Raw genomic sequence first — 977,717 nt, forward strand, 5'->3', positions numbered from 1 at the left:
GACTCTTTTAATGTGATAACGGAAGTTGGAAGGGGAGGGAGTTTGGACCGTGTTTCGGAACTGTCTCCATTAATTTCACTTTCATAATTAACTGTTCCTTTGAGATTCTTTGAGCTCTTTGAACCGAGTTTCGAAGCTATAAAAAGGGAGGTGTTAATGTCCTGAGTCCTTTCCTTACTCCCGCAGACAGGACAATCCTGGAAAGATCTTCAGACGCTCCAACATTCATACTTAATTATTTATCCCTGCTACGTTGCGCTTCGAAACTTGTCTTAAGTCATCGGTAGTTTTCAGCAACAGAGCCAATTATTCACTAAAGATGTCAAAATTCGGAGAGAACATGTTTTATACATCATCGTAGACGTAGAGATGTTTGTATAAAATATTGATTCAAAAAATGTAATAAAGAAAATGGAGAGTAACAAAAAAGTAATAAAGAAATTGGCAGCGAATGCTACAAGACAACCAAAGCAATTCCTCGAGCATCATTAGTCATGTGTCAGAGATTCATGAACTGGGGAAATCCAAAGAGCGTGGAAATCCAAGGCAGAGAAGAGTTCCATCCAGTAATACATTTTGACATGAAACAGAAAACTTGATGGATTCAGCTAAACTATTGTAGCCTCGAAATAGCGATAAGGAGCACAGGGTTAGAACTCTAATTCATTCAGAGCAAAACAGAGGAACAGCGTGGGGATTGTTGCTAAATACACAGGACTTTCTGAATGACATTTCTGTAATTATTGCTTAATAAAAACATGACTGCTTTCTTATATAGTCACTCTTGGATATGGGCAATGAGTGGGGCTGGCTTCATTGTGCCAGTACCCTACTAGCCCCTCTCTGCTGCCCTAAATTCCCCTCTGACCGTGGATCATGCAAACACAATGATCAGTGGTGTAACTTGGAATGGTGGGGCTCTGTGGCAAACTTTTGACATGCCCCCCCCCAATGACTCAGGCCCTGTGGCAGCCGCTACCATTGCTACCATGGTAGTTACGCCCCTGTCACTGACTCTGGGTCTGTCTCTTAAAGGGTCAGTATCAACTATGTGCTAATGATTTCAGCCAAGACCAAGTTCTCCAAGCTTTTAAAGGACATTTTTCCTAACTCTTCTAGTTTGGACAATTTGTTCCTAGTTCTTCTATTCCAGAATAACATTTTGGCCATGTCTACCTGTCCACTGCCCTCTGTTTGAACTCCATTGGTGACTAAACACTGTCTGCCTTGACCCATGCACTCTCATACTACAAAATATTTCCCCCCACTTAGTACCATTTCCTGGTGTTCACTTTTCATTGATGTGCCAGCCATTGATACCAGATATAATCCTTGGGATTCCATGTGACAAAATCCATACTTTGATGTGGGGGTTTAAACCAATGGAGTAAGCTGTTAGTAACTTGATAGGTCCTCATATACTGTTGGCCTTGTTACTAACATCCTTCCATCCATCCTTGTGACAACCACACCGGTTTTCTCCAGCACTTTACAGACATACCAGGAGAGCCAAACTCAAATCTCATATTATGGAGATCTGCCCTTGTTATAAGGTGAAACCAAATAAGTAGCCAGTGTTCTTATGGACCAATCGATTAGATTAGAATACTTTCCTTTAATTAGTGAACCAAGGTTGATGCTATAGTCTAGTAGAACTAGGAATATGCCAAGTAGAAGGCTGAAGACTCAAACACTAGCCATAAGGAAATGTGCAATGGTAATATTCATGGTATTAGAACTTGGTTTACCAGGAGGATATAAGATTGACAGATGGGATACCCGGGCCTCTACACTACAGTACATGACAAAATGTTACTTTTAGCCATGCCAGTGAATTTGGTATTGCAATCCAGCCCCATTCAGATACATGGCAAAACTAGACATGACATTCTAGGCATGGACGGTGCTATTGCAGCTTCTTTGATGAAAAAGTTGGGTCATTTCAATGATTGTTTCCCCAATTACACTTTGTAGAATGGCTGGAAAAAAAGAACCCCAAGGTATTTTTCAGCCAATGCTTCTCCTCATGGGTAGAACCGTTTTGGTTTGTATTCATAGTATTTAGTTATGATCTCATTTCCATATATTACACTGGAAGATTTATGTATCCTAAAATTATACCAATGAAAAATACAACTCGTCCTGAAAAAAAAAAACCCCAAAAAAACATGCCGTCATTTAGCTATGTCTGTTCTGTCCTCCCTATGTGTGTGGGGTATAGGTTGACAGGCAGCTAAACTCCTTCCCAGTAACTCATGCACTCTGGAGAGGTGTCCGAACTTTGCTTTTATTACAAGGGATAGGGTGAAACTGGGGAACAGAAAACAGTACATTGCAGTTACAATGGGCATGTGGTAATCTTCCATGACACAAACTGTGTATGTATTACTATGGCAGACATACATGTGACAATCTTCTATGACATGGCTATGCAGGCATTACTATTACATAACAGCACACTATGACACAAACTATACATGTATCTTGCTGGAAGGTACATCAGATACGTAACATTGTGGTAGTGGGGAGGTAATAGACATCTATGATGTGTATGGTTACATGTGGTCTGAAATGGGAGCGGGGTATGGCTCAATGAGCATGGTCTACTAGCTAGAACAAATACATATAGAAATTATGCTAGTGAGTGTGGAAACATAACAATATATGAAATACATGAAGGTATAGTGCTGGGTATAGCTATTACATACCAACGATGCTACTTAAGGCCCAAGTCTTAGAGAAGGTATATGATGATGTGGCAGGGACCATGCCTGAAGTAAAAAAGACTTACAGTGTAGCCTGGTGATGACACCAGGTTGTGGGAAGGAACTACGGTGGCTCTAGTGGGACACATAAAAAAGGTATGGTAGTTTGTAATTTGCACAATGGCCACTAGATGGAGCTATGACAGGTAATATGAGATACCTGCTGGAGGCATAACACTCCCCGCCTGGTACCCGAGGGTACCACACTAAGATGTCTGGGGAGAACCGTGAGATTGAATCAGTCACTGATCTGAAGAGAGGTCTAGGTGCACTTTGCCTGTAATCCTTGGGTTCCATTTTCTGGGCTTTCCCGCCTTCACTTGGGAACATTCTGGTCGCCAGTCCCAGAGGCTCTTCATTTCTCTTGGACCGAGAGTCTTTTGGAAGATCCATGTTGTCAACTCTCGTGTTGGGTTGGCTGGTTGCGACTTGTTCCTTGACTGTAAAGTACGGGTATATTGTAGCCCCCACTTTTTCCAGAAGGTAACTGCCAAGTTCTGCACTCGCCACCATAGGTTTTTGCATAACAACTTCCAGACAGGGAGCTTGGTAGGGCGTTTGGGCCCAAGCGGCACGTTGGGAACTGTTGTGGTGACTGTGGAAACTCGAGGCCGAATCTTTGAGTCGGATTCTGGCTCTAGTTGTCCGCGTGGGTCTTCATAAGGGGGGCTATTCGTTGGGTCGTGAAAGACTGTTGACCCTCTACCTCTTTGGGGTCTATCGTTCGCGTAGACGTAAGGTCTCATAGTCTCGTTGTGGCTGTAGCCTGATGTCATTTCCTTTTCAGTTGGGGGTGAAGTCACCTCTGTGCGGCCGTGCTCTAGTTGCTGGTTCTTTGATGAGGGGAGACGTCCCTTGCTTTCTGGTTTCTTTTGAGAGTTGGATCCAGGTGAAGGAGAACACTTTGGTGCCTGATCTCTATTGTTGGGGAGATGGCCTCCCCATGGCCTGAGAGGTGGCGGTGCGGCTCTACTATTTGTTTCACGTTTGAAGGAAACTTCCTCCATTATCTTTAAGAAGGTTTTGTCTCTATTGGAGGGCATTACCTTATCATCTTCTTTAGTCTCTTGGGGGATCATACACCCCAAGTGGCCCGTACCTTTGTTGCAGGAACGGTTCGTGGCTTCTGTTGGTTCAGGGTGAGTTATGCTAGCGGGCTCCTCTTTTATGAGGCACCTATTGGGGCATGGTTGGGAAGGAGGTGGGGGTCCGACCTCCAATAAGTTTGTGTAGAGAGCATTCACTGTAGTTGATGCGTGCGCAGCTTCTAGGCAAACGTTGCCCGTAATGACCCACCCTAGGTCAAGCTTCTGAGCATATGGGGAATCGTGAGGGCCGTTTATTTGTTCTCTCGCCTTGTGGATCCTTATGATGTCTCTTCCGAGCAGGAGCACTATCTGAGCCTCTGGGTCCAAGGCAGGAATGAGGGGTGCTATGGGTTTGAGATGCTCATAGCGTAGCGCTGCCTCCGGTGTAGGGATTTCTTCCCTGTTGTTGGGAAGATGGTTGCACTCGATCAGAGTAGGTAGAGGTAAGGATGTCTCGCCATCAATAGATTCGATTTGGTAGCCAGTGACTCTTCTTCCTGTTTCTTTACTCACACCTGAACATGTCTTGAGTGAATATGAGAAGCTGTGTCCCTCAATTTTGAACATGTTGAAGAAGGATGGGCTCGCAAGCGACCTGTTGCTTTGTTTGTCGATGACTGCATATAGCTTTGCTGCCTTCTCCTTGTAGCCAATGGGATAAACTGTAACGAGACAGATCTTGGAGCAAGATCTATCGTTAAGCCCTCTCCCACAAACTTGGGTGCACTGGGTTGTCACTTCAGGAGGTGTCGTCTCTACCTCCTCTCCGCCATGCTCTGTACCCAGGTCTGAGGGTGTGAGAGTCCATGGCGCTGGCCCTGGATGTAAGGCTGTATTGTGCTTTCTGCTGTCGCATTCTGCACATTTGATGTTGGCTGTACAGTCTTTTGCAAGATGGGAAGCTGATGCACAGCATTTGTAGCAAATGTGGTTCTCCTTGAGGAAGGTATTGCGATCTTCAATGGACTTCTCTCTAAACCCTCTGCATTTTAGCAGTGCATGAGGCTTCTTGTGCAGAGGGCATTCTCTGCACGGGTTTTCCGTTGAGGTCTCTACAGTGCGGTAAGTTTCACGTGAGGAGTTTGCGGGGAACACGTTGGTTTTGTATGCAGCAACCGGTATGGCTTTCGAGACGCCGATCACTGCAGGTTTACCAGTTCTGAAATAGGTGGTGTCGAGGGCTGCGAAGTCAAAGCTGGGGTCATTTCTAGCCTTCGTTTGTTGGTGCACAAAGTCTACGAAGAAGGAGAAAGGAGGGAATGGAAATTTATGTTGTAGTTTGTATTTAGAGCCTTGGTTGATCCACCTCTCTTGTAGATTATAAGGCAGCTTCTGGACAAGGGGGTTGATGCCACGTGCTGTGTCTAAGAGCGCAAGGCTTGGCAGGTCTCCACTAACTTTGGCAGATTGGAGCTCCAACAGTAGGTCCGTCAATTCAATTCCCTTATGGAGGCCTTTGTTGGTAATTTTGGGGAAGGCGTCAATCCTCCTGAAGAGTGCATTCTCTATCGCTTCTGGTGCGCCGTAACACTCTTCGAGTCTCTCCCATATCATGCTCAACCCGGTGCTTGGGTACCTGACGTTGATGTTTCTGAGGCGTTTAGCGTGCTCTGCTGATTCGTCCCCTAGCCATTTGACCAGGAGGCCCACCTCTTCTCTTGCCGACAGACCTAGACCTTTAATGGTGTCTTCAAATGAGGCTCGCCAGGCTCTGAAGTTCTCGGGACGGTCATCGAACTTTGTGAGTCCTTTGGTTACCAGTTCACGTCGCGTGAAGAACTGGTAAAAGCTAGGCGCCGTAGGATCTGGAGGTGCCACTTCTGGAGTGGAGCCGTTGAGTAGGGGATGTGGTGGGCCGTAGCCGATTGAGAATGTGTTGTTTCTGTAGTAGCCGGCATCTTCCCGTTCTCTCTTAAGAGATATGGCCGCGCTGTGGGCATTTTTCACTCTGGGTACAGGCTGCGTTGGGAGACGATGGTAAGCTGAAGGTGTTTGTTGTGTGACGGGATCTGGCAGGGACACATCAACCGGGGTGGTCTCAGTCTCTGGACCAGTGTGCAGAATGCTTTCTGGTTTGACATGTCCTAGCACGTAGTTTGAGGTACGCTGCATGCTGTCATGGCGGCTAGATTCAGGTCCAAGTATGCTGCCGGGTCTGTTACTTGTGAGGTTTACTGCTTCCTCTAGGACTTCTGCTTCTGCCATAGCGGCTGCTGCTTCCCTATCTAGTGCTAGCTTCTTCAGTGAAGCTTCTAGGCGTGCTTTCTCTAGTTGCAGTTGTTGCTCTGCAGTGGCTGCTTCCAGGCGTGCTCTCTCTATGTGCAGTTGTTGCTTTGCAGTGGCTGCTTCCAGGCGTGCTCTCTCTATCTCCATTTGCATCTCCTTCTCTGCAAATGCTGCGCGTATTTTGGCTGCTTCAGCCTTTGCGCGGGTCCTGGCGGCCATGGAGCTACTCACTGACGTATCTGAGTTCCTGGAGCTTGCTGAGATGTGAGATCTCATCTCAAAGGGTCTGCTGTTGCTTGCTGACATGGTGGCGCTGTGTAAGGTTCAGAATCTTGCTGCTTGGCCTGTAAGAAGCCGTTGTTTCACTGTTCTGTCCTCCCTATGTGTGTGGGGTATAGGTTGACAGGCAGCTAAACTCCTTCCCAGTAACTCATGCACTCTGGAGAGGTGTCCGAACTTTGCTTTTATTACAAGGGATAGGGTGAAACTGGGGAACAGAAAACAGTACATTGCAGTTACAATGGGCATGTGGTAATCTTCCATGACAAACTGTGTATGTATTACTATGGCAGACATACATGTGACAATCTTCTATGACATGGCTATGCAGGCATTACTATTACATAACAGCACACTATGACACAAACTATACATGTATCTTGCTGGAAGGTACATCAGATACGTAACATTGTGGTAGTGGGGAGGTAATAGACATCTATGAGGCGTATGGTTACATGTGGTCTGGAATGGGAGCGGGGTATGGCTCAATGAGCATGGTCTACTAGCTAGAACAAATACATATAGAAATTATGCTAGTGAGTGTGGAAACATAACAATATATGAAATACATGAAGGTATAGTGCTGGGTATAGCTATTACATACCAACGATGCTACTTAAGGCCCAAGTCTTGGAGAAGGTATATGATGATGTGGCAGGGACCATGCCTGAAGTAAAAAAGACTTACAGTGTAGCCTGGTGATGACACCAGGTTGTGGGAAGGAACTACGGTGGCTCTAGTGGGACACATAAAAAAGGTATGGTAGTTTGTAATTTGCACAATGGCCACTAGATGGAGCTATGACAGGTAATATGAGATACCTGCTGGAGGCATAACAATGTCCATGGAATAATTTATATAAAGTTTCTAAATGTACCAATTAAAAAAAAACAAAATAGCAAAATACATTGGCCCCGAAATGGTTCAAAGTCTTCTTATTAGATGGTTTTCTGACTACTTTGTGGGTCTGGGGTTGTATTAGCGAAACCCTAAATATATGAGTTCACAAAGGCATTCCAGGTCATATTTAGACAATTCAGCCAGAGATGTCTGTTGGGTGGCTCCTCTGTTATGTGGAATTTAATAAGTTATCTCTGAAATTAATAAATGATGTCGAATGAAAGAGGGAAATCAACAAAACAAGAAATCTACAACATGTGTACTTCTTCAGGTTTTTCGGTTGTTTTGTTTATGTTGGATCACCTCCTGCCCTCCAAATTAGTTTCCTTTAATCCTGACAATTAACATTCAGAACTGATAAACTACTGGTGATTGCTGCAAAACTCAAAAAACAAGGCTCCGTCCAACAACTCGGGGTCGAAGCAAAATACGGAGTCATTTGGATAAAATTTCCTGTTACCACATTAGAAGAAAATGCACCTTTGATAGATCGGATGTTCTAGAACAACAGAAGTTCCTGTGATTGATTCCAATGTTCACAGACCTTTGATTTCAACCTTGTTTATACATGAACATGGGTTGTTTTCTTATCAAAACAGATGTAATGGTACGAGAAGGAAGATGGATCTTTGGTCAATGCTCGATACAGTTTTTTGGCCAACTTTGTCTTTTGGAAACTGTATCCCAATTTTTCAGACGTCATTCCAGAACAAAGCGGAGCTTGCCAGTAAATATATGCGCTCATTCACATGTAATGCTAAGGTCCGCTCTAGGAAGTTTATATCAACTATGTAGTTTTGGCTTCTCCACAAAGAACCAGATGTAGAACCATCAGTGGTCATTTTTCTAGATCTCTTGGTGACTGTGGTTTCATTTGTATCCTACCTCCGATGGGTCCAGGTGCATCAATCCATAAGCCAGAGAGCTTCATTTGTAATAGAAATGTGTCTCTTACAATGACTCACAAGAATTTTTATAGCTGCCGTGATACATTTTATGTCTTAAAGACAACAAAAACAAGATGGAAGATATAATGTCTCCACTGAGAACATAAAAAACCATAGGGGAGATTTCTCAGGGAATCTGAATCTGTCTGAATCTGCAGGAATTTACAAGTCTGCCAAAATGGTGCACTTTGTGCCAAATTCATGAATAGGGAGCATGTGGCATGCTAAATGTGTAATAACTTGTGAACATCTATATATTTCTTTTTGGGTTACTATATCCCATTGTGAGTGGCGTGAAATAACAGATCTTAAGAAAACCTGATTTCCTGATACTCTGTTGAGAGTTGTTTATGCTACAGGTGTCTATGTGCAGCCATCTAGTGGTTGTGAGGTGAGTTGCAGGCTGTCAAAGGTTTTCTTAGGTTAAATCCACACCAGCACTCGCTTTCCATTTGGGAATTCCATTGAAAAATGCGGAGAGAAAAGTCCTGCATTTCCACATTTTCGTTTGGAAACCGGTGGACCCCTTTATAGTCTATGGAGTCCATGTATTGAAAAACACAAGCCCACAATCTGCAAACCATATACAGGTCTGTCAGTCTCACCTATACACAAACAGCCAACAAACAACCCAACAAATCCAATCCAACCGTATTTGGCAGTGACCAACTTTAGTTGTCGGTCTGCTGTATGGGATGAAAGTTGGCTGCATGATGGAAATCTGTCACTTTGGCAGTCAAAAATCTAATGTGTTTGACACCTAACAATTTTGGCAAATTCCTTATTCTTTATCGGTGTCATTCATGATAGAATTCTTGAGATTTTTAATTCATAAATTACCCCATTGTTTTAAATTATGTTTTATATATATATATATATGTGTGTGTGTTCTCCAGAGCATGAAACACTCTTTCAATTCCTCTTGAGGCTGGGGCCCCACAGGCCCTAAACCTTGCAATTTGCCTGTGGTGGAAATGCCGCAGAAAAAATTGTGGCGTTTTACAGTAACTGCAAAGTGAATGGGATTTATGCAAATCGCATTCCCCCCTGTGTTTAAAACCGGCGCGGTTTTGGAAATTGCAGCATGTCAATTATATCTACGAAACGCTGGTCTGCTAGATGTAATTGTAACAGAAAGTCCCTGGAGGAAAACTCCATAAACTTTCTGTTCAAAGCTCTGCGGGAAGAACCGCAATGCTTCCCGCTGCAGTTTTTCCTGCTGTGGATTGTCCCGTGGGACCTTAGCCTTAGCCCTCATTCACATCAGCTTTTGGATTCTGTCCGGAATCCCAAACTCAATGGGGTCCGTGTGCTTGCTGTGAGATCTCCGCAGGGATCTTGCGGACAGGAAAGTAGTTCACCATCTACTTTCCTGTCCGCATGATTCGTGTGGGCAGCACACAGCAAGCACACGGACCCGATTGTAGTCTATGGGGTCTGTGTGCTTTTACTGCACACCACTTGCAATTGCATTGTATTCCATTTGGGGGGGAGGGTCCCCATGTGGACTCCCCCACACGGAACGCTGATGTGAACAAGGGGTAACTCTTGTTACAGGGGATTTTCAAGTTAAATATATAGGACCTACAGTAACCTTAGAATAGGTCATTAATATCTGACTGGTGAGGGTCTGCACCATGGACCCCCCCCTCAGATCCGCTGTATGAAGAGACTGCTGTATTTGTCTGAACGCTGCCACCTCATCACTGATTATAAAGCACAGCGCCATACATTGTATAGAGGCTGTGCTTGGTATCGCAGCTCAGTCTCATAGTCTCATTAGTTAGACTGGAGTATTTTTTTTAATATCAAACAACTAGAGATGAGCGAACACTAAAATGTTCGAGGTTCGAAATTCGATTCGAACAGCCGCTCACTGTTCGAGTGTTCGAATGGGTTTCGAACCCCATTATAGTCTATGGGGAACATAAACTCGTTAAGGGGGAAACCCAAATTCGTGTCTGGAGGGTCACCAAGTCCACTATGACACCCCAGGAAATGATACCAACACCCTGGAATGACACTGGGACAGCAGGGGAAGCATGTCTGGGGGCATAAAAGTCACTTTATTTCATGGAAATCCCTGTCAGTTTGCGATTTTCGCAAGCTAACTTTTCCCCATAGAAATGCATTGGCCAGTGCTGATTGGCCAGAGTACGGAACTCGACCAATCAGCGCTGGCTCTGCTGGAGGAGGCGGAGTCTAAGATAGCTCCACACCAGTCTCCATTCAGGTCCGACCTTAGACTCCGCCTCCTCCGGCAGAGCCAGCGCTGATTGGCCGAAGGCTGGCCAATGCATTCCTATGCGAATGCAGACTTAGCAGTGCTGAGTCAGTTTTGCTCAACTACACATCTGATGCACACTCGGCACTGCTACATCAGATGTAGCAATCTGATGTAGCAGAGCCGAGGGTGCACTAGAACCCCTGTGCAAACTCAGTTCACGCTAATAGAATGCATTGGCCAGCGCTGATTGGCCAATGCATTCTATTAGCCCGATGAAGTAGAGCTGAATGTGTGTGCTAAGCACACACATTCAGCACTGCTTCATCAAGCCAATACAATGCATTAGCCAGTGCTGATTGGCCAGAGTACGGAATTCGGCCAATCAGCGCTGGCTCTGCTGGAGGAGGCGGAGTCTAAGATCGCTCCACACCAGTCTCCATTCAGGTCCGACCTTAGACTCCGCCTCCTCCAGCAGAGCCAGCGCTGATTGGCCGAATTCCGTACTCTGGCCAATCAGCACTGGCTAATGCATTGTATTGGCGTGATGAAGCAGTGCTGAATGTGTGTGCTTAGCACACACATTCAGCTCTACTTCATCGGGCTAATAGAATGCATTGGCCAGCGCTGATTGGCCGAATTCCGTACTCTGGCCAATCAGTGCTGGCCAATGCATTCTATTAGCTTGATGAAGCAGAGTGTGCACAAGGGTTCAAGCGCACCCTCGGCTCTGATGTAGCAGAGCCGAGGCTGCACAAGGGTTCAAGCGCACCCTCGGCTCTGATGTAGGAGAGCCGAGGGTGCACTTGAACCCTTGTGCAGCCTCGGCTCTGCTACATCAGAGCCGAGGGTGCGCTTGAACCCTTGTGCACACTCTGCTTCATCAAGCTAATAGAATGCATTGGCCAGCGCTGATTGGCCAATGTATTCTATTAGCCTGATGAAGTAGAGCTGAATGTGTGTGCTAAGCACACACATTCAGCTCTACTTCATCGGGCTAATAGAATGCATTGGCCAGCGCTGATTGGCCAGAGTACGGAACTCGACCAATCAGCGCTGGCTCTGCTGGAGGAGGCGGAGTCTAAGATCGCTCCACACCAGTCTCCATTCAGGTCCGACCTTAGACTCCGCCTCCTCCGGCAGAGCCAGCGCTGATTGGCCGAAGGCTGGCCAATGCATTCCTATGCGAATGCAGACTTAGCAGTGCTGAGTCAGTTTTGCTCAACTACACATCTGATGCACACTCGGCACTGCTACATCAGATGTAGCAATCTGATGTAGCAGAGCCGAGGGTGCACTAGAACCCCTGTGCAAACTCAGTTCACACTAATAGAATGCATTGGCCAGCGCTGATTGGCCAATGTATTCTATTAGCCTGATGAAGTAGAGCTGAATGTGTGTGCTAAGCACACACATTCAGCTCTACTTCATCGGGCTAATAGAATGCATTGGCCAGCGCTGATTGGCCAGAGTACGGAACTCGACCAATCAGCGCTGGCTCTGCTGGAGGAGGCGGAGTCTAAGATCGCTCCACACCAGTCTCCATTCAGGTCCGACCTTAGACTCCGCCTCCTCCAGCAGAGCCAGCGCTGATTGGCCGAATTCCGTACTCTGGCCAATCAGCACTGGCTAATGCATTGTATTGGCTTGATGAAGCAGTGCTGAATGTGTGTGCTTAGCACACACATTCAGCTCTACTTCATCGGGCTAATAGAATGCATTGGCCAATCAGCGCTGGCCAATGCATTCTATTAGTGTGAACTGAGTTTGCACAGGGGTTCTAGTGCACCCTCGGCTCTGCTACATCAGATTGCTACATCTGATGTAGCAGTGCCGAGTGTGCATCAGATGTGTAGTTGAGCAAAACTGACTCAGCACTGCTAAGTCTGCATTCGCATAGGAATGCATTGGCCAGCCTTCGGCCAATCAGCGCTGGCTCTGCCGGAGGAGGCGGAGTCTAAGGTCGGACCTGAATGGAGACTGGTGTGGAGCGATCTTAGACTCCGCCTCCTCCAGCAGAGCCAGCGCTGATTGGTCGAGTTCCGTACTCTGGCCAATCAGCGCTGGCCAATGCATTCTATTAGCCCGATGAAGTAGAGCTGAATGTGTGTGCTTAGCACACACATTCAGCTCTACTTCATCAGGCTAATAGAATACATTGGCCAATCAGCGCTGGCCAATGCATTCTATTAGCTTGATGAAGCAGAGTGTGCACAAGGGTTCAAGCGCACCCTCGGCTCTGATGTAGCAGAGCTGAGGGTGCACAAGGGTTCAAGTGCACCCTCGGCTCTCCTACATCAGAGCCGAGGGTGCGCTTGAACCCTTGTGCAGCCTCGGCTCTGCTACATCAGAGCCGAGGGTGCGCTTGAACCCTTGTGCACACTCTGCTTCATCAAGCTAATAGAATGCATTGGCCAGCGCTGATTGGCCAGAGTACGGAATTCGGCCAATCAGCGCTGGCCAATGCATCCCTATGGGAAAAAGTTTATCTCACAAAAATCACAATTACACACCCGATAGAGCCCCAAAAAGTTATTTTTAATAACATCCCCCCCTAAATAAAGGTTATCCCTAGCTATCCCTGCCTGTACAGCTATCCCTGTCTCATAGTCACAAAGTTCACATTCTCATATGACCCGGATTTGAAATCCACTATTCGTCTAAAATGGAGGTCACCTGATTTCGGCAGCCAATGACTTTTTCCAATTTTTTTCAATGCCCCCAGTGTCGTAGTTCCTGTCCCACCTCCCCTGCGCTGTTATTGGTGCAAAAAAGGCGCCAGGGAAGGTGGGAGGGGAATCGAATTTTGGCGCACTTTACCACGTGGTGTTCGATTCGATTCGAACATGGCGAACACCCTGATATCCGATCGAACATGTGTTCGATAGAACACTGTTCGCTCATCTCTACAAACAACGCTTTCAGATTACAATGTAAGACAAGTAGGCGGTACCTCTGATATATTAGATTATTCGATTGAGGGTGCTCATTCTGTATATATACCTCTGATAGATTAGTTGTAATTATGACGTAGATAGTAACCAGGGATGCAAAGGTTAAAAATGGAATAAGAAGCTTCTCCGCTTCCACTCGGCTGCAGACCTGGATGTTATTTTTTCCCTATGAGATCATTTTCGAATTGCTAACCTTAGGTAATGTTGTGGGTCCGGTTATCATTACCATCATTAATCATTGCTAGGGTTGGGGGTGGGTTTTTTCCTTGAGTGGGAATTTTTTATCTTTTAGATCAAGATACGTTATACAGATGTAGCAGAGCTGATTTTGTCCATACGACAGAGCTGAGCTTGTCTTGCCATAATACAGGATTAGAGATTTGATCATTCTCATTACTGATTTGTTGGACAATTTTTTTTATTACATATTTGTATTTGCTGTTTATAAAAAATGTAAAAAAATACAAATTTTAATATTTCAGTCTCTAATGTCTTTCATAACCTTTTGATCTGAAATTCACACCATGCCTACACACAATTTCCATGTACACTTTAGTTGTATAGTACAGACAGGTCCTTCCTGACCTCTTCTCCTGGGTCACCATGTCTTAAGATGGGCGGTATAAGATGACCAGCTTGAAAATGAAACATGATGTCTATGTGTCTGTGTCTAGCTGTGAATTGCAGGCTGTTGACAGTTTTCCTAGGGCTAATATTATTATTAGATATATTCTTGATGGCCTATCCTAAAAAAGGATTATGAAATCAGATAGGTGGGGTCCATCATCCAGTATCCAAATCCATCAGCAGCTGATACACAGAGAATGGCGTACAAAGCAGACAGCTCCATTTCCTGAGTAGTGGCCACACTTGGTACTGCAGATCAGCCCATCTTTAGGTTCTATGACAAAAATTGTAGAAATCTGTATAGGTCATGCAGTTGCTTATGTCGTCCATTAACATACACTGAAAAGAAAAAAATATATAGTATTTAAGGATTCCCTATGCTTAAAAGTGTACTTGACTATGTTTTAATACAATGTATTAACATATGTGGATAATGAAAACTAGAAAAATATAAAAATAAATTATAAGGGTAATATGGTAATAGAATTTTGCACATAAACATAATATTGTATTATATGTTAAGAATTTATTAAAACTTAAATGGAGTTTACCACTTCCCTCAAGCATATTCAATGGTCACCCCGTGTTATAGAGCACATTACAGTGATAATATATACCTTTATTATGTAACCACTTCTGTAGATTTGGAGAAGAAAAAACGTTAATGTATTATGCAAATTAGGCAGTTGGAGCACTGGGGGCGGGCCTTCAGCCCTGGGAGCACTGCTCTTGTCACTCAGACCTCTGCCGTCTCCTGCCTGTACCAACCTGTGTAGTAAGAGTCAATCCTCTCACTGCTATGACATCACCCATCCCACTTGAGCAGTAGAAGCAGGCCTCTGAGGGCTAAAAGACCCGCCCCCACTGCACCAACTGCCTAATTTGCATAATACATTGCTTTTCTCCATATGTACTAAAAAGAGATATAACAATGGTAAGTTGTTTCTCATCGTATAATAATGTTAATAAAGTTTGAATGTTCTTCTTAAAGGTGGTAGGCTTCCTTAAAGGGAATCTGTCAGAGGTTTAGAACTATGTTGATGGAGATAGATATGTAATAGGTAAAGCTTTGTATATATACCTTGGTGGACTGTAATGCTTCTTGCATGGCCAAAAGAATGACATTAATGCCCTCACCTCATGATTTAGATGCCATTCGGGTAGCCCCTTCATATACAATGCCCCAGGCTCTCTGCAGCACTTCCCATTTGTCCTTAGTGATGGCTGGAGCATCCAAAAGACAATGCAATGATGGGGCCACTTGTAACTGCGGAGCCCTGGCATTACAACTTCTCCACCCCGATCCTGCAAAAGCCATAAGCATCCGCCATGCTGTATTTAAGCAGCTTTACCCCTCGCCTACCTAGCACCGCCAGCACTTTCGAGAGGGTCAAACTAGAGAAAGACTCCTTTAAAAATTTAAAAATTAATAAAATAAATCATTAAAAAATTTGAGAAATAATATATTTTTCTGTTATCGGGACCCCTATTTTTATCTTCAGTTTTACATAACCTGTTTATCTCCCCTTCCCACAATCCCTCATGTCAGTGTGAATGAGAAGTGATACAGATTGCTGGGAAGGTCAAGATGACAATCTCGCAGTATTCTCCTGTGCTAAGCACAATTAGGTAGAGGCGGTGAGTAAGGTTACAATCAGGCTGCGATCCAAGTATGAGGCCGAGGATCAACTATGGCTGATTGAGACCTTAAATGACTCCAGGGAATGCAATGGAAAGTCTACTGTACTATAAGTCTGATTGTAGGATTCTATATAGGGTGCTACGTAATTATACATATAATGTATGGGACTAAGGGTACAGAGCAGACCTGATGTAATACTGATCCAACCTGATCCATAGAAACTTCCACAGATACCGTGCTGGATCATCTCTGCCATGACCAAGCTTGTTTTGGATGGTGCCCTGTACGGCACTTTCTTTAGGCCTGGTTCACATCTGCATTCGGTATTCCGTTCGGCGAGTCCCTTTGGGGACCCCCTGAATGGAATACTGAACACATTGATAAGCGGTGAGCAATGAAAGCACATGGACTCCATAGACTAAAATGAGGTCTGCGCGCTGTCCGCATGAGTCATGCGGAGAGGAAAGTAGATCATTAATTAGTTTTCTCTTCACATGATTCTTGTGGACACTGCGCGGAAAACACACGGACCTCATTATAGTCTATGGGGTCCATGTGCTTTCATTGCTCACTGTTTGTCAATGCGTTTGGTCCTCAAGCGTACTCCCTAAAAGGAATATCAAACGCAGATGTGAACCAGGCCTTAGGTGCCCTAAAGTCTACATACAAATTTACCATTTAATGCCTAAATAAGAACACTATACAATACACTATCAATACAACGTGCCATAAGAGTTTAATGCAGTTGTCTGAAAAATTCCATAAACTACCATACATTGCAAAAATGGTATATATTATAAAGTAAACAGAGCCAGAATCTGTCTGCGCTGAATTACTACAGATCTGCTCCTATACAAGAGGACAAGGGTTGATCTGCAGTAACTCGGCGCAGCCACTACAGGGAGAACAAGAGCTATTTGAGTCCAGTTTTGTTCTCTGTATAGCAGAGTGAGACTAGCTGATGTGTGGGGGTCACAGGTCTCAGTTCCCATCCAGTGTGATATTGATAATAGATCGGCAATATCGTTTGCCCCCCCAAAAACCCTTTAATAAGGATTCAGGTGCTTGCATTTGACTGTTTAGTTCAATTGTCTTAAGAGAGCTGAGGAGGCAGTGTATAGCCCGATATATACAATGTATTCTAAGGACCCATACACTGCATGCTCAGCTTTCCAAGGTGCTGAAGGGGCACAGTACTCAGCTGAGTGATTCTACTCCATAGGTCTCAGCACTAGTGATGAGCGAACGGCGTTCGATCGAATTGATATTTGGCTGCTCGAGATATTCGATTCCAATCGAATACCACGAGGCAAACGCACTAAAAATTTGTATCCCCTCCCACCTTCCCTGGCGCTTTTTTTGCACCAATAACTGTGCAGGGGAGGTGGGACAGGAACTACGATAACGGAGGCATCGAAAAAAAATCGGAAAAAGTAATTGGCTGGCTAAATCAGGTGACCTCCACTTTATACGAATGGTCGATTTCAGATTTGGGTTATATGAGACTGTGAACTATGTGACTGTGAGACAGGGATAGATGTACTAGCATGGTTAGCTTGGGATTACCTTTATTTAGGTGGGAATGTTACTCACACAGCTCTTTGGGGCTCTATCTCGTCAGGATCCCTGTCAGCTTGCGATATGTGTAAGCTGACTTTTTCTCATAGGAATGCATTGACCAGCATTGATTGGCCGAATGCCATACAGAGTACAGCATTCGGCCAATCAACGCTGGTTTTGCCGGAGGAGGCGGAGTCTAAGATTGGTCCACAGCAGTCTCCATTGTGGTCTGATCTCAGATGTAGCAGAGCTGGCCATGCGTTGAGTTCTGCTATACCGGAGATGTAGCAGAGCTGGCCGTGCACTGAGCTCTGCTACACCCGAGATGTAGCAGAGCTGGCCGTGCACTGAGCTCTGCTACACCGGAGATGCAGCAGGGTTCAGCACACACTCAGGTCTGCTGCATCTCAGATGTAGCAGGGTTCAGTGCACACTCAGCTCTACTGCATCTCAGTTGTAGCAGGGTTCAGTGCACACTTAGCTCTACTGCATCTCAGATGTAGCAGGGTTCAGCACACACTCAACTCTGCTACATCTCCGTGTAGCAGAGCTGTGCGCTCAATACTGCTACATCTGAGATCGGATCACAATGGAGACTGCTGTGGACCGATCTTAGACTCCACCTCCTCACAGACGAGCCTCTGGCAGAACCAGCGTTGATTGGCTGAATGCTGTAATCTGTATGGCATTCGGCCAATCAACGCTGGTCAATGCATTTCTATAGGAAAAAGTCACCTCCCGCATATCGCAAGCTGACAGGGATCCTGACGAGATAGTGGCGTAATACAGGTACTTGGGCATGTTAGATGCCCCCCAGACATGCTTCCCCTGCTGTCCCAGTTGCATTCCAGGGTGTTGGCATCATTTCCTGGGGTGTCATACTGGACTTGGTGACTCTCCTGAGTCGAAGAGTGGGTTCCCCTAAAACGAAGCATTTTTTCCTCAGACTATAATAGGGTTTGATATTCGTTCGACTAGTCGAATATTGAGGGGCTATTCGAAACAAATATCGAATCTCGAATATTTCACATCTCATCTCATCTCTACTCAGCACCCAGAATTTCACTGTAAAAGTTTTTATGTTACCCTTTAAGTGCACCTCCAGTGATAAACAACTGTGCCTGCAGGAACATACATTCCTTTGCATACATTACAAGATGCAATATACCTTATTAAAGATATCTCTTTCCATCTCCACTTACTAAGCTGTTCTCCTGCTCCTTATTTTCTGTCTGACTGCTTGTTTACATAAGATTTATTTCCTTATTCAGCCTTACACATAGACCTCTATGGAGAAGAGAGGGGAGGAAGAGGCTGCTGGCAGCTAGTTCATTGATATATTGCCTCATTCTGTGTACAGAGTATCAGGCTGTAGCAGCAGCAATTATCTGAGTGTCTTTTCTAGCAGTCTCCTCTCCCCCTCCCCTCTTCATAGACTAATATGTAGAAGGTAGAAGGTAATTTTGCCTGAAAAGTAGAGAAAACATTTCCTTAATAAGAGATATTACAACCTTTTTTAAAAAATTACTTGTACTATTCATTTCTGTAAAGTTATTTATAATGGCAGGTATGCTTTAAAGAGGACCTTTCATGTCCTCGGGCACATGCGTGTTATATACAGCTAGAAAGCCGACAGTGTGCTGAATTCAGCGCACTGTCGGCTTTCCCGTTATGTGCCCTGGGCCAAGAGATAACGGTGCCCTTACCGATAGCTCCTCACTGTCAGAAGGGCGTTCCTGACAGTCTGTCCATAGCGCTATACTGTGGGGTGGGCGTTCCTTACCGCCGAACCATCACGCTGAGCTAGGACTATGAAATTGGACCGGGTGGGTCATCACTATCATATCAGTAAGGGTTTATGTATTAGAGCACACAGTCAAGGAAAGTGCCAATATATTAAAGTAGGGATTTATCGAAGGCAGACAAATATATCATCCAGGCAGTAGATAATATTATTCACCACAAATTGGTCTGAGATACAGTGAGCTGCAATACCAATACCTGGAAAACAACATAAGAGACGTCAACATAATATCGATGGGATAGAAGAGGCCATCGATTTAGCAGTCCTTTGCAATCCTTTGCTCAGGAATTTTCAGAGGGGGAAGTTCAAAGGGCTGTAGAGCATTTGGGAGATAATGTGAGGTGGAGAAGAGCAGTGCACATGGCACGCAAACTATCCAAACACAGTATAATGCCCTCTTAGTGCTCCCATACACTGAAACGTCCTCTAAGGGAGCCTTCACACAGAGTTACACGCGTAATACATTGAAAGCAATAGGGAAAAAAGCCTCCCATTGATTTCAATGGGGAGTGCACGTATGCCGGCTCCCATTCCAGTCAATGGGAGCTGCTTTTTACGCGCTCATTCTGAACGTGTTTTTACTTTCAGAATGAGCGCAGCGTAACTCCGTGTGAAGGCTCCCTTATAGCGTAATGTCCCCTTTTTGCCTCAGCCTCCACACACAGCATATTACTGCTACTGCTCAGCCCCACGTATAACCATTGAGTGTTTCCAAAATGCTCAGCAGTGAAAGGTATATTGGTAACCATTGAGCCGACACTCTGCTGCTAATGATCATTCAGGAGAGTGGTGGTTAGCAAGGGTCAGTAAGGGGGCAGTTTTAACCATTTAACCTCCCCCTTGTGTACACACCTGACTGGAGAATCCCATTGAGGTTTGTGGTGGTCTCAATTCTTGGATGCCTGATGTGACAAGACCCCTTAAAGTAGTTGCTCAGGAAATACAGATTTTTTTTCCCCTAGAGGCCAGGGAAGGTGAATTTTTTTTTTTTTTTTTTTTTTTTTTTAAAAAGCATACTGACCTGTCCCAGTGCTCTGGTGTCCAAGACCACTGGACCACTGGAGCCCTGGAGCTTGTTCTTGTCCTCACTGAACCTGACTGAGGCCAATCAGCGGCCTAAGGAAAGGACCTGAAACGTCTCTCATATACATCACATGTGATGTAGCAGGTCCCTTCCTTAGACCGCTGATTGGCACATGACGTGAAAACTTCCATTGGAAGAAATCCTGGGGCACAGTGGGACTGGACAGCTGTCTGGGACACTGAAGCACTATGGATAGGTAGATTTTTTTCATTTATTTTTCATTTTTCCTGGACAACCCCTTTAAGCACAGCCAGCTCATGTACCCTAAGCAACTGCCCCTGACAATAGCTAATGTTTCCCTTTATCCTGCTGGTATTCAATCCCATTCATCTTACAGAGCTAAGATACCCCTGTATCGCATGAGTAAATCTATTGGCAGCTCTAGCCACTGAGCATTACTCGCTAACCCCACACTTAGGATTTTTTAATGGGAACCAGCATTATTAGTTTATATTATCTACGAGACGCTTGTTTATTGTTTCGCTCTATGTCTACAAATCTCTCGTACACATACAATATTATCACTCCACAGTTTATAGGACTTCATCCAAGGTCAACGTGAAGAAACAAATGTGGTCCGATGATAACATGAAGGTGGGGTTGTCCTTTAGTGCACTGCTCAGCTACATGTTCAGACAAAAGGTCCAACAAAGAAAAAAATCCAGGCAATTGAATAATGATTTTAATATACTTTATTGAAAAAGTACACCATTTTAAATTAATTGGATGGGGCAAAGCTGAAAATGAAATTCACCAGTGTCTGCTGTCCGGTTGTAATGGGGTGTGATAAGTTAATGAGGCTTTCACAGCGGCATGATTTGCGGACTTAGAAGAATAATCTTGTTCGGATATCGGAGAGTTTTTGCTCCTCTCCAACAGTTTAAAGTCATGAAATGCTGATGTTTAGACTACATCTCGTCTCTTCTATATTGCACCAATCATCTCAGTTCACAGTTTATCCAGGTGTGTAGCATGCCATGGAGTCAATGCAGTCAATGTCACCTGGAGATATAGACCATTAGAAGAGATAGCAGCATTGTTATCGGCTGCGAGGAGATGCCAAAAGCTCCGCCACATTCTCTAGCGTTTTCCTAAAAAGAATATGGACAACAAGTATTTAGTGTAATCTGATGCAAATGTCAGATAGAACTAGTGGACAAAAATACACATTGACATAACAAAGAGTGATAGGTCAGGATAGGTCATCGTGATGTAATTGTGATGGGGTCTGACACCCGGGACAACCTTCACACCCAGTCAGCTAATCTGCTTCAATAGGCCATCACAGCGTCTTCTTCCTCTGTCGATGACGTCACATTCATTGGTGATATGGTATAGCAGCAGCTTTGTCCTATTCAAGTGAACAAGGCTCTGTTGCAATACCAACCACAGCCTTTGTATGGCGCTATGCTTGGCATAAAATGAAGAGGCCACCATGTTCACTGGAACACTGAAACCTCTTCCCACAACTGGGAGGCCTGAGTGTTGGACCTTACATAGTGGATGTCACCCACACCCACATGAGAAATTTCTTGCCTTTCACAATGCTAGAATACTAATTGCCAGTATTTTGCAGGTACTGCAAAAGGGCCTTTGATAATATCACAGTCATGTAACAAGTCAGGTGCAGGGTCAGAGGATTTACTATAACTCTGTGTATGCTATAAGATGTACATGGCTGCATGTAGGAAGAACATGAAAGAAGCAAAGCTGAGTGTGTGGGGTGAAAAGTAGGTGTAGCAGTGCTGGGTGTGATGGGAAAATGGATATAGCAGAATTCAGTGTGAATGGGGACGTATAGATTTAGCAGGGTTGAGTGTGGGAGATAGGAATGTAGCAGATCTATGTGTGTGGTGTTAAAGTGGAGCTGAATGTGGGGAGAGCATAAAAGCAGTAGAGTGCATGGAGTGAGAAGGATGTATGCAAGGAGAAAAGTTAAAAATAACAGAGTTGTGGATATAGGGGAAGTACTGAGGTAACAGAGAAAGAAAATCATAGGACCACAGTGTTGTGTGTAGGCACAGGAAGGGGGGAAACATGGAGGTAACAGAGTTGTGGGTGTGGAGAATATGGAGACGTAGAACTGTTTGTGTCTGCGTGTGAGTGGACAATGAGCAGAACAGAGGCAGTATACAGAAGAAAAGCAGAATAGAGGCTGAATGTAGTGGATCATTTTTTCAAAGTGTGTTAGTTGGGGCTCCAAAACAAAAGTCGCACCCAAAAGCATAAAATCAGGAAACCAAATATGTAAGAATGCCATCAGCATTAAGTGGAGCCAAGGGGACAGAGTACATGAAGTGGAGCCAAGGGGACAGGGGACATGAAGTGGAGCCAAGGGGACAGGGGACATGAAGTGGAGCCAAGGGGACAGGGGACATGAAGTGGAGCCAAGGGGACAGGGGACATGAAGTGGAGCCAAGGGGACAGGGGACATGAAGTGGAGCCAAGGGGACAGGGGACATGAAGTGGAGCCATGGGGACAGGGGACATGAAGTGGAGCCAAGGGGACAGAGGAAATGCAGTGGAGCCATCGGGACAGGGGACATGAAGTGGAGCCAAGGGGACAGGGGACATGAAGTGGAGCCAAGGGGACAGGGGACATGAAGTGGAGCCATGGGGACAGGGGACATGAAGTGGAGCCATGGGGACAGAGGACATGCAGTGGAGCCATTGGGACAGGGGACATGAAGTAGAGCCATGGTGAACAGAGGAAACAGGAAATGAAGTGAAGCAATGGGGAAAAAGGAAATGAAGTGGAGCCATGGGGACAGGGGATATGAAGTGGAGCCATGGGAACATGAAGTGGAGCCATGGGGACAGGGGAAATTAAGTGGAGCAATAGGGACAGGTGACATGAAATGGAGCCATGGGCAATGCACAATTTTATTGATATCTGAATATGATAATCATTGGCAAACCTGCTAGGCAAATAATATCCCTTGCCTTACAAGGACAAGAAAAGGATGACTGTCTTTCACAACTTACTTCTGGATGGAATCCATGGCAAGATTCTGGTCGCCTTCGTATCTTCTGTGATTTTAAACGTTCACATTTGAGGGATTCATTGTGTACAGTGGAGTTAAGGAGAAATATTTAGCAAATGATATAAAAAAGTTATACTCAGATTTAGGTAATTAAAGAATATTTGATGCATATATTGATCTGTATTGTGATCTGTACTTGGAGGAATGACATATAGCAAAATGAATGGAGATGACTAAGACCAATGGGACCTGGACATTAGCAAAATGAGTGGATCCCCTGGGAAATCATACATAGAGCTCACCAATCAAGCTATGGTCATCTTAAGCTGGTTAAATATGGACAATAAGGGTACATGAAACACATTGTAGTGGCCAAATGTAGATAAAACCATACTCACAAGCACTATGTGGGGTTTTCAAATCATTTTTTAAATTCTCTGCACAATTTTTGATGGTCATACTGCTTTTTTAACATACAAACTGCATAGCCATTATCAATGATGTTACTGTCCCCATGGTGCTGTGGGAAAAACTGGTATTATTGGTAAAGTCACACCAATAACTAACAAGCGCATGCGCTATATTCTGGAGTGGTTTTGCCATTATGAGGCTGCCACAACATGCGGACATAACCTTAGGTTGGGTTTTTAAGGTATTGACTACTGCTGGGCTATATGAGTTACATATAGATTACACTGAATAGTGTAACGTTAGGTTCACGCTAGTGCTAGGTTCTCAGCGGTTACACACAGAGACCGACCAACCCCATTGAATACAATGGGGTCCACTGTAATGTGTCGGAAAAAAGTCCTTGGGGCAGATGTGAACTTTGTATTAAAAACCTGGTTACTAGAAATCCTCTTCTCCTTCTACAAGTAGAATAATATCTTCTGTTTGATCTTAAGCATTGTCTAGGCCTTGTAATAAAGGATATATCTTATTTCTATAGGTGCCATAGTGATTGGGGCCACGTTGCTACAGCTGCAGACATTGTCCACCACTACCATGAAGAGATTGCTGCTGGGGATTTGCTGAATTACAAATGACCTGAAAAATAAAAAAACACACAAAAATGAATGGGTCAACAACTATTTTGTAGGATTCTATGACAGAAAAGGGTTTCATAAGCCATTTCTACATCCTGTTTCCTTTTCCAGTGGTAGTCACGGAAGGTGTTCATAAAATCATGCAGTTTCCTTAAACAAAGAAAGTGGCCTACATTGATGGAGTATATTGCACATTTCCCCACCAAAAAAAACTCTAAAAATTTTATTTAAAAAATCTTGATTTTCTTGGTTGGGAATGGGGGCTCTCCGCTTCCCGCGAGTTCTTCAGACACTAAACATTGTTAGGAAAGTAAACAGGAAACAATGCAATAATAGCTGATTACATTCAGTATTGTATATTAATGTTTGCCTTCCCCACCTGCAAGTTTCCCTCTAGAAGCCAAAAGCAAATTCTAGATGAAGGAGGTTAAGAAAATAAATAAATAAAAAAGAAAATCCCAGCCCGGAGGCTTTTCAATTTGAATAAGTGATAGCAATCCTCTTGTGCTCATTTTTCTGGCACTGCGTTTCGCAATTTGCAAATTTTGAGCTTTCACAGTCGTTTTATTAGATTGGTTTGGCAGGCTCAAGTGGCACTTGGTAAGCAGATTTAAATCACAAACAAATGTACCTGCTGACATCGAGACACAGAACATAGTCGGAGATTGTTTATTATACCATATACTGCCTAGAAATGGAGTCTATGGGGGTTCAAACTAAAGGACAGGAAAAGGTTGTTTTTCGGATTGATGGACAACCCCTTTATATTTCAAAATTTAATTCCCAAATGCTTTCGTATTGGCCCAAAACCCAACACCAAGCAGGGATCTGGATACTGAGGTCTGTGTAAACCCATATACATCACCAAATCCGTTTATGGTATTCCAAATATAACGTGAACGATATGAAAACGTACAAATAAGAAGGCTCAAAAAATTCTGAAATTTTTGATGGTGGGGCAGTCATACGTAAAACTGGTATCAGGAGCTTCTCATTGAGAAGAACCAAAGGGTTATAGTTGGGTTGTACAAGTTATAGTTGTATTCAAGTCTAGGTGTCACCTAAGATGAGACAAGTATTAGGTAATATGATATACATAGCAGACAAGACAGAATTACAATAGAAGATAACACTTCTACAGATTACACTGCTGGCCCTTGGCTCGAAAGATAACAAATGATGACTGGTGTAGGGCGAATTGGCGAATTCATCCCGAACATTCCAAATTGTTTGTTTTTGCCAAACTGAACAGTTTGGGTTTTGTTTTGGGACGAATGAAAATGTCCTCCTCCACATAACTTGTGGTAAATTATCATACTCTGTGGTCTTTTAAGACTTTATAATATAAGGGCCCCTTCAAACGGCGCAAGCGCTCGGCTCATTCTGAGCCGTACACGCGAGCGCTTCTAAACACTTCCCATTAACTTCAATGGAAGCGCTCGTAAAGCCGGCTTTACGCGCGCTCCCATTGATGTGAATGGGAAGTGTTTAGAAGCACTCGCGTGTACGGCTCGCAATGAGCCGAGCGCTTACGCCGTGTGAAGGGGCCCTAATTGTTGTACCGTCAAGGCAGGTGTAAAAAAATTTTTAAAAAAAATTTATATTCAGATGAGTTTAAATGTTTTTTTGTTTGGGCCTACTGAAGGGACCCGAGTATAATAATTTCGCTTCTGGTTCTACCCAAACAAGTTTGGACCAAACTGGAGGATCACTTTGGGTGAAACGCATCTTCGGAGGACCGCCCATCCTTAATGATGACACAGCCTATCTACTCCACTTCCAAGCACAGAGCATATCTAGAAAATTCTCCCACTGATCTCAAGGAATCAGCTCCAGGCTTTTGCTTTACTGTAAAACATATCACAAAATTCTGTAAACAAAACAAAGAAGAAGCTGGAATAAAAAAAATCTACAATCCCCTAAAAAATGTATTTAAACAAGTAATTTGTAAATATATAAGGTTTTAATAAAAAAATATTTAATAAAAACAATGGTGGTACATTCCCTTTAAATAGACAGGACAAGGCAGAGCGGCCTGTGGGGGAAACTACGTATCCTCTACATAAGAGGAGTGTTATAATACAATGGCATATCCATAGAAGGTTCACTCATGAGAAGGAAATTCCATATACCGTAAATATTCTTATTTCTAAGGTTATGAATGTTCTCCATACTGCCGGGACACATTCATCAATCGGCACGGACACCTGCTTGCTTGGTACACAAACGTCTTCATAACACTAATAATGAAGCATCTCTCTATCCGTGGCCGTACACGCCATATATAGAATCAAGCTGAATTTGTGTTTATTTTGTGGTAAATAAAAATATGTCTAAAATCTCACATGTTCAGTTTATTCATCCGTGCACCCTGCCTTTATAAACGTGAATAACCTCTCACATATATGGACAGAGGACACATTTACTTCATTGTCTAATACTAGTCATGTATCACCGGTGCACCCTGGAGTATTTAAAGGGGTATTGTCATTTAAAAATGTAGTTGGATATTTTTATCTTTAAAAAATGACCCTTCTTACTATACAGAATTATTTTTTTCTCCTTTTTTTTTTTTACTGCTGTATTGCTTGCTTTTGTGTTGCATTGGAAAATCAGCAAACTAACTCTACATGGACATCCTGTTGTAGTCACATGACAGGAAGTCATTGAAGAGATACATCCAATAGCTTGTTGGCTTAAAACTTGTCACAAGAAACAGTATAAGTGTCATGATCCATGCTAGATTCAAGACAGTATTTGAAGGACCTCAGTAGGGAGGTTGTTCCCGCCATCTTGGAGAACTAAGCCCAGATCTTCTGTGGATCTGCTCCAATCCTTCTGTTTCTTCATGTAATCCCAGACAGACTGGATGATGTTGAGCTCAGGGCTATATCTGTTGGGGCTAGATCATCACTTCCAGGACTCCTCCTCCAAAGGGCAAAGGTCACACCAAATATTGATGGGATTTACATTTCTGTTTTCTTCATTCAGTTCATTTTGTTAATTGACAATAATAAACCATTAACCCTTCCCTTATTAAAATTATTCTTACTTTGCAGCATTTTCCACAACTACCTAAAACATTTAGACAGTACTATATAAAAATATAGGATGACCTATCAGCTGTGGGATGAGCAGAAGCCAACACTTAAAGGAGATGTCCAGATTCAGAAAAATATTGGGAGAAAATGTTATTGTTAAAATTACGAAAAGTTGTACAATTTTGTAAAATACTTTCTGTATCAATTCCTCACAGTGTTCTAGATCTCTGCTTGCTGACATTCATTCTGCTTACTGCCAGTGGACAAATATCAGTCCATGGTAATGTGATATAGAGCTCATAGTCATTTGATATACAGCTCATAGTCATGTGGTATACAGTCCATGGTCATGTGGTATACAGCTCATAGTCATGTAATATATAGTCCATGGGCATGTGATATATAGCTCATAATCATCTGATATACAGGTCATAGTCATGTGATCTATAGCCCATGTTCATGTGATATACAGCCCATAGTCACGTGATATACAGATCATAGTCATGTGATATACAGTCCATGGTCATGTGATATACAGCTCATAGTCATGTGATATATAGCCCATGGTCATGTGATATACAGCTGATAGTCACATGATATGCAGCTCAAAGTCATGTGATATACAGTCCATGCTAATGTGATATACAGCTCATAATCATCTGATATACAGGTCATAGTCATGTGATATATAGCCCATGGTCATGTGATATACAGCTCATAGTCACATGATATACAGATCATAGTCATGTGATATACAGTCCATGGTCATGTGATATACAGCTCATAGTCATGTGATATACAGCTCATAGTCATGTGATATATAGCCCATGGTCATGTGATATACAGCTCATAATCATCTGATATACAGGTCATAGTCATGTGATATACAGCTCATAGTCACGTGATATACAGCTCATAGTCATGTGATATACAGTCCATGGTCATGTGATATACAGTTCATAGTTGTGATATACAGTTCATGGTCATGTTATATACAGTCCATGGTGATGTGATGGGTACACAGGCGCACAGCTTGTTATAGTCACAGCACAGTAATCAGACATCTGCCTGGTAACGATCTGTGCACCTGTGTGTAAATCACATGACCATGGACTATATATCACATGACTAATTTACATGCCCTGGAAGTAAGCAGAATGAATGACAGCAAGCAGAGATCTAGAAAAGCATGAGGAATTGATACAGAAATGATACAGGAAAATTTTACAACTTTTCATTATAAAAACAATTACCATTTGTGTTGAAACTGGACAATCCCTTTAAGCCATACTTTACAACCAAAGGTGTGTTCTATAATAATATGTCTTGGGGCATATAGAAGACTTGCCCCACCCTTGGTGCCTGGATACTATATGAGTTTATATGTATAGTTTAATATGCTGTCTTTGTTCAGACCAATAGCACAATATTTTGTCTTTCTCTCTACGTTTATACAGTATGTTTCCTTTGTTGAACATGGGGGAGATCTGTAACATTCCGTTTTTTTTTTTTACTATGTGACTATGTTACTATATCAAATTTACAAAGTCTGCAAAAATCCTAGAAACCTGACAAATATGTAATAACCTAAATGCGCCGGTATCGCCAACGCCCTTCACCCTAATTCCGCAACAGTTAATTTTTTTTAACACACAATATATAAATACATAAAATCTGACCAAATCTAACATCTTGCTGTACTGAATATAAGACTTATGGCACATTCCGAGGAACTGTACAACATTATAGAAAAGTACCCAGCTACAATTGAGCCAAACTTACATCACTGAACTGTAGTATATGTGGTTTTGTGGATTTCTATGTGGGTGAGAAGAGGCCATTCAAGGGAAGGAAAAATAATTCCCATTTTTAAGGCAATTTCATAAACTGAAATACCTCACAGTGTTATAAATAAATCAGAACGGCTCAATTAAAAAAAAAAAAAAAAAAAAAAAAAAAGATACTTTCGTACATTCAGCCAATTCTTGACACAAACCAGTTCTCCGTTTTGAAAGGTTTTTGTTGACTGTAACCATAAAATTATAATAATAGCATGTTCAGAGATAATATATTTCAGATATTCTCCGAGGCTCGGCGTACATTGGTAATTGATGTCTGGTAGACAACGCATTTCACGGCGTCCTTATCAAACTAGTGTCTAATGAATCCGAGTACTGTATGCAGGATGTCTCCCTCCGTCTCTATTAATGGTCAGATATTAATAGGGTCTATTATTTTAAGAAATATTTTTTCTTCATTTGTAACCGTATATGACTTACGCAGTCATTTTGGAGCGGATTCCAAACCCAACATCTACGTGACCTTCAATACCCTTGATGTTTGAGCTTTGGCCTTGCATAAACATGCGATTAGGGGCCAAACAATGTAGTGTTTTTCCAATGTAGGCACATGTCCGCTTATGGTTTAACTTGACCAACAAATTCATATTGCATTAACCTAAGCTTGGATTTACTTGAACCTGAGCCTCCAGGGATGAAACCAGACCCGACTTCTAAGCAAGGATCATCCCGCAACGTTGGACGCTTTATAATTATACTGTGTTATTTTAATGTCTGTGCTCAACTCAGTTGTACGTTACTTCTTATTATATTTTGTTACTTTTGTCTTCGTAGCCAGGGCATACTGTGGCGGCACAATGAGAAAACCACCACCTTTTTTTTTTTTCTGTATTTTTCCATAAGCGCTAACAAGTTTTACTGGATTTTTTTTTACTTTTGAATATAAACCAATCTGAGATATACCCTGGAAGCCTGAATGTGAATTCCATCCAAAGTCAGTAAAAGCTGAACAGAATGACTATAACTCTCTCGGCAAATTTATTATTTAATATCTATGCACAGCTAACCACTGTAGACCGCTTCATAAACTCTTCCCAATAACATCATATTGAAATGCCAACTAACAGCGGGGGTTAAAACATCCAAATAGATGAAAATGAACTTATATGTTTTTATACCTTTTTATGTTTTTATATCTTTGGTGTTTTTGCAACCATAACATATTATGGAGATTAATAATGTTTTACGGCTCATACAGTATTCACTGTTATAGGCTATTCAGAGTCCCAACAGCACAGGAAGAACTGGAAAAAAACAAATAATAATACCTTTCACACATGGGGAAAAGAATATAATGTCTCAGCAAAACTTTATCAGAGGAGACACAATGACAAAATATCCACAAAGTGCTGGAAATTTAATGTTTCTGCAGTCTTTTGGCCAACTCTCTCTCTAAATGGAAGCAGCTCTCTCTACCTCTAGCACAGGAGGAAGTCACAGCACCATCAAAAGAACCAACCTGTATGGTATTAAGTGGCATTGATAAGTATGTAGACAATACTTATGTACCAAGAAGGATTGATTTGACAAGGAATATCACAGATAGCTGGACCCCCAGGAGGGAGTATCCAGACTGTAGGATATAGAGCTTCATCTGTGTGTACAGTGTATAGCGCTACCATCCTTTCACATTTAGACCTCAGGTATCTTAAAAGAATTATCATCAATAAATATACCGCATAGAATAGAAGATAAATTGTTGATCTGTAGGGGTCTATTAAAACTCCCACCAGTCATAAGAACAGGGGTTATACACCCACAGCAATGGAAGCCATGGGAAAAGTGTCCCAACCCCCTAATGGATAGAGACACCCCCCCCACACACACTAACGTTCACTTCAATGGAAGGGCTCAAAATAGCCAAAGTACAGCACTCAGCTACTCAGATATCTCTAGGGCTCCCAATAGAGTGTATTTTAGCGAGGATGTGTCTCTGTCCACCAGGGGGTTCAGCTGCATTCACAGCAGGAGTAAAAAATTCTGTTCATAGCTTCAGTGGTGGTCTCAGGGGTCAGACCCCTGGTCAGCAAATTATTTTCTATCTTATATAGATACTGTGACTTAACCCCTCTGTTCCAGTCTAAACAGTAAAGCTGACAAGTAACCTACAGATAAGCAGCAGCCCATTGTGACTGCTCTAGCATTAGTGTGAACACTGTAATATTTCAAGATTTATTTTTATAATGAGATCCACATTTCTACAACATGTCATTTTCTGACCATACATTCCCTTTAACGCAACGGTACTGACAGTCCATTGTACCCTAATTCTGCATCGTATCCCGTTATTGTGTAAACCTCTTTAACCTCAAAAATCTTATTTGCTCAAAAGACCAAACCACATTCTTATAAGTTGTCCAAATTACTTTATTATGAAGAAGAGCAGATGTGACTTCACATGACACGTCTTCTGAATGGGGCCAAGAATAGATAATTATTAAATTGGAATTCATGCTGATTTTTTTTTTTTTTTTTTTTACTGGTAAAGCAATGACTGGTGTTACTGATGGGGCTCACCTCCTCCCGAAGTCAGCGACCATTCATAGTTTACTACTCACTGCTTTATGAATGAAGGAACTAAGCTCATGGAAATTATGTTTCCGTTTTGCATAATATTAAAGGGGTTGGCTTACTGGTTGGAACACAAAACAGAGTATAGCAGAGAACCAGACAGTATACACATCAGGATTGAAACAAACAAACTAGTTTAAAGGCATCGTGGCAATGGAAGGGTACAAGAAATAATAGGATATGATATTATGGAGGAAAAGAAGGAGCCCCAAGTCACAAATGTGGAGCAGGTCTTGTTCCAACCCATGGTAGGAGACCACAAATGGTTACAATGGAACAAACCCAAGTACCTATCTAAGGAAATAAGACTGGGGACCAGCAAAAAGGAGGGTAGGGAATCCATCCAAATACCGTGAAAAACAAAAAGAGACAGTGCCAAGCGCCAGTAGTGTGATATTGTACCTTACACATATACAAATAAATAGTTGAGTGCTCACTGTTTTTGATGTTTTGACCCTGTGGACGGGTCTACCGCCTGTTTTTTACTATAAATTAGTCACTTATTGACTTCTTGAGAAAGGGCTACGTCCCGAAACACATTTGTTTCCCTGCTTCTTTTTCTTGGGGTAATTTTCCTCCAATACTTGATAACAAAAAAGAGGAGGACGAGCAGATGAGAAGCAATAAGGGGGGGAGGGAGAGTGGAAATTGGAGGAACAGGAAGGATAGAAAGGAGGGGTGGAGAGAAAAGGAGGAGTAACAGTACATAAGAGTGATACACTAACACCCTAGGATATTAGATTTTAAAGTTGGCTGACTCTAAAATATAATCCAAAACTGCTAGGAACCAAAATAAAACGGTGGGGTCTGAGGAGTCCTCCAAGCCTAACATGTCCATTTTATGGATAAAGTTAAGTTCCTGTATCCATTCTATAATAGATGGACACTGAGAACTACGCTAGTGTTTAGGGATAAGTGCTCTTGCCATGGCCAGTAAGTGTCTCAGGAGGCTCATTTAAACTGACTTCAATGGCCTTGAGATGACAGATAATGTCCAGTTGTGGGCTACTGTCCTCTACTACATACATTACAAGACAGTATATATTGATCTAATTTTTTACTCAGCCCACTCATGTGTTTAATAGGCATCACATATAAGATAACATAATCCTTTAATAGTCTCACCATGGGGAGATTTAGTGTGTTACAGCAGCATGGATAATACAGTAATAGTACAAGACAAAACCACATTCAAAGCTCAGAATACAAGATTTAAAAAAAGAAACTAGGAGTCATTACAAATAAGAAAGAAGAAAAACTTCAGGATCATTTAGTTCTCTGTGCGGAGTGATCTTCACTTAGCCTGGTGTTGATTATACAGCCTGACTGTGGTTGGGAGGAAGGATCTCCGATAGAGCTCCTCACACTTGGGGTGAAGCAGTTGGTCACTGACAGTACTGCCCAGTGCTATCACGGTCTCATACATGGGATGGGAGTTATTCTCCAGCATGGAGCTCACCACGGACAGTATCCTTCTGTCACCCACCACCTGTACTGGGTCCAGGGGTCTCTCCAGGACAGAACTGGCCCTTCTAATACGCTTGTCAAGTCTATTTCTGTCCCTGGCCGGTATGCTACTCACTCCTAAGAAGATGGCTGATGCTACTACAAAGTTGAAAAAGGTCCTAAGAAATGCCTCATGGACACCAAAGGCCCTCAGCCTCTTGGGCAGGTAGAGCATGCTGTGGCCCTTTGTGTGCAGCGGATCCAGGTGATCTATTGGTATTTATAGGTCTTAACCATCTCAATGCTTGTACCCTGAATGTCCACCAGATTCGAAGCACATCTCTGCTTACTAAAGTTCACCACCATCTCCTTGGTTTTCCAAAAATCCCAGTTTAAGTCTCTGTGCTCCCTGTCGTCTGTCTGTGATGAGCGCTACTATTGCAGAGTCATCGGAGTACTTTTGTACGTAGCAGCTTGATGAGTTGGGGTGAACATCCCAAGATTTGTTTCAGAATTGGGTGGCTCGAATCCCTGATTCATTTTGGGTTGAACAAGTTTGGATAGAACCAAAAGGGAATTTATTATACTCTAAGGTGTCTTTATATCCCAGAATATAATAGGGAAAGGCCCAGGCCCAAAATTAAAAAAAACATTCGCCTTCCCTTACCTCTTTTGGGCCTTTTTGCAGCATCCAGTAGCCTCTCCTTGTTGATACCTGGGTTCCCGGTTGAGGTCTGTGATCAGGCCTCAGTTGTGACATGGGTATGCCGAACATCATGATGTCACTGTCAGGCAAATCATAGACCTCGGCAGTAACCCTTGGCCCATAATATCACCAGGGGAACGCCAGATGTCTCGAGAAGGTCCAAAAGAGGTAAAGGGAGAATAAATTTTTTTTTTGTTTTTCACCTCCTCTGCTCCTCCAGCTATTATACTCTGGGGTCTGAAGACAATGAAGATTATAATCATTTACCACAACGCATTGTTTAGTTTACCTAAAAACTGTACAATTTGAGTTATTCGGGTGGAACCTGGCTTAGTCCAATGCGGTTGGCCCATCCCTACTTACATGTCCTATATGTTTTTCGCTGCACTGGACATGAGACCTAAGAAGGTCTAACTGTTCCCCTACCCCATTGACTCTTGGTTACTTAAAGAGTATCACCAATTATAAAACAACTTCTCACAAGACCCTATTCAGACAAACAAGTTGAATGCTAATACGGTGCCCATGATTTGTGAAAAAATAGAGCATACCCTATTTTGTCATGGATTGGACTACAGGACCATTTTCATGGACCTAATGCAAGCTTTGAGGTGAATGGGTCCATGAAAAGATCCTGCACTCACCCGGGCCGAGCCATATAACCTAAAGAGGTTTAGATGGTGGTAGACTCTCTTTAATAGGAGCAGAAATATACTTTTGTGGCCACAAACTGATGAAGCTATTGAGAGATGACTATCTTTTTATAGATATGCACATGAGCCTACAAGTGCACCAGGGGTGGACACTATTTGCTGGATTAACCTACAGACAACTGCAATTGCTTTGACCCTCCTCTGGTATCAATGTTCAATGCGGTCTCTTTTGTTGTAAATTACAATTTATTGACATTATGGCTGTTAATAGGCAAACAAGGCAAATCAGTCTATCTGATAGACTCCCTTTAAAGGCCATTTGGAGTTCTTTTTTCAGGTTTAAAAAACCCCTTTAAGTAAATTTCTAGGATATCCTTCTCTCTTCACTATTATCGTTTCACATTTCCTATAAAGTGGCAGCTTTTGCTTATCTTCTAGACATCAAAGTCGGCTTGAACTTTAATGAAGACATTACAAAGTAGACCTTCAGGTTATGTTATACTTATAGAGCGTATACAACACTGAATATTAATGATATTGGAAACATTGTCATGAGATAGTATGTGCTGATAACTCCAGGCTTGTAAGGGCTGCACCATGTATAATGTATAATACGCTGCCGCCTGATTACATTATTAAGTCCCAGTCTAAACAATTGACACTCGTCTCAGATAAAAGCTTCCTTTGCTTGGGTCAATGTACGGCATTCATTATGTACAGGACTGGCAGGGTGTGCGAGGGTCAGCATTGTAAAGCAGGCTATATTAGGAAATATATGTGCATATTTTCCCCTTATAATTGTTAGACAAACATTACATTATAGATGCTTCAATTAAATGAGTTTAACAGAAAAACAGTTTTCCCATTCATCAGGTCTGTGCGGATAGAACAATCCTGCTGCCCCCTGCAGGCTGGCGCTGAGCATGAAAACACTCGGCCAGACAGGGTTTAGCATGTGCTCTGCATAGAGAAAGACAAGGAGGTGAAAGCTTCTATATGATGCCTTTGTAGCACTGTATACGCCATTATATCTGTATATGTACACTATATAATAACGTCCAATATGACCAATAATGATGCTCACTTTACGGTTTTTGCAGCGACTTTCCAAAACTGCAGTAACAAAGACATACAGTCAGTGGCATAACTAGCAATGGTGGGGCCCCGTGGCGAACTTTTGACACCCCTCCTACGCATTCCTGCGCACTCTATTATGCCCCTTCACACAGTATTATCCCCCATAGTTGCCCCTGCACACAGTATTATCCCCAATAGTGGCCCCTGCACACAGTATTATGCCCCATAGTGGCCCCTGCACGCAGTATTATGCCCCATAGTGGCCCCTGCACACAGTATTATACCCCATAGTGTCCCCTGCACACAGTATTATCCCCCATAGTGTCCCCTGCACACAGTATTATCCCCCATAGTGGCCCCTGCACACAGTATTATCCCCCATAGTGGCCCCTGCACATAGTATTGTACCCCATAGTGGCCCCTGAACACAGTATTATGCCCCATAGTGGCCCCTGCACACAGTATTATGCCCCATAGTGGCCCCTGCACACAGTATTATGCCCCATAGTGGCCCCTGCACACAGTATTATCCCCCATAATAGCCCCTGCACACAGTATTATCCCCCATAGTGGCTCCTGCACACAGTATTGTCCCCAATAGTGGCCCCTTCACACAGTATTATCCCCAATAGTGGCCCCTGCACACAGTATTATGCCCCATAGTGGCCCCTGCACACAGTATTATGCCCCATAGTGGCCTCTGCACACAGTATTATCCCCCATAATAGCCCCTGCACACAGTATTATCCCCCATAGTGGCTCCTGCACACAGTATTATCCCCAATAGTGGCCCCTGCACACAGTATTATTGTCGAAAATACCCCCGAGTATAATGATAGCAGCGGTAGCGGCTGTCACCGGGCCCCCAATGTCCCGAGCCCTGTAGCAGCTGCCTCTGCTGCTATGGCGGTAGTTACGCCACTGCATACAGTTAGATAGGTCAGTAAGGACTTTTTCCCAATGAAGATTCATTCCCCCAGTGTCGAAATATTAATTTATTTCACAATATGTAAATGAGCAGTCCGGGTGTAATATGTTGCTCCAAACTGCTTTAATACACTGGTATAACGTGAGATCACAGGGCCAGGTGAGATGTCTGCATAGGTTACTTAAAGAAGGGAAGGAGGGCATATTAGAGCCAGGTTGGGCATAGCAGTTTGGAGTAACAGTGCACTGGACTGGTCATATGCATATTGTCCAATGAATTAATATCTCAGCAAGTTTTCAGGGGAAAAAAGGGATTACATTCAGATGAGCATGAGCTATCTAACTGTGTTGCTGGTTTAATACACTTTACCTTGGGGACAGACTCCCTTTAAGGACAATTAATGTAAAAATACTGTATGAGCTCTACTGTGAATACTGAATGGGGATAGGAGTATGGGGCTACATACATGGGGCTATATACATGGGGTTATATGTATGGGACTATATACATGGGGCTACATATATGGCGCTATGAGTATGGGGCTATGTACATGGGGCTATTTGTATGGGGCTATATACATGGGGCTATATATATGGCGCTATGAGTATGGGGCTATACATGGAACTATATGTATGGCGCTATGAGTATGGGGCTATACATGGGGCTATATGTATGGCGCTATGAGTATGGGGCTATATACATGGGGCTATATACATGGGGTTATATGTATGGGACTATATACATGGGGCTATATATATGGCGCTATGAGTATGGGGCTATTTGTATGGGGCTATATGTATGGCGCTATGAGTATGGGGCTATGTACGTGGGGCTATGTACGTGGGGCTATATATATGGGGCTATATACATGGGACTATATGTATGGGGCTATAAACATGGGGCTATATGTATGGGGCTATATACATGGGGCTATACACAGGGGGCTATATACAGTACATGGGCACTCCGAGGCAATGTCTTGTATAGCCAATGGGCGTCACTATAAATATGGACACTATTATTCATCTGGGCATTGAGTAATTCTATTCATATGGTCTCAGTGTGGAACTGTTCAAATGGTCACCGTATTGTACTATTTACAGTGCTGTGCAAAGGTTATAGGCAGGAACAAGTGCTACAAAATAAATATTTCATAATATAAAAAAGGCATAAGATAATTGTAAATCCTTTAAATATTTGGTATGACCCTTGCCCTTTGCTCCACCAATTCTTCTCAGTACACTTGGACACAGTTTTTGAAGGATCTCAGCAGTTCTAAGAACTAAGCACAATCTTTCTCCAATCCTTCTGTCTCTTCATATCATCCCAGACAGACTGGATGATGAGATCAGGGCTCTGCGGGGGCCCTATCATCCTTTCCAGGTCTAGTCCTCCAAAGGGCAAAGGTCACACCAAATATTGATGGCATTTACTTCATTTTGGTAATTGACAAATAGATACTATTAACCCTTGTACTTCTGAAAGCATTCTTATCCGGCATTATTATTTCCCACAACTTTGGCACAGTACATACCATAGACAGTAGGAAACCCTATCCCCGCACCTAACACTATATATATATATATATATACACACACTGGTGGAACGCTCTACGGAAATAATTTTCTTTCACTTTAGTAAATGAATAGTTTCCCGTGCAGGAAGAAATCCATGTTTCAGCCATAGTGAATGTCCCGATCTGTGCGGTAGGGTTAATTATGTAGTTTGTCGGAACGCAGAACTGTCAGATGGCCTCAACAGAACAGCTGAATAGTGTCTAAATGCGGTGGATTAAAATGACCCTATCATGTTGTTGTAAGGCATTCTGTAGAAATCTACGATAATTATTGCGCAGTCAGTATGGTTAGATGTGAACTCTGAAATACACTAATTCCCAAGTATAGATTGGATTCCAAACCATCAGCGTTACAGTTCCCATAGCAAGAAGGAACCCTGCCAGCTTCAACAGGAACACATTCATTATATAGACATCTTCAGGCATCGCAGAAAGAAATAATGACCTTGGCTCGAAAATATTATTAGCCCAATTTACCTACAGAAAGAATGGAAACTTTATTTCCTCCATCACTTCCAAAACTTTGATCAGCGCCAACCAGCAGCAAAGTCTCTTCTACTACACTGAGGTTTTTCACCTCCGTTGGCAATTACAGTCCTGAAATCGTTGGATCTTTGCCCGAAAATTAAATATGACAAAGTTCGTCAGTTTCATGTGTTTGCAAGTGTGACATGAAAATCTGCTTCAGTTTCAGCCCCGTCCTTGCATGGTTTACATTCACTGGGAATGGCAGACGGTAAACTTTAGCAGCAGACGTATCATACACAAGAAGTCGAAAGGCAAAAATAACCTGCCAAAGACCAATAAGGGATTATTCTAATGCAGCGGGGTTAAACATTCGCAGTTTCCTCGCCCGCGTCCCCTTTAAACCCCCTTATCTGCATCAACATGTTAAGAAAACTTTGTAACTTTAGCCGAGTTTCTCTGGAGCTGTTGTAGGGAGGTGAGAGGGCAGCGAACGCTGACAGAAAGAGTCAACAGCTGTTATTTTTGGCCGGGTCAATAATATATTCCGAGTCACTTTATTTCAGATGGTGACAACGATGAGTATTCTGCAGATGGATTGGTGTAAATCAAAGTCCTAGGAGTGTGGCGGGTGGGTTTGTTACAAAGTTTGGAGGGTTTTTTAAGATTTTGGACAATCTCTATAAAGTAAACCAAAGCCAATTAGCTTAAAAAGGTTTTTTAATTAAAAAAAATGTCTAAAGGGACTCTGAAGCCCAACCATCTGCCTATCAGATATAAGGGGTTTCAGGGGCTTGGATATTGCTGATCTAGTCTTAGGATTACTCTCTTTGTTTTCTCCCGAGAGATGATATCAGGGGCAGATTTATTCATTAGCCGCTGTTAGAGGTGTATGTCTGGGCTTATTCTTCTCAAAATAGAATAGTGTGCATGTCTATGGGGAGTCAGAAGGAATAGCTATAGGCTATTGTAAGTGTATAGCCAACTTTATAAAAGGTTAAGAGGGTTTTCTGGGAAAAATATATCGATCATTTACCCTTAGGATAGGCCATCAATAGCAGATTAGCGGAGGTCCGACCCCCTGGACCTTATCTATCAGATTTCCCCAGAATCCTCTATAAAGCCTAGAGAAGATAGCTCTATTCTCCATGTACTGGCCATGCTGATATACATTTGTCTGGAAGATGTCTTCAAGACTGTTTCTTTGTCTCTGCTCTGTTTTACACTACAGATTGGATGGGGTGAATTAATAAGTGGTTGTAAATGATCTATTGGATGTGAAGTAAATACTGTATAAACACAGGATTAAGTAAGAAAAGATAGATAGATAGATAGATAGATAGATAGATAGATAGATAGATAGATAGATAGATGATAGATAGGTATGAGATAGATGATAGATGGATGGATGGATGGATGGATGGATGGATGGATGGATGGATGGATGGACAGACAAACTGACAGATTGATAGATAGATGATAAATAGATAAATAGATGATATATACTAAATAGATAGATAGATAGATAGATACTTTAGATAGATGTGAGATAGATGATAGATAGATACATAGATAGATAGATAGATAGATAGATAGATAGATAGATATTGTAGATAAATTTGAGATAGATGATGGATGGATGGATGGATAGTTGATAGAGAGAGTGAGAAATAGAGTGAGATATAGATAGATAGATAGATAGATAGATAGATAAAGATAGATAGATAGATAGATAGATAGATAGATAGATAGGAGATAGATAGATAGATAGATAGATAGATAGATAGATAGATAGATAGATAGAGTAATATAGACAGACTGACTTCTATGCTGTAGGAAACATAGTCCATAAAAGTATATTTTCCTGACTAGTCATGAACACTATATAGCTGGACTGACAGGCTACGTAAATATAATGTATAATATACAGTAGAAGCTTTTGCTGTAAATGTTTAAAGTCACCATGGATCTGTCATGAAGGTTTAATCTACACGGGGCGGTATAAGACCAAGTGCTGACATTTATGCTCAAAGCAAGGAAAGACTCAAAAACTGATCCGCTTGCTACGGCTGAGTCTGCGTCTCAAGTCTCCTTTCTGGTCTCAGGTTTTTTGAAAAATGTGAGATAAGGAAACTCGCCTCAATCTGTTTCCAATAGGCTGCACATTAATATGGCTAAAGGGACAGTATGAAATATTACAATATTAAGAAAACACAATCTGTAGAAAAGTATTACTTCGATCTATGTTTGAGAAGACACATAGAACCACGTACATATAGCCACGTACATGGAGCTTGTATGAAGGCGTCCATCCATGTATGGGGCCTCTGGAGACATTCTTCCCTAGAAGATTTGTTTTGGAAGGGTCACATAGCAGAACGTAAATACCCCAAAATGCCAATGTACATGTTGGCACTTATGAAAATAGAATCTGCCTAGATATGTTTGTATATGGATTGTATATGGATCTAACAACAGGGGATGCTGAAGTTGCCCTCCTGTTTATACCTACTGCTAAAGCGAGATCCTAAAGGTCTTGTAGACCATGGGTTTTATGTTCCCCTTATCGTCCTGAGATGTCTTATATTAGAGGTCCTTTTTCTTACTATTTTTTTTTACATACGGTCCTTTTAATGTTTTATTACACTTGTCACCATTCTTTAAGTTTCCTTGAAGAAAACAAGCTGTCTCTAACTCTTCACCATCCGCGTCTCATCAGCAGACGATGAATAGGATCCAACCTAATGTATAAAATTTATCATAACTGTGCTGCACTTTGTAAGGAATGTGAACTATAGTCAGTGCTGAAATCCCGGGACCTTGTTCAGAACTCTAGATTTTGCTTTCTCGGCCCTTCCTACACAAGTCCATATATTTATGGCACCGCAGCGGATACAAATTACCATATCACTCCTTGCAACGTCTCTGCAAACTCTCGCAATAGAAAACTGGGAAACGTACCTCGCATCCCACATCAAACACTTTCGGGACAGTCCAAGCGCATAACTCGACTCTTTTCAGACAATATATTGTCGTGCCAGACCTAATATTTTTTAATTCCGCCTGTTTTCTAAGATGAATGGAATAGCAGACTAATTTAATAAAGAAAGGTATATAACATGTCGAAAATATTAACCGGGGCAGCCAAAGCTTAGAAATAGTGACATTTTTATGTTAATTGTGCTCATTTCGGGTTCCATCAACTTAATAAGACTGTACTGTATCCTGATTATGCCGAACGTGTCGGCCTATAAGTCTGCTGGATTACTGGACCGCGTTTAGCCATGAATGTAAAAATTCAGAAAGCCGGGCCTTCGCATTCCATATAATACATGTTTTATTTCAGCCAATTAGAAATTAGCCTGCTCGTGAAAACATTGTGAAACCTGCAGAAAAAATAAAACATAGGCCAAACAAATCATACAAAACCAAATAAAAGTACAGAAAGTGTACTATTATGTGAAGCCCAGCGACTCGAGGGCACTCACACGTGTATAAATTCTGACTTTCATACCGCCCTTTTCAACTCATCTCCTCAGTCCGAAAATCAGCACACCGCACTTCAACCTCACTGTCCTCACAAAAAAATCAGCATTTTTCTAAGGGAATTCAAAGCATTTCAGGACTTTTCCAATAAAAAATAAATCACTATTTATGTATTTAATCTACACAAAAACACGTAGCTGTGTGTGTATTATTGTACGGATTTTGAATTACAGTCTGTATTACAGTCCAAAGCTGCATTCACAGTTATGTAGGCTTCAGAGCTGAAATCTTTAAACTTTCTTTGCTGGCTCGGTTCCTGAAGAGAACTTACTTTGGTTATTATCTACATCTAATGTAGCAAAATCTTATATACAGAAGTACAGCTACACTATTAGACTTTTAATGATACAAAAAAATGCTAACTATAGGCAATGTATTGAGTATTGCGTATGGATATCTGTAAAATCACTGGAAAAAAGGAAGTGGCTAGCAATTTTTTTTACTGGCTACTTGCCGGGATCACCAAATAATTTCAAAACTACTTCCTAGAGAGCCAAAGAGTAATATTTGTGATTTTGATTGATTCTAAGAAACTTGACTGTAGCAATTTCGCAGAGATTTTCAATATACTCAATGTATTCCTTATGGACTGCGATTTCATAGTGATTTTTTGGTAGTGTTATAAAAGTCTAACTGTAGTCCCAGCCTTAAGCTAGGTTCACACCTGCGTTCGGGTTTCCGTTCGTTGGGTCTCCAAGCAGACCCAGAGAATGGTAACCTGAATTTAGAGGTGAACCTGCGGACCCCCCAGACTATAATGGGATCTATCTGGTTTCCGCCAGAAAAAGGATCCACATTTTTTAAGAGGATTCAGGTATGGAACCCAGGGGCAGGAGTGAACCTAGCCTTAGGGATGTGTGTTTTTTACAGACTAACAGAATTGTGAATTCACCTCTAGGCAATGAACACGAAGACAACTAATAGGTCGATGTAATAGGGATTATCTCCCCAATTCCTCTGGACTCCTGAATGGTTACTGTCCCTAGTCATGCCATGACTTCCATACTGTGAACAGGCCTTCTAAGCCTTTGGGTGTACCTGCTCACTGGCAGCACTATTGCTTACCATCTGGTGTTCCAAATATAGTTTTCAACAAGAAATTTTTAACAACTTGTTATAGGGTAGCTCAAGGGCTTATATATCTTGTATTCCAGGGAGATTTGATCTTTTATTTTTCTGACACCCCATACCATGTGCATGACCAAATTGTGGGCTCTGTATAACCTCTGTAGTATCTTGAGCTATGATATGGGGCAACTGTGTGCACCATACTATTCCATATGCCTTTTAGGTTATATTAAGGCATTGTCTCTTGAATTCCAGAGAAATCCATGGGATAAAGTAATACAAAGATTTTATTGGATAGCCGATATTATCGTTGTTATATATTGTTGTCCAAGGGCATCAAATGGCAGCATATAAAGGTCTAAATATTAAAGTACTGTCAGGGGTGTAACTTGAGGTGGTCACATCTGAGTCTAGGATTCTTACCATACAGTGTCTCTTCCCAAAAAGAGGAGACTATTAGTATAAGTAATACATTATACTTGTAGGATGTGTTGGATTGGTTGGATCTACCATTGATTCCAGGCGCCAACACGTTAATGGTCTGACAAAGACACCATGATTTGAAGGATACTCTGGTCTAAGGGGGACCCTCAGAATCATTTTATCCAGGGGGCCTAAGGAACCTCGGACTGACACTGCTTGGGGGGCCTATTAGAGATTTTGCATTGGAGTCCAGGAGCTTCATGTCATGCCCTTGGACTCTGTAAGGCTCTATGCATACAGCACAAAGGGCTTTGTTGTGTCTCCACTGAGATCATCATTGAGAAATTAAGACTTTGTTTGACCCATACTTGGTCTAATTGAAGTAAACTTCTTATGCGCTCCTTAAGAAGTATGAGGTTTTGTGGTATCTGCCCCAGTGGACTTAAAATAGAGACGCGGCAGATTAAGGCTATAATCTCACACCAGAAAAAAGCCTCATACTGGTGCATGGTTAAAGGTAGACCAAATCTGTATCTCACTTCACACACATCTCCATTTATTTAAGGCTTTTCTGGGATCAGACACTTGAAAGAAACATATTTGTGTTTATGCGAAAGACAATATTGCGATTGTTAATACCCACGGAGGGCATTTAAGAGCCATCATTGTGCTCTCATTAGAGGTTTATCACGGGTGTAGTTTATGGCTTCCTGTTGGGTGCATTTGCAAAATAATGGATGCCTTGAGATCAGTTTGGACTGCACTCTGAAAGACACAAATGTTTTCTTTACAAATAAAAAAAGATCTTAGTCGCCTTAAAATGCTATAATTTGCACTTGACTCAGTTTCCAATGGGTTGTAGACCAAATGCTGCATTATGTGGTTATTTTGGAAAGAGATTCCATGTCCTAAAATTACCCTCAAAACCTGAGGTCTTAAATCTGCTCTTGTCATGTTGAATTAGGATAGTTGTATACCCAGAATGATGTTCAGGCACAGCTATTCCACATTCAATATTTCCATACAAAGTATGGACAATACAGCACGGGGAACCGACGGCTGCACCCGCTATAGACGTTAGCAGAGACGTCTACTACTAGACCTTCCGAAGAGACCATCCACATATCCTCCAACTAATCTAATAACGCTCAATTAGTAATATTAGGAGATCAACTAGTCCCAGAATGTGGATTCATCATCTTCACAATGATAGTAGAAATACAGTTGTGAGATTCTAGTTGGATGTTGCTTTAATACTTATGTTTTAGAAAAAGTCCCCAGGTAAGTAAAAATCTATTCTTGAACCAAGCCATCCCATGTGCCACCATGTTATGATTTATATGTCATTGTATATGGAAGATATTCTTCATAATACGTGATGTACAATTTTGTGTTGTCCAATCCGTAGAGAATCTGATAGGATCTGAATCAAATTATAATACTATGGAAGTCTATGGATGCCCCATTATGACTCCATAAGGTTGGGGGATTTTAATATGGCCATATGTATGATTCTTTATAGAAATAAAACTTGCTTTTGCAAAAAATTATGAGATCCTATGAAAATTAAATATTTTGGATTATGTTTTTACCTCCATGCATATAAGCAAATTGATTATCATTAGAGATGAGCGAACAGTGTTCTATCGAACACATGTTCGATCGGATATCAGGGTGTTCGCCATGTTCGAATCGAATCGAACACCGCGTGGTAAAGTGCGCCAAAATTCGATTCCCCTCCCACCTTCCCTGGCGCCTTTTTTGCACCAATAACAGCGCAGGGGAGGTGGGACAGGAACTACGACACTGGGGGCATTGAAAAAAATTGGAAAAAGTCATTGGCTGCCGAAATCAGGTGACCTCCATTTTAGACGAATAGTGGATTTCAAATCCGGGTCATATGAGAATGTGAACTTTGTGACTATGAGACAGGGATAGCTGTACAGGCAGGGATAGCTAGGGATAACCTTTATTTAGGGGGGAATGTTATTAAAAATAACTTTTTGGGGCTCTATCGGGTGTGTAATTGTGATTTTTGTGAGATAAACTTTTTCCCATAGGGATGCATTGGCCAGCGCTGATTGGCCGAATTCCGTACTCTGGCCAATCAGTGCTGGCCAATGCATTCTATTAGCTTGATGAAGCAGAGTGTGCACAAGGGTTCAAGCGCACCCTCGGCTCTGATGTAGCAGAGCTGAGGCTGCACAAGGGTTCAAGCGCACCCTCGGCTCTGATGTAGGAGAGCCGAGGGTGCACTTGAACCCTTGTGCACCCTCGGCTCTGCTACATCAGAGCCGAGGGTGCGCTTGAACCCTTGTGCACACTCTGCTTCATCAAGCTAATAGAATGCATTGGCCAGCGCTGATTGGCCAATGCATTCTATTAGCCCGATGAAGTAGAGCTGAATGTGTGTGCTAAGCACACACATTCAGCACTGCTTCATCACGCCAATACAATGCATTAGCCAGTGCTGATTGGCCAGAGTACGGAATTCGGCCAATCAGCGCTGGCTCTGCTGGAGGAGGCGGAGTCTAAGATCGCTCCACACCAGTCTCCATTCAGGTCCGACCTTAGACTCCGCCTCCTCCAGCAGAGCCAGCGCTGATTGGCCGAATTCCGTACTCTGGCCAATCAGCACTGGCTAATGCATTGTATTGGCGTGATGAAGCAGTGCTGAATGTGTGTGCTTAGCACACACATTCAGCTCTACTTCATCGGGCTAATAGAATGCATTGGCCAGCGCTGATTGGCCAGAGTACGGAATTCGGCCAATCAGCGCTGGCTCTGCTGGAGGAGGCGGAGTCTAAGATCGCTCCACACCAGTCTCCATTCAGGTCCGACCTTAGACTCCGCCTCCTCCAGCAGAGCCAGCGCTGATTGGCCGAATTCCGTACTCTGGCCAATCAGCACTGGCTAATGCATTGTATTGGCGTGATGAGCCTTCAAGCGCAGCCTCGGCTCTGATGTAGAAGAGCCGAGGGTGCACTTGAACCCTTGTGCACCCTCGGCTCTGCTACATCAGAGCCGAGGGTGCGCTTGAACCCTTGTGCACACTCTGCTTCATCAAGCTAATAGAATGCATTGGCCAGCGCTGATTGGCCAATGCATTCTATTAGCCCGATGAAGTAGAGCTGAATGTGTGTGCTAAGCACACACATTCAGCACTGCTTCATCACGCCAATACAATGCATTAGCCAGTGCTGATTGGCCAATGCATTCTATTAGCCCGATGAAGTAGAGCTGAATGTGTGTGCTAAGCACACACATTCAGCACTGCTTCATCACACCAATACAATGCATTAGCCAGTGCTGATTGGCCAATGCATTCTATTAGCCCGATGAAGTAGAGCTGAATGTGTGTGCTAAGCACACACATTCAGCACTGCTTCATCACGCCAATACAATGCATTAGCCAGTGCTTAGCACACACATTCCAGCCAGTGCTTAGCACACACATTCAGCTCTACTTCATCGGGCTAATAGAATGCATTGGCCAGCGCTGATTGGCCAGAGTACGGAATTCGGCCAATCAGCGCTGGCTCTGCTGGAGGAGGCGGAGTCTAAGATCGCTCCACACCAGTCTCCATTCAGGTCTGACCTTAGACTCCGCCTCCTCCAGCAGAGCCAGCGCTGATTGGCCGAATTCCGTACTCTGGCCAATCAGCACTGGCTAATGCATTGTATTGGCGTGATGAAGCAGTGCTGAATGTGTGTGCTTAGCACACACATTCAGCTCTACTTCATCGGGCTAATAGAATGCATTGGCCAGCGCTGATTGGCCAGAGTACGGAATTCGGCCAATCAGCGCTGGCTCTGCTGGAGGAGGCGGAGTCTAAGATCGCTCCACACCAGTCTCCATTCAGTTCCGACCTTAGACTCCGCCTCCTCCAGCAGAGCCAGCGCTGATTGGCCGAATTCCGTACTCTGGCCAATCATCACTGGCTAATGCATTGTATTGGCGTGATGAAGCAGTGCTGAATGTGTGTGCTTAGCACACACATTCAGCTCTACTTCATCGGGCTAATAGAATGCATTGGCCAGCGCTGATTGGCCAGAGTACGGAATTCGGCCAATCAGCGCTGGCTCTGCTGGAGGAGGCGGAGTCTAAGATCGCTCCACACCAGTCTCCATTCAGGTCCGACCTTAGACTCCGCCTCCTCCAGCAGAGCCAGCGCTGATTGGCCGAATTCCGTACTCTGGCCAATCAGCACTGGCTAATGCATTGTATTGGCGTGATGAAGCAGTGCTGAATGTGTGTGCTTAACACACACATTCAGCTCTACTTCATCGGGCTAATAGAATGCATTGGCCAATCAGCGCTGGCCAATGCATTCTATTAGCGTGAACTGAGTTTGCACAGGGGTTCTAGTGCACCCTCGGCTCTGCTACATCAGATTGCTACATCTGATGTAGCAGTGCCGAGTGTGCATCAGATGTGTAGTTGAGCAAAACTGACTCAGCACTGCTAAGTCTCTGCATTCGCATAGGAATGCATTGGCCAGCCTTCAGCCAATCAGCGCTGGCTCTGCCGGAGGAGGCGGAGTCTAAGGTCGGACCTGAATGGAGACTGGTGTGGAGCGATCTTAGACTCCGCCTCCTCCAGCAGAGCCAGCGCTGATTGGTCGAGTTCCGTACTCTGGCCAATCAGCACTGGCCAATGCATTTCTATGGGGAAAAGTTAGCTTGCGAAAATCGCAAACTGACATTTCCATGAAATAAAGTGACTTTTATGCCCCCAGACATGCTTCCCCTGCTGTCCCAGTGTCATTCCAGGGTGTTGGTATCATTTCCTGGGGTGTCATAGTGGACTTGGTGACCCTCCAGACACGAATTTGGGTTTCCCCCTTAACGAGTTTATGTTCCCCATAGACTATAATGGGGTTCGAAACCCATTCGAACACTCGAACAGTGAGCGGCTGTTCGAATCGAATTTCGAACCTCGAACATTTTAGTGTTCGCTCATCTCTAATTATCATGATAGAGATACATACTGGAGAGTTGTTACAATGAGCGTCTCTCTTTTTGGTGGAGTTTTTGGAAGTCTTGTATTGCATTACACAGACAACCCATTGAAAGGGGCACTGTGCAATACTTCATTTCTTCTGTGATGGCACTGCAAGCAAATTGAACCTTTACTACCAAGTTCTTCAAAGATTATGTCTATCCAGATCCTGCATATCCTGAATGTTACCATTCCATAAATGTCTGACAAGCCAGCCATTGCTGTAATATCTAGAGCTCCACCTATCTCTACCAAGAAGAATTACGGATTATGGATGGGTTTATATTGGTTATTTTATTACCTGTGATCAATAAAAATTAACCTTACACTTGTGTTCCTTGGATATCCATCGATACAAGTTTGGATTGGACATTCCCTACCACTAGAGATGGGCAGATGTTACAAGATTCAGTTTGCAAATATATTCAATGTTTGTCCATCTGTTTTGAAGTGCAGTCCAATCCAGAATTTCTATAAGTACCGGTATATTCTGGAGCTTCTTAATATATTAAGTGGTGACCCAGAAGAGGTTCAGAAACATAAGACACACTTCTTCTCACCTTGCCTCCCCTGGGCTCCCTCATGGTGTCTGTTGCTTTCTTGGCATCCTCTTCCAGTCTCCCGCGTGATGTCACAGGCTCCGGGGAATCGAGGTCTGCAATTGGGCCTCAGAAGTCACATAGGGCATTCTGACATCATGACACTTTAACACAAGGGAGCTTGGTAGAGGTGAGACACATATTATTCTCTGGGGTCTGAAGAGAACCCAGAGTATAATCGTGGTTTGTGGGTGGCAAACGCCAAAACTTTTGGAAATTTCAAGATGAATATAGTTCATTCCAAATGCTCATCTCTACCTTCCAGTGAGCACACTAATCTTGGAGTAAAATACAATCTCACCAATTCCAGATGATCACAGCGATCCCATTAGGGATTCAATTATCAAGGGATTCAAAATGGAGAACCCCTGTAAAAACCTATTGGAATAGATAGAAGAGAGTCCATGTGCTGATATTACTGCTGATATTTTGATCATGACACTCTTGTTTTTCCATTCTTCCTTAAAACCGGCCAAGCATTATAGACATTGCTGTCCGTGCAAAATCCTCAGGTGAGACACCAGATGGTGAAGTTTCAGGTTTACAAAGACAGCTTATAGAAGCAGAACGTACCGAGGAAGTGAATCAAGAACTTGTATACAATCTGTTTTAGCAGCTTAGATTTAACGGGAAGAGGGAGGCATAGTCTTGGAGAACCACGGGGTCAAGGGAGGATGTTTCTAAGTGCGTGATAAGTGTATGTTTAATGTACGATGGGAAGGAGCCAATGGGCATTGGGGCACAGAGGTGAGTTAAGGTCTTTGAACACATTGGATTAACATGAAAGTTGATTGATCCATATCTATTTCATTGCAATCACTCGGAGATGTTGGTATAAGTAACCGTTTGGATTTTCTGTAATTTTCTCTTGAGATCATATGCTGTATGTTGAAAATGTTTTTGATATTATGCGGCAGCGGAGCTGACCACATTTACAGGGCATCTTTTTTTTTTTTTTTTTTTTTTTTTTTTACAATTCCCTGTAAAGAAAATAAAAATCGGGGGCCTGTGATGGAAATATTTTACAAGCGAGACCTTGGAATGACTTAGAATTAGAGAGGTGGCATGTTACTCATTAAAAAGCCAATGTATGGCTTCTCATACTACGCAAAAGCAGCTGTTGGTGAAAGACTTACTTGGTGCAATCGTCACAGTTAATGGTGCCCGTTGTCTCCTTTATGGTCCGCTCAGATACAAAAGCTGGATACTCGGTATCACAAGGCTCCAGGGTCTGCTTTAGCCTTTGAGCTGAAAAAGAAATCACACATAAAGGGGTTTTCCAAAACCAAGATATTGATACCCAAAATCCAGCATCCCATGATCAGCTGTTTGACAAGCACTGAATACCAAACATAGTGCCCTATATTGTGTAGGGTCTGTGATTGGTATTGCACCTCAGCCCCATTCACTTGAATAGGACTGAGCTACAAACAGGTCCATTCACCATCTACTCCCCATTTTAGTCTAGGAACAATGTCCTACAGAAGGCAAGTACAACCTATGATTTACTAAGTAGTTTTTGACTACACTACCCTCCAAGTCTGCTCATCTGAATAACATATAAGTTAGCTCTTGCATACAATTCGCATGTCCATCATAATAATGCTGTATATAATGGCATCTAAGTTTTAGAAAATCTGGATTTTAAGTTCTGTATGCTAGATCTGCCTTGGCATGAAATAGGGTTGAAGTGGACTGCTCAAGGTCTTGAACACCACCCAAACATTCATAGGATCTATGATTCCTTTACATACAGCATTGATATGGCCCATTGCCCAGCTTTCACCCATAAGGCCAGCGGATGGAGGACAACGTCTAAGGGCACCATGTCACTCTTCATATCATCATAAAACGTGTTGGCGTCCAAGACTTCTCATTACACATTTTGATATATTGGTAAGATCAGTAAATGTTAGGAGGAGAATGAGAAACAACTGATAATTCAGGAGACAAGATGAGGCATGGAAGACATCCAAGTCCTATGTTTTGCATAGTGCAGCCAGTTGCCTTGCTGTATTGAGCCTTGTCTACACTACTTCACCGGGGCCAAGTCCACAACTTGTTACTGATTAAAGGACGTTAACAAAATATACAAGTCTTAAGACTTTCTTGAGACACTACAGCCTCAAGTAGAAAACTGGTTAAAAATAATCTTGTATTTTATACAGGACTGACTTTATTCATCCATTGCCTTGCATTGTGATATTTTCCATTCACAGTATCTTACACTATGCCAAATGGCATCTAAGTATTGTAAGGTCTGGTTGGAAGAATTATATGGATAGAGCAATTCTGTATAACATGAAGACCTTGGATTCTACCTTGGGGGACATCTGGGGGTCTCTTAGTAAAATACTTCACCACAATGCATATTGTAGCGGCCATTAAAGGGATTCTATCATTAGATTCCCATTTTTTCTCCCTAACACATAGGAATAGCCTTAAGAAAGGCTATTTTTCTCCTACCTTTAGATGTCTTCTCCGCGACGCCACTCCGGTGATATTCTCGGTTTTCTGCGGTATGCAAATGATTTTTCTCGCAGCACTGGTGGCGGTTCCCCAGCGCTCAAACAGCACTGAGGGCGTCACCACTGCAGCTTGAAAAATCTCCAGCACTGCCTCATCTTCCTCTGGAAAGCCTCTCTGCCACGTCTTCTTCCTGCGCTAGTCTTCAAAATCCTAGGCATGTGAAGTCAGCTTCGCCCGACTGCGCATGCCTGGGATTTAGATCCAGAAGGCACCAGAAGAAGAATCATTGCAGAGGACATGGCAAAGAGGAACCAGAAGAAGATGGAGGTAGTGCTGGAGAGTTTTCTCGCAGAACACCCCCAGTGCTGTTTCAGTGCTGGGGACCACCCTCAGTGCTGCGAGAAAACTCATTACCATAGTGAAGAAACTGGGAATATAGACTGAACGGCAGCGCAGTGAAGACATCTAAAGGTAGGGGACGAATAGCCTTTCTTAAGGCTATTCCGATGTGGGTTTAGCTAAAAACAGGATTCTAAAGATAGAATCCTTTTAAAACCAGGGGCAACATGGTGGCTCAGTGGTTAGCACTGCAGCCTTGCAGCGCTGGAGTCCTGGGTTTGAATCCCGCCAGGAACAACATCTGCAAGGAGTTTGTATGTTCTCCATGTGTTTGCTTGGATTTCCTCCCATTCTACAAAGACATACTGATAGGAAAAAAAAGTACATTGTGAGCCCTTTAAAACCAGAATAAAACTGGAATATTTAGGTCGAACCTGGCTCGGAACAAACTGGTTTGTACCTCTCTACTTGCTATATAGTTATCAGGGGAAAACATTTTGTATAACTCATGATTTATATCTCTGCCCATTCTGGGGATAGGAGTCCACTGGGCGGTCCTAGTCGGTGATTGACAGCTATCTGTCTTGTACAGCAGATTTCCTGATCATGATGTGTAAGAGTTCTACCCCGAACAAAGATGCCGACCCCATATGTGCTCATATAAAAACTGAAATTAATCAGATTTATCAGTACAACAGGCCAATGCCATTTGTGCTGCAGGGGGCAAATTTTTGTAAATGACTTTAATAATCGGCTCCTATTTTTCTTCTTTTCTTGGAAATACATATGCAGTAAATCAGACTGTGGTCTATAACATTAGATGTGCTCTATTTTCCTCTATCAGTGGAAATACCTAATCTTTACTTGGGAAATTGTACTAAAACTTTTGTGCTCATAGCTGTCTGTCCGCATCTGTTCCACATTTCTTGCTCATGTGCAGGGAAATAGACTTTTTCAGAACATTTGAAATGCATTGTATGAATACTTGTGTAATCGACGGGCAAGGGATGAGTAAGAGATGATTTCCAGTTACTAGGCCAAGCAAGTAAATCAGGGGAAAGGACTTCCAATTTATAATAGACATAATGATCGTAGCGATGGAAGTCAGGCCAGTAAAGTCTATTGTACAGTAACTGGCCTCGGGGGCTTCAGCTCGATTGTCCTTTTTTGGACAGACCACAAAATTTTGTGTTTGAAGTGCAACGGGCTGCGATTCCTGTCCCATATTTCTATAACTAAGGAGGAGAATAGAATCAATTCTGTATATTATATAATATAGACTGGAGATGTAGAACAGATGACACTAGATTAGAGTTCAGGAGTCAAAGTGAAATGAAAAAAATGAAGGGAAGTTCCCCATGACAATGGTGGCCAATATATTCTTCCCATAAAATGGTAGCCAATATAAACACCTTATGAACTCAGTGACATTCCGCCATGGCTATAGTTTGGTTCCTCCTTGTATAGTCCTATGTTTACAATAGACTGTAGTAGGGGGGCGACTTTTATGGCATTGAAAGTTCAAATTATATTGTATTAAAGGGAGTCTGTCACTAGAACCCAGCATATCAACCAAGCCATGAAGATAGATAGGCTAGGGTAACCTGAATCAAACCTTATTTTCCCCTTGTGAATCACTGCCTCTGTTGCTGATATGTTGCAATTTTTGTCAATAAACAAATGAGCCGTTTCGAGCAACAAGGATTTTGCTGCTTACCTCCAAGGAGCTCATATTGATGAAAATGGCAACATCTCAGCAACAGAGCAGTGTGCCACTAGGGGAAAACACTGTTTGAATCAGGTGACCCTAACCTATGTTTCTGCAGGGTAGGGTTGTTATGCTGGTTTCTGGTGACACTAACCTACCTATCTGCAAGTTGGGGTTGATATGCTGGACTCTGGTGACCCTAACCTATCTATCTGCAAGTTGGGGTTGATATGCTGGTTTCTGGTGACACTAACCTACCTATCTGCAAGTTGGGGTTGATATTATGGACCCTGGTGACCCTAACCTATCTATCTGTAGGGTAGGGTTGATATGCTGGTTTCTGGTGACACTAACCTACCTATCTGCAAGTTGGGGTTGATATTATGGACCCTGGTGACCATAACCTATCTATCTGTAGGGTAGGGTTGATATGCTGGGTTCTGGTCACAGACTCCCTTTACATTATAAATATGTCTTACTCACTATACAATTTGCAAATTTTCACACTTTGCTTTTAATCTTTTACATCCTTTTTGGTAATATTTGGTATTTTATAGTCATATGGGCACCTCCAATACATTGGCTTTCCATGATTTATCCAACTCTTAGAAAGCCCATTCAAAGTTCAAGCCCATGATGATACAAGAGATTTGCATGACAAAAAGCTTTCTTAAGGGTGCATTCAGACTACGTAACGCCGGGCGTGTATGAGAGCCGTACACGCCGGCATTACGGCAGACTGCCGAACACATCCCATTCACTTCAATGGGAGCGCTCGTAACAGCGGCGTTTACGAGCGCTCCCATTGAAGTGAATGGGAAGTGTTCGGCAGTCTGCCGTAATGCCGGCGTGTACGGCTCTCATACACGCCCGGCGTTACGTAGTCTGAATGCACCCTAAAGGGGACCTAAAATTTTTAGAAATAAATTTAATTGTTAGGATGCGTTTACATATACATTCTGGCCTTTGTATTTTACCATTTGCATAGAAGAACTGCAAGGAATCTGATTTCTGAATATTGGCATCCAGTATGGCCTCGTACCTGTCAAGGGTCCGGTAAGAAAAATAATGCAGGTAATGTTCTTTGATTGAGCTCCTAGACATGTCTAGCACTGGACACCACCGCAGATTCCACACGAAACTACAGGATTATGGGGCCACACAGTGGCTCAGTGGTTAGCACTGCAGCCTTGCAGCACTGGAGTCCTGGTGTTCAAATCCCGCCAAGGGCATAAAATCATCTGCAAGGAGTTTGTATGTTCTCCCCGTGTTTGCATGGATTTCCATCTCATATTCCAAAGACATACTGATAGGGAAAAATGTACATTGTGAGCTCTATGTGGGGCTCACAATCTACATTAAGAAAAAAAAAAAGAAACTACGGGATTAGTTTTGCCACTTTTTTATACCATACCAAAGAGAAGGGCCAACGGATAACGTGACAACGTGAAGACACCAGGATTGGTCTCAAGTGTTTTTTACAGTTCCTACTTGTTTTAGTATGATAAAAGAAGAAAGAGATTCCAAAGTTACCTTTCACAGAATGGCCTGAGTTCCACCAGCTGCATAGATTAAACTCCACCAGGAATCTACAGAAGACATAGAAATGTGATTGTACGTTCCGCTTTGGTTATTTTAGATCTTTTAGCTGCAGTTATTATTGATATATTGTTGCATATTCAATGGTCAGCTGCATAGCACCTTCGGCCAACAAGTGTTAGCACCTTCCCAATTCACATTAATGCTTCAATCATACTTATAAAGAAAACACCAGTGTTTACGTAGGTATAATTGATTTGTGAGTTACAAAAATTTAACTTTTTTCGAAATTGCAGCAGGTAACCTGCAGATATTTTTCTGCAATGTATGGATGGAATTAGCCAGAATCCCATCTACTTGTCTAGGTTATCAGATCTTATGACCTATCCTTAGTAAAGTCATAAATGTCTGATCAGTGGGGGGGGCCAACAGGCAGCCCCTGCACTGTTCACCTGTTTGGAGCTGCTTCTGGCACCAGTACTGTACATAATACATAGTCGGAAGCAGTTAAACCTGTTCTCTTCATGGTGCCTGGGCGCCGATACTGCCGTTGAAGTCAATGGGAGCTTAGCTGCAATAACGGAGCCCATCCAGTATACAGGGATCGGAGCTTTCTGCTTCCAAAATTGTGTATAGTTCGGGTGCTATAAGCACCATAAGTTTACTCATAACTTTAATCGAGTTGAGATCAATTTTCTGGATATCACACTCACAAGCAATGTCCCATCTAATAATGTTTCCACCAAACTTTTTAAGAAGAAGGAGTCTGGTTACACCATTTTACATGCTAGTAGTTTACATCCATAACACACTATCAGGTCTACAAGGGTCTTACAAGGGTCAGACGAGCCTGTTCACATGATGATGATGATATGCTTTACAAAGCAAATTTGCATATAGTAGACCGAGGGAAAGCAGTTTTCCAAATTGGGTGTTACATAGGGCAAGGAAATTGGTTAAACAGAAAATGAGACTCATACACATAACAGCTGTGATATTGATTTTCATTTGTCTTGGATACTTTCTTAGATTCCTTATGATTTCTTACATGCAGGGCCGCCGATAGGGCAGTATTACCGCTACTGGTGTCAGGGGCCCGGCCAAATTGAAAAATGGGGGGGGGGGGCCGGTTTTGGCCGGCCCCCTGGCGCCCGCAGCAGCAATTGTGCCCTGGGCCGGCGTCACTATAGTATAGTCGGACAAGTGCCGGGGCCCACAGAGCCTCTTGGGGCCCCCCGGCACTTGCCTGTCCCGATTTCAGCTCATCGGCGTCCGTCGGACGCCGTTGAGCTGAATACACAGGCGATTAAAGCAGGAGCTCAGCTCAGCTCCTGCTTTAATGCTGCGCCCGGCTTCGGCGTGCGTCATATCGTGCGTGACGTCACGACGTCACATCGCGCTTACACCTGTAAGTGAGGGGAGCGTCAGAGAGAGGAGCGGCGAGGGAGCGATGAAGGAAGGGTGAGTGTAAATAAGTGTTTGTTTTGTGTTTAACATAATGAAGGGCGCCCATGAAACTGGGGGGCAAATGAAGGGGAGGGGGGGGAACGGCATGACACTGTGGAAAATGAAGGGGGTGGGGAAAGAATGGCATGACACTGGGGCAAATGAAGGGGGGGATGACATTACACTGTGGCAGATGAAGGGGGGAGAATGGCATGACACTGGGGCAGATGAAGGGGGGGAGAATGGCATTACACTGGGGCAGATGAGGGGGGGGAGAATGGCATTACACTGGGGCAGATGAAGTGGGAGAATGGCATGACACTGGGGCAGATGAAGGGGGGGAGAATGGCATTACACTGGGGCAGATGAAGTGGGAGAATGGCATGACACTGGGGCAGATGAAGGGGGTGGGGAGAGAATGGCATGGACACTGAGGCAGATGAAGGGGGAGGAATGGCATGACACTGGGGCAGATGAAGGGGGAATGACATGACACTGGGGCAGATGAGGGGGGGAACGGCATGACACTGGGGCAGAGATGGGGGGACATGAAACTGTGGGCAGTTAAAAGGGGGAGAACAGCATGAAACTGGGGACAGAGATGGAGGGGGGGACATGAAACTGTGGGCAGATGAAGGGTGTATATGAAAGTGGGGGAGAGATAGAGGGGGGACATATAATTTACAGGTAATTTACAGAAAAGTGGGCGGAGCTAAACTTGTTGTGGCACGCAGAGCGCGCCACACATTTTCTCCCTCTTTCTATTCTTCAAAAGTTGGGACGTAATACATAATTGGTATGTCACAAAATAAAGTGGTGTTAAAATGGGGGGGGGGGGGGCAGACACTTGGGGTGTATGGGGCCCCAAAATTCCTGGTGGCGGCCCTGCTTACATCTCCTCATATTTTACATGTATAATATTCCATGAGACCAGGAGGAGTTCGCCTTTGTTATACAGGACATACGGGATATACACGGCTAATTGTATGCAATACAACTAGTCACTTTCAAATTTCCCGCAATGTTTTATGATGTCCAATCACACTTCTCCTATTGGTCAAGTGATCTGAATAAGCACGGTCATTCTTCGGGACTCTGGATGATGATCTCGTATCATGTAACCGATTTGTCCGCAACATTGCGGGAAGAAGAAGTTTCCTTCATATGGGTAGGAAATTTTTATTATTTTTCGATTTGCAGGTGTTCTTGGTCTTCATTACATATATGTACATTACATTACTTCTGTATGCCTTGATGTTATAATTGGTGAATAATATATTCTGGTATACTGGGCCTTCCTCTTCTTTTTTCGTCTGGGACATACAGTGCATTGGTTGTGGAATTTCCTACACAGAATTTCCATCAAAATCCACCAAATCGGCTTGTGCTGAGTGCAGATTTGTCATAGATTTTGCTACAGGTGAAATATGTGAAACTGACACATTGCAAGTAAAAATTTCAAAAATTTGCAAAATTGGCAATTTTCCAAAACTTTCTTATGCCAATTGGTGATGGAAATTTTTTTAATAAATTCTCCCTTAAATTGGGCCTGCTTAAAGAGCAGATATGGGACACTTGTATACATCTGAAAATCTAAATCTATGGAATACATTTCCGTAAGGGATATCTCTGCCCTGCTGAGCTTTAGCCACTAAGTTTTTTCCTTCTTGTTTTACCAGTCGGTGTGATCTCCAGATTTTTAGCTACATTATATTCTGCTATCACATCTCCATCAACTTTAGTAGGTTCAGGCAAAGTATATATTCGGAGAAGATATCAAAAGACAAAAAAAATCAGTCGGGAGTTAAGTAAAAAGACTCCCATAAAACATTTGTACTATTGAATAGTAAGAATTGTATGCAGTCGGACAGCACAAAGCCGGCGTCTCGCTGACACCTGACAGCTCGTGTTGAGTCTGACATGAGCATCTAAGAAACTATTTCACAGAACATGAAATCACAAAGTAAGAGAATGAATCATCTGGATGGCTTGATGTGTCAATGGAAGCCCACCCAGGCAGCAGACGGACATTACCCACCACAAGACTGTAACCACCATCAGTCTATTTCCTTGTATCTGTCCACATTAGGAGGACTGCACTGCACTTGATGTGTGTGGTAAGCACATGCTCTCCGCTTTTTTTTGCTAATTTCTGTGATGCAATAAACATGCTTAGAGTGCGGGGTTGACGTGCCTTGTAATGATAAAAATAGACTTACAGGATAAGCTCTGTCATTATCCATTTTACAGCAGCAAACAAGGCATGATAGGGCTGGAAAAGAGCAGAAATGTACAGTAATGATGTGGAAAAAATGTCTTTCATCTGTTCATAAGACAAATACACAACCTCCTCACCTGCCCAGAGTACACATTTTACTGAAGAAAGCAAGCTATGACTTTAAAGAGGCACGATGGATGGTAGGGAGGTGCCGTCAGATCCCACCGCTAAGACCCTCACTCCTCCCATAGAGCTGAATGGAGTGGCAGTGCCCATGTGTGACCACCACTCATGACTCCTGTTCTTATGATCTGTTATGGTCACCGCAGTGGGATCCACAGTGATTAGACACCTAGCCATACTAACTTTCCAGGAACATCCAGTAGGCTCCCAGAAAAAAAAGAGGAGACCTCTTAGACAAGAATTGAAGAACTGACAAATCTCTAGCTGAAGTCTCCTTCCAAGCCCTTTTCCATATCCATTTCTGTGCTTGCACTGGAAAGATGCATCACACTAAGCCCTGGCATCCAAATACAAAGGGACAGTGCCACACAGTACAAAGGGGGCATGACCTCTAAAAGAAGCCTGGTCTGCAACTCATATGCCTCACTCTCCACACTCCTGCAATGGCACCCACTAAGGACTTTAGCTAGAGGGAATGCAACAGTAGCAGTTGTTACTAGGCCCTGGACTCTGAGAGGGGTGCCAAAGCTACCTATGCAACAATAAATACATCATATTTTAAAAGGCACAAGGTAGGGACCCCCTTACAGATTTCGCACTTGGTGCTTTAAGTTATACCTCTGGTGGCAGATATTATGTTTGTGGAACATCCCCTTTAACACAGGAAATAGCATCACTTACCTATACCTCACAAAACAATTGCAAAAGTAGAAGCGTCAATGGTTCTAGGATTGTGAGGATTGAGTGTTGGGTGCCAAAGAGGCAACAACGTAATTCTGCCTTGGTGTAATCTATAGTTTACTGGAATAAATTTGGCCCAAAATGAAACAAGTGGACGAACCCTGGAACCTTCTCCAATCTCCAGCCCTAACAATAAACAGGGTATGGTGGAGTATGATAGGATAGGGATATAAGATATGGAAGATATACTTACATCGAGCAGGCTGTGGGCGCTGTCACTGCTCTCCTTATTAGTTCTGCACATGGCTTGGTAGTCATACAGGGTTATTCTAGGGAAAAGGAACAAATTGCCTTTAATGTAAAGGTCCTATTCCACATATAGATGATTGGTAGAATTTAATAACAATGTATCAATAACAATAATAAACTTAATGATAATAAGTTTTATTTATATAGCGCCAACATATTCCACAGCACTGTACAATTTGTAGGCTTCAAATACAGACAGAAAGATACATTACAAAGAAAGTCGTTTCACACAATGGGACTGAGGGCCCTGCTCGCAAGAGCTTACAATCTATGAGGTAGAGGGGGTGACACAAGAGGTAGCAGGGGCGGCATTACTTATACAGAGGTCAGACAATGTTGTAATAGAGGTGACTGTCATTACACAAGCATAAAACTTTATGAGCCATCACCAGTTGTGTCCTTTAACATGTGGATGGAGATTGGACATATAAAGTTAGCCTGAAATGGCATCATATCATGTGGGGAAATGTGGGAGCAGGGACAGAGGAGGGTTAAATTTTGGGGATTATAATTATGGTACGGAAGGGTTTACATTAGGAATTGTGATAGGCCTGTCTGAAAAGATGCGTCTTTAGTTTGCACTTGAAGCTGTAGAAATTGGGAGTTAATCTGATTGTCCGGGGTAGAGCATTCCAGAGAAGTGGTGCAGCTCGGGAGAAGTCTATTAGATGGTGGAAACAGTAGTAGTTCAGTCTGAGAGAGATTCAGTTTCAGATAGAGCGAAGACATGATGTTTGAGACAGCAGAGAGACAGTCGCTGGTGTTCTGTATTAGTGCAGGGGTGACGTCATGGGAAGATGTGTATAATTGGGTGTCATCAGCATAAAGATGGTACCTGAAGCCAAATCTGGTGATGGTTTGTCAGACCCCAGAGTATAATAATTGGAGAGCGAGATGGGATACAAACATAAAAAACACTGTCACTTACCAATCCCGGCCCCTGCCAGGATTGGTAAGTAAATAGGGCCCGTTACCAGCTGGAGTAACTCCAGCTGATATCGGCCTGTTAAGAAAAAAAAAACGCAGCAGTGGCGGCTGTCACCGGGCCCCTAATGTCCTGAGCCCCGTTGGCAGCTGGTAACCCTGCTACCCCGATAGTTATGCCACTGGTAACACAATGGGTGGCTGAAGTATGGTATTAAAAAACTAGCACTAGTGACACTTGAAAAGCTAGGGAGATCTGGGGCTAGAGAGGCAAAGACTACAGGGCATCTACCCTGTACACGGGGACTTGAACCAGGCAAGATATAAGGCTGTACATAGTCCAGTTTTATTGTATAGAAAATCCCTAATCTTAGCAACGTCTCTAGCAATTTCACTCTTTTAGCCTTGAAATACCTGGACTGACAAATGACGCTGAAGACAATAAGAGCAAAGTAAAAAAATATTTCAGTACTTAGATCAGCTTTGCTATGGTGGCCCCATGCTAACACTGCAGAGAGTGTACAGAGTCATGTTTACATTGTATACTCTGTTAAAGCTTCAATGTCGTTTGACAAGGGAAGAGGAAATTTGAGTAATTACCCAACTACAAAGTGTTTCCCGGCTTTTGATGTTACTGTTACATTCAGTCTCTTGAGTTACTGCAGAGACGTAAAACCTGTCGCGTCTGATGGAATATTTACGTGGTGACGATATAGTTATTGAAATATTACAAATAAAAAACTATATTTATGCAAATGGTATGGCAGGAAAAAAAAGGTGTTTACATAGAAAAGTTCGACAAAAAGGTCACTTAAAAATTAATTCAGGAGAATGATATAATAGAACCCCCCCCCCCAAAAAAAAAAAAAAAAAAATAACTGACTTCCAGTCATAGCCCTACATATTGTATTACATACCAGCCCTTCCTGGGGAGGCTCCAGGCCTTACTTTAGAGGGGTTACAGGTTTTCCTGCAGGGTGTTCCCAGGGGGTTGTGGGGGGCTTGGTAGTTCTAGCTGTGGCCCCAGTTGCGGCCGGGGTGTCTGGCGCAGTGGCAGAGGGTGCGGCATCTGGGGTGATCAAATCACAGAAGGATTTTCGTATGGTGGACTCCACAAAAAGGGAGGTGTATGCGTGCTTCGAGGGGTTATTGGGGGCCTATTTGAAGCAGGTAGAGCAGGAAAAAATTTGGAAAGCAGAATATGTGGAAATGAAAGAGTGAAGCCCAATGAAAGTAAGAAGGAGGAGGAGGAACATCGGAGTTACTACCTTATTCCTTAGACCTTCTCAAACTGGTTACAGGCCTTTGCAATTCCGGCCAGTGTGAGTGGTGAAAAGGTGACGGAGAATTGCTCGGGGGGTAATGTGGGGCTCCTGTATGACGAACACTTCCATTAATGGAAAGTGGTTTGTCACTCTCTATGGTGGGATCAAAAGGACATCAACTCCTAGATGAAGCTGATGGCAGCCCTTAGGGAAGGATGGTAGTCAGCCCTTTCGGGACACAGCTGGCAGTTTGGGCTCAGCAGTAGGACGGTCTGCTGCAAGTGGGTGGGGTTGCTGCTGGCAATTTAATGAGGGCCAGTGCAAGTTCGGCAACAATTGCTGTTTCAAGAATGAATACTCCGGTTGTGGTGGTGTGCACGCCCTCTCCCGATACTTTAAGAAGGGAAAGGGGGTGATACTGACTAGATGAGGGGAGACGCTGGTGAGGCGGAAAGGATGTCGGAGTATCTTGCGCTCTATCCAAATAAATCAGCTCTGTTGCAGGGTGGGTTTTCCCAGGATTTTTGGATCCCATGTACTAATTTGGGTGGGGGGAGAGAGCCCTGGAATTTGGTATCTGCCCTGGCTCACCCCGAGGTGTTGGGGTAAAAGTTGCCGAAAGAGGTGGAAATGGGGCGTATGACAGGTCTGTTTGCCTGCCCCCCGATGGTGAACTTGCAGATTTCCCCCCTAGGGGTAGTCCCAAAGAAGGAGCCCAATGAATTCCACCTCATTCATCACCTGTTGCATCCCGAGGGTGGGTCAGTTAATGACAGCATTGACCCTGATCTCTCTGTTGTATCTTATGTGTCTTTTGATGCTGCGTTGGCGTGGGTTCGACGATACGGTAGGGGTACTTTGCTGACCAAGACTACCATTGAGGTGGGCCTTCCACTTCATGCCTGCCCACTTCTTGTCCATCCAGATAGCTTCCATTTGCTGAGGTGTAAAAGGCAGGAAGGTTATTATGTTGATAAATGCCTCCCTATGGCCTATTTGATCTCGTGTGCTTACTTTGAGATGTTCAGTACCTGTTTTGGAGTGGGTGGTGCAACTAATAATCATACAGCAGAAATGGCCTTTTAGTGTTTGCTCCTGCAGCTCCTAATTAAAGGGATAGTGTACTTTGGACAACCTCTGTTGGACAGGTACCATGACAATAAGTGGATTAAAGAGCATCCTTCTGGTAGGACCTCCAGTGATCAGATGTAATCTGTGGAGTGAAACAAAAACACTACATTTCCCTGCAGCACCACCACAGGATAAAAAAAGCATTACAATATTCCTATAAAAAATCAAAGAGCTGTCTTTGTAATGCATTGATATGCTTGGCCTTCTAAAATAAGGCTAGTCTTCCCTCTACGAGGGTCCTTCACAGACATGAATCTATGGTTAATTCTGTAATAGGGTATCTAAACTGGGTTTTCCAAAACAGATGGCCCCTTACATGTCTAAAAAAAGGTGAAAGTAAACATAATTGGGACTTTTTCAAAATAAAAGGCTTTTCCTTGGTAGGCAATGACTCATCAGTATTAAAGTAGGCACATTCAATGGTGGACATATATTTTATAGTATCTGAAATTCTGACAGTGCAGACCGTTCCGTTCCTCATCACAATCCTTACCTTTTAAATGAACCCATTGTTAACAACTTGTTCATCACAGCACCTTCAATTTCTCCAAAAAACCGCCCAGTCTGGGGAAAAGTGAGAAGGAATAATAAATTAGTACAAGTACTTGAGAGCAGTATGAAATACAGCGATGTAGAGCCAAGCATTACATTTTACACAAGGCGACCTCTGACATGATCCACCTAAGTGCTCCGAGCTGCCTGTTCAGTTTCACTGTCGGAGCTGAGCAGAGTGATTGACAAATTACTGATGCTGTAAAATGTTCGCCGTCTAAGACACAGAAAATATGGAATGGGAAAATATTTGCAAGTCTGAGTTCTCCTAAGGACAGTCCGCCATAGTAAAAGTCAACATTGCTTTCCTAACAATACATAGTCGTTATTCAGTTAAAGGCACTTATCCTTTCTGGACAGTCTTAGTCCTCATACACACTACCACATGACTGTACACATAAGCAGTTTTTTGTTGGTTTATATATACCTTATGGCATATGTTAGTTGCCATACCATGTGTGTAAGATCTTATTGAGGCCATCATGTCTTAAGATGGTTTTGTAGCTTGGTTTGGTAGATCTCTACCACTTATCAAAATATTTGCCACCTCTCTAAACCTTCTTCACCTATACGCATGGTTCAGTTTTAGAGACTTGGACATACTGCAAGCTACCATGTGTATAGTATACTGAAATCTGTATGGTTTGTAACTGCATCCCATATACACCACAATCATCCATCACTGCTATATGTATTTTGGTCATCTTGTGTCACTCATCTCAAGCCAACAGCTCTAAGGGAGGTCATGTCTGTAACTATTAGAGCTACCTCTTCATGGCCACAAGCATTCAATGATCCCAATGAATTCCTGTTGATGTAAATTTACATGTAGTCGAATGACATCAACTCCCCATCTAATGTTAATTGGCTCATAGCACCCCGGGCAATAATCTAGAAAGCAGAAGACAAGGCAGATAACCTTGACAAGTAACAACGCCAATGACAATGGTTAACAACTCGGTTCTTTTCATTTTTCTGAACATCATCTGAAAAATAGTGGCAAGTCCTTGTCTTCAAAGTCAACTCCAAATGGAGATGTCTTTTGATAGACCTTTGGAGACCATTAATTTGTCAGAGTTAGATTCTCTGGTAGTCTGGTGGACCTGTCCATGTGATGTCAAGGCTGTGAAATAGTATAAAGGTGGACACACTTTAGATAGAAGTAAGTTGATGGTTGGGAAAGCATTGAATGATCAGCCGTCTGGTGAGACATAATTTTGCAGACAGGTATACCCATGTTATTCCACATTGGCCAATAGAGTCAGTCAAACCAATGGTCAATGACACCGATTGTAGGATGGATGATCTTTCTAGGAACAATTCTTCAAAGACAGCTCATTCAAGCATAGCCAACTTGTTGCCATATGATGATGTTGTGCCTTTGGTTGACTAAAACAATCTTTTGTTACATTTTTTGGTTGAAATTGTCCATTTAAGATGTTGGATCTTTAGGTCATGGCTCTACGGCAAGCATTGGTCACCTTAAAAGTTTCCGCATATAATTTCTATATAAAACTTAGTTCCCTGAACAATAACGAAAAAACAATCCAAGAAATGAAGATTTTAGAAAAATACAAATGTCTTTAATTTGCTTTATGTGCAAATGTTGGACATTGAAATGATGAAGGAATGCTCAATGTGATGAGAAGGAGACAGGGAACAATCTTACATTGTCATCTTGCTGTCAGCATGAATTGCTTTCCTCTGATTTGACGGTGAATGTTCTTACGATGATTAACAGAACGTTCTCCCTGCTGTGTTAATGCGATACATTTGACAGACCAAAATTATTTTTGACAATGGAGTATTGGACTAGGAACAAAATTAGGACACAATGCAATGATTTTGTAATTACAAGACACCAATGTTTTATACAATAAGGAACAGAAGAACATTTGGAGCAATCCATTGTCTTAGTCAATTGGTGGTTTATGAAAGATTACTCACAGATTTCTTCCCAAGGAGTATTTAGGAGGACTGGCACCTACTTTAAGGGATTGTCTGATTTGGATAATTTCTTTTCAGTTGAAGGGTTCCTGATGATAAGCCAAAGGTAGCCCGCCATCAGCAGTAGGGCTCATAGACATGACCACATTAATGTTTTGTAGAATATTCCAGTCGTAGGGATCCATAAACAGGAACCCATAGATATTTGTGGATGTTATTACTGTATACTCTATATGGACAGTAGTATTGCGACACGTAGACTTTATACCTAAAGGAGTTTTTATGACATACCACTCTAAAGCCATATGCATTACTATGGAGTTGGTCCCACCTTGGCAGTAATAACAGTTTTCTGCTCTTCTAGGATGGAGTTTTAGAAGATTTTGAATTGTGTCTGTGGATATTTTTAGTTATCCATCCATTTGTGAGGTCAGATTATGTTGGACTAGATGGACTAGTTCACAATCTCTGTTCTTGTGTAGTCCACAGGTGGGGTTGAGGTCAGGGCTCTGTGCGGGCCAGTCAAGTTCTTCCATTCAAACTCACCCTACTATACCTTTATGGACCTTGCTTTCTGTACTGGGGCACAGTCATGCTAGAACCGAAAAGACATCCCCAAACTTTTACCAAAACGTTGGAGAAATAAAACTGTCCAAAATGTCATGATGAGATGAGGCATCATGATTTCTCTTCACTGGAAGTAAGGTGCCTGGACCAGCTACTGAAAAGTAACGCCTTAGTGCTATCCCACCTCCACCAAACTTTACAGTTGACACAATTCAGACAGCAGTTAATGTTCTCCAGGCATTGACCAAATCCAGACTCCTCCATGTCACTCCACAGAACACATATCTACTGCTCCAGAGTCCATTGTGCTTTACCCCTTGACGCTTGACATTATTGCTTGGTGATGTAGAGTTTGAATGCTTGGCCACGGAAACCCATGACATGAGGATCTCAGAGCACGGTTTTTATACTGATGTTAATGACAAAGGAGATCTGGAGCTCTGCAGTTATTCAACAGGCCATTGGCGAGTTTTATGCACTATGGGCATCAGCACTTGTTGACGTAGCTCGGTAACTTTACTTGGGTTGTTTTGGTTCCTATATGCTTCCACGATTCAATACCATTCACAGTTAATGCTGGAATATCTAGGAGGGAAGACATTTCACAAACTGACTTGTCGCAGTGGTGGCCTCTTATTACAGCTCAATGCCGGAAGTCATGGTGGAGTTCTTAAGAACGACCCACCTGTGCAAAGGCAATAGGGCTGAATGAAACGCCTAAATTCTATGATTAAGTGGTATGCCCCAATATTTTCTCCATATGGTTTAGAAGCAATCTTGGTGGCTGTTGACTCCTTTTCATGTCATGTGTATGGCTACCTATAGGCACAGTAGAGACCTACAGAAATCTCAGCACATTTGATGGAGGAACTTGACTATAAGAGTACTGTAAAAGTATGTTCGCAGTTAATACGATGTTCCATGCTGAATCACTGATAAGCAGTAGTCTTGACCTTAATTATACCTGGAAAGAACAGAGACGAAAAAGCCTATGGGCAGAACTGGAGACATTTCACATTTCAAAGAGTATTATCGCTTCACCACAAAATAACTTAGAACCTTTTCCAAAATATCTGGGCGTGTGGAGGCTGCTGAAAGAAAAAGGAGCCGTCTTCTTTTATGGGCCATTTATCTGTACTTGTCGACTTTGAACATTGTGATTTAATCTAATTGAGGAACCTTCTCCAAGGAGCGTAAATCAAACCAAGGCATATGATGCAACTAATAAGTGCTATTAAACAAGCTTTGCGGATGCGTGCAATGTCATTTTACATGAACATTAATATGGAAATCATTAAATATAATGAAGGGGTTTTTAATTAATGGTTTTGATGTGCAGCTCATCCAGCTTTCTGTACAAGCGTTAGTCAGATAAGAAACATGGCGTAGTGCGGTGTACTGTATACTAATCTTTCTATATAGACTGTATGTGGAATTATAATACAGATATCTTCTGCTCTTGTAAAGGGGAGTGTGAGCATCTGCTGACCTGTTCCTAACTGCACATCAGCAATACTCATCAATATAGGAGCTGGGACCCCAACCAATCACAAGGGGTCTTGAGGACAATGCGGAAATGGTATTTTTTATATTCATTGTAATATTGATTTGTTATGGTTTTTTCTATTTGTATTAAGTATTTTTGTAAACGTTATAATTAAATAAAAATAATATCCACATGGGGTTATCCACATGAATGTTAATACATTTCTGATTGCTTTGAGGTCCCATCGATAAAACTGCATCAAAGACAGAAAATAAGGATCCCATATTCCGTGTTAAATGGAGCATTGATCGAGCCACTCCATTCAAAGTCTGTGGGACTGAAAGACATGGAGGAGCGCAACGTTGGCTATCTTACTCAGTCCCAGTGGCGTAACTACCGGGGTAGCAGGGGTAGCAGCTGCCACAGGGCCTGGAATATTAGAGGCCCGGCGATAGCTACTACCCCTGCATTCTTTTTTTCTTTTTTTAATAGGCCGTTACTGGCTGGAGTTACTCCAGCCGGCAACGGGCCCTATTTACTTACGATCTTGGCAGGGCAGGGATCGGTACGTGACATTGCGGGCCCCATAAGCACTATCATTATACTTGGGGGCCTTTCCATGCTCCGGGCAGGCTTTGGGCCTAGTTGTGTGACGTCCCTGATGTCACATGACCCGGGCCTGCGTCCCGGGTCATGTGACATAAGTACGTCATTAAAGAAAGCCGACACCGCCGAGGACTGCAGAGGAGTCGGAAATAGGTAAGTTACAGTGTGTTTTATGCTTGTATCCACCCCGGGTTTCTGATTATTATTCTCTGGGGTCTGAAAAGACCCCAGAGTATTATAATTGTTCATGGGTGTTCATTATGGGGCATAATACTGTGTTCAGGGGTCACACTGGGGTGTAATAGTATATGCAGGGGCCACTATGGGGAATAACTGTATGCAGGGGCCACAATACTGTGTGCAGGGGGCACTATGGGGCATAATACTGTGTACAGGGGCCAATATGGGACATACTACTGTGTACTGGGGCCACTATGTGGCATAATACTGTGTGCAGTGCCCACTATAGGGCATAATAGAGTGTGCAGGAATGCGGCAGGGGGGGGGGTGTCGGTCGAGGTCTTCGGTGTCGGTCAGGAAGGGGGGGGGGGGGCATGTCAAAAGTTCACCACGGGGCCCCGCCATTCCTAGTTACGCCACTTCACTCACATAAACATTGAATGGAACAGCAGAGACCAAGCTTGATCACAAATCCCAGGAATCTTATTTTCATAATTAATGAGACATTGGGTGGCATTATAATGTATGTGGGTAGCACTGAGGTGCATTATAATGCGTATATGTAGGGAACTGGGGTGCATTATAATGTGAACAATGGGGACACAGGGTACAATGTAATGTGTATGTAGGGGACACTGAGGTACAATGTAATGTGTGCAGGGGACACTGGGGTACAATGTAATGTGTGCAGGGGACACTGGGGTACAATGTAATGTGTGCAGGGGACACTGGGGTACAATGTAATGTGTGCAGGGGACACTGGGGTACAATGTAATGTGTGTATAGGGGACACTGGGGTACAATGTAATGTGGGTATAGGGGACACTGGGGTACAATGTAATGTGTGTATAGGGGACACTGGGGTACAATGTAATATGTGTGGTGGTGCACTGGGGTGCATGATAATGTGCATGTGTTTGAGGGTCGCAACGATGTGGTTAGACACTTCCTGTAGATAGGGGATAAGTGTCAGTTCTGGGAATCTATCTTTATAACCGATCAAAAGGATTTTTTTGTGTATTTAATGGTCAGAAAATAAAACCTCCTGCTAGTATCTGTTGGAGCTGTCACTGAATAATTCCCAGACAAGGTCTATTTCTAAGAAGTCAGTCAATGGAGTGTTTTCTTGGAGAACATCTGAAGTGCTTACATCAGTCACATCAGGATTTCATAGAGGGTTTCGCAGCCAGCTCTCTACGCACTCCATTCATGAGCCGGAGAAGAGGTCCTTTCTAATTTGGCATCCGTCATTGTAGGGCATACATGTTTGTTTTAATCAAGGTATTTATACATATGTCTGGTGCTGCATGGTTATGTATAAATGTATTGCTCTGTGCGCCGTGCCAAAAGGAAATACCATAGTGAGTATGACAGTGAAAGGTATGAGAAGCAAAATAATATAACTCCTTCCAGAGAAATCGCACAAAATCACTCATTTCAGGGGAAGAAAAGACTCAATATTTTTGAATGTTTTATAAAAGGGCTATTGTTTTTCAGCCGGGAGATCGCGTTTCTCTTAATTTTTACAGGAGGAGCTCAGAAATCAAGAAGACCACCAAGCTTAGGATTGTTTATTAGTGACTGTCTGAGTTACTGCCCTTTGGCAAAAAGAAACTTCCCAAGTACCGTTAATAATTGGTTCGAAAACATAAAGGGGGAGATTGAGTTTCCGCTGCGCCGTAATGTCACAACATGAAGCCATGAATGAATCCCTATTGTCGCAGTACGGTCATGATTGGACACTGCGTCTAAATGGCTAAATTATTCACATTACAGGGGGAGGGGGGGGGGCTCATTCTTCTTAAATGTAATAATGAACGCTATGTTGACATTAGAAGTAAAACGCTTTTGCAAGTCATTTTCCTCCATGTCTGACATTTCCTCTATGTGTTGAGTAAATATTTGGGGTCTTGCAAGTATTCCTGCTGACATTGTGATCACTTATGGGACTCGGAGACCTTGCTATATTTAGGGATATCGGCTGCAGTAGACAGTAAGAAAGGAGAAAGGCTTGATGTAGTTACACAGAATGCGGAATCTCAAAATTCTATTTAGGTATAAATTCAAAAATTGAGAAAAAAAACACAAAAAATCCCCAAATAAATAAACAGTAAATATAATCCCACAAATTCTTAGTTATATCAGTTTTTTGTGCCTTCTAGTCAACCCCCCCATTCTGGTTATGCAGGGGATATTGTTTATTCCTAGGAGATTTTTTTTTAATTCAGGTCTCTGGAAGAGTTAGGCCATGGTAGCCATATTGGCTATAACCCGGTGAATGTAATTTTTTTTTTTTTTTGCCAAGTACTCCCCTGTTATATGATATACAAGTACAGTAGGGCACCATCAACTTCTATAAGTGCCATATTATGGCTACTTGGAGGTCGTATACATGTGTAGTAGAAATATACATATGATCTATAAGGATTTATAGTAATAGGTGGTTATTGCCATTGGATAATAGTTTACCTTGGGGAGATCTAGCTGGATTAAGAAGTCTTACATTCAATGCTCATTGGGGAAATATGCATATTAGGTCTCCTCCAGAAAGAAGAAGGCTATATTTCTATTACCACTGATAATATAGTGGGCATTTATATCTTCCTCCCTGTAATATGCTGACATGTTTTGTGTCTTTTAATGAGAAGATTTAAAGCTTTAGCTTTTTGATTTTTCAAGGTGTTTCATCTGATCCACCACCATTTGCAAGGTGGGCACCGAGGGCTGCAGCCAAAGCTGCCATAGGTATATGACATAGATCTGCCGAGGCAAGGCTGTGGGCCAACTCTGGCACATCTTGGTCGTGGAATAGATATGTTCCCGCTTGAAGGAAGAACATATTATTAAATATAGATACAGATATGGAATTTAAGATACTTAAAAAATGTAATTATCAAAAATTTAAATTTATATTTAACATAAAATTTTGGCTTACACAGTAGATGATTTCCTAATGGCACATTCCCTTTAAGAAGCTTGGTTATACCAGCCACTTGGATTTTTCTTTAATTGTATATTATAGGGACAAGGAAACTTTCTGGAGAGGAGTTTCCTTCAGGTTTCTTCTGTGAAGGGCCCCTCAGACAGGGGATGATCCTTCCATTCTAGGAACATTTCCGAACGAGTCATGTGACAGGAGTGACAACACCGCAATCCAAAGGTTAAGCTATATTTTATGGGAATGACATCAGTCCTCTCCAAATAGACGGCATTACTCATCAACAAAATTACAGATTTCACAGGACATTATATTTGTGCTGCCTGTGTCAGGTACTGTCAATGGGATTCATTTATAAAGGGTTTCCATTTTTTGTCACAGCTCCTTTTAGAGACGTGCATTATTAAACTATTATACCGAAAGACACATTGAATATAAGAAGAAATAAGATACTTAAAGATATTAAATATTCAGAGGTTGGGTATAGGGACATAAATACATGTGGGCCCCGGTCCATCCATTTTAGCAGCATCCACACTTTCCACTTCCTTCTCTGGGCCAAGACTGCCATTAAGACTTGTTCACAACACATCCATGCTCACAAGCTTCCCATCATTCCCATCCTCTATTGGTGCCCTCCACACAGTAATAGTGCCCCTTTTGTATCACAGATCCCCATACAGAATCCCTCCTTGGCCATGTGCTGCTAAGTTATATTTTTGAAATTATAGGGTTAATTTCTTCTTTCTGGCAGTGGAAGCCTGTGTATTATAAATCCTCACTTCATTGCATCAGGGGCAGGGGTTATATATTTACAATGCAAACACTGCCCGTCATCAAAGGCAATTTGAAAGGGGATAAAAGAAGTTTATCTAGCCCTAGCGTGGTTAGGGTGACCTGTTGGACCACTCTTGGCTTCTGGGCCCAGTTGCAGCTGTAACCTCTGCAACCTCCGTAGTTGTTGTGTAGGCAGGGGTGAACCCACCTATTTCGCCGCCCGGGGCAGACAACAGAAAGCCGGGGGGGGGGGGGGGGGGTTTGGGGCAGAGAGAAGGGGGTGTGGTGGAGCGGCATTAGCAGGCAGAGAGCAGGCAGGGAGAGGACCTGCTCTTTGCCTGAGCGTGAGGGGAAGCCGCTGGAGCAGCGCTGCTCCAGCGGCCTCCCCAATCCACCACTCGGTGACGGTGACGCTAAGCCAGTCCAGGACAGCTTGTCCTGGACTGGCTTAGGTAAGCAAAAATGCCACCCTCCCCGGGGTCCTGGCATTCTGGCCTAAACAGGAGTGGAACGCGGTGACAGGATGCCGATGCTGCATTCACATCCCGTCGCTGCTAGCCACCTGGAATGTTCACACGGCGGAAAAGGTTTTTGCGACCTTTTCCTCTGTGTGGACATACCTTAATGTGGGTGTTTCTTCTTCATTATAGGAGTGTCATATATGGCAGTGACCCTTCTTGACAAATTTTTTCATCCCCCATTTGATGGTTAGTTGCTCCTATCAAAATATGTAGGTTAGTCAAAAAAAAAGCAGCTTTGGACAAGAAGGAATTGAAAGTAGAAAAGAGTCCAAGTATACAAAAAGAACTGATAGACGACCCTTTAGGCCGAAGCCCACGTTGCGACAATGCCGTGAGTTTGGTGTAGCGGAAACCGCAGCCTTTTATAGTACCTGCAAAGCGATTGGGATTCTTGCTAATCCCATCCACACATTGCAGAAAAATATCTGCAGCATGTCACTTATACCTACGGAAACGCAGTGTTTTCCATATTGGTAAATAGGGACAGAAAGTCAGCAGCGGAAAACTTTTTGTCTGCGGCTCACTATGAGGGTCCTTAGCATAACATAGTCTTTTAGATACAGTAGCAAATGTTCCTTACTGCTCCTTACACTCTTATTACTGTTTTTCCTCATTATCCAGAAATGTGAATTTTATTATCATAAACACTCTAATTGCTGTTGACACGATGTTACAGCTACAAGATTGAACATGAGATGTTCCCTGTGTAATAATAATGATCCAGGGTGAAGTACATAGAAGTGTATAGTGTGTCATTATTTCAGGATCATTTATCAGTGGGCACAAAAAGATTCATAAAAACATTGGCAAGAGGTAAATGATTATAATCTGGTAACATGGAGGAGGATAATTCTGTCTGCGAAGGAGATCAACAAGATCGGTGATCTTCGGGTAAATTGTACTAGGAAAAAGTATCGCTCACCATGGCAATAATCCGGTTACAAAAAATAATCATAAAAAGGTGATCTGAATGGCTGCCATGGACAACACAGACACTTCGAGAGCTTAGTGTTCTCATTGCTGGAGGTTATACCATGTAGACCCCGCTAGAAAGTGATGGTATGTTCTTTATAGTAAGGTAACACATATACAACTTCATTTATTTGTGACATATGCTCAGTTTTGAATGACTAGTTCCTAATTCTGTTGTGCGTTCAGACCATGAACCTATGACTTGGACCTCTGGAACGTCACTGTCTTAAAGGCAAGTGAAAGTTTTGGAGCCTTACACATTATATCAAGCTACAAGGTAATTATAGACACCCCCTCTGCTTTTGGATGGAAGAGTCCATGGGGGAGTGTCTCTGACTACAGTGTGTATGGGAAGAATATGCAAATCTGTCTCCCAAGATGTAAACAGGGAGACAGTGCCTCTGTTATGCTGCCCTCTATGGGAAGCACCCTGAACATCATGCCCGACTTTCCCAGAAGTACAGAAGTATACAGTGTGTATAACATAGCCTGAGAAGTTGACGAAGGGGCTGGGAATGGGAGGAACCATGACAGATTAAAAAGTGTGTGTATTAGGTATTTTTGCTATACATTATGCATTCATTGTGAAAATGTAAGTGTGAGTTGGAAGGAAGCTTCAAAGATAATTCTTCGAAAAATGTATCACTATATCTCTCTCTATAAAAAGAGCAGTTGTTACAAAATGGCTTCATGCCCATCAGGTACACGGACTTTACTTGTCTTACAACTTAACATTCCTCATTAAACTTCACTTCTTGATATGATCTGATCCTGTCAAGAATCAGTAATCAGTAATCCTGTCCACAGAATTGGGTCATGTCTACAGAGAACGCAGCCTGTGTCAGTCACTTTCACCTCCAGAGACTGCAGGCTCGCCAGGGACTGGAGGATGTCTTAATGTCAGGACAAGTTACTGTCTAATTACAAGAGCTGAAAAAAATCTGTCACTGAATGAAGATCAGCAAAAATAAATAAATAAATAAAAATACAACAATAAACCAATTAATTATAGTAAAATTTGCATATGGAAATAATAATAATAATAATTAGAGATGAGCGAACAGTGTTCTATCGAACTCATGTTCGATCGGATATTAGGCTGTTCGGCATGTTCGAATCGAATCGAACACCGCGTGGTAAAGTGCGCCATTACTCGATTCCCCTCCCACCTTCCCTGGCGCCTTTTTTGCTCCAATAACAGCGCAGGGTAGGTGGGACAGGAACTACGACACCGGTGACGTTGAGAAAAGTAGGCAAAACCCATTGGCTGCCGAAAACATGTGACCTCTAATTTAAAAGAACAGTGCCGCCCAGCTTCGCGTCATTCTGAGCTTGCAATTCACCGGGGACGGAGGTTTCCGTCCAGTTAGCTAGGGGTTAGATTCTGGGTAGGCAGGGACAGGCTAGGATAGGAAGGAGAAGACAACCAACAGCTCTTGTAAGAGCTAAATTCCAGGGAGAAGCTTGTCAGTGTAACGTGGCACTAACGGGCTCAATCGCCGCAACCCAGCTTTCCCAGGATCCTGAATGGAATACACTGTCAGTGTATTCCCGTATACCCGATATATACCCCCGATACCCGTTCCAACGGTGTGCCCCCCCACCTTCACCCCAGAAATACCCTGCAAGTCCCCTAGCAATAGGATTGGGGCTATATACACCCACTATTTTTGCTACTGCCATATAGTGCCATTGTCTCACTGGGAATTCAAAGAATATATTGGGCTTACATATAACTTCAATTCCAGGGAGAAGCTTGTCAGTGTAACGTGGCACTGACGGGCTCAATCGCCGCAACCCAGCTTTCCCAGGATCCTGAATGGAACACACTGACAGTGTATTCCCGTATACCCCATATATACACCCCAAATCCCCGTTCCAACGGTGTGCCCCCCCACCTTCACCTCAGAAATACCCTGCAAGTCCCCTAGCAATAGAATTGGGGCTATATACACCCACAATTTTTGCTACTGGTATATAGTGCCATTGTCTGACTGGGAATTCAAAGAATATATTGGGGTGACGTGCACCCACAATTTTTGCTACTGCTATACAGTGCCATTGTCTCACTGGGAATTCAAAGAATATATTGGGGTTATGTGCACCCACAATTTTTAATACTGGTATACAGTGCCATTGTCTGACTGGGAATTCAAAGAATATATTGGGGTTATGTGCACCCACAATTTTTACTACTGGTATACAGTGCCATTGTCTCACTGGGAATTCAAAGAATATATTGGGGTTATGTGCACCCACAATTTTTACTACTGGTATATAGTGCCATTGTCTGACTGGGAATTCAAAGAATATATGGGGGTTATGTGCACCCACAATTTTTAATACTGGTATACAGTGCCATTGTCTGACTGGGAATTCAAAGAATATATTGGGGTTACGTGCACCCACAATTTTTACTACTGGTATACAGTGCCATTGTCTGACTGGGAATTCAAAGAATATATGGGGGTTATGTGCACCCACAATTTTTAATACTGGTATACAGTGCCATTGTCTGACTGGGAATTCAAAGAATATATGGGGGTTATGTGCACCCACAATTTTTACTACTGGTATATAGTGCCATTGTCTGACTGGGAATTCAAAGAATATATGGGGGTTATGTGCACCCACAATTTTTAATACTGGTATACAGTGCCATTGTCTTACTGGGAATTCAAAGAATATATTGGGGTTATGTGCACCCACAATTTTTACTACTGGTATATAGTGCCATTGTCTGACTGGGAATTCAAAGAATATATGGGGGTTACGTGCACCCACAATTTTTGCTACTGCTATACAGTTCCATTGTCTCACTGGGAATTCAAAGAATATATGGGGGTTATGTGCACCCACAATTTTTACTACTGGTATATAGTGCCATTGTCTGACTGGGAATTCAAAGAATATATGGGGGTTATGTGCACCCACAATTTTTAATACTGGTATACAGTGCCATTGTCTGACTGGGAATTCAAAGAATATATGGGGGTTACGTGCACCCACAATTTTTGCTACTGCTATACAGTTCCATTGTCTCACTGGGAATTCAAAGAATATATGGGGGTTATGTGCACCCACAATTTTTACTACTGGTATATAGTGCCATTGTCTGACTGGGAATTCAAAGAATATATGGGGGTTATGTGCACCCACAATTTTTACTACTGGTATACAGTGCCATTGTCTGACTGGGAATTCAAAGAATATATGGGGGTTATGTGCACCCACAATTTTTACTACTGGTATATAGTGCCATTGTCTGACTGGGAATTCAAAGAATATATGGGGGTTATGTGCACCCACAATTTTTAATACTGGTATACAGTGCCATTGTCTGACTGGGAATTCAAAGAATATATGGGGGTTATGTACACCCACAATTTTTACTACTGGTATACAGTGCCATTGTCTGACTGGGAATTCAAAGAATATATTGGGGTTATGTGCACCCACAATTTTTACTACTGGTATATAGTGCCATTGTCTGACTGGGAATTCAAAGAATATATGGGGGTTACGTGCACCCACAATTTTTGCTACTGCTATACAGTTCCATTGTCTCACTGGGAATTCAAAGAATATATGGGGGTTATGTGCACCCACAATTTTTAATACTGGTATACAGTGCCATTGTCTGACTGGGAATTCAAAGAATATATGGGGGTTATGTGCACCCACAATTTTTACTACTGGTATACAGTGCCATTGTCTGACTGGGAATTCAAAGAATATATGGGGGTTATGTGCACCCACAATTTTTAATACTGGTATACAGTGCCATTGTCTGACTGGGAATTCAAAGAATATATTGGGGTTATGTGCACCCACAATTTTTACTACTGGTATACAGTGCCATTGTCTGACTGGGAATTCAAAGAATATATGGGGGTTATGTGCACCCACAATTTTTAATACTGGTATACAGTGCCATTGTCTGACTGGGAATTCAAAGAATATATCGGGGTTATGTGCACCCACAATTTTTACTACTGGTATACAGTGCCATTGTCTCACTGGGAATTCAAAGAATATATGGGGGTTACGTGCACCCACAATTTTTGCTACTGCTATACAGTTCCATTGTCTCACTGGGAATTCAAAGAATATATGGGGGTTATGTGCACCCACAATTTTTAATACTGGTATACAGTGCCATTGTCTGACTGGGAATTCAAAGAATATATTGAGGTTATGTGCACCCACAATTTTTACTACTGGTATACAGTGCCATTGTCTGACTGGGAATTCAAAGAATATATGGGGGTTATGTGCACCCACAATTTTTACTACTGGTATATAGTGCCATTGTCTGACTGGGAATTCAAAGAATATATGGGGGTTATGTGCACCCACAATTTTTAATACTGGTATACAGTGCCATTGTCTGACTGGGAATTCAAAGAATATATTGGGGTTACGTGCACCCACAATTTTTACTACTGGTATACAGTGCCATTGTCTGACTGGGAATTCAAAGAATATATGGGGGTTATGTGCACCCACAATTTTTACTACTGGTATACAGTGCCATTGTCTGACTGGGAATTCAAAGAATATATGGGGGTTATGTGCACCCACAATTTTTAATACTGGTATACAGTGCCATTGTCTGACTGGGAATTCAAAGAATATATGGGGGTTATGTGCACCCACAATTTTTACTACTGGTATACAGTGCCATTGTCTGACTGGGAATTCAAAGAATATATGGGGGTTATGTGCACCCACAATTTTTAATACTGGTATACAGTGCCATTGTCTGACTGGGAATTCAAAGAATATATGGGGGTTATGTGCACCCACAATTTTTACTACTGGTATATAGTGCCATTGTCTGACTGGGAATTCAAAGAATATATGGGGGTTATGTGCACCCACAATTTTTAATACTGGTATACAGTGCCATTGTCTGACTGGGAATTCAAAGAATATATTGGGGTTATGTGCACCCACAATTTTTACTACTGGTATACAGTGCCATTGTCTGACTGGGAATTCAAGGAATATATTGGGGTTATGTGCACCCACAATTTTTACTACTGGTATATAGTGCCATTGTCTGACTGGGAATTCAAAGAATATATGGGGGTTACGTGCACCCACAATTTTTGCTACTGCTATACAGTTCCATTGTCTCACTGGGAATTCAAAGAATATATGGGGGTTATGTGCACCCACAATTTTTAATACTGGTATACAGTGCCATTGTCTGACTGGGAATTCAAAGAATATATGGGGGTTATGTGCACCCACAATTTTTACTACTGGTATACAGTGCCATTGTCTGACTGGGAATTCAAAGAATATTTGGGGGTTATGTGCACCCACAATTTTTAATACTGGTATACAGTGCCATTGTCTGACTGGGAATTCAAAGAATATATTGGGGTTATGTGCACCCACAATTTTTACTACTGGTATACAGTGCCATTGTCTGACTGGGAATTCAAAGAATATATGGGGGTTATGTGCACCCACAATTTTTAATACTGGTATACAGTGCCATTGTCTGACTGGGAATTCAAAGAATATATTGGGGTTATGTGCACCCACAATTTTTACTACTGGTATACAGTGCCATTGTCTGACTGGGAATTCAAAGAATATATGGGGGTTACGTGCACCCACAATTTTTGCTACTGCTATACAGTTCCATTGTCTCACTGGGAATTCAAAGAATATATGGGGGTTATGTGCACCCACAATTTTTAATACTGGTATACAGTGCCATTGTCTGACTGGGAATTCAAAGAATATATGGGGGTTATGTACACCCACAATTTTTACTACTGGTATACAGTGCCATTGTCTGACTGGGAATTCAAAGAATATTTGGGGGTTATGTGCACCCACAATTTTTAATACTGGTATACAGTGCCATTGTCTGACTGGGAATTCAAAGAATATATTGGGGTTATGTGCACCCACAATTTTTACTACTGGTATACAGTGCCATTGTCTGACTGGGAATTCAAAGAATATATGGGGGTTATGTGCACCCACAATTTTTAATACTGGTATACAGTGCCATTGTCTGACTGGGAATTCAAAGAATATATTGGGGTTATGTGCACCCACAATTTTTACTACTGGTATACAGTGCCATTGTCTGACTGGGAATTCAAAGAATATATGGGGGTTACGTGCACCCACAATTTTTGCTACTGCTATACAGTTCCATTGTCTCACTGGGAATTCAAAGAATATATGGGGGTTATGTGCACCCACAATTTTTAATACTGGTATACAGTGCCATTGTCTGACTGGGAATTCAAAGAATATATTGGGGTTATGTGCACCCACAATTTTTACTACTGGTATACAGTGCCATTGTCTGACTGGGAATTCAAAGAATATATGGGGGTTACGTGCACCCACAATTTTTGCTACTGCTATACAGTTCCATTGTCTCACTGGGAATTCAAAGAATATATGGGGGTTATGTGCACCCACAATTTTTACTACTGGTATATAGTGCCATTGTCTGACTGGGAATTCAAAGAATATATTGGGGTTATGTGCACCCACTATTTTTACTACTGGTATACAGTGCCATTGTCTGACTGAGAATTCAAAGAATATATGGGGGTTACGTGCACCCACAATTTTTGCTACTGGTATACAGTGCCATTGTCTCACTGGGAATTCCACAAATAATTTGGGGATTCATTCACCCTACATCTCAGGCTCTTGCCATATTCACCCAGGTTGTCAGTGCTGCACCAGCTCGTTCCCAGACAGCTCGGCCCGAAAAACACGTTACCTATATAGAGGATTTGGACAATGAAGACAACATGTTCTAAATCTAATGTCTGCACCTTCTCCAGAATTAAAATAAAGGCAGCGTTTAACTTTCAAATAGCACTGCACAAAGGAAGAGCTTATCAGCTTGTCTCATGACATGCTACTGAAAAGTTTCATTTGTGTATCTTAATGTAAATATAGTTGTATAAGCTTTTTGGGTTTTAGGCACTGCCAAGTTATTTATTACCACCCGCTCCCTTATAATGATGATGACGCCAAAGTCACTGTGGGTGTTCAGAGCTCACAGCTTTGGGTGACATTTGTCTTGCTCTCTGTCGGTACCAGCTGTCTTTTTGGATACCGTAAAGTTATGTTGACTTTATTAACAGCTATAGAAGCTTTAGCCAGGTTGTGACGGTGTGTAACCCTAACAACACTAAGTGGGATACACATTAATAGTCAGTCTATGTACGCTAAACGTATCACTGAAGTAATTTTTTTTCCCTCTCCCCTAATATAAGAAAGGAACAGACATTAGACCTAGACCGGGGTTCGAGGCTTGAAAAAATCCAGTATTATTTGTTCTTCATGATGTGAAATATGTGTTGAAAAGCAACCCAAGATGAAGTCAGCCATGTGTGCCAGTGTGTTACTTGGCATGCCTTTGCTGGCCCCAACTGTAAGGGTCACTCTCCATTTCCTCCATTTTCCACTCCCCTTCACACCATTTGTGGTGAAGCAATGGGATGCACTGAAGTGCACCCTCTAGCCTCGTGTGGGATAGGGACATCAGATGCCACTCCAACCCCCTCGTCTTCCTCCGCCAGCCAACGGTGCGAAGATGAGAGGAGTGTGCTCTGAATGTTTTCTGCCTAGCAGAGGCTAGTTCTCACTTACGAAAATGGCCCCACTTTGACCTGTATATCAGGCACAATGGTGTAGGTTTCAAAGAAACATGGCACCAACAAGTTGGAAAACGTGGGCCATGCGTGGACCGTGTTTGAGTCTGGCAAGCTCCAGATCTGCTACCAGGTTCCAGCCATTATCACAGGCGCAAAAATGCCAGGCCTCAGGTGTAGCAGGGAAAAAAAAATGCCATCTCAGCCAGGATGGCATCCCTGACCTCGGAGGCACTGTGCTGTCTGTCCCCCAAGCTGATCAGTTTCAGCACGGCCTGCTGACATCTCCCCATGCCAGTGTTACAGTGTTTTCCGCTAGTAGCTGGGGTGGAGGTTGCAGCTTCGTAGGGTTTCAGTCTACTCCTGCCATGAATTTTGGCCTGGGAGAGGAGATAGGCCACCCCAGTTTGCACCCGGGGAACAGACTCCACCACATTCACCCTGCCTGTCATTAAAGATAAGCACTGCAGCATCCCTGACCACAGGCGCTTGTCCATGTGTCGGTGGTCAAGTGGACCTTGCAGCAAAGCGCAGAGCTCTGGGCCCGACTGATGTTATGGGACACATGCAGGCGCAAGGCAGAGACAGCACACCAAGAGAAGTAGTAACGGCTAGGCCCAGCATAGGGAGGTGCCCCAGCTGCCATCTGCTGACGGAAGGCCTGGGTCTCCAGAAGCATAAACAAACACCAACATCTCCAGGGCCAGCAGTTTATCGATGAGGCTGTTACAGGCTTGGGCATGGGGGTGGGTTGTATTGTACTTCTGCCTGCAATGAAAAGCTTGGGAAATGTGGAGTGGCTGGGAAGAGGCGCATGATGGTGCAGGCCAAAAGGGCGCATGAGGGTGAACTCCCCAATGTGTCAGAGATAGGTGTGTAGGTGTCCTTGCATCATATACTTGCACCATATTTGGCTTTGGAAGTTAATTTTGTGCCAAAAAGTGGTTAAGACAGCGATCCCTCAGCTACTCCCGTTACACTGTCTATTGAAGTTACCATCTGTGGAAGTGGACCACCATTTCTAAGATCCCAAAGGAAGCAGGCAAGAGATGTGCAGTTCAGAAAAAAAGATGAGAAAATAAGTTTAGGCTGTAGAGCACAGAGGGATCGGAGAGGACAGAGCTGGTGTCGGCCAGGTATTCCCACAACATGCGCCTATACTTGTCCCTCCTGGTGACACTAGGCCCCTGAGTGGCAGTAATTTGTCCAGGGGGGCCATTAACGTGTTCCAGACCTAGGAATAAGTCTTCCAACAGGGTAGAGTTTTGCATGCCTTTGCTTCTACCCACTGTTTTTGCTGTTTAGCTTCCCTCCACATCTACTCTGCTTTCACCCCTAAACATCACCCCAGTTTATGCCTTTGCTTCTACCCAGGTTTTTTGTTGATTTAGCTTCCCTCTACATCTACACTGCTTTAGCCCCTAGACATCACCCCTGTCCATGTGGGGTCGGTGGTCTCGTCATCCACCAACTCCTCTTCCAATTGCGCACTGCCCCCTTACTGCAAACCGCACATGACCACAGCTTGCCTTGATGGCAACTGTGTCTCATGATCCCCACTTAGGTCCAGACAAGTCGGTGGCGGGTCCAAAACCCCAAAATTGGAAGGAAATGGCAGATGCTGCAGTATTTCTAACACCTGTTCCTGGTGCTCGGGCCTGGTCTGTGTTGTACCCTGCACCCTGCTTAACGCATCTGCCATATCCGAAGTTGTGCTGAGCGCATGCTAATGTTTCGTGTCCAGTGCAATGGATGGGATGGGATTTCACATAAGTCTGCCACCCATGGCCACTCATGGTTGAGCAACTGAGGGAGTTGACTTTGACGAACCCGAGGGTTTTGGAGTTGGAACTACATCAAAGGTCTGTGCTGCTCACACACTCTGCTCAACACATGATATGTTTAGTGCCAGCAGTGTGGAGACGTCGCACAACAGCCGTTGTTCCAGCAGGTACAGGCGTTGTAGGAGTGCATAGAGGCTAGCAGCGGCAACTATACACTTTAAAAACTATCCGCACAAGCACCACACTTTCACCAGTAGCTCAGGAACATTGGGGTACCTTTTTCAAAAGATTAGCAGCAATGAGTTAAAAACGTGGCCCAGGCATGGAATATGTTGCAGGCTGCCAAGCTACAGAGCCAATCCCAGGTTACGGCCATTATCACACATGACAACATGCCTGGGCCCAGGTGCAGTGGCAAAAACCACATTGCCATCTCATCCAGGATGGCATGACTCACTTTGTAGGCAGTGTGCTGTCTGGCCCCCAAGCTGATGAGCTTCAGCACGGCCCGCTGACGTCTCCCCACACCAGTGTTGCAGCGTTTCCAGCTCGTAGCTGGGGTCAATTTAACAGCGGAGGAGGGTGGTGTTTCAGCCCTCCTCCCAGGAATGTTGTGTGGGGAGACAAGTCAGGCCACCACATTTTGCGACCCGGTCCACGCCTCAACTACATTCAACCACTGTGCCCAAATTGAAAGTTAGCGTCCCTGTCCGCATGCACTTGTCCATTCGTAACTGGTCACATGGAACTTTAGGGCTAAGCGCTGAATTTAGGGACCGCCTCATGTTTGGGGGAAAGTGCTGGTGTGGACGGCACAGTGCGGTGGCGCAGTAGACACTCTGCCCAAAAAGGGCAGAGTGTCCCCCAGCCGGGATTCCAACATCTCCTGGGCCAGATTTCTTGAGATGAGGCCGTTGAAGCCTTGGGCATGTGGGTGGGTTGCGCTGTACTTTAGCATGAAATGAAAGGCTTGGGAGATGGGGAGTTGCTGGGAAGAGGCGCATGATGGCGCGGGCAAAAGGAGAAATGGCAGGAAAAGGTGAGGATAAGGGTGAACTCCCCAAAGTGTCAGAGGCAGATGTGGAGGTGTCCTGGCTCCTGGTCTGGACTGCAGCGCCAGCCCTGTCAACAGTGGAAGAGGCAGTGGCCGCCAGGCCAAACGACGATTATCCTGCGCTTGCTCTCACCCACTGAGCCCAGGGCTTGCCTTCCAAATGATGGCACCCGCAAGAGGTGGTGAGATTCCTCTCCGCAGATCTCCAAACCATCTTGGACTTGCAAATTGCACTAAATTTGTCATGTAACTGACATGTATATGATGAGTCTATCCATTGTCTGTTCATTTTGGTGAAAGTCAGCCTGTCAGCTGACAGACAGCTGTGCTTGTCAGTGATGATGTCACCGGCTGCTTGTACCCCCAGTTTTTGCTGCTTAGCTTGCCTCCACATCCACACTGCTTTTGCCCCTACACATCACCCCTATCCATGCCTGTGCCTCTAGCCATAAGTCTGCCACCCATGGAAACTCATGGTGCAGAAAGTGAGGGAGCTGACTCTGAGGAACCCTTGGGTTTTGTAGCTGGTACTCCATCAAAGGTCTCTGCTGCTCACACACCCTGCTGAACATACGGTATCTAGGGTTAGAGCGTGTGGTGACCTCGCACAACAGTAGGTGCTTCAGGCAGATGTAGGCCTTGCTGGAGTGTATTGCGGCTAGCTCCAGGTACTGTAGACTTGGGAAAGTGGGTGTCCAAGTGCCGCACTTTCACCCTTAGCTCAGCTAATTTGGGGTATGTTTTTAAAAATCATTGCACCACTACATTGAACATGTGGGCCAGGCATGGAACGTGTTGGAGGCTGGCAAGCTCCAGAGCCCTCCAACAAGCTAAAAAAACTGGCCCCAGGGGCAGCGGGGATAAACAAATTGCCATCTCATCCAGGATGGCATCCCTGACCTCAGAGGCAATGTGCTGTCCGTCTCCCAAGCTGATGAGCTTCAGCCCAGCCTGCTGACGTCTCCCCACACCAGTGTTGCAGCGTTTTCAGCTCGTAGCTGGGGTCAATCTAACAGCGGAGGAGGAGGAGGGTGGTGTTTCAGCCCTCCTCCCAGGAATGTTTTGTGGGGAAACAAGTCAGGAAAATTCTTGAAACGGGAGAGTTTTGCATCTTTGCCCTTGCTGCCTATGGACATCCCTTTGCCTCTAGCCACCATTTTCCCTGCTTTGCTTGCCTCCACATCCACACTGCTTTTGCCCCTAGACATCACCCCAGTCCATGCCTTAGCTTGTACCCCCAGTTTTTCCTGCTTAGCTTGCCTCCACATCCACACTGCTTTTGCCCCTAGACATCACCCCAGTCCATGCCTTAGCTTGTACCCCCAGTTTTTCCTGCTTAGCTTGCCTCCACATCCACACTGCTTTTGCCCCTAGACATCACCCCAGTCCATGCCTTAGCTTGTACCCCCAGTTTTTCCTGCTTAGCTTGCCTCCACATCCACACTGCTTTTGCCCCTAGACATCACCCCAGTCCATGCCTTAGCTTGTACCCCCAGTTTTTCCTGCTTAGCTTGCCTCCACATCCACACTGCTTTTGCCCCTAGACATCACCCCAGTCCATGCCTTAGCTTGTACCCCCAGTTTTTGCTGCTTAGCTTGCCTCCACATCCACACTGCTTTTGCCCCTAGACATCATCCCTATCCATGCCTCTTTCCCTAGCCATAACTCTGCCACCCCTGGAAACTCATGGTGCAGAAACTTTGGTTGCTGACTTTGAGGAACCCTTGGGTTTTGTAGATGGAACTCCATCAAAGGTCTGTGCAGCTCACACACCCTGCTCAAGATATGGTATTGTAGGGTTTCAGCGTGTGTGAATGACGGACAACAGCCTGTGTTTGGACAGATGTAGGCCTTGCTAGAGTGTTTTTAGGCTAGCAGCGACTCCTGTGCACTTGCAAAAGTGGGCGCACAAGCGCCGCATTTTCAACAGTAGCTTCGGTACATTTGGGTATGTTTTTAAAAAACTTTGCACCACTAGGTTAGACGTGGGCCAAACATGGAACGTGTTGGAGGCTGGCAAGCTCCAGAGCCGCTACCAGGTTCCAGCCATTATCACAGGCGTAAAAATGCCAGGCCCCAGGTGTAGCAGGGAAAAAAAAATGCCATCTCAGCCAGGATGGCATCCCTGACCTCGGAGGCACTGTGCTGTCTGTCCCCCAAGCTGATGAGCTTCAGCACCGCCTGCTGACGTCTCCCCACACCAGTGTTTTAGCGTTTGCCGCTAGTAGCTGTGGTGGAGGTTGCAGCGTCGTAGGGTTTCAGTCTACTCCTGCCATGAATTTTGGCCTGGGAGAGGAGATAGGCCACCCCAGTTTGCACCCGGGGAACAGACTCCACCACATTCACCCTGCCTGTCATTAAAGATAAGCACTGCAGCATCCCTGACCACAGGCGCTTGTCCAAGTGTCGGTGGTCAAGTGGACCTTGCAGCAAAGCGCGGAACTAAGGGCCCACCTGATGTTGAGTGACACGTGCTGGTGCAAGGCGGGGACGCCACACCGGGAGAAGTTGAGACGGCTAGGGACGGCATAGTGAGGTGCCACAGTTGCCATCAGGTCCGGGAAGGCGGGAGTTTCAACAAGCCGGAACGCCAACCTCTCCTGGGCCAGCAGTTTAGCGATGTTGGCGTTCTAGGCTTGCGTGGGTGGGTGGTTAGCGGTGTATTTCTGCCGGCGCTCCAATGTCTGAGAGATGGTGGGTTGTTGTAAAGAAGCGCCTGATGGTGCCTTTGATGGTGCAGGAGAAGGAGATAAGACAGAAACAGGGGAGGATGAGGGAGAAGTCAACAAAGTGGCGGAGGCAGATGAAGTGATGTCCTGGCTCGTCCTCTGGAGTGCATCGCCAGCACTGTGAGCAGAGGCAGTGGCATGAACGGCGGGCGACGTTTGTCCTGCCGTTGCTGCCTTCCACTGATTCCATTGCTTGGATTCCAAATGACGGTGCATTGAAGTGGTGTACAGGTTGCTCTTCTCAGGGCCCCTACTCGATTTCGAGAGGCAAATTGTGTAGACGACACTATATCTGTCCTCGGCGCATTCCTTGAAAAAACTCTACACCTTCAAGAAACGTGCCCTCGATGGGGGAGTTTTTCTGGGCTGGGTACAAAAGGGAACATCTTCGGACATTCCGGGTCTGGCCTGTCTTCGGCAAAGCAGCTGACCTCTGCCTCTGGACATGTCTCTGCCTCTAGCTACCCTTTTTGGTGCTGCACCTGCCTCAACATCCACACTACTTTCCCAGCTTGACATCTGCCTTGTCCAGGTGGGGTCGGTGTCCTCGTCGTCCACCACCTCCTCTTCCAACTCCTGTCTCGCCTCCTCCTCCTGCACAATGCGCATGTCAACTGGCTGCCCTGACAGCAACTGCGTCTCATCGTCGTCGATGAGGGTGGGTTGCTGGTCATCCGCCACCAAATCGACCGGAGATGGAATGGAGGAGACTCTAGTGTTTGAGCATCTGGACACAGATACTCGTCTGTTAGGTCCGTGGAATCGCGAAATGGAGGGGCAGGTTGCGGTACAGTCAAAGGAAGGGAGAACAGCTCTGGGGAGCAGGGACAGTTGGGGTTATTGTTCTGGGAAGATTGGGAATTTTGGGTGGAAGGAGGACAAGACTGTTGGGTAAGAGGAGGTAGAGGCTGACTGGCTGGTGGACAATGTGCTTTAAGCGTTATCCGACAGCCATTGCAAGACCTGTTCCTGGTTCTCGGGCCTACTAATCTTTGTACCATTCAGCCTAGTTAATGTGGAACTTTTGTGCAAAGCGCAGAACTTAGGGCCCGCCTGATGTTAAGGGACACACGCTGGTACAAGGCTCAACTCACCCTAAGTGCCAAAAACACTGCTGGTGCAAGGCTCTACTCATGCCAAGGGCCTCAATCTCTGCTGGTAGCTCAGCTTAAGGTCATGTAACTTTGTTTGGAAGGGCTCATGTTAAGGGCTAGAAAAGTGAATTTTGGAAGGTCTTACCACATCACACACACACACACACACACACACACACACACACACACACACACACACACTCAAAATGACAGTTAAGGGTGAGGGCTTTTGGAATTCCCATTGCCTATTCCATTTGTGGTTGTCATGGGGAACGTGATTTAAAGGGGTGGTTGTTACTGTTTGTTGAGCTTAAATTGGGGTTTGTGTCCATCCATTTGGGGAGTAAAGAAGGTTTCCAGGTATTTTCCCACTTTGATAGAGGTTTTTTTGAATGTGGAAAGTGTGTAGTTGTTAGGCAGTGATGTTGGGGTAATAGAGGGTCTTTGGTGTGTTAGATGCCCCCAGACATGCTTCCCCTGCTGTCCCAGTGTCATTCCAGAGGTGTTGGCATCATTTCCTGGGGTGTCATAGTGGACTTGGTGACCCTCCAGACACGGATTTGGGTTTCCCCCTTAACGAGTATCTGTTCCCCATAGACTATAATGGGGTTCGAAACCCGTTCGAACACACGAACATTGAGCGGCTGTTCGAATCGAATTTCGAACCTCGAACATTTTAGTGTTCGCTCATCTCTAATAATAATAATAATAATAATAATAATAATAATTTATTAGGCTTTGTTCACAGACAGTCTTAGCTAGACTTTGTGTCTATTTGCTGTGTGCACAGCACCATATGTATAGCAGAATATTACATACCCTTACATGGTAGAAACTAAGATTGTTTATAGTTATTAACATTGATTATAGAGGGGGCTCCCAAGCCAAAGATCACCTTCTAGTACAGCCTATGGAGTGTGGTTGTCCCATTGGAGTAGCATACATACATTTCATTAAATAGTTAAAGGGACTGTCTGGAGGGGACTTTCTTGGCTTACTTTCTTTGGGGTTTTTAAGATGCTATACCTTAGGGATGCAGGCTAGCTCCAACCTCACATCATGTGATCAGGCCAGTCGCTCTACACCACTGGTTACCTGTGTCATCATGGCTGGCTTTACTAACTACCTGTAACAACGTGAGAAGTGGGAGGAGGCAGAGTAAGCCAGGATCGGGTGATGTTTTAGGTAACCCAGGTTTGGAACCAACCCATATCCTCCAGGTAAAGCATTTACAAACCTCTGGAGCAAGTAAGTCAAACAAGACTCCCTGGACAACCCATTTAGCATAACACAAAACCTACCTGTCTGTAATCTTCGGAGACCAGGATGAAGCCATTATTATCAATGAGATAACAGTTTAAAACCTAGGGGAAAATGGAAAAACAACTTGTTTGTAACTTAATACAGTGGTTCAGTGTAGTCACAAGACAGACAAGGCAAGACAGTCAAGACAAGGTCACAGGTTATTAAAGGACTCATTTAGCTTAGAGGATTTGAGCAATCCATTTTTGGTACAAGAGTCTTTTGGTGGTAATGTAACCGCAAAGTGTTCAGATCCTGGGACTAGCAGCGATCACCTGTAATTTATGGGGACCAAAGTGTCCTATTTCCCTGTAGCGCCACCACAGGGGAAATGCAGCATTACACATTGCCCATTCAAATCTACAGGTTGTCTGTCTCTCGTGTGAGAGAAGATCCTCCAGTGGGAGTGCGAGGGATGTCCTATCATGGAACCATAAGGGTCCTAAACAGATGACACTCTCTATAAAATCAGAATTTCCCCATAAGGTGCACACAAATGTGGGGGTTTTATACTGGACAATCCATTTAAAGGTTTTTTTTAGATGGTTGTACTCCTTGCTTGTTTGTTTAAAAAAAAGTTTAAGACCATCATTTTAAGAGCTTTTGATTTACAATTTTTTATACATAACTTGAACTTTTTTTTTGTTTCAAAAGCAGCGAAACAGTATAAAATACAAGGAATAGTACAAAAAGGATGAAGACATTTCAGAGAACTTTGGAACAAGATGGTTTTCATTTTTAAAAATGATGACCCATGTTTACTAATAAGGTTTCTGCTTTACATTAAGTTGTTGTTCTCTATGAGGAGTCGGATAGTCAGATTAAGACGAGAGGAACGTCCAGATTTTATCACTCAAGAGTGTAATAAACTGAAGACACCGAAAACTTAAAATCTATATTCACCTTTATAACTAGTTTTCATGTAATAGCTCCATCTTTTACAAAAAAGTTGTATATTTCCTGATTAAACATATCCTAGTGTTCTGTGTATACAGCTCCCACGCAGAGCTATATGTTCTCTGGGAACAGCACACAAAACTCAACAACACACAATCGCATCCAAAATGTCTCCAATAACACTGTTGTGTAGACTTTGATAGGAGCAAAAACATACAGTATCTTTATGGCCACAAACTGAATAATTGATACAGAGATAAGTATCTTTTATGAATATGCAAATCATCCTGAAAGTGCGACAGGGGTGAGACTGATGTACCAGATTTGCCTACAGGTGGCCTCAAGAGCTCCAGCTCCTTTAACCATGGATGAAACATTTCCATCTCTGCCTGCATCATGGCTGTCTGTAGGCAACTCTGATCGACATGGAGGTTCCATTTGTACTTGCAGGCTGATTTACATATTCACCATTGATTCATCAGTTTGTGGTCACACAAAGACCTACTCACATCATTACCACTGGTTTGAGAGGTATTTTCAACCCCTTTAAGCTGGTTATACTCATTAAGTCAATGCTGGCCAAACCTAACATATTCAGCAAGGCCAGCCAACCATGCAATGTATATGGAGCCTCCTGACTCTTCCCCCAATGGTTGACATTAGGGCAGAGAAGGACTGAGCAGTCACATTTCAACATGTCTGATCATTTTGATCTCTGAGGAGATAAGCCATCACCTGTAATGTCTAGCGCTATCTTTCTTGCCTCTTCCCATTCAGAATACAGTTGAGTGCACATGTCTATGTGTAGGGTCAGAAGGATTAGCTATTGAGTGCAGCCACGGGATATTCCATAAATATTTGATATTTTAGGTGTGAGTCCTAATTATTGGGTCTTCACAAACTAGGAGAATGGTGGTCTTGTTGGCCCCCTTGGTTATTTCTTTATAGCTGCCATCTACATGGAGAAGTGCTTATGTCTACATGAAAGTGTGTGACCATACAGTCTGTTCCCTCACTACGATTATTTCGGAAGCATCACTTGCGATGGGAAACTTGCCGCGAGTGACCTGATTCGGCAGATGCAAGGGGGACTTTAGGAAACGGCTCTTCTGCTTTAATCACTGATATAATAGTTTTCCATAGGTTAGCCAGAATGTTTCCAATTTGGCTGTTTGGAGAAAAGAGACTGAAAGCATTTCCTGTCTGTCGGGTATAATTGTATTAAAACATTTGTGACTGAGTACTGGAAGATAACATATAATTATAGGATGGGACCATTCCTGGAAATTCTGCTTGTTTATTGAAATTAGAATATTCTTGATTTGCCAAGTTGGAAAAATTTGAGAACGGAATAAATAAAAAGTTACATAAAATCCTATATAGACTCTACAATATATTCTTTCTTTCAACCATAAGTACTAACGAAAGTCCCAAAAACACCAAACTTAGAGCATGCCTCTACAAATACCGTGGGTGGGTGGACTCTAGTTTCTTTATTGGAACACCCAGACCTTCTACTTGTCTTCTGAGCTGGACCATAGGATACTTTAGTGATCCATGACTGGTTAGGTAGAACTGTGGAATGTCCAGGAAGACTCCACCTCGAAATCCCGCTCAAGCTTCTTGCAGATCACACTACCTTTTTCATGTGACGAGGTCAGAAATCCATGTATATGCCTCAGAAACTACCCTATTCAGATTTTCAGAGGCAAAATTTTTTACATGAAATTTATGACTTCATACTGAATGGTATATGTGAGATCCATGGACTCTGTACTAATCCTTAAAAGAATTGTAGAAACAAAGAACAGCACCGAGCTGCATTTGGTGAAGGACCGTATGGTAAAAGGAAAGATAAGGTATGAAAGCTCCTCACCTTTAATGGTTGTGAATACAACCATTCATTAAGCCTGTGAACCACTTAATGGGGGATGGGGGTTCTACCCCGGGTGTTGAGACTGCAGGATCCGTGCCACCCTTGGTGTCAGTCAATGCTGGACAGGACCAGAGATTAAGGAGGATCACCGCACTCAGCCAATAGTCCAATTAGGTAATCTTTATTTGAGTTGAAAGAGACACTACACGTTTCGGGCACACCGTCCTTTTTCAAGTGTATGAGCTGTCTTGTGTCAAGCTGGATGCTGAATAGTATATTCGAGATCCATGGATTCTGTTCCAATCCTTAAAAGAATTGTGGCATGCAGCATGGCATGTTGGATTACAGAGGTCTGCTCCTACTAAGAGACAATATGGTGCCTAGAGGAGGAGCTGTATGGCAATACATTCTATGCTCCACCATATATGGTCCACGACCTAAAACTTCCATCATGTTCAAAGCAAAAAAAAAATATGCCAAAAAGTTTTTCTGTCTGAATCTGACAGACGTGAGGGCAATGAAGCTCATAAAGCTCTGTTCACATCTGAATCAGAGGTCTTTTCAGGAACATACATCATGGACTCTATAGTTTTTGACATCCAAAGGCTGGCTACAGGCAGAGATGTTCTCCCTTCAGTAAAATGAATACTTCGTTGGAACCTGATGGTCCCATTGGGGTGTAGCTACAGGGATGGAGCATTCACTACCCAGTCCTGGAGCCTGATGGGACCCCATGGGTTCCTCTGCTATATAAAGTATATCACTATTCTAGATGGCACAAGGTACATCGGGACCTAATATAGATTTAGCATTGGAGACCAGGAGCTTCGCCTCTGGATCACATAGAACACAGCCATGATGTCTTTTATATACAAACATACAATTTCAGAGATGTCATCTCTAATCCATCAAGGTTTACTTAATTCCTATATCTGTAGGCCAGACTATAGCTGTGGTATGCTATTATTGATGCTGACAAGAGGGAAATTAGAGCTATGAATATGTATGTAGAAAAAAAATGGGAAAAAATGAAGCACTATGTAGTAATAAAACATGACTGCAGCCATTACAGGGAGCCTATCACTAGGTTGGGGGCCCCTAAAATACCAGAAACCTGATGTTCCTTGACCACAATGTAAAATCTGTGGCAGGCCAACCAACTGTAATGGTAGTAATGTATTGTTTAGGGGTCCTCAAACTTTTCAAACAGTGGGCCGGAGGCAGAGCAGGTCGCACAGACATCAGGAGCAGTGCCTTCCAATAGGTAAAGTGAAGTGCGCTCCATGGCCTGGCCCGAGCTCCCCAGGAGCTTCATTATAAATGCACGCCTGCCGGTGTTGTCGGCGGGGCCAGACAGAAGTGCTTGGCGGGCCGCATGTGGCCCGCGGGCCGCAGTTTGAGGACCCCTGGTTTAGATTATTGGTTTTCTCCCATTGGGAAGAGACACCTTATGGACCCCCTAAGACTCCTTCGTTCTCTGCACCCCCTCAAGCTACTACCCTGGTGGGAGTGTAACCTCCATACTCTTCCTCCCTGCACTGTCCCTCCCTTGCATTTTCTCTACAGTATATACCGTATTTTCCTTTAAGGACCTCCGGTTTAATGATAGTACGTAAAGGGTACCCGAGGTCATCTTGGAAGGAAGAGTGTAGTGAGATTTCATTGCACCTCCTCATTGTAGACACAGCCAGATCTTCTTGTGAAACTTAGCAGAGTCCTATATGGATGCACAGAATTTTGTGTAACCCCCTCCCCTACCTTCCTAGGCTGAATGTGAGGACTCTGACAATGTATTAATGAAAACATTGTGTCGTAACAGGGTTGCTGGTAATATTTTTAATTTGCTCACTGAATGAGAGGGGTGGTAGAGGTTTACGAAGGGAAGGAGTCCCCGAGGCCTCTTAAAGTCTTTCAAACTGTGGATTTAATTGGATATTGGATTCGAGGCTTTTGCTGTTGGCTTTAGGTAGCTCTATAAGTCTACAGAAGTAGGTGAGCCAGCAGCGCTTTCTCTGCTACTTACACCACTTGAGAGCTGGGGTGTCTGTACAATTAAAGGCAAATGAATGGTTAGCTGGAGGCTGGATCTGGCAGACATCCTGTCAATAAATAGTTATGTTCTACTTGCTTCTCCTCTGTTTTTGTGGTCGATGCCTACACTTTAATGATACAACTAACAGGCTTGTGTTAGACTAATGTTATAGGTTCTTCTGCTAGCACTTCGAAAGGTTTCACGCAAGAATTAAGAATTTCACGCAAGTATGTAAAGGATTCAAGAACAATTCATGTTCTACCTAAAGGGGTTGTCTTCTTTTTTCAGGGGGGGGGATCTATTAAGACTGGTGTTTCCTATACTGGTATTAACAAAGACCTTGACTGATGAATGGGCTTCTGAATTATTTAGAGGCCTCTTATTTGCAATCCTGTGAACCAGGAAATCTACGCCAGTCAGGAACTCGAATAGATTTAATATGTAACCCCACCAATTTCTTGGCAAGAGTTATAACAAATATGCCAGGCCAAAGCACTGCCAATCTGGCTGCCCTAGTGTTGCCAAAAGTGTCAAGAGAGGATCATGCGCCAAAGATGCCCAAGTTACCACTCATCTACATGGGAAGACTGGAATAAATGGGTTGAAAAAATTCCCCTATAATATCTTTTGTTAATAGCAGACTATGGAGACCAGAGCTGGTTGTAGAGAGCAGTAGACTTGGCATTGATTAGTCCAACCATCTTCTTGGAGGCCCCAAATGTTGGAAGCCACAGGAGCAAAGTAAAGCCAAATCAAAAAGGTTGTTTTAGTTTGTGTCAGATATTTTGCACCCAACTCAAGTCTGTCTGAAAATTTTTTGTGCCCGTTTGTGCCATTAAAAATAAAAAGGATCGACTTCATTGGTCTTTCATTTTGACCCACACAGACCCCATTATAGTCTATGGGGTCCGTGGATTTCCTTAGGTAATCACTTTGCATATAGGTTTCCATTCAGGGGAGTCCTCAAGTGGTCTCCCGAAACAGAAACCTAAATGCAGATGTGACTAGAGCCTTAGTCTGTGTGATATATGTCTGCATCTAAACGTATTGTACTCTGGGGTCTGAAAAGATCTCAGCGTATAATACTGGACCATGGGTGGCAAATCCAAAATAATTTCATTAACAAACTCTGCTCGTTATAAACCGGTTTACTCTTCCTTTTTGTAGCGTATCTGGAAGTAGAAGTGACCTAAGTTGTAACAGTACTCCAAAAATTTTGCACATTTTTCTATAGTAAACTAAGCTAACTAGAAGGTGTAAAGCTAGACTAGACAGTCCAAAAAGATGATCGATTTACCAGACAACATTAGACACCGTGATAAATCTGGTGCATTTTAAGACTGTCTAGTTTAGGTTTGCAATATCTAAATTTAAAACAGTATTACTAATTCTTGTGCAATATTTTTGGAGTTAGAAAAAAATATATAAAAAGTTTAAGAAAATGACAGAAAATATTTTTTTTTTGTAAATGAAGCCAAGTAATTTATGTCATTCTCTCTATAAAAATATGGCACAAAACATCAGTTAAGTGCTTTTCTGAAGCTGGAGAAAACTAAATTCTGTATGGTCCATTAAATTTTATTTTGTTGTGAGTTAGAACTGAAAAGTGTTGGATGGATCATACTCATGTGCATTAGAGGTGTTTATGATACATAATGGATATAGGAATAGGCAGAACACTAGTCATGGCTGTACTGGAAGCAGAAAATAACCACAGAATGTCGCACTGGCAAAGAGTCTAGCCTAAAGAACTGACCTGAGGAGATCCGAAGTGGGAGAATAAAGCACTATCTATCTATCTATCTATCTATCTATCTATCTATCTATCTATCATATATATCTATCTATCTATCTATCTATCTCTATCTATCATATCTATATCTATCTATCTATCTATCTATCATATATATCTATCTCTATCTATCATATCTATATCTATCTATCTATCTATCTATCTATCTATCTATCTACAGTATCTATCTATCTATCTATCTATCTATCTATCCATTTATCTACAGTATCTATCTATCTATAGTATCTATTTACAGTATCTATCTATCTATCTATCTACAGTATCTACCTATCTATCTACAGTATCTATCTACAGTATCTATCTACAGTATCTATCTATCTATCTATCTATCTATCTATCTATCTATCCATTTATCTACAGTATCTATCTATCTATCTATCTATCTATCTATCTATCTATCTATAGTATCTACCTATCTATATACAGTATCTATCTACACAATCTATCCTCAGTATCTATCTATCTATCTATCTATCTATCTATCTATCCATCTATCTACAGTATCTATCTACAGTATCTATCTATCTATCTATCTATCTATCTATCTATCTATCTATCTATCTATCTATCTATCTATCCATTCATTTATCTACAGTATCTATCTATCTATCTATCTATCTATCTATCTATCTATCTATCTATCTATCTATCTATCTATCTATCTATCTATCTACAGTATCTACCTATCTATCTACAGTATCTATCTACAGTATCTATCTACAGTATCTATCTATCTATCTATCTATCTATCTATCTATCTATCCATCTATCTACAGTATCTATCCACAGTATCTATCTATCTATCTATCTATCTATCTATCTATCTATCTATCTATCTATCTATCTATCTATCTATCTATCTATCTATCTATCTATCTACAGTATCTATCTATCTATCTATCTATCCATTCATTATCTATCTATCTATCTATCTATCTATCTATCTATCTATCTATCTATCCATCTACAGTATCTATCTATCTATCTATCTATCTATCTATCTATCTATCTATCTATCTATTTATCTACAGTATATATCTATCTCCAGTATCTATTTATCTATCTATCTAATTATCTATCTATCCATCTATCTACAGTATCTATCTACAGTATCTATCTACAGTATCTATCTATCTATCTATCTATCTATCTATCTATCTATCTATCTATCTATCTATCTATCTACAGTATCTATCTATCTATCTATCTATCTATCTATCTATCTATCTATCTATCTATCTATCTACAATATCTATTTATCTACAGATAATTTTTTTTAAATGTAATTCTATGTGTCTATATTACAAGAAAATACAAAATAAGGTGAATTAGCAGTCACATATTTTAGAAATATTTGGGCCAAAAAGGGACATAGTAGAAAGCTTTGTGTTATGCACCAGCTGGATAAAAAAACAAGGAGAATCTGATAAAAATGAACTGATTTTTTCCAAAAAATCTGAATCCAAATCAGTGAAGGTAACTTTATCAGCAGATAATACTGACAAATAGGGATTAAAGTGACGGATATAATTACACATGATTTATCTTAATCAAAACTAGATGACAAGTGAAAGACAGAAGAAACCATTAGGACAGATAGACCTGCTATGTAACTGGATAGTCCTCTTGTAATGGGGCTGATAACAGAACAGAGGACGTATAGTACACACCTGTAATGTCACCTACATTATAATAGCCTAATGAAATCGCCTTTCTGCACTCATTCCAGGGCTCTGTAATGCACAAGCAACTATGTCAATGCATAAATGTTCATGCCAATCTCTCAGCAATACGTAGCTTTAAAGCAGTTGGGGGATCCTTAATGTACTCAATGTGTGCGGGCAGACCTATCATTGCACCATTGTATCTAAAAAAGGCAACCACTAAGGTTTTGGGTGGCACTCATAATTCCAATCTAAAGGTCCATGTACATTGCAATACTATAGCCCCATACAGTCTTTGAGATGCATGGCACCATAATACTGTGTTCATGTTTCAGCAGACACCATATCTTGGAAGATTCTCTCCTTAGCAATACTGATGCTATGGGAGATAAGGGAATTAAGTGGTACTGACTCCTCGCTCTCATACAGTACCTGTTCATCTGACAGCTCTTTCTTAGCACACCCACATACTGTATATAACCTGAGGCCGAGCCAAGCAATGCATTTCAAAGGAGAGGAGGAGTAAGATTCTGCCACACGCCCATGGCAGAGCTTTATGTACCGTGAAAGCAAAAGATCAGGCATGCTGAAATACAATATGACCAACCCTTTTCCCCCCAACATTTTATTTTAGGTGGCTCGCATATACATCATATGGTTAACTGGTCCTGTTGAAATTGGCAGGTTCGACTGACATTAGGCCAGTCTTAGGCCTGGTTCACACGATGTCTTTTGGCACGTAATGTGGCACGTAGACACTGCGGGAGCTTTTGCGGGCCGTATACGCTCCCACTGAATCTGCAGTTGTCAGTGTATCATTAGGCTTAGTGGCCAGAGTGAAAATTGCCAGATATAGTACTTTCTTGTAAAATATAGAAACATGAAATTTTTTGAAAAAAAACATCACCAACAATTCTTAAAAAATAGATTTAACATAAAAACTTGGTTTAAGAAGTAGGTCATATTCTGGTGACACATTCCCTTTCATTCATTCATCTCTTTTATGCAAACTTTAACCCACCTATAGGTCGGGGCCCCATGTAGTGTAAATGCTGCAGCATTTTACAGTCCCTGCAAAGTGGATTGGATTCTGGCTAAAATATTATCAGCGGACATGCTGCGATTTCAAAAAACTTTGCATTGATTTCAATGGGAGCCGGGACCATATACGCGGTGCTATTTTGCGGCCACCGCAAAATCACGGCCGCAAAATAGCGCCGCGTATACGATCCATGGCAAAAGGGTCACAAATGAAGGGCAACCCCTTTAAGACAAGGAATACACAGCAACTTTTAGTCAATTACAAGTTGTGATAAAACCAAGTCATTATGGGGGTTTGTTCTCAACCTCAGTGATTTCCTAATGGGAGGTTCCCATACACATCGAACCTTTCAAGATCAACGATTTGGCCAAAACATATATATATATAGTAGTCCTTAAACTAAATTTATTAACAATTTTTTGTATTTATTTACCAGTTTTTATTGAGTATAATTTTTTTTATTCTATTTTTTTGTACATGATTATGGGAGCAACCATCTTACATCAACTGCTTTACACTTTACAGTACAGTCATGGTCATAGGCAGCAATTGTATAGAGCAGACTCATTGATATCTATGGGAAAGTTTTCTAGGAATGTTCTGGGAGGGGCAGTGACATGTGTTATCAGTAGTAGATGCAATGATGGATCATTAGTATTATAGATGTGTTATCATCTATTGTAATACAGTCTTTGATATAAATAAGGTGACTGCTGAAAAAAAAACTATGAATCTGCAGTTGTCAGTGTATCATTAGGCTTAGTGGACAGAGTGAAAATTGACAGATATAGTACTTTCTTGTAAAATATAGAAATCTGAAATTTAAAAAAAACAAAACATCACCAACAATTCTTAAAAAATATATTTAACATAAAAACTTGGTTTAAAAAGTAAGTCATTTTCTGGGACACGTTCCCTTTCATTCATTCATTCATTCATTTATTCATTCATCTCTTTTATGCAAACTTTAGCCCATCTATAGGTTGGGGTCTCATGTAGTGTAAATGCTGCAGAATTTTACAGTCCCTGCAAAGTGGATTGGATTCTGGCTAAAATATTATCAGCAGACATGTTGTGATTTCAAAAAACGTTGCGTTTTTTTGTAAATCGTAGCATTTCAATTATACCTATGGAAACACTGACGTTTTCCATATAGGTGTAATTGAAGCACAAAGTCTGCAGAGGAAAACTATGGGACTTTCTGTGAAAAAAAGGTGATGCACGGTTTTTCCTGTATTGTTTTTTTTCGCTGCCGCTCCCTACATGGGGTCTTAGCCATACATTGCACAGGTACTGTATGGGACAGGTGACGTGTGAACACGGATACAAGACCTGGGATATAATGTACAATACATATGGCAACTAAATGAATCACATGCATTTGGGGGAAAAGATGGTTAAAGCCACTTTGGGAAAGCCAGACTGAAAATTTGTGTACCCGCAAATAAAATCTATTCAAAGGAGAGGTAGGGAGTTAAGTTAAAAGCATTAATGTGTCTGAAGTGAATACAATCTCTCCAATCTGCTCATTAGATGACATCAAAGGGATGAAGTAGTTATGTACTGGGGTTATTTTACTAGCAGGCAAGTATTTGCTTTGTGATCCTGGATGCAATAATTAAGGACAGATGCTTCACTTGCTGCATTCTTCAAGCTCCTTGGGGCCAATGTATCAGAGGTTGTGCAACAATGTCACTGCCTCACAAATCACTTGTATAGAAGTCAGACTATATATACAGTATGGTATGGTATGATATAGCCTCGGCAAGTAAGAAAAATATTCTGTACATTGGACGTTTGGGACATTAAAAGTAGTCTGTCACCAGAACCCAACGTATCAACTCAGTCCATGCAGGTAGATACCAGGGGATCCGCCGATGGGTCAAGGCACTAACACTATAATTAAACAGCAGAAGACTCCTAGATTTGAAGGGTGCTATTTCCGAGGGCTCCCAATATGATTTTATCTGGTGGTCTCAAGGAACCTCAGTCTGACACTATGGGTACCACATTATCTTCAATATATGGATGTTTAAATAAGCTCTTAAAGGGCGGTCCCCCTGCAGACTCATCAGCGACGCCATCCATCTTCTTCTCGAGACCACCTCTTCTCCACATCCTCAACCAAAAGCACTGACTGCGCATGTGCGGTGGCCATTTTCCTGTAGTCCCTTACACAATTGGCCATTTGGCCACGGGAAAATGGCCACCGCATATGTGCAGTTGCCGCTTTTGGTTGAAGACGTGGAGAAGAGGTGGTCTCGAGAAGAAGATGGAGGGTGTCGCTGGAGTGCTGCCCCCAAGTGCTGTTCAGAAACTCATTTGCATACAGTGAAAACCGGGCTTATCACTGGAATGGTGGCGTGGAGAGGATTTCTAAAGTAGGTTTCTTAAGGCTATTCAGACGTGGTAGGCCTGAAAAAAAGGATTCTAATGATAGAATCCCTTTAAGATATAAGATTTATTGAAGATAATGTGGTACCCTTAGTGTGAGACTGAGGTTCCTTGAGACTACCAGTTAAAATGATATTGAGAGCCCTCGGAAATAGCACCCCCCAAATCTGGGAGTCTTCTGCTGTTTAATAATTGTGTTAGTGCCTTGAACCATCGGAGGATCTCCTGGTATCTACCTGCATGGACTGATTTGATATGCTGGGTTCTGGTTACAAACTCCTATTCTGACGTGGTAAGCCTGAAAAAAGAGATTCTAAGGGCTAGTTCACACGGAGTTACAAGAATTCTGTATGTGAATATTACGCCTGACTAGCTGCATTCCCCTCCAGATTAGGTCCAAATGAACAGGCCTAATCGGCAGGGAGCCTCGCGCTGAGGATGCCGCGGCTGATTCAGCCATGGAATCTGTGGAAAGAAGGGGCATGTCGCTTCTTTTTTCCGCTACCAGAATCTCTTCTGCTACATTCTGGTTCTGACTCAGTACAATGGTCGACCAAGATGGCATCATGACACCAACTTGGGACCACTGTAGTCCATCACTGGCCATAGCAGTGATATGTTACCATCATTGATATCACTGCTGCTGCCTTTGATAGCTGTGTCATCTCTTAGGAGGCCACTATATAGGGATGGCATCAGGATGGGTGCAGTATCAGCAAAGTGAGCTTAAGCTATTTTTCAAAAATGTTTTTGGTTGGGCAATATAAGCAAAAAATATACTTTATACTTATATCTCTCATATCAGAATATCAAAAGATACATTTCACATTGTACTCACATCATCATCACAAGTCCGTGAACACTTCCCATCCAGAGATGCACACTGAAATGACAAAAATATGGGATCATCAAAGGATTCTAGATATTGTATAAGCAATAAAATTCTAGCTCTGACACCAAATGTTACACATTTACATAGTAGATGAAGTTGGATGAAGACATCAGTTCATCAAGTCCAACCTATAACCCTACAGTCTTTTATAGTGTTGATCCAGAGGAAGACAAAAAAATCCACAAGGCTTATGCCAATTGCCTCATTTCAGGAGAAAAAAATCCTTCCTGACTCTAATCTGGCAGTCAGTATAAACCCTGGATCAGCAACCCATAATGTGGGGGACCAACGATCAAGGATCATTGCTCCATACTCCAAGTGTGGTCATGAGAATGAATGGAAGCCCATCATAGCCATGGGAGTGGTCAATTTACCTAGAGTGGTCTGACAAAAACCCACACAGTTCAGACCAAGCACGTATGATGAACATCCTACATTTTACATTACCAATATGATATTTTCCCATTTCAGTATAACCAGACTAACCAGACCCTTCATGCTCGAGAGACATCACAGATGCTTGGAATCCACCCACAGCTTGAAATATCTGTTTAGGGATACTATGAATATTAGTTAGAACACTGTGGTCTTTTTGGCTTGCAATTTTGCAACCTTCTTAGTTCATTTCCTTCCATAAACAAATAAACAGGGATTAGAAGTTGACCAGATACTCATGAATATGTAAATGTGTCCATCTTAAAATGCATGGCACCTTGTCCTGTTTACATAACTATCTTTTCTGGATTTTGACCTTGTTAAAACAAATGTGTTGCATATAAAAAAGGCGTCCTAGCATGTAAGTTAGAACAAGACAAATTGATATAGAGATTAAAAAAAATGCATTATTATGATGACTAGTATTTTTTGGGCAAAATTCCAAGATGATAAACTACCAAATAACAACAATGGTTGGTAATAGCGTAATATTAGCACTAGAGATGGGCAAACCTCTGAAGATTCAGACAGTTCGGACCAGAGATTAGATTTAGGTGATTTTGTTCAGATGGAACTGGAAGTTCGGACCCCAAAGTATAATAAGTGTAGACCAAGGGAAGGTGTGAAAAAAATAAATGGTTAAATTCATCTTCCCTCATTGCTTCATGGTCTTTCATGGAATCCGGAGCTCTCTCATGTACCTTGGGGTCACCACAGAAGCTTGTGACTTGGCCTCAGTGGCCACAAGTGAATGCCGAGGTCACAGGGCACATAACATCACCCAGGAGGCCAGAAGAGGCCAGAACAGGACCTCCAGGAACGAAGGAAGACCAAAAGGGGTGAGCAAAATATAATTTTTTGTTATGTTTTACACCTCCCCAGAGTATTATAATTTCACTTTCAGTTTTTGGGTGACGAACCCCAAAAGTTTTGAGGATTCAGGATGAACTGCAAACTTGAAAATTTAGGTTGATTTTGGTTCGCTCCAAATTGGTTGACTAATCTCTAATTCAAACCAATACTTACCTGTTAAATTTGTTTTTTTTTTTACCACATGCCAATTTTTGCATTGAGAAGCAATCATTTAGCAGAGGAAACGTGTATTGCCCAGTGGTGTCCAATCACTGCTAGAGATGAAGGAACCGGTTTGTAATGAGCCTGGGTCATTATTAATCTTCTGAAAATCTCAGGTTCAGCAGAGTCCACAATTTTTTGGGTTGGCCACCAATGACTCATTATTACTGTATATTCAGGAGTGTTTTCAGACACCAGAGTATAAGTGGTGGCTAAGAGAAGTACAGAAAGTATCAAACAATGACCCTCGCGTTTCCTGGGCCCCCTTCTGGTACCCAGTGTGTTTCCCCCAGTATCTACTGGCCACTTCTTGACTCCTGTGTGATGTCAGTAGCCCCAGGGGAATGCTGAGGCATATGGTTGGGTCTCCCTGGTGCCAATAATGTGGGGTGTATCAACATCATGAAAGTTGTATCTAAGCATTCTGATGTCAATACACCCAATCACAGATCTCAGTCAGGGGCGTAACTACTGGGGTAGCAGCGGCAGCTGCCACAGGACCCGGGACACTAGGGGGCTTGGCCGCAGCTGCTACCAGGGCAGATTTTTTTAAATAGGCCGTTACCTGCTGGAGTAACTCCAGCAGGTAATGGGCCCTATTTACTTACCGACCCTGGCCCTTTGTCAAAAGTTCACCATGGGGCACCGCCATTCCTAGTTGCGCCACTGACCTCAGTGGTTGCTGACATTACTGAGGAGGCTGTATACCCTAGGGGAAAGACACTGGACACTGCAAGGGAGCCCAGGAGAGATGAGGGAAGGTGAGCATCACTGTTTGTTATTTTTCCACATCCCTGTGATCTGAAAGTCATCACTTAAGCAGGCACTTCAGGGGAGCCGACATCGTAGCATGTTCAAATGTAACAAAGTTTTCCGTGGTTTTTGCCGAGTTCTGTGACCGTATTTCATGCTGTTATCCAGTTATCAGTGTTAAATGTGTTTTGCTAAATCTGTAAATTTCTTTTAACTTTTCATCTATTTTTTCACTATAAGGTCCTTCTTTAAAAAAACAAAAAACAATTCCAATCTGAATATTTTTGCGTGATGAGTATTTTGTGAGTTAATTCACATTTGATGCAGATGGAGATTATGCCGCAATAATCTCCTTATTGAATTATAAGTATGTGATCATTTGTTAAACTGAGCTCTGATATTATCTTCTGAGAAATTGATATGACCAATGGTTTACAGGCTGTGACACTGATGGATGAGAATAATCACCTTAAGCCCAGTTTGGATATATTCAGTCCATGAAATACGGACCTTATTTTGGCTGCTTTTCCCGGACCTGTATTATCCGGAGACTTGGTCTCATAGCATCGGTCATCTATAATGCTGTGAGTCACTTCCTCACCATGGAACTACCGTCCTGTTCTGTAGTCATGCTTTCAGTAAAGGGCGGTAATCCCAGAGAGGCAATTACTCACAGTGTTATGGAAGACTATGAGGCAGTGAGTCTGGGGCTCCGGGTAATGTACAATCTGGGAAATACAGGCAACTTACAGTCTACATTTTGTAAATGTAATATGCCCTAAGGATCAGTATGTGGTGGACAACAGAGATGAGCGAGTAGTATTCGATCGAATACCTCCCCGCCATAGGTATTTGTGTAAGCGGTCGAACACCAAGGGGTTAAGCGCATCGAATATTGCATGCATTTAAACCCCTTAGTGTTTTGGCCGCTTACACGAATACCTATGGCAGGGAGGTATTCGATCGAATACTACTCGCTCATCTTTAGTGGACAATTCTTATATGTGCAAAACAATTCAAGATTTAGCTTTCTTCATATACCCTGTATATAAGCTTTGTTTGCAGGTGACATATTGTACATAGAATGAAAAAGCCATACGGCTAAGTTCCTCCTCACATCCAGTGCCCGATTCTGCCCCGATTCTGCCTCTTCCTCTATCTTGCTAGGAAATTCCGCAAGTGATCAGCCGCATAACCCATAGTGTGAGACTCTGCGGATCAGCCCATGGTGGGACATTTAGGGGAACTTTCAGGTCCCCATTCTCCTGATCCCAGCAGTTGGACCCTCAGTGATAAGAATCTAATGTAATTTAAGGGAACCCTTAAAAAGGGCACAATAAGGGCACTGTTTGTTTTTTGATGGTGGCCACCATGGCAAGGTCTAAATTGTCTTTATTGTAAGATATATTCAGACGGCCGCTGTGGCTGGTTTTATATTGTGGACACTAAGGGGTAAAACGGTGGCTCAGTGGTTAGCACTGCAGTCTTGCAGCGCTGGAGTTCTAGGTTCAAATCCTGCCAGGAACAATATCTGCAAGGAGTTTGTATGTTCTCGCTGTGTTTGTGTGGATTTCCTCCCGTTCTACAAAGACATACTGATAGGAAAAAAATGTATATTGTGATCCCTATAAAGCTGTGTTTTTTGTTGCATCAAGTCGGTACTTTGTACAGTACATCTCTATAGTCAAAGTTGTGCCCACATATGGACAAACTACACATGGAATGTAGGGATTGGCTGAAATTATCCAGTAATCTGGTTCTCTGATTTGGACAATCCTAACTTGTTTGACAGTAAGGTCTCTTTACAATATGTAGTTATATATTATCTGGTTATATGTTGTGTTGTTATAAATTTTTGTATATTCTGTTGTATGATTTTGCTTGCTCCATTTAACGTTTGGTAACCCTTTTATATCCCTTTTATATCCCTCCAATACAGACGTTATTCTTTTCTATATTTGATATAATCGTATTAGACTAAGAAAACACAAATATTCCAACAAAGGCAGGAAACACAAGTGACACAGGCATAAATATGCAAACTATTAGGTTTAGCAGAACGACAGCTGACTTTGTGCCTTACCTGTCTGCTGGCAATGGAGAATTTTCTTTGGAAAAATTCGAGCTTCATTTGAATACCGACAGCTGGAAGAGATTTAGAGATTCACTTTAGAAAAATTAGGAGAGACCGAATACGCCAGAAGAACAGATGCAGCCGGGTCACACACAGCTACGTTCAGAACGGAAAGTCTATGCAGTAACTGCAGTAAATTAGACTAACCCAACAAAAGTCAATGTCCTGATATACACTGTGTTAAAATGCTCAGGTTGGGGCTGTTTATATGCACATTGTGCATAAGATTGGCCCCTAAATTCTAGTAGTGATATGACACAGTAGATTGATGCCACTGTCAGACCGAGTTTCTTTGGTCCAGCAGAAATGATGATCTTGAGGGTTTATCTTCCATCTATACATAATTTAGTTAGCACCATCATAATCCGCATTGTTTTTATAGAAATTGTCCCATATAGGGCTCAGTCTAAACTCCCTACCAGTATGTCTTTGGAGGAAACCCATGGAGACATGCAAACTCTTTGTAGGTGTTGTGTCCTTGGATTCAAACCCAGGACTCTATCGCTACAAGGTTATGGAGCTAACCACTGGGCGACCATGCTTGAACCAACCCAAATGGAACCTAAGGATAATGGTGGAAATGGAAGAGGAATTGGAGTTGGACTTCTCTTCCATTTCTACCTCCTGTGGCCTGATTATTGGAGTCGTTCGTGGTGCAGGTTCTGCAGCTGAATCAATCTGATGCAACTTTCATCAAAGACTATGGTAGAAAAACTGCATGCAACTTGCAACCTGTGACCAAAATATAACAGGATGAGATTTTCTACAACTGTCGTATCACAGTCACATGCTGTTGCTTTTCTGAATGTGACACCATAGACGTACACTAAAATTTTTGTCATGTAACTTGATTGTCACACTGTAGATTGGCTATTTCCCGTGCTCCCATTGAAGTGAATATGAGCCGGGGTTCATCCATTCACCAAGTGACATATCTGCACTCATCCCAGCTATAGTCAGGCTGAATTTACAACCTCTGTTCTCAGGATCGGTGGGGGTCTCCGCAGTCGGACCCTCACCAATCAGGTATTTATCCTATGGACAGAAGTTAAATACCCTTTATGGCGTAACCCCTGTGGAAGCGCAGCGTTTTTAGCTGCAGATTTTGTTTCCAAAGTCAGGAGTGGATTTAACAGAAGGGAAACATCTAAGAGCTTCCTTTATATTAGCCATTCCTGTACAAGCCATTCCTGACCTTGGAAGCAAAACTGCAAGTAAAACGTTTTGTTGCGGCCACATGGGGCTTTAGCCTAAGGGTCCTGAACTGCAATACCAGACACAGCCTTAACATCGGCGTGGGTTTCTGAAATAAAAACAGACCCCTTTTGCTAATCCTAGACAATCCCGCTACTTATTATATTTCATGTGTTTCTATCTTCCTGTATATGTCACCTATGACCCCGGAGTTGGTATAGGAAGTACAATGATTATAGATGAGCCTGCACTGCTGCAAATAGTCCTCAGAATTATTATCAAATGTTGTCAATTATATAATATTACATCATCTTAGCCAGAAAGCAAGGAGAGCCCAAGTATCGGCACTCGGAGAGCTAAGCAGTGATTACAAGGTTCCAGCCATTATGGGGGATACTTTGTGTTTGGCTTTTGCAGGGCGAACAATCAGCTCATTTTCTGTAAGGAGAACTGTCAGCTGCACACGGGCGGCTTAAGCTTCTTCCTCATCTTCAAAGTAACGTTAACCCGACTGCAGAGGTCACCGGAGATCCAAATTTGTTCTACAGATCAAAGGTAAAATGTAAACTGTCATTTTACCCTTTATGGCAAACATATGGTCATTGTATGCACGGCAAAGGCACCAGTGATGAAAATATTTTACTGGATTCCTTTGCAAATCTGCATCTTTCTTCACCTCTATTACGTGGCGCATTAACATGACATGTCCGTGTAAGGACGGGAAACCAAACATTGTTTGATGCAGAAACTAAAGAGGATTCCAAGAGTGAGGCCAATTCAGCGAGGTAAAGTTTGCTAAGTGGTTGGAGACTGTAAAAGGAGAGATTCTCTGACCAAGTGTTTGTGTAAATGGTGTATACAGGTGAAGACAGGAAGCTCATCCTTTTATCTCGTAGCAACATGGATTACAAGGACCATTTAAAGGGGATGTCCATTTCCAAAGACGATGCCCTAATTTATATTTAGATATAAAAAGTTGAGTACAAATAAATACTTTATATCACTTATCTCCTACTTATCCCAACTTACAGCCTGTATTAGGCTGCGTTCGCATTATTGTGCTATTGGATTTGCCTAGCACGTATGCCGTGAAAAATGTTAAGCTCATCCATAGGTTTCCACCCAAAAAATGTGGACTTTTCTCTCTGTATTTTTAATCGAAATGGGGGACAGAATCTCCGAACAGGCAACGAGTTGCTCTACAATTCCTATCATGCCAGGAGTTGTGGGTTTGCTAGAGAGCCACTAGTTAGGGAACATTACAGAACACAATGAGCTTATCTCTTCATATATCAGCATGTACAGCAGGATAAATCCCACTATAAACCAGTTTACAGTTCAATACTCTCCCGTAATCCACCAATTTTATTCTAAGAAGCTGAAGAGGATTGGACACTAATCTGAGTTGCAGTGAATTTTCCTTGCTACAAAGAAGGCAAACACATCTCTAGAACCTTTTAACATGATTGAACCATCATCCTCCGAGCAGCCCTATAATTATCTATAACCTTAGATGACTTGTTTCTCTGTGGATTTCAATCAGTAGAAAAGGGGCGCTGCAAGGCTAGTCTTTCTAGGAACCCAAGACTTGCTTTTCTGTGTAACTACATCATTCTCACAGGCAGCTAAATATTTAACAACTATTCCTACTAACATCCTAATACACATGCACACTTGGAGGAGTGTTTAATCAGCATATGATATATTATTGACCTAAACTGACAAATGTACTTGTCTAATATGACATAACAATAAAGGGCAAAAGAGTAAAATATCACAAAAGAAACACATAAAGATGGACAGAAAGCTGCACATCCCAGGTGGAGGAGCTTCTTGTATTTACAAAACCAGCCTTGGCCTATCTCAAGGAGCCTTACATCTTTTGTTGGGCACAATACACAATCCATGCAAAAAATTGTATTTAAAGAAGTCCTTTCAAGTCCTCCTGCACATGCGGATTTATATACTGCTAGAAAGCTGAAATAGTTTTGGCACCGATCTCTACCCACTGTCAGAAGGGAGTTCCTGACAGTCTACCTGTGAGGAACGCCCTTTTTGCATGCATTGTGTACTGCCGCACCAACAAAAGATGTATAGTCTCCTTAAGTAGACATAGTACCACTTCTGATCCTTGGTCTATAGATAAGCTTCTGAAGATCTGGAATCTTGTGGACTTAGGGCCCCTTCACATGGCGTAAGTGCTAGGCTCATTCCGAGCCGTACACGCGAGTGCTTCTAAACACTTCCCATTCACTTCAATGGGAGCGGCTTTACGAGTGCTCCCATTGAAGAGAATGGGAAGTGTTTAGAAGCGCTCGCGTGTACGGCTCGGAATGAGCCGAGTGCTTACGCCGTGTGAAGGGGCCCTCACAGAACCAGTTCAAATGGTTAACAATTACAGATAAAATGCATCTAACAGACAACATAGAAAAACCTAATACTAGTACTGATATGATAAGTCTTATGGTTAACTTCTGCATTCTTACTTTAGATTAAAGCATGCTTTTTTTTTCTTTTCGGCCAAAAATGGAAGGAAAATTCCTTGTTCCACATTAAAAGCCAACTTGGAAATAAATATCTAGAGTACAATTGCTTCTTGAAGTAAGACACCAATGTTTAAATCACTTGAAGATGTGTATCCTGTCCTTTCATCACTGAGAAAGGAACATGAATCAGAGAAGGAGAGGGCATTGCCTCACGGAAAGCAAAGAACCAAATCTAAAGCAATCTGGCACCAGCCCTTGTCCCATGTACTAAAATGCCTCGGAGCCCCAAATATACAATGTAAGTTGAATGGTGCCCTCACATGTCATCTGCGGAGCCTATCAAATATCTAACGCTGCAATTTACAGCAGGAATGTGTACATTTACTGTATAGGACACACAACATTTTATGGTTTGCGGGATACTTAAAATAATTTTCGTGAATGTTAAGAGACAACCAACATTTACTGTAGACCTATAATGGTTGGATCGAAAATGAAATGTTTATATAGAGGTAAAAGGACAAAAAAAAATTAAAATGAAAGGACAATAGTTGTTTGTGGAATACTCCAGTATGTAAGGTTTCCAATGAGAATATTTCGGGGAGAATAACGTTTTCTGACCAATCCCCAATGGCCATTTCTAATATAATTTTTGTTTTTAAAGGCCTCCTATTGCCAGGGAATAAAAATCTGTCATGGTCATGTGATGGAGACACAGATCTGATAGGTAGACTGTACCGAGCTGTGCACTTGTGTGTCCATCACATCAATAGGTCAAATTTGTATTCACTAAAAGTACACAGTGAAGGTTCCCACTATGACAGTAAGTGGCGACCTTGAAGAATTAGAGATTAGAGCCCTAAAATGGGATAATTTGTGACAAGTGGGCCAATGGTGGAGGTTATCTGAAGAAAGTATGCAAGTCCTAGGAGGGATAGTATGGCTGCTTAGCCAAGAAGGGCCTTGGAATGAGGTTTACGAAGTGGACAGGGAATATCACAGGCAAAGTGACATCATTCCACCCATCTAACACTGGTAAATATTTCTTAGAAATTCTAAAAATGCCCTAAATAATGACTACTATGAAGACTCAGTGTTCTCAAATTCAGTAGGGGAAGGCACGAGGATAGATCTGCTTGACCTTTGGCATGTTGAGGGTAGTCGGTGCAAAGACAATCTAACAGACGGATGCAGGTAGGAGGATGGGAGGCCAACCTGGGCAAAGACCATAGGAAGCCCTGAAAGAGGACATGAGTGTGGAACGGTGTGCAACGGCAGCTCAGTACTCAGCAGTGCATGAACAGTGTGACAAACATGGTGTGAAGGAGAGGGAGACTCCCTTTGCACAGGCTCGGCGATGGAAGACCACAAGCGAGAAACATTAACATCTTTTCTACTCTTTACTTTTCTCAAGTGTACTTCATTCCGTATCACCAGTGATCTATTCCTAACTTCAAACCCAGCTTTTCCAGACCTGCACGTTACAGACATAATCAAATAGATCAATAGATAGATGGAACGGGCAGAAGAATGGAGGGACCTGCTTTAGAAAGGTCCCTTGTGGACTGAAACATTGCACTTTAGGGCAAATAAAAGTTCCCTTTTAGAATATATTGGTGTGCTACCTTTTTTGACATTTACTTCTTAGCCAACCGTTGACCTATGTAACATGCGCCCAAGTTGTACTTGTTTTTCTGGTGGTGGTTCTCCTTGATAAATAGACAAATAGTCATATATAGATAGAGACAATAGCTTCCTAAATTATCTTCATGTTTTCCTCCCGATTCCCTTATTTCTCATTTTTTCCATAAAAGGCTTACCTTACACAGCACCTCCCTCCAAATGTTTACCCGATGCCTCACCAGGCTATCTATTCTTTCCTCACACATGGCTCATTTCACAAACAAACCTATCAAAACCACTTGATTCACCCACCACTTATGTCTCAGAACAGGAACTAATTGATGGGATTTACGCTCATCCATCTTCTTTTATTACGTTCTGTTGCAACTTTCAGACAGATCACTACATATCTTGAGTGTGAAGTAAGCTGGTGGTGACCTTATATGTAGTCAATTTATACGTTTTCAACCCACGACTTGATTCCGAGGTTACATTATTTACCACATCACAAGGAGCTTAGACTCTCCAAGACAAAAAAAAAAGTTGCATCTGTAAAACGTTACACGTGTAGGCTTTAGTGTGTGACAGAATGGAATATCTGGATGTACGGATATTTATGGTGTGTCAGGGTCTTCTGATAAAGAGGAAACTGGCATTGTTAAAGATGCTGACTACAAGATGAGCTGTTCCAACATCCCGTCACCTCCGCAATAATTCAAGGCTCTTAATTTTCTTCTTCTCACAGACAGTACACTAAGATAAATCATGGGACCCCCATAAAGTCATTTCCATTGTAATTGTCTAAGCACATGGAGTTGTTACAAGAACTATAGTTACTGACCTGAACGAGAACTGCATGTACGGGAGAATTTTTAAGTAGAAAAGGTTTAAAATACAAAATTCTGGCATCTTTTAACGAAAATACAATTGTATCAACCTGTTTTCACTATACTACATATTACACCACAAGAATACGTATTAGGCATCAGAGCCTTCCATACACTGACATAACTATAACGGTTGCAGTGTTGCATCTATGATCCATCCCAGAATCCAGGGGGTCTCGCTGGTCATCCTCAACTCCCTAGAGCTGGTTGAACTTCCTTGATCGCCTTTCTGATTTCCTTTGTTGACTTTCAGTTTGTGTGTTATCAATTTATAACCTCTGACCTCTAGTGCATTGGAGTCAGAAGATTTATGATGAATAAGTGGCCACCCTCATAAAGGAGAAAATTAACCCTTTTCTGGTAAAACTAGCAGTTGGGTAGTAGCATATATTCAAGGGGGGATTCTTTGCTGGGAGGCTGTGGCACAAAAGGGGGCACAAATACTATGTGTGGGTTATAGGGTTGGACTTGATGGAATAATGTCTTCATGCAAACTCATCTACTATATAACCATGTCACCTGTCAACTTATCATAGATACATCTTGACATATAAGAGCCCACCAAACATGTGAATCAACCCCTGATCCACTCTTCATGCTCCCTATTCTGATTCATTATAACTCATGCCTTTTTTCTGTATACAATGTGCCAGTCTTAATAAATTTTTCCCATTGTCCAAACTTGGGAATTTATAGAACATAAAGCAGTGAAAAAACTGTAGTGGTCCCTTGAATCTTAATAAAACTGTATATCAATAGTTTTCTGCTCCATGATGCTCCACAATGATACACAACGTGTCTACAATTATCTGTTCTCCGAACTGGTTAAAATGTCCAATTTGTCTTAAAACCAATTCAACATGATATGGCTATGATTGATAAAAAGTTGCCTTATCACTTTTTGATAACTTGTAACTTAACCTTGCTATGTTTAGTAAAGCTGCTTAAATTGTAATACACATATCTAGTCATATTTGACCAAGAGAACAGGTAAGTGAGGGCACATCTATACGTAGAAGAGAATAGATGCCATAACAAAGATCAAACTAGGCCCCCATTATGTTGCCAGACAGAACACAATTTCCAAGTGTTACTTCCTAGTCTGTACAACCCTGACAATGATGCTCATGACAAAGGACCTTAAGAAGTCAATGAAGTTGGAAATTCTAATTAGAGATGAGCAAGTAGTACTCGATCGAGTAGGTATTCGATCGAATACTACGGTATTCGAAATACTCGTGCTCGATCGAGTACCACTCGCTATTCGAATGTAAAATTTCGATGCAGAACCAGCATTGATTGGCCGAATGCTATACAGTCGGCCAATCAACGCTGGTTCTTCTCCTACCTTTAGAAGTCTTCTCCGTGCAGCTTCCCTGCGGCGTCTTCCGGCTCTGAATTCACTTGCCAGGCATCGGGCCTGGGCAGAGCCGACTGCGCATGCCCGCTTGTAGTGCGGACATGCGCAGTCGGCTCTGCCCAGGCCCGATGCCTGGCAGAGTGAATTCAGAGCCGGAAGATGCCGCGGGGATGCTGAACGGAGAGGACTTCTCGGAGGATCCAGCCCGACCCTCACTCGTGGACTTGGTAAGTATAATTTGATCGAATGTTGCCTACCCCTGAAACGAGCATTTCCCCCCCATAGACTATAATAGGGTACGATATTCGATTCAAATAGTCGAATCTTGAGGGGCTGCTCAAAACAAATATCGAATATCAAACATTTTACTGTTCGCTCATCTCTAATTCTAATATTAGTCAACCGATACATCTATAAGCCTTGGTGGAACACATCAAATTGGAAGAATGATATACACTCTTACTTAATCGCACAATCTTTATATATAAAATGTCCTCAAATCCTTTCCAATTCATTGTATTTCTTCTTCTGTTGAAATAGGTATCTCCAGATTAATATCTAAAAAATTGAACAACCTGACATTGAAGTGGTGGGAGGTAGACGATGATCAGTTCCGTGATGTCTTATTCACGTTGTAAGGGGTCTGTTTCATCTGATGGGACATGTTATAAGCTCAGGGGTTGACTTCACCTTACTGGACCTCCATGAACACGAGAGGTTTTATAACTTTTTCTAGATATTCAATAATAGTGAAGAATGTTATAGTATGAAAACAACCTGCAGGTTCAGTCGCTGAGAGAATTAACAGAGCAGAATATGGAATAATAATCTCACAGCCGCTCCTCTGCAGGGAGAGGAAAGTATTTTCTCAGGCTGCAGGTCAGGAAATTTATATTCCCAAAGCTTTTTAGAAAGACTGTAGCTACAGGGAGATAATGGTTTGTTCAGATCATTTGATGCTCTGTGAACTGTTTCAAATCCCCTCAAACATGGTTATATGAGGGAAAATTCCTGATGTGAAATATTAGGCCAACAACTTGGGGGGAAAAGGCAACAGAGATGAATCTATAGAATCTGTACAATTTTGTGTTTATTTTGATTATACTCGGAATTTACTGCCAAGGTGTTTTCAAAAAATGAGAATGGAAGAGTTGAGTTCATCACTTCATATGAACCAAGAGATCGGGGCTTATTTATCATCCCATCGCATCAGCTCAGCGTTCAATTGTCCTCAGCAGGGTTAGGAATGAAATCTGAGTTCTGATTGTCCACCAAATCACCAAGTAGAGATGAGCGAGTATATTCGATCGAATACCTCCCCTGCATAGTTATTGTTGTAAAAAAAAAAGCGCCAGAGAAGGTGGGAGGGGAGTCAAATTTTTCCAGCGTGGTATTCGACCAAGTATACCAATAACTCTGCAGGGGAGGTATTCAATCAAATACTACTATTCAATCGAATATTATTCGCTCATCTCTATCACCAAGGCCATGGTCTCTTTAAGGCATAACTAAATTTTTTCATAAATTGATAGTTCAGGTGAAGATAAGCAACATTTATAATATGCTTTGTATAAGAATAATGTCCATTTCTTCACTTATCTTCCATTTCTATGGAGAGAGGAATGGGAGGAGCAACAATGCTAGGTTATCAGGAAATACTAAGCAGCCTTCCTGGTAGAAATTACTAAATTCTGTAGACAGCCTCATATCTCTGTCATTCTCCTTCTCCTATTCCCCCTACCTATTCTATAGAGCCTATTATAAACTGTTCTGTTCTGTTTATAAAGTATGGACTTAAATAGGACCTTTCATGGATTTGGGCACATGCAGTGTTATATACCGCTGGAAAGCAGACAGTGTTCTGAATTCAGCGCACTGTCGTCTTTCCCGATCTGTGCCCCAAGTAAAAAGCTAGCGGTTCCAGTACCGTAGCTCTTCACAGTCAGAAGGGCGTTTCTGACACTCTGTCAGGAACGCCCTTCTGCACAGCAGCACCTATAGCGCTGTACTGTGTGAGCAGGGAGGAACGCCCCCTTCCCCCCTTATAATACTCGTCTATGGACAAGCTGTGTGAGCAGAGGGAGGGGGCGTTCCTCCCCGTTCACACTGTACAGCGCGATAGGCGCTGCTGTGCAGAAGGACGTTCCTGACAGAGTGTCAGAAACACCCTTCTGACTGTGAAGAGCTACAGTACCGGCACCTATAGCGCTTTACCCGGGGAACAGGTCGGGAAAGCCGACAGTCGGCTTTCCAGCAGTATATAACACCGCATGTGCCCAAATCCATGAAAGGTCCTCTTTAAGTTAACCAGATAACAAGTAAAAACAGGAGACATACTTATGTTTGTTTCAGCTCCTATTAAAGGCACCTACATGGCATTATTATTGATTTGGGAGACATTTTGGACCTGAGAGACCCTCTCTAATGGGTGAACATATGGACTTAATCTTAAAGCAAATTATTATTTTAATGGAAGTGTGTTTTTAGATATTACACTATACATGAAAATGGAGGAATCGAGAGAGACCCATTTTTAACCTATAGACACTAATAGATTTTAGGAATACCCCAGTAGTCACTTTAATATATAGAAAAGAACACATTATATGGTCACATGAAGAAGGTACGAAGACATTTTTGGCTTGAAATTTAAAATTAGATTATCTGAAACCGATAATCTATAATCTGAACTAGAGAGTTGAAAAATAAAGTAGAAAAAAATTGACAAAAAGGAAGAAAAATATATATTCCTTATCCTTGATGACCATCTAACATATAATGACAGGTTATAAGATAGTTGATATTGTAAATGTTCCTTTCGAGAAAGTTCTTTAAACTTAGGTTATACCTTTTGTAACTTGGTAAAGGAAAAAAAATCAAATTCTAAAATTTCCAAAAAATAATGTTTTCCCTTTTTTTATGAAATTTATTTTAATTTTCAGTTCAGTAAACTGGATGGATATGACCCAGAAGCCACAAAATGTAAGCCTATTCATTACACTTGAGTTCCAGTTTAAGAGGCTGCTCACATTATATGAAGCCTTCGCAGGTCTTAAGAAAACAAGCAAATATTTAATCTCCATGCTTAAAGACTAGAACTCAGAGTTTGCCCGGAGTAAAACTTAAGCTGTACCAACTGGAAGCGTTCCCCCCATTTATAAATATTATGCCGCGTTGCTTCTGCCTAACCCTTCCTCAAACAAGACAATATTAATTAAACCCTTATATAACGGCGAGCTCTACTCTTTCCAGTTTCCAGCCAATTTTATTTGAGAGAAGTCTGGACCTTTTGATCTTATTTTCATTACTTTTTATTGAGTCTTTTCTGTAAATTAAGTTACAGGGGAAAAAGCATTGGGACTAATAAGAAGGAAGGTAAAAGTAGACTATTCTGGCGAGGACCATACAACACAAATATTTAATCACATACTTTCGTTGCTTTTGTCCATGAATATAGACATGTTCCATTAGTGGCTGACATCCATCCATGTAATGTAATGCAAGAGGTACTGTAGAATAAATAGGAGAATTTTTGCTGATGGAATGCCGAAGCTCTCCAAACTTTTACTTACCTGAATACTGTCATTTTACGGATTACCTTCTGTCATCTATTAATTTGCAGATGAAGGCTGTGGATGGCAAGACGACATGACCACCAAACCACAATGGCCTGAGCCTCTTGGCACATAGCTTTAGGAATTTTTACGCTGCCTGCCAGATGGGTCATGCCAGGGCTGATCTTTATCATCATCATTTGTTAACTTGGCTAGCAGAGGCTTTAGCCAAATAGAGGACCATGGGGCATCCCTAGGTTAATGGCATTTAGGTCAACACATTTTGTAGTGACTGTCCAGCAAATGTGATCACCAAATGGGTGGAATTTCTGCTAACTTGTTAGAATGGGAAGCTTCTTGACATCCTATGACTATTCCCAGGCAGATCATGAGGTTTGGGGTAAAAGTATCCTCTGATGGCATTACAAATGTACAGATATTTTTTATGTTTTTGGTTCTTTTCCATGAAATCTTGCACTAAAATCTACTTTTTGTCTCTTCTGCATTCTTTCCTTTGTTTCTCACTGGAGTATGGGGTTATATGGGATCATAGCTCTACCTGTAATATGTCCAAAGTTATCACCAATTGAAAACACAGCCATGACCGACAAATTTATATGTATTTTCTTTGGAACTAGAACTTGTTTGCTCATCCCTACTCTAGATAGACTATTCTATATGTGTCTATATATGACCATGGATTGTGCATTGCAGTATATGAAGCATTTTGCTAGCATATTGCAAAATTGCATTGAATTGATTTTATGAGAAATTAGGGTTCTTTAAGGGACAATTTAAAGAGGACCTTTGAACACTTGGGGCACATGTGGTTTTATATACACCACTAGACAGTCAATCAGGAACACCCTTCCTCACAGCAGTGCCTATAGTGCTGTACTGTGAGAGCGGGGAGGAACGCCCCCCCCCCCCCCCCCCGGACGAGCACTATCAGGAGGGGAGAGAGCTGTTCCTCCCCGCTCTCACAGTACAGCACTATAGGAGGAAGGGCATTCCTGATTGACTGTCAGGAACGCTCTTCTGAGGGTGAAGAGCTATGGTACCGGCACCGGTATCTCTTCGCCCGGGGCACAGATCGTGAAAGCCGACAGTGCACTGAATTCAGCGCACTGTTGACTTTCTAGTGGTATATAACACCGCATGTGTCCCAGGTAGTGAAAGGTCCTCTTTAAGGGGTAGTTCACAAGAAGGAAATGGAAGAGTAATTTAAGGTGGACTTCCGCCTCCAATTCCTCTCCACTTTCCACCACTCCAGGTTCCTGTTCCCGCTTTTACCTGCTGAATAGGATCAAATGAATGGGCCTAATAAGTGGAGTTTTTTCTGGACATTGGTTCTACAGTTGAATCTGCCATGGATTCTGCACCAAGATCAAGCAAGACACCTGTTTTTTTCAGCATCCTACTTAGGTTTCTACAGTGGGGGGCAGATTAAGGGTGGAATTTGGAGGTCATGAGATGGAGATGGAATCCAATACACGCCAAATTACACAGTGTGAATATAAGGATGGATATATCTGAAGTGGATATTGGACACAAATGTCTGTGTACATCTACTCCAGAGTGAAGAAATGATGCAGATGTAGAATAGGATATGCAATACGAATTCTCATCATTACGAAGCATTTACAAAAACCCATACAACCCCATTGAATTATTTCATGAAGGGTCCAGTCTTACAGGTTCTGTCCTGGTTGTACATAGACACTTCATGTCACTTTCATATTACTCAAGGTGGAGAGAACAGTTGTGACAGGCTAAATATAAAGTAATGTATAGGGCAATACGTGCGTAAGGAAAGATTCATCTGCATCTTCATAAGCCAAGCAACAGACACTACGTGAGCCTATGCAATGAGGAAGCATTAAGAGTCCATATACTTAACACATAGAAATGAGCAACAAGCAGACAGTGTCATATCACAGGATCACATACCCATTTATAAATAGTCTTAAGTATGGGCACACAGAAGGACACGCAGGACACATGATAAAAACAGCGGACATATCAAAATGCCAAGGTGTCTTTACAACGTGTTGTGGAATTCCAGACTCACGAGTATATTTTATCATCTCAGCTCAAGCCATGCATTGCCTCTTGATCACATTAGCTATAGTACGCTCACTCATTGGCTACACTGGTTTATGAAATAAGATTGTTATAAAGACTTATGTTTTTTCCTAATTTTAGTATTTAATAGGAAAAAATCCTAATAAAGCTTGATTAAGCATAAAGAGATAAAGAATCCAAAGTCATCTAGTTTAAAGGGGTTATCCCATCATAAGGATCTTCTGACAATTAACCAATCACCATGGAAAACTGCAGTGGCCACTGCTGGAGAAGTATGGTATTGCGTGGTGTCTATTCAGATCAATGAGTGACCATGTAATACATGGTCATGTTATGTCACTCAGCCATACACTTATGCACTTATCTGTATTAGGTGTTTGGACCATAATCTGAGATACTTGGGTGAATCGATTTAGCCCAGTTTTTGTTGCATGCATATAGGGCTCACAATTTACATTTTTTTTCCTATCAGTATGTCTTTGCAGTATGGGAGGACATCCACGCAAACACAGGGAGAACATACAAACTCCTTGCAGATTGCTATCACTATTTTAACAGGTAATACAGTATGTGAGACCCAGTATATGTAATTTCTACCGGATGGCTGACATGCTCATGCTGGTTCCATACTTTATATGACTGTTCGAATGCAATCACTTATTGGCTACGGGCCCTTTAAGACATATCATTAAAGCTTATATTTAAGTCCCATTCTCATATGATAAACTCACATCCACTTTATAACAAATATCCCATCACTTCATCTGGCCATGATACAGGCACAACACGACAACATGTTTAAGCATATCATGTACCTGTGAGAGACTTTTTGAAGAGTGTCCCTTTGCCCGAGAAGCACAAGACCCTTCTTGTATAAATCTGCAAGGACATGGTGTTTTGTTTAAGACCTATAAACTCCAGCCAGTATTTCCTAATTACATTACTAGGAGAAATATTTAGGCTGTAGCTTAGGAGGGAAAACCTGCCATCACTTCAATTTCCAACTCTGTTGTTCTACCTCTGAATTAAAGCAAATGCAGAGAAGAATCCAAAGTAAAAACATCCGACAAAGCTTAGAAAATTGCAAAATGTGGACATTTCATGGAGAGAGAAGCTTCAGAAGATTGGCCATGCTCTAAGCTATGCAGCTGCATAACCCTCATCTATTGACCATAGCAGGTACAAAGAGTCTCACTTGCATGCCTTTGCATTACACAAATGGTCTATAATTCAGTGAGAATTGTGTAGTCCTTCATTCCTCCTGTGGGGGCACTGCAGAAGAATTGCATCATCGCAAATATGTAAAAAATACAAATCGATCGAAACAAATTTTGATGTTCCTATTTTTATACCCTTATTTTTAATCTAAGATATACTCTATCTTATTTTTGATAAATTTGAACCTGTATTCATTTTTATGTTCCTTATCCGACTATGGTATGTTTATATTTATGGTATATTGCTGTGATTTGGTAGTTGTCCCTCTATAATGTGAACTATGGAAATAAAATAATTAAAGGGGTTTTCTTGGACCTACATATTGTGATTGGTGAGGGCCCGACAAACAGGCCCCCAGTGATCAGCTGGTTCAAAGACAGCAGAATTTAAGTGAGCATCATGGCCTCAAGCACAGTGAGTAGAGGATCGGCTTGGTACTGCAAAATTCATTTGAATGGGACTGAGCAGATGCTGTACAATGTGACAAATGAGCATGAAATCATTGATACAGGGAAGACCCTGCAGTGCTCATGTGTGTTGCACATATAGTCTCTATAAAGGCAGTTAATCAATAGGAGTCCTAAGAATCAGAGCCCTACTGGTCATATATTAATATGGCCCATACTAAGAATAGGCCCTCAATATGTTACACTCAAAAAAAAACCCTTTAAAAAAAATCCAATTATATTAAGAAGCCCAGTTGTAGCTCCACCTGTCTGCACAATATGGACATTTAACTGGTCATTAACTTTTCAGGCAACTTTTCTGATTTTATATAACGTGATTCTGGGCCAAAATGTAATGCACTTTAATTGAAAATGTTCCTGTATTCTGCTTGAAAAACTCTCTAAAGTTCCAGCCACTAGGTGTTTCCCTCCTTTCTAATTTGCTGTTCATTCCCTGTCACTAAGGCAAGCCCCTCTTTAGAAACCAACCACTTCAAGATAGGAACAGGTCTCTCTTCAAAGCCCCTGCATTTCTACACACAGATTTCTATGCCTATACAATACACAGAGAAGAGTCTGCATCTACTTACAATAAGCGTAAGGAGAGTCTATGTACTTCTTTCTACTTAAGATAGGCTGTTTGTGTTATTAGTCATAGACAGCAAATACTTTTCCAGATTGTGCCTGTATTACTTTATATCTGTCTCAGGGATCTTTTTAGCTGCATCATAACTTGGATTTGCAGTTGTCTGTTTCCTATATAATGGTCACTTGGGATTATCCCAGATATTTGTTATTTTACAGTTACTTCTGGCCAATTTACAATGGTGACAAATGATGGTTGAAAGACTACCTTATATGTCCATTAGGCAATGCTGCTGAGTTAGTCTCTAAGTATTACTCTGGAGCAAAACTAAATAGCAGAGGGTAACAATGTACATACTAGGCAAGTATTGCCCCAAGATGTGGCCCAAAAATTACATATCTGTAGTCTGTTGACTGACAATATACATGCTGCCAAAAAGATAATGGCCTTGTATTGGGACTCCAAGTAGGGACTTCATCTTAAGATGAGCTTCATAAGTTAGAAAACTTGGGTTGGCAATAGAAAAGATAATAACTGTAGCAGCCTGAACTGAGATACGCCTGCAAGTGTAAAGCAATTTGTAAACCTGAAACTGTAGTAGAGCATAATAAAAACCCAGTGTGGAACAGTTTACTTTTACGGCACTCAGCAAGGAAGTCATAATTTAAGTAACTTAGGTTAAATTTTCAATAGAGTGAACATACTGCACCACTGGGACAGCAAATTCATTTTAGCTGAATCACAGCACATTATTAATATTTCTAATATGATTTGCCTGCATATATTTTATTGTATTTTATATTGTGGATATTTCCATCTTAATGAGGCCCTGTTGGAAACTGGTAACATTTCTCAACTACCTAAAGTATTTTACAACATAGATAACTAAGTTCAGACTCGCCCACCCTGGTGCCAAAGGCTCCTCCTGTGGGTTCAGGCTCTAGTACAATCATGGGTCTAAGATGAAGGCAGACCCTTTTGTCTGTGTCCCTCATGACACTTTATTATGATGGTGCATAATTAGAGATGAGCGAACACTAAAATGTCCGAGGTTCAAAATCTGATTCGAACAGCCGCACACTGTTCGGCTGTTCGAACAGATTTCGAACCCCATTATAGTCTATGAGGGGAAATGCTCATTTCAGGGGTACGCAAAATTCGATAACATTATACTTACCAAGTCCACGAGTGACGGTCAGGCTGGATTCCCCTTGAAGTCTTCTCCCGGCGCAGCGCCCCCGCGGCGTCTTCCGGCTGGAAGTCACTCTGCCTAGGCATCGGGGCCTAGGCAGAGCCGACTGCGCATGCGTGGTCATCTCTGCCCGGCCCGGCGCCTGAGCAGAGCCGACTGCGCATGCGAGGGCATGCCCGCGCATGCGCAGTCGGCTCTGCCTAGGCCGGATGCCTAGGCAGAGTGAATTCCAGATGGAAGACGCCGCGGGGACGCTGCACGGAGAAGGCTTCTAAAGGTAAGAGAAGAATCAGCATTGATTGGCAGAATGTATAGCATTCTGCCAATCAACGCTGGTTCTGAATTGAACCTTAAACTTCGAACAGCTAGTAGTGTTCGATTGAGTACAAGTATCTCGAATACCGTAGTATTCGATCGAACACCTACTCGATCGAACACTACTCGCTCAGCTCTATGCATAATGTATTAAGTATGTGTCTAATTGTGTACTGATTAGTGTTGGACAAAACGTCCGAGACGTCTCACGAATATTAGTGAGGAACTGCTATTATTATACTATGAGGTCTCTATAGTACAATAACTGTAGTTCCAGGGAAGGTGCATATACAACAGTCATCGATATCAACAGTTGACATCCCCCAATCATAAGCTTCATGGCTGTGCTCAAAATTTTGGGAAAATTTGTCACAAAACCAACTCATTGCAAACTAGTTCTCTCACCCCAGTAATGATATTTGCTGTTTCGTGCACTTTGGTTGAATAATGTATTGCTCACCATTGGTACAGGTGTGGAATTGTTAATGGTATACAGTTTTTGCACTTCGTGTTGACTTAAGTAACTCCTTAAGTAACTTTGGGAAATTGAAATCTTTGTAGAGACTGGGCATCATACTGAGAAGGGAGTGCAGTAACATGCTCTGCAGTACAACCTTAAATTAACTTTGGCCCTACTCTGGGTATACACAATGGAAAGACCTCTCTATATATACATGAATACAGTGATTCATGCAGGTGAGGTCTAGTGGTGTTGTGTATTGCACCTCTATGACTTCTTCCAAAGTGGACCCTCAGTCTACAAACTGGCACTTCCTATGAGCTTTAGTGAACGGTTTACTGAGGTATCTCAGGCACTTCCTTGGCGGGTTCAAGGAACTTCAGTAAAGTATACAGCCAAAACAACAGTAATGAAGATTACTGAAAAGCTTGAGTCTAAACTTTTATATATGAAATAAACCCCTCTTCAGTGTAGTTTATGTGTCTTTAATGCAAAAACCTCTTGGTCTTCATTTTTACCATGCGTTTCATAGGGTATGCGGTCTCTAATACCTAACGTAGTAGAGGTTTGTGTGCAGCATCCAAAAAATATCCAGCTGCCCTCTGTAACCCTCCTATCTGTAAAGGTCCTGTTAATCGAGTAACACTCAACAGCATCCAAATACTTGGAACACCATCCAAATACCACACTGACAGCTTAGAAATAATACTTTAACTCTTTGCTGTGAAAATGTCAACAAATACAAATTGTGTACAGTAAAACCTGTAGCCTAAAGATTAAAGTTGGATAAAGGGTCACATTCTGGAACGTCAATGAAATTGGAGAGTGCAGAGACGATATGCAGAAACATATGGCAATGTGTGGAGCGCCTATAGGAACCTCATCTGCCAGCTCATCCTTATTCCAATTGACACATGGCCAAAGGTTTCCATTCTTTCCTGGCCCACAGGTAATATGGAGTGACTTCCAGAGCATAGTCTTATCCAGCAGTGTTTTCTCCTTTAAGTAAAACTTCTCCATTAGAGTCTAGGCATGCAACCACTGAAAACAATTTTGTCTTGAAAAGCTAATCACCTTAAGACACACAAGGTCCAGCCAAAGGGAGAGGCACGGATTGACAAATCTATAGTAATGATCCATGATTTACTTAATATTAAGTATATATACAGTTATAGCCATACTTTTTCACAAAGTTTACCGTCAGTGTTTTTACATCTTTTAGTCAGCTGTGTTATAGCGAAGTCAGAGGTGTAACTTGAAGCTCCTGGGCCCCATTGCAAAATCTGTAATGGGGCCCCATTCCTACCTTGTGTCTTATAGAAAAGTTATATATTTTATGTGGTGGAGGGACCTTTGGTGCCCCCAAGGGCCTGGTGAGTTCTACAATTCCATCTCCTTTTAGCTTGGCCCCTGAGATGTAACAATATCCTAACTCTATCTGTGACTGCAATAAAAAATATACATTTATACTTACATAGAGATGAGTCTGATGAGTCTCATTGGGCTTATCTCTGGTGTTCATAGCAACTGAGCAGATGTTCAAGGAAGCCAAGGACACACATTGTGACTTAATTGCAATGTATTAAATCCAAGGTTTGTGTCCCAAGTAGACCTGACATAAAACATGTGAGTGAGCCCACTCCCTTGGGTGAAGAAGAACCTTGCACATAAATGGTCTTTACTGTTGGCATGACAAAGGACTTGTAGAGCTTCTTTGCTGCCCTTCCTTATATCAGGCCAGCCTCCAAAGCCATATCCAAGAAAAACTTGAAGATCAGGCTGACATCCTGCAAGAAACACTGGGACTGGTCTGAAGAGGACTGGAGTAAAGTTATTTGCTCTGAGGAAGCCCCATTCAGGCTGTTTGGGACAACTGGAAGAATGATTCCCTGAAGAAGAAAAGATGAGGCTATCATGTGTCCTGTGCCATGCCAATAGTATCTAGCAACCAGAGACCATTCATGTGTTGGGTGGCTTTTCATACAGGGTCGGTGGGTCACTAACAATTTTGCCTAAGAATACTGCCGTGTGCCTTGCAAATTTGCCAAATGTATGTTTCTTTCAAAAACAAAGAATTGGACATTTTAAAAATTCATATATGAGCCAAGGGAAAAGAACCAGGATCAAGGAGAAAGAACCAGGGCCAAGGAGAAAGATCAGGGCCAAGGGAAAAGAACCAGGGCCAGGTGACCCCCCATACAAAGCTCAGTGTTCCCAAACCAGTGGTTCTAGTACTAGCTTTAAGACCCCCTGCCTGTTCCCCCCACTCTACGCTGGAGCTTTAGAAACCACGGTACACTAGTGGGAACAGGAATGACAATGACTTGGTACACCAGTTTTACTACGGTTAAAATCATATTAGTTGGTCACATATAATCAAAATAAACCTTTGAGGTCTTCTCGGGACATTAATATACTCACAGGTCTTTATTCATTGGTCCAAGATAATGCTATTTTAACTCAACAACCACTGTCAGTGGTTACAATGAAAAAAAAGCTCGTTCAGTGTGCTATCCGGGTTTTAAATGAATGGGGCCGTGGAAGCATGGCTGGTGCGCGCTTGGCACATGGATGTCCTTGCACCGACCGTGCCATTCAATCACTGCACAGCTCTTCACACAAGCCAGGGAAGGATATCTTAGCTTGTGCCAAAGCCGAAGTTTAGTGTCCCAATAGACCTGGCAGGTTCCCTTTGATAGGATTCTTTACTTTTAACTACTCAATGTGGCGAAATACCATCTGTCATATCTGAAAGTGGCTTTTGACCTAGACAAGGTTGCAGATCACTGCATTAGATATCAGATTTAGCTGGATTTAATGGGTTTAGTGGACATTTATCTAATGTGTATGGCTACTTTAATGGCCAGAAATTGTCAAAACACGAATCGAACCAGAAATTCCCCTAAACTGATTTCTTATTATCATACTCCTTGTGCCTACACATTGTATCATATACAATTCTAGGGATATGTAGGCAGTCTGGGGAATATTTACAGCATGGTTGTGCATAATTTGTTACAGGTGAAAACACTAAAGTGCTACATCATTCATACAACATTTATGAGATGGAAAATAAGGGGAAAAGAAGTATAATAAAGGCAAATATGTTACTGCAGACCACCCTATAGCCTATGCTTATTAACCTCTGCTGCAGTCTTCTGTGCAATGTTTGCTCCGATTCGGTGAAACGGTTAATTGTACTGGTTGAATAAGCTGACCCATACAATCCAACTAGATGTAAACAGAACAGACACAGACTTGGCTTCCACTTGGAATGTGCATTGCCAAGTCTGAATGTGAAGTGTGTAGGGTGTCCTATGCTCCATAAAAACCACCTGTGGGTTATTGGAACTGGTGCCTTTGTATGCAGCCTAGAAGATCATTGTGCTCCGAGCACCTGGATAGGGCCCCAGATAGTCTGCCAAGACAGCTCAGTGACAGGGGGTGTTAGGGAAAAGAAACAGAGCCCAGGGCCAGGCGTGGGCAGCGTGTGTGGCTCTGCTCATTAAAAGACTCAAAACCATCACCCACCACTTCATATGAACCAAATAAATCCTGCAGGGTTCCTGCCATTTAAAGGGACGTTACACTAGGCATTTATTATATAATAACTTATATTTTGCACTTATATTTATTGAATTAGGTTCTCCAAACATATTATGTATTTCAGCTTTATTGCTTTGTAAGACCCGTGCCAAAATTCTACCACAGGGACTTTTCACTCTCCGATAAATTGGCACTCCAGGATTGTGGACCAAAGACAATTCCAATGTGTAAATCGTTTGGCTAAACTTGCATCAGTGCTTTCAAGATATTTCCAGAAAATGGGCCAGATATTTCCAGAAAGGGGCCAGTCTGTTCCATGTATTCACGGGAGGAATGCGGCTCAAATTGTATAGGATATCATTTTTTTTTGGTGAGGGGCATGGGAAAAGTTTAACATACCCTAACCTGCAAATGAAAAGATATTAAAATAGTGCAATATTTCTGGGGCCCTACACCTCATATTAGGGAAAGATACACTGATATATATAATATACATGTGAACATATACCGTAATATTATCTACTATAGATAGCTTTTATATATTGCTGGGTGCATGTATATTGTAGCACTCAGGACTAAATGAACAGTACTGCGCAAAAGTTTTCGGCAGGTGTGGAAGAATGCTGCCAAACATAGAGACGTTAGTTTATTTATCTCAATTAACAGAATGAAGTGAATGAACAAACGAGAAATCTAAATCCCATCAATATTTGGTGTGAACTTTGCCTTTTGGAGGAGGAATCCTGGAAGTGATGATATGGACATCACAGTGCCCTGATCGCAATATTGTAGATCAAATTTGTCAAAGTATGACTTCAAAAGGTGGATTGCGCTAACATGATCTACCAGTCATGTTAAATAGTCCTACATCTGTATATCCTCTGTTATCTAAACATCTCACTCCCATCTCCAAGACTGTTCTTGAGCTTCTCTGGTGATCTGGAATGCTCTACCCATGGCAATCAGATAATACCCAATGTCCTCAGAATCAAATGTGACTTTTTCGGCTTATCACACTATCTGATCATATGTTTCTACATTTCTGCTTTATTCCCCAGCTGTCCTATCTACTTTATTCACAAGAAGTTACTCTGCGCCCCAATGGACAAAAGCACCTTGTACCATACCTAGTTCCTAATAGATTGTAAGTTCTTGTGAGAAGAACCTTCACTCCAATTATTTGGTATGTTAATTTTTTTGCTACACTGTAATATCTGGTATTGTCTGTTCATGTCCTCCAGAATATGTTGGGGCTTATAAATAAAATTATTGCTAGTATTATTATTATTATTATTATGAGTTTGCATTTGGTTAACATTTTTTCTTGTGAAATCAGTTCAATACCATATTGAAACATACTAGCAAAAAATACTTACCAGGCTGCACGTAACAAAACAACCACTGGGTGGCGGCACATATTGACGTACGTAAGATAGATGTCTTGTGACAGAGTATCAAGAAATCATTTTGTTTTGAAAAGCTGGTCATCTTGTCCCACATATATCTGTAAATGTCTAGCCAAGAGGGAAGGTTAGGCAGGACACATCTATTTTATGAAATCTCCACTGGAACTAGAAATTTTGACAAAAGTAATGTATTTAGGGGAAATTAATTTTACTGAATTGAGCAACTGGTCACAAGCATTCAAGAATCGCTAAGTGGAAGTCACAGCGGTATTCAATCTAAATGAAACGTCCAAATGAATAAATCTCAGGTTCTTTCTTACTAGAGCCTTGAAAATTCAGGACACTGGTATTTTATAGCATTTCTATTGCCTTTTTCTGCACAACTGATAACGTTCTGCTTATGAGCTGTGTCTGGAGAGCAGCTTTTGGGATGATCCAGCTGAGGATATCATCACTCGATAGAATGTCCTCGGTTTTAAAGCTTTTGGAATAATCATTCGTATTTTCCCTCAAAATCCCTTTACACTATGCACTGCCAGGTTACAAGTACTCAGCTGTCACTTTATAAATCATTGCTAAGCACGGTCTCCAAAAGCCTTGCAGAGAACACAAAATTAATACAGGATTTTTGAGAGACAGTGCTGTTTGTTATAGGCATGCGCTGAGTAGAAGGGGTTAATTTGTAAGCTTCCCTCGAGCTGGGCGATTGGCCTGATGCTTACATCTGGTCTGTCCTCATTGTGTCAAGATGAATATATAGGCCTCAATGTCACCAGTAACCATCTGATAAATCAAGACAGGGTGAGGTCTGTTCAGCTTTAAGGCGGCTTTAGTAAAAGAACAGAGATTTTTTGAGTATTTCTGTAAAATACATTTGTGTGTACATATATGCTTATTGTGCCAAAAGGAGCAAAAATGGACAAGGAATGGCTGCTGGGAGTCTTGCCCATTAAGGTTGTTGCATGGCTCCAATAAAGCATTACAGCAATCCTCAGGTATGTGGAATTGTAAAAAAGTGGCGAAATCTGTAGCAATACATGGTCAGGTGGGTTACGTATTTTGGTAAGGTAGGTTGCTAGATTATGGTGGATGGAGGTACAAATAATGGGAACCCCAATCCTAAAATGAATATGTTGTCACAATGGATTAAAGGCAATGGATTGAGTTCATGTATCCCTACGAGATGAGTCCTGAGATGGTCATACATTATACAACGCTCCTCTTATTATGTTCAGCATGGAATGAGCTTGACCTCAAACTCTAGTCGACAAATTCTCTGTATAGTCAAAATAAACCTTGTGATCAAAGCTTATAAATACCACTTGATTCTTTATATATCTTGAGGTTGACTTCAGAGTTGCACCAAAGGAGAAGCTGTTTGCTACTCTCCTGTGGTGAGACATCAGACATTGGATGGGTTACTGAGAGCCGGGGTGGTTCCCTGCTTGAGGAACCATTCTGGTGTTTGGACTGGAGAGTTTCAGCCTGGAGGACAGCTTACAAAGAGGACTGCACATAGGGACAGAAGACGAACTGGAAGATCGTGTGCCCAATTTGGAAGCTTTCTGAACAGCTTAATAGTGGAAGCCTCCTCTTAGCTACAGAAGCCTTTTGGTTCCAAGAACGGAACACCTACAGGCACCTGTGAGAAAGCGGGTGGGTTCTCAAGTTGTGTGCAGTGCGAATCACCCACAACAGAAGAAAAGCATTGTTTGTAATCGCTGTCTGGAATCTGGGTCTAACTTACAACTGAACTGCTACATCCTTGTAGATCCTTTGCATCATTTACCTCAGTAAAGAGGACTTCAGTGAGAGTGAAGTGTCTGTGTCCTTCAATGACACTGGAAGCTTCTGCTTACTGGCGGGGGTTAACGCCTTGGTGCCAGCTCCCAAGAACACAGGCCAGACACAGCAGTGAGTAGGTCCATCCAAGTACTGGCGACTGGTTGCCGGCTAACGGTCCCAAAAATGGAGACTTTGCCAAATTCTTTAAGAGGATCATACATTAGGAATAAAATCTTCCAGCTTCATACCTGCGCTCCCCTTCCCTCCTTACAATTCCTTCTGTTGCGTTATGTTTCCTTGAGTGAAGGCCATGATTCATATGGATTTATGGGCAAGCATAGAATAAAGTTCTAGATATTCAAAGGATTGGACAGAATCTAAAAACAAGGCAGCTTTCTTTTAGAAGTGGTGCCATACCTGTCCATGGGTTACACATTGCAGCTCAACTCCTATAAAGTGAAATAGACAAAGCTTCAATATCAAACCCACTGATTCTAGAAGAGAGCTGCCATGTTTTTCCTAATCCATTGGACACTCTGTCGCAATATCTACCTGAAATTGGTGGATGAAAAAGTCACAGTGGACTTTTTTGGCCACCATTAATAATTTTAAAATGACAAACACCGAATGGACCCTTTGACCTGTATGTAACCGCAAATGTAGTGGTCCACATGTTCAATATTCTAGTTCTCTGATGGAACAGACCACTGGACAACTCAATGCAAGTGTGAACTTAGCGTAAGATGTTGCCAAGAAGAAATGGTGAACTAAATCTCTTCGTGGTTGATCAGGCTCATTGTCCCCACCGATCCTACCCTAAAGACGGCCATCAATATTATAATCCTGGAATACCCTTTAAGAACTCCAAATTTTTGTTTTCACAACACAATATCATGATAGAAAACTGTTGCTGGCCTTTGGCCAGTAAAACCAGATGAACAACATTAGGTGTTAGAGTATATTGTAAATGTGTAACACTATAACCTGATATTTACAGCACGTATTAAGAGTCTCCGCAGACTTTCTTTGCTGCCTTTGTAGGATTGGGATATCTTGACTGAAAGATAATTTGCAAACATTTGACTATGATCTCACAAGGCAAGCCATATTCCAAAGCCAGAAATGGAATCATTAGGAAAAGGGAAACCCTATTAAACAAGAATGCTGGGACCATTCAATAATAAAAGGCAAAATGTTACAGAGCAATAACAGATAAACCGTCACTCCTTAAATCATCGCCTTTCATCTTAAAATGCAAGTAGAGACATATTTTTTCATAGTGCAGTTTATGGTGTTGGAAACAAGTGTTGTGTTATTGCTGGCGAAGGAGCTCACATGTGGTTTAACTTTGTCTGACCTTATTCTATTAACATGTTACTACGTTGTTTTGTTGCTGAAATAAATGCAATTGCAACTCAAGGAGATGAGGTCAAACATCATCTCGATAAGAATTTTGTCAGGAGTTATTGGAAACAGCAGTGTGGGCACAAAGGGATGAAGCATTAAATGAATGGCTATTGATTTGAATGGTCACCATGTAATACTGCGCTTTCCCTGTAGTGGCCACTGTAGGGAGAAGAACAACCCTACAACAATTTATCAATCCCTTTACACCAGTTTTCTGACTTAGAGGAAAGATATTGTGGAGCGCGTTTGGAGCAAAGCCCTTTCTTGCTCTACAAACATGCTCCACAACCCTCATTCCACACCACAATTGCCACATTTTGCCAATGTGGGGGAGAGTGGAAAGGCAGTGGGCACCTCAACCCAACATAGTCTTTCTAACTCACACCAGTTTTCTGACATGAGCTATAGAGGAAATCCAATGAAGACTTTAGCACAGATGTGAACTTGAAGTATGAGCCTGCATCGACTTTGGTGTAGGTGCATGGCCGGTGGAAGATGCGCTTGATTTTTGTTGAGGTGCATGTACAATACACCGGTCTTGATAAATCCCCCCAATATACTGATATACATAAGCAATTATTTAAAGGAGTTTTCCCTGAATCAACACTTGTCATGAGTGTCTGATCGATGGAGCCTGACCGATAACAAGAATGGTGGTCGTATCCACTGCCTGCGTCAACTCTATTGAAAGGAACCCCTATTCTCATGATCAGAGGGGATACCCACTGTCAGACCAAGAGCATTAAGGAGTCATTCACATTGCAGAAAGTGAAGAGGAATTCGAGGTAGTCTCCCGTCTCAGTTTCTTCTTCACTTTCTGGCCTTGTGCCTTCTGGGCAAGGATAATGAGAGCTTCAACAGTAGTCTCACGCAACAGGTCAGCACCCTGAAAAATTAAGAGTCTGCCACTACTTCAGATAGAAAACAACGGAAAGCAAATTCAGGTCGGATTTGGTGCTGATTTGGAGGTAGTATCCACCTCCAAATCAGCTTCAAATTCCTCCAATTGATCTTTCCTGAAGACGCCTATCACCTATCCGGTAGGATACCAAGATATTATCCTACTATACATCGAGTTTGCAAACGTAGTTTTGGAAAAAATTTTCCTAGAGATCCTATGAACGTATTTCATGGATCCTCTCCTCACATCGGCCCGGGAATCCTATATATTCACCCGAGGACATCTTTATTGATGTGCATTTCACGAAGCAGCGTGCAGAGTTCATTTGTCACGTTAATTTTAGATACACTACAAATAGCAAATAGAATTGAAGGGCAGCTGTGTCGGGAGAAGCGTGACTCTCATCGAAAGTTAACTCTTCCCTTGCCCTTTGTAATCTGAGCGACAACGTCTCAGTTGAAGGTATGCACGGACCACTCGTGAGACCAGAGTACTTCACTATACGCTGCACACGTATAGAAGAACTTCCCTGGCAAGCACATGAGAGCTCAGACAAGTGCAATCTAAATATATATCTGTCAGTGACTACTTGGAAAGAATCGCTAATCCCATTCTTGAAAAAGGAACGAAGACAAAATCCACTCCATTTTCGTATCCCAAATTTGTGTCAGCTCAGCAAATGCGATCTTGTCACAATGAACGTTCCCCGGGGTAATGCAAACAAGTTGACCTGTCAAACTCTGTCATCGACATGCAAATGGATGTCTAGTGATATACACACAAACACACGGCCTCCAATGGTAAGCCTCAGTGACCAGAATACACGTCCGCTGTCACCTGATCTCGCCATGACTGGCATGAGCAATAATTCTGAAGAATTCAGAACCGACACAGGATTAAAAGGCAGCTTAATGGTATGACCTCGATTTTCAGGCAGATTAAGTCAGAGAAAGGACTAGGACTGAGGATGAGATTTGCCTGTTACAGCTGTCCACCGTGACATGACAGTCAGTCACTCCCTGGCCCTGTTGAGTGAGTAAAGAAGACAACATCTCTTTGATGGTGCCTGGAAAAAAAAATATTATGAGGGGGCTTCGAGATGCAAAAATAGCCAGTTGTGCTTGTGATGGGCAACTCACAACAAGACGCGTGTGTGGAGGCGACGAGAAGGAGCGCGACTCACTCCCATGAAGGGCTCTAATGAAGATGGATTGATAAGCAGACAAGTCCCAACTTTCCCAATGTTTTTCTTTCTACAGTTCATGTTTGAGAAAACCTGGTAACAGGGCCGACAGCGCGCTCAGCAATGAAAGGTGAGAGAAATATCCACAAAAAATCATCCCCGGTGTTAACATTTCTCAACCCTACAGCAATTTCCTACAACTTTTCTTGAGATTTAGAAGATAATTCTCCCCAGAGCCCCCAGCCAGAGAAACTCATAAAATATGTATATGGTTCACTGCAGTAAGAAAGGTCATATGTATAGACATCTGTAGAGGCTACGCGAGCACATGGACACGTGTGAGCGCATAGTGCAAGGGTGCCAGACTACATATACTCATGTAGCAGAGCTGAAATGGTCACTTAGATGTTTTTTTGTGATAAAAATAAATTTATAGATAATCCTGTTGTCTGATAAAAGATAACACATCGCATATTGTCAAACTGATGAACTAAGCTAGGCTCTATGTACTATCTATCTATCTATCTATCTATCTATCTATCTATCTATCTATCTATCTATAGTATTTATCTATGTACTCTATCTATTTAATCTATTCCATGACTATCAAATGTATGTATTCTGTATCTGACTGTCTATTTCTTATCTGACTCTATCTATCTATCTATCTATCTATCTATCTATCTATCTATCTATCGTATCTACTATGTTGCCTATCTATCTATATCTATCTATCTATCTATCTATCTATCTATCTATCTATCTATCTATCTATCTATCTATTTATCTATCATATCAATCTATCTATCTATCTATCTATCTGTATTTGATCTAATTTATCTATTTATGAATTTTATCTCTTCAGTATCTGACCCTATATATCAATTCTATCTATCTATCTATCTATCTATCTATCTATCTATCTGTCTATTCTGTCTATCAATTCTATCTATCTATCTATCTATCTATCTATCTATCTATCTATCTATCCATCCATCCATCCATCTATCTCCTATCTATCTATCTATCTATCTATCTATCTATCTATCTATCTATCTATCTATCTATCTATCTATCTGCACTTGCTTGAGGTCCTTGTGTTGCCTGAAGTGTTGGCTTTTTGGAATTGTTGGAGTGTCTCCTGTTTCTTATTTTTTATTCATAAATGACCAATTCCCTGTGTCCTGAGGCTTGCAACCGTACCTTAATTTTCCAACAATTTACTGCTACCTTTTTCTTTTGTACAAATTATCTATCTATCATCTATCTATCTATCTATCTATCTATCTATCTATCTATCTATCTATCTATCTATCTAACTATCTATCTACTGTTTATGGATGTGGACAATTCAAGTGCAAAAATAATGTATGTACATATAGTGGGTGTAAATGGTCGTATTTTAGTCCTTAAGAAGTGTCATACATACATGTGCGATATTTTGGCTATAAAATCAGTCTTAGGTATACTCCGTAGTTACTGTAGTACACATTACTGTAGTAAGCGGTGTCATGTCCCATGTATTACTCCTACATTTGTTGCATCACTGGGATATTTTTTCTACATGACCTTTTTGCCATTTTATTACCACCAGAAGACGACGTGATGATATACATGGGATAATCGACTGCAATGGATTCTTTCTGCTGGTCAGCTAATAATTGATCAGATTTTTTACATACAACAAACCAACTAGTGCCAATGTGTAAAAGAACATGAAGTGCCCAGTTACATTTCTTCCGCTAGTCTATTTGCAGCCAACAGGACATTATAAGAGAACGCCCAAGGATAGAAGGAGGGAGTCAGTGACTGTTTAGATTTTTACTAATAACTATGTTTTCTTACTTGTACAGCATCGGAAGACCAATTTTCATCATAAGGCTCTATGCACACGACTGTGTGCAAGTCGTGTTTTTCATGGCTAGCGGTCATTTCTAAGGCCCTATACACACCTGTGTATTATCAAGGGCCCATATATGCGGCACTGAGCCTAGGGTAAAACTCTGGGGAGGGTCACCAGCCCCAATAAGATATATTATCACGGACCCAGCACCCTCCACCAGCACAAGAGATATGAAGTTGGACATTGAAAACACCGATCTTCATAAATCTTCCCCATCATTTTTTGTATTATTTTGGCTACTAGTAGTACAGGCCTATACCTATAATGTGCTGCTATCAAAATATGGCATCATATTAAGCTGACAAATCTGTGAAATATTAGAAGCCAATAAACTTTTTACAATCATTGCTATTTATTCACAATCCAAATTCTAAAAATGCACAACTAATATACAGGTTGCAAAAAAGGTAAAACATTTTAAAAAATTCATTCAAAAATATCTCTCTAAAACTTATTAAATTGAGGATTCTTTTGACTTTTCCATATTTTTGCATCGCAAAAAAATTGACATCACACAATGTAGTGTAATTATTTTGTTCTGTCCTGGGAGCCATAAAAAAATAGGTGAAGACTTCCCATCTGCTTGACAGAGGAAAAAGCAAATCCGTGAACAATAGAGTATTTTCTTAAGTTCCAGATATCTTAATCACAGTCAGGGACCTTGGGTGTAGGTCAAACTTTAAGGGATTGAATATCACTTTGTGATCTTGTGACCTCATTTATCATTTTAACAATTCCTCCTGACAAATGTTTTAACAGTAGATAAAGGACAAGTCCAAGTACTGTGAAAGCAAAGTTGGCCAGGAGATAAAGAGATATCTGTGACACCGATCATGAATGAACGCTAGGAAAATCTCTTTCAATTAAATCTCCGGGAGAATGACTTGGAGTGACAGACCTTGGATTGACTTACTTAAGAACTTTGAGAGTGTAAACTTTTTCTTTGGTATGTAATTCTACAGACATACACATGTCCACCCTTACCTTTACCTGAATTAGGATAAAGACTCCAATTTGTCCTGAAATAAATACAATACAATAGCCCAACCTGCTAGAACAACCCTTGTAAATGTACATAACAGCCACTACTTGGTGGCTGCGATTCACATCAGTCGTAACCACTGGGTGGTGGCTACAGAGGGACGAATCTCTCAGAATTCATTTCATTTTGAGTTCAGGTTCAAAATTTGTTTAGGGGACAAGTTTATTACAAATAACACCTTAAATTGGCTTAAAACATAGTGATGAACACTCTTAGGGCTCCTAGGAACCTATGTATAAAACAGAGTATAACACTGTCAGGGCTCCTAGGAACCTATCTATAAAACATAGTATAGAACACTGTCAGGGCTCCTAGGAACCTATCTATACAACATAGTGTAGACCACTGTCAGGGCTCCTAGGAACCTATCTATAAAACATAGTGTATAACACTGTCAGGGCTCCTAGGAACCTATCTATAAAACATAGTGTATAACACTGTCAGGGCTCCTAGGAACCTATCTATAAAACATAGTGTAGAACACTGTCAGGTCTTCTAGGAACATATCTATAAAACATAGTGTATAACACTGTAAGGGCTACTAGGAACCTTTCTATCTGATTTCTAGCTCCCTAAGGCAAAAATGAAGTTAGGCCAAAGTGAAAATGACATTATTATACTCTGTGGAGGCTCAAGGAGGTGTAAAAAAAAAAAATTCAAACTCACCTACCCTTACCAATTTTGGTCATTCTTGTGTTGTTTGGCGCTCCCTTTCCATCTCCTTATACGTCTGGGGCCACTTCTGAGTCCTGTGATTGGGGCTCAGCAGTGATATGGCAATGCCGAGTGTCATTACATGCCCAGCGTGTCCATGTGACTGCTGATAGCCTAATCACAGACCTTAGCGGTGACCCCAGCGCATGATGTCACCAGGAGAGCATAAGGGAAGTAGTAGTAATAATGGAAGATAACTTTGGCCTAACTTTTTTTCTTATTGTTTTCACCTCCTCTGGACCTCCACCTATCATACATATATATCTGGGGTCTGGAGTGGGCATTTTAGTTCACCCGAGACAAATTTCTATTTGTTTGATTTCACAAAAAATGAACAATTTGTAATATTCAGGTTGAACTCATCTAGGAGTCAGTTCTCCCACCTCTAGTACTTGTATATATAAGAAAGATGTCTAATGAAGAGAGTATCACAAAACTGGTTTTAGTCAAGGTTGGTCAGGACACACCTGTGTGGACCAGAACGAAATGTACAGAAGGGCAATGTGGCAGATTTAGACTACCATTATGTACACCAGTTTCAATAAAGTGCCCAGCAGGTGCAAGCATGATGCTCCTGTATCTTGATTAGATAGATGCACACGCTTGTGCCAGAATGGAATCTATGCTAGTCTGATCAGTTATTTCTGGAATAACTCACTTATTTTTAGGTGTTTCCAAGATTTGGAACAAACTTCGGAGTGCCTTGGAAGGGTGCATAATAAACAACAAAAAAAGACTCACCTATCCCCGGTATTCTGTTGTACCGTTTCAATCCCATTTCTCTCATATGTCAGTACACACTGGCCAGAAGTAGAAAGGCTCTCATGGCCACCAAAAACAGTTGAAGATGTCAATGGTCATGTGAGCTACTTCGCCTCTGGCATGAGAGTCCCGGAACAGGAAGGAAAGGGAACTGAAATGGGTCAATGGAGAGGTGGAAATAGTGGGTATGTCTTTTTTTTTTTTGTTTTTTTGCACCTCCTACATCTGCCCCTGAATTAGCTCCAAATCCTGGACAACCCCTTTAATTTTCCACCCTGAAAAAATGCTTTAAACATCAACATCTGTACAAGTCCTATAGAAAATAAGAAAAACAAAGCTGCAGGTCTGTAAGTGCATAAAGGTTGACTGCGATGAACAGAGGACAGACAGATTAACAATGCCGGCCGTGATACGCAGGTGATCAAACAGAGTTATTAAATATAAGGGTGACTGCATTGAGTCGCATTGTTCAGATGTCAGCGGGTGCGGGGAAAGTACTATACGGCTCTGCAGGCTTCATATCAGTCCAGGATCTCTTGTCCTTTAGTGTTTGCCAGACAGGACTTTAGGGAAGGGTTTCCCTTTGTGAGGCTTTTTAGAGACTGCTCTTTGCTTTTGACTGTGCATCAGCTCTTGACACATGAGACTATCGGAGGGTACTGGGGATTAGGCATGTGTGCAGATACTGGAAACATAATACAGAGATGTAGCAGAGCTGGATTAGTCTTTTCCTTCACCTGTACATTGTGATAAACCAGTTTAGATAGTATACCTATCTTGGGTAGCACATTGTGATACTCGACTTCCCATATTACAAGAAGTAAACTATTGTTTGCTACATCATGTTCCATCTTAAATTCATTTAAAGGGGTTTTTAATTGATGGCATATTCTTAGTGATTAGTAGTGGTTTGATACCTGGGACCTCCATGGATCACAGAGCCTTAAAGGGGTTTTCCAGGCTTATTATATTGAACACCATTTCCTCTTCTCAAGCCAATGACATCACATCCATTCATTATATGACCCATGCTGCAGATTTGGGAAGAGTTGCAGTACCAAGTATTTCCTCATTACAATGTATGGCACTGTGCTTAACAAATGACAAAGAGGCCACAGTAATAAATACCATAGTACTGGATAATCCCTTTATAGAGGTCTTTAAGACTTTAACCTCTACAGATTATCCATAAGTTCTGTCTTCAGTATGAGATCCATGATGGTCCAACCCTTGGCACCTCTGCCAATTAGCTGTTTGATGATTGTTCCCTTCACTGCTTACCAGATTCAGTCCTGTACTTGTGCCCAATATTAAAGGGATGGGACTGAGTTGTACCAGGCAAAGATGCTGTGGCTGTTTAAGACTGAGTGTGAATGTGACTCAGAGGAGCGCTGGGACCCCAATCAATAGTCACCCCCACTGATCTAGTATTGATATAGAATAGACCATCAATATGAAAGTCCCAGATTATTTTTGTAATATAATAAAACTTTTGACAACCAGATCATCTCATAGTCCTACTATATTGTACTTAAAGGGAATCAAACAGGGCGATTTGGGATACTAAACCACCCACAAGCCCTTTAAGACCAAATTGTGTATCCTTAAGGTTACTCCTTAGACCAATATTTTCCACTATCTTCTTAACCATCTTATGTGGAGGCAGAGGTGTAATATGAAGTTCTTGGGCTCCAGTGCAAAATCTGTACCAAAGCCTCTCAACTTTATAGCACTGGTCTCATCATATTGGACAAAGGCACTTTAGGCTCCCAGGCCCAAGTTAGGCTCCTGTTCAGAGGACTGAATGGTTGCACATGTTGAATTTCGACATGTCTGATCCTTCTGTTTTGAGGGATAAGCTGCTGCCAGAGGTGTCTCACAATGTCTTATTCCTCTCTCCCTATTGTGAACACATTGTCAAGTGTGCACGTGTACAAGGTGGTCAGGAGAAGCAGGTGTCGGCTGAGTGTATCCCCCACTTTATTCATGGACACGCTGGGTTCTCTAGAGTGAGGGACACGGCTTGCATCTGTTTTCTGCTGTGAGTAATAGATACGGCTCATGTTTGTACGATCCTCCTCTATTAACACACGATCCTCCTCTATTAACACATAATTCCCTAATAGGGCACTTGAAATGGATTTTCTAAAACCAGAAAACCTCTTTAAATGCTTTGTAAAGAATTTTAATGGGGAAATCTTTAAAAGGATATTACAAACCAAATTCTTATTCTGAACTGTTGACTCTAATCCTATCTTTATTAGGTGGACTGCTAATCGCCTCATGTCTTCTTCTGGTGTTCCATGCCTCCTTGGGATGTCCTGAGATCTGCATGTGTCAGCCTTCTTCAAGGACGGTTGACTGTAGCTACAGAGGACTATTGGATGTTCCAAGTCATTTTCCAACACAGACTCAAGTTCTCTACTTACAGGGTAACCAAATCCGAGTCATCAACTACACGTCTTTTGTCAATGTTCCTGGCCTCAAAATTCTAGACTTATCTAACAACTCTAGACTTATCTAACAACTCTATTTCAAGAGTGCCACCATATGCCTTCCACTACCTACGTTCTCTCCAGATCCTAAATCTGACCAACAACGCCATCCATTATCTTGAAGGACAGGTTTTCACGCCTCTACTTGCTCTAAAGGAACTGGATTTGTCTTTTAACAATATTAGCACTTTGCCAGAGTCCTTAGGAAACAACACTCGAAACCTGACTTTCCTTGGACTGAAAAACAACCACCTACAAGGAGTTGACCGGATGGTCCTGGAGACGTTCACAAATCTTAAAGTCTTGCTTGCGAAATCCAACCCATGGCAATGCAATTGTCCCGTTTTAGGTCTAAAGCTTTGGCTGGAAAACTTTTTATACAAAGGTCAGTAGACAAAAAAAAACACACACATACCAATACTAGTAGCACAATGGAAAATGTAATACAACAGTCCTCACGGTCCGACCACATGTAGTCTGTCCTATTAATACAGAAATGTTATTACTGTCATCGCCGGAGGTCAATTTAAGAGTGAGAAAAGGGTTTTAGCTAAAATCCACTTCCTTCATTTTACACATGATTGTAAATGATCTGTTACTGTATACAGATGTCAGAGTGTAAGGAACAGTAGTCTCAAATTCTGCAAACATCATATTTTCACAGCTCATCAGCCAAATACTTAATTGCATTTTTCAATACTTTTTTCTAAGATTGAATTACTTCTATTATTTCTCAGGGTATGCTTAAACACCAGGCTGTTACGGATATTTGTTTCTTGTGGCTTCATTCCAAAAATTAACCCTCAGGATATGGGAATATATCAAAATGCAATATATATATATATATATATATATATATATATATATATATATATATATATATATATATTTAAGTTTTATGCTAAACAAAACTTTTATCTTAAAAAAAATATCTAAAAATCCTGAAGTTCACACTCCGGCCACAAAGCCAAATAATGTGCTGAGACCTGTTTTCTGTAACACATTTCTTTGCAACACTTATCAGCACACCGATGATAATAGTGATAACAGCCATCATGTACATATAAATAAGATGCAGAATTTACCATAGCTAATGTCACAGATTGTCTACTCCCACTCTGTGCAATGACCTCTGCAGAGGTCACAGAGTATTTCTAGAAAACTCCCCCACAGAAGTCAACAGGGTCTTCTCCAAACAAATAAATTAAGGTAAGGAAAGCTGGCAAGCTACTTGTATTAGGTAGAGTATATCAATGTCCACCTTCATGAGCTCAGCAGAAGTATCAATATCACATAGTATGGGGACCAGAGAGGTTGTAAACTTACATCTGTTCCATTGCATCAAATCCTGACTTGAGGCAAAGAAACTCACAATGAACACAATTATGGTTCTATCATTTAGTTCGGGTATTTTGGCCAGTTCATATCTCCTGTCAGCCCTTATGGCTGAGTGAGTGTACATGATACATAATACTGTAGTATAGAGCCATTGTTACCACAGAATGACTCAGGAGCCTCGTGTGGTGTTCAAGTGACTTGTATGTGACTCCTAAAACACTAATTCCATAAAAACTAGATTCCTGGATTGAAGAAAACAATCTTAATGTCAGCCAAACCTGATGAATTTGATAGGACTGGTTAGCCATCTAAGGATTAGTTTGACTTTTTCACGTGGCTAGCCGCAACGGGATGCCGATGCAGTGCACTGGCATCCCATCGCGGCATCCCGCTCCTGATTAGGCCCGGATGAATGGGCCTAATCAGGAGCGAGTCTCAAGTCGCGGACGCCACGGCTGACTCAGACACAGAATCCGTGTGAAGATAGGGAATGCCGCTTCATTTCTCACTAGCTGAAAAAAAAACGCTAGCAGAAAAATATGCGAGTGACTCCCATTGATTGGAGGATTTTGAGGCGGATTCTGCATCAAAATCTGCCAGCAAAAAAATCCGTGTGAACATACCCTAATATGTTTCCTGAAAGAAAGGTTGGACATACTGGATTTCAACATGACCAATCCTCCAATCTCCACTTCAGATGGATTACACAGCATCTCTTGTGATCCCTCTTAATGGATCAGAGAATGCTGTTCTAGTGGACCTGTCCTTCATGTATAGTATTAGGCTGAGGGCCATTCCTTGAAATGAAAATTGGGTCTCCACCCCAGAAACACCCACAGCTGCCCACTTTTGTATGTGGTAATTCCATAGTTCCTATACCAAGCTTTGGTTGGTTTTGGAGGTGAGGCCAGGGAGGGACTATGACATGTTCTTCGATGCTTCTATAGTGGAGGTACCTAAATATGACTTGGTCAGTCATTCCCGATATAGAGAAATTATGCTATTGATGATACATTTATATTTACTTCTTCCATGACCTTTGGGTCAACTTCCCACTCCCTTGTTTGCTAACATAATACATATTCAAAGAGATTGAGGCCAAACAGGGCCAGCCCTAGGTTCTCCAATGGTCCCATATCTACTGTATGGTCTGCCTCTAGGTTGCGTCATCCCTTGCTCGACGCCAGTATTTCATTAGCGCCTCCACTTGTGTGCTTTCTAGCTATGTGCCAGAATTCATACAATTTCATCTTTCGATTATTCACTTTGCCTGTTTTTGACATTACAACCTCACGGCTGATGTCAGAAGACGTCTCTGGACAATGTATAACTTGCGCTGAAGCTATGTAAGACGACAGTCAGTAACATGACATAAAAAATGATAAGGGCTTAGACATGGCAGGATGAACGCCCTTGGGGAATTGTTAGGACTTCCCATGTTGTATAACTACACGAACCAGAAGACATCCAGACTCCTCGTCTGCCATTCCCATGCTTCATATTAACATTTGCAAGGATTAATAATTTATTTTAGATTTTATTCGTCCCAGCCAATATTTTTCTCTTCATTTTTCTACGTGAAAGCCTCAGCTTGAGTCCACATGTCCTAGAGTCTGGTTAAACTATTGCACAATGGTAGCCGCCATGGTCTGCCTCCAAACACATGACTAGACATCTATCTGCATCAATATGAAATGTAAATCTACTTAGTATGAATGGAAGCTTCACTAGAAACTCTCCTGGGGCCAACTTTTCACTTGGATCTTGAAACTTTATACTGCAAAGTCCTCTTCTGTCATTGAGTCTTGCATGTGCTTAAAGGGCAAGTACACCTACTATACGCGTAATACCGCAGTGTCATATGTTAGAAAGCTATTAATAAACCTCCAAAGCACAGATGACCCTAGGACATGTTTTCTGAAGGTGTATAGATATTATTATATAGCCAAGACAAAGTAATCTTCCATTCAAAGTTGAATTAATTTGACCCATCAGAAAAAATTCCTTTACGAAGGGTATGTTTTTTAATTGTATGATATATTATGTGGTTATTGGTGCATTGATTGGCTGAATGCTATACAGTCGGCCAATCAATGCTGGTTATTCTCCTACCTTTAGAAGTCTTCTCCGTGCAGATTCCCCGTGGCGTCTTCCGGCTCTTCATTCACTCTGCCAGGCATCGGGCCTGGGCAGAGCCGACTGCGGGCATGCGCAGTCAGCTCTGCGCAGGCCCGATGCCTGGCAGAGTGAATTCAAAGCTGGAAGATGCCGCGGGGACGCTGCACGGAGAAGACTTCACGGAGGATCCAGCCCGACCCTCACTCGTGGACTTGGTAAGTATAATTTGATCGAATGTTGCCTACCCCTGAAACGAGCATTTTCCCCCCATAGACTATAATAGGGTTCGATATTCGATTCGAGTAGTCGAATATTGAGGGGCTACTCAAAACGAATATCGAACCTCGAACATTTTACTGTTCGCTCATCTCTAGTCACTATACATCTTTATGTATGGATATCAGCCATAATAAGGAGAGTATAATCGTCAACTGGCCCTACTAATAAAATCTAATAACGCTTGGATTTTCAGTTCTGTGATACATTGATCACTTTACTAGTGATAACAGCTGATTGCCATAGATTTCAGAAGCTGGCGTCATTCAATAAAGGTGATCTCAGGGTGAGGAAACGTCTTCAGGCTGGGTTCACGTGCCAGAAAGTGAAGAGGATATTGAGGTGGTCCTCTACAAATTCCAACCCCTTGCATCACGCAATGGAAAACCAAAGAAGAGCTTCAGCTTTGCTCACTGATAAACCCCAGACCCAATGGGGAGTATTTATCAATAGTCTGATACTTTTCTGCCTACATTTGCACCCAATATTATAGTGCACAGCATTTAGGATATATTTATGAGTATTGTAGGCCATAAAGAACAGACAAATATGACTCTCTCAACATTTTTTAATGGGAGTGGTATAAAAGTGTCTAAATTTGCAACACTTTTAGGAAATTGAAAAGTACGAATACGGTGCAGATTTTTGTAGACCAAGTACAAAACAGTGTAAACTTATTTGGAGATTCAATTGAGACAGAATTTTGGTGCACAGGCAATGGAAACAGTTTTAGGCACAATAAGGGTCCCTTCACACGGAGTAACGTGCCGAGTGATGTGGCACGTATACGGCGTGTGATACTTTGCGTGCCGTAAATGCTCCCATTGATTTCAACGCGGCGTATACGATCCAGGATCCCATTGAGATCAATGGGAGCTTTTACGGCGCTCAAAATCTCACACGCCGTTTACGTGCCAGGTCACGCAGCATGTTACTCCGTGTGAATAGACCCTAAAGACTGATTTTTAGATTTGTCGGAGCAGTAAAATGAGACATAATTTTGGTGTATGAGAAAGTGGGCCAGATTTTTGGCATGTCGGAAAGTGAAACAGATTTATGAATATCCGTATAACAGATTTATAAGTAAGTCTAAGGCCTGGTTCACATCTACGTTCGGTAATCCACGTGGGGACCCCACCAAGCAGAATACTGAATGCATTGGCAAGCGGTGAGCTTCTGAAAGCACATGGACACCATAGACTATAATGGGGTCCGTGTGCTCTCTCTGCGGTGTTCGGTGTACCTCATGATCTACTTTCCTGTCCGCATGACTCGTACGGAGATCGCGTAGAAAGCACACAGACCCCATTATAGTCTATGGGGTCTGTGTGCTTTCCTTGCTCACCGCTTTTCAATGTGTTCAGTAATCCATCCCCATGCAGACTCCCTGAACAGACTATCAAACACAGATGTGGACCGGGCCTAAAACTATGAACAGGATTTGTCATTTTGGACAGAGCATAGTTTAAGATTATTGATAAATGTGCTCCATGGTGGCTACTTAGACTGAGCCTCCGTGGATCCTGCATATGAATCAGCCATGGAATCTACGGCAGGACTGAGCAGGACATTTCTTTTTCCAGCATCCTGTATGGAGTCATAACCCCTTTGGTTGAGCGGTCGGTGGGGATCTCAGTGCTTGGATGCCTTCTATCGAAACTTCCTTACAAATATGCAAAAGTTCTAAAGTCTAATAAGGAAACAAATCTAAACTTCTAGAAACAAATGCAGAAATAGGGCCATATAATTCTTTTACTGTCACAAATTGTACATATTCTATTTCCTCAATTCACAATTGACATTTTTGCGGTGCAGCTAAACTGGTCAATAAAATATAGTTGTTTTATTATTTTTCTTCTTAAAAGCTCGTATCACAAATTGCAGCATAAAGCCTACAAAACCAAGCCAGTTCTTCGGAGGCTTTTGGCAGTAGCGGCCTCTATTTTCTCTGGAGGTTCTGTCCATAAATAAAAGCTGCATGAAAAAAACAGCGATCCAAATGTATTTCAGGATCCAAAAATCCATCGAAAAATGCACAGCATGGAGTCCAAATAGGACGTCTGCCTAAAATATTTCTTCTCTGTGCCAGGTAGAAGATTATGGGCTATATCTCTGTGTCAAATAACCCATTATCTGATCCTTTTCATATGCAGAGACATGCAGGGGTCTAAATCCTTACCGGTCACCAATTCATAAGAGAACTATAATTATATGGACTTGGAATTAGGAGAGAAACAAATGATATTGTTATCATCATCATCATCATTATAATCCTGGATTTAGAAAATGTAATATCAACATAGTAGAAATTAGGAGTATTGTATGCTTGATTTTCTACGTAGGATATTGATTAGTCAACGAGCCATAAAAATAATCCTCACGCTACTCCGATATTTCTCGAAAACTAGCACATCCACGGATTAAACAGGAAGGACATTTAATTTAAATGCTTGCTATGTGTGCAATGCCTGATTCTGCCTATGGTGGCGCTCTAGAGAAATTTGACACATTGCCAATTACACCCAAAGATTATAGCAGGATAATGGGAATGGTCACAGTCGCTCACTCTGTAATGTTATTATTGTCAAGAACCCTTTTAACAAAAAAAAATCATCCAAATCTTTTTGGGACCATTTAGAATTTTTTTTTAATGACTTTGTTCGCACAACTGATTTTTCAATTTTTGTGCCAAAATCCATGTAAGGTCCATAACCCATGCATCTCAATTGGGCTACCCCAACCTTTTCACATTCATGGTGCCAAGGAAGGTGGCAGGTTATAGCCTCACCGAATGACAATATGGCTAATGCCACGACAGTACGAATAGGGTCAGCTTCAGATTTCGGCAATGGAGTATACAGGGTAGATTTGACTCCATTGTGTGAATATAGCCTTTAAAGTATATCCTCATCTAAACTTAATACCCTATCTCCCTGTTCTAACCCTTTATTAACCTGTTCTATTCTTTCCTGTTTTTAGGGGGTATTATCGATGAGTTGATCTGCACCGGCCCAGAGAATCGTAAAGGAAATCATCTTCTCAAAATCCCATTTGAGTTGTATAAAAGTTGTCCTCCACTCACCACTTCATTCCCAATGGCCAATATCCACCAGCACAGTCCAGAGCATAGGAATAATGGACGACATGGATATCATGGGGATCATACGGAGGGTGGCCATCCTGAATGTGAACCAAAACCAAAGCCTAGACCGGCCAACTTGAGGCATGCCATAGCCACAGTGGTTATTACTGGTGTTGTATGTGGAATTGTATGTCTGATGATGCTGGCAGCTGCCGTATATGGATGCGCCTATGCAGCAATTATGGCAAAATATCATAAGGAGCTCAAAGAAGTGGAAAGAATGGCTTCTACCACAGAACATGGCAGCCCTGAGGAGAAGGAACCTCTTGATAGTTCATTGGCCTGAGCTGCAGAGCATCTACTTTTTCCACCGTTCTCCACTTTTAACATATTATTTATCTCCTATGACTATACAGTTTATTCTGATTTTCAAGTACTCTTGTATCTTAGACCATAAGTGTGCTTCCCTATCCAAAACCATAAGAAAGGAATAGCTATTAAGTGTATCTATGACCTGGACATGAACTTATTAAAGTCATTAGAATCCAACCAATCATTGAATTATAACATAACTTTTCCTACTGGACGCACTGGAAGGCTCAATTACAAAAAGAATTGTGAAAATAAGGGTTTCATTTATTTAAAGGGAATTTCCACTTTTCAACATGATGCTGTTTTTAAGGTTAAAATTCACTTGCTGATTAGTTTTTTGCTATGTTTCTTATGTGATACAGAGCTCCAAATCCACTGTACGGTCATAGAGTCAAGTAGCAAAATGATGGTCCCTGCAGCCACCACTAATGGAAATTTCAATACTTCACTTGTAAGACGTGTTAATGTGTTGAACTCACTAATAGGACAGTTTGCTCCTAAGTCTCCTCCAGTGGTGGCTGCAGACAGCGAGAATGAGGGGGGTAGACTTATTAAAATTGGTATTTCATATGCTATATGCCCTTTTTTTAACTAAGTACACATAGGAATAGCATTAAGAAAGGCTATCCTTCACTTACCTTTATTATTCTGATCTGCACCGCCATTCCTGAGAAATAGTTTCTTTCTTCCATACGTAAATGAGTTTTCAGACAGCACAGGGGACATGCCCTGTGATCTTTGACAACTCTCCAGCAATGCCTCTGTCTTCTTCTTCAGACCACCTCTTCTTCCGCGTCTTCATTCAAAAGCGCCTACTGTGCATGTCCGTCAGCCACAGGAAATTGGCCGATGGACATGTGCAGTTGGCACAGTTGGCCATTTTCCTGTGGCCGAACGGGACATGTGCAGTAGGTGCTTTTGGATGAAGACGCGAAGGTGACGTGGGAGAAGAGGTGATCCAGAGGAGAAAATGGAGGCGCCACTGGAGAGTTTTCGAACAGTGTCTGAAAACTCATTTACATATGGAAGAAAGAAGATATTTCTCAGGAACGGCGGTGTGGATCAGAATAATAAAGGTAAGAGAAGATTAGCCATTCTTAATGCTATTCCTACGTGTACTTAGTTAAAAAACTGAATTCTAATTCTAATAAACTGATGTCCTTGCCCTGGCTCACAAACGCTCCTCCCATCGACATTTACCTTGTGCCAAAAGTGTGCCATAAAATCACCCATCTACACCAGAAAACTGGCATAAAGGGGTTACTAAATTTCCCCCATTGTCTTTTAACTTTTAACTAAAAGGGCCCCAAATACCCTAAAAGGTATAACAGGAAAAGAAGCAGATTTTGGACGAATTAGATTGAAGACAGGAACTATATTTAGTGGTGGAAACTTAATAACTTCTAAAGTACTGGGATATATTGTTTAATAGGCTTGCAATAATATACCGTATATACTCGAGTATAAGCCGACCCGAATATAAGCCAGAGCCCCTAATTTTACCACAAAAACCTATTGACAAGTATAAGCTGAGGGGGGGAAATGCAGCAGCTACTGGAAAATTTCAAAAATTAAAATCGTTGGAGTTTTTGGGTGCAGTAGTTGCTGGATGCTGGGGAAGGGGAGGGGGTGTTTTGGTTGTCTGTCTGCCCCTTCCCTGAGCTTGAGGACTGTTTTTTTTTCCCCCACTTGGAATTCAGCCTGGCTGAACATAGGGTATGTGCAGTGCTCCTATTAACCCCTTCCTGACGGAACAGGAGCACTGCAGATCCCCTATATTCAGTAGACCGGGCACTTTCAGACACAGGGATCCCTAATGTGTGTGTGTGTCACAGTCATTTTCTACTTTTATATCTATTATAGGTTAAGGAGTGATTTACAACTTTTATTTATTCTATTTTTTTATTCTATTATTTTTAAAGCGTCTTTTCTTTTCACTATTTTATGGGAGATTCTATACATTACTATTGCAGCTGGTCATAGAGCCCCCCCAAAAAAAAAAAATAAAAAAAAAAAAATAAAAATAAATAAATAAATAAATTTTATATTGCTTGACCTGAGTATAAGCCCAGGGGGGCATGACAGCACAAAAACTGTGCTGAAAAACTCGGCTTATACTCAAGTATATATGGTTGTATAATTATACTATGATATATTTCTATATAATATGATTTTATGTATATATATATATATATATATATATATATATATTAACACTAATTTCCATGAAAATACAGAATTAAGTTACTATTTATTGACAGTTTTTAAGGGAACACAATAAAAATCGAAAGATTATGGGGAAATTTATCATCCTATATGACTGATGGAAACAAATTGCAAATTTTTGCACAAAGATTACAATTCTTGACTATTTTCTGCAATCCGCAGCAGTTTTCTGAAAAGTGGGCGGGTACTGTCAGACTGATGGGGTTTCATAGGAGGGCTGGATCTTCTTATGGCTTGCCAAATACTGGTACAGGCAGGACACAGCTCAGATCTACTCCGGCTAGGAGGGTTTTATGTTCTGGCAGAGAATATCACTCCATGCACTGCCATCCAGGATTCATGCACAGGTTGCTATTTTGATAGTTAAAGGGATGGTCCAGGACTCTAAAACATGGCTGCTTTCTTTCAGAAACAGCACCATACCTGTCCATAGCTTGTACTTGGTATTGCAGCTGAGCTACATGAATTAAGCTAAATTGCAATGTGGTTGGGTAAGGAATTGTTTATAGAAAAGAGCAGCCAACCTCTGGGGTGGGACATCTTTTGCTAGGAAATTAAACATATATAAATAATTATATATATATATATATATATATATATATATATATATATATATATATACAGTCCTATGAAAAAGTTTGGGCACCCCTATTAATCTTAATCATTTTTAGTTCTAAATATTTTGGTATTTGCAACAGCCATTTCAGTTTGATATATCTAATAACTGATGGACACAGTAATATTTCAGGATTGAAATGAGGTTTATTGTACTAACAGAAAATGTGCAATATGCATTAAACCAAAATTTGACCGGTGCAAAAGTATGGGCACCTCAACAGAAAAGTGACATTAATATTTAGTAGATCCTCCTTTTGCAAAGATAACAGCCTCTAGTCGCTTCCTGTAGCTTTTAATCAGTTCCTGGATCCTGGATAAAGGTATTTTGGACAAACAATTCAAGTTCAGTTAAGTTAGATGGTCGCCGAGCATGGACAGCCCGCTTCAAATCATCCCACAGATGTTCAATGATATTCAGGTCTGGGGACTGGGATGGCCATTCCAGAACATTGTAATTGTTCCTCTGCATGAATGCCTGAGGATTTGGAGCAGTGTTTTGGATCATTGTGTTGCTGAAATATCCATCCCCGGCGTAACTTCAATTTCGTCACTGATTCTTGAACATTATTCTCAAGAATCTGCTGATACTGAGTGGAATCCATGCGACCCTCAACTTTAACAAGATTCCCGGTGCCGGCATTGGCCACACAGCCCCAAAGCATGATGGAACCTCCACCAAATTTTACAGTGGGTAGCATGTGTTTTTCTTGGAATGCTGTTTCTTTTTGGACGCCATGCATAACGCCTTTTTTTATAACCAAACAACTCAATTTTTGTTTCCAAAATGAAGCTGTCTTGTCCAAATGTGCTTTTTGATACCTCAGGCAACTCTATTTGTGGCGTACGTGCAGAAACGGCTTCTTTCTCATCACTCTCCCATACAGCTTCTATTTGTGCAAAGTGCGCTGTATAGTTGACCGATGCACAGTGACACCATCTGCAGCAAGATGATGCTGCAGCTCTTTGGAGGTGGTCTGTGGATTGTCCTTGACTGTTCTCACCATTCTTCTTCTCTGCCTTTCTGATATTTTTCTTGGCCTGCCACTTCTGGGCTTAACAAGAACTGTCCCTGTGGTCTTCCATTTCCTTACTATGTTCCTCACAGTGGAAACTGACAGGTTAAATCTCTGAGACAACTTTTTGTATCCTTCCCCTGAACAACTATGTTGAACAATCTTTGTTTTCAGATCATTTGAGAGCGGGCTGTCCATGTTCGGCGACCATCAAACTTAACTGAACTTGAATTGTTTTGTAGAAAGAAATGGTCCAAAATACCTTCATCCAGGATCCAGCTACAGGAAGCGACTAGAGGCTGTTATCTTTGCAAAAGGAGGATGTACTAAATATTAATGTCACTTTTCTGTTGAGGTGCCCATATTTTTGCACCGGTCAAATTTTGGTTTAATGCATATTGCGCATTTTCTGTTAGTACAATAAACCTCATTTCAATCCTGAAATATTACTGTGTCCATCAGTTATTAGATATATCAAACTGAAATGGCTGTTGCAAACACCAAAATATTTAGAACTAAAAATGATTAAGATTAATAGGGGTGCCCAAACTTTTTCATAGGACTGTATATATATATATATATATATATATATATATATATATATATATATATATATACTCAAATTCCATGTAGAAACTCAATGACAGAGGGATCTGAACACATATCATAGCAGAATGAAAGCTCCTCAGACTGTGGATCAGCAGTATAGGACATGCGGAGTGGTCCACCTGCACAGTGTGTACTGCGCAACCATCCACAACTGACAGAGATTAATGACCTCTGGAGACGCTCTCATATGGAGGAACTCAGCTGTGCAGGACACAAAAGAAGTGGAGCTGCTCCAGTAAAATGCCTCAGCTACTGCAAGTCATTCCAGACACTTCAGACAGATGCCACCATCATGCAATACAAAGCAAGGACTTAAACAGACTCACACAAGGTCAAAAGAAGATGCCGGTGTTTTGTCTGTGTCTTAAATGGATCCTCCACAAACACAGTAGGGGTTACAGGTCGGTATTGCGACACATGATGCATTGAACTTGTATAGTACATTACTTACTTCAGTATATCAGACATCCAAATATGAATATCAAACCAAACTATCGTAGAAGACTCATGTTTAGGGTATTTACAAGCTATTCTAGTCCCATTACCACCAAGATACCATACAAACATATAGTAATGCAAAAAGGGGTTTTGAAGACTTCATATATGATGCCCTATACTTAGAATAGGATTCATTGGTGGAGGTCCAATACGTGGAACCTCCACCAGTCAGCTACTCTACTTACCAAGCACAGGCCGTACATTTCTATAGTGGCCATACTTGGAACCACAACTCAGCCCATTCACTTCAGTGAACAAGAAATTTGACGAATAAATTTCATGTCACATGGCATTTGAAGATGAGGCAGAACCATTGCCATTTCCAACATCTGATCCTCAGGGGCACCAAGTGTCAGACCCCCCACCAATCTTTAATAGATGACCTACGCTTAGGATGGGTCATCAACTAATAAGTCCTAGGAAACCCTACTATGTAAAGATCAATGCAGATACCATGGCTAAATGGAAAACTACTTACACTACCTAAAATTAGGATCACAATTTTAAGGATCATCTCAATGAGAATAGGCCCAGTTGTTATGTTGCTATTCTACTTGATAATTATGAATATTATGAAGATTACAGTAGTAGATTGATGGATGAAGATGGAATCTTCTCCGTCTGTGTCCACTCCCAACTAAATTGTGTCTTCCATGTTTGTTTACTTTTGTAATTGAAGAAAAAGTCCAGAAAAGTAAAAAACATTATCGAAGAAAACTTCCATCACGATTTTGACATGGTGGTAAATGCAGATGGACACCAGATGTCGGGGGCTCTGTCTGCATCAGCCCCTTAATGTCTGTTGATCTTATCCTATGATGAATTATAGTAAGTAACATTAACTAATGGTAGTGTGAGCCCACCCGTAGATACAAGGTGAAGAAAAGCTATTATTTAATAACTAAATAGTAACATAAAATTTTATATAATAAGACAAAATATTATCGACAGACATTTGAATTGGCCGCTTTCCATCCATGTCTATTTTATGTCATATAATCAAATACCTGTTTGTGTATGAAAGATACACCAGCCGGTGCAACAAAGGTCATCAATCTTCAATCCGGAAAAACAATAGTCAATGCCAAAAATACCTGGAGAGCTGCCATGAAATGACACATACAGCTTACTTGGTGCTCTGTCCATTGCACCTGTCCTCTCGGTAGCAGTGACAATCAAAGAATTAACAAAGGGCGACATGTTAATATAACCTTCAGCTACTGTGTGTCTTTGTAAATTCTGCCACCATGTACCAAGGCACTGGGGATTCGTGTATGATAAGCAATGATAACAGTGGTGCGTAATGGGTATTGTCAGCATTCTGTGTATTGCTTTGCTGCTAGTAATACTAAAAGAAATATCAATTTTTGAGTCAATGAAAATGGTGCATCAAAATGGCTGGCATGGCATGCTATATTGGCAACTCACTCTACATGTTAAACAAATTTCTCATCCTTATGCCACCTCATGCTTGGTGAATATGAATTCCATGTTTTTGTGCTCTGCTCTCTTGAATCGGACCTCCTATCTCTGTAGCCAAGCTATAAATAGAGCAGACTGCTGAACCACTCAAAAATCTCAGAAACGCAATTCATAAAAAGTACTGTAGTGCAAAGACGAAAGTTGACCAGACCAATAATGCAAACGATGTCTGCCCTTTCCAAATGGCCTCTAAAAAAGCAAGACTTGGAGTCTTCTATGTCTTACGTGCTGGACCATGGCGCAGGCAACTCATGAATAAATGATCTATCTGAAGTCACCACAGTTATGGGTAATGAATTGAGATGAGCGAACACTGTTCGGATCAGCCGATCCGAACAGCACGCACCCATAGAACTGAATGGAAGCACCTGTGACGCTGGCTGGCCACCGGCAAAGTCAGCGTCACAGGTGCTTCCATTCATTTCTATGGGTGCGTGCTGTTCGAATCGGCTGATCCGAACAGTGTTCGCTCATCTCTAGTAATGAAAGTTACATTAAGGTAAATCCAAAAACAAACATGCTAACAAACACCAACCAAGTCATAACTATCATTTGTTTCATTTGTGATCTTGCAGTCCTTATCTTCATATTTAAAGACCCCTATGAATATGTCTTATAGAGGAATAAGGACATTTTAGAAGGGGGTCCTCCTTTCAGGCAATCATTACCCCCTTCCATGAATTAGAATTAAGAACCTGTACAATAAGGGCACTGGATGTAATGAATTTATTGCAGGGTCACTCATAAATTTCAGATGGTACATAGACTACTAAATTTCAATAAGGATCTAGATAGAGATCCCCACATCTTATCAGCTGATCACTAAGACTTAGATAACCTGGATCCATGGAAATCACTTGATGGTTGGTTAGAATCTATAAAGAGAAGGTCCAGTTGGAAAAAAATGCCAAAACATCATATACAAAAACAAAAAATAGGCCCCTTCTCTATATTTACCATTTAGATAACAAAAAACATGCATTAGACCATTTAGCGTCAAAATCAAACAACAAAAATTTTAAAAATTCTCCCATTTTCTCTCGACTTACCCCCCCAAAAATCATATTTTAATTCTGTTTTCGAGTGTCTGTAATTGGCTGTTATTTTTTCTGTGCACTGTACATCTTAGACTATGGTCACTTCTACATCCTACTTTCTGATTATAATGGAAGTCCAGACGTAGTGTTTGTTTCATCATTCAGTGGATACCACCATCACCTAATGGACTCCATTTATAAGTCTTATATGACTGCAATATAATAAGATACTGTGCAATTTTTTTTTTTTACTAAAACAAAGATTTCGGACACTATAACCCCAATTTTGGCCCATTTCACCATATTTTGCTATCTTGATTTATTTTCACTTGAGTACGAATAGAAAACTGGAAATAAGCACGTATTCAGCTTTGTCTATAACCCACTGTTATGTCTGCCGGTTGTCAGATATTTACAGTTATGCAACTTTTTATGGAAGCCTGAATACACGAATAATGTGTCACTTCACATTGATTATTGTGATTGTCTAAATCAAGGCTTCTCATTCCTCCCCGTTCACATTCGCTCCAGGCTCTATGATCACTAATTACTGTTGAGGCTTGTCAAAAACAAACACAGGAATAGGCCCGAATTCAGATGGCAAAGGATGACAAAAATACTGAGACTGTCCAAGGGCTTTATTTCTAATGCGTTCCACATTTGTCCTGTTTTTATATTCTGGCGACACTTTGTTTTGTAACCTGGTAATGAGAAAATTCTGTTGACTTTTCTTACATTTTAACCATTCACGATTGTTGATTGTATTTTAATCACCATCTTGTTGTGTTTAGAAAAGGTTTCAGTAAACCTACAATTTCTTTGATGTTTTTGAAAAATTTTAAACAGGATTTAGAGTTTTCCTTTGGCTTAATGGCCAAAATAATATTTACAAAAGCTTCTGGCTACGTGGAGAATATTAGAAACACATACAGTGTTTGTTAATTAGGAACGGATCAGAATGGACAAAACTTACAGAGCTTCATTTATCAAAACTTCTAGAAGAAAATACGGCCACCAAAAAAAGCTCTGCTTACAGTTTTTGGAACAGTTTGAGAAATTAAAGTTACATTGGGAGTAATAAAGAGAGTTGTTCTATTCCGTGTTGTACTGAGGTTACACCACATTATATTATTCTGGACCCACCATCCAACAACTCCTAGGAAATAAACCCTACTACCCTCCAAATGTAGGTGTCTTCTGTTGGATCACTATAGATTAAAGCTTAGGCCCACCAGAGGATCCTCTGGTGCTCTGGTGGGCCTGTTCAACACTATTTCTACTGTACAACTTATATATGTGGGACCATCATTTACAGTGATTTAACTGAAAGACTCCTGATGTAAAAATGTAGGCAAAAATGTCAAGGGTATTCATTAGCTCCCTGAAAATGCTCACTATGGGGGAAACGAGGGGATCTGGTGATCTAAATTACACTTTATGTAAGTTAAATGCCCCACTACACAATGAGTCCTAATGGGCAATGGTTGCCCTCAGAAAGCTCATCTGTAGACACGTCCTAACTCTGTGGACTAGCTTAAATTGGGTTAAATGTCCCACTACATAATGAGTCCCACTGGGCAATAAGTTACCCTCAGAAAGTTCATCTGTAGGCATGTCCTAACTCTGTGGACTAGCTTAAATTGGAAAGTTACTTAACCATTTCAGGACCAGGCAATTTTCCCTGGTTCAGGACTGGGCACATTTTCAGGGTTTTCATACATTTTAAGGGTCTTAATATTCTTTTTATTCCGACTATTCAAATATTTTTGTTGTCTTTTTTTTTGCTGATACATAAGGTTCGATTTTTATGTTTTTTTTTCCCGTATATCTAAATGTAAACAAAATGGATGGTAAAAAAGGGGGAAAAAGTTTTTCCCATTTTTCATGTCCATTGTTAGTAGCACAGAGTATTATTGTAAGCTGTTATTTAAATTTTTCCACAGGTGACAGGTATTGTAGTGTCACTGGGGTTGGGGTTAGAATCAGTGACGTGGGCATGGTAGAGGCAATAGTTTTATTTTAACTTTAAAAAAAAAAATGTTAATTTTCAATGGGGGCATGTCGAAGGTTGAAATACAAAGGCTGTGGCACATGAGCTGTTCTGGCACATTGATTGTTATGCCATCCTCACCACTTTCCAGAAACGAGGTATGGTACGGGTATGCGTCAGCTACAAGCCAAGTAGATTTCAGTATCGGTGAATGGAGTGCCGGAGAATTCACCTAATTCATGGCTATTAAGGCCTGTGTTTTGTCATAAATAAGTTCTATGCTCTGCTAGCGAAGGGATTAACAAGACCGATGTAGTGGTCCTGATAAATGCCTCCCACTGTTATACACACACAGACACACACACACACATATATATATATATATATATATATATATTTATACATACATATACTGTATATGTGTATATATATATATATATATATATATATATATATATATATATATGCATATCTTGATCTATCGTAATATTTTGCTGTGAGGTATGAAACTGTGATATTGTAGCAATGGAAAATGAGGTTGAACTTGGAGCAAGACATTATGCAACACAGTAGTCAGACAATCTGCAATTCAGCTGTACTTTTTATGTACAAATAAATTATAGAACATATTGTTCAGTGGTTTATGAACCGTGTAATTTGAGGGGTCTCCTACCTAGCAATTTGGTAATATGAAATATTGAGATGTCTTTGTAATTGCATTGGTGAAACACTCCTAGATTTAAGGCATTAAACCGCCGCATTGCAGTCACCGTTATTATTAAATGAATCACTTGTACGTGGCCAAACGTAATTTTTGGTTTACCAGACCAATACAGATGAGAATTGTTTTCCAGTGGCTAAAAAGGCTCCTGTGTGTGGCATTCATGAACCCATCAGAGACGTGTGAAATTTATCACATATGAAACCTTTCTGCTATATAAAATACTTGAAAATATAATAAAAAGGACTCGCTTACCCTCCGAGATGCCTATTTTAATAATGGCTTGTATTTCTATGAAATAACAATGCTGGAGAATCTTTCCTACAACTATATATTGTACCAGTCTTTGGTTACAACGCCTAGAATTTTGAGAATAAATTGATATCATTATTAACAGTCGGCATGTTACTCTACACATTCTGACACAGTCCAATCAGAGAGCAGAATTGTGTAAGGACACACCCCTTTGACAAGGGAAATGGTAACTCTCAGTTGTCGATTTATTCTAGGAGGAATAACAGAGGAACAGTATAATACATATGTCTAAGATCAGATACTATATATTAGTAATTTCATGAAGGATACAAGTATTTACAGAAACAGTCATCAGGAAAGTCACATGACTTAAAAAAAAAAATCACAAAGAAAAAAATAGAAAGCATTGAGTTTACCTGCCACCACTGGTGATTTTCGGTCATCTAGAAGCTGTATAGCTGTACTAGCTGTAACCACCGTACTTCTGTTCACTGAGCCTACAATTGTAGATAGAAGTGTTAAAAGTTATTAATAAAACAATAATAGAAATAAATAGGTTTTGATAGTTCTATGTTGTTATGCAAGCGGTGCAATGTAATAGTGATAAAACTAATGTAAACTGAAGATACATAAAGAATATTTTATGTTCAAAATCTAATAGTATGAACTGACTGAAAATGGAACCGTAATGGGGGCTCTTTTTCCCCCATAATTTTGAATTGTAATTGTATTTTTGTATACATTGCTGTTACATAAACCATAATGTTATTGAAGTATTTTTTTAATTATAGTTCATAATATAGATATAGTTCAAATATTTTACATTATTAAAAATTTCTTCTTTTTTTTTTCCCTAAAGTGTAAAAAGTGTAAAAAGTAACCATAATGGGGACTTATTTTGCCCCACAATCTTGAATTGTAATTGTAGTAATGTGCTCTTACATAATCTAAGACACTATAGAGATATATCTAATATAGTACATTAGTTAAAGATTTTAAATAATTGAAAACATTTTATTTTTCTCATCAAGTAAATAATGGAAAAAGGAACAAGGAACAGTAACGGGGACAATTTTACTCCCCAAATTCTAGGCCTACAATTGAAATGCAATTGTAAAGTACAACGCTGCAAAAAATTACTTGTTATAATTCATTGATCTGAACATTTTAAATTAAAGGGGTTGTCTAGGCAAAATTTTAATCATCTGGAGGTATTGAAAAATAAAGAAAAATGCATACTTACCTGTCCTTGATGCTCTGGTATCCTCCTGTGCGTCCCGATTCTTCTGCTCCGGCAGCTTCACCCAGGTCACTTCTGGAGTTCTGCTGAAGCTGTTGATTGGCCTCAATGGTCACTTGACCACTGAGGCCAATCAACAGCCTCAGCAGACCTCAAGTAGTGACATTGCAGGCACTTTGCTGATTGGCCTCAGCTATCACATGACCACTGAGGCCAATCAGAGATTTCAGCGAAACTCTGGAAGAGACCCGTTTTAGGTTGCTAGATACTAAGTACCAATCATACTTAGAAAGTGGTTTCCTGTGGTGATGGTCTTCCACATTATATAATGCACAATATAAAGGTGCCTTGAAGTCAAAATTATATCAAAGGAGTGTGAGTATCCCTGAATTAGGATGCATTAAAATTGAATTCTTTATTAGAAAAGATTAAAAGTAGAACCCCTCCCCCCCACAAAAAATGCTAAAAGCAAAGGTCAGAGAGAGATTAGGGCCAGTTATGATGTGAAACTGAACCACTATAGATAGGGTATCAAGAGCCACTATTTCTTGTGGTGTTACTGTCTCTCTCCTATAATAAATATTACCCACTGCGGGTTACATTCTAAGATCCCTGTATCTAGAGTCAGCTGTATAAGGAGTAGCTCAATTTGTGTTTCTCCTCACTCCCTCTCAGAATTAACCAACTGCCCGCTACAGAGTATCAGATTTGCCGCCCATGGGTAACTATCAGAACTTCAACCACACTAAGTCCTTACAATAGCACTAACATCTAACGTGTGTCCCCACTGGGATAGATTTATAGCTCCAGCGGATCTTCAGAGGATTAGATGTCCTAAACGAAAATGAGAGCCTACATTGAATTCTAGTTGTAAATTCTAGCATGTAGCTCCCCCGTCAGCACTGATGTCTGGCCGCATGGAGGAGCAGGCGTAGTAGCCAGTTATAGCTGTAGGACCGCCCCTTCACCAACGGCAATGGCCAATCATAATGCATTATATAATGCACAATATATGGTGGAACTGGAAACCTGTCACAGGAAATCTGCTCTAAATAAGGTGGACTATTCGAAAAGGTGGTCTTTTGGAGATGTTTTACTTTACATCAACCTATTGTACAATAGAAATTCCCCAAACCAGTACCCTTCCATATTAGATTAAATTGTAATCTTATAAAATGTGTGCTGCATTTACTATCCAATAGTTTCTCATGTAATTTCTTCTCTGCACATCTGTAACTTTATGTTCCAGATATACGAAAGTCCTTCTGAGTTATTGCAACATTGCAGAAACACAAGTTGTTAAACTCAATTTAATGACTGGTAGTACAGTGAGAATTTTGACATGACATGAGGTCCGGGCCCATCTCCATACACATTGGCCTTTGGCTGATTCCTTGTACTGTACGTGATTTATATTACAAATAGTCTGCTTAGCCAAATTATGAAAACATTATATCTATTTAACAACACCATCCTCTCGATAATCTGGACATTCTCAAATGGAGATGTCTTGGCTGCAGAATCAAAAGTTTATTGAAATGAGAACATTGAAGACTGGGATTTTATTATGCGGTTCTTGAAGACAAGACCCAGGAACCAGTACTTCAGTTCACCAGATGCTGGATAATTGCAAGCCCTGCCCATTAACAGTTGCAAATTACTAACCAATTTTCTCTAGTTAAACATTACAATTTAGTAAAATAGTCTTTAGAAATGCTGATTTTTCTAAACGCGGCTGATTTATGGCGTTTTGATAAGGGGTAAGAGTCCAATGTGAAGTCAGTGAAATAGAAAATTAGGGTTAAAGTGGCAGTTTATGATTAAAGGAGTAAGTACAAAAATATGACAGTATTAAAATTTAGAACACATTTAATACTGAAGTTTTTTTTAAATATATCTCAAATTTTAAACGCTAAAAAAGTGTAACTTTTTTATAATTACATGGTACAGGTAAAGATAGAAAACTTTTTTATATACTTTAATAAATATTATATACTTTATTATTCACTTATTTACCTCTTTCTGGCACTGATCTAATCTATACAATAGAAGTCTATGGAGAATGGGAGAGAGGAGAAAGAGGGGAGTTTCTGCACTGTAGAGAGTCTGTTTCCTTTCACAACACAGGTGGGTCATCCAGAATTACTATCCAACCTTCCCCTGACATTATGTAGATGACCTCACATCTCTGTCTCTTCCTCCCCTCTCTTCTCTATAGACTTCATTGTAAATTGAGTATGGACCAAAATCACTCAAATAACAAGACAGTAGTAATAGTTATAGACAGACACTTTTTTAGTGAAGTATATTGCAAAGTTTACTTACACTTTAATGTATATTTAATATACATAGAAAAGTTAAGTAACTTTGGAAATACATTTACAGAGATAAACCTATTTTCCTGAAATTTGTTTTGGGTCCAATTCAAGCAAATCTGCAGTCAGATTTAATTTGATCCAAATAAATTTTATGTAAAAAGAAATTGCCCTAATTGCCCTGAAAAGTCATGTATGACACTCTGAGATCTTCTAGGATTGTATTTGACCCCCTTCAAGCTTGTTAACCCCTATCTCTCTAAAATCTATAGGATTGTATTATAGTTATCTTTCTATCAATATATTGTAAATCTATATATACTTTTCTACCTGTTATGAGACATACTGATGGACATGAATCCACTATTTCTATGTATATTGTGTTTTACTATCTCACATTCTCTATCGGATGTCCTCTTTCTGTATCCCAACAAAACAACAGCATTTGGCTAGTACTTCTGTTCCTTTTACTGATATGGTTGAAAGCAATAAGCACTATGGAATATGTTGGCACTAGTTAGATGATCTAAACTATGAGGGCAGGGGCATAACATGAGGGGGTTCAGAGGGTGAAGTCGCACCAGGGCTCAGGAGCCTTAGGGGGCCCATTAGCACTGGCATCGGTATCAAGATTGCAGCTTCCATATGGCCCATAAGCCAAGTTGACCCACAGATTACCCTAACCACACTAAGGTGGATTCAACTCCTTATTACCCGTAATCATCACTATCAAGAATTCACTGTAGGAATGAGGTAGGGGCCCAGGACAAAAGATTGCACCGGGGCCTACAAGACTTTAGTTATGCCACTGTATTTATATGGCTTGTGATTTCTATGCCCAAGATGTAGGAAATGTGCCTGAATTACTAAGAGGTTTAGAAATCAGAGGTAGGAGTTGCTTTCCTATATAATTGTTTTCTGGCCTGACTTTGTCAGGCTGAAGAATCCCATTCCTACCTGTTTCTCTACCCTTTGCTCCACACTTAGGAAAAAGTGGTGAGTGAACCACAGAATGTGGTGGATCTTTAGGGCCATGCACCAAAAATGTGCCACATTAATACCCATCTACACCAGAAAACTGGCATAAATAGGTTAATAAATCATCTCGATTTCTTACAACTTTCTGAAAATTGGAAAAATTTTGCAGACTTTTTAGACCCTATTAATAATTATTTGTCCTTCAAGGGTAAGTTCAGATGGAGTAACTTGAAGCTGATTTTGAGGCAGATTCCACCTTGAAATCAGATCTAAAGACACACCATATATGTGCCATGTATCATCCGCATCAGTCACTGTGATAAATCTGCATCAGTCACTGTGATAAATCTGGCCGATTTTTCAGACTGTCTAAGATTGCACTAAGTATTAGTAAATCTAGGTCAATGTGTTACTATTGATGGTCTGAAACTTGCTTCTAATTAGATGTTTGGTATTGTATCTTTAAGGCTGTATTCACACAGAGTAACGCCAGGCGTTTTTTGTGTGTTTTTTGCACATAGCGCCGCGTTAACGCCGGTCAACGCCACCGCAAAATAGCGCGGCGTTAACGCCGCGTATACGCAACGTTAACGCAGCGCTACGCGGCGTTAACGCGGCGCTATGTGCAAAAAGCACACAAAAAACGCCTGGCGTTACTCTGAGTGAATACAGCCTAAGAGTGAACAGGATTGGATGTCTGATACTGTCTGAGATATATATATATATATATATATATATATATATATATATATATAAAATCTGTTCATGCATGTCAATGATGAAGACATATAATAATCCATTGTCTATGTTTCTAATGACAACCAAATCTGGAGTCTCTTAAAATCAAATGAACTTGCCGATTTTGTTGATTTAGTCAATAATCTATAGCCTAGTCTGTCATTCTTGTTCAGAGAGGAGGAATTTGCATTTATAAGAGAAACCACAAATTTGTTCTTGATTCATTCTTATAAAGGATCCCATCCCCACCCTATGGACCTCCATTGTTTCATAATAGGGTTTACTAGGGTTCAGTCTCGGTTTCATTAGTTTGATGAAAAAATTGTACTATGGTAGCCATCAAATCTGGCAGCCTACCTAATGGAGACACATGTGAGCATAAATATAGTCTTATGATTATCACAGCTGTCATAAGGTGTGGTTTGCTGTAGGAAAATATTTGTATATGCGTCTTATAGAAGGAACCACTGTGAGGTCTGCTTGTTGGTAGCCTTGTCTTAAGCCTCTTAATACGTTTTATATTTTCTGGAATGAGTTATATTTTACTGGACTCCAAGGATAAGATCTACTCCATTTGTTGCGAGAAGAACATTTTTCTTATGAAATTATTCGGCAGAAGTTGTTGCCTGTATCCCATCTTTTCTCTCCACAAAGACCAAGGGATGATATAAATTATGATCCCAACAATGTCATGTCTGAAAGTTGTTTTTTAATTTCATTTCAGGTCAATGGGTAGCACTAAATTCCAGCCAGTTGATGGGAGAACCTCCGAATGAGTTTCATTACTGCTGGCTAGGACCCGTGGCCCGTGCCCAACAATATTTTGTTCTCATTTTCTAACAAATCTACATTTTGTGTCAGCTGTTGGGAATTAATCCAGCCCCTCTGTCTAATTTCAACTTGCACTGTAGCATTTCAACCAAGAATCTCCGTGCCTTGTCCACCAAACCTAAGTGTTCCAGTGCTGGTGAGCCGGCCAAGAGTAGTCAATGAATTGCATATATTTCCATTACAATGAATAAATTACATTAATGATGAGATACAAGGCACACAAAGGCCTGAGTCAGGATGCTTCTCACAGGGGAAGGTTATGGTATTAATTTATTTTTGAACGCATACATTTATTGGTGTATTTTTTACATTGTATTATGCTCGTTCCAAAATTAATGATTCCTGAACATAAAATACAATATCCTATAGAGTGAAGCCAGGATCAAAATCTCCATGTTCTGTATTATGTAAATGCCAGACAACTTAATGGACAAGTTGATAGTATTATTATGTATTGACTAATAGACAGACATGGTAAGAAGTCAGTAGACAAGGCTTGGACGTCTAACAATAAGCAAGAATGCATAGTAGATATGGATGAATATATAGTATCAAAATACAGTCTATAAAAGTGTAAGTTTTTTTGGTGCCCCTGCCATACTGATATATAGATTTTAGTGACTGTGTTGGATTTCATCAAGTTAGCTTTGGATATCTGAACTGTGAATTTTGTGTGGTCGGTTCCGTGTTCCATGTTGGCTGCTGCTATTGATGAACATTTAGGATATAAAGCATACTTATGCTAAACTTTAACAAATTCTGGGTAAAACAGATACATTTTTAAGGCTGCATTCACACTGTATATATATATATATATATATATATATATATATATATATATATATATATATATATATATAACCGCTTCACCCCTACTGTATACTTCAGTCTTGCCCAAGAGAGTTGTCACTGCGGCGTACGTCGCTAAATAGAATTATATAACTGAAAAGGTAAAAAACGGAGCGAAAAGGAAATGAAAAAAGAAAATGGCAGTGGAAAAACAACAATAAAAAAGAAAAGTTATCATCATTTTACATTGCTTTTCCATTTCCTTTTCATCCCCCTTTTTGCCTTTTGAGTTATACATTCACACTATTGTTCTTCAGTCTGTTGTTCTAATCCATCATAGGTCCTTGATGGTCAGTTTATATTTGTATCCATCAGCATTCACTTTGAGGAAAAACTGAGTAGCTGGTCCACTTTTGCTGTTGTCCTGACGTCATCCGGACATAATCCTCAGCTGCTGCCCTGATATACCTGTGTGATACGCCTACAGGTTGTTGTGTCCCACACAACCTCATCAGGTGAGCAGCCACCTTTCTGCTTACCTCTACTACTGTGGTCTGAATTACTACACTAGGGTTGGCTCGGTGTTCTTCTTCTTCTCTCTTTTATAATAGGGTTAGACAATTTGGGGGGCGGGGCTATGTTACTCACCCAGCTCTGGCGATGAGTTCTGGTAGAGTCCTAGTGAGCAAAACATGGGTCCAGTTATGGCTGCTTATGGTTCTAGGCAACCAGATATCTCTTTCTCCTCCAATTATGGCCCTTCTTGCCAATGGCTAGTTCAACTAGCACTAGCTGTTGACATCAAGTCTGAAGGCCAATTTCAGTGCAACCTGCCCTCCATGTCTTGTATGCTGATTGAAGTTCCAACCCAATGCTGCTCTTGTGTGTGTGATTCTTGACTCTTCTTTTGACCCTGATCTTGACCTCAGCCTTATTCCCTCTGAAAACGTTGCCTCGTACCTTATTGTCTACTCCTGAATCTTGGCTCCATTTCTGACTACACTCCTGTGTTTTTCATTGGCTTGTCAAATTCTTCAACACTCTTCATAGATTCCTTAGACTAGAGATAGCCAGAGTGAAACCATGTATGACTTACAGAATCCACATAGCCATCCATGGACTTTTTCTGGTGAAACTGAATATTCAAATTTACTAATATCTTCAATTTCCAACTTTGGTTTTGTATCAACACAGGAATACCATCACTCACTATCATGGGGCAACCGGATTGTTTGCCCTGTCCAACTGTTTGTCCATTTTTGGAATGGTTTCAGTCATCTATGTGATCCTCAATTATCTAAAGCTTTATTGTGAGTGGACACATAACCTCACAGATGGTTTATAGATGGGGAAAATATTCTGCATAATATGTGAAAGTTGTAAAGATACAAGACAGGAGATGGGTTACAGTGGAAGATGAGTAACAGGCCGGCAGCTGTAGTGTTTGAAGAGATTATAAGCGGGAAGTAGGAGGATGAGAGTCCAGATAAAAGACACATGGAGCAATGAACACGAGAACGTGTTAGGGGGAACATTATTTTTCTTGTAAGATAGGACATACATTGTAATAATTTGTTGGATGTAAATTTGACCTAAAATCCATATTTTATGGAAAATTTCTAGTGAGATGATGTTTGTGTGAAAATTTTTAATGAAAATAAAACACTGAGGACTGGGGATAATTTAGTTTCCATGTAAAAAAAATCCTCAGACAGATTGTGGTACAATGTTACAATGAGGACAAACCATGCTCTTTATAATAGGCGTCCTGGAGTCATGGTCTACGACGAAGCTGGAGCCCATCAGTCAGACAACAATGGGGAGATTAATATATCTGCCACTAATGATGATCCCATGTTGCGTGGGATTTTCAAAATGTTTCTAAGCAGAATGAGTCAATTAGACAATAAAACAAACTCGGAGTTGACACCCTGAGGAAATATGGCAAAGAAGTCAATAACGTGTCTGCCGTGGAGTTCTCTCTGGTTGGGATTTCTTTTGGAAAACATTCATAAATGGACTTAGCAAATGTGGAAGTTTTGAAATTCAGATTTTTATTACCTTCCCTAACCCGAAACTAGGGAGACAGTTTTGTACACGTTTCAATAAATCTTTTAGAAAAAATATGTTACATCTGAAAGCAATTGAAACAAACAAGATGATGTTCTTGTTATGTGCAATCAAGTCGAAAATGCAACCTTGGGATGGCTGTGTTGGATTTCGTCAAGTTAACTTTAGAACTTTTGTGAATTCTGTGTGGTCGGTTCTGTGTTCCATATTGGTTGTTCCTATCGATGAGCATGTAGTAAGATCTATAGAATATTTATGTTAGAAATTAATTAATTCTGATCAAAAACATGTTAATAGTATTGAATATTAAGTATGTCTGATTTCATACAAAAGGGATTAAAATATTCAATTTTTAGAAAAAAAATTGATATGTATAATTGCAGGAAATAAAATTTCATATATCAAAAATTGTCATATTTCTCCTTAAAGGGATATTCCCATCTGGGCAAGTGTTCCCATCTGGACAATAGTCAAGCTCTGTAGTTTGGCTATCCCTGGCAGTCCTATTGAAATGAATTGAGGTTACTATCAGAACAAGGAACAAAACCACCCTGTTCTCCTGATCGGTGAGGATCTGTCCCACACTGATCTGTAACTTATGGTCTATCTTGGGAATCATAAATCTTTTTTTATCCTCTCCAAAAGTCACAGCCTCTCCTCCCATGTGATGAAACGGCATGGGCTGTTCCATGCAGACGGCACACAAACTCCTATCACTGTTACTGCTGATGATTAGACAGGTTCCTGTAACAGGCTTATAATATCAAAGATGACAGTGTAGCCCCCAAATTTATAGTTTTAGAAAAAAATTTTTTTTTAGGAGAACATAGTAAGAATGATAATCACATTTTCGCGTTGTGCAGATGAAGGAGCATGGCTTCCTCTTTGTTGGACTTGCACTCCTCCTGTCTGCCCAAAGCTATTTTAACTATTATAGAGCATGGTTCTGGGTTCTACTTGTCCTGTTTTTTCATTTAAATACCCAAGAGAGGTATGTCTGATCAGTGTAGGGTCTCATCTGCATGAGGTTACCTTGTTGGGGCAGATGGGCTCATAGTTTGATCAAAATGAATGCAAAGAACATCAAATTTATATATATTGATAGACTATAGCTGTAATGCTGTTACATTCTTATTGTTTGCATATTTCTTGGCGCCCTCTACAGATTACTGATGCATTTGTGTTTGGATAGACAGATAGATAGATAGATAGATAGATAGATAGATAGATAGATAGATAGATAGATAGACAGACATCTAATATTAGTTACTGACCTGTACTAAAAGGAATGGAATACACAAAGCTTCCGGGAATTTGCTCAGCAGCTCGGCGATACCACAAGGGAAAGTGGTCAGCATTGTATATACTTTCTCTATCCTCAGATGTGAGGAAATCTCTTGAAACAGAAGGACAATAATACTCATGTTACTCTTTTAATAAAACTAAACATGACCTAAAATAACATACTAAGTAAACGCACAATACAAAAAAAGTAATAAAATCCTCGAAGGAAGTGGATCAGCCTAATTTTTTTTTTTACCAATCAAAATCAGATAGTAAGACATATACATTTTTTTAAAACTTTTTTTGTAATCTTTGACAGATCAGGAAATTCAGTCTATTATTAGACTTTGTGGCCAGAGTGAAAATGGCAGGATTCTATGGTTTTCTTATAATAAAGATAGTGCTATAAGCAGATCACCAAAACATCTTAAAAAGTATGTTTGACATAAAAACTTGATTAAAAATAGGCTATTTTGGATGACAAATTCCCTTTAAATACGCCATTAAGGATACAGAGCAATAAAATAAGATAAAATGATCAATACTAGAGATGAGCGAGTAGTACTAGCTGTTCGAAGTTTAGATTCGATGCAGAACCAGCGTTGGTTGGCAGAATGCTATACATTGCCAATCAACGCTGTTCTTCTCTTACCTTTAGAAGTCTTCTCCCTGCACAGCGTCCCCACGGTGTCTTCCGGCTCTGAATTCACTCTGCCAGGCATCGGGCCTGGGCAGAGCCGACTGCGTATGTCCGCTTGTAGTGCGGGCATGCGCAGTCGGCTCTGCCTAGGCCCGATGCCTAGCAGAGTGAATTCAAGGCCGAAGAGGACGCAGGGACGCTGCGCAGGGAGAAGAATCCAGCCCGACCCTCACTCATGGACTTGGTAAGTAGAATTTGATCGAATGTTGCGTACCCCTGAAACGAGCATTTCCCCCCATAGACTATAATGGGGTTCGAAACCTGTTCGAACAGTCGAACAGAGTGAGGCTATTCGAATCGGATTTCGAACCCCGAACATTTTAGTGTTCGCTCATCTCTAATCAATACCAAATACAGTAAATAAAACCATGGATTTAATTCCACAAGAAAATACAGTCTATCCTTGTTCTGTATATACTGTACAGTCAGGGGTGAACCTTCCTTTTTCGCCACCTGAGGTGGAGGAGGGGGCGGAGCGGAGGGGGGCGTGGCAGAGCGAAGGGGGCGTGGCTTATCAGCATTCGCAGGCAGAGAGCAGGCAGGGAGAGGACCTGCTCTCTGCCTGAGCGTGAGGGGAGGCCGCTGGAGCAGTGCTGTTCCAGCGGCCTCCCCAATCCACCGCTCGGTGCTAAGCCAGTCCAGGACAGCTTGTCCTGGACTGGCTTAGGTAAGCAAAAATGCCGCCCTCCCTGGGGCCCTGGCATAGCGCCGCCTGAAGCGGTCGCTTCAGGTCGCCTCATGGGAGGTACGGCGCTGTGTACAATAGGTGCATGTCTCAGAGGTAGGTACATTTGTAAAAAATATCTAAGTTGGGAATGTCCCTTTAAGTAAGCCTGTGTATGAGAACACAGACAGGTGATACTATGGCCACTTCCAATACTGCTTTAAAAGGCAGGGGTGTTACCAAAGGTGTCCGCAGGTTATGTGCCCAAGATGCTGGGTCCTAAGGAAGGTATCAAGAATCCACTTGGCCCAGGCTCAGGATATCTACATAAAGGGCTAGGGCAGGGAACTAAAGCTTTACCTTGGGTGTAGGAAAGCCAAATCATACAACTGACATTGTTGACATGCTCTTTAAAGTAACAGACCTGGAGATGCAGATTTTTATGGGTATTTTTGGAATCTGTGAAATAATGCTCATGGTTGCTAATGGTAAGACATTGCATCACTTCTATGGCCATAGCCATAGCGCTCATATTGGGAGAGCTGTAATGAAAATATATACCCTATTATAGACTTGCTCATAGACGGTTAGCTTCACATTACCCAAGTGCATCTGTCTTCCTCTCATTTCTTGGGTTGGAGGCATATAAATCATTTCTCTCCATCTGTAGGAATGTGGCCCAGTGACTTGCAGCAGATGGTGAGATAAGCCAAAGCAATACACCACAGAGTCCTATACCACAGAGCGCTGCATTCAAAGCAGCGGCGACGGGAATTCTCCAAACAACCTAACACAAAACTGCTGTGTCTGAGCTCAAGGTCAGGGAGAATAAGCAACGGCTCAGTCTAAACTCAAGAACAGTAAAAACCAAACAAAGAAAGCTGGCATTAAACAGATTAGCTGCAGAGAATTCCTCAAGTGGGCTGCAGCATCTGAAAGCTATAATGTCATACAATTTAGGATATACATTAGGGAATCGGGGCTGTACTTTCCGACCCTCCCATTTGTAGCATAGCTGCTTAGATTTTTAGTTAATTTGCAGTGAACCAGATCAGGCCCTTCTTCTTAAAGGGGGTTTCCAGGTATTAGGATAGGTCATCAATATAAGATTTCTGGTGGTCTGATAGCTGGGACTCTGCCAGCTGGTTGAAGAGGATGCAGTGTTTGGGTAAGTGCTACAGCCTCTTGGGTGAACTTCTTCAGATTCAGTTCGTCTTGGGTTTAGACAAAACGATCCTCCCAATTATGTTGACCCCAAGCGCATGATGTCACAGGAGAGCACCAGACTTCACTGAGGAAGCAGAGACAGAGGGCCAGAGCCCAAGAGGAGGCCAAAAAGAGGTAATGCAAGGCGAGTATAAATGTTTTGTCAAGTTCCCTGGGCCTCTATCTATTATATTCTCTCTTCAGAACCCAGAGTATAAAAATTTACCGCAAAACATATCAGAGACGAATCCCAAATTATTTGGTTCCATCAGAGGCCAACCAATTTAAGAGATTTGAGTCAGATTGTGCAGTTCACCCATCTCTACTCCTCACTAAATACTTAGCAAGGTGCCGTAGATATCGTGCGGGCTTCTTTTTGTGTTGCAGCTCAGCTCCATTCACTTAAATAGGAATAATCTGCTCCTGCACCAAGTTACCAAAGAACATGACAAGCGTCCCTTCAAACAGCAGATCAGTGGGGATCTCGCGTTGGACCCCCACCGATCACAATCATAATCATATACTATAAAGGGGGATTTGGCATTAACAGGGGGGATACTTTGTTGAGGACCTTCATTGCATGGCCAAAGTGAAAAGTAGCTACAAAGAGTGCCTCTTGCTGTGGAGGACCGGCATTACATAGACACTACATTGTTTTGAGTAAGCACCATGTAATACTTAATTTTCCCTATGGTGGTGCTGCAAGAGAACTGAACACTTACTGCACTGACTGACAGGGCGACATTTTCAGAGTCGCTTATTATCAGACCCATCTAACAAGCAAAGATTGTCCAAAGTAGAGAACTCTTTAAGGGGAATGTTTAAAGGGTTTGTTCACTTTGGACAATGCCTGTCTGTTAGAATGGTCTTTAAATACAAAATAGAGATAGTAAATTAAGGAATATGCTAATATTGTTCTATTAACCCAGATACAAGCACAAAGTATTACTTACTTGTAAGTGAGCTGCTCTGGCCCAACAAAAAGATTCACACGAGTAAGTCCAGTGCGTGTTCCCAGGAAAGCAATTTCTACATCTTTGTCTGAATTTCTACATGAAAATTAAGTAAATAGAGAAAACAATTGAAAAAATTTCCATTGTCTCACTTGTGGCAAAATAGGTATCTGGGTTAGATTATTGAACCAGATAGTTCCTGCCCCAGGACTGGTGCAAATGTGAGTGTACTGGTGCTGTGTAGAGTAGGTCCTACGTGAGGGATGGCAGTGTTGGTAAGGTGCTTGGGAACATACTGGTGACATATACGCAAGTAAAATAAATCATATTGATAAATAAATTGCAAATCACAACTGAGTTTCTCCATTAGACAGAAGAGGCAATCGCACATTTATGTTGGTGTTTCATTAATCTCTATGGGACTGCCAAAGAGAGGACAAGCATAGAAGGTAGTCATCTCCAGTAGTCCTATACATTTTATATCAGAATGGCCCACAAAAATCGGACCTACAATCTATTGGTACTTAAACTCTTACCAGAGGTGACCCACTCCTATACAACTAAGCATTCTTTTCCAAGACTTATACTGAAATCCTGACCGTGAGGACTATGTAAGTATGCTATCCTACAGAAATACCCATAGGCACATACCTCCTGTGCCGCTTACACCTCCACAGGTCTCACATATCCTAAGGATAGTCCACCAATATGATATCTTGGGCAATCCCTTTAAATACTTATCTTTAATAAGTGGGGCACATTGTGCCATACATAATGACATACTTACTCTGACTTGTTTAGCGCCAGACTGGTCCAGTAAGCTTCCAGCGGAGCACTGACCACAGCATCAAATAAGACCTCTTGTATAAGCTCCTTGTCACCTGCACCAGAAAGATCCATAGTGAGAACCTAGAAAATACTTACACCTATACCTGTGAGAATAAGGCAAGGTTAGATACTAATCTTCTTATGTATGTATTGTTCATGGCATTCAGTTGTCATTCAGCCAAATCCAACTTGTCTATGGCTCCCTCATTCACCCAGTATATCTTAAAGGGCACCACATCTGTCTACTGGTGTGTCTAGTATTGGTTTAGCTCCATTCCTGTTGATACAGATGCAATACCAGATACAACCTTTGGACATTAGTGTTGAATGAAAACACAAATATATTATCCTAAACCTGGATAAACCCCCATAGGATCTTAAATCCACCATTCCCAGGAAAAGATGTGACAGCTGCTCTTAAACGTATTGTATCACTTAACCACTGAGAACTATATATACACGTGGACAAAATTGTTGGTACCCTTCGTTTAATGAAAGAAAAACCAACAATCGTCACAGAAATACCTTGAATCTGACAAGCTACATGTTGACAAGCCGCAAAGCTTCTGGGAGAATGTCCTATGGACAGATGAGACAAAAATCAAACTTTTTCAGCTCTATGTTCACAGATGGAAAAATGAAGCATATCTTGAAAGTAACACTGTCCCCACTGTGAAACATGGAGGAGGCTCTGTTATGTTCTGGGGCTGCTTTGCTGTATGTGGCACGGGGTATCTTGAATCTGTGCAAGGTTACAATGAAATCTCAAGACTATCAAGGGATTCTAGAGAGAAATGTGCTGCCCAGTGTCAGAAAGCTTGGTCTCCGTCACCAGTCTTGGGTCTCACAACAGGATAATGACCCAAAACACACAGCTAAAAACACCCAAGAATGGCTAAGAGGAAAACATTGGACTATTCTGAAGTGGCCTTCTATGATCCCTGACCTAAATCCTATTGAGCATCTTCGGAAGGATGCTTTTTCATTAAACGAGGGGTACCAACAATTTGTCCACGTACGTATATGCTTTATATTAGCCACAAGTACTATAGGAACCTGTACCCCGGAGACAACCCATTGACTTCTGTTAGAACAGTTTCTTGAACATTGTCTGTGACCTGACCTGTTCAGAGACCATTGTGCAGAGAGGGAGAGGAGGTAAGCTGTGACCATCACCTACAGTGAATGGTGGATCCTGTGTTATCTATATGTTGTACCTTTCACCGCCTCCTCCAACTCCAACACTTTGCATCTATCAATAGGTGTCCTTTGAGGATTCTGGTGCAGTAAAATTTTCTTTCTCTAGTCTACCATTCCTGAGCAATCATTACTGTTAGTTTCAGCACAATTATGTTACTGTCAGGGGGTGGTCCTTATTGTTCTGCTGCTGCCTAGGACCACCCACCTGACAATAGAAAGTAGAATTGTAATGAAACATAGTAGCACTAATTGCCCCGAAATGGTAGTGAGTACAGAAAAAAATTCAACTGTGCCAGAATCATTGGAGAGGCTCCTATTGCTGGATACAAAGTGATGGAACTGGTGGAAGTGGCGAAAGGTCACCATTGTAATCCTGCTAGTGATAATAGCGAGATGACTGCTGAGAAGTGATCTCTACAGAACAGGGAAAGTCAGAGTATTAAGAGGCTTATTGTTATTATCTTTTCTTCTAAAATATAGATAATGACATGGAATAATTCAAAATATATATTCTTTATGGTGTAAAGCTTGACAAACAATTGGTCATTTATAAGAATTGATTTTAGCTAGTATTCTGTACCACTCCATTCACTTCTACAATGGTGAATGATCAGGTCTACCAGGATCTCCAGACTGACCTCTACTGTAGATAGAGCAAGTTACAGGTAAGTCAATGTCAATGTGTAAGACAACTAATGTTCTCCATTGCTCGATTAGCACTCACATTGTAATAATGGCTCTTTTCCTGTGAGGTATTTCTTAATAGCTTTTAGCTGAGTGAGGTGGCGATGTTCTGGGTGAAGGTCAGTATTGCAGTAGGTCCTACAAATGAGAAGCTGTTAGTTGTCCATCAGTATATTATAGATTAAATGACTTCTGTAATATTGACGGTTCTACTTACCACTCATCTGCTAGGGAAACATCAGGATGTTCTAAATCATGTAAACCTGGAACAAGTAACAGAATACAAAATGTATCAATAATTTCCATCATTCTTCACCAAGGTACCAGCAGAAGCATCAGATGCATCATGGAAAACCAAAGCAAGCTGCAGTCAGGAAACATGCAGGTTACATAATGTGGATCAAGTTTTTTCTAAAAAGCTAGGAACTGGAAAAGAGTGAAGAAGTGGAGAGAAGGCATTGAAGAAGAAAACACCTATACAGCTACAGAAGGTCACTGTATTGAACACTATCTTAGTAAATAACTGTACATGCTCGAGTGGGTCCTTTATCATTATTGTCATTGTCATTTTCTCCCCTTGAATGTATTGTACCTTGATGATGATTAGAGATATGGCCTCACCTTCTTCTACAGTGACGTTCCCTCTGAAGAAGTACTTGCCATGTCCTCTTGACAGAACCACTCCTAAGCTGAAAGAGAAAATGTCAACCTAGGCAAAGGATATTACCATATATGTTTTTTGTTCTATGCATACAGTACGTCCAATCCAGAAGTCTCGTAAATAATTTAATGGGAATCAACAGAACTCAGTCCTGCAGATAGAAAGGTTAGGGTCACCTGAATCAAACAGTTTTCCCCTTGTGAATCGCTTCCGTATTGAGGGTTCTAGACAATTCATGCATCCAGGCTTTGAGCTGACCAGTGATATCTAGTTGTCCTTCTCAGGTGAGTGTAACCTATATCTGCAAGGCTGAATTGACATTCTAGGTTCTGGTGACAGACTTCTTTTAAGTAACACAGACATTCCTTTTTATTTAAATATACTTATAGTTGTCTTCTCTTTAATAGAACACACTATACAAAGTATATAGTACAGGCTATGTATGTCACATGTAGTTTAAGACATTACAGTAGGAAATTCCTATCTATTGCCCTTCCAGGACCTTTCACTTTAATTACATCACTGTAGAGTCACATTTCCCTACACACCTCTTGGCAGATAGAGGCATAGCCTTTCATGGACAGGTGTAGGATCTGATTGTCTATCTTTCCGCACATGCCTCACTACATCCAATAGGAAGACAAAAGAGTGCGACACTGGGACAGCTCTCATAATAACTCCTATGGCCCAGTTGGAATGTTTTCTGTTCCCCCACAGCTACTGAATGTCAGGTGGGTGGTCCTGGGCTGGAGCAGACAGCTTGGCATCACCCACCTGACAGTAGATAGCCTAAATAACATATTGGGTGCTAAAACTAACAGCATTGATTGCTTAGGAATGGTAGGGGCTAGGGTAAATATTCCAGAATCAAATGTCTATTAGGGGATGCAATGGGTTGGAGTGGAGAGGAGAAAGATCCCCTTTCAGTCAGTAAGTAGCACAAACCTATTTCTTGTTCTGATAGCTACAATGTATCAGCGTACATAACATTCTTTGGTCTACAGTCCAAACTTTTTATCTTTTTACCTAAATGATTATTTTCACTGGATAAAATTGTAACAAACTCAGTATAAGATCTGTAAGTTTTCAGGATGTCAACAAGAACCATCCCATCTGCTTCTATATCTTGAAAATATTAAGAGATTGAAACACAGATGTCATGAGAATGTTACATAACACTAAGTAACATGATGGTATATACCTAAATGGGGTGCCCTTGATGTCTGTGTAGTAGTAGTCGTTTGTCATCACCAGGACTCTTTTCTTCAAAGGAAAGAAAAAAGACAACATTTTATAGCCTCATATGTGTAAACTGCAATAGAGGAGAACAACTAGGCAAAGACATATATTTGGCCCTTAATTTTAGGATAGGCCATCAATGTCAGACTGCTGGGGGTGGGGGGTACACATACTGATCAGTTGTTTGGAGAGGATGTAGTGTTCAGACAAGTGCTGCGACTTCTTCACTACTTACTAAGCACAGTGTCATACATTGGATACCAGTTGTGTCTGATATTGCAGCTCAGCCCCATTTATGTAGGACTGCTCTACAAACCAGCCATGTGACTAATAAAAATGACATCCCATCCCCTGTGAAGCAGAAGTGGTCACCCAGGTCATGTGTCGCTGCTGCTATAAACAGCTGATCATGAGGGTGCTGAAAGATGGACCCCCCTACCCATCTGATGTTGATGACGTACCCTATGGATAGATCATAAATATTTACTTGGTGGAAAATCCCTTTAAACGGACTATAATATTAATTGACTTTTCACTACTTAGCAAGCATAGCGCCATTCATTTCAACTGGCCTGAGCTACAGAATGGCCACATGACCAATACACGCGTTGGGCGAGGGAATGGATCTCAATATCACAGCCCTGGACAACCCTTTTAAGAACTATATATGATCATACAAATGACAAAGATGCATTATACCCTCTAAGTCCAGACATAAGGATAAGTCATCCATGATTTATCCAAATGTTTTCACTCCTACAACACGTAGACATGATCTATTCATGATATCTAAGACTATATTTTGGCCAACTTGGTTGTAAGATAATGACAGACAACCCTTATATAATGTATAGACCTATATGTATTCATGAGTCCTCAGATGTACATGGGAACCTTACCCCTTTGTCCACCGTCTTCTTTACTTCCATGGAAAATTTTCCGGTTTTTCTATTTACCATTGCGTTTCTCAGCTAGAAATAAAGAAAGGAATCCATGATCGCATTTGACTTAATAAACTGTGTAAAGGAATATGAGCCGGGATGATTATGTAACAAAAATGTGCAAATTCAAACCATACATTCCGACTGCCAGTAACTAAATCAATTTCAACTCAGTCGAGAAGAATGATGATTTGGAAAGGAAACCAGAGACTCAATAACATATATTGGGGACACCCAAGTAGAGGAACTGTGGAACCCCATCACCTCATTGCGGAGGGCCTGTAATCTCCATAGCTCAGTTCCTGTTGATTTGCATACGATTAGATCACATGGAAACGTTTCAAAATGTTCTGCTCTTATAAGTGCCAGTGATATCAGCCATCTGAAACACTTGTAACACTTTAGAGGAATGACTCGGTCTCCGAGACGTATTCTACCGGCTGCGGTTAACGTTGTCAACGGGAGGACCATTTTGGGTGTTGCAAATGAATATACAAAATGGCTTTAAAGGAGACAAATAAGAAAGCCAAGAGGCAACTGATAGAAGACATAGAACTCCTTAAGGACATGAGCATTTTTTTTTAAATTTTGTCTCTTTGCCATTTGGTAGTCAAATTTTTAATTCTCGGTTATTTATATAAGGACTTGTTTTTTATGGTACAGGTAGTGTTTTATCTAAATGACATATTAGTAGTTTTACTCTACTATTTTGGTAAGAAAAAATCACGTCACTGGGTATTTTTGATTTTTTTTATACCTTGATCAGGATTTATTGCATAGGTTGTTGTAAGGGCACAAAATCTGTGAATTTCATCTCATATTTTAAGCCAATTAATATTTATATCTAGAGACTTATAGTATATATGTCTATCTACTATAAGGTGTTTTTGTTTTTTTATCTACAAAAGGTGTTCCCCACCAAAACCTCATAAAACTTTTCAACTCATTTCCTCATCATTGGACAATATTTTTTTTGGAAAAATTAGCTTTTTAGGATTACTCATAGAACCCTGCTAGAGTAGAAGACCTGGTCTTCTTTTACTGTTAGTCAGGACTTGTAGCTTTTCAGGAAGTGCTAAAAAACTACAAATCTTGGCATCCCCTTCTTTCACTTCTGCTTGTGATCTCTTGTCCACCGTCCTACATATGCACAAGGATGTTTTTGCCAACCAAGGAGGGGATAGTTTAAGCTAGGTTCACACTTGCAGTCAAATTTCCATTCTTTGGGTCGGCTTGGGGATCCAAAAAGCGGAAACCCAATCCACTTAAAAAGTGGTTACCCATGGAAACCTGCAGACCCCATAGATTATAATGGGGTCTGCCAGGTTTCCGCCCAGTTTGCACCCAAAAATACATTTTTCAAGTGGAATGGGGTATCCCCGAATTGGATGCAAGTGCAGATGTGAATCCAGGTTACATGCATATGACCGTGGTGGTTCTACAGTCCACACATAGTGACCTGCAAAAAACATGTCAATGTCACCTGCAATCACCAATCTACAAAAAGACTTGTATAAAGCCAGTCCATTTGTCTGTGTCACAAAAATATGCAGACAAAAATAGGACATGCTTCATAATTTACGTACCTTTTCTATGGCCTGACATGCGGCCGCACAAAATACGGTTATGTGCATGTCGCCATGGAAAGGAATGGGTGCATACTTTTATCTGCAGTTGCGCTATGGTCATATGCATGATGCCATAGCTTGTATGCTTGGGATTGTTGAACGAACAGAAGGGGAGTCACATAGGACAATTTTGGCATGTAGGCGGAAACTACACAACTTTTGGATGTCATGTTTGGAGACTGCGATTCCATGCAGTATCAGTACAGTATATTATGACATACTTTCTTGTTATATAAGGGGATTATTGATCTCTAATGTTTCGTCTTTTATTCATTTTTACAAAATAACATACATATAACATAATATACAAACATTAAACCGTATGGATATCATGTTGTTTTATGTTATGGTTCAAGTCTGCACTTCCCTTTAAATGTCTAACTCAAAAACACAGATATCATGGTAAGAATATCAAAAATCACCTTTAACATAAATTCCATGGACATTATTTCTATTATATTCTTAAAGAGTAGAAACCTCTTTTCTCTTAAGCCTGACGCTACCCAACCAAAGATATAATTTGTACACAATAGTCTATTGAAACCCTGTATTCAAGCACAACATGGCTCCAAAGGGTCTATAAAAAGGGACCCTGCAGCCGAAAATCTAAGTCGCAACCGCCATTTACGCTGCGTCTGCACTCTGCTGAATTAACCTTTACCATAAATGTTTCTCCCATTCACAAATGAGATCAATGGCCATTTATTAGCATTTCTTAGCCGCCCTATTATGGGGCTGTGCGTTCCCTCACACCTATAATTTTTCAGTTTCATAATATTTTATGTGCCAGTGCTTAATTATGGACGCCAGCACCATCATTAAAACAGCATGAGAAGCTCTTAGAAATCATCAATTAAAGACACATTGTGTAATGCAATTTTCGAGTACAAAGGAGAAGGTAGTAAAGGCTGAACGTGAGAGCGGCAGAGCGGGGTTTCGGGCACTGCCGAATAAACACAGAAGGCCTTTGTCGACATGAAGAAATGAATTTTCGCTTGCAGATAAACCTGTGTTCTCAGCAAAATACAAGCCGGTTTATGTGCCTTATTTTCAGATTTGGAGTGTAGACCTTTAGAGTAGTGGGTGTTAAGGGGGAAAAAGTGAACGAAAATCCTGGCAGTGGCCCATTATGCTTGACTGAAGACCGTGACAAAGGACAATCAGCCCAGCTATGCATCCCTATAAACTTTAGCTAAGGGTGAAAACTTTTCGTGATGTTTGGTTGGTTTTTGGCACTCAGGTTTTCCTCTACAACTTTCCAGGGCTATGCCTAACCAAGGGGCGTGAATAATCTGACCGAGCAGTACATAGTAGTGTTTTACGCACATCTGGATCATAAAGAGGAGCCTCCGGACCTTGGGACTCCGAACAATCCCGGGAAGCGTGAAACACACTGATTGTTCTGTTTTGCTCATGTTCTACACATTATACATATGGTTAGTTCCATATAAAAATTTTAAGAGAAATTGTAATATTAGTATTTGGTGACATAAAAAGCACTATTTCCTCGTAAATAACACAAAGTGTAACTACACTGCAGTAACTGGATACACAATGTTTACTGGGGGTTTCTCATGTATGTAAATTTAACTATATGACTTTCTGGGTGCGCGACCACCATGTATCAACATGGACCAAAATGAAAAAACGGTTCGATATTGGCCAAATACTCCATGACTTTATAGCACATATATTATTGGAGGGATTTTAAGACAAAAAATATTCCTGGCCAGGGGTGTTAAAAGCTCTCTTGATGCCATTTCAGTTCCAGAATATTCCCAATTGCCTTTTGTTCATGAATTTCAGAAATGTAGCTATTAAATGGAAAATAATTTTTGGAACACCTCCTGACCCTCACAATCTACTGTATATATTTTTAATACAGTCTCATACAACCACCCACTCCACTTTGGCAAGGTTCACAAGGTGGAATGTGAAGAGGAATTTGAGTTGGTTTTCCACCTTAGATTCCTCTCCGGAGCAGGGTTAAAAAAGCTGAAAAAAGAGGCATCTGAAGAAGTCTTCCATTGATAACAACGTAAGGCAGATTTTTTCTGGAATTTGGAGCAGATTTTGTGCTTTAACTGTATACTTTTGTGTTGAAGAGGACCTTTCAACACTGCCGACAAATCCAGCTCTTTGCATCATGTATTAGCTGCTGCTCCACTGAGTCTGGCACAGTTGGAATCTTTTCTGTAGTCCCCACAATTCCTGAGCAATCAATGCTGTTAGTTTTGGTATCTGATGTCTCTGTACTATCAGGAGGGCGGTATCAGGCAGGAGCAGACAAGGGGTGTGATTCTGAGTTCTGACACTGGCTGCCTCTGTTTGGAGCTCTTAGTCACGCCCCCTTGCCTTACACCGAACTTCTGACATTACATTCCTGAAATAGCACATCAGGCATCAAAACTACCTGCACTTTTTGTTCAGGAATGGTGAGGGCTAGAGAAAAAAATTCCAACTGTGCTGGATTCAGTGGAGTGGCACCCATTAACAGATGCTAAGAACTTGAATTTATGGACATTTATGGCCCTTTACTGTGCCCCAATGCTCACAATAATCCCACGTCTGCCACATGTGTTACTTTATGCCATTCTCTTCCTATGGGTCTCATCATTTGAAATGAAGGAGGTATGGGTTTAACCAGCTCTAAAATGATTTAAAGGTGTAGGTGTCACCATCCAAATGTATACTGTATAATACGCCTTCTAAATCATAAAAACAACAAATCCAAATCTCTTTATCTGTTTTATCTGGGTAAGGTTTGGATAACATAAGAACGCTCATCTTCTCTTATGACTCACTATGTAAATCATCTCATGTGGAGACCTGCATGTGAACCTAGATTGGTGCCACTTATCCTATCCTCAAATGTTTCTCCAAATGAACATTTGCAAAGGATTAAAAAGGAATTTTAGCCATGACAAAATACGAAGATTAAAGACGGAGACTCATCTACGGCTAAAGTGATCTAGTACCAGTGACATGTTTAATGCATTCAATTATGCACAATAAGAAGAATTTCTTAAGTATTTCCAAACCACTTTTAAGCATGTCCCCATTGCCAAAATGTGATGCCCTCCTGGTGTACATATTGAACAATACTATGCATTCTTACCTAAGATGATCTTCTCTGAGTCCTAGTAGACAACTGATTTGATAGGCAGCACTCTAGTATATATAACCAGCTTACATGCTATATGGGCAACCTGCCAATCTGTACAGGGACCCTCACATGTAGAGGACTATTGCCATATAAAAAACAGCCTAGGTGTCTATTAGATTGCCAGTAAAGGACTGAAGTAATGAAAAGTACTCACAATTATTGGTGGATTGTTGGAAAGACATAAGGGAGGATGACTCTATTATGAGTTATGGGACAACAGGGGCCCATATATTGTTCTAGCATAGTGGCCCTCATCTGGATCTGCCTCTGACAATATTAAAATGGCTTTCCAATACCTAGGTGGCTTATCAGAGTGATAATCTATCCACAGGATATGAACAGTACCAGACTGGTAGAGGTCCAACACCTATAGCCAAGGCCGATCAACTGATTTGACTACCATTGGAAGCTTCTACACTGGATGGGACCTAGAAGCAGCTCTGTTGCTATTCAAGTAATAGGCACAGAACTACAGCCCCATCCACTGTGGTGGCCCTTGGCTACTGCAGCTCTGATCCTATTGCATTAATATGACCAGAGCTGCTTCTTTCGATTTTATCCAGTGCTTCTGGTGCCCCAAAACAGCTGGATATGGTGATTGGTGTTGAGTTTGGGTGTCAGACTCCTGATGCCCAATACTGTGAATATCCTGACCTATTCTGGGGGCTAGAAATTCTCCTTGAATGGCTTTATCCCAGTCTATTGAAATCCTAACCATCCTATACACTAATCCTTCTCTGAGTATCTTTTGTATGGAGGCCTCCCATGGGGGCACATGTTGTAAAAAAAGGATTGGGCATGTTGTATTTCAATTTGTCTCCCTTACTCTACTGGGATAATCTTGGGAAGATTGAATAAGAAGTGAGGGAATTGGGTCATCAGCTTTCTTGTAGGTTTGGTCAGCCTGCCAGGAAAAAGTGAAGGGCACAACTATGTTTAGGAGTAGGAAAATGGGGAATAGTATTTCCATAATATAGGCCACATAATGCTTTGTGCACATATAGGTTGTACCATACAGTGAACACATAGCAATGTCCAGATAATAGTGCTATATAGTGTCTACGTAATATATATATATATATATATATATATATATATATATATATATATATATATATATCAAACTAGAGGGAGGACCCGGCTTCGCACGGGTATATTGCATTTTATGTTTGTGTACTGGCCCCATAAGAATTGTCCAATTTTGCACTGGTGTATTTTGTATGTGCTTTGTGTGTATGTCCATAAGCGTCATGTGATTATGTGTATCTCATTTTGGATGTCAGTGAAAAACCTGTGATCAGTTGTTATGGATACCTGGAGTAAAGCTGTATCTAATCCTTCCCCGTGTAGTACTGTGTTTAGATGCAAGTGTCTAATTCTTGTTGGTGTGGTACTTTGTGCAGATGCACATATCTAATCCTCCCCATGTGATATTGTGTGAAGAGGCGCGTATCTAATCCTCCAGTAAGTGAAACTGTGTGCAGACGCGCGTATCTAATGACTCTGGCGTGTGGTACTGTGTGCAGATGCGCGTATCTAATCCTCCCCCATGTGGAACTGTGTGCTGAGACGCGTATCTAATTCTCTGGCATGTGGTACTGTATGCAGAGGCCTGTATCTAATCCTCCCCTGTGTGGTATTGTGTGAAGAGGCGCATATCTAATCCTCCCCCGTGGGATACTGTGTGCTGAGACGCGTATCTAATTCTCTGGCTTGTGGTACTGTGTGCAGAGGCATGTATCTAATCCTCCAAAGTGTGATACTGTGTGCACACACGTATCTAATCCTCCCTTGTGTGGTACTGTGTGAAGAGTCGCGTATGTAATCCTACTGCATGTGGTACTGTGTGCAGACGCGTGTATCTAATTCTATGGCGTGTACAACTGTGTGCAGACGCGCGTATCTAATCCTCTGGAGTGTGGAACTGTGTGTAGACGCGCGTATCTAATTCTACGGCATGTGGTACTGTGTGCAGACGCGCGTATCTAATCCTCCCCCATGTGGTACTGTGTGTAGATGCGCGTATCTAATCCTACGGCATGTGGTACTGTGTGCAGACGCGCGTATCTAATCCTATGGCGTGTACAACTGTGTGCAGACGCGCATATCTAATCCTCTGGAGTGTGGAACTGTGTGTAGACGCGCGTATCTAATTCTACGGCATGTGGTACTGTGTGCAGACGCGCGTATCTAATCCTCCCCCATGTGGTACTGTGTGTAGATGCGCGTATCTAATCCTACGGCATGTGGTACTGTGTGCAGACGCGTGTATCTAATCCTATGGCGTGTACAACAGTGTGAAGACACGTGTATCTAATCCTCCCCTGTGTGGTATTATGTGAAGAGGTGCGTATCTAATCCTACAGTGTGTGGAACTGTGTGTAGAAGCATGTATCCAATCCCCCGGCATGTGGTACTGTGTGCAGACGTGCGTATATAATCCTATGGCATGTGGTACTGTGTGTAGATGAGCGTATCTAATCCTCCCCGTGTGATACTGTGTGCTGAGACGCGTATCTAATTCTCTGGCTTGTGGTACTGTGTGCAGAGGCATGTATCTAATCCTCCAAAGTGTGGTACTGTGTGCACACACACATATCTAATCCTCCCCTGTGTGGTATTGTGTGAAGAGGCGTGTATCTAATCCTTTGGCGTGTGGAACTGTGTGTAGACGCGCGTATCTAATCCTACTGCATGTGGTACTGTGTGAAGACGTGTGTATCTAATCCTATGGCGTGTACAACTGTGTGAAGACACGTGTATCTAATCCTCCCCTGTGTGGTATTGTGTGAAGAGGTGCGTATCTAATCCTACAGTGTGTGGAACTGTGTGTAGACGCATGTATCCAATCCCCCAGCATGTGGTACTGTGTGCAGACGCGCGTATATAATCCTATGGCATGTGGTACTGTGTGTAGACGCGCGTATCTAATCCTCCCCCATGTGGTACTGTGTGCTGAGACGTGTATCTAATTCTCTGGCTTGTGGTACTGTGTGCAGAGGCATGTATCTCATCCTCCAAAGTGTGGTACTGTGTGCACACACACGTATCTAATCTTTCCCTGTGTGGTATTGTGTGAAGAGGCGCGTATCTAATCCTTCGGCGTGTGGAACTGTGTGTAGACGCACGTATCTAATCCTACTGCATGTGGTACTGTGTGAAGACGCGTGTATCTAATCCTATGGCGTGTACAACTGTGTGCAGACGCACGTATCTAATCCTCTGGAGTGTGGAACTGTGTGAAGACGCGTGTATCTAATCCTATGGCGTGTACAAATGTGTGCAGACGCGCGTATCTAATCCTCTGGAGTGTGGAACTGTGTGTAGACGCCTGTATCTAATCCTTCGTTATGTGGAACCGTGTGCAGACGCGTGTATCAAATCCTTCAGTGTGTGGAACTGTGTGCAGAAGTGCGTATTTAATTCTCTGGTTTGTGGGACTGTGTGCAGACCCGTGTATCTAATCCTCTGGTGTGTGATACTGTGTGCTGATCTGTGTATCTAATCCTCTGATGCGTGTATCTCAGTTTGGATATCAGTGTTGTATTGTGCATGTGGAGTGACCGTGTGTATTGCAGTTGGAATATGAGTGAAAGTCTTGCAGGTTTGTATTGGCTAAGGGGGGGGGGGCACTGTGTTTGAAATGCTGTATCTCAGCAACGGTACGTCCGAGCGAGTTGGAGTTTCGTCTTAAACCTTCCCGGATATCTGAAGTATCTCTGTGCCAAATTTGGTGAGGATCGGTCCAGTCGTTTGGTTCGCATTAGAGCACAGACAGACAGACAGACAGATAGACAGACAGACAGAAATTCATTTTTATAATATAGGGAGATAGACAAAATCAGGACAGGTATTTAACAAGATAGATTGTATTACTATTAGATTATCATTACAAGTCTACAAACAGTACAATTTTTAAGCTATGGTTCAGCAATTTTTGGCCGCACAGGTTTTTGTCAATGTGAACGCTGCGTAACATTTTGAGCTTGTGGACTCACACAGCTTGAGAAGCAATGCCAACTCCAGATGCCTCCAACTATATTTTTCCTCAAACATTTTCACCCCATAAAATCTTTTTAATATGATCTCAGAGACCTCGCAGCGGTGAGTAGTCCTCAAGGAAAAGTTCCAGAACTTTGGAGACTAATGTAACAAGACTTTCTTGAGGTTTGTTTTAGCCATGTACAGTACAGAGCTACAGTATATTCACAGCATGCATGAGTGCAGGATCTCATGGAACATGGGAACAAAGACGGTCGGAGAAAATGAAGGAAATGAATAAACATACAGGGACAAAGCTTAGTTGTCCTGCCACCAAACAACAGTAAAGGCTAGATAGAGGGCTCTACTGAGCCCAAAGGGAGGTGAGATTTTTTTTTTTTTTTAATGCAATCACGGCCAAATTGACACTAAAATGTTTAGTCTTCACTGTTACAAGACTTTTCCACTATATGTAACTTACTCTATGTGTAAGTGAAGCATAGCTACAATTAGGGTCTGTACACACGGCGGAAACCTTTTCCACCTTGTGAATCCTTTGTGCGGCCAGCTGCGACTTGATGCCTGAATAAATAGGCCTAATCTGGAGTTGAATCTCTAGATGCAGACGCCGTGGCTGACTCAGCCGCAGAATCCACGGCAAGATAGGGGATGTCGCTTTTTTGTCCCGCTAGGTGAAAAAAATCGCTAGCTGGAAAAAAAAAGCAAGGGCCTCCCATTGAAATGAATGGGTGGTCTTTTTGCAGGCAGATTTTGAGGCGGATTCCACGTCAAAATGCACCTGCAAAAAATTCTGTGTGAACTGACCCTCCAACAACAACTTATCATAAATGAGCAGTACAAGAAAATATAAGAGAAAAATGCTTCTTTCTCCATTTATCAGACTGCTTTCCTCCCCCTCCCTTCACTCAGTCCTTTATCACTATTATCTCTAATACAACCTATAGTCAGAGGCTGGAGAGAGAAAGGTCAGAGAGAGAGGCAGAAGATTTCCGACAGGGATGCCATGACAAAGGACATAGCTATAGTGGATGCAGAGGTATCAGTTGCTACCTGGATCGGGAGCCTGAGGGCGTCCCCAAAGGTCATTAAGGTATTTCAATATTCTAAATGGTGCAAGAGAGGTAAGGGCTCCATTACAAAGTTTGTATTGGGCCCCAGGAGATTCAAGTAATGATGCTTCTACATCTGCATGTAATGAGCAGCGGATCCTGGGCCTGCTGTGCTACCAAAATGATTTGGATTAGGGCCACTTCTAAGGATACTGTCCCAGCAGAGTCCCTGGATTTCACCCTATAGCCATCATATGGGTATCTGGTCTTTGCTGTGGGACGTCCATCAGGCCGCTACCGTCAGACATGGTTCCAGGTTGGTTGCAGCTGACCAGGCGGGTCATAACTATGGTGCAGAGCACCATAGAAAACACATAATGTGGGGGCCACACGGTGGCTCAGTGGTTAGCACTGCAGCCTTGCAGCGCTGGAGTCCTGGTGTTCAAATCCCGCCAAGGGCAAAAAAACCATCTGCAAGGAGTTTGTATGTTCTCCCCGTGTTTGCATGGATTTCCATCCCATATTTCAAAAAAGACATACTGATAGGGGAAAATGTACATTGTGAGCTCTATGTGGGGCTCACAATCTACATTAAAAAAAAAAAAAGAAAAAAGAAAACACATAATGTGAAACAGGACAGATAACAATTATATAAGTCGGATCTAACACAGGAATAAAGAAGGACTTTATCACAGGTAGCAGAGGTATTGTAGAAAGCATAACACAGTTATCAGGAACAGAAGCCAATGGTCACTGGTGGAAGGGAAAGAAGCCATAGGCCAACATGTAACAGATACCGAAGCCTAAGGCCAACAAGTAGCAGATACAGAAGCCTAAGGCCAATAAGTAACAGATACCGAAGCCTAAGGCCAACAAGTAGCAGATACAGAAGCCTAAGGCCAACAAGTAGCAGATTCAGAAGCCTAAGGCCAACAAGTAGCAGATACAGAAGCCTAAGGCCAACAAGTAGCAGATACAGAAGCCTAAGGCCAACATGTAACAGATACAGAAACCTTTTAGGCCAACATGTAACAGATACAGAAACCCAAGGCCAACAAGTAGCAGATACAGAAGTATTAGGCTAACATGTAACACATACCGAAGACAAAGGACAACAGCCAACAGAATCAAAAGTCATAGGCAAACAAGCATAAAAATCAGAAGCCGCAGGCCAACAGGTAACAGAATCACAAGCCATAGGCCAAACAAGGAACAGGACCAAAAGCCAAAGTCCGCAGTTACACATGGAACAGAGGAATCCCAGGACTTATAACAAACAAAGCAAACATAAACTCCCGACTAACAGACAAAACACAAGCAGGCGTGCAAAAAGAACCAGAAAGTGAATGCATTGTCCAACCAAAGTGAGACTAAAGGAGCAGAATTATATACAGACAGACAGGGATTGGAAGGAGGAAATTTGGAAGGTGAGAACACTAATTCTTAAAGAAACAGGGGCACTCACAGAGGTAGCCAGGCAGCTAGGTCTGCTGGACAAATCAGATCACTGCCATGCCCCATGAAATAGTTGTCTGATCCAGGTTCTAACAATTTATGGATGTTGGTCTTTTGGGTCCTTTTCCTGACTGTTACTAAATGTGCGATATGTAGAAGCGGCAATCAGTTAGAACTTACAAATCTATTGGTGGAACGCCAAAATGAACACTACATGAAGAAAGGTTCAAGACAGAGCTTAGGTTGAAATCTCACTTGTCATGCCTTCATGACAATTTTGCAACACGTACCACATCGTCTCGGTCTTCCCACTCTACTTCAGATAAGTCCACACTGCTGTAATTTGGTTTCCTGCGTTTTTTCCCTTCTTCATACTAAAAAATAAAACAAAAAAAAAAGGTCTAAATATAACAAAATAAGGCACAAATATCACAAAATACTCTCTTAGCTCTGTTACATTTGACATGAAGAATATTGCGGCATTAAGTGCCAAAATGATGGACCCAACAACGGAACCTCGTTTATAAGACTGTTTACATCAGGATCATGAATTGTGAGAAGTTGAACTTTGCTACAACTGTACGTGACGGACCCAAATATGTCCCCATGTATCCCCTATACTCCTAAACACAGCAGTAGACCGCTCCCACAACCTTGCACCATGAAGGTGTTGTTGACGTGTTTGTGTACATTCCAAAAAATGATGAATCCTGGATATTGTCTCTTAGGAATATCTGTGGCTTCGTATTTTTATATTTCGAAGAACTATTTTAGCGTTATTAAGGAATCGAATCGTTTTCTAAAGTCAGAGCACAAATATGTTATACATTTCAGCTGGCCCTTTGCCTTGAAGTCTAGACTGCAATTAGGTAGGGCAATCTATATTTTTTGGCCAGCGAGCTTGCATTGGGTCATTACTGTATTAATTTTGGATACTGCAGGATATAGAGGTCCTAACACCTCTCTATAAAAACAAGGATGTGGGAGTGAGAGTTATTTTTAAGATGATTTCGACCACAATGTTTTGCTTGATGAGGCCTGAAGTTCAGGCTCTGTTATCTGTTGTGTTCTTGTGGACTTGTTTAGGTGTTTAGAGCTACAACTGCACCATCTGCAAATAGAGCGGAAAATTATTTATTTACTAAATCACAATCTATTTTTACTTTTTTTTACGTTATGTTTAAATTTTTCAAAATTTGGAAAATTTGTCCATAAAAAGGGTAAGGAATAATAAAATGTTTAAGGAAGTTAATTTACCAGGTGCATAGATTAAAATGGAGTAGTAGGATAGACTAAAAACTAAACCTATAGTAATTCACTAAAGCTTAACTTACAAAGGGCCATAAACAGGGCCAGTCATCTCTCATTTCTGCTGTAATAAGTAATTGTATTCCTCGTAAAATAACAATTATGGATCATTTTTCCAACAAAGAATCCACTCCGCATCTTGCAAATGATGGAAAAATCCCACTTGAGAAAGAAACCTGTGAGGGTTGATACATGGTAATTGCTACGTCCATTGAAAGCATTTTTCCACCATTTTGCTAGATTCTGGCGGAGTGAATTCTTTTTCTGTCTATTTATCCATCAAACTATCTGTCTATCTATCTCAGATCTATTTATTTGTCTATCTATCTATCTATCTATCTATCTATCTATCTATCTATGTCCTGGCTATCAAATTCCAATACCTACCTACTTCTGTTTTCTTTCTTTCTTTCTTTCTTTCTTTCTTTCTTTCTTTCTTTCTTTCTTTCTTTCTTTCTTTCTTTCTTTCTTTCTTTCTTTCTTTCTTTCTTTCTTTCTTTCTTTCTTTCTTTCTTCTATTTATCTATCTAATTTTCTATCATCTAAATTCTATCCACCTATCTACTTACCTAATTTTCTATCTATCACTATCTAATTATCTATTATCTGTCTAATTTCTATCTTTTTTATCGATCATCTATCTATCTATCTATCTATCTATCTATCTATCTATCTACAAATTTCAAGTAGAGAGCAACTGTAAGACACTGACCTGGAGCTCCCAGAAATCCAAGGAGAGTCCCCAACGTCCCTGCAACCTCTGACCTAGATTGGTTACGGTTGGGTGCAAATCCAGGAATGTGGGCAAAAACAGATTGGGAACTTTCCCTAACAGATTCCCTGACTGAACCTCCCTAACCTCAGAGTAACATACTTACAAGGACGCCCCTCACAGGAACCTAAAATAGATTCCCTATAGTTACCCTAAGGCCAGGTTCACACGATATATTTTGGTACGTAATGTGGCATGTAGACACCGCGGGAGCTTTCGCGGGCCGTATACGCTCCCATTGTTTTCAATGGGAGCCTGTACCGTATACGTGGCGCTATTTTGCGGCCGTGATTTTGCGGCGCAAAATAGCGCCGCATATACGGTACCGGTTCCCATTGTAAACAATGGGAGTGTATACGGCCCACAAAAGCTCCCGCGGCATCTACGTGCCACATTACGTGCCAAATTACATCGTGTGAACCTGGCCTAACAGTGGGCTGAGATGTAAAAAGAAACAAACCAAGTATACTAGTGCTGGCAGATAACAGAGAACAATAGCTGTTAAGAGTAGTTAGGCTAGGCTAATGGTAGATATAGGTAAGAAATAGAATACAAACATAAACAAGGAAACTAAACAGGCAGGGAACAGGAAGGGTAAGGGAAAGCAAAGCTAAAGGGTTGTAGCAAGTGTAAAGATAAAGTTGTAGAGGACCTGGAAGTTTGCAAACAGATACTGAATGCTATAACAGGCCAAGAACATGGGGGAGAGGGGAATAACATAGGAACTGAGATACAACCCCACCCATCACAGATAGGAATGACTGGCCAGACAACCTGCCAGTCAATCCGACACCAAGGAGACAATTTAACCCCTTGATGTACTAAATACAGCCAGAGGAGTCTCTGACACGCCTCCGGGGCATGCGCCGCATAGCAGGAATGCCGTGGCATCCCCGAATCCTGACAGCAGCACCAAAAAATAACCTGACTCGGCTGGTGGGTGCAAATCCTAAAGATCTGTCATTTGATCCAAGGTAAGTAATGCAAAAAATGGACAGCACTCCAAATTGTGAATCAAATGGGTGAAGATTTATTCCATTGCAATGTTTCGGTCCCAAGACTCAATGAGAAAGGACTTGTAGTCTTGGGACCGAAATGTTGCAATGGAATAAATCTTCACCCGTTTGAGTCACATTTTTGGAGTGCTGTCCGTTTTTTTCATTATCTATCTATCTATCTATCTATCTATCTATCTATCTATCTATCTATCTATCTATCTATCTATCATTTAATATTTACAGTATATATCTATCTTACTAAACTATTGATATATAATATATACTATATTATATCTAATATCTATCATCTACCTATCTATCTATCTACCTATCTATCTATCTATCATCTACCTATCTGTCTAGCTTCCTACCTATCTATCCTAATATGTCGCACTATAGGTGCACTCATTGGTCTATACAATGATCAGATTGATCCAACCATTTAGCATCACAGTGATATTTAGGTTCTAGCTGACCTGTAACCCACCCTGTATGTACACAAATCACCCCCGTTGCTTACACATATCAGCGTTCCCAGCCTTTTCCTATTTTCTGTATCCAGTTCCATTCTTGGCTGTTTTATTTCCAGAAACTGCTTACTTCATGCCAGGAGCGTTAATTATAAATGAGAGACTGTGTGGATTTATTTACCTGTAAAGGCCGCTCAAAGGAAAGAAAACACAATCTTTCCAGGAAAAGTGGCTTAGCATTTATTAAAAAAAGGAGCCCGCAGTCTGTGAAATGATCTGTCATGGCACATCCACAAAAACCAAGGCAAGAGAAAAATCATGGGAGATAAACCCCACAGGGAGATTTTATAGAAGTGGCCATCCAGCTAAAAAGATGAAATATTAGAAAGTCCCAAAATACAGTGCGGGATGACTGTCCCAGACAAAAACAGGCATTCAGGAACACAGGAAATTCCTCCAGTTTAATAGCTGATAATTATGCTAATGCCGGTGTGCCATTCAAATAGCTGAAATTCTGCATTTTATAGAGACCGGCAGCACCTGGACTGCCGAGAAATGTTTATAGGTTATCTGTGGTTCTGATAAAAGACTTAGGTATGTGACCAGACTCCAGATCTCAGGCCCCGGGAATGGAGCAGTCACTCATTACACATGTACAGACAGAATGCACCCCTCAAATCTCTGAGCACACAAAACGAATGACAACGCCCCATGATTACCTCTATCACAGGACAGTGGAAAGGTTTGCTCAGAGTCACGCAAAAATAAGCTGCTGAACAGAAAAATACTACAAGCCTATACATTGCATGTTTTCATTGTTAAAAGCAGGATTCTGATTTAAGCAAACAAGGTATAATCATTGTCCTCATTTGTTCTTTCTTACCTGTCCTCATAGCTGGACATTTCTCAAGGTATGTGGCACAAGACCAGCTTTGAAAAAACACAAGATTTTGCAAAACTTTATGATTATGCTGTAGATGCCTATACAGTATGTTGCCACTAGAGATGGGCAAGATTTGTTTTGGGTTGAAGAAGTTTGATAACAACCACAACTTAAATTGGCTTAAAGCACAATGTAGAACACTGTCAGGGCTCCTAGGAACCTATCTATAAAACATAGTGCAGAACACTGTCAGGGCTCCGAGGAACCCATATATAAAACACAGTGCAGAACACTGTCAGGGCTCCGAGGAACCCATATATAAAACATAGTGTAGAACACTGTCAGGGCTCCTAGGAACCTATCTATAAAACATAGTGTCCAACACTGTCAGGGCTCCTAGGAACCTATCTATAAAACATAATGAAGAATACTTTCAGGACTTCTAGAAATCTACCTATAAAACATAGTTTTATACACTGTCAGGGCTCCTAGGATTCTATCTATAAAGCATAATGTAGAACACTGTCAGGGATACTAGGAATCCATATAGAAAACATAGTTTAGAACACTGTCAAGGCTCCTAGGAACCTAATTTCTAGCTCTCTAAGTCAAACACAGTTGAAGTTGTGTCAAAGTGACTGTGACATGTATGTATATGGAAAAATGAATGGTAAGCAGAGGATACAAATTCCGACTTTAACCATACACTGCACTGACACTCACAAAATGGAATAATATGATGCACATATTCTTCTTCACTCCCAACTATGATTTTCATCACTAATCTATCTATAATTGACATTGTTATCACAACAGAGGTCTAATACCGTTTAATTCAAAGGGCAGTACACGTAACAGTTAGAGATGAGCGAACAGTGTTCTATCGAACACATGTTCGATCGGATATCAGGGTGTTCGCCATGTTCGAATCGAATCGAACACCACGTGGTAAAGTGCGCCAAAATTCGATTCCCCTCCCACCTTCCCTGGCGCCTTTTTTGCACCAATAACAGCGCAGGGGAGGTGGGACAGGAACTACGACACCGGGGGCATTGAAAAAAATTGGAAAAAGTCATTGGCTGCCGAAATCAGGTGACCTCCATTTTAGACGAATAGTGGATTTCAAATCCGGGTCATATGAGAATGTGAACTTTGTGACTATGAGACAGGGATAGCTGTACAGGCAGGGATAGCTAGGGATAACCTTTATTTAGGGGGGAATGTTATTAAAAATAACTTTTTGGGGCTCTATCGGGTGTGTAATTGTGATTTTTGTGAGATAAACTTTTTCCCATAGGAATGCATTGGCCAGCGCTGATTGGCCGAATTCCGTACTCTGGCCAATCAGTGCTGGCCAATGCATTCTATTAGCTTGATGAAGCAGAGTGTGCACAAGGGTTCAAGCGCACCCTCGGCTCTGATGTAGCAGAGCCGAGGCTGCACAAGGGTTCAAGCGCACCCTCGGCTCTGATGTAGGAGAGCCGAGGGTGCACTTGAACCCTTGTGCACCCTCAGCTCTGCTACATCAGAGCCGAGGGTGCGCTTGAACCCTTGTGCACACTCTGCTTCATCAAGCTAATAGAATGCATTGGCCAGCGCTGATTGGCCAATGTATTCTATTAGCCTGATGAAGTAGAGCTGAATGTGTGTGCTAAGCACACACATTCAGCTCTACTTCATCGGGCTAATAGAATGCATTGGCCAGCGCTGATTGGCCAGAGTACGGAACTCGACCAATCAGCGCTGGCTCTGCTGGAGGAGGCGGAGTCTAAGATCGCTCCACACCAGTCTCCATTCAGGTCCGACCTTAGACTCCGCCTCCTCCGGCAGAGCCAGCGCTGATTGGCCGAAGGCTGGCCAATGCATTCCTATGCGAATGCAGACTTAGCAGTGCTGAGTCAGTTTTGCTCAACTACACATCTGATGCACACTCGGCACTGCTACATCAGATGTAGCAATCTGATGTAGCAGAGCCGAGGGTGCACTAGAACCCCTGTGCAAACTCAGTTCACGCTAATAGAATGCATTGGCCAGCGCTGATTGGCCAATGCATTCTATTAGCCCGATGAAGTAGAGCTGAATGTGTGTGCTAAGCACACACATTCAGCACTGCTTCATCACGCCAATACAATGCATTAGCCAGTGCTGATTGGCCAGAGTACGGAATTCGGCCAATCAGCGCTGGCTCTGCTGGAGGAGGCGGAGTCTAAGATCGCTCCACACCAGTCTCCATTCAGGTCCGACCTTAGACTCCGCCTCCTCCAGCAGAGCCAGCGCTGATTGGCCGAATTCCGTACTCTGGCCAATCAGCACTGGCTAATGCATTGTATTGGCGTGATGAAGCAGTGCTGAATGTGTGTGCTTAGCACACACATTCAGCTCTACTTCATCGGGCTAATAGAATGCATTGGCCAATCAGCGCTGGCCAATGCATTCTATTAGCGTGAACTGAGTTTGCACAGGGGTTCTAGTGCACCCTCGGCTCTGCTACATCAGATTGCTACATCTGATGTAGCAGTGCCGAGTGTGCATCAGATGTGTAGTTGAGCAAAACTGACTCAGCACTGCTAAGTCTGCATTCGCATAGGAATGCATTGGCCAGCCTTCGGCCAATCAGCGCTGGCTCTGCCGGAGGAGGCGGAGTCTAAGGTCGGACCTGAATGGAGACTGGTGTGGAGCGATCTTAGACTCCGCCTCCTCCAGCAGAGCCAGCGCTGATTGGCCGAATTCCGTACTCTGGCCAATCAGCACTGGCTAATGCATTGTATTGGCGTGATGAAGCAGTGCTGAATGTGTGTGCTTAGCACACACATTCAGCTCTACTTCATCGGGCTAATAGAATGCATTGGCCAATCAGCGCTGGCCAATGCATTCTATTAGCGTGAACTGAGTTTGCACAGGGGTTCTAGTGCACCCTCGGCTCTGCTACATCAGATTGCTACATCTGATGTAGCAGTGCCGAGTGTGCATCAGATGTGTAGTTGAGCAAAACTGACTCAGCACTGCTAAGTCTGCATTCGCATAGGAATGCATTGGCCAGCCTTCGGCCAATCAGCGCTGGCTCTGCCGGAGGAGGCGGAGTCTAAGGTCGGACCTGAATGGAGACTGGTGTGGAGCGATCTTAGACTCCGCCTCCTCCAGCAGAGCCAGCGCTGATTGGCCGAATTCCGTACTCTGGCCAATCAGCACTGGCTAATGCATTGTATTGGCGTGATGAAGCAGTGCTGAATGTGTGTGCTTAGCACACACATTCAGCTCTACTTCATCGGGCTAATAGAATGCATTGGCCAGCGCTGATTGGCCAGAGTACGGAATTCGGCCAATCAGCGCTGGCTCTGCTGGAGGAGGCGGAGTCTAAGATCGCTCCACACCAGTCTCCATTCAGGTCCGACCTTAGACTCCGCCTCCTCCAGCAGAGCCAGCGCTGATTGGCCGAATTCCGTACTCTGGCCAATCAGCACTGGCTAATGCATTGTATTGGCGTGATGAAGCAGTGCTGAATGTGTGTGCTTAGCACACACATTCAGCTCTACTTCATCGGGCTAATAGAATGCATTGGCCAGCGCTGATTGGCCGAATTCCATACTCTGGCCAATCAGCACTGGCTAATGCATTGTATTGGCGTGATGAAGCAGTGCTGAATGAGTGTGCTTAGCACACACATTCAGCTCTACTTCATCGGGCTAATAGAATGCATTGGCCAATCAGCGCTGGCCAATGCATTCTATTAGCGTGAACTGAGTTTGCACAGGGGTTCTAGTGCACCCTCGGCTCTGCTACATCAGATTGCTACATCTGATGTAGCAGTGCCGAGTGTGCATCAGATGTGTAGTTGAGCAAAACTGACTCAGCACTGCTAAGTCTGCATTCGCATAGGAATGCATTGGCCAGCCTTCGGCCAATCAGCGCTGGCTCTGCCGGAGTAGGCGGAGTCTAAGGTCGGACCTGAATGGAGACTGGTGTGGAGCTATCTTAGACTCCGCCTCCTCCAGCAGAGCCAGCGCTGATTGGTCGAGTTCCGTACTCTGGCCAATCAGCACTGGCCAATGCATTTCTATGGGGAAAAGTTAGCTTGCGAAAATCGCAAACTGACAGGGATTTCCATGAAATAAAGTGACTTTTATGCCCCCAGACATGCTTCCCCTGCTGTCCCAGTGTCATTCCAGGGTGTTGGTATCATTTCCTGGGGTGTCATAGTGGACTTGGTGACCCTCCAGACACGAATTTGGGTTTCCCCCTTAACGAGTTTATGTTCCCCATAGACTATAATGGGGTTCGAAACCCATTCGAACACTCGAACAGTGAGCGGCTGTTCGAATCGAATTTCGAACCTCGAACATTTTAGTGTTCGCTCATCTCTAGTAACAGTATAACTAAATGAATAAAATATAACTTTTATTGATGTCAGTTAAAACTCATTAAAATTCTAGTGACGTCTCACAGTGGAGTAAGACAATTGAAGCATGCTGTGTGTTCACATAAAGATACATATATTCTCAGAGAGAGTCTAAGGGCTAGTTCACACGTGAACTGCCCGAGCGGGTTTTGACACCGAGAGAGCCGCGGCGAGCCGCGTCTCTCTCTGGTCAAAACCCGCCTGCTGCGACCATCGCGGTCGCGGCTTTCAACTCCGCTGTCGGCTCAAATGAATGAGCTAACATAGGAGGGGACATGTTGCCGGGGACATGTCGCTTCTTTTCTCCGCTAGCAGCAGCCCGCCGCTAGTGGAGAAAAGAAGCCTGGCGGTCTGCATAGACCACCATTGTAAGGGGAGGTTTTTGACGCGAAATCCGCTGTCAAAAACCTCCCCTGTGCTCACGAGTGAATGAGCCATTAAGATGAATTACATTAAACGGACTGTAAAATTACTATACGTCTTATCCCTGTGTGTAACGGAGACCGAAATAATCGTGCATTTTTCTTGCTGCTTAAGCTGTTCATGGTGGAGTCCTGTTGGAACTTTTGCTATGGGGACATATGGTTATTTATTACACCCCTGATAGGAAGGATGAATAAGGGAAGTACTTTTATGCTTTAGTTCCTCATATTACACCACTCATCTCCTTGTGCCTAAGTCCAAAAGTGAGGAAGGACACAAGACAGCCCCCACGTAGCGTACCCGAAGGGGTAGTGGAGTAAGGGCACATGACTGTAAATGGACGTAGAGCAGGTTAAAGAAAGTTCAAGAAAGGGTTCACTTAGAGGACAGTGGGTGGGCTTATTATATGTTTTGGTAAACATTAAAATAGTGACGGTTAGCCATTAGTTTTCAGGAGCTTGGAGAGGAAAGTTGTCCCGCCCGCCCTCCCTAATTTTCGTTTTGTCACGGCGGCGTGCACAGGAGGGGTCTTTGGAGGCACAATGGGGGTGGAGGAATAAGGGGTCATCTCCACCCTCTTGGTAATATGCATGTTGGTGGAGAACCGTGATGGATAACAAGTTCTGTGGTCAGGGGTACCCAGGACGTAATTGCCTCCGATGTCGGTGCCCTTGGGCTAGGTGAATCACGGCTGGGGGTAATAGTCGGAGGTGATGGTGGTGTCTCGGGGGTGGTGCCTTCAGAGGCCCCTCCTTCTTGGAGGGGATACCATTCATGTTTTATGTTTTGGGATTGGATGGTTAGGTAAACGGGGAGTTATGTTTTGGATATGCAAATTAGGAAATGTTTGGCATGCGGGTCTAATGGCATTCTTGATATGTTTATGAATATGGTAATTTCTGATGCTAATTAAGTGGTTATGTTAATAAAAGCCGCTGTGGCCTATTCTTCCAACCTCTGTTGTCAGTGTCTTTATTGGGTTTCACGGGGATAGGTTGGGGGTAGGCATACAGCTCATATAGGCCAATTTTATAGTCATGTGCTTCCATAGCTACCCTGTATAGGTCAATTTGCAGTAGGACACCCTGGTGCCTGTTGCAGTAACCCAGATATATCAGAAGCAACTTCACTATGTGGTTGTGCCAAGTTATTGTGATTGCTTCTATGTGTTATAGCTCAGTACTTTGCAGTCCTATGTAAAAGTACAGATACCACATCACTACACCAACAAGTTGTGCTAGCTCTGCTACATCTCACAATCTTGCCTCCAATACACGGGTAAATAAAGAACCAGTGTTTCCTCTGTACGGTTTCACCTGAATGCCCGTCTTTTACTCTACAATTTATGATGCGTACACGTAAAACTTTGCACGACTGTGTATGAATAGGATATAAAGAATATTCAGCTATCTGTTCATAAAATGAGCTTGTAAACTTCACCATGGTGGTTAAGATTAAGTATGTGCTACCCCTTTACTTGTTTCACGAGGAGAAAGGCAGCTGCCATTCTGAAAGCTGTTGTGTTGTATTATGTGTAAGGCCTTAACCTAGAAGGGAATAGGTTTTGATTGGCAATAGAACCCATTTATTTTGGATTTCGCGTGCCTGCCAGTTGGCGCTCGAAAACTGCCATGGTGTGCTTTTTTTAGCCAAAAGGAAAGGATGACAGGAATAGTTGAACCACGAAATGGATTTTTGGGAACACTGCAAGAGTGACGTGAATTGCGCTGGGACAGTAATAGGCCCGCACTGGAATATGGAATGTTACATTTCTCTTATGTTTTTGCAGCTTTATTAAATTCATTCACTTTTAGGATTTGCAAATATTTTATAATAAGGTAAAAAGAAATCCGAGTAGAATTATTTTTGGGGTCAGTCATTTTTCCAGTGTGCTAGATGGCATACAAGAATTGGCATTAGGGCATCTGGGTGGTTGCCAGAGCTCGTAGCGATCTGGGGTAGACAGGGGGCTTATTATGACCGTCACCCAAAGGCTGTAGGTTGTCCTAGATTTAAAGAGATGGGAAGGGGGTATAACAAAAAAAAAAGACAAACTCACCTATTCCCGGTGCTCTGCAGTCCCATCCAGGTCTGCTTATTCTCTCTTTTGCTGGAACGTGCTGCCTCGGACGCAGAGAAGCTTATGTGACCAGTGGCCTCAGTGGTAACTTGTAAGGAACTGATGATGTATGTATGCCTTTGAGAAATCGTGTAGAGTACACTGGGTTTTAATTTTGGGATTATGGTGAACAGTTCAGGAGCTGGGACACGCTAAGGTGGGAGGTTCTAACAATTGTTCTACTGCAGCCACTGAAAAGGCCAGGCTCCTGCTGCAGCCAGTTGTCTTACAACCCGACACAGGAAAGTGAGGATGAAAAAGAAGAACAAAGCTGGTCTCCTGGAACATATTTTGGAGATTACCTGTCTCATATTTAACTGCAAGATAAGATAAAGTAGGATCAAAATAGGACATAGGAATGTGTTGAGATTTAATTTAACTTTTTGTGAATTTTCTGCTTTTAGTGTTTTTTAAGAGTCCGAAGATGGGTTACTCTTAGCGGAGTTGTACATTTCTTTAAAGGGAACCTGTTGCTTACATTTGGGATACTAACCCCACAATAACTTCTTATGGATTAGTGTCCTTAGTATCACTCTATTAAAGGGGTTGTCCCATCTCAGCCTTTCAGCCAGGCTGCGTGCAGTGTCTGCTTATCACTTCCTGTATTTATCCTCCCTCCTGCTTAATGGGACAAACAAGACTTCTGCAGGTCAGATAGTCTGTGGGTTCTTGAACAGAATGGACTCCATGTTATCTGTGTGTTTACTTAGAGAGATAACAGACTCGGCTTTATCAGCAACCTGCAATTAACTGAACGGATTGCCCTGCCGCCACTGAGTAAGTGACATCACTTGCCCTATCTCCCAGGTCCGTGGTGATAGCAACACAGTGTAAACAATAGTAGATATAATCTCACATAGCAGGCAAATAAAGCAGAATTTCTAAAGCAATATGTATAGGAAAAGTCTTCAATTTACATAATCTACCAGTAGAGATAGGATCCTTGTGATGGGACAACCCCTTTAAGCGTGGCTATATGATGTCTGATCTTTTCTCAATATGTTTTTTTTCTATTGCCTTCTATGAGATTCATTACATAGGTGTCACATGCTTTATGGGGCATTTTTTGATCATGTAGATCAGGGGTAGGGAGCGTACGGCTCTCCAGCTGTTGCAAGACTACAACTCCCAGCATGCATACTGGCTCTGCTGATCTTGGAACTCCTATTGAAGTGAATGGAGCATGCTGGGAGTTGTAGTTTCACAGCAGCTGGAGAGCCGAAGGTTCCCTACCCCTGATGTAGATTATACAATGGCATAAAATAGAAAAGAACAGTAACCTAATATGAAAATACCCACCATACATGCCAGGTGCTTAAATAATCTAGTAAGCATATTAGGCTTAGAGCGCTGTAAGTAGACTCTGGTTGCCAAACTATTACATATGGATGTTTGGGGGGGGGGAAAAGTTGTTCTATATATATTCCTTCTACCTTTCCACCAAGGTTCAGGAGTGAACAACATCTGCTTTATATTATTTTGGATTTGGGAATGAAATAATGCAAAAAATATGTTTATTTTCCGAATGCAAGTCCTAAAACTCTGCTCTGTGTGTGGAGAACTTAAAAAAAAGCAAAAAAAAAAGTTAGAGACTATATAATGCAAATATTGCAGGTATTCATTTCAATTCTACAACTAGGTATTTTAAGAAATCAGGCCTTTCATAATGCAATGCATACACTATAGGGCTAAGGATACAGAAATCTAATACTTATAGGAAGTTAACAATAGCAAAATAGCAACAAAATAGAGCTCAAGTGGGAAAATGCTAATTCACAACAACAGAAATTCATTAAAAGAAGCGTTTAGAGATAGAACATGTTCTAGATGAAACCATAAAACTGCACGACGTGCCCGAGGATGAAGCCAGCTATGGTAAAAATATGGGGTAAGCAAACAAGGCAGCTATCTGTGTGACCTTGTGTAAAACCTGAAGACCAGAGGTGGCCATAGTAAATCTCCATCTTCCTGTGGAGACCATCAGTGGTCACCAGTAGAGGTAATCCTTGGTTTAGAATAATGATAAATTAGTAAGTGGTTGGAAGCACTCCATTGTAGTCTATGGAAGCTCCATAGTCTTCTATGGTGAGTTGTTGTAGTAAAAAGTTGTTGTAGTAGTCTTCTCCATAGAAGAAAATTTTGGATCTGATACTATGTGGACCAAGTTCTTGTATTGTTCGTGAAATCCAATTCAAGAGCACCATTTCCTAAAACTCTGTATTGTGTTGTTCCCTATAGAAATATTATTATTATTAATAAGTTGACAACTGGGTGTTACCAATTGGCAGCGTATCCCTTTACACTGATCATGTCCAGCCAGTGCAACAGTATCAAACTGTATAGGGAAACACTTCTTTGACAAGGGGAATAAAAATCTAGTTGTCAAATAATTCAGAAATATTCAGGAGGAAGAACAAAAATAACCCAGAACAATGCAGAGAAAAAAATGGTTATATTATCAGTAATACAAGAGTTAACTAAAACAGACTTGTCATGAGAGGTGACAGATCCTCTTTATTGTCTAGGAGCAGAAGTCTATACTATGTTACATGGTATGATAAGATCCTATAACTAGACTTTTAAAGGGAGTCTGTTACCAGAACCAGCATACCAATGCATCTCTGCAGATAGATAGGTTGTCTTTTCCATTGTGAATCACTGCTTTTGTTGGCGAGAGATCACTGTTTTTGTCATAGGTAAATGAGCTCTTTGGAGCAACAAAGTAGCTGGAGTTGCTCCAAAGAGCTTGATTGCATACTGATAAAAACAGTGATTCACAAGGGAAAACACGGTTGATCATAACCTATCTATCTGGGTCACTATGCTGGGTCCTAGTGACAGACTTAAAGAGAATCCGTCAGTTCAATTTGGGACACTAAACTATCCACATGTCTTTATAGACCAGAGTCCCAAATCACTTGTGCCTGCATGAAAAAAACAAACAAAAAAACTTTAATGCTAAGGCCCCATGCAGTGAGCTGCTGCTGAAAAATGACTGGGGAAAAACCATAGCGGAAATGCATCATGGTTTTTCTCCCAGCACTTTTCACAGAAAGTCCGCAGAGTTTTCCCCTACGGACTTTCTTTGCTTCATTTATACCTATAGGGAAGCCGCCAGCGTTTTCGTAAGTTTAATTGACATTCTGTGATCTCCAAAAACACAATATTTTTTTTTCTGATGGGGGTATTTTTCTGCCTTGTGTGGATGGGAGTCACTTGAATCCCATCCACATTGCAGGGACTGTAAAACACTGCGGTTTTTACTGCGACGTTTACGCCAAGCGTTGCTACAGCCTCACACTTACCCAGAGATAAGTCCGATTAGTCTCATCAGACTCTTCTCTGGGGCTCCTGTCATCTGAGAACATACACCCTGGCGGTGGAAAGTGCCGGAGATACATGTGCATTGAAACTGAAGATGTACACCTCTACATGGAATACAGCAGTAGGGTAAGGGGGAGTTCACACGGAGTAACGTGCCGCGTGATGTGGCACGTATACGGCGTATACTCTCCCATTGATTTCAATGGGAGCCTGGATTGCACACGCCGCGTTATTTTGCGGCTGTGATTTTGCGGCCGTAAAATCATGACTGCAAAATAATGTGGCGTATACGATCCAGGCTCCCCTTGAAATCAATGGGAGAGTATACGGCGCTCAAAGTCTTACACGCCGTATACATGCCACATCACGCGGCACGTTACTCTGTGTGAACTCCCCCTAAGTATGAAGTTACTTTTTTTTTTTTTTATTGTGGGCACATATGGATTCACAGATCAAGTTGGGACACTAAACCCCAGTCCATAAGGACCTGGGGATGGTTTTATGTCCCGAATCGCCCTGACAGGTTCCCTATAGGTTATTTTTAGTATTTATTTGCAACGTTGATGTACCGTACCACGATTTGCAATGTTGATATCATCGTAGGTGCCAGTACATAGTGGAACATACAAATCTATACGTAACCTATATACAATATAATCATCCTGATTCCAGGTCTGCACATTTTCCAGCCCAGTATATTAAGGGTAAGTGCAGGTTATCTGTGTTTCAGCCAGCTTTCCCTGGGGAGGAATGGGATTTGCTGCTATTGAAAGCCTCATAGTGCTTAAGTGGGGGGCATTAACTTTCCCCCTGAGACGAGGCCTCCTCTGTTTTCCCATACTAAAAGGAACAAATTTCCCCAGAATTTACAGCTCTGAAAGACTTAATGCTGCTTTAGTAATCTCTAAATACATGGTTTTCAGGTACGTACGATATATGGTGACAGTTGGCGTTTTAATTTAGCAACTACTGTGGCTGCTGGCAGCCGCGCCGCTTACATTGGTCCCATTCAGCTCCTCTCCGACTTGATCCTTGCAGCACAAATCTTTATTTAACAATCGTTAAAAGGCCCATATTTATGTCAGCGAATTCCCCGCGTGTGCTCATGACTACGCTTTGTGCGAGGATTTAAGGCTGATGAGAATAATATAGGAGTAATTCACTGAAATCTAAATTGATCCATTTATTCGTGAAGAAAGCCGCGTCTTAAATTGTCTAATACAGAAGAAATTAATGGAACCCACCATGAAACCTAAAGTAAACATACGACGGCTTATAACGTAACAACACCTTAGCCATTAAAGAAAAAATATTATTTTTTTTTCACTTGTGCCAGTATTTAAAGGGGGACTCCAGGCAAATACCGGTATATCTTTTGATATGACATCATTGACTCGCTAATCCTTTTGTGTAGTCAGCTCGTGCAAAGTCCAGTACTGTGGTCCTTTTGGTTATTCAGGACCTTCCACTTGTGTTTTCGTTCTTACATTTCTTTATGGCATTATTTTAGGAATAATTTCCCTTTAATCCATCATTTTAGGTTTTGGGTGCATCTTGGAGCTCAGATGTCCATTGGTTTTGGTGATCCTGTAATTCATGTGATTCTTGATGGCTAACCAGTCAATGAGTCATGAATAACTAAGGGGCGAACCTATAATGAAACTCCTAGGGCCGTGATGGCGAACCTATGGCACGCGTGCCACAGAGGTTCACGCGGAGCTCTCTCTGCTTGGCATGCACGCCATCGCCTGGATCGCTAGCTAACGAGGAATCCGGTACAGGATTCCCCGTTAGTGAATGATCCCTTCTTTCACCTGTATGTGCAAATACTGTGTGGGGATGGGTGCTACTGCGTAGCATTTAATACTGTGTAGGGAGGGAGGCTACTGTCGAGCATTTAATACTGTGTAGGGAGGGGGGCTACTGTGGAGCATTTAAGACTGTGTGGGGAGGGAGGCTACTGTGGAGCATTTAATACTGTGTAGGGAGGGAGGCTACTGTGCAGCATTTAATACTGTGTAGGGAGGGGGGCTACTGTGGAGCATTTAATACTGTGTGGGGAGGAATTTGTTCATAGTTTTTTTAAACTATATTTCGGCCCTCCAAGTGTTTGAGGGACAATGAACCAGCCCCCTATTTAAAATGTTTAAGTACTCCTGATCTAAATCCATTCAACTTTTCCAAAGATATAAGCCCTTATAGTGTTGCAAATAAGGGTATAGTAGCCAAATGGACGGGAACACTGTGGTTTTTCTGGAGGCACCCACTTGGCTAATTACAGCCCACTTGGTTAGTAGACACAAAAAGGGCTTATATCTTCGGAACGACTGAACAGATTTGGAGAAAACAAACACCAAAATGCTCAGGGTGACAGCGCCGATCTGATGATGTGTTTCAATGGACTTTTCACACTTCTTTAAGTGTTAGTTAGCAGTGCCATATATTTAAGGTAGAAAAGGGCTTAAAATTTACAGTTCCAAAATAATGGCAGCTTCTATTCTTCCAGTCTCCTCAATGATATTTGCTAAAACAAAGCATATTTACGCTAATCTGTACAAATGAGTTGATATAATTCACCCGTAAACCCCCCCAAAATGTGTCTTTAATATATCTTAAAGGTGATTGTTTGCTGTAAATATATACAGTGCACATATGTCCAATCCCCACAAACACTTAACCTTCATTTCATGAATGAAGTACGCTAAATTAACGAAATTCCTAAAACGACTCTACAGTAAAGTCCTCGCTAAGCTGAAGAGACTCAATGTTGTTTTAGAAAGGGCTAAACACTATTAAAGGCACATACCTGACTCATGAACTCAGCCATGTGCGTGTTGTGGCTGCATGCACAGTGATACATTGCAAACATATGGATGGAGGAAAACGTTACTTTGAACAATAAAAAGCGATTAAACCACCGAGAAGTTCACAGTAGACAAGTTATGGTTGAGGGTTTATATAGAAGAAAGGGATTATGCTAATACTGCATTTAAGGAATCAGTAAAGCACAAGGATTTGGAGAGTGTTTTTCCCTGGTTTGTGTAAACTGAAAAATTCTGTACTCGGGGCAATGCTAGGGAACATTGTAGAATCAGATCTGCATTGGAGACTGTTGTAGCATGTGTCCAAAATTGACGTAAAAGTCCTCCAAGTTCCAAATTTTTTATCCAGGGGTTTCAGTTTAAAATAACAGTCACCCGATAGGTCCCATTATAATTAATGGGGGCCATAGGGGCTCTGAATGTGACCACTACTGTAGAAGTCGACCTTTCCTCTGATGGACCAGTACAACGGATAGGCCAGTGCTAATGTGAACCTATCGTCAAGGGACATAGGTAGTAGAGGATAGTGTACCCTGGGTGCTGTACAGATGTAGCCTTCTTTAACATGAATCTACTGCATGGTAATATCTTAATAGAAAAGATAACCACTGAAAAAGTCAAGTTGAAATGGGCTGTGATAAAGGGAGTCTGTTAGCAGGAAAATCGGTATCAAACTAATTACAGTACCTTGTAAGTTGTCTTCTACACTTTCCATAGATGTCTTTCTTATTCTGCATGGCAGCTCCATTTTTCACCTAAATCAATATTTTATACCTGAAAAGGGCTTTAGGAACATGTCTTCTCCTACTGGAGCTTCACTCTCTGCTCTAGACAATTGCCCCCCGACTCTCCCCCCTCCCATTACTTGAGTGACATCTCACACTTTGTCTATAGATAGGGGTGATGATCTAGAGCAGAGAGTGAAGCCCCAGTAGGAAAAGAAACTCTTCTAAAGCTAATTTGTAGAAGAATAAATTCCAGATTTTCATAAAAATGTAGAATAAAAAAGGCATTTTTGGACAGAGTAGAAGCCCTACCAGGTTCTGGAATTAATTTGATACCGATTTCCTTGCTGACAGACTCCCTTTAAGAGTGGAGATGGAATGGATTTTTTTTTTTTTTTTTAAATATTCCCAAGGTCTGCCCTAGTTTTGTTTCTTCAGCCTAAACCAGAAGTGCTTTTATTATTGTACTCTGGGGTCTGAGGAGACTTCTAAAGTATAATAACAGTTGGTGAGGGGAGGTGCAGAGCAATAATAAATAGTCATCCTCACCTTCCCTCATCTCTCCTGGACTTCCTTGCAGCACCTGGTGTTCTTTCCTTGACATCTTCTGGCCTCGTGGGTGATGTCAGTGGATCTGTGGGACTGCTGAGGCCTGTGATTGGGCCGTCATGACCCTTTAATGTAAGTGTCTTAACATCAATGTGCCCCATTTGACCTCTAAGGCCCGATAACAACACTCAGCTGTCTTCTGGGGCTGCTATGGTCAGAAAAGAGGACACCAGAAAAAGAAGAATGGAAGGCACGAGGGAGGAGGGAAGATGAGCATGACTGTTTATTGCACTTTCCCTGGATTCCACTCATTATACTGTGGGGTCTGAAGAAAACCCCAGAGTATAACAATGATTCAAGCGTGGCAAACACAAAATCCTCAGGTTCAACTAAACTCAAGATTTTTGAGTTTTTTCTAAGAGTCATATTAAAGTTGGCTACTTCTAGCATACACACCATAAAATGATATTTCCTTGATTTTGCAGTTCAGTTGTCAGCTTTGCTGTACAGACTGGGTGAGATAAACAGAGTCATCACATTATCTACAGAGGAGAAAACGGAACCCATTGACGTCAATGGGAGTTTTTTTTTTCCCATGAAATTCTACACCAGATTACTCACCATTTTCCTCCGTGTGAATGGACCCATAGAAGTGAATAGGGAAAGCTGCATATGCATGGCCAATTGTCCTCTCATTATGGCCAGCAAACAGAGGTTGGAGGAAAAAGGAACCCATTGAAGTCAATGGAAGGCTTTTTTTCAGCACTGAAATTCCACACCAAATTCCTCACCATTTTTCTCTGTGTGAATGGACCCTCCGAGTGCTCTGAAGAAGGAAGTTCCACAGCAGTGAATGGAGAAATCTGTGCATATGTGGGCACCTCTGATCTCATTAGGGCCACGAGACAAGGATCATTTGAAAATTCTGCATGCTATAAAAGTGGAATAAAACTTTTTGATAACTTGCCCCAATGTACTGTGTGATGGCGATGGATGAAGCAGTTTAGCGCTGGGTCCCATAATAGCATATTTGCCAACATTTGGATGGCCCAAATATCTGGGAGCCCTTCAGGATATGGGCTATGGCCAATTTGTATATCAGAACGCCCCCTTTTGTGTGACCTGGGCACTAAAATCACTGGTCACACCTTATTCTTTGGACACGAGCAACACATAATCTGCCCAAGTCACTTAGCCTCAGTGGCCTGGGAGATGCACCTGCTCTTCCAATAATCTGGGTGGTCACCACTGTTTTTCGGGAGCCTCTTGGAGCTTCCAAGAGAGTTGGCAAGTATCTGACACAGTCTCATAGTCTACTTCTCTGTAATAATGTAATAGTAACTTAATGTAGTGTAATATAACTGCTGGAGAAACATAGGAAATACATGTAAAAACAGACCCAAAGCTGGATGAAGGGTGGCAGCTGGGTAGCTCCTCAATATAATTTATTGCCTATAATTGCGATTATTATAATTATAGGCGAGGTCCTCAGTACCAGCACAGACATATTTGATTCCTCTGAAGCGACTTCAGAAACATCAATAATCTTTACAACCATGAAAGTTATTCCTTGTAAGTTTGATGTTTTGCTGTAAGCCAGTGCTATACAGTAGGTTGTCAGGTCATCGCGCTCTGCAGATCCAAGCATATCAACTCATTCAGGATTTCTCTTGGCAGGTAGTACAATTCAGATATGAATAACCTGCAAACAAGCCAACCCTTTTACACTGAGCAAAGTGGCCAGTCCTTACTAGAGATGAGCGAACACTAAAATGTTCGAGGTTCGAAATTCGATTCGAACAGCCGCTCACTGTTCGAGTGTTCGAATGGGTTTCGAACCCCATTATAGTCTATGGGGAACATAAACTCGTTAAGGGGGAAACCCAAATTCGTGTCTGGAGGGTCACCAAGTCCACTATGACACCCCAGGAAATGATACCAACACCCTGGAATGACACTGGGACAGCAGGGGAAGCATGTCTGGGGGCATAAAAGTCACTTTATTTCATGGAAATCCCTGTCAGTTTGCGATTTTCGCAAGCTAACTTTTCCCCATAGAAATGCATTGGCCAGTGCTGATTGGCCAGAGTACGGAACTCGACCAATCAGCGCTGGCTCTGCTGGAGGAGGCGGAGTCTAAGATAGCTCCACACCAGTCTCCATTCAGGTCCGACCTTAGACTCCGCCTCCTCCGGCAGAGCCAGCGCTGATTGGCCGAAGGCTGGCCAATGCATTCCTATGCGAATGCAGACTTAGCAGTGCTGAGTCAGTTTTGCTCAACTACACATCTGATGCACACTCGGCACTGCTACATCAGATGTAGCAATCTGATGTAGCAGAGCCGAGGGTGCACTAGAACCCCTGTGCAAACTCAGTTCACGCTAATAGAATGCATTGGCCAGCGCTGATTGGCCAATGCATTCTATTAGCCCGATGAAGTAGAGCTGAATGTGTGTGCTAAGCACACACATTCAGCACTGCTTCATCAAGCCAATACAATGCATTAGCCAGTGCTGATTGGCCAGAGTACGGAATTCGGCCAATCAGCGCTGGCCAATGCATTCTATTAGCCCGATGAAGTAGAGCTGAATGTGTGTGCTAAGCACACACATTCAGCACTGCTTCATCAAGCCAATACAATGCATTAGCCAGTGCTGATTGGCCAGAGTACGGAATTCGGCCAATCAGCGCTGGCTCTGCTGGAGGAGGCGGAGTCTAAGGTCGCTCCACACCAGTCTCCATTCAGGTCCGACCTTAGACTCCGCCTCCTCCGGCAGAGCCAGCGCTGATTGGCCGAAGGCTGGCCAATGCATTCCTATGCGAATGCAGACTTAGCAGTGCTGAGTCAGTTTTGCTCAACTACACATCTGATGCACACTCGGCACTGCTACATCAGATGTAGCAATCTGATGTAGCAGAGCCGAGGGTGCACTAGAACCCCTGTGCAAACTCAGTTCACGCTAATAGAATGCATTGGCCAGCGCTGATTGGCCAATGCATTCTATTAGCCCGATGAAGTAGAGCTGAATGTGTGTGCTAAGCACACACATTCAGCACTGCTTCATCAAGCCAATACAATGCATTAGCCAGTGCTGATTGGCCAGAGTACGGAATTCGGCCAATCAGCGCTGGCTCTGCTGGAGGAGGCGGAGTCTAAGGTCGGACCTGAATGGAGACTGGTGTGGAGCGATCTTAGACTCCGCCTCCTCCAGCAGAGCCAGCGCTGATTGGCCGAATTCCGTACTCTGGCCAATCAGCACTGGCTAATGCATTGTATTGGCGTGATGAAGCAGTGCTGAATGTGTGTGCTTAGCACACACATTCAGCTCTACTTCATCGGGCTAATAGAATGCATTGGCCAGCGCTGATTGGCCGAATTCCGTACTCTGGCCAATCAGTGCTGGCCAATGCATTCTATTAGCTTGATGAAGCAGAGTGTGCACAAGGGTTCAAGCGCACCCTCGGCTCTGATGTAGCAGAGCCGAGGCTGCACAAGGGTTCAAGCGCACCCTCGGCTCTGATGTAGGAGAGCCGAGGGTGCACTTGAACCCTTGTGCAGCCTCGGCTCTGCTACATCAGAGCCGAGGGTGCGCTTGAACCCTTGTGCACACTCTGCTTCATCAAGCTAATAGAATGCATTGGCCAGCGTTGATTGGCCAATGTATTCTATTAGCCTGATGAAGTAGAGCTGAATGTGTGTGCTAAGCACACACATTCAGCTCTACTTCATCGGGCTAATAGAATGCATTGGCCAGCGCTGATTGGCCAGAGTACGGAACTCGACCAATCAGCGCTGGCTCTGCTGGAGGAGGCGGAGTCTAAGATCGCTCCACACCAGTCTCCATTCAGGTCCGACCTTAGACTCCGCCTCCTCCAGCAGAGCCAGCGCTGATTGGCCGAATTCCGTACTCTGGCCAATCAGCACTGGCTAATGCATTGTATTGGCTTGATGAAGCAGTGCTGAATGTGTGTGCTTAGCACACACATTCAGCTCTACTTCATCGGGCTAATAGAATGCATTGGCCAATCAGCGCTGGCCAATGCATTCTATTAGCGTGAACTGAGTTTGCACAGGGGTTCTAGTGCACCCTCGGCTCTGCTACATCAGATTGCTACATCTGATGTAGCAGTGCCGAGTGTGCATCAGATGTGTAGTTGAGCAAAACTGACTCAGCACTGCTAAGTCTCTGCATTCGCATAGGAATGCATTGGCCAGCCTTCGGCCAATCAGCGCTGGCTCTGCCGGAGGAGGCGGAGTCTAAGGTCGGACCTGAATGGAGACTGGTGTGGAGCGATCTTAGACTCCGCCTCCTCCAGCAGAGCCAGCGCTGATTGGTCGAGTTCCGTACTCTGGCCAATCAGCGCTGGCCAATGCATTCTATTAGCCCGATGAAGTAGAGCTGAATGTGTGTGCTTAGCACACACATTCAGCTCTACTTCATCAGGCTAATAGAATACATTGGCCAATCAGCGCTGGCCAATGCATTCTATTAGCTTGATGAAGCAGAGTGTGCACAAGGGTTCAAGCGCACCCTCGGCTCTGATGTAGCAGAGCTGAGGGTGCACAAGGGTTCAAGTGCACCCTCGGCTCTCCTACATCAGAGCCGAGGGTGCGCTTGAACCCTTGTGCACACTCTGCTTCATCAAGCTAATAGAATGCATTGGCCAGCACTGATTGGCCAGAGTACGGAATTCGGCCAATCAGCGCTGGCCAATGCATCCCTATGGGAAAAAGTTTATCTCACAAAAATCACAATTACACACCCGATAGAGCCCCAAAAAGTTATTTTTAATAACATTCCCCCCTAAATAAAGGTTATCCCTAGCTATCCCTGCCTGTACAGCTATCCCTGTCTCATAGTCACAAAGTTCACATTCTCATATGACCCGGATTTGAAATCCACTATTCGTCTAAAATGGAGGTCACCTGATTTCGGCAGCCAATGACTTTTTCCAATTTTTTTCAATGCCCCCAGTGTCGTAGTTCCTGTCCCACCTCCCCTGCGCTGTTATTGGTGCAAAAAAGGCGCCAGGGAAGGTGGGAGGGGAATCGAATTTTAGCGCACTTTACCACGTGGTGTTCGATTCGATTCGAACATTGCGAACACCCTGATATCCGATCGAACATGTGTTCGATAGAACACTGTTCGCTCATCTCTAGTCCTTACTCCTTAACCGGGGCATCTATGTCAGTACAGGTACTAAGACCTAAATACTGTAGATAGGTGCTGGGTATAAGCTGAAAAGTTCACCATGATGCACAATGTTAGTAACATCGGATATAAATTAGCTTGTAAAACGCGCCATTCTTGTTCATTGGCTGTGTCTGGTAATGTTGTTCAACTATTCTTACAGGGAGTCTATCACCAGAACCCAGGATATCAACTGAACCCCGCAGATAGATAGGTTAGGGTCACCAGAACCCAACTTATCAACCCAACCCCATAGTTAGATAGGTTACTGTTACCAAAACCCAGCATATCAACCCAACCACACAGATAGATAGGTTACTATTACCAGAAACCAGCATATTAGTCCAACCCCACAGATAGATAGGTTACAGCTACCAAAACCCAGTATATCAACCCAACCCCACAGATAGATAGGTTACTGTTACCAAAACCCAGCATATCAACAAAACCCCACAGATAGATAGGTTACTGTTACCAGAACCTAACATATCAACCCAACCCCACAGATAGATAGGTTACGGTTACCAGAACCCAGCATATTAGTCCAACCCCACAGATACAACCCAACCCCTCAGATAGGTAGGTTACTGTTACCAGAACCCAGCATATTAGTCCAACCCCACAGATACAACCCAACCCCAAAGATAGATAGGTTACTGTCACCAGAACCCAGCATATCAATCCAACCCCACAGATAGATGGGTTAGGATCATTTGAATCAAAGTTTTTTTCTCTCTATGAACTGCTGCCACCATTGCCAAGGTATCACTGTTTTTGTCAGTATGCTAATGGTCTCTCATCGGGGCATTGCCATTGCTCCAAAGAGGTAAGCAGCAACACCCTCATTGCTCCAAAGATCGGCATATTGACGAAAACAGCACTCGAAAATGGAGGCGCCAATTCACAAGAGGAAAACACCATTTGATTCAGATGACAATAACCTATCTATCTGCAGAAATGGATTTTATTATAAAACATACTAATGGGGCTGATCAATGAACCACAATTGTTGATGTTTTTAAACTAAGAGATATATTTTTAAGAATAAGACTTCTACACTGACGTGGTATTGTGTTTTCTCATATGGTATATATGTAAGTTTGACATCATGTTTCGAATATTGGTATTTGTACACGTCTTTTTACATCTTGAACACTGATATATGTTTTATTAAGAGTTTATGGGAATAGGACATTCATATTTATAAATGTTTTTATTATATTGTTTTTGTAGATTTATTGCACTTGAAAAAGGGATTATAAATCCCGAAACGCGTTAAAATCCCGTGCTTATATCCATCAATAAAATTGTAATTTACGTATCCCAGCGTTGGATTGCTGTCCACTGATCTTTCTTGCAAGAGTGCGGTTTGTCCATTTGTTTTGCTAAAACTGCAACGTTTTTGGAAATCGCACCGTTTCTGTTGCACGTATTTTACTGCAGTATGGGGATGGAATTTGCTAGACTCCCATCCACTACATAGTGTATGTAAAATTCTGCGTATTTTGAATGAAGGACCCCCTCCCAATTCCCTAATAGGGTATATGGAAATATGGTTTTGTAGTAGAGATGAAAGCATGTTTTTACAGGGCTCCATATGCCATGGACAGCCATTAATTTCAATAAGCAACATGTAATGCTTCACTTCAACTCTGGAGGCGCTGCAGGTAAACGGAACACTTGAAAGTCTGTATAAACTTAGGTATACAAGTCTCCAACCCCCTTACATATGACTTCTATATAGAATAGGTCACTCAAAGAAACAATGCTTTCAAAAGCCAACTCAGGCCTCAAGATATTTGTACATTGAGTGTATGAAAGGGTTAACACGCGCATTTGCTGACTCTTAGGCATATAGAAGAGCACACAATATAGGGTACAATTACCAGCTATATTTTTTCTTTACCCAAATCCCATAAACACATATTACCTCCCGGTTATGCTACTGAGTGGCATTATTTAATCCAGAAAAGAAAATAAGTTTTACATTTTTATGTCATAGACATGTATAAAATTCCTTAGACCGTACACAGAGCAGGATGGTTTTCAGATCTGGTTTTAATAAATTAGAAAATTAAATAAGCAGAAGAAGGAAAGAGTAAGGATTTCATTTAAGACTGGGGCGGCCGAGACATGGAGAAAAGCGGTGCTGCAGCGCCACCTACTGCTAGAATGGGAGAACTACATGTCCACTTGCCAGTAGCGCGCTTTCCCATCGTGAAGATCCTTTACCTGCAGTAATGTACTAACTCAACAGCTGTAACCTATAAATGTATACTGCACTTACCAGCGGCCTCAGTTCTGGATGAGTCAGGATGTAGCCATTGTTTGTAATAGCAAAAGCGTATCCGTGAATTCCCAGCTGTAAGAAGAAAGGACGAAACCCATAAATATATAGGATAATTTAAGGGGAAGTGCAATTTCAAGCTACTCTTATATTACGGTATGTAAATGCCTAATGGATAGGGAATTGTTTATATTGTTATGAGCAGCATTTAAAGAGTCGAAAATACTTAAAGGGTTCCTACAATCATAAATCACCTTGCCATAAATGAATAGAGCAAGACACTAAAATAAACTTTATCAAACAAATAGGTCTCTGTCTCCAGTTATAAGACTGAGCTAATTTTTACATAGAAATCTATGGAGAGTGGGCAAAGAGGCTGCTATTACGTAAGTCAGGGAGATAATGATAATACTGTGCAAGCGGCCATTTTCCCGTGGCCTGTGCGCCTGCGCAGTCTGCTCTGCCCAAGGCACGAGGCCTAGAAGTTACGAGCCTGCGCCGGAAGAAGACGCTGAAGATGACGCTGCGGATGAAGGAGGAGGCATCGCTGGAGACAATTCTCTGGCAGCGGTGGGGACGCCCTCATCGCTGCAAGAGAACTCATTTGCATACCGGTAAAAAAAGGTATTTCTAAGGAACAGGCAGCAGAGACTACGTACCACGTATAAAGGTAAGAGACGGATAGCCTTTCTAAAGCCTATTCCGACGTCTTATCCACACAAAAAAAAAAGGTTGTAATGGTAGAATCCCTTTAAGGTATGACTCCACTATTGTATAGAATGAGGCAAGAAATCAATTATCAATTTCCTCTCCATAGACTTCTGAGTGTGACATGAATACAGAGGAGAACTCTATATAAATAAACAATCTAAGTGAAGATAAGGAGGAGGAAAACAGAATAGTAAGCTGAGAAGGAAACAGATGTCATTAATAAGATATATTACAACATTTCTTATATTCACCTGTACGCTTTAAAATTGGTTTCAATATTTTGCAAAAGTGTCATATGTTAAAGGGGGATTTCTCAAAGCTTAATATTACATGAGCCTGTTATTTCACACAAACTTGGAATATAAAAATACTTCTCTTTCTAGATATTGCCATTACATAGCTGCTGCCGCCTGCTGCTCTTGTTATTCCATCTCTGAAACCGGGACATATCTCCCAGAATGCAGGACTGTCCCTCCGAATCCAGGACTGTTGGGAGGTGTGTTGCATGTATAAGTCCTTCAAAGTAACATCAGTTACATTGTCTAAAATGTAATTTGATATCTCATATACAGCTAGGAACCAGATAGCTTTTAGCACAATATAGTTAAGTTTATTTCAAAATTTAAAAAAAAATAAATAAAAGGATATTTAATGACAGAGGGACTTGGGTCAAAAACAGGGACTGTCCATCTAAAAGAGAAACACTTAGGAGTTAGACTTCTCCATGTTTATTATACTGTACTATGACATCACTTTGTTTATTGTCTTTGTGATGTGATATCAGATTGTTCATTATTCTTGCATTGACATCAATGTTTACTCTGTACTGTGACATCAGTGTGTTCTTTATCCCTGTTCTGTGATATTAAAGGGGCTCTATCAGCAAAATTATGCAGTATGAGCCCCACATATGCCTGAATAGGCATAGCCTGAAAAGGCTATTCAGGCACCGCTAATCTTATATTACCCCCCGTTTTAAAATAATACCCTAAAAAAGATTATTTAAATGATACTTACTGTGCACGCTGGGCGGTCCTGCACTGTCCGACGTCATCTTGCTGTCATGCCTTCCTCTTCTTTCTTCTTCCAGCGACGCCCTCCTGTCCTGGCTCTTCCACGCTTTCATCTACTTTTCTTCTGGAATTAAGAAGTTTGCGAATGTACTGTGCATGCGCAGTACGCTCGCATAATTCTAAGGGGTACTTAGAGCCAAAACAAAAACGGCGCCAGAGTGTGTGCAGTAGCACTCCGGAGGGAGCGAGAGTGCTGCTGCACACGTGGGATTTGAACACAACCCGCTGGAAGAACAGAAGATCAAGGTGGGGAAGAGCCAGATGAGGACGTCGCTGGAAGAAGAAAGAAGAGGAAGGCGTGACAACAAGATGACGTTGGACAGTGCAGGACCGCCCAGCGTGCACGGTATCATTTGAATAATCGTTTTTAGGGTATTATTTTAAAAAGGGGGGGAGGGGTTAAAATAACATTAGTGGTTTTAAAGGCTGTTCAGGCATATGTGGGGCTCACTGTGACATCACTGTGTGTATAAACTCTGTACTGTGACATCACTGTGTGTATAAACTCTGTACTGTGACATCACAGTATACACTAAAATTGTACCGCGACATCACTGTGATTATGATTTACGGTATGTGCTGTTACATCACTATGTGCATTATCTCTGAACTGTGACATCACATCACTGTTTGCAGTTTTTCTAAACTGTGGAATCAGTATGTTTATCCTTGTACTATGACACCACTTTGTACATTATCCCTGCACTATCACATCTCTGTATTATCCTTGTCATGTGACATCTTGGTGTTTATCATCCCTGTACTGTGCCATCACTGTGTGTATTATCTCTGTACTGTGACATCACTGTGTGTATTATCCCTGTACTGTGACATCACTGTGTGTATTATCCCTGTACTGTGACATCACTGTGTGTATTATCCCTGTACTGTGACATCCCTGTGTGTATTATCTCTGTACTGTGACATCACTGTGTGTATTATCCCTGTACTGTGACATCACTGTGTATTATCCCTGTACTGTGACATCAATGTGTGTATTATCCCTGTACTGTGACATCACTGTGTGTATTATCCCTGTACTGTGACATCACTGTGTGTATTATCCCTGTACTGTGACATCACTGTTTATTATTCCTGTTCTGTGACATCACTGTGTGTATTATCCCTGTAATGTGACATCACTGTGTTTATTACCCCTGTGATACCACAATGTCCACTTCTGTAAATTAGGGAGACGATATGGCGAAAGTTTTTTGTGTTCTAAACCTGCTGTTGAGATGCTGTAATGGTGAATTTGGGCCCATTACAAGCCTTGATATGGGGCTCCATGGTTCCTTGGTACCCTTAGGTTACAGTTATTACACAACACATTGCTGTAGATTGATTTCTGATTTTCCAGCATTTACGAAGTTTGTTTATAGAAGGTAACAAGTAAAACATATGAGGAAAAAAGCACAAGCAGTTTACAACATTGGGGGAGGAGGGAAGAGTCCGGCCCTGCAGAACACCTGTGCTCCATTCATGAAGCCTATCTCCATCTGGTTTCTCTAAGCATGAAAATGGAACATTTTATTTAACATTCCCAAAAACAGGAGGGGAACAGGGAACTTCCAGTGACTAGCAAGGACACATTTGCTGCTTGTTTATGTTCTAATGCAATATGTATAGAATCATGTTTTATTACATGATGACAAAAATAACCGCATAACAATATGAAACAAGTAAACTGTCAGCCATAATAATAATGTGACCCTAGTGATAAATGAACACGGGTCTACATGGATAATAGCATGAAAAATACAATGTAACAAACAGGACACAAAACCTAGAAAACAGAAATGTGCCTAGTTGGAGACATAAACTGGCACAAATCTAATATACAGATGTGTCACCCTTAATTTCAATGAAATTGTATTAAGGACATCAATTTGTGATGAAATTAATATATTGCGGCATGTTGGCAAAATCCTTGACTGGCTGCTATTCACAACATAACCACTGGGTGGCCAGACTTATATAGGACAGGCATCATGTGGCAGAATATTCTGAAAACATGTTGTTTTGAATAGCTGGTCATCTTGTGACACAAATATCGGGTCATGTCTAGCCAAGAGGAAAGGTAAGGAAGTGCACATCTATAATTCCAGAGTGGGGTTACTATGTGACATCGTATATGCTGTCCAAGTCCACCAAAAATACATTGAAAAAGAAGTGTCCTGCTCGATCTTGCCATGGATTTGGCAGCTGATTCAACCACAGAACACATAACATAAGACTATCGCTGTTATCCCATTGATTCTGAGACTATTCAGTGATGGCCCCCCAGGGCCAGACATTGGTGGTGTTTGATAGGTAGAGGTCTAAGCTACTGTTATCTCGACTGAAGTGGCAATGACACTAGGAAAGTACCGAAGTACTCTGACTTTTTGGCTACAGGGTCAACACGTCAAAATCAAAGGCCAACCATTAGGATTGAGCCAATCTTGAGATTTCAGGATCAATTTTAAAATCCGATTTCCAATCATTTCCCAGCCGATCACGAACGTGAAATTTCCTCGATCGTCGATCGGAATCTGATCTTTTCCAATCCCTCAACCCTAGTCAATGTTTCACTATGGGAAAAGTCACTTTTAGGGTTAAGCCAATCTTGAGATTTCAAAATCCGATTTCCGATCATTTTCCAGCCGATTCCGATCCCGATCGTGAAATTTGCTCAATCTCCGATCGGAATCTGATCTTTTCCGGTCCCGATCGCTCAACCCTACCGACCATATAAAGCTTGTTAATATTTATTCCTTATTTGAGAATAAAAAAATAGCTCATTGAAATTCAGCATGCCTGACCCAGATGACGTCAGGGGGACAATTGGTAGATCCACATACACATAAGAAAGTCACCACTCCTGATAAAGTTGGTGCTGTGGACGGACTTTGTTTTTGGCCGTCACCCCAAGTACTCACCTGAAAGAAGTGTCTCTTATTTATACTCTTTCCCAGCATTGGGTGCGTCACATAAATGGGTGGCTGTTTACGCTCGAAGGCTTACCTTATATTTTGGAATGGCCTTTAAAAGTTCTTTAACTGGAACATCTGTGCCAACCACACCTAGGAGAACACCCTTTGATCTCTGCACAAAACAAGACATGAAGGAAAACAGGCATCTCACTAAGGTAAACATTCATTGGTAAAACATTACAGACGTGCACTAATTATTTTCACGTTGTCATAAATCTATTACAGTACGCAGATGACTTGGGGCTTTGTTGTGCCGACGTTTCAGAGGCACTGATGGATATGAATGAAAGTAGAATGAGGAAAAACAGCTGTCATATTTTTTTTCCCCTCCTTTGGATGAGGAGCGGTCCAACATGAGAAATGTATCAACAGCAATCAACAAATACGTGTTTCTAAAACACATCAGCACAGAACTGACACATTTATGGTTGCAATTATTACGTCGATTTCCATCGTATGTATCTGGGTGTTTTAAGTGGGAGTTTTCCAGGACGGCATGCCACGGGTAATGGAAACAAGTCATACTGTACAAGCGTTTGTTACACAGGATTGCAAGATTGTCAAAGGATTTGCTTAGTTTTTGCTTTAGATTTGAGCTAATCTTTATCCATATTCCCTTTAAGGCCTTTTACTGTAGAAGTATTAGGAAGGAGTTCAATGCCCTGCTGGAGGAGGAACAGTTGGTGGCAGTGAGCGCAAATATGGACTATATGGTGGATCAGATATAGATAAGAGATCAGATCAGACAGAGATAGCATAAGAGCTAAAGCAGATATAAATAAAATAGATTGATAAGTAGAAACAGATATCATAGATAGATAGATAGATAGATAGATAGATAGGAGATTGATAGATAGATAGATAGATAGATAGATAGATAGATAGATAGATAGATAGATAGGAGATTGATAGATAGATAGATAGATAGATAGATAGGAGATTGATAGATAGATGATAGATAGGAGATAGAGAGAGATAGATAGAGAGAGAGAGAGAGAGAGAGAGAGAGAGAGAGAGAGAGAGATAGGAGATAGATAAGAGATAGATAGATAGATAGGAGATTGATAGATAGATGATAGATAGGAGATAGAGAGAGATAGAGAGAGAGAGAGAGAGAGAGATAGGAGATAGATAAGAGATAGATAGATAGATAGATAGATAGATAGGAGATTGATAGATAGATGATAGATAGGAGATAGAGAGAGATAGAGAGAGAGAGAGATAGATAGATAGATAGATAGATAGATAGATAGATAGATAGATAGATAGATAGATAGATGATAGAGAGAGAGATAGATAGAGATAGATAGATAGATAGATAGATAGATAGATAGATAGATAGATTGATAGATGATAGAGAGAGAGATAGATAGAGAGATAGATAGATAGATAGATAGATAGATAGATAGATAGATAGATAGATAGATAGGAGATAGATAAGAGATAGATAGATAGATAGATAGATAGATAGATAGATAGATAGATAGGAGATTGATAGATAGATGATAGATAGGAGATAGAGAGAGAGATAGATAGAGAGAGAGATAGATAGATAGATAGATAGATAGATAGATAGATAGATAGATAGATAGATAGAACAAAATAGATCAAATATAAAAGTTATATAGATAAAAGAGAGACAATAGATATGCAGTACAATAGATGACGACCGGGCTAAAAATATTGAAAAAACTGGCACAAGTTCTACCTGAAACCTACACTCAATTCTTCACTGGCAGAAATGTCAGTTTTGGTGTAAGGGACCTCACAAGATGCACCAGAACTATTATAAGGTTGAGCCTCTTAATAATTCCAGCACATCCTCTACCAGTACAGGAATGAATTAGGACTGGTGTAGGAAGTGCCAGTCTTAATAAATCCCCCCAATGTGTTATATAATTGTCAGCATTCTCAGTAAGGATTTCATATAAAGCAGATTTTTCTTCTTGAATGAAGTCTGAACATTTCCTGTCTGGGAGGTATGGAGACTCCTTTTTCTCATTGTGCTAAAATTAAAACAGTTTATAAGAACTTTCTATCACTTGTGTTGTTTCATTTGCACCGAGAACAGAATTTATTGTGGCCTTTACCAGATGTCTGAGAACCCATCATCTATAAAGTTCAAAGCCTTTGTAAAATGCTCTTAAACTCCGCCAACACTGTAAATTGTCTCAGGTCATTGTTTTCAGCAGGTTTTGCAATTTATTTAGCTGTAGAGCAGAATGTTCTGCTGTAAATATGATATTACTAGATAATGCGGGTTCACAATGTGCTGAGCAGAGAGATAGTAAGAGTCAGTATGGAGGTATTCTGCCGGTCACACGAATCCAAGCTCAGGAAACCCAATGGCAAATTTGGTTCTGACACCTGAAAATTGGTCCGAAAATTTCAGGATCTTCTTTCAGGATCTGGTGGATTATCCGTCATGGACTTGTTGGTGGCTAATCTAATCCATACACTGCACAAAATATTTACAGCAGCTCTTTTTGTTGCAGATTTCTCTGTTTTGGGGGTTTTCTTTAGCTAAAGCCAGGGATGGATTGAGCACAAGGTAGAAGTATAAGAACTTCTTATATATTTTCCATTCCTGTTGTAGCCATTCTTGGCTTTGGCTCAAAAAACTGCATCAAAATGTGGGGCCTTAGCCAAAGGGAGCAGCTTCATCTAGTCATGCAGTCATTGCACTAAATCACACCGTGTGGCATGACAAACATGTTCCTTTATTGTTGAGCGAACAGTATTTGAATCCTAGATTCGAATACCTCCACTCCCATAGGAATGAACAGGAGCGGCTGATCGCAAAAGGGTTAAGCACCGTCTGCCAGCGCCTGCAGCGTGCCAGCCACTCTTATTCATTCCTATGGAGCGAGATATTTGAAACTACAGTTTCGAATAGTATTCGCTCATTTCTAATGTCCCTCACTGCCTAACATCAGCTTGGCATCCTATCTAACTGCTGGTCTCACAGGGTCACGGGAAGAATATGCAAATATGTTTCCCAAAATGTATATAGGGAAACAGTGCCTCTGTATGCTGTCCTCTAGGGGAAGCTCCCTTGAACCTCATGCCCGACTTTCCCACAAGCCTTTGCTGCAATGATGCGGGATTTTGCCAAGTCAGTATCCCAGCTATGGACAGCACGGTTTCGATCTGATTGGATCTCATCAGCACAGCCTAGGGATAGTTAGGATACTGACTTGGCAAAATCCTGCATCATTGCAGCAAAGGCTTGTGGGAAAGTTGGGCATGATGTTCAAGGGAGCTTCCCCTAGAGGGCAGCATACAGAGGCACTGTTTCCCTATTTACATCTTAGGAAACATATTTGCATATTCTTCCCATGATCCCCCACAGTGGAGCGAAAATGGCTTTGTAAGACTCCACACACCTGACAAGGAGTGTCAATATCCCCATAATCTGGCCTCACAGGGTATGATTTAGTGCAATGACTGCATGTCTAGATGAAATTGATACACACTGCTGTGAATAGCCGAAAGGAGTCTGTCAGCAAGAAATAGTTAAAGAGTTCCTCATGCACATACTGTATGGTTTTTGTTATGTGCCCTGGGGTTGGTCACTAGTTTCCAATCAGTTTCAGCACTGATCTCTGCCCACTGTCAGAAGGGCGTTCCTGACATTCCCCAACTTGTGTATCTTTCCACTGCTCTGAAAGCTACACATGAACACGTCAGTGTGGTGAGAGGACACCAAGAAAATCAAGAACATTATGGGTGATTGATGAAGGTGATATATTCATAGAAGGACTTCCTCTAAGAATGAAGACACTTGCAGAACGGTTCACACATTGTAGGTAACAGAATCCAAGATTTTCATTACTTCTTGTATCCAGAGTCTTAAAAGTTTTGATCATTTGCAGCTCGTGCAGGTGCAGGACTTGTTACAAAAGAGAGCTACATATAATACATATGATAAGGAATGGGTTTTAGTCCTCAGATGTATATTTGTATATTAATGATGGATATTGTTAAAAAATTTGGTGGAAAACTCTGCGCAATTCATTCAATTAACCCCCCACCCAGGTATCACCATACTTACGGTTTCATTCTGTTTACTGAACACTGGCATTGCAACGGTTGTCATCAGTACCAATCCCTGGTCATCGGCAAGCTGGATGGGAGAGAAAGGGTCAGTCATATGCAATACTTTAACATTGGACAATACTATCTCAACTGTAGAGGTGCAGAGGGCTCAGCAATGTTGATTTTTTTTTTTTTTTTTTTTGTAAAGAAATACAAAAAACAATAGCATCCCCAAAACATGTGGCAGCCATTTTGTAATCGTGTTTCCAGGACTTACAAGTGAATGACCTAGCCTTTGGATAATCGCTGTCATTTCTGATGGTTGCTACTTAGAATCAGTCAACGCTATGCTGACAGACACACCCCTAACAATCTAAAGGTATATTCACATGCAGCAGATTTGCTGCAGTCTCAGCATTTCTGCAGCTGAAAATCAATGACATTTATCTGTTTGAAGGTTGTTTTCACTGCACGCACGTGGGTCTCTTTAAGACCTATACATCTGAATGGGACAGTCACAGAAATATCTGAAGCAAATCTGTTCTAACCTAACACCATATTCAGTGCACAATATTGCTATATTCTAGGAGATTCCTCTATATAAATGCTAGAAATAAACCCGACTGCCCAGTCAGTGAGGGGTCCGACGGGCCGGCCAATCAGATCAGCAGGAAAGCGAACCAAACAGAACATTAACTTTTATTTCTGGATAACTGACTGTGGCCCTTGCAAGACCAGAGACTCTATACAGAGAAGACGAGAACTCTACATAGGGCACCCCCATGGCTTTTTTAAAACTGGTAATGGCCAATATCGTTTACCCATCCCCGTTCCTGTCCATGGCCACCGCTGCTTAAGCCTCCAGGACAACATTGCATATTATATGCGTCAGGACGTAATATCCAGAACCTCCTGGAGGCCTATATGGAGGCTGCCATAGACAGGTGCAAGGATAGGTAAGTGAAAGCCATTGCCTACTGGAGTAATCCAGTAAGTAGCTGCCTAAAGTACCTGAGGGTCTGTATGAGGGAACTATATTGTGTGGGGGCCTATAATGGGGGGTACTTACTGTATGAGGCCTGTAACATGAGCCTTTACTGTATGGAAACCTGTAACAGGGGCCTTTACTGTATGAGGGCCTGTAACAGAGACCCTTAATGTATGGGGGCCTGTAACGTGGGAACTTACTGTATGAGGACCTGTAACAGAAATAGTATACTGTATGGAGGCCTGTAATGGGACAATATAGTGAGTGAGGGATCAGTAGAAGGGGAGTTATACAATGTGGTGGTGTTCTACTGTACGGGAGCCAGGGGACCCAGTCAAAATCTTGCTATGGGGCTCCATCTTTCCCGATTACAACAGCAGAATATACTCTGTGCAAATGACAAGAGCAAATACTGACCCAACAGGAGATGCTGGGATATATGAAGTCAGCTCTGAAAACAAGCTACAGAATCTACAATGAACTTCTATGAGACATGATGTAACTGCAGAGCAGAAAATATTTATTCAGTATAATATATCCCAAATGTGCTGTATTTCAGGTATATGAGGAGGACTCTCCATACCCTGGAATAACTCAGTATATAGGGGCCATGCCCTTGGTGCAGAACGGAGATTCCAGGTTAATGTTCCAGATGGCGATTACTTAATATTTTGCTATATTAGATGTGTGTGCTATTAATTCTCTGCCTTATTAGTATTTATTAATATTCTCCGGTAAACAGCTTACATATGTGCTTAGGTGACAGGATGAGGTTTGGACACATTCTTTGAACTCCGTCCATACTTATAGCAAGTATGTGCAATTAACAATTCCAATCGAAACAAGGAGAATTACGCAATGATACAATGAGCGCGTTCTGGAGCAATAAATACCATGGACTCAGGATCGGGCTTTGAAGTCGAGGCCACTTCTTATTTATGGTTATCATCTGAATTGTTGTTTTATTAGAAACACCACTATGGAAAACTCAGATTATATATTATGTGTGACACATTTCATTACTATACAGCTCAGATGAGAAAAATGAAGTATTGATAGAGCTTGATATAATGCAGCTCGGAATTATTCCCATCCTTGTGGGACCAGGGATCAACGCACAACTAAGAGGTTGGTCAATGTACTGTCTCATGTATCCAAGAGCGATCTATTAAAGACGTATCGCAAAAAGATAATGCTTGTTTAGAAAGAAGCTGAGTCAGGTTTGACTTTTATAACTGTCGACACCATGGGAAGTCATTGCACCTGGATACAGGGTAGCATTACATTCAGAAGAATGGCCATCTTCCATTCTGGCTTAAAAAAGGGGTCCTGTGCAGGAGAGCCCCCTTTATGATGTCTAGTTGTCTTAATACCAATTGCATATGTAGAAAAAGGGGCAAAGGGGTTTTATACATATGCGTTTGATCTCGATATCTTAGGGCGGCTTCACATCTGCGCCCGGTCTCCGCTTTGTGGGTTTCCGTCTTCGGAAACAGGAGATGGAAAGCCAGCAGTCAGTGTTCACCCGTGAGCGTCTTCTGGTCTCCGCAGCAAAACCATTTTTTTTTAACCAGACACAATGTCCTGCATGTCTGACTTTGTGTCCAGTTAAAAAAAACGGTTTCGCCATGGAGAGACAGAAGACGTTCATGGGCGCTCACGAGCGAACACTTTGCAAACCCATTCAAATGAATGGGTTTGAATACTGACTGCCGGTTTCTGTCTCCTGTCCAGTTTCTCGGGCAGAAGACGGGAACCTGAAAGTGGGGACCAGACGCAGGTGTGAACCCGCCCTAATACGTATAAATTTGAGCTTAAAGGGTCTTCCTGGGAATATACTTTGATGGCCTATCATGTATCATGTCTCTTGAACCAGTTGATCAGTGGCGCCCACCACTGATCACATATTGAGGAGAAGAAAATATATAAGTAAACCTAGAAACCCCTTTAAGTATAGGGTTAGGGTACAAACTAATTTTCAGCACTGAGTGAAGGAAAACCTAGCTACAACCATGAATCCTACATCTGCGCCAAACAATGCCCCGGTTACCTCTGCACAACTCACACTATCTATCACTATAGGTTAGAATAAGCTGCTATGTGTGTATATGAGGACTGGCACAGAATATGACATGTAGTCTGTAGTTTGCCCAGTCTTTAACACTGCAGGTTCCAAATCTAATAAGTGTTCAACTCCAAAGTGAGTGGACACTAGCTGCTATACAAAGCACACACAAGAAAAAGGAAAGCCTGGTCCTTATTTCTATCTCACACATTCAGAAGCAGCTGCAGAGTGGGGGACATTATACAGCAGCACTGAGCAGTACAGTTGTGAACCCATAAGAAGCCACTGTAACCTGATCCCTCAGTGAAATTGATAATTCTTCTTCATCCCTCTCTCTTTCAAGAAGGATTTTATCCTTTAATTGAGAGGGTATAATCAGTGCAGGAGACAGGAAGGAGAAGAGCAATCATAAATGGAGAAAGAGGTATTTTTCTGTAATACGATATATACATAATCTATTGTTGCCGTTTGTAATATTGATTTATGGGAAGCAATTACTTCCTAAATACCCTACCTAATGCACTGTAAACCATTGGTGACCTCTACGCAAACAGCACCCAAAACACGTGTCCCACCTGCCCCACCTAGCTCTCTGTTGCCCTTAATAAAGCAGTCACAATGTGATGGCTTCTACAGCATGAAGAGTTTGACATTGACCTTGTCTTGATAAAAAGAAGCTGGATTAGTATTCATCAACCATTGCTGAGACATCTGCACCTTGTGAAACATTTATAAGTCTTGTCATAGAATGGAAAGTTATCACCCGCCATCCATCCATGGTAAAGGGATTTCAGGATACTTCTTCATCGTGAGTTATACATAGAGCAACTTACAAGACATCTTAGTGTTGTAGGCACTGTAGAACCCAAAAAAGTTGCCTTGCTTTGTGATGAGAGGTTCCCTGATATAATGTAAATATCATATCAGCCGCCATTACCAGTAGGGGCAATTCCAATAATCTAAGTATCTACAGGGCTTGGGAGAAAGTGATCAGTCTGAGACATTACTGTCATACTTATAGTTCATTGCGCTATCCTCGGGGGAAGGTCCACTTGTAGAATGTAGGATGATGTATATTATCAACAAATTTTTGACAAAGTTTTGGAATTGCTCCTGCTAATAAACTTTGTGATTCTGATCATATTTCATTACATACCATAGTTTCTTATCATATAATTATTCTTTAAGGGTCTCCATACCATAGCTCGGATAAAGGTTTAGTCTCATCCCAATATATACAGTATAACATATTATATAACATACAGTAAAGGATTTCTTCTGGGACTTATACATTAGGATAGGTCATCAGTGCTTGACTGATAGGGGTAAGACCCCAGGAAAACCTGACATATATATATATATATATATATATATATATATATATATATATATAATGATTTAGCTAAAATAATTGGACAAGTTTCCCCCATGTATGTTATTAAATGTGCATTTAAAGGATGTGGGCTAATTTTCATAGAACATTATGTAATGACTTAAATAACTATACCTTAATGCAATTTGATTCATAGAATTGCTTCCATTCCATGTGGGAGAAGTCCATATGTTCAGAAAGTTGGCCGGGGAAATAGTAGCTTTCCTGCTATTCATTAAAGTCTGTGATGTGGATCACGTTTAATGGGGTTGTCTACTAATACTTTAAGAAGAGTCACCCAACAATAATCTTATCACAGTGAATCAGTGCCATGATCATTAGTGATCTGGTAATATGGAAGAGAGCTCGTTAGTTCATTTGATTACTCAGCAGTGCCTCTACAGGAGAAACAAAGCATTGCAAAGTGTCCTGTAAAATCAATGGAGGGTCCTTAATGCACAGAGAAGCTGACCCATTATAGTTAGTATGCACATCTCCTTTAATTACTATAGAGCACCCAATGATCTTCAACTGCCGTATATTAAATATTTGCTATTTGAGGAATACCTTAAAGGGGTTTTTCATTCTTATCCTTTGAATAGGACATCAATAGAAGATAGGTAGAGAGTTCAGATATCAAACCCCCCTCCTATGCTAAGACTCTTCACAGGAAGCCCAGCACATACTTTTTACAGGGTCTCTGTTTGGAATTGCCACTTAGTCCCTTGAATGGGACTGTGCTGCGACTAGGCCATGTCACCAATGAATGCAGTGTAACATGGTCTTTAAAGTGGCAGCATGCACTCTATAAGGCCTACTTACACTTTAAATAGCCGATCTATATGGGCACCAGGTGTCCGACCCCGACTGATCGTCAATTGATGACTAGAGATGAGCGAACACTGTTCAGATCAGCCGATCCGAACAGCACGCTCCCATAGAAATGGATGGAAGCACCTGGCACGCAGACTTTGCCGGTGGCCGGCCGCTTAACCCCCCGCGTGCCGGCCGCTTCCATTCATTTCTATGGGAGTGTGCTGTGAGCGTGCTGTTCGGAACGGCTGTTCTGAACAGTGTTCGCTCATCTCTATTGATGACCTAACTGATAAGCCCAGAAGACTCCTTTAATATTTTCTGAAAATTATTCACAAAGAAAACATTTTAGACTAAACATTTTCCAAAGTTCAATTCACAGTAACATAAAGGTTCAATCTTATTCATATTAATAACAGAAGGGACAAGAAAACAGTACAAGTAGTCCTAACAGACACGCCACAACATAGAAAGTAACACAATGGGAACAATACGATTGTGAACATGAAGAGGTTTTTGTGAGCACAAACAGATCCATGGCTGGATGATCTGTGTCTTATTCCAGTTTTATTCCAGAAGTTACACTATGAAAGTTTTATTATATACACTCATTGTATTGTCTTCCACCAGTGCTTAGATCTGGGGTTCCTGGTCCCTAATCTTGGTGGAGTGATCACCACATTGAGATGAATGGAAGATACTTATTATCAGTTATTTGCAACCCCCCATTTGTTACATTTTAGTGTGAAGGAACATCACACCTTCTGTATTATTGTCACACAAGGCTCTTTATACATTGTATTCTTGATTTTGATCACATTTATATGCTCGCAACATATACCACTGATAGAGACCTGAGATGGCTATAGTGCCATCCACACCTATAGGGTCCTGTTCTTTATTCTGTGTCGTTTACTAGGTAAAAAATCACAGTCTATCTCTCTAGATTCCCATATACAAACATCCTTGGTTTTGCAGGTGATGGCTTATTTATATGGAGAACATAGTATCAGGGATAATTAGATTCGTGTTGATGTTGGACCGATGTCAGGAGGTCCCAATAGGAGATAGTCAACTAGGTAGGTTCAGCTGAGTATGATCTTAAAGGGGTGTTTCAAGACTTTGACATTAATTGCTGTGGCTTCTTCTCTACTTACTAAAAACAGCGCCATAAATTGTTTGGTGGCTGTGCTTGGTATCACAGCTCAGCCCTATTCTTTTGAATGGGACTGAGCTGTAGCATGGCCATGTGGCCAATGAAAATGATGTCATTGACCTAAGAAGAGGAAGTGGAGCTCACCCAAGATCTTCAATCAGCCAATCAGCAGAGGTTCCAGGTATCGGACTTTACCAATGTAATATTGATGGCCTGTCCCAAGGATAGGACATCAATATCGTAGTCCCAGAAAACCCATTTAGGATCCATCAATAGCAATCCATTTGGTAGCTGCTTTCAGGTAATATTAAAAAGCCGCATTCCCAAAAAACAACATCTGTAAAATGCCCCAAAAACACCAAAAAAACTGCAAGTTATTGAGGGCTGATAGTAAATAACCCTCCCCTGCTCCTCCTTAGGCACAGTTATAGTTACAGTACTTTCATATAACACAGAGTTCTGAAATCCGTAAACCCGCAAATTGTTTTTAATCTTTGGTGACATAAAACGCAGCACTTCAAAGAGTCGCAGGTAAGTGAAGCGAAGCATGATATATGATGTTCTGAAATTGCTGAAATGTGAGAGTGGCGAGGTAGGAGAGGAGAAAACATCACTTACACAAGGTAAAGGATGACAGAGGGGCCAAAAAGAAAACTGTCAGCAATTTTATGGAAACAAATAACGGCAGACAGATTTTTTTCACATGTACTGGAGACAAGATCCCGATTCAGATTTCAATGTAAGAAACAATATTTACCCCATAAATACATGAAATACTTCAAACAGGTTTGGACATTTTACGGTATTCAAGCTGCTGTGAGGCTACAAGTCCGTAAAACCCTTGCTGGGACTGGAACTGTATAGTTTATATAGTATATGGTGGTATTAATTAGCAACTATATAGCAGTACTTTTCAAGCACTCTATGATGGTATTAGTTATCCACCATATGGCAGTACTATTCAATCACTGTATGGTGGTATTAACTTGCCTCTATATAGCAATACTATACACTCATTGTATGGCGGTATTATCTTGCCACTATATAGCAGTACTATACAGTCACTGTATGGTAGTATAAATTGTCCACTATATAGTAGTACTATACAGTTACTTTATGGTGGTATTAATTGGCCACTATATAGCAGTAATATTAAGTCACTGTATGGCTATATTAATAAGCGACTATGTAGTAATACTACTCACTCACTGTATAGCTGTATTAATTGATCACTATATGGCAGTACTATTTAGTCACTGTATGTCTGTATAAATTGGCCACTATATTGCTGGACTATTCAGTCACTATATGATGTTATTAATTGACCACTACATGTCAGTACTATTTAGCCACTTTATGGTGGTATTAATTGACCACTATATGACAGTACTATTCAGTCACTGTATGGCTATATTAATTGGCCACTATGCAGTAGTACTATTCACTCAGTCTATGACTGTATTAATCTGTCACTATATAGCAGTACTATTTAGTCATTGTATGTCCATCTGAATTGGCCACTACATCGCTGGACTATTCAGTCACTATATGACGGTATTATTTGACCACTACATGGCTGCACTACTTTATGGTGGTATTATTTGGCCAATATATAACAGTACTATTGAGTGACTGTATAATTTTATTAACTGACCACTATATAGCAGTAATACATTAGTGTATCATAGGTGCCAAATATCTCTCTCTCTTTATATTTGGCACCTATATGTACTGCTTTTTGAAGTCCGAAGCGAAGGTCGTGCACCTTGAAGTTTTCCACCCGAAGAAACGGTGAGCCATATACTAAATTTCTTTATTATTAATATTGTTGCATTATGTTGGTATTAATTGTTCAGTGCTCAATATACCATACAGTATATTCATATGGGCTTTTCATGAATAATTATGTGTAGTACTATACTTCATACCGTATACCATTATTATATTAGAATATATGGTAATTTCGGATTTACAATCATGGTTTTATTTTATGTCAATATATAATAAATACATTATATTATGCCATAAGCATAAAAGAATCTATTATGGGCAAAACATCTTTAGGTTTGACCAAAAAATATTGCCCCTAACTTAAATTTGGTATATCACTAAAACAAGTACTGTCTTCCTATTGAGCATTCCAAGATTGGTTGTAGGTCAATGAACAATGTATGTCACTGTCAGTGGCGTAACTACCGCCGTAGCAGCAGAGGCAGCTGCCACGGGGCTCGGGACATTAGGGGGCCGCTAACGCTGCATTTTTTTTTTTTTTTTTTTTTTTTACTAGACTGTTATTGACTGCAGTTACTCCAGCTGGTAACGGGCCCTATATACTTACCAATCCTGGCAGGGGCCGGGATTGGTAAGTGACGGCGCGGGCCCCACAAGCACTATTATACTTGGGGGTCTTTTTGGACCCCCGAGTATAACGATCGGAGGCCGGGGAGATGTAAGATAACATAAAATACTGTTACTTACCTCTCCAGGCTCCGGGCAGGCTTCAGCCTACTTGCGTGACGTCATATGACCCGCAACGCAGGGCTCCAGTCACATGACGTCCCGGAAGATGGCCGACAGCGACGGAGAATGCAGGGGAGTCGGGAGATAAGTAACAGTAGTTTTTTGTTTGTATCCCTCTGGGTCTCCGATTATTATACTCTGGGGTCTGAGTAATAATTGTTCATGGGTGTCCACAATGGGACATAATACTGTGTAGTGGGGCCAGTATGGGGACATAATACGGTGTACTGGGGCCACTATGGGGACATAATACTGTGTACTGGGGCCACTATGGGGACATAATACTGTGTAGTGGGGCCAGTATGGGGACATAATACTGTGTAGTGGGGCCAGTATGGGGACATAATACTGTGTAGTGGGGCCACTATGGGGACATAATACTGTGTACTGGGGCCACTATGGGGACATAATACTGTGTACTGGGGCCACTATGGGGACATAATACTATGTGCAGGGGCCAATAAAGGATATTATAGTGTGTGCAGAAATGCGCGCGGGGGTGGTGGCATTAGGGGTCAGCGTCAGTTGTGTGTGTGGGGGGGGGGGGCATGTCAAAAGTTCACCACAGGGAGCCATTCCTTGTTATGCCACTGGTCACTGTAAATCTATACAGTGACATATCCTGGAAACTAATGTCAGAGGTAAATGTTGGGAAAAACTGCAACATAAGATGTGAACAGAGCCTAAGCTGGCTTCATCGTGCATGAATTCCACTGCTAAGAACATGACATGGACCTTCATCTTCCATAGTCTAGCTGCTGTTCTTCCTACCCACCCTATACATAGCAGTACATGCTGTAACACTACCAGGACTCTTATCTATAATGACAAATTTATGATCGGTATGAGGTCACAGCAGTTCACTTGAAAGGTTGCGTAACACATGTGGGTAACATCTATTAACCAAATCTGTAATATTTAAACATTATTTTTCATGGATTGGATGAAAGGGATACATGTGGGAAACACATGGCCATTCATTATGTCATTAAAAGGGAAAATATAGATATATATTCTCCTTTTTGCCCTCAGGGTTCTCCACGGCTACCATCTGCACTTCTTGTAGCTTACATGGGAGCAGGAAACAAGTCGATGGTTGTCTTGTTCTAAAAGTTACATCGCTTTAGGTTCCCACCGGGGTAAACTAACCACTTATCAGCTGAGTTATCCAAATGTCATATGTCAATGTTCACCAAATATAACTTGTTTTCTGGTATTTGATCTCCCAAAATTGCTTGATAAATGAATTGTCTTGTTTTTTATGTAATTTCAAGTTCACATTGTTTAGGTCACAAATCCTACTTTCAGAGACTCTATTAGGGAATTCGGAGTATTAGGAAATTCCAACCTTACACAGAGTGAATAGTTTTACTTAATTCAAGGGTTACTCTGAGTTAGGGTTAGAGATGGTTTGGATCTGATTTGACCCAAACTCTTCAAATATTTTGGTTTCTACCTGAATGTAAAATTCTTAAACTTTGGAGTCTCTTCAGACACCAGAATACAATATAAATGGAAGCCCAGGTGAGGTGTGGAAACATGAGAAACAGTTGTGCTTGCCTTCTCTCACATCTCGTTGACATCTTTGAGGTGTCCGATGCTTCCTTGGGCTCTCTTCCAGCTTCATCTGGCCTTTTGGTGACATCACATGTGCCAAGGTCATCACAGTCACATGAAGAGTACCAATATTACATGATGATGATGTTATCCGGGAGGCCAGCATAGGTTGGAAGAAGACTCTGAGGGAGTACCGTGAAGTTGCCCAAGAGATGTGGGGGAAGGCGAGTATAACTGTTTCTACATCTACCCTGGGTATCTAGTTATTGACGAGACCACAGAGAATAATAATGTTGTTAATTTAGTTTACGTTTTATTTTATTTTTTTTATGTAAACTATGAGCCCCATATAGAGCTCACAATGTACATTTTTCCCTATCAATATGCCTTTTGAATATGGGAGGAAATCCATGCAAACACAGGGAGAACATACAAACTCCTTGCAGATGTTTTTTTTTTTCAATGTAGAATGTGAGCCCCACATAGAGCTCACAATGTACATTTTTACCTATCAGTATGTCTTTTTTGGAATATGGGATGGAAATCCACACAAACACGGGGAGAACATACAAACTCCTTGCAGATGTTTTTTTGCCCTTGGCGGGATTTGAACACCAGGACCCCAGCGCTGCAAGGCTGCAGTGCTAACCACTGAGCCACCGTGTGGCCCCTGCAGATGTTGTTTTTGTCAGGATTCGAACCCAGGGCTCCTGCGCTGCAAGGCTGCAGTGCTAACCACTGAGCCATAGTGTTGCCCCAATGTAGTTTACGGTTTGTGACAAATATTCGACTCGAAACAAATCTTTGAACTGAACCACCCAAACCCGAAACTAAACAATTCTTCAAAGGTTCGCCCATCTCTAGTTTTAAGAACACATAGACTTACTGAAGACATTATTGTAGACTCATTCATTCATTCATTTGCATTGCTTTTACATCCTTTAATATTTCATTCAGATGTCACTACTAGATTTGTCTCACTCCTGGTTTACACAACATGATATTCACTTGTTTTTCTTGCATTGCCTGATGTAACCTCTTGTGGTTCAGTCCCCATATTTCTCAACACATTTTATGACTGTCCTATTTGTCCATCTTTATTGTTATGTGATTTTCTTTTTGAAGTTTATATTCTCTTTTTTTACCGTTTGCAACATATTTTATGCATAAATCTTAAAGCTCTTAAAGCATCTTTTTGTAAACTTTTTCAGCCAGTCTGTTGTACATTTGCTGATGTGCTTGCAATCATTGTCCTATTGCTTGACCCAGTTTTGGCCAAGTTTTAGCTGTTGTATCAATGGTTTTACATATGACTAGAACACATTGACATACAGAGGAGTTCATAGTCAATTTAATAACTAAAAGCTGTTCAGGTCCTATGGCTGCCAAACAGGCCCAAGTCATCACCCCTCCACCACCATGCTTGATAGTTGGTATGAGGTTTGTATTGATATGATGTGTTTGGTTTTCTCTAAACGTGACATTATGTATTATGGCCAAACAGCTTCACTTTGCTGTCATTTTCTCAAAGTACAATGTTACAGAAGTTATGATTTGTTCAGATGCAACTTTGCAAATTTTCCATGCTGCTTTGTTCTTAGAAAGAAAAGCCTTTCTTCTGGCAACCCCTCCAAACAAACAATTCTTATTCCATTTTCTAATTGTATGGGCCTGAGCTTGTACATTTTGGATTTTTTCTCTGAGAATTGAATGATCTGGCCTGAGATTAATTTGCTAGGACGTCCAATTCTGAGAATTGTCTTGAATGTTTTCCACTTGTGAATATTCTTTTTCACTGTAGAATGATAGGCTTCAGATTGTTTGGAAATGGCCTTATACTCATTCCCAGGTTGATTGACAGCAGCAATTGCTATTCTAAAATCATTGCTGATGTCTTTCTTCCTTGACATAGGGTTAATGCCTGAATACTCCAGAGTAGCACACTTGCTGATGATCATTTTTTTAGCAGTACCTGGTTGTTACTCACACTCCTAATGCCTATAGAAGAAGTAACGGTATGGTTTTTAAAAAAAAAATTACGAGCTCTTCTGTATATTGGCCTAGTTTTGGTTAAATAAACAGTGACACATTCTAATTGGTCATGTGTTGTTTCTCATCTGAAGTTGTATTTACCCAATTTTAAGACCTTCTAAGGACAAGCTCAAATACATAAAGCCATATAATTCAAGAGGGTGTATATTGGTTTTCTCACGGCTTAAGATCAACATCTCCAGATTCTACCAACAATAAAACATTTTGTTATTACTGTAGAAGAAATAAAAATAGAGGAAATCAAGTCTGGATCAGAAGGCTAATGTCATTACCAAGTAAATCAAGGCTGTTACCCGGACCCACTGAACTTAGGTAAGATCCATAGTCCTTGTCGAGCTAATGGGTGGGTAGACCATGAGCTTCAGCTAGTGGGAAAAAAATTTGTGACATGCCCCATCTTCACATGGATTCCGCGGCTCGAGACTACCTCCTGATTAGGCCAATTTATCTGCGGGATTCTGGGACAGAATGCTGGTGCACTGCATCGGCATCCCGTTGTGGCTAGCCACATGAAAAAGCCAGCGGCAGAAAGTGATCCTCTCCACATTCCGCCATGTGAACTTATCCTAACTGCCTCACCCGGGTCCTCATATAAAGTTGTAGCCTATGAGCACCCTAATTCTTTTTGTCATGAGTACTGTCATCAATGGACCCTAGGTTACAGACAATTTTTGCAACAATTTGTCGTCTGACGATAAACCTTGTTTTATTGTATTTTATTGAGTTTTATTAGCAAGGCAAGGATTCCCTGCAACCTTTCTAGACTTTCTATTTCCTGCTCTTTGGACTACACATTATATAGCCTAACATTGGTGCCAAGGAAAGCTGGAGGTAATTTGATTTCTTAGACTTTCTTGGTTTAGGATTGGATTGATAAAATTAAATATACTAGGACATTTTTGATAAAGAGAACCCGTCACATTGAACATGGAGCCTGATCTGTGGGATGCAAGTCATAGAACAGGTGGAGTTGAACTGACTGATAAAGATTTTTGATGAGTTGGTACAATTTGTATTTTATTTATAGACATTCCTACTTTTTTTACACCAAGGAGTCCAATGGACGGTCCGACTCAGTGATTGACACCTTTCCATACAAAACTGCATTCAGAGATAGTCGTCAGTCACTAAGTAGGTCCACCCACTGGACTCCTAAGCATAAAAGTAGCAGGGATTTATATTAGTAAACTACTAATTATAGTCAATCTTTTTCTATTATATAACAATCTGCCCAGCTCTTCCTGCTCTATAACATCCTGCCCACATATAGGACTGCATGTACACCACAACAGGTTTTCTTTCATTCTAAATGCCTTCAATTCCAATGGCCTCCTGTTGGTTTATATTCCAGAATAGATGTTTTTGTTCCATTTGGTTTATGGTACATCAATAAAATCAGGAAATTTGCTATGGACATCCTGAAATAGTGAGCACAAGTCTCAATGTTGCTACATTTCTGGACTCACTTCTCCGGAATATTGTCTCCATAGTTGATACCAACAAAAATGAGACATCACAAACAAGACAAGCAATGTGTATGAAGACACAGTAGTGAGGAAGGAATAACATGGCCTTGAAGACATCGAACTGCACTAGCACATGGCGACAGATCTGAAGCTTTACAGTCGAGAATACCTTGTAAAAATGCACTGTATGGCACAACCCGTGTGGAAAAGAATTCCATACTAAGTGGAGAATGAAATGGAACTGGTCACAAAAGATCAAAGTAAATCTGGTTTAGACATGGGGACTGTTTGAAATGTTGACAGAAAAATAACATTTCAAGAATACAGAGAAAATCCACTGGAAATCGTGACAAGTTTGGGCATCAAATGTTTAAATGCATATTTTACTTTGCTGTGTCAATCACGGTTCTCTCGCTGGAATGTTAGAACTTTTTATTGACATCAACACTAAAGCGTTATTCATCTCAGAAAAAAAAAAATCTCCTTACGCAGTGTTTAGGATTTCTTCCAAGTCTAGTAAAATAAGAACCAATGTCTTAAAGGAGTTGTCGAACCACCTAATAATTTTATAGAAAGCTATAAAATAATAAAAGAAGTGATACTCACCATATTAGTCCCACATCACTCCCATTCCGACACCTCCTCTGCCCCACACTAGTCTTAGTATCCTGATATCTTCATGTGGACTTGGCTGCAGTGGTGACCTTGGCAGTGATGAGAGCCATAGTGAATGGTTGGATTGGTCACATGTTGGTGACATAGGCTTCATTATTGGAGGCCAAGATACAGACTATGACACGGACCAAGGAAGCTTCAGACAGGAGTAGTAGGCATTGGAAAGGGGAGTTGGACTATTTCAAAATAATTCTCTACTTTTACGAGGCTGGACAACACCTTTAAGGGTATAGCTATTATTGCATCAATAGGACAATATTAAAGGTCACAAGGTCACATTAGTTGTAGACTAGAAGCAAGTGTTGCTCCCACCAGTTTCCCAAAAGAAATTGCACCATATCCCATTTTTAGGAATGGATGATCTCGTATTGAAAATAATGGGTGCTTCACAAAACCCAAAAGTAAAGATGAATTATTCAGCAACAATTCTCTTTACCAGCATTTGATCAATGGACTAAACTTCCTATCAGGGAGCGGGTTTCCATTTATGTAAGATAACCAAGGCTGAAAAGTGATACTTTAAAAGGGGTTGGCCATGGTTAGAAAAATATGGCTGCTTTCTTCCAGAAACAGCTCTTCATGTGCCTGTGGGTTTTATTTGGTATTGAAAGTCATTCCCATTGATGTTAATGTTCAAAAACACCCAGGGACAAAGCCAAGACTCTGAAATGTTATGGTACTTGTCCATGTATATACCTTCACCAGAGATTTTGTAAGACAAATGCAAATTTAGAGACATGACTTGCATAGAGTTTATTGCAATTTAATTTTTTGTAACTTCAGCCAAAGTATTAAGCAAGCAACATATTGGACAAGGCCGGTTCTTCTTCAGACTTAGGCTATGCTCATATCTGTGCCAAGGTGACCATTGTTGTGGTCCAACGGAGGACACATGGACCGCTAAAATAGCGGACACATATGGAGACTGAATGATTATAATGGGGTCTGTTGGAGTCTGTGTGTAGAACATTCTTTTGGTCTTCCGATTTAGGTGGCCTCTACGACGGAGTCTCAAAATGGAGATCCAACACAGATGCCACCATAGCCTTGATAGTTAATGAAAACTGTGGTGCCACATTAGCTGTTCAGAAACTTTAGCCTGAGTTGCTATTTTTGGAAGAAAGCTGCCATGTTTTCATACCCCTGGACAAATCTTTCGAGTTTGGTCTACATTTGGTCAATGACAGGATATTTGCTTGTCAACGAAACGCCAACAAAACAAATTAAAATAGTTTTCCTCATCCCTATCTGGAAGACAGTATCTTGTAACTTCTGTGAAATACAATGACTTCAAAAGAGCCGGGTCAACTGTTTTATGCCCTCCACTAAAAATTGGACACAGTCCTACAAAAACTGTATCAGTTACAAATATGTGTGACTGACATATATACTCAGACCCTTTTAAGAAGTGTACATATATTGTATATGTCAACCTCTCAAACATATGTCAAGTGACATCTCACGAGGTGCACTATGTGGGGTGAAAATGGTGCATGTGTAAGATGAGAGAGTTTTTTTGCAGTTATTTGTTCTTGTGATTATACAAACATGTATGACGTGATACACAGAATGTGATATATATACCCATATGTATGCATATAACCAAAATGGGGCTCATTTTGAAAACAACAGAAGAATTTATAAAACTGCTACACAGGAAATATCCCGTAGACTATATTATCCAATCAGATTCTAACACACATTTTTGTAATATATAAAGAGTGAAATTATTAGAGTAAATTATTTATAGCCTAATGTTTTACATCCAGAGGAGAATGGGCAATGGAGGAGACCAAGACCTCTCTCTTGACCAAGGAGCATGATGATCCCTAGAGGAGGAACCTTCTCTGGACATCTGGATGGAGTGGTCTGTGGTCTTAGGCTGGCCATACATACCAAATAGCTTGTCGTTCAAACACTCATTCCACCGACATCTATTCCTCTCTACTCCACTGTACACTGTTCAGCCAAGCGTGCGTGTGTTCTGAATGGGAAAAGAGGAGTAAGATGCTCCCAGAAAATTCTGGTGGAACCTTAATGATTGGGCATGTTGAAATCCAACAACTTGACTTTTCGTTCTAAAGACATCTACCAACCGGAGGAAACTCTGGAGGTCCCTATACCCAAAAGATGGTTGGACGGTCCTGTTAAAATAAGCAGGTTTGTCATGTGGTAATGTGTATGGCCAGCTTTAGATAACCCTGTTAATATCATAAACCTTGTACTAGACCCTTGATCTCCCAGTTAAGTCCCATTTAGTACGTTTCTAAGTACATTTAATGTCCTAAATGGGAAAATGACAGGTAGAATCTGAGTGGATGCCAATACCATTTTCCAGCTTGTCGTTCAACAAGTCCCATCATGTTATATATACATATTGTGATACACCGTAGCAGTTATGGGATAAGGCTGAAGTTACAGACAGAATATCTCTAGACCATGAGATTCACATGTACTCTATTCAGATGACGCATAGACGGATCCTTAGAACAGTGGAGACCAGGTTATACACCTTTCACTAGCCAGTGCTAAATCTTAAGACGCCTTATACTGGGCTATAAGGCCCCTTGTATTTTAGCACTGGACAGTAGTCGATTTCAACACTGTTTGCTTTGTAATTTCTTAACAAAATAATGCCCAAAACAGATGTACTATGTATTGGCGCAGTCAAATTCCCTAAGATTGAGAGTACAAGTTTCTTCAGCAAACACCATTGAATATGATGTTGACCTTGGTTCCACTGTACTAAGTGTATAGCACTGCACACATGCACAAACGTTAAATGTTCTACTCAATGAAATATTAACAGAATTGTTATTTTTTTTACCTTTTGAGCCTGAGGGAGCTGAAAAAACAGAAACAACAAAAATTCATTTAGTGTAACTAAATCTCTGTATATCTTTAGTACCATGATAGTTGCTGATTCTGGTGCATCTGGTGTAACTACATACATATAAAGTGGTTAGTATCACTTGTTTATCTCCTTATTTATAGCCCCCACCTTTGTTTGTTTATTCAAAATTTTGTGATCCCTATCAACGTCTCAAGTGGCATGGGTGACCACCATTTCAATGCATGCAACTACATATACTAAAGTAGCCACCCGAAGATTTGTCTGTTGAGCAAGAGACTGTCTCTTCATTAGGTCTTCCTTCCACTTTGAGACCATTGTAGAAAGAAATGAGTAGATTCCGGATTAAAGGGGTTATCCAGGAATTGGACTAACCTATGTGGAGGCTGGGGGGGGGGGGGGGGCAAAAAAAAAAAAAAAAAGCACAGTCACCTGTCACTAGAATTCCATTGTCCACCATCGATGTCCATTTGGCCTCAAGTCAGTGTCCCGATGCAGAAAGTCCTGCTCCCTTGAGACCACTAAAACCAATCAGTGGCCTCAGCAGTCACTGGATATGGATCGTTGATGTCACTCACATTTGTCACCGATGCATCATGTGAAATGACTTTTTTACACCTCCCCACATGGTTTAGTTTAAATTCCCGAACAAACAAGGGTGCAAAAGTTCAAAAGGACAAAACTATTGTAGGAGATGACATTTGGAGGAGATGAGATCCATATCATACAATATACATCATGTTGATATGGAAATCATGTTAATCACTCAATAAAATCATATAAAATGTTGATTATGTTTTTTGGGTTGAAATATTGAGGTATATTTGTATAGAAATAGGACTGGCTGACAATGTGGTGAAAAAAAAGTGGTATGATAATTTCAGGATTTAAATTAGATACAACATGGAATGCACTTAAAGGGGTTTTGTCACAAAGCATATCCTGTATCCTTAGGGGATAGAGCAGGAGTAGGGAACCTTCAGCTCTTCAATTAAGGCAAAACTACAACTCCCAGCATGCATACTTGCTCTGCTGTTTTTGGAACTCCCATGAAGTGAATGGAGCATGTTGGGAGTTGTAATTTCACAGCAACTGGATAGCCGAAGGTTCCCTACCACTGGGATAGAGGATAAATAGCTGACTTGTAGTGGTCTGACCACTGAGACTCCACGATGCTGAGAAAGGAGGGTCTCTTACCCTCACTGTGAACGCAACCAGTACCATTGACTGTGCCTACAGATGTGTCCTACCTTACCTTTCCCTCCTGGCACAATATACTGCGATACAAGTGGTGCAAAATGCCCTGATTTGAAAAGAAAACAATGTTGCAATACTCCATTGGAAGATGTTTATGTGTGGCCACCCTTTGGAGACTTTCAAGAGCTTTTCTAGAGCACCCTGATGGCATAATGTATTTGTATCATGAGAAGCTAGAGTCTTTAATGAAACTTGTGGGAAGGTACTGGTGGACACATTGGTAGACAGTTGCTTTCCAAGAAAGCCAACAGATGGAGTTGATTTTATTGTTAATTTCTGATATGTTACAAAGACACTTAGTCTCAGCCCACCCATATACTGCTGTATTTTCCTGTGACACCCTCTTCCAAAACTTATCATAACAGTTATTGTTCTATCAATGGTATTCCTAAAGTATCGACCAGAAATAAGGAGAGTGCATTGATCAGCTCATTAGACCTGTTAACTCATTTGATGTGTGTTGGATGGTTTGAGTCGACTTTTGGTGATCCCACTTTTCAAAGAACAAGGACCTCTAAATAGTTACAAACTTCAAAAAAATGTAATGAAAATTTTTAAAAAATCATGGCCACTCATGATGCCTTCAACATATTGTGTCCCATAACCACATTTGTATGGCCTGTCCACAAGCATCAACCAGTTCGGTTTTCAGTTAAAATTTACAATCCCTGATATATTTGCCCACCACAGCTTGGTAAGAAATTCTCCTCGCGAAAACTCTACATAGGTCACTGGAATGGTAATTTTAGGACATGTTTGATGGACGTTGCTGGCCCCCTGTCCAAGAATCTTCTGCAACTAATAAGTTGATGTAGTATCTGTTCTACCTTTGGATATCTGCCACAAAAACATTATGGTGGCACCGTGCCTTCTTCGCCATGTCTGAATTCATCTAAAAAGTACCAGCCAAAGTGCCCTCAGTAATATTCATCAAAAAACATGCAAGTTCTCCACACAGTTGGAAAAGAAAGTAAGTTTTTAACCAACTGCACAGAAATATATCTGTGATAGACGACTTTTTGAATAATGTTATCCTGGAAGAGGGGTATTGTCCTGCTGAATGGGGAACCTTGGACCTCGTCAAGAATAAGGTGGTACCTCAACAGTAAGGCCCATAGTTTATGAAGCAATGGTCTCCAGTAACCAGTAGAGATTCTACAGATGGACTGCTGTGCTTTATTTCCCAGCAGGTGGCTGCATGCGTCCAGCTGCTCCGAATAAACCATAAAAGGCCTGTTCAATGCAATCAGTCTGATATGTTGGGTAAGGACTGAGCACTTCTCAGCAACAGACTGTGTGCTATAAATTGTACTTGCTGAGGGAATTATCTCTGAGCACTCAACCCTGAAGAAATCACTGGGGACAACTCCAGCACACCATGCCCTGGGCGATTTTAAAAATGTATTAAAGAACTGTCTGTTTAGGCTAAGAAGTCATTGTAATTCTTATAGTTATGTGTCTCACAGACAATGAAATTTCTGAAATATTATACTAAGTTTAACTGTGAAGTTGACTTGAGCAGGTGAAGAGAATGACTAAACTAAGACTTAGGTGGAATCAAGTTTTTTTTGGTGGTCAGCTTGTGCTAAGCCTTTTCCTTGAATGTTGGTGTACTGTAGAAGAACATCAGGAAAGGAATCGATAATACAGTACAAACAGTAAAACCTCTCTGAGATGACCATCTATGAATGCAGTGGAAAATACGTTTCTATAAGGCTTGACCATCAACACTGGCCATTGAGTTCACAAATATGCAGGCAAAATGAGTCATTATTAAAAGATAAACGTCTGCAAGATTCATTTTGGGTTAAACAAGTTTGGTACTAACCAGACCTTAAAATTGCTTAAAACATAGTGTAGAACACTGTCAGAGCTCCTAGGAACCTATCTATAAAACATAGTGTATAACACTGTCAGGGATCCTAGGAACCTATCTATAAAACATAGTGTATAACACTGTCAGGACTCCTAGGAACCTACCTATAAAACATAGTGTATAACACTGTCAGGACTCCTAGGAACCTATCTATAAAACATAGTGTATAACACTGTCAGGACTCCTAGGAACCTACCTATAAAACATAGTGTAGAACACTGTCAGGACTCCTAGGAACCTACCTATAAAACATAGTGTATAGCACTGTCAGGACTCCTAGGAACCTATCTGTAAAACATAGTGTAGAATACTGTCAGGGCTCCTAGGAACCTATCTATAAAACATAGTGTATAACATGGTCAGGGTTCCTAGGAACCTATCTATAAAACATAGTGTATAACACTATCAGGGCTCCTAGGAACCTATCTATAAAACATAGTGTAGAACACTGCCAGGGCTCCTAGGAACCTATCTATAAAACATACTGTATAACACTGTCAGGGCTCCTAGGAACCTATCTATAAAACATAGTGTATAACACTGTCAGGGCTCCTAGGAACCTATCTATAAAACATAGTGTAGAACACTGTCAGGGCTCCTAGGAACCTATCTATAAAACACAGTGTAGAATACTGTCAGGGCTATTAGGAACTTATCTATCAAATTTCTTGCTCTCTAAGGCAAATACAGCCAAAGTGAATGTGTCATAATTATACTATAGTGTCTCTTCAGACCCCAGAGTATAATAGGTGGAAGCCCAGAGGAGGTGGAATAAATTTAAAATAAAATTCATATTCACCTTCCCTTATCTCTTTTGGGCCTCTTCACGGAGCCCAGTGCTCTCCGTCCACCACTTTGGTAATGAGGCCCAATCACATTCATATATGGGCAAACCGACCATCATTATGCTTGATATGCTCATGTAACAGCTGGTGGCAAAATCAACAGCCTCAACGGTGACCCCAGGTGCATGATGTCACCAGGAAAGTGCCGAATACTGGAAGGAGGCCTAATAGAGGTAATGGTAGGTGAGCATGAATGGGTTTTTTTTTGTCACCTCCCATTGGCCTACACCTATTAGTCTATATTATTCCAATACTATATTATTGAAATATTCGGCCTGGTATGAGTCAGTTCACCCATCTCTAGCCATTACCTTGAAAATAGTGTGTCCATTGGCCAACGTAGACCAGAAGTCAGCTTAGGGCAGAAATGGGGAGGTCTATAATTTAATTTTAATTGGACCAAAATTCTCTAGCAGCACAGGTTGTACAGGTTAATAAATCTGCCCCATAATGTGTCCATGGATCATACACTATATTGTGGACCTATGGATAGGTCACCAATGGAAAATACCCAAAACTCACATTTCAGACATTCAATACAACTTTTGGATTAGGTGTATTAATTACCATATCGATGTACAATACAATGAATCCCGCAATCTGCTAATAATTAACACATTAATAGCTTTTAATGGAAATAAATTAGTGTAATATTTATAACCCGAGCCAAAGATTTAATGACTCTGGGGTGAGATGTAAAGTGTCACAGTACGCTCCACATGTTCTCAGCGTTGTTTCGAAAGGCTCTGGAGGCTATTAAATTTAATGAACCCATCTGCTATGAAAAGGAGGGCCAACCGTAATCAGCTCTCTCAGTGCCATTTAATACAGATGGCATCCGTGGCTTCGTATACCCAGCAGGAAGTGCGATGTTGCACTCTCTATGCTTATCTCCTTGGTTTGATGTTCTGAGAATCTTTTTCATCTGCTGCATTTACAAAAAAAAAAAAAAAAAATTCTGGAAATAAATAAGTGGCGTCCTCGATGTCGCAGATAAAAAGTGCCATCTCGTTAAAATAAATATTGATGCAGCTTTAAGCTTTTTTTCATTGTACTGTGACATTCTGCAATTAATTCGGCAACCAGGTTCTCGGGGGCTGCATGCAATCATCATTCCATGCCACAATGGCTCCAATATGTGCGGGGAAAAGAAGACAGAATAGGGAAAAAAGGTCATTTATCAAACATAAAGGGAATTTGTGAATGGCAGCAGGGATTGGCGTTTGGCTGGTCACTTGAAAAAGAGTTTTCGCTCCTTTGTCAGAGGCACTTTAAAAATTTGCATATGTAAATGGCAGGAACGCTGTGAATGTCGCCGGCAATTAATATGTATTATTTCTAACAGAAAATTCTGGATTTCTCTAAGACGCTTCATTCGTATCTGACAAGCACCTGCTGTGATGTGAATTCATCTGGGCACATTGGAGTGACAAAGTGGAAAATACATTTTTTTTTGTTTATTAAGGCATTACATGGGTTTTATATGGGCAAAGTGGGAGGCTAGAACGACACAGGGACTTTGGCCGCTACACCCCGACTTGTCAACTCACCCAGGATTCCTGGTCTTCAAGACCCCTCACCACATGAATAGTTAGTTGCTGGGTCATTAGTATTAACTGCAGTGAGTATTAATAAAGACGTTGCCTGGAGATCCTCCATGAATTCAATAATTAGCTTAGCCAGGATTTGAACCCAAGAAACAAAGGATACAAGGTTGTTACTCTTACTGAGCCACAATCTCTATTGCTTTCCATATAGGTTTTTTTCTATTACCTATACCAAGATACAATAGCATTGTACAGAGATAACACTCTAACCCAGTCCACTGTATGGTTAATAATATGTTTTGTATATCTGGCAATGTATATCTCTATATATTGTACATATGCAGGAACATAAAAAGTTTGGTATTTAATGAAAAAAAACGATGGGGCAGTTACACAGATAAAAGCACCTCCTTGCATCCCTCTGCCCCCGTGCCACTCTCCTACTGCGCTGTGAACATAATGATGATGACGATTTATCGATGTCATCATGAATGCCCTGACTGCAGCAAGAGAGCAGCAACTGAGGATGAGGAAGGGAATATTTACAATCCAGGAATTTTGTATAAGGGGGTGGGACTTATGGGTAACCTGGTTCTGAGTCCCCAGCTGCAATGCCACATTAGAATTCTGGTTTATCCCCTGGCTAGGACATCAGGAAGGGGAAGTAACGGATTAGTGCATTACTGATCCTCCTTTACGTCCCCTTCCTGATGCCCCAGCCAGCTAATGGAAAGGACACTAATGCTGTGCTGCTGGGGAACTAAGGACCAGAATAACCACTGCTTTGCTAAGCCCTATCCCTGATTCAAACTTCCTCGGAAATTGGGACTTGCAATTTCTGTGTATGCCCTCGAAGAACGTTACAATTTTTTTTCTGGCAGACTCTTAGGGAATCCCTGGAAAACCACCTGACATTGGCCGCATTAGTGTTGCCATGTTTCAGTCTGTTCCCAAGACCCTGAGGTCCAATATGTTAAAGTCTTTTTTCCTCATTCTCTTTGAGGTCCTCTAGACATGAATACTATATTTCTTATCTATGCTACAAATGTAGCATTATTTATAATCATATTTACATCTATTTGCAATGACCATTTCCTGGTGCAGGATGTTTTACTTCAAACTGGGTAAATCAGTATTAAAAAATGTATCAGCAGAAAATCGAAAATGTCCGTCATTGTGAATTAAATTGTGCATGTAATTGGCAATTGGCGAGTCCCCAGAATACTATATCTCCACTGTGCCAGTGACTGTAGCCTAATGTACACTAAAATTTTACATCAAATATTTGGAAAACCAAATAATAAAAAAAAATCAGTTAGGTCGGAAAACAAATTCTACTTATTGGATTTTTTGACAGATAGGTTAAGGCTGGGCTCACATCTGTGCTCAAAGACTGTTCAGGTATTCCGCTTGAAAAATGGAGAAAGAAAGGTCCAGCAAGCAATTTTAGAAACCCGGGGAAACCAGCAGACCCCATTATAGGCTATAATAGGGTTTCCGCGGGTAACTGCTTTTTAAGCAGATAGGGTCCCCAAGCAGACCCGATGGATAGAAACCCCAACATAGGTGTGAACTTAGTGTTAGCTTGTGCCAGTATAGAGAAGCAGATGCCCATAATAACCACTCTTGTCACTTTTTACCCCTGTCCAAATAAGTGTGAATCTGATTGGCTTTTATGGACAAGTGGGGGATCAATACAAAGGATAGAAGCAGTGGGGCCCCCAGTGAACATACAGGTATTACTGTGGATAATGGGGTTGTCGATGTTGGGACAACCCCATTAAGTATTCAACCATATAACAAATAGAATAAACCTCTAGCTGTATATATCTTGAAAGACAGCAGCAGATATGATGCCTTGCTTTTGTAATCCCATACGAATCCTTTGTACTACAACTGCATCTATCTTGTAAAAAATTGGGTTGAGATCTTCTGTTTGTGCAATGTCTCCTAACCGGTTGACTTGTTTCTCGTCCCTGTGAAAATAAAACCTATAAAGCTTTTTCATTCCTATTTTTTATCTTCATGTCAATTTCTTGTAGTCAGCCAAGCTTACAATTAAATAAGTAGACCGACCCTCGAAAAATTTAGTTGATACCAATGACTGGAAATCACCATATCTATATTTTATTAAAATGTACATAAATATTTGGGAGCGGTTGCTGAAAACTAAATTATCTTCCACTTTATTTGACGGGATACCCCTATTTATTTTTTAGAAAAAAGTCAGCAAAACGCACCCAGTGATTGCCATCGGTCATTGTCTGTGAACTTATGAATGCACTGAGGGATACAACTATGGAAGATTTACTATGCGATCCTCAGATTCCATCATATTAACACACTCCAGATGTCCATGTCTCATCATCTCATGTTGACCCTTCAGTTGCAAGTAATGAGCCAAGTGCTTGTGAGGAGAAAAAATTCAAGAGGATAGACCTGTCAAGCAATGTGTTTTTTGAGGCTTTCGTTTTAACTTTTTCCATTTTTGGGTGTGTTGCACCCATGTCTAATATTTAAAGCTAAATCATAGTTATCTTTCTATATCACACTATAATACCCAGACAACTCCATGTATTAATAGGTTGTCTTTATTAGTAGTATTAATCTTTAGACATTGGTTTTGATCTCTGCTTTCTCCTTCGATGGATTGTGGGTCCATAATTGAACATTAGATAAATATGACGACTATGTTGATAGGCTATGCTCAAATCAAGATGGCAGCCCATCTGCTGTTGGATTGGCATGTTGTGTTTTAGTATGCCTATCCTGTGGTAGAGGTAGTTTTTACCCTTATTCTTAATTTACCCATAGACATAACTTTAGACTTCTAAATTCTCCTTTGAAGGATCAGGCCTCCATAAATGAACATTCGATAAATATAAGGCGATGCTGAGCATGTCGATAGAATATGGTAAAATCAAGACTCATGTTGTTGGATTGGCAGGTTGGTCTCCTCGTAACGTGCACCAGAAATGATAGAGAGTCACTTAGCCATGTTTTTTCCTAAGGTGACATTTGGCCACTATAGTTTGTCACTTTTAGGGGGCGTGCTCACACTTGCGCCCCTGTGCGCTCTGTGTCATTCCGCCAGGTTTACATCCTAAGCCCCGGAGAATGCAGGACTTTACGGCCAGCCAAAAAAACCAAAAAAAACATTTTCCCATGGAAAGGCCGTGTATGGATACCGGCGGTTTGCTTTTTAAACCCATTCAAATGAATGGGTTTTAAAATTGACCATTGGGAAGCCGTCCCCTATGCAGTTTCTCCAGGGATTAGGACGGAAACCCAGTGGAATGGCACAGAGTGCACAGGGGCACAAGTGTGAACGCCCCCTTAGTTAGCAGGAGTATGTTAATGAAACTTGCGAGAGTTGGTAGGCTGCACCTTCTTTGTGATGGAGGCCCATGAACCTTTTTGAGCTCCCTATAACAAAGCTATGAATTTATCCATGACTAATACTCCTGTATCCACTGTGTTGGATTGCAACGATTCTGCAACATAAGATCCAACCCAAAAAAATAATATACAGCTGAAGGTACAAGTCAAAGTTACCAGTTGGTACAAAGACACCATAAACCATTATGACAAGGACATCACTAGACTGAAGGCCATTCAGAACTGTCCCAATAGAAGGAGTGAATTATGACCATGGATTTCAACCCAGCCTGTACTTTCCCGATCGAGACCTTAAAAATAATAGATTCTTCTGTGGCCATCTTAAAAGAATGATGCCACAAATGTTACTCAGACTAGTGCTGTCTTCCCACATTGTCTCTCCATGACATTTCATTCTTGATCATCACAATACACCTGTATCTCTTTTTGGCCTTAATATATATATATATTTTTTTTTTAAAGACTTTAAAGTCCATAATAAAATCAATACAAAAATGTCTGAAAAAATTATACCCAGAGTACGTTGCGTTTTGGAAAAAAAAAGGAAAAAATGCCATAAAAAATTCCTCCAAAACACCACGCATTGTATGTAAAGGTCAATTATATATTTTTTTAATGAACAATCTGGCTACAGTGATTTTAACAGTGTTTTTTCGGAGTAACCCCCCCCCCCCCCCCCCCCCACACACTGTTAGTAATGCCCCCCAAAAAGCTTGTGAAACTATAAATTACAAAAACTGGTGATAGATATTGACTATCCTGTAATTAAAGAATGAGGGGGAAGAGATTCATTATGTAAAATACAATTAGTTTCATACCAGTGAGATACTTCGTGAAAGTCACATATAGAGATGGAGTGTATTTCCTTGAATAACAAATATTAATCGGCACCCCCTGGGGATTAAATAGCTTTCAAAAACATCTTACAAAAGATAAAAAAAGATTTAAAAAAAAAAAAAGAACAGAAAACCAGAATTTACAAACAAGGTTCTCTCTGTCTAGCTTGGTATTACTTGAGAATTTTTCATTAACTTTTTTTTTTAGTTTGTAATCTTCATAAATCAGCTAATAACAAAATATAAGAGCAAAAACAGACAAAAAACCAAATACTTGAACATATAATAAAACCATTAAAACCATAAAAAAGACCACATGAAATAGCTCTTCAATGAGCATATAAACTATGCCGTACCACTATTGTACAACAGTCAGCACCTGCAATAATATTCAGTCATTGACCGTAAGCAAGAGATTCAAAACCAGGCAGGATGGTAAAATCCCCCAGGATCATACTACGGATCACAGCCCAATGTGGTTCATAGAGTCCATATGAGGTGCCAACTATGTCCCAATACAGTCATCAGCCATCACTGTAAGTAAAATGATGCCTGAAAAATTGCTATTGAAACCCTGTACATTTTGCCACTACGAATAGAGATGAGCGAGTAGGTATTCGAAATACTCGTACTTGATCGAGTACCACTCGCTATTCGAATGGAAAAGTTCGATGCAGAACCAGCATTGATTGGCCGAATGCTATACAGTCGGTCAATGAACGCTGGTTCTTCTCCTACCTTTAGAAGTCTTCTCCGTGCAGCTTCCCCGCAGAGTCTTCCGGCTCTGAATTCACTCTGCCAGGCATCGGGCCTGGGCAGAGCCGACTGCGCATGTCCGCTTGTAGTGCAAGCATGCGCAGTCGGCTCTGCCCAGGCCTGATGCCTGGCAGAGTGAATGAAGATCCGGAAGACGCCGCGGGGACGCTGCAAGGAGAAGACTTCTCGGAGGATCCAACCCGACCCTCACTCGTGGACTTGGTAAGTATAATTTGATCGAACGTTGCCTACCCTTGAAACGAGCATTTTCCCCCCATAGACTATAATAGGGTTCGATATTCGATTCGAGTAGTCGAATATTGAGGGGCTACTCAAAACGAATATCGAACCTCGAACATTTTACTGTTCGCTCATCTCTAACTACGAAGTAAAAATTGGATCCAGCACGTGCAAAAAAAGGCCTGTGATTGGTCCTCAGTGTTCATGTGGAGGCACACTGACGTCATTACGCTGCTGGAGAGCCCAGGAGAGGTGAATAAATCTATTTATTTTTTTAAGTCACCTCTCCTGGATTAGTATCTATTGAAAAAAGGCCAGGGCCCATTTTCATTTACAATATGTATAGCGGTCGGGAAACCAGGCTTTCCCTAACCGCTGTCATAGTGGTACAGGGCCATCTCCAGCTGGTCATGGGCCTCTTACCTCGCCAGGCCTGGTTGTGGTCACACTCCCAGCAGCAACAATCATTACACCCCTGTCCATTAAATGGAATTTTTTTTAAAAAACACCAACATGATTTGAATAGACCCTTATCAACTAAAGATGAGCGAACAGTAAAATGTTTGAGGTTCGATATTTGTTTCGAGTGAACTGAGGTCCAGAGTCCTTTCATTTGAATGGGGCAGTGGTTACATGTGCCGTTTCTGCATTCATCTCTATGAGACTAGAATAGAAGCTTAGTACAGAGAAGGCAATCTGATAGAAATGGGGAGGTAGTGTGCATGTGAAACCACAGCTCGATTGAAGTGGAGGAACTCAGGATCCATAGTAATGTAATTAGTGGGGGTCCCAAATGTTGTACTTCCACCAGTGATCCCCAATCCTACTTTCATTTATGATGCAACTCATTTGGGAGCTGCAATACCAGATACAACCCATACACAAGAGTGGCAGTGTTTTTGGAAAGGGAAAGCAGACTGTGTTTTTCTATTCTCCTTTAAATGTTAATATAGGCGAAGGCCATTTGTCCGGTACAGAATACAAGTCAGTTTTACAATGAGTAGCCATATCCGTGCAATGTACTCAGTCTGTTATGAAGACAAGAAATCTGATGTCCAAGATTAAAGATAGACGTTTGTGCTAACTGAAGGGCTGTTTAGAAGAGACGCAGGGGATACGTTCTGAAAGACCAATGCTAGCAATTACCAGCACTGCCTACAGGGACAACTTAATCAGGATCAGATTTTGCCAAGGAATGATTTAGAACAAATACATTGACAAAAGTTCTTGGATGTTTTTCTTATAAAACCTAATAAAAAGAACTAATGAGGTATGAAAGGAAAGTATCTTTAACTCCTTCCCTCCCGGCCACAGGCTAGGTCAGAAGACTTAAGGATATCAGTGCAATGGCAAGTTCTGAACCTCGATTGTTAAAGGGTTCTCACAGAATTGAAGAAATAACACCTCCCCCCTCCCCCCAAAAAAAGGCCCTAAATTGAATTACCTATACTTACCAGGAGGTATATGTTTTTTAATGGGACCTGAGCTGCAGTGACAGCACATGACCACTATACAAGGGACAGAACTTACTGCTTCCAGCCCTGTATAGAGTATAAGATTGGTGTTGGACAGCTGATTCTACAGCTGATTGGTTGACCGACTGTCAGTCCCCATATTGATCAGCCATGATGCTGAGCAGTGAGGATCGCCCCCACCCCTAGTAGTAGTCTTTGAACGTCATGGCTGGGCGGTAAGGAACACCCCCTCTGAAAGGAAAGAACTATGGACAGTACTATCAGGAGGGGCGTTCTCAGCTAGACTGTCAGGAACGTCCTTCTGGCAGTGAAGAGGCATCGGTAAATACACCGATATCTCTTGCCTCGTGGCATATAACAGGAAAGCCGACAGTTCGCTGAATTCAGGGCACTGTCAGCTTTCTAGCAGTATATAAAACCACATGTGCCTGAGGACATGAAAGGTTCTCTTTAAGTATTATGTATTCTTTATATCAGTGCTGCTTCTTTACAGTGAGAAGGAAGTGTCATGACAGCTTCCTTACACTAGATTCACAACTGGCTTGTGGTTTCCACTTGGGGACCTGGAAAATGGAAACCCAATCTGCTTTAAAAGCAGTCTGCTGGGTTACCACTTTTCTCTCTATATTTTCCAAGTGGAATGTGGGATGGAATACTGAAATGGTCACCCAACACAGGTGTGACTGTAGCCTTATCTGTATACGTAGTACTCATTAAGAGCTGTGTATACAGCAATTATGGAATTAGGGACAGTAATAAACCATCTCTGCCTTCTCTATGGTTCCCACTGACAGCTGGAACCCCTCTCCTGCATTGCACAATATCCATACAATTGCACAGTTTGCAGTGATATTTCAAAACATCGTTGCAAACAGAGGTATAACTTGAAGCTCCTTGATTCCAATGCAAATAATGTAACGGGGTTCCTACTTATCATGTACTTTCTATAAAACTGGTGTCTTCTAGAGATGAGCAAACACTGTTCGATCGAATAGATATTCGATTGAATATCAGGCCGTTCGAGGTATTTGATTCCAATCGAATACCACGAGGCAAATGCACTAAAAATTCGTATCCCCTCCCACCTTCCCTGGCGTTTTTTTTTCGCCAATAACTGTGCAGGGGAGGTGGGACACGAACTATGACAAAGGAGGCATCGAAAAAAAAACGGAAAAAGTAATTGGCTGCCGAAATCAGGTGACCTCCAATTTATACTAATGGTGGATTTAACATTCAGTTAATTTGAGACTGTGAACTATGTGACTGTGAGACAGGGATGGATGTACAGGCAGGGTTAGCTAGGGATTACCTTTATTTAGGTGGGAATGTTACTTACCCAGCTCTTTGGGGCTCTATCTGGCCGGGATCCCTGTCAGCGTGCGATATGCACGAGCTGACTTTTTCCCACAGGAATGCATTGACCAGCGTTGATTGGCCGAATGCCATACAGAGTACAACATTCAGCCAATCAACGCTGGTTCTGCCTGAGGCTCATCTGTGAGGAGGCGGAGTCTAAGATCGGACCAGAATGGAGACTGCTGTGGACCGATCTTAGACTCCGCCTCTGCCAGGCAGAACCAGCGTTGATTGGCCGAATGCTGTACTCTGTATGGCATTCGGCCAATCAACATTGGTCAATACATTTCTATGCCGAGATGTAGCAGTGCTGGCCATGTGCTCAGCTCGCCTACTCCGGAGATGCAGCCGAGCTGAGCGCACAGCCAGCACTGCTACACCGGAGAACCGCTGCTACAACAGAGAACCGCTGAACCCTGCTGCACACTCAGCTTTGCTGCATCAGAGATGTAGCAGAGCTGAGTGTACGCTGAACTCTGCTGAACCCTAGAAAAAGCAGTGACAGGCCCACTTTGAAGGTCTGTTACCAGGGTTAAGCTTATTACACCAGTAACACAGTTAGATCAGGCTCAACTAAATGTAACACCTTTTTGGCCTGTTGCCAAGTTATTCATTTTTTCACAATATGCAAATGAGCATCTCCAATTGCTCCAAACTGCTCCGCCCCACACTGCAAACATTACTCGAAAATTAAATGACATATGACATAACACTGAGAACAGACTAAAAGTGCGCAGAAAGCTATCAATGGTGGATTGGACAACTTGGGAAAATCTCATGTTTCCGCCGTAGTTAACTTCAGACTTTCTTGCAGCGTACAAAGTGATGTCATTTCTCAGATTTAAACCACATTTATGAATAAATGTAATTAATGGAAATGTGTTAATATATCCCAAACCACTGCTGTACAGTAACTGTGTATTAACCACAATCTTCAGATTTTCTAATTTTGCACAAGTTTGCATTGTGTTTATTTTATTGTTCTTTGTTATTTTATTGTTCTTTGTTATTGTTATTTGGTGCCAGAATTTCCAACGCATTGTTAAGACTTGTACTTGCCTAGCTCAAAATTGGCCTCTTGTAAGATAGAGACCTGCTAGACATAGCAATAGGGTGAACCATGTCTTGTAATCGGCCTCTTAGTGGCTAATAGTTTCATATTTACCATAGCCTTGAAATTGTCAGGATTGCTCGAGCTTGAATTGTGGATTTTCTGGATCTTAAATGCCCCAATTTTTTACCAATACAAATTTAGTTGGTATGTTATTTCATCTATAAAAATGTGTAGTCCGGCAACTCTTCTGATAGTAGATAAAATTTAACTTTTAATAGATATAATAAAAATGACCAAATCATGATAATTGCAAATGAAATAACAAAAAAGAAAAAAGAAAAACCCCTAAAAAAAAGCCAACGCATTTCGGAACTTCATTGTTCCTTTTTCAAAGCTTTTCAACGCTTTTATTATATCTATTAAAAGTTAAATTTTATCTACTATCGGAAGAGTTGCCGGACTACACATTTTTCTATATGATACATATTTCCAGCAGTTTTGGAGAGAAGTGCAAGCCGTGCAACCCGAAGAGACCTTTTCATCATTAGAGGTGAGCTGGAACAAACCTTGACTTTTTTATATATGTTAGTTCATACCTATTCCAAGAAAGAAGATAGATAGATAGATAGATAGATAGGAGATAGATAGATAGATAGATAGATAGATAGATAGATAGATATGCAATGGCATAATTTAAAACTTCTGGGACCTATTGCATCCCAAATCTTTAAGAGTATCCAGCTTCTCCCAGCAAGCTCAAGAGAGATAAATATGCAATATATAGACAGATAGATAGTTAGATAGGAGAAAGATGTGCAATAGGTAGTTGTTGGATAGATAGAGAGAGAGAGAGAGAGAGAGAGAGAGAGATAGATAGATAGATAGATAGATAGATAGATAGATAGATAGATAGATAGATAACCCTTTCCATGTGTCATTTATAATATTGGTAACTTCTTGTATGGCAGACTAGCATTTGGCATCATAGCCCAGTATGCCAGCTACATTTGCCCATCGCATAGGTTCATCCCCAGGTAGGTAGGTAGATAGATAGATAGATAGATAGATAGATAGATAGACTATCCTGAATCAATGTAGGATCAATGTATTATTTGTATGTAATCAGAAACAATGGGTGAAAGTATGAAGCATTGTAACTAAGTCTACCACAGCCAGTAATGTTTTCCTCTTTGATGGCTTGACTTGATACATTGCTTCTTCAGATCGCAGTAATGTATCATCAGGAGTGATGAAAGAACCACAAAAAACTCTTTCTTTCCAAGATGATTACTCTAAAATATGTAAAATTGCCATTTGGCAACAATGGAATAAAATTGCTACAGTTACAGCGAGGATGAACCCTCTACAATATGTTGGAGACATTTAGTGATGTGTGGACAGCATGAGGGATAGACTGAGCTGTGGATCCGAAGAGATTTCCAAAAACAACTCAGGATAAAAGACAAACCCGACCTCCTCTTCAGTACAGCACATTATACTAGTAAACACATACGTTCCGCAGCGGGTGGTGGGAGCGTCTCAGCAAAGCTTTGAACTTGGTCTGTTTTAGACTGAAAAATGCTAATATTTCCAAAGAGTTAATCATGAAATGGCAACTAAATATCACTAATAAAGAGATTATTCTAAACTTCTTGACCCCAATGTAAGATATAAAGTATGTGCCCCGTCTACCTTTTATATTACTTGTTACGCGCGGCAGAATACAAAGTCATGGTGCAAGAGCAACCTCTACATGCCCTATAGTTACGTCTCAGATCCTTCATGATTCTTGTGACACCTAGGATCTTAAATCCATCCCAAACAATTTATTGACCCTGTATGGCCAAACATACATAAAGTCCTTACAATACTATGCTATGAATAAATAATATGTATATAATGTGGTTAAGTATCTAATAAAATATGCCATATGTTTTTTTTTTTTTCTCCTGGACAGCTACGTAAAAAATAGAAGGAATGTGAAGATACATTTAGGCCCCCAAAATTTTTCGCCAATGAAAAGGATTAAAATAAAATGTAGTTATAAAGTTAAGATTTTCTTTTATATCCTTATGAGGCTTACAATATGTATAAATACATAGAAAATATAATAATGAAGCAAAGTTGTAAAAAGAATCTACATTATTAAAAATTTACAAACCTATACAGTGCTGCCCTAAACCTGCATGTTCCATAATGGAATAATCATACCGGAAAGGGATAATTTTCTGTGCAATTGTTGCTATTTTATTAGAAAATAGTTCAGAAAGGCAAAAAAAAGGTATAAAAATTGTACACAAATAAAATGACGTGCATTATGAAAAGTTAAAAAGTTAAAAAAAAGTTTTAAAAGCCTCCCATTGATTTCAATGGAGAGCGCACGTATGCCGGCTCCCATTCAATTCAATGGGAGCTGCTTTTTACGCGCTCATTCTGAACGTCTTTTTACAATCAGAATGAGCGCAGTGTTACATCGTGTGAAGGCTCCCTAAGACCCCATGCACATGATCATGTGTTTCATCAGTCAGCTATCTATATTTTTATGGACGCACACTGGCCAATTCTTTTCTGTGACTCAATACACTCAACGGTTTTTCACGGGCCAAAGTCTTGAGGGGTCCGGGCTAATTCATTGAAGTGTATGGGTGGAAATCATAGATGGCACATGGATGTTATCCATTTTTCACTGACCTGTTCATACCACATAGCTATGCGCATGTAGACTAAGACCTGGTTCACATCTTTGTTCGGTATTCTGTTTCGGGAAGAAGTACTTGATTCGTGCGGACACCCCATGGAAAGCACACGGACCCCAGTAGAGTTTATGGAGTCCATGTGTTTTCATTGCTTTTTAATGTGTTCGGTATTCTGTTCAGGGGGTCCCCAAGTGGACTCCACGAACGGAATCCCGAACGCAGACGTGAACCATGCCTAAGAGTCCGTTGTTAATGTCCCTTCCGTTGTTGTCATCTGTCATAGGATGATAGCAACAGACATTAACTGTAGTAGAATAACAGACACAGCTTCCACCGTTTTTGTCCGTTCCATTGACACTAATGTAAACAGCATGATGGACTCTAGCTTCTGTCATGTTCTCTACATTCTGTTGAATGCAAACAGACACCAGACGAATGGCGTCCCATCTGCATCTGTCCTTTTAAGTCTGTTAAATGGGGACACAGAATAAATTTCACTCAACCAGTCCTTCATGATGTCATCCCATCATGACATCATCACATAGAACCCAAATGGTAACAAGCTGCCCTGTGCGTCATCACACCTAAGGCATCATGGGACTCACAATTATCGACTAGGACGACTTATTATGTGAAAGTTGAAGGATTTGAGCAATTGCTTTAACCTATAACATCCAATGTATAACTAACTTGTCAGAAATTTTCAGCAGACTCTGAGCAAAAATGGCCCCAAAAATCTATAATTGTAAATCTGTAAATGACAGTCAAAAAATTCGAAAGAATTTTTAGTATTAAAAAATAATCTGACTTTTTTTTTTCTTTACAAGCTTAAAACTGATATAAATCCTGAAAATAAATATTGGTGATTATTATAAAGATTTGATGGTAATTGTGTTACGTGACCTCTATAGGTATAGCACAGCGGCCATTCCGATGTAATAAACACATTAGCACCTTGAGGTTATAAGAAAAAACTCTGAATGTAAGAACTGGAATTAAATCTGGAATAGAATGATTTGAACTCAAAGCAGATGTTCCTTCATGTTCATGTAAACTTCCCAATAAGAAAGAATTAAGACGACGTCTCCATGCCCTTGTTTTGCAGGCAAAGTGGTTTTTAATCATATATATATATATATATATATATATATATATAGAGAGAGAGAGAGAGAGAGAGAGAGAGAGAGAGAGAGAGAGAGAGAGAGAGAGAGAGAGAGAGAGATCTGTGCTGTAAATGAATTTTTTTTCCAAACGTGCGCATGAATAAAAAAAGTAGAAATTCCTATTGTAATGAGACTGTCGCTGATGATATATGACCGCTAGATTGCAAGGATATATGTAACAAGCCTGCTGTACATGTGACCTGTATAGAAATGCTGCTCATACTTACCGTGCTATCTACATACGCTTCTGTCCACACAACATCATGCTCCTGGTCAATAACTTTTGGTCTACTCAAGACATGTAGATAGGCCATGACATTCTCTTGGACATCAGCTAGTGTGGAGATCTGGGTGAAAAAGCCTATGGTAAAAACACAAATTAAGACAAATAAAGACAAATTAAATTTGTGAGGAATTTAGGTGTTAAAGGGATTCAATCATTTCGAAAAGTGATTTTAAGGTAAGCATATGGCTGAATAGCCTTTAAATTGGATATTCAGGTGCTGCCTCCAGTTCTGCCAAAGACCCCTCTGCCAAAAACGGGTAACTAATAGATGCAAATGATGTTCACCAAGCACCCTGGGCGCTCCACAGGGCCAGCGAGAACCCCCCGCGTCATACCTCTGAAACGTTCTCTGTTTCTTGTACTCCAAAAACCTCTTCCTCCACAAGTCCTGTACCGCCTATATCATATGTAGTCTCACTCCGGGCGGTTCAAATCCTGCGCATGCGCAGTAATGCTTCATTCTGAGCAGCACTGCGCATGCCTGAGCTCCATTTTGTTGTAGAGAACTGCACGGTCTACAACAAAATGGCACTCGGTTTTGAAGGTGAAGTTGTTTGGGATCTTTCTCTCATGCTGTATAGGATTTAAAGAGCTTGTTCTACTGCTTGTTATAACTCACAACAAAAGCCAAATAAAAGCTATTGAAACATGGTGTGAAAGCACTGGCAGCTCCAGCACTAAGTGTGTCTATGCTGCAGCCGGACACCAACTGGCAGCACCCTTCCAGCCAAATCCCAATACATGATGGGGAGCAAGTATCATATAAATTGCAAAAATGTTTGGGTTGCGTGACTTGATGAACCCACTAAATTCACGTTAGCATTAACGTTACCATTCTTCGGGTCCGCTTGTGGACCTAAAAAACGAAAGCCCAATGCCCTTAAAAAGTGGTTACCTGTGGAAACTCTATAGAGTATAATATGGTCTGCTAGGTTTCCACACGGTTTCCTTGCTTGTAGGACTTTTCTCTTTGCATTTTCCAAGCACAATGGGGGACGGAATCCCTGAACGGAGACTGAGCTCTAGTGTGAACCTAGCCTTAGCATGGTACAACACCTGTAGATGAAGGCTGGGAACAAGCAGACTGAACAGTTAGGCCTCGTTCACATCAGCGTTTGTATTCCGTCCGGGAAATCCACATGAGGACCCCGCCGAACGGAATACCAAATGCAACTGCAAGTGGTGTGCCAGTGAAAGCACACGAACCCCATAGACTATAATAGCATCCGTGTGCTTGCTGCCAGATTTCCACAGGGAACATGCGGACAGGAAAGTAGTTCACAATCTACTTTCCTATCCGCATGATTTGTGCGGGCAATGCGCAGCAAGCACACGGACCCCATTATAGTCTATGGGGTCCATGTGCTTTTACTGCACATTGCTTGCAGTTGCGTTTGGTATTCCGTTCGGGGGTCCCCATGGGGACTCCCCCGAACGGAATACCAATGCAGATGTGAACCAAGTATTAGATCTTTACTTGTTTGTATCAACCTTGTTTGATTATCCACAGCACATCCCAATTTCTACAGGTCTGTGCACTGCGTATAATCTGCATTTTTTATGCTTTATTATTTGTTTTTGGGGTGATAGCTTGCACATATACCCCAGCCAATTATTGGATAATAATAAAAGTAATAATAATGATAATCCAATAACTGGCCCAATAATTGAAGCGCATAAAAGGGCCTTCAGGCGGAGAAGCAGTTAACATCTAGCACATGAGTTTTTGTGTCTTTTGTTGGGCTGTGCACTGAATGTAGAGAATAGCTTTACAGTTCAGAGTGATTATGGCGCGGACGCGGCTGATTATACTCGGACTGTCATATGCTTTGTGTAGAGCCGTGTTCAATTAATCTAATCAAAATCGCCTAATCCCGCCATTTAACTTTCAGAAGTATACTTGCTTACAGCACATCAGGAAAATGTAATGTCAATTTCACAAGCTTTTCTGCTGGGATTTCAGGAGCTTGATTGTTCTAATGTATTTAAAATGGGCTGTCGCCATGCGTCATTAAACACCCTCTCCCACAAGATATGTCCTACTTCTGCATCAAATGTAATGGAGGACGTGAGAAGAAGGGCTGACAATTTCCACATTAGGAATTTGAGCATTAGAAATATATGCACGGAGGGCACAGGCTCCCCAATGATCTATACTCGGCACAAGGACAGAGCTGTCCACATGTCACTGAGGTGGAAATTCTGCAAGCCGCTGTGCATTGTGCGGCGCACTCAAGAAAGAAATGATCCTCAAGTAAAATTGATTTTAGGACCAGTGACCTCTTTAACTGCTGTGTGTTCGGCCAGCCCACTCATGGATAAAAGCCTGAACTGCTGGGCCGAGATAGAGATTAGATTTGCTTTAATTTCGTGCTATCCCCTGAGATACAGTACATGCCTCAGTTCACTATAGACAGCAGGATGGAGGATACGACATGAAGATGATTGATGTATAGCTCAGAAAACTACTGCACTGCAGGTAGATGGAATGACACTAAGGACATGAAGCTGGATTTATTACAATCAAAAGCATGTGAAATTTATTTAAAGTGAACCTATCACCTGCCAAAAAGTGGATAAAAAGGATAAAGATCACAAGCAGCATGCTACAATTGTCTTGTGACTTTGTGGGAAGCTGAAATTTCTTTGCAGTGGAAAGTCATCATTGGGTCAAGACTGAGCCTCACATGACATAAGAAAATACAAATACGGTGTGTGTGTGTGTGTGTGTGTGTGTATATATATATATATATATATATATATATATATATATATATATATATATATATATATATCCTATTAATATTATAAATGTGAAAGTTTGTGAGTTTGGATGTTTGTGGGTTTGTGTGTTTGGATGTTTGGATGTTTGTTCCTCAATCACGCAAAACCCGCTCGACCGATTTGGCTGAAATTTTCCACAAACATAGTCACTACACTCGATTGCGCAATAGGCTACTTTTCGTCACAATAGCGCACATACGTTTGTGCCAGGACCCCCACAAAACCCAAACTCACACCACCATCTCTGCAATCTCACACACTTTGGACCATAGCAAGCCACAAAATTCCTATTGCCCTCTGCAGCCTCGCCCCTAACCCCACACAATCTCATATACATATACTTTACCACTTTGCCCCTCCCCATAACGATACTCCAGGAGGCGCTCTTTAACGCTCCAGAGCAGCCATGTTTGCCGACCCCCACCGCTCTGACAATCCGCGACACCGCCCACCCATGTCAATACCCCTAGGAAGTCTAATAAATGCAAAAAAAAAGTTTAAAAAAAAGTAAAAAAAATATAAAAACAAATAAAAAGGATTAAAAATTCAAATCACCCCCCTTTCCCTAGAACACATATAAAAGTAGTTAAAAACTGTGAAACACATACATGTTAGGTATCCCTGTGTCTGAAATCGCCCGCTCTACAAAGCTATACAAATATTTTTCCTGTTCGGTAAACGCCGTAGCGGGAAAAATGGTCAAAAGTGCCAAACCACCGTTTTTTCACTCTTTTGATTCTGATAAAAATTTGAATAAAAAGTGATCAAAGCAATAACATTTCCCGAAAATGGTAGAACTAAAAAGTACACCCGACCCCGCAAAAAAAGACGCCCTATACATCCCCGTACACGGACGTATAAAAAAGTTACGGCTGTCTGAATATGACGACTTTTCAAAAAAAAAAAATGTTTTAACACAGTTTTGGATTCTTTTAAGGGGTCAAAATGTAAATAAAACCATATAAATTTGGTATCCCCGGAATCGTAACAAAACACAAAATACAGGGGACAGGTCATTCTGGTTGCATAGTGAACGCCGTAAAACCAAAGCCCCTAAGAAAGTCGCAGAAATGCATTTTTTTGTCAAATCCACCCCATTCAGAATTTTTTCCCTGCTTCCCAGTACATTATATAGAATAATTAATGGCGGCATCATGAAGAAAAATTTGTCCCAAGAAAAATTAAAACCTCATATGGCTCTGGGAGCGGAGAAATAAAAAAGTTATGGGGTTTAGAAGGAGGGGAGTCAAAAATGAAAAACCAAAATCAAAAAATGCCATCGACGGGAAGGGGTTAACTTCAAATACTTCTGTCCCAAAGTCACTATGTAAAGTTTCTCACAACACCGTATATATAGCAGCTCAAATACAAATTAACTTCAACACAAAAGTCTCATGTATTCTCTAAATTATAGCAAAAACAAGATACAAAGTTACATTTCATATCCCATACCTTATACACAGTACGAAAACCTTACCCGCGCCTGTATATACCCACTGCTACAATCACCGCAGACGAAGTCGCGGGTACCAGCTAGTATATATATATATATATATATATATATATATATATATATACTATAACATAACATACAGATGTACATACTATAACATACTAACATACAGAGTTAGTGCAGAGTCCTCTCCTAAAGAAGTTAAACCCCAAAGAGCCTTCTAAACCTTGCAAGACAGAATGCCCCATCTTCATTGAAGCTTAGGGAGAGTCATTGAGTTCCACCATAGTGTTAACCAAGGTGCTTAAATTAAGGTGAATTTTCCCCAGAAGGGGGGACCAGGGTTTGCAGAGACTTGAGCAACCATATGGCCCATAAATGCCTCCTCTAGACTTCCTGGAGGGATCTGTTTCCTGAAAGATCCTGTGGTAAACAAACATGAAAAGTGAAGACACAGTGACATAAACCTATTAGATGTGGGCTGTGCTATGGCTTGAACATCTGGTAACATGATGATACTTCATTGCTGCACATTGCTTGCAGGTTAGACTTTCAAGAGTCAAGGTAACTCTGAAGGAATACTGGTTCTCAATGAAGAAATCAAACTGGTATCGAGGGACCTACCTTTAGGCAATGCTTCATAGGAAAAAAACATTCAACTTGGAATCCTTGAAAAAGTTAACAAAAAAATCTCATAGGACCCATGGGAGTCTGGTTGGGCTAATATGAGCTAGTATTCTTTCTTTAAGTAGAGAACTAATCTTCTTAATAGTGTAGACAATATAGTTCATAGATCCATATAAGCTGTTATGGTTGTGGGTTTTTTTTTTAGTTTTTTGTATGTCATGGAAGAATATAAACAACAGAGGTGTCAGAATCAATACAAATTTGCATTAAAGAGAGTCTGTCACTAAAATGTCTGTATTGAACTATAGGCATATTTAGCCAGGGTTCATGTGACTAAAACATGTCTGTCTGCTTCCTTTGCTGAGATATTGACTTTTTTCCTGATATGCCAATGAGCTGTTGGGTGCATCCAGGATGTTATTATTGCTCTGATCTCATCAAAAGCTATGCATTCCAGCACCACACCTTCCATCCCTCCCTGCTATGATTGACATATGCACATATGGTCCTGTCCTGTCCTCCTTGGTGCAATGGTGACTTCATTGTTACTCCAAACAGCTCATTCAAGTATTAGGACAAAATCTAATAGCTTTCTGAATGGGAAGTAGAAATAAGAATTTTATTCACATGAAGTCCTGGTTATCTGGCTGTGGTTATAGTTCAACAGGGGCTACTGTGGACAGCAGGGTGGCTCAGTGGTTAGCACTGTAGCCTTGCAGTCATGAGTTCAAATCTGGCCATGGGCAACATATGCAAGGAATTTGTATGGTCTTCCATGTTTTTGTGGGTTTCCTCCCACAGAAAATGTACTGAGTAGAGATGTACTACTCGTGGACTTGGTGACTCTCCTTAGTCGAATAGTGGTTTCCCCTGAAACGAGCATTTTTTTTTCCCATAGACTATAATGGGACTTGATATTCGATCGAGTAGTTGAATATTGAGGCTCTACTTGAAACGAATATTGAATCTCAAATATTTCACTACTCGCTCATCTCTAGTACTGACTGATAAGTAAATTGGCTCCCCATACAAACAACTGCCCCTTGTGGATGTTGGGGTTTAGTGCCTGGATGACAGCCACTAACTCTACAATGCTCCCTCCGCTTTTGATCTCCTTTAAAAGACAAATATTAACTGTATCATGACTATGTATTTCAATGGCTAGAAGTATGGCATGTCCACATAAAAAAAACAACAGCAAAAAACTTCTCTGGATTTATTCACACTCACCCTTATTGGCACATGCCATCCATTTCAGGTTGTCTGCGAATGCAGCTTCTCTTCCAATCAAGTATGTGAATATGCGAACCTGGAAATGTAACACAAAAATCTGATCAAACCTGACATTCTCTATCGTCTATTCATCTGCTTCATGCATATTGTAGTCAATGCGTTTCCCAATAGTATGCTTTCCACTCTAATTGCACAAGTTTGCAGTGCATGATCGCCATATGCACCCAAAAAATGTGCCGAACATATGACCAGGACGTATGCAACTGTTTTCCAGACAGCTGTGAACATACTGCACTTGCTTCCATTGTATTAAAATGCCACACACATCGTGCAATATACTGTACATTTTTTTATTATATTTTTGTTCATAGGTATGCATAGGAAGCATAGTAAAAGACCCTCATATGACATATGTCTGGTGAGTCCAATCCCCGCACCCCTCACCACCTGCAATGGGTAAGAATGAGTAAATAACAGTAGTCTTGTCAGCACTGAAAGTAGGTGACAAAGTGCTGAAATGTGCCATATTTCTTTTACTTTATAGCAATAATCATAATAATTATAACAATTATAACGTTAAGTGCAATTTACGCCAGTGATATCTGCAATAATTGCAGCTTGAAATGAGTTTTATGCTAGCAGTATTATTAAACAAGAGAACAGAAGCTCTAAAAAGACCAGAAAATATCAGGTATAAATATAGCACAGCTTAATCTGTCTTATAGCGTCAATAGTCTCTGTAGTTTGCATAAATCAATAGTACAAGACAATATAAGACGCTTTGTAATAGATCTTATCAGAGAGAAAACGCTTATTTTTCCTCTTCCCAGACTGTTTTCCCAGTTCATCATCTCTGTTTCCTGTTTAACTGACTTTCACTCTGAAATCTCTGCAATATCTGTTTCAAGATGACTACAGGTGGCAAGTATCAAAATACACATGTCTATAAGAGTCTATAGAAGAGGAAGGAAGGAAGGATGAACAGTAGCTACAGAATAAGGACACAGAGAAATAGACTTGGGCTGTAACACAAATGTCCTATTTAGCTATCTCATCAGTGTTTTGTCCCCAAGCGGACCCCAAGAATGGAAACCCTAGTGTAAGTCTAGAGTAAGAGAAAAAGTTATCTTGTACAGTAACAAAAACATTGTATACCCTAGCCCGGGAAAAACGGCAACCTACAGACCGAATAACTGCTAAATAATGCAAAATATAAGTCATAGGATGGCCATAAATTTTGTTACTCATCACATACAAAGTAGGTCATCATGAAAAGTCATCTACAGGAACAGGTAGGCTTTAAAGGCACTGTCTTATCGGAATTACCTTGACCAGGTATGTGGTCAATCTGTTCAACTACTGAAACATGTTGACATGGCCTTTAGCTTTCTACCAAATAATGTCCATTTGTCCCTCCAAATGCAGCTACCCCATTAAAGTGCCTCCTCCCCTTCTGATAGTACTCATCTATGGACGAGCACTATCAGGATGGGGGGCAGACGTTCCTCCCCGGTCTCACAGTACAACACTATAGGCACTGCTGACATACTGTCAGGAACGCCCTTCTGACTGTGAAGAGCTACGGTACTGGCACCGATAGCTCTTCACCGGGGGCACAGAACTGGAAAACCGACAATGCGTTAAATTCAGCGCAGTGTCGGCTTTCCAGTGGTACATAAAACCGCATGTGCCCCAACTCATGAAAAGTTCTCTTTAAATAAATAAAAAATACAATAAAATGTTGAAAATATGCTTAATAAAAAAAAATGTTCAAAGTCAGCAAATTCTCCATTTTCCAGTCTTTGGTCGGTAGCTTTCTGTCAGCAATTTCTAATTTTTACCACTTCCTCTATAAAAATAAAACATTTGTTCTAAAAAAAAAAAAATTGTTCAGTATGCAAAGACATAAAAGTGAAAAATACTATTTATTTTATATGATAAATGGAATAGTATGGCTATATTCGGTGGTTTGTCCTTCTGATTTGTGATCGGTATGTTAGGATTCTGATTTTTTATTACAGGAGCGCTCTCTAAGGACATCAGGGTGGAATTCACAGTAAAAGCGAAATAATGGCCTGGTGTTTGCAGTAAATCACCAGCACCAGCATTATGCCTCCCCTTTCACTTTTACAATTATTACACTTCAATGCACCCTTCACAAGGTATGCAAGCTCCAAAAATTCCAAGACCCCCCTGTATACAAAGACATGATCTATGGTAGGTGCTCCACGGATTAATAACCAGGTAAAATGTTGGCATGGCCAACTGGAACAGCAGTCATTAACATAGCTTGGCCACATCCATTAGGTTCCATTCACAATTGCCTTCTGGGGCTTCTGCCAAACTGTCCAATATTTTGACAATTGCTTCAGTCTATAGTACTAATGTTCCTTTCAAAAATGGATAATTGCAACCAGGATGAAACCTATGATATTCACAGTGTTGTGTCATATGAGTTTGGACATCATAACTTCTCTTATAAGTGGAAGCCAAGATGATAGTGTGAACAGAGCCCTTACATTCTGTGCTGCTGATAAATACTGCTCCTTTCATACCTTAGTTTCTAGTCTGAGGATTATTATTATTATTATTATTATTATTGTTTATTTATATAGCACCATTAATTCCATGGTGCTTTACATTTGGGGGTTACATACAATACTTAAAATATACAGGTAGATATAAGACTAACAGTGACCGACTGGCACAGTGGGGTAGAGGGCCCTGCCCGCAAGGGCTTACAATCTATGAGGGAAGAGGGGTAGAGACAGAAGGTAAGGGGGAGACTGTACAGATGGCAGTGAGGTGATAGTGTTATTGGGGGTTGTAGGCCTTCCTGAATAGGTGAGTCTCCAGGGCCTTCTTGAATCCTGTGATTGTGGGGGTCAGTCTTATGTGTCTTGGTAAGGAGTTCCAGAGTATGGGGGATGCAAGGGAGAAATCTTGGAGACGGTTGTGTGAGGAGCGGATGAGAGCAGAGCGGAGTAGGAGGTCATTGGAGGATCTGAGGTTAAATGTAGGCCGGTAGCGGGAGATTTGTGCGGAGATATATGGAGGGGACAGGTTGTGGATGGCTTTGTATGTTAACGTTAGTAGCTTGAACTCAATTCACTGGGCTATGGGTAGCCAGTGGAGGGACTGACAGAGGGGAGCAGCCAATGAGAATCAAGGGGAGAGGTGGATTAAGCGAGCAGCGCAGTTTAGGGTGGACTGGAGGGGGGTGAGGGTTTTAGCTGGGAGTCCATGGAGAAGGGTGTTGCAGTTGTCTAAGCGGGAGATTATGAGGGCCTGGACGAGCATCTTAGTAGTTTCAGGGGTGAGCAAGGAGCAGAGTCAATGGATGTTCTTGAGTTTGAGGCGGCAGGAAGTGTTGATGGTTTGAATGTGCGACTTGAAGGATAGGTCGGGGTCCAGTGTTATCTCAAAATTACTATATCTCCTTTAATATCTTCATATTCAGTATTGGACTGGTCCACCAGAGAACCAGAGGATCCTCCAATGGGCCCAGACTCTAGCATGATAATGGTCCAGTAGAAGACACCCAAATTTGAAGGATATTTCCTAATCTATTTCTTAGTAGTTATTGGATGATGGGCCACTGATCTGTACACTGAACTTGCTGAATTCAGCCATGTGCCCTCAATGTAATTGTCAGGTTATTCGAATCCACATTCCAGTCTTCTGCTGATCCTCATAACATGTTTTTGAAACCTCAAAAACTCAGTCCACACCTCTCATTTTGCTCTTGATACTTCAATGGTCTACTTAGCTATAAGACAGACCAACCTTAACAATAAGGACCCAGACCAGATCAAACTTGGTGGAAGCCTGTGACCATGAGAATCTGTGGGCAGCCTGATAAGTAAATGACATATAATATATCGCTAAGTGCATCAGCTCGAAATCTATTAGGTATGGCAGTAACCTGTATGCTGATGTCTGGTATTGGGACAAACAAGGATACTAAGGGTGGAAACCTCTTGACAATTGCCCCTTTTACCCTGTTTATAGTCTGATGCCTGGTGAGGATTGATCAAGTTTCATTTTTCAAACTGGAATCAAACTATAAGACAATGTTTTTTTGGATTTTACTTTTTTGTGTATGGTTACGAAGGCCCATTGTGGTTCAAGAACTGCATAGGGTTGTCATCAACGAACAACCTTCTTATGGTCTTCATTATATGAATGGGTAGAAGATTTAAAGCAGAAAGACTGCCATCTAGGCTGTCATCCACGAACGTCCACTGGGGTAAATGTCATAGGAAGCCAACTAAAAGAGAGTAGTGAATTAATTCCGCACCAGTGGAATTTGATATAAAATTTTCCAAAGTTTTGGATTTCAGATTTTGACAGCGTTTTTGACAGCTTAACAGACCAGAAAAGCAAAATTCACTCATGCCTACCAACTACACAATATTTTTGGAGTGTGGGAGGAAAAATGGAAACCCATAAAAATATGAGGAATATACAATCTCCATGCAGATATTATCCTTGATCACATTCGAAACCAAGTTTCCAGATGGCAAGGCAATGGCACTATCCACTGGGCCACCATTCTGCAGAAAAATATGCTACAGATGTAGGGCCAACAAAACCAATTTTTAGAGAACAACAGACTCTTGGGAACTCTCACATCATTACAATAGGGTTTTCTAACCCTCAAGTTTCATTGATGCTGAAGCTTTAAGAGCCAACGCACCCTGATTTACCCAACTACAAGATGTCATGCTTACATCTACAGGCCAGGAGACTAAAAGAAACTCTCTGCAGCTCTGTTTTTGCCTTCACATATAGGTTATTAGAGTGTCCTACATCATTAACCTACATTAATAGTATCATATACCGAGTTAATGTAAATGACATAGTGATTGAAGGCCTGGCAGGAAAAAAGTCATTGCACAACCCTGGAAGATAATAAGTTTGGTAACAAATCATATAATGTTTTTTTGGAAAATAATTTCACTCCATCAAACTCACAAATGTAAGTCTTCTGCTAGGATAACCGCAGGTTATTTGTTTTCTTATTTATGAGCTTGAGGTTCGTGGGAGATAGATTCATGTATCAACAACTGCCACCACCAAGAGCCCGGTGACTGCACTGAAAACGATAAGTGCAAACCTGAGCAATGGCTGCAGAACCTTCTATTATCTTCTTTCAATAATGAAAAATGATGCTGGAATATAATGGTTAATTTATTCAGAATTTCAGTGAAATATTCAAATATATTATAAGTAAAGGAAATTCTAATATAGTCATAAATAATATAGAGGAAACAATGTATTATTATTATTGGACCTTAAAGGGGTTGGTGCGTAGTGGCGCCCGGGGGTTTGTTCCAGTCCTCACCGTACGTGACCCCTTACACTAATCATTGGCCTCAGTGGTCACAGGACAGGACTATCAGTAATGTATGTGAGAGACATCCTGGTTCTTGAGACCAATGTGCAGTAAGGACTTCAGATAGGCCCCCAGGAGCTTCTGGACCAAACAGTGGACACCAGAAAGCTGAGATTTATCATCAACTATTACTCAGTACTGTGATACATTTGTTATAAAGAATGAGTCCAAATTTATATCGTCTAATCACTAATTCAGATTAATAAATCTGCCCCAGTGTGTAATTATTAACTTTGTGATATGACATCACATCAAGGACATCCCACTATTGTAATGTCATTGTTTGCATTGGTTTGTAGTGTGACATCAATGCGTGCCGTATCTTATAAAGATCAAGTTTGGAGAACAACTCATGAAAAAAGAAGGAACAAAGACAATTGTTCTTTTAGAAAGATTATTATTATTATTATTATTTTATTTTTTTGTGGGGGCTTTTTAGCTTTTTAACTGCTAAAAATCAGAATTATAGAGGCTATCTGAGATCAAATAAACAAAAACAGGGGAGGGCAAAAAATACCTAAAGAAACATTAGCTACCTTTTGACATCCGTGCTGCTCCATGGCTGCCGCCATCACTGTAGCCATTCACATGCCTAAGCAGTGTACTACTGGCAACAAGAGTCACATGTTCTTGAGATGGTGACATCATCACTGCAGCCAATCACATGCCTAAGTAGCATACTGCTGGCTGTAACAGTCACACGTTATTGACATGATGACATCATCACTACAGCCAATCATATTCCTAAGCGGTGTACTGCTGGCTGTAACAGTCACATGTATTTGAGGTTATGACATCATCACTGCAGCCAATCACATGCCTAAGTAGCGTACTGCTGGCTGTAACAGTCACACATTATTGACATAATGACATCATCACTGCGACCAGGTAACAAATTATTGGTAGTTAGCGCCACAATGATGAGATGTTTTACCAATAACTAATGTTACTTTTGATATTTTATACCACCCTTTCTCTTTGTCAAATTTCTACTAGATTTTGACCCACCCCTTTGACTGCTCATTTATCATTTTCAAAGGTCCAAAAATTATTTTTTTTACATTTTTTTTGTATTAAATTCAACATAAAATCATTTTGTCCAATTATCGTTCAGCGGTTAATCCCGCAAACAGTCATTAGGACAAGAAATTATTCAGACATGTCTCCCGTCACCTAACCGGGCTAATCTGCTTTACACAATATCACATTGCTTTACAGTTTATCTGTTATTAAAAATTAAATCTGACTTTTCAAGCGCGGCCGCCTGGCAGCCTTACCTGCTCCTACGGAGAAATTAAGAGGCCCTAAATATTTAATACGCTGGTGTAATTAGCTGCAAACCGCTACCTGATCCCTATCTGCAAGAGAAAGAGAAAAGACTCCAGAGGCCTTAAATTAACCTCCGTCTCCGCCATTGCCTATGAGCTGAATTACCCGCTGTAATTAGACTATTCACATTGCATCGGAACAGAATTTCTATTACCACATTATTAAAAAGCTAAAGCCCCCCATGGGATGTGACAAATTATCTGCCCCATGATGTGTTTGTCCTTATCTGCCACACACGGCTGCCAGGAGAGTAAGCTCATAGTTAAGTCAAATTAATGACAGCTCGGAATAGGCCAGCTGCCCCCTTGGCATGGGCCAGAGTCACAAATCCAAGGCTGGCGTGTGACGTGTCTAACACAGCTGTTTTATAATATCCGCTGGAGGCAACGCAGCTGCTGAGGTGCCTCCGCTCTATACATAATGGCAAACTTAAGAGCTCACAGGGTAAACAAAGAATAACTCACTACAATGGGTCATTATGTAGAACCAGAGGGCAGGAGTCCCCTAGCATGGAGCAGTAGGGTGTTCCAATAACGGGAACTATAAAGTGATGCCAAAGTTCGGAACTAATAAAAAGGCTAGTCTATTAATGGATGTTGCCTGATAGATAGATAGACAGATAGATAGATAGATAGATAGATAGATAGATAGATAGATAGATAGATAGATAGATAGATAGATAGATAGATGGACGCCATTACACTAATATGACAATCCTCTGTGGAATCACAAAGAAAAACTGCACCAATACCGTTTTGGTTTTCTCTGTTCATGCCTGTTGTATAAAACTGCAAATGGCCAAAAATATCTAAGATTAAAATACCCCTTTATGCCTTATACCTAATACCCAATTGTTTGACACATAGATCTGTATTCCAGCAATATACCTGGACCTTCTGACATGAGATAAACGTCAGATACTTGAACCTCAGCATGTTCATTTTAGCTCATCATAAGGAAACAAGCTGATGCCAGAGACTTAAAGAGGACCTGGATGGATGGATGGATGGATGGATGGATGGATGGATGGATGGATAGATAGATAGATAGATAGATAGATAGATAGATAGATAGATAGATAGATAGATAGATAGAAGATAGGAATTCACAGCAACACTGTGTAGTTACTCTTTATGGGTTTGGGTGTAAGCTTCAGGATAAAGATATATATTCCTATTTAAGGGCAGGACCCCACGTTTCGTAAATGGTTCAGTTTGGCTGAGACAAAAACACTGCAGAAAAAACCCCTGTGTTTTACAGTCACTATAAAGTGAATGGGATTCTAGCAAATCCTCTCCACACATTGCAGAAAAATATGTGCCACGAAAACGCGGAAATTTACAAAACCTTTGCGGTTTTGGAAATCACAGCATGTTAATTATACCTACTTTTCTGTGAAAAACACTGTGGGAAAAAACGTGATGCGTGATGATTTTTTTTTTGCTGTGGCCAACTCTGTGGCCCTTAGCCTAAATAAACAACTTATAGGCAGTGCTCCAAAAACTTCAGTTAAAAAACAGATGAATTTATTCCAAAAAGTGTCATTTCTGTTCTCACTAAATAGGACCTTTGTCTTTGGGAGGTTCCAAAACATCACTTTTTGGAATAAATCCATCTATTTTGTAACTTTATTTGGACTCAATTTGCCTAATAAGTATGCCAATTTATTAGAGGATGTCTTTCATCTACAGCGTTGTCTATCGATACCTACCTTATACTCGGGACATAATTGGTTCCCTTCTAGTTTGGTTTTCCTTGAACATGGGAATTTTTTATTCATTTTTATTCATTAATAAGGAGTACTTTTAACTTAAACTATTAAAAGTTATATTTTAAGTGTATCTTTATATTCTATTAGTGATCTACTGTAATAGGAGTTGGCTCAAAGGACATGAAGAAGGAAACACACACAACCCTCTTTTGTCCTGGGTGACAACCCCAACACCATAATAAGAGGTCCATTTTTGCTATGACACCCCCTCTCTTCTATGTAAATTACTGCTAGTCATAACGGAATCACCGATTCACAGCCGTAATTCTTTGAAAATCTTTAATGAATGTTAAGAGCTATGTACACCCCCGTTCAACTGAAATAAATAGAGCGAGGACACGCATTTCTGACCACTGCCTCCATTCAGCTGAGGATGCCACCATTCAGCTGGTCGGACCCCCAAGGCTCAGCAAGTTACCCTGTGGATCGGGAATAACTGGTTGTAGGCAGAATACTCCTTTAAGGATTCCATAAACTGACTTAGAATTGACATAATTTGTTAGGTAAAGGATTGGATGTGTTTCGGGTCCATCCTACTTTCCTTCTTCTTTTCAGGAAGGATGTAACTATAGCCATGGGTTCTAGGTGCCATTGGGTCACCAACCATCCTAACTTTGCCAAGATATTTACCGTATAGACTGAAATTAGGTGACAAACCGTGGATATAAGAAAACCTCATCACAACTTTACACTTCTACAAGTGCCGGCTGATTAATAAATACATGTACCTGTGCTTAACCCTATGTTCAGGATATTAGGGATTTAGCTATTGGGAAGACAAGGCTTGTTTTCTAAGTATAGTGATGGGCTCTAAAGACAAGTATGAAATACAAGGAGACTGAAAAGATTTGACGATGACCTTGCTTCGAGGGACCTTTGAGAAATATTAATTAGGATGTCTCAAAGTTTCCTTGAAGCAGAACATCACATAGTGTTAGAGGCGCTAAGTGACAATTCCTACCAAACCTCTTAGGATATTTTCCTAGCAATGATGCTACAAAATGCTGCAGGCAATGTCAAACTCAACTTAGTATAATCCAACGTGATGCAAACACTTATCAAAGGGTGCGCCACAGGTCCTTTAAACTGCTGTAAGTAGACTGTTTATACCGTCTCTATCAAAATCTTACAGAACGCCATAGGACTCCATATAATGCGTCAGCGCTTTTATATTATTGACCTGCTGATTCCATAGAAAAATGTATGCTTAAGTAACTTAGATATAGCAGGTGGACCAAACCATTACATTGGTCTACCCACCTCACTCCTTGTGGACTTCTAAGTCTAAATAGTCCAGGGCTTCAGAATATCACTATCAATATATAAATTCATCTACTTTCAGTAACTCTCTCCAATTTCTCTCCATGTATTTCAGCCACTTAGTTGTTGCTCTGTTTTTTTTAAAGGCATCTGTTATACAGCATCTATAGTTAAAGGGAGTGTCCCAAAAAGTGCCATCTGCAGGTTCTTTCTCATGCTCCACAGTCAACTTGAGCACATCAAGGCTGAATGTGGGTGGGGTTAGTGTTGATAGGTGCTCCTATTTACTCCAATGGGCAGCACCCAATGGGAGCGCCAACTATCACCAACCTTGCTCACATTTATCTTGGCTGCGGTCAGGTTGAATATGGAGTGCAAAAAAGGTCCTGCAGACTTCACTTTGTGGGACAACACAAGATGTCTCCATGGTTCAAGCATGGAGATCATGTGCAAATAGATTACAGCTGAAGCTGTCCCTACAATGACTGGACTGACAGCTATGTTTGACTGACAGCCATTTCTTCCGACCCACCCACACACCTTTATTTCAGTGCAAAAGCCACTTGGAGAAACATCTCAGGACATGCAAAGAAAAGGATTGGGCATCTGGTGAAAGTCCTGATGCCCACATACACCTGAAATATATCCAACGCCTTCTCACTGTTCCAGCTCACCAACAAAAAATGAAGTAAATTGACATTTTTTTAAGCTTAAAGAATCCCCTTCCTATGAGGGGGATTTATCAAGTCTTGCACTGAAGAAAAAAAAAAAAAATCACCAAAAAAAGGATTTCTGACTTTTTAAATTCGTTTACTGAAATATCTTGTGATTTTTAGAATTTTTACATCACATTTAACAACAACTTCTTACAGATTGAAAAGTTGTTGGAATCTCGTTCTGGAAAGTGGGTGGCGTACAAATTAACAGCTCAGGTCAGAAGTGTTAGATTTATAGGTGCACCAAATTTGTCAAACATCCTATGATAACTTTAGTGCATATTATGCCAAAGTAGACTTCAGCAACATGGGGGAAATTTATGAAGATCATTGTGTGCCAGTCTTAATATTTTGTGCACTTGAATTAAGAAGCTCTAGCTAAGGTATAACTCAAGCCCTGTCCTGCCCAATTGGTGGACAAATGGGCAAAATGGCATGTTTTTGGTGCATTTTTGGCTCAAATGACCATGCTCCAAAAATGTGCCACTTTTGCACCAGAATAGTGCCATAACTAGTTTAGTAAATTCTTTTAACAATTTCCATCATGATAACGCCCCCCCTCCCATGGAATATTCATTAGACCTTTAGCCCAATATTACCGACAAGAGACGCCACTGACTGGCAGCTCACAGGAGATTCCACATGGCGCCCGCAAACACGGCCACTGGTCATTTATTTATATCTGGCACAAGGTTCTTCTGCGGACATTGGTAGATCTGGTTTCTGTAGCAGTCAACAACTTAATACTGTTAACTTGATATATTTGCCAGTTTGCTATAATTCATGTGGGATACACGTTCCGAATAGAAAATGCTTACAATTCCTATTTGCTGCTATGAAATACAATATGTTGATTAATAGGACATAATGTGACCTCTGGGCTTTTAGCATTCTCTTTTCATGCATGCTTGTCTAAGAAGGTTTGACCATCCATTGTGCGTCTATAGGAATGTGGCGTAGGGAATATGTAAAGATTCATTTTACTACATAAAGCAATGTAAAAAAGGAAAAATGACCCCTCTCAGCAATTGTACAAATATGCATTTGGGTTCTTTACGGGGCGTCAGAAGTTTTCAGAACTCCCTTCACCCCCTCTATCAACACATACCTATTATAGAAATCCAGAACTCCTGTTGGCTGCCGTCCCACATACTGGAGCGAGAGGCATTTTTCCAGTCCTACGGGCTAGAGATGTTTTTATTTAGTTAGTTTTTCAATGTATATATAGAAAATGATATAAATGATCCTTAGATGGTAGCGTCAGCGCTAGAACCTGTTATTATTCATATCTGTAATTAGTCATACCGTGCTAATTACCCCGCCGCCAAACACTATAGGGATCTCATTCTTGCAGAAAGGAAACTGGTGAGCCAAGATTTACACGTTTCACACAGGAATTCTTCAGCTTTCCTCCCTAAAAAGTTACATATTTCAGCTGGGCTAAGATAAGAAGTAAGATGATGATCATTCTCATAGGCTGAAGTCTGGAGTCGGATAGTTTCTAGGAGAAAAGTTTAAAGGGAATGACCTCTTGTTTAAATCAAGTTTTTTTTTTGTAACGCATAAGAATTTGTGGTAATTATTGTACAATTTTCACTGTCACCATCTGTGTCCATGTATCATTATCTTATAAAAATCCTAAAGAGTTGCATTCTTTATTATGATCACTGAGCCCCATAATATGAGGACACTTCCTGTTCTGTAGAGATCAATCCTTCTCAGCAGTCATTTTATCATCACTGGAAGGATTACAATGATAGGTAATACATCTATATAGAGATCCAACAGGATCCAACATTCACAATAGGTGATGGTCACAGTTCATTTCCTTCCTCTTTCTGCACAATGACGAGAGATGGGCGAACATTTCAGGATTCATTTCGGGTTCGGTGGCTTGGGTCCAAGATTTGTTTTGGGTCAAATAAGTTTGGTAAGAACCCAACATTAAAATGGCTTAAAGCATAGTGTGGTACACTGTTAGGGCTCCTAAGAACCTATCTATAAAACATAGTGTGGTACACTGTTAGGGCTCCTAAGAACCTATCTATAAAACATAGTGTAGAACACTGTCAGGGCTCCTAGGAATCTATCTATAAAACATAGTGTAGAATACTGTCAGGGCTCCTAGGAACCTATCTATAAAACATAGTGTATGACACTGTCAGGGCTCCTAGGAACCTATCTATAAAACATAGTGTATGACACTGTCAGGGCTCCTAGGAACCTATCTATAAAACATAGTGTATAACAATGTCAGGGCTCCTAGGAACCTATCTATAAAACATAGTGTAGAACACTGTCAGGGCTCCTAGGAACCTATCTATAAAATATAGTGTATAACAATGTCAGGGCTCCTAGGAACCTATCTATAAAACATAGTTTAGAACACTGTCAGGGCTCCTAGTAACCTATCTATGAAACTTTGTGCCACATAGTTAAAAAAAAATAATCAGCACTGCAACATTTGACTTAAAGAGTTGTTCAGCTTCCTTTTTTAACCCCTAGGGAAGTTTAAAACAATGAAAACTGTATACTCACTTCTCCAATGATACAACAGAGTCTCCAGGTCTTTGGTCTATCTGACCTTTGGCCTACACAGTGTTCAGATGGAGCATTACCTCTGGACTGGCTGATGCACTTGTGCCCAGGCTGAAGGTGAACATAAACCGTGGACCAAAACAGGAACTAAGACAGGACCCCACTGGACCCCATCTATTGACCTGGTCTACAGTATATCTAACAGTCCCAGACAAAGAGACTAAGCTACTGAGCATGTCTGACCCCCCAGACCTTAGGTAGATGTTACTGTAGTAACAATTAAAAAAAATTATTTATATATATATATATATATATATATATATATATATATACACAGTATACAGTGGGGCAAAAAAGTATTTAGTCAGTCACCAATAGTGCAAGTTCCACCACTTAAAAAGATGAGAGGCGTCTGTAATTTACATCATAGGTAGACCTCAACTATGAGAGACAAAATGAGAAAACAAATCTAGAAAATCACATTGTCTGATTTTGTAAGAATTTATTTGCAAATTATTTTGGAAAATAAGTATTTGATCAGTAACAAAATGTCATCTCCATACTTTGTTATATATCCTTTGTTGGCAATGACAGAGGTCAAACGTTTTCTGTAAGTCTTCACAAGGTTGGCACACACTGTTGTTGGTATGTTGGCCCATTCCTCCATGCAGATCTCCTCTACAGCAGTGATGTTTTGGGGGTGTCGCTTGGCAATACGGACTTTCAACTCCCTCCAAAGGTTTTCTATAGGGTTGAGATCTGGAGACTGGCTAGGCCACTCCAGGACCTTGAAATGCTTCTTAAAAAGCCACTCCTTCGTTGCCCTGGCGGTGTGCTTTGGATAATTGTCATGTTGAAAGACCCAGCCACGTTTCATCTTCAATGCCCTTGCTGATGGAAGGAGGTTTGCACTCAAAATCTCATGATACATGGCCCCATTCATTCTTTCATGTACCCGGATCAGTCGTCCTGGCCCCTTTGCAGAGAAACAGCCCCAAAGCATGATGTTTCCACCCCCATGCTTTACAGTAGGTATGATGTTTGATGGATGCAACTCAGTATTCTTTTTCCTCCAAACACGTGTGTGTTGTGTTTCTACCAAACAGTTCCAGTTTGGTTTCATCAGACCATAGGACATTCTCCCAATACTCTTCTGGATCATCCAAATGCTCTCTAGCAAACTTCAGACGGGCCCGGACATGTACTGGCTTAAGCAGTGGGACACGTCTGGCACTGCAGGATCTGAGTCCCTGGCGGCGTAGTGTTTTACTGATGGTAGGCTTTGTTACATTGGTCCCAGCTCTCTGCAGTTCATTCACTAGGTCCCCCCGCGTGGTTCTGGGATTTCTGCTCACCGTTCTTGTGATCATTTTGACCCCACGGGGTGAGATTTTGCGTGGAGCCCCAGATCGAGGGAGATTATCAGTGGTCTTGTATGTCTTCCATTTTCTAATTATTGCTCCCACAGTTGATTTCTTCAATCCAAGCTGGTTGCCTATTGCAGATTCAGTCTTCCCAGCCTGGTGCAGGGCTACAATTTTGTTTCTGGTGTCCTTTGACAGCTCTTTGGTCTTCACCATAGTGGAGTTTGGAGTCTGACTGTTTGAGGGTGTGCACAGGTGTCTTTTTATACTGATAACAAGTTTAAACAGGTGCCATTACTACAGGTAATGAGTGGAGGAAAGAGGAGACTCTTAAAGAAGAAGTTACAGGTCTGTGAGAGCCAGAAATCTTGATTGCTTGTAGGTGACCAAATACTTATTTTCCACCATAATTTGCAAAAAAAATCTTACAAAATCAGACAATGTGATATTCTGGATTTGTTTTCTCATTTTGTCTCTCATAGTTGAGGACTACCTATGATGTAAACTACAGACGCCTCTCATCTTTTTAAGTGGTGGAACTTGCACTATTGGTGGCTGACTAAATACTTTTTTGCCCCACTGTATATCTCAAGTCCATATCAATAAATTCATCTTTTTTTTTGCATTGTTCTTATCTGAAATGATATATTTCTAAGATTCTAGCAGTAGGTTTTCCAAAAGCGTACAAAAAAATATATTAAGAAAAGGATCTGAAGTTAGACATTTTGTCCTTTTTTTCATCTTTCTATTTGAAAGCTTTCCGCAGTGACGCATCTCTGAAATGCTTGTCGTCTGGGGGAGCTCTTTACTGTACGCACATGGTGCCATTAGAAGTGTTCTATTCTAGGACTGGAAACATATGTTTCCAGTGATGTTTATGTGCTTTAAAGTCTAAGATTTCACACAACATTAACCCACGTGCTGACAGAGGGACCGCGCGGTGCTGCAGTGCGGGCTGCAGCTGCTGGGTACAACTAGGCGGGGGTAGGATATGGCACAAATATTCATAAAGAATCTGGATGTGTAAAATGAAGAACACAGAATTCTACAGAAATAAATTACATCGTACATTCAAAAAAGACATATTGTCACCAGAACCAAAGATGTTTTTGAACAGGATGCAAAACGTGTAAAAAGGTCCCAATGGATAATGCAGATAGACAGGAAGATAAAAGGACGTGTGATGTATATTTATACTCTGTGGTTCTGTCTTGGTTTCTTTGCAAAAAACACAGCAAAACACAGTGTTCTTATGCGTCGCGACGCAGGCCTGGCTCACGTGACGTCTGGTCTATCATTGAAGATGGCCGACATCACCAAGGAATGCACTGGAGCCAGGGAGAGGTAAGTAACAGTGTTTTTTATGTTTGCATCCTCCCCTGGGTCTCCGATTATTATACTCTGGGGTCTGAAAAGACCCCAGAGTATAATAATTGTTCATGGGTGGTCACACAGTATTATGCCCCATAGTGGCCCCTGCACACAGCACACTATGGGGCATAATACTATGTGCAGGAATGCAGGGAAGGGGGTGATCGGTCGGGGTCTTCAGGGAAGGAGGCCATGACAAAAGTTTGCTACAGGGCCCCGCCATTCCTAGTTACGCCACTGCTGCCTTCATTGCTTTGACTTCTTTGGGTAGATTTTGCTGGAAGTGAAAAGGAAGCAAACAAGTTCCACCTGGCTGAATTTGCAAATTTGTGTGATTCCATGGTGGAATTCCTAAAGTTGAATTTTTCAGCTACGAACAAAATTGCACAATGAAACACACAACACATGAGTACGTATACATAATAGTTACACAGGCCGATTTTGGTACAGCCTAGGGTTGAGCGATCGTGTTCGGAAAAAATCGGATTCTGATCGGCGATCGAGAAAAATTCACGATCGCGATCGGAATCCCGAACACGATCTTTTTAGGTGGGATCGAGATCGGTACTATTTCCCACAATGCTTTGCTTAGCCTTCACACTGAGTATATAGTGTATATTCAGTGTGAAGGCTCCACTGCGGATCCATAGGAATGAATGGAAGCAGCCGACACACAGCCTTAACCCCCTGCACGCCGGCTGCCTCCATTCATTCTAATGGGAGACTAAAGTAACATCTTTAGTAGCTACTTACCTCTAGAGATTGCTGCTCCGGTGCCGGTGTTCTTCTTCGCCTCGCTGCCGCTCCACGCTGCTCTTCTCGCCTCGCTGCCCCGCCTCCCAGGTTAGTGTTTAAAGAGCTAGGAAGGCGGGGCTTGTGGCTTAGGAGAGTGTGGGCGGGTACAGGGCGGGGACACGTGACATCTCCCCTCCCAGTACCCGCCCACACTCTCCTAACCTGGGAGGCAGGGGGCAGTGAGGCGAGAAGAACAGCGTGGAGCGGCAGCGAGGCGATGAAGAACACCGGAGCAGCCATCTCTGTAGGTAAGTGGACACCAGGGGGGACTAAGTAGCCAGAGGATTAAAAAAAAATCCTCTGGCTACTTAGTGATTGAAAATAATTACTACACAGTGTGGATTCTAACAATTAAAGCATTCAATTGTTAGATTCCATGCTGTATAGTGAATAGGATTGCTTTTAAAATCCAATCTCCGATTAATAAAAAAATCCCATTGACTTGCATTGGGATCGGAATTGGGATCGAGATCGGGTTCGAATGAAAAATGATTGGAAATCGGATTTTAAAATCGATCCTGAAAAGTCAAGATCGCCTCAACCCTAGTACAGACCTAAGTGAGTTGCCTATCACAGACCATTTTTGGAAGGTGAAGGCTCCCACCACCTTACAAGCTGACCAATAATATGAATGGCAATGTCTTAATTCTCCCCTGATGGCAGATATCTGACGTTCAACAGTGGCTTATCTCCTGCTCTTTATTAGAAACACCTGCACACTTGGCTGACAGTGGGTCAAGCAGAATAGCTATCGGCCAAACAAGTGTTTGACAGACAGCTGTCTAATCTACATGGCCACCCTTAGGTTGCTTGGAGAGACGCACGCTTCCGGAGCTTAATCATGTATATGGGAACTTTATTTTTAGATATAACACGTGATTTGGAAACAAAACCTGTCCTCTTCCATTACCATATCAGGTCAGAACAGGTCAAACATTCCCTCGCTAGGCTTTTTCGGCCAGAATAAATAAAACGGAATATTTGTCCTTCCATCACGCAAACATCTGGTCCCCAATAATAAATCCACAATAGTATCTGTTATTGTTCCAGTCTGCATTCACTGGCACTGAGCTCATTTCACCTGCACACCAGCATTGAGGAAGTTCAGTCCCATACCCAGGTCTCCGGTTACAGGAACAAAGAGCGGCTGTAAATCTTGTACTGCTTGGAGTCCTAAACCTTGGATTATGGAGGCTTTTGTAGTAGTCATTTACGTTCAATCTACATCAGCCAAAACTCATTACAGGTTGATAGATTCTTGTCCGCTATATAAAAAGAGTCAGTGCACCCCATCAAATTCCCCGGGGGCCGGTTATCACCTAGTAAAGCTATAATTACAAGTGATGTTTCGGGATTGTCTCACCATGGCCAATCAAATTGCACATTATCACGGTGAGTTACATTCTGATCCCGACTCGTGACGGGGTCAATATTTGCACGCAGCTTAATGCCAAAACAGGAATAATTCACTAGCTTTTCAGATTGATGTTGAGAATCTTAATTCGCTCTGCCATCTGGTACGCTTCATACTTTAATATAGACACAGTTTAAACAAAATTACTTCTCAAAAGCCGCTCTATAAAAAAATAATAATAATAATTGGCGCGGCTGTAGGACGTTACACAAGATGATAAAGCAGAATAGATTAAATAGGAATGCTGCCCGCTGGAATGGAAATATTTCAGTACACGTCATATAATATTACTGGGTGGAGGATTGCTGCACATCAATGGAAGCTTGGAGCTTTGGTCATTATTAGGCTTTGGATTCGAATAACGGTTGTAATGATACAGCAGAGTTGAGTTTGTCAGTTGTGTTCGGCTCCGTTCCCATAGAGTAACGCGCCGCTCATTTAGACACGTAAACACGTGTCAGAGCGAGGCGCTTCAAAACAGATCCCATTGACTTCCATGGGTTCCGGCTTACGCACGTTACACATTGAAATCAATGGGTTAGAAAGCCTCCCATTGATTTCAATGTGTAGCGCGTGTAAGCCGGCACCCATTGAAGTCAATGGGATCTGTTTTGAAGGCATGCACATACAACACTATGATGCTGCCCCCTAGCATATTGGAAGACTACCAGAAGCCATGTGTGTCCTTACAGGTACATGTTTAATTTTACTGCCGACACAGGCCACTTGTGAGTGTTATACCACTGTTAAAGTTTTGGGCAGCCTCAGGTCCCAGGTAGCTGCCCAAAAAGGCCATATCATAACCCACTACTGATCTGTGGTTTTACATAGGACTGCTGGAAATCATATTATATGTGTGCATAGCTATATCTCATATAAGGCTTGGATTTTCCCCAAAATATGAGTTACCTTAAATAAGTATACATTAAAGGGAATTTTTCAATTCCAAAATGATAAACCATTAGTGCCATGTAAAGGCCTTCAATAGGGGTAGAAACCTTGGCCACAAACCACTGAAACAATACACAGATAATCAACTTTTTTCACATGCTAGTCGCAAAGTGCACTGGAGGTGGAGCCTAATATTGGAAGATTTGCTTATAGACAGATGTGACGCTGGCAGAGGCTGTCATTCACTGGTGCAGTGACATTGCTGAGTACATTCCAGAGAGGAGCTGAAGCACTTGCACCTGTAGGTAAATCTGGTAAGTTCAGCCCTGCCCACAGTGCACTTGGTTTACATACCTATAAAAAAATAATTTACTCTGAATTGTTCAGTCATACAGATATGATTCTGCTCTTATCAAAGGCTCCTACACACCACTATTATTGGTAATGGAGGCATTTTGGACCTGACAATCTCCCTTTCAAATATTAGAGCCTGGACCATTCAGGATGCCCAACTGTTCATATCGCTTGTATGGCCTTCATTTAATATATAAATCAAACGTATATCTTAACTGGAGGTATCTATTGGATATAGTACAGTGGGATCTATCGTCCATGGGGTCCATTAGATTGTATGCTAAAGACTCTCATGGATCCTATAATTTAGCAGTTGGAGATCAAGGGCCCCCTGTCCAAACGTGTGTGATACATCTGTGGTTTACCTCCATCTATATACTTCTGTGTGTATATCTGAACGCCTGGTAATGGCCTGTCACCCAATATCTGTCACTGCACCTTCCCAGTCTGGCCCATCAGCTAATAAAAGGTAATTAAAATAGTAAACTGGTATAAATGGCATCATGGCTTTCTGCTTGCAATCTCTGTCTTGCAGAACATGAAGTGACCTTTGCTATGCTGTATGGGTTGCCACCAAGAACTCACTTATACTGAGTGTGCAAAAGGAGCAGATTCACTGCATGTGATCTGTAAATGCCAGCGGTACAATCCATTACTGTCAGCCTTGTCTTTGCAGCGTTCCTGTGATTTATTATGGTATAATAAGCTATACAGACTATAATGAGACATAAATATGCGTCCAGACCTCCCCCTGTTCCTTGAAGAAATGCTGTCACCACAATGACAGCACATCTGAGGAATGCAGGGACAGCATAAGGAAAGCAGAATTCTTAATATAAGAACACCGTACAGGTAGATGAAAACTAAAAGTATAATATACAGAACATACAATGGAAATGTGGGGCCCGAGATCAGTGATGTCTAACATGTGGCCGTCCAGTTATTACAAAACTATAGTCTTAGCTCTATGGGCACTCGGGGTATACAGGCCGGACGATGTTACCATGAACTGGTAGTGTACGTGTACCCAACTTTACATTTAGCATTTCACTATTTTGCAGAGTTAGAGATTGTCTCTAACCATCTTAGTGGTGACATCTTCTGTCTTGATCGGTTGCCAATGGATATGACCATGACTGAAGGAAATTTCTATAGTCTGGCCCCCTTATTGTGTCATCTTCTCAGGTAGTGTCCCTGCCTGATAACCTGTCTACAATAAGGACATCATGGCTGGTTATCTGACAAGTCCCAGACCATAGAAGGCTCTGACATTCATGGTCACTACACTACAATACATGTATGAGAAGCTAAACAAGACACAATGAGGGTGCTAGTTCCTGCATTCGTTTTTTTTTTTTTTTTTGGGGGGGGGGGTTTGAGCCAAAGCCAAGACTGGCTTTAAAAGGAATGGGAAATCTATAGGAAGTTCTTATACATCTCCATTCTACTAAATCCACTCACAAATAGAGATGAGCGAACAGTGTTCTATCGAACACATGTTCGATCGGATATCAGGGTGTTCGCCATGTTCGAATCGAATCGAACACCACGTGGTAAAGTGCGCCAAAATTCGATTCCCCTCCCACCTTCCCTGGCGCCTTTTTTGCACCAATAACAGCGCAGGGGAGGTGGGACAGGAACTACGACACTGGGGGCATTGAAAAAAATTGGAAAAAGTCATTGGCTGCCGAAATCAGGTGACCTCCATTTTAGACGAATAGTGGATTTCAAATCCGGGTCATATGAGAATGTGAACTTTGTGACTATGAGACAGGGATAGCTGTACAGGCAGGGATAGCTAGGGATAACCTTTATTTAGGGGGGAATGTTATTAAAAATAACTTTTTGGGGCTCTATCGGGTGTGTAATTGTGATTTTTGTGAGATAAACTTTTTCCCATAGGGATGCATTGGCCAGCGCTGATTGGCCGAATTCCGTACTCTGGCCAATCAGTGCTGGCCAATGCATTCTATTAGCTTGATGAAGCAGAGTGTGCACAAGGGTTCAAGCGCACCCTCGGCTCTGATGTAGCAGAGCCGAGGCTGCACAAGGGTTCAAGCGCACCCTCGGCTCTGATGTAGGAGAGCCGAGGGTGCACTTGAACCCTTGTGCACCCTCAGCTCTGCTACATCAGAGCCGAGGGTGCGCTTGAACCCTTGTGCACACTCTGCTTCATCAAGCTAATAGAATGCATTGGCCAGCGCTGATTGGCCAATGTATTCTATTAGCCTGATGAAGTAGAGCTGAATGTGTGTGCTAAGCACACACATTCAGCTCTACTTCATCGGGCTAATAGAATGCATTGGCCAGCGCTGATTGGCCAGAGTACGGAACTCGACCAATCAGCGCTGGCTCTGCTGGAGGAGGCGGAGTCTAAGATCGCTCCACACCAGTCTCCATTCAGGTCCGACCTTAGACTCCGCCTCCTCCGGCAGAGCCAGCGCTGATTGGCCGAAGGCTGGCCAATGCATTCCTATGCGAATGCAGAGACTTAGCAGTGCTGAGTCAGTTTTGCTCAACTACACATCTGATGCACACTCGGCACTGCTACATCAGATGTAGCAATCTGATGTAGCAGAGCCGAGGGTGCACTAGAACCCCTGTGCAAACTCAGTTCACGCTAATAGAATGCATTGGCCAGCGCTGATTGGCCAATGCATTCTATTAGCCCGATGAAGTAGAGCTGAATGTGTGTGCTAAGCACACACATTCAGCACTGCTTCATCACGCCAATACAATGCATTAGCCAGTGCTGATTGGCCAGAGTACGGAATTCGGCCAATCAGCGCTGGCTCTGCTGGAGGAGGCGGAGTCTAAGGTCGGACCTGAATGGAGACTGGTGTGGAGCGATCTTAGACTCCGCCTCCTCCAGCAGAGCCAGCGCTGATTGGTCGAGTTCCGTACTCTGGCCAATCAGCGCTGGCCAATGCATTCTATTAGCCCGATGAAGTAGAGCTGAATGTGTGTGCTTAGCACACACATTCAGCTCTACTTCATCAGGCTAATAGAATACATTGGCCAATCAGCGCTGGCCAATGCATTCTATTAGCTTGATGAAGCAGAGTGTGCACAAGGGTTCAAGCGCACCCTCGGCTCTGATGTAGCAGAGCCGAGGCTGCACAAGGGTTCAAGTGCACCCTCGGCTCTCCTACATCAGAGCCGAGGGTGCGCTTGAACCCTTGTGCAGCCTCGGCTCTGCTACATCAGAGCCGAGGGTGCGCTTGAACCCTTGTGCACACTCTGCTTCATCAAGCTAATAGAATGCATTGGCCAGCACTGATTGGCCAGAGTACGGAATTCGGCCAATCAGCGCTGGCCAATGCATTCTATTAGCCCGATGAAGTAGAGCTGAATGTGTGTGCTAAGCACACACATTCAGCACTGCTTCATCACGCCAATACAATGCATTAGCCAGTGCTGATTGGCCAGAGTACGGAATTCGGCCAATCAGCGCTGGCTCTGCTGGAGGAGGCGGAGTCTAAGATCGCTCCACACCAGTCTCCATTCAGGTCCAACCTTAGACTCCGCCTCCTCCAGCAGAGCCAGCGCTGATTGGCCGAATTCCGTACTCTGGCCAATCAGCACTGGCTAATGCATTGTATTGGCTTGATGAAGCAGTGCTGAATGTGTGTGCTTAGCACACACATTCAGCTCTACTTCATCGGGCTAATAGAATGCATTGGCCAATCAGCGCTGGCCAATGCATTCTATTAGCGTGAACTGAGTTTGCACAGGGGTTCTAGTGCACCCTCGGCTCTGCTACATCAGATTGCTACATCTGATGTAGCAGTGCCGAGTGTGCATCAGATGTGTAGTTGAGCAAAACTGACTCAGCACTGCTAAGTCTGCATTCGCATAGGAATGCATTGGCCAGCCTTCGGCCAATCAGCGCTGGCTCTGCCGGAGGAGGCGGAGTCTAAGGTCGGACCTGAATGGAGACTGGTGTGGAGCTATCTTAGACTCCGCCTCCTCCAGCAGAGCCAGCGCTGATTGGTCGAGTTCCGTACTCTGGCCAATCAGCACTGGCCAATGCATTTCTATGGGGAAAAGTTAGCTTGCGAAAATCGCAAACTGACAGGGATTTCCATGAAATAAAGTGACTTTTATGCCCCCAGACATGCTTCCCCTGCTGTCCCAGTGTCATTCCAGGGTGTTGGTATCATTTCCTGGGGTGTCATAGTGGACTTGGTGACCCTCCAGACACGAATTTGGGTTTCCCCCTTAACGAGTTTATGTTCCCCATAGACTATAATGGGGTTCGAAACCCATTCGAACACTCGAACAGTGAGCGGCTGTTCGAATCGAATTTCGAACCTCGAACATTTTGTTCAGTGTTCGCTCATCTCTACTCACAAATACTGTAGCCAAATCTGTAGCAAAAAACAAACAGTATTTCCATAACCTGGGCCTCTGCCTAAAAGAGGACCTTCTTATATATCTGCTTTAGTAGATATCTATATACTATGGATCATGACTTCTTTATACCTTTCTATTAAGCTGTTCCTCCTACAAATTTATGAATATATTGACAACTGGGTGTTACAATTTGAGGGTTTGTCCCCTACATGGCTGAACACTGTCGAATAAGTTCTGAATATAAAGTGACGCATCACTTGGACAAGGCCAACACCCTGTTCTCAATGTATTGGTATATTTCTAGAATAAATAATAGGGTTATGAGAAAAGATGTTATTTGATGAGGAAAAGTGTTTATAGAAATAGACAAGTCAATGGAGGTAACAGGCCATCTCATGGGGTGATCGTGGCTAGATTATGGGCCTACATCCTGGTGACATTGTCACTGCGGTATAATTCATTGCTGTAGAAGACAGCTATACCCCTGAGGCCAATAGTGACAGGGCCTGTCAACAATTAAACTAGTACAAGCCAATTGTCTCCTGATGTTTGGTGGAGGAATTAAGTATGGGTCATGTTGGATCATCTTGACATGCCCGATCCCTGTTCCTTCAGCTATGTCTAGCAGCTATTTGCCCGAGAGATATGAAGATAAACGGAATCTAGCTACAATTTTCTAGTTAGCAATGCAAAAGACTCTTTGCACAATGCCAAGAGCGGGCCACCGGCTGTAATTGAACATCCATGTGCCGCCCGTTCTTCCACGGCTCCAGTCATTCAATGAATAGGAGCCGTGGAATCACGGACACAAAAATAGGACCTGCCTTGAGTTTTGCAGCCCGGACAATGACAAAGCAGTAAAGTACAGTTGTACAGTATATCTTGTTGCTGGAAGTTTTTGGATGGTATTAGTGGAACTGGGAGGTAATGGTCCCAAAGTGGTGCAGGATCTTGGAAAACTTCCCTTTGAGCCACCACGATGTAGCCCAATGGCTGATAAAAAGCAGAGTCGGGGATGAGGGTAATTTGTATTCCTGCTATGGCTCCAAGTTCACCTCTGTTTATACCCTTGATTAAAAAACTATCTAAAAAGTTGAAAAATAACATCAGGTTAAACAGGGCGTTGGTATTTTTCAGATCAACATAAAGCAGAACCTACTCTAGCAATGCCCAACACCCTGTAATACTAACACTCATCACTTCCAGCATTTCCAAGCCAGGAACTCTATCATTTTGGTTGCAAAATATGATTATGTGTAGTCCATTGTATTTTCTGGCCTCCTTTCCAAAGTTACTGAGCTTTTTATGTCAGACGTAATTTAGTCTCATGGCACATTTACATAAAAAAATGCGCTCAGTTCTGCTGAAATTGCCAAATTGACATTACTATACATCTGAAATTGGCATCGCCATATGCTTGAAATGTGTTTGGCACCTAACTTTGTCTATTCCGGACATTCACATCTGTTCCTTCGAGACAGAGAATTTTAAGAGCTGAGCATCTCTCATGGACAGTTCTGAAGCTGCTGACAGTGCTGCTGGCCCCTGCCTCTTTATTAATAGCAACATGGATGATCAGTATGTGAGTCTCAGACCGGGACGTGTCAGGTTCACATGAACTTTTATTGGATGATTTACCTTTAGAATAAAGCCAACACTTAAAGGGGTTCTTTGGGAGTTGCAAATTGTGGAAATGCTTCATAAACATGTTTTATGTGGAAAGTAAAGATAACTGAATAAGTTTGTCTGTTTTGCTTGTTTTGGGGCACTCTAAACCCTCTAACATATGCAGCTAGTTGTATTTCTGTACTTCCAGTGTATTCGCAATGCAGATCTCGTCCCAGAACTACACTGCCCAGATTCCAATGCCCTTGCAATCTTGTCTTGGTCTGAATCATCTCACTACGCTTAAGGGCGGGTTCACACCTGTGCCCGGTCTCCACTTTGCGGGTTTCTGTCTTCTGCCTGAGAAACTGGACAGGAGACGGAAACCTAGCAGTCAGTTTTCAAACCCATTCACTTGAATGGAATTGCAAAGTGACCGCCTGTGTGCATCTTGTGCGTCTCTGTGGAGAAACAAATTTTTTTTAACTGGACACAAAGCCCTGCATGTTCGACTTTGTGTCCGGTTAAAAAAAACAGTTTCGCCGCGTAGAAGCAGAAGACGCACATAGGCGGTCACTTTGCAAACCCCTTCAAGTGAATGGGTTTGACAACTGACTGCTGGGTTTCCATCTCCTGTCCAGTTTCTCAGGCAGAAGATGGAAACCTGCAAAGTAGAGACTGGGCGCAGGTGTGAACCCGCCCTAAGCTGGATATATACTTTAGATTTTGGACGGCCATGATGTTGTCATCCAGGTGATGATGAAAGCTTTCGTACCAATGATTTATACCAATGATCCTTTCATCCATCATTCAGTGTTTCCATAGGTATCATTGACATGTTATGATAAGGCAGCTTTATCACCAGTGATTTTATCTCCAATATGTGGATGGGATTAGCCAAAATCTCATCTACTTTGCAGGCACTGTAAAATGCAACTTTCTCGCAATGTTTGCCTTTGCTTAAGGTTAAGGCCGCATGTTTCAGAAAAGCTGCTTTTTTTGTGGCACATTTTGCTGCAGTTTTTTTGAGCCAAAGACAGGAGAGGGTTGAGCAGAACTGAGAAGTATAAGAGCTTACTATATATGTCCCGTTTCTTTTGTAGCCATTACTTGACATGGCTCAAAAAACTTCAGCAAAATCTGCTGGCAGTACTTGTCTCTCCGCATGTTTCGTGCAGAAATTGAGTGGAAACCACACGGACCTCATTAAAGTCTATGGGGTCTGTGTGGTTTCTTTTAGGTAACCGCTTTTTAATGCGTATAGGAAACCCGAACACTGATGTGAACCAGGCCTTACCCATCTATGAGATCTAATGTGTATGCTTTACCCAGAGAGTTGTGCATATGTTACATAATTATCGTCAGTGACTTATGATGGGCTCGTAACGGGGGATGGGGGGGGCACTAACACAGCCATTACACACAGAACCCAGCAGACACCATTGACTACAATGGGGTCCACTGGGTGAACGTTGGTTTTAAACAGAGAGTGGCAGCTTTTCCGTGCGAGACTTTTTTCTCTGTCGATTTTCAGCAGACTCTGCAACTGAGTCTCAAATAAAGGCTCTGATGTAGATGCGAACCAAACCTGATCTAGTTTCATACACTTAGTTTTATCGTATTTTGTTTTGAGTTTTATTTTTATATTTTTGCTCTAAAACAAACTAATTCTATGGATTATATGATGTGGAGAGTTCACTCTGCAATATAGCAGGAGGAGGAGATCTGGGAGAGCAATGTAAGGTAAAAACTACAAAGTGGAGCACCCCGAATAATAAATCTCCTTTCAATCCCAGTTTCTGTATGCTACATTAATACTTTTAATATGTATGGGGGAGGAGGGGGGAAAACAGCAAAACTTTCAAAGAAATTGAAAAAGTTAGAAAACTTGTGCAGGGAAATGGGAACTTTGTAATTCAGCGGATTGGATGTGATGTCAACTCTCAAGATTGGGTCTTGGGGGTAAATAAAAGTCCAGAAATTCCGTAAGATCCTGACACACTGTTTTGACAAGAGCTATAGATAATACACAATTGGTAATATATTCCAACAATAAGTGAGCAGCGGCAGGGTCGGACTGGGGTGCCTAGGGCCCACCAGTGGGATTATTTCCAGGGGCCCACCCTACTGCCATATTAAATATCGCCCGTCCAGTTTTTGCCATTATGCACGTTTAAAGTGCATTTTCACACATAATACAGTGTGCAAAACAGAACTGTATTGTCATTTGTACTAAATTGATCACTTTTAGCTGCGCCTTGGTTTACTGTCTTTGAATAGAAAAAAATATTTTATTTTATATATGGGTATGCATGGTGAATATCATGGTGAATATTGACAGGAGTAACAATCACACAGGGACTCATCTATAGCTTATGCGTCCCTTCAAAGCTCATTCAGATGTGACAGAATTCTGCACCAGAATAGAAGCCAATTTCTACTTGCCTCAACTCCCCTAGGCAGTAGGGGAGCAAACCGAGCAAACCTCAGCAAACCGAGGTCAAACCAGAGAGGCAAAACAGTATCAAATCACAATCCAAAAGAGTAGTCAATAAGCCAAGAAGCAGAGATCAGTAAATACAAAACAAGAGCAAGGACAAAGCAAAGTCAGAGACAATATCCAGCAAACATTTAAGGAAGCCCAGAACCCGTCTCAGGCTTGATTGGCAGATAAGCTTTCAAACACAATGCAAACAGCCCTTAGGGTGCATTCACACGGTGGAAAATGGCTGAATTTGGTGTGGAATCCGTGACAGATTCAGCGCTGAAAAAAAAGCCTCCCATTGACTTCAATGGGTTCCTTTTTCTGCAAAGCAACCCATTGAAGTCAATGGGAGGCTTTTTTTTAGCGCTGAATCTAATGCAGATTCCACACCAAATTCACCGGTATTTTCCTCTGTGTGAATGCACCCTAACAATAACAACACAATAACAAGAGACCGGGAGCAGGTAATCATAAGCAGACAGGCCTCCTGCACTGTACAACGCGGCAAGAGAATGGTGCAGGAGTTCGAACGGGTGAGCACGTAACATGAGTATAATTTTTCTTTATAAGGGGTCATTCACATGGAGTAACGCCTCACGTGTCTCAGAGGCGTACACGCCGGCGTTACGGCAGGGCTGCCGAGCACTTCCCATTCACTTCAATGGGAGCGCTCGTAGCACCGCCGTTACGGCGGCGTTATGAGTGCTCCCATTGAAGTGAAAGGGAAGTGCTCAGCAGCCCTGCCGTAACACCGGCGTGTACGCCTCTGATACACGTGAGGCGTTACTCCATGTGAATGGCCCCTTATGCTGTGTTTTTTTCTCTTTCAGGTTATGATGATCCATTGGATTATGTTGGATTCCATCGATGATCATCATTTTTGTTTTATTTTTTTAAAATTCTTTAATAAAATGGTCAACGATTTGTCTATTTCAATAAAAACAAATTTCTTTCACGTCTTGAGTTTTTATAAATACTTTCTTACGCCTTAGTAATGGCGACTGGTAGACAGCATCCATTACTAAGGTGTGGCTTAGCATTAGTGGTGAATATTCTAGCACTAACCCTACAATTATTACCCCGCTACATAACGCTGAGAAGAATTGGTTATCATCCAATACCCGGCTGTTTAATAGAGACTGCTGAGGATTGGGGCAGTCGCAGGCTGGAATTATTAGGGTCAGTGCACACTGAATTTTTTGGTGCTTATTTTGACGCTAAATCCGCCTCAAAATCAGCCTCCAAAAAAAGCCTCCCAATAGAACTCAAAATGAGCACCAAAAAACTCAGTGTGCACTGACCCTTAGGCTGGAAAAGGCCGAAAACAACAGGCTGGTATTATGGCTGAGAAGGGCCAAAAACCATGCCATTTCCACCCTTGTAATGTCAGGATACTGCTTGTTATATCTGTCTGGCTCAGAAATATTGGGGGGATCCTATGTTGCTTTATAATTAGAAAAAAAAATGACATAGGGTCCCCCCAATTTTTTATAACCAGCCAGATATAACAAGCAGCAGCAGCCTGACATTACAAGGGTGGCAAGAGCCATGGTTTTTGGCCCTTCCCAGCCTTATAATACCAGCCTGCGACCACCCCAATCCCCAGCAGTCTCTTTAGACAGCTGGGTATTGGACGATACCCAGCTCTTCCCGGCACCCCTGATGGTGTTGGGTACCGGGGTAATAATTGGAGGGTTAGTGCTAGACTATTCACCAGCTAACACTAAGCCACACCTTAGTAATGGATGCTGTCTATCAGACAGTCGTCATTACTAAGGGGGTAAGAAAGTATTTTAAAAAAAAATCAAGAGACATGAGAGAAATTTTTTTACTGAAATAAAAACGCCCTCAGACAACCCTCGTTGACCATTTTATTTAAAAAAAAAAGAAAAAAAAAAGATGATCATCGATGGAGTCCAACGAATCCGATGTAATCCAAGCGATCCATCCTAACCTGAAAGATAAAAAAAAAACCTGTATGACGGAGAGATTGCTGCTGTTGTGAACATAGCATAAGGCTATGGCTACACTACTACTTCCGTCATGCAACCAGTGTCGCTTTGGGACTCTTTCACATTAGTGAATGGAGTCGCATTGGGTCCCTCAGGTTGCAGTGTGACTCCATTCACTAACATGAGTGAAAGAATCACAGGGCGACACATCTTTGGTTGCATGATGGAAGTTATAGTGTAGCCATAGCCTTATGCTAGGTTCACAACAGCGGCAAGCTCTCCGTCATACAGGTCCGCCATGGGACCAGAATGACGGAGAGGTGGGCTGTCAAAATGGCGGTTACACCCAGACAGTGGCAGACCTCATTAACATAATGAGGTCTGCCAGGTGTCAGCCATTTTCAAAGTGAAAGGCAGATACCCAAGTCCTCAGTAATTTCTGAAACTTGGGTATTGTTATGCTGGAGCCCTAGAAAAGGGCACCAGCATAACAATAGAGTGGGACATTATCGATAGGGTGGGTGCACTACAACTCCCAGCAGCTCCAGATGTCCTGGAGCTGCTGAGAGTTGTAGTCCACCCACCCCATAATGTCCCACTCTATTGTTATGCTGGTGCCCTTTTCTAGGGCTCCAGCATAACAATACAGTGAGACATTACCTATGGGGTGGGTGCACTACAACTCCCAGCAGCTCCAGGACATCTGGAGCTGCTGGGAGTTGTAGTAATTGAAAGATTGGGGGGGCAAAATAGGGGACAATAAAAGCAGGGAATTTGTAAAATTCCCACTTACCTTGTCACTGTCTGCAGGTCTGGCCTCCGCTTCTTCAATCCAGCCACCGCGCTCTGCTCTGACGCATCAAGAAAAGAGCTGCGGCTGGATTGGCCAATTTGTTTCCAGGATACATGGGGGCGGGCCCAACTACGGACGTTCTCCCGCCCGCCACTGCGCTACGCCGGCAGCTGTAGCTCTGCTTTAGGTAGGCGACACGGCTAAACCTCCTCTTGGGCAGCAGGGCAGGGGCCCGATTTGCAAAATGTCAGGGCCCCGATCAGTCCCCTAAGCTTCCCGATCGGCCCTTAATCATGCAGATCGGGCCCCTGCCTATACTTTTTCTTAAATAAAACGCTCAAAAATATAGTCGGGGCCTGGGGCCCACCGGGGGATCCCCCGGTGCTCCGGCAGGCCAGTCCGACCCTGAGCAGCGGCACCACGCAGAATTCTAAGGAGAGATACAAATTGTCATTTTATTCCAACATGTCAGGTAAGATCATTGATCCCTATCAATGTCTACCTCTAATTTACCATTTACATACGTCAACTTGAAATCCCCCAAATCGAAACATACAAGGCTCACCCTGATAATGCCCCTACTAGGCGTAAATGTACAGTACTGTGCAAAAGTCTCAGGCAAGTGTGGGAAAAATTGGCAAAGTAAGAATTCTTCCAAAATTGAAGTGTTCTCTCTTGGGGAATTTCCCTACATCCAAACTTACTAAAAATCAGAAACGAGTCTGATGAAGGCCGTTCAGGCCGAAAACGTTTAATTTTCATTTTCACCAAGCTTTGTAGAAACCCTTGAGAATTAAAAGCAATCACGCAAAAGATTAATTGTCTCTCGGTGGGAATCTTTATAACATAGAATACGGATTGGGACCCTATCCCACCTTCTACCCAACAACATCCATCACACTCCTCTGCTCCCATCAATATCTGGTACGACCTGTGCCCTTTTCCTTACATCAGTTCTTCTCAGTACAATTGCAGACAGTTTTTGGCAGAACTCGGCAGGGAGGTTGTTCCGGCCATCTTGGGAAACTAAGCCCAGCTCTTCTGTGGATGTAGGCTCGCTCCAATCCTTCTGTCTCTTCATGTCATCCCAGACAGACTGGATGATGATGATGAAACCAGGGCTATATTTGTGTGGTTCATATCATCACTTCCAGGACTCCTCCTCCAAATGGCAAAGGTCACACCAAATATCAATGGGATTTACATTTCTCTTTTTTTACGCTCAATTCATTTTGTTCATTGACAGCAATAAACTATTAAAATTTCTAATTTTGGAAGCATTTTTACTTTGCCGTATTTTCTCTACATCTGGCTAAAACTTTTGCACAGTACTGTACCTATACCACAATCCTGTTTTGATCACAAGTTTAGCCTGAAAACATCTGAACTGTTGTATAGGTTTTATCTCTCGCTAGAAGTCTATTCTCATGTTTATAGTAGTGATGTCCACCACAATGATACCCGAAACATTGTTGTTAACTTAAAGGGGTATTCTCGTTACAGTCATTAACACGGCATCCGTCCTCTAGGACCAACAGATGTCCCCTGATCCCTTGGTCCAATTGGTGCAATGGTAGTAGTCAATGGAGAGGTGACCACACTGGTAAGACTCTCTCGATTCACTCCTATTAGAGTATTGAATACATCCAAGTCAATGCGCTCCCAAGAAAGTGAATGTAGACAGCCTCGCATGTGCAGCCACCTTCCTAGTCACCACAGGCAGAGCCCCCACCATTAGGAACATGTGGTTGTAGGATCTCCTTCCGGAGATAGGTGTGGGTCCTAGAAATGAGCCCTGCAGCTACTAGACATTGAGTACATATCCTGTGAATATGCCATAACTATATGTGACGAATATCCCTTTAAAAAAATAGAGAGCAATTCAGATCCATTCTAATACTGAATTTGTGTATCTAATATTGATGCAATAGGGCAGCTTGGAGAAGATTTCCAAAGACGAGAACTCGTGGTCATTATTTCCAGTTTTGGATGCACCTTGGATACAGTTTTGCAAATTAAACAGAATTTCATAGTGAGGCATGGGGCCGGAGGCAAGTATTAAAGCAGAGAAGTGACACCATGTGTGTTTGTTGTGGCTCATTTCAGATAATTTGCCGTGCCTCTTAAAACCAATATGGAGCTTGTTTACTCAAGGATCTCTGCTTAGTCACGGACAATGTGTACAGATGCTGGCCCGAGCTCCTTACCAACCCGTCCACACTGTTTACCTTGCCTCAATTTACTAAAGCTGTTGGTTGTCTGATAAAGCAAGTCAAATATCCTTCATAAACAGCAGGACTAAGAGAATTTCCACCGAGCATCGGATGCTATACTGAGCACAACACAGTGTGCACAACTATTAGGCCATTACTGCTGCTAAGGCTCGCCAAAACTCTTAAAGGGAGTGTGTCACCGGAACCCAGCATATAAACCCGACCCTGCAGATAGAAGGGTTAGGTCACACAAATCAAACCGGGAAGGCCCAGGGAAGGTGTACACAAAACTGTTAAACTCACCATCTCTCACCTCTTCTAGGCGTCTTCTCAGTGTCTGGTGCTCTTCCTCGGACTTCTTCTGGCCTTTTTCAGCCTCCTGGTACATCACGAGCCCAGGGTTAAGTGGAGGACTCTGAGCACCATGGTGATTGAGCATCCAAATCAAATCTGAACTGGTTTGCTCATATCTAGTCCCATTTGTTTGCATTTAATATTTTTTATTTCATCCGAATATATTCAGTCCAAATCAAAAGTCTCTTATGTCTTAATTGACCTGAAAAGTCATGTATGACACTATGAAGTCTCCTTGGATTGTATCCAACCTCTCCAGCAGAAGTTCAAGACTTACCCTTGGATTTCATTGTGCAAGTTGCACTGTCATAGATCTGCCTACTGAATAGGCTTGTTACGATACTGGTGATACAGCTGGAATCCAATAGCCAGGAAGGACGGCAGACACAGCGGAGTAGGAGACTTGGTCGATGGATAGCCAGAGGTTGGTGCACAGAGCGGGTAGTCGGGTGAAGCCAGGAGTCGGTACACGGAGCGGGTAGTCAGATGAAGCCAGGAGTCGGTACACAGAGCGGGTAGTCGGGTGAAGCCAGGAGTCGGTACACGGGGCGGGTAGTCAGATGAAGCCAGGAGTCGATACACGGAGCGGGTAAGCAGGAGAAGCCAGGAGTCAGTACACGGAGCGGGTAAGCAGGAGAAGCCAAGGTATACTGAGCAAGAATACCTCAGAGCTAGAGGACTGGGAACAAACACAATACTCAAGCATTGTTTATAATATGCTCTGGCTATATATAGGGCCAAACAGGAAACAAGATGGCCGCCAACAGGAAACAAGATGGCCATGGTCATGAAGCAATACTCGCCATATTAACTGTGGGCAAGAGTCAGGGAACAGCAGCCTCCAGTGGTGGGAGTAGTAATGACATTTGAATAGCGGCCACCAGTGGAGATCCTTGGAACAGCATCTTCACATGATGATGAAACACAGGTTCTAACACACAGATTCTGACATTACTCCCTCCTTTAACAGCGGCCTCTGGACGCTGTTTGACCTGGCTTGTCTGGATATCTTTGGTGGAATTCTCTAATCAAACGAGGAGCATTGATGTTGCTGATGGGCTCCCATGAATTTTCTGAAGGACCGTATCCCTGCCACTGTATTAAATATTGCAGACGGTTTCTGAAGATCCTAGAATCCAGGATTCTCTCAACCACGTAGTGTTCTTCTCCAGCAACTTTAATGGGACCCGGAGGAGGCAACAGACGACCTGGAAAAGGGTTAGGAACAACTGGTTTCAATAGTGAAACATGAAATACTGGATGTATCTTCATTGTCCTGGGGAGTTGGAGACGGAAAGCCACAGAGCCTACTTGTGTTGTTATCTTAAAAGGACCGATAAACTTCTGTCCCAGTTTTACTGATGGTACATTGAGCTTTAAGTTTTTAGTAGACAGCCAAACTTCATCCCCTATCTGGAAGGTCGGAGAAGGTCTGCGTAATCTATCAGCTGTCTTCTTATACTTCTCTTGAGCAAGTTTCAGAGTCTCTTTTAACATCTTGAGATTTTGCTGTAATGCTTGGATTCTATCGGTGACTGCAGGAATGAAGGTTTCTATCGGAAAGTTAGGAAGAATATTGGGGTGGTAACCTAGATTTGCAAAAAATGGAGTTTGTTTCGTTGATGCATGCTGTGAGTTGTTGTACGAGAATTCTGCCACAGGAAGTAAATCGAACCAATCGTCCTGCAGATGACATGTATAACATCGTAGGTATTGTTCCAAGGTCTGATTGGTGCGCTCTGTTTGTCCATTAGACTGAGGGTGGAAGGCAGATGATAGATTAATATCGATATTTAATGCCGTACAAAAACTTCGCCAGAATCTTGAGGTAAATTGTACTCCACGATCTGAGACAACCTCATCAGGCACTCCATGAAGCCGAAAAATATTGTGAATCACAAGATCAGCTGTCTCCTCAGCTGAAGGTAATCCAGAACAAGGGACAAAATGTGCAGCCTTAGTGAGACGATCCACCACCACCAGAATGGTATTCTTCCCCTTCGAAACTGGCAGATCAACGATAAAGTCCATAGAAATTGATCCCCAGGGGCGAGATGGAATTGGTAAGGGCTGCAACAACCCCATAGGTGAAAAGCGTGGAATCTTATTCATTGCACAGGTACTGCAAGATGTCACATATTTCTTCACATCCTTGAGATGATCAGGCCACCAAAAGAAGCGGGATAGGAATTCTTGTGTCTTCTGCACTCCCTTATGACCCCCTATCTTGGAGTCGTGAATTAGTTTTAAGACTTCTAGTCGTACTGCTTCAGGAACATAGAGACGGTCCTCATGGATCCACACCTTGTTCTTGAAGACTAATGATAAATCATTGGGGGGATGTGCCAAGACTGGGTCACTTGTATAGGCTTCTCTTATCTTCCCCAGCAGGTCTGTGTTATGGATCACCCCAAAGAATCTTGATTCAGGGAGGATAGTCTTTGGTGGCTCTGCAGGAGAGGATTCAGTGGAAAACATTCTAGATAAGGCGTCGGCCTTACCATTCCGAGAACCAGGCCTGTAGGAAATTAAGAAATTAAACTGATTCAGGAACAAGCTCCATCGGGCTTGACGAGGACACAGACATTTGGCAGATCTGACAAATTCTAAATTGCGATGGTCAGTTAAGACCACTATTTGCTGTGTTGCGCCCTGTAAATGATGTCTCCATTCTTTGAAAGCGGCTACGATCGCTAGGAGCTCCTTGTTTCCTACATCATAATTCTTTTCTGATGAGGTCAGGCGTCTTGAGAAGTAGGCACAAGGGTGTAGCATGTCTTTTTCCCCAACTCTTTGTGACAAAATGGCTCCAATTGCACAATCCGAGGCATCCACTTCGACAATGAATGCACGTTCCGGATCAGGATGTATCAGTATGGGAGCTGTTGTAAATTTTGTCTTTAGCTGAGAGAAAGCTTCTTGTGCCTGTGTGGACCAGACGAAGGCTGCTCCCTTCTTTGTTAATCGGGTAATTGGTGCAATTATCTCCGAAAAATGTTTGATAAAACGTCTATAAAAATTGGCGAATCCCACAAACCGTTGCACCTCCTTCACATTTTTGGGAATGGGCCAGTCCATGATTGCTTGAACTTTACTAGTGTCCATGCATAATCCTGAAGGAGAGATTACATAACCCAGAAACTGTATTTCCCTTTGATGGAATTCGCACTTCTCTAGCTTGATGCAGAGTTGGTTGTCCCTCAAACGTTTCAGCACGGTCTTCACGTGATTTTGATGTTCTTCTAACGTGTTGGAAAAAATTAGAATATCATCAAGGTAGATGACAACAAATAAGTCTAGTAAATCTCTGAAAAGGTCATTGACAAAGTGTTGGAAGGTTGCCGGTGCATTACAAAGACCAAAGGGCATGACCATGTATTCAAAATGCCCATATCGTGATCTAAACGCTGTCTTCCATTCATCCCCTGGTCTAATACGAATAAGATTATAGGCTCCTCGGAGGTCTAGCTTTGTGAATATTTTTGCCTGATGGACTCTCTCCAGCAACTCAGGAATCAATGGGAGGGGATAACGGTTCTTAATGGTAATTTTATTCAGCTCCCTGTAGTCGATGCATGGTCTAAGGGAACCATCCTTCTTTTTAACAAAAAATATGGGTGCGCCTGCTGGTGATGAAGATGGACGAATAAATCCCTTTGCCAAATTCTCATCAATGTATTCCTTGAGAGACTTCAGTTCTGGTTTGGCTAAAGGATAGATGGTTCCAAAAGGTATAGCCGCACCTGGTAACAACTCCACCGGACAGTCATAATCGCGGTGTGGCGGGAGTTTGTCAGCATTCTTCTTATCGCAGACATCAGCGAATTCTGCATATATGGATGGCAATCCTGTAGTTGATTGAGGATTCTCCTCTGGCTTGCTCTGGGGTTGTTCCGAAAAACACTCCTGTTGTAAAGACTCAGATGGGAAGGATATTTTCTTAGTCTCCCAATCAATTATAGGGTTCTGTGTACGCAGCCATGGCAATCCCAAAATAATAGGGAAGTGTGGAGATGAAATTAGAAGGAAAGATAGGACCTCATGGTGATTAAGCTCCATGACCATCTCCAGGGGTTCGGTCTCATGATCAACTGGTCCTGAGTTCAGTGGAGACCCATCCACAGTTTCCATAACGATAGGAGACCGCCTTTTTTGCAGTTTCACCCCATGTCTTCTGGCAAAGTCAATGTCCATAAAGTTACCGTTAGCTCCAGAATCGACCATAGCTTGTGTGGATATCCACTGGGAGTTGGCTAGGAATTTTACAGACATAACACAGTGGGAGTCCTTGTTCTCCTTTCCTATACCAGGTGCGATGGAGCGGGTAACTGCAACCACAGGTGAAACATGTTCAGAGCACACAGATTCCTCATCTGAAAATTCTGGTTCGACCATAGCGGCAACAGTCTTGCGCCCCCGGTGGGGACAATTAATGAGGAAGTGATCATTCTTTCCACAATAGAAACATTGATTCTCTCGAAGCCTACGTTCTCTTCTTTCAGCATTTTCACGTCTCTGCATGCTGTCTACTTGCATCAGCTCTACTCCGGATTCCTGGTACCCTTTCTCCTGGGAGTCTCTGGTAGCTGGAGCTGAAACAGAAGTATAGCTGTTATTATTACGGAACCACAAGGAGCCCCATCTCTCCTGTTTACGTTCAGCCAATCTAGTGTCAATCCGGATACAGTGTTGTACGAATTTATCCACCTCAGTGGGGGCTTCAGCACGTGCCAACTCATCCTTTATTGTCCCAGAAAGTCCATTTCTGAAGATTGTAAGCTTAGCAGCATCATTCCATTTAGTGTCAATTACCCACCTCCTGAATTCCAAGGCATATTCAGCTACTGAGCGTTTGCCCTGGCGTAGTGCTAGTAAAGTCGCCTCTGCTGTAGCCACTCGGTTGGGGTCGTCAAACACTTCACTCATAGCTGCCAGGAAGTCTTTTAAATTATTCAGCCGAACATCGTTTGTCTCGATGAAAGGGCTAGCCCAGGCTAATGCCTTATGTGTCAGGAGCATGATGACGCACAAAACCTTGGATCGGTCTGTGGGGTAATGCATGGGATGAGCTTCAAAAAAGAGTTGGCACTGATTGAGGAATCCTCGAAATTTATCTCGGTCCCCACCAAACCTAAAGGGTGGAAGTGGCAGAGTGGGAAGGGCAGATGCTGTTCCACCACGCTCTTGGGACTCCAGTTTGACCACGCGGTCAGTTAGATCACGTACCAATTCCTGCAAGTTTTGGATGGCTTGTCCATAAACTTGAATGTGGTGTGTAGTCTGATTTTCCAAGGCCGTATGTTTAGTCTTGAAGTCACGCACCTCACTATGAAGCTTGGACAGTGTACCGTGCATCTGGTTCACACGGTCCTCCAGACTCTTAATCCCGGCGGATTCCATTATTAAGGCTTGAGTATCCTGTTACGATACTGGTGATACAGCTGGAATCCAATAGCCAGGAAGGACGGCAGACACAGCGGAGTAGGAGACTTGGTCGATGGATAGCCAGAGGTTGGTGCACAGAGCGGGTAGTCGGGTGAAGCCAGGAGTCGGTACACGGAGCGGGTAGTCAGATGAAGCCAGGAGTCGGTACACAGAGCGGGTAGTCGGGTGAAGCCAGGAGTCGGTACACGGGGCGGGTAGTCAGATGAAGCCAGGAGTCGATACACGGAGCGGGTAAGCAGGAGAAGCCAGGAGTCAGTACACGGAGCGGGTAAGCAGGAGAAGCCAAGGTATACTGAGCAAGAATACCTCAGAGCTAGAGGACTGGGAACAAACACAATACTCAAGCATTGTTTATAATATGCTCTGGCTATATATAGGGCCAAACAGGAAACAAGATGGCCGCCAACAGGAAACAAGATGGCCATGGTCATGAAGCAATACTCGCCATATTAACTGTGGGCAAGAGTCAGGGAACAGCAGCCTCCAGTGGTGGGAGTAGTAATGACATTTGAATAGCGGCCACCAGTGGAGATCCTTGGAACAGCATCTTCACATGATGATGAAACACAGGTTCTAACACACAGATTCTGACAAGGCTATTCAATGGGCCACCTACTATGGTTTTTTTGGCTACCTGTACTTAACCACTTAACCACTGAAGTTTCAACAAATTTTGCTTCACATGATTCAGATTACACATCTCTATAGTCTAGGCAGTGAGCAGGAAAAGCAGGAGATACCAGAAAAAAAGTCAGGGCTAGCCTAATGCTTGAGCTCTATAGAAGCTTTCTATCACAACCAAAGTGCCTTATGTACATCAGTACAGGCCAGTACTTCTCTATATACGTCCTGCATCTTCCTGTTACTGAATGAGAAAAAAAGACAGTTATAAAGCAGATTCTCTTGTACTTCATGTGTGCAGTGTATGGCAGCTACAGTCCACCTACCAGCTCAGGGAGGACTGCAAACTACAGATATAACATGAAGAGGGAAAACTGCTAAATAAGGCAAAATATAAGTCATATAATGACCAGAAAGAGTACATACTAACATAACACCTCTCCTGGCTTTTGTGAGAAGGTGATGCATGGTAAGGACTGCTGTATCTGAATCTCTCTCATATCTATCTAGTTATCTCAAATGTGTCTATGCATTTTTACAGTATCTAGCTCATATCTATCTATATGCAGTATTTATCTTGTGTCTAGTCTGTTTGTCTATCTATCTATCTATCTATCTATCTATCTATCTATCTATCTATCATCTATCGCACGTAGATAGATAGATGATAGATAGATAAATAGATAGATAGATAGATAGATAGATAGATAGATAGATAGATCTCATAACTATATGCATTGTGCCCAAACCCTAAAGGATAACTACACAGTGCTGCTCTTAATTCCAGTCTATCTAGCTATCTATCTATCTATACTACGTCAATGCAAAAATAAATCTTTCTTTCTTTCTTTCTTTCTTTCTTTCTTTCTTTCTTTCTTTCTTTCTTTCTTTCATCTACAGTATCTATCTCTATCTATCTATCTATCTATCTATCTATCTATCTATCTGTCTGTCTGTCTGTCTGTCTGTCTGTCTGTCTGTCTATCTATCTATATCTATATCTTTCTCTCTATCTATCTATCTATCTATCTATCTATCTATCTATCTATCTATCTATCTATCTATATCTTTCTCTATCTATCTATCTATCTATCTATCTATCTATCTATCTATCTCCTATCTATCTATCTATCTATCTATCTATCTATCTATCGCCTATCTATCTATCTATCTATCTATCTATCTATCTATCTATCTATCTATCTATCTATCTATCTCTTTCTCTATCTATCTATCTATCTATCTATCTATCTATCTATCTATCTATCTATCTATCTATCTATCTATCTATCTATCTATCTATCTATCTAGTACTTCTATACATCTTATCTGGGAAAGTTTGTTTCCAAGTGGCAGTAAATTACATCCATAATAAGGTGTTCAGTCATGGCTAACAAATGCTGGTCTGAGGTTTTGTTAGGTGTAATCTGTCTGTCAATACTAAGTAAATGTGACAGATCTGGTGGGAGCGAGTGCGGGCCGGGTGTGAATCACCAGCTCCATTGCCAAGTCCTCAGCACTAGAGGCTATTCCAGACTAATAATCTTTATCTGGATACATCATTCAATAACAATCTAAATACAAAGACTTGTGCACTTAGATGAATGGATATACGCAGCGGTCATCGATCATTCTCTAGTCACATTACTATGACATTTCTTCTGTTTAGTCTAATTTGTCCACATCCAATACAACCTACATTTCTTATTGAACTATATGCATTCTTTGTATTATGTTGTGTCTGATAGAATTGCTTTATTATTCTGCAATGGACACAGTTAAATGCAGGCCAAAAACTGAGCTACACCCAAAATCAAGAACCATAATTCTTACAGTCACAGAAAGAAGTCTCTGGTTCTTCTCCTTAGATAGTGAGATCAGATAAAGTAGATTATACAAGGATCCAAGAAGGTGATTCGGTTAGTCTTTACACCTCATCATAAGTGGATCATGTGATGCAATAAAGTTTTTCATTTCAAAAAACAGCAGCCACAGCGATCACCCGATCAGCACAAATCCCATTCCTGGTACTGACCTGCAACTAACTGATTTGGAAGGAAGGCTACATCAAGGAAGGCATTTCCCTGTAGCGGCCACTACAGGAGGAATGAAGTATTACACAGTGGTCATTCAGATAAATGACTGTCCTCGTAATACAAGGATAGCTTGAGTCCTCCAGAAGTTAAGCAGATACTACAGCAATGCTCTCCACTCTGACTCACAGCTGATCTGCAGAATGAAGTAGCGGCAGGGCTTCTGTAAGTGCCAGGTCCCTTTCATTATATACATATGCAGCCCCAGCAGCATATGTGAATGGGTTTCTTGTCCTAATCCAAAAACATATATATGTCTGAAATTGGACCTAAAATGTGGGGTAAAGAAGTCAGATTGTGAGCTCATCTGAGGACAAAGTCAATATATGATACAGATGTAGCAGATTTCATATTGACTATACAGATCCATGGGGGTCCCGGGAGTCTGGATCAGCTGTTTGAAGCAGCAGCAGAATCCCTAGGGCCATGTGATGTCACGATCATCGGTTACATGACCTAATCGTAGCTCAGTCCCATTTAAGTGAATACCAATCACAGCCGCTAACGAAATGTATGTTTCTGTGCTTGGTAAACACTGAAGTGGCTGCAGCATTCACCCAAATACTGTAGTCTTTTCTGACCAACCGTGAACCCGGGTGTTGGACCCCTGCCAAACTTTAATTGATGACCCCTCCTGAGTCCGCTCAATGTGAACACTACTTGCCTCTGGGTGGTATATAAATCAAATCAAAGAAGCTTTATTGGCATTTCTGAAGAGACATTTGACATTAAAAAAGCAAATAGAGTGGTGGGTATGAGGGGGTTGGGTAGGGGGGAGTGTGGTGGGTATGGGGGGGTTCGGTTAGGGGGGACAATGGGGGGGGGGGTTAGGGCGTATGTAGGGTGGATGGATGAATGGGTGATTAGAGGGGGCAGTAGTGGGGTGAGTTCCAAATTAGTTAGACAGGAGACACCTAGTGGCAGGAACTGTACAGAGAGTTTTTAGACAGAAAGCAGACACATTTTTATTAAAAGCGCATTTTGATCTAGAATTCTATGCTCTATTAAATGAGACGGGGGCGTTCATACTATCGTCAGTGTCCGACAGGTAGTGTCCGCTGCTAATGTCCGTTCAAAATCTTGTGCAGACATTAGCATCGGACACTAGCTGTGTCCGTGACATTTGTCATTCAAATGGACATCAGGTGCGGTCTTTTACTGTCCGTGTCTGTCCTTAAGTGTCCGTTACTAAAGATGTCCAGCTTTTCAAGCGAACAGCAAAACCCGACATGTAGGTTTTTTCTGTCCGTTTGAAAAATCGGACATTTTTAGGAACGGACAGTTAAGGACAGGCACGGAGTGTAAAACAACGCACCCGATCGCCATTTAAATGAATGAAAAATGTCACGGACACAGCCAGTGTCCGCTCCTAATGTCCGTGCAAGATTTTGAACGGACAATAGCAGCGGACACTAACTGTCGGACACCGACGGTAGTATGAACGCTCCCTTAGTTGTCTGAAAAGTTAGTGACTATTAAAAAATAAAAGAAAATAGATGGAAAATAAAAATAAATCATACAAAAATCTTAAAAAAAATGTGTAACATAAAAACTTGGTATAACAATGGGTTATTTTCTGGTGACACATTCCCTTTATGTAAAAAAAATAAAATAAAGCAACAGATTGAAACATTTATGTGTGAACATCAGAAACATAATAAATATATATATAATACATGGGCTGTGACTATGCAAAATCCTACAGAGAAACGGAGAGTGTTTTGTAATAAATAATTGCCCTGCCCGGAGTAGTTATTGATGGTTTTCGAGCAGGCAAGCTCAGGGGATCTCTGCAAGTTTGGAAAGTTAATGTAGCATTTGAACACCACATGTGAAAGAAACTCCAGGTCAGGATAAAACAGGGCGATCAAGGGAAAGACCATTTTTTCCCACTGAAAAATAAACAATGTCATAATTTGCTCCTTGGAGTTGAATTTTATTATCGGAATGGAAATGTAAGAATGTGTCCAATAAGCAACGCCGCGGGAAGACGTTTCCAGGCTCTCTATAGTACGGCGTGTACAGTAGGGCCCTATGGTCACAAAATCACATTTGTGAAAAAAAAAGAAAAAATAACGCAAATTTCTAAGAAAAAAAAATTCCAGGACTATAACTTCAAATGTGGTTTATGTTTCCCAGATGAAGAGTAAGGTCCCTATAGACAAAACTTCTTTTAAGGATCGCGTCTTACTTGCAGCCGAGGCTTTGCGATGCCCTTGAAGGCCGAGCAGGACAGTATGATTTGCAATCTCTGTCAGCAGATTCCGCAGTATATTCCATTCATACAAGCAACCCAGCCAATGTCATTACAGAAAGGCTGATCTCAGGTAAGAAATCCCAAGTATTTCCCTTTGTAAAACTGAATTTATCCAGATGTGCAGATCAGCTATAAATCATAGTAAGACCCTTGTGAATGGAAACTTATCCCCCCCCCACCCCACCCCACCCCTCCACCACCCTTCTTTACTGCCGGTGACCCAAGACAATGCCGGCTGCGTGTAGATGTTTAGAAGACTGTAATCTGGATAGACAAGTATAATCTACCTGTCAGGACGAGCAAACCGAGCAGATTGGATAATTGAATAATGAGCTGCCTCAGCCGATGATTTGGGGAATTGTTAGCTATACAACTGGAGGGATATATATATATATATATATATATATATATATATATATATACAGGACGATATTCAATGAAGTCAGTTTTGTCTAGGGCTGTGATTATATACTATATAAGAGAATGTAAGCACTATAGTAAGTGTACAGGCTATCAATTCAACTGCAGGCTTTTCCAGCTTGGTTACAGCAGGTGGCGCTACTGACACTGTTTGATAAGGAATTATTGGCATGTTTTTGGAGCGGGATACAACAATGAGCATATTCTTACACCTCTGCTTTGTGACGTTGCTCTGTTGTTCCTCCTAGAAATATATCATTACATTGACAATAAGGTGTTTCCATTACTACTAACAAAGGAGTGTGCATCTACACAGTCACCTCTGATTGGTCAGTGTCAGACTGTGCAGGGACACGCCCACTACTGGTAAAACCCAGTTGTCTGGTTAGTAATGTTTTTCAGGACAAGACAGAGTTCTAATAAAAGATACTCCAAAATTGTTATTGTAACGGGAATACAAGTATTTACTGAAAAAGAGATGTCAATGGAGGCGATAGATCATCTAGGGGCATAACGAAAGTCTCATAGACCTTGGTCTAGAATCTCTGCTTGACTATATGTTGCTGACTAACTGCAATTCGTTGCCATTAAAGGCTATTCTTTGCCATTTTTCCTTTCTGACAGTGGAAGGCTGTGTATTATAAATCTACTCACTCCAGTTCACTGGAGGGTAGGGGGAATAAATTTACAATGCGTACACTTGCCCGCCATCAAAGGAAATCAGAAGGGAGGTCAAAGAAGGTTTCCCAAAACTAGTGTGGTGAGGTTGACCTGTGGAGCCCCCTGGCTTCAAGCCATATAGTTATAGGCAAATGAGGTTCTCTCTAGAGCCCCACTCCAGTAAAAAAAAATTATTAACTCCCAGGGTTTTTAGGATAGGGAATACTGTAGCATAAAGATTGCTCATAATATGAGAGTGTAAGAACATAATATCATAGACTTATATAGTAAAAGTTCCATCCAGTTAGTGTGTGACTCAGTAGGTAAAGCTTTCCAAACATGGAGTGGATTATAGCTGTCATGTGGCGGTATGCACATGTAGGGACAGCACTAATCCATGTATGGCTGAGGCCTGGTTCACATCTGCATTCGGTATTCTGTTTGGGGAGTCCACTTGGGGATCCCACCGAACAGAATACCGAACGCATTAAAAAGTGGTGAGCAATGAAAGCACATGGACCTTATAGACTATAATGGGGTCCGTGTATTTTCCGCACGGTGTCGAGAGTACTTCTTTGTACTGCTTGAATTACTTTTCTCTCCGCATGATTCGTGCGGACACTGCGTGGAAAAACATACCGACCTCATTATAGTCTATGGGGTCCGTGTGTTTTCATTGCTCACCGCTTTTTAATGCGTTTGGTATTCCGTGCGGCGGGTCCCCAAGATAAATACTGTATATCATGTAGATAACATGTATGAGCACCGCAATGCCACATGTAACTCTATCAGTAAATAGGGTGCACACAGTCTCTACAGTGAACAGGAAACCCTCACAAATAGATATGAATATTGTACAGATATTACATCCGGGATCCTTCCTCCGGTATTATCACAATTTGTCACTCCCGGGATTAATATCACATCAAACTTTAAATAATTTGCAGACGTTGGATTACCTAAATTCTCTTTAATCTAGCCATGACACACGGACAGGGCCGGATAATAGAAATCAAATGGATACCCCATGAACTGTTCCCTCAAATTACGGAAAGACGACATGCGGGATTCATTAAGCCGCTCTGCGCTCACGTCTAATTGAATTAACCGACGTGCACATGTCAAATGGATGAAAGATGGAGAAGGGTAAACTAATGATCTCATCTCGCCCTTGGTGAACATTGGAATAAATCAAGAAAAAGAGGATGGTAAAAATACAATGAAAAATCAGCTTCCAAAATATAATCAAACCAAACAGACTCCTTATTGTGCTTGACGGGAAGAAGTCATAAAACGCCTCAGCTGCAAAAACATCCTGAAACAACAAAAAAAAACTGCCATATGTATATGTAGACAAGCCCTAGTAGGTGAATGCTATCATGCTGCAAGTGGAGGAGCTTAAGCAGCCTGGAGAAGAGCTGATTTGCATATTTTTCCCAGGGAGCACTGCCTGCAAGACAACCTACACCAAATGCATCTCCTCAAGGACCGCCAGTACCTTCCAAACAGCCGCTGCAGCACTGTACATATTAAAGGGATTCTACCAATAAAAGCAAATTTTGTGTCGATCACACGATGGAATACCCTTAAGAAAGGCTATTCTTCTCCTACCTTTAGATGTCTTCTCTGCGCCGCCGTTCGGTAGAGATCCCGGTTTTCATCGGTATGCAAACGAGTTCTCTCGCAGCTCTGGGGGCGGTCCCCAGCGCTCAAACAGCACTAGGAGAGTCCCCAATGCTGCGAGAGAACACAAGAAAAATAGCCACTTACACAGTAAGTGAGCGGCCATTTTCTTGTCGCCTGTGGGCATGCGCAGTCGGCTCTGCCCGAGGCCTAGAAGTTTGACCCCCAGTTCTGGAAGAAGACGTGTGAAGAGGCCGTTCCTGAAGAAGATGGAGGTAGCGTTGGAGAGTTCTCTCGCAGAATTGGCGATGCCCCCAGTGCTGCAAGAAAACTCATTTACATACTGACAAAAACCGGGATTTCAAACAGCGGCGTGGAGACATCTAAAGTGTGATCTACATGTGATCGACAGATAATTAGATTTTAATGGTAGAATCCCTTTAAAGATATAACAGTACTGTGCAAAAGTTTTAGGCTTTCCCGTAGATATAACGGTATCAGAAAGTCTGCAGAAGAAAACTCCACAAAACTTCTGTTTATAGTCTGACAGGTCTATATAGGCACTTATTGATCTGACAACGAATTCCATGTAGTTGAATGGCTGTCAATTAATGAACTTCCCCTTTAAGAAAATCTATTCTAGGAAACATTGTCTTTTTTCCTTTTTTTTTGCTCTGGTTTCCAGTCTTTGTTATTTACACAATGCCAGATAAGTTATGTTCTGCGTCTCCCGGACCTACAAACTATACATCCGTGTGTAAAAAAAAAAAAAAGCCAGAGAAATAATGGAACACGCTTTTTGTATTGCAGCAATAACTTTCCCTGTTTAAGTTCTAACGTGTTCTTCGTTGGGGAAAAAAAAAATCAATTTAATAAGAGGCAGACAATGGTGCAGCTGGGACATTCAATTTACAGGACTAATGTTTCAGTGGTGCAGAATCAGCATGTTCCTGAAATATGGATACACGGCTGCACTTGTATAGAAGCTTTGTATCCCATAATACAGAAACATGGGCAGGGAGAAAAAGAAATACAGTCGCTGCCAATGCCCCGGTGAAATTGCACTATCTATTTTTCCTTTGGCATTCTGTCACCGAGTCTGTTTTATTTCATGTTCGGCCTTAAAGGTAAAATTAATTATGTGAGTTATATTCATCTAGCAAGTCTTCGCGGTATTACATCTGTAGGTGAATGGATCACACATGGTTAAAAGTTCATACAGATCTAGAGCTATAATATATAGTATAAGGGGCATTAAAATACCAACACTTAAAGGGGTTGTGCTTCAAAAAGAATTGTAAAAAAAATTTTTTTTTTGCAGCCTTCCCCAGTGCTCTACTTCCTCCAGGCATGGTCTGATCCTGCTGTCCATCCATTATGATCTTCTAGTGGAAGTCCTCACCACACGTCACTGCTTAGGCCAATCAGTGGCTGCAAGGAAGGGATCCAGGATATCACAGCCAACAAGGAGTTTCACTTCAAAAAGACACTGCAGCTGCAGGACCTGACACTGGAGCACCAGTGACAGGTGAGCATGATTTAAAAAAAAAAAAAAAAAAATTCACCATCCTCAGCCAATATAAAGAATATTTTTTTGCCCAGGCAAGCTCTTTAAAGGGATACTATCATTAGAAAATTATGTTTTGAAGTAATGGCAAGTTGGAATAGCCTTTAAAAAAGCTATTCTACTCCTACCTCCACTCTTGTGCTTCCCACTGTTTCTGTAAAAAAGTGTTTCTACCGATATGCAATTTATGCTTAGGGATCAGCGTTCCCCTGTGCTCCAAGCATACCAGTGTAGCGCCCAAACTGTAAGTGTTTGGTTAACCCCTGTCTGGACTGTATTCTTTCATCGATCCTCTGTTACTCCTCCTGGAAATCATCCCTTCCTTACCTATATCAGGGCATAACATCTGGCACTGCATCACCACCTATTCCCAGAGGCCCTGCCTACGGTGCCCGGCTTCACTCTAAGCCGAAACCCCAACTGGCGTCACGACAAACTTTTATTTTTCTTTATTTTTCTTTAATCCATTTTTGCTTAAAACTCCCCTTTTTCAAGGCGCTGCCGCCCTGGTGTTGGGCCTGCTCGCACCGTGAATCCACAGAGGCAGAGCCGGGGAGACTCACCTTCATTCTCAACTGCTCGCCGCCTCCTTACTGCCTCCAGCCACCCCCTTCCCGTCGCATCTTCTCCTCATCCTCGGCCTTGCATAGATATCTGATGCTGCGCTATATACGGTTGAAATCCTGCGCTTGTTCAGTTGGCTCTTCGACTTCGGGTTCGGGCAGAGCCAACTCTGTTGGCCATTTTGCAGTGGTCTGTTTCAATCGCATATAGTGCAGCATCGGCTGCCTACACAAGGCTGAAGACGAGGAGAAGAAGCAGGGGGAGTGAACAGGAGACACTAAGGAGCAGTTAGCAGTTGATGATGCTGCTGTGCTCAGAGTACAGGTGAACTCCCCTTGTGCTCCCTGAGCATAATCAGAAGAAACGTTTTTTTGTTTTTTGTTTTTTTTTTGTGAATGACAGGTAGGAGTAGAATAACCTTTTTAAAGGATATTCCAATGTGCCATTACTTCATAACATAATTTCTAATGATAGAATCCCTTTAAAGGCAAAGTATCATAGGAAAATATAATGTATCATTAATCTTATCAATATTATTTACATATTTTTCTTCTTATAAACATTTTAATATATAAATATTGCCGTTTTCACACTGCCCACTAGAGGACATGCAGTAGACTGACACATCTTGTCTTCTGCAACTCACGTTCTAGCTTTGCTGTGTAGACCAAGACAGAGTCAGCAGTGGGTGACAGGATTTAGGATAGGGTTACACAGCGACGCTGGCTGCAACTCCTGTTGCACGACCATGGAACATCTACCACCATTGTTAGTGAATGGAATCACATTGGGAGTTTGGGATCCTTAGGGTGCTGCAATTATGACTTCTAGTCACAAAAAAATCAAGCAGTGTTAGAATTTTATGTATATAGAAGTTGTGGTCGCATTTCCCTAAGACATGATATCCAGCCCCATCCACTAACATCAGTCAACTGAAAAAAATGAAGAATTTTTTGGAATCGAAGTGAAAATCTCTTTATAACCCTAGCTTCAATAACAGCTTTAGTGTATGGCTGAAGGACTAGATGAGACAGAATAATAATAAAATAAAGTAATTAAAAAGTAAGAATTTCTTGATTCTAGAGGGATCTAAAAATTCATCTAAAACTAGGAAACTATTCTTGTTTTATAAATGTGTCCCACCTATGGGACCTGCACCTTTCTCAAGAATAGGGTGTGAGTATAGAGGTGGTCAGATATACACAGGTCTCTCCATTTATTTCTATGAAAATCCAAAAAAAAACAGCTCTTTTAGCAACCCCCATAGGAAGGATTTCTAAAAAGTTGGACATATGTAACCCTTACACCCAGCTTTGAGATAAGAGCGAGAATCAGAAAGGACCTGCATCTTTAAGACATTCATGGCATATGCATATATGTTATTACCATTGGGTATGCCATGAATGTTTGATAGGTTCAGCTCTTTCCTATCTACACTTGCACCATAGGTTCAACCCGAACATCCCAAATTGTTCGATTTTCAACTAAAGCAAATAATTAGATATTTGTCTCAGACCAGATAAAATTGGTGTTGTGCATCCATTGCGGTAAATTATATTTTGGGGTCCCTTTAGATGCTGCAAGAAGGCGCAAAAGAGGTAAGGGAATGTGAATATGAATGTTTTTATTTTTTACACTCCACCCTGGGCCTTCACCTAATTTTACTCTTCACCTATTTCACTTCTGGTTCTATCTGAACTTGTTTGACCCAGCTATGTTAGAAAAGCCTAGATGGACAGTTCATTGAAATGACCATCCTACTTCTTTCACATATGTCTTTTCTCAAAGCCTGTCAACTGGGAAAAATCTTGGCATTGTAGAGGCATGTCGAGCAGTCATCTCTTATCAAGAAGTAGACTGCCCAAAAGCAGCCTCTGAGAACATTTTCCTAGGGCATAGGGCCCATGTATGCGCTCTTGTGGCCAGATCAAGTGTCTAATAAGACCACACCTGTAATAATTTGAGGCTAAGGGTTGGTTCACACTAGCGCTTGTATTCCGTCCGCAAGGAGTCCGCATGGAGACCCCCCCGGACGGAATACCAACGCTAATGCAAGTGCTGTGCAGTTAAGCACACAGAGCCCATAGACTATAATGGGCTCCGTGTGCTTGCTGCGCACTACCCGCACAATTCATTCGTGCAGGCGGTGCACGGCAAGCACACGGAGCCCATTATAGTCTATGGGCTCCTTGTGCTTTGCAAGTACATCGCTTGTAATTGCGATTGCATTCCGTCCGGGGGGGGGGGTCTCCATGTGGACTCCTTGCGAACGGAATACAAGCGCTAGTGTGAACCAACCCTAAGGCCACACGTAGCAAAAAAGCTGTAGGAAAAAAAGCATTGCGGGTTTTACTGCACCTTTTTCACAGAAAGTTCTCAGAGGTTTCCTCTGCAGACTTCCTTCTTCCATTATACCTATAAGGAAACAGCCATCATTTCCGTAAGTAATTAATGGAAGCCAATGCAGCGCTTACACAGCGTGAGCCCCCCCAGCCTAAATATCTGCCTGAGACCTAACTTCATGACCAGATTTGCATCACAACATTTCTATCTGGGTGCGGTAATTTTGTATCCATAGATATATTATGCACAATGATGCGGAATAAGATCTACAATATCACTAACACTGCGCCTGATGACAACCTCAGCCCTTCTATACTGACGCCACAGCACTGCTACATACTGACACATATCCAATGTCACTGTCTGCGGTAAGAATTTGTTGCAGTCATTGTACATATTTATAGTCTAAGCGAATCCTGCATGCTTCAGAAGGCCATCTTGTCTCCTCGTATTGCTAGCTCCTGTCACTCTGTGTTTTCAGCGCTACCGAAGATTATCATTTAGTGGAAATATTGGAGTCAAACCCAGACTCATTGCCGTAAGACATATGCCAAGATTTGTTCTTTCTTCCCCAAAGTACAAGCCACAAAAAGAAAAAGATTAGCAGCAAACGCTGACAGAAATCCCGCAACAGCAAACGCTGCCAAATCCGGGCATAATTCATTTCATTTTAAAGATGTTTATGTGACTTAAAGCTTTCATTATCTTGGGAGGAAAACAATGAGTCGAAATGAGCCAGGAAAGGGGTTTTGAGATCCCCAAGTGCTCGTCCCTACACCAAACCACTTAGGACGTTTTGTTGAAAGAAACTATTAAAAGATTATATGTAAATGGTCGAATTTACACGAAGCCTAAACAACGATTCATTCCCAAAGTAGCAGAAAAGCTCCCAAATCTATTAAACAAACAGAACTGTGCAGGCACGACATCTAATCCGAGCGAGGTGAGCCTCTGCCCAACTATGATAAAATATTCATGGAGAAGTTTAGTCCTATACGGGGGAACGTTTTTGTATTATATAGGACACGAGTTTAATGATTTTAATAAACACCACTGTGACCAGTGCGAATACTGCGCAGTGGGATCAAATAAACCAAACAGCCTTGTTCTATTGGTTACATCACATCATAACTTTACATTTTTGGACAGGAGCACGCTTATTAATATATACTGGCTCCCATCATGCCGATTCATAGATGGTAGAGAACTGCAGGGGCGCTAGAAGTCTCCGCATTCTCCTTCTACTACTGTTAAAGGGGCTCTATCAGCAAAATCATGCTGATAGAGCCCCACATATGCGTGCATAGCCTTTAAAAGGGCTATTCAGGCACCGTAAAAGTTATATTAAACTACCCCCCCGTTTTAAAATAAAACCCTAAAACAGAATGTGATAAACTTACCGAACGTGCACGGTGGGCGGGCATTCAGGGTGCGTCGTCTTCTTCATCCATGCCTCCTCTTCCTCCGATGTCCTTGGGTCCCGTCCTCCTCCGGCGCTCGCGAACTGACATTGCTTAAAAAAAATGGCCTGGGCGCATGCGCAGTAGCATGCTGCTTCTACTACGGCTACTGCGCAGGCGCCCAGGCCATTTAGCCTTTTTAAAGGCTATTCACGCATATGTGGGGCTCTATCAGCATGATTTTGCTGATAGAGCCCCTTTAATCTGATTCTGGGTCACATGACCGACCCAGCTCTACTCTATGTACAAAGAGCAGGAGTAAAGCTGGATGGGTCAGATGGAAGTAGAGCACAGAAACTTCTGGGCTTCCTTAGCGGGCTTTGAAAATCTGTGAAGCAGCCCAATGATGTGTCTGAATTTTAAGAAAAAGGGATTAGAAAAAAGGCTAAACACCCTTTGTTGCTTTTTCTGTTATAGATCATCTTTTTACCATCTATACTAAGTCTAGCTGTTTACATCATTTAATAGCTGCTGCTCTGCTGATTCTGGCACAGTTGGAATTTTTTTTCGGTAGCCCCCACCATTCTGAGCAATTGGTGTAGTTAGTTTTGGTGCCTGATATGCTATGTTGGCTTTACATTGTCAGGCAGGAGCAGACAAGGAGGCATGACTCAGAGCTCCAATGAGAAGTGGACAGTGGCAGAGCTCAGTATCACACCCCTTGCCTGCTCCTGCCTGAATAGCATATGAGGCACCATAATAACAGCACTAAAAGCTCAGGAATGGTGAGGGCTAGAGAAAAAATTCCAACTGTCAGGATCGGTGTAGTGGCTCCTATTAAAGGATACAAAGAGCTGGACTTGATGGTGGTGCTGAAAGGTCCTCTTCAAATAAATTAGCTATAAAACTAAAATGTTATTTAAACTGCACATTGGATGCCAGAAAAATTAAAAATTGAAGAAGAAAGCCAGAATTGCAGTTTTTTCTTTGTCCATCCTCCGAGACATTAATATACCAAATTATCAAAAAGCTGTATATATCCTCTAAATGTACTAATAAAAAGTCTAACTTATATTCACAAGTGATGGTGTAGGGTCAGTGGGTCTTAAACAAACTTAGGCTAGGTTCAGACCAGCGCCTGGTCTCTGCTAGGGGATTCTGTTCTCAATTTCCACTTTAAAAAGCAGACTTTTCTCTCAGCATTTTTAGGGTGGAAACCCGGCAGACCCCATCACAGACTATATTGATTGCAAGGTTCCACAGGTAACCACTTTTGTAAACATATTGGTTTCCATCTATATGGTCCCAAAGTGGATCCCAGAAACAGAAGCACGAACAGGGTATTATTCTATCTTTGAAAGCATTCTTACTTTGTTTTTTTTTTTCCACCACATAAAACTTTTCCACAGTACTGCATATCCATGACAAAAACACAAAAAAAGCCAAAAATTGTTGTAAAAAGTAAAGCAAAAAATGTACAATATTGTTCAACTTCTTATTAAAATGTGAACTGATAAATGTTGTTAAAATGTAATTCTAAGGAAACTTTTAAACTGAAGTCTCTGAAAACGGCGAGGTACTTACATAAAGAGAAATGGGTAACCAAAAAGTTGATAAACTAATTCATATACGCTGAGAAAAAAAAACGGCATCGCAAACGCTCTTGCATTATATAGAAAAAAAATCAGTTCCCTTTTATAACCCTATGAAATAATATGAGCAATTCTGAACAATAGGCTTGTAATTTTGTGAGGTCAAACTACAGTTGTACAGAACACACCATGGGTAACGTTGCTTTGACATTGACAATTTGGCCGTCAATGGTAATCCCGGTGGTGGACAATTACAATAATGTGTAATCTACAGACTGTAAAGACCTTGATTTCTGGGTTTCTGAGATGCTGGGAAAAAATTGTTTTGTTGCAAAAAGAAAGTCTCCAATTATTGTCAAAGCGCTTTCTTTTCGCGGCCCTCACACACAGTTGTAGCTCGCTCAGACCTATTGTCGGTTTTTGAATTATGTTCTTAACCTCCTTCCAATAGAGTCTAAATTAAGTCAATGGACTCCATCCGTTCTGTAACCTGTTTATAATTCGGTACAACCCCTGAAGTCTATGCACAATGTATTTATATATAAACATATAGTTATATAATCATCCATATTTTAAAGGGGTTTTCCAGGATATTAATTGTGTTGGATAGGTCCATATCAGATCAGTAGGGGGGCTGACTTTTGGCACCCCACCAATCAGATGAGTGAAAGGACCATAGCACCCTGGAATACACAGAGCTCTACACATTGTGTAGTGGCTGCAAATTTTACTCTCATTTATGACACCATTTATACTACATAGTGGAGGTGTTACATCATTCCTTGCATACCGGTTTTCAGGGGGAAGAGTCACAACTTTTGTCACACACGACGTTTTTGTGCAAAAATTGCAACTTTTTTCAATTTGCACCACTTTTCAAAAAAGTGGGCAGAGTTGGAATCTAGATGAGATGGGGCAAGATTACGAGTGGCATACAGAATACCAGTCTTAATAAATTTCATCCAATATGCTCTAAAAATACGATAGCAGTTATGAAAATGGCTATCATACAGCTGTTATTGCTGCTCAGGAGGCTGAGGGCCTTTATAGTCCACTGGGCACTTCTTAGGGCCTTTTTCAACTCTGTAGTGGCATCAGCCATCTTCTTCGGAGTGGCCTGATGGGGGAGTATCATATCAACCAGGGATAGAAATAGACTTGATAAGCTTATTAGAAGGGCCAGTTCTGTCCTGGGGATCCTCCTGCTCCCCAGTACAGGTAGTGGGTGACAGAAGGATACTGTCCGTGGTGAGCTCCATGCTGGAGAACAACTCCCATCCCATGTTTGATACCGTGACAACACTGGGCAGTCCTGTCGGTGACCGACTGCTTCACCCCAAGTGTGAGAAGGAGCGCTATCGGAGGTCACTCCACCCCACTGGGGTTAGGCTGTACAACCATCACCAGGCTAAGCAGTGATCACTCTATACAGAGAAATGAACGATCCTTAAATTGTGATATCCCTCCTACTATTTTTTAACTCTGCCTTTATCTTTTTATGTGAACCTACTGTCTATGTAATGCCTCTCCCGTGCAGTTTTTGTATTCGTATTTTGTATTATTGTTGTACTATCCATGCTGCTGTATCACACTGAATTTCCCCATGGTGGGACTATTAAAGGATTATCTTATCTTATCTTATCTTAATCACTGTCTTGTGCATGAGGTCCACAGGGCTCAAAAGTTCAGTCAGTCTCATATAAGGAGCACGTTACTCAGCATTAGACTAAGGTTCCTTGGGCCCACCAGATAAATTGATTCCAAGAACCCTTAGGAAATAGACCATAGTTCTCTTTAATTTTTATGTGTCAATGGAAGATTCTCTGGTACTCATGTGGGCCAGTCCAACACTGCCATCGCTATATATAATACATAATCATATAGGTCCTTTGTATTGCAGCTCAAGAGCTCCAAATAACCCATCCGTGAGTAATAGTTCCAAAATATGATCTACACTTCAGGAAAATCAATGTGAATTGTAGCAATACAACAATACAATAGAACTCCTAAAACGAAATAAACACAAAAACATAAAATCAAAGGGGAAAAAAAAGCAAAAATAACAGCAATTGAAAGATAACCAAAGACTACAAACAAGACCTAGGAGGGAATTCTGACGGAACCAAAACACACAGGGTTTGGCCTTTGTCCTGAGCTACAACTCATCTGCTCATCTGTTTTAGTATCTGACCACTGGATAAATCAACTTGGATACATTTTATGTAGAAGTTGTCTAAAGAGTTTATTATTAGCAGCCATGGGTATAAAAGATGACATCCTGTAAATAATAATTTTGCTAATGTTTCCTTAGTTATTCTACAATGTAGTACTTACAATTCCGAAAGCCCTAAGCGTATTTTCTCTGGTCCCACGAGAGGAAATCATTTACCAGTCTCTTTGTGGGTTTTTGTAAAAATAAAGATCACAGACAATTGTTTGACTGCGTTTTGTCATCTTACACCAATTATCCCTGTCACTGCTTTTGATGTTCTTTAATCACGCTTCACACACAATGTAATCCAAAGTGGTTCCTCCCCTCCCAGTGTTCGAGATGATTTCATTGACCTGTCTACAACTTCAAAAGTCTGTGCAATTGTATTACCCAAGGATAGGGGCTTCGCCTTCCCTAGGCACTGAATATAGATGTGGCAGAAAATTCTGGAAAATGAAGATTCATCACTCCAAAGTCACAAACCTGTCACCTAATATCTGTTATTTCTGTACTGGAAAACTTGAAGAAACATTTACGTCAAACATCAGGTCCAAAATTTCTTAAAGAAATTTGGTTCCTTCCTAAATGATATAATATTACTTCATTTGCTTTGGTCTGGATAAAGAAAGTTCAAGTGGTGATCAAGATATTTCATAGGCTACAGCATATATATGAAGGTTCGTGTTCACCCATTACTTTAATGCTGATTTCAGTGAGATCAACCACCATCAATAGGTTTGGGGACCTCCTGACTCTCCTCCAATGGAAGATGTCGGGGAAGAGAAGAATCAAGGTTCTTTTGGACTTTGGGAAAATACGTATCGGGAAGAAGTAAAATTTTTCTACTTTAATAAGAGAATATTTTCAAGTGCAATTAAGCTTAAAGGGAACCTGTCAAAGAGATTTAGGCTGCTGGAACCATGAGCAGAAAGAAACACTAACAGGCTCCCCCATCAAGAAGATCTAAGTTTAACCAAAACACTCAAACAACTGCTGTGCATGTCCCCTAGAGGAACAAAAACAGTGCAATAAAGTTTAATTTTAAAAAATTACCCCCCAAAAAAACATTTTTTTTTTTATTTAAATCATTTTTTTTATTTTTTGTATTATATATTTTTTATATATTTATTATATTATATTAAATATTTTATATTTAGATAAAAAAAATCACTTAACCCATTTCACTACACGTAAAAGCCAATTTGCTGGATAAATAAAAAAAATATGGCAAAGTTTTTCTTTTTTTTTTTCTTCTTTTTTTTACTTATTTTTTACATCTCTTAAGAAAAAGTAAATTGCAAGCTCTATGTGCCCCATTTTTTTAGAAAATTCAGTGAAAAAAATATGGCTGCCTGAATGGAAAAAAAAATATATAAAAAAGTGAATCTAGAAATGTGAATACAAAAAGTTAAAGAAATTGCTTCAGTGCTTGGTCATTAACATTGAAAACACTAAGGGAGCCTTCACCTTCACACGGAGTAAACGCGCGTGTATTTTTGCAAAATACACGTGTAAAATTAAGACTTCCATTGACTTCAATGATATTTTTTACACGTGTAAAAATACGCCTGTAAAATGTCATTGAAGTCAATGGGAGTCTTATTTTTACACGTGTATTTTTACATGTGTATTTTGCAAAAATACACGTGCGTTTACTCCATGTGAAGGCTCCCTTAAAGGGTTAATCCACATCTTATCTACTGCTCATGCTTCTATCATGCTTATTATAACCTAACTTACCTTTCTGTCTGGCCAGTTGTACTTGGCAAATATATTGTCATAGGTGTCGACAGCTCCATCAGCAATTAACATTATGGCTTGACTACAGATGCTTCCTTCTCCTGTGTGGTTGAACTGGAGAAACAGATATATACTATTAAATCTAAGGATACAGGTTATAGTACTGTATACGGAGACTAGTCAGGCCAAACAATCTGGGTTCACACATAAGTCTTATTTTTAACATTTGGTTTCTACTGTAATGTCTACAGTATGTCTCCATATCTACAGTACCCTATGTCTCCTATACACAGTAAATGACAGTTAACAAAACATTCTTCTCCCTAAGTATTTTACTCTCTGAAAAGCAGCCCCAGGACCATATAGGGTATTATACAAAAGTTCTCAAGAGTAACGTGAATAAAGAACTTTGAGTACTTCATAGTACAACCCAATCATATTAAGAGTCTAAAGGTGGCCATATAACTTCCATAGCTCTGAACAATGGGTATTCTCCCTGTCCTGTTTCTCTACCCCCTTATACATGCAAGTTCAGCTTGTCAAGAATGTGCTCCAGATAAGGATAGAGAGTAAGTCAATGCCAAACATCACATTCAGTGACTTAGGTCTCCAGAGAAGAAACAATTTGGCCAAGTAAAATTCAACATGGTCAACATCAAGTTTGCTGGGTTCAGTCAATGTAATGTCTACGGGCACCATAAGTTCAAGGATATCCTCGGGTGACATCTTCTAGTAGGTCAGAATCACACGTCTGAATATATTGGTGTGATGTTCCTCTTTAAAATGTTATAACATGTAATATTTGTGAACACATCTTTACATTGTTTAGAAGCTTATTATTATTACGGACGTACAGCGAACAGCGAGGACAATAGATGTTCCCTTCTGTACAAAATCACACAAAGAGCCATCCTCCTGAGTGCTAGTGGGGAGTGTATTGTAATCCATTCACAATGAACCTGCTTTAACTTCTTTCCTGTACGTCTTACAACAAAAGCTTAAAATACTTTTCTTCCTTTATAATAAGGACTACAAAGACTTTACACTGTGGAGAATAAACAGACACGTTGGCCAAATATATTTTGGTAAAATGGCCAATGGGCAACAAATTCCAACAAAGTCAGAACATTAGGGCAAATTTACTTATTCTTTCTAAGATTTCGACAGCATAAACTTGGGCCAGGAAGTCTAAGATGTACAAGATTTATCACAGTGACTGACCCACGATGACAAATCTGGTGCATTTTAGACTGACAAGTCTAGTTTTAGTCCAAGTTCTTGTGTTATCTCGGCTTTAATGTTGAGGCCCTTGTTGAGAAGCTAGCCATTACTTTGCTTTGCATACCGGTTTGGGCTGCCATCCAAGGCTTGAAGTTTCCAAAGAGCTCTTGACCACCCAAACTGCCCATACTCTTATTTGCAGCCCTCTCCATTACTCCATTCTGTAGTTTTTTAAGTTTTAATCTACTGTAGAACACTCCTGGACTCATTACTGTTGTCCCCATTGAAGTGAAGCAAGGCACCAAGAGCAGCCGAAGGTGTGTCCATGGTTCCTCCTCATAAGGAGAAAAGGTGGGACCAGAGATATAAAAACCTGCTGCTGGTTTAAGGACCCCAACCCTAGTGGCAGGTTCCTTTAAGATTTTGGACAGTCTAAATTACCCATGTTGTGATCATTCTCAATAAAATTGCTGTATATAAATGTATATGGACTGTACAGTAGTAACGTGCCATACTAACCTCATTCAGCAAATCAAAGGCTTCGTTCAGTGCTATATCCAGCATCCCAATCCCTTTGGCTGAAAGTTTGTCTAAGTGCTCCCTGAAGTGCTAAAATGAAGAAAGAACAACACAGTTAGAGGGACATTACATCAAAATTACCTCATTTAACAGGGGGGGTCATAGACAACTGAGGGCCCTTATACATGAGCAGTTATGGTTCCCTTGTTTTTTAATAGATCAGCAAAGAGAACTCCTGTAATGGACAGTGAAAAGTTGGTCTTATGTTGATATGGCCCCTCGATCTACTAGGCCCCTGTTCAGACATGTCAATCCAACTGGGAGTCTGAAGTTTTACAGGCCTCCTCACCCATGTATGTATATGCATATACACATATGTCCTGACTGTACTTGTCCATAGACTAGTACTAGGGGGCGTTCTTCACAGCTTAGCGTCATCACTGGGTGGAAAGGAACGTACCCTCTGACCATACAGGGCTATGGATGAGTACTATCAGGAGGGACGCTCCTCACAGCCGAGCTAGATAGTCAGGAACACCCTTCTGACTGTGGGTAGAGATTGGTAACGTTACCAATATCTCCAATCCCCGGGCACATAATGGGAAAGACGATCGGATTTCTAGCGGTATATAAAACTGCATGTGCCTGAAGACATGAAAGGTCCTCTTTAAATACAATGCGAATAAGTCACCTCTGTTATTGCTGCTGTGCTCTATTCACCTGAAAGGTGCAATACCAGACATGAACCACAGACAAGGGGGTGCTGTTTTGAGAAGAAAGCAGCCATGTTTGTAATCACTCCCTTTAAAATATTTTATACCAATTCTATAAACTTCTGGGAATCCTTTAGCAATGAGAACAGTTTAATGCCGTTACCCTACTAAGCACGGTTCAACGGCTCGACGTTCCAGTCGCCACAAGGCAAGCACAGACTTAGCTTATCTAAATAAGGATTGTGGATATAAATGTGTTAAGCTCTTTAAGTAACAAATATGTCAGTAAATGACATGCAAAGCAAGAAGCTGTTGTATAATTAAGGGGGTAATTCATCGCGAGGATGCGGAAAAATACATAACGGTAAATGAAAAGTGTCACCGGGAGAAATATGGATTGTCATTTAGTTGGATAGGAATCAAGTTGTGAGCTCAGCCGCATTGTTCTGTCGCTGCAGCTTATGGTATTTCTAGATCAATGGCTTTGGGTTTGTTTATTGCTATTGAAAACAGGATTGTGGTAATTGTAATTTCAAGCGAAGCCGTTGGGTAAATCACGATGGCAGATTTTACAATGAGCGGAAAATTATTTCAATTTATAGTCTTATTTTTTAGAAATGAATTTGAAGGGTTATGATAAGCTTCACGAAAATGAAAAGGACACATGATAAAAGTGGGGTTACCCATGCCTGAACTGGTGACTATTTAGTGTCCTTATGTGCTCTATGTGCTGCCCCCAGATAACCACAACTTTTGCAATTCATTTAACAGCTGCATCATGAGATCTTATCACAGAATTTGTATTTTTACTGATGCAGTTTGTACTTCAGAGCTGATTCTCATATTATAGATGGGGACAGAAAGTTATACTTATAGTCAGCAACTGCCCACCCAGACTCCGAATGCATCATTTAAATTTGCAGGTGTATATGTATACAGTCCTATGAAAAAGTTTGGGCACCCCTATTAATCTTAATCATTTTTAGTTCTAAATATTTTGGTGTTTGCAGCAGCCATTTCAGTTTGATATATCTAATAACTGATGGACACAGTAACATTTCAGGATTGAAATGAGGTTTATTGTACGAACAGAAAACGCGCAATATGCATTAAACCAAAATTTGACAGGTGCAAAAGTATGGGCACCTCAACAGAAAAGTGACATTAATGTTTAGTAGATCCTCCTTTTGCAATGATAACAGCCTCTAGTCGCTTCCTGTAGCTTTTAATCAGTTCCTGGATCCTGGATGAAGGTATTTTGGACCATTCCTCTTTACAAAACAATTCAAGTTCAGTTAAGTTTGATGGTCACTGAGCATGGACAGCCCGCTTCTAATCATCCCACAGATGTTCAATGATATTCAGGTCTGGGGACTGGGATGGCCATTCCAGAACATTGTAATTGTTCCTCTGCATGAATGCCTGAGTCGATTTGGAGCGGTGTTTTGGATCATTGTCTTGCTGAAATATCCATCCCCGGCGTAACATCAACTTCATCACTGATTCTTGAACATTATTAGAGATGAGCGAACAGTGTTCTATCGAACTCATGTTCGATCGGATATTAGGCTGTTCGGCATGTTCGAATCGAATCGAACACCGCGTGGTAAAGTGCGCCATTACTCGATTCCCCTCCCACCTTCCCTGGCGCCTTTTTTGCTCCAATAACAGCGCTGGGTAGGTGGGACAGGAACTACGACACCGGTGACGTTGAAAAAAGTAGGCAAAACCCATTGGCTGCCGAAAACATGTGACCTCTAATTTAAAAGAACAGCGACGCCCAGCTTCGCGTCATTCTGAGCTTGCAATTCACCGAGGACGGAGGTTTCCGTCCAGCTAGCTAGGGCTTAGATTCTGGGTAGGCAGGGACAGGCTAGGATAGGAAGGAGAAGACAACCAACAGCTCTTGTAAGAGCTAAATTCCAGGGAGAAGCTTGTCAGTGTAACGTGGCACTGACGGGCTCAATCGCCGCAACCCAGCTTTCCCAGGATCCTGAATGGAATACACTGTCAGTGTATTCCCGTATACCCGATATATACCCCGATACCCGTTCCAACGGTGTGCCCCCCCACCTTCACCCCAGAAATACCCTGCAAGTCCCCTAGCAATAGAATTGGGGCTATATACACCCACAATTTTTACTACTGGTATACAGTGCCATTGTCTGACTGGGAATTCAAAGAATATATTGGGAATACAAATACCCTCATTTCTTGCTACTGCCATATAGTGCCAGTGTCTGACTGGGAATTCAAAGAATATATTGGGGTTACGTGCACCCACAATTTTTACTACTGGTATACAGTGCCATTGTCTGACTGGGAATTCAAAGAGTATATTGGGAATACAAATACCCTCATTTCTTGCTACTGCCATATAGTGCCAGTTTCTGACTGGGAATTCAAAGAATATATTGGGGTTACGTGCACCCACAATTTTTACTACTGGTATACAGTGCCATTGTCTGACTGGGAATTCAAAGAATATATTGGGGTTATAAATACCCTCATTTCTTGCTACTGCCATATAGTGCCAGTTTCTGACTGGTAATTCAAAGAATATATTGGGGTTACGTGCACCCACAATTTTTACTACTGGTATATAGTGCCATTGTCTGACTGGGAATTCAAAGAATATATTGGGAATACAAATACCCTCATTTCTTGCTACTGCCATATAGTGCCAGTTTCTGACTGGTAATTCAAAGAATATATTGGGGTTACGTGCACCCACAATTTTTACTACTGGTATACAGTGCCATTGTCTGACTGGGAATTCAAAGAGTATATTGGGAATACAAATACCCTCATTTCTTGCTACTGCCATATAGTGCCAGTTTCTGACTGGGAATTCAAAGAATATATTGGGGTTACATGCACCCACAATTTTTACTACTGGTATACAGTGCCATTGTCTGACTGGGAATTCAAAGAATATATTGGGGTTATAAATACCCTCATTTCTTGCTACTGCCATATAGTGCCAGTTTCTGACTGGTAATTCAAAGAATATATTGGGGTTACGTGCACCCACAATTTTTACTACTGGTATACAGTGCCATTGTCTGACTGGGAATTCAAAGAGTATATTGGGAATACAAATACCCTCATTTCTTGCTACTGCCATATAGTGCCAGTTTCTGACTGGGAATTCAAAGAATATATTGGGGTTACGTGCACCCACAATTTTTACTACTGGTATACAGTGCCATTGTCTGACTGGGAATTCAAAGAATATATTGGGGTTATAAATACCCTCATTTCTTGCTACTGCCATATAGTGCCAGTTTCTGACTGGTAATTCAAAGAATATATTGGGGTTACGTGCACCCACAATTTTTACTACTGGTATACAGTGCCATTGTCTGACTGGGAATTCAAAGAATATATTGGGGTTATAAATACCCTCATTTCTTGCTACTGCCATATAGTGCCAGTTTCTGACTGGTAATTCAAAGAATATATTGGGGTTACGTGCACCCACAATTTTTACTACTGGTATACAGTGCCATTGTCTGACTGGGAATTCAAAGAATATATTGGGGTTATAAATACCCTCATTTCTTGCTACTGCCATATAGTGCCAGTTTCTGACTGGTAATTCAAAGAATATATTGGGGTTACGTGCACCCACAATTTTTACTACTGGTATACAGTGCCATTGTCTGACTGGGAATTCAAAGAATATATTGGGAATACAAATACCCTCATTTCTTGCTACTGCCATATAGTGCCAGTGTCTGACTGGGAATTCAAAGAATATATTGGGGTTACGTGCACCCACAATTTTTACTACTGGTATACAGTGCCATTGTCTGACTGGGAATTCAAAGAGTATATTGGGAATACAAATACCCTCATTTCTTGCTACTGCCATATAGTGCCAGTTTCTGACTGGGAATTCAAAGAATATATTGGGGTTACGTGCACCCACAATTTTTACTACTGGTATACAGTGCCATTGTCTGACTGGGAATTCAAAGAATATATTGGGGTTATAAATACCCTCATTTCTTGCTACTGCCATATAGTGCCAGTTTCTGACTGGTAATTCAAAGAATATATTGGGGTTACGTGCACCCACAATTTTTACTACTGGTATACAGTGCCATTGTCTGACTGGGAATTCAAAGAGTATATTGGGAATACAAATACCCTCATTTCTTGCTACTGCCATATAGTGCCAGTTTCTGACTGGGAATTCAAAGAATATATTGGGGTTACGTGCACCCACAATTTTTACTACTGGTATACAGTGCCATTGTCTGACTGGGAATTCAAAGAATATATTGGGGTTATAAATACCCTCATTTCTTGCTACTGCCATATAGTGCCAGTTTCTGACTGGGAATTCAAAGAATATATTGGGGTTACGTGCACCCACAATTTTTACTACTGGTATACAGTGCCATTGTCTGACTGGGAATTCAAAGAGTATATTGGGAATACAAATACCCTCATTTCTTGCTACTGCCATATAGTGCCAGTTTCTGACTGGGAATTCAAAGAATATATTGGGGTTACGTGCACCCACAATTTTTACTACTGGTATACAGTGCCATTGTCTGACTGGGAATTCAAAGAATATATTGGGGTTATAAATACCCTCATTTCTTGCTACTGCCATATAGTGCCAGTTTCTGACTGGTAATTCAAAGAATATATTGGGGTTACGTGCACCCACAATTTTTACTACTGGTATACAGTGCCATTGTCTGACTGGGAATTCAAAGAGTATATTGGGAATACAAATACCCTCATTTCTTGCTACTGCCATATAGTGCCAGTTTCTGACTGGGAATTCAAAGAATATATTGGGGTTACGTGCACCCACAATTTTTACTACTGGTATACAGTGCCATTGTCTGACTGGGAATTCAAAGAATATATTGGGGTTATAAATACCCTCATTTCTTGCTACTGCCATATAGTGCCAGTTTCTGACTGGTAATTCAAAGAATATATTGGGGTTACGTGCACCCACAATTTTTACTACTGGTATACAGTGCCATTGTCTGACTGGGAATTCAAAGAATATATTGGGGTTATAAATACCCTCATTTCTTGCTACTGCCATATAGTGCCAGTTTCTGACTGGTAATTCAAAGAATATATTGGGGTTACGTGCACCCACAATTTTTACTACTGGTATACAGTGCCATTGTCTGACTGGGAATTCAAAGAATATATTGGGGTTATAAATACCCTCATTTCTTGCTACTGCCATATAGTGCCAGTTTCTGACTGGTAATTCAAAGAATATATTGGGGTTACGTGCACCCACAATTTTTACTACTGGTATACAGTGCCATTGTCTGACTGGGAATTCAAAGAATATATTGGGAATACAAATACCCTCATTTCTTGCTACTGCCATATAGTGCCAGTGTCTGACTGGGAATTCAAAGAATATATTGGGGTTACGTGCACCCACAATTTTTACTACTGGTATACAGTGCCATTGTCTGACTGGGAATTCAAAGAGTATATTGGGAATACAAATACCCTCATTTCTTGCTACTGCCATATAGTGCCAGTTTCTGACTGGGAATTCAAAGAATATATTGGGGTTACGTGCACCCACAATTTTTACTACTGGTATACAGTGCCATTGTCTGACTGGGAATTCAAAGAATATATTGGGGTTATAAATACCCTCATTTCTTGCTACTGCCATATAGTGCCAGTTTCTGACTGGGAATTCAAAGAATATATTGGGGTTACGTGCACCCACAATTTTTACTACTGGTATACAGTGCCATTGTCTGACTGGGAATTCAAAGAGTATATTGGGAATACAAATACCCTCATTTCTTGCTACTGCCATATAGTGCCAGTTTCTGACTGGGAATTCAAAGAATATATTGGGGTTACGTGCACCCACAATTTTTACTACTGGTATACAGTGCCATTGTCTGACTGGGAATTCAAAGAATATATTGGGGTTATAAATACCCTCATTTCTTGCTACTGCCATATAGTGCCAGTTTCTGACTGGTAATTCAAAGAATATATTGGGGTTACGTGCACCCACAATTTTTACTACTGGTATACAGTGCCATTGTCTGACTGGGAATTCAAAGAGTATATTGGGAATACAAATACCCTCATTTCTTGCTACTGCCATATAGTGCCAGTTTCTGACTGGGAATTCAAAGAATATATTGGGGTTACGTGCACCCACAATTTTTACTACTGGTATACAGTGCCATTGTCTGACTGGGAATTCAAAGAGTATATTGGGAATACAAATACCCTCATTTCTTGCTACTGCCATATAGTGCCAGTTTCTGACTGGTAATTCAAAGAATATATTGGGGTTACGTGCACCCACAATTTTTACTACTGGTATACAGTGCCAATTTCTAACTAGGAATTCAAAATGCGCAAGGCTCCCGGAAAGGGACGTGGACGAGGCCGTGGGCGAGGTCGGGGGAATGGTTCTGGGGAGCAAGGTAGCAGTGAAGCCACAGGGCGTCCCGTGCCTACTCCTGTGGGGCAGCAAGCATTGCGCCACTCCACAGTGCCAGGGTTGCTTGCCACATTAACTAAACTGCAGGGTACAAACCTTAGTAGGCCCGAGAACCAGGAACAGGTCTTGCAATGGCTGTCAGAGAACGCTTACAGCACATTGTCCAGCAGCCAGTCAGACTCTGCCTCCTCTCCTCCTATTACCCAACAGTCTTGTCTTCCTTCCTCCCAAAATTCCGAAGCTTTACAGAACAATAACCCAAACTGTCCCTGCTCCCCAGAGCTGTTCTCCGCTCCTTTCATTGTCCCTCAACCTGCCTCTCCACGTCACGATTCCACGAACCTAACAGAGGAGCATCTGTATCCAGATGCTCAAACACTAGAGTCTCCTCCATCTCCGTTCGATTTGGTGGTGGATGACCAGCAACCCACCCTCATCGACGATGATGTGACGCAGTTGCCGTCAGGGCATCCAGTTGACCGGCGCATTGTGCGGGAGGAGGAGATGAGACAGGAGTTGGAAGAGGAAGTGGTGGATGATGAGGACACTGACCCGACCTGGACAGGGGGGATGTCAAGCGGGGAAAGTAGTGTGGATGTTGAGGCAGGTGCAGCACCAAAAAGGGTAGCTAGAGGCAGAGGCAGAGGTCAGCAGCTTAGGCGAAGCCAGGCCACACCCGGAATCTCCCAAGATGTTCCAGTTCGTACCCAGCCCCGAAAAACTCCCACCTCGAGGGCACGTTTCTCGAAGGTGTGGAGTTTTTTCAAGGAATGCGCCGAGGACAGATATAGTGTTGTCTGCACAATTTGCCTCTCGAAATTGATTAGGGGCTCTGAGAAGAGCAACCTGTCCACCACTTCAATGCGCCGTCATTTGGAATCCAAGCACTGGAATCAGTGGCAGGCAGCAACGGCAGGACAAAGGCCGCCTGCCGTTCACGCCACTGCCACTGCCTCTGCCTCTGCCTCTGCCACTGCCACTGCTGACTGTGCTGGCGATGCACTCCAGAGGACGAGCCAGGACACCACTTCATCTGCCTCCGCCACTTTGTTGACTTCTACCTCATCCTCCCCTGGTCCTGTCTTATCTCCTTCTCCTGCACCATCAAAGGCACCATCAGGCGTTTCTTTACAACAACCCACCATCTCTCAGACATTGGAGCGGCGGCAGAAATACACTGCTAACCACCCACACGCGCAAGCCTTGAACGCCAACATCGCTAAACTGCTGGCCCAGGAGATGTTGGCGTTCCGGCTTGTTGAAACTCCCGCCTTCCTGGACCTGATGGCAACTGCGGCACCTCGCTATGCCGTCCCTAGCCGTCACTACTTCTCCCGGTGTGCCGTCCCCGCCTTGCACCAGCACGTGTCACTCAACATCAGGCGGGCCCTTAGTTCCGCGCTTTGCACAAAGGTCCACTTGACCACCGACGCGTGGACAAGTGCATGCGGACAGGGACGCTACATTTCACTGACGGCACACTGGGTGAATGTAGTTGAGGCTGGGACTGCTTCCCAAACTGGCCCGGTGTACCTCGTCTCCCCGCCTAACATTCCTGGCAGGGACACGAGAAGAACACCCCCCTCCTCCTCCTCCTCTACCGCCTCCTCCTCCGCCACCGCCTCCTCCTCCGCCACCGCCTCCTCCTCCGCTGTTAGATTGACCCCAGCTACGAGTTGGAAACGTTGCAGCACTGGCGTTGGTAGACGTCAGCAGGCTGTGCTGAAGCTGATCAGCTTGGGGGACAGACAGCACACTGCCTCCGAGGTGAGGGATGCCCTCCTCGATGAGACGGCAATATGGTTTGAGCCGCTGCACCTGGGCCCAGGCATGGTCGTTTGTGATAACGGCCGGAACCTGGTAGCAGCTCTGGAGCTTGCCGGACTCCAACATGTTCCATGCCTGGCCCACGTCTTCAACCTAGTGGTGCAACGTTTCCTAAAGAGCTACCCCAATGTTCCAGAGCTACTGGTGAAAGTGCGGCGCATGTGCGCCCACTTTCGCAAGTCGACAGTAGCCGCTGCTAGCTTAAAATCTCTCCAGCAACGCCTGCATGTGCCACAACACCGGCTTTTGTGCGACGTCCCCACACGCTGGAACTCAACGTTTCAGATGTTGAATAGAGTGGTTGAGCAGCAGAGACCTTTGATGGAATACCAGCTACAAAACCCTAGGGTGCCACAAAGTCAGCTGCCTCAGTTTCACATCCATGAGTGGCCATGGATGAGAGACCTTTGTGACATCCTACGGGTCTTTGAGGAGTCCACAAGGAGGGTGAGCTCTGAGGATGCGATGGTGAGCCTTACAATCCCGCTCTTGTGTGTTCTGAGAGAATCCCTGATTGACATCAGGGATAACTCAGATCACACAGAGGAGTTAGGGATAGCATCCGATCCGTCACAGCTGGAGAGTAGGTCCACACATCTGTCCGCTTCACTGCGTTTAATGGAGGAGGAGGAGGAGGAGGAGGAGGAAGAAGAGTTGTCCAATGATGTGATGGTGATACAGGAGGCTTCCGGGCAACTTCGAATCGTCCCATTGTTGCAGCGCGGATGGGTAGACATGGAGGATGAGGAGGAAATGGAGATTGAACTTTCCGGTGGGGCCAGAGGAGTCATGCCAACTAACACTGTGGCAGACATGGCTGAGTTCATGTTGGGGTGCTTTACAACCGACAAGCGTATTGTCAAAATCATGGAGGACAACCAGTACTGGATCTTTGCTATCCTTGACCCCCGGTATAAAAACAACATCTCGTCTTTTATTCTGGTAGAGGGGAGGGCCAATCGCATCAATGCTTGCCACAGGCAATTGGTGCAGAATATGATGGAGATGTTTCCAGCATGTGACGTTGGCGGCAGGGAGGGCAGTTCCTCCAGTAGGCAACCAAGTTCTCACCGGTCCACACAAACGAGGGGCACACTGTCTAAGGTCTGGGACACCTTGATGGCACCCCCTCGCCAAAGTGCCGCCACGGAGGGTCCTAGTGTCACCAGGCGTGAGAAGTATAGGCGCATGTTGCGGGAATACCTTTCCGACCACAGCCCTGTCCTCTCCGACCCCTCTGCGCCCTACACGTATTGGGTGTCGAAGTTGGACCTGTGGCTTGAACTTGCCCTATATGCCTTGGAGGTGCTGTCCTGTCCTGCCGCCAGCGTCCTATCTGAGAGGGTGTTCAGTGCAGCCGGTGGCATCATCACTGACAAGCGCACCCGTCTGTCAGCTGAGAGTGCCGACCGGCTCACTTTGATAAAAATGAACCACCACTGGGTAGAGCCGTCATTTTTGTGCCCACCTGTGTAAAGCACCCCAACATGAAACTCCATGTCTGTACTCAACCTCTCCAATTCCTCCGCATCCTCATACTCATCCACCATAAGCGTTGCACAATTCTGCTAATACTAGGCTCCCTCCACCCTGATTTCCCCCAACTCTGCTGGTTAGAGGCTCCCTCCACCCTGATTTCCACCAACTCTGCTGGTTAGAGGCTCCCTCCACCATGAATTTGCCCAAACTGGGCTGTTTAGAGGCTCCCTCCACCATGAATTGGTCCAAACTGGGGTTTTTAGAGGCTCCCTCCACCATGAATTGGTCCAAACTGGGCTGGTTAGAGGCTCCCTCCACCATGAATTTCCCAAAACTTGGCTGTTTAGAGGCTCCCTCCACCATGAATTTGCCCAAACTGGGCTGTTTAGAGGCTCCCTCCACCATGAATTGGTCCAAACTGGGCTGGTTAGAGGCTCCCTCCACCATGAATTTCCCAAAACTTGGCTGTTTAGAGGCTCCCTCCACCATTAATTGGTCCAAACTGGGCTGGTTAGAGGCTCCCTCCACCATGAATTTGCCCAAACTGGGGTGGTTAGAGGCTCCCTCCACCATTAATTGGTCCAAACTGGGCTGGTTAGAGGCTCCCTCCACCATGAATTTCCCAAAACTTGGCTGTTTAGAGGCTCCCTCCACCATTAATTGGTCCAAACTGGGCTGGTTAGAGGCTCCCTCCACCATGAATTTGCCCAAACTGGGCTGTTTAGAGGCTCCCTCCACCATTAATTGGTCCAAACTGGGCTGGTTAGAGGCTCCCTCCACCATGAATTGGTCCAAACTGGGCTGGTTAGAGGCTCCCTCCACCATGAATTTCCCAAAACTTGGCTGTTTAGAGGCTCCCTCCACCATTAATTGGTCCAAACTGGGCTGGTTAGAGGCTCCCTCCACCATTAATTGGTCCAAACTGGGCTGGTTAGAGGCTCCCTCCACCATTAATTGGTCCAAACTGGGCTGGTTAGAGGCTCCCTCCACCATTAATTGGTCCAAACTGGGCTGTTTAGAGGCTCCCTCCACCATTAATTGGTCCAAACTGGGCTGGTTAGAGGCTCCCTCCACCATGAATTTGCCCAAACTGGGCTGTTTAGAGGCTCCCTCCACCATGAATTGGTCCAAACTGGGCTGGTTAGAGGCTCCCTCCACCATGAATTTCCCAAAACTTGGCTGTTTAGAGGCTCCCTCCACCATTAATTGGTCCAAACTGGGCTGGTTAGAGGCTCCCTCCACAATTAATTGGTCCAAACTGGGCTGGTTAGAGGCTCCCTCCACCATGAATTTGCCCAAACTGGGCTGTTTAGAGGCTCCCTCCACCATGAATTGGTCCAAACTGGGCTGATTAGAGGCTCCCTCCACCATGAATTTCCCAAAACTTGGCTGTTTAGAGGCTCCCTCCACCATTAATTGGTCCAAACTGGGCTGGTTAGAGGCTCCCTCCACCATTAATTGGTCCAAACTGGGCTGGTTAGAGGCTCCCTCCACCATGAATTTGCCCAAACTGGGCTGGTTAGAGGCTCCCTCCACCATGAATTTCCCAAAACTTGGCTGTTTAGAGGCTCCCTCCACCATTAATTGGTCCAAACTGGGCTGGTTAGAGGCTCCCTCCACCATGAATTTGCCCAAACTGGGGTGGTTAGAGGCTCCCTCCACCATTAATTGGTCCAAACTGGGCTGGTTAGAGGCTCCCTCCACAATTAATTGGTCCAAACTGGGCTAATTAGAGGCTCCCTCCACCATGAATTGGTCCAAACTGGGTTTTTTAGAGGCTCCCTCCACCATGAATTTGCCCAAACTGGGCTGTTTAGAGGCTCCCTCCACCATGAATTGGTCCAAACTGGGCTGGTTAGAGGCTCCCTCCACCATGAATTTCCCAAAACTTGGCTGTTTAGAGGCTCCCTCCACCATTAATTGGTCCAAACTGGGCTGGTTAGAGGCTCCCTCCACAATTAATTGGTCCAAACTGGGCTAATTAGAGGCTCCCTCCACCATGAATTGGTCCAAACTGGGTTTTTTAGAGGCTCCCTCCACCATGAATTTGCCCAAACTGGGCTGTTTAGAGGCTCCCTCCACCATGAATTGGTCCAAACTGGGCTGGTTAGAGGCTCCCTCCACCATGAATTTCCCAAAACTTGGCTGTTTAGAGGCTCCCTCCACCATGAATTGGTCCAAACTGGGGTTTTTAGAGGCTCCCTCCACCATGAATTGGTCCAAACTGGGGTTTTTAGAGTCTCCCTCCACCATGAATTGGTCCAAACTGGGGTTTTTAGAGTCTCCCTCCACCATGAATTGGTCCAAACTGGGGTTTTTAGAGGCTCCCTCCACCATGAATTTGCCCAAACTCTGCTGGTTAGAGGCTCAATCCACCCTGATTTTCAAAACAAATGTTGGTGCCAACCTCAACTTACTACAAGGGCCAAATTCACTGCTGGTGACAAGCTCTCCTCACTGCAAGTGCCAAATACACATGTTTCAAGGTGTTTTCCTACTGTCAGAGAGGTGGTATTGAGTGTGTAAAGTGTGTAGTTGTTAGGCTGTGATGTTGGGGTAATAGAGGGTCTTTGGTGTGTTAGATGCCCCCAGACATGCTTCCCCTGCTGTCCCAGTGTCATTCCAGAGGTGTTGGCATCATTTCCTGGGGTGTCATAGTGGACTTGGTGACCCTCCAGACACGGATTTGGGTTTCCCCCTTAACGAGTATCTGTTCCCCATAGACTATAATGGGGTTCGAAACCCGTTCGAACACACGAACATTGAGCGGCTGTTCGAATCGAATTTCGAACCTCGAACATTTTAGTGTTCGCTCATCTCTAAACATTATTCTCAAGAATCTGCTGATACTGAGTGGAATCCATGCGACCCTCAACTTCAACAAGATTCTCAGTGCCAGCATTGGCCACACAGCCCCAAAGCATGATGGAACCTCCACCAAATTTTACAGTGGGTAGCATGTGTTTTACTTGGAATGCTGTTTTTGGACGCCATGCATAACACCTTTTTGTATGACCAAACAACTCAATCTTTGTTTCATCAGTCCACAGGACCTTCTTCCAAAATGAAGCTGACTTGTCCAAATGTGCTTTTTCATACCTCAGGCGACTCTGTTTGTGGCGTGCTTGCAGAAACGGCTTCTTTCTCATCATCTCCCATACAACTTCTCCTTGTGCAAAGTGCGCTGTATTGTTGGCCGATGCACAGTGACACCATCTGCAGCAAGATGATGCTGCAGCTCTTTGGAGGTGGTCTGTGGATTGTCCTTGACTGTTCTCACCATTCTTCTTCTCTGCCTTTCTGATATTTTTCTTGGCCTGCCACTTCTGGGCTTAACAAGAACTGTCCTTGTTGTCTTCCATTTCCTTACTATGTTCCTCACAGTGGAAACTGACAGGTTAAATCTCTGAGACAACTTTTTGTATCCTTCCCCTGAACAACTATGTTGAACAATCTTTGTTTTCATATCATTTGAGAGCGGGCTGTCCATGCTCGGCGACCATCAAACTTAACTGAACTTGAATTGTTTTGTAAAGAGGAATGGTCCAAAATACCTTCATCCAGGATCCAGGAACTGATTAAAAGCTACAGGAAGCGACTAGAGGCTGGTATCTTTGCAAAAGGAGGATCTACTAAATATTAATGTCACTATTCTGTTGAGGTGCCCATACTTTTGCACCGGTCAAATTTTGGTTTATTGCATATTGCGCATTTCCTGTTAGTACAATAAACCTCATTTCAATCCTGAAATATTAGTGTGTCCATCAGTTATTAGATATATCAAACTGAAATGGCTGCTGCAAACACCAAAATATTTAGAACTAAAAATGATTAAGATTAATAGGGGTGCCCAAACTTTCTCATAGGACTGTATATATATATATTATAGTATATTACAATACTTCCAGTTTCCTATTCCACATCAGAATGGCCTTCCTGTGGGAGGAGGATGGGAGCCATTACATTGCTATGGCAGCCAAGATCCTTCTGAAAGCACCCAGGACTTCCAGTGCTTTATTACTATTAAGTCTGGCCTATGGAAGGGCTCAATAATAACATAGGGATTTTACCATAGACCGCATTACTGTAGTGTTGAAGTCTATGATATATGGTCTAATGATTGATGGGGGAAATTACCTAGATTGACTTAAAAAATGTGTTTAAAGAGGACCTTTCACCATTTTGCCCATAGGCAGTTCTATATACTGCCGGAAAGCTGACAGTGCGCTGAGTTCAGCACACTGTCGGCTTTCCCAATGTGGGCCCGGTGTGAAGAGCTTACGGTCCGGTACCGTAGCTCTTCTATGGTCAGAAGGGCGTTTCTGACAGTTAGCCAGAGACGTCCTTCTTCACAGCACAGCCAATCGCACTGTACAGTGTGAGCGGGGAGGAACGCCCCCTCCCTCTGCTTGCAGTACTCGTTCATAGATGAGCATTATCAGGGAGGGAGGGGGGAGTTCCTCCCGGCTCTCACAGCACAGCGCGATTGGCTGTGCTGTGAAGAAGGACGTCTCTGACTGAGTGGCAGAAACGCCCTTCTGACCATAGAAGAGCTACGGTACCGGAACCGTAAGCTCTTCACACCGGGCCCAGATCGGGAAAGCCGACAGTGCGCTGAACTCAGCGCACTGTCAGCTTTCCGGCAGTATATAGAACTGCCTGTGGGCAAAATGGTGAAAGGTCCTCTTTAAAAAAAAAAAAAAATATATATATATATATATATATATATATATATATATACTCAAATCATAACCATAACTTAAATCACATATAAAAGTAAATTAATATAAATTCAGCATATCATATTCCTTATATATCAAAAATTCTTGCTGGGCCATAATTCCAATTAGGCCAAACAAAAATGTCTACAAGACCAATTTACTGAAATCCTAGCCATGGGCATATCGAACAAGAGGGCAGGCATAACACCTGTTTTGTAGCCAAGAGGGGCAGACTCCACCCAAAATCAGGGTTCAGTTAAGATAAGATAAGATAATCCTTTCATAGTCCCACAATGGGGAAATTTCAGTGATACAGTTTCATGGATGGTACAGTAGTATATAACAAGAGAGAAACACATACAAGCTCATGGCAGATAGAGAAATCCTAGGAATCATAGCAACTAAAAAGAAAGAAACTGTTATGACCCGGTCTCAGCAGTCTCGGCCTGTTAGGTTCAGGCGCAGAGTGTCCGGACGGCATTCAGCGCGTGAATCACCTGATGCACGGCAGGGAAATGTTCACACCAGACATGCTGTTTCTGCTCTGGCACTCGGGCGTGGTTCACGTGGTGAGTGGCCTGGTGGATCAGTGCCTGGTGTGTCTTGGCCTCTGAAGGGGTTAAGTTCTCTGCAGTGCTGAATACTTTACAGGCCATGGGCGAGGCCTTCTCTTCAGTATATAAGGCTGTTGTACATGCTACCTGATGCCGGTCTTAAACGTCTGTTCCTGTTCTCAGTGAATGTCTGTTGTCTGAAGTTGCTACCATCTGCCTCCTGGCCCATCCAGTTTCTTGCTCCTGTTCACACAGGACTGTTCGCTAAGTATTGAGCTTGTATCCAGACATAGTGTTCCGGGCGCAGCGAGCCCTAGGTATTTTTCTGTTTGGAAGTTTGGAGTTTTGGTAGGGGTTTTTGTGTGTGATCCTAAGTTCTGTTTTTTCCTATCCCTTGCTTAGTTCAGTTATTCTGTGTTTCACGTTTATTCTCTTCCTATGCTTTTGTGTTCTCATGTTCACCGTTAGTCCAAGTCTGGACATCCGTGGGGGGCTTGTTCTGTATCTGCCTCTCCTTCATAAACGTGAAGCTAGACAGGGGCTCTATTTCCCTTGGTAGGTTAGCTACTTCTCCGGCTGTGCTCGTGCCCATTCAGGCAAGTTAGTCGGGCCCACGGCTACTTCTAGTTGTGCGAGGCAGGGTGTAGGAGGATCCACACTAGAAGTCCAAACTGCTCATACTTACGATTTTGTTTTCTTTTGGTGTGTTTTTCCTGTACTGTACTGAGAAGTTATCAGTCAGGGGCCAGTCTGTGGTCAAGGATCCCGAGACCATAACAGAAACAAAGACACACTGCAGGATCATTTAGTTCTCTGTGTGAAGTTATGTTAATAATACAGCCGAATGTGGTTGGAGGATATGAGGAGGGGGGTCACAGCATGTAGATATAACAGGCAGAAACATTTTTGCAGAAGTGGGGGACATAGGCAGCTATCATGATAACATGTGGCAGTTCCTTTGGTAGGTAGTGCGATCTCATGCTCACAGCTGATAGCTCGGTATCTTGCATCAGCACTATTGTCCATTAACAACAAAAAATGCCCCAAATGTCCTTCATCACAAGCCCTCCTCCTCCTTTCTTCGTACCACTGTGTTCTACTGCCTAAAGAAGTCTGAAGCCATCCAGGTAGACAGGGTGCTTCTCTCTTGCCAAGCTTCCATAAACTCATGGGGTAGGTGGGTGATGGTAGGTTCCCAGGCTGTAACAGAGTCCCACATGTACACAGTAAAAGAAAGAAATACCAGTCAGCTGTAGGCATCTTCACACATCAGCAATAGACACCAAAAATCATCTCCTTGAAAGAAGAAGTCCACACTTCCATGCAGGTTTCTCCTCCAGCTTTCTCTTTCTCATGGTGACCATGCTGTCCTTAGCTCGTGGGGGGATGATAACAGACACATGTGCACACAGGAAACGCCAACTGAATCAGGTCTTGAGTCTTGTCCATGCTTTAACAACAGAAACAAAAGGAAAAATACTCCACAGGGTCTTCCATTCAATTTATAGCTGCTAATTCATAGTGCTGGTTAGAGGATTCTTGAAGATAAGATAAGATAAGATAATCCTTTAATACAGACAAAAAGAGTGAAAAGGAAAGAAAGGTTGCTCTCAGCTTGGAGCTCTGTATCGAGGCAGCCACTAAATGCGGCGCCATCTTGGAAAGAGAGTGATTATAGTAGTGATTATAGTAGATGATGGAGGTGAGAGAGGGGAGTCATTACAGCAATAGAAAGCAGAATATAGAGGTTCAAGGCAAAAATGTTATAATCTTGCCAAAAGTGGTCATAATAGAGGGTGGGACAGTACTACAGGAAGGTTTCCTATGGCAGTGAGAATGTGGAATTTGTGTCCTATTCCTTATTTTAACGGGACATTGAATTTGTATATAAAATGTTCACATGCATTGCAGTAACTGAGCGATATGACAAAATTGAGTTCATTGTTCCATTCAAGAATTGCAATTTTATGCGGCATATCTCCTGGGCGCACATGAGGGCAATGTATTGTTTCTCGCCTTATACCCCACGTTCAGCTGACATAGAGCTGTGATGTATAACGTCCCAGCTCATTATATCTCTCAGGAATAGACGTATTGAAGTGTTCAGTGTACTGTAGCAATGTTTCAAATAAAATACTCAAATTTGTTTTGTGTACAAAATTGTATCCGATGCGGGTTTCACGGACTATGAATTTTAATGAAGCCATGTTCTTTGCTCGAAGGCTCAACAGCGAGCAGATGCTGGTATGTGACGGCGGGAATATGATGAGTTAATGACATGTTCTCCAGTCTTGATGCTACAAAGATACCGTCCTCATCAGTTTTATTTCAGACTTTCCTGTTGTCCTTTGAAATGAATGTTCCGGTAAACTAAAGATCAATTGAAGTCTCCAATTTCCATTCACGTCCATCTAATATAAACAAGGACTCTGTGTAATGTCACTGTACGCCGGCGAACGCTGTAGGTAACTGCTTGTGACCGAGAAACCTATGGATGATTTGGCCGCTCTCGGAAATACTTTCACAGCTGTGATTTCCAATGGCATTCGGAGATATATCAAAAGTACAGAAAAATGAAACATATTAAACTACGATGAAAGGTGCTGAGGTATGTCTGCAAATATCATGTGACTTACAAAGACCTCTGTTACAGAGGAAATCAACACTCTTGCTACAAGGCACTTTCGGAATGTTCCGTCTGAAGGGAGAAGCTGCTGAAAGATTTCCCGTTTCTACAGAGCCCTCAATAAAGGGAAACCATAGAGCTAATGCTCATTCAGTCTATAAATACCAGTATATTTCTACACCGTAAGTGGAACTGATACTGGAATGTAAATACAAATGTAAATTTCTGATAAAATTCTAAATAAAGAGTTATACTATGCTGCTGTGACACAGTTGAGTACTTTAAGGGGTGGTCCACCTTAAACCATCTCCTTATTTTAGATGGATCCCGTGATGAAGTTTGTCCCAAATGGGGTTGAGCCGATCTTGACTTTTCAGGATCGATTTTAAAATCCCATTTCCGATCATTTTTCATTCGAACGCGATCTCGATCCCAATTCCGATCCCAATGCAAGTCAATGGGATTTTTTTTATTAATCAGAGATTGGATTTTAAAAGCAATCCTATTCACTATACAGCATGGATTCTAACAATTGTTAGAATCCAGGCTGTGTAGTGAACCACTAAAGTAGCCAGAGGATTTTTTTTTTAATCCTCTGGCTACTTAGTCCCCCCTGGTGTCCACTTACCTCCAGAGATGGCTGCTCCGATGCTTCTCTTTCTTCTTGTCCTCGCTGCCGCTCCACACTTCTCTTCTCCCTTCGCTGCCCCCTCCCAGCCAGGTTAGTAAAGTGTGGGCGGGTTAGGAGAGTGTTGGCAGGTTAGGAGAGTGTGGGCTGGTACTGGGAAGGGAGACGTCACATCTCCCCACCCTGTACCCGCCCACACTCTCCTAAGCCACAAGCCCGCCTACCTAGTGCTTTAAACACTAATCTGGGAGGCGGGGCAGAGAGGCAAGAAGAAGGAGGGCACCGGAGCAGCCATCTCTAGAGGTAAGTAGCTGCTAGAGATGTTTAGTTTAGCCTTCCATTCGAATAAATGGAGGCAGCCGGCGCACAGGGGGTTAAGGCTGTGTGCCGGCTGCTTCCATTCATTCCTATGGAACTGCAGCGGAGCCTTCACACTGAGTATACAGCGTATACTCAGTGTGAAGGCTAAGCAAAGCATTGTGGGAAAAGATCACCGATCTCGATCCCACATAAAAAGATCGTGTTCGGAATTCCGATGGCGATTGTGAAATTTTCTCGATTGCCGATCGGAATCCGATCTTTTCTGAACACGATCGCTCAACCCTAGTCCCAAATTATTCTACTGCTGGGAATCCAAGCGATCATCTGCGGTCCATGGTGGAACCTAGTAACAAGCGTTCAATTTCTCTATAGTGAATGAAGCATTACATTTATCTATTAAATCCAATGGGCTGTCCATGTAAGGCATGGCCAAAATAGGAGGTCTTCCAGAGAGCAATAAAGTTTGTGACCAACCAGGCAACTAGACAATCATCCAGAATGGGTGATCCCTATGCTCATATGAAAAAGAGTATTCCCATAGGATAGGGAATAACTTGATGATCTCAACCACCCAAATTCCCCAAGGTCAAGACCATTGCTCTTTTTATTTTAATTGGAGTGTCACTGATATCCTAACTAGAGCTCTTCGCTATCTGGTACTCCCATTGAAATGCCGACCACCATTCCATTGAGAACAGAGAGCAATATTCCCCCGTTTCATGGTGGTCAGACCCTCGCCGATCTGCAAGTTATCACCAATCTTATGGAAACTTTTACTTTCTTTAAATTGAAAACAAAAATTAGGAATAAAAGTGATGAATTTTTACATATAGTCATGTTGCTTTGAAAAATAAAACTAGATTTTTTGCATAAAATCATATAGTATTTGTGTATTTTATTCATGTAATAAAAATTAAAAGTGAAAAAACATAAAGTAAATCCATCATACAATAAACAATAGTGGATTTATAACCCCCCCTCCCCCCCAAAACCTGCTGCCAAAAAATTTTTGGACTTTTTTTTTTACTCTTGTCCCCCTCCCTTGGCCCTTATTATCTAGAAGGATAATAGGTGGCAACCCAATGACTCTCATGATAAGTTTACAACTACTGCCTGCCTTGTCCTCTCCCCTCATTTTATTTAGACTTTTTATACCCCCACCCCAAAAAACGGGTAGGGCATGATTTTGTCCCACAGTCCTGCAAATGTACTATACTATAGTTTACATCTACTCTGGGTCTAGCTGGCCTAGATTTGAGGTTCTGGTGCATGGAGGGACAGAAATGCGCCTAATTTATAAACACTCGAATGTATTTTAATAATTTAGACATATCTCACTCTATAGTAGAACCGCCAGTCTTAATAAATCCCCCTCAATGTATTTTGGACTTTTCAATCATGAATTCCTTCTATACTGCCCAATAAATTCCAAAAGATCACACAGCATTTTCTATTCACTGATGGTCAAAAACTTTATCTCACACTCAAAAAAAAAAAAAACCTGAAAAAATAAAAGATAAGACAATGTGTAGATAAGAATAAAATCACATCTTTTCATTATCAATCAGTGTGACACAAGGAAGACTCCATCTGCTGTAGGGAGATAGGGACATTGTGTCATAATTGATGGCCAATTCACTGGCTGGACACACAGTCAATGTCAGGTCAAGTTACTTAAGATAACAAAAAAAACCCCCACATACTCAGGTTGTCAATGTGCCTGCAAGTCAAACAAGAGGGAATCAAATGGATCAAAGACTGGAGATTTAACCCCTTCCTGATGTTTTTGACTCTCTGCCTTTCAGGAGTCACCATTTTTTTCCCATTCACAGAGCTGTATGTGCACTTTGTTTTTGCAGAACGAACTGTACTTGGTAATGGTACAATTTAATATTTTCTATGATGTATTGAGAAGCTGAAACATTTTTTTTTATTGGAGTGAAATTAAAGTAAAACTGCATTTGTGCGAGTTTCATTCAGGCTTTGTTTTTATGGCATTCAATGTACAGCCAAAATGACAAGTCACCTACATCCTAGGGCCGTATGACTCCAGGGATACCAAATTTATATAGTTTTTACTTTTCAACCCCTTAAAAACAAATCTTTGCAGAAAAAAAAATTATTGGAGTCGCCATATTCTGACACCTGTAAGTTTTTAATATTTCCGTGTATGGGGTCTTTTGTTGAGGGTCACGGACCAGCCTTAATAGTTATATTACTATGGCAGGCCTGGGAGCTTTCATAAGGCTGTCAGAGGAGTAGGGTGGCTCCCAAAATCATGCTGCGTGGGGGACATCCTGCAATGGAAAAGATATGATGCCAGTGGGGATCAACTCTATGGGGACTTTGGGGGGTATTACATAAAGCAATGCCCCGATCGTAGAGAAGTGTGGGTGAAAAATGTCCATAGCACCCAAGGGACACCTGTTTTCATAGATCCCTCCTACATTACAGTGTAAAGAACATGGACCAAAAAATGGACAGAAATAGGACCTACCCTGAATTTTGCAGTGTGAGCTCACGACACCCACGAGGACCCATGAGATGCAAGATAATGTGTATGGGATAATAGAAGTGATTGAGCCCATGTGATATCCATTAATCAAAAAGGATAGAACACAGACAAAAAATATTGTCATGTGTATGGGGTCCAAGAGGTAAAATCAGAATTCTGGATTCTTGTTACTACAAACCGATGCATTATCTGAGCTCATATGACTATCACAGGATTAGAACCATAATGAAATATACCATTATGTCTCATGGGTCATGGCTGACCACTGGGACTACCCAGCTGATCCTGTATTGTAATTCCTGGTTCAGCATCTGATCAGGAGCGGTGCTATTTCATGGACCCTTCATTCTAGGTATCAGTGACGGTTTCTATGACCAAACCAATCTATATGCCATAAATATATTTTGCTTGAGGTTATCGCAAGGGTTTTCCACCCTTGACCACATACCCTATCATGCATATGGAAACCATCATTGGGAAGCCCCTCTATTAACCATGTAATATCAGATTTTCCCTATAATGGCTGCTGTAAGAATATCTAGAGTCAGGTACAACTTCCCGCACCATAACAAGTGAGCGTGAGGGTTAGAGAGCCAGAACCCTGGTGATCAGCTGATCGACCCTGGCAGCTTCTTACTGAAACCCCTTTAACAACATAAGGTCTTTATTTTAATGATGAAATCCTCTAAAACGAAGGTGTTGCAAAGTCGGCAATACAGTCCTATGAAAAAGTTTGGGCACCCCTATTAATCTTAATCATTTTTAGTTCTAAATATTTTGGTGTTTGCAACAGCCATTTCAGTTTGATATATCTAATAACTGATGGACACAGTAATATTTCAGGATTGAAATGAGGTTTATTGTACTAACAGAAAATGCGCAATATGCATTAAACCAAAATTTGACTGGTGCAAAAATATGGGCACCTCAACAGAAAAGTGACATTAATATTTAGTAGATCCTCCTTTTGCAAAGATAACAGCCTCTAGTCGCTTCCTGTAGCTTTTAATCAGTTCCTGGATCCTGGATGAAGGTATTTTGGACCATTTCTTTCTACAAAACAATTCAAGTTCAGTTAAGTTTGATGGTCGCCGAACATGGACAGCCCGCTCTCAAATGATCTGAAAACAAAGATTGTTCAACATAGTTGTTCAGGGGAAGGATACAAAACGTTGTCTCAGAGATTTAACCTGTCAGTTTCCACTGTGAGGAACATAGTAAGGAAATGGAAGACCACAGGGACAGTTCTTGTTAAGCCCAGAAGTGGCAGGCCAAGAAAAATATCAGAAAGGCAGAGAAGAAGAATGGTGAGAACAGTCAAGGACAATCCACAGACCACCTCCAAAGAGCTGCAGCATCATCTTGCTGCAGATGGTGTCACTGTGCATCGGTCAACAATACAGCGCACTTTGAACAAGGAGAAGCTGTATGGGAGAGTGATGAGAAAGAAGCCGTTTCTGCACGTACGCCACAAATAGAGTTGCCTGAGGTATGAAAAAGCACATTTGGACAAGGCAGCTTCATTTTGGAAACAAAAATTGAGTTGTTTGGTTATAAAAAAAGGCGTTATGCATGGCGTCCAAAAAGAAACAGCATTCCAAGAAAAACACATGCTACCCACTGTAAAATTTGGTGGAGGTTCCATCATGCTTTGGGGCTGTGTGGCCAATGCCGGCATCGGGAATCTTGTTAAAGTTGAGGGTCGCATGGATTCCACTCAGTATCAGCAGATTCTTGAGAATAATGTTCAAGAATCAGTGATGAAGTTGATGTTACGCCGGGGATGGATATTTCAGCAAGACAATGATCCAAAACACCGCTCCAAATCCTCAGGCATTCATGCAGAGGAACAATTACAATGTTCTGGAATGGCCATCCCAGTCCCCAGACCTGAATATCATTGAACATCTGTGGGATGATTTGAAGCGGGCTGTCCATGCTCGGCGACCATCTAACTTAACTGAACTTGAATTGTTTGTCCAAAATACCTTTATCCAGGATCCAGGAACTGATTAAAAGCTACAGGAAGCGACTAGAGGCTGTTATCTTTGCAAAAGGAGGATGTACTAAATATTAATGTCACTTTTCTGTTGAGGTGCCCATACTTTTGCACCGGTCAAATTTTGGTTTAATGCATATTGCGCATTTTCTGTTAGTACAATAAACCTCATTTCAATCCTGAAATATTACTGTGTCCATCAGTTATTAGATATATCAAACTGAAATGGCTGCTGCAAACACCAAAATATTTAGAACTAAAAATGATTAAGATTAATAGGGGTGCCCAAACTTTTTCATAGGACTGTAGATTTTTATTTTCCTTGTAGGACTCGCCATACAATAGCGTTATCTTTTGTTCGCGGCTTTCATGAAAGAAATGAATGCACTTCGATATCTCTATACATTTAGTCTCGTACCTCTTTGTTGTTTCTGTCTGCTTGCACTAGCGTCCCATTCAGACATGGCTCTACGTATTGAATTTCTTCATTATACTGTAAAGAGAGACGATAAAAAGACTGTAAATACAATGGATGGAAAAAAACGTGATGGACGGGGAGTCGAATCTATAATTCTGTTATACATTACTGATTATTTTAGTCTATGGGAAATTTTACAGATTTTGTTAACATTCGTTAGTAAATTGAGAACTATTGTAACATAGCTATCGCCTTATAGAAGACCCTAGGAGTCAATCCTGTACCGGCCACATTGTAAGTTTCTGTATAGACAGATATACAGAAGATATATACATGTAATGTACTAAACACATATCTTTTTATCAATCTGTATTTTTATCCAGAGCTGAACTCACTATTCTGCCGGCTGCTGACACCTTGTATAGGATTTGGTGCCAGAGGCTGTATCAAACATCTTGGCACAGAGTCTGGGTTTCAGGCCCTCAACTAGAGATGGACGAACTCCTTCATCACAAGCCAGGTTTGACCAGAATATCCAAAACAATAGGGGAATTGTCTCATACATGAATTGTGATAAAATATTATACTCCGGGGTCTCTTTAGGCCCCAGAGTATATTAGGTGGATAACCAAAATAAAAAGTTCCATCCAGCTCACCCAAATATTCAACGACTACTTCACACTTGTGTGTCCAGGAAGCACGGAAGCCTTTAGGACTTCAAGGCAACATGGCAATTCTTCAATAATAAAATTCCAGCTTCAACCGAATCACGGAAATCCAATTCAATGTGGTATAAAAAACTCCAATTTTATTAATCCAAAGTTAAAAAATGGTCATATTCCAGCTTATGACAAAGGCCTTTGTCATAAGCTGGAATATGACCATTTTTTAACTTTGGATTAATAAAATTGGAGTTTTTTATACCACATTGAATTGGATTTCCGTGATTCGGTTGAAGCTGGAATTTTATTATTGATATATTAGGTGGAGGCCCATAGGAGGTGAAAAAATAAATAAACAAACATCTGTACTCACCTTTCTTCACTTCTTTTGGGTCTCCTTGTGGCGTCCAGTGCTCTCCTGGTGACATTATGCACCCGGGGTGACCACTGAGATCTATGATTGGACCACAGTCTTTTTGGTGACGTTATGCAAGTGGGCTCACCACTCAGGAGTGATTGGGCCTCAGTGATGACATGGGCATGCCATCTGCCATGACACTTGGCATGCCCATGTCACCACTGAGGCCTCAGTGGTGACCCCAGGCACATAACATCACCAAGAAGATTGACAGAGTCTCGGACACTGTGAGGGGTCCAAAAGAGGTGAATGAAGGTGAGAATAAATGTTTCATATTTTTTACACCTCCACTGGGCCTCCACCTATTACTCTGGGGTCTGAAGAGTAATATATAATACCGTCTATATTAGAGGATACGAATGCCCCCCTTTAAGCCCATTTTAAGCACAGATTCATATCCATTTTACATTTTTCCATTGCTTCTAAAAATACAAAATTTAGCAATTCTGAAAATAGTTTTAATGATAAATATGTATATCTGTTTATTTGCAAATAACAGATTTTAGAAAATAATATAGTTTCATTATTTAAGATGACATTGGGCCCCTGTGATGGTACAAAGGTTGTGCCCATGAGACTGGTTTGGATTTAGGATTGATTCCGTAACTTGAAGTTGGTAACATACTGCAAAAACTCTGCAGCCATATTCATTGTCATCTGTGTCCATTACTAACTACTAGATGTATGTGAAGAGAAATAGAGGACAGAAGGAAGAGCGTATGACTACACAGAGTGTATATGTAGTCTGTTACCATGGATACATATAAGTCTGCAGAGAAGCAGTAGACAAAAATCATAGATTAATGGGCAGAGTTCTTCCAAGGGCTTCCAAGCGGGACTTGCACTCTGCAAATCTTGGATTAATATTATTATAACTATTCACTTCCTTCTACTAGTTTTCTCTCCTTTGACACTACAATTCCAAGAAACATTCAAGAATCTAAACAAAATGGCGGCCTCCACCAGCTGCATCGGCGGAACGTTAAACTTTAGGTTTGCAAATACAAATATTCCATTTCTTTTTAGCATTTTTCCATTGAATGCATGACCTCAACTGCTCCAAATCCATTGTCCCACCTCTATACAGATGGTGAAGTTAACACTCGTGTCCTATAATAATACTCAGCGCTGCAATTTACTGCATGATTTGGTGTTTTAGTTCAAAGGGAATGGAGAATATGTCTCTTTCATGTTCTGTCGCTGTTTGTCATGCACTGTTGATCTGACCTTATGCATTACAAGAGCAGCCCATTAATCATCAAGCCTTATTCCCGCACCCTTTGTGCCAAAGCAGCGAAGACCAGGAGACCAACATTTTAAACTACATTTTTCTCTACGGTTTTTCTTTGAGAGCAGACGTTATAGAAATTCAGATTTTCTCATCTCGCTCGGAGGAATATTGCTCTTTAAATAGATACAATTTTCCTTAAAGATCCTGCAGCTTGGATGCGGTACCTGAAGAGGGCAGATTCTATTATCTGTAATCCCCTCTGAGATGAGGTATCTTCACTGAAGAGTCCATTTCTCAAGCTTTAGAATAGAAGTTCAATCAATACCAGAATACTTCAAATGATACTTTATAGTCAAGTAGTGGATCTGTAGACTTCATATACAGAGCCAAGTGATGGCTGGATAAATATATGTTCACTAGTTACATGAAGCAAGTCCTAGATTACAGGTTGCAGCTATGTATACCTAGAAAATGGGGCCTAAGAGGACAGAGGAAATATAAATGGAAGGGAAAGTCTGGGGGCTGTTCAGGGATAGATACAGAGAGTTAACATAAATACACTCGAAATGCCTGATAGTGTATGGCAGTGTGAATGCATACCTTAAACAGTAAAGGAATTGCACATGGAAGGGTTAAATTCCTGTCCTGCCTGTGCCTCGTAGGGTATCGAAGGCGCAGTGTTATCCATGCCAGTGCATCACATCTTGGCATAGTAGAGTTGACTGGTTATGTTACATAGTTGTGGCAGGTCATTGCTAGAGATGGGCGATTCGGATCACAACAAAGGGGATTCAACATAAATATTCCCAATTTTTCAGTCTTTAACTAAGTCAAATAATATGGAATTTGTCTCGGACAAACTAAAGCGGCCTCTGCCAGTAAATTATTATATTGTGGGGTCCAGGGGTGAACCTACCCCTTTCGCCGCCCGAGGCGAACGACAGAAAGCGAAGCAAAGGGGGCGGGGCTTAGCGGCGTTCGCAGGCAGAGAGCAGGTAGGGAGAGGACCTGCTCTCTGCCTGAGCATGAGGGGAGTCTGCTGGAGCAGCGCTGCTTCAGCGACCTCCCCAATCCACCGCTCGGTGTTAAGCCAGTCCAGGACAGCTTGTCCTGGACTGGCTTAGGTAAGCAAAAAATGCCGCCCTCCCTGGGGCCCTGACATAGCGCCGACTGAAGCGGTCGCTTCAGGTCGCCTCATGGGAGGTGCGGCGCTGGTGGGGTCTCTCCCAAACCCAGAGTATAATAGCTGGAAGCCCAGGGGAGATGACAAAATGACTCAATGTACCCATGTCACTGCTGAGGCCCAATCACAAGCTTCAGCGGTGTCATCAGAGAAGAGTGCCAAATGCCGCAAGGAGGAAGACATAAAGTGCCAGACACTGAGGAAGCCTAGAAGAGGTAAAGCGGGTAATGGTAAGTAAATAGGGCCCATTACAGCCTATTTAAAAAACAGAAGTAGCAGTGCTCACCAGGCCTCTATGCTTGCGGGCCCCATAGCATAGCTGCTATGGTGTTAGTTGCTGCTGGGTAGGCTTTTAGAATTTAGGGCCCCACTTGTAAACTTGCCCAGAGCTTCACTTTGTCTAAAATCGGCCTTGCCTATGGGAGAAGTGGTATGTTGCTTTCCCATGGTGCTTAGTGCATGGGACTTATATGGATTTAGTATTGAGCTTGAAGTTAGTATCGGATGGCCTATGATCACAGGTCCACTTGGTTTCCACCAGGGTATACCTATACAATAGCTGATATAATTCCTTAAATCTGTTCAGTCATTAGTTAGCCACAAATTTCTAGGGTAAAGCTGTGGAACCTCTGCGGAGTAAAAAAAAAATCTTGAGTTTCGTCCATCTCTACTGTTAACACTTCTATATTTCAGTGTTCCTATATTGCAGAATTTTGATTTCTGCACCTGCTGAAAACTTTTGCACAGTTGGGTATATTCCATTCTAAATATTGCTGACTATTGTACTGCGTGGGTTGATTTATTTATTTTTTTTCCAGGTTAAAATGGGACTATAGTGATACATCTGAATCTGATAATAATGATAATTAGTCGTCATATTTGGCCGTTTAGACACCTTAATTAGACAGTTAATTGATTGCCAGAACCAAAACATCATATTTCATAGGAATTCTGATGATGACATTTGTTAAGGGAGTAAAATAATATTTAGGCGACTCAACATTCTCATTGTAATTGTGTCGCCCGCTAATAATGCTCCATGTAATTAGGCAATGACTAATTAAAGATTAATAAGGGAGATATCTGACCTGACTATGCACTTCCACTATATACAGCTAGCAGTTTGTGCAGAAGGGGATATTTGCATGTAATAGTTGGCAGATTAAATACGGTTAACTGGTAACACATATCTATTGTAAATGTGTCCCCTCCCAGACTGTAAGCATGTCATAAATAATAGAGTATTATCAACAGCCAGGGCAAGACATTACCTAGAAAACCAACAATTACGTGGAATAGTTGTGAAATAATACTAAGAAAATAAAAGCTTCAATACACAGACCTCTCCTGGAACCTACAACATGGCTAGTATTCTCTGTATGTCTGCCCAATGTCATAAGTTGAAAGAGAATTTCAAGATCAACACGACGAAGCACCGCGCTTACTGCAAATGGTGAAGGAACACACATAGCATTATTTCGACTGATAAAACTGTTACCAGGTCTAAAAAGCCAATGCCAATGCTCATCTGATCGGTGCTGTCACCATGAACATTTTGGTGTTTTGTATATCCAAATCCATTCAGCCATTCCAAAGATATAAGCCCTTAGTGCAGATTAGGGTCTACTAGCCAACTGGGCAGTAACACTTTAGATGCTTCTGGAGGTGGAGTCTCTGTGTTCTAGGCCACTGCCCACTTGGCTAACAGTCCCTAATCTGCACCAAAATTAAAAGGGCTAATATGTTTAGAATGGGTCCACAGATTTGGAAAAACAAAACATCAAAATGCTCTGGGTGACAGCGTCAGATGATGTAAATGATTGGGATTTGCAGACCTGGTAACAGGTCCTCTTTAAAGGGGTTTTCCCCCTATCAAATATTTATCCCTTATTCACAGAATAGGAGGTAAAGTATCTTTTAAAGGTGTTTTCCCATCTCACTGTCTCAGCAGTCTGCCTGCAGTCTGTTCTTCTCACTTCCTGTACCCCCTCCCCAGCTTGCTGGACGGGATACCACTAATACTTATGGAGATCAGATAATATGCACATGCTAGTAGAGAACGGACTCAGTGTTATCTGTGTGTTTACATATAGAGATAACAGGCTTTATCAGCAAACTGCAATTAGCTGAACAATTGGGTAAATTTACCCAATTGTAGGCGTCCAAGCTTGTGGAAACAGTTTGGCCCTTTCTTATATTGGAATGTCTCTATGCCTTAATGTGTGTCGGCATATTCTATCTTATGTTCTATTAACACAACCAAGCTAAATCTTAGACTTGTGTTTAACAAATCTGCCTTTTTCACTGACCCATTCACCTCTACCAGAAAATTGGGCAAGTGAAAATGACCCAATAATCTGACCCGTAAAAAAAAAATAGAGCATGCTCTATTTTTTCATGGACTGCCAAGGAAGTTTGTCATGTGGGTAGGCTCTTAGAAATAATGCAGCTTTGGTAGAGAATATCTCAGCAATACAAATAATCTCACAATTGTTCATCATCTTTTTTCAATCTGAAAGAATTAGGATCGATGGGTCTATTTATTTTTTAATTACATGTAAAAAAAAAGCCCACTAAATAATACAATTTAAAAAAAAACACACTAGTAGGAATATATCTTTAAATAAGCTACAAAATGCCGAATATTTTTGAGTTTCCCTGTTTTTCAAAGAAGAAAATACAAAAAGTCAACATCACAGTTACTTATCTATAAACCCCCCACAATTTCTGTTCCGTAAGTGGCTCCAAATACCACCTGAGAGCTTAATTATAGCAAGAAATGGATGGAAAACGCTGCACCTATTGTTCCTCCAGTTGTTTGCCAGGGGTCTTGTCAATTGTGCTTGGACAGGGGTTTACAAAGAGTTCAAGTCATCTCTAAAATTAATAACAAGTGAATGCTGAAATGAGTGCGTTTCTAGCGCTGACATTGTGCCGGGGCTGCCAGCGGGGGTCCAAGTGCAGTTAGAAGGAAAGGGAAGGTTTTAAACAGAGGACTTAGAAACAAAGTCAACATACGGCAATTATGTTGAAGAAGTCATCATCTCCGAGGGTGTCCAAAATAGAGGATACTGTTTGCTTGGCAATTGTCAGGCGGAGTCCTTTCATGCTCCCACTTACATCAACCAAAATCACCACGTCTTTCGGGGAGGTAGCTGCCTGGATGTACCTGAACAGAAAAGTTACAGAGTTGTTGTTATTGTTTTTCATCTTTTTGTTATAGTTCATTCCCGGTCAATGCTATATTTTGTCTTCTCTGCTGTACTTACCATTTTCGGTTTCTGCAGTCAAATGCAATGACGCCGTTCTCATCGGGCTCCCATTTAATACCTAAAATGGTAAAACCGAAGATGTCAAATGCAATAAAACATTCTGTTCTTAAGAGCAGAGACAAGATCCTTGTTGCTATGCTTATCCAAATTTCAGCTATGTAAAGGTGCAATACGTAAGGAACAGATAGGAACAGAGAGGCAGAGCATACAAAGTAGTATGTGTGTGTTGGTGGGTGGGGGGGGGGGGGTGGATGCTCCTGCTGCAGATAATAGCCTTACAGTCAGTCCGAGCTGTGCTATTCTCATATAAAATTATTTACATATATTGTTTTAAAAAATGAGATAAATGATTTATTAGATAACTAACATCAGTTCATTGGTGGTCATAGCCCGCTACCCCCACTGATCACCTCTTTGAAGTGCATAGACAAGTACTGCGGCCTCTTCATTGCATATAAAGCACAGCGCTGTGTATTGTATAGAGGTGGTGGCTGGCATTGCAGCACAATCCCATTTCCTTGACGTTACACCACAGCCTGTGAAAATGAAGTGACACTCATCTAAGATCCAGGCACCACAGCCTCTTCAAACAGCTGATCCGTAGGGGCACCGGTTCTCAGCCTTACCAGACTGGTATGGGCAACCTATTCTAATAGGCCTTCAATATAAAAATATCAGAAAAAATACCCGCAATATAAACAAGGGGTTGGATTGTATAACTGGTTCTTCCTTTTCTGAATTAAAGAGAACCTGCCAGTTCCTCCGCCAACTCTATCTCTCTATATCCAGCAATAGATCCTTCTTCATTGATTTTGTTACATTTTAATTTTTTTGCATTTGCTGCAGTTATCATTTTCTAACAGCTATTAAAAACATTTATTAAATCGTAAACTCCTTACCAGGGTATTGCCGAAAAAATCCTTTCGCACTTCCAAAATATTGCCATATGAGGGAAGGGTCACGGTCAAAGTTGTCAACAAAAACCTTATTTAAAGATTCCGACCAATAAATTCCATTCACTATTTCAGGATCTGGAAAGAAAGAAAATAAAAATCGTAAACCTTAAAGAGGAATAGATGATGATAAAGAATGGACATTTGGTGATCAATAATGACCGTCCGATCACCTTAAAGGGAGTCTGTTACCTGAATCTGGCATATCATTCCAGCCATGCAGACAGAGGTTAGGGTCATATGAATCAAATGGTATATAGCCTTTCGAAATCGGTGCGTCTGTTGTCACTTTTTAAGTCAATATGCAAATGAGCTCTTTGGGGCAACAAGGGTGTTACCACTTAACTCTTTGGAGCAATGATAACAGCCTCGTTTCTCAAGAGTTGACTTTCATATTGACAAAAATGGCAATATGTCAGCAATGATGGTACCGATTCAGAAGAAGAAAACACTGTTTGATTCATATGACCCGAACCTATTTATTTGTAGACTGGATTAATAATCTGGCTCTGGTGACATACTCCGTATAACCACACCTTAGGTTTGCAAATCCTAAGTAGACCTATATGTCTCCAAGGTTACAGACTGCAAACAAACCTATATAATCTGATCCTGCCGTCATACTCCCCACCTATCTATGAGGACAGCACATTCAGAGATTCAGAACAGAATTGCCATAAGCATCACCCCTTATTTATATAGGTCATCCCCCAAATGCCACCTCGTTGCATTTGATTCAGACGTAGTGTATATCCCCCTTAACACACACTAGAGTTCATAAAGACCCTAAGTAACAAGCCGCTGCAGTCATGTTTTATCTGCCCCTGCTTATTACTAAACCATTGCATGTATGTTACCAGAAAGTAAGAGACCAAGGCAATAGAATTTGACTACATGATCAGACTCCTGTATGTTTGTTTGTGGTCTGTAACCATGGGGACACATTGACTCCCTATAACAGCTGTATACACAAAATGGTAGGATATGTTAAAATAAGATAGGTTTGAAAAGTTGCTTCAGGCAAAAACACAGATTCTTTTGTTGCAGATTTTGCTGCGTTTTTTTTGAGCCGAACCTAGGAATGACCACAAAAGGAATGGGAAGTATATAGGAAGCTCTTATACTTCTACCTTCTGCTCAATACACTCCTGACTTTGGCTCAAAAAACCGCAACAAAATCTGCAACGAAAAAAGCTACGTTTCCACAACGTGGGGTCTTAATCTCTTTATTTTAGATAGTGTATATACTCGAGTATAAGCTGACCCGAATATAAGCTGAGGCCCCTAATTTTACCACAAAAAACTGGGAAAACTTATTAACTCGAGTATAAGCCGAGGGGGGAAATGCAGCAGCTACTGGAAAATTTCAAAAATGAAAATGGTCGGAGTTTTTGGGTGCAGGAGGTGCTGGGGAAGGGGAGGGAGTGTTTCGGTGTCTGTCTGCCCCTTCCCTGAGCTTGAGGACTGGGTTTTCTTTCCTCCACTTGGAATTCAGTCTGGCTGAATATAGGGGATCTGCAGTGCTCCTATTAACCCCTTCCTGATGGAACAGGAGCACTGCAGAGCCCCTATATTCAGTAGACCGGGCACTGTCAGACACAGGGATACCTAATGTGTTTGTGTTTCACAGTCATTTTCTACTTTTATATGTATTCTAGGGAAAGGAGGGATTTACAACTTTTATTTTCTTTATTTTTTTTAAAGCTGCTTTTTTCCCCCACTATTTTATGGGAGATTCTATACATTACTATTGCGGCTGGTCATAGACCCCCCCCTCCTCGCCAAAAAAACCTCAAGTATAAGCCGAGAAGGGCTTTTTCAGCACAAAACCTGGGCTGAAAAATTCGGCTTATGCTCGAGTATATATGGTACATTGGAAAAATAAAGTGGTTTTTATAAGTGCACAAACCCTCAAATGCTCATATAAGTTAAAAATGGAGCTCTCCTTTAAATTTTCAACTGCTTGTAATTCATTCTCTTCTGAAAATTCCTATGCTGATGCTGCGTTTTATAAATTTTCTCCTAATAAATCTCCATTAAAGAAGACACTTTTACAATCCCCCTCTAGAATATTCCATGTCGTACTTATTTCCTATCCTGTGGATAGCACATAGGGAATAGATGTCTGTAATGGGGCAACCTCTAATCTAATCTAATCTAGTGTATAGAGAAGTGGTCACAGATTGTCACAAAAAATCATTAGTCCACATGAAAGCTCAGGTGAGGCCAGATAACTTCTATTATAAGTAAATTTTACAATGGATTGTTCTGCAAATTCACCCTAGATTTTACATTATTCAATAGAAATGATAAAATCCACAACTTCTCTGTACAAGAAAAACCAGGTTGCAGATTTGGGAACCATGGTCGGTTTCCATACAGACTTTTCTTGAAAACCCTAAATTTACAGATTAGTGTCTTAAAATAGCCCTACAAACACTGATATGTCATATGGCTTGATGGTTTTATGCTTACATAATCATATTTGCAACAAGAGACAGCATAGTAGCCTTGTGCCACTGGAGGGCGCCAGTGCTTAGCTTTGAACTCGCCTTAGTAAACACATAAATAATATGCATACGTAAATATGTATATGATAATAAAGTTCACTTTTCTCATAGATTTTCACATGAAATGGTTACTTGGCAATCTATTGTTGCCTGCACATCTTCCTTATTCCCAGTCACATTAATAAATATACAGTTTTAAGAGGTTCTGGATCAAACTTTGGAAAGAACAAGGCAAAATGTTAGTTACAGATGCGTCCTTCCTGTTGTCTGACAATGTCCATGTTTTGTGATATTGTGTCACAAAATAACTTCCCATGGGTATGTTTACACGGCGGAAAATGGATTCCACATTTGAACATACCGTGCGGCTGGCCGTGACAGAATGCCGATGCTGTGCACCAGCTTCCCGTTCCGGATTGGGCCCGAATGAATGGGAGTCTCAGGACGCGGACGCCGCAACAAGATAGGACATTTTGCTTCTTTTTTCTGCTACCAGCTAGAAGAAAAAAGAAGCGAGCGGCTACCATTGAATCAATGAGAGCCGTTTTGGCAGGCGGATTTTGAAGCAGATTCTGTGTCAAAATCCGCTGCCAAAAAACTGTGTGTGAACTAGCTCTATATGTGTCTAAGTCTAAGTGCGCCACCCAGTGGTTTTATTGTGATAAAGATTTTGTTAGCATGTTGCAATATTGCATCACAAGGGTGAAGCGGAAGTCACCGAAAGGCTCCATACTGCCCCATGATAGATATCTGGAGAAGAACTAACAACATACAGAGGTACATGGCTCTGTATCCATTGTACTAGTGCACACGGGTGAACCTACCTTTTTTGCCGCCCGAGGCGGACGACAGAAAGCCCCCCCCCCTCCCCGGGAGGAGGGGGTGGAGCGGAGGGGGCGGGAGGAGCGAAGGGGGTGGGGCAGAGCGAAGGGGGGCGTGGCGGAGCGGCATTAGCAGGCAGGGAGAATACCTGCTCTCTGCCTGAGTGTGAGGGGAGGTCGCTGGAGCAGAGCTAAATCCACAGGGCCTCCCCAATCCACCGCTCGCTTCCTGTGCCAGGCTGCCGAGACAGTAATGCTAAGCCAGTCCAGGACAGCTTGTCCTGGACTGGCTTAGGTAAGCAAAAATGCAAAAAAGCGGTCGCTTCAGGTCGCCTCATGTGAGTTGCAGCGCTGCTAGCGCATCTCAATAAATTAAAATAGCATCAATACTATGGTTGGGTTGTGCTTGGATTTGGTGATGTCAAAGGGCACATGGAAGGGTTATTATCGTGATTTAGGAATTGTCCCTCTTTGAGTTCACCAATAGTTAAACATAAGAAGCATGTGGGCCCATTTATGAAACCTTTGTATTGGGCCCACCAATGTCTTAAATGGCTGTGCATGCATGTTCAGCCAAGCCTAGCATTGAAGGATGGGTTCACACCAGTGCCCGGTCTCCGCTTTGTGGGTTTCAGTCATCTGCCGACAGGAGACGGAAACCTGGCAGTCAGTGTCCACCCGTGAGCGTCTTCTGGTCTCCACGGCGGAACCATTTTTTTTTAAACGAGACACAAAGCCTTGCTTGTCCAACTTTGTGTCCAGTTAAAAAAAACGGTTTTGCCGCCGAGAGGAAGAAGAAACTCACAGGTGGATACTTTGCAAACCCATTCAAATGAATGGGTTTGAAAACTGACTCAGGTTTCCGTCTTATGTCCGAGAAACTGGACAGGAGACGGAAACCGGCAAAGCGGAGACCGGGTGCAGGTGTGAACCCGCCCTCAGCCAGCAACTATTGCAGTTTTAGTCTAATAAGTCCAAGGCGAGAGAAAAATTGGACCCTATACAAGACAGTCCTGATTTACTATGTAAAGTGCATCCTTAATTATACATCGACTATTCTATAATATTAATGCAATATGTTTTTTAAAAAATGGTGATTTTTGGATTTTTTAATTTACAAAACTGATTCCCAGTCATTTCTAAGCATGAATTCCCTAAATATAGGAAAGACCAGATAACTCCTATCACTGAACTCCAGGGATACCACTATTATAAAAAAAAAATGAAGGAAATTGTTTTTGTGAATGTCACCGTCTGCTTTAGTTTGCGAATAATGTGGGATACAATCTTATGTTCAAGTGCGGATATCTAACATTTGTTGCTTCCAAGACCCGTCAGGAATGTTTGACAGTTCTTTGTAAAGTATTGGAACGAGCGCAGGGAGATAAATGGACTCCGCTTGTGTGAGGTGACTCAAAATCCACTGGAGACAATTTATTCTAAATTATTGGCCAAGTTTCTGTTTATTTTGCCACAAGATGGGAAATCTGTTACAAGGCCTCTGGGATATTTCCATGATCTGGCCCAGTTTTATTTAACATATTCTGACCATTACTTCAATAGGATTAGTTCCAATTAATCAAGTTAATATTATAAAAGGAAGACTAAATCTAGAAAGTAATATTTTCATACATGGAGTGTAGACATAATATACATTATTCATGTATTTCCCGGTATATCCATCGCAAATGCGAAAAAGACACCAACCCCTGACTACAAGATTTATGATACTTTGTAACAATACCTATAATTGTTAGATATATCTGTCTCCTATATAGGGAGTGCAGTTATCTTCTAGCTGTAATATAGGATGCAATGTCCCCAAAGGTTACTAGAGAAAGTGAATGACTGATTCATGCTGGAAATAACACCCACATTTCTGGACAATATAAACATAAATTCTTTCACAGTATGTTGTCTAGTTTCTATATATACCATATATACTTCTGTCTAGTTTCTATATACCTCTGTCACCATTGTGATACAGACTGGAATGTCTCAGAAGGCTACTAGAGAAGGAGAATGGTGAGCTTATGTTAGAAATGACTCAAATATAAAAGGGCAATATAAGCTGTATTCTTTAACAGTATATAATTCCGGCACCAATGTCATACTGACTGCAACGTCTTCAGAGGTTACTAGAGAGAGTAAATGACTATAACCTATAGTTTTGCCTTATGACTGTGATATGATATGGGCTGCAAGGTCTCCAAAGGTTACTAGAGAAAGTGAATAACAAGTTAATGTTGGAAATAGAACCCACATTTCTGGACAATATAAATATTCATTCTTGAACATTATTCTATACAGATTCTAGGTATATTTCTTCCACTGGAGTGATTCAGGTTGAAATGTCTCGGAAGGGTACTAGAGAGTGAAAATAGTTGGCTCAAGTCAGGAATGATGTGTATGTAGACAATATAAATCGTAATTCTGTAGTATTTTTTACAATTCTATCATCAATGTCATATTGAATGCAACGTCTACAAAGGTTACTAGAGAGGGTGAATGACTAGTTCATTCATGTACAGTACAATAAAAATCTATAAGCCATTTAACGAAGCAGTCCATTTTGTTTGTTGGATTTGTAATATATTGAAGGCATGTGGGAAAACAGTATCACCACATATATTTCTACGGATATCAACAGAGGAGTAACTAAAGGCTTGTCAAGGGCCCTGGTACAAAAGTTCAGTTTGGGAGCCCTGTGCAACATCTCTTCACAACTGTCGGCCGCATTTTCATCCATACATTATAGCACCATGTACATGTCCCTTTATTTCTCTATCTGGATCAAGAGCTCCATAAAGACTTGCTCACAACATGTCTGTGCACACAAACTGCCCCCCACACAATGATAATGACCCCTTTTGTGCCACAGTCTACCCCACAGAATCCCTTCTGGACTATATGCTGCTGACCGACTTCTAAATTTCTCCTTTCTGACAGTGGCAGGCTGTGTATCATAAGTCCTCTCACTCCAGTGCACCAGAGGCCATGGGAAATAAGTTTACGATGTGCAGCTATCAAAGGAAGTCAGAAAGGAGATTAGAGAAGTTTAACCAGCACCAGTGTGTTGAGGGTGGGACGCCCTGGCTTCTGGACCAGGCAGCAGCTGCGACCCCAATAGTTATGCCAATGGGCCTCATGATATGTACAGTATGAATAAGACATTTGAAAAGTTGTTGGTGGCAGCGGTTCCTCTCCTACGAAATATATATATGGGTCTTGTATTTGTTTTATTTATTGGAAGGTTTTATAGCCCAGAAACTAGTAGACGTTGCTGGCCCTTTTGGTGTTCAATCGCGTCCATGAGAGCCAAATACTTTTTCACTGAACCGACGAGGATACAGTGAAACTGAAAATTAAAAGGTAAATGAAGCGTGGCGGTTTCTAAGTTAGCAATTGGGTATTGTTAAAAGTTGGTATTGTTAACAAAAGCAAAGTTTCAGGGTGTTACATTTCATTTAGCTGCCAGGGCGAACAGGGGGTCAGATCATTGCTTTCCACAGTTCATAGTCACAAATCTAAAGCCTGTACAGAGAACTGGAACACTGTGTATACTATGATTGTGCATCATCGCTTTCCATGGATGGGCCCGCTAGCACCTGCATGTTTTTATGTGTTTTACAGTAGTACAAATGGGACCCATCTACTGGTTCTGATACGTTAATCTCGATACTGTATACTAATTCAATTTCTACAGATAGAAAAAAGGTCCTGTCTTCTTTTCCTTTGGTAGAACAGACTCTTCTTCCATCACTTACATTCAAAAACTTTGCATATTAAAGAGACTCAAAATCCATTAAAGACTATTTATTATAAATTATTGGCTACATTTTTGTTTATTTTGCCCAAATCGTGTAGATATTTGTAGATGGGCACACTATACATTAAATCAAGATCTTTTATTTCCAGATTTGGAACCAAAAAATTAGAAGTAAATGGGGAACTGAGCAGCCAGGGACATGTTTGGGTGATTTTTGTAGGACCTTTAGGACATCTACACCATTTTGAAAAAAAAAATCTTGTGTGAATTTTACCGCTTGAGGTTATGAATAGAGATGAGCGAACAGTGTTCTATCGAACTCATGTTCGATCGGATATTAGGCTATTCGGCATGTTCGAATCGAATCGAACACCGCGTGGTAAAGTGCGCCATTACTCGATTCCCCTCCCACCTTCCCTGGCGCCTTTTTTGCTCCAATAACAGCGCAGGGTAGGTGGGACAGGAACTACGACACCGGTGACGTTGAGAAAAGTAGGCAAAACCCATTGGCTGCCGAAAACATGTGACCTCTAATTTAAAAGAACAGCGCCGCCCAGGTTCGCGTCATTCTGAGCTTGCAATTCACCGGGGACGGAGGTTTCCGTCCAGCTAGCTAGGGGTTAGATTCTGGGTAGGCAGGGACAGGCTAGGATAGGAAGGAGAAGACAACCACAACAGCTCTTGTAAGAGCTAAATTCCAGGGAGAAGCTTGTCAGTGTAACGTGGCACTGACGGGCTCAATCGCCGCAACCCAGCTTTCCCAGGATCCTGAATGGAATACACTGTCAGTGTATTCCCGTATACCCGATATATACCCCCGATACCCGTTCCAACGGTGTGCCCCCCCACCTTCACCCCAGAAATACCCTGCAAGTCCCCTAGCAATAGGATTGGGGCTATATACACCCACTATTTTTGCTACTGCCATATGGTGCCATTGTCTCACTGGGAATTCAAAGAATATATTGGGCTTACATATAACTTCAATTCCAGGGAGAAGCTTGTCAGTGTAACGTGGCACTGACGGGCTCAATCGCCGCAACCCAGCTTTCCCAGGATCCTGAATGGAACACACTGACAGTGTATTCCCGTATACCCCATATATACACCCCAAATCCCCGTTCCAACGGTGTGCCCCCCCACCTTCACCTCAGAAATACCCTGCAAGTCCCCTAGCAATAGAATTGGGGCTATATACACCCACAATTTTTGCTACTGGTATATAGTGCCATTGTCTGACTGGGAATTCAAAGAATATATTGGGGTGACGTGCACCCACAATTTTTGCTACTGCTATACAGTGCCATTGTCTCACTGGGAATTCAAAGAATATATTGGGGTTATGTGCACCCACAATTTTTACTACTGGTATATAGTGCCATTGTCTGACTGGGAATTCAAAGAATATATGGGGGTTACGTGCACCCACAATTTTTGCTACTGCTATACAGTTCCATTGTCTCACTGGGAATTCAAAGAATATATGGGGGTTATGTGCACCCACAATTTTTACTACTGGTATATAGTGCCATTGTCTGACTGGGAATTCAAAGAATATATGGGGGTTATGTGCACCCACAATTTTTAATACTGGTATACAGTGCCATTGTCTGACTGGGAATTCAAAGAATATATTGGGGTTATGTGCACCCACAATTTTTACTACTGGTATACAGTGCCATTGTCTGACTGGGAATTCAAAGAATATATGGGGGTTATGTGCACCCACAATTTTTACTACTGGTATACAGTGCCATTGTCTGACTGGGAATTCAAAGAATATATGGGGGTTACGTGCACCCACAATTTTTGCTACTGCTATACAGTGCCATTGTCTCACTGGGAATTCAAAGAATATATTGGGGTTATGTGCACCCACAATTTTTACTACTGGTATATAGTGCCATTGTCTGACTGGGAATTCAAAGAATATATGGGGGTTATGTGCACCCACAATTTTTGCTACTGCTATACAGTGCCATTGTCTCACTGGGAATTCAAAGAATATATTGGGGTTATGTGCACCCACAATTTTTACTACTGGTATACAGTGCCATTGTCTGACTGGGAATTCAAAGAATATATGGGGGTTACGTGCACCCACAATTTTTGCTACTGCTATACAGTTCCATTGTCTCACTGGGAATTCAAAGAATATATTGGGGTTATGTGCACCCACAATTTTTACTACTGGTATACAGTGCCATTGTCTGACTGAGAATTCAAAGAATATATGGGGGTTACGTGCACCCACAATTTTTGCTACTGCTATACAGTTCCATTGTCTCACTGGGAATTCAAAGAATATATGGGGGTTATGTGCACCCACAATTTTTACTACTGGTATATAGTGCCATTGTCTGACTGGGAATTCAAAGAATATATGGGGGTTATGTGCACCCACAATTTTTACTACTGGTATATAGTGCCATTGTCTGACTGGGAATTCAAAGAATATATTGGGGTTATGTGCACCCACTATTTTTAATACTGGTATACAGTGCCATTGTCTGACTGGGAATTCAAAGAATATATGGGGGTTATGTGCACCCACAATTTTTGCTACTGCTATACAGTGCCATTGTCTCACTGGGAATTCAAAGAATATATTGGGGTTATGTGCACCCACAATTTTTACTACTGGTATACAGTGCCATTGTCTGACTGGGAAATCAAAGAATATATGGGGGTTACGTGCACCCACAATTTTTGCTACTGCTATACAGTGCCATTGTCTCACTGGGAATTCAAAGAATATATTGGGGTTATGTGCACCCACAATTTTTACTACTGGTATATAGTGCCATTGTCTGACTGGGAATTCAAAGAATATATGGGGGTTACGTGCACCCACAATTTTTGCTACTGCTATACAGTGCCATTGTCTGACTGGGAATTCAAAGAATATATTGGGGTTATGTGCACCCACAATTTTTACTACTGGTATACAGTGCCATTGTCTGACTGGGAATTCAAAGAATATATTGGGGTTACAAATACCCTCATTTCTTGCTACTGCCATATAGTGCCAGTTTCTGACTGGTAATTCAAAGAATATATGGGGGTTATGTGCACCCACAATTTTTACTACTGGTATATAGTGCCATTGTCTGACTGGGAATTCAAAGAATATATGGGGGTTATGTGCACCCACAATTTTTACTACTGGTATATAGTGCCATTGTCTGACTGGGAATTCAAAGAATATATGGGGGTTATGTGCACCCACAATTTTTACTACTGGTATATAGTGCCATTGTCTGACTGGGAATTCAAAGAATATATGGGGGTTATGTGCACCCACAATTTTTAATACTGGTATACAGTGCCATTGTCTGACTGGGAATTCAAAGAATATATTGGGGTTACGTGCACCCACAATTTTTACTACTGGTATACAGTGCCATTGTCTGACTGGGAATTCAAAGAATATATGGGGGTTACGTGCACCCACAATTTTTGCTACTGCTATACAGTGCCATTGTCTGACTGGGAATTCAAAGAATATATTGGGGTTATGTGCACCCACTATTTTTAATACTGGTATACAGTGCCATTGTCTGACTGGGAATTCAAAGAATATATGGGGGTTATGTGCACCCACAATTTTTACTACTGGTATACAGTGCCATTGTCTGACTGGGAATTCAAAGAATATATGGGGGTTACGTGCACCCACAATTTTTGCTACTGCTATACAGTGCCATTGTCTCACTGGGAATTCAAAGAATATATTGGGGTTATGTGCACCCACAATTTTTACTACTGGTATATAGTGCCATTGTCTGACTGGGAATTCAAAGAATATATGGGGGTTACGTGCACCCACAATTTTTGCTACTGCTATACAGTGCCATTGTCTGACTGGGAATTCAAAGAATATATTGGGGTTATGTGCACCCACTATTTTTAATACTGGTATACAGTGCCATTGTCTGACTGGGAATTCAAAGAATATATGGGGGTTATGTGCACCCACAATTTTTAATACTGGTATACAGTGCCATTGTCTGACTGGGAATTCAAAGAATATATTGGGGTTACGTGCACCCACAATTTTTACTACTGGTATACAGTGCCATTGTCTGACTGGGAATTCAAAGAATATATGGGGGTTACGTGCACCCACAATTTTTACTACTGGTATACAGTGCCATTGTCTGACTGGGAATTCAAAGAATATATTGGGGTTATGTGCACCCACAATTTTTACTACTGGTATACAGTGCCATTGTCTGACTGGGAATTCAAAGAATATATGGGGGTTACGTGCACCCACAATTTTTACTACTGGTATACAGTGTCATTGTCTGACTGGGAATTCAAAGAATATATTGGGGTTATGTGCACCCACAATTTTTACTACTGGTATATAGTGCCATTGTCTGACTGGGAATTCAAAGAATATATTGGGGTTATGTGCACCCACTATTTTTACTACTGGTATACAGTGCCATTGTCTGACTGGGAATTCAAAGAATATATGGGGGTTACGTGCACCCACAATTTTTGCTACTGGTATACAGTGCCATTGTCTCACTGGGAATTCCACAAATAATTTGGGGATTCATTCACCCTACATCTCAGGCTCTTGCCATATTCACCCAGGTTGTCAGTGCTGCACCAGCTCGTTCCCAGACAGCTCGGCCCGAAAAACACGTTACCTATATAGAGGATTTGGACAATGAAGACAACATGTTCTAAATCTAATGTCTGCACCTTCTCCAGAATTAAAATAAAGGCAGCGTTTAACTTTCAAATAGCACTGCACAAAGGAAGAGCTTATCAGCTTGTCTCATGACATGCTACTGAAAAGTTTCATTTGTGTATCTTAATGTAAATATAGTTGTATAAGCTTTTTGGGTTTTAGGCACTGCCAAGTTATTTATTACCACCCGCTCCCTTATAATGATGATGACGCCAAAGTCACTGTGGGTGTTCAGAGCTCACAGCTTTGGGTGACATTTGTCTTGCTCTCTGTCGGTACCAGCTGTCTTTTTGGATACCGTAAAGTTATGTTGACTTTATTAACAGCTATAGAAGCTTTAGCTAGGTTGTGACGGTGTGTAACCCTAACAACACTAAGTGGGATACACATTAATAGTCAGTCTATGTACGCTAAACGTATCACTGAAGTAATTTTTTTTTCCCTCTCCCCTAATATAAGAAAGGAACAGACATTAGACCTAGACCGGGGTTCGAGGCTTGAAAAAATCCAGTATTATTTGTTCTTCATGATGTGAAATATGTGTTGAAAAGCAACCCAAGATGAAGTCAGCCATGTGTGCCAGTGTGTTACTTGGCATGCCTTTGCTGGCCCCAACTGTAAGGGTCACTCTCCATTTCCTCCATTTTCCACTCCCCTTCACACCATTTGTGGTGAAGCAATGGGATGCACTGAAGTGCACCCTCTAGCCTCGTGTGGGATAGGGACATCAGATGCCACTCCAACCCCCTCGTCTTCCTCCGCCAGCCAACGGTGCGAAGATGAGAGGAGTGTGCTCTGAATGTTTTCTGCCTAGCAGAGGCTAGTTTTCACTTACGAAAATGGCCCCACTTTGACCTGTATATCAGGCACAATGGTGTAGGTTTCAAAGAAACATGGCACCAACAAGTTGGAAAACGTGGGCCATGCGTGGACCGTGTTTGAGTCTGGCAAGCTCAAGATCTGCTACCAGGTTCCAGCCATTATCACAGGCGCAAAAATGCCAGGCCCCAGGTGTAGCAGGGAAAAAAAAATGCCATCTCAGCCAGGATGGCATCCCTGACCTCGGAGGCACTGTGCTGTCTGTCCCCCAAGCTGATCAGTTTCAGCACGGCCTGCTGACATCTCCCCATGCCAGTGTTACAGTGTTTTCCGCTAGTAGCTGGGGTGGAGGTTGCAGCTTCGTAGGGTTTCAGTCTACTCCTGCCATGAATTTTGGCCTGGGAGAGGAGATAGGCCACCCCGGTTTGCACCCGGGGAACAGACTCCACCACATTCACCCTGCCTGTCATTAAAGATAAGCACTGCAGCATCCCTGACCACAGGCGCTTGTCCATGTGTCGGTGGTCAAGTGGACCTTGCAGCAAAGCGCAGAGCTCTGGGCCCGACTGATGTTATGGGACACATGCAGGCGCAAGGCAGAGACAGCACACCAAGAGAAGTAGTAACGGCTAGGCCCAGCATAGGGAGGTGCCCCAGCTGCCATCTGCTGACGGAAGGCCTGGGTCTCCAGAAGCATAAACAAACACCAACATCTCCAGGGCCAGCAGTTTATCGATGAGGCTGTTACAGGCTTGGGCATGGGGGTGGGTTGTATTGTACTTCTGCCTGCAATGAAAAGCTTGGGAAATGTGGAGTGGCTGGGAAGAGGCGCATGATGGTGCAGGCCAAAAGGGCGCATGAGGGTGAACTCCCCAATGTGTCAGAGATAGGTGTGTAGGTGTCCTTGCATCATATACTTGCACCATATTTGGCTTTGGAAGTTAATTTTGTGCCAAAAAGTGGTTAAGACAGCGATCCCTCAGCTACTCCCGTTACACTGTCTATTGAAGTTACCATCTGTGGAAGTGGACCACCATTTCTAAGATCCCAAAGGAAGCAGGCAAGAGATGTGCAGTTCAGAAAAAAAGATGAGAAAATAAGTTTAGGCTGTAGAGCACAGAGGGATCGGAGAGGACAGAGCTGGTGTCGGCCAGGTATTCCCACAACATGCGCCTATACTTGTCCCTCCTGGTGACACTAGGCCCCTGAGTGGCAGTAATTTGTCCAGGGGGGCCATTAACGTGTTCCAGACCTAGGAATAAGTCTTCCAACAGGGTAGAGTTTTGCATGCCTTTGCTTCTACCCACTGTTTTTGCTGCTTAGCTTCCCTCCACATCTACTCTGCTTTCACCCCTAAACATCACCCCAGTTTATGCCTTTGCTTCTACCCAGGTTTTTTGTTGATTTAGCTTCCCTCTACATCTACACTGCTTTAGCCCCTAGACATCACCCCTGTCCATGTGGGGTCGGTGGCCTCGTCATCCACCAACTCCTCTTCCAATTGCGCACTGCCCCCTTACTGCAAACCGCACATGACCACAGCTTGCCTTGATGGCAACTGTGTCTCATGATCCCCACTTAGGTCCAGACAAGTCGGTGGCGGGTCCAAAACCCCAAAATTGGAAGGAAATGGCAGATGCTGCAGTATTTCTAACACCTGTTCCTGGTGCTCGGGCCTGGTCTGTGTTGTACCCTGCACCCTGCTTAACGCATCTGCCATATCCGAAGTTGTGCTGAGCGCATGCTAATGTTTCGTGTCCAGTGCAATGGATGGGATGGGATTTCACATAAGTCTGCCACCCATGGCCACTCATGGTTGAGCAACTGAGGGAGTTGACTTTGACGAACCCGAGGGTTTTGGAGTTGGAACTACATCAAAGGTCTGTGCTGCTCACACACTCTGCTCAACACATGATATGTTTAGTGCCAGCAGTGTGGAGACGTCGCACAACAGCCGTTGTTCCAGCAGGTACAGGCGTTGTAGGAGTGCATAGAGGCTAGCAGCGGCAACTATACACTTTAAAAACTATCCGCACAAGCGCCACACTTTCACCAGTAGCTCAGGAACATTGGGGTACCTTTTTCAAAAGATTAGCAGCAATGAGTTAAAAACGTGGCCCAGGCATGGAATATGTTGCAGGCTGCCAAGCTACAGAGCCAATCCCAGGTTACGGCCATTATCACACATGACAACATGCCTGGGCCCAGGTGCAGTGGCAAAAACCACATTGCCGTCTCATCGAGGATGGCATGACTCACTTTGTAGGCAGTGTGCTGTCTGGCCCCCAAGCTGATGAGCTTCAGCACGGCCCACTGACGTCTCCCCACACCAGTGTTGCAGCGTTTCCAGCTCGTAGCTGGGGTCAATTTAACAGCGGAGGAGGGTGGTGTTTCAGCCCTCCTCCCAGGAATGTTGTGTGGGGAGACAAGTCAGGCCACCACATTTTGCGACCCGGTCCACGCCTCAACTACATTCAACCACTGTGCCCAAATTGAAAGGTAGCGTCCCTGTCCGCATGCACTTGTCCATTCGTAACTGGTCACATGGAACTTTAGGGCTAAGCGCTGAATTTAGGGACCGCCTCATGTTTGGGGGAAAGTGCTGGTGTGGACGGCACAGTGCGGTGGCGCAGTAGACACTCTGCCCAAAAAGGGCAGAGTGTCCCCCAGCCGGGATTCCAACATCTCCTGGGCCAGATTTCTTGAGATGAGGCCGTTGAAGCCTTGGGCATGTGGGTGGGTTGCGCTGTACTTTAGCATGAAATGAAAGGCTTGGGAGATGGGGAGTTGCTGGGAAGAGGCGCATGATGGCGCGGGCAAAAGGAGAAATGGCAGGAAAAGGTGAGGATAAGGGTGAACTCCCCAAAGTGTCAGAGGCAGATGTGGAGGTGTCCTGGCTCCTGGTCTGGACTGCAGCGCCAGCCCTGTCAACAGTGGAAGAGGCAGTGGCCGCCAGGCCAAACGACGATTATCCTGCGCTTGCTCTCACCCACTGAGCCCAGGGCTTGCCTTCCAAATGATGGCACCCGCAAGAGGTGGTGAGATTCCTCTCCGCAGATCTCCAAACCATCTTGGACTTGCAAATTGCACTAAATTTGTCATGTAACTGACATGTATATGATGAGTCTATCCATTGTCTGTTCATTTTGGTGAAAGTCAGCCTGTCAGCTGACAGACAGCTGTGCTTGTCAGTGATGATGTCACCGGCTGCTTGTACCCCCAGTTTTTGCTGCTTAGCTTGCCTCCACATCCACACTGCTTTTGCCCCTACACATCACCCCTATCCATGCCTGTGCCTCTAGCCATAAGTCTGCCACCCATGGAAACTCATGGTGCAGAAAGTGAGGGAGCTGACTCTGAGGAACCCTTGGGTTTTGTAGCTGGTACTCCATCAAAGGTCTCTGCTGCTCACACACCCTGCTGAACATACGGTATCTAGGGTTAGAGCGTGTGGTGACCTCGCACAACAGTAGGTGCTTCAGGCAGATGTAGGCCTTGCTGGAGTGTATTGCGGCTAGCTCCAGGTACTGTAGACTTGGGAAAGTGGGTGTCCAAGTGCGGCACTTTCACCCTTAGCTCAGCTAATTTGGGGTATGTTTTTAAAAATCATTGCACCACTACATTGAACATGTGGGCCAGGCATGGAACGTGTTGGAGGCTGGCAAGCTCCAGAGCCCTCCAACAAGCTAAAAAACCTGGCCCCAGGGGCAGCGGGGATAAACAAATTGCCATCTCATCCAGGATGGCATCCCTGACCTCAGAGGCAGTGTGCTGTCCGTCTCCCAAGCTGATGAGCTTCAGCCCAGCCTGCTGACGTCTCCCCACACCAGTGTTGCAGCGTTTTCAGCTCGTAGCTGGGGTCAATCTAACAGCGGAGGAGGAGGAGGGTGGTGTTTCAGCCCTCCTCCCAGGAATGTTTTGTGGGGAAACAAGTCAGGAAAATTCTTGAAACGGGAGAGTTTTGCATCTTTGCCCTTGCTGCCTATGGACATCCCTTTGCCTCTAGCCACCATTTTCCCTGCTTTGCTTGCCTCCACATCCACACTGCTTTTGCCCCTAGACATCACCCCAGTCCATGCCTTAGCTTGTACCCCCAGTTTTTCCTGCTTAGCTTGCCTCCACATCCACACTGCTTTTGCCCCTAGACATCACCCCAGTCCATGCCTTAGCTTGTACCCCCAGTTTTTCCTGCTTAGCTTGCCTCCACATCCACACTGCTTTTGCCCCTAGACATCACCCCAGTCCATGCCTTAGCTTGTACCCCCAGTTTTTCCTGCTTAGCTTGCCTCCACATCCACACTGCTTTTGCCCCTAGACATCATCCCTATCCATGCCTCTTCCCCTAGCCATAACTCTGCCACCCCTGGAAACTCATGGTGCAGAAACTTTGGTTGCTGACTTTGAGGAACCCTTGGGTTTTGTAGATGGAACTCCATCAAAGGTCTGTGCAGCTCACACACCCTGCTCAAGATATGGTATTGTAGGGTTTCAGCGTGTGTGAATGACGGACAACAGCCTGTGTTTGGACAGATGTAGGCCTTGCTAGAGTGTTTTTAGGCTAGCAGCGACTCCTGTGCACTTGCAAAAGTGGGCGCACAAGCGCCGCATTTTCAACAGTAGCTTCGGTACATTTGGGTATGTTTTTAAAAAACTTTGCACCACTAGGTTAGACGTGGGCCAAACATGGAACGTGTTGGAGGCTGGCAAGCTCCAGAGCCGCTACCAGGTTCCAGCCATTATCACAGGCGTAAAAATGCCAGGCCCCAGGTGTAGCAGGGAAAAAAAAATGCCATCTCAGCCAGGATGGCATCCCTGACCTCGGAGGCACTGTGCTGTCTGTCCCCCAAGCTGATGAGCTTCAGCACCGCCTGCTGACGTCTCCCCACACCAGTGTTTTAGCGTTTGCCGCTAGTAGCTGTGGTGGAGGTTGCAGCGTCGTAGGGTTTCAGTCTACTCCTGCCATGAATTTTGGCCTGGGAGAGGAGATAGGCCACCCCAGTTTGCACCCGGGGAACAGACTCCACCACATTCACCCTGCCTGTCATTAAAGATAAGCACTGCAGCATCCCTGACCACAGGCGCTTGTCCAAGTGTCGGTGGTCAAGTGGACCTTGCAGCAAAGCGCGGAACTAAGGGCCCACCTGATGTTGAGTGACACGTGCTGGTGCAAGGCGGGGACGCCACACCGGGAGAAGTTGAGACGGCTAGGGACGGCATAGTGAGGTGCCACAGTTGCCATCAGGTCCGGGAAGGCGGGAGTTTCAACAAGCCGGAACGCCAACCTCTCCTGGGCCAGCAGTTTAGCGATGTTGGCGTTCTAGGCTTGCGTGGGTGGGTGGTTAGCGGTGTATTTCTGCCGGCGCTCCAATGTCTGAGAGATGGTGGGTTGTTGTAAAGAAGCGCCTGATGGTGCCTTTGATGGTGCAGGAGAAGGAGATAAGACAGAAACAGGGGAGGATGAGGGAGAAGTCAACAAAGTGGCGGAGGCAGATGAAGTGATGTCCTGGCTCGTCCTCTGGAGTGCATCGCCAGCACTGTGAGCAGAGGCAGTGGCATGAACGGCGGGCGACGTTTGTCCTGCCGTTGCTGCCTGCCACTGATTCCATTGCTTGGATTCCAAATGACGGTGCATTGAAGTGGTGGACAGGTTGCTCTTCTCAGGGCCCCTACTCGATTTCGAGAGGCAAATTGTGTAGACGACACTATATCTGTCCTCGGCGCATTCCTTGAAAAAACTCTACACCTTCAAGAAACGTGCCCTCGATGGGGGAGTTTTTCTGGGCTGGGTACAAAAGGGAACATCTTCGGACATTCCGGGTCTGGCCTGGCTTCGGCAAAGCAGCTGACCTCTGCCTCTGGACATGTCTCTGCCTCTAGCTACCCTTTTTGGTGCTGCACCTGCCTCAACATCCACACTACTTTCCCAGCTTGACATCTGCCTTGTCCAGGTGGGGTCGGTGTCCTCGTCGTCCACCACCTCCTCTTCCAACTCCTGTCTCGCCTCCTCCTCCTGCACAATGCGCATGTCAACTGGCTGCCCTGACAGCAACTGCGTCTCATCGTCGTCGATGAGGGTGGGTTGCTGGTCATCCGCCACCAAATCGACCGGAGATGGAATGGAGGAGACTCTAGTGTTTGAGCATCTGGACACAGATACTCGTCTGTTAGGTCCGTGGAATCGCGAAATGGAGGGGCAGGTTGCGGTACAGTCAAAGGAAGGGAGAACAGCTCTGGGGAGCAGGGACAGTTGGGGTTATTGTTCTGGGAAGATTGGGAATTTTGGGTGGAAGGAGGACAAGACTGTTGGGTAAGAGGAGGTAGAGGCTGCCTGGCTGGTGGACAATGTGCTTTAAGCGTTATCCGACAGCCATTGCAAGACCTGTTCCTGGTTCTCGGGCCTACTAATCTTTGTACCATTCAGCCTAGTTAATGTGGAACTTTTGTGCAAAGCGCAGAACTTAGGGCCCGCCTGATGTTAAGGGACACACGCTGGTACAAGGCTCAACTCACCCTAAGTGCCAAAAACACTGCTGGTGCAAGGCTCTACTCATGCCAAGGGCCTCAATCTCTGCTGGTAGCTCAGCTTAAGGTCATGTAACTTTGTTTGGAAGGGCTCATGTTAAGGGCTAGAAAAGTGAATTTTGGAAGGTCTTACCACATATCACACACACACACACACACACACACACACTCAAAATGACAGTTAAGGGTGAGGGCTTTTGGAATTCCCATTGCCTATTCCATTTGTGGTTGTCATGGGGAACGTGATTTAAAGGGGTGGTTGTTACTGTTTGTTTAGCTTAAATTGGGGTTTGTGTCCATCCATTTGGGGAGTAAAGAAGGTTTCCAGGTATTTTCCCACTTTGATAGAGGTTTTTTTGAATGTGGAAAGTGTGTAGTTGTTAGGCAGTGATGTTGGGGTAATAGAGGGTCTTTGGTGTGTTAGATGCCCCCAGACATGCTTCCCCTGCTGTCCCAGTGTCATTCCAGAGGTGTTGGCATCATTTCCTGGGGTGTCATAGTGGACTTGGTGACCCTCCAGACACGGATTTGGGTTTCCCCCTTAACGAGTATCTGTTCCCCATAGACTATAATGGGGTTCGAAACCCGTTCGAACACACGAACATTGAGCGGCTGTTCGAATCGAATTTCGAACCTCGAACATTTTAGTGTTCGCTCATCTCTAGTTATGAATACTGTGAGATACAATCTTATGTTCAGGTTGACAGTTGTCTGCAGAATCTTATTGTAAATCCAATCCCTCTTACACCACCAGAGGGTTCGCCACAATTTTCCAGAAACCTTGTCATTAAATGAAAAGCTTGTCTTCAATAACACAACCAAAACTCTCCACTATTATATTCCACTATATCTATGTTCTAAAGATGCGGATAGAGTTGATATTTGGACCTTCCACCCGGAGCAGCAGGATAGTACCCGAAATGCTGCACTGTCTCTCTTGATCCAGGACAGGTTAGGGGGCCCCCTTACCATAGACTTGAGATCAAGCCTTATGGAAGAAGCAGTTAGTTGATCAGCACACATCCTGGTCCTAAAGCTCTACTCTAGGGAGAAAATATACAGTTACAGAAACTGAATAGAAGCTGCAAAATATGGAAATTATGGGATACATTTCTGACTACCCTACAGCTAATACACATCTAAAGCTCCGGTCCATCCACACGGAGTAACGCGAGGTGTTTTTTGTGCTTATTTTGTGCTTATTTTTACGGCCGTAAAAAGATGTTTCCATTGAGTTCTATAGTAAAATACGCCTGTATTTCTACGTCTGCAATTTTATGTCCGTAAAATAACGGATGTAAAATTACGGACGTAAAAATACAGGCGTATTTTACTATAGAACTCAATGGAAACGTCTTTTTACAGCCGTAAAAATAAGCACAAAATAAGCACAAAAAACGCCTCGCGTTACTCCGTGTGAATGGACCCTTTTTCTTTCTTGCAATAACAAATATCGCTGAATAGACATTTTATCAACTTAGTCAAAGGGAGAAGATCAAGGACTTTAAGGATTTTATTATGCTAATTTTTTCTCAGATAAATAGTTATTAAATTTATTTTCCAAAGTATGATTTATTGGACTTTTTTATCTAAGTTTTTTAAATTTATTTTATATTTTTTATGAATATTCCTATGATTATTTTTTATTTTATGTCTACCTCCAAGAACAGGATATTATTGCATTTTATATGTGTGTGTGTGTGTGTGTATATATATACACTCACCGGCCACTTTATTAGGTACACCTGTCCAACTGCTCGTTAACACTTAATTTCTAATCAGCCAATCACATGGCGGCAACTCAGTGCATTTAGGCATGTAGACATGGTCAAGACAATCTCCTGCAGTTCAAACCGAGCATCAGTATGGGGAAGAAAGGTGATTTGAGTGCCTTTGAACGTGGCATGGTTGTTGGTGCCAGAAGGGCTGGTCTGAGTATTTCAGAAACTGCTGATCTACTGGGATTTTCACGCACAACCATCTCTAGGGTTTACAGAGAATGGTCCGAAAAAGAAAAAACATCCAGTGAGCGGCAGTTCTGTGGGCGGAAATGCGTTGTTGATGCCAGAGGTCAGAGGAGAATGGCCAGACTGGTTCGAGCTGATAGAAAGGCAACAGTGACTCAAATAGCCACCCGTTACAACCAAGGTAGCCAGAAGAGCATCTCTGAACGCACAGTACGTCGAACTTTGAGGCAGATGGGCTACAGCAGCAGAAGACCACACTGGGTGCCACTCCTTTCAGCTAAGAACAGGAAACTGAGGCTACAATTTGCACAAGCTCATCGAAATTGGACAATTGAAGATTGGAAAAACGTTGCCTGGTCTGATGAGTCTCGATTTCTGCTGCGACATTCGGATGATAGGGTCAGAATTTGGCGTCAACAACATGAAAGCATGGATCCATCCTGCCTTGTATCAACGGTTCAGGCTGGTGGTGATGGTGTCATGGTGTGGGGAATATTTTCTTGGCACTCTTTGGTCCCCTTGGTACCAATTGAGCATCGTTGCAACGCCAAAGCCTACCTGAGTATTGTTGCTGACCATGTCCATCCCTTTATGACCACAATGTACCCAACATCTGATGGCTACTTTCAGCAGGATAATGCGCCATGTCATAAAGCTGGAATCATCTCAGACTGGTTTCTTGAACATGACAATGAGTTCACTGTACTCCAATGGCCTCCACAGTCACCAGATCTCAATCCAATAGAGCATCTTTGGGATGTGGTGGAACGGGAGATTCGCATCATGGATGTGCAGCCGACAAATCTGCGGCAACTGTGTGATGCCATCATGTCAATATGGACCAAAATCTCTGAGGAATGCTTCCAGCACCTTGTTGAATCTATGTCACGAAGAATTGAGGCAGTTCTGAAGGCAAAAGGGGGTCCAACCCGTTACTAGCATGGTGTACCGAATAAAGTGGCCGGTGAGTATATATATATATATATATATATATATATATATATATATATATATATATATATTTTATTTTTTTTTTGGTGGGGGGTATATTATATGGTCTATGTACTGTGTATATATATTATAACCCTCCCTGCATGATGATATTTGCACATACTGTGTCTTCCTTCTCCCAAGATGAATTGTGATTATCAGTAAAATTTAATAAAAGCGCCCTGTCAAAGACAAAACTGACAGGGGTGTAAAAAATATTTATCAGTAGTAGTACGGATGTTTGTACCAATTTAATACCTGTCACTCTCAGCGTTGGTTAGGAGATGCATGACTGAAAGATTAAAGGGGATGTGAAATTCACACATCCAGATCCTGACACAGGGAGGTACTGAAAAATGACTTATAGGCAAAGGGAGGAAAACTAATCCACAACAAACCCACATCACACAGCAGAAAGTATTTTTTGAAAAGTGCTGAATTTCATCAATTTGGATGAAAAATCAGGGTCAACATTAGAGATGAGCGAACACTAAAATGTTCGAGGTTCGAAATTCGATTCGAACAGCCGCTCACTGTTCGAGTGTTCGAATGGGTTTCGAACCCCATTATAGTCTATGGGGAACATAAACTCGTTAAGGGGGAAACCCAAATTCGTGTCTGGAGGGTCACCAAGTCCACTATGACACCCCAGGAAATGATACCAACACCCTGGAATGACACTGGGACAGCAGGGGAAGCATGTCTGGGGGCATAAAAGTCACTTTATTTCATGGAAATCCCTGTCAGTTTGCGATTTTCGCAAGCTAACTTTTCCCCATAGAAATGCATTGGCCAGTGCTGATTGGCCAGAGTACGGAACTCGACCAATCAGCGCTGGCTCTGCTGGAGGAGGCGGAGTCTAAGATAGCTCCACACCAGTCTCCATTCAGGTCCGACCTTAGACTCCGCCTCCTCCGGCAGAGCCAGCGCTGATTGGCCGAAGGCTGGCCAATGCATTCCTATGCGAATGCAGACTTAGCAGTGCTGAGTCAGTTTTGCTCAACTACACATCTGATGCACACTCGGCACTGCTACATCAGATGTAGCAATCTGATGTAGCAGAGCCGAGGGTGCACTAGAACCCCTGTGCAAACTCAGTTCACGCTAATAGAATGCATTGGCCAGCGCTGATTGGCCAATGCATTCTATTAGCCCGATGAAGTAGAGCTGAATGTGTGTGCTAAGCACACACATTCAGCACTGCTTCATCAAGCCAATACAATGCATTAGCCAGTGCTGATTGGCCAGAGTACGGAATTCGGCCAATCAGCGCTGGCTCTGCTGGAGGAGGCGGAGTCTAAGGTCGGACCTGAATGGAGACTGGTGTGGAGCGATCTTAGACTCCGCCTCCTCCAGCAGAGCCAGCGCTGATTGGCCGAATTCCGTACTCTGGCCAATCAGCACTGGCTAATGCATTGTATTGGCGTGATGAAGCAGTGCTGAATGTGTGTGCTTAGCACACACATTCAGCTCTACTTCATCGGGCTAATAGAATGCATTGGCCAGCGCTGATTGGCCGAATTCCGTACTCTGGCCAATCAGTGCTGGCCAATGCATTCTATTAGCTTGATGAAGCAGAGTGTGCACAAGGGTTCAAGCGCACCCTCGGCTCTGATGTAGCAGAGCCGAGGCTGCACAAGGGTTCAAGCGCACCCTCGGCTCTGATGTAGGAGAGCCGAGGGTGCACTTGAACCCTTGTGCAGCCTCGGCTCTGCTACATCAGAGCCGAGGGTGCGCTTGAACCCTTGTGCACACTCTGCTTCATCAAGCTAATAGAATGCATTGGCCAGCGCTGATTGGCCAGAGTACGGAACTCGACCAATCAGCGCTGGCTCTGCTGGAGGAGGCGGAGTCTAAGATCGCTCCACACCAGTCTCCATTCAGGTCCGACCTTAGACTCCGCCTCCTCCAGCAGAGCCAGCGCTGATTGGCCGAATTCCGTACTCTGGCCAATCAGCACTGGCTAATGCATTGTATTGGCGTGATGAAGCAGTGCTGAATGTGTGTGCTTAGCACACACATTCAGCTCTACTTCATCGGGCTAATAGAATGCATTGGCCAGCGCTGATTGGCCGAATTCCGTACTCTGGCCAATCAGCACTGGCTAATGCATTGTATTGGCTTGATGAAGCAGTGCTGAATGTGTGTGCTTAGCACACACATTCAGCTCTACTTCATCGGGCTAATAGAATGCATTGGCCAATCAGCGCTGGCCAATGCATTCTATTAGCGTGAACTGAGTTTGCACAGGGGTTCTAGTGCACCCTCGGCTCTGCTACATCAGATTGCTACATCTGATGTAGCAGTGCCGAGTGTGCATCAGATGTGTAGTTGAGCAAAACTGACTCAGCACTGCTAAGTCTCTGCATTCGCATAGGAATGCATTGGCCAGCCTTCGGCCAATCAGCGCTGGCTCTGCCGGAGGAGGCGGAGTCTAAGGTCGGACCTGAATGGAGACTGGTGTGGAGCGATCTTAGACTCCGCCTCCTCCAGCAGAGCCAGCGCTGATTGGTCGAGTTCCGTACTCTGGCCAATCAGCGCTGGCCAATGCATTCTATTAGCCCGATGAAGTAGAGCTGAATGTGTGTGCTTAGCACACACATTCAGCTCTACTTCATAAGGCTAATAGAATACATTGGCCAATCAGCGCTGGCCAATGCATTCTATTAGCTTGATGAAGCAGAGTGTGCACAAGGGTTCAAGCGCACCCTCGGCTCTGATGTAGCAGAGCTGAGGGTGCACAAGGGTTCAAGTGCACCCTCGGCTCTCCTACATCAGAGCCGAGGGTGCGCTTGAACCCTTGTGCAGCCTCGGCTCTGCTACATCAGAGCCGAGGGTGCGCTTGAACCCTTGTGCACACTCTGCTTCATCAAGCTAATAGAATGCATTGGCCAGCACTGATTGGCCAGAGTACGGAATTCGGCCAATCAGCGCTGGCCAATGCATCCCTATGGGAAAAAGTTTATCTCACAAAAATCACAATTACACACCCGATAGAGCCCCAAAAAGTTATTTTTAATAACATTCCCCCCTAAATAAAGGTTATCCCTAGCTATCCCTGCCTGTACAGCTATCCCTGTCTCATAGTCACAAAGTTCACATTCTCATATGACCCGGATTTGAAATCCACTATTCGTCTAAAATGGAGGTCACCTGATTTCGGCAGCCAATGACTTTTTCCAATTTTTTTCAATGCCCCCAGTGTCGTAGTTCCTGTCCCACCTCCCCTGCGCTGTTATTGGTGCAAAAAAGGCGCCAGGGAAGGTGGGAGGGGAATCGAATTTTGGCGCACTTTACCACGTGGTGTTCGATTCGATTCGAACATGGCGAACACCCTGATATCCGATCGAACATGTGTTCGATAGAACACTGTTCGCTCATCTCTAGTCAACATCAAAAACTAAAACTTAAGAAAATATATTTTATTCCTTTATATTTCCAGTTTAAGTTTTAAAGGGTATTTATCATTAGCCTATTCATCTATCTTGTATTGTCTTTATATAATATACAATATGAATTTTAATAAAAATATAGTATAGTTTAAAGGGTTCTTCTACAAACTGATTGGGCTGTGATGTGACCTACTGTTATTATAGTACTGTATTAAATGGAGGTCATTAAGACGTCTTGAGTCCTCCATAGTCAAAGCTACTCTCCAAAAAGAGTCTCCGCAACTTGGTTGTGTTACCATGCCCCCATTTTGGAAGGGGGTATACTATAACACTTTACAATCAGTGCCATGAAGTGTGAAAGTGTGTCGATCTCAAGTTGCTGATAAGGATTCTCAGAAGACTGGAATGCAAAGCAGTGTGAACCTAACCCACCGATTTCCAGATGGCCACCAAATGGGTATGGGTCTCCTGGCTCAATGGTAGATTTCAGGCGTTGGATTTCAACATGGCCAAATCTTCTGTTCTTGGGAATCCACTGCGAAGCCTATGGTGTATGTATATGGGGTGCTTATCCAAACCCATTCAGTCATTCCAAAGATATAAGCCCTTTTAACGTTGATGCAAATTAGGGTCTACTCGCCAAGTGGGTAATAACATTGTACACAGAGACTCCGCCCAAAAACAAAACCACAGCATTGCCGATCATATGTCTAGTAGACACTAATATGCATCAACTCTACCAGGGCTTATATCTTTGGAATGGCTGAATTGATATGGATAAACAAAACGCCAAAATGCTCACAATTAGATGATACATGTCAGTGGGTTTTTAATATCTGGTGACAGGTGCTCTTTAAGTCTACTAATGGGTATAAATCATACAGCAGCACATATTATTCTATAGTATAAACCAATGGAAGGCGGCGTAGATTCATCTGTGTAGCTGAGCCTTAGAAGATGCCTACATATTGGAAATATCAATTTTCCAGAAACCAATAAAATTTCAAATTAAAAAAACTTGCACACAAAAGCAACAACAAATCTAGTGCCGAGAAACAATGTTATTAGTAGCTAGTTTATCCGCAGTCTGTCCTGCCAGTGAAAACTGTATATCCCACTATAATTAGCTGGCACATTTGTATACAACATGTCTCCTACAGGCAATAGGGTGTGGGCTTCAAAAACTCCAGATTGTAAGAATTATTATTATTATTGTGCCGATCATAAGATACGAGCCTGACATATCTTACATTTACGAATTCTTTAACATGGAAATTGGAAGAGCTGCTCAGAAAGTCAGACACTGAAGATCTTTGTGAGAACAAAGACATGGCTTTAGGAAAGACTGGGAATAAGATCTGCCATGCACATCTTGAGTGAAACCAGATGGAGAAGCAGAGAATTCTCTAGTTCTTTGTCTAAGAGCCAAGATGTATAAAGTATGAAGCAAAGTTGTATGACATCGTTCTCCGCAAACTTGGCCTTGGAATTGGGACCCAACTATTGGTTGACAAGCTAAACTATAACTACTTTGCTATGTGCAATATATAGAAAAAGCAAGGGCAAAAACAATTGCTCAAAGCCCAACAAATGAGTCTTTCCTTGGTAAACCAAACCCAGCATATCCACCTTGGTTTTGATTGACGTCGCCAACTCTTTACAAGGGCTGGTGGGTGTGCGATAAACTTGTATTTAGACATTCTGTAGCTGCCAACTTCAAGAGGCAGAACTGCAATTAAGAGAGGGGAAAAAGCAGCAAGACCCAATAAGAAAGGGGGCGTGTCTTAGACTACCTCAGACTCCCTTCATGCACTGTAACTAGGCTGTAGATTCATATCTGCAGACGAGAAGAGGAAACTCTACATCCTACTTTGAGAAGAAGAGGCCACTGTGGAGATTGCTGCCGAATACGTGTCCAGCTGTCACCAAACAAATGGAAGATGAAACCCCACGGACTGTTATACCCAACCCCCCCCCCCCTCCTATACAGCTGTCACCAACTAAGAGGAAGATGAAACTCCACGGATTGTTATACCCCAAACCACCCACCCCACCTCCCCATATAGCGGTCACCAACTGAGAGGAAGACGAGACTCCACGGACTGTTATACCCCAAATCAACCCCCCCATACCCCCCCCCCCCCGACTCCAACTCCCCCCTCCCCCCCATTTTACTAGCTTTGGCAATGCCGAATATCTATTCGGACATGCCAATAAAGAGGATAAGAAATTGCATAGGATTCGGATTACTTATCAGTACTGGCCTATATGATTTTTTTAAGGGGTTGTCCAAGAAATTCTGTTTTTGGCAGGGAAGGTGAAAAAAAAGCAAAAAAAACCCCCCAAAACCCATACCTGTCCCCGGAGCTCCAAAGTCTCCCATCATGGTCCAGTCCTGTTGCTCCTGGGGTTTTGGTGGAAGTCCCCATACATGACCACTGAGGCAGCCTAAGTAAAGGAATCAGGATATCACTTGTATGTGTCACCTATGACGTCCCGCGTCCTTTCCTTAAGCCATTCAGGCCTCTGATTGGCCTCAGTGGTCACGTGCAGCAAGGATGTTTGCCAAAACAAGGCCACGAGAGCAGCAGAACTGGACCACGGTGGGAGACATTGGAGCACCAGGAATAGGTGAGCATGTTTTGTTTTGTTTTTTTTCACCTTTCCTGGTGTCTTTGCCACAAACATGGTATCATGGACAACCCCTTAACGTCATGAAATGACACTCACTTTAATTTTCCCAAATTATGATATTAGTGATATTGGGAGTTCCTGTGTAAATGTTTTACACGGTGTGGAATGATTTTGAAAATAGAAGTGATAATAATTTATTTATGTTAATTAACAAAATTAAGTGAATGAAGAAGGGAGAAATCTACGTCCTATCTATATCTGGTGTGACCTTTGCCCTTTGGAGGAGGAGTCCTGGAAGTGATGATATGGCCCCACAGAACCCTGATTGCAACATCATCCAGTCTGTCTGGAATGACACGAAGAGACAGAAAGATTGAACCAAGCCTTCACCGACAGAAGATCTGGGCTTAGTTCTCCAAGATGGTGGGAACAACCTCCACGTTGAGTTCTGCATGCAAGAAGAAGAATTGATGGAAGGCAAAGGGCAAAGGTCACAGCACATATTGATGGGATTTACATTTCTCTTTTATTCACGTCATGTTTTAATTGACAAAAATGAAATTTTGAAAATTTTATTTTTGAAAATATTCTTACTTTCTAGAATTTTTCCACTCCTGTCCAAAATGTTAGCACTGTACTCATGTGTATAGTATATTTGTTAATCTTAGCTCAGCTTCTTATTACAAAATACTGCCCCCTAACCATCAAAATCAATGACATACGGAAAATAACTGTGTAATTATCATAAAATGACATCACATCTCCGTGTATTTACAGTGCTGTCCTCTTATGTTATAAAAAAAAATCACCAATGGGCCCATCAGATACCAGGGGCCTTGTACATCTATGACCTTTGCGCCCCTATGGCTTTGTAAGTCTCCGTACGCCTGTAAAGGTGCTCAGTTATCCTCAGAACTTTGCACCCCTATAGCTATGCCTTAGACTAGTTTCATGGTCCTCCATTCAGGACTTTTCTCTCCGCTGATTTTCTGCAATGGAGGCTCTGCTGCAGATGTGAACCTAGCCTTCAATTGTGAATGTTATCAATGCATCGATATCAATCATTGACAATTATGATGATAATATAATATAATAATTTGCGCCCTTCCCTTTGTCGAGCCCTGGATTTCCCCTCTAACACTGAGCGGCGTTCAGCTCATATATATAGTAGTCTTTTAATTCATTATGGCATATTCTATGGGACCTGGGAAAATATTGACATTAGCCAAGGACCATATATCATTAAATATTTGCAAATATTTTCTGCGGGCCAAAAGTGCAGACATTCCTTATGTTTAGCTGAATGAAAACTCTGGTACGTTCCAGTAGAAAAGTAGTTAAAGAAAGCCATTATTTGCTTGTCACACCAGGAACATCTTGGCTGATTCAGGTCTCCACAAGGAGATGTTTGATGACAGTGAATGTTAATGCACAAAGCAGCCAGGATGATAGATGGGCTGATGGGTAAAACGCAATGAGGAAAGATTAGCTTCACTGACTGTGCTTAGCTCGGAGCCAGTACACGGAGAGCAAGAGATTGGAGATATCATTTAAATAGCGGGAGGTTATTGTATTTGGGGGATGCGCTTACAGTATGCATACATCAGATATATCCGCAGCTACCGACGGACGCCGTTCGCTTAAACACATAATATCTGAACAGCTATAATAATAATAAAAAAAAAAAAAAATCTTATTTTTTTACCATTTCTTAAATATGGAATAAATTCCCTGATCTATCCCTGCCCCGTCTAAAGGAACCTTTCACATTGAAAATCTTCAGCCACCATTTTATAGGACAAGAGGAATGGAACAGATTGATATATGCTGTCATTTTGTACAAAAAAATAAATAAATTGTAATTTATTGGATTTCTGATCATTCTGTGCTAGGTGTCCAATGGGCGGTATCACTCATACAGGAAAGACTGTCAATCACTTAAGTAGGACCGCCCACTGGACTCCTAGCAAAGATTAAGACCAATAAATGACAAGTTATGCAGAATCTTTTCTCATATATATATGTATATATTTATATATATATATATATATATATATATATATATATATATACACACACACACACACACACACAGTATATATATATATATGCCACCCAACATATCGTACCAGATAGAATGACTTCCCCTTGTGGATCGATGCTGCCATTGCTGAGATATTGTTTGGCAATTTGCAAATGAGATCTATGATTTAGTTAGACAGTGCCTAGCACTGTCAGTCAGGGAAGGAGGGACAGAAGGGGGTGCAACCGGGGGAGCCTGATCTCTTTGGGGCAAAGGTACCCGCCTCATTGCTCCAACCACCTTACTAGCATTTTAATAAAAAAGTGATATTTTAGCAGGGCTGTTTGATGTATGTAGGATTCTGATAATAGTAGGGACGTAACTACCAGGGTAGAAGTGGTAGTGGCTTCCACAGGGCCCGAGACATTAGGGGGCACAGCGAGCACCTGATGTTTTTATTTTTTTTATTTTTTTTTAATAGTAAAGTAACCCCAGCAGGTAATGGGCCCTATTTACTTACCAATCCTCGATCCTGCTCGCGACCGCCTGCGCTTCCCCTTCTGCGTATGCGGCTTTGATCACGAGCAGGATTGGTAAGTGAGGTCGCAGGCCCACAAACCCCACAAACACTGCCATCATTATAATGGAATAATTATTCAGGGATGGTCCACTATGGGACATAATACTGTGTGCAGGGGCCACTATGAGGCATAATACTGTGTGCAGGGGCCATTATGAGGCATAATATTGTGTGCAGGGGCCACTATGGAGCATAAAAGTGTATGTGTAGGAGCCACTATGGGGCATAATACTGTGTGTAGGGGCCACTGTGGGGCATAATACTGTGTACAGGGGTCACTATCGAGCATAATACTGTGTGCAGGGGCCACTATTGCACATAAAAGTGTATGTGTAGGGGCCACTATGGGGCATAGGAGCGTGTGCAGGAATGCGGTTTGTGTGGGGAAGGGGCAGTTGAAAGGGTTGGGGTGCCTCATGTCAAATGTTTGCCTTGTGGCCCTGCCATTCCTAGTTATGCCACTGGGTAACAGACTCACTTTAAGGAATCTAAAAAGTCACTCTTCCCCATACAAGGACACTAGTTTTGCCTCTACTCTGGACGGTCATTAGAATTCTTGTAGTGTCCCTACGACAAGGCAGAACTGACAAAGTCCAGGACATGTAATGTTGTTATGGTGTCAATGGAGCCATAAATGGGCTGACCTGGTTAAAGTAGTGAAACAAGTACTTAAGACATTGACTATAAGGCCTGGAAACTTTAATATAACACTTTTCATGGTTGTCGTCTTATAAGGTAATTCAGAAAGCTAAGTCTATTTTTTTCACAATTGATAAGAAAAATGAGTGGAGGATTTCACACATACATACATATGTATAATTTAAATAGAACGGCCTCAGATTTGTGCTACATTTGTAGCGGGATTTAGTAAGCGGTAATATCAGGAGAACCTTCCTCTTGGTTTAGCCATACAGTTACTTAAGAGAAAATTCCAATATTTCAAAGCCTGGTCCAAAAATCATTTACCATCTCGGATCAAGACTCATTCAGCTAGAGAAATCTTTGCAAGTGAAAAGGAAAAAAGAAGCGTCAGCTCTGTCAGGAGGAATTTTCGCACAATGCTCCTCTCCGCCACACCACAAGACAAGCGCATTCACTGGCAGCTGATAAATGCATACAATAATCAAAACTTATGCTAGCGCTGGGGAAGACTCCTCCGAGTGTATAGAGTCTGCTCGGGAGGATATTGAAACATGATGAACCGCAGCCATCTTTTGATTAGGTAGGTTTTTCAATTTGCCAGTTAAAAGGATCTATGAATATCATTCCGTCACACTTCCCTATCAAACCTTTCCAAAAGGCTGTTGAGCTAAGATTACCTATTTTCTAGAAAATTAGAACTTTACAAAAAAAAAAAAATCATCCACAACTGCTAAAGCCAGATTATGATCCACAGCTGTCAGATTCTGCAGGATAAATTCATTCTATGGCCGCCGCGTATTAATAGACTGCAGCGACAATTCAATAGACGTCAATCAGCGGCTCCCATCTGTAGTAAAATGTCATAAAACATTAAAAGCGATACAAAAGTATGATGATGTATTTCACCATGCTGCAGATATCAGATAGAACAAGGGCTATGAAGAGAGGACAGTCCTAAAGGTGGAAGCTCCTAGGCCAGGAGGCAATGTCTGTCCATGCCCATGTACCATTTAGGTTCACATGATGGAATATGGAGGGGAATTTGAGGTCTTCCTAATCACATTCCTCTGCAAATTCCGCCCTATGGATCCCACAATGGAAAACAGCTTTAGCTTTGGGTTTGCTTACAGATTATCCCCATATTTAAGCCTCTTGTCGCAGATCCTGGAAAAGAATCAATCACAGATTCAATACACACACACACACACACACACACACACACACACACACACATATATATATATACAGTATATCATACATATATATAGTGCATGATCATTTGGAACATCCCTTATATAACAACCTCTCAGAAATGTATTATTAAGTTCCAACCATTAAAACTAAGGTGAATGTAATGCATGGTATGGAGAAGTCCTGCAAAGTAAGTGCAGTTCTTACCTAGCAAATCTGCTTTATGGCATCTATGTGCCCCTCTTAAGGATAAAAGGTCTCCTGCTGCCACATCACTGATGCCTGGGTGTTGGTTTTTTAAAAATGGCTGCTGTTATTTTACAGATGTATCAACCGTGGACAAAACATGTCCTAAAGTTGTCCCTTTGCAGTATTGCTGTATGATAATGTATGCGTTGAGTGCTGCTTTTTCCTTGATGGAACAAAGTGTAGAAGAGGATCTCCAGTTCTATCTAGCAGAAGTTTTTCTGGCACATCTCGTGGTATGACCGCATACTGGCTGTGGCATTCAACTTAAGGGAGGCCTTGGTGACTTTTTGGGTGTTCCTGCAAAGTCGGATTATTCGGTGGTTTGTCCACACTGTTCAGGAAAGCAACTATGAGATCACAAGGATGTGGAGGACTAGTCTGAGTGCGGAAGGGAGAGTGTCCTGAGAGAACAGTTGTGATACCCATTGTCTTGTGGAAATTCTTGGTGATTGAAGTTGCTGTGATGAGTGCTGTAACATATGTAATCTGTTCCTTAGTCTGTATTACTACCATCAAGACCAGTAAAGACTTTTTAAGGATATAAATGTCTAGTGGTTTTATTTCTGGAATAACTACATTATAACACCAGTTCTGTATGGGGCACAGCCAGTGGGAATGAACCAGGCATGGTTATTACAAGAGCACTAAGGGGGCATATACTATGTGGAGCCACTAAAGGGACATATCCTATATGGGGCCACTAAAAGGTCACATACTACGTAGGGCCACTAGAGGTTCATATGGTACGTGGGGCCACTAATTGGATATATACTATGTGGGCCACTAAAAGGACATATACTATATGGGGCCACTAAAGTTACATATAGTACATAGGGCCACTAAATACATATATACTATGTGGGGCCACTAAATTTACATATACTACATAGGGCCACTAAAGGGACATATGGTACGTGGGGCCACTAATTGGATATATACTATGTGGGCCACTAAAAAGATATATACTGTGATGTTGTTATAAGTATGTTCTGTATGTTCTGTTCTGATTACTTATTCTGCTTTGTCTGCCTAGCAACAGTGAGGTAGTAATGGAGGAGGAGCTGAGCTTAGGGGGAGGAGTTGTTATACAGGGAGCCATGATGGAGCATGGAATAAAGTGTTCTGATCTACAAGAGTAACCATCTCATAGTGGACTTATTCCAGAAGACCTGCATCCTCACTACAACACTACAATTGGCGACGAGGATTAAAAATAATCAGCTAAAGGTATTTCACTGCTACAGAAAACTGTTTACAAGACTGCAATCCTAGCACCAGCCATGGCCTGCTTACCCTCCTTTGCTGTATTTGATGTGCACCAGCCCCAAGCAAACTTAGCAGCATGCTGGAATAAATGGCTGAAACGCTTTGAGATATTCCTGCAAGCAATGAACATTACTGACAATGCAAGAAAGAAAGCCATGTTATTACACTATGCAGGGGAGCAAGTCTATGATATCTTCACAACTCTGCCCAATACAGGGGAGGACAGTGACTATGAGCTAAGCAAAGCAGCATTAACTAAGCATTTCTCTCCATACATAAATGCAGCTTTTGAAGTTTTCAAGTTTAGACAGTCAAAACAGTCAGCAACAGAAACCATTGATGAATATCATGTCCGCTTAAGACAACTTGCAGCTTACTGTGAATTTGCAGATATAGACAAGGAAATTCTGATGCAAATCATACAAGGTTGTGTATCCTCTAAGTTAAGGAGACAGGCACTCAGAGATCCCACCATGACTTTAGCAAAGCTACTGGACATTGCACGTATTTATGATGCAGCAGAGAATCAAGCTAAACTTATAGAGAACACAGACTGTATACCAGAGCAGCCATCTTCTGTAGCAAAGCTCACTCAGAAGCCACATGTGCCTCACACACAGGCTGCAGCCTGCTACAACTGTGGAGGTCCTTATCCTCATCAGAAACCATGCCCAGCAAAGGGAGTAACTTGTCATAACTGTGGGAAACAAAATCACTTTGCAAAAGTCTGCAGATCAAAATCACAATCTTCTCTCTCTGCTAAACAAGCCTTGCCACAGAAAGTTCAGGCAGTGCAGTCGGTGTCCCCTGCTGATGAGCCCTGCAGCACCTACTTATTCTCAGTGACTGAGGGGTCTCACAATGTGCATGCAATGTCTAATCCCAAACAAGTCATATTAATACATGGCAATCCGGTGGAGACACTGGTAGACACAGGGGCGTCTGTCAATGTTATTAGTCATGCCACTTATAGCCAGCTAAAGAACAAACCTGCTTTGCAAGGCACTAACCTGAAGATATATCCTTATGGTTCAGCTACTGCATTACCCCTATGTGGCAAATTTCAGGCATTACTAACGGCTGAAGGGAAATCCATCACGGACACTTTCTATGTAGTGGAGTGTTCTGCAGACACTCTTCTCAGCTGCAATAGTGCGGTATCTCTGGGCCTAGTGAAACTGGCAAACAGCGTAACACACTCTTCTGTCCAAACTATTATGCAGAAATATCCTCAACTCTTTCAAGGCATAGGAAAGCTGAAAGACTTTCAAGTGAAATTACACATTGACCAGTCAGTCCAGCCGTCAGTTCAACCTCACAGGCGCATCCCATTCCATGTCCGCAAGCTAGTGGAGAAAGAGCTACAAGACCTGGAGACAGATGATGTTATTGAACGTGTGGAGGGCCCAACTCCCTGGGTCTCACCAATTGTTGTTGCGCCTAAACCTAAGCACCCTGGTAAAATCAGGTTATGTGTGGATATGCGACATGCCAATCGAGCCATTCAAAGAGAAAGGCACATTACGCCTACCATTGATGATATTCTCACAGATCTAAATGGTGCAAAAGTATTCTCAAAAATTGATCTAAAATCTGGTTATCATCAGCTTGAATTGCACCCAGACTCCAGATATATCACAACTTTTAGCACTCATGTCGGTCTAAGAAGGTTCAAGAGGTTGAATTTTGGCATTTCATCGGCTGCAGAAATCTTTCAGAATGTTATCAGGCAGGTTCTTTCAGGAGTACCTGGAGTCCTCAATGTTAGTGATGACATCCTTATCTTTGGCACAACCCAAGAGGAACATGACAATCACCTAGAACAAGTTTTTCAGAGACTGCAAACCTGCAATTTAACTGTTAATCCATCAAAATGCGAGTTCAACAAGACGTCATTGAATTTTTTTTGGCTACATTTTTTCTGAAAATGGTGTTTCTGCAGACCCTGAGAAAGTAGCAGCCATAACCTCTGCTAGCCAGCCACAAAATGTCTCAGATGTTCGGAGTTTTCTTGGTCTGGTCACATACTGTGGACGATTCATACCTGATCTGGCTACTGTTTCTGAACCCCTACGACAACTCACTAAAAAGGATACTCCTTGGTCATGGACAGTTGAACATCAATCAGCATTTGATACACTAAAGTCCAGTCTTTCTAGTGACACAGTCATGGCCTATTTTGACCCACTAAAGTCTACTGAGCTTATTGTGGATGCCAGTCCTGTAGGCCTTGGTGCAATTTTAACTCAGGTGTCTAAAACTGGCAGTATCTCTACAGTCTCCTATGCGAGCAAGGCTTTAACAGAAACGGAACAGCGCTATTCTCAAACTGAGAGGGAAGCTCTCGCAGTTGTATGGGGATGCCTTCATTTTCATCTTTACCTCTTTGGTCGTCCGTTCACAGTGGTCAGTGATCATAAACCACTCATTCCAATCTTCAATAAACATTCATCAAAGCCACCCCCACGACTTGAACGCTGGCTACTCCGCCTGCAGAACTATCGCTTTCACTTGAGATATGAGGCAGGAGCTGGGAACCCTGCAGACTATTTTTCAAGACACCCTTCACCACAGTCTACCAAAGATGACTTGCCTGCCACTGTCTTAGCTGAGGAGCATGTAAATTTCATTGTTACACACTCTGTGCCAAAAGCAATGACCCTCGAAGAAATTAAACATGTGGTGGATTCTGATCCCCAACTTCAGTTGGTAATTGACACTGTTCGGTCTAAGAACTGGAACTCTTTTCTAGCTGAGACTCGTATTCAACCGCAGGGCCAAACAGCATATTTGCAGGCCTTCTTTAATGCAAGACACTCTCTTTCTGTATCTGACTCAAACATACTACTACGTGACAACCGCCTGGTCATTCCTCAGAAACTTCAGAGTAGAGTGATCGATCTGGCCCATGAGGCCCATCAAGGTATAGTTAAAACAAAGCAATTACTTAGGGAGAAAGTATGGTTTCCTGGACTAGATAAACAAGTGGAAGCACTTATTGCCACATGTATACCTTGCCAAGCAACTACGGTGGACCATAGCCAAGCACCAGTACAAATGACACCTCTGCCAGACAATCCATGGACTGTTGTGAGTGTTGATTTCTGCACTTTGCCAGATCATTCCTATATACTGGTTGTCATAGATGATTTTTCTAGGTTTCCAGTCATTGAACCCGTTTCCACCACCTCTGCAAGAGCTGTCATACCAAAACTGGACAAAATCTTTTCTGCATATGGCATACCTGAAACAGTGAAGACTGACAATGGGCCACCTTTCAATAGTGCAGATTTTCAGTCTTTTGCAACTTATCTTGGTTTTAACCACAGGAAAATAACTCCTTACTGGCCTCAAGCCAATGGTGAAGTGGAGCGCTTCATGCAATCAATCAACAAAACTCTTCGGATTGCTACCATGGAACACAAGGATTTGCAGCAAGAATTGTACAGGTTCCTTAGACAGTACAGAGCCACCCCACACTCTACTACTCTACTGCTTTTCGGCAGGCCTTTGCGCATTAAGCTTCCAAACATCCCAGTAGTTCACGTCCAGACTCCATTGGTCCTCAATGATTCCCTTGCCAAAGGCAGGATGAAAAGATATGCAGATAAGAGAAGTTGTCGCTTCAAACAGCTGGACGTGGGAGACTGGGTCCTTGTTAAAAGGGTGAGACCCAGTGACAAGTTATCATCCCCTTATCATCCAGAACCCTTTCAAATCACACACGTTAAAGGTACCATGGTTACTGCTCAACGCCAGGGTCATCAAGTGACACGAAATATCTCCCATTTTAAAAAGCTTCGTGACTACAATCCAGGAGCAAGTGCAGAGGAGACAGATGATGAGGAAGTTTCACCAGGTACAACTGGTTCAGCAACACCAACAAGAGACACCTCCGAAAATTCACAGACTGTTTCTAATAACGAGATGTCTCAACGCTACCCGACAAGGATGAGTCGAAGGCCACCAATGCACCTCAGGGACTATGTTCTGCAGTAAAATTTTCTTTTCAGTTCGGACCTTTTATTTATTGTCCATTCATAATGTTTGCATTTTATTTTATTTTTTTTATAAGAAGGGGAGAGATGTGATGTTGTTATAAGTATGTTCTGTATGTTCTGTTCTGATTACTTATTCTGCTTTGTCTGCCTAGCAACAGTGAGGTAGTAATGGAGGAGGAGCTGAGCTTAGGGGGAGGAGTTGTTATACAGGGAGCCATGATGGAGCATGGAATAAAGTGTTCTGATCTACAAGAGTAACCATCTCATAGTGGACTTATTCCAGAAGACCTGCATCCTCACTACAACACTACATATACTAAGTAGGGCCACTAAAGGATCATATACTATATGGGGACACTAAAGTTACATATACTACATAGGGCCACTAAAGGGACATATGGTACGTGGGGCCACTAATTGGATATATACTATGTGGGCCACTAACAGGACATATACTACATAGGGCCACTAAAGGAACATATACTATATGGGGCCACTAAAGTTACATATACTACATAGGGCCACTAAAGGGACATATGGTACTTGGGCCACTAATTGGACATTTACTATATGGGGCCATTAAAGGGGTATTTGTATTCTGTTCTGGTGACACTGAGGGGCTATTATACTGTGAAGCAGTAATGTGTAGAATACAGAGGAGTGCAGCATATGGAGCCTGGCATTTTACTGGGTAAGATAGCACAGTATGCAGCATTATTTTCTAAAAAAAAATTTCACCTGTAAATGGAATAAGGTACAAAGGGGCTATGGCATGTTAATGGGGCTACAGCCTATATTTTTTGTGGTCCGTTACACATTCTGTTTGTCCTATTATCCCTAAAAATGTTATTTTCTGTAAACTTCACCCAATAAAAGTTACACATATTATATTCAAAAGTAGAAATGAGCGAATAGTATTCGAAACTAGAGTTTCGAATACTTCACTCCCATAGGAATGCATGGGAGCGGCCGTACAACAAGGGGTTAAGCGGCCAGCCCTGCTGTAACCCCTTGCTGTACGGTTGCTCCCATACATTCCTATGGGAGTGAGGTATTCGAAACTCTAGTTTTGAATACTATTTGCTCATCTCTATTCAAAACCAATTTAACAATGTCAGTAACTACAAAAATAAGGTTTCTAATCTGGACAATTCCTTTCAGGGGATTTTTAAGGATTAATAAGATTGATACCCTATCCTTAGTATAGGTCATCAATAAGGGTACGGTCTAACACCAAGCACCCACCATTAACCTGTTGAAGAGCTTATTCTCTGCATAAGAAACACAACACTGCCATACACTGTATAGTGGCTGTGCTTGGTATTGCAATCATTTGAATAAAACTGAGCTGCAAAAAATTCTTGTGAAGTCACTGGCCTGAGAAGTGGAAGCAGCTGATCGGTGGGGGTGCCAGGTGTAAGATTCTCTGCAGATCTGAGATTGATGACCTAACCTAAAGATAGGACATCAATATTTTAATGGCAGAAATCCCCTTTAATTATTTCAGCCTCTGCAGATAAAAAGTAAAATTTTTCATTCAGAGACAGCAGTTACTGATACTGAAACTTGCAGAAACGTATTGAAGTATATGAGAGAGTAGCAGATTATAGTCAGTGCAGAGGTGGCAAGGACAATGTCTGAGGGGCTCAGCAGACCCCCTATTATGTAACAAGTACTAGAACTGGCACACAATTCCTAATCCGGTGTCTGTTACAGTTTTTACCCAAAGATGTCAAGTGTAGCTTTCAGAATTTCATATGCAATTATGTCTCCCAAGCTGTAGATGGCGCTTTCCTCCTAACATATATGATTTATGGTTAGTAAACAGGGCTCAGCGTTAGGATAACGTTATCACATTCAGTCTTGTAGAGATTATATCAGAGTTTTCATCCTTTATGAATAATTGAAGTCTGATTTCATTGCTATTTAATGCAAATATGGGCGACGAGAGCAATGCAGAGAATCCCACGAGACCCGGGAGACAATTAATATAAAAAAACAAGTATTAGATTAAAACAGATTTATTTTTGTAGAAGCAAAGCTGGAAAGTTTGTTGTAACATAAAAGTATCCGTGTCCCAAAGGTAATTCCCATTGACACCCCAATGGCGGTCACAGGATGTGACTAGAGATTACACAGAGCGCTGTCTGAGCTTGTAGTGTGCTCCGTGACATCTCATTGTAAGGTAGTGACATGAACAAGTTCTTTTAAAGAGATATCTTTACTAGAGATGAGCGAACACTAAAATGTTCGAGGTTCGAAATTCGATTCGAACAGCCGCTCAATGTTCGTGTGTTCGAACGGGTTTCGAACCCCATTATAGTCTATGGGGAACAGATACTCGTTAAGGGGGAAACCCAAATCCGTGTCTGGAGGGTCACCAAGTCCACTATGACACCCCAGGAAATGATGCCAACACCTCTGGAATGACACTGGGACAGCAGGGGAAGCATGTCTGGGGGCATCTAACACACCAAAGACCCTCTATTACCCCAACATCACAGCCTAACAACTACACACTTTACACACTCAATACCACCTCTCTGACAGTAGGAAAACACCTTGAAACATGTGTATTTGGCACTTGCAGAGAGGAGAGCTTGTCACCAGCAGTGAATTTGGCCCTTGTAGTAAGTTGAGGTTGGCACCAACATTTGTTTTGAAAATCAGGGTGGATTGAGCCTCTAACCAGCAGAGTTTGGGCAAATTCATGGTGGAGGGAGCCTCTAAAAACCCCAGTTTGGACCAATTCATGGAGGAGGGAGCCTCTAAACAGGCCAGTTTGGACCAATTCATGGTGGAGGGAGCCTCTAAAAACCCCAGTTTGGACCAATTCATGGTGGAGGGAGCCTCTAAACAGCCCAGTTTGGACCAATTCATGGTGGAGGGAGCCTCTAAAAACCCCAGTTTGGACCAATTCATGGTGGAGGGAGCCTCTAAACAGCCCAGTTTGGGCAAATTCATGGTGGAGGGAGCCTCTAAACAGCCCAGTTTGGGCAAATTCATGGTGGAGGGAGCCTCTAAAAACCCCAGTTTGGACCAACTCATGGTGGAGGGAGCCTCTAAAAACCCCAGTTTGGACCAATTCATGGTGGAGGGAGCCTCTAAAAACCCCAGTTTGGACCAATTCATGGTGGAGGGAGCCTCTAAACAGCCCAGTTTGGACCAATTCATGGTGGAGGGAGCCTCTAACCAGCAGAGTTGGTGGAAATCAGGGTGGAGGGAGCCTCTAACCAGCAGAGTTGGTGGAAATCAGGGTGGAGGGAGCCTCTAACCAGCAGAGTTGTGGGAAAGCAGGGTGGAGGGAGCCTCTAACCAGCAGAGTTGTGGGAAAGCAGGGTGGAGGGAGCCTCTAACCAGCAGAGTTGTGGGAAAGCAGGGTGGAGGGAGCCTCTAACCAGCAGAGTTGGTGGAAATCAGGGTGGAGGGAGCCTCTAACCAACAGAGTTGTGGGAAATCAGAGTGGAGGGAGCCTAGTATTAGCAGAATTGTGCAACGCTTATGGTGGATGAGTATGAGGATGCGGAGGAATTGGAGAGGTTGAGTACAGACATGGAGTTTCATGTTGGGGTGCTTTACACAGGGGGGCACAAAAATGAAGGCTCTATCCAGTGGTGGTTCATTTTTATCAAAGTGAGCCGGTCGGCACTCTCAGCTGACAGACGGGTGCGCTTGTCAGTGATGATGCCACCGGCTGCACTGAACACCCTCTCAGATAGGACGCTGGCGGCAGGACAGGACAGCACCTCCAAGGCATATAGGGCAAGTTCAAGCCACAGGTCCAACTTTGACACCCAATACGTGTAGGGCGCAGAGGGGTCGGAGAGGACAGGGCTGTGGTCGGAAAGGTATTCCCGCAACATGCGCCTATACTTCTCACGCCTGGTGACACTAGGACCCTCCGTGGCGGCACTTTGGCGAGGGGGTGCCATCAAGGTGTCCCAGACCTTAGACAGTGTGCCCCTCGTTTGTGTGGACCGGTGAGAACTTGGTTGCCTAATGGAGGAACTGCCTTCCCTGCCGCCAACGTCACATGCTGGAAACATCTCCATCATATTCTGCACCAATTGCCTGTGGCAAGCATTGATGCGATTGGCCCTCCCCTCTACCGGAATAAAAGACGAGATGTTGTTTTTCTACCGGGGGTCAAGGATAGCAAAGATCCAGTACTGGTTGTCCTCCATGATTTTGACAATACGCTTGTCGGTTGTAAAGCACCCCAACATGAACTCAGCCATGTCTGCCACAGTGTTAGTTGGCATGACTCCTCTGGCCCCACCGGAAAGTTCAATCTCCATTTCCTCCTCATCCTCCATGTCTACCCATCCGCGCTGCAACAATGGGACGATTCGAAGTTGCCCGGAAGCCTCCTCTATCACCATCACATCATCGGACAACTCTTCTTCCTCCTCCTCCTCCTCCTCCTCCTCCTCCTCCATTAAACGCAGTGAAGCGGACAGATGTGTGGACCTACTCTCCAGCTGTGACGGATCGGATGCTATCCCTAACTCCTCTGTTTGATCTGAGTTATCCCTGATGTCAATCAGGGATTCTCTCAGAACACACAAGAGCGGGATTGTAAGGCTCACCATCGCATCCTCAGAGCTCACCCTCCTTGTGGACTCCTCAAAGACCCGTAGGATGTCACAAAGGTCTCTCATCCATGGCCACTCATGGATGCGAAACTGAGGCAGCTGACTTTGTGGCACCCTAGGGTTTTGTAGCTGGTATTCCATCAAAGGTCTCTGCTGCTCAACCACTCTATTCAACATCTGAAACGTTGAGTTCCAGCGTGTGGGGACGTCGCACAAAAGCCGGTGTTGTGGCACATGCAGGCATTGCTGGAGAGATTTTAAGCTAGCAGCGGCTACTGTCGACTTGCGAAAGTGGGCGCACATGCGCCGCACTTTCACCAGTAGCTCTGGAACATTGGGGTAGCTCTTTAGGAAACGATGCACCACTAGGTTGAAGACGTGGGCCAGGCATGGAACATGTTGGAGTCCGGCAAGCTCCAGAGCTGTTACCAGGTTCCGGCCGCTATCACAAACGACCATGCCTGGGCCCAGGTGCAGCGGCTCAAACCATATTGCCGTCTCATCGAGGAGGGCATCCCTCACCTCGGAGGCAGTGTGCTGTCTGTCCCCCAAGCTGATCAGCTTCAGCACAGCCTGCTGACGTCTACCAACGCCAGTGCTGCAACGTTTCCCACTCGCAGCTGGGGTCAATCTAACAGCGGAGGAGGAGGCGGTGGCGGAGGAGGAGGCGGTGGCGGAGGAGGAGGCGGTAGAGGAGGAGGAGGAGGGGGGTGTTCTTCTCGTGTCCCTGCCAGGAATGTTAGGCGGGGAGACGAGGTACACCGGGCCAGTTTGGGAAGCAGTCCCAGCCTCAACTACATTCACCCAGTGTGCCGTCAGTGAAATGTAGCGTCCCTGTCCGCATGCACTTGTCCACGCGTCGGTGGTCAAGTGGACCTTTGTGCAAAGCGCGGAACTAAGGGCCCGCCTGATGTTGAGTGACACGTGCTGGTGCAAGGCGGGGACGGCACACCGGGAGAAGTAGTGACGGCTAGGGACGGCATAGCGAGGTGCCGCAGTTGCCATCAGGTCCAGGAAGGCGGGAGTTTCAACAAGCCGGAACGCCAACATCTCCTGGGCCAGCAGTTTAGCGATGTTGGCGTTCAAGGCTTGCGCGTGTGGGTGGTTAGCAGTGTATTTCTGCCGCCGCTCCAATGTCTGAGAGATGGTGGGTTGTTGTAAAGAAGCGCCTGATGGTGCCTTTGATGGTGCAGGAGAAGGAGATAAGACAGGAACAGGGGAGGATGAGGGAGAAGTCAACAAAGTGGCGGAGGCAGATGAAGTGATGTCCTGGCTCGTCCTCTGGAGTGCATCGCCAGCACAGTCAGCAGAGGCAGTGGCAGAGGCAGAGGCAGTGGCAGAGGCAGTGGCAGTGGCGTGAACGGCAGGCGGCCTTTGTCCTGCCGTTGCTGCCTGCCACTGATTCCAGTGCTTGGATTCCAAATGACGGCGCATTGAAGTGGTGGACAGGTTGCTCTTCTCAGAGCCCCTAATCAATTTCGAGAGGCAAATTGTGCAGACAACACTATATCTGTCCTCGGCGCATTCCTTGAAAAAACTCCACACCTTCGAGAAACGTGCCCTCGAGGTGGGAGTTTTTCGGGGCTGGGTACGAACTGGAACATTTTGGGAGATTCCGGGTGTGGCCTGGCTTCGCCTAAGCTGCTGACCTCTGCCTCTAGCTACCCTTTTTGGTGCTGCACCTGCCTCAACATCCACACTACTTTCCCCGCTTGACATCCCCCCTGTCCAGGTCGGGTCAGTGTCCTCATCATCCACCACTTCCTCTTCCAACTCCTGTCTCATCTCCTCCTCCCGCACAATGCGCCGGTCAACTGGATGCCCTGACAGCAACTGCGTCACATCATCGTCGATGAGGGTGGGTTGCTGGTCATCCACCACCAAATCGAACGGAGATGGAGGAGACTCTAGTGTTTGAGCATCTGGACACAGATGCTCCTCTGTTAGGTTCGTGGAATCGTGACGTGGAGAGGCAGGTTGAGGGACAATGAAAGGAGCGGAGAACAGCTCTGGGGAGCAGGGACAGTTGGGGTTATTGTTCTGTGAAGCTTGGGAATTTTGGGAGGAAGGAGGACAAGACTGTTGGGTAATAGGAGGAGAGGAGGCAGAGTCTGACTGGCTGCTCGACAATGTGCTGTAAGCGTTCTCTGACAGCCATTGCAAGACCTGTTCCTGGTTCTCGGGCCTACTAAGGTTTGTATCCTGCAGTTTAGTTAATGTGGCAAGCAACCCTGGCACTGTGGAGTGGCGCAATGCTTGCTGCCCCACAGGAGTAGGCACGGGACGCCCTGTGGCTTCACTGCTACCTTGCTCCCCAGAACCATTCCCCCGACCTCGCCCACGGCCTCGTCCACGTCCCTTTCCGGGAGCCTTGCGCATTTTGAATTCCCAGTTAGAAATTGGCACTATATACCAGTAGCAAAAATTGTGGGTGCACGTAACCCCAATATATTCTTTGAATTACCAGTCAGAAACTGGCACTATATGGCAGTAGCAAGAAATGAGGGTATTTGTAACCCCAATATATTCTTTGAATTCCCAGTCAGACAATGGCACTATATACCAGTAGCAAGAAATGAGGGTATTTGTAACCCCAATATATTCTTTGAATTCCCAGTCAGACAATGGCACTATATACCAGTAGCAAAAATTGTGGGTGCACGTAACCCCAATATATTCTTTGAATTACCAGTCAGAAACTGGCACTATATGGCAGTAGCAAGAAATGAGGGTATTTGTAACCCCAATATATTCTTTGAATTCCCAGTCAGACAATGGCACTATATACCAGTAGCAAAAATTGTGGGTGCACGTAACCCCAATATATTCTTTGAATTACCAGTCAGAAACTGGCACTATATGGCAGTAGCAAGAAATGAGGGTATTTGTAACCCCAATATATTCTTTGAATTCCCAGTCAGACAATGGCACTATATACCAGTAGCAAGAAATGAGGGTATTTGTAACCCCAATATATTCTTTGAATTCCCAGTCAGACAATGGCACTATATACCAGTAGCAAGAAATGAGGGTATTTGTAACCCCAATATATTCTTTGAATTCCCAGTCAGACAATGGCACTATATACCAGTAGCAAAAATTGTGGGTGCACGTAACCCCAATATATTCTTTGAATTACCAGTCAGAAACTGGCACTATATGGCAGTAGCAAGAAATGAGGGTATTTGTAACCCCAATATATTCTTTGAATTCCCAGTCAGACAATGGCACTATATACCAGTAGCAAAAATTGTGGGTGCACGTAACCCCAATATATTCTTTGAATTACCAGTCAGAAACTGGCACTATATGGCAGTAGCAAGAAATGAGGGTATTTGTAACCCCAATATATTCTTTGAATTCCCAGTCAGACAATGGCACTATATACCAGTAGCAAGAAATGAGGGTATTTGTAACCCCAATATATTCTTTGAATTCCCAGTCAGACAATGGCACTATATACCAGTAGCAAGAAATGAGGGTATTTGTAACCCCAATATATTCTTTGAATTCCCAGTCAGACAATGGCACTATATACCAGTAGCAAAAATTGTGGGTGCACGTAACCCCAATATATTCTTTGAATTCCCAGTGAGACAATGGCACTATATACCAGTAGCAAAAATTGTGGGTGCACGTAACCCCAATATATTCTTTGAATTCCCAGTCAGACAATGGCACTATATACCAGTAGCAAAAATAGTGGGTGTATATAGCTCCAATTCTATTGCTAGGGGACTTGCAGGGTATTTCTGAGGTGAAGGTGGGGGGGCACACCGTTGGAACGGGGATTTGGGGTGTATATATGGGGTATACGGGAATACACTGTCAGTGTGTTCCATTCAGGATCCTGGGAAAGCTGGGTTGCGGCGATTGAGCCCGTCAGTGCCACGTTACACTGACAAGCTTCTCCCTGGAATTGAAGTTATATGTAAGCCCAATATATTCTTTGAATTCCCAGTGAGACAATGGCACTATATACCAGTAGCAAAAATTGTGGGTGCACGTAACCCCAATATATTCTTTGAATTCCCAGTCAGACAATGGCACTATATACCAGTAGCAAAAATAGTGGGTGTATATAGCCCCAATTCTATTGCTAGGGGACTTGCAGGGTATTTCTGGGGTGAAGGTGGGGGGGCACACCGTTGGAACGGGTATCGGGGGTATATATCGGGTATACGGGAATACACTGTCAGTGTATTCCATTCAGGATCCGCGGAAAGCTGGGTTGCGGCGATTGAGCCCGTCAGTGCCACGTTACACTGACAAGCTTCTCCCTGGAATTTAGCTCTTATAAGAGCTGTTGGTTGTCTTCTCCTTCCTATCCTAGCCTGTCCCTGCCTACCCAGAATCTAAGCCCTAGCTAGCTGGACGGAAACCTCCGTCCTCGGTGAATTGCAAGCTCAGAATGACGCGAAGCTGGGCGTCGCTGTTCTTTTAAATTCGAGGTCACATGTTTTCGGCAGCCAATGGGTTTTGCCTACTTTTTTCAACGTCACCGGTGTCGTAGTTCCTGTCCCACCTACCTTGCGCTGTTATTGGAGCAAAAAAGGCGCCAGGGAAGGTGGGAGGGGAATCGAGTAATGGCGCACTTTACCACGCGGTGTTCGATTCGATTCGAACATGCCGAACAGCCTAATATCCGATCGAACATAAGTTCGATAGAACACTGTTCGCTCATCTCTAATCTTTACGGCTTTAAAGAGAAGGTTCATCCGTACATCTGAAAATCACAACTTATCACATACAATATAACAGGATACTGGAAGTAGCTGATCATTGGAGATCCCGTTACTTGGACATCTACCGATCAGAGCAGGGTCTTGTATTTGAATGAACTGATTGCTGCATCTGTACACAATTAGTGGGGGCTCCTGTGGTGGGACCCCCACAGATTAACCACTTATCACCTGTACTGTGAATAATAAGTGAGGGAACGCCAATTTCAATACATAATTGAGCAACTTTACAAAACGATTTAAATTCAAAATCTTCTACTATTTTGTGTTTACAGCTCATACTCCTATCTATGCATCTCCATGGTAACAGACAATCTAATAATTTCAAGGGTTACATATATATATATATATATATATATATATATATATATATATATAGTCCTATGAAAAAGTTTGGGCACCCCTATTAATCTTAATCATTTTTAGTTCTAAATATTTTGGTGTTTGCAACAGCCATTTCAGTTTGATATATCTAATAACTGATGGACACAGTAATATTTCAGGATTGAAATGAGGTTTATTGTACTAACAGAAAATGTACAATATGCATTAAACCAAAATTTGACTGGTGCAAAAGTATGGGCACCTCAACAGAAAAGTGACATTAATATTTAGTAGATCCTCCTTTTGCAAAGATAACAGCCTCTAGTCGCCTCCTGTAGCTTTTAATCAGTTCCTGGATCCTGGATGAAGGTATTTTGGACCATTCCTCTTTACAAAACAATTCAAGTTCAGTTAAGTTTGATGGTCGCCGAGCATGGACAGCCCGCTCTCAAATGATCCCACAGATGTTCAATGATATTCAGGTCTGGGGACTGGGATGGCCATTCCAGAACATTGTCATTGTTCCTCTGCATGAATGCCTGAGTCGATTTGGAGCAGTGTTTTGGATCATTGTCTTTCTGAAATATCCATCCCCGGCGTAACTTCAACTCCGTCACTGATTTTTGAACATTATTCCCAAGAATCTGCTGATACTGAGTGGAATCCATGCGACCCTCAACTTTATCAAGATTCCCGATTACGGCATTGGCCACACAGCCCCAAAGCATGATGGAACCTCCACCAAATTTTACAGTGGGTAGCAAGTGTTTTTCTTGGAATGCTGTTTTTTTTTTGGACGCTGTGCATAACACCTTTTGTATGACCAAACAACTCAATCTTTGTTTCATCAGTCCACAGGACCTTCTTCCAAAATGAAGCTGGCTTGTCCAAATGTGCTTTTTCATACCTCAGGCGACTCTGTTTGTGGCGTGCTTGCAGAAACAGCTTCTTTCTCATCAGTCTCCCATACAGCTTCTCCTTGTGCAAAGTGCGCTGTATTGCTGACTGATGCACAGTGACACCATCTGCAGCAAGATGATGCTGCAGCTCTTTGGAGGTGGTCTTTGGATTGTCCTTGACTGTTCTCACCATTCTTCTTCTCTGCCTTTCTGATATTTTTCTTGGCCTGCCACTTCTGGGCTTAACAAGAACTGTCCCTGTGGTCTTCCATTTCCTTACTATGTTCCTCATAGTGGAAACTGAAGGGTTAAATCTCTGAGACAACTTTTTGTATCCTTCCCATGAACAACTATGTTGAACAGTCTTTGTTTTCAGATAATTTGAGAGTTGTTTTGAGTAGCCCATGATGCCACTCTTCAGAGGAGATTCAAATAGGAGAACAACTTGCAATTGGCCACCTTAAATACCTTTTCTCAAGATTGGATACTCCTGGCTATGAAGTTCAAAGCTCAGTGAGGTTACAAAACCAATTTTGTGCTTCAGTAAGTCAGTAAAAAGTAGTTAGGAGTATTCAAATCAATAAAATGATAAGGGTACCAAAATTTTTGCACCGGTCAAATTTTGGTTTAATGCATATTGCACATTTTCTGTTAGTACAATAAACCTCATTTCAATCCTGAAATATTACTGTGTCCATCAGTTATTAGATATATCAAACTGAAATGGCTGTTGCAAACACCAAAATATTTAGAACTAAAAATGATTAAGATTAATAGGGGTGCCCAAACTTTTTCATAGGACTGTATATATATATATATATATATATATATATATATATATATATTTCTGCAGTTATTGAAGGATTAGTGCGATTTGGCCACTCCTTACTAGGTAGAGGTGTCCCCAGTAATAATCTGATCTCATTCAGGCAGTAAGTGTTTAATTTCCCTGCAGCACCTCCACAGGTTTGTTGAAGCATTACACAGTTTTCATTGAAATCAATGGACTGTCCATCACATACATGGTCCTCAAGAGCAAGAGGTGCCCTTCGTAGCCTTATAAAACTGACTAAAGCAGATTTTGTTGCGGTTTTTTGAGCTAAAGCCAGGAGTAGATTGAGCAGAACAGAGAAGTATAAAACTCCCTATATATTTCCCATTCCTTGTGTAGCCTTTCTTGGCTTTGAATAAAAAAAAACACAACAATAAAAGCTGCATTTCTACAAAGTGGGTCCTCAGCCTTGTAGTTGACAGTCTGGAATAGGTGGCACCTCTAGGGACTCAGGGTGTTTGATAGTCATTGTTCAGGTACTTACCTTTGTTGTAAACATTGGTTGGCACTTGGACATCACTCAATGTGATGTTTACAGGTAAGTTATTAAAGTGGTCATTGGGTAGAAGCAAAAACTCTTTTCCCAATTCGACAAAATTTCCGTCTTCGTCCCGCTCATTTATGAGGACTGCATTGAAGTATTCATACTGGGAAGAAGAAAGACAATAAGAATCATTACTTCTGTGTGTATAACATCTTTACTAGGTAACACAAATGATAACAACTATAGGAAAATAATGTGACTTTTGGTCATTTTCTGCCCCTTTTGCCACTTTGGTAAAAAGTAGGGATTACAGTGGGGCACAGAGAACTGAGCCCTACTGATTATATATAGACTGATTATATATAGGAGATATACAGTATATAGGAGAATTTCCAACAGTTACAAAGTAGTGTAGATTTCAGTTTGTGTGTACGGGAACCAGGGGTGAACCATGGGTTTCTGCCGCCTGAGGCGGAGGCGGACGTCAGAAAGCCACCCCCCCTTCCCCGGGGACGGGGCCGAGCGGAAGGGGGCGGGGCCGACCGGAGCGAGCATCTTTAGCAGGCAGTGCTGCGTCCACAGGGCCTCCCCAACCCACCACTCAGTGACGGTGACCCTAAGCCAGTCCAGGACAGCTTGTCAGCAAAAATGCCGCCCTCCCCGGACAAAATGCACCAACATTAATAAGGCCAGATCTTCTTAATTCTAGAGCATCTTATAACAAATGCATAAAGCAGATCTGGCTTGGTCCAATGTATATCTAACAAACAAGGCAGAAAAAACTAAATGTTCCCTGCGCTACTAGAGTTTTTGATGGTGCTTGCTGACTGTTTCTAAACAGAACCAACACAAAGCAATGATAGGATCACTCCAGGAAAATGTAATTTATGTACATAGCGGGGGAGATTTATCAATGCTGGTGTTTCATGCACCAGTCTTCACCTCCTTCGAGCATAATATATTACAAGGCACATGTCTATTAATAAATCCTGGCCGTGTCAGAAACTCCAATCTATGCCAGCTAGAAGCTTGTGTGGATTTCAGCTATAATTTAATTCAGTTTCTGGCATAAGTTAGAGTAATAGTCGGCCAGAGGAAGGGCATGACCACTGCCCTCCCATGGAGACATACTCGTCTTACCATGCACACAAAAAGTTGCATATTTTGATGCAAAAATAGATATTTGCAAAAATGTGACTTTTTGCCAGAACACAGATGGGGGTGAGACATTTATACCAGTGACTCCAACAGTCCAATAGGGAGTGCAAATCTACAATATAATACAGACTGTAGCTCAGGATCAGTACAAGATAAGACAATATAATATACTGTATATACATAGTGAGGCAGAAAACTATGTGAGAAGCGGAACGGGGATTGTGAAACACGGTTGCCATAGAAGAGGGCACTGTGCCAAATTTATACCACAATATCATCTATGCCATAAAACTGGAGTAGGGGGATTGAACAATCTGACCCAGAGCTTCACATGCAGAGAGAATTTAACACATGATCAGTACAAAATAAGTCAAATGTATACACAGTGACTGCACCTATAGAATAGTGAGAGCAGCTCTGGAGTATAATACAGGATGTAACTCAGGATCAGTAATGTAATGTATGTACACAGAAGAATAGTGAGCGCAGCTCTGGAGCATAATACAGGATGTAACTCAGAATCAGTACAGGATAAGTAATGTAATGTATGTACACAGTGACTGTACCAGCAGAATAGTGAGTGCAGCTCTGGAGTATAATACAGGATGTAACTCAGAATCAGTACAGGATAAATAATGTAATGTATGTACACAGTGACTGTACCAGCAGCATAGTGAGTGCAGCTCTGGAGTATAATACAGGATGTAACTCAGGATCAGTACAGGATAAGTAATGCAATGTAATGTATGTACATAGTGACTATACCAGCAGAATACTGAGCGCAGCTCTTGGGTATAATACAGGATGTAACTCAGGATCAGTACAGGATAAGTAATGTAATGTATGTACACAGTGACTGTACCAGCAGAATAGTGAGTGCAGCTCTGGAACATAATTTAGGATGTAACTTAGGATCAGAACAGGAGAAGTAATGTAATGTATGTACATAGTGACTCCACCAGCAGAATAGTGAGCCCCTCTCTAGACTATAATACAGGATGTAACTCAGGATAAGTAGTATATAATACAGGATGTATTTAAGGCTTGGTTCACACCTGTACCTTCTCTCCATTCGGGGATTCCATCCCTGAATCCATTTGAAAAATTGGACACTCCGCATTTTTCGGGAAGAAATCGGGCTGAAACTCGACAGACCCTATTACAGTTTTCGTTTTTTGGATCCCCAAGCAGAACCAAAGAATTGATAGCTGAATGTTAGTATGAACCTGGCGTCAGGATCAGTACAGAATAAGTAACATAATATATGTACATAATGACTTCACCAGTAATGCAGTGAGAACAGCGAGTGCAGCTCTGGAGTAAAAGACAGGATGTAATTCAGGATCAGTACAGGATAAGTCATTTACAAAATTACTCATCTATTTATGTAAATGATATCTATTCTCCTCTGCCATTTTCTAGGTTGCTTGTAAGGAAAAAACTCATTCATGCCAATTTTATTTCCCTTAGATCGGGTTCCTTAGATATTTTGGATATTTATGGTTAATGTCTTCAGCCCGTTCTGTGATATAACTGAATATTTACTGCACTTTGGTTGCATCTCCACATCTACAAATGACTTTTTCACAGAGGGCATGGTGTCCTCACGGATCGTGCGCTCATTTTGTACACTATTTCCTGGTAAGAGATAAGCGGGGATAGTTTTGACAAATATATTGATTCTTTTTGACCTACTGCAAAAAAAAACAGATGCCATGAGAATGTGAAGTTCTGCTCGCCCTTCCTTATCTTATGTGATAGTTGGAGACTTGAGGGGAAGCCGGGCTAATTAACAAAGATAAGACTAATGAGAATGGCCATTCCTTCATCAAATCTTCCAAGGAGTTTAATCTCATCCTCTAATTATAGCCAAGATACAAAGGCCAGGAAATTGTGATGCTGAACGTAAAAGGATCACACATTACATTATATGGAGGAGTCAAGGAAATGGTGTCCAGCTACGTATGGGGAAGGTCCTGGACTATACAGTGTACAGTATATGTTGGGGTTCTGTTTCATGGAAGTCTTCAACAGAACATCTTTTCCCAGAGTATAACAGCCCTTTCGGTTCGCGCCTAACAAGTTGGGTCCAAAATTGCAGAGCTGACCCTCATGAATATTCATTGAGACGAATCTTGTGAGGTTTGAAGAACACCACCGTGTCCAGGATGGACTGGCTCACCACAGTGCCACAGGAATCTCTGGTGGACTCAGGCTGTAACACAATAATGGCCCAGAAGAAGACATACAATTTGAAGGCCATTATGGTCTAATTCCTGGGGTTTTTTGGTGGGCTCTCAGAATCATTTTATCTGGTGGTCCCAAGGAACCTCAGCCCAACATTGCCTTCGGTTATGTCCATAAACCTTTATTAAGCACACTAGTAGCTATAAGTTCATGTTTTTGGGCCCCGCTGAAGATGCAATGATATTCCCCAATGATCCTTGGGCATTATGTACAGGCAACCCAGTCCTGTTTTTTGTTGCGGTTCTCCCCGATTGAATGTAAAGAACTCTTTTCTATTTCATCCGCATGCCCTAATACCAACCAGACAACCCCTTTATCAATTCAAAAAATTCTAAGTCTTTTATTCTCTGCTATTTTTGTTTTTAAAGAACAATCTGTTTCGTTTCCACCCACTTTAGAAATGAGAAATTATACAGACAAATAAGGGAAGAAGACAATTGATAAAGTTTCTTCATAAAAGTACAAATTGTATCCGCGACTAAAGTGAATTTCAGTATTCTACCACCTGTTCTGTACAATTGGGTACTGGAATACAAGCACATGAAATACCTATGATTTCCATCAAAAAGTTACACATGTAGATTGACTGTAATGGCCAGTTGCATTGTAACATGCATTTTCCCAGTGAAGTTTTTGTGTTGAGTTGGAAGAAGAGAAATGTGTTCTTTTGTTCATCAAGTTCTTTTGTTCTTGTGGCATACACATGAATGGAGCACAAAGCTCTTCACAACCAAAGTCATGTTCAAGTTCTGCTTAAATCAAATTATTTGTTTTCAGCCGAACAAAGAAATCCCAGACGTAAATGTTAACAATTGTAAAGACTTATAACAATTCACTTCCACTAAAATCTGCTTCATTTCTAAGTTCTAAAAGTCATAAACCAAACACTCCAAAGTCATACTGATAGGGAATATACAGTAGATTGTGAGCCCTATAGACGACTGTGACTGACAATGTCTTATGTTATAAGAAATAAATAGTAGTTATATTCTTGTACATAGGAGTAGTATTGTAGTAGTTATATTCTTGCACATAGGACGAAGTATTATAGCAGTTATATTCTTATACATAGAGGACAGTATTGTAGTAGTTACATTCTTGCACATAGGATGAAGTATTATAGCAGTTATTTTCTTTACCATAGGATAAGCATTATAGTAGTTATATTCTTGTACATAAGAGGCAGTATTATAGTACCGTAGTTATATTCTTGTACATAGGAGCAGTATTATAGTAGTTATATTCTTGTACATAGGAACAGTATTATAGTAGTTATATTCTTGTACATAGGAGCAGTATTATAGCAGTTATATTCCTTTACATAGGAGCAGTATTATAGTAGTTATATTCTTGTACATAAGGGGCAGTATTATAGTAGTTTTATTCTTGTACATAAGAGCAGTATTATAGTAGTTATATTATTGTACATAGGGACAGTATTATAGTAGTTATATCCTTGCACATAGGAGCAGTATTATAGTAGTTATATTCTTGTACATAGGAGCAGTATTATAGCAGTTATATTCCTTTACATAGGAGCAGTATTATAGTAGTTATATTCTTGTACATAAGGGGCAGTATTATAGTAGTTTTATTCTTGTACATAAGAGCAGTATTATAGTAGTTATATTATTGTACATAGGGACAGTATTATAGTAGTTATATCCTTGCACATAGGAGCAGTATTATAGTAGTTATATTCTTGTACATAGGAGTAGTATTATAGTAGTTATATTCTTGTACATAGGAGCAGTATTATAGCAGTTATATTCCTTTACATAGGAGCAGTATTATAGTAGTTATATTCTTGTACATAAGGGGCAGTATTATAGTAGTTTTATTCTTGTACATAAGAGCAGTATTATAGTAGTTATATTATTGTACATAGGGACAGTATTATAGTAGTTATATCCTTGCACATAGGAGCAGTATTATAGTAGTTATATTCTTGTACATAGGAGCAGTATTATAGTAGTTATATTTTTGTACATAGAGGACAGTATTATAGTAGTTATATCCTTGCACATAGGAGCAGTATTATAGTAGCTATATTCTTTTACATAGGAGCAGTATTATAGTAGTTATATTACTGTACATAGTGTGAGAGAGTGAAGGGTGTGGTCTGGGAAGACAAGTATATTCCAGCCAGACACCTAAGGGGTGTGTGGTGAGACCTACACCAGGGAGGTCAGCTGACTAATCAGGGCCTAATAACAGTCTGAGTGTGAAGACTAGCAGGGTGGCACCACACTGACAGAGCTGAACTGTCCAGACTGGACCTCCAAAGCAGGTAGTGTGCCACCCGTGGTTGTTGCCACGGTGGGAGACTGGTAGCCAGTCTCCTGTATAGTCAGGGAAAAGTTTCCTTACGTTTAAGTTAGTTTTCTCAGCCGAGAAGGATTTTGTTTTGTTTATCCTGTGGCTTTGCAAAAGCAGTGTATGCGCTACCTGTGAATAAAGCCTGAACTGGTGTGCAATCCAGTGTCTGTGTCCCTGTTTCCTGCACTGCTACAAGTATCTACCTGAGCGATTCCCCACAATAGGAATAATATTATAGCAGTTATATTTTTGTACATAGGAGTAGTATTATAGTAGATATATTCATGTACATAAGTGGCAGTATTATAGTAGTTATATTCTTATACACAGGAGCAGTATTATAGTAGTTATATTCTTGTACAAAGGAGTAGTATTATAGTAGATTTATTCTTGTATATAGGGGGCAGTATTAAAGTGGCTATCTTATAGTAATTCTCTCTCAGTACTACTAAGTACTGTAGTACAGTACTACAGCCATGTGTGTAATAGCTTTGAAGAAAGAATAAACTCTAGGTTGCTTTGTCTCTGGGGCTGGGGGGAGCTTACTCCAGAAGAAAGCTCCTTCTCATATGAGACTACAGTAAACTTCACCCATGTGACATTTCCACTCTTGATGGAAAGACCCCTTGTACTTTGACATATTTCTATGAATCTGCTGTTCCAGTAACTTGTGGATAGAGATGAATAAATATCTGTTTTCCTTCTATTTCCTTCCTCCTCTTTATTTCTTGATTTAGTTTCCTTGTAATTAAATAAGTCTGACAATTCTTGAGTCAGAAATGTTAGTGACTAATACTATCAGCATGAGGCAGAAGATTTAGTAACACAATTACTTACAGTTACAGCTGGATGGGTGTCAAGACTTTTTCACTTCTGCACATCATATTAGATTTGACATTTTTACGGCTGTATTTTTCTCTTTTAGTACATGGTAAAAATGTTAGACTTCAATAAAAATGTGCGGCCCGGGATGGGCTACAAGATAAATTACAGCAGCTTGGTAGGAATCAAACCTAATTGTAACAGCAAAACAAAAAAGAGTGTTGTAAATAATAGGAAGTGAGGTGCGCAAAGAAAAATGTTTCCTCTGTGATTTTTGACAGATTCACTGCGCATCACAATTTGGTTTAATTTATTTCTTTGCGATGGAAGGTTTTCGACTGCTCAACTGTAGAGCCTTCAGCTACCTATTCTGTTTTTTTTTTTGTATAGGGTACAGTTTCCATCCTCAAAACAGAATGAAAAATTGGACGTGCTATAGCAGGTTGGTGGGATGGTGGCCTTGCCCAATTTGGTGTAGCCCCATTTGGTACAGATTGGAAATTATTCTCAATTGCTACCACGGTCTGACCATGGTAGCCACCCATAGTCTATTCATCTTCTACTGGATCATGAATCCGAGAGGACATTCTTATAGGGAAATGGTGAGGATGGCATTAAAGAGAAAAGAGTCAACAATTTTTGCGAAGCTCCCCAATTTGCACAAAAAATTGACTTTTCCATGTCTTGTACTCCAGAACACTGGTGTGCAACGCATGATAAATTTCCACAAAAGAGTTCAGTGTACTTCCATGGCTATACAAGTGGTTTGCAACTTGAGACCTTACCCCAACAATTATGAAACTACACGTCCAGTGGTAATTGTGACGTGATAAAGAGCATTCAATTGGCCTTTATCAAGAAATGAATGGATTGGACATGGTGAATTTCCAATACCTTCACTAGAGGTGTCTGGCAGTGACTTATTCCCTTCTCCCTATTCAAAACATAAGTACTCTTGACCTAATCGAGCATACACGTGGATTGGGAGCATGGTAGTTGTTGAGCAAGTGTTTGTTAATGTGTGTAGCCACCTTAAGACATGTTAGCTCTTTCCTGTTGTTTCCGATGGTATACTGTAGTCCTTAATGTTGTGAGAAGATAACGGGCAGCCTGCTGGAATCTCGCTATATCTCCTCCAGGTTTTTAACATGTGTGGTCCAGTTCCAGTCTTGAGTAGGTCTCAGCTCCAGGTGTGAGTCCTTGGCTCAATACTGGGCCAGATAAAGGTTGCAGATTCTGCACTCCAATACAGATCCTGGAACTGAAAGTAGGTGTGTGGGTCTGTCCGGTAACCCTGAGTCCGGTGGCTGGTAGTAAGCCACACGTATAGTTAGGTTATCTTTACTGCTTAGTTAGTTGCTCAGACGAGCAGGTTTTATTTTGTTTTTGCCTGAAGTTAAGGCTGTATTTTATTTTGCTCACTTTGTACCTGAAGTCAAGGTTTATTTATTTTCCTGTTTTTTTTCCTAAATAAACCAGTTTGCTGCATATTTTGTATCCCTGTCTTGACTGTTTGGGTCCGCACCACTGCTTCTATTGAGCTTCCATCCCCACAGTGGTCGTAGATCTTTATACCATTAGCGCTTCACCAGTAGCTGTGAAGGCATCATCAGTGCAAAAAATGTGCAGGTTGTAGATTTGGGGTATACCCTGACACTCATACGTATTATCGCAGAGAAGAAACTGACAAAAATAACTATAATGGGTGGAGTTAGAATTGAAGCTCATCATCCTCAACCAGATATTCAGTGTACATTAAATTACTAACTAGTCTTATTAAAGAAAATGTTGGAGTTAATTAAAATCACAATCTAGATAAGCGTTCGCGGGTGGAGGAGGAAGGTTATATCTCCTGGTGCCCCAACGGAGTCGCTCTAATGGTTCATTCAGCTATACACAAAGACTAGGGGTAAAAAGCGAGCCCTGTATATTATATCAGGAATCCATTATATCCATGCTTCTCCCGAGTTCAGAAAACAAATACATTTATTATTCTGACACGTTATTCCAACAGAGGGAAAAGGGAAAGTAAATTCTAAAATAAATGATATTAAATTGCTCAGACTCCGCACTTACTACTTGAATGATCACCCATTTATTAGCACCCAATGTAATGGATTTTAAATGACTATTTTAATGGGTAATTAATACTTTTAATGTACCTTACTATTGTGATTACTTTTATGCAAATGTGTAGTGATAATGGTCTCGGACACTATTGCATTCATCTATCATCATTTCAGGAGATGAGCGCCCTTGGACACACTTCACGGGTCGCCAAGGACCCTATGTATACTGTACCTTCCACACTTAACTCTTTATGAGCCGATGTCTCTGATTCTGTAAATAGGACTTAAGCTTCAAGAGTCAAAAGCTAAATTGTGCGTGACATGTTTACAAGGGGATATTGGGGGCATTCTACAGCTTTTATTAACTACTTTTACCTTCTGCTGTCGTTTTGTAGTTGTAGAATTCGTTTTATTGATATGGACAACACAGTTTCGAATATCTCACCAAATCATCTTTTTGGGTTTGATACCACTTATTTATGATGGAGTAGATTCTCATTACATTTTACACGTGTATGTTTCCAAGCAATGCTTTATTATGTCAGACCTTTGTGCATCCATGGTTAAAGTCTACAAACAAACTTTGTGTAGTCAGATATTGAAGGTATGAGCTATTCTTCATATCTGTAAAATGCCATGCAGAAGAGGCAGAGGAAGCGTAATAACATGTAACAGCTAAATAAGACTAGACGGTTTGCTTGTAGTCTGTATAAGAGGAGACGGCCAACATTTCATAGGCGATGCCAACGCCGGAGTTTTAGATTGCAGTCTTGATATCCCCTGTACTGCCAGAGGATGTGTTTAAGTAATGCGGCACTCACACTAGCGCCACTGTCTGCCCAGAAGTATCCATCCTGATCCCCGGAGAAACCGGATAGGGGGCGGCTTGCCAGCGGTCAATTTTAAAACCCACTCATTTGAATGGGTCTTTAACACAAACTGTTACTTGTCCGACTTTGTGTCCGTGAAAAAAAAAAAAATGGTTTCCAGGCAGAGAGGCTGCAGGCAAACACCAGCGGACGGAAACACGGCGGTCGGACAGGGGCGCAAGTGTGAACGTCTCCTTACTATGACAAAACCGTCATATAGGGTGATAAATCTGACAGTTTCCATGCCCCCAGCCGCATTCATATAATGCTACCTTTTCAGAAAGTGTAAGGGGGGGAGGGGCGTAAAAATGGTGTTCAAAAAGTCACAAACCCATTTGTGCCTCTTTTAGACCAGAATATTGGCATACGGAGTTGATATATCTTCCCCTATTGGTGCAGAAACAGGACGACTCAGTTTTAGAAACAAAAAACAGCCTTAGGGTGCATGCACACTACGTAACGCCGGGCGTGTATGAGAGCCGTACACGCCGGCATTACGGCAGACTGCCGAACACTTCCCATTCACTTCAATGGGAGCGCTCGTAACAGCGGCGTTTACGAGCGCTCCCATTGAAGTGAATGGGAAGTGTTCGGCAGTCTGCCGTAATGCCGGCGTGTACGGCTCTCATACACGCCCGGCGTTACGTAGTGTGCATGCACCCTTAGGCTAAAACCCCATGTGGCGTCCCACAGCAAAAAAGCGCTGTGGGAAAAACCACGATGTGTTGCTTCTAGAGATGAGCGAACACTGTTCGGATCAGCCGTTCCGAACAGCATGCTCCCATATAAATGAATGGAAGCACCTGGCACGGTGACCGGCTGCCGGCAAAGTGTACGTGCCAGGTGCTTTCATTCATTTCTATGGGTGCGTGCTGTTCGGAACGGCTGATCCGAACAGTGTTCGCTCATCTCTAGTTGCTTCCACAGTTTCAGAGGAAGTCTGCAGAAGAAACCTTCTGTTTTAGTTATACCTATAGGGAGACAGCCGGCATTGCCGTAGGTATAATTGACGCAGTGGATGGGATTTGCGGTATCACATCCACTATACAGTGACTTTAACTTGGTTAATGCTGAGTGGGGGCCCCGGTTTTAAAGAGGTATTTATAGCATCTACTACAGATGAGCAAATTGAAGCTGATGAAGTGGAATTCGATCCGAATTTTAGGAAACATTCAATTTACATTGAATCCATATTCCCTTTACGCTTCATGGTAACGAATTGCTTTTTTCATAAAATGGCTGCTGCAAATGTTAGGACATGGGGCAAGGAACTCTGGGAACGCGGAATCCCCCACAATGCTATGCATGCAGCCAATCAGCAGTCAGTCAGCCCTGTGATGTCACAGCCCTTTAACCCCCTCGCGACCGGCCACAGCATCAGGAGGGTGTGTTAGCTGTAGATGGCAGCTATTGGGTGCTATTGAGTAGACTCGCATAGCCCCATAACAGTAACCCTCCAATGCCCCTATTTGAATAGGCCTCTCACAGTGACAGGTTCCCTTTAAGGAAAGGGATTACTTTTCCCACCTGTCGTAATAAAATTCCCAGCTTGTAGCGATCTTTCAGATTAGCGTTAGCCGCTTTAGACGCCGAGTTCACTTTAAATCAACAAATTCAGGCTGCAAATCTCTCTCTAAGAAATACTTTATATGTTAATCAAACACTGGATTATGTTCAGAAATGGAAGAACAAGCTTAGTGTTTAGTGCCGCGGCTAAGATGTGTTAATTCCTCGCTAGACGGCGAATGTAAATACTCTGACAGACACGCAGCAGTTTGAATAAAATTATTTCGAGAACGAATGGGATATTTTAGAAACACATATGCAATTAATATTTCACAGAGCGCTAACGGATCCTGTCGTCCTCCGTATCGCTGGTCAAAACCAGTTGTGTTTTCACACTGGGAAAATGATCACCATAAAAGCCGCACATTTACCGTGCGCAGAGTTAGAGGGGATATTAATAATCTCATAATTACAAGAATAAATGAACAATTTAGCTAGAAAAATAAGACATTTCATTCCAGAAATGTAAATTGATAACATCCCTTTTAATGCGATCTTCATGATAATAAGTTTTGGAGATTTTACAGATAATTACTCTCTTTGTAAAAGTGGATCATCTTCAATTTTCTAGAAAAACCAAGCAAAATAAAGTGACACAGTGAAGAATCTACATAAGAGGAGATATCGGCGCTCTCTAATGTCAGCCATGTTTTTTGAATTTGAAAAGTAGAATGAAATCAAACACTGCCCCCGCAGGTCAAGATGTATCATTGCACATAAAGTTGAAAATACATTGGGGCAGATTTACTAATCCTGTCTAATAATGTGCCAGATTTATCACAGTGGCTGATGCTGGAGGATAAATTTGCTGCATCTTTATATTGTAAGTTTATGCCTATTATTAGTTGTCATACTGTTATACCAGCTATTAGTTGATTTTTTGGTGCACATTTTAAGCCTCTTGTTGGACGAGATCAAAAAGGTGTCTAAAAATGTGTAAGCGGCCATTTTTCTTGTGGCTTCGGACATGCGCAGTCTGTTCTGCCCGAGGCCTAGAAGGCTGAAACCCAGCTCTGGAAGAGGACGTGCAGAGAGGTGTGTTCCTGAAGAAGATGGAGGTGTTGCTGGTTCTCTCACAGCATTTGGGACGCCCCCAGTGCTGTTTGAGTGCTGGGTCCCGCTCCCAGGGCTGTGAGAGAACTCATTTGCATACTGAAGAATATCGGGATTTCAAACGAACGGTGGAGTGGAGAACACATCTAAAGGTAGGAGAAGAATAGTCTTTCTTAAGGCTATTCCTACGTGTTATCGAGAAAAAACAAGCATTTTAAAGCTTAAAGCTGGTGAGATGGCTGATCGATATGGGGTTTGAGTGTCGGAGCCGAATTCATCTCATACTGATGACCCATCCTTGGACAACCTCTTGGAGTCTTGGATAACCTTTTAGAGTCAGAATTCTGGTGTATTTTTACTCTTCCCATATTCATGTTGAATTACAGTCTCTTTTATAGTCCAAAGCTGCATTCACATTACTGCTGGCTTCAGAGCTGAAATCTCCCCAAATGACTTGTTTTTCTGTCCATACATAGCTCTGATGATTGGCATTTTCAAAGGAGCCTTTCTGCCCCATATACACTATATCATCATTGGCTGCTAATGCCGTCTATCTTTTGGACAGAGAAAAACCCAAAGAATACGAGAGGCAATGGAGGTAGAAAAGCAAGCAAATGTTAATAATACCTTTAGTATGCCAAAGTAAATAACAGAGCATAGGTTTTCAGCATTCTGCGGGTAATAGGTCGCCGCATGCTAAGAAAATAACACATTACCGTGCCCGTGTTTGGTAGAGTAACTAAACATCAAAATACATTGACATTTCAATTTCTAGGACAATTTTACTTTGTGGCAGAGGATAATATAGTGAAAAGTCATGACTAACCCTTATATAATAACTGCACCGCAAGTGTCTGTACTCAATGAACTGATTATTTAGTTATAGGTTATTTGTATTTTTAGGACATATTCACACACAGGAACACACAGGTTATAGTCACGTGGAGGCAATGGTGAGAGCACACAAGACTTAAGATAATTAAGGGCCATTTAACTGTCTTTCGTCCGGCCCAGGAACCTTTAAGGAAATCTACACTATCTGCAGGCAGCATGTTATAGAGCAGGAGGAGCTGAGCACAATGATATGTAGGGTCATATATATAACATATATGATATATGATAGTGTTATATGGAAAGACGTATAACCAGCCATTTGTTGACCTAAAGTTCTTACCATTTTATGTTCAGGACTCCAATGTGTGGTCCAACTTACTGACCGACGGGCATCTCTGTAAGGAAGACTGTCGATCACTAGTAAGCCCGCCCACTGGACTCCTAAGCTCGGAATGAACAGAATTATTTTTTATTAATAAATGAAAGGTTTTGCTGATTGTTTACGCACAAACATATACATTATTCTGCTCAGCTCCTCCTGCTCTATAATTATAATTATATATATTTCATCAGATTTTAATTTTGCCTCTCCACCTACATTCCTTGGATTTTCTGTTACCTGTCTGTGTATAAGCTGTAGACAAACAACTATCAACTACACAAGTCAATGGCTAGGCCTGTAGCACAACTGAACAACGTGAACGGTTGAACAGATTTATTATGTCATTTATTATGCACTTTTTGTCAACAAATAATACTGAACTAAGTTGCATTTTTAATATTAATGTGATGTATTTATTCAATTTGCAAATAAAAATGGTGCGAAAGGTAAATGACCCCTGCATTAAAAAAAATTGGTTGAAATTTAATGACCTATTTTAAATCTCTGACCTATTCGGCTAACGGGCAATTTCCTTGATCAATTTGACCCTACTTTTTTTTGCCTTGTACAATAAACTCCATTGTAAAAACTTCAGCTCAACTCTGCCATCTAGTGGCCAGAGCTCACACTGCCCACATTGCTGTAGTAATTACATATTCTATGAACCAAAGGCAAAGTAATTAAGTGCAAAATATCTAAAGCAATTGGGTTTGTCAAGATTTGACATTTCCAAGTGTTTGTTGATGATGTTAGCAAGGCAAAAGGTTTTCTTTTCCTTTTATAACTTGCATACATTTAGAATTTTATACTGACTTGAAATATTCCGAGTTATAAAAAAATATATTCTGTTTCGGTTTGATAAGAGGATTTAGAAAGTCGTGCTATGGGAAGTCATAAACATGATTTGAGCAGAACCTTACAGCAAAAGCATTGTCATGTGTAAAATTATAGTGTTCAAGGGGTGTTTATGTGTCCCATGTATTCAGCCTTTAAATGGGATTTTGCTATATGGGCAATAGGGAATTCTGAATGGCTTTGAATGTAATTTTCCAGAAGATTTTAGTTGCAGGGGCGGTTTTAGCTTCACGACTGGCGAGTGAAGGTTACACAGTCACATGACATGGTTGAATGCTACATACAGATGTCGGTGGCGGTAAAATGACCTCAGCGCTCCCAAAAAACTGAAACAAAAATCATTACTTTGTTTAATTAACTTTCTTACAATACAAGGGCTCATTCTGTCTCAATCCAGTGAACCCAAACATGCCGGCGGAGCAATTAATAGCAAAGCATTAATCTGCAGGAACCTTACACCTGACATGCTGTATAATAAGCTGTATACTGCGGGCAAACATTAACACTTAATGGGCTAGTAAACCTCAGATAAGTGACTCCGTAATCTGTCCGGGCTCACGCATGCAGAGAAGGTTGATGGCTTATAGCATGTTATCATGTAATGATATACTGTATATGGCGGTAAACATGGATATAACAAGTCATATGTACAGTACATGTTGTCATGTAATAATAGACTTATAACAAGTCATATGTACAGTGCATGTTGTCATGTAATAATAGACTTATAACAAGTCATATGTACAGTACATGTTATCATGTAATGATATACTGTATATAGCGGTAAACATAGTTATAACAAGTCATATGTACAGTACATGTTGTCATGTAATAATAGACTTATAACAAGTATGTACAGTAAATGATACTATATAATGATATACTTAAAACTAGTCATATACTGTATATGCTATCATGTAATGGTATACTGTAAAAGAGACCATTTCTTTCTTTCTTTTTTTTTTTTTTTATATGCACAAAACAGAAATTGAGTTGTTTAGCCTAAGGCTAGAATCACACACACAGTTTTTGATGCAGTTTCTTGAGCCAAACACAGGAGTGGATCCAAATGATAGGTCTTTCCTTTATACTTTTTCATCTTTATAAATCCAATCCTGGCCATGGCTTTACAAAATTTCACAAAAAAGTGCTTCAAAGACTGCAAGACTATCTGCAAAGGGATGTAGCAGAGCCAGATCTGTGGCTTAGTTACATGTAGCAGAGTCAGATCTGGATGTAGCAGCGCCAGATCTGTGGCTTAGTTACACGTATCTTAACCCCTTCCCGCCGATGGCATTTTTTGATTTTCGTTTTTCGTTTTTGACTCCCCTCCTTCTAAACCCCATAACTTTTTTATTTCTCCGCTCCCAGAGTCATATGAGGTCTTAATTTTTGCGGGACAATTTTTTCTTCATGATGCCACCATTAATTATTCTATATAATGTACTGGGAAGCAGGAAAAAAATTCAGAATAGGGTGGATTTGAAGAAAAAATGCATTTCTGCGACTTTCTTACGGGCTTTGGTTTTACGGCGTTCACTGTGCAGCCAAAATGACATGTCCCCTATATTCTGTGTTTCGGTACAATTCCGGGGATACCAAATTTATATGGTTTTATTTACATTTTGACCCCTAAAAAAAATTCCAAAACAGTGTTAAAATTTTTTTTTTCTAAAAGTCGCCATATTCCGACGGCCGTAACTTTTTTATACATAGGTGTACGGGGATGCATAGGGCGTCTTTTTTTGCGGGGCCGGGTGTACTTTTTAGTTCTACCATTTTCGGGAAATGTTATTGCTTTGATCACTTTTTATTCAAATTTTTATCAGAATTAAAACAGTGAAAAAACAGCGGTTTGGCACTTTTGACTATTTTTCCTGCTACGGCGTTTACCGAACAGGAAAAATATTTTTATAGATTTGTAGAGCGGGCGATTTCGGACGCGGGGATACCTAACATGTATATGTTTCACAGTTTTTAACTACTTTTATATTTGTTCTAGGGAAAGGGGGGTGATTTGAACTTTTAATACTTTTTATATTTTTTTATATTTTTTTTATTTTTTTTTTTATTTTTTTTTTGCATTTATTAGACCCCCTAGGAGTGTTGAACCCCAGGGGGTCTGATCACTAATGCAATGCATTACAATGCTAATTAATGCTAACTATTACGGCGCATGTCGGGAAGGGGTTAAAGGACTGCTCCCATCTTGTTACTAAATTATGGCATCACATTATGTTTGATGAAGTCCGGCTTTTGGGGTCACCACAAATCGTGACAATGTAGGGGGACAGCAGGAGTCCACTCACCATTTTAACTTGCACAGTGGCACACGAGGGGGGCTGCAGGTTCCCTGCAAAGTGGGTGGCTGGGATTGTCATTGTGCATGGAAGGACTTAGAGGTTCACTGCAGACCCTTCCTTCCCAAGATCCCTTTTGCACCTCTTATAGCTACACCCCAGCGGTTAGCGAACCATCAGATCCAACACTACATAAACTATGATATATACAGGGAATCTGTGACCAGCACCCAGAATAATAACCCATTTATGCCTAGAGTTCCATTATTGGAACTCAAAAAATACAGCCTGGGGCATGATTGGGTTAACCCAGCCCTACATATAGGTTAGTGTCACCTGAATCAAATGGTGTTGTGAATCGCTGCCCCCCTGCAATGTTACTGCTTTTACCAATATGCTAATGAGCTCTTTGTAGCAATGAGGGCTATGCTGTTTATGGGAATGCCGTATTGCTCCAAATAATTCATTTGCATATTGAGAAAAACAGCAATATCTCAGAAACTTCTCCAAAAACTCCATGTACACATACCCTTAGTAATAAACCGCAATAGGTGCAGATGTCTTCCTGAGAGCACCTTCAGGCCTGTATTTCGTGGTAGTTAGGCCATGACAGGCTTCCCCACAACACTAGGCCTCATACCTCACAGAACAAACTTTATTGCTATACCTTACTGCCTAGCACTGAGTTCCCGGCTTATTGTTCCCTGGCACCCATCATGCTGGAGACAAAGGGAAGGAGAAACGTCCTTCTCCAGATCTTATGGCCATGCCCTATATTAGATGCTTTATGAAGACAAATGATGGATATTTTTTTGTTTTCCCAGATAACTTCTATTGAGGACATTATAGACTCCCTCCACCAGCCTGGTATGGCTGCTTAGAGACAGTAGACTATTAGAGATGGACGAACAGTGAAATACTCGAGATTAGATATTCGTTTTGAATAGCCCCTCAATACATCTCGGGTGTAGCAGAGCTCAGCGCACGGCCAGCTCTGCTACATCTCCGGTGTAGCTAACCCTGCCAGTACATCTATCCCTGTGTCACAGTCACATAGTTCACAGTCTCATATGACCCGAATCTGAAATCGACCATTCATATAAAGTGGAGGTCACCTGATTAGCCAGCCAATTACTTTTTTCGATTTTTTTTTTTTCGATGCCTGCGTTGTCGTAGTTCCTGTCCCACCTCCCCTGTACAGTTATTGGTGCAAAAAAAATGCCAGGGAAGGTGGGAGGGGATACGAATTTTTAGTGTGTTTGCCTCGTGGTATTCGATTGGAATCGAATATCTCGAGCAGCCTGATATTCGATCGAATATCAATTCGATCGAACGCCGTTCGCTCATCACTATAGACTATGCTCATCTACACAGTAGGAGGTGCATTAAATTACCCATCTCAGCACTCAGATGACAAGTGTGAATAGTACATGAGGATCCCCCACCGATTCCAACATTGTATGAGCAGTCACTTTCTATTGAAGTAAATGGAAGTTGCGGAGATCATTAAGTGCTCTCACCTTTGGCATCTCAAACCTATACCAGCTTACTGAAGACTACATGTAATAAATGTCCAGTACTTACTGTATTTATCTCAGCAAGCTGACCATCAATGGAAAAGTGACTGGCCATCTAATGGAGCGAATAGAATTTACGGGAATTCTCTACCAGCTGGCTGAAATCTATATGGGATTAATTACTTTTACAGGATTTTTGTCAACTTCTCCAACATATTGACCATTATTGGAGCAATGACTGCTTACGCATAGTTGCATTAAATTACCCATCTCAGCACTCAGATGACAAGTGTGAATAGTACATGAGGATCCCCCACCGATTCCAACATTGAAAGGCTTAACAAGTCTCCACACACCTATATGGTGGTCTCTCCCTAAGGAGTGACAATATCCCCCGAACCCTGTCTAAGCCTCTCACCTCTACCAGGTTATAGTCCTCTCTACATCGTGCTGATGAGATCCAACCAGATCGAAACAGCTGTCCTCGATTGAGAAACTATACCTGGTATTAATCCCAGCGTCATTGCTAAACAAAGGCCTCTTGGAAGGTCGGGCATGAAGCTAAAGGGAGCAGCCATTATTGGGTTATTTCACTGGAATCCTGTTTTAAGACAGGCTTGCACATTCCAGTGAGCGCCCTCTATTGGTTTGCAACAATGAGGCAGCAACTGTCTTCCTAATTACATCATGGAAGGCAGATTTGCATATTCTTCCCATAGTTCCTTGCAAAGTGGAGTGCTAAAGGCTTAACAAGTCTCCACACACCTATATGGTGGTCTCTCCCTAAGGAGTGACAATATCCCCCGAACCCTGTCTAAGCCTCTCACCTCTACCAGGTTATAGTCCTCTCTACATCGGGCTGATGAGATCCAACCAGATCGAAACAGCTGTCCTCGATTGAGAGACTATACCTGGTATTAATCCCAGCGTCATTGCTAAACAAAGGCCTCTTGGAAGGTCGGGCATGAGGCTAAAGGGAGCAGCCATTATTGGGTTATTTCACTGGAATCCTGTTTTAAGACAGGCTTGCACATTCCAGTGAGCGCCCTCTATTGGTTTGCAACAATGAGGCAGCAACTGTCTTCCTAATTACATCATGGAAGGCGGATTTGCATATTCTTCCCATAGTTGCTTACGCATAGTCACTCGTTTCATTGACCTCTGAATGTTCTCACCTCTGGCATCTCCAGTCTTGATCACCAGCACAATGTAGGCTATAGGAGATGAACTATCTTTTTGTTGTATTTTTCTCATACAACTAAGATCCAACAGATTTAGCGAAGTTTAATTTGACTCTTAAAGGGGTTCTCCAGGTTTCTCAATACCCTTCACCAATCATCCCCTGTGCAGTGTTTATTGCATACATAACCCTATTCCGTGCAGGTCCACAGTGGTCACAGCGGTCTCTTACTATTCTCTGTTCTGGCCAAAAGTAAAGTTTACGGTTACATCACTGCTCGGTGGGAAGGCAGCCAGAACATTAGAGATTGCAAAACAGCCAAGTGTGCACCTCCCTCTAGACTTTACATGAAAGAGGAGGGGAAGCGGGTGGTGAGTAGTGAGGACTTTTGGGTGTTTTTCTGTGCAAGATTCTGGTACAGGGAAATATAGTAAGAGGATCTGAAATAATCTAAGTGCACAAAGGATCTAGGAGCAAAGGCATGTGAAGGACTTTAGGGGGACAAAACTGAATGAGGGAGTGTTTTTTCAACAATTGGTTGAAAAGTCCTTTTAGGCTTAGGTCCCACGTAGCGGGCCACAGAAAAAAAACGTGGCAACGCATAGCATTTTATTCCACAGTGCTTTTCACAGGAAGTCCACAGAGGTTTCCTCTGCGGACTTTCTGCTTCCATTAAACATATAGGGAAACCGCCGACGTTTCCATATGTACAATTGACATGCTGCAATTTCCAAAACCGTGACAATTTTGAAAATTGCAGCAGTGTGTATTTTCCTGCACTGTGTGGATGGGATTCACTAGAGAAATACGCCATGTGGGACACCGGACTTAATATCTACACTGTGTTACAGAACTTTTCAATGGCAGCAAGTTATCAGCATTAAGTTAAACATGGCTACATCTGCATAAAATATCTGTTCAGGAACGAGCCTATTTACAATAAATGGTGTATACCTTGTGTATATACACATGTCACGCCATATTCGCCTTTCTATTACAGTTTAAAAGAAATATTGGAAAAATCCTACATTCAAGGTTTTTGCGCTAAAGAAATACTATAAACCGTTTTTAGCCTCTAGAAACATAGAACAAAGAATTTTATAGCTCATAATCTATCACTGTCTCTATGAAGAAAAGAGGGAGGGGGAAATAAAAGCCGTAGCACATCCCTCGCTGTGAGGAAATGGCTTAAATTGCGTCTCCTATATGCATAGTTAGAAGCACATGCCAGTGCTGGAGCACCATAATAAATATAATTATTAGCTTAGATAAGAGAGATGGTTTGGACAGAAAAAAGAGACTTGCATTAGTAATACAGGAACAGAATGATAAGCACAGACTGTAAACTGCAAAAAGAAAATTAGCACTTTGCCGGGGAAGGTAGATTTGAGGCTTCAGATGGATTTCCAAGCTGGAACATTAACTCCTTGTCTGTCGGTAACAGGCGATCAGGAAGAAACAGTGAAAGAAGCATCGCAGGAAAAGGAGGATTTTCTTCTTAGCGTCACCAGTGATTTGACAACAGAAAATAACTTTCAACTACTTACTAGGGACGTAGATTTAAAGGAAACTGATATTCTCCATAATAGCGATTGACTTCTTATATATAGAAATAATCCTGTTTTCACTCTGAGCATGCACAATACTCTGACATTTACTGCACATCTAAATACCCTATCAGTATGTCATTGGAGGAAACCAAGCAAACATGGGGAAAACATACAAACTACTTGTCATCCTTGGCTGGATTCAAACCTAGGACTCGAGTGTTGTAATGCAATAGTGCTAACACTGTGCTGCAAGCATATGCTTACACTATTGGTAGAAACAACTGGAAGATGCATACGGGAAGGTTCACACTTCTCAATGGCACACAGAGGCTGGATGAAGTTCCTAACACAGTGGTTTTTAACCGGGGTTCGATCAAACCCTAGGCCCTGTGCACAGTTCATTTTGTGTACCAGTAAAAAAACATATACCTATGTCCAGAATTTGAAAAAAAATCATATTTGATTTATCACTAAAGAAGGGTTTGGTGAATGTGCATATGAAACTGGTGGGTTCAGTGCCTCAAACAGGGTTAAGAACCACTGCCCTAACCTCTAAGAAGACAATTGACAGTTGATAACACTATTCTGTATTTTTCCTGTATCTACGTTTTTGAAGGCTGCAATAAATGTCCAGGTTTTTTTTCTATATGTCACATGTAGGAAAATACTTACATCATCAATATTATTGTCCACACACTTTACAGCTTTTCTGTGTAGCCTGGTACAAAGCATACAGAGCCAAGTCATTTTAATTAAAGAGTGGGACATTTATTGATACATAAAAGCTGTAGTTCTGGATGTGTAGATCAATAAGGCGTTCTGCCTAAGCAGACACAATAGGTTGATATTCTCCACTCTCTGAAGTTCACTTTATAACTTTTCTGTGTAGTCTGGCTAAGAGTATGCAGATACCAGCTCTATTGTACTGCTGGATGTCTAGCTAAGGCAGAATATCAATGCCACACACACAGATAAGGCTCTTTAGGCAGTTCCCGAATTGCCTGGTAAGATCAAATTGACATCTGGGTGACACCATTCCTTGTCAATGGTCAATGGGGAGTGGCAGTGTTCAATCAGAGCTGAAGGAATCAGGGCACACAAAAACATGCCTTTTCGATAAACAGAATGGTAGTACCCAACTCTCAATTTATTACAAAATTTCTAGGAAGAATAACAGAGGAATGGCACAACCCAAATTCTGATGTATCAATCTTTATAAACGGCCTGACTGGCACGGGGATTGTGAGAGACTGTGGCCTCTTCATAAATCTGCTGGAAATCCCAGCACCAGAATAGCTTATGGGGTCCACGGGTAACCGCTTTTTAAAGCGGATTAGGTTTCTGCTCTAGGGGGTCCCCAAGAGGACTCCCCCGAATAGAAACTTGATCACAGGTGTGAAACTATCGTAAGTGGAATTGTATTTGTCTCTTCAAATGATGCATTTGCAAACTACAATATCTTACTATATAGAACCTTCAACAGACAGGAAAATTCTACATGAACAGACCAGAATTATCTTCAGTCATACACAGTCCATGAGTCTCCATGTTTAATGGAGAGAAGCTATTGTACTGACGACAGATTTCAGCCATGGAGAATAATACACTTGAAAAGCACAAAATTCATTTGTTATGGATTTCTGAAACTTTTTTAGTTGTCAGCAGTACAATAATAGAGATGAGTAAGTCACGTTGGATTCTTCAAGTGGTTTCCTACCTGCAGTTTGTCGTTACTTTCTACCAGAAACAAATCAAGTAAAACCATTCCCCTCATAGTTTGCTGGAGAATGAATTCAACTCAATGAAAGCGGATGATCTTTTTGCTTGTTATGGGTATCAACAGATAGACTTGGGCAGGAGATACATCGAGAAATTTAGAATGGTACCAAGTTTCTATGTTTTGGCTCATAGCTTTAGTTGTCCTCCCATTCAAAGTCAAGAGTGGCAGCAAGAGTTGGTAAAGAAGAGAAAGAATAAGGCCAAGTTTCTTATACCCATAGGGATTCTATTTCTAAGGGGCCCATTGTGTTGTATCCACGATGCCTTTATTCTTGGATAATGTGATTGTAGGTTACTACCTGGGGTGTGTGTACACAGAGGCGGGGTACGTAACATTTTACTGGAAATACCAAATACTGTGTAAACGGCCATTTTTATTGTGGCCGCGGGCATGTGCAGTCTGCTCTGCCCAAGGCTTAGAAGGTTGAAACCCAGCTCTGGAAGAAGATGCGCAGAGACGCGGGTTCATGAAGAAGATGGAGGCGGCGCTGGAGAGTTCTCTGGCAGCATTGGGGACGCCCCCAGTGCTGCAAGAGAACTCATTTGCATACCAAAGAAAACCTGGATTTCAACCGAACGGTGGCACGGAGAAGACATCTAAAGGTAGGAGAAGAATAGCCTTTCTTAAGGCTATTCCTATGTGTTATCGAGGTAAAAAAAAGCATTTTAATGGTAGAATCCCTTTAAGGATCACAACAGAAATCCACAATGTGTTTATATATGTTCTTTGTTTCACTGATCCGTTCACTACAATGGGAGAATTGGATCCATAACACAGGACCTGATAGTCTGATGTGCAAAAAAGTAAAGCATGGACAGCACGAAAGTTAAATGTGTGAACAGGCTTGAACGCCAAAACAGAAATTGTACTGATAATGTCAGAACTGTATGATCAGTGTTGTTTCTGTGACTTGAGAGGATTAAGGACTTACGGTGACACCACAGATGCATGACCATAAGTGCACAGGTTGCGCAGCCATGGGGTTGTTTACTAGGTGTCTTGTCTCTGAGACTACAATAGTGCAAATATCATAAAACAGGAGACTAGAGAGTCCTGACACATCACTTGCCGTCCTGTTGATCTGGGAGGGGAGGGATTGAAGTAAGTGGTTTTAGGGAGAATGCTGCTGTTCTACGAAAGGTGGTGGAATGAGACAAGTGGATAGTTTTTGGTGGAATGTTGCTGCATCAAAGGGAGGGGCGAAAACAATGCTGATGCTGCTGCCAATGGAGAAGTGGTCAGAAGGGGGAGACTGTAGCTGACATTAGGAGAAGGGATGATTTGAGGGACAATGCTGCTACCAGTTATGGTGGGCTGGGAAGTGGGGCAATGCTACTGGTGCTACTGGGGGTATTATATGCTCTCAAGGGTTGTACTTTGTTCCCACTGCTGGGGAGTATTATGGGTGCCCCATGGCAATATTTGGAGCCGTCACTGATAAGGCACCAGTGTCACCATGGATTGGATAGAGAAGTCTGATTAGAAAAGATTGAGCGGCTTTAGCGCAAAAGCAAAATGTCCCACAATTCTAACGTAATTTGTGTCAAAATAAATGTCTAACTTGACTTGTGCTACATTTATCAGTGTTTTAGACATTTTCAGACACTTCTATGACCACAAAAATTGGCATTGCTTCATCGAAAAGGGATGTAACTTTACGAGAAGTGGGTGTGGTCTATGTCAGATTTTGACTCGATTTTCTGGCATAAACTAAGCTAACAAATAGGAGGTGCAACATCTGACTATACAGTATAATAATGTGACGGATTTATCAATCAGTATTAGACATGTTGATGAATTTGGTTCAGTTTAAAAATTGTCTAGTCTTAGACAGTACTAGTAAATCTGCCCTAATGTTTCCAAAGGACCAACAATTTAACCAAGGGGGGATTTATTAAGAATGGCTTTCTGTATGCCAGACTTAATCCATTCCCTTGGCCTTTTAGTAATAATTCAGATTCATCCTTTGCTCTAGAATGGAAATCTGCGCCAGTCAAAAACTGATGTAGATTTCAAGTATAACCCACACCAGATTCTCACTGACACTGTGTTCATGGGAAGTGACAATTGGGGTGCAGAAGGACCTATGTAGCGTGTCTTTGTTGAATGAAAGATGCGCCACATTTACACCCATCTATACCAGATAACAGGCATAGATGGATTAGTAAATTCTCCCAGTTAGTGGCATTTATATCTCATGCAAAAAACATGTATGAAAAAAATAAATGATAAATAATGTTAAAAAAACGCCTGTCAATCTGTGAGACAGCCAGATAAGTGATATTAGATGAATATAGCTGCATTAATGTTTTATATAATACCTTCCTGATTGTCTTTATTACCGCTCAGCATTGTCTGGTATTATCCTGCTGCGGATCACACAACATTGTTATGGATTATTTTGTAAAGAAGCATCTGAATGCCATCTTCAATAACATAATAGAAACGTCTCCATCTACTTTCTGCTGTAACTGCAAGCTCTCAAATATTCAAGTGGAAATTATATAGCAAATTAACCTATAACTGAGCGGAGGCCCCAAGTAAAATAAGTAAGGCCTTGTTCACACAACCACATTTCAGGTATGACTGCTGTCTGCATCCTTCACAGATAGCATATGACACTTGCAGTACCCAAATGAATGGGCCTAGTCGGGAGGGAGTGTTGCGAGGCGGACGTCCGCAGCTGAATCAGCCACAGAATCCGTCTGAAGAAAGGGCATGTCGCTTCTTTTTTCTGTGAGTGAGAACAAACCAGCTCCAAAAACCACAGCAAAATCTGCAGCAAAAAAAAAAGTGTTTCCACAACATGGGGCCTCAGCCTTAGCCTTAAAGATTTTCTCTAGGTTAACAGACAAGTATATTACATGTATGAGAAGATAACCGGCCACAATAAGGAAATAATGAATACATTTCTGACAAGTCCCAGACCATAGAAAGTTCCTACATTCACGATCATATCCATCGACATCCGATCAATACAAAAGATGTCACCACTAAGATGGTTAGAGAAAATCTTTAAAACTCTGCAACATTTTTAATTATTCACGTTTACAAATATATGTAACTTTTTATTGGCTACAAAACTCAATATGGTTATGTTCATGGGAAACCATTTACTGATAATAGAATACCCTTTAACAACACTTTTTGGTTGAAAATATATGGAAGCTATACAAGAAAGAGAGGTTTGTCTAATGAGTGGAAAGTTACAATTAAAGCAATTTTGATAAATTTGTGCTATGAGTTCATTTGTATAGCGATAAATACACAGCAGAATGTTCTATAATGTTCATATCCTTTCACAATTCAAGCAAAGCTGACACAAGTCTTGGGTTCCCGTCCATTTTGCATCAATATATATTTCCACATCATGCAGTCAGGTGACAGTTTTGTCACCCTGTATAGTCTGCCTGTACTTGAGATAATGGAGTGGCGAGATACTCAGAAAGACCAATTTCAGACTAGACTTGCTGTCAGAGAACTGTCTCAAGACAGCTTTACTTAAGTGCTCGGTAATGACTGGTAGAAAAGGGCGATTTACAGAAGGTAATCAAAAACTATTCAACAAAGTGCCGGCCAAACAAACAGGGAGTTTTTTTTTTTTTTAATAAATGTAAAATTTAGACCAGCAATATTGTTTCTATATACAGGTGAACCAATGGGAGTGATGGGACAGACAGAAGAGACAGCTTTGCTATGGACTTCATTATTACGATACAGTAGATAGACAGATAGTGAGATAGTGCTAGATAGAAAGAAAGATATATATATATATAGAGAGAGAGAGAGAGAGAGAGAGAGAGAGATAGATAGATAGATAGATAGATAGATAGATAGATAGATAGATTTTGAGAGCTGGTCTTAGATCGAATGGTACTCTGTGTAGTACCTTCTAGTGACAACTCCTGTATACTGCCCAGATAATATATGTTATCACAGGGGTTAATTTCAACCACTATATCTATGCTTCACAGTCTGGCTGAATGGTATATAAACTGATAATAATAAGATATAACCTTTATTAGTTGCCACTTAGGCTAAAAACGTCCACACATACTACATATACAGTCCTATGAAAAAGTTTGGGCACCCCTATTAATCTTAATCATTTTTAGTTCTAAATATTTTGGTGTTTGCAACAGCCATTTCAGTTTGATATATCTAATAACTGATGGACACAGTAATATTTCAGGATTGAAATGAGGTTTATTGTACTAACAGAAAATGCGCAATATGCATTAAACCAAAATTTGACCAGTGCAAAAATATGGGCACCTCAACAGAAAAGTGACATTAATATTTAGTAGATCCTCCTTTTGCAAAGATAACAGCCTCTAGTCGCTTCCTGTAGCTTTTAATCAGTTCCTGGATCCTGGATGAAGGGATTTTGGACCATTTCTTTCTACAAAACAATTCAAGTTCAGTTCAGTTTGATGGTCGCCGAACATAGACAGCCCGCTCTCAAATGATCTGAAAACAAAGATTGTTCAACATAGTTGTTCAGGGGAAGGATACAAAACGTTGTCTCAGAGATTTAACCTGTCAGTTTCCACTGTGAGGAACATAGTAAGGAAATGGAAGACCACAGGGACAGTTCTTGTTAAGCCCAGAAGTGGCAGGCCAAGAAAAATATCAGAAAGGCAGAGAAGAAGAATGGTGAGAACAGTCAAGGACAATCCACAGACCACCTCCAAAGAGCTGCAGCATCATCTTGCTGCAGATGGTGCCACTGTGCATCGGTCAACTATACAGCACACTTTGCACAAATAGAAGCTGTATGGGAGAGTGATGAGAAAGAAGCCGTTTCTGCACGTACGCCACAAATAGAGTTGCCTGAGGTATGAAAAAGCACATTTGGACAAGGCAGCTTCATTTTGGAAACAAAAATTGAGTTGTTTGGTTATAAAAAAAGGCGTTATGCATGGCGTCCAAAAAGAAACAGCATTCCAAGAAAAACACATGCTACCCACTGTAAAATTTGGTGGAGGTTCCATCATGCTTTGGGGCTGTGTGGCCAATGCCGGCATCGGGAATCTTGTTAAAGTTGAGAGTCGCATGGATTCCACTCAGTATCAGCAGATTCTTGAGAATAATGTTCAAGAATCAGTGACGAAGTTGAAGTTACGCCGGGGATGGATATTTCAGCAAGACAATGATCCAAAACACCGCTCCAAATCCTCAGGCATTCATGCAGAGGAACAATTACAATGTTCTGGAATGGCCATCCCAGTCCCCAGACCTGAATATCATTGAACATCTGTGGGATGATTTGAAGCGGGCTGTCCATGCTCGGCGACCATCTAACTTAACTGAACTTGAATTGTTTGTCCAAAATACCTTTATCCAGGATCCAGGAACTGATTAAAAGCTACAGGAAGCGACTAGAGGCTGTTATCTTTGCAAAAGGAGGATCTACTAAATATTAATGTCACTTTTCTGTTGAGGTGCCCATACTTTTGCACCGGTCAAATTTTGGTTTAATGCATATTGCACATTTTCGGTTAGTACAATAAACCTCATTTCAATCCTGAAATATTACTGTGTCCATCAGTTATTAGATATATCAAACTGAAATGGCTGCTGCAAACACCAAAATATTTAGAACTAAAAATGATTAAGATTAATAGGGGTGCCCAAACTTTTTCATAGGACTGTATAAGACCCATATGAAAACCACTGTATGGGAGCAAGCTTTTATCTCCCTCAGTGAGGGAGATAAAAGCTTGCTCCCATACAGTGGTTTTCACATATATGGGTCTTATATATGTAGTATGTGTGGACATTTTTAGCCTAAGTGGCAACTAATAAAGGTTATATCTTATTATTATCAGTTTATATACCATTCAGCCAGAGTGTGAAGCCCAGATAATATATGGATGTAGTATACAAAATACAAAAAACACTCATGCATGAGCATAGGTTCCATAGAGCAGACCGCAGACAGCAAATAGATAGATAGGTACATAGATGAATACTGTAGATAGATAGATAGATAGATAGATAGATAGATAGATAGATAGATAGGAGATAGATAGATAGATAGATAGATAGATAGATAGGAGATAGATAGATAGATAGATAGATAGATAGATAAATAGATAGATAGATAGATAGATAGATAGATAGATAGATAGATAGATAGATACTATAGATAGATATTTTCTTATTTTAAAGTAATTATTACTAAATTCTCAACTTGGGAATGGGAAGGCTGGAGTACTTGCCCTGGTATAATTTGTACTGCAGAAGGTTACAACAGCCTGAGATTTTTGACAGCTGTTGTAACATGTTACAGTCAGCGCTGTATAAAAAAGTAGGAGGTGGAGGAAGCCTGCAGAGAACATGTAAAGCAGAAAGCAATCCTCTTCTTCACTACTGTTATGCGACAGATATGTAGGGCACGTATGTGTAATATGTATATATGTCAGGTGAATTTATTAAAACTGGATATTACTAGAGATGAGCGAACAGTGTTCTATCGAACACATGTTCGATCGGATATCAGGGTGTTCGCCGAACACCGCGTGGTAAAGTGCGCCAAAATTCGATTCCCCTCCCACCTTCCCTGGCGCCTTTTTTGCACCAATAACAGCGCAGGGGAGGTGGGACAGGAACTACGACACCGGGGGCATTGAAAAAAATTGGAAAAAGTCATTGGCTGCCGAAATCAGGTGACCTCCATTTTAGACGAATAGTGGATTTCAAATCCGGGTCATATGAGAATGTGAACTTTGTGACTATGAGACAGGGATAGCTGTACAGGCAGGGATAGCTAGGGATAACCTTTATTTAGGGGGGAATGTTATTAAAAATAACTTTTTGGGGCTCTATCGGGTGTGTAATTGTGATTTTTGTGAGATAAACTTTTTCCCATAGGGATGCATTGGCCAGCGCTGATTGGCCGAATTCCGTACTCTGGCCAATCAGTGCTGGCCAATGCATTCTATTGGCGTGATGAAGCAGTGCTGAATGTGTGTGTTTAGCTCAACTACACTGGTGGAGTAGTTGAGCTAAGCACACAGATTCAGCTCTGCTTCAATCAGCGCTGGCCAATGCATTCTATTAGCTTGATGAAGCAGAGTGTGCACAAGGGTTCAAGCGCACCCTCGGCTCTGATGTAGCTACATCAGAGCCGAGGGTGCGCTTGAACCCTTGTGCACACTCTGCTTCATCAAGCTAATAGAATGCATTGGCCAGCGCTGATTGGCCAATGCATTCTATTAGCCCGATGAAGTAGAGCTGAATGTGTGTGCTAAGCACACACATTCAGCACTGCTTCATCACGCCAATACAATGCATTAGCTAGTGCTGATTGGCCAGAGTACGGAATTCGGCCAATCAGCGCTGGCTCTGCTGGAGGAGGCGGAGTCTAAGATCGCTCCACACCAGTCTCCATTCAGGTCCGACCTTAGACTCCGCCTCCTCCGGCAGAGCCAGCGCTGATTGGCCGAAGGCTGGCCAATGCATTCCTATGCGAATGCAGAGACTTAGCAGTGCTGAGCCAGTTCTGCTCAACTACACATCTGATGCACACTCGGCACTGCTACATCAGATGTAGCAATCTGATGTAGCAGAGCCGAGGGTGCACTAGAACCCCTGTGCAAACTCAGTTCACGCTAATAGAATGCATTGGCCAGCGCTGATTGGCCAATGCATTCTATTAGCCCGATGAAGTAGAGCTGAATGTGTGTGCTAAGCACACACATTCAGCTCTACTTCATCGGGCTAATAGAATGCATTGGCCAGCGCTGATTGGCCAGAGTACGGAACTCGACCAATCAGCGCTGGCTCTGCTGGAGGAGGCGGAGTCTAAGATCGCTCCACACCAGTCTCCATTCAGGTCCGACCTTAGACTCCGCCTCCTCCAGCAGAGCCAGCGCTGATTGGCCGAATTCCGTACTCTGGCCAATCAGCACTGGCTAATGCATTGTATTGGCGTGATGAAGCAGTGCTGAATGTGTGTGCTTAGCACACACATTCAGCTCTACTTCATTGGGCTAATAGAATGCATTGGCCAATCAGCGCTGGCCAATGCATTCTATTAGCTTGATGAAGCAGAGTGTGCACAAGGGTTCAAGCGCACCCTCGGCTCTGATGTAGCAGAGCCGAGGCTGCACAAGGGTTCAAGCGCACCCTCGGCTCTGATGTAGCAGAGCCGAGGGTGCACTTGAACCCTTGTGCACCCTCGGCTCTGCTACATCAGAGCCGAGGGTGCGCTTGAACCCTTGTGCAGCCTCGGCTCTGCTACATCAGAGCCGAGGGTGCGCTTGAACCCTTGTGCACCCTCGGCTCTGCTACATCAGAGCCGAGGGTGCGCTTGAACCCTTGTGCACACTCTGCTTCATCAAGCTAATAGAATGCATTGGCCAGCGCTGATTGAAGCAGAGCTGAATCTGTGTGCTTAGCTCAACTACTCCACCGGTGTAGTTGAGCTAAACATACACATTCAGCACTGCTTCATCACGCCAATAGAATGCATTGGCCAGCACTGATTGGCTAGAGTACGGAATTCGGCCAATCAGCGCTGGCTCTGCTGGAGGAGGCGGAGTCTAAGGTCGGACCTGAATGGAGACTGGTGTGGAGCGATCTTAGACTCCGCCTCCTCCAGCAGAGCCAGCGCTGATTGGTCGATTTCCGTACTCTGGCCAATCAGCGCTGGCCAATGCATTCTATTAGCCCGCTGAAGTAGAGCTGAATGTGTGTGCTTAGCACACACATTCAGCTCTACTTCATCGGGCTAATAGAATGCATTGGCCAATCAGCACTGGCCAATGCATTCTATTAGCGTGAACTGAGTTTGCACAGGGGTTCTAGTGCACCCTCGGCTCTGCTACATCAGATTGCTACATCTGATGTAGCAGTGCCGAGTGTGCATCAGATGTGTAGTTGAGCAAAACTGACTCAGCACTGCTAAGTCTCTGCATTCGCATAGGAATGCATTGGCCAGCCTTCGGCCAATCAGCGCTGGCTCTGCCGGAGGAGGCGGAGTCTAAGGTCGGACCTGAATGGAGACTGGTGTGGAGCGATCTTAGACTCCGCCTCCTCCAGCAGAGCCAGCGCTGATTGGTCGAGTTCCGTACTCTGGCCAATCAGCACTGGCCAATGCATTTCTATGGGGAAAAGTTAGCTTGCGAAAATCGCAAACTGACAGGGATTTCCATGAAATAAAGTGACTTTTATGCCCCCAGACATGCTTCCCCTGCTGTCCCAGTGTCATTCCAGGGTGTTGGTATCATTTCCTGGGGTGTCATAGTGGACTTGGTGACCCTCCAGACACGAATTTGGGTTTCCCCCTTAACGAGTTTATGTTCCCCATAGACTATAATGGGGTTCGAAACCCATTCGAACACTCGAACAGTGAGCGGCTGTTCGAATCGAATTTCGAACCTCGAACATTTTAGTGTTCGCTCATCTCTAGATATTACATTCTTACACCTATTTTAATTCAGTCTCCAACAGGTTCAAGATGCGGCAGAATTAATAATAAGCTCTGACTCCTTAGAAATTTGTGTGCATGTGAATGCAATTGATCTTAAATTTACACCACTCAGGACAGATAGATAGATAGATAGATAGATAGATAGATAGATAGATAGATAGATAGATCTTAGGTAGATAGATAGATCATAGACATGACACCAAAAAGTCTCTTAAAGACCCAGCCACAGGTCTGATAATATAATGGATAGGTTACAATTGAGAAGCCAACATGTCCTTCCTACTATAGATAAACAAAGCTTCTTACACATGGTTCTTTGATCAACAAATCTCCTCCATATCCTATAGCTACTAGGTTGTTGTATAACAATTTGTGCACCAATCTTCACAAATTCATCACAGGCAGTGGAATTGATCCAGACTAAAGACCATTTTCGTATCAGATCATCACCATCATTATTTTACTCGAAGCCCACAGAGCTATGAGATTTTTGATGAAGAACAACAATCTCACTGAAGGTTGCTGAAGGGTCAGCGGGATGAAGATTACCAATTGATCAGTGTTAATGGACCATAGGAACAATAAACAACACAACACTATGCAAAGATATCGCTGCCATAGAGAGATCTCAGGGAAAGAAAACATGTTCCTGGCATGATCAGAAAAGTTGTATACAAGTAGCAGCAATTTGGCCTTTGTTTTTTTCTAACCAGTTCTTGCTGAGTTTAAAAGATGTTATGTGTATTATTACCATTACCGCTAGTATGTGAGTTTTATAGTTTACTACTAATATTTTTTTTTAACAAAAATAGAGCCGTTATATAATTTAAATCAAGTTTTTTGAGGGCTTATTTTTTGTGCTATAAGGTGTAGTTTTCATGGGCATTATTTTCAAATACTGTACATATGTCTTAATGATCAACTGTTATAGCTTTTGGAGAAAGAAAAGGATAAATGATAGCTAGTACATAATTGTATTTTAGAAATTTGTAACATTGTTCAACATTCTTTGTATCGCTGGGTTCACACCAGCGTTTGGGTATCCGTTATCAGGTTTCAGTCTTCTGCAGACAGAAGATGGAAACCTGTCAGACCGTAACTGGCAGTTTTATGCTCTCTGCGGCGAAACCGTTTTTTTTTAAACCGGACAAAGAATCCTGCATGTCCGACTCTGTCTCCGGTTAAAAAAAAAAACGGTTTTGCTGCGAAGAGCATAAAACGCTCACGGCTGGACACTTTTCAAACCCATTCAAATGAATGGTTTGAAAGATGCCTGCAGGTTTCCACCTCCTGCCAGTTTCGTACAGGACATGGAAACCTGCAGAACAGACCCTGGACGCAGATGTGAACGAGCCCTATGTTATTACTTTAACACATCTATTGATGACAGCTGTACATGCCCCTTTAACTTGAACTGTTCCTTAATAATATATAATGTCCTTTTATAGAATCTTTTGTAATGTCTTAGGGCGGGTTCACACCTGCGCCCGGTCTCCGCTTTGCAGGTTTCCATCTTCTGCCCGAGAAACTGGACAGGAGACAGAAACCGGCAGTCAGTTTTCAAACCCATTCATTTGAATAGATTTGCAAAGTGTCCGTCCATGAGCGCCCGTGAGCGTCTTCTGCCTCTCCACGTTGAAACCATTTTTTTAACCGGACACAAAGTCGGACATGCAGAACTTTATGTCTGGTTAAAAAAAACCATTTCGCTGTGGACACCAGAAGACGCTCATGGGCGCTCAGAGGCGGACACTGACTGCCAGGTTTCCGTCATCTGTCCAGTTTCTCGGACAGAAGACAGAAACCCACAAAGCGGAGACCGGGCACAAGTGTGAACCCGCCCAAAGTGTCAAAAACAACTATTAATTCATTATTTTTAAAATTTGTATTTTATTAATAATTAATTAATCAATCAATTAATGTATTAATATTATTATTTTTTTTAAATTATGTTTTTATGTAGCTGCCTCCATAAAGCGCCACTTTAAAAGTTTTTTTTTTAATGTCTAAATAGCAAAAACAGCTAATTCGATTTATTAATTCTTTAAAAAAATGTTATTAGGTTTGAAAAATAAATTCTAGAAAATAGAAACATTGGCAAATGGCAGTTGATAAATATATGCAAATTAGTTTTTCTCCCCATTTTAGAAAAAAAAATGTTTTAAAACCTCCTGTGAACTGTGTGAAGATAAACCCTGACTTATAATAATAGTCTTCTACAAGATCATCAGAAAATAAGTCGCCTTCAGGCAGCGAGCAAGAGAATTCTTAAATTGCTTTAAAACAAAAAGGAGAAAATTAGTCGAGTGAATTAACACTGAGCGGTGGAGCAAAATTAAATGTTAAGGGCTCGAGGGGGAAAGAAAATGCACCTCTCATACAGATCACCAGTCCGCTGCTTTCTGCCAACTTGTAGTTATCCATGCAAGTCTGAGACCACAACAGTCTGGGGAGCATTAAAGGGTGTTTACAGGCTTAAAAATTGATGACCTATCCTTTGAAGTTCGGGAGAGGTCCGGACCCCGGGACCCTTGTGGATCAGCTGTTTGAAGACATTGCAGTGTATTAACTAAACAATGGCACCATGCATTTGTATAATGTCTGTGTTTGATTTCATAGTTCTGCTCAACCCATTACTAAAGGTAGATCATCAATTTATACACATCACGTTTTTTCCTGTGGCGTTTTTCACAGAAAGTCTGCAGAGTTTTCCTCTGTGGATTTTCTGCTTCCATTATACCTATAGATATAATTGACATGCTGTGATTTCCAGAACTGCAACAGTTTTGGAAATCACTGTGTGTCTGCTGCATGTATTTTTCTGCAGTGCGGATGAGATTAGGTAGAATCCCATCCACTATGAAGGGACTGTAAAATTCAATTTTTTTTTTATTTTTTTTTGCAACATTTGCACTACAGCCAAACTTTGGTGTTTATGTTACGTGAGGCACCGACCTTAAGGGATAACTCCATGAACTGGGTAAACATGGGAGAGACATGTAAAATGGGTTGTGGTCTGTGAAAAGGGAAACGTACAGGGGCAAAACTACTGTAGTAGCAGCAGTAGCAGCTGACACAGGGTCTGGGACATTAGGGGGCTTGGTGAACCCCACAAACACTGCTATCATTATATTCCGGGGTCTTTTGAGACCATGGGGTATAATGATTGGAGAGCCAGGGGAGGTGAAACAACATAAAAAACACAGTTAGGGTGCATGCACACTACGTAACGCCGGGCGTGTATGAGAGCCGTACACGCCGGCATTACGGCAGACTGCCGAACACTTCCCATTCACTTCAATGGGAGCGCTAGTAAACGCCGCTGTTACGAGCGCTCCCATTGAAGTGAATGGGAAGTGTTCGGCAGTCTGCCGTAATGCCGGCGTGTACGGCTCTCATACACGCCCGGCGTTACGTAGTCTGAATGCACCCTAACTTACCTCTCCTGAGCGCCAAGTAGGCTTCGGATCTGTTTGGTGACATCACAGATGTTGCGCAGGCCAGGCCAGTGTCATTATGTGTCATGACACTGGTCTGCGTCAGGTGATATCTGGTCCATCATTGAACATGGAGTGGCCTGGAGCCAGGAAAAGGTAAGTAGCATTGTTTTTTATGTTTGTAGTCCCCTGGGCCTCCAATCATTATTCTCTGGGATTTGAAAAGATCTCAGAGTGTAATAATTGTTCATGGGTAGTCAACAAGGGGCATAGCACTATGTACAGGTGCTACTATGAGGCATTATACTGTGTACAGAGGCCACTATGCGGCATAATACTTTGCACAGGGGCCACTATGGGGCATAATGCTTTTGCAGGAGCCACTATGGAGCATAATACTGTGTGCAGGGGCCACAATAGGGTATAATACTGTGTAAAAAATAAAGAAGAACCGCTCAAACCCAACAAAAATGGAAATGGAATGGAAACATACTTGTGTAGGCTGCTTCGGAAAAATCCTTGACTGAAGAGGATACAACGTTCATCAAAAAAATAAATAAAATATCCAGCGCCAAAAAAACTTAATAAAACTTCACCTTTACTAATCCATGTTTAAAAAGAATTACAAGATGGATCCAACATGCAATGCAAAACAGCTTACGCGTTTCGGGGCTATGTTATGCCCCTTACTCATAGCCTAACAACATACAACTAACAACAACTTTATATAGGCTGTCAGCCCCACCCATAATTTAGAGATTAACTCTTCATATGTCATGTAATAAATACTATGTAATCAAAATCTCGAAAGGGTTCATATTTACATCAACACCAAATTTACATCCCCTATGGCATAAACATAAGACAACCCATTGAAAAAGCAATGAAAAAACAAATAATATAAGTATTGGGGGACTTACCCCTGAGATGATATACGTCCACAATGTTCCTTGTACATGGCAGAAGCAATACAAGACTTCCGCCAATACGCGTGATCACATGACACGCTCACGTGATAGACAACCACATGACACGTCACGTGATATACTGATCATACATATAAATTCTTTATATGTGTTACATAATGCATTAGTCATATATACATATTCATCAATTCAAGGGAAAATTATTGCTATTAGCTAGCTTGTGTATATAATAAATATAAACTCATGATAGTATTAGTACATCAATGCTAGATCTTGTTTGATATTGAGCCCTGCCGGAACTCTGGTATTAAGCTTCCAGATCCAGAAAGCCTCTTGTTTAAACAGAAGCTTTCTTCGATCCCCGCCTCTCCTAGGTATGGGAACAAAATCAATTGCATAGAACAAAAAAGATGATATGTCCCCCTTATGTTCTATAGCAAAATGACGTGATACATTGGACATGTTGTCTGTTGGATTTTTTAAGCAATCCGCCAGGTGTTCGGATATCCTAATTTTTACCTGGCGGATTGTGCAACCTACATAGAGAAGGTTGCACACCGTGCATTCAATAATATAGACAACATGAGTGCTATTACAGTTCAAAAAATTCTTAATGTTAAATAGCGATTTGTTTTCGGAAGGTCCAAATGTTTTAGTCTTTTTGCAAAATTTACAGACCGCACATCTAGTAAGTGCACATTTATAAAAGCCTGTACTATCAAGCCAAGTGGAATCCTGGCCATTGTTTGAAATGTATAGGCTAGGGGATAGATGGTCTGACAATGATTTGCCGCGACTAGATACAAATCTTACTCCCGATTGTAGGATCTCCTTAACTATGGGGTCAGTTTCCAATATCGGTAAATTTCTTTTAATTACTTGGACAACCTGATTAAATTGGGGGCTGTAAGGTGTAGAAAAATATGGTAAAGATTTTTCTTTGTCTTTAGTCGCTGACTTATCTTGTAGAAGTAATTTACGATCCTTACTAGAAACAATACGTTCCGCCCTCTTTAAGGTCCAAGTGGGATATCCACGATCTTTTAGTCTTTTTAATGTGATTTTTGATTGTTCTTTAAAGTCTGCATCATCTGAACACGCTCGTTTGGTGCGAAATAGTTCGCCTACCGGCACAGATTTAATGGTATGAGATGGATGGCAACTAGAGGCCAATAATGTGGTGTTACCTGCGGTGGACTTGCGGTACAGTGATGTCTGCACAGAGGCCGTGGCAGCGTTGCCTATAAGCTCCAGATCTAAAAAACAAATTCTTTCAGGATGAGAATTGTGTGTAAAACTCAAATTAAAGTCATTTAAATTGATATAATCCAAAAACATTGGTATGGGCGCTACATCGCCCCTCCAAATAATGAGGATGTCATCGATGTAGCGCCCATACCAATGTATAAAAGAAAAATAAGGATTAGAATTTGGAAAAATGAAAAGTTCCTCCCACCTGGCCATATAGATGTTAGCAAGCGAGGGGGAGAAAGGGGAGCCCATGGGGGCCCCACATATCTGTAAGAAAAATTGTGAATCAAACATAAAATAATTATGTTTCAACAAAAAATCAGTCACCTGTAAAATATATTCGCAAAGATCTGGAGTATACGCACTATATCTATATAAGTGGTATGCCAACGCCGCCACAGCCCGATCGTGCGGGATGCTGGAATATAATGAAGTGACATCACATGATACCCACGAATCAGAACTGTCCCAAGAAAATACAGAAAACATTTTTAACAATTCCTTTGAGTCTTTTATAAAGCCTGGGATTCTACGCACCAGTGGTTGGAGTAAATTGTCCAGCCACACACCCATTTTCTCACTGAAGGAATTAATCCCAGCAATAATGGGTCGTAAAGGAGGTGGAAAGATTTGCTTGTGTGTCTTGGGCAACCCATGAAATATGGGAATTGTTGGAAATTTATTCATTAAATGTTGACTTTTAGTCTGAGACTAAAAGTCAACATTTAATGAATAAATTTCCAACAATTCCCATATTTCATGGGTTGCCCAAGACACACAAGCAAATCTTTCCACCTCCTTTACGACCCATTATTGCTGGGATTAATTCCTTCAGTGAGAAAATGGGTGTGTGGCTGGACAATTTACTCCAACCACTGGTGCGTAGAATCCCAGGCTTTATAAAAGACTCAAAGGAATTGTTAAAAATGTTTTCTGTATTTTCTTGGGACAGTTCTGATTCGTGGGTATCATGTGATGTCACTTCATTATATTCCAGCATCCCGCACGATCGGGCTGTGGCGGCGTTGGCATACCACTTATATAGATATAGTGCGTATACTCCAGATCTTTGTGAATATATTTTACAGGTGACTGATTTTTTGTTGAAACATAATTATTTTATGTTTGATTCACAATTTTTCTTACAGATATGTGGGGCCCCCATGGGCTCCCCTTTCTCCCCCTCGCTTGCTAACATCTATATGGCCAGGTGGGAGGAACTTTTCATTTTTCCAAATTCTAATCCTTATTTTTCTTTTATACATTGGTATGGGCGCTACATCGATGACATCCTCATTATTTGGAGGGGCGATGTAGCGCCCATACCAATGTTTTTGGATTATATCAATTTAAATGACTTTAATTTGAGTTTTACACACAATTCTCATCCTGAAAGAATTTGTTTTTTAGATCTGGAGCTTATAGGCAACGCTGCCACGGCCTCTGTGCAGACATCACTGTACCGCAAGTCCACCGCAGGTAACACCACATTATTGGCCTCTAGTTGCCATCCATCTCATACCATTAAATCTGTGCCGGTAGGCGAACTATTTCGCACCAAACGAGCGTGTTCAGATGATGCAGACTTTAAAGAACAATCAAAAATCACATTAAAAAGACTAAAAGATCGTGGATATCCCACTTGGACCTTAAAGAGGGCGGAACGTATTGTTTCTAGTAAGGATCGTAAATTACTTCTACAAGATAAGTCAGCGACTAAAGACAAAGAAAAATCTTTACCATATTTTTCTACACCTTACAGCCCCCAATTTAATCAGGTTGTCCAAGTAATTAAAAGAAATTTACCGATATTGGAAACTGACCCCATAGTTAAGGAGATCCTACAATCGGGAGTAAGATTTGTATCTAGTCGCGGCAAATCATTGTCAGACCATCTATCCCCTAGCCTATACATTTCAAACAATGGCCAGGATTCCACTTGGCTTGATAGTACAGGCTTTTATAAATGTGCACTTACTAGATGTGCGGTCTGTAAATTTTGCAAAAAGACTAAAACATTTGGACCTTCCGAAAACAAATCGCTATTTAACATTAAGAATTTTTTGAACTGTAATAGCACTCATGTTGTCTATATTATTGAATGCACGGTGTGCAACCTTCTCTATGTAGGTTGCACAATCCGCCAGGTAAAAATTAGGATATCCGAACACCTGGCGGATTGCTTAAAAAATCCAACAGACAACATGTCCAATGTATCACGTCATTTTGCTATAGAACATAAGGGGGACATATCATCTTTTTTGTTCTATGCAATTGATTTTGTTCCCATACCTAGGAGAGGCGGGGATCGAAGAAAGCTTCTGTTTAAACAAGAGGCTTTCTGGATCTGGAAGCTTAATACCAGAGTTCCGGCAGGGCTCAATATCAAACAAGATCTAGCATTGATGTACTAATACTATCATGAGTTTATATTTATTATATACACAAGCTAGCTAATAGCAATAATTTTCCCTTGAATTGATGAATATGTATATATGACTAATGCATTATGTAACACATATAAAGAATTTATATGTATGATCAGTATATCACGTGACGTGTCATGTGGTTGTCTATCACGTGAGCGTGTCATGTGATCACGCGTATTGGCGGAAGTCTTGTATTGCTTCTGCCATGTACAAGGAACATTGTGGACGTATATCATCTCAGGGGTAAGTCCCCCAATACTTATATTATTTGTTTTTTCATTGCTTTTTCAATGGGTTGTCTTATGTTTATGCCATAGGGGATGTAAATTTGGTGTTGATGTAAATATGAACCCTTTCGAGATTTTGATTACATAGTATTTATTACATGACATATGAAGAGTTAATCTCTAAATTATGGGTGGGGCTGACAGCCTATATAAAGTTGTTGTTAGTTGTATGTTGTTAGGCTATGAGTAAGGGGCATAACATAGCCCCGAAACGCGTAAGCTGTTTTGCATTGCATGTTGGATCCATCTTGTAATTCTTTTTAAACATGGATTAGTAAAGGTGAAGTTTTATTAAGTTTTTTTGGCGCTGGATATTTTATTTATTTTTTATAATACTGTGTGCAGGGGCCACAATAGGGTATAATACTGTGTGCAGGGGCCACTATGAGGCATAATAGTGTGTGTCGGGGCCTCTATCAGCTTGTGTTCAGGAATGCGGTTTGTTTGCGTGCCAGGGAGGGAGTTCAGGAGTGGTCAGTCAGGGCAGGGGGGCCCCATGTCAAATGTTCGCATGTTCGCCTTGGGTCCAGCCATTCCTAGTTATGCCACTGGGTGTGTTAAAAAAACGTTCTTCTAGAAAACAGCCTAAAAGTTTGCATATTAAAGTAATAAGATGTTCTGGTACTGGATAATATCATCCCACCCCTAACTACAGTAGCTAGCCTAGGAGGGGTTTATTTGCCCATTCTACTTATCATGATGATTTGGTCAATTACATTTTTGTTTGCCAATACTATAGACTGTGCAGAGTGAGCCAACCAGGGCTAGACCCATATAGTCCAGGGGCCATATGGCGTTTACATGGTCTAGGTATAGTACATATGGAAGAAATCATCTGGAAACATAGCAGACTAGTTATTAAAATAGAAAATACACACATCTGATATACTAAAATATTAGGGCAGAAAAAAATAAATAAATAAAGGTCACAAAGAACATTTTTAGACATGGATCTGCAGATCGATGGGGGTGGTCTGCTTTTGAGAAACATAGATTTTGGTTCAAATGGGGTTAATAGTAAAGAAAGTTCTAATAGAAGTAAATGGCACACAAAGCTCAGCTTACCTGAAGATCAGCATCGAATTCATGCTTCAGATGAGCCTCCTCAGCCGCCTCTACCAGCCTCTAGAAATTAAGATAAATGCCAGAGTCAGGAAAGAGTTACGCCGTATGCCGATGCAGTATAAGCAAGTGGGGGGGATATATAAAAACTGGGGAAGTTGTCCATAGCGGGCGATCAGATGTTACCTCTCATTTCAATCTGTCTGTGTGGACTTACAGGAAATGTACACTGACTTCTGTAGAACAAGTGACATATTGTTTGACAGTCAGATCGATACATAGTATACAGTAATTGTCTTGTAGTTCCAAATTAAAGCATTAGAGTGGAAGAAGCTGGAAAACAAGACTCATACTGAAGTAATGCAGGTGCACAGGGGAGTACTGGCCGAATAACTAAGAAAGATAAGTAATGCAGAAATGGTAAGCCAAGGATATGCCAAGGATCGAGATCAAGGATCAGCCATATGGTGGAGCCCTGTTCACTAAGTCTATGTTCTGCTGTAAAACCTCTACTAAGTGCGATATATACAGAGCTATGCTCTCCCATAAGCAATGCTTCTAAGGGTCCACCTATACCTCTGTACATATGACATCCATGTTACAACTTTTTATAAAATTGGAGGCATATAGAGACACAGTGGAGGTCTCATGCACCGTTTTGGCAGCTCTATTATAACTCTCCTGCGAAAAAAAGCTCTTCTTCAGAGTGGTCATGGCATTTGCTTACATTATCTACGTAGTGATAATCTGCCCAACAACACCATCATTTATCTCTAGCTGCTTAAGACTGGTTAAACCATGGGCCATAGATCAATAAGTTCCCATTTGTTTTGCCCGTAACTGCAGAGTCCAGAACCCTTCTAGATCCCTGTCACAAACATAGAGCCATAATTCTGCCCAACAGCAAGGGCCTGCACTGAAAAAGATGCCGTGACTATCTCTTTATCTCTGCTGCCTGGCTAATTTGACCCTCTTATCAATCTCATTCTGCAATGCCCAAGAACTGCGCTCAATAATGGAGGACAGGTGAGTAGATTCTCTTGTTCATTTATCAAAAATGGCGTCAAGTCCATGTTTTTTCCAACCTTCTAAAGACTATTATCCCTAAATATAACACTATACCCATAGTTACCCACAATTCGGTTACACCAAGCAGAATGTGAACATTCACTTCTGGTCATGGTTTGCATGAACTTCACCTCTTATGGTGTGAAGTTTGCCTGTGAGAAGTCTAATTTGCTGGAATTTCTTCTCAAAATTTAGAACCATCCTGGTAATTTCGGTGCCAATGGCAAGTATCTATACCACTCCCTCCTAGCAGGTCATTATCTACGCCTACCTCCATTTCCTCCTAACTCCTAGACTTTATAGTCCCTAGTCAAGCCTTGTATTTGTGGGCAGATGGCAATGACATCATTGTTAGCTACCTACAATATTGGTGGCTGGTGATATTAGAATGCTGCCCATGGCTAATGTCTGAAGGTATACTAAAATAACGCCAACAGCTTTGTAGCTTAATATTTTATGATAAAAAAGTAAATATCCATCACACCAGATCAAAACTTCTTGGTCCCTGTGATCACCATCATCGGGGAAGATTATAAAGAATAAGTAATGATGACATCTTGATGTTGCAGCCTCAAAACCTCAACAAGCTACAGTAGTTTGAGCCATTGAAGGAGCAGCAGCCAGAGAAACTTTGGATCAATATCAGTTCTTATTGAAAGCCTATAAACATCATTATAAATTACAATTACAGCATTATTTCACTGTAATCAATGTGGAGAGAACAGCAGGACATCACTAATCTGCATTTCTCTATTACATGAATATGAAGATCAATAAGTCCCTGAATGTGCTGATGATCCAACTGAAACATTCTCTTTTATTTGATATGGATATGGACTGTTTTATTATCAGCCTTCTAAGAATCTGTAGAACCTCGTTGTATTGAGGATAAAACAATGTAATTCTAACTACTGACAACTTGAACGTATATGGTGGCTGGTTACTGCACCCAAAAATGAGAAAATAATGATATAAAATTGTGGTGTTAGGATGCTTCCGAACATGTACTGTATGCAAAAAAAAAATCAAAAAAAAAAATCACGGGTTAAAAACAGGGTTCTCCACCACACACCAAAGATGTACAGAACCATAGCAAAAATATAAACTAAAAATACAATTTTAATAATGACTACGCATTTCAGAGTCATATCGACTCTTTTTCAGGTCCATAACATGCTATAATAGGATCTCTGAAATGCAAAAATTGAAATAAAAAATTGTGCTTTTAATTTAATGTGATGATAGGTGTTATGGAATAGCAATGTAATTCCCTAAAATAATAAAATGGCATAGGCACAGATTATGTCTGAAATCCATAAGTAAACTGCTACCTATTATGCAACATTAACCTGAAATGCAGAGTCTAAGGCACCTCCGATGTTTTCGCAAGGGAGGCAGGATAGACTTGGCCACTTGGGAACCCAAGTTGCAAAGCCAGGACATGTATAAGACAACAGGTGCACTTGGAGATAGAGAAGTAATCCACGTCATAATCCAACCCCTCACAATGGTGGTCTATGGAGACCACCAGGCTACTTTTTTCCGTGAGCGGCATGTTGCGGGCTGCCCTTTACTCAGGCAGATTCTGCGGCTTGTCGAGCCACGGCAGCAACCTCCGGAGTCGTCCCGTTCATTTGAGCCTACTCTGAAGGGAGAAGCCGCGACTATTGGAAGCCTCGACAGTCGTGGCAGGCGGGTTTTGACCTGAGAGTGACGCGGCTCCCCGCGTCACTCTCGGTGCCAAAATCCGCCATTACACCCCCTGTGTGAACTAGCCCTAAGAGAGCAATGAACAAGCTGAGACTGTGCCAAGAGTGTAGGGAGAAGCCAAAAAGCAGTATCAGAGAGTCAGAATCCAAGCCAAAGTCAAATCTAATATGCCAGAACCAAATCCAAATCAAAGACCAAGGGGTTAAATAGGAGAACAAAGACAGAAATGACAACCAGGGATCAGTAGAAAACAAGTCTTCACCAGCAGAATAAGAGCCCAACTGCTCTAGACAATAACAGGCACATGATTGAACTTTAGCAAGGCCTAACTACCCTGCCTAATCTGCAAACAAGAGCTAGTGCATCGGAATACCTTACAATGAGGCAGTTCTTGCCTATTAAACCTGTTTTTCCCTATTTTATTATACAAATGAGATAAAGAGGTGACGTTAGGATTCTCCTGAACTCTTAGAACATATAAAGTATTAAAAGGGTTAAAAACAGGGCTCTACACCACTCACCACACATATACGGAGCCATGTGGATAAATTGAAAGTACACTTTTAACAAATGACTACGCATTTCAGAGTCGGACTGAGTTTTTCAGGTCTATTACAAGATATAATATTAATATTAAACGCGTAGTCACCAGACAGTAAAAATGGACTGCTAATTTATCTTCAAGATAGGACAGTTTTTGCCTATTAAACCCATTTTTTTCTTTTTTTCCTGATGCCATTGAGATAAAATTGTGGTGTTATGATGTTACTCTCAGAACCAATACAACATGCTGTGATAAATAAAGGGTTAAAAACAGGGAGCAAAGCCCCTTATCACTGAGGTACGGAGCCAGATCATGAAGATAAATTAAAAGCACAATTTTAATAATGACTACGCATTTTTGAGTCATACTAATTCTTTCTCAGGTCAATAAGCAGCTATAATAGTAATATTACAAGGTCTCTGAAATGTGCAGTTACTAGACAGTAAAATTGTGCTTTTAATTTATCTTCTAGATAGGACAGCTCTTGCTTATTAAATTTGTTGTTTCCCTCATTTTTCTTGATACAATTGCATATTGGATCTGCATACTTGGTTGCCAGTCTTATGGGGCTGACTTCAGACAACCAGACATCTGCACCAGTGCATGGGAAATCAGGTTTATCCAGTAATGGCATAAGATAACTGGATGTCCGTGGCCATGTCTGCTATAGCGAGAGCTGATTTATCTCTAGTTTATAGATGTCCACCTGCCTTAACAAAGCGTAGAGAGACATCATCTTCATCTCTATGGCTATAATAGTGTTGTGCCTGTTACTACCATAACCTTGAGAAGGGGTCATAGCTTATTATTAAGACGCATTGATACAAATTACATGGTTTTATATTGTTACTTTCTTTTCTGTGACTTCAATGTCACTTTTGTGGCATAAAAAGGTCTTTTTAGATGGTTCTTTGCAACAAAAATTGCTGCAAGTGCTGTTTTTATGCATCCCTAGTCTTCTTCACCATCGTCCATGCCAGATTCACCATTTATGATAGTTTTCTGGTATAAACAATACCTGATATCTAAGCCACCTATGAGCCTGTGCCTGTAAATCAAGGTGCAGATCTATGGCAGCCATGGGAGGTAAATTTTTACAAAATTTTACACCGTTTTTGTGGCGTAAATGTTGATGAATATGGAATATGTGGTTCTTGCTGGACCAGGGACGAAAGGAAGAATCAGTGGGGATGGTAGAAAAGAGGTCAGATGAACAAACACAGAAAGAAATAATGTTATCCCTGCATTGTAGAGCTGCGTTATTTGGATATCAGCCCATATGATATTGGCACTTTAGGGTACAGGGTCATTCCACATCAAGTGGACCAGTTTATAAAATCGTCCCCACTCGACCTTCTCTGATTTTGCTGAAAATTTATAAGGATGTACATGTATGTTTACAGGTTCTGTAAATTTTTAGGGCCAGATATCAAATACCTGGGGCACTGTTGACCTTTCACTGGAGATGGTCGAGTGGGGAGCACTGGTCCACTTGACATGGAATGACCCTATAGTATGGGTATTTCTATAGGGAGTGTGGGTTCCAAAACAAAGTCTTGCACTGGGCACCATCCAACATAAAATCGTCCGGGGTCGGATGAGCTCTTTTTTGACCTTCCAGATCTATCCGATCTTACAAACTTGTATTCTCCGTAGTATTCCCTATTTATAGACCAATGCAGGGTAAGCAAATATGGAGTACAGAAGAAAAAAGGACTAAAAACAATATTTTTTCTTTGTGTAATTACATCTAATGCAACAAAGCGGAAAATCAGAGTAAAACAAAGAGATAAAATTAATTTTCGTGTGTAATAGGAAAGTTGATAGTGAGCGGGATCTTTGGCAGAACGGATAGATTATTCACACAGACACAATTATTTTTATAGATTGGCGCATCCAATTTCAAACCAAAGGGAAAGAAAAAGGAAATTCAGGAAATTTAATCAGTCAGCGTTGACCTTATAGGCTTTGTACATTACAGCTATGTTCGTGATAAGCGTTATGTTTCTATATTCACTGAAATAACCAAAAAGAGACAAAAAATGGGGATAACTATTGGTCTCAAGTTTAAATACGGGAAGCAGATCAACCTTTCCAGAATTTTTTTTTCCATATCTTGTGTATTTTTTTAAAATTTTATATGGGCCACAGTTAGAGATTGGCGAACTGCTTGGGCATGAGTTGTTTGTTTTGTAAACTAACTAAAATGGCTACGGCGACATGCAATATGGTAAATTATTATACTTCAGGGTGTCTTCAGGTCCAAGGTAGGTGAAAAAAAAAAATATCTATGCTCACCTCTCTTGGGCCTCCAGAGTATAATAATTGGAAGCCCAGGGGAGGAGTAAAAGAAAATAACAAACAGTTATACTCCCCCTCCCCCACCTCTTCTGAACCTCCTCGTGACATCCTCGGCTCTCTCAGGTTCCTCTACAGTGCTTCTGGTGACGTCATGTACCCAGGGTCACCGCTGAGGCCTGTGATTTGGCTTTTTGGTCACATGGGGCATACGGAAGGTCCTGGGCAGTTCCGAGGATGCCACAAAATGATCCAGAAAAGGTGAGGGAGGGTTTGTTTTTTTTAACCTCCCTTGGGCCTTCTCCTATTATACTATGAGGTCTGAAGAGACCCTAGAGTGTAATAACTTTGCTTTCAGTGCGATAGTGACAAAACCCAAAATTTAGGGTTGGGGAACAGCTGTATATACTGTGAAGTTAATACATGGATGTAGTATATAGGATTGAGCCGATCTTGAGATTTCAGGATCGATTTTAAAATCCGATTTCCGATCATTTTCCAACCGATTCCGATCATGAAATTTGCTCGATCGCCGATTGGCATCCGATCTTTCCCGATCCCGATCTATGGGAAAAGTCACTTTTAGGGTTGAGCCGATCTTGAGATTTCAAAATCCGATTTCCTATAATTTTCCAGCCGATCCTGATCCCAATCATGAAAATTGCTTGATCACCGATCGGGATCCAATCTTTTCCGATCCCGATCTCTCAACCCTAGTAGTATCCAAAAATATGCATGCATGAGAATGAGCATAGATTTAGGTACCAATTATTAGTGGAAAAGAGAAACAAAAAATAATGGGCTGTGAGCTTACCGCCACATGTGAAGACTTCAGAGGTGCCAAACCAAACCTCCGGACCCAGGAGGTAGACGATCCAACAAAGTGAAAAGAGATGACGGCTTGCAACACTCTTGTAAAATACAATCTTTTAATTCATTCCATTAAAATATAGAAGAAATCACACAGAAAAAAGTGCAACGAAAAAACAGTGCAACGAAAAAACATTTTATGGCACTCTTCTGTTTTTTCGTTGCACTTTTTTCTGTGTGATTTCTTCTATATTTTAATGGAATGAATTAAAAGATTGTATTTTACAAGAGTGTTGCAAGCCGTCATCTCTTTTCACTTTGTTGGACCAATTATTGGTATTATTGGATTGGTATACAAGCATTATAGCTAACAGTTCCATAAGATCTGCCATGGATAAATACAGCAGATAGATAGATAGATAGATAGATAGATAGATAGATAGATAGATAGATAGATAGATAGATAGATGTGTAAGTGGTACATCTGTTCTTTGCTTCTGTAAAAGACATACATTTACAGCTAAAATTACTCTAAAGTACCAGTGACCTAGTCTACCCTTGTTCTATAAAAATGTTTTGCCAAGGGGCCTGGTAGGGGGGAAACACTAATGTAATCTTTGCCTTGGGCCCACTAATGTCTTCCTACAAAAGATCAAAATGTTTTCCTATCAGGCAGTAGCACATTACTATTATGTATTTTTGCATTAGTAATTCACAGGGGGCAAACTATGAGAATTGTAGAAAACATGTGAAATTGGAAGGCAAGGGCGAGGAAATGGGATTAATCATCCACTATTTGTTGTTATGGAGCTAAGACCCGCTTGTGAGCTGCTATTGGAAAACACGTTCCCACTTTCCATTTATCAAGAGGTGATGTGCTCTAACGTCTAATGGGTGTAATTACACATTTGGATAAATACCACTGAAAATGTGGCATAAATAGCAGACAGAAAGAGCACTTCCAGGCTGAGCAACTGAGTAAATGATATAAGTGCTGCAATAAAGCACATACAGTACAACACTAATACAAAGCATTGAGTTTACAAAAGCCCTTAAAGTAAACCTGTCACCACCACCAGGTTTGCTTATCCGTTGTGTGGTTGGCTAAAAAAGCATCACATTATGAGGACAGGCACTTGCTATTTGCTGTAATAAGTCCCGCCATATGCCATTTATAATGCTGGTACCTTTTTATGTGGCAGGGACCTCTCTGGGTTCGAGTGTGACTGCACTGACAAAGTATATCCCTCTTTGTTACATGGTAAAAAAATTCCCTATCTGGGGAAACTGACTAACAATGATATAAAATATGATTTATGACAGCATAGAGCTACCTTCAGATTTCTAAAAAGGATTGGTGACAATATCTGAAATGGAAATCTGCTGTGAAGTCTGTGCAACTCCTGTACATAGCTGTTTGTCCTGTTGAATATGGCATAGATATTAATGTATACTTCTCCTGGCATTGTTGCTCTCTCTGCTCCTCCCCTTCTATCTCTCAAGGTACACAGCAAATTATAGTGTGGATATGGGGAAAGCAACCCACCAACCAGTACCCTGTTCTGCCAACATGGGAGGCAATGGCCAAAACAGCTATTTGCAGATGGCACCTTCTTCCTTTCAGAGGAGGTATTCTGAATTATCAGTATACCCAGATATTATACTAAATTTTATTAAAACCATGCATTGATCTACAGGGTGTTACCTTCAAAGAGGTGGAGCTAGAGCAAGTTCCTCTTTTCCACAAAGGATGTCTTATTTGCATATTCCTTCACTGGGAAAGCAACCAAGTCATTGGGGAAACACAAGTCACCAAGGCTATACTGTATCAAAGCCTATATGTATACAGGATGAAAAGCCAAAGTTAAGAACTGTGCCCTTGTTTGTCCATTACATGACCATGGACTGATTCAGATTCACTGGAATTAAAAAAAAAAAATCAATGACAGGAAGCAGAGATCTAGAAAAACACAAGGAATTGGTACAGAAAGTATACTGGAAAATTGTACAATTTATTTGATGAAACTGGACGACCCCTTTGACCAAATCCAAGCTAAGTAGACAGGATAGACAGAGGGACACCTGTACTTGAGTCATGAGACCTTATAAGAGATTGAATAAATTTAAGACATCATCGATAAATCTGCTCCAATGGATATTTATTCTCATAAATATAAAATAGCTGCTACCTTGGTATGTAGGTGACAGGTGCCTTAGGGAGCTGCACCGGCCTGTGGGAATCGCGCGGCTGTATCACTAAACGCAGAGAATATTAATGCTTTAAAGACAAAGGATTACATCTGTTTGCTTAAGCAAAATTCCATTCACATAATTAGGTCACAGCCAACGCGGCTCCCTATGAACCTTTTGTTGTCTCGGATGTTCTGTTACTTAGGAAGGGACTTTTCTCTTTAATTCCAATACACAGAACGCAAATCTGCAGCATTTTATTTGTTCCAGTAAATTAAACAGTACGGAAAACAGAATTTAAAAAAGGGGAAAAACAATGTCTACTGGGAGCGAGCTCTTCACACAGCTATGATATCAATTAAAAGCACACTCTATTTACAGCTAACAAAATCCCAATTAAACAGCTTGGCACCCAACCCTCAGCTAAAAGAAACCAAGGAAAGGTCACATCGGCCTCTTGACATTGCAGGATTTTGTGTTTGTTCAAATGTGGAGGCAAAGTCATCATTGCTCCTAAGTGTCGGCAGTGAGAAAGAGCAAATAGAACCCCAAGTGTTCTTCTTTACCTATCCTCTTGACCCAAGATATCCCAAGATAAGTGGAGCAAGAGGGTTAGCTTTGGAAAACATTCAATGGATCATGTTCAGATATTTTTCAGCCAAGAAGAAGGGTAAGGAAGGACACATTTGTATAGGCTGCCTATAGAGTACCAACACAATCCTACCAGGCTCTGTGCCCAATGGGACTCCTTAGCTAATTTATCGAAATCGATAATAAACATTTGAATTGGATTTGACCCAAATTGAATTTCCATGGCAGGATGAATAAAATAAATGCGTGAATGGAGATTAATACAGTAACACTTACTAAAAGTATGTATGAGGGAGTTGAAAAAAGCCAGAAAGGCTGTGAGCATGCTCACTACTTCTCTATCCTACTGTATGAGAGATATAGTGGGTGTGCTTAGATGTTTCCATACTCACCATAAAATTGTGTGGAACAGCAGCACACAAAATAGACCACCACTATATGAATGAGTATTATCATTTAGACCAGTCTTTCTCAAAGTGGGCGATAACGCCCCCTTGTGGGCGCTGGAGGCCTATAGGGGGGCAGTAAAGGGCACAGAGAAGATTTGGGGGCGTTGAAGTGGTTTAGGGGGGCAATGGCTAATTTAAAGGGGTGTTATCATAACAATGATTCTATCTATACTGCTTGTTAATGTGGATTTAAGACTTTTCCTAAATACATTGCTTCAGCAAAACTGCTTTGTTTGTCCACTATCTTACTTTATTCACTTCATTATGGACACTAGCACCTGGCCCCCTGCTCATTGCTGAGGGAGCCACATGACGTAGCTCCCTGCTGTGTGGGGGGAGAGAGGGGGGGGCTGAGTGTACGGAGCCAGCCTGTGTCTGCACCACACATACACATCACATACACATCACCTAGCTCCCTGCTGTGAGATAGAGGGGGGGGGGTGGAATAAGTGCTGCTTTCTTATATAAAGCAGTCTAAATCCTACTGGGCTAAAGGACCTGGTCTCTCTGTTCACTAGGATAAAGCTTTATTATATAGAGCAGGCTGCTAGTGGGCAGAGGAGCCAGGTCCTTTAGGAAACTCTGTACAAGGTAAATCCAAGTCTACAGGACCTTTTGATGACATCACAGGCCCTTCAGTCATCCCATAGGATCACACTATGTGGTGGGCGGAGCCACATGCTAATTTGGGGGTGGGGCTAATTGACGCGAGCAAACAGGAAGAAAGAAGATTTTTAGGCAGCTTAGAAGGCAGATCAAGCTTGATGAGGCTACCCCTTTAAAATTGTTTTTTTGCTTTTAACACAAACTTTACCGCTCCTTTACGCTTAACGTGCGTTTCCTTGTGTAACGCCATCTAGGGGACTAGACAGTAACTATTTCCTGTCCAAAAGTTGTCAAACTGTACCATAGATGGCAGTAAGCTCCAATGCGAAGCGAGAAGTTTCTAGTCCATTGTCGAAAGTACTAGGTCCACCCGCTGCCTCATATAAAAGCGCATTTGGGGGGCGCTAGAAAATAATTAATTCTCAAAGTGGGCGGTAGACAAAATAAGTTTGAGAACCTCTGATTTAGACTATAGTACACACCAGGATCAGCTGTGTTGCAATCCAATTGTGTAGGAAAACATTAGGTCTGACATCATGGATGTTCTGTAATTTCCCTAATACACAATCCAATAAGGTATATATGAATATATATATATATATATATATATATATATAGAGAGAGAGAGAGAGAGAGAGAGAGAAAGACAGTGTTTTCTTACGTGGTAGAGAGCCCATTGAGCTCCCTAAGGGGCTCAAGAGCCTGGGTACAACCTTTATGCAGCCTCCCCTCACCCCGGAAAACTTGATAAATCAGTCCCTATATGTCTACTGTATATGTGGCAAATCAATGGTTACGATGCAGTGGTGTAACTAGGAATGGCGGGACCCCGTGGCGAACTTTTGACATGCCCCCCCCCCCCCCCCCGATCAACACCGACCCCCTCCTCCGCATTCCTGCGCGCTCTATTATGTCCCTTAGTGGCCCCTGCACACAGTATTATGTCCCTTAGTGGCCCCTTCACACAGTATTATGCCCCATAGTGGCCCCTGCACACAGTATTATGTCCCTCAGTGGCCCCTGCACACAGTATTATGTCCCTCAATGGCCCCTGCACATAGATTATGTCCCCTAGTGGCCCCTGCACACAGTATTATGTCCCTCAGTGGCCCCTGCACATAGTATTATGTCCCTTAGTGGCCACTGCACACAGTATTATGTCCCTCAGTGGCCCCTGCACACAGTATTATCCCCCATAGTGGCCCCTGCACACAGTATTATATCCCTTAGTGGCCACTGCACACAGTATTATCCCCCATAGTGACCCCTGCACACAGTATTATATCCCTTAGTGGCCCCTGCACACAGTATTATGTCCCTTAGTGGCCCCTGCACTCAGTATTATTCTCCACTGTGGACACCCATAAACAATTGTTATACCCTGGGGTCTTTTCAGACCCCAGAGTATAATAATCGGAGACCCGGGGAAATAAAAACATAAAAAACTGGGGGCATGGCCTGCGACCTGATGGAGAAAGACGCATGGTGCATCTGCTCTGACCCTGCCTGCATAAGCCAGACCACTTATCTGCATCCTTGGCTTCCAAATGAGGAAGAAGTCGGCTCCACCATCCTCTGCATCTTCTGTGTCCTTCGGTTCCTCCAGGCAGCCCGGGATCTCCTCCTTTATGGTCCCACCGACTGCCTCTGCACGGACCTCCACGAGTTTTTTATGTTTCTTACCTCTCCCGGACCTCTGATCATTACACTCAGGGGTCTGCAAAGACCCCCGAGTATAATAATAGTCTTTGCGGGGCCCGCGGTGTCTCTCTCTCTGTAAATAGGGCCCGTTACTGGCTGGACTCTAGCCGGTAACGGCCTATTAAGAAAAAAGTAAAAACTGCAGCGGTAGTGGCTGTCACCGGGCCCCCTAATGTCCCGGGCCCTGTGGCAGCTGCCACCACTGCCTCAGCGGTAGTTACACCACTGTTACGATGTGAATTGCAATCTGTACAGAGGTTTCCTAACATGTTTCTTTAATGTCCATACTGAACTTCAATCATAGGTAAGAGTAGATTCATCTGTAGGTGTGGGTTCCACCTTGAACCAAATTTATTAAGACTGGCGTATCGTACTCCAACCAGCCCAACTGGAACAAGGACCGAGAGGAAACAACGAGCCCGCGGACTCTTCATAAATCTGTCAGAGGTCTCGGGCCCAGAATCCATGCCAGATAGGAACTCACTCCAGAAAATGAGTTTTAGTTTAGTTTTAGTCCTCGCCTAATCCTGCCCAGTGATTCAACCGGTCGTCCCTCCCTCAGCTTGTCCCAATCCCTGCCTCACAGTGACCACATTCACAAAAGGTTTCTGGCACGTTTCGAAGCTGGAGGCACACATCTGGTACAATCTCAATATCATCCCTATTTTCTGCTGTAGAGAGAATGATAAATTCCCCCTATTGTGTGTAATTTTTTATGGACCAACACAGTGACCTTCAACTCTACCGTCTTGTAGGTTTAAATAAGTGATAAGTAAATCCTTAGACCAATATTTTAATCTGACAATTAACATGTCAACGAGTCTTTCCCTCCCATTGCTGCTATTAGAAGTTCTGAACTTTGCAGTTAGATCATGATTTTAACTTAACAAAATTAGGATGATACTGAACGCTGATCTCCTACATGAATCAGAGATGAATAAAATATTGTAAATTGCTGTTTTGACTGCTGAGGAGGGTGACAGGTTGAGATTATCCCTGACAGCTGTCTGAGCTAATCAGTGTCTCATTTAGGAAGGTTGAAGCAACTCTCGTACACTATTAAGAGTGAGTCCCAGGCTAAAAGGATAGGCTAGCAACATTCTCAAAGAGCGTTAGCTTTCATTGTGATACACAGACAGTGAGATCAAAGGTGTTTATCACCATGAATATGAAAGGCTTCCTTTTAAATTAATAATTTACTCGGAAAAAAAATTTCAGCCAAAATATTTGATGGAACAGAACAGATGATGTTAGGATATAATGTTCTTCTAGGAGAACTTTCAAAAAGTTGTAGCTTCCATACACTGCCTGTGGAATAAATCGGTGTAGCGAATAAACTGTCTGGGACTTGGGTGGGTGTTCATGGCCTACAGTACATAGTGTCTTACAGTATAGCTCTGAGCAGGGGTGTAAACTTGCACCTGGTCCCTGAGGGATTCAAAAGATACCCCTGCCCCATACTAATAGATTATTACCTATTATGACTATCATGAGGGGTGTTAGAGAGATCTTCAGGATCATATAGGTCTTGTGTTATCAATGTTACATCATTACTGCAGCAAAGGAAAGGATACCAAAGAGGTGACTAAAGTTTTCATTATTATATGCCACTTCTTTGGATTCAGGAGAATCCCTCTCTGGCTATGGTGTCTGTGGCAGATCCATCAAAAAGTTCTGCAAGCCATACATTTTCATTCAGCGACTTCAGTTAAAAAAAATGGACACCCGATGTACCCATTTAAAGTCAATGGGGTCCCTTAGGCTCCATTCATGTTGGTCATCATCTGGATCTGTTTTTGTCCATTTTTCCATTCTTTTGGTCCTCCGATGGACCAGAACAACAGAGATGAAATAGCAGATGTCAACATAGTGTAGCCTCAGTGTAGACTATTCCAGAGCCAACCAGTCCTCAAGAAATGAATCCCTAGTTCTGGTACTTACAGTCATAATAATAATAATAATAATAATATAATAATAATAATAAATATATCTGAAGATACCTCTCAAATTCCAGCAATTACAGAATAGCAGAACATCATGGGGACATTTAGTAGATACCAATATACTTGCTATAATTAGATAATTTACTTAAAGGAGTCCTCTGAGAGTTGTGTTTGTACTCAGTTGCTCAGTATAATGCCCCCTTTGTTTCCCATATACAGTCTAATGCTCCCTTAGTGCTCACAGAGTATAATGTCCTCTCAGGGTATAATGCCCTCTCAGGCTGGGTTCAGACAGAGTTTTTGGTCTGGATTTTGACGTAGAGTCCACGTCAAAATACAGCTCAAAAAAACGCCTCCCACTGAAATCAATGAGTTCCTTTTTCCGCAAGCAGTTTGTTCCCGCTCGCGGAAAAAAGAAGCGACATGCCCTTTCTTCAGGTAGATTCTGCAGCTGATTCAGCCGCGGATGTCCGCCTTGCAACACTCCCTCTGGACTAGGCCCACTCATTTGGGCCTAATCCGCGGCAGAATGCCGCAACTGGATGCCCTGTACTGGTATCCAGTCACAGCTAGCCATTTTTTGGACTGGATTCTGAGGCAGACTCCGCCTTAATATCCGGTCTGAACCCGGCCTCAGTGGCCCCACACACAGTATAATGTCCTATAAGTGGCCCCACAGAATAATGCTGCATAATGCCCATCAGTGGTAACACAGTATAATGCCCAGGTTAAACCTCTAGGTCCTCTGACAGTACAAAGAAGAGTCAACACTCACCTTCTTTGCTTCCCGAGGAACATTGACTGATCCCTATGGATTGTCTTGTCCAATTCCCTGCAGTATCAGGTATCAACTCAAATTAGCTGAGATATTGGGGGTTGTATAGGACAAGTAATAAGAAGACAAAGCAGTAGTTACATGATGGTTTGTGGATGAGTTATAGTAGTGGCCTCTGTACCTTTATATGAACTAAGCCTCACCGAATTTAATTAAAAAAGAAAACACACAAACAGGTTAAACAAAGAGATGAAATAGAAGGATGAGGCGAATGTTAATTAATGAATTTCTACTAGTCACAGCCGTAGAAAATGTCATATGCATGACTTACCGGAGCGTGACATGTTTTATTATAAACTGCTGCAGGGGCAACAAGACGGAGTTAACAGAGAGTGAAAATACGGGTGTAAATTGAAACTAAATATTATTAGCTCGGTAAAAAATGACTGCAAATGATAGCTGATAGGAAAAGTCCATTTCCATGAAAGAGTCTAGAGAAATGGTTTACAACCGTGATTCCAGGCCTTTTTGTCTCTGGGTCTTACAGAGAGCAAAGTTTATTAAAACTGATCATTCTGAGCAGGGGAACAGACTGAAATATTGGTGTTCTGCACAGTGGGCATAGACTGCTGGTGTGCTCAATGCATGGCCACCTATGTACACAAATCTACAGCTTATACATAGAACCAACGTACTTGTAAACTTGGGAAACTTCATAAGTACATTTGCAGTGTCCCAGTAAAACATTGCAAAAGGGTAAATCGATAGTTGATAAACTGTGAATTTTGCAGTGTTGGACAAAAGTATTGGCACCTCTGCAATTCTGTTAGATAATACTCATTTTCTTCCAGAAAATGATTGCAATCACAAATTCTTTGGTATTATTATCTTCATTTAATTTGCCTTCAATGGAAAATCAAAAAAAGAATTGTCAAAAAGCCAAATTGGATATAATTCCACAGTAAACATAAAAAAGGGGGTGAACAAAAGTATTGGCACTATTTGAAAAATCATGTGATGCTTCTCTAACTTGTGTAATTAACAGCACCTGTTACTTACCTCAGGCACCTAACAGGTGGTGGCAATAACTAAATCACACTTGCAGCCAGTTGAAAAGGATTAAAATTGACTCAATCTCTGTCCTGTGTCCTTGTGTGTACCACATTGAGCATGGAGAAAAGAAAGAAGACCAAAGAACTGTCTGAGGACTTGAGAAGCAAAATTGTGAGGAAGCATGAGCAATCTCAAGGCTACAAGTCCATCTCCAAAGACCTGAATGTTCCTTTGTCTACCGTGTGCAGTGTCATCAAGAAGTTTAAAGCCCATGGCACTGTGGCTAACCTCCCTAGATGTGGACGGAAAAGAAAATGGACAAGAGATTTCAACACAAGATTGTGCGGATGGTGGATAAAGAACCTCGACTAACATCCAAACAAGTTCAAGCTGGCCTGCAGTCCGAGGATACAACAGTGTCAACCCGTACTCAGCACATGACGTCACCAGGAGAGTGCCGGGCGCTGCCAGAAGGCCCAAAAAATATGAGGGAAGGTGAGTGTAATTTTTTCACCTCCCCTGGGCCTCCACTGATTATACTCTGGGTCTAAATAAACCCCATAATATAATACTTTACTAAAAATGCAAGTTGTAGTTTTGGTTTGGATTTCGAGACAAATCCCCAATTGTTTGGTTTAGCTAAAAACCAAACAATTTGGGATATTCGGGTTAAATCTGGCTTGTGAAGAAGCCATTCACACATCTGTATTCAAGTCCCAGCATCCCTTGTACTATTACTATTTCTATTTATAGGTTCAGAAGTTTACATAAATTAATTTATCAGTATATGATATGAGGTTGGAGCGACATGTCTCTACTGGAGGGCTATGAGCCACCTGCGAAGGAAAATTGATTAATATGAACCTATTTATGTAGTTAAAATGTAAATGATAGCTGCACTTTACTGTTCCGATGTTGTGAAGATGGAAGGGGCTCCCAGGAGAAGACACATTTCCTTCCCGTGGAGGTGTCTTCGCTTAGATGGTGTTCAGTGTAAGCTATGTATTTAGTGTGAAGTATAAATTATACTTAATTAGAACCCCTTGTCGGTACTATAGACCTTCACGACTACACAACATCATTTCACCATATGTTACAATCCACAGTCTAAAAGCACAATAGCATCCGCTATGACTGAATAAACTCTCATGACCATGTAGCTTGAAGGTTACAAGGGACATAATATTACTTGATTTTATGTAGGTTGTTCCCAAGAGAGTGTTCTATAATTACAACTATTATTAACAATGCAATCATAACAGTGTTTTATGGTATAAATTATCGAGACTTTCTGTGTATTTTACAAGCGGTGTAAAGCGCTCGACATGTAATTGTATTTGCAGTGTTTTAATGTTAGTCACTCAATAAGCTGTGCAGGGAAATATAAAAATGATTAGTACTCAGGAAAGCTGAGGCGCGCGGAGCGAGCGGGAGAGAGAGCGAACCTTGATTATGTCGAATCTTTATAGGCTGGAAAACACTGACTGTTAACTCAAAGTACAGGAATTGCTAGAACTGTTAAAGGGAAACTAGGCAATAACCGAAAAATTAGAAGTGAAAAATTCTTAACGAGGTTCTCAAATAGAGATGGGTGGACCAACTAGTACCAAAACTGGACTAATGGAGAGTCATCGAGGGCAAACTAAAATGACCGTCGCATTATAGTCAAGGGTCTCTTCAGACTTCGGAGTATAAGAGGCCCAGAGGAGGTGTAAAAAATATACAGTGCCTACCAATAAGTATTTGGACACCCACGCAAATGAAGATATCTGCGGTCATGATGTACGCCACGCCTTCCACCGTTAAATAGGAAACAGCATTGGCATTAGTCGCATGAAAGATGCCACGAAGTGCAGAGTTGTCTGATTTCGAGAAAGAGGTAATTGTGGGGACCACAGAAATGGTCGATCCTTAAGGGACATAGCAAGCGAACTGAATTATCCAAAATTGACAGTGGTCTATGTTATTATGAAGTGGAAGGTGAACGATGATTGTCGGAATGTGCCCCAAGTCAGCAGACCCCCGAAACTGCAGCCATCCAAAATCGGTCAAAGAACTTACCTGTCTTCTCCAAGCCGAATGGAATAAAATTCCATTAGCCTTCATACAAGGACTTGTGGAAAGCATGCCCTGGAGGGTTGAGGATGTAATTGCCGATCGTGGAGGCTCTATCAACTATTGAATATGAATAAGTGTTTTTTATTCTAATACAGTGTCCAAATACTTATTGGCAGACAGTATAAACATTTATACCAGGAGAGGTGCCACGAATAAAAAAATATATATATACTCACCTTCCATTTCATCTTTTGGGCCTCCTTGCAGCATCTGGCGCTTTCCAGGTGACATCATGATGCTGAGCATGCCCATGTTCCCACTGAGGCCCAATCAATGGCTTCACCTTCAGGGGTGACCCCAAGCGCATTAAGTCACCAAGCAGGCAGAGAGAGCCCCAGATGCCACAAGGAGGCCCAGAAGAGGTAACAGAAGGAGAGTATATATGTTTATGCTTTTTACATCTCCCCATCTCCTGTTATACTCTGGGGTCTAACTTTTTTTGAGCATGTCCAATTTAGATCTTTTTCACCTGGACCAGAAAAGGACATTGATGCAGCCTGAGATTAACTCACTGAAACTTCTCGACCCTACATTAGTCTTTGTCTACTCTCAATGGTTTGCGGAAATAGGACAGAGGATAAAAACATTGAGTACCCTGGTTTTTATAGAAAGCTGTAGGGAGTGGTAGGAGGTCGCACATTGTAGAAGAGAATGTGGAGGAATGTCTACAACATCCACGTTATTGTGGAAGGCAGATCACCACGAGCGTTCAGTCAACATACTCTACCACTAATGTCAATGGGAACTGAACAAGTGATATCTGCTCAGTGCACTTTATAATACGGGAATATGAAGTATCGCCATACAGCTGATCTGTATGGGACACACCTGTCCTGGATAACCCCTTTAAAGGTGTCCATAGCCATTTAAGTCTAAATCAATCCATCAAAACTAAAAGTGAACCTACAAAGAAAAAGACATAATACTTAGATCATTTTGCTTTACCAATATGGATCAAAATACTGATCTGTGAAGCTGCCTAAGGGTCTGAAATATGTACTGACTATGATCAGCCCTTGAACACAATGGGAGCAATTTATAAAAATCGGTGGAAAGGAAAAGTAGAGTATTTGCGATGGCATCCAGTGGGGTTGTAGCTTTCATGTTCAGAAGTGGAATATTATTGTTTGATATGAGCTACTGCTCAACCTAGGAAATGCCCATGTAACAAGTCAGTACCTAAATAAGTACTGTATTAATGCAGGAGTGGAAGCGTTGTGAGCTAATATTACAGTACAAAAAAGCTTGTTTCAGCTCCAAGTACCTTTTAACGGCTATAAATTATTCATAAATGATGTACTGTATAGAGTATTCTGAATCCCAGAAGACCTTGTACAACTGTAACTCAGCAAAACTAACAGCACATTAAACACAAAGACGATCTTGCCTCCATTTATTGAACAAGAAACTCTACAGAGTATCTTTTGAAGAGAAAGCTATACGGTATATATATATAAATGTTTGACACTGGTAATCCCAAAGATGACAAAGATGTCATCCAAATACGGCTCAGAAAAGATCAAATGAGACTTAAAAGAATATTGTATCAAAAATATAACATAGACATCAACAATAAAGAAGCCACCTCTGACGATTCATGTTTGGTCAATATTAGAACTAGATCTTAGGTCTTCGATAAATTGGCAGGGTCTCAAAAGCAGATTTTTATAGCTTTAGCTTTAATATGGAAATACCCATGAAAGACGTTATATAAGGAATAGAGATGAGCGAACAGTGTTCTATCGAACACATGTTCGATCGGATATCAGGGTGTTCGCCATGTTCGAATCGAATCGAACACCACGTGGTAAAGTGCGCCAAAATTCGATTCCCCTCCCACCTTCCCTGGCGCCTTTTTTGCACCAATAACAGCGCAGGGGAGGTGGGACAGGAACTACGACACTGGGGGCATTGAAAAAAATTGGAAAAAGTCATTGGCTGCCGAAATCAGGTGACCTCCATTTTAGACGAATAGTGGATTTCAAATCCGGGTCATATGAGAATGTGAACTTTGTGACTATGAGACAGGGATAGCTGTACAGGCAGGGATAGCTAGGGATAACCTTTATTTAGGGGGGAATGTTATTAAAAATAACTTTTTGGGGCTCTATCGGGTGTGTAATTGTGATTTTTGTGAGATAAACTTTTTCCCATAGGGATGCATTGGCCAGCGCTGATTGGCCGAATTCCGTACTCTGGCCAATCAGTGCTGGCCAATGCATTCTATTAGCTTGATGAAGCAGAGTGTGCACAAGGGTTCAAGCGCACCCTCGGCTCTGATGTAGGAGAGCCGAGGGTGCACTTGAACCCTTGTGCACCCTCAGCTCTGCTACATCAGAGCCGAGGGTGCGCTTGAACCCTTGTGCACACTCTGCTTCATCAAGCTAATAGAATGCATTGGCCAGCGCTGATTGGCCAATGTATTCTATTAGCCTGATGAAGTAGAGCTGAATGTGTGTGCTAAGCACACACATTCAGCTCTACTTCATCGGGCTAATAGAATGCATTGGCCAGCGCTGATTGGCCAGAGTACGGAACTCGACCAATCAGCGCTGGCTCTGCTGGAGGAGGCGGAGTCTAAGATCGCTCCACACCAGTCTCCATTCAGGTCCGACCTTAGACTCCGCCTCCTCCGGCAGAGCCAGCGCTGATTGGCCGAAGGCTGGCCAATGCATTCCTATGCGAATGCAGAGACTTAGCAGTGCTGAGTCAGTTTTGCTCAACTACACATCTGATGCACACTCGGCACTGCTACATCAGATGTAGCAATCTGATGTAGCAGAGCCGAGGGTGCACTAGAACCCCTGTGCAAACTCAGTTCACGCTAATAGAATGCATTGGCCAGCGCTGATTGGCCAATGCATTCTATTAGCCCGATGAAGTAGAGCTGAATGTGTGTGCTAAGCACACACATTCAGCACTGCTTCATCACGCCAATACAATGCATTAGCCAGTGCTGATTGGCCAGAGTACGGAATTCGGCCAATCAGCGCTGGCTCTGCTGGAGGAGGCGGAGTCTAAGATCGCTCCACACCAGTCTCCATTCAGGTCCGACCTTAGACTCCGCCTCCTCCAGCAGAGCCAGCGCTGATTGGCCGAATTCCGTACTCTGGCCAATCAGCACTGGCTAATGCATTGTATTGGCTTGATGAAGCAGTGCTGAATGTGTGTGCTTAGCACACACATTCAGCTCTACTTCATCGGGCTAATAGAATGCATTGGCCAGCGCTGATTGGCCGAATTCCGTACTCTGGCCAATCAGCACTGGCTAATGCATTGTATTGGCTTGATGAAGCAGTGCTGAATGTGTGTGCTTAGCACACACATTCAGCTCTACTTCATCGGGCTAATAGAATGCATTGGCCAATCAGCGCTGGCCAATGCATTCTATTAGCGTGAACTGAGTTTGCACAGGGGTTCTAGTGCACCCTCGGCTCTGCTACATCAGATTGCTACATCTGATGTAGCAGTGCCGAGTGTGCATCAGATGTATAGTTGAGCAAAACTGACTCAGCACTGCTAAGTCTGCATTCGCATAGGAATGCATTGGCCAGCCTTCGGCCAATCAGCGCTGGCTCTGCCGGAGGAGGCGGAGTCTAAGGTCGGACCTGAATGGAGACTGGTGTGGAGCGATCTTAGACTCCGCCTCCTCCAGCAGAGCCAGCGCTGATTGGCCGAATTCCGTACTCTGGCCAATCAGCACTGGCTAATGCATTGTATTGGCTTGATGAAGCAGTGCTGAATGTGTGTGCTTAGCACACACATTCAGCTCTACTTCATCGGGCTAATAGAATGCATTGGCCAGCGCTGATTGGCCGAATTCCGTACTCTGGCCAATCAGCACTGGCTAATGCATTGTATTGGCTTGATGAAGCAGTGCTGAATGTGTGTGCTTAGCACACACATTCAGCTCTACTTCATCGGGCTAATAGAATGCATTGGCCAATCAGCGCTGGCCAATGCATTCTATTAGCGTGAACTGAGTTTGCACAGGGGTTCTAGTGCACCCTCGGCTCTGCTACATCAGATTGCTACATCTGATGTAGCAGTGCCGAGTGTGCATCAGATGTGTAGTTGAGCAAAACTGACTCAGCACTGCTAAGTCTGCATTCGCATAGGAATGCATTGGCCAGCCTTCGGCCAATCAGCGCTGGCTCTGCCGGAGGAGGCGGAGTCTAAGGTCGGACCTGAATGGAGACTGGTGTGGAGCTATCTTAGACTCCGCCTCCTCCAGCAGAGCCAGCGCTGATTGGTCGAGTTCCGTACTCTGGCCAATCAGCACTGGCCAATGCATTTCTATGGGGAAAAGTTAGCTTGCGAAAATCGCAAACTGACAGGGATTTCCATGAAATAAAGTGACTTTTATGCCCCCAGACATGCTTCCCCTGCTGTCCCAGTGTCATTCCAGGGTGTTGGTATCATTTCCTGGGGTGTCATAGTGGACTTGGTGACCCTCCAGACACGAATTTGGGTTTCCCCCTTAACGAGTTTATGTTCCCCATAGACTATAATGGGGTTCGAAACCCATTCGAACACTCGAACAGTGAGCGGCTGTTCGAATCGAATTTCGAACCTCGAACATTTTAGTGTTCGCTCATCTCTAATAAGGAACTACATGATCGCAAAATGAACAGGAGGTAAAGACAAGAATAGATACAAAAATTATAAAAAGGTTCAGTCGAAGTGGTTTCGATGAAAGTTTCTATTATACCAGGCTTACATTAGCGTTCGGATTTCTGTTCTTCAGGTCTGCTTGGGAACCTGAAGAAGGGAAACCCAATTCGCTAAGGCCCCACGGGCCAGAAACGCCAAGCTAAATTGCTGCGGGAAGAATCGTGGTGGGAACACATCGTAGTTCTTCTCGCACCACTTTGAACAGAAAGTTCATGACGATTTCCTCCGCAAACTTTCTGTTACCATTATATCTACGGGAAAGCCGCTGGCGTTTCCATAGATATAATTGACATGCTGCGATTTTCAAAACCCGCCGATTTTGGTAATTGCAGCATATCTACGCTGCAGTTTTTCCCGCAAAGTGGGCATGTTATTCGAATGAATCCCATCCACTTTGCAGATACTGTAAAACATCGCCATTTTTCCTGTGGATTTTCCGCCGCAGGCCAATCGTGGTGTTTCTCCGGCCTAAAAAGTGGTTACCTGTGGAAAGCCATGGACACCAAATACTATAATGGAGTCCACCGGGTTTCCAGCCGAGAAATGAATTTTTATGTGTGTCTTTTATTATAGGAGTCCCAAGCTTATTATAGCAGTCTTTTGTTACACGGGACTTCAAAAGTGTGATGTACGGTATTGTATGGCTGCCGTGTTAGTACTTCGAATGTTATTTATTCAACTGATGGGCACCTTGCGCGAAATGATATAATTTGGGGGCACGGTGGATCCGCTGCCTTAGAAAAAGGAACAGTTAATTACACAGGATGGTTTGACCTACAAATTGTATGATCTCAATGATGTAATGACTGGTTATCTGCCTAGAAAATAAGAGGTTGTATTGTAAACACTGCTAATTATTAGTACATGCCAAATGAGGATAAGTGAACAGTGATGTGAGTGCGGAGAAACTGAAATTGTAAGTTGACAGGAATTTTCCGATATGCCTTCCGTAAGGTAGTTTCAATATGTAGGAGAACCAAATCTTACATTTTAACTTCGGATTTTGAAAAATGAATACTGTGTGTTATTTTTCAACCAATTGAGTTTATGTGTTAAGGGTAACACAATCTAACAAGAAATATGGACACTTACAGGTACAGTACTCTGCCAGGGAATCTATATAAGGTACAAAGAGAGCAATGTAAACAAACAACGGTGACCGTCAATTACAGGAGGAATCCTGATGATATTGCGTTCCATAGAGTGATGTTCTCAAAATTATCCAGTCTGTCTGGGATGACATGAAGAGCCAGAAGGATTGGCGCAAGCCTGCATCCACTGAAGATCTGTGCTTAACTCGGCAGGGAATTTATTCCCGCCATCTTGGAGAACTAAGCACAGATCTTCAGTGGATAAAGACTTGCTCGAATCCGTCTGTCTATTTAAGTCATCCCAGACAGACTGGATGATTAGAGATGAGCGAACGGCATTAGATCGAATTGGTATTCGATGGAATATCAGGCTGTTCGAGGTATTCAATTCCAATCGAATACCACGCGGCAAACGCAGTAAAAATTTGTATCCCCTTCCACCTTCCCTGGTGCTTTTTTTTCACCAATAACTATGCAGTGGAGGTGGGGCAGGAACTACGACAACGTAGGCATTGAAAAAAAAATTGGAAAAAGCCATTGGCTGCCAAAATAGGACAGAGGAAATAGGTCATGAGCAACGTGATTTAAAGGGGTGCTTAGTAATGTTTCTTTAGCGTAAAATTTTGGTTTTTGTCCATACAGTTGGGGAGGAAAGAAGGTTTCCAGGTATTTTCCCACTTTCATAGAGGTTTTTTTGAGTTTGGAAAGTGTGTAGTTGATAGGCTGTGATGGTGGGGTAAAACTGTGACTTGGGCTTGTTAGATGCCCCCAGGCATGTTTCCCCTGCTGTCCCAGTTACATTCCAGAGGTGTTGTCATCATTTCCTGGGGTGTCATAATGGACTTGGTGACCCTCCTGAGTCAAATAGTGGTTTCCCCTGAAACGAAAGTTTTTTCCCCATAGACTATAATGGAGTTTGATATTAGTTCGAATAGTCGAATATTGCGGGGCTATTCGAAACGAATTACGAATATCCAATATTTCACTGTTCGCTCATCTCTATGGATGATGTTGAGACAGGGCTATATTGTGGGGGCCGTATCATCACTTCCAGGACTCCTCCTCCAAAGGGCAAAGGTCACACCAAATATTGATGGATTTAGATTCTCTTTTGTTCATTAAGTAAAGCTTACCTCTAATTATAAAACAGCTTTTCATAAATGAGCAGTTCATGTATATAAGAAACTTTGTAAAACATCTTATTATATTTACTTAGTCTACCCTGCAGCAAAAGAGATTTAATAAATTTAACAAAAATTCCCTCACCCCCACCACCGAATATTAAAAACGTGCTCCCAAACGGTGTGTTCAACCGATGCTGCAGGACGCTCAGGATCTCTGCAGACCTTCCAGGGCTGTATTTTGCGAAAACAAGGATGATACAGGCTTGTCAGATTATTAGACATTCCTCTTTGAGGATCATCGGAGGCTTAGCTCTGCCGGAGTACTCAATTGACTATGGCGTAGACATAAAATGGCAGCTGGATTACTGTAATACACAAGAGTACGTATGCAAAATGCAAGAAAAACATAGTGTAATGCTCCAGGAATATTACCACTGGAATAGAAATCGCTTTCTCACCAATGTCATTGATTCCTCCTCAGTTACATGAAAAGCTACTTATCATTACGGGCTTAAATAAAATTATATTATTATTATTATATTTTCTAATAAAAGAAATCCTATAATTAAGGCCTCCGGCACATGACTCATTTACATGGGCCAGTATACACGGCTGTAGGCTTTGCGGTCATGTGCCTGTGCCATGTACAAGGACAGCAAATTGTATGTCCAATTTTTGCTCACATTTGTGGCGTAGACAAGTGTAAGCGATCATATACGTCTTCTTGCTGATGTGTGATTGCAGATGACATACTGGCTTGTTTTTTGCAGATTGCAGATCAGTTTTTGCAGGCTATAAAAATCACTAAGCCTAAAAGTAAATTTGCAACTAGACGAGATCTTCAGATATTATTACTATTATTCAGATTACTATTGTTTAGATCAAATTTTTATTTAAAAATATATTTTTACCAATATTTAGACTTTTTTTAGTTACCATATCACTTTGTATATACACTGAATATTGATGGGATTTAGATTTGTTTTCTCTTCTTTTATTAAATTTGGCTTTATGGCCAAAAATTATCTATTAATTATTCTATTGTTGAAAGCATTCTTACTGGCTCTAGACCCTAGATATCTCCCGCCTAAGAAGGCCGTCCTATGTGAAACAACCCCAGTAATGTCATTAGCAGTGATGTTATTACCATCAGAGTCAGGACTGAAATGGAAGATAACACTTATAGGTGTCTGTCTATTAGGGTACATACAATACATTCTGCCATAGAGTTTAATGCATTACCTCTAGATTACAGGTTCCTATGGTCCATAGATTACAGGTCCATATGGTCCATAGATTACAAGTTCATATGGTCCATAGATTACAGGTTCCTATGGTCCATAGATTACAAGTTCATATGGTCCATAGATTACAGGTTCCTATGGTCCATAGATTACAGGTTCCTATGGTCCAGAGATTACAGGTTCCTATGGTTCATAGATTACAGGTTCCTATGGTCCATAGATTACAGGTTCCTATGGTCCATAGATTACAGGTTCCTATGGTCCATAGATTACAGGTCCATATTGTCCATAGATTACAGGTTCCTATGGTCCATAGATTACAGGTCCATATGGTCCATAGATTACAGGTTCCTATGGTCCATAGATTACAGGTCCATATGGTCCATAGATTACAGGTTCCTATGGTCCATAGATTACAGGTCCATATGGTCCATAGATTACAAGTTCATATGGTCCATAGATTACAGGTTCCTATGGTCCATAGATTACAGGTTCCTATGGTCCAGAGATTACAGGTTCCTATGGTCCATAGATTACAGGTTCCTATAGTCCATAGATTACAGGTTCCTATAGTCCATAGATTACAGGTTCCTATAGTCCATAGATTACAGGTTCCTATGGTCCATAGATTACAGGTTCATATGGTCCATAGATTACAGGTTCATATGGTCCATAGATTACAGGTTCCTATGCTTCATAGATTACAGGTTCATATGGTCCATGTGGCTGCTGTAAAGCAAACTCTATCTCTGCTGTTAATACATTGTTAACAGTTCAAGTAAAATGGCTGCCCATATAACCATGTACAGAATAAGAAAAATCTGCAAACTGTACATAAACTCTGATTATAAAAGATAATCTCTCAGTCTCCAATTTTAATTCAAAAGAATAAAAATATATAAAAAAAACATATATAGGTGACACATTCCTTTTTAAGGGTACCTGTCAGGGGAATTTGGGATATTAAAACACCAGCATGGACCTGGGCTTTAGTCATTAGTCTAGTCTAAATATGTCTATATTATGACTGTCAGGCCCAGAGGTTGTTAACATATCTTGTTTTGTTTTTTTTTCCCTATCAGTATGTCTTTGGAGTATGGGAGGAAAACCACGCAAACACAGGGAGAACATACAAACCCCTTGCAGATGTTGTCCTTGGCAGGATTCGAACCCAGAACTCCAGCACTGTAAGGCTACCATGCTGCCTTGAATAACACATCTTAATACTTACTAATACTCCATGCACAATAAAGTGTAAAGTGAAAGATTACTGCCCAGACCTCAATATGTATCTCAAGAAGGTAACTTCACTACAAGCACTAGAGATGGGGCAGATGAAATCATCAGATAGGGCAGATGAAGCAGATGAGAACATCACACTTTTTTGCTTGGGTACAGAGGCATGACTTTACGCTCCGGGCCTCAAAGCAAAATTCGCAACAGAGCTCCCACTTGCCATGTGCTTGCTGTAATACTGGTGTCTTCATATGTTGTAGAGAGGCTTTTGGGTCCCCTTAGGTTCTGTGGCCTGGATTGTTACTTCTACATACCCTATAGCTACACTCCTGCAGACGCACATAGAGTGGGTTCTAGTGGGCGATATCTCCCTATTATGGAACGTGATGGTGCATGCTATGATTCTTTTCTTTTCCCTTCATGTAATTCCTGAAATTTTTTTATTTTTTTGCCTGTGTGCAACTATTTATCCACAGACATATATAATGGTGAACAGAGCAGAAACAGAGCAGTGATATAAAATATCAACTATAACTCGCCCTAGGCTCATGCTGGGATCTTATATGAAGACACACAGTACAGTATATACTTATAGCTTGTGATCAGTAGTACAAAGTGAAGGGGAAGTTTAATATAGGACATGTCAAAAAATCTTTAAAAATAAATCATAAATATTGCTTAACATTATGAATTAAAATTAAGCCATATCGTCTTTGGTGTCAGTAATAAGCTTAATTCCGTCAGTAAATTTATTTGATGGAATCCATGTTACATACAATTACACTTATTGATAGACATTTCCATTACGGTTGATGTGAATACCACCAACTCTAATTCATTACACACAAATTAAATCATTGCTCATTTTTATCGGGAAACATAGGTCTCCCAGGACAAGCCGATCGGTCCGAGTTAATGAAAATTCTGCTCCGAAGAGAAGATTTTCCAAGGCATCAAATTCATTAATTGGTTTTTAATCTTAATATGACCACAGGATGAAGAGAGATTATTACTAAGTGAGAGCAAACATTATATCTGATATTAAAGTGAAGAGGAAGCAACAACAACGTTCTAAAAATTAGGAAGAGTAGAGATGAGCAAACAGTAAAATGTTCGAGATTCGATATTCGTTTCGAGTAGCCCCTCAATATTCAACTACTCCAATCGAATATTGAACCCTATTATAGTCTATGGTGGGAAAATGCTCATTTCAGGGGTAGGCAACGTTCGATCAAATTATACTTACCAAGCCCACGAGTGAGGGTCGGGCTGGATCCTCCGAGAAGTCTTCTCCGTGCAGCGTCCCCGCGGCGTCTTCCGGCTCTGAATTCACTCTGCCAGGCATCGGGCCTAGGCAGAGCCGACTGCGCATGTCCGCACTACAAGCGGGCATGCGCAGTCGGCTCTGCCCAGGCCCGATGCCTGGCAGAGTGAATTCAGAGCTGGAAGACGCCGCAGGGAAGCTGCACGGAGAAGACTTCTAAAGGTAGGAGAAGAACCAGCGTTGATTGGCCGACTGTATAGCATTCGGCCAATCAATGCTGGTTCTGCATCAAACTTTTCCATTCGAATAGCGAGTGGTACTCGATTGAGTACGAGTATTTCGAATACCGTAGTATTTGATCAAATACCTACTCGATCGAGTACTACTCGCTCATCTCTAATGAAGAGTTGGAAAACTTTGCTGAATAATAATAATAAAATTTTTCAATATTTACTGCTAATTTACCATTTACCCTCCTGACCTTGGACATGTAACACCCATGAGTGTTTTTACACCATCAATAATGACATAGGCCAGGGCATCGTGAGACAGAAACACCGTGGGAAAAATCATGGCATTTTACAGCCAGAGCAAAGTGGATTACACTTTCTGGTAAAAACTGAGGTGCGGATATGACCACGATTTCCAAAACCGGCACAGAGCACCGTGCACGGTTTTGGAAAATCGCAACATGTCAATTATACTTATGGATACGCCAATGGTTTCCCTATCCCCTTCCTGTCTAAAGTCCAGCAGGAAGAACTGCGATGCATTGCCGTTGCGGTTTTTCCTGCAGCTCTTTTTTGCTGTGGTACATCCCATGGGGCCTTAGCCATAAATGCTCTACAGAGGGGAGCTCCTGAGTCAACTCATTTCCCCCAAAGCTGAGGTCACAGGGTGCTAATGGTTGTTAATAATGGCCCTCTGGTAAGGAAGGGGGAATGTCTGAAGATTTGTTTCGTCCTGCGTTCGGATGAAGTGATCTCCAACTTTGGTCTGAAGTTGTTGTACAAAGTGACATTATTATACGTCATGGCGCTCAGCCTATCATGCCACCATTGAAGCCTGTGATTGTATGCATTACGTCACAGAAGACCGCCAGACAACGAGAGGAGTCTCAAAAAAGTTAACGGAAGGTGAACATAAATGTTTTTTTTATATTTGTCACATTTATTACAATGCTTGTCGTGGTGCCCATTTTAGCTCATCCGAGACGAACCCCAAATTTTTGACTTTCATGAAAAACCAATCAATTGGTGAAGCTGTAAAAAACAGTTGCAGGGTATTTTCCATTTGCCCCAAAAATAGCCAATAAAATTTAAAAAACGACAACTTATCCTACAAAATACAAGCCCTCATACAGCTAGATCAACAGAAAAATAAAAAATTTATGGCTGTCAAAAGGCAGTGACTAAAATATAAATCCTCCGGGTATGGGAGAAACTGGTGAGCCACTACTAGTCCCCTAAGTCTAGGGTATAAAATAATAAGATATAGTACATATAGTATACATAGGACCATGGCATTGTTCAGACATTCAGTTTTTCACGTAAACTAACTGAACTTCAGTCTCTGAACTGAATCTAAGTTGGAGTCAAACTGAGTTAAAAGTAGAAAAGTTGTCAGGTTCATTGTATGAGACAAGCGAGATATTTCTACCCAGATTCAAAGTAGAATTTTACATCGCCGATTACTTGAAGCGAGAAGATATATCACTGGAGACATCGCCAAGTTATGAATCCGTAAGAACAAGCAAGGTCACACTGTGCCGCCAATAAAGATTCATTAACTAGGAAACCTAATATAAGTCATGTCTTTGTAATGACCCCGGCAGATAACTTTATTTCTTTGTGTGTGAGATTTGTTTTCCATCCTTTATTTCTCCTTTGGTTTACACATCAGAATTGGAATTTCTTTCAAATTGAGATTGGAAACCTAATGCTTTTTTTCTCCTAGAGACAGCACCACTCTTTTCTACAGGTTGTGTCTGATACTGCACCTCAATCGTATTCAAATGAAAAGCAAATCTTTTTTACTAACTCCATATACACATTTTCACCCATTTGACTTGGGCAAGACCACAAACCTATGATGTGTATATTGAATACAATTTCCACCCTTGTGGAATTCACCAGTCCTTGAAGTAGACCCAACCATTGACTCCCTCTACTTACCATTCTTGTTCCTACATTGACGCCACTACCTCCTTCAACATCAGGATGCTGTATGGGTGGCATCTCCAAATTAATTCAGACCTCAAATCAGATGCCAAAATTAATACAGATTCTAAAATGATAGAGGTTGCCCAGATCCCAGGTAATATATAATAATGACCTTTCCTCAGGATAGGATCGGTGGAGGTCTGACACCTAGCACCTGCGCTGACTAGTTGTTCCAACTACCTCTGTATAACTTCTTGAAGCAGCAAGAACAGCTGACTCAGGTTGGTAGACTTTCACCAATCAGATACTAATGAGGTATCCTGAGGAAGGGTCATCATTTTAGGATTTGTATTAATTTTGGCTTCTGATGTGAGGTCTGAATTAATTTAGGGGTCCGAATTATTTTTGGCAACTGATCTGAGGTGAAATAATTTGGAGGTCAGAATTATTTTGGCATCTGATGAGGGCTCTGAATACGTTTTTGGATCTGGTCTGGAATCTGAATAAATTTTGGCATTTAGTCTCGAGTGTGTAATCATTTTTGTGTCTGAACTCCATACTGAATTAATTTTGTGTTCTAATCTGAGGTTTAAATTTATTTTGGCCCCTTATGAGGGATCTGGCCAAGAATTATATTCAATAACCAGCAGGGGAGTAACTACCGGTGTAGCAGTGGTAGCGGTTGCCACAGGGCCCAGGACATCAGGAGGCCTAGCGGCAGCCGCTACCGCTGTGGATTATTTTTTTTCAAATAGGCTGTTACAGGCCCTCTTTACTTACTGATACTGGCTCCTGCTCATGGCTGCCAGCGCTTCCCCTTCTGTGGAGGCAGCTGTGACAGGATGTTAGGATGGGGTCCTTCCTTCCCAGCGCACAGTGCCACCTGTGGGTCAATCCAACTCTCGTCCTCGGCATCATGCAGTAAGATGTCTGGAGTTTAAGTCCAGCTTTCTGCCCACTGAGCATGCGCGGACCTTTTGGAGGCGCTCAGAGGCTAAGTCCCATTCTTCCCCTACTGAGCATGCTCAGACCTTTTGGAGGCATTCAGAGGCTAAGTCCCATTTTGCCCTTACTGCGCATGTTCTGTGAAGTTATGGCCACCGCCCTGTGGGCGGGGACTTGCCTTTTTATAGTGTGAGCTGACGCCCGCCGGGTGCTCACACTTTGACTAAAATACTTTGAGACAGGAGGTCAGGGCTAGGTTCCAGAGAAGGCAGGTTGCCAGATAAGGCATCTAAGATAGGATTCCTTGGCCTACCAGGGCACTGCCGTTAGGGACCCAAAAAGCCTATGGAACTGTCTAAGTTACATTGAAGCTCCTGGCTGTTTGTGGAGCCCTTTTGTGTTACTGACCAAGGGTGACGTTTAACCCCTGGCAGCCTTTACTGTTTAGCAGAGGTCTGCTGGAAGGCTTCCCTCAGCTTCACCCAGCAGCTATACACAGGTGCACTTTCCAGTGTGGTTAACTGGTGAGAGTTTTGTTGCAGTCTGTACACATTGGAACTGCACCAACACCACTGCCAGTGCAATTAACTGGTGGTTAGCTTTTCAGGCACACGGCCGCCCCCCAGGGGCTTGTGGACCTCACTGCAGTGTCTTGCAGTCTAGCGGTTCTGTTGACGTTAAAAAATATTATTTCCATACATATATAGACAGAGCCATAACACAGGAGCTGGGATCGGTAAGTAAGGCCGTGGGCCTGTGATCCCCACAAACACTATCATTACACTCGGGGGAGTCTTTTCAGACCCCCTATTATAATTATCGGAGGTCCAGGAGAGGTGAGACAACATAAAAAAAGATTGTTACTCACCTTTCCTGGCTCCGGCAGGCTTCAGGCCTACTTGTGTGATTTCCCAGATGTCACGTGACCCGGGGCTTGTGTCATTATGCATCGCGATTAGAGATGAGCGAACACTAAAATGTTCGAGGTTCGAAATTCGATTCGAACAGCCGCTCAATGTTCGTGTGTTCGAACGGGTTTCGAACCCCATTATAGTCTATGGGGAACAGATACTCGTTAAGGGGGAAACCCAAATCCGTGTCTGGAGGGTCACCAAGTCCACTATGACACCCCAGGAAATGATGCCAACACCTCTGGAATGACACTGGGACAGCAGGGGAAGCATGTCTGGGGGCATCTAACACACCAAAGACCCTCTATTACCCCAACATCACAGCCTAACAACTACACACTTTACACACTCAATACCACCTCTCTGACAGTAGGAAAACACCTTGAAACATGTGTATTTGGCACTTGCAGTGAGGAGAGCTTGTCACCAGCAGTGAATTTGGCCCTTGTAGTAAGTTGAGGTTGGCACCAACATTTGTTTTGAAAATCAGGGTGGATTGAGCCTCTAACCAGCAGAGTTTGGGCAAATTCATGGTGGAGGGAGCCTCTAAAAACCCCAGTTTGGACCAATTCATGGTGGAGGGAGCCTCTAACCAGCCCAGTTTGGGCAAATTCATGGTGGAGGGAGCCTCTAAAAAACCCAGTTTGGACCAATTCATGGTGGAGGGAGCCTCTAACCAGCCCAGTTTGGGCAAATGCATGGTGGAGGGAGCCTCTAACCAGCCCAGTTTGGACCAATTAATGGTGGAGGGAGCCTCTAACCAGCCCAGTTTGGACCAATTAATGGTGGAGGGAGCCTCTAACCACCCCAGTTTGGACCAATTCATGGTGGAGGGAGCCTCTAAACAGCCCAGTTTGGGCAAATTCATGGTGGAGGGAGCCTCTAAAAAACCCAGTTTGGACCAATTCATGGTGGAGGGAGCCTCTAACCAGCCCAGTTTGGACCAATTAATGGTGGAGGGAGCCTCTAAACAGCCAAGTTTGGACCAATTCATGGTGGAGGGAGCCTCTAAAAACCCCAGTTTGGACCAATTCATGGTGGAGGGAGCCTCTAACCAGCCCAGTTTGGGCAAATTCATGGTGGAGGGAGCCTCTAAACAGCCCAGTTTGGGCAAATTCATGGTGGAGGGAGCCTCTAACCAGCCCAGTTTGGACCAATTAATGGTGGAGGGAGCCTCTAACCAGCCCAGTTTGGACCAATTAATGGTGGAGGGAGCCTCTAACCAGCCCAGTTTGGACCAATTAATGGTGGAGGGAGCCTCTAACCACCCCAGTTTGGACCAATTCATGGTGGAGGGAGCCTCTAAAAAACCCAGTTTGGACCAATTCATGGTGGAGGGAGCCTCTAAACAGCCCAGTTTGGGCAAATTCATGGTGGAGGGAGCCTCTAAACAGCCCAGTTTGGACCAATTAATGGTGGAGGGAGCCTCTAACCAGCCCAGTTTGGACCAATTAATGGTGGAGGGAGCCTCTAACCAGCCCAGTTTGGACCAATTAATGGTGGAGGGAGCCTCTAAAAAACCCAGTTTGGACCAATTCATGGTGGAGGGAGCCTCTAAACAGCCCAGTTTGGGCAAATTCATGGTGGAGGGAGCCTCTAAACAGCCCAGTTTGGGCAAATTCATGGTGGAGGGAGCCTCTAACCAGCCCAGTTTGGACCAATTAATGGTGGAGGGAGCCTCTAACCAGCTCAGTTTGGACCAATTAATGGTGGAGGGAGCCTCTAACCACCCCAGTTTGGACCAATTCATGGTGGAGGGAGCCTCTAAACAGCCAAGTTTGGACCAATTCATGGTGGAGGGAGCCTCTAAAAACCCCAGTTTGGACCAATTCATGGTGGAGGGAGCCTCTAACCAGCCCAGTTTGGGCAAATTCATGGTGGAGGGAGCCTCTAAACAGCCCAGTTTGGGCAAATTCATGGTGGAGGGAGCCTCTAAAAAACCCAGTTTGGACCAATTCATGGTGGAGGGAGCCTCTAAACAGCCAAGTTTGGACCAATTCATGGTGGAGGGAGCCTCTAAACAGCCAAGTTTGGACCAATTCATGTTGAAGGGAGCCTCTAAAAACCCGTTTGGACCAATTCATGGTGGAGGGAGCCTCTAACCAGCCCAGTTTGGGCAAATTCATGGTGGAGGGAGCCTCTAAACAGCCCAGTTTGGGCAAATTCATGGTGGAGGGAGCCTCTAACCAGCCCAGTTTGGACCAATTAATGGTGGAGGGAGCCTCTAACCACCCCAGTTTGGACCAATTCATGGTGGAGGGAGCCTCTAAACAGCCAAGTTTGGACCAATTCATGGTGGAGGGAGCCTCTAAAAACCCCAGTTTGGACCAATTCATGGTGGAGGGAGCCTCTAACCAGCCCAGTTTGGGCAAATTCATGGTGGAGGGAGCCTCTAAACAGCCCAGTTTGGGCAAATTCATGGTGGAGGGAGCCTCTAAAAAACCCAGTTTGGACCAATTCATGGTGGAGGGAGCCTCTAAACAGCCAAGTTTGGACCAATTCATGGTGAAGGGAGCCTCTAAAAACCCGTTTGGACCAATTCATGGTGGAGGGAGCCTCTAACCAGCCCAGTTTGGGCAAATTCATGGTGGAGGGAGCCTCTAAACAGCCCAGTTTGGGCAAATTCATGGTGGAGGGAGCCTCTAACCAGCCCAGTTTGGACCAATTCATGGTGGAGGGAGCCTCTAACCAGCCCAGTTTGGACCAATTAATGGTGGAGGGAGCCTCTAACCAGCCCAGTTTGGACCAATTAATGGTGGAGGGAGCCTCTAACCACCCCAGTTTGGACCAATTCATGGTGGAGGGAGCCTCTAACCAGCCCAGTTTGGGCAAATTCATGGTGGAGGGAGCCTCTAACCAGCCCAGTTTGGACCAATTAATGGTGGAGGGAGCCTCTAACCAGCCCAGTTTGGACCAATTAATGGTGGAGGGAGCCTCTAACCACCCCAGTTTGGACCAATTCATGGTGGAGGGAGCCTCTAAACAGCCAAGTTTGGACCAATTCATGGTGGAGGGAGCCTCTAAAAACCCCAGTTTGGACCAATTCATGGTGGAGGGAGCCTCTAACCAGCCCAGTTTGGGCAAATTCATGGTGGAGGGAGCCTCTAAACAGCCCAGTTTGGGCAAATTCATGGTGGAGGGAGCCTCTAACCAGCCCAGTTTGGACCAATTAATGGTGGAGGGAGCCTCTAACCAGCCCAGTTTGGACCAATTAATGGTGGAGGGAGCCTCTAACCACCCCAGTTTGGACCAATTCATGGTGGAGGGAGCCTCTAACCAGCCCAGTTTGGACCAATTCATGGTGGAGGGAGCCTCTAAAAAACCCAGTTTGGACCAATTCATGGTGGAGGGAGCCTCTAAACAGCCCAGTTTGGGCAAATTCATGGTGGAGGGAGCCTCTAAACAGCCCAGTTTGGGCAAATTCATGGTGGAGGGAGCCTCTAACCAGCCCAGTTTGGACCAATTAATGGTGGAGGGAGCCTCTAACCAGCCCAGTTTGGACCAATTAATGGTGGAGGGAGCCTCTAACCACCCCAGTTTGGACCAATTCATGGTGGAGGGAGCCTCTAAACAGCCAAGTTTGGACCAATTCATGGTGGAGGGAGCCTCTAAAAACCCCAGTTTGGACCAATTCATGGTGGAGGGAGCCTCTAACCAGCCCAGTTTGGGCAAATTCATGGTGGAGGGAGCCTCTAAACAGCCCAGTTTGGGCAAATTCATGGTGGAGGGAGCCTCTAAAAAACCCAGTTTGGACCAATTCATGGTGGAGGGAGCCTCTAAACAGCCAAGTTTGGACCAATTCATGGTGGAGGGAGCCTCTAAACAGCCAAGTTTGGACCAATTCATGGTGAAGGGAGCCTCTAAAAACCCGTTTGGACCAATTCATGGTGGAGGGAGCCTCTAACCAGCCCAGTTTGGGCAAATTCATGGTGGAGGGAGCCTCTAAACAGCCCAGTTTGGGCAAATTCATGGTGGAGGGAGCCTCTAACCAGCCCAGTTTGGACCAATTAATGGTGGAGGGAGCCTCTAACCAGCCCAGTTTGGACCAATTAATGGTGGAGGGAGCCTCTAACCAGCCCAGTTTGGACCAATTAATGGTGGAGGGAGCCTCTAACCACCCCAGTTTGGACCAATTCATGGTGGAGGGAGCCTCTAACCAGCCCAGTTTGGGCAAATTCATGGTGGAGGGAGCCTCTAACCAGCCCAGTTTGGACCAATTAATGGTGGAGGGAGCCTCTAACCAGCCCAGTTTGGACCAATTAATGGTGGAGGGAGCCTCTAACCACCCCAGTTTGGACCAATTCATGGTGGAGGGAGCCTCTAAACAGCCAAGTTTGGACCAATTCATGGTGGAGGGAGCCTCTAAAAACCCCAGTTTGGACCAATTCATGGTGGAGGGAGCCTCTAACCAGCCCAGTTTGGGCAAATTCATGGTGGAGGGAGCCTCTAAACAGCCCAGTTTGGGCAAATTCATGGTGGAGGGAGCCTCTAAAAAACCCAGTTTGGACCAATTCATGGTGGAGGGAGCCTCTACACAGCCAAGTTTGGACCAATTCATGGTGGAGGGAGCCTCTAAACAGCCAAGTTTGGACCAATTCATGGTGAAGGGAGCCTCTAAAAACCCGTTTGGACCAATTCATGGTGGAGGGAGCCTCTAACCAGCCCAGTTTGGACCAATTAATGGTGGAGGGAGCCTCTAACCACCCCAGTTTGGACCAATTCATGGTGGAGGGAGCCTCTAACCAGCCCAGTTTGGACCAATTCATGGTGGAGGGAGCCTCTAAAAAACCCAGTTTGGACCAATTCATGGTGGAGGGAGCCTCTAAACAGCCCAGTTTGGGCAAATTCATGGTGGAGGGAGCCTCTAAACAGCCCAGTTTGGGCAAATTCATGGTGGAGGGAGCCTCTAACCAGCCCAGTTTGGACCAATTAATGTTGGAGGGAGCCTCTAACCAGCCCAGTTTGGACCAATTAATGGTGGAGGGAGCCTCTAACCAGCCCAGTTTGGACCAATTAATGGTGGAGGGAGCCTCTAAACAGCCAAGTTTGGACCAATTCATGGTGGAGGGAGCCTCTAAAAACCCCAGTTTGGACCAATTCATGGTGGAGGGAGCCTCTAAACAGCCCAGTTTGGGCAAATTCATGGTGGAGGGAGCCTCTAAACAGCCCAGTTTGGGCAAATTCATGGTGGAGGGAGCCTCTAACCAGCCCAGTTTGGACCAATTAATGGTGGAGGGAGCCTCTAACCAGCCCAGTTTGGACCAATTAATGGTGGAGGGAGCCTCTAACCAGCCCAGTTTGGACCAATTAATGGTGGAGGGAGCCTCTAAACAGCCAAGTTTGGACCAATTCATGGTGAAGGGAGCCTCTAAACAGCCAAGTTTGGACCAATTCATGGTGGAGGGAGCCTCTAAACAGCCAAGTTTGGACCAATTCATGGTGAAGGGAGCCTCTAAAAACCCGTTTGGACCAATTCATGGTGGAGGGAGCCTCTAACCAGCCCAGTTTGGACCAATTAATGGTGGAGGGAGCCTCTAACCAGCCCAGTTTGGACCAATTAATGGTGGAGGGAGCCTCTAAACAGCCAAGTTTGGACCAATTCATGGTGGAGGGAGCCTCTAAAAACCCCAGTTTGGACCAATTCATGGTGGAGGGAGCCTCTAACCAGCCCAGTTTGGACCAATTAATGGTGGAGGGAGCCTCTAACCAGCCCAGTTTGGACCAATTCATGGTGAAGGGAGCCTCTAAAAACCCGTTTGGACCAATTCATGGTGGAGGGAGCCTCTAACCAGCCCAGTTTGGGCAAATTCATGGTGGAGGGAGCCTCTAAACAGCCCAGTTTGGGCAAATTCATGGTGGAGGGAGCCTCTAAAAAACCCAGTTTGGACCAATTCATGGTGGAGGGAGCCTCTAAACAGCCAAGTTTGGACCAATTCATGGTGGAGGGAGCCTCTAAACAGCCAAGTTTGGACCAATTCATGGTGAAGGGAGCCTCTAAAAACCCGTTTGGACCAATTCATGGTGGAGGGAGCCTCTAACCAGCCCAGTTTGGGCAAATTCATGGTGGAGGGAGCCTCTAAACAGCCCAGTTTGGGCAAATTCATGGTGGAGGGAGCCTCTAACCAGCCCAGTTTGGACCAATTAATGGTGGAGGGAGCCTCTAAAAAACCCAGTTTGGACCAATTCATGGTGGAGGGAGCCTCTAACCAGCCCAGTTTGGGCAAATTCATGGTGGAGGGAGCCTCTAAACAGCCCAGTTTGGGCAAATTCATGGTGGAGGGAGCCTCTAACCAGCCCAGTTTGGACCAATTAATGGTGGAGGGAGCCTCTAAAAAACCCAGTTTGGACCAATTCATGGTGGAGGGAGCCTCTAAACAGCCCAGTTTGGGCAAATTCATGGTGGAGGGAGCCTCTAAACAGCCCAGTTTGGACCAATTCATGGTGGAGGGAGCCTCTAAACAGCCCAGTTTGGGCAAATTCATGGTGGAAGGAGCCTCTAACCAGCAGAGTTGTGGGAAAGCAGGGTGGAGGGAGCCTCTAACCAGCAGAGTTGGTGGAAATCAGGGTGGAGGGAGCCTCTAACCAGCAGAGTTGGGGGAAATCATGTTGGAGGGAGCCTAGTATTAGCAGAATTGTGCAACGCTTATGGTGGATGAGTATGAGGATGCGGAGGAATTGGAGAGGTTGAGTACAGACATGGAGTTTCATGTTGGGGTGCTTTACACAGGTGGGCACAAAAATGACGGCTCTACCCAGTGGTGGTTCATTTTTATCAAAGTGAGCCGGTCGGCACTCTCAGCTGACAGACGGGTGCGCTTGTCAGTGATGATGCCACCGGCTGCACTGAACACCCTCTCAGATAGGACGCTGGCGGCAGGACAGGACAGCACCTCCAAGGCATATAGGGCAAGTTCAAGCCACAGGTCCAACTTCGACACCCAATACGTGTAGGGCGCAGAGGGGTCGGAGAGGACAGGGCTGTGGTCGGAAAGGTATTCCCGCAACATGCGCCTATACTTCTCACGCCTGGTGACACTAGGACCCTCCGTGGCGGCACTTTGGCGAGGGGGTGCCATCAAGGTGTCCCAGACCTTAGACAGTGTGCCCCTCGTTTGTGTGGACCGGTGAGAACTTGGTTGCCTACTGGAGGAACTGCCCTCCCTGCCGCCAACGTCACATGCTGGAAACATCTCCATCATATTCTGCACCAATTGCCTGTGGCAAGCATTGATGCGATTGGCCCTCCCCTCTACCGGAATAAAAGACGAGATGTTGTTTTTATACCGGGGGTCAAGGATAGCAAAGATCCAGTACTGGTTGTCCTCCATGATTTTGACAATACGCTTGTCGGTTGTAAAGCACCCCAACATGAACTCAGCCATGTCTGCCACAGTGTTAGTTGGCATGACTCCTCTGGCCCCACCGGAAAGTTCAATCTCCATTTCCTCCTCATCCTCCATGTCTACCCATCCGCGCTGCAACAATGGGACGATTCGAAGTTGCCCGGAAGCCTCCTGTATCACCATCACATCATCGGACAACTCTTCTTCCTCCTCCTCCTCCTCCTCCTCCTCCATTAAACGCAGTGAAGCGGACAGATGTGTGGACCTACTCTCCAGCTGTGACGGATCGGATGCTATCCCTAACTCCTCTGTGTGATCTGAGTTATCCCTGATGTCAATCAGGGATTCTCTCAGAACACACAAGAGCGGGATTGTAAGGCTCACCATCGCATCCTCAGAGCTCACCCTCCTTGTGGACTCCTCAAAGACCCGTAGGATGTCACAAAGGTCTCTCATCCATGGCCACTCATGGATGTGAAACTGAGGCAGCTGACTTTGTGGCACCCTAGGGTTTTGTAGCTGGTATTCCATCAAAGGTCTCTGCTGCTCAACCACTCTATTCAACATCTGAAACGTTGAGTTCCAGCGTGTGGGGACGTCGCACAAAAGCCGGTGTTGTGGCACATGCAGGCGTTGCTGGAGAGATTTTAAGCTAGCAGCGGCTACTGTCGACTTGCGAAAGTGGGCGCACATGCGCCGCACTTTCACCAGTAGCTCTGGAACATTGGGGTAGCTCTTTAGGAAACGTTGCACCACTAGGTTGAAGACGTGGGCCAGGCATGGAACATGTTGGAGTCCGGCAAGCTCCAGAGCTGCTACCAGGTTCCGGCCGTTATCACAAACGACCATGCCTGGGCCCAGGTGCAGCGGCTCAAACCATATTGCCGTCTCATCGAGGAGGGCATCCCTCACCTCGGAGGCAGTGTGCTGTCTGTCCCCCAAGCTGATCAGCTTCAGCACAGCCTGCTGACGTCTACCAACGCCAGTGCTGCAACGTTTCCAACTCGTAGCTGGGGTCAATCTAACAGCGGAGGAGGAGGCGGTGGCGGAGGAGGAGGCGGTGGCGGAGGAGGAGGCGGTAGAGGAGGAGGAGGAGGGGGGTGTTCTTCTCGTGTCCCTGCCAGGAATGTTAGGCGGGGAGACGAGGTACACCGGGCCAGTTTGGGAAGCAGTCCCAGCCTCAACTACATTCACCCAGTGTGCCGTCAGTGAAATGTAGCGTCCCTGTCCGCATGCACTTGTCCACGCGTCGGTGGTCAAGTGGACCTTTGTGCAAAGCGCGGAACTAAGGGCCCGCCTGATGTTGAGTGACACGTGCTGGTGCAAGGCGGGGACGGCACACCGGGAGAAGTAGTGACGGCTAGGGACGGCATAGCGAGGTGCCGCAGTTGCCATCAGGTCCAGGAAGGCGGGAGTTTCAACAAGCCGGAACGCCAACATCTCCTGGGCCAGCAGTTTAGCGATGTTGGCGTTCAAGGCTTGCGCGTGTGGGTGGTTAGCAGTGTATTTCTGCCGCCGCTCCAATGTCTGAGAGATGGTGGGTTGTTGTAAAGAAACGCCTGATGGTGCCTTTGATGGTGCAGGAGAAGGAGATAAGACAGGACCAGGGGAGGATGAGGTAGAAGTCAACAAAGTGGCGGAGGCAGATGAAGTGGTGTCCTGGCTCGTCCTCTGGAGTGCATCGCCAGCACAGTCAGCAGTGGCAGTGGCAGAGGCAGAGGCAGTGGCAGAGGCAGTGGCAGTGGCGTGAACGGCAGGCGGCCTTTGTCCTGCCGTTGCTGCCTGCCACTGATTCCAGTGCTTGGATTCCAAATGACGGCGCATTGAAGTGGTGGACAGGTTGCTCTTCTCAGAGCCCCTAATCAATTTCGAGAGGCAAATTGTGCAGACAACACTATATCTGTCCTCGGCGCATTCCTTGAAAAAACTCCACACCTTCGAGAAACGTGCCCTCGAGGTGGGAGTTTTTCGGGGCTGGGTACGAACTGGAACATCTTGGGAGATTCCGGGTGTGGCCTGGCTTCGCCTAAGCTGCTGACCTCTGCCTCTGCCTCTAGCTACCCTTTTTGGTGCTGCACCTGCCTCAACATCCACACTACTTTCCCCGCTTGACATCCCCCCTGTCCAGGTCGGGTCAGTGTCCTCATCATCCACCACTTCCTCTTCCAACTCCTGTCTCATCTCCTCCTCCCGCACAATGCGCCGGTCAACTGGATGCCCTGACGGCAACTGCGTCACATCATCGTCGATGAGGGTGGGTTGCTGGTCATCCACCACCAAATCGAACGGAGATGGAGGAGACTCTAGTGTTTGAGCATCTGGACACAGATGCTCCTCTGTTAGGTTCGTGGAATCGTGACGTGGAGAGGCAGGTTGAGGGACAATGAAAGGAGCGGAGAACAGCTCTGGGGAGCAGGGACAGTTCGGGTTATTGTTCTGTAAAGCTTCGGAATTTTGGGAGGAAGGAAGACAAGACTGTTGGGTAATAGGAGGAGAGGAGGCAGAGTCTGACTGGCTGCTGGACAATGTGCTGTAAGCGTTCTCTGACAGCCATTGCAAGACCTGTTCCTGGTTCTCGGGCCTACTAAGGTTTGTACCCTGCAGTTTAGTTAATGTGGCAAGCAACCCTGGCACTGTGGAGTGGCGCAATGCTTGCTGCCCCACAGGAGTAGGCACGGGACGCCCTGTGGCTTCACTGCTACCTTGCTCCCCAGAACCATTCCCCCGACCTCGCCCACGGCCTCGTCCACGTCCCTTTCCGGGAGCCTTGCGCATTTTGAATTCCTAGTTAGAAATTGGCACTGTATACCAGTAGTAAAAATTGTGGGTGCACGTAACCCCAATATATTCTTTGAATTCCCAGTCAGACACTGGCACTATATGGCAGTAGCAAGAAATGAGGGTATTTGTATTCCCAATATACTCTTTGAATTCCCAGTCAGACAATGGCACTGTATACCAGTAGTAAAAATTGTGGGTGCACGTAACCCCAATATATTCTTTGAATTACCAGTCAGAAACTGGCACTATATGGCAGTAGCAAGAAATGAGGGTATTTATAACCCCAATATATTCTTTGAATTCCCAGTCAGACAATGGCACTGTATACCAGTAGTAAAAATTGTGGGTGCACGTAACCCCAATATATTCTTTGAATTACCAGTCAGAAACTGGCACTATATGGCAGTAGCAAGAAATGAGGGTATTTGTATTCCCAATATACTCTTTGAATTCCCAGTCAGACAATGGCACTGTATACCAGTAGTAAAAATTGTGGGTGCACGTAACCCCAATATATTCTTTGAATTACCAGTCAGAAACTGGCACTATATGGCAGTAGCAAGAAATGAGGGTATTTATAACCCCAATATATTCTTTGAATTCCCAGTCAGACAATGGCACTGTATACCAGTAGTAAAAATTGTGGGTGCACGTAACCCCAATATATTCTTTGAATTACCAGTCAGAAACTGGCACTATATGGCAGTAGCAAGAAATGAGGGTATTTGTATTCCCAATATACTCTTTGAATTCCCAGTCAGACAATGGCACTGTATACCAGTAGTAAAAATTGTGGGTGCACGTAACCCCAATATATTCTTTGAATTCCCAGTCAGAAACTGGCACTATATGGCAGTAGCAAGAAATGAGGGTATTTGTATTCCCAATATACTCTTTGAATTCCCAGTCAGACAATGGCACTGTATACCAGTAGTAAAAATTGTGGGTGCACGTAACCCCAATATATTCTTTGAATTACCAGTCAGAAACTGGCACTATATGGCAGTAGCAAGAAATGAGGGTATTTGTATTCCCAATATACTCTTTGAATTCCCAGTCAGACACTGGCACTATATGGCAGTAGCAAGAAATGAGGGTATTTGTATTCCCAATATATTCTTTGAATTCCCAGTCAGACAATGGCACTGTATACCAGTAGTAAAAATTGTGGGTGCACGTAACCCCAATATATTCTTTGAATTCCCAGTCAGACACTGGCACTATATGGCAGTAGCAAGAAATGAGGGTATTTGTATTCCCAATATATTCTTTGAATTCCCAGTCAGACAATGGCACTGTATACCAGTAGTAAAAATTGTGGGTGCACGTAACCCCAATATATTCTTTGAATTCCCAGTCAGAAACTGGCACTATATGGCAGTAGCAAGAAATGAGGGTATTTGTATTCCCAATATACTCTTTGAATTCCCAGTCAGACAATGGCACTGTATACCAGTAGTAAAAATTGTGGGTGCACGTAACCCCAATATATTCTTTGAATTACCAGTCAGAAACTGGCACTATATGGCAGTAGCAAGAAATGAGGGTATTTGTATTCCCAATATACTCTTTGAATTCCCAGTCAGACAATGGCACTGTATACCAGTAGTAAAAATTGTGGGTGCACGTAACCCCAATATATTCTTTGAATTACCAGTCAGAAACTGGCACTATATGGCAGTAGCAAGAAATGAGGGTATTTATAACCCCAATATATTCTTTGAATTCCCAGTCAGACAATGGCACTGTATACCAGTAGTAAAAATTGTGGGTGCACGTAACCCCAATATATTCTTTGAATTACCAGTCAGACACTGGCACTATATGGCAGTAGCAAGAAATGAGGGTATTTGTATTCCCAATATATTCTTTGAATTCCCAGTCAGACAATGGCACTGTATACCAGTAGTAAAAATTGTGGGTGCACGTAACCCCAATATATTCTTTGAATTACCAGTCAGAAACTGGCACTATATGGCAGTAGCAAGAAATGAGGGTATTTGTATTCCCAATATATTCTTTGAATTCCCAGTCAGACAATGGCACTGTATACCAGTAGTAAAAATTGTGGGTGCACGTAACCCCAATATATTCTTTGAATTCCCAGTCAGACACTGGCACTATATGGCAGTAGCAAGAAATGAGGGTATTTGTATTCCCAATATATTCTTTGAATTCCCAGTCAGACAATGGCACTGTATACCAGTAGTAAAAATTGTGGGTGCACGTAACCCCAATATATTCTTTGAATTACCAGTCAGAAACTGGCACTATATGGCAGTAGCAAGAAATGAGGGTATTTGTATTCCCAATATACTCTTTGAATTCCCAGTCAGACAATGGCACTGTATACCAGTAGTAAAAATTGTGGGTGCACGTAACCCCAATATATTCTTTGAATTACCAGTCAGAAACTGGCACTATATGGCAGTAGCAAGAAATGAGGGTATTTATAACCCCAATATATTCTTTGAATTCCCAGTCAGACAATGGCACTGTATACCAGTAGTAAAAATTGTGGGTGCACGTAACCCCAATATATTCTTTGAATTCCCAGTCAGACACTGGCACCAAATGGCAGTAGCAAGAAATGAGGGTATTTGTATTCCCAATATATTCTTTGAATTCCCAGTCAGACAATGGCACTGTATACCAGTAGTAAAAATTGTGGGTGCACGTAACCCCAATATATTCTTTGAATTACCAGTCAGATACTGGCACTATATGGCAGTAGCAAGAAATGAGGGTATTTGTATTCCCAATATATTCTTTGAATTCCCAGTCAGACAATGGCACTGTATACCAGTAGTAAAAATTGTGGGTGCACGTAACCCCAATATATTCTTTGAATTCCCAGTCAGACACTGGCACTATATGGCAGTAGCAAGAAATGAGGGTATTTGTATTCCCAATATATTCTTTGAATTCCCAGTCAGACAATGGCACTGTATACCAGTAGTAAAAATTGTGGGTGCACGTAACCCCAATATATTCTTTGAATTCCCAGTCAGACACTGGCACTATATGGCAGTAGCAAGAAATGAGGGTATTTGTATTCCCAATATATTCTTTGAATTCCCAGTCAGACAATGGCACTGTATACCAGTAGTAAAAATTGTGGGTGCACGTAACCCCAATATATTCTTTGAATTACCAGTCAGAAACTGGCACTATATGGCAGTAGCAAGAAATGAGGGTATTTGTATTCCCAATATATTCTTTGAATTCCCAGTCAGACAATGGCACTGTATACCAGTAGTAAAAATTGTGGGTGTATATAGCCCCAATTCTATTGCTAGGGGACTTGCAGGGTATTTCTGGGGTGAAGGTGGGGGGGCACACCGTTGGAACGGGTATCGGGGTATATATCGGGTATACGGGAATACACTGACAGTGTATTCCATTCAGGATCCTGGGAAAGCTGGGTTGCGGCGATTGAGCCCGTCAGTGCCACGTTACACTGACAAGCTTCTCCCTGGAATTTAGCTCTTACAAGAGCTGTTGGTTGTCTTCTCCTTCCTATCCTAGCCTGTCCCTGCCTACCCAGAATCTAAGCCCTAGCTAGCTGGACGGAAACCTCCGTCCTCGGTGAATTGCAAGCTCAGAATGACGCAAACCTGGGCGGCGCTGTTCTTTTAAATTAGAGGTCACATGTTTTCGGCAGCCAATGGGTTTTGCCTACTTTTTTCAACGTCACCGGTGTCGTAGTTCCTGTCCCACCTACCCTGCGCTGTTATTGGAGCAAAAAAGGCCCCAGGGAAGGTGGGAGGGGAATCGAGTAATGGCGCACTTTACCACGCGGTGTTCGATTCGATTCGAACATGCCGAACAGCCTAATATCCGATCGAACATGAGTTCGATAGAACACTGTTCGCTCATCTCTAATCGCGATGCGCGCCCGACTCATCTTTAACAAGCTCATATAGCATATATTAATAAATCATACATATACGTATCTGTCTAAGGCCATAAAGCGAAAACAAGATTTTACTATTCTCATTCTCCTACTTACGATCAACTAATAATTTTATTTTGCATCTGCGACACCCAGAAAGCCATCAGCACAGCGCTATTAGACAAGTATGACCAGCCATCTTTTATAACCAATTCCATCACAAGTAGCTCGCAATAGATTTCTGCTTTATATAACCATAATGGCGGTCTAAACATAAATTCTCTTCTGCTGCTCGGCTTTTTATCTGCTTAAAGTCACGCACATATTTTTTTTTATTTTTACTTTATGTTTATTTCAAAATCCTTTCTTCTCATTTCTACATATTTATTGCAAGTGCAGATTTCATCAGAAGTCAGAGAAGAGCTTTGCTGCCTTATTTCTTGTAAAATGATGGCCCGATAGTCCCGATGGGATTCTTATTTATATTTGACTCTTCAATAAATGACTTGAAAAATAGATGGAAAATTGGTAGAGATGAGCGAACAGTGTTCTATCGAACACATGTTCGATCGGATATCAGGGTGTTCGCCATGTTCGAATCGAATCGAACACCACGTGGTAAAGTGCGCCAAAATTCGATTCCCCTCCCACCTTCCCTGGCGCCTTTTTTGCACCAATAACAGCGCAGGGGAGGTGGGACAGGAACTACGACACTGGGGGCATTGAAAAAAATTGGAAAAAGTCATTGGCTGCCGAAATCAGGTGACCTCCATTTTAGACGAATAGTGGATTTCAAATCCGGGTCATATGAGAATGTGAACTTTGTGACTATGAGACAGGGATAGCTGTACAGGCAGGGATAGCTAGGGATAACCTTTATTTAGGGGGGAATGTTATTAAAAATAACTTTTTGGGGCTCTATCGGGTGTGTAATTGTGATTTTTGTGAGATAAACTTTTTCCCATAGGGATGCATTGGCCAGCGCTGATTGGCCGAATTCCGTACTCTGGCCAATCAGTGCTGGCCAATGCATTCTATTAGCTTGATGAAGCAGAGTGTGCACAAGGGTTCAAGCGCACCCTCGGCTCTGATGTAGCAGAGCCGAGGCTGCACAAGGGTTCAAGCGCACCCTCGGCTCTGATGTAGGAGAGCCGAGGGTGCACTTGAACCCTTGTGCACCCTCAGCTCTGCTACATCAGAGCCGAGGGTGCGCTTGAACCCTTGTGCACACTCTGCTTCATCAAGCTAATAGAATGCATTGGCCAGCGCTGATTGGCCAATGTATTCTATTAGCCTGATGAAGTAGAGCTGAATGTGTGTGCTAAGCACACACATTCAGCTCTACTTCATCGGGCTAATAGAATGCATTGGCCAGCGCTGATTGGCCAGAGTACGGAACTCGACCAATCAGCGCTGGCTCTGCTGGAGGAGGCGGAGTCTAAGATCGCTCCACACCAGTCTCCATTCAGGTCCGACCTTAGACTCCGCCTCCTCCGGCAGAGCCAGCGCTGATTGGCCGAAGGCTGGCCAATGCATTCCTATGCGAATGCAGAGACTTAGCAGTGCTGAGTCAGTTTTGCTCAACTACACATCTGATGCACACTCGGCACTGCTACATCAGATGTAGCAATCTGATGTAGCAGAGCCGAGGGTGCACTAGAACCCCTGTGCAAACTCAGTTCACGCTAATAGAATGCATTGGCCAGCGCTGATTGGCCAATGCATTCTATTAGCCCGATGAAGTAGAGCTGAATGTGTGTGCTAAGCACACACATTCAGCACTGCTTCATCAAGCCAATACAATGCATTAGCCAGTGCTGATTGGCCAGAGTACGGAATTCGGCCAATCAGCGCTGGCTCTGCTGGAGGTCGGACCTGAATGGAGACTGGTGTGGAGCGATCTTAGACTCCGCCTCCTCCAGCAGAGCCAGCGCTGATTGGTCGAGTTCCGTACTCTGGCCAATCAGCGCTGGCCAATGCATTCTATTAGCCCGATGAAGTAGAGCTGAATGTGTGTGCTTAGCACACACATTCAGCTCTACTTCATCAGGCTAATAGAATACATTGGCCAATCAGCGCTGGCCAATGCATTCTATTAGCTTGATGAAGCAGAGTGTGCACAAGGGTTCAAGCGCACCCTCGGCTCTGATGTAGCAGAGCTGAGGGTGCACAAGGGTTCAAGTGCACCCTCGGCTCTCCTACATCAGAGCCGAGGGTGCGCTTGAACCCTTGTGCACACTCTGCTTCATCAAGCTAATAGAATGCATTGGCCAGCACTGATTGGCCAGAGTACGGAATTCGGCCAATCAGCGCTGGCCAATGCATTCTATTAGCCCGATGAAGTAGAGCTGAATGTGTGTGCTAAGCACACACATTCAGCACTGCTTCATCACGCCAATACAATGCATTAGCCAGTGCTGATTGGCCAGAGTACGGAATTCGGCCAATCAGCGCTGGCTCTGCTGGAGGAGGCGGAGTCTAAGATCGCTCCACACCAGTCTCCATTCAGGTCCGACCTTAGACTCCGCCTCCTCCAGCAGAGCCAGCGCTGATTGGTCGAGTTCCGTACTCTGGCCAATCAGCGCTGGCCAATGCATTCTATTAGCCCGATGAAGTAGAGCTGAATGTGTGTGCTTAGCACACACATTCAGCTCTACTTCATCGGGCTAATAGAATGCATTGGCCAGCGCTGATTGGCCGAATTCCGTACTCTGGCCAATCAGCACTGGCTAATGCATTGTATTGGCTTGATGAAGCAGTGCTGAATGTGTGTGCTTAGCACACACATTCAGCTCTACTTCATCGGGCTAATAGAATGCATTGGCCAATCAGCGCTGGCCAATGCATTCTATTAGCGTGAACTGAGTTTGCACAGGGGTTCTAGTGCACCCTCGGCTCTGCTACATCAGATTGCTACATCTGATGTAGCAGTGCTGAGTGTGCATCAGATGTGTAGTTGAGCAAAACTGACTCAGCACTGCTAAGTCTGCATTCGCATAGGAATGCATTGGCCAGCCTTCGGCCAATCAGCGCTGGCTCTGCCGGAGGAGGCGGAGTCTAAGGTCGGACCTGAATGGAGACTGGTGTGGAGCGACCTTAGACTCCGCCTCCTCCAGCAGAGCCAGCGCTGATTGGCCGAATTCCGTACTCTGGCCAATCAGCACTGGCTAATGCATTGTATTGGCTTGATGAAGCAGTGCTGAATGTGTGTGCTTAGCACACACATTCAGCTCTACTTCATCGGGCTAATAGAATGCATTGGCCAGCGCTGATTGGCCGAATTCCGTACTCTGGCCAATCAGCACTGGCTAATGCATTGTATTGGCTTGATGAAGCAGTGCTGAATGTGTGTGCTTAGCACACACATTCAGCTCTACTTCATCGGGCTAATAGAATGCATTGGCCAATCAGCGCTGGCCAATGCATTCTATTAGCGTGAACTGAGTTTGCACAGGGGTTCTAGTGCACCCTCGGCTCTGCTACATCAGATTGCTACATCTGATGTAGCAGTGCCGAGTGTGCATCAGATGTGTAGTTGAGCAAAACTGACTCAGCACTGCTAAGTCTGCATTCGCATAGGAATGCATTGGCCAGCCTTCGGCCAATCAGCGCTGGCTCTGCCGGAGGAGGCGGAGTCTAAGGTCGGACCTGAATGGAGACTGGTGTGGAGCTATCTTAGACTCCGCCTCCTCCAGCAGAGCCAGCGCTGATTGGTCGAGTTCCGTACTCTGGCCAATCAGCACTGGCCAATGCATTTCTATGGGGAAAAGTTAGCTTGCGAAAATCGCAAACTGACAGGGATTTCCATGAAATAAAGTGACTTTTATGCCCCCAGACATGCTTCCCCTGCTGTCCCAGTGTCATTCCAGGGTGTTGGTATCATTTCCTGGGGTGTCATAGTGGACTTGGTGACCCTCCAGACACGAATTTGGGTTTCCCCCTTAACGAGTTTATGTTCCCCATAGACTATAATGGGGTTCGAAACCCATTCGAACACTCGAACAGTGAGCGGCTGTTCGAATCGAATTTCGAACCTCGAACATTTTAGTGTTCGCTCATCTCTAAAAATTGGAACAAATAAGTTACCTGTTATTCCAAGAGCTAAAAAGTGTTTGTTTTGCCTGGAACTGACACTCCAGTGACTCTCATTTGCAGGTCTTCCATCTATAGCCGTCTCAACCCAGCCAGAAAGTGCTAGAATTCAATGAGCTGTGTGCTGCCAATTTGCATTGTTATGAAGCCTCGGCATCCTGTACGAACTGATATTTAACCTGAACATCACATTGTCATGTGAGCATGGAAATGAATTGTAAAAGCCACTGATCTGATATGCTTGACTGATGATCTCCAGGCTGCAATTGCTAGATATCAGCTGCTATCTTTCAGACACTGTCAGTGTGAGAGACTCTATTGTAATGTTGCTGTAAGTGACATAGGATGAAGCGCCAGGATCAGGCTCAGTTATAGTAACGCTCACATTTCGTGTATAGTGGAGTGAAATGACATTATTGTAGGCTCCATGGTCAATAGAAGCAAATGCAAAATAAAAGTTGACCTAAGGCTGCAGAATTACGGGGACAATTCTCATTAGGAATTGGGTATTAGTGCCTGGCGGGGGGAGAAGATAAAGTATTGAAACAATCTTGACTTTAACGTAGCAAAGTTTAAAAGGATTCTATCATTAGAATTCACTTTTTTTTTAGCTAAGAACTCATTGGAATAGCCTTAAGAAAGGCTATTCTTCTCTACCTTTATTATATTGATCCGCACCGCCGTTCCTGAGAAATTTAATATTTATTCCATATGTAAATGAGTTTTCAGACAGCACAGAGGGTGTTCCCCTTTGCTCCGAAAACTCTCCAGCAACGCATCTGTCTTCTTTTGCCGGCTGCCTCATCACCGCATCACCAGCCACAACTTCCTCCAAAAGCACCGACTGCGCATGTCAGTTGACCATTTTCCTGTGGCCACCTACACAAGTGCCTATTCGGCCACAGAAAAATGGCCGATGGACATATGCAGACGGTGCTTTTGGATAAAGATGTGGCTGGTGACGTGGCAAAGAGGTGGCCAGCAGAAGAAGACAGAGTCGTCACTGGAGATTTTACGGACAGTACAGGGGACTCCCCCTGTGCTATCTGAAACTCACTTAAAGAGGATGGGAGTAGTAGTAGCTGTGTTTTCAAAGGCAGGCCAAGGACACCCAAAAAATCTTCTTCAGTCCTCCTTCCGTGTTAAAGCAAGATTGAGCGGGCCTGTGGTGGACAGGTCATATCCATCAGACACTGACCGAGACAACTGACTGTCAACACTAAGATGGTTAGAGAAAATTTTCTAGACTAAGGCTTCACATTGGAGAATCGCAGCTCTTTATGTTGGGGATTTTACTGCAGTTTTTTTGAGCCAAAACCAAGAATAGCGGAATGCAAAATATATAGTATATATATATATATATACTTCTAACTCCTACTCAATCCACTACTGGCATTGGCTCAAAAAACTGCTGCAAAATCTGCACCAACTAAAGCTTTGTTTCTGCAATGTGGGGCTACTGCCTTAAACTGCAAATTTTTAATTATTAATTTTTCAAAAAATATTCAGCTTTTAATTGTCTACAATTTTAAATATGGTTATAGTTTTGAAAATGGTTCCAAAGATATTAATAGTGGCAAGGATTTTGTAAAAATTCAATAGAAACTATATGAAAGTTAAGTAAAACTGCTGAAATTCAGATTTAAAAATAAATAAATAAAAAAAATAGTAAACTTAAAATCAAGTCTAATATTTTTACTTTGGATTTATTCTTCTGATGTACGGCAAATAAATCAACATGATAAAGAATAAAAATCACACATCAGCCTACACCGTATATATTGTTCTTCAATGATAAAACATTCAGTAACTGGGAAATTATACATCTTAAGATATTTGCAAACTCCATAAATCGCGTCTAACATAAAACTATTTGATAATAAGACAAGCGGCTGTTTGCTTTACTTATGAATTGATATCCTGAAGTTATTTATTCTTTACTGGCAGCTGAAATACAGGTATCTGGGGTATACTCCATTTATCAGGAGCCGGAAGAGATTTTACCGCTGATAGATCTCGGAACGTTCATTTATCTGAACCAGTTTTAGTTTCTATTTAAATCACTTGACACTTTGTACTTTCTCGCTGCGTTTGACGTACTGTAGCATCACATAGAAAGTGATATCAGAAATAGAGCATTTATTATATATTGTGCTATCATTTTTATTTCCATGTAAATCTGATCATTACACTTGCTAGTCACGCTAGAAGGACTATCAAGGGAAAATACAATAGGACAATTTGGCAATTTATCTGGAGAAAATTCAGCCGGTCATTTGTCATTTGCACAATTTGTTTGTGCCCTTTATTTTGGCATGTGCTTTTCTTAGGCCACACCATTCTGTGCACTCAATTTACTAAAAATCCTCATAAATGCGTCATAATTTTTGTGCAAAGTTCAATTTGTGGAAATTCATTTACTAGAGTACAATTGGGTAAAAAATATGCAAATCTATTCTCCAGGATGTAATTAGGAGAACAGTGCACTCTGTACGCCGCCCTCTAGAGGGCAGCATCCTTAACATCATACATGACTCAGTTAAAAAGTCTAATATCATGATGCGGATTTAATTGCCAAATTAGTATTTCTATTCCAAAAGGAACAGATTCCCAGCTATGGACAACGCTGTTTCGGCCTATTGGGCCTCCTCAACATAGCGTAGGGATACTGATTTGGCAGAGTGAGAGACTACATAGGCAGTACGGAGACTTCCAAGTCATTCCTGCTCCGCTAGGGATTCTGGGTAAAAAATATGCAAATCACTGTTCTCCTAATTACATCCTGGAGAATAGATTTGCATATTTTTTTACCCAGAATCACTAGCGGAGCAGGAATGACTTGGAAGTCTCCATACTGCCTATGTAGAGTACAATTGGCCATTTTCTAAATGTATTATAGAATCATATTACTGATAATGACTAGAGATGAGCAAGCCAGTTTGGATCGAATGAGGTTTGACCCAACTTTTCTAAAAGTTTTGGGTTTGACCTTAACAAGAAACTTTGAGGGGTTCACCATGTTATGATGTCATAATGCCCCACATTCCCCTTTTGACCACTGAGGCATAATCACGTCTTCAGTGGTGACCTCAGAGTGCATGACGTCCCCCAGGAGGTTGGAAGAGGCCAGCAATGGGTCCAAATAAAGTGATAGGTGCTGCTACAGGGGCCAGAAGGGGTGAAGGACCCTTGTGAGTGTTGGAGATGAGCGCCTGTATGGCAGCCACTGATTCCACAACGCTCCTTGTGTACTTTGAGTCTCTTGTGTGAGAAAAGTGAATTGCAAATATTTGTCATTATCACATGAGAAGAAAAGAGAAAATTTGGAAATACTGTATATTTGAAAGATCATATATGACAAGACTGAAGTCATTCTCCTGAATTTATTATCTAGATAAACCTTCCTTTGCTGACCCAGAAGACAACAATAGGGCTAATCCTATGCAAAATATTTGGGTGACCTGCTTCTCCTGTACTTATCTCCCCTTGCCCTTGGCTTCATTGAAGTAGAAATTAAAATATGGATTCCCATAGTCACACACCATTGTAACATTTTTGGTGATGGGGAGAGGACCAGATTCACAGCTTTGTCTTATTAATTTTTACAAACAATGAGCAAACCAATTAAAGGAGTTTTCCAGAATCCACAGTACAGTATAGGTGATAAGTGTCTCACTGCTTTCAGACCCACAATGATCATAGGAATAAGGTTCCCATATTGAACATTTGAATACAGGAACAATCATGCAGTCAATGTCTATTGGTCCAATGGAAATAGCCTAATACAGGGCTCGGTTATCTTCATCCAGGGACGTAGCTTTAGGTGGTGTAGCAATCACTGGTGTAGCAGTCACTACTGAGTCCCGTTTCCTGGGGAGCCCAAGGGTCCATTTTCCACATAAAATCTACCACTGCTTTAAATGGCACAAGGCCGGTAGAGGCCTAGTTACAGATTTTTCATTGAAGCCCAGGAGCTTCAAGTTATGACTTTTTCTTCATCATTCCCATAGATAAAATTACTCTATATCAATAGACACTGGGGAAGATTTTTATTGGTGCCTTAAAATTAGACTTAAAGGAATCCTATCATTCAATCCCTTTTTCTCCCTAACACGTCGGAATAGCTTTAAGAAAAGCTATTCTTCGCCTACCTTTCGTTGTCTTCTCCATGCCGGCGTTCGCCTAAAATCCTGGCTTTTATTGGTATGTAAATGAGTTCTCTGGCAGCACTGGGGGCGTCCCCAATGCTGCCAGAGAAATCTCCAGCGACGCCTCCATCTTCTTCTGGAACGAGGTCTTCCCAGCATCTTCTTCCGGTGGCGGCTTCTAACTTCTAGGCCTTGGGCCTAGGGCAAAGCTGACTGCGCATGCTCGCGGTCACAAGAAAAATGGCTGCTTACATAGTATTGTAAGCGTCCATTTCCTCATGGCCGGCGGACATGTGCAGTCGGCTACATGTGTTTACATGTGTTTGAAAGTTGAAATGTCTACATGTGTTGCTAGATATGTTAAAACCTTTTATCTTCCTTATACCACCTCTTGGTTGGCTTACTATGGAGCAATATTTTGGGTGATGGTGGTGCTATTTTGCATGATTGAAGTCACGCCTCTTTTTCTCCAAGCCCCAAACCTTTTGTAGACACTTTGTAATCCTATGTAGTGAGTTGCAAAAATTGTCTAAGACAATTGCTGGAGTTATTTTGTTTGAGATTTTTCTGCAATTTTTTTTTTTTAAGCAAAGCCAAGAGTGGCTTCCAACGGAATGGGAAATATAAAGGAAACATTTCTACTTCTCCCTCCTACTAAATCCACTCCTGGCTTTGGCTCAAAAAACACAGCTTTTCTTCGATTTTCTTCAAATACAATAAATCTGTCCAAGGCTTTTTGGATAAAAATTTTACTCAAATTAGTTTAGTAAATCTCGACTATCTGCTACAAGAAATAAACAATACCATGACATCTCCTATGGTAATAGCACCTTCGGTCACACTAATCTATTGCATAACAACATCTCAAATTGTCCTCTAGGTCGATGAAGCTTAACGGATTCAAAAACATTTCATTAGAAAGAAAACTTATTACTGTCCTCTGTCCATACTTTTATGTCAACGTACTTTTTTTTTCAAAGGAAGGAACATAAAAAAGATACTAAATAGCAAGGGGCAATTTAGTTGGTAAAAATCCCCTAGCTTAATAATTGTCACCAGTTACCATGGCATCCTGAAGGCCCAAACAAGATAAAAGGAAAACTAGATGTGCAATTGGGTGATACATGAAAGTTGTGAAGAATTATTGTACGAGCTGAAATTCCAGACATAATTGCTACAGATGCTTCAGATGGGCGATAGTCGGGAACATGATTAAGGCAAGAAATGTAGCAAAATAAACCAAATAGTAATCCTATGCTATTAGGAATCTGCTTCTAATGAGTACGCCTAATTAGAAATCTTAATTACTGCATATTTTTGCACGTTATCTTACCTGAAGTGTAAGTGGTATTATGATGGGGCACGAGGTAGAATGATACAATGGGGAAGACGTAGAATTTGCTATCGGTACCAACAAGTAAGATGGACCATCTTATAAAGGTTGTCTAAGACCCCATGTATAATGGATACTGATGACAATCCACCGATTAAAGGGCGGTTCACACTTGCGTCCGGTGTCCGGTTTGTGCATTCTGTCGGGTTTCAGTCTTCAGCCCAGGCAAAACTGGACAGGGGACGGAAACTCGGCAGTCAGTTTTAAAAACCATTCACTTCAATGAGTCTGTAAAGGTGGCCGCCCGTGTCCACCTGTGGCCTGTCTGCAAGTAAACCATTATATTTTTAGCTGGACACAAAGCCCTGCATGTCTGTCTTTGTGTCCAGCTAAGAAAAAAAATTGGTTTCACCGCGGACAGGACACAGGTGGTCACCTTTACAAACCCATTTAAGTGAATGGGTTTTAAGACTGACTGCCAGGTTTCCGTCCCATGTCCAGTTTCGCCGAGGCTGAAGATGGAAACCTGGTGGAATGCACAAACCGAACACAGAGCGCAAGTGTGAACCGCCCCTAAGTCATCAGTATCAAATTGATAGAGGTCCGACACTTTGAACCATACAGTGATCAGCTGATCTGGATCCTGTATATAGAGCAGGGGTGCCCAATACGTCGATCGTGATCTACCGCTCAATTGCAATGGACATATGGGTCGATCGCGGGATGCAGCCGGTGTCTGCTTGTTCACAGCACAGGTTGAGAGTCATCTATGGACACTGGCAGGTGGGGCTGCCGCAGCCCCAGCCTGCCAATGGCAAGAGATAACGCTCAGCCTGCACTGTGAACAAGCAGACAGCAGGGATCGCTGGGTGGCCACATAACGCCACTGTCTCCTGCTCTCACGATCCGCCCGCCCCACCCACATGCCCCGCCCCGCCCACAGACACACCCCGCCCTGCCCACAGGCCCGGTCCCGCCCACAATAACTGGGTAGTAGATCTTTCGACTTGGGCATGTTATAAAGTAGCTCACATGCTGACAAAGTGTGAGCACCCCTAATATAGAGTGTATGGCTAAATGCAGGTCTGAATAGGAGTTGAGCCACAGTTCAATGTCACAATTTGTATAGAGCCACAGACTGTAATGGTGGTGTTGGAGAACCCTTTAAGAGGTCCGGCTGTAGTAATTGTACAGCTGCTTAACCCCATAGCATATACATGTCCTTGCAGGATAAAGAGTGGACCGCCCAAATGTATATAGCCTGTGATTGATCCAGAAGCACTTAAGGAAATGATGGACTATCTAAAGGTATGACGGTCCTCAACATAATATCCCCAACAATACGCTGTGGTTGGATTGATATTAAGTTTCCGAGTAACAAGCTCCCTTAAATTTCCCCCGCTGTGGCGACATGGTTCTGCGGGGAATTTAAACACTTTACAGCAAATTGCTAAGCAAATCCAACGCAGACACCTGCCGTAAGAAAGTTTCCAAAATTGCACTTTAGTCCAATTGTTCCTAATAAAAAGTCAACTTGTACAAGAGGTTTCAATTTTTTTTTCCGTCCTTTTCATTACAGAAGTACTTTCTTATTCTATCCTGACTTGAGACTAATTATTTATCCAGCACTTCATGTGTAAAATTGAAGCCGGGCTCTAGGGCGCAGGCAGTTAGCGCGCGGCCTCCTCTTTACTCTCCACCATGTATATTAATGTGGGAATAAAGCGGAGAGCATAGGAAGTTTTTTTGAATCAAATTATATTTGCTTGTGGATATGATTGCGTCTTTTATATTCATGGTGTGAAGAGGAGAAATGCAGATTCATTGGTGGCATTGTTTAGCTTATTGCTTTCCCTCTTGTTGTCATAAATTGTGGTGTTTTTCCCCCGTGAATGCCTTGTAAAGTGATGGAAGGAACGATATTATTTCCAAGTGTATTCATGTTCTCGCGCTTTGTGCTCCAGTGATTGCCGTCATTTCAGCTTCACAGTAAAACACAGAATCATCGGCAAACTACAATTTATGGTACAGTTTGAGACTGTTTACCTCTCCCATGCAGTTCAATTCTGATTGCAATTTACTGTCATTGTTTGTCCTGTGGGAGTACTTACATTGCGGAGAAAGGGCTGAATCCCTCAAAGCAAAGGGATCAGAGAAGAGAAATATGTTTTCTTAATGGAGATGAAACTCCTAACAACATACTTTATTTTTATAAAAATTCATCGCATTCTTCCATACGCTCGGCTAAAAAGACAGATTGGAAAGTAGTCAGTGGGGAAATGCTCAGATTTTTATGTCATGGTCAGAATAACTTGTAGTAGAAATTATACTGTGTATCTCATGCATGGTAAGGTCTTTGTGAAGATGGGCAATCTGCTTCAGCACAAAGCGGTTTCGACCCGAATTTCTCAAATTGTTCAGTTTTTAATAGAGATGAGCGAACAGTAAAATGTTCGAGATTCGATATTCGTTTTGAGTAGCCCCTCAATATTCAACTACTCGAATCGAATATCAAACCCTATTATAGTCTATGGGGGGAAAATGCTCGTTTCAGGGGTAGGCAACGTTCGATCAAATTATACTTACCAAGTCCACGAGTGAGGGTCGGGCTGGATCCTCCGAGAAGTCTTGTCCGTGCAGTGTCCCCGCGGCATATTCCGGCTCTGAATTCACTCTGCCAGGCATCGGGCCTGGGCAGAGCCGACTGCGCATGTCCGCACTACAAGCGGACATGCGCAGTCGGCTCTGCCCAGGCCCAATGCCTGGCAGAGTGAATTCAGAGCCGGAAGACACCGCGGGGAAGCTTCACGGAGAAGACTTCTAAAGGTAGGAGAAGAACCAGCGTTGATTGGCTGACTGTATAGCATTCGGCCAATCAATGCTGATTCTGCATCAAACTTTTCCATTCGAATAGCGAGTGGTACTCGATCGAGTACGAGTATTTCAAATACCGTAGTATTCGATCGAATACCTACTCGATCGAGTACTACTTGCTCATCTCTAGTTTTTAACTATGCCAAGTAATTGGGGATTTGTCTCGGATTAGTGAAAATAACCCCTATGACATGCATTGTGGTGAATTATTATATTATGGGGTCTGGAGTCCAGAGTTTCATAGGTGGTGAAAAAATTTGATTCTCACCTTCTCTTACCTTTTTTAGCCCTTTTTGCAGTTTCCAAAGCTCTCCTGGTGACATCATGTGCCTAGGATCACCTCTGAGGCCACAGTGGTCACATGGTCACATTGAGCATCATGACATCATGACAGTCAGTATGCAAATGTAACCACTGAGACCTGTGAGGTCCCTGAGGAGTCAGAGAAAGAGCACCAGACACAAAGAGAGGTAAGGCTCAGTCCAAACCAGTGTTCACACTCATTTCTTGGTTTCCATCCCCGAATCTGCTTATGAAATGCAGAGAGAAAAGTCCTATAAGCAGGACACTGGGTGAAAACCTGGCAGACCCCATTATAGTCTAGTTATTAAGTGGATTAGGTTTCCGTTCTTGAGGTCCCCAAGCAGATCCAAAGAACAGAAAGCCGAACACTAGTTTGAACCTAGCGTAAGGGATGGTGAATATAATTTTAAAAATATTTTTTACACTTTCCCCTGGGTTTCCACCTATTATATTCTGGGGTCACTTCCAGTTGTATCTCAACTTGTTCGACACAAAACCAATCAGGGTCCCAAGTCAGCCAAACAAAAATCTTAGGAGGTTCACCCATCTCTAGTCTTCTGGCATGAGGCTAGATCCAAGGAAGTTGCACAAATGCACTTTTTCTTCAAATCCACCCCATTCTGAATTTTTTTTACAGCTCCCCAGTATATTGTACAGAGTAATTAATAGTTCCACCATGAAGAACAATTTGTCCTGCAAACATTAAGACCTCATATGACTCTGAGAGCAAAAAAATGTAAAAGTTATGGGCTTTGGAATGGGGAACTCAAAAATGAAAAACAAGAATAGAAAAATGCCCATGGCGGGAAGGGGTTACTGCCCCCGATCAGAGTGGACTCTGATGGAGGGAATTAGCTCCGGTGTCTCCACTGTACATTACAGCAGAGACCTGATTTCTATAGCGACCACTCTGAAGAAGAGCAGCTGCCATTATCTTTACATACTCGGCATCCGCTGTAATAGCACGGCAGATGCCAGGGAAGGTTAGCGCCTCTGGGGCCCACAGCATCACCCTACTCCTGCCACTGCAGGAAGCCAGTGGTAGCAATGTTCCAATCCTGCTCCTTCGCCTCACCTCCCCTGCCAAAATAGTTCCAAAAATATGGTAATTACCATATACCTGGCATATAAGACGATCCCTGACTTTTGAAAAGATTTTCAGTGGTTAAAAAGTCATCTTATACACCGGAAAATACAGTAACTGCAAAGTTTGTTATGCTTTGGAAGATCCAGAACAACTGTAAATTAAAGATGACCTTCCACCAGCTCCACTAGCTCCAGTTTGTTGGCATCCTTTAATAGACACAGCATATACAGGTAGATATAGATATATTGATTCCATTTTCTCCTGTTGAATGGGTGGTCTCGAGCAGGAGCAGACAAAGGGACATGATTCTCTGACATTGCTTCCGATTGGATAGTATCAGAGAACTTAGAATCATGCCAGTTGCCCAGTCTTGCCACCCATTTGACAGAATAGAGCCTAACTGGCATATTTATTAGGCACCAAAATTAAGTACACGATTGCTCAGGAATGGTGGGGACTAGAGAAAAAATAGAAACTGTCCCAGAATCCCAGATTTTTTTTTTCTTTTCCAGATTCTAAAAATAAGAAAAAATGTGCCAAAATAGAGTAGACATCAAAATTATTTAAATAACCTAAACAAAAAATATGTTATAGCATTCAAAAAATATTTCTATCATGAACCAAAGAAAATAGTCTAGTCATGGAGAGACTAAAATGGAATCTTCTTAATATATCACACAAGGTAACACATCAGTGATATAACACCACGGGGTCCTCAGTGTTCTATTTAATGGGACTATGTAAATAGGAAATGACTTATTGTTTAAATCAATGTTACATATATTGTAAAACATTTTTATTGATGTATTTTGTAATTTTCTGTGACACTACCTATTTTAAAAAAAGAAGCCGTGGAATCCTAGAGTTTTCAATCTTTCCAACCAAGCCTCATAATAGACCGACACGTCCTGTTGTGTAAAGATCATTCTCAGCAGAAATCCCATTATCACAACATGCAGGATTACAATGAAAGGTAACATCTCTATTATAAAGAGGGAGGCAAATAACACAAGATCCCCCATCGACAATAGATGATGGTCACAGCCCAACTCTTCCTCTCCCTGTACGATGACCCACAAACATGTCCTTTATACCTTTGGATGGACATGTCCAGAAATGTGTGTCATCAGACAAATAGCTGTTCAAGACAATATAGTCTCATATTATTGTATGACAAAGTGATATCCTATAATGTATATGTGAGTGGTCACCTGGTGGCCCCTCGCAACATCTGTTCTACATTACAACTCTTTCAGGCTTTTTAGTATGTTGTCATATTGTGTTGAATTGGTTTTATGAGAAATTGGATTCTTTAACCAAGTTAAAGCTAGGTTAAGGGGAGACATTTCTTTATTAAGGATGATCAAACTAGTTCATAAAGTTTGCTACTAACTTTCTAAAAATATTAGGTTCCGACGAACACAAAAGTTTTGGGATTCGCCACTCACAAACCACTATTATACGCTGGGATCTCTACAGATACTAGGTTATAAAAATCAGAGTCCCAAAGGAGATACATAAATATAACAAACAGTCATATTCACATCTCCTGAACTCATACATCTGGTGTGGATCCCAGTCTTCTTCAGACATTTCCCAACTTTTTGAATGTTTCCTTTCATTCAGGAGGACAGAAGAGGGCAGAAGAGGACAGGAACCGAAGACTGTTACAGAGCCCAGGAGAGGTGAGTATGATTGTTTTGTTATTTTTACGCACTTCCCCAGGCCAATGTTTATTATACTCTGGAGTTTGAATTTACCCTAGAATTCAATAGTGGTTTGTGAATGAAGAACCACGAAAAATTTTGGGTTTGGCCAAAACTGAAATTTCAAACAAACCCTGCTCATTATGAACCAGTTTGCTCATCCCCAATATCTCTAATGGATACAACCATGAATGGAAACATTTCCTATGGCCTGGAACTTGCCAAAAATCCAACCATGATTTCCTTTTCGTGGCTGGGTTATCAGATAGGGACACTAACTGTATGAGAACATAACCCAGCCTCAGTAAGGACATCTTTAGTTATTTATAATTGTGAGATGTTTAGCTTATAATTGTTAAGATTTAAAGATGGTTGAAGATGGTTATGTTTATCGGAAACCCCTTTATGCAAAGTATATAGGTTGTACAGTACTTTCCCTTCCATATCTACAGCCTTTAGTACTACCCCTGTTTCCCTGAAAATAAGACACCCCCCCCCCCCCTTCACCTTATGGACCACCTACAACCGGCAGTCATGCCGGCACTCTGCTAAGGAAGCACTGGCATGACTGCCGATTGTCCCCCGCACCAGCCGCTGCATAAGACATCCCCCCAAAAATAAGATAGGTCATATATTTCAGAAGAGAATTTAACATAAGAGAGTGTCTTATTTTCGGGGAAACAGGGTAGCTTTATAAAAACATGATTGCTAGCCATTAATTACCAAGAACTCTTCTATATGGCCACCACTAAGTTGAATTATATTGCCAGATCACCATGGCCAACATACTATGCTACATGTTGCCTTGGGCCACCGATACTGTCTACTGTAGTCGTGAGTTAACTGAAACTGAGTGGCATGTAATACTATACTGTAAGTCTCTTTTACATGACCAGCCAAATGTACCCTCTTCTATTGAGTCACCATATATTACCTATTCTAACCATTGGTTTGTCTACAACATAGAGTATGGCATGAGTGCCTGCTAAACACCAAGATCTCAGCCAAGAGCTCACCAATTTCGTCAAGACCAACTGACTGTCTAAATTGTATGGTGTTGTCTGATTTATCCACATGGATTTTTCCCTGGAGATAAGCTGCAACCAAAAGTGACTCATGGTGACAGCTAAGTGTATGACCAGTGTGTTTAAAGGGATTGTCCATTGACAAAAAATAAGTTTCCCCACCCCTAGGAGTCTATAACATCTTTTATTTTATAGGTCAATATGAAAGCAACAATGCAGTCATGTCCCTTCTATCAATTGTATGGTTTACTTTACTGCAGGGGTGAAGAGTATCAAGAAGTTGTCTTTATGATTAGTCATGTGACAGGAAGAGGCAATGCTTCTTGTTACTTTACCGTTAGCCCCGCCCCTTAGGCTGTTATCCATGTGGGAGTGTAAACCATGTGATTGACGGTCCTCAGATGGGATGCCATACTGTCATTATACCTGACGCTGGCCCTGCTGTCATACCACGGTGTACAAAGAGGAAGTAACATTTTACATGTCATATCTAAAAGAGCTTTCACATTTTTTTAGTGGTCATCCCCTTTAAAGGAGCATGAGACCTAGCTTAATATGATGACATGCAGTATGAGGTTAATATAGGCAGAGTCTTTCTCAGCTCTTCTTCTGCTGGTGAGGCTTTCAGATTTATGCATCTAAATATCATTGTATTTTACGTTGGTGCTTGCCAGCACTGCTGACTCTTTTATGTTAGATGTAGAATTCCAGCAGGTGTAATGAGGCGTAAATCCCTTGCTATCCTGCGCAAGATTGAACTAGAGCTGAGTGAATCATGATATCACAAGTTACTGCTCTGCCGGCCTCTCATATTCCCCTAATACAAGGTGTACATAATTCCGTAGCAAGAATCTACAATGTATCGAGATCACAGACATTACCCCTGACCTAGGAAATGGCATTTTGTAAGCAAAACTTTCTCTAAGCCTGACCTATTTGGCCCCATAGGATAGTACATGTGTACAAAATACCCGACTACTCCAGTATTCCATAGCTGCATACTATATTTTATTTTTGCATGAGTAAAGCTATGTATCTATTGCCAGTTATCTATGTAGAGTTCAGCTCCCGATGATCTCTCATAAATCCAGAATAGGATTCAAACCTGGAATTAAAGGTAGTCTATCACCTGTTTCCATATCATACCTTCATTATGTGTCACAGTCCTGTGGATGCCAAGAAAAAGACGTTTTCTTCATTATGCAAATTAGGTGCTCGAGCACCGGGGCCGTTCTCAGAGATCTCCGAGTAGAGCTCTTTTCTATTGAAAACACGCCCTTTATGATTTGTTCAATCCCCTGACCAGTGGGAAACAATTGTCCCATCAGATGTCATCACTGGCTCAGTTCCCACTGGCCAGGGGATGGAACAAAGCATACAGGGGCGTGTTTTCAATGGAGAAAGTTGTACTCAGGGATCTCTGTTAAGCCCAGGAGAGGTAAGTACCACCGGGCCTCCGATCATTATACTCTGGGGTCTCAAAAAAGCCAAGTATATAATAATAGTTCATGGGTAGTGTACCCCAAAAATTTCAGGTTCTGCTGAACCCGAATATTTTGGAATATTTGCAACACTGTTGGGGCCATGATGGGACATAATACTGTACGGAGGGGCCATTATGGGTCATAATACTGTGAGGAGGAGTTGATATGGAACATTATACGGTATGGAGGGGCTGCTATAGAACATTATACTGTGTGGAGGGGTCGCCATGGGACATTATACTGTGTGGAGGGCCACTATGGGACATTATACTATATGGAGGGGCTGCTATATAATGTTATACTGTGAGGGAGGGCCCACTTTGGGACATTATACTGTGTGAAGGGGCCACTTGGGACATTATAGTATGTGTAAATAGGTCATTATACTGTGTGGACCAGGAAAGGGGGTCCTATGTTGTGGGGGGGGGGGGGAGTTAGCTATGAGATCCAGACTTAGCTTCTTACGCCCCTACTTTAAATATTCATGTAACAGAAAGAGTTAATTCTGCTCACAATATACTTCTATCTTTGGCCACAAGTGTTACTATGGCTGCTGAAGGTTGTGACACACGACTGATGGAGGAGACACAGATGAAGACAGAAACTCTGATCACTGACTGATACATCTATTGCTCATGATGATAGTAATGGGTATCAGTCAATATTCCAGTATATTCCAATATCTGTATATATAGTAATAAAGTGTATCTCCTATATATATGGTGGCAGATGGCAGCCCCCATAATCATGAAAATAGAATAAATTAAATAAAAATAACAGATTAGAAAAAAGTCATGAATTTCACAAATTTATTTCTGGTTTTAAAAAAATGGTAATTAAAAGTAAATAAATAAATAAATAAATAAACAAAAAATGGAAACACATTTCTTTTAAACCTTCGCTCATACTGGGCTTAGGAGTCCAGTGGGCGGGCACTATCAATGATTGACAGCTATATGTGTATGCACATTTATAAAAGGGGAGGGTCACTGATGGAACCGCCCATATCATGGATATAAATCTGCTCAGCTCCTCCTGCTCTATAACATTTTGCCTACAAATCCAGCATGTTCAAGAATTAAGAATTTAAGAATTTTTTTGGAGGAATTTTATTTGCAACTTGTATCCATGACAAAGACACATAACTGGTGTAATCTGGATGACACCTAAGAGTCGAGTTCAGCAGAATGCAATTGCTCACCCCACCTCCCTAATTTGGCAAATTACAACAGGAAGAATATTAATCACAACATAAACTGTGTCACTGAGAAGTAGCGAAGACAAAGAGCCGTTGTGTAATTACAATCCGAACAATTCTGAAGAATCCTTAAATAAACTTGAAAGAATCTATTTGTATTCCGCCAGCACCCAATAGAAATATAATAATGCAAATGAATGTAAACAAATATTCTGGAAAACCTTTAATTTGTTGGCAACAATTAACAATTATAGGCAATTGTCTCTTCTATTATGGCAGATTCTGTCATTTACGGCTATTTATGGCAGCAATTAGTTGATTCACCGTAATTTTCTTCCACCCACGACCATTTTACATTTCTGCCCTCAAAATCGGTAGATATCCGGGAGTTATTGCATTTTTTTTATTTTGCTTCTTGCTAAGAACATAGAACCAGACATAGAGTTTTGTTTTGTTCTACTTTTTGTCCTTTCATACGTATGCACGCTTGGCGTGACCAATCATGCACATTTTGTTAAAGGGGTTTTCTTGGAATTTCATACCGATGACCTATCCTTAGGATGTAAGGACCTAAATCACAAATGATCTTACAATATCTTGCTGATGTCTGAAATCTACCACATTGTTGGCACCCAGGGTCTTAGTTAAAGGCAAATGCCAGGCAGTGCGCTACTGAGAGGAACTCTATGTCAAAAACAGTCCAAGGCAAGGGTAAGCAACAAGCTGCTACTACTAAGTCAGGAAATATCTGCATGTAGCTGTAGTAAATGAACATTCCTAGTGGACCCTAGCAGGCCCAGTCTGACAGTGAAGGGAAGACTTAGACACAAGGTCATACGTAAGGGGCGGTTACACGGTTGAGGTCCTCCTGGTCCTCCAAATGACAACCTTCTGGACTGGGACCTGATGATGACTATAATGATGGCTTATATAACCCGACAGTCTACAGTGGCAGGAATGGGTCAATGGAGATCAGAACGATCCTCTGTCTCCAGGCACGAGTCACAGGAAGGGCCTACTGACATGTTGAGTTCTAGAATGTCTGGATAAGAAGCGGGGCTTAGCAGCCATGCACAGTTTTCTAAGTCAGCAGCACCATCAGTGTACTGTAAATTCACTACAAGTATGCTGGGGGTGGTTGGTGGAGGAGTTAGTCATACCAAAGGTGGGTGGGGGTGAAAAGTGAAGGACCTGGTCATACCATTGTAAGGGGAGCTAAGTGGAGAAGCTGGTCATGCCGAGGGGAGTTGGGGAATAAAAATGAAGGAGCTGGTCATGCCATTGTAGGGGAAGCTAAGTGGAGAAGCTGGTCATGCCATGCGGTGTGGGTGAATAAAAGTGAAGGAGATGGTCATGCCACAAAAAGAGTAGAGCAAAGTGGAGAAGTTGGTCACGCCATGGGGAAGGGGGGAACTAAGCGAGAAGCTGGTTATGCCAAGGAGGCTCCCTGTAGAGAGTCCTGGATATGGAGTTACCAGGACTAATAGTCATACGGCATATTGAAATTGTAAATGTCACATTTCACTAGAGTTCTCCTTTAATGGGCAAATATTGCCTGAACATACTTTTCTAGTGTTTCTAAGTTTTTTTTTTTATATTTCACTTCATGTAAAAAACTGTAAGCTTTTCAACAAGAACCAAAAAAAGTGTAATTAGGATCACTGCCAACCTTAGCCACCCCAAAAAAAGCAGTATCCCCGAGTGTGTTTTATTAAAAGCAAATGCCAAAGAAATGTACCTAGGAAAACTAACAGTCTGCATGTGGAATTCTGCGATAAAAAGCTTTGAATTCCCAGGCTTCCCGAGCTAAGCCCCACTGGTGTAGTGAACCATGAATCTGCGGAAATTGAATTAGAGTATAGCTGCAATTATTTTATACAGCGCCATCGTGATGGGAATCTACTTCACTTTGAACACCAGGTAGCAGGAAAAATTAAAAGCACAATAAAAAGAGAAAGTGATTTCTGACATGTTGACAAATATTACGTGCTGAGATTATGGAAATAAAGTGAAGATCTATGCTGCAAAACAGATCAAACACAATTAAAAATACAACATAAACGAGGCAATTATGAAAAATACACAACATAATAGATAGATAAAGCAGAGAGAGCCACATTCTAGTGTTCTTCTTAATGCACTGCTCGGGCACAGCTTGTAAAGAGCTTTATTTGTCCTGGCACGTGTAGTCCAAACATGTCTGGGAAAACCTCGATAAAACTTTAATCAATGACTGCAATTATCTGTTGAGAAGTCGGTATAGGAAAATCATTTATCTCCACATCTGCATGTGCAGAGCGGCAGAAACAAAGGCAGCTCAGCAGCGTCTACTGGGGAGAGTAGTGGGATGCCAATACCTTGCCTATGAAATTATCAGAACTTCAAAATATTTGCCAAAAAAGCAATCAGCTGTGAATGGAAAAAAGCTCGACGTCTGCCAATCGTTATTTTCCAGCTAAAATTCTAAAATCAGAAATATTGGAATCCACATTATGTCCCCTGCAGATTAATGAGGTTATTTTGGAGCAAAAATTAAAAAAAATTAAATGGCACACCAGTACATTAAACAAAAATTATTCTTTGTTTTTTAGCCAGTTGTGTATAAGTGGTGCAAGCAAAGAGTGCAAACAAAAATAAACTGGAAAGATCCTCTAATTTATTAAGCTAGTTATTGAATCCCTATCAAACTTAAATCTATTTTATTGAGATTGTAAGTGATAGGCCAACATAGGCCAAGTAGCAGCTAATTGTGGTGGAGCAAAAATGATACTTGGTTTTCAAAATTTTGATCAAATAAAAATCTGAAAATTGTGACATACAAAAGTATCCAGCCCCCTGCACTCTAAAACCACTGAGTAAAATCCAGTGCAATCAATTGCCTTCAGAGGTCACTTAATTAGTTAATTAGAGAACACTAGTGAACAAATAGCATCATGAAGACCAAGGAACTCACCAGACAGATCAGGGATGAAGTTGTGGAGAAGTTTAAAGCAGGGTTAGTCTATAAAGGCATATCCCAAGCTTTGAGCATCCCAAAGAGCACTGTTCAATAACTGCAAACCTACCAAAACATGGCTGCCCACCTAAACTGATCGAGCAAGGAGAGCACTGGTCAGAGAAGCAACCAAGAGGCCCATGGTCACCTTGGGGGAGCTGCAGAAATTCACAGCTAAGGTAAAAGAATCTGTCCACAACACTACTATAAGTCATGCACTCCACAAATCTGGCTTTTATAGAAGATTGGCAAGAAGGAAACCATTGTAAATCTGTATTCTTGTACCATTTAGAATAGTGGTATAGTTTATGTGTCAGAAGGACCTTTGGAGCCTCCTCAGGGACCTTTGGGTCTCTAACAAACCACTCAGGCCTTCACAGAATAGGTGTATTTATATTGAGGCTAAATTACACACAACTGGACTCTATTAACTCATTAAGTGACTTCTGAAGGCCATTGTGTGCCCTGGATTTTATGTAGGGGTATCAGAGTACAGGGGGCTGAATACTTTTGCACACTTTTCAGATTTTTATTTCACTAAAATTTTGATAACCATTTATCATTTTCATTCCACATCACAATTATCTGCTACTTTGTGTTGCTTATCACTTACAATCTCAATAAGCTACATTAATGATTGTGGTTGTAAGGTGACAAAATGTGAAAAAATTCAAGAGATATGAATACTTCTGCAAGCCACCGTACTATATAGTATTTATGAGCTTCTTCATCACACCTGCTAAAGAATACAGACCCCAGACTCAATCCCTTAAAAAATATATGTCCTTAACAAAGACCCAGAGACCAGACCCCCTCTAGTAATACAGATCTAAAAACACCTAAAAAAGAGACTAGACTGTAAAAGAATTGTGGAATGTTTTGATGACATTTTAGTTACTTTTGTGCTCATATCTTATAGGCTTTTTATGGACTTTCATTTAGAAACAAATACATCTCAAGTGACGGATTAATTTCTTTGGACATTAGACATAAAAGAACGTAAGAATGTCATCTGTTTGGTATGCAAATGGTTAGTGATCAAAGTAACACGGGCAGAAGAACAATGAAAGTTATTTGATACTTTATAGCTGCTTCATACTCCTTCCGTCCAGTCTTGTCCATCAGATAAGAACTTATTTCAAAGCCATATTTAGCAGGTTGTTCCACATTCTTAAGTGTCAATGGAATAGTCATCAAGTATTAATTAAGATTCTCTATTTTCTTTGTTAACACAAATCTAGAGATTAAATTTTCCTCCATTCTTTGCTCTCTTACATGTAGATGGGAGTTTAAAAAGTTGAAAATAATTCCCGAGTATGGCCAAATGCATCCCAAACCAATAATAGAGCCTTTAATATGAACAGACACAAACATTTATGACCACAAAATGATGAAAGAACAACACAATTCCAATATATAATTCAGCAGATTTGAGCACACTATGCCACTATGCATTTGCCTTAGGGCTACTAATGAGGACATCCCCCTTTAACTTCCATACAGGCATTTGGACTACAGCGATCCATGAGGCCCCTACCTCTATGAGTAGTCTCTGTTTAATAGCAGCTGACCGAGGCGACTAAAGGCCGAGGCCCATGTCTATTCATTGCACAGGTAACTGGGTAAGTCCAGGTAAGGACAGGCAGGGTTTGTTACATATGATACACAGGCCCTGGGTCAGGGCAGGCGGAGCAGGATGAGTTAGGTAAAGAAGTCGACATCAAACACAGCAGCAGAAAAGAAAAACGCCTTCATAGGATCTAGAAAGTTAGAAATCTTTTCATTAAGGCACTCTCCTTTGGGGATAGATGACTTAAAGGGAATGTGTCACCAGAAAGTTACCTAATTATTTTTTAGCAAGTTTAAAGTTGCACAAAAAAAATGGTGAAGTTTTTAAAATTGTTCCATGTTGTTATCTATAATTAAAAATAATAAAAAAAATAATTAAAAATAAATTAAAAATCATAAACTCTGTGCAGTTCTGGATTTGTCCACTAGGCCATAAAACATACTGAAACTTCTTGTTTTCTGTAGAATTCTTTGTAGCAGTCCCTCATTTCTCAACAGAGGAATAGGGCAGGACGGCGCTCACAGGTGAGCTGTGAGCGCCGTCCTGCCCTATTCTTCTGCTGCTTCCCAGGTTGACACAACTGGTGCCTTTGAGACGTGCTGCTCCCCATACCTGGTATCATATACACCTTAGTATGGAGTTGTGAACGCTGTCACAACCCAACCAGGTGAGAGGTCACCAGGTCTGATACATTCATTACAATTATCTAAAAAGGTGAATAGACTATCTACACTATAAAGTGTGCTCGGTGTTTTTCTATCTTTTACAATTCTCATTTCTCAACACACTGATGATCGCAGCATATGTAGATAAGACCCAGAATCTACCAGTCACAATAGAGGATTTTACAGCTTATCTACTCCCCATTCTGCACAAAGACCACTGCCCAGGTCACAGAGCATGTCTAGAAAACCGTCCTATTCACATGAATAGTGTCTGCTCTTGGTCATTGTGTCTATGGCCGATGGTCTTTCTATAGGAAACAGGAAGTCACAGTGTAAGGGAATTACTAGTTGTGCAGTTCCCTAGTGCTATTGCTGGAACAATGGAAGAAGGAGAAGACAGACAGAGAGCCCTAAACTTGACCGAGCCCCTGTCCCTACCTAATTGCCACAACTGGGCGGCAATCCCTTCTCTGAAATAAGTGTCACACCGAAAAAGACAAGACAAACACAGAAGCAAAGGTTAAAGCCAGAGAGACAAAGCAGTACAAAATTGTAATTCAAAAGAGTAGTCACAGGAGAAACCAAAGGTCAGAGGTCAATAATACAATATTAAGAGAAGTAGGAAGCTAGCGAGGACAATGTCTCAAGACAGAGTCAAAATATCCAGCCAACCTTTGTGGGCTGATTACCTGTATATATGAAGTCCAGGACCTTCCCCAGACTTTATTGGTAGACAGTCTTTCAATCACACAGGCAAGGCCAAAATTAACTATTTGATAAACAGAGGGTGCAGGAGATGGGTGTGGTGGAAATTCAATATAGAGAGGAAGTAATAGAGCAGTGTTCAGACAAAGCAACAAAAAACTCTAAGCAAAGAATCAAACTGAACACGCCTCTTGTGCCGCAGCGTGCGAGAGGAGGGTAGCGCAGGCAGAGATGTTACATACAGAATGTTTTAGGCTTAGTGGCAAATATTGGAATTGCAAACTTTTTAGGATTATTTTTAAAACAGAAATTAATTTTGAAAAAAGAAAAACATCACTAAAATGATTTTAAAAAATATGATAAAAAAATAAGTCGTTGCCTGGCGACACGTTCTCTTAGGTGCGAGGGGGTGATTGGGAACAGGCAGAGTCACTTAAAGGGCCAGTGCACATAACCTATGGGCAGTGTCTGGAGCACAATCCAGAAGAGCAGTGCATGGGGCAGCATGCTAGAGGTTGTGGCAGGTGACATTACAGGGTGCAAAAATTCCCATAGCCTACAAAGTAGACAACCCCAAGTTGTCCTATCCTGATACTGCGACTACATAATATCACACAATGTTTTTCCAGATCTTACTTTGAAATCTCTGGAAAGCGAGTTAATAGTAGCGTAAATATATTTTTTGCTGTCATTCAAAACTGAAAGGTAAAAGGCAACTACGTGACTTTTATGCTCAGTTTATCATCAGACATTAAGCAGCGATAAAAAAGAAACCTACACTAAAAAGACAGAAGAGATTTGCACAGATGCCTGGCTTTTATGTAAATTGTCAATTCTCTGACATTAATGTTTATTTTCAGGTATTTTGTAAGAGCTGAAAGAAGAGGCAAAGCTTTCAATTTTACAATTTCTGACATCTTGAATACAAATCCCCATGTGATAATATAATTGTGCAATGAAAGACATATACAGTGGGTGGCATAAAAGGCCAATAAACAACTGTGAGTAAAAGACAGACTGAAGTGCTAAACATAGCCCATTGCCGCTGATCCGAGAGCAACCAGACAAGACTTTCAGAGAATAACATGCCACTATCTTATTACCCCTTGTATATTGCCGTTGCTAGGTTCTGCGTTTCAGAGACTTCCAATTATGTATATATCTTTTTTTACCATCAGTTGTATCTTGGATGAATTAACGGGAAATATGACTCAAAGAGCTCCTTGTCTAGGAGACAGATTCTATTTTCTGCCAGTCCCTATGCAATGTGTACATTTTCTTTAAAAAAAAAAAAAAAAAAAGACCTCCAATAGCTCCCTGTCTGAGAGACAGATTATGTTTTCTGCCAGTCCCTATGCAATGTGTAATTTTACAAAAAAAAAAAAGAGAAATATGACTCAAAATAGCTCCTTGTCTGGGAAACAGATTATATTTTCTGCTAGTGTGTAAAATTTTTTAAAAAATGCAATTTCTTAATATTTCATGCTCTGATATTCACCTTCTCTGATTTTAATTTAATAATGTACTAGAGTAACTAATGGACTCCCTTAGGCTGAGGCCCCATCTTACGGAAACGCAGCATTTATTTTTTAATGTAGATTGTGAGCCCCATATAGGGCTCACTATGTTCTGTACATTTTTACCTATCGGTATGTCTTTGGAGTATGGGAGGAAATCCACGCAAACATGGGGAGAACATACAGTACAAACTCCTTGCAGATGTCCTTGGCAGGATTCAAACCCAGGACTCAAGTGCTGCAAGGCTGCTGTGCTGCCCCTGGAAACACAGCTTTTTTTGTTGCAGATTTTGCTGCAGTTTTTTGAGCTACTAGTTACAGGAGGAATGGGAAATATATAGAATGTTCTTATACATCTACCTTCTGACTTTTGCTAAAAAAAAGTTGCAGCAACAAAAAAAGGTTATTGGTAATTGGTTCTTTAGTGGTGTTCACATCTGCACTTGGGTGTCTGTTCAGGAGGTTCACTTGGGGACCCACCAAATGGAAACCTAATCAGCATAAAAAAGCAGTTACCTTTGGAAACCCATGTACCCCATAGACTATAATGGTGTCTGTGATGTTTCCGTTTTGAAAAGGGCAAAAAATGCAGATAGAAAAGTGTTGCTTGCAGTGTTTTTCTCTCCACATTTTTCATGCAGAGAGGGGAAGAGAATCCTCGTACAGAGCCCGGGCGCAGATGTGAACCTGGCCTTAGACTTGAATGGGACACAGCCGCAGTATAGATAATGGTTGATACTACAAGTACAGTGAGTAAACAGCACAGCACCTAGTTCATGAACAATGTCAGGATCTGAGCACTCTGTTAAGGTTGAGCCGATCTTGACATTTTAGGATCGATTTTAAAATCCGATTTCCGATCATTTTCCAGCCGATCCCGATCGTGAAATTTGCTCGATCGCTGATCGGACTCCGATCTTTTCCGATCCAGATCACTCAACCCTACACTCTAGATATCACTTTCTAAAAGCTGAATAACCCTTTTAATATTTCACATTAGCACCACTTTCCTACCTATTAGATATATTACAGCTACCTCTAAATTTGTGCTCTGTCTACCAATATGTGCTCATCCAATAACACCAACAATGGTGACCAATGACTCAAATATATCAGGAATACAATGTAAAAAAAAAAAAAAAAATCACCAACCCGGACTGCCTCTGATTTCTTGTGGAACATCTCCTCCATGTCCTTGGCAAGTTTTTTGACAAGATGAAGTCCATCTATTTCTTCTATGGAAACTTCCTTCTCAAATTCTTTGTATTTCTGAAATAAAGAATCAGACTATTAAACCATCTATATAGAAACGTATTTGTAATTATTTGCAATAATGTTGGGACGGATGATCTTGAACATTTCTTTCCTCTTAGATATAATTCCAAACAGCTCAAAGCTTTGTGCAGAATGATGAATTGTATCAGTTCTTCCCAGTCAGCATCTGTCAGCCTATGTTTAGTTGGCCATACACAAGCTGTTGGTTAAAGGGGTTTTCTGGGCAAATAAATATTTTTTTTTAAAAAAAAAGTCTCTTAGTACAAATAATAGTTTAATAAGTGCACCCAAATACCTTTAGCTGTGTTTTGAGAGATTTCTGGATTTCTCTGTGAAATTCTGACATCTTCTGCATTTGTTTACATGGGCATCTTCCTGTTCTGTTTCCTACAACTACCATAATGACTTGGGCTTAACTCAGAGCTGACTCACACCGCCTCCCCTTTCTCACTCTCTCCCCCTCCCTTTCTCACTCACACCCCTTGCCTGGTTCCCTAGTGCACCCACTACTAGCCCTTCCTAACTAACTCAACCAACCCCACCCCATCATACTTACCTGTCTTCCAGTTCAGATCTTCGGGGCACAGGATGTCACTTCTTCTGGGCATCCAGCACCTCCAATTCTTAATGTCTGCTGGCTGCCCATGCCTGCGCAATAGAGCCACAGTACCGGTGTGCACAGTAGCCAGAAAGAAGTGATGGCTCATGCCCAGGAGCTCTGGAAGGTAAGTAAGCATGATGGGGTGGTGAGGGGAGTTGAGTTACTTAGGTGACTCATTTGATAGAAATACAAGTTCCCTGGAATGACCCCGGAAAATTGGAAATTGTGCCTGGGGCGGCCACATGATCGCCCTGGAGATCTAGGTGAATATAGATTTTTGGAACAATGAGTAATTTAGAAGGTAGTAGAGGGGAGTGTTTTGCTTTATTTATTATTATCAATTTATCCTGGACAACCCCTTTAAATGCTGAACAGACTCTATAGCATAGCCTGACAACAATTCCTATCAACCTTCATTGTACACATGCATTCTTGTTTCAGGATGTGCATGTTTTTTCAATGGAGTAGGAGGAAAGAGCCAGCACTTCTAGTAGAGGCAGGGGCATAACTTGAGGGGATGCAGAGAGTGCAGTCACACTGGGGCCCAGGACCCTTAGGGGTCCCATAAGCACTGGCATCAGTATTGAGATTGCAGCTTCCATCTGGCCCATAAGCCAAGGAGTCCCACAGATTACCCTAACCACACTAAGGTGAATTAAACTCCTTAGGCCCCGTAACCATCACTATCAGGAATTCACTGTAGGGATGAGGTAGGGGGCCCCGGACAAAAGATTTCAATGGAGCCCACAAGACTTTAGTTACACAACTGGGTGGTGGTTTATCTTCCCTGAAAAACTAACGGATCATGTACTAAAATTCAATTTGCCCTTCTTTCTCCCAATAATATCTGTTGGGTCACAGTAGGGAGGCAAGTTTGGGTCAACATGAATCTAACAGGCTTCAGTAATGGCTAGAAGAACTAGACTATGACTATGAGTACACCATGAATCGGTGAGCACTAGTGTAGTCATCCGCGGAGTAACAGAAGCTTTGTAACAGAAGTCAGCAGCACTTTTGGGACCAGTTTGCACATATAAGTAAGAATTGGGTAAGAATTGCTTTATTTTTATCTTTGGATGTTTTTCCTAGAGTCTTTCTTTAGGTCGCAGGGTGCACTCACAAACAACACTTCATTTTCTATTCCATGTTCAACGCATTTGTGCTTGTGATTCATTCGAGTGCCTGGAAGAAACTGCATAAAATCTGAAAGTTCTTCAAAAGCAGATTTGCATTTTTATTATTTGTTTTCAGAGGCGCCAGGGTGGGCAGTGCCTCATACCAACCATGCCAAATTTGGGAGACAAAATGAAGTACTCGCAGCAATGTTGCAGTACTTTAACCTGTCAAAATGTATATTTTCAGCATATTATCATGGTAACTATTTATGTGCCAAATTTCTACAGTAAAGTATGTTGCTTTTTTCTAATTGTAACATCTCAATTAATGAGTAAAGTTAATAAAAATAAGAATAAAAGAGATATATGCCAACATTTACATGTATTTTTATTTTTTTTTTTGGGGGGGGGGAGGCACTCTCCATTGTGATGGGTTAAAAAAAAAATTAGAAGTAAATAATGCAAAATATTGCACTTGTAAATTAAATTTATTGTATTTATTTTTCAAACAACTGGTCAACGGGAACATCTTATGTACATAATTTTATTTTTATTCATTAAATTTATTTTTATAGAATAGAAACAATGCTCTATATTTATGGCAATTTATGTCCAAAAATTAGTTTACATCCCTAGTACGTATGTGTTTTTTGTACCTTGATAAAATGATATTACAGGTGTCTAGAGAGGGGCCTTGGCTTAGAAAAGTTTTGAAGAGAAACCAAATTTGATAAGCCCAATGATTTACATCATCTTTGTAGGCGCTGTCATCTTGAGCATTTTTACTAGTGTATCCAAATCCGTTCAGCTATTCCCAAGATATAAGCCCTTTACTCAGAGACTGTACCCCAGAGAAACCACATTCTTACTTCCCAATTGGCTACTATAAGCTACTTTGCATCAATGCTAAAAAGGGCTTATATCTTTGGAATGGCTAAACAGATGCGGATAAACACAACACAATGCTCAGGGAGATAGATGATGTCATTGGACTTTTTAGACCTGATGTCAGGTCCTTTTAAAATGTGATAAATTGTATCAAAGTTGTGCCTGAACCTCAGCACGAAATATTGGTCTAAATCAACCAAGAGGTAGTGTAAGGAAGAGAAATTTGTCTAGCAAGATGGACCAAATCTATTACACAGCATAAACCAATGATGGATTGAGCTGAGTTTTTTTCCCATCTTCCTTAGTTTTAAGCTGCCTAAGACTGTAGTAATAAATAGAGATGAGCGAACACTAAAATGTTCGAGGTTCGAAATTCGATTCGAACAGCCGCTCAATGTTCGTGTGTTCGAACGGGTTTCGAACCCCATTATAGTCTATGGGGAACAGATACTCGTTAAGGGGGAAACCCAAATCCGTGTCTGGAGGGTCACCAAGTCCACTATGACACCCCAGGAAATGATGCCAACACCTCTGGAATGACACTGGGACAGCAGGGGAAGCATGTCTGGGGGCATCTAACACACCAAAGACCCTCTATTACCCCAACATCACAGCCTAACAACTACACACTTTACACACTCAATACCACCTCTCTGACAGTAGGAAAACACCTTGAAACATGTGTATTTGGCACTTGCAGTGAGGAGAGCTTGTCACCAGCAGTGAATTTGGCCCTTGTAGTAAGTTGAGGTTGGCACCAACATTTGTTTTGAAAATCAGGGTGGATTGAGCCTCTAACCAGCAGAGTTTGGGCAAATTCATGGTGGAGGGAGCCTCTAAACACCCCAGTTTGGGCAAATTCATGGTGGAGGGAGCCTCTAAAAACCCCAGTTTGGACCAATTCATGGTGGAGGGAGCCTCTAACCAGCCCAGTTTGGGCAAATTCATGGTGGAGGGAGCCTCTAAAAAACCCAGTTTGGACCAATTCATGGTGGAGGGAGCCTCTAACCAGCCCAGTTTGGGCAAATTCATGGTGGAGGGAGCCTCTAACCAGCCCAGTTTGGACCAATTAATGGTGGAGGGAGCCTCTAACCAGCCCAGTTTGGACCAATTAATGGTGGAGGGAGCCTCTAACCACCCCAGTTTGGACCAATTCATGGTGGAGGGAGCCTCTAAACAGCCAAGTTTGGACCAATTCATGGTGGAGGGAGCCTCTAAAAACCCCAGTTTGGACCAATTCATGGTGGAGGGAGCCTCTAACCAGCCCAGTTTGGGCAAATTCATGGTGGAGGGAGCCTCTAAACAGCCCAGTTTGGACCAATTCATGGTGGAGGGAGCCTCTAACCAGCCCAGTTTGGACCAATTAATGGTGGAGGGAGCCTCTAACCAGCCCAGTTTGGACCAATTAATGGTGGAGGGAGCCTCTAACCAGCCCAGTTTGGACCAATTAATGGTGGAGGGAGCCTCTAACCAGCCCAGTTTGGACCAATTAATGGTGGAGGGAGCCTCTAACCACCCCAGTTTGGACCAATTCATGGTGGAGGGAGCCTCTAAACAGCCAAGTTTGGACCAATTCATGGTGGAGGGAGCCTCTAAAAACCCCAGTTTGGACCAATTCATGGTGGAGGGAGCCTCTAACCAGCCCAGTTTGGGCAAATTCATGGTGGAGGGAGCCTCTAACCAGCCCAGTTTGGACCAATTAATGGTGGAGGGAGCCGCTAAACAGCCCAGTTTGGGCAAATTCATGGTGGAGGGAGCCTCTAAACAGCCCAGTTTGGACCAATTCATGGTGGAGGGAGCCTCTAAAAAACCCAGTTTGGACCAATTCATGGTGGAGGGAGCCTCTAAACAGCCCAGTTTGGGCAAATTCATGGTGGAGGGAGCCTCTAAACAGCCCAGTTTGGGCAAATTCATGGTGGAGGGAGCCTCTAACCAGCCCAGTTTGGACCAATTAATGGTGGAGGGAGCCTCTAAACAGCCAAGTTTTGGGAAATTCATGGTGGAGGGAGTCTCTAACCAGCCCAGTTTGGACCAATTCATGGTGGAGGGAGCCTCTAAACAGCCCAGTTTGGGCAAATTCATGGTGGAGGGAGCCTCTAAAAAACCCAGTTTGGACCAATTCATGGTGGAGGGAGCCTCTAACCAGCCCAGTTTGGACCAATTAATGGTGGAGGGAGCCTCTAAACAGCCAAGTTTGGACCAATTCATGGTGGAGGGAGCCTCTAAAAACCCCAGTTTGGACCAATTCATGGTGGAGGGAGCCTCTAACCAGCCCAGTTTGGGCAAATTCATGGTGGAGGGAGCCTCTAAACAGCCCAGTTTGGGCAAATTCATGGTGGAGGGAGCCTCTAACCAGCCCAGTTTGGACCAATTAATGGTGGAGGGAGCCTCTAACCAGCCCAGTTTGGACCAATTAATGGTGGAGGGAGCCTCTAACCACCCCAGTTTGGACCAATTCATGGTGGAGGGAGCCTCTAAACAGCCAAGTTTGGACCAATTCATGGTGGAGGGAGCCTCTAAAAACCCCAGTTTGGACCAATTCATGGTGGAGGGAGCCTCTAACCAGCCCAGTTTGGGCAAATTCATGGTGGAGGGAGCCTCTAAACAGCCCAGTTTGGGCAAATTCATGGTGGAGGGAGCCTCTAACCAGCCCAGTTTGGACCAATTAATGGTGGAGGGAGCCGCTAAACAGCCCAGTTTGGGCAAATTCATGGTGGAGGGAGCCTCTAAACAGCCCAGTTTGGGCAAATTCATGGTGGAGGGAGCCTCTAACCAGCCCAGTTTGGACCAATTAATGGTGGAGGGAGCCTCTAAACAGCCAAGTTTTGGGAAATTCATGGTGGAGGGAGCCTCTAACCAGCCCAGTTTGGACCAATTCATGGTGGAGGGAGCCTCTAAACAGCCCAGTTTGGGCAAATTCATGGTGGAGGGAGCCTCTAAAAAACCCAGTTTGGACCAATTCATGGTGGAGGGAGCCTCTAACCAGCCCAGTTTGGACCAATTAATGGTGGAGGGAGCCTCTAAACAGCCAAGTTTGGACCAATTCATGGTGGTGGGAGCCTCTAAAAACCCCAGTTTGGACCAATTCATGGTGGAGGGAGCCTCTAACCAGCCCAGTTTGGACCAATTAATGGTGGAGGGAGCCTCTAAACAGCCAAGTTTGGACCAATTCATGGTGGAGGGAGCCTCTAAAAACCCCAGTTTGGACCAATTCATGGTGGAGGGAGCCTCTAACCAGCCCAGTTTGGGCAAATTCATGGTGGAGGGAGCCTCTAAACAGCCCAGTTTGGGCAAATTCATGGTGGAGGGAGCCTCTAACCAGCCCAGTTTGGACCAATTAATGGTGGAGGGAGCCTCTAAACAGCCAAGTTTGGACCAATTCATGGTGGAGGGAGCCTCTAAAAACCCCAGTTTGGACCAATTCATGGTGGAGGGAGCCTCTAACCAGCCCAGTTTGGGCAAATTCATGGTGGAGGGAGCCTCTAAACAGCCCAGTTTGGGCAAATTCATGGTGGAGGGAGCCTCTAACCAGCCCAGTTTGGACCAATTAATGGTGGAGGGAGCCGCTAAACAGCCCAGTTTGGACCAATTCATGGTGGAGGGAGCCTCTAAAAACCCCAGTTTGGACCAATTCATGGTGGAGGGAGCCTCTAAAAAACCCAGTTTGGACCAATTCATGGTGGAGGGAGCCTCTAACCAGCCCAGTTTGGACCAATTAATGGTGGAGGGAGCCTCTAAACAGCCAAGTTTGGACCAATTCATGGTGGAGGGAGCCTCTAAAAACCCCAGTTTGGACCAATTCATGGTGGAGGGAGCCTCTAACCAGCCCAGTTTGGACCAATTAATGGTGGAGGGAGCCTCTAAACAGCCAAGTTTGGACCAATTCATGGTGGAGGGAGCCTCTAAAAAACCCAGTTTGGACCAATTCATGGTGGAGGGAGCCTCTAACCAGCCCAGTTTGGGCAAATTCATGGTGGAGGGAGCCTCTAAACAGCCCAGTTTGGGCAAATTCATGGTGGAGGGAGCCTCTAACCAGCCCAGTTTGGACCAATTAATGGTGGAGGGAGCCTCTAACCAGCCCAGTTTGGACCAATTAATGGTGGAGGGAGCCTCTAACCACCCCAGTTTGGACCAATTCATGGTGGAGGGAGCCTCTAAACAGCCAAGTTTGGACCAATTCATGGTGGAGGGAGCCTCTAAAAACCCCAGTTTGGACCAATTCATGGTGGAGGGAGCCTCTAAAAACCCCAGTTTGGACCAATTCATGGTGGAGGGAGCCTCTAACCAGCCCAGTTTGGGCAAATTCATGGTGGAGGGAGCCTCTAAACAGCCCAGTTTGGGCAAATTCATGGTGGAGGGAGCCTCTAACCAGCCCAGTTTGGACCAATTAATGGTGGAGGGAGCCGCTAAACAGCCCAGTTTGGGCAAATTCATGGTAGAGGGAGCCTCTAAACAGCCCAGTTTGGGCAAATTCATGGTGGAGGGAGCCTCTAACCAGCCCAGTTTGGACCAATTAATGGTGGAGGGAGCCTCTAAACAGCCAAGTTTTGGGAAATTCATGGTGGAGGGAGCCTCTAACCAGCCCAGTTTGGACCAATTCATGGTGGAGGGAGCCTCTAAACAGCCCAGTTTGGGCAAATTCATGGTGGAGGGAGCCTCTAAAAAACCCAGTTTGGACCAATTCATGGTGGAGGGAGCCTCTAACCAGCCCAGTTTGGACCAATTAATGGTGGAGGGAGCCTCTAAACAGCCAAGTTTGGACCAATTCATGGTGGTGGGAGCCTCTAAAAACCCCAGTTTGGACCAATTCATGGTGGAGGGAGCCTCTAACCAGCCCAGTTTGGACCAATTAATGGTGGAGGGAGCCTCTAAACAGCCCAGTTTGGACCAATTCATGGTGGAGGGAGCCTCTAAAAACCCCAGTTTGGGCAAATTCATGGTGGAGGGAGCCTCTAAACAGCCCAGTTTGGGCAAATTCATGGTGGAGGGAGCCTCTAACCAGCCCAGTTTGGACCAATTAATGGTGGAGGGAGCCGCTAAACAGCCCAGTTTGGACCAATTCATGGTGGAGGGAGCCTCTAAAAACCCCAGTTTGGACCAATTCATGGTGGAGGGAGCCTCTAAAAAACCCAGTTTGGACCAATTCATGGTGGAGGGAGCCTCTAACCAGCCCAGTTTGGACCAATTATTGGTGGAGGGAGCCTCTAAACAGCCAAGTTTGGACCAATTCATGGTGGAGGGAGCCTCTAAAAACCCCAGTTTGGACCAATTCATGGTGGAGGGAGCCTCTAACCAGCCCAGTTTGGACCAATTAATGGTGGAGGGAGCCTCTAAACAGCCAAGTTTGGACCAATTCATGGTGGAGGGAGCCTCTAAAAAACCCAGTTTGGACCAATTCATGGTGGAGGGAGCCTCTAACCAGCCCAGTTTGGGCAAATTCATGGTGGAGGGAGCCTCTAAACAGCCCAGTTTGGGCAAATTCATGGTGGAGGGAGCCTCTAACCAGCCCAGTTTGGACCAATTAATGGTGGAGGGAGCCTCTAACCAGCCCAGTTTGGACCAATTAATGGTGGAGGGAGCCGCTAAACAGCCCAGTTTGGACCAATTCATGGTGGAGGGAGCCTCTAAAAACCCCAGTTTGGACCAATTCATGGTGGAGGGAGCCTCTAAAAAACCCAGTTTGGACCAATTCATGGTGGAGGGAGCCTCTAACCAGCCCAGTTTGGACCAATTAATGGTGGAGGGAGCCTCTAAACAGCCAAGTTTGGACCAATTCATGGTGGAGGGAGCCTCTAAAAACCCCAGTTTGGACCAATTCATGGTGGAGGGAGCCTCTAACCAGCCCAGTTTGGACCAATTAATGGTGGAGGGAGCCTCTAAACAGCCCAGTTTGGACCAATTAATGGTGGAGGGAGCCTCTAACCACCCCAGTTTGGACCAATTCATGGTGGAGGGAGCCTCTAAACAGCCAAGTTTGGACCAATTCATGGTGGAGGGAGCCTCTAAAAACCCCAGTTTGGACCAATTCATGGTGGAGGGAGCCTCTAAACAGCCCAGTTTGGGCAAATTCATGGTGGAGGGAGCCTCTAACCAGCAGAGTTGTGGGAAAGCAGGGTGGAGGGAGCCTCGAACCAGCAGAGTTGGTGGAAATCAGGGTGGAGGGAGCCTCTAACCAGCAGAGTTGGGGGAAATCATGTTGGAGGGAGCCTAGTATTAGCAGAATTGTGCAACGCTTATGGTGGATGAGTATGAGGATGCGGAGGAATTGGAGAGGTTGAGTACAGACATGGAGTTTCATGTTGGGGTGCTTTACACAGGTGGGCACAAAAATGAAGGCTCTATCCAGTGGTGGTTCATTTTTATCAAAGTGAGCCGGTCGGCACTCTCAGCTGACAGACGGGTGCGCTTGTCAGTGATGATGCCACCGGCTGCACTGAACACCCTCTCAGATAGGACGCTGGCGGCAGGACAGGACAGCACCTCCAAGGCATATAGGGCAAGTTCAAGCCACAGGTCCAACTTCGACACCCAATACGTGTAGGGCGCAGAGGGGTCGGAGAGGACAGGGCTGTGGTCGGAAAGGTATTCCCGCAACATGCGCCTATACTTCTCACGCCTGGTGACACTAGGACCCTCCGTGGCGGCACTTTGGCGAGGGGGTGCCATCAAGGTGTCCCAGACCTTAGACAGTGTGCCCCTCGTTTGTGTGGACCGGTGAGAACTTGGTTGCCTACTGGAGGAACTGCCCTCCCTGCCGCCAACGTCACATGCTGGAAACATCTCCATCATATTCTGCACCAATTGCCTGTGGCAAGCATTGATGCGATTGGCCCTCCCCTCTACCGGAATAAAAGACGAGATGTTGTTTTTATACCGGGGGTCAAGGATAGCAAAGATCCAGTACTGGTTGTCCTCCATGATTTTGACAATACGCTTGTCGGTTGTAAAGCACCCCAACATGAACTCAGCCATGTCTGCCACAGTGTTAGTTGGCATGACTCCTCTGGCCCCACCGGAAAGTTCAATCTCCATTTCCTCCTCATCCTCCATGTCTACCCATCCGCGCTGCAACAATGGGACGATTCGAAGTTGCCCGGAAGCCTCCTGTATCACCATCACATCATCGGACAACTCTTCTTCCTCCTCCTCCTCCTCCTCCTCCATTAAACGCAGTGAAGCGGACAGATGTGTGGACCTACTCTCCAGCTGTGACGGATCGGATGCTATCCCTAACTCCTCTGTGTGATCTGAGTTATCCCTGATGTCAATCAGGGATTCTCTCAGAACACACAAGAGCGGGATTGTAAGGCTCACCATCGCATCCTCAGAGCTCACCCTCCTTGTGGACTCCTCAAAGACCCGTAGGATGTCACAAAGGTCTCTCATCCATGGCCACTCATGGATGTGAAACTGAGGCAGCTGACTTTGTGGCACCCTAGGGTTTTGTAGCTGGTATTCCATCAAAGGTCTCTGCTGCTCAACCACTCTATTCAACATCTGAAACGTTGAGTTCCAGCGTGTGGGGACGTCGCACAAAAGCCGGTGTTGTGGCACATGCAGGCGTTGCTGGAGAGATTTTAAGCTAGCAGCGGCTACTGTCGACTTGCGAAAGTGGGCGCACATGCGCCGCACTTTCACCAGTAGCTCTGGAACATTGGGGTAGCTCTTTAGGAAACGTTGCACCACTAGGTTGAAGACGTGGGCCAGGCATGGAACATGTTGGAGTCCGGCAAGCTCCAGAGCTGCTACCAGGTTCCGGCCGTTATCACAAACGACCATGCCTGGGCCCAGGTGCAGCGGCTCAAACCATATTGCCGTCTCATCGAGGAGGGCATCCCTCACCTCGGAGGCAGTGTGCTGTCTGTCCCCCAAGCTGATCAGCTTCAGCACAGCCTGCTGACGTCTACCAACGCCAGTGCTGCAACGTTTCCAACTCGTAGCTGGGGTCAATCTAACAGCGGAGGAGGAGGCGGTGGCGGAGGAGGAGGCGGTGGCGGAGGAGGAGGCGGTAGAGGAGGAGGAGGAGGGGGGTGTTCTTCTCGTGTCCCTGCCAGGAATGTTAGGCGGGGAGACGAGGTACACCGGGCCAGTTTGGGAAGCAGTCCCAGCCTCAACTACATTCACCCAGTGTGCCGTCAGTGAAATGTAGCGTCCCTGTCCGCATGCACTTGTCCACGCGTCGGTGGTCAAGTGGACCTTTGTGCAAAGCGCGGAACTAAGGGCCCGCCTGATGTTGAGTGACACGGGCTGGTGCAAGGCGGGGACGGCACACCGGGAGAAGTAGTGACGGCTAGGGACGGCATAGCGAGGTGCCGCAGTTGCCATCAGGTCCAGGAAGGCGGGAGTTTCAACAAGCCGGAACGCCAACATCTCCTGGGCCAGCAGTTTAGCGATGTTGGCGTTCAAGGCTTGCGCGTGTGGGTGGTTAGCAGTGTATTTCTGCCGCCGCTCCAATGTCTGAGAGATGGTGGGTTGTTGTAAAGAAACGCCTGATGGTGCCTTTGATGGTGCAGGAGAAGGAGATAAGACAGGACCAGGGGAGGATGAGGTAGAAGTCAACAAAGTGGCGGAGGCAGATGAAGTGGTGTCCTGGCTCGTCCTCTGGAGTGCATCGCCAGCACAGTCAGCAGTGGCAGTGGCAGAGGCAGAGGCAGTGGCAGAGGCAGTGGCAGTGGCGTGAACGGCAGGCGGCCTTTGTCCTGCCGTTGCTGCCTGCCACTGATTCCAGTGCTTGGATTCCAAATGACGGCGCATTGAAGTGGTGGACAGGTTGCTCTTCTCAGAGCCCCTAATCAATTTCGAGAGGCAAATTGTGCAGACAACACTATATCTGTCCTCGGCGCATTCCTTGAAAAAACTCCACACCTTCGAGAAACGTGCCCTCGAGGTGGGAGTTTTTCGGGGCTGGGTACGAACTGGAACATCTTGGGAGATTCCGGGTGTGGCCTGGCTTCGCCTAAGCTGCTGACCTCTGCCTCTGCCTCTAGCTACCCTTTTTGGTGCTGCACCTGCCTCAACATCCACACTACTTTCCCCGCTTGACATCCCCCCTGTCCAGGTCGGGTCAGTGTCCTCATCATCCACCACTTCCTCTTCCAACTCCTGTCTCATCTCCTCCTCCCGCACAATGCGCCGGTCAACTGGATGCCCTGACGGCAACTGCGTCACATCATCGTCGATGAGGGTGGGTTGCTGGTCATCCACCACCAAATCGAACGGAGATGGAGGAGACTCTAGTGTTTGAGCATCTGGACACAGATGCTCCTCTGTTAGGTTCGTGGAATCGTGACGTGGAGAGGCAGGTTGAGGGACAATGAAAGGAGCGGAGAACAGCTCTGGGGAGCAGGGACAGTTCGGGTTATTGTTCTGTAAAGCTTCGGAATTTTGGGAGGAAGGAAGACAAGACTGTTGGGTAATAGGAGGAGAGGAGGCAGAGTCTGACTGGCTGCTGGACAATGTGCTGTAAGCGTTCTCTGACAGCCATTGCAAGACCTGTTCCTGGTTCTCGGGCCTACTAAGGTTTGTACCCTGCAGTTTAGTTAATGTGGCAAGCAACCCTGGCACTGTGGAGTGGCGCAATGCTTGCTGCCCCACAGGAGTAGGCACGGGACGCCCTGTGGCTTCACTGCTACCTTGCTCCCCAGAACCATTCCCCCGACCTCGCCCACGGCCTCGTCCACGTCCCTTTCCGGGAGCCTTGCGCATTTTGAATTCCTAGTTAGAAATTGGCACTGTATACCAGTAGTAAAAATTGTGGGTGCACGTAACCCCAATATATTCTTTGAATTCCCAGTCAGACACTGGCACTATATGGCAGTAGCAAGAAATGAGGGTATTTGTATTCCCAATATATTCTTTGAATTCCCAGTCAGACAATGGCACTGTATACCAGTAGTAAAAATTGTGGGTGCACGTAACCCCAATATATTCTTTGAATTCCCAGTCAGACACTGGCACTATATGGCAGTAGCAAGAAATGAGGGTATTTGTATTCCCAATATATTCTTTGAATTCCCAGTCAGACAATGGCACTGTATACCAGTAGTAAAAATTGTGGGTGCACGTAACCCCAATATATTCTTTGAATTACCAGTCAGAAACTGGCACTATATGGCAGTAGCAAGAAATGAGGGTATTTGTATTCCCAATATATTCTTTGAATTCCCAGTCAGACACTGGCACTATATGGCAGTAGCAAGAAATGAGGGTATTTGTATTCCCAATATATTCTTTGAATTCCCAGTCAGACAATGGCACTGTATACCAGTAGTAAAAATTGTGGGTGCACGTAACCCCAATATATTCTTTGAATTCCCAGTCAGACACTGGCACTATATGGCAGTAGCAAGAAATGAGGGTATTTGTATTCCCAATATATTCTTTGAATTCCCAGTCAGACAATGGCACTGTATACCAGTAGTAAAAATTGTGGGTGCACGTAACCCCAATATATTCTTTGAATTCCCAGTCAGACACTGGCACTATATGGCAGTAGCAAGAAATGAGGGTATTTGTATTCCCAATATATTCTTTGAATTCCCAGTCAGACAATGGCACTGTATACCAGTAGTAAAAATTGTGGGTGCACGTAACCCCAATATATTCTTTGAATTACCAGTCAGAAACTGGCACTATATGGCAGTAGCAAGAAATGAGGGTATTTGTATTCCCAATATATTCTTTGAATTCCCAGTCAGACACTGGCACTATATGGCAGTAGCAAGAAATGAGGGTATTTGTATTCCCAATATATTCTTTGAATTCCCAGTCAGACAATGGCACTGTATACCAGTAGTAAAAATTGTGGGTGCACGTAACCACAATATATTCTTTGAATTACCAGTCAGAAACTGGCACTATATGGCAGTAGCAAGAAATGAGGGTATTTATAACCCCAATATATTCTTTGAATTCCCAGTCAGACAATGGCACTGTATACCAGTAGTAAAAATTGTGGGTGCACGTAACCCCAATATATTCTTTGAATTACCAGTCAGAAACTGGCACTATATGGCAGTAGCAAGAAATGAGGGTATTTGTATTCCCAATATATTCTTTAAATTCCCAGTCAGACACTGGCACTATATGGCAGTAGCAAGAAATGAGGGTATTTGTATTCCCAATATATTCTTTGAATTCCCAGTCAGACAATGGCACTGTATACCAGTAGTAAAAATTGTGGGTGCACGTAACCCCAATATATTCTTTGAATTCCCAGTCAGACACTGGCACTATATGGCAGTAGCAAGAAATGAGGGTATTTGTATTCCCAATATATTCTTTGAATTCCCAGTCAGACAATGGCACTGTATACCAGTAGTAAAAATTGTGGGTGCACGTAACCCCAATATATTCTTTGAATTCCCAGTCAGACACTGGCACTATATGGCAGTAGCAAGAAATGAGGGTATTTGTATTCCCAATATATTCTTTGAATTCCCAGTCAGACAATGGCACTGTATACCAGTAGTAAAAATTGTGGGTGCACGTAACCCCAATATATTCTTTGAATTCCCAGTCAGACACTGGCACTATATGGCAGTAGCAAGAAATGAGGGTATTTGTATTCCCAATATATTCTTTGAATTCCCAGTCAGACAATGGCACTGTATACCAGTAGTAAAAATTGTGGGTGCACGTAACCCCAATATATTCTTTGAATTCCCAGTCAGACACTGGCACTATATGGCAGTAGCAAGAAATGAGGGTATTTGTATTCCCAATATATTCTTTGAATTCCCAGTCAGACAATGGCACTGTATACCAGTAGTAAAAATTGTGGGTGCACGTAACCACAATATATTCTTTGAATTACCAGTCAGAAACTGGCACTATATGGCAGTAGCAAGAAATGAGGGTATTTAAAACCCCAATATATTCTTTGAATTCCCAGTCAGACAATGGCACTGTATACCAGTAGTAAAAATTGTGGGTGCACGTAACCCCAATATATTCTTTGAATTACCAGTCAGAAACTGGCACTATATGGCAGTAGCAAGAAATGAGGGTATTTAGATTCCCAATATATTCTTTGAATTCCCAGTCAGACAATGGCACTGTATACCAGTAGTAAAAATTGTGGGTGCACGTAACCCCAATATATTCTTTGAATTCCCAGTCAGACACTGGCACTATATGGCAGTAGCAAGAAATGAGGGTATTTGTATTCCCAATATATTCTTTGAATTCCCAGTCAGACAATGGCACTGTATACCAGTAGTAAAAATTGTGGGTGCACGTAACCCCAATATATTCTTTGAATTCCCAGTCAGAAACTGGCACTATATGGCAGTAGCAAGAAATGAGGGTATTTGTATTCCCAATATATTCTTTGAATTCCCAGTCAGACACTGGCACTATATGGCAGTAGCAAGAAATGAGGGTATTTGTATTCCCAATATATTCTTTGAATTCCCAGTCAGACAATGGCACTGTATACCAGTAGTAAAAATTGTGGGTGCACGTAACCCCAATATATTCTTTGAATTCCCAGTCAGACACTGGCACTATATGGCAGTAGCAAGAAATGAGGGTATTTGTATTCCCAATATATTCTTTGAATTCCCAGTCAGACAATGGCACTGTATACCAGTAGTAAAAATTTTGGGTGCACGTAACCCCAATATATTCTTTGAATTCCCAGTCAGACACTGGCACTATATGGCAGTAGCAAGAAATGAGGGTATTTGTATTCCCAATATATTCTTTGAATTCCCAGTCAGACAATGGCACTGTATACCAGTAGTAAAAATTGTGGGTGCACGTAACCCCAATATATTCTTTGAATTACCAGTCAGAAACTGGCACTATATGGCAGTAGCAAGAAATGAGGGTATTTGTATTCCCAATATATTCTTTGAATTCCCAGTCAGACACTGGCACTATATGGCAGTAGCAAGAAATGAGGGTATTTGTATTCCCAATATATTCTTTGAATTCCCAGTCAGACAATGGCACTGTATACCAGTAGTAAAAATTGTGGGTGCACGTAACCACAATATATTCTTTGAATTACCAGTCAGAAACTGGCACTATATGGCAGTAGCAAGAAATGAGGGTATTTATAACCCCAATATATTCTTTGAATTCCCAGTCAGACAATGGCACTGTATACCAGTAGTAAAAATTGTGGGTGCACGTAACCCCAATATATTCTTTGAATTACCAGTCAGAAACTGGCACTATATGGCAGTAGCAAGAAATGAGGGTATTTGTATTCCCAATATATTCTTTGAATTCCCAGTCAGACACTGGCACTATATGGCAGTAGCAAGAAATGAGGGTATTTGTATTCCCAATATATTCTTTGAATTCCCAGTCAGACAATGGCACTGTATACCAGTAGTAAAAATTGTGGGTGCACGTAACCCCAATATATTCTTTGAATTCCCAGTCAGACACTGGCACTATATGGCAGTAGCAAGAAATGAGGGTATTTGTATTCCCAATATATTCTTTGAATTCCCAGTCAGACAATGGCACTGTATACCAGTAGTAAAAATTGTGGGTGCACGTAACCCCAATATATTCTTTGAATTCCCAGTCAGACACTGGCACTATATGGCAGTAGCAAGAAATGAGGGTATTTGTATTCCCAATATATTCTTTGAATTCCCAGTCAGACAATGGCACTGTATACCAGTAGTAAAAATTGTGGGTGCACGTAACCCCAATATATTCTTTGAATTCCCAGTCAGACACTGGCACTATATGGCAGTAGCAAGAAATGAGGGTATTTGTATTCCCAATATATTCTTTGAATTCCCAGTCAGACAATGGCACTGTATACCAGTAGTAAAAATTGTGGGTGCACGTAACCCCAATATATTCTTTGAATTCCCAGTCAGACACTGGCACTATATGGCAGTAGCAAGAAATGAGGGTATTTGTATTCCCAATATATTCTTTGAATTCCCAGTCAGACAATGGCACTGTATACCAGTAGTAAAAATTGTGGGTGCACGTAACCCCAATATATTCTTTGAATTCCCAGTCAGACACTGGCACTATATGGCAGTAGCAAGAAATGAGGGTATTTGTATTCCCAATATATTCTTTGAATTCCCAGTCAGACAATGGCACTGTATACCAGTAGTAAAAATTGTGGGTGCACGTAACCACAATATATTCTTTGAATTACCAGTCAGAAACTGGCACTATATGGCAGTAGCAAGAAATGAGGGTATTTGTATTCCCAATATATTCTTTGAATTCCCAGTCAGACACTGGCACTATATGGCAGTAGCAAGAAATGAGGGTATTTGTATTCCCAATATATTCTTTGAATTCCCAGTCAGACAATGGCACTGTATACCAGTAGTAAAAATTGTGGGTGCACGTAACCCCAATATATTCTTTGAATTCCCAGTCAGACACTGGCACTATATGGCAGTAGCAAGAAATGAGGGTATTTGTATTCCCAATATATTCTTTGAATTCCCAGTCAGACAATGGCACTGTATACCAGTAGTAAAAATTGTGGGTGCACGTAACCCCAATATATTCTTTGAATTCCCAGTCAGACACTGGCACTATATGGCAGTAGCAAGAAATGAGGGTATTTGTATTCCCAATATATTCTTTGAATTCCCAGTCAGACAATGGCACTGTATACCAGTAGTAAAAATTGTGGGTGCACGTAACCCCAATATATTCTTTGAATTCCAAGTCAGACACTGGCACTATATGGCAGTAGAAAGAAATGAGGGTATTTGTATTCCCAATATATTCTTTGAATTCCCAGTCAGACAATGGCACTGTATACCAGTAGTAAAAATTGTGGGTGCACGTAACCCCAATATATTCTTTGAATTCCCAGTCAGACACTGGCACTATATGGCAGTAGCAAGAAATGAGGGTATTTGTATTCCCAATATATTCTTTGAATTCCCAGTCAGACAATGGCACTGTATACCAGTAGTAAAAATTGTGGGTGCACGTAACCACAATATATTCTTTGAATTACCAGTCAGAAACTGGCACTATATGGCAGTAGCAAGAAATGAGGGTATTTATAACCCCAATATATTCTTTGAATTCCCAGTCAGACAATGGCACTGTATACCAGTAGTAAAAATTGTGGGTGCACGTAACCCCAATATATTCTTTGAATTACCAGTCAGAAACTGGCACTATATGGCAGTAGCAAGAAATGAGGGTATTTATAACCCCAATATATTCTTTGAATTCCCAGTCAGACAATGGCACTGTATACCAGTAGTAAAAATTGTGGGTGCACGTAACCCCAATATATTCTTTGAATTCCCAGTCAGACACTGGCACTATATGGCAGTAGCAAGAAATGAGGGTATTTGTATTCCCAATATATTCTTTGAATTCCCAGTCAGACAATGGCACTGTATACCAGTAGTAAAAATTGTGGGTGCACGTAACCCCAATATATTCTTTGAATTCCCAGTCAGACACTGGCACTATATGGCAGTAGCAAGAAATGAGGGTATTTGTATTCCCAATATATTCTTTGAATTCCCAGTCAGACAATGGCACTGTATACCAGTAGTAAAAATTGTGGGTGCACGTAACCCCAATATATTCTTTGAATTCCCAGTCAGACACTGGCACTATATGGCAGTAGCAAGAAATGAGGGTATTTGTATTCCCAATATATTCTTTGAATTCCCAGTCAGACAATGGCACTGTATACCAGTAGTAAAAATTGTGGGTGCACGTAACCCCAATATATTCTTTGAATTACCAGTCAGACACTGGCACTATATGGCAGTAGCAAGAAATGAGGGTATTTGTATTCCCAATATATTCTTTGAATTCCCAGTCAGACAATGGCACTGTATACCAGTAGTAAAAATTGTGGGTGCACATAACCCCAATATATTCTTTGAATTACCAGTCAGACACTGGCACTATATGGCAGTAGCAAGAAATGAGGGTATTTGTATTCCCAATATATTCTTTGAATTCCCAGTCAGACAATGGCACTGTATACCAGTAGTAAAAATTGTGGGTGCACGTAACCCCAATATATTCTTTGAATTCCCAGTCAGACACTGGCACTATATGGCAGTAGCAAGAAATGAGGGTATTTGTATTCCCAATATATTCTTTGAATTCCCAGTCAGACAATGGCACTGTATACCAGTAGTAAAAATTGTGGGTGCACGTAACCCCAATATATTCTTTGAATTCCCAGTCAGACACTGGCACTATATGGCAGTAGCAAGAAATGAGGGTATTTGTATTCCCAATATATTCTTTGAATTCCCAGTCAGACAATGGCACTGTATACCAGTAGTAAAAATTGTGGGTGCACGTAACCCCAATATATTCTTTGAATTCCCAGTCAGACACTGGCACTATATGGCAGTAGCAAGAAATGAGGGTATTTGTATTCCCAATATATTCTTTGAATTCCCAGTCAGACAATGGCACTGTATACCAGTAGTAAAAATTGTGGGTGCACGTAACCCCAATATATTCTTTGAATTCCCAGTCAGACACTGGCACTATATGGCAGTAGCAAGAAATGAGGGTATTTGTATTCCCAATATATTCTTTGAATTCCCAGTCAGACAATGGCACTGTATACCAGTAGTAAAAATTGTGGGTGCACGTAACCCCAATATATTCTTTGAATTCCCAGTCAGACACTGGCACTATATGGCAGTAGCAAGAAATGAGGGTATTTGTATTCCCAATATATTCTTTGAATTCCCAGTCAGACAATGGCACTGTATACCAGTAGTAAAAATTGTGGGTGCACGTAACCACAATATATTCTTTGAATTACCAGTCAGAAACTGGCACTATATGGCAGTAGCAAGAAATGAGGGTATTTATAACCCCAATATATTCTTTGAATTCCCAGTCAGACAATGGCACTGTATACCAGTAGTAAAAATTGTGGGTGCACGTAACCCCAATATATTCTTTGAATTACCAGTCAGAAACTGGCACTATATGGCAGTAGCAAGAAATGAGGGTATTTATAACCCCAATATATTCTTTGAATTCCCAGTCAGACAATGGCACTGTATACCAGTAGTAAAAATTGTGGGTGCACGTAACCCCAATATATTCTTTGAATTCCCAGTCAGACACTGGCACTATATGGCAGTAGCAAGAAATGAGGGTATTTGTATTCCCAATATATTCTTTGAATTCCCAGTCAGACAATGGCACTGTATACCAGTAGTAAAAATTGTGGGTGCACGTAACCCCAATATATTCTTTGAATTCCAAGTCAGACACTGGCACTATATGGCAGTAGCAAGAAATGAGGGTATTTGTATTCCCAATATATTCTTTGAATTCCCAGTCAGACAATGGCACTGTATACCAGTAGTAAAAATTGTGGGTGCACGTAACCCCAATATATTCTTTGAATTCCCAGTCAGACACTGGCACTATATGGCAGTAGCAAGAAATGAGGGTATTTGTATTCCCAATATATTCTTTGAATTCCCAGTCAGACAATGGCACTGTATACCAGTAGTAAAAATTGTGGGTGCACGTAACCACAATATATTCTTTGAATTACCAGTCAGAAACTGGCACTATATGGCAGTAGCAAGAAATGAGGGTATTTATAACCCCAATATATTCTTTGAATTCCCAGTCAGACAATGGCACTGTATACCAGTAGTAAAAATTGTGGGTGCACGTAACCCCAATATATTCTTTGAATTACCAGTCAGAAACTGGCACTATATGGCAGTAGCAAGAAATGAGGGTATTTATAACCCCAATATATTCTTTGAATTCCCAGTCAGACAATGGCACTGTATACCAGTAGTAAAAATTGTGGGTGCACGTAACCCCAATATATTCTTTGAATTCCCAGTCAGACACTGGCACTATATGGCAGTAGCAAGAAATGAGGGTATTTGTATTCCCAATATATTCTTTGAATTCCCAGTCAGACAATGGCACTGTATACCAGTAGTAAAAATTGTGGGTGCACGTAACCCCAATATATTCTTTGAATTCCCAGTCAGACACTGGCACTATATGGCAGTAGCAAGAAATGAGGGTATTTGTATTCCCAATATATTCTTTGAATTCCCAGTCAGACAATGGCACTGTATACCAGTAGTAAAAATTGTGGGTGCACATAACCCCAATATATTCTTTGAATTACCAGTCAGACACTGGCACTATATGGCAGTAGCAAGAAATGAGGGTATTTGTATTCCCAATATATTCTTTGAATTCCCAGTCAGACAATGGCACTGTATACCAGTAGTAAAAATTGTGGGTGCACGTAACCCCAATATATTCTTTGAATTACCAGTCAGACACTGGCACTATATGGCAGTAGCAAGAAATGAGGGTATTTGTATTCCCAATATATTCTTTGAATTCCCAGTCAGACAATGGCACTGTATACCAGTAGTAAAAATTGTGGGTGCACGTAACCCCAATATATTCTTTGAATTCCCAGTCAGACACTGGCACTATATGGCAGTAGCAAGAAATGAGGGTATTTGTATTCCCAATATATTCTTTGAATTCCCAGTCAGACAATGGCACTGTATACCAGTAGTAAAAATTGTGGGTGCACGTAACCCCAATATATTCTTTGAATTCCCAGTCAGACACTGGCACTATATGGCAGTAGCAAGAAATGAGGGTATTTGTATTCCCAATATATTCTTTGAATTCCCAGTCAGATAATGGCACTGTATACCAGTAGTAAAAATTGTGGGTGCACGTAACCCCAATATATTCTTTGAATTCCCAGTCAGACACTGGCACTATATGGCAGTAGCAAGAAATGAGGGTATTTGTATTCCCAATATATTCTTTGAATTCCCAGTCAGACAATGGCACTGTATACCAGTAGTAAAAATTGTGGGTGCACGTAACCCCAATATATTCTTTGAATTCCCAGTCAGACACTGGCACTATATGGCAGTAGCAAGAAATGAGGGTATTTGTATTCCCAATATATTCTTTGAATTCCCAGTCAGACAATGGCACTGTATACCAGTAGTAAAAATTGTGGGTGCACGTAACCCCAATATATTCTTTGAATTCCCAGTCAGACACTGGCACTATATGGCAGTAGCAAGAAATGAGGGTATTTGTATTCCCAATATATTCTTTGAATTCCCAGTCAGACAATGGCACTGTATACCAGTAGTAAAAATTGTGGGTGCACGTAACCCCAATATATTCTTTGAATTCCCAGTCAGACACTGGCACTATATGGCAGTAGCAAGAAATGAGGGTATTTGTATTCCCAATATATTCTTTGAATTCCCAGTCAGACAATGGCACTGTATACCAGTAGTAAAAATTGTGGGTGCACGTAACCACAATATATTCTTTGAATTACCAGTCAGAAACTGGCACTATATGGCAGTAGCAAGAAATGAGGGTATTTATAACCCCAATATATTCTTTGAATTCCCAGTCAGACAATGGCACTGTATACCAGTAGTAAAAATTGTGGGTGCACGTAACCCCAATATATTCTTTGAATTACCAGTCAGAAACTGGCACTATATGGCAGTAGCAAGAAATGAGGGTATTTGTATTCCCAATATATTCTTTGAATTCCCAGTCAGACAATGGCACTGTATACCAGTAGTAAAAATTGTGGGTGCACGTAACCCCAATATATTCTTTGAATTCCCAGTCAGACACTGGCACTATATGGCAGTACCAAGAAATGAGGGTATTTGTATTCCCAATATATTCTTTGAATTCCCAGTCAGACAATGGCACTGTATACCAGTAGTAAAAATTGTGGGTGTATATAGCCCCAATTCTATTGCTAGGGGACTTGCAGGGTATTTCTGGGGTGAAGGTGGGGGGGCACACCGTTGGAACGGGTATCGGGGTATATATCGGGTATACGGGAATACACTGACAGTGTATTCCATTCAGGATCCTGGGAAAGCTGGGTTGCGGCGATTGAGCCCGTCAGTGCCACGTTACACTGACAAGCTTCTCCCTGGAATTTAGCTCTTATAAGAGCTGTTGGTTGTCTTCTCCTTCCTATCTAGCCTGTCCCTGCCTACCCAGAATCTAAGCCCTAGCTAGCTGGACGGAAACCTCCGTCCTCGGTGAATTGCAAGCTCAGAATGACGCGAACCTGGGCGGCGCTGTTCTTTTAAATTAGAGGTCACATGTTTTCGGCAGCCAATGGGTTTTGCCTACTTTTCTCAACGTCACCGGTGTCGTAGTTCCTGTCCCACCTACCCTGCGCTGTTATTGGAGCAAAAAAGGCGCCAGGGAAGGTGGGAGGGGAATCGAGTAATGGCGCACTTTACCACGCGGTGTTCGATTCGATTCGAACATGCCGAACAGCCTAATATCCGATCGAACATGAGTTCGATAGAACACTGTTCGCTCATCTCTAGTAATAAATCTACCCAAAGTGTTTTTTTTTTTGTTTTTTTTAAATATATCGCTTTATTTTTTCTTAATAAAAACTTACATGGGGCAGCCATGTTGGAGGTGAAAACTTTTTTTCTGTATAGGCAGAGCAGCAGGATATGTATGCTGCCAACTACTATGAATAGTGGTTAGGGGACAGTATTCAGGGGTGTAACTTTAGGGGGTGCAGAGGATGCAGCAGCACCGGGGCCCAGGAGCCTTAGGGGGCCCATAAGCACTGGCATCAGTATTGAGATTGCAGCTTCCATCTGGCCTATAAGCCAAGGAGACCCATAGATCACCCTAACCACACTAAGGTGGATTAAACTACTTAGCACCCGTAACCATCACCATCAAGAATTTGCTGTAGGGATGAGGTAGGGGACAAAAGGTTGCACCGGGGCCCACAAGACCTTAGTTACACCAATGACAGAATAGTATATATAGACAAATACAGTATGAATTAAAAAATAGATGTAGAGCAAGATCCCTGTGCTTAGTATATAGTACTGTATAATACAATGCCGTATCTAGACTGCCAGCAGTATATTAATCTGTCTTTAAATCTTCTTCTAATGATAATAGGATGATGACTCTGCTGACCACGTCACAATCTACACAGCACAGTGCAAAAGTGAATCTTCATAACAGAGACAGATAAGAGATATTTCAGAAATTTGTACAAGTATAGTCACATAAAAAAATACTGAAGAATAATAAAAATGACTTTTCTGATATATTTCCCTTTCACTTTTAACAACTCACATTTAACAACTTGTAAGATTTGCCAGCAGAAAAATATCACTGAAATCAATTGGGACATTTTTTTTTGTAAAAAAAAATAATTGAGCAGAATAATGGGAAACATGTTACACTAGGTCCCTGAATGGGGACCCTGAAGAAGGAAACCCTATCCGTTTAAAAAGCATTTATAAAAAATACATCAATGTATAAAAAAAAAATCAGTTTCTGTTGATTTGTAAAGACACAAAAACATAGTAAAAGATACTTTTGTATCTGTCAGAAAAAAGGACAAAAATAGACCCTTTTTTTTACAATGATCTCTATGTAAATGAATAGCCATCCACTTACATCTGTTGTTTTTTCCCTTTAAATGTAGATTGTGAGCCACATATAGGGATCACAATGTGCATTTTTTTTTCTATCAGTACATCTTTGAAGGGTGGGAGGAAATCCATGCAAACACGGGGAGAATAGACAAACTCCTTGCAGATGTTGTTCCTGGCAGGATTTGAACCCAGGACTCCAGTGCTGCAATGCTAACCACTGAGCCACCATGTTAACCCTAACTTACATCCATTATATAGATCTAAACAAATTAAAAAAGTGTATTGTGAATGGAACCTAATCTGTAACCGCATCCATATAAATTCTAGGGCTTTGGTCTATCCCTTTCAAATCTTGCAAATACAGTCTATTTGAATGCCTACTGAGCTTTCCTACAATTGGTATCAATGCAGATGTCCCTTTTAGGGTACACTACCTTTATTACAATCTGTTGCACACATTCATTGCAGGATGAGAACAACGGACATTAACGGTTACGGAGTGATGGTGCAGACAGAGTCCCCTCCGTCTGTGTGTGTTGTCATTGACTCTAATGTGCACTATATGATGAATGCAAATAGAGCCCCCTTCTTATATTCCCATTGACACTAATGTAAACAATATTTTTGCATTCGGAAGAAAGTGCCCGTCATATTACTTACATTAGTGTCAACGGATTCTGAGATGGATGAGAGCAACGAACATTAAATAACAGTGTGAACCCTCCCTTACTGTTTGGCTTTACTTTAATGGATATTTAAGAGGAGTTAATTAATCTGAACTTCTGAGATGAGAACCGCCTTGGCTATAAACCAATTTACTTCTTTCCTCTAGAAAACTGAATGCTGGGAAAATTGACATTACAATTAACTTCATCTCATTCCGTCTAACATCTATCTAAATAATACGATTACTTTGTATTTAAGAGTAAACTACACAAAAGTGACTATTAAAGGGGTTTACGGGATTAGAAAAACAAGTCTACTTACTAAGAGTGCATAACCCATGGACATGAGTGGCCATGTTCAAGGAAACTCATTGATAAAAATTAGAGATGAGCGAACAGTAAAATATTCAATATTCATTTCGAATAGCCCCTCAATATTCGACTATTTGAACGAATATCGAAACCCATTATAATCGTATGCCTTACGGAGTACAGCATTCGGCCAATCAACGCTGGTTCTGCAGAAGTCTCCATGCTGGTCCGATCTTAGACTCTGCCTCCTCACAGATGAGCCTCCGGCAGAACCAGCGTTGATTGGCCGAATGCTGTACTCTGTATGGCATTCGGCCAATCAACACTGGTCAATGCATTCCTATGGGAAAAAGTCAGCTCGCGCATATTGCATGCTGACAGGGATCCCGACATAATACAGGTACTTGGGCATGTTAGATGCCCACAGACATGCTTCCCCTGCTATCCCAGTTGCATTCCAGAGTGTTGGCATAATTTCCTGGGGTGTCATAGTGGACTTGGTGACTCTCCTGAGTCGAAGAGTGGGATCCCCTGAAATGAGCATTTTTTCCGCATAGACTATAATGGGGTTTGATATTCGTGGTGGGGGGAGAGGATACAAATTTTTAGTGAGTTTGCCTCGTGGTATTCGACTGGAATCGAATACCTGGAACAGCCTGATATTCGATCGAATATCTATTCGATCAAACAGTGTCGGCTCATCTCTAATAAAAATGCACAAAGTAGAAGTTGTTGGAATGGAATAAAACTGTAAATGTAATGATAATAGAGCGGGAGGAGATGTTTATTGGGGGAAACTATACAATTGAAAGGAGGCTCCAGTTCCCTGTTGGGACACCTCTATCCTGAATACAAGAAGAGATACAGCTGGGCATGAAGGTATACAAGCTCCACATAGTATCTTCATCATATTTGCCCACATATGTTGCAGCTGGCCTTTTAGATCATCCACACTCTTAGGTTGCCAAAACTGGGGTCCAAGCTAATACCATTGGCGATTCTTCTGGTGACCAGGAAAGCCAAGGAAGTGTTGTAATCTAGTAGAGACATTCTAGGAATCCCTTTATGATTGTAGGGGAGCATTATCCTGCTGAAAAACGCCAGTTTGTAGGCTTGGCCATGAGATACAACAGATGTAGCTATTGGATGTCCTGCACATATCACTGAGCTGATAGTGCCCCTTGTGTTACTACTAGGGGTGTCCTATTGTAATATGCAATGGCCTACTCAGAACTTTACACCACCAATTTGGGAAGTGTGTCGCTTCATAGCAAAAGCAGGATTGAAGCGCTCGCCACAAGCCTTCATACCCAAACCCGACTGTCATCAGATCTCAAACTGAATCTAGATTCGTTGCTAAAGATGATACGGTTCTAGTCCATAATGGTCCAGGTTTTTCAAACATGACACCTCTGCAACCAAAGACGATGGTAGCTACTTGTCAATTGCAGGACATGTACTGGGCACTGCCCCACCATATTTCCTTCTGCTAAGTGCCTGGACAGAGACAGGGGGTGTAATAAAGGAGCAAACTGTGTCTGGATGGAGGACAAGGAAACTGTGGCATCTGCTTTTGCTTGTTGGCAGATCAACCAATCCACTATACTGATGGTCTGTCTAGGTTTTCTAGAGCCTTCTGACAATATGTGCATGCCCTCATGTAACCACTGCTCCCAATGCCTCCTAAAAATGGTGGTCTATTCATTGAAACCTGCTTCTTTCACCCAATGATGTGCTTCCTCTCAAAGTCTGTTAACTGGAAAAAAAAATTCTTGGAGTATAGAGGGATGTTTTGCAGTCAACAATCTCTCACAAAGAAGCACAATACCCAAAAGTTGCCTATGAGAAACATATTATAGCGCAGTGGTGAAAGCGCTTTTGCACCATCTTGAGGCAAGAGCCAGCGTCTTATCAGACCACACTGGTAATAATTTATATGTCTGCCTGAGACATGACTGCATGATGAGTTTAGCAGAAAACCACTATTTCAGAGTACGTTTTTTGTGTCAATGAGTATATGAACATATATATATATATATATATATATATATATATATATATATAATATATATATACATTGGCAAATATATACAAATATATATATATTGGCCTATTAAACCCATCATTTACACTGGATGAATTTCTTATTGTTGACTTTTTCGGAAATCGTGGTTGTTTTGACACAACTAAAAAGCATGTTCTTATATTTACTGTAAGAATTAGAAGTTATACTTTCCATACTACTCATCGTAATATTTTCCATTGCAATTATTTGTCTCTATAGGTCACAGTCGGCTACTATGACAAATTGATATCCTGTTTCTTATAACATGATAGAGGCAGAACCGGGTGGTGATCAATTTACTATTCATTATGGACCAACCAGTACATCATGTACCAGGTAGAAATTGTTTCCATTATGGAAGTGCTATATTCTGTACATTAGTCCCTGGGAAGCAAATTTGAAGTAAATGGATCAAGAATGTGTGTAATGTGTAGGAACGTTTCGGCTATAATGTTGAATGTAATATTCAGCTATTTTTTCCACTTTAAAAATGGTGTTTATAGGGAACACAATGTACAGGGAACATATTAAGAATGCAATGCAATGGCAAATGTTTGGTTCCCGTGACCAAGGGTAATTTTACTTCTAAAGATCTTCTGGATATTCTGCCCATATTCATAGATGCTAGTCTTCTAGAAGCAGAAACTAAGTTGGACATCGACATACATAGCTGGTAGCTTAAGTTAATAGGGGTTCACATGACCTGGTTCAATATGCTATATTAGGGCAAACAAAGGGGCCAAACACAACTTGGAACATTTCCTAAATAGGAGAGTCCTTGGGTCTTAACAAGAGTGAAGAACCACAGAAAAGGCTGGATATGAGATATAAGATATTCATTGTCATGCTCGTGATGTAATAATATAAGTTACCTGCACTACAATCAGTTGTATTTGGGATGATCAGTGATTTAGTCTGCATGCTATATTTAGAGTTGGGAAGTTTGTTTTTTTTTTCCTTTAATATGTTTTTGACTTCCCTGAATCAACATGGTAGCTTTAGGGGAAGATCATGCCACCTTTACTAATGTCCATTGCTGTCTTCAGTCATAGGATGACAGCAATGGACATTAAACTGTCACAGAGAACAGTTAAAGACTTGATTCTGTCTCCTTTCCCATTGTGTCCGTTTACTTTTGTAATGGAAGATAAAGTCATACATACAGGAATTTATCTTCTATTACAAAAGTAAAAAAACATGACGGACAATAGCGTCTGTCATGTTGTTTACATTAGTGTCAATGGGAATGGACACAGAATTAGTCTGTAACTTTCTCTGTTACAGTTTAATGTCCGTTACTGTCATCCTAAGATGGAAAATAGTAATGGACATTAGTAACGGTAGTGTGAACTATCCTTTATAGGTTGGAATTGATGGACCTTTTCAACATTATCAACTACAGTATGTTACTATGTATCTATTAATGTATTACACATTGTATTTGGCCCCACGAACTTCATGTTAGTATTCGCTTTTCATATAGAACAGATGGGTTGGCTTATAATATGTACATCAAAGGTTAGTCTCATTCTGTCCATTTTTTTTACATTATAATATGCTTATAGAGTGTCCCTTTTATACAAGATAAGTAAGACTCCGCCCGGTTAGGACACACACTTTTGAAACTAAAATCTTCCTCTGGAGATCTTACATCTCAAGAATTGCATAGGTTCTTTAATGCTACAGCGTTCCATTCCATTCATCTGCATTCCGATGCCATTATGCCAGACGAATAGAGATGGCTCGTCAGTGGTTTTGTGATCCATTGCAAATTGGCAATGCAATCAGTGAACAATGCCGCGAAATTGCAAAGTCTGTCTGTCACACAAGGGTCTGGAAGTTTAATTGTAGATTAACCAGCTTTATATCTCTGTGGCAGAGAACTAAAGGGAAAGATAGAAGACGCGGACACCTGTAGGACTTATATTCATCAGCCATTACAATAAAACCACCTGCCTAATATATTTTACTTATGCAGCCCCATATGCAGTAAGCTGCCGTGCACTGTGTGTTCTCACTTTTTTTTTTTATCATGGCCAGTAGTATATTTTTCTAGATATCTCATCAGCAGGATGAGACCACATGTCTTACCCCTCATTCACATCTGCTTTTGGTAATTCGCTAGGGGAGTCTGCATGTGGACCCCCCGAACAGAATACCAAACGCATTGGCAAGCGGTGTGCAGTGAAAGCACATGGACCCATAGAATATAAGTGGGGCTGTGTGCTCTCCACGCGGTGTCCGCATGGAACATGCGGACAGAAAAGTACTTTGTGATCTAATTTCATGTCCATGTGATTCGTGCGGAGAGCACACAGACCCCATTATAGTCTATGGGGTCCGTTTTCTTTCACTGCACACACCTCTTGCCAATGCGTTTGGTATTCCATTCGGGGGCTCCACATGTGGACTCACTGAATGGATTACTGAAATCAGATGTGAACGAGGGGTTAGCCTGGGTTCCCACTCACACCAATAGTCCTTGGGTGTCGATTCACCTGCTGTCCTTGCTTGGACCATTTTTAGTAGATAGTAACTAATGCATGCTGGGAATACCACATAAGACCTGCCAACTTGGAGATCTTTTGACCTATTCATCTAGTTATCATAATTTAGCCCTTCAGAAACTCACTCAGATACTTGCATGTGCCTGTTTTTTCCTTTTTCCATTTTTCCCAAGTACTCTACACAACATAGCAACCTGTAAAATTGAAAATATATTCCAATTACGAAGCATTTTAAAGAGAAGCTACATAGCCAATAGTAAATCAGAACCCTCCTCCGGTGCTTGTTCACACTACTACATCCTTAACAACCAGGGATAGGAGGACTTTATGCAACATCATTTTTATAAATCTTTTATTTTTGTATGTCACTATATTAAATATTTTGAAATCTTTCCAGTTTCATTTTGACCACTAAGTCTTATTAGAGGCTGGCGATTCCTGTTCTGTAGAGATCACTACAGTCATGTTAGTATCACCAAATTCCAGTTTACAATAAATGGTATCACTAATATACAGGGGTATAGGTAGGCTTTTCCAGAGATGGTCCTTCACGTTGGAGTAAGCTGGAGCTCCTCACACACAGTATAAAACCCTATTATTAGTGCCTCACTTAGTAAAATGTGCTCCTTTGGGCCCCCGCACAATATTGTTCCCTAAGGGTCCCCACACTTTATAATGCCCCAGCTCAGCTTTCATGCAGTATTATGACACCAGCCCCCACACAGTGTCCCATATCCCATGTGGTCTAGAGTTAGAGGTGAGTATGATTCCCAGTACACACTACTCTTAGGACTCCCTTTTACATCTTTGCTCCTGACCCGGGACTTACTACATCAGAGCAGCCCTGGCCCCCACTGCAGAGGAGGTGATGAGTACTGTAAGCATACTCAGTGGAACGCATACCCACCCCCTGGGCAAATGCCAGTAGCCAATGAGCACCTCCATTACTACTGATGAAAGTGCTTATTGGTTACTGGTGTGACCGGTGACTAATGACTCATCAAGCACTGACCAGTCAGGATCAGCAAGGAGGCTGTTTGAACTTTGAACCACCCTCCTTGTGTACACCCTTGCCTATATATAGATAAAGCATGATCCACCATTCAGAGGAGGTGATGTAACAGTGCACTTCTCCCTACGGCAATGACTTGACTTCGGCACAGGTCACAAAACATGCCCACAACAGTCTCTTACAGAGGTAGAAGAGACATTTCCAGTTCTCAGGTCCATGTGGCTGCTGTAAAGCGTACCTTTGACTGCTGTGTGCAGTTTAGCAAAGATGGCTGCCCTCATAATCATGTACAGGAAATAGAATAAGGAAAAGTATAATCAGAAAATTAAAAAAACAGATGAAAAAAGGAGAGTTGATTGTCCAACATAGGCAAAGTCCTATTTCTATAGAAGTCGAACTGCCAACTACTATATACCCTTAGACTATGACAACATGGTAATGTTACAATTGCAAACGTTGCACTGTCGATTGCAACTAATGACATTGAATGTGGTCATGAAGGAATCTACAGTAGCAAGTTCTAGTTTCTGTTGATTTTGGTATTGAGGAAAGAGCTGTAACTTGTGGGTCACATTTTCTTTAGTACTGATGTGAAACGTGACATTGCGATCTTATGTCATGTGACCACAAACCGCCATGTAGTCCTAGCCTTGCAGGCAATCATTAAACTTATGCATTTCCCATCATCCTTATTTTATATCTTACTTAAGAATAATCTCCACTAGAATAGTCAATCCTGGGGGAAACTAAAATGCTGTAGATTTGTATTCTTGTCAGGGAACAATGTATTATACAGTATTCTCAATGCAATGATAATCCTAATTGTATGCATTACAATGCTGTCTCTGTCTTCTCCACCGACCTAATCATTATCTTACTGCCGAACCGTTCCCTAAAGGAGCCTGAGAATAATCAACAGTATACATGAGCATGTAAGGTCGGGTCTTCAATGAGACAATGGGGGAAATTATCATTCTACTTAGCAATACCTAGTACAACGTAAGTATTACATGACTTACCTGCCGAGGCTTCCATGCAATGTAACGTCTGTGATCATCGCCATTCTGTAATATTGTTGAATATTCTATGTTTATAAGACGAATACATTATCTGTGTGCCAGGGGAAATTTCTATACCCCACATAACTCATAGATTGTAATATTAGTGCAGAATCTATAGGGCCATCACTGGATGTTACATCTATTGTCGGACAAATCTTGAGAGGTTCATCCATATGGATGTTAGCATTGTTCTCCCTACCCAGAAAACTTTTCTATAAATAATACATGTTTAATAATATTCTCTATACATAGAGCTGTAGATCGAGTCCATTTCTACAGGTTTTTGATATAAACAATTAACAGACACATAAAAAATGCCATAAAGTAGAAGAAAGGGATAAACTTGTTTTACTGTTACTTAATTGCCTATAAAATGTTTACATTTTTTGCCCGCCTAGAAAATGCCTGTTCAGGAAGAGCATAAAAGATGGAATCAATTCTTTCCCCTCCAGCATTTCATTTTTGATATGAAAAGTAAAATTTGACAGTAATTTTGTTTTAGAGCTCAGAGGATTGTTTTTTGACACTAAAAAAAAAAGTTTACGGGAGGAAGAAAATGTAAAGATAAATAATTTCCAAATTTTAGCAAAAGTTGCAATGCGCAGAATGTGTGAAGGTATCGGATTATGGTGTGAATAAGGACAAAGAGGACAAAGGCCTGTATAGGCATGAAAATATAAAGCCTGACAATAAAAGTGATTGGCCTCAGTCACACTATACTATAGATATTCTGGTAGTTTGCCTTTAAGGGGAACATGTTGTTAAAAAAGACCAGCAGTATTGCTTAAACCAGGGGTCCTCAAACTGCGGCCCGAAGGCCACATGCGGCCCGCCAGACACTTCTGTCTGGCCCCGCTGACAACGCCGGCAGGCGTGCATTTATAATGAAGCTCCTGGGGAGCTCGAGCCAGGACATGGAGCGCACTTCACTTTACCTATTGGAGGGCACCGCTCCCGATGTCTGTGTGACATGCTCTGCCTCCGGCCCACTGTTTAAAAAGTTTGAGGACCCCTGGCTTAAACCAATGTTAAGCATAGTTGAAAAGAATTTTTTTTACTATATTTAAAAATGATATTCTTATATATAGCATTTTTGGCCACTAAGCCTATTAATAGTATGATGCTTCCTGTTCTATAGAGATCACGCTTGACAGTCATCTCAATATCTTTACACATAGGATACGTGTAACTGATGGGCACAGCTCACCTCCTCCAGCCTCTGCACAGGTCACAGAGCATGCTCACAACACTTCATAGAAGGCAATGAATGTTCCTGTCTACATTTTCCTATGTTCTATGTCACTGTTGTAAAGCATATCACTGGCTTCGAGTAACAGAAGATTACTCAAGATGGCCATCCCATAGTCATAAGTGGAAATAGCATTTAAAAAATATAAAATAGGATAATAAAAATATTAGATAAAAAGATTACTTATTATGACTTATTATTTTCAGCTTCAACAATCTCTTTGTTAGGGAGAAAAAAAAGCTGGACCACCACTTCCCCTCCATTTTAATAATCAGTGTCTGATCTTAGACTAACTATAACATGTAATGGTGCTCCGCCATGTGGATGATTTTCTAAAAGGGAGTAAAGGGTAATCTTTATGGCCTCGTTGGCAGGAGGCAGGGGCGAACCTGCCCCTTTCGCCGCCCGAGGTGAACTACAGAAAGCCGCCCCCCCCCCCCCGCCAGGGGGCATGGCGAAGTGCAGGGGGCGGGGCTTAGCGCCGTTTGCCGGCAGAGAGCAGGCACAGAGATGACCTGCTCTCTGCCTGAGCGTGAGAGGAGGCTGCTGGAGCAGCGCTGCTCCACTGGCCTCCCCAAACCACCGCTCGGTGCTAAGCCAGTCCAGGACAGCTTGTCCTGGACTGGCTTAGGTAACCAAAAATGCCGCCCTCCCTGAGACCCTGGCATAGCGCCGCCTGAAGCGCTTGCTTCAGGTCGCCTCATGGGAGGTGCGGCGCTGGCTGGAGGCACAACTTAATGTTCCTCAAACATCTATGTCATGGCTCCTAACTATCACATGCTTGTACTGATTTTTATAATGTTGTAGAGGAGCCACTAGGCCTCCTTAGGCCCCCATGTCTTAGATTCAACCTCTGTACCTCCATCAGTTTCATCCCGGCTTGGTCTCTCTTTATCAAGTGAGTCCTTTCTTAAATTTCCCTTTGCCTTGACATGTCCAGTCATGAGTGCCATGAGAGGAGCAACTTTTCACAGTATGATAACACAAGATGCTAGCTATCAAACATGGGCACATTCGCAGTCATCCGGCGATTGCCTTGTGAGTTGCAAGCCATCATTGTTTTTGCTAACATATCACAATATCGTACTAGATTGATTTAATCTAAAATCGGAGTCCTTGGGCCCACCAGATGAAATTATTCTAGAGGCCCACCCTCTAACAAAACCTAGGATATAGACCATAGACCTTCAAATGAGGGTGTCTTCTACTGGATCATTATTGTGTTAGACCCTAGGCCCATCGGAAGATTGTCTTGTATTCTGGTGGGCCAGTCTGACACTGGTTGCATAGGACTTATAAAACATGGCAGCTTTCTTAGGCCTGTTTCACATCTTCGCTTGGCAATTCCATTGGGGACCCGCCCGAACAGAATACCGAACGCATTGGCAAGCAGTGAGCTTGTTGAAAGCACATTGACCGCATAGACTGTAATGGGGTCCGTGTGCCTTCCACAGGTGTCCGCACGGAACATGTGGATAGAAAAGCACTACATGATCTAGTTTCCTATCCGAATGACTTGTGCGGACACTGCATAGAAAGCACACGGACCCCATTATAGTCTATGGGGTCCGTTTGCTGTCACTGCTCACCACTTGCCAATGCGTTCGATATTCTGTTCAGGGGATACCCATGTGGACTCCCAGAACAGATTACCAAATGCAGATGTGAACCAGGCCTTACAGATAAACCTCAATATGATATTGCAGGCTCAGCACCATTGATGTGAATGGGTCTGAGCTACATTACCACACAACGTGTGGACAAATGAGGTGCTGTTCTTGAAAATAGGCAGCCATATTATATGAATCATGTACAACCCCTTGAAAAGGTGAGGTGATGCATGTTACAGAACCGTATATCCAAGTTCAGCAAATGTAAGAGTTCTGCACATTGTCATGTCAAATTTCATTATGTTTCAGCAAAGTTCAATATGAGACTTATTAAGTCAAGGAATATTTGTTACTCCTTACAAGTGTCGACTAATGATAAGATAATTCAGGTGCAGAAAAGTACAGGTGCAGGAAAATCTTCAGATTCATTTGCCAAAGCAATTATGACCCAATTATGACAGATGCATGTTCAGTGGAAGTCTTGGAAAAGGGAATCAGACCTTCACACAATCCAAGAACCTGCGAAATCTGGTCCAGCAGATGTTACGTGCGTCTTAGATAACCCGGCAATCACTCTGCATTAGCAGCATAAAAGCGGGCGCAATGAGCTTTGCTCTCTCAACCTTACAACAGTTTTCATTTACTCGGATAACAAAGTATCAGTTCTTTGCTTTGACAGGTAAATGTCAGCTTAGTGCAAGGTAAATGACAACTACCTTGAAATTGAAATACAAAACCTTCTGCATCCTCTTCCCGGCATAATAATAAAGGACTGAACTTGGTTGTATGCTTCCTGATAAACACAGGAGAAACCTGTAGCTCATAGGGCTCCAGTATTAATAATGTCTTCTTTATGGGGCACATGGGCCTTTAAGTATAGGATTGCCTCTGCACCCTCTATAGACACAACCCTACTAATAATGCTGAAGACAACCCAATATGGCTGCTATCATGACTCTCTCTTGCGATGCCATCCAGTGTTTCTAGAATCCAGAATGAGGCCATCTTTAAAGAGGACCTTTCGCCACCTCCAACTTTTTGCATCTTTTCTGCTCCACTGATTCCAGCACAGTTGGAACTTTTCTTCTACCCCCCCATTGTTCCTGAGCAATCCATGTAGTTAGTTTCAGCCTCCAAAATACAAAATGTTCTCTCTACAGTGGGAGAGAGGATTGGAAGAGATATCCTGGACTGAAGGAGATGGTCTGAGACCGCCCATCTGACAGGAGGAAGTCCAAATAGCATAGTGGGTGCTGAAACTACCAGCATTTAATTGCTCCGGAACAGTGGGGGAATAGAGAGAAAACCCAACTGCGGCGGAGTGGAGCAATGATTAATAAAGGATGCAAAGAGTCGGCATTGGTGGAGGTGGTGAAAGATCCCTTTGGATAACTTACTGCACCCTGATATCTCACCACAAAAACTAAGGAAAGCAATGGAAAAAAGTTGAGCTGATTAGCAACTGTTTACTTAACACATTAAAAGTCAAGTTGAACTTGGCTACATCTGTATCTTCCCAGTAATGTACAGTATTGCCATCCACATCCCTTCATCCAAATAAAGATGTAGGTGCAAAATGACTCAAAACTTAAAAGGTCTTTCTTGGCCCCCCACAGGTCCTCAGCATCTGATCGGTGGGGGTCTCACACTCGGAACCTACTGAGTCTGTACAGCGGCACACAAAGTTTTCACTCTCCAAATATTCAACAGAATTAGAAAATCTGCCCCTTATTTTAAAGCTAACCACAGTATATAAATATGTACCAAGTTAGCTCCCTCTAGTGGTCAGGGCATGTATCCTGAATTATAACATTTACAGTCCTATGAAAAAGTTTGGGCACCCCTATTAATCTTAATCATTTTTAGTTCTAAATATTTTGGTGTTTGCAACAGCCATTTCAGTTTGATATATCTAATAACTGATGGACACAGTAATATTTCAGGATTGAAATGAGGTTTATTGTACTAACAGAAAATGCGCAATATGCATTAAACCAAAATTTGACCGGTGCAAAAATATGGGCACCTCAACAGAAAAGTGACATTAATATTTAGTACATCCTCCTTTTGCAAAGATAACAGCCTCTAGTCGCTTCCTGTAGCTTTTAATCAGTTCCTGGATCCTGGATGAAGGTATTTTGGACCATTTCTTTCAACAAAACAATTCAAGTTCAGTTAAGTTTGATGGTCGCCGAACATGGACAGCCCGCTCTCAAATGATCTGAAAACAAAGATTGTCCAACATAGTTGTTCAGGGGAAGGATACAAAACGTTGTCTCAGAGATTTAACCTGTCAGTTTCCACTGTGAGGAACATAGTAAGGAAATGGAAGACCACAGGGACAGTTCTTGTTAAGCCCAGAAGTGGCAGGCCAAGAAAAATATCAGAAAGGCAGAGAAGAAGAATGGTGAGAACAGTCAAGGACAATCCACAGACCACCTCCAAAGAGCTGCAGCATCATCTTGCTGCAGATGGTGTCACTGTGCATCGGTCAACTATACAGCGCACTTTGCACAAATAGAAGCTGTATGGGAGAGTGATGAGAAAGAAGCCGTTTCTGCACGTATGCCACAAATAGAGTTGCCTGAGGTATGAAAAAGCACATTTGGACAAGGCAGCTTCATTTTGGAAACAAAAATTGAGTTGTTTGGTTATAAAAAAAGGCGTTATGCATGGCGTCCAAAAAGAAACAGCATTCCAAGAAAAACACATGCTACCCACTGTAAAATTTGGTGGAGGTTCCATCATGCTTTGGGGCTGTGTGGCCAATGCCGGCATCGGGAATCTTGTTAAAGTTGAGAGTCGCATGGATTCCACTCAGTATCAGCAGATTCTTGAGAATAATGTTCAAGAATCAGTGACGAAGTTGAAGTTACGCCGGGGATGGATATTTCAGCAAGACAATGATCCAAAACACCGCTCCAAATCCTCAGGCATTCATGCAGAGGAACAATTACAATGTTCTGGAATGGCCATCCCAGTCCCCAGACCTGAATATCATTGAACATCTGTGGGATGATTTGAAGCGGGCTGTCCATGCTCGGCGACCATCTAACTTAACTGAACTTGAATTGTTTGTCCAAAATACCTTTATCCAGGATCCAGGAACTGATTAAAAGCTACAGGAAGCGACTAGAGGCTGTTATCTTTGCAAAAGGAGGATCTACTAAATATTAATGTCACTTTTCTGTTGAGGTGCCCATACTTTTGCACCGGTCAAATTTTGGTTTAATGCATATTGCACATTTTCTGTTAGTACAATAAACCTCATTTCAATCCTGAAATATTACTGTGTCCATCAGTTATTAGATATATCAAACTGAAATGGCTGTTGCAAATACCAAAATATTTAGAACTAAAAATGATTAAGATTAATAGGGGTGCCCAAACTTTTTCATAGGACTGTATCAACTCCACTGTAAACCCCTATATGATAAAACCAATTAGCACAAAAGGTAATAGTAATAAAGTAAAGCACGGCTCTTAAACACCGCAAAGTTCACTATAAGACTTTTTGGGACAGACCATAAGACATAACAAGATAATAACATTTCAGAAGCCATTTAACATAATGCCTTGAATATTAGTGGAAGGGCAAAGTAACATAACACTCATAACCTTGTTTGACATGGGAGTCCATTAAGAGATCGTAGAGCAAGGGGAAAAAAAATCCCTAAGGGATTTTGGTAAATGACCTCTTCATTGTGCAAGTCATTTACTAAATATAGCAAATCTATAAATTGTAGAGCAGGTCAAAGGAAAAGCTTTTCTCTATAGGGTGGATTGTATCGCCTGAGCATTTCCTGAAAAAGAGAAAAAATCAATCTCTTTGTTATTTTTAAACAAACCCTGAGGTTCTTAGTGTTGTATTGTATGGCAAAAGAGTGTATATACTGTATATATACCATTATATATCATAGCAAAGGCGATTAGTAAAGGGGATATTCTACCTCCCTAGGAAATAGGGAAAATGTTCCCCAAACCTTTCTGTATGAATAGGGTCACATTCTCTTGGCATCTCCCACATGATCAAGATAAAAAATCACAAATATTAGGGAATAGAGATGAGCGAACTCTAAAATGTCCGAGGTTCGAAATCCGATTCGAACAGCCGCACACTGTTCGACTGTTTGAACGGATTTCGAACCCCATTATAGTCTATGGGGGGAAATGCTCGTTTCAGGGGTACGCAAAATTCGATAAAATTATACTCACCAAGTCCACGAGTGACGGTCGGGCTGGATTCTCCTTGAAGTCTTCTCCCGGTGCAGCGCCCCAGCGGCGTCTTCCAGCTGGAAGTCACTCTGCCTAGGCATTGGGGCCTAGGCAGAGCCGACTGCGCATGCGCGGTCGGCTCTGCCCGGCCCGACGCCTGATAGAGCCAACTGCGCATGCGTGGGCATGCCCGCGCATGCGCAGTCGGCTCTGCCTAGGCAGAGTGAATTCCAGCTAGAAGACGCCGCGGGGACGCTGCACGGAGAAGACTTCTAAAGGTAAGAAAAGAACCAGCGTTGATTGGCAGAATGTATAGCATTCTGCCAATCAACGCTGGTTCTGCATCGAACCTTAAACTTCGAACAGCTAGTAGTGTTCGATCGAGTACGAGTATTTCGAATACCATAGTATTCGATCGAACACCTACTCAATCAAACACTACTCGCTCATCTCTATTAGGGAACTCAAGGTCAAGTATCTCTGTATGAAAGGATGTTTCATACCAAACATTGGTGGTCAAATCGTAACATCAAGACCTTCTGCTTTGGGTAACAAAATCCAAAGTCATAATGGGTGATTCTACTCTATATGCACTGGGCGTGTAAATACTATGCAGAAGGGTCATTTGCAAACCACATGGGTCTCCGATCCCACAGTAGATTACCCAACTTAGACTTCGCAAAAAGTACATGTAGAATCCACACCAAAAATTTTAAAAATGGCTACTGTTACCCTGGAATTTGTACATTTCCATATTGTATTACCTGTCCATCTGACTGTTGTATATTCCTTGGTAAGTCAGTGGAACGTAAGAAACTTCATTTTCGAGAAATTTCCTATGTTTATAAACGGTTCGTCTTCAGTATCCACCACGGTGTGAACGCTAACTCAATTTGTATAAAGCGGCCGGTCGAGATGATTTGCTCCAGTGAGATTCAATGTTACTTTCGCCTTTAATTCTTTCCAAAGAGTAACCAAGTAACATCACAAAAACTCACTGCAAGGACAATAATTTACATAAGATAACACTAAGCTGTTTGGAAAAGGCCATTAGCCATTGACGGATACGGAATATTCACACTCTGCTTCATGTGGTCACACACACTTTATTATAACTACTGGAAAGGCTTACACTATAATAACCAAAAACTGAAGACAGTCTCTATACCACTCATACAATACCGATGAAATGACAACACTGTACACATGGGGTTAAAATTGTCATTTAAAGGGAAATTACCATTCATCAGAAAATAACACATTTTTGTATAATTTTTTTATTATTATTTTTTACATTTTTTGTTTACTTTTGTTTTGTCATGTCTATTCATGTCAAAATAAATTACAAAATATTATAATTTTCACATGTACTGGCATGATAGCAGAACCGGCTGCACGGCATCTCGTTTTACAGCCTGCAGTGAAATTGAATCTTATCACTTCATTATCACCAGTAGACAGAGGACTAATGAGACTTTCATTGAAAGGCCTTTGACAAAACACAAAGGAAGTGTACAAGCAAGAGGGAACTGAGTGAAGAGACACAATCATCTGCGGAGGGCTACCCAAATTTTAAGGTACCCAAACAGATGATGCAACATGAAGCTCTTGAGCCCCAATGCAAAATCTGTCCCAGGTCTCCCCAACTGTAATGTATTATTTATAGTACTGGTCTCCCTATATTATGAATGGAAACCTTATGGACCCACCAAGACTCTTGGATCTGAGTGTGACTGCGCCCCTGACCCTCTGCATCCCCCCACGTTACACCCCTGTACCTATTGAATTTAAATGAGTGTTACCTGAGCTCACCAAGTTTGACAAGATCAGCCGACCTTCTACTGTCTATGGGTTTGTCCCGACTCTTCCCCAACAATGAAAGAAGAATCGCGCATGTTGGGTTTTTAACATTTTTGTTCTCATTCGAGATACATCAATAGATATATTTGAGAGCGGCTTATTCCCCTCTTTCCATTGCTCACTGAGCCAAGCATGCATGCATGTGAATTGATTTTCTCCATTGAAAAATATTACCATTTTTATAGATATGCAAATGAGGTTTGGGTTTTGTCATTGCTCCAAAGAGCTCATTTGCAAATTTGCAAAAAGAGAGATGTCTCCGTAACGGAGACAGCAATTCCTAATGGAAAACACTGTGTGATCCAGATGACCCTAACCCAGGGGTGCTCACACTTTTTCCGCATGCGAGTTACTTATAAAATGACCCAGTCAAAAGATCTACTACCCAGTTCTTGTGGGCAGGGCCTGTGGGCAGGGCCTGGGCCGCAGCATTGTCAGATTGACATCGGATCCCGGAGAGGTAAGTAACATTGTTTATTATGTTCTCTCACCTCCCCTGGGGCTCCGATTATTATACTCGGGGGTCTGAAAAGACCCCCGAATATAATAATAGCGGTAGTGGGATCACGGCCTGGCCCGGGCCTATTCACTACCGCCCGCCGCGGCCTATAGTACATGGGGAAGCGGGGGCAGCAGTGAACAGGTCTGGGGAGGTTGGTAAATAGGCCGCTACCTGCTGGGAATACTCCAGCAGGTAGGGGCCTATTATAAAACAAACAAACAGAAAGTTCTCATATTTACTGACCTCGATGCTGCTGCTGCTCCCGCTGCCGCCGCCACATCCTTTTCTCCTGGCAGACGTCTGCTTATCAGCGTAGGCGGTGTGATGATGCCGCCTACACTGAAACGCAGACGTCTGAACCAGCGCAAGGAGAGCAGCAGCAAACAAAAAATAAGTAAAAATAAATAAAAAATGTCCTGCGATCGACCCATACTTCCTTTGCGGTCGACCTGTAGATCACGATCGACGTATTGGGCACCACTGCCCTAACCTATCTATCTGCAGGACTGGGTTGATATGTTGATTTCGGTGTCCCACTCCCTTTGCACCTGTTATCTATTCACAGGATGGTAATAAGTGTTTGATCAATAAGGGTCTAAATGTTGTGACCCTTGTTGGCCATGAGAATGGGGATCCTGTGCAACCCTCCCATATGACCAGAGTAGCAGTCAAGCATACACATGGCTGCTCCATTCATCTCTATGGGATAGTTGAAGAGAAGCCAAGTGCAAGGCCCCATTTTCATGATTGTTTAGGGGGCCAATGAGCAGATCCCCACCGATCAGCAACTTGTCAGTGTCACCCATCCTATGAGTAGGTGATAAGTCTAAAAGTTGGGACAAGTCCCTTAAATTTGCATTTTTAACAATACATAAGTAACTTCCATAGCATAAATCATACATAAACCTACATACCAATACACATACTGTACATGTGGTATATGTTATGTAGATGTAGTATAAGTACAACGCCATACAAGGCTACCGTCTATGCAGCTCGTTCCTTTTCACACAACATATGGAAGATCATTACTAGCAGCACAGTGGTAGGTAAATTGCTGGAAACTGAAGGAATGAATTACATTATAAGAACAAATGAATAAAATCAAAGCAATATGAGCAAATACATATTTATGCATCATCATGATGAAGACGAGAGATTCCAGCACTAAGGGCATATTTAATATTTTATTCTGGCATTATTGGAACATTATATATGAAGTCATAGAGGCAACTCATTTAGTAAAATTTCCGAAAGCTATTTTTTATTATTATTATTTCTCTAAACAATTTAGTTTTATTCTTTCTAATTCTTTCTAGTCTCTAATTCTTCCCTAAAAAGGGTGGCCCCCTGAATGTAATGGGGTGACGCATTAACCATATAATGTATCATGGCATTGTTCTGCTGCAGTCATAGAAAGGTACAAATGTCCTGTTCTCTCTGCTGGTCTCCAATTTGATAAGTGTCAAAATGCTGGGCGTCTATTTCCCAGGTCCCCAGCGATCAGAAGAATTGGGGACCCTAAGTTCCCTTAAAGTTCCCTTGTGAATGGAGCGTAAGACTGGCGCTCCGTTCCTGGGTATGGTGATTGCATCTCTGGCAGTGCCCGCAGTTTCATAGCAGTGGGGGAGTGAGGGATGAGTCGTTTACATTGGTACCATTTTGAGGCACATACAGTTAACTTTAGGATCACTTTTTATTCTTTTTTGTGGCCACGCTGAGATGTTGTTTATCATTAACCCTTTAGAAGCTCTAGTTTACAACTAAATATACAGGGGACTTACATATTTTAAAGGGGTTGTACCACGACTTAAAATGTATACTTTATCCACACCATAGGAAATAAGTGTGTGATCAGTGGGGGTCTGACCACTGGGTTCCCCACTGATCATAAGAATAAGGATCCCATGCCCTCGCCTCGCTCATTTAAATGGAATGGGTGATTGCACACGTGTGCTCAGTCCACAGAGTTAAATAGAGTGGCAGCGCGCATGTGCAACCGCCATCCTATAGAAACTGGGGGATATGGGACTTTGGTTCTTGTCATTGGTAGGAATCAAAGCACTGGGGCCTGCAAGGAACCTATGCTTATGTCCTACACTTATGGAGAGAAGTTTAATTTGTATTACAACCCATTTCAATTACAAAATACAGACTAGCCAAAAGACAGCATGGTGGTCAGTGGTTAGCACTGGAGTCCTGGATTCAAATCCTGCCAAGGACAACATCTGTAAAGAGTTTGTATGTTCTACTCATGTTTGCCTGGGTTTTCTCCCACACTCCCAAGACATACTGATAGGGGAAAAAAATACAGACTAGCAGATCACACGGTCAAATATTAGATTTTTAGATTACTATTTCTTAAATTCTATTTTTGGTTGGATATTTTTGTGTCTAGTCCCCGCCGCAGTGCTAACCACTGTTCTTCTGTGCCATGCTAATGCCAACTTGATATTCCTCTGAACTTCTGACTTGAGATGATTGAAGTAACCTACTCTTTGGTGAAGATTACGCCAACTTGAGAAGCAGACAACCCCTTCACTTAACGCCTCTGTTCAGACAGACTAGGACGCTACGTCTTGCTTTTTTGGAACCCTACACAGAAACAAATTGCTCTCTCCAAACAAGAAAGCAGGTCTTACATGAAGTGGAACAATTAATTTCGCGCTTGTCATCACCGCCTCAGTAGAAAGTTGATTCAAATCAGATATCTGTGGCACGTTGCTGCAGAGAGCGACCAATCCGGGGCCACACGGCCTGACACATAATGAGGATGATTTCCATTGTAAAACAATCCATCAATAAGAGTAATTACAATATTGATCTCAATGGCTGAAGGTTTGAGTTCAGAATCCTTCCTAAAGAGTTGTAAGAAGCAGTAAAGTGTAATGGACTATTCCATCACCGATGTCTGCCGCATCTAAAGCAGCTGATATTGTGCAGAGCTCCTCATAATTACTCATTGACTCCAGGGTTCTGCTTCACTGCTTTGCATCTATACCACAATTATTGACATGAAGAGCGGCTTGGCCAGATAAATGAAAAGATGGGACCTTGTGCAAGTTTATTAAAAGAAAAAAAAAAAAAAACATTATCTGCATCAGCAAAATTCTCCGGAAATGTAAATAATGCCCCCAGATTTTGCTAATCAGGGAATGTAATTATATTTTGTATTACATTGCTTCTGGGTGATAAGATGCATGCTCGGTGGAGACAGCTCATTTTACAGTGGCTGATCTTACAGTATTTCGTGACAGATAGAGAATTATACATTACGGTTATTATGGTAAACAATGGGAAAGAATTAAGGCATTAGGGTGAAATGTGCTTGCAAAATGTCACTCCGCGGATTGCAACTTTTGCTGACGTAGCTCGCCTTTGTCGTAGCAAAGACTCCGCTCACAGGCATGTACGATGTATGGCTCCAAAATGTCAAATCTGGAGTTTAGTGGAATATTTTACATGAAGCGAAGAGTTGTCCGGAACTTTTCTTATTCTCGTCAAAGTAACGAGGACGAACGTGTCTGATGGATCTGCTTTCATGGTCAGCCTGGTCATCTACACATTGGACCACAGTAAATGTGCCAAAACACATAACAGTAAATCTAAAAATAACAGCCAATTTTGTAGGGTTGGCTATCTTATGTGAATGAGGGTCCTGACTGTCCCCTTATTGATAATGTAATGTCCTAGCGGGGCCACCCTTGGAAGGGAGTGGAATGTCTTGCTTATGTTCTTGCACTTTAATATCTTTATATCATGAATAATAGGTCTTATAACCTTAAATTTCTGGCATTTTATGTTACATTAATAGTGTATTCATTGAATTATACAAGAATGAAGAACCCAGAAGAAATCTCTTCAACTATATCGAGAAATGAAAATTTCAACCTTATTGACCTAGTGCCCATCACGACATTGAAACAACAATAATCTGTTAGTAGTCAGCCTGTCGTATATAGTATGATACCAATGTTCATCTGATGGTGCCTTCATGGAAGAATTTTGGATGAAGTTTTCCTCGAGACCACCAGACTTTATTTTGTCAATTACTTAGTGATAATATTATATAACAATGTCCTCCAGTATAATAAAGTAGATCCCTACTGGAGTCTTACATCTAGGTTTCTCTTCTCTCATCCTTACTCTTATCTCATAATTTAGACTCAGAAGTTGATGTTGTTCTTAGAACAAAATCAAATCAAACTAAACCCACCTCCAGGTTTTAGTTCATCCCACCATACCTTGCCATATCCTGGGGTAAATGCTCGACCCTTGTTTACAAATAAGGTGGTTCATCTATAGACTGGAGCCATAATGGAAAAGCAAATAGGATTAACAAGGGCTGGGTCCCCTCTTTCCGAGGGCCCTATCGAAGTTGTATAGGATGGTTCTACGATACGTATGAATGTGAAAAATTTAATCCAGCTAACTATATATTATATATATATATATATATATATATATATATATATATATATATATATCTCGCATCTGGGCTGCAAAAACCTGTGCACGCTATTTATAGTGGATGTGACACTGCATCATAGACTGCATCAGAATATAGTATTGGCACTGCAAATATTACATCTGGTCATGGCCTATAGATTCGGTAGATAAGTAGCTCTGCAACTCTGACCTCACTATTTCACGCCGCTGATTTCATTACTGTGTACCAGTTTACTATGTATCTACTACATCACAGTAGATATATTATATACTCCAGTAGTGCATTACATTTCTGACTTCATCCTTACAGCACATTATAGTACAGTATAGTATATATGATTTACCAAAGTAGTGCATTAAATTATTATACACTGCAGAACTACCTATTACAGTTCTAGCTTTGTCACTATCATCTTTTTTATTGTTACAATGTTGCTGTAACGTCCCATTTTTTTTTTCTCTCTGATTTTCACTAAAAAGCCTAATTTCACTAGAAAAATAAAGATCACATATGAGGCTATAGAAAAACAGCAAAACAAAGTCAATATATAAGAAAATATATACGCTTGCACACCCGTGCATAGAGGAGATGTATGTGCCGTATAATACTTTACCGCACCGTTACATATGACACGTGTCAGGATTTTGTCATGCTTCCTCTGTGATGTATCTGGTGACCTGTATCAGATACGCTGCCACACATTCACAGTGAGGTATTGCAAGATAAGCCTGACGTGCCCTCAAAATTCTGTGGGGGTGAGCAACCCGCTGGTTTTACAACTACCAACACTCAGGGGATCCAAATGTATTTTTCTCTCTCAAATGAGCAGAGAAATTGCACTACTGTGAAATAAGCAGGGGTCGCTTCTCTGTATGATCAGAGCTACGGAAGACACAGCGGGGATTGCTATATACTTTCATAGCCTTCCTCAATGCAGGACAGGCCAGATTTACTCTTTAACTCCCAGTACAAAATAGAGGGTACACAAGGATCGTTTTCTAGTGTTGCCCCAAAATTTGAAATAATTTTCCATGATTTTTTGTATATACATAAATATTTTTTAATAATATTTATTTTTTATTAAAACATTTTTTGAATACCTAACCTCTCACCCCAACCTAACCTGCCAGGGAACAGGGATGAAAAAAAAACTAAATTCATTTATTAAATGCTGTCTCCATCGGGACCCAATATCATGATAAGAGATTGGATTTTGTAATTTTGCTGCTAACATAACCTCAGTCATCAAATGAACCCAAGAACGTACCAAAGGGGAGTCTTCCAATTTCTTAATAATATCTTTCTTGACAAAAGAATATCTAACCCTTCATTCACATCTGCGTTCGGTATTCCGTTCGGGGAGTCTGCATAGGGACCCCCGAACGGAATACCGAAAGCAACTGCAGGCACTGTGCAGTAAAAGCACATGGACTCCATAGACTTTAATGAGTTCCGTGTGCTGGCTGCGCGCTGCCCGCATGAATCATGTGGACAGGAAAGTAGATTGTGAACTACTTTCCTGTCCGCATGATCCCTGTGGAGATCTGGCGGCAAGCACACGGACCCCATTATAGTCAATGGGGTCTATGTGCTTTCACTGGCACACCGCTTGCAGTTGCGTTTGGTATTCCGTTTGAAGGGTCCTCATGTGGACTCCTTCGGACGGAATATCAACACAGATTTGAACGAGGCCTTACATAATGGTTCTCTTCATCGAACTAACCCACTAACCCTCCTTTATAATCGTAGCAGGAGATTGAATATCAGTTCCCAAAAATGATGTGTCACCATAGGCTATGAACCAAATCCTCATGCAAAATGGACAACTGGAATCATACCTAATATCACAAATATATATATCTACTTAAGAGTATAATATACCATATAAACATAAAATAATAATAACGATAAGAGATTTTTACCATATTTTAAATGTTTAAATATAAGAAGTTTTATAAATTGTATATACATTTTATTTTTTTTTTATAAATTTGTAGAAAGTTATATATTTTATAAATTTTCATAGATATTTAGCTGAGCTCTGATTGATCGTTATATAAAATAAATTTTCCTTTTAGATCATTTTGATAAATTAGACCCATTATCATAGCAAGGAAAATCTATGTTTCTAGTAGGAATTGGTGCAATGCATTGGTAAAAACATTCCCAACTTCTAAAACATCCAAAAAACAGTTAGGGCCCCTTCACATGGCGTAAGCACTCGGCTCATTCCGAGCCGTACAGGCGAGCACTTCTAAACACTTCACTTCAATGGGAGCACGCGTACAGCCGGCTTTATGAGTGCTCCCATTGAAGTGAATGGGAAGTCTTTAGAAGCACTCGCGTGTACGGCTCGGAATGAGCCGAGCACTTACGCCGTGTGAAGGGGCCCTTAGACCTCCTGGACTTCTAGAAGAGATGGGCTGCAGAGGCCTCCAGAAAAGTGTGTGTGGGACCAGGAAACTGCATTATAAGACTGGCATGGTTATTGAGAAAAAGTTGATATGTAAGGTTAAAAGGAATTTAACAGCTGGTCATCTAGTGTATACGACACCAGTTCTCTTAATAATCATGGCCTAAAGTATCACTTTTTGGAAACAGCACCAACGTTTCTTGTCACCTCCCCCATCTGGTAATTGATCCAAAATTTTACTTCTAGAGATATCAAGATTTTTCTATTTTGTTTTAGTCACCCACTAGTTCTAAAAAGGTGCCGTCTACTGATGTGATGTGCCGTCCCTTCATATGAATGAATCGTGATCAAGGAAGACAGAATACAAAGAAATGTCAGGGACTGTGATGGCGGTGAAGAATCTTACAGCTTAGCATTATAAGAATTGTATTACCTTGACATTTTTAGCGCTTTTTTTTCCTTAATCATTGGGAACACCTTTAAGACTAAAGTAATAAGCCCATCATGTAGGAGCTAGAAACCCTTCAGAAGGAAGATAACCCTACACTGACCCAAGTGTGTTTGTCGATCGTAAGCATGTAACTAGCTACTGATGAGAAAACTACAATAGGCAAAGCGAGATGGTTATTGTGCGCAGCGGACGTTGATTGATGTCTAATAAGCCGGTCAGAGGCAGAGTAGCGCTTACTGTCACACGGTCATCAATCAACATTCACTTTCCACTTGAGAAAGGCGTGAACTTCAGAATGGTACGCAACGATTGTTAATTGCTAAGTGGTATGGCTGTCCGCACAATTTACATGTCATACAGTCGTGTCAAGGTAAATAATTAGAAGTCGCTCATTTTCATGTAGGAAAAAAAAATTCCAGTAATAGGTTCATATCTCTGAGTACAATTGAAATTAACTTTAGAATTAGTTTCCAAAATCTGTCAAGCAATACGTAATATGAACACTATCCAACTGAATTACTGCAGATGCCATTTTTCTGACTCGATTTGGCCACTCAACTTCCACTTCCCATTTATTTAGAATATTGGGGGACATAGTGATGACTAGAGATGAGCGAACAGTGTTCTATCGAACACATGTTCGATCGGATATCAGGGTGTTCGCCATGTTCGAATCGAATCGAACACCACGTGGTAAAGTGCGCCAAAATTCGATTCCCCTCCCACCTTCCCTGGCGCCTTTTTTGCACCAATAACAGCGCAGGGGAGGTGGGACAGGAACTACGACACTGGGGGCATTGAAAAAAATTGGAAAAAGTCATTGGCTGCCGAAATCAGGTGACCTCCATTTTAGACGAATAGTGGATTTCAAATCCGGGTCATATGAGAATGTGAACTTTGTGACTATGAGACAGGGATAGCTGTACAGGCAGGGATAGCTAGGGATAACCTTTATTTAGGGGGGAATGTTATTAAAAATAACTTTTTGGGGCTCTATCGGGTGTGTAATTGTGATTTTTGTGAGATAAACTTTTTCCCATAGGGATGCATTGGCCAGCGCTGATTGGCCGAATTCCGTACTCTGGCCAATCAGTGCTGGCCAATGCATTCTATTAGCTTGATGAAGCAGAGTGTGCACAAGGGTTCAAGCGCACCCTCGGCTCTGATGTAGCAGAGCCGAGGCTGCACAAGGGTTCAAGCGCACCCTCGGCTCTGATGTAGGAGAGCCGAGGGTGCACTTGAACCCTTGTGCACCCTCAGCTCTGCTACATCAGAGCCGAGGGTGCGCTTGAACCCTTGTGCACACTCTGCTTCATCAAGCTAATAGAATGCATTGGCCAGCGCTGATTGGCCAATGTATTCTATTAGCCTGATGAAGTAGAGCTGAATGTGTGTGCTAAGCACACACATTCAGCTCTACTTCATCGGGCTAATAGAATGCATTGGCCAGCGCTGATTGGCCAGAGTACGGAACTCGACCAATCAGCGCTGGCTCTGCTGGAGGAGGCGGAGTCTAAGATCGCTCCACACCAGTCTCCATTCAGGTCCGACCTTAGACTCCGCCTCCTCCGGCAGAGCCAGCGCTGATTGGCCGAAGGCTGGCCAATGCATTCCTATGCGAATGCAGAGACTTAGCAGTGCTGAGTCAGTTTTGCTCAACTACACATCTGATGCACACTCGGCACTGCTACATCAGATGTAGCAATCTGATGTAGCAGAGCCGAGGGTGCACTAGAACCCCTGTGCAAACTCAGTTCACGCTAATAGAATGCATTGGCCAGCGCTGATTGGCCAATGCATTCTATTAGCCCGATGAAGTAGAGCTGAATGTGTGTGCTAAGCACACACATTCAGCACTGCTTCATCACGCCAATACAATGCATTAGCCAGTGCTGATTGGCCAGAGTACGGAATTCGGCCAATCAGCGCTGGCTCTGCTGGAGGAGGCGGAGTCTAAGATCGCTCCACACCAGTCTCCATTCAGGTCCGACCTTAGACTCCGCCTCCTCCAGCAGAGCCAGCGCTGATTGGCCGAATTCCGTACTCTGGCCAATCAGCACTGGCTAATGCATTGTATTGGCTTGATGAAGCAGTGCTGAATGTGTGTGCTTAGCACACACATTCAGCTCTACTTCATCGGGCTAATAGAATGCATTGGCCAGCGCTGATTGGCCGAATTCCGTACTCTGGCCAATCAGCACTGGCTAATGCATTGTATTGGCTTGATGAAGCAGTGCTGAATGTGTGTGCTTAGCACACACATTCAGCTCTACTTCATCGGGCTAATAGAATGCATTGGCCAATCAGCGCTGGCCAATGCATTCTATTAGCGTGAACTGAGTTTGCACAGGGGTTCTAGTGCACCCTCGGCTCTGCTACATCAGATTGCTACATCTGATGTAGCAGTGCCGAGTGTGCATCAGATGTGTAGTTGAGCAAAACTGACTCAGCACTGCTAAGTCTGCATTCGCATAGGAATGCATTGGCCAGCCTTCGGCCAATCAGCGCTGGCTCTGCCGGAGGAGGCGGAGTCTAAGGTCGGACCTGAATGGAGACTGGTGTGGAGCGATCTTAGACTCCGCCTCCTCCAGCAGAGCCAGCGCTGATTGGCCGAATTCCGTACTCTGGCCAATCAGCACTGGCTAATGCATTGTATTGGCTTGATGAAGCAGTGCTGAATGTGTGTGCTTAGCACACACATTCAGCTCTACTTCATCGGGCTAATAGAATGCATTGGCCAGCGCTGATTGGCCGAATTCCGTACTCTGGCCAATCAGCACTGGCTAATGCATTGTATTGGCTTGATGAAGCAGTGCTGAATGTGTGTGCTTAGCACACACATTCAGCTCTACTTCATCGGGCTAATAGAATGCATTGGCCAATCAGCGCTGGCCAATGCATTCTATTAGCGTGAACTGAGTTTGCACAGGGGTTCTAGTGCACCCTCGGCTCTGCTACATCAGATTGCTACATCTGATGTAGCAGTGCCGAGTGTGCATCAGATGTGTAGTTGAGCAAAACTGACTCAGCACTGCTAAGTCTGCATTCGCATAGGAATGCATTGGCCAGCCTTCGGCCAATCAGCGCTGGCTCTGCCGGAGGAGGCGGAGTCTAAGGTCGGACCTGAATGGAGACTGGTGTGGAGCTATCTTAGACTCCGCCTCCTCCAGCAGAGCCAGCGCTGATTGGTCGAGTTCCGTACTCTGGCCAATCAGCACTGGCCAATGCATTTCTATGGGGAAAAGTTAGCTTGCGAAAATCGCAAACTGACAGGGATTTCCATGAAATAAAGTGACTTTTATGCCCCCAGACATGCTTCCCCTGCTGTCCCAGTGTCATTCCAGGGTGTTGGTATCATTTCCTGGGGTGTCATAGTGGACTTGGTGACCCTCCAGACACGAATTTGGGTTTCCCCCTTAACGAGTTTATGTTCCCCATAGACTATAATGGGGTTCGAAACCCATTCGAACACTCGAACAGTGAGCGGCTGTTCGAATCGAATTTCGAACCTCGAACATTTTAGTGTTCGCTCATCTCTAGTGATGACCCATTTTAGCTACTTGGTGCTACCTTATATGAATGGATAGATTGTATGCAAAAGATATAACGCTAGGTTCACACCTATGTTCTGGTTTCCGTAAGGACTCACTAGGGGACCTGAAAAACGGAAACCCGTACCCACAGCAACCTTTGGACCCCATAAACATGCTGCTTACAGGACTTTTCTCTCTGCCTTTTTCAATCGGAATGGGGAATGGAATCCACGAAGGAAACCGGATGTAGGTGTAAGAAGGTGCTATGGACCAATGTAAATAGCAAGTATCCCTGAATTAAAGCTGACTGTGCATGTCAGTTCGGCCATTTTCCTGTTGCCGAATGGACTCTCGTGTAAGAGGTCACAGGAGAATGGCCAAACAGACATGCACCGTCGGCTCTGCTGGCTGATGACGCAGTGAAGGGGCATCGGGAAATAAGACAGAGGCGTCTCTGGAGAGTCTTCAGAGAGCACAGGGAACGCCCACTTTCTGAAGACTCATCTGCATCCAGAAGAAAAAAGAAGATTCACAAAAACGGCAGTGCAGATCAGAATAATAAAGGTAGGAGAAGAATAGCCTTCCTAAAGGCTATTCTGATTTGGTCTTTGTAGATAAAGAGATTCTAATTATAGAATCCCTTTAAAGCTTGCCATACATACACTATTCGACTAAATCAACCAAACCATATGATTTAGGCAGGGTCAGTTTGCCCAAAAAATTTCTGTAAGATGTTTGGCTGATATTTATTCTGTACGGAGATTTTTGAAGAACCCTATTGAATAAGTATTATCTGAGAACAACTCAAGGCTATCTATATACCAAACCCCACAGCATTAATATATATATATTTATACAGTGTATATCCTATTCCCTGATGTCATATCTACAGGGGTCCTGTAGATTGAGCTATGGAAGGATATTTGGCCACAACTTGCCTTGGAACACTGGCGCTTATTCATGATTATCTTCCCCAACTAAAAAAAATAGTGTCTCTTTTAGGATTAAGGATCACTCGCATTTCCGAGATGATTTTTTGGATAAGAAATAAAATCATTCGTGACCTCTTGCTCTCCAATCTGAGAAGCCTCCTAAACAAATCCTCCTATCTCAGCTTCCTATACTTTTATGAAGGTGCCATAAGGGAATGGAGGGTTGTATTAGGGTGAAATAGTGACACTTGTATTTTCAAGGTAAGAAAATGTAAGAAATGTGGACGTCTTCTCTGATACAATGAGGATGCTTTGATGATTATCTGTAAAATAGCAAACACTTGGATGCCCTTATATGTATACTGATACAATGTATCATGTTTGCTGTTTTATACATTAATCCATTTCAATACTATTTCCAAATCAAGAAAAATTCCATTTGTTCGCTTGAAGATAAAATGAGAAAATCAATAAAGCCTTCGATACAACATCATTGACCGCGTGAACCACTGATTTTCCCATTTACAGTTCATACATATGGCGTCTATCATTGTGTCCCTGATCAGTTCCCATAATCTTGTTTGATCAATAATATTGTGTATTAGTTTTCCTAATGTATAATATGCGAGATTGTTTCCCACGCTGGACGTTGACATCATCTAATGGAAAATGTTAAAACTTCTGATTCAGAGATTTCCACTATTTTCCAATATCTCATTGCAATGCTTTGTAGACAAGGAATATGCTGGGAAGATAATGGAATTGTGTGGAGGACAGATGAACTCAATGGCAATTGTTTCTCCCCCAATGCAATGGCATCTGCTCATGTAAGGATGCTCCACTATAGATTATTTGGTCGTGTACTGTGCCTCAGTCCCCGAAAACCGTGGACCCCACATGACCATGGTGACCAATCAATGCCTTTAGTGGTTGCTGAACAGGGAACAGTGATGTCACTCACATACATCCCTCCTTTGTGGAGTGCAGGGTTTACAGGGACCAAGGCATAGCGTGTGACTGAACAACAGTGGAACACAGGGGACAGGTGAGTATCTCTTTTTTTATACACTGTCTACCAATAAGTATTTGGACACCCCTGTAAATGAAGATACCTGCGGTGTCACCACCATTAAATATTGTGTAAGAAACAGCATTGGTATTAGTTGCATGCAAGATGCCACAAAGTGCAGAGTTGTCCGATTTCGAGAAAGGGGTAATTGAGGAGTACCACAGAAATGGTCAATCTTTAAGTGAAGTGAATCACCCAAAATTGACAGTGGCCTATGTGATTACAAAGTGTAAGGTGAACGGTGATTGTTGGAATATTCCCCAAGTTGGCAGACCCCAGAAACTGGGAGATAGAGACTGACGGGTGCTGGCCAAAGAAACCGCACCCAACCGATGGCTCACATACACCAGGAGTTTCACCAGGCATCGGGAGTATTGTGTCGATCAATCCAATCCGTATGGAAGTATCTGCTGGGGTCTACCAACTATAGGATAGGAATAAATGTTGTTTTTCTATTCTACCACAGGTGTCCAAATACTTATTGGTAGACAGTGTATATAATACACCTGCCCTGAGACCTTCCATAGTTTGTCCAGTTTTTGGACAACCCCTTTAACTAGACCTTTTCAATAATTTATAACGTATCTTGTGCTACAATATTACACCGCGCTGTCAAGTCAATCTAAGACTAAGACTCCCCAGTTTCTGACTTAGACAGCACGCCCAATAAAAGAGTAAATAGCAGTTAAATAGGGCCCTAAATGAACACTTCACAAATGAATAGGCATCATATTGCACAAATCATGGCGTGCTCATTAATGTAATTATTTCAATTGTCCCTTTTAATCAGACGCAATTATTTCATTTCTACGCTCTGATTTGGGGCACAATCTAATCCATTGTCCTCTCTCCCATCCTGCACTCTGGTCATTAGCCAATAAAAAGGGGAGGAATTGTAATGATCTGAACTTCTGAACTCAATGGCAAAACACGTCGGTGAAGGGTCTAATCAAATTTACAAACCCCGGTAATAAAATTCAGCAGGTCCTGTACCTTTAAAGATTTTTCAAGCCCTTTATTTTTTTTATTTTTTCCTTTGAATTGCATAATATAATTAATATTCAGACCATTTATGTCTGAGCAAGGAACGTTTATGCAGATTCTCGCTCCTGATTATACCAAAGAAGCAAAGTCTTTTCTTAACTCGCTTTGGCAATTATTATGTCAGGTGATTATTGTACTCAAAGCGCGTTGGAATAAAGCGAGATTGATTGTGATAGTCTTAAAATGCTCCTTTTGCGTCCCGTAATTGTTAAATCTGCTCCAGCTGTACATTTCATCTTAATAAGCTATTCAGTGGCCCCAAAACCCTTCCATAATAAATATGTTTAATTAATAAGGAGACGCTGATTATTTTCCACCTATTCCCGTCGCTCGCCAACTTTTTGACATGAACATTTTATGTGAAAATTCAATGGATCGCATTTAGATGTCTAAGAAACAAATAGCGTCTGCAACAATTTCGCGGAAATTAGTGAATTCATGTCAATATGGGGAATAATTTTAAGGGGGTTTCTATTGAGATGCTTTAACAACATGTCAGCCTGTCATAATGGTACATATCAGCAGGGGTCCAACTTTGAGAGTATTCATATATTTTCTTTAAAAGGGTTGTCTGTGTCTCTCGAAAACAACCCAGATCCATAAGTCCTATCGGAATATATGGATGTCATACAAGACCTGCAATCTGAAAGGGGTAGTTTCTAGAGATGAGCGAACACTGTTCGGATCAGCCGTTCCGAACAGCACGTTCCCATAGAAATGAATGGAAGTACCTGGCACATACACTTTGCCGGCAGCCGGTCGCCGTGCCAGGTGCTTCCATTCATTTCTATGGGAGCGTGCTGTTCGGAACGGCTGATCCGAACAGTGTTCGCTCATCTCTAGTAGTTTCTAATGAGAAAATCCCTATCATTTATATTGATGTCAGTATAGAACTAGACCCCAGTGCCCAGTTATTATTAGTTGGGAGCCCTTTTGTTCTCCGCAGTGTCAGAGGTCCCAGAACAGCAGTAATGTACAATTGAAATAATGTAAGGTATTAATATGGCTTATTCATGTGTCATGCCTGTGCGTTCTATTATAGTACCATGACATCACAGTGCATTGTCCTTGTTCTGTGACATCACTGTATGCATTATTACTGTATCATGATATCACAATGAATTATCCCTGTGATATGACTTCACTGTATGCACTTTTACTGTACCATGACATCACATTGCATTATTCCCATGCTGTGGTACAATTATCTGCATTATTACTGTATAATGATGTGTGTTGTGTTGTACGACCTCACTGTGTGCATTATTACTGTAGCATGACATCACAGAGTATTGTAGTAATATTACCATGGGCATTATTATTGTACTATGACATCACTATTTGCATTATTCGCATGCTGTGATGTCACAAGCATTATCCCTGCATGGTGACATCACTGTGTTCATTGTGCCTATACTACAGTATAATATTGCTGAGTAAATTGTGTTCTGTGACATCGCTGTAATAGCTGTATGTTGTAGACATGACTATGCATATTCCCAGTACTAGATTATCCATCCCTTTATGTACAGCTGTGTGTATTATCCCTGCACATTTTTATTCATTACATAGTATAGCACTGTGTGAAGAAGTGATAATAATTTAATTTCCTTTTAATGTTCTCAAAAACTGGAGTCACAGTAGAGTGGGGTCCCATTCCAGCTATGCTATGGGGCCCTGTGGTTATATCTTACACCAGCAATTACAACTACACCAACTTTAATCAGTTCATGTACTATAATAAATATTATAGATTAGCACTACATAAAAATGGTCTATGTAACAAAAAGTATCTCCACGAGCATCCCTTTAAGGTGTAGTCCAACTAATAGGGCTATCATATACACACAGCTCTCTCATACACATCAGATCATCTTATACACATGTTGTAACCGCAATAGCCCAGTCTCCATCAAAGACCTGACATAGTGTAGACTATGATACAAGAACATTAGACCCCTATAGTATTGGTTGCCATCAATCATTTAATAGCTTTCACTGCAAAGGCCGTGGCCTCCCGACCCACCATCCTGTAGGAGGGGCCCGTGGTGACTGCAAGGAAAGAGACGTGGAGGGCCACGTCCCGCGCTGCAGGTGGTTCACGCCAGGGTCAGTGGGGCTGCAGACGAAGTCGCGGGTACAGCTAGTGCAAAATAAACTCGGAGTGACTTTGCACTGGCTTATATCCTTTCTTGTAATTTGTTGTCAAGTTAGACCATATTATTTGGTATTTCTAAAGCTTCCAAAGCCTTGTGTGTACAGTCTGTAGGGAGAAAACTATCCAAGAAAGTGAGTCCGTCCAGCCATAGCAATATACAAAAGATGAGTCAATGTTGGAGGTACGTCCCATTGAGTTTAGTTTTATGCCCGGATTAAGCATATCCCAATAGAAGATGTTTTTATGCCGTTTTGTACACTGAAAAGACCCTTGACTTGGTAGTAATAAAGTGACTCTATGATGCGAATCAGTAGATCACCATGCTTCAGTGAAATTGATTATTTCCCAAATGATTCTGAACTACAGGGCTGGGAACGGCTCCGTGACAGCCATTAAAACATATTTCTCCCCAGAAAGAACAATTCAGCTTTGGATTGCAATCCAGAACCCTCTAGTGCACTGCTTGGAAAATGTGATGCATCGACATAATTACAAAATGTAACATTAAAGGGGTTGTCGCCACGGAGAACACACTCTTGTATTAACATGATGAAAAACCCATTACCAGTATGTAGCGTTCATTACTTAAAATATTGATGGATAACTTTTAGGAATTGCTTTTAATTAGTCAACTTTATATTACTTTGTGAAGGTTTTATTCACCTTGTTTGTTCTTTTACATAAAGTTGTTGCCAATATTAACCCTGTCGTTACTTTTACTAAACCTTAAAGGGGTTGTCCGAGAAAACTAAAATAATTTGTAGTGTTTTTCAAGTGGAAATGCTGATGTATTTATTCTTAATAGAGTCTTCTTCTTATGGTCCAAGAAGTGGAACATACTTTTGCAAGCCACGGAGAAGGGACTGACGTGACCATGTAGCAGCCCATGGTGTTGGAACATCAGAGCTCACAGAAAGGCTTCACTTCTGGGACCATGACAAATGGATTGGGCCATCAAAAAGTATTTTTAATTATACTAATATTTATTAGTATGTTTTAATGTATTTCCTTTTGGAAACCACTCCAGAAATTTTGTGACTTTGGACAACCCCTTTAATAAAACTGTAACGTCTCTGCCTGTTCAGGTCACTACGTCACCCTCTGCTCGCATGCTGCGGCAACAGGAGGTGTATACAGTTTCATTCCTTGCTTAGAGTTTTTGGTTGCACTGTGTGAACATGGCTCTATTTCTGTAATTGATTTTCCACCACACCCATCTGCCTTCACCTTCATTTCCCTCTGTTCCTCTAATAGTTAGGTTTAGCCTTGCCCCGTGATTGACAGCCTATCTGCCTATCAACTCCAGGGCGAGTTCTTCCTCCCTATTTATTCTTGGCTCTCATTCACATTGGTGCTTGCTATTGCCTTGTGCGTGCTGGCTTTTCTCTCGCTGTTTATTCTTGTATTCTGATTCTTGACTTCTGGCTTTTCCTATTGACTACTCTCTTGGATATTGATTGTGACACTGCATTGCCCGACTGTTACCGAACCCTTGGCTTGCTGACCTCCCTTTGTTGTTGTTTGTCTTATCTGCATTTTGTGTTTCACGTATATAGGAAGGGCCCGTCTCCAAGTTGCCGCCTATTACATAGGATAGGACCAGGCAACCAGGAAGGGACAGCAGGGAGCTTCATCTTAGGCCTCACTGTCTCTTGTGCTCATTTCCCAGGGTTTCAAGCAGCTACTGGGGAATTGCTCCTATTGCAATTACCTTACAAAAACATCATAAAAGAAAATTTGGTTTGGGTTCAATCTCCTGGACACAAAGTTCTGAGTATTGTCAAATGGCCACTTTCTGTGGGAGAACAGAATAATGGAATGTTTTTCATTACTCAAGAGGTCTAATGGGAACAGATTGGCCAATAGGGTCAAATAAAAAAGGACTCCGTTATGGTTAGGTATAGGCCTTAATAGGGTCTGTTCACATGGCGGAGAATGAAGAGGAAATTCCTGTACATTTTCCACCGCCAGCATTTTTATGTGGGCTAGAGTGGAGGGATGTCGATACAATGAATAAGCATTCCATCATGGCATCGTGCTCCTGATTAGGCCCGAATGAATAGGCCTAATCAAGTAGGAGTCTCGAGCCACGGACTCCGCGGGCAGAATCTGCGGTAAGATTGAGCAGGACACGGAAAAAAGAAACGTTGAAGCATTGAAAACAATGAAATGTGGATTTGGGAGGAATCTGCTCCGGATTCGGGGGTGCAATCCACCCCCAAATCCGTGGCAAATTCTTCCATTTGAATTGACCCTTAGAAAGCTGTTTTCAGGTATCTCATGAATGAAAAATTGGCCACCAAAGTTGACGTTTTTAACCACAGTTGGGTAAATGTAGCCTTAGGAGCATAGATGCGAAGGACAAAGACATAGTTTTGCATCTATATGAATTGGATCAGTTGAAGTACTAAGTCATGTTATGGAGCAACTGCAAATATATTGAAGGACAGTACACAAATCTATTTAGTGATTTTTTAACACCTAACCCCAACATCATGGCAATAGGATATCCTCCAGGTCTATAGGAAAGAAGGTATCACCAGTCATCATCATAGACAGGATTTTATACTATAAGAGCAGTATGGACAGCGTGGTGGCTCAGTGGTTAGCACTAATTCCTTGCAACACTGGACCCCTAAGACAGAATACTGCCAAGGACAACATCTACATGGAGTTTGTAGGTTCTCCCCGTGTTTGTGTGGGTTTCTGGGTACACTGGTTTCCTCCCACACTCCGACGCTATACTGATAGGGAGTTTAGATTGTGCACCCTACTTGGGACATTGTTTACTGTATCTGAATATGATGGTGCTATATAAGTAAGCAAAATAAATAAGACTATGGAACTCTTTGCCATAAGACCCTGTAATGGTTGATTAATTGAAAGACTGTCTTTTTTGAAAGCAATATTACTAGAGATGAGCGAGTAGTATTCGATCGAGTAGGTGTTCGATCGAATACTACGGTATTCGAAATACTCGTACTCGATCGAACACTACTAGCTGTTCGAAGTTAGGATTCGATGCAGAACCAGCGTTGATTGGCAGAATGCTATACATTGCCAATCAACGCTGGTTCTTCTCTTAGACATCGGGCCTGGGCAGAGCCGACTGCGCGTGCCCGCGCATGAGCAGTTGGCTCTGCCTAGGCCCGATGCCTAGCAGAGTGAATTCAAGGCCGGAAGAGGACGCGGGGACGCTGTGCAGGGAGAATAATCCAGCCCAACCCTCACTCATGGACTTGGTAAGTAGAATTTGATCGAATGTTGCGTACCCCTGAAATGAGCATTTCCCCCCCCTTAGACTATAATGGGGTTTGAAACCCGTTTGAAAAGTCGAACAGTGTGCGGCTGTTCGAATCGGATTTCGAACCTCGTACATTTTAGTGTTCGCTCATCTCTAAATATTACCTAAAGGAAGGGGTGCTAGATTTCTTGAGATTGGTGTTGATCCAGGAATCATTTTGAAGTGATCTTTCCCATAATATGGGGCAAATAGTATCTTCCCCATTGGGCTTTTTTTCCTCCTTCTGGAGCACAGTAGGACAATACACTAAGTCAGACATGATGGACCTGTGTCTTTTTCAATCTTATCCACTGTTTGTAGTGTAAAAAAAAATATAATGGTTACTATATGAGGGGCGCTGACAACTCTCCCGGCACACCCCTACTAATAGAAGTATTCTCAATGTATGCATTTACTACCATTACCACCTTAATACTGGACATTTCCACTTGTGCTAGCATTGGCAGCCTATTACTTAGAAGACAGTGGAAGTGGGTCACGCCGTCGGGGTGCAATCTCATAACATTAGACAGAAGAAAGACTTAAAAGACCCTTTTAAAATGAAAAAATATATAAAAGACAAAGTAGTGATTCTTATTCCAATCTCCTTCTTTTGTTCCTAAATTATTAAATTAATGTAGCCACTCTCCTTATCCTAGGAAATGGCGCCATTCAGGAGAAGGGCGAGAAGAAACAAATGACCCATTGATGCTTTTGTAAGTAGTGCTTCTTGGGACATGAAGTGCGTTATAAAATGGCAGCCTTCATTATCATTAAGTCACCTATTTCTCTTGTATAAAAGCATCAAAAAGAGTAAAAAGCAGCTGGCTAAGAGGCAGAATAGAAAATTGAAATGTAATTTCCTTGTGCCTTTATTACTCTAGCATTACAGAAAAGCAAAAGGCGCTACCCCACAGGCTAAAATTACAGCGTGGCATATGTTGTTTAGCCCATTTTCCTGCATGCTCCTAGGTGTCACGACATTATGCCCTTTAAAACAAGCCAACGTAATTTTGCTATCATTTAATGCTGATATTGGATTATTTTAAGCAATTATAGAGCCGTGTCTGGTGGCTAAGCAAACAACATTTCACAAAATCTGCCATGGAGCCTAGACCTCATATTGTTAATCCAGGAGGAAGAAAATAAACCCCATGTTACAATGTGGCGGTAACAAATAACTGGTAACAGGCTCTTATCTGCCCAGTACAGGCTGACTCTTATCAATGCATTCATTCATTTACTGTAAACTTTATACCTAAATGGAGCCCAGAGAGGAGGTGATTTATAAACTTACACAAAGTTTATGTCGGTAGGGGAAAAAATTTGCAATAAATTATCCTTAAAGGAGAACGTTGGAGAAATGTGACAACTTAATGTTTCGAGTTGTAAGCAAAATAGGTAACTAACAACGCGAAGCATTAAGTTGTCACCTTTCCCTTTGAATTCTATTAGAATTCTTTTGGCCTAAAACAAACTTTGAGTAACTTTATAGCTTTGTTACTTTGGTGGAGATTTATCAAGACTCACACTTTCTGCACCAATCTTGATCTCCTTTGAGTAAAATTTTTCTGACTTAGTAAAAGCCGCCTGCATTCCCTGCCCTCCTTATAACAAAAGCTCAAATCTGTTGCTTGGAGAGGTCATGCCCCTCTGGCAAAACCATCCACCAAAACTGGTTATTTTGGCAAATTGGAAATTCTGGCATTTTACCATGTCATGATATTTCAATGGTGACTTTATGGATGACTTAAGGTGTATCCTATTCATCACTATTTGTCATACTTGCCAACATCTTGCCAGATGTTTTTGCCGGTATGTAAATGAGAGGGGGCGGTCCTCAGCACTCAAATAGCACTGGAGGCATCCCCAATGCTGCCAGAGAACTCTCCTGCCTCCATCTTCTTCTGGAACGAGGTCTTCACCGCATCTACCTCCGGCGGTGGCTTCTAACTTCTAGGCCTCCGGCCTAGGGCAAATTCGACTGCGCATGCCCACGGCCACAAGAAAAATGGCCGCTCACACAGTATTGTAAGTGGCCATTTTCTTGTGGCCGGCGGGCATGCGCAGTCGTCTTGCCCTAGACCTAAGGCCTAGAAGTCTGAAGCCTGCGCCGGAAGAAGACGCCTGAAGAGGATGTTGCTGAAGAAGATGGAGGCAGTGCTGGAGAGAGTTCTCTGGCAGCATTGGGGACGCCCCCAGTGCTGTTTGAGTGCTGGGGCCCACCCCCAGTGCTGCGAGAGAACTCATTTGCATACCGACAAGAAACGGAATTTCACGTGAACGGCGAGCAAAGAAGACATCTAAAGGTAGGAGAAGAATAGCCTTTTTTAAGGCTATTCCGACATGTTAATGAGAAAACAATGTGATTGAATGATAGGATCTAGTGTTGAATGAATAGTATTCAAATAGAATTTGTCAAATACTTTGCTCCCATAGGAAGGAGTGTAGGCGGCCAACAACCAAGGGGTTAAGCGCAGTGAATATTTGATGGTCGCTTACACGCATTCCTATGGGAGCGAGGTATTCGACGAATATAAGGACTTGCAAGGACACTTTGCAAACCCATTCAAATGAATGGGTTTGAAAAGTGACTGCCGATTTCCGTCTCCTGTCCATTTTCTCAGGCAGAATACGGAAAACTGCAAAGCAGAGACCAGGTGCAGGTATGAACCCGCCCTCAAAGGGGTATTCCAAGCTCTGTATTTATGGCTATATCCATAGACTATGCCATTAATGTCTGAAAGAGGTGAGTTTCTTGTCTGTCACCTGCATCTTGAGAACGGGGCACTGTTTGCGACTTTAAGCGAGAAGGGCTGCAGATGAACATCTCTCCATTCACTTATACAGTAGTTCCAAAAATAGCCAAGCAGGCAGCTGTTCTCAAGACAGAAGCTCATCTCAGAGGTGGGCTCATGACTATCAAGTACTAGAAGCATATACAATGGATAAAGTTATAAATGCAGACATGTGAATACCTCTTTAAGAAAATATGGTTGTTTTCTTCCATAAAAAGTGCTACTACTGTCCATATCTGGTATTGCAACTCAGCTGATTGGAGGTGAAATTATTTGGGCTGTAATACCACACACAGAGGTGTAGCTATAGAAGGTATGGGTAGCGGTCACTACTGGGACCTGGAGTCTCAGGGGACCCAAAGGCCTCTCTACAAGTTCAGAAGACACCAGTATTATAGAAAGCACATGGGGGGCCGATACTTGTTTTACATTGGGACCCAGGAGATTCAGGTTACTCCTCTGACCACACACAAGCTGTGAACAGAAATGGTGTCACTTTTAGCAGACCATCTCATCCTGGAGCATTGCATTGTGGGAAAAATGGGAAAAAAAGCATTGTGGGAAAACCGGGAAAAACGCATTGGCGGACTTTCTGCTTCTATTATACCTTTAGGGAAGCCACCAGCAATTCCATAGGTATAATTCACATGCTGCAATTTCAAAAAATGTGATGGTTATGGAAATCGCAGCATGTCCGCTGTGGGGATTTTCCTGCAATGTGTGGCTGGGATTCGCTAGAATCCTATTCACTTTGCAGGGACTGTAAAACGCTGTATTTTTTGCCGTGGTATATATGGGTATAAAAAGCTAAGATTATGCAAACCAATATAGCAAGAGTGGAGTCAATGCAGCGACCTCTGGCAATGTTTACCCTGGTGTCTCCTCAGTCACCCAGTGAAGCCTCCTAATGTATACCTTCATGTATATTATGGCTCACATAATGCGTGTATTTACCAAACGGGGTATCATTTAAGCGGTAATGGAGAACTAAGGCAATTAATGGCTGACATGCTGAGTAAACATAATGTAAAATACCGCCATTTACTAGGAAGCTATTTATCGGAAGTTTGCCACCTGCTATTTTGCATTATTATAATGCACACATGGCGGAGAACGTAATGAAACAAGGACATTTATTCTCACTTTCACATTTTCCATTGTAGTTTGCAGGAATGAATAACTTTTAATATTTTGGCTTTACAGTTTGTACATGCGTACAGCGTGCGGAGAAGCAGCTGCAGCCGGCAAGGAGGAAGATGATAGAACAGATAGTGAGAAGCTTTGAAATGTGGAGACAATGAGACAATGGGAAATGAGAATAGCATTGGATGCATTGATTGGAAGGAGGAAATATTTTACTGATAGGCTTTGCAAATACATTATTTATCCGGTACGGGTTATGAGTTCTTGCAATTGTAGACGACACTAATTCATTGCTCCATGCACAAATCTCCAGGCATTGCTTTCAGAGTTTCCATATAGCTTGCTGTGTTATTAAAGGGGTATTCCATATTAGATGAGAGTTTGGAAAATAAACATGCTGAATGCTTGGCTTTCTTTTACGGACCTTTACGTCTGACGCTAGGTTCACACCTGCGTTTGGGTCAACGTTCTGTGGTTTCCATCTTCTGCGTGCAAGAAGACGGAAACCACAGACCGGTTCCGCCATGAGCGGCGGTGAGCGTTTTATGTTCTCCGCCGCGAAACCGTTTTTTTAAATCCGGATACAGAGTACTGCATGTCCGACTCTGTGTCCGGATTAAAAAATCCAGTTTCGCGGTGGAGAGCATAAAACGCTCAATGCCGCTCACCGCCGCACAGCTTTCTCACCCATTCAAATGAATGGGTGAGAAAGAGTCCTGCAGCTTTCCGTCTCCTGCCTCTGTTTTGTGCAGGAAACGGAAACCTGCAGAACGGAGACCGGGCGCAGATGTGAACGAGCCCTGAGTTCTCCATATCTGGTTGTATTCCTATAAAGAGGTGAGGGTTAGCCACCTTACTTAAAGGGGTGTTCCCACAAAAGCAAGTTATCTCATTCCCTGTTCAATTCAATGGTTCACACCATCTTGGAAAGTGGCTTCTGCATCACAAGGAGCCAGAGCCATAATCTGTAAGTACAGTAGGGAGCCTCACCTTAGGGAACAGGAGTGATGCCGTTTCTTTGTGTGTGTAACTTTTGGATGACTCTAGGTTCACACCTGCACTTGGGTTTCCGTTCTTTGGATCTGCTTGGAGACCCAAAAAACAGAAACCCAATCTGCTTAAAAAGTAGTTATCCGTTGAAACTTGTGGACCCCATAAACTATAAAGGAGTCTGCCGGGGTCCGTCCAAAAAATGTGGAAGGAACGTCCTTGCAGGAGACACGTGCTTGCAGGACGTTTCTCTCCACATTTTTCAAGTGGACTCAGGGATGGAATCCCTGAATGAAAAACCAAGTACTGGTTTACTGAAGGTAGTTGGGGAAAGTGTGCACTACTCTGTATGTTGATCACTTTTCTTGTATAACTGCAAAATGACTTCATGACTAGACTATACCACCACATCTGTGAAAAGGTTCTTGTCTGCAGCTGGCTAGGGTATTGCATTCCCATGCAAACATTGGATATAGGACTTCCAATATATTGAGTATAAATTAGAGTGGGTGCCCTTAAAAAGAGAAGAAGACACCTTTGCAATTTAGTTTTATTGCAAAAAAGGTGGGAAAAAAAATACGAAAAAAATTTCAATAAAGGGATTTGGCTCCTGTAGTTTCTATGTATCATAGTACATAGCAAGCTGCAGAATGCCGTTCAGTAGCAAATCCATCAGGCTGCATAACAGCTCAGTCTCCATCTTCTAAGCTGAATTGTGATCAAAGCAAACTTTGATTTGGTTTTAAAGCAATATAGAAGTTTGTAACTTAGAAAATCTTGCAAGATAGGAGAGAGGGACAGGAGACCAAGCTGTTGTTTTATAGAGTTGCTAGTGAATGGCATTCTGAGGCTTGCAAGGAATTGTAAAGTGGTAGAAGCCAAACAGTTCATTTTCAACACAATTTAGATTAAAGGGAACATGCAGAGAGGAAAATACTTCACAATCTACTTTCCTGTCCGCATGACTCATGTGGAGATCTTGCGGCAAGCACACGGACCCCATTATAGTCTATGGGGTCCATGTGCTTTCACTGCACACCGCTTGCAAATACTTTCAGTAGTCTGTTCAGGAGGTCCCCATACGGACTCCACGAATGGATTACCTTCACAGATGTGAACCAAGGGTAAAAAGACCGCAGCATCTGATCTAAGAGTAGGCCATCAATTTAAAAATTCTCAAAAACCCCTTTAAAAAAAAGTTTTAGACCAAATATATTCACTTTAGTACAAAATTTCTATACTAACAATAGGTTGATATCTCCATTGTAGTCCATTTCTCACGTTATAAATCTGGGCCACACTCCCTTGTCACATATCCGCCTGCAGATATAATGATGGATGGGAGCAAATGGGAAAGGTTGCCCAAATAGTTTCAGTTAATTAAATCGCTATGACCTTTGTTGGATTGAAATCGCTGCTTTTGTTGGACTTTACTTCAAATTGCTCTCCGTTTTAACTGCTTTGTATTACTATTAATGCCATTTTTATGTAATGCTTTCCTCTCCACAGTCCTTAATCCCAAATTACATTTCGCCAAAAGTGCTGAAATTGTGGTTGTGGCGGTATCAGCCGCTCTGATAAGACACTATGAAAATGAGATTCCATAAACAACTTGTGTATTATGTTTATTCCAGAACAGGAGCCGTGTTCTTAGCTCAGGACATTGTATGCCAAGACAAATTTCGTTTAACATTTCAACACATGAGACTATTAAGTATGAAATTTCCATCCAAAAGCTTTTTATTATGCTTTGTAAAATATACAACATTCTCGTTCTGTGATATATACATATAACATATGGAATAGATTTATTTAGAATTTTTATTTAATAGAAGTCAATGGCTTTTATGATATACTGCAAATACATTAACTTTTCTGTATATAGTATAGGTGATAAAACAAACTAGGAGGTCTAAGGGTCCATTCACATGGAGGAAAATGGTGAGGAATTTGTTGTGGAATTTCAGCGCTGAAAAAAAAGTCTCCCATTTCTGCTAGCAGAAAAAGGAACCCATTGAAGTCAATGGGAAGCTTTGTTTTTCAGCGCTGAAATTACACAACATTTTCCTCCATGTGACTGAACCCTAAGGCCGGGTTCAAACGGGGTACCTGAGGCAGAGGCTGCACAAGGGTCCATGCACAAGGAGTAAAGTGGTGCTGATTCTGGCACGATAACTCGCGTAAGAATCAGCGCTGAAAAACAGACTCCCATTGACTTCAATAGATTCTGTTTTCCACGCGGTACATATTGAAATCAATAAGAGGCTTTTTTATCCAATGATTTCAATGTGTTCCGTGTGGAAAACAGAACCCATTGAAATCAATGGGAGTCTGTTTTTCAGTGCTGATTCTTATACGAGTTATCGTGCCAGAATCAGCGCCACTTTACTCCATGTGCATGGACCCTTAGGCTGAGGCCACACGTTGCAGAGCCAAAGCCAGGAGTAGATTGAGCAGAAGGTAGGTAGGGATAAGACCTTTCTATTAGAGATGTGCGAACAGTAAAATGTTCGAGATTCGATATTCATTTCGAGTAGCCCCTCAATGTTCGACTACTGTAATCGAATATCGAACCCTATTATAGTCTATGGGGGGAAAATGCTCGTTTCAGGGGTAGGCAACATTCGATCAAATTATACTTACCAAGTCCACGAGTGAGGGTCGGGCTGGATCCTCCGAGAAGTCTTCTCCGTGCATCGTCCACGCGGCATCTTCCGGCTCTGAATTCACTCTGCCAGGCATCGGGCCTGGGCAACGCCGACTGCACATGCCCGCACTACAAGCGGACATGCGCAGTCGGCTCTGCCCAGGCCCGATGCAGGCAGAGTGAATTCAGAGCCGGAAGATGCCGCGGGGACGCTGCACGGAGAAGACTTCTAAAGGTAGTAGAAGAACCAGCGTTGACTGGCCGACTGTATAGCATTCAGCCAATCAATGCTGGTTCTGCATCGAACTTTTCCATTCGAATAGCGAGTGGTACTCGATCAAGTACGAGTATTTTGAATACCGTAGTATTCGATCGAATACCTACTCGATCGAGTACTACTCGCTCATCTCTATATAAGACCTTTCTATATATTTACCATTCCTTTGTAGCCATTCTTGGCTTTGGCTCAAAAAAAAAAAAAAAAAAAACACAGAAAAATCTGCAACATAAAAGCTGCATTTCTGCAACGCGGGATCTCAGCCTAGTTACAAGTAAAGTTTTATAAAATATTACAAAAACACAAAAATATAAAAATTCAAATCACCTTCCTTTCCCTAGTTCACCTATAACAATAAATATACAGAAATAAAAAGGACACTTTAGGTATACCTGCACCTCAAAATGCCCAAACTATTAAAAAGTTAAAATATTGTAAATATTTAACTATTATAAACTATTATAAACTATTTAATCCCGATATGGTGAATTCCACAGCAAGAAAAAAATCAAAATGGTTAAATTGTTTTGTTGTTTGTCCTTCAAAATTTTTTTTATAAAAAGTGAATTCAAATAGTCAAAACCAAAATGGTATCAATAAAAACTACAACTTGTCCTGCATAAAAATCTTCTGTACCCAGGTCCATACATGGAAATATGAAAAAGTCATTGGTGTCAGAATATGGAGATACAATTTTTTTTAAGTGTTTTGCTAAGTTTTTATTTTTTATAAGGTTTCAATACATGAAAAATACTATATAATTTGGTATCACAATGATCCCACTGACCCAGAGAATATAGGTAACGTGTCATTTTTGCCACAGAGCGAATGGTACATTTTTTTTCTCCAAAATGCTACCTCATTTTGAATTTTTTCAACCTCCGTAAAATTCCACAGAATATTAAATGGTACAGTTATGATTTACAATTTGTCCTGCAAAAAATAAACCAATTGACTCAAAAAAACAACAAATAATAAAAAAAAAATTCCGGTTCTTAGGAATAGAGGTGAAAAAAAATCAAGAAGGCAAAAATAAAAACTGGCCCAATTTTTTAAAGGGTTGTTTTAATAGTGCAACTTTTCACCTATCCACAGTATGGATGCAACAGCTAGGACCGCCATCGATCATAAGAATAGGGCTTGGGAATAGGGCCCCCTACTGTTTCAATCAAATCCTATGGGAGGGCCATAGCTTACAGGGCACTATGCAATGCTGTCTTCTCTAGTATCTGTTAATCCAGAAAATGGCTTTCGGTTAGGGCCCCACGGGCAGGAAACGCGGCCGAATTTTACAGTAACTGGAAAGTGGATGGGATTCTTGCGCAGTGCGGTTTGGGAAATCGCAGCATGTCAATTATATCTACGGAAACGCCAGCGGCTTCCCTGTAGATATAATTGTAACAGAAAGGAAAACTCAGTGAACTTTGTTTAAAGGGGCTCTATCAGCAAAATCATGCTGATAGAGCCCCACATATGTGTGAATAGCCTTTAAAAAGGCTATTCAGGCACTGCTAAAGTTATATTAAATTACCCCCCAGTTTTAAAATAAAACCCTAAAAAAGAATGTGATCAACTTACCCATCGTGCACGGTGGGCGGGCATTCAGGGTCCGCCGTCTTCTTCATCCACGCCTCCTCTTCCTGCGATGTCCTCGGGTCCCGTCTTCCTCCGGCGCTCGCGAACTAACATTGCTAAAAAAAAATGACCTGGGCGTATGCGCAGTAGCCGTAGTAGAAGCAGCATGCTACTGCGCATGCGCCCAGGCCATTTTTTTTTAGCAATGTCAGTTCGCGAGCGCCGTGATACGTTCCTGCCATGGTTTTTTCCCATTGTCCTGTGGGGTCTTAGCCTTAAAGTTTTTCCTCATCTATATCACAATTTAACTATGGCTGACACTTGTTGGGCAGTTATAAGACGTAGAGTTGGATGCTTTCTAAAGAGGAGACATGCTCTTCTTATCCTAATTTCACATCGTCTTTCATTCCCAATGTTATCAGAGATCTCTGGGTGGGACACAATTTACTGTAACATGTCAGGCAGAAAATGTAAATCAGTTATGAAAAAAGAAATCAGGCTTTTCAAAAATACAATTACGGAGGAGCCATTAGGGGAGAGATGAAGAGCCTCGAAATTACAAGGAGGATAATAGACTATTGCTGAAGTTATCATGGTCCCTGTATAAAGTAATGGCCTTCAGTCTTTTTTTATTAAAGACATTAATAAGACAGTACCGAGGTCCATTAAATTGTCAATGCCACTTCCTAATAGGTTTCAGATCGCGTTATATGGACTTTTATACAGTTTACTGTCCTATTCTTTCTCAAATGTACAGGGACACAATATAAGTTGTCTGCTTTGAACAAGTTCAAACATAAGCCAGGTCTTAGATAAACACTAAGTGTCCTCTTACTGAAATATACAGGGATCAGATGTAATATGTGGGTAAACTGGTAATAAGTGTTCAAGCTCCCTGCAGCTCCACCGCAGGAGAAATAAAGTATTACACGGTGTCCCTCCACATCAATGGACTGTCTGTGTCATGCAGGACAAGGCAAGAGATGACAAGTCCTCCAGTAGTCACTTTGGCTGCTAGATAAGGAACATGAACATGAATATTGCTGTTTTCTTCTCTTAAAATACTATCGTGTAAGAACAGCTTATAGACACTAACACGACAGCAAAATGTCAGTGAAAATGTGGTACCATATTTCATGGCCACGCAATGGAGTGGTAACAATGAATATCTTCAGAGGAGGGGTACCTTAATACCTCAGGACAGATGAATGCGGACACTTCTGATAAGAATCATCCAACAGCTAAGGTCAGACCAGGATAAAAACTGAGATATTTACCATCAAATACGGCCAATAATTTGTAGTCTGGCACAGTGCAGATGGGAAGACTATGCAACCTAAATGCATATTGGACACAACTGTATTTTGCCAGCCATGCGTGCACTTATCTAAAGTACAAATTAACACAAAGACAACTTAAGGATAATATTTATTGGCATTTCCAGCTAAGCCATGGCGTGGATAGGATAATCATTAGACTATTGACTATGTGTTCAGCTGAAATTATTCACTAACTCTATAGTGGTCAATTACCATCAACGTGATCAGTGAACACAGCTGGACATATACAGAGGAAGGCATCAGTGCGCCAATTGTAGTGAGTTAGCAAAGATTGGCTATCGGTACTCTTATTTTCATATAAGTATAAAGTCTCCTGGCTTTATATACAAATTAATACCATATTACCGTATATATGGAGTATTATTTAATACAATATTAAAAATGTCAAATCTAAAGAGCAAATCCGTAAGGAGTCCAAGGAGGTGCAGCAGTAGCAATCTCTATTAGGCCCTGGACTCTTATGGGGCCCCAAAGACCATTCTGCAACATAAAATGTACCAGTATATTAAATGGCCCAAGGTAGGTAGGGCCCCCATTGCAGATTTGGCATTGGGGCCCAGGAGCTCCAAGTTATGCTTCTTATAGTGTCCTTGTTCCATTTCCAACCAAAGGCAACATTTTGTATACAGTAGGCTAACTGAGATAGGAAATGTAGTCAGGGACTGATTCCAAATTTATTCTACAGCAGGACAAAGACCCCAAGCATGTACCCAATGTCATAAGGAAAAACAAGAAGTGATGATATAGCCCGACAGAGCCCTGATCTGTACATCATCCAGTTTGTCTGGGATGACATGAAAAGACAGAAGGATTGGAGCAAGCCTACACCCACAGAAGATCTGCGCTTAGTTCTCCAAGATGGCGGGAACAACCTCCCTGCCGAGTTCCTTCAGAAACTGTCTGCAAGTACTGAGAAGAGCTGATGGAAGGCAAAGGTCAAAGGTCACACCAAATATGAATGGAATTTACATTTCTCTTTTCGATATTCACTTAATTTTGTTAATTGGCAAAAATAAATTATTTACCCTTTTATTTCTGAAAAAAATTTCTGTCGAATTTTTTTTCTACCATATGGATATACATATATGGTGAGAGAGTGAAATATCAATAGCAAGAGAAAAAGAGCATAGAATCCATTTGTGCCTTGCTGAATAAGATCTTACTGTTACTAATAATAACAATAGGGTTACTATTGTACCAAGCTAATACGTCATGGATTTGGCAGGTGCTCTGTGTAAGGCTGAGGTGCCGCGCTCCAGAAGATTATGTTTTATAAATGCATTTATATGTCCCTTATAGCTCTTTTATAACTACATGGGGATCATATATTATATGAGAGAATGCATGAAACAGAAACAAAAAAGTACCAGTGCAAGCCTGAAAGCCACACCATGCAACACTTATGACCAAAAGCATAATGTGGATTCTGTATTGTAATAGGACCTTTCACCACCTCCACAATTTTATTCTATTCTCCAATGACTCAGATACCATAAAAAAAAAAAATTCTCTTGCTGCCGCCATTCCTGAGCAATCGGTGCAGTTAGTTTCAGTAACTGGGTCACAGGAACCTTATGTTACACCTCTGGGTAACTTATGTTTTGGATAACTACAACACCCGGTGATCTGAAACTAGGTCTGCAGGAAAATTGGGTCCTAGAGGTATAAAATGGAATCCACTGAGCTTTATATATAAAATAAAGAAAATTCCTGACTGTTTACCCTACTAGTTGGAAGTTAATAATAGGTCACTTGTATAGTCCCACAGTGGGGTAGATAAAAGCTGAGTAATGTGCGCTGCAGGGCAACAGAGGTCAAACACCTTAATATAATGTTGATGGTGTTCTTCAGCGAAAATCACAGTCATCAGTTTCTGCACAATGCAGAATCTTCATGCAAAATCTATTGACTTTATTGTCACATGTTAAGCAGCAATTGACTTGTCAACTTATTTTACCTACTGCTATAATTGGAGCAGCCCACTATATTACAAAAGTGGGCAATTTAAGCAAGAAAAATGGGAAAGAAATGGCTCCGCGCCATTCAGATTCCAACAGAGAGCTGCAAAAACACACAACACTATTTATAGAACATACAAAGATTTCATTCTGCAGATGTAAAACTTGGGTACTTTGGTGGGCAGGTGGTTGCTGCCAAGGCAAGTAACATCATGGGATGCATCAAAAGAGGCATATAGTAGATATTACGAATGGGATACTAATCCGGGTATTTGCCATATTGAGAGCCAGAAAGTTAATAAGTAGACTTATCATGGTTTTATAGCTTGTGTGAATGTGCAGGACAATAACACCCATTAACCGAAAAATTGAGTAGTTAGGTTCAGACCATGACCACTACCTGAGATAAAATCAACATGGACCTGTGGACAAACAAGTGCTAGGTGCACACTAGTGTTTGGCTCTCAACCTCCCTGCAGACCCAAAAGATGGAGAGCCGGTCTGCTAAAAAAAAGGGGTTTTCCAGGGACCCCATCCTCCTTGCATTATTTTTCTATCTTCCAATTTTAGATTAAATCTGCGGCAGAGTCTCCAATACAGATGTGAACCTAGCCTGAATGTGAATGTTTATGGAGTGACCATTCAGATCATTCAGTCTTCTTCCTGCAACTGAAACATATCCATAGAATTTCAGGCTAATATTATGAAGTGATGACTCTAATGAGATATCTGCAAGATATCCAAACCATTATACATTACATTAATCTCAACATTATGTTAACCTCAGGGGGTACATACTTTTCCAACTCATGGAATTGGTCAGGTAGGAAGTAGAGTATCTTAGATTTCTTAATATTCCTTAAGGTCTAGGTCAGAGACTATGGCAGTGATCTCTCTTGATGGTACCAATTGGCTACCAATAGTTGTATAGGGGTAATTCTATCACATGTATATGGCGGATTCTATAATTCTGGTCTACCAGCTTTGATAATAATATAGAATGTCATGAGAGTGTGCCAGTTTTAGTCTGTCACATTGAAAATACCGTCCCATCTGCAAAAGCCATGTTTTAGCACAAATTGAGCTGAGCAGATTGATAAACATGTTTGTGGGCAAAGAGTCAGCATTACTAGGAATTTAACTGTTTGACTGCCCATTGACTGTATACATCCGGGCAGTCAGCGGTGAACTCTGCAAGGATGTACCTGTATGTCCCTGCAGAGTTAGCAGATTGTGTAGCTGCAAGAGTAGGAAGATGGCTTTTAATATAATGCTACTGAAATGAGAAACCATCGCCTTACTTATCACTGTATACAGAGTGCTCAATGAGGACTCTGTGTACAGCTATGGAAGCGGCCATGATGTTGCATTCTTCTGGCCCGGTCGAGATCAGTTCTGCATTATATAGTAGGAGGTTGCATTCTTCATGTAACTGGGGTTAATATGACCCTATTGAAAACAAAAGTTATGGCCTTCAAACTTTAAGTACCAAACAAATTGAAATTGTATCCGATCAGTAACATGAAAAAAATAGCAATACCATTTATCCCCTTCATGTAAAATCATATACATGTACATGATTAGGTGTGAGGGGGTGTATGGAGGGAACTCAAGAGCTTAACCCTTTCCATATACGGTGGTGTTAATAAAAACGTCATCTTGTCCCGCATATAAAGATGTCTCTCCATATACATAAATATGAAAGAAATTTACAGGTGTCAGAACATTTGCCAGAAAATGTACAAATACTATATTAATTTGGTATCACCATGATGACAGTGACCAACAGAATACAGCCAACATGTCATTTTTCGCAAGTGAATGCCGTAAAAGTGAAACCTATGAGAAATGCGTTTTTTCCCCAATTTTATCTCACTCTGTTATATTTTTCCAGCTTCTAAGTAAAATGCACAGTCTATTGAATGGTTCCATTACAAAGTACAATTTGTTTCGCAAAAGCCATCATGTGACTACGAACTGAAAAATGTAAAAAGTATGGCTCTTACAATGCAAAATAAAAATGCAAAAAACTCTCAGTCCTAAAAAGGGTTAAAGGGGTTACCCAGAACTATGAACTTAAGCTTCACTTTCTCATCTTATGAAGCAACATCGCCTTAGATGGTAACCATTGATTACAAGAAAGTGGCCAAAGTGCAATACCTGTCCCAACCACTATACGATGTATGGTGCTGTTCTCGGTAAGTAGTGAAGAAGACATGGCCATCAATATTATAGTCCCAGACAACCCTTTTTAACCCCTCCTTATTCTTCTCAGCTCTTCTGCTCCATAACATTGGACATCATTTTTAATCTCATTTTGTAATGAATTAAAGTTACGTAAACCACAAAAGAAGAACAATGCCCCATCACTCTTATATATTTCAGTGGAGAATGACAGCTTGTAAAAAAACACCTCTATCATGGCCCCTTTTAGGAACCGTGGGAGTTCCAGTGGCCGCTCCCAGCTATGTCCTATAGACGTCATCACAGTAATTTGGGAATCCTTTTAATATTCACCCATCAACATGTAAATAATGTCTAATTGGATTTTGCCTTTGGAAACACAATAAGCGCCACCTTTGTTGCGACAGACGCTTTGTTTTTCAGGTTAAAAGCAGCCGTCGCTCTCTGATTAACTGTCCCAGAAGTGTCTCTCAGCCGGCGCTATCTCTAACTTCCAGATAGATCATTAACTGTGCTCTTATTGATGAGCTCATGAACTGTCTGAAAAATCCATTCCAGCCTCTCGCCAGAGCCTGCGCGGACGCCCGCATTACCCTGCTTTCCAGCAAAACTTTAGTCTCTCATCTCAGGTTTACCGTTATATGGGAAAAAAAAAAAACAGGAATACAATGATTAATAGCGGCGGAGTAATTGGTGTCCAATGTCTATTTATCACTTACTCTCAATTTCTTTGTAAAAATTCTTGCCTGTATGATAAATATAGGGCTCCCCTGTTCAGGCTGACAGTGTGATTAATGATGATCCAGCCCCCAGACATTCATACAATAAGCGGCGTATAAGTATTGTAAATGTCAGTTGTTCTGCCCAGGCTTCAAGTCGATTTATTTCCGTTCACCATTAATAAAGAAAACACCGGCTGAAGACGCCTTGTCCGGACTGAGGTTCCTTTTTCATTGATTTTGTGTTGCTAAATTATTCCGCATTGCCTCTCCAGGTATTGTCGCACACTCTCTGAAAAGTGAACTCTTCGGAGGAGCCGCTGGAATAAAATCTAATTTATACGGCATTAATGCAATCTGTAATTTCACGGCAAATTACTGGAAAAGAAGTTATCAACCAAATGAAATTGGTTAAATATGATTAGCGGTGGACACGTATTACTGTACCTATTTCTGACTCGGTACGTCCTGTCCGCATCTTGATGGGACACAGATTTATTTCATGGCAGTTAGCAGATACTCTCATATTACATGATTTTTTTTTTTTCTTGTAAAGTTTTTGCTCTTAGATCAATTTTAGCCACATGGCTACGGTTTAACTAGGGTTGCATGCACACAGGGGTGAACCTAGGGTTTCTGCCACCTGAGGCAGAGGGGACGGGGCCGAGCAGGCGGAGCGGGGCCGAGGGGGCGGAGCAGGGTCGAGCGGAGGGGGCGGGCGGGGCCAAGCGGAGGGGGCGGACAGGGGCGGGGCCGAGCGGAGCGAGCATCGTTAGCAGGCAGAGAGCAGGCAGGGGGAGGACTTGCTCTCTACCTGAGAGTAAGGGGTGGCCGTTGGAGCAGCGATGCGTCCACAGGGCCGCCCCAATCCACCGCTCAGGGACGGTGACGCTAAGCCAGTCCAGGACAGCTTGTCCTGGACTGGATTAGGTCAGCAAAAATGCCTCTCTCCCCCGGGGCCCCTTGGATGGACTTTTTGGCTAGTTGGAGAAGCACAGATGGAATGGAAAAACTACTCACTTTTCCATCTATATTCTTTTCTTGACTTGGGTATGAATCCTCATATCCTACACTCCATTGCATGGAATAACCCCCTAAGGCAGGGGCCCCATGGGATGAAAAGACTTTGCAGTAAAAACGTGGTGCGGACACACCGCGATTTCTAAAACCAGCTTGGTTTTGGAAATCACAGCATGTCAATTATACCTGAGGAAACATCATCAGTTTCCCCATTGGTACAATAGTAACAGAGAGTCCGCAAAGGAAATCTCTGCAAACTTTCTGTCTAAAGCGCTAAGGGAAGAACCTAAAACTGAAGTTCCATGTTGCAGAAACACAGCTTTTTTTGCTGCTGATTTTGCTGCGGTTTTTTGACCCAAAGTCAACAATGGCTGCAAAAGTAATAGGAAATATATAGGAAGTTCTTATAGTTCTAGCTTCTTCTCAGTCCACTCCTGGCTTTGGCTCAAAAAACTGCAGCAAGATCTGCAACAAAAAAGCTGGTTTTCCACTAAGTGGGGCTTCAGCCTAAAACAGCAGGGCAGGAGGTAGAGCAGTCAATAGTCAAATCCATTGATGGAATAAACTGTTAAAACATATGTAATTTTTTTTCTTCATATTAAAAATGAAGATGCCTTTTGGGTAGTGTATATATGCTTAGGACTCATAGCTATATCTAGTGCCATTAGATTTGTGCTCTTTTCTATCCAACATGCATTTTATAATATAAAAACACATGCAAACTGATGCAAGCAGATGAACAGATCCGTTTTTTCTTGCATTCAATCAAAAAAAATGATTTCTTGTGTGAAACAAATCAAATCGTGATGTGAAAGCAGCCATATTGTTATAGAGGTGCTGAGGTTGGCGCAGATGCCCTGCAGATCTGGGATCCTGTATCTGACCATCTAACCATGACAACATCTCCATGGCAGAGTTATACCCTCTTCAAGTTCTGAAAGATGAAAACACTTTTTGTACTATGTAGTACCTGTTCACACTCTGCAAATCCACATTTGGCAAGCATGATTCTTTTAAAAACACTTTAATATAATCTACTAGCTTTTACCCGCGACTTCGTCTGCGGTGAGTTGAGTATTGGGCGGACACAGACGTGTGAAACTGTAAAAGTGCTTTAGAAAGTTTGGTGGGCTAGCAAATGTGATTTGATGTGTTATATTGTGTATGTTGTGATACAGACCATGTGATGTGTTATACAGCCTGTGTACAGGAGTATATATGTATCAGGTACTGTATATAGCAGTGATAGGAGATACATGTAATTATATAGTATATACAGTCTGTGTACAGGAGTATATATGTATCAGGTACTGTATATAGCAGTGATAGGAGATACATGTAATATATAGTATATACAGCCTGTGTACAGGAGTATATATGTATCAGGTACTGTATATAGCAGTGATAGGAGATACATGTAATTATATAGTATATACAGTCTGTGTAAAGGGGTATATATGTATCAGGTACTGTATATAGCAGTGATAGGAGATACATGTAATTATATAGTATATACAGCCTGTGTACAGGGGTATATATGTATCAGGTACTGTATATAGCAGTGATAGGAGATACATGTAATTATATAGTATATACAGCCTGTGTACAGGAGTATATATGTATCAGGTACTGTATATAGCAGTGATAGGAGATACATGTAATTATATAGTATATACAGCCTGTGTACAGGAGTATATATGTATCAGGCACTGTATATAGCAGTGATAGGAGATACATGTAATTATATAGTATATACAGCCTGTGTACAGGAGTATATATGTATCAGGCACTGTATATAGCAGTGATAGGAGATGCATGTAATTATATAGTATATACAGCCTGTGTACAGGAGTATATACTGTATGTATCAGGTACTGTATATAGCAGTGATAGGAGATACATGTAATTACAATGTGATGTGTTGTATTGTGTATGTATAGTGGAAAGCTATATGTAAATGTGAGTGAGTAGAGTGAGGGCTACTCCTGAGGTGACAGTAAGGAGTGTGCAGGCAGGTTGAGGCAGGAAATGCCAGGCAGTGTGTGTGAGTGTGTATGTAGTGATACAGGCAATGTGATGTGTTATGTGAGTGAGTAGAGTGAGGGCTACTCTTGAGGTGCAGGCAGGTTGAGGCAGGAAATGCCAGGCAGTGTGTGTGAGTCTATAGCTGGGGCTAGGAGTCCTGCTTTTGTGAGTCTCCTGCTAGGAAGCCATGTTGTTTAGTGGCACCAAAAGTAGCCTGTGACTCAATCCTGAGGGAAAACTATGTTTGTGGAAAATTGCACGCAAATCTGTCCAGGCGTTTTAGCGTGATTGAGGAACAAACATCCAAACTCACAAACATCCAAACACACAAACTTTCACATTTATAATATTAGTAGGATTTCTGTGTTTCAGAATTTTTTTATAAATTGTTTTATAAAGTCTAAAATGTAAAACACAGATGACCCCATAATAGTGTGTATAGGCACAGATATCCTTATATATAATAGTATCAGGCCACGGGAACAATGTACAAGCCATAGATACCAACTGAACAAGGTATGGCTGCCACAAATATCCCCCATATCAGTGTATACTGACCACAGGTACCACCATGTCTCTATCCCCCTTCCCTCGCGGGCAGGGCCCTCTACCCCACTGTGCCAGTCGGTCATTGTTAGTTTTATATCTACCTGTATATTCTGTGTATTGTATGTAACCCCCAAATGTAAAGCACCATGGAATTACTGGTGCTATATAAATAAACAATAATAATAATAATAACAATAATAATGTATTCCTGCCCCAGGTGCCCAAATAATTCTGACGGTAGTTACAAATTCCCCAAGCCACAGATGCCCTCAGAAGAAGGGTTGTCTGGCAGAGATGCCCTCGCTGTATGTCTTCTACAAATATCCCGATAACAGTGTTAGCCTTCCAAACATACTGTACCCTGATAACAGTTTATGCCTACATAAATGCCCCATAACATTGTGTCAGGCCAAATAATCAACAATAAGAGTGAATCAAACCCCATTTGCCTCCATTACAGGGTATACATGTTACAGATACCCCCATAACAGTGTGTGCCCGTCAAGGACAACCTCATAACAATGCCATAGATACCTCTGTAAACAGTGTCAAGCCACCGGTGTATCTATAGCAGGATACATGTTTCAGATAAGGGTGATTCCCAAACAGTTCAAGGCACGGGTGCTCCAGTAACATGTATGAATTGACATACAGCCCCATAATAGTGTGTGGATACAGTGGAACTGACCACAAGAGTGTGTCAGCCCCATAACATTGTGTCAAGCCAAAGATGTCCCCATAACCGGGGGGCACAGTTGTAGGGGGTGCAGCGGTAACAAGTGCTAGCTTGCCCTGACCCTGAGGTGTCGCCCTAGATTCTGGTGTAGGGTAGGGAAGGGACCCCTGTCTCAGATTTTGCATTCAGGTTAGGCCTCTGCCCACATCAGTGCATCAGGCATAGATTTCATGTCCGAACTTTTAGACAGTCCCAAATATGGCACAAATCATCCCAACTATCAGAAATGTCAGTCTTAGTAAGTGCAGACTTTATCTCTTCTCACTGGATCGGTTCTTATTTTACATCCGCGTCTTACGTGGCCAATCTTTTCTCCAGGATGGCACGTGCTTTCTATTCTTTGGAATAATGGTTATGGGGTATTATACCGCACACTTATCTCATGTAACTTGCAGAGATGTTTCAGCTATGCTGGTATGTAATTATTACGGCAATGCCATCTTACAGAAAGTGTCATCTGAGGTTGCCATAACAACTGGCTCCTTTTAGACTTTTTGCTGTTTGTGGAAATATTCAATTGTGTAATCCAATTTCCTCAGTTTATAGAAGAAAGAATTATTCTGGTATACAGTATACAGGATATTATAGCTAAGTAACAATGCAGAGTAGTGTTAGTAGGATTGGGATCAGCAGTCATGTGCACAAAGTTTAGGTTACACTAATATGACATTCGCAGCTATATCGGAGTCTGTCCCATCACAGACTAAAAAGAAAAAAAAATTCTCTTCTTTCCCAGGCTCTCTATTGTCCACCGCCGCAGTCCTATCAGTCATGCATTGGTCCTTGTTCCCAAAAACCCTGCGCCCCATGTGACTGTTCGGGATGCCGATTGGTCTCAGAAGTCATGGGGGTGCAGGGCTTCCTGGGACTGGGGCAGACAATGGAGAGCCAGGAGCAGATGACTTTTTTTTTTTAATGTTACACCTGCCCCATGCCCCTCCAAAGTTTTTTAAATTTCTGGACAACCCCTTTAAAAGGGATTCTACCATTAAAATCAAATTTTTTCTTGTTCACACGTTGGAGTAGCCTACAGGCCACAAGAAAATAACCACTTACTGTGTAAGCGGACATTTTTCTTGTGGCCGCAAGCCAGGGGTGAACCTGCCCTTATCGCTGCCCGAGGTGGACGACAGAAAGCTGTTCCCCCCCCCCCCCTCCCGGGAGGAGGGGGCGGAGTGGAGTGGCGTGGCGTGGCATGGCGAAGCGAAGGGGGCAGGGCTTAGTGGCGTTCGCAGGCAGGGAGAGGACCTGCTCTCTGCCAGAGCGTGAGGGGAGGCAGTGCTGCTCCAGTGGCCTCCCCAATCCACCGCTCGGTGCTAAGCCAGTCCAGCACAGCTTGTCCTGGACTGGCTTAGGTAAGCAAAAATGCCGCCCTCCCTGAGGCTGTGGCATAGTGCCGCCTGAAGCGGTCGCTTCAGGTCGCCTCATGGGAGGTGCGGCGCTGCCGCAAGCATGCGCAGTCTACTCTGCTCGAGGCCTAGAATTTTAAACCCAGCTCCAGAAGGAGATATGCACAGAGGCCATTCCTGAAGAAGATGGAGGCGGTGCTGGAGATTTCTCTTGCAGCATTGGGGATGCCCCCAGTGCTGTTTGAGATCTGGGGCCCGCCCCCAATGCTGTGAGAGACTCATTTGCATACAGATGAAAACCAGGATTTTTACCAAACAGCGGCCCGGAGAAGACATCTAAAGGTAGGAGAAGAATAGCCTTTCTTAAGGCTATTCCTACGTGTGAACAAGAAAAAACGTGATTTTAATGGTAGAATCCCTTTAAGCTACTAGAAATAACACAATACACCAATCTTATTGAAAAAAAATTAAAAAAGGTTTGTAGTGCTATCCAAAAATAATCCTGGTGGCATAGATATTTGCATTGGTCTTAGATAGACATTGAAAATATTATCCGGCATTAACAACATTAATAAATTGAAAATGAATTACGGCCTGTGAACCATCACACTGAAAAAAAAACAGATTAAGACCCTCAATGTCATAAGGCACCAAGTTTCTTTTCACAGCATGGAGTAAAAAATCAGCCAGGATCAAAGTGAACACCGATATCATATTAGGCCAACATGCAGAAAAAAAAATCATAATATGCAAATTATGTAAAACCATACAGTCAGAATAAATGAAATGAATTGACAATTCCAGTGACTGCCTGCACATCCGCATGGAAAGGGGCAATTTCACCAAGAGATAACTGACATGTTATGGCGTCAGAAATGCCAGCTGACAGATGGATTGCTGTATTAATGAAGGGGGTCGGTCTCTAATTACATGAGGGGTCACCAAGATCTGTAGGCAGATAACACCACATTTTATTAATTACTGGGTCTCCGTATGGTCATTGATGTCTATTTGCATATTTACTGAATATGTTACAATAAATAAGCCCAGAACTATTAATTAGTGCCCCCGAAAAACCCTTGTCACCCTTACCACCCTAGGGGACAAGAAGGACGACTCATTTGTATTCCCTTAATAAATATATTTATAGATGAAATTAATTGAATATCCGCAGCGTAGACCTGAACTTTGCTGCTGGTGGATCAGGCTACACTAGGACTCGTGATTTCAGCTTGTGGTCTACGCCTGTCAGTTACAACTTCCATACCTGACAGAGTCATTGTCCCCCTCCCGCTGTTATCTGAAGGATGAAATTAATTACATTCTTAATTGAGCATATTTACATGTATAATGATGCTCTTCTCCAGAATGTGAGACGAGAAATTTCCAGATTAATAAGTATTCCCTCAAAAATGAAATGCAAATCTTAGACATGGATATGATCTGATGCTAGGGGTCTTATAAAATTTGCATTTGGGAACACTGCCCAGTGCCTACCTGTTTGGCACACCTATATGGTGGTCTCTCCCCAAGGAGTGACAATATTCCCTTAACCCTGTCTAAGCCTCTCACCTCTACCGGGTTATAGTCTTCTCTACATCGGGCTGACGAGATCCAAGTACATCGAAACGGCCGTCCTCGATTGAGAGACTATACCAGGTAATAATCCCAGCGTCATTGCAAAACAAAGGCTTCTTGGAAGGTCGAGCATGATGCTAAAGGGAGCAAACCTTTATTGGGTTATTTCACTGAAATTCTGTCTTCCTAATTACATCAGGGAAGACAGGCTTGCACATTCCAGTGAGCGCCCTCTATTGGTTTGCAACACTAAAGCAGCAGCCGACTTCCTAATTACATCATGGAAGACAGATTTGCATATTCTTCCCATGGTCCCTTGCGAAGTGGAGTGCTAAAGGCTTAATAAGTCTCCACACACCTATATGGTGGTCTCTCCCCAAGGAGTGACAATATCCCCTTATACCTGTTTGGCAAGCAAGGTTGGACTTGGGTGCTTTAAGCCCATCTGAAAAGACCCATATAACAACTTCACACGACACCAGTTTCAGATGGACCTATGGGACCTCATTGATACCTAGTATTTGATAGGCCAGACTAACATCCTCACAGTCAGTATACCATACACAATGTACTGTAAAATGCAGATGGTTGTAGGCCCACTGTGTCACCAAACCAGTTTGGCGTAAGGCCACTCCTAAGAGCACCGTCTAAGTGGCCCCCTGGTCTTCGCCTTTTAATGCCCATATGAGGATCTGGACTTTGCTAACCAGACAGGTTAAGGACTTGGGTAGAAGCAGAGTGTGGATACAAGGAGAAATCAGGGCTAGCAGCTTGGGTTCAGGGGTCAAGAACAGGCTGAGGCTGCAACAGGTAGTCAAATAGGTGTTAAGGAACAAGATCAAGAACACAGGCAAACAGAAGCAATATTCAGGAAACAGGTCAACTATTAAGCAGAAAGTAGATGAGCTAAGGACTTATACTTGGGCAGGGTGTGGCGAGCAAACCTGGCAGAGATGGGAAGCTAGACAAGGAAGTGCTATAGCATGCACGTTGGCACTTTAAGTAGAAGGGAGGCATGGCATGCCCACACTTTCTACAGCCCCAGTGGCAGCAGAAGTGCCAGGAGATGTAGAAACATGGGAGTGTGAAAAAGCAGGCAGTGTACAAGGTTACTTGGTCACCATGCATGTTAGGAAATGTAGTATGCCGACTGCTGGCGTTACACGCAATTCTACTAAAAATATGACTTTACGGAGAAAAAAAAAAACTCGCCCAGTCGGCAGTACTCTAAATAGCGTGATAGTGTTAAGTTAAGGACGTGTCAAAAAGTTGAAAAGCTAAGAGTTCCACTTAAGGTAATGACTTGACTTATTTTCTACATATATCAGATGCCCTGACCTTCAGGAAAATGACAATTAGTAGTTGGTTGCTGCCGGTTCACATTACCCAAAGTTAAATTAACTCAGCCAAAAAGGTAAAAGCATCAAATAAAATTAAGATTTAAGTGGGCGAAGAACGCTCAAAGTGAACAGTGTTGAACAGTCCTGTAGGGGAAATATTCCAGTATGATAAGTATTCAATTGTCATTTCAAATTTTTGCAAAAGGGGCTTTATCCAAAAGTTTATTGAACTTGTAATATAAAACTATTTCTACACTTTATTTTTGTTTCCCTACAATCTTGATAAAGTTTATTGAAAACAATGTATTCTGACCCCTGCAGATCTAATTATGAGGACCTATCCTAAGGACTTACTGTATTTATTGTATTACAAAAGCTATAACTTTTTTGGTATTGGAGAGCAGATTGTGGACTCACTGTGCCCCCTAACCGGTTTGATTTGGAGCTACTGTGGGCATTGTTTAAGTGGTCCCCTGATTTTCACCCTTCTACCCCAATACCTCTTTCCTGCAGAGGACCACCAGTTCGCTAACTCTAGGAGTAGTCCCCACGTAGGTAGCCACTGATCCAAAGGCAAGAGAGATGCCATTGCTCAACACCAGAAGGTTAGGCAAAAGCATGGTCCAGTCCCATCTGAAAGTCAGGAGTAGGCAGCTGGGATGTAGGATTGTGGAAAGCCAAAAGGTCACACACAGAGTAACAGCGGATCAAGAACAGAAGCAGAGTCAGAAGTCAGGACGAGGTCACTAAACGAATGATAAATTAGGAATACAAGCAAGGAATCCTCACAAGAACTGGGAATCCAGGAACTGCTTTCATTTGGCTGGGCAGGGCTCACAGGTATACGTGTTAAAGTTGCTGAGAGGGTTTGCACACTTGTCCTATTGGTGGGCACTGGTGCATTAGCAACAGGAAGACATCTACAAGGAGAAGTATGGGCTACACAGTGTGGAACCAAGGTAAGCAGGGGACAGTACTATAGCGAATGCAGATTGTCATTACATTTTTTATGACTGTGCCCCACAGCTCTCATGGTAAGTCATCTACACACATTGTAGTGCCAAAAGGGATGGTCAAAGGGTGCCCCTCCTCACTGTCATGTTTATTTCATGCCATGGTCACTAGTAACAATGGCCTATAAAAGGAATAAAAGTCCTGATTCAGAGACTTCCATGATCCTGGCCATCAAAGATGGCACTCACCTTCAATTGGAATTGGACTCTCACAGTACCCACAAAATTATATCCGTCTAATTATTACACAGTACTATGCCCGGAGTAGAGCTTAAGGTGGTAGAGCATGGGGCAAAGCTTTAAGGAAAAATAATGAAAGTCCCTGCGCTACATAGTTTAGCAGTTTTCCTTGGGATATTCCGTGAAATTTCTTTTGTCCATTACCAGACGGACAAGATGTTAAATGGACTGGCTTCCATGCAAAAGAGAAATCGATAGGAAAGCAAAAGTCGGTGAAACAGAGAGAAGTATAAGTTAAAGAAGTCCTCTCCGCAATGTGCAGAAATCAGTTTGCTAATAGTTCACACAGTAGAGTTTCAAAAATAACTTCAAATTATTGACTTCATATCTCAAACATCAGTTTCATTCTATAGGATTAGTAAGAATTCCAAGTACATTCTACTTTCATTAGAATGTCATACATGTGTCATATAACACACGTATCCATGAAATATCTGACCTTACTTGCCTTTCTGCCGTGGTGATACCATCTACTGTTATCTACTTTTTATGTTTGTGTTCATGCTGTGGATGTGAGTAATTTCATTAACTTCACTCTAAGGCTTCTTCACAAAGTCAAAAACCCTATTAGAACATTCAGAGTTAATGAAGTGGAGTCCCTCATGTGTATGCTCCAAAAAATAGCTGGGATAGAGAAGCTACCAAGGGCATCTCTCTTTATGGAATATGCAGAAAGTCCACTGTTATTTGGACAGTCCATTGATTTAAATGGCTACCATGTCCCATAGATTGTAAGCCCTCGCGGGCAGGGCCCTCTACCCCACTATGCCAGTCGGTCACTGTTAGTATTATATCTACCTGTATATTTTGTGTATTGTATGTAAACCCCTAAATGTAAAGCACCATGGAATTAATGGTGCTATATAAATAAACAATAATAATAAAAATGTAATACTTAATTTCCCCTGTGGAGGTGCTGTAGGGGAATTGAACACTTGCTGCCACTAGGGGTTCCAGCCATTAGACATAATCAGCAGGAGCACTGCTATAAGGGGTGCAGAGGTAACAATAGATACTGGAGGCTGAGAGGGCCAAAAGACCTCTCTACAGACACCATTATTATACAAAGCACATGGTTAATAGCGCTGCTATAGATTTTGCTCTGTGGCCCAGGAGCTTTACATTAACCCTCTGGCTATCAGATTTTTTGTTGGGGAGTTTTTTAAGTTTTGGGGGGATTCAGTAACATTTTGTTCAGCCCCAAATTTTCATATGATATGACCTGAAAGCCTTTTCCTTGTGTATTTCTTCCTTTTAACATCTGCAACTGCTTTAGGTAGAAGCAAAAACACTGATCGAGCCTTACTAAATCAATTTTATAAGTGTTGTTGGGTTTTATTCAACTAGAGAAAAAATTGCGTGACAGATCTATATCTGACCAAGTCAACTAAATTGCTCCTTATGAAACTATATTGTTTCATTTTTATTTAACTTTTCAAGGGTTATTCCAGGGTTAATCGATGACCCAAAGATCAGCTGTTTGAAGATCCTGTAACATTCCGGTGAGCGATTCTGCCTCTTCAATACCTACCAAGCACAGTGCAATATACAGGGTGGCCATAAGTATGGATACACCCAGATAAAATGGAAGTGCTTGCTGATATCACCTTACCGTTTGTGGCATATTAGTACATGGGCAGGGGGGAAACATTTGAGGCTGGGTGACGCCCATGAAAGCCATCTGCAAAGCCGCCATTTTGGATTCAACTTTACTTTTTTCAATGGGAAGGGGGTTCATGTCACAAATGTGTCAATAACTCGATAATGAATAACGCTATGTTAAAAATGAGCACACCATTGGTTTTTTGAGTTTGATGTGTCACATGACCCCCTTCCCATTGAAAAAAGTAAAGTTGAATCCAAAATGGCAGCTTTACAGATGGCCACCAAGAGCATCACCCGGCCTCAAATGTTTTCAACTTCCCATGAATTAATATGTCATAAATGGTAAGGTGATATCAGCAACCACTTCCATTTTATCTGGGTGTATCCATACTTATGGCCCACCCTGTATCTGTATAGCAGCTGTGGTTGGCACTGCAGCTCATATCCATTCACTTGAATTTCAAACAGTCCATGTAACCAATGAACAAGACGTCCATTGCTTATGATGCGGAAACATCACTCATGGAAGATTGCTACCACCTCAAATAGCTAATCCATGGGGATCCTACTCACCTATCCCAAGCACACAATTGTAAGCCATGGTCTTCATTTTATTTCTTTTAGTTCCAGGTCAGACCGGAAGGGGAGAGGCTCACATGACCACTGAGGCCTCAGTTGGCACTGGTGAGGAGATGTTCATGTATTTGACTGATTTAGCTGATCCACTGATTGACCCCCAGCAACCATGTAAACCTTTCCACTTGAGTTGCAGCATTGTAGATAATGGAGCACAATAGGGGAGTATGACTTTTTTTATTTTACCCCCACCGCAGCTGCCCCTGAGTTGGGTATAATTCCTGTAGAACCCTGTACTATAATTACTGTATTATAACTGCTTTCATGCACCAAGTTGAAATACTGCTTAAGGGTGCATTCACACGATGTCTTTTGGCACGTAATGTGCCACGTAGACGCTGCGGGATCTTTTGCAGGCCATATACGCTCCCATTGTTTTCAATGAGAGCCGTTACCGTATACGCGGCGCTATTTTGCGTCCGTGATTTTGCGGCGGCCGCAAAATAGCGCCACGTATACGGTACTGGCTCCCATTGAAAACAATGGGAGCGTATACGGCTCGCAAAAGATCCCATGGCATCTACGTGGCACATTACGTGCCAAAAGACATCGTGTCAATGCACCCGAAGAGGGGTTCTAAAACACTTCTAAGGCTAGGTTCACACTAGCGCTCGATCTCTGTTGGGGGTTCCATCCCCCATTTTGCTCAAAAAATGTAGAAAGAAAAGTCCTGCACACAGGACTTTTCTCTCCACATTTTTTGGCTGGAAACCCGGCAAACCACATTATAATCTATGGGGATCCATGGGTTTCCGCCAGTAACCGATTTTTAAGCGGACCCGAAGAACGGAATGCTAAACACCTCACGTAACTTCCATTTTTTCTCTTTCAGATATTACTTTATATCAATCCAAGAGAAACAAAACTGAGTTTTTTCAGCAATTCTACTAGGGTAGAATACAGTATTTTGCGGTACATAGGGTACCTACAGCTCCACAATAAACATGGGCCTGCCACTTCATTCAGAAGAGGAAATAGGACCCAGAAAACACCAACATACTTCAGAAAGACTCTATAAAAAAAAAAAAAACTCCGAAAATTCTCTAACTGCAAACCTACAGTAACATCCATTCCTTCTGTCTTATATAAACATAAGTCTAGTGAGGTGGAAGAAAAGAGGCTGCTGAAGGGTTGTCTGCATTGAAAATATACAATATCTTGTATTGAAATTCTAACTAGACCATTAAAATTACACCCTTTCTACTGAAATTAGTCAATTTCTCGCCAAAATAAAGGCACTTGCGCAGTCAATCAATAGACACGTTGGGCACATTGTGATCATTTTGTATTATGTGCTTTCAAGGTGAGCGACTAATAACTCGCAAGTTACTTGCCTAAGCCCGAGGAGAGAAAATTTGTGGCATGATAATTTAGTATTGTCATCAGTGTTACAGATAGAGAGAAAAATATCGTAAGAGCTGGAATTTTTCATCCCTGGACAGCACATTACACCGAGAATAAGTGAGGCTTAATTACTGTACATGCAAAATGGGCGATTTTCGACTAAAAAGGTTCATTGCACTCTGCTGTGCAGAAAATGAATCAGAATTTTTTAGCTTTTTAATTTTTTATTTTATTTTTGCAATTTTTTGCATTTATAATGTTCATTAATACAAACATATTGTAAGATATTCAGTGGGCGATGTGATATTTTTGCAACCTGTGTATGATTATCCATACTCTTCCTCTAGGCTGGACATGTTCGGATATGTGTATCATAAGATGAACATGTTTTCCTGATATGCTACAACAAAGTGATTTGCACTCTATCCCATATTTTCTACCTATGGCCGCCCAGTGGCTGTGTTGTGTATTGCAGCATGTTGAGATAATGTGTTAAATAGTTTTTAAAAGAAATTGAAATCCTACCCAGATTAGAGCATAAGCAAAGGGGTGTTGTCCACCTACTTCCTGTTCTCTCATGTTCGCCACTAGTGACCTGAAGTTATGGGTGATGGCTTTACTATAGGCTACAGATCCTAATATAACACAGGAGAGAGGAGTAAGAGTGATCCAGGGGTCGGGTGCTGGTTCTGATCCTGTGAACCTGGGTTTGAATCAGGACAGAGTCCTTACAGACAGCATTTATAATGCCCTGAAGGAAGGAAGACTAAAAAGATTCCCTAGAGAATTACTAGTTTACTAATACTTTAACCATCTACATTACTAAAGGGGTTTTCTACTAGTTAAATATTGATAACCTATCCTTAGGATAGGTCATAAATATCTGATGGGTGGGGGTCCAACACTCAGGACCCACATAAATGAATTGCATGAAGCAGCAGCAGTACTTGGGTGTTGACAGGTGAATTGTATTATAATTGTATTTTTTTATGGTTATGTATATAATTTAGTAAAATACTAGAGATGAGCGAACAGTGTTCTATCGAACACATGTTCGATCGGATATCAGGGTGTTCGCAATGTTCGAATCGAATCGAACACCACGTGGTAAAGTGCGCCAAAATTCGATTCCCCTCCCACCTTCCCTGGCGCCTTTTTTGCACCAATAACAGCGCAGGGGAGGTGGGACAGGAACTACGACACTGGGGGCATTGAAAAAAATTGGAAAAAGTCATTGGCTGCCGAAATCAGGTGACCTCCATTTTAGACGAATAGTGGATTTCAAATCCGGGTCATATGAGAATGTGAACTTTGTGACTATGAGACAGGGATAGCTGTACAGGCAGGGATAGCTAGGGATAACCTTTATTTAGGGGGGAATGTTATTAAAAATAACTTTTTGGGGCTCTATCGGGTGTGTAATTGTGATTTTTGTGAGATAAACTTTTTCCCATAGGGATGCATTGGCCAGCGCTGATTGGCCGAATTCCGTACTCTGGCCAATCAGTGCTGGCCAATGCATTCTATTAGCTTGATGAAGCAGAGTGTGCACAAGGGTTCAAGCGCACCCTCGGCTCTGATGTAGCAGAGCCGAGGCTGCACAAGGGTTCAAGCGCACCCTCGGCTCTGATGTAGGAGAGCCGAGGGTGCACTTGAACCCTTGTGCACCCTCAGCTCTGCTACATCAGAGCCGAGGGTGCGCTTGAACCCTTGTGCACACTCTGCTTCATCAAGCTAATAGAATGCATTGGCCAGCGCTGATTGGCCAATGTATTCTATTAGCCTGATGAAGTAGAGCTGAATGTGTGTGCTAAGCACACACATTCAGCTCTACTTCATCGGGCTAATAGAATGCATTGGCCAGCGCTGATTGGCCAGAGTACGGAACTCGACCAATCAGCGCTGGCTCTGCTGGAGGAGGCGGAGTCTAAGATCGCTCCACACCAGTCTCCATTCAGGTCCGACCTTAGACTCCGCCTCCTCCGGCAGAGCCAGCGCTGATTGGCCGAAGGCTGGCCAATGCATTCCTATGCGAATGCAGAGACTTAGCAGTGCTGAGTCAGTTTTGCTCAACTACACATCTGATGCACACTCGGCACTGCTACATCAGATGTAGCAATCTGATGTAGCAGAGCCGAGGGTGCACTAGAACCCCTGTGCAAACTCAGTTCACGCTAATAGAATGCATTGGCCAGCGCTGATTGGCCAATGCATTCTATTAGCCCGATGAAGTAGAGCTGAATGTGTGTGCTAAGCACACACATTCAGCACTGCTTCATCAAGCCAATACAATGCATTAGCCAGTGCTGATTGGCCAGAGTACGGAATTCGGCCAATCAGCGCTGGCTCTGCTGGAGGAGGCGGAGTCTAAGGTCGGACCTGAATGGAGACTGGTGTGGAGCGATCTTAGACTCCGCCTCCTCCAGCAGAGCCAGCGCTGATTGGTCGAGTTCCGTACTCTGGCCAATCAGCGCTGGCCAATGCATTCTATTAGCCCGATGAAGTAGAGCTGAATGTGTGTGCTTAGCACACACATTCAGCTCTACTTCATCAGGCTAATAGAATACATTGGCCAATCAACGCTGGCCAATGCATTCTATTAGCTTGATGAAGCAGAGTGTGCACAAGGGTTCAAGCGCACCCTCGGCTCTGATGTAGCAGAGCCGAGGCTGCACAAGGGTTCAAGTGCACCCTCGGCTCTCCTACATCAGAGCCGAGGGTGCGCTTGAACCCTTGTGCAGCCTCGGCTCTGCTACATCAGAGCCGAGGGTGCGCTTGAACCCTTGTGCACACTCTGCTTCATCAAGCTAATAGAATGCATTGGCCAGCACTGATTGGCCAGAGTACGGAATTCGGCCAATCAGCGCTGGCCAATGCATTCTATTAGCCCGATGAAGTAGAGCTGAATGTGTGTGCTAAGCACACACATTCAGCACTGCTTCATCACGCCAATACAATGCATTAGCCAGTGCTGATTGGCCAGAGTACGGAATTCGGCCAATCAGCGCTGGCTCTGCTGGAGGAGGCGGAGTCTAAGATCGCTCCACACCAGTCTCCATTCAGGTCCGACCTTAGACTCCGCCTCCTCCAGCAGAGCCAGCGCTGATTGGCCGAATTCCGTACTCTGGCCAATCAGCACTGGCTAATGCATTGTATTGGCTTGATGAAGCAGTGCTGAATGTGTGTGCTTAGCACACACATTCAGCTCTACTTCATCGGGCTAATAGAATGCATTGGCCAATCAGCGCTGGCCAATGCATTCTATTAGCGTGAACTGAGTTTGCACAGGGGTTCTAGTGCACCCTCGGCTCTGCTACATCAGATTGCTACATCTGATGTAGCAGTGCCGAGTGTGCATCAGATGTGTAGTTGAGCAAAACTGACTCAGCACTGCTAAGTCTGCATTCGCATAGGAATGCATTGGCCAGCCTTCGGCCAATCAGCGCTGGCTCTGCCGGAGGAGGCGGAGTCTAAGGTCGGACCTGAATGGAGACTGGTGTGGAGCGACCTTAGACTCCGCCTCCTCCAGCAGAGCCAGCGCTGATTGGCCGAATTCCGTACTCTGGCCAATCAGCACTGGCTAATGCATTGTATTGGCTTGATGAAGCAGTGCTGAATGTGTGTGCTTAGCACACACATTCAGCTCTACTTCATCGGGCTAATAGAATGCATTGGCCAATCAGCACTGGCCAATGCATTTCTATGGGGAAAAGTTAGCTTGCGAAAATCGCAAACTGACAGGGATTTCCATGAAATAAAGTGACTTTTATGCCCCCAGACATGCTTCCCCTGCTGTCCCAGTGTCATTCCAGGGTGTTGGTATCATTTCCTGGGGTGTCATAGTGGACTTGGTGACCCTCCAGACACGAATTTGGGTTTCCCCCTTAACGAGTTTATGTTCCCCATAGACTATAATGGGGTTCGAAACCCATTCGAACACTCGAACAGTGAGCGGCTGTTCGAATCGAATTTCGAACCTCGAACATTTTAGTGTTCGCTCATCTCTATAAAATACGTATTTCTTTTTTACTTTGACCCTTTTCATGTATCAATTTTTATTCTTTTTTTGGTACCCGGGTATATGATCATTATAGATGAGTCTTCCAGTTATGGCCTTACTCTATTAGACAGAGCCCATGCAAAAACAAAAAACAAAAAAAAACTCTAGTGGATTACCTGTGGTTTTCTACATGTAACTCATTGACTCTTTGCAGTAACAGTGGCATATACTGTAAGAACTGTCACAATATCACCGAAAGTCACACTCAACTATACAGTGGTCCTGTATTGGACGCCAAGAATGGGATCAGATCCTACCATGACAATGTAACTACTATATATACAAGAAGTTTGATACTAAGAGGTGGTTCTATACTTGTCAATCTACACGTACATGATAGAATAAGAGCTCTGAGCTAGGCAAGGTTCCTTCTAGACTAGATACAATGACAGTAGAAATATGGCTTATAAATCCAATCACATATTCTGGATTCTACCACAATACAATAACTACTGAGTTGTTTCAGAGGTCAGACATACTGTATTACTGAACCCCACGGCTGACATTACTGCCACTATGTAAGTCTCTACAGTATATCTATCATCGGAAAGTATTGTGGTTCTATGACCTGTTCTTCAGGGATTATCATACAAAAACATAGAAAGACAACAAGATTGACAACAGAAAAGACCTCATAGTCTATCTAGCCTGCCCTATAAGTGCTGTCAGAGCAGCCATCATACATAGAGGAAGACACAAGTATAGCATATACAGTACAGATAATAATCGTGTCACTTACCGTGAAGATGCTCTGCAGCAGGAGGGAAAAAAGATGACACGTTAATAGTCTGCGGCCATAAAGAAACAAGTGCAAATTATTGTATCACAGCTAGTATTGGTTATACTGTAATTTCTATCACATTGTATATTTATTGTATACAGTATATACAAATGCAGAAATCTCAGAACGATGCAAAAATCTTAATTCCTATCAATGGAGAGTTATCATCAATTCTGTAAGATAAAGACAATTGCACAGTCCGTGTGTTACAGTTAATGCTATGCACATAGGATATAGGTAATCCAATATATAATGATTATTCATGCTGCTAATAATATATTTTACTAAACAATCAGAGCAAAGAAATCAATCAGGAAAGAAATGGGCAATGCAGGAAAATGTTTGATTTATTGACCTATGGTATAGACTATAGTTCTATTATGATACATAGCGGCGGCTTTGTGTATGTGCTTAGTTCATTACAAAGAGCTGTTTCATGTATTATATTGTTTAACCATTCAGACAAGGTGGAGACTAGTGGTAGGGTACAGAGAAGGGGAGCAATGTAAAGGGGTTGTACAAACTATTGAAGTTATCCCCATCGGTAGGATAGGAAAAAACTTTACGATTGATTGGGATCCAATCCAACCACTAGGATCCCCATAGATCCAAAGAATTGCCATCCGGTTCTCTAGACCTAACAAGCTGTGCATGTTCGCTGCTGCAGGAGTGATTCCTTTTCAGACAGACAGAGATAGCCAAGTATAGCCCTGTCTGTAGACAGGACCCCATAGAATATGAAGTGATTGAGTGAAAATTGCATCTTCTCCCACAAAAAAAGAACCCCTACGCTGTTCCCCATATGGAAATTGGAATATGGAAATTGCAACTTTTTAAAACCTGCACTGCCTTCTCCCCTTTCCCAATAAGGGGATGTCACAAAAGTGGCCAGGGAGCAATAAGGCACGCCAAATTTATCATAATCTACGAAAAAAATCTGGCATAAATGAACGGGGAAATGTATGCCAGCTACGAGCTGACATTTCCTCTGAGGTACACATTCTGGTGGAAGGTATGTCTTATTCTTGAAGAAGGATGTGCCAGTCTTCATCAGTCTGCCCCACTGTGTGTCAGACCTCTATCAATGTGATACTAATGATCTATATAATATAGTTCGTTAATATTTTTGCCCCAGAAAAAACATTTAAGTTGTTAATGTGTACGGCAACCTAAAGGCCCATGGCAATCTGTTAATACCGTTTCCTGAGATGTAAATCCTGCACTATTGTAATATCTCTGCCTGTTCGGGCCTCTGCGCCACCCTCTGCTCGCATGCTGCGGCGCAGGAGGCGGGTGCAGTTTGATAATCTGCTTAAAGTTTTTAGTCGCACTGTGTGAACTCAGCTCTAGTTCTGTGATTGCATTTGAACCACACCCGTCTTCTGCCTATGTTGCCTCTGTCCATTAAGTGGTTAATCTGGCCTTGCCCTGTGATTGACAGCTGCTTTTCTGTGAACTCCATGGGCGGGTTCTTCCTCCCTATTTATCCTTGGTTTCTATTCACACCAGTGCTTGTTATTGCCGTGCGCATACCTGCTCTTACTGTCCCTGTTTGCTTATACTATTATACTTGACCTTTGGCTCTTCTCATTGACTATTCTCTTGACTCCGTTTTGGCACTGCATCGCTCTCCTGTTACCGAACCCTGGCTAGCTAACCTCCCTTTGTTGTTGTTCGTCTTGTCTGCATTTTGTGTTTCACATATTCAGGGAGGGATTGTCCTCGTGGTTGTCGCCTATTACCTAGGATAGGGCCTGGCAATAGGAAGGGAAAGCGGGGGGCTTCAGCTTAGGGCTCACTGTGTCTTGTGCCCCTCCCAGGGTTTAACAGTTCTGGGAATTGCTGTCTTAGCAATTCCCTTACAACTATCCTTTGCTGCAACAGGGGCAATTAAATGAAAGATTGTCCATATGACAATGCGCCATGTACACTGGGGAACCTGGGCTAGAAAATTTGGTCTGTACACAGGGCAGATTTTCCGGCCTGAACCCACTCAAGAGCTGGAACTCCTTGTATTATAGTGACCGATGAAGCTCAGACTTTCACCCTGCCTGCGGCTTCACCGGGGTTGTAACTTTGGGGGGGGGGGGTACAGAGGGTGCAGTTGCACTGGGGCCCAGGAGGCTTATGGGGCCATAAGCACTGGCATCAGTATTGATCTTAGTTTCCATCTGGCCCATAAGCCAAGGAGACCCACAGCTCACCCTAACCACGCTAAGGTTGCCTAAAATCCTTAGCCCCCTGTAACCATCACTATCAAGAATATGATGTAGGCGGCCCTGGACAAAAGATTGCACCAGGGCGAACAAGACTAATTATGCCACTGGGTTTCACTCTCCCGTAATGTATATTGTACACATAGCAGAGCTGCAGGATCATAGATTAGTATGATACAAGGTGTCCTGGTCTCCTGATGTATGGACCAGATTTGCAAGTCTGGATTCTCCTGTGTGCAGGGGGCTAACATTCAGTGACCTAAGGGGAGAGGGTAAGTCTAAAAGGTTCAAGTAGTACTCCTCCAACCCCAGCATTATGGCAAAGCACTTACACATTTGTACCTACCATGATCACTGGAGGGTGAAACCTACTTATTGTGTTAAAATGAAATCCAATATTACAACTTCTACAAAGAATTTATATTATTATAGATTAGTAAATGTATTATATGTATTCACAGAGCCCCAGAAGCGGCGACACAGCACTGAGAGCTTATGTAAACAGGCTCCAGACATAATCCTTATTTTGGTCATTGGACAATGCATCATTTCACCTACAAGGAAATTCACCAGGAGCGCTATAAAAATATCAATTATTACAAAGTGTTGTCCGCGAAGTTGCTCGCCTGCGGAGTCATTTCATCAGCTTGAGCAGTGCTTGTAAAATGATATTCCTGTGCAGTGATGGTGAAATCGACAGACTAAGCCATTCCAAAGTTATACATGAAGGTCAATGTCCTGACTCATGAGCGTGGCCTATGGCTTGTAGCTGTGTACATGAGGGGGGGGCGAAAGCAGAGCAAGGTTCACAAGTCTGTACAAGGTCTGGATAAGGAAAGATGAAGGAAGGGGTTATAGGAAAGTGGAAGGCTGCTGACTCGACAGCCTGTCCTGAATTGTGTACACATAGAAGGTGAGAGGGACGCATGCATTATTTAGCAGGTTTATATAATGCAGACGTTCCTCATTCATGACATTCTGAGGTCACAGCCGGTGACTTGGCAAAATGATGCCAAGAAATATTTGACCACAGATAGAAAATAAAATGCTTTAAAATAAGAGTAGAATTTAAGGGGTTGTTCACTTTATCTCTCAAAGGTCCAGATTTACTAACAGACAGGGCAGACTTAGATAGGCAGTCCAAAAATTCACCAGATTTATCACAGTGACTGATGTTGGATGATAAATATGTCTTATTTTCAGACAGTCTGGGCGGCATTTATACCACCCTTAAGTTGGCTTCCATTGTGGCAGAATTGTTTGACACTATTTGGAGCATTTCTGTTCCCTTTTTCTGATAATCCACACCCACATGTCTAGCATGTCAAAAAATTGTGGCCCAAATTAGATGCCCCCCATGTGCCAAAGACGTGCTATGTTTACACCAGTGATTAATGAATAGTAAAAAAAAAAAACGACTGTCACATCACAGCATTAGAGGGCCTTTACATCCCCTGGCATTGGCGGTTTTATATAGTGCTGGAAAGCTGAAAGTGCACTGAATTCAGGATATTATCATCTTTGACGGTACGCACCCAGGCGCCAGAGATATTGGTTCTGTTAATTTCGGCACCAATATCATTTCAGCATAAGACTGGTAGACCTTAATGCTCAACGTCATCTCTGTGCGGTAAGGAGCACCACATGTCAGTACAAGGCTATGGACTAACATTTGAGTATGAACAGATTCGCCCATCTCTAAACAGGACAATGCACATTTCTATATAGAGAATATCACGAGGCATGCAAGTAGTTACATGTACCAGGAGGGCCAACTTTTCGGGGTACAGTTCCCCTTTAAGCTGATCTGTTCGATAACAAATAGAGAACTGAACTTGCCCGGAGTGTTCCTTCTATTAAGTTGCGATAACTACAGCTGGCTAATTGTTTCGGAATAAAACAGAGCCTGTTTGGTGCTCAATAAAGCAACTAATTCTCATTATATTCCGCAAAATTGCCATTATTTTTATTGTCTGCAGTTGTGAATGTATATGATTATTACCCCGCGCCGATGTCAGAAATAAATGCCAATTACATTTTGACATTTCAAACTTCACCCGAAAATCTGTTCATTATTGTATCTACATTGAGATATTTGTCATTGAGTGTCAGCGGCGTATAAACAGCTGTATAACACTCACTTTCCCCGGTGCGATCGTGTGCTAACAACATGTTGCTTTTCACCGTTGATTCCTAATACAATTAATAACAGAGCTCGGCAATAAATAAAAAAAAATCTTTCTTTTGTAACGTGACAAGAATTGGGATTTGTTTAAGGGAATCTGTTAGTATAGATATGCAAAAGCGAAATTATAGATCAGATAACAAATGTGTTCATGAAACACAAAAGTATAAATCAGAAATACTACAAAGCGACGCTCCGGCTCCTGAATGCGGAGAATTATACGAGAAATGTTGGGTGCATTGAATTGAAACAATTAGGATTTTTTTTTAGAAACTGTTTGGAAATTCAGGTTTCTATTGAGATAATAGAATAAAAAGGCAAAAATAATTTAAAAATAATAATTTCCATTTGTGGAATATTTGCGACAAAAGACACAGTGGAGGGAATTTATTAACCCGTTTATGGCTTATACTAGGTTCACACTAGCGTTGTGGTCGCTGGAGAACCCAAACAACAGAGGGATGGACTGTATAACGCTAGGTTCACATCTGTGTTGGAGTCTCCGTAGGACAGGGATAGGGAACGTACGGCTCGCCAGCTGCTGTGAAACTACAACTCCCATCATGCTTCATTCACTTCCATAGGAGTTGCAAGGACAGCAGAACAAGTATGCATGCTGGGAGTTGTAGTTTTGCAGCAGCTGGAGAGCCGTATGTTCCCTATCCCTGCTGTAGGAGATTCTGCCGCATATTCCATCTAATATCAGCAAAGAGAAAAGTTCTGCCAATTTCAGTCTAAGGTGGACCCCATATTAATCTGAGGGGTCTGTAGATGTATACGGGTATACTTTTTAAGCAGACAAGTTCTCTGCTGGGTCCCCATGTGGACCCGAATGATGGGCAGATCTCATTGACTATAATGGGTTCCATTGGGTGTCCAGCATTTTCATACTGAAAACAGCGGAGAGAACATCCTCCATGCAGGCCTTCTCTTTCCCCCAATGTTCGACGGTGCTTGTGACAGTCACCAACAGAAACTCCAGTGTAGATGTGAACCCAGCCTTAGACTTAGGCCCCAGGTTGTGGAAAAGCTGCTGTTCTGATGAAGATTATGCTATGGTTTTTCATCTTATGTTATAGGGGTTCTCTTGGGCCCCATGAGGCTCCAGGGTCCAATAATATTTGCTACCTTTATCCCCTTTATAGCTACACTCCTTATATAATGGTTCATATAGCTCGATAGTAATGAATCATTTATTCCCAAAATTATAAAATGTGAAGTTATTCCTTTATTTCAAGTTACTGTACTTATGTTATTATTCCATAATTCTGCGCACATTTTGCATTCATTCTGTTCTCACTGAAACCTCATACGCTTGGTTGGATTACTGGTACATGTTGTATCTATCAGTAATGGTTCCCATAGTCTGCTGTATGTCCAGATAGTATTTGCGGGTCTTCCTATGGTCTTATATACATTTTTTCATGCTTATTATATTTTGTAGCTATTCTTCCTCAGGATCAAATTGAACATAGTTGAACAGGTGAATGCCTGGTGGGTCCCTAAACCAGGTGGTTCCCCAGCTCACCCTAGCTTGGCACAGTACACTCATTTGTACTTCATACAGATATTCACCGTATAGTAATGGCTGAGTAAAAGGCCATAAGGTGGAAGCTAGTATGACTGGTGTTTGTAGACAGTGTAGTGTTAGAAAAGATACGGGGTACTGCACTGGGCCGGAAGAGATGATAGGCGCCAAAGAGTCCAGCTCCACCCTCCCTCCCTTAATGTTAGTCTCTTGGCAGATTTTAAGGTCATACTTGGAGTCACGGTGATTGGGGTCCCTGGAGTTGGTTCAAGATGATGGAGGCAAAAAATCATCATGGAGATCTTCTCCCTCCTTTAGCGTGGACTGAGCATGGGTTTGGGTGGTCTGGCACATAGTGGACCTCTCACATGTTGGAGACCCAAGCTATAGTTAGCCAGTTGTGGTGCCAACGAGCTGGAGGTTACTGCTGGTGGTAAAGATTATTTAACTTGGCTATATGTATATAATACTGTGGGTGGTATTAATATGTGTTAATAAAATGGCTGTTGCGGCCAGATGTATCCAATGAGAAATGGTTGGGGTCATTTAATAATTTAAGTTTGGCCCTTGGAGACATTGGAAAGTTGAGGGCATGGATGTGGCCATAGCATTGAGAGTTCTAGTTTTTCGGAGCACTACACTCTACAATACTCTACAATACTCTACAATACTCAGGCGAGCATCTTATCAAGGCAATGTGTCTATATAATATACTGGGTTGATGATTTAAGAAACTACACTGGGCGACTGACATGACATCTAGGTGCAGAGTCAGGCCAAGAAGTACTATAGTCATCTATAGTGCTGTACTGTGAGAGGGGTTGTTCTTACCACCTAGTGATGATGCTGAGCGGTGAGGAACACCCCCCTAGTACTCGTCTATGGACAAGTACTATCAGGAAGGGAGGGAGGAGTTCCTCACCACTCTCATAGTACAGAGCAACAGACGCTGCTGTGAGGAAGGGTGTTCCTGACTGACTGTCAGAAAAACCCTTCTGACAGTGAAGAGCTACCATCACCGATAGCTCTTCTCCAGGGGCACAGAATGGGAAAGCCGATAGTGTGCTGAATTCAGCGGACTGTCGGCTTTCTAGCGGTGTATTAAACCGCATGTGCCCCAGGAGATGAAAGGTCCTCTTTAATATATTATTTATTTATTTATTCATTCATTCATTCATATACCGGTATATCTTTTGTGGGGAAGGTAGCTCGGTAGAAGCAGTGGTGTGGACAGGGACACAAATCTTGCAGCAAAAAAACTGTTTATTTAAGAAAAAAACAGCAAAATAAATAAACCTTTATGTCAGGCACAAAATAATGAGCAAAATAAAATACAGCCTTAACTTCAGGAAAAATAACGTCAAACCAAAATCCTGCTCATCTGAGCGCTAACTAAACAGAAAAATAATAACTGTACATGTGGCTTACTATCAGCCACAAAAATCAACAAAAAAACCCACTTTACTGTACGCAAGGTTCTCAGTGTCAAAACAGACCCAGCCACTTTCTCTTCTCACAGGATCTGCCCTGAAGTGCAGGCTCTGTAACCTTTTATGGGCCAGTAATGAGCCTATGACCCACACCAGGGGCTGAAACCTATTCCAGACCTGCACTGGATCACACATAAATCAGGAATCTGGAGCTGATACAGTGGGACTCCATCACTTTACCTGTCACCTTCTCACACTTTACTTTTCCTATACTTAGACGCAGTCATATAGTCAGGGAGGCAGTGGTCCTATCATTTTTCCATGTATGAAAGCGGCCAGTCACTGATAAAACCATCCCCTTTGACTACATGACTGCTTCTGAACATAGGGAGAGGAAAGTGATACACAATTACTGATGGGAACTTCAGCTCTTTTCAGTGGGCTCGATCAGTTTGATCCGTTCACTAAAAAAAAGCCAGCTCTATTGGATCCCAAACGGCTCCTTATAAAGTATTACTGTCTACCATAAATAGACATTCAGAAACCTCCATCCATGCCTCCTTTTATCCTTATCGTATGACCTACTGACTTTCTTGTAGGGGGTTAATCCGAGACAGGACGAGGATGTGTGAACTCTTGGCTCCCAGTCCAAAACCTCCTGACAATGAGTCGACATGTTTGTAAACGACACATCACTACTCACAATGCTATACATTAATCTTCTAAGATCCTCCAGCTCTGTAACATACTACCTGCAGATCAGACACCATGTTCAGTGTGATAGGATACCTTTCATATACTTGTTTATTGTTCAATGAAGTCAGATAGGTAAACCTCTCATCCATATTGATCCCTTTTGATCTTTGATCACTTGTCCTGCCCTGATGACATCACTTAAATCCTCGTGACCATTACAGCCAATTAGTGATTGGTTTTTAGAAAACTCCTGTCATCTATGTGGCTGTCAGGTAAAGGACTCTGCTGGTTAGAGGCTGAATCCATAATGATTTCCCCAAACTGCTGGTTAGAGGCTCAACTCACTCCAAGGGCCAAAAACACTGCTGGTGCAAGGCTCAACTAAGTTAAAGGGCCTAAAACTCTGCTGGTAAAAGGCTGAAGTCACCTGAAGGGCCTCAATCTCTGCTGGTAGTTCAGCTTAAGGGCCTCTAACCTAATTTGGAAGGGCTCACGTTAAGGGCCAGGAAAGTGAATTTTGGAAGGTCTTACCACATCACACACACACACACACACACACACACACATACACAATGACAGTTCAGGGTGGGTACTGTTGGATTTCCCATTGCCTATTCCATCTGTGGTTGTCATGGGCAACATGATTTAAAGGGGTGCTTGTTAAGGTTTCATTAGAGTAAAATTTGGGTTTCTGTCCATTCAATTGGGAAGGAAAAAAGGTTTCCAGGTATTTTTCCACTTTCATAGTTGAGTGTGGAAAGTGTGTAGTTGATAGGCTGTGATGTTGGGGTAAGACTTGGTCTTGTTAGATGCCCCCAGACATGCTTCCCCTGCTGTCCCAGTTGTATTCCAGAGGTGTTGGCATCATTTGCTGAGATGTCACAGTGGACTTGGTGACCCTCCTGAGTTGAACATTGGTTTCCCCCTAAACGAGTATTTTTCCCCATAGACTATAATGGGGTTCAATGTTCGATGGAACAGTCGAGTATTGAGCAGCTACTCGAATCGAACTTCGAACATTTCACTGTTCGCTCATCTCTAATCATTACCAAGATTAGTAAAAAAGCATGAAGTATTAAACAAGCATGTAAAACATAAATGTGACATAAAGTATATGAAAGCAGCCAAGTCGTTCTCCAAATGTCTCCACTCCAGGTAATCCGCCCTAATCGCTTTATAGTATATATTGTACCTTTAGTGCTATTAATATGTTTGCCCTTCATGCAGAATTCATTTATTATACCGTAGCCGCAGGGTTTATTGTGGCAACATTCTGCGGGATAATCTCCTCTCACTTATAAAATCTGTTGCTATTTTTGGTGGTGCGTACTTTACAAATGTGGGTAAGATGCTGAGAATTTTACCCTACGCCGTGACCCGTAACTACTGTTAGATAAGCTGGTTTTAAGCCAGTAAAGATTCGGCTTTTCTGTACAGGTCACATATATACTGTGTTTTGCTGATGTTTCCACTGTGCTGCCACCGTGTGATGTAAAAGGGAACAAAACAAGTAATAACTAAGGTTAGGATTATTGAAAAGCAATATAAATAGATATGAGCGGGACTTAGAAGGATGCTCCGTCCACATCTGTGCTGTATTTGTAACAGAAACACACACACAGGGTACACTCACAAGTAGGAATTTGCCATGGATTTGGGGAATTTCTCTACATTTCCCTCTGTGTGAACATCGTCTAATTCCTCAAGGTAGGGGCAATATTATAGGAAGCCATTTATCCTACCATTATGTTTTTGGAGTCTTGGAGGAAGACAACGTTGAGTACCCGAAATGATACTCATTAGCATGCAAAATCTATGTAAAATCGGATTCAAACTCAGGACCCCAGAGCTGTAGGATAATGTTGAGCGAACCCATTGAATTTTGGTTTTGACAAGTTCGGCTGAACTTCGCCCAAAAGTTCAGTTCGGGTACCCGAACTTGACCTGAACCCGAACCCCATTGAAATGAATGGGGGCACAAACTTGGTGACCCAAAAAGGGCTGTAAATTGGCATTAGTAAGGGGTACAGAGATGAAAAATGGGGGAATAACAGGGCAAGTACTTAAAATAATAACTAAAATAAAAAATAAAAAAAAGAAAGAAATTAAAAAAAAAAATTAAAAACAAATAAAAAAAATAATTTTGAAACAGAGGGGTATTGCAGAGGGTGCAGAGGATGGTGGTGGATGTAAGTGGAAAAGGAGACAGTGTGGTTACACACACAGTTGCTGTGCTAGGAGACGGTATAGGAAGGTATACACACACACAGTTTACTGTAACTGCCCTGAAAAGAACAATTCTTATATCTAGGTAATTGCCCCCTCACAGTATCCGGCTCCTCTCCCTACCTCGCTGCAATGCCTGGGAACAATTATGGAGGGTTCACACCTGCGTCCCGGTCAAGCAGCTTGGATTGTGTCCATAACTTTTGGATGATATTTTAATTTATTGAGATGCACTAGTATATTACCAAAGCCTCTGTCTCCTGTCATTCATCTGCTTCCATGCTCTTCCTCCCATTGCTAAATTCACTTTCACTGTGAAAACCCCGGATCTATACATCTCAAGTTGGACTGTAGGTCACATGACTCAGATCACTCGTCTCTATAGAAGTCTATGGAGAGGGGACAGGCAAAAATAACAGGAGAAAAAAGGAGAAAGACGCCAAATAAAAGCATTTTATAACACCCAAAGTACTTCACTTACAGTCGTACAGGTCAGTACTTCTCTGCATGTGTCCTACATAGTTCTGTGTGTGTTTTTGAGTGAGATTAACTCAATGAATTGACAACTGGGCATTACCATATCTTATCAATAACATGTGTCCCTACACGTGTCAGAGTATGCAGAGACGATGCAAATCATTTCAATCATCAGGTCAAATCGCATTAAAAAAGGAAATAGTAGTTGTCCCTTGATTTATACATGCCCAGGAAGAGTAACAGAGGGACAGAACATGAGTGAGTTCCAAAAAAGATGCTGCAGACTTGCAAGCATTTACTAAAACAGACATGTCAGCGGAGGTGATATATATCGGGGTAGAGGAAGGGCCACTGTGCTGCCCCGCATTAAAGCAGTCTTATAGAAGGCATAATATACTTATATAAGGGGCATTGCTATTGTGCTGACTAACATAGCGAGCCGATGATAAATATGACACGAGCTCTCTTTAAAAAGAATACTAAGAATTGTGGAAATGTACATCAAAGACAGAAATGGCTCTTCTTGTTCAATTTAATTGTCTAATTTAGTACTTGGTTTATCTGTCTGCAGATTCCTGAGCCTTACAATGAATACATTACTGCGATGCCACGTAAATACGGCATTCATCAAAGTGACAAGGGAGTAATGAATATATTTTAAATACAATTAGAAAACCAGTTTATACTTTTCTTTTCCCTCCACGATGCGGCGAGCTCAGAAAAAAGCAACACTTGACATCAAATGCAGAACGACTCGGAGGGAAACATAAGATGATAACTGCGTATTTACAATCGGACAGTCCTGAACGCCGTACACTGGCACTTACTGTGTCAATACAATGAGCAGAAATGAGCTGTTTACTTCGGCTGGGTAGTGGTAGAGGATGAAAGAAATGGATATCACTGCCTTACAATCCCTCTACTTTAACACTTTACCTTTAAAGGGAGTCTATCATTGGAAAATTGTATTTTGAACTGGTGACATTGTAATGTAGGTTTTATATTCTGTGTCAGAATTCAGCTCAAAAATTGAAATTTCAATGGGACTCATTCACTTCGTTTTACTGCCAGCAGTTTTGTGCCACTCGCGGAAAAAATAAACAACCTGCCTTTTCTTGCCGCGGATAATGCGGCGGAATTGCCGAGCACTCCCTCCTGACTAGGCCCATTCACTTGGCATCCAGTCGCGGCTAGCCATTTTTTGGACTGGATTCTGAGGCAGCCTCTGCCTCAAAATGTGTCCCAAAAAATCCCATGTGAACCCAGCCAAAGGGGGTACAGAAAGCATAGGGAGCTTTAGCCTTGTTCAGGGAGCACAGCCACGTCATCATGGAATTACACCTCTTTTTCCTTCTGTCCCCTCCTCTTCTCCATAATGTGCCTTTCGCCTCTCTCCTTCCTAGCTACGTGACTCTCAGCTCTGACATCCACCATAGTCCAAATCTCGCACATGGGCAGTACGCTCCTGTAGTTCTATGCTGCTCAGAATTTCATAGAACTACAAAAGTGTACTGGGCAAACGCAATATGCTTGATCCTTGTGAAATACAAGATGGCGTACTTACTGCACATGCTCTGTATGCCTTTTTGGATTTCGGAAGGAGAGAGTATATTTTTAACTGTAGATTGTATAGTTCCTCTGTTATTACTCATTGAAATATATGAATAAATCAGTACTTAGCACTTACCATTCACCGATTCAAAAGGGCATTTACCTACACATTCATACACTATATACCATCGACAAGGAAAATGATACTGCCCAGTTGTCAATTGATTCCTATATTTCCAAGTGTATTGCATACACTCAACTTAAGTATAACTTAAGTATAAATAGTCTTGTGACATATTCTTTTTTATAGTGTACCTCCAATACTAAAACTTATGTCTCCTTCTCCAATTATCTAGAGTTACTTTATATATAGAAGTCTATCGAGAGGAGAAGGGGAGGAGCAGACTGCTGAGAAAGACACATAAATAACTGCAGCTGCTAAACTCTGCTATACACAGTCAGTGACTCTATTGACTGCTGTATCTTCAAGATAAGACTTTACCACTGCACAAAATGAAGCAATAGGTCATTTGACAGCTCCCGCCCCTTTCCATAGACTTCTGTGTGTGACATTAGTAGAAAGATTCTATGTAAATAACCAGTCTGAACCAAGATAAGACAGAGGAGAGCTGTCTAATAAGTGGAGAAGAAAACAGATTTCTTTAATAAAGATATATTATAAAGTTTCTTATATTCACCTGTAATATTCCTCTATGACAAGTTGTTTTATAATTGCACCTTAAATGTAAAAAAAAAATAGAGAGCTCTGACCTAAAGTGATGATTAATGTATGCACCAAAGTCTACATGAACTACTGTATATGGCTTAGGGCACACATCGCTCTGTAGAAAGATTACATAAAGTATATGGTCAGTAAAAATCGCCCTTTTTCAGACCGGTCAAGGTCAGTGCAGTCTCCGCAATCAGATATGGATTACTTGCGAACTGAGCAAATCTTGCAGTTTGCCTTCCATTCCGTAAAACCTTCAACGTACCAAAAATCTGAAGCAGAACAGTTAAAATTCTTGACAGGTAAATTATAAATTTCACATCGTTCTAATGTTTACCGTTTGTTTTTTGGGGATTTATCATGTTATAGGATGGAATTGACAGTATTCTACCAAGGCAGTGGTCCTAAGTCTTACTAGCACATCTCGTAGAACAACAGCCTCCCTCCTCCTCCTCCTCCTCCTTCCCATTCTCTGAGCTGGAGAGACAGCCTTCACGCTTCACTGACTAATGCTGGAGTTTTAATATCTGCCGTGAAACACTCATCTATCATCACCTGATCTATTCAGTGGCTTATACTAATAGAACGTAGATAGAAATCAGATAGCATACACTTCCACACGGGCTCAGAAATAATTTGTGTGCTCCTGCAAGCAAATAAAGCCATGCATGCAGATTAAAACCTGACTATTCTATTGAAATTAAATTGCAATGCCGCACCGCTCAGAAATAAAGAACAAAGGGTCATTTACAGATCAAAGTGTAATCTTAACAATAATAAGCTTTTTCCAGCCTCGCTATGTGGAAGAAGAGACAATTAAGAAGCACATTTATATGGCTCGGAGTCATATCGAGCAGATTTCTCTCCCCTTGGAGTAGTCTCGATACGACGGCTGGTGGCATCTGACAGGTCTTCAAACAGGTGACAATGGGTCACCATCATGGACCGCATTTTAACTAGAGGCAGCGTCCAATAATGTCTGCAAAACGTTCTCTGACTAATGAACCAGTGATCGGCTTCAGGTTGACCGCTGTGAAAAATCTCAAGAAGTATTGTCAGGTAAAGTAATGTAAGGCCCTTTGCAGTTGACTGTGTGCAAGTTCAGCGTGCTATCTGGGAACCAATTAAGTTCTGTCGGTCCATGCATCAGTGACAGTCCGGAACGCAAAATACAGGACAGGTCCTATTCCTGTCTGGTTTTGCGGATGTGCTTCCATAGCCCTTATTCATTGAATGAATGGGGTCACGGAAGCTCAGCCAGTATACAGAAGGCACATGACTGACATCTGAGTGCCGCCTGGGCAATGGTCATGCTGTTCAATCACACACACAGTCATGTGCAATTAGCCTAAAAGTCCAGAACTACTACCAGTTCTACCCTAGTGGATCATGTAGTGCCTGGTAGCTAGTGAATGGTATGGTCATCAAAATCCATGCATAGCCACCTACCCACGGAAAATTCTCAGGGAGTGTCCACACAATGCATTCAAATTTGCTGCATTTCTTTCTGCAGCTGCACCAAAAGTCTTTGTGGAAAATACATTTGTAGAAACCCCATCTACATGCATGAGATAGGGACCTGTAAAAAGTGAGCTAACTTTTTTAATTTACACTTTTACTGACCCTTGATGGGAAATGTGTCACCAAAAATATACCTATTATTTCAAGTTTTTATGAGCTAAGTCCTGTAATTTTCCCTCTGGACCCTCAGATAAATAATGACTGCCACTTGCCAATTTTGTAGGGGTTTCCCTTGCCACAATCACCACTTTTATTTCATGGACAGGATAACAATAGAAGATAACACCTCTATACAATATAGACTACAATATAAGACAACACCACTGTGTTATTATTGCATCCAGAACTGACAATAGATGTTATAGCTTATCTACTCCCCCTCCCTGTATATAACATGCCTAGAAAACTCTCCCATAGACCCAAATGAGTCGGCATAGGGTGCATTCAGCGCTGAATCTGAAGCGGATTCCACACCAAATTCAACGCAATTTTTGTGAATGCACCCTTAAGACTAGGTCACTAAATGCTGTTAGCAGAACAGAGAAGAAACTCAAGCAAGATGGCAGCCCCCACAGTCATGTATATATAATAGAATCTACAGTACAAACAGAAAGAAAAAAGGATATTAAAAAAAAAAAGGATATTTTACATTCCGATATATCAGACAAATCTGATTTAAATAAATAAGACTACGATAGATTGGAAAAGCTTAAATATACTTTAGAAGTTTGCACAAGACACTTGAGACAGTTTAATTCACTTGATATGTATGCCAAAGCTTTAGGTTCTCTTTGTGGGGTGCGGATTGGATGAGCTCAGTAAAGCAGTAAATGACTAGCTACCCGCACTCCTACCCTTGCTTTTATGTGCATGCTCTGACCTTGTCCCATGATTACTTGCATTAATGTTTTGTCTTAGATTACATAGTATCCAGCTTCGAGCAAGACAAAGAAGCAGCATGGAAAATTACAGCCTGTTCCTATAAAAAAGCGTTATTGTGGGTATTATTATTCTTTAAACTTGTTATATATTCTAATATTTCATGCACTTTCCACTGAGAAGGGATTATCAAGAAGAAAAAAAAAATACCGTACCTAGAAAATGACTATGGTCAATGAAAAAAGTTCTGTATGGCGTTAGAATCAACCCAATATACCAAGATAGTCTGCAGAAATGTATAAGATACATTCACAAACAGAATTAACAATCTAAACAGATATCTAGACAAGTGAAACAACAGGAGTGGGGGCTCAAATCAAATCAAGTCAAACAAGCTTTATTCTCACGTCCGAATAGATATTTGGCATTGCCAAAGCTAGTAAAGTGGAGGGGGGGGGGGGGGAGTTGGAGTCGGGGGGGTGAGTGGTGGGTATGGGGTATGTTGTCTCCGAAAATCTTACAACCTATAAGGAAATGGAGAGACATAAATGTAAAAAGATCTTGTACAATAAACATAAAGGTGTATGAGCCAATTACTATCTAGTAAGAAAGGAATTTAGCTGAGAAGAGTTATGCTAGGTTAACATCTGGGCTCAGGTTGCTGTTTTTCGGGTACCGAAAAATGGGAGCTCAATAGGCTCAATAGACTATAATGGGGTCTCCACCCGATAAATGTGAAAAGTCTTGCAAACCAAATGGTCACATAGCACAAGTGTGAACCCAGCCTTAGATTAGGGAAGGTGATAATCCTGCTTACAAAGATGTGTTTTTAAGGCATGTTTAAAACTGTGTACATTGGGAATTAACCAGAGTGTTTAGGATAGTACATTCCAGAGATCTGGAGCAGCTTGAGAAAAGGCTTGAATATAGGACTTGGAGATACAGATTATAGAAGATTGACTCTTAGGCCTGCTTCACATCTGCATTCGCTATTCCATTCAGAGAGTCTGTTTGGAGACCCCCTAAACAGAATACTGAACACATTAAAAAGTAGTGAGCAATGAAAGCACACGGACCCCATAGAATATATCGGGATCTGTGTGTTTTCTGCAAGTCACGTGGAGAGAAAAGTAGTTCTTGAAGTACTTTTCTCTCCACATAACTCGTGCGGACACCGCACGGAAAACACATGGACCCCAATGTAATCTATGGGGTCCGTGTGTTTTCATTGCTCACTGCTTTTTAATGCAGTTTGGTTCTTGGCTTAAAGTGTTTGGTCGCACTTTGTGAACATGGCTCTAGTTCTGTAATTGAATTTTCACCACACCCATCTTCTGCCCCTGTTTGCCTCTGTTCATTAATTGTTAATTCATGTGATCGACAGCCTGCCTTCCTGTCAACTCCAGGGGCGGGTTCTTCCTCCCCTATTTAATCTTGGCTCTCATTCACACCAGTGCTTGCTATTGCCTTGTGCATACTTGCTCCTTACTGTCCCCATTTTTGCTTGCATTCTAATCCTTAACCTTTGGCTTTCCCTACTGATAATTCTTTGGACTCCGCTTTGGCACTGCATTGCTCGACTGTTACCGAACCCTGGCTAGCTGACCTTCCTTTGTTGCTGTTCGTCTTGTCTGCGTTTTGTGTCTCACCTATACAGGAAGGGACTGTCTTCGTGGTTGTCGCCTATTACGTAGGATAGGGCCTGGCAATAGGAAGGGTCAGTTGGGTGCTTCAGCTTAGGGCTCACTGTCTCTTGTGTCCCGTCCCAGGATTCAAACAGTTACTGGGGCATTGCTGTCCAAGCAATTCCCTAACAGGGAGATGGCGAGATTTGGGAATTGGTTAGGTAATTTGTATATTTACATTGTATTCTAATGTGGACAAGTAACTGTGAAAAATTTATAATATTTTCTGAAGCCTAAACATGTCAACCCAAAAGAATAAGGATTAAAGAAAAACAAGCAGATACAGTAACTAATACGAGGCAATGTCCGTACATGTGAATGTAAGAAGGGGTTGTGGGAAATTGTTGTGTGTAAATGGAGGAACCAATGTATTACATTCCTGAGTTTGACCACTGAGTATTTGGCAATGGCACATTTTGCTATTTACAAAGAGCCATTATTATTTACTTGCTGCAAAATGGAATACTTGTCATATTCATGATCTGGAAAAACGGTCACTAAAGGGATACAGTATGAGCTTGTATCTTCCATTGGAATAAAAATATCGACTTGTTTCCTCAGAACAGAATTTGAAAGTGTTAATTGTTTCGGACAATGTCTTTTTGTGAAAAGGGTCTCCTACAAATAAGCTGAGAGGTCAGTGACCAGCTGTAATATGTGGAGGAACCCAGCAGCAAATGTTTCATTTACCTGCGGCGCCACAACAGATGAAATGGAGCATTACATTATACCCAATGAAATCAATGGCCTGTGCATGTAGAGTAATACATCAATATGCTAGGTCCTACCGAGCAAGAGGTGCTGCTCTCTGCTCCACTAGATTGACTGAAAGAAAGACTCCCCTCTATTAGCTCAGAATTTTTTAATGCGGTTAACAAAATGGAGAACCCCTATATAAACTGAAACCCTATAACCCCTACCCCAACAGGGTAATCACAATCCTTTAAAGCAGAACTAAACATTTGGACAACTTTTGATTTTCTGGCAGCATTTGTGTCCTTAATACATTTTGTAATATTCTAAATAAATACATTTAGGCTCCTTTTTGTGAAATCCTTCATTTTATCATTCTTTCCCTTGCTGCTATATTGAGAGATGTCCCTGATTCTTTATGCATGGAGTAGGGGGCTGTGTGATGGGAAGAGAAATGAGAGTAGGGGAGGGTCACTCCAAATGGCTATATCTTACACATTATAAGTCATATATATATACAGTCCTATGAAAAAGTTTGGGCACCCCTATTAATCTTAATCATTTTTAGTTCTAAATATTTTGGTGTTTGCAACAGCCATTTCAGTTTGATATATCTAATAACTGATGGACACAGTAATATTTCAGGATTGAAATGAGGTTTATTGTACTAACAGAAAATGCGCAATATGCATTAAACCAAAATTTGACCGATGCAAAAATATGGGCACCTCAACAGAAAAGTGACATTAATATTTAGTACATCCTCCTTTTGCAAAGATAACAGCCTCTAGTCGCTTCCTGTAGCTTTTAATCAGTTCCTGGATCCTGGATGAAGGTATTTTGGACCATTTCTTTCTACAAAACAATTCAAGTTCAGTTAAGTTTGATGGTCGCCGAACATGGACAGCCCGCTCTCAAATGATCTGAAAACAAAGATTGTTCAACATAGTTGTTCAGGGGAAGGATACAAAACGTTGTCTCAGAGATTTAACCTGTCAGTTTCCACTGTGAGGAACATAGTAAGGAAATGGAAGAGCACAGGGACAGTTCTTGTTAAGCCCAGAAGTGGCAGGCCAAGAAAAATATCAGAAAGGCAGAGAAGAAGAATGGTGAGAACAGTCAAGGACAATCCACAGACCACCTCCAAAGAGCTGCAGCATCATCTTGCTGCAGATGGTGTCACTGTGCATCAGTCAGCAATACAGCGCACTTTGCACAAGGAGAAGCTGTATGGGAGAGTGATGAGAAAGAAGCCGTTTCTGCACGTACGCCACAAATAGAGTTGCCTGAGGTATGAAAAAGCACATTTGGAGAAGCCAACTTCATTTTGGAAACAAAGATTGAGTTGTTTGGTTATAAAAAAAAAAGGCGTTATGCATGGCGTCCAAAAAGAAACAGCATTCCAAGAAAAACACTTGCTACCCACTGTAAAATTTGGTGGAGGTTCCATCATGCTTTGGGGCTGTGTGGCCAATGCCGGCACCGGGAATCTTGTTAAAGTTGAGGGTCGCATGGATTCCACTCAGTATCAGCAGATTCTTCAGAATAATGTTCAAGAATCAGTGACGAAGTTGAAGTTACGCCGGGGATGGATATTTCAGCAAGACAATGATCCAAAACACCGCTCCAAATCCTCAGGCATTCATGCAGAGGAACAATTACAATGTTCTGGAATGGCCATCCCAGTCCCCAGACCTGAATATCATTGAACATCTGTGGGATGATCTGAAGCGGGCTGTCCATGCTCGGCGACCATCTAACTTAACTGAACTTGAATTGTTTGTCCAAAATACCTTTATCCAGGATCCAGGAACTGATTAAAAGCTACAGGAAGTGACTAGAGGCTGTTATCTTTGCAAAAGGAGGATCTACTAAATATTAATGTCACTTTTCTGTTGAGGTGCCCATACTTTTGCACCGGTCAAATTTTGGTTTAATGCATATTGCACATTTTCTGTTAGTACAATAAACCTCATTTCAATCCTGAAATATTACTGTGTCCATCAGTTATTAGATATATGAAACTGAAATGGCTGTTGCAAACACTAAAATATTTAGAACTAAAAATGAAGATTAATAGGGGTGCCCAAACTTTTTCATAGGACTGTATATATATAAATCATATGAAAGAGCAGAATCTCAAGTTTCAAAATCTCAAAACAAGTTTCTAAGTTTTATAATGCCTAAGACATAGTCATTTGAAATGACCCCCCCCCCCCCCTCATGTTCTGTTCGTCACACAGCCCCTATATGGGACCCAATGAGAGGCAGAGGACAGCTCTCAATAGAGAAGTAAGGAAAAGAGTTAAAAAAAAAGATTTCAGGATTTCACAGAAAGGAGCAAAAATTTGTTAACAAAATATATTACAAAATGTATTAATAACACAAATTCTGCAAAAAATCTAAAAGTTTGGTAATACTTTAATAGGGTCCTCCCTTCTGAATCCAGCACAGTTGGAATTAGTTCTCTATCACCCATTATTCCAATTAGTGTTGTTAGAGTCAATGCCTGATATGCTAACTAGACTCTCTAATGTCAGGTGGGCGGTGTTGGGTAGGATCAAGTGGGTGTGACACATAGCTTCAATCAGAAGCAAACAGTGTTAGAGCTCACACCCCTTTGACCGCTCCTGCCTGACACCACCCACCTGGCAATAGAGAGTTTAGTCGGCATATGAAGCACCGAAACTGAAAAGAGAAAAAATTTGAAGTGCATCAGAATAGGACAATAAAGAGTTGTATAGTACTGGATCTAAAGAGCTGACATGGGTGGAAGGGGTGAAAGGTCCTCTTTCTGTGATAAAGCCATGGCAAGTATGGCATGGGGCCCAGTGCTTTCAAAGAAAAGAGTGAAAGAGCCTTAAAGAGGACCTTTCATGTCTTCGGGCACATGCGGTTTTATATACCACTAAAGTCAGCGCACTGTCAGCTTTCCCATTATGTGCTCCTGGTGCTCCTTCTTCTGGGGGGGAAGGGTAGCGCCAAAACGCGCGTAGGGGATCCTGGAGAGCCGTTTTCGTTTAGCATTCCTCTCATGCAATTTTGCCATCATGGGTACATTTAATATACTGGATTAGTTACCTGTTATGGTTTATCCTCACAGGACTGCAACAGCTCTTTATCCAACTACTTCTGTGTTTGGCAATATTTATGTACCACACTTATGTGCTCTGTTTTCTCTTTCCCTAGTTCCTACACGCCTATTGACACTAAAAAGATTTGACTATCTTTACATACCCTGTTGCATCCTGCTTTATAGGATATATTGGACCCTCCTCCAGTATTTTATAGTAGGTACACCGGCATTTGTTCATATTTGCTTAGTGATCTCATACATATTATAACCATTAAGCTTGATTGTGATTATTTCTTCTTGTGCATAACTGCCGCTACATCTGATGTATCCTCCTTTTCACATGTTTACCCATGTATACTTTCATATGCCTACTCTATGGGCTCTCCAGTCTGATAGCACTTTGTCCTCCCTTGTGTACTTTTTAAAGAGGACCTTTCACCACTTTTGGGCACATGCAGTGTTATATACTGCCAGAAAGCCAACAGTGCGCTGAGTTCAGCGCACTGTCGGCTTTCCCGATCTGTGCCCGGTGTAAAGAGCTTACGGTGCCGGTACCGTAGTGCTCTACGGTCAGAAGGGCGTTTCTGACCATTAGTCAGAGACGTCCTTCTGCCTTGCGGCGCCTATCGCGCTGTGCTATGGAGCGGGGAGGAACGCCCCCTCCCTCTGCTCACAGCGCTCGTCCATAGACGAGTATTATCAGGAGCGGGAGGGGGGAGTTCCTCCCGGCTCCACAGTACAGCGCGATTGGCGCCGCGAGGCAGAAGGACGTCTCTGGCTAATGGTCAGAAACGCCCTTCTGACCATAGAGCACTACGGTACCGGCACCGTAAGCTCTTTACACCGGGCACAGATCGGGAAAGCCAACAGTGCGCTGAAATCAGCACACTGTTGGCTTTCTGGCAGTATATAACACTGCATGTGCCCAAAAGTGGTGAAAGGTCCTCTTTAAACATTGTTGTTCAGTAAAGTTTTTGTACTTTGATTATATTTTGGCGCCCCAGTCATTTTCCTCGTTGGTTGTATCGTTATTGTGAATTTTTGCCCCCCCCCCCCCCTTTACCGTGGACCTACAGTTTGGGAACTAACACCTGGTAATCATGTTGTGATTTTCCCTGCCATATTTGTTTTATATGTTTTATATGGACGAGTACTGTCAGGAGGGGGCATTCGTCACCGCTCAGAGTCATCGCTGGGTGGTAAGGAACGCCCTCTCTGACAGTACAGCGCTATGGACTCTACTGTTAGGAGGGGCGTTCCTCACAGACTGTTGGGAGTGCCCTTCTGACAGTGAAGAGCTACTGTAATGGCACCGATAGCTCTCCACCATGGGCACATAACGGGAAAGCCAACAGTGCGCTGAATTCAGCGCACTGTCGGCTTTCTAGCAGTGTACAAAACCGCAGGTGCCCGAGGACATGAAAGCCTCTTTATGAAAAAAAATTCTACATTCTTACTTTACATCTCGCTTCCCCATTTTCCTTCAATCCCAGATTGTGAAGTAGTCATCAGCCCTACAGTGGATCAAACATTTAGACAGGAAAAATATGATCAGGCAGAGGTCAAGGAAAGTCAGCGAGGCATGAAAGAAGGGAATGAACAGCAAAAATGGTGCAGGCCACTGCATACAACATTCTCCCAGTGCTACAAACCCCATGCTCCAAATACATAACTATACCCCCTGCAAGGGACACAAATTCCAAATCTAAATAAGCTGTCAATGTATTAAAGTTAAGATGAGCATCCCTTGATTATTTTCCTTTCTTGGAAACAGCACACAACATGGTTCTTTTATTTCCCGCAGAAAAATATCAATAACGGCTTTGCAATAATAAAAGCTTTTAAAAGGAGCCAGCCAGCAACAATAATTCAGGCTGCGGGGGGCCACCGAAATGAAGCAATGTATAAAGGGGACGAGTCATGAATGTAAATTCAGGGAAAGGAGAATTACAGAACTGCTTGTAGATTTTATCACCTGACACAATAAAAATCAGAAAAAAATGGTTCCTAAAAAGTAACCGGTCATTTTGATGCATTAGGGGAGGTTGGTTAACCAGGTGTGTCTGAATGAGGCTTTGTATCTGCTGTAGGGGCTTAATGATGACTCCTAATACATAGTAACTAGATTAGGAGATTACCTGTAATCATCACTAATACCTGTAATTAGTGCAGGAACAATTCTTCATATAGTTATCGAGTCTGACTGTGTAAGTCAATAAGTGGTTGCTCTACTTTGGAATTTTGGACTTAGCGGTGATATATCAAGATCGCAGTAAAATTAAAGAAGCACTCCAGTAAAAATAAGTTCCCCCCTCCATTTTAATATAACTGTATATAGTATAAAGTTACTAAATGGCTCACAATTACAGCTTTATTGCAAAGTTATGTGCTCCCATCTGGAGCACTTAACACCTCCCTGTTTCCTGGATGCACACACAAGAAATTGAATCAAGTCCAGTATTTCCTATACCAGTCTTGATCCCCTGTGTGCCAAAGTACAAATTCATCTAATTTATTAAGGAGTACATGCCTTTTACCAAATTAGGTGTACTCTTTTCCCCTCGCGCAAACTCAAACTCAATGCGCGCAAACTCAAATTATAGATTTGATCTATAATTATGCAAGTTTAAAGAGAAAATTATAAATTTGAGCCATAGGAGGCCACCAACACCTCCAAAGTGGCAGCAGGGCGTAAAAAGCTTAAAGAGGACCTTTCACCATCTGGGGCACATACGGTTTAATACACCGCTAGAAAGCTGACAGTGTGCTGAATTCAGTGCACTATCGGCTTTCACGATCTGTGCCCCAGGTGAAGATTTATCGGTGCCGATACCGTAGCTCTTCACTGTCAGAAGGAACACTCTTCCACACAGTAGCGCCTATTGCACTGTACTGTGAAAGCGTTACAGTGCGATATATATATATATATATATATATATATATATATATACAGTCCTATGAAAAGGTTTGGGCACCCCTATTAATCTTAATCATTTTTAGTTCTAAATATTTTGGTATTTGCAACAGCCATTTCAGTTTGATATATCTAATAACTGATGGACACAGTAATATTTCAGGATTGAAATGAGGTTTATTGTACTAACAGAAAATGCGCAATATGCATTAAACCAAAATTTGACTGGTGCAAAAGTATGGGCACCTCAACAGAAAAGTGACATTAATATTTAGTAGATCCTCCTTTTGCAATGATAACAGCCTCTAGTCGCCTCCTGTAGCTTTTAATCAGTTCCTGGATCCTGGATGAAGGTATTTTGGGCCATTCCTCTTTACAAAACAATTCAAGTTCAGTTAAGTTTGATGGTGGCCGACCATGGCCAGCCCGCTTCAGATCATCCCACAGATGTTCAATGATATTCAGGTCTGGGGACTGGGATGGCCATTCCAGAACATTGTAATTGTTCCTCTGCATGAATTCCTGAGTCGATTTGGAGCGGTGTTTTGGATCATTGTCTTGCTGAAATATCCATCCCCGGGGTAACTTCAACTTCGTCACTGATTCTTGAACATTATTCTGAAGAATCTGCTGATACTGAGTGGAATCCATGCGACCCTCAACTTTAACAAGATTCCCGGTGCCGGCATTGGCCACACAGCCCCAAAGCATGATGGAACCTCCACCAAATTTTACAGTGGGTAGCATGTGTTTTTCTTGTAATGCTGTTTTTTTTGGACGCCATGCATAATGCCTTTTTGTATGACCAAACAACTCAATCTTTGTTTCATCAGTCCACAGGAACTTCTTCCAAAATGAAGCTGGCTTGTCCAAATGTGCTTTTGCATACCTCAGGCGACTCTGTTTGTGGTGTGCTTGCAGAAACGGCTTCTTTCTCATCACTCTCCCATACAGCTTCTATTTGTGCAAAGTGCGCTGTATTTTTGACCGATGCACAGTGACACCATCTGCAGCAAGATGATGCTGCAGCTCTTTGGAGGTGGTCTGTGGATTGTCCTTGACTGTTCTCACCATTCTTCTTCTCTGCCTTTCTGATATTTTTCTTGGCCTGCCACTTCTGGACTTAACAAGAACTGTCCCTGTCGTCTTCCATTTCCTTGCTATGTTCCTCACAGTGGAAACTGACAAGTTAAATCTCTGAGACAACTTTTTGTATCCTTCCCCTGAACAACTATGTTGGACAATCTTTGTTTTCAGATCATTTGAGAGTTGTTTTGAGTAGCCCATGATGCCACTCTTCAGAGGAGATTCAAATAGGAGGACAACTTGCAATTGGCCACCTTAAATACCTTTTCTCATGATTGGATACACCTGGCTATGAAATTCAAAGCTCAGTGAGGTTACAAAACCAATTTTGTGCTTCAGTAAGTCAGTAAAAAGTAGTTAGGAGTATTCAAATCAATAAAATGATAAGGGTGCCCATACTTTTGCACCAGTCAAATTTTGGTTTAATGCATATTGCACATTTTCTGTTAGTACAATAAACCTCATTTCAATCCTGAAATATTACTGTGTCCATCAGTTATTAGATATATCAAACTGAAATGGCTGCTGCAAACACCAAAATATTTAGAACTAAAAATGATTAAGATTAATAGGGGTGCCCAAACTTTTTCATAGGACTGTATATATATCTTGCTAAATGTGTGTAGTGTGTCATTTATTTATTTTTTATTTTTTTCATAGAGCACCATTGATTCAATGGTGATGTTTATTTGGGATGGAATGTACTATGTGTATGAATATATGTGCATGTAATACTGTATATATGTACCTTGGTATATGTGTAATATGAGTGTGTGTGTATATATATCATTACTATACAATTATGCTATACTATTATGCTTGTTTGTGGTGTAGCGGTATTATGAGTTATGTGGATAAGCAATACAAGCCTTTCAATACATATGCAATGTCTCATTTTCTGGGGTGGAAGGTTACAAATGTAAGCTCCAGGTGTGTCCACATTGAATTCTTGTCCTGTGTGCAGAAATGCTCAGGTACAGCTGTAGATATGGATGTAGTCAGGCTGGATGGTATACAGTATGTGGATGTTGGGGGGGGATCATGTCCATCAGGCTTTTTTTATAATATTTCTGATTTGCAAATTATAAAGAAATTGGAGAGCTTTCGAGGACCTTCTATAATATAAGGTCCAGGCAATTTATTTAATATCTTTTCATTTCCTTTCAATCATGGCTGCTTTGTTTGGGAGTAAAACCATCCACCCACTCAAGAGCACTCTTCCAAAAATACATACACACAAATATTTGCAAACCAGAAAAATAAATTGCCCTATTCAGTTCAGCCCGGCTGTAGTGATGCTGGAGAGACCTTCAAAACACAGACCATAAAATGTGTTTGCGACGTCACTAGCAGATAAGAGAAAACTCTTCAGCGTAACCAAACAATCTACATTAACCATGATTCCCTTCCAACCACTTCTTGAAAGAGGCATTTTATGGCTTAAGTTCTGAGAAAATAATTTAGCATATTTTTGAATAAACAGGGATTCGGGGATTCACGTATGCACTTTTCATGTGGAATGAGATTTGCAAAAAAGAGATTGTATCACTGTATCATTCTTCAGTGTTTCTGCATATTGTGCCCGTAACGGGGGGTGGGTTAGGGGGATAGAAATTTCATATTGAAATTTTTGAAAGCCATGTGGCAGATGTGTTTGCCTCTATATCTGTCAATATTCTTTATCTATTCTTTACCTCTGTCTCTATCTCGATAAGATAGGACCTGTAAAAACTAACACCCATAAAATATCTGCATCAAATATATCCATTATATCCTGCCCAATATTCTGCTGCCCATAGTGTATGGTGCAGAGTTATCTTGAAAGGGAAAGTGTCACCAGAAAACTAGCTAATTTTATAAACTCATTTTTTAATTCTTTTTTCAGAATGTTACTGTCTATATTCAAAAGTATTTGCAGCAGTCAGCTCATTTACATTCACATACAGTATTAAAATAGATAGAAGAAAGCACCTCTATAGATAACACCTGTACTCACCCACCATTGCATGCACTACTGACAATGAACGATATCATTTCTCCACCGTGCACACAGCATGACTAAAAAACTCTCTCTCACACATTCTCTTTAAAGGGGTATTCCCACCTCACATACTCATCAGTCTTTACTGCTGTAAAATCTTCTTTCTTCCTGGTCTCTTGCATCATTTGGTGGGCAGGGTTTCACATGCAACCTGCCATTTAGCTCCGCCCACCCATATTGGACTATGAAGTACAGGCAGCAGCAACTCCATTCTGTGTTACATACAGACACTGCCTGTCTCTGCCATAATGAACACAATTGAATTAGCTAGCCTGATAACTGGGAGAACAGAAGAAATTAAAGCAGCTCCTCTCCCCTATCTGATAGCAGGGAGGTAGGTCACGTGGTGTAGACACAGGAATAGCTAGATACACAGGCTCGCTCCCGTACACTTAGCCCCTCCTCCCTCCCCCCTCAGAGCAGCAGATACATCACTTGACTCATGAGCAGCTAAGTCAGGGCTGTGGCCACAAAGAATTGAATAAAGTAAGATAGTGGGCAAACAAAGCAGTTTTGCTGAAGCGTTGTATTTAGGAAAAGTCTTACATCCACATTAACAAGCAGTATAGATAGGATCCTTGTGACGGGACAACCCCTTTAAGAGTGATCGACTGATCGCAGTACAGCTATTGTAAGATAAGGTGAAAGTATGAAATATGTCACTCTCAAAGTAGGATATATCAGCATGTGCATAGACCAGAAATATTATCCAAGGTCAAAAGTGGATCCTGCAAAGTTATTGATTCATCACTTAATTCCTATAAAAAGGATAGATAGATAGATAGATAGATAGATAGATAGATAGATAGATAGATAGTGTAGATAGAGAGATAGAGATAGATAGATAGATAGATAGATAGATAGATAGTAGAGATGAGCGAGTAGTACTCGATCGAGTAGGTATTCGATCAAATACTACGGTATTCGAAATACTCGTACTCGATCGAGTAAGACTCGCTGTTCGAATGGAAAAGTTCGATGCAGAACCAGCATTTATTGGCCGAATGCTATACAGTTAGCCAATCAACGCTGGTTCTTCTCCTACCTTTAGAAGTCTTCTCCGTGCAGCTTCCCCGCGGCATCTTCCGGCTCTGAATTCACTCTGCCAGGCATCGGGCCTGGGCAGAGCCAACTGCGCATGTCCGCTTGTAGTGCGGGCATGCACAGTCGGCTCTGCCCAGGCCCGATGCCTGGCAGAGTGAATTCAGAGCCGGAAGATGCCACGGGGACGCTGCATGGAGAAGACTTCTCGGAGGATCCAGCCCGACCCTCACTCGTGGACTTGGTAAGTATAATTTGATCGAATGTTGCCTACCCCTGAAATGAGCATTTTCCCCCCCATAGAATATAATAGGGTTCGATATTCGCTTCGAGTAGTCGAATATTGAGCAGCTACTCGAAATGAATATCGAACCTCGAACATTTTACTGTTCGCTCATCTCTTATAGATAGATAGATAGATAGATAGATAGATAGATAGATAGATAAAGGATAGATAGATAGATAGATAGATAGATAGATAGATAGATTTCAGCTATTCTTTTTACTAATTATACCAGATGAAATATACATTTTTTCAAATTATTATTTTGTAATTTTTTTTTTTTTTTTTGTAGATTTTTGCCCATTATTTTGGACCTTCTGCTAACAGCACTTTGAGATACACTATACAACAGTTACATGGACTATAGTCTGAAGGTGATGCACTGAGGTTGTGTAGTGAAGGGAGGTAGATAAGCTGTGTCCATCACCTGCTGTGAATGCTGGATTGTGTCTTATCTATATACTTGTGTTACTTGTCATTGTAATCCTGTTTGTGAAGATAATGAAATGGCTGCTGACAAGTGATCTCTACAGAACAGGGAGGGTCAGATTATTATAAGGTTCTGTGGCCAGAGTAAAGACAGCAGAAATGTATTATTGTTTATGATAATGATAATGACATGCAAAATGATAAAACATCAAAGATTTTTACAAATCTGTTTTACATTACAAACAGTCTCTAATGGAACATTTTCTTTAATGTGGCTTCTCATGGCACATACCATTTTGAAATTCTTTGAGTTTTCTACAAAATAAAGCATGGACGGGGAATGGTATAAATTATTAAAATAACAATTACTAACCCATCAAATGCTTCAGCTCTGTTATATTCATGGTCCCTGCTCGTCCTGCAGCGGTGATGTTGCCTCATCTTTCATGTGACCACTGCAGTAGTCATACAAGGTGCTATACGTGCAAGCATCATCACTAAGGTCAGTGAAGAAATAGCTTTACTCAAAAATGTTATGGGTGGGATCTCAGCTTCCCCATTTGAGTGATCACAAGTTATGTGAGTGCTTTTAGCCAAGTTCTTGCAAGCTATCCTTTTCTATTTATTCTTAATATTTTCTCATAATAGTTAGAGATTGGCAAACCTCTAAAGTGATCCTACACTTTAGATAGTAGATACCTTAGAAAGTTACTTCTCTTGCCTCCACCATAAACAGGCAAGCTCATCGCAGCTGAGCATGCATATGTCTTTAATAGCGAAATTGGGAATAAACTGCTGCCCTAAACCTCAGACATCAGCTTCAACAACAAAAGGTTCAGTCACATAGAAATCCAACATCTGACATCTGTGGTTGGAGAAAACCTGGAAAACCCTCAAAGACATCAAATGGTCAACCGATTCGACATTGGCCAGTTAGGCCAAAATACATCTAATGTGCATGACCACCAGAACCCAATATATCAACCCAGCCCCTCTGATAGATAAGTTAGGACCATCCGAATCAAATGCTATTTTCCCCTTATGAAACGCTGTCTTTGTTGCTGTTTTTGATAAAAACATTGATTTCTCAGAAACGCAGGCAGCTGTTTGATTCAGGTGACCCTAACCTATCCATTGGCAGTATGCTGGGACTCCCTTTAAGAGGGATGTTTATATGGCAGTGGAATATTTGCTCCGATGTACCGGTATGATTTGCTATTTTATGGAAATTACTACACTACACAGAAAAACATATGATTAAAAATGCCCTTTTTCAGGAGTTAGTCCACAATTTGCTGTGCATTTATTTTAGCCAACCTCCTAGAAGTGGTGGAAAGTGGCATTTACTAAAATATTCTCTAAAAAATAAGATAGAGCAATCTTTCCTAGCCCTCATCTATTCCGCAAATAATTATTAAGAAAAAAATGAGAGAACATCTTGTAAGGTAAAAGCGGCATAGCAATGATTTCTAAGTAATATACCAAGAGGATGAGCACTGAAATAATAAATCCCGGCATTCGGCCGCATTCCTAAAAGTTCTCTATGTATTTTTTTACTGATTTGATATCAGATTAAAGAAATTTTCATTCATATTTATCCCTACATTTTATTATTGTGATTTCTCTTGAAATGTGTAAAATTGTGAAATGCATAAATTTTTCTAGGTTCACACTAACGTTCGTCTCTCAATCATTTGGGTCCATACGGGGAAAGCCCATCCTCTAACAAAGTGGTTACGCGTGGACCCCATAGACTATGATGGGGTCTGTTGAGTTTCCGAAGAGAAAAGTCCTCCGTGTTTTTTTTTCTATTCTATTAACTTCTACAGGAAGAATACATATTTGTATCTTGTCCTCATAGAAGTCAACAGAATCTAAAATATGGGATCCCATTTGAGACATCATTGACATACGGGAAAAACAAGGATCTGTATAACAAATCTATATTTTTCACATCTTCAACTTCTATGGAGAGTACAATACTAGGGTTGAGCCAATCTTGAAATTTCAGGATCGTTTTTAAAATCCGATTTCTGATCATTTTCCATTCAAACCCAATCCCTATCCCAATTCCTATCCCAATGCAAATCAATGGGATTTTTTAAATCAGAGATCGGATTTTAAAAACGATCTTATTCACTACACAGCATGTAGTCCAAAAATTGATTCAATTATTGGACCCCACACTGTGTAGTGATTAACCACCCGTGTCCGCTTACCTGCACAGCTGCAGCTCCCAGTTCTTCTTCGTCCGGTCCTTTGTCCTTCACATGTCTTCAGAGCCCTGTGCCCCCCCCTCTCCCCCGGCCTCCCTAGACTAGTATTGTAGAGATGCAGGGAGTAGTCAGGGCTTGGTGCAGCTGGAGAGTGTGGACGGGGAGACGTGAGTGCATCACTCACATCTCCACTCCCAGTACCCGCCCACATTCTCCTAAGCCCCGCCTTCTCCATAATGCTATTCTAGGGAGAGGGAGGCAGGGGCGGGGCGCATGGCGCTCTGAAGCCACATGAAGGACAGAGGACCGGACCAGCAAAGGACAGCCGCAGCACTTCTGAGCAGGTAAGTTGAGCAAAGTTCACGAGTAGATAGATATTACTGTACATTGACTTGTCTAGTAGATAGACAAGTCAAGGTACAGTAGTATCTATCTACTTGTGAACTTGCCTCGTCGTCCTCACAGCAGCGCAGCACACAGTGATTTACTGCAGCCTGCCACTCTTCTGCTTCATCCCTGTTTTACTGTGTATTCAGCTGAGTATACGGTGAAACAGGGACAAAGCAGAAGAGTGGCAGGCTGTGGTAAATCCATAGGAATGAATGGACGCAGGCAGCACGCAAGGGGTTAAGAAGCCGCCCGCTTCCATTCATTCCTATGGGTGCTAAGCTTTTCCTACAATGATTGGCCAGTAGCCAAGCATTATGGGAAATAAGCCCCGATCTCGATCCCACCCGAAAAGATTGGGATCGTAATTCCGATCACGATCGTGAAATTTTCTCGATCGATGATCGGAAACCGATCTTTTCCTATCCCGATCGCTCAACCCTATACAATACTCTTTATAAGGGTTCCTTGACAATAATAATATGTATAATAATGATAACAAAGTGTCCTCTGTTAGAAACCCCAGAAGTATTGCTTTAGTCTGTTGGAAAACATGGCAGTAAGTTCAATTTATCTACAGCCCCACCAAAGGGGAAACCGAGCATTACATTGTGCCTACTTAAATCAATAAGTTACCTGTGTAATACAGGACATGGCAGGTCCTCCAGAAAGAAAGACTCTCTTTGGAGCCATTCTTAACTCTGAAGGGATAAAGATCCTGAACAGAGGACCTCTATTAAAGGCATTTTCTCTTTATCAACACTTATCTCCTATCAAACAGGAGCGTTTTATGGCTGGTTGCCCCAAAAATCATGACAACAACATCATGTTCGCTTGCCTGCCCACCACTTCATTTTCTTCCATTTGATTAAGGGAGCTAGCTGAGTACAGTGCAAAAACTCAATTCACATGGTAGTCTTGTACCCAAGTTCTGAAGATCACTGGGTATCCAAAAAGACACTTCAAGACGCTCTTTAAGGGTGCATTCACCTCTGCATTGTTTGATTGCTTCTTCTGTCTATTGTAGGACCAGAAGAATGGATTAAACAATAATGACGGTCTGTCTAATGATGAACAACAAAAAATCCAGGGGGACCCCACAAACTTATACTCGGACCCAAGAGTATAATGATCAGTGGCCCAGGGGAGGTGAGGTTAACATAAAATATATTGTTACTTTCCTAGCTCTGGAAGGCTTCAGGCCTACTTGAGTAACGTCCCAGACATCACGTGGGCCGGGGCTTGCATCCTAATGTGTCGCAACAAAAACCCGGCTCTTGTGATGTTTCTTCCACCATTGAAGATGGCCGACATCAGCAAGGAGTGCGCCGGAGCTCGGGAGAGGTAACAGTGTTTTTTATGTTTGTATCCTCCCCTAGGACTCTGGTTATTATGCTCTGGGGTCTGAAAAGATCCCGTAGTATAGTATTTGTTTATGGGTGGTCCACAATGGGACATAATACTGTGTGCAGGGGCCAATATGGGGCATAATACTGTGTGCAGGGGCCACTAAGGGACATAATAGTGCATACAGGAATGTTGGGGGGAGTCGGTCGGTCAAGGTTTTTGGGGAGGGGTCGGTCAGGGGGAAAGCAGTTGGGGGGGAGGAGGCGATGGGGGGGCCATGTCAAAAGCTCACCATGGGGCCCGGCCATTCCTAATTACGCCACTGCAGGCATAGATGTGAACATAGCCTAAGTTAGAATTAACCAATCAGGTACATATAAATGGGAATTTCTAAACCGGACAACCAATTTAATAATAGCTTTTGAAACTATCAAAACACATCAATGTAAAACCTGACCTGTGTACATGTTTTGCTGACCTCTACAGTATATTCAAAAAGCAGAAAAATATGTTTTCCTATGACATAATGATGCTCGCCTCTCTCAATGAGAACAAGAGAACGTGCTGCATGTTCCCTGCCTGTCTCCATTGTTCTCTTATGTCAGTACATGTAGCTCCAGGCTCTAACCCATTTAATATGATATTAGAAATCCAGCTAAAGTGGAATCAAACATGGTGTTTACTACAATTGCAGAATCTCCTCCACATATCCCCAGACTGCTGTGTCACCGCCAACAGATTAGGAATTTTTACTAAAATTGTAATTTTTTTCCTGTTTTATGTTTCCCTTAATTTCTAACATTAGTCCTAGAAATCGTGGCAACCCAGTCACTGTTAATGAACGTCTCCTAAATGATGGAGATTTATACATATTTCAACACGGTTTGTTGGAAAGATCCTTAAGGAATTTTACAGACTTTCTTACAGCTTTTACATTTCTCAGTCAAAAAAAAGACCAAATCTCCGGAGGCTACGGCGTAATACACAAACTCCAGTGTAATACAGATTTCATTTTTAAGACGTACAGATTTGCTCAGTGGAATATGAGGTCTTAGAGACATGTGGATTACTGAGACACTTACTGGGAACACTTTAAACATATTTTATTCACCCCAGAAAGCACATTTGGTAGAAAGGAAAGATGATAACATTTTAAATACAGATTTTCAAGGGTGCTTTGCTGCCATGATGATGTATCTCAGCTAGGATGGGATATTGGTATACAGAACCTCGAAGCACTTAGGGGAAATTTATGAAACTGTCTAAAAAAAAAATCAAAAAACTTTTCTTTAGAGAATTAGCACATTTTTACTATAATGAAATAGCAATTGAATTTGATTGTATAGTATTTTGGTACGTATTATGATCTTTTTGGTCTTCTCCAGGACTAGAGCCAGGGTTATGTGGGTATTTGGGCACCGTGGGCTCCCTTGTGTATGCAAAAAGAGACAGCACATGGCAAAAAGTAGTGTCATTTAGTCAGGGGTGAACCTGCCTGTTTCGAAAAAAGAAAGAAAGCTGTCCCCCCCCCCCCCCGGGAGGGGGTAGGGCGGAGCGAAGGGGCGCGGGGCAGAGTGAAGGGGGCGTGGCCGATTGCCGTTAGCAGGCAGAGAGCAGGCACGGAGAGGACCTGCTCTCTGCCTGAGCGTGAGGGGAGGCCGCTGGAGCAGCGCTGCTCCAGCGGCCTCCCCAATCCACCGCTCGGTGACGCTAAGCCAGTCCAGGACAGCTTGTCCTGGACTGGCTTAGGTAAGCAAAAATGCCGCCCTCCCTGGGGCCCTGGCATAGCGCCTCCTGAAGCGCTGCTTCAGGTCGCCTCATGGGAGGTGCGGTGCTGCATTTAGTACAAAAGTAATGAGCAATGAGAATGGGGTTTGGGTAAGTGCATAAAATATAGCCCTATAAAATATGTTTCATCTCAACAAATAACTATTATTATTCTTACTTGTATGGTCCCAACATATTCTGCAGCACTTTACAGATATTCTTAACATTCACTGTTCTTGAAGAGAAAAATATTACAAGTTAAAGACACGTTGATCCAGGGTTTATATTGACTGCCAGATTGGAGTCGGGAAGGAATTTTTTCCCCTGAATTGGGGCAATTTGCATGAGCCTCATGGGGATTTTTGCCTTCCCTTGGATCAACACTGTATTGGATTGTAGGGTTATAGGTTGGACTTGATGGACTGATGTCTCCATCCAACCTCATCTACTATGTAACTATGTAATTAGTTCTCTGTCAGGTTGTTTGTAGGGCGCAGGGAAAATCCAAGCAAAACATGTTGTGGCTGCGGCCCCATGTTGTGGAAACGCAGCTTTTTTTGTTGTGGTTTTTTGAGCGAACCCCAAGAATGGCTACTAAAGGAATGGGAAATATATAGGTAGTACTTATACTTCTACCTTCTACTCAATTCACTCCTGGCTTTGGCTCAAAAAAAAAAACACAACAAAAAAAAAAAGCTGCATTTCCACAACATGGGGCCTCAGCCTGCAGATGTTTTCTTTGCTGGATTTGAACCCTGGACTTCAGTGCTGGCAAGGTAACAGTGCTAACCAATGGGCCACCATGCTAAGTAATAGGCCAATGCTTAACTTTTTTATTTTAGGGCAAAAACCATCTATTTTCTGGTGCCAAATGCCAAATTTTATGGCCCAGAAATTTTGATTCCCAGATAAAATGTTACAGTGCCCTATTAACTTTTTTCAGAGAATCTAGAAAGTTCCTTTTTTGAAAAAAAAACTCAGGGTAGAGAGCAGACATATATGTTAAATATCTGATCATGGGGGGTGAGATCAGCTCTTGTGGCTATGTGTATGGAGCCAAAAGCAGATGGCTTTGCACCACTCTTACAATCACTGTGAGTGATGAGAAGCTGCAGACTCCTCTCTGTGCAGTGTACAAGCAAGAAAAGCCTTGTGTAAACATGCAGAAGATGTGAAGAGAGACCAGCTACTCTCCCTCCACTTAGTATGTTCCCATCTTGTGGTTCCTACAGATGGAATTTCCCTAGTAACAGGAAGTGAACAGAAAATTAGCTAGAAGAGAGACACCTAGTGGCAGGAACTTTACAGAGGTTTTTCAGGCAGAAAACAGCAACATGTTTAATTAAAATGCATTATATTTTGGTCCAGAATCACATGCACTATTGAATAAGACTAAGTTTTATGAAAAGTTAGCAGTCATTTGAGTATAATTTAATGAGAACTGGAATAGTTGGCATTTTCCCCCCTTTGCCGTACCATAGGACTTAACAATTAGCATTACATAAATCAAGAGACTTACAAGGAAATTTGGGATGCTGAATGTCTTAGAATAACTTCATGCAAGGCTGAGGTTAATTTTCTTTGGAGAGGAAGGGCAGGTATGGAGACTCCTACTGTATATTATTCTACATAACAAATGTGTCTTTAGATAACTAGTAAAAATAAATCATTTATTATAAGGAAGCGTTCAGTAATTACCTTTGTTCTGTCAGAGTCTCGCAGCAGGATGGGTAGCGCTCATTCATTGTTAGAGATAAAGGGGTTCAGAATGCAGTTCTGTGCATAATTCTGCAATTACTTGCTGCGATCAGTCAGGGAATATCTGCCAGATTCTCCGGAATAAACAAGCACAGACACAATCTGCTTATTTGTACTAACTCTTCAGATACATGCTGGATAGCCGTGTTACCGTTTCTTTGTCTTACAGCTTACAAAGGCATGCTCTTCCAGAACTGTTCATCTTTGTAATGTAGTGAGAATCACAAACATTTCCCAGAAATAATGGGGTTTATAACTTATTTAGAATTTTTGTACAATGTCATTGTCTGTAGCAATCACATTATAATCTATATTGGCGTGAATAACCTATTGGTGCAACAGTAGAAGCTGGATTCGTCTTCATGCCTACATGTTCCAAACATTAGTAGATTCGGGATAAGTATCAGCACTAAAGGTCATGGCAAGGGGAAAGTTTTCCCATAGACGTTAAAGGGATCCTATCATTGGATATCCTCTTTTTCTCCATAACACCTAGGAATAGCCTTAAGAAAGACTATTCTCCTACCTTTAGATGACTTCTCAACGCTGCCATTCGGTAGAAATCTGTGTTTTCTTCAATATCCAAATGAGTTCTCTTGCAGCACTGGGGGCGGTCCCCAGTGCTCAAAGAGCACTGGGGTGTCTCCAATGCTGCAAGAGAAATCTTCAGTGATGCTTCTATCTTCTTCTGGAACACCCTCTCCCTGATCCTCATCCTGGGTTTCAATCTTCTAGGCCTTGGGTAGAGCCGACTGTGCATGCCCGGGCCACAAGAAAATGGCTATTCCTACAGTGCCTACAAGTAGTATTCAACCCCCTGCAGATTTAGCAGGTTTACACATTCTGAATTAACTTGGCATTGTGACATTTGGACTGTAGATCAGCCTGGACGTGTGAAATGCACTGCAGCAAAAAAGAATGTTATTTCTTTGTTTAATTTTTTTTAAAATTGTGAAAAGTTTATTCAGAGGGTCATTTATTATTCAACCCCTCAGACCACCAGAATTCTTTTTGGTTCCCCTAAAGTATTAAGAAGTAGTTCAGGAACAAAGAACAATGAGCTTCACATGTTTGGATTAATTATCTCTTTTTCCAGCCTTTTCTAACTATTTAAGACCCTCCCCAAACTTGGGAACAGCACTCATACATGGTCAACATGGGAAAGACAAAGGAGCATTCCAAGGCCATCAGAGACAAGATCGTGGAGGGTCACAAGGCTGGCAAGGGGTACAAAACCCTTTCCAAAGGAGTTGGGCCTACCTGTCTCCACTGTTGGGAGCATCATCCGGAAGTGGAAGGCTTATGGAACTACTGTTAGCCTTCCACGGCCTGGACAGCCTTTGAAAGTTTCCTCCCGTGCCGAGGCCAGGCTTGTCCGAAGAGTCAAGGCTAACCCAAGGACAACAAGGAAGGAGCTCCGGGAAGATCTCATGGCAGTGGGGACATTGGTTTCAGTCAATACCATAAGTAACGTACTCCACCGCAATGGTCTCCGTTCCAGACGAGCCCGTAAGGTACCTTTACTTTCAAAGCGTCATGTCAAGGCTCGTCTACAGTTTGCTCATGATCATTTGGAGGACTCTGAGACAGACTGGTTCAAGGTTCTCTGGTCTGATGAGACCAAGATTGAGATCTTTGGTGCCAACCACACGTGACGTTTGGAGACTGGATGGCACTGCATACGACCCCAAGAATACCATCCCTACAGTCAAGCATGGTGGTGGCAGCATCATGCTGTGGGGCTGCTTCTCAGCCAAGGGGCCTGGCCATCTGGTCCGCATCCATGGGAAGATGGATAGCACGGCCTACCTGGAGATTTTGGCCAAGAACCTCCGCTCCTCAATCAAGGATCTTAAGATGGGTCGTCATTTCATCTTCCAACAAGACAACGACCCAAAGCACACAGCTAAGAAAAACAAGGCCTGGTTCAAGAGGGAAAAAGTCAAGGTGTTGCAGTGGCCTAGTCAGTCTCCTGACCTTAACCCAATTGAAAACTTGCGGAAGGAGCTCAAGATTAAAGTCAACATGAGACACCCAAAGAACCTAGATAACATGGAGAAGATCTGCATGGAGGAGTGGGCCAAGATAACTCCAGAGACCTGTGCCGGCCTGATCAGGTCTTATAAAAGACGATTATTAGCTGTAATTGTAAACAAGGGTTATTCCACAAAATATTAAACCTAGGGGTTGAATAATAATTGACCCACACTTCTATGTTTAAAATTTATTAAAATTTAACTGAGCAACATAACTTTTTGGTTTGTAAGATTTATGCATCTGTTAATAAATCCTGCTCTTGTTTGAAGGCTCTAACTTATTTGCATCTTATCAAACCTGCTAAATCTGCAGGGGGTTTAATACTACTTGTAGGCACTGTACGTGTTATAGAGGAAAAAAAGGGTATCCGATGATAGGATCCCTTTAAGATATATCTATTTTTATCCCAGAAAACCCCATTAATCTTTGTTTCAGGACATGTCATCAATAAATTCTAATAGTATATTCAGGAAAACCTTAGTGGCAAGTGATTGGCTCCAACGTCACCTGCAAATGGGATAGTCTAGAGTATCCTATAGAATTCCGCCCAACTCTGAATACCTAAGATCCAAAACTCATCCCGACCTCTATTGGGATTCATATTGTGTTAGACTTAGAGAGAATCATCTGGTCAATGATCGGTCAGTCTCAGGGGTCATTCACACTAGCGTCTGCTGTCCACTCACCAGGTCTCTGTCCTATTCCCTGGGGAAACTGCATAAGGGACGGCTTCCTGGCAGTCAGTTTTAATATCCATTTATTTCAATGGGTTTTTAAATCAAACCACCGGTGTCCTTACGCAGCCTCTCCAAGGGAAAATCGTTTTTTTTTTTGGTCGGACATGCAGGACTTTGTGTGCTTCATATTTCATGGCAAAGTCACTAACAATAAAAAAAATCTTGTGGTCACATATGGGTTTTCTGCACTGACATTTTAATCCGGTTCCCGCTAGCATAGCCCAATATGCACACAGCAATATCATGATTATATACTTCCAATTTTTTTTAAATAAAATGGCAAAATATCCCTCAAATCTCCAATGTCTAGAAACACAAATGACCACAATTTATAGGCGTTAACCAGCTTTAAAAAAAATTCTGCAAAAACATCCACAACAGTGCTAAAGACCTACTGTTCCTCTGTGCACTCTTTGTGTGGCTTTATTTTACTTTCTGCTCCTTGTATCCCTGTTATAGTCATGTAGGTTAAAACTATATTTCCTATGATTCATCTTCCGGCTCTCACTCTCTGTGTGCCCTTCTCCACTCTCCCCTGCAATGAAATCACAGGTAATAAATTACTCTTACATCTGAGGTCACATGATGCTGTAATGTTTCGCTTGCTGGCTATACTGCTCACAGGGAGGGGTAGTGAGCTTCTAAATGGAACATCACAGCTGAAGATAATGACCTACAAATAAATGCAATAAATGCATTTCTACACATATGGTGGCACTGCAAGCTGATTCAACCCTACTGGAGGGAAGTGGAGAGAATTATTAGATTGATCACCTCTCAGCAAATTACACTCGAACCATATTTGATCTGCTTCTCAGCCCCCTAGCCAAGATTTATACCATCCAATAGTAGTTTGGTGGCACAATTGCTGGAGACTGCCAAGACTCTTTTTCCACTACACTGGCGCCAACCTTCGACTATTTTGACTTTGGAATGGCTAAACAAAACTGACCAAATTGCGAGATTTGAGGAACTGCTGAACTGGAGTAGGTTTTCTCATGAGAAATTCCTTAAAACATGGGGTCCCTGGATCCGCTATCGCAAGTCCCAAATATCCTTTGAAAACACGCCTTGATCTTTATTCCTTTCCCCAGTGCTCAGATATGCTCCCCCCAAGACCACCCTTGACAAGAGACCGATGATATCCATCTTCCTTTAAACTCATTCCACCCACTACCCATCTTCCACCCCTATCCATGTACTTACCTGTTTCCCTGTTCCCCTCTTTCCTGTCCTCACTCATCTTCTTTCACATGTTGCTCCACCCTGTAATGTATTATCCCCTTTCCAATCATCGTTCTTCTCCTATACATTTGCGATTGTTATGTAATATGTCTTCTTTATCTACCAGACTGTATTTTACTATATTATCTACATAATATTTTTTGACTTCTCTCTGTTGTGTATAACCATATAAAAATATTCAATAAAATTTGATTCAAAAAATAAATAAATGCAATAAATGGTGCCAAATCTAAACAGGATATATATTAGCCAGTGTTTTGTATTGATGCATCCTGTTATTTGGCCCATATTTTTTTTTAAAGAATAACCCCTTTAATGTCCATATTATAACTACAAGTTTCGTAGTGCCTTGGTTTCTAGAATTAAAGGGGCGCAAGCATTGAAATAACAGTGCGGGTTCTAAATAGTGGTCAAACTGCAGCTGTCTGAAACTGGTCATACCCCTCACCTCTTCTACTGGTAACATAATGGAGTTTATTACACACATTTACATTTGTAAGTGTCGCCTTTCATAGAAATGAAGCAAAACCTACAAAACACTGCTGGGGGAACATCAAACCAATTTTCAACCCTGTGAAATATTGTGTATAAGATCGCTGGCCTACTTAACTGACCATCTGTTTAATTGAGTAACCTGATGAGAAATTTCTGCTCATGATGCATCCAAATAAAATGCACAAAACAGGCAACGTTCTGCAGAAAATGAAGCTGCTTGGGAAATATACAAAGCATGACCTATATATCTACCAAGAGCAAGCAGAATGAGGCTGGCTTGTTATGTGGGAGAGCCCAGGCAATAACCGTGCACTTGAGAAATGTAAATGTTACCGCGCTTGCAGTTTTTATGTTTGTTTTTGGATTTCTTTTGATATTTTTTTAGTCCATTTTTTGGTTGACTGGCTTCTTATTAGTCATGCCTATAATAATAGGAATTAGGCCCAGCCATTTGACTTCTTCTGTGGCTCTGAAAAGCCTATATAAAGCCCCTTGGCATATGCTAGGACCCACTTGGGAAGTCCATGTCAATTTGGGTAAGAGTACTTTGGAGAAAGAGTCCTGGAAGTGATGATATGGCCCTCACAATGCTCTGATCTCATCATCATCCAGTCTGTCTGGGATGACATGAAGAGTAAGAAGGATTGGCGCAAGTCTACATTTACAGAAGATCTGCGCTTACTTCTCCAAGAACAGCAAATCCTAGAAGAATTTATGGAAGGCAAAGGGTGAAGGTTACAACAAATATTGATGTGAGTTAGATTTCTCAAGACAGGGACACAAAATACACAGCAACTGGTTTATTTAGAAAAATAAAAATAAAAATAAATAAACCTTGACTTCAGGCAAAAAATAAAACAAAATACAGCCTTAACTTCAGACAAAAACAAAATAAAACCTGCTCGTCTGAGCAACTATCTAAACAGAACTGATAACCTAACTATATGTGTGGCTTACTTCTAGCCACACGAATAAAACAGCAGCAATATTTTCTCAATGGACTCAGGGTTACAGGACAGAACCAAACACCTCCTTTCACCTTATGGAACTGCACTGGAATGAATGCAGGATCAGCAGCCTTTTCTGGCCCAGTAATGAGCCCAGGATCTACACCTGGGGCTGAGGCCTACTCCAGGTTCACCCTGGACCACACATAGGTCATAAACCTGGGGCTAATATACACGGACTCCAGCACTCTGCCTGTTAACTGCTCACACTAGCCAGTTCCACTAAAATCAATGAGTTGGGCAATCTTTAGACCGGCAGTAGTGTTGTAAAGAAACCACTTATAGGGTTATTCCCATCTCAATCAAGATGGCAGGCGCCATTGCTCTAGAAAGTTCTAACGTGGCGGAGCTACACTGTTTCTGTAACTTCATAGTTACAGAAACAGTGTAGCTAGATGTATTAGATGCAGTTTTCTCCATATTTTTTATAGATCAATTCCAGAGATGTATTTTTATTTCTGAATATGCAAATGAGCAGTTTGGAGCAATGAAAATGCCATAAAAGCTATGCCCATAAACACCCTCCTTCACCCACCCCTCCATGGTTCATAGCACCAGGTATCTGCAGTGTCCCTGTTCTCCAACGTTCATACCACTGTAATGATAATTGGCGCATGCTCAGAACAGTTCTGCACATGTTCCTCTTATCATATCAGTGGCACAAAGATAACAGCACGGGTAAGATTTCCATTAAGGTTCCTGACCCCGTCAATCAAAGAACAGAGGAGGGTTGTGGAAAAGTTAGGGGCATGGCTTTCTGGTACAATGGGAGCAATGGTGATGCCCAAACTGCTCATTGCAGATAAAAGTATTTTCCATAGAGCCATAAAAAACATGGGGGAGACTGCAGTTGATTGAGGTGACCAGACCTATATAATAGTGGGGTTGGCTTAATATGGCTGCACCTGGTGATAGGCGCCATTATACTACTTTCTACATAATCTGTACTTAGCAGCTATTGCTTTATTAAATTCCATATGAATCAATAAACCATGAGCATCCATCTGGTGCCCTGAATCGGTTAAGAGTCTTTTCCCACCTGGAAATAATGAGCATCCTTGTATGTGGACACAAGTCGTCCATGCAGAATATTGATTAGTAGTTTCTTTGCTTAAGGTTAATCACCATAAGCTAAACTCCGAAAGCTGCATCTAGTCACCGATCTATCTCCCATCCCTGTCAGAGGAATTTGCATGAAGATCAGCATTTTTAACCTTGAAATGTTACCAGCTCCCAATACAGGATGTAGAAACAGACAAACCTAAATGCATTAAGCAGGGGAATTAGCATTAATTTCCCTTCAAGAGGCGCATCCTCCTTGGTGGACCCTTTTACATAAAAAGTACCTATTCTGATAAATTCCCAGATAATGGGTTCTGTGAAATCAGCACTGCAGGCAATTTCAAAGCCGACATATTGCCTGTTGACATAGAGAAGCTTTCTAATGCACTCTCTTTCTAATATGCCTATACAGTGTATACACATTAACCCTCCCCTTGTAGCTCGTATGTAAAGAGGTCTTGCAATATTTCAAATGCATTTTTATACCAGTTTGTAGTAAATAAAGGTTTATGAGTCTGCTTCTATTAATGCGTTATTTTATGGATAGAGCTAAAGAAGGGCTCAAACTTAAGGAAAATGGACTTGAGGCTCCAAATCCAGTAGTTTAATACAAGCAAAATAAGTAATATACTCAGCCGTGTCAATGCAGCAGGTTGCTGAGCCATAGACTGCTGTAATGATCAAGACCAGACCTGGGCAATGTGCGGCCACGGCCCACATCCGGCCCTCTGACTGCTTCTCACCGGCCTGCATAGCGTTGAAGTTTTTTCAAGGACCTGTGATGATGTCATCACAGCCTATCACCAGGATAGGCTATGACTCAGTAGTGGGCGGAGCCACACGGGACTGTGTGCTTTCTGCAAGCTGCCAGCAATGGGAGCTGCTGGATGATAAAGAATGAAAAGACAGCATGTGTAAGCAAGAGGGGGAAACTAGGGGCAGATTTTGGGGGGCAGTTAAACTGAATGCACATGGAGGGGATACATTAAACTAGTGGGCAGATGGAGGAGGATATTAAACCATAGGGGGTAGCTGGAGGGGGACATGTCTTCCTCTAGTTGCCACCAGTTTAATGTCCCCCTCCAGCTGCCCCAGTTTAATGTCCCCTCTAGTTTCTGCTGGTTTATACTAGGGCACCAGGACAGGGACTAATACTGTGGGACATTTGGAGGGAAACGTTATAATGTGGGGGTGTATAATCTTAGGGTGACTGTAGGAGGATTTTACTTTATGGGGGACATGGAAAAATTATTGAGAATGGGCGGAGTCAGCGGAGAAGTGGGTGGAGCTAAATTTGCCGCTGTGCGCATGGCCCTCTAGAACCTTTACAATTTCTCATGTGGCCCCAAGGGAAAATTAATTGCCCACTCCTGATCAAGACTGTGGATTCGGTAGTGCCCAAGTCCTCAATTTTTCCATAGCCTGACTCTGACTCCAACTCCTTCTCTGAATCCAACTCTTCATATATGACTGATGACTTCACAAAATCATATTCTTGGAATAAATAGATCTATAGTGGCAATTACTATTTAGGGACTTCCCTGCTTTGCTACAATATTGGCCAAGAATTGAATGCCCTGTGGGGGAATTTTCTTGGAGAAGTGATGCAAAAAGGTCAATCCAAAGAATCAAAAGAATTCCAAAAAACAAAGCTAGGGGGTGCACTCCTTTGGAAATACAGACCGGGGGCCCGAGGATGCAACCAAATAAATTTTAAAAATTTGGGCTTTGTTTTGTGGAATTCTTTGGATTACTTGGATGGGTCTGCATCTTATGGCCTTGTCACTCCTGACGGCCGTCTCCCGGCAGTGACAACCATGTTTTTGGCCTTGGGCCTGCTAACTCCTCGCACCCTCCAGACAAGGAAGAAGTGGATATCTCAGCATCTGGAGGAAAGATGGGACATCCACCAAGATATATAATTGTGGTTCCGTCACAAGGAAGGGCATCCTCTCTGCATTATTGTTTCCTCAAATTTGCAAAAAGGTGTCTTTTCTTCTTTGCTATGCTAGACTATATAAGAACCAGGAATCAGTAAACCAAACTACCAACTTCAACTCTATCTCCAACTCCAATTTGAACACAACTTGACTCTGACTCCTTCCAAAATGTCTGACAGTCATGGTCATACAGAAACAGTAAAACTCCTATAATTCTCCAAAAAAAAGTCAGTGATTGTTTCCTATAAAAGTAAATCTGTCAGAAACTCCACATCTAATTATCCTTAAATCTATAATATTTCAACTGATTCATTGATAATCTTTTTACAACACTGATTCTGACCTCACCCAAAACCCTGAAGAACGTTGAAACCTGCAGCCACACACTGGACACAACAATGACACTGGACATCATCCCTGTGACCGAGTTTATCATGTAATAAAGAGAGTGGACATCACTGTGGTTCTGCAGGTATCTCGAGATGGAGGAGGCCGGGTGCGAGCTGCATGGGCGCATCAGCCTTTTTATGCAGGTTCACATTAGTGTGACCTCTTCATTGTTGTAGTCTGTTGGAAGACCAGAAGAACGTAGAGGCAGAGCTTCCTGGAGTGTTTTTCATACAAGTTGGACATCCCCTTTAATCAGTGAAGCCGAGCTTTATACTATTTGAATGTATATCCAAAATGCTGTATATTTATGTAGAAATATCATTCATACTGTACGCCGGGGTGGTCGTTCTTTGAGATACACATTAAGATCCTATTCCCACAATCAATGTCCTCAGATGTGTGCTGTCCATGGTACTTAAAAAAGTAGAGCATGCTCTATGAATGTTACCATGAAGCAGATGACCGGGTCCATTTCATCCTTTTCAGGTGAAAAACACAGATCCTGCACGAACCTGTTCAATACATGGCTCTGTCATGTAAATAGGGGGCAAAGGTTAGATGGCATACAGGGGCCCGAATCATGGAAACATAGAAGCATGTTTTGCAGTAGGGAGACATCTAAAAGAAACATATTCTCCTTAGTGAAATTGCTGCTAAAGTTTTTTGGTTCCTTGCAAAACTTGCAGTGAATTTGCAGCAAATGTCATATACATGGATTTGAACCTATCACAGCTGGTTCAGGTCTGGTAGAGATTATCTATAAATCTGGGACTCTGATATTCTGGATTGTAAGTATAAAAGTGGGAAGAATATATTTTAATCTTTTTGTTTTATTTTGCAGGTGACCGCACATTCTATGGTGTCTCATTTACCTACACAGGAGCGATGTGCTGCATATTTTTGCTGTATGATGATTTTGTGGATTTTTCTCCCTATTTACAGTACTTCAAATGATAAATGCAACCGCAACATTGCTGCAAGTGCACTATTTTCATGGCGCTACCCATGGGGGTTCCTGCAGGAAGACTTTAAAGGATTGCTTTCCTAGAGCTTTGTCTATTAGGGTTGAATCGCACGGTCACTATTATGGATCTTTCAATAGATCAATAATATGATGCCCAGAGACTCTTATAGATTTCTACAATGTGAATGTGAAGACATACAGAGATTTTCCATTGTATTCATTGCTGCTATTCTTTGAAAGTATCAATTTTTTCAGGATTTTTTTTTTACTATATAAGTGAAGTACAAGAAAATGTCTCTATCTCCATTTATCAGACCCCTCTCCGCTCACTTCTACCTTCTGTGCTACTCAATAGCTTTCAACTCTGCATAAATCCATCTACAGGGAAAAAAAAGATTAGCAGCTCACAGGTAGATCAGTTTGCAAAGAAGTCTATGGAGAGGGGATAGGAGAAAGAAGTGGAGCTGCTGGATAGAGACAGAGACACAAACACTGCCGCTGACTAGTAAGTCATTACATTATTCATTTCATAGTAAAACAGCTCAGTATTGCTATATAATGCCCTGCATGCTGCTGCTTCTGAACTACAGAGGAGCAGAAGGGCAGGATCTCCTCTTCCCTGTGTCCTCCATTCTGTCCCTCACTGCACTTAAAATATGCAGAGAAAACTCCTGCAAGTAGGACATTTTCCTCCACTGAATTTGGGAGGAAACTGGGAATGAACTTGGGAGGAACTGAGGAAACACCTATAGCTACCCCCACATCACCTATAGCTACCCCCACATCACCTATAGACACCCCCACAACACCTATAGCTACCCCCACAACACCTATAGCTACCCCCACAACACCTACTGTATAGACACCTCCACAACACCTATAGCTACCCCCACAACATAGATCGATAGCTATCTGCACAACACCTGTAGCTACCTCCACAACATAGATCGATAGCTATCTGCATAACACCTATAGATACCCCCACAACACCTACAGATGCCCCCACAACACCTATAGATACCTCCACAACACCCACAACTACCCTCATAACACCAATGGCTACCTCCACAACACAGCTATAGCTACCTCCGCAACACACATATATATATATATATATATATATATATATATATATATATATATACCTCCATAACATCTATAGCTACCTCCACAACACATATGGTTACCTCCACAATACAACGCCTATAGCTACTTCTATAACACCCATAGCTACCATCCTAACACCTATGGCCACACTCCTGCCATTGTGCTCTCCAGATAATCTGATTTTATTACTGCTATCACCAATACCTCCAGTGCCAGAAGGGTGGATCATCGAGGCCTCTCACACAACCAGCCAACAACCTCAAACAGCTGTCTGTGGATGGGACCTTCTTCCTTTTGGAGGAGATATTCTGGCTTTGCTATTATTCCCAGACTAGTAGAATACCCGCGGCTTTGCTCACGTAAAATATGTTAAATTGTTGGTTATGCTAAAGTAAAATTTTCAGTGTCGCAGTGAAATTGACATTTTCAGAGCTACAGTAAATCTTTTTTTTCCACTTTAAATTTGTATTATTTTGGCATTTTCCTAATTTGCCGTAATATTGATGTGAACAACAACTTTTTCTTTAATTTCAATGTTTTTATTGATTTTACATATTCAATACATATTATGTAGTATAAACTATTACAACAATTTTTTTTAACTATTTTGTTTATCAAAAATTTAAATTTCTGCCCCTTATACAAACATATAAAAACTTTACACCCAATTAACAACATAGTGCAGCCCTTCCCCCTCCCTTCAGTGTAATCTATAAGTAGTTCACGGGCCAGAGAGTAAAATTGGTTTCCAGTTACACAACTATCTATTGTAGTTGCTTTTTGGTAAACAATGTTTCTTGTTTTACCTTCAGGTGCATACCTGTATATGAAAAGATTTTGGGGGGTATGCCGGCTACTTTAAGCGATTGACCTTGTGCTTTGTTTAAGATAAGTTCACACAGGGTATTTTGGACCGGAACCTGAGGTGGTCAAAAATACGGGTAGCTGCGACAGTTGCGCAGTCTCCTCCGGATTAGGCCCAAATGAATGAGCCTAGTTGGGAGGGAATGTCTTCAGGTGGATGCCGCGAGGTGAAACGGCCTGAAGAATGAACATCTCGCTTCTTTTTCCAGGAGCCGGAACAAAACGGGAGCCGTCTTTTTGGTCAGGATTTTGAGGTGGATACAGCCCCAAATCCTGACCAAAAAACCCGTGTGAACTTACCCTTAGGCCGGGCCCCAACGGACCGGAAATGTGGAAAATTGAAACGCCGCAGGAAAAATCGCGGCATTTTACAGTACTTGCAAAGTGGATGTGATCCATGCGAATCCCATTCCCACTTTGCGGAAAAAATCGCAGCGCAGACACGCTGTGATTTCCAAAACCGTTGCGGTTTTGAAAATCGCAGCATGTCAATTATATCTGTGGAAACGCCAGTGGCTTCCCCATAGATATAATTGTAACAGAAAGTCTGGGGAGGAAAACTCTGTGAACTTTCTGTTACACTGTGTTCTAAGCGCTACAGGAAAAAACGCAATGCATTCACGGCACAGTTGTTCCCGGAGCGATTTAGTGCTGCGTTTCCAGCCCGTGCTTTAAAGTCATAGCAAATGCAAGACAGATTGGCAACTGCAGACGATTAAAATTGAAGGGCATGTCGCTTGGAAGCAACACTGGAGACTGATAATAGTAAATATAGTAAATAGTAATAGGAATAGTAAATCCAGAGCAGCCCTCACACAGTATTAGGGTCTATTCACACGGAGGAAAATGACACTGTATTTGGCGCTGATTTTCAGCGCTGAAACAAAGCCTCCCATTGATTTCAATGGGTTTGACTAGTTTTTTTTCCACTCTCGTAATTTTCCGCTAGCTGAAAATTCAGCGCCAAATACAGCGCGATTTTCCTTTTTTGGCACTGATTTTGACGCTGAATCCGCATCAGAATCAACGTGAAAAAAAACACCTCCCCATAGAGTTCTATGGGTTCCACTCGCTTTATTTTTCCACTTGCGGAAAAAAAGCTTCCTTCAGATGGATTCTGCCTGCAAAAACCAACGCAGTCAATGGATGGCGTAAAATCCACGTTGGCGATTTGGGCGCAGAATTGGCAAAAACCGCACGGAAAAAAACGCTTGCGTTTTTTTTCAGGGTCCATGCATTGTGCTGAAGGAAAAAAAACAAAAACAAAAAAGGACTCAGAAAATGCTCCAAAAAACGCTTCAAAAAACCATTTCTTAAGTCCTGAAGCGGATTTTTTCCTTGCCAAAAAACTCCATTCTTGCAGAAAAAAACCCCATTGAAGTCAATGGGAGGCTTTTTTTTTCAGCGCTGACTTTCCACACCAAATTCCTCACCATTTTTCTCTGTGTGAATGGACCCTTACTATGACTTGAAGGAACTGAATTCTCAGTAATGAAAACCCCCTCACAGCCAGACTTGTGGAGTTGCCCATAGCAACCAATCAGAGCTCAGCTTTCACTTTACCTCAGCAGCTTCAGTGATGAGAGCTCCTGTATAATCAGCAATAATGACAATCTTACTAATAGGCAGATTTTGCCTGACCAATATTGCTGCTCAGTAAGGCTGCTTGCACTACAGTCAATAAGTTTTCCCAGTTTTTTGTGGTAAAATTAGGGGCCTCAGCTTATATTCGGGTCGGCTTATACTCGAGTATATACGGTAGGTCAAACTAGGCAACAATCTATAAGGAACTTCCTTCCAAAAGGTGGCGCTAGAAGCAAGTTCCTCCTTTTGCCAGTGCGGTCTTATTTGCATATTCCTTACCTAGATATATGTAAACATCTTACCAAGACAATTGTCTATAAACCAAGTCATTAGAATACATTAGCTGACAACGTTACAGATTTAGTTTTGGTTATACCCAATTTCAGGCAATTGTTCTACCATGGAAGGTAAACTGTAAGTTTCTTGATGTTATCTTAGGTGTTACTCCATATTAAATAAGAATTTACAGTCAATCAGGGAACACAGAAATAAGGTCGTATTTAGAGCGAGGAACAATGTTTTTGCATTCACTCTCTGCTCTTTTATTGTAAATACCTTGAAAGAGCCCTGGAGCGAGGGAAAAATGATGTTTCAAGAGCAATAATAAAATAGCAATTAACGTCAAGAGAAATTAACTGTTACCAGATCAATACAAAATAGACTCTAAAGTCTCCATAAATGTGTTTGAGAACTAAAAGATGGATGCCCTGTGTGAACAGGGTTCACTGGCAGAATACTAATGGATATCAGTTATTGAGGTGTAATCATAAGATCCCGCTCGTCCTCCATAATATACATACAGATAAATGGTAGAAGGTGCAGATACAGTCATATTGCCTTTCATGCTGCAATGTAATGTATTTAAGAGGTTGACAAGTCCAATTTAATTACACAAGTAAGGGCTCGTTCACATCAGTGTTGTGAACTCCGTTCTCCAGGTTTCCGTTTCCTGCCTAAAACAGAGGCAGGAGACGGAAACCTGCAGGAGTCCGGCCGTGAGCGGCGGTGAGCATTTTATGCTCTCCGCCGCGAAACCGGGTTTTATAATCCGGACACAGAGTCGGACATGCAGTACTCTGTGTCCGGATAAAAAAATCCGGTTTCGCGGCGGAGAGCATAAAACGCTCACCGCCGCTCACGGCCGGACCCGGTCTGTGCTTTGCGTCTTCTGGCATGCAGAAGACGGAAAGCACAGAACGGAAAGAAGAACGCAGGTGTGAACCTAGCGTAAGTGCACAGAAAATCTACCCAACCTACATGATGGGGAGTAGATAGATAGATAGATAGATAGATAGATAGATAGATAGATAGATAGATAGATATTTGATAGCTAGATGTTTGTTTGATTGATAGATAGATAGATAGATAGATAGATGATAAATAGGTAGATGATAGATACAATAGATAGATAGATAGATAGATCACAGAAGCAGTAAATAAAGAGAAACAATGAGAGAGAGAGAAAGAGAGAGATTAGATAGACAGATAGATGTTAGATAGATAGATAGATAGATAGATAGATAGATAGATAGATAGATAGATAGATGTTTGATAGATAGATAAATAGATAGACAGATAGATAGATAAATAACATAGATAGATAGATAGATAGATAGATAGATAGATAGATAGACAGATGTTTGATAGATAGATAGATAGATAGATAGATAGATAGATAACATAGATAGATAGATAGATAGATAGATAGATAGATAGATAGATAGATAGATCACAGATGCAGTAGATAGAAACAATGAGAGAGAAAGAGATAGATGATAGATAGATAGATAGATAGATAGATAGATAGATAGATAGATAGATAGATAGACAAATACAAATATAAATGGTTAGATAAATTGTAAAATAGATAACTAGAAGGATTTTTTTTTTTTAAGAGAGAGAGATCGCCCAAGTCTGAAAAGTTTGGGAAACACTGGGTACAACAGATATGGATAGATAGATAGATAGATAGATAGATAGATAGATAGATAGGAGATAGATAGATAGATAGATAGATAGATAGATAGACATACTACAGATCTACGATTAATGGAAGTAAAATTGCCACTCATTCTTGTATTTCAAGTTAAGTAAAGCAATTGCCAGTCTCCCGTGAGCGTGTAAAGAATTACATGACTGTCTTATGATATTCCATTTTTACAAGGGATGATGTCACATTCACAGAAGTCTAATACCTCTTTACAAGATTCCCTCAAGGCCTTAATCTGTGTCTTACATTATAGCATGTAGCTTTGTTTGAGAAAACGATAATCAATGAATCTTCCATCCTTTGTAATTCAGTTTTCCCTCCGTGAGCCACCATGTATTTATCACATGTGAAATAACACAAATCCTTTATTTAACTTTGCTATGCAGACATTTATTTATTTCCTTAAAGGGAAAGGGTTTTAAAGCAGAACTAAAATTTTATATTTTTTTTTCTACATCCATATTGCGAGTGAAGGGAACAAACTTTTTTTGAAAGCAAAATACCTGAATCTTCGCCTCCCTTTTTGTCACTAATCAAATTACACAATCGAAGTCTATGGAGAGTGGAGGAGTAGAAGAGGAGCGCAGAGAGACATCTGCAATGTAAAGAGATAGCTTTCTTTCACAATTCAACTGAGTTATAATTAGGAATTCCTATTCAGCCTTCCCCTGAAAAAAATGGCTGATTCTACAGCCTCATATCTCCTTTCTTCAGCTCCTCCTTCTCCATAAACTTCATTGTAAATTGACACTAATTGTGTATAGAGAATTAGTAGGATATCCTATCCTATGATTAGCTTATTATTGGAGGTTGTTTTCAACAACAAAAAAGAGACTGTTCAGAAGAACAGTAAGGACATGTCATAAATATATATATATATATATATATATATATATATATATATATATATATATATATATAAAAGAAATTTGCAAATCAGTCTTCCTTGGTGGAAAATGTAAATTTACTCTAGCTTTACCTATTTGAAGGTAGGTTGTTATAGGTTAATGCCTGCTATACTGAGCACTATAAGTAAAATCTGGGAACATAGCCAAGCCAGAATTGATCTTTAGGGTGTTACCTTGCAGAAGGTGGCACTAGAGCACGTTCTCCTTTTCTGCCAAGAGGCCATACTAGCACATTTTTTCCAAGAATTCTTGGCATGGTTTAATATGTCCCAGTACATCTCACGGTGACCTCATCAAGGTGATATCTCTTTAATGAGACATAATACCCCTTCTGTCACATGTCTACGACCTCTCAACCAGCCATCCAATACCCTGTTTTAAAATGATGAGAGGCAATAACCTTGAAAAAAGTGTTTGCAAATATCTCCCTCTTATTTTTGAAGGGAGGCATACTGGCTTGACTTTGTTCCCAGAGTATGCTTCTTGCAGTTAGGAAAAACAGACCAGGAGTTACCTTCCAAAAGGTGGTGCTAGAGCAAATTCTCCTATTTTCCCAATGCAAAGTTAATCTTCTGCTAATCTGTTCCATTTTTTTATCTGGTTACTGGTAGAGGGGTTGAGCTGAAGAAAGGAGCTTGTCCTCCTGATTTGTTGCGACTTTAGTGGTTGGATCCCCACCATTCAGTAACTTATCCCCTAGCTTATGTTCCTTCCACAACCACTTTAACCATCCTTCACTATCCTACCAGGGAGACTTGTTATTAACCTTTTATCCTCCTTGGACTTCCAAGGCATTAACCCATGCCATATAGTGTAGTAATAATATTAGATTTCAAACCTTCACCACCCCAGACCACTTGGAATGCTATAACTGAGTTCTGAGTTCTGTTATATGTAGAGCGCTTGAAATAATGTTTCTGCTGACAATGAATTTGGAAACCCTTCTGAAAATCTGCACTTGAAAGTTTTAAAGCGACCACACTATAGGTGCTATATATTTCCAAGGGACATTTTGATTAAAAGGGATATTTTCTTAATTTTTTTTCAGTATGTCAGAGCGTGTTTGGAGAAGATGCTTTTGTACTAGATGTTAATGCATTTTAGTCAAATGTCTGTGTGTCTAATTTTGTTTTTGGCAATAATTTAATCAGATTTGGATTCTGCCATTTCTATCAGCGTTCTAATGTACATATTAACAGCATTGCAGATGGCGCATAATGTGGTTTCAATTTTCATTCTCCTCTTAATAATAAATCCCAAATCAAGTGTGAAAATCTCTGAAAGAGCTAATTGATTTAAAAGCAGCGGTTCACCAGCGAGCGTGGAGGCACATCAACAGCACAGAGTGCATCTGCAAGGAGAGAAATTCAATTGGAAGGAAAAGAAAAGAGCAGTGGTATTTGAGAACTGAAATCAAGCAATATAATGAACAATTTTCTGCTAAATATAGAAATTAAGTCATAATAGAGTGCAGGGAGCGCCTGCCTAAAATTCTGTTGTGATGGCTCATATTCGTAGATGCAAGGTATAGGAAAGTATTTGCTCCCTCCAAGTTATCCATTCCTAGAGTACAATTGTTTCTGATACTTATTGTAACCCTATTTAAAGTATCCAGCCTATCTAGAATGAAGGAACTTTGCAAACTGTCTTAATAGAATATTTCTCTTCTTTATGCCTACAAGCTTGCAGAATGATGTGTCTCCATGGCTACAGACTACAAATAAATCTTGTGTAGTCTGATTTCTATTAATCATTAATCTATTAGTCATGTTTCTATTAATCTATCCAATGTTTCTGGTTTGGTCATATGACTTTAAGTGGGTAGTAAGAAATAGAAGAGTGTGAGCATACATTGGCTTCAATGGACTGAGAGGAGTAAGTCAGTGCAGGACAATTCTGGCAGGGCCACTTTAACCACAGGGCAAACAGCGCATTACACCAGGGCTATGGTAACAGGGGTCCCCTTGGTACAGAGGAACAATCCAGCATTTGTAGTGAGCCCCGATATGACCCAACTCCAAGTCATCACAGATGAGTTGGATTCAATGGTGAAGCAGGGAGCCACCTGCTTCCTGCTTCACCATTCAGCTCCTTCCTCTTGCTCATAGTGTTTTGAGAGTACGATGTAATGGTGTCACTTACATCACACCTATTACTTCCTGACTTCTGGGAGCAGAAACAGATGGGAATTGGGAAAGGTGAGATTTTTTTTTCTTTGCTTAAATCGTTTTGACTGTGGGAATCAGGAGGGGACAGGAAACTGTGGGGGCAATGGTAGGGGAACATGAAATTGTATTGGAACTGGAGTGGAACATAAAACTGTGGACACAAGCAGGAAGGGAATATCAAAATGTGGGGGCAACTAAAGGGGGACATTACACAATGAGGTTAATATTATGAGATAGTATAATGTCTGAGGAGTCAGTGGGGGGACAGGAGAATGTTTGATGGGCCATTATATTATATGGCGCCACTGCAGGGACATTGGACTGTTTGATGGGCCACTGACATCTAACCTCTACCACGGCCTTGACTTCTGGCAACGCATATTACATGAAAGAACAAAGATCTGTCATGTTGACATTCAACATTCTGATTTGTGTTTTCTTTGTCAGAGCTGAGCAACACCATAAACATTACATCTATGTCCAGTTCTGCAAAGATTGACTTTAAAGCAACACTCCAACTTTTTTTTTCCCTATGCACAGCTGTTATTGTAGTAGATTCAATAATCTTATTGTTGACGCTATCGCCAATGTCTAGTAACCTGTACCTATGACTAGTACCTGTTTCTGCAAAACAGTGCAAAGCTAATACTACAATGAACTTTCCATGATCTTAGACTGTGAGAATGATGTCACCAAAGGTCCTAGAAGGTCCTTGTAAAGATGCACCAGCTACTGCTGAAAATACTGGATTAGGAAAGGGAACTAAGTGTACGTGAAGGGGAAATTTGGACAGTATGTGAGAGAAGGAGACTATAGAGCAGGTTATGTGAGAGGCTGAGAAGCCAATTAGGCACGGGGAGGCATTTTGAAGAATGGAGGTGAACATTTAATGAATAAAGTATCCCTTTAAATGTTATGTACAACTCTGCCATCAGATTGTAACTACTCCAAAAATGTCCCTGAAATACAAAGTGACTTTACAAAGTCTTGACTATAATATCCTACAAGCACTGTATACACAAAACAGAAGATTTTAATCCAGACAATTGACAAAATTGTTACATTTTTTAATTTTAGATAAACTGAAGCAGGAACATTTGTTTGCAGAGTCTGACACATCCTATTTGAGGCAAGAACATAGTTTATTTTTAACCCATTAGTAATACACTAGCAAAAATAGAAACAATGGCCACTGTAAGTAAAAGATGACAGAATAATGAGGATACACAGGCAGAGCTGATACATAGATCTTTTTGACACTAACTTCTATTGGTAATCTGAATCCTACCAAAAATGTCTTCTCTTATGAATATGTATGAGGATGGGAGTAAACGTGGTGCCAGGTACATTTGATGACTGTTGGATGAGCTCACTATGTTCAGTGGGATTGGTTGACCCAATGGTTGACCGGATTGATTTGTAAGGTAGAGTCTGTAAAGAGTTGTCAGAACCTGAACATTTGATTCTGATGACATATCCCCTATCCATTAGTCAGCTGATGCAGTTGCCGGAAGCCATATATAACATATCAAGCTTGGTCTTATTCAAGTAAATGGTAGTTCGGCTACAATTTGGAGTGCTACCGCTACAGTCTATAGAGCTCTGTACACTGTATATGTCTTCTGGTCCCTACAGTGTAAAGGTGGCACCTGGGACCACATCCCTGCTCCTATTCAGTTGACTAGAAACATAGCTGTTTCTGGATTTATAGCTATTATATGTCTTGCAGCAGGTGAAATAGCTCATTGGCATGGGGTCCGGATATAGAAACCATGACCAATATGATATTGACCTATTCTAGCCTTCAGGTCCTGAACAACTCCTTTAATTTCCCCCACAATGTGGTGTGGGTGGGAAAGATGGTTGAATCCAATATGTCCTGTTCTTTTGTTCTCAAGGTAGATAAGCCTCTTTCAGTTGAGCTTGCTATCTAATTTGTATGGCCAGTCTATGTCCCAAATGACTACATATTGGCAAGCAATAGAGTAGACAATGTCAACTATTGCCTGAACACAATAGGGGGAATACAAAAGACAAGTGAGATGTTGCCGCTGATTAAATCGTCTACGTGAAAAGCTGCCAATATAGTTTTCTTTCATTCAAATTAAACCCGAATTCTTTTACTTTTATCCATATGTTAATCTAGGAAACCTAAATTATACAGCAGAACCAATCTCTAGAGAGGTTATTACTATGGAACCGAACCATTCTATAAGCATGTCCTGCACACCCAAGGGGATACTGCGGGAGAAGAAGCTCTGTAATAACCTAATACCTAATATAGAAAAGCCAAAACTCTGCACAGAACGTACAAGATATTTTAGATTCTAAAAAATTATAAAGTATCAAATATCATAGAAATTTAGGCATTAAAAGGAAACTTAAATTAGTTTTCCAATAATTAACTACCGGCCTGATATAAGGCTCTGGTTACATTAACATCGGATACATTCCTGCTATCATTATACAAGCAGGACAAACCAAGCAGCAAAGCTTGCCATAGACCTCAGAGTGTTGTCACCTGGCATTCCTCCTGATTTCCTAATACACAAGTATGCTCAGCTGAGCACTCATATTCTCAATAGGAACATGGGAGTAAGCTTCTGCATAAAACCTATGGCAGCCGTATATCTTCCCTAAGAACAAATTAATTCTACACGTTGAACTCATCCTTCTTTCCTCTGACATCTGATGAATCAGGGCACGACCATAAACATTAGGAGGTCGGCTGGCCCTGTCGACCTCAGTGGGGTTTGGTAGTCATGTATTAACTGAATATGGCCACCTTAAAGAACCCTGTGACATAATGTTGTTGAATTAGTTATGTGCTCATCCCTGGAGCGCTGACCTCCTCTCATGCACACAGTGTCAGGGACACAACTTAAGACTGGTGATTCTTATGTCAGTCTTAATGGATTCTCTGACAGGTGCACGATTACTAAAAGGTTCCACAATTAAGAGACTTACCACAATTAATAAGAGGTGCTGGTCACTACGTAACTTTAGTGCATGTAGGTGTGTTTGCAAATATACACCAATCAGGAACTGTCATAGATTTGTGATATGACTCATGCCAGTTTTCTTGCGTGAGTTATAGTAATTTTGATTCCCTTCGTCAGCCCACTGGGGAAAAAAGTTGCACGCAGGGTAAGATGAGGCACATTTTTGCCCAGTTTTGAGGTCAATCCACCTTGATAAATGCGGGCCAATGTTTCAAAGTTCAAACTCACAATGCAAGTTCTGACTCCCAAAGACCTGCATTGTGAATTTGACCTCCTGTTCATACAGGAAACGCTGTGTGCATCAGAGGAGCAGAGAGGAGGTCAGTGCTCAGGAGGGGAGCACATAACTTCATAATAAAGTTGTCAGTAAATTATTCCATAAGATTACTCTGCATAAAGACTCTTTTTAAAATAGGGTGCATAGGTTATTTTTTTTATGTAGTGCCTCTCTAAGGTCTAATAGGTTAGTTGTGAATTAATCCATTAAAAATAGATCCTAGGGGCAAGGGGGTGGCCCCAAATATGTTCCGCTGGATCTTTCAGGCCATTATTGTTCCAAAGCATGGACCATTAAACAGATTCTATGGTTCTCTTGTTTTACTAGTCTGACCCGACACTACAGACTATGGATCTTTCTGTCAAAGAGGACAAGAACCTTAAAAAACAAGAAATGGCACTAGTTTGACCTAAACCTAAGATAAAGTACACACGGGAGAGGGGTCCTAAGTGGAATCCACATAAGTCAATGTCCCTTCTCCCTATGTTCATGGATAGCTCTCCATTAAAAATATGTAAATTACAAAAAAATGTGAAAAAATAAATGATATACTGGAACATACAAACCAACGTAGATATTTTAGCATATTGAACTACATACAAAGAGACCAGTAGATATATTATACGGTCTCGGGATCTATCTGTGTTCCAGGTGAAATGAGGTAAAGGTGTGCTTCATTTATAAGTGTACATAGACCAAACAGATTTCATTTGCATTGAGCCGCAACAAACTAACTCCAAGCAAAGACGTGACCTATTTTTCCGCCAGCAACCTGTGTGCCGTCTTAATGCTTTGTGTGTAGGTTTTGATGCAGGTGCAAGCAATATTGATGCGGAAAGGTGTAAGAGCTTTCATAGAAGTTCCAATAGAGAGATTCTTTTACATATTTTCTCTATTTCTACAATGATAAAATGAATACTCCTATTGAGCACAGTAATATCCCCAAAAACTGACTTGTTAAAGAGGGCTCATGCACAAAGGCATAGTACTGATTCCTATTGAATAGCCTCATAATAGGGCTGCCATAGAGGTGCATGAGTCTACTTTACCTCCATATGCCTCCAATTTCATATAGAAGTTTCTATCAGATTCCATATCCCTCTATTAACCCTGCAAGTACTACGCTATTCTATACTGTATTGTCCCTGCTGAAATACTTACCGCACCGGTGTGCAACCCGTTTAAGCTCCTTCAATAGCTAGCAGCCATACAGGTCAGATATTAATACACGTCTTACTGCAGCACTTTGGTCTACAGCTTAGTCATTAGCTCCGCCAGATAATATTTTTGGAATAAATATTTCTATAGTAGCAATTACTATTTATGGCCGTCATCTGCTTTACTACAACCTTGGCCAAGATCCGTATGCCCTCTGGGTAAGTTTCCTTGAAGAAGTGATGCATAAAAAGTGTCTTGTCTTCTTTTCTATTCTAGACTATAGAAGTACCTAGACTATATTATGGAGACAATATATTTTTTTTTTATATTTTATAAAATAGCATCTGAAATCCATTGTGTCTTCCAGTAGGTCATGTACAGCAGTCAAGTCTGTCTCTGTGGTATATACGGACCTTTCCACTTTCGTTTGCTGCTAACTCTATCCATCAACAAGTGGTAGATTTTACCATGCACTCATACACATTACATTAATGTTGGCTGTTTCGATTCCTCCCGATGGCAGATCTAAAGGGAATGAAGGTTTGGGCTGTTGGATTTCAATATGCCTGATGAATTTGTCTCTAAGGTTGGGGCCCTATGTAAACACAAAAACAGGTGCGTTTTACAGTCCCATCCACACATTACATAAAAATACGCACAGAGGAAATGCTCTGGTTTTTAAAACTGTTGCGATTTTGGAAATTGCAGCATGTCATTTATACCTTTTGAAACACCGGCAGTTTCCTTATTGGTATAATTGAGGAGGAAAGTCAGCCAAGGCATACTTTCTGTACGTTTTTCCCGCAAAGCTTTTTCGCTGTGGCCCGTCATGTGGCGTCTTAGCCTAAAGGCGATTTTGGTAGTGATCACTAGATGTCTATGGAAGCGACTTACTCAATCAGAGCAGATGACTTTGGTAAGTGTATTGGGAACTACCAAATCTAACCAGATGTGTGATGTCCAGAGAAGGAAGGATTAAGTATGGTGAATTTTATTAGTTGTCACTCTTCGTGATGACAAAGTCACCAGATCTTCCTTGGACGTTTTGTTTGTCATATACAGGTATGCTCAGTTTGCCCAAACCTATACATATTATCAAAGAAGAGTAAGGAGCAGCTGTCCAACACCCCTGATGGAAACTTATCTCCAAAGGGCACAAAGGATTGGGCATGATAAAATTCAACATGCCCTATCCTTCCTTCTCCCAACAGATGATGTCAGGTAGCCCAGTACAGTTAAGACACTTGGCTGATCCAACCTAAATTGTCAAATTTAGTCAACTTTTGTCTTATGTTTATGGAGGAACCTTTAACCATTCTCTTCCATATGGCGGACACCAACTTGGGTAACTCTGCACATATAACATTTTCAATTTCCTAAGAGAAAGACTTAGAGTTCTATGTGACAAATAACTTTTCTATGTATCTCCAAGTTACAAGAGTCAAAGAACCGTGCAATACAACATGATACAAAAAATGGAAACTAGATGTATGAAGACATGTCTACGTGAAGATCTATTTATTAAAGAAAAAATTACCTAAGAAATGAAGGGTGTACAATTGGATTAACTGGGTGAGGAATACCAAAGCTGAAGAAATATTTCTTCAGTTTTGGTATTCCTCACCCGGTTAGTCCTATTTCTTCAGAATTGGGTGTGCAACTTAGATCGGAGTAGACAGATAGGTGGAAGATATGTCAGAATGGCCAATGGTAGAGACTTGAGGTGCAGTGTGAACATCCGTCATATTCAATAAGAGTTCAAATATATTGTAAAAAGTTGTGCAGAAAGAAACCAACCATAGAAGTCCATGATATCTGAAGTCCATGATGTGTATATACCCACACATGGGTTCTTATGTATCGTATAACTATATACAGAGATTATCATATACTGTGGGGGGGGTTTCATATTGTGTAATCATGTCTAGTTTTTCACATTTAATTATGAGAAAAATCTTGTATTATTTTATGATTTGCGCCTAATAAAAACTTTCCTACAAACCGGACAAATTTTTTTTAAAGCTCGTCATATATTTTGCATATTTTCTATAAGCGAGCTACATTGCTGGAGGAATTAGGACCAAGTCTGGGGCTCAATGTCCTGGAAAGATTAATAGTCCAAAATTAGCGCAATTCAGGCCAGTTTATTAGAAGATCAGCCGGATATCAACCATGAAAAAGGGTCTTTGCACAAAATAAGCGTAAATCAGAGCGAGCCCTCAGGACCTTCGACAGTTTTATACTGTTTGCTTGACTGCAATTATTACCACATGGGGCCCCATGGAAAAGATAAGGCACAAATGTATTTGCATGAAGCAGATTATGTCTTTCACTTACTGCATGAGTGACAAGCAATTCACTGGCACTCACATTAACTGTTCAGCAGCGACTGTCTCTGTAGCCGGCTCCAAGCACTTATAAGACGACGAGAATCATTTTAAAAGCCATATAGAAATCTTACACGTGTGCGGCTTCTAGGATGGTTAACACGTCACTACCTGGCAACATCAATGTTCAACTGTTATGAGTGTATATACCTAATAAATCTACAATATAGTGTTCCCATACCTATTATAGCGGACAAACATCTACGTCCAAGGAATTGTAAGAAAGCGCCACAAAATGCATCATGTATATGGCAACACTAACATGCCTATGGCAGAAAGTGCTGCCTAACATACCGTATATGTATTTCTGTACATCATGTATATGGCAACACTCTCATGCCTATGGCAGACAGTGTCTACCAATATAATATGACTATGGATGTGTTTCTATAGATATATTAAGCACTGAGATATCCCATTATGCTGCATATTATAAGCATATAGTAAACGCTTGACCTACACATTTGCAATTTTACATATGTATTCTGTCCCCCACATTTGAACGAACGTCCCCCACCCTCTATAGGCCTTTATAGATAGGTCTTGCCTAAATCCTCCATACATAGGAAACGTATGTAATGTTCCTGCACTGCAGATCATAGAGAAAAGGATCAAACCCCATCACAATTCCGCAAAACATCTCACGTAAGGAAAGTCATTCGAGTACTGTCAAGCTTTGGCGCTGCTGTTCATCAGATCAAAGTACTCTTAATGATCAGTTGTAATTTGCTAAATAATGTCTCTCGTTTTCTTTCTCTCTGACTGTAATTTCGGCAGCTGCAGAAAATCACTCATTTCTTTCATTTGTGTTTTTCAATGACGGGTAATTTACAGGGGAAGAGAAAAAAAAAGGCCAAAGAACCTGTTCGGGAAAAAATGTTGAGCGTCTACATGTCAATGAGGAGGAGGCTTGTGTTTTTTTGTACTGTAGAAGTGATCATGTGCCTTAAACACGTTGGCGTTTTGGAAGCGTGCATGTTGGAGGTGGATGCTCGTCTTATCATCATTTCAAGATTGTGTAAGCCGGGAGTCTTAATGAAGTAGCAGCCATTAGAAGTGTGCGGCCATCAGCAATTAGGGCTTTTCTTCTGCTCAGATCTTTTCATGCTTTTGTCTCGGTGTGAAATCCAGAAGGACGTACATAATATATGCAAGACTGGAGGATCTGGGTTACTTCCTAATTGCCTATGCTAAACAATGCACTGCATTAATAGGTGATAGGAGGTGTAGACGGTATAGACCCAAACTATGGGTCCCAGTGAACACGCGTTAACTCCTGAACTCCTACTGTCATGCAATCCTTATGGCGTGGGAGCTGCATGTTAGGGACATGCGGTATCAGTGTGCACGCTTCATCAGAATGGTTTATAGCGCTGTGATATATTCTTTTAATCTCCGAAAAGGTGCAGCTTTTGCTTCCGAGCTGATAATCACAAATTCACCTTGCTCATTATTGCCTGCAATAATTTCAACTTAGACAGATTCCTCAAGTTTGTACATGACTTCTCTGGGTTATTACCCAGCTGTGCGGCTGAGCGGGGAGATAACCACATCCACAGCCTCTTATCTGTAATGATGTAATACATCCCAGCACTGGGTCGAGATGATTGGGGAATAATGGGATTGTAAGAACTGCAGAGATGACAACACAGCAATGCCTCCTGTCGCTTGTAACGTGCAATCGTCTGACATGGACAGGCAAAGGGAAGATGAAAATAAACACTAATTCGCTTCGGAATTAAGTTAGTAATTTCCCAGTCTACCAGCTGTTTGTGTCTAAAACTGGGAACCGAAACGCACACACCCTGCGAAATTCCTGGACGCCACTACTACGCAGTCTGCTCATTTAGCCGGTTTTGCAATTAAGTGTAATGGCTTAATTAACAAGTTATTTTTAGATGCAACGCTATAATAAAGGCTGATTGCATGGAGGAGAAACCTCCAGCATTGTCTGGTATCGATACGCTTTGCCAGCGCGCAAACTGCTGCGATCAGTGAATAGCACAAATACACTGCGCTTACCTTCTGCAGGAGCTGGGAACCTGAGTACTTGGCTGCTATGGATTTGATCTCTCCTCCAAAAGCAGAGGCCCAGAGCTTTACCCTAGGACGACAAGACAGAGAGGGAAAAGGTAAATGCACCAGCTTTATTCCACCGGGGGAAAAAATTTCATTGAACACCCCTACTGAGGAAAACTAACAGCACAGCAAAAACGACATAAGAGCTACTTGCAAATCCAAAGCAAATCTGCATCTAGCTGTCTAGAGCAAGGTAAGGCCTCTCTGTCTCGTGCATCTGCTGCAGCTCCTATCTTTGTAAAATGGAACAAGGAAGCTTCTGCTTTACGCCCTTAGAAATTACATTGCTAGCTGTGCTCAGATCCGGTTCATTCACCACCAATTTAATGCCAACGCAGAATGCGGCTAAAGATGACAATATCTAAAGGACGCTTGCGAAACCATAAAGCAAGGTCAGAAATATGCAGCAGGTAAATGATATCGAGGTTCCAAAAGGGAACACAAAAAGCCCATATTCTCCTTCCCGCACGACTGCCTTTAATTGGGGACGATAAAATTGCCCTCGGAAAAATATCTGCAGTCTCCCAAACTTCCTCCCCAACAGATAAGTTTACGCAATATCTCCATGAAAGAGCATGGAGAAATACGCAGGGCAGCGGGGAAAAAAACAAAAAAATGACTTGTCACTTACATAGATAAGGGGATCTGCTGCTCCGATCCAGTCGCTGGTTTTAGTGTCGTGTTCAAGGCTATCCAGAAGAAAAAGAAAAAGATCCCAAACGCTAGTGGAATAGTGAAAATCCCCTGCATGGTTCCTTGTCTCTTGTCTGTAGAGATTGGTACAGTGGAATGCAAAAACTCGGGCTGATTCTCTGTAGAGAAGACTTGAAGGAATCAGAGTTGATCATTCATCATCCATCCTATGACCGTCTTCGGGATTGTGGTGTAAGGGTACGAGGAGAAGCCTGGAGATGACTTGAAAAGTTGTGTCCTTGGTAACAGGAAGCGTGATGTTCCAGCACTGCAGCCTCGTGCCTTTACTTCTGTACAACTCTGCAGTAAGCAGTGCACTGGAGTTACTTCCCTGACCTACTGAGAGACTAGAGAGCTCTTAGCTGCAAGAAAGCAGACTATTGATTCCAACTGTGCAGCCTGTCCTCTCACAATTACTGCTCACTTTACAAATGGGAAGCTGCCTTCAGGTCTCCTTTCTGTTCCTGGTAACCTCCAGCCTTCATCCCATATCAAGTCTAGCGCTGGTTCACTGGAGCAGGAACAGACATTAATGGAAAAGTGCTGACAAATAGAAAAAAAAAGAGGGGAACTTGTGCGAGATGGACCAAGCGGAAAATATATTGAAAAGAAGAGTATGAGGACAAGGAGCAAAGAGTTGAGGAGGGAGCAGTTATATGGCAAGCAAGTCTTCTCGGAGGGACGGTCGATGAACAGTTGCTGGGGGGTGTTGTGTTGACAGCGAGTGAGGAGTAAGGGGGGGGAGCTGACACGAGGGACAATGAACACCCACCGGAGAGTTTCCCCAATTCATTCAGTGCCGTACTGCATAGCAGCTCTTCTTGTGTGAACGGCTACAGTACAGCCACCCAAACAGTGGAGGAGACGACAGGAGCAGGACCCTCGCTGACATGTCATGTTGGTATCGCAGTCAGTTTTTCGGTGTCACCCGGCTTGGCTCTATTAAGTCATATGTCGCCTGTCCCCCGTGCATCCAGGCATGCCTGCATCATATTGGAGCTGCAGCAGCTGCCGGAGAAATCCAGATTTTAAATGCTTATGAATGAGAGGGAAATGCAGCCTTGCTAGATCAATGCCGGCTAAGTGACTTGAGACCATGAATAAATTATTAATTTCGGTTTGAGGAGGAATCCCTTTGGTAGATTGTGCATCAGATCTCTGCCTTAAAAAACAGCTCAGCAGCTCTGGAGATCTTTTTTTTTCCCTCCCGGTTATTAATCCACACACTTCTATCCTTCTCTTCCCTGACTCACAACTCTGCTTTTATTATTGTGCGTTCCCCCCATTGTATGCATGCTGAGCATCCATTAATCTAACAGCTCGCACAAAACGCTACCATTATTTCAGATTAGCATAGTACTACAGCAAGTTCTGTTTACACCGCAATGGAAGTGTCTCTGCATTTCTCCCTGGTAATCCTTTAACCCCTTTGTGGCTGGCAGCCTGTTCCTTAAAGTTTCAGGGATGTCCCTTCACTAGGATAGCTATCCCAGCTCAGATCTGACAATAGATTCCAATGACAGCCCTGTCCTGGTAAACTGACAACATTATCAGGGGGGAGTAAAGGGGTCAGATTGGTCAGGTCAAGGGTCACAACGTCAGGCAATAAAGTCCTGGGGTGAATAAGGCAAATTACAGAATAATGGTTTATTATTACCACTTCACACTTCGCTATTGGTTTTAGGGAGCACCAAAAAGACTTGTAAAGTGTGATTGGGTAATATTGACAATGGGTACTACACAACTTTATATAATACTGTACATATACTAATGTTATTATTACCCATTTCTTATATAGCGCTAACATATTCTACAGCACTGGACAGAGGTGATCACCTTTCACATTGGTCCGGATAGGTCTAATATTCCTGTTAAAAACTGACAAACTAGAGGTGAAGCCAAATAACCCAACCATGAGGATATATATATATATATATATATATATATATAGAGAGAGAGAGAGAGAGAGAGAGAGAGAGAGAGAGAGAGAGTATATATTAAAGTAATAGTAATACTATATTAGACCAACATGTGTCATAGCACAGATTGAGTCCTTGGCAATATTTCCACTTTATTCATAATGCTTAGCATAATAACTTGTTGTAACAAAATATATTATTAATAATAATAATAATAATAATAATATAGTAATAATATTTAATATTTATATAATAATAATAATAATAATAATAAAAAGAAGAATATAATGAAGATAATAACACTTATTATTATCATTATATAAATATTAAATATTGATAATAATAATCATAAAAGCCATATAACAATAATACTTATTATTACTATTATTATAAATTTATTCTTTTATTATTGTTTCATATTTTATTATTGTTATTATTATTAATAATAATACATTTATTTTATCATATATAATATAATAAATGTATTATTATTATTATTCTTAATAATATAATAATTATAATATTAACACATTTATTATTATTATTATTATTATTATTATTATTATTATTATTATTATTATTGAAAATGTTACAAATATTTTGGTATCGTCCATAATTATAATCTAATAATAATATTACTCTAAATTTGCCACCACCACATGGAAATCTATCACTACTTCTTAATATCCTATTATTATAAAATAAGGATTGTATGCCAAATATTTATCAGCCTGTGCCTTTAACGTGAATTAGACGCTGTATCGCCAGGTGCACGGATTACCTACAGGCAAAATGTACAGATATGCATGGATGACTTACCATGTATAATGAATTACGCGCCTCCCTGCACACACACTGCAGACAGTATAGTCCTTTCCTTTCCTTTTCTTTTAATTTTTTTTTTTTTTTTTGCTAAATAGGACAAAAAAAATGACTGTAAGGAATAATATTTGCTATACGTATCTTTACTGGTACGTATCACGATTTAACATATTCCACCCATCGGAAAGTTGGGTCTGCATGGTGCTGTGTAGTGTCGTGTGCTAATTTTAACCCTGTTTTTGCCACACGCTGGATGTTACATACAATTAATTAGTGGCTAATGTATAATATTCGGTAGATGGCGGGACGTTGTGCGCGCACTTATGGGCTAAAATTAGCGAGCCAGGGCTTCCTGAAATAAAATCAATTAAGCAGGGAGGAAATGTCTAAAGAGGAAAACATTGATGCGCTTTAATATTTTATGACACACGAGGAAGAATAAGGTTATATGGCTGAGTGAGCCGGTGAGTGTTTGCTTCATGAGTATACCCTTTTATTTTACAGCATAGCGAAAAGCAAAATCACCTCTGGACACCATCGGGCCTCATACACGGGGCAGCGGAAGTGCTAGTGGCGGGCCTCAATTTTGCTCCATCGACCCTTCTTTACTGTTATCTCCATAGGCAGGGCCGCCGATAGGCCAGTACTACTGCTACTGGCGTCAGGGGCCCGGCCAAATTTAAAAATGGGGGGGCCCGGACCCCCTGGCGCCGGCAGCAGTCATTGTATGTCCTGTTTCAACTCAGATCTGCGTCCAGAGGACGCAGATCTGAGTTGAACACATACGCGGCTGAAGCGAGGAGCTGACCTGTGTCAGCTCCTCGCTTCACCACTGCATGCCTCTCTCGCTGACACATATGCGGCAGAAGCGAGGAGCTGACCTGTGTCAGCTACTCGCTTCGCCGCTGCCGCCTCTCTTGGTGACAAATATGCGGCTGAGCCGGAACCCGGCGTCCTACCAATTCTGTATTACATTTCCCTTTATTTAGCAGCATTACAAGGCTTAATCAGATTCTATTTGCAGGTAAATTCTGCTACGTGTGACAGCGCCTATAGATAGCCAACACCATCTATAAGAGCCTCCTAATAAATCCTCACGGCTTATTCACATTGCGTTTTTGGCCTCCCTTGCCGGGATACGTTGGTAACCAGTCAGAATCAGCTGTCAACTTATCCCTGCACGAAGAACTGGCCATTAAAAAAAAGGGGGGCCTGCAGTTCTCCGTGCAGGGATATGTGGGTAGCTGATTGTGACTGGTTACCAACGTATCCCAGCAAGGGAGGCCAAAAACGCAATGTGAACACTCCTTTAAAGTGAAAGTCCCACCCCCAAACAGGTTGCTATGCTAGTAGCATAGCCGCCTACATCATTATTATTCTCCAGCTAAAAACTTATATATTATATATTATTGCCCCAGTTCCCTCTCCGCAGTACCGCACACCCGATGTCCCAACAATCCCCCCCCCCCCCCCGTCCACCCTCTAACATCTTTCCATTGCCCCCTGTACCCATACCTGTCAACTTTTGAAGAACCAAAAGAGGGACAAAATGTGTGGCGCGCCGCGGGAAATTTAGCCCCACCCACTGTTATGTTGACTCCGCCCGCTCATTAATTTTCCATTTGCCCGCACACAGTATAATCCTCCTACATTCACCCGTAAATTATATGTCCCCCCTCCGTCTCTCCCCCAGCTTCATATACACCCTTCATCTGCCCCGAGATTCATGTCCCCTCCATCTCTGCCCCCAGATTCATGTCCTCACATCTCTGCCCCCAGATTCATGTCCCCCCATCTCTGCCCCCAGATTCATGTCCCCTCCATCTCTGCCCCAGATTCATGTCCCTCCATCTCTGCCCCCAGATTCATGTCCCTCCATCTCTGCCCCCAGATTCATGTCCCTCCATCTCTGCCCCTAGATCCATGTCCCCTCCATTTCTGCCCACAGATTCATGTCCTCCCATCTCTGCCCCCAGATTCATGTCCTCACATCTCTGCCCCCAGATTCATGTCCCCCATCTCTGCCCCCAGATTCATGTCCCCCCATCTCTGCCCCCAGATTCATGTCCCCCATCTCTGCCCCCAGATTCATGTCCCCCATCTCTGCCCTCAGATTCATGTCCCCCCATCTCTGCCCCCAGATTCATGTCCCCCCATCTCTGCCCCCAGATTAATGTCCCCTCCATCTCTGCCCTCAGATTCATGTCCCCTCCATCTCTGCCCCCAGATTCATGTCCCCTCCATCTTTGCCTCCAGTGTCATGCCGTCCTCTCCTTCATCTGCCCCCAGTTTCACGTTCCACATTACACTTACCTTCTCCTTCGTTCCCCCGCGGCTCTCTGCGCGCCTCTCTCTCTTACTGGCGCACAGTTGTAGACGCGATGTGAACTCATCACATCGCGTCTACACTGCCGGGTGGCCGGCGGCAGCGGCGAAGTGAGGAGCTGAAACAGGACATACAATGACTGCTGCCGGCGCCAGGGGGCCCGGGCCCCCCCCATTTTTAAATTTGGCCGGGCCCCTGACGCCAGTAGCAGTAGTACTGGCCTATCGGCGGCGGCTATGCTACTAGCATAGCAACCTGTTTGGGGGGTGGGACTTTCACTTTAAAGGAGTGTTCACATTGCGTTTTTGGCCTCCCTTGCCGGGATACGTTGGTAACCAGTCACAATCAGCTACCCACATATCCCTGCACGGAGAACTGCAGGCCCCCCTTTTTTTTAATGGCCAGTTCTTTGTGCAGGGATAAGTTGACAGCTGATTCTGACTGGTTACCAACGTATCCCGGCAAGGGAGGCCAAAAACGCAATGTGAATAAGCCGTGAGGATTTATTAGGAGGCTCTTATAGATGGTGTTGGCTCTCTATAGGCGCTGTCACACGTAGCAGGATTTACCTGCAAATAGAATCTGATTAAACCTTGTAATGCTGCTAAATAAAGGGAAATGTAATACAGAATTGGTAGGATGCAAAATAAGGTAGTTTTAAAATGGCGGGGGAGGGGGGGGCCCAGACACTTAGGCTGTATGGGGCCCCAAAATTCCTGATGGCGGCCCTGTCCATAGGTGCTGCCCCACTAGACTTGTGCATGAAGAAATTATTTATTGTAGAACCTCAAGGCCTAAACTTAACTTTAATTCGAACCTTCATTTTGGCAATAGAGCTTCCCTTTATCCCTAGCATGTCACCCCAGCCCTGCAGATAGGTTAGGGTCCCTTGAATCAAACAGTGTTTTCTCCTTGTGAATTGCTGTCTACATTGCAGAGTTATTGCTGTTTTTGTCAATATGCAAATTAGCTCTTTGGAGCAATGAGGGTGTGGCCGCTTACCTCTTTGATGCAATGACAAGACCTTTGTTGCTCCAAAGAACTCACTTGTATATTGATGAAATCTGCAATATCAACAATGGAGACACCGATTTACTAGGGGAAAACACCTAACCTATCTATCTGCAAGACTGGGCTGATATGCTGGGTTCTGGTGATAGACTCCCTTTAAGAGTCATCACTGCTGTACAATACACAAGAAAGTACAGGTGGTATCATTGCACAGCTCCAAACTCAACTGAGGGCTACTACCCACCTGCTACTCACAAATCGCTGCATCGGAGCTATACTACAAGGTTTCAGGCTAATATTTAGGAGACAAGGCTATTCAAATCTCCAACATGGTACCCAAAAGGCTCAGGCTACAATTAGTTAAATATATGGTATGGGGGATGTCAAAAGATGATATTTTTCTGATTTATTATAATTAGTGGGTCTCTGTGATGGAGATGTTTAAAGGGAACCTGTCACAATGAACACTATGACTGATCCGTGGGCAGCATGTTATAGAGCAGGAGGAGAGGAGTGGATCGATATACTGTATAGTTTTGTGGGAAAAGATTCAGTGTAACTTGATAGTCATTGATCTAAAATTCTGCTCATTTTCTGTTTTGAAGTCTAGTGGGCGGTCCTAATCAGTGATTGACAGCTGTAGGTGAATAGGACCGCCCACTAAACTCCAGAGCCTAATATGAGCAAAACTATACATCAATCTGCTCAGCTCCTCCTGCTCTATAACATGCTACCTGTCAGATTGGACTGTATTTTCAACATGCCAGGTTGACTTTAACTTTTTCTTGGGTGCCCACAAATGTATGCAATGGAGCTCATGGTGGTAATATATAGTCATGGCCAAAAGTTTTGAAAATGACACAAATCTTCTATTCTCACATGATCTGCTGCCCTCTGGTTTTTATGTGTGTTTGTCAGATGTTTTTATCACATACAGAAATATAATTGCAATCATTTTATGAGTAACAAAAGCTTATATTGACAGTTAGAATGAGTTAATGCAGCAAGTCAATATTTGCAGTGTTGACCCTTCTTCTTCAGGACCTCTGCAATTCTCCCTGGCATGCTCTAAATCAACTTCTGGACCAAATCCTGACTGATAGCAGTCCATTCTTGCACAATCAATGCTTGCATTTTGTCTGAATTTGTAGGTTTTTGTTTGTCCACCCGTCTCTTGATGATTGACCACAAGTTCTCAATGGGATTAAGATCTGGGGAGTTTCCAGGCCATGGACCCAAAATCTCTATGTTTTGTTCCCTGAGCCATTTAGTTATCACCTTTGCTTTATGGCAAGGTGCTCCATCATGCTGGAAAAGGCATTGTTCATCGCCAAACTGCTCTTGGACAGTTGGGAGAAGTTGATCTTCGAGGACATTCTGGTACCATTCTTTATTCATGGCTGTGTTTTTAGGCAAGACTGTGAGAGAGCCGATTCCCTTGACTGAGAAGCAACCCCACACATGAATGGTTTCAGGATGCTTTACAGTTGGCATGAGACAAGACTGGTGGTAGCGCTCACCTTATCTTCTCCGAATAAGCTGTTTTCCAGATGTCCCAAACAATCAAAAAGGGGATTCATCAGAGAAAATGACTTTACCCCAGTCCTCAGCAGTCCACTCCCTGTACCTTTTGCAGAATATCAGTCTGTCCCTGATGTTTTTTCTGGAGAGAAGTGGCTTCTTTGCTGCCCTCCTTGAGACCAGGCCTTGCTCCAAGAGTCTCTGCCTCACAGTGCGTGCAGATGCACTCACACCTGCCTGCTGCCATTCCTCAGCAAGCTCTGCACTGCTGGTAGCCCGATCCTGCAGCTGAAAAACTTTTAAGAGATGGTCCTGGCGCTTGCTGGTCTTTCTTGGGCGCCCTGGAGCCTTTTTGCCAGCAATGGAACCTCTCTCCTTGAAGTTCTTGATGATGCAATAGATTGTTGACTGAGGTGCAATCTTTCTAGCTGCGATACTCTTCCCTGTTAGGCCATTTTTGTGCAGTGCAATGATGACTGCACGTGTTTCTTTAGAGATAACTATAGTTAACAGAAGAGAAACAATGATGCCAAGCACCAGCCTCCTTTTAAAGTGTCCAGTGGTGTCATTCTTACTTAATCATGACAGATTGATCTCCAGCCCTGTCCTCATCAACACCCACACCTGTGTTAATGGAGCAATCACTGAAACGATGTTAGCGATGGTCCTTTTAAGGCAGGGCTGCAATGATGTTGAAATGTGTTTTGGGGGTTAAAGTTCATTTTCTAGGCAAATATTAACTTTGCCAGTAATTGCTGTTAAGCTGATCACTCTTTATAGCATTCTGAAGTATATGCAAATTACCATTAGAAAAACTGAAGCAGTAGACTTTGTAAAAATTAATATTTGTATAATTCTCAAAACTTTTGGCCATGACTGTAGAGTCCAGGGATCCTGACCCTCTGCCTCTGATATGCATGGGCCTCCCGTCTCTTACCCAATGGGAGTGATAAGGTTGAGTTATTTGGATTTTAAATGGCTAATCTTTTTATTCTCAAGGGGATAATCCACAGCCACAGGTGTCCATCTACCTGCTCAGGATACATGCACCACTCAGCCAAGTGAAGTATACATGCGTTTGGAGGGATCAGAAGAGATAGCTTTCAGTCAACACCTTATGAGTATGTGTATAGCTAACATTAGAGAACTGGCACACAATAGTCAAGGAAGAAGAAGTTGGTGATAGAAAGTGAAGAAATAACTTGAAGCTCCTGGGCCTCAGTGCAAAATCTATAACAGGACCCACAACCCTCAGGTTGGAGTCACCTTAAACAAATGGTGTTTTCTCCTTGTAATTCAAAGCCTTCATTGCCAAGATACTGACATTTTTGTCAATATGCAAATGAGATCTTTGCAGCAATGAGGGCATTGCCACTTACACTAGGTTCACATTAGCGTTTGGCTCCCCATCTTTTGTGTCCACGTCAATCTTCCTCACAGATGTGAATCTAGCCTTACCTCTTAGAGCAATGGTGATGCATTTGTTGCTCCAACAACTAAATTGAATATTGACAAAAAGAGCGATATCTTGGCAATGGAGACACTGATTGACAAGGGGAAAATACCTAGTCTGATTCAGTTGACTCTCACCTACCTATCTGCTGAGCTGGGTTGATATGACGTGTTCTGTTGACAGACTCCCAGGACATAGGTGTGACTTCTAGCTCTGCACCCCCTGTCTGTCACATTGTTTAGCGTATTTATACCATAGGTCTACAAAGTAAGATCTAGAGCAGGGGTAGGGAACCTTCGGCTCTCCAGCTGCTGTGAAACTACAACTCCCATCATGCCGCATTCACTTCCATGGGAGTTCCAAGAAAAGCAGAGCAAGTATGCATGCTGGGAGTTGTAGTTTTACAATAGCTGGAGAGCCATACGTTCCCTACCCCTGATCTAGAGCTACATTGGGGTGGTTTTGGAGACGTACACAAAACTATATACAACAAGATCCAGTGACTCTTGAGAATTTATTTTTTCACTCCGTGTTCTCCTATATTGGAATCTCTACAGTCTCTTCATGAAGTTATACTGTAGTTAAATAAATACTGCTCCTGCGTACTAGGAAATGATGGGAAATCCACAGACCACACGTGTGATCATTTGCAAACATCTTCTCTTCTATCTGTACTTGTGTGTGCTGCAGGATATTTCAGCTACTTCACCAATTATCCAACTCAGCAGGTTAGCAAAGAGTCTCAGTCAGGCAGCAGAGCTAATCTTAATACATCACTTTACAACCTTGGTACTGGAGATATGCATTCCTTCTACTGAACTGCTCATTTACACACAATATAACTCATCCAGCTGTTGTATAAGAGCCAATATTTTCCAATTTTTTTTCATTTATGGCCAAATTTACCTTACTTGAAGGGGTTGTCCAGGATTTGGAGCAGACTCGGCATGGTCAGTGTGGGTGTAAAACGAAAAAAAGACAAATATATATATATATATATATATATATATATATATATATATATATATATTGTCAGGGTCTGGGGTTGCTAGGTGGGGGTGGCATAGACACACAAGTCCAGTTACTTTTAGTCCAAAACAAAGGTAGAGTTTATTTTTGCTCTAACTGAACATAGAATAGGTTACCTCACCTAGAATAATAGAAATCCAAAAAGCCAGTAGAATAACTCAGGACACAGCTCCAAAAATATGACCTTTCTATCAGCACTCCAGCCAAGCTCTGCCAAAGTGTTGCTGCTGGAGCAACTTCTTAAGCCTCCTTGATGAGCAGACTCTCTGCATCTGAGTCGCTGCCGGATCATCCCCAAAGTGTGGACTGGAGGGGGGGTGGAATGACAGGTCCCACTACCAACCTACCTGTCCTTCCTAAAAATCCAGCCCAGTACTGAGCAATTACCAAAATGCTCAGCAGACAAAAGTAGACCTGTGTCTGGGTGAGATGTACACCCCCTCCATTTAGCAGCTGATAATTCAATTATTTATTCTTTCTTTACAGACTGAACCCATTAAACTGAGTGATGGCATACAGACTTGACTTTGAAGAAAGGAAATTTATTCTAAAATGCTACTGGAAGTATGAAAACGCAGTAGAAGTGCAAAGACAATTTAGGAGGGAGTTTAACAAAGAACCACCTACACGAGTTACCATCACTCGAATTAGAGATAAGTTTGAAGCTGATGGAACTGTTCAGGATGTCCATAAGAAGCGTTCCAAAAGACCACGTACCTCGACAAGCGACAAGGGTTGGGCTGGATCCTCCGAGCAGTCTTCTCCTCGCCGCGTCCCTGCGGCGTCTTCCGGCTCGTCATTCACTCTGACAGTCGGCTCTGCCCAGGCCCGATGCCTGGTAGAGTGAATGAAGAGCCGGAAGACACCGCAAGGAAGCTGCACGGAGAAGGCTTCTAAAGGTAGGAGAAGAACCAGCATTGATTGGCCGACTGTATAGCATTCGGCCAATCAATGCTGGTTCTGCATCAAACTTTTACATTCGAACAGCGAGTGGTACTCGATCGAGTACGAGTATTTCGAATACCGTAGTATTCGATTGAATACCTACTCGATCGAGTACTACTCGCTCATCTCTAAACCTTATATATCACAGAGCTCAGCTTCTCTCCCTTTATTATACAACCTTATATATCACAGAGCTCAGCTTCTCTCCTTGCTCTCTAATAGGGCAGTAGAAACCACCTGACAGATTTCTCTTTACAAATGCCAATATAAAGGAGGTTTATAATATAGAATCTGCAGACAACTTTAGGATCCAAAGAGGTCCATAGAGTTCATCCCTTATAATTGTTAGGTTGTGTTCACTTGACGCTGACCCCAATCAATAGCCAGGCAGCCCCTTGTAACTGCACTTTAACTCCTTACACTCCTGACCTCAGCTAGTTAATCAACTGTAAAGTCATAAAACAGACCTGTATGTTACACTTTACATTACGACCAAGGTTTCATAATTACAATGGTGGTCTGGAAATAAGTAAATGTATATGTGAGCGGTATCTACAGCAATGCCATAGAAAATGCCTTCTACAGTAAATCCATCCGAGCTTTGTGCTGAGATTTGAGTTCTAGTAACATTACATGGCAAACATTTGTATCCAGACACAGAATTTGCTATTTGCTCTGTAACTGTGCAAAGTTCAGATGAAATCCAGCGCTCTGTGACCTGATACCACAATTTATGGATTCCTATGTCCCTAAGGATTACCCTTCTTGGCTCCTTAACATAACAATGGAAAATAAATGTTACTGTATTTTTTAACAATGTAAGTGTCAGCAATACAGTATTTTTTACCACAAGAATTTCTGTAACAAAAAATAAAAAATAAAATTGACTTTGCTAACCTGATTTTTGTGAAAATGTATGTAATCTAGTTCTCTTTGCAGAAAAAAAAAATATTTATTTTAATTTACATATATATATAGAATAGAGAATCGTAGTGTGCCTCTTTGTGCCTTCACTTGCTTAGGCTGAGGCCCCACATTGCGGAAAAGCAGCTTCTTTTGTTGCAGATTTTGCTGCGTTTTCTTGAGCCAAACCTAGGAGTGGCTACAAAATGAATGGGAAATATATAGGAAGTTCTTATACTTCTCCCTTCTGCTCAAGCCACTCCTGACTCCTGGCTCAAAAAACCGCAACAAAATCTGCAACAAAAAAAAAGTTGTATTTCCGCAAAGTGTGGCTTCAGCCTTAATGAGGTTCTTCTGTTGGATTCACATGGAACAGATAGTCAGATGGGATTATGAATTTAGGGTTAGGAAATGCAGATTTTGCTGTGGCTTTTTTTAAACCAAAACCAGGAGTGGATTAAAGAGGATCTTTCAAGGATTTGGGCACAGGCAGTTCTATATACTGCTAGAAAGCCAATAGTGAGCTGAATTCAGTGCACTGTCAGCTTTCCTGATCTGTGACCCAGGTAAAGAGCTATCGGTCCTGGTACTGTAGCTCTTTACAGTCAGAAGGGCGTTCCTGACAATCAGTCAGGTACGTCCTTCTCCACAGCAGCGCCTATCGTGCTGTACTGAGAGAGCAGGGAGGAACACCCCCTCCCTCTGCTCACAGTACTGGTCCATAGATGAGTATTATCAGGAGGGGAGGGGGCGTTCCTCCCCGTTCCACAGTACAGCGCTATAAGCACTGCTCTGGAGAAGGATGTTCCTGACAGACTGTCAGGAACAACCTTCTGACTGTAAAGAGCTATGGTACCGGGACCGCTAGCTCTTTACCCGGGGCACAGATCGGGAGAGCCAACAGTGCGCTGAATTCAGCACACTGTCGGCTTTCCAGCAGTATATAGAACTGCCTGTGCCCAAATCCATGAAAGGTCCTTTTTAAGCAGAAAGCAGTATAAGAGCTTCCTATACACTCACCGGCCACTTTATTAGGTACACCTGTCCAACTGCTCGTTAACACTTAATTTCTAATCAGCTAATCACATGGCGGCAACTCAGTGCATTTAGGCATGTAGACATGGTCAAGACAATCTCCTGCAGTTCAAACCGAGCATCAGTATGGGGAAGAAAGGTGATTTGAGTGCCTTTGAACGTGGCATGGTTGTTGGTGCCAGAAGGGCTGGTCTGAGTATTTCAGAAACTGCTGTTCTACTGGGATTTTCACGCACAACCATCTCTAGGGTTTACAGAGAATGGTCCGAAAAAGAAAAAACATGCAGTGAGCGGCAGTTCTGTGGGCGGAAATGCGTTGTTGATGCCAGAGGTCAGAGGAGAATGGCCAGACTGGTTCGAGCTGATAGAAAGGCAACAGTGACTCAAATAGCCACCCGTTACAACCAAGGTAGCCAGAAGAGCATCTCTGAACGCACAGTACGTCCATCTTTGAGGCAGATGGGCTACAGCAGCAGAAGACCACACCGGGTGCCACTCCTTTCAGCTAAGAACAGGAAACTGAGGCTACAATTTGCACAAGCTCATCGAAATTGGACAATTGAAGATTGGAAAAACGTTGCCTGGTCTGATGAGTCTCGATTTCTGCTGCGACATTCGGATGGTAGGGTCAGAATTTGGCGTCAACAACATGAAAGCATGGATACATCCTGCCTTGTATCAATGGTTCAGGCTGGTGGTGGTGGTGTCATGGTGTGGGGAATATTTTCTTGGCACTCTTTGGGCCCCTTGGTACCAATTGAGCATCGTTGCAACGCCAAAGCCTACCTGAGTATTGTTGCTGACCATGTCCATCCCTTTATGACCACAATGTACCCAACATCTGATGGCTACTTTCAGCAGGATAATGCGCCATGTCATAAAGCTGGAATCATCTCAGACTGCTTTCTTGAACATGACAATGAGTTCACTGTACTCCAATGGCCTCCACAGTCACCAGATCTCAATCCAATAGAGCATCTTTGGGATGTGGTGGAATGGGAGATTCGCATCATTGATGTGCAGCCGACAAATCTGCGGCAACTGTGTGATGCCATCATGTCAATATGGACCAAAATCTCTGAGGAATGCTTCCAGCACCTTGTTGAATCTATGCCAAGAAGAATTGAGGCAGTTCTGAAGGCAAAAGGGGTCCAACCCGTTACTAGCATGGTGTACCTAATAAAGTGGCCAGTGAGTGTATATTTTCTATTCCTTTTGTAGTGACTCCTGGCTTTAGCTCAAAAAATTGCAGCAAAATCTGCAACATAAAACAGGTGCATTTCTGCAACATGGGCCCTCAGCCTAAGGCTTCATTCACATCTGCGTTGGTATTCCATCCGGGGGAGTCTGCATGAGGACTCCCCCAAACGGAATACCGAACGCAACTGCAAGTGGTGTGCCAGTGAAAGCACACGGACCCCATAGACTATAATGGAGTCTGTGTGCTTGCCACAAGATCTCCGCACAGAACATGCGGACAGGAAAGTAGTTCACAATCTACTTTCCTATCCGCATGATTCATGCGGGCAGTGCATGGCAATGCACATGGACCCCATTATTGTCTATGGGGTCCATGTGCTTTTACTGCACAGAGCTTGCAGTTGCGTTTGGTATTCATTTCGGGAAGGTCCCCATGCGGACTCCCCCGGATGGAATACAAACTCAGATGTGAATCAAGCATAACTCTACTTGTTTCAGACGACAGTACCTTGGGGCAGCTTTATACATTTTTTTTCCAAATGAATACTTCCTGTATCATATTCCTAAAACCTGTACTCTCCACCAAAGCTTCACCAAGGCATCTCGCATAGCCTACCACTAAGTGACCTGATAAGTGGAAGAATCCCAAAGCAGCTGTCTAAAGATAGAAGTCTGGTTTGGCTAATATCCCTATTCATTTTGTAAGGCTCTGTTATGAGTTGGACACTGACTTACAGGATAGTTAGCAGCAGCCATTAGGTGGCATAAGAGAGTTGTCTTCCTTTTGGAGGAGAGCTAATTTGCATACCTTTTTCCCATGGAGCATTGCTTGCAATAAGATTCCATACTTCCTCAATGAGATTTCTTCAATGAAAATATACTCTCTGTATACCTCTATACAGATTCTCTGCACATACACTATGTGATCAAAAGTATCCGGACACCTGGCTGAAAATGACTTACAAGTTGGTGGCGCCCTCCATCGGTAATGCTGGATACAATATGGTGTTGTCCCACCCTTAGCCTTGATGACAGCTTCCACTCTCGCAGGCATATGTTCAATCAGGTGCTGGAAGGTTTCTTGGGGAATGGCAGCCCATTCTTCACGGAGTGCTGCACTGAGGAGAGGTATTGATGTAGGTCGGTGAGGCCTGGCACGAAGTCGGCGTTCCAAAACATCCCAAAGGTGTTCTATAGGATTCAAGTCAGGGCTCTGAGCAGGCCAGTCCGTTACAGAGATGTTATTGTCGTGTAACCACTCCACCACAGGCCGTGCAGTATGAACAGGTGCTCGATTGTGTTGAAAGATGCAATCGCCATCCCCGAATTGCTGTTCAACAGTGGGAAGCAAGAAGGTGTTTAAAACATCAATGTAGGCCTGTGCTGTGATAGTGCCACGCAAAACAACAAGGGGTGCAAGCCCCCTCCATGAAAAACACGACCACACCATAACACCATAACACCACTGCCTCCGAATTTTACTGTTGGCACTACACACGCTGGCAGATGACGTTCACCGGGCATTCACCATACCCACACCCTGCCATCGGATCGCCACATTGTGTACCGTGATTCATCACTCCACACAACGTTTTTCCACTGTTCAATCGTCCAATGTTAATGCTCCTTACAGCAAGCGAGGCGTCGTTTGGCATTGAGCTGCATGATGTGTGGTACCCAATCACCTGACCACGTTCGAAGTCCGTGAGTTCCGCGGAGCGCCCCATTCTGCTCTCTCACGATGTCTACTGAGGTCGCTGATATGGAGTACCTGGCAGTAAGTGGCAGCACAATGCACCTAATATGAAAAACGTATGTTTTGGGGGTGTCTGGATACTTTTGATCACATAGTGTACTTTTGCGTCTGTGTACCCTAAACACAAGGTTAAACTCATATAAAAAAAAAACTTTTCGACCTATATTACTGAACTTTGCTGCATGATCTATATAGACACTTTAGAACATTACAGCTATTATATCGTAACTGAGGACTATTAAAAGCCAAATATTATCCATTATGTTCTTGTACCAGACTATGGACAATATTAAAATATGAATCAAAGCAAAACTTTACTGTAAAATGATTCAACAAAAGTACAAAAGCCCGCTCCCCAATGTGTGCCTATTATAACGAAGGGTTCCTTAATTAAGTAAAATTAAGCATTTTCATCCAATTTTCTTCTTTTTTCTCCAATAAAGAACTATATTTTTCAATTTTTTTTTTCTTAATATAAGCTCTTAAACTGTCATCAGAACATGAAGTTTTCAACAAAGTAATGTGCCATTTTCTTATTCTTTTCTCCAATTTTACAGTTTTGGCACCATGTCTTTCTCCGGGACTCTGAGAATTGCTCAGTCCAACAATTATACATTGAACTATTAAGGAAATCGCGGGTCCTTGTTGAGAAAGCCTGTTGACGGAAAGACTTTCATTGTATTAGACTTTAATAGGTCTTGCTAAGTGGGACTGGTGCTTTAAAGTGACTGCCTTGGCTATACATTAGTGGCCTAATCTAATTCACAAGAGTCAATTATCGGCCTGTGTATAAAATCCTTTCCAGGGATCAGGAGTGATGATGGCATTGTAATGAAGGTGGCCTGTGCTCTTTACCAGATGAAAGGTCTGGCCGACAGAGACACAGCGAATCTTCACTCTATAGGATAAAGATCTCAATTATTGCTTAGACTTTATCTGTCCTAAATTTTAAAAAAAAATCAACACAAAAAACTGCAAAATATCTTCTTATATCTAATCAGAAATAAATTGATGTCATGATTTATGAAACATGAAAAATTTGCTTTCTTAGTTGGGTCTTTAGGGTAAGGTCATCAGCTAAATAGTTATCTCACCCAACTCACCCATTAAATTGGCTCAGCTGACCGGTACATGAATGGGAAAGGGGCGGAGAAAAGTAGTTGAGATCCAAATACCTGATCCATGACATCTGCCATCATGGGTAGAAAGGAACCCATACACATTAGAAGGTCAGCCAAATGTGTAAGGTTCGACTGACATATAGCTAATGTACATGGGCTGCTTAAGTCCACATAGATCAGAAAAAATTTAAAGTTAGGCTTAGGCCCCGCATAACGGGTCTCAGCAAAAAAGCGCAGTGGTACGTGGTTTTTCCTGCAGCGCTCTTCACAGAAAGTCCACAGTTTTCCTCTGTGGACTTTCTGCTTCCATTATACCTATAGGGAAACCACCGGCGTTTCCGTAGGTATAATGACATGCTAGGGTTTCAAAAACTGTGAAGGTGTTGGAAATCGCAACGTTTCCGCTGCATATATTTTTCAGCAATGTCTGGATGGGATTCACTACTTGTGCCCTGTGTAAATTTGCAAATTGATCCGTGCCAGCTTGAAAAGGATGAGATCCAAGGCAATAATCTGTAAAATAATTTTACATGGTGCATTGTTTAAAATCCTGAATGTGTGTCAACTTTTTGTAAAATTGTATCTACTTGCCTTGTACTAGTAACCTGCTGTATATTATACCTGTGCAAATAGGCAGGTAAAATCCACAGCAAATACATCCCTTGTAGACCTGTCGGTACAGGTAGCAGTAGTGTTGGACTGAGGTTCCTTGGCGCCACCCAAAAAATTATTTATGGGCCCACTCTGCAGCAGTTCCTAGGAAATAGACCTTAATACCTTTCAAATTTAGGAATTTTCTGCTGGACTATGATTGGGTCAATGTCTGGGTTCACCAAAGATCCTCTGGAACTCTGATGAACTGGTCTGCCATTGGGTTCCAAAGCTGTGTTGTTGAGCACCAATGAAATGGAAGGACCATCAAGACTACCAAAATTAACCCTTTCCCAAACAAGAAATAACAGAGATAACAAATTACAACATTGAACCATCTTTGTCAGTTCCATCAACTCTGAAAGGATTGGTTAAAGTTAAGATTAGAGAAAACCCCTTTAACTTCAGGAGTATCTTGGGAGCCACCTTAAGATGTTTCATCGTACGTAGGATCAACACTGTAGGGGATTGTAAGGTTATAGGTTGGACTTGATGGACTGATGTCTTCATCCAACCTCATCTACTTCTACTATGTAACTATGTAACGTGTAGACAACAGGTTAGAAAGGAAAGGCTGCATTAGCAAGAAGAGAGAACGTGACAATCACACATGACTACAAGATCAAACTACCCAGATGGTATTTGTAGTCTGGAACCCTGGAGACACCTCCTGTAGGTCAGCACCGGAGCTGGGTGCACAAAACATTAGAAGATTTCTAATCAAGACAATTAGGGAGCAATAAAGATGCATGAGAAAGTGCACATAGATTTTTATAAAAACTGCTAGTGTATGAAAAAGAAAGGCGACTACGGCTCGGCAGCATCATAAATGACCCCTGATGTTTTCTGATGGGTAATCTGCAGAGCCTAAGGGGTTTACATTATAATAATAGAAGTTTTTTGCCTTCAATCACACCCCTACCCGCACCAACATATATCAAACCCAAAAATAAATGGAGATAAGATATCAATGGAAGAATTGCCGTAGGCTAGAATTTGGTTGTTTGCCATTATGATGGTCACATTTTCCCGACACTAGGATTCCTAGCCATTTTATCTGCAGAAATAGAGATTTATTTAATCTAACCTCGCAGGAAGGGTTCAATGCAGTTATTTTCTGTTCGTCTTATTTAATATTGTTTTCATAAATCTTCATCTATTTCCAATCATCCTGAATGATCAAACTTTTTACTTGGTTGTGCGTCAACTTAAAGAATGAACATATCAGCAGACAGGTGAATTATTCCTGTACCCCTCGGGTGCCTGTTCCTTGTACCTAGTTATTCTGTTGTTGTTATTGTGCTCAGACGACTTGAAAATGGAACAAATGTCGGGAATGAGATGCCACAGATGAATAATAGAGGACATTATAGACAGAATGGCTTTCAATGTGATTGGATTTAACAACGCCGCAGATAAAATTAAAGCAATTCTACCAAAATGGTATCTGCCTTGTAAATTGTAAAAAGATCTTGTCAGCACAATGCCGGACCCGTTCTGTCATTTTAAATTAACCCTTTTCTTGTGGCGTTAGATTATATTTAGATCGAAATCAGTTTCTGTGTGTTTCGCCTCTGACGTACTTTGGCGTGTTTTTCCAAAGTTAAAGGAAGATCGACTGCAATGAAGAGGGACGGGGAAAGTCGACATCCAAAAATATTGTGTTGTGGTTTATATAAGCAGTATTGTGAACAATGGTGGAACTTTTTAGTGACCAAGGTTGTGCCCCATCACTCTCCATATCCGAAGCTTGAAAGTTGGATAGGAAGGCAGCATGGAGGCTCAGTGGTTAGCACTAGAGATGAGCGAACAGTGTTCTATCGAACACATGTTCGATCGGATATCAGGGTGTTCGCCATGTTCGAATCGAATCGCACACCGCGTGGTAAAGTGCGCCAAAATTCGATTCCCCTCCCACCTTCCCTGGCGCCTTTTTTGCACCAATAACAGCGCAGGGGAGGTGGGACAGGAACTACGACACCGGGGGCATTGAAAAAAATTGGAAAAAGTCATTGGCTGCCGAAATCAGGTGACCTCCATTTTAGACGAATAGTGGATTTCAAATCCGGGTCATATGAGAATGTGAACTTTGTGACTATGAGACAGGGATAGCTGTACAGGCAGGGATAGCTAGGGATAACCTTTATTTAGGGAGGAATGTTATTAAAAATAACTTTTTGGGGCTCTATCGGGTGTGTAATTGTGATTTTTGTGAGATAAACTTTTTCCCATAGGGATGCATTGGCCAGCGCTGATTGGCCGAATTCCGTACTCTGGCCAATCAGTGCTGGCCAATGCATTCTATTAGCTTGATGAAGCAGAGTGTGCACAAGGGTTCAAGCGCACCCTCGGCTCTGATGTAGCAGAGCCGAGGCTGCACAAGGGTTCAAGCGCACCCTCGGCTCTGATGTAGGAGAGCCGAGGGTGCACTTGAACCCTTGTGCACCCTCAGCTCTGCTACATCAGAGCCGAGGGTGCGCTTGAACCCTTGTGCACACTCTGCTTCATCAAGCTAATAGAATGCATTGGCCAGCGCTGATTGGCCAATGTATTCTATTAGCCTGATGAAGTAGAGCTGAATGTGTGTGCTAAGCACACACATTCAGCTCTACTTCATCGGGCTAATAGAATGCATTGGCCAGCGCTGATTGGCCAGAGTACGGAACTCGACCAATCAGCGCTGGCTCTGCTGGAGGAGGCGGAGTCTAAGATCGCTCCACACCAGTCTCCATTCAGGTCCGACCTTAGACTCCGCCTCCTCCAGCAGAGCCAGCGCTGATTGGCCGAATTCCGTACTCTGGCCAATCAGCACTGGCTAATGCATTGTATTGGCGTGATGAAGCAGTGCTGAATGTGTGTGCTTAGCACACACATTCAGCTCTACTTCATCGGGCTAATAGAATGCATTGGCCAATCAGCGCTGGCCAATGCATTCTATTAGCGTGAACTGAGTTTGCACAGGGGTTCTAGTGCACCCTCGGCTCTGCTACATCAGATTGCTACATCTGATGTAGCAGTGCCGAGTGTGCATCAGATGTGTAGTTGAGCAAAACTGACTCAGCACTGCTAAGTCTCTGCATTCGCATTGGAATGCATTGGCCAGCCTTCGGCCAATCAGCGCTGGCTCTGCCGGAGGAGGCGGAGTCTAAGGTCGGACCTGAATGGAGACTGGTGTGGAGCGATCTTAGACTCCGCCTCCTCCAGCAGAGCCAGCGCTGATTGGTCGAGTTCCGTACTCTGGCCAATCAGCACTGGCCAATGCATTTCTATGGGGAAAAGTTAGCTTGCGAAAATCGCAAACTGACAGGGATTTCCATGAAATAAAGTGACTTTTATGCCCCCAGACATGCTTCCCCTGCTGTCCCAGTGTCATTCCAGGGTGTTGGTATCATTTCCTGGGGTGTCATAATGGACTTGGTGACCCTCCAGACACGAATTTGGGTTTCCCCCTTAACGAGTTTATGTTCCCCATAGACTATAATGGGGTTCGAAACCCATTCGAACACTCGAACAGTGAGCGGCTGTTCGAATCGAATTTCGAACCTCGAACATTTTAGTGTTCGCTCATCTCTAGTTAGCACTGCTGTCTTGTAACAATGGAGTCCTGGGTTTGAATCCTGCCAAAGGAAGCATCTGCGTGGAGTTGTATGTTCTCCCCGTGTTTGTGTGGGTTTCCTCCCACACTCCAAAGATATGGAGAAAAAAAATTGTATTTCTCCCCTCTTGGATCTTCCCCACCAAACAATAATGTTCCTAACTTACCAATACACATAACAGCAAACCCACCAATCCAGAATCGGCACTCTAACTTATATGTATAGAGACCTTGATGTCAGATGTCTAGGAAACATGAATCAGGTATAGGAATTTTAACATATCCTTGGCTTCCGTCATGAACGGATGTAAAAGTATTCGGTAAATCTATCGTATGACGTGTTCTGGTAACCCCAAAGGGACTATGCTGTGTCTTCTCTTCTGCCATCAGAGATATATAGCTATGGCTTTCTCCTCTCAGCCTATTCAGAACACATTCACTCAGACATGCTACTGTATGGGGAGGTTGGGAAGAATAGGTTTCAGACAAATTCATTTTTGGCCATCAGCTAGTAAAGGGGTATGGATGTCATTGGCCAGTGGTGTACATACCATGGAGGCAGAACAGGCCAAAGCTATGGGGACTGTGGAGGGAGGAGTACAAGTATATCATAAATTTCCCCTCTGCTTTGTTTATTGAGATTTATGGTACAGTAATTGAAAGTGTTACTGCCTATCTGCTGAACTAGTGATAGACTATAGACAGAGAAAAAGACACCATTGCTGTAGTTGTTGCTGAGGATTATTTTTTACTTTCTTTTTTATTCTGCAGATGTACTCACTTAAAAATACATTATTTTATAAAACCACAATCCTCCTTTTTTTTTTACCCTGTCTTTTTTTAAATGGGGCAATTCTGATAATTGTCATGTAGCCCCATTATTCCTGATGGACGCTTCATTTATAAAAAGAAGTGCTTTTTTTTTTTTTTTTTGCATGTACTACTGGTTTTACTATATGTATAAGACACTTGGGTGATAGGAATACATAATTTAATTTTTTATTTTATTTCAATTTTGAGGTTTTTAATCAGCAATGACCCTCTCATAGACAACAGTGCAGCCTGTGCTTGTTGTTAGTGATACTACCTTCTGTACAGAAGTAGGTCCCAGTGATAAAACTACACATGACACATAAATGCAAAGAACAGAAATGGCCCCTCCCTCAATGGGCCCAGCATTTGATCACCCATTAGAGATGGGGGACCTTCCAAGATTCATTTCATTTCAGGTTTGAGTGGCTCAGGCTCCTGATTCGTTTCGGGTTGAACAAGTTCAGATAGAACTGGAAGTGAAATTATTATACTGTGGGGGTATAGGTGGAGGCCCAGGGGAGAGGACAAAAATAAAAAACATTTATACTCACCTCTTTTGGGCCTCCTCGGGGGTCTGGTGCTCTCTCTCAGTCTCCTTGGGGACATTATGGATTTGGGGTGATCCTGGGTGCATAACGTCACCAGGAGAGCAACGGATGCTGCAAAGAGGCCTAACAGAGGTAAGAGAAGGTGAGAATAAATGTTTTTAATTTTTTCACCCCACCTGGCTCTCCACCTATTATTCTCTGGGGTCTGAAGAGATTCCACATTATAATACTGTTTCCCACAATGCATGCTGCAGTGGCCGTTTTAGCTTGTCCACGACTAATCCCCAATTGTTCGGTTTCATTAAAAAAATGAATAAAAAATTGGTCAAACCTGTCTCATGATGAAGTGATTCGCCCATCTCTACTAATCTTGCCATTTTGATTCTATTTCCTATATTCATTATTCCTTTGACTTTATGGAACAATCCCTAATCTTTCCCATAGTTACAATATATTATTAAATAATCTTGGAATACAAGGTTACGAGTTCATTCATTTGCCCGGCACTATTGCTCTATATTGCTGTATTTGGCCTCTTTATTGTCAGTGTTGTGTATGTGAGGCGACGTACATGTGTCAGTAAAGTGTAAATTAGCAGGTGTCCCTCTGCAAGCGCCGCAGCCTGAAGAATTGTGTTTAGCCAACTGTCTCGTCCCCCCAAGATCCTCTATGCAGCCTCCCCCACCACATCCTTCTCTTCTTTATTGCATCTTACAACACTGATAAGATACTGATCTCTTATAGAAACTCGCATTGTAGCAATTTTCTTCTGCGCTGTTCAGCAGTTGCTAGACATTGTTCACAGTGACCTTATAAACATTAAAATCTCCAGCAAAATCGCATGAGAGTTAATGGGATAATACGTTACTCTGGGTCACAAAGAATAGGAGCTATGGTGAGCAAGATGCCGTCAGATCTAGACACAAAGTAACATCCATTTATTGCAGACACTAGCTTTTCTTTCTTTAAGAGACAAGGTTCAGGTATTTGTTTTCATTCTTCTATTCTAGAAGTCTAAGATAGGTACATGTTTATTCTTACTTTTCTTCTTCTTGGATGTCAAATAGCCATACTAAAGAATGTTTCATATCTATCTGCAATCTCTATCTATCTATCTATCTATCTATCTATCTATCTATCTATCTATCTATCTACATCTATCTACAGTGTTGGCCAAAAGTATTGGCACCCCTGCAATTCTGTCAGATAATACTCATTTTCTTCCAGAAAATGATTGCAATCACAAATTCTTTGGTATTATTATCTTCATTTAATTTGTCTTCAATGGAAAACCACAAAAAGAATTGTCAAAAAGCCAAATTGGATATTATTCAACACCAAACATAAAAAAGGGGGTGGACAAAAGTATTGGCACTGTTTGAAAAATCATGTGATGCTTCTCTAATTTGTGTAATTAACAGCACCTGTTACTTACCTGAGGCACCTAACAGGTGGTGGCAATAACTAAATCACACTTGCAGCCAGTTGAAATGGATTAAAGTTGACTGAACCTCTGTCCTGTGTCCTTGTGTGTACCACATTGAGCATGGAGAAAACAAAGAAGACCAAAGAACTGTCTGAGGACTTGATAAGCAAAATTGTGAAGAAGCATGAGCAATCTCAAGGCTACAAGTCCATCTCCAAAGACCTGAATGTTCCTGTGTCTACCGTGCGCAGTGTCATCAAGAAGTGTAAAGCCCATGGCACTCTGGCTAACCTCCCTAGATGTGGACAGAAAAGAAAAATTGACGAGAGATTTCAATGCAAGATTGTGTGGATGGTGGATAAAGAACCTCGGCTAACATCCAAACAAGTTCAAGCTGCCCTGCAGTCCGAGGGTACAACAGTGTCAACCCGTACTATCCGTCGGCGTCTGAATGAAAAGGGACTGTATGGTAGGAGACCCAGGAAGACCCCACTTCTTACCCAGAGACATAAAAAAAGCTGGGCTGGAGTTTGCCAAAACTTACCTGAGAAAGCCAAAAACGTTTTGGAAGAATGTTCTCTGGTCAGATGAGACAAAAGTAGAGCTTTTTAGGAAAAGACATCAACATAGAGTTTACAGGAATAAAAAAAAGAGGCCTTCAAAGAAAAGAACACGGTCCCTACAGTCAAACATGGCGGAGGTTCCCTGATGTTTTGGGGTTGCTTTGCTGCCTCTGGCACTGGACTGCTTGACCGTGTGCATGTCATTACGAAGTCTGAAGACTACCAACACATTTTGCAGTATAATGTAGGGCCCAGTGTGAGAAAGCTGGGTCTCCCTCAGAGGTCATGGGTCTTCCAGCAAGACAATGACCCAAAAACACATTTCAAAAAGCACTAGAAAATGGTTTGAGAGAAAGCACTGGAGACTTCTAAAGTGGCCAGCAATGAGTCCAGACCTGAATCCCATAGAACACCTGTGGGGCAGAGATCTCAAAATGGCAGTTTGGAGAAGGCGCCCTTCACATCTCAGGGACCTGGAGCAGTTTGCCAAAGAAGAATGGTCTAAAATTCCAGCAGAGCATTGTAAGAAACTCATTGATGGTGAGCGGAAGCGGTTGTTCGCAGTTATTTTGTCTAAAGGTTGTGCTACCAAGTATTAGGCTGAGGGGGCCAATACTTTTGTCCGGCCCATTTTTGGAGTTTTGTGTAAAATGATCAATGATTTGACTTTTTTTTCATTCTCTTTTGTGTTTTTTCATTGCAAGCAAAATAAATGAAAATATTAATACCAAAGAGTTTGTGATTGCAATCATTTTCTGGAAGACAACGAGTATTATCTGACAGAATTGCAGGGGGACAATACTTTTGGCCAACACTGTATCTATCTAAAACTCTTATCTATTTACAACTATCTATCTATCTACAACTATCTCTATTTATCTATCTATTTATTTATCTATCTATATACAACTCTATCTATCTATTTATCTATCTATAAAATGGAAAAAATGGCAGCACTCCAATATTTAGAAAAAGTGTGGGTTTATTCCAAGCAGCATCTATCTATCTATCTATCTATCTATCTATCTATCTATCTATCTATCTATCTATCTATCTATCTATCTGACCTGACGCTTATTTGAGTATATACTTTATTATCATTTTGTAGAACCATCTGTTACACAATTCCACTGTTAGGCTAAGGCTCCATTTAGTGGGCCGCAGCAAAAAATAACTGTGGGGAAAACTGCAGCAGCAACGCATCACGGTTTTTCCCACAGCAATTTTCACAGGAGATCTGCAGAGGTTTCCTTTCCGTTATATATAGGTAAACCACTGTCCTTTCCATAGGTATAACTGACATGCTGCCATTTCCAAAACCATAATGGTAATGGTTTTGGAAATGGCAGCATGTCCACAGCGCATATTCTTGGATGGGATTTGCTAGACCACCAATCACTTTGTAGGGACTGTGGCGGTCAATGGCGTGACTAAAGTCTTGTGGGCCCCGGTGCAATCTTTTGTTCGGGGCCCCCTACCTCATCCTTGATAGTGATGTTTAGGGGTGCTAAGGAGTTTCATCAACCATATTGTGGTTAAGGTAATCTGTGGGTCTCCTTGGCTTATGGGCCAGATGGAAGCTGCAAACTCAATACTGATGTCAGTGCTTATGGGCCCCCTAAGGCTCCTGGGCCCTGGTGTGACTGCACACTCTGCACCCCTCAAATTATGCCCCTAGTGGTGGTTATGTCACAAGGGGGCCCAACCTTAGACTCAGTTCACATTACCTTTTTGGCTTTGATCATTAATGGAAACCACACCACTCTGCGGATTTGTCATGCAGAAGATGTCATTTACACTGGAGGGACTGCTGTGGTATCTGTAGTGTCCTACAATGTCTGTTGTTTTAATAGGAACAAAAAGAACAGTATAATGCTTATTTGTTCTGTCAAATATCACTGAATATCTGAGGGAAGTGTGAATACAGCCTTATTCCTATGCTGAATTCATTACAAAATTGTCAACTGGATGTTACCATTCCTGTTGTCAAAAGGGAGTTTACTTACACAAACTCTAAGCGGTAACACCAGTTGTCAATGTATTTGGTGAATAACAGAGGAATAGAAGAATGCAGGGTTATAAGAAAGATTAATTATCTAGAATTATTTCATACTAGCCTCTGTCTGCAACTTCATCTGCGTATTGCTGGCATCGATGATCCGCCTATATTCAACAAATTGTTCCCGTCGATGATTTGTCTGCTCCGGCGTTTCGGCAGCTCTCAAGCTGTCCTGCTGCTGAACTTGTTCCTCATGCCGTGCCTGTGATTGTTCCAGCATCTCAGCAGCTCGCTGGGATGCCATATAATGAACGTGTTGTTGTGTTGATGATCCGCCTGCTCCAGCATTTCGGCAGTTGTCAAGCTGGCCTGCCGCTGAACTTGTTCCTCGTACCGTGCTTGTGATTGTTCCGGCATCTTAGCAGTTCGCTGGGACACCATATAATGAGCCTGTCGCTGGTGCCAATGATCCCCCTGAGCTCCACTTGAGGAGAACTCTGTGACTTCTGGCTATTGTTTTAGAATTTTGTGACAAATTAGATTTTCTTTTTCCCGGCTTGTTTAAAACTGCCAATTTGGATTAAAGGTGTTTTCCCATCCAGTGTGTCAGCACTGCCTGGAGAAGATAAAATAATATGCAAATGCATGAACACAATAGACTGTGTGTTAGCTGTGCGTTTACATAGATAGATAACAGACCTGGCTTTATCAGAACCTGAGATAAGCTTCTGCAAGAGCAGTGTAATATAGTATGTGAACATAAATTCATAACAGTCATGAAGCCATGTGATTTACCAGGATAAAAAGTAGCCAATGTGTTAATCGAGGTTAAAATCTATCTATGTGCCAAACTTCATCCAAATCTGTTCAGCCGTCTTTGCGTGATTGAGTAACAAACACACGAACATCCAAACACACAAACTTTCACATTTATAATATTAGTAGGATAGGATGAAATACAGATATTTACTAAAATAGACATGTCAGGAGAGAAGTCAAGTTCCTCTCCGACTTCATTTTAATGGCAATTCTACCTTCAGCACATCTAAGAGACAGACTAAAGCTAAGAACAAGCTGTTTGACAACCCTATTGAAAAGAATATTGGTGCTCCAATGTAGCTTTTCTTATTATGTCCACCAAGGCTCCTGCTGTAGTTCAAAATTGAAAACAAGAGATGTTACTGATGGACGTGCGACACAAGGGAGGTTTGAAAAGTCAACTAAAAAAAAGAGTGAAATTGTTAGATTTTTTAAAATTTGCCACTGCCACTAAAAAAATAAAACAATTATATGTACCCTTAAATGAGGGCAAAAAATACAACCATGGCTATGTCAACAGAAAACCTGCAACAAAAGTGACACCCCAAAAAATACTTTTTCTCCCCTATAAAACATGCTTTTATTCAGCAAAAGTAGTAAGCATAAGGGGAAAAAGCAAAATGATTTTGGCATTTATCCAACCATTATTTCACTCAGTCTATGGCATAAAAAATAAATAACAAAAGCAATAGCAGATTTGCTCTTTTTTCCTTAACCCCAGAAAATAAAAAGCTTTCATTAAAAGTCCATAAATTATTTTCACCTTAAGATAGTGAAAATATCAAATGCCAGTCATCCGACATACAAATATATAAGTTGCAGCTCTTGGAAGGGATAAGTCAAAAAATGCGGAAAACGCAGTTTTTTTTTTTGTTGCAAATTTTCCTGCGATTTTTTTAGTCAAAGTCAGGAGTGGATTGAGCGGAAGGGAGAAGTATAAGAACTTCCTAGATATTCCCCATTCCTTTTATAGCCACTCTTCTATAGCTCAAAAAAATGCAGCACAATCTGTGACAAAAAAAAAGCTGCGTTTCCACAATATGGGGCTTCAGCCTGAGGCCGGGGCCCCACGGGTTGGAAACACCGCGATTTGGCCACGTTTTACAGTACTAGCAAAGTGGATGGGAATCATGCCAATCCCATGCCCACTTTGCGGAAAAAATCGCAGCGCGAACGCGCTGCAATTTCCAAAACCGTCACAGTTTTGAAAATCGCAGCATGTCAATTATATCTACAGAATAGCCGTCGGCCTTCCCATAGATATAATTGTAACAGAAAGTCCGCAGAGGAAAACTGTGTGAACTTTCTGTTTAAAGCGCTGCGGGAAGAACCACAATGTGTTCACGCCACGGTTGTTCCCACAGCGATTTAGCGCGGTGGTTCCAGCCCATGGGGCTTTAGCCTTAAAGAGTCTTTTGGGGAATTTTTAATTGTTGATGTATCTTTAGGATTGGTCATCATCAACTGTAGGTTCATAGGCGTCCGACATCTGCAATCTCTTCGGATCAAGTGTTTGTAGCACCAGCGCCATGTAATACCATGTTTCATTTTTCATTTGGGACACTAATCCCCCATTTAATAGTGGCCTGTGGGTGGTTTAGTGTCCCAAAATCAACTCAATAGGTTCCCATTAAACATCTTAAGTTATTGGGAAGAAACACTTATTTATTTCTTTATTTGATTTATTTTTATTTTTCATACACTCACAAATAATTAAATAAACTCGTCATTGGATGAGATCAGTTTCTTTTATTTTTAGGTTTAGGATCATTGGCGATATTGAAACATGGAAATAAAAAGAGAATATTAATTATTCATCATGGCACAGACTGTAACTTTGTAACTTCATTTCCCATGTAAACAAAGGGGAACTTGTATGTAATTATTTTCAGGATCCATCTAATTTGTGAAAGAGAGGTCCAGCATAGACAATACTCTGGATCTTATAAATGACTGACTCTATATTACACTCCTAGAGGGTCATGTCGTAGGTGTAGCCAAGATAAATACTAGTAGTCTGCAAACTGCGGCAGTCCTAATCTCTATCAATATTTGCCCATGCATCTTTAATAGCTGTCTGTAGAACACTCATTTAGTCAACATCTATTCTGCCAAACTAGAGATGAACAAACCAGTTTGTAATGAGTCGGGTTCATTCAAAATTTTCCAAAAATCTCAGGTTCAACTGAGTTTCGCCAGCCACAAATTATTATTCATGATTCATGAGCAGAAAAAAAGTAAACTATTACCTTCCCAAACTTCTCCTGGGCTTCCTTGTGATGTCAAGTGCTCCTTAATAACCATCTTCTGGTCTCGTGGGTGACGTCTTGGGCCCTGGGGCACTACTGAGGCCTGTGAATGAACCTCAAGAGTCACGTGGGGCACTCAAGCATCATGACATTGGCATGCCCCAATGGATTGGGTGTATTATATTCTGGGGTCTGAAGAGACTAATAATAATAATAGCACTTCTGGTTTGGAACTAAACTAAACTGGTTGGGCAAAACTTCTTAATCTCATGAAGCTCGCCATCACTATTCCCATTCCTTATACACATATGCTTACATTCAGGGCTGTGGAAAAAAACACTGCTGAGGGCGGGTTCATACTAGTGCCCGATCTCCGTTTTCAGGTTTGGCAGAAGACGGAAACCCGGCATTCAGTGTCCGCCTGTGAGCGCCCGTGAGCATCTTCTGCTCTCCGTGGAGAAACCATTTTTTTTTAACCGGACACGAAGTCCTGCATGTCCAACTTTGTGTCCGGTTAAAAAAAAAACAGTTTTGCCGTGGAGTGCAGAAAACAATCATGGGTGGAAAATTGGCAAACCTATTCATACGAATGGGTTTGAAAACTGCCTGCTGGTTTCTGTCTTCTGTCCAGTTTCTTGGGCAGGAAACAGAAACCTGCAAAACGGAGATCGGGCGCTGGTGTGAACCCGCCCTCTTAGCCAATTCCACTGATTTCTGCAGGTTTAGTTGACCTTTACTTTTAGTACTATTACCAGTACTTGTAGGCCTCATAACATGCAGTATAACGGCATTACATCATCATCTTATATGGATCCATAATATGGCACCCATAGCCCATATGTCCCATATTGTACCTCCATGTGTCTCTGTTTCTATGCAGAGGTACATTGAGGTATTCTGTCACACTTAAATTTCTAAAACTATGATTTTTACTTTGCACCAAACCTATCTTTGGTGACACTCTTGATATTTAGTTCTTATTTACCCCAAAGTTCTCACAATACGCAAACAAGAGGGCAATGATTATATTCAGTACGTAGCACAGACTGTACAGCAATATAATGTAAAGTGACATGATGATGCTTGTATCTGGATACGTAGTGAGACACTCCATGGCAGATTGCCAGACACAAGTCATCTTACAGTAGAACACGACTATTATGCACAGCTCTCCATTAAACAAATAACACTATGTAAACATGAATACATTAGAGGAAGTTTTGCAAGAATGTCCATTGATGGCTACTGGTTTCGAGTACCATACCCTATCCTACTGATTTAGGGTAGTTAACCCAAACCCAGATCCCCATACACCCTCCCCCTTCCCACCCCCACACAAAATGCAATCCTGCACACATTATTATGCCCCATAGTGGCTCCTGTACACACTATTACGCATAATAGTTACCCCTACACACTATTATGCCCCTTAGTGGCCCCTACACACACTATTATGCCCCATATTAGCCCCTGCACACAGTATTATGCCCCATTGTGGACCACCCAATTAAACAATTGAACAATTATTATATTAGAAGCCAGAGTATAATGATCAGAGACCCAGGGGAGGAGGCAAACATAAAAAACAATGCTACTTACCTCTCCCTCACTCTGGTGCACACCCTGTTACTTCATTGTTGAACCACAGACTGCTGGAGCACAGGAGAGGTAAGTAACAGAGTTTTCTGTTTCCTCACCTCCCCTGGCCCTCTGATCATTATATCCCGGGGTCTGAAAAGACCCCAGAGTATAATGATAGCAGTGTGTGTTGGGTTTTGCGGGCCTGCTGTCTTACTTACCGTTCCCCACTCTTGCTCACAGCCACCTCCACTTCCACAGAATGGCAAGCACAGGCGAATGTGAGCAGGAGCAAGGAACAGTAAGTAAATAGGGCCTGTTACTTGCTGGGGTTACTCCTACACCCATTTTTTTTTTTTTTTTTTTAAAGAAAGAACATCAGGGGCCCATCAGGCCCCTAATGTCCTGGACCCTGTAGCAGTCGCTACCACTGCTACCCCGGTATTTGCGCTGCTAGTAACTCTGGTATGGACATAATGATAGGCCATCAATGGATATTCCTGGGTCAAAAAAACATTTTCACTCTTCGGAGACTTGAATTGAGGTATATAGCCTGCATAAAACCTATTCACGTGAGACTCATAGACTAATCTCTACAGCAAGTCACATAACGGAGCAGACGCATCTTTATAACATGTTAGCTGATAGAAAAATCTATATCCATTGAAGGAAACAAGAGCATTGCAGACCCCTGGGGGACATGTGCATTTAAAAGCAGGATCATCACTTTGACCTGACATTCTACAGACCACTTACAAGAATCAGTGATAAACTATTCTGACGTCAGCCCCTTCCTCATCAGGTCAGGCCAGCTATGAATATATTTTATTAACACGGGGATATTGTACTTTATAGAAAATGCCTCCTCAGCATGTGACAAAAGACTTCCTTTTATTATAATAGATCTACAAAATCGTCTGCGGTATGTTTCGATGTAACGCCTCATTACTATTCCAATAAATTAAAATTCTTTCATAGACTATGTCTATGCAGCAGATATGGGCAGAAGGAAACATGTCCCTGTCTGATGTGCGCGTAGCCGAGACATGATCACATGCTGCTTTCAAGGTCTATATCGAAATCTCTGGAGCAGGAAATCTAAGACCTTCTAGTTTTTGCCAGTTACAACTCCCCTGGTCTTAAGGCAAGTATATGAAAGGCTGGATGAATTAAGACGCTCATAGGAAATGCTGTAACCATCGCGCTTATGAAAAAATAATAATATATAGTAAAGCTTGTTGTGAGGCTTCTAAGGCGAAATTGTCAAAATAGAAGGGAATTCGAGGCGGAATTTATGGAGTGCAGTCCAGATGGCCTGTCTTCTCGTATAAAGTCATGGCATCCTTAATTGTAACACAAGTACAAACAGCACTTAAAGGGGAAGAGTAACACGAAAACTATGTCGAAATCAAAAGTCTTAAGGCATATTCACCCAGCACTGTGTTCATGAAAATTTCATTTCATATTATACGCCAAAATCTGTGCGAAAACCAACTAGTATTGATTTCGTTGATGTGTTCTCATTTATATGGATGCTGAATGTTTGGCATAGATCTGAAATTCAAGGAAAAAAGTGAATTGATGACTTATCCAGGAGAGGTGAAGCCCCCTGGGACTCAACAGGAGTAAACTGAGGAGTGGTATCTAATGGATCTGAACTCCGTCACTACACTTAGGGTGGTCTCTGTAATAGCTGCTGGAAAACCAAAAAAGCAGATGGAAAATGTAGTCAGACAAGTCATGGTAGGAGGGGTGGGCAGAGGTCTTCAGTATGAGGAGGCAGGAGGGCAGACAGGGAAACAAGGTCCAGAAGCAAGCTGGATCAAATCCAAATGACAGAAGATACACCTTTGTATAGAAATGGGCCACTAAGAACCTAATGCTCAGGCAACTAAGCAGTGGCCAGTAAGAGTGACAATGTCTGGGTACCTAGGGTAGGTAGGCAAGATAACAATATAGACACAGATAAAACTCTGTATACATCTCCTCTGTGGTCCCTGGGGGAGATGATGTAACATATCACTTCCAGGAGTGACTCTTCTTCACTACAGTGTGTCGCTGTCTATTCAGACAATATAAAAACAGTGTGTCTTCAATGTGATCAGCTCAGAAAAACTCCTAAAACTAAAACAATAAATAACTTCAACTTAAAAATACATAAAATAAACATATTGGGGCATATTTACTAATGTCTACATTCACGTCTGTGTCAGAGACCTTCTGGAATTGCAAATGAAGAATTCCTGCAAGTCTGTTGGAGGGGTCTTAGAAGTGATGACATGGCCCCCACAAAGCTCTGATCTCAAAACCATCCCGTGTTTTGGGGGGTGACATGAAGAGACAGAAGGATTGGAGCAAGCCTACATCCACAGAAGAGCTGTGCTTAGTTCTCCTAGATGGTGGGAACAACCTCCCTGCAAGTCTGTTGGAGGGGTCTTAGAAGTGATGAGATGGAACTCACAAATACAGCCCTGAGCTCAACATCATCCAGTCTGTCTGGGATGACATGAAGAGACAGAAGGATTGGAGCAAGCCTACATCCACAGAAGATCTGGGCTTAGTTCTCCAAGATGGTGGGAACAACCTCTCTGCCGAGTTCTGTTTAAAAGTGTACAGAGAAGAGTTGATGGAAGGCAAAGGATGGACACCAAATATTAATGGGATTTAGATTTATTTTTTTTAATCACTTCATTTTGATAATTGACAAAAATAAACCATTAACCCTTCTATATCTGAAAGTATTCCACATATGCCTAAAACTTTGCGCAGCAGTATATGTGGATGCATCATAAGTCAGAATGCAGGAATCTTCCAGTGTATCTCCACCCTTCATGCATCATCCATCTCGTCCATTTACATCTTACTGCAGTTTATTCTCCGGAGTGTTACCCAATCAGATTTTTACATTACCAACTTTTACATACTAAGGTAAAAAAAGCAAAACTCTGCAGTGACCTCAATGACCTTTTTATTGGAGCATTTACTGCGCTCTATCATAGCGTTCAATCACTGGAGAAGCCAACGGGGACTGGGATACAGTACCTAACATCTACTCCGGCAGAATACGAATTACCATTAGGAGGGAGCGGAGCGCTATGGCTTGCATCGTTTCACAGTTGAGTTGTTTGAAGACAGGCTGCCCATTACATACAGCAGCTGCGGGATTTGGCTTTTCCTCTCATTCATTTTTAAGCCGTCTCTACTTCACCAACTCCTTTTCAATATTTTCCTCATTACTAGCCGGCGGCTCTGAGCATATTGTCATATGTAGTTAGTTTAGGCAACTAAGTATACACAGCCAAGAGAATGCAGCAATAACAGGAAGGTGTATACACCTGTGTAAATAGGGATATACAGTAATGTTAGGTCCCATTGCCCCTCACATCCCTAACTCCTACCATAGGAAACCCATCCTGCAATCATAAGATAATAAAGAGGGAAGAATGCGACAAAGTAAGAATGCTTTCAGAAATAGAAATGTTAAATGGACACTAACTTTCCAGACAACTTTGTCTCAATTCAAAATGTAATGCACTTTATTTAAAAATGTGTCTGCTTTCTACTTGAAAAAACCTCTTTAAAATTCCTGCCACTAGGTGTCTCCCTTTTAGCTAATTTGCTGATTACTCTTCTGTTACTAAGGAAGTCTGTCCCTAGATACATTCTATTCCATCTTATCTCAGTGAGTGTAGAGGGCAGTTATTTTCTCTTTTCACACAGTGAATGGAGAGGGGAGGGGTTGATTCTGCTCAGAGCCTGTACAGACATGCCTGCAAAGTGTGTACAAAATACTAAGATCCTGAAAACTAGTTTACAATTTGAAAAGTCTTTTATGGATTAGTATAAACTTCTGGATGCTTGTATGGTTACAGACGGAATATTATTTACAGACTGCAAGCAGCAGTATCAGAGTATTATACAGTGCACATAATGTGTATGTACTGTATATGAGTGTGTGTATACAGTATGTGACTATGGTTTGCCATCTATCTGTTTGTTCATTGTGTGTTGCTGTGTAATATATCGGGATGGAGAACTTGTTATACATGTGGGAAATGTAATGCCGTGATCTCTGGAATGATAAGAACACTTCATGGTCTTATATATACATGTTAGAATACAGTAATGTGTTATAGTCTGCAGTATCTTAACCTGGAGAAATCTTAATTAACAACACAGAGGAATTGTGTATATGTGTTATACAGTATGACTTTGATGTCGGGGTTGGCAATCTTACAATTATTGCACAGCACATTGAGCCGTACCTCATTTTTTAAATTTTTTTTACTGAAATTGGTATACCATACAAACAAGACTGCCTACCCAGCTTTATAATATATACAGGAAAGACAAGCACTGTTCTCTATACACTACAATGGAGAGTCACTATATATACAGTACATCATAAGAACTTGGCTGTTTATGCAGCCTGATATCTCTCCTTATTATTCATATAATTTTTCCTTTAAGGGAGCCTATCATTAAAATTCCCTTTTTAGCTAAACCCACTTAAGAAAGGCTATTCTTCCCCTACCTTTAGAAGTCTTCTCTACCATAATGAAAAAAACTGAAATATATACCGAATGGCGGCATGGAGAAGACTTCTAAAGGTAGGGGATGTGGGTTCCGATGTCAGTTTAGCTAAAAACAGGATTCTAATGATAGAATCCTATTAAAGTGTAACTCTCTTTTTTTCCTGTTGTGTCTCGGGGTGTTTGGTTATTGTTTTTGTAATATATTTTATTAACCTATCTAACTTTCTTTTTATTATAAAACAGGCTGTAACATTCTCTTTATCAAGCGCGTCAGAATAGGGCCAAAATGCACCTGCCACGACTGTTGCGGCTTCTGACAATCACGCTTCAAATGAACGGACATAGACTGGAGGGTGCTGCCACGAGGCGGACGCCGGGCCTGAATTAGCTGCGGAATCCGCCTGAAGAAAGGGCAGCTCGCTTCTTTTTTCCATGAGCGGGAACATACCACTCACGGAAAAAAGTAAGCTAGCGGTCTACATAGACCTCTATTGTGAGGGGGCAGATTATGACCTGGATTCAGCGACAAAATCCACCCCCTTTTGCCCCGTGTGAACAAGCCCTTACTAGGGAAAGTCTATACACAGTTGTATTGAGAATATGCAAAGCGGAAGCATTTACTAAGGGGAAAGGGGTCACTTCAACTGGCTGTATCTCCGGTTTTATACCACCTAGAAAAATGGTTGTGGTGTCATCAAGAAAGCTGAGATTCTCAACAAGTACTGGACTTGGGTTACACAGAACTAGATAAAAATTATTGCTAAGTAAAGTAAGACTGTACTGCCCAAATACTTCCATATACCTGGAGCTGTCCCTGAAGACCCCTATTTCATTGACTGTTACAGCAGCGCAGTGGCTCAGTGGTTAGCCCTGAGTTCAAACATAGCCAAGGACAACATCTGGAAGGAGTTTGTATGTACTACCAGTGTTTGCCGTATTTCAAAGACATACTGATAAGGAATTCAGATTATGGGACAGTGACTGATAATGTCTGTAAAGTGCTGTGGAATATGATGTCGCTATATAAGTATGCAAAAAAATAAAAATAATGCAATAATAATGGCCCCATAAACACTAATATATACTGAGTAACACAAACCTAAAAATTCCTTGGTCATTAAATTACATGTACAGTACAGACCCCTTACAAATAATGAGACCAATCTTCTGACCTTACCATTAAGTATTATTGCTGCATCTTCCATCTGAAATATATCCCATGTTAAAGAAATGATTCCTTAGATTTGCTACTATTTGCTACTTGACTTCCTGTTCTTTCAATCTTATGTACCATGTATCGTAAGTAACGTTGTATATGTCTCCGTAATGATTTATATAGGTCTTTTTGTCTTGATTATAGATAATGTAAAGAGGTTGCGGTGAGTGCCACAGTACATTATATGTAAAAGCAATGCACAAAAGGACTGCCTGTAATCCTTGAGAATCAATAACCTGATTGTTGTATAGTAGACAAAAGCTGAGAATGCTGTCACTGGGATGTCATGGTCAGATTGTCGTGGGCTGCAGCAAGGATGATACACTAGAGACGACAAACATGACAAGGTCATACAGAAAGCTTGCTTGTATTCATGATACTAATAATTGCTTGGGTGTTGAATGCTCAGATGGCGGTAATCTCTACACGGCGGTAATCTCTACACGGCTGTAATGTCTACATGGCGGTAATCTCTACACGGCTGTAATCTCTACACAGCTGTAATCTCTACACAGCTGTAATCTCTACACGGCTGTAATGTCTACACGGCTGTAATCTCTGCACAACTGTCCCTACATGTAAGCAAGATGTCATTTTATGGTAGCAGGATACATTTTAATCTCTATGGTATTTGGAATTACTTCTAGATAAAATATTACTGACATTAAGGCCTCGTTCACATCTGCGTCGGTAATCCGTTCGGGTGAGTCTGCATGGGGACACCCCCCCCCCCAAACGGACTACTATAATGGAGTCCATGTGCTTGCTGTGAGATCTCCGCAGGGAACATGTGGACAGGAAAGTACTTTCCTGTCCGCATGACTCGTGCGGAGATCTGGCGGCAAGCACATGGTCTCCATTATAGTCTATGGGGTCCATGTGCGTTCACTGCACAGTGCTTGTGCTCATACCCAATAGAAAGACAAATGGCAATAGTTCTTTGTCTAAGTTCATATGGCAGATTCTGCAGTGGGATCCACCATGGAAAATCTGCTGCAGAAATGTTCCTGCCGCAAGCAGAACGATTTCCTATTTCCATTCACTTCAATGGGAGCTTTGGGTGGAATCTCTGAGGATTGAGCTAGTAGAAAATGAATTGAAATGAATGGGAGGGGAAATATTGCCATGAAAATTGAAAACAGGGCAGGGTGACATGAGGCCTTCTCCATTCAACACCGGCAACACTGAATCTCCCTCCAGACTACATTGTTGTTTGGTATTCTTAAAGGCGTCGTCCAGACCCTTGATTTTTATTTTATTTTTTTACCAAAGTCTTAAAATGCCAAACTGATTAATGCCCACCAATCCCCCATTGCTCTTTTGTTGCCACTTTTCATTTCATCAGCATTCACATTTCCCTTTCCTTCTCTGTCTGGGCTCGGACTTCAATGAAGGCTTGTGCAATCAAGCTTCCCATCATTACCATCTCATCTCAGTAAACCCCCCCCATATCGGTAATCATGCCCCCTTTTATGCCAAAGCCTTCCCCACAGAATCCCTCTTTGACTATATGCTGCTGAACAGCTCCTTTTGGCAATAAAGGATTACTTTTCTCCTTTCTGACAGTGGGAGGCTGTGTATCATAAATCTTCACCTGTCTCACTTTGGTGCACCAGAGGGCAGAAGTAATACATTTATGATGTAGGTTCTGCCAGTCATCAAAGGATATCATATAGGAGATAAAGGAAGTTTATCCACCCCTAGTGTGGTGAAGATGTCCTGTCGGCCCCTTGGTTTATGGGTGACCCCTGCAACCACTACAATCTCTATAGTTTATGAACATGTAAGGCTCCTAGGTCCTGGACTGCACCTTCTGAGCCCTCTCGAGTTGCCCCCCACTGGAAAATATTGTTCCTTTGTTTCAACCGTCACCATCATAGTGACCAAGAACAGATATGTGACCAAAATGAATATGATAATATCAAAAACATTGCAATTATAATAGTGCAATATAATTGTGACATAAATGTAATAATAATACATATAATAATATTAAAGTAATACAAAAAAGAAATTAAATGAAAACCGCCAGGCTCATATTGACATCCTGGTTTACATGTACATTTAGGTATTATGTTAGACAACCCCTTTAATTTCTAGCTAATGATATCTTATACTGCCCCTATCACTGGGTTATTTTGGGTAGATTTGACAGAATTGGATATTTTACTTTGCATTGATAGGAGAACAGAATTGTATCCGCTTGTATCTGCTGGTTAAATTACCATTTTTTTCACTTTCCATAAAGACGAGTTAGGCTGAAGTATATAGGTGATCCCATGCCAAGAAGAGGGAGCTGGAACATCCTATGAGCCTGAGGTTTTAAGATAACTGTAATCTGTACCGCTCATCCACCTTATGCCTTTAAAAAATCAATAGTCCGCACATATAGTAATAAACAGGGAGAGTTTCAGGGATAATCACATTAAATTAGTTAGTGACCCAGCACTGAGCCGGCCGTGTTAGAGGAGTATGACATGTTATGGCTTGTGGGCAATAAAATTTAACCCTTTGGGTCAGAGGATACACTGAATACATGATTTATATATTATTACATCACTGAGTTATGAGATAATTACAAAACTCGCTAAATCACTGTCACTTTCAGTTATTGTAACCAACCTACTCTATAAAGAGGACCTTTCACCACCTCCACCAACTCCAATGCCATGTATCATTCAATAGTCGCTGCTCCACTGATCCTAGTGCAGTTAGGCTTTTTTCATTAGCCCATACTGTTCCTTAGTAATCAGTGCTGTTAGTTTCAGTACCAAATATGTAGATTGGATTCTCTACTGTCAGGTGGGCGGTCCTGAGTTGTACCAGACAGGGGCCGCCCACCTGACAGTAGAGAACCTATCAAGCAACGTATCTCCCTGGCTCCTGTTTCCTTGTCCTGGTCAGGAGGAGGTATGGACTACTATGGTAGAAAACACAGCACCTATTATGGGGCCTTACAAAGAAGAAGAAACATCTCCACTATAATAAATTGTGTACTTAGTGATGACCTTGGAAGTGGGGGGGGGGGAAATGTACTGTACTGTGACATCACTGTGTTTGTTTACATTATGTTTTTTATCTCTTTACTATGACATCACTGTGTTTATTATCCCTGTACTGTGACATCACTGCATTTTCCATACATTGTGAGATCACTATTAGAGATGAGCGAACAGTAAAATGTTTGAGGTTTGATATTCGTTTCAAGTAGCCCCTCAATATTCGACTACTCAAATCGAATATCGAACCCTATTATAGTCTAGGGGGGAAAATGCTCGTTTCAGGGGTAGGCAACATTCGATCAAATTATACTTACCAAGTCCACGAGTGAGGGTCGGGCTGGATCCTCTGAGAAGTCTTCTCTGTGCAGCTTCCCCGCAGCATCTTCCGGCTCTGAATTCACTCTGCCAGGCATCAGGCCTGGGCAGAGCCGACTGTGCATGCCCGCACTACAAGCGGACATGCGCAGTCGGCCCTGCCCAGGCCCGATGCCTGGCAGAGTGAATTCAGAGCCGGAAGATGTCGCGGGGAAGCTGCACAGAGAAGATTAATAAAGGTAGGAGAAGAACCAGCGTTGATTGGCCGAATGTATAGCATTCGGCCAATCAATGCTGGCTCTGCATCGAACTTTTCCATTCGAATAGCGAGTGGTACTCGATCGAGTACGAGTATTTCGAATACCGTAGTATTCGATCGAATACCTACTCAATTGAATACTACTCGCTCATCTCTAATCACTATGTTTATTATCCCTGTACTGTGTTATTACTGTATTTAATATCCAGGCACTGTAACATCACTGTGTACATATTCCCTGTACAGTGATATTTCTGTGTGTATTATCCCTGTACTGTGACATCACTGTGTGTATTATATCTGTACTGTGATATCACTGGGATTTATCCTTGCACTGTGACATCACTGTGTTTATTATCCTTGTCCTATGACATCACTGTGTGTATTATCCCTATAGTGTGGCATTGCTATGTCTATTATCCCTATACTGTGACATCACTGTGTGTATTATCTCTGTACTGTGGCATCGTTATGTCTATTATCCCTATACTGTGACATCACTGTGTATATTATCCCTGTACTGTGACATCACTGTATATATTATCCCTGTACTGTGACATCACTGTGTGTATTATCCTTGTCCTATGACATCACTGTGTACTATCCCTGTAGTGTGACATCACTATGTCTATTATCCCTATACTGTGACATCACTGTGTGTATTATCTCTGTACTGTGACATCACTGTGTATTATCCCTGTACTGTGACATCGCTATGTCTATTATCCCTATACTGTGACATCACTGTGTGTATTATCCCTATACTGTGACATCACTGTGTGTATTATCCCTATACTGTGACATCACTGTGTGCATTATTCCTGTAGTGTGACATTGATAACTCTATTATCTCTATACTGTGCAATAAGGAAGATCAAAATAATCACAAGCGTTTGATGTTCTGAACTTTCTAACAGACGTGATCATACTAGATTAGGGCACTATTACACGTTTTGCTCTGGGGTCCCCTAATTGTATGTAGCATAGTAGTAGATATAGTAGCTACTCGGGGGTTAGAAGCTAAAGACATGATCACATCTCAAAAGTGGATCTTGGAAGGGACAGTAGAAAGTTAGAAGTAACTCCATAAGAAATAAAGTATGAAGGAAAAGAGGAAACCAAAGTATTCCTGCAGATCCATGGTGACTTAGTATGTGCCATAATCCTTACCAGAACAATGTATAACTACTTAGACAGGTCGAGTTGCCATACAGGAGTTTAAGAAAGCTTGGTGATACCTTCTGTTGGAGATGGAAATAGATTGTCACCCAGATTTCCTAGAAACAAATGTAGGAATCAACTCTAAAAACAGAAGGATTTATGTTTAATGGACATTTTATCATTTTCAGGTACAACGACCTTTAATCTTCATGACGATGACACAATTTTCCATAATCCGCAGAGTATTTCGAGAAAATTCCCTAGTCCTATTACTACACCCAGAAAATCCCTGTAGTTCCTCGCACAGCTCCACACTGCACCATTTCTCCTCTTGTTCCCAGTCACTTTTCCACATCATTACCTCTCCTTTCCTCAGCATTTTTATAATTAATTTGTGGTCTCTGTGAAATTGCCAATGGCTTACAGCACCCCATCCCCCCACCCTTCTCTCACATAAAGATGGAAGAATGCGCCATCACCATGTCAGGACTGAAATTCATTTCAGTGAAGGATCCCACACCGGGTGTCTGTGACAGCTTCAAACCTGACTCTGTAAATGCATCTCGCAGTGCCAGCATGCAGCAGCCGGGGCTGACAAGCGACCCTACGTGTTTCAGACACATCACATACTCTGTTTTCATATGCTGATCATTGAGTCTCTATAGAAATGCTGCATTTTCATTAATAGAAATACTTTTTCAATCAACATATAAAAGCAGATTCCAGCTCAGATCCTAATCGCTCTCCGCTGGCTATAAAACAATGTATTTATGTGCAAATGACTGCAATTGAATAGAAATCCGTTCTATGAATAATACAAGTTTCAATGCACCTCCATATACATCGCCATATATTACCCTCTTTATTGAGATATATGCGGCTTCACGTGTCACACGTCCTACTGTCACAATTGATGTCGGAGTAACATCAAATATTTCATTACATAAATTATAAAATCGTTCTGTCATGTCTCAGGTCTTGGCAATTGATAAAGTACCCGGGACAGCAAAGGCTATGACGATTAGGATTGCTGTGTTGTAAGTACCATCAATAGACATGGATAGTAAATGGGTCTTTTTTTTGCTACTCAGACCAAGTAAATTGATTTGGCGAGTTCTCAATTCACATTTTCCTAATCGATTAGTGAATCCTTAGCCATTGTTAAAGCATGGCGAATCAATTTACCAACACTGACATTGTCAAATTAATCCTCAGATTGGGAAAATCTGATGTTGTTCAAGGATAAAGAGGCAGAAGTCAGTCTGAGCGCAGCCGTCCGTGCACATTACATAGCCGTCGGCAAAATGAACATTTGGTTTACAGGTAATTTTCACAACTCCACAATAAACATGTATATGGCCTTCAGATCCCTCCGGCAGTGCTTTACAGTATCTCCTGCAGGAACATGTCTATCCACAATATCTTCCATATGGGATGGATGGGTGGCACTGCATATACATCATACAATTCTGCTGAGCACACTAGGTTTCGGCTGACTTTGATTTTAATATAGCTTTTCATAAACAAATAGATGAATATAAGAAACTTTGTGATATATCTTATTAAAGAAATCCATTTCCTTCTCCACTTATTAGTTTTTACATTAAAGTCTTTGAGGAGGAGAAAGCTGCAGGAGAAGACATGACAAAGCAGCTTCTAAACTCTGCCACACTGCTAGGCCGAAAGCTCTTTTAGCACTGCTACATTTCAAGATAAGATTCAGAAGTAGGCAATAAATTGATTAACAGCTTGCGCTTCCCCTTCTCCTCTCCATAGACTTATGTGTCAGTTAAGTTTAGAGGCTGACTCTATTTCATTAAACACTCTTAGTGTAGATGTGTTATTAGGGTAAGGGAATAGCTGAGCCATAGAACTGGCTCAGTAAATAGGGGCAACACGGTGGCTCAGTGGTTAGTACTGTAGACTTGTAGTGCTGGAGTCCTGGGTTCGAATCCCGCCAGGAACCACATCTGCAAGGAGTTTGTATTTTCTCCCCACGTTTGTGTGATTTCCTCCCATTCTACAAACACATATTGATAGAAAGAAAAAAAAATACATTGCGATCCCTATATGGCTCACAATCTACATAAAAAAATTTAAAAAAATGGTTCAGTAAATAACTATACCTGGATACACATTGAGGGTGCATTCACACGGAGTAACGTGCCACGTGATGTGGCACCTATACGGCGTGTGAGACTATGCGCGCCGTAAAAGCTCCCATTGATTTCAATGGGAGCCTGGATGTGCCACATCACGCGGCACGTTACTCCGTGTGATTGGACCCTGAAGCAGTTACATTGCAGGCCTGAAGTTGTCATGATGAACGGTGTTTAATGGGTCAGATACCCATGAATATGGCCTATGGGTTCATACAGGCAGAACCCCTCACAGTTTCATACTGAAGCAGCAGAATATGGGAATAAATGTGAGCGACTTTTTAGAGGTCATTGGCTTATATAAAAAGGCAAGTCTCCTAAATATATTGAGATCTCAGACTAAACCCCTAAATGAACATCAGACCCCTGACCAAACCATTTCAGACCTTAGACCAGACCTAAAAATTCATTTCAGACCCTGGAACTCCTAAATACAGATAACTAACTTGTGATACAGTCCTATGAAAAAGTTTGGGCACCCCTATTGATCTAAATGCAACAGCCATTTCAGTTTGATATATCTAATAACTGATGGACACAGTAATATTTCAGGATTGAAATGAGGTTTATTGTACTAACAGAAAATGTGCAATATGCATTAAACCAAAATTTGACTAGTGCAAAGTATGGGCACCCTTATCATTTTATTGATTTGAATACTCCTAACTACTTTTTACTGACTTACTGAAGCACAAAATTGGTTTTGTAACCTCACTGAGCTTTGAACTTCATAACCAGGTGTATCCAATCATGAGAAAAGATATTTAAGGTGGCCAATTGAAAGTTGTTCTCCTATTTGAATCTCCTCTGAAGAGTGGCATCATGGGCTACTCAAAACAACTCTCAAATTATCTGAAAACAAAGATTGTTCAACATAGTTATTCAGGGGAAGGATACAAAAAGTTGTCTCAGAGATTTAATCTGTCAGTTTCCACTGTGAGGAACATAGTAAGGAAATGGAAGACCACAGGGACAGTTCTTGTTAAGCCCAGAAGTGGCAGGCCAAGAAAAATATCAGAAAGGCAGAGAAGAAGAATGGAGAGAACAGTCAAGGACAATCCACAGACCACCTCCAAAGAGCTTCAGCATCATCTTGCTGCAGATGGTGTCACTGTGCATCAGTCAACAATAGAGCGCACTTTGCACAATCAGAAGCTGTATTAGAGAGTGATGAGAAAGAAGCTGTTTCTGCAAGCACGCCACAGAGTCGCCTGAGGTATGCAAATGCACATTTGGACAAGCCAGCTTCATTTTGGAAGAAGGTCCTGTGGACTGATGAAACAAAGATTGAGTTGTTTGGTCATACAAAAAGGCGTTATGCATGGCATCCAAAAAAAACAGCATTACACGAAAAACACTTGCTACCCACTGTAAAATTTGGTGGAGGTTCCATCATGCTTTGGGGCTGTGTGGCCAATGCCGGCACCAGGAATCTTGTTAAAGTTGAGGGTCGCATGGATTCCACTCAGTATCAGCAGATTCTTGAGAATAATGTTCAAGAATCAGTGACGAAGTTGAAGTTACGCCGGGGATGGATATTTCAGCAAGACAATGATCCAAAACACCGCTCCAAATCGACTCAGGCATTCATGCAGAGAAACAATTACAATGTTCTGGAATGGCCATCCCAGTCCCCAGACCTGAATATCATTGAATATCTGTGGGATGATTTGAAGCGGGCTGTCCATGGTCGGCGACCATCGAACTTAACTGAACTTGAATTGTTTTGTAAAGAGGAATGGTCCAAAATCCCTTCATCCAGGATCCAGGAACTGATTAAAAGCTACAGGAGGCGACTAGAGGCTGTTATCTTTGCAAAAGGAGGATCTACTAAATATTAATGTCACTTTTCTGTTGAGGTGCCCATACTTTTGCACCAGTCAAATTTTGGTTTGATGCATATTGCACATTTTCTGTTAGTAGAATAAACCTCATTTCAATCCTGAAATATTACTGTGTCCATCAGTTATTAGATATATCAAACTGAAATGGCTGTTGCAAACACCAAAATATTTAGAACTAAAAATAATTAAGATTAATAGGGGTGCCCAAACTTTTTCATAGGACTGTATATTACACACTTGAAAAAGAGGGGTAAACCCGAAACGTGTTGTGTGTTTTAATGAAAGAAATAACCCGGACGAGTGCGCCTCCTGCCGTTTTCTTCATTCACCTTTGGTTGTGATATATTAAAACATACCTGAACTTTCTAACAACTTTTGAATTTCTGGCACAAATTGTTGTAATATGCTTCATTAACAGATTTTTGTCTCCTTTCCGTCAAATCCCGCGCTGAAATCCACTTTCTGGCCTTTTTTCTTCCACTTGTTTTTCTCAAATTTTCATTGAGTACTGGTGTAGGGGCTCTAATACTACAGGTAAGCTTAGTCTGGGGGTTAATTTCAATATTTTATATCTCTGGTATTATAAAACTCACAGTCCTGTATTATTTTGAGAGATATCAGCTGGGATTGGGAACAGCTATATATCTATATCTCTAAGTTCAGACTCCCTATAACAATATCAGAGCTCTAATGTAATACAGACCAGTAGACAAGGTGGCCCTATCACCTTAACAATAACTTTCTACTATCTATTAGAGTATTAGAGTGAAGGTAAATGCCTGAGCTAATGAACTTCATGGCTAACAATTACCGGTTGTTTGTTAGAGAACATAGAGGAGTCCTCCAACCTGAGTTATTGGAAAACAAGGGGCCCATAAATGTTCTACAGCACATGCCGGCACTCTGGCTCTATTCTGCAGGTGTGGGCGGCCGGTATCAGGTGTTAAGAAATGGAGGTGCCAGCTGCCCAAAAGAACTGACATCCCATGCCCAGAAGATCCTGCCCAGAAGACAGATAAGTATGATGGGGTGGGCGGTGGGGTTGAGTTAAATAGGAAGGGCTAGTAATGGGAGGGCTAGCTGGTTAGTTAGGGAAACAGGGAGGGAATGTGAGTGAGAAAGGGAGGGGGAAGGAGTGATAGAGGGAGGTGGTGTGAGTCAGCACTGAGTGAAGCCCAAGGCTTCATGGTAATTGTAGGACAACAGAACAGGAAGATGCCCATGTAAACAAATGCAGAAGATTCCAGGAGGTCCCAGAGAAACCAAGATATCACTCAAAACACTGCTAAAGGTATCTGGGTAGACTTATTAACCTATTAATAGCAATAAATGACTTTTTTAAAATAATTTTTTTGCCCAGAAAATCCATTTGATCCTCGGTATAACCTAGTGAGTTCACATGTCTGATAGGATAAAAACCTTAAACTACATCTGTTTCCACCTACAAATAATGTATACAAGCCCACAATAGTAGATTACACCTTCATATGTAAGGATAAAGTGCAGACATGATAAGCCTCACTCGGGCACAGTCTCATGCTCTTGCTTTAGGCCATATCCCGATGCTAGGACTGAAGACTAATGAGTAAAGATCTCTAACAGATGACGGGGTTAAGCTGCTCACAGCATCCTAATCATAACTAAATGTGGTTGGGTTAGGTGACAACCCAAATCAGTCATTGTTCTGTGAAACGTTTCATTACTGCATAGAAAATAAGCCCCAGGCAAAGAGCTCAGGTCTTTGAAAAGATCACATTGTCATACAGCTCAATTTCATGTTCATACCTAATGCACTCAATGTCTGGAGATTCATATTTAACCTTTTTTTCCTCACCAGAGGATTTTATGATTTATTGAATTTTTGGAAATGGAAAGATGGAATGAAAATGTCCTTTAATTATTTCACTTGTATAACATGAAGCCTGTATACAGCACGATAGGACAATGTGGTTTTAGCTGCCATGTCCTTGGATTTCTCCAAGCGGATAAATGCAGTGAATGATTCATTGAAGGTTCGCCAAGGCTCAAATGACAGTACATGCAATAATCTGAAGTCTGAACTTTTTGGCAGCAGCTGGAACATGCACTGCTACTAAATCCTATTAACATGTGATGCTGAGATTCAAGGGGTTTCACTCTTAAGCTGGCCATATACATTGGATGTATATTAACCGAGCCTGACCATTTCGACAAGTCAGCCTGCCATCTATGTGTATACAGATCTCCTAACTCTCCCCGAAGAGATGCAAATATTGGGTGATATAAGGTTCAGACAGTTGGACAGTTCAACTGCCCAATCCACTAGTGCGAGGGGAGATGAGCCTCTGCTGGAGAAATCTGGCAACAGCATTGCCCCCTCCTATATTTCATCACACCGATAAGCCAAGTCAAACATGTTTGTGTATGAGGGAGTCAGTCAACAATTCGATGAAAAAAAACTTGGCAAGATTTCCCTTATTAAACACCAAAAACCCAAGTGAAGTTGTATACTGGTACGCCTGTGATTGAGTTTTTGTTGTAGTGATCCAGTAAAATTTGTGATGTTTTTTCTTTCCGGACACCCAAAATTCCATTGAAGTTATATACTACCCTAATACCTCGGCAATCAATTTTTTGTCGGATAAAAGTGCCTGAATGAAAAACGCCTGGTAAAATTCAGAGGGGATAGGACAGAGCAATATAGTAGAAAGAAACACGTGGGCTACATCATCACCAGTATCATTAATACGACCTGGAAGCGACCTAGCAGTAGTAGTAAGCTACAGTTGTCAGGTGCCAGCAGTAGGCAATAACTATATGTTTCACTCATTATCTCTATCGCTGTAGTATGATGACAGTGACACTGTGACTTTAAGCCACTGCAGTATCATGACAGTGACACTGTGACTTTAAGCCAGTGTTCAGCAACATCAATGCAGTCCTCTTTGTTGTTCTCCAAATGAGAGCATTCCAAGTGCTGAGGAAGATATTCCTCAAGACAGTGTGTCAAGGTTTTTAAACAAATAAAGCCATTGCTTGGTGCTACTCCTCAAAAAACGATCACTTTTGGAGCCCTCTTGGGTTTTCCTATTGCAATAGCATTTTATGTATATAAACTGCCACAAGTATCTGCAATCAAAAAGGGATAATTTTTGCAACATTTTTTTAATTTTAAATTTTTTTTTTATAGTTTTTGTTGTATCAAAGTGGTACAGTAACATTTGTCATGTTTCCTTGATAAAAACAAAAAAACCCAAGTGAAGTTATATACACTACACTACACTAGTACTAGAGATGAGCGAACAGTGTTCTAACGAACTCATGTTCGATCGGATATTAGGCTGTTCGGCATGTTCGAATCGAATCGAACACCGCGTGGTAAAGTGCGCCATTACTCGATTCCCCTCCCACCTTCCCTGGCGCCTTTTTTGCTCCAATAACAGCGCAGGGTAGGTGGGACAGGAACTACGACACCGGTGACGTTGAGAAAAGTAGGCAAAACCCATTGGCTGCCGAAAACATGTGACCTCTAATTTAAAAGAACAGCGCCGCCCAGGTTCGCGTCATTCTGAGCTTGCAATTCACCGAGGACGGAGGTTTCCGTCCAGCTAGCTAGGGCTTAGATTCTGGGTAGGCAGGGACAGGCTAGGATAGGAAGGAGAAGACAACCACAACAGCTCTTGTAAGAGCTAAATTCCAAGGAGAAGCTTGTCAGTGTAACGTGGCACTGACGGGCTCAATCGCCGCAACCCAGCTTTCCCAGGATCCTGAATGGAATACACTGTCAGTGTATTCCCGTATACCCGATATATACCCCGATACCCGTTCCAACGGTGTGCCCCCCCACCTTCACCCCAGAAATACCCTGCAAGTCCCCTAGCAATAGAATTGGGGCTATATACACCCACAATTTTTACTACTGGTATACAGTGCCATTGTCTGACTGGGAATTCAAAGAATATATTGGGAATACAAATACCCTCATTTCTTGCTACTGCCATATAGTGCCAGTGTCTGACTGGGAATTCAAAGAATATATTGGGGTTACGTGCACCCACAATTTTTACTACTGGTATACAGTGCCATTGTCTGACTGGGAATTCAAAGAATATATTGGGAATACAAATACCCTCATTTCTTGCTACTGCCATATAGTGCCAGTGTCTGACTGGGAATTCAAAGAATATATTGGGGTTACGTGCACCCACAATTTTTACTACTGGTATACAGTGCCATTGTCTGACTGGGAATTCAAAGAATATATTGGGAATACAAATACCCTCATTTCTTGCTACTGCCATATAGTGCCAGTTTCTGACTGGTAATTCAAAGAATATATTGGGGTTACGTGCACCCACAATTTTTACTACTGGTATACAGTGCCATTGTCTGACTGGGAATTCAAAGAGTATATTGGGAATACAAATACCCTCATTTCTTGCTACTGCCATATAGTGCCAGTGTCTGACTGGGAATTCAAAGAATATATTGGGGTTACGTGCACCCACAATTTTTACTACTGGTATACAGTGCCATTGTCTGACTGGGAATTCAAAGAATATATTGGGAATACAAATACCCTCATTTCTTGCTACTGCCATATAGTGCCAGTGTCTGACTGGTAATTCAAAGAATATATTGGGGTTACGTGCACCCACAATTTTTACTACTGGTATACAGTGCCATTGTCTGACTGGGAATTCAAAGAATATATTGGGAATACAAATACCCTCATTTCTTGCTACTGCCATATAGTGCCAGTGTCTGACTGGGAATTCAAAGAATATATTGGGGTTACGTGCACCCACAATTTTTACTACTGGTATACAGTGCCATTGTCTGACTGGGAATTCAAAGAATATATTGGGAATACAAATACCCTCATTTCTTGCTACTGCCATATAGTGCCAGTGTCTGACTGGGAATTCAAAGAATATATTGGGGTTACGTGCACCCACAATTTTTACTACTGGTATACAGTGCCATTGTCTGACTGGGAATTCAAAGAATATATTGGGAATACAAATACCCTCATTTCTTGCTACTGCCATATAGTGCCAGTTTCTGACTGGTAATTCAAAGAATATATTGGGGTTACGTGCACCCACAATTTTTACTACTGGTATACAGTGCCATTGTCTGACTGGGAATTCAAAGAGTATATTGGGAATACAAATACCCTCATTTCTTGCTACTGCCATATAGTGCCAGTGTCTGACTGGGAATTCAAAGAATATATTGGGGTTACGTGCACCCACAATTTTTACTACTGGTATACAGTGCCATTGTCTGACTGGGAATTCAAAGAATATATTGGGGTTATAAATACCCTCATTTCTTGCTACTGCCATATAGTGCCAGTTTCTGACTGGTAATTCAAAGAATATATTGGGGTTACGTGCACCCACAATTTTTACTACTGGTATACAGTGCCATTGTCTGACTGGGAATTCAAAGAATATATTGGGAATACAAATACCCTCATTTCTTGCTACTGCCATATAGTGCCAGTTTCTGACTGGTAATTCAAAGAATATATTGTGGTTACGTGCACCCACAATTTTTACTACTGGTATACAGTGCCATTGTCTGACTGGGAATTCAAAGAATATATTGGGAATACAAATACCCTCATTTCTTGCTACTGCCATATAGTGCCAGTGTCTGACTGGGAATTCAAAGAATATATTGGGAATACAAATACCCTCATTTCTTGCTACTGCCATATAGTGCCAGTTTCTGACTGGTAATTCAAAGAATATATTGGGGTTACGTGCACCCACAATTTTTACTACTGGTATACAGTGCCAATTTCTAACTAGGAATTCAAAATGCGCAAGGCTCCCGGAAAGGGACGTGGACGAGGCCGTGGGCGAGGTCGGGGGAATGGTTCTGGGGAGCAAGGTAGCAGTGAAGCCACAGGGCGTCCCGTGCCTACTCCTGTGGGGCAGCAAGCATTGCGCCACTCCACAGTGCCAGGGTTGCTTGCCACATTAACTAAACTGCAGGGTACAAACCTTAGTAGGCCCGAGAACCAGGAACAGGTCTTGCAATGGCTGTCAGAGAACGCTTACAGCACATTGTCCAGCAGCCAGTCAGACTCTGCCTCCTCTCCTCCTATTACCCAACAGTCTTGTCTTCCTTCCTCCCAAAATTCCGAAGCTTTACAGAACAATAACCCAAACTGTCCCTGCTCCCCAGAGCTGTTCTCCGCTCCTTTCATTGTCCCTCAACCTGCCTCTCCACGTCACGATTCCACGAACCTAACAGAGGAGCATCTGTGTCCAGATGCTCAAACACTAGAGTCTCCTCCATCTCCGTTCGATTTGGTGGTGGATGACCAGCAACCCACCCTCATCGACGATGATGTGACGCAGTTGCCGTCAGGGCATCCAGTTGACCGGCGCATTGTGCGGGAGGAGGAGATGAGACAGGAGTTGGAAGAGGAAGTGGTGGATGATGAGGACACTGACCCGACCTGGACAGGGGGGATGTCAAGCGGGGAAAGTAGTGTGGATGTTGAGGCAGGTGCAGCACCAAAAAGGGTAGCTAGAGGCAGAGGCAGAGGTCAGCAGCTTAGGCGAAGCCAGGCCACACCCGGAATCTCCCAAGATGTTCCAGTTCGTACCCAGCCCCGAAAAACTCCCACCTCGAGGGCACGTTTCTCGAAGGTGTGGAGTTTTTTCAAGGAATGCGCCGAGGACAGATATAGTGTTGTCTGCACAATTTGCCTCTCGAAATTGATTAGGGGCTCTGAGAAGAGCAACCTGTCCACCACTTCAATGCGCCGTCATTTGGAATCCAAGCACTGGAATCAGTGGCAGGCAGCAACGGCAGGACAAAGGCCGCCTGCCGTTCACGCCACTGCCACTGCCTCTGCCACTGCCTCTGCCTCTGCCACTGCCACTGCTGACTGTGCTGGCGATGCACTCCAGAGGACGAGCCAGGACACCACTTCATCTGCCTCCGCCACTTTGTTGACTTCTACCTCATCCTCCCCTGGTCCTGTCTTATCTCCTTCTCCTGCACCATCAAAGGCACCATCAGGCGTTTCTTTACAACAACCCACCATCTCTCAGACATTGGAGCGGCGGCAGAAATACACTGCTAACCACCCACACGCGCAAGCCTTGAACGCCAACATCGCTAAACTGCTGGCCCAGGAGATGTTGGCGTTCCGGCTTGTTGAAACTCCCGCCTTCCTGGACCTGATGGCAACTGCGGCACCTCGCTATGCCGTCCCTAGCCGTCACTACTTCTCCCGGTGTGCCGTCCCCGCCTTGCACCAGCACGTGTCACTCAACATCAGGCGGGCCCTTAGTTCCGCGCTTTGCACAAAGGTCCACTTGACCACCGACGCGTGGACAAGTGCATGCGGACAGGGACGCTACATTTCACTGACGGCACACTGGGTGAATGTAGTTGAGGCTGGGACTGCTTCCCAAACTGGCCCGGTGTACCTCGTCTCCCCGCCTAACATTCCTGGCAGGGACACGAGAAGAACACCCCCCTCCTCCTCCTCCTCTACCGCCTCCTCCTCTGCCACCGCCTCCTCCTCCGCCACCGCCTCCTCCTCCGCTGTTAGATTGACCCCAGCTACGAGTTGGAAACGTTGCAGCACTGGCGTTGGTAGACGTCAGCAGGCTGTGCTGAAGCTGATCAGCTTGGGGGACAGACAGCACACTGCCTCCGAGGTGAGGGATGCCCTCCTCGATGAGACGGCAATATGGTTTGAGCCGCTGCACCTGGGCCCAGGCATGGTCGTTTGTGATAACGGCCGGAACCTGGTAGCAGCTCTGGAGCTTGCCGGACTCCAACATGTTCCATGCCTGGCCCACGTCTTCAACCTAGTGGTGCAACGTTTCCTAAAGAGCTACCCCAATGTTCCAGAGCTACTGGTGAAAGTGCGGCGCATGTGCGCCCACTTTCGCAAGTCGACAGTAGCCGCTGCTAGCTTAAAATCTCTCCAGCAACGCCTGCATGTGCCACAACACCGGCTTTTGTGCGACGTCCCCACACGCTGGAACTCAACGTTTCAGATGTTGAATAGAGTGGTTGAGCAGCAGAGACCTTTGATGGAATACCAGCTACAAAACCCTAGGGTGCCACAAAGTCAGCTGCCTCAGTTTCACATCCATGAGTGGCCATGGATGAGAGACCTTTGTGACATCCTACGGGTCTTTGAGGAGTCCACAAGGAGGGTGAGCTCTGAGGATGCGATGGTGAGCCTTACAATCCCGCTCTTGTGTGTTCTGAGAGAATCCCTGATTGACATCAGGGATAACTCAGATCACACAGAGGAGTTAGGGATAGCATCCGATCCGTCACAGCTGGAGAGTAGGTCCACACATCTGTCCGCTTCACTGCGTTTAATGGAGGAGGAGGAGGAGGAGGAGGAGGAAGAAGAGTTGTCCGATGATGTGATGGTGATACAGGAGGCTTCCGGGCAACTTCGAATCGTCCCATTGTTGCAGCGCGGATGGGTAGACATGGAGGATGAGGAGGAAATGGAGATTGAACTTTCCGGTGGGGCCAGAGGAGTCATGCCAACTAACACTGTGGCAGACATGGCTGAGTTCATGTTGGGGTGCTTTACAACCGACAAGCGTATTGTCAAAATCATGGAGGACAACCAGTACTGGATCTTTGCTATCCTTGACCCCCGGTATAAAAACAACATCTCGTCTTTTATTCCGGTAGAGGGGAGGGCCAATCGCATCAATGCTTGCCACAGGCAATTGGTGCAGAATATGATGGAGATGTTTCCAGCATGTGACGTTGGCGGCAGGGAGGGCAGTTCCTCCAGTAGGCAACCAAGTTCTCACCGGTCCACACAAACGAGGGGCACACTGTCTAAGGTCTGGGACACCTTGATGGCACCCCCTCGCCAAAGTGCCGCCACGGAGGGTCCTAGTGTCACCAGGCGTGAGAAGTATAGGCGCATGTTGCGGGAATACCTTTCCGACCACAGCCCTGTCCTCTCCGACCCCTCTGCGCCCTACACGTATTGGGTGTCGAAGTTGGACCTGTGGCTTGAACTTGCCCTATATGCCTTGGAGGTGCTGTCCTGTCCTGCCGCCAGCGTCCTATCTGAGAGGGTGTTCAGTGCAGCCGGTGGCATCATCACTGACAAGCGCACCCGTCTGTCAGCTGAGAGTGCCGACCGGCTCACTTTGATAAAAATGAACCACCACTGGGTAGAGCCGTCATTTTTGTGCCCACCTGTGTAAAGCACCCCAACATGAAACTCCATGTCTGTACTCAACCTCTCCAATTCCTCCGCATCCTCATACTCATCCACCATAAGCGTTGCACAATTCTGCTAATACTAGGCTCCCTCCACCCTGATTTTCCCCAACTCTGCTGGTTAGAGGCTCCCTCCACCCTGATTTCCACCAACTCTGCTGGTTAGAGGCTCCCTCCACCATGAATTGGTCCAAACTGGGCTGTTTAGCGGCTCCCTCCACCATGAATTGGTCCAAACTGGGGTTTTTAGAGGCTCCCTCCACCATGAATTGGTCCAAACTGGGGTTTTTAGAGGCTCCCTCCACCATGAATTGGTCCAAACTGGGGGTTTTTAGAGGCTCCCTCCACCATGAATTTGCCCAAACTGGGCTGTTTAGAGGCTCCCTCCACCATGAATTGGTCCAAACTGGGCTGGTTAGAGGCTCCCTCCACCATGAATTGGTCCAAACTGGGTTTTTTAGAGGCTCCCTGCACCATGAATTGGTCCAAACTTGGCTGTTTAGAGGCTCCCTCCACCATTAATTGGTCCAAACTGGGCTGGTTAGAGGCTCTCTCCACCATGAATTGGTCCAAACTGGGTTTTTTAGAGGCTCCCTCCACCATGAATTTGCCCAAACTGGGCTGGTTAGAGGCTCCCTCCACCATGAATTGGTCCAAACTGGGGTTTTTAGAGGCTCCCTCCACCATGAATTGGTCCAAACTTGGCTGTTTAGAGGCTCCCTCCACCATTAATTGGTCCAAACTGGGCTGGTTAGAGGCTCCCTCCACCATGAATTGGTCCAAACTGGGTTTTTTAGAGGCTCCCTCCACCATGAATTTGCCCAAACTGGGCTGTTTAGAGGCTCCCTCCACCATGAATTGGTCCAAACTGGGCTGTTTAGAGGCTCCCTCCACCATGAATTTGCCCAAACTGGGCTGTTTAGAGGCTCCCTCCACCATGAATTGGTCCAAACTGGGTTTTTTAGAGGCTCCCTCCACCATGAATTGGTCCAAACTGGGCTGTTTAGAGGCTCCCTCCACCATGAATTTGCCCAAACTGGGCTGTTTAGCGGCTCCCTCCACCATGAATTGGTCCAAACTGGGCTGTTTAGAGGCTCCCTCCACCATGAATTTGCCCAAACTGGGCTGTTTAGAGGCTCCCTCCACCATGAATTGGTCCAAACTGGGTTTTTTAGAGGCTCCCTCCACCATGAATTGGTCCAAACTGGGCTGTTTAGAGGCTCCCTCCACCATGAATTTGCCCAAACTGGGCTGTTTAGCAGCTCCCTCCACCATTAATTGGTCCAAACTGGGCTGGTTAGAGGCTCCCTCCACCATGAATTTGCCCAAACTGGGCTGTTTAGAGGCTCCCTCCACCATGAATTTGCCCAAACTGGGCTGGTTAGAGGCTCCCTCCACCATGAATTGGTCCAAACTGGGGTTTTTAGAGGCTCCCTCCACCATGAATTGGTCCAAACTTGGCTGTTTAGAGGCTCCCTCCACCATGAATTGGTCCAAACTGGGGTGGTTAGAGGCTCCCTCCACCATTAATTGGTCCAAACTGGGCTGGTTAGAGGCTCCCTCCACCATGAATTGGTCCAAACTGGGCTGGTTAGAGGCTCCCTCCACCATTAATTGGTCCAAACTGGGCTGGTTAGAGGCTCCCTCCACCATGAATTGGTCCAAACTGGGGTTTTTAGAGGCTCCCTCCACCATGAATTGGTCCAAACTTGGCTGTTTAGAGGCTCCCTCCACCATTAATTGGTCCAAACTGGGCTGGTTAGAGGCTCCCTCCACCATTAATTGGTCCAAACTGGGCTGGTTAGAGGCTCCCTCCACCATGAATTGGTCCAAACTGGGTTTTTTAGAGGCTCCCTCCACCATGAATTGGTCTAAACTGGGGTTTTTAGAGGCTCCCTCCACCATGAATTGGTCCAAACTGGGCTGTTTAGCGGCTCCCTCCACCATTAATTGGTCCAAACTGGGCTGGTTAGAGGCTCCCTCCACCATGAATTTGCCCAAACTGGGCTGTTTAGAGGCTCCCTCCACCATGAATTTGCCCAAACTGGGCTGGTTAGAGGCTCCCTCCACCATGAATTGGTCCAAACTGGGGTTTTTAGAGGCTCCCTCCACCATGAATTGGTCCAAACTTGGCTGTTTAGAGGCTCCCTCCACCATGAATTGGTCCAAACTGGGTTTTTTAGAGGCTCCCTCCACCATGAATTTGCCCAAACTGGGCTGTTTAGAGGCTCCCTCCACCATGAATTGGTCCAAACTGGGCTGGTTAGAGGCTCCCTCCACCATGAATTTCCCAAAACTTGGCTGTTTAGAGGCTCCCTCCACCATTAATTGGTCCAAACTGGGCTGGTTAGAGGCTCCCTCCACCATGAATTTGCCCAAACTGGGCTGTTTAGAGGCTCCCTCCACCATGAATTGGTCCAAACTGGGTTTTTTAGAGGCTCCCTCCACCATGAATTGGTCCAAACTGGGCTGTTTAGAGGCTCCCTCCACCATGAATTTGCCCAAACTGGGCTGTTTAGCGGCTCCCTCCACCATTAATTGGTCCAAACTGGGCTGGTTAGAGGCTCCCTCCACCATGAATTTGCCCAAACTGGGCTGTTTAGAGGCTCCCTCCACCATGAATTTGCCCAAACTGGGCTGGTTAGAGGCTCCCTCCACCATGAATTGGTCCAAACTGGGGTTTTTAGAGGCTCCCTCCACCATGAATTGGTCCAAACTTGGCTGTTTAGAGGCTCCCTCCACCATGAATTGGTCCAAACTGGGGTGGTTAGAGGCTCCCTCCACCATTAATTGGTCCAAACTGGGCTGGTTAGAGGCTCCCTCCACCATTAATTGGTCCAAACTGGGCTGGTTAGAGGCTCCCTCCACCATTAATTGGTCCAAACTGGGCTGGTTAGAGGCTCCCTCCACCATGAATTTGCCCAAACTGGGCTGTTTAGAGGCTCCCTCCACCATGAATTGGTCCAAACTGGGGTTTTTAGAGGCTCCCTCCACCATGAATTGGTCCAAACTGGGCTGTTTAGAGGCTCCCTCCACCATGAATTTGCCCAAACTGGGCTGTTTAGCGGCTCCCTCCACCATTAATTGGTCCAAACTGGGCTGGTTAGAGGCTCCCTCCACCATGAATTTGCCCAAACTGGGCTGTTTAGAGGCTCCCTCCACCATGAATTTGCCCAAACTGGGCTGGTTAGAGGCTCCCTCCACCATGAATTGGTCCAAACTGGGGTTTTTAGAGGCTCCCTCCACCATGAATTGGTCCAAACTTGGCTGTTTAGAGGCTCCCTCCACCATGAATTGGTCCAAACTGGGCTGGTTAGAGGCTCCCTCCACCATGAATTGGTCCAAACTGGGTTTTTTAGAGGCTCCCTCCACCATGAATTGGTCCAAACTGGGCTGTTTAGAGGCTCCCTCCACCATGAATTTGCCCAAACTGGGCTGTTTAGCGGCTCCCTCCACCATTAATTGGTCCAAACTGGGCTGGTTAGAGGCTCCCTCCACCATGAATTTGCCCAAACTGGGCTGTTTAGAGGCTCCCTCCACCATGAATTTGCCCAAACTGGGCTGGTTAGAGGCTCCCTCCACCATGAATTGGTCCAAACTGGGGGTTTTAGAGGCTCCCTCCACCATGAATTGGTCCAAACTTGGCTGTTTAGAGGCTCCCTCCACCATTAATTGGTCCAAACTGGGCTGGTTAGAGGCTCCCTCCACCATGAATTGGTCCAAACTGGGTTTTTTAGAGGCTCCCTCCACCATGAATTTGCCCAAACTGGGCTGTTTAGAGGCTCCCTCCACCATGAATTGGTCCAAACTGGGCTGGTTAGAGGCTCCCTCCACCATGAATTTCCCAAAACTTGGCTGTTTAGAGGCTCCCTCCACCATTAATTGGTCCAAACTGGGCTGGTTAGAGGCTCCCTCCACCATGAATTTGCCCAAACTGGGCTGTTTAGAGGCTCCCTCCACCATGAATTGGTCCAAACTGGGTTTTTTAGAGGCTCCCTCCACCATGAATTGGTCCAAACTGGGCTGTTTAGAGGCTCCCTCCACCATGAATTTGCCCAAACTGGGCTGTTTAGCGGCTCCCTCCACCATTAATTGGTCCAAACTGGGCTGGTTAGAGTCTCCCTCCACCATGAATTTGCCCAAACTGGGCTGTTTAGAGGCTCCCTCCACCATGAATTTGCCCAAACTGGGCTGGTTAGAGGCTCCCTCCACCATGAATTGGTCCAAACTGGGGTTTTTAGAGGCTCCCTCCACCATGAATTGGTCCAAACTTGGCTGTTTAGAGGCTCCCTCCACCATGAATTGGTCCAAACTGGGGTGGTTAGAGGCTCCCTCCACCATTAATTGGTCCAAACTGGGCTGGTTAGAGGCTCCCTCCACCATTAATTGGTCCAAACTGGGCTGGTTAGAGGCTCCCTCCACCATTAATTGGCCCAAACTGGGCTGGTTAGAGGCTCCCTCCACCATGAATTTGCCCAAACTGGGCTGGTTAGAGGCTCCCTCCACCATGAATTGGTCCAAACTGGGTTTTTTAGAGGCTCCCTCCACCATGAATTTGCCCACACTGGGCTGGTTAGAGGCTCCCTCCACCATGAATTGGTCCAAACTGGGGTTTTTAGAGGCTCCCTCCACCATTAATTTGCCCAAACTGGGGTGTTTAGAGGCTCCCTCCACCATGAATTTGCCCAAACTCTGCTGGTTAGAGGCTCAATCCACCCTGATTTTCAAAACAAATGTTGGTGCCAACCTCAACTTACTACAAGGGCCAAATTCACTGCTGGTGACAAGCTCTCCTCACTGCAAGTGCCAAATACACATGTTTCAAGGTGTTTTCCTACTGTCAGAGATGTGGTATTGAGTGTGTAAAGTGTGTAGTTGTTAGGCTGTGATGTTGGGGTAATAGAGGGTCTTTGGTGTGTTAGATGCCCCCAGACATGCTTCCCCTGCTGTCCCAGTGTCATTCCAGAGGTGTTGGCATCATTTCCTGGGGTGTCATAGTGGACTTGGTGACCCTCCAGACACGGATTTGGGTTTCCCCCTTAACGAGTATCTGTTCCCCATAGACTATAATGGGGTTCGAAACCCATTCGAACACACGAACATTGAGCGGCTGTTCGAATCGAATTTCGAACCTCGAACATTTTAGTGTTCGCTCATCTCTAACTAGTACCACTGCAATTTAGTTTTTGTTGTGTTATGGCGGTACAACAAAATATGATAGATATCTTGGGTATGAATCCTACTAAGACTTCATATCTTCTCCCAATGTTTTTGGGGGTTTTGACCAGGTACTTTAGTTGCCTATTAGAATGTAGAAACACATAGGTGAATTTGGAATTCAGATTGTGAGCCCCAATGGGGACAGGGACCAGTGTAAGTGATGAAAATATCATATCCACAAAATAGACATCTTTATGACACATACCCTCCCATTATGCCCATATGACACCAGCAATAACATGTCAGATGAATGATTGCCTTTGGCTTCTTCCAGGATGATCCTGCTGCTGCATTCTGTTATAATTTTTGGTTCCCATATTTTCATGAGCTTTTTAGTCATCTTGTCCCCATTGACCTTGGATTGTTTCTCACGATTCTTCCGGCTGTTCCCTTGATCTTATCCCCATATCGATGGATACAGCAGGGGCACAAGACTTTCTGAGTGATGTAAATGACATTAAAACATGCCATAAAATAGAAGTGAATTGTCTTGCCCCTCTTATGCTGCCATCTCCGGGGTTAGAAGGGGCACATTATACACTTATCAACTGTTCAACTTTGCAATATATATCATCTTAGGGGATTTTCCATTGCTGTCTGTATTTGTACATGTAAATGGCCTACCTTAGCTGCCTGAAACACTACTGTGATAATTAACTAGAAATAATTACAATGCACTTGGCAAATTACAGCTTTGTCCTGTGCAGAAAAGACATGTTTTATTTATACTTGCTCCCTGGTGCCAAGTAGATTGATCAAAGTCTAACCCTTATATTTAAAGGTGAGATAATGACGGGGACAGTCACTGTGTGACCTGGACTCCTGCGAGGCTATCTGCTCTATGCACTGTTACCAGTCTATTGCATTTACTGTAAATATAGGAATTTTACTCCAGTGCAACATATGATCAACTGTGCAATAAGAGGTCCTGATAGCAAATAATCAGAAACAGAGGGAGTAGGGACAAGCACATCATTTTCACAAGATCAACATCACTGTTCCCAGCTGATCAGGTGGTGTGACTGCTACAGGTTACCTGAGGATGTAGAGATGGACAGGGCAGGATGCAGTTCTGCTTATATTCAATAGGCACATAGCTATATAGTGGTGGTTCTGGGGTACTACAGCTCTGCTCTTACTCAAGTAATAGGCACATAGCTATATAGTGGTGGTGCTGGGGTACTACAGCTCTGCTCTTACTCAAGTAATAGGCACATAGCTATATAGTGGTGGTGCTGGGGTACTACAGCTCTGCTCTTACTCAAGTAATAGGCACATAGCTATATAGTGGTGGTGCTGGGGTACTACAGCTCTGCTCTTACTCAAGTAATAGGCACATAGCTATATAGTGGTGGTGCTGGGGTACTACAGCTCTGCTCTTACTCAAGTAATAGGCACATAGCTATATAGTGGTGGTGCTGGGGTACTACAGCTCTGCTCTTACTCAAGTAATAGGCACATAGCTATATAGTGGTGGTGCTGGGGTACTACAGCTCTGCTCTTACTCAAGTAATAGGCACATAGCTATATAGTGAGTGGTGCTGGGGTACTACAGCTCTGCTCTTACTCAAGTAATAGGCACATAGCTATATAGTGGTGGTGCTGGGGTACTACAGCTCTGCTCTTACTCAAGTAATAGGTACATAGCTATATAGCGGTGGTGCTGGGGTACTACAGCTCTGCTCTTACTCAAGTAATAGGCACATAGCTATATAGTGAGTGGTGCTGGGGTACTACAGCTCTGCTCTTACTCAAGTAATAGGCACATAGCTATATAGTGGTGGTGCTGGGATACTACAGCTCTGCTCTTACTCAAGTAATAGGTACATAGCTATATAGTAGTAGTGCTGGGATACTACAGCTCTGCTCTTACTCAAGTAATAGGCACATAGCTATATAGTAGTGGTGCTGGGATACTACAGCTCTGCTCTTACTCAAGTAATAGGCACATAGCTATATAGTAGTGGTGCTGGGGTACTACAGCTCTGCTCTTACTCAAGTAATAGGCACATAGCTATATAGCGGTGGTGCTGGGGTACTACAGCTCTGCTCTTACTCAAGTAATAGGCACATAGCTATATAGTGGTGGTGCTGGGGTACTACAGCTCTGCTCTTACTCAAGTAATAGGCACATAGCTATATAGTGGTGGTGCTGGGGTACTACAGCTCTGCTCTTACTCAAGTAATAGGCACATAGCTATATAGTGAGTGGTGCTGGGGTACTACAGCTCTGCTCTTACTCAAGTAATAGGCACATAGCTATATAGTGGTGGTGCTGGGATACTACAGCTCTGCTCTTACTCAAGTAATAGGTACATAGCTATATAGTAGTGGTGCTGGGATACTACAGCTCTGCTCTTACTCAAGTAATAGGCACATAGCTATATAGCGGTGGTGCTGGGATACTACAGCTCTGCTCTTACTCAAGTAATAGGCACATAGCTATATAGCGGTGGTGCTGGGGTACTACAGCTCTGCTCTTACTCAAGTAATAGGCACATAGCTATATAGTGGTGGTGCTGGGGTACTACAGCTCTGCTCTTACTCAAGTAATAGGCACATAGCTATATAGCGGTGGTGCTGGGGTACTACAGCTCTGCTCTTACTCAAGTAATAGGCACATAGCTATATAGTGAGTGGTGCTGGGGTACTACAGCTCTGCTCTTACTCAAGTAATAGGCACATAGCTATATAGTGGTGGTGCTGGGATACTACAGCTCTGCTCTTACTCAAGTAATAGGCACATAGCTATATAGTGGTGGTGCTGGGGTACTACAGCTCTGCTCTTACTCAAGTAATAGGTACATAGCTATATAGCGGTGGTGCTGGGGTACTACAGCTCTGCTCTTACTCAAGTAATAGGCACATAGCTATATAGTGAGTGGTGCTGGGGTACTACAGCTCTGCTCTTACTCAAGTAATAGGCACATAGCTATATAGTGGTGGTGCTGGGATACTACAGCTCTGCTCTTACTCAAGTAATAGGCACATAGCTATATAGTAGTGGTGCTGGGATACTACAGCTCTGCTCTTACTCAAGTAATAGGCACATAGCTATATAGTAGTGGTGCTGGGGTACTACAGCTCTGCTCTTACTCAAGTAATAGGCACATAGCTATATAGCGGTGGTGCTGGGGTACTACAGCTCTGCTCTTACTCAAGTAATAGGCACATAGCTATATAGTGGTGGTGCTGGGGTACTACAGCTCTACTCTTACTCAAGTAATAGGCACATAGCTATATAGTGGTGGTGCTGGGATACTACAGCTCTGCTCTTACTCAAGTAATAGGTACATAGCTATATAGTAGTGGTGCTGGGATACTACAGCTCTGCTCTTACTCAAGTAATAGGCACATAGCTATATAGCGGTGGTGCTGGGATACTACAGCTCTGCTCTTACTCAAGTAATAGGCACATAGCTATATAGCGGTGGTGCTGGGATACTACAGCTCTGCTCTTTCAAGTAATAGGCACATAGCTATATAGTGGTGGTGCTGGGGTACTACAGCTCTGCTCTTAATCAAGTAATAGGTACATAGCTATATAGTAGTAGTGCTGGGGTACTACAGCTCTGCTCTTACTCAAGTAATAGGTACATAGCTATATAGCGGTGGTGCTGGGGTACTACAGCTCTGCTCTTACTCAAGTAATAGGCACATAGCTATACACTCACCGGCCACTTTATAAGGTACACCATGCTAGTAACGGGTTGGACCCCCTTTTGCCTTCAGAACTGCCTCAATTCTTCATGGCATAGATTCAACAAGGTGCTGGAAGCATTCCTCAGAGATTTTGGTCCATATTGACATGATGGCATCACACAGTTGCCGCAGATTTGTCGGCTGCACATCCATGATGCGAATCTCCCGTTCCACCACATCCCAAAGATGCTCTATTGGATTGAGATCTGGTGACTGTGGAGGCCATTGGAGTACAGTGAATTCATTGTCATGTTCAAGAAACCAGTCTGAGATGATTCCAGCTTTATGACATGGCGCATTATCCTGCTGAAAGTAGCCATCAGATGTTGGGTACATTGTGGTCATAAAGGGATGGACATGGTCAGCAACAATACTCAGGTAGGCTTTGGCGTTGCAATGATGCTCAATTGGTACCAAGGGGCCCAAAGAGTGCCAAGAAAATATTCCCCACACCATGACACCACCACCACCAGCCTGAACCGTTGATACAAGGCAGGATGGATCCATGCTTTCATGTTGTTGACGCCAAATTCTGACCCTACCATCCGAATGTCGCAGCAGAAATCGAGACTCATCAGACCAGGCAACGTTTTTCCAATCTTCAATTGTCCAATTTCGATGAGCTTGTGCAAATTGTAGCCTCAGTTTCCTGTTCTTAGCTGAAAGGAGTGGCACCCGGTGTGGTCTTCTGCTGCTGTAGCCCATCTGCCTCAAAGTTGGATGTACTGTGCGTTCAGAGATGCTCTTCTGGCTACCTTGGTTGTAACAGGTGGCTATTTGAGTCACTGTTGCCTTTCTATCAGCTCGAACCAGTCTGGCCATTCTCCTCTGACCTCTGGCATCAACAACGCATTTCCGCCCACAGAACTGCCGCTCACTGGATGTTTTTTCTTTTTCGGACCATTCTCTGTAAACCCTAGATATGGTTGTGCGTGAAAATCCCAGTAGATCAGCAGTTTCTGAAATACTCAGACCAGCCCTTCTGGCACCAACAACCATGCCACGTTCAAAGGCACTCAAATCACCTTTTTTCCCCATACTGATGCTCGGTTTGAACTGCAGGAGATTGTCTTGACCATGTCTACATGCCTAAATGCACTGAGTTGCCGCCATGTGATTGGCTGATTAGAAATTAAGTGTTAACGAGCAGTTGGACAGGTGTACCTAATAAAGTGGCCGGTGAGTGTATAGCAGTGGTGCTAGGGTACTGAAGCTCTGCTCTAACTTATAGGCAGATTTCTATATAGTGGTGGTACTGCAGCTCTGTATCTACTACTTGAACAGAAGTTTTCGATGGTAAGGAGGTGATTAAGGGCCACATCTTATTTTTCTGCTGGAATCTAAAATGCACAATCCTTCTTTCTTCCCTTGGCCTATTTGAGGTTTGGCTGATCTGCCAAAAACAGAAGGTTCAGTGAACATTAACCCCTTCCCACAACAGCCATTTTTTTCAATTTTCATTTTTTTATAGCCTTTCAAGGGCCAAAGGTTTAACATTAGGAGCATCTAGATTCACAAGAATTACCAAGAGGCCAGAGTGTCTTAGTAATTTTGGCTCCTCTTAAGAATTGCCAATTTTATTAACTCCTCCTTCCCTCCGGTAGGCTTGTAATGTTTTGTGCTTTTTTTCATTTGTTTTATTTCATCATTATCAGATTGTTTTCTATGTTGTGTTTTGGTATTTTTGGTATTGTATGACAGTTTTGCTCAGAGAGGACAAACCAGGTTCATGTCTATTGCACTTGAGCTATGGGATTGCACCTTTGTACTTGCTTGGTCTACATGACACACAGCTTAGGGAAACGTTGTACATTTTACACGTTTAACACTCTGCATCTCCCATCTGCGCATATATAAAATACATTAGAAGTAACTCATGCAGATTTCCAACATCCATCAATTCCCTCACAGTCAGAGATCACCAGCAAGCCTTTACTCACGACTGACAGGTTGAGGAGTGAACATGAGAAAAGAAGTGTGAAAAAAAACTCATCGGAGTAACACTCCAAATACCTGATCAAGACCAGCAACCTGCTTTACCGAATGACGAATACACAAAAACTGATCAATTTGTATAATATTGCACAAAATATACATATGGGCCACCTGCACCAGGCCCTGGGGAAAGACGTTCATCATCTCTAGCCTACAATGGAAAATAAATGAACACGCTCAAACATCGTTTATCTGTATGGAGTTTCAAAGCAAACATTAGAATGGGGCCGCACGTGGTGTAAACATCCAGTTTTGGCCACGGCGGAAACACAAGAGGAAAAAAACATGGTGGAGAAAATCCACGCACCGTTATATAGTCCCTGCATATTGTATAGCGAAACCCATCTACACACTGCGGAAAAATACGTGCAGCGGATGTGCTGCGATTTCCAAAATCATTGTGGTGTCAATTATACTGGAAACGCCAATGCAGGAAAAACTGAGTGACGTCATGGGCCCTGGGGAAACACTGAAGCCTTTGATTGGGCCTCAGAGGTCACACGGGGGGTCCTGATATTCGGCTTCAGTCTGCAGCACACCCAACATGATGGCTGAGATTCACAGGCCTCTATGGTTCCTCAGAGCTTGTGACATCACCCAGAATACTGGAAGAAGCCAGAAGATGACCAAAGAGGACCCTAATGGTAAGTTCACATGGTGGTTTTTGGCAGCAGATTTTGACACAGAATCCCCTGCCAAAACCTACCTAGTAGCAGAAAAAAGAAGCAACATGACCATTCTTGCCGCAGATTCCACGGCTATATCCGCCATGGTGTCCGCAGCACGACCCTCCCTTTCCGACTAGATCCATTCATTTGGGCTTAATCTGGAGTGGAATGCCGCGACTGGATGCCGGTGCACTGCACTAAACAGGCAGACAGAGCTTGTGAACATTCTCAGGGTTCGCCCATCTCTAGATATTTCTAAATCCAACCATCCTTTATGTGAAAAAATGTTTGGAGAGCACAAGACATCTCTCTTCGGTTTATCACATGGCCACGTGATGGCAACGCTGTAGTATAAGTGAGGTTTATTTCTGCTAATGGCCTTTTATAGATGTCCTAATCAATATAAAGCAAGGATGTGCCATTTCACCTGCTAATGCCAAGCACAATGTACACAACACCATTCACAAGAAGCTTTTAGCACTCGCTCTCCGATCGGAGGATAAAATGCATCCAATTTAAAATTATGCGCCAGATAATGAAGCGAAGCTTATGTTGTGAGGATAGACTAATGCCATTTAATAGGCCTCTGCCGGAGTCCATACATCCAGCACATCTGAGAAATAACCCAACAATTGCTCCAATGTGAGCTCCATAAAGGTTGTCCTTCCTGGCTCGCAAATGCCTGCAGAGGCTGCTTAGAACTGGCTGCTTTAAATTGTCCGCAATGGTCGGATAAGTGAAATGTTTCTATTCTAAACATGCAGGCGTGAGAGCAAGAAGGAGACATGGATCTAGCAAATTGCCTCAAACTGAGGATGACTGAACTGTGAATATTACACAAATATATGCGCTGGAATATATGTATGGCAGAGAAGGATGGGACTTAATAAAGGGAGGTAAGGGTCATAGCGGTGATAATATTATGTGCCTGTGAATCGCATTCACTCATTTCATACTGGACTATTTAGGAGGCACTTACATAGTTTTGTGTGGAAGATTTGTTCACTGGTATAGAGTTCTGTAGTTTAAGGCCCCATGCACACTACTGAGGCAACCCACGAGGCAGCCCCTCTATGGGAGCTTCCAATTTATTGTCATCGGAATGGAATTAATGGAATGGATTGGAAGCCCCCATAGAGGTGAGGACATCACAGAATGCAGCTGGATGATACTTGGAGTGACATCTCAGGGCATTCTGTTGCTAATTCTTCCCCATATCGATCATGTGCATGGGGCTTTACTGTTAAACGTAATATATTGACTGAACTCCTAAATAAGAACATTGCTGCATTTATCCGAAAACACTGTCAAGTATTACAGTTCAGTTCCATTCACTTCAGTAATGGTTGTGCTACAATACCAAACACAGTCCATGGATATAGGTCAGTGGTGTAGGGGTGACAGTTGTGAAAAGACACCATAGTCCACCTGCCACCTGCCATGAGCAATTGATATATGAAGCTATTGAATAAGTACTTAACATCACTATAGAGTAAGGCTGGGTTCACATTTGCGCTCAGGAATTCCGCTCCCACTCTCAATGAAAAATGTGTAGAGAAAAGCCTTGTAAGCAAGATTATTCTCTCCACATTTCCCAGTTGGAAACCCAGCAGACCCCATTATAGTTTATGGGGTCCTTGGGTTTCTGTGGGTAACCACTTTGCAAGTGCCTTGGGTTTACTTTTAACAGTTCTGCAAGTGGACTCAAAGAACGGAGACCCCCAGCATATGTGTGAACCTACAGTGAGCCACTTTCCCTTTCACAACCCAATTTTCTACACTATTCCGCCCCCACACCAATCCACCAAGACCAACTAGGTGACCATGTTCCCATTGTTCTAAATAGAGATAGGCGACCTGCTTGATCATATGCCAGGTTCGACCCGAATATCCCAAATTGTTTGGTTTTTAATAAAATTAACTAAAATTACTTAAGTTAACTCAGATTAACTAAAATGGCCATCGCAGCATGCATCATGGTAGAAAAGGTGGAAGCCCAGGGGACGTGAAAAAAAAACAAAAAACGTCATGACGTTCAGCGGTGACACTGGCCACATTACGTCACCAGCAGAGCACCAGACGCAGCAAGGAGGCCAAAAGGAGTTGAAGGAAGGTGAGTATGAATGGTTTTTACATTTTTTACACCTCCCCTGGGCCTGCACCTATTATACTCTCGGATCTGAAGAAACACCATGGCCAAAACGCTGCAAGATTGCAATATGGAGCCCTGGCCTTATATACATGAATATACCTCACATGCTTAGCTGATCCAGTGAGTGCCTAAGGGAGCCTTCACACGGAGTATATGCTCCACTCATTCTGAACGTAAAACACGTTCAGAATGAGCGAGTAAAAACCAGCTCCCATTGACTTGAATGGGTGCCGGCATACGAGCGCTCCCTATTGAAATCAATGGGAGGCTTTTTTCCCTATTGCTTTCAATGTGATATGCGCATATCACATTGAAAGCAATAGAGAAAAGGCCCTACAGAACGTCCTGCAGCAATAAAGAGCTGTGTCAAAAACCGTGGTGGGAATACATTGTAGTGCTTTAAACAGAAAGTTTGCAGAGTTTTCCTCCACTGACTTTCTGTTACAATCACACCTATAGGAAAACCGCTGGCATTTCCATAGGTATAATTGACATGCTGCGATTTCCAAAACCACGCCGGCTTTGGAAATCGCAGCGTGTCCGCACGGCGGTTTTTGCCGTAAAGTAGGAATGGGATTTGCTAGAATCCCATCCACTTTGCCTGTACTATAAAATACTGTGATTTTCCCACAGTGTTTCCTCCGCAGGTTAACCTCTGCGTTTCCATCCCATGGGGCCCCGGCTTTAAGGAGCATTCACTTAGATTAGATCCAACCCAAAACTGAAACATTCCAGTCCTAACTGCATCATGGTCCTAAATTTTAGAAAGCGAAAACAAACTTTCAGGCCGGGGCACCATGTGACGAAAACACAGCATTTTAGAGTCCTTGCAAGATGGATGGGATTCACCTGGCAAAAAAATACACTGCGATTTCCAAAACTTTTGTGGTTTGGATATCACAGTGTGCCAAGTATACCTACGGATACGCCGGCGGTTTCTCTATAGGTATGATGGAAGTAGAAAGTTTGCAGCGGAAAACTCAGGAGACTTTCTATGAAAACCATTGCAGGAAAAACCGTTATGCATTCCCGACGCATTTTTCCCACAGTGTTTGCAGTTTGCTACGTGAGACCTTAGCCTCAGTGATTTTTGTTTTGCCCGTTGAATGAATGCCAATAGCTTCCTTACGTTAACAGCTGCTGGGTGCCTTATAATCGCCAATTATTACGCTTATTTACCACCATTTTTAATAAACGTTCCCTTCACATGTAGAACAGAATCATTTGGGCACACCTTGTCCTGTATTTTTTTGAAAGTTTTATTATATTTTGTTTCTTTTGTAGGAAAAGTTCTTCAAACTCAGCAGCGGTTTGGAAAGGAACAATGTATTTCCCAGTAATATGTACTATGGTAAAATGAGGCCAATTCAAAGAGAAAAAGGGAAAGTGAGTGTGCATTTATCTGACCTATAGACTTGCTGTCATGCACACAGAAAATGTACGGGCTTGTCAGAAGGAAAAGGCTGGCAATAAATAATTTTCATTTGCAAACCTCCATTATCCTGGCACATCTGTGACTTGGGGGCCAGGCAGAGCTTGGTTACAGTTCATCTGAAACCGTGGCAGGGTCATTACTAGTGCACTAATTACAAAGTTCCTCTGGACATTCTAATTGATGGGTTGGATCAAACGTGACCTCCTGAACTAAAAGCAAAAATGAATACAAAGAACCAGCTGAGACGAATGAATCGGGATTAGAAAAAAAGAAAGAGGAAAGTGCTTTCAGCATAGCAAACTAGCAGGTACATCCACACATTATAAAGTGCCGGAGCAATATATTCTGAATTTCTATGCTCACGTCAAACGCTGTCCCCATTGAACTAATATTACCAGTACAAATGTTACAAGCACTGGGAAGACATCCATGTAAACCCACATATGCAATGTCATGCAGATGGTGCCCTAGTTGGAATCAAACCAAAAGCTCCAGAGCTACAAAGCAGCAAATCATTTCTACAGTAGGAGGATGGTTTCAGTGTTAACACTTTGGCATTCAGTAGATTCTATAATTTTCTATTCAAAAATTTAAGCTGTAATACCTAGGCTTACCACTTGGTGTATCCAAGAGCAACATTCAACATACATTTTTAATTCTGCTCTAGATTACCATCTAGTGGTAGAAGTATTTAGGATGGTAGTTTGCTTGTATTTATGTGAAAAATGGCTTGATCAGTTGCCAATAGATATAACTGCAGGAACTTTCTATACTTTGAAACACAGCCATGATGTCCTTATTGTGGTCGAGATATCTTCTCATACATGCAGTACCATCACTGACGAAAAACTCTCCTCCCTAATCTTTCAATCCCACCTCACCTCCTGTGCACTTGAACCGATCCAGTCACATCTCATCCCCAAACTCACTGAAGTCATTACTCCGGCTCTAACCCATCTCTTCAACCTATCCCTAGCCAATGGATCCTCCACCTTCAAACATGCCACAGTCACACCCATACTTAAGAAATTGGCCCTCGACCCGTCCTCTCCAGCGAACTATCATCCCATCTCACTGCTCCCGTATGCCTCAAAACTGCTTGAGTAACACGTCCACTCCGAACTCTCCTCCTATCTCTCGTCCAACCTGCTCTTTGACAGACTACAGTCAGGCTTCAGACCCCGGCACTCCACTGAAACTAACCTAACAAAAGTCACCAATGACCTGCTAACCGCCAAGGCCAAGCGTCACTACTCTGTCCTCCTCCTCCTTGACCTCTCCTCTGCCTTCGACACAGTTGATCACTCCCTCCTGTTAGAAATTCTCTCATCCCTTGGTATCTCAGACCTGGCCCATTCCTGGATCTCTTCATACCTCTCTGACCACACATTCAGCGTTTCCCACTCACACACCACCTCCTCACCTCGCCCTCTCTCTGTAGGTGTCCCCCAAGGCTCCGTCCTAGGACCCCTCCTGTTCTCCATCTACACCCTTGGCCTGGGCCAACTCATAGAATCTCATGGTTTCCAGTACCATTGCTATGCTGATGACACCCAAATATACATCTCTGGATCAGACATTACCTCCCTGCTGGCCAGAGTTCAAGATTGTTTAATGGCTGTAGCCTCCTTCCTCTCCTTCTGCTTTCTCAAACTCAATATGGAGAAAATGGAGTTCATCATCTTCGCCCCACCCCGTATGGCCCCTCCAAGCCACCCATCTATCAAAGTTAACAGAACCACACTTACTCCTGTCCCACGGGCACGATGCCTTGGGGTAACATTGGACCCCGACCTATCCTTCAAGTCGCACGTTCAAACCCTCAACACTTCCTGCCGCCTCCAACTCAAGAACATCCACCGAATCCGCTCCTTCCTCACCCATGAAACTACTAAGACGCTCATCCAGGCCCTTATAATCTCCCGCTTAGACTACTGCAACACCCTTCTCAATGGACTCCCAGCTAACACCCTCGCCCCCCTCCAGTCCACGCAAACTGCGCTGCTCGCTTAATTCACCTCACCCCCCGATCTTCATCAGCTGCTCCCCTCTGCCAGTCCCTCCACTGGCTACCTATAGCCCAGCGAATTGAATTCAAGCTACTAACGCTAGCATACAAAGCGATCCACAACTTGTCCCCTCCATATATCTCTGACCTAATCTCCCGCTACCTGCCCACACGTAACCTCAGATCCTCCAATGACCTCCTACTCCGCTCTCATCCGCTCCTCACACAACCGCCTCCAAGATTTCTCCTGTGAATCCTCCATACTCTGGAATTCCTTACCAAGACACATAAGACTGACCCCCACAATCACAGGCTTCAAGAAGAATAATACTTGCCTGATAACCTTTCCACAATAAGGACATCATGGCTGGGTTTCATCGGAGGACCAGAACAACGGACAAGCTGGACCCAAAATTGTGGATACCAACATAGTTCGAGGAACGCCATTGACAATTACAATATGTCAGGTTAATTTTAACTGAATATTTATTAATAATTTGATAATCTTTTTGCCAAAGGGATGTGTCCATAAAAGTCTAGTATGATTGGACAGTGTGAGGCTGTGCAGGGACACACCCCAAAATGTTAACACCCAGTTGTCAATGTATTCATAAATAGTAGTGGATGTAGATGCTCCTTATTTGTTATCTTATGGGGATTACAAGTATTTTCTACAACATCTGTGTTAATAGAGGGATTTATGAGACTCAGGGTAGGTTCACATCTGTGTTGGAGTCTCCACCAGTCTATGGGGTCCCCGGACGTCTGTGGGTAACCGCTGTATTAGCAGATGGGCTCCCCATTGTTCAGGTATCCTTGAGCCAGAGTCTGACGCAAGAGTGAACGTAGCCTAAGAGATCACGTCTGTACTGGTCCAGAAACAGTACCGATCTTGTTCATGGGTAACATCACAGCCCTGTTCAAGTGGATTTACATTGTGAGCCCTATATGGGATAGTGTTGACAATATCTCTAATGGGCTGCGGAACATGATGGCACTGTATAAGCAAGCAAAATAACTAGATGCAATACCATATACAACCAGTGGACAAGAGTGGCACTGTGTTCAGAAGAGTGCAGCTCTTAATTACAATCTACTACCCTAGTTGTGCATTTTATTGCCTCTAAACCCTGCCGTGTGATTTTTTTAGGTGTAAGTTGTACTCCGGTATCATCTGTAGAGTGAAATATTTTACAAGCCCAGTGCTCGGCTGTACTTTAGAAGCAAACGCTGAGGTATAGTGATTGTGACAGCAATGTTCCTGGAAACCTGACACAAGTCCCCGAACTGCAGTTTAGTAAAACAATGCACACAGTCGGCCTTTGACTAAACTGTTCTATATGATTTTTATTCAGTTAGCTGGAACTAGATCAAACGGCAGAATCATTTACTCACTCAATCAAAAAGGGAAGCTTTTATCCCCAGATTCTGACGAATTGCTCCAGATACCGTCTAACGGAAAGGCGTTTCACCACGTTAATCCCACAACAGATGTGACATATGTCTGCAAAAAGCAACGCTCACTATTATTTATTTATGCCAGTTTCTGCTTGACAAGATGCAGCAAATATGCTTTCATGCTAAAATCTAAGCCCCTGACAAGAAGGGATTGTTAGGTAGCTATTGTATAAGACAAGCTGAGTATTTCTGATAGCATTTTACATACTAAAGCATTATGTAAGGCTCGAGTTGCAAGACAGGACCAGAAGGGTAGCTATAGGGGATGCAGAGGTAGCAACTACTACCGGGCCCCGGAGGCTGCGGGGGCCTACAACATAATAAGACACTGGTATTGTGCAGGACTGCGGGTGAAGAGAAATGCTTCAAAGTAAGAATGGTTTCAGAAATGGAAGGGTTAATAGTTTATTTTTGGCAATTAACAAAATGAAGTGAATGAAGAAAAGAGAAATGTAATCCCCATCAATATTTGGTGTGACCTTTGCCCTTTGGAGGAGGAGTCCTGAAAGTGATGATATGGCCCCCACAGATATAGCCCTAATCTCAACATCATCCAGTCTGTCTGGGATGACATGAAGAGACAGAAGGATTGGAGCGAGCCTACATCTACAGAAGATCTGAGCTTAGTTCTCCAAGATGGCAGGAACAACTTCGCTGCCAAGTTCTGACAAATACTGTCTGCAAGTGTTTTTAGAAGAAGATTGTAGATTGTTGTTGGATACATCAGATCATCTGTTCCACTTTAGAGACCAATTCTGCTGTGATCAGGCCTTGTGACCAAAGAATGTGACATCACATAGCCTGATCTCATTTCAGTCCCATTGAAGTGAATGAGCTGAGCTGCACTACCAAGCACAGCTGCTGTACAAATGTATGGTACTTGGTCAGTACTGAAGAGGATGCAGCATTCGCATGAGTGCTGCAGCCTCTTCTACCAGCTCATTGCCCTGCCATTCTAAAACTGATGACTAGAGCAAGGCAAATCTTACAAGATTTGGTTAGACAAATATTCAGGAGTTCTAGCCATTTCTCCTCCTGGATGACATTAACTCCCCCACTTGCTCTGTGGGGATCGCTGAGACACAGTCATGTGGGGTGCAAACATCATCGATGCTTAAAAAATGTCAGGGAGTCCAGGAGAGATGAGACAAGGTGACTGTAGTATGTTGCTGCAACTCCCCTGGGTCGACACTTGTTATACTGTAGGGTCTGAAGAGATCCTAGAATATAATAGTAATTTATGTGTGACAAAGTCAAAAAGTTTCAGGTTCAGGTTAAAAATTCAGGTCAAATCCAGGTCGATCCAAACTGATACCTAACCTATTGGTAGGTCATCAATGAATAAGTGCTGGAAAACCACCTTAACCTTTCTTTTCCAACAATGGCACAAATACAAGGCACAGACACTTAGCAGTTGCAATGCATTGTGTGGTGCTATCACTCTTGTCAGTTTCTATCCACTCCTGGTGATATACCGTACAATTTTTTAAAGGGATTTTCTGGGATTATGTTATTGATTACCTATCCTAAATAGCCTAAATAGCCTAAGGCCATCAATATCAGATCAGAGTGCAAAGAGAGTGGGCGTAATACTAACATAATGCAACACAGTACATATAATACATGACAATAACAGGAAAATACCAATAGACACTTTCTCGAGGTTATATACCATTACCTACATGCTTTTATGCAAGGGAGTGTTTCAGTTTACCCCCTTTATAAATTGGCATCAAAATAATACTTGGTTGCACATTCACATATTGGATTATATGATACTAGCAGAAGGACCCATCTTCACACGGGTATATTTCATTTTTTTGTTTGTGTAGTGGCCCCATAAGAATTGGCACTGATCTATTTTGTATGTCATTTGTGTGTAGTTTAAATACATTTCAACTATAAAAATGCTGACATCCAGTATGGCAGTCCAGTATAGGTACAGTCTATTTATGGCTGTGTTGTTATGCAAAACTGTTAAATGAAATGTGAACTTATATTGGCTCATATGCGTCATATGACTGAATATTTAAGAATCTGCAAACTGCTATTGACTAATACAGGTCCTACATAGCTGGCTTGCTATGGAAACCAGGTGCAAAGCTGTGTGTATGTCAAGACTGAAGAACCTGCGAGTTTCCATTGGTCCATAAGCATCACGTGATGATGTCTATCCCAGTTTGGATATGAGTGAAAAACCTGTGATTGGTTGATATGGAAACCTGGAGTAAAGCTGTGTGTATGTGACCTTGTGCAACAGTGTCATCCAGAGCACCCTGCCCCTTTAAAGCTGATCTACAACTATGAAGTCAAATGGCTGGATTCTTATGGAAACCTGGAGTAAAGCTGTCAGCCTGTGAGCTTCTATTGGCTGATAAGGGACATGTGACCGTGTATATTGTAGTTGGAATATGAGTGAAAGACTTGCAGTCTTCTATTGGCTAATGCAGGTCATTTTTTGGGGAATACTGTATCTCAGCCACGGTACGTCCTAGAGAGCTAAGACCCAGTCTAAAACCTTCCTGGACACCTGAAGTATCTGTGGGCCAAGTTTGGTGAAGATCGGTCCAGTCGTTTGGTCGCACATAAAGAACAGACAGATGGACAGATGGAAAGACAACTCATTTTCATACATATTAGAGACTAGCAGGAGGACCTGGCTTCGCACGGGTATATTTAATTTTTTGTTTGTGTAGTGGCCCCATAAGAACTGTCCAGTTTTGCACTGCTGTATTTTGTATATCGTTTGTGTGTGTGTCCATAAGCGTCATGTGATCATGTGTATCTCATTTCGGATATCAGTGAAAAACCTGCGATCGGTTGTTATGGAGACCTGGAGTAAAGTTGTGTGTATGTGACCTTGTGTATCAGTGTCATCCACAGCGCCCTGCCCCTTTAAGGCTGACATAAAGTAGTGAAGAAAAATGGCTGGGTTGCTTTGGATACCTGGAGTAAAACTCTAATATGTGGTAGTCTGTGCAGAGCCATGTATCTAATCCTCCGGCGTGTGGTACTTTGTGCTGACGCACGTATCTATTCCACTGGCATGTGGTACTGTGTGGAGTGGTGCATATCTAATCCTCTAGCGTGTGGTACTGTATGCAGTGGCACGTATCTAATCCTCTGCATGTGGTACTGTGTGCAGTGGCGCATATCTAATCCTCCCCTGTGTGATATTGTGTGCATTGGTGCATATCTAATCCTCTGGCGAGTGGTATTGTGTGCAGTGGCGCATATCCAATCCTCTGGCGTGTGGTATTGTGTGCAGTGGCGCATATCTAATCCACTGGCGTGCGGATTTGTGTGAAGACGCGTGTATCTAATCCTCTAGCGCTTGGTACTGTGTGCATATGCATGTATCTAATCCGACTGCTTGTGGTACTGTGTGCAGATATGCTTATTTAATCCTCCGGCATGTGGTTCTGTGTGCTGACTTGTGTATCTAATCCTCCAGCGTGTGGTACTGTGTGCAGACGATTGTATCTAATCCTCGGTCATGTGGTACTGTGTGCTGACATGTGTATCTAATCCTCTGGCGTGTGGTACTCTGTGCAGACATGTGTATCTAACCCTCCCCGTGTGGTATTGTGTGCAGTAGTGTGTATCTAAACCTCCGCAGTGTGGTATTGTGTGCTGTGGCGCGTATCTAATCCTCCATTGTGTGGTATTGTGAAAAGATGCACGTATCTAATCCTCCGGCATGTGGAACAGTGTGAAGACACACGTATCTAATCCTCTAGCATGTGGTACTCTGTGAAGATTTGTGTATCTAATCCTCTGGCATGTGGAATTGTGTGTAGATGTGCATATCTAATCCTGTGGAGTGTGTAACTGTGTGCATTGGCGTGTATCCAATCCTCCGGTGTGTGGTATTGTGTGCAGTGGTGCGTATCTAATCTTGCGGTGTGTGGAACTGTGGGCAGACTTGCATATCTAATCCTCTGGTGTGTGGTATTGTGTTAAAACGTGCATATCTAATCCTCTGGCATGTGGAACTGTGTGCATACGTGCATATCTAATCCCCCGTTGTGTGGTACTGTGTGAAGATGCGCATATCTAATCCTCTGGCGTGTGATACTGTGTGCAGACTTGAGTATCTAATAGTCTGGCATTTGGTACTTTGTGCAGACGTGCGTATCTAATCCTATGGCATGTGGAACTGTGTGCAGACGCGCGTTTCTAATCCTTTGGCATGTAGAACTTTGTGAAGATGTGCGTATCTAATCCTCTGGCATGTGGAACTGTGTGCATACGCACATATCTAATCCTTTGTCATGTGGAACTGTGTGCAGATGCGTGTATCTGGTTGTTGGGAGAGCTGTGTCTCCGGAACGGCACGTCCGAATGAGTTGGAGCCTCATCTTAAACCTTCCCGGACACCTGAAGTATCTGTGTGCCAAATTTGGTGAAGAATTTTAGAGATGAGCGAACACTATTCAAAACAACCGTTCCGAATAGCACGCTCCCATAGAAATGAATGGATGTAGCCAGCATACGGGGGGTTAAGCAACCGGCCAACGGCAAAGTCCGCGTGCTGGCCGCTTCCATTCATTTCTATGGGAGCGTGCTATTCAGAACGGCTGTTCCGAATAGTGTTTGCTCATCTCTAGTGAAGATCGGTGTAGTCGCTTGGTCGCGCATAGAGAACAGACAGACAGACAGACAACAATTCATTTTTATAATATAGAGAGATATGGAATACCCCTATAATTATTGCACAGAGTCCAGCCAGAAATAGCTGTAGATCTCCATTATAAGTATATTACCACCTAAATCTTATTTGTATCTATAAAGACTGTCGATTATTCGGCTTATGCCTACTTGGCTTGTCTTTGCCGTAGTCCCGTTGCACACATTATACTTGACTTATTTTTTAATAAACCTCTTCTCTTGCATCTACTTTGATCATCTCACCGCTGCCAGAACACGTGGATAATAATAAGATGAGATAAATGAATGTATGCAAAATGCCCAAAGATCTCTTGAATACTTCAGGGAAAACGTAGCATAAGGAAACACTAGGTTTATCTAGAATAGTGGTGCCCAATACGTCGATCACGATCTACCGGTCGATCACAAAGGACGTATGGGTCGATCACGTGACTTTTTTTTTTTACTTATTTTTGTTTGAATCAGCATAGGAAAGCTGCCGTTCTCCTTGCGCTGGTTCAGACGTCTAAGTTTCAGCGTAGGAGGCGTCATCGCGATCCCACTACCTCTATTATTATATTCGGGGGTCTTTTCAGACCCTCAAGTATAATAATCGGAGCCCCAGGGGAGGTGAGAGAACATAATAAACAATATTACTTACCTCTCCGGGATCCGATGTCAATCTGACAATGCTGCGGCCCAGTCCCCGCCAACAAGCCCCGCCCACAAGGAGTGTGTAGTAGATCTTTTGACTGGGTCACTTTATAAGTAGCTGGCATGCGGAAAAAGTATGAGCACCCCTGATCTAGAACAATGATCATGGGTTAATTGTTAGATGCCTGATGGTCTCATGGCGTTCATGTATGTGGTATACTACTAGATCTTAGGGGGGTGGGAGAAGGGAGAAGATAACAGCCATACAGGTATCTTAAAGGGAATGTGTTTTTTTTACGCCACGCTTTTTGGCTGCGGGGGCCTTATCATTAAAGGGGTTGTCTGGGATAAAAAGATATTTCAACGTTAAGTTAAACACCCTCCCCCGCTTACATTCTAAATTACTTAGTGTAAAAAAAAATGTATAGTTGCCCATATCGCCGGGACGGTCAAGGCACATTTTCTGATTTTCTGGTGACGTTCCATTTCCCCATTTTCAGAAACGGAACATCACTGCTACTAATCCCCCCACCCCTTCCCATCATTCTTACCTGTCTTTCTGTCTGGATTTTCTATCTTCTGGGCACAGGATATCACTTAATTCTGCAGGGCCAGCTCCTTCTCTTCTTGATGTCTGCCGGCCGCCCACGCCTGCGCAATAGAGCTGGAATGCCGGCTACAGCCCATGCCACCACTCTGGCTCTATTGTGCAGGTTCCAGAAGGCATCAAGAAGAGGAAGAGGCGGACCAGCAGAGGCAAGTGTTGTCCCGTGCCAAGAAGATCCGGACAGGAAGATAGGTAAGTATGATGGAGTTTGTTGGGGGAGATTGAGCTAGATAGTTAGGAAGGCCTAGCAGTTGGGGGACTAGTTAGGGAAACAGGGAGGGGGAGTGAGTGAGAGAGTGAGAGAGAGAGAGAGAGAGAGAGAGAGAGAGAGAGAGAGGCAGAGAGGCAGGGGGAGTGAGTGAGTGAGTGAGTGAGTGAGTGAGTGAGGGAAGTAGTATGAATCAGAAAAAAAAAAACGGCATCAAGTACAGCACATCAGAATTGACCCAAAGTCTGTAAGTAAAACCAATCTTTTTTGGCAGGGGAGGTGCCATGAAATCACACTCTCTGCTACTTGCCAACTATTTTATTAAGTGCAATGAGTGTAATTTCAATATTAGCAGATATTTAAGAATTTATGCAATTCCCTGGTGAAGCTACAGTTAAAGGCTCCAGGAACCAATACTGTAGCAGAGCTGAATTTGTCTATTTCCAATATTATATGTAGTCCACAGAACTGCAGATGAAACCAGCGAAGCTCTCACCTCCCTCATGTATCCCATTCTTCATACCAATAAAGAGGAAAAACAAGTTCAGCTCTGCTATTTCTGTGTAGTGCTGACTCTACACCAAACAATCAGGTGACTGTTGCAGTAATCTCCATATACTATACATGCACCGTTACTTATTGAGCTGACCCAGCGAGTGTGTTTTATAGGAATATTACATTTTACACCCCACTGGATCATGGAAATACTTTGTACAATGTCAAGTAAGCACATTGCAAAGGTTAAAATATATCCAGTTATTTGTACTACAGTTATGGTTGATATATACACAGGGGGACCCCAGAATATAATGTGGTGACCATTTTAGTTCGCCTAAGACGAGTCTCCATTGGTTCACTTTTGCAGAAACCAAACAATTAGGAATATTTAGGTCCAACCTCGCTTGGTATGAGTCAGTCGCCCATCTCTATGGGCGTGTAAATTGAGGATCAGTGAGCCTTGTGGGGGTGGGGGGGTTGTATATAAATGGAGGAACAATGATCCATATGGGTGATGGTGAGATGTAAATGAAGGAGCAGTGAGCCATGTGGTTGGTGGGATGTATGTAAATGGGAGAATGGTGAGCCGTGAGAGTGGGGGATATAATAGATTATGGTGATCCTGATAATGGTTGATGCCTTGCAGCGCTGGAGTCCTGGGTTCGAATCCAGGCAAGAACAACATCTGCAAGGAGTTTGTATGTTCTCCTGATGCTTGTGTGGGTTTCTTCCAGGTACTCCAGTTTCCTCCCATACTCCCAAGACATACTGATAGGGAATTTAGATTGTGAGCCCTATATGGGACAATAATTGCCAATATCTATGATGGCGCTATACATGTAAGCAAAATAAATAAGAGATATAGAAGTACATTCCTAGAACAGCTGTATGGTTGTGTAAGTAAGAAATGAAGTATATGCTAAATATTAAAATATGTTAATATTAATATATACTAATAAATAAATAAAATATAATATATTAGTATCTATTAATATTAAAATATTAACTTAATATTATTATTATTAATTATTATTATTATTATTGTTTATTTATATAGCACCATTAATTCCATGGTGCTTTACATTTGGGGATAACAGAGACCTGATGAATAGTCCTCACCATTAACTTGTATACTGCTAGTATAAAGTATGCTCCTGCTTTCTTGGGGTACCCAGAGATAAGGATGTCTTTCTCTATAAGATGTTCAGTCCCATAATTTTAATCGGTCCCCGCAGTTCTATACATATACTGTAGTAGTACACAGAAACTTCCCAGCCATCTTGTCTCATTGCTGCCCTCTAATGGTAATAGTGTGCTCACAAATCTGAATTAAATATTTATAACTATTCCAAAGGATGTATTTTTAGCGGTGACACTGGTGTCCCTTACACTGTGTGTGAACAGGAGGATAAATACAAACTGTTTTAAACATTTATGGCCCATCTGAAATCAGGTCACTTTCCTGGGAAGTTTGCCATCCCAAAACAAAAATGAATATCAGCAGCAAATTGTGCTGTTTGTATAGAAAAGATGAGAATGTTGAGTAGAATAAATAAATAGTACAATGGGCATTGATTCATTGTGACTGCACATTGTCTACGGACTGATGGGATCTAGAATCAATCAGATTCTGTTGAATATTTAGTTATCTTGACATCCTCCCTTAAAGAAAGACTGGTGACATGATCGGAACCGGCCCCCATAGATAACATGGTTAACTCATACCTCCCAACCGTCCCGATTTCCGCGGGACAGTCCCGATTTGGGTGACATGTCCCGCGGTCCCAGTTGGAGGGAGGTATGTCCCGATTTCAACTCAGATCTGCGTCCAGAGGACGCAGATCTGAGTTGAACACATATGCGGCTGAAGCAAGGAGCTGACACAGGTCAGCTCCTCGCTTCGCCGCTGCCCGCCTCTCTCCCTGACACACGCGGCTGAAGCTGCTCGCGTGCTCGCTTCGCCACTGCGTCTCTCTCTCGCTGACACATGCGGCTGAAGCGAGGAGCTGACCTGTGTCAGCTCCTCGCTTAGCTGCTGCCGCCGGCTCCTGGCTTGTAGACGCGATGTACAAGCCAGGAGCCGACGGCAGCAGCGAAGCGAGGACCTGACACAGGTCAGCTCCTCGCTTCAGCCGCATGTGTCAGCGAGAGAGGCGGGCAGAGAGCGGCGAGGGAGCGGAGGAGAAGGTAAGTTTAATGTGGAGGTGGAACGTGAATCTGGGGGCAGATGAAGGAGAGGACGGCATAACACTGGGGGCAGAGATGAAGAGGACATGAATCTGGGGGCAGAGATGGGGGACATGAATCTGGGGGCAGAGATGGAGGGACAGGAATCTGGGGGCAGAGATGTGGGACATGAATCTGGGGGCAGAGATGTGGGACATGAATCTGGGGGCAGAGATGGAGGAGACATGAATCTGGGGGCAGAGATGGAGGGACATGAATCTGGGGGCAGATATGGAGGGACATGAATCTGGGGGCAGAGATGGAGTGGACATGAAACTGGGGGCAGAGATGGAGGGGACATGAATCTGGGGGCAGAGATGGGGGGACATGAATCTGGGGGCAGAGATGGAGAGGACATGAATCTGGGGGCAGAGATGGAGAGGACATGAATCTGGGGGCAGAGATGGAGGGGACATGAATCTGGGGGCAGAGATGTGGGGACATGAAACTGGGGGAAGAGATGGGGGACATGAATCTGGGGGCAGAGATGGAGGGACATGAATCTGGGGGCAGAGATGTGGGGACATGAAACTGGGGGCAGAGATGGGGGACATGACTCTGGGGGCAGAGATGGAGGGACAGGAATCTGGGGGCAGAGATGTGGGACATGAATCTGGGGGCAGAGATGTGGGACATGAATCTGGGGGCAGAGATGGAGGAGACATGAATCTGGGGGCAGAGATGGAGGGACATGAATCTGGGGGCAGATATGGAGGGACATGAATCTGGGGGCAGAGATGGAGTGGACATGAAACTGGGGGCAGAGATGGAGGGGACATGAATCTGGGGGCAGAGATGGAGGGGACATGAATCTGGGGGCAGAGATGTGGGGACATGAAACTGGGGGAAGAGATGGGGGACATGAATCTGGGGGCAGAGATGGAGGGGACATGAATCTGGGGGCAGAGATGTGGGGACATGAAACTGGGGGCAGAGATGGGGGACATGAATCTGGGGGCAGAGATGGAGAGGACATGAATCTGAGGGCAGAGATGGGGGACATGAATCTGGGGGCAGAGATGGGAGACATGAATCTGGGGGCAGAGATGGAGAGGACATGAATCTGGGGGCAGAGATGGAGGGACACGAATCTGGGGGCAGAGATGGAGGGACACGAATCTGGGGGCAGAGATGGAGAGGACATGAATCTGGGGGCAGAGATGGAGAGGACATGAATCTGGGGGCAGAGATGGAGGGACATGAATCTGGGGGCAGAGATGGAGGGACATGAATCTGGGGGCAGAGATGTGGGACATGAATCTGGGGGCAGAGATGGAGAGGACATGAATCTGGGGGCAGAGATGGAGGGACATGAATCTGGGGGCAGAGCTGGAAGAGGGACATGAAACTGGGGGCAGATGAAGGGTGTATATGAAACTGGGGGAGAGATAGAGGGGGGACATATAATTTACGGGTGACTGTAGGAGGATTATACTGTGTGCGGGCACATGAAAAATTAACGAGTGGGCGGGGTCAACACAAAAGTGGGCGGGGCTAAATTTGCTGCGGCGCGCTATGCGCGCCGCACATTTTGTCCCTCTTTCGGTTCTTCAAAAGTTGGGAGGTATGGTTAACTACCTGTGAAAACCAGAGAGGAGGGAAGAAGCGGAATGACCTGGGAGACAGGGGCCGGTTCTGATCATGAAACCGGGCTTATCACCAGCCTGTTACCCGATCATGTGACCTAAGGGCAGAACCAGCCTGGAACACCCAGGTCCCGTTTCGTACAATTGGAAATAAGGAAAATTAAACTCTCAGACAAGAAGCGTGGGTTTAGGGTCCTATATCCCTGTATATTTCTACCAGTATCCTTAAAGATCCCTGGATGGGATATAGATGGGCTCAGTGCATGTGCATTACGCGCAGGTCAGTAGTTCTCTGTACATGCTCTACACTTGACTGTTTCTTTCCTGGGGCCCTGTCAGTAGCTTGCAGTCTGGACCATGCCTTGAACTAGGGCCCTTTTAGCTCTGTGATCCAGGGATATGTGCCCACACAGCGGCAGACAAGTGATAGGTGACTGGGGCCCCTGTAGTGTGATTTGGAAGATGGGCCTGGGAAAGAACAATGGCACCTATATTCCATCTCACCCACCTAAAGTATCTCCTGCATATAAAAATAAACTGGGTAGTTTCTTACATAATCCACCCAGTATATTATACTAACACATAGCCTGGATCATATGGGTATCTGTATGAAGTACAATAAGTTTGCTGTGCCATGCCAGGGTGAACCGGAGGCCCACTTGGCTCAGGGGTCTACCAGGGAATGCACCTTCTCACTTGTGGACCAGTCAGGGTGTGGTCTCAAGGCCGGCAGAACCCCAGCAGCATTTCCTATTCGTACAGGGATGGACTCCAAGTTCATGTGGATGGCGGTACTCGAGGTTAACGCTACAATTCGCTCTGCTGGCTTACAGGAAGGTTCTCAGCCTTCGCTGGATTGACCCAAGGAATACTATGGACTGAACACAGATTCCTGAAAGGAGCAGTAAAACTCCTATTATAGCATGTTTTTTTCTGTGGTCGAAGTGACAGTAATACAATACAATTATACTCTATTAGCATCCTTATATGTCATTAGAGCTAAGAATACAATTTAGCACTTATTAGCATTGAAATATTGTAAGTTTTCTTCCTGTAAATAGAAAAGCACCAGCTCTACACATAGGGTTAAGGGGGTCTCCCTTCTAAGCAAGTTATTCCCTATACATAGGATAGGGAATAACTTGTAGATTAGTGGGAGTCCAACTGCTCAGACCTCAAAGAACAGGAGGTCAGACCAGAACTGTACCCCGCGATCAGGTATCGCCGATACTCTCATTGAAATGAATGGAGTGGTGAGCACACTGCTTGACCACTGCTCCATTCAGAACTTTAGGACTGATCATTCTGTAACAGTTTGGGCCCACTTGGAACATGGACCCATCTGCAAATTTAAGACCCATTATTCTCTGAAAGCCTAGGCCCACCTACAACTTTAGGACCCATTATTCTCTGAAAGCCTAGGCCCACCTAGAACTTTAGGACCCATTATTCTTTCAAACCTGGGCCTACCTGGAACTTTAGGATTGATCATTCTGTTACAGTTTGGGCCCACTTGGAACATGGACCCATCTGCAAATTTAAGACCCATTATTCTCTGAAAGCCTAGTCCCACCTACAACTTTAGGACCCATTATTCTCTGAAAGCCTAGGCCCACCTAGAACTTTAGGACCCATTATTCTTTCAAACCTGGGCCTACTTGGAACTTTAGGACTGATTATTCTGTCAGAGCCTAGGTCTACCCGGAAATTTAGGTCCCATCGTTCTTTGAAAGCCTGTGTTCACCAGGAACTTTCGGACTCCATCATTCTGTCATAGCTTGTGCCCACTTGGAACTTTAGGACCAATCATTTTGTCAGAGCCTTGGTCCATTTGGAAATTTAGGACCCATCATTCTGTGAAAGATTTTGCCCACCTGGAACTTTAGGACCCATCATTCTGTCAGAGCCTGGGGCCACCAAAGTTCTCTTAGATACATTGATAGGCCATTGCAACCCTGAATACTAAAAGGGTCCTATTGAGTAAAGGAGGTCATCTAAAGTAATCCTGGTATCACTGACCAAAAAAATGTTAATAGGAAATTCTGGAAATCCAGTGTTTTCTGACTCTAGTTATGTAGATATATGGAAACTCTTTATAATGTGTAATTACTATTGTAGAAACAAGAATATTTAATAACTCCCCCGTGCATAGTAAATGCAGACAAATATTCCAATAACTGAAAACCGAAAGAAATGACTGGAAAGAGAAGATGTGTGACACGAGTGTAATCGATGGAGAATTGGCTCGTCCTCATGACAAATTATTTTCATTAGGTGCAAATAATTCTAGTATTATTATCCATATCAAGCTATTGGTGGACAAATGGCTGTAATAGGAATCCATCATCTATGACATGGACATCACAGGGGGAAACGGACAGGACAAATGAGAGTTTGGTGTAACCAGTAAGAACTTATGGTCTGAGGATTTCTCCAAGGAACCTTCTAAGTGGTGGAAAATATATTAGCCAAAAAGTAGAGCTCTTAGATTCCAAGGCCATCAAGTTTTATTGTGCATTACATACTTCACGGCTCCATATGAAAATCACAACTGAGGTGGAAAATTTATTTCTGGGCAGTTCTCTTTTTGGAGATGTGGGTCTGCATTTGCACATTGATAGCTACTTAACTTACCATATCCCAGCTGCATGGACATCAGCCTGTGCCAAATAATGGGGTCTGCCACTCCATCCCTGACACTTGCCAGGAGAAAATTAGCAGGATTTAGCTTGGACTCTGCGGAACCAGCTGCACTGGCCACTTATGTAATCTCGTCGGCTTCCAGTCCTGGCTTTTCACAATGGTGATTTGCCACAACGCAATGTTGCGTGCTGCCAGGACTACCTTATTATTAACTCCTGCTTGACTTAGCTCTGGCTCTTATTCATAAGGTAATAACACTAGCTAATAGAATTGTATTACATAGATATTACTGAGATTATGGATCAAATGGTTATTGATAATGTAGAATTTTAAGTCATATTTGGTAATCTATTGAAAATCATGAAATATATCACATAATAGAGTCATATAAAACATTCATCGTGAAAAGGTCTTCCATTAGTGAAGTAATCCATGGATCTTGTTCCTTGTTTTCTAAGGCATACGCAAACCTCTCCAATATAAATACATTTAAAATGGATCTATTACGGTAAAGGGAATCTACGACCTGCCCAATTATAGTCACCAGAGAGCACAGAGCATCACAGCCTTAGACAATATACTTTTCTTATGTATGTCACTTTGGGAAAAAACAACTTTGAATTCTTTGAGGCAGTTGGTGCACTGTGGGTGGGGCTTCAGCTCTCTGGAGCACCGATCTTGCCACTCTATCGTCTCCTGCATTTGATACTCCCATAGATATACAGTAACATCACCCGTCCTACTTGAACAGCAAAAGTAGTGTTCTCAGAACTGAAGGGCCCCGCTTCCTTACAACAACTGCCTCATTGAAGGGCCCACCTTCCTTACAACAACTGCCTCATTGAAGGGCCCACCTTCCTTACAACAACTGCCTCATTGAAGGGCCCAACTTTCTTACAACTACCTCATTGAAGGGCCCAACTTTCTTACAACTACCTCATTGAAGGGCCCACCTTCCTTACAACAACTGCCTCATTGAAGGGCCCACCTTCCTTGCAACAACTGCCTCATTGAAGGGCCCACCTTCCTTACAACAACTGCCTCATTGAAGGGCCCACCTTCCTTACAACAACTGCCTCATTGAAGGGCCCACCTTCCTTACAACAACTGCCTCATTGAAGGGCCCATCTTCCTTACAACAACTACCTCATTGAAGGGCCCGCCCCCTTACACCAACTGCCTCATTTGCATAACTCATTAAATTTGTTTTTCACCAGTTCTACAAAAGTGACATAAATAACAGAGGTATGATGTTAATCACCGTAATGTGCCCTATAACGCAGTAGTGGTAGTTGAATAAGCTTGGGGAGGTGGTAGACTCCCTTTAATATCATAGGTCCATAACACTAGTAGTCAAAATGGATGTATATAATACATATAAGTTAAAGCCAGGGCATACCTCTCATTGGACTGTAGGATAACACCCAAAATCCAGGATGGTTGGGCGGGTATGGCTTATTTCCCCTGAAAACAAAAGAGAGAAGGTTACATGCAGCTGTCCTATTCTTCTGTACCTCGACATCAGGAAAGTGTTGCAAAAGCCAAATATACATAAGATGATTGGCGAATAAGAAATATACATTTGAAATTGGTGATTAATCTAATGTATATGGTCATCTTAAAGGAAGTCTATCAGCAGCAAATGTGTTATAAACGTAATCCAAGCACTTTATAGAGAAGATTCTACAATTTCCAAATATGCCTGTTTTTTGACTTTGCAGCCCTGTTTTCAAGCAAATCGCTGCTTTATATGTATGCAAATGAAAGAACGTGAATTATCTTATCTTAGTCTCAGCTTTAGATTCCTCTGCAAAGCACTTGAATAAAATGTCGATTTACATGAAATTGGCGCTTTGAAGCAGAATAACGAGACATATTTAGTACTGTGATTATACAAGGATACAATTCTTATACCATTTATGAAGACATACATGACACATACTACAAAATCGGAATTGACACCAAGATCCATGAAGCATCGCCCAGATATGTGGCATAAAACATAACATCTAATATCATTCAACTACTATCTGAGATATCTCACATGATCTGGAGACTCTCCAGCCAACTGTGCAAAGACGGCCATAACTCCATACTACTGTATAGGTCTTAAAAGATAATAAAAGAAAGTTTTCAATTTGAATCCAGAGAGAAATTTACTAGAAATTGCTGACTACTAAAAATTCCAACGAGAGAGCCTCATTATCTAAAACACAGAAAATGTCACACTGGACACGAGGTTGACCTTTTTTACATTAAGCACCGGTATCCTGCAGAGACTCGTACAAAGTGGAAAACATTTCAGCGTGTTTTTGCGTTATGTGATTTACAGTCAGTTCTAAGAGGAAAAAAAAAATCTTTTTTAGTAAAAAATATCCAAGTAAAAAGACTACCAGGCCGGCAATTTTCTCTGCAGAAATAGACTTCAATCTCAGCTTCCTCCCTGATTAGGATAATTCTCTATATGTATTATATTCCGAACTGGGCCGGATAGGTTTTAATGAAGGATAGAAAGGTATCCACCTAATCTGGACTAGAGTTTAATGTATTCATTATTCTCTACTATAATGGGATTCAAAATTGTTTAAGTGAAGTTAAAAGATATTTTTTTATGACAATTTTATTCCTTGAACCCCCACCGATTCCAATAATGGACATGTCGTGGGAGCTGACAATCTCCATTAAAGGGGCTTTATCATTGCCTAAACGGGAAAGACTTACACTGGAACTACCACCAAACTTGAGGAGAGGGGTGTTTCGCTGCTTTAGATGTCAAAGTGGCTCTATCATTGCCAATATGTGTTTTGAGCTACTCATATGCCTGGGTACCCTTTAAAAAGGCTATTCAAGTGCTGCCACCAGTTTTTCCAAAGCCCCCCCACACATGTTTTTCTTAAAAATCGGTAAAACCAATATGCTAATGATACTCATCGAGTAACCTGGGCGTTCCCCAGAGCCAATGAACACCCCCCTGTGTCATAGCTCTTTCATGCCCCTCTGTGTCCTGTGCTGTGTTATGCCCTCCTACACACTTACTGTAACGGGCTCCATCCTCTATCCCAGGGGTGCTCACTCTTTTTCAGCGTGTAAGCTACTTTATTAGCTGACCAAGGCAAAATATCTACTAGGCGGGGCCAGGGCAGGCCTGTGGGCGGGGATGGGGTGGGCCTATGGGCGGGGTCGGGCAGGCAGGGAATGTCGGATCGTGAGAGCAGGAGACAGGGCTTTCAGGGATCTCCGGTGTCTGTTTGTTCACAGCGCAGGCTGAGAGCTATCTCTGGACACTGGCAGGCTGGGGCTGCGGCAGCCCCAGCCTGCCAGTGTCCAGAGATGACTCTCAGTCTGCGCTGTTAACAAACAGACACCAGGGATCCCTGCATCCCACGATCGACCCATACGTCCTTTGCGATCGACCAGTAGATCGCGATCGACGTATTGGGCACCCCTGCTCTATCCAGTCTCGCTCCTGCACTTCAAATTCCATGCATGCGCAATAACACTCCGTTCTGAGTGCTACTGCACATGTCTGAGCACCATTTTCTTGTAGTTACCTATAGAACTTAGCATACACCATGGTGCTTGGTGAGCATCATTAGCATATCGGTTTTACCAATTTTTAAGAAAAACAGGGGGTCTTTGAAAAGACTGGAGGCAGCACCTGAACAGCATTTTTTAAAGGCTAACCAGGCATATGAGTAGCTCAAAACACATTTTGGCAATGATAGAGCCCCTTTAACATCTAAAGCAGCAAACACCCCTCTCTTCAAGTTTGGTGGTAGTTTCGTTGTAGGTCATTCCCATAGATATATTAGAAGACTCTGTATTGAGAAAAACACCTTTTTGTAGTGAAAAAAAGCTAAAAAAAACAAAGGTACGGAAAGAAATGCATCAGAAACGCGTTGCGTTCTCAATGGAGTTCTACCCTTATTAAACCTATAGGGAAAATGCCAATGTTTCTGAGGGTATAATTGACATTCAGCATTGTGTGGGGTTTTTTTGAAAACGCAGTTTTTCCACACGATATTTTTTTCTGTAATGTGTGGATGGCATTAGTCAGAATCTCATTCACTTTGCAGGTATTATATAAAACACAGCATTTTTTTCCTTGGTGGCAAAAACGCTGCAGTTTTCTCAACATGGGGTTTTAGCCGTTAAGGCCCCACGTTGCGGAAAAGCAGCTTTTTGTGTTGCAGATTTTGCTGCTGTTTTTTGAACCAAAGCCAGGAGTGGATTGCACAAAATGGAGAAGTATAAGAGCGTACTTCATTTCTCCCATTCTTTTTGCAACCACTACTAGATTTGGCTTAAATAAAACCTGCAAAATCTGCAACAAAAATGCAGCTTTTCCACAATGTGGGGCTATAAGCAGGTTAGATTCCAGTGTTTTATCTTCATTTACAATAATTGCATTTAAAAAGTGACATGTTCCTGCCTTTGTTTCTGCACATCATCTCAATAAACGTATATGCTATGATCGTAAAGCTAAAGCCCCACATTGCAGAGCTGCAGATTTTGTTGCAGATTTTGCTGCAGTTTTTTTTGCAGGATTTAACAGAAGTGAGAAGTATAAGAACTTCTGATATATTTCCCATTCCTTTTCAAGAATTTTTTCTCTAGCCCTCAACATTCCTGAGAAATAAGTGCACAATTATATTCTCTGGGGTTAGGTGGACTGTCTTGGTGTAAATCAGAGCGAGAGAGGAACCACCCACCTGACAGTAGAGAAGATAAATGTGCTGAAATGGACAGAAATGTTTGCTCAGGAACAGTAGGTAATAAAAAAAAAAAAAAATCAACTGCACCAGAATCAATGGAGCAGCATATATTGAAGCAGGCAAAGTGTCAGAGTTGGTGGAGGCGTTGAATGGTCCTCTTTAAATAGGTGCCCCTCACTTATTTCACACAGTTGGAATTTTTTTCTGTACCCCCTAACATTCCAGAGCAATCAGTGGAGTAAGTTTTGGTATCTAATATGTTAACGTAGCTTTCTATTGTCTCTATTGACCAAGTGGCCCTTCCTGATGGGATTGGCTAGTGCTTTATACAAAAGCCCTAAGGTCTCATTCACATCTGCATTGGTAATCCATTTGGGGGAGTCCGCATGGGGACCCCTCTGAACGGACTACTGAATGTATTTGCAAGAGGTTTGCAGTGAAAGCACACGGAACCCATAGACTATAATGGGGTTCATGTGCTTGTCGTGAGATCTCCGCAGGGAACATGCGGACAGGAAAGTACTTCACAATCTACTTTCCTGTCCGCATGATTTGTGCAGACAGCGCGCAGCAAGCACACGGACCCCATGATAGTCTATGGGGTCCGTGTGCTTTCTCTGCACACCACTTGCATATTTGTTCGGTAGTCCGTTTGGGGGGTCTCCATGCAGATTCCCCAAATGGATTACCAAACGCAGATGTGAACCAAGGGTAAGGCCAGCTTATGCAGGTGTATACCTTACCATATACCGTATGAATCTAATAGTAAATAATGGTTTCAGCCATGGAACACAATACACATGGAGTCTGTATATGGTGCATGGGGGACAGCGCCTATATACAGTGGGGAAAAAAAGTATTTAGTCAGTCACCAATAGTGCAAGTTCCACCACTTAAAAAGATGAGAGGCGTCTGTAATTTACATCATAGGTAGACCTCAACTATGAGAGACAAAATGAGAAAAAAAAATCCAGAAAATCACATTGTCTGATTTTGTAAGAATTTATTTGCAAATTATGGTGGAAAATAAGTATTTGGTCACCTACAAACAATCAAGATTTCTGGCTCTCACAGACCTGTAACTTCTTCTTTAAGAGTCTCCTCTTTCCTCCACTCATTACCTGTAGTAATGGCACCTGTTTAAACTTGTTATCAGTATAAAAAGACACCTGTGCACACCCTCAAACAGTCAAGACTCCAAACTCCACTATGGTGAAGACCAAAGAGCTGTCAAAGGACACCAGAAACAAAATTGTAGCCCTGCACCAGGCTGGGAAGACTGAATCTGCAATAGGCAACCAGCTTGGATTGAAGAAATCAACTGTGGGAGCAATAATTAGAAAATGGAAGACATACAAGACCACTGATAATCTCCCTCGATCTGGGGCTCCACGCAAAATCTCACCCTGTGGGGTCAAAATGATCACAAGAACGGTGAGCAAAAACCCCAGAACCACGCGGGGGGACCTAGTGAATGAACTTCAGAGAGCTGGGACCAATGTTACAAAGCCTACCATCAGTAACACACTACGCCGCCAGGGACTCAGATCCTGCAGTGCCAGACGTGTCCCACTGCTTAAGCCAGTACATGTCCGGGCCCGTCTGAAGTTTGCTAGAGAGCATTTGGATGATCCAGAAGAGTATTGGGAGAATGTCCTATGGTCTGATGAAACCAAACTGGAACTGTTTGGTAGAAACACAACTTTTCGTGTTTGGAGGAAAAAGAATACTGAGTTGCATCCATCAAACACCATACCTACTGTAAAGCATGGGGATGGAAACCTCATGCTTTGGGGCTGTTTCTCTGCAAAGGGGCCAGGACGACTGATCTGGGTACATGAAAGAATGAATGGGGCCATGTATCATGAGATTTTGAGTGCAAACCTCCTTCCATCAGCAAGGGCATTGAAGATGAAACGTGGCTGGGTCTTTCAACATGACAATGATCCAAAGCACACCGCCAGGGCAACGAAGGAGTGGCTTTGTAAGAAGCATTTCATGGTGCTGGAGTGGCCTAGCCAGTCTCCAGATCTCAACCCTATAGAAAACCTTTGGAGGGAGTTGAAAGTCCGTGTTGCCAAGCGACAGCCCCAAAACATCACTGCTCTAGAGGAGATCTGCATGGAGGAATGGGCCAACATACCAACAACAGTGTGTGCCAACCTTGTGAAGACTTACAGAAAACGTTTGACCTCTGTCATTGCCAACAAAGGATATATAACAAAGTATTGAGATGAAATTTTGTTACTGACCAAATACTTATTTTCCACCATAATTTGCAAATACATTCTTACAAAATCAGACAATGTGATTTTCTGGATTTGTTTTCTCATTTTGTCTCTCATAGTTGAGGTCTACCTATGATGTAAATTACAGACGCCTCTCATCTTTTTAAGTGGTGGAACTTGCACTATTGGTGACTGACTAAATACTTTTTTGCCCCACTGTATCTCTGTACTAGTGTATCATATGGGCAAATGATAGCATGCAGGAGACCTAACATGGAACAGCAGGTATTTTATTCCTTCTTCCTTTACAATACAGCTCCATAGTCCTATTACTAAACCTGAACCATTTACTAAGACGCAGTACAGGAAATTTCCTATTGTAATAGTGTAAGTGACACGTGTTAATAAGGTGAACGACTCCATGAAGACGCCTCATCATCTACCTCTCATCTTAACATCCCCACGTTCATATAGGTACATATTAAATCTTACGGCACCAGCTGTTTCCTCTCCGCTAATATTTGTGTGTTTTCATTGCTATTGACAAACTATAAGCTCAAGACGCTTCATGACAAAGATCCTCGGCGTGTATTATTGAATTAATCAGTGCGGTTAGAGGTGTTAAGGGAGAACACCTGTTATTCATTAGTATGGAAATCAGCGGCGAGGACTGTGCCGTATGCTACCAGAAAATACCGCAGCAGCACAGCTACATGTGTTGTGGAAAGGGCTTGTCACATAACTGATATCTATTACCTATCTAATATCTATCTTATCACTCTTGGGCCTCCACTGCTGAGACCCCCACTCATCTCAAGAACTTGGATCTGAAGCCCCCTATTCATTCCCACTGCATGAATGGAGTAGAGAGGAGTTTTAATAGGACTGCAGTCAACCAAGCCCTAATACTCTAACGCTGTACTCGGTCGCCTGTGTCAATCATGTAGGCTTGCAGCAGAATTGTCACCATATAGGCTATGCAATTGTGTATTAAGAGGGAATGGATGCGGCAAATGACTCCCTTTCTAGTGGGATGGGGCACCCAATGATCAGAAGTTTATCATCCAGGAATAAATATTATAGGAAACCCCAGGAGCTGTTTATTACAGAGGCGTTCTAGTTCAATTTTTAGAGATACATAAAATAACAGTGACTATATACTCACCTCTCCGATCCGCTGGGGATCCAGTGGAGAGTCTCAGTTGAGGTTCCCAGTCTTTGTTTCCCTTCTGTGTGCATAGGAGCCAGTCCGTCAATGGTGGGGCAGTGATGATACATTGGAAAAGAATATCAATATTCAACCACCGATTGGCTGTATGGTTCCCATATGAGGTCAAAGGTCAGAACCACCAGGGACCCAAACAGATACTTTCCACTGGATCCCTGGCTGAATGGAGAGTTGAGTATCTAGTGATTATTATTTTAAGCCTCTCCATGGTGTAAAAAAAAGTTAGAACAACTCTTTAAGTTTAAAACGACATTAACTTTATAACAAATGTTGCATAAATCAATATCATATGCAACTATAAGAACTTTGCGATATATCTTATTAGAGAATAATGCTTCTTTCTCCACATCTCTAACACTTTTCCTCCTCCCAACTCCCTGATAAATTAACTTTTCTTCCAAACTATGCGTTGAATTCTGTCATTAAAGGGTGGGCAGAAGGTCACAGAGATGTCAAAAACATCAAATACCTTTATTGTCGTCCTGTATCCCCCACAAATCAATGAGCAATGTTGTCTTGCAGCACTTGGGTCCTAGAATCTGATCAAGGGCAACATCTACATGTTGCTCAGATGTTCTTCCCATGTTTCCTATATGATCTTGTCACAGCTTCGGAGTCTGTATGAGGGTTATGGAATGGATTCCCTTTGATTTTCTGTGTTTTGTCTATGGCAGATATTAAAACTGACAGTCACCATCCACCAGCTAAGGAATAGAGTGGAAAACTGCTAAGATGCAAAAAACAAGTTATACTGTATAATGCCCAGAAATAGTGTAATTCCTCATTGTACTACTGATACATGGAAAGTTTTTTGCAAGGTTTTGTATGTCTTAAGGTACTCTTTCCCCATCACATTGATGTTTGGCTACAAATATTGCACGTGTATAGATAATCCATACTTCATATTGCAGACATGTCTCCAAAGACTAAGACAGTATGCACCTTTAAGAGAATGTCATCTGCATAGAGTAAGAAGGATTTCCAATATTTCCAGGGCCATCAATTACAAAAACATAAAGTATTTTATTTTTCATTTTCTCCTCTCGTGAAATATATCAGAAACAACAGAGAATTTCTGCAAATCATCAAATGATAACAGAGTGAAGGATTTATTGTCACTGCATCCCTTGGCATTGTGAATGGATAATCCCTAAAATAGTTATTGTACAACCTACATGTTATTCTGCCAAACAATCCTCTTTGTCTTAAACCAGGATAGTAAATGGCCGGAAAAGACACAAAGCGACATAGTAAATACATATAGAAGTAAGATTGGTTATGACATTAGTATACAAGTTTATATCATGTAGTATCTGCATAGTAACTGTATCTGGTCCCATAGTAACTGCAATTCAGCACCCTGGATAGCTCCTATAGGGCAACTCTGCAAGACAGATGAGAAGAAAGGAGAAGCAGTTTATTTGCAGCTGGGAAGATATTAGAATAGTACTTATGTCATCACACAATTCAATTGTCAGCTGTGGAGAGTTACAATAACCCCTTTATTTAGCTGAGAAGGGTTACAACTCCCATTTTAAATGCAAAATAAAGCATATTTCAAAATATACTTTGCTAAGTTTTTTTTCTGTTCCTCTATTGCCGTATAGTCTGTGCAACTTATTTATATAGCTGGCTTCCCTGCTGGTTCTGGCATACACTATACTGATAAGCAAAAAAGTAACAATGTTTTGAACTTGTGACATTGATTCCCATGTGACAGGTCACTAGTTCAAATCAAAGATCAGCCATGATCCACAGGATCAACATCATCCAAATCATCAATGGCAGTCTCTCGGCCAAGAAAATTGCCAAAAAGCATCATGTGATTGCCATGACAGTTGGAAAGATACAAAATGAAGTCCATCCATGCATTCAAAAACCAAGAGGTGGACGTTCAGGCAAAATATTGGAGTAAACAAGTTGGTTCATGACAAGTGAACTGGGCGCAGTACTTTTTAATATCTTTATAAATGATCTGGACGATGGAATTATTGGGGAACTCATAAAATTTGCAGATGATACGAAGATAGGAGGAATAGCCAACACTAGAGAGGAGAGAGAGTGTATTCAAAAGGACTTAGACACACTGGAACAATGGGCTGAGGCGAACAAAATGGTATTTAACAGGGACAAATGCAAAGTTCTACATCTGGGTAACAGAAATGTAAAAAACATATATAGTATGGGAGGAATAGAACTAAGTGATAGCATAGGGGAAAAGGACTTGGGCATAATAGTAGATCACAAATTCAACATGAGCCAACAGTGCGGTGCTGCTGCAAAAAAGGCTAATAAAATTCTGGGATGTATTAAGACAAGCATTGAATCTAGATCAAGAGAGGTCATTATTCCGCTGTACTCTTCCCTGGTCAGACCACACCTGGAATACTGTGTACAGTTCTGGGCGCCTCAATTCAAGAAAGACATCGATATATTGGAGCAAGTCCAGAGAAGAGCAACCAAAATGGTGGAAGGTCTGCAAACCATGTCCTATGAGGAGCGGCTAAAAGAACTGGGATTGTTTAGTTTGCAGAAGAGAAGGCTGAGGGGAGATTTAATAGTAGTCTACAAATATCTGAAAGGTAGTCACAGTGCAGAGGGATCTACCCTATTCTCATTAGCACAAGGAAGTACAAGAAGCAATGGGATGAAACTAAAGGGAAAGAGATACAGATTAGACATTAGGAAAAACTTTCTGACAGTGAGGGTAGTGAGAGAGTGGAATAGGCTGCCACGGGAGGTGGTGGGCGCTCCATCAATGGAAATCTTCAAGCGGAATCTGGATAAACATATAGCTGGGATGATTTAGGAAAACCTGCACTCGCAGGGGGTTGGACCCGATGGCCCTTGAGGTCCCTTCCAACTCTACCAAAAAAGTAAAAAGTAAAAGTAAAGTTCTTTCAGCTTTGGTGCGACAAATATGGCAGTGGAGATGGCTCTTATGCTTCGGAATAGTGAGATCACAGACATCTGCACAATATGTGTACAATGGTGGCCAAAAAAAAGGCAAAAAAGCCTCAACTTCAATATGGTCAAAAAAAGCGCCGCCTGAAAAAAAAGGTACGAAAAGTGGACAGTAGAAGTAGTAGTAGGAATTAAGAGTGATAAAAGCCAATAGACTGGGCTCTGAGGGGTACAAATGGGTCTGGAAGAAACAAGGGAAAAGGGGGCTAATGGATTGAGGAATTGAAGGTTTGGTGAGAGAAAGAAGCCTGATGAGATATGGTTGTTTCAAAGCCAAAGGTATTGGATACTTGACCAGGATTGATAGCGGTCGCAATGCTGAGCTATATGTGAGTATTCTATATAATACCATGAGTATGAAAAGGACCACATAGTGTTCCAGTAGGGCAATGACCCAAAGCACATACATTGAGATTAGTGAAGAAATGGTTCAATGACAATAGAGTAGAAGTGCTGACTTGGCCCCAACAGTCCCCAGACCCCAACCCAATTGTGAATAGAGTTGAATTAATACCTGTATTAATACCTAAGTGAGTCGATCAGTATGAAAAGACCTAGGATCAGATTTCAGTCAAGACATGCTTGAATCTGGAAAGATGGATTTACAAAATAATAAAAATTTTAATTTAGATTTTTAAGAGAAAAACAGTAACAATGCAGTCACATGACAAGAAACTGCATAACTAATCATACACTAAATAAAAGTCACAAGTTCAAAACATTGTTACCCTTTTGCTCCTCAGGGCACTCTGCTCCAGGACGCTGTCTGCTATCAGCCCAGGACTAAATAGACCTTTTCATTCTCCCTTCTATCTCTCCCTGCTTTTAGTGTTACCGAAGGGTTTTCAGGAGAAAATCATTACACATGCTGTATAATGAGAGAAGAAAACCCATAGCCGAATTTACAGGAGTCAGTGAGGAGATCACACAGCAAAGCAGCATGTATGGAAAGAAAGGGGCAGGGGCAGAAGAATTAGTGATGATAGCCCATAGAAAACCTTGCTATGAGACCCACCACACCTTGACCAGTCTTAAGAGTTATGGAGATAATGATCATTTTGATGATAGTACAGAGAAAATAAACACAGTGATGTCACAGTACAGAGAAAATAAACACAGTGATGTCAGAGTACAGGGATAATACACACAGTGATGTCACAGTACAGGGATAATACACACAGTGATGTCACAGTACAGGGATAATACACACAGTGATGTCACAGTACAGGGATAATACACACAGTGATGTCACAGTACAGGGATAATACACACAGTGATGTCACAGTACAGGGATAATACACACAGTGATGTCACAGTACAGGGATAATACACACAGTGATGTCACAGTACAGGGATAATACACACAGTGATGTCACAGTACAGGGATAATACACACAGTGATGTCACAGTACAGGGATAATACACACAGTGATGTCACAGTACAGGGATAATACACACAGTGATGTCACAGTACAGGGATAATACACACAGTGATGTCACAGTACAGGGATAATACACACAGTGATGTCACAGTACAGAGATAATACACACAGTGATGTCACAGTACAGGGATAATACACACAGTGATGTCACAGTACAGGGATAATACACACATTGATGTCACAGTACAGGGATAATACACACAGTGATGTCACAGTACAGGGATAATACACACAGTGATGTCACAGTACAGGGATAATACACACAGTGATGTCACAGTACAGGGATAATACAGTGATGTCACAGTAAATGGAGAACTATACAATACAGTCACAGTAACGGGATAATGTCCACTATGATGCCATAGTAGTAAACACAGCAGGTTAAGTTCACAGAAGCTTCTTTTAAGTTCTCTATTCTGATCCCACATTTTATCAGAACAATGGGCTGAAAACTAATGTAATGATGGAAGCAGACACACCACATTATATTGTCATCCATCACTATTACCTGTAATGTAAAGAAACGACATGTATATTTTCTTCTGTCATGTTTCTTTACTTTTCAGACATAAGATAAGATATTAGGTATCTCGTGCCTCAGTCATTAGACGCTGTTCGGTTATATATTACTATAGGTCATCAATGTTCCCGCAGAGACTTTTTATTGTATCTTTTAATTCCGTGTCCTCAATTTTGCAACAAACACATTTACCAAAATACAGAAAGGACAGCTGTTCCAAAATTTACATGACAATTTCCCATCACAATGCAAGTTTCCATGCTGGGATCTTAGTAAACCTCATTTATAAAGTGTATTCCAGCCATGAATAATGATAAATCCATCAGCATGAGCCATATTAGACTTGTGTCTGCAGCTCGCAGATTTTTCTGATGCTCAGTAATCTCTGCTTCCAGAGTTAAATTGTCTGAGAGAATTGTCAGACTCCTATTTTTCATCAGACATGTTGCTCGCACATTTGCTTGTGGTGGACGGACATTTAATGGCCATTTCTGAGCTTGCAGTAAAGCCAGATCTGACAACCCTGATTAACAACCATACATGACAGCGAGAAGCTGAGGGGGTGCAAGTGTAAGGAAAAGCAGGCACACAAAGCAGCTATACGTCTTATAAAACCAAGACAGTTTTTTTTTTTTTTTCTCAATGCTTTATACTTACCTACTAAAATCTAAATCACAATTTTTTTTTACTTTTAATCAACATACGACTCAAAAATGTCAGTTTTTTTCTATGGCGTTTCCACCCCGGCCAACCCGCTGCGTTTATGCCACGTGGGGCTCCTGCCTTATACTGTAAATACTAGGACCTCTACATTTTAATCAGCATAGATGCGATTTGATTAGTCCTCTACAGCAGAAACCAACTCTTGCTACTAGAAGGGGGTCCCGAATATTGTGCCACCAACCCCTTTAATTGCATCTATATGCCCTGCTGGGGCTTATGGACACAATCACAAACACATCGCAAATAAATCTGATTTGGGTTCTCACAAACTCAGCAAAGGGTCAGTAAACAGCAATGGACCTGCTTGCTGATGGTTTCTAGGTAGAATTTTTTTTTTCTTTTAAATGCTGTAGTTCACACTTTTCACAATTTTCATTTTAGTTATTACTTTATCTATTTTGCAGCTTATTTTGTACATGTTGATCAAGGACATCATTGATTTGTTGTCTACAGGAGGACATTTTTTATTTCATCCTTACTTTCTCCTTTACATAAAGGTACATGTCTTTAAATTGTACAACTCACTCATTTCCCAAAATACTCCATGTGCCCGTGCAGAGTTGCTATGACTATAGACAAAGGAAGGTTGGCATACAAGTGACCTTTCAGCTGTGCTTTTACAGAGCTTAAAATGCCAGTTTACGCGTTTTGTTCTCCTTTGTTTCTTTTATTCATTTTCTACAATCATTTTCCCTTGCGCGCTGTAACTCTGGCGTTCTTTGTGTGATTTTTCGCTTTTTTTCACAATGTCATAAAAATGTAATGATTAAATATGTGTCATTTTTATCATCTTATTTATTTATCATCATCCTATTGCTTTGTCTCACTCAATAGACAGCAGTCTACGGCCCTGGAGGGTTCCCATTCGGCTGAGATCGGACTAAAGATATACGGGTATTGAGACACCCATCGCGTGAAAACCGCCTGGAGCTACATGCAGATGTTTTGATGCTGCTCTTTATACTATCCAGACAATTCCCTCCCGATTGATGAATATAACTCAACTATTCTAGGCTCCAAACTAGGCGAAATCCTGTGGCCTATCCCTGTCATCCTCTAGACCAGGCATGTAAAACATGCGGCCCGCGGGCAGCATGCGGCCCTTTACAGGCATATCTGCGGCCCGCACAAAAGTCTCAAACTTTGTCTCTAAGAGACAAAGTTTGAGACTTTTGTGCGGGCCACAGAGGTGCAATGCTCACGTGGCTACTCGCTGCTGTGTACACGTGATGTGACGTGATGACGTCACATCGCGTCTAAATCTTCAGACCGAAGCCGCGCGGGTTGAGCCGCGCGGCTTCCGCCCCCGGCTTCTCCCTCCTATGTCGGCTCATTCATTTGAGCCGACAGCGGAGGGGAAAGCCGCGACCGCGATGGTCGCGGCAGGAGAGAGAGAGAGTGCGGCGGGGGAGCGAGGACTCGGAGTCGTCGGAGAAGGTAAGTTTAATGTGTGTATGTATGCATAGAGGTGGAACGTGAAACAGCGCAGATGAAGGAGGGGACGGCATGACACTGGGGACAGAGATGGGGGGACATGACACTGGGGACAGAGATGGGGGGACATGAATCTGGGGGCAGAGATGGGAGACATGAATCTGGGGACAGAGATGGGGGACATGACACTGGGGACAGAGATGGGGGACATGACACTGGGGACAGAGATGGGGGACATGACACTGGGGACAGAGATGGGGGACATGAATCTGGGGGCAGAGATGGGGAGACATGAATCTGGGGACAGAGATGGGGGACATGACACTGGGGACAGAGATGGGGGACATGACACTGGGGGCAGAGATGGGGGACATGAATCTGGGGGCAGTGATGTGGAGACATGAATCTGGGGCAGAGATGGGGGACATGAATCTGGAGGCAGAGATGGGGGACATGAATCTGGGGACAGAGATGGGGGACATGACACTGGGGGCAGAGATGGGGGACATGACACTGGGGGCAGAGATGTGGAGACATGAATCTGGGGCAGAGATGGGGGACATGAATCTGGAGGCAGAGATGGAGAGGACATGAATCTGGGGCAGAGATGGGGGACATGAATCTGGGGGCAGAGATGGGGGACATGACACTGGGGGCAGAGATGTGGAGACATGAATCTGGGGCAGAGATGGGGGACATGAATCTGGAGGCAGAGATGGAGAGGACATGAATCTGGGGACAGAGATGGGGGACATGACACTGGGGGCAGAGATGTGGAGACATGAATCTGGGGGCAGATGAAGGGTGTATATGTAAATAGATAATTTTCTTTTATGAAACTAACAAAACCTTCTCAGAGAACAAGGCTGACTGGTCACCACTTATAATCTGAAAAAAGATTGAAAAAAAATTATAGCAAATGTTTAGTTTTTAATTGCTGTATTTTTGTTAAATATATTAGTTGCTGTTACATATTACTACTTCATATCTTGTTTTCATGACTGCTGTTAAAATACGTGCGTGACATTAGCTGCTGTGTGTGGCCCTCGCAACAACCTCTTGTTACTCATGTGGCCCTCGGGGTACCCTGAGTTTGATGTGCCTGCTCTAGACGACAAGGTCTATCATACTTACAGTGGCTCACCAACTTAAGTATCTCAAGATACTCCTCCACTATATTAGATATCAAGATCACCCCTCTTATTTCTCTGTTTCACACCGAATTCAGAATCTAGGCTTCCATGCCACAATTGGTATAGAGTCACTCATGATCTCCTTCATATGGAGTCCATCCAGATCCAAAATACAACTGTCCAAACTACAAAGACCTAAGAAAACAGGCTGGTATGTTGCTACCAGAACGCTACTTGTATTATATATTTGATCAGCTTATATAGGCTACATTCACATCTGCGGCAGGTCTAGCGCAGATACGTCAGAAAGTTAAAATAAATGGACACCCATAACTGTCAATGGATTCCATCATGATGTCATTTCTCCGTTCCGGTTTTCGTCATTTCTCCAATACGTCTTTCCGTTTTTATGGTCCTGTGATGTACAGGGCAAATATGAACATAGTGATAACTGGGCTCATGGACAGAAGCAAACCTCCCTCCTGTTCCTGAGATCCATTTGGTGGATTTCTTGGACCTACCCAAATAGTGCAGAGAAATCTAATAAAATCTTGGGTCTATGGTGTCTCTCACCAGTTACCACTCATATCCTCTGTATATGATCTCCTCCGGTGTTCACTGGCAGTGCACAGTATTGTACTTGATCATTGACTACCTTCTTGACCTGTCTTACTTGATCCTTTTCTCCTTAGCACTGCGTTTTGATATACTTTTCAGGACTTAACCCCTGACTTCTTTTGGACTATACCTCCTACAGCACCATTCTAAGGGTGAAAATATAAAAAAAAAAAACTTCAGGCATGATGCTAACCCTATGTAATTGTATATCACTGTACGTGCCACATTGGCTTAGTATGTCATTGTATTCTCTTGAAGATGTCTGAGAAAGTTTCGAAAGGACCAAAACATCCCACTCTGCTGTGGATTGTCTGTAAAATTACTTCACCAAATTGCAACAAATTTGAGTTCTGGAATTATTCATTACTAGATAAGGAACATGGTTATATTATAGTCAATGGATTCCCTCAGGATCCATTGTTGTCCATCATTAGAAGGACTGTCTTTATTGTTTATAGATACATCCTAAGAGGTGGCATAAGTAAGAGCAAAGTGTCTAACATGTCTGGCAAGATCTCTTAAATTGGTAAGGTTTTAAGCTGTTTAAGCTGTCAAGTTGTAACCAATATTAGCAAGAATTCAGCAGGTTCAATTGAAGGATCAACTTGCAAAGCCTATCATAAGAAATGCATAACAGATACTTTATAGAAGTAGGACAATCTTACGATAAGTTTGCATCACCATTTCCACACTTTTGCCTTGTGCCTCTGTTAGATGTCCTGAAGTGCAGAATATCATAATAGTTCAAGATTTTTGGCAAACTGGAAGGATTTAGACCATCTCTTGGAATAGCTAAATGGTTACGTAACTTTTCAACAAACTCGGTAATACCAAAGATCTCATTCCAAAAAAATACCTCTTTCTTATCATATTTCTTTTCTTCTCCCATCTAACCTCTTCATTCACCCTGAAATCTCTCCCAAATATCCCTGGGTAGCTCAAGACAGACTGCGAGCATGGCTGTTAACTATCAGGGTAGCAGACATAGCAGATGTTATGGGGGCTATCAGGGGTGAACCTAGGGTTTGTGCCGCCTGAGGCGGATGTCAGAAAGCCGCCCCCCGAGGAGGGGGCAGAGCGGAGGGGGCAGGGCCTAGCGGAGGGGGTGGGGCCGAGCGGAGCGAGCGTCGTTAGCAGGCAGGGAGAGGTCCTGCTCTCTGCTAAGCATGAGGGGCGGCTGCTGGAGCAGCGCTGCATCCACAGGGCCGCCCCAATCCACCGCTCACTTCCCGTGCCGGGCTGCCGAGACAGTGATGCTAAGCCAGTCCAGGACAGGAGAGGACAGGACAATCATGGACTGAATGAGAGAGAAAGACACAGGCAGAAAAACTACAGCTGCTAGTAAGTTTCTCTCTCACCCCGAGTGCTTTATTCACATCAACACTGTTAAAAACTGTAGTCATACAACTGTAAGAAAATGCAATCAAATAATAGCCAGAAATAGTGTTATTGACTATGTACATTCAAGGCAGCTTATCCTAAAAAGTCATCTGAAGGTCAGATATGCTTCCAGGTAGAGGTCTCCAACTTGTGTTTCTCTATCCCTGTAATATAAGAACTCACAACATACTGGAAGTTGTAGCTTTGCAAGCAATGTAGTACCACCAGTTGGTCACCACTGAGCTAAAGGCATGGAGGTAACTTATAGCAGAATGCTTATCACTTACATGTACAGGTAAGGATTCATCACAGAGGCTCCTGCAGCAGTAGAATCATAAGAAGTAATGAAGCAAGGAAAGAAGTCTATGTTAAAATATAATGGGACAGTGCACACTGGAATGTCTGCTTTAAGTGACATGACACATCTGAGACCTAACCCATTTCTTCTGGAAGACATTTTAATTGCCCTTGCATTTATTACTGACTTCCTGGAGAATTGAGACGGATGCAGAGCATTAAGTGATGTATAACTTCCATTAATTAATAGAGTGCATGTTAATTCAGTCAGAAAGTGAACGGTAAATGAGGGAGAAAACAAATAATGTGCGATTCTGCGGGGAAATCATCCATTTGTGTATTCTCCATCGCATAAAAACTAAGGCTTTAGTCTTTTAATAAAACAAAGCATAACAGGGTATTCCAGCCTTTCATACTGATGACCTAGTCTCGTGGACCCCAGTGCAAGCTTTGACCTGGACCCTCTACCAAATCCCTACAGCTTATTCATGATAGCAGAAGCTATGGATGCTGTAGCGATATCCAGAGACATGAAAAGATATAGCTATAGTACCCTATAGTTCCCAGCTATAGCAGCACAGAATCCGCACGGAAACAGGGAGCTTCTTGTTCTGGAAAACAGCTGATCTGCATGGGTTCTAACACTCAGACCCCTGATTATCTAAAATTGATGGCCTATCTTCACAATAGGACCCTCAGGATAGGTAGTAGGAGATCACCCGGGCCCCTTATGGCTTATTTGTGCGAGCACTGTAACCCATCCACTATTTACATTGCACGACATCCGTTTTATAGTGACTGTTTGATGTAATAATAGCCTGTAATAACATTGCACGTCCGCTATAAAGCAGACGGCATGTGATGTAAATAGTGAAGGGATTTTGGTACTTGTACAAGTGTTGTGGTCCCTTCGAACAGCTCTTTAATAACAGGTAACTGGAATAACCATTTAGACTGGATTAACACAGGGTTTTTTGGTCCGGAAACTGAGGCAGAGAACGCCTTAGTTTCCAGACCAAAAAATGGGTAGCTGCAACTCGATGCTGGTGCAATGCACTAGCACCCAGTCGCGCACTCCGCTCTGGATTAGGCCCATTGAATGAGCATGTCACTTCTTTTTTCCGGGCACCAGAACGACCGGCTCCCATTGATTTCAATGGGAGCTGTCTTTTTGGTCAGGATTTTGAGGCGAATTCGGCCTTACTATTGCGCCAGTTGAGCAGGGCACACAGTCATGTCACCTCGTAGCACTGTCCAAGTTAGAAAGAAATTAAAATGACCATTGTAATGGGAAATGACCTGATAAGACATGGATATCGCATTGTGCTGTTCAGGCCTTCGATATGAACTAGGCCTTACAGACAATACCAGTTATTGTCCTTACTTCACCTGTCTTGTGTGCAAAGAGTACTGACTCCCTATGGCGACATGTCCTATACGCTGACAATTACAGGCATTCAGACCAAAAGTGTCAGTGTCTCACATCTCAGCAAGTTAAATGAATAACTTATGATAAACGCGAAGGCCGGAGCGTCGTCTTCAGGAACATTGCTTCTGCCATCACAAAGACTTCTCGATGCTATTTAGATGGATGTTCATCCCGATGCGTTGTATGGTCGCTTGTCAAGAAGTTTAAACAGGCAGCGAAGTAAAGATGGCATTTAATAGGATCCATCTATAACTCACATATTGTTGTAGTCTTACTTGGCGCTGACAGCTTTTGGAAATGTTTTTTTCTTAATCCCTGACAGACAGCATTGCACCAAACCCCTGTCTCCACTGACTTATTCTGCCTCTCTGTTTACAGCTCGGAACGCATTCAAGACCTGATTAGTTTCTATTGATTCTGTCATAAAAAAAATAAAGTCAATGGTTTTTTCTTTGTACTCGTCTTCATACCGACCGTATAAATCCCATTGTCGCATTCAAAGTATAATTATCTGTCTTTCAATAGAGCAGATAAAGTTTGGTAATACCTTTAACTTATAGCATTCCCAAAGTTTCAAGAATGTTCAATGTCTTCTAAAAACTATTTTGCACAAAGAACTTTGATTTAGAACGTCTGAAAGAGAAAAAAATGCAGAATATTCTTCTTCTGTAATCGGGTCTCAAGGAGCAGAATTGATATTTTATCTACTGTGGTCCTTCTATCCCCAGGGTACCACCAAGGACCAACAGTGCAGAAAGGGGTTAAAGGAGTATGGCCACTCCTTTCCAATGGGATACATGGAGTCTCCATGACTAGAAATTAGTAGGGCTCCCAGTGGTCGAACCCCAAAAGAACTGCAGTCATAGGCGAGTATCACCTATTTACTGGATCGGTGGTTATTATTAGGTCCGTTGGGGTTCGACTACTGGGAGCCCTACTAATGTCTAGTCATGGAGACTCCATGTATCCCATTGGATTGGAGTGGCAGTCATGACTGTTGTACTGTGCTGGGCTAACTACGTCATTTCCCAATCACTGTTCCAATCGATGGTTGACATGGTATACCCCATTCTGTCATTACCATAGGAGAAGAAACTAAGAAATTACAGCGAGGAGAATCAAAAGAGTAAAGGTAGGACTACAATAGCTTTTTTAATAATAATAATACATTTTATTTATATAGCGCCAACATATTCCGCAGCGCTGTACAATGTACAATGGAAATGTATGGAGGTGCAGCATTATGGAGAGCCTTGTGGATGAGAGTAATAACTTTATATTTTTTTAAAGGCTATTCCAACATGCCTTCACTTAAAAAACTACTTTTTCCAATGATAGATTCCCTTCAATGGCTTAAAATGGATAGAAAGTTATCCATGACCTTGATTCCTTAAAGGGAAACTTTCAGATTGTGTCACAGTAATAGTAATATTACCCTGACTCATGGCAGTCCAACAGTTGCTTATAACCTGGGTGATCTGATCAGACCTTCACCTAGCAAGCTATAATAGCCATAAAAGATTAAGATGAGGATATCCCTTTAAGTACAGAGCAGTGATCAATTGGTTAAGCCATCTCTCAGATTTATAGTCCGTGTATTTTTATAATATATTTTTTGTATAAATTTTCCCCCCCTAGATCTGAAATTTGTGTGTTGTCAGCATACGACTTCTGTGTACAGACTGATATCATCACTGGCTGGCTATTCTCCATGAAAAATGATGATATGTAGAATATAAGTGAATGGACAAGACTGCTTGGGAAGGTTAAAGTGATTCATGACCTTGTGACCTTGACGTCTTCTTAAAAGAGAACCACAAGCTATATATATTATGTTTCAATGCAACAACATGGAATAATCCATATCTAAAAAAAGTGTAAAAATTCCCATTTCAACATCAAAACCACATAATCACACGTCATCTAGCGGCACATCATCCAGCCATTGTGATTCTGCTAAATTATAAAGAGTGGGTATGTGAAGATTCTCATTATGCTAATCCAGATTCCTTCAGGAAAATTCAAGATAAAACCAGGAATTGGCAAAATGTATTTGTGGCCAAAAATCAGACTCCGTCCTCACATCTGAACCTCGCTGCATGTTAGTTCCGTGGTAAAAAAAAACCCCTTTGTTCCTAATCTTTTGAGCTCCTACTTATTACATATGCAAACCACGTTCTCCTATAATTTGCCCAGTTTGCAAAGACAAACAGAGAACTTGAGATTATTAGCAAAAAAAAAAAAAAAAAGATATGGTCTAGGAAAAATAATTAAAACATTTGTCAGTTCATTGCGTCCTTCCAACATATGGAAATACCGCCATGATCTTATCACCCAAATAACATGTTCTGCTGCAGTAATGACACGTGTCCTGATATATTATTCAATGATGAAAGGAGTTATAGGAAATTATTACATTTAACTGGATTCTACCAATTTAATTTGAGAAGGAAAGATAAACATAACTATTACTAATATGTCCAGATGGGAGCAGCTGACAATTGGTGAGGAATTGTGTAGGGGGGCCAAGCAGAGCTTTTGCACCAGGACCCCTGACTAGAGATGAGCGAGTAGTACTCGATCGAGTAGGTATTCAATCAAATACTACGGTATTCGAAATACTCGTACTCGATCGAGTACCACTCTCTGTTTGAATGTAAAAGTTCGATGCAGAACCAGCATTGATTGGCCGAATGCTATACAGTCGGCCAATAAATGCTGGTTCTTCTCCTACCTTTAGAAGTCTTCTCCGTGCAGCTTCCCCGCGGCGTCTTCCGGCTCTTCATTCACTCTGCCAGGCATCAGGCCTGGGCAGAGCCGACTGCGCATGTCCGCTTGTAGAAGACTTCTCGGAGGATCCAGCCCGACCCTCACTCGTGGACTTGGTAAGTATAATTTGATCGAACGTTGCCTACCCCTGAAACAAGCATTTTCCCCCATAGACTATAATAGGGTTCGATATTCGATTCGAGTAGTCGAATATTGAGGGGCTACTCGAAACAAATATTGAACCTCGAACATTTTACTGTTCGCTCATCTCTACCCCTCTCTAAACGGTGGAATAAGATAGCGGTAACTTTTTTTCAACATTACTGTTACATTTTTGCTGTCTCTACAAGTAATCTGACGTAGTAGCACCCCTACCCAGAAAGTTTGTACACCCATGTCATAGGATATACAGTCCTATGAAAAAGTTTGGGCACCCCTATTAATCTTAATCATTTTTAGTTCTAAATATTTTGGTATTTGCAACAGCCATTTCAGTTTGATATATCTAATAACTGATGGACACAGTAATATTTCAGGATTGAAATGAGGTTTATTGTACTAACAGAAATCAAAATGCGCAATATGCATTAAACCAAAATTTGACCGGTGCAAAAGTATGGGCACCTCAACAGCAAAGTGACATTAATATTTAGTAGATCCTCCTTTTGCAAAGATAACAGCCTCTAGTCGCTTCCTGTAGCTTTTAATCAGTTCCTGGATCCTGGATAAAGGTATTTTGGACAAACAATTCAAGTTCAGTTAAGTTAGATGGTCGCCGAGCATGGACAGCCCGCTTCAAATCATCCCACAGATGTTCAATGATATTCAGGTCTGGGGACTGGGATGGCCATTCCAGAACATTGTAATTGTTCCTCTGCATGAATGCCTGAGGATTTGGAGCGGTGTTTTGGATCATTGTCTTGCTGAAATATCCATCCCCGGCGTAACTTCAACTTCGTCACTGATTCTTGAACATTATTCTCAAGAATCTGCTGATACTGAGTGGAATCCATGCGACCCTCAACTTTAACAAGATTCCCGATGCCGGCATTGGCCACACAGCCCCAAAGCATGATGGAACCTCCACCAAATTTTACAGTGGGTAGCATGTGTTTTTCTTGGAATGCTGTTTCTTTTTGGACGCCATGCATAACGCCTTTTTTTATAACCAAACAACTCAATTTTTGTTTCCAAAATGAAGCTGCCTTGTCCAAATGTGCTTTTTCATACCTCAGGCAACTCTATTTATGGTGTACGTGCAGAAACGGCTTCTTTCTCATCACTCTCCCATACAGCTTCTATTTGTGCAAAGTGCGCTGTATAGTTGACCGATGCACAGTGACACCATCTGCAGCAAGATGATGCTGCAGCTCTTTAGAGGTGGTCTGTGGATTGTCCTTGACTGTTCTCACCATTCTTCTTCTCTGCCTTTCTGATATTTTTCTTGGCCTGCCACTTCTGGGCTTAACAAGAACTGTCCCTGTGGTCTTCCATTTCCTTACTATGTTCCTCACAGTGGAAACTGACAGGTTAAATCTCTGAGACAGCTTTTTGTATCCTTCCGCTGAACAACTATGTTGAACAATCTTTGTTTTCAGATCATTTGAGAGTTGTTTTGAGTAGCCCATGATGCCACTCTTCAGAGGAGATTCAAATAGGACAACAACTTGCAATTGGCCACCTTAAATACCTTTTCTCATGATTGGATACACCTGGCTATGAAGTTCAAAGCTCACTGAGGTTACAAAACCAATTTTGTGCTTCAGTAAGTCAGTAAAAAGTAGTTAGGAGTATTCAAATCAATAAAATGATAAGGGTGCCCATACTTTTGCACCGGTCAAATTTTGGTTTAATGCATATTGCGCATTTTCTGTTAGTACAATAAACCTAATTTCAATCCTGAAATATTACTGTGTCCATCAGTTATTAGATATATCAAACTGAAATGGCTGTTGCAAACACCAAAATATTTAGAACTAAAAATGATTAAGATTAATAGGGGTGCCCAAACTTTTTCATAGGACTGTATCGCATAGCAGCAAACAATTTAGAACAAGGGGCCAAACTGCCTTGTTAAGAGAAAGAAACTCAATTTTCTGTCTGCGGATCAAGTTTTGTTGATATTTTGAGCTTTTTTTTACTCTTTTACTTTTTTGACTGGGAGACCAAGATTAACAACCTCCATTTGTTAGAATTCGAGTGGGTTATTTGTCATTACAAGTCTCCACTTCTAAACGGGTACAATGACAAAGCACCATATTTATCAAAGAGCAAATCATTTATAGACACTAGTAAACCAAGACGGAATTGTAAAATGTGCTGCAGCGGCGGCAGACTGTGCCAGGCTCTAACCTGGAGGTTATGTTATAATATTATATATGTCTGCATTCTAATAATCCTTAATGTGGACTTGTGACATTCTCATGTAATAAAGAACAGGTTCAGGAGGAGATGAAGCTACTTAGCAGAATGGTTATTTGCCCAGCAGCGCAAAAATGTCACCATTAGGGGAAAGGGGTGCAAAATAATATTCTAGTTGTACCCGATTATGACTAGTCTGACTACATGTCTGAAGGCTCTACAGTACCCGAATCCCTTACCCAACCCATCTTATCAATCCCAGCTATTCTGACTTACACTCAATGGTGGGGTACTGCGTTAAAGGGATCTCCCAGGCAAATGATGACCTATCCTGACACCCCTTCCCCTGATCAGTTGCTCTCTCCAAGCACTAAGCAGAGAACAGAGCTGGAAGCAGATAACAATCTGTTGCACCTATGATTGTCACTCAACCAATCCTCTAACATATATATGATGACCAGTTGGGTGCCCCGACAGTCAGCCCATCTGTGGATGCACCGAAGGACCCAGGTCAGCTGTACAGTATAGAGTAGGAGGCTATATTCCTCCTGTAATACTAGGGCTAATGTACCAGCTCTCCTTACAAGGATAATCAGTAAAAGAAGAAAAAAAATACCCCCAATGGTCTATTATGACCTCATGGGGGGAGGCACAATGTGTAAAAAAAAATAATAAAAAAAAAGTTATAATATAAAAAACTACCATACCCCTGACACAGGTTCCAGCCCCACTTCTGGTGACACAACCATATTTCACCTTCATAAAAATCATCGTGACTGTCATTAAAAAAATATGAAAAATGTGATTTTTTTATTATTATTAGCCAAAAGAAAAAAAATTATAAACCTCAAACTGCATGTACAAAACTTATAAATGTGTTCGGCCCTGAACCAAGAAAAATAGCCAGGTAATGAAGTGGTTAAATAATTTTGTAGTATATTCTTATGTAGTAGAGGTAAATGTATCGATAACCATAATTCTATCATATTATACTTATTATTATGAACAGTTCATGGATAACACTTGCTCGTGCAACATTGCATGAATGTACTGATAGTATAACATGTCCTGCACCTACTATATACACAGTCTTCTTATGTGGCAGAAAGGCCTTTGGGCCCCTTCAGACACCAGGACCTGAGTGCAATTGCTGCCTCTGAACCCCCTATAGCAAAAATTGCATTGAAGAACAAACTCAGCTCTGCTATATCTTTATATGACCAGCCATGTACTATAAAGTGTGAGAAGGTGACAGGCAAGTTGCTAGAGTACAGATATATCAGCCCCAGGTTTCTGACATATGCGTGGTCCAGGGTGAATCTCGAGTAGACCTCAGCCCTAGGTATAGATCCTGGTCTCATTACTGACCCATAAAAGGTTGCAGAGCTTGCAGTTCATGGAAGTTCTATGAGGTGAAAGGAGGTGTATGGCTCTGTCCTGTAACCAGTGGTGTAACTACCGCCATAGCAGGAGAGGCAGCTGCCACAGGGCCCGGGACATTAGGGGCCCGGTGACAGCCGCTATCGCTGCTATCATTATACTCTGGGGTCTTTTCGGACCCTCAAGTATAATGATTGGCGGACCGGGAGAGGTAAAAAACAGAAAAAACACTGTTACTTACCTCTCCACGATCCTGCCAGGCCTCCTTCCTGACGTCTCTGACGTCACATGAACCCGGCCTGCGTCCGACATCATTGAAGAAGGACGGCAGCGGAGAAGGCAGCGTAGGAGCTGGGGGACAGGTAAGTAACAGTAGTTTTTTATGTTTTTATTCCCCCGGGTCTCCGATTATTATACTCTGGGGTCTGAAAAGACCCTATAGTATAATAAGTGTTTATGGGTGTCCACAGTGGGACATAATACTGTGTGCAGGGGCCACTATGGGGTATAATACTGTGTGCAGGGGCCACTAATGGACATAATACTGTGTGCAGGGGCCACTATGGGGGATAATTCTGTGTGCAGGGGCCACTATGGGGGATAATACTGTGTGAAGGGGCTACTATGGGGCATAATAGAACACGCAGGAATGCATAGAAGTGGGTCGGTCAAGGTCTTTGGCGTTGGTCGAGGTCAGGGGGGGGGGCCATGTCAAAAGTTCGCCATGGGGCCCCGCCATTCCTAGTTACGCCACTGCCTGTAACCCTAAGTCCGGTGAGACTATATTGCTCCTGTTTTGTTTAGTAAGCCACACGCATAGTTAGGTTATCAGTTCTGTTTAGTTGGTTGCTCAGACGAGCAGGCTTTTATTTAGTTTTTACCTGAAGTTAAGGCTGTATTTTATTTTGCTCATTTTGTACCTGAAGTCAAGGTTTATTTATTTTCCTGTTTTATTCTAAATAAACCTGTTTGCTGCACATTTTGTGTCCCCGTTTTGACTATTTGGGTCCGCACCGCTGCTTCTACCAAGCTAACTGCCCCACAAAAGTAACAGCAGAAAAGCACAGAGGAAATGCAATCTATTTGGGTTTAGTTGCAAAAGGCTTAGAAAATAAATAAAATCGCTATATATTATCAGGATAGCGGCATACAAATAAAAATGGAGCTCGGTGCTCGTTGCGACCATTTCCTTTCCAGCGTCTCGTCTGCTTAATGAGAGGCGCAGGAATTCCATATCTACACAATAACCTTGACCAGAAAGAAAACATAATGCTTGTTGCTACATTTTCTGTCTACACCATAATGATATAAGCAATATTTCTGTCTAAAAGCATTCCAGCCGAAAAGTACTAAGTAAGCAGCAGTCTGTTCTCCTGTGATCCCTGTCTCCACAATCATCTCCATCTGCCAGAGCAGCACAAACTCCATCTCGCGCCTCTATAGCGGCGTTCATTGCACATCGCAGTGCTGGGGGCTGATCTATCTCACGTCAGGACAACACAAAGGGGCTGAAAATTATCACTTAGCACAATGCCCGCGCTTCCATTTCTATCGCGGAAGCTTCAATGCTATCTAATAACTGATGTAATATTTTTCTGCAGCTTCAGCACTGAAACGCATAGGGAATCGATGAAGAGAAATTAGTTGCAAGCCAGACTGGCAATAAGGCACTCATTCAGTATGATTCATTGGGCCGACACGTGAGAATTGCTGATGGTAATCTCTCCTTATCTTCCATTCCTCTGCATGCAAAGTTTTCGGTATTACCATTATACATAAGCAGAGCGAGAAGTTATAGGTTCTAATTCATCTGACAAAAACTGATCAAAGTTTTTGGTTTATCTAATCTATTACAGAAGCACAAAATTTTCTACTTTCTGGCCCACTAGAAAAGTACAGTCCTATGAAAAAGTTTGGGCACCCCTATTAATCTTAATCATTTTTAGTTCTAAATATTTTGGTGTTTGCAGCAGCCATTTCAGTTTGATATATCTAATAACTGATGGACACAGTAATATTTTAGGATTGAAATGAGGTTTATTGTACTAACAGAAAATGTACAATATGCATTAAACCAAAATTTGACCGATGCAAAAGTATGGGCACCTCAACAGAAAAGTGACAGTAATATTTAGTAGATCCTCCTTTTGCAAAGTTAACAGCCTCTAGTCACTTCCTGCAGCTTTTAATCAGTTCCTGGATCCTGGATGAAAGGATTTTGGACCATTCCTCTTTACAAAACAATTCAAGTTCAGTTAAGTTTGATGGTCGCCGAGCATGGACAGCCAGCTTCAAATCATCCCACACATGTTCAATGATATTCAGTTCTGGGGACTGGGATGGCCATTCCAGAACATTGTAATTGTTCCTCTGCATGAATGCCTGAGTCGATTTGGAGCGATGTTTTGGATCATTGTCTTGCTGAAATATCCATCCCCGGCGTAACTTCAGCTTCGTCACTGATTCTTGAACATTATTCTCAAGAATCTGCTGATACTGATTGGAATCCATGCGACCCTCAACTTTAACAAGATTCCCGGTGCCGGCATTGTCCACACAGCCCCAAAGCATGATGGAACCTCCACCAAATTTTACAGTGGGTAGCAAGTGTTTTTCTTGGAATGCTGTTTTTTTGGACGCCATGCATAACGCCTTTTTGTATGAACAAACAACTCAATCTTTGTTTCATCAGTCCGCAGGACCTTCTTCCAAAATGAAGCTGGCTTGTCCAAATGTGCTTTTTCATACCTCAGGCGACTCTGTTTGTGGCGTGCTTGCAGAAACGGCTTCTTTCTCATCACTCTCCCATACAGCTTCTCCTTGTGCAAAGTGCGCTGTATTGCTGACTGATGCACAGTGACACCATCTGCAGCAAGATGATGCTGCAGCTCTTTGGAGGTGGTCTGTGGATTGTCCTTGACTGTTCTCACCATTCTTCTTCTCTGCCTTTCTGATATTTTTCTTGGCCTGCCACTTCTGGGCTTAACAAGAACTGTCCCTGTGGTCTTCCATTTCCTTACTATGTTCCTCACAGTGGAAACTGACAGGTTAAATCTCTGAGACAACGTTTTGTATCCTTCCCCTGAACAACTATGTTGAACAATCTTTGTTTTCATATCATTTGAGAGCGGGCTGTCCATGCTCGGCGACCATCAAACTTAACTGAACTTGAATTGTTTTGTAAAGAGGAATGGTCCAAAATACCTTCATCCAGGATCCAGGAACTGATTAAAAGCTACAGGAAGCGACTAGAGGCTGTTATCTTTGCAAAAGGAGGATCTACTAAATATTAATGTCACTTTTCTGTTGAGGTGCCCATACTTTTGCACCGGTCAAATTTTGGTTTAATGCATATTGTACATTTTCTGTTAGTACAATAAACCTCATTTCAATCCTGAAATATTACTGTGTCCATCAGTTATTAGATATATCAAACTGAAATGGCTGCTGCAAACACCAAAATATTTAGAACTAAAAATGATTAAGATTAATAGGGGTGCCCAAACTTTTTCATAGGACTGTACATGATGTAAGTTGTAGTGAAGGTATTTGTGAGTTATCTACACCCTGCTGGTCCTCAGCTGTGTCATGTGACCTACACTGATTTTCCAGCTGATGTTGACTTATGTATCCACTAGGCCCATTCATTTGGGCCTAATCCGGACCGGAGAGCTGCGACGGGACGCCGTGCACTGCAATGGAATATGACACACGGAATCCCCGTATGAACTAGGCCTTATTTGGCTAGTGAGCAGCAGTATAATGTCAGTCAGTGCAACAAGATGTAGTAGGATTGTTCCTATTACCCAGGCTGCGAACACCCCAAATGAACCCTGTTCTGCTTCAATCCTGCTTGAATCCAGTAGTCAAGTCTTTTCTACCACTTTCCCAAGCACCTGTTGATGTCTCTCCCTGCACTATGTACACTGGAAAATGCCTGAATCCAAGATGGCAGAGGGTATTTATAGGGAAACGACATCACACGGCTGGCTGCTGATTGGCTGCATACATGGCATTGTGGATGAGGAACGCCCCAGTACTAGTCTATGGAACGCCCCCTCTGACAATACAGCGCTATGGACGCTACTGTCAGGAGGGGCCTTCCTCACAGACTGTCATAAACGCCCTTCTGACAGTGAAGAGCTACGGTAATGGCACCGATAGCTCTTCATGAGGGGCACATAATGGGAAAGCTGATATATAAAGCTGCAGGTGCCCATGGACATGAAAGGACCTCTTTAAAAAAAATAAAATTTTAGCCTTGCCAAACCCTTTAAGTGTTAACCACTAAAGCACCAGAGATTTCCAAAGATGTTAAATAATTATTACCTATAAGCCCCTTGTATGATGTATATGAATATTAATCTGTTCTTCACCATAGACCATCAGATATTTGAGTGAAATCCTATTGCTAACCCTAAAGCACATCAATGAAATGTATACAATTAATGTAAATTGGCCAAATCGGTATAATCTGGAGTATCTTATTGGCCACCGTGCATGAAATCCTGTGCTACGCTACGTCCCTGTTCCTATATACTGTATACATTTATGTGTTTTTTAGAATGTTCTGTTTCCTGTCCGATAGTAACAAGCGAGTTCCTCTGGAGAATGAAGAATCATCAGGGTGACATCTTCTTCTACAAACCTTTTACAGATCTAAAGAACTTTGCTCCCTTGTTCGGCAAGGTTATGACATCTGAGTTATTGATCCTCGGTCTCTGTGATTTTTCCATCTTGTCGGTTTAGTGTCTTACAAGTAAAATGTGCATCTCCAAATTATGTCCTGTAGAGTGACAAGAAGATGAAGACTGCAGAAAGTATAAAGCACAGAGAATGGCGATCACGATACCACCAACTTTACTCACATGTTCGGGATACAGTAAATCATATACATTACAGAATGATCTATTATTTCATATTCAACAACATTTTGTCTTTAACCCTTTAAGGACGCGTGGTAGTTTGTACATTTAGGGGGAGTTCACACGGTGTAAAGTGGTGCGCAATCTGGCACGTATACGCGTGTCAGCAGTTTGCGCGCTCAAAAAGATCCCATTGATTTCAATGGGAGTTACGATCGTATATGGTGCGTAATTTTGCGCCCGTAATTTTGCGGCTGCTCCCATTGAAATCAATGGGATCTTTTTGAGCGCACAAACTGCTGAGACACGTATACGTGCCAGATTGCGCACCACTTTATACCGTGTGAACTCCCCCTTAAGCTCGGAAACTGTGTCATATTTTTCTTCCCCGCCTTCCAAAATTCATATTTTTTTATTTTTCTGTTGACATAACTATTTGAGGGTTTATTCTTTGCATGACGAGTTGTACTTTAATTTGACACCTTTTTGGGGTACATCTAATGTTTTGATTAGTTTTGATGAAAGTGTTTTGGAGTCCCTGTGAAAACTCCCCCCCACTAATCTATCATCATTTTTTTGCATAGTTTTTACAGTATTTACTCCGCATTAAAAATGAAATGGCAACTTATTTACATTTTATCGCTTTTACAATTAAAACGTCACTTTTTGAAAATGAAAAAGTTTCCTGGGGTCACTGTATTCTGATACCTATAACTTTTTTACTATTTTGTTGATGGAGATATGTCAGGGTTTTTTATTTGAGGGGAGAGTTGTACTTTTAATTGGTACTAATATTTGGTATGTACGACTTTTTGATCACTTTTATTGCTATTTTTTTGGGAAAGCGAGGCGACCAAAATACGTTATTTTGCGCATTTCAGTATATATATATATATATATATATATATATATATATATATAGTCAGGGTCTGGGGTTGCTAGGTGGGGTGGCATAGACACACAAGTCCAGTTTCTTTAGTCCGAAACAAAGGTAGAGTTTATTTTCACTTAAAAATATAGTGCAGCAACAAAAGGAAACAATACAAAAATAAATACCTGCCCGGCTAGGCTCTAACTAAACATAGAATAGGTTACCTCACCTAGAATAACAGAAATCAAAAGCCAGTTGAGTCATTCAGGACACAGCTCCAAAAATATGACCCCTCTCTGTCAGCTCTCCAGCCAAGCTCTGCCCCCAGTCTGTTGCTGGAGATGACTTCTTAAGCCTCCCTTGATGAGCAGACTCTCTGCAGCTGAGTCGCTGCTGGAACATCCCCAATGTGTGGTCTGGAGGGGGGTGGAATGACAGGTCCCACTACCAACCTACCTGCCATTCCTAAAAATCCAGCCCAGTAACCAGAACTCTGAAATAACCCTCAGCAGACAATAGACAGACAATGCTGAGAAACGTTCTTTCTGGGGTTTTATCATCTCGCCAACCTGAGTAGTCTGGGTGAGATGTGCACCCCCTCCATTACCTGACCAGCCATCGGCTTACAATATATATATATATATATATATATATATATATATATATATATATACAGTATATATATATCTGATAAATAATCCTACTTTTGAATACTGGGGGCTTATACGCACATGGAGATACCTAACATGTCTATTTTTTGTGTTTAAGTTTTGTGTTTTTAAAATGTAAAGGTGGGCTTTATAAGCTTTTTATTTGCTTAATTTTTTATTTTAAAAACTTTTTACTGTTCTATGAGGGGACTTGAACCTGCAATCTCACAATTGCTCATTGGTTCCCTGTGGTCCGTGGCAACCCTTTACCTCATTGTGGAGAATCCAAGAGGCGGCTGGAGGGGGTGATCTTGCTATTGTCAGAGTATCTTTGGACTACAGGCCTCATCTGTATAATGCCAAGTGCTGTAAGTAATGGGGGACAATCCCATTAACATTAATTCACCAGAATTGCAGAGGATACTTCAGTGGACCCAATAATGTACCTCTTTTTCTAAGACCGCGAACAGTATACAAAATAAGTTTTTACCTCACCCTGAATTTAGGATTACAATTTCTCATGAAACCAATTCAACACAATATAATAACATGCTAAAGAAACCCTTGGCAGGCTGCAATTCACAACACAACTATTAGGTGACCACACATAGACACATACAATGTAGACATCATATGACAGAATATCACAAAATCATATTGTTTTGAAAAGCCAATCGTCTCATGATGATACACATATCTGGACATGTCGCACCAAGAGGAGAAGTAACTAAGGACATTTATACTTGTAGTGGGCCACAGAATTACTCAGTCCAGAAGAAGTACAGTCTCCCCGATTTATTAAAGCTACAGAGAATATGTAATTTCAAGATTCACATATAAAAAAATTTAAAGAAAAATTCTAGTTTTAAAAAAGTACCAATTAGGCAACCATCTTTCATCCTATGGTTGCCAGAATATTACAGTATTCACTTCATAGATGAACCTCTTTGTTAGCATTTTTTTTCAAAGGCCAATTTAAGAACACTTTTCCTGACAGCGCTGAGAACTTAATGTCGACCAAGACAATTTCATGGTGAAAAATTAACCTGATTATATTATATATATATAAGTGCATGGAACATCTGCAGAAATTTCCAACATTTGAATCGCGGTGATTGGAATAATTTGTTATCCCTGTCACGGTGATAAATATTAATTTGCATTCTGAATATTTTGTTGTGTATCTGTAATGAAGGCAGCAGTGTTAGCATGGTGGGGATGACAGCCTATCCTAATTATGATCAGTGCTTTCAAAAGCCGCGACAGCTCATTGCAGGCGCCGCAATTCTTTCATGCTGCAGTTTAAAGGTAGTTCGGATCTTAATTAATAAGGAATTTTGTAGCTCATGTAGCATTTAGAGAGGAACTTGTGTGCTAAGTGCATAAAGATCTGTTATAAGCCAAGAATAGAGTGCGAGTGCCGGAGATTAATAGCATGAAGAATGCGTCCTGCATCCATACAACATTGGTAGCAAGAACAGGATGGCAGCACTAAGGGAACATCTTGTCCATTGAGGTCCCTCAAAATGCTTCCAAGTAAAAATATACTCCCAGAAAAATATTATCCTTCCCAAATACTGTAGATCTGACAGTAATTTGCTTACCGGGGCTTTATTGCTCATTCATCAGGTCCCTTCTGCTCTTCCACAGATCAATGTGTCTGGCAGTCTCATCTCAAAGATATATAACACTGTAGAAAAGTTTTAGGCAGATGTTAAAAAATATGCTGCAGGGTAAGAATTATTTCAGAGATGGAAGGGTTAATAGTTTATTTTTGTGTATTTGGTGTGACCTTTGCCCTTTGCCTTCCATCACTTCTTCTCGGCACTTGCAGACAGTTTTTGGCAGAACTCGGCAGGGAGGTTGTTCCCGCTATCACAGATCTTCTGTGGATGTAGGCTTGCTCCAATCCTTCTGGCTCTTCATGTAAACCCAGACAGACTGCATGATGTTGAGATCAGGGCTCTGCAGAATTCATATCATCATTTCCAGGACCCCTCCTCCAAAGGGCAAAGGTCACACCAAATAATGATGGGTTTAAGATTTCTTTTTTCTTCATACACTTTATTTTGTTAATTTTCAACTTGTTAACCCTTTTATTTTTGAAAGCATTGTGACTGCAGCATTTGTTTTTCACACCTAAAAATATTGCACAATAGTGTAGAACCGTCTTCAAGTCTGGCCGTTATTCACTCACTATGAGATGATGAATGTGAATCTCATAGGAACGTAGACAGAAACTAAGGCCTCGTTCACATCTGCATTGGTATTCCGTTCGGGGGAGTCCGCGCTGTGAAGTAAAAGCACATGGACCCCATAGACTATAATGGAGTCCGTGTGCTTGCCGCAAGATCTCCGCAGGAAACATGCGGAAAGTAGTTCACAATCTGCTTTCTTTTTTTTTCTTTTTTTTTATGTAGATTGTGAGCCCCACATAGAGCTCACAATGTACATTTTTTCCCTATCAATATGTCTTTGGCATATGGGATGGAAATCCATGCAAACACGGGGAGAACATACAAACTCCTTGCAGATGGTTTTCTGCCCTGGGCGGGATTTGAACACCAGGACTCCAGCGCTGCAAGGCTGCAGTGCTAACCACTGAGCCACCGTGTGGCCCCACAATCTGCTTTCTTGTCCGCATGTTCAGTGTGGAGATCGTGCGGCAAGCACATGGACGCCATTATAGTCTATGGGGTCCGTGTGCTTTTACTTCACAGCACTTGCAAATGCGTTTGTTAACCCATTCGGGGGGTCCCCATGCGGACTCCCCAAATGGATTACCAAACACAGATATGAATGAGGGGTAGGACATCTCCAAGGTCACCAGAGTCAGTAGACGTACAGGAGCTGAGACTATTGGTAATCATCAGCGTAAGGCTAGGTTCACACCTGCGTTCATTGCCTGTTTGGGGATTCTGTCCCCTATTCCACTTGAAAAATGCGGAGAGAAAAGTCCTGCAAACAGGACTTTTCTCTCTGGATTTTTCAGGTGGACACCTAGCAGAACCCATTATAGTCTATGGGGTCCAAGGGTTTCCTAAAGTAACCGCTTTTAAGCAGATTGGGTTTCTGTTTTTTCGGGTCCCCAAGCAGACCTAAAGAACAGGCACCTGAGCGCAGGTGAGAACCTAGCGTCAAGGTGCACAAGCAACAGTATGAGATAAAAACATAAAGATGTAACCTCAGACATCAATTTGCAAAGCAATAAACATGACAAAATATAACAATGATCGGAGCAAGTATCAAAGGACACGACGTACACGTCCATAAAAACTTCTGAGAGAAGCAAGAAAATACAAAAAAAGAAAGCCTCATCACTCCATGTCCATTATGTGTTGATAAAATGTCCAACTTCATCCTGTTGGACTGGCTATCGTTCGATGTACCCAGTGTGTTGTGTCATGTAGAAGGACATATAGTCTGAAACACTTTATCTCAAGGGTTCCATTTTGTATAGACTATGTTTTGGATTTTTAAAATAAAGAACCTAGTAGATACTGGAGGTCTACTGCCTTCTTGTAAGGTGTTCATCAAGCCGAAATTTGTCCAGTTGGTGAGATGGATGTATGAGCTGTGGCCAAGAAGGACTATTGCATACTCCATCTTGTACATGTAGTACTGCAGCAGTGTGAACAGCTACTCTTAGTTATACATTTCTCTATCTAGGATAATGACTGATGAGATGTCTTCTGTTTTCAGAGCTGTGTCTACACTTACCTAACTCCAGAGGTATCCAGTGACTGGCGGAGCAGATATGTCCAGGCATTATGTGTGTCCAGATCCCATAAAGACCACCAGTGACCCAGGAGCATAAGAACTGGAGATGCAGGAGACTGGTGATGCATAGGTACTCTTATTGTCACAATGCCTATTTTAAACACTATGAAATATAATTTTAGACATTGGAAAACCTCAGAATTCTAGTTTACCGTCAAACAATTCAATACCACATTACAATATGCTAGGAACCTGTTACCAGGCTGCATTCCTCATATACAACCAGTGGGAGGCCACACATTGACATATATGAGATAAGCATCTGATGACAGAGTATTGCAGAATTGTGTTATTTTAATAAACTGGTCATGTGCAAAATATGTCGGAATATGTTAAGCCATGAAGAAAGGTATGGAAGGCAAGCAAGGTATGGAAGGCAATGCCACCAACTCTGTTCTTTAGTCTTCAAGAAAGCCCCTAATTGTATTGAAGCCATGTGGTGATCTCTTGTTGTCAACTGGTAAGTTGTAGCTGGCCATACTATTGTATTGAAGCCATGTGGTGATCCACTGTTGTCCCAGAGTAAGTTATAAGTAGCCATACTATTGTATTAAGGTCATGTGGTGATCCTTTGTTGTCAAATGGTAAGTTGTAGCTGGCCATACTATTGTATTGAAACCATGTGGTGATCCCTTGTTGTCGAACGGTAAGTTGTAGATGGCTAATACTACAGGTATTGTATTAAGGCCATGTGGTGATCCCATGTTGTCCCAGAGTAAGTTATAGGTAGCCATACTATTGTATTAAGGTCATGTGGTGATCCCTTGTTGTCGAATGGTAAGTTGTAGATGTCCATACAATTGTATTGAAGCCATGTGGTAATCCCCTGTTGTCCAAGGGTAAGTTGTATCTGACCATACATTTACCCTACAACAGCCAATACAGATAAATTGTAGAATTGCTTTGCAACCATTTATAAGAATGGCTGACCATATAATACGCAGTCACGCTGGATCTGCCATATTGAGAAATACTGTTGTCAGTAGCTTTCCACTAGAAAGGTGACCCCAGACCATCCCTCTGTATCTTCCATAACTCATATTACGTCATATGGAAAGGTGTTATTTCCAGACAACCACTTAAAAGTAAAAGTAGTTTATAAAGTATTTAATGTATAGTCCGCAAATTTCAGTAAACTATTTGCATACTTATAAAATATGCATAATCCAGAATCACATGCACTCACCAGACGTTCCAAGACTGAAATATGGTGCTGACCATCCGGAAAATGCTGACTTCTGCCTTATATAGGAAGCTGCTGCTCCTGCATCCTTACACAAGAGCTGGAGGAGGATGATCCTGAGATTTCACAAAGGTTACGAGCAAATGAAAGAAACCGCAGTCTCCAGTCCGTGAATGACATCTACTGTCTGATGGAACATTTTCCTTCCAGAACGTCCAGATAAGAGGCGATGTAAGTAATGTTATAGCCATAATCCTATATCCATATTGTACAAGAAAATCCCCTCTAAAGGGATTCTATCATTAAAATCACATTTTTTCTCGATCACACGTAGGAATAGCCTTAAGAAAGGCTATTCTTCTCCTACCTTTAGATTTCTTCACTACACCGCCGTTCGGTAGAAATCCCGGTTTTCATCTGTAGGCAAATGAGTTCTCTTGCAGCACTGGGGGTGTCCCCAATGCTGTGAGAGAACTCTCCAGCGCTGCCTTCATCTTTGTCAGTAACGGCCTCTCTGCACATCTTCTAGGATCAAACCTCTAGGCCTCGGGCAGAGCAGACTGCGCATGCCTGCGGCCACAAGAAAAGTGGCAACTTAAACAGTGAGTAAGCGGCCATTTTCTTGTGGCCAGTGGGCATGTGCAGTCGGCTCTGCCCAACGCCTAGAAGTTTGAACCCAGTTCCGGAAGAAAACGTGCAGAGAGGTTTATTTAATTTGCTGTTTTTTAAATAAACCATTTTTTGCTGCAAGATTTGTGTCCCTGTCTCTACCTGTTTGGGTCCGTACCACTGCTTCTACCGAGCTACCACCTCCACCTCGTCCGACCGACCTCCGCCACATTCCTGTGCGTTCTATTATGCCCCATAGTGGCCCCTACATACACCATTATGCCCCATAATGAACCCATGAACAATTATTATGCCCCATAATGAACCCATGAAAATATATTGGATATATTGGAGCAAGTCCAGAGAAGAGCAACCAAAATGGTGGAAGGTCTGCAAACCATGTCCTATGAGGAGCGGCTAAAAGAACTGGGATTGTTTAGTTTGCAGAAGAGAAGGCTGAGGGGAGATTTAATAGCAGTCTACAAATATCTGAAAGGTAGTCACAGTGCAGAGGGATCTACCCTATTCTCATTAGCACAAGGAAGTACAAGAAGCAATGGGATGAAACTAAAGGGAAAGAGATACAGATTAGACATTAGGAAAAACTTTCTGACAGTGAGGGTAGTGAGAGAGTGGAATAGGCTGCCACGGGAGGTGGTGGGCGCTCCATCAATGGAAATCTTCAAGCGGAATCTGGATAAACATATAGCTGGGATGATTTAGGAAAACCTGCACTCGCAGGGGGTTGGACCCGATGGCCCTTGAGGTCCCTTCCAACTCTACCATAAAATAAAAAAATAAATTAAAAAAAAAAAAAGTAAAAAATATTATACTCTGGGGTCTTTTCAGACCCCAGAGTATAATAATTGGAGACCCTGAAAGTAACCGCTTAATGCGTATAGGTTTCTGTTTGGGGGGGTCCCAAGCAGACTCCACGAACGGAAACCTGAACGCAGATGTGAACCGGGCCTAAGCATCACATTATAAAATACAATTCTAGTATGTATAATGGTAGACATGTATAGAAGCAAATACAGATAGATAGATAGATAGATAGATAGATAGATAGATAGATAGATATTAGATAGATAGATAGATAGATAGATAGATAGATAGGAGATAGGTACATAGATAGATAGATAGATAGATAGATAGATAGATAGATAGGAGATGATAGATAGATAGATAGATAGATAGATAGACATTGATATGCTGTATATACTTACACATATACACATCTACTCACACACATACAGTCATATACAACATATACATACACATACAACCTATCTACACACATACAGGACTCACACAGTATATAAGACACATAATGTAAACACATATACACATCTATACATATTTTATCCAAAAATATACTTACATGTGGCTGTGCAGCTCTGTCTAGCAGTGAAGAGAGCAGATACATCGCACAGGATGTCTCCCTTCACACTCCGATACTGAGGAGGGGGAAAGCAAAAGCTTTTACAAGAAGCATCTGTAGCCCTGCATCTAGCAGTGATTTGTCTACTGCCGGTAGGGAAGGTATGGGGCCCTTGAGGGTGTGGGGATATTAAGGAGCCTATTAAGGGGAAAAAAAACCTGCAGGGGTAGTGGCTGTTGCCGGGCCCTTAATGTCCCGGGCCCTGTGGCAGCTGCTACCATGGTAGTTACGCCACTGGGTAGAAGTATTCAATCCCTACACCTAGAGACAATAGTGTGGTATAGATTATATACTTTATTACTGTGTATACAGATATCGGAATATTCTGGAACATTGAATGACAGTCATTAATATCATCATGGTCACTATCTAAGGAGTAATTCAGACAAAAGCCACGGACACAATATAGATAAGTTTAAATGTTTCAGTTTTTATATTGAAAAGGCAACATTGTAATGAAATATTACTGGCCCTTTACATAATAAAATGTCACAGTGACTCAGAGGTCAGGCCTGATGGGTGGCAAAGAACTCGCTGTGGTCATCCTTATCCTGAGATGAGAGCCCCCGACCCAATGATCCAGAGGAAGGCGAAACAACCCCCAGAGTGGGGCAAAAAATTCCCTCCTGACCCCAAATATGGCGATTGGATGTGTCCCTGGATTATATTTTGCCTGCTGCCTACTGGTGTATGCATGTATATATGTATGTATGTGTGTACGCTGTATGTATTTATATATGCTGTATGTATGTGTGTAGGTATTTATGCATATATGGATGTACTGTATGTATTATAAGCTCATGAGAGTTGAATATGTAAGGAAAGAGATGGTACAAAGTGTCTTGTCCTGAATGTCCTGTTAGGAGATAACAGGAAAGTTAGATAGGTTAATAAAGTATATTACAAACATGTTCACCACCTGTTCCCAATATAATAGGAAAAAAGTAACAGCACTTACACTTTAAGGATACACGACTAGAAGACGAAGTAGAGATATTCGTACAATAATATAATTATAATGTAAATGTAAATTTTTCATTAGTCGCCATGGTAAAAACCGAAGACTGCGAAGAACAACACATAAAACTATTTTTCCTTTCCTGGCAGCTTTAGTCGGGGAATGTTTTGAGGCTGTATCCACAGAGCAGCATCAGAGAGATTTGTTCCATTCAATCTGCATAACTAGTCACCATCTGTCTGATACAAAATTCCATTTACTGTAGATATGAATCAAAAGGCCTAATACATTACTTACATCTGACAGACCCGAACCAGAAGAAATACAACTTTGTTATCTTGTTTCCAAGAACTTGAAATAAGATACTCAGACAAGGATTAACCAGTGATAAGCAAAATCTCAAATGAATCTACAGGTTACTGTGGCTCCTTTATACCTGCGCCTTGCTTATTCCTTCAGTTCGGGGTTCTAGTATAAAACACCCAGAATATATAACATTTCTAATGAATTCTGTATAATCCTCATTATCATCCCAGTCAGCTCAGTTCCATCACTATACTACTCAACACCACCAGGGATGTTATTATTAATTATATTACATCATTTGACCACCCAAGATGTTACCACCAACACTCCTTATCATCTCAGTCATCCCATCTCCTTCATTATGCTACAAAAGACCACCAGGGATGTTATTAATTAGATTACATCATCTGACCATCCAAAATGTTACCACCAACCCCCTTTACATTACTTCCTTTGACCACCTAAGAAGTCACCTCTAACTACCTTTATCATCTAAGTCACCCCAGCTCCTTCATTACACAACACAAGACCACCAGGGATATTATTATTAATTATATTACTTCATCTGACTACCCAAGACGTTACCACCAACCCCCTTTAGCATCTCAGTCATCATGCTATACAAGACCACCAGGGATGTTATTATTAATTTCATTACTTCCCTTGGCCACCCAAGATGTTCCCATTAACCTCCTTTATCATCTCAACTCTTTCATTACACTACCTGAGAATCAGTTCAGCTTCTTCACTATACTACCCAAGACACCAAGAATATTAATATTAGTTCCATTATTGCTCCTGTGACCAAGCAAGATGTTACCACAAATCCCCTCTAGCATCCCCGTCTGCTCAGCTCCTTCATTATACTACCTGAGACCACCAGGGATGTTATTATTACTTCCATTACCGCCACTCATCACCAGGGACATTACTACTTAAACTTGCATCATCCCAGCCAGCCCAGATCCTTCACCATACTACTCAAGATCATTGGGGAGATATTGAATCTATTGTGCCCTTGATCACCAGGGATGTTATTACTAAATCCAACATCATTTCAGACAACCCAACCCCCAATTCTTCTAGATAGATAGATAGATAGATAGATAGATAGATAGATAGATAGATAGATAGATCACACTTGCCAACTATTAATAGTGGTTTTCCAGGAGATCTGACAGTGTTAGCAATATATTCCCTTAACTTTTTATAAGCCCTTCTTCTTTCTACAGGGCATGTCCACTTTACAAAGCCCTAGCTAGATATAATGATTGATTGATTGATTGATAGATAGATAGATAGATAGATAGATAGATAGATAGATAGATAGATAGATAGATGATAGAGAAACAGATACTGTAAACAGTTAGATGATGGATAGTAGAGAAACAGATAGATAGATAGATAGATAGATAGTAAAGAAACAGGTGTATGAATAGATAGACTTCTAGATTGACACCTATGAGCAAGTAAGTAGTATTCCTATGCAGTTGTTATTATTAGAGATGAGCGAACAGTGTTCTATCGAACACATGTTCGATCGGATATCAGGGTGTTCGCCATGTTCGAATCGAATCGAACACCGCGTGGTAAAGTGCGCCAAAATTCGATTCCCCTCCCACCTTCCCTGGCGCCTTTTTTGCACCAATAACAGCGCAGGGGAGGTGGGACAGGAACTACGACACTGGGGGCATTGAAAAAAATTGGAAAAAGTCATTGGCTGCCGAAATCAGGTGACCTCCATTTTAGACGAATAGTGGATTTCAAATCCGGGTCATATGAGAATGTGAACTTTGTGACTATGAGACAGGGATAGCTGTACAGGCAGGGATAGCTAGGGATAACCTTTATTTAGGGGGGAATGTTATTAAAAATAACTTTTTGGGGCTCTATCGGGTGTGTAATTGTGATTTTTGTGAGATAAACTTTTTCCCATAGGGATGCATTGGCCAGCGCTGATTGGCCGAATTCCGTACTCTGGCCAATCAGTGCTGGCCAATGCATTCTATTAGCTTGATGAAGCAGAGTGTGCACAAGGGTTCAAGCGCACCCTCGGCTCTGATGTAGCAGAGCTGAGGCTGCACAAGGGTTCAAGCGCACCCTCGGCTCTAATGTAGGAGAGCCGAGGGTGCACTTGAACCCTTGTGCAGCCTCAGCTCTGCTACATCAGAGCCAAGGGTGCGCTTGAACCCTTGTGCACACTCTGCTTCATCAAGCTAATAGAATGCATTGGCCAGCGCTGATTGGCCAATGCATTCTATTAGCCCGATGAAGTAGAGCTGAATGTGTGTGCTAAGCACACACATTCAGCTCTACTTCATCGGGCTAATAGAATGCATTGGCCAGCGCTGATTGGCCAGAGTACGGAATTCGGCCAATCAGCGCTGGCTCTGCTGGAGGAGGCGGAGTCTAAGATCGCTCCACACCAGTCTCCATTCAGGTCCGACCTTAGACTCCGCCTCCTCCAGCAGAGCCAGCGCTGATTGGCCGAATTCCGTACTCTGGCCAATCAGCACTGGCTAATGCATTGTATTGGCGTGATGAAGCAGTGCTGAATGTGTGTGCTTAGCACACACATTCAGCTCTACTTCATCGGGCTAATAGAATGCATTGGCCAGCGCTGATTGGCCAGAGTACGGAATTCGGCCAATCAGCGCTGGCTCTGCTGGAGGAGGCGGAGTCTAAGATCGCTCCACACCAGTCTCCATTCAGGTCCGACCTTAGACTCCGCCTCCTCCAGCAGAGCCAGCGCTGATTGGCCGAATTCCGTACTCTGGCCAATCAGCACTGGCTAATGCATTGTATTGGCGTGATGAAGCAGTGCTGAATGTGTGTGCTTAACACACACATTCAGCTCTACTTCATCGGGCTAATAGAATGCATTGGCCAATCAGCGCTGGCCAATGCATTCTATTAGCGTGAACTGAGTTTGCACAGGGGTTCTAGTGCACCCTCGGCTCTGCTACATCAGATTGCTACATCTGATGTAGCAGTGCCGAGTGTGCATCAGATGTGTAGTTGAGCAAAACTGACTCAGCACTGCTAAGTCTCTGCATTCGCATAGGAATGCATTGGCCAGCCTTCGGCCAATCAGCGCTGGCTCTGCCGGAGGAGGCGGAGTCTAAGGTCGGACCTGAATGGAGACTGGTGTGGAGCGATCTTAGACTCCGCCTCCTCCAGCAGAGCCAGCGCTGATTGGTCGAGTTCCGTACTCTGGCCAATCAGCACTGGCCAATGCATTTCTATGGGGAAAAGTTAGCTTGCGAAAATCGCAAACTGACAGGGATTTCCATGAAATAAAGTGACTTTTATGCCCCCAGACATGCTTCCCCTGCTGTCCCAGTGTCATTCCAGGGTGTTGGTATCATTTCCTGGGGTGTCATAGTGGACTTGGTGACCCTCCAGACACGAATTTGGGTTTCCCCCTTAACGAGTTTATGTTCCCCATAGACTATAATGGGGTTCGAAACCCATTCGAACACTCGAACAGTGAGCGGCTGTTCGAATCGAATTTCGAACCTCGAACATTTTAGTGTTCGCTCATCTCTAGTTATTATCATATATCTGCAGGGAACCTCCTGAGACTTTATTTACCTTGGTCATAGGTTATAGGAGAGTGACTGGGAATTTACAAGAGACTGTACTGACTTGTGTCTTTCTTCTTCTTGCTCTCCTTTCTCCTATACGAACTAGACATATTTTTCTCCACCAGCAGAGAGCCATTTGTCAGCCTTTAGTTTTCCTATGTGTCCCTGTGATAGTTAGTAACGCCCTACTTGCATCAAGTAATTTGCTCCCTAATCTACCCCTGTATCTATGATACTAGAGAGAACTATATACGGGCTCAGCGCCTGCCTAGGGCATCATGGTGGCTCAGTGGTTAGCAATGTTACCTTGCAGCACTGGAGTCCTCAGTTTGGAGTTTGATGTTCTCCCCATGTTTGCTTGGATTTCCTCTGAATACTCCACAGAGATACTGATAGAGCTTCGAGCCCTATGGAGAACAGTGAGTGATAACAATATCTGTAAGAACAGGAGAAATAAGTAAATACCTGATCTATAGAATAAATAATATTATGGCAGTAACATAATGCAGTTTACATTTCATCATAAAACAAATATTTGAAGTAATAATCCGTCCTGATGTAAATGAGGGACAGGTGGGGTTGGGTTTAGAAATTGTAAACGTTATCAATAACAAGTTAATTAACAAAATAATTGTTTCATAAATTCTGCCGGTTTAATATTGTGCATGCAAGATATAGATCATGGATGTATCGCCATCTGCTGGTCAATAGTAATACTGCACTCTTGGAAAGTTACTTTTTTGTTATTTTAGGTGCAGGTTTATTTTCGTATTGTTTTTATTTATTGACTGATTTTGCTTGCTTATATAGTGTCAACATATTTCCAACCACTTTACAGATTGTTATCGCTCACTGACCCAAGCAGGGCTCGCTATCTGAATTCCCTATCAGTATATCATTGGGAAAGTGGGAGGAAACCGGAGTACCTGGAACATTCAAACTCATGGCAGTATCTTTATGCTGGACTGCAAGGCAACAGCGATAACCACTGAGCCACCATATATCTAATGGGAACTCCTATTTTTCCTGCAGTTTCATCCGTGGTCCTTTCAGCTTAAAGTTTATTGTCAGAACAATGCAGCATCTTTATTAAGGAGTTGCAACATAAGCCCAAGTACTTTATCAATATATCAAGCAATAACATACAGTATGTGTGCTGTTGGCTATGAACCAGATAGACATTTTTGGAAGAATGGAAGAAACATTTCCAAAATTTCAGAAAAAAGACAGTGATTGATTGCTTTAAAATAGTGGTTCACCAGATGTTGCAGAACTACAATTCCCAACATGTTGATGATATGTCAGTACTGAGTATATCATTGGAAGAGCGCTTACAGTACTGGCTAATAAGTTGTTTTATCACACTACCATTGCCTGTCTGCATTGCAAAACTTGGGTGTCTCTGTCAGTCCCTAAGGAATAATGCACATGACCGAGGGTGCAGGCTGATGCTACTCCAAGGGGGTGTCCGATGTCCATTCCGTTCCAATGAACAGAACACATTGGAAACCTCATAGAGGTGAGTGCATTATGGAATACCAATGGATGGAATTCATCCAAGTACAATATGCTGCAAACTCCGCTCCACATTGGATGGCACATTCAGTTGTGTGCATGGAGCCTTAGAGATTGAATGAAGTGATAGTGACCACATGTGACCACTGCTCTATTGAGATTGGGAATATGGACCCCCATCCTTGTGATTGATATAAATTCATAAATTCATATTATTCATAATATTCATATTCTATCAATAAAAATGTTTTTGTTGGCCAGTCTGTTTTTGCAAAAATAGGAGTAATAAGGGAGGAACTAAAAAGAATGAGGAATTGAGGTAGGGGAGGAAGGAAGGAAGGAAGAGAACACTAAATATGGTGGAGGAAAGAAGAAATGGGCATGAATGAAGCAAATAAATAAGGGTTACTTAAGGAATGAAAAGAAACAGAAGATGTAAATGAAGAAGGAAAGGAGAAATTGAAGGTAGGAGGTGAGAGGGACAAAAAGAAGGAAGGATGTTTGGACAAGGAGAAACCAAAGAAGGAAGGAATAAATGGAGGAAATGAAGGAAAGAAATGGAAAAGGCAAGAAAGTGGGAGAAAAGACAGGAATGAGTAAGGAAGAATGGAGAAGGACAAAGGAACGAAGCAATGGAGATAAATGGAGGGAATGAAGGAAAAAATGGAAAATAACTAAGGAAGAGAGACAAAAGAGGAGAGAAAAGAGGATTGAAGAAGGGAATGGGGAAGGAGGATAGAAGGAAAAAAAAGAGGGAGGGAAGAAACAAAGCAATATGAAAGGAAAGAGATAGAATGAAGACAAGAAGGAATAGGAATAAATGGAGGGAATGCGGAGAAAAAAGAAAGGAAACTAAGGAAGGGAAGCAAGAGGAGGAAGGAAGGGAGGAAGAGAGGGAGGGAAGGAAGGAGTGAAATGATAAAGGAAGGATGAAGGATAGAAGGAAAGAGGAGGAAGGGAAGAAGGGAATGGAATTAGGAAAACAGTAAGGAAGAGGGATAAGGACAATGGGAGGGAGAAAGGTAGAAAGGATGGAAAGGAGGAAGAAAAAAGTAAATTGGAAATGTTGGTAACCTCATAGACTTTAGAGGAAAGAACAATAATAGAGCACACAACTGTTCTGTCTGATGATATCAGAATATACCAGTGAAGAAGTGAACACAAGTGCACATAGCCTTCCATGGAGGACATGATGAAGAATCAAGGAGACTTGAGAGACTGAGATGTCACCAAGTATGACCTAGAACAAGATAGCATGGAAGCTTTATTACACCCCGAGGACTTGACAAGAGGCTCCCATATGGTTCCTGAAACAGCTGCACAGTATATAGAAACATAAAACATGTGTGAAGCTCAATGTGTAAGGCGGCTGCAGGAGGAGAGGGCACGGTTCATTGAATCCTATGTACTAACGCAGGTGATTTATATCTGCAGAAGAGAAAGTTCTCAGACAGACAGACAGTAAATTGAAGAATAATACAGGAACGTTTTTCCTGGCAAATGCTCAAAATCTGTGATTAGCCCATTGGAACTGGTGGAATTCTGTCTGTGGGTTTTCTTGAAGTTTTGGACCTCTTAAAACATCCACAGACATGGCTGAAACAAAATCCAGCTGTGATCCACATGTCCGGTATGAAGAGTTATGGAAGATCGCTTTAATTAAGTATCTGTCACATACCGACCTGGTTTTATTGTTCTATCAATGCCATAAATCCCAAATCCCAGGCCAGGACTGGTATGAAACGCTCTGAAAACCAATAATGAAAGGCAGGATCCTGAAGATACAGTGTGAGGATATAGGTTATATACCATAGATTATTAAATGACAGTAGAGCATAGAACTAAGTAAAGCATCACTCGGAGGATATTCCTTGCTTTTCGAGCTAGCAATTTTTACAAGGGATAAATGTGATTAATTCAACAAATACAGATTCTTGATTAACTATAATTAACAATAATCTCATCCACTTTGCAGAGAGTGTAAAACACTGTGGGGGGGGGGGGGTTCCAGCCTTGTTCACACTGAGGAAATTGATACTCTGTTACCTGCCGTCCTTCAAGTAAAGCATAAGACGTTGCACCATTAAACATTGTCTTCGGACCCCTCTATCTTGCACTACCATCAAGGTCACTCCAACCACCATCAGGCTTAAGGAAGTTTACTACAGGTAGGTACTCGGGGGAACACTACTAAAACCGTCTTCCACACTGTAGCAGTTCTAAGGTGCTAGAGCCATGGCGAGTCCAAATGTGACCATCTTCTATAAGGGTGCTCGTTGTGCTTCTCCACTGGTTTGCTGCAGGAGTTCTGAAAATATCCACAAAATATCAGAGACTGGTAAATAAAAAGTTCTGTATCAATTGCTCGCGGTTTTCTAAATCTCTGCTTGTTGTCATTCACTCTGCTTACTCTCAGTGGGAAAAATGTGTCCATGGTCATGTGATGTATAGTCCATGGTCATGTGATATACAGTCAATGGTCATGTGATATACAGTCCAAGGTCATGAGATATACAGTCCATGGTCATATGATATATTGTACAGTCAATGGTCATGTGATTATACAGTCCATGGTCATGTGATATACTGTACAGTCCATGGTCATGTGATATACTGTACAGTCCATGGTCATGTGATGTAAAGTCCATAATCATGTGATGTACAGTCCATGATCATGTGATGTACAGTCCATGGTCATGTGATATACTGTACAGTCCATGGTTATGTGATGTACAGTCCATGGTCATGTGATATACTGTCCATGGTCATTTGATATACAGTCCATGGTCATGAGATATACAGTCCATGGTCATATGATATATTGTACAGTCCATAGTCATGTGATTTTCAGTTCATGGTCATGTGTTGTACAGTCCATGGTCATGTGATATACGGTCCATGGTCATTTGATATACAGTCCATGTTCATGAGATATACAGACCATGGTCATGTGATATACAGTGCATGGTCATTTAATGTACAGCCCATGGTCATGTGATATACGGTCCATGTTCATATGATGAACACACCATGACCAGGGACTGTATATGACATGACCAGGGACTGATTTTTATCCACTAGAAGTAAGCACAATCAAGCAGAGATCTAGAAAACCGTGAGATTTTGATACAGAAAGTATATTGGAAAATTGGACAGCTTTATATTATCCAAACAATAATATTGGTCTCTCAATATTGGTCTGAAAGTGGACAATCCCTTTAAGTGTGATGCGTCTGCACTTTATTATGTTTTTCTCCTTCCATTTTTAAGTGTTTAGTATTGGACATGTGGATATGACATAAATGTCTTTAGACACACAACTACTGATGACTCCCTAACCCATCTACCATCTACTAACAATACAGTAGAGTATTACTACCACCGTATACAATGAATCCTCATATCTGTAAATTCTGGTGGCACTAAAAGACAACATGCTTTTTGTATTCTAGATGAATGTGCCATCTGTACAGATCTAATCTGTTTAGTGATCTGGCTCTGGCCCTGTACTCGGTGCACTGTGAATAGGATGATGCTAGTAATACATGAATGGTAAGCAGGTTGTGAAATATTTCTATTTTCTATGTACAAAATATGGCAATTCACAGGTTAAAGAATAATGACATTGTGAAACTAATAATCTTTCTGCATATTGTGATTGATCCGCTCGGGATTGTTCCATCTTCTGCACAAGATTTTTATCAAAATCACATATTGAATCTTTGCTCAAAATTATCCTGTAGTCTGGAGCCATCTACAGGCAGGTTGTAGTAATTACACCTGATGTGCTGTAATGGTTGAAACCTTAGGCCACATTCACACAAGGCTATAGAAAGATGATTGGAAAAAATAAATAATGAAGCCTTGCATTGCTACGAACAATATGTGGATCCAGAATTTCTTAGACCATGGTCATCCCAGTATTGGCTGCATTTATTTCTGAATACATATTTATATAGCTGTTTAACCTTCCTTCTTGTGTCAATTTCTTTTAAAAACGTTATCTATAATTTTGAACCTATTTCCTAACATATTGCAGCTGCAAATCTATACAGAACAAAGAAGGGGCTGGATAGTTCAGGCTTCACTGACTTAAGGGACAAAAAAATCAATATGGATAAAAATTTATATCAGAAAAATAGCCATAAATATTATGTGATGTTAATGTATTGACTATGTGTGAATTCAGAACCTTCTAAAACAGAATACAGGGCAGATACACCCATTCAACAGAGATCGTCATCCTCTACATATATGTGTAGAAAGCCAGGGTGCTGTACGTGTGCAAAGATTAGGTAAGAGAAGAAGCTGCTTATATGGTAGTGTAATGGCTGCACGGTATCTGAATAGGGAAATGATAGAAATACTTCAAGCAATTGACACACTTGATATCAGATAGATAGATAGATAGATAGATAGGAAGGAGATAGATAGGAAGGAGATAGATAGATAGATAGATAGATAGATAGATAGATAGATAGATAGACAGATATTGTATACGTAGATACACTGGCATTGGCATTAGTCGCAAGCAAATGCCATGAAGTACAGAGTTCAGAGAGGGGTAATTGTGGGGTACCACAGAAATGGTTGATCCTTAAGGGACATAGCAAGTGAACTGAATTACCCAAAATCAACAGTGGCCTATGTGATTACGAAGTGGAAGGTGAACGGTGATTGTCAGAATGTGCCCCTAGTCGGCAGACCCCCGGGAGATAGAGACCGACGAGTGCTGGCCAGAGAAACCGCACCCAACCGATGGCTCACATACACCAGGAGTATCACCAGGTATCCAGGAGTATTGTGTCCATCAATACCATCCGTAAGGAAGCATCTGCTGGGTTCTACCAACTCTTGGATATAAAGACATGTTGTTTTTCTATTCTACCACATGTGTCCAAATATTTATTGGTAGAGAGTGTATACTGTATAGATGATAGATAGATAGATAGATAGATAGATAGATAGATAGATAGTTACATAGCTATAATGTATAGATGATACATTCTGTATAAATTAGAAGGTACTGTAAATAGCTATAGGTAGGGTTAGGTATTAGCTCTTCTGCATTTAGATAGAATAGACCCTAGATATCAGATAGATAGATAGATAGATAGATAGATAGATAGATAGATAGATAGATAGATAGATAGGTAGATTAAGCCTAACATCAGCATGGAATTTCAGGACCCAACCACTTTGGGTACAGCAGAATGAGGACACTATGTTTCTACTATACAGCGTATTAATGGCAATAAAGAGTTTTGGTGTGGAGCGATTCATTCCCAATATCTGTCAGATATGATATATACCTACCTTCGGGTTCCTCTTCCATAGACAGTAACAGCGCTGTTTATTTTGGACGCTTCGGAGGCAAACATACGCCCACAGAAGGAGGAGCTATCCTCCGCACGGAGACTCTGCAATCTGATTGGCGGAGACCCGAATGATGTCGAGGGGGCGTATCCTTAGAAGCAGTCTGGGCTCTATTTAAACCCCAGCGCTGCAGCAGTCAGCGTCAGACACTCCGTACCGGCTCCCACCATCAGGGACCGGGAAATGCGGTTTTAACCGCAACTACATCTTTATTATTTTTTTGATTGTTACATCCTCTCCTGATGATAAGTTTAACTTTGAAACGCGTTGAGAGATTTTATTATGCGCATCTTAAACCTGGATACCTGTAGTTTATTTTGAACAGGCAGGGACATAGTGAAAGAGCATAAATGTCAGTAAATTACTAAGACCAGCATTTGGTATGCACACTTAATCTGTAAAAAAGCCGCACCTAGCTTACATAGGGTGGCATGTGTGTAAGTGTGCATGAGTGTCAATAGGCTCCAGGGCTCTATGCAAGATATCAGAGCAGGGTAATGGGGGGATGATTATCCTATACAGCTACGGCAGCAGCTAGAGTAACAACCTCTTATTCTTGAACCTATAAAGTGGTGTTTACTAGCATGTGCCAGAGAGTTAGTTTACTATTCCCTGGATGCTCATTTAAATCAATATAATTGCGCCAGCAGTCTGTGGGGACACATACTGAAAGAGTGTATTGGGAGTTGTCCTAATCACGCCTGCTGGTGTGTTTGTTATTTGTTTGTTTTAATAGCCCTGGCTATATTATTTTTAGCTGATCAAAATAAAAGTTATATTTTATGCTAGTTAGAATTCGTTCGCCTACTATACAGTAGTATCACAGTCCGTTCACTGTTATTCCAGACAACACAAAATATAACTGTACTTGCACCCATGTGAATCTATGAGAAACAAACTCTTTTGGCCTTTGTATAAAATAAAAGCTATAGAGCGATACAGTGCAGTATGATCATATAGTCAGTATGGAGAGTATATGTACAATACAGATCTATAATATGGCCCATCCATAAAACCCTATAGTAGGACTCTGCCTAGAGTTTGCTGAAAGCCACTCACTGCCATTTCTCTGCCGTCCCTTGAAATAACAGATTACATCCATGTTTTGGACGGTGCTGTGAGATTTTCTTGTGACAGATGGAAATTCATTAGTAATCCTCATTAGCTGTTCAGAAGGTTTTCTGGCCTGTCAAGAAAATCATACAAGAAAAAAGTGAAGAGGATATCAGAGTGAAATAATTCGTTTTCTCATCATATTTAATGAAAGAAGCAAAAAAAAGGATCTCGGTTGTGACAAATATGAAAAGACTGACTCAACAAACATACAACAGACGTAACATGACAACAAATAGGCAAACACCATGACAAAAAATAAGAGGTCCCTAAGATCTAACAGTGATATAATAGGAACATGATGGGAATATCATCTATGGGACTAGCCTCATGTCTTGGTAAGGAGTATATAAATAACGTGGCACAAACCACTCACTAGCCATGACCTGAGTCAACAGGTACGTAAAGAGTAGATTGGTACAATAAGGGAAGTTAGTCAAAGTGTAATTCCATGTCAAGGGGTGATTGATGAACATTTTTGTAAGATAATTAATTAACCTATCTAACTTTCTTATAATAGAAAACAGGCTCTAAAAATCTCCCTAGCTACCCTCCAACTGCCAAGTGATATTATGATGTTCATTGCTGAAATGTTTTGACACGGGAAGGTCCATTCTTTGTTCTCTAATTGTATGGCAATGTGAGTTAATCCGCATTCTAAGCTTCTAACCAGTCTCTCCAACATACAAATTTTCAGTGGAACATTTGGTGCATATTATTCAATACACTACATTAGGTGTGTTACAGGTGAACGTACCTGGGATTTTATATTCCCTGTTAGAATTTGGTATCTCTGTCTTGTCGGTGATCAGTATGTGAGGGCAGGTTTTGCACCTCTTCTGTCCGCATCGACGTTTCACCAGCAGCATAGATAACGATTCTTTACTGTAAGAGCAGTGAGGCTATGGAACCCCAGGGTGCAATGATGGTGGATTCATTGTGCAAGTTCAGAACAGTCCTGGATGCCTTTCTCGAACAAAAAATATATTACAGGTTATGGGTTTTAGATTTTGTTAAGGACAAGTTGATCCAGGGTTTTATACTGACTGAACGAGTTTCTTTCCTCTGACATGGGGCAATAGATATCTGCCTCATAGGGTTTTTTTTTTTTTTGCCTTCCACTGGCTCAACCCTATGGGGTTATAGGTTGGACTTGATGGACTGGTGTCTTCATCCAACCTCATTGATTATGTAACGATACAATATTATTATAAGTATAATTTAGAAAAACTGGTTATCAGAAACCAGATAACTCAGCATAATAATAATAATAATAATACATTTTATTTATATAGCGCCAACATATTCCGCAGCGCTGTACAATTTATAGGGTTCAGATACAGACATACATAACAAAGAACGTCATTTCACACAATGGGACTGAGGGCCCTGCTCAAAAGAGCTTACAATCTATGAGGTAGAGAGGGTGACACAAGAGGTAGCAGGGGCGGCATTGCTTATACAGTGTTCAGACAATTTTGTGCATTAGGAATTGTGATAGGCTTGTCTGAAAAGATGCGTCTTTAGTTTGCGTTTGAAACTGTAGAAGTTGGGAGTTAATCTTATTGTCCGGGGTAGAGCATTCCAGAGAAGTGGTGCAGCTCGGGAGAAGTCTTGTATACGAGCGTGGGAAGTTCTGATAATAGAGGATGTAAGTGTTAGGTCATTGAGTGAGCGGAGAGCATGGGTTGGGCGGTAGACAGAGATGAGGGAAGAAATGTAGGGAGGTGCGGCATTATGGAGAGCCTTGTGGATGAGAGTAATAACTTTATATTTTATTCTATAATGAATAGGCAGCCAATGTAGCGACTGGCACAGACCGGAGGCATCGCTGTAGCGTCTAGCCTGATAGATGAGCCTGGCTGCTGCATTCAGAATAGATTGTAGAGGAGAGAGTTTAGTGAGGGGAAGACCGATTAGTAAGGAATTACAGTAGTCAAGGCGAGAATGAATCAGAGAGACAATAAGTGTCTTTAGTGTATCTCTGGTAAGGAAAGGGCGTATTCTGGAGATGTTTTTGAGGTGGAGGTGACATGAACGTGCGAGTGATTCAATATGAGGGGTGAAGGAAAGGTCTGCGTCAAATATGACCCCAAGGCAGCGGGCATGCTGCCTAGGAGTTATAGTAAGGCCTGAGACTGCAATGGATATATCAGGGACAGATCTGTTAGATGGTGGAAACAGTAGTAGTTCAGTCTTAGAGAGATTTAGTTTCAGATAGAGCGAGGACATGATATTAGAGACAGCAGAGAGACAGTCACTGGTGTTCTGTATGAGTGCAGGGGTGATGTCACGGGAAGATGTGTATAATTGGGTGTCATCAGCATAAAGATGGTACCTGAAGCCAAATCTGGCGATGGTTTGTCCAATGGGGGCTGTGTAGAGAGAAAAGAGCAGGGGGCCGAGGACCAAGCCCTGAGGAACCCCAACAGCAAGGGAAAGAGGAGAGGAAACAGAGCCCGCAGATGATACACTGAAAGTGCGGCCTGAGAGATAAGAGGAGAACCAGGAGAGCGCAGTGTCATTGAGGCCGACTGAGCGGAGCATAGTGAGGAGAAGTTGATGGTCAACAGTGTCAAAAGCTGCAGAGAGGTCCAGAAGAATAAGAAGAGAGAAGTCACCATTGGATTTAGCCTTTAGTAGATCATTAGAGACTTTTGTGAGAGCTGTTTCAGTAGAGTGCAGAGCGCGGAAACCAGATTGTAAGGGGTCAAGCAGAGAGTTAGCAGAGAGATAACGGATTAACCGAGAATAAACCAGGCGTTCCAAAAGTTTAGAGATGAAGGGGAGGTTAGAGACGGGTCGATAGTTAGCAGCACAGGATGGGTCCAGGGAGGGTTTTTTCAGTAGCGGGATTATAACAGCATGCTTGAAGGAGGATGGGAAGATTCCAGAAGAGAGAGAGAGGTTAAATATTTTAGTAAGGTAAGCATAAGATCAGGAAGGGCACATATGTATGTTTAAGGGGTCTGGCTAGTAATAAAACACACCAGATAGACAGCAATAGTGGTGCTACTCCTGTAAAATAAGAAGACCCATTTCAAATATTTTAGGTTATCCCTTTAAGAGATCTGCCCCTTTAAATTTTTCAGCTCTCCAGTGTTCTTAGAACCGTCACATTGTAGCTCAGTAATTAATCCTTTCTATGTGTTTTCTGGACACCTCGATAGCAGTTTCAGCAGGACCAGATGGATATAGGCAGGTCTTCTATCATGGCTGAGAACGGATTCTTTTATTATTCCTTCTGTCCGGCTTTGTGTACACTGATAATTTATAATGACATTATAATGTAATGAGTCGGCAGTGATGTATATTCATACTATGTGTTTTTTAATAAGCATAAAAATGGAATATATAAACATATGCCTAATATTCTAGGGCTCGGTGTGTGCTTGAGTTATCCAGAAAATGAGGTGATTTCTAATGCAATTATACACTTGGCTGGCCTTTCACCATGTAATTTTTCATGCCTTGCCTTCAAACTCTCATTTCTTTTACCAATAATTTCCATACTTTATTTTCTTCCTTCCCTTACTGAATGTCATATAAACTGAACTCCAAGTTTTCTTTCATTCTGCATTTGGCACTTTTTGTAAATGCAAACTTGCTGACATTGGATGAACACCAAACTCAGATGATCTCTAGGGCTCTAGCAATGGTTGACATTGGCTCTGGAGTCGATGGTAGCGATCGGTATACTGTATGTGCAGCCTGTCTAGGATCACACTAGGGGGTGTTTCTGGTGGTCTGGGGACCATCAGCCTTGCACCACTCTCTACAATTCAAGCACACATAAAATAGTGGCATTGCAGGGTATTAACAGGAGTCTCTCACCAGAACGCAACATATCAACCCAACCCCACAGATAAATAGGTTACGGTTACCAGAACCCAGCATGTCAAACCAACCCCACAGATAAATAGGATACTGTTACCAGAACCTAACATATCAACCCAACCCCACAGATACATAGGTTACTGTTACCAGAACCCAACATATCAACCCAACCCCACAGATAGGTTACTGTTACCAGAACCCAGTATATCAACCCAACCCCACAGATAAATAGGTTACTGTTACCAGAACCCAGCATGTCAAACCAACCCCACACATAGATAGGTTACTGTTACCAGAACCTAACATATCAACCCAACCCCACAGATAGGTTACTGTTACCAGAACCCAACATATCAACCCAACCCCACAGATAAATAGGTGTTATGGTTCTGTGTGTATATGTAAAAATAATAATAAACACAACCAGAACTGCTAAGCCGCAGAGCACTGCGGCAAGGTCCACAGGCCCAGATGGGCAGCCGTATGTTTGAATTATGCACCACCAGTTAACTGCACTGACAGTGGTGTTGTGCAACACAAATGCGAAACGGCAGCAACAGACTCTCTCCAGTTAACGTCACTGGGGGAGCATGCCAACGTATAGCAGTTGAGCAAATGCAGCTATCAGAAGCCCCTGCTATTTACAGCAGGAGACCCAGACCTTAGCATGTGCTTCACTACACTGCAAAACACAAGACTGCCAGGGGTTAACTTCACTCCTGGTCAGTCAAAACAACAAACTCCTAAAACTACAAGGAGATACGAAGCAGTAGGACAAGGGATGGGTTGACTGGTTCCAAAGGGCAGAGCCAAGGAATACTAACTGGATCCCTACTCAGCTCCTGCAATTGACTGGAACCTGGCCCTAACCTCCTGTCTCTACGTATTCTTAAGCAAAGTGTGAGCACTGGGCGAGCGTCGGCTCACACTATTTAAAGGCTAGTCCCCGCCCAATAGGGGCAGTGGCATGACGTCACCGATCATGCTCAGCATGGCCAAACTGGGACTTAGCCTCAGAGAGGACCCAAAATGTCTGAGCATGCTCAGTGGGGAGAGAACAGCACTTAGCCTCTGAGCGGCTCCAAAATGTCTGAGCATGCTCAGTGGGCCAAAAGCTGGACTTAGACTCCAGACATCTTACTGCACAACGCCGAGGGCGAGGTTCGGATTGGCCCGCAGGTGGCGCTGTGCGCCGTGATGGAATCCTGCGAGACCCGATCCTAACAATAGGTTACTGTTACCAGAACCCAACATATCAACCCAACCCCACAGATAGATAGGTTAGAGTCAACTGATTCAAATGATGTTCTCCCCCTGTAAATCTCTACCTCTGTTGCCAAGATATCACTTTTGTGAAAAAGCAAATGAGTTCTTTGGAGCAATAAGGACATTGAGGTAAGCGACAATGGAGGTGCCAATTCACAAGGGAAAAACAGAGTATGATTCGGGTGACCGTAACCTATCTATCTGGGGCTGGATTGATACACTTCCTTCTGGTGATACACTCCATTTAAGCCGTGCTATGCTCCCTGCACCCCCACACTGCAGTTGTGATGTAATGATGTTATGTCACTGCTCAACTAAAAGCATCCTTAGCCTGAAATTGATCTGTTATATTTTAGGCTCAGGCTGATCTCTGACCTACCCTCATACTTTATACTGCAGGCTAACTCATTTAGATTGAATGATGTGATTTAGCACAAACTTACCGAGTGCCTACGAGGACAATGGGGTATGTAGAGATCATTTCAATTACAACAAGGACCACAAGGAACTCATTCTGTGCTAAGTAAGGCTAGGGCTGCATCGCGATTTCGGCTACAATTCCCAATTGTGTGACTTAGATTAGATTAATAGGTCACCCTAAAATTCTTTTACTAATGTTAGTTAATGGAGTGATATTGTGACTCATATTTTACCACAACCACAATTTCAAGTTGAAAAAAAAAGATCAAAGATCATTCAATTGTCTTGTGACCACAAATCATAACCCTAGGGGGTGCAAAGTGACTCCAGTCATTAATATTAGTGACAGAATCACAGGGTGACCTGGCGATCTTTGGTCATGTGACTATAGTTGTGGCCAAAGTTGCCATATTGCCCTAGCCTTACTAATTCTTATTAAGTGACACATGTCTGGATACTACACTGTCTACCAATAAGTATTTAGACACCTGTGGTCCGAGCCACAACCCTCGAGGTCATGCTTTCCACAAGTCCTTGTATGACGGCTAGTGGTATTTTATGCCATTTGGCTTGGAGAAGACAAGTAAGTTCTTTCACCAATTTTGTTCAGCTGCTGCACCCCTTAGTTCGGCAATCCAACTCGTCCCAGAGGTGCTGAATAGTGTTCAAGTTTGGGCTCTGGGCAGGCCAGTCCAATTGGTTATCTGGACCAAGCCATGGTAGACCTTGCCGTATGACAGCTGGTGTTGTCATCCTGGAAGTAACATTGATCCGACCCATAGAACCGCCATAATGTAGGAAGCACACTGTTATCTAAATTAGTGCAATAGGTGCGGCGTTGAGTTTACGATGCACTGGGAACAAGGGTCCCGGTCCATACCAGGAGAAACACCCCCAGACCGTAACGCCACCTCCGCAGAACTTTACTGGGTGTCCAAATACTTATTGGTAGACAGTGTATAGGCACCCTGGCTGGGACCCCCACCAATCACTAGAATGGTATCACCGGCAGTCACACGTTTATTATATAGTATATTATATATTGATAGTTGATACATGTGGATGGTATGATGCAATATGTTTTGTAGCAATCCTAAAAATAATATTGTGATATGACCAACTAGAGTTGCCAAATGACAAACTCAGCTAAAGAGTTCATCTGCTTCATCTATAAAATATTCTCATAAAAATTTCTGATTCTTCTTCCATATTCTTTGAGCCCATGTATAGCGATATCGCTGTGCTACAGAAGGCCCTTTGGGTCATATTGTAATGTACGAGTCGTCCTGTAATTGTACTTTTTGATATTGTTAAACATTTGGACACACTTCTGCTTCTCCCTAGCTCGTCTACCATCACACCATAGTCTGTAGCCTAGAAATGTATGTCAGCTTGGCACTCCCCAACTATTATTTTCATAAAGGGATTTTATGCAGGTACTTTGCAGAAGATCCATGAAATAGAATGACCGAGGAAGCTTTGATGAACCATAAGTAGAACAACATCAAACACCTCTCTCTCTCAGCAAACACATGAAAGTACAAAGCCAGCTGACATGGAGAAATTGCAGAGATGATATTAATGAAGGGCTCCAGGATCCCTCGCCGACGTTCCCGTTTGTTGCTGGAGGTCAGGAAATTATGAAGGTCACAAGATAAGTATTCATCTTCATTTAGGCTGGGGAAGATAAACACTCGCTCCGAACATAAAGAATGGATTTCACACACAGAAAGCAGCCGCTGGAATTTTTCCTACATCAAAAATTAACACATAAAGATGTTATATTGTAGAGGGAGACCTTTTTTTTTTTTTTTTTTTTTTGCATGATCGGTACTAAATGGATGATGTTGGAATCAGGACAGAGCAAAGCAGTGAACACTACCTATACTAACACATAGAGATGTAGTGTGAATCTCATGGCCCCGATCTGTAAGCGGGCCCCCAACTAACTGGTGTCATTTCTAATAGCGGTGTGTTCTTACATGGTAGAGGGGGCAAAGGGGTAACACCTGATGGATGTGGATTGGTAGTTCAGAGGCCACTTACAATCCTGCTGCATATGTTTGCGACCGGTGACAGTTTTGCTCTACTTCATTATGTATAGTAATACTTTATGAACTCAGCCCCTATTACAGTCCATTTTGTATGGAACATTAAAGGGGTTTTGCAGACAAAATAACTGATGATATGACTGTCAAATAAAATGCCACCAGGCCCAGGAGATTTTCTCACTCTTTCAGAATGCCAGGAGGTCACCCTCCCGGATGTTTTGGGAGCTCCAGGATGTGCACCTTCCCGTCAGACTGAAGTAATATGGCGTCTTCCACATTATCGAGTGCTTGTTGAATGACCCATGCTGTAACCATCCCGACTACAGACAGGTAATGTCTCCTGTTTATCGGTGTTGCACAATCTCGGGCCTATCTGTTTGTAGGACTATAGGTTGGCTCCATTGTCTGGGCTCTGGGGCCTACTTGGCTCCATTCCCCTTTCCTTCTCTACTGATGTCAGGCTGAAGTCCCCACCTTTCTCCTTTAGTAGATATTTCCTGGGCGTCCTTCAACCAAGAGACCAGCCTTTCCCCCCGAGTATAATAACTGGTACATGGTAGGTAATGGGGTCTTTTTACAGAAACTTCAGGTTAGGCCTCTTGAGACAGCAAAGGGTTAATGCTATTATCACCAGGCAGAACTGAACTAGAAATTGGGAATTTACTGTTATCTGCTTGTCATTAAAATCTATAATAATAATTTTTCCTCTTTTGTGCACCAATTACATGATCTCTGGCGGCTTCAATTACATTGTAATAACCGGCACATTGTTCTAATTAATTAGCCATTTAATACAGACTAGAAAGTGAAATGGTTCACCGAACAGCGGAAAATCTTATAGTGAAGCTGCGGGTTTTATTGTCTTTGAGGCCTTGTTTACATGGTGCAGCTTTGACCAATTTTTGATATATTTTATTTAGAGATTTTTTTTTTTTTTTTAACCAAACCTCATTCTCTCTTAAAGTTAAAAATTGCATGGCACATAGTAAGAAAACTATTTTCTGTCTTCAGACCCCCTAGGTGGTGTAATAAGGCTCCTTTCTAGGGTGCTTTATGGCCAATGGGTTCTCCGCACACAGCGTGTCGTGGGAAATTTAGTTCCTCCCACTTTTATGGTGATTCCGCCCATTGTCATTCATTTTTCATATGCCCCCACAGTCACCCGTAAATTATATGTCCGCCCTCTATCTCTCCCCCAGTTTCATATCCCCCTTCATCTGCCCCAGTTTCATGTCCCCCTCCATCTGCCCCAATTTCATATCCTCCCCATCTCTGTCCCGAGTTTCCTCTCCCCCTCCATCTCTGTACCCAGTTTCATTTCCCCTCTCCATCTCTGCCCAGTTTCATGTCCCCCTCCACCTCTGTCTACTGTTTTATTCCCCCCCCCTATATCTCCGTCCCAGTTTCATGCCCCCACTCCATCTCTGCCCCCAGTTTCATGCCCCCCCATCTCTGCCCCAGTTTCATGTCATTCCCCTCCCCCCTTCAACTTCCCCTAGTTTCATGGGCCCCCTTCATTATATTCACCCTCAATGTTTAACACAAATACCCACTTATACTCACCCTTCCCGCACTCTCTGCAGCTCTCTCCGCAGTCTCACTCACAGAGTTGTAGGCGCGATGTGAGTGACATCATCACATCGCACCTACACCTCCAGGAGCCAGTTCGCAGTGGTGAAGCAGGAGCTAAGCTGTGACAGCTCCTGCTTCACTCGCCTGTGTATACAATGCACACAGATAAGTTGAAACCAAGACATACCTCCTGCCGATCGGAACTGCGGGACAATCCAGGAATGTCCTGAAGAACCCGGGATGGTTGGGATGTTTTATATACATATATATATATATATATATATATATATATATATATATATATAACCTGCTGTAATTTTTTTAACTTATGCAGTTAATAATGTTACACACTTAAAACTTGAAAAAATATACTTTTGTATGTGGAAGTTCAGCTGGTATTTCAGGGAGACCTGGCAGTAGGTGTGGTGGCGCTGCATGTCCCTGGGTGGCACCACCACAGTGGAAACTAAGTATTACACAGTGCTTATTCAAATCATTGGGGTCTCTGTATAATGCATGACAGGACAAGTCCTCCAGAGTGATGCTAGATTTACACTAACATTCAAGTTTCCGTTCTTCGAGTCCGCTTGGAGGCTTGAAAAACGGAAACTCTATCCACTAAAAAAGCAGTTACTCGTGGAACCCTCAGATCTTATAGACAATAATGGGATCCACAGAATTTCCGCCCAGCTTCTGCCTGAAATTGGCAGAAAGAAAAGTACCTTGCACTTTTATTCATGATATCATCCCCCCCAAGTATTCTTGCCATTTAACCCCTTATATGCTATAGTCAATGATTACCGCAGCATCTAAGTTGTTATACAGAAAAAAAGTAAAAATAAACTTTTTTTATCCCCCATGTTAATGAAAAAAAACAAAAAAACAAAACAATTGGTATCATTAAATTATTGCTAAAATGAAATAAATATGTTATTTATTCTACCTGATAAACACCATAAACCAAATTGACGTTTTCCGATCATCTCGCCTCTCATAAACAAAAAGTATTAAAAACTGGTCAAACAAAATACAAGGTCTTATAAAGCTACACTGAAATAAAATGTGCAGAGTTATGAATGCGGAGAGGGATAATATGCATTAGATCGGTAAAGGGTTAAAATTAAGGCTAAAATTAAGGGGTTAAGGCTCTGGAGTTATGTAATGTATCAGTAATGTGTATCTGAGCCATAAATTCAAAATCTGCAATAAAAAAGTGACAATTTTGGGAGGATTTCTACAATTTTAATGTGACTGTTAGGGGGTTAAGCAGAGGCGTAAATATAGGGGTGATACAATTACAGATTCTGCATTGGCGCGCCCAGAAATTCAGTATACGCCATTGACTTTAAGCATAAAATCTAAAAAGTTTTCAGCTTAGAAGTATATCACTATATCATATATGTATATAATAGTACAGTGCGGTCCTCAGTCTAGTATGGATTTATGCTTGACCTTCTTTGTCAGACAGCAGCTAGCCTGCAGTGAATATAGTGAGATGTATCTTACAGTACAATATCCTATATGTACTTATGGTAAGAAGGTCATTTCTCGGGCATTATGATTATTGAAGTGTCTGGGACAGTCTAAGCGGATGTATTTATTATATGTCATTATTATAATGTATTATAACACCTTTAACTTAAATTACTTACACAATGTCCTCATAGGTCAATGTGTCATCAGGTGTCAGAAAACATATATCTATAATCCCTATTTATATAATGCAGCATAGCTAGATTGCAAAATTAAAGGGGTTTTCCACACAAATGATATTGATGACCTAACCTAAGTATAGGTCACCAATATCAGAATGGTTGAGGATCTGGCACCCCTGTAGATCAGCTGTTCTCACCTCATCTCTCCTGCAGCTTTCACCCAGGACATAGGAGAGGCAAAAAATGGTTGCATGTCTCTTTAAGACTGTTAAATTGGGTTTGCCTGCATCCAAAGCACCATATGTGGGGAAGGTAGCTCAATAGCACCAGTGGTGCAGACCGAAACAGTCAAAGAGAGACAAAAAATATGCAGGAAACAGGTTTATTTAGAAAAAATAAACTTTGACTCCAGGCAAAAAAATTAGCAAAATAAAATACAGCTTTAACTTCAGGCAAAACAATAAGAAGCTAAATCCTGCTCGTCTGAGCAACTAAGTATAAACTAACTATACTGTGTGGCTTACTAACAACCACACGAACAAACCAACAAGCACGATACAGTCTCACTGGACTTAGAGTAACCAGACCCAGACAATAAATAAACTTTGACTTCAGGAAAAAAATGAGCAAAATAAAATACAGCTTTAACTTCCGGCAAAACAATAAGAAACAAAATCCTGCACGTCTGAGCAACTAACTAAACAGTATACGTGTGGCTGACTAACCACCACACGAACAAACCAATAAGCATGATACAGTCTCACCGGACTCAGAGTAACTGGACAGACCCAGACGCCCCTCTCACTCCCTGGATCTGTCCTGAAGTGCAGGCTCATCAGCCTTTTATGGGTCAGTAATGAGCCTATGACCCACACCTGGGCTGTGGCCTGCTCCAGACCCGCACTGGACCACACATAGGTCAGAAACCTGAGGCTGATATAGTGGGACTCCAGCACTCTGCCTGTCACCTTCTCACAACATGTATGCATGAGATTGGGTATGATATAGGTTGTGTGCAAAAACTTAAATTTTTGGTTTGCTGCAGAAAATCATCTTTATTCAATGGGTTGTTATGATCATGGAGCCATATAGGAACACAAAAATCGGAATGCAAGCTGGAGATGGACTCTACTGGAGCCCAACACATCCCATTGGCTATAATAGAGTCCTTTAACTTTCCAATTTTTTCCCAAATAAAGAAGTTGACCTTGAAAAACATTTTTTGTCCAGGATTTTTTTTTTTTTTTTTTAAGGATCCCGAATGAACTTCCAACACAAATGTGAAAGTAGCCTCAGTCTATGATATATATAATACCAATATAAACTGGCATTAGATGGAGAGCAGAACGGATGATTCAAAGAAACTTTATAATATCTACAGTATAAAAATTGTGACTACCAAGATGGTTGAGAAGATCTGGCAGACTGACTCCATTCTCACCTTCATTTCAATTACAGGTAGTCCCAGTATATGTTAATGTACATCATGAATCCTGTAGGAATAATGCAGAGTCATTCATACAGCCAGGTACAAATCTCCAAATGTGTTAGAGTAATTAAAAATTTAATGAGAAAGGGGAATTATTTATAAGAAATCCGGATCTTAGGATTTAAGTGTAAGATAATCTGTGTCATATCATTTGATGATAATATCGCCGGAGTCTTTACATCTTAAAGAATAAAACCGTGATCAGTCAGAGCGGGTAAAACACACAGCGGGAACAGAATCCCAGTAAATTAGCTCCATCTCAAGGTGGAAATGGCTCCAGAAGACATCCTACAGCCACTGACAAACTTCAGCGATGGGGGCAACCAATCTGGAAAGGTCCTCATGCCAAGGATCGGTTACACCATCTTAGCTATAATCATGGCCATATTTTGCACGGCTTCTCTCATCCTCAATATTACAGTCATTATAGTGACATTTAAATATCGACATCTAAGACATCCCATCAACTATTCCTTGGTCAATCTAGCGGTGGCTGATCTAGGTGTGACCGTCCTGGGTAGTCTACTCACTGTGGAAACTAATGCTGTTGGCTACTTCAACCTTGGAAGAATTGGCTGTGTCATAGAAGGGTTTGCTGTGGCATTTTTCGGTGAGTATGTAGTTCGTTATATTCTATGAAACTGTTCCCAAGGTTGGGCAACAATGGATTTTGAAGGTTGCAAATGGTTTGTAGAAAGTTCTAGTAGACCGTAGTGGAAATACTTGGTGTTGACTATAGGTACTATGAGGCAGTGGAAAAATCTATAGGATGGACAAAGACTGACTCATGTCCAACATGAGTGTACCTACCAGATAGGAGGTACAGTAATAGCCATGAGACAACATCTAAGGAGGCCCATGCCCTTTATGTCAATTGATTATGCAAAATAGTGAACAAATTTATTGGCAATCCATAGACAATACTATCACACACGACTGCATTCTCACTGCCAACCATTCTTCCAATGTCTTCTGTGCTATATTTCTTCCTATCCTTGGGAAAATCCAATGTTCTATAAAACCATAAGATCACGTATTGTCTGGATTACCAATAAGCCTGCCACTATTTTGCAAAATCACCACTTTTATCAATATGCCAGAGAGCTCTTTGTAGCAGGAAGGACGTTGTCATTACCTCTTTGCAATGGAAATGTCATTGGTGCTCCAAAAAGCTCATTTGCATATTGACAAAAACAGCAATGTTCACAAGGGGAAAACAGATTTTGATTCAGGTGACCCTAACCTATATACAGGGCTCAGTTGATATTCTGGTTGACAGACTTTCTTTCCCTATGACAGTTTGTGAATACATTTATGTAAGTGAATTCTATTATAAATCACCTAATATATGACTATATTTCTACTACCCAAAATTATAGCTACATTTACTGATTCTGCAACAATAAACTATAGGTATCTTACTTCTAGAGCTGAGGAGCTGTCACAATGTGCTGGCGTACTCATGATGACAGCAGCTTCTTTCTCCATAAAGAGAAGAGTATACTTTTATTTTTCTAACGCCTGCTTTTACCCATTCACCAAAATCACCATATTCATAAGGGGAACACTTGAGCAATAGCAATATATAGGCAATTGCTAGTAGTATAATTCCATAATATTCAACTGAAGTTTGAAAAAAAGTTATCTCACTTAAAGAAGACCATTCATGTCCTTGGGCACTCATGGTTTTATATACCACTAGAAAGCTGGCAGTGCGCTGAATTCAGCTCACTGTCGGCTTTCCGGTTATGTGCCCCGGGGCAAGAGCTTTCGGTGCCGTTACCAATAGCTCTTCACTGTCAGAAGGACGTTCCTGACAGTCTAGCTGGGAACGCTCCTCCTGAAAGAACTGTCCGTAGCTCTGTACTGTAAGAGGAAGCGTTCTTTATCACCCAGCCATGACGTTGAACGGTGAGGGACGCCCCTCAGTACTAATCTATGACGAGTACTGTCAGGAGGGGGGGGCATTCCTTACAGCTCAGTGTCATGGCTGGGTGGTAACGTCCTTCTGACAGTGAAGAGCTATCGGTAACGGCATTGATAGCTCTTGCCCCGGGGCACAAAACGGGAAAGCCAACAATGAGCTGAATTCTAGTGGTATATAAAACCACATGTGCCCGAGGACATGAAAAGTCCTCTTTACCCTTTAAGGATGCAGAGTAGTTTGTTGGTTGATGCTCGGTGACTTGTTTCCAATTTCTCTTCTCCACCTTCCAAAATTGATAACTTTGTTATTTTTCTGTCAACATAGGTATATGAGGGCTAATTCTTTGCGCGACGACCATTACAGGGTACATATATTGTTTTGATTAGCTTTTATTAACATTTTTGGGAGTCAGTGTGAAAAACCCACAATTTTATCATAATTTTTTTGCAGTAAAGACTTATGCACCTGGTGCACAAATTTAGATCAAGGCAACTGTGCAGCATTTAGAAACATTTTCTAATACATTGGATACTGTTATCCAAATGCCTTATGGTGATGGTGTAAGTGCCAAACACTATTGTCATAAGGCACCTGAATAACACTATCCGATAAATTAGAAAATGCTTCTGACGCTAGGTTCACACTAGTGCTCGGGTTTCCGTTCTTCACGTTCTCTTGGGGACCCAAAAAATGGGATCTCAATCCACTTAAAAAGCAGAAACTCATAGGTTTCCACCTGAAAAATGTGGAGAGAAAAGCGCTGCTTGTGGGATTTTTCAAGCAGAATGAGGAACAGAATCCCTAAATGGAAATGGGGCGCAGGTGTGAACCTAGTCTAAATCCTTAGCAGATGCCTTGGCATAAGTTTGGACACCAGGTTTGGGCACTATATGCTACATCATTGGGGGAGGGTATTAATAGAATGTAGAGCACAAAGACCAACTTAAAACTAGTCGTAGAAATTGGTATCAAGTAGCAATCCAGACCTACTATATAACTACCCAGCTTTACGAGAACACAGACTTCTTCATCGTCATATATAACTCCATTCTTCCATATCCAGATGATTACCCAATAGCTTAAATGGGGCACTGGGCCATCTTCCCTTGCCTAGAAAAGCCCATAGAGAATAATATAACACAACGGCACGTAACTTTATCCATTATTGTCACTTTAACTCTTCTGCTCGGCCTAGTCCTATTACAGAAATTGGGGAATATTTCATCCTATTTGAAGCCCTCTAAGAAATATGTAGATTTTTAAAGCACTATCTTGGCTATATTCTCCATTTCTTATATGCTGAACTCATGAAATAACCCCACGAATTCACATTAGAAAATCATCTCGAAGCTTCCTTTATGGTAAACATAGATAGTGTTATTAAATTCTGCGTAATGTCCTCCATCAGTCGGAGTTAATAAGAAGTAACCTTTACACACATTTGTTCTTTAAGACTGCCGATAAGGAAAGTTAATTTGATTTTGGGCTTAGTGTGACACATATCTTTCATTTTACAAGCCATAAATTCATTTTATACAGCCATTTCCTTTTTTTTTGCGAAAAGCCTTGTGGAATTTTGAGCAGTCCTGCCGTGGCTTAGTATGCAGGAGCTAGGCCTCATCTCCCAGTCATCGCTCTATAAATATGCTCCGGAGACTATTAGACATAAACCGAAGGTATAAAACTGGAATGGTTACAAGAGGACCGGCCACCTCAGACGATGCGCTACTTGGCCGTCTCCATAAATCATATACCGTACTGTACTTCCTCACAGACGATACGCAGAGCGATAAATCCAGCCATCCATCTTATTTAATATACCATTAAATAATGTCTTGCTAGACTATAAAGAACATACATCTATAGTAGGTATGTCATATACTGCCACACTATAAAAAGTGCCAAAAGAGAAATCCCAATGGTTGAGTTTTGGGGTAAAATATTATACGAAACCCACTAATGCTTACAAGGGTGAAGTCACATACAATGCTAGATCCGCAGAACCCAACGGATCAGATTAATACACATTTACAAAAAAAAAAATCCTATATTTCGAGGCCTTCACAATACAATTTGTACCTGCAAAGATAAAGGGTAAACATCATTGAATTCTGTAACTATGTCAGCCCTACCAGAACTCTTTACAAGCCATAAACATAATACTGCCATTCCAAGGCCTCATGAAGCTGTACATAAAACAATGTCTATATTAGTGTTGTAAGAATAATATATCTGCAGTCATTTTCTATCATTGCCTTCCTTTTTGCAGGAATTGCGGCCCTCTGCACCATCGCAGTCATTGCTGTGGATCGAGTGTTTGTAGTAGCTAAGCCAATGGGGACTCTGACATTTACCCCAAGGCAGGCATTGGCAGGCATAGCTGTCTCCTGGATCTGGTCCCTTATATGGAATACTCCTCCTTTGTTTGGCTGGGGCAGCTATCAACTGGAAGGAGTTGAGACGTCCTGTGCCCCCAATTGGTACGGCACAGACCCTGTCAATATGTCCTATATCATTAGCTTTTTCTCCTTTTGTTTTGCAATTCCGTTCCTGATCATTGTGGTCTCTTATGGATACCTCTTGTGGACTCTGCGGCAGGTAATCACATCCAATATTTGATGTTATATTCCTTATATGACAATGTTATGTTCCTCTGCTGTGCGTCTATTCTCCTACCTTCTAAATACATGTTTAGGATAATTTTTCTCAGTTTCCCATTTGGCGTGACATTTTCCATTTCATTGATATATTAGTCATGGATGCACCATGCAGGTTCACCAACCTCTTGTCCTGTTGGCAAATCTCCTTATATACTATGATGTACCTTGCATTCTTTTTTCCAAAATTTTGATAAAGAACAACTGGGCTTCAGAGAAGTGACAGACCACAGAACGTTCCTGCATTTATGGTCATATCCATTGCCAACTTGCCAGGACAATGGACTGTCACCATTAAGCCTCTATTGAGACAAAGTGGGGAACAGATGAAAAATGGCCATTTTTCACATCTGTTTTGCACCCGTGACGCACTGTTTTTATAGATTCTTCATAGATTTCAGTCTATTGAGGGACCTGTGAAAATCGGCCAAAAATAGGATATGTCCTTTTTTTCTGATGGTCGGTTTAATACAGCTGTCACATGGCCCTGAACATTTGTTCATCTGAATAGAGGCTTAGAAGACTGGAGAAAATATTTAACAATTTGCAAAATTTAAAAAATTTTATTTGCAAAAATGTTTAACTTTTCACTGTCTACCAAGCATGGAGACACCAGGCTGTGACGTATCGCGCCGTTCCGCCCCGGCGTCCGGCCCCACAAGGCGCGAGGACACGGCCCGCACCTCAGCCACCCGGCCGCAACCTCTGGCCCACCCGGCCTTCGCCGCAAGCGGAACCCGCGATCGTCTTTTTAACTATACCGTCCGCTCCCACAAACCCAGAGAGAGGACCGGGCCTTATAGGATAATACGAGAAGAGCCTTCTAAAGTTTTAACATTTTATTAACCCAAGATGGTCGATACTAGGTCAGCCAGAAATACATATAAAGATATACCCTGGCGGTCACAAGCTTATACGGTTACAGAGAAGGTATGTTACAGTGCAGTGAGATAAAACAGATTAAAGAGATTAAAAGATTAGAAACAGAAACAGTCCTTAGGCACCCGGCGATTCCACAGCCAACGCATGGTACCCACAGGGCAGGAGATACAGTCCATTAAAGATTCTGGTAGGGGCACCCGCAGCACCCCCCCACATAGCATATAGCAATAAAGAGAGTTTTTCCATACCGATGTAAAAAGTCCATAGTCCATAAATCCATGATCAGATAGGCGTTACATCATAGTCCTCATAATTCCATAAGTCCATTAGCGTTAAAGTAGTACATGGCTCTCTTTCAAAGTCCCTCAGCCGCATGGCTTTCTTTGTCTCTCAGCACATGGCCGCTTCTGCTCCGCCCTTCCCCCCCAGCAAGGGGGGAGGGGCCACACACAGAGCCAGCTTGCTCACATGTGTCCAGATGAGAAGAACAAGAACAAGACCAGCAGCTCCGCCCCAGGTCACTCTTATATTGACCCTGGGCTCCACCCTGAAATGACATCATCAGGGCTTTCGGACCACCCTCTAGCTTGGCAATCAAATAACTATAAATGGTCATAATTCCTCATCACATGAATATACGGTCAAACAAGTGGCATGTCTTTGCTCACCGCAAGTTTCCCAGCATATTGACACCAAACATGATACCCCAATTACCCATGAGTAACGAGAACTGGGCCTGGGCTCTTCCCAGGCCCGTAGGCTTAAAGTTTTTGGGTTGAAAACGTGCGTCTCACTACTACGCATCGGAAGATCTAATTGTCATAATGGTAACATCTTTCCCTGGCGCAATATCATCATAAAACCATAACTGTTTGAAGTTTTTACGGAGTCAAGCAGTCTACTACTAGGTGTTAGAACTTTCAGAGCCAGGATGGCCCCCTGCTAAGAATCAAGGAAGTTAGCACAGATATGTTAATGCCATGCCTAGGGTGAGACAATGGCTTTTGATCTTGGCAACTGGCCACAGATAATCAGATTCACCCATTTGGGTCACTAGCCTTCACATCCTACTGAGATAACAAGATTCCTTAGCAGGATGGTGACTTAAAAATGGCAAATACAGACCAGATAAGTCATTCTCCAAGATATACAGTTGAGGGTCAGTCAATACAATACATAGATAGTTATAAATATAGCTGAGAATCCTGATTGGGGTCCGATTCATCACAGATGAAAAATGTCCATTTTTCACATCTGTTTTGACCCATGTTGCACTGTTTTTATAGATTCTTCATAGATTTCAGTCTATTGAGGGACCTGTGAAAATCGGCCAAAAATAGGATATGTCCTTTTTTTCTGATGGTCGGTTTAATACAGCTGTCACATGGCCCTGAACATTTGTTCATCTGAATAGAGGCTTAGAAGACTGGAGAAAATATTTAACAATTTGCAAAATTTAAAAAATTTTATTTGCAAAAATGTTTAACTTTTCACTGTCTACCAAGCATGGAGACACCAGGCCATAGACACAAGTCCGACTTTCCCCTTCGGTTACAACCCCGCATTAGTTTAGCTTAGCTTTTACGGAAGTGTCTGTGTCGTGCGCCGGGTAAGAATGAGTTAAAGTTTGACAATTTTAGCAAAAGAACAATAAAATGAACACAATGGATGAACTGTGACAGAAAAAAATCCCGCAGAATAAAGGTAGAGTTGAAAGGGAATGAAAGGTAACAATTACTACAAGAAGATGAATGGAGAGAACTGAGGCCTTGTCTGTGTCTTCCCACTTCGAGCTTAATTTTCACTTTGGAAATTTGTCCTATAAGTGGAAACAACCTCATGTAAAAAACTTAATATACCGTATACTAGAATGTGTTAATCTATGCCAGACAGGAACTGAGAGAGATTTCTACTATAACTCCAGAAAGTTACTTGGAAAGTTAATCCCCACCCAGCCCATATTGGCACAATGTGGTTAGCGAGGCATGGATCACGGATTGTGGCGTATGTTTGACGCAAGTAAGGGCCAAATTTGTGACAGAATATCATCCCTCTATACCAAGGATTGATTAATTCCTGCAATATCTCTAGGTTTCTTAGAAAACCAACCATTGATCTATAAGAAGCTTCCGTCTGAAAGGTGGTGCTAGAGCAAGTTTTCCATTTTCCATCAAGGAAAACTTACCAGCATATTCCTTTCCCATAATTCCTAATAGAGCATGTATGGTCTGTAAGACTCACACAAGGTGGCCTGCAAAGATGACATCTCCGGTCCTGAGGAAAGACCATCAATATTAGCTCTCTGGGGTTCAACACTCAGAACCCTGCAGGTCACCTGTACATGTCTATATACCATAAGACGCTCTGCTCATTAGCCATACAAACTGTAGCAGCAAGTGTAGGTAATGCAGCATTGTCACATTGAAGCTCATGGTATGTTAATATTACCAAGAGAAGTGCTGTGTTAGTACAGGTGATGTGCAGGGGTCCCGAGTGTCGGAGCCTGTAGATATGATATTGATGGCCTATCCTGAAGACCCTAAGGCCATTCATACTACAAACCGGACAACCCATTTAATGTCTGAAAGTTAAAGTCCGACTGTGACCACCGCAGACACTGGAACAAAATAGTAGAGCCATGCCAGGGCTCCTATCAGCTATTTTTAGAGACACCACGGTCAGACCACCACTGATCAAACATTTGTGAAGTGTCCCAGTATTTATTTCTTGTTAGAGATATTAATATAATTTTATATAATACAATATTAATTAATAATAACATTTCCTCCATATTCCCCTTTTTGCATTGCACCTTATGCCAGTGCCAACTATGTTTTGCCCTTCTTTTAGGGTGTTTTCTCTCACACTGAGTATGTCAGAGGTATACATCCAGATATACAGGATGCTGTTGTATATGTATTAAGCACTGCCGTCAACTATAAGTTTATAGTAAAACACTATACCATATACCAGTCAGCATTGTTTACTAAATGATACTGTATGGAATGGCACAGTCTGCTATAGCCAAAAGGTATACTGGCATACACGCTGTGCAAAACACAGTGTGCAACCACCCTTAGGCCAGGGCCACACGTTGCGAAAACACCACGTTTTACAGTCCCTGTATATAGGATCCTCATCATACGTATGCCATAGTGTGCACAGAGAGATGTGAAATTCCATCTATCTCATAGTCGCCGCAGCTGTGAAATACATTAAAGTTTTGTGAAGTTGTGTTTTGTGCATGTAATTACCGCTATGGGTGCAATACACACAAAATTAAGATGAAGGAGCGAATAATGCTCATTATTTTCAGCAACATGGTTACTTTAATAAATGACTTTAAATTGCAAATATGCCGTTTTAATTACCGTCCCTATGTTTTTATATTGCAATGATTCAGAATCTCGTAGCCGAGCATTTATCCCGTTTTGCCATAAAAGGCGCATTAATCCATGTCTCCTTCAGAAATGTAAATGAACGGTTGCTGATTTAATACAAGTCTGTGTTATGGAAGCAGTTAGCTGGCGCCAGGGGTACGCTATCAGGGTTACACTTGTTAAAATGGCTTCTATTTAAACGTTCCCTGAGGTAAAACAGAACTGCGAACCAAAAATTCTTCTAATCTAATCCAATCATCCGGCTTTACTAGAGGAAACTCTATGGGAGCTAATGACAAGTGAGAGGAGGTAATTACTCTAAGACCATTAATTGTTGCTGGAACTAAAATATGTAAATGTGATATGGTGTGGAAAGTAATACATTTAATACGCCTTCCTTTAGACACTGTCATTTCATTTCCCTTAGCTATTTTTGATGTATGTTACAGAATATATTGTATATGTCGGAGTTGGTTCGAGGCTTCTGTCATCATATTTTATAGGTTCTTTCTTAAAGAAGCAGTCCACTAAAAATAAGAATGTCCCTCTCATTTGAAAAAGAGCCTTTATTTATTGTAATATTAGTGCATAACTTAGGGGTAACTTTATTGTTAAGTTATATGCTCCCTTCTGGAGCAGTGACTTCCTCTCTGCTGATACACACAGGGGGGTAGGGGGGGGGGGAATCAATAAGATTGGTATTTCTTTTGCCAGTTTTAATTCATTCCCTGACAAGGCGCAAGATGTGCCACAATCACCAAGTGACTTCACCTCTTAATTTATTCTTGCATATGTAAGTGAGCCTTAACTAAAATCTACACCAGTCAACTTTCTAGTATAAATCATGCCCCAACCCACCTATATTCCCACCTTGCTCTGCCCACTACCTAAAAATGTGGCAAAGGAAATACTGTGTGCAACAGAAAAGCAAAGAGAAGGTCAGTGCTCCAGAGGGGAGCACATGACTTCACGATAAAGCAAGCAGTGAGCTATTCATTAACACAGAAAAACTTAAAAGACTATTTATTTTCATTGGAGTGATTCTTTAAAACTTATTAAAAAAAATTGACGCAAAGTATGAGAGCTAGTATCTGAATTGACTTCTACTTATTCTACTGCGTTCACCAAAATCATAGAGAAGCTCTGTTTCTTTGCAGATTTACAATAAAAAATTGAAGCAACAAATAATAAAATATGATTAGATGTTAGTGGACAGCCATTAGAGTATCCACAGACCACGTTGAGGGTGGATCCTCTGCAATATATCACTTCTTAGAGAAGGCTACCTCAGGCCAGGCTAGATCCCTTCCCTAAATTCTTCCTGCTGAATATGAGGATATACAGTAGATCACGTGTGGATAGATATTGGGATATCAGGTCAAAGGCTGATGGAGTGCACGGCCTTGTATGTTAAAACTAAGACTTTGAACAGAATTGACTATGCAATGGGTTGCTAGTAGTGGGATCGGCAGAGGGAGAACATGGTGGGATGTAGTGCCTTCAGGATCATTGGTGGTATCATAAACTGCAGCATGTATGAAAATGTCAATGATACTTGAACTGTTAGTATCAGAAAAATATACTTTATATTTCCCTTTAGGTGTCCAAACTAGGAATAGCAGAAGGAGGAACAACCAGCAAAGCTGAGGTCCAAGTCTCCCGCATGGTCCTGGTGATGGTTATGGCATTTCTCATCTGCTGGCTCCCATATGCAGCCTTTGCTATGATGGTGGTGGCAAATCCTGGCATGTATATTGACCCAGTAATAGCCACTATACCAATGTACCTGACCAAAACCAGCACTGTATATAATCCAATCATATACATATTTATGAATAAGCAGGTAAGAATCCTCACCAAGATCTGTAGGCTTCTGACACGGGCCCATATTGTATATCTATGTGCCAATTTCAGGGGCATATTCAGGGTTTGCCAGAGGATAGTTTCCAGGGGGTGAGAAAGAGCTGTAACATGAGGGGGGGGGGGGGGGGGTATCGCGGGGGCCCCTTTAATGGCTTCCATACAGTATAACACTTTCTCTTACTGGCCCCCACACAATACAATATCCCCTTTACTGGCCCCACACAATATGAAACCTCTTTTACTGGATCCCTCACAGTATATTGCTCCTTTTATTGCCCCAAACACAGTAGATTAACCCCATTATTTGCCCCTTCACAGCATATTGGCCCCATTATTGGCTCCTATATAATATACCCCCTCATTTATAGGCTTCCCACACAGTATACTGCACCTTTACTGGCTTCCACACAGTATATTGTCCCCGTTATTGGTCTCTACACAGTATATTGCAAAATTTATTGACCCCCACAAAGTTCACTACCCAATTATATTGGTCCCTACAGTATATTGGGCCGCACTCAGTACACTGGCCACCATTAGGCAGCTACCTGTTGACTTATTACTACAGATAACAGCCGATATTTATTACTCTCATGTATTATTCCACTTCTCCTCCAGCCAGGAGGACACTACGCCCAGAGAATCAACAATATTAATGTCACATCGGGCATTAGTTAACAAACGGACATAATGTTCACAGCCCGCTGGAGACATATCAGGGTCAGGTGATCGGATACTACTTGTGGACATAGTTCTGACTATCCGTACTAAATGTTTGATGTTTTCCTTGCAGTTCCAGGAATGTGTGATACCTTTCCTATGCTGTGGTAGGAATCCATGGGCAATTGGGAAAACTGAAGAGGAGACGGCGTCCACCAACGCGAGCAAGTCCAGTTCTAAGAAAAGCCAAGTGTCTCCTGCTTGAAACTGTGTATATGAGTAGACATACATATCAATATACAATACACCATATGGCATGAGCTTACAGTATATATGTGATATGTAATGAACATCCCATTCAATAGGTATTATCACTAGGATATACTATTCTGTCATCAATGGGATACTGACCTCTGGGACCCCCACTGATCCTGAGAACTAGAGGGTATCATTAATTGATGACCTATCCTTAGAAGACATCATTAAAGATCGGCAGGGGTCCAACATCCGGGTCCCTGACTGATCAGCTGTTGTAAGACTGCATGTTCATTTGTGTACGGCTGTTCTTGGTATCGCAGTTTAAACCATTTAGTTGAATGGGACTGAGCTGTGATCAGGCCATATAACCGAAAAACTTGACATCACGTGACCTTTGAAGTGGAAGCAGCGCTCAGGCAGCCTCACTGCTGCCACTACAGCCCATTCAAAGGGGTCCTAAGTGTTGGAAAACCCCTTTAAGGTGCTGCAGTGCTAATTCAATGTTGTGGTCCTGCAGAACGGGTGGCAAAGCAAAGACCATCTTTTTCAGAATTGGTGAGTGCCCCAGAGGTCAGGACCCCACTAATCAAAAAGTGATGGTGTATTCTAGTAATAATCAACCTCATTATGAAATGGGACCATCCCTTTAAAGTCCTACTAAACTGAAATCACTGCAGGGGGGGACAGTGATGATGTATGTATGCAAATGTAAAATAAAATCAGTATTTTTCAAAGGAAAATGTGAATATTTTAGTGTCAATGCCATTATTGTGATGTTTGTAAGGAATATGGCCTTTTCTACTGATAATGGGGTAGATATATGAATCAGTTGCCCATAACAACCAATCATGGATAATCCCACGGCCCGTTCCTATACTTTTTTCTCCCACCCCCCACAACACACACACGCATAATGACTATTTCTTTGGAAATGCTCCGGCCCTCCGAAAGCTCGTTGATACCGATATCAGTACCATCTCGTGGTCCAATCATACTCCAGTAGTCATCACCCTTTCCCCTGCCCCGCGGGCGGTACGCCGCTGTCACTGGCGTCTTAATGAATCTCTGCTTAAGTCCCCCACTTCGTTAGAAGTCTTGCGTTCCCACTTGACTGATTACTTGCGCGACAGAATAGGCTCAGTGGACTCACCTGCGGTGCTCTGGGAAGCCCATAAGGCTGTTATGAGGGGCCACTGTATCGCGCTAGCGTCTAGGCTTAAGGTAGACAGGCCCAGGAGCATCTTCTCCATGCTTGGATCTCTTCCCTGGAGGCTTCCCTAGCAACTCATCCATCTCTGGGGGTCCTCCGCCACATGGCTCTTGGTAGGGCTGATCTCCGCTCTCTGGAGAACTGCCATGTGCAACGCCTTCTTCTTTACTCACGCCAGTGCTACTTTGAGTACACTATTGGCCAAGACCCTCAGAGATCAGCGGTCCTCCTTCACTCCCCACTCGGTTTATGATTCCGCGGGTGTCCTCCAGCATCACCCAGATGCTGCAGCTTTGGCTTTCTGGTCCTACTATTCCAAGCTGTATAATCTGCCCCCTCCGAAGACGTTAGCCCTAGTGGACGGTCACTCCAGTCTAGCTGACTACCTCGCGGATTGCCACCTTCCTCGCCTTCCCTCCTCCGCTTTAGCTTTCCTGAATTCTCCAATCACAGCCGAGGAGTTGGCGGATGCTCTGAAAGACCTCCCCAACGGTAAATCCCCAGGTCCAGATGGATTTACTTATTATTACTATAAAGCTTTTCAGAAGGCGCTCTCTAGTCATCTCCTGACTCTCTTTAATTCTTTTCTCTCTGGCTCCCCGATCCCTCCCTCAATGTCCGGCTCCCTCCTTACACTGATCCCTAAACCAGGTCAAGACCCCAGTACTGTGCTAACTATCGCCCGATAGCCTTACTAAATACTTACTTAAAGCTCTTCACCAAGCTTCCGGCAAACAGGCTTAATGCTTAGCTTCCTCTCCTTGTCCACAAAGATCAGGTCGGCTTTGCACCCTGTCGTCAAGGTTGCGACAATACTAGAAGAGCTGTGGACTTAGTGGAGGTGGACAGCCATTACTCTATCCCAGCACTCCTTTTAAGCTTTGATGCCGAAAAGGCCTTTGACCGCCATAATTGGTCTTTTATGCAGGGAACCCTGAGGGACTTTGGCTTCTCAGGGCCTTTTTTGGCAGCTATCTGGGCCCTCTATTCCCATCCCTCGGCGGCAATCAGCCTTCCCCATGCCTCCTCCCCTCCGTTCTCCATCCATAATGGTACTCGCCAGGGGTGTCCCCTTTCCCCTTTGATCTTTGCCCTGTGCATTGAGCCCTTGGCGGCCAAAATCCGCCGCAACCCTGATGTCAAAGGAATACAAGTTTGGAACAGAGAATTTAAAGTTTCTCTTTTTGCCGACGATGTTCTCCTTACCCTTTCCTCACCCCCTCCTCACCCCACACTACTCTCCCCAATCTTTTGCGTCTTCTGGCGACGTATGGTGACCTCTCGGGGTATAAGGTAAACCCCTCAAAAACCGAGGCACTCCCTCTTAACATACCACATGACGACCATACACTTCTTCGTTCCAATTTCAACTTTCAGTGGCGAACGTCTTCCATTCATTATCTAGGGATTCAGATTTCTTCCTCCTATCACACCCTTTATTCGGCAAACTACCCACGGCTGTTTCGCGACTTAAGGGCCCTCTTAGACAAATGGCAGCCCCTGCCAATCTCCCTACTGGGGAGGATCGCAGCAGTTAAAATGACCCTTCTTCCAAAACTACTATACTATTTTGAGACGCTCCCCGTTGCGGTCCCGTGAAATGACCTTCAAGTTTTACAAAAAGCTATCTTTCGATTTGTATGGCAGGCTAGACGTCACCATATCCTTCGATTGGTTATGTTGTCCGGGAGGGAGTCTGGGGGTTTGGCTGTCCCAGATCTTTTACACTATTACTGGGCAACCCATCTACGCTGTATCCCGTTTTGGGCCTCTGCCCCGGCATACACCAGGTGGGTGGAGATAGAAAAGCTTTGGCTAGCTCCCATGCACCCCAATGCATTCCTATGGGTTGACTCCCCCCACTCCTCCCTCCGCCTATCTAATTGGTCCCATCCGCTTTACCCGCTCTATATGGTCTACGTGTAATGCTAAATTCTCTCTGGCGTCCCCGCGCTCCGCCATGGTATCTGTTCTGTACAACCTTCTTTTACCCAACAGTCTTTCGCCCACCATGGTTCGAGTGTGGTCCTCTGCAGGCCTCTTCCAGATTGCTGATATGACTGACCCCGTGACGTTAGAGCTCAGGCCCTTTGACTATTTAGTGGCTAACTTGGGTCTTCCCCAGGCAGAGTGGCTCCATTACTCTCAGGTAGTCCACTTTGTCTGCTCTCTCCATGGCTTCTCTAGAGTCTCCCTTCCTACGTTATTTGAAAAGATTTGCAGAGCTGGCACCTCCATGAGGGGATATCCTCTGTGTACCAGCTTCTTGTCTCTCAGACGACTGGTTCTCCTATTCGGCATAGATATATGGCCAAATGGGAGGAGGCGTTGGGTATCTCCATTTCTCAGGAACAGTGGCAGATTGTCTGGTCTCGTGCTCAAAAATCTTCCCAGTGTATTACTTTTAGGGAAACGCAATATACACTCTTGATGCACTGGTATCATACCCCAGCTCTTCTGCATGCTCTGAACCCTACACTTCCATCAAGTTGCTGGCGTTGCAATACTGTGGTGGGTACATTATTTCATATCTTTTGGTCTTGTCCTCTTGTCCTGGGTTTCTGGGGGAAGGTGAAAGCCCTGACAGACGCCCTCTTTGTGAAGGGGGTCCCTTTAGACCCCCTCCTGGATTTACTGAACCTCCTTCCCAGGCACCTAGGTAGCAAGACTTCGAGACTCTTTCTATACCTCTGTACAGCTGCAAAAACTTTTATTGCCAGACATTGGAGGAGCGGGAATCCTCCCTCAGGCATTGAACTCCTGGCACGTATCAAGGATGTGAGGAGTCTCGGAGTTTATAACTACTAGCCTTAACAACACCCTGGACAACTTCCATTCTATCTGGTCTCCCTGGGATGCTCACTGTGCGTTACGTGGCCTTTGATCTTGTTCCTTCCTTGGATACGCGTCTCAGCACAAAGTACCACACGGGGGGAGGATTACATACGCGCATCTGCACACAGTTCTACACGCTAGAGGATTAGATACATGCATCTTCTCACAATACCACACACCGGAGGATTAGATACACGCCACTGCACACAATACCACATAGGTGAGGATTAGATACCTGCGTCTGCACACAGTACCACATGGGGCAGGATTAGATACATGCCTCTGCACAAAATACCATACGCCAGAGAATTACATATGCATCTCAGCACACAGTACCACATGCCAGAGGATTAGATACGCACATCTGCACACAGTACCACATGCCGTAAGATTAGATACGCACGTCTGAACACAGTTTCACTTACTGGAGGATTAGATACGCGCCTCTTCACACAATACCACACGGGGAGGATTAGATATGTGCATCTGCACACAGTACCACACCAACAAGGATTAGATACTTGCGTCTAAACACAGTACTGCACGGGGAAGGATTAGATACAGCTTTACTCCAGGTATCCATAACAACTGATCACAGGTTTTTCACTGATATCCAAAATGAGATACACATAATCACATGACGCTTATGGACATACACACAAACAGCATACAAAATACACCAGTGCAAAATTGGACAATTCTTATGGGGACACTACACAAACATAAAATGTAACGTGAGAAGTCGGGTCCTCCTGCTAGTATAATATAAGTGCAATATTCCAACGGAGATCTACAGAAAAAAAAAAATCACATTAAACTTGCTAAAACAGAATACAGATAATTGTATCCAAGGGACTTTGTCTAAAAAAAAGTTTTTCAATAGGAGCACAGGTTAAATTTGGATTGTTGCCTATATCTCTGTTAAGCTAAGCCAAGGGCTCCCCCTACAGGTACTGCACCACATTGCCTAATATAGTTGAATCTTGACACACTGAATGTTAGTTCACAATGTAAATACTGTGAAACATCTTTGAGGCAAGTGCATTGGGCCAATATAGTGCACATAGAAAATAAAAGAGAAATTAAAAACTTGTTGAAAAAACAATCTGTGTTATGTTATGTGTTTCCGTGATTCAGGTCCATCGGGGGCACCCAGGGGCGCACCTCTAATGAGGTAAAGTGAGGCGGCTGCCTCAGGCGGCACTATCGGGAAGAGCGGCATGGAGGAGCGCAGGTCTGCGTGCATGCCGTCAGGTCTTATCGCTATTGGTTGTCTGTTGGGTATTCACTGTTTTAAACTCAAAGTCAACAATATGTGGTGGACTGTTAAAGGAACAGAGACTCCAAAACAGATGTGAACCTAGCCTTACGCTAGGGCACACAAGGCACACACGGGGCAAGTTCACAGTTGGTTAGCTCCAATAGCTCGCTCCAATATATAGTACCAAACTTCAGAAAAAAATCTGCTGCAATTGATATCCTGCAATGCAGAGGTTGGAAGCCCAGCCAGCCTCCTAGGATGGAAGCTAGTTTTTGCAACGGCCGGGTCAACGTCAGAATATCCGGGGCTGCTGGCTCATGTGTCCCTAGCCTTAGGGTGCATTCACATACGGGGAGATTTGTCATGAAAAGAATATTTAAACACCATAAAATCTATCAGACATGACACAATGTTTAAAATATTTGGCTCATCTATTACCCCGCATTTTACAGCCATGATGGTGACATTATGTCAGTGGAACTGCTGGAACCAAACTATCTCTCAGCTGTATACTGCAGAGAGTGGTGAATGGCTGCAGAATTAGGCTAAACCCTCTCATTGTTTTTGGCTGCTGCGAAGAAGCAAAGCCCTGTGTTTTACACTGTTTTACTGCCTTTAAAAAACGTAGAATGTTAATGTTACCTGTGGAATCATTTTCTCCTGTATATTTAATAGAAGAATTAATTCATAGAGATAAATGCTGCAAAACTCAATGAAAAACACTGAAGAAAAAATGCAAATTGTTTTTACTGGGGGGTTTCTACAGCATTTTCTTTTAGCTTTTTTTTGTTGCAGATTTGCTGTGGGGGGGGGGGGGTGTTGAGCCAAAGCTAGGAGTGGATCGAGAAGGTAGAAGTATAAGAGCTTACTATATATTTCTCATTTCTTTTGTAGCCATTCTTGTCTTTGGCTTTAAAAAAAAAACCCAGCAAAATCTGCAACAAAAAAAAAAACAAAACAGTTTTTCCACGTGGGGCCTATAACCTATAGCAGTTTTTTGAGAGTCAAACATTGGTGGCTTATCTTAGGATAGGCTGTCAATGCTCACATCCCAGTTGCCCGGTTCACATCTGTGTTTGGGACTCCATTCGGGGAGTCTGCTTAGGGCCCCCCCCCTCCCCCAACAGAAACCTATATGCATAGAAAAGCATTTACCTGGGAAAACACGTGGACCCCATAGACTATAATTGGGTCTGTGTGGTTTCCACTTGGTTTGTGCAAGCAGCACTTTTCTCAGCGTCCAAGTTTACTCCCCGAACAGAATCTTGAATGCAAATGTGAGGCGGGATTCACTTGCACTGGGCTCTCTGCCGTACTACAGATCCGAATGACACTAAAAGAGAGGTAACCTGTGGACTATAATGGGGTCCACTGCTTTTCGACAGTTTTATCCTGAATCTGCAGAAAAGTTCTTTGTGCAGGTATTTTTTCCTCTGCCAATTTTCGGCGGATTCTGATGTAACCCTAGCTTTACAATGTTGTTCATATGAATAGATTTCAGACATATAAGGCATAAAGTTCTTGGAATAAAATGGCATCTGCAGTTCACAAATATTAATTTGCTGAGAAAAAGAGAATAATCCACTTACAGTACGGAGCAGAAGGAAACAAGTCTTTATCTTACATAGGAGCAGACACAGCTAAAATTAATTGCATTACTTTCATGATTAAAATCTGGGGAAGGATTATAGTGGTCATGGGATTTTAAGTCCAGATGACCTAGATTTCTAAAAATCAAAGTATATTTCCCATAGTATTTATAAGGTAGATAGATTAATGGCAGCGTCCAGCCAGCAAGAACTCATTTATAACTGCTCAGAATGGTGTACAATTTTTTTTTTTTTTTTTTAAAAAAAGGTATGCTCACTTCAGTGATCCCTGAAGGAGGACTGGTTCTCCCATTTCAGTTAAACAACTATGGACCCCATTACAGTTCATTGGGATCGCAAGGCTCTGTGTGTTTCTGCTGTTTTAGCGGTCTGCCCCTTTTATGTTGGCGTCCCCTGATGGCCCCGATCAATGGAGAGGAGATGTAAGTGTGAACCTAGCAACCTAGTTGCGTGATCCTAATATGTAGTATTTTATCTCAGCAGGTAGATAAGATGGAAGGCTCATAACAGGCTTATTTGGAGCACTAAACTATCTGTACGTAAGGACATGAAGGTGGTTTAATGTCCCTAAGTCACTCAATAGTTTGCAAAATGTATCTGCACCAAGGCACCCTCTTTGCACTTTTTGTGCCATTTTTTTAACGTCCTTTAAGGGGTTGTCCAGGCAAAAATGAAAAACAACGCATGTGCACCTGTCCCCATTGCTCCGCTATTGTCCTGCACCTCCTGGTTCTTCTGCTTTCCCAAGTCTTTTCTGGTGTTGTACTAAAGTTGCTGATTGGCCTCAGAAGTCATGTGACTGTAGAGACCAATCAGTGACCTCAGCAAGAGGACCCGTGATGTCACAGGTATTGACATTCAGGCCCTTGGATGATTGGCCTCAGCGGTCACATGACCACTGAGGCGAATCAGCAGCTTCAGCACAACACTGTAAGACACTGCCAGAGCTGATGAACTGGGAGGCGCGGGAAGACACCGGAGCAACGGGGACAAGTGAGTATGTTTTTTATAAACTTTTTTTCACTGCCCCCAGCTAATTTAAATTTGAAACGGGTTGTCCATTTTTGCCAGGACAAACCCTTTAAAGGGGTATCCCCATAACTCTTGTTCTGCAGCCTGCAGGCTCTGTGCTCTGTTTACTTCCTGGATTTCTTGGCACATTGGTGGGCAGGGTTTCACTTGCTCTGTTATCTGCTATGTTTGCAGTCAGTAATGAGGGATTGGTTGTAAATGCATTGCCACAGTATAAAGCTGATGTGGAAACTGATGTAGCAGAGCTGGATTTATCTCAGCCCTTATCAGCCAAACTCAGTTAAACCGGCTGATAAGTGAACAAGCTGAAGATAGACAGCACAGTAATCCCGGAGCTCTCACCTTCCCCATCTGAGGAGCTCCGTTGCTTGTCAGACATACACAGCTCAGAGCTGCTCCCAGCACTCAGCCCCTCCATCCCACCTGAGAGCAGGGAGCTACTTCACTTGGGGACTGAGCAGATAAGCCCAGTGGCCATAGAAACGCAGTGTAAACAATGAAGTGAATAAATTAAGATAGCGGCCAAACAAAGCAGTTTTGATAAAGCAATGTATTTAGGAAATGTCTTAAATCCCCACAAACTAGCAGTATAGATAGGATGCTTTTCATGGGACAACCCCTTTAAGTTACTCGACAGCTTGAAAAATGCACCTGCATCAAGAAACCCTCTTTACCCTCTTTGTCTGTTTGTGGGCTGCGAGGGGGTTAACACATAGAGAGGTTTGTGTCTGGACGGATGAATATTCTTTTCAGTCCACTGTAATGGTGAAGCGGTAAAAAGCCTGAGATTGCATTTGCTTTTCTTTTGCAGCTTATTGGCTTGTAAACAAGATCACAGGGCCGGAAACAAGCGGCGCCACCAAACTGCTGCCTCTGCTTTCTCTACTTCTAAGGACAACACTCGGTGGCGAGTATTGGGCCCCTTATCTAATTACAGACTTACTGAAATTCTCCTTCAATAAACATGTTTGAGGACGTTGGGAAAGACTTTCCGATTAAAGCGCACAAAGTATTTCATTTCACACTTCTTCACAGACCGCGTGTGTCCAAGGAAGATAGCGCAATCCTCAATGTGGTAATCTGAAGAAATATATCCAGCCTACGGAGAGCCCAAGAAAGCTGGGCCAATATTCATCTAAAGAGCATTGCTTTCTGTGGGATTCCTAATGGCACAACTAAGCGTCTTAGCTCTAAACCAACAATCTGCAAAAGATAACCTCAATGGGGTATTCTGGAAAAAATCTTGATGACCTGTCCTTAGGGTAGGTCACTAATATCAGATTGGTGGGGGATTCAGATAAGCACTGCAGCCTCAGCACTGCTACTTACCCAGAACAGCGCCATACATTGGACAGTGGTTGTGTTTGGTATTGCAGCTCATCCCTATTCACTTTAAAAAGACTAGACTGCAAACAGGCCGTGTTATCACTGAACGAGACGTCACATGCGGATGCGGCACATTACTTTATATACGGAAACTTATCCTCTGTGTCATATTTAGCAATACGCTAATGAGCTGCAAATCATTACAAATGTGCCTGTTACGGAACGTATATCCCAAATTGTTAAATTTTTAACAGAAACTGAACAATTGGAGATTTGTCTTGGATGAGCTAAAATGACCACCACGACAGACATTGTTCTTTACTTTCCCCACCTCCCCTGGGCCCCCACCTATTATACTGTGAGGTCTGAAGACAATGCATGCAACAAATTTTCATATAGGCACAAACTAAAAATAGAGTTGTCATAGACTTGCAGTAGGACGACTAATACAGTTTCCTGGTGTGGTGCATGTAGTAGAGCAGTCCCAGCAATCTCTGAACATAAAATCATATTACGACATCTCCCACCGAGCCCCAATTTACAGTAACAAGCAGATTACAGCAATGTTCTTATTTTAGTAGAATCCTGAAGAATAAGCGATGTCTGGTACAGTAACGAAACACAAGGACTACAAGTCTACCGACACATACAGTACATGCATTCAAAGGCCACAGCGGTCGTAGGTGACACAACACAATATAGATTACAATTATCGTATAAGAACATAAATTCATAGTGAAATGTTATACTTATGGCCGTCACCGATATTGTTATTGAACATGAACCCATGGACACAAGCAATGACAGACTGGTGATGTTGTCTCTTATAAGCAGGGGTTATATACTGACAAGATACAGGTGACATGTGGGGTCTATCGGTCTGTTTAATGTGCAGTATGTGTCGACAGATTTGCCAGTTTATATATTAACTAGACAGATAAGATGTGAAATAATTCCTGGCATTTCAGTCTGAAGACACTTCATGCTGCCATCTAGTGGCCGTAAATGTGAGCATCAGGATGAAAATATAACGGAACATATCAGTTGACACAGACAATTTTAAGGTAGATAACTGAGTTTTTTTATGACAGTAACTTACATATATAGTAGATGAGGTTGGAAGAACACACATGTCCATCAAGTCCAATCTCTAACCTAACAGTGTTATACAGAGGAAGGCGAAAAGCAGGGCCGGCTCCAGGTTTCTGTGGGCCCTTGGGCGACAGAGCCTCAGTAGGCCCCTTTTGGAACAAACCATGCATATTGCAGCAAAAAAACAACTGCAATTGGGTGTTTTTGTTTTGTTTTTTGCTGAGGCGGACCTATTTGAGAGACCTGTAATACAGTCCATTCCATACAAGTATATAGCACCTGTTCAGACATCAGAAAATAAAGAGGAATTTTAGAGGAATTCCTCTTTATTTTGTTTTCTTTATTTTCTGTTTTCAATGTGAGTCAGAATGAGGGAAGAATCAGCTGTGAACCGTGGCCGTGACCCCTTCTCTGTTTAGATAGTGTCATGCATCTCATAGCGGCCATGTCATGTAACTACAGCCTGGTCCTATACATGTCTATGTGACAAGACTGGAATGACATCATACGGTCTACAACTCCCATGATGCCTACTTGCTCTGCTCTTCTTGGAGCTACACATAGGAGTGAATGGGTGTTGTAGTTCCACAGCTGCTGGAGTCCTGAATGCTGCTGATCCCTGCACTTCACCATGTCACTTACAGACAAGATGGAAAAATGTCTACAACAAATGATAAATGTAGTGAACAGCATGCGGGACTTTTTTTTTTTTTTTGTGGAGCCAAGGCAGGAATTCAGTACATTTTGCTAAATCTTAATATTTTTTAATTTACCATATTAATTTATTACTAATCATTATAGGAATTGGCTTATGAGGACAACCCCTGTCTGTATGACCTATTTGGGTTATATAGAAATCACAGAGGGGTTCTGGACTCTGTACAAGCAGCTTCTGAAGGACTCAAGTTGTCCTTGTATTACATCAGCGGACCCTTATCTGAATAGCCACCATGTTATACTACAGATCTCTACCGAGCCTTCTATAGTAGAAATGCTTGGCCACCTGTGGCCTCCCCTGGCAAAATCAGGAGCAGGACCTGGGGCAAACAGCTTACCACCCCACTGGGTGTATTATGGGCGACATTGTATCTAATAGTCATTAATGGGAATTGCCGGCAGATAAAGTTCTATCATGTAAGTCTATGGCTATGTGAAGGGATTTACCACCAGAAACACTTCTATGGACCAGGATTTTTTAGGTAAATTATTACTGAATGATGACAAAGCACAAAGAATTTTTGGCCAATTGTAACAATCATTTATAATAAGGCCAATTAACCTATCAATATGTTTTTATAGTGTGGGAGGAAACCGGAGTACCCGGAGAGAACCCACGCAAACACGGGGAGAACATACAAACTCCTTGCAGACGATGTCATTGGTCAGATGTGAATCCAGGACCCGGTACTGCAAGGCTACAGTGCTAGCCACTGAGCCACCGTGCTGCCCAAAATGAGTCAGAAGATGCTGTTCTGGTGGAAAAGAGAGCTGTCACTTTCCACAGGTCTTCTGGATGACATCTTCTATCTGCTGCCCTCATGGCTAGGTCTTTATTATGACTGGTGGCGGATCTTCATGGAAGTTTTCAGATGGGATTTAGGAGAACCATTTTGCTGGAACAATGGCTGCAGGGAAACCTCTCAGTGTCAAGAGAAGCTCTCCAACGTCCAACTCTAGAGGGATAGAAAAAGCTTATATTAAAGGGGTATTCCCAGCTCGCATACTCACCAGTTTTTACTTCTGTAAAATCTTCTTTCTTCCTGGTTTCTTGCATCATTTGGTGGGCGGGGTTTCACATGCAACCTGCCGTTTAGCTCCACCCCCAAATTTGCATGTAGCTCTGCCCACCCATATTGGACTATGAAGTACAGGCAGCAGCAACTCCATTCTGTGTTACATACAGAGACTGCCTGTCTCTGCCATAATGAACACAATTGAATTAGCTAGCCTGATAACTGGGAGAACAGAAGACGTTCAGAAATGAAAGCAGCTCCTCTCCCCTCTCTGAGTGCAGGACCTAGGTCACGTGGTGTAGACACAGGAATAGCTAGATACACAGGCTCGCTCCCTACACTTAGCCCCTCCTCCCTCCCCCCCTCAGAGCAGCAGATACATCACTTGACTCATGAGCAGCTAGGTCAGGGCTGTGGCCACAAAGAATTGAATAAAGTAAGATAGTGGACAAACAAAGCAGTTTTACTGAAGCAATGTATTTAGGAAAAGTCTTACATCCACATTAGCAAGCAGTATAGATAGGATCCTTGTGATGGGACAACTCCTTTAAAGACAAGGCCTAAAAGCACAAACAAGGCCAAAATAAATTCTAGAGCCCCTTAATGTATTACTGTGGAAACCAGTCTATAGATGTGAAGCAAGCAGTGCTGGTAACTAACACACTGCACATGCTCACATAGCATAGGGAAGGCCTAAAATACAAGAACATCACCAATCCAGCATCACGCTCCGGTCTGTCCATGGATTATGTGCTTGGCTTATATACCAGATTGTATCTTACCTGTGTTCGCAGCCTGAGCATTGATAGACCACCGGGTAGTTGATCTCAAAGTCATGGTATTGAGTAATTGGTGGGAGCTCAGGATGATTCTTGGCGACCATCTCACAGTAGAACTTCCAATGTAATCCATGGCCAGCATTTCCATCTCCATCGATGACCCAGCAGGCAGCATGACACATCTCATGGACTAATGTGTCTTGTACTCGGTCTGAAGACAATGAGAGATAGATTTATACTCAGTATTAAAGACACCTGGAAGATTTCACAGCCGTCATTGTACATGATGAGAGACATACCTGCAGAATCGCAGACTTTCTCCGATATATGTATGGCGGCATATGGACGGCCGTTCTCCTCACGGAGCTTGGTGACACCCGCGGTTTTTCTCAGCTTTTTATTCCAGCTGATTTCCATGTCTGCAGGGAGCTAAAGAAGACAGAAGGAGAAAAGATATAAGAATAATAAATATAACTTATGTCTATGAGTATATTCCTCTATATACCATATAATCAATCTATTAACCCTATACCCTACCTGTAGCCCCCTATATCTAACCCAACATGTACATGGCTGTTTATTATAATTGTTTACCTTATTCTCAAAGACGGTATCATTAAAGAAGTCGTAGAGAGATCTCACCAGCTCCTCTTTGTTTTCATGAAAGTTGGAGACATATTTAGAATATGAGGAAGACAGATCCTTTAGGATACAGTAATTGATGGGACGCTCCTGTTTCCTTTCACTGTAACAAAACATATAAGAAGCTCAAACATCAATAATCCATATATTCTAAGATAATACACATACCAATAAATAATACTGCCCCCTAGTGTACGGGTAACATAAACCAGATAACATAGTTATATAAAAAATACTCTACCTCTCCTCCTGGACAAGGCTCAGGGTTGGAGAATTGGGATCTAAAAAAAACACAAGAAATAGCTTTGTAAACATATCGGTAATAAAAGTTTAATTTACAAATTTTTACACTAGAAAGATATTTCTGATTATTACAGAAGCTCAGTTGGATACCTGTGTCTATGGATGACTGGTAGGTACCGGAGTCACCCTCCTCATCTTCAAGGCTCCTCGGAGACCTTGGAATAAGTGAATGAGACTGGAATAAAGAGACAGAAGAAACAATTAAAATGAAGCAAAATAAACTGTATAAAAGTGTAAGTAAATACCGCACAGTCCAGTCAGTGCCATAGAGAACACTGCAGAGAAGTCGCCACTTACCTGATATACAGTCTCATCATTGTCCTCTATGTCGGACTCAGTAATTTTGCGGCTCTTTTTAATGACCGGTAACTATGAAGAAAAATATTAATAGATTTGTTACAAACTGAAATATTGACATGTATATCTCCTCATTGACTTTGGTACATTCTAGATACAGCTCGTGTAGTATAACTTATATGGTGGCATCTAACTGGACCTGACGGACACCAGATGATATTCTGCCATTGTTGACCCAGAAAACAATAGTGGTAGCCACAGAAGTAATAGCATCACCTGGTCCTATGGTATATAGGGATTATGGGGATTACTAGGGGTAACCAGCAGTATGAAGGATATCTGGATGATACATTTCTGGGCATTTTTGGATATATGGGCAGCCGGGACACTTTCTGACACCCATAAGTAAACTAAACCTGTACATGTAATATTGTATAGAGGTGACCAGAGAGCACAGAATCAGTTCTCATGGTGGCCCCAAGTTACCCTATTGTGACCCCAGTGTAAGGGATAGGGCTGACACCGCTATAACTGGGCTAACTAGAATATTGTTCCGATTTTACTGCAGAATCAGCTATAACTAAGAGCAATGTGGATATAGGAAGCTTTTATATTATGTCTGTGATAATAAAGGGCCACAAACAACATTTTACAGAAACTACATCTCACCTGGTCACCACTGCCGCTGTCCTCTGTATCAGACTCAACAAAACAACGTTTGCGCTTATTTTCAGACATTTTGCCAACAGAACAGAATATCAAACCTGTCACTCCACAAACTCTATAACCCTCAGTATATGGGCTCCGAACCGGGACTTTTATCATCACTGCATTATGTGACATCATGGAACGTGGCTCATTACTGACACCGTGACATCATGACTTGTTGGCGTGATACACACATACATTTGTTATATGTATAAATTATATATATGTACTGTATATACAGTGATAATAGTATATTATAGCGATATATAGTATATACTGTATATGTACTGTATATACAGCATATACAGTGATTATAGTATATTATAGCAATATATAGTATATACTGTATATATACAGTATATACAGTGATAATTATAGTAAACATATAGAAATATTGATATAATAATGGAATAATAATTCCAGGTCTACACTATAAAATATCACCCATGTACTATATCATAAAAAGGCCCAAGTAAAATAGTAACAGGTAAAATATCACATGGTAACAGCGCTGTATACATAGGGTCATAGGTATGAGATATAAAGAGGTAGATTTTGGGCCACTTCAGGCACCAGGGTATAAAGTCCTTCAGTCACATAATACAGTAGAACCTTCTATCTATACCACTATGTATACAGGCATAGTATGCTGTGTGTATCTATACATATATACAGTATATATAACTGCTAAAAAAAAGTAAAGGGAACATTCAAATAACACATCCTAGATCTGAATGAATTAAATATTGTCAATGAATACTTTGTTCTGTACAAAGTTGAATGTGATGACAACAAAATCAAACAAAAATCATCAATGGACATCAAATTTATTAACCAATGGAGACCTGGATTTGGAGTCACCCCAAAATTAAAGTGGAAAAACAAACTACAGGCTGATCCAACTTTGATGTAATGTCCTTAAAACATGTCAAAATGAGGCTCAGTAGTGTGTGATCTCCCTACAACGTTTGGGCATGCTCCTGATGAGGTTGCAGATGGTCTCCTGAGGGATCTCCTCCCAGACCTGGACTAAATCATCTGCCAACTCCCGGACAGTCTGTGGTGCAACATGACACGCTGGAGGCGCTACCAGGAGACAGGCCAGTACACCAGGAGATGTGGAGGGGGCCATAGGAGGAAAAAACCCAGCAGTAGGACCACAACCTCCACCTTTGTGCAAGGAGGAACAGGAGGAGCACTGCCAGAGCCCTGCAAAATGACCTCCAGCAGGCCACAAATGTGCATGTGTCTACACAAACGGTTAGAAACCGACTCCATGAGGATGGTATGAGGGCCCGACGTCCACAGATAGGGGTTGTACTCACAGCCCAATACTGTTTAGGACGCCTGGCATTTGCCACAGAACACCAGGATTGACAACTTCGCCACTGGCGCCCAGTTCTCTTCACAGATGAAAGCAGGTTCACACTGGGCACATGTGACACACGTGACACAGTCTGGGAGATGCCATGGAGAGCGATCTGCTGCCTGCAACATCCTTCAGCATGACCGATTTGGCAGTGGGTCAGTAATGGGTGGCATTTCTTTGGAGGGCCGCACAGTTCTCCATGTGCTCTCCAGAGGTAGCCTGACTGCCATTAGGTACCGAGATGAGATCCTCAGACCCCTTGTGAGACCATATGCTGATGCGGTTGGCCCTCGGTTCCTACTAATGCAGGACAATGTCAGACCTCATGTGGCTGGAGTGTGTCAGCAGTTCCTGCAAGATGAAGGCATTGCAGCTATGGACTGGTCCGCCCATACCCCAGACCTGAATCTGATTGAGCACATCTGGGAAATCATGTCTCGCTCCATCCACCAATGTCATGTTGCACCACAGACTGTCCAGGAGTTGGCAGATGCTTCAGTCCAGGTCTGGGAGGAGATCCCTCAGGAGACCATCTGCAACCTCATCGGGAGCATGCCCGGGTATTGTAGGGAGGTCATACAGGCACGTGGAGGCCTCACACACTGCTAAGCCTCATTTTGACATGTTTTAAAGACATTAAAAGTTGGATTAGCCTGTAGTGTTTTTCCACTTTAATTTTTTTTTTTTTTTTTTTTTTGGGGGGGGACTCCAAATCCAGGCCTCCATTGGTTAAAAAATATGATTTCCATTGATGTTTTTTGTATGATTTTGTGGTCATTACATTCAACTTTGTACAGAACAAAGTATTCAATGAGAATATTTCATTCATTCAGATCTAGGATGCGTTATTTGAGTGTTCCCTTTATTTTTTTGAGCAGAGTATATACATATATATGTTTGTAATCTTTATCGTATACTCCATGACTTGTGTTCCCAATAAAGATAAAGTTAAGCAATATAAGGGGTGTAGCTATAGTGAGAGCAGGGACAGCAGTCAAAACCGAGCCCAGGTACCTGAAGGGGCCCAAAGGTGCTTCTTCCACATTGGACACCAGTATTATAAATGGCATTTGTCAGGTGGAGGCTCCTGTTACAGATTTTATATTGGAGTCTAGGTAGGTTTACAACCTGGCTGTTATACTACAGTCCTGGATTGTATTGTTAACAGTGTTGGGGGGAATGTCGGAATTGCAGCTCAGTCTGTCCCGTCAGGATACAGATCGGGTTAAATACAATCGATTATTCAACTTTTGTATGGGGACACTATGGAGGTATCACATTGTGTAGGGGTCACTACAATTGCATCAGATTGTTTTATCTTATGTTTTTGTCTGTGGGTCTAGGGCTTTATGCACACATTTGTTTTTGAATTCTGAATGTCTTCCGTTTTTTTTTTTAACAGATCCAAGTGTTGTCTATTTTTTTTTCACTGTTCCATTGATGTAAATGTGGGTCTTAGATCTGTAAAAAGAGATCTGACTAAGGCATGCTGTAAATGAATCGGAGCAGAAGACACCCATATTGGGTTTAGGGTGCAGGACCCTATGGATTCTTTTCAGTTTCCAGGACTCCCAGAGCCTATTAGGGATGTAAAGATCAAGAGTGAAGCTTGAGACCACTACGGCCAATGTGTTCGATCCTTGATTTAATATCATGAGGCTTCCTTATCACAGGAGAGAAACCTTGAGAGATTCAGCATCTAAGAGAAGCTTGTTAGATGAGGCCCAGGCTTTCCAAGCTGTTGCCTGTAGAGTTGAGCGAGTAGTATTCGACCAAATACCTCCCTTTGCACAGATATTGGTGTACTCAGTCGTATACCATGGGGTAAATATTCGATTCCCCTCCCACCGTCCCTGGCGCTTTTTAAAAAAATTTTTTACACCAAAAGCTATGCAGGGGAGGTATTCGAACGAATATACTCACTCATCTCTAGTTGCCTGCAGTCCCATGTTATTGCCATCATCCCTCCTGACCTTGGAGATAGGTGCGATGTCCTCGGGTCCCGTCTTCCTCCGGCGCTCGCGAACTGACATTGCTAAAAGAAATGGCCTGGGCACCTGCGCAGTAGCCGTAGTAGAAGCAGCATGCTACTGCGCATGCGCCCAGGTCATTTTTTTGTGGGGCTCTATCAGCATGATTTTGCCCCTTTAAGTTTTTGAGGGAAGTGTAACAGCAGAAAAAAAAAACAACACTTTTTCCATTTTTTTTTTTTTCCCGCCATGGCACTCATCGCATCCATATTCACTTAATATACTTTGTAGCATTCTTTCCCACACACTTGCTTAGCACATTTGCACAGCATTGTATTTTTATGTTTTATAGGCATTTATGAATGAGGAGAGGCCTAATCTTTTTATTTGCGGTCTAGGGAAAGGGATGTGATGTGAAATATTATATATTTTTATTTTATATTTTTGGTAAGGACATACAAAGAGAGAGAGAGAGAAGATAAAGGAAATGCACAAATGGCTGATGATCATAGAGACATTGCGCAAGAGGGCCCAAACTGCGCTTCTGCACCAAGGCCTGTGAGCCTTTAGTCCCGACCTGATCTAGTCGTCAGTTACACCCAACACAGTTATGATATTAAAGCATAATAAGGTTTATTGTTTTTATGGGTTAAATTTCATTATTGTATAAAACAAGACTTGGAAGACGACATTAAAGTGAAGCAAAGATTGTAGGGTTTTCTATATGTGAAGTGTTCTGTCATTTACCAGACCTCAGAAGGAGCTGCAGAACTTCTCCAAAGCTTTATTATAAGAACATTGCGATACTCGGGACACTATCTATCCTCAGATGAGCGGCTTTAACAGACAGACTTCTTCACAGCCTCCACGATGGCGTCTTTGTCAATGCCGAAGAATTTAAGCAGCTCGGCTGGTTTCCCGCTACGAGGGACGCCAGATACTGCCAATGACGTCACTTTAATGCCAGGCTCCCCTACAACAGCTGCAGCCACCGCCTCCCCAATGCCACCTAAAAAAAAGTCAAGGAAATGATGAGGACTTTATCCAAAATAAAGTAAAATTATCTTAAGGTTAACCCCTATACACACAAGGTAAACCAATTTGCACAATGACTTTTCAGCTTTGCTAACCTTGACAAGTGGTGCTCAGGGATAGATTTCCCAGGCTAGGACCTAATGGTGGCCCAAGTGAGCAAAAGGCACCCAATAACATCCCAAAAATTGCTCTTTCAGGCAGGAAGTCCATTCAAAGATGTTTCCAATATACATACATGGTAGAAGGTCTCAACATATATCTCTGGTACATCTGGCCTAGATAGCGGGGTGGTATTTTGGAAATTTTCAATGTATCTACCAAAGTACATAGTAATGTATCCTTGCCTAGTTACCATATATAAACATGTCTGTCACAGGCAAAAGTACAAATTGAGGACCGTGACGAACCAGAGAACAGCCTTACCTTCATGGTAATGATCCTCCACGGTTATGATTCTTCCCTTAGTGGCTTTGGCACTCTCAAGAATGGTCTGTCTATCCAGAGGTTTAACAGTGAAGACGTCAATGATTCGGATGCAGATTTTGTCTATAGGGATTAAGCAAACAGATAATCACATGATGTGAATCATGAGTCCAGCAAAATGTCTACACTAGAAAGGAACCAATGTCTGAGGTAAATTCTCATAACGTGTCCTTAAGGCCCTCTCTATGGTCCAATTATTGGGCCAAATATTGGAAATGACAGCCCCCAAGAATGTGCAATTGGCCCATATAAAAGGTGGCATTGATCAGCCTATAAACCAGCAAATACACATTGCTCTACATATACATGTACTGCCAACATGAGCCAACTGCACGATGAGGAATGATCTGTTCATCCCTATGCAGCGGCTATGACTGACAAGCGGGCAATGATCAGGGATAAACACTCTCAGTAAAGTCTGTTGCCAGCCATTGCCTCTCACTGAGTGCCAGCAAAGGGGTCCTCATAGTAGGTCCTTCAACTGTGTGATATACAGTATACTCTGTAAGCAGCAGGAACGGGCAAGGTGGACCTACCTGCCCATTGCTACTGAAAAGCTAGTAACATGTGGAAGGACGTCCACTCATAATTCCTCTAGAATGTGCCATTCTGGTATATATAGTGCACATTACACTAAAAACGGGATTTTTGTACTCAAAGTAAAATACATTTCCCGTTGTATTCACTGGGGGAGACAGCACCCTGGGGTATAGAGGCTGACACTAGGATAACGAAAACTGTCACCTCTGCCTCACAGTCTATACCCTCTTACAGACAGTGCGCTAAGCTAATTTTAAGCCTAGTGTCGTGGGAGGCAGTCACCACTTGACTCAGGTCTTTCTGTCTTTGGGGGCATTCACACGCCAGGTCTCCGTCCTATTCCCCAGGAAAACTACATAGGGGATGGCTACCCAGCGCCCCATTTGGGTCTCAATGGGTTTTAAAAGAAAACCGCCAGTGTCTGTATGCAGCCTCTCTGCAGGGAAACCATTTTATTTTTTTGGCCGGACACAAAGTCCTGCATGTACAACTTTGTGTCCAGCCAAAAAAACTGGTTTCCCCGCAGAGAGGCTGCATACAGACACTAGCTGTTTGCTTTAAAAACCCCATTCAAATGAATGGGTTTTAAATCTGACCGGCAAGGCGTCCCCTATTCAATTTCTCTGGGGTTTAGGATGGAAACCCCTGGGTGGACATGGGCACAAGTGGGAATGCCCTCTTACATCGCTTTTATTTTTTCTTTTCTTTCAGGAGCAGGGGGTCTTCAGCGTGTACGCCACACCAGTCGTACCTTCCTGCACGCACAGCGCTCTGCAAAAGAGCGCCTTGCCGGTCACCTGGTCCCTAGCCTCCTAGTGGCCGGGTCTATACCTCATGGTGCCCTGTTCCCCAGTGAAATAAGAGAGAAATGCTATAGCTGTATACTGCTCCATATTAGAGCTGTGATGCAGGGTTGACATGGAAATTGTGCAGGAAAATTGGTGAAGACAACTTTATTCTCAGTATTGACAGTGCACCCCCCACCACTAGAACAATATGGCATATACTCTCCTGTATAATGTTCTAAGATGATGTCTATGACTTACATTGCATACTATGTACTATGAATATTACCGTTACCTTTCTTAAGAAGTTCTGCTGCAGCAAGTGCTTCATGCAGAGTGACACCGGAACCGATCACTGTCACTTGATCATCCTTACTCTGATGTACAACCTAGATCACAACAAAGAGACACAAGCACATCATGAAGCCAGGATAATATGGAATACAGCTTCTTATGATCAAAAATAAACCCATTTAGTGTTATAAGGCCCTCAGCCAGCAGTGGTGCTATTCTTAGCAGAGACATTTATGGCATGTCCCCGAGATGAGATGATGGTCCAACCTCCTGGACCAAGACCTACCCCCATAACAGGGGTCCCTCAACTCAACCCTTCTTCTGACTAGTGCCAAGCCTAAAGCGAATGGAGTTTATTTCCATGGGAGTTCTGAGAAGAGCCAAACATGCCATTCTTGTCTACTGGCTATGTATGGTATCACAGCAGTCATCTGAATAAAGCTGACCCGTGCCAGACACAGCACATAAAGAATGTTTTTTGTAATACAATACAACCCCTTTAATCTGACACTAACCTCTCCAGGACAATGGGGACATTTATGAAGACTGGTGTTTTCAATGCCAGACTTCATATCGCTTGTGCCAGCTGAGGATGCGCCTCATTTATGCTGAAGATGGCATCAAATTGAAAGTAAGTTGCACTTTTTTTGCACAAAAAGCTGATTTGCACAAAATATCCTCCAGTAACTTAACCCGTATTCCTGCCAGCTATATATTATATCAAATACCTGATCTAATTCAACTTTTTGGTGAGACTTATGAAGAGTGGTGTCAACGCCAGTCTTTATAACCTCATTGCTAGGCGCACCCTCTGACGGGTGGTAAACCTGGAGGGAAAACTATACCAGAGTCTACACCCGCTCATAGCGGGTGTAGATTTCCAGTATAAGTTACACTAGATTTCTGGTGTAAATGATCACAGATCTGGCGTAGCAGATGAACCTGCCCTGTGCATGCCCTCACCATGCCCAGATTTTTTCTGCAACAAAAGCTTTGTGGAAAAGGTTTGGGTCTTTTTATGTATTATATGTCAAAGAACTGGTGTACAAGGCATAATAATTCTGCCCCATTGAGTTATAATTTAACCCTCTGACTTCTGTTTTACTGTAAATGGCCAAATGGTTGGTGTTCTTATCTTCCTCTCAGCCTCTCCGGCTGTGAGAGCTAAACTTTTGGCCAAAAAGGACGTATTGTACACTTTACACTTATACTACCCAAGCAGAGCCATCTTCTTGATCCAAATACTGACCTTTGCTTGTCCGATTTTGAACTCCTCATTGTTGTTGTAAATGACGGCATTCTCTGGGCGACTTGTCCTGATGAAACATATTCCCTGAATAACAAGACAGGGTAGACTGTATCAGCTTACGTGTATTATCAGTCAGTATGCTGATAACCAACAAGAATGATCATTATAGTTAATAGAGGAGGCCCCCATACACATCCAATTATCATTATGGCAGGAGCGGCTGACTAGTTAATGTGTATGGGGGTCTCCCAACCCACAACAGATCATTTCAAGGGAGAGAACAATCAGGAACATTAACTTTCAGCATTCAATCCATTTCTTCTTGTAGGAAATAAACCACAGTCAGAAAGGTAGTTAGACTAGACAGCCATAAACTGCACCAGATTTCTCCAAAGTGTCTAATGCTGTTTGACAATCTGGCGCTCTTATCCACTGTCTAGTGTAACTGTATACCACTTACTTGGCTTAGTTTTGTACAAAATTGTGGCACAAAAATGTGTTGTGGTGGCTTAAAATGTGGCGCCACTTCTAAAATGGTGGTGCAATGTCAAATTCAAAGTTTAGAGTTTTAGACCACGCCCCCTATTCAGTAAGCCCCGCCTACACATTGTACGAGTCAATGTTAGAGAGTGTCTTTATCACAAAGAAAATGAGGTGTAAAGTAAGTATACCATTTATATGCCAAAATTTGCACCAAAGTACCAGTGCATATTTATTAGTTTATCTACCTTACATTATGAAGTAGGCTGAGCCGGGTATGCATGTCTACCGATGCAGCTCTAGATAGCTATATGGCTGTCTGGTAAAGGTGAATGGGCATCTTATAGTGGCATAAGTTTATGAATTGTGAATAAGTGGGGGCCCAACCACAGGAACTATTAAGGATGATGGAAATCTACATCACAGAGCACGGTCACTCAATTCAACTGTATGAGACAACCAGAGATAACCAAGTGCTGTACATAGCTTCTATTCGGCAGTACCAAAGGGAGGAATGAAGCGGTGCATAGGTGATAAGATGTTTTTATTATTCCAGTGCACCAAAATAGTATACATCAACATCTCAGATACAAATATAAATGTAGCCATGCCTCTAAGCTGCTTAATGTTACTAAACTTACTTTTTTATTGGCAGCAAGCTCAACAGCTTTTTCAGTAGACACTGCATCACTTGGGTAAAACACTGTTGCAGAAGGAACGGTACGGAACATGCTCAAGTCTTCCAGTCCCATCTGAGAAGCCCCGTCCTCACCTAGAAAATAAATATCAATATTAGAACATGAAATGCATACATTTTAGAGGTGAAAAATCCATAGGTGACACCAATGAGATGCAAAGTATAGCACAACTAAGGGTTAAATGGAGTGCTTCAGTGCCAGCTACTCGGTGAGCTCCCTGCGCAGTAAGTAAGAATATGCAGATATTGAATATGGATTGTTGTAAATTACTATTTTTTTTTAAACTAGAATTGAATATAGGAGCAAGTTACCTTACCCAAGGTCTTGTTGTAGACCCAGGCCCGAGAAAGGCATGTCTGTTTAATGCAGAGGTCGCTGTGTCAGAGCAAATGGACACAATTTGATCAAATTGTGTGCTAAAAACCTCACATAGTATAGTCCTGCCCTTTTGCAGAGTGAATCTGTCCACGTATAGTAATCCAGTTGTTCAGCTGTGCTTGCTAACTTTGCTTTTACCCTAGCATCAAGAGGTATATGATTTATCTAAGTCCAGGATACCCAACCTTTACCCTGGAGAGATGTGACACAGGGAATTAAAATTCTGACATTTGCTAAGCCTTATTCTACATCCTGGCACTGGTGCAGGCAGCAGACATCATACTGTGTCCTGGTGTTGCATCATGTCTGGACATTGCTGCAGTATAGGGCACAGTGGGACACATCAGGGAGCAGCACTGAAGACGAGATTGCTGAAATAAGTATATGGTTTTTGGATCTATCAAAATGTGATCTACTTTTAAAGTAAAAGTCAGGGGCTAATAACTAAGGCCCAGTTCACCCCTCAGTTTGGGTTTCTGTTTGGGGAATTCGCTTGCAAGCAGCACTTTTCTCTCCACATGTTTTGAGCGGAAACCACACGGACCCCATTATAGTCTATGGAGTCTGCAAATTTCCTTAGGTAAGCGCTTTTTAATGCGTATAGGTTTCCTGTTTGGGGGGTCCCCAAGCAAACTCCCCAAACAGAAACCCCAACAAAGGGATTAACCGGGCTTTAGCTATTAGCCCCTAACTTTTACTTTAAAGAGGACCTTTCATGGTTCGGGGCACAGGCAGTTCTATATACTGCTGGAAAGCAGACAGTGCGCTGAATTCAGTGCACTGTCGGCTTTCCCGATCTGTGCCCCAGGTAAAGAGCTTTCTGTCCTGTACCGTAGCTCTTTACAGTCAGAAGAGCGTTCCTGACAGTCTGTCAAGAACGTCCTTCTCCACAGCAGTGCCTATCGCGCTGTGCGAGCGGGGAGGAACGTCCCCTCCCCTCCTGATAATATTCGTCTATAGACGAGCACTGTGAGCAGAGGGAGGGGGCGTTCCTCCCGGCTCACACTGACTGTCAGGAACGCCCTTCTGACTGTAAAGCGCTACGGTACCAGGACCGTAGCTCTTTACCCGGGGAACAGATCGGGAAAGCCAACAGTGCGTTGAATTCAGCACACTGTTGGCTTTCCAGCAGTATATAGAACTGCCTGTGCCCCAAACCATGAAAGGTCCCAAAAACATATACTGTACTTATTTCAGAAATCTCTTCTTCAGTGCTGCTCCCTAATGTGTTTCACTGTACCGTATGTTGCAGAAATGTTGAGACCTGATGCAACACCAGGACACAGTATGATGCCTGCTGCTGCTTTTTAATGCATATAGGTTTCCGTTCGGGGGACACCGAAGCGGACATCCCGAACGCAGGTGTGAACCGGGCCAAACAGCAATTTGTATGTATATAAACTGGATACATACAGAATGTCCCATAATCCTGATGTAAAAATAAGCATTTTAGTCCATCTAGAGCAGGGGTCGGCAACCCCTGGCACGCGTGCCAAGAGTGGCACGCGAGGCATATTTTGCTGGCACGGCAGCCAGCCTGCAACCTTCATGCACTAAATTGAGAGAGAGAGCGTCCTTTCAGAAGCTCGGCTAAAGCCGAGGTGTAGGACACGCCCCCTTCCCTCCCTGCCACCAATCAGAGATGAGCCTCTCAGCCTCTCACTGCACAGGATAAGGGCTCCCTGGACCTGCTGCTGTGAGGAGCATGTGAGGAGCTCCTGCCGTCTGCAGCCCTGAGGAGGAGAGGAGCAAAGTGAAAGTAAAAACACCAGGTACATGTGTGTTACTGACCATTCTTATTACTGTCAGGCATTTGGGGTTATTAATTTAGTGTTAGTAACTCCATGTGCCTCACATTAATAACAGTTAACCCCATCATATCCCTCATATTAACCCCTGTGTGGCTCACATAAGGGTTACTGATGTGTGAGACATATAGGGGTACTAATAAAGGACCTATATAATGAAGATGTTCACTTATTACCTCCATATGTCTCACATATCAGTATCCCTTATGTAAAGCACACAGTTGGTTAATGTGAGGGACATGATGGGGTTAACTGCTATTAATATTAGTTACTAAGCTGTAATGTACATGACCAGACTTTTTATCCACAACTTTGGATAAGAGTACAGACCTATACATTTCAATTGACCCATATATACAGCAATTTTTTGTGGCTGTGTATCTGGGCCAAAATGTCCGGTTTTTAAAATCGGACACAGAGTACTGCATGTCCAACTCTGTGTCCGATTTAAAGAAAACGGTTTTGCGGCGGAGAGCATAAAACGCTCACCGACGCTCACGACCTGCAGGTTTCCGTCTCCTGCCTCTGTTTTGTGCAGGAAACGGAAACCTGCAGAACGGAGACCGGGCGCAGATGTGAACGAGCCCTTAGGCTCAGAAAAACGCAGCAAAATATTCAACAAAAAAGCTGTGTTTTCACAACGTGGGGGCCTCAGCCTTAGGCTAAAGCCCCACGCTGCAGAAACAGTTTTTTTGTTGTTGCAGATTTTGCTGTGTTTTTTGAGCCGAAGCCTGGAGTAGATTGAGCAGGAGGGAGACATATAAGAAGCTTTCTATATATTTCCCGTTCCTTTTCTAGCCTTTCTTGGCTTTGATGGAAAAAAAACGCAGCTAAATCTGCAACAAAAAAAGCTGCATTTTTGTAATGTGGGGCCTCAGCCTTGGTGTGATTCTATTGGGTGGCGACACTGTAACTAGATGCAATTATAGTCAAATCCAGTTCCTGGGCACCAGTGCGGTCACTTTGGTGTAAGTGTGACACCCATTAATTCCTGGCTGGGGTTTTGCAGTTACTGCACCGCCAGGAACTAAAAGTGACTGAAATTAATCTGTGTTTCACTTACAGAAAACTGAAGGGCCAAGGGACTGGATGGAGCATACAGGTACATTGTGTGTCAGCGCTTTACAGGTATGACCTTACTCTGCTCCCAGTCACATACATTACCACTAATTGTGGGTTACATATGTTACATTGCTTCTAATGGAAAAGAACATGTGTATCCAGGCAAATAGTAGTAAGCGCATGTGGCTGGGAGCGCAGTATGACAGCACCCCTATGTTGTGGTTTGTGCTATATGACGTTAGTGTAGGTGTCATCAGCTTTACAATTATTGCCCGGCACTCCGAGGACCTCATCTTTGATTTTTTTATTTAAATCGGCACGCCGAACAAAAAAGGTTGCCTACCCCTGATCTAGAGAATGAGAAAGCTCATGAGTCTGGTGTATTCATGAGCTACACTCAATCTTGGGACACGTAGCCTACTTTACTAGTTCCTTCCAAAGTAGTAACTCTCCTGCTGCTGAAATCTCACACTGCTCAATATAAGCTAAAACTTGTCAGTAAAGACTCTATTAGGCCGAGGCCCCACGTAGCGAATTGCAGCTATGCAGCAAGCATTTTTGAAATTGCAGCATGTGAACTGCAAATTCATTTATTTTTTTTCAATGGGTGGATGGGATTAGCCAGAATCCCATCTACTTTGTAAGTTTGTAGGTAAAGTAATAGTGAACATGTTCTCTGCGTCAGGCCAAATGCACAGTTTGTCGCCTATTACAACTTGTTAAAAAACATATGTGCCTTGAGCTAGGAGACTCATGTAGGAGGTGTAGCTTATGAAGACACTGGACTTATGAGCTCTGGCAGTCTGTACCCGACCTTACAAAGTGCCAATTTTAATATCAGAAAGGGGACGATTTCATAATGTACACAGTTTGTGTTGAGAAATCTGGTGCTAAAATCCTCTTTAACTCTTTGGGGTTAGCAGCTAATATATGGCATGCAATTCTACCTGGAGACACCAGTCTTCTCCTATTTGGAGGGGTGAAGTAAAGAAAGACAAGAGAACTAAAAGAAAGAAAAAGAGGATTTACAAAGGAGGAATGGGAAGAATAAAGAAATGGGAAGAGGTATAAAACAAAGGTAGAGTATTTGTTATATGTTTATGAGACAAGAGACCCAATAACAGAGATGAAAATGGTGCCCCCTACTGGTGCAGGTCCATGCTATTACGCGGTCTTTATCCTGGCACAGAAGAGCCTGTCACTATTTACCCCTTTTTCTTTCAATGAATGAGCTGCCACTTTTCTATAGGAAACAATAAAAACGATGGAGATCTAAAGAGGTCTGAGGACCTAATAATGACGGTCATACACAGTTCAGGTGTTTCGTCTTATGTCGGTGTCTAAAAACACTTAATTTCTCTATTATTATGTGTAAACTTCCTTTTCCAAACTGGTGCAAGGGAAAAGTAGAGTTGTTGTCCATAGCACCCAAGCAACCAACTAATATCTAGTGAGCATATCTAAAACCCAACCCTTTGCAGACCCTAAAAGGCTCAGCTCAGTTATAACATAGCGTGTCAAGTTAATATACAGAATGTACAAAGGGTGTTGACTTAGGTAACCCAAAGTGTAGTACTCATCAGAAGAGAAACACTTACCTATGGAAACCCCACAATGGGAACCACAAAGGTTGATGTTGCTCTCTGAGATGGCTGCCATTCGGATTTGGTCAAAGGCTCTGGTGAAGAAGGTGGCAAAGGCACTGGCAAAGGCAACAGTACGGTCTCTAGTTGTGCAGCCGACAGCAACACTCACCTACAAAAAGCAGAACATAGATAAAGATGAGGGTGATAAAGTGAGGCCGATAGGCAACCCTTCCCATATAGCGTTCTTCACACTGCATATATGGAGCTGTACAGAAGACTTACCATGTTTTGTTCAGCAATGTAACATTCAATGTAACGGTCTGGATGCTCCTTTTTAAAGAGTTCAGAAAAGGTGGAGTTTTTGGTGTCACCATCCAGGGCAATGACTCTGTCGTTGGCGTGGCCAAGTTTAGCTAATGCTAGACCGTATGCCTTACGAGTTGCAATCTGGAAGAGAAATGTAATAGTAATACAAATGGCAGAATTATTCTGTACATTCTCGAGAAGTTGAAAGGGTTGGCCAGGACCCCCGACTAATTTGACACGGCAGAGAAACGCAATTGCAAGTGGTACAGTTGCCAAGGCAAATGTCCATCAAACCTATTGCATAACGCTGCTATTATATGATATTCACTGGGTGTCATACAGTTGTTAGACAACCCAGATGATCTGTGTGCAGTTGCAAATCTTCATACTTATAATCTGGATAAAGAATATATGTCTACACAACCTCTTTCCACATTTGCATGAACATGGATGTTGGTGAAAAGTCCTTCTTCCCTATTCCAACATACATGTACTTGGTGGTGATGCCACAGACCCACAAGGTTGGAGCCCGGCAGTGTTTGACATCCAGAATCCCGATGTAATGGATGCCATCACAGAACCCTCTGATTTCAGTTGTTAATGTCTGTAGATAGCACCAGCAATAGCGGAATAGGCATTAAAAGTGGATGGGCAGAGGTGGGACTCCCTCTGACACTCACTGACCCCCATGATGCAATGGCATGGTAGTATCAGGGTTTCCATGACAGTTGAGGTCTAATGAAAGTCCCCAAATTTGCCATCTTTGTACACCTATTGTGAATGCGGAACAAAATGTTAATATTTTTTAGTTATTACTTTGTAGTTTGATAAAATAGCTACCAAGGATAACACAATGTACATCATCCACTTATGTCTTCAAATTAGACAGAATAACAAAGAAAAAGGCAAATTCAAAATAATTAAAAAAAAACAAAACGTGAGAATTGGGTAATTCTCCAAAAAGCTCTTAAAGTACTGAATGACACAGAAATATGACCAAACTCAGGAATATTCCATTGTGTATATACTATACATATATAGAATACAAAGGATTGTGATTTACAGAAAGGGGCTCTAAAGGGTTAATGGAGTGTAAATAAAACAGTTGGAGAACTGATGAAAGACGCTGTAATACTGCCGCTGATATTAGCCAACTGATACATATTGCTTCAGGGTGCTGTCAAATTGACAACTATGTATAATAATAATCACCTAAAACCAGAGACAATCATTAGAAGACCAGATAAGGAACACATCCAGAAGAAACCCCATACTGACCAGGCTCTGCCGGGGTGATCTTTGGGATAAGACGTGGACACTCACCTTTTCTCCCAATTTAAAATTAGGAGGAGAAGGCATCTTAATATTCTTAATACAGATGGAAGGTGCATCCTCCACTGGAAGTGCTGGGCTCAGTTTTTTCTTGCTTTTGATCTTGCTCTCTATTTCATTGATAACTTGTTCTGCCAGGTCTTTTGGCAGAGGCTTTCCATGCCAGTTTTCCTTATCTTCAATACCTTCAAAAAAGGAAACAAACCAAGATGAGATGAGATCCTGTTTTGGGTCCCTGGGTCTCAGCCACTGCAGCGAGTTGGAATCCACTGATAGTACTTGAGCACAAGAGCTGCCCTTTGCAGCTTCTCTGTTAGGCTAGGTTCACAGTGGGAAATTGGTAGAGGAATTTGAGGTGGTCGTCTTCCATCTCTACATTCTGGCCTATGCTGCAGCATAGGCCAGACCCCAGGATATAATGATCGTTGGGCCAGGAGAGGTGAGGTAACATAACAAACACTTATTTGCCTCTTCTGTGCTCTAGCAGGCTTCAGACCTGTTTGGAGACGTCACAGATGTCAATTGGCCCAGGCCAGCATCATTATACGTTGCTACACTGGCCTGGGTCAGGTGACATCTGGTCCAACATTGAAGAGATCTGTGGGGAGTGCGCCAGAGCCCAGGACAGGTAAGTAACATTTTTTTAAATTTTTTATCTTTGTATCCTCTCCTGGGTCTCTGATCATTATACACTGGGGTCGGAAAAGCCCTCAGAGTATAATAATTGTTCATGGGTGGTCCACTATGGGGCATCATACTGTGTGCAGGGGTCACAATTGGGCATAATAGTTTGTGCAGAGGCCACTATGGGGCATAATAGTGTGTACAGTGGCCACTATAGGGCGTAATAGTGTGTGCAGGGGCTACTATGGGGCATAATACTGTATGCAGGGGCCACTATGGGGCATAATACTGTGTGCAGGGGCCACTATGGGGTATAATACTGTGTGCAGGGGCTACTATGGGGCATAATACTGTGTGCAGAGGCCACTATGGGGCATAATAGTTTGTGCAGGGGTCACTATGGGGCATAATAGTGTGTTCAGGGGCCACTATAGGGCATAATAGTGTGTTCAGGGGCCACTATAGGGCATAATAGTGTGTGCAGCAATGCGGTTTGTGTGAGGAAAGGGGGGGGGGGAACCTATACCAGATGTTCACATTGGGGCCCTGCCACCATTCCTAGTTACACCACTGTTCACAAGCGTATTTCAGCTGAAAGGTGCAGCTGATTTTGAGATGGAATCCATCTGAAAATAAGCTGCACATTCCATTGTGTGAATCTGCCCTTACTGTAAATTATTTATTGCATATTGGGTATAACATACATATAGTGTTACATGCATGTGCTTCATCAAAGAAAGGAGCAAGTTATTGGTCTCTGTGACCACCAAAAAATGACTAGTTTTTGTTAAATTCACTACATTAATTAGGTTATGTTCACATCTGCATTGTGTGTATTCATTCTGTTTCATCATAAGATGTTTAGCTAACGCTAGACTGTTCTGTCATAGGGAAAAAACAACAGACCGACTAAGAAGATGAATCTAGACATCAATGGATCTCATGGAGTTGGTAGGGTATCCCTTATGTCCTCCATCAGCTTGCCAGACTCTTCTGTCTGAGATTTTCGAGTCTCCTAATGCAGATGTGAATGTAGAGTTATTCATGTGACATCTCTGCAGTCTGATATACACCATACCTGTGATCCCTTTGCCTTTATATGTTTTGGCGATGATAACGTTTGGTTGGTTCTTCACAGGAGTGAGCGCCTTACACAGCTCTTCTACACTGTGGCCTTCCACAACAACAGTATGCCACCTGAATATACAGACAATACACCAGTGTTACTAGTGCACAAGATGTGCGCATACACTCAGAATTCAGTTCACTCACCTAACACAAATTGTGGAACTAACCACTTTTATTTACAATCACATACAGCACAGTAGGGTCAAGTTGACGGACTGTGATGCCTCACACCATGGGCCAGGGCACACCTGTCCCTACCACTAGAGCCGACAGGTAGCCAGAAACGCCTATATCTCCAGTGGCTCCCTTGAGCAAGTGATGGCCCATTATTGTCAAGTCACAAGTCCATACAAACTATGAATAAAACATACAACCTGTGTCACCTACAGACAAGAAACCCTACCAAGTAGTCTGTAGTTATCTTGCTTTGGCTGCTACTTATTTCTCCTCACCTTTCTTCTAGACTATCTGGCATCACCATTTTCCCAATGAAACCCCTTACCCTAAATTATACCTTTGACTATGTAAATGGGATGGATGGTATTGTCGCATTACCCCATCTTACACACGATGAGACCTCTCATACAGACAGCCAGTACCAACCATTAAGCAGACACCACGGATATGAGATCATTGGCAGATCACACCAAAATCAATGGGATTCACCTTCAAAAACTCAAGATGTGTGCTAAGTATCAATTCACTCTAGAGTACAAATCTCACTTACCCAAAGGCCTCACAGCGTTTCTGATAGACTTCTAGTTTGTGCTGCAGAGGAGCAGGTTCACTCTGTCCCAGACGGTTGACATCTATGATGGCAGTAAGATTGTCCAACTTATATAGACCAGCAAAACTCATGGCTTCCCAAACAGATCCTTCTGAGGTCTCTCCATCCCCAAGCAGACAGTATATTCGGTAACTGCGAAAATAATGAACGTGATATTTATGGCTCCCTGCTAGGTGGCACTGGCGTGCTATATATACATGTACTGGATCCTTCCCAAAAACAGGATCCAAATTACTGCGCCCACACCCGGCGCTGAAGAATGAGAAAGTGCTGTGTCACCCTAAGGCTGAGTTCATACGGGGTATTATCCGCCTCAAAATCCTGACCAAAAAGACGGCTCCCATTGAAATCAATGGGGGCCGGTCAGTTCTTTTTTTTGGGAGCGGTTTGTTCCGGCTCTCGGAAAAAAGTATGGACATGCTCATTCTTCAGGCGGAGTTGCCTTGTGAATCCACCTGAAGACACTCCCTCCTCCCTACTAGGTCCACTTAGTTGGGCGTAATCCAGAGCGGAGCGTGCGACTGGATGCCGATGCACTGCAGCTACCCATATTTTGGACCAGAACCTGAGGCAGCCTCCGCCTCAGGTTCCGGACCAAAAAACCCTGTGTGAACCCGACCTAACAACTATACACCATAGACAGCACTCAGCCGAAAGCCATTCCTCTCAACTCCTCTATACACACGCACACTTGGTCCACCACTGACAATTTATAGGTGAAATAATCATACATTGTCAAATAATACTTCTATATCCACAAAACACAGTTATTAAATAGCTAAACAATACTGGCATACAATACTTAAATAATACCCTTATACAGTAAGTATAAAATACTATAAATTTGCCACATAACACTGACACATATTTTATACTGCCATTGGATGATCAGGCTCCAAAGGATACCACAATGCCTAAATAAAGAGTCAATTGTAAAGTCTGAGACGGTCAAGGGCAGTGAAGTGGCTAATGATTTTAATACTCTGTTAGTTAGTTAGTTAGTTAGTTAGTCCCTGAGGTCTGGTCCTATTATATGGGGGGCCTATGCAACTGCCCAGTAAGCCCTAAAACCAGCCCATCCCATTGTGTAAGTAATACCGTGGTGGACTCACTAATACTTCTTCAACCATAATCCGCACCTACTAAAAATTCTGTTAACTCAAAGCAAATAATTTAAAGGGTTTGTCTAGAACTAGCAAAAGGGATCTGCTGCTTTTTTTTTAAAACAACACCACATCTGTGGACAGCCCACAATATATTCCATTAATTTTCAATGTAATGTTAGATATAGGTTTTAGATTTTCATTAGGATTATTACATAATGTTTTTACATGTAAATCTATGACAATAATGAAAGAGATATGTGGTTAATTCAGCCTTAGCACGAAGCTCCACACCTACCAAAGTCTGCACGTCTCATGCCAAGTTCAAGAGAGGTAACAAAAAGGCGGGAATACTAGTGAATCGTGCGAGGCGAGGACAATGTGCAGCTCAAACAGACACTCCTCAGCAAACAGCCTCAGCATTTTATACCTGGCCTTATCACGTTAACAGAAAGAACTGCTCAAAAACCTCAATTTGCTCAATTACATATATACTGATAAAATGCAGTGTCAGTGTCGCTGTACTGTTATAGTGTTTCAAGGTAACCATATAAGACACGTCCAAGAATATGCATAGTATGTGCCCAGTGTACATTATATCTATAGGGGAAGACCCGTGTGTTACTGCCAGGTACTGGAGACGCTCCTCCTCCACAAGGGTATAGGCTACAATGTCCAGGAGCCCATTCACATTATACTGTTGGCAGGGTCAGACAAAAACAGTGTGGTCTTAATGGCACTTCTTTCTTGGTTTGATCTTCACCGCTCAGACATTCAGGAAATACCTATTTGATATGCAATTATTGGATTTGGGGAAAAGCCCCTATAAAGATAGTCCATCACCTTACAGAATGCTTAATGCATTAACATTTATACAAAATCCTGCTACAAAGGTGATGGTTGGTTTAATAGCACCATATCAAAAGCAAATGAGAGCATTGCTTTTACTGAGGGGTGGCGTATGTACATGCTCCATCCCTCCCTCTGTGTCTGTGGGCTGTGTTTGGGCCAGGATAAGTGGCTGATACATGACCTAAATCTTCTCAACCATATATAAGGTCTAGTGGTGAGTTTTAGGTACTGCAGAGCTGTCCCATGGACTTCAATGGGATAATAGGTCATAATACATATTGTATGGTGTATGGTATATGGTGTATGGTATATACAAGACTTTTCCCGAGCTGCACCACTTCTCTGGAATGCTCTACCCCGGACAACCAGATTAACTCCCAATTTCTACAGCTTCAAACGCAAACTAAAGACGCATCTTTTCAGACAAGCCTATCACAATTTCTAACGTAAACCCTTAACCCTCCTTTGTCCCCGCTCCCACATTTCCCCACATGATACGATGTCATCTCAGGATAACTTTATCTGTCCAAGCTCCATCCACATGTTAAAGGACACGACTGTTGACGGCTCATAAAGTCTTAAGTTTATGTAATGACAGAAACCTCTATTACAAAAGTGTCTGACCTCTGCATAAGCAATGTCGCCCCTGCTACCTGTTGTGTCACCCCCTCTACCTCATAGATTGTAAGTTCTTGCGAGCAGGGCCCTCAGTCCCATTGTGTGAAATGACTTTCTTTGTAATGTATCTTTCTGTATTTGAACCCTACAAATTGTACAGCGCTGCGGAATATGTTGGTGCTATAGAAATAAAATTTATTATTATTATTATGGTGAATGACCAGTACGCTACTGCCATGTAAACATTAAAAGGGGCTCTATCATTTGTATTGCCTACGCTGTGTAGAAGAACCACTGCTCCCAGCCCAGCATTTTAGTACTTGTTAGAGCACACTTTCTGCATTCCGCGAACGCTTCTGTGTCTAGCCACTGGCTGCTTACAATACTGTGCATGCGCAGCTCTTCAGACATTGAAGTGCAGCTTCAACATCTCTAGCCTCTTGCTTCTTGCCTACTGTGCATGCGCAGCTCCTAGGTACCCGACGCGTGGCTCTATAGTTAGCCACACGCGCGGGAATATCTGCAAGCATGCGCTTTGGCACCAATGTTCATACCCCAGGCCTCTTTTTTATAAATAAACTAGTTGGTCTCGCCACTATGCAAAGAACAGTGCTGTCTACTTCCTTATCCATTCTTGGTGTATCAGCTACTGAGAATAGCTGATCGGTGAGGGGATCAGGTGTTGAACCCACTCTATCAATATTTTAGCCCATAAAACCCCTTGAAAGAGGACCTTTCACCATCTGGGGCACATGCGGTTTAATACACTGCTAGAAAGCCGACAGTGCGTTGAATTCAGCACAATATCGGCTTTCATGTTCTGTGCCCCCGTCTATAGAGCCTCCCTCCCCTCCTGATAGTACTCGTCCATAGACGAATACTGGGGGGTGTTCCTTACTGCTGAGCGTAATCGATAGGTGGTAAGCAATGCCCCCTCTCACAGTACAGCGCAATAGACGCTACTGTGAGGAAGGGCGTTCCTGACTGACTGTCAGAAACGCCCTTCTGACAGTGAAGAGCTACGGGACTGGCACAGATAGCTCTTCACTGGGGGCACAGAACAGGAAAGCCGATAGTGCGCTGAATTTAGCGCACTGTCGGATTTCTAGCGGTGTATTACACTGCATGTGCCCCAGGTGGTGAAAGGTCCTCTTTAAGAATAGGCAATCAACATTAGAAAGGTGAATAACCCCTTCTCGATTAAACACTTCTGTTTTTTGGTTTGTTTGGGTTGGGGTTTTTTTTTACCAAAATCAGCATCGCACTTGTGATCACAGGTTGTTTGCAGTATTGCAGCTCAACTCTATTCACTTCAATGAAGATTTGCTCAAGCCATGGACAAGTGTGACTCTGTTTCTAGTAGAAAGCTTTTTTCTAATCCTGTACAACCTTTAAGGATAGCATTATATTACAGTAAGGAAAAGTAAACGCAACAAAAGGCAATGATAATTCAGTATTGGAAGAGTTACCTGGCCTTATCAAAGTATTTGGCAGTATAAGCCATTCCTGCCGCTGCTCCCAGCCCTTGTCCCAGTGATCCAGTGGCCACATCTGTGAATTCTTGTCTCTGCAGCACAAAACATTAAAAGATCAGTGCAGATATATGACATAAACCCAAGTCAGCAATTTCTAGCTGAAGTCCCTGGATTACTATTACAATAATCTAGTCTGCCATGCCCTCAATATACAGATGATACCAATGAACACAAGAAAGGGGTGAGCAGGTTGAATTTGTGGGTATCGTTGTTGGTTTTGAAGAAAAAGAACCATGGAGGAAGTTTTTAAAAGTTCCTGGATAACTCCTTTAAAATGTGAAACTGAGACTCTTAGGCTAAGTTCGTATCTGTGCCATGGCCTGCATTGTTTTGGTCCGCTGGGGCCCTCTTTGAACGATGGAGAGCAGGACCGCTAAAACAGTGGTTACATATGGAGACCTATTATAATAGGTGCCTGCCGTAAAGCAGCAGAGAACAAAGTCCTCCATGCAGGACATTTTACTTCACTGACTTCTGTGATGGACTCCCCAACAGAGAGTCCGTCACAGGTGTGAATTTAGCCTTACTTTGCAAACATTAACATTTCAATTTTGAAGAATGCCCATAGTGGTTAGGAAATATAGAGACACGTATGTAGCATTAGGATAGGAACACGCACCGGTACGGGATGACCTTCAAGGACAGAGTCGAATTTCCTCAAGTTTAAAAGTTCTGGCTCCGGCAGAAAACCAGCCTCTGCCCAGGCGGCATACAGGATGGGAGCTGCATGACCCTGAAAGAAAAAAAAAAAAAAAGTAGATGCATCGTTCCCACAGACTTATTTCATCACTGAGAAGACAAAACATCCACTAAAATATCATCACAAACATTACAAATAACGAAACAGTAGTAAACTAACCTGGGAAAAACTAAACTAAGCTGGCTGCCTTGACTGCACGATATGAAAGCATCAACCAAGGTCTGTCAAGCCTCAGCTCTAAGACTCGGCTGCATGGCGACTTTGGCTGCGACCTAAATTGTGTGACCAAAAATTGCTGTCCCCTGTTACTCCTTCACCAATGTATGTGAATGGAGTCACACTGTGAACCGAAGGTGCTGCAATTCTCAGTTGCAAAAAAATAAATAAAAAAAATGCAGCACTGCTTGTTTTTTTGCGGCTAGAAGTCATGGTCATGACATTCCCTAGGTTGCAATGCAGTTCTTTTCACTTACATCAGTAAAGAAGCTGCATGGCAACGCAGCGATCTGTGTGATAAGAGTCAGCCAAAGTCACTGTCTGACCGTAGCTTAAAGGCGGCCATACACCTTCAGAAAATGTGTTCTGCTGACAGTAATTTTTTTGGAACCCCCTTCCCCCATACACACTCAGTTTAGCAGTGTGTATATGTTCACAATAGGGAGAGGAGAGGAAAAAGATACTGCTAGACATCTCTTGAGGTGGCTTATGTCCTTTGAGAATTAAACGATTGGTCATGCTGAAATCCAACATGCCCAACCCTTTCCACCCGGTCATCTGCTGTTATTTCCCACAGAGGTTAAAATGTCGGCTTGTCCAGTAGACATAATGGATTCATCCAAAATTCATCTAATGTGTATTGTGAAGTCAACTGAGAAATTGCTGTTTGAGTATGTACTATAATCTTATATAAGTGAATGTACCTACCTTAGACATCACAAAACGATCATTGTTGGGGTTCTTGGGATCCTGAGGCTTGTACTTCATTGTATGGAAGAACAATACTGACATAATCTCCGCTGCACTGCAGCATGATGTTGGATGTCTAAGAGGGAGAAGAGATTACAAATTACACTTGGCTGACCTGCAAGATAATGTAAAACTATCAGGCACTACATATATTACTGCTTTACATAAAGTCTCCCTTCTTTTTGACAGCTCTAATGGATACCAGAACTGAAATTTCTGGGTGATGCTCCTACCAATTTTTAACAGTAATGTTTTTTTTTTTTTTACCTGCAGTACCATCTTTCACCATAGCCAATGGCTTATACTTTCTATAGATATTAATGCAACAGCGCCCCCAGCTCCAAATTAAGATTCCAAACCATTTAATCCCTTCTGTTTGAAATGAAATAACTGTAGAGTAAACCATCTGCTAGAAACCACAGATCCATCGTTCAACACAACAAGAAATTATCTGGGATATGCTCATTTTTAAGCATTAGGTTGTGCCGCCCCTTTAATATTAAACTATGCCAACTTGTTGTTTTTTTTATTTATAAAATTCTACTAGTCCTGGTTCTCAGCACCCTATTATATGATTTTATTTAATACCTTAAATTTCAGCTAAATTTACTATATAAGACATGCCCCCAAGGGATCAGTCACTTATCCCCTATCCTATGTTGTATCCATGGTGCAAACCCCTTTAAATGGAACCAGTCAGTAGGTTTATACTGCCCTAACCAGCACGAAATACTGACAGGCTCCATATGTGCTGGGCACAGGGAGACATATCTTCTGGGCCGTAGTGAACATGTCTTCCTGTGCCCGTCTTGTTTTATAACTATTATCAAACTTTCTCAAAGTAAGCCTGTCTCTTTTACCCATAGCGAACTTTCACAGAACAGCTTTTATTTTTCAAGAGCAGTGTTTGACATGAAAGTGATTGGTTGCTATAGACAATTTTTACCATTGTATTGCGGCTGGGCGCCGTCACTGTAGCTCAGCCCCATTGAAGTCAGTGGGAGCTGTGTTGCAGTGAAGGTGCGGGGCTGAGATACAGCAGATGGAGCTTTCCGTTCCCGCAGGAGCATTACGAAGGTCCACTCTTTACAAATTTCACCCTGTTTTCTTTGATGTACCGCAGCATGTCAGACATAACATTGTTCTTTGTCCTGTAAGTAACTCCAGCTGCCTGCGGTTATGCAGCGGGCTCTGCTGTGTAATATTACTCCATATGTGACGTATACTGTAGTAAATCTCCATGCAGGTTAGAACACACACTCATATACATGCTGGAAATACTGAGTACTTATCCTTACAGTGCACTATAAAGGTTACATCCAGGATTTAGGATCGCTTATATTTGTTAGGTCCAAACAAAAGAAGTATTCTACATGCATTGTTAATATGTCCAACCCTGCAAACTGCGCTTATACTTAGCCGGCGTCTAGATCTGTCTCCTCTTCACAGCCTGAAATAGGGAGCAGGTGAAGGTGAAAATAAGATCACAGGTCAGAAGACTGTACAAGAAAAGCAGCAACAGAAGTCCCTAGGCACATAGCACAGCATAGAGTATCTGTATGGAGGCATAAGGAGTCCGTATGTCGCCATACTACAGAGCCATAGGCATTCCATGTGCCGCCACATGGTGCCTACGCACAAATATTTATATTTTAGGCCCCTCCATAAAGATGTTTTGGTTCACATTTGCGTTGGGAGTCTCTTGCACAGATTCCAACAAAAATCCTGGATGGAAAAGTCCAGCAGGAAGGGCCTTTCCATTCAGAAAAAACGACAAGCACCGTAACAGATACCCGACAGACCCCATTATACTCAAAAGGGTCTGTCAGGCTCCATTGCTCTCCGACATTGGATAGATTTACCTGTACTGATAATTCTATTTTTAACAAAACAGAAATACAGAAAGACACACACAGATGTGACTCCAGTCTTAAGATAGCTTGAATTTGGCTAAGGCTTCGGTCACACCTGGGTTGGGTGACCATTTGGGGACTCTGTCCCCAATTACACTTGAAATATGATGAGTCTGTGAGGAAATCTGGCGGACCCCATTATAGTCTATGAGGTCCACAGGTAGCCACTTTTTAAGCAGAATGGATGAGTTTTATGTTTTTCAGGTCCCCAAGTGGACCCGAAAAATGGAAACCCCAACTCTAGTGTGAACCTAACGTAAGAACTCCAGTTACTCTTGAAATCAATTCAATACAATGTCAGAAAAACCTGGCAAAACCCATGACAGACTGACTACAAGTCACAACACTACAACTTGATGGCCACAAATACGATAGACGCCCTGTGATAGATTAAGTAATATGATAAAATCCTGTTGTTTTGTCAAGCTGGTTATCTTGTGATAATATCTGGATATGTTCAGCCAAAATATACAACATCTTGTAGACTAGATGTCCATTATGCATGTACTTGTACGTTCCATGTTTCTAGTTACAAAAATTCTGCAAGATCCTTCTAGTTGTGAAATTGCGGTACTAGTTATATTAAATAACACAACCATTGGGAAATAGTCACTTTCCTCACTAGTGTAATACCCCCCTCCATTCTCATTGCATGATGCCTGTTCCTCTTCTAAGTCCTTACACAACAGTCCCATGTGTCCTAACAGGACCGCAGCTCCGCAATGTGGTGTATAATACCGTGCATTACAGAAGACTGATCCAAAAATTCCACTGCTAGCAAAAAAATGCATATTCAGGGCAAGACAAGTAAAGACGGTTTAAAGGCCTGACTGCCCACAAGGAATTGCACATGCCAACTCATCACTTACTAAAGCAACATTGGGAACATGGCTATGGACTCATTGCTAAATAGAATTACAAGTTAAACATTGATATTTCTATTATCTATACAATATCTAGCTAATATTTTATAATATCTATCCATCTAATATCTAGCTCTATAATATATTTATAGTATCTTTATATGTATCCATCATATAATTATGTATCATCTATCTTTGATACTTAGTCACATAGATAGATAGATAGATAGATGACAGATGATTGATAGATAGATAATAGATAGATAGATAATAGATAGACAGATAATTCCGCCCGCATTTTGCAAAAAGTAGCAAACCCCATGTATAGACCCTCACAGGGGTCTTTATCAACTTGAAAATGATCATTGTGAGAGTCTATACATGTGGTGGCGTAACTAGCAATGGCTGGGCCCCAAGGCGAACATTTGACATGGCCAGGATCGGTAAGTAAAATAGGGTCCGTAGTTAACGGCTTATTTATAAAAAAAAAAAAAAAAAATTCAGCTGTGGTAGCGGCTGCCGCCGGGCTCCCTAATGTCCCAGTCTCTCTCTCTCTCTATACAATATATATATATATATATATATATATATATATATATATATACACACATATACACACACACACACACATACTGTATACATACACACTGTGTACTAGCAAACTTGATTCTTTTCATTTCTAAACTTATATTTCCTCGGTTTTCGATATCACTTCTTCCGTTTTTAATGCCTCTTACAAAATCTTTACCTCAAGTGTCGCAGGAACTTTCTTCATTATTGGTAGATGGAAAGGTTGAAACATTATGGAGAAGTCTTCTGGGATTGCCCCATACATACAATGAATATGAAGTCAGTCGGCCTCTTCTCTCTAGATAAATATCTAGTCTATAGCTTCCATACCTTACAGTATCTTATAAGACATATATCACTGTAAGGCTCCATTCAGATCACATTTTTTACGCTAGGTTCACACTAGTGTTCAGGGATTACATCCTCCATTGCGCTTAAAATAGGTGGAGAGAAAAGTCCTCCCGATATTGGGCAGAATCCAGGTAGAAACCCGGCGGACCCATTATAGTCTTCTATGCTGATAGGGTGAAGTTTTTCTGGTCCCCATGCAGACCTGAAGAAAGGAAACCCGAAGGCTAGTGGGAAGTTAGTGTTACATGTGTTTTTTACATCCATTTAACGGATGCACAAAAACGGACACAAGCTGATAGTGATCCATTTACAGAGACATCACTGTTAAAATAAATAAATAAGAGTTTTTCTTTTTTTAATCACTGATGTCTATGTAAACCGATCACTATCAGATTGCATCCGTTTGTGTCTGTTTTTTGCATTCTATCAATGGATGTAAAAACCATGATCTGAATAGAGCCTTACTCAGGTAACATTATCAATATTTTTTTTTTAGCTTTTAGTAACAACTATTCTATGGCAATTCAGCCATTTCGGCTGACCCTATATTGTCATTATAAACACCCTACTATATTACATCCCACCTTGTATCTTGGATTTAGAGTAACAGTCTCTCTAATACTAGGACAACTCTTTGGATACAATTGATATTACGCTCTACAGTCATGAGCCGTGCAGCTGCCAGAATATTCGGCCCTGCTGGTTATGAATGGGGAAGGATATTGGAGGGATTTCCACACATCTGGGATGTTCGGGATGTGTTTGGTCAGGACACACTATGGCGAGGCTGCGAGATAGCGGGAGCCTCAGGACATCTGGCACCCCGGCGTACCAAGGGCATCTTGTGTTTTTGTTATTCATTCGTTCTGACTTTGCTTTTCTGTGTGAAAAAAAGCAGAAATGATTGTGCTCTGGGCCAGAAATCGCCCATGAGTTCAGGCTCAGACACATTCCACATTGTGGAATTCACAGAGTCTATTATATTAGTTCGGCTTCACTTTCCTGCGCCAAAGCCACAGTCATAAAATCAGTTCTGACAGCTTTACTGTACCGCCTTACAATTCTGTCCAATCTTTCAGAAGGGTGATGTTGAGAGGTACTATTTATGAAGTGTCTTGGGGCAAAATGATATGACTATGATATGAATACATTTAATATCAACTTGTTAACCCCTTCGTATAGGAAAAAATGTAATCTATTGTTCATCCTGAGCTCTCTGGTTCATTAAAGGGATGATGCCACAAGCAATATTTATGCTCTAGAGCAGGGGTAGGGAACCTTTGGCTCTCCAGCTGCTGTGAAACTACAACTCCCAGCATGCTCCATTCACTTCCATGGGAGTTCCCAGAACAGCAGAGCCAGTATGCATGCTGGGAGTTGTAGTTTTGCAACAGCTGGAGAGCCGTACGTTCCCTACCCCTGGTCTAGAGGATCAATATGTGATCAGCAGAGGTCTGACCTCTATCCTGAGAATGGGGGTGTGGTACTCCCCTATAGTGCATTTAGCCTGACAGCATCCGGGGTGAACGTAAATGTGTCATTTGTTGGGCAGGATAAATCTGCACTCCCATTACCATCAACAGGAAGATGGCAGAGTGCTGTACTTTCACTATCGGGTGCTCCCATGGAAGTGAATGGAGCGCGGAAGCATCTCATCCAGTATGGACACACCTACACCCCGTTCTGGTTGGAATGCCAAGTCCGCTATAACACCTACAAAAGCAGAGCCGTGGCACAGGAAGAGTGATGTGGTGGAAGGATATAAAGGGGGAAACCCCATTTTGTTGTGTGTGTGTGTGGGGTTAACCTAGCATTAACTAGTCTAATAGGTGCTGGATATCAGATTTTTTTCTTAATCTGAGTATCTACTCATTGCCATGTCTAAATGAAAATCCCTCTGTATTATTAGCACTGTCATGTCAGTTTACGCTCCTTCCCACGCCCGCGGCACTCCTTTTTCTGGGACAGGTAATTCACTGCTTTTCCTTTCTTGCACAAGTATGTTTTTACATTGTGCTTGGAGGTTTGTAGCCTTGGCATTACTTCCTGGACCATGGGGACCTCTACTATTTCCTTGTAGCATTGCTTCGCTTATACACAGGACATGTAATGGTGTAGAAACACTGGACATTTCTGTACAAGGAACCACATTCCATCTGACTGACTTTATGGGACACTCCGCTTATAGGAACAATTGTCTGAGCTTCCATTGAATTGCTTTTGGACTCCACACCTGCAGGAAATGAACAGAGAGGTCGCTACCCAAAAACAGTTTAATGGATACAAAAAACGGTTGAAAGCCAATGGAAGCTGATAACTATTGGAGTGAATGGTAAATAAAAATGGATCAGGTAGCTCAAGTTCACATCTGTGTTGTGGTCTCTCCATCATCGGGGTCCCCAAGGATACCCAAATGACATAGAGATGGAGCGCTGAAACAGTGGCTACACACCAAGACCAACAGACCCCATTGACTATAATGGGGACTGCAAGGTGTGTGCTGTAAAATAGCAAAGAGAAAAGTTCTCCATGCAGGTCTTTATGCTGATTTTCAGCAGTTTCTGGGACAGTCTCCAATGGACACAGACGTGATCAGATGTTATCCTTACTGAAGTACAGATAAAGTGGAACAAACCACTCTTTTGTGTATTTTCTTTTTGTATTCTCAAAACTGATCAGTTAAGCTGATGATCAAGTCTTGATGTGAATGCCCCCCTAAGTGGTGTGTGGATCTGTGGAGAACAGACAGCACATGGATGGCATCTACATGCTGACAGCGCTTTCCATGGACCATCTCAATAGAAAAGATTGCTCAGCTAAAATGGCCCCCAGATGGAGTTGTAAAAGTTAGGGTAAATTCAGACTGAGTTTTTTGCTCAGGATTTTGAGGCCGTATTCACCTCAAAATCATGACCAAAAAGATGTCTCTCATTGAAATCAATGGGAACCGCTCACATGCAGGAACAAGCCGGCTCCTGGAAAATGAAGTGAGGTGCTCATTCTTCAGGCTGTTTCGGTTCACAATTCGATCTGAAGACACTCCCTCCTCCGGACTAGGCCCATTCATTGGGCCTAATCCGGAGCGGAGTGCGTGACTGGCTGTCTGTGCAGTGCACCGGCTTTCAGTCACGGCTACCCGCTTTTTGGTCCGGAACCTAAGGCGGCCTCCGCCTCAGGTTCCGGACCAAAAAACTCTGTCTGAACTTACCCTTAGTGCATGTGCATGGGGCCATCGAAGAGAATGGGTATGTACCGTATCCGTCATTACAGATCCACAATAACAGATAGAATACAGACCAAAAATATGGTGGTGTACATGGAGTGCTTAGTGTACGTTCTACACATATCATCATATATCTATCACATGTACTATCTACATATCTGATGGGAATTAACCAGAAAATTGTATTGTGGCAATATCTAACAATGTGGCCCTCGGAGCAGAAACTATTATGTACCCCTACATGAAAGTGTCTCCTCTTCATTCAGCCCATCTTCATTTAAGAGACCACAATCAAACTGAAGTGTCCGTGGAGCAGTCACCCAGTAAATTTAGGGAAGAAGATGAAAAAGAAAATTATGAAGAACCCCGAGTATGTCATGCTCATGGAGGCCAGTGCCAGTCACCAGGGAGTTATTAATTTATGTGTATGGGACCATAGAAAACACAGACAGAACACAGACACTACCTACGTGACACCCACCCTCGTCTTCATAGCCTTCTACATGACAATATTTCCTTGCATGGAGTCTAATGTTCTCCAAGCACGATCACGGTGTCTCAAATTAACAAAGAATACCACAACACGTGCCTGGTCTGTCTGTGATGGCTACGAGCCCAGCCTGATAGGCTTTACTGATGGAGAAGAGTCTGTCAGTCATTTCTGTGACTCCGTCATATTGGCAGGATGATTGGCGATGCATGCCGTGCTATTCTTTCCATCAACTCTGCCAAGACGGTCAACGTGCTAGAGTGAACAGCGCCTAAAGGTGTGCTCACACCTGGACAGACAGTATACGGACCAATTCACTTCTATGGCCTCATACAGATGTGCATAGTATTTACTGATCAGTGTCTGAGCTGGAGACACCACCAAGACGACATGGAGCTGATCTTATTCCAGTCTATACTGATTGCACAGATTCGTCCATTCATGTGTAAGACATTGTACAAGTCTTTTGAGGATACGGGATTATGGATGATGTGCGGATGCAATGCGGGCATGTTTTTGGCAGAATACAGTAAATTGGGCAAGTTACCTAACACATAGAGACCCTTACCTGTCTGTATTATAGACATCAGCTCATACACAAAGAGCACAATAAAACCTGACATGTGTGAACCCTGCCCAACACAACTGATGTGCACTTTGAATGGAAATTCCCCTGGTGTGTATCTCTATGTATACTCGGTGCAGCTAGTGGCATAAGGGATGTGACACGACCTGGTGCCAGGCACTGCCATAGCCCCTACAGACATGACTGGCAGGTGGGCACACTACTCACCCGGAGCCGGCGGCAGTCGTGGCCTTGATGGACTGGATCCTCAGCCTGTTGGCCGTGTCCTTCAGCGCCTGCAGGGTCTGCTGGTCGGGCTTGTGATAATCCGCCATGGTAAAGCTGCGGCTGCCGGGGATTAGTGAGGAGTGTGCGGGCACTGACAGCTGGAGACACCCGGGGGACCGCACACCGAGCGCCAATAAAGGGAGACAGGAGAGGGCGGGCACGGAGGAGGCGGCGGCACAGGAAAGAAAGGGGAAGGACCGGGGACATGACAGGAGGGGTGTGCGCCATACTGGAGCCTCCTGCTACACCACTGACACCTACATAGAGCAGCGGCGGATAGAGGGACTGGGGTACTGCTGCTACACCACTGACACATACATACATACATAGAGGGACTGGGGTACTGCTGCTACACCACTGACACATACATACATACATACATACATACATACATAGAGGGACTGGGGTACTGCTGATACACCACTGACACATACATACATACATACATACATACATAGAGGGACTGGGGTACTGCTGCTACAGGACTGACACATACATACATACATACATACATACATAGAGGGACTGGGGTACTGCTGATACACCACTGACACATACATACATACATACATACATACATACATAGAGGGACTGGGGTACTGCTGCTACACCACTGACACATACATACATACATACATACATACATAGAGGGACTGGGGTACTGCTGATACACCACTGACACATACATACATACATACATACATACATAGAGGGACTGGGGTACTGCTGCTACACCACTGACACATACATACATACATACATACATACATAGAGGGACTGGGGTACTGCTGATACACCACTGACACATACATACATACATACATACATACATACATACATAGAGGGACTGGGGTACTGCTGATACACCACTGACACATACATACATACATACATAGAGGGACTGGGGTACTGCTGCTACAGGACTGACACCTATATACATACATACATACATAGAGCTGCGGCGGATAGAGGGACTGGGGTACTGCTGCTACACCACTGATACATACATACATACATACATACATACATAGAGGGACTGGGGTACTGCTGCTACAGGACTGACACCTATATACATACATACATACATAGAGCTGCGGCGGATAGAGGGACTGGGGTACTGCTGCTACACCACTGATACATACATACATACATACATACATACATACATACATACATAGAGGGACTGGGGTACTGCTGCTACAGGACTGACACCTATATACATACATACATACATAGAGCTGCGGCGGATAGAGGGACTGGGGTACTGCTGCTACACCACTGACACATACATACATAGAGGGACTGGGGTACTGCTGCTACAGGACTGACACCTATATATATATATATATACATACATACATACATACATAGAGGGACTGGGGTACTGCTGCTACAGGACTGACACCTATATACATACATACATACATAGAGGGACTGGAGTACTGCTGCTACACCACTGACACATACATACATACATAGAGGGACTGGAGTACTGCTGCTACACCACTGACACCTACATATATACATACATACATAGAGGGACTGGAGTACTGCTGCTACACCACTGACACCTACATATATACATACATACATAGAGGGACTGGGGTACTGCTGCTACAGGACTGACACCTATATACATACATACATACATACATAGAGCTGCGGCGGATAGAGGGACTGGGGTACTGCTGCTACACCACTGACACATACATACATACATAGAGGGACTGGGGTACTGCTGATACACCACTGACACATACATACATACATACATAGAGGGACTGGGGTACTGCTGCTACAGGACTGACACCTAAATACATACATAGAGGGACTGGGGTACTGCTGCTACAGGACTGACACCTATATATATATATACATACATACATACATAGAGCAGCGGCGGATAGAGGGACTGGGGTACTGCTGCTACACCACTGACACCTACATATATACATACATACATAGAGGGACTGGGGTACTGCTGATACAGGACTGACACCTATATACATACATACATATATACATACATAGAGGGACTGGGGTACTGCTGCTACACCACTGACACCTACTTACATAGAGCAGCGGCGGATAGAGGGACTGGGGTACTGCTGCCACAGGACTGACAACTACATACATACATACATACATACATACATACATAGAGGGACTGGGGTACTGCTGCTACAGGACTGACACCTACATATATACATACATACATACATAGAGGGACTGGGGTACTGCTGCTACAGGACTGACACCTACATATATACATACATACATACATAGAGGGACTGGGGTACTGCTGTTACAGGACTGACACCTACATATATACATACATACATACATAGAGGGACTGGGGTACTGCTGCTACACCACTGACACCTACATACATACATACATGCATGCATAGAGCGGTGGGCAGAGGGACTGGGGTACTGCTGCTACAGGACTGACGCCTATATACATACATAGAGCGGCGGCGGATAGATTGATTGGGGTACTGCTGCAGTCTCACAGTCCTGTCTCTAGGCCTGAAGAGTCAGCAGGCATCTGTACAATGTACGGTCATCACCACAAGACCCTGGCCTGCCAGACATTACAGTACCAAGGCCACCTCCCCTGTAATGGAGAGAGTGCCCAATACCAGTAAGCCAATGCGCCCCCATAACATATTGCACATATGCCAAGCACAGTGCCCCCATAAAGCCCATATAATATATTTGCTTATAACAGTGCCAGTCAGAGTGCCCCATAGAAGAGTCAGCCATAGGGTGTCATAACAGTGCACGTCAGACTAGGTTCACATTTTTGTTGCAAAAGTACTGCTCGAATTCTTTGTTGGAAGAAAAAGTCCCGAATGCAGAAGTTCTGTTACAAAAGCAAACAAATGTGACAAAGCCGCGTCCGACATGTTTACATTAGAGTCAAAGGGAACAGACTAAGGCTAGGTTCACATCTGCTCCTACAGAGAATCTGCCGTAAATTGTCAGAAAGGAAAGTCTATGGGGTCCATGAATAACCGCTTTTTTAGAGCAAGTTCACACCTGTGCCCAGTCTCCACCTTGCAGGTTTCCATCTTCTACCCGAGAAACTGGACAGGAGACGGAAACCGGCAGGCAGTTTTCAAACCCATTCACTTAAAGAGGACCTTTCACCATTTTGAACTCAGCGCACTGTCAGCTTTCCGGCAGTATATAGAACTGCCTGTGGGCAAAATGGTGAAAGGTCCTCTTTAAATAGGTTTGCAAAGTGACCACCCGTGAGCGTCTTCTGCCTCTGCGCGGTGAAACTGGTTTTTTTTTTTTTTTTTTTTTTAAAACTGGACACAAAGTCCTGAACGTCCGACTTTGTGTCTGGTTAAAAAAAAAAAACAGTTTCGCCGCAGAGATACAGAAGACGCTCACGGGTGGTCACTTTGCAAACCTATTCAAGTGAATGGGTTTGAAAACTTCCTGCCGGTTTCCGTCTCCTATCCAGTTTCTCGGGCAGAAGATGGAAACCTGCAAAGTGCAGACCGGGCGCAGGTGTAAACCTGCCCTTAGCAAGCAGGCTGTCCGTCATGCAGGTTCTCCAGTAAGTGCAAACAGTGGAGACACCAACACTAGTGTGAACCTGCCCTTAGTCTGTGTCCATTCTCTGCAATGGTTACAAGAACATCTCTAAACTATATAAACATATAATAAACACAATAAAAGACTATGGGCTAGTTCACACGGCATCCTGTCGCAGCTTTCCGCTCCGGAATAGACCCAAATGAATGGGCCTAGTCCGGAGGGTGCTGTCGTGAGGCGGACGCCGGGGCTGAATCAGCCTTGGAATCCGCCTGAAGAATGGGCAGCTTGCTTCTTTTTTCTGCTAGCGGGAACAAACCTCTAGCGGAAAAGAGAACGCTAGCGGTCTACATAGACCTGTATTGTGAGGGGGCGGATACTGAGGAGGATTCCGTGCCAAAATCCGCTCCCTCTTGCCCCGTGTGAACTGGCCCTAAGTTCACATCTGCGTCTCCAGAGGAGATTCCGCCAAAAATCAGCAGAGAGAAAAAAGTCCTGCAGAGGCCCGTGTAGGCTATGGGGTCCATGGGTAACTGCTGTGTTAGCAGATGGACTCTCAGTCGATGAATCTGCTGACAGACCCGAAAGACGGAGAGACCAATGTGAACCTGGCCTTAAATAATAAACATAGAAATATAACTGTAGGATAAAGTATTAACTAATAAAATCACAGGGCCACCATAAGAAATACCCGGGTCCCAGATTGGTAACCAGAGACCATAAAAGTTCCTATTAAGTCTACCGGATTCCACCTTGTACCCCTACTGTACCTATTTAGTAGACACCAGAGGAAGGCTGTTACACTTCATCTCTTGCACTGTGGTCTACTGATTTCTTTAAAGGGTACCCGTCACTAGTAGAGATGAGCGAACAGTAAAATGTTCGATATTCGTTACGAGTAGCAGCTCAATATTTGACTACTCGAATCGAATATCGAATCCTATTATAGTCTATGGGAGGAAAATGCTCGTTTCAGGAGTAGGCAACATTCGATCAAATTACACTTACTAAGTCCACGAGTGAGGGTCGAGCTGGATCCTCCGAGAAGTCTTCTCCGTGCAGCGTCCCCGCGGCTCTGAATTCACTCTGTCAGGCATCGGGCCTGGGCAAAGCCGACTGCGCATGCCCGCACTACAAGAAAATGGCCGCTTACAGTCAAAGCGGCCATTTTCTTGTAGCGCGGGCATGCGCAGTCAGCTCTGCCCAGGCCCGATGCCTGGCAGAGTGAATTCAGAGCCGGAAGATGCTGTGGGGAAGCTGAACGGAGAAGACTTCTAAAGGTAGGAGAAGAACCAGCGTTGATTGGCCGACTGTATAGCATTGGACCAATCAATGCTGGTTCTGCATCAAACTTTTCCATTCAAATAGCGAGTGGTACTCGATCGAGTACGAGTATTTCAAATACTGTAGTATTCGATCGAATACCTACTCAATCGAGTACTACTCGCTCATCTCTAGTCACTAGACCTGGCATATTAACCCAGCCCTGCATATAGAAGTTATTCTAGGTTCACACCTGCGTTCAGCTTTCTGTTGTTCGAGTATGCTTGGGGACTCAAAAAACAGAAACCCAATCCACTTAACCCCTTCCCGAAATCCGCCGTACTAGTACAGCAGATCCTGGGTGTTTAACTATGACCGCCATTGCTGTCTGGTGTTTTATACAGCTGACAACGTGCACTATTGCCCACGGTTGGTGCCCACACCGATCACTGGCATTAACTCCTCTGGCGCCTCGGTCAAAGGTGACTGAGGTGCCATTTTCCCGGCGATCGCAGGCACCCAAAGCAAGCTCCAGGGCCTGCGTCCTGTGTATATGACAGCCGGGAGCCTTGTGAAGGTTCTCCAGCCTGTCATTCTGTACTTTCTATTGCAGGCTTCTCTATGTAGCCTGCAATAGAACTGCATTTTTGCAATGTATTAGCATTGTAATGCATTGCATTAGTGATCAGACCCCTAGGGCGTCTAATAAATGCAAAAAAAAAGGAAAAAATTATTAAAAATTCTAATCCCCCCCCACACACACACACTTTCCCTAGAACACATATAAAAGTATTTAAATACTGTGAAACTCATACACATTAAGTATCTCTGCGTCCAAAAACGCCCGGTCTACAAATCTATAAAAATATTTTTCCAGTACGGTAAACGCCGACATGGAAGAAAAAAAATGAAAAGTGCCAAACCGCCGTTTTTTTCACTGTTTTGCCTATGATAAAAATTTGAATAAAAAGTGATCAAAGCAATAGCCATTCCCCAAAATGATATAATTAAAATGTATATCTGTTCCTCACAGAAAAGACACCCTATGCATTCCTGTACACCGAAGTATAAAAAAAATTACGAGTGTCAGAATATGGCGACTTTTAGAAGAAAAAAAAAATTGGCACAGTTTTGGATTTTTGTTAAGGGGTTAAAATGTAAATAAAACCATATACATTTGGTATCCTCTGAATTGTACCGAAACATAGAACACAGGTGACATGTCATTGTGGCTGCAAAGTGAACGCCGTAAATACGAAGCCCGAAGGAATGTCGCACAGATGCACGTTTTCTTCAAATCCACCCCATTCTGAATTTTTTTCCAGCTTCCCAGTATATTGTACAGAGTAAATAATGGTAGCAATAAGGGTAACAATCTGTCCCGCAAACATTAAGACCTCATATGGCTCTGAGAGCGGAAAAATAAAAAAAGTTAGGGGGGGGGGGGGGGGGCGGAGAGGGTAGCCAAAAACAAAATCGAAAAATGCCTGCGGCAGGGAACGGTTATTAGACTATACTGGGGTCCGCTGGATACTGCTGGAAAACACGTAAAGAAAAGTCCTGCTTGCATGAAGAATGGAGTCCCTGAGCGGAGATCAGATGCAGGTGTGAACCTAGCCTTAGAATAACCTAAACCAATGATTTCCCCTTGTAAATCGCGGCCTCCATTGCTGAGATATTGCCGTTTCTGCCAATGTGCAAATTAACGCTTCAGAGCAACAAAGGCACCGCAGCTTATCTCTTTGGAGCAATGACAGCACCCTCATTGCTCCAAAGTGCTTATTTACATATTGACAAAGGAGAGATTGTGGCAAGGAAGGCAGCGATTCATAAGGGGAAAGTGACCCCTTAATTTATCTATCTGCGGGGTTGGGTTGATATGACTGGTTCTGGTGATATTGTATATAATATGGACTGCAGACTCTTCTCTATTAGTATAGCACTGTTCTATGTATACCTCCCTATGCTTAGATTCCTATGAATGTATTACACGTAAAATCCTGTCTTATAATGCACAGCACTGCGGTATGTAAGAAGTGTGTGCCATATTACTCGTCAGACTATTCTATTTTACAGGCCGGGTGTGTACAGTCCTTGAATCAGATGAGGACACAGTGGTCAGGTTACAATACTGGATATAGATATATGCAATACTTCCTTGCTGGAACCTGCACTATTGCAATCCTGGTTGTGCCACATTTCCTCACTATGAGGAACTAATACTTTTTTTTTTTTCTTTTGATGCTTCAGATCTGTGATAAAATCCTCACTTCATATAAATCTTCCTTACTTTTACATACAAAACCAAGTCGTAGAAGTCCCTGGTGTTTATTTCCTTCATAATGAAGAATAATCTGCAGAGTCATCCTAGATGGCACAATCCTGTTCATTTACATTACGTGTCTGCAAGCATGACAAGAACCTCCTGCAATTCTCGGCTGCACAGCTTTCTTCCATGGATTTAACCCCTCGAAAACCAGGCCATACCTGTAGGATGAGGCTCTACGTTTTGGAAACGCAGCTTTATTTTTGTTGCAGATTTTATGAGGCAAAAGCCAAGCGTGACTACAAAAGGAATGGAAAATATCTAGGAGACTCTTATACTTCTGAAAAATCTGAAACAAAAAAAGCTGGGTTTGCACAATGTGGAGCCTCAGCCTAGACGGGTTTTTCCAGTCCAAAATCAAGTTTTCATACTGTGACCCATCTACAGGATAGGTCATCAGTATGTGATTTGTAGGGGTGTCACACATGAACCCTGCACAGATCAGCTGTGTAAGCAGACTTTGGGGGCCAAAAGCGGCTAGTGGAGAGAGAGCATGTGCAGCAACGCTACCATTCACGTAATATAAGCGACGCAACAGCCCCATCCACTGCATAGCAGTGCCGCTCCTATTACTTGAATGGGACAGGCATTGCCCGTCCATTAGCACCTGAATGCTACTGCAACAGCTGATCTGTAAGGGTCCAACTCCTGGATCCTGCACAGATCACATACTGGTGACCTATCCTTTTCTGTTATAGGAATGAATAAGCAGAAATCCTGACAGGAACAGATCAATCCTATGACAAATACAAATGGGTCCCAAAAGAATCCACTGACTGTAATTCACAGCATATTTTTCTGCATAGGAGCTGTCTGGGTAACCATATCGGACCCCTGCCCTCCCCAGAACACAACTACAATTAGCACATGGGCATCAGAACCAGGTCTGATCTGATGAATGACGTTGTCTTTTATATCAGGTTGTCAGCTGGGTGGATGTGCATGGTCTACCTGCAGAACAGAACGAACTAGGATGCACTATGGGGAGAAGGCAAGCTGACAGAAGCAATGTTCTGCAAGAAAACCACGGGTCTGACATTCACAGGCAAGTCACCATCTACCTGTGTTTGAGACCATAGAAAAGGTATAACCAAATGGTAGTGACCTACCTCTTCAGCAGAGGTCACCTGGTCCATAGGCTTTGTATTAGGTTTTAGAGTTAACAATACTTACCACAGACATGAATAGATTTGTCTTCCCACCATTTGCAGACACTTACATGACATCGCATGATACGTACAAATTTTCATCTCGTGGACGTAAACCCTTTTGTATGACATAAAGCAGATCTAGACAATCATCAGGGACGGATACTAAAAGTAGATTAATAATTATTATTATGATTTTATTTTGTATATAGCGCCAACATATTCAGCAGCACCTTACAAATCAGATGGGACATGAACAATGTATTAGAAATCATGTAACTTTCATTGTAGATTCTACCATTATATGCTGAAACTGGAATATCCCTTTAATTAAAAATGTCACCATTTTACAATTTAATAAAATATATATATATATATATATATATATATATATATATATATATATATATATCCTCCAAACTTTGTGTTTTCAGGGAACCATTTGCTCTTACAAAGAGTTAGACATGGCTCATACGTCATGCAGGAAGAACTTCTTGACCACTTTTTGTATTTGTTCCAGGAAATTGTTTTTAGAAAGCAGATCACTTTCATATACTTTTTATACAAACCAGAAATTACTGTTGCTTAAAGGATCCCAGCGCCTTATGGTTACTGTGTCATAAAGACAATGTAGTAACTGATGCTGGATGACACAGCAAATATTGTGCGACTGGCTGGATTATGCTGTACATGATGTAGCTATACTAGACTCAAACCAGCACCTCGTTTTCGGTCCTCTGCACCCACCAAAACACATGAAATGCTTCATCCATAGCTGCAGCTACTGCTCCCGAGAACCCCTAAAGAGTGTCCAGAGCCATAGACTGCCTGGGGAGACTTCAACCTATATTGGACATTGATTTTAACAATTCGTAGCCCCTCACATGATTGCAAAAGACTCCAAATTCTACACCCCACTCCATGGGGCACATTGGCTCCCATAACAAGCTTTAGCCCTTTTCCAGGAAGACACCAGAATATCCAGTCAATGTACAGACAACATAAGACTAGTAGTAATTAATATTCTATTTCAAGCATAATAAATATTGAAAGGGACAGTGCTCTAATATTTCGCGACTACAACACACAGTAAAATTGGTAGCAAATACACAAACAGCAGGGAGACATTTATGATCAGGTTATGTTTAACTGACTCAAACAGGGTTTGAACCTTGTGGATTGATGCCTCTATTATTGATACCAGTGTTTCTGCCTTGAAGATGACAGGTTTGGAGCAATGAGGGCATTACTAATGCCTCAAAGAGCTCATATGCCGATTGTGAAAAATGGCACTTTCAGTAACAGAGACAGCAATTCACAAGGAGGGGACAGTGTTTGATTCAGGTGACCTTAACCTATGTGTCTGTAGGGCTAGGTTGAAATGCTGGTTCTGCTGACAGACTTTCATGTTGTTCCAAATTTTTTAATGAAGCTGAATGGCTGCACTTTCAGGTCCCCTTCACATTGACTATACTTGACTTCAGGATTCTCCAAGCCAATTATTTTTGTTTAGGGTTTATACGAGATATATATAGATCTCGTATATACTGATACTTACCATAGGCTACTACTCCCTTTACTTTGCTTGATGCTTGGGGGCTCAATTTTCTACTTTGACACTTGTTTGACTACACCCATGCATGTCATTTTACTCGCATTTACACACCCCAACCTATGCAGAAATAATAGCAACTCACAGTCCATTATGCAAAATCTTGAGTCATACTATTCAGTGGTTTAATACGCTAACTAAGGCTCCGTTCCCACGGAGTAACGCGCCGCTCATTTAGACACGTAAACACATGTCAGAGCAAAGCGCTTCAAAACAGATCCCATTGACTTCAATGGGTGCCGGCTTACGCGCGCTACACATTGAAATCAATTTGTTATAAAGCCTCCCATCAATTTCAATATGTAGCGCGTGTAAGTCGGCACCCATTGAAGTCAATGGGATTGAAGGGCCTCGCCCCAACACGTGTTTACGTGTCTAAATGAGTGGCGCCTTACTCTGTGGGAACGGAGCCTAAGAGAACAAAAGCCTGAAAATAAAAATCTAAAAACCAAAAGCGTGACCAAGTGAAGAAGTGCACCCTCGAATTCTATGGTTTTGCATATCAGGACCGAACTAAAAAATAAAAACCATAAAAGCTGGTCTTAAAATTAGGTAAATACAACCTCAGATGACCACCACCACATGACAAATTACACCATAATATTATTTAACAAAAACTAGACCACAATGTGGAAGCAGTGTGTGAAAAATCAAAGTATACTTTAAAAAAAAAAAAGCTGTATATTTACCCTGCTGCTGTCTTTGCGCTGGCACAGTACATTGCCACTGGGTCACAAAGGACGCTGTTTGTAGGTAGAAACATAGCCAAAAGCCAGAGGCATCTACAAACAGCGTCCTTTGCGAGCCAGAGGCAATGTCATAGTTGGATCACCTGCCCTACCGTGTGGGACTCAGCTGTTTTTTGGACCGGATCACAGCTTATTGATACATTTTTCTTGTACTCTTACATGCCTGATGAAGGGTTTTGTTTTTCTTACCCGAAACGTTGCATTAATAAAGAAAGCGTATTTGAAGCATAACTGCGTTTAGAGTGTGGTTCTATATCTCCGTATTTGTGAATAATGTCAACAAACTTAGGCTCCATGTACATGACCGTATAGTTTGTCCCATGTGAAGGGTCTTGCTGGGCAATCTGTTCTAGGACTGTACAAGACTTTATACATGGTGTCCTATCAGTTTTTCTGCTGCTAATATCCCCATTATGCAGCACATTTTACATTTGTCTCTGAGGAAGAAGCATTTAGAATAAACAGTCTGCCTCCCTCTCCTATCCATTCTAACCATTACTGGTTCTTTACATGTAACTCTGCCAGGAGTCACTGTACAATAGGAAATAGATGAGAAAAGCCAGAGTGAGCATAATATAGGAAACCCAGAAACACTAGACTACAAACAAAGGGCAAATATATGTAGACATGAAGCAGCTAAAGAGATCCCCGACACAGAAAAAAGAGCAATCAATTAGCATTGCAGTAAAGCTGCTTCCTGTCTGAATATCATCCCATCTGTAATAGTACAAGAATCCAGAAGTACACAGAAGACTTTTCTTACATTTTAAGCTGTGCAGAATGTTCTGTCCAGTGCACCGAGAAGGTAGTTTGCAGGTGTGTGGAGGGTGAAAAGAGAAGAAACCCTCACTCTCCACTCACTGTGACGACATCTCGCTTCTTTAAATGTATCTATGGACAGGAATTCCCTTGTAACAGGGAGTGAACTGTAAAAAGGATAGACGGCAGACACCTAGTGACAGAAACTTTAAACGTTTTTGGGTTTTTTCCCCACAAGCAGAAAATATCAAGATCTTTAATTTAAGTGTGGTACGTTTTGGTCCAGAACCACATGTTCTATGTTGTCTGATAAGTTAGAGACCATTTAACATTGTTTTAAAGATCACGTCTACAACCAATCCATTACTCTGCTTTTCGCTACAGTTAAATATATTTTATTAACAACCAAAACATTTTTTTTTACATGAAAAAGAAATGTCACTTTTATACAAAGTAAATCCAAAACTACTAAAAGGACCCATATGAACAAATACATTCCTATTAAAAAGGCATCAAGCCACTTATTGTACCATCCATATATCCTGTATAGAATACTTTGGTGTATCAGTTACCCCTTTTAATAGTGCATTTTTGTTTGGCTGCATTAAGCTGGAAGGAAGAAGACACCTGATAGTTAAAGGGGAATTCCATTCTCAAAGTGATTGCATATCTCTAGGATACACCATCATGTTATGACTGATGGTGGTCCAACCTCTGGGCCACACCCAGAAGCTTAGAATGAAAGGGTTAAAGCACAGATTCAGTGCTGAGGACACCCCTTTGCAGTCTTTCGGCTGCCCACTGGAAAGGGAAACTGCAGCATGTGCACATCTTCATTCAAATGAACGCGGCTGGCTGGAGTTCTCTAAACAGTGGGCGTCCAATAGAAAAATAGTGTAAGGGGGGTAGGGTTTCAGCATCGGTGGGGGTCCGAGAAGTCAGACCCCAAAATATCAACGTAAAGGCATATACGTGTAATAGGATTATTGATTTTAGACAATACGTGAAGATGAGCAAATATTGTCAAATAGCAAAGGTCATACTACATGTGAAGCGAAGGGCAGATTACAAGCGCACTGAACTGGGAGTAAAGAGTTAAAACATACATACAGTAACGTAGTTAAAAGGTCACAATAGGAGAGAGTGCACTGCTTGAAGGCACATGCATAGCTACAACCTTCAGACAAATACGGCTTTATATCCTTTTCTAATTTAATACAAATATTCTGAATATCTGTATAAGGGTGTGCACAAATATAAAAATAAGACAGATTCAGCGAATACTTTAGAGGCATGGACAATAGGAATAGAGGGTGTCCTCATTCAGATTCCTCATCTCAATCCAAAGTAACTTCTTAGAAAAATCTGATTAATAACGCAATATGGTGCACGGATGGGCTGCTATGGATACACAACTTTTTATATGAGGCTGTAAGGAAGCAAGGCACCAGCAAAAAATCTGACATGAATCAAAGCTAAACTGTTACTGGTCCGAGCCTTGGCCGTATTCACACAACACCTCCCTTTTTTTTTTCTTACAGCCTTATTAATGAGATTTAAAATAGATGACCATTTCTTAGGATAGGTATTTTTTAGAGAGATTGCGGTTTTTCACACAATGGGGAAATTTTTTTTAAGAAAAACACAAATTGCTGGGGTAATCTGCACCAACCCCCCCCCCCCCCAAAAAAAACAACAAAAAAAAAAAAAAACCCCAAAACACTATATAAGGGTAAATTTACACTGAGTAATGACTCTTCATTTTCCGGCATCTGTCTAGCCACAATGGGATGCCAATGCAGAGCGTCAGTATTCTGTTGCCGGTTCCCGCTGCTGGTTAGGCCTACCCCAGTAGGGAGTCTCTGTGGCCACCCATGGTTTTCAGTCCTTTGTGTGAATTTACCCTTAACATGTCACATTTATTAAGTGTTTAGACACTTTTTATGAAAATGGGACATGGCTTAGACAAAAAGGGATGTGTGTGTGGCTTTGTGGAAGGTGGGCATGCCCTATGTTGCGAGACCATGCGACTCAAAACGTGCCAAATTTTGTTGCACTGATACATGTCTAAAACTATCTAGTCCATGTTTGCACTGTCTAAAAGTTAGATCGTATTAGTAAATCTGCCTCAGTGTGTAGAGGTGGAACCTGACTGCTCTGTACACCATGTAGTGACCTAACTAAGGCCAGTACAGTGTGTATGAAGCAGTCTGCTCCCAGCTTCATAGACTGTGTAGAGAACAGCTCATCGGTGTGGTCTTGGGTGTTGGACACACACTCATCTCAAACTAGTTACCTACCCTAAGGACAGATCATTCATTTTAGGATAATCCTTTTAAGACTGCTTTCACACGGAGTAACGCTCCGCTCATTCTGACACGTAAACACGTGTCAGAGTGAGCACAGTAAAACAGAATCCCATTGACTTCAATGGATTCGGTCTTATGTGCGCTAACCATTGAACTCAATGGGAGGCTTTATCGCATTGAAAGCAATAGGTAAAAAAAAGCCTCCCATTGAGTTCAATGGGTAGCGCACACAAACCGAACCCATTGAAGTCAATGGGATCCTGTTTTACTGTGCTCACACTGACACGTGTTTACATGTTAGAATGAGCGGAACGTTACTCCGCATGAAAGCGGTCTAAGAAGCGGTGTAATTCTCGATCCTGCTCACAACACCTGTTTATCTTGCACATTTGGATTGTGTTTTGCAATAATATTGCACTGAGAAAACCACTGGTAAAGGTGACATCTCTATCAATGAGCAGATAAATATTTGGCTAATGCCTATTTTGATAAGAAATTGACTTCTTTGCGGTTTGCTATTGCCTGTTATTCTGTAGTGTTATTCTAGTCCTCACTCTGCAGCCCGGCCATGCTGTGGTTTTCCTTATTATGCCAATAGTATAACAAGTCCATATAACAACCCTCAGGAGGTATATAGTATATACAAGAGGATGCCACGGCTTGTGCAGTAACTAGTTACTGCATTTGTAGCAGGCCATACATATATACATGTGCGTTCTGTAGCAGATCTGACAACTGGGGAATGGTGTCCAAAGCGCATTGGATAAAGCAGATCAATCTCAAGGCTTTTATCATTAAAAAAAAATGAGGCATTTAATTTAGAGACAAAAGTTTACTGGAACTTTAAGCCAAACGTTTAAAAGGGTTAAAATTAAAATTGCTTGAATTGGGCAAGACAAATATGTCATAAAAAGCATAACATGGATTATATATATATTAAGAAAGGTTTACATGTGCAAGCCTTTGTAAAACTCTGTATTACCAACGTCCTTTTCCATACTGCTGGTATCGTCCAGTAAAGCATGAAGACCCTTCCTGTAGGTAATGTATGTGAAATCCATGTTGCATGTATGTGCATAACATTCAGTGTAAACAACTCTGCGAGATTTCGCCCATGGCAAAGTCAATCCTCACAACACATACATACAATACGTGCTGCTCCTGCCACGGGCTGGCTTTGCATTGTTTTGGTTGCTCCGTACATTCAGGCATAGAGGATTTCCTTCTTCATAGCTTGACATTGTCCATACTCTTGGTGACCACATGTATGTAGGCTTCATGAATGGTATTAAGGAAGGTGGCGTCATTCTTGAATAGATACAAAAATAGGTTACAAACAATAGTAAGAATGATAGTTCCTATTTGGTATAGATTGCACCTAGTAGTAGGGATAGTCACCAGATTTGGGGTCACTGTATAAGCAACATTGTCCTTATGCTGCCAGAGTCCAGGCACAAACCTGACAAGTGCAATGTGCAATGTTCAAAAGAGTAAGGGCGGGTTCACATTTGCGCCCGGTCTCCGCTTTGTCGGTTTCCATCTTCTGCCCGAGAAACTGGACAGGAGACGGAAACCCGGCAATCAGTGTCCACCTATGATCGTTTTCTGGTCTCCGCGGCAAAACAGTTTTTTTTTTGTTTTTTTTTAACTGGATACAAAGTCCTGCATGTCTGTTGTTAGTCTTCATGTCCGGTTAAAAAAACCAAACAAACAAACAAAAAAAAAAACGGTTTTGCCGCGGAGACCAGAAGACACTCATGAGCGGAACACTTTGCAAACCCATTCAAATGAATGAGTTTGAAAACTGAGTGCCGGTTTCTGTCTCCTGTCCAGTTTCTCGGGCAGAAGACAGAACCCTGCAAAGCGGAGACCGGGCGCAGATGTGAACCCTCCCTAAGGTGTACTCTCTTCAGCTTCAATGTCATAATGTGCATGTACTGGGACCTCATCTGTGCGGGCAGCATCACTGGGCAAAAGAAAGCCCCCTTCACAGTACAAGTCTATGAAAGAGTACCATCAGCCATGACACTCTGACAGTGCAGAGATATTAGTACCAAAACTAACGGCACTGATATCTCTGACCCCAGGGCACATACCTGAATTCAGCGCACTCTTAGCAGTATGTAACATGGCACTTATTAGAGGACATGAAGGGTCCTCTTTGAGGCTTCATGCATGCAACTATAGTCATGTAAGGGATTGCGGGAAGACAAAATGGATCGTATAAATAGAATAGATGGAACCAAACTGCAAAAACATAAAGGAATAGGATATGCATCATACTTTGCAGCTTGGACACTAATCTGTGAAATATACTGTACATCGGACCCAAAAATTTTTGGGATACCAGCCGTAATATACGAAAATACAGTCATGTGCACGAAGCCTGAAAGTTTTAAAACTGAGCAATGTATGGGACTAAGCATACCTTGGAGGCCTTAAACCCCAACAGCGTAAGGTCGTGCTGCTGGCTTAGAGTCCCCAAGCCTCGTGACAATAGAAATACCAGCATTATAAAATATTGCAGAGCAGCAAAAGTCTGTTTTATCCTGGACACATTCAAATATTCCTAATCCTAACCATGAACTGCGGACACTGTTAGGATGGGTACAGCAGCGTGGACAGACTGGAGGTGATGATCACTAGGTTGCATGACTGAGAGAATTCTCATTGTATTGTCATTGTACTGGCCCCTTCAAAAGGCTAGACAAATGCTTTAAGGCGGTGTTGTATCCTATTCTCCTTCCGGTGGTAAGTAAATATGCTGGAATGATATTCGGAGAGATTACTATGTATTTTATGGAGGATTTGGGCTTTAAGACTGTTCGGATCTGTACTAATAAACTGCATATTTTGACACCGCACAATACAGTTCTTTCTACACCTTACAGATTACAATTGTTTAATGCCGTTATAAGGACTGGCTATGATCTTACCTTGATGAGATGTACTAGAGCTTCCTGAAGCTGAGGGCGATTGAGGGCTAACCCATTACAACAGGATCTAGTCCGATCTGGCTTGAGGTTGATCATAGACGGCGTCCCAGATTGATCATCTTGGTTACTGAGCTTTGCAGCTGGTTGCTGAAATACACTGGGTGACCAGAGGACAGAGGCGGCATCAGTGGTTGCAGGGGCTCCAAACTGGGAAGCCTGAAATTACAAAAATATTCAATGAGCCCTTGTCTGCACAGAAAGACATAATAATGTACACCGCCGAACAAACATCACAAACTTTTTTGTGCAACTTCAGGAAGTGAAGATCTGGTCCCACATGAGCAACGAGACTACTCAAGGCTTAAAAGGGAGTCTGTCAGGAACACTGGACCCCCCACAGCTCCTTATAGATCAGGAGTTTAGTGTTCCAAATCATCCTGTCCATGGCTGCATTAAAAATAAAAAGGCTTTATACTTTCCAATTGGCTGTACTCCCTGCACCAGCACAGTGCTTCAATGAAGCCAGGAACACACTTTGGTTTCAATGCGCATGCGCTTCATCTCTGGCATGTGCACAGTGAAGCCGGGGTGTACGTCCTCAGCTTCACTGATGATGAAGGCAGGCCTGGGAGCCCCAGAGATGAGACCGATGAGAGACAAGTAGAAAGATTTTTTTTATTTTTAATGCAGCCGTGGATTGCTTTATAACAGGGTGATTTGTGTCACTAAACCCCTAACTAAAAGGAAGTGATGTTTGAATTTTTTTTTTTTTTTTTTTGTAATCTTTAGTCCCCCAAGGGATCACTTGTCCCATAGACTGCAATGCAAAGCTCATGGATACTGGACCGCTCCTTGAATCTCACTACAAGGGAGTCCGACTGAAGAGAGAAAGTAAGTGTTTGGACTCCACAGGAGGCTTTTTTTTTTCTAGTTCAGGGGCAGATATACAAAGGGTTAAAGCCCTTGATCAGAGTCTGCATTACCGCCAGGTCTCCACAACATGAAATCGCTCTGCTTCAGACCTGACATCCAGCGTACTATTACCATGGAAGCTGGGAAGGGGTTAAAGAGACACTATCACCGTCCCTGAGCAATCCGTCCTATCAGTTTCAGCATCCAATATCCTAATTTGGTCCCGCCCAGAAGCGGCCACCTGGTATTAGAGAGACAGGCTCTGCCCATCTGACAAAGAGACAAACCTGCACATCTGGTGCTGAAACTTACAGCGCCGATTGCTCAAAAAACACAAGGGGCTAGAGAAAAATTTCCAACTGCACAGGAATCAGTAGAGACGCGCCTATTGAAGGATGTTAGAGTTGGTGAAGGTGGTGACAGGTTCATTTTAAAGGGGTTAAAATGGATATCCTCTCCGTAGAATAGGATATCAACTGTAGACTGGCACTGTTCCAATTGCTGGGACCCTTGCAGATCAGCTGTTTCCACAAGCCATGGGATCTGCAGTGCTTACATGCTGTACTTTTAATGACCGTAGTGATTAATATGGGACATGTGTCATGGTTGGCGACTGCCCCCTAACCCCCTCATTGACTATACACAGTATGATAATGGATAACATACAGTCCTTGGGCTGCACATAACACAGTCACGACATGACACAACTTTGTAAAATAAATATATATTACTTTGGAGTGTAGATGGAAGTCAGGAGTACCTGGAGGACACCTAGGCAGACTTGGACATCGGATCCCAGTGCTGCAGGATTACCATCACAGATCCACTACGACCCATATATGTTACCATAGGTGGAGTCCTATTAGGGACCCAAATTGTACGCCATTTCGATGTGATGAGTTTCCATACAGAAACTACTAAAATATATAAATGCCTTCACTGCTTTAAATATCCAGAATCTCTCAGACATGGCATAGATCTGAGTACAGCAGAATACAGAAGATATTTCGGTGAAGCGCGTGTCCTAAATAGAAAACCAGTTTCCACTAGAGCATTGCGGATATTTCTGTTTGTACTCCACAGAGATAGATCCTTGGAGCTGGTTAGTCCCAGCCTTATCTCTATTCCTAGCCAACGCCAGCATACAAGCTTTGCCAGGGCTATAAAGACAGGCTTGGCAGAGTTGCCAATGCTCAAACTTTGCTATCAATATAAAGGCATTACTTACTGCTACCACCTTAGATACACCCAAGGGCTGGGCAAAGGTTTCAGGTTCTTTCTTTTCATGAGCAGTCTACAGAAAAAGAAAAGTAGAAAAAACAAAAAAAATCTGTATATAGAGAGATTAGGCAAGATTAACAGATTGTGCTTTGTAGAGCGAGCTGAATCATGCAGGTCGTGCAGGAAATGCTGGCATATGATGAGTTATGGATCTATATAGCGAGGGTTACATAGGCAGGTATCAGGAAGCATTACGTTTGGGCATTTTGTCTCCTCTGCAAGCTGGAAGAGAGACTCAAACAGGACCTCAAAATGCATTGCCATCCATTACCTAAATGTCTAAATACACCCGAGGCTAGGTTCACACTTGCTCTGTCATTCGTACCTGCTGTGGGACCCAAACGATGGAGAGCCCACCCGCTAATACAGTGGTTACCCCTAGACTATACTGAAAACAGTATAAAGAAAAGCCCTCCATGCAGGACTTTCTTCTTCGCCAATTTTCGGCAGAATCGGCCACAGACGAAGTCTCCGATTCACATGTGAACGAAGCCTTAATGTGACAAGCTATGGTAATATTGGCATGGAAAACACAGATGTGTCCACCCATACCTTAACTCAAATTTGGACTCCAAACTTCTCATAAATCTGATTCAATACAGTACTGCAGCCTGAAATAAACACTCTTGCTAGGCTGCAATCCACATCACAACCACTGGGTGGCCTCAGAAAGCTACAGAGGGTTTACAGCACACTACTTTGTGATGTGATAGATTGCATAAAGCTGCTCATTTCATGACAGACGTATCTTGACTTGTCCAGCTAAGGCCTGGTTCACATCTGCGTTCGGTAATCCATTCAGGGAGTCCATATGGGGACCCTCCGAAACGGACTACCGAATGCATTGGCAGACGATGTGCAGTCAAAGCACACGGATCCCAGTCTCCGCATGGAACATGCGGATATAAAAGTACTTCACAATCTACTTTTCCTGTCCATATGACTTACGTGGAGAACGCGCAGAAAGCACACGCACCCCATTACAGTCTATGGGGTCCGTGTGCTTTCACTGCACAGCACTTGCCAATGCATTCGGTAGTCTGTTCAGGGGGTCCCCATGAGGACTCCATGAACGGATTACCGAACGCAGATGCGAACCGGGCCTAAGAGGAAAAGTAAGGAAGGACACATCTCTATGCTGGTTCTACATTGTGCCCATGCAGCATGGCACAGAACAGGAGGGAGTCACTTCATTCTTAGGGTACACAAAGCAATTCCCATGCTAGGTAGCCTATAAAACATTGACCCGTGGGGGTTCAAGTGCTGGGAGCCCCACCAATATAGAAAACAAAATGAATGAAGATGGATATGGAGACAGTCTGGGGGTATAACAGGTTTGAGACTCCCATTTATTTTACTCGGCAGAGATGGCACATATGCAGCCTGCTCTTCCCTACATTTGGGGTTGTGTTCCCTCAGTGATCAATGTGTTGTAGGCTATCCTGTATTATACTGTACCTGTAGTGGTCCTGAAGACAGGCTTTTCAGAGAAGAGTCTTTGAAACTCTCCGGTGTTGCCAGCTGGTTGGGTGCACATGAGAATTTTGGTGCCATTGCTGTTTTGTTTATGGGCGGCGTTGGCATCGGGTTAGCCTGAGAATTCATCTTTAGCTTCTGCAGAAGATCTACCCCTGGATGAGAGGTGCTGGAAAAGCTGCTGCTTCGTATAGGAGCCAATGGTGGTAGTAATGGCTGAGTCTGGGGGGCGCTACCAATGTCTGAGACAGACTGACTCATTAGTGGAGACATTTGTCTGGTGTGTATCAGGTTGGAATGAAGTGGGGCGGAGGTACTTAGGATTTCGGATGATGAACCAAGGATGGGGCTAACACGATGAGAGTCCAATTGTGTCACCGGCCCTTTAGGAATCAATGGTGGTGGAAGACAGGTCGGGTGACTGAAGTCACTAGCGCTGCAGTTAAAGCTTCTCGGCTCTGCCCTGACTATCACCGGCTGCATGGGTTGTGGTTGAAGGAAGACATTGAGTTCTCCTACATCGGGCAGGAAGGGATCCTTGATTTCTGAAGTAGGGTAGGTGGTCGCATGCTGTTCTTTCGGCAAGGAGGTTCCAAAAAGTTCTTCCACTGTCAGGTGTTTATGCACAGTTTGAAAAGACTAAAAATAAAAATGACAAAAACATTAAAACCAAGTTTATTCCGGCCATATCCTAGCTAAACTCTGTTTGATGCCGCTTAACAGGTCTGCTGCACTGGGGGATTTACTTATCTAGCGTAAAGGAAGCTATTCCAATGACACTGCAAGGGAAAGGGGATATTGGCACAAGTTCAGAGGTGTTTTCATACTTTTTTTTTCTTCACTTTTTGTGTATTTTTTTGGATACAAGGCATAATAGCGTGCTCTAGGCATTATAAATGCATCTTTATAGACTTCTCCATAATAAAATACAAGAAAATAACACTAGTCCAATAAGTGCAAATAAAAAAAACACGAAAAACATAAAGTATATGTGTGTGTGTGTGTGTGTGTGTGTGTGTGTGTGTGTGTGTGTGTGTGTCAAAGCACAAATCAGTACCACTCTTGGGTTGAGACAGGAGTTGCTGGTAAAAGCAGGGGTGCAACTAGGTTCACCGGCCCCGATGCAAAAGCTCAGCTTTGGTCCCTATACAAGCTCTCCTCATTGGCCCCTCACATCTAGACATTTTTCCAGCATTTACATTTCCCTTCCCTTACCCATCTGGTTTCAGACCTCCATAAAGACAACATGTCTGTGCACATAAGCTTCCCATAATAACCACACCAAAGGAAATCAGAATGGAGCAGATCAAAGAAGGTTAATCTGCCTTAGAGTCTTAAGAGTGTCTTGTGGACCCCCCTGGCTTCTGGATCCAGTTACAGTTGCAACCGATACAATTCCTATATAGTTAGGTCAGTGTTTAGAGGCTGCTGGGCCCATGTACAAGTGCAACACTGCACCCCCTCAAGTTAGCCCCTGGCTAAATACTATTTACTTGAATGGGGTGCAACAGCAATAACAGGCATAGCACATGGCAAGAGTGGCAAATGAAGATAAGATGAAATCTATTTTTCCAAAAACACACTCCTTAGAAGAGCCTTGGTCACCTCCAAAACTAAAGTTCTCATTGGATAGCTTGGATAACAGCACACATATGAATAGACCATGGCTTCTCGCTGGTGATGGCGTCCTCTCCATTACATTAGGCAAGCTTTGTCCTGTCTGTGCATCAGCTTGCTGGGGTTTAAGTGTGAACAGTGGGAGTAGAGACAAAAATATCAAATCTGGTATCACAGTATGAGAGGTCTAGTGTCTGATCAGTGTGTGTTCCCCAGTCAAGAGAATAGGGGTCCTGATTCCTCCCCTCTGAGTCAGTGGTCGGCCATGTGTACTGCCGCTCCAATCAGCAGTAGTGACTAGAGATGAGCGAGTACTGTTCGGATCAGCCGATCCGAACAGCACGCACGCATTGAAATGAATGGACGTAGCCGGCACACGGGGGGTTAAGCGGCCGGCGTCAAAGCGGAAGTACCAGGTGCTTCCATTCATTTCAATGCGTGCGTGCTGTTCGGATCGGCTGATCCGAACAGTACTTGCTCATCTCTAGTAGTGACATTTTGTTTCTGGAAACGGATAACCAGTAAATGTCCCGGGGAGGGGGGGGGGGGGGGAATTCACATGACCAACCCAGGGATATAGGCACACTTATATTTTTGATAAATTATGTAATTTAGAAAGTAGGCAGGGGGAGGGCGCTTTGATTAGTGTAGGAAAAACCCCACATACTCCCCTGTCCCCAATACTCTAGTCCAGTGATGGCGAACATTTTTGAGACCGAGTGCCTAAACTGCAACCCAAAACCAAATAAATTATCACGGAGTGCCAACACGGCAATTTAACCTTAAAACTCTGTGGGTCCACAATTGCGGACCCACAAATTACAGTCATGTGACTGGGGCTTTACAGATCTTGTACTGAAAGGTAAAGGTCTCTGCATTCTGTACTTTTAAACAATTAATTTTCACTATTTACATCGCACAGGATCTGTTTTATAGTTACCGTGCAATGTTATTACATCCTGTACTAATTTCATGTCTGCTATAAAACAAATACTGTGTGATATACATAGTGAGGGGACCCCACACAGTACAATCTGCCCCTCAGTGGCCCCCCCACACAGTACAATCTGCCCCTCAGTGGCCCCCCACACAGTACAATCTGCCCCTCAGTGGCCCCCCACACAGTACAATCTGGCCCACAGTGGCCCCCACACAGGATTATACCTGTATACTCCACAGTAGCCCCCTCCCACACAGCATGAACTGGTCCACAGTAGCCCCCTCCCACACAACATGAACTGGTCCACAGTAGCCCCCTCCCACACAACATGAACTGGTCCACAGTAGCCCCCTCCCACACAACATGAACTGGTCCACAGTAGCCCCCTCCCACACAACATGAAATGGTCCACAATAGCCCCCTCCCACACAACATGAAATGGTCCACAGTAGCCCCCTCCCACAGAGCATGAAAGATCCACAGTAGCCCCCTCCTACACAACATGAAATGGTCCACAGTAGCCCCCTCCCACACAACATGAAATGGTCCACAGTAGCCCCCTCCCACACAGCATGAAATGGTCCAGAGTAGCCCCCTCCCACACAACATGAACTGGTCCACAGTAGCCCCCTCCCACAGAGCATGAAAGATCCACAGTAGCAGCATAAAATGGTCCACAGTAGCCCCCTACCCGCACAGCATGAAAGTCTACAGTAGCCCCCTCCCACACAACATGAAAGGTCCACAGTAGCCCCCTCCCATACAGCATAAAATGGTCCACAGTAGCCCCTTACCCACACAGCATGAAAGTCTACAGTAGCCCCCTCCTACACAACATGAAATGTCTACCGTTGCCCCCCTCCCCTGACAGTGCAAACAAACACAATATAGTTACCTGAAGAGCTGCCGGGTGTTCTCTCTTCTGTTCACTGCGCGCGCTGATGACTTACGTCATCACGCCCGCGCTTGTTCAGAGGTCACACTCTGTAGTCAGTGTAGGCCGCGTAGTACGCGTGGCCTACACTGAGCTACACTGACAGCTTTCAGCTGGATGCGCATTTGCACAACCAGCTGAAGGCAGCGATCGCTCACTAACGGGGAATCCTGCATCGGATTCGCCGTTAGTGAGCGATCAGGGCGACAGCACGCGTGCCAGCAGAGGGGGCTCTGCGTGCCCTCTCTGGCACGCGTGCCATAGGTTCGCCATCACTGCTCTAGTCACTAGTGCTAGTCACCTGTCACAATGCTCTAGACTAGAGTCTAGTGCAGGGGTAGGGAACGTACGGCTCTCCAGCTGTTGCAAAACTACAACTCCCAGCATGCATATTGGCTCTGCTGTTCTGGGAACTCCCATGGAAGTGAATGGAGCATGATGGGAGTTGTAGTTTCACAGCAGCTGGAGAGCCGAAGGTTCCCTACCCCTGGTCTAGTGTCTCCAGCACGGCCCAATCCTACTGCTTCAGGGTTTTATCTTTACCAGAGCACTAGCCACAGCTAAATATGTGGTTTTTCACTTTGCCCAGCCTAATATAATTTTTTTATTATTATTATCCTATTTTTTTTTCTATTCTGGACAACCCCTTTAAACATTTTCCAAAAACACCGAGCTTCGACTTGCAAGGTTCAGACCGAACATGCCGGATTCGAAACTGCTATTATTGTATTTTGAAGTCTGTTCAAATCTCTGAGCATAAGAAGCGGACAGCCAGGGGAGATGAGCAAATATATATAAAAAAAAAAAAACAGCATTATTCACCTCTCCTGTGCTCTGACACAACTCCCTGCTGTATTCAGCACTCCTGGCTGACGTAAGGGACCGCGGATTGGGCCTCAGTATCACGTGGTGTCAGGACGCGTAGATCCAAGGGTCACTACGCCACATGATGTCAGTAGGGAGTCGCACAGGAGTGGTGAGTAACACAATGTCTTATATTTCCTCACCTCCCCTGGCTCTCCGATTATTATACTAAGGAGTCTGAAGAGACCCCAGCATGTAGTAATAGCGGATTCATTAGGCCCTTCTATAATTATTGCAATAACTGATTCAAAGTAATTGTCGTGAATAAAATCTTGTTAGTTATCCAGGTGTACGTTTGGTTTTGGTTATTTTTCGATTACCGTATATACTCGAGTATAAGCCGACCCGAATATAAGCCGAGGCCCCTAATTTTACCACAAAAAAACTGGGAAAACTTATTGACTCGAGTATAAGCCGAGGAGGGGAAATGCAGCAGCTACTGGAAAATTTCAAAAATTAAAATGGTCGGAGTTTTTAGGTGCAGTAGGTGCTGGGAAAGGGGAGGGGGTGTTTTGGTTGTCTGTCTGCCCCTTCCCTGAGCTTGAGGACTGTTTTTTTTCCCCCCACTTGGAATTCAGCCTGGCTGAATATAGGGTATCTGCAGATCCCCTATATTCAGTAGATCGGGCACTTTCAGACACAGGGATACCTAATGTGTTTGTGTTTCACAGATTTTCTACTTTTATACGTATTCTAGGGAAAGGAGGGATTTAGAACTTTTATTTATTTTATTTTTTTAAAGCCTCTTTTTTTTTCACTATTTTATGGGAGATTCTATACATTACTATTGTGGATGGTCATGGTTTTTCTCGCTTGTGGTTCATTCTAAAACTGCTCAGATGGTTAATAGGTGTGAACTTGGCTCTGATAAGTGGTGAGGTGTGCAGCAAATCAGATATGGGCAAATGCCAAATGAGAACGTGTCCATATCTGATAAAATATAAAGTTAACAACAAGGCAGTCCACTAAATTGCAGCTAAACCTCAAGGTACTGTAACCACATCTCCCACTAGATGGCAGACTGCTACCAGATTTGAGCAGGTCACTGCTGACTTCCAGACATCTATACATATACACATGTGCTGCACCGTACCGCTAATATATACGTATGCCTATGTACACAATTCATAGATTAAGTGTTCCCTTTGCCAAATCGGGAGCCATGAACCGGAGACACACAAGTGCATTTGTTTAGCTAATCCATACAGATGGTCTGAGCTTTAGTTTCCAGTGAGCTGTGCAAAAGCAAAGTAATGAAAATATTCAGGGCATATGGCGAGACTACACGCAGTTAGATAACATGTAGAACTACTTGATGGATGGCTGACCGCTGTCTGCAGGCACCTCGTACAAGCACTCGCCTCCTGCATGAGAAAAATCGTAAGCTTCTGACGTTTGGAAGTTCCACAATGCAAGTAGATAATATTGTTTTACATCACATGGTCTATACATAGGAAGATTTTGGCTTAATGAAGCTGTGCAATCATAGAAAGTCCAGTAGATAGGACAAAACTTGCTGATCAGTGGGTGTCCCACTGCTGGGACTCCTACCGATCTCTATTTGTTGGGACTCCTACCGATTTCTGTATTGCAGCCCAGTCTTGAATACAGCAGCTGGCCATACAACATGTGCCACGCCATTCATTTCAATGGGGACAGCCAGACATAGCGGAGTGCTTACCTGGCCAGCTCTGGTGGTCCCCATTCCAATGAAGGAAGTGGAATGTGCTGCTCAACCTGCCTACCATTAGATGGGAGACACCATGATGGATATGACACTGAATCTCAAGTCTATGGGACTGCATTGTGTGTGTGTGTGTATATATGTGAATAAATATATATATATATATATATATATATATATATATATATATATATATATATACACATACACCATGGGATTGGTCAATGTATTTGTATCAATACTATTATTAGCCACCCCTCTGGTTATCATGATTTTTATTTCATGCTAATGTATGTCCACCCTAGATGTGTTACCAGCAAGCCGCTATGGTCCTCATGGTTACAAATATATGTATCATTTTTTGTATTGAATACAAATGATAGATTTTGATAGATTTTAGGAAGAACTCCATTTTTGTGGTACTCAATGCTACTCAAGTGCAGGGAGTGAGCAGCGCAGCACCTGGCGTGTAAAACAACATCAGGAGCTGTGAGGTACAAGAAACAGGGACATCTTAAGGATAGTCCATCAATTTTGTAAAGGAAGATAACCCCTTAAAGGTAATTTATTACAGAAGCTTTACAAGGTTGTACAAAGTTTATGGTGAAACAGACCGTTATAAAGCAATGTCGTCCATAGGGGGAGCAAACTAATCTGTATTGAAAATGTTAGATCTGGCTACAACATGGTCGCACACAGTCCTGCAGCTGCCGATGATTTCACATAGGTATGTGAAAGCAGTAACAGATCAGTGACCACGTAGCCAGTGATAGTGGAAAGCCTGAAGCCAGATACTACCATCACTTACCTAAAGGGAGCCTGTCACCAGAACCCAACATATCAACCCAGCCCTGCGGATAGATAGGTTAGGGTGCCCTGAATCAAATGGTGCAAGAAAAAGTCCACAGCTACAGCCCTAAGGGTAAGTTCACACAGAGTTTTTTGGATCGGAACCTGAGGCGGAAGTCGCCTCAAGTTCCGATCCAAAAGCCGGGTAGCCGCGACTGAAGGCCGGTGCACTGCACTGGTATCCAGCCGCGCACTCTGCTCTGGATTAGGCCCAATGAATGGGCCTAGTCCGGAGGAGGGAGTGTCTTCAGGCCGCATCGCGAGGCGACTCGGTCTGAAGAATGAGTATCTCACTTATTTTTTCCGGGAGCCAATAAATCTGCTGCCTACAAGGCAGAACCTTTGTGTCATGTTTCTTTCACTGTACAAATCGCTTTCCCTCGTATCCGTGTCTACATCATATAGAAGTAAAAGAGCGCGCTCACCTTTACAGGGAAGGACAGGCTCTGATCAATTATTAAAGGGGAAACATCAAAAAGGTTCTGAAACTGAGAAAGACCTGAATACTACAGAATGTATCCTTCTAAAACATCCCAGCGGGAAACATACCTAGACAGTGTACCCCAGAGATCACCCTTATAAGTATAACCTGCATCTCTGATCTCAGTCATCGGTTCTTTAAGATGAAATAACACAGGGAGTGGGGGGGCTGGGCAGCAATGAAACACTATACAGCTATAATATACTTTGTGTGTCACTCACTTGTGGTTTTCCAGATCTCTGCTTGCTGATCTTTATCCTGTAGAAGTCACCAATGAAAGTTCTCACTGGCTGACAGGAAGCAGAGGTTGTAAAACCCATAAGGAGTTGATATAAAAGGATATTATACAAAGCTCTTGCATTCGTGCAATAAATTAGCCATTTATGTGGAAATTGACATCCCTTCAAGTCTTAGGGCGCAGTGAAATGTAGTTCCTTATCGGAGGGTTAGAAGACTACATTGTTATAAAAAGCTGTATGCCCCGGGAAAGTTCGCCGAGTATACATTAAGCAGATGCTCATAAAAAGACAAAAAATAAATAAAATCCGTGGGATTTTAGTCCGCGGTCCCATTGAATTGAACAAGAATCTCTTTGGATGTAAGAATCCATCTTCTACACCATTCCAGACAGCCCAGTGTACGCACCTTATCCTGAGGAGCAGAGGTGGAGATTTGCTCTGGAGTGTCCAAACTTTGCGACTTTACCAGAGGAGCATTTCTGGAGACGCTGGAGCTGGGATCGTTTCCGTGGCCCTAATTAAGACAGAAGATAAGGAAGAAGACATTAGACTAAGACTGTATTATAGGATCTTAAGCCAGTTGTACAGGACTGTTATGTCACCATAATTTAGTATTTGCGCATAATGATGCCTCTACATTTCAGATATATGGGCACACTAGGCAGAGGTTGCATGTACTTTCAATGGGTATGTCCACTACTTGTTTCACCTGAAAATCTATCATCAGGGAAGAGGGTGCAACATCCCAAAAACATTAGACAATTGGTCAGAGCTACCAAAATTGACACCATGGGCAAACATTTATCTCATGTGTATGGGCACTTCAAAAGGGTTTTCAGGATCAATGGCAAACCCAGGAGTGGTAGAGCAGGGGTAGGGAACGTACGGCTCTCCAGCTGTTGCAAAACTACAACTCCCAGCATGCATACTGGCTCTGCTGTTCTGGGAACTCCCATGGAAGTGAATGGAGCATGCTGGGAGTTGTAGTTTCACAGCAGCTGGAGAGCCGAAGGTTTCCTACCCCTGGGGTAGAGGGTGCACAAAAAAACACAATTTGGGAACTGGTGATATGTCAGCAGTGAAGTCACCTTAGCCTCTGTATTCTTGGCATGTCCAATGCCAGCTGCAGGTGAAACAGGGGGCACAACGCCCAAACATAGGACTTTTACTTTACTGCACCCAGGTCCCTACTAGGTTCCACACAGATCGTAGAATACCCCTGTAAAGGGGTACTCTATTACTATAAAGTCCAGACAATGAAGGGGACGGCACACTGATTTTGCAGTGCATTCCCTTCTTAGCGCCACTCCTGGCCGTGCAGGGAACTGTTGTACAATCCTTTCCCTGTAAGTTTGAGGAATGCTTGACAGTAACATAGAATATAAAGTAATAAAAGATACTTCACTAATATGCAGCTGCTGTTCAGTAAGGAGATGGAAAAGAGGAGCCACTTTAAGATGGCAGCATTAAGACACTTATCACTTGCTATATATACTGTTATCCAGGCCTCAAAATCACAACCTGCTCTCATCCAGCCAGTATTCAGCAGGCACTTGTAGGATTAAACTGTACTTAAAAGTCTAGATTAAGTCACCCGGGCCCTTAATAAATCTCTCGGTGCCTTTGTGGACATGCCAGGCTGTCATCGGGGCCAATCTTGTGTGGGCGGCTCATCAGGATTATTGCATGATCCATCTGGAACACTGCAGCTAAATAAGCAGTTCCCATTACGGGCCTGCGGCTTAATTACTAGAAGTGAGAGTGCAAGGATGCGATGGCAAGGAGAGCGAGGCACGGATATAGGTGGAACCCATGAATTACCACAGGTACAATAACCATCATACACCCCACAATGTTATTGTGTACTGCAAGGAACACAGATGGCAAGTAGGAAATATAGTAATACAGCACAGTATGAATTAATCCAAGATCTGTCAACATGCTGGAATGTAACTCGCAAAAGCAAGAAAAAATATTTGGGGGATTTATCATCCTACTATGCAGTAAAACAGTCATAGACTGCAGGTTTCAGCCTTGTTAAAAAAAACTAAAATTTTGCTGGGTTGAGGACACATGATGGATAAAGCTGAATGTTTTGTTGCAGATTTTGCCAACAACTCAGCCTTACAAGGGGTTCCTGGCTAGCCTGGCAGTAGAGAGCTCACATGACAGCTGCAGCCAGTCACTAGTCTCAGTGGTTGCTGGTGAGGGACCAGTGACATATGACAGCAAAATCACTGCTCCCTCACAGGGAAGACAAGAGGCCAGTGACTGACCAGCCATGTGAGTCTCTCCACTCCCAGTCTGACCAATCTCAGTACCAGAGGTTGTGCAACAGAGTCCTAGGAAAAGGGGAGCATGACATTTTCTTTTCCCTGGTGAAAGCTTTTGATTGAATGTACATAATGGAATCAAAATGATTGTATCTAATAGGTTCTAAACTTTGTTCTTGTACAGTAAAAAACCAGACAATTAACTAAATACTTTTTTTTTGTTTTTTTCTTTTCAGCTGTTATCCCAGCAATGCAACCTATCCACAGTACAGTCAGTGTCCCCTCCTACTCCTCACAATCCAATACAAGTCACTCACCAGCCAAAAATGGCAGGAGGAAATGAACTGGATTTGTTGCATGCTCCCATGAGAATAGTGTCAAAACTGTGCAGGGAACACAAAGGGTATTTTCCAACTGATCACTTCCTTTTTTTGACCCCCTGCCCAACTTCCCTTGTGCTGAACACCAGCTTAGTGTGACATTGATAAACCGCGATTCCCCCCCCCCCCCCCTCCCCAATGCTCCAAGCACCTAATTTACATATTGAGTAATCATTGAAATTCTGGTCACCACGGGGATGAAATGACAAAGCCGAGGTATGACCGATACTCTTACACTGCAGATGGCAGATAGTGGGAGGCTCCTGCTGCAGCCAGTTGTCTCACAGCCAGACTATTTGTAAGTCTGCAGGATTTTCTACATGCTCCCGAAATAGACAAGCAGTAGGGACACGAGTTTCTTCCATTCTCTTTTATAGCTAGTGATCGTTTCATCTTAACACATAGAAATAACATGGAGTCACCTTTTCATACTCATTCTTGGCCTTACTCAGCATCTCCAGGATGTCAATGGGTCCGCTACTGGAGCCATTTGTAACAATTGGGCTTTTCCGATTCTTCATTTTTGCAGATTCTAGTTCCACCACTCTGGAAATATACAACAGGTCATAAGACTAACAAAATACACTCACTCATTCAATATATACATACATATATAATCATTACATACAGTCAGTAAGGGTGTAACTTAAAGCAGTGCAGATGGTGCAGTCAATGATATAAATGGCACTTTATGGTTGAAGGGGCCTGGTACATATATATATATACACACACACATATATAATATATCACCAAGATTTCTAAGAACATTTTGGTAAGAGTCCAATAGAAAATGATGCCCAAACCTTCACCAAGACTCTCTAAATATAGATGTTACTAACCCCATGTGACCCTTCCAGCCGAGCTTCTGCTCCACTAGCTAAAGCCTTCCAGGCCAAACTGTAGCAATGACAATACATTACTAGACCCGTATTCCTCTCCCCCCTATAATCCACTCTAATAAAAGCCATATTAATCAACAAAACAAGTTTTCCATGTGCAGGATGGCAGGCGAGCAGCTCTGTCGTGTCTGAGGTCCTGTGCAGTACGGCTCCCAGCAACGCCGCAGGACGCCATCCAAACAATTCCCCAATGTGTCACTCACTCAAGTCACCATTTCTGCAGGTCCCAAAACTGTCTAACAAGGTTGTAAATTCTTCTTAAGATTGACTGTGCAATATAAATACAATTCAGGTTTTATAGGAGTGAAGTGAATGAAATTAAAAAACATAAACAACAAAAGCAGCAAAATAGACCGAATAAAACCAGCGGAGCAAACTGTACGATCAGTTACATGTCCTGCTAGGTTCACACTGACCCGAACAATGGAGAGCCGGACCACTAAACCAGTGGTTACACATTGAGCCCGGCGGACCCCATTATAGTGTCTGTCCTTATAAAACTGAAACCAGTGGAGAAAAAAAGACCTCCATGCAGGCGCAGATGTGAACGTAGCCTTAGCTGCAGTCACACGGTCAGCAGTATTCATATGTGCTGGGAACCCCACTGCCAGATACAGCAAACTAATCCCCAAGTCCTTTTACCTCGCCAAATGGAGCCAAATATAATAATACATTTTTAATTTATATAGCGCCAACCTATACCGCAGCAGTTAGGGTTCAGGTATAGACAAAATGAGATATGATAGTGCAAGGGCACGTAATTCATTTTCAGCCACTGTATTTAGCCCCAGTCGGCATTCTGCCACAGCTTTCTACTGCTGGTTAGGACCAGATGAATGGAGACTCGAGCCACAGAAACCACAGTAAGATCGAGCAGGACGCTTATTATTTCCAGTGTCCTTCTGCGATCTCTGTCTCCCATTGAAAACAATAGGAGGCAGATTCTACACAACATATGTTGGATGGTATATATATATATATATATATATATATATATATATATATATATATATATCGTGTTAAGGGGGGTATGTTCTCACCACCATTAATTACCGGTCATAGAAAAATATTGGTAAATATGTCTTTCATCTGTTTCCCAAAGATTGCTGCAACCAGTTAGAAGATGTGTTTGGCGATTCAAGATGGCGCCGGGTGTTTATCTTCCTTATTCCGCTCACCATTTGGTCCTTAATTGCCTTTTTAAGGTTACATTGGCACTATGGAAATGTGATGACAGGTTCAGCTGTTCAGAGACACATGGGCATATACATTAGTAACGCTGCCATGAGCTGCAATGTATACAATTTATCTTCCTAGCACATCACTGACTCTCAGAGAAACACACAAATGAGCGACATGTAGCGCTGCATATATTTCACACTATACTGGGTCAATAAAGACATTTCCTCCCATGCTTCTTTATAAAGAAACAAATAAAATCTGGGATGTGTCTGACCTGGAGAACTATTGAATCTTAAGCACATACACAAGAGTGACGTACAAATAACATGGTATAGTGTATGTGCTCAGGAAAGGCCATATCGGATCAAAAGAAGTTCAATCCTTGGCACTCCCGTCGATCAGCTGTTTGAAGGAGACTGATATTCCAGTATCCACTGTGTACCAGGCGCAGTGCCACACTATTAGTAGTGACAGTCCCTGGAATTACACCTCACTGCAACTTTGCCCCATTCAAGTACACCAGATTGAGCTGTAGAATACAGGCACAACATGCAAAAAGCCAGATGACAAAAGGCTGAATATATAAACCAACTAGACTTTTGGAAACTGCAAAGGTCACATGTAACGATAAAGAGAACCTGTCACGTCCTCCTTCAATATCTGCTGATTCCAGCACAGTTGGAATTCTTTCTCTAGCCCCCACCATTCCTGAGCAATCATTCCTGTCATTTTCAGCACCCTATAGGCTTTTTAGGTTCTCTACATGGGCAGTTCTAGACTATCTGCTCCAATTCAGGGTCACCCACCTGATAGTATTGAGCATATCATGTGTAGAAACTAACAGAACTGATGGCTAAGGAACGGTAGGGGATAACAAAACCTTTCCAATGGCGCTGGAATCAGTGGAGCAGCAGCTATTGGTGGATGCAAAGAGTTGGAGTTGGTGAAGATGGTGAAAGGTCCCCTTTAATAAGAACTAAAGTAACCATTCACAAATATCCTCTTAAGGAGAGCAAGAAATTCTGAATGAATTATACATTTAGGACACAGTGTTTTGCTGGAAAGCTCAGCATCCTGGGCAGCTGGCGGAGTCTGTACACATTTCATGGCTTCCAAATCTTTAAATGTTGGGACCAAATACCACTGAAGGCGGCAAACACTGATTTCTGCAAATACAGTCTTAAGATAGCTAGAATAAAATTGTAAAAAATAAAACTTAAAGGGAATGTGTCACCAGGACCTTTCAGGCATATGAAGTTTATGTTAACTACTTTTTATTTTTAGGGGCTTGGCCATTTTCAAACTGTCTAAAAGTGGCCAAGATGTAGTTTTCTAGATCTCTGCTTGTGGACACTCAATCTGCTTACTCTCAGTGGATGAAAATCAGTCCACAGTCACGTGATATACAGTCCATGGTCATGTGATGGACACACAGGTGTCCATCACAACCATTTACATGTAAGGAGCTGTGCAAGGGTTTTTTTGTTTTGGGTTTTTTGGCGTCGCAAGCTGTAGTTTTTATGGGTACAGATTTGTTGTGGTATAAGGATTGTTCAGAAATGTTGCAAACTCCTTGAAATCCACTTTAACTAGTACAGTGAGCAGTGTTCAGATTCTAGAGTTCAATGTTAAAAGCAGGAATTGCGTACAGAGGGACAAGACAACCCTTTTCATGAACTCCACTTGCGTCTGATGCAGAACGCATCCGCATTTTCTGATCCCCGGGTTCCCCATGGCCTGGTCCAATCTCTGTCTCCTATTGAAGACAATTAAAGGTAAAATCACTGATTTTGTGAAGGAATCTTCATCAAAATCCGAACCAGATTTCACTGTTTCAACATACCGCCAAAGCCCCATACACATGATACAGTGTGCTGTCAGAGGGGTTTCAATGCTTTGTTTATTTGGCGTAACATGGAGCATGTCCTATCTAGCTCCGTGAAAATGGAGCATAACCCCCCACTAAAATCAACAGAGAATGGGAGACAATCGGATGTCACCAGAGTGAATTCCTTTACAAAAATCGGACTCTCCTCGGCCTACACACTCAGCCACGTATATGAAGCCTAAGAGTTTTTGAGATGTAAAAGTTTCCTGGATAGTTTGTGTCCTTGTTGTGAATCAACTTCTGGGGATAGATCAGTTTATTGAAAGAATAGATTTGTATCTGCTGTGCCATGTGCACAAAATAAATTATATATCATTGGGTACAAATAATTCATCAAGCAGATTATTTATTTCTTCCACTTCAGATAAGGAAGAGGAGACAAAGTTAATTGGCGAGAGCCGTAAAAGAGACGGAAATCTGTTGTGCATCATCTATCATGTAGAAGCAAGCAGGGCCCTTTCAAGCCAAAGTGTGTACCATGGAGCAGAAATTACCCTTCCAGATGATCAAAGCATTGCAGAATGAGGAACACAATTATCAGAATTAATTGAGCTTCCTTACTGGGAGCATGAGCATCTGGTGAACTGCCTGACAACCCGCTGACTTCTAGGAGAGTTCAGACTGAATTACAGACATCGGAACTCCTTAAAGGAGAACTAACCCAAGACTGAATGATAGAAGTGAACAGGAGATGTGTCCTCTCCGTGCCAGACTGATAAACGGCCTATGTGTAGAGGAAAAAAGCCATAGGGCTTATTCACACAAGCAGTGATGGAGAAAGAGTGTATTCTCATGTTCTTTGTTGCAACAGACTGAAAAAACTCACATGGTTTATATTTGTCCATTTTGATGAAAATATGCAAATCTATGCTCCAGGATGTAATTAGGAGAAGAGTGCCTCTGTATGCCGCCCTATAGGGGCAGCCCCCTTAACATCATGCATGACTCAGTTAATAAGCCTATGGACATGATGCGGGGCTTATTGCCAAACTAGTATTTCTATTCCAAAAGGAACATATTCCCAGCTATGAACAGCGCTGGTTTGGTCTTTTGGACCTCCTCAGCATAGCGCAGGGATACTAGTTTGGCAGAGTGAGAGACTATAGATGAGGGTCAGGGGATAATCATAGAGTGTGTGCCTACATAGGCGTACGGAGACTTACAAGTCATTCCTGCTCCGCTAGGGATCCTGGGTAAAAAATATGCAAATCTATTCTCCAGGATGTAATTAGGAGAACAGTGCCTCTGTATGCTGCCCTCTAGGGGCAGCCCCCTTAACATCATGCATGACTCAGTTAATAAGCCTACTGACATGATGCGGGGTTTATTGCCAAACTAGTATTTCCATTCCAAAAGGAACAGGCCCTAGAGGGCAGCATACAGAGTGCACTGTTCTCCCAATTACTTCCTGGAGAATAGATTTGCATATTTTTTACCCAGAATCCCTAGCGGAGCAGGAATGACTTGTAAGTCTCCGTACGCCTATGTAGGCACACACTCTATGATTATCCCCTGACCATTCTGATGAACAAACAGAGCGAATAGAAATCAATGAGTTGGTTTTTAAAGAATGCAGAAACAGACTGACCTCCGAGTTATGTCTATAAAAAAAAAAATGCATCAGCGAAATGGGCAAATAAAAGTCCAATAAAAATTACTGAACGAAACTCACAGTGAAAAACAGACAAGCAATGGATGCAAACACTGCCCTTAAAAAAACAGACCAAGATATACACACATGGTCATGTAGATATAGGCTTAGGGTTCAACAGACTTAAGGGGGAAATGTAGGAAATGAACAAATTCAGGAGGAGGCCGGGGAAAAAAAAGAAAACATACTCCAGTGTCCACCCTTGTGTATGCGTGCTTTTCTCGCCATGGAAGGCTGTCGTCAATCAGTAGTGACTGAAATGGACCTGGTGATGTATGTGAGCGAGCCATTATGTGCGGCTCAGGACTTCTGGTGTCAAAGACTTGGTGTGCGCACAAACAGTGGCAGCGGACACCAGACTGTCAGTGACGGGGAAGTTCTTTTGGTTGTTACACCTTCCTTGGCCTCCTCTGGGATTTGTCAAATTCCTGGACAAGACCTATGTTTGTTTTTGTTAGCCAGTGGGTAGGAAATATAAAAACAAAAAACTTGAAGTCTTCAGTAGTTGATACCTTTTTTTAATGGCTAACTAATAATGATAACAGATAACGTTTCGAAGCTCTCAGCTTCTTTGTATGTAACAATAACCAATAACCTTCTCCCCCCCCCTTCCTCCTAGAGTGGTAGTCCTATGTGTCCCTCTGTACCTAAATACCGTGTTTCCCCGAAAGTATGACACCCCCTGAAAGTAAGGCATGCGGGGGTTTCTGTTGAATTGCCTAATATAAGGCATCCCCCGAAAAAAAGGCATGCCCGGCAGTGGTGAGCGGGGTTTCGGGGGGCGGGGCTTAGCGGAGCTTTGCAAGCTCCACTTCACTGACACAGCAGCCGTGCTCTGTGCTCCGTGTGCACAGCAAAGCCGGCTGCTGCCTCTGCTGTTGTAGGATGAGCTCTCCCAGCTCATCCCAGAGGCAGAAGCAGCAGCTGCCATACAGAAGAGGCAGCAGCCGGCTTTCCTGTGCACACGGAGCACAGAGCACGGCTGCTGTGTCAGTGAAGTGGAGCTTGCAAAGCTCCGCTAAGCCCTGCCCCCCGAAGCCTAGCTAAGCCCCGCTCATCACTTCCAGGACGAACAGCAGCATCAGCACTGCTAGGAAGAAGGGAAAGGTAAGTATGATACCTTCCCCCCTCCCCTACACTACACTACCTACAACCGGCAGTTATGCTGACGCTCCACTAAGGAAGTGCCGGCATGACTGCCGGTTGTAATAAGGCACCCCCCGAAAATAAGACAGGTCCTATATTTAGAGTGACAATTTAATATAAGACACTGTCTTATTTTCGGGGAAACACGGTATGTATCCTTCAGAAATTGTTTTTAGATATACCTGAAGAAGAAGCCGAGAGCTTCGAAACATTGTAATCTGTCATCATTATTAGTTAGCCATTAAAAAAGGTATCAACTACTGAAGACTCAAGTTTTTTGTTTTTATATGGACAAAACCTATAAACCAAGGGTGTCAAACTCTAATACACCCAGCATTGAATAAATGTCTATCATTGAGTAAGTTTTTCCCTCACATCAGATAGAACAATGAACTTTTTCATATAGAAACAAACAAGTTTTTCTTAAACCTAGAGCCTGGAACAAGCAAAGATTAATACAGTTTGCTCCATTCTGATCAACTCTACTAGACTCTCTAGTTGACATTTGGGAAGTTCTCATGGGCCAAACATAAGTAAAACTGTGGCCCATGGTTTGACACCTATGCTTTAAACAGTGAAAGAGCGACTGATCTAGGTGGAGCCTCCTCAGTCTGCATTCAGTCTAAGGGTGCATTCACACTGAGGAAAATGGCACAAGAAAAGGAAACCATTGAAGTCAATGGGAGGCCTTTTTTCAGCACTGAATCTGACGTGGATTCCACACCAAATTCAGCACCATTTTCCTCCGTGTGAATGCACCTTAATGTAAAAACTGAGTGAATGCTATAGGGACTGGGAAGCTATAGTAAAGTCAGCGACCTGGGGGTTGGTTACAATCACATGATCCATGGTCAAAACCATCACAGGACTCAAGGTACAACTTTAATGAATCCACATAGGTAGTTATATTAAAGGGATTCTATCATTCATCTTCTCCCACATCACCGTTACATCTTCATCCAAAAGCGCCAACTGTGCATGTCCATCGGCCAAATGGAGGCGGCGCTGAAGTTTTCAAGCAGCACAGAGGAAACCCCAGTGCTGTTTAGGCATGGGGAGGAACTCTTCCTGTGATGTCTGGAGACTCATTGCATAACGACAACAATCGAGATATCTACCAAACGGAGGCGACGTGGGCTTCGTTAAAAACGGGATTCTAGTGATAGAATCCCTTTAAACTCCCCGGACAACCACTTTAAATGAGTAAATAATGAAAGTGATTAGAGCAGAAGTTCCCAAACTTTTTTTTCTCGTAGACCACTTTCAAAATTTTACTGGTTTCGGTGGACCCCCTGCTGCTACATTTCTACCATATTCCCAAAACTCGTCAAAAAATGTGAAAATTAGATCTAACGATGGAAATTTGCGTCGCGGCTGAGACCCTTGGGGGTCCACCTGGACCACTTTGGGAATCACTGGATTAGAGGAAGGGACTTTTTTAGGGAAATACACGGAAGGCTGTAAGGTAACAAGGTATGCCTTTACCTGTTCAATCCCCCAATGTGCCTGTCCAACCCGCTAGTCTTTGGTTACTGGAAGCAGTTTCTGACCTCAGTGGTGTATACTCTTGCCTCCCTTTGCCCCATTTTTTTCAGCTCTCAGTGGACGGGTCTGCTGTGCTGCTCCAATGACTAGAACAGAAGAGCCTCCCTTTCCACTGCTATGATTCGGTGCTGGAAAACCCATTTAATTGCCTGAACACAACAGTAAAGCAGTATGCAGTGAGATCCTACACATTTAGTAGTGGCACGCTTTTGTCTCCCTTAGCTAGTTCTAAAACAATCACACCTTCACTATACAATCATCTTTAAAGATAAGTACCTGACATTTATTGCTCTTTTGATATAATGGGGTTTTCCATTAGAATTTTTATTCCGATGACATTAAAAACACCTTTAGGCTAAGGCCCCACGTAGCAGGATGCAGGAAAAAAGCACTGCAGGAAAAATCGTGGCAGAAACGCAGTTTTTCCCGCAGCACTTTTCACAGAAAGTCTGCAGAGGAACAGTTTTTCAATTATACCTATAGAAACGTTAACAGTTTCCCGGTGGGTAGAATTGTCTTGTAACAATAGTCTTGGAAATTGAAGCAATTCCGCGGCACATATTTGTATGATAGACCTCAGCATGTACTCTAAAGACCCGCAGCCCCTTTGGCCAGGGTGTTTGAGAGTAAATTGGACTATGTTGCAGTACCAAGAACAACCACCATAAGTGTACAGTGCTATAAGGAGCAATGTAAGCAATGGAGCCTCAGTGATGCAGCCCTTGCAATAGCAGAACCTGCACACACTACGTAACCAGAAATCTCCTATATACAGCTCTCATATGCAGTAAATACTAGAGACAAGATGTAAATAATAGGTGGCTGTTCTGGGTTGTATGCACATTGTGACTGCACTGTACATCTGACATATATGACAGGAACACTCATTAACAGAGCCCAAGAACGTTCTATTGAACGTTGGTCTATCAGGCTGTAATATAAATATAAAATTATTTGGGCAGCATACTCCACTGTGTGCCTATAGGGTGTAAGTCGGAGGCATCCATCACAAAATCTTCCCAAACTAGACTTCAAATGGTGGAAATGGTTTCTGCAACTTTAGAAAGTAGACAGAAACCTTCAGATCGCTTCTGCTCAGCAGCTATTAGCAAGTCGCTTACACAAGCCCGCCAGGTCTCAGATTTCAGACGTAGGCTGGAGACTCAACAATCGTACTCACTGGGTCATCAGCTTTGCAATCCGCTGGCAGTCACTCTTGTCATAAAACCAGATACTGTAAATGGACACTGAAAGAGATAGAGACACATAAAAACATAAGATAACATTGCAATCATCCAGAACATGTCTTCTCCAGCCACACCAGATAACAACAAACCACCCAGAGGCTGCGCGCTCCCAAAGCCAAAAACACTTGATAAGTGAAACATGTTACGTTTGGAGAGGGGATTTTTTCTGGCATCTGTAAGGGGGGGGGGGGGAATGTTAAAAACATAAATCAAAGACTTTTCAATGTCTCCACATGGAAATGTCCTCCACCATTTTTGGACATTGGTCGTTTTTTTTTCTACATTTTTCATAAGTTTTTTTTTTTGCCGCATCTCCATTTTCTCTCTGCCAAGTTATGGTGACTGCTTTGCAGGTTATGACAGGGTTCAAGTGTCTCCTATTAATGAAATAGCTACAGGTCCCAAAGGTGGAACCAGACAGACACATGGAGTCACATGAGTGGATCCTGACACAACCAATTTAATTTGGACAAAAACTGAAAAAAAGTTTGGAAATAAAGTAAAGCCATCAAAAAAAAAAAAAAAAAAAAAAAAACCTCACTCAATACACAGCCATCAATGTCTAAACCCCTGGCAATAAGGGTCAATACACCCCAAAGTGAAAATGCACAAATTGTGCCCCAAGTGTCAATATTTTGTATGGCCACCATTATTTTCCAGCAATGCCTTAACCCTCTTGGGCATGGAGCTCACTAGAGTGTCACAGGTATGAGTATGCAGAACAGGGACCAATCCCAAACCTTTACTTGCGTCTGACTCAACGGAACAGCAATTTACACTTGAAAAAGGGCGCGAGTAATCCCAAAACACGTTGTGTGAATATTGCCAATAAAGCCTTCATTTCTTCAACACACCGTGGAAGCGCGATTCTTATACTCCCCACCTCCCAAGTAAGGCTGAGGCTTCTTTTGTTGCAGATTTTCCTGCGGTTTTTTTTAGCCAAAACTAGAAAAGGCTACAGAAGGAATGGGAAATATATAGGAACTCTTATACTTCTCCCTTTTGCTCAATCCATTCCTGGCTTTGGCTCAAAAAAACGCAACAAAATCTGCAACAACAAAAAGCTGCGTTTCTGCAAAGTGGGGACTCAGCCTAAAGGTTCGGGATAGGTCCCTGTTCTACATACATATACACCTCGGGGTGTCAGGAATCAGCTGCACTCCACTCAGAGAGGAACTCTCTGATAAATCAGTTCCGACGCTTCCAAAGGTGTTGTGGTCTTCCACAGCCTCCTCTATTTTTTCACCTCTCCTTTTCCTACCAACTGACTTACGCAACGGGGCGCTCGGTGTCCTTTCCTTTTTATTTTTTGAACATGTATGAGTACAAGAGAGAGTGTGAGAGTGATAACAGCAAATGTAAGACATCTGCTTCCCATTCACACCTGAAGCCTTGTAACACCAACCAGTCACATAACACAGATGGGGGGGGGGGGGGATAGTTAATTGAGCACAATTTGTCCAGTTTAACTTAAGGGTTAGGGTAAGTACTTAATTTTGTTGTCAGGAGTTTAGACATTATAGCTGTGTGTTGAGGGATTTTCATGGCACATCAAATTCACAATGTTATACAAGCTGTACATTGACTATTTTACATTGTATCAGTGTTGTCCCATGAAAATATATAAGGAAATAATTACAAAAATGTGAGGGGTGTACTCAATTTTGTGAGATACTGTATATTATATATACATACACAAATTTTTTGTGAACAGTACAGAGCTGCAATACCACACCCAACCCATAGGCAAGAGTGGCGCTGTTTGCAGAAGAAACCAGTCCCACTTATTAATCCCATATAATCCTTTTGAGGTTGGTCCTGGGCCCACATCCACATCCACTCAATACAAGGTAGCGAATAAAGGTTTATAGTCACCTCTGTTACTTGGGTCTATGCCACATGACACCTGTACAGGATCTCGGTGTAAACGCTGCCGTTATTCTGACTGAAGGCACTGTAAAACATGAGGCTGAGCAGTCGCTTCCATCGCTAACCCTCATAACAGGAGATTTTTTTTTATTTTTTTTTTTATTTTTGCTGTTATATTTCTACAAGCCTCAACAAATCACCTTCCGTGTCAAGATGTTCCTCTGCTGTCACACGAAGCCCTCAGCCCTGGCTGAGACACGGCGTCCAGACCCACAACCCAAATCCCACTTCACTGAGCTGACAGCCATCCAAACAAAACCCTGGGCATCCTTCCAAAGTTTATACATCACTGCGGGGTTTTCAAAGAGGAAACGCTTTATCCAAAATATATTACGTTACAGCAATATAACAGAGTAAATGCACATGACAACCTAATGGCGCTATTATCTGACCATCCCTCAGCCTTGATAGCTGGTCTGTAAACGCAGTAAGGCCTCGTTCACATCTCAGTTTAGCCCTGCGCTGCTTTTACTCTCGGGGTATATGTGTGAAGGTCTAAAAACAGAAGACATATTCTTTCACCGATATTTTTTCTACTAATGCAACAGATTCATTGACTATAATGGGGCAGATGGTGTCGGCAGCATTTAGCTCGACCTGCTTCCATCAGTGCTCATTTTTTTGTGCACTACGTTGCTTATTTTTTTGTACCAAAGTAAAAAGCCCCCCCCCCCCCCCCCCTTGGACAAAGAACAATAACACCAAGTTGTCAATTTATGTATAGATTTCTATGAAGAATAACAGGGGACTTGCCTTGCTATGAAGCAAGTCGTATGGCAAGTGACTTTTGCAGCGTCGCAGGCTGGTAAACATTTACTGGGAGGACAGCGGGGGCGACAACGAAGGATTGCCGGAAGAACAGAACGAAGAGGTAAGTACTGAGGACCTATTACACCATGTTCACCACTGTGACCGCGATCCACCAAAAACCACAAATGGATACGTTACGGTCTCGTGTATCCTTATTTTTGGGGCGGTAATGCTCCAAAGACTCACCGGCAGATGGTTTTAAAAGCCCATTGAAATCAATGTTTGTTATTTTTAAACGACCCATTCTAGTCAGTTTTTTTATGATCTTTCCATGGACCATTAGGTGCGGAGACACCAATGCAGAGGAGAACCCAGTCTTACTAAAGTACGTCAATTCTGAACCACTTTTAAATAAATGGAAACCTGAACTCAGAATATTAACCCAGCCCTGCAGACAGACGGTTTAGGGTTGCCGGAATCAAACAGTGGTTTCCCCTTTTGATGGGGTGCCTATGTTGGATAGAAATTGTCTTTTTTTGTCAATATGCAAATGAACTCTTTGGAGCAACGAAGGCATCGCGTAAGGGGTAAGCGACTCTCATAAATTTATGACTTGAAATAAAATCAATTGCTGTCACTGGTATCAACTTGCGATCCACTGTTTCATTGATTGGCTTGGCAAGGCGCTGGCCTGGCATTTTTTATCAGAGCTCTGCACAAGGATGGCCTTGGGATTCCCAGGAGCAGTACACCAGGGGCACTAGGTTCACACTAGGGTTCGGCTCTCCGTCATTCCGCACGGGGACCGAAAGAGGGAGAGACTGTCTGCTTAAAAAGCAGTTACCCAAGGACACCTGCAGGATACTTATTGCTGAATTTGCGGCGAGTCTCCTATGCAGATGTGAACCTCGCCTTACTGGTGCCATCGCTTCAACAGCAATACTATACATGCTGTTATAGTGGAGTCTATACACAACCACTAAAGGTGAGCACCCCCTAGAAGAGCTGAAGGGTCTTTCTCTAAGTCAGTTTTATATGTGGTCAGAGCTTCTTTTAACAAATTCTGTAATGGATGCTCCTCACAGAGCCTCCAACAAAGATGTGAACTCGGCCTATGGATTATATCGCGACAATCGCTCCTGTCACAGGCTGAACAGTCAGTTCTTCACCTTGAATACTAGAATCAGGAAATCTGCAAAATGTAAAGATCAGAATGACTAGTACAAGAGCTAAATGGTGATGGCTAGAAGACTGGGCCAGAGAGTATTCCTGGTATAAGGTGGTTATTACCAACCCCAAATGGTCCAAGGAAGGCAGGACAACCAGAGAAATAGTGTCATGGATGCCCAAGGGTGGCTACCAAGATACAAAAGACAAGTCCGTCTGGTCTGATGTCACAGGAGAGCCACTGTAACAGAAATTACTGAAAAAGTCTGAACACATTGAGAGATCTTGTGGAGTCCGTGCATCGATAGGTCGGAGCCGACTTTGTTGCATGTGGGGTCCTACACAATATTACACAGGTGGAGGAAAAGCAATGCCTGACCAGTGTAGCATCTAACAATTGAATGGATGAAGACAAATGGGAGACGCCACAATTATAGTACAATTCCTTTTCATTTCATTTCCCATAGGATACATTTCATAAGTTTGTACGGTAATTGTCCACATAAGGAAACCTTTTGTAAAGGGTCCTTTCATCTGGCAGCTAGCAGCAAGCCTAGTACTTCACAGAAAAGGAAGATGAAGAACGCAGAGCGATGGCTTAATGGGCAGCGAGATAATGAATGCCAGGAGCAGAGCAGCTAAGCCCAGAACTAGATCCCCAATCGTCATCTGTCTGCCAACATTGGAGGGCTCCTTCTGTGCTGATGGCAAGGAGTCATAGAAATTCCAGCAGAAGCATGCAATGTCGTACATTTTATAGCAACAATGCAAACACACAAGATGCTGCCATATGAGACACCCATACACAACCTATACAATTCATTTTGGCTACTTAGATACATCCACATGTGAAATGAGCAACAATATAAACAGAGAAACGTTCATCTCGCCAGGAAACCCATGTGCATATAAAATTCATGTACTATAGTCCAGATAGATCATCAGTTACTTCTGTGGGGGTTCTCAGCACCACTACTGATCAGCTGTGTGAACATGCACAGTATTCTGTGGTGACGTGAATGGTACTGCAAGCTCTGCTCCCCTACACTTAAAAGAAGACCTTTCACCACCTCCAACAATTCCAGTTTTACATCAATTAATAGCTGCCTTTCCACCAGTTTCAACACAGATGGAATTTTTATCCTAGCCCCCACCATTGCTCAGCAGTCAATGCTGTTTGTTTTGGTGACTGATGTTACTTATTCTCTGCACTGTCAGGAGGGAGGTGTCAGAGCTCAGAATCACACCCCTTACCTGCTACTGCCTGACACTGGTTGCCTCTGATTGGAGCTCTGTATAACGCCATCCCCTGCCTGACTCCGCCCTTCTGACATTACAGAGCCTGAATAGCACCTCAGGCACCAAAACTAACTGGGGCGAGAGAGACAATTCCAACTGTGCCAGAATCAGTGGAGTGGCGATTATTAAGATATGCTAAAAACTGGAGTTGGTGAAAGGTCCTCTTTAAATGTGAATAGAAGATCATTCACAGCCACAACCCAGTGTATGTAGCTATGCTTTTTCTCTGCAGCAGCATGGTCCAAAAACTGATAATAGGATTTCAGGAATTGGCCACTCACCAATCTAATATCCATAGGATAGGTCATCAATGTTTAAAGGGCGTTCCAGGCTAAAAATATTGATGACCTATCTTAGGCTGTCTTCACACGGAGTAACACCGCGCTTGTAAAAATCCTCATTTACAGCTGTACAAGCGAGCGCTGCGGAAGGCTCCCGAACACTTCCCATTCACTTCAATGGGAGTGCTCGTAACGCCGGCTTTACAAGCGCTCCCATTGAAGTGAATGGGAAGTGTTCGGGAGCCTTCCGCAGCGCTCGCGTGTACGGCTGTGAATGAGGATTTTTACAAGCCCGGCGTTACTCCATGTGAAAGCAGCCTTAAGGACGGATTATTAATATCACATGGTCTGGCATCCCCATTAGTCACCTGTTCTCAGCTGTGGATACACAGAGAATGGAGCAGGAAGCAGACAGCTCTGTCCTCTGTGTAGTGTCCAGACCAGGTTACTTAAGATCAGATCCAATTAATTTGAAACGGATCCAAGTTGCAGCGTTTCAGCTCAGTTACTATACAGAGAACAGAGTAATCTGCTTCCTGCTCCATTCTCTGTATATCAGCTGTGAGAACAACTGTGGCTGTCACTGTATAATAGGATATAATAGTACATATAAAGGGAAATTAAAAGGTGCCATCTCCCAGAAACAGCACCACACCTGTTCACAGTATGGGTATGGTATTGCAGTTCAGCCCCATTCACCTCAAATGGAGCAGAGGTGCAATTCCAAATTCTACTTAAAGTCGTATGGTACCGTTTCTGTTTTAGTAATCCTAGACTGCCCCTTAATTTTACTGTCAGTATGCTAAGAATTCCAGTTATCACCTAGCTCTGTGCCCGATAATGACATATATAATACATACACATCCGCACGATCTTTGCAAACGGTCAAAACAACATCACAAGGGTGCGAGATGATGGGTGACAACGTCTATTTACGATGACACACTGAAGACTGCAACATGTTTAGTTTTACCTCCTAGAGCCGAATAAAAGATCTCTATGTTCTGCTTCTCCTGTGCAGCTACCAAAACCCATCATCCTGGCCATGTGCTGACACGTGTTTAATAAAGAGAGATGGAAGATTCACCAGGGGAACCATTCACAGGCGTTATGTGAACAACCATTTTACGTTATCAAGCGGTAAAACAGAAACATAATGTAGCCATAGGGTTGTCATTAAAAAGCACAGATTACGTTATCAGGGGACTGGAACCATAAGACACTGGCCAGGTCTACTACTAATGAAGACGTTACAGGGAAGACAGTACCATGCAAACTTCCCACTAGGAACAAAGATCCTGCACCCAATGACGGCATATCAATAGGACAAGAAATTAACCATGAAAGGAGTCTTCCCACCGAAATCATATGTCATAAGGAGGAAATAAGGGGTAGATGTACAAGGGGGCCAGGAGGTGCGGTTGGGGGGGGAAACGGGAGGGCTGGAGGTGCAGCAGCGGGGCTGTGGGGTCCCGGACCACGATGCTGTGTGGGGGGCCCGCGCCGGCCACAACGAAATAGCTATGGGGGGCCACGGGCTGTGCTGCAGGTGGTTCGCGCAAGGGTGAGGGGATAGCGGACGAAGTCGCAGGTTATAGCTAGTATGTTATAAAACTACTAGGAAGGCTACTGCCCAAATGCAACCCTACACTCTGATTAAACTCCTAGGGGATTAATAGTATAACTACAAACTAACCACTAACTGAATGGCATAAACTAAATCTCAATATTTATTGATATACATTATAATTACAGAAAGAGGTCCCAGGAGGACAAACAAAATAATGAAAATAATGCATACACCCCACCATCCTAAAAGGGAAGCTGCAGATCAAACAATTCATCATAGATGAGGGACTAAGGCCATGTGTTATTTTAATATTTCCATACAAGAGACTACAATCTTTGCTGCCTATTAATATTTCCAGACCGTTCCCTAGAGTGCAATGTCACAGTGAGGTGTGTGTGAACTACAACCAAACACTCGCTGTTATATTAATCACAAATGGGAGTAACACTTAACCCACTTAGTCCGCATGTCTATGTCATAGACCCATGGGTAAAAACTAATCTATGCTCGTGAAAACCTTACAAAGCCACTATGCGCATTTAACCACTATGACAATATATAGATGCCATACTGGACCACAGCCCTGATACAATGAATCTGAAGGGGTATTAGGAGTGGAATATCTAGTTAGTAACACACTCTATACCCCTCCTAACTACTGCTGCCCAGGTCAAGTGAAAAACCAGGATATATAGTAAAAAAACAATCTCCCATAACAGGCCAAAGAGTGAAGTAAGTGATAGCACCTCTCACTCAAATTCAAGTCCCGAATCTCCTATTCACTAGTTATATTCTCTATCTCTACGCAGCAGAGTATACCTCAGCTACAGTACACATGCGCCAGACCATGGGTGCATGCGCAATGAAGCCCAGGTATATACCTCCATCTCAGTGTAAAACAGCGCAGGTACTGGGAACACCAAAGATGAAAGTTATGGGACTCATCTCTAGGCAAGTATAAAGCATTTTTTTTAATTTTTAATGCACCACTCACAGATTGCATTATAACAGGGCGATTTGGGACACTAAAGCGATGGGTGTTACCAGTCGGGGGCGTCCCTATACAGACTGACACTGTCCATGCTGCAACGCAACTTTTTTGCAAGATGAACAGTAACCCCCAGTTATCAATTCATGCATACATTTCTAGGAGGAATAACTCGAAAACTTTTGTATTATGCAGAATACAGACATGTCAGGAGAGATGACCGAGCCACTCAAAAGCACCGGAATTACAATGGCAAGTTCTACAGTATGTCTGCATGGGAAATGGAAGAAAAAAAAAAAAAACCCCAAGAGTTGGAGTTTTTCCTTCAGCAATGATTATCTGCCGCCCTATAAGATGCAGCGCAGATCAGCAAATAGGACGGCCGTTTTACATGTAAAGAAGAGCGGCCATCATTGACTTGTTAGATATTCAGCTCCCGCTTTACAGCTCGCCTGGAGCTCAGCTGCCATAGAAACAGTGTTTAAACCCCTTTTTCATGTGTCATGCAGAGACATCAAGAGACATTGTGCTTCACTACTGACACCGCCTGTGGCATCTACATCGCAGATAACAGGAGCATCATAGACCTCGTGTACAGAGAAGATTCTACCTAAAGATCCCCTGGTCCGGTGTGTATGGCTACTAATAGATTGTAAGCTCTTGCGAGCAGGGCCCTCAGTCCCATTGTGTGAAATTACTTTCTTTGTAATGTATCTTTCTGTCTGTATTTGAACCCTACAAATTGTACAGTGCTGTGGAATATGTTGGCGCTATATAAATAAATTTTATTATTATTATTATTATTAATAGTACAGCTGTAACATAAGAGGGGAGTAAAATTACCCTTTAAAAGGGAAGGTCAACCCTGCAATATTACACATTATTTATGTATTTATTTTATTACATCAGTGCTGATTAATTTCTTAATTCCTAATTGTCTGCAGGTTGGATCTCCAGTTTTCTAAAACAATCTTTTGCATACAAAGTTGAAAGGGTTTGCCCATAGATGCCAGATACCCCTCGGGGGCTCATTTGTTGTTACCATTACACTGGTTATGGGGATTTTAAGACCATGGTAACTGTTCTGCGAGGATGAGCATCTTTTCTATTGTGTTGTTGTATTTGTTATAGTCAAGAAAAATCGCATAAATGTAGAATTTAAAATTCCCATAGCAAGCAGAGCTTATAGACCGAAGCAATGACTCCCATATGTCTACAGTTTAACTAATAAATGGCTGACTGCTACGGTCAGATAGAAACAGTAACGCTGCTCTAAGGGATGGTTCACAATACCACTGGTGACCGTCAGTAGTGTCCGTTGCTATTGTCAGAATTTAGCAACACACACTAGCTGGACTGTCACAAATCTGTTAGTCTCCATTCATTTCAACGGGATATTAACATGTGTCTATCATGATAGGTGTTCATTTTGGGGGGGTTTCTTTTTCAACGGACACTATCATAACAGATGAAGGGGTTGTACCGTTATGGACGCTTATCCTCTAACCACAAGACAGTGAATAAGTGTCCAATAGCCAGGTCCACAAATTTTCAGGACAGGGCACCAAAACCCCCTTAAAACCTCCTTGTGAATGGAGCACTTGTGTGATTGTCACTGCATTCACTTTTATGGGGTTGCGGCACTGCTGGAGATTAGTGAATAGATCGCCAGTCACCAACTCCTGATCGCTGGAAGACCCAGTGATCGAGACCCCAACAATCGTATGTATAACCCGTCCTCTGGATAGGGGGGAAGTGTCCATAAAGGAACAAACCCGTAAAGGGCATACGTAACTATACATGGCGACCTCCGCAGCTCCCCCTAGTGCTGATTGAAGTTATGCAGATTTTATTAAAAGTAGTTCTGCAAGGACAGAACTTTTCGCAATGCATTCACTGCCAAGGATAAACATCCATATAGAACAGAACAGAGTTCCCCAGTCTGATAATTACCTTTATACAGCACATTGGGGGAGGTGGGGTGCAGAAATCTCATTCCTCTGCCTGCTTTACTAACGCTCCAGGTCTAAGTCAGGGCTCGTTCACATCTGCATCCGGGTCTCAGTTCTGCAGGTTTCCGTTTCCTGCCCGAAACTGGGCAGGAGACGGAAACCTGCAGTCATGTTTCAAACCCATTCATTCAATGGGTCTACTGTACTCTAGTCTTGTGAGGTTCACACCAGCGTTCAGGCCTCCGTTCTGAGGGGAAACCTGTCAGACTGAGTCCGGCTGTGAGCGCCGGTGAGCGTTTTATGCTCTCCGTGGCGAAACAGTTTTTTTTTACGTGAACACAGAGTCAGACATGCAGGACTTTGTGTCCGGTTTAAAAAAACGGTTTCGCCGCGGAGAGCATAAAACGCTCACAGGCGCTCACAGCCGGACTCGGTCTGACAGGTTTCCCCTCAGAACGGAGGCCTGAACGCTGGTGTGAACCTCACAAGACTAGAAGAGAGTCGGTGTCCTCCCATTCTACAAAAACATACTGATAGGAAAATAAATGTACACAGTGATCCCTATACGGGGCTCACAATCTACATTAAAAAAAAATAATTCAACAGAGTAGAGTCGATGTGAGGATAAGACTGTGCCTATAGGGTGAGATATGGGCAAACTGACCCCATTTACGGCTATTTAAAAAGTGTATTTCCTTATTCACATATAATGTTTCTTGTTGCAGTGGGAACTATATGTTTTTTGAAGAATACTGACCTCTACTAACACATTGGTGCTGTGTTTGTTTTTCATTTTTAGGATTCTAATTGGGTCACATATTTGTTTAGGAATAGAGTTTAGGGACAGACTATAGGGATAGCACTTTATAAGGGCACACTTTATTGTGTAAGTATTTCTACTAAAATAGTATATCTTCTGTATGGATATGCACACTCTCTATATTGTATAACCCCTCATAAACCACTTTATATACATCTATGCCAATATACATGACTAGTCCCCCTATGTAGGGCCAGTTTGCCAATTTTAAGTGTTCTTCATGTCTTCCTCTGTATATGTGTCAATAAAATTATTCTTTATATTTTGCTAAATTTAGGTTGAGCGTCTCAATATATCTGCAACGTTTGTCTTTAGTGTTCTCTTTCTATTTAGAGTGGAGTCGGTGATGTCCCAGAGAGCCAGCAGAAGAGGCCGAGCACAGAGGCTTCCAGCACCCTAATGCGCCCTGCAAATGGAAATGATCAGAATGTTTATGTAGTGTAATGGATGCACTGTAAGAAATTCCTTCTCCCTACAGAACTCCTCTAAAAGGTCTAAAAAGACATTCTGGTTATTCTTATGATAAATTAGGCGCCCAACTGCTGGGCTCCTCATGGATAGTAGTAGTAAGGGCTATCTTGTGCAACTGCTCCATTTGGATGTTTGTTCCTCAATCACGCAAAACCCGCTCCACCGATTTGGCTGAAATTTTCCACAGTTACTACACAGGATTGCGCAATAGGCTACTTTTCGTCACAATAGCGCACATACGTTTTTCCAAGGACCACAAACCCCAAACTCACATCACCTTCTCTGCAATCTCACACACTTTGGACCATAGCAAGCCACAAAATTCATATTACCCTCTACAGCCTAGCCCCTAACCCCACACAATCACATTTACATATACTGTACCACTTTCACCCTCACCTTAACGATACTCCAGGAGGCTACCTCTTTAACCCTCCGGAGCAGCCATGTTTGCCGACCCCCATCGCTCTGACGATCCGCGACACTGCCCACCCAGCCACTCCACTGTGTTGCCAGGAGCATGCGCATGTTAGCCACCTACAGAACGTGTTTCTAGCACGCCACCATTTTGCGCCTCCACCGTAGGCCGCAGCACCCGAACTACTCTCTCCAGCCCGCCACACTCCCTGATGGCACTCTCACCTCACTGCTGTTTCGTCTTCACGATCCATCCACCTTCCCTAGGTCTCCACGCCAACGACACTGGTAAGTTCTGATAGCATGTTTGCATTGGGACTACTTCTGGCCTGTATATGCCGAAGTACCGTTTCAACACACCACGGACACGTAACGGTTGATAATAAGGTCACCAATCTGCTTTAGTGCCCACCTTGGAATTACCCGGCGTCCCTTCACATAAACTAGAACTCAAGATTGGCGTCCCTGTTCTACTCATGCGTAATCTGGATGCACCCCGATTGTGTAATGGCACGAGGCTACGTGTCACACAACTAGGAACAAATATCATTGAAGCCACTATTCTTACAGGAGCAGCTACAGGTGACAGTATGTTAACCCCACGCATTCCAATTATACCAAATAATTAATGACCATTAATAAATCCCAAGGACAAACGCTGAGAGTAGCAGGAATACATTTGGCCACACCAGGCTTCTCACATGGACAACTTTATGTTGCTTGCTCAAGAGTATCCTGTGCCCAAAACTTACATGTACTGGCGGAAAATAACAAATCATACAATGTCGTATATCGAAGTATATTAACTTGAAATACCTCTGTCCCAAAGTCACTATGTATCTATCTCAGAACACCGTATAGCAGCTGAAATACAAATTACATTCAACACAAAAGTCTCACGTATTCTCAGAATTACAGCAAAAACAAGATACACAGTTACATTTTATATTCCATACCTTATACACACTACGAAAACCTTCCCCGCGCCTGCATTTACCCACTTCTACAATCACTGCAGACTAAGTCGCGGGTACCAACTAGTGGAGAATAAATGGAGACCCCTGCTCTGACCCAATCTACCGTTACTTCCCCACATGTAATCTCCAATCATCACAGGACCTCCTCCTTGTCTATGGTCTGAATTGCCCTTTATGCAACAATCTCCAAGACCTCTCCTCTCTGCATACCCCTTTCTTTGGATCCCTCCACCCCATTGCATCCTTCAAATGTAACCTGAAGAGCTGCTTCTTTATAATAGTATATGTCACATAGTAACTCTTCTGCCACTAGATGAACAACTGTTACCGTGACCTGAAAAACGACTTTAATTTTAATTGTGGGATTATTAATTTATCAGCTATCCACTGGATAAGCGAGGAGTGCTAGATCTGAGGGAATCCAAGTTCAGGGACCACCAATGACTGCAAGAACAGGGATCCTCTATCCCACCACTGCAGTCAGAAGAACTTGAACAGCACAGCAGTCGCCAATGTACCTATTTCACACACACACACACAAAAAAAAATGGTACACGTTGTTAATAAAGGCTGGAGGCACTCAATGGGGGACATTAATAAAGACTGACTATCACAAAACCAGTCTCCATAATGCCAGCTGATGGTACACTTCATATATGGTGAAGTGCATCGTGAAGACCTTCCTTTATATTTCTCATTCTACTTCTAGCTTTGACTCAAGGAAACACTTTTACAAAAAAAAAAAAAAAAACCCACTTTTTTCCAAAAAACGATGAGAGAAATCAATGTGGATTTTTTTTCTTTCTTAGCATCAGCAATCCAAGTGCAAAGAAAATATGGCGTGGATGCAGAAGCCGAGTTGACTCCATATGCAGGCGATGCTGGCATTTATCTACTAATAAACTTATTATAATAATTAATTTCAATGTGTTGTATAAGAAATTGAACAAATGCATGAAAACACACACGTGAAAAAGAAAAAAAATGTAAGCCCCCTATGCACTTCAGATTCATACATTAAACCAGAGTTTTCTGCCAACTAGTAAGTGATCTACTGTCTCTCTCTACAGAGTCATGTTACCAGAGGCGGGACGAAACCGTTTTGATAAATGAAGACCGCGACATTTTTCTTTAACAACATACCGTATATGGCAATATTTCTTATATTTACGTGTACTATTAATTTATGAAACGTTAAACAGCGTTACACTTTAAAGGGTTACCGTAAACATGATTTTTCATTCTGACATTTAAGGGGACAACTAGTGGAACGTTATATCATATTCCAATAGTCAGCCTTGAATACTTTAATTTCAGGGACCACTGGTTATATTCAGAACCAAAAATTGATTTAGGCTACGGCCCCCACGTTGCGGAAACGCAGCATTTTTGTTGCAAATTTGTTGTGATTTTTCTATAGCCAGTTACACATGGCTACCAAAGGAATGGAAAATATAAAGGAAGCGCTTAGACGATGCATCGCTGACTTTGCCTCAAAAAACCCAAAAAAATCTGTAACAAAAAAATGCTGCGTTCCTGCAACATGGGACCTCAGGCTAAGGGCTCGTTCACATCTGCGGCCCGGCACTCCGTACTTAGGTTTCCGTTTCCTGCCTAAAACACAGGCAGGATACGGAAACCTGCAGGAGTCTCTCTCACCCATTCATTTGAATGGGTGAGAGAGATGTCCGGCCGTGTGCGGCGGTGAGCGTTTTAGGCTCTCCGCCGCGAAACCGGGTTTTATAATCCGGACACAGAGTCGGACATGCAGTACTCTGTGTCCGGATAAAAAAAATCCGGTTTCGCGGCGGAGAGCCTAAAACGCTCACTGCCGCGCACGGCCGGACCCGGTCTGTGCTTTGCGTCTTCTGGCATGCAGAAGACGGAAACCATAGAACGGAGACCCCAAACGGAGCTGTGAACCCAGCGTTACAGAGATTTTTATGAAACCAAACAATTTTCTTACATAAAAGGCAAACTTACGGCTTGAGTTCCGATACAGCAAAAATGGCTCATGCAGCTGAAATTCGAGATCCTTATTGATAGGTTCTACCAAATTGTTCATATTAAGTCTGTTCATTATTGTGAAACCATGGTGTGGAATTGCCGATCTATAATGACATAGAGGGGTGAGAATTATTATTCATGGTACATATAACACTGCACTATGTTCTCAGACCAGAGTCTATTACTGAGCATGCACATGCAAATGTTAGCACAGCATAGTCACATGAAACATCTAGTAATGCAAATAGCTTATGGTAGTTACAAACATTTTATCGTTTTGGGTGCACAGCTCCAATGTAGGCTAATACATATCCATGGTCATAAGTTCCGGGAAAACCCTATGCTTAGGCAGACACTGCAGAATAGATTATTCCCCTGCTTCTACTCCTGTACACTCAGAGAGTGACATGTGTACATGTCATGCAACTTTTAGCAAAAAAAAAAAAAAAAATTAAATAAAGAAAGAATGCTTTTTTTGTGACATGGGGCCTCAGCCTTAGGCTGGTCTTACACTCCCGTATTGTTTTTACAGTCCGCAAGTTGCGGATCAGCAGTACTAGTTGCTGATCAGCAACATAGACACCGCAGACGCCCGTGTCCTGCCGCATGCGTTCATAGAGTTCTATAGGCGAATCCGTGCAGTGCCGTGAATTCACAGTCTTTGCGGACCTGCTCTATTCAGTGCGGACCTTGGTCACGGCCCAGCACACCACGGATAAAATATCCAGTGGTGTAAGAGGCCGCACTGAATATAATGTGTCCGAAAATGGTCCGCAATTGAAAACCCTCAATTGCGGACCATTTGCGGACTTAAATGACGGTCGTGTAAGACCAGCCTTAGTGGAAATATTTAGCCCAGGTAAAGAAGTAAAGAGCTCTGGGATGATACATACCTTGTATAGACAAATAAGGTCCCTTCAATGTCAGTTTTCTCCTGCAAAAAAAAAAAAAAAAAAAGTTAAGAATTTGTAACTACAAACAAATCCTACATTTACGTCCTTTCACGCCTGTTCAATTCTGGTGAACTTGACAAGAATTTCAGTATGGATTTCACAATGAAATCTGCCTTCAACGCATACGAAATCTGTTTCTGCTCCGCCGTTCACAGCAACAGAAAATTACTGTTTTGATCCCTGGCTAAACAGCAGAAAATAACTATTTCACTGATAGGACAGATAAGATGTGACAGAGCCTGCTGCACGGCATGTTAACTGCAGCATATCTACCAGTCAATACAAATATAAATGTGAAACTAGATCTAAGCATCATGGAGGATTTTGGCAAAGCCACAGCCACTTTCTGGCAAACCCACCCATGTTATCCAGGGAGTTTAAGTTATTTCCTCTGGGGATTTATTCAGCCCCTAACTAGGGATTCTAGGCAGGTTCTAGCCCTGGATCACATGATCAGAACTGACTCCCAGGCTCCTCAACCACCATACTCTTCTCCAGTTTTTTACAGGTAGCAACTTGTGCCATGACGACTGGCAGACCCCTTTAAAGAGGTTGTCCAGAGAGTTAAAATTGCTTTATCTATTGTGGATTCTTCATACTGGACCCCTCATTCCAGTTTGCACAGGTAATTACCTGTAAAAACTAGAGAGTAGGGAGGGGGCAGAGCGACCCAGAGACTGGTTCTGATCACAGGAACCCCTTGTTTAAGCATGAAGAATCTGCCAGAGCAAAGAAGGTACATTCAGCTCCCTAGACAACCACTTCAATGCCCAATGTCTTGACACTGAGGTGGAAAACTGTTAATCCTTGGTGCAAAAAGTAGAAAACATTTTGACAGCAGTAGCCTCTAACCTTTCGCTCTCCAGCTGTTGTGGAACTACAATTCCCAGCATGTGTACAGCTTTCAGAATGTAAACAGGGCAGCAATCAGCCTGCAAATAAGCAAAGGCGGATTACATCTTTTATGTGGACCTAAAATTATCATTGGGGGGGTAGAAAATCTCCCTGTACAAATGTACACTGTATGTGGCTAAATGTACTGCAGTTCGGCTGCATCCTCTTCCTGCTCCCCCCAGATGTGTAGATGCTGTTCCAGACCATGGACCCCACTGATCAGCTGGTTTGAAGGGACCGCAGAGCTTGTGGGATTGTTGTGACCCCTTCTCTGTTTACATCACACACTGTATAGTCTCTCCCATAGGTGTGACTGGAAGAGGCTGCAAGTACATTGCACGGCCGCTATGAATCAGACAAGACTGAGAAGGGGTAACAGTGCTCATAAAAACATGGTGGCACCTACAAAACAACTGATCAACGAAGCTCCCAGATGTCGGACCCCTACTGTTTTTTTTTTTTTTAATGGGTTACCTATCTGGAGAAACTAGAATAACCCTTTTATCTAATCCCTGTCAATCCTCAGGATATGGGCTAATAAAACGACTGGGCAGCTCAGTGGTTAGCACCGTTGCCTTGCAGTGCCGGAGTCCTATGTTCAAATCTGACTAAGGACATCTGCAAGGAGTTTGTATGTCCTCCTTGAGCTTGTATGGGTTTCCTCTTACACTCCTAAGACATACTAACAATGTTGCAGTTTGTGATCTCTATATGGGACAGTAACTTACAATGTCTGTAAAGTGTTGCAGAATAGGTTGGCGTCTTAGTAATAAATCTCACCCACCTGAGAGGTGTCTGAGCGATAAAGTTCCTTAACTACTAAATTTTGGGCTTGAATAAAAGCCGATGACTATGTGCTACACACAGGGTAATGATCAGAAACAAGTATACTTGTCCGCGAAATCATTGGTACATCTATGTTGATTTTGTTGCTCATTTGAAGGACGTTTTCCATGTCTCAATAGACACCCGTATTAGGGTGAGGGATGCTACATGTATTCGCAGTAAGATGTGCAGCCTAAATCTACATTTTACACCATTTAATAAATTTGGTCTTGTGAAAGAGAAGAAGGTCGCAGGATCCTCTGTGGCCTAATATAAGGTGTCAAACACTTCTTTAAGGTAGAGTATATGATGCCATGTCCATATCACCTGCCCTACATCACTGTAGATGTCAATCATACAGGGTAACACAGTGTACACAGCAGCAGTACTACATGGCAGTATTACTATCAGTGCCCGCTCTGTGCCCAGCCCACCATGCATATACAGTAACAGAAGATGGCAGAAGCCTGGAGGGGTCAGGAGTCTGGACCTGAGACATACTGGATGTAGTATAACAAGTCTGCTTAGTGCTGGCTGATGGTGCCCGGGTCACTCACCCACTCATTAGCCCTGGCACTGAAAATATAGAGGGCGACCTGCCCGGAGACGTCCACGATGGCGCTGATGTACGGGTCATTCCGCCGCAGGGCTGCCAAACTCATCTCATGCTCCACTTTACACCTCGCCTCCATCTTGGATCAGGAGTCCGGCCCGTGCACCATCTTAAACCTTCCCCGACTACCGCGGACAGAGCACGACGTTCCGCCGGGAGAACGGTTCCGGCCAGAGCTACGTCAGGCTCATGACCCGGGCTGTGAGGAGATGTGCGGCATCGAGCAGAGGCATGAGGAGACCTACGGGAAGAAGTAAATGTGGCTCTAAAGTGATGTGGGGCCCCATAGAGTACACAGGCAGCCATGAGGGAACAAGTCCCTTGAAAACCTCACAGAAATTGTGGTTTTGGGTTCAAGTTAAGAGTAAATAATAGAAGTCTCCTTGTGAGTGACCTTGGCTGTGACTCCTCCTGCAAATAGAGCTGGATTCACACTTGGTGAATACATGTAAAATCGGCTGAGAGTAAAGTCCTTCCAGTGTAAAAGCAGCGGACGCCATTATAGTCTATGGGGTCCGCAGGTTTCCACGTGTAACCGCTTTATAAGCAGACAGGGTCTCTGTCTTTTGACAAAAACCGCCTCAAAAACCGCAAGGCATTTTAAAGAAGATAATACATGGCCACATTCAAAAAACGCCACACAAATTTTACTAAAAATTTTTAAGCGGATTTTTCCTGACTAAAAAAACTCTGTCTTTTACTCAGCCTTTCGGGTGCCAATGTGGACCTGAAGGATGAAACACTAGTTTTAAAAGAACGGACACCCGACAGATCCCATTTATAGTTAATGGGGTCTGTGAGACTCCATTTGCTATCACTAGGGTACATTCACATTTGCGACGCTGTTCGCCCCTTTGGGTTTCCATCCTAATCCCCGGAGAAACTGGATAGGGGATGACTTGCTGGCGGTCAATTTAAAAACCCTTTCATTTGAGTGGGTTTTAAAGCAAACCGCCAGTGTCCGTCTGCAGCCTCTCCGCCTGGAAACCATATTTTTGCACAGGCACAAAGTCGGACAAGCACAACTTTGTGTCCGTGCAAATAAAAAATGGTTTCACCACAGAGAAGCTGCATACGGACACCAGCGGTTTTCTTTACAAATCCATTCAAAAAAGTTGTCCCCTATGTGGTTTTTCCAGTAATTAGAATGGAAACCCAAAGGTGCGGACAGAAGCATAAGTGTGAATGCCGCATTAGCAGTAAGTCTGGGTAGCGGAAAATTCCACGAGTGGAAAAAAAGCTAGCGGAGCCTATTGAAGTCAATGGGATGCTTTTTTTCAGCACGGAAAATTCAGTGCCAAACATAGCGCCATTTTCCTCCGTGTGAATGGACCCTAAACCTCTGTGAAACCTGCACTAATAAAAGTGAATGGTGACGCATCGCAACACTGTTCAAGCATTGGTCAATTCTTTTTTGTAACTTGCAGTCACAGCAACCTCAAGATTGCAGTGTGTCCCCATTTACAGAAGTGCGGGCAACATAGCATGACAAAAATCACAGCCAAAAAGACAGTGAGGCGCATTTATCAAGATATCTACGCCTTCTTATCATTTAAGGGAGCCTTCACACAGAGTTACGGTGTGCTCATTCTGATTGTAAAAACACGTTCAGAGTGAGCGCGTAAAAAGCAGCTCCTATTGACTTGAACGGGAGCCGGCATACGCGCGTAATACATTGAAAGTAATAGGGAAAGAAGCCTCCCATTGATTTCAATGGGGAGCGCACGTATGCCGGCCCCCATTCAAGTCAACGGGAGCTGCTTTTTACGCGCTGATTCTGAATGTGTTTTTACGATCAGAATGAGCGCACCGTAACTCCGTGTGAAGGCTCCCTAACTTTGTCCATTTCTTTACTGGTAATTTGGGAATTGTGCAAGATTTGCTATTCACTCCCCTTATCATTTGGAGATTTTGTTGAGAAGACGAGGGGTGGTTTATTTGAGTCCCTATTTTGACACATTTATAGTGTGCACCTATTTAAAAAGAAAAAAAAAACACAAAATACGTGCAAATGAGCTCCAGTACATGGGCAGCATAAAAAAGCCCATTGTATCAGACAGCATTGGAATCACAATTCCATGCAGTGAATTTTTTGCAAGGTTTGTGACACCATTTGAATAAATCAAGATGAAACAAAGGTTCAAGTGAAAAAAGGTGCAAAATTGCTCAAGTGATAAATAACCCCCAGTATGTTGCATTCCAATCTAATGTGAATGCGAATGCAATGTAAATCATGACATACTGCGGTTGGAAAACTGCAAATCAATCTAAATATGGTGATATGTTGGCACCGCCACTATACTATATTCTGTAATATGTTAGGACAAATCGCGGTATGCAGTGACATCTGCTAATGTACTGTAAGGGGGAATTCACACAAAGTAAAGTGGCGCGCAATCTGGCATGTATATGCGTGTCAGAAGTTTGCGTGCTCAAAAAAGATCCCATTGATTTCAATGGTTGTTATAATTGTATACGGCGCCTAATTTTGCGCCCATAATTTTGCGCAGGTTCACATCTGCATTGGAGTCTCTCTCTGCCTGCGCTTCCACTGCCCCATTGACTGAGGTCAATGAGCAAAGGCTGCAAAACTGACAGGAAAAGGACCTGTCCTGAGTCTTGCCCTGGGGTTACATTCCTGTGTATGTGGCCATAGAAATGAATGGGCCCTTGTGCTAGCTGTCTGCGGTTCCCCTTATGCGGAGGCTATGATCAGGAGAGGGGATGCCGCGGGTCCGCAAACCCCACAAACACTGCTATCATGATAGCAGAGTATAATGATCGGAGACCCAGGGGAAGTGAGGGAACATAAAAAAAACCACTGTTACCCTACCTCTCCTGCGCTCCGAAAGTCTGCAGGCCTGTTTGATGAAGTCCCAGACATCAAGTGGGCCAGACCAGCGTCATTATGCATCACAACGCCAGCCTGGCTCATGTGACGTCTGGTCCAAAATTGAAGATAGCCAAAAGTAGCAGGGAGTGTGCCAGAGCCAGGGAGAGGTAAGTAGCATTGTTTTTTTTTATGTTTGTCACCTCCCCTGGGTCTCTAAAAAGACCCCAGAGTATAATAATTGTTCATGGGTGGTACATAATGGGGCATAATAGTGTGTGCAGGGGCCATTATGGGGCATAATACTGTGTGCAGGGGCCACTATGGGGCATAATACTGTGTGTGCAGGGGCCACTATGTGGCATAATACTGTGTGTAGGGGCCACTATGGGGCATAATACTGTGTGTGCAGGGGCCACTATGTGGCATAATACTGTGTGTAGGGGCCACTATGGGGCATAATACTGTGTGCAGGGACCACTATGGGACATAATACTGTGTGTGCAGGGGCCACGTCTGGTCCAAAATTGAAGATAACCAAAAGTAGCAGGGAGTGTGCCAGAGCCAGGGAGAGGTAAGTAGCATTGTTTTTTTTTTATGTTTGTCACCTCCCCTGGGTCTCTAAAAAGACCCCAGAGTATAATAATTGTTCATGGGTGGTACATAATGGGGCATAATAGTGTGTGCAGGGGCCATTATGGGGCATAATACTGTGTGCAGGGGCCACTATGGGACATAATACTGTGTGTGCAGGGGCCACTATGTGGCATAATACTGTGTGTAGGGGCCACTATGGGGCATAATACTGTGTGTAGGGGCCACTATGGGGCATAATACTGTGTGCAGCGGCCACTATGGGACATAATACTGTGTGTGCAGGGGCCACTATGTGGCATAATACTGTGTGTAGGGGCCACTATGGGGCATAATACTGTGTACAGGGGCCACTGAGGGACATAATAGTGTGTGCAACGGCCACTATGGGGCATAATACTGTGTGCAGGGGCCACTATGGGGTATAATACTGTGTACAGGGGCCACTATGGGGCATAATAGTGTGTGCAGGGGCTACTATGGGGCATAATACTGTGTACAGGTGCCACTATGGGGCATAATAGTGTGTGCAGGGACCACTGTGGGGTATAATACTGTGTACAGGGGCCACTATGGGGATAATAGTATGTGCAGGAATGCAGTTTGTGTTGGGGGATGCAGCCATGTCAAATGTTCGCCATGGGGCCCAGCCATCCCTTGTTACACCACTGCATGAGACCTTAATCTATATGTAGAGGCACCATTCATTGCACTTTTTTTTTTTTTTTTTAACCTCTGGTCACCAAACATCAGGACCTCTCAATCTTTCTACTAAGGAACTGTACTGCTCAGCCATCACAGGCAAAAACGTATTCTGGCAGGCATAGTGAACAAATATTTTCACGCCAACAGAAGTGTTTCTTCTGAGAAAATCAAGTTTTAATCTCAATGTAGATTCGCTATTTATTGCACTCTCTTTCACCTATGGTCTACACACCTCTCAATCTTTATGTTAGAGGGAATTGTTGGGGAGAAACCACAGGTGAAGATGGATGTTCTGGCAGGTATGGCCCCCTCCTGAGTGCAACAAACTGCTAATCTACATACGGATTAAAAGTTACCTCCTTTAAGTTCCTTGTTCCTTGCTGTTCCTCTTTATAGGCTGAAATGCTTCCAGACTTAATTCAGACCTCAAGTGTAGAAAATGAAAAGGTTAGGACGGGTTGTGAGTTACTCTTACGTTGCGGGAGAACAGTAGAAGGATGAATAATTGATCGCCTCTCTTTTAGAAGCAATGATCTGGTGCAGACAGCTGATCCAATATCCTATATCCTTCCAGGCCGGTGTCCAGTTTCCTTTGGTGATTATGATGAAGAGTTGAAATAATTTCCAATGCTCCTCTTTACCGGCAGCGTAAAATGAAGTGGCACTTACAATGCTGATATTATCATCTGGAACATGCCTTGTGCATTAAGGTAAGAAACTTCTAATGCATGGTTATGACTGCGCCTTCTTGTAGAACACTTCTAGCCATAATGACCTCTCGGGTAGGAATCAACAGCACTTGAGAGCTCAGTATCAGTAGAGGAGCGGTAAAGTTCCTATATCGCCCTGTTGTGATACTAGTATGTTAGTGGACCGACTATAGCTTGGTAAGTACAATGCCTGTGGTCTAAATCGGCTCATGAAAGCAGTGTTGTAGAATAAGACACCTTAGTGTGATGTATTCGCTTAGTCACGGATGAACTATTATGTTAAGAAATGAGCGTTCCTTGGCATAACTTGAGACATCTGCTGCAGGTAAAGAGTCTATGCAGATGCATTTGACAATGTTGTCTACGTCATTGCTTTTCCAAAGAGAACTAAATGTTCTTATATTGTAATGATATACATTAAAGAATGCATCACTTTATTGTGACGCTAAGTACTTCTGTGACAAAGATGACAAAAGTATTATAGGAATGATATCTTGATGGGCTAATCAGAAAAATTATATTCACAAGCGTCTGGAGGTTTTGTCTTCACACACAAGTACAAATGAGTGACTGAGAAATGAGTTCAACACATTAGAGATGTTAGACATGGACCTTGTACGTGGAGTGGGACATCACTGAGCGAGTCAGGGCAATACAACAGAGAATTTTGTTACAGATGGCAGGGTAATAGGGGTGATGCCTTGGGAGTCCTCCAGTGGTCTGGGGTCAGTTTGATGGGGCAGGGGGGGTGGTGTCTGTGTAATGACTAATACAGTCAGGTGTTAAGGGCCTATTATTGGGTTTGATATTCGGGGCAGGTGAAAGGAATAAATGTATGTAGGATAACTCCCCGTGTTCACACAGCCAGAGAAAAAAACTGCTATTGTCTCCCACTGAAATAAATGGGAGGTGTTTTTTGAGGCGGATTCTGCCTCAAAATCAGCCTGAAAAAAACTCCTTGTGAACATAGGTGAACATACCCTAGGTGAACATACCCTTTCAATAGGAGTCAGTAGCAGTTTTTTTGTCTAGATCATTTTTTTAGCTAGAGGGAAAAAAGCGAAATAATCTATCTTCAGGCAGATTCCAAGTTGAAAAACTCATTGAAATCACATCAACTAATTCCTGAAGCAGATTTTTTTAACCTGCAAAAGAAAAAGGTGCTGCTGCACATTGTGGCTTCAGATTCACACCCAGTCAAATTTGGTAAAACATTCATTCATTATTGCCTGGTCAATCTGTTTTGGAAGTTACTGAATGTCCTGTAAGGCCGGGTTCACACAGAGTATTTTGGCTTGTGATTTGGTATGTAGACGCCGCGGAAGCTTTTGCGGGCCGTATACGCTCCCATTGTTTTCTATGGGAGCCGGTACCGTATACGTGGCAAAATAGCGCCGCTATTTCAATGGGAGCGTATATGGCCCGCAAAAGCTCCCGCGGCGTCTACGTACCAATTCACGAGCCAAAATACTCCGTTTGAACCCGGCCTTAGACTGGATTCACACTAACGATGGTGAACGCTCACTTATACATTGCAGTGTATGGATGGATCTGTGAAAATGGGCAAAAATATACTGTGATTGTCTGTTACAACGGTCTGTCAGAATATCCGTCATGTGAGTAGCCTCCAATGAAATCAGTGTGGCCGCTCAAAAAATGGCTGCCATGTGGCTGATATTCACTTCTGTGTGAATATGGATATAGGCTAAGGCCCCACGGGCCAGAACCGCTGCGCTAAAGCAGCGTGATTGCATTGCAGATCTTCCCGCAGCGCTTTGAACAGAAAGCTCACAGAGTTTTCCTCCGCGGACTTTCTGTTACAATTATATATATGGGAAAGCCGCCAGCGTTTCTGTAGATATAATTGACATTCTGCGATTTTCAAAACCACAACGGTTTTGGAAATCACATCGTGTCCGCGCTGCGATTTTTTCCGCAAAGTTCTGTAAAATGCGGCAATTTTTACCACAGCATTTCCGCCGCGGCCAAATCGCGGCATTTCCAGCCCGTGGGACCCCGGCCTAAGGGTGAATTCACACAGCCGAAGCCTTTAGACCAAGTCTTGATGTTAATATCTGGAATGTTCACTTCAGCTTCAATTTGCACATATTCTCTCTGTCGTCCTGATTATGACTTTTCATTAGTAGGACCTTACAATCTGCCATACCGCAGTTTGGCAGTGCTTTCCCACTGATGTATCCCACCCTGGATTATCTCAACAATGTACCATATTATCTCATGTACAATGTTTAGGTGTAAAATCTCTTAAATGTGCATCATGTGATATTTTAATGTAACCAACCAAATTTGGAAAGGATTTCTGGTTTTATTTAAAGGGGCTCTCTCATGTAGAGGATCCCTGTATATGGACATTATTCAGAGGGGTCTCTAGCTTGGGATTTCCCTCTATGTACCAGAACACAGAGCTGCTCCATACAGACAGCTCATGTTCTGCGGAACGGTAATACTACCTACCACCTACCGGGAAAAATGCCCGGTTGACTGTGACTAACCCAAGTAAGATGAGTTGTTTCTGGGGATGCCAGGAGCGGGTACAGCTAATCTTTCTGGCTGCCACTTTTCGAAAGAGGTTGTCTTTTATCAGTCACTCCCTTTACTGCATAATTTTATCACGTTGTTTAACAGAAAGTTATGTAACTTTTTAATATATTTGTGTATCCAAAGCCTTGGCAATGCTCATTGCGATTTCTTTTTTTCTGTTCTGTTCTAGGAACAGGAGAAAACTGAAATTGTAGCTGGGAATCTGTCATAGACACACCTGGACCCCATAAACTATAGAGGGGTCTGTTGTGTATCTGTTATAGTGTTGTCATTTTACCAGACAAAAAACTCCTGGATGCGAATGATCCACTAGGTAGAAAGTAGGATTGGGCCCTTAAGGAATCTGATGATTTAGTTTTTAACAGAATTACCAAATCAATTCCTACCCTTTTTGCTCTGCCCCTTCTAGCTTTTCTTTCAGTGTGGCACCTGCTCACAAGCAGGGAATGACTGCCATAACTGCTGGGTCTCTGCTATATTACACAGCAGAGATTTGTTGTTTTATGCCCATGATCAGACTTCTCTCTGATCACAGGCAATGAATGCTTATAAGGCCAAATATAGCACCCCTCCCCGTGCTAATCCCACAAACCTCTCCCCCTATGGCACCCTGCCTCCTCTTTTATTGCTGGTTTGGCTATCAAACAACCAGATCACAGGAACTCTCCAAACAGTATGCCAGCCTTCTCAATGCTGCCAGGCCTGTCATAGTAATGCCACTATTGAGGCTTGCCTTGGGTAGGCCTCAGTATTTATACAAGAATGCACAGTTGGTAGAAAAAGTGATCTTACTCTACTGAAAATACACTTTTTATCTGTTTGTATAACACTCATATATGTACATACATACAAACAATTGTAATTGTTTCATACAGTAGTAACAAACGCTGAAACGGTGTTTGTTTGGCTGTAGAAGGAAATTTAAAGGAAAGTGCCAACCCCCCCAGTAGGCTGTATAGTCTTCCTATTCCTTTTCCCGGCCCTGGACACTTGGAGCAACACCTCTTAAAAGGGTTCTCCAGGATGAAAACGAATCCCAACACTAATCTAAACACCTTCCTATTTTCTAAAGAACATAATTTATTAATAATGTATATTTACCCATATCACTGGAGCAGTAATGAAGGGCTAGTAGTGGGTGAGATATCTAGAGAGACAGGGAAGGGGTGTATGGGAGGGAGGGGGGGAGTGAGATGAGAGGGGTTAGTGTTGAAGTTACATAGCAGGAAGATGAACCATCATAAACAAATGCAGAAGATACCAGGAGCTCCCAGAGACACCCATTAATCACTTAAAAACTACTAAAGCTATATGTGTGCTAATAGACCATTTAAAAAACGACAAAACATTTTTTGCCTGGAAAACACCTTTAAGACCCACATACACGTGAAAGAAAATTTCACCAGATCCACCAATTTCCATTTACCATGTGTTAATGGGGGTCTCTTGACTCTCTTTTGACACATAATGTTGGGGAAGAAAGATGGATCGCAAATGCTAAATTTCAGCACCTTTTTGTTCTTAGGGGACATATTTAGCAATAGCTTTCTCCTCTCTCCTCATAAGAACACAAGCATGCTCAGTTCTGCCATGTGAAGAAGGCTTAAAAGAAGAAATGTTGGCAGAAAAAGCATTCTGACATCTGCTATTGAAGGTGTTTGGGCTCCCTTAGTAATGTAGCAGAAAAGGGCACAGGACCTTGTATCTACCCAATAAGAATATCTAATGAGGCCGGGTTCACACCTGCACTCGGTCTCTGCTTTCAGGTTTCTGTCTTCTGCCCTAATATGACTGTCTGTCATATTAAAGACACAGAGGAAGTGTAGCCTGGTCACAATCACTACATCATCAAGTCTCCTATCTTATATTACTCCTTGCCAGACTGCCTGTCTGACTGAGTGCTGATGCTGCTGTGATCACAAGACTTCACCTTAAGTATAAAGATATAAATAAGGACACACATTTTGAACTGTGTCTTTCAATATATTAGGCTATAAATTATCATATTAATTTATTATTTTAATAATTTCTGTATAATTACATTTTATTTATTTTTGATTCAATATACAAACACATGGGCCATTTGCCTAATTCAGAAAGCTTTTGTCTCCTAGAGGAAAAAGTCAATAGGGATACAATTACTGAGCTAATAAAGACTCCTTTAGGATATACAATATATAAGACCCGCATCATTCAAGCATTTGCTTTGTGAACACAAAGCTCCAAGCACAGAAGGGCTGTAGACCATATGCCACAAGGGACAATCACCATCTTCTGTTTAGTTAGTAGATAATACCTTTTTTTTGTTTGTTTGTCCACATTTTGTGGTTTGTGAATACAAAAATAGCTGGTTGTGGGGAGTGTGCTGCCCACCTTTATGGTACTGGAAGGGTTAAAGAAACACAGGTGTCTTATGGAGGATTTGCAGGAATCGTAGACACGCCTGCAGGTAGTAATACATTTAATGAGGACTCAATGGCTGAAAGCAATAGCCAGCCCAAAAGTACGTATCCCTAAATCTGTTAATGCTGAACCTCAAATGTGCGGCAAACCCTGTACGTCGTAGAGCTGCTACATAGGAAATACATGTGGACTCCGTCCATGCAATATCCAATGGTCATGAAATGACGTAAGTGTGATAATGGAGATTCAGAAACTCATATTTGTTGAAAGGTGAATCTTTTATTATTATTATTATTATTATTATTATTATTATTATTATTATTATTATTATTATTATTATTATTATTATTATGACAAATCCTATGTATGTTTTTGTAGTATTTTACTCCTTGTGAAGGAGTATAATTGTAGGCTGTACAGTGGAGCACTGTATATATGGCTGTCTTCATCAAGCCAATATACTCTGAATGGAGTGGCACAGTGGCAGGAACAGGGTAGGGGGCTCAGAACCCCCATTCTAGTGAATGTGGGAGTCACAGCAGTGGAGACCTTAGTGATAAGAAATTTCTCAAATGTGAGAACTTTGCTCTCCATTGTTCGCGTGTGTCAGGGGACCTGAACAATGAAGAGGTAGACCCCTACGGACTATAATGGGGTCCATTGGGTGTCCGTTGTATTGAAACTGAAAATTCCTCAATGCAAGACTTTTTTCTTTACTGACTTGGTGGACTCTACAACACAGTCTCCAATGTCCGTGTGAGACAGGATGATATTGGTAATAATAATTGCAATAATCGATGTCAGCAAGTCCATGTCTGTTAACTGACAAATATCAGACGGAAGAAGGGATAAACATGTTTGATTGCAACATCCCTTTGTTCTCAGGAGAGACAGAGGCGCCTAGCAGCAGCTTAATCTACCCTTTATTTGGTGAGAACTTGTGCATGTTTGACAGAACCCTTAGTTCATCTTTCTGGCGGGATCAGGAAGATAAATAGTAAATTTCATTTTGGTTTCTTCACCCCTTTACCCATCATCAGAATTTAAAGGGTTGATCAAACTTTTAAAAGGAATCAGTCACCAGGAAATGCAGCACAAGATACTCATAGCATGTTATAGGTCTGTTGGGAAAGATTCAATAACACTTGTAATTTATCCATTGAAATCGCTGCCCTTTCTTTGCTATGAAGTCAATGAATCCTATCAGTGACTGACAGCTATCTATTAATGTACAATTATAGAGGGGCAGCTGTCTATTACTGCTAGAACCGCCTACGTGACTTCATAGCAAAAGAAAGAGCAGAGATTTCAATGGATAAATGGCTGGTTATACTGAACCTTAGCCCACAAAACTATATACTATCTGCTCAGCTCCTCCTGCTCTATAACATGCTGCCTACAGATTGAACTGCATTTTATTGGTGATAGGTTTCCTTTAAAACTGATGGTTTATCCTTAAGATAGGCCATCAATTTTACATCAGTGGGGGTCCAAGTCTCAGGACCCCCAGAGATCAGCTGTTCCAAACAGCATGTAGTATTTGGCCTTGTTTACATACTGGGCACTGACACAGTGCAGTAGCGTTGGTTATCAGTTCTGCACCAGTGTCCTTAAACTTAAAGGGATCCTATCATTAAAATCACATTTTTCTTGCTCGCACGTAGGAATAGCCTTAAGCAAGGCTATTCTTCTCCTACCTTTAGATGTCTTCTCTGCGCCGCCGTTTGGTAGAAATCCCGGTTTTCGTCTTTATGCAAATTAGATCTCTCGCAGCACTGGGGGCGGTCCTTAGCACTCAAACAGCACTGGGGGCATCCCCAATGCTCCAAGAGAACTCTACAGTGCCATCTCCATCTTCTTCAGGACGGCCTCTCTGCACGTCTTCTTCCTGCACTGGGTTTAAACTTCCATGCATGCACAGTCGGCTCTGCCATCGGGCATTTTGTAAGCAGCCATTTTTCTTGTGGCCGCGACATGCGCAGTCTGCTTTGCCGAAGGCCTAGAAGATTGAAACCCAGCTCTGGTAGAAGATGTGCAGAGAGGCCATTCCTGAAGAAGATGGAGGCGGCGCTGGAGATTTCTCTCGCAGCATTGGGGATGCCCCCAGTGCTGCGAGAGAACTCATTTGCATACAGACGAAAACCAGGATTTCTACCGAATGGCGGTGCGGAGAAGACATCTAAAGGTAGGAGAAGAATAGCCTTTCTTAAGGCTATTCCTACGTGTGACCAAGAAAAAATTTTACTTTATTGATAGAATCCCTTTAAATGGGACACCACTGCAGTACCGATAACTGGGCTGCAAACAGTAAAGCAAGTGAATAGCAGAGGCCTGTCAACAATGCCGGGAGGTGCAAGCTCCAAAAACAGCTGATCAGTGGGGTTCCAGAGAGTTCGACCCCTGCCGATCGAAGCTCGATGACCTATCTTAAGGATAAGCCATGCATTTTTAAAAGCTTTAGAACCCGTTGAACTGAACATTTCTTATGTTACAGATCTCACGTATACAAAGCTTCAGATGTCACTTTAGATCTCATATGATATCTCATTTATGTTTTTGTTACTTTAATCCTCTCTTATTTTGGAATAGGACGTCAGTTCTGTCATTTGGAGTGGATTTTGTCATTTTTTTTTTTTGCATTTCAAAAGAATTTCCATTTAGATAAAGTTGAATGTGACTGTCAACCTGTGGAAATGGCAGGGTAGGTTCAAAGTGAAAACTTAAGAGAACATCAAGGAGAATCGGTAATCAGCTTGTGATGCCGTCTCCTTTTATTTGTATAGAAGCCATCATCGTGTGGTTTGTTTTTACTGTACGTGTGACTGTTCTTTTGGATAGTTTATTTATTTCTTTGTGTGATTTTTTTTTTTTTTTTTTTATTGTTTTGACTTCAGAAAGGAACTATATCCCAGATAGTTTTACTGGCTTTGCAAATCGCAGCGTGTCCGCACTGCGATCTTTTCCGCAAACTGGGGATGGGATTCACATGAATCCCATCCACTTTGCCTGCACTGTACAACGCCGCGATTTTTCCCGCAGCGCAAATCGGTTTCCGGTCCGTGGGGCCTTACTTTGTTTTTCAGAATATGCTACAAAAAGCACATTAAATGACTTACTGTACTTAGATACGGTATACCTCCATTCATTCAGTTTTCTTAAAAATACAGAATGCTATTTGATGGAGGCCACAGGTTACATGACATGACTCTTCATCAGCTGCCATGATGGGACACAGCCCTGCTCAGCCAGCCATCCACATTGAACTATACAGCTTACAGGGCTTTCTGCTTCCGTATTATGTACTGGGCTGGGCACTGAAAGCAGCTCCATGTGGATGATCAGTCCAGGGGCTTCCTATTTATCATATATTTATGACCTATTCTGAGGGTGAGCCATAAAACGATAAGCCTAGACAACTCCTTTAAGTCACATATCTATCACGTTCCCTGCCATCTCCATTCTGGACTAAGCATGCAGACACTTCTGTCAATCTTGTCTGTAAAAAGATTAATTTTCAATAATTACTCAAAATCAAGAAGCCGGGGAGCAGAGCCTGAATAAATAAATTGTAAATGGTCTATTGGAGGCAAGCGATCAATTGGTTCCTGTGGAAGTGCGCTCACACGCCTTAGGAGGGACGGCGGCATTTAAGCTCTTTTTTTTTGGTCCCCTCTGTCCCAAAGCTAATGTGGTCAGAATTAATTACCTGAACTTCATACAGAGCTCGAGAAAACATTTGCAATCGATTAAAAGCATGAATGGCTCTATAAATTGCATCCCGCAAAGAAGCAATCTTAGATGTGATCAGATTTATGTGGCTAAATAAACCGTAGGAATAAGTTATGAAGGAAAATGTCTAATATATGTCAAGAAGAATCGCCCTGTGTATATTTGTGTATGTGACAGCGCTCTTTCTATGGCCATGCAGATTAGACAAGGTTATTAGTGTATCTCTGCTTACTAGGAGGGATCGGATACAGATCATTTATAAAATTATACATATGTGAGTCATTACATTAGGTGCTTGTGCACATTAGAAGAACCCCAGGCAATGCTACCGATTTTGGTGTTATTTGATGTTCATCTAGTGTGCATGGCAGCAGAGGTTGGGGTGAAAAAAAGATCAGGAACATGTTAGGGCCTTATTCACATCTGCGTGATGAACATTTTTAAAACCATGAATGTCTATGGGTATATTCGCATGTCCGTTTTTTTTGACAGACCGTTTTTCACAGTCCGCAAAAAAAATGCCATGCTGTCTTTGGCTGTTTTAACAGACTCACGGATCCAATAGAAAGTAGTGGATTCAATTTTAATAGATGTAAAAGGGACTGACGTTGTGTCCATTAAAAAATGTACTGAGATTGGGTCAGAAATAAAAAAAAACCAAACAATAAAATTCTTCTTTTTTGTAAAGGCGCATTAAAAACTAAAGCAAAATGGATGACAGTCAGCATTAAACAACAGAAAAAGGAACGGAACACTTTCTTTTACAGAAATTAGGCCTGACCCCTGGTTCACATCTGCATTTGGTAATCCGTTTGGGGAGTCCGCATGGGGACCCCCTGAATGGACTACCAAATGCATTTGCAAGTGGTGTGCAGTGAAAGCACACAGACCCCATAGACTATAATGGGGATCCGTGTGCTTGCCGCGAGATCTCCACACGAATCATGCGGACAGAAATGTAGAATGTGAACTACTTTCCTGTCTGCATGTTCCCTGCGGAGATCTCGCGGCAAGCACACGGACCCCATTATAGTCTATGGGGTCTGTGTGCTTTCACTGCACACCACTTGCAAATGCGTTCGGTAGTCTGTTTGGGGGGTTCACATGTGGACTCCCTCAAACAGATTACCGATGCAGATGTGAACGAGGCCTTATTCTCAAGACAGCGCCATTTTTCACAGACCTAATTCTCTGTTCTCACTGGAGACAAAGTGCCCCACATGGGTGTGATAGCAGTTTTATTGCCCCATTCAATAAGAAAACATATTCAAGTACAGCTGAGCCAAGTGTGCATGTGTATGCGGGTTTGGGAGGAATAGACAAATGATCATATGGCTGACAGCTATGTAAGTTGTATAGCCATTTTAAGGCTATATGCAGGGATCTATTGCAGTAAATGCATCAGACGTAGAAGCAGTAAGCTCCACCTTCATTCTCCAGGTACCTGGCATAATCCAAAATCAGTTTATTTCCCCATTCTCCAGTACAAGACTTGAGTTAAAACACACACTCATAGGAATTACATGTACAGTTCCTATGTCCATACAGTCAGCCCAGTGGTAATTGACAGATGAGCTCAGACCTCTAATCCTGGCTGGGATGGGTAACATATAATGGAATTTGCACCTGTTCTTTGTTTTTAACTCAAGGCCTAATTGACTGCGGCATCTAAAGTGTAGGATTAAAAGAGACGGCTCTATCAGTCCATTGGTCTCAGGCTGGAATCACACCTGGTTTCCATTTGGGGATTATTTCCTCATTCCCCTTCAAAAATGCAGAGAGACTTTTTCAGGTAGAAATCTAGCGGACCCCATTATAGACTGTAGGCTATATTTCCGCTGGTAACCGCTTTTTAAGCTGATTGGGTTTCCATTTTTCATATCCCCAAATGGACCAGAAGAACGAAAACCCAAGCTCAGGTATGAACCTAGTTTAACATGGTCTAATATGATCACAGGGCACCTATGGTGTACCATGGCAGTCAAAGGTTTAACAGTATATGCATATTAGGCCAAGCCCCCCCCCCCCATATATCTTTTCCATTTTCAAATAAAATGTGACCTGCAAAAATGAAGTCCTCATACAGTCACATCAATAGAAAAATATAAAATAAATTGATAGCCCTTACTTGTGTAAAAAAAAACTAAATAAAAAATAAACAATTGGCCAAAACAGGCCATTAATGGGTTAAATAGGTTTTCTGCGTGTACACTTTGGCTAACTAAAATAATGTTTGTTTTTTTGTTTTTTAACTCGAAGAATAACACAGACAGTACATGAGTCTGGCATATAGCAGTCGTATGGGAATTTATGAATACAATTCCTAAAGTAAACACGCCGTCAAACAGCTTTAAAAATATCCGCGGAAACAATGTTTGGAGACTATTTTATGTAACATATGTTGCTTGTGATGTGAAATCCTATGTGCATAACCGATTAACAGGCGCACCAGAGGTAAACAGACAGCAAGACGAGGATGTCACGTATGGAGCAGACGTCTTTTTTTTCCTGCTATACCTGAGTAAAATGATTAGAAATTACAGTAGTCTCTCATTTCACAGAAATGCCACAGTACTTAGATTAAAAAACAAAATGGCGTAAAAAATCTATAAAACCTCATTAAAACTGGCTTTCAATCTGTTAGGCAGTATTAAAAACCAGTAAATAGAAATAGTATGGAAAGATTGCAGCTCACCACTCCTGTTGGTCTTATGAAATTTTCTTTGGGTGCACGGCCAAATAGCTTTGGACTCCTGAAGCTTGCTTCGGTACACAGATGCAAGAGGAAAGTTGGTCCGCACTCCTTTATATTTTATAAAACTTCTTCTTTATTTCATAATTTAACCCCTTCCCGCCGATGGCATTTTTTGATTTTCGTTTTTCGTTTTTGACTACCCTCCTTCTAAACCCCATAACTTTTTTTATTTCTCCGCTCCCAGAGCCATATGAGGTCTTAATTTTTGCGGGACAAATTTTTCTTCATGATGCCACCATTAATTATTCTATATAATGTACTGGGAAGCAGGAAAAAAATTCAGAATGGGGTGGATTTGAAGAAAAAATGCATTTCTGCGACTTTCTTACAGGCTTTGGTTTTACGGCGTTCACTGTGCAGCCAAAATGACATGTCCCCTGTATTCTGTGTTTCGTTACGGTTTCAGGGATACCAAATTTATATGGTTTTATTTACATTTTGACCCCTAAAAAAACTGTTAAAAATTTTTTTTTCTAAAAGTCGCCATATTCCGACGGGCGTAGCTTTTTAAACGTAAGTGTACGGGGATGCATAGGGCGTCTTTTTTTTGCGGGGCCGGGTGTACTTTTTAGTTCTACCATTTTCGGGAAATGTTATTGCTTTGATCACTTTTTATTCAAATTTTTATCAGAATCAAAACAGTGAAAAAACGGCGGTTTGGCACTTTCGACTATTTTTCCCGCTACGGCGTTTACCGAACAGGAAAAATATTTTTATAGATTTGTAGAGCGGGCGATTTCGGACGCGGGGATACCTAACATGTATATGTTTCACAGTTTTTAACTACTTTTATATTTGTTCTAGGGAAAGGGGGGTGATTTGAACTTTTAATTCTTTTTATATTTTTTTATATTTTTTTTAACTTTTTTTTTTTAATTTTTTTTTTTGCATTTATTAGACCCCCTAGGGGTGTTGAACCCCAGGGGTCTGATCACTAATGCAATGCATTACAGTGCTAATGCATTGCAATGCATTGCAAAAAAGCATCCTTTCTTTTGCAGGCTGCATAGACCAGCCTGCAAAAGAGAGGCTTTGCAGACAAGCCTGGGAGCCTGTACAAGGCTCCCGGCTGTCATGGCAACGGGACGTCAGCCCTGGAGTATGCTACAGGAGCGGGCGATCCCGGCCAAAATGGCGGCGCCCATGCGCCCATCCGGGGACCGATCGGAGGCATTAGAGCCGGTTGTCTACTGCTTAAAGCAGTAGACACCCGGCGGCTATGGCGGCCGCCCGGCTCCCGGGCGGTCGCCATAGTTACAGACCCGACATGCGCCGTACTATTACGGCGCATGTCGGGAAGGGGTTAAAATAATTGATTACAAGTACAAAAAAGTGCCAGTGAACAAGCTCCCCAAAAAGTGTCTAATAAATAATCATGGCTGACGTGTTTCTGGGCGCTCTAGCCCCTTAGTTGTAGCCCTACGTAGCTACGACTAAGGGGCTAGAGCCCCTTATAAGAATGTTTCCCAGTAGTTTTTATAGTTTTATTTTAAAATGGGACGGGGGTTTAAAATAAGATTAGTGGTGCCTGAATAGCCTTTTTAAAGTCTATTCACGCATATGTGGGGCTCATACAGCAGAATTTTGCTGATAGAGCCCCTATAAAGGCTCAACTAACCCCAAAGGCCAAAAACACTGCTGGTGCAAGGCTCAACTCACCCAAAGAACCAACAAATCTCTGCTGGTGCAAAGCTGAGCTAAGTTAAAGGGCCAAAAACTCTGCTGGTAAAAGGCTGAAGTCACCTGAAGGGCCTCAATCTCTTCTGGTAGCTTAGCTTAACCCTTTCCCGCCGATGGCATTTTTTGATTTTCGTCTTTCGTTTTTGACTCCCCTCCTTCTAAACCCCATAACTTTTTTATTTCTCCGCTCCCAGAGCCATATGAGGTCTTAATTTTTGCAGGACAAATTTTTCTTCCTGATGCCACCATTAATTATTCTATATAATGTACTGGGAAGCAGGGAAAAAAATTCAGAATGGGGTGGATTTGAAGAAAAAATGCATTTCTGTGACTTTCTTACAGGCTTTGGTTTTACGGCGTTCACTGTGCAACCAAAATGACATGTCCCCTGTATTCTGTGTTTCGGTACGGTTCCAGGGATACCAAATTTATATGGTTTTATTTACATTTTGACCCCTAAAAAAAATTCAAAAACTGTGTTAAAAAATTTTTTTTCTAAAAGTTGTCATATTCCGACGGCCGTAACTTTTTTATACGTAAGTGTACGGGGATGCATAGGGCGTCTTTTTTGCGGGGCCGGGTGTACTTTTTAGTTCTACCATTTTCGGGAAATGTTATTGCTTTGATCACTTTTTATTCAAATTTTTATCAGAATCAAAACAGTGAAAAAACGGCGATTTGGCACTTTCGACTATTTTTCCCGCTACGGCGTTTACCAAACAGGAAAAATATTATTATAGATTTGTAGAGCGGGCGATTTCGGACGCGGGGATACCTAACATGTATGTGTTTCACAGTTTTTAACTACTTTTATATGTGTTCTAGGGAAAGGGGGGTGATTTGAACTTTTAATTCTTTTTATATTTTTTTATATTTTTTTTAATTTTTTTTTTAATTTTTTTTTGCATTTATTAGACCCCCTAGGGGTGTTGAACCCCAGGGGTCTGATCACTAATGCAATGCATTACAGTGCTAATGCATTGCAATGCATTGCAAAAAAGCATCCTTTCTTTTGCAGGCTGCATAGACCAGCCTGCAAAAGAGAGGCTTTGCAGACAAGCTTGGGAGCCTTGTACAGGCTCCCGGCTGTCATGGCAACGGGACGTCAGCCCTGGAGCATGCTCCAGGAGCTGGCGATCCCGGACAAAATGGCGGCGCCCATGCGCCGCCGGGAAAATGGGGCTTCCGGCGCCTTTGACCGCGGCGCCGGAGGGGCTAATGCCTCCGATCGGTCCGGGGACCGATCGGAGGCATTAGAGCCGGTTGTCTACTGCTTAAAGCACTAGACACCCGGCGGCTATGGCGGCCGCCCGGCTCCCGGGCGGTTGCCATGGTTACAGACCCGACATGCGCCGTACTATTACGGCGCATGTCGGGAAGGGGTTAAGGGCCTGTAACTTAATTTGGAAGGGCTCATGTTAAGGGCTAGAAAAGTGAATTTTGGAAGGTCTTACCACATCACACACACACACACAATGACAGTTCAGGGTGGAGACTGTTGGATTTCCCATTGCCTATTTCATCTGTGGTTGTCATGGGCAACGTCATTTAAAGGGGTGCTTGGTAATGTTTCTTTAGCTTCAAATTTGGGTTTCTGTCCATCCAATTGGGGAGTAAAGAAGGTTTCCAGGTATTTTTCCACTTTCATAGATGTTTTTTTGAATGTGGAAAGTGTGTAGTTGATAGGCTGTGATGTTGGGGTAATACAGTGACTTGGGCATGTTAGATGCCCCCAGGCATGTTTCCCCTGCTGTCCCAGTTACATTCCAGAGGTGTTGGCATCATTTCCTGGGGTGTCATAGTGGACTTGGTGACCCTCCTGAGTGGAATGGTGGGTTCCCCTGAAACAAAGCATTTTTCCCCATAGACTATAATGGGGTTCGATATTCGTTCGAATAGTCGAATAATGAGCGGCTTCTCGAAACGAATATTGAATATTTCCCTGTTCGCTCATCTCTACCAGTATCTAATCAGACTATACCTGGAAGCATTTACATGCCTGCCTAGGATATATTTTGCAGCAATTTGACATTTCTATCTGGATGTGTTATTTTTTTTTCTCAATGAGTGTATATGGTACATTATTACAATAACACCGGCTGCGCTCCGGACCTTCACCATAATAAAGCAGGCACTCCTGCATCACCTTCGCCTCCGGCGACCTCCTGGTCTAAGCTCAGAGATATGGCAGTCCTCTATCTGTATACTTACCAGCAATGTATTCACTGGGAACACAAGATCGCAGAGCTGATGACTAAGTAGGTCAGCATGTCGGATGTATAAGGAAGCAATGCCTGTCTTATAAACCTCTTACCCACTGCTTAGCACCACTGACAGTCACAACATCCAGGGAAACAATGGACTCCTGTCCATTGTTGTGGTTTTTCAGCCCCTTAAAAAGCAATTACGGATTCCTTCATAACCATTCATCACAATGTATTTTACATCATATGTGAGCCCTGGGGTCTCAGAGCTGCTGTGAAGACTGAAAGGAAATGTGATGTGTTCTGGAATAACGTCCCTCGCCCTCCTGCAATTACTAGTCTATAAATATAACTTTCCAAACTTCCAGAGATACACAAATAAAGTGCACGGTTATATATAGAGCTCGCACCTTGCCGTCCTGGAAATTATAGTGGTCCTGGCATTCAGTGATGACATTTCTAATTTTAGTTTATTTTCCTTGAACACAGAGATTTCATAACTGGCTGCAGTCGCCCTCCACATCTTCTCCGAATCCGAAACAACAGGTCAATGATAATGGCATTTGCTTTTTTAATATGGATGCTTTGTGTTGAAGACTTCCTGCAATTATACAATGATCAGATTATAGATAATTGTCCACGCTGGAAATAATATATAATAATAATAATTATTATTATTATATTTATTCATTTTATTTGCTTGTATAGCACCAACATAATCCACAGCACAGACATTGTCATTACTGACTGTCCCCAGTGGGGCTCACCATCTAAATTCTCTATTAGTATGTCTATAGACTATAGGAATGTATTTACAGTGAAGCTACTGTAAGATATTTAGGCCTTATTCACTACTCAGTGTTTTTGTGGGTTTTTTTGTTAGGGTTTTGCATTAGTATAAATCAAATCCAGGAGCAGATCGGAAAAAACAAAAAAAAGAAGAGGTGCACATCTTCATTACACCTTCCCTGCTGACTTGTGATCAAGGCCGGGGGCCCCACATGATGTAAACGCAGTCAAATCCCATCCACACATTGCAGAAATATACTCACAGCGGAAATTTCTAACAACGTCGTGCTTTTAGAAATCGCAGCATGTCAGCTATACCTATATGGAAACTGGTGGTTTCGTACAGGTATAAATGAAGCAGAAAGTCCACAGAGGAAGACTTTCTGTGAAAAGCGTTGATGTGTTCCCATCATGGTCTTTCCCGCAACACTTTTTGGCTGCGGCCTGCTACGTGGGTCTTTAGCGTCAAAGGGTTTTCTAGCCCCAGATGCGTTTTTCATACTGATGACCTATTTACAGGATAGGTATTAAGTATCCCATCTGTGGGGGTCTGACACCTGAACCCTGCACAGGTCATCCTTTTTCGGCAGCCTCTAGGTGCCACAAGCTATAGTAGCTGATAGGGAGCGGATCCAGTTTGATTCAATTCAGGTGAAAGGAGTGGAGTTGCAGTACCCCAGATCCACCACTATACAGTGGACGGGGCTGTAATCCTGTGCCTATTACTTGAATAGGAGCTGACTGCTTCCACTTCCTGTCCACTGCTATAACTTTCAATGCCTATAGGCTGCTGGAACAGCTGATCAATGGGGGGGCAGGAAACGGACCATCGAAAGTCAGATACTAATAACCTATCCACAAGATGTGGATAGGTTATCAGTATAAAAGAAACCCTTTTAAGTCCCTAGGGTTATTTTTTCTCATTGTTGGACTGGGGCACCTATGGCACACCAGTAAAATTAAAGGGGTTTTCCAGGTATTGTTAATTTATGACCTCTCTTTAAGAAAGGTCATCATTCATCAGTTCAAAATCAGTGTGTGTTAATGTCCACTTCATATTGCAGATAAGCACATTGCCAATGTGTGGTAAAATACCTTGGTGTGGTTTTCTGCCTCATCGTGGATGTCACATGTGGTTCCATTATACAAAAGCTGTACATCTGTAGCAGACAAACTAGTTTTCATTTTTTATTTTTATACACTAGCAGAAGTAGATACGGAGCTTGTCATTACACACCAAAAAAAAAAAACACTACAACATCACATTGTAGACTTGGTCTAATTTTCAAAGGGGTCCAATGGAATTGCAATATTGATAGCCTGTCCTTACGATAGGTTCTCAGTATTACCATCCCATGGCAGTCACAGCCACCAGAACACTCACAGTCTGAACACTCACAGTCTGAACACTCACAGTCTGAACACTCACAGTCTGAACACTCACAGTCTGAACACTCACGCCACTTTTTGAATCCCATTCATCACTATTTCCTTCTTCATCTTTGCATGCCCATAAGGTGTGCGTGTGCTCCCTAGATTACTCTTAAAGGGGCTTTATCACTGCAAAATCGTGATTTTAGATAGTGATATGCCTGAATCGCCTTCAAAATGGCTATTCAGGTGCTGCTACTAGTTTTTGAAAAGACACCCCCCCCCCCCATTTTTTTTACATCTTGGTAAAACCAATATGCAAATGATGCTCATCGAGCACCCTGGGCTTTCCCCAGGGCCAGCGAGCGCCCCCCTGCTTCATATCTTTGTAATGGCCCTCCTTTGCTTATGCTCCATGATGTCCTCCTCCTCCGTATCTGTAACCGCCTCCATTCTCTGTAGTCTCGATTCTGCATTTTCAGATATCGGGCATGCGCAGTAACGCTCCGTTCTGAGCACTACGGCACATGCCCGAGCGCCATTTTCTTGTGGAGAATTGCTCCACTGTACTGCTCAACCATACGCTTGAGTAGTTCTCAGGGGAACTGAGCATACTGATCATGCTCAGTTGCTCAATCCTTCTGTACACCCGGAAGTGAAGTCATTATGGCTTCACTGGAAGTTCATGGGTGGCCATCTATAGGTAAGTATCAGCAGGCTTCTGCTGCTGCAAAACTCTGCTTTATTTTTGGGACTAAGAACATTAACAACACGGGGTAAGCAGCCTATGACTGCTTAGATTTTAGCCAGCAGAGTGTTTTTTTTTTTTTTTGCTCAGTATGCTCAGTTCCCCTGAGAACTACACGAGCGTGTAGTGTTTCTATCTTTAGCACCTTTAAAGGTGTTTCTGCTTTGACTTCAGCCTGTTTTCCTGACTTTGATCCTGTTCCACCTGCCCTGACCACTGCCTGTTTGCCTGATTCTGATTTTGTCCTGACTGCTTACTCTTTACCTGACTTTGATCCTGTTCCACCTGCCCTGACCGCTGCCTGTTTTCCTGATTCCGATCTTGTCCTGACTGCTTACTCTTTACCTGACTTTGATCCTGTTCCACCTGCCCTGACCGCTGCCTGTTTACCTGACTTTGATCCTGTTCCACCTGCCCTGACCTCTGCCTGTTTTCCTGATTCCGATCTTGTCCTGACTGCTTACTCTTTACCTGACTTTGATCCTGTTCCATTTGCACTGTCCTCTTCCTCTTTATTGTATTTATTCTAAACCACCTGCCCCAACCCATTGTCTTTATAACATATTGCATATACTTTTCCTGTTTGACTTCGGATTGATTCTGGACTATAACCCTGCCTGTCCCCTTGGTGGTTAACATTTTCCTAATGGAGCCTCTAACCCAATGTGAATTTGACTTCCTATTTGTTCTTTCATTTTACATCATAGTCATCCAAGGGATACAGTTTGTATGACTGATAGCAAAATGCATCCACTATGGAATTCTAATCCACGGATGGGAACGTAGTGTAACTCCCATCACAAAAGTAACCCATAGTGACTGACCTACTTTACTATATGACCATTTCGACATGCCAGAAAGCACCTAAGGGTTCCTAATATTATTGCTATAATCGTCCTTTAAGAAACTGTCTGTGACTAATTATTACTGCGGTCACCTCTGGATGTCCTGCTTTACCCGTCTGTGCCAGCGGAGTGTCTCCAGTGTAGTTAAAATATGGGCCAGGATTTAACTTCAAAGAAAGCAAGAAATGGAGCGTTTGAGCTTAAACGAAAATCCCCCCAAGCTGTGGTGCTGCGGAGTATTGAGCACGGCTCCAGTGACGAGCGCTGCTCCCACACACAAGATTAATCTATTTTGGTGCATAGAGAAATGTTGGTTCCGTGATATGAGAAGACTGCTCTGCCTTCTCAATTTTTATCTTTCAGCGTAGTGATTCTAGCTGCACATGACTTTACCTCTCAGCTATTGCGCTCATGTTTAGGAATATACATTGTATTGTAATTTGCTGTGTTAACCTCTTTCTGCATTATTTCAGATACGTGTCTTGCTACTGCAAAACCCAACCTGCATCCTGATCTTATCAAGTCTCATCGTTCAGCTTTCCTATAGTATAATAGTACATACCACAGTCCTATCTGTCAGCAGAACTGGAATAGATATGCTTCTGTTTACAGAGATTGTCCAGGTTTTGGAGCAAAATTTGGGGGAACTGGGGTGGGTGTAAAAGAAAAAAAAAAGGCATATTTACCTTTCCACAGCACTTTGTCCAGTCTCGTTCCCATTTCGCTCTCATGTTGAAAGTTGTAACAACGGAAGATGTAAGTTTCACATCAGTGACCTCATCAGTCTCTGGAGTGGTATCAGTGATGTCACTCACGTATGTCACCGGTTCCTTTCCTGCTGAGGCCACTGATTGGTTCACCCTCCATGGTCATGTGAGCCTCATGGCTTTTATGAGCCCCAGCACATAAGGAAGGAAAATGGGAGGGAGTTGGAATGAACCCCTGAGAGCTGGAGATAGGAGGGTATATGCCTTTTTTACTTTTACACCTGGCCGCCTCTGAGGTTGTTTAGGATAGGCCATCAATAGCTGATCAATGGGGATCTGACACCATTCTGATCAGTTGTGATCAATTCTGGCTGGTTATTGATATATGGACTGAGAGAAACTAAGATAGTCCATCTAATGTATAGTGGCCTCTCACCATTACTGCAGCTTAGCTCCCATTCAAGTGAATAGGGACTGAGCTTCCAGCATGGCCGCTACACAGTATGCAGACTTCCGCTTACAGCTGTGTACACTATAATCCCTGTGCCAGAGGTGTCGGACCTCCACTATTCAGATATTTATGATGAATCTAAGGACTATGAATATAAAATGCCCAGAAAACCTCTTTAAGGGTAAGATCACACTGGGTTTTTTGAGGCCTTATCCACTTCAAAATCCTGACCAAAAAGATGGCTGTTTGTTCCGGCTCCCAGAAAAAGAAGCAACATGCTCATTCTTTCAGGTGGATTCGCCTCGCGACATCCGCCTGAAGACACTCCCTCCTCCCGACTAGGCCCATTCATTAGGGCCTAATCCAGAGTGCTACACCAGAATCCAGTCGCAGCTACCCGTATTTTGGACCAGAACCTGAGGTGGCCTACATCTCAGGTTCCGGTCAAAAAAAACCCATGCAAACTTACCCTAAAACCTAGACAACCCATAAAAAGCAAATTGAGAGGGCCATATGTTGTCAGGGTAATTTTTCCGAGCATCTGCATCTTGCTGAACTTGCTGCAGTGGCCCACAGGTAGTTTGTATCAGCAAATGTAAAAGGGAGATTTATGAGCGCCATTCGCCATGTTATATCATTGATCAGAGCTTGTCTGCCCAAGCAACAGGCAGAGTAAATGGGCCCTGGAGCTGAAGTCTTATCAGACAAGATAAGGATTCAGCTTAAATACCAGTTTATGGAGTTTATGACCCCTTAGGAGTAGAGAGATAAGGGCTACAGACAGCTTCTCTGATGGATAAAACCGTGCAGGCTGTGGACGAAAAACAGTTGAAAATTTAATATTAAATAATAATAAAATAATAAAAAAAATTGGCCCTGAATTCACCAAAGAGGAACCCTTACTTCTATCCCTGCTTCTAAGAAGCTTTGTGTAGGAACAGCCTTCTTGTAACAACTATATACTGCCTGAGATTTGTTGACTAGTCTGCATGTTCACACATGGCAGTTTTGCTGCAGATTTGTTAAAATCTCCAGCAAAATACAATCTTGCAGTTATAATGTCGATGATAGTCAAGTAAATGATATAGTTCACCTTTTCAGGTCAGGGGCCCAATGTGGCTTCAATGCTGCAGTTTGGCTGTGGTGGAAACACTGTGGGAAAAAAACACTGCGTTTTACAGTCTCTGCGATACATTGCCGGTGCATTTTTTACCGCAGCGCTTTTTTGCTGTGGCCGCTCTGTGGGACCTTAGGGGCACTTTTGGCCATTTTCAGTATAAAACTTGGTATGCCAGTTATCTGATACTGAAGGCATAAAAAAAGTCACAATTTTATTTTACAAATCAGATTATATGCAAAAACTTGAAACTTTTTTTCTGGTTTGTCTCTAGATTTATAGTCCTTTACATTAGCGTAAATGATATCTGAAATTTTATTGTGCAGACACATAACCCTGCAGGAAGGGAGTTTAAATATGAGAAAGTCTGCACCTCCTGGTAAATGAGGCACATCTTTGGCCAATGCAGGAGATATGATGAGTACCCCAGACTCCAGATATCTCTCCCAATGAGTCTAAAGGGTCAGCTTGAGTCTGAATGAGTCTACAAGCTGGAACCGCAGCGAGTGCTCTGACTGATCAGAAAACACTGCAGTTGTGGCCACCTTGGCGTTCCCTGTGTTATGGCCGCCTACGTGATCCTTGGGTTCCCAGAGCGAATGGAACGACTACCACTCCATTCACACAGGGGACTCAGGGACCATGTTCTTCTGGTAGAGATCACCAATCCCCAGATATCAGAAACTTACATAGCACAGTAAGTGTCGCTTATGGGTAAATCCCTTTAATATATTCTTTATTATGAAACTTTTAGAAGTCTCACGTTAGAATAGACGACTAGGGAATTTGCGAATGCATCACATCACAGTTTCCTGGGATTTATTAAATTGCACAAT

The 977,717-nt window shown here is 42.3% G+C and overlaps 5 protein-coding genes across 8 annotated transcripts; 2 read left to right on the plus strand and 3 right to left on the minus strand.

The window, feature by feature from the left end:
* Positions 1-20,774: 20,774 nt before the first annotated feature.
* On the minus strand, positions 20,775-683,045 carry CACNA2D3 (calcium voltage-gated channel auxiliary subunit alpha2delta 3). 2 transcript variants are annotated; one of them, XM_075287891.1, is made up of 39 exons: positions 682,287-683,045; positions 681,599-681,680; positions 618,051-618,062; positions 523,637-523,753; positions 449,260-449,319; positions 407,925-408,087; positions 357,911-358,042; positions 357,009-357,069; positions 356,758-356,908; positions 350,246-350,320; positions 325,973-326,062; positions 324,233-324,346; positions 266,734-266,812; positions 260,581-260,714; positions 241,830-241,847; positions 224,355-224,426; positions 220,332-220,412; positions 215,542-215,616; positions 189,564-189,647; positions 177,932-178,003; positions 176,995-177,056; positions 175,754-175,821; positions 175,350-175,395; positions 175,173-175,270; positions 173,208-173,301; positions 172,421-172,516; positions 168,888-169,009; positions 159,069-159,149; positions 106,417-106,478; positions 102,018-102,062; positions 89,461-89,523; positions 63,796-63,866; positions 59,927-60,002; positions 58,811-58,863; positions 55,140-55,195; positions 50,227-50,338; positions 24,018-24,131; positions 23,086-23,167; positions 20,775-21,191 (listed from the first exon to the last, which is right to left on the minus strand). In XM_075287891.1, exons 1-39 carry the CDS (start codon positions 682,403-682,405, stop codon positions 21,099-21,101), a joined length of 3,285 nt encoding a protein of 1,094 aa, XP_075143992.1. In that variant the 5' UTR covers positions 682,406-683,045; the 3' UTR covers positions 20,775-21,098. The 2 variants fall into 2 exon arrangements, with proteins under 2 accessions (XP_075143992.1, XP_075143993.1); XM_075287892.1 differs by lacking the exon at positions 241,830-241,847.
* On the plus strand, positions 133,580-148,426 carry LRTM1 (leucine rich repeat transmembrane protein 1). The gene is given in 4 exon segments (XM_075287920.1): positions 133,580-134,231; positions 140,787-141,013; positions 141,015-141,402; positions 147,729-148,426. Coding segments are annotated over 4 exon segments (1,071 nt in total). The 5' UTR covers positions 133,580-134,224; the 3' UTR covers positions 148,178-148,426.
* A 151,446-nt stretch (positions 683,046-834,491) lies between the features above and the next one.
* On the plus strand, positions 834,492-845,855 carry LOC142218063 (parapinopsin-like). Its single transcript, XM_075286477.1, has 4 exons — positions 834,492-834,831; positions 838,418-838,746; positions 844,668-844,910; positions 845,724-845,855. Exons 1-4 carry the CDS (start codon positions 834,492-834,494, stop codon positions 845,853-845,855), a joined length of 1,044 nt encoding a protein of 347 aa, XP_075142578.1.
* An 18,768-nt stretch (positions 845,856-864,623) lies between these two features.
* Positions 864,624-892,779, minus strand: TKT (transketolase). The gene is made up of 14 exons (XM_075287085.1): positions 892,568-892,779; positions 884,323-884,440; positions 883,318-883,431; positions 882,633-882,730; positions 878,531-878,722; positions 877,754-877,872; positions 876,043-876,236; positions 874,696-874,860; positions 874,426-874,582; positions 869,523-869,653; positions 868,402-868,485; positions 867,154-867,247; positions 865,474-865,596; positions 864,624-865,024 (listed from the first exon to the last, which is right to left on the minus strand). The coding sequence occupies exons 1-14, from the start codon at positions 892,672-892,674 to the stop codon at positions 864,855-864,857; spliced, it is 1,866 nt and encodes a 621-aa protein (XP_075143186.1). The 5' UTR covers positions 892,675-892,779; the 3' UTR covers positions 864,624-864,854.
* A 14,406-nt stretch (positions 892,780-907,185) lies between these two features.
* On the minus strand, positions 907,186-950,791 carry DCP1A (decapping mRNA 1A). Of its 3 annotated transcripts, none has more exons than XM_075287154.1 (10): positions 950,626-950,791; positions 948,290-948,330; positions 947,373-947,500; positions 932,702-932,768; positions 923,633-923,756; positions 920,964-921,071; positions 912,932-913,588; positions 911,421-911,486; positions 909,281-909,496; positions 907,186-907,652 (listed from the first exon to the last, which is right to left on the minus strand). In XM_075287154.1, exons 1-10 carry the CDS (start codon positions 950,758-950,760, stop codon positions 907,572-907,574), a joined length of 1,623 nt encoding a protein of 540 aa, XP_075143255.1. In that variant the 5' UTR covers positions 950,761-950,791; the 3' UTR covers positions 907,186-907,571. The 3 variants fall into 3 exon arrangements, with proteins under 3 accessions (XP_075143255.1, XP_075143258.1, XP_075143257.1); XM_075287157.1 differs by lacking the exon at positions 950,626-950,791 and adding an exon at positions 949,202-949,334; XM_075287156.1 differs by lacking the exon at positions 911,421-911,486.
* Between the last annotated feature and the right edge of the window lie 26,926 nt (positions 950,792-977,717).

Source organism: Leptodactylus fuscus, chromosome 9, assembly GCF_031893055.1.
Source record: "Leptodactylus fuscus isolate aLepFus1 chromosome 9, aLepFus1.hap2, whole genome shotgun sequence".
NCBI classification, from domain to species: domain Eukaryota; kingdom Metazoa; phylum Chordata; class Amphibia; order Anura; family Leptodactylidae; genus Leptodactylus; species Leptodactylus fuscus.

Excerpts from the sequence above, each read along its gene's own strand:
- CACNA2D3 (XM_075287891.1), bottom strand. The coding sequence starts at position 682,405 with ATGCAGGGGATTTTCACTATTCCACTAGCGTTTGGGATCTTTTTCTTT. Across the intron at positions 358,043-407,924 it reads AACCAATGTTTACAACAAAG|ATCCTGAAATAGTGAATGGA; the intron begins GTAAGTACCTGA and ends CTTTCTTTCCAG. Across the intron at positions 24,132-50,226 it reads AACTGTGACGATTGCACCAA|GTCATTTGTAATTCAGCAAA; the intron begins GTAAGTCTTTCA and ends TTTATTTTTCAG.
- LOC142218063 (XM_075286477.1), top strand. The coding sequence starts at position 834,492 with ATGGCTCCAGAAGACATCCTACAGCCACTGACAAACTTCAGCGATGGG. Across the intron at positions 834,832-838,417 it reads GTTTGCTGTGGCATTTTTCG|GAATTGCGGCCCTCTGCACC; the intron begins GTGAGTATGTAG and ends TCCTTTTTGCAG. Across the intron at positions 838,747-844,667 it reads TCTTGTGGACTCTGCGGCAG|GTGTCCAAACTAGGAATAGC; the intron begins GTAATCACATCC and ends ATTTCCCTTTAG.
- TKT (XM_075287085.1), bottom strand. The coding sequence starts at position 892,674 with ATGGCGGATTATCACAAGCCCGACCAGCAGACCCTGCAGGCGCTGAAG. Across the intron at positions 883,432-884,322 it reads ATCGTTTTGTGATGTCTAAG|GGTCATGCAGCTCCCATCCT; the intron begins GTAGGTACATTC and ends TTTTTCTTTCAG. Across the intron at positions 877,873-878,530 it reads AAACGCTGTGAGGCCTTTGG|GTGGCATACTGTTGTTGTGG; the intron begins GTAAGTGAGATT and ends CTGTATATTCAG.
- DCP1A (XM_075287154.1), bottom strand. The coding sequence starts at position 950,760 with ATGGAGGCGAGGTGTAAAGTGGAGCATGAGATGAGTTTGGCAGCCCTG. Across the intron at positions 947,501-948,289 it reads ACCTTATTTGTCTATACAAG|ATCGGCAATTCCACACCATG; the intron begins GTATGTATCATC and ends ATGTCATTATAG. Across the intron at positions 923,757-932,701 it reads ATTGCAAAGCTGATGACCCA|AGTGGTGGAACTAGAATCTG; the intron begins GTGAGTACGATT and ends GTATATTTCCAG.